Consider the following 1,153,433-nt stretch of genomic DNA (forward strand, 5'->3'; position numbering starts at 1 on the left):
GGGATACTGGTATGAGCTGCTACTATTATTAAGGATGAACTAGTTGGACTTTTTGTTGAAAACAGACTTAAAATCAACTCCTAAACCTATTGCCAGTTTTTAGAAAATACTTCCTTCAAGCATTGGTTCAGGAAAAAGTCTGCATCCTTCAAGAAGGTCATGATTTTTATGCTGGACAGTGCTCCATCACATACATCCCAGTACTCCACTGCTTGGTTAAGGCCTCAAAGATGATAGAATAAGGACATGAAATGTCAAAAGTGTTTATTTGTTAATTTTGATTTGTTTGTCATACTCACTCCAGTAAATTAAAATAAACAACATAAGAAAAGTTTACTTTTTCGTATTGTTGCATAACTGCACACATATACTCACCGGCCACTTTATTAGGTACACCTTGCTAGTACCGGGCCGGACCCCCTTTTACCTTCAGAACTGCTTTAATTCTTTACGGTATAGATTCGGCAAGTTGCTGGAAAAAAATTCTCAGACATGTTGGTCCATATTGACATGATAGCATCATGCATTTGCCCATTCTCCTCTGACCTCTGACATCAACACGGCATTTTCATCCACACAACTGCCGCTCACTGGATATCTTCTCTTTTCCAGACCATTCTCTGTAAACCCTGCAGATGGTTTGCTTGAAAATCCCAATATATCAGCAGTTTTTGAAATGCTCGTTGTTCATCTGGCACCAACGTTCAAAGTCACTTAAATCCCTTTTTTTCCCCCATTCTGATGCTCAGTTGGAACTTCAGCGAGTCTTCTTCACCACATCTAGATGCCTAAATGCACTGAGTTGCTGCCACATGAATGGCTGATTAGCTATATGTGTTTAACAAACAAGTGAACAGGTGTACCGAATAAAGCAGTGGTGACTGTATGTATTCATTAATTTTCTATACCCACTTACTCTAATGAAGGGTCACGGGGGCGGCTGGAGCCTATCCCAGCAGTCATATGGTGTGAAGTGGAATACAACCGAGACAGGACACCAGTCTACTGCAGGGCCACAGCCAGACAAACACATTCATGCACACTCGCTACGGTCAATTTAGAGTGGCCAATCCATCTGACCTGCATGTCTTTGGAAGGGATAGGAAGCCAGAGCACACAGAGGAAACCCACCTGAACACGGGGAGCACATGCAAACTCCACACAGAAAGGAGCCGGTGGGAAGGGATCCCAATACCTTCTTGCTGTGAGGCAACAGTGCTAACCACTAATCCACCCTGCAGCCATGCACATACTACGTATATTTAGTCCATGAGCCAGTCACCAATTTTGACATAATCGGTACCACTTAAAGGGACAAAACAACACTTAGAATCCAGCTTCAGGGTATCATGGCCTACACAAAAATGTATGACAGCCATCCCAGGGTGGTAGCTGTACCCAGGTGGGGTCAGTGAAGAATTACACAGAGGTTAAACTTTAAAAATGCTCCAATCATGTTGAAAACTATATCACGTCTTGTCTGATCATAACAATTCTAAAAAAGTATAGTTTGGACTATCTACGACAGAATGTTTTGGAGTTATGGGGTAAAAAGGGTAAAAATGGTGACAAAGGTCAGTTTCAGTTTGTACAGGGGTCAAAAGTTAAAGTTGCGCCAGTTTCAGGAAAAATGATGCAAATTATTGGTTGAAATAAAAGGATTAATAAATGGAATAGTTTTGACTGTGCTGAATGCTTGGTCTCTAAAGTAAAGGTCAAACAAGGTCAACGTCCATTGAATTCTATGACATGTGACATATGTTACCCCGGAACGTGATAACTAAGCATGACAGATGGTGCAAACTATTCCTTATTAGAACCCTATTAACCCAAATAATAATTTGCATCATTTTTGACTAAAATTGGAGCAACTTTAAATTTTGACCCCTGTACAAACTGAACTTGACCTTTGTCACCATTTTTGCTATTTTTACTCCATAACTCCAGAACATTCCGTCATAGATAGTCAAAACTATACCTTTTTGGATTTGTTATGATCAGACAAGCAATGTGATATAGTTTTCAACATGATTGGAGCATATTTAAAGTTTGACCTCTGTGTAATTCTTCACTGACCCCTACCTGGCTACAGCTGCCACCCTGGGATGGCTATCATACATTTTTGTGTAGGCCATAGTAAACTGAGGCTGAATTCTAAGTATCATTTCATCCCCTTAAAGTGGTACCGAAAACCTGCTTGGCCCATGGACTAATTCCCCTGAGAAAGCTAAAACTCACTTTTCCTTTAAGTATTTGGGTTTGGGGGGGGGGTGTTTTGTTTTTTTTACATTTTGGAATCAATGAGAGCACTGTGTTTGTTCAATGATAAAATTAATCCTTGGGAATACAATTTGCCTAAGGGCCCCTTCACACATAACGCAATTTAAGCCGACTAGACCACGAAGGAGGAATTGCAAGCCATTCGTGACAAATCGGAGCTGCCTCCACCACCTTGTACACCTGTTGCTACAATTATTCGCGCACACCAGCAGCGAAAGACAGAGAGTGCCCTCTGAGAACCCATTCGATCCTTTTCGCGTCAGGTGTCGGTCAGGCGTTGGCCAGGTGACACACATGAACATCCAACACGGCTCACTTGACATTTAGAAAATGTGTGGTCATTCGCGCTGTCAGCACAAAAACAGTGAGCATTCAAACAGTGATCACTTTCGAGCCGGATGGGAAATTTGTCTAAGTGCCCCCATGAGTGTGGCGTAGCAAAAAAGCAACACACATGTGATGTGCCAAAGTGTTGGCTTCCCCCGCAACATGTGCCGTGTGTATCGCCCGTGTGTTGTATGCCCCCCAATCCGCAACACGTGACGTTGCGGCGGGGGGGTCACTTGCATGAACTGCTGATATGGATGTACAGATGGGGACTGTCCAGCCACATCTGAACACACACAGCACAGCGAGCTGCCTCCCATTTGCTGACCAGAGACTCACTGACTGCTGCAAATGATGCTGAATGCACATGATGTGTCACATTAAAAACACAGAGACCACAGCCAGGACAGGCATATAAATAAGTGCAACACTACCTACATACACAATTACATAACAAATAACTAAAAAACAATGATCACATAACAGAGAGTGACACGTTGGTGTGTGCGCTAACTGTCAGGGGGCGTGTCTGCCAACATCTGCAGCTGTTGAGATCTCTGGTTCTGGATGTCCCAGCTGGGGAACACGTACCATGTTTTGACGGATATGGCCTTACAACTGTCCACTGTGATGCGTGTGTGTCTGCTTGGTGTTCTCATGTGAACATACATATAAACATGTATCACTGTTGCAACCGGCTGCAGCAAGGGAGGGCACGGCGCGCACATTGACAGGCTGTCCCTGGTGAAAACGACAGATCATAACATGCAGCGGCTGATCTGAATGTCACGTCACCCTTGTGAGCTCTGTTCCACATGATGCGGTATCTGTCCTGCAGCGCGCCGTCCACAGGACACGCGTATCGGGCTGAACATGCTGGGACAGCAGATGTGGACATGATAAGAGGACACTACTTCATTCTTGTCATGTCATGATTGTACGTCTGTGACCATGGATCATCTACAGAGGAACAGACGGTTCATACTTGTATTGTACACTCGATAAGAGGGATTCAATAAAATGTTTTTTTTTCTCTTTTTTTAAAATATAAAATAAAATAATTTATCTCCTTGTTGAATTTAGGCATTTTACGCTCCTGTTATAGGACAGCAATAGTAGCACACTGGTAAAGTTTCTGTCTGTTAATCAAAGCTTTTGTAAATTGCAGGTTTGAATCCCGCAGGTGACATGTATTTTTTTTTCCACGGCAGCTGTGCGATGTAGTTCCACACGCTCCAGCTGGTCGCACTGTGGGATCATTCGCACTTGCCCGACCATGTCCGTCCCGACGTCGGCTCGATGTTTTCGTGGTTCGCTCACTCGAGCTGTTTCGAAGTGATTCGCCCTGATTCGTACTTATTTATGCTATGTGTGAAGGGGCCCTAATAATTGTGCATGCAGTGCAGCAGTGATCCACATCCAATTCAGAACATTTGAAGGTAAGAACAGAAATGTGCAAGAAACAAAATGTACCGTTACTTCTCCAGTATCCTTTGGCTTGTGACACACACTGGAACCCAATGTGTGTTGCAAGCCCAGTAAATCAGCTGTTGCAATAATGGGAGTGAGTCAGGCAGAAATGTCATGTCATTAAGAAATGGCATGGTCCATTTTAGAGGTGTTTGAAAATCCTATTTTAAGACCTTTCCAGACATTACATGGGAAATTTAATATGTACAATTACAAGTAATAAGGTATACAAATATTTTGAACAACCCACACTTGTTTTGCTTCTTTTTGTGAGGGTCTAATTCTTAATAAGGGGGTGTCAGACCACCCTAGTATCCCCTGTAATTTGAACTATCAAAGATCTCAAACTATGGTCTCAAACAGATATATGCATGTTTCTATTTTTTCTTTAAACTGCATAGATAATGAGGTGATGCATCCTCGGGGAAAAAAAAACACAGGTATCTAAGAAGCAGCCCATTTCTATGTTTGTTGCTTTAAATGAAAAGAAGCTGTTTGCCACACCTCCTCTTATGAAAGAAGGCGAATCAGCTCATGTGTGTGTCCAACAGACTGATTAGAGCAGGAACACGTCTAGGTGCACTGACAGTGCACTCTACCACATGGACTTTGGGAATGTTTACACGAAATCCAAAACACAATTCACCTTAAAAGGTCAAAACATATTTTACACAATAAAACCCCTAAACAGAATCAGACTCTATTTATACATTTAAATCAACTAAAGTCTTTACCACAACTGCTTTGTGATTAAAATGTTAGTTTTATTTGCTTATACCTACCATAAACATCAACATCACGTAAAAGAGTAGAATTCTGGGGTGATATAAGAAAAATATGAGCAGAAAAAAATATATATATAAGTGTACCATTCAATTCTTCAGTATTAAATAAATGGATTCAAGTCTTATTGCAGTGTCATTTCAATTCCAGTACAGCGCATGTACTCCACGGTAACCGCGGCTAAACCATGAATACAGTAAATTGTGGCGTGGTTGAAGTGTCGCTATGTCAGTCTTTGCTGCAGATGTCAATTACTGGCTTCATTTTTAAAAGAGAAATGTGAGTAGAGGTGGCTGTTCATTTGGTCCTGAGGAACCACAGTATGGCAGAAAGCGCATTTATCTGGACTGCTGCTCTGTGCAATCTCCAGCTCCATCCCCACGTCAATGGCGGCACACAGCTCGGGGCTCCACAGAGGCTGCAGGGGGACACGCACCAAACAAAACCATTAGCGCCGCCGCCAGCTATCGGATTCATAGCCGAGCAGTCAACGTGTAATTTTTTATGATCAGTTTAGTGAAAACAGTGTGGCTTAGTGAAAAAAGAAAGAAATTAGGCTGCAACCACTGCTTTCAACTGAGCTAGCTAACAGCTAAAGTTAGCTTTGACTTAAGGTCAGGTCTTATTTCTGTGTGTAAAGGATTTTGGAAAGCAAGTTTATTGTCCCAAAAGGTGCTAGTTAAAAATAACTGTCTGACTGTTAGCAACAGACAACCAGGTTCGAGCTAAAAACAGGCAACAGGTCAGGAACACACGTGATCAGTCCAACGGGCAAAAGTCTTCCTGAGGGAGGCAGTAAAGGGCTATCCAAAAACAGGCAAAGTTCAGGGCTTTCAAGAGGAACACGGACAAAACATCAAAGTAAAAATGGTAACGAATATTAATGAGGGAGAATTAGAAAGATGTCATGGAGGACAACAATAACACAGAAAATAATGCTAAACACAAAAAATAAGACAGAACGGCCAGAGACAGAATAACATGGAGAATAACAAGTCAAGTCAAATCTGGGAGCATGCACTGGTGCTGTGCTTTGCTGCACCCACAACACCACAGACCTGCCTTGGGTCCTGGATGGCAACCACCCAGGCAAACAACTGGTCCATTCCCACATTTCTAAAATAACCATCTATCTTTCGCAACCAGGTGACAAGTGGGTGTCCCCTTGGCCTTCTCCAGCTACTGAGTCCTCATCGCTCAGTCGCCTGCGTGCTGGATCGTGCACTGAAAAACGGGCCACATGGCCAATATGTCAAAGGTCACACTTCATCACAATGCATGCTACTCATTTTATTCTCTCTTAGTAGCTGCTTGTTTGATACAGAGTAATTCCAGCAGTACCCAAGGATCCTTCAAAGACACCTAGTACCAAAAACATGGATTTGGATCTTTGTCACGTTGTCCATAGTCAACCAAGTCTTCAAGAGATTGAGTGACTAAAATCTTGTCACCTTTAGTCATCAAAAACGAGAATAAAACAAAAACAATTCAGATGACTCAATTATGACAAAAACAAAGTGCCATTTTCATCAAGACTATGGCTAAATATGCTGTCAAAAATAACACTGCCTTTAAGAGCTAGGGTACACTGGAACCCGGTGCACTGGTATTTAGACAGCAGACTGAAGTGAGAGGTTTTCTGGTGAGTTAATGGAACTGTGTATAACACATCAAAGTCTCCCGGTGGTGAAGCAACGAGGCAGTAAGGTGAAGTTTTGTCTAATTATATGCAAACTCTAGGTCTGTTAGTAAAGGTAAGGGCTAGCTGCCAGCAACCACACTAGTATCCTCTACGGTACTTTCTTGGTTTACTGCTAAGAATTCGTTTTGTGTGTGTGTGTGTGTGTGTGTGTGTGTGTGTGTGTGTGTGTGTGTGTGTGTGTGTGTGTGTGTGTGTGTGTGTGTGTGTGTGTGTGTGTGTGTGTGTGTGTGTGTGTGTGTGCAAGAGCGCTGTTAGTTCCGACTGATTGGTTCTCCTGATGTCTGGTGTTTGATGTTGCCTGCTGGACCCCTGGTCCAGGATGATGCTGAGCATTTGCCCACAACTCTGTCATCGTGAAGGATGACACACATGGTTACAGTGATCTATAACTGAACTTTTGTTGTTGCATTTTTGAAAATTCTTTATTGTACTTTGTTTATTTGATCTCTGTTATTGTTAGAATAGCCTAAACAGATGATCACCCCCCCCCCCCCAACTCTGGTCTGCTTGAGGTTTCTTCCTCAAAAAAAAAAAAAAAAACACTGTAGAGTTTTTCCTTACCATTGTTGCCTACAGCCTCGTTTGGCGGGGTTGGTAAGGTTAGACATTACCCTTGTGAAGCACCTTGGAGTGACTTATGTTATGATTTGGCTCTTTTTAAATAAACTGAATTGAAATTGAAGTTTTGTATTTTTCCATTCTTGCTTACTTTTATTTCATTTAATTGATGCTTTCAATTCTGTTTTGTTGTGTGTACAAGAAGAGTGTAAGCAGATCGTGAGTCTGTCATGGTACAGCTTTCCAATATGACTGTCACCACCATTCTGGACATTCTGTTTCTATCACTGTATGAAGTTTCACTGAAATCCACAATCTGGTTTAGGAATAGTTATGCATACAAGGCTTGTGGACAGACAGATGGAGGGATGATTTCTAATTCCTAAATAGCCAAGAAATTGCCCTTTTTATTAAAGGCGTCATATTGTTCACCTTTTCCTCAACCTAAGTAAAGGGACATGTTTTTGTGAATGATGTGTGAACAATAACCTCATGTACACCTTTTCGTACACATGAATTGTAATGTATGGAGGAAGAATGTGTAAGGACAATGTGTGTGCTTCACATATTATTCACACTATGTATACACGTTTTTCAGAGCAAATCAAGCCTGACATGAAGCAGAAATGAAATAAAGGGAAACAGAATTTAATGTAACACAAAGGAGCCACAGTGTTCAACTTTTCTTAGCATTAAAATATTATTCCTGTTCCACAGATCTACATGAATATGCACAATTTACCACTCACAAGCTGCAACATACTTAAATAATATTATATATTACATTTTATCAGCCATCTATCTATTTATCTGTTTCGTTATTACATCTGCCAAGGACGAAATAAAATCATTGCGTTTATTTATTTATTTGTTTGTCTGCCTGCTAACAGGATTATGCCAAAACTACTGCACGGATTTTGACAAAATTTTGATCACAAATAGATATTAGGGCATGGAAGACTCCATTAAATTTTAGAGGCGATCTCTGGATCAAGATTTCACTTTATATAGGCTTTGAAGGATTACATTTAAAGAAACTACTTCACGGATTCTCACTAAATTTGCACCACAGATAGATATTAGGGGATGGAAGACTCCACTGAAAAAAAGGAGGTGAACTGGATGTGGATTGGTGGACATCAGAAATCTCAGATTGCTCTTATTTATTTATTTATTTGCTTATTTTCAGTATGGTCATCACAGCTGTGAGTTGTGAGTGCATGTGAGCTGAACACCTCCTTTATTTTTTCAATCCCTTTTTTTTTTTTTTTTGTGGATCCTGAGTCCAGAATGTACACCACAAAATGAAACATATCTCCTTTCCTTGTCTTTCACACTCGATGTTATTGTACTCATTCTGTGCTCTTTTTTCCCTCCACCTTGCTGCCCCATGTTGTGCTCCAGTTTTGAGTGACTATTTGCAACACTTTCGTAGATGCAAATGAATATTTTAGGGTGTGTCTACAGCCATTCATGGAAAAAATTAGGCGTTTTACAGCAGACGGCACACAGCCATACACTTCCACAGCCACTGATTTATAAAACAGAATTGTGCATACACACATGGTTATATAACGCTGGCAAAAAGAATGTGTTTCTGCACATTTCTGCCATAGGAAAGAAGTGCTGTTGGCCACACCCTTTGGGGAAGCTCTCTGTCGAGTCCTCCCAGACCGTGTGGGCGTGTCTCAGAGAGAACCTCCAGGATCATTCAGATTATTCAGCAAGAATTTTTATATATATATTTGTTACAGATTGTTGTCACAATCAAAACTGGTATATTCTCTGGTATATTCTTTCTCTGTTTTATTTACAAAGGGACCATGTACAATAAAAACATAAATGTTTCCATTTGATGCATTGTACCAGAGTTAGCTTAAAGCTAATTTACATCTGCAGTCCCTTGACAAATCGCAGTTAAAACATAAATAACAAAACATCACAAAAACATAAACTCAAAACTGCAAAACTATAAATCACCCACACAGAGATATACAGTCACATCCACACAAAACACATTCACACAATCCTATTTACATAATGTTACGAAAAAAAATTCAGTGGTTGCAGAATTGAGTACCTTTCAGAAAATTTTTCAATTTGTTCTTGAAACTTCCAATAGAATCAGAATTCTTGATGCCGTCAGGGAGAGCGTTCCACTGAGTCGTAGCTTTCAGATGCATATTTTGCTAAGTGTAGGTGAGTTTCTACATGCAGTCACAGAATAATGTAGGATGTTTAACAGGAGTAGTTTGGACCATGTATCATGCTTAGTTACATGTCACATGTCACCCAATGGACATTGATCGACCTTGTTTGACCTTTACTTTGGAGACCAAGCATGCAACACAGTCAAAACTATTCCATTTATTAATCCTATTAGGTCAACCAATAATTTGCATCACTTTTTACCAAATTGGAGCAACTTTAATTTTTGACCCCTGTACAAACTGAAACTGACCTTTGTCACAATTTTTGCTGTTTTTACCCCATAACTCCTACCTGGCTGCCTATTGAAAATTCAAGTGGATAGTTTTTTTTTTTTTTTCAGAAGAGTAATGTCTAAGGAGTATTTGTGCCAACTTTGGTTATCACCATTTGCAGGATTGTTTCAGTTATCTGCTGCATTATTTGCACTGGGAATTACTCAGCATTGTTTTTTTTATTGTCAGTAATTTGACAACTGTTCATTGTTTTTGCAACACCCACACACACACTTTAAATTTACATGTACCTTGGCTTAAAATTTTCAAGCTCAATTTTATTATATATTCAACTTTATCAAACAACATGTACGTCCAGTCAGAATGCCTACTTTGTTTCCATATAAAGGTATCAAAAAATAAAATTAATTTGTTTCTGTTTTTATTCACTGTGTCAAATTTCTACTGGGTCACTGGTTTACATAAAAGACGAATCATGGAAGATTCCACAAATTGATGACTAACTGGCATAATTTGGGGATGATTGGCAAGCTTGTGCCTGTATTTACAGACCTACCTGCAGATCCAGTGCCATCTGGCGTTTACAGGCAGGGGAGAAAGCTAAAGAATTAACCAAAAGTATCCACTGATAAATCGACAAGTCCAGTTCCTCCTTATGAACCATCTCTAAAAGATTCATGGTACCCCAAACCACTGTAATATCTACTATACAGCAATACGTATGGAAAACTTGGGACCACACAGACATAACATCATTAAAGTACAATGGCTGAATTAACACTAAGGAGTCAACAAAGTTTTGTCCCAATGGTCCAAAAATAACATTTAAAAAGTTTGGCCTTTGTTCTCTGATAAACTGGATACTTTTTCCTGGCTTTTCTTGTGTTGGATTACTGGCTTCTTCCTTGTTCACCAGCCGTTCAGGTCATGGTGATGGAGAGTTCTGTTAAAGGTAGATGACGTCAGATTTCGACGTGTTTTCTGGTTAGAACATCTTACTGGCATTCAGGGTACTGCACTTACGTGGTTTAGATCATATTTGGCCGAAAGGAGTTTTTCTATTATGATTGACGACCTCTCCTCATCAACTGCTCCCCTGTGTTGTGGAGTGCCGCAGGGTTCTATTCTTGGGCCTATTCTATTTCTTTGTACATTTTGCCATTGGGGTCAATTATTGGGGTCAACCTGTCCTTTCATTTCTATGTGGATAATATTTAAATCTATCTGCCTATGAGGACTAGTGGAAGTGATGCATTGTCATCATTATTTAATTGTATTTGTGATGTAAAGCAGTGGCTGTCCCAAAACGTCCTTCACCTGAATGATGGTAAAACTGAGACCATTGCGTTTGGGCGTGCTGGTATACCGAATGCAGTAACACCAAACTTTGGTACACTGGCTAATTACATAAAACCAGCTGTCAAGAATTTGGGAGTGATATTTGACAGCTGTTTGAGGTTCGATCAACAGATAAACTCTGTTGCCAAATCAAGTTTCTTCCAGCTTTGTCTTCTGGCTAAAGTAAAGCACTTCCTCAGTAGACATGCTCTTGAGATGGCCATTCATGCTTTTATTACCTCTAGACTTGATTATTGTGATGAACTTTATACTGGCATTAATCAGTTTTCTTTTGCACGTCTCCAATTGGTGCAGAATGCTGCTGCTGGTCTTTTATCAAACACTTTTAGACATGACCATATTACGCCTGTCCTGTACTCACTCCACTGGCTTCCAGTTTGTTTTACAATTAATTTTAAGATTTTAATGTTTGTTTTTAAAGCTATTTATGGCCTCGCACCTCCTTACTTGTCTGAAATTCTAACTCTCCGTATTTACAGTAGGACATTACAGGGTCTGTCAGCTTTATGTTCTGAGGTCAAAATATAAATTCTGGGGTGATCATGCTTTTGTGGTAACTGGCCCCAGACTGTGGAACAAGCTACCTCTCGACTTACGCACTATTCCCGACTTCGCACTTTTCAAATCTAAGTTAAAGACTTATTTATTTAAACTGGCTTTTAACACCTAGTGGGGAGGTGACATGTTCTGTTTTTATGTGCTGTTTTAAATTTATTGTATGTGTGTTTATTTTTGTGAAACTGTTTTTATTGTTAAGCACTTTGGACACCATCTGGTGCTGTAAAGCACTTTATAAATAAATGTTGATTGATTGATTGTTAAAGGTGGATCACGTCAAATTTCTATGTGATACCAATTCTTTTATCAGTTCCTTAGTGGTGACCCCAAGGTTCTGATTGATCTTTGAGATAAATGTTCATTAATTTCTGGGTGATAATTCTGGCATCCTTTCTCAATGATGCAAAGTCTATATGGTCTCAAGCTTCTGATATTTCTGTGAAACACACTGTACAGTTGCTGTCCGTACCTTGAATCTTTTGACAAAATTATTTCAACAGACCAGAAGTTCCTTGATTTATAAATACATATCACTGGAAAGAGAACACCCTAAGCTTTAAAATTGTCATGATAGGTCTTCTCGTCTCCAAGAAATTACATTTGATGTTCATAAAAATTAATCAGAGCTTTACAAATACACCCTTTTTGATACACCAGTATATGAAATGCGATTGTCCTTGACTGGCCTTCAATCATTCCACCAAGTTTGGCCAAAAGTGGGTCAAACGTTATTTTGCACAAATACAGACATGGCTGAAAATATTACCTCCACAAGCGCTACCACTAAACACGAGTGTTATAAATCTTGTGACTATTTTTATGTAATAATGTTTTATCAAATAAACAGATATTAAAAATGTATTATTCATATTGTTTGATAAAATAGAAAATTCAGAGTTTGAGTTGTGAAGCTAAGGTGTATGCAAATGTTTGTACCCAACTGCCCATATATATAATCTGTAGAAACTGTCATGCATAATTTCCTGTTCTGGTGTAACTGAAGGGAAGTGGAACAGTGTTTAGTTTTTACTGTAAGTCATTCATAATTTTGTAATACGTGCAGTACTAAATACCGACCCACTTAACCAGCATTCGGGTTGCATCAGATTCTGTTAATGTGCCTCCATCTGGCTCACACTTTCCAGCAAACACGCCAAATATAGCCAGAACATTTTTAATTAAGTATAAAAAGAATCGGCACATGTAAGACAAGAGGATTTTTTTTTTGTGTGTTTTTTTTTTTTTTAGGGTGGGACTTCACACTCTTTCACTCCTCCATTAGCAAGGACCAATCACAGACTGATAATGTGCTACTAGTTTTCTCAGACCTCCTCCTGTGATTCTCACCTGCTGGGGTCCCCGCACTCTCTCCTGGGAGAGCACAGACGATGGCGAGTGGGAGGGGGAGGCAGGATAGACAAAAGGCACGTCGAGGTCCACGGGCGCCTCTTCTGTGAGCGTGCTGGGGACGCTGCTGAGAGGATGCTTCCTGGGCACAGCAAGACCGACGTTTCTCTCCGGGGCGCTGTTTAGGAACTCATATTCACTGTCCGCAGAGGGCGGGAATTTGACACTGAGTTTAGTAAGAGAGTCTACTAAGTCCTCAGGGCTGGCGCCGCGGGACGCCAGAGATGTGGGCGGTAGTGGGATATCCACAGCTGACCTCAGCGCTGAGGAAAAGGGTCTTTCTGCCCGATCCGCTGTACCATCTGTGCACTGGATCGGCATGGAGAAGCGCTGATCTGACAGACAGCAGAAAGACAGATTTTTACCATTTATTCCACCTCAGTTAACAGCGCCGATAATCAAGCCTGGCAAAGAGTCGAAGAGATGAGCACAAGAATACCTCCACAGCCTTCTCAGCATAGTCCATTCATTAAGTGTATAAAAAGAAAAACTATTTCACAGTGTATTAATTAGTGGGTTTAAAATGACAGTGTTTGTGCAGTTAGCACACAGAGCCAACATCAGGCGTAATTAGATGTTTATCCGCTATATTTCTGGACAGGTGGTCAGCCATGATTCAATACAGAAATGAGGCATAACAGTATATTCCCAGGTACCATGCTACTATCTAATTGACATACAGAAATATAAATAAATTAAATAAAGCTCATATAGGCCTGCATTGTTATGACAGTGACATTTGTTTAACTGAAGGCACGCCTGTCGGTGGGACAACTGACAGTACGAGTTGAAAATCTATTTTAAAGTAATAGATATGACCATATTGATACACAGACCCCTGAACTGATCTAAATGTACTATAAAACTCATCAGTGGTTTGACTTTAATGTTATGAATCAATTTAGTTAAGCTTGTTTTACTGCTACTTCTGCATTTTCAAACTCTTGGAAATGTTCAAAGGTTGGTGCTCGATCCTAACTTTACATTCCTGTTCACAGTTTGTTCATACTGTCACACCAGAATGGGAAAGTTATTCTATACTAGAAGTGGGCGGATCGATCCTAATATTGATAATATCGATACCAACGCTGGTATTGATATTGAACGATCCTTGTGTAAAAAGATTGATACTCAAGCTTTTTTCTCTCCCGCACGGACTGCTGCGCACACAGATTCATGGAGATTTTGGAGATTTCGTTTTAAGCTGTGTTGAGTGATGTTTTTTTAGGAAGTGGCTATTCGCACGGCCGCCTTGTCCATAACTCTCATTTGGCTATTCGCATGGCAAGACTCTGGTGGCAAAACTTGGAACTACTTGTATAAACAAACATACTGCATTAAATGAGAGTTATGGACATGGCCGCCGTTCGAATAGGGTCGGCCTTTTGCCACCAGTCTTGCCGTGCGAATTCTGAAATGAGAGTTAGACACACGGCCGAATAAAAAAAAAAAATCATCAAAATCTAAAAATATTAAAGGAGTTAAGACATCTTGAATGCAGTATGTTTGTTTATACAAGTAGTTCCAAGTTTTGCCACCAGAGTCTTGCCATGCGAATATACGTACCAGAGTCTTGCCGTGCGAATAGCCAAGTGAGAGTTATGGACACGGCGGCCGTGCGAATAGCCACGGCCATTTTTTTAAACAAAAATGTTGATTGTGATAATAAAGTATTTTGTTGTCACGTACAATGTTTGGCGAAATTCTATCCTAGGTCTTTCGGATGTTTTGGATCTACAACCCCTGGCAAAAATTATGGAATCACCGGCCTCGGATGATGTTCATTCAGTTGTTTAATTTTGTAGAAAAAAAGCAGATCACAGACATGACACAAAACTAAAGTCATTTCAAATGGCAACTTTCTGGCTTTAAGAAACACTATAAGAAATCAAGAAAAAAAGATTGTGACAGTCAGTAATGGTTACTTTTTTAGACCAAGCAGAGGGAAAAAAATATGGAATCACTCAATTCTGAGGAAAAAATTATGGAATCACCCTGTAAATTTTCATCCCCCAAACTAACACCTGCATCAAATCAGATCTGCTCGTTGACATTGACCCTATGCCATGACATTGACCCTATGTGTCTTTTTGCAAGGAATGTTTTCACAGTTTTTGCTCTATGGCAAGATGCATTATCATCTTGAAAAATGATTTCATCATCCCCAAACATCCTTTCAATTGTCCAAAATATCAACGTAAACTTGTGCATTTATTGATGATGTAATGACAGCCATCTCCCCAGTGCCTTTACCTGACATGCAGCCCCATATCATCAATGACTGTGGAAATTTACATGTTCTCTTCAGGCAGTCATCTTTATAAATCTCATTGGAACTGCACCAAATAAAAGTTCCAGCATCATCACCTTGCCCAATGCAGATTCGAGATTCATCACTGAATATGTCTTTCATCCAGTCATCCACAGTCCACGATTGCTTTTCCTTAGCCCATTGTAACCTTGTTTTTTTCTGTTTAGGTGTTAATAATGGCTTTTGTTTAGCTTTTCTGTATGTAAATCCCATTTCCTTTAGGCGGTGTCTTACAGTTCGGTCACAGACGTTGACTCCAGTTTCCTCCCATTCGTTCCTCATTTGTTTTGTTGTGCATTTTTCATTTTTTGAGACATATTGCTTTAAGTTTTCTGTCTTGACGCTTTGATGTCTTCCTTGGTCTACCAGTATGTTTGCCTTTAACAACCTTCCCATGTTGTTTGTATTTGGTCCAGAGTTTAGACACAGCTGACTGTGAACAACCAACATCTTTTGCAACATTGCGTGATGATTTACCCTCTTTTAAGAGTTTGATAATCCTCTCCTTTGTTTCAATTGACATCTCTCGTGTTGGAGCCATGATTCATGTCAGTCCACTTGGTGCAACAGCTCTCCAAGGTGTGATCACTCCTTTTTAGATGCAGACTAACGAGCAGATCTGATATGATGCAGGTGTTAGTTTTGGGGATGAAAATTTACAGGGTGATTCCATAATTTTTTCCTCAGAATTGAGTGATTCCATATTTTTTTCCTCTGCTTGGTCTAAAAAAGTAACCGTTACTGACTGCCACAATCTTTTTTCTTGATTTCTTATAGTGTTTCTTAAAGCCAGAAAGTTGCCATTTGAAATGACTTTAGTTTTGTGTCATGTCTGTGATCTGCTTTTTTCTACAAAATTAAACAACTGAATGAACATCCTCCGAGGCTGGTGATTCCATAATTTTTGCCAGAGGTTGTATGAAGCTTAAATATGAAAAAGTATCAGTATCGGTATTGATATCAGTGATACTGGGCCTGTATTTACTTGGTATCGGATAAATACCAAAATTCCCGGTATCGCCCACCTCTATTCTATACTATTGATACTATGTTAACAACAGCTGGCTTCTTCTATGCTTTGCTTTCTGCTACTGTATGTAGTGCTGCCCCTAGTGGTGAACAAAAGGCAAGCAGAGGCAGTGTCAATGTGCACAGCAGCAAAAACCTGAAGAAGCTCCAGGTTTGTCATGAAATATGTGTTTGAAGGTGAGCAATAACAATTTTGGCTTATTTTAATTTATCATGGAAAATGAATGTCTACATAAAAAAAGAACTATCAATTGCAAGGTATTGGGTCAACTTACATCAAATCGACTCATTCCACACAAAAAAGGACTGTTCATAATTGTAACCCATTTCTCTTGATACACATGATTTTAGAAGGGAGAGATGTGGGAGATACACAGCAAATTCATCAAGTGTTACATTTCCAATTGTCAAGTGTTTAGGTTTTTGTGTTAATTTCACCAAAATTTACACGACATAGGGAGGGTCAGGTCAGGTCTGGGAACATGCACTTGGCCTATGCATTGTTGCATGCACTATACCACAAAACTGCTTTGGGTCCTGGATGACAGTCACCCAGACAGATATTCTGTCCATCCCCATCTCTTAAAAGTAACCATGTCTGCACGGCAGCCAGGTGAAACCACACAGGTGTCACACCTTAAGAGAGTTACTGCTCAAGAACAGCATTAAGTCACGTCACTACATCGAACTCCATTCATGAGGGAGTGAGAGCTGAGACAAAGTGGTGGTTTGGTGGAAGCGGTGCCACCAAATTACTAGGAAGGTTGTAGGTTTGACCCTAACCTGGCATTTTTCTGGGTGTATGTGGATGTCTGTGATCAATCTGTTTCACCACCTCCAGTAGTCTGAAGGCTTCTTCTCTCCAGAGTATCCCTCTACCTCTTTAGGCTCACCTCAAACTGTTCTCTACTCACACTACAGATCACAACATCATCTGCAAACATCATGATCCACAGATACTCCATCCTTTTGTAAAATAGACCATTCCTCTTCTTAACACTGATCCTACCCATTAACTCATCACAACACACTTCCAGAGTCTTAAAAAATACTACCAAAAGTGCTGAAATAACACTAATGTGGACACATTTTCTGAGTGTTAAAAGAGCTGCGTGCAAATTTTACCATTTGATGTATCATGCCCTCCGTGAAATCTTTTGAGGTAATCTTTTTGTCTTCTGGTCAGAGATTGAATCTGCTGGAATTTCCCTTGAATTGCTTCAAATGCATCAATCATATCCTGACTGACACACAAACAAATACTATTGAGTAATGAGCACTTTTGAGCAACAGCATCAATGACAAACTACTTAGAAAAAAAGGACCACATACTAGTCAAAGCTGTTGTTGGCCGGCGATTTGGGAGCAACACGTTCAATATCCTTCTTTGGAGAGAGAGCAAAAACAACATTAGGGTAAATTTTTACTGTACAGGCAGCTGGAGCCTCAGTGGTCATAGACCGAGGCTTTTGAAATGAAAAAACATACAAATTCATTTCAAGCTACATGCAAGTTCAAAAACACACATACACGATGTTGAGAACAGAGGTGTCCAAATTTTTTCTTTGACGGGCCATAAATGAATGTGGCTGGAGGGCCACAGCCCAAAAGTAAATGTTTATATGAATTACATACATACAGTTAAATGTAGTACATTTAATACAAAAGTAACATTCAAAATGTGACATAAAAAATCAAAATGCTAAATACACTACTGTTTAATCTTTTTAACAGTAACTAAATAATTTCCATTAAATTTTTCAATTTCCCTGGAGGGCCAACACAAAGGCAGGGTGGCGCAAACATGACCCACAAGCCCCATATTGGAAAGGAATGGTTGACAGAGACAGAAAGACATAAGAAGTCTACTTCAGCTTTCCCTCGTGGGTTGTGTGGATTTGTGACAGTGTTAAATGAGTTTCAGACAAATAATCTGAAAACGATGGGTTATTTCTCTGATGTAGCACATTTCACAGTAGAACTGCTCACTAACTCTCACAGTTCAAATCAGTCAGCTTTACTGGCATGACCGCAGTAACACAGTGTTGCCAAAGCACTAATAAAGACATTTACAAGCAATTTCAGCTTCAGCCACAGACTGCTCCTTCCCAAGTGCAGGACCAACAGACTGAAAACCACCTTTGTCCCTCAGGTCATCAGACTGTACAACTTTTCACCAGGAGGAGGAGGAATAACAGGAAGACAGAGGACAGGAAAGAGAGGAGCAGTTGTAGCAAGTAAGACAGTATTTATGGTATTTATATTTGTATTTACATTTTGCAAATTGTTTTTTATTTTTACTTTTGATATTCTGTGTGCTGCTATACCATGCTGTTGGAACCTCAATTTCCCTGAGGGAGTCTTTCCAATGTTTAAAGTTCTATCTAATCTAACTGTAATAAAAATAATAATAATAATCTCTGTACACATGAACTTGTTTGTATATACATATGTACTGTGTGTGAGCAGTGTATGAAACTTAAAAATATAACATGATGCTAAAATACCCTTGGCCGTATGAGCACTGTGTTCTTGATAATTTGCAGTTGTTTAATTAATTATTAAGCTCCTACTGTCTTACTTACAATTTGTACATGTTCAATAAAGCCACTCTATCAATCAATCAATCAATCAAAAACAATATTTACATTTTAAAAGCGGACAGTGTGCAAATCAAGGAATCTTTGTACATCACATTTGTACCTCTGTACATTTGTAGGTATTAATGAGACAAATTTAACTTCATAGGAAGTTAGCTTTGAGTTAGCAGACGTTAGCATGCACGCTAACATCTGCAAAATGTCTTGTGAATGACTCCAGAAGTGTTATCGGGTTACAAAACAGCATTTTCAGTTTGAGAAGTGTTTATTTCTCACTAGCTTTTACATAATATATGACAAAGAGGTTATATTTACACACAAACAAAACAGAGTTTGCAGCTTGCTACCAGCCTGTGACGTCACTATGCTAATCTCTGCAAAATGTCTTGTAAATAAGTTCAGAGGTGTTATTAGGTTCCAAAAACAGCGTTTTTGGTTTTAGAAGTGTTTATTCCTTGCTAGCTTTTACACAATATAGGAGAAACATGTATATAAACACACAAAACTAAGTGATTTTGGAGAGACCAGCCACTGATGTCACGTTGCAGCTCTACTCTGATTGACTGTCAGGCCCGCCACTTAAAAAAAAAAAAAAGAAAACTGAACAGATTGAAAGAGAATGTGACTTTTTAAACTCTTAAAATACGTCAAGGATTAGCCATCTTTGAACTTGTCCAAGGTCTGTGTTCCAAGAATGTTCCCTGTAAATTTGAAGACTGTGGCAGTAAGAGGACTGGACTTATGCTGAGCACAGACAGACGGACGGACACAAAGCCTTAGCAATACCCAATGGTCGTATTTGAAGGCCTCGGGTAAAAACATTAAAAATTAATCTTAGAGACCAAAATGCGTGCAAGAGAAAATAACTATACGTACATCATAAAAGATAAAGAGAGGAAAAACAAACTGATATGGACTCTCTCTGACCACATTCACTACGTACCTTTCTAACAATCTCCTTTCGTGCATTTTTCTTTTGCAATTAAATTGATATAAAACCTTTTCTGGTGGCTTGTGTGGAGGCATGACCGTGTTATTTGAGGTGTAAAATGCAACCACTGTTAAGCAATCAGGAAAAATAATCATTGAATTCTCTGATTTTGTACATTTCTGTGCAGAAACTGTCTCACTGAGTAACGAGCACAGCTGCAACTAATGCATCATCAATCCAGCAGGTGGCAGACAGACACATTTATGGGTTATTCTAATCCAATTACATTTTTTTCCGCAAATCTGATTGGTTAATCGTGTGAGATTTCAGACCATAAAATATTGTGTGGATAGTGGCAAAATATTAAAACCATTTCACATTTGATGTGTTACTCCGCCTCCTGACCGTGTTGCTGCACAGGTGTCAACAATGACGCTGTCACCTGAGACCGACAGAAACTAGTGCAGCGACGACAATCTCAAAATGCGTGGATTTAATGGATTTAACTGGATTCATTGATGGATTTACCGTGAATTTAACTCAATGCAGCTGACAAGATGGAAAAATCTGTGGGTCTGCTCACAGAATTTCCAGTTTGGCATGACGATGCTACTGCGACGTTAAGCTTTGATGAGCTTTGACCCTTTCACAACGATTCGCTAACCGAATTATTTACAGAAACATAAAGCTTTGACAAGCTTTGATCCTTTCACAATGATTCGCTGACCGAATTACACAAAAATAAACCGTGGAAGTGATGGAAGTGGATTAGAATGGGACATGTCGCCGGTAAAACTCAATTTGTAACTGTAAAATCCAGCATGAACGTCCGCAAATCATCAGACACAACAGGGTTATTCCCTAATTACACAGACACAACAAAGTTGCTTTTTTTGACTGATTTGTAACAACAAAATTCACTATATTCAAAAAACTTTGTCCTCATTATATGCTTTTAATTTAGCAACTTACAAGCATTCACTGTTCTTGAGTTGTGTGTAAAAAGTGTAGGTACTTCTTTGTTGATTGAATCACCTTTTCAGCTGCATTTAAGAGGGTAAATAGAGGCTTTGAAAAGCATTTTTAGGCACAATAATATTACTTAAAAGATGAAAATGTAGAGTAGACATTAAATACTCAAAACACCAATGCACGCACACAAACATACACACACACACTGCCGTAGAATATTGAAAAAAGAGTTTAGTTTTTCTCACCAGTGGTTCAACAATACAGTTTTGAAATGTCCAAACATTCCTAATTTAACAAAAGTGACAAGTTTTTTTGTTTATGTTTTTGTTTTTAGTTAATTAAAGAAACTAATCAATTATCAACTTACAGACTGAATTTTCATATTTTAAAAAGTTGATTTCTTTGTTGGTGTACTATGGTCACACATTTTATTCATCTATAACATTAAATATTTAGCATCTTTTCATTACTTTTTCAAACATGTTACGTGCATAATTTCTCCATATCCAAGAGCTCAATGTAAATAGTCACTGAGTAAAAGCATTTTTCTCCAAACAAAATTAAAGTTCAAATTCCTGAGAAATAAAAAGCAGTAAAGCTGAAGCTGCTGCGGTGATGTTATCCTCTAGCACCACCTGGTGAAGTGCAACAAGATCAGCTGTGTGACACGCACAGGAAAAAAACACTACCGCAGGATAACCATCATTCTGTAAATCTCTCAGTCCGTTAGGATAAATAAAATGTATAACTGAACACAAATATGCTAAGAGAAAAAACATAAGAACACCAACTTCTCATCTTTGAGGAGAAGAGAAGCAGTTCAAACCTGTAAAAACAAGTCAGGAAAGAACACTAGAAACAAAGTTTGACATGCAGAGAAACAATGGTGAATTAAACCACAGCAGCGGTGAGATTAAAGAACTTACAGGATGATGGTGAGACCTTCAAAGTTTCAAAGTCAAAGCTGCCTGACTGCTGCACAACTCCAAATGGCATCACGACTTTATTAAACATCCCTTTTTGTCACAGGTAATGCAACCTCAAGAGGAAGGACCATTAAAATGTGCACGGATGTGTGACCGTCTATCTTTGTGAGGACATGTTTGCATTTTATACCTCTAAATCATTCACACAATTCCAAAGGCCTTCACAAGACTCTTGGGGAGATCGGACTTGGATTTTTGGGTCAAGATGAGATTTGCGTTGAGGTTTGAGGATAGATGTCTTGAGTAAGTGTCCTCTTAAAGATGGACGAACACAAATTTATTATTTGTGTGCACGCATTCTAAGCAAATGTGAGAATCAAGAAATTCCAGTTTTGTAGCCATCATATTGTGTGCTCCACATTCTGCAAATGTTTACATCACATAAACTTACCAGGTACTTTATTTTCCGAAATGCCTCGTTGGCTTCGTTGACGAGCTGATTGAATGGCAAACACATGTCCTCCTTCAGTGTTTTGGCAGCCGGCTCACATTTCTTCTCTGGAATTAATAAAAAAAAAAAAAGTGAAAATTAACATTCTGCACGCAGGACGACGAAACAGATTCTGTGCAATAAGGCTTAAAGCTCAGGAGAGGAGACGGTTTGTCTGGCACGTTTCACTGACCTGACGGCTGCTTTGTAGCTGACATCAGCTCATCTTCGAGTGCGGAAATCAGCTGTTGCTGGTAATCTATCTGCTGGTGAAGTTGTTGAGTGTATCGTTTGTAATATTCAGTCTGTGAATATGAGATCTGGGTTAGATTTCTGCCATCAGCCCCTGAGATCTAATCTGTGCTACATCGTCATGCACATGACTGACATTTTGCAAATCAAGTTTATAACCATTTGACGGCAAATAAAGACAATAAAATAAAAAAACAGGCAGTAAGTCAAAACGAAAACTTTCTTTGAAAACTGATAATGAGGAAATTGGAAATTACAGTAGACTTCTCCAAATGCCAGCATTTGACTGCCTTCATGAAAAGTGTGAAAGTGTTTTTCTCCTTGTGTCACATTACCATTTGTTGCAGCTCCTTTTTAGCATTGTCTTTCTCAATGGAGACCTGGCGATAAGCTTCGAAAGCCTTGTTGAGCTGGTCTCCAATGTTCCTTTCCATGCTGCGTGCTCCAGAATCATCACTGAGGTGGCAGACATGAGCCCTGCGTGTGAAATCACACAGTGTTTTTTTTTGTATTTAGCAACTATTCATTCCAACGTGACTACCTAAAAGAAAGAGAGGGGGTGAGAAAGAAAGGGGGGGGGGAATCACCCTTTCAATTACATGGCATTATTATGACTACTATTTGGGAAGGTGGTGGGGTGGGGATTATAGGTTTTTAATTTATGAACCAACATCCATCTCACACCTGTTAAATTTAGAATGTTAAATCAATAAATCCTAAAACCATGCCAAATAATATTCTGAATTACAAATGTCAATGACACCTGAATAAAATCATTGCGGAAAGGAGCGAACATACTGTGCTTTCAAAACCCCTCGAATATTAGCAGCACCAGGAGGAGCAGGTGCAGCAGTGGGCGCAGTTTAGCTAATCAGCTAAGAGCTAACTGGCTAAGCTAATCTCTTTGTTAGCAAATTATCTTTTCAGATAACTATGAAAACCATTATAGGAGCAGTTATTTTTCACTAATTTGACTTCTGCTAGCTTGAAGTCAGTTAACTTTTTTCAAGTTTAACAGTCAAAAACCTTTGTAAACACTAAAATCATACATGTTTGTTACTGTTGGAGCTCATACACCAATCTAGCTAGCAGAGGTACCGCGTTGTAAGCGTTTTTCCTAAAAAAAAAAAAAAATATATATATATATATATATATATATATATATATATATATATATATATATATATATATATATATATATATATAACTAGAAGCACTCTGAGAGGGCAAACCTCCGCCAAGGCCATAGGGTCAGTGATGTCACATGGAACACCCTTTGGCAAAGAGACTCATTCCACGTCGTTTCACGCATCTACTGTCATGTTTCTGATTCAGTGGTTAACCCTCTGGGGTCCGAGGGCATTTTTTGGACAGTTCACTCGCCTGGCATAAATGATTTATTATTGCTGTTAACAGCTCTCCCTGCATCCCACAATCAAGTTTTATGTCTCTTTTTTTCAGGACAACCTGTACTTTCAAAATATATATGCTATAGTTGTGTTTTATAAGTGTAATAAAGGTTTACAATCAGAAATAAGAAAGGAAAAAGTAAAGCAGAAATAATTTTCCACACACATTTATTCAAAACATACAGCAAACTATAATAAACTAGTAACACTTCACTCCTAAAAACAATCTTTGGTGTGTCACGTGAGGTAAATCTGCCCTACGATTGGATTTTGGAAAACCATGTGACGGTGAACCAATTCCAATTGGACACTCACTGCGCATGTCATCACACAGCTTCTATGAGGAGTACGAGTATAAAGATGGTGGCTCAAAAGTCTGCGGAGTTAACTTTTCAGCAAAAATAAGTTTCTATCTCATCTCATTAAAAAGTTATTTATAATTTAGTAAAGCTTGGTCTCAGCCGTCGTATATGACAGCGTCGGCCCCAGAGGGTTGTTTAAACCCTTAGATCTTCAGCAAATGTATTTATAAAGAGAAACTGCATGAACTACACAAGTTTTTTTTTTCTAATAAGTTTATTCAATGAGGAGAAACAAATGCTAAATTACTTTTGTGTCGTAACTTTATTTTTGTTCAGCCTTTGTGACCCTTATCATGAAGTTAGATGCAAAAATGTTGAAATTGGCCCTATCCTGCAATGATAAAGAATCCTTAAAAAAAAAAAATACTGGATCCGATCATGTTCCGGATCATTACCAAAATTTAAAGACTTCTAAGTTAGGCCAAGATACACCCCTGCTAAAAATTTCATTGAAATCCGTTGAGGATTTTTTGAGTAATCCTGCTAACAAACCAACCAACCAACAAACGGACGCGACCAAAAACATAACCTCCTTGGCGGAGGTAAAAATTGTAAGCACAGATGCTGGAATCAGCGCATCAACATCATGGTTTTAGGCTATAAATAAACTACACTCACATTTTGATTATTTTATTTTTCATTTCACTGTTTCATATTCTGTTGTATTGACTTTGAATAATTAATGCCATGATTCTACACACTCCAATACAACAGGTGGTGGTATGCACCTCTAAAGCTGAAAATAAAAAGAAGTTTGATTTTTGTTATTCATTTATAGATTTTAAGTGTATTTTCAGACTGTGGCTGATGACGTGACTAAGGTGAGCATCTTAAAGCAGCGCTCACCTTGGTTGCCCCAAATCCATTCTGAATAACTGCAGTGATTCAGGATGGATTTAATAACTCGTATGTGTTGAAAGTGACATCTTTTACATGGCACAATGCTAACAGGTAACGTTAGCATGGCCGAATGGCTCCTCTGTGAGCATTTTATGACAAGTATCTGTAATAATATGGCTTGTTGTGTGGTTAACTGATGTAATGGTTCATGTCTAAAGGCTGTGTCACATTGCAACATATAGAGCAAATGGATTAGTTCCATATTTAAATATTTTGTTCCGGTGGCAACATCGCTTAATCCGTCAGTCTCCCGTGGATTTGGGGCTCTGATTTCTGACAGATGACATCACATTTCCATCGACAATACAAAGAGCTGCATTCAGAAGAATGATTTTCCCGGTTTCAAGACATATATGCACACTGGGGGGAGCCGGATTTGAGTGAGATTTGCTGAAGTGTGATCACAAATGTGGATAGAATCCGGCTTACTCGTGGACCATGATGTCATCCTTCCTCACAACGTTTGTACTCTGAAAGCTGTGCCAGTGTTCACTGCGGCTGCAACCAAGAGAATCCACTTTGACATCCAAATTAAAAAAGCACACAAAAAACACTCTGTCATTTTCTTCAGTGACCTTGACTAAATGAACAGCCACGCTACATGTTACTGCATCAGGAGAACTGTCCTCTGCTCATGCAGAATTCACACCCCACACTGGAGCTTTGGACAATCAGAAGCACAGTCTGAAGCATGAGTATTGTAAAAGTAAATAACAAGTGATAAAATGGTAAACAAACGTGCAAGCAGCAGAAACAGCAGGAAAGCTTTCCACCACTTAAAGATTTGAGCACACACAAAACTTTTAGATGGATATCAGCTGACAAGGAACTCATCTGGGAAAAAGAGTTTTGCTGGACAAAAATGAACACAAATGGATGTCCAAAATTCGTATCAGCTCCTCATACGTTTCCTCGATCTATCATGCTGTGCCACAGGCTTAAGAAATGTGCTGCAGGCTTTCTGTCAAGTGAGGTGATGACTTCTGCACGAGCCAGAGGCACACAAGCGTGTGAGCCACTGCAGACACAAACACACACAGAATTACAGAACCACACAAGTATACAAGTTAGGTGGTTTATATATAGATAAGTGAAATCAACACATTGCGCAAAGCCAACAAGTATCACCTCAAGGACATGAAACAACAGGACGTAATGTTGTGGAAAATTCTAACCTTAACTCCAATTCAAACTTCTCTTCAAGTTGAAATGCTACATTGAACAAAAAGTTACATTTGTCATGAAGTAAAAAGTGATGTTTCCATGAAATCAAACCCAGGATGTCTGATCCATAAGTACACTACAGAATTGTCCAATCACATGTGGAGGTTGTAGGTCTACATAGTCTAACCTGTGTGGCCGTACAATTTAGGCATGATGACATCTGTCCTGTCACCGTGGCTTCTCACCTATGGCGACAGGCCCATCACTATAGCTACTAACTTAAAAGCATGTGTTGATGGTTTTGAGTTGAAATTAAATATAGCTAATCAACAAATTGTCAAATACAAGTACAAAACCACTGGCCAGTTAAAAAAATGCATGTGTTTCTTTTCTCCTCCAGGTATGTCCAGCTGTGCTTATAAACAAGTAATGAATGACCAACAACAATAAAAAAGCTATTTTGTTATTCAAATAATCATTTGTATCATAACTCAATCACAAATAGAAAGCATTATTTTGATTCACTTTTTAAAATAGAGAAATGTGATGCATTGTCATGTCTTATATCACTGTAAATGGAATGTGATTGACTTTTTGACTAAGTGTCAACCCGTTTGAATGTGTCACCTTTCGTACTGCACCACTGTGATGGACATTATTTCTAATTTGACATTTTAAAGATTATTTATTAAACAAATGCAATAAGATATAATTAAAACAATCATAAACTGTAGCACAAAGAAACATGATAAAGTTACTGAATTCCTTTACAAATTCACCCTTGAGATGCTGAAATGTCCTGATACTAAACATTTATACATGGTTTGTCTTCCATATAGTGTTATAATGTTTAAACGCATAAAAAATGCATGTTTTCAAAGCAGCTCCATAATATTTGTTGAATTTCTAACATGGACACACTGAAATTAGAGAACAACAAAAAAGTTATTTCAATTATTACTTTTTAAGAATGTTCATTTCATCATTTTGTCTATATAATATAGCCATGCCAGAGCCCAAAACAATATCTTCAAATTACTTATTTTATCTGAAAAATAGTTGGAAAAATAATTTAATTCACAATCAAGTGAGAATATAGCAAATCCTGACATTTTAAACCAGCAAATGTTGAGCATTTATGCTTCATAAACATCTTTAAAAATGAACTAATTAATTAAATTGTTGTTGATTAGTAATTCATTCTGAAAAAGTCAATCTTAGTAACATACATTTTTCTTTGTTTTTTTTTTTCTTTTTACAAATTGTCAACACAGCTGCCCAGAGCTCAAGATAAATTCACTATTAGCTATTCCTACTTTTTAAAGTGTTTTGTTTGCAAAACATCATAATTATAACAGTCATAACAGAGAGCGCTGTCGCAGTTTGGCGGAATTGTTCAAATGCTAACGACATACAGCTGTTAGAGCACTGATCTTCTGTGAGGAAGGTTGCTGGCTCAAGTCCCATGTGGGACTGGCACCCAATGCTGCCCTCCCATTCACCCAGTAGTAAAAGAGGTACCTGCCTGTCTGACTTCAGCTGGACAGTGAGGAAAGCCACCAAACACCTCACCTCATCATGTTGTGGCGTAGAATGTGAGCTACTCTAACTAGTGTATATACACAAACGTCTTAGTAACCTCTGGAAAATGACATAGCCGATCATATTTTTTTATAACAACAAATCAAATAGTAATAATAATAATAATAATCATCATCATCATTTTAAGTCAGGCATATTTATTCCTTTTTTGGTGGGGGTTTGCAAATTATGCTCTTTAATTTCAAAGTAAAAAATGCCTCTACGTTGGAACCTAAATTAAATAATGATAATTTCATATATATATATATAAAATAGAAAATACTAATAATTACTGTTGTATGTAAATGTTTGGCTACACAAGATTATAAAGCGTAAAGCAAATTATATATTATTACATCATTTAAAAAAATCCAAGAGTTCATAAATTTGTTTTTCTATGCTCTTCAATCTCAAAATGATGAAAAAACATATTGACATGACAAAATCTAAATAAAACATCGAGCACAACAAATGCTGCATTGTGTAAAAACCTTCCAGTGGCATATTTCCAATTAATTTGTGTCATGATGTTGAGATTTGTTGTCACTTTATGATTAAAGTGCATAAATTACAGTGTATCATATAAAACAGCTTGAATTTCTTGGATTTTGTTTTCAAAAATAAACTATGTGCACAAATTTTTGCATTCAAACTATGTGCACAAATTTTTGCATTCAACTGTATGACTTTTTTTTTTTTATCTTTCGTGCTCTTAGAGTGAAAACAAATATATTGAAGACAAGATGGGGATCGCTTTGACTTGTGACATTTTATACATTTAAAAAAATGTTAAAACGTATTAGTTATTAGGAGTGTTTACATGCATGTAGGAAAATGCCACCGTTTAACCAGTTTCAAGTTCTACAATTTGAGCATTTAAAAGAAAGCTGAATACATCTGCAAATGCCAGAGCAGCAAATCATCACATTTTAAAAGATGAAAATAGTTTCAAAAACTTTGGCAGAGCTCATATGGTGTGTTTTCTGAACCCAACAGTCTAAAAACAGGACCAATTCAAATTAGAATGACAGAAAACTGAAAGTAGCAAAATGTTCACATTTCACTTTATCAGTGAATATCATCATAAAGGATGGTATAAAAAAACGAAAAAAAAAAGGCGAACTGATTAACTCAAAAGTTTCTGCACTGTTTGGTGTCAGCTGGATTCATTTAAAAAATGTGCCGTGGTAATAACAAGTGTTAATGTGGATGAAGCCGGTAAGAGAGGCAGACCGTTTAAAGTCTGTGTACCGCCGTACGTTCTCTGAACTTACCTTCATTGGACAAAGAATTAAAGTCGTTATTGTTGGTGTTGTGACGGAGGCTTGGTGTGGCGTTGATCACGGTTACCAAACGCAGCAGAGGATATGCTGAAGTCTATTTTACACAGCCTGCTCGGGTCGGGAACTTCCCTCGGGGAATCCCCCTGCTCTCTGCACTTCCGCCTTTGTTGGCTCCTGACCAATCAGCGTCGAGCTTCAGAGCCGCTTGAGGTATCGTCCTACGCGTCTGCAAACCTGCTGTTGTGCATGAAAAGTGTCTCAAACTCCAACCAAACTGTGTCGGTTTTAACTTCCACCTTTTTTTTGTCACATTTTCTCTCACACTAGCGGACGTTTTGGCACCATTTGTGCCTAAATACTGGTTTAAACGCAAAAATTTACGCCAGAAAGCAAATGCAGAACAACACGCTTGGTAGCAGGGGCGTAGCCAGAAGGGGGCTTGCTGGGCTAATAAAGCCATTTATAAGAAGAGCTAGAGTGGGCAGTCAGCCATTTAGTGCACCCATAAGGAGATGACGCTGGTATTTTCACCCGGTCAACAAACAATAGCAATGCAGCTGTAAGCCTCCTGTGTCAGTGACAAAAAAGCTGTAAGCTACAGCCAAAAAGCCTGACCACTGTGCTTGTTACAGATGTACAAACCAAAGAAAGCGAGCCTGTTTTTTATTATTATTATTATTATTATTAATCAGTAAAATTAACAAAGAAAAGGGTTTATCACTCACCACTTTCAGTAATGAGCCTGCATGTGATTTAGTGTTATACTAACTATGTAGATTGTGTCTAAGCTGAAGAGAGCTTTTTTTTTTGTAATTTTTAATTGGTAAAATTAAAGGTAAAATTAAATTTACATTTTTTTTTTGTATGTATACATGTTTGTTACAAAGTATATATGCAGACTGTGTCTAAACTGAGGTTTTTAAATCTGATTTTAAATCTGTAAAATAACTGGGGAAAATACTTCAGGACCGAATGTGCATGCATGATTTAGTGTAATACTGACTATCTGTGCACTATGTCTCAGCAATGATGTAAATCATAACTGGATTGTATTTCTTAATGTTAACAGGAGAAAGAAGGGAAGCAATGCTTCCTTCCACAAATGAGTAGGGTGATGAAATTTGCTTTTTCATGGCATTAGTGTCATGGTTTACTCTTATCGTTACTTCCACACTGAAATTGCATGCAGTGTTTACACATCCGTGTACTTTGCATTGTCTTTTGCCTGGTCTGAACATGTCACAGGGGTCTCCCCATGGGCACGTTTATACTGTGGACACAGTGTAGAAAGTGTGCTGGTTCTGACTGAACATAATTTATCCCAAGAAACACTGAAATACTAATAGATTCAAATATGTGAGTACGCACTGGTGTCACTCCCGACATCAAACAGCCCTGGGTCTTGGATGGCAGCTACCTTGGTGTCCGATTAATCCATTTGCACTTCAAGAAAGTAGCCATCTACATGCTTCAGCCAGGTGAAACATTGGTGTCCTTTGGCTTTTTCCAGGTGCTGTGATTCTCAATGCTGAGGTGCCTGCTTGCCAAATCATGCCCAGAGAAATGCACCAGATGGCCATAATCCCACAGCTGATGTGACCTCAAATGATATGTTGCAGTCCATTTACCTCAGAAGTTGTAAACTGCAACAGGGAATAACACCACAACCAAGGTAAATGCATTCCATTTTCCACACAGCATCACAAGTCAGAAAATAAGCAGGATCCCTCCAAGATTTTGACGTATGCCACGCTACAATAAATATGCAGTCCACCACAGAGACCTTATGGAGGATGGTCTAGTGGTTAAGCGGTGGGCTTGAGACCACAGGATCCTCAGTTGAAACCCCAGTCAGGCCAGAAAACCTTGCTCAAGGGCCCTTGGGCAAGGTCCTTAAGCCTCAAGTTGCTCCTGGTGTGTAGTGAGTGCATTGCTTGGCAGCACCCTGCCATCGGTGTGTGAATATGTGAATGTGAGGCATCATTGGAATGCGCTTTGAGCTTCTGATTGAGATAGAAAAGAGCAATATGAATGCAGTCCATTAACATTGTGTTTTACTTTACTAATTGGTTTGAAGCACCAATTAGTGTGTCACCCTTCGGAGTCTGGTCTACTTGAGGTTTCTTCCTTAAAAAAAAAAAAATCAGAGGGATTTTTTTTTTCCTTACCACTGTTGCATGTGTGCTTGATCATGTGATGATATGATTTGGTGCTTTCTAAATCAATTTGATTTAATTGAGCCACTCATTGTTGTTAGCAGCATCTACCTGGTTAGCAAGTGTTAGCAGGATCAGCTGATAAACATTTCAGGATGCTGTATTTCACACATAAAAATACCACAGTACCATGCCCGTAGACAGCAGTAAAACAGTACTGTGTTCATGATTTATAAAACTACACTCAAAAAAAGTCTGAAGTGCTAAAAGAAACGTAAAGCTGCAGCTTTCACTACCCTTGTGGCTTGTGGCAGCCATCTTGGATTGTAAACTCAGGATATGTGGGGTTGGAACAAGTTGACAAGTTGGAATTCCAACTGGGGGGGTGTAACTGGAAAATTCCAACCTCTGAGTAGAAATGTGTTTCCCTAAGTATCTGTTTATTTGATACAGTCATTCCAAGGATTCCCTGAAGAAATGTAGTGCCAGAGGCTTCCAGTTGTCATCTTAGCTCACTGGTTAGCATTCAAGTCTCACAACCATACAGTAGAGCAGGAAACACCAGGACCAAAAAAGGTGAATCAGTTTTATATAGTTTTCAGAGCAAGGAAGAAAACTGAAAGGTCAGAAATATATTGAAATAAATTAACATTTGACAAAATAAATGCTGACCTCTCTAGAAAAGCTAGATTCTTGATAAAGCAGAAGAAAATACAATCCACATGGACCACAAACTTAAAAAAAAAAAAAAAGTATCAAACATGAAACCCCAGAAGAGGACAGTGTTTGCTATCAGAAATGTGGAGGAACTGGATTATCTTCTCCTCTCTGCATTTATCTAGTTCTTTCTTCATATTTAAATGATCATTATTTCAGATGTGTGCACAAAATTAAAAGGTCAGTCAGCTGATCATGGCACTTCCTCTCAGAAATGATAATGCAGCCTCTTGCTGTTGTCTTCCTGCCGTCACGATTCAGTTTGAGGCATAAAGGAAACACATAATGCCAAAGTCCTTGTTGATTTTATGAGGCACAGTCTCAGTCATGTGAAGTTAAGGACTGTTTAGATGATCAGTAACTAACAGCTAGAGGTGAGGGGACAAAAACAGAAGTGCCAAAAAAATCAGCTGTAATTGTCTAAATAAAAAAAAATAATTGAAAGCCATTTTAGTAATGGAAAATAAATTTGCATTGTGAATTACTGCTTTTTGTTTGCAGCCAGCTTTTTTTAATGCTGTTTGTTTTTGTGTTTTTTTTTTTGTTTGTTTTTTTTTTGTTGTTGTTTTTTACATGCGCTAGTGTCCCAGTTTGCACCGCTGCAGAGGGCAACTCAAGAAAGAAAGAAAGACAAAATAACCAGCAGATGGCAGCTAAGAGTGACTTAAGATCAAGTTTCCTCTTGACTTGAGTTAGTAAAGAGAAATGAAGAACAGTGTAAAAGCAAACAGGAAATACAAAAAAGAATAAAAAAAAAAAAGCTGAATCTGTTTCATAAATACTAGAAATCCATGATGACATAAATGTTTCTTCTACATGTGACAAAACTGCCTTATCACTTGACATGTCCTTGTGGTGGCAGCATGAAAGCAAAAAGTAAATCTTCCTTGTGATCTCTCCTTGACTCTAAATCCACATATTGATATTAAAGGAGCAGTACGTGGAGTTTAACTAGAGACATTCATCATGAAATGCCTCACGCGCAGTATTATTTTCCTTGGGGGAGGTGATGGTCTAGTGGTTAATGTGTTGGGCTTGAGACCAGAAGATCCTGGGTTCAAATCCCCGCCTGACTGGAAAATCACTAAGGACCCTTGGGCAAGGTCTTTAATCCCCTATTGCTCCCGGTGTGTAGTGAGCGCCTTGTATGGCAGCACCCTGACATCGGGGTGAATGTGAGGCATAATTGTAAAGAGCTTTGAGCATCTGATGCAGATGGAAAAGTGCTATATAAATGCAGTCCATTTACCATTTACCATGCAAAGTGCAGTAATATGTATTTGTATGGGGTGGGTATTTGGTTGAAGCCTTTATGTGTTTGATGTAAACTGGGATATACAATGAAAAAATTGGAGATTGGCATAATATTTATTTAGAGGATGTCACAAACAGTGACCATAAAAAGTCGGTCTTGACTTCCGTTATTTTGAAACGGAGGTCAAGGTCACCAGCCTTCAAACCCATGTGAAGTACTCCTCCAAGGCATGTACCCACCAAATATGAAGTTTCTGCGAGCAATAGGTGCTGGGCTACTTTGCGGCAAAGGATTTGACAGTTGTGACCATTGGTGACCTTGAAAAGTAGGTCAAGGTCACCGGCCTTCAAACACATGCAAAGTACTCTTCCAAGGCATGTACCCACCAAATATGAAGTTGCTGTGAGCAATAGGTGCGAAGCTATGTTGCGGCGAACGAATTGCGGCCGGACAGATGGACAGACGGACAGACGAACTGACGGAAGGCTGGACGGACGGACAACCCGGATGCTATATGCCCTGCCTTGTGGCGCAAGCGTCGCGCAGGGCATAAAAAAGTCATATCTGCACTGTTTTGGAGGCTCCTGTATTTTTGTTTGTTTGTTTGTTTTTTGCTGGTGTTGATTCCGTAATGTGAATTTCAGTAGTGCAAGTTGTTGTGATTGTCAACAATTCCTTTGTTTTTCAGCTGTTCCTGTTCACCCAGTGTCACCACAGCAGATCTGGTATGGACCCACATACTGATTTGGCATAGGTTTTACAACCGGCTGCCCATCGTGACGCAATTCCAAGTCCACAAGCAGAAATGTCTTCATCTTGAACATGCAGTCAGCTGAACTTTATCACGGCTGAAGGCGTAGATGGACTTTCTAATAATAACAATTACAATAATTTTATTTATATAGTGGTTTCCAATATAAATCCTATTTTCAACTAATAGGATTAATAAATGGAATAGTTTTGACAGGGCTGAATGCTTAGTTTCCAAAGTACAGTAAAGGTCAAACAATGTGTACATCCATTGTATTCTATGACATGGGACATGTGTGTTACCCTGTAACATTATAGAGAGTGGCTGTACGCCCAACCGTTGGGTCAATAAAGTAAATACGCGAGCATATACGCCCAAACACAACCGACCAATGAGCGCGCTTGTAAGCTCACTTCCGGTTTCAACGCGGGAGGGAAAAAAGGTGGATATTTTCTCGCCAGCTGCGGGAGGGTTCGCTGCCCGTGGAGGAGCTGTGATCTAAAGCGGTTCTGTTTGGCTCATCACACCCGGGGAACAGTGTCAAACTAACACCATCTTACAGGCAACAAGCAGCATTTTGTTCAAAAACTGTTTCGTCGTTAACAGGCTTCCGTTCAAAATGCTTACGAAGTTTATCTGTTTTCATCCATTGCTGTGTTTTTGCAGTAATTAAAGACGGCGCCATTAAATGTGTCAAACATATGCCGCAATAGAGCCTTAAAAAGTGGTGTAAAAAATGTACTTTAGATGCACAAAACATGTCAAATACACGATCACGGTTGGGCAAATAAGATAAGACATTATATTTATCTGCCCAACGGTTGTGCATGTAACATTCAATGTATGACTTATCTGCCCAACGGTTGTGCATGTAACATTCAATGTATGACTTATCTGCCCAACGGTTGGGCGAATAAGATAAGACATTATATTTATTTGCCCAACATTATAACTAAGCATGACACATGGTGCAAACATTCCTTTTTAAAACGCTATTAACTCAACCACCTGAACAAACTGAAATTGACTTTTCTCACCATTCTTGCTGTTTTTACCCCCCTAACTCCATAACATTCAGTCATAGATAGCCCAAACTATACCTTTTTGGAATCTTTATGTTCAGACAAATAATGTGGTGTAGTTTTCAATATGACTGAAGCATTTTTACATTTTGACCCCTGTGTAATTCTTAAATTGGCCCTGACCTGGCTGCCTAATGAAAATTCATTTGACCAATTGTTTTTTGTTTTTGTTTTGTTTTTTTCAAAAGAGTCATGTCTAATGCTTGTATCACCATTTGAAAGATTCCTCTGTAAATATTCTGTTATCTGCTGCACCAGTCCCACAAAATTTGATTGTTTAAATGCACATCAAAATATACAATTGTTAGAATTTTCTGTCTTAAAATGTGTGTGCCGTTTGCATCAGTGAGTCTACAAAACTGCGGTCCCAGTCTCACTTTGTAACAACTTTCATCCAGAACTCCCTACAAACAACAGAGCAAGATAACTGGATAAGCTCTTGTCTCCGTCTCCAGTCTGAGTATGTATTACTGAGCTGCAGACTTTTGTGCAGCTCCTCGAGAGCAGTGGGGCTCCGGAGACCCGGCTCCTGTGACTCTGCGGATGGTCCTGACTCCGAGCTTGTCATCTCTGACCCTCGCTGACATTCCAACCTCAGGCTCTCCTGCTGAGAATAGCTCACAGACCCTAATTGCCCCCCAAACAACACCAGTGCAGATAAAAGCTCAAAGAATTCCATAATGGAAGGGAAGACAAAAGGCATTTTAAGGTTTTCACATATTTTTCATGTTTGCTTTGAACTCAGCACTTGCGGAAATACATTGTCTTCTGGTTCTGTTAAAGAAAAATGTCATCAAGACTGTCGTATTTGGTAACCAAGTCCAGAAATATTTTACCAATTTCTGTTTAGCTGTAAATCCTCCTTCATGTCGAGGCGGAAAAATGTATTTCTCAGCCAGCTGCTTAGGATATTCATAAAGTGGAACCAAAACATCCCACTGAAGAATAAAGAGAAATATTTTCCCATACATTGACTCTGAGGAGGTTATCATCTCCACCTGTCACGCGGCTCACACCTCAATGAGAGTAAACCACACTGAGGATGATTAACTTCATCCTGGTGTGACTCATAAATCACAGTTGCTTTCACATATTTGCTCCATCATTCACTGCCGCTACAACACTCACACGGGCTGAAGGGCATATTTGAGATCCTGTTACATTCCATAATGAAGCACTTCCGTCGTCATTATGTGCATTTCCTGCAGTGTGAGATCAGCGCCACATGATAACCAGACTGGTTTGATATGGTGCATGATCTGTATTCAGCTTGTGAGCTGCTGAAAAGCAGAAGAGGAATATATCAGCTTCCTTGTGTTCATTATGAACTATTGTTTCCTTCAGAGCTGCAATCAGTCACTGTTAAATAGATATACACCCCCAATATACACCATAAATTGAGCAGCCAAGTTGGCTTTCTGTTGAAAGATGAGGCTCCCAAAGCGATTTCTGACCTCAACACTTACACTGGGACACCAGTGACGCATAGAAGCATCATAAATTTCTTCAAAAAATGATCTGAAAAAATCCCCGCCTGACTGGAAAATCACTAAGGGCTCTTGGGCAAGGTCTTTAATCCCCTATTGCTCCCGGTGTGTAGTGAGCACCTTGTATGGCAGCACCCTGACATCGGGGTGAATGTGAGGCATAATTGTAAAGCGCTTTGAGCGTCTGATGCAGATGGAAAAGCGCTATATAAATGCAGTCCAGTTACCATTTAACTAACTCAGCATTCATTACACAAATTTGTCATTATTCTGAACAATGACCATTTTCTCAAAAAAATAAAAAAGATGTAACATTTGTTCATTGGGTCTGATTCTCTGGGTGTGTGGGTTTGTGATTATCCTGGATCATGACTAAGATCCAGGACTTCAGTGACCTCCAGGACGCAGCCATTAGAAGTGTATGTGCATGTGGCCAAAGTGTTGAACTTATAGACGTTTGCTTATCTCGGCAGTGACATTCATGTATCTGGTTCCTCAGCCTGAAGAGCTTATGAAGTCATGAGGATGCGTTTCCTGTTGTTATCTTTGCAGGAGAGCACAGGATCAGTTCTTCAAGGTCCTGTGATTCCCATCTTATTATATAGTTGTGAGACTTTGATGCTGACCAGTGGCATCAGGCAGACTGGATGCCTTTGGTACTAGGTCTCTTTGGAGGATCCTTGTGTACTGCCGGAATGACTTTGTGTCATATGAGTAGGTATTCAGGGAGACTAAGATGAGGAGTCTCACTTGCATTGGGAGGAAACATCAGCTCCAACATTTTGACTATGTGCCGCGTTACTCTGGCATGATACAACACACTGGTACCTCAGTGTTGAGGACACCAGCAAATGGAAAATGTCAAGGGGATGCCCGTTTTTCATCTAGCTGTGGCAGGTAGATGGTTACTTTTGAGGGTGGGGATGGACTGGCTGTCTGCCTGCCTGGGTGGTTGTCATCGAGGACCCAAGGCGGTTCCATAGTGTGGTGGAAGCAGCAACACGAGGCACCATGTGCAATAGACCAATAATGTTGTGTGTGTGAGTGTTTGTGCTCCCAGTCCATATCTGTGTCCTGTTGTTGTGTCTGGTTCTGTATCTGCATTTGTGTATTTATTGTCTTCTGTCCGTGCCCCTTTTGTATTCAGTGTGTGTGTTTCTCCCCTGTCAGTCATTCGTCTGTGTCCTTCTGGCGGTTTGTCCTTTGTCCGTGCCTGTGGTCTGTCTGTTTTTCGTTTTTGTGTTCAGTCCTGTTTTAGTTGCCGCCTCGAGTTCACCTGTTTTCATTCGGTTGTTTCATTAGGTCATGTGTTGTCCCCTGGTTTGCACTCTGTTCGCTGTTGAGTTCCATGTTGATTGTATGCTTATATTCTTTGGTTAATATTTGAGTTTTGTTCAGTTCTTATTGCAGTTTGAGTATTGATTGCCTCCTTTTATGCGTTAGTCTTCTTGTCAGTTTTTCCACTGTTTTGTTCACTTTTGAGTTCTACATTTATTTTTGCATCATGTAGTTTTTGATCTGTATTTTGGTTTTGTGGTTTTTCTTCTTCATAGATTATGTTTTGTTATCGTCATGTTGTGTTTCTACTTTCCCGTTAGATGTCTGTTTAGTATCTAGTCACCTTTTTGTTGTTAGTTTGTCACATAACCTTTGACCTTGTCACACACCTGTCGTTCATTAGTTGGTTTTGTATTAAGTAACACCTCTTCCTTGTTTATTTGCTGGTTTCTTAGTGTTGGTGCCTCCTGTGATTTTTCATGCGTGAGTACTTTGAGAGTCTTTGTTACCTCCTGCAACTGCTGTATTTAGTTTTTGCTGTTTTGTTCACTCCTCGTCCCCTGTGTGTTGGATTTAGCGACGTGTTTGATTTTGGACTCCTGCACCCCTGTGGCTGTCACATAGCTTGTTGGCTGTTTCATCTGTTTGGGATTAATATAAATCACCTAGTGTTTTCACCTCACTTCCGTTTTCATTGCTGCCTGCATTTTGGGTTCTATTTTAACATTGCTAAAATGTAACAAATAAAAATAATAGCATTTATTCTTGGCACTGTCATGTGACTGAGCATAGCAGCAGTGCGACTGAGTATAGCTCAATGTGACTGAGTATAGCAACAAGGTAACAAAATAAACTGTGCTTGTCATCATGTGGCTGAAATGTTTTCAATCAGTTGAAAGGATTTAAACATGTCTAAACATTGTCCATTCATGGTTTTACTGTTGGGAGCAACCCAATCTCACGCCAGTTGACTGTATCATGAATTTCGGGGTGATGTGCATGGGGGTTATGGTTATGTCGCACACTATTTCGTGCCCCCTCATGACAATGGGGTGCTTTGCGTGACGGGTTTTTTATTTTACTGTTTATAATCCTCCCCCTTCTCTTAACTCTAACCATAACGTGTCTCCCTTCCCCAAACCATAACTCCCCAGATCCCCCCGTCACCCTGCATTTCATGCCCCCCTCATGAAATGAATTCATGCTCCCAACACGAAAAGTACCCCATTTTCGTGACAATATCATAAACCCATAGATTGACTTTTCCTAATGCCATCACTAACTGCCGTGAGACTGGGTTGCTAAAAATAGTGAACTAAACTAAAAATGTGAAGCACTTCGTGGCGGTATCATGAAAAATAGCACGACTGAGCTGTTGAGAGCCATCAACGGCACTGAGCTGAACTCAGCGAGCCATCCGTATGCATCTGCTTGGAATAACGTGTCGTGGACAGGGGCGTAGCACCAAATTCTGGGCCCTAGGTACTAGCCATATTGAAGACCCCCCCTCCCCCCCCCCCGTTATGTTCTTTTTTATTAACGCAAACACCAAATTTCTAATGCGTAGTCAAACCAGGTCTAAATCATGTATACCTTAGATCACACCTGGGAGTCAGAACCCTTTTTAAAGTTGGGGGAGCAATATTGAGTTGGGGGGTCTGGGGGACCAAATTGCACCATTTTCTAGAAAAATGGTGCAATTTGGTGCATTCCCATCTGTTAAAATGCACAGGAATGCACCAAACTGCACCATTTTTCTAGAAAATAAGAAATATAGCTAGCTTTCAAGCTCACCTCTCTTTTCAAAGAATTTGGTTAGCAGCTGCTTTCCCTCATTTAGTTTTCCTTCCCTGTCCTTTTTTTCTCTTCTGTTTTGAAATCCGGACTTTGAGTTTTTAGGGAAGACATATTTTATTTCAGCCTAAACACTAGGGCTGCAACTAACGATTATTTTACTGATCAGTTCATTGGTTGATTATTTTTTCGATTAATCGTTTTTTTTTTTTTTTGTTTTTTACTTAATGTGAGTTTTGCCATTATTTCTTTAAATGAGTTATTATTAAAAGGCCTTTGTCACACAACATCAACATTTGACCTTGTAACAAAGTTATGTTATATTTTCGTCAAAAACATACCTGGAGTAGTGTTTTGTTTTATTTTGCACATACATACATCACCGACACACCACAAAGAGATTTCCATCAGGTTTAGATGCCTACAGCAACTATCTCAACCACTGACAACATATTACAGCAAGAGTCCACAAAAGTATTTTAAAGGCCTGACTAAAGTGTAATATGTTATATTTAATAAGATATTTTCATGAAAAAAGACACAAATGTGCAGTTTACTACATTGTATTTTTTTCTTATGTAAAAACACAGCTTAGATGTGGTTTGAGCGAAACAAATTGTCATTAAACTTAATAAAACAGGGATGAAGTGGAGGTTTAAGAGTCACTAGGTGTTCACAGGAAACAGTTATTTCTATATTTATTTATGTTCATTGTTAGTTGGTTTAATCTTTTATGTTTTGTTTTATCAGATTCTTTTTGTCCGTTTCTCTAAAACTGTATCGTGGCATTATTAATTATTATTACTATTATTGTTGTTGTTTCTATTATTATTATTATTATTATTATTATTATTAGTGATATATAAATAAAAATAAATGAATAAAATATTACAATTTGTAATACATTTGACTCTTTTACGACAACAAACGCTGAGCCATGAATTATTATACAGAAAACAAATGTGCTGACAGCTGCAACAGCTTAATGCTAACTTCAACATTGAAAACGCCGTAGACATGCTAACGCGTTAGCATCGGTCCCGTTTTTAAGTTATAAAATAAATCTATCAACTGTTTCAGAAGACCATAACAGGTAAGATTAACATAAAAAGGTAAATGTTGCTCACAGACATATGCTCGTTGGGGTTTTATTGGGGAAAAATTAAGATTAAGCGAAATAAAACACTGAATCAACAAAGCACCCGATCGAAGCACTGCTTCAATCTGCGAATCACTGCTTCGATTGGTTCAAGGTTCAAAGCAAAGCCGCGCTGCAGAAACGGTTGATTTATATGGAAGAAATTAAACTTTTGCAGTAAAACAAAGTTATTTAACAACTAATTGATGATTAAATTAGTTGACAACTATTTTAATAATTGATTAAATCGATTAGTTGTTTCAGCACTACTAAACACCTCCTCTTTCTGTCAGATCCCATTTGGGATGTATGTGTGTGTGTGGGGGGGGGGGCGCCTGTGCCTGGACTAAACCATTGTACAACTGTGCAGGGGTGGGACGGGCCCTCAGAGATCTTTCAGTATTATTGTTAGAGCAGAATTATGTTTTGCAACATTTATACATTCATTCTAATTATATTCTTTTACAACATGAATTGTATGGACATTAATAACATGCAACACAAAAATGTAATTAATGCCAGTTTTTGTGTGCCCCCCCCCATGCTCTGGGCCCTGGGTACATAGTACCCTTTATCCCCCCAGTCTGACGCCCCTGGTCGTGGAAGTCCGGTCTCTACAAGTGCACTGTGCCTAAGTCTGTTCACTACATTTTGTCATTACTATTGATTTGAGAGAATTTGTTCAATGACATAAGCAGTGATAATTCTTTATTAACATGTGTTTGTTGAGGCTTTTTACTGTGTGTTTAGAGGGGGCAGTTAATATCCCAAGAGGAAAAAAAAAAAACATTTTCTCAGATTTAACTTGTAAATTTACAAAAAAAAGTGCTGTAGATTAAATAAGGCAAGCACATTGGTTTAGTGGTTAGCACAGCAAGAAGATCGTGGGATAACTTCTCACACTTTCCCTGTGGAGTTTGCATGTTCTCCCCGTGTTTGTGTGGGTTTCCTCTGGGTGCTCCAGAAGCACATCCAAAGACGTGCAGGTTAAGTGAATTGGAAACTTTAAATTGACCATGGGTGCGCATGCGGGTGTGGATGAGTTTGTCTGTGTCTATGTGGCCCTGTGAGCGTCCTGTCCAGGGTGTACCCCGCCTCATGCCCTAGGACTTCTGGGAAAGGCTCCAGCCCCCCCCGGCCCTTAATTGGACTAAGCAGGTATAGAATATGGGTAGATGGATATAGATCAAATACTACATGTTCATAACTGACCTGATCATCAAATTTTGTATTCCCCAGACAGACCCATCCTTGTGGGCTTTGTGTCAGTAGAGGACACAGTTCAATGTCATAAGTGGAAATGCTCTATGTACACATTACACTGGATCATGGCTCGAGCTCAGCAGTAAGTCCCAAGGCTCTGAATGGTCCATCTGCATGTTTCCTCCATGTCTAGCAAAATAAACAGTCTGCTGTAGGTCTGCAGAAATGAGAGATCAGACAGAGGGCAGAGCTGAGGAATCCAGCATGTTGGCGGAGGAGGAGAGAAAAGGAACGTAGGAAGGAGGGGGGCGTTGGGGGGGGGTAGTGATCACATTTCAGGAGCTGATAGAGCAAAAGAGACTGAAAGAAATCCTCTCTGCAAGAGGCGTGCAAACTAAATACGCTGTCTTACACATTTTGCATTGAGCATGTTACCAATTTAATTGTTCATCTGTATTGCATTACCAATGCAGTGTTCTTACGGTGAAGTTGTTCTTAGTTGTGTATTTGCATGAGAGAAAATATGTTTCCTCTCAGACATCCGAGGAGGCAAGTCTACCAATTTGGCTTCCATCAAAAATAAAAGCTGCACGCAATACTGTTTTCAGTCTCGGGCCTCAGGGGCTTCCTGCTCTTTGGAGAAAATTGGGTGTGGATGAGTACGCTGAATAAAATGTTCAAGGATTTTGTAGTTGTGAGAGCTTCAAACATATAATTAAAGTTGTTGAATTGTGATTTTGGGGGGGGGGGGGGGGGGTGTTATGTGTGGTTGTCGGTGAGCTTGGATTCTTCTAGGTTTGCAGCCTGAGAGGAGGATCAAGAACATTGCTTAACTGATTGTTTAGTGTAAATCATATGCAACCACAAGAACCAATATGTTATCCTCACCAGTGCCAGCAGCAGTTCTGTAGAAATAGTGCAAGATGATCTTCCTGCATAGAATTTCCTGGTTGACAGTGACAGGAAGCTCTCCTTGTTCCTGTTGCATAAGAGCAAAACCACAAACCTCCTACAGAGCAGAATATCTGTATTTGCATATACCGGAGATGGACTGAGCCTCAGTCTCTTTGGGGTTCATTGTAATTTAAGAAAATGTGTCTTTAACCTGATTTTAAAGATACATCAGTGCACCTTGGTATAAAAAACACTTATCAGATATCAATAACCTATACAGTGGTATGTAAAAGTTTGGGCACCCCTGATGATTTCCATGGTTTTCCTTTATAAATCATTGGTTGTTTGGCTCAGCAATTTCAGTTAACTATATCATATAGCAGATGAACACACTGATATTTGAGAAGTGAAATGAAGTTTATAGTATTTACAGAAAGTGTGGAATAATTACTTAAACAAAATTAGGTGCATAATTTGGGCACCCCAACAGAAAACATACATCAAGATCCTTCATTTTCAAGAAATAACAGCCTCTAAATGCTTCCTATATAGTCTGGATTCTGGTTGAGCATATTTTGGACCATTCTTCTTTACAAATCATCTCCAGTTCTGTCAGATTTGTTGGTTTCCGAGCACAGACAGCCTGCTTAAAATCACACCACAGATTTTCAATAAAATTCAGGTCTGGGGACTGAGATGGCCATTCCAGAACACTGTACTTGTTCCTCTGCATGAATGCCTCAGGAGATTTTGAGGAGTGTTTAGGGTCGTTGTCTTGTTGAAAGTTTCAGCACCAGCGCAAACTTCAACTTTGTCACTGATTCATGAACATTATTCTCAAGAATCTGCTGATATTGACTGGAATCCATGTGGCCCTCAGCTTTAACAAGATTCCCAGTACCTGCACTGGCCCCACAGCATGATGGAACCACCTCCAAATTTCACTGTAAGTAGCAAGCATTTTTCTTGGAATGCTGTGTTATGTCCAAATAACTCAATTTTAGTTTCATCAGTCCACAGCACCTTATTCCAAAATGAAGCTGGCTTGTCCATACCCCTTGTATACCCCAAGTCACTCTGTGGCATGTACGCAGAAAAGGCTTCCTCTGCATTGCTCTCCCACACATCATTTCCTTGTGCAAAGTGTGCTGTATAGCTGAATGATGCACAGAGACACTATCTGCAGGATCATGTTGTAGGTCTTTGGAGCAGGTCTGTGGGTTGAATATGATTGTTCTCACCATCCTTCGATTCAGCTTATCTGAGATTTTTCTTGGCCTGCCACTTCAGGCCTTAACTAGTACTGTGCCTGCGGTCTTTCATTTCCTCACAGTAGAAACTGGCAGCTGAAATCTCAGCTTTTTGTGTCCTTCCCCTAAACCATGATGTTGAACAATCTTTGTTTTCAGGTCATTTGAGAGTTGTTTAGAGGCTCCCATGTTGCCACTCATTAGAAGAGATGCAAAGAGGGGAAACATTTGCAAATGGCCTCCTCAAATACCCTTTCTCATGATTGGATTCACCTGTGTAAGGAGGTCAAGGGTCAATGAGCTTACCAAACCAATTTTGTGTTCCAATAATTAGTGCTAAATGTATTCAAATCATTAAAATGAAAAGGGTGCCCAAATTTATGCACCTGCCTAATTTTGTTTAGGTAATTATTCCACACTTTCTGCAAATACTAGAAACTTCATTTCACTTCTCAAATATCAGTGTGTTCATCTGCTATATGATATATCTAACTGAAATTTCTGATCCAAACAACCAATGATTTATAAAGGAAATCATGGAAATCACCGGGGGTGCCAAAACTTTTGCATACCACTGTATCTACGGGGCATCTGGAAAGTATTCACAGCACTTCACTTTTTCACATTTTGTTATGTTACAGCCTTATTCCAAAATTAATAAAATTCATTTTTTTTCCTCAAAATTCTACACACAATACCCCATAATGAGAATGTGAAAAAAGCATTTTTATGATTTTTGCAAATTTATAGAAAAAAATCCCATCAACATAAGCATTAACAACCCTTGCCATGAAGCTCAAAATTGAACTCAGGTGCATACTGTTTCTACTGATCATCCTTGAGGTGTTGGTGCAGCTTAATTGGAGTCCCTCTGGGGTAAATTCAGTTGATTGGACACAATTTGGAAAGGCACACACCTGTCTACATATAGGGTCCCACAGTTGACAGTGCATGTCAGAGCACAAACCAAGCATGAAGTCAAAGGAATTGTCTTTCATCTGCAAGTGCACTAAAAGGTTGGTGTCATTCTTTTCTATTGTCTTCTTTTTCCTTTGAACTTTTTACCTCTTCATTTTTTGCAAGTAACAATAGCAGTAGCAGTAGTAGTAGTAACAGCAGCTGTCTATGGGAAATATAAAACCTACCCAAACAAATTGCAACAGAAATGAAATGAAGTAGGTTTGACAGCAGGACAATACATGTAGAATAACATATAAAAAGTTTACCATAATATACTGAGTGGAACAGGGTGAAATTACCAAATGAATGAGACTACTGCAATTTGACTATTTTTGCCCATTGCTGCAGCATTGGAAGAGATTGCTTTTGGGTAACATCATATATATGCAGTCTAAATCATAATAAAAGTTCTGGGCTATACAAAAGGCAAATAAGCTATATGCAGACACATATATGAAGTTTTATTTGAATGTTATATAAATAAATTAAAAGTCAATTATCCATCACAATCGAGCCGATAGGCATCCCGCACATTAATGCCTGTTTTGCTTAGTAGTACATTGCCAAATACATTATATAAAGTTTCTGTTTCTTTAAATCCCTTAAAACACTGAAAAAGTGGAATAAGCTAATAAATCATAGTTTTATGTTAATCTAGTACACAGTAAAATCTCGTAAGTATGCATTTTTAGTATTTAACAAACACCATGCTGTGAAACATGAGTGACTCATTACAGTACAGTGAAAATGGCCATCTCAAATAAAACAAAGCAAGAAATAAAGAAATCAGAGTTTTCTCATTTCAAGGCTTCTTTCAGTCAGCTTGAAAGTGTCCCTCAATAAAACCTTGTTGTGAATGTCAGTCACTGTCAGACTCAAAATCAGTCTCCTCTGATACACGTGCCATATTGGCACAAAAACCTCTACTGTCAGAACATGCCAAAGAGCAAACCATCCCATGCTTGTGGCAAGAACAACACATGGTATTGCATCCCAATTGCAATTACATCGAATGATTCCAACAATTTACTCAGTAGCAGGTTGAGATCTGTCATAATGGGTGTAAATTTTCCTTCCACCTTCCTGCCCCACTCTGCAGGTGACACACAGCATTCATCTCCTTTCCACTCTTGGACTTGCTGGTACACACTCAGGCTGTAGGTGCTTGGGAGCAAGGTTGAAACAGAACTGTACTGGATGACATTTTGGTTGAAAACCATTGAATTCTCAGGTCATTGATTCCTTGTCCAGGCTTTCCATTGTACAAGCATGCCAGAGCACTCTCTCCTGCCTTGGCAATATCATCTTTGGATACTCCATTTGTTATGAACACTCATGCTCGCTCCTGAAATAGACTACTGGTTTTCATTTTCATGAAAGCTACTTTATTTCTAAGCCCAAATACTTCAGAGGTTGTATCACAGCCAAGAATCCCATGGAGAAAATAATTTTTTCACCAATTGAATCATCAAGCAGGACTTACAGAGACATAATGTTCCAACATCTGGCATCTTTCTGGGCATGTTTCTTTGACTCTGGCTTGCAGAAGACCTTGAAGTTAGTGTTTTTGCATGCTAGATAAGTAGCACAAGAATGTTTGTATCATCCACAACAAGAACTGTCTCCTGCCTTGCTGCTGATGCTATGGTTGTTTGGACTATCAGTAGATCAGCATCTCCTTGTGACTGGTGAACTTCACAGCCAGTTTGTTCCAGGGTTTGGGACAGCAGTGCTATAAACTGCTGCTTGTTGTCTTTGTTGGAGAGGAACTCTTCCTTTTTGCTCTGAAGGGGATGAAATGGACTGCTACTCCAACTTTACCATCACTTCTTTTCAGATGTGCACAGTCTTTGGTACTTGGGGCATCACTGTAACCATGAAGCACAACAATGGCTTTGCCATACCTTTGAAGGACATAGAGTTTATACTGTTCAAGGACCTTCTCCCATGTTGCACCTCTTGTCCAAGGGATGCAACAATGCCCCACCATCCAGGCAAAGCAACAGCCTCTTGGGACCACAATGCATCTCCGAGTGTAGATTTGTTGGCTGATCTCAGGATATTTACAGAGTCAAATAGAGCTGATGGGTAATAGGAAATGTCATAATCAAATGCATCTGTCACATTATCTTTCCTGGTACAAGCAGTAATCTGCAAAAAAATTACATAGTGTGATAATAGTGTAGTAAATGACTGTTTTAGAAATGTTACCAATGAGTAAAAACAGCAAGCCTACAGATGTAAATTTCAATGTGTATAAGGGTAAACTTTTTATATGTTCTTTTTGCATGCGGGAAATGTATATGCAAAAAACTGTTGCAATTTGTTTTGGGTATATCCACAGAGTACCTGAACTATAGTCACACCCTGACAGTTCTCTGGAATCAGGACTAGGTGGAAGGTGATAGCTTTGATGGTGAAGATCAAGTTTTCATTTCGGTCTCTGAGTCAAACCTGCCCTGGGGCGGGTAACCAGTTAGTTATTTTAATATTAATGAAACACATTTCTGAATTTGACAGGAACTAAGTGATACTCTTAAAGTGTGGCAACTGACATGTCTGGCTGCTCTTGAAATGGCTTTTTGGATGTTCAAGCAACCAAAATCAAAAAAGGAACCTGACAACTGGTGATCATAGTTTAGTTGACGGAGCACAATAACTTGTCCAGGGTTGGTGGATCAACCGCTGTGTGTGAAAGCATGTGTTCTCAAGCAACCCCAGATTGTTCCCTTGGGTTTACTGCACAAGTGCCTTCAGATAATTCAGATCATGTCCGCTAGAGTTTTGAGTAAAACCAGGAGATTCAACCACATCAAGCCGATTTTGGCTTCTCTTCTCTCTCTCTCTCTCTCTCTCTCTCTCTCTCTCTCTCTCTCTCTCTCTCATTCACTCACTCACACACGCACACACACACAAATGGCTCTTTGGATGAACTCAGTTCAGTTATGTGCAGGATTTCCATCTAATAAATATATGTACCCCCACCTCAAATAAAACACATCCATGCAACCTAATTTAATTTAATTTAGTTGGGACTACATACATTTATTAGATGGAATCCAATCCAATAAGTCAGTTTTTTGAGTGGATAATACAAAAAAAATAAATGGTTCTTTGGTTGAACTCAATTCAGTTATGGGCAGGATTTCCATCGTATTATATATCTAGCCCCAACTAAATTAAATTAAATTATCTTGCATGGATGTGCTTTATTTGAGTTGGGGCTACATATACTGTATTTCTTAGATGGAAATCCTGCACATAACTGAATTGAGTTCATCCAATGCATCAGTTTTTTTTTAGTGTATCAGCTTCCTGTGAACTTGTGAATGAGGGAAAAACTCTGAAGAAACTACAATGTTTCAGCAATGTATTCATCAACAAATCGTTTAAATACATAATCATGTCTCTGCAACACATTTTCCAATCAAATCTTTAAAACACTTTTGTTATTGTTATTTCAACATTTGAATAAACAACTTGAGTTAAAAGGCTCTTTGAGAGTCGCTGTGCAAGAATTTCAAGTGTATCTGTTTAATGAACGATTCAGAGATAAAAACGACTGCACAAAGCCGGCGTAAGTGAAAAACATGAATGTCATATGAGATTGTGAGGAAAGTCCCAGGCTGGCCTGTGGGCACATTGGCTCACATAAAAAGCTTTCTAATGCTCTTCAGTGCTCAGGCTCATGAAACTTTGATCAGCATGGAGACCGAAAGGTTGCAGATAGATGATTTCTAACAATACAAAACAGAGGCCATGCATTCAGGCTAATCTATCAGTGTTTTGGTGGATTAATGCATTCTCAACACCACTTCCTGAGAGGTCATTTGTGAATGGACATCAGACAAAAGGCCATTCATTCAAAGCGGTGTTTACGATTAAAGCAACAGCTACATTTATTGGAGATTAATCCGTGTTGAAAAGGAAGCTAAAGACATAGCTGAAAGGATTGGAAATGTTTTAATATCAAAATCATACTGAAATAACAGAAACCTACTGATCAGGAGTGGGTTTTTTAACAGAGCCTGTAGGCGTTCTTCTATTACTGGTTTTAATTTTTCTTTCATTTCTGATATTTTATGGTCTATTTCAGGACTATTTTGGTATAAAACATATTGTGAATGTAGATTTTTGAGCTACTGTATGAAAAAGCCCATTTGTTTTTAAGGAAAACTAATTGGCACTCATTTACAGTTTGATGGGCTGAGACAATGCAGATGAAGTGACGAAGTGTCTTGTACAAGGATGCGTAAACAGGAATCGAATCCATATCTACTTATTGGTAAGCCAATTCTTTGTCCCATTGAGCTGTATAATGTGTAAAAACAACTGTGTAATTCTTAACATACTTAACATAGCAGTTGTCTTCACAACACACTCCATAAATAAAGTATGCTGCACTTGGTGTCACTTTTCATTGGCAGTGGAAACGGTCAGGCAGAGGTCACCGTCACTTCTTTCCCCCTAACACACACACACACACACACACACTTTTCATTTTCAGGAAATAATTTGAATATATAGCAGCAAATGTTGAAGTGACATCATTATAATATCAGGTGGACATCCATCCGTCTCGTGACACGATGGGGTGATGGCGCCATTCAGCGGTCTTGTCATGATGGACTGTTTCTTCTTTAACTGTCCAAGCCGATGCAAGAGCGGCAGTCTTGACCTAACGAGTCATAGATGGAGGTTGATGCAGTCAGGTGTTCGAGCATTCTTTTCGCTGGATCCTGTTCTGTCTGGAAGTTTCATGCCACTTGAACTCTGCCCTTTTGATGCCCTCCTTTATTGCTGTCCATGAGCTGCCACTGTCCTTTCTTCCCAAGTATCTGTGTCGATGCAGTTCTCCTTGAGGTCCATCTTGCAGGCATCGTTGAAGCTCCAACCAACTGTTAAAGTGACTTAATGTTTCTGTGAAGGCTCTCAGTTGTCCAGGTGGTTTCCATAGTAGAGAAGCTTGAATCTTCGACTTGACTGGGTTGCTTGACGCGAGGACGTTTCGCTTCAAATCGTAGAAGCTTCCTCTTAAAACTCCAGCTTTTGTGGCTTCTGTTATTCTTCTCTACAAGATTCAACACAGAAGTCAGACTACCAGAGCAAGAATTTTAACTGAGGAAGCTTCTGCGATTTGAAGCGAAATGTCCTTGCGTCAAGCAACCCAGTCCAGTTGAAGATTCAAGCTTCTCTACTAAAGTGACTTAATTGTAATATAATTATATATTACTATGCAGTGACCTAAGGTGATGATTTGATGTTTTTGGTACTAGCTCTCTTCAGAGGATCCTTGGGTACCACTGTAATGACTTTGTGTCAAACAAGCGGTTACAAAGAGAGACTAAGATAAGGAGTATCACTTGCATTGTGAGGGAGCTTCAGCTTTGTCATTTTGGCCATCTGGTCCGTTTCTCTGTGCACAATCCAGCATGCAGGTGCCTGAGTACTGAGGGTTCCAGTAGCTGGAGGAGGTCAAGAGGATGCCCACCCTTCACCTGGCTGTGGCAGATAGATGGTTATTTTACAGATGTGGGAATGGGTTGGTTGTCTGCCTGGGTGGTTGCCATTCAGGACCCAAAGTGGTTCCGTGGTGTCGTGGATGCGGTGAAGCGCAGCATCAGCGTATGCTCCCAGACCTGAGTTGAATGTATTATTTTAATATTAGAATATAATGCAATATAAAGTAAATCAAAAATAAAATAAATCCAATTTTTCTAGCCTTCTTCTTGCAATTAATGTGTAAAGTGTAGTAAATGTTGATGCATCTGATAATATCTGCATTAACAAATGGTTAGTTATACATAAAAGAAGAAAAAACTTCAGAATGCACAACTTGAGAGAATTTCAAAACTGCGTGGGAAAGTAATCTCCCTAGAGCTCCCTTCTCTTTGGCCAGATGACTCTTTGGACCACTTTATTCAGCCCCCAGGTGGAATCTGCTTCCTCTGCCTATACGAGTATTCCTGTAGCATGGAAATGTGCTTCATTTCCATTATTGTATGCAGAATGTGGATGTGGATTTCATCTGTGATATTATAGGCTGCACACAAATCAAACATAACTTATACTGATGACTGTATTAACTAATATGGGACTTCGCATGTTGAGGATGGAGACAGTGGCATTATGCTGAGGATTACTTTAGAATGTTTACAACCAAGTCTGGGGGGTTGCATAGCAGCAGAATGTACACAATGAAACAGTGCAGCTCTTATGTAAGTTTCGGGCCAAAAAGAATGGCCTTTGTGCACATATGATGCTCATTCTCTGGATATTTGACATGGGCAAAATGAGGGCCAAGCTCCACAATGAAACCTGCACTGCTGCTGTCAAGTATTTCTTCTCATGCATAAGAAAAATGCTTTGTAAAATGTTTTAAACTGTCAGTGAGAAAAATGAAATGAAGTAACTTTTCCAAACCCCCCGTGAAGACAAATCCAACACTGTCTGAAATCTGTTAAGCCATTAACGAGTCAAGTATAATTTGTCTTATATCCTGATCTGAAACATTTAACACACTGGGGTTTTGAGAAAATGAGTTTTTACTCATGAAAGTTTTATAAGACATGAAAGTTTTATTCAGCTAATATTTCAAAGACTTGATCTTTTCTGTCCACGACCAAGTGGTCTTTTGGTCATTAGGGGGTTGTTGCTTTGAGTCACAATTAGTGTGCTAGCAGGTCAAGGACGTCGCCACCCTGCTCAGCGTGCCGCTCTCGTGCAGCGACATACTCAACAAAAATATAAACGCAACACTTTTGGTTTTGCTCCCATTTTGTATGAGATGAACTCAAAGATCTAAAACTTTTTCCACATACACAATATCACCATTTCTCTCAAATATTGTTCACAAACCAGTCTAAATCTGTGATAGTGAGCACTTCTCCTTTGCTGAGATAATCCATCCCACCTCACAGGTGTGCCATACCAAGATGCTGATTAGACACCATGATTAGTGCACAGGTGTGCCTTAGACTGCCCACAATAAAAGGCCACTCTGAAAGGTGCAGTTTTATCACACAGCACAATGCCACAGATGTCGCAAGATTTGAGGGAGCGTGCAATTGGGATGCTGACAGCAGGAATGTCAACCAGAGCTGTTGCTTGTGTATTGAATGTTCATGTCTCTACCATAAGCCATCTCCAAAGTTGTTTCAGAGAATTTGGCAGTACATCCAACCAGCCTCACAACCGCAGACCACGTGTAACCACACCAGCCCAGGACCTCCACATCCAGCATGTTCACCTCCAAGATCGTCTGAGACCAGCCACTCGGACAGCTGCTGAAACAATCGGTTTGCATAACCAAAGAATTTCTGCACAAACTGTCAGAAACTGTCTCAGGGAAGCTCATCTGCATGCTCGTCGTCCTCATCGGGGTCACGACCTGACTCCAGTTCGTCGTCGTAACCGACTTGAGTGGGCAAATGCTCACATTCGCTGGTGTTTGGCACGTTGGAGAGGTGTTCTCTTCACGGATGATGCGAAGGAGATGTGTTGCACTGCATGAGGCAAATGGTGGTCACACCAGATACTGACTGGTATCCCCCCCCAATAAAACAAAACTGCACCTTTCAGAGTGGCCTTTTATTGTGGGCAGTCTAAGGCACACCTGTGCACTAATCATGGTGTCTAATCAGCATCTTGATATGGCACACCTGTGAGGTGGGATGGATTATCTCAGCAAAGGAGAAGTGCTCACTATCACAGATTTCGACTGGTTTGTGAACAATATTTGAGGGAAATGGTGATATTGTGTATGTGGAAAAAGTTTTAGATCTTTGAGTTCATCTCATACAAAATGGGAGCAAAACCAAAAGTGTTGCGTTTATATTTTTGTTGAGTATATTTTGGCATTGTTTCGCCTGACCCAGTGCTGAATTTGCTGACATGAGAAGATGCTGCTGGATGAGTAAGAGTATTGACTTATGATCATTTTGGCATAAAAACACACGAGATACACACGTTTTTGTGCCAAATATACTCCTTATGTTTTTATTACCCATGAAAATGCAGTCATCACAAATACAGCATTGTTTGGGAACTACTTCTTGCGCAGGAATTCATCAAGCACATCGGCCATAGGCGCGTACTAACACAGAATATACAAAAACTGTATAGTTGTTCGACCAAAATGAGAACATCCACTTTTAGCTTGCATGAAGCTAAGCTAGTGGCGCATGTGAGAGTATGGGACACCGCTAGCCCATGCTGCTAGCTCAGGCTCATAGCCCAGACCGCTAGCCCTGGCCGCTAGCAGTGGCTATTCAGTGCTGTGAACTCGACCAGGGTTGTCCTTTCTAAGCATTGTATTACAAATATCTTGGATTAGAGCACAACCGACATATCAGCCGATATAAGCCCTTTTCAAAGTACTCACTATCGGCCGAAATTTTGCCAATAGAACGCTGATAATTTCTCATAAACAGAACAGTTACTGAAATAATGTTTGTGTCGGCAATGTAAAATGTCCTTGCACCGTTTGACTCCATTCAACTGAGAGCTGCTTACACCCCTACTTAAATTTGTTCATCACCGGCCCCCGTAGTTCGCGTCACACTGCACTGATCAGCTGACAAAAGCATACAAGTAAGTTTATAAGGATGTTGTTTGTAATAACTTTGCGATTACATTCACCCCACATTTCTCCCATTTCAGTTCAACTCAGTTTGATTAACTCAGTTTATGTAGTAATGTGTCAAATGTGCTTCATTGCATCAGTCACACTTTTTATTAAGCCCACATTGTGTAGACCTTATTTCTAATATGAAAAACTATCATTTACTGCTAAGAGGTTGAAACATTCAGATTCACTGGTCGTCCGGAAGGGTTGTGGGAATTACTGCTGTTCGCCGTTAACCCTCTGGGGCTGACGCCGTTGTACACAATGGCTTGGACCAAGCTTTACTAAATTGTATTTTTTTTTTTTTTTTTTTTTTTTGCTGAAAAGTTAACTCCGCGGACTTTCGATCCACCATCGGCCATCTTGGTACTCCTCATCAAAGATGTGTGATGACGTGCACAGTGTGAGTGTCCAATCGGAATTGGTTCTCCCCGTCACATGGTTTTCCAAAATCCAATTGTAGGGCAGATTTACCTCACGTGATATGGCAAAAATCATTTTCAGGAGTGATATCTTACTAGTTAGCCCATTTGAATAGCCCCCTAACTGCTCCAATTGCATTTTTGCATTTTTTGAACTTGAAAATTCTTCTCTGTTATAAAGTTAATCAATATGAGGACAAAGCTTCAGCTTTTAGCTCATACCTTTTTTGTTAAGGGTCCAAAAAAGAACATTTTAGTCATAAAAAAAATACTATTGGCTGATTTATCGGCTATCGGCAAATCAGACGATTTATAGATTATCTGCATTTTTTTCATCCAAATATCATTATCGGCATCGGCCTCAAAAAATCCATATCGGTCGGGCTCTATCTGGGATAATGCTTGTTGCTGAGTGTGCTGTTAATTGTACTAACGGAGCATCTAAGAAGTCTGTGCTCCATTTTTTATACTGAGTTAAAAAAAATGTATTATTTACTTTGTATTTTAGCATCGCTAGCACTAATTAGCAGCTTGGTAACGTTAGCTCCACTGTTACAACAAAGTTATTGAGGCAATATTCTGGTTATAATTTTTGACACCTGCACCCAAGCGACTCTTTATGAAAAATACCATCCAGGCTGCAAACAAATTTACATTACAAATAAAAAAAAAAAAAAAAATAATATAACAATTTTAAAAATGAGTTAATGTAACACCCAAACCAAGATTATCCTGTTATCTTTAGCTTGCTGATCTTTAGACTTCAAATGTCATGTGTCCCCCCCCCCCCACACACACACACACATACAGACACACACACACACTTCACCAATCATTTTTGGATTGGCTCAGAGTTAGACTGAGTCAGGCACTGCCACAATGCCAACATTTGGAACTGGTGGCCCATTTGAGCCCTTCAGACAAACCTCGTGGTGACGCCTCAAAGGGTCATGACTGATACAAAGGCATGCATTATAGTTTTGTTTAAAGTATCTGAGTTGTGGGAAGATTTATCTTAACAATATTGTATTAGTCATCTTAAAACACAATAATCATTTTTAAATGCTGGAACAATCAGTGTGACCCGTTCCATTTTGGATAACTGCCAAGATGTGAACAAGACCTCCACTGAAGACCAGATGTGTACATGTGTCCTTTTCCTGTGTGACATATGAATACATTCACAGCTGTGTGAGTTTATGCACAAGCGTCACCGGAAATGACACTTTTTGCACAGAATCACCAACCACACCCTTTCCATCCAGGCAGGAAGGGACCAAACTGTCTCTTAAAAGCTTCCTGAAACCACAGAAAGTCCCCAAATCAAACTGAGTGTGCTGTTTTTTCTCTAGAATCTAAAAGAGGGGAAGTGACAAGTAATCCTTCTTTGACTTTCATAGACGTACACTCTTGGTCAGAATTATTGGTGACCACGAAATGTTCAGTACAGAATTTGAAATATCTTCAAAAGCAAATGAAGCAATTTTGCGCGATCATAGTTTTATTAAATTGTCTAAAGTTGGTTGAATGACAACAACAAATGGTTTCATATAGTGAAATAAAAAAATACATCTATAAAATGTTCACATGACACAATTACACAGATCTGAAGTTTTTGAAAGAAGTCTGCTTCAGAGGTAAAATGTGGTATTTGCTATAGATTTTGGTGCACTGAATTCAAATACGGCAATTAAAACTGCTGATTGGCTACTCTTTCAAAGATATTTAAACTTTCATATTTTTCAACATGTATATTTCCTTATTTTAGGCAGTGAGCCGTCCAGCCGTCATTTGGACGGTCAATTTTCAAAAAAGACAGCTGAAAAAAATAGTGGAAGCGTTGCTCAAAGGTGTCTAAAATATGTGTATAATGGCCTCTTACCTTCTCACCATTCATTCATTCATTCATCTTCTACCGCTTTGTCCAATTAAGGGTCGCGGGGGGGTGGAGCCTATCCCAGCAGTCATAGGGCGTGAGGCGGGGTGCACCCAGGACAGGACGCCAGTCTGTCGCAGGGCCACAAATAGACAAACAAACACAGACACACCCACACGCACACCTAAGGACAATTTAAAGATCCCAATCCAGCTAACCCGCATGTCTTTGGACGTGGGAGGAAACCGGAGCACCCGGAGGAAACTCACGCAAACACGGGGAGAACATGCAAACTCCACACAGAAAGACCACGGGAATTGAACCCATGACCTCGTCGCTGTGAGGCAACAGTGCTAACCACTAAGCCACCGTGCTGCCCACCTTGTCACCAATTTTGGCTAAATCCATCCTTTTTCACCGACTTATGGTGTCACAGACCGAACGCGCACCCCCCCCCCCAAAAAAAAATCGGTGCAAAGACGTGCGGACGGATTCGCGCATCAGGATGCAGCCGCTCATGGCGCTTGACAAACAACACCTCAGTGTTGGAAGCCTTACAGGACAAGTTGGAACATGCCCAGCTGTTAAACAATTTCTCTGATACTCACTCGACCGAAAAGCGATCAAAAGCCACCTGAATCTTACAAATGGTTTCCCACATGGAGGTGTTTTTTGTCCCGCCGCGCCATGAGCGACTGCGTCCTGAGGCGCGAATCCGTCCGCACGTCTTTCATTACAAAATCTCCTTTAACAGTGGAATGTGCCGATAAAGTGCTGATCCCGACCTCTTATGAAACTTCTCTGCTAGTTACACGACGTCCTGCATCAACAGAGTGATCAGCTCCTTTCAGCCTCTCAATCGCGGCTCGGAGCGTGGCGCGCCCTCCAGCGCTGTGGGCCGTCCTTAAAGCGGCAGTAACAATCCTTAATCTCTCTGAAGGCCATAAAATTTTCACCGAAAGCCAACCGAATCTTCGAAATGGTTTCCAGCTGGTTGTCTGGCAGTGTTTCTGAAAAAGATTTTAATGCAACAAAACGGCAGTCCTTCAGACATTCTTCTGACAATGAAAAAATGATGAGAGGGGTGGACCAGTGCTCACACAAAGCCTGCCCACAGGCGAATGACGCAACCGACAGGCGTGAAAAAACTCACGCATGCGCACAGAGGTTCAAACTTGGCTGATGCAATCACACATGATTCAAATCCATATGGTTTTTGAAAAAATAAAAAGGTCCGATACTTTTCTCACAGACCTCGTATTTACATTTTATACAATGTCCCAACTTCATTGGAATTTGGGTTGTAGATCTTTCGGTCATGACCCAACCCTCATGACCATAGGTGAGAGTGAGAGTCAAAACGAAGATTGACCAGTAGATCGAGAGTTTCACCTTTTGGCTCAGCTTTCTTTTCATCACAACAGTATGGTAGAGTGAATGCACCAATTCTCCAGCCAATCTCATGCTCCATTGTTCCCTCACTTGTGAACAAGAGCCAGAGAAACTTGAACTCCTTCACTTGGAGCAAGACCTCTTTCCCTATCCAGAGTAGGCAATCCATCGGTTTCCTGCTGAGACCCATGGCCTCAGATTTAGAGGTGCTGATCCTCATCCCAGCCGCTTCACACTTGGCTGTCAACTGACTCAATGAGTGTTGGAGGTCACAGGCCGATGAAGCCAACAGGACCATGTCATTGCAAAAAGCAGTGATGAGACCCTGAGCCCACCAAACTGGAAACCCTCCTCCTCCCCCCGACTACACCTCGATATCCTGTCCATGAATAGCACAAACAGGATTGGTGACAAGGTGCAAGGCCAACCCCCACCACCGGAAACAAGTCAGAGTTACTGCTGAGAACCCAAACACAGCTCTCGCTTTGTGAATACAGAGATTGAATGGCCCTGAGAAGGGACCCCCCTCACTTCATACTCCCACAGCACCTCCCAGGGTACCCGATCATACGCCTTCTCCAAATCCACAAAACACATGTAGACTGGATGGGCATACTCCCAGGCACCCTCCAGGATCTTTGTGAGACTGAAAAGCTGGTTGGTTGTTCCATGACCAGGAAAGAGCCCTCTCATCTACAGGGGTAAATTCCAACATAGCGGTGCTCAGCCAGGGATTCATGAGTATCCCCACACACGCCCGGCGCCTCACACCCTGGGCAACTCTAGAGAAAAATCAGGTCCAACCTCTATCAAGGAGAGTGGTTCCGGAGGCGAGTATGTGCGTGGAGGCGGTGCCCACCAGATCTAACTGGTAGCACTCCACCTACTGCACAAGATCCGGCTCCTTTCCCCACCACGTGGTGACATCCCACGCCACAAGAGCTAACCTCTGCAACCCGGGTCTGGTCTGTCAAAGCCCTTGACTTTCATCGCCACCCATGGGACAGCGCACCTGACACCAGCAGTTCCCCGCCAGGGTGGAGATGGAAAGTCCATGTTACCTTTTCGGGCTGTGCCCAGCCGGGCTCCAAGGCAAGCCCGGACACCCGTCACTCCGCTGACGGGCCCTCCGTCCTGGCTGGCAGGCCTGGCTTTAGATGGGGCCCCGGGCTTCCTCCTGGCTGGATCACAGTTCCTCTTCTTCGTTTTTCCATGGAGTCATTGTGAACCATTCTTATTCTGGCCGCTGGCATGAGACCAATTTGCAATGGGAGATCGTACTATGAGCATGAAGATTCCAGACAACACAGCCCCTAGGTTCATAGCAGCACACAAACGTCTTCACCACAATAAAGTGATGGTTCCCGGAGACGCATAGAAGTTCACGCTACATACAGTATATTTAAAATTAATATTTAGTTTGTGATATTCGGATCATATCGACACACAAGTATATGTTTGAGGAAACAGAGGGTTGGTCAGCAGGGATGTGGGTCTCTTCATTCATTCATCTATTTGCCGGTATGTTTTTGGAGGACACAGTAGAGAACAACAGTATATTCATTTAATGTTCATGGAGGCATAAAAAACTAATGTTCTCAACAGTTAAAGGAAAAGTGAGAATAAGAAGCACAGCATTAATACACAGATCTTGTTTCCTTTGGAAATACCCAGTGTGTGTGTGTGTGTGTTCATGTGCACATGTGTGTCTATTAGGGTTTTGTCTTTGTGATTTTGTAACTGTTGTGTAGGTGCATATTGGCACCTCCCTGCACCTCTAATGTGCAATCAAAATCTGCACAAAACCAGTAAAGGAGATCCCCTACAGGATGCTTCATGCTGACTTTATGTTTCTTCACATTACAACAGCCTGTCTGAGGCGATTTGCAGGACTTATTGACTAATGGCTGTCGGTTCTAAATCAAGTGTGATTTATACCAAGTGTGCTAATGATATGGAAAGCGGCATGCCCAGGCTGAACGCTCACAATGATTGTGCCTTTAATTTCTGAAATAATCAGTTGCATTCTTGTTTTGTGAGGGGTTATTCTCATGCTGCACAAAGGCAATGATCCTAGATAACCTTTCCTTTCACGCTTTCGTGACCTGAACAGAATGCTGAATCAGGCCTCTCCTGCTGACCCCACTGACTCCTATTGTTGGCCTCTGAACTTAACTGAATTCTCTGCTGCAGAACGTTGTTTCACATACACAAAATTCACATGTGCCCATAAATGACACATAATGTTTTATTTTATTATATGTTTAATTTAACAGTTGAAGCACAGTGGGATGGTTTTAGGTGGGTTACTGAACAAGGAGACATAAGAGAATGTTTACGTGTACTGATAATTTCATTGTCCAACTCCCCAAAGGCAATACAGTGCATCTTATACCTAAACTGAAATCGGGAATATCCACGGCTTCAGCTGCACATACAAAAGCTCAGTAAAGCTATTTGATTTTCCTCCCTTGATAACAGTAATTCACATTTTCTGCCTCCAGCATTGGTTTTCCAATCAGCAGGTGACAGTTGTGGGTGGATTGCTGTTGATTTAAAGTCCAGCCTGCACTTCTTATCCCACATTCCTGCTTTGATAAAGACTTCCTCACCATTGCCTTCCATTACTCACATTAAAGGGAAATTCCGGCATTTTTCACAGGCTTTTTTTTTAAGGGGCTTTCTTCTTCTTCCAACAGGAATGACTCCCTCATTGACAATCGATCGATGAACTGTAATGACTCAGTGGAGACTGGTGCTGCCGAATGGGCAGGAGGATAAAGTAAGTACCTACATACGAGGGCTGTCAATAAAGTATGTCCTTTTTATTTTTTTCAAAAACTATATGGATTTCATTCATATGTTTTTACGTCAGACATGCTTGAACCCTCATGTGCATGCATGAGTTTTTCCACGCCTGTCGGTAACGTCATTCGCCTGTGAGCACTCCTTGTGGGAGGAGTCGTCCAGCCCCTCGTCGGAATTCCTTTGTCTGAGAAGTTGCTGAGAGACTGGCGCTTTGTTTGATCAAAATTTTTTCTAAACCTGTGAGGCACATCGAAGTGGACATGGTTCGAAAAATTAAGCTGGTTTTCGGTGAAAATTTTAACAGCTGATGAGAGATTTTGAGATGATACTGTTGCTTTAAGGACTTCCCACGGTGCGAGACGTCGCTCAGCGCTCTCAGGCGCCGTCGTCAGCCTGTTTCAAGCTGAAAACCTCCACATTTCAGGCTCTATTGATCCAGGACGTCGTGAGAGAACAGAGAAGTTTCAGAAGAAGTCGGTTTCAGCATTTTATCCGGATATTCCACTGTTAAAGGAGATTTTTTTTAATGAAAGACGTGTTGATAACCATTTGTAAAATCCAGGCGGCTTTTGATGGCTTTCAGTGGAGTGAGTATATGAGAAATTGTTTAACAGCTGGACATGTTCCAACTTGTCCTTAAGGCTTCCAACAGAGGTGTTTTTCCTGGGGCGGAGCGTCGCAGCGGCTGCGAGCCGACACTGCAATCCGTCCGCACGTCTTTCATTAAATAAAATCTCCTTTAACAGTGGAATATCCGGATAAAATGCTGAAACCGTTTCTTCTAAAACTTCTCTGTTCTCTCACGACGTCCTGGATCAATAGAGCCTGAAATGTGGAGGTTTTCAGCTTGAAACAGGCTGACGACGGCGCCTGAGAGCGCTGCGTGACGTCTCGCACTGTGGGAAGTTCTTAAAGCGACAGTATCACCTCAAAATCTTTCATCAGCCGTTAAAATTTTCACCGAAAACCAGCTTAATTTTTCTAACCGTGTCCACTTCGATGTGTCTCACAGGTTTAGAAAAAATTTTGATCAAACAACGCGCCAGTCTCTCAGCAACTTCTCAGACAAAGGAATTCCGACGAGGGGCTGGACGACTCCTCCCACAAGGAGTGCTCACAGGCGAATGACGTCACCGACAGGCGTGGAAAAACTCACGCATGCGCACGAGGGTTCAAGCATGTCTGACGTAAAAACATATGAATGAAATCCATATAGTTTTTGAAAAAATAAAAAGGACCTATACTTTATTGACAGACCTCGTAATTGCATAATTGGTCATTTTAAAAGGTTTCTTTACATTTTAGTGAAGTAAACATGCACATTTACCTCCACAGGGATTCTCTCCATTCTACCAGATGCTTCAAATGAGATTCTCATCTATTCGGCGGTGACAAGAAGCAGTTTACTGTGAGTGTTTTTAGCTCGCCCCATGTAGTTACATTGTGTAGGTGTATAGCCTGTGATGGTGGAGTAATTATTACCCAAAGCCAAAATATGGCCATCGAGTATTGCGAAGACTTTGCATCCATCCATCCGTCCATTTGTCTGTGCTGAGCGTTACTCCATTCCTATTACTACCAGGGTCTTCAAATTCATAGGGAGCATTCTTGGGGCACAGACCTTGGACAAGTTCAAAGATGGCTAATCTTGAACTATTCTAAGGGGTCAAAGGGTCACAACCATGGGGCTCAGTTAAGCTCAGCCTGAAGAAACAACATGGTGTCACCTCCATGTGAGGTCACCACCCTCAAGGACAGAATAAAGGCTCAGGTGCACTGTTCTGTAAATTGTGGACAGGTGCATAAGCACATGCAAACTGACACTTGGTTAACTAGTTTGGGGCCACAAATATAATTTTGGTTCTGTTTGTTGAGGTTTTGTAATATTTCCCATGTCTGCCACAGCCTCAGGACATTTGAGGTGAATTTAAGTTGTTTTGTGGTGCTAAGGTAAACTGAAAGGCAGAATTTAGTTCCAGACATATTGCTTTGTTTATCCTGAATAGATTGACAATTTGAAAAAAGGTATTCAAGTGAAAGGCTTCAGAGCGCTGGAGCAAACCCTGCACTCTCCTACATGCAAGCTTTTGAGTGTGCACAGTGTTTCGATTATAAAAACCTGTGGTGATAATTTGTTTCTTAAAATCCTCCAACTTTTTCTTGAAAGGAATCAACTGTTTTCTCTTTCCCAATCTGGACTTATTTATAAGCAGGGAATATGGTAATCTAAAAGAGAATGATTGTAAATCACTTTTGTGTCTTCCTTTCACTTTCATCATGACACCACTTATACTAATCAATCACAAATATTTTGCTGATCAATACAGACTTAAACTGGTCCTTTCTGTGTGAAGTTTGCATGTTGATCGTGTATTTGCATGGGTTCCCTCTGGGTACTCCACCTTTCTCCTACTTCCAAAGACCTGCAGGTTGGTGAGAAGGTTGTGGGATTGTTTCCCTCCTGGGCTTTTTTTTTTTTTTGTGGAGTTTGCATTTTCTGCTCGTGCTTGCGTGGGTTCCCCCGGGTGCGCCAGCTTCCTTACACTTCCAATGACATGCAGGTTAGGTGAACTGGTGGCTCTCATGTGTTTGTCTATGTGTGGCCCTGTGATAGGCATGCTGTCCAGGTTGTACCCCTGCCTCTCACCCTGTGACTGCTGGGATAGGCTCCAGCAACCCTGTGACTTTTAATTGGAATAACTGGGTATAGAAAATGAATGAATGAATGAATATAAACTTTAGCTCATCTCTCTGGCCCTATTGGTTGGGAAGATAGCAGAAAGTGTTTTTGTTGACTCTTTAATTTCTTCTCCAAAAGTTAATCATCTCAAGATGTCTGTCCAAGTAATAAGTTTGGTGAAATTCTGTCCAGGTCCCCCCCCCCCCCTTTTTTTAATGTTGTTCAAATTTACACATGCACACACAGCAACACTTACAACATCCTGCTACGCAGGCACACAGGGTAATAATAATTATGTTAAGTTTCATGTCAATGAAAACATTTTTTCATTCATTTTTTCCAGGTCGTGGAGGTAGTAGACCATGCAACTCCCATCCTAGGCCAAGTTCTCTTACTCTTCCTGGGGGAAAATATTTATTATTTGTTAAGTTAGTTTGGCTTTTTATAGTTCACCATAGCGAGCTAGTTACAGACTTTATCATTTAGTTAGTAGTACCCAGTTTCACCAGCTGGCCTTTGCCATTCTTTATTACAATACAAGAGTTAACCATCAACAAAATACAGGAAACCGGAACAGTTGGTTGATTAACTGATTGATCTGATTAACTGATTCCATCTGCTCAAAAATGATGTTAGTCAGTGAAATCACCTGGTGGAGTGGGTGGTTGCAAAGAAAACCTACACCCTCTAGGCCCTTTCTGGAATCAGTTTGAGACCCCTGTTGTAGATAATCAGTTGTATAATTATGCAGTTCATTTCTCTTAACCATTCATTTTCCCTTTGATTATGTATATTTATGATACCGGAATCTGTTATTGTAACTGTGATGATTTTTATTTTCAATTTTTGCAGGGAAAGGCAGCAATGACACCCCCACTCACTCCTGCAGAGTCTCACCGTGAAGAATGATTGGACAATATAGACAAACTAATATCCCTGTAGAGACAATAGTCACGATACATACAAGTGCAGATAAAGATGTATATAAATGGCTATAATAACGATACAGTGGCTTACAAAATTATTCAGCCCCTTGGTATTTCACGCATTTTAATTTGTTTATGGCATTTCAAATACAAAAAGTAAATCAGGCTTCTCAATATAAAAAAAATACTAAAATGATCTTCCTTAAACTCAAATCAAATCTCTGCAACTTAATATAAATTTATTAAAAATATAAAGGCCAAGATGATAGGTTGCGTCATCAGATGCAGGAGGGTTTTCTTTCACCAAAACATTAAATCCAGGCTTGCATCTCAGATGTACCTTCTGGCAAATTGGAGCTGAACTTTCAGGTCTTCTTTTTAATAAAAGCCTCCTCTGTACCACTTCATCATGAAGCTGTAAAACTGGGATACAAAATGCAAAACATGCACTTTGCACAATTTCTCCAATCACAGCCACAGAAGCCTATAACAACTTCTGGGTTGTCTTGGTGGCTTTCCTCACTCTTGTCCTTGCAGTTGCTCAGTTTTTGAGAACTGTCTACTCCATACAGATTTACCATAGAGTGCCATACTGTTTGTATTTCTTCATAACTGATGTAAATAAGGTTCAAGATATATTCAGTGACTTGGAAATGTTCATGTATCCATCCCCTGACTTGTCTGAAGAAAACTGGCAATTAAATTGATTATTTACAAGTATTATAACAAAGAGGCTGATTACTTATGCAACCCATCATCATGGCTTATATATTTTTAATTAATTTATATCAAGTTGTAGATATTTGCTTTCAGTTTGAGTCTAAGGAAGATAATTTTAGAATTTTTTATATTGAGAAGCCTGATTTACTTTTTGAATTTGAAATGCCATAAACAAATTAAAATGCGTGAAATACCAAGGGGCTGAATACTTTTGCAAGCCACTGTATATATATGAATAATACAGTGAGATTTTATTATTTAAATGTTGATCTAGAAAGGTTTTAGGAAGGTTTACAAAACATTTTGGGTGTATTGCCACAAAACATTTTGGAAACTTTGGCACAAAACATTTTCCAAAGCGTTTTCAAAATGTTTCAGAGTCGACACTTTAATGTTTTCAAAACATTTCCCCAAAATGTTTTAACAACCATACCAAAAATGTTTCTAAGATGTTTTAAAAAACAGCTGGCATGGTGGCTTAGTGGTTAGCACTGCTGCCTCACAGCAAGAACGTCATGGGATTGCTTCCTGCCCTTTCGGTGTGGAGTCTGCATGTTCTCCCCGAATCCGTGTGAGTTTCCTCTGGGCATTCTGGCTTCCTCCCACAATCAAAAACATGTTTTTTTTTGTTTTTTTTTTAGGGTCTGTTCCTTTCTCTGCCCCTGACCAAGGCCGGGTCGCTGCATCTGGAGTTGATCCCCGGGTGCCGGACTGTGGCTGCCCACTGCTCCTAGTGGTTGGATTGTGTCTAACTGTAATTAGAATGGGTTAAATGCAGAAGACAAATTTCTTTGTATGTATGTATATATGTACAATGGTAATAAAGGCTCTATTCTATCAAATTGTTTCCTGGGTTCATTCAAACCTCAAGTATGGGTACTACCTCCACCAGAAACATGTAATTCTGATACACTACAAGCACAGAATACACCAATACCTGATGTGTTTTTGTTTTTACAATATCCTGACATCATTCTCGGGAAAAGAAAAAGAAAAAAAAAAAAAAACCTCATGATTAAGTTGTCAAAATATCTCAGCGATAGCCGCCCGGTGGAATGTTTGGTATGCATCCTTTTATACCATACAGAGGGGGAGACAACATACTGATATTGTCAATTTGAACAACAAGCTAACTTACATACGAAATAAAGCATCGACGTATTTGTTTAATACTATTAAAAGTATATTTTAAACTTCCAGTTGGACACAGACAGTATTACAGTTCTTCCAGAGTTATTGTTTTGAAGGGCACCCCTATAACAAAGGACAGAATGGTTTGTCCCGCCGTGTCTGTCCTGTGTTGCGTTCACTGCAAATCAATGAAGACAGTCACACAGACGGACGGTGTTGAGCAATCGAAGTTGGGACATTTTACGGGGTTTTCGGTAATCGGAAAGTCGTCACTAATAATTTGTCGATAGTTAATATGTACAAAATCCTATTTTTGTGTCCGTTGGTGGCGTAATGAGGCGGTATATGCGGACTAATTTGTACTCACATGAGTAGTTTCGTGTAGCTTGTCTTTCGTAGTAATTTTCGTTTCCTTGCCTCTTGGAAGTGAAGATGATTTTTGCCAATACTGGAAACCCACCGAGGACATCGTATCGCAAACAGGTAAAATAAAATAAAAATGATGTCTCCAAAGCTGACTGACTTTCAGCCAGGCCCCTGGCTGTGGCCGCAAATAAACTTAGAAGCTTTGTCAATGTAAACTTAACGCTGGATGTGTACTTGTAATGACAGTATATGGCTGGATAATACCTGTTCTCTCGTTGCACCGGAGAAATTTACAACTATGGGTTTATTATTGCTCAGTGTCAAATGAGCAAATGGCAAAAAACAAACAAAAAAAAAATCTTTACAAAACCTTCATTCTTTAAACATTTTTCGACTAGTATTAGTAGGCCCTGAACACATCTTCACATCAAAACCAGTGGCGGCACTAGTTTTTTTTTTTTTGGGGGGGGGGGGGGGGGGTAGGTAGGTAGGTAGGTAATTTTTATTTAGTGGTGTGGCTCGACAATTTGTTGTAAATTAGCAGATATGCAGATTTTAAGATAAACTTAAAGTGTCTACTAATGTCTATTCATTCCCATATACAATACGTAATACATGGAGCTCACAGTAGCAATTAATTAAAGGTGTTGTCACATTTGATTTATCATAGAATTTACAAAAGCTACTTTGTTTGAAATGTACTTACAATAAGGTAATTAATTACTGTGGGGAAATAGCAAGAAAATGGCTAATTCTGTTGCTGCTAAACTATTAATTTTGAGTGCATTCCATATCAAATATATGAGTTTGGTTACCTCAGAATTGCATTGCTGCTTTTTGCAAATGATGTGGTTCTGTTGATGGGGCAGTGTGAGAAGTTCAAATTATGGAAGGATCTTGAAGTAGAGCCATTGCTCTTTCATGTAGAAAGGAGCCAGATCTGGTGAAGATGCCTACTTGTCATCTCCCTAGAGAGGTTTTCCAGGCACATCCAACTGGGAGGATACTCCAGGGAAGACCCAGGACATACTGGAGGGATTACTTCTTCCAGCTGGCTTGGGAACACCTAGATATTCCCCAGGAGGAGTTAGAGAGCCTTGCCAAGATAGGGAAGTGTAGGATGAGTTACTTAGTTTGCTGCCACTGCGACACTGACCCAGATAACTGTCAGAAAATGAAAGAATAAATGCTGAGTTACTTATTTTGGGAAACCAGGTAAAAACACTGCAACTGAGTAAAGTTTGTATTGACAACTGAATTGTGTGAATTTTTTTCTAACCTGTCCATTAAATACAAGGTGCATTCCAAAATTATCCCATTTTTGGCCGTGGAAAAAATACAATTACTCACCTGGGGGTCTAAAATCCTAATCCCCTTCCATGTAATCTCCGTGGGACTGCACACACATCTCCCTGCAGTTCGGCACATCAGGACCGATTCGCTGATCGAGCGAGACAAAGGAACACCTCCGTTTCGGAGTGCCAGGGGACAAGTTGGGACGTGCCTATCTCGGCTTTCAATGCTTACTAGCCCAGTAAGTATAAGAGAAATTGTGGAGAGCTGGGCATGTCACAACTTGACGCGCGAAGCCTCCGTGCGGCTTTCCATGACAAAATCTCTTGTTAAAAGTGAAATCTGCCGGAAAATGGCTGATGTCCAGCTGTTGTGATAACCAGAGAAATTGCTCACGACGGTCCCGGCTCCACACAGCCATCCGTTTAGAAATGATGTGGTGTTTTCTGCCTCTCGATGGCAGCTCGGAGCGCGGCGCGCCGTGCACCATTGTGGGGCGTCCTTAAAGCTGTAGTAACAGTCCTTATTCTCTGTGAAGCCCGTAAAATTTTCACCGAAAGCCAGATAAATGTTTCGAATGGTTTCCAGCTGCTTGTCTCTAACAGTTTCTGAAAAAATTCTGATGGGAATAAAAGCCCAAATCATTCCGCCATTTCCTGACAATGAAAATCCGATGAGGGGGCTGGACCACTCCTCACTCAAAGTCTGCTCACAGGCGAATGACGCAACCAACAGGCGTGGAAAAACTCATGCATGCGCACGAAGGTTCAAGCTTGGCTGACGTAAAAACATATGAATCAAATCCATATGGTTTTTAAAAAAGTAATAAGGTGGGATACTTTTCTAATAGACCTCGTAATACCTTTGCTGAAGTTGTTGTTCTGTCAAGTTTTAACAAATGAGAAACTGATGGCTACTCAGTACAGTTCAGTCGCTAGCTGACTGGTAGCGACTGATGCGCTCCGCGGACATGAAAAAAATTCATGCATGTGCTAAAAGGTTCCCTACACCTCCCCACCAAAGGACAACTTGCGTACTTCATTTGCTTCTGTGGGATAAAATAAAGTTTGATACCTTTTGAATGCAGCTAGTATCAAGGAAGCGTTTCATGTGAAGTTTGTCAAAATATTATCAAGAATTCATTAACTGTTTTTATTTTTTGTTCATTTTTTTGTTTTGTTTTTGGCCCTTTAAACCATAGTTGTATTTCTTTGGCTCCATGATGCTAGCACTACACTAGCATATGTGGTGTAGCAGTGCCATCTGACCTTTGAACAGCATGCTGGGAAAATGAGTTTCCCAGTGTGTTATAGTGTCTTGTCACTGTATTTTAACCATCGTGGTTTAAAATCTTACATTATTTCCAGACAAGGAGAGTTTTGATCATATGGTGATATGAGATTGTTTGTCCTTTATTTGATTGCTAAAGACCAAAATTGTTGTGATGCAAAACAAAACCATGTTTATTACTTATATGGCTAAAAATCAAAAGTGTCTACGGCTTTATAATAATTGTAACATCACCATTCTGACAGGACCCAAATACAGATATGGAAAAAATTAAAGAACTTAGAAATGACAAACTTAGAACTTTTAAATAAAGAAAAATGTAATCTTCTGTGATTATTAGCACCATATTTTAGACATGCTTTACAAATATAACCAAAGTGTGTATTTATTTAATAAGATAAAAAAAAACATCTTGTATTTTATAACGAGTAAAACCACCAAATAAAAGCGACTGTTTAATGAAAAGAAATTGCTGTAAATTGCATTGGCATACTTTGCGCATGCGCAGGACGAATACAGGAAATAACCGGCTCTTTGCACCTGCCAATCAGATTTCCGGTACGGATCTGGTAATGGCAGGTGAAAAAAAGCCGGAATTTCTTCTACAACATACTTTGCATTTTTCAAAACAGCTTTGCACTGCAGTGCCACCAAGAGTTCTGTCGTTGAAGTGCAGTCTTTGTGCCCAGCGGTCATGAAAGAATGCATGAACTATGTCTGGTATGTGGATTGTCTGCCATAGAGTCAGCCGAAATCAGGGTGGGTGTGAAGTAAAAACCAGGCTTTAGGTGAGTCTGTTCTCCCCCACTCTATATCGGGGCTGGACAGCTACCCTCCTATTTCTAATCTTCACCAGGTTCTCATTACTGGTCGGTAATGCCAAGGTAAACTGAATGAGAATCTTAATGACAAAAAATACATTTTGCATTATATACATAGTGTGAACGTGAGCACTTGATCCCTGTGTAGCATGCAGACTATATTGTTTGGGTGCTATAAAAAAGATGGTGTTATAGGCCAGCGTCAGAGAATATGATTAACAGTGGCTGAAAACAGGATTTTGAATGTCAAATGGCAAAATTCAAGTCCCACCTTAAAGCCACATATGACCAAAACAAGTTGTTTTCTTTTTATATGCTATCTATGCTTTTGCGTCATTACAAGTTTATGTTCACATCATATGCCAATCAATTAATCACATAAATTAAACAGCTCACACAAACCAAAAATTGTTCCTGTTCTCTCTTTGTTTCACAATGAAGTTTTGCTTTTTATATTTTATTTGTTTGTTAGGTTGTTTACCAAGAGCCCTGCGTTTGACATTCAATAGCTATCGGTTCCCTTCTGTTGGTTGGGAGAGGTACTATAAAACAAAATGTTTTTCACTTGCTATTAGTTTTCTCAATAGGCTTGTAGGGGAATTGTACAGTATGGATTGGCAATGGCTCACTCATCCATTAACATTGCTCCAGTTACGTATAGATTTTTTTTTTTTAACTCCATGTAGCTGAAAGATTGGAGTAAGCATACTGGCTCTGCACTATTCAGACATGCTTATGCTGTCATCCTGTGGCTAGAGCGTCACGGGCGAGGCTTTTTACTGGAAGCCGTGTGCGTTTCCACCTCGGATATGACGGGTCCTGCTGGTCTGCTGCTGGCTGATAAGCTTCTGTCCTCTCCCATTGCAGTCTCTTATGGCCTTGCATATAAGAATCCAGGCACATGTATGAAAACAAAGTTCACTTCAAATCCTCCAGAAAAGATGTACTTACCCAAAGGCAATACTCTGCAAATGAGTTGAACTCTCTTGTAGGTATTCTCCTCAAAGAATGTCTTTGTCCATATTTAGCCAGAGGCCTATGTTCTGTAAGGCCTCTGAGTGGGTGTTGCTACGTATATTACAAGCAGTAACTGGAATGTAAATATTGCTTGTCTTACTGAACAAAAGTTAATTTTTGCCTATTTTAAATTTAAAGCGCTATAAGTGGGTGATTTACTTTTATTTTGTGATGATGGGCATTAAGATTTGGAAAATCCTCATTTGTATACTGCTGTCTCTGTCACATTGCCATCCACTATCAGCTGTGCATTTTCTTCTATACGCAAAACTGTCTCCACCCAAAAGTACGAAAGTTTAGATTGCCCACGCAATTAAACACTCGTCATTTGGGATCTTAGGAAATCAGACCCTGTGTTTCTTAGAAATAAATAATACTGTTTATGGCAAAAAAAACAAAACAAACAAGGAGGAGTTGTCGACTCTCATCTGAACTATGGAATCAGGGATAAGCATGGGCACCAATCAGCCGCAGAGTCTGTATAGGACTGGGTTCCTCTTCTATTGTTATTTAGCTATCGCCACATTATTGCAGCAAAATATATTGATCATTCATTCATTTTCTTATACCCACTTACTCCAGTCAAGGGTCATGGTGGGGTTGGAGCCTATCAGTCATAGGGTGTGAGGCGGGGTACACCATGGGCGAGATGCCAGTCGATCGCAGGGCCACATACAGACAGATAAACTCATTCACCCACACACACATCTACAGTCAATTTAAAGTTTCTAGTTCACCGAATCATGCATGACTTTGGAAGTCAGAGGAAGCTGGCGCACCTGGAGGGAATCTACGCAAACACAAGAGTGAACATGCAAACTCTACATAAAAAGGACCAGGTAGGAAGCGATCCCATGATCTTGTTGTGAGGCAACAGTGCTAACCACTAAGCCCCATGTTGCCCTGCTTGGGTGCCTGCATTCTGAAATCAACTTCTCTCAAATTTTTAGTAGGAATATTGTGTAACTTGGTACAAATCCTTGTTATATATAACAACCCTGTAGGCTGGTAATACACCTAATTAATAATATGAGACTGGAACTATATGGGAATATACATATATTTTCATATTTTACCAGAGTTATGGCCCTTGATTAACAAACCTAGACACTGCCAGTTTCATGAGTTGGTGCCTGCATTCTGAAATCACCTTTCAAATTTAGGGAAACTTGGTACAATTCCTTAAAATGATATCAGAATGTAGCAAGCACTTATACCAAAGCAGCATTTGCCAGCGGGGCATATTGTGCTCTCAGACTACTCTTGTCTGACTTGTTATGGGCCTAATAACCAATATATGAATTGGTTGCAGCCTTATTTTTCACATTTCTCATGCATTACTGTGTGTGGTGCGTCGCAGCGGTCTTGCATGGAGGAATGCAAAGCATGAAAAGTTCAAATTTGTTGAACTTTGACCACAAAAAACACGCAGAACTTTGTGTGTGCAAGCGAGGGCATACAAAGTACAGAGAAGGGTGGTGATGGCGAGAGAATAATACTAACCACATGCTGTGCGTATCACAATTTCCAGAATTGTGCAGCAAATTAGTTTTCTTATTGAGACCAAATTAGAAAACAAAAACATGCATGAGGAAACAAACCAACCAAATCTTTTAAATGCAACTGTTTGTTTTTTAACCAACTAGTTTGAAGTCTTCTCGGTCATCGTCGTCTGTTAGCCTTATTGGCAGTTGGCAACCTAGTGATGTATTACCACCACAAACAGTTGTAGAAAGGAGCAGCCTGACATACAGCAATAAATGAACTGCTACAAGTGTGAAGGCTGATGAGCCTCCCCACCTTACAACTCTGTAACCAATTCACACTTTCATTCCTACAATGTCAAAATATCTCTCAGCACATCTCAAAATTTTCTTTATATATATTTAGTGGTTTATGATTCCATCCATCCATCCATTTTCTGTACCCACTTACTCCAATTAAGGGTCAGGGGGTGGGGTGGTGGGGGGGTGCTGAAGCCTATCCCAGCAGACATATGGCGTGAGGCGGGGTACATCCTAGACAGGATGCCACCTGTCTAGGATGAAGGTCACCCCTTTGAGTCTGGTCTGCTTGAGGTTTCTTCCTCAGACGGAGTTTTTCCTTACCACTGTTGCTCTGGGGGTTGGTAAGGTTAGACTTTACCTGTGTGAAGCGCCTTGAGGCAACTCTGTTGTGATTTGGCGCTATATAAAGGAAATAAATTGAAATGCCAGTCTGTCGCAGGGCCGGTTTATGGTTCCACCATGAACAAAATAAAACTTGATCTTCCAGTAGATATTCTATCATTTTTTTGTGTCAGTCTGTGCTTGGGAATTTACTGTTGCAAGTCCTCGGTGTTACTGGTGTTGGTGGTATTACTGATCTTTCCATCTTTTATGTATGAAAGTCACGCTTAGGGTTGGGTATCGAGAACTGGTTCTTTTCGAGTATTAAGAAATGATTTGATCCACCGATATCAATAGCCTTTTTGCTTAACGATTTCCTTATCGGTCCTTCAGAGCAGCCGTTGTTTTTGAGGGCGTTTGTTGGGAAAATAATTATTCCTCTATGTTGATTACAGACCCTGCAGCAGCTCTGTCTTCTTCTTTGTCTTTCGGCTGTTCCCGTTAGGGATTGCCACAGCAGATCAATCGTTTCCATCTCACCCTGTCCTCTGTATCTTCCTCTGTCACATCAACCGCCTGCGTGTCCTCCCTCATTACATCCATAAACCTCCTCTTTGGCCTCCCTCTTCTCCTCCTGCCTGGTGGCTCCATCCTCAGCATCCTTCTCCCTATATAGCCTGGGTCCCTCCTCTGCACATGTCCAAACCATCTCAATCTTGCCTCTCTGACTTTGTCTCCAAACCGTCCCACCTGAGCTGTCCCTCTGATATGCTCATTCCTAATCTTGTCCCTTCTCGTCACTCCCAAATAGAATCTCAACATCTTCAGCTCTGTCACCTCCAGCTCCGCCTCCTGTCTTTTTGTTAGTGCCACCGTCTCTAAACCGTACAATATAGCAGGTCTCACTACTGTCTTGTAAACTTTCCCCTTCACTCTTGCTGATATTCTTCGGTCACAAATCACTGCAGCAGCTCTGTAATCAACCATTTCTGCAGCGCGACACCACTTTGAAGCGTGAACCAATGAAGCAATGCTTCGATCCACGAGCTCCTTGGTTCTTTGATTCGCTGCTCTTCAGAAACAGCAAGTCCACTTCTTAACCACTCTCAAAGCCATTAAAATATCGTGAATCACTTTTGTGTGGATTAAAGTCACAAACTGGGACTCATGTCTTGTTGCAGTCAAGAAACGAGAATCGTCCTCCGTTCCGTTGGCACAGCACCAAACGCTGTGTGACTCTCTGCTGAGACAGAGTCCGGTCGGAATTAATAACTTCAAAGTGAATTGCTGCTTTAAATAAAATGACACCTCTTACAAATGTTGTAATACAGGCAAGAAAGTACAATCAACTAAAACGTTTTTTTCCTCCCAAAATGAGACGTCCTGCATTCTTTATGAATTACATCCTGACGTGCAGCGCAGCCAGCTGCAAGAGCTCAGCTCAGATGTATGGAAAGACATTCATGCCAATAATGTCTGAAAGGAAATGCTTTTGACAAAAACTGCAGATTTTGTTGATTTCTATTTATGTCCAGAGATCAAGGATCTACCATGTAGAGTTTATTATGTCCAAAGTTTAAGGATCCAGTGACCAGTTTCATATTTATTTACTTTAAGACTCAATAAAACGTTATTCAATTTCAATTTAATCGGCTTATAAAGTGCCAAATCACAACAGAAACCATCTCAAGGTGCCTCACATAGAACAGTTCAACATAAAAAAATTAAATAAAGAAAGAAAATTTAAAAATTCAAATACACAATTAAAAACAAGTAAAAGAATAAAACAGATAAAAAATAAAAACTCTTCATAAGAAAGAGAATAAAAATAGGCTTTAAGTCTTGACTTAAAAATGGCCACAGACTCCGACTGCCTCATAGTAGCAGGAAGACGGTACCACAGAGCGGGTGCACGATAAGAAAAAGCTCTTTGACCTGCTGACATAGAAAACCTGTAAAGCCTACTTTTAGTACACAAAAAATTCACAAGAGGTATCAGAAAGGGAATCGATAAGGAATCAGATCAATAAGCGAAATCGATAATGGTATCGATATTGATAAAATCTTATCGATATCCATCCCTAGTCATGGCCTAGTCTTAATGCTTTGAATTTCTATTTCTAGGGATTCCTGACATTGGATTTTAGCCAGTATTTGATGTGCTGATATTTTTAAACTCATTTTGGTTGATACTGATACCAATATACGAGGTCTGTCCATAAAGTATCGTACCTTTTTTTTTTTTTTAAACTATATGGATGTTTTTACGTCAGACATGCTTGAACCCTCGTGCGCAGGCGTGAGTTTTTCCACGCCTGTCGGTGACGTCAATTGCCTGTGAGCACGCCTTGTGGAAGGAGTGGTCATGCCCCGTCGTCGGATTTTCATTGTCTGAAAATGGCGGAATGATTTGGGGTTTTTTTTTCCATCAGAATTTTTTCAGAAGCTGTTAGAGACTGGCAGCTGGAAACCATTCGAAAAATTTATCTGGCTTTCGGTGAAAATTTTACAGGCTTCACAGAGAATAAGGACTGTTACTACAGTTTTAAGGACGCCCCACAATGGCGCTCGGCGCGCCGCGCTCCAAGCCGCGATGACAGGCACGAACCACCGGATTATTTCTAAACGGATGGCTGTGTGGAGCTGGGACCGTTGTGAGCACTTTCTCCGGTTATCACAAGAGCTGGACATCAACCATTTTCTGGCAGATTTCACTTTTAACAAGAGATTTTGTCGTGGAAAGCCGCGCGGAGGCTTTGTGCGTCACGACCGATTCGCTGTTCGAGCGAGACAAAGAACGCCTCCGTTTCGGCGTGTCAGAGGACAAGTTCGGACATGCCTATCTCGGCTTTCAATGCTTACCATTCGAGTGAGTTATAAGAGAAATTGTGGAGAGTTGGGCATGTCCGAACTTGTCCTCTGACACGCCGAAACGGAGGCGTTCTTTGTCTCGCTCGAACAGCGAATCGGTCGTGACACAGACTCAGAGGTAAAACTGAGTATTTTCAGATTTTTTTTTTGTTTTGTTTTATTGTTTTGTGGATCATGACATAATTTTGTCAAGTAAAACATTATGAGCAGATGAGGAACTCTGGGAGTCTTTTAACTAGCAGTGCAAAGCGGCTTATTAAGAGCAAAGACTCGATCCATCAGCCGCAATAACACCCAGCACTGTAACCTGGCACCAAACTCTCATGTGACAAATGGACTTTTCTTCAGCCAAGACGGAAGGAATTAAATTATTTTCAGATGTCATTTTGTAAAAGTGGATAAGTTTAAAGATGATCTCACAGAAACGGACAAGTAAGACTATATTATTTACTCCTTCTATGAATGGTTTTAATATTAATAATAATGTGTTACACTACTAACATACAGTATATTAACTGTATTCAAAAACAAAACAATATTTATTTTAAAAATAACTGATATTTGCAGTCCCTCGTGTCATTTTTCAGATTTGAAATGTATGTACCTTTTTCTAAGAAAAAAAATCCCTAAATAAAAAATCCACACTTCCTCATCATGTTTTTCTGATGTCGAGGACAGTAAAACAAAGTTTTTGTAAAAAATGTTATCAGTCGATTATGACCACAGAGCTGGGGAAAAAAGTTTATCATCTGCTGCATGCCGAAATCGCCTGCATTATTTAGTTATTTTATAAACACCTTTCTGTGTTCTGAACGCTGCCAATAAATATCGTCACTGTTGTCAGACTGAAGGTTTTACTCTAATGTTTAGTCTTTCTCATTGTCATCTAAATAAGGCTCAAAACGTCAAGGCTGTACTTCACACAGCTTCTCCAGAATCACCATCAGACTGGACTAAAAAAAAAAAAAAAAAAAAAAAAAGCTCCACACTACAAAAAATCGTCCGAAAACAGCTTGACCTTCGCTGTGTTTATAGTTGATTTGGGCTTGAATCAGCAGGTCCCGTTTCTGGTTATGATGTAGCAACAATATGGCCACGGCTGTGGGCTGAAATAGAGTGCAGGCTTCAGACAGCTGTTGTTTATCCTTCACCTGCGCACTTATCATTGACTTTTATTTTTCAGGATTTTTTAAAATAACTTTTCCTCATTTTTCGTGATTGTTTGTGCACATTTTTGGTGTCACCTACACTTTAAATGTGTCATTTACAAATTATACATTTGTGATTACACAATTGCAGTATAGATTCACTTGTGAAAAACAAGGAAATTATTTAATCTTGGATTAAATGTAAATTATATGCTGGTGCCACATTTTAGGTTTAAATGAAATGCTAACAGTGAAATTAAAAACCATATGCCATTTCCTGAGTCACAAACAGCACTGCAATAATCCAGTGGCCTACTTGCATCCGGAAAGTATTCACAGCGCTGCACTTTTCCACATTTTTTTTATGTTCAGCTTTAATCCAAATTGATGGAATTCAGTTTTTTTCCCTCAAACTCCTACACACAATACCCATAATGGCAATGTGAAAAAAGTTCTTTTGAGATTTTTGCAAATTTATTAAAAATAATCAAAACCTAAGAAATTGCATACGTAAGTATTCACAGCCTTTGCCATGAGTTGAAATTTTGGAGCTCAGGTGCATCCTGTTTCCACTGATCATCCTTGAGATGTTTCTACAGCTTAATTGGAGTCCACCTGTGGTAAATTCAGTTAATTAGACATGATTTGGAAAGACACACACCTGTCTACATATAAGGTCCCACAGTTGACCGTGCATGTCAGAGCAAAAAATCAAGCATGAAGTCAGAGGAATTGTCTGTAGACCGTTGAGACAGGATTGTCTCGAGGCACAAATATGGGAAAGAGGTATAGAAACATTTCTACTGCTTTGAAATGTCCCAGTTAGCACAGTGGCCTCCACCATCCATAATGAAAGAAGTAAGCTCCGCCTGGACTCTTCCTAGAGCTGGGCACCCGTCTAACCTGAGCTACTGGGGAGAAGGACCTGAGTCAGGGAGGTGACCAAAAACTTTATGATCACTTTGTCAGAGCCCCAGCATTCATTCTGTGGAGAAAAGGAGAACCTTCCAGAAGGACAACCATCTCTGCAGCAATCCACCAATCAGGCCTGTAATGGTAGAGTGGCCAGATGGAAGCCCTCCTTAGTAAAAGACACATGACAGCCACCTGGAGTTTGCCAAAAGACACCTGCAGGACTCTCAGACCATGAGAAACAAAATTCTCTGGCCTGATGAGACAAAGATTGAAATCTTGGTGTATATGCCAGCCGTCATTTTTGGAGGAAACCAGGCACCATCCCTTCAGTGAAGCATGGTGGTGGCAGCATCATGCTGTGGGGATGTTTTATAGAGGCAACAACTGAGAGACTAGTCAGGATGAGGGAAAGATGAATGCAGCAATGTACAGAGACATCCTGGATGAAAACCTGCTCCCAAACGCAACTTGACCTAGACTGGGGCAATGGTTCATCTTTCGCAGGACAATGACCTTAAACACGCAACTAAGATATCAAAGGAGTGACTCAGGACACTCTGTGAATGTCCTTGAATGTCCCAGCCAGAGCCACGACCTGAATTGGACTGAACATCTCTGTAGAGATCTGAAAATGGCTGTGCAGTGTGCACCGACACTCCCCATCCAACCTGATGGAGCTTGAGAGCTGCTGCAAAGAGGATGGACAAACTGCCTAAAGGTGGGTGCACAAGCTTATGGCATCATATCAAGAAGAGCTGAGGCTGTAATTGCTGCCAAAGGTGCATCAACAAAGTATTTGAGCAAAGGGTGTGAATTCGTATGTCCATGTGATTTCTTAGTTTTTGTTTTTTTACTACCGTATTTTCTGCACCATAAAGCGCACCGGATTATAAGGCGCGGCCTCAGTTAGCGGGTACTTAACCCTTACAAAAGGCGCCACTCTAAAACATATAGTCTACAAAAAAAAAAGGCCACGGAAGCAACAGTGAGTTTATTTGAACTTTTTAACAACTTTGAACTACCGGTTTTTTAACAAATATGGTACTCACATTATTTTTTATTATGGTTCTGTCACGAATCGAAGTCTTCATCTTCTGTGTCTGAATTGACAGCTGGTCTTCTAGCTGTGGCCACCTCACTTTGTTTCTGCGGAAACTCCATTTGGTCTTTTTAACTTGTCGCAGTTCATTTCTGTTTCCTCCTCGCAGCTGCTGTATTCCCATGAACAACCGTACTGATAGCCTGCAGTTTGAATTGTGCCTCGTAAGCATGTCTCTTCGCTGGCGCCATTTTCGGGGTCCTTAGACAAACAAATGTTGTTTTGCAGGATACCTGTAGTATACGGTAACTACCGGAGGAGTGCGGAGGTAAGTGTACTGTACCACGGACTCACGGACTCTTCTCATGATTGGTTTATCGCTGCCAGGGTACGTACTCTACGCTGCTAGCGTACATACTTTACGTCCTTGTGTCAGCGGGAATGGTCCGATATTCCGACGGTCAAAGACAACGTCGGCCGTTTCTTACAGATTTTGGAATTGAGTGCGCACATAAGGTGCCACCGGATTAGTAGGGCGCGACGGGCCGATTTTTGTGAAAAGTGTAAGGCTTTTAGGTGCGCCTTATGGTGGCAGAAAATCATGGTAAATTTGCAAAAAAACCACACCTTTTTCATGTTTCATGTTTCAATAAGGCTGTAACATAAAATGTGGAAAAAGTGAAGCACTGTGAATACATGAATGCACTATACAATGAGCTCTCTACTGCAAAAAAAAAAGATATGTTAAATAATATCTTTTCAAATAAAATTAAAAAAAATCTTGTTGTACTTAAACATGTTTGCATAATGCTCCCCTGAGATAAACCTGACAAAATAGTTTATATTGGAGACAAAACCTCATTGGTAAGGTCTGGCCACAGTGTTGCGACTGATGTTCCCTCACAATGCAAGTGATACTCCTAATTATTGTTCACATAAAACGAAACTAGAAAATCTGGATAATTTTTCATGACATGAAAACAGAAGAAGTATCATAACAATAATTAAGTCACATTTCCCAAAACACAATGTTCCCTGTGTGATGGGAGCCCAAGATGTTTCAGGGCAGTTGCTTTGTCTTCTGGATACACGGATGAGATGCTGACAACACAGGAGGTGTGTCGTCTGTGTGTCTGGAGTGCTGAGATGCATTTGGGTATGTTTAATAAAAAATTGCACAATACACGCTCGTGTCCATGTGTGTCAGTTGGATTTGGACACAAATCGTGTGGTGGAGGCACAGTTTCAAAAGGGTCTCAAAGACAGTCTCACACACACAGACCTACTGTATTTCCGTTTAAAGTTCATGGTGGGCCAATGTAAATTAATTTTCTTGGAAGTGTTATGAAAACATTCACTCAGTGATTGTTAGAAAGAGGGTGAAAGCAAAAAGAAGCGGACAGCTCCATGGAGCTGAAAATTGGCTTAATGCGCTCCTTGTGTGCAGGTGATCCGTCCACCTGCCATACATACAAAAACAGAGGATCTACACACACACAGCTGTGGACTATTTTGCATGTGCAAAGTAAGTGCCAGTGATGCATAGTGTGTTTTTCAAGTGTGTCACATGTTTCCAGATGAATGACAAAATTTCCTTTCACATAGACACGTGTTCACAAGATTTAATGTAATCTGAGGTCATTTCTATGGATTGTTTTATAAAAGGTAAAAGGTGCAGACTAGCACAGTCCATGTGGCGCATTCTGATGCTACAATGTAGTGAGGATTTTTGCTAATAAGTACTTAAACCCACGTCCCCAAATAAAGCCTCTCCCACCCTAATAAACTGTGCAGTACGGGACTTACAGTAGTGTTCAGAATAATAGTAGTGCTGTGTGACTAAAAAGGTTTTGAGTATATTTCTTATTGTTACATGGGAAACAAGGTACCAGTAGATTCAGTAGATTCTCACAAATCCAACAAGACCAAGCATTCATGATATGCACAATCTTAAGGCTATGAAATTGGGCTACTAGTAAAAAAAAAAAAGTCGAAAAGGGGGTGTTCACAATAATAGTAGCATCTGCTGTTGACGCTACAAACTCAAAACTATTATGTTCAAACTACTTTTTTAGCAATCCTGCGAATCACTAAACTAGTATTTAGTTGTATAACCACAGTTTTTCATGATTTCTTCACATCTGCGAGGCATTAAATTTGTTGGTTTGGAACCAAGAGTTTGCTCGTTTACTAGTGTGCTTGGGGTCATTGTCTTGTTGAAACACAAATTTCAAGGGCATGTCCTCTTCAGCATAAGGCAACATGACCTCTTCAAGTATTTTGACATATCCAAACTGATCCATGATACCTGGTATGCGATATATAGGCCCAACACCATAGTAGGAGAAACATGCTCATATCATGATGCTTGCACCACCATGCTTCACTGTGAACTGTGGCTTGAATTCAGAGTTTGGGGGTCGTCTCACAAACTGTCTGCGGCCCTTGGACCCAAAAAGAACAATTTTACTCTCATCAGTCCACAAAATATTCCTCCATTTCTCTTTAGGCCAGTTGATGTGTTCTTTGGCAAATTGTAACCTCTTCTGCACACGTCTTTTATTTAACAGAGGGACTTTGTGGGGGATTCTTGCAAATAAATTAGCTTCACACAGGCATCTTCTGTCATCGCACTTACAGGTAACTCCAGACTGTCTTTGATCATCCTGGAGCTGATCAGTGGTTGAGCCTTTGCCATTCTGGTTATTCTTCTATCCATTTTGATGGTTGTTTTCCGTTTTCTTCCACGCGTCTCTTTTTTTTTTTTTGTCCATTTTAAAGCATTGGAGATCAACAGCCTATAATTTTTTGCACCTGCGTACAAGTTTTCCCCTGTCCAATCAACTTTTTAATCAAACTACGCTGTTCTTGTGAACAATGTCTTGAAGGCTTTCAAGAGAAAAGCATGTTCAACAGGTGCTGGCTTCATCCTTAAATAGGGGACACCTGATTCACACCTGTTTGTTCCACAAAATTGACGAACTCACTGACTGAATGCCACACTACTATTATTGTGAACACCCCCTTTTCTACTTTTTTTTTTACTAATAGCCCAATTTCCTAGCCTTAAGAGTGTGCATATCATGAATGCTGGGTCTTGTTGGATTTGTGAGAATCTACTGAATCTACTGGTACCTTGTTTCCCATGTAACAATAAGAAATATACTCAAAACCTGGATTAATCTTTTTAGTCACATAGCACTACTATTATTCTGAACACTACTGTATAAATCACTCATACGGCACACCTAAGATTTTCATGGAGGCAGAAGGGGAAATGTTTTGCATGCTAACCATGATTCGTGCTCATCAAGTTGAGAAACTAGACCCATTTTTAACTCAAATCTTTCTGAATGAAGCCTCTATTATCCATATAGTAATTCTAATATTAGTAGCAATTCATCAGCTGTGTCAGTAACATTTGTTCATTTGTCCATGTTGTTTGTACTCTCACTACATGTGACCGTAGCAGTCAGCTGGATCGTACTGCAGAAGAATTGCTTTTGGTAGTCTGCTAACTAGGCACCTTAATATATAAATCATCTTTTTACTTGGCAGTAAGTGTGTAATCACGCCACAGAAAACTGGGCTCATCAGTATTTTATATTTTTCGCGCTTGATCTGGGGTGGACTCGGTGAAGGTAGGGGAGTGTCACACAATTGAAGCAGATATTACTTCCTTAAATGATCATCTCTGGAAAATCTTAAGTATTTCTTGAAAGATGGAGGAGGTGGAAGAGGGAAAGGGTGGACTTTTCTCATTTTTGTGTGGGGGTGGGGGCTGGAGGTTGTTGTAGATAGGCTAGTGCATTTTCCGTAATATGTTACCTTTTAATATGAAGCCCCAATAATTACTAACTGTAAAACCTAGATCAATTAAAATGGTTTTGCATGATACAACCTCTCTAAAATGTTTAATACTGTGGTAATTATGACTGACAAGAGTTTAAAGTTCAATAACTCTTTTACACTTCATTACATATCAAAGCAGATTGCCATCTTCTACTACATGTAGATTGTCTTTTTGTTTGCAGCATTTCTTGGAAAGAAAGCAGTTTTATTATATTTTGCAGAAATTCGGGTTATAATAATAGAGTGTGTTAAGTCTCGTCGATGATTTGTTTGTTGAAGGTCCCAGGTTTGCTTTCGACCTGGTCCTTTGTGTGTGGAGTTTGCATGTTTTCTGCATGTTTGCGTGGGTTTTCTCCGGACGCTTGGCTTCCTCCCACTTCCTCCCACTCTTTGACATTATCATTAAAAGAGGTTATTGGTGTTTGAATCTGTTGTGGGGATTTGTCTGCAGCATAATTTGCAAACTACACTTTTCTGGCCAATGTCGAACTTTTAATATCAAATCATGGCCGTGTGAGAGAAGTAGTGTAACCATCTTTTATGTTGGAGCTCCCTGTTTGTTGAAAATCCCCACTGAGTAAAATAACGCAGTGTATTTTGATTTGAGTTTGGATTGGCTTCCAACAGTTACGGAAATAATGTAATTAAGGTAAAACTCCTGTTTTGCTGCATTCCGTTTTACAGGGATGGTGTCCTTTTGCCATGTGTGATTAAACAAGAGGCTGTGTGTGTGTGTGTGTGTGTGTGTGTGTGTGTGTGTGTGTGTGTGTGTGTGTGTGTGTGTGTGTGTGTGTGTGTGTGTGTGTGTGTGTGTGTGTGTGTGTGTTCTGACAGCAGCCACTGCATGGTTTGCAGGTGGCTCCTGTCTGGAGTGTATTCAACAGTGTTTGTCCCATCTAAGAAATTGGTGTTCCAGTACTTTCAGTGAGTGAAATTTGATAATTAAACTTGTTTGTTAGCACTGTTAGCATTAATTACCAGGTGTCAGCAGCTTGGTGACGTTATGGTCACTGATGATGCCACATTTACCAAGGCAGTATTCTGGTCACATGTTTTAATATCTGTACCCAAGCCATCTATGATGAAAGCCACTGTCCAGTCTTGCTGAAATATGTGTTAATCAAATACCCAAAACAAATTTAGCTGGTTGGCCTTAGCTCGCTTGGTAACTGAGACTGGGGGTGTATTTCAGCAATTTTTTGTCCGCCCCTCACACATCATTACCCAGCTTTTATTTGTTTTTCAGATCAATATCTGAAATTGAAATTAGATTTAAAGGCAATCCACTGTTAAAATCTAAGGTTCAATAAATGCAGGATATTTTGAAAGTCAATGAGTAATCATGTTAAATGATTGTGATTTCAAATGGCATGACTGATTTTTGCTGTGATCGTTCAGCCCTACTAAAGAATATAATTTGCAACATAACAAAATAAATAATAATGCATAATATTAAGTGGTAGATCACTGTTGTGAATTATCCAGTATTTCTGTGACCCATTATATGGAATTTGATGGAAGGTAGAGAAAGTGAAAACATCTGCCACAAATCAGCTGCAAATCAGTAGTCAAGTTGATTTCACGCCCCAGGCATGTGAGGCAATTGGTCACAAGAGAAGGCCTCCTGCGCTTCGGCTGGAGTCCAGACTTGGGTTGCTCAATCCTGTCACCACCTCATGCTTAAGATTCCATCAGCTTCCTGTCTCGTGATCCCACAGAGGGTGGGTGGGCAGTGGTCACTTTCGGACATTAAGTCAGAATGGAAGAGTCCCTGAAGAGAAAAAGCTCTCTTTTGTTATTTGGCTTTGCTTGGACTGGTCTGCAGAGTTATTTTGATTTTGATTCAGGCAGGCCTATTTGATTTGATTGAATTCAGTGGGATTTTGATTCATTCAAAGATTAAGTTACAGTGAAAAAATGTCCTCCATAAATAACAAAACATTCAAAAGTTGTTCTTTGTCTTTGGACTGTCCCAGTTGTTCAAAATCACCAAAGCATCTTGAGCACCCCTACGCCACTCATATTCCTGCAGAAGGAGAGCTTCCTCGGCTTTTGTCCATGGTTGCAGCACACGATGACTGTCATGATGTGTTTGTGACAGTTCTCACATTAGCCACCTAGTGTCATTGTTGCTGTTGCGTTGAACACACAAAAAGGCTTGGCGGAAGTGTAGAAGAAGAACTGCTAGGCTAAGCGCTAAGCACATCATTCTGCAGTTAGTATGTGTCCATAAATGTCAATAAAATCAGTTAACGAAATGATGGCTGGGTAGTTCATGACAACGAACAACCTGGAAGTAAACAAAACTGTCGCACGTTGGAGGCGTTTCTCAGCAAGTGCGCTCATGAGGCCGTTATGCCCGTGCAAATTGTCGACTAATGTAAAACGGCTAACCTACAAGTTTAGCCGATGATGTGAAACTGATTAGACGGATAATGTTGGCCAATTAACTGTAGTCGACTAAGTTAGTTTAATAGGCTAAAAGATAAGACTGCTTTATGAAACCGGGCCCCAGTCTTCCGAAATGCTCTCCCAGACAAGTACTAAACAGGACCTACTCAGCTTCATGTCTCAGATCTGACCAGACCAAGTAGAATGACTGCACAGAGCTCATTCAAAAGTATATGGTGGCATTTATTTATTTATTTATTTACTGGACAAGTAAAGCAGTTAGTTTGAAGGACATTTGCCAAAGTGGAAAGCTGTACAAAGCAAATTGTACAAACATTTAATTGTTTGTAAAGTTTAACCAAAATAAAACAGGTGGCAATAGGTGAAACGATAATAATAAAAAGAAGAAGAAGTGAAAATTGAAAATCTAATAAACAAAGGCTTGATGGTTTGTATGTTTTCAAGTTTTAATTGAATCATATTTCAAATTATTTATCACACAAACAAGACATAACAAATTGTTTCAAACATGCTACTACAGGTCTACAGCACAGATTATGAGTGTTTATTGTGATCTTTCTGTCACAGAGACTCTGAGGTGCACTCTTTACTAACAGAGTTCATTGTGTTAGTATTATAATGTCACCATTATATCTTCATTACATTACGTGCTGTACTTCCAGCTGTTTGTTGAAGGCAGTTTTCTCAGTGACTCAGTGAATAAATATACCTGCAAATGAAAATAACAGCAGACTTGGTTATTGCATGTCACAGTTGAAAACATTCAGTTTGAATATGAATGCAGAATAGATAATAGGCCTTTTTTTTTTTTTACAGTGTCTATGTCCCTATATCTGAAATGCTTGTTCAAGTCATAGTTCCCATCCTGCAAGGCCTACATTTACCAAACTGTGTGTACAGTAGTTTGTGGGATAGTGGTATGTTATGTACCAAAACCAGGCTACCGCGGCCTTGACCTTTGACCCCACTCTGTTCATGGTGAACGCTGGTGTGCATCATACTTCCTTTTCTGTTGGTCTGCAAGTCTGTTGCTGTCAGATTTAAAGATTATTCAACCATAAAGCAACATCGAGGCAGCAAATAAATATTTTCATTATCTGTTATGTTGATTATTTTGACTAGTCCACAGAAAACCTCATAGCGACTTTGCCTGTTTATTTTTTCAAACTTTGGAATTGCAACACTATTTTTAATCAATACAGATTTCCCAACAATGTGCAATAATTCATCTTGTTTTAATACATAGGCAGGGCGACATTTGTGACACACTGATCTGTAAGCCACAGGCCTTAATGTGTTGAATGCAGCTTTAGATCACTGCTCACCTCTCACCAAACCAAAAAAAATATGAATAAAAATAAATGATACACATTATGTTAGTCTCCAGAGAGATGATTTTTCACGACAATAGATGCCTAACTGCACCACATACAGTAGCATTTCACAGGTTTTTCTTTTTAACTTTAATAGAGAGTGTTGTCAAATTCTGAAACATTCAGTAGCTGTTTACAGATTTTGGTAAACCAAGTGTTTATATGAAATCATGTAGTGATCTTCTTGTGTTCGTCTTTTTAATATAATTTTAAAGTGTAGACAACTCATGACAAGTTGTTTTGTCTTGATTGTATTATATTAAAGAAAGGGTATAATGACAGTTAGTTACTGTCTAGTATCCAGAAAGGGTCATGTGACCCTCCAATCTATCTAATCTAATCTCTAAATCTAATGTGTGACTGGGTCCCTTGAGGTGTCTCATGGGTTCTTTGGCTTGTTTGTTTGTTTCCAAAAAATATGGGGTGTTGGCAGAAATTCTTTGTCTTTGCATGACCATTGTGAGATCTCTGTTTTCATTCTTTGCACAAAGTCAAACGTGGTCTCTGTTGGTACTGGACTCCAAAAGGTTGTGCCTTCTCACATTTCTATGTTCTGCTCATTTGGATAGTTAGTGGCTAAACGTCAAGCAGTTAAGAGAGGTAGTGTAGTGGATCATAGCTGATCTGTGATCCATTTAGTATGGCCCACCTTTCAAGGTTTGACATGCATATAATCTGCAGATTAATTGCAAAGTTTTCATAATAGTGTGCAGTACAGATTTAATGTCATGGTGACTGCGTGCGCTGCTCATGCTCTCTTAGAGACAGCCTGTGAAGGCGGACACCTTGTTGTCCTAGCACAGGAGTAATTACTAAGAAACATCAGGAAAATGAGGATGAAATGTATGCACTGACCTTTGGGAGATAAATCAGCTGAGGGTTGAACAGCCCACTCATCTTGCGGGGGGACCTTGTCAGCTTTTGCCAAATGGTTTTTATCCTGAAAGTCCTATGGAAATAAAGTTATTATTACTGTCTCATCAGACAATGTAGACATCCTCAGTGTGTGAAAAAGAATCTATGTATTACAAGCCAAGTGGTCTCTGTGTACGTCAGTGGTGTCCAAAGTATTCCAGAAAGGTTCGAGAGGGTGCAGGTTTTCCTTGCAGCCACTGACTCCAGCATGTGGTTTCACTGAAGCGCTCATCCCACCTGCTCAAAGGGATGTAATCAGTAAATGTATGCATGCATGTGTATGGCTTCCATCATGGAGAAACAGGGGAGAGTTGGCATTTGCCTTTTGGTATGCGTATGTATTTGGGGTCAAGGATGAACGCTGCAAAAACGAAAAGTTGATAGGACAAATATTTTTGGAGAAATTAGGAAGATTAGGTAACAACAGTGAACAATGGATGTTGATAATTCTGGACTATGGCCATTCCACCGGGGGCAGTAAATCATCTATATATTAAAAGCCAATGTGGCCTCTGTGTACGTGTGTGTGTGTGTAACTTGGTGTGTATGGTTTCGATCACGGAGAAACTGGGGAGAGCTGACATTTGCTGTTTGGTGTGAGTATTTAAACAGAAAGTATTTCTGGTAACCAGACAAGCGCTGAACAAAGGAAATATCTCAACTTGCCACTTGTAAAACATGACATCAACTAAATGTGTCAAATAATAAATTAAATTATTTCACAAACTTTCTCATTTTAATTTCCTGCACTTTCCATTAAAATCATTATAGACACTTTACTAAATTTATTACCACCCTTGAAAAATGTCAGCTACTTATTTTATAAACATGACCCAATCTAGAGCCCATGGATCCCCACGGGCAACACGCTAGTTTGCAGTTAAGAACAGATTTGTCTTGTTTTATGTCTTTTTAAATTACTTTTATGATATTGATAGACTATTTTCATTCATTGCAGGAGAGTGGCTTAGTGGTAGAACGTTTGCTTCACAGCGAGAAAATCCCAGGTTTTCTTCCAACCTAGTCCTCTCTGTTTAAATGGAGTGCATTTATATCGCGCTTTGCCATCTGCATCAGAAACTCAAAGCATTGATGTATTTTATAGGTACCAGAAACTTTTGCTGGCTAGAGGGTAAGTGAGATGAGCTGACAGTCTCGCTCCAGACAAAATAAAATAAAAGTGTTTATGAACATTTCTGAATTTCAGTTCATCTTGACTGTTTATGAATGTGAGGTAGGGCTGCAACTAACATTTATTTTTATTGTAAATCTTTGGATTATGTTTTTGATTAACTGATTTATTGGTTGGTTCACGGAATGCCAGAGAATCCTGAAAAATGTCCATCTGTGTTTCCTGAGGCTGAAGGAGGAAAGAAACCAGAAAATATTCACATTTAACAAGCTGAAAACAGAGTATTGTGACCCTTTTTTAATACTTGAAACAATTAATTGATTTTGAAAATAACTGGCAGTTAATTTAGTAATTGATTGATGGGTGAATTTTAAGGTTTTGGGAGGGTGTGTGCTTTGAGTTTATCCCACTGTACGTTTTGTTACTATTGGATTGGACTGTGCTAACACACATTCACATTCAAAGCTATAGTCAACATTGAGTCACCCATTGACCAAATCTATATGCCTTTGGACTGTGGGAGGAGGTCAGATTAGTCACAAAGGACCCACGCAGACTGAGGAGAACATGCAATCTTGACACAAAAAACCCTAGGATTCAGACTCCTTAACCTTCTTGCTTTGTGTCCATAGTGCTGACCACTATGGCATTGTGTTGTCCTGTATGTACTAGCACAAGCTGTAACCTGAGCCTAAACAAGTGTTACCGTGTTTTCCTCCATACTCTAGCCACCTGCAGCCCTATTGTCACACCCCATGGCTCCACCTAGCCCGAGCACCAACAACAACAGCAGCAGCAGCAGCAGTAGTACTGCAGGCTGGGAGCAGCTCAGCAAAACTAACCTCTATATTCGAGGTCTATCCCCATCGACCACAGACTATGACCTGGTCAAACTCTGTCAGCCGTAAGTACCGCTCTTTAAATCATGATTATCATGTGTAATGATGGGTAATTGCTTATTGGCTCCACCGGGTTGGAGTCCTGTTGAATTGACTTTTTGTAGATGCATGTGTGTGTTGTTATAGCACTTCTAATGATGTATTTGAGTAGGTGAGGTTGGGAAATGTCCATACTGTCATTATTATGGAGGTCCCCTTAAATAAACAGGGAATTTTAAACATTATTTTATGGGAGAATACAGGAATCTGTTGGTTTGTCTGTTTGTCCATCTGTCCTTCTAAGCCGCCTGGTAGATTTGATGCACATGAATATGTGTATGAAGGAAAATAATTCTGCTTTGATGCGTCACATGGGAGACAGTTGGACTACTGTATTTATTTGAGACATCATATGATGTTGATTTCCGAAGTGAAACTCCTCATTAACCAGATTATGGATTGGATTTCGATGAAACGCCACACAATGGTAGCACACCATAGGAAGATCTGCATAAAGAAAAATTATTCCGGTCAAACCGCTTCAACAAAGGGAAAAACATATACAGTCACGTTCATACATAACTAATGATCTGATTGTTTGTTGTAGCATATCTGGGAAGATGGATGTGGCCCAAATTATTTCATATTTTGACAAACATCAGACAACAACAAACACAGTCGTACTGTTGAGATGAAACCGCACTGACACTTCAATGCACATCCCAGCCAGTTGCTTCAACAAAAGCTTCATTATGCATTCAAGCTGATTATTTTACTTCAAATTTAGTAGATTAGTTAACATGGCTGTCATACCATTGGCACTTATTTGGCTCAGCTTTGCCTATTTGTTTTACCAACCAGTGTTGGACAAGTCCATGTTTCTATTGGACAAATCAAAATGCTTAAGCTCAAAGCCTGCACATTAATCTGTACATACTTGTCTTGACATAAAAAGTAAGTCCCTTCGGCTGCTCCCTTGTTTTGCACTCGGGGTCACCATAGCAAATCCAAGGTGGATCTGCATGTTGAATTGGCACAGGTTTTATGCCGGATGCCCTTCCTGACGCAACTCCACATTACATGGAGAAATGTGGCAGGGGTGGGATTTGAACCCGGAACCTTCTGCACTGAAACCAAGTGCATTAACCACTTGGCCACCACCCCTGCACAATTAATCATTTATTTAAGTAGTCGTTTATAATAATTATAATAATATAATAATTATATAATTGTTTGTGTCCATCCATAAATGTGATGAGCCCACTTTTTTCCCCAAAGTTTATCAAATGCAGAAACAAAACTGCAGGTACTTTTACTTTATTTGAATAGTGTATGAAATAAACCGTCATGAAACACATCAATACAGAGCATGGAGGCTGAGCTCCTATTTGACAGCGTGTGGGAGAGGGCAGCAGAATTCATAATATCACATGTTGATGAAGGAATGATAGTGTCAGCACAGATCTCATCCACAGATCTCTTTGTGCATGTAAATTAGAAGCAAATTTTCTGTGATTTGAGAGTTTTTCATATCTCTGTGGGATGTGATGGTAACTTTTTTTACACTGAGATATTTTGTTGGCTCTCTGTAATGTTTGATTCCGTGGTTTCATTTAGGATACGGTCTGGCTGACTTCGTTGTTGCTTTGTGTGGATTTTCAGCTCCACATGGAAACCACTTCCTGCTTCTCATGCTTTTACAGTGATGTCATAGATTCTTGCACAATCCTCCCTCTTTGTGTGTTTTATAACTTGCCCTGTCTAGCACATAATGCAGCTAACAATACCTTACCTTTCTGTTCCCCCTCCTAGATATGGGAAAATTGTATCAACAAAGGCTATCCTGGATAAGACGACAAACAAATGTAAAGGTGAAGTTTTGTGTTGTTTTTGTTTTTTTGTTTGTTTGTTTTCCTGCGACACTGCTTCTTTTTTCTCTCCCTCATCTGTTCTTATCGGTAAGAATTATTGGGTCAAGACACAGAAACAGGCTACATGCAGTACAAAACACATCTCATGATTTGCCCTATTGATATTCGTAATATCAGGGTTGGACTTCCAGCTAGCTTTTTACTATGTAAACCTCAAGTCATTCAGCAGGTATGCAGTTGACTCCCGGCACTGGGTAAGTCAGGAAACAGACAGGCTGCTAGAAAGGTGCCACCCAGCTCATGTTATTTTAAGCCTCAGCCCTTGACTGTTAATGTGTTGCTGCTGTGGGTGGATCCTAGGATGTGAAGGGCTTTTCCTCTTTCTGCTGGTTGACACTATTGACTTGAAGGACTTACAGATTCTGTTGCAATGGAGGAAATCAAGTCAAGGAGCATTGTCATTGTCAGTGCATTATCACATTATTGTGGGATGATGGCGCAGCATCACACCAGGCCCTCCAACACACTCAAACCTACAAGGAGTCTGAGCAGTTTGGATGTTTTTCATTGGCTGTAGTGTTAATCCTGCCAGAATCTTGTGGGATTGTTTTTAGGTTTGTAGAAATTCCAATATATATATATATTTTTTTTTGCGAATCTTTATGAAATTGCAGTGTATTAATGCAGCCATCTAAGTTAAAACTAAACTTCTTGCAAAAACATACTTTACCTTGAAGAATATGCCAGGTGGCAGTACCCAGTAGGTTGTTGTTACATTGTTTGGTGCATGAACACTGACTATTCCACAATTTGCTCATGCTGTGGGGCGCAGAGCCATTTAATGCAGGCATGCATCCTCCGTGTAACCACACAGACATGCCTGAATCTATGGATAACACTGCGACAAATGCCTGTAACTTGCCCAAAGAAAGGTGGACAAAGCCCCTTAAATTTGTCCCAGATGTGACAATCAGAACATTAAGACAAACTTTAGTAGATAACATTGGCGCTGTCAGCTGTAATCCTGTATGCACTGTCCTGTATGCACTGTGCGCACATTTTTTGTCGTGAAAATCATTCAGTATTACAACAATAAAAATAGCTTGTGTGAAACTACATTTAATGTTTTGATTCAGATGTGCTTTGCACAAATGATAGCTGTGTTTGGAGAGGAAAGTCAGAAAAACAGCAGACTTTTCCATCAGGAAGTGCTGTCAGGGAGCGTGTAGAACGCTATAAAAATGCAACGTTCGTCATTCTTCGAAAACATTCAAGTGTACTGCTCTAGTCATCATGAAAAAAAAAAAACTCCAGCTCAATATTTTTCAAGTGTTTAGAATCAGTAAAACGCTTACTGAAAGCAGCTGAACGTCTGACTGAGGGCACAGTTCTTTACGTCTGGCTGAGGGCACAGTTCTTTACTTCGTTTATTAAGGCCCCCCCCCCCCCCCACTTTTGTATTTTTATGTAAAGACAAAACTTATGTGGGTTTTCTTCGGTAGTTCATCTTGACTGGTGACCATGTCCCTTCGAAATGAGCTCCACCGCACAACTGCGCATGCACACGTCACCTGTCAAGTTGAGCTCACCCACCAAAGAAAAGTAGAAAACCATGTAAGTTTTGTCAATAATGTGTATTTTCAATTTTTAAAAAGTAAAGACTTTTGTGTACACACTCTGTCTTTAAAGCATAATAGTGTCGTTAGATGACGGGAAGCTCGTCACGACAGGGAAATGCGCAATTGCGCAGTAAAGCGAGGTAGCTAAACTTGACGGGGGAAGGTGTTAATGTCCGGAATAGAGATTTTTGGGGGGGATTGTTGGCGATCATAGTACAACAGTGCCCTGGAGAATAAACTGCGAGAGCCACTCCTTGTACATGTTTTGGATGAATAGGCAACTAATGCCCCCCGTGCCCAGTGGTAGGCACAGCTAACCAAAAAGTTAGCTTCGATAACCGCTAATCAGCTAACTGAAAAGTTATCTTTTATGACACTTAACCGATAAACCACCAAAAAATTTATGGGAAGTTACAGCTAACCGCTAACTTTCAGTATTGTCTCCGGTACACTCTCAGCTACTGACAAGCCGATTTTGAGTTTAAGGCAATCACAAACCCAAACACAGCCAATGACTCAGCACTTCTGTCTTTGTGCGCCCTGCCCAATGCTGTAGGGAAGCGTCATTTACCTTGACAACATACAGTGGTCCAGCCATGAGGCAGACGTCTTGAAAAGGAAAGCAGGTTTGACTTATGGTTTTGATTTATAATCCAAATTAATCCGGATAGTTTAACTACATTAATGTCATTTGTCTGTCGTTTGTACCAAGTGAAAAATATAACACATATCTTTTAATTTTAAAATAATGCACTAATTCTGGTGTTTTAAACATATTAACACACACAGACGCCAAACTGCATTATGGGTAAAGTGAACCTCAATTTTAGTTCAGTTTATTCACTTTATATAGCGCCAAATCACAACAGAGTTGCCTAAAGGTGCTTCACAAAAAACAATTCAGAAAACAAAATAAAAAGTTAAGTTAAAACATTACACAGCATAGTAAAAGAGTAAAAAGCATAGTAACATAATATGCCAGTATGTAATATGCCATCCAGTAGATGGGTCAAAATGCATAGAACACTGCCATCTACTGGATGGCAGTGTGAATGATGCCTGGTCATATCGTGGTTGTTGCTGCCTTGCTGAATCACTGCTTAACAGAATTTTCAGTTTTGCAAATGCCTTTATTTATTTATTTATTTTACAAATGAAAAAAATTTTACATATTTTACAAATACACACCTATATACATAAAGGGCTACGTCTGTCTGTCTGGGATAAACTCCCAAACTATAATATGTAGCCCTAAAAACTATATATATATTCTGAATCATGACATGGGGAACAAACTGGTACCATTTTTTTTTTTAAGTTGAACTGAAAATTACCCCCAAAATAGCCAGCTATGGGTATGACAAGGCAGATTCAAATTTACAGCCCTGTATATGTGTTGGCCATCTCTGTTTATTTAATCACTTTCTACAGCACATTCAGCACAGCACAGCCACAGCATACTCAGCAAAACAACAGCATGCTTAGGCTGAGGCTGTGAGTATGACCAGGCGGATTCAAATTTCCAGCCCTGTATATGTGTTGGCCATCTCTGTTTATTTAGTCCCTTTCTTCAGCTACTTTATGTTCTCAACTGTTAAGCACCTGACTGTCCTCCACAACCCAGTTTGCCTTCCTGTCTGAATACATTCATTTTATGTTTGTAAAATTGCAGTGTAAAAACAGTGAAATACACCACTACCACAATTTTGATTCATTGATATTTACATTTACTGTTACATACCTTTTGTGTGTAATTTTGTTATAAATTTGATTACAAAACAAAGTCTGCATGAAGGACTTCAAATGTGTTTGTCTTTTAACCAAGTATTTCCACTTAGTTTGGGGAGTCCACCTCTTATAGCTCTGCCGGACAAACTTTAGCCCATTAACTATTATATTTATAAGACATCAGCATTACAAAAACAAATGTTGGGCAATTGGTTTGATTAAAATGATTGGCATTTGGCTTATGTCTAAAACAGGTTAACCCGGGCAGCGCTGGGTACCCCAGCTAGTTTATTTATAAAAACCAACACACACGTTAACTTTTGTGTTGGTTAAATGAATCAACCAATCAGTGATCACAGGCTCAGTTTACCCATAATGAAGTTTGGCATCTGTGTGTGTTCGTATGTTAAAGACTTCAGAATTAGTGTGTTATTTTACAATTAAAAGATATGTGTTATATTTTCACTTTGTACAAATGACAGAGTTGACATTAATGTCATGAAACTATCTGGATTAATTTGGTTTGTAAATCAAAACCATAAGTCAAACCTGCTTTCCTTTTAAAGGACTTTGGCCTCATGGCTGGGGCACTGAATGCTGTAAAGGGCAATGACTTTTTTTTTTTTTTTTTGGCAGCCTGGCAGCCACGCCACTTCTGCTGGGGTAGAGTTGAGCTCAGCTCCTCTTAGCTGCCCCACTGCTGCAAAATACATAGCAGACAGGAGCCAACAGGGTTTAGAAATGTTTTTCACCATTCCTAACTATGTAAAAAAAAGTGTTAGCGGTCTAAAAGTTATCAGAACTAAATTTATCGGAAGCTAATTGGTCCGCTGATGTTTTTTGAAGTTAGCTCAAAAGCAAATCCACTAACAGAAACGTTAGCTACAATAATTAGCAGTTAGCGGATTAGCAGAACTGTGCCCACCACTGCCCGTGCCGACAGTGGAGGTGGGAGCTGATGCTTAGTCACACATGCAACTGAGCAAGAGCATTGAGAACATAACAACTGTCTATTGATACGGTTCTGCACAAATCACAATGGCTCTACTATTATTGAAACTGACTACATTATGTTATTTCATCTGTGCTGTTTGGTCCCTCAGGTTATGGCTTTGTGGACTTTGACAGTCCCTCTGCTGCTCAGAAGGCTGTGGCTGCCCTCAAGACCTCTGGTGTCCAAGCTCAGATGGCAAAGGTAAGGATTCATTACAGTCTAATCCTGATAATGCATTGATGCAACTTCCAGTGACTTCATTTCTCCTCAGTGTGGATAGTCAGGCAAATGGAATGTATTCCTTAGGGTATTATATAGCAGGGCAGGAATCTTTGACTGCAGGGAGTCTACACGCCAACATTTGATCTGTTGCGCACTCAGTCATTCTGAGATCACAGAGTTGAATCATGAGGAGTCGTGCTGTAGAGTAACCTCAAAGCAGAGTGAACTGTGTTTGTGCATGTGTTTATTTGCTTTTGGGGATGTGCAGTTGATTCACTGTGTGCACTGGCTTGTGTGTTCATATGTGTCTTTTCATGTTCTTGCATGGTTTTTGCAAGCATTTGCATTAAAGGTTTTCATAGGTCCCCTCATATCTGGTGACCCAACACCCGATCAAAGACCTGAACCAGATCGGGCTCAGATATCAGTCAGCCTACTTCAGATCATGTTGATTCTCCTCCTGTTGACACAAGTCTCCGCTCTGCTAAGGGATCAGAGTGCACACGCTGTTAGCGGTGATCATATCTGCACAACAGGAGAGAGAAATTAACAGCAGAGAACTCGGAGTTCTCAGATAAACTAAACAGAGTCAGAGTGAAATATTGCAGTGTGGAGGAGAGGTGTGGATTTGGATGTTGCAGAGAGCTTTGGAATGAGCTGCATCAATTGCAGACAAAGTGTCATGACCTTCTATGTCGCTCTTTCTCTCAGTACTTGATTATTTGTCACATTTTAGAGAGCATATTATCATATCTAAGCACACATGAATTTTTCAAAACATGACGTGGTGGCACTCTCCACCTCAGCCCCTTTTGCAGCTTTCACTTTCTGCTGTCCAACATCCTGGCTGAACCTCTTTCGAGTTTATTAGACATCTCCACTACTATGGTTCTGGTGACTGATCGGCCAGTCAGCTGTGCACCACCTAATCTTAGAGATATTGCAAAGGTGGTGGAAAAATCTGAGGGCAGCTAAAGTTCTTTCAGATGGGTGGAGATTCTGTTCTCCTCGTGTTGCAAGCAATCTTTGTTTCCATTTGGGAGATAGGTATCATTCCAACAGACTGGAAGAACGTACTTGTCCTTCAGTGGAAAGGAGAGTGATCAGCTGTATTGCAACAAATACAGTATTATGTGGGTATTGCATTGCTTTCTCTGCTGGGCAAGGTACTTACAAGGATCATTTTCATTTGTATTCAGACATTGGAATTTCTCAGTTCTCCCCAATAAATGCCCCCCTGACGTCGGAATTCCACATTGTTAACTCATTCCAACCTCATATACCCAGGTTCAGCAGCTAAACATAGTATAGTTGCAGCGGCCTTCACCCACTTTGCCTCCATTCGGATGACGGACTGCTTCAAGTTTAGTGCACATAAACAATGTCAAATGTATATGTGTTGTCTTTAATTTTGATGTGTGCCATTATTACGGTAAACAAGTAATAATTGTGGATTAATTGCTGTATCTTGTCTGAGGTAATTGGAGTGTAAACATAATTGCCCTTTTTTTGGATCAATAAAGTTGTCTGAAGTCTAAACTAGGTAGCTTTGCAAGCATTAATATTAGTGAAATCTGTAGTTTGTGTTGTTGCTTTCTTTTTATTACAGTTTAATAAATTGTGCACACATTAGTGTGCTATGCCTCTCTGTGGACATGTTGCTTCCATATTTTTGTACATGAAATACCTTGTAATGTCTCATTTATCAACTTGTGCCACTAATATTTGCTAGGCCGGTGTCGACGACCAAACGGCCCCCTCTAAAAATCGGTCCACCCTGCCTTCACTGAGCATGCGTCATTTCTGAGTCAGCAGCAATTCACAGATTATTTCCTCGTTTCTGCTTAAAACTGCACTCCAGTCATCATCTGTCTCAGCGACAGATATCTGACGCTTTTGTACAACAATCATTTCCTCATAAATTCAGCTTTATTTCATAACAAAAGATGGGAGACCGATCAGAGCACCACAGCAGCACGTCTGAGACTGACTGAGTCTGACTCTCTCCACCAAAGTGATCAATGGGAATAATGTGATTATTAACAATCAGATGACAAAGTAAAGCCTCTTACATCATTCTAAAGTCAGTTTTAAGCAGAAACAAGGAAAGAACTTGTGAAGTCCTCACAGGGGGACAGTCAATTGACAGGGGGTTTGGCGATACCATAGACTGCATATATACCCTGGACAAAGCTTGCATGACGTCACCTATTGGTTTTCTATAGAGACCCGGAACAGCTGATATGAAGTCTATATCTGGTTGTCGCCATGTTGGCAGGAGTGGCAGTGTTCACTTGGCATGATGAACGTATTAATGCATAACGGGATGGTGCATGAGTGGCTTAGTGTGAGATGAAGCCTGAACACGACCTTCTCTTCAGGTATGAACCACCTAAGCGAAGAGGCTAACCTTGGTTTGGGTGTTTATTAAATAATTTTTTGGGGACTGCACAGCAGTTATCCTAACGATTTACTTTGGTTTGGACATTAAAAGTTATAAGCAGCTTATTTTCTCAGTAATCATGCATTAGTGGGGCTAAACAGATCTGGTTGCTGATAGCTGCTAAAAGTGCTAATGCCATTAGCATAAAACATGAAATCCAACCAGAATTTCATTCAGCGAAAATATTGCAGCAGGGACGTCTGAGATTGTTATGTGTCGGACGCGGTCGGAGCACCGACCCAGCGTTTGACAGGACCCAGCACGAAATAAGCAGAGCATGGTTCAAAAGATAACAGAATTTAATAATCATAATGAGTGCAGTGATAAACAACCAAAAATGTCCGCGGTCTGGTGAGGTGAAAACACGGCGCGCTCTCAGCAGCGCAAACGGTCCAGAGCCACAGCAGTTCGGACCCAGGGACCCCGCCGACACCCCCCAGGTGGCCGCGACAAACCGAGTCTGTGAAGAAAGAAAACATGAGGTGAGTCCAACACTCTCCACCCAGAGAGACACAGCTCAAAAGGTGCACACAATCAGCAAACACTTCCTGGCTTAAATCTATATCAGCTTCTCACCCTGCAGGCACGGAACAACTCAGTTCAAATCTCCACTGCAGCAGAAGCTGATTAGACAATTAGCATAACGTGACAGCTCAATAACACAAGGTGTGAGGGACACCAAATCCACTGTCATTACTTCATAAAAGTCACCAAAATCAAATTACCTCAGGACGTGTGCTGAAGAGCGTGAGACCTCACCCAATCCTCCTTCACAGACTGTGGCGTCAAACCTTGAGCGGTCTCTGCGTCCGTAATGGTGAGATTGTTCTCCTGACGTCGATCTCACACGTCTGCTCACAAAGTCGAGTCTCTGGCAATCACACACTGTGCATTCAAGGTTTAAATGCAGCAGTCTCTGATCAAGACAGAATACACCACAGCTGTGAGTCCTGATGACCTGCACGTGAAAACAAGCCTCAGGTGTTCAGGGTGAGGTCCTAATGCTCAGCCACTCAGTCCTGAATGCATACCACCTGGTGGGAGAAACAGAAAACAAAAACAAAGCCAGCCAAACACCCCAGCCCACAACAGTACCCCACCCTCACGGGAAGCCTCCCGGCGACCACACGAACCTGGGCCAGGAAAAACGCCCCCCTCCAGGGACCATGGCTGGAATGTCGGCTGGGAGCAAAAAAAAAAAAAAAAAAACCTCCTGCAGCTTCAGTCTCAGCTCCGTGTGCTGACGATCCAGCTGGGAAAGCCTGTCTCCAAGAGCCGAGCGTTACTGCGCTCTGAAGACAGCTCCGTCGTCAGCTGCTCAACCTCATGTGAATTTCATCATGCGGTCATTGACCCTCTCAATGTTGAGCCTCTCTTCTAGTTTTTCCTTCAGCTGGATGATGCGAGCTTCCAGCCGCCTCTTCTCTGCCAACAGGGAACTCTGTGTTGAGACTATAGATCTCATCCTTTCACTCCCTGAGCCTGTCTGCAGTAGACAGCTCCTCCTGGATGTGTAACATGTCTCCCTCCATGGCTTTAAGCTTCTTATCACTGTCTTTAGCATCATTAACTGCTTCATCCCCGAACATTCACAGCTCTTCCAGTCCTCTCATCTGGTCTTTCATTCGGGCCTGCAGTTTCTTCAAGTGCTATAAGACATTATCGCGATTTTCAGTAGCATCTTCAAGATGGCCTTCAAGCCCTCCCAGATCCAGCTCCCGTTTCTTCTTGGCAGAGTGGGCCTGGAAACATTACCTATATACATCCTCCAGCTGAATCTTCATCTCCTCCAGTCGCTGCTCCATGGCACAGTTGGACCTCTTCAAACTATGAACTCTTTCCGAAGTCATCCGTCTCGATCTTAAGCACTTTATTAAATCGGTCAAGTTCATCTTTCAGGTCTGTAAGAGTCTTTAACTCTCTTGCCAGGGTCAACACTTTTGTCTCCTCCCTGGCCTCCGCTTCGGCACGATCATACTCCTCTGCATGTAGAGTAGCAATACGTTTCTCTTTGGCCCACATCTGGTCAGACTTTTTCTTTTTGCTTCCTCTCCAGATTGGAGACGATCTGCCGAAGGTGGTCCTGGTCCACCAAGAGGTCATCCATTTCTCTTGCTGCAAACGGATCTCTATCTTATCCAGTTTGTCCATAGGCTGATTGTTTCTACTCCAGCTGCCGCTGAACACCGTCCAAATTCCCACTGGACTCCTTTGAGGCCCTCTTCAGCCCCCTCTACTGACAAGGCGTTCTATCCTGCCTTTGTCTTTCTTTCGACCAGCTGAGTCTAGAGAGCAAAGACGTACTTCTCTACAGTCTTCTTGCTCTCGTTCTCTTCTTTCAGCTTCTCCCGCAAAATATACCCCTCATCCTCCATCTACCCTAGGCAGATGGAGAAGGAAGGTGTCTACTGGACTTCCTCTTGGAGCAGCTCCTGAATGTCCTGCAGCTGACACTCCAGTGCAGAGATATCTTTTGTTAAATTTGATGGTCTTGCCTACTGCTTCATTTAGCGGACCTATTAGCTTCTCCACCTCTGACTGCATCTTTGCATTCGTTTCTGTCAACTCTTGCTTCTGTCATTCACTTTGCACAGGAGTTCATAAACCTGTGCATTCAGCCTTCTTTCGACCATGTTCAGAGTCTGCCTGGTCACAAAACAAAAAGAAAAACACAAACAACCATTCCAACCCCCCAGGGAACACCACAACCAACCCCAGGGGTGCAAACTGGGAGAAAAGAAAAAAAGAAAAACACAAACAACCATACCAACACCCCCCCCCCTCCCCCCCCTCCCCAGAGGACCGTCCCATCAAACCCTGGGAAGAGAAGAAAAGAAAAAACAAAACACAACCCAAACTTAAACTTGCAAAAAAAAGAAAAATCTAACACCCCCCCCTCCCCCAGACAACATGTAGGGACCAACACCCCCCAGAGGACATCCCGCCAGCTCCAGGAGTAATAACCACAGCCGAGGTCCCTCTGGGATCCAAAGTCACCCACGGGTGCTCCTAGCGCCTCCCAGAGGACCGTTCCATCAAACCCCAGGAGACACCCCCCCCATGACTAACAACAGACCCAGCCCCGGCCGTCTACGGCTAGATGGACCCACAGACATTTCCCCCCCAGAGGACACCACAGTCACACTCTGAGGGCGGAAACTGGGGGGGGAAAAAAACCCCAAAAAACAAACAAACAAAACCCCACCCCCTCAGCGCAGGGGAAACTGGAAGTACGTCCAGTGTCACCAACAATGACTATACCCCAAAAGTCAACCGGGAGGAGTGGAACAGCGGTAATGGCGTACGGCACAAGACGGCGCCACCCCTCCGACTTTTAAACCAGCCACCAGCTGCGGGTATATTCCACTTCCCCAAACTTCAGCTACGCCGATGGCATATGGCTCAAAGGCGCGCTGAAGCCGGAGGTGGAACAGGGAAGTAACAAAAAACACCCCTAAACCCCCCCCACCCGGGTGCAGAGGTTACCTGGGAAACGCCCAGCATAACCGAACTGCACCACCCCAGCAACGCCGACAACGTATGGCTCAAATGGCTGGGGCCGGAGGAGAAGACAGGAAGTAACAAAAAAAAAAAAAGAGAGTGACCAGTAAGGTTGAGAGATACATGGAAAGAGCTCTGGTGTCATGATATTACTGGACAGGGAGTGTTGGCTAAGCAGATGCAGATACCTTGTAGGACAATGAAGGTCCAAGACTTTAAGGTCCTGATGCTTCCGTACCTTTATGAGGGGTTGACTCCCCCCACCACCACCAATAGTCCACTCCTTTACGCTTTGCTCCATGATGTACCTCTGCGCAAAGCTTCTCTTTGAAAATAATGGGTTTTAGAGTAATGTGCAGCGCGTCTGCACACTTAATGTGAAAGGCCCCTTAGTCATTTGCCTAGTCTTTGCAGTTAATCAAACTTCAGACAAACATTGGAACCTATACAGCAGAATTATCTGAACTGAGCCATTGTTTATACTGTACTGGATTACTGTGATACATATACAGATGTGGATTACTGAGAAAAAGTGTGTGCTCAGGCCAATGGATAAATTAACATCTTCATATGTGTTTATTAGAATTTTCTCTGCAGTATTTCTAAAGGCCCCATCACACTTAACAAGAATAAGCATGAATCAAGCTGAATAAGGTGGAATGTCAACAAAAACCTAAATTCATGCACATCTCAGAGGGAATAAGAATTGCAGAAGAGAGCTGTCCAAATACTCAGACTGCGCTTCGACCCGCCCTGAACGATCCGTGCACATGCCGTGCTCATTAGCTCCTGAATACAGTACAAATGTAGGTGGAACATATTAGTATTACCTAGACAACTATCAGAATGCAGTGAGAATATATGATGAATGCACTTACATTGAGGTCCAAGTGAGGTCCGATTGCGGGTTGAAGAAACATAGTCCAGCAGCACTTGTGATGTGTTCAGGCACAGTCGAGACATTCGTCCAGGATTTGACGTGGCAGATCATTTTCGAACTGCCCCTCGAATGCGATCAGAATGTTTCGAATGCCATTTTCATGCTAAATGAATATTTAGAATGCAGTCAGATTGCGGTCAGACTGCACTTCGACCGCTGTTCGATATTTTTCCACCTCAAATGCACCTCAACAGTTGAGTGCATGTGCTGTACATTTGGGCTGGCTGCATGAGTGTGCCGACTATTTAGACTGCTCTCTAAATGCTTTCAGGCTCATTCGGTCTCTTGTGTGACGGGGGTATTAACGTTAACTTGAGTTAATTAAAAGTCTGAATCAGTATAATGTCAGACAGACTTTATGCTGTTTTAATATATTCCTTTTGTTAACAAGCGGCCCATTACACAGCAGTGTGTGTGATTCTTCTATTCTGATTTTGTTCCAATGTACAGCATTAAAACCAGGTGCTATTGATTCTTTTTTTTGGATGTTTCTTTTGTCAATCTGAACATTTTCTTTCCCTTTTCTGCTTCTTTGTTAGCTCTGATTGGTCAGACTGTCACTGGCCTGGTTGCATATCTGTTGCAGACCTCGTGGACAGAGCTTGACTACTGATGCAAGCATGCTGACACTAATATTAAAAAAATCACATGCCAGCAGAATCTAATATCTCCTTTTTGTTTTGTTTTTGCAGTGCAAATTTCACACCCCGCCAACTTTTCTTTCTGGCAGCAGTAGAAGCACTGATGTTTTTTGTGAGGCTTCTCATTGCTGAGATGAAGCGTGGCATAAAGCGTTGAAGAAAAAAGTTTAAGGACTTTACCGTTTAAAGGTGTTTGTTTTTTTGTTTTTTTTCTTAAATGTGTTAAGTGCATAAAAACAGAGCATTTATAGCCTCTGAAAAGGTTTTGAAAGTGAGGTGCATCAACAGGCAGATTATTAACTTTTAATGACGCTTGTATAGGGTTGTGCTGGAATTACTGAAGAAGGTATGTCATCTAAGGAAGGAAATCTACATCTGATGCAGTCCAGTAACATAAACTAGTCTTTCTCTCACCTTCAAATCACCCTTAATTCAAGTTGGCACTCAGAGCACATGCCTCTGGTAGCACCCAGCAGTCCACCATGGGTCTGTGCTTGGCTAGTTGGGGCACTGTCTCGCCAAAGTACAAAGAGCCACATCTGGCTCAAAATGTCATCAAATCTCCCCTGACCTCCTCCACCAAATTTCTAAAAAATCCTGTTTACATGTTTTTGAGATATTCTGCTAAGGGCCCCATCACACTCAGGCAAAGACCATGAAGACTGTACTTTCCTGAAAATTTGGATGAACACAGTAGGGATGTGATCAGAATGGGGAAAATGTGTCGTTTTCAAGTCCATACCTCGTCCCTATGTCGCTGCCATGTTCTCACAGCATTGAGCATGTTGCCACTAATTTATTCTCAAGCTCATGATCATAGTGTACCACGTGCAATTCATTCTTACACCATTCCTACGACAAACAATTACATCTCACTATGCACATACCACATTCTCACTGCATCTGTCCTACCCTTATCAATACTACGCTTTTTCCTTTTTTTGACAAGTTTTCTTGTCTACATGTAGGTGTAACAATAAACTACAGTCAGAAAACAGTGCTCCTGTCAAACATGCCCTAGGGATGCACCAATCCACATTCTGCCAATACCGGTACTATTCCGATACCAGAGCTCTGTTTGCTTTAATATCATTATTATTATTATTATTATTCTTGTTGTTGTTGTTGATTTTATATGAGGATATTTTGTATCACCAGTTATACAGCTTCATGATGAAATGGTATACAGGAGGATTTTCTTAAAAAGATGACCTGAAAGTTCAGCTATAATTTGCCAGAAGGTACATCTAAGGTGCAAACCCAGATTGGATGATAAGGAAGGGTGCATCGTTTTACCCTGACTGACCCAGACTGACTCCAAATATGAGTAAATTAAGTACATTTATTTATTTATGGTTGTTTCTTGTGGTATTTTGGAAATGCGGAAATGTGCTCCTTCCTCAAAACAGTACATGTACTTGTATGCAAATTTTGGGGCGCCCCTGTGAAAAACATCAAATCAAATCAGTCAAAACTTGATTGATGAAAAATGGTAGGTCTTGGGGAAAAGCATAGACTTTATAGAGAAAAGACAGCACTCTGTCTCTCCATCTGTCTCTCTCCAAGAATTTAGTTCTTTAGAATGACACACGGAAATGTAAACGAATGAAGTATATCTGATTAATGGTATACATATTTATGTATACCACATACTGACGCTGGTCAGTGCTTTGGCTGCAAACTGCAGAAGGGACCTCCTGAATGGGGGCATGTCTCATTACTCCACCAGCTCATTGAGGCACACCTCCATTCAGGAAACCCCCTCCCTCACAAACCACAGCCAGCCAGGACTGTATGTATGGCTGTGCCCTGGAACAGCCAACAAGACTCCTGGATCGGAAAACTCCACAGGTTGTATCGGAAACTTCCGATCCGTGAATTACGTTGGCATCAGAAGCAGATACCGATATTGGATCAGATCGGCCCCATCCCTGACATGTCCGTTGTTGTTAAGCACACACAGTCAAATATGCTACATGTGTGCACACATGCTTTGAAGTGAACCTTAAGTTGTATGATGAAGTGGAGAAAGTTTTGTTTTCGTTGTGTTTCAGCATCATGGACAGCGACTGGCACATTTCATTCACAAAGGATGAAATGATTCACAAAGGATACACTGCTTCTGAGAAAGCCTGTCCATGCCACACACGTACTACGTCAGTGAAGTCCCTATTAGGTTTAATTACATTATCAACACATTAAGGCAGTCATTGCTCTGTCCTTGTTTAGTTCTTACTGCATCCTGGTTCTACTACATCCTCGCTGTATGTTTTTAAACATGTTCAAAGTTTGACCATGTTCACCATGTCCATAGCGAATTCACCACACCCTTAACAATCTCTACTGCGTTCCTAATACTTTGTACAAGTTCTTAACTCCATCGGCCTCATTTTGTACATTCGTTGTTGAAACATAACTAAGTAGGACGGGGTGTAATAGTGTAATAAGCAGCAGAACAGGTAGCTCAGTGGAATAGGACTTGGTCTGCCAATATGTTAATGTTCCCACTCAAGCTACATGTCTGTGTCCTTGGACAAGACACTTTATCTGCATTATCTGAGTCCACACAGCTGCAAATGGGTACCGACCCTGGCTGGGGAAATAACCCGCAATGGACTGGCATCCCATCCAGGGAGAGTCATAGACTCTCATCAACTTCATGCTATGGAATCCAGGAATAAGCACCAGCAAAAAATGGGCATCAGGGTCGGTAGAGCACTTACTTCTGCTAACAAACACCCAAACAAAAACAGACAGAAGCCATTGCTTCTTCTACAACTCTAACAATAACAGTGTCCAAGAATATCATTTTACATTATCTAAAGTTTACTTTCTCCAAAGTAGTATCCAGCAAGTGTGTTTAAAACATTAACACACATTGCAAGAAGAGAGAGACACATCTCTCCTTTGTTAGATTTCTGTAGTTCAAATTCAAGGACACAGTAGACAATGGCCTGTCAAGTTAATTGTGCCTGTTGTCTTGCAGACAACTTTTCTAGCTTTTAAGACGCTGAAGATAAAGTTCACAATATCACACTGTAAATCTTAATATAAAGGGCGTCACGGTGTGATTACCATAACTTCAGGCGTCTGTACTCTTGTCAGAGAAGGAAGTAAATAATTGTCTGTTGTTATGGTAACCTGAGCCAGGAAAGTTAGGGAAATTAGTTCCCATACAGCACTAAGAAGAGTACTTTGGCCTGATTTTCCTGTCTGGAGATCTGCACAGCTCGACATGCTTCTCTGCACCCATTTTACTTTTTTAATTAAAATAGAGCAGCTTAGAGGGGCTATGCCAAAGTTTAATCTTGGTATTGTAGAAACACTATTATAAAGTGTGATCCTTTCAGTCCAGCTTTATTCTTGTCATTCCTGAGGATTGTTTAGGCTTAATGGACTGTCCACATTAAGGTCTTGTTTCCTGTTCATCTGTTGAGGACCTATTCAGTCTGGCTCCTGTCATTACTGGTAAACATGCATGTGAGAGTTGGGCAGATTATATTTTTCCCTTTTCACTATGTTCATGTTGATTCAGGAATTCAGTGAAGTTGGGGCATGATGTTTTTACCCTGTCTGGACATCCGTATATCTAAGTGTCCATCTGTAAACTTTTTGTTTCCATGCACATTATCTGATTGAAACCATTTATTGGCAGTGTATTGGGGGAGGCTATAGGAAAGTTCCTCTCAAAAATGTCCATCTTCCGTTGTCCAGTATGGCCTCTACGGAGCCAATCTTGATTTTTAATTGTACACAATAAAAAACATCTAGTCAATTTGAAACCATTTCTGTGGTCATGACCTGGGTGAGGCTAGAGGAAGGTTCCTTTTGAAAGTGGGAACTCTCTGTCATCCGATATGAACACCGTAGGGGCCATCTTGATTTTTCTTTACTCGCAATAACTAAAGAATTCCTTGTTTGTTTAAAGTAGACCTGCATTGAAATAAATGTGGTCAGATTTCAGAAAGAAATAGCTGATATGTATTTATAAGACCCTTGTGAATACAGTGAAGTAAATCTGTAAGCCCAAATTTGTAATTCAGCGGAGAAATCTTCGTTGAAAAATGACAAATTTGTAGCTAAAATTTAGCCCTCTGTGAAAATAGTTTGTACATCCATATCATTTCCATGACGTCAGGGACGAGACGACGCGCTCCCGCCTTCAGTCCGATCCCGCATTGAAATTGATTTTATCTGTTAGTAATGTTACTGTTATACACATCCCGGTTTCAACATCCAAAAGTAAGCTGCAATGAATGTGAGATACAGCTCTGATATATGATACATGCTCAGATCAGCGGCGACATCGACAGCGGGTGACGTTCTTCCCCCACGCCTCTCTGTCTCTGCCTCCGCTGCGCTTAACGAGTGCATGCGCTCGTTAAATTCCGCCGTTGGCCACTCACACCCCCGTGTCACAGCAGACACGGCTCTTTCTACTGAATGGAGGTGCAGCCTTGGCACAAATCCAGAGACTACGCTCGCCGTTTTAATGCGAAGCAGCCGGTGACACCTGTTGCTCGCAAGAACAGACTTGCGGCAAAATCCGCAGCGCCGCACGTCTCGGTAATCGGAGCCACAGAGCTCCGTGGCCGCAGAGAGAGGTTTATTTCTTTTTAATGACTTGAATTCTTTGCGGGTCTCGCCTCCGTAGCCCGCGACGGTACATCGGAGGCGAAAGACAGTAGACTTTCAATGCAACACCACTCAATCAAACGTGCATATGAAAAAGTCCCCCAAAATAATTTTCAAGCGCAAATAAAAGAAATGTGTACTCACCAAGCGTACCGCAAGACAATATGAAGTTTAAAAAAAGTAGATCCTTCCAAGAAAAAGACATAAGACAAGAAAAAGGTGCAGATGAAACCTGACATAAATCCACAAATTACAGTTGGCGCGCGCAATGCATGCTGGGAGAGGGTCTTCTCCGTGACGTCTCGGCAGCGTCCATGATGAGATGACAGTTTTGCGGAGGGCTAAATGTTAGCTGTAAATTTGTCATTTTTAAATGAAGATTTCTCTGTTGAATGACAGATCTGGGCTTGCAGATTTACTTTACTACATTCAGAAGGATCTTATGTGTAAATAAGTCATTTTTTGGTCCAGAGATCTGACTGCATTTATTTCAATGCAGGTCTACTTCTTGGGGGGTGTATTCAGAGAAACTAGATGAAGGTTCTGTTTGAAAATGGCCATTGTCCGTTATCCAATGTGCAAACTACAGATGCCATCTTGTTTTTATTTAAGCACAATAAGTAAAGAACACCTTCACAAAGCATTTTGAAAACGGGGGTCCATACGCGACATACCAATTGTAAAGTGGCAGTCTCTCCCTATACAAATAGATCAGATACAACCTTCAAAGCACCAGCCTTTTCCTATAGAAATCCTTTCCAGAGTTCATTATCACCTCTACTATAAAACCAAACTTAACACACCGGTGGGGGTGCATGTCACGCTTTGAGTTGCTGTTGTGCTCAGTTCGGTTATTTGTTGCTTAATTTATTTGCACAAGAATTTTTTTCAAGGGGATACTTTGTCATACTCATTAAAAAAAAGAATGCTGAAGTCAGAGTTTAACAGCCAAGGTTTCATTTTTACAACCATGAGCTTATGGTGGAAAATAGGGATGCACCAAATCTTTCTGTAACATTTACTGATATCCAAACTCAAGGTACCAGCGTATTGCTGATACTGATTGAATATGACAGGTCGGGTCTGGAAGCATGCACTGGTGCTTTACCTTGCCACATCCACCACACCATGAAACCGCAGTGGGTCCCTGATTGCAACCATCCCACCACCCACCGCTCAAAAGTAACATTTGCTCTAGCCATGAGAACATACGCATCCCTTGGCCTTCTTCAGCCGCTGGAGTTCTCAACAGTGAGACACTTGCATGGTCGATCATGCCCAGAGAGGCAGACTAAAATCAGGAGGAACACCTGCATTATGAGTAGGACTGAGTGATGTCAACCCCATTAAAAACTGATGTCTATCGTAAAACATCACAGTGAACAAGTAAATTGAGGGGGACTGGACATTCAGCCCAAGGCTTTGAGAGTGGCCAGGTCATTTCAGCTGCTGTATCTCCTTGTAACTGCAGGCAGTCGAAGTTTTATTGTTACATTATCAGTCAAAAGTTTGGACACACTTTATCTTGCAATTGAATGGGAAAGCGTGTAAAAGGACGCTTTTCTTTTTTGTCTGCTTATGCCATATCTCAACTGTTTTACATTGAAATAAGTACTTGCAGCCATCCTGGCATCAAGATGTGGAGCCACTATTATGTTGTTGGTGAGTAATGTTGATGGGCAATGGAGTTATCCAACTCACCAATCTGAATTTTGAGGGTGTGTCAGCTATGATGTTTTGGCCATATGGCGCATTTCTCTGAGCCATTATCACAGCTTTTAAAACTGAATTCAAATGTTGTTCACATTGCTGAGTGGAACAGCTGAGTAATTTTCCTTTCCTGTGTATGAAGAAGCTAAATTGTCCCTACAAAAATTATCAAATTGCGTAATGAGAACAAGACATGCTAAGTGATTGGCATGGAAGGTTTAAAAAAGAAGTGTCCTTTTAACATAAGCAACATTTTATAGTGTAGAACATGTTAAATAAAAATCTTTTGGTTCATAACAAATGTTATTGTTTCATTTCATTACATCAATGATATAATAATTGATCAACATATTGATTTATTCTGCCTAACAGAAACCTGGTTACAGCAGGATGAATATGTTAGTTTAAATGAGTCAACACCCCCGAGTCACACTAACTGTCAGAATGCTTGTAGCACGGGCCGGGGCGGAGGATTAGCAGCAATCTTCCATTCCAGCTTATTAATTAATCAAAAACCCAGACAGAGCTTTAATTCATTTGAAAGCTTGTCTCTTAGTCTTGTCCATCCAAATTGGAAGTCCCAAAAACCAGTTTTATTTGTTATTATCTATCGTCCACCTGGTCATTACTGTGAGTTTCTCTGTGAATTTTCAGACCTTTTGTCTGACTTAGTGCTTAGCTCAGATAAGATAATTATAGTGGGCGATTTTAACATGCACACAGATGCTGAGAATGACAGCCTCAACACTGCATTTAATCTATTATTAGATTCTATTGGCTTTGCTCAAAAAGTAAATGAGTCCACCCACCACTTTAATCATATCTTAGATCTTGTTCTGAATTATGGTATGGAAATAGAAGACTTAACAGTATTCCCTGAAAACTCCCTTCTGTCTGATCATTTCTTAATAACATTTACATTTACTCTGATGGACTACCCAGCAGTGGGGAATAAGTTTCACTATACTAGAAGTCTTTCAGAAAGCGCTGTAACTAGGTTTAAGGATATGATTCCTTCTTTATGTTCTCTAATGCCATATACCAACACAGTGCAGAGTAGCTACCTAAACTCTGTAAGGGAGATAGACTATCTCGTCAATAGTTTTACATCCTCATTGAAGACAACTTTGGATGCTGTAGCTCCTCTGAAAAAGAGAGCTTTAAATCAGAAGTGTCTGACTCCGTGGTATAACTCACAAACTCGTAGCTTAAAGCAGATAACCCGTAAGTTGGAGAGGAAATGGCGTCTCACTAATTTAGAAGATCTTCACTTAGCCTGGAAAAAGAGTCTGTTGCGCTATAAAAAAGCCCTCCGTAAAGCTAGGACATCTTTCTACTCATCACTAATTGAAGAAAATAAGAACAACCCCAGGTTTCTTTTCAGCACTGTAGCCAGGCTGACAAAGAGTCAGAGCTCTATTGAGCTGAATATTCCATTAACTTTAACTAGTAATGACTTCATGACTTTCTTTGCTAACAAAATTTTAACTATTAGAGAAAAAATTACTCATAACCATCCCAAAGACGTATCGTTATCTTTGGCTGCTTTCAGTGATGCCGGTATTTGGTTAGATTCTTTCTCTCCGATTGTTCTGTCTGAGTTATTTTCATTAGTTACTTCATCCAAACCATCAACATGTTTATTAGACCCCATTCCTACCAGGCTGCTCAAGGAAGCCCTACCATTATTTAATGCTTCGATCTTAAATATGATCAATCTATCTTTGTTAGTTGGCTATGTACCACAGGCTTTTAAGGTGGCAGTAATTAAACCATTACTTAAAAAGCCATCACTTGACCCAGCTATCTTAGCTAATTATAGGCCAATCTCCAACCTTCCTTTTCTCTCAAAAATTCTTGAAAGGGTAGTTGTAAAACAGCTAACTGATCATCTGCAGAGGAATGGTCTATTTGAAGAGTTTCAGTCAGGTTTTAGAATTCATCATAGTACAGAAACAGCATTAGTGAAGGTTACAAATGATCTTCTTATGGCCTCGGACAGTGGACTCATCTCTGTGCTTGTTCTGTTAGACCTCAGTGCTGCTTTTGATACTGTTGACCATAAAATTTTATTACAGAGATTAGAGCATGCCATAGGTATTAAAGGCACTGCGCTGCGGTGGTTTGAATCATATTTGTCTAATAGATTACAATTTGTTCATGTAAATGGGGAATCTTCTTCACAGACTAAAGTTAATTATGGAGTTCCACAAGGTTCTGTGCTAGGACCAATTTTATTCACTTTATACATGCTTCCCTTAGGCAGTATTATTAGACGGTATTGCTTAAATTTTCATTGTAACGCAGATGATACCCAGCTTTATCTATCCATGAAGCCAGAGGACACACACCAATTAGCTAAACTGCAGGATTGTCTTACAGACATAAAGACATGGATGACCTCTAATTTCCTGCTTTTAAACTCAGATAAATCTGAAGTTATTGTACTTGGCCCCACAAATCTTAGAAACATGGTGTCTAACCAGATCCTTACTCTGGATGGCATTACCCTGACCTCTAGTAATACTGTGAGAAATCTTGGAGTCATTTTTGATCAGGATATGTCATTCAAAGCGCATATTAAACAAATATGTAGGACTGCTTTTTTGCATTTACGCAATATCTCTAAAATCAGAAAGGTCTTGTCTCAGAGTGATGCTGAAAAACTAATTCATGCATTTATTTCCTCTAGGCTGGACTATTGTAATTCATTATTATCAGGTTGTCCTAAAAGTTCCCTAAAAAGCCTTCAGTTAATTCAAAATGCTGCAGCTAGAGTACTGACGGGGACTAGAAGGAGAGAGCATATCTCACCCATATTGGCCTCTCTTCATTGGCTTCCTGTTAATTCTAGAATAGAATTTAAAATTCTTCTTCTTACTTATAAGGTTTTGAATAATCAGGTCCCATCTTATCTTAGGGACCTCGTAGTACCATATCACCCCAATAGAGCGCTTCGCTCTCAGACTGCAGGCTTACTTGTAGTTCCTAGGGTTTGTAAGAGTAGAATGGGAGGCAGAGCCTTCAGCTTTCAGGCTCCTCTCCTGTGGAACCAGCTCCCAATTCAGATCAGGGAGACAGACACCCTCTGTACTTTTAAGATTAGGCTTAAAACTTTCCTTTTTGCTAAAGCTTATAGTTAGGGCTGGATCAGGTGACCCTAAACCATCCCTTAGTTATGCTGCTATAGATGTAGACTGCTGGGGGGTTCCCATGATGCACTGTTTCTTTCTCTTTTTGCTCTGTATGCACCACTCTGCATTTAATCATTAGTGATCGATCTCTGCTCCCCTCCACAGCATGTCTTTTTCCTGGTTCTCTCCCTCAGCCCCAACCAGTCCCAGCAGAAGACTGCCCCTCCCTGAGCCTGGTTCTGCTGGAGGTTTCTTCCTGTTAAAAGGGAGTTTTTCCTTCCCACTGTAGCCAAGTGCTTGCTCACAGGGGGTCGTTTTGACCGTTGGGGTTTTACATAATTATTGTATGGCCTTGCCTTACAATATAAAGCGCCTTGGGGCAACTGTTTGTTGTGATTTGGCGCTATATAAAAAAATTGATTGATTGATTTAAGTATAATGTTGCCCCTGTCCCTGTTCAGTAAGTCTAAGTGGGACATATGGAATCGTATCACGCTTGTTATTCCACCACTGAGGTGCTGCTCTACCAGTCTTTAACCCTAAAAAGCTCCAGTGTAGGTGCTCAATGGTCTACATTTAGCACTTTGAGATAACTTCTGTTGTTATTTGGCACCATATGAATACATTTTTTTGTCTTTGGCATACTTTCTTGGAATGTTTCTGGAAACCAATGATTGTGCACAGGAAATTGACCCCCACAATCATACATGCACTGTCAAATAACAATAATAAGACAAAGGGCGAAGGATGAAATCTCCAGTAAATTATGTCAGCCCCCCCCCCGCCCCCCAGAACAGGCTGAGACTTACTCACCGTCTCTGTTGCAAGAAAGTCATCAGCTGCACTTCTCTTCCTCTCCACATATGAGCATGTCTCCGTCACAGTTAATGACTGACTGGTTGGGTGGTGTCTCCACTGAACAGATGTCATATCTCGCTGCCAATTTTCAGTCCCTGTATTTTTTCCAGAGCTTTTGCACTCACACAGCACTGTTCATATATATATATATATATATATATATATACATACGAGGTCTATTAGAAAAGTATGCAACCTTATTATTTTTTCCAAAAACCATATGGATTTGAATCACGTGTGATTGTGTCAGACAAGCTTGAACCTTCGTGCGCATGCGTGAGTTTTTCCACGCCTGTCGGTTGCGTCATTCGCCTGTGAGCAGGCTTTGAGTGAGGAGTGGTCCACCCCTCTCATCGTTGTTTCATTGTCAGGAAATGGCAGAATGATTTGGGCTTTTTTTCCATCAGAATTTTTTCAGAAACTGTTAGAGACTGGCAGCTGGAAACCATTAGAAAAATTTATCTGGCTTTCGGTGAAAATGTTACGGGCTTGGTAGAGAATGAGTGTTACTGTCGCTTTAAGGATGGCCCCCAGCGGCTGTGGGGTGCGCCGCGCTCTGAAGCCGCCATCGACAAACTCGAAAAACTCACGCATGCGCATGAGGGTTCAAGCTTGTCTGACGCAATCACATTTGATTCAAATCCATATGGTTTTTGAAAAAAATAAGGTCGGATACTTTTCTAATAGACCTCATATATATATATATATATATATATATATATATATATATATATATATATATATATATATATATACACTGAACAAAAATATAAGCAAAAATATAAGTAAATTTGTTTTTGCTCCCATTTTTCATGAGCTAAACTCAAAGATCTAAAACATTTTCTACATACACAGAAGATCTATTTCTCTCAAATATTATTCACAATCCTCTCTAAATCTGTGTTAGTGAGCATTTCCCCTTTGCTGGGATAATCCATCCCACCTCACAGGTGTGGCATATCAAGATGCTGATTAGACAGTATGGTTATTGCACAGGTGTGCCTTAGGCTGGCCACAATAAAAGGCCACTCTAAAACGTGCGGTTTTGCTTTATTGAGAGGGGAGGTCTGGGGGGGGAGGGTGGTCAGAAAACCAGTCAGTGTATGGCGTGACCACCATTTGCTTCACGCAGTGCAACACATCTCCTTCACATAAAGTTGATCATTGGTTCCAAATTTGAGGGAACTGATTCCTGTTCCTTAATGTTGAATCTTGTAAAATTTTCTGCTTATAAGGAGTAAAACAAATCTTCTGCCTCTGGTGGAATCAGAAGAAGAATACCATAGTATTATACTGAATTGCAGCTTCTTATTTTCTATTTAAATTTTTGGTATAATTTCTTTGCATCATGTTGAATTGCATCATATCACATTGTGAGGAATTGAATGACCATCAAATACATATCGACTCGGGAACAGAGGTGAATCGTATTGCATCATATCGTCATGTATCGCTATATGTATCATATCGCTGGTAGTGTATGCGTATCGAATCGTGGTCAGTCATGACATTCACATGCTGTCTGTCTGTCTGTCCATTTCCGATTTCTCTTAGGTGGCATACTCATGTTACAAGAGAGATGTATGATTTTCTCTTCTAGATTAGCATTTATATGAGAGTAAAAGATTGGTGCATTACTGCCACCATCTATCCTGGAGTCTGCACTCTGATTTCTCTCATTAGAGCCACTCAGAGCTGAGGTGCTGAATCACAGACTGCACTCTCCTGCCTCCACCGACACGTCAGAAACTATCCATCCATTTTGTTGATTGCTCATTTCTTGTCCCCTTGTTGTTAAATGTTGATTTGTCTGTAGTCTATATTCATAAATGTGTCCGGTTGTTGCCTGTGAATGCTACACAGAGCGGATGAATATTAATGTGAGTGGCCACTCCTCAGGGAGTCGTAGTCATGTCTTATGTTTCTGCTGATGCTGTTAAAATGCTGGAAGAAATCAGCTGATGTGAGCCTCAAGCAGCAGTGAGCTGCATTCAGATTTCTATTTGTTGCTATTCATAGTGACCCTTTTATTACCTAAAACCACCAAGTCAGGCTGCCAGAGGAGGAACAAGGTTAAGTACAGGTATCTTAATCCCATCACTGCCACCTTATAATATTTAGGAAACCACTGCCAGGTGTAAATTTAGAAACGAAACTTTGAAAAATCTCTGTTCTTTCATGTAGCAAATTATTGCACTCAATATGTGTGTGATACAACCTACAGAAAAATGCCATCCTTTGGAGTCTTTATGTAATCTCTGTCTCTTCTGTCCCCATACAGCAACAAGAACAAGACCCAACAAACTTGTACATCTCCAACTTGCCTTTATCAATGGATGAGCAGGAGCTGGAGAACATGTTAAAGCATTTTGGCCAAGTCATATCCACACGCATCCTGAGGGATTCCAGTGGAGCCAGCAGAGGAGTGGGTTTTGCCAGGTTAGAAATCAATAGTCAATAACAGGCCTGAAATAGCTCCTGAAGGATGAACTTAAAAAAGACACGACTGGGAACCATCGCCCCCAAAATAAACTTGAAGAGATTGAACTCATGTCACTGACACCGTCTTCCATCGGTAGTTTCTCTACATTATTTGCAATGACAACAACTTATAGTATTGATTTTCTAGATTTCATTGTGGTCAAAAGAGGTCCATTTACAGTTATAAATAGGAATAGTGGAACTAATTATCATGACCTTCAACCCTCAGAAAAAATGCATCATGATAATTATGTCTTCAACTATGTATAATTCATCTGTGATACTGTATTATAAATATTAGATTGTCATATATTAGCCATTTGAAGTGACACAAAGTTATTAAATCTAAGAGAGTGAACAGGAAATGTTTAGTTTTATCCTATTATATTGTATTTTATATATACACTCAACAAAAATATAAACGCAACACTTTTGGTTTTGCTCCCATTTTGTACGAGATGAACTCAAAGATCTAAAACTTTTTCCACATACACAATATCACCATTTCCCTCAAATATTGTTCACAAACCAGTCTAAATCTGTGATAGTGAGCACCTCTCCTTTGCTGAGATAATCCATCCCACCTCACAGGTGTGCCATATCAAGATGCTGATTAGACACCATGATTAGTGCACAGGTGTGCCTTAGACTGCCCACAATAAAAGGCCACTCTGAAAGGTGCAGTTTTATCACACAGCACAATGCCACAGATGTCGCAAGATTTGAGGGAGCGTGCAATTTGCATGCTGACAGCAGGAATGTCAACCAGAGCTGTTGCTCGTGTATTGAATGTTCATTTCTCTACCATAAGCCGTCTCCAAAGGCGTTTCAGAGAATTTGGCAGTACATCCAACCAGCCTCACAACCACAGACCACGTGTAACCACACCAGCCCAGGACCTCCACATCCAGCATGTTCACCTCCAAGATCGTCTGAGACCAGCCACTCGGACAGCTGCTGAAACAAACGTTTTGCATAACCAAAGAATTTCTGCACAAACTGTCAGAAACCGTCTCAGGGAAGCTCATCTGCATGCTCGTCGTCCTCATCAGGGTCTTGACCTGACTCCAGTTCGTCGTCGTAACCGACTTGAGTGGGCAAATGCTCACATTCGCTGGCGTTTGGCACGTTGGAGAGGTGTTCTCTTCACGGATGAATCCCGGTTCACACTGTCCCTGTCTAGGGCAGATGGCAGACAGCTTGTGTGGCGTCATGTGGGTGAGCGGTTTTCTGATGTCAGTGTTGTGGATCGAGTGGCCCATGGTGGCGGTGGGGTTATGGTATGGGTAGGCATCTGTTATGGACGAAGAACACAGGTGCATTTTATTGATGGTATTTTGAATGCACAGAGATACCATGACGAGATCCTGAGGCCCATTGTTGTGCCATACATCCAAGAACATCACCTCATGTTGCAGCAGGATAATGCACGGCCCCATGTTGCAAGGATCTGTACACAATTCTTGGAAGCTGAAAATGTCCCTGTTCTTGCATGGCCGGCATACTCACCGGACATGTCACCCATTGAGCATGTTTGGGATGCTCTGGACCGGCGTATACGACAGCGTGTACCAGTTCCTTTGCACAGCCATTGAAGAGGAGTTGACCAACATTCCACAAGCCACAATTGACAACCTGATCAACTCTATGCGAAGGAGATTTGTTGCACTACATGAGGCAAATGGTGGTCACACCAGATACTGACTGGTATCCCCCCCAATAAAACAAAACTGCTCCTTTCAGAGTGGCCTTTTATTGTGGACAGTCTAAGGCACACCTGTGCACTAATCATGGTGTCTAATCAGCATCTTGGTATGGCACACCTGTGAGGTGGGATGGATTATCTCAGCAAAGGAGAAGTGCTCACTATCACAGATTTAGACTGGTTTGTGAACAATATTTGAGGGAAATGGTAATATTGTGTATGTGGAAAACGTTTTAGATCTTTGAGTTCATCTCATACAAAATGGGAGCAAAACCAAAAATGTTGCGTTTATATTTTTGTTGAGTATATATATATATCCGTGGTTCCCAACATGGGTTCTCAGGGACCCAAAATCTGTCCATGTTCCATCTCTCCCTGCTCTGCCAAAAGCTGTTTATCTCCTTCAGGTGTCTGTTAGCTTGATTGGCTGAGCACACTGGGAATTACAGAACTAAAGGAGAAAATATTTACAGCAAATGTAGAGTTAATTTCTTTGAGCCACTGGGGCTAACACAACTACAAGACTGCTGTTAAGATATTTAAAGTGATATTTAAAATGCTACGGCTAACACCAACCAGTGATTTAAGGCAATGAATAGAAGTCTTTCATCCTCCTAAGTCTCTTTGGAGGATCCTTGTGTAACACTGGAATGACTTTGTGGCAAATGAATGGTTGCTTAAGGAAACTCAGATGAGAAGTATTACTTGCATTGTGAGGGAGCATCATGCGGCCATGTTTCTCTGGGCATAATCCGGCACGTGGGTGCCTCCGGTGTTGATGACCCAGCCGCTGGAGAAGGCCAAGAAAACGCCGCATTTAAGTTTGCTCCAGCCAATAGATGGCTTTTTCAAGGGGTGGGGATTGCCTCTTTCTGGGTGGTTGCCATCCAGGACCCCTTATGTTTCTGTAGTGTGGGTATGCGGTTACGTGCAGCATTAGCTCATGTTCTCAGACCTGACCTGACCCTGACATGTAACATCTTCAAATAATATGATAAATACTTAATACTGTTGGCTGAGTTCAATGATTAATGAGGAAAAGAAATATCGGTACACACCAGTGTAGAGGAGTTGCTGGCTCAGGGGCTAATATATAAAACAAAGCAAATTAATTGCACAAACCTGCAGCTTCAATACAAAAACAAATAACTAAAATAAATGTTTTAATAGCATGCCACTAACATTTTGACCCAAAACAAGTCTTCAGAGTGTCAAGGAGTAGTTGGACTGTACTGGGCCAAAACATCTGTAGCAAGCTTTTAAAACCTTTTTTCACATCGAAGCTGCTTGTTTGTGCAGCTACTTTATTTTTCGCTGGGTTTACTTATTAAACATTCTTTTCTATTTTTTTTTTTTCTTCTTCTCTAAAATAAATCTGTATTTATAAGTATATTGCTGTTGGCATAAGAGGCGGAACCCTTCATGTGTTAACAAATAGAAACTTTTAAACAGTATCTTCACAATGAATTATTTCATTACAGTGATAATTTGCATAAATTCACTTTGAGCCAAACAAGCATGAAAGTCCATGCTCGAAATTGGCAAATACTTTACATTGTTTGATATCAGCACTGCATTTATTGTTCCATTTGTTTTTTTGTTTTTTGTTTTCCTCCACATCAGGATGGAATCCACTGAGAAATGTGATGCAGTCATTTCTCACTTCAATGGAAAATTTATTAAAACACCTCCAGGCGTTCCAGGTAAGTTTTCCATTTGCTATAAATTATTTGTTAAATGATCACAGAAGCATTTCGTGCTGAAGTCGCATGTGAAAGCAGATAATTTGTCTGATGAGGAATATAATAATGAGAAGTGTGTGGAGAGACGTGACAGAGCAGCTGTTCTGCTCCATCAGGAGTCTGCTGGTGAAGGAGCTCCTTCACATGCAGCCATCAGTGGCGTGAGTGAGAGAGAGAGAGAGTGATTCATTCATTCATTCATTCATTCATTCATTCATTCTCTGGCCTGGCCTGCACTCCCACTCTAAGCTTTCCACTTGGATTATTTGACTGAAATAGTCTCAGCTGGCCTTGCCTCCTTGAGGACTGGGAGGGGACTACATCTCCACAGCTGCCAAATGAGATGTCCGTGTTCCCAGGCTGGAAATGTGCACTCCCAGGCTTCAGGGACTGACTGAGTCTGTAGCGAGTGTGACAGACAGGCGCTGTGCATGCAGCAGTGTTTGTTTAAAGCAAACTTCTCTCTTTGTTTCTAGCACCCTCTGAACCTTTGCTGTGTAAGTTTGCTGATGGTGGCCAGAAAAAGAGGCAAACTCAGAATAAATTCCTGCAGAATGGCCGCGCCTGGCTCAGGGACGGCGATACCAGACTGGTAAGTGGTCCCCTCCCACAGGATGGATTGTGAGGTTTGAATGACTGATGGGCACCAGTCCATGACCACTTAGAAGGAATAAAGGCAAGAGACACTGAAAACATGTTGGAGGAAAGAGATGATTAAAAAAATGAACAAAGTACAGCGTAAATATTCTTCCAGTGCTGCATGTCCCTGATACATCAGCGAATGGAATCAAGTCTATGCTGTATGTTGGCCCACTTGAAGTTGCACTTTGTATTTTGCCAAGTCATAAAATCTGTTGAAAGTTTCATACATAAACTACACAGTAGCCCAAGAAATGTTTTTTCCTTTGTCACTAGGTGGGAATGACACTCACATATGATCCCAGCACTGCTGCTATGCAAAATGGGTAAGTTATGGTACTGTAAGTCAAAATGTCACGAGATTGAATACTTCTTTTTCCTTAAGTAGTTCATTCTTTGTCCACAGATATTTCCCACCACCTTACAGTATTGCCAACAGGATGATCGCTCAAACATCCATGTCTCCATATATCTCTCCAGTTTCAACTTACCAGGTTTGTACTGTAAACTCCCCACTGTACCCTCAGTCTGGGCCTCATAACTCAAAACCTGTTGCTCCATTTAACTTGAAGATTTTACACATTCTACGATGTCAGTGTGGCTCAGATTTAAAAAATAAAAAATTCCCCCCAGAATTATTTGCCACCAAAATCATGTGGTCATTTTCAACATTTTGTACTCCAGGAGACACTGCTCACTGAGCACTGGCAGTGTTCACATGGACATTAATATTGTGATCTTAATCTGAATAAGACCATTCCATATAAAGTGCATTTTCCGATTACCTTGAGCAGTAATCTGATTAAGACGTGGAGTATTGGGATCTTATTCTGATTATTGAAATGTGTTGTAGACATGTAAACACCTTCATCAGACTATGACATCCTGTTGGAGTTTCTAGCGACATTTTGCATCACAGAAGTCATAGATGACGGTAACATGGCCATGAGTCATAACCAGAATATGCTCTGTAACATGTAAATGGGAATATACATGGGATATTCTTTAAACAACTCATATAAACACCATGATCCAAATATGGTCTTATTTACAATAAGGTCAGCACTCAGATTATTGCTGTCCATGTAAAATAGTCACTGATTCCCATGATGCTTCACTGTAAGTGGTGGCCAGAATAATGTTTGCTTCAGTACAGTGACTCAGAATTTACATTTGGGTCACAATTTGTAAATATCTTAATACCAGTTCATATAAGGAACATTTATTTAAGAGCTTGTATCGGCATCATCGAGTCTGCAGGGCCTAGGAATTAGTTCTTCTTCTTCTTCTTGTGAAAGGTGTGTTTTTACTCTTGTGTTGCTGCACATCTGCTTTATCTCTGGTGTCTGCGAATAACAGAATTATTTTTACTTTAATGATGCAGAGGCTTTTTCATCCATTGACGTGCGCTCCTGCTTCGTAACTGCTCCTTGTCTGTACTGCATGACAAGCTTGCACCATTAAAAAAAAAAAAGTTTGAGTCAGTCATTAAGAAACATGAGTTTCAGCAAACAGAAATAAGATGCTATGTAAATGAGGAAAAAAACCCTGGCTTCTTCTTCTCACCTTCTGTGCTGCACTGTATATGGTGCTGCCCCCAGTGGTGAGTCAAAGGCAAGTACAGGTGACACTACCATGCAACAGTACAGTAGTAAAAACCTGAGAAATGTGTCATTTGGGGGGGAGGTGTTACTGCTAGATGTTTAAAGTATACCCATGATGTTGATTTTTGCTGTACTGTCTCGTACTGCTTCACTCCTACTCAAAGCTGCCAACTGGCATCGGGGAGGGGTCTGTAAAATCATTGCAACACAATGCAACTCCTTGACTCTTACAAATGAACAGAATAAGTCAAAATAACAGAAAGTGACAACAGCATTTCCGTAATGTTATGTTGCCGCACTTTTACCAGGACTAAGAATGCAAGGCGGAGATGATTATAAAATCAGCAGCAGTCGTGTTAAATGTATGAATTTTAAAGTCAAATAGCCTGTGGGGAGAAGCTTGTTTGCAAGTCTGATTGTGTGGCAGCTCATACTTATGTATCATTTTCCAGATGTTGGAAGGGTAAAAATATGAACACCAACCATCTGTCATCAGGAGCAAAACAGTTTCCCTTTGGGGTTTTGGTTTAATACCTGTCAGACTGCACTTTGTCCTTTCATGCTAATTATTGTGCTCATTTTAATTAGCATCTGCTAACTTCCAGTGTGATGATACCGTCTTTGTGTGATGTTCTAGGTGCAGAACCCATCGTGGATGCCTCATCAGCCCTACATCATGCAGCACCCAGTAAGAGCGCTCTTAATCTTCTCATTCTTTGAGTCTCTCCTTTTCTTTTTGTTTCCTTTTCAGCATGGTTTCCCCCTCATCCCATTAAGGCTGCAGGTGTAGTATCATCATTTTCTCCATCCTGTACCTTCTTTTGCCAGAAGGTACATCTGAGATGCTAGCCTAGATTTGATGTTTTGGTGAAAGAAAATCCTTTTCTGCTCCACTTCACCATGAAGCTGTATCACTGGTGATACAAAATGCAAACATGCACTATGCACAATTTCTCCAATCACAGCCACAGAAGCCTGTTACTTTTTCTGGGTTGTCTGGGTGTCTTGGTGGCTTTCTTCACTCTTCTCTTTCTTGCACAGTCACTCAGTTTTTGAGAACTGAGTGCCATACTGTTTGTATTTCTTCATAACTGATGTAAATAAAGTCCAAGACATATTCAGTGACTTGGGAATGTTCATGTATCCATCCCCTGACTTGTCTGAAGAAAACTGCCAATTAAATTGATTATTTACAGGTATAATACCAAAGCTTTCCATTTTTATATTTTTAATTAATATATATCAAGTTGTAGAGATTTGCTTTCAGTTTTAATTTAAAGAAGATAATTTTCAAATTTTTTATTTATTTTTTTATTTATTTAGTTTTTGGGGGATTTGAAATGGCATAAACAATTGACAGTTTTCCCAATACTCCCACTGTATTTGTTGTAAAACATGTTGGCACATCAACTTGAACATTTCAGAATATCTTTGGGACAGATTATGGTTTGATTTAAAGGAAGTGCTGGGAAAAAGAAGAAAAGGAATGAAGATGTCCATTGCGTGGAACTGGTTTGGTTACTTAAAAAAGAGATGAAGCACAAATAAAAATTGCTTTAATAAGTTACAAGGCAAGCTAACCTGTGTGGTTTTGTTAAGGCAGATAAATATTTTATGCACAGTTAAATAGTCTGTTTTTTAATGAAGTACTGTAAAGTTCAAGTAATAAAGCCATTCCCGCATTTTAGGCCTGTAACACTTATCAAAAAAAGTTGGGATGTGGCCAATTTAGGGCTAGTAGTGAGGTTAAAAAAGTAATAATGATATTTTAAACTGGTGACGTGAACAGGTGACTGTAATCATGATTTGGTACAAAAGCAGGTTGAGTCTTTGAGGAGCAAAGATGGGCAGAGAATCTCTAATTTGTTAATAAATGAATGTGAAAATTATTGAAATGTTTAAAAAAAAACAATGTTACTCTAAGAAAGATTGGAGGGGATTTGCATATTTCTCCCTCTATAGTCACGCCAAGTCGGTAGCATGCATGGAAGCTGTGCTCCACCGCATCCACGACACCACTGAAATGCCTTGGGTCCTGGATGGCAACCAACCAGGCAGACAAGCGATCCATTCCTACCTCTCTAAAATATCTGCAGCTGCTGGCCTTCTCCAGCTAATGAGGTCTTCAACACTCAGGCACCTGGATGCTGGATCATGCACAGAGAAACGCGCCACATGGCCAGAATGTCAAAGCTGAGACATTTCCTAGTACCACAGACATCTAGTCATCATCTTAGGTCACTGGTTAGCGTCTAGATCTCACAACCATATAGTAAGAGAGGTGGAACCAGGATCCTAAAAACTTGGACTTTGTTCAGCTGTAGCAAAGATATTGGCATTGTCAAACACCTCTGTCCAGTGACCTCAGGACTCCAGAAGCTCTTCCCAGACACCTCTCGAACTCAGAAACGGAAGACTCAGAGACATGCATGTCAGTGCCAAGGTATCTGCATAATAACATTGTGCTTCAAGCAATCTGGAGGAATTTCATTTCATAAAGGGCAAGCACACAAGCCAAAGCTGAACACCCATGATCCCTCAGACTGCACTGCATCAAGAACCATCACTCATCAACAGCTGATATAACCATAGGGGCAAGGGACAACTACAGGAAACATTTGTCAAGCCCTGCAATATGGAGTTACATTCACAAGTGCTATTTACAATGTTACTGTGCCAAAAAGAATCCTTGTGTTAGCCTTGACCAGATGACGTTGATGTGTCTGCACTTGGAGTCACACAGTGGAAATGTGTGCATGTGCTCCAAAACAAAGACAAAAAGACTCATCCAGCGACAAGTCCAACAGCCAGGGTATGTCATGCTATGGAGTTGTCAGTGTTCTTGGCAAAGGTCATTTAAACATCTTTTCCAGGAATCTCCAAAGAAACGAAATGAAAATGAAAGCGAAAGCACAAAACCACATTCTGCACACATTACAAAGACATGGCTGTGGAAGGAGTGGGTAGGATTACTGGACTGGACTTCCTGTAGTTCTGACCTCACCCCAATAGAGACTGTATGGAGAATTTTTAAATGAAAACATCAGGTACAATGATGAATGTACTGTTGAACACCATAAGACATGTTTGCAGGAAGAGTCGGACAAAGTAACACTTCAAAGGCTTCATCATTTGAAATCCTCAGTGCCAAACGATCTTTAAAGTGCTTTGAGAAGGAACTGCAAAATGACAAAGTCACAAGTGCTTTTGCATCCCAACTTTCATTGGATTGTTTTGCAGGCCAGAAATGTAGGAATGGATATATAACAAATTAAATGAAGTTAACCAGAAACTGCAATGAAACAGAAATCAAAGTAAATGTAAGAATTGATCTTTTTTGGGGGGGGATTTCCTTACTGTCCCAGCTTTTTCTGATTTGAGGTTGTCACAAATTGTCACTGTCCAACTACTTTTGAACCTGATTGTATCTTGGTTCTACAATGATTTGGTGTTGAGTAATAATTTGGCAAAAGCCTATTTTTAGGTGTTGATCTAGTTCGGACCCAGGAAGTAGGTCAAGGTCAACACTCAATGGGAGATGTGAGAGGGTTGTGAGATGGACTTATACCACAAATATCTTCAGCCTGCAACGACTTAGTGTGGAGTAATTGTGCAGTGAAGGCTGCTGATGAATGGACAGATACACAGGCACGGAGCCCATTTCTATAGCTCCTGTACCACCATACCAGGAGCTAAAAATTGCTTCATAAGCTACCACTGTTTACCCTTGGTTGAGGGGCGAAGAGGTCCCTCTGTAATACCTGGTTTTTTGTTGTTTGTTTTTTCTGTTTGTTTTTGTTACTACTTTCTTAGGTTGGAACTTCAGATAAAATGAAACATGTTAACAGACGGACACAATATGAATAGTAGCAGTGACGCATAAGGTGACATTGACCTTTGAGGATTTACGGTATTTAAATGTGATAAACGGCTCCTTTGCACATGCTATGTAAAGCTGTGTAATTAATAACAGATGCAGAATATTTTACAGCAGATGGGCTTGAGCTGAGAAAGAAATGCCTTTTTTTTTTTTTTTTTTTTTGCTTTGACAGTCTGTAGATAAGAGAACTGCTCGATGCATCAGGAGTGTGGATTTTGTGTGCAGACTGTCCACCTTATGTGGCCGCGTGATGGAAAGTCTTTAATTGTTCAGTTGCTCTTTGACACACACTCAGTGCTGCAAAAACATCTTGGATTTTCCGCCAAAATATCAAGATATTGTTTAATTTTTATTCAGTGTGCCTGTGAGTCATTTATTAGTTTTCTTAAACAACTTTCTTTGTGTTCTCACTGCTGCACATTCATCTTGCCTGCTCTCACTTTTCTTCAAGGGTACAGTGATATCGCCCTCTATGGAGCCTTCAATGTCATTGCAGCATACCTCCATGATGGCCCCCCTCACACAGCAGATGAGTCACCTCTCTCTGGGTGGCGCAGGAACGGTGAGAGAGAGATTTTCACACTTTACACAAATGTGGGAAGGAGGTGTTTAAAATGACTTCTTCATAATAATACACAGGTATGCTTTGATTTTCTTTATTGTGCAGTTTATAGCAGCTAACTCGGCCATGCAGGGGGCGTATATCCCTCAGTATGCACACATGCAAACAGCAGCTGTTCCTGTGGAGGTGAGCACAGCTTGATGTGCACTAAAAGACTACATCTCATTTAATACCTGCTCTTTGTGAAAAAAAATCATCTTTCCTTTTCCCAGGAAAGTAATGCACAGTCCCAGGCGGAGTCTTCTGGCAATCATTCGTCGTATGCCTATCAGCAAACCAAATAGTGCGGTGGTAATGTTTGGACAACAGCTAAAACTAAAACAATCATCTTCAAATACAACGGACGTGGTGGATTTTCTCTCTCTCTCTCTCTCTCTCTCTCTCTCTCTCGCTTTCTCTTTCTCTTTCCCACTGTTTTTTGCACTGGTTCTTCTTTCATCTCGTTGTGTTTGTAGTAAATGGGATACTATTTTTGGTATTCGTTTCAGAAAAATACAAATACAGTGCATCTGGAAAGTATTCACAGCACATTTTGCTATGTTACAACCTTATTCCAAAATGGAGTAAATTGATTTTTTTTTCCCTCAAAATTCTACCCACAACACCCCATAATAACGACATGAATAGTTTTGTTTTTTGTGTTTTTTTTACATTTTTGCAGATTTATTAAAAATAAATAACATATTCTTCGTCCTTCACATGTGAAGAGGACCACCTTCATCATCCAACTGTCAGCTTGAGCGTCCGAAGGTGGCTCGTCAGTCCGATCCTAGCTCTGAAACATCAGGTGGAGTGCAGGCAGGACAGGGATGTGGTCAGCTGACTGGGATTTCTTTCCTTTTCCTTTCATATTGAACACTTACGTTGGGCCTCCAGATTGTGGCGATGTTCGTATCTGGAACTTGCTCAGTTTTTTTTTTTTGGGGGGGGGGGGGTTTGGGGTATGTTGTTAATAGACTGTCCAAATCTCAGATGCATAGAGAAGAGATGAAAGTACGACAGCCCTGTAAACTTGTAGGTTGGTCCTCAGTGATATAACTCGGCAATCCCAAAGTGTTGGTCACAATCTACCAAAAGCTGGACACGCTTAGGGTATTCTTGACTTTATTTCTGTATCTAATTGAACTTTGTGGTGAAGGCTGCTACTTAAATAAGTAAAGTCTTTGGCTATTTTCAATTTCGTATTGTTTACTGTAATAATGGGTTTGTGGTAGGGATTTTCCAGGGGCAGGCTGATACATCACTTCTGTTTTCTTTGTACTGAGAGTGAGCCCAAAATTATCACATGCTCTGACAAATTGATCCATAGAATGCTGCATGTCTGGCTCACTCTTTGCATTTAATGCACAGTCAGCAGCAAATAGAAAGTCATGCAGTTTGTCAGTATTGACCTTGGTATTCGCATTGTTAGTTAGTCTGTATCTAATGCCCACACCAGCATCATCATCACGAAACGCATGGCTGAGAACATGATACTGAACAGTGTGGGTGCCATAACGCAGCCCTGCTTGACTCCATTTGTGGCTGTGAATGGAGCAGATATCTGGCCATTGTCGAGTACTCGTGCCTACATACAGTCATGGAATTGGCGGTCCATTTGAATGAGCTTGCTTGGGTCACCAAATTTGCTCATACTTAAGTATTTACACCCATTCCTCAATCCTTTTTGATGGACATTTGGCAGCAATTACAGCCTCATGTCTTCTTGAATATGATGTCACAAGCTTGGTGCACCTATCTTTGGGCAGTTTTGCCCATTCCTCTTTGCAGCACCTCTCAAGCTCCATCAGGTTGGATGGGGAGCGTCGATGCACAGCCATTTTCAGATCTCTCCAAAGATGGATCTCTCTCTGGCTGGGCCACTCAAGGACATTCACAGAGTTGTCCTGAAGCCACTCCTTTGATATCTTGGCTCGTGTTTAGGGTAATTTTCCTGCTGAAAAATGAACCGTCGCCCCAGTCTGTGGTCAAGAGCACCTTGGAGCAGGTTTTCATCCAGGATGCCTCTGTACATTGTTGCATTCATCTTCAGTCTCCCAGTTCTGCTGAAAACATCCCCACGATGTTGCCACCACATGATGCATGTTGCGTGATGCTGCCACCACCATGCTTGACTGTAGGGATGGTGCCTACTTTCCTCCAAACATGATGCCTGACATTCACACCAGAGTTCAATCTTTGTCTCAGACAGTGGTGGGCACAGCTAACCAAAAAAGTTACCTTTGATAACCATTAATCAGATAACTGAAAAGTTATCTTTTATGACGATAAACCGATAAACTTCTAAAAAAAAAAATTGATCTTTATTACAGATAACCAATACCTATTAGTACTGATTTGGACGCAGCCACATCAGATTACACTGTCGGCTTCTGATAAACCAGTTTCACTTTAAGTGCCACAGGGGCTGCTGGGTAAATTCAAGGATCACAAACACAAAGAACACACGAAAAATGAATAAATAAAAAAAATAAAACTCCAACACTGTCATCATCTTTCAAAAGCAGTAAAACACAGTATTAGAAGTCACAGTTTATCTCGGTATTAGATACACCGTCATTTACGAGCTAAAAGCTGCCGTTTTTTTCGCATGCTTTGATCCGTGCGGCTTAAACAACCGAAATACATCCATTAATGCATTGATCGACAGTAAAATACATGTAGTAAATATAAATTCTTACCTGTTAGTTTCAGTGGGATTCATCTGAATAAATAATCCACATAAAGCGTCCTTTTTAACATCCAAAACAGTGCCAAAACGTGAAGAAAAGTCTCTCCCTCTGTACACACAGCTGCGCAATGAGAGCTCCTCTCCCCCACCAAGTCTTGGCGATTAAATTACAGCCACAAAGAAATAAAATAATGTTAAAATTAGTCTGTTTTGTTTTTGTGTTGAGTGGACAAGTCACTGTAACGTCCAAAGTGAACCTGAACTACACTACCCACAATGCTCCGTGCATCGACCGGCCAATCACGTTTTGTGCTTAATGATGACATCATCAGCAAGCGACAGGTAACCAGTCTGCTCAGTGGCTACAAACACACAACAAACGGACTAAAATGTTTGATTTTAGGGTTTATGAACATTTTTGACAGTTAGACTTTACCAGCAAAGAAAATTATCAGAACTAAATTTATCAGAAGATAATTGGTCTGATGATGGTTTTAAAACTTATCTGAAAAGCTAATCCGATAGCAAAAACATTAACTTTGATCATTATCTGCTATCGGATTAGCTGAACTGTGCCCACCACTGGTCTCAGACAAGAGCATTTTGTTTCTCATGGTCTGAGAGTCCTTTGGGTGCCTTTTGGCAAACTCCAGGTGGGCTGCCATGTGCCTTTTACTAAGGAGTGGCTTCCGTCTGGCCACATTACCATACAGGCCTGATTGGTGGATTGCTGCAGAGATGGTTGTCCTTCTGGGAGGTTCTCCTCTCTCCACAGAGGAATGCTGGAGCTCTGACACAGTGACCATCAGGTTCTTGGTCACCTCCCTGACTAAGGCCCTTCACCCCCGATCACTGAGTTTAGACGGGTGTCCAGCTCTAGCAAGAGTCCTGGTGGATCCGAACTTCTTCGATTTACAGATGATGGAGGCCACTGTGCTCATTGGGACCTTCAAGCAGCAGAAATGTTTCTGTACCCTTCCGCAGATTTATGCCTCAAGACAATCCTGTCTCGATGGTCTACAGATAATTCCTTTGACTTCATGCTTAGTTTGTGCTCTGACATGCACTGTCAACTCTGGAACCTTATATGTAGACAAGTGTGTGTGTGTGTCTTTCCAAATCATGTTCAATCAACTGAATTTACCCCAGGTGGACTACAATTAAGCTGTAGAAACATCTTAAGGATGATCAGTGGAAACAGGATGCACCTGAGCTCAATTTTGAACTTCATGGCAAATGCTGTGAATGATTTCTTAATTTTGTTAACTTTTAATAAATTTACAAAAATCTCAAAAACTTTTATTCACATTGTCATTCTGGGGTATTGTGTGTAGAAATTAAAAAAAAAAATTTTTTTATCCATTTTGGAATAAGGCTGTAACATAACAAAATGTGGAAAAAGTGAAGCGCTGTGAAGACTTTCCGGATGCACCGGAAATAATTGACTTCATCGAACCATTCTCATTGTACCGAAAGTGACAAAAGTTTTATTTTCTTAATAGAAACATTTATTTTTTACTGATTATTGCCACACAATACAAGGATGTTTAAAGTATTGTGTGACTCGTTGAAAGTGCATGATAGTTTTGTTTTGTCTTTTGTCATTGTTTGTGCAGATTTAAGTCAGACATTTTGAAAATTCTGTTTTATGTTTGCTGTGAGTGTTGTTGGTGAAGTGCTCAATGTTTTTTGTTTTTCCTTTTTTGTAAGGAGACTTGTTTTAGTAGTCTTGATAGATGCTGTTTGATAAAATTTGCCTTAATATTTTCCACAGCAGCATTATATATATATACATATATATATATATTTGTGTGTGTGTGTGTGTGTGTGTAGGGGTGTACATCTTTCCCTTGTAAAATAATATATATCCATGAGCTACAATATGATTTCAGGAACAACATTTTTATTGTGGAATTATTTGATGCAACACAATGTCATTGCATACAGTTGTTTGTTTAATGTAGACTTTTATTTTCTAGGATGAATGAGAATAAGTCAAATATGCCGTTGCTTAATTTAACATTTCATGAAAAAACAGAGACCACCTTCAGGCTTTTGCTGCTGTGCTGGAGCACATTGGCACCGCCGCTGCTCGCCTTTTGTTCACCACTATGGGCAGCATCACATACAGTACCGGAAAATCAGTGGTTGACACAGCTAACTGAAAAGTTAGCTTCGATAACCATTAAACCACTAATTGAAAAGTTAACTTTTATAACGCTAAACTGCTAAAAAAAATTTGCAGAAGTTACAGCTAACCGCTAACTTTTAATATTGACTTGGTACACTGTCGGCTACTGATAAGCCAGTTTCTGTGTAAAATCAAAGGCGATCACAAACACAAAACGAACACTTGAAAAATAAATAAATAAAACCCCAAACACTGTCATCATCGTTATCAAAAGCAATAAACCGCAGTATTTGAAGTCACAGTTTATCTCTATATTATATATTTACAAATCATTAATGGAGCTTCATTCGCAAACACAAAACAAATGCATGAAAATAAATAAATAAATAAAATCTCAAACATGGTCATTGTCTTGAAAAACAGTAAATCACAGTATTAACAGTCACAGTTTATCTCTCTATTATATTTATAAACACAGGATCGGCTTACCTATGTTGCATTCAGTGTGACTGGTAAAATCTACACCTCGTCCATCGCGTTGAGCCTCCCCACCAAAGAAAACTCGCGAACATTTTGTCTTTACATAAAAATACAGCAATAAGTCTCTTTTCACTTTAAAAAAAAAAAAAAAAAAAAAAAGTAAAGATTTGCATGTACACGCGGCCTTTAAAGCAGATACACTAACTGTGGGTTTACGCTACGGGAGCTCATCTCGACAGAACACCGGTGCTGCTATCGCGCTCTCATTGCTTCCTCCATCTTTTATGATGAAATAATGCTGAATTAATGTGGAAATGATTGTTGTACAAAAGCTTCAGGTATCTGTTGCTGAGATAGATGATGACTGGAGTGCAGTTTTAAGCAGAAAGCAGGTGATAATCTGTGAAATGCTGTTGACACTCCAAAATGACGCATGTGCAGTGGAGGCGCAGCGGCCTGACTGTTGAAGACACACGACAGGAACTAACATGTATGATTTTAGGGTTTACAAACTTTTTTGACCGTTAAACTTTACTCACTTTACCAGAAACAAATGTTGGTAGACTGAACTTTAATGGAACTGAATTTAGCGGAAGCTAATTTGTCTGCTAATTTGTTTTCAAAGTTATCTGAAAAGCTAATCCGCTAACGAAAAAGTTAGCTTCACTAATTAGCGGTTAGCAGATTAGCGGAACTAACTGCAGAAAGCACAGCACAAAAGAAGACAGTTGTCATTTGCATAGCATAAATAGCATAGCATAACTTTCCCATTCTGAAGCATCCATCCATCCATTTTCAGTACCCGCTTAGTCCAGTTAAGAGCCATGGGGGCTGGAGTCTATCCCACAAATCATAGGGCATGAGGCGGGCCACACCCTGGACAGGACGCCAGTCTATCACAGGGCCACATATAGACAGAGAAACACATCTACACCCAGTTTCACACCTACAGTCAATTTAAAGTTTCCAGTTCACCTAACCTGCATGTTTTTGGATGTAGGAGGAAGCCGAAGCACCCGGAGTGAACCCACGCAAACACAGGGAGAACATGTAAACTCCACACAGAAAGGCCTCAGGTGGGAATCAAGCCCGCGACCTTCTTGCTGTGAGGCAACAATAACCACTAAGCCACCCTGCTGCCCCATTCTGAAACAGTATGACAATATTAACAAACTGTGAACCAAACCTAAAGTTCAAAAAGGTTAATTTTCCCCTACAAACTTAAATGTTCCTGTGACCAATCTCGCATGAGCCTAGCGCCATCCTTTGAACCGTTACTTGAATTTGAAATCGTAGAAGTAGCAAGTTTATTTCAACTGATTTATAATGTTGACATCATCCCATCAGTTGGTTCAGAGTTCATTTGGATCAGTTCAGGGATTGTGTATTGATGTAGTCATAGCTATTCCTTTAAAATCGATTTTCAATTTGTATCTGTTGATTGTTACACCCCTTTTACACACACACACACACACACACACACACACACACACACACATACACACACACAGAGCTGTTGCCTTGTAAATCAGCTTAATCTGATTTTCCTTTTTGCTTTCTTCTCTTAAAAGTTAGTATAATTGTAGAAATTTGAGACAAATGTTTTTTTAATGAAATGACTCAATTGTCTGATTTTTAAAGGTTGTAATATTTATTTTTTTATTTTATTTTTTTTTATCCAACATGCCTGTGGATGTTGGGTTCTGTTAGAAATTGAGCTAAAATGTTGCCTTTGGATTCTTGCCTTTTTTAGATACTTGGTATTGTGGAACAGCTGAACCTGAATTTGGTGTCGAGGGTTGAGATGGGGAATGGGTTATTTTTCTCTCTCTCTCTCTGTTTGGATGAATTTAATTGTAATTTTTCAGTTTTATTTGACAGGAAGACATGTACTTACGATTGTGTGTAAACTCATCAAAGCTTTGCAATAGAACAATGGGGACAATTCAGTGAGTTTGGGGATAGGATTCAATGAATTTTTACATTTTATTGCACCCCACTTCCTTGATAGGAAACCTAAAAGTGGCACTTTGAGTTGTATTTGATTTCACCAAAGTTTGTGAGCTCGTACTCTGAGGAAATCCCATCATTTGTCTCCTTAACCAGGATATATTGTTAGCTTGTCTTCACACTAGCTTGCAGTTTGGACAATGTGCCTTTTTAGTATGATATGGACATACTTGGGCATGAAGGAAAACCTGCACCACAGGTGGATTTCATCACTACAGAACAAAGGAAAACAATTCAGTATCATATTAATGAATTTATAAAACTATACCATGGAATGCTACAGCAGTTGGTCTAATGTGGTATTTCACTACCGACCATGTTTTTGATAAAAGTCTGAGTAGTTTTTGATCACTGCAGGATTCGCCCCGGTGGTCATTCTGACCATTTATCTACCTCAGAGTTTTCTTTTCTCCTCCGTAGGAGGTCAGGTTAGCAGGTCCAGCCCGTCCTTCCAGACCAAATGCCGTGCTACAGAGCTGACCATACACAGCTGTTTCCTTTCAGGATGTTTGTAATACCTTTTGTTTTTCAGACCTGTTGATGATGTTTTATTGTAAAGAAACTTAAGGGGGAGGTGCTGTCCATAGAGCTGAGGTTTTTGTTGTTGTTGTTTGTTTTTACTCATGTTCACTTTCAAAACAGCTGCTGCTTTTCTGGCGTTTGATTCCAGACGCTGATCCAATAGCATTGTAGTATTCACAAGACCTCTTTAATTCTACACGTTCATTGGTTCTTCTTGGCGGTAGACAGACTGGCGTAGCATTTCCGGTGTAGTTAACTAGCGTGCGCTACAATTATAAAAGAGCCATTGTGACTATTACTTGAGATTCGTCTGCACTGCCTGAGATGGAGAAGTAATACTGTCATGTGAGATTCATGCTGCTAGCGGCGTCTGAACCAAGTGCCATCATATCTGGGTCAATGGAGAAGTGCACCAAAGACATACAATGCTCTTATACTGTAGGTAACCACCATGGTGAACAGTCATTAAGTTATATGAAAAAGTTGTAATTTATGATGCGTTTTGTACAGACCGCTTGAGGAAATGAGACTTTTGTAGAGGTGTGTGAAAGTTGCGTATTTCACTTTACTTGTGCCACATAATTGCCAGTGGTAACAGGTGTGTACAGTTTAAGGACCCCTTTCTCTGTTTATTTCCCCCCTTTTTTTGTAGTGTTTGTCAAAACCAAAGACTTTTGTTTTCTTTGTAGATTGTTACATAAGGTTTATTTTTGTTAATTTCTTTGACAGTTTTATCAATAAATTTTTTAATTTCCATTTGTTGTCAGCGTACTCAATCAAATACTTCTGTTGTCACATTTGTGTCCAGTGCATCATACAATGTTGCCATACTTGTGTGTGAATGAGTGTGGACAGTCTTGTCAACCGTCTATGGACTTGATGCTTACACCATAGGTACACCCTGGGGAATATGTGAGCTATTAGCTATTAGAATTTAAGGTTGTTTGTTGCATATATTTGCATTTTGCACGCTAATGAAGATGAAGTCTTTTGTTTGTTTTTCCTAACTTCTAACTTTATTGAAGAATGGCAGTGCAGCCCCCTGCTGGTTTTTGAAGGTACAGCATGTGGACCTTGTGAAGTCATTATAAATTAAGATAAAGTATTTGATTTTTAGGTTTAAAAGTACTGAAAAATATTTGATTATTTTAAAAATGTAATCAAAGCCATGGAACATATCAATCAATCAATTCAATCAATTTTATTTATATAGCGCCAAATCACAACAAACAGTTGCCCCAAGGTGCTTTATATTGTAAGGCAAGGCCATACAATAATTACGTAAAAAACCCCAACGGTCAAAATGACCCCCTGTGAGCAAGCACTTGGCGTGTGAAGGAAAAACTCCCTTTTAACAGGAAGAAACCTCCAGCAGAACCAGGCTCAGGGAGGGGCAGTCTTCTGCTGGGACTGGTTGGGGCTGAGGGAGAGAACCAGGAAAAAGACATGCTGTGGAGGGGAGCAGAGATCAATCACTAATGATTAAATGCAGAGTGGTGCATACAGAGCAAAAAGAGAAAGAAACATTCAGTGCATCATGGGAACCCCCCAGCAGTCTAAGTCTATAGCAGCATAACTAAGGGATGGTTCAGGGTCACCTGATCCAGTCCTAACTATAAGCTTTAGCAAAAAGGAAAGTTTTAAGCCTAATCTTAAAAGTAGAGAGGGTGTCTGTCTCCCTGATCTGAATTGGGAGCTGGTTCCACAGGAGAGGAGCCTGAAAGCTGAAGGCTCTGCCTCCCATTCTACTCTTACAAACCCTAGCAACTACAAGTAAGCCTGCAGTCTGAGAGCGAAGCGCTCTATTGGGGTGATATGGTACTATGAGGTCCCTAAGATAAGATGGGACCTGATTATTCAAAACCTTATAAGTAAGAAGAAGAATTATAAATTCTATTCTAGAATTAACAGGAAGCCAATGAAGAGAGGCCAATATGGGTGAGATATGCTCTCTCCTTCTAGTCCCCGTCAGTACTCTAGCTGCAGCATTTGAATTAACTGAAGGCTTTTCAGGGAACTTTTAGGACAACCTGATAATAATGAATTACAATAGTCCAGCCTAGAGGAAATAAATGCATGAATTAGTTTTTCAGCATCACTCTGAGACAAGACCTTTCTAATTTTAGAGATATTGCGTAAATGCAAAAAAGCAGTCCTACATATTTGTTTAATATGCGCTTTGAATGACATATCCTGATCAAAAATGAACATATATAATATAATGTTCATTTGTGTCATGTAGATCAAAGCTATGATTAAAGGTTTGGGGAATCCACAATAGGATTACACATATACACTAATTTGAATGTCATTCTATCAAATTCACCAAGAATGTTTAATAATGTACAGATATTATGTTGATACAGATATAAAAACATGTATTTGCTTTTTACGTAGAGTGCTGATTTGCAGCAATGCTCCATTTATTTGTTTTTTAAGCAAATTGTACCTTGCCCAAAAGATGGAAGGATCGACTTTTTAAAACGTTTACATCCAGAGGGAACAATGTATTTTGGTCCATGTCACAAACATTTAGCTTTCGACTGTAACTCCCTCCCCCCACCATCCGCATAAGCTCAAGTACTCAAAGAAAAATGTGCAGTAGTATGTTCAGAGCAATCCATTTCCTTTGAAGCAATGGTCACAGCTGAGGGAAAACACCCTGAAAATCTGGTTTTCCACCATAACTATGCTCCTCATTGAGCTTCAGCCTCCAAAAACTAAAAAAAGACCATCATGAATTGGGGAGTTACCGAGGGGCCGTTTCAGAATGCTTTGCTTATGTTCAGTTCAATTTATTTTCATTTATATAGCACCAAATCACAACAAAGCTGCCTCAAGGCGCTTCACACAAGTAAGGTCTAATTTTACCAACCCCTAGATCAAGCACACAAGTGACAGTGGTTAAGGAAAAACTCCCTCTGATGATTTGAGGAAGAAACCTCAAGCAGACCAGACCCAAAGGGGTGACCCTTTTATGGCTTTACTTATGGTTATGGTTTTTCATCCAGCCAAGTGAAATCAATTGTTCGACATAGAATGGGGGCAAAATCCACATCAAGGGGTAGTTTTTCTGACTTAAATTCCAAGGCTTTGGTCAAGCATCAGCATGTACCCTCTAAAATACAGTGAGCGAATAGACAGATGATTCTATCTTGTCAACACAATAACTCAAAAACAACAAAAGCTACCATTTTGTAACTTACCAAATTAAAAGAGCATATAATGAGGACAAACCCAGATGTATCTGGTGAAACTTGATTCAGCAGATCAATCAAAAATGTAACTTGTATTGCCTGTGTAAGTACCTGGTGAATGATAAGTGGCTAAAGGATTAGGAGGTGTGGCTGTCAGTGAGAGAAAGACGCACCACTTCATCACAGAAATATACTAAGACCGAGATGTAAACTGTTACTTTCAGATTGTTTCACAGCGATTATGTATGAAAATAGCACGGTAGCCCACACAGCCCTGTGGACAGGATTTTGTGTGAATTAAGCTGGAGCAGACGCTTCTCTCTCTCTCTCTCTCTCTCTCTCTCTCTCTCTCTCTCTCTCTCTCTCTCTCTCTCTCTCTCTCTCTCTCTCACACACACACTTAAAACAAGCTTGTTTGCCAGTTTATTTCATTTTTAAATCCTATGGGTCACCCCTGCTTATTTTGCAAAAATACATTTGGTAAGAAATCTTCAAAGTGTGTGAATGTTTGTATTCTGTGGTGGATCACAGTTACAGTTTACAATAACTAAACAAGGACTTTTACCAGTTTCATCAGTTGATTTTCAGATACAGAAAATTAACAGGAACCACATCTCTGTAGTTCCCCTCAGTTTCCAGGTAGCACGCTAATGTGGTACGAACTGTGAGAGTCATTGTGATATCAGCCCAGGCCGTGAATTAATGAGACATCACTTTCAACACCACCATGGTGATGGAGACTTGGCTGGAAAACTGCCATGTGCAAAAGGGACAACCTTCACCTTTAGTTATATGTAGCAATGGTGAATTGTAAGACTTTTGGGAATTTTTCACATAAAAAGGCAAATGTATGTTTTGTGTTGTGTTGTGCCAAATATTCCTGCATCCCAGAAATGAGACTGGAGCTGTGTATTTTTGGACAAACATCATTTATGAGTGGCGATGGAGCGTAATGACCCGACTGTCACCACCTTATGAGGTGGTGGGTAGGATGCGTGGACTGCACGTTGTAGGACGGGCTGCCTGAGGAAGTGTGTACGCGGACCTTCCTGTGGCAGATGGACCCTTTGGTATCCTGCAGGGTGTTGTGGCACCAGCTCCAGACGAGGAGCAGGACTCACACTCCAGCTGTCTGTGTTTGTGCCACCTGCGCCTCCTAACACAGCTGAAGCCCGTCTTCAGGTCCTTCCCCCCACCCGAGATGTTTCCTCACCTCATCAGGTAAAAGGCCTCCAACATCCACATATCTGTCTCTGTGCTTTTTAATATTTCTATATGTGGATGACAGTCAACCCCAGAATTCATCTTAACAGATTTGTTTTGCCAAAGGTCAGAGGTCAAAATTTAAGTTTTTTTTTTCCACTCTAATTTGCACCAAACGTGCCACACACATATATAGGTGGGTTCTGGAATCGTTCAGGCAAGAATAAATTTATTCAAGGTCAAGCATCAAAATTTTGATTTTCACACCATTGCCCACCAAAGTTGGCACACACATGTCTATTGATTCTGGAATTTGAACAGGTGAAATTAAATTTACCAAAGGTTAATCACTAGGGTCAATGTCATTAGAGTCAAAAGTCAAAAAGGAAGCTTTTCACTTTAATATGTACCATACCTGGCATATGTAGGTGGGTGCTGGGATTGTCCGGGTGAGGTCAAATTTGTTCATTGGCAGTCATTGGGGTAAGATGTCAGAATTTAAGGGAGGTTCTTTTTTCAACTCCAGTTGGCACTAGATTTGGCACACAGGGTTCCACAATTCCCCAGCAATGTCAAATTTGCCAAAGTTGCCAGGTTCTTTTGCTGATTTCTACCAAATGTGTGTGGGTCAATGAAGGTTTGCCCACAAATTGCCCTTAAAGAATTTATTTTGGTAAAGGAAAAGGTCAAGGAATTTGATTTGCAACCTAATTTGGATCAAATGTAGCACATAGTTAAGTGGATTCTAGAGTTGCCCTGGCAAGGTCACCCACAGGTCAATCATCTGGGTGAAGGTCAAATGTCAGATTGTCATCACCCTGCCCACTGGTGCTATGAGCTAGTTTAACATAAATAAAAATAACTGTGTAGGTACAGGGAGCAGCCAAACCAACACAAATATAATGCAGACATTGTAGTCATCACAATTTAAATATAACTTTATTTTTTTTTAACTGTATTGTGCATGTTTTTAGATCTTTGTGGTGGTATCACATTGAATCACCTTTTGCTATTGTTTTAACTACATTAATCCAAATGTATTTAATTATAATGCAATAAAATTGTAATGTTTCTTTTGTCAAAAAAAAAAATGTGCATATGCTATACCCTAGTATCAACCCCCTTTTTTGTCTTTGTGGAGTGTAAACAGACAAATATTTTTGAATAAATTATTACATATAAAAAAAAAAGCCTCGTTTTTTTCATAAGACTTTCATCCGTTCATGAAAATGTATATGACAAAAAAAAAATGGTGCCACTTTGTTAAACTGAGCTCGAACATTTGCTTCTGTCTGCTTAACAGCACCATCTTGTGGTTTCTTGTGTGCAAAATCTCTTGAATGTTGCATTTGCAGTGCATATTTTAGCATTTGGTCAATTTGAACAACAAAAGTAGCAGAAAAATGATGTTGAATTTTGAAAACATAATTTACAAAGGGTATTGTTACTTTTTCACTTGATATTTGTTGGCCATTTCTTATTTCTTGATACAGGCTGGTTTACGGTGTGAAAATGACTCGTGTGTGGAATTATATTTGTATAAAAACAATCAGGATATTCATTCATTTTCCACACCCGCTTATTCCAACTGGACTGAGGTATTTTGATATGACTTTGTCCATGCAGTCATGTACAGCTGTGTTCATAAGATTACATACCCTGGCAGGATACTGGTCAGTTTTTGGAAAATATGACTGATAATGCAGGAAACCTTGCTTTTATTTACAAATTACTGGCCAGGTGAAGAAATTTGTTGTCATATATTTGTGTGTGCCTTTTTAAAATAATAGTGATAAGATAAATCGCCCAAATGGCCCTGATCAAAAGTTTACGTTTACCCTTGAATGTGGGCTGATAAATTGACACACCCAGGTTTATTCAGGGTACATTTCCACACCTGTAACATCTTTGATTGTAATTATACAGACAGTGATTTTTGTAACTCTTGTGAGACTTCTGCACATTTCAGCCAGGGCTGCACTGGCTTTGCTTGCTGTATATTATCAGAAAATATTGGAGGACAATTTGCACTCATCAGCCTGAAAGATGCACATGGGACACACTTGGACTTTCCAAAACAACAGTGACCCAAATTACGAAGCCAAACCAACCCTTCAGTGATTACAACAGAAGAAATTAAAGGTTCTAGAGTGGCCACCACCATCTCCTGACATCAGTATCACTGAGTCCCTTTGGAGAAAACCTCACACATACAGTTCATACAAGACAATCGAAGCTTTATGGGACCTGGAGGCTTTTTGTTGAGCAGAATGGGCAGATCTAACAAAATATAAAGGTACCGGACTCATCCACAACTATCACAAAAAACTAGAAACCGTCACTGATGCCAAAGGGGCCGATACACAGTATTAAGAATTAAGAGTATGTCAAATTTGAATGGGGATCATCTCATTGCACTTTTCTGTGATGCTTTATGGTTTAATTTCTGAACCCGCATATTCCAGTTAAGGGTCATGGGGGGTTGGAGCCTATCCAGGCCCTCACTGGGTGGGCAGTGGAGAACACCCTGGACAAGCCGACAGTCTGTCACAAATATAAACAGACATGGTTTAACTTGAATCCTACTAAAATAATAGCAGTGTGTGTTGCCTGATCATGTGCGTTTTGTTTATTAGAATGGTGCCCATTCTGCCAGAGTATGTAAACGTATGAGCACAACAGTGGTGGCATCAAAGTTGAAATGTTACAGGAATCATGCTGACCTTTTCTGAACACAGCCAACGACTGTTCGGCAGCTGACAGCATGCTGCCTGAAATGGCACAGCTGTACAACAGATTCACGTCCTGTTAAAGTGACAGCAAATTAAAAATATTGAATGCAATGCTAAAGTACCCTCAGCCGTATCAGCATGAAATAGGAAACGCAAATAATGTGACCTTTTGACCACTTAAAATAGGTCAAGGTTAGCCACCTTTGAACTTGTCCAAGGTCTGTGTCCCAAGAATGCTCTCTGTGAATTTGAAGACCCTGGCAGTAATAGGACTGGAGTTATAGTATGGACACATGCACGCACACAGTCTTTACAGTACCCGATGGCCATATTTTGACCTCAGGTAACACCTGTGAGGCAAAATGCCAACCTTCATATGTTGCATTGAGTGCAACAGCCAGAGGCAGATCCAGTGGGGGCACGTGGTGAGCACCCCTCCCCCCCGTCCGCCCCCTCATGGACCACAAACAAATGCTGAATGTTGTTTCTGAACACTCTATTCAACAACAACTGACTCAAATAGATCCATTTATACCGGGCTCTGATTCAGCAAGGAGTAGCAGGGGTGTTCACTTTTTTAGCCACAGACATTTCAAATGGTCTCTGTTACTTGTCATCATAATGTCACAGCATCACATTCAGGATTCCACAACACAAGTTCAAATAAATTAAAAAACAGGTTATAACATATCTTTGCTCTGTGGTTGTATTTCTTGGTGAAATATGCACCAAAATGTAGGAAATGTCACCTAAAAATTAAACATTTTGTGGAGGAGCATGCCAGAAGCGTGACAAGAGGTCATTCATAAATCCTGCCCTCCCCCCACCACCGCCATTTTATATAATGGTTGAATGGTTCCTTGTCATTTGATTGGTGCTTTGTATGTCACGTGACATGGATTATTCGTCCCATTTGTGTTGCATTGCATTTAGAGTGCAATTTGGTTCCATTTATCGTGCAATTTGGTTCCATATGTTTGGTACCATTGCACCCTGCGCAGGCACACCCACACACACACAAAACAAATCCACTGCGTTGTAAGCCGTCTGGAGGCATGAAGAGCTGTTAGGATGAAGTTAGAATGAAAAACGGCACCGAGGAACTGCACAAAGTCTTTATTTTTTTGCTGCACCAAGGAACTGCACAAAGTCTTTTTTTTTTTTTTTTTTTGTAAGTTCAAAGTCAGTGCACAGCATCACCAGACTACGTGTCACAATTTGGACTCCTATTAAAGGTTTGTGTTGGGCTTTAGCAGCATTGGAATGTAACATGTAAGTCCCTTTTCTGTTGTTTAGAAATTGATACAATATCAAATGACAAGGATGTATTTTAGCTGATATAAAACAAACAATGAATGTTTTTACATTCTTTCAATGGAATGAATATTTAATTCGGTGAGCTTTCACCTCATGAAATATTCGTTCCATTGAACTCATAAACATGCATTATTTGTATATTATATAACAGCTGAGTGGATCCTTGTCATTTGATTGGTGCTTTGTATGTCACATGACATGGATTATTTGTCCCATTTGTGTTGCATTGCATTTAGAGTTTGTAGGTTTGGTACCATTGCACTCTGCACACACGCACGCACACACACGCGCGCGTACATGCTCACATATGCACGCGCACATGTGCATATATGCGCACGTGCTCGTGCACCCACCCACACACACATGCATGTGTGTGCGTACACATACACACAGACACACACAAAACAAATCCACTGTGTTGTCTGGAGGCTGTAAACAGGACGATACAATGAAAAGCTGGATTAATTTCTGACGTGATTTTTTTTTTTTTTTTTTTTTTAGTGGCACTGATGAATTACACTAAGTCTTTTTATTTATTTATTTTTGGGGGAAGTTTGAAGTCAGTGCACAGCATCACCAGACTACACGTCACAATTTGGACTCCTATTTAAAGTTTGTGTTGGACTTTAGCAGCAGTGGAACACCAAAATGTAAGGCCCTTTTCTGTTGTTTAGAAATTAATACAATATCAAATGACAAGCATCTATTTTAGCTGATATAAAACAAATAATGAATGTTTTTACATTCTTTCAATGGAACGAATATTTAATTTGGTGAGAGCTTTCACCTCATGAAATATTCGTTCCATTGAACTCATAAACATTCATTATTTGTATAATAAAATCCTGGATCTGTCTTTGTTAGCAGCAAAACAATTGGTTACTCTGCAGTTCACAGGGTTTCCAAATATATACATATTTACCTGGTAACAGCACTGTCCACCAATCAGAGACATTATTGCCATTTCAATTTAAGATTGTGCATTGTTACAATTTTTTAGCCCATAATCTAAATCTCTATGAATACTATGAATGAGATTTTTTTTACTTCCAGAAGCGCACTGTTGAGTTCGATTTACTCAGTTATTCAGATGTACCTGTTCTTTCATGAGACTGGTGGCATGGCATGTTTGTACTATAACAGGAACAAGAATTCTGAGATAAATTTAGGAAAATGTTTCATGAGGCGCGCATTTGGGTTCAGTTCCTTTTTATTTTGTGACATAAATCTAACCCCAAAGTGCTGTGGGAGGTGTTGAGATCAGTGGGTTCAGTTATTCCTGTTTTTGAGTTTTTTGACACTAATTTAATCCCATAGTGTGGGACGGGCAGTGGGCGGGGTTTCGTCCTGTTGATGCTGTTGGTTTTTGGAGTTGATCTGTCGAAGACATTCCACAAAACTCTGAAAATTGCTGCCAACTTTTTATTCTGTCGTCATGGAAACCCTGAAGAAATGTCGCTTTCGGTCGTTTTTATGCTGTGTCGTGGTTTTTTGTGTTGATACGCAGTTCGGTTTGGCAGGAGGTAAGTGTTAATTCGCACTGTTTGTTTTAGCTCTCGACGCTGCAGCACAATTTCAGGCCTCGTTGACTTTTGATTTTAATGTTTTAATTTGATAAAGAAAGATTTGTGTGGAGATAACCATCGAAAACTGTCCTTTTATGACGCTTTCTTATATGTGTGCGCACTGTTCGTGGAACAGAACCTTGACATGAGCTGCTGTTACTGAGTCAAATCTTGTGTTGCGAAAGTGGGATTGCGTTTTTTAGGACACAAAAATGTTTGGAACATCGTTTTGTGACATTGGAATTGTAGGAGTACATTGTATTATTATATTTTATATTAGTATTGTACGATTTTTTATTATACACACACACACACACACACACACACATATATATATATATATATATATATATATATATATATATATATATATATATATATATATATATATATATATATATATATAATTATTTATTTTTTTTACCCACTGCAGAATTTAACTATCCTCATAAGTGGGTCAAACTCCAAATATTGCAAGTTTGGAAATTTCATTAAAGAAATGTTCAGTTATGAAGTCGCAAACTTCATTTGCAGATTTATAAAACAGCTTTTTTTATAATAATAATAGTAGTAATAAAGTCAGCCATCCATATCAGGTCAAAAATGGATCTTCTGCACATGGATTTGGCACAAATTGTACGCCGGATGCCCTTCCTGACGCAACTCATTAGATGGAGAACATTACATGGATATGCAGGGGTGGCCTTGAACCTTTTGCACTGAATAATAACAGACAAAGGCAGTGGCTATCCATACATAGCCATATGTGTATAGTGAACTTGTGTTGGTACATAGCATCTCTCTCATTGGTTAATATAGGTCACCTGATCATGAGGCTACGTACTTGTACATGTGTTTGCTATTGATACGTATTGATACGTGAGCACTGTAACCATGAACCCTAGCCATAATGATAACCTCTAACCATAACAATGCTGCATTACGTATGAATAGAATTTGGGATTATTAATACAGCTAAGTATGAATAGCCACTTCCAAAATAAAAACTGAATATCTTAATCACTGTTTTCATATAAATTGTGGGAAATCACACAACATATTTTACTTATTACTTTTATTTGTAAATGGATAATATTGAGCTGAATTATTGTTCATTGTTTTGGCAGCATGGTGCCGCAAGTTGTTAGTGTGTTTCAGGGCCACCTGTCCCTATTCATAGACCGTATCTATGTTTGTATTATAAAGTCAGTTAATCTATGGGTTTGTGATATCATCACAAAAATGGGGCGCTTTTAGTGACGGGGTCACAAAATATGGGGTGACGGGGTGGAGTTCTGGGGGGGTTATGGTTACAGGTAGGAGAAGGTGGAGGATTATGAATGGTAAAATGAAAGAAAAAAAAAAAGCCTCACGAAAAACCCTCCATTTTTGTGACGGGGTCACAAAAAAAAAAGTGTGAGACTGCAACAAACACAACTTTATTTATGCCGAACACTATTCACATCCAGACGTTGAAGCTTACCAGAAGATGTGTAACAGTATTTAGACTAGAGAATGGAAAGTAGCACAAACTTTTTGTTAAAATGTTGGCTTGATAAAGTTTTTACATTGGAAATGCTTTAGGAATGTTATTTGTCTAGCTGATGTAATATTTAAAGAACACCGAGCACATAAAAACTAGGTCAGCTGCCAGTCTGTCCACACACACCTGACATGATGATAAACTATGATTTATGTCTTTATTCTTTCAGACTGTCCTGCAGATGGACGCACGTGGGTTCCCTTAGGACAGAGATGTTACCACTTTGTCCATGGACAAGAAGACAAAGTCAAAAGCTACACTTTTGAAATGGCAAAAACCCTCTGCCAAGGCTTTGGTACCTGACAGTTTCTGTTTGTGATTTATTAAAAAGAAAAAAAAAGCACCATGCACAGTATTCTGATTGTGTTTTAATGTCTGTCCTGCTTTCAGAACTTCTGTCCATCCAGAGCACTGAGGAGAATAACTTTGTGATTAAATATAGCCCAGAGGTGTGGAAAGGCAATGTCAACGTGTGGCTCAGCATGTATTATGACACAGACAGTGAGTACCATGTGATTGCAGGCCCATGGAAACACTCAGTACTGTACATGCTCAACAACAGATGCAAAAGCTTTTTAATAACCACCATTATTTTCTTTGAATGTGGGATGTTGTTGTTTTTCCTCAATCTGAAAGATGTTTGAAATCAGGGCGTATAAAAGCTTTCTGTTGGCTTTTCTCTTTGTTTCGCTACTTATGGAAGCTTATTTAACAATGCAGGCCCATTCTCCTCGTGTTGTCCGTGCACAGCTTAAGGAAATCCTGGTTTTTTTTTAGGCAGTCATGGGAGACGCAGAGGGGAACTAAAGCTTTGTATTGATTGTGAAAACAGTAGTGTGACATCTACTGGCAGAACACAACACATTTAGGGCACCTTTTTTTGTGAGGTTTCCAACAAAGTTTATGGTCCAGTATGATACTTAGAATTTATTTTGATATTCAGTACTCTTTCAGTGTGCATGCCACATGTTTTTATTTGAACTGAGATATTTACTATAGCTAAAAAACATAAATCTGTTTAGGTGTTTTTCCTGTTCCATCAAAACATTGCATTACACACATTTTGGATTTTTATTTGGAAAGGTAAAAGTGTAGTCGCACTATGACTGATTGAGAAAACTGATTAGTAATGGATTGAAATATTTTGTCCGATGGCAAATATCACTTAACCCGTCGGCCTCCGGTGAATTTGGGGCTCTGATGGACAGATGATCTCATATTTCCACTGGAAACTCAAAGAGCAGCATTCAGCAAAATGATTTTCCCAGTTTTAAGACATGATGCACGCTGTGGGGAGCCGGATTTAAGCAGGATTTACCAAGGTCTGAACACAAATGTGGCTTGAATCCAGCTTGTTAGCGGATCATGACGTCATACTTCCTCACTACATTCTTGCACTGACAGTGTCTTCTCCACTGTGCTGACGCTCAGTGCGGCTGCAGTGGGGAGAACGGCAAAGAACCTTCTTTGTCTGCGGCATCTTTTCCCAAGAAAATACGGTGAGTGCAGTCTGATGTCCATATAAAAACGTACACATGCCGTGCTGTCTTTTTCATCAGTCAAGTCTGACATTGATTAAATGAACAACCGCACTGCATGTTGCTGCTTTGGAGCTGTCCTCTCTCCACTCCTGTTAAATTCACAGCCTGCTGGCCTGGGACAAAAATTCGTCCCTGGACGTTTTGGTCCAGACTGACCCACCACTACAGTCTGTGTGCAGATAATGTGCCAACTCTCCCCCCGTTAAAGTACATATAAACACACAAGCCCTTAATAACACTACCGTACAAATACAATAACATGCTTTAGGAGGGCGGTATTTCCCGTCCATGTCCAGTCGCCCCAAAATGACCGATATTTGCCCGAGTTAGACGAGGGTGAATATAGGTCATTTTGGGCGACTGGGCATGGACGTCGGGCCTCTGAAAATGCATAGTGCACGACAACTGCATGTTATTTGCATTATTATCACTTACTGAGATACACAACACGTGGAATCACATTAACAATATTTAATGTCATTTCAAAACGCACGACACCCAGCAAACGCGTATAGAAAAAGTTGGCTCACTTTAACTTTTGTCGTGTTGGCTGGTACCGCACTGCTCTCCAAATTCGCCAGGGCATCCTCATCAAGCTGGCTGCTTTGGCTGCTGTTCATTGTCGGACTGTCTATGAGAAAATCATCCGGAATATCCATATTGTGTCCAACACACAGTTCTTGTCTTTTCATGTTATCGTCTGCGGACAGTACTTGGATTGCGCATGCTATGATAACATCACTTTATGCACAGCAGGCAGGTATTGGGATACCCGCCCGTTACTGCGCGCAGGTATAGACAGGTAGCGTAAATGTAAATCTATGCTACTGGCCCAGCAACGCCTCAGTAAGTGTTAATAATAAACAGTATTCCTTTATATTCTTAAGCCTTGATTAAAATAAATGATGAAAATTGTGGAAAATAGATCTACTTGCTCAAACCACATCACATTGCAACATGTGAGTTGTAACCTTGTAGATCTGCAATTACGTGTGGCATCCTTTGATGAACATATGAAATAGTGGTTAAGCGTTTATTAATAGATAACTAGATTTAGATGCAACACACTTCTTAAGCTTGAAAACTCTGTGCAGTTTGCTATGAGGTGAGTACATTATGTTTCATTTGAGCATTTATGGAGATGTAAATATCTTAGAGCCGTAGGTGCAACCAGAAAAGGGGGGTGGTTAGTTTTCATTTATATGAAAGACTAAACATATATATGAATGAGTATTTACCGCACCATGCTGGCACACTCCTACCTGGGCTGGGAGAGTTACCATGGCAAAGTGCAGCAAAAAAAAAAGAAAAACAGGCAGCCATCGGCCCATTATTGATCGGCCCCCCGGGAAAAATGCTGGTACTCCCAATGGCCAATCCAACCCTGCCTGTGCTGGCCCCAGTCTGAAGTATTGGGCAACCACAGGATATGAACGCACAAGTATTGTAGAAATTAACAAATAACTACAGAACATAACTGTAAACAAACGTGCAACTACCAGGACGGTTCTCTGTCTGAGGTGCGCCCAACACTTTGAACATGCACAAAACTTTGTGATGGAGTCGCAAGACATCACCTGACAAGGAACGTAAGTAACAAATGAGAAACTAGAAGCACTCAGAGAGCGCAAACCTCTGCCAAGGCCATAGGGTCACTGGCGTCACATGGAATACCCTTTGGCAAAGAGACTTATTCCACGTCGTTTCACGCATCTACTGTCATGTTTCAGAGTCAGTGGTTAACCCTCTGGTGTCTGAGGGCATTTTTTTTTTGGACATCTCACTCGCCTGGCATAAATGTTTTATTATTGCTGTTAACAGCTCTTCCTGCATCCCACAATCAAGTTGTATGTCTTTTTTACAGGACAACCTGTACTTTCAAAATATATATGCTATAGTTGTGTTTTATAAGTGTAATAAAGTTTTACAATCAGAAATAAGAAAGGAAAAAGTAAAGCGGAAAATAATTTTCCGCACACATTTTCATATTCAAAACACACAGCAAACTATAATAAACAACTGTTTTGACACTTTATAAAGGTAATTTGGGCTCTTGTGTGAAAGACTACAACAAAAAGGTTCAAACAATAAACACAAATGGACATTTTGAACAATATATACAAAATGGTCTATGCGTTTTGTTTGTCTTCATCTCAAAGCAATTTTTGTCTGCATTACACAAATGTCACATCACAAACTTCTACTATGAAGTTGAATGTGTGTTTGTTCTCTCCTGCTCTGAAAGCAACATTCACACTTTGAGGCTCATTCAGTTTGAGGAGCGCTTCCCCCCCGCTCCATTGATATGGTAAACAGTGCTTTATGCCAGAGCAAGAGAGCTTGCCACAGGCTTATCCAATAACATTCACAGGAAAACTAGTCAAGCAATCCTGATACTCACACACTGTTTGAGCATGTGAGATTGTATGAGAGGCTCTCCGTCTGTTCCGTCTGCTCACTTTCACAGTGCGTAATGGCGCAGGGCGCATTGGAGCAGCCAGGGGGCTATTCAAACGGGCCAACTAGTAGTACATCACTTCTAAAAACAATCTTTGGTGTGTGACGTGAGGTGAATCTGCCCTATGATTGGATTTTGGAAAACCATGTGACGGTGAACCAATTCCGATAGGACACTCACATTGCTCACGTCATCACACAGCTTCTATGAGGAGCACAAAGATGGCCGATGGTGGACGGTGGCTCGAAAGTCCGCAGAGTTAACTTTTCAGCAAAATAAAGTAAGCTTTTATCTCATATCATTAAAAAGTTATTTATAATTTAGTAAAGCTTGGTCTGAGCCGTCGTATGGTGGGGTCGGCCCAGAAGGTTAAGCCCTTAGATCTTCAGCAAATGTATTTATAAAGAGAAACTGCATGAACTACACAAGTTTTTTTTAATTTTCTAATAACAAGTTTATTCAATGAGGAGAAACAAATGCGGAATTGTTGTTGTGTCGTAACTTAATTTTTGTTCAGCCTTTGTGACACGTTTTCATGAAGGTAGATGCAAAAATGTTGAAATTGGCCCTATCCTGCAATGATAAAGAATCCTTAAAAAAAATTACTGGATTCGGATCGTGTTCCAGATCATTACCAAAATTTAATTACTTCTACGTTAGGCCAAGATACACAAACGGTAAAAATTTCATTGAAATCCATTGAGGATTTTTTTGAGTAATCCTGCTAACAACCAACCAACCAACAAACAAACGGACGCGATCGAAAACATAACCTCCTTGGCGGAGGTAATAATAATAATGCTATGATAGAATTTTAGAAAATGACAAAGACAAAAAGAACCTGATAAAACCAACTAACAATGACCAGTGGTGGTCACAGTTCTGCTAACTGGTAATTAACAAAGCTAACTTTTGTTAACAGATTAGCTTTTCAGCTAAATTCGAAAACCATCAGCGGACCAATTGGCTTCCGCTAAACTTAGTTCCACTAAATTGCAGTCCGCTAACATTATTTGCTGGCATAGTTAGTAAAGCTGAACAGTCAAAAACGTTTGTAAACCTTAAAATTATACATGTTAGTTCTTGTCTGTTGTGTGTCAAAATGCATAGAACACTGCCATCTACTGGATGGGAGTGTGAATAGCATCCAATGATGACATGGTTGCCTTTTTCAGAATCACACACTTAACAGAATTTTCAGTTTTGCAAATGACTTTTTTTTTTAACAAATGGAAAAAATGGCATATTTTCAAATACACATTTGTTTGTAAAAACCAGCACGCACATTAGAGTAACTTATCTGTTGGTTTTTACAAATAAATAAACCAACCAACCAGTGATCAGAGGAGACTCATTTTCCCATAATGCCTTTTGGCGTCTGTGTAACTTAACACACCCTCAGAATGAGCGCATTACTTTAAAACATATGTGCGATATTTTCACTTGTAAAAATGACAGAATTGGCAATGTTGATGAGGTGTCCAGAATTAGTTTCGTTTATAAATCAAAACCATAAGTGAAAACTGCCTTGTTCCATGTTGAAAGTAAATGACACTTCCTTACATCAGTGGGCTTACAAAGATGGAAGCTCTAACTCATTTGTGTTGGGTTTGTGATTGCCTTTGATTTTACTCAGAAGCGTCGGTGGTGCATAAACTGAAAACGTGCTTGTCAGTAGCCGCGAGTGTACTGGAGTCAGTACCAAAAGTTAGTGGATAGCTGTAACTTCCGATAAATTGTTTAGCGTTATAAAAGTTAACTTTTCAGTTAGCCGATTAGTGGTTATCGAAGCTAACATTCTGGTTAGCTGTGCCCACCACTGACAATGACCATAAATATAGAAATAAATAATATTTCCTGTGAACACCTAGTGACTCTCACACCCCCACTTCATCTCTGTATCCTGTGAAAACACATTCTTTATATTTTGTTTTAAACTGGTGAATGTTTAGACACTTTAACTCCTCACCCATACTGTTCCACAGTCTCACCCCACAAAATGAAATGCAGAATCTTTTCTTGTTTGTATGGATTTTATTAATTTTGAAGATGTTTTTCTCTCTTAATTGGGCAGCGCAGTCTCATTTGAGGGCAGGTGTTAAAGAGATAAAATTGACAATTTCTCTACTTCCGGGGACAGAAACACGGCACTTCCTCTGGGTTTTTGTGCACAATTACACACAAAGTAAAAATGTAAAGAAAAAGTGACTATGCGATGGAAAGTGGACACGTGTTGCAGTTTGTTTATGTCCCGGAGTTCAGACGTGTCGAGGCAATGGTGCAGGCAAGAGACTTCAGCTACTCTGGTTAGCTGTGTAGGCTACCAACACAACCTCTCACATTTGCCTCATCTTCCCTTCTCCACTGGGAATGGAAAAAACTCCTCTTTTCGCAACTGCTTCGGTGATTGCAGCCGAAAACAAAACAGTACGCCATTTTCCCATGTGAAGTTATGCTTTGTATACATTGTGCAACAGGACCGGTTGTCCCCGTAAGTGGTCAAATCCTGCGATATCACGCAGGGTTCAAACGAGACTGCGCTGCCCTATTGATATGCCCCCTCTCGAACCCTGTATGTTTTTGGTAAAAGGTTATTTTTTGCTTTGTACAATTTTTTGCTTTGTGCTGTTTGGAATTTTACTGTCTGTTACTTTTAATATTTTTGACTTTAAGAGTGGGTGAGTGAGTATGGTCTTGATAGCCGACTTGATGAATGACCTGTATTGCCCTTTTTTTGAAGCATAGTTGGTGAGTTTGTTGAATTCATGTAGTTATTGCCCCAGATCTCTACACAGTAATTGAAATCTGTTAAGACAATGGAACAGTATAGGATGCAGAGTGATTTATGATCCAGAACACGTTTTCTTTAACACTGAAATGCTTCTTGATAATTTGGTTTGTATATATTTGATTTGTGGTTTCTAACTGATTTCGTCATCTATAATTGCCCCAAGGAATTTATTTTCATTAACCCTTTCAGTCTGCACCCCATCTATCTGTATTTGCACTTGCTCATCTGCAGTCCCCAAATAACATTAGTTTTGTTTTATTTACGTTTAATGACAATTTGTTTTGGTCAAACCATATTTGAAATTTGTTCATTTCTTCAGTGATTTCCCCAGTATTTCCTCCAGAACAATCTGCCAAACTAGAAAACTGTTGCATCCTAGTAATGTAAAGAAAAAGTGACTATGCGATGGAAAGTGGACACGTGTTGCAGTTTGTTTATGTCCCGGAGTTCAGACGTGTCGAGGCAATGGTGCAGGCAAGAGACTTCAGCTACTCTGGTTAGCTGTGTAGGCTACCAACACAACCTCTCACATTTGCCTCATCTTCCCTTCTCCACTGGGAATGGAAAAAACTCCTCTTTTCGCAACTGCTTCGGTGATTGCAGCCGAAAACAAAACAGTACGCCATTTTCCCATGTGAAGTTATGCTTTGTATACATTGTGCAACAGGACCGGTTGTCCCCGTAAGTGGTCAAATCCTGCGATATCACGCAGGGTTCAAACGAGACTGCGCTGCCCTATTGATATGCCCCCTCTCGAACCCTGTATGTTTTGGTAAAAGGTTATTTTTTGCTTTGTACAATTTTTGCTTTGTGCTGTTTGGAATTTTACTGTCTGTTACTTTTAATATTTTTGACTTTAAGAGTGGGTGAGTGAGTATGGTCTTGATAGCCGACTTGATGAATGACCTGTATTGCCCTTTTTTTGAAGCATAGTTGGTGAGTTTGTTGAATTCATGTAGTTATTGCCCCAGATCTCTACACAGTAATTGAAATCTGTTAAGACAATGGAACAGTATAGGATGCAGAGTGATTTATGATCCAGAACACGTTTTCTTTAACACTGAAATGCTTCTTGATAATTTGGTTTGTATATATTTGATTTGTGGTTTCTAACTGATTTCGTCATCTATAATTGCCCCAAGGAATTTATTTTCATTAACCCTTTCAGTCTGCACCCCATCTATCTGTATTTGCACTTGCTCATCTGCAGTCCCCAAATAACATTAGTTTTGTTTTATTTACGTTTAATGACAATTTGTTTTGGTCAAACCATATTTGAAATTTGTTCATTTCTTCAGTGATTTCCCCAGTATTTCCTCCAGAACAATCTGCCAAACTAGAAAACTGTTGCATCCTAGTAAGGGCAGAATACTACTGGAGGAGTGATTTTGAATAATCAGCAAAATGGGTGGTGCACTCGCTGCAATTTATTGTCTGGAATATTCCCAGACTGCGTTTTAGAGCTTTAGGATTCAAAATTTTGTGTGTGTTGGGGGGGTCTGGTAATTTCAACCCTGAATTAAGTAATGATTATTGCATTTTGTCAGGTGATGACATGAAGTGGTTGAGTGAGGATGCCGTGAGCTTCACAAATTGGGAAGATGCTTCCTCGCTGTCAGATCTTGCACCCACGGATACATGTGTGACTCTACACAGCAGCACGGGGAAATGGGAAAATGTCAGCTGCATGGAAGGACGGGAGAATGGCGTGGTCTGTGAGACGGCTCAGAGTAAGATTTTAATTCATGTTTTTGACATTTATTCAGAGATTTTGTGCAAGAGCAAAGTGCTAGTCTCACACGCTCACTACTCATGTTTTTCTTCTTGTATCATTCCTTTTTTTTTTTTTTCTCGTTTTCGCATTTTTTACTGTTCTCCTCACTATTACTTATTTTCTGCCTGGCCCCCTTTCATTTGCACACACTCAAACAGATGCACATACTCAATGTTGCACCTACTCAATTTCATTTTTCTTCTCTCCATAGGCCATTACATAATTGACACGAGTTATTGACTAATTCTTTATGAAAATTCAGTAAGATATATCTTCTATTATACATTCCACTTCTAAGGTACAACTCTACTAGTGTATACTAAAGTATATATAAATATCTAAAAAAGTAGAGAAGAGAAGAGTAGAGCCACTTAGGTGCCTGGTCTTGAGAACCAGGGATGGTAGGTTGAAAAGCTTTTTTTTATCCCATGGGAACTCTTCCTACCCACCTAAGCAGCTCAAGAATATGGACAGCATGTATATAAGTGATATTTACACAATCAGGGTAGTAAACAACATATACAAGAAGTATAGTTACTACATAATATTATAGGAGTTAGCTACTAAAACCTTAATATTCATACAGGAGAAGATTGTAGTAAACATCTACCTAGTCTGTAGACTTGTTGTAGAACTAAATTATAGCTAGTAGGCTAAGCTATAAATATGGGTATGTTATTATAGAAACAGAAGCTATGATGTAATATGTTTTAGGTATCTATCTGCTAGCTTACTATGGGAGGACAAAATCCATCCTATACATGCTTTCCAGTGGAAACTCCAAACTTAGATCTATTGATATCTATTAAAGAACCCATAAACTGAAGAACCATTAAAAATCTACACCATGTAAATTATGTCTCTTTCATTACTGATTACAATATAATTCAATGAAATATCTTTGGCGTAGGGCTGGGCGATGTGACCTAAAATTCATACCACGACATAAGTTGAATCCCTTCATGGTAACTGTATATATCATGATATAAACTTAAGTGTAAGTTATAATGGAAGTATTCCTGAATGGGTCATATAGTCCCTTTGCAAAGCTAAATTGATTAAAATAAACAAATGAAAAACAAAAACAGATATAATTAATTTTGAGCACCTGATTCTCTGGCTTGTTAGACATGTATTTTTGTGCTTTGGAATAATCTCATGTCACCATTCCTGCTTCTGTCCAGAAGGAGGCAGTGTTAGTTTGTCTGCTTTGGTGGCGTTTTGTCCAGAAAGACCTCAGAGACACCGCCACGTAGGTTGATGATCCTGATTGGCTTATGTTGTGGGGTTCCATCAGTGGTAGAGTGGAAGGTGTGTTTTATTTTGTTGTTGTTTTTTTGTTTGTTTGTTTTTCTGCTCTCCTGCCCCAAGATGGAGCTTTCAGCGCAGTTGAATGAGGGAATGTGAGACTGTTTACTGCGACTTTCTGCAAATACAGGCACCAAAAAATTCCAAATGACCATAAAATTCACAAAAAAAAACATTGCCAAAATTATTCATCAGAATTCAGGTTATAGTAGGCCTATTAACATAATTTAAAAACTCTTATAAAGCTTGAAGCATGCACTTTTAAAACACATTGAAACAGAGACTGAGTCTGATGAATTTAATGAGACAATTGCTTAATTAGGTCATGTGATTTTTATGTAACCGAATTCATTCAGGCAACTCCAGAGGGTGAAAATAACTTATAATTTTACACGGGCGCGATCAGACGCTACAAATTCATGGGGGTCGCGTGGCGACGGATGCGCCACCATCGCCCGGTGTGTCGCTCTGCTTTTGCTGCGAAAATTTGCCCCGGTGCGTCATCAAATAGGAGGAGCTTCCATTCTGCTCGCCGGCTCCGGTTGTCCGTCAAGTTAACCTGACAACCCTTGATCACACGGAGCGAGTTGCTGTGGAAAGCTGACAACCGTCATGAGACGTTCCCAATTCAGGGAGTATCGTTATTTACTGCAGGAGCTGCGTCTGGATGACGGCTGCTTTCAGCGGTCCTTCCGCCTCTGCAGAACCCAGTTTGAGGACCTCCTGTCCCTTTCACGCGCGCACATGTAAACAATTAAAAAAAAAAAAAAAAAAAGAAACTCTGCTGCCTGCTGTGGGGCTGCTGCTTGCTCTTCCCCCAAAAACTCTGTCATAATTGTGTTTAGAAACCAGTCACCATTTGTTTTATTACACACCTCTGTAGTTAATTAATAAAATATTCTCCACAGATGATTCGCTCGCGCACGCACGTAAAATAAAAATAAAAAGAAACTCCGCTCCCACTGCTGCGGGGCTGCTGCTCGCTCCAAAAACTCTGTCATAATTGTGTTTAGAAACCAGTCACCATTTGCTTTATTATACATCTCTGTAGTTAATAAGTAGCTAAAATAATCTCCACAGACGATTCGCTCGCGCGCACACGTAAGAAAAAAAGAAACTCCACTGCTTGCTGTGGGGCTGTAGCTCGCTCTTCCCCCAAAAACTCTGTCATAATTGTGTTTAGAAACCAGTCACCATTTGTTTTATTATACATCTGTGTAGTTAATAAGTAAAATAGAAACTCTGCTCCCGCTCCTGGGGGGCTGCTGCTTGCTCCAAAAACTCTGTCATAATTGTGAAATAAAGGACAAAAGAGACATAAGTCCTGCTCACAGGCTGCTACCAGAGACAGGACATGTTCACATCTTCATTCAAACTCCAGACATCTCCACGTCACTACATATTCAGTCCCTGATTGGTCATCGCGGCGCGACGAGATGAAAAAGTTCAGATTTTTCAACTCGGGGAGTAGGGCAACGCGACGTGATGCGACGCAATATCGCGCCACAAATGCGGCAGTTGCTCAAAATCGCTTCATTCGCGTCCATCGCGTCGCGTTGCGTGACTTGGCGCCAAAACGCATCGTTCCATAGAGATTACATGGCAACCTGTCGCTGCTGTCGCTCACGTCGCGCCCGGTGTGAACGCAGCAAGGAGAAGTTCTAATCTACTGAGGTGGAGATGGAGCCTGACTGAAGCAGTGACTGCAGCCTTTTCCAGTCGTTCAGAGTCACTGAGGAAGATACGATGACGTCATCAACAAGCATTACAGCGATTGATCGGTGTAGTCTAAACTTCTACCGTTGGCCAAATTTATACAGTGAAACGGTTATATCATGTATATATGGCCCACCCCTACTTTGTTGTATTTAATGTTAATGTATTTCATGCTTACATGAGAAATACTGGTTTTCATCCAACATTTTTATTCACTGTAAATCAGTATTATTACCATCTCCCTATATGTGGCTTTAGCACTCAGCGTTGTTAGCCTCAGCACTATGATGATCAAAGCTCTGAACTACATTTTTTCTGCTCCTCCCACAAGTCAAGACACCTGTTAAATGCTTTTCGTATAGATGTCACTGACTATAAAGTTTGTTCACGTCTTTCCCATGAAGACAAGTTGGCAATCATACAAAAAAAAAAAATACATTTTGATTCATGAAGTTTTTCATCCAGATTTTAACTTTGAAGGAATAGAATTGAGAATGTAAATAGTCCAGGTTACATGCTTGCATAAATAAGTTACTGTTTAAAGATGTTATATACTGTAAAACCAGTAATGTTGTGATATAATACCGACACCGTCCAAAAAGCGAAAAAACAATGATATGATATTCCCCACTCCTATATACCAGGGGTATTCAACTTGTCCAGAAAGGGCAGGGGGTTGCAGGTTTCTTTTGCAACCACCAACTCCACCAGGTGATTTCAGTGAAGTAGGTGGTTGCAAAGAAAACCTGCACCCCCTCTGCCCTTTCTGGAGGAGTTGAATACCCCTGGTATATACTATTACCAAGTATAACATGGAAAGTAAGTAAGTCCCATCAGCTTCTTCCTTCTTTTACTCAGGTGTCACCACAGTAAATTTGAGATGGACCTGCATGTTTATTTGGCAGACATTTTTCCTGACACAACTCCACAGTACATAAAGAATGTGCAGGGGTGGCCTGGAACTGGGAACCTTCTGTGCTGTAAATAAGCACGCAAACCGCTTAGCCACCACCTCCCCTCCAAGTATAATATGCCTAATGGTAATATTTAATAGCCTTATAAGCTGTGAAGCTCCAGGGATCTGTAAGAAAGGACTTGTTCCAATCTAGAAAGGAAAAGGAGATCATATTGTATGGATTGTAAACTCTTGGGGTATCGCACTGCTGCTGTCTGTGCTGGGGAAGATGCTTACAAGGATTACTCTTTATAGATTTTAGTTCCAGCTAGTACTGGCTCAGCAACCGGGACAGTCTGTCTTCGTGCACAAAAAGTTAATCATCGACCGGATTCTAGCCCCGTGAGTATTCGTAGAACGCAAGCATGCATATTGGTGGTGCTTCTTCATTGCCTATGTTGACTTTCACAAATTGTTTTATTTAATTGATTCATGGGATCCCCAAGAAGTTACAGGACATCATAGCCAGCCTATACACAGATACTGTGAGTGCTTTGTGGAGCAGAAGCAGAGTCCCCGAGTTTTTCTCAGTGAAAACTGGTGTTCATCAGGGATGTGTTTTGGCTCCTACACTGCTTTCTTGGACTGGATGTTTTGCTTAATACCTGTGTTTTCGTAAATGACGTATTGAAGTATATGGGCAGTGATGGTTACATCGTCTGAAACAGACGTTGATTGGTAAATAAATGAAGCATAAATGAGCCTTTTGTCATCACGTTAACTGAAAATAAAGTCTTCTGCTTCATATCATTTTACTCACCAGCGTTAAGAAGTTCTGTGTCTGCCCACTCTCCATGTAATGTAGAGTTGTATCAGGAAGGGCAGCCGGTGTAAAACTTGTGCCAAATACACATGCAAATCTATATTGGGTATGTTGTTGTGGCCCCCAAAGGAAAAAGGGAGAAGCCAAAAGTTATTTTGTAAGACGAGTCCTTTTTTCTATTGTGAGCCCAATTTCTTCATGCCTGAGCCCGTGAAACACAGTTTTGCCTGACAATGACTCTTTTGTGATTTTTTTGTTTCACAGAAGTGGAGGAAGCCAAACAGAGTAAGTAGACCTTTGAGCCGTGTGTGTGTGTTTTGTTTTGTTTGTTTGTTTGTTTTAAAGCTTGTTTATGTCGCTGACCTTTTTTTGCATTGTTCCTTGTCCTCCTCAGAACCGAACGTGCTACTGTCCGCCCTCATCATTCTGAGTGTGGTCGCCATTATCGGGATCTCAGCGGCTATTTGGTTCGTGCACCAGAAGCACAGTCTTGGTTCCAGTATCTTCACTGCATTTGAGCACCACCCTCCGTTCCGACTCCTGGACACGGACCAAGCCTGCCTGGTGGAGGCTGAGGAGACCAACAGCGTGCCATAGGAGAAGTTTAACCTACATCCACCACGAGAAACATCAGGTTTTCCTCACTGTGTGTGTGTGCATGAAAAGAGAAACCCTTTTTGAGAACACTTACTGAAGCAGGTTTGTTGTTGTAGCTCAGAGCTACGGGTTGCTCTGTTACCTACTCTCTGTGGGACGGCAACATCTCACTGCTTTTTTTGTCATCAGCTCTCAAGAAGACTCACAACAATCAATTGTATAATTTTTCAATCATTTTCACTTGCGTGTTTATCAGCTGATACTCCACACACAGTTTGTCAGGTTGATTTTTTTGTTGTTAAATATGCACTACACTTTGATAGCCATATTACAATTCATCACAGACACGATTTATTTCTCACTGAAATTATCTGAAGAGCAAAGCATTTGTGAGCAGATCAGTATTCATTAAGTAATGTTCATGTGAGCTCGTGTTTTTAATCGGTCCTAATGAGACTCTCATAACATTATACACGTTTTCTTGGTTGCTTGGTCCGAAAAAAGCTCATTTTGATCTTTGTAATTGCTTGTTGTTTTCCAAACCTGTCTTAGATCAAACCTGCCAAAGAGATTTTGATTTTTTTTTTTTTTTTTTTTTTTTTTTTGCGAGTTCTGTCCATATGTTGCCAGATGCTGAATAATAAAGCTCTCATTTTGCCCATTCTACACAAAAAGAAATGCTACAGCTGATGCTGATAGTTTACTTATTTTAGCTATAATTTTTTTGACTGTGAGACTCTGAAATGTGTAATGAAGATGAAATGATTTTAATTGGTGTTGTCCACGTCTTTCCAGAAATGTTCCAGTTCTTTTTGATCATTGAGACCTTCATGTGGACAGTCTTACAAGCAAATACTGTTACCAGAAATCTCCAATTGATATGCCAAAACTAGCAAATAAGACTGAAAGTTTCTGCTATGACACTTGGACGGCATTAAATATTGCATGTTTTCTTTGTAATTTTGGTGATGCCCCTTTATTTACAAATAATTAGTTATGATTTTATTGCTGAATTGGCCAACAGATATGCTGTGCATTTGTTGAATGTAAGTTAATCATGAATCTTCTAAAATATACTGGTAAGATTCTCATTGTTATTTGTATGAGTGTGTTGATTTGTTGGTTCTTACACATTCACAACAACTTTAATACCTTTTTATGGAATGCCAGGTTAATTAAAGGATGTATAGGTTGAAGAGATTTGTATTCTGTTTTTATTTACACTTTACACAACATCCCAACTTCATTGGAATTGGGGTTGTATATCACAGGTCTGTAGTTTCGTCTCTGCGGCTGTAGACATATTGACATGTTGGCCTATTTCACACGTGCCATCTCAGTGTTTTAAAGACATGACATATAGTAATGTAATGGCCAGGATTAAAATTTGCCCTGCTGGGTCACAACATATCATTTAAAAAGCCTGTGGTTTACCAAATGTCCATGAAAGACATCAAACAAGAAGACAAATTAGTCTTAGTGTCTGTCCACCCAGATCCTCTGTCAGTGCTGTCTTTACCTTTTGTCAAAATTTTCTCTGATGGCCTGTTTCTGGATTATCCATAATTCACAACTGTAAATTGTACTTGTTACAAGAAAATTCTCTCCTTCCATACATTTTTTCCAGCAAAATTTCATATCGTAAAACTCAAGAACCGTAAAACTCAAGAACCATAAAACTCAAAATTGAATTTTTGTATATATTAATGCCAGGAGCTCAAACCTGTGGGTGTCAAAAAGTCATCCTTTTCTTATATTTATAAGTGTCTTTTTTTTCTTCTTCTTTTTTTTACTGAATTTTTGGGTTTCAAGTAGGAAATACCAGAAGCCCTGAACTGCTCACATCACCTGCTAGATGGCAACAAAAGCTGCTCAAATGTGCAGCAAGGTCTGTTTATTCATTTGAGACGTTAACTTCCGATGAAAATAAGATGGGCTGACAGCCAAACATCAACTTACCATTGTGTCCCCTGACCTTATGGGCAACTTAACTTGTATGAAATAATCAAAATTCAGAGTTTTGAAGATACAAGATTTCGAAATTTAAACATCACAATTTTGGAAAATCATAATTGTGACTTAAAAAGTGATATTCTGTTAATGATTTACAGAGTTCATACAACCCCTGGCAAAAATTATGGAATCACTGGCCTCGGAGGATGTTCATTCAGTTGTTTAATTTTGTAGAAAAAAGCAGATCACAGACATGACACAAAACTAAAGTCATTTAAAATGGCAACTTTCTGGCTTTAAGAAACACTATAAGAAATCAGGAAAAAAACTGTGGCAGTCAGTAACAGTTACTTTTTTAGACCAAGCAGAGGGAAAAAATAATGGACTCACTCAATTCTGAGGATAAATTATGGAATCACCCTGTAAATTTTCATCCCCAAAACTAACACCTGCATCAAATCAGATCTGCTCGTTAGTCTGCATCTAAAAAGGAGTGATCACACCTTGGAGAGCTGTTGCACCAAGTGGACTGACATGAATCATGGCTCCAACACGAGAGATGTCAATTGAAACAAAGGAGAGGATTATCAAACTTAAAAGAGGGTAAATCATCACGCAATGTTGCAAAAGATGTTGGTTGTTCACAGTCAGCTGTGTCTAAACTCTGGACCAAATACAAACATGGGAAGGTTGTTAAAGGCAAACATACTGGTAGACCAAGGAAGACATCAAAGCGTCAAGACAGAAAACTTAAAGCAATACTTGTATGTCTCAAAAATCGAAAATGCACAACAAACAAATGAGGAACGAATGGGAGGAAACTGGAGTCAACGTCTGTGACCGAACTGTAAGAAACCACCTAAAGGAAATGGGATTTACATACAGAAAAGCTAAACGAAAGCCATCATTAACACCTAAACAGAAAAAAACAAGGTTACAATGGGCTAAGGAAAAGCATTCGTGGACTGTGGATGACTGGATGAAAGTCATATTCAGTGATGAATCTCGAATCTGCATTGGGCAAGGTGATGATGCTGGAACTTTTGTTTGGTGCCGTTCCAATGAGATTTATAAAGATGACTGCCTGAAGAGAACATGTAACTTTCCACAGTCATTGATGATATGGGGCTGCATGTCAGGTAAAGGCACTGGGGAGATGGCTGTCATTACATCATCAATAAATGCACAAGTTTACTTTGATATTTTGGACACTTTTCTTATCCCATCAATTGAAAGGATGTTTGGGGATGATGAAATCATTTTTCAAGATGATAATGCAGCTTGCCATAGAACGAAAACTGTGAAAACATTCCTTGCAAAAAGACACATAGGGTCAACGTCATGGCCTGCATATAGTCCGGATCTTTGAAAATCTTTGGTGGAAGTTGAAGAAAATGGTCCATGACAAGGCTCCAACCTGCAAAGCTGATCTGGCAACAGCAATCAGAGAAAGTTGGAGCCAGATTGATGAAGAGTACTGTTTGTTACTCATTAAGTCCATACCTCAGAGACTGCAAGCTGTTATAAAAGCCAGAGGAGGTGCAACAAAATACTAGTGATGTGTTGGAGCGTTCTTTTGTTTTTCATGATTCCATAATTTTTTCCTCGGAATTGAGTGATTCCATATTTTTTTCCCTGTGCTTGGTCTAAAAAGGTAACCGTTACTGACTGCCACAATTTTTTTTCCTGATTTCTTATAGTGTTTCTTAAAGCCAGAAAGTTGCCATTTGAAATGACTTTAGTTTTGTGTCATGTCTGTGATCTGCTTTTTTTCTACAAAATTAAACAACTGAATGAACATCCTCCGAGGCCGGTGATTCCATAATTTTTGCCAGGGGTGTAGTTTTAAGATCGCGGATACAAACGGCAAAAAATGAGATTCCTTTGTCTGGTATCTGGGCTTACACTCCTGGACAGCGTGAGAAGATCAACTATCTGGGAGGGTGCCGCTGTTTCTTCGCATTGAAAGGAACCAGTTGAGGTGGTTCTGGCATCTGGTGAGGATACCCCCTGGTCATCTCCCTAAGGAGGTCTTCCAGGTATGTCTAACCCTTTGGAGGTGCCAGAGAAGACCTAGGACAAGCTAGAGAGATTGTATTTCCCACCTGGCTTGGGAATGCCTTGGGATCCCCCCAGAAGAGTTACAGGACTTATATAGCAGACAACTTAATCTTTCATAATTAAGACTTAAAAGTTAACATTTTAATTTCAATAATGTCACAGTTATGACTTAGAAAATCAAACTTTTTGACCTATAAATGAGTAAGAAATTTACATTTTAATCTGTAGGTTTAATTTAGTAGGTCATGACAGGAAATTAAACTTTTGTTTTTCTTGTTACTTCGAAAATGAATAATTTGTCTTTAACCCCCCAGATGGCAAATCCCATGTAGCATAACGTGTCCACTGTTGAGTGTCCATTGTGTGAAAAGCCATGTATGTAAAATCTATACACAGGTGAGAGACAGGCATAATCGCATGACTGTACCATGGTTGGAAACCCCAAGTTTAACATGCAGGCGAACACTGAGAATGAATTTACCAAGGTCATTTGTTTATTTATTACACACACACACACACACACATATATATATATATATATATACACACACACAAAGCTTGAAGCCTGTGCTGTTTTCCAAATTAAATTGTGCAGTGCTGGAAGGCTCTGGTCTTAATGGGATCAGAGCTCTGTGTGCTGACATGATGAAAATCTGTATTATTTAAATATGTCAGGCAAAAATCAATGCTCGCGAGTCACACCTCGGTGCCTTGTGGGTTTCTTAGACTTTCTGTGGCTTGACAGAAATATAATATGAAACAAAATCAGCATCATAATTTGTTTTCCAGCGACCTCTTGAGAAATCCTCTTTGCTGCTTCATTATAATTTTTAATCAAGACTCTTACAATCCCTTCAAAGAAGACACACTTTGGGCCCTTCGAACATAATGCTGTTTTCTCTGCACCAGAAGGGACCACAATAGATGAATTTTTACTTTTTCAAATGATGCTTCTGTGATCTGCTCATTCTAATAAAAAGCTTATTCTATTGTGACAAATTATGAAATCCTTTTGTTTTTTGTTTTTTGTATCTGCTGTGACTGCAGCATGGAGAATGACATGCAGTGTTCGGGGAGATGGAGGTAAAAATCAATGAGCACACAAACCCTTTTTAAATTACAAATGCTGATTAAGGATTTTTATGGTTCACATCCTTAATTCAGCACTAGATTTGCACCTTAATTAGCTCAGTAATTAGCTGAATGCTGGTACAGTACTTAATTTCAAACATATCTGTGTTCTGACCACCAGAATGTAGCTTATTTTAAAAAGAAATATCTTCAAAAACAATATAATTATACCTGACAAAGCAGAAATGTCCTTGATTCTGTTGCAGATTGAGAGAAACCTACAGATTTTGGGAGCTAAATTTCAAGCCCCATATTCAAGCATGATGGAAATGAGGAGCAGGCATGGATGCTGGAAGCCGGGGTGCTGAGGGGGCTGTGGCACCCTCTACTGACGAGGAACTGTAGCTGCAACGTACAAAGTATTGTTTTGGAAATGTTCATGTGTCCATCCCCTGACTTGTCAGAAGAAACCTGAATATAAAAGTGATGGTTTACATATGTTATACTAAAGGGTGCACTTACTTATTCACACCAGTGTTGTGGCTTTTTATGTTTTCATTACCTTTAATTAATGGTGTAGAGATTACTTTTCACTGAGTTTAAAGGTCATCTTTTTAGAAATATTAATTTCAATTCAATTTTTTCAATTTATTTTCATTTATAGAGTGCCAAATCACAACAGAGTTGCCTCAAAGCACTTCACACTGGTAAGGTCTAACCTTACCAACCCCCAGAGCAACAGTGGTAAGGAAAAACTCCCTCTGAGGAAGAAACCTCAAGCAGACCAGACTGAAAGGGGTGACCCTCTGCTTGGGCCACGCTACAAACATAAATTACAATTCATAGAACAATTCACAGACAAATATGCAAGAAATGCTGTTGGCGCACAGGACAGGAGGATTGCCAACATTAATATAAAAAGCCTGAATTTCTTTAGAGTGCACTGCACGGTGTATCTCTACATAAGCCTGTTAAGGTTTCTGCGGCCACAGTTATCCCAGCTCTTAGACACTTCAAGCAGCTCACAATTTGCATTGAGACTGCTTCATTGCTCCCGGTGTCAGTCCACATACTTAGATTAGAAGCCTCAAAAATGTTGCCATTTTGACGCTTTCTGAGTGACAAATCCCTCGAATTTGTTGACGAGCAGAACAAATAATACTTACAAGATCATTCATCAAAGTTACTGCAAACAATTACATATATTTTGGCAGAATTAATCTGTTCTTTTTTTTCTAGATTCAAATCCAAACTGCAAATGCTGGCATCCATTATGGGAAAACTCACTGTTATGATGTGAAACCAAGGCTGGAGTCACATGGTTTTGTTTACATTCTGTTGCCAAAGGGAATTACACAGAAACCACGTGGATCAGACAGACAACAACAAAGCAGATACCTTTTTCAATTTTGGGCTTCAAAGGAAGAAAAGAAAAGAGAAACAACACAGGAAACTGACTATTAAAGGGGAAGGAAAGTCAAGGATCACAATGTCTGATAGATTATACTGAGGTAAGTTCTTTCATTCTCTGTCCTTAACAGAAATTTTCCTGTTGCATGCTACTGATTTGACTTAACTTTTTCTTTAGGAAAAGGCCATTTCTTTTGAAAAACCTACACCAGTGGCATGGCACATCACTTCAGCATTAACTAAATAAAATAATAAACAAAGGTTACTGAAAACATCGGCCAATGACGTAGTATATTTATTACTAATAATCCAGTCACCTAACATTCTCAAATTATGCAGTATTTTAAATTGCACACAATTTAAAATACACCACTGCATTTAATCATTAGTGATTGATCTCTGCTCCCCTCCACAGCATGTCTTTTTCCTGGTTCTCTCCCTCAGCCCCAACCAGTCCCAGCAGAAGACTGCCCCTCCCTGAGCCTGGTTCTGCTGGAGGTTTCTTCCTGTTAAAAGGGAGTTTTTCCTTCCCACTGTAGCCAAGTGCTTGCTCACAGGGGGTCGTTTTGACCGTTGGGGTTTTACATAATTATTGTATGGCCTTGCCTTACAATATAAAGCGCCTTGGGGCAACTGTTTGTTGTGATTTGGCGCTATATAAAAAAAATTGATTGATTGATTGATTGAATACTCTCACCACTTACGTAAACACACTACACTCTTCCCCATCTATTTTTTTTTTTATTATTCCATCCCATTTTAATTTTATAGGCTGTTTGTTGATGCAGAAAAAAAGACATGCTCAGTGACTGAGTGGTTGTGACTTTGATACAATGAGTGATGACGTCCTATTATTACCTAAGAATTATGATTTCCTATAAAGCATGTTTGAGTATGAAAATATGTGCCCAAATTTTACATGTTGTATCCCAAAATAATCTAAATTATTTTTCAGCCAATTCTAAAAGCTCCATCCATTTTATGCATTTTGTAGCCAATGCATTACATGTTACAGATGCTTTAATTTTTTTTTAACTTCATTTCAGACCTTCAAAATAACAAGGAAATGTACATTATAGGAAAATTAAAAGTAAGTTTGCAGAACGCTCAAAAGAGAAAAATGTTATCAGCTGAAGAAAAGAAAGAACAACTGGTAAAGCAAAGGGAAAGAATGAAAAAGTCATTCAAAAACTGGTGAAGAAAAAGGAGAGCTCTTACAGGATAAAAGAGAAAGGGCATTTAAGATGGCAAAAGAAAAGGTTAATCCAAGAAGTGCTGGACAAAGAGTTGCAGGCATCCTTGATGTGAAAGTGGAACAAAAATATTGTATATAAAGAGGTTTTCATATGATATTAGTTCTCTTTTTCTTTTAATAGTTCTTATATATAGCATTTACAGTCACATAGTGATGGGTAATCAATACCCTAAACCTAGACTGTGTCTTAGTAACCCCAACTATAACTGACTTCCAAATGAGTTCATTTGTCAATATTAATGTATTTCTAAAGCCGAGGTCTGGGGACCACCAAAGCTGCGGAACTGCTGAATAAGTACAACAAGGGGCATCATTTAATGAGCTCCTTTCCACATTTCTGCCAAAGACATAATTATCTCCTTTCCATTCTGTATAGTTAATTTGGGTCATGGTGTAATATTGCTCTTCCCACCTGTTTTTAAGTTGTGACAATAGCAAAGGATATGTTCTTGCATTATAATATCTTCTCTTTACACTCTCAGCATTACAAATCACAGCTTAAAATGCTCAAATGTCTGCGTTGTGATGCTTGAAATGTGTCGCTATAAAACAGCATGACAAATTTCTATTCATGAAACAACCCCTTTAGCAACCCCTTTCCATGAACATCATGAATACGGTTTTGATGACTCGTACTGTATTTGTGTGTGTGTGTGTGTGTGTGTGTGTGTGTGTGTGTGTGTGTGTGTGTGCGTGCGTGTGTGTGTGTGTGTGTGTGTGTGTGTGTGTGTTAACCAACCAAATAAAGTGATTTTGGTGCTCAGCATCCAGCAAACCCCAGCCATCACATCAAAGAGACACTTGTCTGTTGCCAACACTGTTGTCAGGTCCGCTAATTGAGAATTTAAGAACATTAAAAGAAATACAAGCAACAGTGGCCACCAGAACACTGGGATTAGTGGTACAGGGTCACCACTAGATGCCAGTATTTCATCACCATGCAGTCAGTCAAGGCTTGTCTGTCTTTGGTCCCTATCTGTTGCAAGGTCTGAAATCTATCCATCCATCCATTTTCTATACCTGCTTATAGTGCAGCAGATAACTGAAACAATCCTGCAAATGCTGATAGAAGCAACAAATTCAGGACAAATACTCCTTAGACATTACTCTTTAAAAAAAAAAAACCAAACGATTGGCTATTTGAATTTTCAATAGGCAATAGGTAGGGGTCAATTGAAGAATTACTCGGGTCAAAATAAAAAGATGCTCCTATCATATTGAAAACTATACTACATTATTTGTCTGATCATAAAGATTCCAAAAAGGTATAGTTTGGACTGTCTGTGACTGAATGTTATGGAGTTATGGGGTAAAAACAGCAAAAATGGTGACAAGTTTGTTCAGTTTGTACAGGGGTCAAAAGTTAAAGTTGCTCCAATTTTGGTAAAACGTGGTGCTTTTCATTTCTAAAGCCGAGGTCTGGAGACCACAAAAGCTGCATAAAAACATGGTACAAAACAAATTTGTTGAAGTTGTTTTTTCTCCATTGCCTATTTATTTTGTTGTGATTTGGCATTCAATTCTTTTTCATGTTCCTATTATGCGCTATTGCATATGGCAGAGCCCAGAGTATACATGCAATGTGAACCCTGTTACATATATACTCAACAAAAATATAAACGCAACACTTTTGGTTTTGCTCCCATTTTGTATGAGATGAACTCAAAGATCTAAAACTTTTTCCACATACACAATATCACCATTTCCCTCAAATATTGTTCACAAACCAGTCTAAATCTGTGATAGTGAGCACTTCTCCTTTGCTGAGATAATCCATCCCACCTCACAGGTGTGCCATACCAAGATGCTGATTAGACACCATGATTAGTGCACAGGTGTGCCTTAGACTGCCCACAATAAAAGGCCACTCTGAAAGGTGCAGTTTTGTTTTATTGGGGGGGATACCAGTCAGTATCTGGTGTGACCACCATTTGCCTCATGCAGTGCAACACATCTCCTTCGCATCATCCGTGAAGAGAACACCTCTCCAACGTGCCAAACGCCAGCGAATGTGAGCATTTGCCCACTCAAGTCGGTTACGACGACAAACTGGAGTCAGGTCGAGACCCCGATGAGGACGACGAGCATGCAGATGAGCTTCCTTGAGACGGTTTTCTGACAGTTTGTGCAGAAATTCTTTGGTTATGCAAACCGATTGTTTCAGCAGCTGTCCGAGTGGCTGGTCTCAGACGATCTTGGAGGTGAACATGCTGGATGTGGAGGTCCTGGGCTGGTGTGGTTACACGTGGTCTGCGGTTGTGAGGCTGGTTGGATGTACTGCCAAATTCTCTGAAACGACTTTGGAGACGGCTTTTGGTAGAGACATGAACATTCAATACACGAGCAACAGCCCTGGTTGACGTTCCTGCTGTCAGCATGCCAACTGCACGCTCCCTCAAATCTTGCGACATCTGTGGCATTGTGCTGTGTGATAAAACTGCACCTTTCAGAGTGGCCTTTTATTGTGGGCAGTCTAAGGCACACCTGTGCACTAATCATGGTGTCTAATCAGCATCTTGGTATGGCACACCTGTGAGGTGGGATGGATTATCTCAGCAAAGGAGAAGTGCTCACTATCACAGATTTAGACTGGTTTGTGAACAATATTTGAGGGAAATGGTGATATTGTGTATGTGGAAAAAGTTTTAGATCTTTGAGTTCATCTCATACAAAATGGGAGCAAAACCAAAAGTGTTGCGTTTATATTTTTGTTGAGTGTATTATGTGTATTTTGCTGTGAGGTCAGATTGACAAACTCAGTCATGGAGCTTGTCCGAGTTTTTGATTTGGAATTGTGACTTGAATAGATGTTCTATTGTACTTTTTCCAAGTCGGAGTTTGTTTTTTGTTTTTTTTAACCAAGTTTCCAGTACAGTAAGCACAGTGGTTGCTTAGTCATTAGCACTGTTGCCTCACAGCAAGAAGGTTAGGGGTTCGATTCCCGCCTGTGGCCTTTCTGTGTGGAGTTTGCATGTTCTCCCCGTGTTTGCGTGGGTTTCCTCCCACATTTAAAGACATGCAGGTTTAGGTGAATTGGAAACTTTATAATTGTCCAGGTCTCCTTTGCAAAAGAGGTCTTGATCTCAATGGGACTAACCTGGTAAAATAAATAAAATAAAAAAAAAATTAGAATGCAGCATACGGGTCACCACTGCTGGCACCTGCCCTGCGTGCTTCTTTTCAGTCCAGACAGTGATTTGGAGTTTCACAGTAGAGGTGGGCGGATTGATCCTACTATCAATATCGATACCAATGCTGGTATCGATATTGAACGATCCTCGTGTAAAAAGATCAATACTCAAGCTTTTTTTCTCCCGCACGCACTGACTGTTACGCACACAGATTCATCAAAGTCTACTCTCTGTAAGAGCAGCGCTGCTCTGTGTCACACAACACGGAGCAGCACACCCTTGTATTGTAGTTTGTCAGCCCTCTACCTCAGGAGATTTTGTTTTAAATTGTGTTGAGTGATATTTTTTTAAAACAAAAATGTTGATTGTGATAATAAAGTATTTTGTTGTCACGTACAATGTTTGGCGAAATTCTATCCTATGTCTTTTGGATCCTTTGGATCTATGAAGTTTAAATATGAAAAAGGACCAGTATCGGCATCGGTATCGGCAATACTGGGCCTGTATTTACTTGATACCGGATCAACAACAAAATTCCCGGTATCGCCCACTTCTATTTCACAGCGCTCAAAACTAAACAGCTGTTTCATGAAATGATCGAGTGTTAAACTAGAAGAATTAAATGAATCATTTGCTTCAGAAACACACGTCACTGAATGAACCGTTTCAGGTAAATATGGGTGGGGGGGAGGCTAAAGCCCGGGTTTCCAGCGAGTATCGTGCGGCCCTGATTGTATCCATGATTCCCATTTTCAACTAAAATGTCGTGTCATTAAAATCAAATGTCTTGATTTTAAACTCCAGCAGTGCTGTGTTAAGTTTGGTCCTGTAGAATCTTTGAACTGACGTCACCGTGTTGAGTCGGAGGAGAGAGTCTCGTTCAGTCTTTCTTCACGGACTCAACTGACCGCTTCTATCTCCGAACTCGCACTGAATCAAATAAAAAAATGCTTTTATGTTTCGATTCGCACACTAAAATAATACGCTGACTACAGACGACAAGGTGAGTTTGTCTGTATGTGTGTTTGTTTTCCTCATTTTGAAGTTTGTAACCTTAGGTTTCAATTGTTCGTCCACTTAGTGTCGTTTAAGTGATTTGTGTCGCTCGGCTAACAGCTATAAGCTAATCGGCAGCTGCAGCATCCTCTGTCTCTCACTTTATCTCCGCTACACTTCACCACAGACAAAAAAAATAAAAGTTGGAGAATAGACGCAAGCTGTTGGTGTCAAGCCTGTCATTGCCACCGTGTTGAAAATGTATGTCAGTGAAAAGAGTGTTTGAAAAAGTGAAGTGCTGTTGACTGACGCCGGGTCTTTGTTGCCAGATACTTCACTAGTCCGCACATCTTCCAGACACGTAATGCCAACGTGGAAAAAAGCAAGTCCCTTCGGCTTCTCCCTTTTTTTTCGCTCGGGGTCGCCACAGCAGGTCCGAGATGGAGTTAATTTGGCACGGGTTTTACGCCGGATGTCCTTCCTGACGCACCTTATTGTATGGAGAATGGTTCGGGGTGGTCTTGAACCAAGACCCTTTTGCTCTGGAAACAAGCGCACTAAACAAATATAAAATCTTCACTCTTACCCTTGTCATGTTTTTAAAAAAGTTATGTTAGGTTTTAATGCATTTCTCATGCTTGATTGTTGAGTGATAAAAAAAATAGTGTCTTATCTTGGCACAGTGTTATTAAATGAAAATTTTTGATCAGACAATGTGCTTTTCTTTTAAGAAATTATTTGTTTTATTTTTATTCATTTATTTGTTTTGTTTTTTTCCTATAAAGCAGAGCATTATTTTTTCTGCTTGTTTAGATTAAATTTATGTGTAACAAAATTGTTAGATTTGAAAAAATATACAACCCCTGGCAAAAATTATGGAATCACCGGCCTCGGAGGATGTTCATTCAGTTGTTTAATTTTGTAGAAAAAAAGCAGATCACAGACATGACACAAAACTAAAGTCATTTCAAATGGCAACTTTCTGGCTTTAAGAAACACTATAAGAAATCAAGAAAAAAGATTGTGGCAGTCAGTAATGGTTACTTTTTTAGACCAAGCAGAGGAAAAAATTATGGAATCACCCTGTAAATTTTCATCCTCAAAACTAACACCTGCATTAAATCAGATCTGCTCGTTGACATTGACCCTGTGCCATGACATTGACCCTACGTGTCTTTTTGCAAGGAATGTTTTCGCAGTTATTGCTCTATGGCAAGATGCATTATCATCTTGAAAAATGATTTCATCATCCCCAAACATCCTTTCAATTGTCCAAAATATCAACGTAAACTTGTGCATTTATTGATGATGTAATGACAGCCATCTCCCCAGTGCCTTTACCTGACATGCAGCCCCATATCATCAATGACTGTGGAAATTTACATGTTCTCTTCAGGCAGTCATCTTTATAAATGTCATTGGAACGGCACCAAACAAAAGTTCCAGCATCATCACCTTGCCCAATGCAGATTCGAGATTCATCACTGAATATGACTTTCATCCAGTCATCCACAGTCCACGATTGCTTTTCCTTAGCCCATTGTAACCTTGTTTTTTTTCTGTTTAGGTGTTAATGATGGCTTTCGTTTAGCTTTTCTGTATGTAAATCCCATTTCCATTAGGCGGTTTCTTACAGTTCGGTCACAGACGTTGACTCCAGTTTCCTTCCATTCGTTCCTCATTTGTTTTGTTGTGCATTTTTCGATTTTTGAGACATATTGCTTTAAGTTTTCTGTCTTGACGCTTTGATGTCTTCCTTGGTCTACCAGTATGTTTGCCTTTAACAACCTTCTCATGTTGTTTGTATTTGGTCCAGAGTTTAGACACAGCTGACTTTGAACAACCAACATCTTTTGCAACATTGCATTATGATTTACTCTCTTTTAAGAGTTTGATAATCCTCTCCTTTGTTTCAATTGACATATCTCGTGTTGGAGCCATGATTCATGTCAGTCCACTTGGTGCAACAGCTCTCCAAGGTGTGTTCACTCCTTTTTAGATGCAGACTAATGAGCAGATCTGATATGATACAGGTGTTAGTTTTGGGGATGAAAATTTACAGGGTGATTCCATAATTTTTTCCTCAGAATTGAGTGATTCCATATTTTTTTTCCTCTGCTTGGTCTAAAAAGGTAACCATTACTGACTGCCACAATCTTTTTTCTTGATTTCTTATAGTGTTTCTTAAAGCCAGAAAGTTGCCATTTGAAATGACTTTAGTTTTGTGTCATGTCTGTGATCTGCTTTTTTTCTACAAAATTAAACAACTGAATGAACATCCTCCGAGGCCGGTGATTCCATAATTTTTGCCAGGGGTTGTAGGTGTGTCTGCAGAGCATAAATTAATAACATTTCATTATGGTTTTGTGTGTGTGTGTGTCTGTAATGGTGCTCACATTAAATGCTAAATTGGCCAAAATCTATATTGACTATATCCTTATCCCACTCTTATGATTAAAGGTTTACCCTACACAGACCCTAACCAAAGTTGGTTTTTGCATGTGTTTGTGGTAGTTCGGTATTTCAGAAAAACAAAGTTATACGTTTGTCATCACCTGTCAAAATGAAGTGTGTTATGAGTTCCCACCAAGAACCTGCTGCAGCATAGATTGTTTTCACTGAGGTGAAAATTTTTGGGTGCACCAGTCGTTTTGGCCATGTTGGCGTCATCGGCTAGTAAACAGTAGATAGAGGAAGCACACCCTCTAGACCTAGTTCAAAAATAATGAAGCCTAACTGCTGATTTGCATTGCATTTGTCATGAACAAGCCATTATTTTATTTAGCACCATCCAGATTTATCTGTGAGTTGCCTATAGTCTCTTTGACAGGTACTGAAAATTTCATGGAAAAATTCCGCACGGTTCCAGAGATATGCACGAAATTTACTCCAAAAGTAGCACTTTTTTCATCAATTTTGTGTGACATTTAAAGTTGAATGTTAAAGAAATAACCTTGTATTTTGTCAGTTTGTTTGTTTGTGCTTCATACTAATGCACAGTAATACATTTTTGTAAAGGTAGAAATGTCATTTCCTAGAAAAAAACATCATGTTTCTAAAGCACGGTAAAACTGTCGCAAGTGTAACGCTGAGAATAAGTCCTTGATTCATTTGTGTCAAAACCTTAGCTATATCTCCTACTCTGCTTCATTAGAATAATTATATTACTTGTTCAATAATACCAGTAACTAATGGACAGTTCTGCAGACTAAAGAAGATACCTCCAACTGTTGTTGCAAGCGTTACGCTCTCGCACATTATAGTATATATGCACTTATAATTTCTAGCAATGACTGAACTGAGACCACTAGAAATATTGAAACTCTGATATATAACCATACCTGAAATGATAACATTTCACAAAAAAGACCACTTTTAGATTTAGATTATGGGGCTGCATGTCAGGTAAAGGCACTGGGGAGATGGCTGTCATTACATCATCAATAAATGCACAAGTTTACGTTGATATTTTGGACAATTGAAAGGATGTTTGGGGATGTTTCAAGATGATAATGCATCTTGCCATAGAGCAAAAACTGCAAAAACATTCCTTGTAAAAAGACACATAGGGTCAATGTCATGGCATAGGGTCAATGTCAACGAGTAGATCTGATTTGATGCAGGTGTTAGTTTGGGAGATGAAAATTTACAGGGTGATTCCATAATTTTTTCCTCAGAATTGAGTGATTCCATATTTTTTTCCTCTGCTTGGTCTAAAAAAGTAACCGTTACTGACTGCCACAATCTTTTCTTTCTTGATTTCTTATAGTGTTTCTTAAAGCCAGAAAGTTGTCATTTGAAATGACTTTAGTTTTGTGTCATGTCTGTGATCTGCTTTTTTTCTACAAAATTAAACAACTGAATGAACATCCTCTGAGGCCGGTGATTCCATAATTTTTGCCAGGGGTTGTATATGTTTTTGTTGTGTTTTATAAGTGTAATAAGAGTTTACAATCAAAAATAGGCAAGGAAAAAATAAAGTGAAAAATAATTTTCCACACACATTTATTCAAAACAAACAGCAAACTATAATAAACAACTGTTTTGACACTTTATAAAGGTAATTTGAGGTCTTGTGTGAAAGTCTGTACAACAAAAAGGTTCAAACAATAAACACAAATGCACATTTTGAACAATATATATAAAATGGTCTATGCTTTTTGTTGTCCATTGATATGACAACTTTCACTGATTGCTGCGCGTAATGGCATAGGGCGCACTGAGTATGTACTAATAGTTTGTACTCATTGGAGCACCCAGGGGGCCATTCAAACGGGCCAACTAGTAACATATTCCTGAAAATGAGCTTTGGCTTTTCACGTGAGGTAAATCTGCGCTATGATTGGATTTTGGAAAACCATGTGACGGTAAACCAATTCTGATTGGACACTCACATTGCACACGTCATCACGCAGCTTCTATGAGGAGTACAAAGATGGCCGATGTCTGGCTCAAAAGTTCACAGAGTTAACTTTTCAGCAAAAAAAAAAAGTACGTTTCTATCTCATATCATTCAAAAGTTATTTATAATTTAGTAAAGCTTGGTTTTAGCCGTCGTATATGACGGCGTTGGCCCCAGAGGGTTAACCATAACGTAATCTTATTCTTTCTCCCAACCTAACCTTACCCCCCCCCCGCTTCACTTTTAATTTCGTGCAGCCATCACGGAATGAATTAGAATGAATTTGTGCTGCTGTGGTGAAAATGAGGTGCTTTTCGTCACAATATCACGAACCAATAGATTAATGTATATTCCGTGCTGCTAAATCACGACTTGCCGTGAGACCAGGTTGTGCAGGACATGTACAAGGATAGTGTGACAGCGGTGAGATGCACAGTAGGAATGACAGCCTCATTCAAGTTGGAGGTGGGATTACACCAAGGATCAGCTCTGAGGCCTTTCTTGTTTGTAATGGTGATGGACAGGTTGATGGATGAGATCAGACAGTAGTCTCCATGGACTATGATGTTTGGAGATTATATTGTGATCTGTAGTGAGAGTAGAGAGCAGGTTGAGTCTAGCCTGGAATGGTGGAGATATGGTCTGGAGAGCAGGAGAATGAAAGTCAGTAGGAGCAAGACTGAGTACGTGTGTGAATCAGAGAAAGCCTGGTGGAATAGTGCGGTTACAAGGAGTACAATTGGTGAAAGTAGATGAGTTTAAATACTTGGGGTTAACTGTTCAACTATCCAAAGTAATGAAGATTGTGGTAGAGAGGTGAAGAAGAGAGTGCAGGCAGGGTGTAGTGGGTGGAGAAAGGTAGCAGGAGTGATTTGACGTACCGCTGAGATGGCCACTTCTGAGTTCGTGACATCATGTGAAAACACTATTCAGTGTCAGAAGAGCACATTGTTTCCAGAAGTAGAGGCACCTCCTTTGTGAAGAATGTGAGGCTGCATTATTTATACATGCAATTTGTGTCCACATTTTTGTTATTTAACTTTTTCACACAACACAAATTTGATCTTTTGCTTGCAGTGATTATTAATATACAGTAGTGTTCAGAATAATAGTAGTGCTATGTGACTAAAAAGATTTATCCAGGTTTTGAGTATATTTCTTATTGTTACATGGGAAATAAGGTACCAGTAGATTCAGTAGATTCTCACAAATCCAACAAGACCAAGCATTCATGATATGCACACTCTTAAGGCTATGAAATTGGGCTATTAGTAAAAAAAAAAGAGTAGAAAAGGGGGTGTTCACAATAATAGTAGCATCTGCTGTTGATGTTACAAACTCAAAACTATTATGTTCAAACTGCTTTTTTAGCAATCCTGTGAATCACTAAACTAGTATTTAGTTGTATAACCACAGTTTTTCATGACTTCTTCACATCTGCGAGGCATTAATTTTGTTGGTTTGAAACCAAGATTTTGCTGGTTTACCAGTGTGCTTGGGCTCATTGTCTTGTTGAAACACCCATTTCAAGGGCATGTCCACTTCAGCATAAGGCAACATGACCTCTTCAAGTATTTTGACATATACAAACTGATCCATGATACCTGGTATGCGATATATAGGCCCAACACCATAGTAGGAGAAACATGCCCATATCATGATGCTTGCACCACCATGCTTCACTGTCTTCACTGTGAACTGTGGCTTGAATTCAGAGTTTGGGGGTCGTCTCACAAACTGTCCTCGGCCCTTGGACCAAAAAAGAACAATTTTACTCTCATCAGTCCACAAAATATTCCTCCATTTCTCTTTAGGCCAGTTGATGTGTTCTGTGGCAAATTGTAACCTCTTTTGCATGTCTTTTATTTAACAGAGGGACTTTGCGGGGGATTCTTGCAAATAAATTAGCTTCACACAGGCATCTTCTAACTCTCACAGCACTTACAGGTAACTCCAGACTGTCTTTGATCATCCTGGAGCTGATCAATGGGTGAGCCTTTGCCATTCTGGTTATTCTTCTATCTATTTTGATGGTTGTTTTCCATTTTCTTCCACGCATCTCTTTTTTTTTTTGTCCATTTTAAAGCATTGGAGATCATTGTAGATGAACAGCCTATAATTTTTTGCACGTGCGTATAAGTTTTCCCCTCTCCAATCAACTTTTTAATCAAATTACGCTGTTCTTCTGAACAATGTCTTGAACGTCCCATTTTCCTCAGGCTTTCAAAGAGAAAAGCTTGTTCAACAGGTGCTGGCTTCATCCTTAAATAGGGGACACCTGATTCACACCTGTTTGTTCGACAAAATTGATGAACTCACTGACTGAATGCCACACTACTATTATTGTGAACACCCCCTTTTCTACTTTTTTTTTACTTATAGCCCAATTTCATAGCCTTAAGAGTGTGCATATCATGAATGCTTGGTCTTGTTGGATTTGTGAGAATCTACTGAATCTACTGGTACTTTGTTTCCCATGTAACAATAAGAAATATACTCAAAACCTGGATTAATCTTTTTAGTCACATAGCACTACTATTATTCTGAACACTACTGTATCACATTAGCCATTTAGGAGTTACAGCCATTTTTAACAGTATGCACTGTTTCTCCAGTCACAACCATTAGTGCAGCAGATAAGAGAATATTTAGAGCAGCATCCTGCAAATGGTGATAAAAGCATCAAATTCAGCAGAAATAGTCCTCAGACAATCCTCTTTTGAAAAAAACGATTGGCCACTTGAATTTTCAGTTGGCGTTCAGGTAGAGGTCAATTGAAGAATTACACAAAATTAAAAGATGCTCCAATCATATTGAAACCTATGCCACATTATTTGCCTGATCATAAAGATTCCAAAAAGGTATGGTTTGGACAGTCTGTAACTGAATTCTATGGAGTTATGAGATAAAAACAGCAAGAATGGTGACAAAGGTCAGTGTCGGTTTGTACAGGGGTTAAAAGTTAAAGTTGCTCCAATTTTGGTAAAAAAGTGATGCAAATTATTAGTTGATTTAACAGGGTTTTAAAAAGGAATAGTTTGGACCATGTATCATCCTTACTTATCACGTTATGGGGTAACATATGTCACATGCGGTGGTGGGCACAGATAACCAAAACATTAACTTTGACAACAGATAATCAGATAACTGAAAAGGTACCTTTGATAAAGATAAACCACCCAAAAATGTATCGGAAGTTACAGATAACCGATAAATTCCAGTATTGTCTCTGGTACATTTGCAACTACTAACAAGCTAAATTTGAGTTTTAACACAACAATTGCTTTTGGAAGCATCAAAAGCGACAACAGACCCAAACAATGAGCCTGCCCTTCTATGTTTGAACATCCTGCCGCCTGCTGGAAGCTCTTGTTTACTACACAGCTTCCAGCACAGAAGCAAGCTGAGAGCAGCCACAAAGCCAGCTCTCTACCAATCACAACGCTCCGGTCAGGCGGAGGTCTTGGAAAATAAAGTCATGCTGACTTATGGTTTGGTGTGAATACTGATAGAATAACTCCATTAATGTCCATTCTGTCATTTGTACAAAGTTAAAATATAACATATATCTTTTAATGTTGAATAATGCACTAATTCTGAGGTTTTGTAACAAACACAGACAGATTGCAAAGGATTCTGGGTAAAAGTGCCTCTGCTAAACACTGATTGGTTCATTCATTATTATGTAAACCAACACCTTAATGTGACGTGTGTCGTGTGTTGGTGTTTACAGATAAATCTGCTTTTGTAAAATATTCCATTTTTTATTTGTAAAAACACGCATTTTTATGGAGCCCTGGAAGTGTCATTGCAAAATGTTTTGCATATGGAGAGAATGTGCGCTCATTTTATTAGTGCCGTGCGCACATTTTATGATGTTGTAAAACATGCACTCAATATTGTCTTGACACATAAATGCTGGCTTTACACTGTGCGGGTTTTGGCCCTTTTTCAGATGATTTTTCATTCGTGCAAGAATTTTTTGGACCGAGTTTCAGGTTAATCGCACATCCTGCATCGTGTAGTGTACATGGATTAACAAGCTGCATTTAACATCTCACGACCACCTCCTGATCGCCAGTTGTATGATCGAATGAAAATCAAACCTGTTTGATATTATTCTGGTGGGCCGTCGTGAGGGTATCCTGCTGCTGAAGAGCAACAAGCATCCAACCGCTTGCACTGTGCATGTACAAACACCGCAGAGCTGTCTTGTAATGTTTTTTGTTTGTTTGTTTGTTTTGTTTTGTTTTCAAACTTTGATGTCTCCCGTCGAGAGTTTATGTAAATTAAGTTTGAAAAAAAAGCTTACATTTTGCTTCTGGAAACACGAGTTCAACGTGTGGTTTTTGAAAGTACAATGTGTGTGAGAACATAAATCGGACCCTCTGAACTTTTATTCCGTGCTGTTCTGTTGTACAGTTTGAACTGAAACAGAGTACAGTGATTAAAAATATCATACAGTGTCTGCTCAGCTTCAGGACGAATACTGCCATGAACACTGCTGGCCAGTAGATGGCAGTAGAGGCCTTGAAAACTTGCCAAAACAAAATTCCAGATAATCCGTGTCTGCTACATTTAAGATGCGTGGAAGTTAACAAACGCAAATACAATAACGTCTATAAACCCAGAGAATATATTCACGAGAGTTTTAGGCACTAGAGTTTAATGCTGTTGTCCGTGGAGCCTGAACAGAGTGTCTGAAATGCATTTGTCCTGTCGTGAACGTACTGAGCTTACCCTATCCTACCCATAATGCACTGCTGGGCACAGCATGTGCTCACTAAAACCTTAAAAATTAGCACATTACTTTAAAACTAAAACATATATCTGATATTTTCACTTTATAAAACTTCAGACATGACAGTAATTTTAAATAACTTGTCCAAAATTAGTTTGGTTAAAATTTGAACCATAAGTTAAAAATGTATGCCTCTGGATGACTTGGGTGATATTGCTCACGTATCAGTATGGTGTTAAAGGAAATGATTTTTATTTTGTTTTTGGGACCAGTTCTCCTTTGCCTGCAGAGGATGGAGCATTTTCTCCTGGAAGCAGCTCTCTTCTGTTTGCAGAGAGTGGAACTATACATCTGTTAGGAAACTTAACAGGTAGGTGCTCAACTGATTTTTAAATTTTTAAAATGTTTGCTGCTGTTCAGCTTTGTTTACTACGTTATCGGTCTAAAAGTTATCGGACAAAAATTTATCGGAAGATAATTAGTCTGATAATGGTTTTTAAAGTTATCTAAAAAGATAATCCGATAATGAAAACATTATCTCAATAATTATCTGTTATCGGATTATCGGAACTGTGCCCACCACTGGTCACGTGTCATAGAATCCAATAGATGGAGACCTTGTCTGACCTTTACTTTGGAGACCAAGCTTTCAACACTGTCAAATCTATTCCATTTATTAATCCTATTAGCTCAACCAATAATTTACATCACTTTTTACCAAAATTGGAGCAACTTTAACTTTTGACCCCTGTACAAAACGAAACTGACCTTTGTCACCATTCTTGCTGTTTTTATCCCGTAACTCCATAGAATTCAGTCACAGATAGTCCAAACTATACCTTTTTGGAATCTTTATGATCAAGCAAATAATGTGGAATATTTTTCAATATGATTAGAGCATCTTTTAATTTTGACCTCTGTGTAATTCTTCAATTGACCCCTACCTGACCACCGATTGAAAAGTCAAGTGGCCAATCGTTTTTTTCAAAAGAGGAGTGTCTAAGGAGTATTTCTGCAGAATTTGATGCTTTTATCACCATTTGCATGATTGTTTCAGTTATCTGCTGCACTAATAGAATCCTGTAACTCCAGAGTTGTCTGACTGGCTTGATGGTTTCCCTCACTCATCTCCTTCAAAGTCTTCGGTGCCTGGTACATGACAACACAAAGATATGAGTTGATCAGACCATAATAAAATGATTGTAAAAAACCTGAATAAATCCAACCATATTTTCATATATACTGCAGAAGATTACATAAAAATAATGATGTAGTTTTATTGCCTCAAAGAAATTATGTATATTTTTAAAGATGAAAAGTGGTCACCTATTTGTCTTATTTATTTATAAATATTTAAAGGTGTTTTTATTGCTTTTAAATGTGCCTAAAACAATTTCAGAGTATTGTGTATGAAATACAGACTTTCCTTATTCCTTCACTGTGTGATTTGCATTTATTCTGTAAATAAAAGTGTGTATTATTATCTATTTGAAGAAGTCTTGCTGTCAGTTTTACACACACACACACACATACAGAGCACATAAACACAAAATGCAGAGGACACATTCCTACGAATGGCACCCTGTGTTGTATCTGACATTGACTACGTAAACTTACATGCCGTTTATATTCGGGTAAAGGTCAATATTCCAGTTTCTGAATCATTAGGAATAACCCGTTTACATGCTTAAGCAGACAGAGTTACCCCTGTATACATGGTCATTGGTATCATTTGGAATATCTCCATCTAAACAGCGACGCACGTCTTCCACCGGTGCTTGATTTGGTCTGGCGTTCGTGCAAATCCTACTTTGTATAAAACCCCTCACTACACACTTTATACACTTTTCTCAAACAGGCATTAACATTTTCTCACTTTTCTCTCCTGTGTAAACACTCTCTTTTTTCTTCTGGACGAGAAGATTATAAAGAGACACACGCAGAACACAATGCGCGTGCTGTCCCTTCGCTCACTGCCTCCGGGGGTACGGATGTGGGACCCGCAAAGAATCCAAGTCATGGCCACTGAGCTCTGTGGCTGCGGTATACCGAGACCCTGGGGCACTGTGGATTTTTTCCGCAAGAAATCTAGCCTTGCGGGCTGCCTCCGCATCAAAACAGCAAGTGTAGTCTCTGGACTTGTTGCCGCAGCTCCGCACAGCAGAGAGGGGGGCAGTGTGAGTGGCCCGCTGCGGCGTTTACCGAGCCTGCAGACTCGGTAAGCACATCGGAGGCAGAGCAATCGCGGTGACTGGTGCTGCCACCAGCCCGCCTGATAAGGATGCAGAACACAATGCGCTGTTTACCTCTGCTTCTGTGGTGTCCGGTGGGCTGCGCGCGCCGCATACAAGTAGTTGCCGTACTCAAAAGACCAAGATTCCTTGCAGATAGGACATGCGCAGAACACAAAATAATGTTCCTTTCTATGGGGATATCCTGATGCGCATTTATATGACCTGATATTCGGGTTAGAAAAGGAGTAACCCAGGGGTCTTATTCTGGTTTTTAAAAACTGGAATATGAGCACATTCGGGTTTTGCGGGTGTTTACATGGCCGTGCGCAACCATGTTATTGCTAATATTCCGGTTATGAAAGGGTTATTGGCTGCATGTTAACGTCATTGTTATTGCTTGAAAACACATTAAGGATGTGAGTATCAGTGGAATACTAAAACTTGAAGACATTTTGGAGTGACAGTATCAAGTAAGGATTAAACAACGAGAAGCCGTGCATTATACTTTTTGAATACACAACACGGAGTCTAAAACACCACGATGCGAAGCGCATTTAAACCGTATAATGCACAGCTTCGAGTTGTTTCATCCGCTTATACCATGGTCCCACACAGTGAGCTAACACACATATTTATTTAACAGAACTTGATAAAAATGCGTAAGTATTTGGGACTATTTTATGCCAGTCTCAAGACATTTTGCCACTGATGCACTTACCGTGTATGCGGGCTCGCGCCACAGCGGGCCACTCACACCGCCCCCCTCTTTGCTTTGTGCAAGCTGCGGCCAACTCTGGCAACAGGTCCAGAAACTACGCTCGCTGTTTTGATGCGGAGCGCTCCGGCAGCCCGCAAGGATAGAACTGTTCTCTTCTTCTTTCCCGTCTTCAATCTTGTCCAGTTCGTCCGATGTTAAACACGAAAATAATGCACGCCAGTTAGACATGGAATTCTCACTGACCATGGTATAATGTATAATAACACCACAACTTCTATACAATAGCAGGGAATGCACAAGGACATTGAAGAATTGTGTTTATATGTTCAGTGGGTGTTTTACTGGCGTAAATGTCACATGCCTCATTTGCTTAATTTGAGCTCATTTTTGTCTGTACAGTTTTACTGTTATTTGTTGAATTTCATATCCTTGGCTGTTTCCTTGAACAGAGTGCAATGACAATAAATATTATTTGTGGTAAAGTTCACAATTTAAATTGTACTTTGGTAGCCAAGGAGACAAGATACATCAGATTACAGCCTTGATGTGTTATGCATCATGAATTCAATGACTGCCAGTGAATCAAAACACAGGTAGAAGGTCACAAATATTTCCTCATATTTATTCAGAGCACATCCTTGTAAACCTCGGCAGAGACATTCGTGTTGAAAGTGATATATCAGGCTTTTAATGATCTTTTAACATTAAAAAGAGTCAGCAACTTGGAAATTGAATGACAGAGATGTTGCAGGATCTTTAAGAATACAAAAATAATTTAGCAGCCTAATTAACACATTTAATTTTTTTTATTACAATTTTCAGCTGTTTCCTTACAGATCATTCAAAAAACTGTTAATAAATGTGATGAAATATTTCGTCATCTCTTTGTAGATGCACTGCAGCAAAATCTTGCAAAATTACGATTCACCATAAAGTACAAAGTTGTTGTCAGTACACCACTTTGGTATATCCACTTGTCTCAGAGATTTGAACTGTATCGATTCTGATTATTGGTCTGATTCTTTATTAATTTCTGATCACTTTTTTGTATGACACAGAGTGTAGACCAGCACAACTTTTCAGCATCAAAACAACTGTTTCTCTTGCTGCTAGATACAGAGTTTGGTGTCATGACATGGTCACATCTGATGTTATGATGCCTCTAACACTGAACTGTTAAAAAAAAAACGTAGTGGCTTTGGTAAGAGGAGTTTTTAATATCTGAAGCATACAATCCCCAAACTAAAACTGGTTCTTGATTACCATCTCTAGCCATTTCAGTAGTATACCGTAATTCAATTTTGTCTCAGTTTAGGTTTGGACAGAGGTGTTTGGCAGTGCAGGAGAACAAAGGTCCAAGTCTTTAGGATCCTGGTGCTACCTGTCTTTCTGTATGATTGTTAGACTTTGACTCTAACCAGTGACCTAAGGTGATGACTGGATATCTTTGGTACTAGGTCTCTTTGAAGGATGTTTGGGTGCTACTGGAATGGCTTTGTATCACATGAGCAATTACTGAGAGACTAAGATGAGGAGTATCACTTGCATTGTGAGGGAGTGTCAGCGTTGATATTTTGGCCATGTGGCATTTTTTTCTGTGCATGATCCAGCATGCAGGTGTCTGAGTGTTGAGGACACCAGTAGCATGAAAAGGTCAAGAGGATGCCCACTTCTTCAGATAGATGGCTATCTTTGGAGATGTGGGAATGGACCATTTGTCTGCCTGGTTGGTTGTCATCAGGACCCAAAGCTGTTTTCATGGTGTTGTGGATGCGGCTCAGTACCAGCGCATGTTCCCAGACTTGATTTGACTTACAGACCACCAAATCAGTCAAGATTTAACTAGCTTTTGAATTGGGCAGCACAGTTGCATTTGAGGGCTGGCGCTAAAGTGGTAAAATATGATGCATATCACATAATTTCTCTACTCCCGGGGACAGAAACATGGCACTTTCTCTGAGTTTTTGGGCAAATTGCACACAATCAAAGTGAAAACGCAAAGAAAAGGTGACGATGCAGTGGAAAGTGGACATGTGTTGTGGTTTTTTATGACCCAGAGCACAAACATGTCAAAGCAGTGGTGCAAGCGAGAGACCGCAATTACTCTGGTTAGCTGTGTAGGCTAACACTTACCAACACGACCTCTCACATTTGCCTCGTCTTCCCTTCTCTACTGGGAAAAAGTAAAAAAACTACACTTTTCGCAACTGTTTCGGTGATTGCAGCTGAAAACAAAACAGTACACCATTTTCCAGTGTGAAGTTATGCTGTGTATACAACCCCTGGCAAAAGTATGGAATCACCGGCCTCGGAGGATGTTCATTCAGTTGTTTAATTTTGATTGCTGTTGCCAGATCAGCTTTGCAGGTTGGAGCCTTGTCATGGACCATTTTCTTCAACTTCCACCAAAGATTTTCAATTGGATTAAGATCCGGACTATTTGCAGGCCATGACATTGACCCTATGTGTCTTTTTGCAAGGAATGTTTTCACAGTTTTTGCTCTATGGCAAGATGCATTATCATCTTGAAAAATTATTTCATCCCCAAACATCCTTTCAATTGATGGTATAAGAAAAGTGTCCAAAATATCAACGTAAACTTGTGCATTTATTGATGATGTAATGACAGCCATCTCCCCAGTGCCTTTACTTAGGCGGTTTCTTACAGTTCGGTCACAGACGTTGACTCCAGTTTCCTCCCATTCGTTCCTCATTTGTTTTGTTGTGCATTTTCGATTTTTGAGACATATTTTGCTTTAAGTTTTCTGTCTTGACGCTTTGATGTCTTCCTTGGTCTACCAGTATGTTTGCCTTTAACAACCTTCCCATGTTGTTTGTATTTGGTCCAGAGTTTAGACACAGCTGACTGTGAACAGCCAACATCTTTTGCAACGTTGTGTGATGATTTACCCTCTTTTAAGAGTTTGATAATCCTCTCCTTTGTTTCAATTGACATCTCTCATGTTGGAGCCATGATTCATGTCAGTCCACTTGGTGCAACAGCTCTCCAAGGTGTGATCACCCCTTTTTACATGCAGACTAACGAGCAAATCTGATTTGATGCAGGTGTTAGTTTTGAGGATGAAAATTTACAGGGTGATTCCATAATTTATTCCTCAGAATTGAGTGAGTCCATATTTTTTCCCTCTGCTTGGTCTAAAAAAGTAACCGTTACTGACTGCCACAATTTTTTTCCTGATTTCTTATAGTGTTTCTTAAAGCCAGAAAGTTGCCATTTGAAATGACTTTAGTTTTGTCATGTCTGTGATCTGCTTTTTTTCTACAAAATTAAACAACTGAATGAACATCCTCCGAGGCCAGTGATTCCATAATTATTGCCAGGGGTTGTATATTGTGAAATGGACCAGCTGTCCCCATAAGTGGTCAGATCCCAAGATATCACGCAGGGTTCAAATGAGACTACGCTGCCCTATGCTTTTTAGTAACTCGCTCACAATGGTTGCCTTTATTAACTATGTCCATGCACATATTTTGTATATCCTCTTAGGATTTTCTTAAAGTAGCATTATTTTTATGTTCCTTTGACTCTTCTAACAGCACCCTTTATTTAATTTAGGTTTTTGTTTTGAAAGGAGAAAATTCAGGAATTGTGTTTTCAACTCTTTGTCCAATCTCTCACACTTTGACCCTTTTCTACACGTCTGCAGTCATTAATTAAAGTTGATGCTGGGCACCCGCTGACAGCGGAGCAGGTTCTTCAGTTTGGCTAAGTTTACTATAGGGGACTGTGTAGAGGCTTTTAACATACCAACATAAATAAATCTCTGTTTCATATGCAAGCACTGAAGGTTAATGCTGTATAATTCAGTGCACCCTCTTTGTCTGATGTGATTGATGCTTTTAAACGTACTTGATGGGAGTGCCTTTTTTGGAGGTCAGCGTTGACACTTAATGATTTGGTGAGCTCTGAGGGAGTGGCTCAAGGCAGGAGGATTAGTAGGAATATGTCAGACAGATTAGTCTTTTACACTCATCTTCCTACTGGCCTGTTTTTTCTCTGCCTATACGAGGTCTGTCAATAAAGTATATGTCCTTTTTATTTTTTTCAAAAACTATATGGATTTCATTCATATGTTTTTACGTCAGACATGCTTGAACCCTCGTGCGCATGCGTGAGTTTTTCCACGCCTGTCGGTGACGTCATTCGCCTGTGAAAAAAAATCTCCTTTAACAGTGGAATATCCGGATAAAATGCTGAAACCGACTTCTTCTGAAACTTCTCTGTTCTCTCACGATGTCCTGGATCAATAGAGCCTGAAATGTGGAGGTTTTCAGCTTGAAACAGGCTGACGACAGCGCCTGGGAGTGCTGCGTGACGTCCCGCACCGTGGGAAGTCCTTAAAGCGACAGTATCACCTCAAAATCTCTCATCAGCCGTTAAAATTTTCACCAAAAACCAGCTTAATTTTTCGAACTGTGTCCACTTCAATGTGCCTCACAGGTTTAGAAAAAATTTTGATCAAACAAAGCGCCAGTCTCTCAGCAACTTCTCAGACAAAGGAATTCCGACGAGGGGCTGGATGACTCCTCCCACAAGGAGTGCTCACAGGCAAATGACGTCACCGACAGGCGTGGAAAAACTCAAGCATGTCTGACGTAAAAACATATGAATGAAATCCATATAGTTTTTGAAAAAAATAAAAAGGACCTATACTTTATTGACAGACCTCGTAGATGCTTGTCACAGTGTTTTAAAGAGACCACGGGTTCTAAAGAGATTGGAGTTTCTCTGCTGTGTTCATGGGGCCGACTTTGAAATGATGGTCTGTTTGTTGGCCTCCTTGCTTTTTATTTGCATCCCGTGCTGCAGAATTTTTAAGCAATCCAAGGCTGATTGAAGTAACTCTGGGTTCATTTATTCTGAAGCAGGTTAATACAGACCTGTTGTCCACGGGCTTTTGTTCACAAATACTGTACCTCACAAGCCTCCTTCTTACTGATCACCTGCATTTAAAATCCGGTCACTGCTTCTTCAAACACTTCCTGCTTTAGTTGTGCTCACGATGCTGCTGCATTTTTAAGTATTTAATTTTTATACAGCATTGTTCAGCCTGATAAGGGACTATGAGATATTTTACCCAGAAATATTTAGATCAGGACAGGACTAAAATCAATATTGAACCTGAATTACTGCATGCAGTGCACATGCATCTGGACTACTGGCAGATATTGCAACTAATAATCATTACCTCCGCCAGCAAAGTTGGAGGTTATGTTTTTGCCCCTATTTGTTTGTTTGTCTCTTTGTCTGTGAACAGTCGGGAGTCCACACTTTTTCATATGTCGTTATGAAATTTTTACTGAAGATTCATATCAAGAAAGAACTGATTCAATTTCAAGGTCAATGACAGGAAAAGTCTTGGCAACCACACAAATGGACATGGCCATATCGACTGCTCTGAGACAGCTGTCCGACGTTTTCAGTCTGCACCTCAACACTTTTCAGTTGTGGGTCGATTCTTCATTCGGATGCCATTCGGCCTCGTTGGTGCCATGTGTGATGAGGGTCTTAGCTTGACTTTTGGAAAATGACCATTCAGTAGATAGTCTTGTGGACAGCTTAAACTCAGCCCTCACGACCACATTGGACATGATTGCTTCACCTACATTAAAACCACGCCCCACCAAAACACACTCGCCTTGGTTCAGTGATTACTTATGTGTCCCCAAGCAGAAGTCTAGAGGTCTACAACGTAAATGGCGGAGTTCAAAACTAGACGTATTCCACACGCAAAGCAACGGGCCTCTGCGGCATCTCTGGATGAATACTGAAAGACTATGCAGACCAGCTTGCTTTGATTTTCACCAAAATCATCAACCGGTCCCTGACACAGTCTGCCGTCCCGTCATGCCGGAAGACCTCCACCATAGTCTCCCTACCCACAAAATCCCCATAACCAGCCTCAATGACAGCCAGCCTGTTGCACTCACACCGTGGGTGATGAAGTGTTTTGGAAAACTCGTTTGAAGTTACATCATGTCATTCATAACCTCCACTCTAGACCCATACCAATTCGCTTACAAGGCCAGCAGGTCAACAGAGGATGCAGTGACCGCTGCCCTCCACACCACTCTGTCCCACGTGGAGCAACAAAGTACGCTCATCTTCTGTTCGTGGATTATAGTTCAGCATTCAACACTATTCCCCCCCCCCACGGCCTTGTTTGGAAACTTTGTCTACCTCATTCCATGTGCCTTTGGATTAAGGACTTTCTGTCAGATCGCTCACAGATAGTCAGGATTTGGCCCCCACTTACCACAGCTCTCACACTCAGCACCGGTTCCCCTCAAGGCTGCGTGCTGAACCCGCTGCCCTTCACTCTCTACACCTCTGACTGCACCCCTATCCACATCAGCAACACCTTCATTAAATATACGGATGGCAACCTTAAAACCAAAGATATGATACTTGCAATTTTCCTCCATGAATTGCAGGTCATTTGAACGTCTTTTTCTGACTCCTTGTTGTAAGTCGGTCCTAAGAGATGGGCGAACGCCGTTTGGTAGGGTGGGGCAATGGCCTACGTCACCCCTGGCCGATCGAAAGGGAGTCGGGTTCAGATCCCCGAATATGGAGTGGCGGAGAGGGGCACCGCGAGGCATCCAGTGCGGCGACGCAAGCGATCCTGGACAAGCTGGCGGGAGCCCCAGGGAGAGTTCTCTTTTCTTTGTGAAGGGCAGGGCACCCTGGAATGGGTTCACCCCGAGAGAGGGGCCCATGCCCTGGAAAGAATTGTGGTTCTGGTGGCGTCTGGTGAGGTCTCGCTGGCCCTTGAAAATCTGGGGGAGAGGGTGCAAATCTCGCGCCAGGCCGTACCCATATCCGCAGCAGGTCTCCAAGGTGAACAGCCTCTGGCATGTTGGAACAAGACGGGTCAGGGAAGTCGACAAATCAGATCCGTAACTTCGGGACAAGGATTGGCTCTAAGGGCTGGGTTGGTCGGGCTGGGGTGCGAAGCGGGGCTGGGCTCGCGCTGCGGCTGAGGCAGCAGTTGCCCCGTCACCCTCAACCTCCCGAGCCCCCGAACCCGATTACTGAACCAGAGGTAAAGAACATTATTTCTGCTTTGTTCAAAGGCCAAGGATATATCCGATTTAGACACCGACTTCCTAAAAACATATTCTAATGCACTGATAAAACCAGTCACTATTCTTGTTAATCAGTCAGTTATCTCAAAGGAAGTACCATCATCCTGGAAATTAGCCACGGTAATGCCCATCTTTAAATCTGGGGAAAAGACATCGACGGTTAATTACAGGCCAATCAGCATTCTTCCTGTGATTTCTAAAATAATTGAAAAATGGGTCTACAAATTACTGATTGAACATTTGAATAGAGGACCTGATCTACTTCATCCAGTGCAATTTGGCTTCCGACCCATCACTCCGAGTCAGCAATTTGCGTGTTTTTAGAAAAGGTTAAGTATATGTTGGACAATAACGTGTATGTGGGTGCTGTGTTTCTTGACCTTAGAAAGGCATTTGACACAGTAGACCACCAAATACTTCTGAAAAAACTTACATATTTCAACTTTTCATCTGAATCAATTCAATGGTTTGAATCTTATTTAACAAAAAGAGTACAATGTGTCGCCGTAAATGGTTCTAAATTCCTGTTTCTTAACAACCCAGTCGGTGTCCCGCAAGGATCAATCCTTGGACCTTTGCTGTTCTCGCTGTACATAAATGATTTACCAAGTGTGTGCAGAGATTTCAAAGCACAAATGTATGCGGATGATGTGGTCATTTTTACTTACGGAAATAATGTGAAAGACATCGCCTCAAAACTCATGCATGTGTTACAAAATATACAACACTGGTTAAATGACACTTTCCTGCAGTTGAATACAAAAAAAAAAAAAAACTATGTATGATGTTTAGTAAATGTCCCACTGACATTAGAAGGTCCAGTGTGTTTTTTGACGGGGAGGTGTTGGAGCTGGTATCTCAGTTTAAATATCTTGGAGTTATCCTGGACTCAAACTTGTCCTTCAAAAAACATATTAAAAAAATTTTTATTTACTAAATTTTAAACATATACGTCCCTCTCTAACAACTAATGCAGCCAAAACGTATCTCTTTTGCATGGTTTTCTCACATACTGACTACTGTTTCACTAACTGGACATTTGCAGCCACCTCGGTATTAAAATCCATAGAGCAGCTGTATAATAGAGCAGTTAAGATATATGATAGACAATCTAATTCTTATCATCACTGTAAGGTTCTGGAAAAGCATAAGTTTCTAGACTTTGAAAATCTGAAGGTATTCAAATATGCCTGCTTCATACATAAATGTTTACATGGAAAAGCACCAACTCCTGTTAAAGAATTCATCCACATAAAAAGATTCACAGGGTATGGTACAAGAGCTGACACAAGAGGCGACTGTGAGATTACTCATAGAAGGACCACCTTTGGTCAGAACGTATTATCCAAAAAAGGTGGGCAAGCTTGGAACAACCTCTCAGTCACAATCGGAGAGCACCACTTTCAAAAGTTTCAAAGGACAGTTGAAAGCTTGGTTACTGGCAAATCAGACATGCAACCATCTGTAGCCTAACTGTGGAGGCACCACTCAAGTTTTTTTTTGTTTTTTTCCCAGTTATATGTACACAATGCCCTTGTGTACTTTATGTTAATAAATGGTTTAGTAGTCTTTACACAATAAACTTGTGTAGGACACCCTGTGCAATATTTACACTTGTGCACGTGCAAATGAGTGTATTGGGCAACGTGCAGTACAACCCAGTACTGTAATACACAATTCAACCAGGCACTGAAGCACTTTGCACGTAGCACTTGTCACTTTAATACAGTACTTTTGCACCTCAATCACCCATCATCATAAAACTCTTTTGGTTCCTCCACTTGTTGGCTGCTTATTAACGATCAATTGTTGTTACTTTGAATTTGTAAATATTTGTATGCATATTCGGTTTTAATTGTTTTCTGTCATGATTGATTTGTTTTGGTATGTTGTGTGTTCTTTACATTCCGGCATATTTACATGTAACTATGTTCATTAATATGCATTGTCCCATTTCAAATAAACGTGACTTGACTTGACTTAAAGTTGGTCATATAGACTTTTCTGCCAAACGTATTTGATCCATGATCAAAATGTAATCAGCGTGCGCACTGCAAAAACTTTTAAAATATGACAAAAGAGAAAGGAGTGAAAATGTAAAAGTGACAAATCACAGCCCTTGTGGTCTCAGTCATTTAGTAGGTACACATCAGTCTGGGGAGAGGGTTCACAGCCACGCAAGGGGCTCTGATCTAAAGTGGTTTGGTTCGTCACACCCAGTGATATGTGTGAAACTTAACACCATATTACAGTGCAGGCAACAAGCAGCATTTAGTTAATAATCGCCGGCCTTGAATTATGCCCTGCCTCATTTAGGTGCCGGGTCTGAGCACGGTTTGAAAAAAATGAACGCCCGGCCTTTTAATCAAGGAAATACGGTGCCCACTTTCCTTTAATTCAGCAAGTGTCAGTGCTGAACTTCATTTCATATCTCTTGCAGCTGGGAATGTCCAGACTGCTTTGTACGGTACATGTGAGGGGTTTTTAGTGGAAATACATTGTGATCGAACAGGGAGTTTTGTCTGATGTGAGCAAAACTCTGTTGTACAGAATCTGTTATATACGGTGTTTATTACATGGAAAACAATACAAAAGCAAGGGGCCTTTTGCTTTTGTCCGATGAGTGTGAATATCCGGTTTGTACCATGATGGTTTAGGTGAGGCAGGTTTTACTGTATATCACTGGGTGTACTGATGAAACTTGTAACTTCTGCAAAAAGCACAACCTGTCTGTATGTCCTGATACCAACAAAACTGTTTAAGGACCTGTGGCCTACGTTTGGGTCTACTGTGTTGGAAATTATTAATCAGTCACTAACCTTGGGCTCTTTTTCTAAATGTTTCAAATCTGCAGTATTAAACTGTTACTTAACCATTACATTAAAATCTAATCTTGATCCTAGTCTACTGACAAATTATAGGTCATTATCAAACCTATCATTTTGTTCTAAAATTCTTTGAGAAAGTGGTTTCATAGCAGTTATTGGACCACCTTACTGAGAATAATCTCTTTGAGCCACTGCAGTCTGCATTTAGAATGCCCCATTCCAAGGAGACGGCTCTCGCTAAAGTGGTAAATGATCTTCTGCTTACAGTGGATTCAGACACCACTACAGTTCTGTTACTGTTGGATCTTAGCACTGTGTTTGATACACTGGATCATCGTATTCCTTACATGATTGAAATCTAACCTAACCAGTCACTCATTGTGTTCTATACAACACTACCTCTGACCTTGGTGATATGAAATATGAGGCTCCATAGGTGTCCGTCTTAGGCCCCCTGCCTTTTTCCCTTTATATATCACCCCTTGGGCACATACTGCAGTGTTATGGGATTACATTTCATTGCTACGCTGATGACAGTCAGTTTTACATGCTGGTAACTGCTGGTAATCTCACACATATAAAATCTTTAGAGGATTGCCTTGCCTCAGTAAAATGCTGGATGTCCAGCAATTTCTTACTTTTAAACTCGGACAAGACCGAAATGATGGTCCTTGGTCCAGCAAGACATCGACATCAGTTTGACCAGCAAACTCTTAACTCAGGCTTTTGTGTCATACATCACTCTGACAAAGTCAGGAACCTTGGGGTGATTTTTGATCACATGCTGTCCCTTGATGGACACGTGAGAGATACCATGAGGACTGCTTTCTTCCCATCATCCCATTCTGTCTATGGCAGACACTCTGATCTATGCATTTGTTTCTTCTAGACTGAGCTATTTCAATGTTCAATTCTCTGGTTTACCTCAGTCCAGCATGCTGTTGCCAGAGTTTTGACTTGAAACAGAAAGTTTGACCACATTACACACATTTTGGTATTTCTTCACTGGCTTCCTGTCTCTGTGAGTTTGGATGTTAAGGTTCTATTACTAACCTATAGAATTATTCATGGACTAGCACCTCCCTGCTTAGCTGACCTAATGACACCCTACGTAGTGGCCCAGGCTTGGCGTTCTCAGGGCGCAGGCAGGACTACTTTGGGTTCCTAGGGTGAACAAAAAGAATGCAGGCCATAGAGCCTTCTCTTATTGTGCCTCTGTTTTGTGGAATGATGTCCCTGTGGAGATAAAACAGATTCTGTAGAAAACAGTCTGTTTTACAGTCTGTTTTATTGACAAGATATAATGTAATGGACAGAAATGCACTGTGACCTGCATGCGTATGACACAAAAAATGTGTTTGTGTCAAGTATCAGTAGTGTTGAGTGGCATAAATTCAAAATGCATTAAAAATACATTAAAAAATAACATATTTTTCACCAATATTGAACAAATAAACTTGACAAGTGCAGGACTTTTAAAAGCTAGCTGTGACTCCCAGGTTTGTAGTTTAAGACCCTGCAGTACATCGCCTTCTAACTTAGTCCTTTTTCTGTGTCCAGTTGTCCTTTGTTGATTAATTGTATGTTTGAACAATAGTTTGAAGTTTGTGGTGATGCTTATAAATGAAACTTATTTTCTTTTGTGTCCTAAGCCTCATTACCATTTTTATTTCATTGCCACGGCACTTTCAGAGCAGAGTAGTGCTGATTGAGTAATATGCACACTGGTCCTGACCGGCACGGTGTGTTCTTGTTTCAGAAGATGTTACAGAACTGAGTATTGACTCATACAGTAAGTCCTTGGTTTTCCTTTTGTCCAGGTTCATGCTCCTTTAAATCCATATCTTAATTGTTGTGTTGAAAATAACAATTTTGTTTATGAAATTGTAGGTAGTAAATGAAGAGGCTGGACTGAGTAGAACACCTCAATTTATTGTAATGTTTATTATCTGTAGGATTAGAATTTTCCAATTAGGTTCAGATTTAACAAGGTCTATAATTAAATTAGGTTGTGCTGCATTACACTTTGCTCTCTTTTTTGTATATTTAATTAGGTCCTGTCTCATTAGAATTGGTGTGTCAAAGTTTTACAACTTATTTTAATCTCTTGGGAGAGAAAACATTTTTACTTATTTTAGGATAACTACTTGGAGCTGCACAGGGGTAATTGGTTTGCAGTGAATGTTTGGCTTTATTAATTTATTTGTATTTGGGTTACTCTGAATATTGTAGCATTATCCATTTGCTGCTTCAGTGCCATTAAAATTATGTTGCTGCAGTAACACACAGAAATCAGTGTAGCTCCGTTCTGGCATCAGCCATGTAGGATGGAATTGCACATGTGGAATTGTCGCACAGTGTGGAGACGAGCTCCTTAGGCATGACTTATTACACAGCAGTCCAGATATGTAGTTCTGTGATGGATGTATAAATAATCGTGATCATTGCTGTACCAGTTAATCACTTATCTTGAATTATGTATGGTTATTATACAGGCTGGAGTGTGGATACCCGATCCGGGCCTGGCAGGACATGATGGGTTGGGCCAAGTTCGGGCAAATAGTTTGAAACAATAATCAGGTTGGGATCCAGTCACGTCAGTACAAAGACATTGGGAGGCTCCTAGATCTTTACCGAACAAACATTTTTTATGGTGTAATTAAGTAAGTTGCTTTATTTCAGATAAGGTTAAGGTTAACTAAACTATGTTTCATTGAATCAATACAACTAAATGGAACAGATGATTCATAATGAAGCGTTCTAATCCAACGCTATAAAATATAGCGTTGACGGTGGTAAAATATTTGACTGTTTCACATTTGATGTATTACGCCGCACCCTGAGCACGTTGCTATGCAGGTGTCAATAATGGCGCTGTCAGCCACGCAGATGTTAATAATGCTGGTGGAGTGACAACAATGCCAAAATGGGTGAATTTAATCCATCATACGAAAGTATTGATGTGGACTCAGTGCAGTTGACGAGATGGAGAAATCTGTGGGTCTCACAGAATTTCTACTTTGGGATGAAGATGCTGTTGCTACGGTAAGCTTCGCCGACTGAATTACTTACAGAAAAATAAACTGTGCAAACAATGGAATTGGATTAGAATGGGAATAACCCCCTTCTGTCTGCTGATTTGTGGCAGTTAATGCTGGATTATGGTCGCAAATATCCGTTTTACCCTTTTAAAACTCAATTTGCGACCATAAAATCCAGCATTAACATCTGCAAGTCATCAGACACATCAGGGTTATTCCCTAATGTAAAGGCTTCACGGCTTCACCACTCAAATGAAGCCAATCTGACACCGAATCTCTGTTGTAAGTGAGAACTGAAATGAAGAAATGCATCATAAGAGTCGGATTCGGCTAATACACACTTCGGATACCATCAGTTTCAGCTGTAACAGATGAAGGTGACAGAGAGCAATTATAAATTGACAAAAATGCCCAACATGCATGACCTATTATGACCTATGACCTAGACCTGTTATGTTACATGTAATACAAGGGATGTCAATGCGGTGCGCGTCAATAATTACATCCGCCAAGGAGGCTATGTTTTCGGTCACGTCTGTTTGTTGGTTGGTTGGTTTTATTAGCAGGATTACTCAAAAAATCCTCAATGGATTTCAGTTAAATTTTTACCATGGGTGTATCTTGGCCTAACTTAGAAGTAATTAATGATCTGGAACACGATCCGGATCCAGTAATTTTTTAAGGATTCTTTAGCATTGCAGGATAGGGCCAATTTCAACATTTTTGCATCTAACTTCATGAAGATGGGTCACAAAGGCTGAACAAAAATTAAGTTACGACACAACAATAATTTAGCATTTGTTTCTCCTCATTGAATAAATTTGTTATTAGAAGAAAAAAAAAACGTGTAGTTCATGCAGTTTCTCTTTATAAAAACATTTGTTGAATGTTTAACCCTCTGGGTCCTGACCCAGCTATCGTAGCTAATTATAGGCCAATCTCCAACCTTCCTTTTCTCTCAAAAATTCTTGAAAGGGTAGTTGTAAAACAGCTAACTGATCATCTGCAGAGGAATGGTCTATTTGAAGAGTTTCAGTCAGGTTTTAGAATTCATCATAGTACAGAAACAGCATTAGTGAAGGTTACAAATGATCTTCTTATGCCCTCAGATAGTGGACTCATCTCTGTGCTTGTCCTGTTAGACCTCAGTGCTGCTTTTGATACTGTTGACCATAAAATTTTATTACAGAGATTAGAGCATGCCATAGGTATTAAAGGCACTGCGCTGCGGTGGTTTGAATTATATTTATCTAATAGATTACAATTTGTTCATGTAAATGGGGAGTCTTCTTCACAGACTAAGGTTAATTATGGAGTTCCACAAAGTTCTGTGCTAGGACCAATTTTATTCACTTTATACATGCTTCCCTTAGGCAGTATTATTAGAAAGCATTGCTTAAATTTTCATTGTTATGCAGATGATACCCAGCTTTATCTATCCATGAAGCCAGAGGACACACACCAATTAGTTAAACTGCAGGAATGTCTTACAGACATAAAGACATGGATGACCTTTAATTTCCTGCTTTTAAATTCAGATAAAACTGAAGTTATTGTACTTGGCCCCACAAATCTTAGAAACATGGTGTCTAACCAGATCCTTACTCTGGATGGCATTACCCTGACCTCTAGTAATACTGTGAGAAATCTTGGAGTCATTTTTGATCAGGATATGTCCTTCAATGCGCATATTAAGCAAATATGTAGGACTGCTTTTTTGCATTTGCGCAATATCTCTAAAATTAGAAAGGTCTTCTCTCAGAGTGATGCTGAAAAACTAATTCATGCATTTATTTCCTCTAGGCTGGACTTTTGTAATTCATTATTATCAGGTTGTCCTAAAAGTTCCCTGTAAAGCCTTCAGTTAATTCAAAATGCTGCAGCTAGAGTACTGACGGGGACTAGAAGGAGAGAGCATATTTCACCCATATTGGCCTCTCTTCATTGGCTTCCTGTTAATTCTAGAATAGAATTTAAAATTCTTTTTCTTACTTACTTACTTACTTACTTACTTACTTACTTAAGGTTTTGAATAATCAGGTCCCATCTTATCTTAGGGACCTCATAGTACCATATCACCCCAATAAAGCGCTTCGCTGTCAGACTGCAGGCTTACTTGTAGTTCCTAGGGTTTTTAAGAGTAGAATGGGAGGCAGAGCCTTCAGCTTTCAGGCTCCTCTCCTGTGGAACCAGCTCCCAATTCGGATCAGGGAGACAGACACCCTCTCTACTTTTAAGATTAGGCTTAAAACTTTCCTTTTTGCTAAAGCTTACAGTTAGGGCTGGATCAGGTGATCCTGAACCATCCCTTAGTTATGGTGCTATAGACTTAGACTGCTGGGGGGTTCCCATGATGCACTGAGTGTTTCTTTCTCTTTTTGCTCTGTATGCACCACTCTGCATTTAATCATTAGTGATTGATCTCTGCTCTCTTCCACAGCATGTCTTTTTCCTGATTCTCTCCCCTCAGCCCCAGCCAGTCCCAGCAGAAGACTGCCCCTCCCTGAGCCTGGTTCTGCTGGAGGGAGTTTGTCCTTCCCACTGTCACCAAGTGCTTGCTCACAGAGGGTCGTTTTGACCATTGGGGTTTTTCTGTAATTATTGTATGGCTTTTGCCTTACAATATAAAGCGCCTTGGGGCAACTGTTTGTTGTGATTTGGCGCTATATAAATAAAATTGATTTGATTTGATTTGTGGCCGACGCCGTCGTATACAGTGGCTGAGACCAAGCTTTACCAAATTATAAATAACTTTTTAATGATATGAGATAGAAACTTTTTTTTTTTGCTGAAAAGTTAACTCCGCTGACTTTCGAGCCACTGTCCACCATCTTTGTACTCCTCATAGAAGCTGTGTCATGACGTGCGCAATGTGAGTGTCCATTGGGAATTGGTTCACCATCACATGGTTTTCCAAAATCCAATCGCAGGGCAGATTCACCTCACGTGACACACCAAAGATTGTTTTTAGGGGTGATGTTTTACTAGTTTATTATAGTTTGCTGTGTGTTTTGAATAAATGTGTGTGGAAAATTATTTGCCGCTTTACTTTTTCCTTTCTTATTTCTGATTGTAAACCTTTATTACACTTATAAAACACAACTATAGCATATGTATTTTGAAAGTACAGGTTGTCCTGAAAAAAAAGAGACATAAAACTTGATTGTGGGATGCAGGGAGAGCTGTTAACAGCAATAATAAAACATTTATGCCAGGCAAGTGAACTGTCCAAAAAATGCCCTCGGACCCCAGAGGGTGAAACGATGTGGAATAAGTCTCTTTGCCAAAGGGTATTCCATTTGACGTCAGTGACCCTATGGCCTTGGTGGAGGTTTGCGCTGGCCAAGTGCTTCTAGTTTCTTCTTCTTCGTTGTTTAATGGCAGTTGGCAACAAATTCACTGGTGCATTATGCCACCACTAGACTGGAGTGTGGAACAGGAAGTGAATTCTGACCAGATGCATTCTGTTAAATAACCCGTCTCTTTCAGAAAAGAAAACAAAAATGAAATGCTGTGTATACGAAAGCAATCAGTTCTTCTTTACTGCCAGACACAGTCCTTGATTGGTGTAGGGCATCAGACTTGTTTTCTTTTGTGCTACATTGTATTTACCTTTCAAATGGTACATATGAAAAATCATATTGTAAATATAAACAAAGCATATTCCTGTTTTATTGTGACTTTATTTGTAATAACTAAATATTTACAAAACAAACATGAAAAAATTGACATTACTGTGAAGAAAAAATAAATAAAAAATACATACTGCGACGGTTCCGTGCACGTGGGAACACAGCAGCTGCACAATGTGGTTACACATAAAAAAAAAAAAATTACATGCCACCCACAGGAATCTAACTCGTGCCTTCTAGAAGCTCTGACTTCCAGTTAGAAACTTTACCACTGATCTATTGTCACTGTCCTGTGAAAGCTGCGGGAAACTGCCTGATATCAGAAAAGATATGGACATATTTTAAAAAAATAAAACCACACACCATATAAAAACACCGCATTTATCAAGCGTCCGTCTGTTCCTCTGTAGATGACCCATGTTCACTGACGTAGAGTCATGAAATGACATGAATGAGAAGCAGTGTGCTCTGATCATGTCTACATCTGCTTGCGGCATGTAGCCACCCCGTGCGCGTGTCCTGTGGAGGGCACGCTGCAGGACTGATACCGTATCATGTGGAACAGAGCTCTTGTGGGTGACGTGACAGTCAGATTGCCTGCTGTGTGTTATGATATGATGGTCCATTTCAACCTGGCGGTAGCCTGTCAGTGTATGCGCTGTGCGTGCACTAGCTCGCAGCAGCCCATTGCCACAGCGATATACGTTTTTATTTATGTCCACGTGATGACAGCAAGCAGACACACATGCGTCACAGTGGGCAGCTGTTAGTCCATGTCAGTCCAGACACAGTACGTGTTGTCCGGCTGGGATGTCCAGATCGACAGATCTCCACAGCCGCTTCTGTTGGTGGCCACACCTCCTGTCAGTTCAGCACACACACCAAAGCCACACTCGTGGGGCACTTAGACAAATTTCACTGCCAGCATGACAGTGATTGTCTGCTGACTGCTGTCGTGTTAATAGTGCAAATGGCCACACATTTTCTAAGTGCCATGTGAGCAGTGTTAGATGTTTGTGTGTCTCACCTGGAATTTGGCCGACACCTGCTGCGAGAGGGTTTGATGCAGGCCCGGATCCAGACCGGTTTGGACCAATGCAGTTGCATCGGTCAAATTTTTTTACGCATCGTTCGTCATCGGTAAAAAAAAAAAAAATCTTGAATAATCCAGAATAGTGCCGAAAGTGTCCTGCGGTGAACACAGCTTTTTGGTGGTTTTCATGTCAACCTATAGTCCGTAAATTATATGGATTTTTCAGAGTTTCAGAGTCATACTGACGTACAAATAAAGTTGGATATTCAGGGTTTGGTCTGTAATCAACCGTTTCTGCAGCGTGACTCCACTTTGAAACCGTGAACCATTGAAGCAATGCTTCGATCCACTAGCTCGTTGGTTCTTTGATTTGCTGCTCTTCAGAAACGGCAAGTCCGCTTCTTAACCCCTCTCAAAGCCATTAAAATACCGTGAGTCACTTTTGTGTGGATTAAAGTCACTAACTGGAACTCTTGTCTTGTTGCAGTCAAGAAACGAGAATCGTCCTCCGTTCCGTTGTCACAGCTCTAAACGCTGCACAGCTCTCTGCTGAGACAGAGTCCGGTCGGAATTAATAACTTCAAAACGAATTGCTGCTTTAAATAAAATGACACCTCTTTCCAAACGTTGTAATACAGACAAGAAACTACAATCGACTAAACGTTTTTTCCTCCCAAAATGAAACGTGCTGTATTTCTTTACAAAGTGAAGCACAGCAGCTGCAAGAGCTCAGCTCAGATGTATGGAAAGACATTTATGCCAATAATGTCTGAAAGGAAAGGCTTTTGACAAAAACTACAGATTTTGTTTATTCCTATTTATGTCCAGAGATCAAGGATCCACCATGTAGAGTTTTTTATGTCCAAAGTTTAAGGATCCAGTGACCAATTTCATATTTATTTACTTTAAGACTCAATAAAATGTTCAATTTAAATTCATTTTCAATTTAATCGGCTTATAAAGTGCCAAATCACAACAAAATCTAAACATACTAAAACAAATACATCACAATTGTACACATATCACAATTGTGATATGTGTACAATTCTGATATGTGTACAGTTATGATGTATTTGTTTTAGTATATTTAGTCATGGACATGATGAATATTGTTACTTGCTGGACTGTTTCTAAATGTGATTGGTATCAATGGAAAATGTCTTCGGTGAACTGTCTGTATCTAAAAATATTATTATTAAGAATATATGCCGTCATATTTTTATTAATTTTTATCAGTTGAAAAAAATCATATATAGATTCAGGTATAATTGAAAGATTTTGGCAATAAATTTGATCCTGTTTACAGTCAATGTTTGTTAGTAGTGGTGTTGTTTTTATAGGACATCATATTTATACAAATAAGAAGTGTTCACTATGGTCCATGAAGTATAATAAATATATTAAAAGAAGAGTGACAGTGTATGTTGCACACGAATAAAAGAATGAAGATTATTGAATAACAAGACGCGTATGATTTTTATTTGATCATTGAGCAAAAATGCATGTCAGATTTTCACTCTGGATCCAGCCCTGGTTTGATGGTCTCGCACAGCGCACACTTTGTCTTTCAGCTGTTGGTGTGCGCAAATAGTTGTAGCAACAGGTGTACGAGGCGTTAGAAACAGCTATGATTCTACACATTTTGCGTACGATTCCTGCTTCATGCGCACTTTATGTGCAAATCAACCAGATTCGCACTATGTGTGAAGGGGCCCTTATCTGTGTCTGCTTTAAAGTCTCTTCTGAAAACCCATCTGTTCTTACTTATCGGTTGTTATTTTACTTGTGTTTTCTGGATTTTAATTATTTTAGTTGTATTTTGTTTACAATTTTATGTCTTATGTGAATTGTTATGTCTTTTATGATTATTTTTATTTATTCTTCTGTACACCAGTTTGGTCCACTGTGGTTGTTTTTAAAGTGCTTAAAAAAATTCCAATAAATCTCAAATTATATAGTGCTCGTTCACATGTACATTCTTGCCTTTTATGTCAATGAGGGGAAAGTAATGTCTGTAGCTCTGATTTAGAAACATTAATATGTTGTGTGTCGTTTCTGTGTGAGTGAGTGCGTGTTTGTATTTGTGAGTGAACTCCTGTCCTCCTCTGTCCTGGTTTGCTTGAAATTTTACCCTTCCTTAGAAAATCACCATCGCTTATGTGGTTGTCCCCCCCCCCCCCCCCCCCCCCCCCCACACACACACGCCAAAGAAAATAAGAAAAAAACCCGTTGCAACTCAGCTGCAGCTGAGAGATGAAAACGGCTTCAGTGATCTTAATTATATAGTAACATGCTGCTTTTTTACTGTCAGTAATGATAATGGTGCTGTAACGGAGGAAACAGTAACTACTTGTATTACCTGTTACTGAAAAAAATGACGGACGCTGTTAACGCCGTTTATTTTAATGGTGTTATTCCCATCAGTGATTTTAAGGAGATGTTTAAAAGGTACATGCTTCTCCATTGCTGTAATAGTAACCAATCCCAAACCTGCTACTGTTCAGGAACTTCCATGAGCAGGCCTGTTTGAATTTTAACTAGATTACAGAAAGGAGGGCCTCACATTCAAAGTCATGACTCTGTCTCTAACATCGAAATTGGATTATTTGTGTTTGTCTTCCCAGTGTGTAAACAATAATGAGCTCTTGTAATGGATTATGGCTGACAGTTTGTGTATCGCAATGGATTCATGTCAGTGAGTTACTGATGAAACATTCCTCAACCTCATCAACTGCACTGTGGTGGTCTTTAGGTCATCTATAGCCTGCTGTGTGAAGGGAGGAAGAGTTATGTGCAGTATGAAACCAGTGGAGGAGACATTCTTTTCCCTCATTCTGTAGATGTGGCTGACATCTGACTGATTGGCACACCAGACGGGTGCAGCTGTCAAGGTGTCGGCGTCACATATATACATTATGTCAAGTACAAGTCCTCCCTTTTCAGCTTGGAGGAGTTCAGCTTTGTTGTGTTTTTGTTCTAGTCTGCATCAAGCTGCATGTGGAGCAGTTTGTGTCTACACAGCAGAGGTGAGACCAGAGCAGCAGGAGTTCTGCCCAGTTGCAGTCACAGATGCTAGTTTGTTGTCAATAAAACGTGATTAATTATGCATCCTTCCCATTTGGGGTGAGAGGTCAGGCAGACCTGCTCTGACAGCACTTACATGGTCTAAAGTGAATCTTTTGGAGAGACTGTCGGCTCTGTGACATGCAGATGGCAACAAGGAAAATTTAATTTCCTTTAGTATCTTTTGGTGGTCACAGCCAGCTGCCCGCTGTTCCTTCGTTACTGTCGGAATCAAGACTTATTGCTCACTAGGGATTTATTTCACCTTCACTGTCTTTTTCATCAGTACGCAGCAACAGTGTACATTATAAAACAGTACGTATACCTTTATTAAAGTTGTCGGAGTTACAGTTTGTGCTATCCTTGTGACTTTTCTTGAGTTTGAGCTTTACGACTAATTTTATGGTCTGTTCCATTTATAGACTGTGCCACAAATCATGAATCTTAATGAGCTTGGATCTTAAAAGGTCTAAATATTATCAGTGCTGTGAAAAGCTTGTTATTGTGCAGAACAGATGTCACTTGGCTGGATAAAGGCTGTTTTTATGGCAGCCTGCAGTGCCTACAGAGAGGCTATCTGTGGCATCAGCACTCAGATGGATGTGGAGGTGACATCAAGGTTAAGTTGTAGAATGGTTTAAAATCATTGATATTCTGACTCAGAGGTGGCAAATGGCATGGTGGCAGATGGAGCTTTTGTCAGTTTGGGGTGGGGGGAGCAGTTCAGGAGCATCAGCACCATTTTCACCATCCCCTCTCCACTGATGGGTGGTGACCTTTGGAGGCTCTCAGAGGATCCCTCTTGCAATTTGATCAGTTATCTCACTTCCATTGTTTACTAAGCTAGTAGGAAAGGACGAAGAGGTCAGTTGTTGGTTGGATGTACATAGAATCAAAAACATTTTAGGGTAGGTCCCAACTAGTCCTTTGCTGAGAGACTGCTTGGGAAGCCCAGGGGCTGTGTGTGTTTATACTTGGAGAATTGTAGTTGTATCAGGAAGGGCATCCAGCATCAAATTTGTACCAAATCCCAATGCAGGTTTGTCCTGGATCAGCTATAGTGACCCTGGAACATTGGAACCTGCTGAAAGACAAACAACAACAACTGCCATGTACTTATTAGAAGATGAGAAAATCACTAGAAAGGATAAAAACGTGCAAGCCTTGAAACAACCCAATGGCTAGGGGGTTCACACCCATGGAACCCCATAATTGCCCTACAGAGGAAAAAATACAAAAGAAATTATATAGCACTTGAAATGCTGTTGCATAAGCGCAATATAATTCATTGCCACAGTTTGATCAACACTGTGTGCAGAGCCCTGACGTCATCAACAAAGCGATAATTTTTCTGACAGAAAAGACGCTTTTGAAATCTTATTTGAGCATCCAGACTGAGAAGTGTACACATTCTGATTTACTTGCATCCATATTAGGAAGAAAACCAATTCAGTTTTTTAATAGCACATACTTGAATACTGCGTAAGGATGTTGCTGTCCCTGTTGTTTGACACTTTAAACATCCAAAACAGTTTGCGCATATTTTGTATTTTTATTCTGCTGTTAAAGCTTGCAGAATGTTGTTCAGTAAAGCTGTTTCAACTGTGCTACATTTTGTAGTCAATCTTAGTGAGTCCTCGCCAACACACATTTCGGCCTTTTTTATATTTTCATACACAAAATTTGCATGTTACATTATTGATTTATTACGTCCTTGCGATTATCTCTAACACAAAAACTCTTCAGTGCACATCTTTGTCAGGTCAGGCGTGCAGTTGAGTCACACATCACCATATCCACCACACTATGGAACTATCCTGAGTCCTGATTGGCAACCACTTAAGTCCATAGCCATGCAGAGCCCGCTGCATCATTGTGGCTCCTCTCCCAACCCCTCTCCGTAGCCTGATGTATCCCTCCGGGTCAAAAACTTCATCTGAAAAAAATAAACGCCTGCCTGAAATAAGCACCAGACATTATGTGCATTAAAAAGATTACATTTTGTCGAGTCACTCTTTTTTTTTCCTAAGTCTACTGCCGAGTGGTACCTTAAAATCCTAACGCCTATGCTTCTGCAACTCCGTAACTCTACAGCCATGCAATGACAACGTGCGCGTGACCCTTTTATAGTTCTCCATTGCGTCTCTATGCAATTTGCTGTAGTGGCTTTTTTTGGATTAATCTGGCCCACAACGAGCTCCACTTCTTTATACAATCATCATCCTCCAAGCCAATGATGCAGTACATAGAATTTCCCTCCATGAATTGCGGGTCATTTGAGTGTCTTTTTCTGACTTTGTGTTGTAAAGTTGGACATATTTATGGACTTTTCTGACAAACATGTTTGATCCATGATCAAAATGTAATCAGCGTGCGCACTGCAAAAACTTTTAAAATATGATGGGAGAGGAAGGAGTGAAACCAGAAAAGTGACAAATCATCCGTTGCGGTCTCCGTCATTTAGCAGGGGTGCGGGTTTGCAGCCATGCACAGGGCTCTGATCTAAAGCGGCGTGGTTCATCACACCCAGGGATATGTGTGAAACTTAACAACATATTACAGTGCCGGCAGCAAGCAGAATTTTGTTAATAATCGCTGGCCTTGAATTACGGCCTGCCTAGTTTATGTGCTGGGTCTGAGCACAGTTTGAAAAAAAATAAATGCCTGGTCTTTTAATCACAGAAATACGATGCCCACTTTCCTCAAATCGGCATGTGTCAGTGCTGAATTTCATTTCACTGTCACTGGGCACATCCACTCTGCTCTGTCCGGTATATGCAAGGGGTTTTTAATGGAAATACATTGCGATCGGACAGTATGTTTTGTCTGATGTGAGCAAAATCCGTTATACAAAATCTGTGATGTACAGTGTTTATTACATGAAAAGCCATACAGAAGCATTGGGACTTTTGCTTTTGTCCAGTGAGTGCGAATATCCGGTTTATACGATGACGGTTTAAGCGAGTTTTACTGTATTATGAAATTTGTGGAACACACTGTGTGTGACTGTGGTTGCAGCCACAGTGTTCAGTGAACCATTGGTATTTTACAGCTGGTAAATATCCACATGAGTAATAATGATGTTTTCAGTTGTTTTTGGTGTTTCACATGACCTTTCCACGACGAATATCATCCGACTGAGCACAGTCTCTCACATCATGCAAACAGGTTAATGGAAGTATTCATTTAGCAGCAGAAAACACCTTTTTTGTATGTGTGAAGATGGCTCAGAGGCAGACAGGAAATTATTTTCCCTGCACATTCATCAAAATAAAAATAGTCTCCGTTTCCCAAGCGACTTGATCACATCTACTGGATGAGGCTACGTGTATTGTTTTCCTGGCATCAACTCTCCAGTGATTTGCAGGTGTTTTGAGCATTATTAAAATAAACTCTGTTTTCCTCTCAGCCATTGTTTCTTGCTTTATCTCATTACTGCACTTGCAGTTGTCATATTCAAAATAATGAATTGCCCTGTTTAATTTCATATTACTGTCTAAAATAGTGAAAATGTTGAAAATGAGATTTACATCAAAATGAGGTGGTTGACAGTATTCCTCAATGTTCCAGTGAGTGAGTCCTCCTGTAACTGCTAATTTATTAAAAATGATCAAATAACTTGAAAAAAGGCACAATATATGCTTGTTTGCATGATCATGATGTGAAACAGGTTGAGCATTTTTTTTTTTTAAAGCACTGCTTTGACATATATTTTGAATCATCACAGTTTTCTGCTTCAGAAAAGCTGTGGACCCTGAGAAGTTGCTTCTAAGGGATACTTGTGTTTTATTGCTTCATTTGGCACACTGCACTGCCACCTCCTGTTATGGCTGCTGTGTGATTTATGCTGTGCTTTTCAGAGAGTGAAAGAGGGAGGTGCTGGGAATGAGAAAGCCATCATGGTGATGTTTACCTTGATCCTGTATGCTTCTGATTTCATCTCACAGATGACAACAGAAAGAGCCGTTAGGCCCTGTTACCCATGCATAAATAATTAGGAGACGTTCTTATTTAATCAGCTAAATACATACATAGATACAGAAAACCAGTCAGTATCTGGTGTGACCACCATTTGCTCACACAGTGCAACACATCTCCTTCACATAGAGTTGATCAACAGCCAGACGTTATCAAATATGAACATTTGCCCAAATCGTTGTTGTGTGTTTGGTTACATGTGTGGTTAGATGTGGTCTGCGGTTGTGAGGCCGGTTGGATGTACTGCTAAATTCTCTGAAACGCCTTTGGAAACGGCTTATGGTTAAGAAATGAACATTCAGTTCACGGACAACAGCTCTATTGCACATTCCTCCAGTCAGCATGCCAATTGCATGCACCCTCAAAACTTGCGACATCTGTGGACTTGTGCTGTGTGATAAAACTGAACATTTTAGCGTGGCCTTTTATTGTGGCCAGCCTCATGCACACCTGTGCAATAATCATGCTGTCTAATCAGCATCTTGATGTGCCACACCTGTGAGGTGAGATGGATTATCTCAACAAAGGAGAAGTGCTCACTAACACAGATTTATACAGATTTGTGAAAAATATTTGACAAAAATGGGTCTTTTGTGTATATAGAAAATGTTTCATATCTTTGAGTTCAGATTGTGAAAAATGGGAGAAAAAAACAAAAGTGTTATATTTTTGTTCAGTGTATGTTACAGCCTTATGGATGCCTTATAGAAACATGGATGAAATTCATTTTTCCCCTCAAAATTCTAAACACAAGACCCCATAATGACAAGGTGATTTTTTTTTTTTTTTTTTTTTTTAGATCTTTGCAAACTTATTAAAAATAAAAAAGCTAAGAAATCACATGTACTTAAGTATTCACAGCTTAACCATGAAGCTCAAAATTGAGCTCAGGTGCATCCTGTTTCCACTGATCAACCTTGAAATGTTTCAGCAGCTTAATTGGAGTCCTCCTGGTTTAAATTCAGTTGATTGGACATGATTTGGAAAGGCACACACCTGTCTATATATAAGGTTCCAGAGTTGACAGTGCATGTCAGAGCACAAACCAAGCATGAAGTCAAAGGAATTGTCTGTAGACCTCCGAGACAGGATTGTCTCAAGGCACAAATCTGGGGCAGGGTACAGAAACATTTCTGCTGCTTTGAAGGTCCCAATGAGCACAGTGGCCTCCATCATCTGTAAATGGTAGAAGTTTGGATCCACTAGGAGTCTTCCTAGAGCCGGCTGCCTGTCATAAGTGAGCGACGGGGGAGAAGGGCCTTAGTCAGGAAGGTGACCAAGAACTCGATGATCAGTCTGTGAATGTCCTTGAATGAGAGCCCAAACAGAGCCTAGACCTGAATCCGATTGAACATCTCTGGAGAGATCTGAAAATGGCTGTGCACCGACGCTCCCCATCCAACCTGATGGAGCTTGAGAGGTGCTGCAAAGAGGAATGGGCAAAACTGCTCAAAGATAGGTGTGCCAGGCTTGTGACATCATATTTAAGAAGACTTGAGGCTGTAATTGCTACCAAAGGTGCATCAACAAAGTATTGAGCAAAGGGAATATTTATTTGAATATTTATGTACATGTGATTTCTTAGTATTTTATTTTTAATAAGTTTGCAAAAATAAAATAAAAAAAAACTTTTTATCTGTTGTCATTATGGGGTGTTGTGAGTAGAATTTTAAGTGGAAAAAATTAATTTTGTCCATTTTGGAATAAGGCTGTAACATAACATGGAAAAACCGAAGCGCCGTAAATACTTTCCAGATGCACTGTATAATGTGCAGCTCTGCCTCCTGTCAGATTGTTGCACTATATTTATATTCAAGCTGTTTTGTCCTGTTTACATGCAGATGCACAGGCCTCGCCATACTGTAATAAAATGAGGCAGTCAGCTGCTGAATATATGTCACATTTTGAGTCACAGTCCAACTATGCTTCCACATTGCTTTCAGTGGGTAATTGGAAATGCAAGGTAAAGGTGAGCAAATTATATTTTGTAATGACTGTATTTTCACCACATTAATTGCTGTATTCAAGGCTAAAATATTTGGTTTAAATTTTGTTTTATTTAATTATTCATTTTTTTAATTCAATGTGTAAAATCTTAAAAAGCGCCTTTGTCAGCTTGTAATCAATAGCATGTAATGAATTTTTAAACTAGAACAAATCTTTTGAATTACATACATTAACAAGGCTGACATTTAGCCTCTTTAATGTTATAGAAGAATGCAAGGTTAACTTGTGAAAACATTTCTATATATTGTATATATTTATTTATTTAGTGTAGACCGGTAATACATGTATTTAGTAAAGCCAAACTAAGGGCCCCTTCACACATAGTACGAATAAGTACAAATCAGGGCGAAAGAGCTCATATGAACGAACCACGAAAACACTGAGCCGTGTGCCATCCGTGAACGATCCTGCTGCAACGGTTTCCTGCTCTTATCGAGTGGACAATACAAGTATGTTCCTCTGTAGATGACCCATGGTCACAGACATATAGTCATGAAATGACATGAATGATGCAGTGAGCTCTTATCATGTCCACATCTACTGTCCTGGTGTGTCCATCCGGCCCAGCGTGCGTCTGGCCCAATACGCATGTCCTGTCGATGGCGCACCGCAGGACAGACACCATATCATGTGGAACAGAGCTCACGTGGGTGAAGTGACATTCAGATGCATGTTATGATCTGACCGTCTGTTTCACCTGGGACAGCCTGTCAATGTGCACGCTGTGTACTCACTCCCTGCAAACCGTCGCAATAGTGATATGTTTTTATGTGTGTCCACGTGAGCACAGCAAGCAGACACACGCACGTCACAGTGGACAGTTGTAAGTTCATGCCCGTCCAAACATGGTACATGTCCCCAGCCATGACGTCCACAAGCAGAGATGTCAACAGCTGTGGCTGTCGGCAGCCACGCCCCCTGACAGTTCAGCACATACACACACCAACTCTGTGTCTGTGTTATGTGATCATTTATTTTTAGTTATTTTTACTGCTATTTAGTTATCCCCCCCCATCTGCAACATATCCGCCACATGTGTTGCAGGCGGGGGGGGTGCGCAACACTCACGCGATTCACATCCATAGCACGTGTTGCCGGGGGAGCCGACACTCTGGCACGCCATATACGCGTTGCTGTTTTGCAATGCCACACTCATGGGGGCACTTAGACAAATTTCACTGCCAGCTCAAAAGTTATCGTCTGCTGACTGTTTTCGTGCTAACAGCGCTAATGGCCGCACATTTTCTAAGTGCCAAGCGAGCGGTGTTGGATGTTCATGTGAGTCACCTGGAATTTGGCCAGCACTTGCCGCGAGAGGGTTCGAATGGGCTCTCACAGGGCACATGTTAGAGGCAGCTCCAGTTTTACATGAATTGCATGTTTTCTGCTTCATGCACAATTCAGGGGCCCTAACAGATTCACATTTTTAAGGATAAATGAAATTGCTTGTCCTTTTTCTTTCTTTCCCCTTCCATCCTTCTATCTCTGTATGTGTCAAATTAAAAACCACAGGGTGTGTGAGACAATTTATGGCTAATGCATGTTTTTGATGAGGAAGGAGTAGGTGGGAGCGCTCGTAATGTGTTTATGATGGATGTCAATCTGTGCCAAAAATGCAGGATTCCTGTTTCTTGGTCATATGTCCCTCCCCATCACGTAAATGATCTGTGTGCTGCATTCTGCAAACTGTGCCAAAGCTGCTGTGAAGGACAAAAGTATTTCTTGAACCATTTGTTATACTGAGTGGTCACATCAGTCATTAAAGTTTATTTGCCTTCTCTCTCTCAGCTGTCTGAGGTTGTTCAGAAGTTGAGACCTACCACCTGTCCCCTGGACATAATTCCACCAAAGATGCTGAAACAAATTTTTGACACAGTAGGACCAAGGCTTCTTTTATTTTTCAACAACTGCCTAAGATCTGGGACTGTTCTGGCTGTTTTCAAACAGGCTGTGGTCAGACCGCTGTTTAAAAAACCAAACCTTGATCCAGGAGTACTGTCAAACCTCAGACCAGTGTCCCACTTGGCTTTTCTCTCTAAAATTCTAGAGAAGCTTGTTTTTAATCAGTTGCTGTCTTTTCTGGACCAGAATCAGATTTTTGATAAATTTCAGTCAGGTTTTCGTACACGCCACAGTACTGAGTCCGCACTGTTGAGAGTCCAAAATGACATCCTGTTGTCCCTGGACTCAAAGAGACTGTTGGTAATGCTTGATCTCACTGCAGCATTCGATACAGTGGACCACTCCATCCTCCTGAACCATCTAGCCCAGCAGGTGGGCTTTCAGGGTCCCGTGCTGCAGTGGTTCAAGTCCTATTTAACGGACAGGCACTTCTCTGTTTTCATCAATGGCCACTCCTCATCTACCGCCCGACTGTCTTCTGGTGTCCCGCAAGGCTCCATTTTGGGCCCTGTTCTGTTCTCTCTTTACATGCTGCCTCTGGGTTCAATCATCTCTAGCCATAATGTGTCTTTTCATATGTACGCCGATGATCTTCAAATCTATCTACCAGTCTCACCAGATTCTCCAGATGCATTTCAGACCATCAACACCTGTATGGATGACATCAAGCACTGGCTCACACAGAATTTCCTGAGTCTAAATGAATCCAAAACGGAATTCTGTCTATTTGGCACCACAAGCCCACTTGCCGCTGTCTCAAACGGTCACTCACTTCCTCACCATAACACCGTAATCAGAAACTTGGGAGTTCACTTGGACACTGGCCTAAATCTCCATAAACAAATTGACTCTGTTGTTAAGACAAGCTTCTTTCAGCTCCGCATTCTCACAAGAGTGAAACCCTTCCTCAGTTGTTGTGACCTGGAGAAAGCAATCCACGCATTCATCAGCTCACGCTTGGACTACTGCAGTGGTTTGTACATTGAACTCAGTCAAACATCTTTACACAGATTACAGCTGGTACAGAATGCTGCTGCCCGGCTCCTCACAAATTCTCGTAAACATCACCATATCACACCTGTTCTACGCTCTCTCCACTGGCTGCCAGTGCAATACAGGATCCAATACAAACTTCTCCTGTTTGTTTTCTGCTCCATCCACAGCTTCGCACCTGCGTATCTATGTGAGATTCTGACTCTTCACCAACCCAGCAGATTTCTACGATTTGCACAGCTCTACTTGTTGGAGCAGCCCAGGTCTCGAAGCAAACAGTGGGGTGATCGTGCTTTCACAGTAGCAGGTCCTAAACTTTGGAACTCGCTACCCCTTGACTTGCGTGCCATCTCGGATCTGCCCCTTTTTAAAACAAAACTCAAAACTTATTTGTTTAGATGTGCTTTTGATACTTAGTCTTTTTAGACTTGGGAATAAAATGAATCCGTGTTCCTCTTTTTAACTATATTTTAAATGCGATTTTTATATGTACAGCGCTTTGGTCAACTTAGGTTGTTGTAAGGCGCTTAACAAATAAAATTTGATTGATTGATTGATTGATAACTGCCTCCTTCTCTCATTTGTTTTTGATAGCATGCAATATATGCTTCAAGCAATCCCCAGAATCATGCATTCCTCTTTTGGTGGGAAGTATGTGCTCTGTAGAATGTCCATAGTCTGTTTTGTGGGTTATTTTTAAGCTTAAAGTTTTATTATTGTACTGACATTGTTCACTCAGGTAGATTGCGGTTCAAAGGGCAGTATGTGCACATTTACAAAGGAGGTCAAAGATCATCAGATCAGTGATGGCAAACATGTTTGCAGCGGTTCTTTTTTTTTTCTCCTGGCAGACTCATGTTGGATATTATTGAAAAGTCAATTATCACTTTTTTCTTGTGAATGAAATATATGTTTTAATTTTCAAAAACCAAAGGTTTTTAGACTGAATTTCTCCATGTAATTGTACAGTTGCATCAGGAAGGGTATCTGGCATAAAACCTGTGCCAAATGAATATGCAGATCCACCTTGGATCTGCTGTGGTGACCCCGAGCCGACCGCCCTTGAAAACAAGGGAGCAGCCGAAGGCACTTACAAAGGTTTTTAGACTGAAAAATTCAAAGTTACTGCCAAGTGGATCCAAGTGCAGAATCCAGATTTTGATTTTGATGGATGTTGCTTGATGAGTATTGCATGTGTGCCAATGCTGCTGGGGCAACTTAACATATTGATGCCACAGTCTGTCTAGCTTAATTGGACCAGGGGTTAATATAGTATAAACTGACAGAATGTAATATTTTGTCAAAAAATTAAATGAGGGCACTGTCATATATAACAAATTGCATAAAATTTGGAATACATGTGGTCCGGAATCTTTTTTTTTTTTTAAGAAACAATAATTTGGCATAGAGATGACCATACTTTTGATGTAGGTGAGCTTGAAAGTGCGAGTGACTGCAATATGATGTGACTATTGTTTATGCCAAGAGTCATAGTATTTATAGGGTCATAGCTTGTAAAGCGTGAAGGTAGCTGAAATTTGATTTGTTTGTACTTTGTGTCCCTAGAGTGAGTAAAAAAGTCTGTGGGTCACAGAGCTTTCTCTTACCGTGCCCCTGTTCTGTGGAATGATCTCCCTGCGTCAGTAAAACCGTCAGATTCTGTAGAGACTTAAGTCCAGACTTAAGAAGCACTTATTTTCCCTTTCATATGGCTAGCATACTGGAATAGTATGTTACTATGCTTTTTACCCTTTTAATTCATTTTATTAGGAAACGGAGCGTGCCGCGGCCTCAGCTTTATGTAAATTCTGGGTCTTTTAGTGAAACGTTGGAGTAGTGGCCAGCGATCACCTTGGCCCAGTCACACAGCACACGACGATTCCTGAACGAAGGGGAAAAAGTAAAAAAAAGTCAGACTTCGTTGAGAAAAGGTGGACGAAAGAGCTTTTATCACCGAACAGCCTGCGAAGCAAGATTGAAAAAGGGACGAAAGAGGAACTTAAAAAAAATTTAAGCTAACGATCTCGACGCTTTAAATGAAACACGCCTGGAGCCACAGCTGGAGCAGTGTGTGTCTGCATCTCTGAGTTCCAGAACTCAGCGCTGAGACGGAGTTCATAGCACCTGAGTCCTGGAGAAACTGCAAACAGAAGCTGTGGAGATCTGTGTGCATGTCGGTGGGACCGCCTGCTCTGGTTCCTCATCCAGAACAACAGAGGGATCATCTCCTTCATCATCAGAATCATCACTGCTGCGCGCTCCATCTGGCTCCAATTAAAAAAAAAAAAAACTCTGGTGTTTCGTGGTCACTGTTGTATCACTGTATTACTTTACTAAGCTATATATATATATATATATATATAACAGAACTGTCAAAAGGGGGAATAAATATAAGTGTAAAGATGATAGAATATATCAGAACAGTAAATTAATCAGTGCATGTGAACGTGCGCATTGACTCACATGCGGTTATTTCTACCAGCTGATCACTGATCCACAAAGTAAATTCTGTCTTCCAGAACAGCTCTTTATATAATCATTTTAATTCATCTACCTGTTGCCACATGTACAGAAGGGCTGGATTGTCATTCCTAGACTCATATTGTTATATTTAATACAAAATAATAAGAGCATGCAGGAGCTGCTGCTGCTGCTAATGCTGCATTCAAGTACCGTCGGAAATTACACAACTTTTTTGTTGTTTCAAATTCAGCAGTTGCTTGTGGCAAAATAATTAATTATATCCACACAAAAGATTAATTCTTCCCTAGATAAGGTGCCTAAGCCTGTTGAAGCTGACCCCCCACACAGATAAAAAAATCCAAGCAAGCAGGTTGAGTTTGCCCTGTAATTTCTGACGGTACATGAACACAGCAGTAGCCTCAGTGCTCACAAACTGGCTTCTGCACTGTGTGAAAACATTCAGCTGCTCCAACGAAGTCAAATTAAACAATAACGTTACACAAACTAAACAAACGATTAAAAAATGTCAAGAACAACAGCAAAACGAAACACAGACGATTGAGGTTTCCGTTGCCCTTCGTTCAAAATTTTCAACAGTTTAAAAATCCTGATGAAGTGCCAGCTGCAGGAACGAAGCTGCGTGAAGGTTAAACGATGCCAACGAAAGTCCAGATTTCTTGTTTCGTCAGGGCTTCGTTGCCCTTCGTTAAGTGCCGTGTGACTGGGCCATTAGTATTTCTTCTGTTTTTCTTGTTGTCTTTATGATGCCTGATTGTGTTCTCTCTCTCTCTCTCTCTCTCTCTCTCTCACTGAGGTGCGGCTCCATCCAGACATGGGTGTGGTTTCTGGTTCTGAGACCCTCCTGTCCTGTGCACCAACAACATTTCCTGTATATTCGTTTTGTGAATTGTTTTGTAATTTGTGTCGGTAGCATGGCCAAAGCAGTGGGTCACCTGTTTGAGTCTGATCTGCTTGAGGTTTTTTTCTCAGAGGGAGTTTTTCCTTATTAGTGTGAAATGCCTTCAGGCAACATTGTTGTAATTTGGCACTATATAAATGAAAGTAAATTGAAATAAATTGAAATTGTGTACAAAAGGTAATGTAATTTAATTATGAATTTTTTTGTTGGTAATTTACTGAATTTAATACCCCCGTCACACAGTCATTCTGACTCTATATATTTGTTACACATTCCTGCTGGATTTGTGGTGCATTTGGGCACCAAGGTTAAGCATTTGTATTGAAATGATCAATGACATTCTGGCGTTATTGCTTTCCTCTTAAGGGACATTTTTACTCAGATAACAATTGCTGCATTGTGCTTGTAGAGCCAGACTTCGGAATGTGACATTGATCAGTGCAGCCACATCACCTATAAATCATCTCGGGCGTATTAGCATCTGCTCTCATAAGAACGGCATCATCCCGTTTGGCTGCATTGCATCTGCGCCTCCTATGATTGTAAGATGGTTTATGTACATCTATCATATTAAATGTTTACAGTATATATTGTAAAATGAAATAATGTTAGCATGAAAAAAATTCATAAATTTATCAGTAACACATTTTAGCTTCAGTCGATAATGAAATCTTTGTCACCGTATTGAAAATTTATGTGTATTACATGTATGTAGCTGAGACACAGAACATCTTGGTATGATGGGTGATTGTGTGGTAACAATGTCTCGTGTGTGTGTGTGTGTGTGTGTGTGTGTATACATATTCCCAAAGAGGCATTGTAAATATAAAATTACCTTTGTTCTTTCTTTAATTTTGAGGCACATACACACTGCCACAGGAGGCGGTGGCCTATCCATTGAAGCACAGCTACAGCTTCTTGTTATTGGTGTCTCATCTGTGTTGTTCCTGATGAGGGACGATACTTGTTGTTCAAAGGGAAGCTTTGTCTTCTGCATTAATCAGCTGCTTCTGTTTTCTCCTGGAGAGGCACCAGGGAGATTTAGAAATTGTTTGGGTAATGTGTAATACTGTAACAAAGACAGGCTGTAAAACACAATCTAGAAGTGTTTTAAAGAGGATTTGTTTGGGTAATGTGTAATACTGTAACAAAGACAGGCTGTAAAACACAATCTAGAAGTGTTTTAAAGAGGATTTCAGATATGGGATTTTGTGCTCATTGGTATCTGAGGTGGCACAAATAATGGAAAAGCCAGGACATAGTATGATGCTGGTGAAAAAGGAAGCTGCCTGTGTCATTTGGATGATGAGCACATCATCCGCCAGTCAGAGTCTTTTGAGGTGACTTTGACTGCCATCTGTTAATTCATCTGTTGGGGTTGATTATAAAAGTTGCTAAAGGAACAATGGTATGGTTCTTAAGGGATCAAAATTTTTAATTAATCTCACAATTTATGAGCCCATGTCAGTGAATTCTAGTTCCTCTCAGTAGTTTAATGATCACAGTTTGTGTAGGTTTTGTATAAGTCAAACTCTTCCCACGGATGCTGTGAAGTGACAAAGAAGACCCTGCTCAGGATGTTAAATAATCTCTCCAAACATCCGAAGCAGCAGGTTGACTCCATCTACATTTTAATCTAAAGCCTTCACCTCGAATGACTGAAATGTGCTTAAATATATAACATTCAGAAATAAAATTTAATTTTAAAATAATATTCTGGAAATTGGCCTGGTGTGTTCAGTGTTTTACCGGATTCTTCATTTATTTATTTATTTTTTCTTACAGAGCAGGTGCCTCAGTGGAATAAGAGTTGGACTACTAATGTATCACCCTGGGTTTTATTCCCGTTCATGCTACCTGTCTGTGTTCTTGGACAAGACACTTAACCTGCATTGTCTTGGTCCACCCAGCTGTCAGTGGGTAAGGGCTTTGGCTGGGGAAGTAACCTGTGAAGGACTGGTGTCTTGGTAAGGAAGTTGAAGACTCTCACCCACTTCATGCTGTGGAAACCGGGTATAAACGCCGGTGTCGCCAACCGAACAGTCCCCCTAAAAATCGGTCTCCCCTGATGACGCAGTTCACAAATTAACACCTTGTTTCTGCTTCAAACTGCACACCAGTCATCATACATGTCAGCAACAGATATCTAAAGCTTTTGTACAACAATGATTTCCACATAAATTCAGCATTATTTCATCATAAAAGGTGGCGGAAGCGGTCAGAGCACTGCGGCTAAACAGTTTGCTAGCTGATGCGTTTACTGCGCGTTGGACATTTCATAACATCACGGAATTTCACCTCATTTCTGCTTAAAACTGACTTTAGAATGATTTAAGAGGTTTTGCCTTTATCATCTGATCGTTAATAATCCCATTAATCCATTTGATTGCTTTGAGTGAAGAGACTCCGTCTCAGACGTGCTGCTGTGGTCCAAAATGACCCATGAGCACATGCTAAAGGCGGACTGATTTTTATGGGCACACCAGCACCAATGCGACTCATGGCCTATATAGGAGTTACTTCTTTATACAACCCCTGGCAGAAATTATGGAATCACCGGCCTCGAAGGATGTTCATTCAGTTGTGTAATTTTGTAGAAAAAAAGCAGATCACAGACATGACACAAAACTAAAGTCATTTCAAATGGCAACTTTCTGGCTTTAAGAAACACTATAAGAAATCAGGAAAAAAAATTGTGGCAGTCAGTAACGGTTACTTTTTCAGACCAAGCAGAGGGAAAAAAATATGGAATCACTCAATTCTGAGGAAAAAATTATGGAATCATGAAAAACAAAAGAACGCTCCAACACATCACTAGTATTTTGTTGCACCACCTCTGGCTTTTATAACAGCTTGCAGTCTCTGAGGCATGGACTTAATGAGTGACAAACAGTACTCTTCATTAATCTGGCTCCAACTTTCTCTGATTGCTGTTGCCAGATCAGCTTTGCAGGTTGGAGCCTTGTCATGGACCATTTTCTTCAACTTCCACCAAAGATTTTCAATTGGATTAAGATCCGGACTATTTGCAGGCCATGACATTGACCCTATGTGTCTTTTTGCAAGGAATGTTTTCACAGTTTTTGCTCTATGGCAAGATGCATTATCATCTTGAAAAATGGTTTCATCATCCCCAAACATCCTTTCAGTTGATGGGATAAGAAAAGCGTCCAAAATATCAACGTAAACTTGTGCATTTCTTGATTATGTAATGACAGCCATCTCCCCAGTGCCTTTACCTGACATGCAGCCCCATATCATCAATGACTGTGGAAATTTACATGTTCTCTTCAGGCAGTCATCTTTATAAATCTCATTGGAACGGCACCAAACAAAAGTTCCAGCATCATCACCTTGCCCAGTGCAGATTCGAGATTCATCACTGAATATGACTTTCATCCAGTCATCCACAGTCCACGATTGCTTTTCCTTAGCCCATTGTAACCTTGTTTGTTTCTGTTTAGGTGTTAATGATGGCTTTCGTTTAGCTTTTCTGTATGTAAATCCCATTTCCTTTAGGCGGTTTCTTACAGTTCGGTCACAGACGTTGACTCCAGTTTCCTCCCATTCGTTCCTCATTTGTTTTGTTGTGCATTTTTGATTTTTGAGACATATTGCTTTAAGGTTTCTGTCTTGACACTTTGATGTCTTCCTTGGTCTACCAGTATGTTTGCCTTTAACAGCCTTCCCATGTTGTTTGTATTTGGTCCAGAGTTTAGACACAGCTGACTGTGAACAACCAACATCTTTTGCAACATTGCGTGATGATTTACCCTCTTTTAAGAGTTTGATAATCCTCTCATTTGTTTCAATTGACATCTCTCGTGTTGGAGCCATGATTCATGTCAGTCCACTTGGTGCAACAGCTCTCCAAGGTGTGTTCACTCCTTTTTAGATGCAGACTAACGAGCAGATCTGATTTGATGCAGGTGTTAGTTTTGGGGATGAAAATTTACAGGGTGATTCCATAATTTATTCCTCAGAAATGAGTGAGTCCATATTTTTTTTCCCTCTGCTTGGTCTAAAAAAGTAACCGTTACTGACTGCCACAATTTTTTTTTCTTCATTTCTTATAGTGTTTCTTAAAGCCAGAAAGTTGCCATTTGAAATGACTTTAGTTTTGTGTCATGTCTGTGATCTGCTTTTTTTCTACAAAATTGTTGGGAAGGTGTCGTAGCACGGACCCACAACAGGGGGCGCAAATGAACGGACAATGAGTAAGCCAAAAGGTAACAATTTAATGTGTCGTAATTTTCACAGTCAATAAACACCAGGTGACGTGTGGGCAGGCTCGAAGATAGAAGACGCCCGACGAGAGAGAAGCCGCGTCCCACATGGCCTCCACCACCAACGGTCTGAAGAACACCGGAGCCGCCAAGTCCCGAGTCCCCAGGTGGCCTCTGTCTTCGGCTGTCGACCCTGGTACTGCTGGCAGAAAACAGAAAGATGATGTGTGAGTGTGAGTCCGCACACTCAGTAATTTACAGTCCAGACACCGTTAGGAGGGAGCACCTCCACCTCCAAATCACACACACTCGTGCAGCTCCTGATCAACCACTTATCTGGGATGGGGTGCGAGGTGAAGCCGTCACTGTCACACCAAACGCCAATCCTCCAGACAAGGCAACACTTCAGGAAAACGGCTGCAACAGAAGTTCAGTTGGTTACACAATGTGTCAGTCAGCAGAGAAATTACCTTGGTACTGATAGTCGATTTCTCGGCGGGGAGGTGGAGTTGCAGTCCGGCTTATATAGTGGTGTAGATGAGTGACAGCTGGAGTAATGAGTGACAGCTGTCACTTCCTCTGGGTCTGGCGCCCTCTCGTGCTTGGAGCCCGCACTCCAAGCAGGGCGCCCTCTGGTGGTAGTGGGCCAGCAGTACCTCCTCTTCAGCGGCCCACACAACAAAAATTAAACAACTGAATAAACATCCTCCGAGGCCGGTGATTCCATAATTATTGCCAGGGGTTGTATGTCAGCACACCACACGGTTAGTCTTTATGTATAAATTTTGAAAACCTTTGTTCCCCTTTTTTGACATTTATCCTTTCAATTTTGGGTCAGAAATGTAACAAAACATTATTTTGTCTTTTTAATTTAAAATGCCTAAATGTTTAAGTGGATGTGACGGTATAGTTTTAATTTTTAGTTATTATATTTTTTCATACCACCTGTATATTTCTGTCAATATGAATGAATGATTTATGCAGCACATAAATTCATCACACAAATATCCTTCAAAAATAAAAACGATTTTACAGTTAGCACATGTGGCCGAAAGGGTGTAGGCAGAAGCAAAAGCTTATATACACCCAATCCTTTTACCATTTTATATATATATATATATATATATATATATATATATATATATATATATATATATATATATATATATGCCACAACTGACTGCCACAATTTTTTTTCCTGATTTCTTATAGTGTTTCTTAAAGCCAGAAAGTTGCCATTTGAAATTACTTTAGTTTTGTGTCATGTCTGTGATCTGCTTTTTTTCTACAAAATTAAACAACTGAATGAACATCCTCCGAGGCCGGTGATTCCATAATTTTTGCCAGGGGTTGTATATACACACACACACACTCATACAAGTGTGTACTGGATATTTCAATTGGCTGTTACTGTTACTATTACTGTCTGGTTGATCAAACTGGTCTGAGATACACTGCCCTATTCCATCTTTTGCATCACAAACTGTTGATTGGCCTGTGTATTGTAGACATGGAGCATGGAGAGCGGCTTGCCACTAAATCTTCAGCGACGTCTTCTCTTCATGTGGCCAACTCTACAGCCAGCCCCTCGGCAGTCCCGATCCCTCAACAGACACCTTTAACCAAGCGCAACCCTGCTCCAAGCCCCGCAAACAGCTCTCTACGCACCACCTGTGGTATGTTCTCTCACTCATTCACTTCCTCAGTCCACACACTAAGTTATGTTATACTTTAACAATGTTTAAACGTACATTTACAATTGTTAAAGTACAATATCAAATGTGAAAAATGATAGGAGGCAAAAACATGAGATTAAAGGAGCCAGTAAGATGGAATACCCTCAAAATTTCTTTATATCACCCACTTTTTCTTTATACCACCTCAAATAAGTTATATGGTTGTATAACCTAAATAATTTGTTGACCATGGTATTATATTTATTTATAAATGTTACATATTATGTACTTGGATACTGAACGCAGTTTCTTCATCTCTGTTGTGTATCTGATTAACAGTTTTGGCAGGAACAGAATGACCATTTCAACAGTTTTGAAAGCTGTGTGCAGTGCTCTTGTGGGTGTTATTTCACAACCCTTAGCTTCAGTTTAGCAGTGGTGATTTGATGTTTGTCAGCCTCACAGTGTGCATGTAGCCCCCAACATCCTTTTTCTCTGAATACTAATTGTGGCCAAAGCTGTTAGTCAGTGAGCAGCAGCAATGCACAAGCTGTCATATTTTCCCTGAGCACAAAAATAATATGCCCATTTACATAGTGTTTTTTTGTTGTTGTATTTATTAAGTTGCCAGAAAAAGATTTATTTTTGTTTATGTCAACCTATCAGGATGAAGAACACATTCCAGAAATTCTCATAAATTATTCATTTTTAGATCACATCAAATGTGCACTGAAATTTCCAAGATAGTTTATTGTAAAGTTAATAATACATGTTGAAAGCACACAGGCACCTCATAACTCACATTGCTGTTGTGATAGTCAAGTAAATTGAATGTTTTTAAGCACTTTCTTATGTTGTTGAAGGAAGAATAAAGTTATCACATACCAAACACATATCAAATGACGGCAATACCTTTTGAACCTCAGTCAGTACATTAGCAAGCATTGTGACAGCTCTCACTACACCAGTTTACCTATTAAAATTTTTACACCATACCACCAAGGGAGTATTTGATAAAGGCTAAATTAAACATTCCAAGATGAGAGAAAAAGCGCGGCTTGACCTAACCTAGTCAGTGCACCCTGGATTAATATTCATATTGGCTAAACCAGGCTGCAGACGAGCGACTAGGTCAAGCCAGGAACAAGTAATCTGGATTCATGGTTTTCTTCAAATACCACAAGGTAAATTATATATTTATGGATTCTGCAATGGAGACGACGTGCCATATACTTTAAACCTAGCAAGTAACAGCTGCTAATGGAAGGAAGCTTTTGAGGAAGCGTGGCTCCTGTAGTAAAAGAGTGAGGGAAAAGTGTGCAGACAATATTGCAGCAACTGAATTAGGCTAAACATATGCATTTATTGACACTTAGCTAAAACACCAGTCAAGGGCCACTTATCATTTCCACTGCAAGGTGTATTTAAAGATAACGGTTGTACGTTTTGCCTGAACAGAGTGGTAATTCTACAGTAAAGGAAAGCCAGTCAGAGCAAATTTTTAATGGTAAGCAGAAATATGGCCTAATTTTGCTGTCATTGTGCATCCGTTACCATAGAGAGCAACAGAAGTTAATATAATATATATAATATAGTTAATGTAAACTTGTGCCAAATGAAGATGCTGTGGTGACATGAACTGAAAACAAGGGAGAAGCTGAAGGGACTTACTGTTAATTGGAAGCACTAATCCACAATGTTCAAATACAACCCCCAATGAAGTTGGGACGTTGTGTAAAATGTAAATAAAAACAGAATACAATGATTTGCAAATCCTCTTCAACCTATATTCAATTGAATACACCACAAAAACAAGCTATTTAATGTTCAAACTGATAAACTTTATTGTTTTGGTGCATATACATTTTGAAAGGATGCCTGCAACACGTTTCAAAAAAGTTGGGACAGTGGTATGTTTACCACTGTGTTACATCACCTTTCCTTCTAACAACACTCAATAAACATTTGAGAACTGAGGACACTAATTATTGAAGCTTTGTTGGTGGAATTCTTTCCCATTCTTGCTTGATGTACGACTTCAGTTGTTCAACAGTCTGGGGTCTCCGTTGTCTTATTTTGTGCTTCATAATGCACCACACATTTCAATGGGTGACAGGTTTGGACTGCAGGCAGGCCAGTCTAGTACCTGCACTCTTTTTCTACGAAGCCACGTTGTTGTAACACGTGCAAAATGTGGCTTGGCATTGTCTTGCTGAAATAAGCAGGGGCATCCCTGAAAAAGACGTTGCTTGGATGGCAGCATGTGTTGCTCCAAAACCTGAATGTACCTTTCAGCATTGATGGTGCCATCACAGATGTGTAAGTTGCCCATGCCATGGGCACTGACACACCCCCGTACCATCACAGATGTGTAAGTTGCCCATGCCATGGGCACTAACACACCCCCATACCATCACAGATGCTGGCTTTTGAACTTTGCGCTGGTAACAATCTGGATGGTCTTTTTCCTCTTTTGTCCGGAGGACACAACGTCCATGATTTCCAAAAACAATTTGAAATGTGGACTCATCAGACCACAGCACACTTTTCCACTTTGCCTCTGTCCATTTCAAATGAGCTCGGGCCCAGAGAAGGCAGCTCTCGATGTTGTTGATGTATGGTTTTCGCTTTGCATGGTAAAGTTTTAACTTGCACTTGTAGATGTTTTGACGAACTGTGTTAGCTGACAATGGTTTTCTGAAGTGTTCCTGGGCCCACGTGGTAAGATCCTTTACACAATGATGTTGGTTTTTAATGCAGTGCCACCTGAGGGATCGAAGGTCACGGGCATTCAATGTTGGCTTTTGGCCTTGCCGCTTCTGTGTAGAAAGTTCTCCAGATTCTCTGAATCTTCTGTTTATATTATGGCCTGTAGATGATGGAGTCTCTAAATTACTTGCAGTTGAACGTTGAGAAACATTGTTCTCAAATTGTTGGACTATTTTTTCCAGCCCAGTCTCATGTTTTTTTTTTTGTTGTTTTTTTTCTTTGTGCTCCCGTCACGAAATGAGTCAAATTTTCGTGACAGGACTTTTTTAACTCACTATTACCAACCCTACTCCTTCCCCCAACCCTAACCTTAACCATAACCTAACCCTACTCCTTCCCCTAACCCTAACCATAACTACCCCCAACCCCCTGCTTCACTTTTAATGTTGTGCAGCCATCACGGAATGAATTAGAATGAATTCGTGCTGCCGTGACAAAAATGAGGTGCTTTTCGTCACGGTATCACGAACCAATAGATTAACCGTCCCAACTTTTTTGAAATGTGTTGCAGGCATCCATTTCAAATGAGCAAATATTTGCACAAAAACAACAAGTCTATCAGTTTAAACATTAAATATCTTGTCTTCGTGCTGTATTCAATTGAATATAGGTTGAAGAGGATTTTCATATCATTGTATTCTGTTTTATTTACATTTTACACAACGTCCCACCTTTATTGAATTAGGGTTGTAGCTATGTGTCACAACTATGTATATGACACCACATCTTTCTTTCAATTAGTCCACCTTCAAATGAAGGTGGACTAATTGGTGTGAAAGGAGGGACAGGTGGTGTTAACGAGGTGCACATGAGGAACAATCTGGAAAGGGGGAGTGGCTTGTGTACTGTAATACACTCTTCTATTATCATCCATTCCTCAAGGTATTTTTCAGCAAATAGGTCTCGGATTCAAAGCCCACCCATCCCAAAATCTCCTTGTACATCTGGAGTTGTTGTCAGAAAGGACACTTGGTGTAAAACTTGTGCCAAATCAACACGTGGATCTAAACTGGAGCCACTATGACAATCCTGAGCAAAAACGGGAGCAGCCATAATCATCAGCACCATCTACATCTTTGACTTAACCAGATGTAAAGCCACTGTCTTTGGAGGGCTTAATAATTTATGATTTTATAAGGATTTTTTTTCTTTAGGTTATCTAAATAACTTGATTGAGTTCCAGTATATTGACAATAAATATCATGTGTCCATTTGTTCTTTTGGCCATCTCTTCCAAAAAATGAAGAAGAATATTTCGACACACCTTGGACCGCCAACACTCTGTCCATAGTCAGCCATTCAAGTGCTGGTTCAGACAGCTCTGGATTTGGAGGCTGGGGACATTTGGGTTTGTCTGCTACCTTGGCTGTTCAGTCCCAGTTGGGTGCTTTTCCAGGTAAGGAAGCTCATGATGCTCAAAATGATGGCCATAATGTGTGTGTGTGTATATATATATATATATATATATATATATATATATATATATATATATATGTATATAGGCATGTATATAGGCATGTGAATCTCATCAGCTACAACGATTCGATACGCACCTCGATACACTACCAGTGATATGATACATATAGTGATACATGACGATATATGACAATACTGATGATACTTTTAGGCACAAAATTGAACTTTTGGGTATCCAAAAAAAAAAAATCAGGGTGTCCAAAATTTTAAGACTCCAACCAGCGTCGCGCATACCCAACTCGTGGGTGAGGGGGAGTCCAGGGGGCCTTCATGAAAATTTTGAAAAAATAGTGCCTTGAGTACCCCCGAGTACATATACAGTTTTAAAGATGGAGCGGATTTCCGCCCTTCCAAAATATCACAAAGACCACTAAAAAATAAATAAATATTTGGAGTCAGTCTGGTTCAGGGGTCTGCAACCTTTACTGTCAGAAGAGCCATTTTTGTCCCGTCTTCCACAAATAAAATTCTTCTTGGGCCTCAAAATATATTTGATCTTTAAAATGGATGCATAAAGATGACACAGCTTATAATGTTTTTCTTTATACAGTTCAACTATATATATATTGTTCTTTTTGTTTTGTTTTTTTACAATCCCAAATCAGAAAAGTTTGGAGGATATAAAAAAATGTGGTGGTGGTGGACACGTAATGATCCTGACATTTACTTTGACTTCTATTTCTGTAACTGCAGACTGTACGAAACCAACATATTTCATGTTTTGTGAGGTCAGCTTTATTTTTATTTATTTTTTGTTAATATATATCCATTCCTGCATTTAAGGTCTGCAGCATTTTCCAAGAATAAAAAGGTTGGCACAGGGCAGTTTATTGCAGTTGTATGCAAAAGTTTGGGCATTCCTGATAATTTTCATGATTTTCCTTTATAAATCATTGGTTGTCTGGATAAATCAATTCAATATATTGTATTTATAATTCAATATCAATCAAATATGAGGTCTCTTAGATAATAAACCGACACTTTTATTTATTTTTTTAAATATATGGATTTGAATGACATGCGATTACACCAATTATGCTTGAACCCTCGTGCTCATGCGTGAGTTTTTTCACGCGTGTCGGTGACGTCATTTCCCTGTGGGCAGGCCTTGAGTGAGATGTGGTCCCGGCCTCTCGGCTGAATTCCTTTGTTTCACACGCTGCTCGAGACGGCGTGCGTTGCTTTATCAAAAATTTTTCTGGACCTGTGAGGAATATCCGAGTGAACACTATTCGAGAAATTAAGCTGGTTTTCGGTGAAAAGTTTAACGGCTGATGAGAGATTATGGGGTGTTTCTGTCGGTGTAAGGACTTCCCACGGAGCGGGACGTCCTGCAGCGCTTCCAGGCGCCGTCGTTGGCCTGTTTCGAGCTGAAAACATCCTAATTTAAGGCTTAATTCACCCAGGACGTCGTGAGAGAACAGAGAAGATTCAGAAGAGGCCGGCATGAGGACTTTATGCGGACATTCCACTGTTTAAGGACATTTTTTAATGAAAGACCTGCGCGCAAATTCGCCGAGTCGTTTCCGTGACGACTCGGCAAATCTGTGTGCGCCGCAACAGGAAAAACACCTCCGTGTTGAAAACCATTTGTAAAATTCAGGCGGCTTTTGATGGCTTTCAACAAGTGAGTAACTGAGAAATTGTTTAACAGCTTGGGCATGTTCCAACTTGCCCGTTAAGGTTTCCAACAGAGATGTTTTTCCTGTCGCGACCCCCCACGGTCTGGTCCGGCCCGACATGCGACTCTGCCCGCACGTTCTTTCATTACAAAATGTCCGTTAACAATGGAATGTCCGAATAAACTCCTCATGCCGACTTCTTCTGAAAGTTCTCTGTTCTCTGACGACTTCCTGGGTCAACAGAGCCTGAAATGTGGAAGTTTTCAACTTGAAACGGCGAGACGCTGCCACCTCGAAGCGCAGATCGCCGTCAGGCGCTGTGGGCCGTCCTTACGGCGACACTACCAGACCAAAATCTCTCATCAGCCGTTAAAATTTTTACCGAAAACAAGCTGAATTTATCAAATGGTGTCCACTCAGTTGTGCCTTACAGTTTTGAAAAAATTTTGATCAAACAAAGCAGCAGTCTCTGAGCCATTCCTAAACAATGGAAAAAATGACGAGAGGGTGGGCCACTCTTCACTCAAAGACTGCCCACAGGCGAATGACGTAACCGACAGGCGCGAAAAAACTCTCGCATGCCCACGAGGGTTCAAGCATGTCTGATGTAATCACACGTGATTCAAATCCATATGGTTTTTGAAAAAAATAATAAGGTCGGATACTTTTCTAATAGACCTCGTATATCATATAGCAGATGAACACACTGATATTTGGGAAGTGAAATGAAGTTTCTAGTATTTACAGAAAGTGTGCCATAATTATTTAAACAAAATTGGGCAGGTGCATAAATTTGGGCACCCTTGTCATACATTTAGCACTAAATATTGGAACACAAAATTGGTTTGGTATCTCATTGACCGTTGACCTCCTTACACAGGTGAATCCAATCATGAGAAGAGGTATTTAAGGTGGCCATTTGCAAATGTTTCCCCTCTTTGCATCTCTCCTAATGAGTGGCAACATGGGAGCCTCTAAACAACTCTCAAATTACCTGAAAAAAGATAGTTCAACATCATGGTTTAGGGAAAGGATACAAAAAGCTATCTCAGAGATTTCAGCTTTCAGTTTCCACTGTGAGGAACATATTGAGGAAATGGAAGATGGCAGGTACAGTACTAGTTAAGGCCCAAAGTGGCAGGCCAAGAAATATCTCAGATAAGCTGAAGCGAAGGATGGTGAGAACAGTCATAGTCAACCCACAGACCTGCTCCAAAGACCTACAACATGATCTTGCTGCAGATAGTGTTTCTGTGCATCATTCAACTGTACAGCACACTTTGAACAAAGAGATGCTGTAATGCAGAGAAATCCTTTTCTGCATACATGCCACAAACAGAGTTGTTTGAGGTATGCTAAAGCACATTTGGACAAGCCAGCTTCATTTTGGAATAAGGTGCTGTGGACTGATGAAATTAAAATTGAGTTATTTGGACATAACAAGGGGCGGTATGCATGGCTGAAAAAGAACACAGCATTCCAAGAAAAACACTTGCTACCCACAGTAAAATTTGAAGGTGGTTCCATCATGTTGTGTGGCTGTGTGGCCAGTGCAGGTACTGGGAATCTTGTTAAAGTTGAGGGTCACATGGATTCCAGTCAATATCAGCAGATTCTTGAGAACAATGTTCATGAATCAGTGGCAAAGTTGAAGTTGCGCTGGGGCTGGCTCTTTCAACAAGACAACGACCCTAAACACTGCTCAAAATCTACTAAGGCATTCATGCAGAGAAACAAGTACAATGTTCTGGATTGGCCATCTCCATCCCCAGACCTGAATATTATTGAAAATCTGTGGTGTGATTTTAAGCGGACTGTCCATGCTCGGAAACCAACAAACCTGAGATGTTTTGTAAAGAAGAATGGTCCAAAATACCATCAACTAGAATCCAGACTCTCATTGGAAGCTATAGGAAGCTTTTAGAGGCTGTTATTTCTGCAAAAGGAGGATCTACTAAACACTGATGTATTTTTTTCTGTTGGGGTGCCCAAATTTATACACCTGCCTAATTTTGTTTAAAGAATTATTGCACACTTTCTGTAAATCCTAAAAACTTCATTTCACTTCTCAAATATCACTGTGTTTGTCTGGTATATGAATATATTTAACTGAAATTGCGGATCCAAACAACCAATGATTTATAAAGGAAAATCATGGAAATCATCATGGGTGCCCAAACGTTTACATAGAACTGTAAAAATTAATTAATTAATCATTTTTACATCCAATTTCTTGAGAAATGTCAGGGGTTGAATACATGAACATTTCCAACTCACTGAATATTTCTTAAACTTTATTTACATCAATCATTCAGGAATACAAACAGTGTGTCACGACGGGCAGCTGCCTGGCACCAGGAGCGGCTGGACCCACAAAGCAGACTCCCAGACTTGGTTTAGGCGTGTGAGAAATCATGGTCTTTATTCCAGGCTCAGGTTCAGTACACAGGTGATCAGTCAGCGGAGCAGAGGCGCAATGCGGGTTAGGCAAAAATACAGTCATATTCAGGCAGGATTCAAAGCACGAGCAAACACAGTTTTCAAGGATGAGGCAAAAAGGCGTGGTCAAGGAGGACAGAGCAAAACACAGTACACGGCAATGCAAGAAATCAGGACTAAATACAAAGGCTGGGATGTGTGCATGAAGCGACAAGAAACTGCCAAGGGACTGTGAGGGTTTAAATGAAGGTGGACTAATTGGTATGAAAGGAGGGACAGGTGGTGTTAACGAGGTGCACATGAGGAACAATCTGGAAAGGGGGTATGGCTAGTGAACAAAGAGAAACACTGTGCAAGATGGGGAGGAAGAGAGTGCACAAAGTGAAGTGATGTAGGATACAGAGATGCGAGAGCAGGTGCCAGTGAAGTGAGTGAGAGTGAAAGAAAACAGAGCGGACAGAATCAAAGTGTGAGACAAAGACAATAGCAGGTGCAGTGCTGTGGAGTGGGAACATACTCAGAGGAGCGTGAGGGAAACAGAGAAGTATGAACAAAGGTAAAATAGAGACTGAGGACAGAATAACATATAACCAAGAACTGGGCATGAACATGAGAACTGATCAGGAAACATGGACCATAAATACTAAAGCAAAGCTAAACAAGTGATAACCTAATGAAAACTACATGAGAAAATAGAGATAAATACTACAACTAAATTAAACAAAAATTGACTTAAGAAAACAAGGCGGTAAAACAAACCATGAGAAAAAGCAGTGACTAAACAATAACAGAAGACAAATCCTGACATTACACCACAACAAATATTACAAATGAGAAGAACTAGATAAACAAGTGATAACTTAATAAACAAAAAATGAAAACACAACTGACTGAAGAAAATGAAAGGCCAAAGTAAGGAGTAACAAAAAAAAAAAAAATCAAAGTGACAAATCAAAATAGAACAGAGAATAACCACATGATGAAAATAAAATAACTATTAAATCAAGACTGGGGCACATGAAGGGGGAAAAAAGAAAGAGGGAAAACCCGAATCAAAAACCCGAATCAAAGCCCAGATCCGGCCGAAATTGTGACACAGTGCAGTACTTTATGGTAAATCTGTGTCAGGTACACAGTTCTCAAAACTAAATGTCCATGCTGGAAGAAGACAAGTGAGGAAAGCCACCAAGACACAACTCTGGAAGATTTTTTGGCTTCTGTGGGTGTGAGTGGAAAAACTGGGAATTGTGCAACATTTTTATTTTTATCTTCATTTTATATATATAGTCCCAAGTTTTTCTTATTTGTGGTTGTTTTCTGTTGCATTTCTGTAATTACAGAACTGCTATAAAGAAAGTGTTAACATTTTATTGTTTTTTCAAACTTTGTAGAACAAATGCAAACACCAAACTCTTATAAAGAAGGAAAAAATACACAAACGTGCAGGAAAAACTGAACAATGCAGACTGATTTGACTCTCATGATTTTTGAAAATAATAAGAAGTAACTTACTTTGAAATAAATGCAGTGCATAGCTGCAGCTTAATAACTTTGAAAAATAACAAAAATAAGTAGCTTGTATTTTTATTCTGACGAGGGTTTATTTCCTCTTATTCTCCTCTTCACTCACGTTTTGTGCTTGAACATAAAAAATCTACTTTAAACCCTCTAAAATAAATATGTTTGGAAAATAACAGCCTATTAAAGTTCAGAGTTCTCCGCTGCTTTATGTGATTTCTGCTTCTGAACATCACTGCAGAGTTTCTCCACATCAGTGGAGTGGATTTGGGATCCTCCAAACTGTGACTGTCTAGCGTTGGGACCAGGAGGCAGAGCTGTGGTCTTATACACCTCTCTGCAGCTTCTCTCCCCCTGCCATCCCCCTATTACCCCATCCCCGTAGAGACGGTGCCTGCTCCCAGACCACCAATAACTAGCAAAAATCTATTTAAGCATAAAAATTCAAAAAGAAAAAATAATATAGCACCTTCAATTGCACCACAGACTAAAACAGTTAAATGTGGTCTATTAAACATTAGGTCTCTTTCTTCTAAGTCCCTGTTGGTAAATGATATAATAATTGATCAACGTATTGATTTATTCTGCCTAACAGAAACTTGGTTACAGCAGGATGAATATGTTAGTTTAAATGAGTCAACACCCCCGAGTCACACTAACTGTCAGAATGCTCGTAGCACGGGCCGGGGCGGAGGATTAGCAGCAATCTTCCATTCCAGCTTATTAATTAATCAAAAACCTAGACAGAGCTTTAATTCATTTGAAAGCTTGTCTCTTAGTCTTGTCCATCCAAATTGGAAGTCCCAAAAAACAGTTTTATTTGTTATTATCTATCGTCCACCTGGTCGTTACTGTGAGTTTCTCTGTGAATTTTCAGACCTTTTGTCTGACTTAGTGCTTAGCTCAGATAAGATAATTATAGTGGGCGATTTTAACATCCACACAGATGCTGAGAATGACAGCCTCAACACTGCACTTAATCTATTATTAGACTCTATCGGCTTTGCTCAAAAAGTAAATGAGTCCACCCACCACTTTAATCATATTTTAGATCTTGTTCTGACTTATGGTATGGAAATAGAAGACTTAACAGTATTCCCTGAAAACTCCCTTTTGTCTGATCATTTTTTAATAACATTTACATTTACCCTGATGGACTACCCTGCAGTGGGGAATAAGTTTCATTACACTAGAAGTCTTTCAGAAAGCGCTGTAACTAGGTTTAAGGATATGATTCCTTCTTTATGTTCTCTAATGTCATATACCAACACAGAGCAGAGTAGCTACCTAAACTCTGTAAGGGAGTTAGAGTATCTTGTCAATAGTTTTACATCCTCATTGAAGACAACTTTGGATGCTGTAGCTCCTCTGAAAAAGAGAGCTTTAAATCAGAAGTGTCTGACTCCGTGGTATAACTCACAAACTCGTAGCTTAAAGCAGATAACCCGTAAGTTGGAGAGGAAATGGCGTCTCACTAATTTAGAAGATCTTCACTTAGCCTGGAAAAAGAGTTTGTTGCTCTATAAGAAAGCCCTTCGTGAAGCTAGGACATCTTTCTACTCATCACTAATTGAAGAAAATAAGAACAACCCCAGGTTTCTTTTCAGCACTGTAGCCAGGCTGACAAAGAGTCAGAGCTCTATTGAGCTGAGTATTCCATTAACTTTAACTAGTAATGACTTCATGACTTTCTTTGCTAACAAAATTTTGACTATTAGAGAAAAAATTACTTATAACCATCCCAAAGATGTATCGTTATCTTTGGCTGCTTTCAGTGATGCCGGTATTTGGTTAGACTCTTTCTCTCCGATTGTTCTGTCTGAGTTATTTTCATTAGTTACTTCATCCAAACCATCAACATGCTTATTAGACCCCATTCCTGCCAGGCTGCTCAAGGAAGTCCTACCATTATTTAATGCTTCAATCTTAAATATGATCAATCTATCTTTGTTAGTTGGTTATGTACCACAGGCCTTTAAGGTGGCAGTAATTAAACCATTACTTAAAAAGCCATCACTTGACCCAGCTATCTTAGCTAATTATAGGCCAATCTCCAACCTTCCTTTTCTCTCAAAGATTCTTGAGAGGGTAGTTGTAAAACAGCTAACTGATCACCTGCAGAGGAATGGTCTATTTGAAGAGTTTCAGTCAGGTTTTAGAATTCATCATAGTACAGAAACAGCATTAGTGAAGGTTACAAATGATCTTCTTATGGCTTCGGACAGTGGACTTATCTCTGTGCTTGTTCTGTTGGACCTCAGTGCTGCTTTTGATACTGTTGACCATAAAATTTTATTACAGAGATTAGAGCATGTCATAGGTATTAAAGGCATTGCGCTGCGGTGGTTTGAATCATATTTGTCTAATAGATTACAGTTTGTTCATGTAAATGGGGAATCTTCTTCACAGACTAAAGTTAATTATGGAGTTCCACAAGGTTCTGTGCTAGGACCAATTTTATTCACTTTATACATGCTTCCCTTGGGCAGTATTATTAGACGGTATTGCTTAAATTTTCATTGTTACGCAGATGATACCCAGCTTTATCTATCCATGAAGCCAGAGGATACGCACCAATTAGCTAAACTGCAGGATTGTCTTACAGACATAAAGACATGGATGACCTCTAATTTCCTGCTTTTAAACTCAGATAAAACTGAAGTTATTGTACTTGGCCCCACAAATCTTAGAAGCATGGTGTCTAACCAGATCGTTACTCTGGATGGCATTTCCCTGATCTCTAGTAATACTGTGAGAAATCTTGGAGTTATTTTTGATCAGGATATGTCATTCAAAGCGCATATTAAACAAATATGTAGGACTGCCTTTTTGCATTTACGCAATATCTCTAAAATCAAAAAGGTCTTGTCTCAGAGTGATGCTGAAAAACTAATTCATGCATTTATTTCCTCTAGGCTGGACTATTGTAATTCATTATTATCAGGTTGTCCTAAAAGTTCCCTAAAAAGCCTTCAGTTGGTTCAGAATGCTGCAGCTAGAGTACTGACGGGGACTAGCAGGAGAGAACATATCTCACCCGTGTTGGCCTCCCTTCATTGGCTTCCTGTTAATGCTAGAATAGAATTTAAAATTCTTCTTCTTACTTATAAGGTTTTGAATAATCAGGTCCCATCTTATCTTAGGGACCTCGTAGTACCATATTACCCCATTAGAGCGCTTCGCTCTCAGACTGCGGGCTTACTTGTAGTTCCTAGGGTTTGTAAGAGTAGAATGGGAGGCAGAGCCTTCAGCTTTCAGGCTCCTCTCCTGTGGAACCAGCTCCCAATTCAGATCAGGGAGACAGACACCCTCTCTACTTTTAAGATTAGGCTTAAAACTTTCCTTTTCGCTAAGGCTTATAGTTAGGGCTGGATCGGGTGACCCTGGACCATCCCTTGGTTATGTTGCTTTAGACGTAGACTGTGTTTCATAATTATTGTATGGCCTTGCCTTGCAGTGTGGAGCGCCTTGGGGCAACTGTTTGTTGTGATTTGGCGCTATACAAGAAAAAAGTTGATTGATTGATTGAGTGTTGGGAAAGTGTAGTGACACGGACCCACAACAGGGGGCGTAAATGAACGGACAATGGATGAACCAAAAAATAACAATTTACTGTTGTGAATGTGCACAACGGAATACAGACAATCACAGATTTAGAATCCAGTCAGTATACAAAGGTGACATGTGGGCAGGCTCGAGGATAGAAGACGTCTGTCCAGAGAAGAGCCGGGTCCCACACGATTTCCACTGCCGACGGATCTGGAGCACACTGGAGCCGCCAAGTCCTGAATCTCCAGGTGGCCATCGTCTCCAGCTGTCAGCCCTGGTACTGCTGGCAGGAAGCAGAAAACAGTTTATGGTGGGTGAGTACGCACCCAGCAAAACAGTCAGCACACAGTTCAGTTTCTTTTGTGGGGAAATCTCCACCTCCAACACAGGAACGATAAACGTGCAGTGCCTGAGTGACTACTTATCCAAATGGGGTGTGAGGAGCGAAGAGCGTCGTCTCCTCCACAATCCACAAACCCAGCTTCCAGCTGCGGATTAGTCAACAGGAGCGCCTGCAAAAATATTCAGGAGAACAATACGTGCGTTCGGCACCAAAAACAGCTGAGAGTTTTACCTGACGGGTAGAACGATATCTCGGCAGGGAGGTGGAGTTGCTGCCCGGCTTTTATTGTGGATGGGTAAGTGGTGGTGATGAGTGACAGCTGGTGATGAGGTGGTGATGAGTGACAGCTGTCACTCCCGGCTGCTCCTGCGAGGCGGCTGCGCCCTCTTGTGTCTGAAGCCTGCACTTCAGGCAGGGCGCCCTCTGGTGGTGGGCCAGCAGTACCTCCTCTTCAGCGGCCCACACAACAATCAGGTTTCTTTAACACACACGTGTGTGTGATTTTTATAACGTTTATTCATATATTCTCATTTTTAAGGAATTTTGACCATTTATTTCATCTCATAATTTCAGTATAACTGTCACTGGCACGCGCACACGATGTGAACAGGACGTACCGTCAGAAACGTCTAGGTTGTGATAAAGGCAGCGCCACAGTTTTGTTTATTTTCTTAACGTGTTGCTTTTTGCTCTGTGCTCTCTGCGCTCTCTCCATGCAGTGACTGAAGCGGCTCATACCCCTCCCTCCTTGCAGCCAGCCAGCTCACACACACACAGATGGCTACAGCAATCAGACTCAGTCCTAATTTTAGACGGCTTTAAACAATTTTTTCAGCCATCTTTTTCGAAAATTAACCGCCAATTGACGGCAGGATGGCTCACTGCCTAAAACCTTGATTTGATATGTGTTTGATGGTGATTCAGTTCCTCACATTGCGATATGATGCGATTTGGTGGGGTATAATTACGGATGAGTATTGATATGATTTTATCGATATCGATGGCATTATCGATTCTGCTTATCGATCCAATTCTTTATCAGTTCCCTTGTCAATATTGTGAATATTCTGTGTACTAAAAGTAGGCTTTACAGGTTTTCTATGTCAACAACATTTTACTGAGTCTTAAAGTAAATAAATATGAAATAGGTTACTGGATCCTTGATCTCTGGACATAAATAAAAATCAATAAAATCTGTCCGTGGTCACTGGATCCTTGATGTACATGATGGATTCTTGATCTCTGGACATAAATAGAAATAAACAAAATCTGTAGTTTTTGTCAAAAGCATTTCCTTTCAGATATTAATGGCACAATTGTAACTCCATACACTCTGAGCTGAGCTCTTCAGCCGGCTGCTGCACATCAGGATGTAACTAATATAAAAAGCAGGGCATCTCATTTTGGGAAACAAAGCCCGGTTTTGGTTTTTTGTACTTCTATTGTTTGTATTATAACGTTTGGAAAGAGGTGTCATTTGATTTAAAATGGTGATTTGCTCTGAAGATATTAATTCTAACCAAAATCTGTGCGGCTGCACACTTAGTCCCACAAAACAGAGGATATTATTATTATCATCATCATCATCATCATCATTATTATTATTATTTCCTTTACCTGATGGACAACTTCAGTTTACGTACTGGCTGGTGCACAGCAGTGGACTTGCCGCTTTTGAAAACCAGCGAAGCAGAGAACCAGCAAACAGCGGGTCGAAGTACTGCTTTGTTGCTTCAAGCAGACCTGCTGCAGTCTTCAATGAACATAGAGAAATAATAATTTTCTCAATAAACACCCCCAAAAGCAACAGCCGCTCCGATGTCCCGAGCTGTCCATGGTGCATTCAGTGTGCCTTGGAAAAAACCAATGCAAGCAGTCAGCAAGCGATGCAACACGATTCAACCCATCAGTTGAATCGATGCACACTGAATGAATCAATGCACTCGCATCGCACACGTTTGTATCTAGATACCAGTTCGTATCGATTAATCTCCACATGCCTAATATATATGTGTGTGTGGGTGTGTGTTTTAATGCATGTAAACCGTAAAGGGATTTTGTAATATACTGCACATTTTCTTTGAAGATTACATTAAGAAACTCATATTTAATTCCCTTTATTATTATTGAAGCTTTATTTTCCAAAATTTAAAGATGTTTATCTGTCATAGCTGGCAGTTATTAGAATTTTTAATCTATAATGTTTATAATTCACAGATGCCACTTCAGTGGAACATTGCTCTTCCCTTTTTCTATAGTATGCATGTTTTCTTGCAATAAAAATCAAAACTCCAATATGAAGTTTTGTTGTTGGTCTTGTCTGTTTGGTGATTGAATAAGCTGTTGCTTTTAAGACTTGACAACATATTGTAGATACATATACCAGTACCTCCATGCTGTAGATTGGTGGCGCACATATGAAGCACATGTCAGAGGAGCAACAGCCTTCTTCCCACATCTTCTGAGTCTGCCTCCAATGTTTGCACAGCATCTCCAGAACCAAGATCCAGTTCACTTGCAATCACACAATTCAGGTAAAAATGTTCTCACTGCTGCTAAACCTGGAAACAACTTCAAGTAATTTAAACCAGTTTGGCTCTGCAAGAAAAACAAAACAAACATCAGATCATTGAGCGTTTTCAGTTCATGCACTGATGCTACGGAATAGTTTACCAATCAAGTTAAGAAGTTAAGTTCCATTGAGGTTTTTAAAACTAGTCTTAAGATCTTTCCATTCTTGATCTTAATTTTAATGTTTTACATTTGTATTTTATGTATTTCCAATTTTCTTAATTATTTTTAAATCAATGGACAGCATGGTGGATTAGTGGTTAGCACTGTTCCAGCAAGACCGCCAGAGGATCGTGGGTTTGATTCCCACCTGGGGCCTTTCTGTGTAGAGTTTACATGTTCTCACTGTGTTTGAGTGGGTTTTCTTTGGGTGCTTTGGCTTCCTTCCAAATCCAAAGACATGCAGGTTAGGTGTATTGTAAACTTTAATTTGACCATAGGTGTGCATGTGCATGTGGGTGTGAATGTGAATGTGTTTGTCTGTCTATATGTGGCCCTGTGATAGACTGGTGTCTTGTCCAGGTTGTACCCTGCCTCATGCCCCATGACTGCTGGGATAGGCTCCACCCCCCCGATCCTTAATTGGAGTAAGCAGGTATAGAAAATGGATAGATTTTAAATCAATGTAACGCCATAGTTATAGGATTTATTGGTTTATGGATTTGTCTGGGACTCGAGGGCCAGGCTCAGTCAAAAAAAAAAAACATGGTTTGAAGGATCGGTCACTTAAAAAAAATTCACAATATTATTCAAAGTTTAAATAATAACAATTGCTGTTTTCTGGAATTGATGGCGTCAACTTTTTTATGGAAATTATGGGCCAGGACCAAAGTTTTATACTTTTATTGTAAACAATCTTGTGAACAAAAATTTCTTCCAAACAGATTTTTCCCAACTTTAAAATCAAGTCACTGTGACACAAATCATAATTATGTCATCTGTGCAATTAATAAACAGTTCACACAGTGAAAAAATGTCAAGGACTGATTTAAACGTTAACGTGTCAATGTGGCATTTGGAGACGTAAGAGGTCAGAACATTGCATTATTAATACAGGACGCAGACCACGGCGGCAGTCATTCGTGGTGGAGCTGGGGAGCAATCCATGGATCTGTGTGATCGCATTTTGGGGGAAGATTTCAAAAAAGTGGAAATCTGCATTACTGTGGAAAACTTGCATGTCTGATAATGTCCGGGAGCTTCGTCTCTCAACTTCCATTGACATCCACGCAGATAATGAAAAAAATAATAAATCCTGATCTCCTCATCCACATTGTTCACACAGGTGAAGCCCACTGTCCCTCTGTGCACGGTGTTGTTGCAGGCCCGGTAGCGTTAGACTTATTTCCGCAGCGGCCCTCAGAAAAATAAATAAGTAAAAAGAGAAAAATCCACCAAATCTGGTTCATGTGATGACTCCGTGGCGTAACAGGACACGTCCAGCGTGCACAACTGAACTGTGCATGCATAGCCGGTCCATACATAAAACTTAATTCTGTTGGATGGAGCGGCTCCTCCATTGCCAAACAGGACATGCCTAGCGTGTACGGCTGGACTGTGCATCTACAGCCTGTCTGTGCATTAAAAGTTAATTCCATTAGGTGGCGCAGCTCCTAAGGGCACCATGACCCTTTGGAAGCACTCCGATAAAAGTTCAGTTTAATCCATAATGCAGGGTATCTGTTAAAGCTCATAAACCCAGGACATAACACCACTCTTGAAGTTACTGGGGAACAAGTAATGCAAAATAATTCATAAGCAAGTATGCCAAGTTCCTAAATTTTGATAAACTGTAGGTTTTTTTTTTGTTTGTTTTTCTCCAGACATATTTCATGTTTATGCCTACTTCTTATCCCCACCTATCAAATGTGCAGTGACTGTTTCTGCAGGTCTAAATGGAATGGTGAATGGTAGCATTGGATCAGCATCTCCTGGGAACTCTGTTATGAACACAAATTCGTTCCTTGTGAAGGAAAGCAAGAAAATGACTAAAGTCAGCTGTAGTAGGAGACAAGAACACAGCCAAGACATGGACCAAATGGATAACAGGACCATTGTGAAAACAATTGAAAAGGTGATTATTTGTTCATGCACTTGTGACAACCACTTGAATGTACAGAACATGCCATGGTGAATATTCTCTCACTTGGAGAAAATTTGACTGTTTCTATTGTTTAGAAATCCAGAAAACAAACCTTAGAGACTTTTGCCTTGAGTGGCAGCCATGCAGGAACATCATCAGAGAGCTCCAGTGATGGTGAGCAGAGCAGCAGTGATCCTGATGACACAGAAGAAGAAGAAGAAGATCACGATGAAGTGGGTCAAAGCAATGACAGTGAGGAGTCTGATTCACCCGTGAAGGCTCAAGTAAAAAAGAGTGTGAAGGTAATTATCTCTTTCTCAAATAGCTGTTTTTGTATTTGTTAAAAAAATTAGATCCTTTATCAGTGTTAGTTGTTGATTTTATGTCAAAGTAAAGTTTAAAAGAAGTGGTACTGTGATCAAAGGAAAAACTAACAGGCTTTAATAGAACAATGTTGTGCTTTTCCCATGGCACAGTAAGTGGGCTAGGTTGTGAGTGAAATTGCTTGGGTTTACTGGCACGTTTGTCACCAGACGTGGTATATGCATTGCACATAGTGACCCCCAAGAAGCCTATTGATTTTTGGGGGGTTCAAAGGTCAAGGTCACTAGAGCATACTTTGTAAAAATCTTGTGAGCGTAAATACTTCTTTCCTAATTGCCTGATTGTCACTGAACTTGGTACATGTGTTAGGCACGTGACCCCAAGGCAATTATTGATTTTGGGGTCAAACAGTTAAAGGTTAAAATTGCTGAACTGTACTTTGTAAAAGCCTCCTGCAGAAAAGCATGACTTGTGAGTGTTAAACTTATCGACATTTGCCCAGAGCACTTTGTGTTTGGGCACTTGTTAAATCCTGAATGCTGTGGACTTTATAAGGCTGTTAATAAACCCAAGATAAGCACGTCTTGAAAAACAAGTGATGTCAGACAGATTTCTAAAAAAGTGAAAGTGTTCCTCCGTAAAACAAAGTAAATGGTGGAGTAGCTCTAGCAGTGTGTGGTAAACTGCATGTTCTAGCTGATTGAGCTGCTCTGTGAGGCTCCCCATGGGAACTGTCATGACACACTGTGTTCTCCCCATTTCCTTCATCCTCCTACTCAGCGGCTGACACAGAACACTTCAGACTGGAAAAAGAAGAGATCTTGCACTGCTGATGCAAAAGCAGCTCAAGGGAGTCACTATGTTCTGCCTCAGGAACATCACCACAGTGTTCCAGGGACTTCCTCGTACTTCAAGCAGACCTTGTCCAACCCTGTTGGCCAAAGTGATTCCTCAGTGGTGTACCGTCAGAACCTCAGGATGACAGAAGAACGGCAGCAGCATATCAGTGTCATACAAACTACAGGGTTCGCAGCCACCAACTGTTCATTAACACAGTCCAATATGGAGGGATCTTCTCTAGCGTCCAACACACCACCCAGCCTGTTTTCTGTCTCTTCACCAAAGCACTTCCCCTTGTCCACACACAAACACATGCCTCCTTCCACTTCATCAAAGCTCTTCTGTCATTCTTCCTCCCCCAAGGACAGTTCTGCCTCTAATTCTCCCAAGCCTCTTTCTCTCTGTTTTTCGTCTAAATCCTCAACTCTCATGTCAAGACCTCCCCTTTCCTCCACTGCTTTCCCCATAGCACCAACATTCCTGGCTTCTCAAAATCCACCACAGACAACCAAATGTGTGGTGGCCTCTGTCACACAACATGTTGACAGTGTGAAGATCAACAGTAATGAAACCTCATTACATGAAAACACTTATAAACTGAAACAGGTAAGTTATTATGCATGGAGTGTGGATAACAAATTAGCACTTTGGTTGCCTCGTCCCCTTCTGCTGTGGGAGCGCTGAGCAAGACACACAACAGACAGGAACTAACATGTATGATTTTAGGGTTTGCAAACATTTTTGACCATTAAGCTTTAATCACTGTGCCAGCAAAAAATGTTAGTGGACCGAAAGTTAGCAGAACTAAATTTAGCGGAATTTAGCGGTCTGCTGATGGCTTTCAAAGTTAGCTGGAAAGCTAATCTACTAACAAAAAAGTTATCTTAGCTAATTAGCAGTTAGCAGATTAGCGGAACTGTGCCCACCACTGAGTATAATATATATACTGTATATAGCTCACGATGAATGATGAATGATTGACATTCATTATTAAAAACTGACAAAACATTTTGACAGGAACAATCAGAAGGAGGCATAAAACACAGCCTTTTAAAAATGGTTTCACAGCAGCAGTATTTTCTTTACTGTTATTGTCAGGCTTCATTGTTTATAATTCTGTGCTGATTTCTTTCTTTCACATTCTGTAGTGATGAAACATGAGTGACAGCTCGTGTAATTGCTTTTTCATTGTTTCTCTCTTCATTTTATTTATCCCTTTCCTCCACAGGACTTCTTCAAGCAGTCTTTCACTCTACCACCTAAAACCCAGGATTCAAATAAAAATGGCAAAGTTATTGTTTCATCGTCATCAGTGATAACTGCTAAACCTTCTCCAGATACAATAAGCAGGCAAATAAAGTGTGTCCCACACAGCAGTGGCATCAGGCTCTCCCGAAGCCATCACCTCAATGGAATGACCCCTTCTGCAGTTCAGGATGCCCCTTTAGCCCTCATCATGAAGACTCACAGCCACAACAGAGTAGATAATAAAAAGCCCCCTCTCCTGGCCACCAGCTCTCCCTCTCCCATGCCTGTCAACTTGAGCATTGGCACCAGAGAGTCACCAGGCAGCTGTGTCACTTCACAAAAACCTTCTGGACCATCCGGAGTGATGATAACTGAGATTCCCAAGTCTCTGCATGCAGGAAAAAGCTTGAATAAAACCATTTCTCCCTGTCCACTAGTGGACCAAGGCATCAAATCTGATATCCATACCAGCAAGGATTCTGACAATTCTTTAGGGGATGATGAGAATGATGTAGAAGATGAAGATTCTGGCAGTAGTTTATCAGGTTATATAAACATTTATTACACTCGATGCATGGAATTGTTATATTTTTGATTCTGTGCGATTGTAGTTGGTACCATTTCTTCCTGGAATTTATAGTTCTCCATCTGGTTGGATGTGTGTGGAAAGTTAATTAAAATATGATGATTTATTGTCTTTCTCTCATCTTGCATCTGTGACACTGGAATAACCTGCAGAGTCTGACAGCAATCTGGAGAGTGACTCTGATGGCTCTGAGGGGCATTTGAAAGCACGTGGTGAGACTGAGGCAGATGATGCAAGCAGGGGTCGTGCAAGACTTGGCAAAGTCTTCTTGTTCCCTCACAGGTCCTTCATGGGCCTTTCAACCAACTCCTCTGCACTTGACCTGCAGTTCATCAAGTCCCATAGTCTACCCATCCTTGCTACCCCCAACCCAAAGACCGGCTTTAGGTTGTTGAGCAACCACAGTACTTCATCTCCATCCTACACATTTTCAAAAATGCCAGGTAATTTTTCGCTTTTTACCCCAATCAGTTTGTTTTTAACATTGTGAGACACTTGTTCTTTCTCATTATCTTATTCTTGACTAGAATGCTTTCCCCTCATAACACCATTAAACTCGGAAGGTAATGTCAACACAGTTCTGATGCATTAGAGTTATTATACAAAAACCATTTGCTTATATCAATATAAATTTATAAGAACTGAATTTGTCCAATATTGCATTGAAGGGTATCGGTTGAATTGTCAAAACGTATGCAAGTCTTTCCATATGACATATGTCCTCAATAATTTCCAACTGTTGCTTTCATTCTGGGGTGGAGGTGTCTGTATCACATCCTTGAAGCTGCCTTAATAGTTGCTGTTAATAAGCCTTTAACCAGCTATCTGGTCTGCTTTTATCAGTGTGTGTCATTTTGCCCAGACACAGTACAATCTCACTTTAAGGCATTTCATGACGTAATGTCTTCTTCAACAACAATAATCATAATAATAAATTAAATTGTATGGTGCTTTACCAAAGACAGACTGACGTCCTGTCCAGGATGTACCCTGCCCCTACACTAAAAAAAGAGAATGTTTGAACCAACTTAAAAAAGTGTTACAATTTGTAAAAAAAACCCTGAATGAATTAAGTTGTTTGAACTTAAGTTTGTAAGTTAGAGTTGATTTAACTTTAAAACTTAAGTTCAGACAACTTAATTCATTCACGTTTTTACAAATTGTAACACTTTTTTTAAGTTGGTTCAAACATTCTCTTTTTTCAGTGTATGACTGCTGGGATAGGCTCCAGCCCTCCGTGACCCATTCTTGGATAAGCGGTTGAAGATGAGTGTGTGTGCTTAGCAAAATACAAAGTGCGTCACAACAATAAATAAATTAAAAACAGAATATATACAAACAAAGTTAAGACAAAATAAAAATTATAGACCCTCAATGAACATAGGGAGTCGAGAACATGAGTCTTCAGTCTAGACTTAAAGACCACCACCAAACTCGACGGTCTTATCTCCATCAGTAGACTATTCCATAGCAAAGGTGCACGAACAGAAAGCGCTCTAACATCCACTGCTTTCTTATGAAAGTTGGGGACACAATAAAGCCACGTATTGTGATCACGACACTCGAGTTCTACGTATGATTCAACCAGCTCAGTCACGTCAACTGTGCACAACTATTCAGTATCTTATAAGTAAATAACAGGACCTTGAGGTCCACACTTGTCCAAACAGACCGTCATTGAAGAGAAGCCAACACTGGGCTAATATGATCAAATTTTTGTATCACATTAAGCAGTCAGGCAGCTGCACTCTGAACCATCTGAAGGATTTTGAAGCTTTTCAGGGGCAGGATCAAAACCAACACATTACAATAACTGATTCTCAGTGTCACAAAAGCATGTCTCAGCACTTCAGCGTCAGATGTGGCCAAGATTGATCCAGTCTTTGCAATTTTATGTAGGTGAAACAGTGCAATTCTTGTCATCTCCCTAATATGTGCATCAAAGGATGGTGGCTAATCAAAAATAACACCAAAAACAGTAATCTTTCATCCTTCAAGAATCCACACACTGTCCTGCAGGACTGTTTCTCTACAATCTAGTTTGTGGTCTTCATGTTGTGTTTTTCATATAAGAATATGCTTTAGTTATTTGTGTCTTGAATTTTGTTTTCCCAGTTGTACCTAGGATATTAGGTTGAAGTTTTTCCACATTAAAAAAACCCTTGTAAAGAATGAAGGTCATTCTGTCCCTATTCTTGCAAATTCTTTGCAGTCGCGGTTACTTTATTTGGCTCATCTTGAAACTGTATCGTCACCTAATTTTATCTAAACTGCAAATACCTGATAATAATAATTCCATTTCTCTCATCCATATTTCTACCTCAATTTTGGTTCCCCAAAGTTTCCCCCTTATCTGTCATGATACATACTAGAGACTTGATATCCTCATTTAACTCATTGTTAGAATCTCTGATCTCCACCAAAGAATTGTTATCTCAATTTTTAATTTATAGTATTTGTTCCTGTTTAAATCAGATTTCCAGTGTGAATCTACTGATTGAGTCTATTATAATTACATTTTTCATAACCATGATCTTATTGGGGTAGTGATAAATGGGCTGCATTTCTGTAGCACTTTTCAATCTGATGCAGGCATTGAAAGCACTTTACAATGTTGCTTCACATTCACCTATTCTCACCCACATTCACATTATCACGGTGCTGCCATGCAAGGTGCTCAACTGCATACCAGTAGCAAATTGGGTATTAAGAACCTTCTCCAAGTGGCCTTACTAATCTAATACCTTAGGGCCCCTTCACACATTGCAAAGTTTGGACGAAGTGCGCACTTAGTGCGCATGACGCAGGAATTGTGTGCAAACCGTGTGAAATTGTCCCTGCCTCAAATTTTCCATGTACACTTGTTGCTACAACAATTTGCGCACACCAGCAGCAGTTGTCAGCCAAATTCCAGGTGACACACACGAACATCTAACACTGCTCGCATGGCACTTAGAAAATGTGTGGCCAATCACACTGGTGGCACGAGAAGAGACTGCAGACTGTCTACTGTCGTACTCGCTGTGAAATTTGAAGTTCCCCACGACTGTGGAGTTGCTGAGATGTTTCATGCCGTCTGCTCCCCCCACAACAGGTGCATGCTTGTGGTTTGCGCCCCCCACGCAGGCAAGGCGCATCTCATCCGATCAGAGAGTGACACTTTGGTCTGTGCTCTGAACAGATGGGGGCGTGGCAGCTGTTGACATAGCTGGTCCTGGACATCAGAGCTGCACAACACGCACCATGTTTTGACAGACACACGTGTGTGTGCGCTTGCTGTACTCACATCGAAAACATAAAAACATATATTGCTTGCGATGGACTGAAGAATGCGCACACTGACAGGCTGTTGCAGCTAGACCCGACAATCAGTTTATGTGGACATGCAGCAGACGATCTGGACGTCACATCTGTCTGACAGGACAGTGAGTGGGGCGCTGCAGGACCATATGACAGCCCAACAGTACGATAAATACGCCGTTTTCAGTCACATATCGACAGAAATACACCATAGCAAATGTTGTTTGGTCAGTTATCACAGCGCTTTTATTCTTTTTTTGGAAAATATGTTTGTCTGCTTTCTGATTAAAGCCATTTCACGCTTCTGTTATGAGACAGTGATTGTGATGCAGTGGTAGAGTTGCCATCTGGTAATCAGGCAGTGTGAGTTCAAATCTTGTGAGTGGTGTTTTTTTTGTTTGTTTTTTTTGTTTTTACCAGGGTTGTTTAACCATGGGGTTCTGTATTGCATCTCCCTCTATTTATTATTTATATCAACCCAGTGATATTCACTGATTATACTGATTATATTCACTGATTATTTCATTTTCCTCCAAATCAGCAGCGCAATGTGGTGCAGCTCGTCCCATGGAACACAACGCGAGCAGTTGCAGCAGCGTGAGCTGCTGTTCCTGCTCGACAGACACCGTCTCATACACGAACCGTCGTGCCGGCATTGTGCACGTCTGTCCGTCGGCACGATGTTTCGTGGTGCGCAAATTCAAAGTGTTTTGCGCTGTTTCACTGTATTTGTCCAAACATCGTCCAAACTTTGCACTATGTGTGAAGGGGCCTTTACTGATTTACCAGTGTGAAGGGAATATGACACAAGGATCCTCTGGTCCCAAGCCCACCTCTTCACCCTCTAGACCATCACCTGCCATATTTCTGACATAGCTTTAGGCAGTGACTGAACTCAACTGGATATAGTTTTTTATCTTTCCACCAGTGTAATTTGCATCACAACATAGTGTCAGTGGTCAAAGCTGTCCTGCACAATAATCTTTAGTATTTGGCAAAGCCATTTGTTATTGTGTTTTGGCAGCTACAGAATAAGACCATCTCCAAGCTGCTTTTCAGCTAAAAAAAAACTGGGATGTTTTTTAATCATTTTCTTTATTGTACATTGCTCCTGGTGGATTGTGGGTACAACATCACATTAAAAAAAATTAAAGGTTGGGCATTCACAAAATTTTAAGGAGGGGTTTCTTGAGTAATCAAAGTTTGTTTTTACTCAAATGTTTAAATGTTGACATTGATCCATTTTTGCATTTTTGGTGATTTTGGAAGCTATGGCTCAAGGTGACTTGAGATGCCATAACCAATGTGTTGTTTTTATTTTCTTTTGTAGGATCAGTGGCGAGAAGGAGAATAACTGATGAGAGAGTTCTGCAGTTACCACTTGCATTTGGGTGAGATGCAAACAATCTATCAGGAAAGACATAAACATGTTCGATCCTTACAGTCATGTTTGAATTTTTCTTACAGTTGTCTTTACTGTTATACTGTCTGGTCATTAGATTTAATGCAGTTGGCAATCTAGCAAAGTGCCAGCATTAGAAAAATTGCAAGTGAAATCCTAAACTTTGTGTGGAGGCATTTAAAACCAAGTGGTTAGACACTGATCACTGTCATACCACTGTGTTTGCCACATACAATAGACATATGCAAATGTCTGTATGAATATGAAGCTCAGCAAGAAAATGCTAAATTTCTATAAATGTTATATTGAGAGAAGCAATTTTGATGATCCATCATTCAGCTGATGGAAAAATATAAACCTATCTGATGACAGAACACTATAGTTAAGGTTTAACTATTTCCTTCCAAATTCCTCTCTCTCTCTCTCTCTCTCTGTGTCTGTCAAGATGGAAGAGAGAAACCCGTATTAGTACAGTGGCGAGTCGTCGACAAGGAGAAGTTGTTTACTTTGCACCATGCGGGAAGAAGCTGCGTCAGTATCCTGATGTAATAAAGGTAATGCCACAAGGTGGAGTTTTACACAATGCAGTGTTATCTAAATTACCTTAAAACAAGCGCTCTCAAAGATTCCAGTCTCTTGTCTGTGTGATCTGTTTCCTACTTTGTGATGATAATGATTGCACCTGTATGTTGCATTACTGTGTGAGAGCAGGAGGAAAATTTCAACACACATTAAAGACATTGTCACAAATGAAGGGAGAAAATACAAGGATGATTGTGATTGTGCATTTATTTAATGGAGTTATTACTATAATTTCATTGATAAGAGAAATAACATGAGGAAAAACAGCTCCTCTACATTCTGGTGTTCAGCCGTATGGCAGTATTTCACTTTCCAATGATACATGTCCATGTTCACTGAAGAAAAAAAAAATGCAGTAATCAATGGCATGGAGCTGAAAAGTAGAATTCGGTTGAACTGTTCTGCGGCTTCAATGAGTGCCACTTTAAACTTCATCAACGTTGGTTTAATTACTGTGTGCAACTGTTTGTTTTTTACAGTATTTACTCAGAAATGGAATAACTGAAATCTCACGGGACAACTTCAGTTTCAGTACAAAAATAAAAGTTGGTGACTTTTATGAAGCCAAGGAAGGGCCAGAGGTAAGTGCTTCTCTTTCTCCTTCCCTTAACCGCTGTTTTTGACAGGCACCGTCTCCTGAGGCTTTGCAAATGAGATGGTTGTCATTTTTTTATTATTGTGATGCAGTCAGAATTCATATTTAGTATCTTTTCTGAAGGAGGTTGATGTCCCCTTGGCAAAAATGTGTCATTATATTGTCAGTCAATCTTCCTTGTCCTGTGATCAAACCCACCTTAAAGCTGTAATTTTCAAATGATTAAATTACTTTCTAATAGAAATATTGAAGTGATACACGAGTGCTCTTTTTGAAAATGCATTGTGAAGCAGGTGGTCTGAATAATTATAATACTTATGCCAGCACTGATTGTTCAATATGTATTCATATATTCTCGTTCTTTAAATATCTCTATTCATGATTTATAATTTATTGCATTTATAAGTAGAGGTAATAATGTAGTCAGGTCCATACGTATTGTGACAGATGTGTTCAGTAACTTGGAAATGTTTATTTATCACCCCCTGACTTATCTTTAAATGATGATCAATGTATTAAAAAATTAATTCTTAATTTTTGTTTGACCAGTCACTTATGGCCTTTGAAAATGGAGGGGCTGTGTATCAAATTGGCTGTAATTCCCAAATGGTTAATGCTATAATTTTATTATACACGTTGAATTAAAGTTACAATTCTACACTGCAAACACATCATTATTGTGTCATTTCAACTTCATTGTTGTGATGTACAGAGACAAAGTTATAAAAATTGTCACTGTCCAGTTACTTATGGACTTGATACAAACTGAAGATGCATCTCATCACTAGAATTCAGGAAAAGTACAACATTCTCTTCTGAGGCATGTTGTATATGCCGTGCATGACCACAACAATATAGATTATTAGTTATTCTCAGAGATTGATTAAATATCACACTCATAGCAGAATCAGTCAACCATTGGTGTGCTTTAAATTATTCTTCCTTCTTCAAATTGCCAAGGGTCTACAGTGGTTCTTGTTGTCTGAAGAGGAGATTGCTCCCAGTATCGTAGCACTGGATGGGAGGCGCATCCGTCGCACAAAAACAGAGCAGAAACTGACGGTTGATGAAGCTGATGATGGGCAATTGAAGGGTCATTCTGCTGCTGTTGGTGAATCTAATTTACAGGTTGTCAGCAATGCCAAGTTACAACAGAAACTGGAAACTAAAGGTCAGTTTACATCATAGAAATGTGTCAGTCACAAAAAAATGGAAGTCCTTGGGCCTCATAATACTAATTTTGCTTTCCAAAGCAATTGGAAAGAGGTGTGCCAAGTTTGTAAATCTTCTATTTCATTTTGTTTTGTGGATTTATTTCCGGTCTCTCACTTGCTCTAGAAGCTTCGTGTACTCTCAGAATATTATGTTCTGGTGTGATGTGGGAACGGAAGATGGTGACACTGATATGGAAAAGTTTCTCTGGATTTCTCTCAACTCTTGACTTAGTAGCATGCCTTATTGTACTTAAGTGTGCAGCGGAATGGGGGGAAACATAAGAAAATAACTACATAGACAGGCCCATTACATGCCTTGTGTCATATAATGGCACTGCTGTGTTGGATCTTCCAGAATGTGTCAGTAGGTTATGTGTAAGCGTTAGTTTGTTCTGCTGGCACTCCCATTTTCCACCTCATGGGTGCTATGGGCAAAGCTCTTGGGGCCTGTAATCCTCCTGTGTCTCTAGAAATTCTTCATCATCTGTCCAGCTGGCTTAATGTGCCTGTGAGTTTGTGGTATTTGCTTGACTTTAGGGATCAAACATGGCCACAGCACCCCTTTACTCCCTTGGAGATATTGTATCAGTGGCTCAGCATATCAGCGACAATCCCAACAATCTCTATAAAGACCTGAGATTCCTCAAACCTGGCAAGGGTGTGTTTTTTGGAAATGTATAAGGCAATAAAACCAATTTATCCACTGACATGGTTTTCAGCTGCCACTAAAACAAGCCAAACCTCAATATATTAAAAGCCAGGTGGCCTCTGTGTATGTGTGCGTGCGGCTTCAATCACAGGGGGAAACTGGGTAGAAGTGACATTTACCGTTTGGTATGTGTATGTATTTTGGATCAAGGATGAACACTGCCAAAACGGAAAGCTGATAGGACTAATATTTTTGGAGAAACTACAGCTATTAGCTAACAACAGTAAACAGTGGACATTGTTAATTACATTCTGGACTCACACGCCATTCCAGCAGGGGGCAGTAAATCATCTATATATTAAAGGCGAAGTGGCCTCTGTGTCTGTGTATGCATCCTTGTGTGCGTGCATGCACCTTTGAACACAGAGAAACTGGGAGCAGCTGACATTTGCAGTTTGGTGTGCTTATGTATTTTGGGTCAAGGATGAACGCCACCAAAATGGAACGTTAATAGGACTAATATTTTCTGAGAAATTACGGATAATTACAACAGTGAACAGTGGACGTGGATAATTACATTGTGGACTCACGCACCATTTCAAATCATTATAGAACCTTTGCATAATTTATTACCACCCTTGAAAAATGTCAGCTACCTATTTTATAAACACTACCCACAGGCAACGCGCTAGTGAAATATAATGCTTATGGTGTGAAGGCTATAAGACTTTTTGCTCATTTCCACATTTCAGCCAAACATGAAAGCAGAAACTCAGTGCTAGGAACTCAGCAACCAAAATCAAAGTAGTTGATGTGCAATGAGAGAAAGTGGCATTAAATTTCACTTCTATCAGAATAATAAGATGAATTTCAGACTGTTGTCTTTATGTTGTACTCCAATTTTAAACTTAGTAAGTTCTGATTTTTGTAACACTAAATTATCTTACAGATACAGCTCAACGGGCAGCTCAGGTCCAAATGATGAGAAAACTTGAGAAACAAGCGTTGGTGCAGGCCGTTAAGGAAGCGAAGCGACAACAAGGTAAACGGATACGGTCTATTCAAATGTGCTGTCCATACACAACCCAGTCTCACGGCACATCGTGATTCAGCAGCACGAAATATACATTAATGTATTGGTTCGTCTAATTGTCATGAAAAGTGCAAAAGTTTTGTCATGGGAGCACACATTTATTCTAATTCATTCTGTGATGGGTGCACATAATTAAAAGTGCAGTGGGGTGTGTGGTGGTTATGGTTAGGGGAAGGAGTAGGGTTAGGTTATGGTTAAGGTTAGGGTTGGGGTAGGAGTAGGGTTAATAATAGTGAGTTAAAAAAACCCCGTCACGAAAATTTGAATCATTTGAATCATCATTCAAAAAAGTGAGACTGGGCTGGTACATACAGCACAGATGATGTGTGCAACATTGATTTGTTTGTCTTCTAGCAATAATGATTGCTGAGGAGAAGCGTAAAAAAAAGGAACAGATGAAGATTCTGAAACAGCAAGTAAGAATTGTCTTTGCATGCATTTTTTAAAATGTGTGTTAAGCTGAATATGTGTGTGTGCATGTTTTGTTCTTATTCAGAATTTGTGCTCTCCACGCTGAAAATACTTTTAAGCACAGTTAATTGCTTTAAGTCTACAAGTAAGTTTCTACCCTTCAAACTGCTGCACCTTCCTCATCTGCATGGAAACACTTCATCATCCTACAGCCAAGTCACCCCCCACAACCACCACTCTATAGCATGCTTGACTTAACAGTTAATTCATTTGATCTTGCCCTCATCCTTTTTCCAGGAGAAGATCAAGCGCATTCAGCAAGTTCGTATGGAGAAAGAACTCCGTGCACAGCAAATCCTTGAGGTTTGTCCTGAAAGTTAATGCAAAAATATGATGAAATACTTCCTTTCTGCTCTTGATAGGATTTCAGAAAATCAAACCACGGCTATTCCAAAATTCTGAGCTGCCACATTTACTATAGGTACTTTATTTGCAATTAATGCTTTATTAGTTGTTTGCAAATGTGCCATTGAATATGAAAATCATTTTGGACCATAATGGGATGTTTTTATCAGTTCACCCTGGGTGGGTGAAATGCTTATTTTGCTTTCCAGCTTTTGTAAATCGAATTTCAGTTGACACGCTTGGCAAGTGGCGCCTAACAGGATTTTACTTTGGCAATAATTACAGAAAGAAATTTTGCTTAATTTATTCTGACTGCATGCTGCTTTTTTGTGTTGGCTACAGCCATTTGATCTACCAGCATTAATGTGAGGAATTAGTGATGTCACTGCTTAAGATTTCAGTACTTTAAATGTGAAATTATGAACATGCCGAGGTGAGATCTTGGATTGAAGACCTGCAGACTGCTGACCCTTCATGGCCTGTCCCCATCTATCATTTCAAAGGTCACATTGCCGTTGTAATGTTTGATCCCAAAAATATCAAATCATCATACATATTACTTTGCTGGAAGCCACTTTCTAATCCATAAAACTTAAAATGAGTCATTCAGCATGTTACATACATGTTTTCCTGCCTTTCCTGGTTACCATAATGACTTCAGTTGCTTTTTTGGGTTTTTTCTTTTACAAAATGATGAAATTTAACTGCTATGGTCATTTACACACAGTTCCTATTTTTATATATTTATATGCATTTGTGTATGATGAGGCACATTTCTTTATTATGTAGTTTGTGGTGAATGGTTTTAACTGGGAAAGTTATCTCAGCAAATATTAATTCATCTAGAAAAACAGTCCAACTTGGTGCTGGACATCAACCTAAATAAATATAGACGGTTTATGGCAGAGGGGGATCTTTGTCAAAACTATAAATAGACTCCACAGAGAAGTGGAAAATGATGATGAGGAAAGACAATAGTATCCTCAGCTATTTTAATTAATCAGAAATTGGTGTCCTAATTGAAGGTTTATTCAGTCAGAATTTTAAAGGTTACTATATTTTCAGCAAAATAAGACATGGACATGTGTGGTAAGGTCTGTGTACAGCACTTCCAGGTGACTGATTTGGTGCAATATAAATAAATTGAGTGTTTTGAATATTATCTAATCTACTGAGAACTTATGCTTGATCTCACAGGATTTTTTTTCATGTACAGGTGAAAAGAAGAAAAAAAGAAGCTGCAGCTAATGCCAAAATATTGGAGACTGAGAAAAGAAACAAGGTAAGATTCAGATCTGACATTATGTTTTGTTCCGATTGCTTACAGTCTTAAATGTGCTGACAGAAGAGAACGTATTACATTTCTCAGTCACATGCCATTAAGCTCTCATGCATCCCTGAGTCTGGGTTCGTGACTTATCCAAATAAGTGCTGTGCATAGATTCCTGCTATTCCAATAAGATTCTCCTTGGCACAACATTCACAGTGTTTCTTTGTTGATCAGTGTGATAAAGACAAGCCCCTGTTGTGCATGCATCTTTAAAATGATCCATTTCAGTCCTGTTGGTCAAATCTATGTCCATTTTGTATTTTTTATATAATAATTGAGTTGAGCTTACTCTTAAAGGAGAAGGAGATGAGAAGAATGCAAGCAGTTGTATTAAAACACCAAGTAAGTCTATTGTTCTGGATGACATAATGCTGAAGACTGTCTGATCCTTTTGTCTTTTTGTGAACACTGCTGCTTTAGAGTAATGAAATAATGAAATGCCTTTTTTAAAACATTTTATTCCCTGTTAAACCCCTTCATAATTACTGGATGCATTTCAAAGTGGAACTCTGGGAATTTACAACATAAGCTTGATTTTTAGATGTTCCGAAGGTCATCTCACTTGGGTTTCTCACTCTGGACAAAAATTAATTTAAACACTGCATTATTTATTTAGAATGTCAACACGGTTGCAGCAAGCACACATTAACTGGTTAATTAGTGTTACTGGATGGGACAATAGCAACTCAAAGTAAACTGCTTTTTATTGCCACTGAACAGGGGAATACGTCACTAGAAATGCCAAGTTGCATAGACGTTTACCTCATTAAATCCAAATAAAGTTTTTAAACCGACCAATGATACAGGAGGCTGCTTACCTTAGCCTAGCCATCCTCTTCCATTGTTGCTATCCACAGAGGCATTACAAGTTGACCACGAGGAGAGGTTTGTTTGGTAAGACTCCGTCCCTCCTCAGCGGTCGACTTGTGATGCCTCAGGGGAGAGCAGTACAGAGGGAGGACTTGTAGGCTAAAGGTAAGCAGCTAACTGTACAATTGGTTTTTAAATTTTATTTTCATCTAGTGAGGTAAACATACAGATGTAGCTCTGCATTGACAGAGTCAGTGCAACCGGACATTTCGAATGACATTTTTTGCCTGTTCAGTGGCAACAAGAAGTGGTTTACTCTGAATTGTTATAGTCCCGTCCCATAACATCAATTACCCAGTTAGCTTCTGAATTAATTTTTGTCCCAAGTGAACAAACAATATCTAAAAATGAAACATGGGTTGATAAATTCCTGGGGTTCTAATTTATGTAAACACGTAGTTAAATGCACAATAGGCATTTTTTTTTTTTTGGTATTTAAAGTTTCATGTCATGATTTTATCTGATGTTTCTCTTCCATAATACTTTGCCAACTCTTTCTACCAGGAGTTGGAGAGGCATAGACTAGATATGGTATGGGCTTTTTTGTTTCTATACAAATTGTGAACGTGCTGTGATAAATGGTTGCCAACACAGCAATGCAGAAATTGTAGCATTCTGTATCCTGCTGCATGGCTTTTCCACATCAGCGCATTGCACATCTGCAAATTTGTATTTTAGTAAAACGCATCCATTATCTGCCCAATATAATCAAAAATGCCCACAGTCCTCAGAAATCATTACAGGCACAACACCAACCAACTATTGCATTGTCTCTTTTATAGATTCAATTTAGATGCTCAAAATCCTTTTTACTGTACCCTTTGTGAACTAATGCTCTCTAATCCATTTTATAGTTGCATGAAGGTCAAACCGGTGTTTGTGTTCTTGCCACTATTTTATGTTAGTGAGTCAGTGGTAAAAGAAGTCAAGGTTTTTTCATTTAATTTCCCCGTTCTAGGTTTGTATCATGGTTTATTAAAAATAACTATGATCCGTAATAGAGGCAAAACTTTCATTGTTAGTTTTTTAATACTAAAAAAAGCTAAAATTAAAGCATGAACATTTAAATTTATTCTTCAAGATGTCTTGTGGATTAAAGAGAGGCTCTGAATTAATTAATTAATTAATTAATTACGGTTAGTTAATGTTTTACATTATACAGCTTTCATATTGCTTTCCTTTCAATATGTTCACATTAATGATGTTTTCCTAATGCTGAATTCATGCTTGCTGTAATCTCATTTTGCTTTTAACTTGCCATTGTTTGCCATTTGTCTGAGGTATTAAATACGTCTCTGCACACTGCACTGCTGATTGTCAAAACTAGTGATGGACAGTAAGCTTGTGTTTCTTCTGTGAATGTGATGGGACCCATGCTGTGTGTTATGAATGTAGCCATGTTTGTTTTTATTTTATTTTTTTATTTTAACATATTTTAACCCCTTGTGTTTACTAGGGGCAGGAGAGACGCAGGCAGCACATGATGCTCATGAAGGCTATAGAAGCCCGTAAGAAAGCAGAGGTGGGTCAATCCTGACTCCATGTTTGTTCCCTACTAGCTGTCAAAATGCAGCAGACAGCAATATGCACCTTTTTGTACAGAAGTCCTTAAGTGGTTCCGAAGCAACCCTGACCATAATAATAAAAATAATAATAATAATAACAGAATGACATCACCAGTACTCACTATTCAGAGGTCTTTAATTTGGCTGTAGAATAAAGCTCATTTGAAGCAAGAAAAGAAGGATGAAAAGCGATTAAACAAGGAGAGGAAACTGGAGATCAGAAGACTGGAGCTGGAAAAGGCAAAGGAGCTGAAGAAACCAAATGAGGACATGTGCTTAGCAGATCACAAGGTATGAAAACTATGGTGTCAGATTAGTGCCAAAAGCACTCGCGCAACAAAACATGCATTCGGGCATATTATATTATTTCACACTGTAGATATTACGTGTGAGTTAGTAAAAGTTCGCATCTTCGAGAGGACGAGGACATGCTGGTCACCTATTCCTCCTCGCTCGCAGCACTTTTTTCCTTGCTTGGGGAGCAGTTTGCTTTGAGTGTGCACGCTCAGAGATAATTTGCGCTCTTGCAGTTAATGTCTATGCATGTGAAATAATATTATACACTCTAATGCATGTTTAATCACGTGAGTGCTTTTGGCACTAATCTGACGCAATAGAAAACAGCACAGTTGTCGGTTAGCACACTGCCATCATGTGGCTGCTGAATTCATCCACTGATGCTTATCAATACTTTGTGCTTAAAGCAAGTTTAACAGGATTTAATAGACAGTCTTTTTGGAAACAGTAATTATTTGTAGCAGCATACTGACAGCCTTGATATACCTTTGGCCACTTGTAGAATTCATTATTTTTTGTCACTAATGGTACATTTAATATCAGTGACAATTTCTGTTCATATTGCTGTCTCTCCAGCCCCTTCCACAGTTATCTCCTCTCCCAGGCCTGGTCTTATCAGGAAAAACCTTCTCTGACTGCCTGATGGTTCTGCAGTTTCTGCACCGCTTTGGCGAGGTGCTAGGATTAGACATACGCGCAAAAGTACCCAGCCTACATGAGCTTCAAGCAGGGTTGCTTAACACTGGGGACAATATGGGTAAGGTGCAGGACCTGCTGGTGAGCATGCTGTCTGCAGCTGTGTGTGATCCCGGTGTAGCCCCAGGTCACAAGGTGAGCCATGTTCTGTTCTACTGAGACAGTTACTGAAGTTTACATCATCTAGCTGCAGAACAGTTGGAGCTTGTGGGAAAACTCACTGTTGCTCCCAGAAATGAGAACGTCTTCTTTTTTGTTTGATTAAAGTGGCTAAGTGTGGCTTTAAATTAAACTTCTCACGGTGGCAGAAAGAAGGAAAACAATTCTGGTCTGACGTCCTAAAGGGGAGATCATTTGACTTTGTGTTTAGTTGTTGCATCATATGATACTGATATCATAAGCACAGCTCCTTCTAAACTGGTGGTTTTTTGAAGAACATCACACAATGGCAGCACAGCCCAGTCTCCCGTTTTGTTTTGGTTTTTGTGTGATACCATCATCCCTCGCTGACTAATTTTAACCCTTACGCTAACTCCAAATGCCCCCCCCCCCCCAAGTCCCCCAAAATTTTGTGATACCATCATGAAAATCTATATTTTGTGATGGTATCACAAACGAATAGATTAAATCCCTTTTTGTGATGCCATCAAAAACTTGGTGTGATATCGGGTTGGGCAGCACACCACACTAATATGGGCTTAAAGGAAAATTATTCCAGTCTGATTTCTTCAAGGAGAGGTGACTATACTTTTGTTGTTTTTTTAATACATTACATTTGTCAATTATATGGACAGAGGTTAATTTTGTTAATTAAGGTATGGCAGAGCCGGAAAATATTATTTTGTGAGCTTGTTCACAGAGCTCTAGTTATTGTTGTTACTATGCCCCTGCTCAACAAAGTTGGCGGGGGCATTATGTTTTCACCCCATCCATCCAGGCATCCATCTGTTTATTTTTTGTTTCCGCATAATAACTAAAGGAGACCACCTCTGACTGAAATCATTTCTTGGTGGTGAATTGGATAAGAACATAGGAATTCCTTTTGAAAATGGGGTTGTCCATCATCTAGTATAGCTGCCACAGGCGCATCTTGATTTTTGTTTCCATGCAACAACTAAAAAAAACCTCTTGTGATTGAAACCGTTTCTTGGTTGTGTGTTGAGGAGACTAGAGGAAGTGTCCTTTGAAAATGGGGGTCCATACACCACCTACCAATTGTAATACAGCAGTCTTTTGACCATTTACCATCTGCACCAGTCTTTCATTATAGAAATAATTTCCAGACTTCATTGTCACCTTTACTATCAAACCACACACCAGTTTAACATATGAGTTGTTTGCATTGTTCTTGTTCTTGTTATCTCCCCCCCCCCAACATCACACTGTGGCTATACATTATTGGACTAGAGGGCGAAAATAACTTATCCTGCAATGCAAAGAGAATAATAATGCCAAAAAAAAAAAAAGACAAGCTCAACCTTTTCATCACATTTCATGCAAATCATTTGTTAGATTGTGAGTAATTCTGATTCAACATTGACCTCTTTCATGGAGTTCATTAGCAAGTAAAATTACAACACAGTGTGAAAAAGTGTTATTAATCTCGGTTTGAAACATTTTATTGTTTTCAGAGCAAGACGGCTCTTGGGGACCACCTGACCAGTGTGAAGATAAACAGAGACAATGTTTCTGAAATCCTGCAAATATACATGGAGGGTCATTGTCAGCACACAGAGTTGGCCGAGCTGGCCCTCAGCGTCCAGACCAAAGCTTTTCAGGCCCACATCCCTTCACAGAAAGCCACCATACTAGCATTCCTGGTTAATGAGCTCTGCTGCAGCAAGGTCGTGATTAGGTGAGAGACGTCTGCCTGGTGATGGCTCAATCTCACTCAGTTTTTACTGCCTGAGAGTTCAAGCAAACTGGTGAATAAGGCAGATACTGTATATTAATGAACCATTCAGAATAACTCTGAGCTGGCAGTGACCACCCAGTAATGCATTCTGATCTGTTTGAGGTTTTGAAACATTTCATTATCTAGACTGTGCACGCAGCTACAAACATGTCAGATCTCTGCAGCTGAGAAGAAAGTGTCCTCTTGTTTTATTAATTTGGGTTTTAAAGGAATAACAAGTACAAAAAGGAGTCGGACACAATTTTGTCAGCTGGACAGTTTCACAATGTTGCATCAAGCTGCAAGTTGTCAGTCTTGTGATTGTGATGTCTTTGAAGTGAAATACATCTGGTGCTCTTTGCAGTCTGATGCAAATGACAGATGATAATGTTAGTCAGATTACAGTAATGTCTGACGTTGTCTTCTTGCATTATTGACTTTGCAGCTGCTGTCAATTTGTCTGATTCTTTGCAGTGAGATTGACAAAACCATAGATCACATGACCAGTCTGAGGAAGGATAAGTGGGTTATTGAGGGGAAGCTTCGCAAGTGAGTATATGTATTTCCTAAGCAGTTTCTGCTAGCTTTTAGTTGAAACAGTCAGTGTTTACCTTCTGATGAGAGGGTAAAAGTCCACTGAGAGGCTGGTTTTTCTTTGGCTTATGACCTTACTTTGCCTTCAAAGACTGAAGAGCATCCATGCCGACAAGACAGGGAAGAGAGAGACCAGTGTGGGAGGAGAGGAGAGACAAAACTTTGCCGTCCCCCTTGCCAGACAGAAATGTAAGAGAAAAGATGGAGACAGTGAGGAGGAGGAAGATGAGGATGTGGACAGTGAAGATCAAGCAGATGATGATGATGATGTGCAGGAAATGAAAGGAAAGAAAGTACATACATGTGAGGAAGAGGTTAGTAATGGAAGCGGTTAGTAACAATAGGATGTGTTTATGTCCACCTGTCCAGCGGGCTCACACTGACTCAGTCCTTTTCTGTAGGATGACAGTGATCACACAGCCAGCGTGGAGGAACTGGAGAAACAGATGGAGAAAACATACAAGGTAACATAAACTCTGCTCTTCCCAAGATGTATTACTGTCCTGATTCAATATTTGTCCCAACTCCTGAACTTTTTCTTCTTTACTCTCTGTGAATTGTTCATTACTGTCAGTCTGTATGTTCGTCTTTACATGTGTTAAATTGATGTCTTCTTCTCTTCAGCAACAGAGTCTGATAAGACAGAAACTGTTTGACTCCTCTCACTCACTGCGCTCGATGATGATTGGCCAAGACCGCTACAGGAGGCGTTACTGGGTGTTGCCACAGTGTGGAGGCATCTTTGTGGAAGGCATGGAGAACAGTGAAGGTGAAAGTCTATATTCTGCACAACTGAGGCATCATTTCTTTGTAGAACCCAACCAATGTAGATTTTTTTATTTGTAGGACGCTACAGATATTAGGGAGTAAAAAAAATGTACGATATTGACATATACGTAAAAAAAATGGCACTGATTCCTAACATTTTATTATCACACCCTTCTGACAAAGAAATGCAATTCATGCTTGATGTTTTACAGTTTAAACATGAGCTTTATTAGCCATCAACCAACCAACATACATCATGCTGCCTTTACTTCAGCAGTCATCATGTCACCTCGCTCTGTATTTGTACTTGTCTATATTGGTCCGCCTAGCTGGTGGCATAGTGACTACTTGTCTCATGTTGGTGTAAAATGCCCACTTTGATTGAAAAGGAACCACATCTGGTCACTTTGCCTCTGTCTGTCTGTAGCTAATGTGACCAGTGGGTGATGGGGGTCCCAGTCATGCTTGACAGCATTGTAAACAGCATTGAAATTGCTTCCTGAGCACCCTCTGCTGGACACACTACTTAATGACAGCATTTCCAGCAACCAAAGTGTGTGTTCTTCATTGTTTATTTGGTAAAATAAAAGTTCTCATATCTGCAAGAATAGTGCCAATACTGATGTGTACATGAAAGACTCACATCTACCGATATATCATTTTGGCTCTAGTTCTTAGGTTTCTTCACTATGTAGACATGTAGTATGAAAGCTGTTATGTTCTTATGCTTTAATTTGTATATGGACATAGTCTTGTGAAACTGAATAACTCTACAATAAAGCATGATTGAATCTTCATACTTAACATGTGTCAATGCTAAGGTTTACTGTCATTTTACTTAGGTTATGAAGAGGAGCTGAAGAAGGAGATGAAAGGGACGAATCATGTGGTGAAGGTAAAAGAGGAGGAGCTAGAGGAGATGAAGAACACTGAGCAGCCAGAGAAGATGAAGGAGATAGTGGTCTCCAGACCAGCTTGGATCACAGAACAGGGAGGAGCCAAACCACAGGACCAGCATAACAACAACCTTTTCAGTTTTTTCCTTCAGAAGCCTGACTGCTTTTCTAAACTGGGCAAACTCTTTGAAGTAGCTAAAGAGACTCCAGAGGCAGCCACTAGTCCTCAAAAAAGCCAAAACACTGAAGCTATGAAACTCTCAACCGCTGTATCACATCCCTTATATCCCACCTCAAAATCGGGATTGTCCTGCAGCGTCCCATCTGATGCTTCTCATATGAAACTGAGAGAAAAAACAAATACTTTTCTTCCACATCTGCAAAGTGCCAACAAGCACAGAAACATTCCCTGGATGACCTGCAGCTCCCAATCCATCCTTCCTGACCAGCTCCCCAAGACACTTGCAGGAAAAAGCAGCCCGTGGTTTAGCCTCTTGCCTCGCTCTCCTTGCGATGACTCCTCCGTTACACGCGGCTCCATCCTTCAAACACCCTCTTCCTCTCCAGAAGATCCCATAGCTACAGCTAACTGCAGCATCCTTGCTGGAACCAATACCATGCAGTTGTCTGTACATAATGTTGTAAGATAATGCTAAATCTCCATGCCAGTCACTTTTGATTTATGCTGTCCTATTTTTGCAATATTGATTGGTGCTGGGCAGATCAAACCAGTCACATGACCTTTTCTCCCTCTATATGACAGACTTTGAGCTTTGTTGCCTTTTCCATTGCACATTTCAAACAGGGATAAAGTAGATCTCTGCTTGTAATTCTGTGTTTTGTATTCTTCCTCTCAGCACGAAAAACCTGGCATTCATCAAAGCAGACTTCCACTCTGTGGTATGCCCAGAGCAGTGATGAGTTCCACCCCGACCTTTCCCAGCAGTTATCTGCCCCCCATGTTGGATTTGGCCTACCACCATGCAGAGGGTCATGGGGACAAGCCCTTCCTGGCAAATAACAACTTTCTCAGTGAGAGTGAGATTTCGAAGCCCCTGAGTGTTGAGCCTTCTTATGCTTCATTCCCTGCTTTGGAGGGCTCCAAGACCCAGGACTACCCTCATCCTCAGCCTGTTCCTGAGGGTAAGAATGGTACACTGCCAGTACACACAAGGGAGAAACGGAATACTACAGATATCAGACTGACACTGGTGACAGTGATCACAGCATGTGATCACTGTCACTGCTTCACTTCATTGTTAAAATTAAAGATAAGTGTTGAATGTTTTTAAATGTGTGCGCGCATGTGTGTGTGTGGCAGCGATGGTGCGAGGCTGGTGGAGGGTGTCAGACATGGACGAACTACACAGTCTGATGGAAGCTCTACATACCCGAGGGATCAGAGAGAGGGTCTTGCAGAAACAGTTTCAAAAGCATATGGAGTATGTGACCCAGTTCTGTTCTAACAGTAAAGACGGTGGGTCAGCATTTCTGTTACTGTCATTTCCCAGCAGTTATGCAGTGTTACAACAAAAATACTGTTCATGTATTTTATTCTCCTTTGTGAGGCATATGCTAGAGTGTGACATTGTGACAAGTGTCTCTCCAAATGAAATAATGACTTTTTTGAACTGCAGCAAGCTGTAGATTACTGTATTTTTTTCTTGTTCCAATGTGTAGCAGTGATCGATGCAGAAGAGCTGGAAAAACAGGAGGTGAGTGAGGAGACGGTAAAGAGCTGGTGTGTTGAGGAGCAGGCCATGGAAGTGGACCTCAGTCTGCTGCAGCAGGTTGAAGTTCTGGAGAGAAAAGTCATCTCTGCTAGTCTGCAGGTCAAGGTACAACAAATAACCTTCATGCCTCATCCCTCTCTTTCCAGCTTGTACATGTGACATCTGGCAGGGCTGTACGATATGAAGATATGTATCATATGATGATAGAAAAACATGTATTGTTTCATATTATGCGCTATATTACTTTGTGTTGTTGTATTTCATTTGTATTTTTTGATAAATGCTCTAATTTTGTCTTTGTGCAGGGATTAAAGTTTTCCGTCGCTACAATGGTTTTCCGTCAGTTGGGCTGCCAAAAGGCCATATGACAGGGCTCGACAGTAACACTTGCCTGCTCTACACTGGCGAGTGAATGGTGCTGTCAGATTAGTGCTTCATGCCCCTCACTTGCCAGGCATGGCAAGATAATTTTCAGCCTCATTTAGAACAAAATCTGGTGAAAAATCAACGCATTTCAGTGACATTTCTGCAGCAGCAGAAGCATTTTTCTGATAGACTGTTTTAGGATAAATTAACCATATTCTCTAACCTCTAAATATGAAGAGAAAATCGAACCAGTTTTTTTCTGCTCATCCTTTTTTGACTAGGAGGAAGAAACACAGCTCGTTTTTAATCTTTCTATTTCAAAAGATTTCTGCTGATTCTGATTTTCTACCACGGTGTTTTAGGGCCACATTGAGGTGGGGGGGGGTTAGACTTTGAGAATAAACGTAATATTATGACTTTATTCTCGAAATATTCTGACTTTATTCTCGAAGTCTAAAAAAAAAAAATGTGGCCCTAAAACGCCGTCGTAGTTTTCTTAGTTGTCTCCACCTTCTTTTACCTTAAATCATAGGATGAGATCGCTAAAGGGTTTCTTAAAAAAGTAGATGGTGAACATCTTATGATTTGGCCATAAAAAATTCAGTCAGAAGATTTAGTTTTTGGAAAATTTTTATTTTTTTATTTTTTTATTTAATCCCTGTTTCTGTGAGCAGCAGCGGCCTCTCTTTCACAGTGACTCTGCTCTGCTGTGTTTGTAACCACTTTGAAACATTCAGAAATTAGCTATTTATTTCACTGAATTTGTCAGTGAGGGCTCTCTCATTCTTAATTAGCCTCAACACCACACAACGTTCATGTGCTGTGGAGGTGTGGCCTTGGAGGGAGGGCTGAATTGGGGGGGTGGAGGAATCTGTTTTGACTGTTTAAATTCAAAATCTTTCATGCTTAATTATTTTCCCAAAGGTTCTAAATAAAAGAGCAAAAACATTCAAAAAGGAGTGAATACCTTTTATTTTTGAGTGCATATTTTCAAATGTAATAAGGAATAGGCCTTTCTATATGGTCATTTTACATATGTGTGTGTGTGTGTATATATATATATATATATATATATATATATATATATATATATATATATATATATATATATATGACTATGAAGTCCTTCAAGTTACAGAAAATATGCTATATCACAATGTACATTCCATCTGGAAAGTGTTCACATTGCTTCAACTTTTTCCACATTTTGCTATTTACAGGCTTATTCCCAAATGAATGATTTTTTTTTTCCTCAAAATTCTATACACAATACCCCATAATGACAATGTGAGAAAAAATATTTTTGAGATTTCTGCAAATTTATTAAATATTAAAAAACAAAGAAATCACCTGTATGTGTAAGTATTCACAGCCTTTGCCATGAAGCTCAAAACTGAGCTCAGATGCATTCTGTTTCCACTGATTATCATTAAGCTGTTTCTACAGCCTAATTGGAGTCCACCTGGGGTAAATTCAGTTGATTGGACATGATTTGGAAAGACACACAACTGTCAACATATAAGGTCCCACAGTTGACAGTGCATGTCAGAGCACAAACCAAGCATGAAGTCAGAGGAATTGTGTGTAGACCTTCAAGAGAGGATTGTCTCAAGGCACAAATTTGGGGAAGAGTACAGAAACATTTCTGCTGGTTTGAAGGTCCCAATGAGCACAGTGGCCTCCATCATCTGTAAATGGAAAAAGTTCAGACCCATCAGGACTCTTCCTAGGGCTGTCCGCCCATCGAAACTGAGTGATCGGGGGAGAAGGCAGTGGTGGGCACAGTTAAGCAAAAAGTTAGCTGCGATAACAACTAATCAGCTAACTGAAAAGTTATCTTTTATAAAGCTAAACCGATAAACCACCCAAACATTTATCGGAAGCTACAGCTAACCGATAACTTTCACTATTGCTTCCAATACACTTGCAACTACTAACAAGCTGATTTTGAGTTTTAACACCACAGTCGCTTCTAGTAGCATCAAAGGCAACCACAGACCCAAACAATGAGTCAGCACTTCTGTCTGTGAGCACCCTGCCGATTCTGTCATTTGTACAAAGATAAATATAACATATATCTTTTCATTTTAAATAATGCACTAATTCTGAAGTTTTGTAACAAACAGACTGATGCCAAAGGGATTATGGATAAATGAGCCTCAGCTAACACTGATTGGTTGACTCATTCATTCTATGTAAAAACCAACACATTAATGTGAGGTGTGTGTGTTGGTGTTTACATATAAATGTGCTTTTGTAAAATATGCCTTTTTTTATTTGTAAAAAAATAAAAGCCATTTGCAAAAAGCCAAAAAGTCAAGTTGTTATTTGACAGCCATCTGATATAACCGGGGTCAAAATAAATAGAGCACTGCCATCTGCTGGCGTCCAGATGCTCATACTGCCATGAACACTACTGGCCAGTAGATGGCAGTAGAGACCGTGAAAACTTGCCAAAACAAAATTCCAGATTATAATCCGTGTCTCCTACGTTTATATGTGGAATATAATAAATGCAAACTGAATTTCAGACATCTTATATATATTACTCTGGAACAAAGAAGACATACAGTGTTTGACATATCCGGGATTCTAAAGCGCAAACAGGAATCGATTGCAATGATTCCAATGGAAAATAATGGAGAAGCAACCTGGGCTTCTTCTGGCATTTTTACATAAAACAAACACAATAACGTCTATAAACCCAGAGAATATAGTCACGAGAGTTTTAGGCACAGTATACAAAGAGTTTAATACTGTTGTCCGTGTGGAGCCTGATCAGAGTGTCTCAAATGCATTTCTTCTGTTGTGAATGTACTGAGACTACCCATAATGCACCTGGACACAGTATGTCCACACTAAAACATTCAAAATTAGTGCATTACTTTAAAACTAAAACATATAGCTGATATTTTCACTTTATAAAACTTCAGACGTGACGATAATTTAAATAATTTGTCCGAAATTAGTTTGGTTAAAATTTTAACCATAACTTAAACCTGTATGCCTCTGGATAACTTGGGTAATATTGCCAGGGTATCAGTATGGGGTTAAAAGAAATGCGCGTTCTCCTTTGCTTGCAGAGGATAGAGTGGTTTCTTCTCGAACCACCTCTTCTCTGTTTGCAGAGGATAGAACTGCACATCTACTACAGAACATTTAACAGGTAGGTATTCAACTGATTTTAGACTTAATAAATGTTTGTAACTGTTAAGCTTTGTTCACCACATCTGCAAAAATATGTTAGTGGTCTAAAAATTATTGGACCAAAACTTATCGGAAGATAATTGGTCCGATAATGGTTTTCAAAGTTATCTGAAAAGCTAATCCGATAATGAAAAAGTTAGATTTGATAATTAGCAGTTAGCTGAACTGTGCCCACCACTGGAAGAAGGGCCTTAGTCGGGGAGGTGACCAAGAACCTGATGGTCACTCTGTCAGAGCTCCAGCATTCTTCTGTGAAGAGAGGAGAACCTTCCAGCAGGACAACCATCTCTGCAGCAATCCTACATCAAAACTACTTCAAGTTACTGGATACTTTCCAGATGCACTGTATATTGTTATCAGGATATGAAGTAACTTACAGTAGTGTTCAGAATAATAGTAGTGCTATGTGACTAAAAAGATTAATCCAGGTTTTGAGTATATTTCTTATTGTTACATGGGAAACAAGGTACCAGTAGATTCAGTAAATTCTCACAAATCCAACAAGACCAAGCATTCATGATATGCATACTCTTAAGGCTATGAAATTGGGCTATTAGTAAAATAAAGTAGAAAAGGGGGTGTTCACAATAATAGTAGTGTGGCATTCAGTCAGTGAGTTTGTCAATTTTGTGGAACATACAGGTGTGAATCAGCTGTCCCCTATTTAAGGATGAAGCCAGCACCTTTTGAACATGCTTTTCTCTTTGAAAGCCTGAGGAAAATGGGACATTCAAGACATTGTTCAGAAGAACAGCGTAGTTTGAATAAAAAGTTGATTGGAGAGGGGAAAACCTATACGCACGTGCAAAAAATTATAGGCTGTTCATCTACAATGATCTCCAATGCTTTAAAATGGACAAAAAAAAAACAGACGCGTGGAAGAAAATGGAAAACAACCATCAAAATAGATAGAAGAATAACCAGAATGGCAAAGGCTCACCCATTGATCAGCTCCAGGATGATCAAAGACAGTCTGGAGTTACCTGTAAGTGCTGTGACAGTTAGAAGACGCCTGTGTAAAGCTAATTTATTTGCAAGAATCCCCCGCAAAGTCCCTCTGTTAAATAAAAGACATGTGCAGAAGAAGTTACAATTTGCCACAGAACACATCAACTGGCCTAAAGAGAAATGGAGGAATATTTTGTGGACTGATGAGAGTAAAATTGTTCTTTTTGGGTCCAAGGGCCGCAGACAGTTTGTGAGACGACCCCCAAACTCTGAATTCAAGCCACAGTTCACAGTGAAGACAGTGATGCATGGTGGTGCAAGCATCATGATATGGGCATGTTTCTCCTACTATGGTGTTGGGCCTATATATCGCATACCAGGTATCATGGATCAGTTTGGATATGTCAAAATACTTGAAGAGGTCATGTTGCCTTATGCTGAAGAGGACATGCCCTTGAAATGGGTGTTTCAACAAGACACCCCCTTTTCTACTTTATTTTTTACTAATAACCCAATTTCATAGCCTTAAGAGTGTACATATCATGAATGCTTGGTCTTGTTGGATTTGTGGGAATCTACTGAATCTACTGGTACCTTGTTTCCCATGTAACAATAAGAAATATACTCAAAACCTGGATTAACCTTTTTAGTCATATAGCACTACTATTATTCTGAACACTACTGTATATTGTGATATGGGATTTTTGTCATTTCGCACAGCTGTCACAACCATCAAAATGATGTCACTCTGAATTTATCACTGTACACTACACAACGCAACACACCTTTCACCTACTGCTGGGATACTGTGCAATCCCACAGCATCCTGTGATGGCCATGCTTCACTGATGTTTCCCTCAGGGCTGGATGCACCCTGACCCAGAGTCACACAGGGAGGATCTGGTTTATCATGAGCATAAACCCTTCTGTTGCCTGGCTGTGAACAAGACAAGGTGGAGAGACGTTATCCAACTGGAATGTCGTGGCAGTGTGGTGCGGCGTCCAAACAATCCTCTTGACATAGCTGTCACCAGGCTGGCAGAGCTGGAAAGGAACATCAAGCAAAGGTGCTTGAGGAGCCCCTTAAGTTGAGATAAGAATGGATACTGTATCTTCTCCTGCAGCATTTTGTAGGAGTAATGATGAAGTTTTTAGTTGACAGCGTTTATGTCAAAGAAATCTTTTTAGAACTAAATAAATCATTGGTTTTGGCTGCTTCTGTTTTGCCCAGGGTCAAACAGCAGATCTGGTGTGGATCTGTAAGTTGATATGGTACAGGTTTTATGCCTGATGACCTTCCTGAACCAACTGTAGATTTATATGAAGAATGGAGCAGCAAGTTTGCTCACTGCTTGTACCACCATGCTGCCCCAAAGAAGTTTTTTGCCTTTTCATAACAACCCTAAAACCATTAATTGCTGACTATAGCTGGTAAGAACTCATCTTTCACATGCTGTAACTCACTGATGTGGTTCGGCCTAAATTAGACCATCCAAAGCAGTGTTGAAACCCTGTGTAAAACTGAACACAGCTGCATGTTTTGTGCTTCCTACAGTTGCTGATTGAGTGTGTAGTTATGCTTCAATGTATTTTCTGTAACTGAAAAGCAGTGAGGAGGAGTCCTCTCCAGGTATGAGGCTGTGGCGCAAAGCCCTCAGTGAAGTCCGCAGCTCTGCGCAGCTCTCACTCTGCCTGCAGCATCTGCAGAAATCTATCGCGTGGGAGCAAGCTGTCGTTAAAGAGGTTAGTGTTACTTAATCCTTCTCCACCCCTTATAAACATCCCACCATATGAAGACATTTTAAATGGTATGATTTCCCATTGCAGTCATAAAACCTGCAGTCTGAGAGACACCTGGGATCTTTATCATATACAAGACGTAAAACATGTAAAATACTGTCCTGGTCAGATTTATTGGTACAGTCACTTTTAGGCACTGAATTTAAAGCATGTTCAGAAATAAATGCAAATTAATGCCCTGAGTGTACTGATGAGGACTTTAATACAAGAAAACAGACCCGGTCTAGGTCAAGTCTCCCATGTGTATTCTCGCAAACTATAGCTGAAATATCACATTGTCTTTTTAAGAAAACCCTCTGTTCCGTTCTGTCATGAAGATGTGTGGCGATGCAACAGACAAAAGTTGCACTGTGCAGTTTCTCCAATCACAGCCTCAGAGGTCTGTAACTGCTTTCGGGCCCCTTCATACATAGTACGAATAAGTACAACTCAGGGTGACTCACGGCAGAACAGCTTGTATGAGCGAACTACGAAAACATTGTGCCGACGGGCAGGCGTGCATGATGCCGCTGCGACAGTTCATTCTCATGGGAACACAGTGCCAGCAGCTGCACCACATCGCGCAGCTGATGTGGAGAACAATAAAATAAAAAACAGCTGTTAGTGAATATTACTGGATTGATATAAATAACACATAAAAGGGGATGCAATACAGAACCCAGTGGTTAAATAACCCTGGTTTTAAAAAAAGAGTCACTCATGGGATTCGAACCTGTAAGCTCTGATTACCAGATGGAAACTTTACCACTGCGCTACCATCGCTGGCCTGTAATTGGTGCGGAAAAATGCCTGAAATCAGCAAAGACATGGAGGAGATGTGCTGTGTGCAGCCGCTGCAGCCCGGCGCAAAGGCGAAAGATGTTTTATGTATTTCCACATGAGGACAGGAAGCAGAGACACGCGCCTCACAGAGGAATGTTGTAAGTTCATGTCCTTCCAAACACGGAACGTGTCCTCAAGCTGGGACATCCAGGAGGAGAGATCTTTACAGCCTCGGCTGTGAGCACACACATGCTCCCCCCCCAAATCCAGCGTGTCACTCTCTGTGTTATGTGGTCATTCATTTTCATTATTTGTTATGTAATTGCGTATGAAGGTAATGTCATAATTATTTATATAACTGTCCTTGCAGTGGTTTCTGTGTTTGTAATGTGTGCACTGAGCCGTCATTCAGCTGTCAGTGTGCTGCATTTAGCTGACAGGCCCCGTGCTGTGTCAGACCTCGCTGTCCGGCTTCCATGTCATCAGATCTGTACATACATATAAGCATTTTATGCAAGTGTGCACCCCCAGCAAATCAAATCAAATCAATTTAATTTATATAGCGCCAAATCACAGCAGAACCAGGCTCAGGGAGGGGCAGTCTTCTGCTGGGACTGGTTGGGGCTGAGGGAGAGAACCAGGAAAAAGACATGCTGTGGAGGGGAGCAGAGATCAATAACTAATGATTAAATGCAGAGTGGTGCATACAGAGCAAAAAGAGGTGAATAAAAAGAAACAGTGCATCATGGGAACCCCCCAGCAGTCTAAGTCTATAGCAGCATAACTAAGGGATAGTTCAGGGTCACCTGATCCAACCCTAACTATAAGCTTTAGCAAAAAGGAAAGTTTTAAGCCTAATCTTAAAAGTAGAGAGGGTGTCTGTCTCCCTGATCTGAATTGGGAGCTGGTTCCACAGGAGAGGAGCCTGAAAGCTGAAGGCTCTGCCTCCCATTCTACTCTTACAAACCCTAGGAACTACAAGTAAGCCTGCAGTCTGAGAGCGAAGCGCTCTATTGGGGTGATATGGTACTACGAGGTCCCTAAGATAAGATGGGACCTGATTATTCAAAACCTTATAAGTAAGAAGAAGAATTTTAAATTCTATTCTAGAATTAACAGGAAGCCAATGAAGAGAGGCCAATATGGGTGAGATATGCTCTCTCCTTCTAGTCCCCGTTAGTACTCTAGCTGCAGCATTTTGAATTAACTGAAGGCTTTTTAGGGAACTTTTAGGACAACCTGATAATAATGAATTACAATAGTCCAGCCTAGAGGAAATAAATGCATGAATTAGTTTTTCAGCATCACTCTGAGACAAGACCTTTCTAATTTTAAAGATATTGCGTAAATGCAAAAAAGCAGTCCTACATATTTGTTTAATATGCGCTTTGAATGACATATCCTGATCAAAAATGACTCCAAGATTTCTCACAGTATTACTAGAGGTCAGGGTAATGCCATCCAGAGTAAGGATCTGATTAGACACCATGTTTCTAAGATTTGTGGGGCCAAGTACAATAACTTCAGTTTTATCTGAGTTTAAAAGCAGGAAATTAGAGGTCATCCATGTCTTTATGTCTGTAAGACAATCCTGCAGTTTAGCTAATTGGTGTGTGTCCTCTGGCTTCATGGATAGATAAAGCTGGGTATCATCTGCGTTACAATGAAAATTTAAGCAATACCGTCTAATAATACTGCCTAAGGGAAGCATGTATAAAGTGAATAAAATTGGTCCTAGCACAGAACCTTGTGGAACTCCATAATTAACTTTAGTCTGTGAAGAAGATTCCCCATTTACATGAACAAATTGTAATCTATTAGACAAATATGATTCAAACCACCGCAGCGCAGTGCCTTTAATACCTATGGCGTGCTCTAATCTCTGTAATAAAATTTTATGATCAACAGTATCAAAAGCAGCACTGAGGTCTAACAGAACAAGCACAGAGATGAGTCCACTGTCCGAGGCCATAAGAAGATCATTTGTAACCTTCACTAATGCTGTTTCTGTACTATGATGAATTCTAAAACCTGACTGAAACTCTTCAAATAGACCATTCCTCTGCAGATGATCAGTTAGCTGTTTTACAACTACCCTTTCAAGAATTTTTGAGAGAAAAGGAAGGTTGGAGATTGGCCTATAATTAGCTAAGCTAGCTGGGTCAAGTGATGGCTTTTTAAGTAATGGTTTAATTACTGCCACCTTAAAAGCCTGTGGTACATAGCCAACTAATAAAGATAGATTGATCATATTTAAGATCGAAGCATTAATTAATGGTAGGGCTTCCTTGAGCAGCCTGGTAGGAATGGGGTCTAATAAACATGTTGATGGTTTGGATGAAGTAACTAATGAAAATAACTCAGACAGAACAATCGGAGAGAAAGAGTCTAACCAAATACCGGCATCACTGAAAGCAGCCAAAGATAACGATACGTCTTTGGGATGGTTATGAGTAATTTTTTCTCTAATAGTTAAAATTTTGTTAGCAAAGAAAGTCATGAAGTCATTACTAGTTAAAGTTAATGGAATACTCAGCTCAATAGAGCTCTGACTCTTTGTCAGCCTGGCTACAGTGCTGAAAAGAAACCTGGGGTTGTTCTTATTTTCTTCAATTAGTGATGAGTAGAAAGATGTCCTAGCTTTACGGAGGGCTTTTTTATAGAGCAACAGACTCTTTTTCCAGGCTAAGTGAAGATCTTCTAAATTAGTGAGACGCCATTTCCTCTCCAACTTACGGGTTATCTGCTTTAAGCTACGAGTTTGTGAGTTATACCACGGAGTCAGGCACTTCTGATTTAAAGCTCTCTTTTTCAGAGGAGCTACAGCATCCAAAGTTGTCTTCAATGAGAATGTAAAACTATTAACGAGATACTCTATCTCACTTACAGAGTTTAGGTAGCTACTCTGCACTGTGTTGTTATATGGCATTAGAGAACATAAAGAAGGAATCATATCCTTAAACCTAGTTACAGCGCTTTCTGAAAGACTTCTAGTGTAATGAAACTTATTCCCCACTGCTGGGTAGTCCATCAGAGTAAATGTAAATGTTATTAAGAAATGATCAGACAGAAGGGAGTTTTCAGGGAATACTGTTAAGTCTTCTATTTCCATACCATAAGTCAGAACAAGATCTAAGATATGATTAAAGTGGTGGGTGGACTCATTTACATTTTGAGCAAAGCCAATAGAGTCTAATAATAGATTAAATGCAGTGTTGAGGCTGTCATTCTCAGCATCTGTGTGGATGTTAAATCGCCCACTATAATTATCTTATCTGAGCTAAGCACTAAGTCAGACAAAAGGTCTGAAAATTCACAGAGAAACTCACAGTAACGACCAGGTGGACGATAGATAATAACAAATAAAACTGGTTTTTGGGACTTCCAATTTGGATGGACAAGACTAAGAGTCAAGCTTTCAAATGAATTAAAGCTCTGTCTGGGTTTTTGATTAATTAATAAGCTGGAATGGAAGATTGCTGCTAATCCTCCGCCCCGGCCCGTGCTACGAGCATTCTGACAGTTAGTGTGACTCGGGGGTGTTGACTCATTTAAACTAACATATTCATCCTGCTGTAACCAGGTTTCTGTAAGGCAGAATAAATCAATATGTTGCCCAGCACACCAGATATATTGAGGGGAGAGACACACGTGCAAGACACATGCAACACGTGTGGCTTTTTTGCAACTCCACACTCGTTGGGCACTTAGACACATTTCACATCCAGCTCGACAGTGATCGTCAGCTGACTGTTTTCATGATGATTGTGCGAATGGCTACATATTTTCTAAGTGCCAAACAAACGGTGTTAGATGTTCATGTGTGTCAGCTGGAATTTGGCTGACACCTGCCGCGAGAGGGCTCGATGGGCTCTCACAGCACACACTCTGTCTTTCAGTCGCTGGTGTGCGCAAATACTTGTAGCAACAGCTGTACAAGGTGTTAGAGGCAGCTACGATTTTACAGGTTTTGCATACGATTCCTGCTTCATGCACACTTCATGTGCAGTTCAACTACATTCGTACTATGTGTGAATTGGCTCTTAGAGTCGTCATGAGGGTCTTGGTGGCTTCCCTCATATAGAACCAATCATTCTAACACGACTGTATACAAGGATGGTAAACGCCTTTGTTTTAATTGTAGTTCTGCAAAATTAGAATGTAGTTAGGCAGCAATGGTGTTCTGGAAACGGTCGCACCAAATGTCAGTCTCGTCAACCAGTCCACATCATTGGGTGTGCCTCACGTCTAACAATGTTTTAATGTGTTTCCAGCACTGTCAGCTATGTCACAGGGAGGATAACGAGGATCTGCTCTTACTTTGTGATGCCTGTGATAAAGGCTGCCACACCTACTGCCACAATCCCAAGATCACTACAGTCCCACAGGACGGGTGGTTCTGTCCCAGTTGTTTAGCAAAGGTAGCCTCAATTTGTGTTTTCCTGAATGATAACTATGAGTCTGAAATAAAGCTATCAATCAATCAATCAATAACGTTTCTGTATCAAATTTTTAACATCCTCCAATGAGGTAGTATTTTCACCTTATCAGGATCACCCCAAAACTAAAGTTGATTTTCATGAAACTTCGTGGAACGTTTGCATCTGACCAATAATCTGTGTTAAATTAAAGGCCAGAACTGGGTAAAGAGAGTAAACCATAAAATTTTAAACTATTGTTTTAACATAGTTGGATGGAGTCATTTGAATATAAGATGTTCGTCTCGTAACTACTTTATGCTTTTTGCCATTCAGGAAAACAGTCACTCCCGGTCACAGCAGAGCCGGACAGCCAGGGGCCTGAAGAAGGGCAGTGAGGTCAAAGGTCACAGTAAGACTTTAGTGGCAGCGGAGCTTCTCAACAATGAAATCATCAGCACCCCTAACATCTGCAATGTTTCAAAGAAAGGTACTAAGGAGTTCAGAAAGAGGAAAGGAGAGGACAGCCCACCCAGAACCAGGAATGACAGCGCCACCTGCTATGCAAAAAAAGGAAGAATAGACAAAGATGATGTCAGCAATCAGCTGGCGATGTGCTGGTAGGAAAATGCATACAACCATGACACCTGCAAGGGTCTGCAAACATTACTTTACTCCCACTGATGGTTAAAATAGTGATAACAAGAGGAGTTAAATTGTTTGCTTGTGTACGAACTGTCTAAATCCACAGCAACTGAAAAACTGTTATTATGTCCGCCAAGGATGTAATAAAATCATCGGCGTTTATTTGTCTGTCTGTCTGTTGGCAGGATTATGTCAAAACTACTGAATGGATTTATTAGGCCATAGAAGAACCCATTAAATTTTGGAGGTGATCCAAATCCGGTGTCGCAGACTGAACGGTCCCCCTAAAAATCGGTTCACGAATTAACACCTCGTTTCTGCTTAAAACTGCACTCCAGTCATCATCTGTCTCAGCGACATATATCTGAAGCTTTAGTACAACAATCATTTCCACATAAATTCAGCATTATTTCATCATAAAAAGCGGCGGAAGCGATCAGAGCTAAACTGCTAAACGAGCTGCTAGCTGATCCCTTCACTGCGAGTAAGACATTTCAAAGCATCACAGAATTTCGCCACGTTTCTGCTTAATACTGACTTCAGAATGATTTAAGAGGTTTACCTTTATCATCTGATGGTTAAATAATCCCATTATTTCATTTGATTGCTTTGGGTGAAGAGACGTCTCAGACGTGCTGCTGTGGTTCGAAATAACACGTGCAGATGCAAAAGGGAGACTGATTTTTAGGGGCGGACCGTTCAGTATGCGACACCGGATCTAGATTCTGGATCAATTTACACTTTATGTAGGCTTTGAAGGATTACTGTTAGCAGGATTACGTCAAAACTACTGCACGGATTTTGACAAAATTTTTAACACAGATTGATATTGGGGCGTTGAAGACTCCACTGAATTTTGGAGGTGATCCAGATCCAGATCTGGATTCTGGATCAGTATTTCCCTTTATATAGGTTTTGAATGATTTCTTCAAAACTACTTCAATGATTGTCACCACATTTGCACCACAAATAGATATTAGGGCATGGAAGACTCCGATAAATTTTGGAGGTGATCCGGATCCAGATTCTGGATCAAGATTTATCTTTATATAGGCTTTGAAGGATTACTTCAAAACTACTTCATGGATTCTCACCAAATTTTCACCACAGATTGATATTGGGGCGTGGAAGACTCCACTGAATTTTGGAGGTGATCCGGATCCAGATCCAGATTCTGGATCAGTATTTCCCTTTATATAGGTTTTGAATGATTTCTTCAAAACTACTTCAATGATTTTCACCAAATTTGCACCACATATAGATATTAGGGCATGGAAGACTCCAATAAATTTTGGAGGTGATCCGGATCCAGATTCTGGATCAAGATTTATCTTTATATAGGCTTTGAAGAATTACTTCAAAACTACTTCATCGATTCTTACCAAATTTTCACCACAGATAGATGTAAGGGCATGTAAGATTCCACTGAATTTTGAAAGTGATCTGGATCCGGTTTGGCAGATGTCAGAAATCTCTGATTGCTCTTGTTCCACGTAATTTATTACACTAAGACATAAAATGAAAAAAGCCAGTAAAATGCCAGTTAACCCATCATTTACAACCCCAATTCCAATGAAGTTGGGACGTTGTATGAAATGTAAATAAAAATACAATGATTTGCAAATCCTCTTCAACCTATATTCAATTGAGTACACCACAATGACAAGATATTTAATGTTCAAACTGATAGACGTTTTTGTTTTTGTGCAAATATTTGCTAATTTTGAAATGGATGCCTGCAACACATTTCAAAAAATTTTGCGACGGGGCAACAAAAGACTGGGAAAGTTGATGAATGCTCAAAGAACACCTATTTGGAACATTCCACAGGTGAACAGGTTAATTGGAAATAGGTGACTGTCATGATTGGGTATAAAAGGAGCATCCCCAAAAGGCTTAGCCGTTCACGAGCAAAGATGGGGCGAGAATCACCACTTTGTGAATAACTGCATGAAAAAATAGTCCAACAGTTTAAGAACAATGAATTTAGGGATTCCATCATCTACAGTCCATAATAGAATCAGAAGATTTAGAGAATCTGGAGAACTTTCTACATGTAAGCGGCAAGGCCGAAAACCAACATTGAATGCCCGTGACCTTCGATCCCTCAGGTGGAAAATGCATTAAAAACCTACATTATTGTGTTAAGGATCTTACAGTGTGGGCTCAGGAACACTTCAGAAAACCATTGTCAGTTAACACAGTTCGTCGCTACATGTACAAGTGCAAGTTAAAACTCTACCATGCAAAGCGAAAGCCATACATCAACAACATCCAGAAACGCTGCTGCCTTCTCTGGGCCCGAGCTCATTTGAAATGGACAGACGCAAAGTGGAAAAGTGTGCTGTGGTCTGATGAGTCCACATTTCAAACTGTTTTTGGAAATCATGGACGTCATGTCCTCCGGACAAAAGAGGAAAAAGACCATTCAGATTGTTACCAGCACAAAGTTTAAAAGCCAGCATCTGTGATGGTATGGGGGTGTGTTGGTGCCCATGACATGGGCAACTTACACATCTGTGATGGCACCAACAATTCTGAAAGGTACATCCAGGTTTTGGAGCAACACATGCTGCCGTCCAAGCAACGTCTTTTTCAGGGACATCCCTGCTTATTTCAGAAAGACAATGCAAAGCCACATTCTGCACGTGTTACAACAGTGTGGCTTTGTAGTAAAAGAGTGCGGGTACTAGAGTGGCCTACCTACAGTCCAGACCTGTCGCTCATTGAAAATGCGTGGCGCATTATGAAGCGCAAAATACGACAATGGAGACCCAGACTGTTGAACAACTGAAGTCATACATCAAGCAAGAATGGGAAAGAATTCCACCTACAAAACTTCAACAATTAGTGTCCTCAGTTCCCAAACGCTTATTGAGTGTTGTTAGAGGGAAAGGTGATGTAACAGTGGTAAACATACCACTGTCCCAGCTTTTTTGAAACGTGTTGTAGTCATCCATTTCAAAATGGGCAAATATTTGCACAACATAACAAAAAGTTTATCAGTTTGAACATTAATATCTTGCCTTTGTGGTGTATTCAATTGAATATAGGTTGAAGAGGATTTGAAAATCATTGTATTCTGTTTTTATTCACATTTTATACAACGTCCCAGCTTCATTGGAATTGAGGATGTAATTCTAGCATGTTTTGAAAGAGCTAAACGTCTGCTGAAATGAAGTGGGACATTTGTTTTATTAGCTTTATTGCCTGGTTTGTTGTGTTCAGGGATCTGCTGGCTGAACTGGAGGTCCATCAGGATTCGTGGCCCTTCCTCATGCCGGTCAACCACAAGACTGTGCCACGCTACAGGAAGGTCATCAAGAAACCCATGGACTTCTCCACAATCAGAGATAAACTCCACAACAACCAGTACGTTCACTTTACTCTTAGTCTGTAAGTGCTGTTGTTTTGTTTGGGGTTATTTCAGAAGAAAATGTAATATGTTTCATAATTATTCATTCTTAAAATTTGAGTTGCATTTACATAAAAATTAAATCTACAACAATTTAAAATAATTCCTAAATATTACAGGTACTTGACCGTGGAGACATTCATCGGTGATGTGAATCTGGTTTTTGATAACTGTAAAAAATTTAATAAAGATGCTTCAGAAATTGGACAAGCAGGTCACAGAATGAGAAGATTCTTTATTAAACGATGGACAGAAGTGCTCAAGCAAAAATGACTGTGGACTTTTTATTGTTTACACGTCAGCCTCCTCTTCTGATGATTGTTCGCGATGCTACTTCTAAATAGTAATTCTGGATATGGAGGATCCGTGCATCGTAAAGGGAGAAATGTTCCTACTGCTTTCTGGTAGGTGTTTAGTTGGGTGAATATGTTAAAGTGCAATACTGTTTTCCTCATTTAAAGCACTGACTGTTCTCAATAAATATGGAATTAAACCTTTTGTGTAGTTGGGCAATTCTACTGTAATTGAATTACAATGTTAGCAAAATCTGGCCATATTTTATCTTTAAAATGTGCTCTGATTGTAATGTGATTTCCTTAGAATGACCCATTTAGGGTTTATTTTCGTTTTCCATGCAGTTGAATATGTTTATTTGGCCTGTGTTTATGTTTTCAGCCTCTTTTCTAACTAAATGTCAGGATCTCTTTAAAATGTTAAATACTGAATAAAACATTGAAGATTTTTATAGGTTTTTGACTTAACAGTAGCAGATATTCTGCTGTTAAAGGGACACTTGATAATGTTGAACTTGAAGCTGGTTGGATGACATCTAGTGGTAAGGTATTGCAGCCCATCCAATTCTCCCTACCCCATATAGTCACATCCAGGGTTCACAACCTTACACATATTTCAAAGTTCCACAACTATCATTAAACATCCAATTGCCATTGTCATCTTTGTGTCTTTTGATTATTTCATTTGTCCAGTCACAGTCAATGAGCTGGTAAACATAGACATCGCTAACAGCTAGCAGTGCTAACTGTTTCAAGTCCTGTGTCCACACCGGGGAGGGTCCACTAGTCCTAGTGTCCACTGGTCCGAAGGTCCACTAGTCCTAACCTCTCTGTATTATTTCATGGTGTATATTACAACCCCAAACTGATTTTAAAGTTGACAAATAAATGTCATACTTTCAAATTGCTAACAAACCACATCTAGTTTTGTTCAATTTACAAAAATAAAACATATGATTCTGTTGTTTAATCACCTTTATTTGTACTGTTGTCTACAAATCTGTTGAATTGAAAATCAACAAATAATGGTAATTCATCATAATTAAATGGGTTTTTTTGCGCTATGACAAGTTACGCTGCGACATAGGTCATATGTTGTAGCACAACTTCCTCTATTGTCATCGTCATCCGTTTATTGCGATATCTCAAAAACTGTGCGATAATGTTTTTTCTAATTTGGCAGGAGCATGATATGGGTCATTGACATTGTTCCTGTCTAAAAATCATAATCGTAGAGTCCTTATTTTGATAATGGTGCCCATTTTCATGGCGCATATAGCCATTTTGAGCAATTTTCTCAAAAACTGTTCAATAATTTTTCTTTTAATTTAACAAGGGCACAATATTGGTCATTGACATTTTTCCTGTCCCAAAATTATTTTTGTAGATTCGCCATTTTTATGCCGAAAATGGTCATTTTGCCTTGGGTTTTAATTGAGCCAGTAACCCACAGGATCCTTGTCACACTTTTGTAACATTGCTTAACCTACTTAACCTAACCTAACATATTGCCTACCATAATTGTAAAAACAACTTCAGCATGATCTCCTTAATACTAGGACTAGTGGGCCCTAGGACTAGTGAGAAGTTCCTGTCCATACCACTGCTGTCCTGTTGAGATCACTAACCCGATGTCGCGTGCCCTCCAAGCCTTCATTGTCACACTCTTGCAAAATCATACAAACTTGTGTGGCTTTCTCATAGACACGGAAAAAAACAGTGGACATCAAGCAATATAAACAATGGGACCGGGAATTTGTCTGACTGAAAGGAAAAAAAAAACAAAAAGCTGAACAGATGTTGACAAAGCACTGCATTATGAATCAATTTTTCCTATATGCTGTGAGGAGAATTTCCTGTAATTACATTCTTCAATTGGACATCAGGACAAAGGTCCACCTATATTTACATAGGCTGTACATATGGATTGCATTTATATAGAGCTTTTCCATCTATATCAGAAGCTCAAAGTGCTTTACAGTAATGCCTCACATTCACCCGTTCATGCACTCACACACCGATGTCAGGGTACTGCCATGCAAGGCGCTCACTGCACACTGGGAGCAACGTGGACCTTACCCAAGCGCCCTTAGTGATTTTCTGCCCAGACAGGGGTTTGAACTGAGGATCCTTTAGTCTGAAGCCCACTGCTTAACCACTAGACCATCACCTCCACCATATGTGTGCTACCAGTTGGATTTTCCTGTGTAGTGGAGTCAACAAAGTTTGTACAGATAACAAAATGCATTTGGCTAACACTGACAAATTAGCAACTCCAAGCACAACACACACTCCAAGTAAAACTAAGAAAGGAAGGTTTTTATTTGCAGAAGTCGATCAGGACAAACAGAAATCAGATTAGCATCAGGTGAAAATATAAATCAACACCAGCACAACTTTTGATAAACAGGAGGACTTCCATGTTTTGTGCGTGTGTGAGGGGGGGGGGGTCAACACTGACCCTGAATTTGTTTTTATCGTGTTAGGCCAGTTAGCTAACATTATTGAAAAACTTATGAAAATAGCCTGAATGTGTTTACATCATTACAGGCAACTGGATGAATTGCAATATGAAACATCACCACTAGATGACAGTGAAGCCAACTTCAACATTACTAACTGTCCCTTTATTTCAGAGGCCTCAAACTGATTACAGAAAGGGCCAAAAGGGATGTTTTTTTGCAAACACCCACTGCACCAGGTAATTTCACAGATTAACTGAGTCCATCTGCTCAAAGTGATGATAATCAGTGAAATCACCTGGTGGACTGGGTGGTTGCAAAAAAAAAACAACCCTCTTGGCCCTTTCTGTGATCAGTTTGAGGCCTCTCAAAGCTTGGTCCATGAGTGACCCCTACTGGTCTGTGAGTATATAGGTAAAATACTACATTTTAAATGAATGTGTTTTAAGTAACAAGTGTTTCTGAAACTTTGAAATCGCTACAAACTCTAATAGACATTATATAGCACTTAAATAGATCTTTGTCATTTGATTGGTGGTTTGTCTGTCACATGATATTGACCATCCCATTTGCTATTTTGTTCCATTTACTGAGCAATTTTGGTTCCATACATTTTGTACCACTGCACCCCGCGACCACCATGTGGTCACACTAGCGGCAACGGCGCTTATCTTAAAAACAAACATGGCGGGGTTTGCTTTGGTCATAGACAATGATTTGAATGAGCTTATTGACAAAATCCACCAGGCCATAAGCCATCTGGAGACATTTGCAGTATTCGCTGTGACGTCTCTAACTGACTTAGAACTGCTGTCGGATGAATAGCGTGACAAATTTCTGTCACGATTTTTCACTGGACTGAGGAAAGCAGATAGTTGTCTGTACACGAAGAAGTCATTGCATAGCATCAGGTACGGACTGTGTCATCATTTTAAAACCGTGAGAGATGATGATATTACCAAAGCTGATTTGTTTGGATTGGATTTCTATTCAAAGTTTGTGTTAGACTGTATGGAACCTCTTGATCTCAAAGAACCAGTGACGCACACCAAAATGTAAGTCCCTTTTCTCTTATTTATAAATTAATAAAATATCAAATGACAAGGATCTATTTTAGCCGTTATATAAAACAAATAATGAATGTTTTTTATTTGTGCAATAGAAAGAATATTTCATCTTTCGCCTCCATGAAATATTTTTACCATTGCACTCAAACATTCATTATTACTAATATACTGTTGGGGTGATAAGCAGAGCTGTTGTTTTGGGATATTTGGGGAGTTAGGTGGTCAGTGAGATTTTTTAAATTGGTTAAATGGTCCTTGAAAAAGTGACAGCTTTAATTTTTTAAATGTCTGTAATCACTTGTTAAAATAACAGGAGGCATTAAGTACTGACTATGTACAGTACTGATAGTACTTTCTGTAAGTTTACCCTGTATACTGTGTGCTTGCAGTACAGAGCTTTATGAAGATTGTAGCATTCAATGTGCGTTGACTATTTGTGATATCTGACCTGTGTACACTGTGTGTTTGTTCTGTGTACTACACATTACACAGTAGGAAACTTTTTTCCTGCTGGCATTTCAAACCTGCTGAAGTGAACTAATTTATTGTTAATCTTGTGAAATGAGCAACATTTTAGGAATATTATTTTTAAATTGTGTGTGTTGGCAAAAAAAAAAAAAATCTAAATAAAATGATTGTGCTCTTAGTGTCTCCATCTTTTTAAGTTGACTGATTTGAAGGACATATTTTCAGTGCTTTTTATTTTCAAGTTTTCTTTTTTTTTTTTCAAATAAAATTCACAGAGATTCCACACCTCTACCAAGACACAACAATCCATCAATATCTAGAGGTCATTGTGATATCAAAAGGCTAGGGTCTTGAAAAATGCTATCATACAATGCTACAAAATTAGGTGTGTATGTGGGGAGTTTTCCTGACACAAGGAGCACATCTCCACAAAATACTGTTGAGGCCTGTGCATATTTTTGAGGGATTTTGTACACCAGCTAATAGTAAACATACTGTAGTAATCACACTCTCCACCATACTCTGCTGGTTGATGACTGCAATAAAATCTAATGTCAGCACTGATGGTTTTGCATGGACATTCATTGCTGAAGTCTACTGTTAGTTATTACTTATACTATGTTGGGAGAAATTGGGTTTTGATACATTATCTGGTTCAAGATGTCTTGCAACTTTTTTTCTGGTGAATTTATGACTTTATCTTTGTAAATTTAGACTCTTTCCCAGAATATTAATGCCGTCCTCCAGTCAGCTGTTTTTTCTTTAAAAAAAAAAGTCATACAAACATACAAATCCAAATGCATAGTAAAAAAACATAACGAGATGCTAAAATATCCCTCAGCCTTATGAGCATAGAAATAGGAAACAGAATGTGACTTTTTGACCTCTTAAAATAGGGCAAGGTTAGCCATCTTTGAACTTGTCCAAAGTCTGGGTCCCAAGAGTGTTCCCTGTGAATTTGAAGACGCCGGCAGTAATATAGCACTGGATTTATGCTGAGCACAGACAGATGGATGCAAGGCCTTCACAATACCCAATGGGCATATTTTGGCTTCGAGTGGTAATCATTCAATCACATGCATACTTACACATTATTGTCGTGACTAAAGTTTGACTTTGATAACTGAGTTAGGGTAATTTTGGGGTGCTGAATCTGAATCTGAGCGCATATTTCCTCTATCATATCACCTGTATTGATGGGTTATAAAAGTTGCTCATTCACTCATATGAGTTGATGCCATAATCGCCACAAAAGCAGATTCATTAGCATAGTTTTAACCAGGTTCGTGAAATGTGAACAAGAGCCGTAATATCATTTATGATGCCAAAGAGGTGTGCGAGACTACAGCTTTTGCTTTCATTGCTTGATACGAGAAATATGTTTTCACATCTCAAAATGTGACATGATTGGCGGGCAAAACTAACACCAGATCTGATTCAGTGCCCCCAAATTACCTATAAATCCATTGAAAAACTCCACGCAACAAAAATCCTGTTGACCAGTGTAATCAAGTTTTGGACACCAGACTTTGCTGTGGTTTTTAAGCACCTCCTTTCTTGATTTCCACTAACTGATAGCAAACAAAAATTTAGGTTCGCAATCTTGTTTGCAGTGCAACGAGCATGCTTAATTCCTCTTAATAGGTGGAAAAATCTCACTCCCATGACGATGACCCCGCATGATCTACCCCATTTGTACCCACATCAAATTGGGCAGCCGCGTTGTTATGCTCAGTCTGACGTAGTTAATATGACAAATGTTCAGCTTAAGAAGCGACACTACTTCAACTTGCAGTTGGGTACACGGCACCCTACAGAATGAATTAAAATATATACTTTTTAGGCAACACGGTGGAATTAGTGATTAGCACTGTTGCCTCAGAGCGAGAAGGTCATGGGGTTCAATTTCCACCTGTGGCCTTTTTGTGTGGGGTTTGCATGTTCTCCCCGTGTTTGCGTGGGTTTCCTCCGGGTGCTCCGGTTTCTTCCCACATCCAAAGACATGCGGGTTAGGCGGATTGGAATCTTTTAAATTGTCCGTAGCTGTGTGTGGGTGTGAATGTGGATTGTGTCTAATGTAATTAGGATGGGTTAAATCCAGAGGATGAATTTCATTGTATGTATTCACCTGTGTACAATCATAGGTGGCCAACTTTTCACGGCACAGGCCGATCAGGCATCAGGTCTGCTGAACATGCACTGTAACACCTCAGCTGTCAGCAAGCAGGGCAGCGTGCAAGGCAAGAGAGGCAAACTTCCCTGCCCAGCCACCACCTGGCCTCAAGTGGACAGTCTGTGGAAGGTGTTTCTGTGCAAAGATTGGACTGATAAGCCACTCCAAAGTAAACTGTAAAAGAATTACAAACTAGAAGCACTCAAGAGTGCAAACCTCCACCAAGGCCATGGGGTCACTGACGCCATAACATCTACACGCGTGGAATCATTGAACTAAAAAGTCTAACAATGATATTTGCTGTAATAAAAAAAGTTTCATCTGCTGTGACTGGATAGCATGTATCCTTAGCGCTTGGCATCACAGTTTATTGCCAACTTGCACCTTTCCCAGAAGCTACTGTCATCTGAGCACTGATATTGATATTGCATGTGCTTATAGACAAAACAAATGAGACAAAATTCAATTTATTATTCAACTAAACTGCAAATATATGAATTTTTTAACATTTATGAAACACTTCTCTAATAAATAACAGTAATCTGAATAGAACTATTTTTCAAGTGTGCATGTGCTACACAAGGCCATAGGTCACTGACCCTAAGAGATTCCCTCCTTGGCACAGTGATCTATTCAACATTCAGTGTTACAACCAAAACTATGATACATACACTTTTCTTTCCTTTATATTTGACATCCTTGACCATGAAAACATACCACTAGAACTTGGAATCACTTTTATGTCTTTATTAGTTCAAAATTTATTGTATAAAAAAGATTTTTCGGTAATGGCGGTTTTCTTCAATCAATCAATCAATCAAATTTTATTTGTTAAGTGCTTTACAACAACCTAAGTTGACCAAAGCGCTGTACATATAAAAATCGCATTTAAAATATAGTTAAAAGGAGGAACACGGATTCATTCTATTCCCAAGTCTAAAAAGACTAAGTATCAAAAGCACATCTAAACAAATACGTTTTGAGTTTTGTTTTAAAAAAGGGGCAGATCCAAGATGGCACGCAAGTCAAGGGGCAGCGAGTTCCAAAGTTTAGGACCTGCTACTGCGAAAGCACGATCACCCCACTGTTTGCTTCGAGACCTGGGCTGCTCCAACAAGTAGAGCTGTGCAGATCGTAGAAATCTGCTGGGCTGGTGAAGAGGTTTCTTCTGGATCTAGCTCCATAACATTTGAAGCTTCATCAAATCTGATGACACCTTACTGAATCAGTGCAGATTCAGCTACAATTTGGTGTTAGTTGTATATCTCTAGCTTCATTTGTCACCTCACACTGACACATTTTCTATTTTCCCTATATTTTTGCATATTCTGGATCACCAGATCCGGAATCCGGATCCGATCATCACCCAAACTTTGTGTTTGATAGAACATTTGACTATGTTACACCCTAATTTTTCAGCCTTTCTGCCTTGTTTTTGTGGAGTTAGAAACTAGAATGTCAAAATTCCCCCTATCCCGCAATGGTGAAGAATCCTTTAAAAAATTTGTATCTCAATTTCCGGATCACCACTAAAATTTAATCACTAGTTCCTCTTGTCATTTCCAACCACTCCACAAAATTTCATCAAAATCTGTTCAAAACGTTTTGAGTTATCCTGCTGACAAACAGACAAACAAACAAACTCGACTTCCGTCCCATCATTAGGAGGGACAGCTGCCGTCATTAGGAGGGTGCTAACTAGAGCACAATAGGTGGTGCTAATTAGAGCTATTGTTAGTCACTAGCCTATAGCAGTCGGCCTCTCGGTAGGAGGTGTCTGGTTAGGTTTAAAAAAACTCCAGCTTTTGTTGGCTTCTGTATTTTCTTCTCTACAAGAGTCAAGACAGAAGTCAGACTACCAGAGCTGAGGAAGCTTCTGTGATTTGAAGCGAAACGTCCTCGTATCAAGCAACCCAGTCCAGTCAAAGATTCAAGCTTCTCTACTAAACAAACTCGACGAAAACATAACCTCCTTGGCGGAGGTAATAATGCCTCACATTCACCCCGACGTGAGGGTGTTGCCAATACAGGGTGCTCACTACACACCGGGATAAACTAGGAGATAAGGCCCTTGCCCAAGGACCCTTAATGATTTTCTGCTTCAGCTGGGATTTGAACTGAGGATCCTCTGGTCTCAAGCCCAACGCTTAAACCACTAGACTATCACCTCCCCTAAAGTCGAGAACTTCATAGACTACGGGCAAACATCATCAGCATCATCAAACATCACATTAAAATAAATAAAATTCAAGCTCAAGCTTTGTATAAAAATGCTTAAAGTTTAAATATTCAACATTAGCTGGTGTAATCTTGTCTACATACTGGGCCCCGTTACATAAGTCATCATGTGACAGATAACTGCAGAGATAAAACCAAAAATATTAGAAATTGTAAATATTAAGGACCTAAAACTGTCCACAGCACTCAGGAACAGTTTATGGTGTTCTAAGCTTTATTCCATGTTCTTTCATTTACAGCCAACTTTGAGGTTAGTTGGTTTTTTTTTTTTCCTCCCGCCACCTTCTGTGTGTTACTCTTCAAAATGGTGTCTCTCGTTCGGACTCTGGGACACCACACGGACGAGGTGAGCTCCTGCTCCTTCTCTCCGGCTCTGCTGGCCTGCTGCGGGGACAAAACACTCCGTGTTTACCACACGGCCGACTTCTCGGAGCTGCCCTTCTCGCCTCTGTCGGCACACGAGTACCGGGTTCACTGCTGCTGCTTCAGCTCCTGCGGCAGCTTCCTGCTCAGCTGCTCCACGGACGGCTCCGCCATCGTCTGGAGCGCCGCCACCGGGGAGGTGACGGGCGGAGCTGCGGCACCCGGCGCGGAGTCCGCTCCGAGTGTGCCGCGCTGGCTCCCGGACTGCTTCCGTGGTGCTGGCGGGAGCCAGTGACGGCACCGTGGCTCTGTGGGACTTCCACAGCAGGACCTTACGGAGGTATGACCTCCTCAGCAAAGTAAGAAAGCGAAAGAAAAAAAAAATAGTAATAATAAGTAACTTTGAAGGTCATTTAATGGTTTGCATGGTAAGAGCGACTACTGTCTACAAATTACATCATACGTTTTTTTTTTTTTTGAATTGCACATACTTTTTAAGTTTATTTCTAAAGGCACCATACAATAAAGAACATAAATGTTTCCATTTAGAGTTAGCTTAAAGCTAATTTACATCTGCTTTCCAACTTCCTCACATCCCAAGTTAAATTTGTTTTTTTCAACTTTAAACCAAATGTTTGGATTAAGGCTGATATTTGGTTTTGATTCCTCAACTGTGACAAATGAAATCAAAAGTTGAAACAAAGTCACAACAAAAAAATTGAGAAATTTGCAGCTAAACTTTTTCTGTAGCCCCCCCCCCCCCCCCACATATAAGATTTGTTTTTCATCCCAAAAGCTGTGCAAAAAAAAAAAAAAAAAACACAAAATTATAGAAATATTTGTTTATATGTATAATGTCCACCAGGTGGCAATATTGTTCCATTTCAAATCGTAATTGTGTTACTGGGCCTAAACAAGAGCAACATTGATTAATTTCGAGCGAGTATAAGATATTAGTCAAACAAAGTCAAAGGCCACACGGAACCGATCAAAACCAGAGGGAACACTGTGGCAATGTATGGGGGCTTTGTTTGTAAACAAAAACATGTTGTTCTTAGCCACATTTAGTCATGATGATGGTTTACCTCAATTTTTCATGATATTTAGATTGAAAACCAATCATGCAATTTTTTTTCACAGTAAGAAAAGTTATTGTTTATGACTTGACTTTAAAAAGGTGTGTGTGCGTGTGTATTTGGCTAATTTAAATATTTAGTTACACTGTGTGTAAATCTTTGGCTAAACAGTTGGTGAAAAATTTAGCTAAATTTTGCAAAAAAAAAAAAAAAAAAAAAAAAAAAATTATATATATATATATATATATATATATATATATATATATATATATATATATAATATAAAACCCCTGGCAAATATTATGGAATCACCGACTCCGGAGGATGTTAATTCAGTTGTTTAATTTAGTAGAAAAAAAGCAGATCACAGACATGACACAAAACTAAAATCATTTCAAATGGCAACTTTCTGGCTTTAAGAAACACTATAAGAAATCAGGGAAAAAAATAATGGCAGTCAGTAACAGTTACTTTTTTAGAGCAAGCAGAGGGAAAAAAATATGGAACCACTCAATTCTGAGGAAAAAATTATGGAATCATGAAAAACAAAAGAACGCTCCAACGCATCACTAGTATTTTGTTGCACCACCTCTGGCTTTTATAACAGCTTGCAGTCTGAGGCATGGACTTAATGAGTGACAAACAGTACTCTTCATCAATCTGGCTCCAACTTTCTCTGATTGCTGTTGCCAGATCAGCTTTGCAGGTTGGAGCCTTGTCATGGATCATTTTCTTCAACTTCCACCAAAGATTTTCAATTGGATTAAGATCCGGACTATTTTTTGACCCTATGTGTCTTTTTGCAAGGAATGTTTTCACAGTTTTTGCTCTATGGCAAGATGCATTATCATCTTGAAAAATGGTTTCATCATCCCCAAACATCCTTTCAGTTGATGGGATAAGAAAAGCGTCCAAAATATCAACGTAAACTTGTGCATTTATTGATTATGTAATGACAGCCATCTCCCCAGTGCCTTTACCTGACATGCAGCCCCATATCATCAATGACTGTGGAAATTTACATGTTCTCTTCAGGCAGTCATCTTTATAAATCTCATTGGAACGGCACCAACAAAAGTTCAGCATCATCACCTTGCCCAATGCAGATTCGAGATTCATCACTGAATATGACTTTCATCCAGTCATCCACAGTCCACGATTGCTTTTCCTTAGCCCATTCTAACCTTGTTTTTTTTCTGTTTTAGGTGTTAATGATGGCTTTTGTTTAGCTTTTCTGTATGTAAATCCCATTTCCTTTAGGCGGTTTCTTACAGTTCGGTCCACAGACGTTGACTCCAGTTTCCTCCCATTCGTTCCTCATTGTTTTGTTGTGCATTTTCGATTTTTGAGACATATTGCTTTAAGTTTTCTTCTTGATGCTTTGATGTCTTCCTTGGTCTACCAGTATGTTTGCCTTTAACAACCTTCCCATGTTGTTTGTATTTGGTCCAGAGTTTAGACACAGCTGACTGTGAACAACCAACATCTTTTGCAACATTGCGTGATGATTTACCCTCTTTTAAGAGTTTGATAATCCTCTCCTTTGTTTCAATTGACATCTCTCGTGTTGGCGCCATGATTCATGTCAGTCCACTTGGTGCAACAGCTCTCCAAGGTGTGATCACTCCTTTTTAGATGCAGGCTAATGAGCAGATCTGATTTGATGCAGGTGTTAGTTTTGGGGATGAAAATTTACAGGGTGATTCCATAATTGTTTCCTCAGAATTGAGTGATTCCATATTTTTTTCCTCTGCTTGGTCTAAAAAAGTAACCGTTACTGACTGCCATTATTTTTTTTCCTGATTTCTTATAGTGTTTCTTAAAGCCAGAAAGTTGCCATTTGAAATGACTTTAGTTTTGTGTCATGTCTATGATCTGCTTTTTTTCTACAAAATTAAACAACTGAATGAACATCCTCCGAGGCCGGTGATTCCATAATTATTGCCAGGGGTTGTATATACAAGGTTGGGTAAGATTACTTTCAAAGAAGAATACATGTAATCCACATGTATTCTCTCAAAGTAATCTTACCCAACCTTTTATATATCTTGATGTAAATTAGAAGTGTCAGCTAATCTTCATTAGCATTACAATGTTATCAGAGAGCTGGTAGCTGAGGGGTGGAGATGCCTGCCACATGTCACATGTATGCTTGTCAACAGAAAATGATCCATCCATTTTCCTTATCTGCTCCAATTAAGGGTCATGGGGGGCTGGAGACTATCCCAGCAGTTATAGGGCGTGAGGCAAGGTACATCCTAGACAGGATGCCAGTCTGTCACAGGGCCACATATAGACAAACACACATTCACACACACATACGGTCAATTTAAAGTTTCCAGTCCACCTACCTGCATGTCTTAGGATATGGGAGGAAGCCGGAGCCCCCTGAGAGAACCCACGCAAACACGGGGAGAACATGCAAACTACACACAGAAAGGCCCCAGGTGGGAATTAAACCCACAACCTTTTTGCTGTGAGGCAACAGTGCTAACCACTAAGTCACCGTGACGACCTACAGAAGATGATATATTTCTATAACATATTTCTTTTATGATACAGTTCTAATCCTGTATTACTGTAGATTACTGTTATTCTGTGGAGATTGATGGATTATTTGTGAGGAACGAAGGTCATTGAGCACAACTTGCCAGACAAGAATGCAAAAGATAAATTTGTTCAAAAGACTCTTTTTGTACACGATCTGTGAAAAGCTTTAAAATTCCTCCCTTTGCCTCCCAAACCTTCAGTTCCTCCAGGCTCGCTGGATCTCGTTCTATCAGCCAAGGTGATCACGAGTCACTGAGATGAATTTCATCAGGCTGCAGTCTAACACTTTGAATTCTTCCTAACTCCACAAAAGTGTTGAAGCTGGAGGCCTGTGTGTGTGGTATGCATATTAAACACAGCTGCTATCTTGTCCAGTTGCGTAGCAGTCGGTGAGGACAGCGTAGTGGCTTGCTGCTTCTCTCCATGTGGACAGATGTTCGTGACCGGATGCAGCCGTGGAGACCTCAAACTGTGGGACTTGGGCACGAGCCTGCTGTACGCTGTGAAGGACGCCCATGACCTGGGAGTCACCTGCTGCAGCTTCGCGCCTCATTTTAAAGTTGGTACGTTCTGGACTTTAAAGTTCTGATGTTCACACTGTGAGGCAACAGTGCTAACCGCTGTGCCGCCCCATTTTCTTTTGACAAGTGGGGGCTGTCTACATAAACATTTGGACTTCATTTACATCAAACGTTAAAAAATACAAACAGTATGGTCAGTCTGTCTAGAGTAGACAGTTTTCAGAAAGTGATTGATTGTGCAAGAAGGAAACTAGTGAGGGAAGCCACCAAAACATCTATGACAACTCTGTGGATGTGACTGGAGAGACTGGGGGTACTGTGAGTTTTGTCTATTGTATCTCAGTACACCTGCATTGGAGAGTGGATGAAAGAAGGATTTTTAACAGAAGTAAATGGCTCAAATCTAGGCTTGAGCTTTTTTGTGTCTTCTGACAAAATGTAGCTGAAATTTCACATCGTCTTTTTCAGAAAAATTGCACTTGAAACTGTCTCAGGATTGATTCAACAGACAAAGTAGTACGAGGCATAGTGTCCTTCATCACAGCCAGAGAAGCCTAAAACTTCTTAGGGTTGTTGTGAGTGTCGTGGTGGCTTCCCTCACTGGCCTCCTTCTTGCACAATCCATCACTTTTGGAGTACTGCCTACTCCAGACAAATGTAAAAAAAACAGACATATTCAGTGACTTGGAAAGTTCACGTGTCCATCTGCTGGCTTTTTAAAGAAGTCGGCTGTAAATTTGATGATTTGTATTAACAATATTTAAAACTATACAATGGGCTGTAATTCCTAAATTGTTAATCCGATATCTTTGGTAAACCCTTTAATTAATGCAGATAATCAACATTTAAATTTAGTTTGTTTTCTTGTGCAGACGACTGCTGTGCAGAGTTTCGACTGGCCTCATGTGGACAGGACAGCAAGCTAAAAATATGGACCGTTAGCCAGTGTGACGCAGCAGGTACACTGACCAATGTGAACCTTGAAAACCTCTAGAGAAGTTGTGGGATAAATCAGCTCCAGACTTTACTGATTTAGTACTGGATCATTCTGCTGAAGTGCAGCAGAGGATAATATGTGTTTGTGCGGCTGAATTTATCCACTGCAGCTTTTATATTTTGTACAAGCACAAGCTGAACCCTAACATTTATTGTCCCTTCAAAGGTAGTGTAACCGTAAACATGCTGTATTTATTGTGGCAGATGGATGTACATGCCACGTGGCTCTGGAGATGTGTTGCCGTAGAAACAACTCTATCTGTGGAGGATGTGACATGTCCCATGTGATGACCTGTTGCAGTTCACAGGGGATTTTTTTGTTAATCTCCATCTTTACTGTTAGCTTTAAAAAATAACAGTCAATGATGATTTTGTTTTCTGCCTCTAAAATGCTGTTTTTCCACCAAGGTCAGCTATTGTAGAAAAAATGGTGTACATCTGACTTAAGAGGGATAAATGTGTGCACCCTGGCATTCTACCTGCTCTGAAATAATGCACTGTAATACTTCTTAAAATGCATAACAACCAGTGCTTTGATATAAAACATAATACTAATTGTACTGTACATTCCAACTTAATAACAGACAAAGAAAGATCACTCCAACTTTGTCGCAGTGCACAAAGAGCGCACAACCGATGAACAACTTTTAACATACCTTTATATACACTGTAACAAATTTGACCAATGGCTACTTAAAAAAAACCGTGGCAACAAAGTGACACATAAAATAATGGAATAGATTTTTAAGTTCTACAATTTTGATTAAAAAGCATTGAATACATTAACTAAACTTAAACCAAAAAATGAAGCACATGTTAATAAAAGCAACATTTGGAATGTGCTGGATTTAGTAATGGCACGCCAACTGATGAGTTATATCACCAAAAAGTATTTAGTAAATCCTAGTTAATTTCACAATACAATGTAACGCAACTCCACATTAGAGAAATGTGATAGGGGTGGTATTTGAACCAGGAACCTTCTGGACTGACACCAAGCGCACTAACCACTTGTCCACCACCCCTGCCCAGCTCATATTCTAGCACAGTTGTTGCTTAATTCAGTACATTTACACTGCCCAATATCCTGAGCAAACTTAAGTAAGTTTCCTCTTTTATGTCCATCAAGTAAGGTCACTTAAGTGTGGTCAGGATATTGGGCATGGAAACAAAGTGACATGGAACAGATTTTAAGTCCTGTGATACAAATTAAAACTTAAACATTTTTTAGGTGCAGATAAATAAGAACAGTGTACTACTGACTGACAAAGTTTGATCCGGATCTGATCCAGATTACAGATGTTATGGCCATTTAAATTTAACATTCAAAACCCCATTTAATGTATATTTTACATTATATATTAATCAAACATGCCCCAATCGCTCTCATATTTGAAAGTGAGGTGCAGACTGGCACTCACTATCACCTGACAAAGTTTGATCTGGATCTGATCTGGATTGTGGATTTTGTGGATATTTAATTTAATACTGAAAAGCCCATTTTTGGTGTACATTTTGCATTATATCTCAGTCAAAAGTGCTTCAGTACCTCTTATTTTTCTGTTATGGATTTACCACCAAAATTGGATGGAGGTTCCAATTTTATGCCCGTTTGTCTGTCTTCCAGTTTTCAGTTGGAAACCAAGCGCCAAAAAGCGCTGACAGATTCCCAAATCCCCAACTTGGGGTTTAAGGACCTTGCCCAAGGGCCCTTAGTGATTTTCTGGTCAGGTTGGGATTTGAACCGAGGATCCTCTGGTCTCAAGCCCAATGCTTAAATCACTAGACAATCACCTCACCTTAAAAAAATGCATGATAAATGCAAATACATTTCAAATGTTTGTTTTTATATTTAAGAATAATTTATTTAGCGATGTCCCCTTTGACGTTCTTTCTCATTTCATATCTGTGTACTCAAACCTGTTATGTGTTTTGACCCTCAGCCTGCCTCGTGAAGCTGCTTCACACTCTGTCCGCTCAGTCGGCTCCGGTTCTGTCCTGTGCTTTTTCCGCTGATGGACAAATGGTCATCTCGGGGTAAAAATAATCACACACAAACATCACTTGTTTGTTCCTGTAAAATCAGCACTGAGGAACACGGAAAAACATATTTTTTTCGGTCTGTCAGGCTCATATTGTTAGGTATTGATTTCCTTTAAAATACATTTTTCCTTCCTGAGCTATAACCAGCAGGTGTCACTGTTGAGCACTGATCCCACTGTGCCTAATGTGGCCACTGCAGGCGCACGTTTTCTTCCAAAGTTTCCCTGCAGTTCTTGGTCCTGGTTAAACACACTGTTGGAACACATATTTTTTTGCACTGACTCTTTTATAATGTAAAGTTGTGTATTTATTCCATAGTTCAGTGGATAAAAGTGTGGCAGTGTATGACGCGGTGAGTAAAGCATATTTTTGCTGCATGATATGCTGGGGTTTTTTTATGTTGTTGTTGTTTTGGGGCGGTTTAACTTTGGAGCTGCAGTTAAGTTTGGTAAATCACAAAGTGTGAAAAAGCCGAGATTCCAAACATTCCTGCTGACGTTTGTTTGCATGCTGTTTGCAGAGCCTGGGAACGCTGCTGCACACTTTGAAACAACACGACAGGTACGTGACCTGACCTGACCTCCAGCATGCAGACAAACATGTGCTTAATGTTTAATTAGTCTGAGACAAAACTGTGATGTTTACAGGATGTAGGCACGGACGTGGCACCAGCAGAGAACTTTGAAGTGAATGGGGAGGATCCACTGGTCCTAACTTCTTTATATTATTTGATGGTGTATATTACAACCCCAAACTAATTTTAAAGTTCAAACAAAATGTATTACTTTCAAATAGCTAAGAAACCAGATCCAGCTTTGTTCAATTTACAAAAACATATAATTCCGTTGACATACACCATTAATCACCTTTAATTGTACTGTTGTCTATAAATCTGTTGAATCGGAAATCAACAAATAATGGTAATTCACCATATATATATATATATATATATATATATATATATTTATTTTTTTTTTGTGTGTGTGTGTGTGTGTGTGTCAAGTTAACCTACTTTAGTGCAACATATAGCCTACCATGAATGTAAAAACAACTTCAACAAACAGTTGCAGGTTGCTCCAATTTTGGTTAACCCTCTGGGGTCCAATGGCATTTTTTAGACAGTTCACTCACCTGGCATAAATGTTTTTATTATTGCTGTTAACAGCTCTCCCTGCATCCCACAATCAAGTTTTATGTCTCTTTTTTTCAGGACAACCTGTGCTTTCGGAATATATATGCTTTTGTTGTGTTTTATAAGTGTAATAAAGATTTACAAACAAAAATAAGAAAGAAAAAAGTAAAGCGGAAAAATAATTTTCCACACACATTTATTCAAAACACACAGCAAACTATAATAAACAACTGTTTTGACACTTTATAAAGGTAATTTGAGGTCTTGTGTGAAAGACTGTACAACAAAAAGGTTCAAACAATAAACACAAATGGACATTTTGAAAAATATATACAAAATGGTCTATGCGTTTTTTTGTCTCCATGGTAAAAGCAACAGAGTTATCCAGTAACATTCACATGCAAACTAGTGGAGCAATCCTGATAGTTACACACTCTTTGTTTGAGCACGTGAGATTGTCATCAGAGGCTCTCAGTCTGCTCCGTCTGCTTTCAGTGATTGCTGTGTGAAATGGCGCAAGGCGCATTTGGAGCCCAATAGTATGTACTCATTGGAGCACCCAGGGGGCTATTCAAACGGGCCAACTAGAAACATATCACTCCTGAAAACGATCTTTGGCTTTTCACGTGAAGTGAATCTGCCCTACGATTGGATTTTGGAAAACCATGTGATGGTGAACCAATTCCGATTGGACACTCACATTGCGCACGTCATCACACAGCTTCTATGAGGAGTACAAAGATGGCTGATGGCTGGCTCAAAAGTCTGCGGACTTAACTTTTCAGCAAAAAAAGTAAGTTTCTATCTCATATCATTAAAAAGTTATTTAGAATTTAGTAAAGTTTGGTCTTAGCCGTCGTATATGACAGCGTCGGCCCCAGAAGGTTAAAAAAAGAAAGTGGTGCAAATTATTGGTTGAAATAAAAGGATTAAAAAATAGAATAGTTTTGACTGTGTTGAATGTTTGGTCTCCAAAGTAAAGGTCAAACAATGTAGATGTTCATTGGATTCTATGACCTATGACATATGTTACCCTGTAACATGATAACTAAACATGACCCATGGTACAAACTATTCCCTTTTAAATCCTATTAGTTCAACCAATAATTTGCACCACTTGTCACCAAAATTGGAGCGACTTTAACTTTTGACCCCTGTACAAACCGAAATTGACCTTTGTCACCATTCTTGCTGTTTTTACCCCATAACTCCAGAACATTCAGTCACAGATAGTCCAAACTATACCTTTTTGGAATCTTTATGATCAGACAAATAATGTGAAATAGTTTTCAATATGATTAGAGCATCTTATAATTTTGACCTCTGTGTAATTCTTCAACTGACCTCTACATGGCTGCCTATTGAAAATTCAAGTGGCCGATCAGGTTTTTTTTTTTCTTCCAAAAGAGTAATGTATAAGGAGTATTTGTGCTACATTTGGTGCTTCTATCACCGCTTTCAGGCTTCCTCTGTAAATGTTCTATTATCTGCTGCACTAAACTGGGTACTGGTCTTTACTGGGGATGTAACCAGCATCTGACTGATGTCTCGTCCAGGGGGGAGTCACAGACTGTCATCTGGTTCACGCTACACCACCAGCAGGCCTCAGTGCCTATTTGTCATGTTCTTCTTCATTGAATTAAAGCTGAATGTCTGCACCAGGGGTGGGCAACTTGTTCCAGAAAGGGCCAAGAGGGTGCAGGTTTTCTTTGCAGCCACTGACTCCACCAGGTTATTTCACTGATTAATATTGTTTTGAGCAGATGGAATCAGTTAATCAGTGAAATCATCTGGTGGAATCACTGGCTGCAAAGAAAACCTGCACCCTCTTGGCCCTTTCTGGAACAGGTTGCCCACCCCTGGTCTATACTATAAACACATCTTGAGTGTTTGATTTCAGCTCCATTGCGGTGGTGCACAGAGGTAGAACTGTACAAAAATGATCACTGTCCAAATATTTATGGACCTGGCTGTAAAGGAGCTTGTCATGGCCTCACTCTGTCATGGCTCCTCTTCACTGCAGGTATGTGACAGCTGTTGCGACGTCTCCCAGCATGCCATGGATCGCCAGCGGCTCCACGGATAGAACCGTGAATGTGTGGAGAATCGGAACCATAGACCCTGAAACTGGTAAATCCTCAATGTAAAGCTGCGTGCTGCTTTTGCTTTCTATAAATGAACAATAACTCATTCTTAAATACAGGCTGTTAGCAGCAGTGCAAATGCAGAGAAGCCATTTGGAGCGGCGGAGCTCCCAGAAGTGTGTTTTGGGAGGCATCCAGTAGGAGAAGCTCCTATTACACGTGCATCTCTGCCTGGCTGCGGCATCCAGACGAGGAATTATGATTGATGTTTATTGGTGCGGCAGGCCAAGCCACCGCTGAGCCTCAGCGAGCTGTTGTCACTCTAAAATCCCAAACATGAAAGTCACAATTCGGAATACTAAATGAAGAGGGCTAATCTTCAGACATCTGGAGGCCTTGAAGCTCCATTGGAGCAGCTCCCTGGGCGCTGTTAACCAGAGCCCATGTTGACATAGCAAATTCCATTTCCATGTAGATGTGTCTTTTATGCCTCTTCGTACCTCTCCGTTTCTCCTTTTATGTCCATTCTGTCTTTTCTCGTATTAAAGACATTGTCTTTTATGTTTCCCACAGCTGCTGAGGCGGGAGAGACATGGTGCCAAGGTAAACAAATGACCGTAAATCTTCATGGTTAACTCTTGAACTTAACTGCTCATTAGTTGCCATCGGAAACAGAATAAACATTTTCAGCTGATAAAGTCATCAGAAATAATAGGTGAAAATGATTTTTCAGACTGAAGCAGTTCTATTTTTTATCGTCTGTAAAGTTTGACTTGAGTATTATGCAACACTTCACTGTCTTTCCATTTATGTGAAGGCAGCAGATTTTAAATCACTCATTTAAGTATCTTTATCAATTTAAGATGCTGCAGTAGCACAAGACCGTACTGTAGCTCAGAGTCATACTGCAAAGTTAGAGGAGAACATGTTATTGTTCTGTCCCTAAAAAGTCCTACTGCAGCTCAGAGTCATACTGCAAGCTTATGGGAGGGCATGTTATTCTGTCCCTAAACAGTCCTGTTACAGCTCAGGGTCATACTGCAAGCTTATAGGAGGCCATGCTATTGTTCGGTCCCTAAAAAGTCATACTACAGCTCAGGCTGATACTGCAAGCTTATAGGAGACCATGTTATTGTTCTGTCCCTAAAACATCCTGCTACAGCTCAGAGTCATACTGCAAGGTCATAGGAGGCCATGTTATTATTTTGTCCCTAAAAAGTCCCACTAGAGCTCAAGGTCATACTGCAAGGTTATAGGAGATGGTGTTATTGTTCTGGTCCTAAAAAGTTGTATTACAGCTCAGGGTCATACTGCAAGGTTACAAGTGAGGATGTTATTGTTTTGTTACACAAAAAAAGTCATTGCAGCTCAGGGTCATACTGCAAGGTTATTAGAGATGGTGTTATTGGGCCTCATTCACAAATTGTGAGTACACACAAATCTGTGCTTAAAACAGTGCCTACACATGTTTGCCATACAAATTTGGGAGTCATCAATATATTTGTACCTAAATTTCTTTGTACTCTGCAAACAAATTTCCAACTTCCTCAGAGCATTTGTCTGCACAAACAGTGAAACCAGTTGTCCTTGAAAATATAAAAAAAACACTCCTGTTTATTAAATACATGGTATATTAATTTTATATTCATGCTTTTAAATGTGTTAATAATTTAATATGTAACAGTTTTGGCTTTTGTGAAATTATTTTTTGGCCTATAATTGAACGATTGCTCCCAATAATTTCTGCTTCCATTAAATTAGCATCTGTAGTTGACTTTAATTTATTGATTGGAAGAATATTAAAGGGCTTGCAGGGTATATGAAATTATATTGTTGAGTCTAATTTACTTTTGCAAGCAGCAGTGCCATTTTCATTTTTATAATAATGCTTTGATTTTAATTGCACTGTTCACTGCACTCAGAAGAAACTGCAAATATTACCATAGTAATTATAAATACATGACCTCTGGATGACAGTTCTTGGTAGCTCATCACTTTCCCAGTCATTCCTCCAACAAATGCGTCGATGATGTCATCCCCTCCTCCTCTTTATTTATTTAGTTTTAAATTCTGGTCTGTGATTATTATTTTTATTTATTTATTTATTTTAATTTTGTTTGTTTGGTTTATATATTTATTTGGTCTGAAATTTTGATGTAAAAGCTGTCCAAACCTCAGGGGACAGAACGTTCAACATTTATGGCATCAGTCCAGGGTTTCTTTGTTTGTTGTTGTTTTTAACATGTCAGTGTGGACAACATGCTAAGGTAAGAGCGCCTTTATTTGCCTGCACTTGTGACACAATTATTTCATTTTTTGGTGTTGTAAAATTCTTCTGTTTTTATGAACTTATCATAACCAGCATCTTTCACCTTCGTTCTGCACAGGATGTCCTTGACCAGTGAAATAGATGTGCAGCAATATGCAGATTGCAGCCCACGTGCATTCACCTGTCAGTTTAGAATGATTGTGATTAACAAACACACAGTGGTGACAACACAATTGCTTGTATGCATGAGTCATGAATCCGGCTGTGACTTTGTGCATGCACTCATTTTATGTGGAGAGCAAGAACATTTCTGAGCACATATTAGTGAATGAGGCCCATTGTTCTGTCCTTAAAAAATTTGTACTGCAGCTCAGAGTCACACTCCATTGTTATAGGACACTGTTATTGTTCTGTTCCTTAAAAGTTGTACTGCAGCTCAGAGTCACACCCCATTGTTATAGGAGACTGTTATTGTTCTGTTCCTTAAAAGTTGTACCGCAGCTCAGGGTCATACTGCAGAGTTATGGGAGACTGTTATTGTTCTGTTCCTTAAAAGTTGTACTGCAGCTCAGAGTAACACTCCATTGTTATAGGGGACTGTTATTGTTCTGTTCCTTAAAAGTTATACTGCAGCTCAGAGTCACACTCCATTGTTATAGGGGACTGTTATTGTTCTGTTCCTTAAAAGTTGTACTGCAGCTCAGAGTCACACTCCATTGTTATAGGGGACTGTTATTGTTCTGTTCCTTAAAAGTTGTACTGCAGCTCAGAGTAACACTCCATTGTTATAGGGGACTGTTATTGTTCTGTTCCTTAAAAGTTGTACTGCAGCTCAGAGTAACACTCCATTGTTATAGGGGACTGTTATTGTTCTGTTCCTTAAAAGTTGTACTGCAGCTCAGGGTCATACTGCAGAGTTATAGGAGACAGTGTTATTGTTCTGCCCCTTAAAAGTCAAGCGACAGTTTTCAAATTGCTGTTGTTTAAACACTACTTGATTAAATTTTGTGTTGAACAAGGTTTGACTTGCAGTGATGAAACCTTTTTTTTCTTGATGTGGAACGGTTAATGCTGATAGTTTTAATCAAACTTCATTAACGTAACAGCATATACAAATGATAACCGCAGTTAGTATTTTCTTGAATACAATCTGTTGACAGGACCCAAACATTATAAATAACGGTGCACTCACTCCATATCTGGAAATCCCATCACTTCCAGGAAACCTTCGTTGTTGGACTTGGTGCAGCACAAGACGTAATAATTAAAACATCACATGAGTTCAGACGATGTGGCTTGTTGGCTGATCTGCATCAGCTGCTGTGTTTGTGTTCATTCATCATCACACGCACAAATTATTAAGTTAATTCACATTAGCAGCACTCAGTCAGCTGGTGTCCATTCATGCGTGTCCATTTAATATGCTTTTACACTCAATACTGGTTTCAAGTGCTGCCATGACAGCCACGGAAATGCCCTCTTTCTAATGTGATTCAAGCTTTAGCGAACCTGTTTGTTTAGTTGAACACGGGGTGGGATTGAGTCTGGTGGCACAAACCGCACTGTTGCTCTAAAAGAACAGAACCATTTCAATCAAAATTACCTACCTGAACATTTTTGTTCTAAATTATCAATCACTTGAAAGAAGGCCGTACAAATTCTGCACCAGTTCAGAGACTACATCAGTGGTGGGCACTGTTCCGCTAACTGCTAACAGTGTTAATTTTGACAAGAAATTTTAATTTAGTTTTAGTCTTTTCACTAAAATTCTTTTAAATTTTAGTCTAGTTTGAGTCATTCAATTTGGATAAATTTTAGTCTAATTTTACTAGACTAAAATAGGAAGCAATTTTTGTTGACTAAATCAATCACCACTGTGGGTTAATAAAAAAGAAAAAAGTTAAGACTTGTGCTTTCATTTTAACATTACAGTTAAAAAATGTATTTTCTTCAAAGCAAGTTAGATGACGTGACATAATTTTATGCTGGGTCAGTGTGTAAATAATGATAGCGTGTTCATGCATTATCAGTGTAAAAATATATACAGTTAATCAGTGTTTTTCACTTGTACGAGTATTCATTTCCGTATTTTACACAAATTAACATGTTCACATTAGCATAACCCAACGTGACCACAGTGATGCAGATATTTACCAGCCCACCAGACAGTACATTTCAGTTCATCACATTTATTACTAATATGTGAGCACACTGTAGTCAATATACAATTATATATACGTATAATGCCTTAGCGATTTTACCTTTGAGAATATCTCAAGGTGGTTGTTCTGTAGATGTCTCTTTAGATTTGTCGTGTTCTTGCCGCGGATTACTGCGTCGCATGCTTTACACTTTGTCTTGTTCTCTTTGTCCTCGAATATGAAATGGGCCCATAAATCTTCCATTCTTTTTCTGCCGGCCGTGGACATTTTGTCGCTTTTTCTTTCGTGTCTCGTTGTTTTCTCATAGTCTCTTGACTCTCTTCAACTACCTCCGTTGTCTTCCCATGTGTGGTCGAAACAGTGGCTTACTTCCTGTTACTGGTTAATAAGCTAAGCTCTGATTGGTTCTCCTCTCGTCTGCTCCCACCTCTTCTATCTGTTGAGTGGTTGTTTTGCCTTTTCTCCCATCTTACCATGATCTTAACTGTCTACTGATTGGATTTCCGTCTCGTCTTTTTTTTGTTGACGTGAATATAAATTAATTTATAGTTATCATCTCAAAAAAAGAGTTTTATTTTCGTTTTCGTTCAGTTTTCGTCCGCAAAAATATATCTATGACGAAAAAAAAAGAAAATATTTCGTCAACGAAATTAACACTGACCGTGGGCGATACCAGGGATTTTGGTATGGATCCGATACCAAGTAAATACAGGCCCAGTATCACCGATATTGATACTGATACTTTTTTATATTTAAGCCTCATAGATAAAAAGGATCCAAAAGACCTAGGATAGAATTTTGCAAAACATTGTACGTGACAACAGAATACTTTATTATCACAATCAACATTTTTGTTTAAAAAAAAATCACTCAATAAAACTTAAAATCTGCTGAGGTAGAGGGCTGACAAACCACAATACAAGGGTGCGCTGCTCCGTGTTGTGTGACAGCGCAGAGCTGCTCTTACAGACAGAGAGTAGACTTTGATGAATCTGCGTGCGCAGCAGTCAGTGCGTGCGGGAGAGAAAAAAGCTTGAGTATCGATCTTTTTACACAAGGATCGTTCAATATCAATAACAGAGTTGGTATCGATATTATTAATATCAGGATTGATCCGCCCATCTCTACTATTCGAGTGGGGACATGTGCGAAGCTGTGTGTTGCTGTTGTGTGTAATGGCCATAAATCACGCTACAGTATTTTTGGGACACAGCAGTAGTTTCCCAGTAGTGATCCCAGCTTTGCCTTTTTTATTTCAACCAGCACCTGATTGGCTGAACCCGCATGGTAAATGATAAATGGACTGCATTTATATAGCACTCAAAGTGCTTTACAATAATGCCTCACATTCACCACGATGTCAGGGTGCTGCCACACAAGGTGCTCACTACACACCTGGAGCAACTAGAGGATTGAAGAACTTGCCCAAAGGCCCTTAGTGATTTTCCGGTCAGGTTGGGATTTGAACCAAGGATCCTCTGGTCTCAAGCCCAATAGCTTAACCACTAGACATCACCTCCCCTACTTGATTTAGTGGATCTCAGGGCAGCTCAGGTAGAAGTAGAAAATGAGAAGCACTAAGCTGCTAAAAAAAACAGATTACCGAGGGATGTGTTGTTGGCAGAGGGGTTTGAGTGAAGACGGTTCAGAAAAAAACTGTTTCCTGTCAGTCTGCAACAGTTCTGACTAATAATGTCCTAACTCGCCAAAAGTCACTGCAACAAAAAAGAAACACTTTTAAAATAATTTCCTGCACAACAAACAGGACGCCGTGTTTGTCTGCCGGAGTTGACCATCGTCTGAAATCTGACATTTGAACTTAATACCCAACGAGTGCCATGATGACACTGTGCTACAGTGAGATGGTTTTATGAGCTCGTCTTCAGCTGTTCACGCGAAAAGAAACGGTTAATATATGACTGGAGATGACGACGACGATGAAGAGCGCCACATGTGTGCTTCTGCCCGAGTAATTAAACGAGCTGCGGTCTGAGAGTAGCCCGCTCCCTGGCAAGACTCCGTGAGGTTTTGGTGTCGTTGGCAGAGTCTTTCCATGACTCAGCGTGCAGACTGGTCGACTCCACACTCAACGTCGGTCTGCGGAGAGGAGGTGCTGCTGCTCCTCTCAGTCTGCATTCAGGCACAATCAGTGAGACATCCAGTGACTTCGAGCGTCCACCGAGTGTGATTAGGATGGGATTAAAACAAAAAGAAGTCACTGCACACCTTCACAACTTTACGTTATAACTTTTGTTACTGAAGACCATCAAATATGGACATCAGGTATTGCGAAGACTTTGCGTCCGTCTGTCTGTGCTCAGACAGTCCCATTACTGCCAGAGTCCTCAAATTCACAGGGAACGTTCTGGGGCTCAGACCTTGGACAAGTTCAAAGATGGCTAACCTTGACCTATGTTAAGAGGTTAAAAAGTCACATTCTGTTCCTATTTTTATAGTATGATCTTACGGACATTAGTGTGATGACATCACGTCCTCGCGTCACTAGCTGCTAACTTTGCTTTTGGCTAAATGTAACACCTTTATCATATATTATGTAAAAGCTAGCATGAACTAAACACTTGTAAAACTGGAAACACTGTTTTTGTAACCTGATAACACCTGTGGGGTGATTTACAAGACATCTAACAGATGTTAGCATGGTGACACCACTTCCTGGTCTAGCTAGCTGCTAGCCGCTTCATTTATGTTTAAATATAATTTTTGTCATATATTACATAAAAATTAGTGAGAAATAAACACTTCTACAACTGGAAACACTGTTTTTGTAACCTGATAACACCTCTGAAGTGATTTAGAAGACATTTCGTGGACGTTAGCATGCATGCTAATGTCTGCTAACTCAAAGCTAACTTCCGCTCTTATTTAAAGCTTATAAACGAATTGTAAGACAATAGGACAATGCTTAATGTAAATAGCAATAAATTTATAATTATATATATATATATATATATAATTATAAATTTATTGCTATAAATAATGCTATAAAATACACTTTGCACTGGGATACCAATTAAACAACTGCAAATTATAAAGAAGACAATGCTCATTCGGCGAGGGCATTTTAGCATTGCGTTATATTTTTTATGTTACAGCTACAGTATGCAGGATAAGATCAGAGACGAATGGGAAAGGGCACCCTCACAGAGGCCGCCATGTTGCTACAGTAGCCCAGAAGGGACATACTCACTGCCCCTTTTGCATTGTGCAGCATGGCCAGAAGAGTGAAGAAGAAGAAAAAAAAAGGGGAATCAGTGGTTACGTCCTTTTTTACACTGTCTTCTTGCTCGTGCAGGATAACCAGGTTACGAACTGTCATCTTTGTGAAAAGCAGAATCGTACATATTGCTTATCACAACAGAAGGCAAAGGAGCACAAATTCCCATCGCCAAAGAACCAAAAACGTGAAGGTGAACAAAATCGTGGCACACAGCAGCATATTGCAATCTGCAACCTCACCACTAGATGACACCAAACCCTACACAGGGGAGCTGTTGGGCTTGAGAGTTCCAGAAATGGCAGAAGTGGACATCATTTTGTTCTGTGACTCTATTTTTGTCCTAAAACCTGAAGAGGGTGGGACTTGTAGGTGCACCGTTTGATGATTATAACCGAGTTTATGTTTTTGCCTGCCCCCAGCCAGACTCCAGGTAAGCCCTTTCAACATGGCAACTCAATCACAGGTGTGTTTTCAAAAGGAATTATAGCAAAAGTCACCAAACACAATGAGACAGGTTAAAGGAACGTGCACCCCAAATAATTCCTGGAAGCCAGTAAATAAGATAACAGCGTCACGTGGAGAAAACCATGAATGGGTTGAGAATTTAGTTTTGGAACTCTGCGGAGGTTTCAACCCAAATATGTGGCTGAGAAAAAAAAAAAACCTCTGGAAAATGATTGTGATGGGAAACATGAGGTGTCGTAAACAATTGGAATGTTTATCTCAGGCGTGTGAGACAAATAAGAGCTGACTGTCAGCGAGCAGCAAGAAATGACGTCACCTGGGTTTTAATATTTGGAGTTTCCATGTGGATGAAAACTAAATGTTTTATTTTGTCTGGGAATCTGGACAAAAGTAAATTCCGCTGCTAGAACCAGCGTTCCCACAGATCCTTAAGAAGTCTTAAAAGTTCATCCAAAAATAAGGCCTTAATTGGTATTAAAATGTCTTAAATCAGTCTTTCAGATGTCTTAAAAATGCTGCGATATGGGAAGAAGGATTTTATTCATGTTCTCTTCTGACATTGCAAATAAAAATATCAAAATGCAGTACCTACTTTATGCAATTCATTTTCACAACACTGACCAAAGTGAGATAGAACCAACACATTGCTCACAACGCTTAGAGAAACACTTTCAACTAACAACCTAACGTACGTGACGACACATGGAAGTATTCATTTAATGTAAATTGGCTTTTCAAAGAATCTTTTGCAGTGTGGCTTAAACCAACATTTTGCATGTTTCAGTACATATTTGTGCTTGATTGTCCCGAAGCCTCAGCAGTTTCCCCATTTTTGGTTGTTGTAACGTTGGTCTTAAATCTTTATGATTAAATTGAGCTGTAGGAACCCTATACAACTGTGTGTGTGTGTGTGTGTCATGCAGGAAATACACTGCCGCGTCACTCCATGCTTCTGATTGCTGATTGGTCGGAGGACGACGTGCAGACGTGGCTGCGTGAGCAAGGACTGGATGAGCTTGTCAGCATCTTCAAATCCAATAACATTGATGGAGCCGAGCTCAGTGAGCTGACCAAGGAAACTGCAGCCGAACTGGGAATTGGTAAGAATGATGAAATATGAGTGTGGAACACAAGCATGCATTATTTGAACATCTACGAGGTCTGTTAGAAAAGTATCCGACCTTTTTATTTTTTTCAAAAACCATATGGATTTGAATCACGTGTGATTGCATCAGCCAAGCTTGAACCTTCATGCGTATGCGTGAGTTTTGTCACGCCTGTCGGTTGCGTCATTCGCCTGTGAGCAGGTTTTGTGTGAGCAGTGGTCCACCCCTCATCGGAGTTTTATTGCGAATAAATGTCTGAACGATTTGGAGCTTTGCTGCATCAATTTTTTCCAGAAACTGTGAGAGACCTCCAGGTGGTAAGCCATTCAGAAAATTCAAATGGCTTTGAGGGACGATTTTATGGGGATTACACAGATTAAGGAGTGCTCCAGCCGGTTTAAAGACCGCCCACAGCTGCTGAGAGCACGCCGCGCTCCGAGCGCCGATCGACATGCTCAAACCCCGCTGAAACCAGATCATTTCCAACGTGAAGGCTTTGTTGATCCGGGACATCATCTGACTTACACAAAAATGGCAGGAGACGTGGACATCAGTACTTTTTCGGCACATTCCACTGTTACAGTTTTTTTCATGGAAAGAAAAGCGGACGGATGCGCCACCGTGTTGCTCACGGCGCAGCACAAAACCACCTCCATGTTGGTCTCACAGGACGGCTTTGAGATGGCTGTCGGTGGGTTTTCAGTCGTGTGACTAACCGAGAAATTGCGGATTAGCCTGGACATGCCAGAACATGTCCTGTGAGGCTTCATCACGGCGTTGCTTTGCGCCATGCGGCACCGCTGCGACGCGCGGAATTCCTTGGCTCATCTTTCCATGCCAAAAACTCCTGTAACAGTGGAATGTGCCATTCATTTCCAAACTGTGTTTTATCCGGGACGTCCTCTGACTAGCACAGGAATTGCGGAAGACGTGGACATCAGCACTTTTTCGGCACATTGAGACAGACGTGCGGAGGAATTCCGCGCGTCGCAGTGGAGCCGCATGGCGCAAAGCAACACCGTGATGAAGCCTCACAGGACATGTTCTGGCATGTCCAGGCTCATCCACAATTTCTCGGTTAGTCACATGACTGAAAATCCACAGTGGACACTGAAACAGGAAATGCTAGATGTTGAGTCAACATTGAATCCAGAAACTCTAAAGTCAGAGGCAGCTCGCACCTTGACAGCACATGAGGTCAGTCAGTGACTATTTAATGTATAAATTGCAAGGTTTTTTTAGCCATGCTAATGCTCCCCAGAAATGAGATGGTGAGGACCTTCCACGCAAATGAAGAAAAATGCTTAAAATGGCAGTGAGTTAAGAGGGCCATAGTTGGGGGGTCTGGGGGCTTTTTAGCCATGCAGTTGCTGAAAAAAGTCTGAAGGATCTAAATGACATTATGACATGCTGAAGAGCGTCGCTCGTTCATGTCCGCGACCTATACATATTATTAAAAGACTGCATGTGTGTGTGATTTTATTTAGTAAGTTCAATTTAAGTACATACTATAATTGTAAATACATTACAAATACATGGATGACACAAGAAAGTGAAAACACATATTTCCATTGTGGTCCATTTAAAAATCAAATGACAAAAAAGAAGTAAAAATAAAATGATTAGTAATAATAAGTAGTAGTAATAATAATAATAATACTATGTGTATATGATAACAAGAACCTAAACAATTTATGAATACAGTAAGACAGCAAATTAACATTTTAAAAAGTTATGTAATTAACAGGAAAAAAGGGTTGAGTTCTTCTTATAAAAACTGTTGAAGTCTAAGGTTCTAAAAACATTCTGGACTCACAGACCATTCCGACTCATTATACAAACTTTGCACAATTTATTACCACCCTTGAAAAATGATGGCTACCTATTTTATAAACATTACCCACTCTTGAGCCACACATGTGATGCAATGTTACGCTGATGACACACTGCTTGTCAATGCAGGTGAAGTCTGTCATATTAGGAACACAGATGCTTAATCCAACTACAGTAAAACAAAACAAGCTGGATATCTACAAATTCATGAATGTTCTGCTTATAATTTCAGAAATGATTGCCAAAGTCATGAAGTTGTAAAAAAAAAAAAAACAACTTGATTTTTGATTGGTTAGCTAGCAGTTGGTGTCATCTGATCACCCATTGTTAGCATGACCATATAAACTAAGTTCAAACTAGTCTGTCATTAGTCAAATGTGCCATGTTATTGTAACAGTGTATCATTTGTGGTATGCTCCAAATTTGGTATCCCAAATGCTATCATGCCACAATGCTAGCTTTTCATTCCTGTTGATGTGCAATAGGGTTTACAGTTTTTGTCTTTAATAATACTAAATAGATGTGCACCCTGTTGTGTCAGCATGGATTTCATTCCAGGAACAAGAGATGTGATAAGAGCTGTGGCCTGCCGACTTCTTTTTCAGCTTTGGGTAGATCTGTACATTAATGAAAAGCCTGTCAAGTTTTTACAGAGAGGAGATGATCTCATCATGGTTTCAAGAAAAGGAACAATTTAAAACACTTAAGGAGTTGACTGACGTTAAGCGCACAATGCCCTTTGATGATGCCTCACCAGTTCACTCACACACACTGACTGGGTGCTGCCATGCATGGTGCTAAACTGTGGGATTTAGAACCTTGCTTAAGGGTGCCTTAGTGATTATCTTGTCATCTTGGGGAACTGAACCTTCGACCCTCTGGTCACAAGCCCACTTCTCCAACCTTTACATTCAAATGTGAGGATTTTTTTGCTTATCTGTGGTTTTATTGCTCCTGTTTTTATTTATTTATTTTTGAAGTGTCAAAGAAAAAAAATTGATAGCCAGCAATAATTATGATTGTTTCTTAAGGTTTTAATTTATTTCTTCTAAACATCGAGATACAGAATTGAGAACTATATTCTTCTTTTTTGCTTTAATGAGGACGTGGTGACCTGAAGGTCAGCCAAGTGGCCTTATGCCCAGAGGGTTGTAAGATCAGTCCTCTGACCAGAGGGATGATTGTGGTCAGAAAAGATGCTGACTAAAATGTCAAAACAATGCCAAATAGCTTCTGGTATGCTGCCATCTACAAGATCACTGTGCGAGTGGATGAATGCACGGGACTCAGCAGAAAGTGCTTTGAGCATCTGATTTCTGATGGAAAGGTGATGCAGAAATAGGTATTTGAATACGCTGTAGACATTATGAACTAATCTGACCTCAACCTTTATTCAAATGATTGGCCTTTGGCTGACGTTACCAGGGCGATTCTGGGGTCCAGCTCAGTGTGTGTTAGTTTGGCCCAAATCGTGTTGAAAATCAAATTCCTTGATATTTGCTAAACCTTCATTTTCTCACCAAAATTAACAGAACTCAGCAAAAGGACCTGGGAGGAGTCAGGCAACAAACAGGCAGACAGAGACAGGCAGACACGACCTTTGTCCCAATGACTGACCTTCACTTGGCAAATCTAGAGCCCACCTCCATATGTGCGCCAAGTGTGAAGGAAAACTTCAGTTTTAACATTTGACCTCTGTGACATTGAACAAAACAAGCCCTTTAAGGGCAGTTCAGGGCTCAAGTGAAAATCAGTCCAAGGACCCGGGAAGAGTAGGTGAACAAAAAGACCAAAAAAAAAAAAACAAACAAACCAAGATATAGAAAAACATGAATTCTTTTACACTGATTTAGGATTTACACGTGTAAATGTTTTCTCTAAAAAAAAATTTAAGTAAATGCACAGACTTGGAGGGTTTTTTTCTGTCTATGCTTTCTAGGGTTACAGTTTCAAACCCGTGATTCATATTTACGTTTCTTCACAGACGGGCCACATAATGCCCACTGACGCTGTATTTACTCTAATTACGGCCATTTTGGTGTCAGCCGACTGTAATGTGTAACTGTCTGCACAGTCGCACCCGTAATCACAATGAGGACGCGCGCTTTTGGCTGCTGTTCCACCAACTGTAATTGGACGGCAGGAGACACAGGAATGCCACATTCCAGTCAGACGATCGTCTCTTTAGTGCGTCTGGCATGGAGGACACGTCTCATCATTACGGCAGAATGAGGAACGGGGATGTGACATTAGATTCCTGCTCACGTTACGCGATGAAATATTCATGAATCTTTGAGTAAAGGGAGAAGAAAAATCCTGTGATATAATTCAGTGCGTCTCTGCAGGAGGCTTGACCAGAATGCAGTTTTCTTGCAGCATCTCATCAAATGATCAAAATGTAAAAGAAACGCTGCAGTGCCCACGACGCGTGCTTCTGATGAAACTTATGGTAAACCAAGTATTACTACTTAAAGCTGTAAAATGCAGGGTTTTTTCCACCCTAATTGGACCATTTGGAGGATTTAAAGTTTGATATTTTATCAGTAGCACGTCTCGCTGCTGCTGCAGAATCCAAACTTTGTTTGTGTGAAGCTGCAGCTGTTACCGTTTCTGACGGGCCTTTGTGGAGCTGCAGTGTCAGAGAACTTCAAACCGCAGAGTGTACTGCAGTATTTTTTAAGAAGCTGCCCTCAGCAGGAATAACTGATTACAAAAATCTGTTCCGTTTATCAAAGCAGGAGGCTGATTGTCACATAATTGGTGAAAATCTCACATTAGGACGCACAAATGAGGAAAGTCGCTGCAGCTGCTCTGCCTGTGTACGACTGGGAATCAAACAGCAGTGCTTCAGTACACGCCAAAGTGGTTCTGTACTCTATATTTGCTATCACACATTACTGATTGTTCACCAGTTTCAACCTGGAAGGGTCCCCCAAACTGCTGATTACTGACAGTTCTCGATGCAGTGCTGCCTGAGGGATCGGAGGTCTCGGGTGTTTATTTTCAGGCTGGCCTAGATTCCATGAGTCATTTAATGATAATATAACTAAGGCAAAGCCTTGGACTTAACATCAATTGTATGTGTTACACCATAGTTTAAAACTGCTTGGGTATATAAAAGGTCTTGAGACAAAGGTACTTTAAATAGACTGACAAGATTTGCTAATGATAAGCCATTGTAGGCTTTAATGGTACATACATGTGGGTTTATTAAAGGCATTCATGAAAATATCATTAGTAAGTAGAATATCAAGAACAGAAACTTCTGTATTCTTGAGATCGATAGATTTATTGAATGATCAATGTAATTTATAGAAGTAAATAGTATGTTTATGTTGCCGACCTTAAGGAGTGAAGCCCCTCACCATGTCATTTAGATCCTGCAGACTTTTTTGCAGTAAAATAGTTCTGGGGAGCATTAGCATGGATAAAACCCTTCAGCTTCCACAATTTTAAGCAATTTTCTTTACTTGTCTCTTACATGCCTGGAAGCCCCTCAACATCTCACCATGTCATATAGGCACCTCAGACTTTTGAATTAAAACCCTTCAACATCTGTATTGGAATGGGCGGGGACACTGGCGATCACAACTTGATCGCAACAAAACTCAAATCAGTTTGATTCAGATAAATAAATTGGCAGGAAACATGGCCTCGAATAAGATATTCTTAATTCTGTATGTTCACACTTGTGCGAATATTCTTCCTGTGATTTAAAGAATATCACAGATTCTCTATCAATTTTGATGTTGTCGCAGATGACAGAAATATGAGTGGCGAGTTAAGTGGCCAATTTCAATCAATCGACATCTATCTATCTATACAGCAAGATGCGTCATTGTATGTGGCTCACATATATCTCTGTCAGATTGGCCTCAGCTTTCGGTTATGGCTTGCGCATGGCACAATGATGTGCATCCTTTATTATGAAAATTTTTGAGATTCATTTTCAGAACCTTTATTTTGAAGTCATCATTATTGGCACAAGACAATGTCACCCGCCAGCTTCACAAAGATAGTCAACAAAGATGAGTCACTCTCTGCCTTAAACAAATGCCTCTCTCTAACGCGTTCATGGGGAGAGATGAAAAAATAAAATAAAATAAATAAATAATACACAAACACCCTGAGAGATATGAAAGCCACAGACACACAGACACTTCTTACTTTAGTATCACAAAGCGGAATGTTCTAACACGCTAGCATTGACAAAGATGAGTCACTCTGCCTTAAACAGATGCCTATCTCTAACGTGTTCACGGGGTAGAGACGGGAAAAATAAAGAAATACAGTAAATGATACATAAACAGTCAGAGATATGCGACACACAGACACACACACACAATGTCACAGCACCACTAGGTATTAAAAGCCAGCTTAATTTTTTGTTGTTGTTGTTGCTTAAATTTAAATTGCTTGGGCACTACGCACTACTTACTTTGAAATCCGAGACGTGTTTTCGGTTAGTCGCACATCCAGGTACTTCACCAGTGACTGATCTGATGCAGAAGCAAACCGGAAGTGACGCCGCGACAATAGGGTGGTGGATACTGATTGATGCAGAAGCGACGTCGCCATGACAGGGTACTCATGGTGGATAAAACAGATGGTATGGCATAGCGGCCACATTCAAAATGGCAGCGCTCATAAGTTCTTCTAGAGGTCCTCATGGACGATGACTTGGATGGCCCAGGATTTTTTTTTCCGGCCTTCAGCCTCACTCTTATTCAGTATTATACACTGTAGGAGAAATATGAAAAGCCCTTCAAATCTTTCTTTGAGGAATATTGTTTTTAAACATTTCAATAATTTTTCTGGTGCTCCAATGCCCGTCTTTGCTCCTCAAAGACACCACCTTTTGTGGACACGGTTTTTGTATCAAATGATGTTGATGTCACCTCTTTGAAATAACTATTATTTAAATTTGTGCTTCATTACGAGCCCTCCCAACATTTTTGTGTGCGTATGTCTGCTCTTGGCCTGTTTTTTTCTGTCCACCCAAGGTGTATCTTTTCCATTTGCCCTAGCAACAGAGAAACTGGATTATAAACAGTTAAAGAATATAACTGTGAACCCATTGTGCTAACAATGGCATAAAAAAGGCTGATCATCAGTACAAAGGACAAGGGTTTAAGTTTAGGATTAATGGCTTCCTTGTATTTTAATTTTTAATACTTTCATTCTTAAGCATGATTTTTTTTTTGTCCCTGGTTTTGAGATTTCTGTCTTATTTTGGTAAACAAAACTTTTACGTATCGAAGTATACTTGACAAGAATAAAAGTTCTTCATAACCATTTCATCTCTTTGTGGTGATGAAACGTGTCTGAGAGCACATTCACAGTTTGAAGTTTCTCTCAGCGGGGAAAGATGAGCAGCTATTTTCTTTGAAGCATCTCGAGTTTTATTCTTGAGCGGAACAATGAGAAACTGCAGTCCCTCGGAGGAGCCGGCGTAGTTGTAAAGCAGTCATCACCCTCACCGTCAGAACAGATGGGCCGAGTAGCTTTCCGCATTTATTCCTGTGCGACATCTGAGAGGACAAAGACGTTCTGACGAGTGTCTGTCGCCTTGTGGGTTGATTCTCCCTGAGACAGTGGAGCTGAGCCGCTCCGTGGAACGTGACTTTAGAATTGGTTTTTGTGGAATAAAAGAAGCAGAGATGATTAATTAACAGTTAACTGTTGGATTAAAAGTTGAAGAAGCACTGAGTGATAATTGTCCAGCTCTTAACCGTGAAGTGTGTACTGATTTAACAGATTCTCTGGGCCTCCGTGGTCGACTCCTAAGGAAAGTCAAGGCCCTGAAGGTGGAACATACTGGCTCAGAGACCCCAGATGAGTTTTTGTGCCCAATAACCAGAGAGCTCATGAAGGATCCCGTTATTGCTGCAGGTGAGACAGCCAGAGTGTCCATACTTCATTTTGTATGGTGTTGCACATGTGTTTATACCTCAGAATACTGCCTATACTCCACAGATGGTTTTTCCTATGAGCAAAAGTCCATAGAGAACTGGATCAGGGCCAAGAACAAAACCAGTCCCATGACGAACCTGCCTCTGCAGACAACCCTCATCACCCCCAACAGATCTTTGAAGATGGCCATCTCAAGGTGGAAGTCCAGCCAGTAGTTAACAGCTGGTGTCAGCACAAATGAACCCAAACCCATTCCTAAACAATTACACAGCAATTCTGCGTACATCTGTCAAAGATGGAATTTAAGTATCTTTTGGAAGTCATCTTGTAGTTTAATTTTGTTGACATTCTTTGGAACGTGCATCACATTTCATAATAGTATTTCTTTTTGAAGCTGCCAACAGAGCCGTCCATGCATGGGGGTTGTTAGGTTAGCTAGTTACTCTGTTCATCACTGGTGTAACTCGTTTTTATGTAACTGTACTTTTGGCAAAAGCGGGCATAGAACCAGTGAATTCTCAGCAAACGATACCATGTAGAAAATCTGTCTGATTTGTGTTTTGGTAATTGATGTCAAAATGACTTTACGCTTCTCAGCAGATAGTTTTTAAAAGAAAAAAGAAAATTCTGCTTCATGATTACATTGAATTTGTAAGAACAAAGCTCCTCTTTGGAAGCATGTGTGTGTTTTTGAATAAAAGTCAGCAGAGCTGTAATGTTTGCGACAGACGGTCTTTATTTCTCTCTCCCATGGTGGCAGTAATGTTCTATAGCAGTATGTGATCACAGCTAATAAAGCTCACAATACTGAAAACATCGCAACAGTTGCATTAAAATAGAGCGGACGGCACTGTGCCCCGAGACTGCTTTTATTCAATCCACCCCCCCACCCTTTAAACTCTGTAATATAACATGCGCTTAAACTCAATATTGTTGAGAATCATAAAATGTCTCATTAGCTGTGCAAAAATAACTATATAAAATATATTGCTTTAACAATTAACCAAGCCGTCGGCACTGTAAATAAATTAGACAGCAACAACAAGCAGATCATGTTAATGGTGATTTATAGAATGTACAAATGTATTTAACAAATGTTTTTTTCTTCTTCTTCTTGTTCCTTTAACACCATTTGAATAACACTGCATGAGAGTCAAAATACACACGAGTCTGACCTGCTGGAAACACTGAACACAGAAGAGACGCAAAAGTACGTATTTACAGTAACAGGAGCATCTACATCCTTTGGAAAACACAGGAATGCCCGTGCTTCAGACGTCCTCTCAGCACCATGGATGGAATGAACACTGATGAGACCCCGCCCCCTTCACTCATTCAGAACAGTCCCAAAAAAGACAACGCAGTAACTGAACATATGGTTGAAGCACTTGAACGGACTAACTGGGTATAAAGTGCTCGCTGTGTGGCTGATAGCGAATGTACAAACGTGCCCAAGCTCTCTCTTCAGTGCGACGTCTCCAGCTTGGCTGAATGACGGAGGGCGTGTCATCACGTAACAGAAACTGACGGCCACAACCAGTATGTTTAAAGGAGAGAAATTGCACACTGTTCTTCTTACAAGGCTTAAAAGTGGAACTTCTTTTAAAACCCGGGGACGGGTTTTACAAAAAAAAAAAAAATCTCCTTCAACTGTAGTTTTTTTTTTTGCCAGCGTGTGCGCTGAATAAATATCTACACGTTTGATTCTATAAATGATCGCTTTGGTTTCATCGAAGCTACGTGAAGGGCGGGATTATCTCGACCCAAGCTGGGCTGCTTGGGTTTACTGTCCATGAACGTGTGCGGCAGAGCCAGAGATGGCTTCGACTCTTTGTAACAGTTGGCAGCTTGGCAGAACTTCTCCGCAAATTCCTTAGCGTGCATCCCGTTTTGGAAGCTGCCAGCTGCCATGGCACCCTGAGGTGTTGGTTTGTGCTGCTCCTGGTAAGTGCTTGCTGCTTTGGCGTAAGGCGGCTCGTAGTCGCCAGGCTGCGGCGCGGCTGACATGCTGTGACACATCAGTCCTTCGGATGAGCTGAGCCAGCTGCGGCCTGCACACTGCGCGCTCTGCTGCTGAATGCGGGCCGTCTTATCAGTCACGCCCATGAAGGGTCGGGGTTTGTACTCGGCTGCAGCGCCGCCCTGCTGGCTGTGTTTCGTCTTGTCAGAGATCTTGAGGCGCACGTCGGGCCCCAGCTTGCCGCTCTCTGACAAGCTGCTGCTGGACGCCAGGCTGCTGGTGGAACTGGACACACGCATGCTGCTGCCCGCTGCACCACACAGCCCGTCCTTTGGCTCGCTGCGGTTCCCGTGGAGTCCAGGACCGGAGCAGGAGAATCCGTCCAGAGGGGAGGCAGAGTGAGCAGGCAGTCTGTCGGACCCCTGGTTCTTGCCGACGCTGTAGGAGGCCTGGTTGCTCTCCTCATAGGCAGCTGCCAGCGACACACGATTCGCATACACAGGCTCATCTGTTGGGGGCGGTAGAGGGCTGATGTCGATACCTGGGCCTGGCTTCAACATGCTTGACATGTGCCGGCTGGGTAAAGGACTGGAGGGAGCGTACTGAGATTTACCCCTCCCTCCTGCCACTCCTCCCCCGGCCTGCATGGAGATCATGTGCTGGTTGGTCTTGACAATCTGGGCTTGCTTAGTTGGCTGCAGGACCAGACCCTGCTGGGTCAGAGCGTCTCGGTGTTCACGTGGGTAGCGATGGGAGGGAAGCCTGCTTGGTCCTGGGGGTGAACTCGCACAGAAATTCTGATGGCCCAGACCGTTGCTTGCAGGGTCAGAGCTCAAGCCTCTGTTGAAGGAATAATTGTTCTTTGGCCAACAGGCCTCAGCTGTCCTGTTGTGCTGCGAGTTGTCGTCCTCCTCCTCCTCTTCCTCTTCCAGGATGTCTCTTTGACCTTCAAAACTCCTGGCCAGGCTGTGCTCTGAGCGCTCCTCGTGCCCCTCCTCCTGGTCAGAGTCGTGGCCTCCTGATGCCTGGAGGCAGGCAGCTGTAGCTCCAACTGGGCCTCCTTTGGTTTGAGAACGCTGCATCTGCTTACATTCCTCCTCAACTCGGGCCAGCAGGCGACGAATTTCTCGGTTATTGGGACACAATTTGGCAGCTTCATGCAGGTCAGCGAGCGCTGCCGTGAACTGCCTGTGGATGGTGGACTTTGTTACCAGGTGCCACATACACAACAGATTCACTACCAAAAAAATAAATACATACTGTGAGATCAGCCTGGAGCTGTGATAAACAGTTTACCTGCTGCTCCTCTTAGCTCGTGCACGAGCGTAGTAGGCTTCGTAGGATTTGGGTTTCAGCTCCAGCGCTTTTGTTGCAAACTCCTCAGCCATCCCAAAATCCTAAAAAAACATAGAAATTATTAACACTGATCAATCATTGAGACCATGCTGCTGTTATACTTTTTTCACCTCTTGTTTAGCAGGTTGGGTTGAATGTTTGCAGGGTTGGATGGGTTGGGAATGAATTTCGGTTTGTGGTCTGGCATTGGTGCAATCGTTAACTGACTGGTGCAGCCAGGACTCTGGTCGTCACCTCTGGGTTAACCTTTTCGGGTCATCAATTCAAAGGTGTAGGTTTGGACGTGCTGACCGTAGTGTGTTGTCTACTGCCTCCTGGCCAGTATTTTATCACCGGTTGTCTCCGTTTCAAGTGCACGAAGAGTGAAGTTTGCCACACGCAAACTTCTTGCCACACTTGCCAACAGCAATTTTGTAATGCGTGTGTTTGTGGTGATTCGGGTGGCCGGTGCTACAAGCGCCTCTAAACACCACAAACACACCATTTGTGTAAGAGTGGATGTGAGTCCATTTTTTTAAATGGAGAAAAATGCAATTTATAATAGGAAATGAAAGGAAAACAGAAAAAGCACTTAATTCCATAAGAAGTAAGTTCTGTGTGTTAACTGACTTGCTCACTGGTGCTCATGCTTATCTCTAGATTTCGTAGCATGAAGCAGATGAGAGTCTATGACTCCCTTTGAATGGGACACTAGTCGGATGCAGGTTACTGCACCAGCCAAAGCCAACACCCATTAACAGCTGGGACAAGGACACAGATACAGTAGGTAGCACAAGCAGGATTCAAACCCAAGTCTACAGATTGACAGGCAGCTACCTGATCTACTACAGAATTCCATAAATAAAATGAAAATTGGATGTTGAAATTCTTTAATATTTTGCGCACTGATTGTTCCCTAAGCAGACAGGTGCATGTTGGCCTCAACTAAAATTTGGTGGTTTTGGACTTGCAGGGTTTTGCATCTGAACTCTTCATGTAGCTGCTAAAATTTCTTTTACTGCATGTTCTGACTATTTTTTTTGCGTGTGTTTCATTAGTATGGACAAAGCAGATGATCACCCCTCTGAGTCTGGTCTGCTTTAGGTTTCTTCCTATAATCCATCTAATCACTGTCCCCAATGTGCTTACTCATGGGTTGGTTAAGGTTTAAACCTTGCTCATGTGTGGTACCTTGTGGTGGACTTTTGTTGTGATTTGGCGCTGTATAAATAAAATTAACTGAATTGAAGGTTACAGTAAAAACAGCACAAAGTCTTCACTGCGCCAGATAGTAACTCACGGCTGCAGCAGAGCTGGCCAGGATCTCTGTATCACTCCCTCCACCAAGTGATAAAACACCTGGCAACAAGATCCGCTCACGTCTCCTGCTCGTCTGCAGCTTGAAACCACATCAACAGCCGGCTGCTTACAAAACGCTGGTTTTGCTGCCAAGCTGAGGCGTGTGTGTGTAAACAAGCTCTCTCTAGCAAGAACAAAATAATTTACACAGAAACCTCCAGCCAGAGAAAGAAAAGGTTCAAACTCGAGTCAAACTCTGGGAATTAAACAGCATTGATTTGACAAGTCTGACATTTCATTCATCATCACTCACATTAAACATTAACCATTTGAAGCTCTGGCTGAGAGAACAGGCCGGCTGACTGGTGTTTGAAACCGATTCACAATGCGCTTTGATGAACTGCAGCTTTGTGCCGCTGAAAACTAACAAACTTCACATTCTGGAGTCGTTGTGAAATCTTTTTACATTTCCAAACTTGTGGGAATAGTAGTAAGACAAAAAAAAAGTCTATTCTGCACCAAATACCAATTTAATGACGCCCCCTGGTATTCACAACATTGACAAAATATATTGGCGTACTCAAAAGTCTTACTCAAAAGTCTTTAAATGAGCTCGTTGCGACTGCAGCACTGAGTGAGGGGAAAGTGGAGAGGGCTTCTTTTTTTTAGAGGCTTACGTTGGTTTTTCTGCGGCAACGGGAGAGATTGAGGTACAGTGAGACCCTGAGGTCTTTAAACGCCTTCAGGTCCTCGCCAAAGCCTTCTCGAGGAAACTTCCTCAGGGCGTACTGGTACCTCTGGGCTGCTTCTTTCATCTTTCCTTTCTGGAGGACACACAGAGGGCAAACACACAGTTAGGAAGAAGAAAAGAAAAAATCCCCCCCTCATCAATTACACACACTCGACTGCTTTGACCTTTCTGCCGCAAAAGTCGATCTGTTAAATGTCAGGCGTCGATCACGGCTCCGTGTGCAAGCTGTGCTAACCACACGCGTGTGTTTATTTCTGCATTTCCAGAAAAGAAAACAGCCCTGTCGTTTTTATGCTTAACTGAAAAAGACATCGTTAATTGCTTTTCTAAAATTCTCTTTGCAGACCAGAGGCACTTGAAATGTCTCACTAAGACGCTGCATGCTGTAATTAGTATGTCTGTGCAAAGTCAGGCCCACAAGTATTTGGACAGGGAGTGTTTGTGTGGGTTTTCATCTGTGCACCACTACGCTGGAGTTTAAATGAACTGTCAGATTTAATTTAAGGGGTTCAACAAAAATATCACAACCATTCAGGAATTACACAGTCTCCTCGTTTACAAAGCCCACCAGGAAAACTAAATGACAAATATTATTCATAACACAAATAATCACGTTTACAGCCAGTTATTTTCAAGGTGATGGACACATGAATATTTCAAAGTCACTGACTTAATTTTGGAATCTATATCAGTCTTGAAGAAATATGAACTGGTATGGTAGCGCACGGCAAATGTGTTTGGAGCAGGCAGTTCTCAAAAACTGAGTAACTGCAAGAAGGAAACTAGTGAGGGAAGCCACCAAGAATCCCATGGCAAGACAATTCTGAATCAGTTATAGGCTTCTGTGGCTGGTGAGTGGCACAGAAAAGGATTTTCACAGGAGAAAATAAAATCAAATCTAGGCTTGAATTGCAAATGTGCCTCCACACAAATATAACCTGAAGTTTGACATCTTTTTATGAAATTCCTCTGTTTCAATACACCATGAAGATTATATAATTTAAGATATACCTAGTGATGCAACAGACAAAATGTTACATTATGTGCAGTTTCTCCAATCACAGGCACAGAAGTCGGTAACGTCTTTATTATTGTCAGGGGTGTCTTGGTTGCTTCCCTCACTGATTTCCTCCTTGCACAATCACTCAGTTTTTGAGAACTGCCTACTCCAGACAGATTTACCACAGTGTCACACTGTTTGTACTGCTTAATGAATGATATAAATGAAGTCAAAGACATTTTTAGTGACTTGGAAATGTTCATGTGCTGATATAATCCTTATAGGATAGAAAATTTCTGCTCATACATCATTTACTTGTTATGAAAATGGACAGACAATGTAAAAATGGTTTTAATTCTGAAATTAAAAGCTAAAAAAAAAAAAAAATCTACATTACAAGCACATACTAGTTGTTTCATTTCACCTCCATTGTTGTGTAGAAAACTAACTTTGCAAAAAACGGGTCACTGTCCAATTACTTATGGACCAGACTCATCACTCATCATTATCAGCTGTGTCAAGGCAGCACCTTTCTGAATGTGAAGTTTTGGCTGTTAGAATTATTGATGAAAATCATTGGCCTAAAATATACACACACTGTGATTAAATATTTATATAGAACTATATACATACAAGTGCTGCACAACAGCAAATATAACGAACCAAAGAAACAGCACAAATCATATAAACAAAATTTAAAAACCAGATTCAACAAGCTTAAAATGTATCTGCTCCACAGCGTGTATGTATGGTGTAAGTACAGGGTGACCACTTCACGCCCCCCCCCCCAAAAAAAACAAAACAGAACCCATAAAAATGGTAATAAATCCTATAAAGGTGCAGCAAATTTGCCAACAAATCATACCATTTGGAGCATAATTTTGAAAGAACATGACTTTTATGCAAAGTGACCAAGATAACAGAAACTTTGAGGAATGATTGTACTCAGACTGAAGCTTAAGTCCAGTAAATTTCTTGAAATTTGTCGGACCTTCGTAGGAGTTGTTACAATTTTTATGGGTTCTGTTTTTTGGGGTCACCCTGTATGAAAAGTGTACTGTGTACAAACTCACTGCTCTCTCCCTTATACTTCCCAGGAGGTACGTATGGTGTGGGAATCAAGTGTCTACAGTGTATTTTCATTATTATATTATTAGAGTTGTCTTCTTCACACACAGACAGCACCAGATGCAAGAATGATGACATTACGTCTCACGTACTGTCTTCAGAGTGGCAGGACGTGACATCATCTGATTATAACTCAAACCACATCTGCTTTTCTGGTAACACAGCTGAGCAAATTAGGAATATGAATTATACATAAAAGCGTTCTTTGAAGCTGACCTGTTGTGTGTGTGTGTGTGTGTGTGTGTCTGCTGTGCCGTACCTTATAAAGCAGGTTTCCCTCCTCCATCAGCTTCTGCAGAAGGATAATCAGGATATCAGGCTTGGAAGTAGCCATGGCCCAAGCAGCATTACCTGTGGTGTATGAAGGAAAGAAAGAGCCAGACGTGACTGTGTTGTTTCGTCCAACGCACAGTCGCTGTATTCTGTGGAAAATTGCCACAAACAAAAGTTACCTAAAGATTGTACCTGATCGATCGTAAGGCGACGTTCTGTAGCCTTAGTTTATTGAAAGCAGTAAACAGAGTCAGGAGGGAGAGATTGAAGAGAGAGATCATGCAAGATTAAGAGTGATACTTTACACAGAAAGGAAAAGCAGACAACTACGGCTGCGGTATGGGAGCAAAAACTGTAAAGAAAAAAAAATGACCACACATGCATGTAGCATTTAAAGCTACAGTGTGTAGATTTAGCTTCATCTAGTGGTCAGGTTTTGCAGACTGCATTATGCTGTCACTGGTCACGGTAGTTTCTCTATTTAAATTTTTTTTTTTTTTTTTTTTTGGCAGGGATTCATGCTCGCTGGCTTCCTCATGTGATAAGCAACATGTATGATTCTCAATTTCACAAAAATTAGTGTTCTCAAACTTGTAACCCTGAACTAGACCGATTATAGGTGAACAACCACTGATTCCTTTTTTTTTCCTTCAGTCCTCCAGCTATGCTGCAAAATATGAGAGGAGGAGTAAGTATGTCCCTTTCAGGCTTCTGTGTCATTATGGCAGCCTCCTTGAGGGGGGCCCGCCCCGTGTAGGACCATTCTAAGTTTATGATTTTGTTGTTGCAGGTAATTAAAGACTAAAGAACAGAAGGTTATGAATGCTGTAGTCAATTTCTGCTGTATGAACCCCCTTAAATCCTACCAACTGTGGCTTTATGTGTAATGAAAGAACACTGATAAACAGCAAACGTGCTGCAGATAAAGATCATTCTTACAAAAGCGAGCATGGACATGCACACAGACATGCACTTTCAGCTCCATCTTACTGACATGGAACAGAAAAATGCAGGCGTGGAAACCAGGTCTTTACACATTACTGTCCTATTCTTGGTACCGTGAAATATTTTGTAAGACAGTAACAAAAGCAGAGAGAAATCAGCTCCAGTTTTTAAGCATGCTGCGTGCATCAACACAAATCCTAAAAAAACAAAGAAAACTTTAGCAGACTAAACAGACACTTTACTTTTCTGAACAAGTTCCAGTCGTCTCGGTTACATTTACAAACTCGCTGACTTAACATTCTTTATATCCACGTCATATCTGGCCTGTCTTGTGTGTATCTGCAGAGTGCATACTCTGGGATATACAATACCTAACAGAAGTGAGTACACGCGACCATGTGCAATATCACTTAAATGTCAAATTATTCCAAAGCACTTTCCCATTCACGTGAATAAGAAAGTGTGTACAAACGTTTGGCGGGTTGTGTATATCCCCTGAATAAATGCATTATGTCTAAGCTGACAAGCTTGAGTGTTTCTTCTTATAGAAGCAAAAAATAAACAAAAAGGCCAGAAAGTGGGAAACTTGATGCAACAAAAGCCAGCACAAGTATGCACACCCTTTAACATAACAAATCTAAATCATCACTTTTACAGACAGTTTTCTTTACACAAGTCAAGAGACAGATATGTCCAAGCTAATGAATATCTGAGTTCCCAGAATTAGACGAGCAATAAATAAAGACAATAATGGTGATTCTGCTTTGAGCAAGCCTACTTCAAAAACAGAGTGAGACTCTAAATGAAGCAGTCTAGTGAGGGAAGCTTCCAACAGTCCCGTGACCATTTCCTTTATGATGCACGATCCTCCAAAGATCCATATAATAATATGCTCGGCTGACAGGGTGCAACCTTTCAACTACATGCTTCTTCGATTCAATGGAAATGTACTATGAAAAGTTTGAAGCAGGGCTGTGAAAGGAAAACTGTGAAATCCGAGGAAATTTTGCAGCCCAGGAGTCAGGGTCTAGGGCCTGCGGGGCTCCACAAACCAAATTCATTTTGTATTTAATGATACATTTTCAGCATCTCCTGGAAGAAAAAAAAATGTCAAAAGAAGTGCATATTTAAATGATCCTAGACTGAACCTTTCATTTGAACTGCCAATGATAATTTAATCACATATGCAGAATCTGCCCTCAATCCTGTGTACAGGCCAGCAACGATGGAAATGGACTGGAGACTTCATATCTGATACCAAACCAATGCTCAATGCGATGTCTCACATTCACCCACTGACTACATTTACATGCAGCCAATAACCCTTTCATAACCGGAATATTAGCAATAACCCGGTTGCGCACGGCCATGTAAACACCTGCAGAAACCCGAATATGCTCATATTCCGTTTTTTAAAAACCCGAATATGACCCCTGGGTTACTCCTTTTCTAACCTGAATATCAGGTCATATAAATGCGCATCGGGATATCCCCATAGAAAGGAACATTATTTTGTGTTCTGCGCATGTCCTATCCGCAAGGAATCTTGGTCTTTTGAGTACGGCAACTACTTGTATGCGGCGCGCGCAACCCACCGAACACCAGAGAAGGAGAGGTAAACAAGCATGGGGAAATCCATACGCGGCAGCACAGCAGCACACTTTTGGAGCGAGAAGGAAACCGAGTACTTCATTAGTATCGTGAAAGACATGAATACGAGGTCTATTAGAAAAGTATCCGACCTTATTATTTTTTTCAAAAACTATATGGATTTGAATCACGTGTGATTGCGTCAGACAAGCTTGAACCCTCGTGCGCATGTGTGAGTTTTTTCACACCTGTCGGTTGCGTCATTCGCCTGTGGGCAGGCTTTGAGTGAGCACTGGTCCACCCCTCCTGTCAGAATTCCTTTGTCTGAGAACTTCCTGAGAGACTGGCGCTTTGCTTGATCAAAATTTTTTCAGAAACTGTAAGGCACATCCAAGTGGACACCATTCGAGAAATTCAGACGGTTTTCGGTGAAAATTTTAACGGCTGATGAGAGATTAAGGACTGTTACTATCGCTTTAAGGACAGCCCACTGCGCCAGACGGCGCGCCGCGCCACGAGCCTCCGTCGTCAGCCTACTTCGAGCTGAAAACTTCCAAATTTAAGCCTCTGTTGACCCAGGACATCGTGAGAGAGCAGAGAAGTTTCAGAAGAGGTCGGGATCAGCAGTTTATCCGGACATTCCACTGTTAAAGGAGATTTTGTAATGAAAGACGTGCGGACGGATTCGCGCGTCGGCACCCAGCCGCTCATTGCGCGGCACCACAGAAAAACACTAGAAAGTACCAAGATAGCAACATTTACAAGAAGGTGGCCGAAAAGTTACGCAAAGCAGGATCTGCACGAATGCCAGACCAAATCAAGCACCGGTGGAAGACGTGCTTCACTGTTTAGATGGGGATATTCCAAATGATACCAATGACCATGTATACAGGAGTAACTGTCTGCTTAACCATGTAAACAGGTTATTCCTAATGATTCAGAAACCGGAATATTGACCTTATCCCCAATATTAACGGCATGTAAATGTAGCCACAGATGTCAGTGTGCTGTCAAGATTTGGCCCAATGCTCCAACAGGGGGTTGGTGATTTTCCAGTGTGACAGAGATCCTCTGATGACAAGCCCACTGATTTAAACTCTTGACCATCACCTCGCCAGTGACTTATGGGGGATCCCTTGAGATCCAAAGCAAAATCAACCAAATCAAAGCTTTGCAAACACCAACAGAGGATACAAACAAGTTAAGTCATTGCTTTCAATGAGTATTGTTAGTCAACTACTTACTGGCCGTCCAAATTGCTACGGTCGCAGAGTAACAAGTAACTGTACCTTGCGAGGATCCATGTAGTTGTTGCAATTCAGATGATGATGTTTCTGTTAGTTGGAATGATACTCATCTCTCAGATGGAAGCAAAGACTCCTTGCAATGCCATGACAACGGCATCTCCATGAGGAATTCAGCCCCAATACTACAGACACCTAACACTTTCCCCACCCTCAGCCATTTCACCACCGTTGCAATCTCACTGAAATTTGGTGATTTGTAGCTGATTGGCAGAATAAAATATTTCCAATATTCTGGCACAAGTACCAGCCTTATAAAGCAGCCGGTCCAACAGGACAGTACAGCAGACCCATCTGCCAGAACTGTACCATCACTTGCCGTGACTGTGATGAGATGAGGGGAAATTTGGAGGAAGACAATGCTTCAATTTCCCTGTAAGCATGCTGAGAGTTAACAAACCAAATATGAGTCACCTGCATGAAGATTTCTGTTACCAATGCCTCCTTGACTACCCTCAGTGTCATTAAAACCCAATTTCTCAGCTCCTTATACAGCATAAAATTTCCATTAAGCCTGGCACTAAGACACCTCCTCCTGTGAATATTGGCGAGTTTAATGCGGGCACTGCCAACTTTAAGGGTCTCATCACAAAAGAACGTCCATATTCCAATTGGTCCACTGTTTGTGTTCATGTTTGCAGGGACACTAGCCAGACTGCATGCACATTCCCTGTGAAACAGTTCAATCTTGAAGTCTATCTGGTTTAAGTCTGGGGAAACTGCGGGACATCAACTGTCATAGGTATTAAAGGCATTGCGCTGCGGTGGTTTGAATCATATTTGTCTAATAGATTACAGTTTGTTCATGTAAATGGGGAATCTTCTTCACAGACTAAAGTTAATTATGGAGTTCCACAAGGTTCTGTGCTAGGACCAATTTTATTCACTTTATACATGCTTCCCTTGGGCAGTATTATTAGACGGTATTGCTTAAATTTTCATTGTTACGCAGATGATACCCAGCTTTATCTATCCATGAAGCCAGAGGATACGCACCAATTAGCTAAACTGCAGGATTGTCTTACAGACATAAAGACATGGATGACCTCTAATTTCCTGCTTTTAAACTCAGATAAAACTGAAGTTATTGTACTTGGCCCCACAAATCTTAGAAGCATGGTGTCTAACCAGATCGTTACTCTGGATGGCATTTCCCTGATCTCTAGTAATACTGTGAGAAATCTTGGAGTTATTTTTGATCAGGATATGTCATTCAAAGCGCATATTAAACAAATATGTAGGACTGCCTTTTTGCATTTACGCAATATCTCTAAAATCAGAAAGGTCTTGTCTCAGAGTGATGCTGAAAAACTAATTCATGCATTTGTTTCCTCTAGGCTGGACTATTGTAATTCATTATTATCAGGTTGTCCTAAAAGTTCCCTAAAAAGCCTTCAGTTGGTTCAGAATGCTGCAGCTAGAGTACTAACGGGGACTAGCAGGAGAGAGCATATCTCACCCGTGTTGGCCTCCCTTCATTGGCTTCCTGTTAATGCTAGAATAGAATTTAAAATTCTTCTTCTTACTTATAAGGTTTTGAATAATCAGGTCCCATCTTATCTTAGGGACCTCGTAGTACCATATTACCCCATTAGAGCGCTTCGCTCTCAGACTGCGGGCTTACTTGTAGTTCCTAGGGTTTGTAAGAGTAGAATGGGAGGCAGAGCCTTCAGCTTTCAGGCTCCTCTCCTGTGGAACCAGCTCCCAATTCAGATCAGGGAGACAGATACCCTCTCTACTTTTAAGATTAGGCTTAAAACTTTCCTTTTCGCTAAGGCTTATAGTTAGGGCTGGATCGGGTGACCCTGGACCATCCCTTGGTTATGTTGCTTTAGACGTAGACTGTGTTTCATAATTATTGTATGGCCTTGCCTTGCAATGTGGAGCGCCTTGGGGCAACTGTTTGTTGTGATTTGGCGCTATACAAGAAAAAAGTTGATTGATTGATTGAACTGGATCCTTAGGGAAGCGACAGCAAGCCTCTGGTCTGAGTTGACCTGGCTGCTTCCAGGTTTAAGGACCTCTGAGAGCGCTTCCACTGCAGGGCAAAGCTTTACTAACTCTCAAGAGCAGTCACCGCCCTGCAGAGACAGTGCCGTCTGGTGGTTTCTTATTTTCCTTAGATGAAGATCCAAACAGCTTACCCTTGTCCCCTTCATAACGTGTGCTGCCCTCCAATGGAAATCTGAAAATGAGCTACAGCCATATTCGTGTTTTAATGTGGCTGAAGTTCCAATCCCTCCAAAACCCACTTACAAAGTTAAAAGTGAACTAGTAGTAACCAATGTTCAAAACTTTCCTACTTCCAAAAGTATTTTATTTTTATTATGACCATCTCTAATTTCACAGGCTGAATTTCCAATGATAGTTTAGTTGAGGTAAGAGTTTTTAAAAGGTTACTCACTATCAAGGATAATGACAGAAGGTACTTTTTTGCTCTGCACAGCATGAATATTTTTGAATGTGGTTCTTTACCCAGCTTGGCCCCTTTCTTCAGCAAAGTCACAACCACTGAGGTGTTCCTGCAGCCTATGGCTCGGTCCAAAGGTCTCATCCCACTGTAGTCCACATGCTCGATCACTGCTCCTCTTTCCACCAAGTACTGGACCTACAGCACATGACAACGCCACAGTGATGCTTTCAGTTCAGTCTAAATGGAGGAGTTTGGGTTTGTGTGGCATGTTTCCAATTATTCCAGCAAATAAACAGGTTCAAAATGTGCTTGGATGTGTTTAACAAAGTTAGATTTATTTCAATCAGTGCGTCATCACATACAATTTCTGCATCTCCATAGAAGGCCGCGAGGTCCAGTGGAGTTCGCCCATTTTTGTCTGTGTGGTCAATGACCGCGCCTTTCTCCACCAAAAACTGCACTACATTCTTATGTCCTTTTAAACACGCCCAGCTCAGAGTGGTCAATCCCTCTTTGTCCGTTGAAGTCAAAGATGCACCTGTGACAGGAACCATATTCATTAGAAATAATGATAACAATAACACCATGAGCTCCATCCTGTTGACTGCTGCCTTGCACTGCTGTAGGCCACCTTTAGAAAGCAAGAAGTCCACCGTGTTCAGGTGACCCTCACAGGCGGCCACCATTAGCAGTGTCCTGCCCTGCTTGTCACTGACGTTGATGTCGGCACCGTGCTCCAACAGCAGCTCTGCAATCTAAGGAAGAAATAGAAAAAACACAATCTGAGTAACTTTTAGGGACACTCAGCAGAAAGGCCAGACAGGAAAGTGGTCTCTGGCGTTAAAATAACGTGAGACAACAGAAAATACAGAATCTCAAAATGTAACTACATTAAAATTAAAAGTAACTAAATTAAAATTTAATTGCCCTAAATGGTGTTTAGGGCATGGTGCAAATGGTGTAGAATCAAAACAATGCTTCCCTTCTCAGCCACCCCTCCCCAGCCCTCCCCTCTTCCTCAGGGTCTGCATTTGGAGCCTTTTAACAGATCTAACAGGTCTCTATGTGGGAAAAGCCAGACATGTGGAGATTGTAATCTAACCACGTTCTTGGTCAGAAGCATTTTTAGTCTCTAAATGTGATTTTTGGATGCATTTCTGGAAAGTCACTGCAGTAACCCACTCTTTTTTGTAACTTGTGTTTATTCACAAGAAACAGCAGCAACAACATAACACAGAATGCACGTTTTCAGTTTTCTCACATACAATCATTCTCGTCAATCAAAATCCCCCCAACACACAAAACAAAAAATAGTTGTTGGCTGCTATAATCGTGTAAAATGTCATTTCCGACAGCTTTAAAGATTTGTAAAACACATCGAAGCAGTAACTACTTTAAGGCAGCGTGGTTACTGTGGCCACTCCATCTTTATTTCCACCAATACGGTGCTGCTGCTGCAGTGGTTGTCAGATCTGATCTTGCATGAGTCAGACTTTTTTTGTTTGGGAGATGGATACAAACATTCCCCCAAACGGAGTCCATTACCTCATCCAAAATGATTCAGTCTGCTGTGGTCTGTCCGAAATGCTCGGAGCATGTCGGTGCCGCCAACAAACCACTTCATAATTTTAGGAGTTTTCTTCTGTAAATTTGCACTAATCACTATTTGACGATCTGATCAGTGCTTCAAGGTATCAAGGATTAAGACACGCAAGTTTCTATGACTGTTGACCACCCCACACAGTGTTTTTGTGGTTTGCATTTTGACTCCCGAACCAGCATCAGGTCCCTCAGAACAACAGGTCCAGGTGTGTCTCACCTGCCAGTGTCCCTGTCTGACAGCACCGAATACTGGAGACACTCCTCGACGGTTGACCTGCTGCACCACCGCACCCTCCTCCAACAAGAAGCTGCAAACCTCCATCTTCCCCCGTCCTGCTGCTGCCGTCAACGCTGAGGAGAGAGAAGGTCCGACATACAAGCAGCTGTTAGGACTAAGGTTATTTCCACAAATTTGTGCAGAAAGGGAACAATGATGGAATAAGACTGGAATTCAGACCTCTTAGCCAGAGGACAATAGGAAACACGATAACGTGCACTTACGCAGACTGTTCATGCACAACAGTGAAAGCCTCAGTGAACTATAAAAAGCAGACTTTCATAAAAGAAATACAAAAAAAAAAAAACCTTACCATTCTGCAGAACAAAGCTGAGCAGAGAAATGTGGCTCATGTTGTGCCAACAATTATTTTTGTATTGCATGAACAAACATGTTTGAAAAATGTCAAACAATGGAATATTAACGGGTATTTGACTCGTGCAAACTCTGAATGAGTTCTGCTGAGGTAACGGTGGCAGATGGGACTGACTTAAATGAGAGTGGTTGAACAAACAGAGTGAAAAATCCACACTGAGAAATCAGAAGATCATAGCTCTCACGTTCACCTTCCACAGATTTAAGGTGCTAAGCGCCTGTATTAAACCGATATCTTCCATCTGTATGAAACCACAATCATCCGCACCCTCCATCTGCTCAGAATGTGGATTCCCATCACAGAGCAAAGTAACGAACAGTGACTCTTAGCATATCTAAAATTCAGCTGGTTCTGCTCCTGGAGCAGCACCAGCCGCCGGGACAGTCCCTGCTGTGGTTACAATAGTGTACCGGACACCAGAGGTGGGTGATAATGGGAATTTTGGTACTGATCCAATACAGGCCCAGTATCACCGATATTGATACAGATACTTTTTCATATTTAAGCTTCATAGATCCAAAGGATCCAAAAGACCTAGGACATAATTTTGCCAAACATTGTACGTGACAACAAAATACTTTAGTATCACAATCAACATTTTTGTTTAAAAAAAATATCACTCAACACAACTTAAAACAAAATCTCTTGAGGTAGAGGGCTGACAAACCACAATACAAGGGAGTGCTGCTCTTACAGACAGAAAGCAGACTTTGATGAATCTGTGTGCGCAGCAGTCAGTGCATGCGGGAGAGAAAAAAAGCTTGAGTATCGATCTTTTTACACAAGGATCGTTCAATATCAATACCAGCGTCGGTATCGATATTATCAATATTAGGAACGATCTGCCCACCTCTACCGGACACAGTCGACAGGTTACTGTCTGCAGATGATGTGACACTTCCTGTACGTATCAAAAGCTGCTAACATGCCCAGAAATCCATCAATATCTATTCCTGCTTGTTACAGAACAAGCACACTTTTCTCATTTTGGTCATTTTTATCATTTTGTACTTTAGTTACTGTACACCTTTGCAACAAGGGTATATAGTTTTCTGTCCTGCATTTCCACCAGGTAGGAAGGACAATTTTTTTTTTTTTTAATAAATGATCAAGGTGTCAAATTTTTGGCCCAATACTTATATATAGGGAATAACAAATAATTTTAAGGTCGTGGTACATTTCTTTCAAGTTTATTCCAACATGTATAGAACAAAAAACTTACAAAAAAGTAAAGAAAGAATAAAACAAAAAGATGGGATATCATCTGAAATGTCCAACAAGCAGCTTGAAGATCTACAGTTTTCACAACCTGAACATTATGCCTGAAGTTTTTAATCAAACATCAGAATACAAACTGTTACAGGACCACTATTTACATTTTTTTTTTAAACAGTACACAACCCCATGCTTTGATACATGTAAAATATTGAGGTTTATCAGTTTCATGGTTTATTATTTGACCATCTATGAAATACTAACTTGAAGTCACATATCACCTTTTTTTACTGGTCACATGATCTTGAACAATGGGTGACTCTGAAAGGTCAAACTCAAGGTCATAACTTTAATGTGAATACAATGGAGACGATACAGATTATACATGGTGGTTGTGTGTTATAAAGTGGTTCAGGGTTGCACAAAACCGATCAAATGTCAGTGCCACACAGCATCCTATATCACAGTGTCACTGGATCATAAAGAGCCTGTCAATAACCTTGTTTACACACTGCAATCATCAAATAGAAATGGGTTGATTAATGGGGATCAAAATCAGCAAACAACAGGAAAAAGACACAAAAATAATGGTGCATTTAACCTTTTTGTTATAAATAAGATAAAATAGATTTCTGGCTACTTATCAAATTCAAAAATTATAATTCATTGAATAATTAACCATATGTGACGACCAATATATTTAGTATCACATACAGTAATTCTGAATTTTGTTTTTCTTTGGTATTTGCACATGTTGCTTTACACAGGGAGCTTATTTCTTCTGAACAAGCTGATACAAGGTGTGATTAAGAGGTTTTGAGCCCCGACCCAGGAAAAGTAGGGTGTGGTTCTCCGTCTTTTGCATTCTAAGAAACCAAAATTTCTTGAATGTGTAAAGTTTTGACTCACTGGGTGCAATGATGAGAAATATTGGCCCCTTGTAAGATTCCATGTGACAGTTCACACCAGAGATAAATGTCTGACTTTGCCCAAGGGACATCGTACTGGTTTCTCTTGTCAGTCTAAATTTTATTTCTCACAAAAGCCCATTCCCTTTCTGTGTGTGTTTTTTTTAATCTTTGAAAACAAATGCCAAGATTCAGTTCCATTCCTATTAGGTGAAGATAACTGCTTATTTAGAATCCTCTCCCGACTCCAATTTAAGAAGATTTACAGTTTCGGCATATTCACTAATAGCAGTTGCTTGGTTTAACCCATACTGTGCTTCTATTCTTCCAACCATGCATAACAACATTTTCACTCTCTGCACAAAAACCACAAATATTTAAACCTGCCAATTGTTCTACGGGTATCGACATCTACTGCATCCAAGAATTCTGAACTATTTGGAATAGTTGGGCAGCATTCACACACTGCTTGTGCCTCATCAATAACCGATCTCATACGTGCACCTTTAGTTGTCGAAGCACTTGACAGAAAGCTCGATCACCATGACAACATACTTGCAGAGGAAAAGCTGCATCCATAACTCCATCCAAGCAGCAGTCATTCATGAGAATCAAGGAAATGTGAAGATTAAAACTCATAAATTCAACAACAATGAAGAAGCTTCACACGGAAAGTGATTATCATAACACAAATAAATGCAGTACAGTGTGGAAATATGCTACCATTATATGGTACTTAAAAAAACCTCACATACTGCATAGCATTCTGTATAAACAATTCTTTATGAGCTGTATATTGACATGGAGACAGATACTGCTTTGGCAAACAACAGCACTGGTGCATTTTTCCATTAAGCTGTTTTGCTGCTGCATCATGACAGACATGAGAAATAAGTGACTGTGGTAACCATCAGAGTTCTTTGCGTATGAGAGGTGTGTTCTGCATTCTAAGAGGGGATTTTAAACGATGTACAATACAAACCACTCTGTTTCTATTTAAATTCAGGAGACCCTGGAATTATTCACAGAGAGGTTATATTCTATTGAATTTTAAATGTGGAGAAACAGCCTACGGAAATAAGCTGTTGTTAGAAACATTTTAGCGAGAACAACAAAGTTACAAAAGGGTTATTTCAGGAGATTTGTCAGAGTTTAATCCTGCAAATAACAGTATTATTAAATAAATAACATTAAATAACACATTAAATAACATTATTAAATATGCACAATCATTTCCACACAAATTGCTTGCTCTTAAAAGTTTATGTTAGAATGTTGTTATGTCGAATAGGGATCCACCGATACCACTTTTTTCCAGACCAAGTACGAGTATATACATTTTGGTACTCATCGATACAAAGTACCAATATGAGTACTTAATGATACCATTACAGTTTTATGATGACTTTGAAAACATGTTTTATTCATCAGTTGTTCCTTACTTTTTGACTGTAACTGCTACCAATATCATTAGCTTTGTTTTTTATTGACAAACATTTCGCTTAAATCATGTAACTTCACTTTTTGACTACAACAAATTGTCCTTTAACATTAATTGTGTGCTTCTTAACAAACATGACACTGCCAGACATCTCACTGTAATGTAACATGCAGACTTCAGCACTACAAAATATACAACACCATCAATAACTTTGTTTATGTCTGTGAGGACTAAAAGCCTTTTTTGAAAATGTGAGGGACAGATTCATTTTGATGAAAAGCAGCTTCTTTGCATTATCAGCTGTGAGCCTGTTTGTTTTTACGACACTGAGCTAAACAGTCTTTCACTCTCCACACTATTTTTTTTAACTTTTAATTAAATATGTACCGGTAACACACAAATATAAACCGTAATTTTTTTTTTCCCCCAAAGGTGGAACATGTCAATACTGGAGGAGCACGGCACATGATGCACACACATGCGCGTGTGCACCCCCATCCACCCACCCACCCACACACACACACACACACACACACACACACGGTCAGTAATCTTAACATTATTTTATTTTTCCTTTGTGGATCATGAGATAATTTCCTCGCGTTCAGACAGAATAGCCTGTTGCTTGTGGTAACTGAGCCATTAATGAATGAGGCGCACAGTGAACCAACTTCTGGCGCAAAGTGCAGCTCATGGAAGTGAGCGGAGGTTCCGAACGCAGCACCACAGAGATTCCGCAAATGGATTACCCCCTGTAGCAGACCGAGATGCCTGAACACCCACACCAAGGGCTGAAACTCACCAACCTGATGGAACATCTCCACCGCTAAAGCCCTGATCTGAGTTCTGATGGAGGAACTGTGGGTCAAAGTGCCGAAGTCATGGAGGAACTTTTTTTCCAGCCATACGAGAAATTAAACTATTTTCAGATGTTATGTTCCAAACTCAAGAGGCTTTATGTGGATTATTCTTCAGGATCGTATGACGATGAATTCCACAAACAGATAAGACTTTTTATTTATACTCTGTGTGAATTTTCTCTGCATGAGGACTGTAACTTTCAGCCAATTAATGGCCAGCATCAACGCATCATTATTTAAGCCGCAGTGTTGAAAATGTATGAAGCGTGTCGGTGAAAATCCCACACTGAGAGGTTGACATCACGCTGCTATAAAGTGGCATCAGGTCACAGAGTATCAGAGACATTTTAAAATTACAAATACGAGTAAATGACTATGGGATTGGGCCGATACCCGATACTGTTGCATCCCTAATGTCGAATATAAAAAAGACATCTCAATGTTAATTTTGCTTTGTTTTGTTTGTGCTATGCAACAACCTAATACATAACATTATGAAACTAACAAAAGCAGAATATAAAAAATGATTTAAATCAACATAAAAGATAAAAACAACATATATGTAGAAAAAGATTTAATTTTATATTCTCATCAGTACATAAACTTATATAAAAAATAATATTTACATATAAAATGTATAAACCTTTGAAAACTGATTATACAGTTAGCTGCTTTCCTTAGCCTCCTATCCATGTGGTGGTGCTGCTCTCGGCTCAGTCATTAGAACTCATTTACCGAGATACTTTTGCTATAAAACTGAGCTCCTCTTCATCCATTTTTAGCTTGCTCCATGAACTACATTATGCAGCTGTTCTGCTCGTAACACTGTTTGCATTTGAAATCAATCTTGCATTGATTAAAAACATTTTCTAATCACCAGTGAACTCAAAAACATCTAGAGCTCAGGTTCCCCTTTAAGCTCCTTTACACACTGATTGTACAACTTTAGATGAAATCTTAAGATGCACACTGATTTCAGAAAAGTCCATCAATAATTGACTTATACTTGTACTCTTTACAAGTACCCTAAGAGCACAGTAACTAGATATACTTATTTACTTAATGATATGTACCCTTACCAAAAAGTACTACATGCAAGTATGTTTCAAGTATACTTCCAGTTTACTTTTTATATACTTATCAGTACTATTTTTTGGTAAGGGTAGTTGAGCTAGGCTAATTTTGATAAACTAGTAAAGCTCAGTTTGTTCTGGGCGTCAACATGAGTTGACATATTTCTCAGTACAAACCATTTCTGTTTGCATGAATTAACTGCTACTGGCTTTTAATAAATATTTGACTCCACCTGAAACATATGTACCAATAAATAAGTGAGGTTTTTTTGCACAGTGGGAAAAGCCTCTTTACAAATGCATGAAGTCAAACTCAACATTATGGCAAAAACTGACTTTAGTAAACTACTTCAACTTGAATGCAAATAATTATTTGGGGATCCGGGGACACTTTATATCAGGGGATATAGTTCAGTGCCTTTCTGATCCTCGCTGTGGACTGATTTAATAGCCACTGTGCACTTGAAGCAAATACTGAGCTGTAACTACAGGTAGCTCAAATCACACAGTGAAGGTTGATTAAAAACTGTTCATAATAACAGACACGTCCATATTCACCTGGACATAAAGGGCCATTCAGCTGCAGTTCATGAAAAATAACAACTCGTGTTTTAAACATCAACAACAAGAGACTGTTGTGACTGCAATAGTTTAGAAATTTACTTTGGTAATACCGGTGAAAACAGAACAGCAACTCCATGGAGGAAGATTTGAGAGGGACAATTCTTTCACCCAGGAATGTAGTAAAGACTAAAGTCCTGCAGTCCTTTAGTGGGGCAGAAGCACCGGTTAACCACACTGTGTAAAATCTCTGCACTAATAAGCTGACCTACATTCTTGTACCACCAGAGTGTCATTGTTAAAATCCCACTGGTGTACAACCATCGCAGGAAAAAAGTGACTATTGTTAAAATGTTCTTTTGTCTATTCAAGTGTGATTGTGCACAAAACTCATCAAAATGTTGTCAGATGAAAGGAGGTGAAATCAGACATTAATAGCTCAAGATCACCAAGCTGTGAGCGCAAAAGTTCAGAATGAAGATCAAACATAGCATTTCAAATGTTTCAGAGATTTTAATAGACTTGACAATAAGAAAACACTAAAAATACTGTCACTCTAATACTGCTAGTGCTTACAATTTCTTAAATAGGAGCGATAATATTAATAACAATAATATAACAGGAAAAAAGATACATTTAAAACCAGCTGGTTTAAAACAGCAATTAAGGAAACGATATTAATAAAATAAAGGATTTAAAAACCATTATCATTAAAAAAAAAAATCCAAAACAGACCAGAACAAAAAAGGTCTGTGTCTTGCTTTAGAAACCTCAACTAAACTTGACTGTCTGATTTCATTCATTAGTAGATTATTCCAGCAGTTTGCATTAATTACATCCTTGGTGTACAGTTGTAATGGTTTTACTTTATATCTACTGTTAAGTAGCAGTGATTAGTCTGCAACATAAGGTGCATTGACACTTGCACGACTTTGATCCGCACACCTGCATGCACATCGACGTGACGATCCCACCCGCTGTGTTCCTTGCTGGACACCATGCTTTGTTCCACTGGCTGCCACGCATTGTGCGCTGGAAGCTGCATATATAAAATAATTATTTCATAGTGGATTATTCATTTTCTCTTCAAGTTGGCTGTTGAAAACGGCTCAAATCACTTCCTGAATCACAGAGGACCACTCCAGCTGCAGGTTTTCTTGCATGCGCACGTGCGCTGAACGAGGGGGAGAATGCATTTGGAGTTGTCTAAAAAGGTAATTATTTGTTATGTTCATGTTGTAAAGGCTTGGTAAAACAGTTGCATGTTCTTTCCTTCTTGTGTGCAGCTGTAAAAGTATGTTGTGATAGATTTAACATCTCGTTATAATCGTTCAGACGAGCTGCGCTCTGATATGGTGCACTGACGCACTCACTCACACTGTTCGCGTGTTCTTTACTCGACTTGACGAGCTGCACGTAGTGTTGGCAAGTAGATTGCGCAACATTCACTACCACTTTGCGTTTGTTGCACGACATTTATGCATGAAAGATTTTTTGAACATTTTACTCTCCTGCACGACACAGTGCAAGCAAGTGCATGCATCAAAGTCGTGCAAGTGTCAGGGGGCCTATACTGAAGTCCTTGGAAGTCTTTCAGAGTGCTGTGTAATTTCTTTCGAGTAAAACATCACTTTCGCAACTTTGTTCAGCTTTCATGCAACCAGCATTAAAAGAGACAGCCACCTCTTGCGTGCAGGTGCCACACTGTGACTGCTGCTCCAAACTTCAAGTGCCACATTTATTTTCATTTATTTTTCACATATTTTCCTTCATCATAATGTTAACAGCTCTGAGGATGCCTCTGGTAGCAGCCACCATCCTGACCTTGCCAAGGCCATTCTGGAATCAACCTAAACTGTGTGCTACATTTGGTACAAATCAGGGAGAAGATCAAATTCTTTGACTTTGACCTTTGTCAGATGTGTTTTTTTCATGTGAAATTTGGTAGAAATTAGCAAAATGACCTGGGAAGAGTAAGCCAACAAACATAAGCAGCTCTGACCTTGACCCTAATGATTGACCTTTAGCAAATTTGACCTTACTGGACAATTGTGTGTGTGTGTGTGCCAAGATCAGAGATGAATCAAACAGAAAAACCTTTAGCCTTTGACCCCAATAACTGACGTTTGGTAAATTTGGCCTCATCTGGGCAATAGGGCAGTCTCGTTTGAACCCTGCCTGATATTGTGGGATTTGACCACTTATGGGGACCTCCACTCCCATTGTGCAATACATACACAACATAACTTCACATGGACAAATGGCGTATTGTTTTGTTTTTGACTGCAATCAGACAGGCAATGAGAGTAGCTCCGTTCCCTTGCCTGCAAAACCACCTCAACATCTTTCCCACCACATCGTCACTATTTCTTTGCATTTTCACTTTGTTTGTGTGTAATTTGGCCAAAAGATCGAAGAAGCCGTGTTTTTGTCCCTGGAAGTAGAAAAAGTACGTCATATGCGTCATATTTTACCCCTTTAGTGCCAGCCCTCAATGAGACTGCAGTACCCTATTCCAGAACCCACCTATAATATGTGTGCCAAGGTCAATGGACATTGACCGGGGGGGGGGGATTCTGGGGTTAACTGTCATCCACATATCAAGTTTAGTTGAATGTGGCCAAAGGAAAAGGGGGTAGTAGGGGGACAAACACACAAATCAATCCAAGTTTTGATCTTTGACCCCAATGACTTTGACCTCTGCCAAAACAAACCCCTTTAGGGTGAATCTGGGGCCAACATACAAGCACACTACAAGTTTAGTGGAAACTGGCCCAAACACCTCAGTGTAACAAACAAACACAGACAAACAAACCTTTCTCAAATTACAGTTTGATATTCAAAAAAAAAATAGAACATGCTTGAAATTCATTTTTCAAATGTGTTGCCCAAACACTAAGTAGAACACATGGCCACACAACACTTTCAAACTGAAAATGAACACATGTTTGAGCTGAGCCACCTTTAGATAAAACAGAGCATTTCTGGTGCAGAGGACAGATATAAAACTGTATGCTGCAGCGTGCAATTACAGCAAAGGCGTCCAGAAAGATAAAACAGCAGGCGATAATAGAAGAGAGGTGTGTAATGCAAAAAGATGGATGAAAACATACCTGTCTCTCCCCACAGAGTGTCATGGCAATCAATTTGCACAGCATGCTCATTATTCAACGCCAGCAAGCCTCTCACAACCTGTCAAAACCCCCCCCCCAAAACTTAGATTAATGGCACAGCGCTTCATCATAAGATACTAAATAAATCTTCAAGAAGGGATATAACGTCCTAATTCTGAAGCAGAAAAATCAAAGCCAGATGTTGCACAGTCACAAACATAAGCCAATCAAATGTGAAGACAGTCTGACAAAAAAAATTCATCATATTAGAGCAATGAAGTAGTTTGTGTGATCCAAGGCCAATCTGACTCAGGTGGGCTGTTCATTCTGCATTTTACCTCGGCCCAGTTCAATTATTTCATACCACGGTCGAACATTTGAGACCAGATAAGGAGAAAAGCAAAACAAACCTTGAACCTCTATTGGAGCTGAGCAGCTGGAGGCATCATATCTTAAATGCTCGTCCAAATCGACAAGGCCGACTAACATCGCTTCACTAAATAAGTCATCTGTGTCTATGGACATGAATAACTTTTTGATATGGTTGTTTTGCAGAAAGATGTTGTTAAAAAGAAGAGCTTCAGAAAGACGGAAAAAGCCTCAGAAATGGTTGGATCTCTTGTAATCGGTATGTTAACTTTCTTTCCCATTCCCATTCATAGTGACTCCACAAAGGTTTTGGCAGTTTTAACAAGATGCGCTTGCAGTGCCAAATGTCATATATATCGCTATATCTTTGTCAACTAAAAACATATACACTGTGAATACACAGTGCATGTACGGTGCATCCAGAAAGTATTCACAGCGCTTCGCTTTTTCCACATTTTGTTATGTTACAGCCTTATTCCAAAATGAAATAAATTCATTTTTTCCCCTCAGAATTGTACTCACAACACCCCATAATGACAATATAAAAAGTTTTTTTTTTTTTTTGCAAATTTATAAAAACAAAACAAAAAAAAAACCCAAAAGAAATTACATGTACATAAGTATTCACACTCTTTGCTGAATACTTTGTTGATGCACCTTTGGCAGCAATCACAGCCTCAGGTCTTCTTGAATATGATGCCACAAGGTTAGCACACCTATCTTTGGGCAGTTTTCATCCAGGATGTCTTTGTACATTGCTGCATTAATCTTTCCCTCAATCCTGACTAGTCTCCCAGTTGCTGCTTCTGAAAAACATCTCCACAGCATGATATTGCCACCACCATGCTTCACTGTAGGGATGGAGCCTGGTTTCCTTCAAACATGACGCCTGGCATTCAGCCCAAATCATTCAAAATCAGACCAGAGAATTTTGTTTCTGATGGTCTGAGAGTCCCTGAGGTGCCTTTTGGCAAACTCCAGATGGGAAATCTATTTTTACTTAGGAGTGACTACTGTCTGGCCACTCTACTACATAGGCATGATTAGTGGACTGCACCTGTGTGAAGCTGGACTCCATCATTCAAAATATTGAAATAGCACTGTTGTTCGTTAGTGCAGGTTTGTGTTGTTCAAAGAAATATTTGTGCTTTTATGGTTTATACAGCTTTACACGTCATCTGTGTCCAAATCTCATCAGCTGGTTCCACCAGTTTTGTTCTGCCATGGCAGGGGAGGGCAATGGGTTTGCTCAATCCAAGACACGAAAATTTCGGGCTCCCTGCTGTGGGCAGTGTTCCTCAGCTCAGACAGCAGGAGACTGCATAGTGCTTGGCTGACATGCATGCTGGCAGGCAGGACAAAGCAGCATAAATGATAGAGGCCAGTTTGATGAGATTTGTAAGTAGAGCTGCATGATGTCACGGCTCAGAAAATATATTTTTTGAATTACTTAAAAGCTTTAACAGCACAAATTAAATTTTTTAGAGCACAAACCAGCACAAACAGCAGAACAACAGTGCTATTTTAATATTTTGAATGATAGGGGAAGTCAGCTTCAAACAGGTGTGGATTGCTGCAGAGATGATTGCCCTAAGGATCTCCTCTCTCCACAGAGGAATACTGGAGCTCTGACAGAGTGACAATCAGGTTCTTGGTCACCTCACTAAGTCCCTTCTCCCCTGATCACTCCGCTTAGACGGGTGGCCAGCTCGAGGAAGATGGTGGATCCGAATTTCTTCGATTTACAAATGATGGAGGCCACTGTACTCACTGAGACCTTCAATGCAGCAGAAATATTTCTGTACACTTCCCCAGATTTGTGCCTTGAGACAGTCCTGTCTCGAAGGTCTACAGACAATTCTTTTGACTTCATGCTTGCTTTGTGCTCTGACATGCACTGCCAACGGTGGGACCTTATATGTAGACAGGTGTGTGCCTTTCCAAATCATGTCCAATCAACTGAATTTACCCCAGGTGGACTCCAATTAAGCTGTAGAAACATCTCAAGGATGATCAGTGGAAACAGGATGCACCTGAGCTCAATTTGTGCATCATAGCAAAGGCTGTGAATACAACCCCTGGCAAAAATTATGGAATCACCGGCCTTGGAGGATGTTCATTCAGTTGTTTAATTTTGTAGAAAAAAGCTGATCACAGACATGACACAAAACTAAAGTCATTTCAAATGGCAACTTTCTGGCTTTAAGAAACACTATAAGAAATCAGGAAAAAAAATTGTGGCAGTCAGTAACGGTTACTTTTTTAGACCAAGGAGAGGGAAAAAATATGGAATCACTCAATTCTGAGGAAAAAATTATGGAATCATGAAAAACAAAAGAACGCTCCAACACATCACTAGTATTTTGTTGCACCACCTCTGGCTTTTATAACAGCTTGCAGTCTCTGAGGCATGGACTTAATGAGTGACAAACAGTACTCTTCATCAATCTGGCTCCACCTTTCTCTGATTGCTGTTGCCAGATCAGCTTTGCAGGTTGGAGCCTTGTCATGGACCATTTTCTTCAACTTCCAAAGATTTTCAATTGGATTAAGATCCGGACTATTTGCAGGCCATGACATTGACCCTATGTGTCTTTTTGCAAGGAATGTTTTCACAGTTTTTGCTCTATGGCAAGATGCATTATCATCTTGAAAAATGATTTCATCATCCCCAAACATCCTTTCAATTGATGGGATAAGAAAAGTGTCCAAAATATCAACGTAAACTTGTGCATTTATTGATGATGTAATGATGTAATGATAGCCATCTCCCCAGTGCCTTTACCTGACATGCAGCCCCATATCATCAATGACTGTGGAAATTGACATGTTCTCTTCAGGCAGTCATCTTTATAAACCTCAATGGAACGGCACCAAACAAAAGTTCCAGCATCATCACCTTGCCCAATGCAGATTCGAGATTCATCACTGAATATGACTTTCATCCAGTCATCCACAGTCCACGATTGCTTTTCCTTAGCCCATTGTAACCTTGTTTTTTTTCTCTTTAGGTGTTAATGATGGCTTTTGTTTAGCTTTTCTGTATGTAAATCCCATTTCCTTTAGGCGGTTTCTTACAGTTCGGTCACAGACGTTGACTCCAGTTTCCTCCCATTCGTTCCTCATTTGTTTTGTTGTGCATTTTTCAATTTCTGAGACATATTGCCTTACGTTTTCTGTCTTGACGCTTTGACGTCTTCTTTGGTCTACCAGTATGTTTGCCTTTAACAACCTTCCCATATTGTTTGTATTTGGTCCAGAGTTTAGACACAGCTGACTGTGAACAACCAACATCTTTTGCAACATTGTGTGATGATTTACCCTCTTTTAAGAGTTTGATTTCAATTGAAATCTCTCATGTTGGAGCCATGATTCATGTCAGTTCACTTGGTGCAAGAGCTCTCCAAGGTGTGATCACTCCTTTTTAGATGCAGACTAACAAGCAGATCTGATGTGATGCAGGTGTTAGTTTTGGGGATGAAAATTTACAGGGTGATTCCATAACCAGTAACCAATCCAGTAACCAATCCTGACTGCCACAATTTTTTTTCTTGATTTCTTATAGTGTTTCTTAAAGCCAGAAAGTTGCCATTTGAAATGACTTTAGTTTTGTGTCATGTCTGTGATCTGCTTTTTTTCCTACAAGATTAAACAACTGAATGAACATCCTCCAAGGCCGGTGATTCCATAATTTTTGCCAGGGGTTGTACTTATGTACACGTGATTTCGTTTTTTTAATTTAAATTAAATTTTTGCAAATTTAAATTAAATTTGCAAAAAATCTCAAACATTTTTCACATAGTCATTATGGGGTATTGTGTGTAGAAGTTTGAGTAAAAAAAGGATTTTATCCATTTTGGAATAAGGCTGTAATATAGTGCACCACTCTGAATACTTTCGAGATGCACTGTAAACACTGCCAGTTAGGGATGGGAGACAGGAAAAAAAAAGGATAGAAATTTTTTTATTTCCATACAACTTGATATTTATCAAAGTGTAAAATTTTAACATTTTGAAGACATAATGTTTGAAACCTGAGCAATTCTTCAGTTAAAACATTATTTTTTCTCAGTGTGTGTGTGTATATATATATAGAGAGAGAGAGAGAGAGAGAGAGAGAGAGAGAGAGAGAGAGAGAGAGAGAGAGAGAGAGAGAGAGAGAGAGAGAGAGAGAGAGAGAGAGAGAGAGAGAGGAAGGTTCTACCCAAATAAATACTATTAATACTAATAGTACCACTATGGCAGCAGCTAGCAGCAGTGGATGTCTTGGCTTTTTACTGAGAAAGGTCAGGATGAGGTGTTTCCATGGCTGTGAAATGAAAATTGTGAAATGCGAGGAAAATTTGCAGGGGGTCTGGGGGGCGCAGCCCCCTTGAGCTGCGGTTTAGGACCTGCGGGGCCCCAGAAACCAAATTAATTTTGTATCTATTCTAATGATACATTTTCAGCATCTCCTGGAAGAACAAATCTCAAAAGAAGTGCATACTTAAATGATCCTAGATTGAACCTTTCATTTAAAATGTCAATGTTAATGTTGTAATAAGAGGATATGATGCGCAAGTAGGACCTGAAATGATTTTCCTTTTAATTGTAAACCAAATTATGCATTAACTCAGAACAATTAAACTACATGAAATTCATGAAGACTGAAAAGACTGTTACAGCATTATCAAAAACCACAGCTAAAGCTTGTAGAATATTTAAAATATCAGGGTAAAATATCAATAACATACTTTATAGTAAAAAAAAGTCACATATTGTTGTGTAAATTCCTGTAAATTCATTCAAAGCCACAATATCTTTTTTTTTCCAATGAAAGAAAGTCTACATTAATTTAAAAAAAGTCACATAATCTTGTCTGAAATCCTATTTGAACAACAGAATGTTTATTTTCCAGAGACAAAAAAATTCTTACCATGTTTCTTGAGGGCACAAGATGCAGTGAGCTTTTCCAGTTTCTTTTATCTGTGTTCATGATGACGAAATTTAAATTCAACCCAGCGCCAATTTCACAGATTCTTGTCCTTATTAAACTTTTTTAAACCATGTTTCTTGCCATCTTCCCTCTCTCCAATGTCACTCTGTGACAGACATGCCGTAAAATAATTCTTTTAAAAACGTGATGGCTCTTAACGTATGCCATGTCCACATGCTACATTTTGCTTAAAGAACAGCGTCATGGAACAGCTTCCGTGGATCAGAGGAGACTGATTTGTATCTGTAACACTCAGATCAGTGTTCGCAGACATAAAACTTGCATGATGTCGGAAAAAGAAAAGAACGCTTTGTGATAGGCATTTTAAAAACTCAGTGATGATCATGATTACAGAGTACAACACGAACACCGTGGAATTCCTCAGATCCGCGGAGTTTTCACAGCCCTGGGTGTCTCCATTTCAGCGTGGCTATGTTTTACTAAATGCCAGTCATTAACCAGAACCTCAGTATCTTCAGTTTTCCATCCTACAATGTGTATCGCAACTACAACATTCAGTTAGAGAAGCTTTGTTTCCTTAGTAGTTTCCTCAGTTTGGATGACACAAGTTCACTTTCACGGTCTGTTTTCAGGCCTCTCACCTACTCAACTCTCTTTCCTTTTTTCTCACGTTTCCAGGACTGTCTTCCCCACTGGGAGCTCCAACAACACTTTGCATTCGGAAGTGGTTGTCCACTTTGAGATGCAAGCCAAAAACTGTTTTTTGCATAATAGGCCATTAGACCTGCCCATACAGGACCAAGTATTAACATGCTGTTGTAATCATTTTACCCATTTTGCCCAGCCCTACTGTCAGTGCCATCAACAGTCTACAACATAAAGGGAATAGCCAATCTTACTCTGAGTGATGTATTTTTATGTGATCAAACCTGTCGTTAAAAAAAAAAAAAAAAAAAAATGAACTGATGTAAAATTGATCACAAATGTGTTTTAGCCATAATGTCCTATTTGTATATGTAATCTTATTTGTTTGGTCATAATATATACACACATTATAAATATAAGGTTCCATCACAAAGAATTCTGGACTAATAGTTGCTCAGGGAAAAATACTTACGCACCAAAAATCTCTAATATTAAAGGAGCTCATCTCCTCAGGGTGTAAGCATCAATCAAACATGTATTGTGGAGCTATCATTTTTACATAAAAAAGCACTTCATCCTATGAAAAAGAAAGTACATAAATCAAACCATGAAATGTAATCGCTCACGTTTTTCACCTATGGTGTAAATATGGAGGGTAAACCATGTTTGTTAATGAGTTTGTTTTGTTCACAAGTATCTGTTCACACAGAGACAGTAGCAAATGTTGACGGAGTGTGAGAGATGAATATTTGAAGTGAGTTAAGTGTCAGACAAACCTGTGTGTGTCCCATGCTGGAGGCTGCTATCAGAGCCTGCTGCAGGGCTTTAGCCTTCAGCGTGCAGTCCTCAGCCTGGTCCTCAGTACGCCATTCCAGCTCCAATAAGTACTGGATGATCTCCGTGTGTCCCCTCAGAGCAGCATGGACCAGTGCACACTGACCACTCTTATCCACATGATCCAGCTTTGAGAAATATAACAGTCTCGGTTTTATTGCTCAAAAATACCTGTGGCAAAAGTACTGTATCTCTTACAAGTCGCACATCTTAAAATGCATCAGTGTGGCAGGAATACAAAAATGTGACTTTCGCTTAAAGTATGGTTTATAAGGTCTAAGTTAAGACTAATTTAACTTTATCTTCACAAGGACAAGATTATATATATATATATACGAGGTCTCTTAGATAATAAACCGACCCTTTTATTTTTTTTTTTTAACTATATGGATTTGAATGACATGCGATTACACCAATCATGCTTGAACCCTCGTGCGCATGCGTGAGTTTTTTCACGCGTGTCGGTGACGTCATTTCCCTGTGGGCAGGCCTTGAGTGAGATGTGGTCCCGCCCTCTCGGCTGAATTCCTTTGTTTCACACGCTGCTCGAGACGGCGCGCGTTGCTTTATCAAAAATTTTTCTGGACCTGTGAGGAATATCCGAGTGGACACTATTCGAGAAATTAAGCTGGTTTTCTGTGAAAAGTTTAACGGCTGATCAATCAATCAATCAATTTTTTTATATAGCGCCAAATCACAACAAACAGTTGCCCCAAGGCGCTTTATATTGTAAGGCAAGGCCATACAATAATTATGTAAAACCCCAACGGTCAAAACGACCCCCTGTGAGCAAGCACTTGGCTACAGTGGGAAGGAAAAACTCCCTTTTAACAGGAAGAAACCTCCAGCAGAACCAGGCTCAGGGAGGGGCAGTCTTCTGCTGGGACTGGTTGGGGCTGAGGGAGAGAACCAGGAAAAGGACATGCTGTGGAGGGGAGCAGAGATCGATCACTAATGATTAAATGCAGAGTGGTGCATACAGAGCAAAAAGAGAAAGAAACAGTGCATCATGGGAACCCCCCAGCAGTCTACGTCTATAGCAGCATAACTAAGGGATGGTTCAGGGTCACCTGATCCAGCCCTAACTATAAGCTTTAGCAAAAAGGAAAGTTTTAAGCCTAATCTTAAAAGTAGAGAGGGTGTCTGTCTCCCTGATCTGAATTGGGAGCTGGTTCCACAGGAGAGGAGCCTGAACGCTGAAGGCTCTGCCTCCCATTCTACTCTTACAAACCCTAGGAATTACAAGTAAGCCTGCAGTCTGAGAGCGAAGCGCTCTATTGGGGTGATATGGTACTACGAGGTCCCTAAGATAAGATGGGACCTGATTATTCAAAACCTTATAAGTAAGAAGAAGAATTTTAAATTCTATTCTAGAATCAACAGGAAGCCAATGAAGAGAGGCCAATATGGGTGAGATATGCTCTCTCCTTCCAGTCCCCGTCAGTACTCTAGCTGCAGCATTTTGAACCAACTGAAGGCTTTTTAGGGAACTTTTAGGACAACCTGATAATAATGAATTACAATAGTCCAGCCTAGAGGAAATAAATGCATGAATTAGTTTTTCAGCATCACTCTGAGACAAGACCTTTCTAATTTTAGAGATATTGCGTAAATGCAAAAAAGCAGTCCTACATATTTGTTTAATATGCGCTTTGAATGACATATCCTGATCAAAAATGACTCCAAGATTTCTCACAGTATTACTAGAGGTCAGGGTAATGCCATCCAGAGTAAGGATCTGGTTAGACACCATGTTTCTAAGATTTGTGGGGCCAAGTACAATAACTTCAGTTTTATCTGAGTTTAAAAGCAGGAAATTAGAGGTCATCCATGTCTTTATGTCTGTAAGACAATCCTGCAGTTTAGCTAATTGGTGTGTGTCCTCTGGCTTCATGGATAGATAAAGCTGAGTATCATCTGCGTAACAATGAAAATTTAAGCAATACCGTCTAATAATACTGCCTAAGGGAAGCATATATAAAGTGAATAAAATTGGTCCTAGCACAGAACCTTGTGGAACTCCATAATTAACTTTAGTCTGTGAAGAAGATTCCCCATTTACATGAACAAATTGTAATCTATTAGACAAATATGATTCAAACCACCGCAGCGCAGTGCCTTTAATACCTATGGCATGCTCTAATCTCTGTAATAAAATTTTATGGTCAACAGTATCAAAAGCAGCACTGAGGTCTAACAGAACAAGCACAGAGATGAGTCCACTGTCCGAGGCCATAAGAAGATCATTTGTAACCTTCACTAATGCTGTTTCTGTACTATGATGAATTCTAAAACCTGACTGAAACTCTTCAAATAGACCATTCCTCTGCAGATGATCAGTTAGCTGTTTTACAACTACCCTTTCAAGAATTTTTGAGAGAAAAGGAAGGTTGGAGATTGGCCTATAATTAGCTAAGATAGCTGGGTCAAGTGATGGCTTTTTAAGTAATGGTTTAATTACTGCCACCTTAAAAGCCTGTGGTACATAGCCAACTAACAAAGATAGATTGATCATATTTAAGATCGAAGCATTAAATAATGGTAGGGCTTCCTTGAGCAGCCTGGTAGGAATGGGTCTAATAAACATGTTGATGGTTTGGATGAAGTAACTAATGAAAATAACTCAGACAGAACAATCGGAGAGAAAGAGTCTAACCAAATACCGGCATCACTGAAAGCAGCCAAAGATAACGATACGTCTTTGGGATGGTTATGAGTAATTTTTTCTCTAATAGTTAAAATTTTGTTAGCAAAGAAAGTCATGAAGTCATTACTAGTTAAAGTTAATGGAATACTCAGCTCAATAGAGCTCTGACTCTTTGTCAGCCTGGCTACAGTGCTGAAAAGAAACCTGGGGTTGTTCTTATTTTCTTCAATTAGTGATGAGTAGAAAGATGTCCTAGCTTTACGGAGGGCTTTTTTATAGAGCAACAGACTCTTTTTCCAGGCTAAGTGAAGATCTTCTAAATTAGTGAGACGCCATTTCCTCTCCAACTTACGGGTTATCTGCTTTAAGCTACGAGTTTGTGAGTTATACCACGGAGTCAGACACTTCTGATTTAAAGCTCTCTTTTTCAGAGGAGCTACAGCATCCAAAGTTGTCTTCAATGAGGATGTAAAACTATTGACGAGATACTCTATCTCCCTTACAGAGTTTAGGTAGCTACTCTGCACTGTGTTGTTATATGGCATTAGAGAACATAAAGAAGGAATCATATCCTTAAACCTAGTTACAGCGCTTTCTGAAAGACTTCTAGTGTAATGAAACTTATTCCCTACTGCTGGGTAGTCCATCAGAGTAAATGTAAATGTTATTAAGAAATGATCAGACAGAAGGGAGTTTTCAGGGAATACTGTTAAGTCTTCTATTTCCATACCATAAGTCAGAACAAGATCTAAGATATGATTAAAGTGGTGGGTGGACTCATTTACTTTTTGAGCAAAGCCAATAGAGTCTAATAATAGATTAAATGCAGTGTTGAGGCTGTCATTCTCAGCATCTGTGTGGATGTTAAAATCGCCCACTATAATTATCTTATCTGAGCTAAGCACTAAGTCAGACAAAAGGTCTGAAAATTCACAGAGAAACTCACAGTAACGACCAGGTGGACGATAGATAATAACAAATAAAACTGGTTTTTGGGACTTCCAATTTGGATGGACAAGACTAAGAGACAGCTTTCAAATGAATTAAAGCTCTGTCTGGGTTTTTGATTAATTAATAAGCTGGAGTGGAAGATTGCTGCTAATCCTCCGCCCCGGCCCGTGCTACGAGCATTCTGACAGTTAGTGTGACTCGGGGGTGTTGACTCATTTAAACTAACATATTCATCCTGCTGTAACCAGGTTTCTGTTAGGCAGAATAAATCAATATGTTGATCAATTATTATATCATTTACCAACAGGGACTTAGAAGAGAGAGACCTAATGTTTAATAGACCACATTTAACTGTTTTAGTCTGTGGTGCAGTTGAAGGTGCTATATTATTTTTTCTTTTTGAATTTTTATGCTTAAATAGATTTTTGCTGTTTATTGGTAGTCTGGGAGCAGGCACCGTCTCTACGGGGATGGGGTAATGAGGGGATGGCAGGGGGAGAGAAGCTGCAGAGAGGTGTGTAAGACTACAACTCTGCTTCCTGGTCCCAACCCTGGATAGTCACGGTTTGGAGGATTTAAGAAAATTGGCCAGATTTCTAGAAATGAGAGCTGCTCCATCCAAAGTGGGATGGATGCCGTCTCTCCTAACAAGACCAGGTTTTCCCCAGAAGCTTTGCCAATTATCTATGAAGCCCACCTCATTTTTTGGACACCACTCAGACAGCCAGCAATTCAAGGAGAACATGCGGCTAAACATGTCACTCCCGGTCTGATTGGGGAGGGGCCCAGAGAAAACTACAGAGTCCGACATTGTTTATGCAAAGTTACACACCGATTCAATGTTAATTTTAGTGACCTCCGATTGGCGTAACCGAGTGTCATTACTGCCGACGTGAATTACAATCTTACCAAATTTACGCTTAGCCTTAGCCAGCAGTTTCAAATTTCCTTCAATGTCGCCTGCTCTGGCCCCCGGAAGACAATTGACTATGGTTGCTGGTGTCGCTAACTTCACATTTCTCAAAACAGAGTCGCCAATAACCAGAGTTTGATCCTCGGCGGGTGTGTCGTCGAGTGGGGAAAAACGGTTAGAGATGTGAACGGGTTGGCGGTGTACACGGGGCTTCTGTTTAGGGCTACGCTTCCTCCTCACAGTCACCCAGTCGGCCTGCTTTCCCGGCTGCTCGGGATCTGCCAGGGGGGAACTAACGGCGGCTAAACTACCTTGGTCCGCACCGACTACAGGGGCCTGGCTAGCTGTAGAATTTTCCACGGTGCGGAGCCGAGTCTCCAATTCGCCCAGCCTGGCCTCCAAAGCTACGAATAAGCTACACTTATTACAAGTACCGTTACTGCTAAAGGAGGCCGAGGAATAACTAAACATTTCACACCCAGAGCAGAAAAGTGCGGGAGAGACAGGAGAAGCCGCCATGCTAAATCGGCTAAGAGCTAGTAGCTATGCTAAGCTAGCGGATTCCTAAAAACACGCAAAGTGAATAATGTGTAAATAATTTAGAGGTGATTCAGCAGAAGGAGTGCTTTAGTTAAGGCACGTAAAGATTACACTGGGAAACAAATCGTAATCTAGATAACTAGATCAATCTAACTGCGCAGATTAAACAGCTAACAGATACAGAAAAACACCGCTGTGCTCCGGGACAGGAAGTGATACAATACCGCAGTGAGAGCCAACCACCAGTAGAGGCAAGCAAGAGCAAGAATCCAGATTGGAACTGATGAGAGATTATGGGGTGTTTCTGTCGGTGTAAGGACTTCCCACGGAGCGGGACGTCCTGCAGCGCTTCCAGGCGCTGTCATCGGCCTGTTTCGAGCTGAAAACATCCTAATTTAAGGCTTAATTCACCCAGGACATCGTGAGAGAACAGAGAAGATTCAGAAGAGGCCGGCATGAGGAATTTATGCGGACATTCCACTGTTTAAGGACATTTTTTTAATGAAAGACGTACGCGCAAATTCTGTGTGCGCCGCGACAGGAAAAACACCTCCGTGTTGAAAACCATTTGTAGAATTCAGGCGGCTTTTAATGGCTTTCAACAAGTGAGTAACTGAGAAATTGTTTAACAGCTTGGGCATGTTCCAACTTGCCCGTTAAGATTTCCAACGGAGGTGTTTTTCCTGCCGCGACCCCCCGCGGTCGGGTCCAGCCCGACATGCGACTCTGCCCGCACGTTCTTTCATTACAAAATGACCGTTAACAATGGAATGTCCGAATAAACTCCTCATGCCGACTTCTTCTGAAAGTTCTCTGTTCTCTGACGACTTACTGCGTCAACAGGGCCTGAAATGTGGAAGTTTTCAACTTGAAACGGCGAGACGCTGCCGCCTCGAAGCGCAGATCGCCGTCAGGCGCCGTGGACCGTCCTTAAAGCGACACTACCAGACCAAAATCTCTCATCAGCCGTTAAAATTTTTACCGAAAACCAGCTGAATTTATTGAATGGTGTCCACTCAGTTGTGCCTTACAGTTTTGAAAAAATTTTTATCAAACAAAGCAACAGTCTCTGAGCCATTCCTCAACAATGAAAAAAAATCGACGAGCGGGTGGACGACTCCTCACTCAAAGACTGCCCACAGGCGAATGACGTAACCGACAGGCGTGAAAAAACTCTCGCATGCCCACGAGGGTTCAAGCATGTCTGATGTAATCACACGTGATTCAAATCCATATGGTTTTTGAAAAAAATAATAAGGTCGGATACTTTTCTCATAGACCTCGTATATATATATATAAATAAAATACCATACCTTGGCACCCCTCTTGCAGAGCAGCATAACGAGTCCCAAGTGTCCTGCAGCGGCTGAGAAGCAGAGTGGGTTCATGCCATTTTCAGCCACCACTTCTACACTGGCGCCATATTCAAGGAGCAAGGAGGCAATTTCTTGGTGACCAAGGTGGCACTGAACACAAAGTACCGGTGCATTGTTCAGGACCTCTGTACGGTAATTCACATTCGCCCCGCCCAACATCAGCAGACGGCTCACCTGAATGGTCAAATGACAAGACAAGCACAAGTTTGGATTGGGAGTAGATATCAATGGATCTGTGCACTGGCAGCATCATGAATCACTTGAAGGTCAGTATTACTACGGTGGATCTACAAAGTATTCACAGCGCTTCAGTTTTCACACATTCTGTTATGTTACAGTCTTATTCCAAAATGGATTAAATTATTTTTCCCCACTCAAAATTCTACACACAATACTCCATAATAACACTAATTTTTTTCAGATCATTGCAAATTTATTAAAAATGAAAAACTAAGAACTTGTACAGGGTGTCAAAAATAAATAAATAAAGCCATAGAAAATGTATACACTGTTGGATACTGGTATCTGTCATATGTCATCTTGAAGCATATCTCAGGGAGTTTTATTTCTGGTGTTTATTCCTAATTTCATTTCAATGAGTTCTAATGAGCACTTGACAAAAAAAATTAAGATCACTTAAAGTAATGAAACACTCATGGTTGTATTAACCTTTTGAATCTTAATGCTCTCAATATTAAGATAAGATGTTTCTTTATTAGTCCAGCAAGGGGAAGTTTACAATGTCACAGCACCAGTGGTGATAGAATTGTGCAACCGTAGGGCAGAGTACAACATGCAAATAGAAGGCAAACACAAGTACCTAGGCATGTCAAATTAAGATTCCCCTCAAGTACTATGAGCAGTTCAACAGTATCTCCATAAAAGTATTGCATATTAAGCTCTGAAATTTTGGGTTGTGATGGATAAAGGTGAGGACAGTGAGCCTCCTATTTTGGGCCATGTTAGCATCTTCCAAAATGCAAAATGACTATTCTATAAACTAAAGACAGGTCAGTCATGTTACTTGTGAAACCTTGTGGCTAATCATGAGGTCCTTGTGGCCACTAAGGCCACTTTTACAAGTGTAGTTAATAAATACTTTATGTGAAGGTATTTCTGCAACTTTTAAAGCTACAGCATGAAGTATTTGGGGGTGTTTATCAGGAGAAATGGAATATACACTCAACAAAAATATAAACGCAACACTTTTGGTTTTGCTCCCATTTTGTATGAGATGAACTCAAAGATCTAAAACTTTTTCCACATACACAATATCACCATTTCCCTCAAATATTGTTCACAAACCAGTCTAAATCTGTGATAGTGAGCACTTCTCCTTTGCTGAGATAATCCATCCCACCTCACAGGTGTGCCATATCAAGATGCTGATTAGACACCATGATTAGTGCACAGGTGTGCCTTAGACTGCCCACAATAAAAGGCCACTCTGAAAGGTGCAGTTTTATCACACAGCACAATGCCACAGATGTCGCAAGATTTGAGGGAGCGTGCAATTGGCATGCTGACAGCAGGAATGTCAACCAGAGCTGTTGCTCGTGTATTGAATGTTCATTTCTCTACCATAAGCCGTCTCCAAAGGCGTTTCAGAGAATTTGGCAGTACATCCAACCAGCCTCACAACCACAGACCACGTGTAACCACACCAGTCCAGGACCTCCACATCCAGCATGTTCACCTCCAAGATCGTCTAAGACCAGCCACTCGGACAGCTGCTGAAACAATCGGTTTGCATAACCAAAGAATTTCTGCACAAACTGTCAGAAACCGTCTCAGGGAAGCTCATCTGCATGCTCGTCGTCCTCACTGGGGTCTCGACCTGACTCCAGTTCGTCGTTGTAACTGACTTGAGTGGGCAAATGCTCACATTTGCTGGCGTTTGGCACGTTGGAGAGGTGTTCTCTTCATGGATGAATACTGGTTCACACTGTCCAGGGCAGATGGCAGACAGCGTGTGTGGCGTCGTGTGGGTGAGCGGTTTTTCTGATGTCAATGTTGTGGATCGAGTGGCCCATGGTGGCGGTGGGGTTATGGTATGGGCAGGCGTCTGTTGTGGACGAAGAACACAGGTGCATTTTATTGATGGCATTTTGAATGCACAGAGATACCGTGACGAGATCCTGAGGCCCATTGTTGTGCCATACATCCAAGAACATCACCTCATGTTGCAGCAGGATAATGCACGGCCCCATGTTGCAAGGATCTGTACACAATTCTTGGAAGCTGAAAATGTCCCAGTTCTTGCATGGCCGGCATACTCACCGGACATGTCACCCATTGAGCATGTTTGGGATGCTCTGGACCGGCGTATACGACAGCGTGTACCAGTTCCTGCCAATATCTAGCAACTTTCGCACAGCCATTTAAGAGGAGTGGACCAACATTCCACAGGCCACAAATGACAACCTGATCAACTCTATGCAAAGGAGATGTGTTGCACTGCATGAGGCAAATGGTGGTCACACCAGATACTGACTGGTATCCCCCCCAATCAAACTGCACCTTTCAGAGTGGCCTTTTATTGTGGACAGTCTAAGGCACACCTGTGCACTAATCATGGTGTCTAATCAACATCTTGGTATGGCACACCTGTGAGGTGGGATGGATTATCTCAGCAAAGGAGAAGTGCTCACTATCACAGATTTAGACTGGTTTGTGAACAATATTTGAGGGAAATGGTGATATTGTGTATGTGGAAAAAGTTGTAGATCTTTGAGTTCATCTCATACAAAATGGGAGCAAAACCAAAAGTGTTGCGTTTATATTTTTGTTGAGTGTAGGATTCGTACCCATCTGTTCATTCGTGTGCGGTTAGATGCAACAGTAATGTTAGTTGTTTTTAAATCTATATTTTTTTTAACCTTTATCTCTCCACTGAAGTGGACCCTCACACAGGGGCCACCATGTTTGCAGTGGCATGTTGATACCCAAAATGGGCAAAATTACTCTGTCTTCATACTTTGTAGCACAGCTGAAAGACTGAAGCAACAAGAGGAATTGGTGGTTGCTCCCCTATACGTTGTCTACTGGTGGTTAGTGCAGGCAAACAACTTTAAGAACCCTCATTTTTGTGAAATGAAGGATCACACATACTGCGTAACACAAAACACGGCAGGGGAGCATGAATTCCTTTTGTAAGAAGTGAAAACACAAAGGGCAGCAACATCCGACTGGTTGGTGGAAATAATGTAATTTGAAACCTGACCACTAGATGGCACTAAATCCTATACACTGTGGCTTTAAGGAATTACTTTCTCCAAATTTTAGTGTTTGAAGGGCCGGCAGATACATTACTCAGCGATTAATTCAATAACAAGCAGAACAAAAACCTCTGACTGTTCCAGTGCCACAGCAACACTAACATCACTTCAGCCAAGTCATTATCAGACTTCAGAGATATGAAGCAGTTTGACACTTGGACTCAAGTCACACTTATGTCACACAAACAGTGACTTCAAGCCTGACTTGTGGCTCAACGTCAAAGACATGACTTGAACTCAAGGTTCCAGACTCAAGAACAGCATCGGTGCATGAACTTCTTTAATTAAAAAACGACTACACGTATAAGCCTGATGTGCAAGATCTCTGTTTACAGATTGATTTCCCTCAATTTATAATTGCTCTCTGTCAACTTCGCCTGCTGCAGTAGAAATTGATTTGCAGCTCTGTATCTGTAATGTGCATTAGCCGAGTCCGACTCTTATAAAGCATTGATTCATTTCAATTTGCTTATACCAGGGGGATAAGTCAGAGTGGTGTCAGATCAGATTTGTTTAAGTGTCAAAGCCGGAAAGCCATTAAATGCTTCATTGTGATTCGTCTGCTCTGTTTGGTGATGCTACAAATTCTGAGCAGCATATTCCTGTGTGTGTGGAAACACGTGCATCGTCATTTTCGTGCTGTCAGGCCTGGTGACGCAGATGAAATTTCGGGGTCCAAGCTCCATTGGGCTGGAAGCAGCGCTGTTCCCAGTTCCAGCAGGGCTGAAACCCTATTGATGAGAACATGAACTTAAGATGTAATCCAAACGAATAAGCGATAACAGCACTGCTGATTCTGGGAGTAGAGCTAACAATAATAATAAGAGATCCGGATCCGGATCACCTCCAAAATTCAGTGGAGTCTTCCATGGCGTAATATGTATCTGTGGTGCAAATTTGGTGAGAATCTGTGAAGTAGTTTTAACGTAATTCTTTAAAGCCTATATAAAGTGAAACATGATCCAGAATCCAGATCAGGATCTAGATCACCTCCAACAATTAATGGAGTCTTCCATGGCCTAATATGTATCTGTGTTGAAAATTCTTTCAAAATCCGTGCAACAGTTTCGACATAATCCTGCAGACAGACAAATAAATAAAGGCCGATGATTGGTGGATGTAATAATAATAATAATAATAATAATGATAAGGCCATTTATTCTCATTGTACATAGATGAATACATACAATGAAACTTGTCAGCTGTCCTTCTTTGAGCTGAAATAGGAGGAGCCAGTATCCAATCAGAGCGAGCCTTTACATCACGTAATGCATCTGAACCAATGTGCAACAAGAAAACTTATTATGACCTCCAAAAGGATAGTCCCCCGCCCCCCCACGTGGACGTGTGATTGTACAGCTTTGAATTCAGAATTTGAATATGATTTAACAATGCAGTATTAAGGACACAGCAGATGGCCAGAGACTTGAGAGTTAACTTGGACTAGAGATGAAAGACTTGAGACTTGACTTGGACTTCAGCTCAAATACTTAAGACTTGACTTGGACTTTAGCTCAAATACTTAAGACTTGACTTGGACTTGCAAAAAATGAACATATGAACATTTCTGATATGAAGGGGTCCCATTTTACTCAATACAGTAACAAAGTGTGTTATTCTTTTCTTTGATGAGCAGAGCAATAATTAATGCTTGAACAAACAGAACCAACATGTTCAACAACCAGAAATATGTGATGGGATTTTATTTATGGAGTTTTATTCGTGTTATTAACAGACTCATTTCCCCAGAGGACACAACTGGGACATTCTGCAAAGGTCTCTGAATGATTATGTATGTACACAGTATAACTCACAACAAAGAAGCCAGCAAATGAGTGAACCCACTGAAATGCTAAAGCTAAGGAAAAAAAAAAAAAAAAAAAAAGCAAAAAGCTATCACTCTCATAAAATAATCTTTCCGAGAAAGGTCAGTATTTTCTCATGTCAAAATAAAATAGGAGTAGTACACAGGAAGATGTCTTAATTCAAATAATGAAAAGGCTTTTAGATCCCGCATTAACACAACCCTGGCCTTTATTTATCAAATTAATACTGCTTTTCAAAACCGCTTTGTCAGTACTGCACAAGGCATCAGTTTATGTTCCCTGTATGATAAACAGGCAATAAATGTCACAAAAGCATCTAATACATATTGTATTCTATCTAGAGAAAAGGTCAGGTCTGAGGGCATGTGCTGGTCGCTGCATCCGCCACACTATGGAACCAACCGCATTCCTCATTAGCAACCACCCAGGCAGACCACTGGTCCAGCCCAACCTCTTCAAAAACTGCCATCTATCTGCCGCAGCACTGTATGACACATGGCTATAATGCTGTATTTGATATTCCCTTACCAGTGACAACAGTATGCCTCATCTGAGCAACAGCTAATTTGACACAAAGTCATTCCAGTGGTACTCAAAGATTGTCCAACCTAGGACCTAGCACTTTGACAGACCGAGTACCAAAGACATCCAGTCATTGCTTTAGGTTCTTGGTTGGACTTCAAGTCTCAACAACTATACAAAGTAAACTGGAAGTGCCAAGACCCTGAAGACTTAGACCTTCCCCATGTACAGATTCACTACAAAAGTATATTCCGACTCCTCACTCAGCTTCTTCAAAGTCCTGCAATCAGGGCATCTGTCGACTCTAGAAAGATCAGCAGATGATTCACTAAACACATCCTTGACAAATGCCAGAATTCACTGGAAAGAATCCCAAACATTCTCAGGATGTGCTTCCTATAAAGCAGCCCAATCAACCAAAACAAATACTTTCCACCAATCAACATAGGCTGTAAAGAAGCTTGTTGTCAGTGAGTACTCACAGAATTAGGACACAGTCTCAGCTGCTTATACAGCGTGAATGTCCAACAAGCCTTGCACTACGACTACTCTGGATGATATTCAGAGTGCTCTCACAGATGACACACCTCCTCATGTGAACACTGACAACACCAACTGTAATCCCTTGCAAGTTTAAGGGTCTTGTCGAAAAAAACTCTTACATTTGATTTTGGTAATTTTTTTTGGGGGGGGGGGGGGATCCTTGTTTGTAATTCCTCCACCCAGATAGTGTGCAAACCCCTGTGATAAGAGTTCACAGACTGAGTACTTCAGTAGACCCTGCATTTCTGCTGATCAATCCAATTAGCTACACCACCAGTATTGGACAACCACACCCAGTTGTACTGCTCTGGATGCTGTAACCAGGATCCAGCAGCCCCAAAGTTTTGCAAAGTCAAGCACTGAACTACAGTTACCAGGTTCATTAGGCAGCACGGTCGCTTAGTAGTTACTACTGTTGCCTCACAGCTAGAAGGTCATGGATTCGATTCCCACCTGTGGTCTTTCTGTATTGAGTTTGCATGTTCTTCCTGTGTTTGCATGGGTTTCCTCTGGGTGCTCCGGTTTCTTCTCCACATTTAAAGACATGCAGATTAGGTGAACTGGAAACTTTATAATTGTCCAGGTCTCCCTTGCAAAAGAGGTCTCGATCTCAATGGGCCTAACCTTGTTAAATAAAGATTAATGTAGACCACTGCAGTATTATTAACCAGCCCTCTCAGCATCAAGTGTCACTTTTGGAACAGTCGTTAATCATACAGTGAATAAAAAGAAGCAAGTCCTCCATAGGGCCCGAGGCCCATTGGCACCGGTGCTTATCCCTGGAATCCAATCATAGAGGGAAGCTGAAAAAAATATCACTGTTTAACTCTGAGATTGTCTAAGTCTGGGACTAATATGCTCATTGACAAGGAGCTGGTTCACCACAATTACTGATACTCCCTTGGTACGACCATGGGAGTGATCAGACCAAAAGCAAGTGCATCCATCCTCTGAGATCCCAGAACTCCCAGCACTGATACTGCAATGCGAAGCGCACACTCCTTTGAGAACAGTGGAACTTTGCCATCCTTGCTGAAGATGTTCCAAGTGCACACTCATATGGGCCACCTCAATATGGACTTGGAAACCCTGGAGTGGACAACCCCTCCAGAGACAAGTGTTCTCAGGTGGTTTGATGATTTTTAGGGATGAGGATCCAATCAACTTTCCCAATTCCCTTTCATAACACGCTGTGCATCAATGAAAGGCAGCAGCAGTTATTCCCATGGAGCACAGAAAGAAGAGATTTTTTTATCCCGTCCTGAGCTTTGTGAAGTATTGGAGTGCCAATCCTACCACCAACTCCCAAGAAGGAGGGATCTACAGGCTGGAGGGCCACACACAGTCCCACATACAATTCAACATCAAGAACAGGACCAAGACTTGAATGATGCATACACACTTAATCAATTATAGTCCCAGATACATATTGTAAACTGTTGTCATTATCACACAAGTAACAAGAAAAATGGCTAATAAATACAGGAATTACTGCAATGTTGACAGAAAATGTAAGGGAAAAATGTGTTTTGCAACGGGAAATGGATAGACCTTAAATGATTAAAACTGTGAGGTGACAGCAAAAACTTGGTTGCCTTTTTCTTCCACTCATTGAAGTATTTATGTGTTCAGTTATAGTTCTGACTCATCAGAGTTTATTATCGACATTCATCAGTCTGATCACTGGAGCGTTTTCATGGTGCTTTCCATCACACAACAGTTTAGCAGTACACTTGACGCACTAAATGAGTCTAAAAAGATGGGCCTCCATTTATTTTGATGCACAAATTTACCAGCAATTGCAAAATTTAAAAGTAGGTTTTTGAAGGTCAATGGTTCTGTACACTATTTGGTAATGATAATGGAATGTCATTGTAGAGCCTTGAGGAAAAGCCATTTAAACAGTAAATGCAATGTCACCATGTACATTTTGTGGATCCTTCCAAGTGTAAAATCTGTGAAAGATGCTCACCATTAGAAATGAATGAGGTCTATAAACTGTACTGCTTGAATTACTGACCATTAAAAAGTAACATCAAAGACCTACTGCTAAAACACCTTATGTTGATTTCAAAACTCTCATCAGTAATCATCACATGATTTTGGCTCTCCCCTTGTCTCACCTTTACGTTGGGTGTGTACAGGTTCCTCAGGGAAGCCAAAGCTGCAGAAAGACCGTCAGCGCTACAGCTGATCCACAAAGCCTGCAGCACGCTGGATGACACACCTGTTTTCTTACTCAGGCCCTGCAGGCACAAACATGCAGAAGTAAAATTCAGTGTGCAAAGACAAAGAAACATCCATCGACCTGAGCTATGCAATATACTTGAAAACATGAGCAATACAAAATATGGCATACACTCTTGCTTGTATGTTAATTTGGTGTATGGTTTAATAGTACAGGTAATAACTAAGTCCTGAAATTAGTTCTCTCGCGAAAGACTGGTGCTTTAAAGTTGGCGTGTGTATACATACCAACTTTTGTGATGGACTGGCATCCTGTTCTGGGTGTACCCTGACTCGCTCTCTATGACTGCTGGGACAGGCTCCAGCCCCCCGCGACCCTTCATTGGACTAAGCGGTTCATATATATATATATATATATATATATAATATATATATATATATATACACACCACACATTTACAACTGGTGTGTAGTGTACTGACCCCCATTTTCAAAAGGATACTTCTTCTGCCTCCTCAAGCACCACCAAGAAATGGTTTTAATCAGACGAAGTATTCTTTACTTATCGAGTGGAAAACAAAATTAAGATGGCATCTGTAATGGCAGTATTGGCAAACAGACAACGCCCATTTTCAAAAGGAACCTTCCTCTAGCCTTCCCAAGTACACTGCCAAGACATGGCTTCAATCAGATGAGGCGCGAAAATGAAAATCAAGGTGGCGGCCATATTGAATGACCCCCATTTTTTAAACGAAACTTCCTCTGTCATTGTCCAATTCACCACCAACAAATGGTTTCAATCAGACAAGGTGTTTCTTAGTTATTTCAGAGGAACGAAAATCAGATGGCGCCTGTAGCAGCCTTATTGGATGATGGATGACCCCTATTTCATAAAGAACCTTCCTGTAGCCTCTCCTATTCACCCTCAAGGAATGATTTCAATCAGAAAATGCTCTTTAGTTATTGTGTGGAGGCAAAAAATTTACCTATGGATGCCCAAGATGGGGTGGGGTGAAAACATATAATAATGCTGTGCCAATTTCGCATTAAAAACTGTATAAATTCCTACAATGGATGGAGTGTAAGAGATGTAGAGAACATGGAGGTTTGGCTATACCTTAAAGATGGTGCTTCAGAATGTGGTGTCCCAGCTCCATGGTCTGCTGGCGGTTCAGTTTGCCCTCTTGGCGTGACAGCATGAAGGCCATAAGGGCATGGCCAGTTCTGAGTTAGGAAACAGAGAATATTCAGCTGCTTATGAAAATAAATAATCAAGTGGAGAACAACAGGAGTAGGAGACAAGTTTTTGCTCAGCGAGTATAACACAAAGTTTCATGATGTTCTCTTCTGGTCTTCAGCCTCAGGATAAATGTTTAACGGTAATTTACTGCCAAATATAAACACACTGATGCAACTGGTGCCGCTCATCTCACCGCCCACCGAGCCAGCAGCAATGGCAGTGCCAACATCAAACTACTGAAGCTTTCACAGCTAAAGACAGTCCAGACAAATATTTATTCTGGTCATGAAGAGCATTTTGGAATCATTACAGAGAATCCTTCTATTCATTGCTGGTGTGAATAAACTCACATCAATGCATGAACTCGAAATGTGGAGACTACAAACCCTTCGGTTCTCTTTTTATATGACACTGGGCACGCTCTTGTATTAATTAATACCAAGTTTGTTAAAGGACATGCATGATTGGAGATCACTTTGATGGAGTTGGAATTCTCTCTATTCATGCTTGAGCAAAAACAAAGAGGTGAATCAGAAGCTTTTGTCTACAACTGCATTCTCTGTGCCAGACTCTGAGCTTTTGTATTTGCTGATGGAGCTGGAAGGCTGTGAAAGACCAGAATATGAATTTCGGAGCCGGTCCGTTTAGAGATACCGATGTATGAGGCCAATGGGGACGACAAAGACAACATACAATGATATCATCGAGTTTATTAAATGAGAAAGACTGAAGTGTCAAATGTGGGTGACAGGGCTCAGACATTAGAATTAGGTGATAGTGCTAAAATCAATAAGCACGTCTCACAGGGCACAGACCTGAAGTGATTGTCATGTTGTCCAGAAATTTGTATAATTCAAGCAAAATATGTTAATTTCATCTGACTAAATGTAACAAAATACTATTCAAACAACTTATAACCACAAGCTGCCCATGCCCCGAGAACACCCATCAAGTGATGAACACCAACTGCTTTGTTGCTCTCATTTGTAGCGATATGGACAAAACAAAACAAGAGCCGTTGCTATCATACATAAAATTCATTACAAGCTTTGCCATTAATTCATCTAAATTAAACGCTTTTAATTACATGCATTTTATTTTATTTTTTAAATATCACCCCTCAAATCACAAAGCACATACAGCATATTAGGCTCTCCGAAATGCAAAAACAAGAGGAGAGGATAACATTAAACAACACATGAAACTGTAGAAGACAGATAAAAAAAGTGATGTGGCACAATATGACCCCTTGAACTAATTATCTTATTGGATCAAAGACTATTTCATTTTTAAATCTGCCCATTGAACATTAAAATCTGGATGAAAGCATGACAATGAAGCATTTTTTTTCACTGTTTTAAACCTTTAAGAGCTCCAAGTGGTTGTGTAATTAATGATCTTTAAAGCTGAACCAGCGTTTCACTGCAAAATGTCAATTTACACACAAACTCCCCAAATTTGAGATATATCTGAGCATTATTAAAACAAATTACAACCACAATTCCAATGATGTTGGGACATTGTGAAAATGTAGATAAAAACAGAATACAATAATTTGCAAATCCTCTTCAACCTATATTCAATTGAATACACCACAAAAACAAGATATTTAATGTTCATACTGATAAACTTTATTGTTTTTGTGCAAATATTTGCTCATTTTGAAATGGATGTCTGCAACATGTTTCAAAAAAGTTGTGATGGGGCAACAAAAGACTGGGAAAGTTGATGAATGCTCAAAGAACACCTGTTTGGAAAAAGGTGAGTGTCATGATTGGGTACAAAAGGAGCATCCCCAAAAGTCTCAGCCGATCACAAGCAAAGATGGGGCGAGGTTCACCACTTTGTGAACAACTGCATGAAAAAATAGTCCAACAGTTTAAGAACAATTTCTCAACGTTCAGTTGCAAGGAATTTAGGGATTCCATCATCTACAGTCCATAATAATCTTGAGAACTTTCCACACGTAAGCAGCAAGGCCAAAAACCAACACTGAATGCCCGTGACCTTCGATCCGTCAGGCGGCACTGCATTAAAAACCAACATCACTGTGTAAAGGATCTTACCGTGTGGGCTCAGAAACACTTCAGAAAACCCTTGTCAGTTAACACAGTTCGTCGCTACATCTACAAGTGCAAGTTAAAACTCTACCATGCAAGGCGAAAGACAAACAACAACATCCAGGAACACCGCCACTTTCTCTGGGCCCGAGCTCATCTGAAATGGACAGACGCAAAGTGGAAAAGTGTGCTGTGGTCTGATGAGTCCACATTTCAAATTGTGTTTGGAAATCATGGACGTCGTGTCCTCCGGACAAAAGAGGAAAAATGCCATCCAGATTGTTACCAGCGCAAAGTTCAAAAGCCAGCATCTGTGATGGTATGGGGGTGTGTTAGTGCCCATGGCATGGGCAACTTACACATCTGCGATGGCACCATCAATCCTGAAAGGTACATCCAGGTTTGGAGCAACACATGCTGCCATCTAAGCAAGGTCTTTTTCAGGGACGTCCCTGCTTATTTCAGCAAACAATGCCAAGCCACATTCTGCACGTGTTACAACAGTGTGGCTTTGTAGTAAGAGTGCGGGTACTAGATTGGCCTGCCTGCAGTCCAAACCTGTCACCCACTGAAAATGTGTGGCGCATTATGAAGCGCAAAATACAACAATGGAGACCCCGGACTGTTGAATAACTGAGGATGTACATCAAGCAAGAATGGGAAAGAATTCCAGCTGCAAAGCTTCAACAATTAGTGTCCTCAGTTCCCAAATGCTTATGAGTGTTGTTAGAAGGAAAGGTGATGTAACACAGTGGTAAACATACCACTGTCCCAGCTTTTTTGAAACGTGTTGCAGGCATCCATTTCAAAATTAGCAATATTTGCACAAAAATAATAAAGTTAATCAGTCTGAACATTAAATATCTTGTCTTTGTGGTGCATTCAATTCAATATAGGCTGAAGAGGATTTGCAAATCATTGTATTCTGTTTTTATTTACATTTACACAATGTCCCAACTTCATTGGAATTGAGGTTGTACTTCAGTATGAAAACTATTTAACCGGTATTTCACCTACATAACGAGGCTCTTCTATTCAGAGAACAACACAAAGATAATCCATGTGCTGTGGAAATGCTAACAGTGTTATTTTCCCTTAGCGCTATTTAAAAAAGGTACTTCGTTTCTATAATTATATGTATGTGTATGTGTGTGTGTATTTATATATAAAGTAAACAGTCATATATCACAAAGCTATTTAATTTTGCAAAGTGAAAACAATATATTTTTAAAGTTCAGTTGTTTAAATCAGTTTGTGTACTGAAGCTCACCTCATAAAATGATATGCCAGCATTTATGGTAAGGCTCTGTGTGTTCCTGCAAACGCAGCCGCAGATTAAAGAATAAATATTACTTGTCAGCCATTGTTTATCAAAACAATTATTCAGGGCTCCTGTTTGTAGCTCAGGATCTAAGTGTAGTGGACGTTTGAGTGGTTCACTACAAATAAAGGAAGCGCTAATACATTAGTGTTTGAATTTGACTGTAAATAACTTTTTATGATGCCAACAAATACCTGGGATGTCTCAACCTCAATTTCCACTTTGAGAGAAATAAGTCATGCTGTGCTTATTGATTAGAACGCGCTCCGTTTCTGCACAAATTGGAAACAGATTCCTGTCTTTTTATTTTCAAGTAAAATGGTGGTTGTGACTTCAATTATTATTTACAGATCAGAACAACACCGACAAATCGAGAATTCATGGACAAACAATGTGGCCATTTCTCAAATGCCCAAGTGCTGCCTGGCGTGCTCTTTTATTATTATTATTGTACTCACAGGGCAGAATTTCAAGCAGCTCTTCCTGTCACATCCTCCATTTACTGTGAAGATACTGTGATTAAAAGCCTTCATTTTTTTCAGATGTCTAACAGATGGCCAAGCTTTGATCAAGTTCAGATGAGACTAATCATGGCTGATTGTGGACTTTTTTTTTTTAATTACATAGACCACTGGCATATAATTATGCCCTATGTTTGAATTTTATTTTTCCTTCAGGATTGTTTGAGGTGTGTCTGTGATGCACTGGAACATAAAACGTGAATGACATATTATGTTTGTATTAGTAGCCTACATTTCAAAGCACATTTGCTTACAAAGCAGAGGTCTAACCTGGGGTCACAGAGGAAGTCCGTGCTCTCTCCATCACCTCTCCACACGAGCCACTCTCTGAAGGAAGGATGACAAAACAGTGTCTTGTCACGCCGTTTGATGAGGAAACATGAGAGAAGCTCCATGCGCTGTTGGAAGTCCTCCCACTGCAGCTCCCCTTGGATGCTACCAGAATTGATGGCCTGGAAAAGCTGTTCATCAGTCATGGGGTGCAACGAGGCAAGTGCCACATTGAAGATGGGCAGTGAGCGTTCAAATGCAGAATTGGTCATGAACTTCATGTTGCATTGTAATTGGTAGAGCTCAGTCAGTGAGACGGGCACAACCTTGTAGCTGGCACTCTTGATCACCAGGTGGCCTCTCTCAAACAGATCCAGTGTGAGCTTGAGATACAAGTAGGAACCTTGACTGCGTGAGATCAGATGGCTGCCCAGTTTGCCAACTGTAACGGGGTCGGCCTTTCCATTCAGGCCTAATGTTGTTCATGATATCCTTGCTGCCATTGATGCGGTACTGGATGTAGGCATTGAGGTCATTGTTTATGTCTTGGTTGTCAGTGATGTCATCCAAGGAGATCTTGGAGAAGGGGAGCAGACTGGTGATCTCCTACAGGGAAACAAGATAAAACCACACAGAATCCTTATTGCTATAAACCAGAATTAATGAGAAAATGCACCCAAATAAGAACCCAATTTAAAAATTAAGTGTAAGGTCAGGTCTAAGAGCATGTGCTAGTGCTATGTGTTGCAGCATCTGCCACACAATGGAGCTGCTTGTATCGTGGATGGAACTACCCAAGCTGACAACCGGTTCATCCCCAACACTTGAACGTACTCCTTCTCCAGACAATAAGTCATGCTTTTCTGTTTAACTTCTTTGGCTGGTCCTGTGACTTGTATTTACAAGCAAAAATAATGCATTATCATCTACAACCACAGGATGGCACTGTGCACACATGTGATAACTGAAAGCTGTATGTACACTGACTGGAATGGAATAGTCCGATACACACTCCAGAGCAGAAGGTAGCAGTAATGCACCATTAAGCTATACCCTTAAGAAGATGATCTGAATCAGGAAGATGTGCTGGGTCTTAGAGAATGAGTGAAATTAATAAATCATGCTCTCAAACAGAAAGCCCACTCTCTTGAATATATACGAGGTCTGTCCATAAAGTATCGTACCTTTTATTTTTTTTTTAAACTATATGGATTTGATTCATATGTTCTCACCGTCAGACAAGCTTGAACCCTCGTGCGCATGTGTGAGTTTTTCCACGCCTGTCGGTGACGTCATTCGCCTGTGAGCACGCCTTGTGGAAGGAGTGGTCCCGCCCCGTCGTCGGATTTTCATTGTCAGGAAATGGCGGAATGATTTGGGGGTTTTTTTCCATCAGAATTTTTTCAGAAGCTGTTAGAGACTGGCACCTGGAAACCATTCGAAAAATTTATCTGGCTTTCGGTGAAAATTTTACAGGCTTCACAGAGAATAAGGACTATTACTACAGCTTTAAGGATGGCCCACAATGGTGCTCAGCGCACCGCGCTCCGAGCCGCGACAACAGGCAGGAACCACCGGATAATTTCTAAATGGATGGCTGTGTGGATCTGGGACTGTCGTGTGCACTTTCTCTGGTTATCACAAGAGCTGGATATCAACCATTTTCTGGCAGATTTCACTTTTAACAAGAGATTTTGTCGTGGAAAGCCGTGCGGAGGCTTTGTGCGTCACAACCGATTCGCTGTCAAGCGAGACAAAGAACGCCTCCGTTTCGGCGTGCCAGAGGACAAGTTCGGACATGCCCAGCTCTCCACAATTTCTCTTATAACTCACTCGACTGGTAAGCATTGAAAGCCGAGATAGGCATGTCCAAACTTGTCCTCTGACACGCCGAAACGGAGTGTTCCTTTGTCTCGCTTCCAAAGCGAATCGGTCGTGACGCGCGAAGCCTCCGCGTGGCTTTCCATGACAAAATCTCTTGTTAAAAGTGAAATCTGCCGGAAAATGGCTGATGTCCAGCTCTTGTGATAACCAGAGAAAGAGCACACGATGGTCTCGTATCCACAGAGCCATCCGTTTAGAAATGGTCTGGTGGCTTGTGCCGCGTCGTTGCAGCTTGGAGCGCGGTGCGCCGAGCGTCCTTAAAGCTGTACTAACAGACCTTATTCTCTTGTGAAACCCGTAAAATTTTCACCGAAAGCCAGATAAATTTTTCGAATAGTTTTCCAGGTGCCAGTCTCTAACAGCTTCTGAAAAAATTCTGAGGAAAAAAACCCCAAATCATTCCGCCATTTCCTGACAATGAAAATCCGACGACAGGGCGGGACCACTCCTTCCACAAGGCGTGCTCACAGGCGAATGACGTCACCGACAGGCGTGGAAAAACTCACGCATGCGCATAAGGGTTCAAGCTTGTCTGACGTTGAAAACATATGAATCAAATCCATATAGTTTAAAAAATAAAAATGTACGATACTTTATGGACAGACCTCGTATATATGAACTAACCTTAATATTACTCTGCACTCAACTTGTTTGCTGGACAGCTGGAATTGCAACAAGGAGATGGCTATGCTACAGGAGACTAACTATTATGTTTTAAAAATGTACAGCTGTTTTTATGTTTATTTTCATTCAATGAGGTAAACATGCCATGTTTAGCTCCTTCTTGATGTCTTTCCTGTTCAGTGGTGAGAAAAGCAGTTTACTTCTGAGTTCTCTGCACCTTGCAGAATAACATTAATTACCCCATTAGTGTCTGCTGTTAACACAGTGTTACGTTGCAAATAAATAATGACAAGTTACTTTCCAGCCAAATATATTTTATTCCTTGCACCTACTTTAAATAAATAAAATATTTTAAACTAAATGTGTTACTTTCAGACTTGATCTGTAAAAAAATTCCAAGGTTGGGCATTTACTACCAGAGCAACATGGGTGCTAACATGCTGCGCTATCAGCCCAAGGCAGATAGTCTCTAATGCCGAAATGTGGCTGTGAGGAAATCAGGGCTGAGAAATTGAGAATTAAGATGCAGGGGATGGAGAAAGGGATGACCGAAGTCTAAGCCAGATCTCACATTTCAATCTTCGTCCTAGGGGTTGGAGAAATCAATGCACCTTAATCCTCCAATCCTCTGGCTGTCTGAGACTGGAGAACACTGCCTCAGTGTGATAACACATTCTCTCCCACATCATGACAAGCGGCAACGGACAGACAAACACAAACAAATGTGTCTGCACACATGCACAAACTCAGTGAAACGCACTGATCTTAATCCAAGAGATAGCAAGGTGCAGCAGCACCTGACAGATACACCAAATACTAGGCTAGTAAGCATATGCCAATATCATGAACCTTTCCTCCTTGCTGGATCCAGTTTGTCTGCAGAACAACACTATCTCCCCTCCATGCTCTCTGCAATACTCATGTGCACACAACTGAGTTGGGGTTTGTAAAAATTCCTTTGTAGGAAGAATACTGCACAGCCTCACCGATATACATTACACAGACGTCATGATAAGTGAAAAATAACTCGTTAGTTTTAGCTTTCTGACAGAGGTGCAAATCACTTCTGATTTTTTTTCCTGGTACTGAAACTGGATCATGCACTGCTGACTCAGAGATCCCCAAGATCTCAACATGGCATTAGGGCAGCAACAAACGATTATTTGGGTAATCGATTAATCTGATGGGGTTTCGACACGATTAATCGGATTAGCGGGGAATTTTAAAAAAATGTGCCAGGGAAACAATTTTTCTCTCCTTCCATCAGTTTATTTAACAACAGAGCATTATTTGAAAACTTAAAATACTTGAAAATCAACAAATTGTCAAATGTCCCTTGGCTGTTGAAATATAAAATAATAAACAATAAAACAGTTTATAATAAAGAACAAAAATAATTATTTCAAATGGCATTGCTTTATCAAAGGCTGAGTTGCCATAAAACAACATTGAAACATATAAATGTTATAAAATATATGGTGAAAAAAAGAGGTATTTTTATTGCTGCAAATGAGCAATTAGCATAACCAGTTAACCATAAAACCTAAATCAAAAACTTTAGCCTGACTCATTATATGTGCAACATTCTCTGTATAACTTGTAAACTATGTGGTCATTTCACAATGACACACGTGACTCATCCCACATCTCTGTCTGTCTCTCTGTCTGTCTGTCTGTCTGTCTGTCTGTGTGTGAGGGAACGAGAGACTCTTCACTCATACCGTATTTGAGCAAACTTTGGAAACATGAAGGCTTTCAACTGTAAAATAAAGCCTATAAATGAATTTGTGGAGCTATATAAGCAGAAGCAGCTTTTTTTATGTGAAGACTTTGACAGAGTTTTTTTCCGCTGCAGCGCTGCTCAGCTCTCAGTCTGTGGGGGAGGGTGAGCGGCCAGTTCTGCACAGCCTGGCTGGATTTTAGAAAAACTACCTGATAGCACTACCAAACTACCTGTGACGGCGCTGTCAGAACACTGTGGCGCGGCGTCGTTGTTCCATTGTCTGGGGAGAACCCTGTGTTATCATGTTTTCCGATTGTCCGCTGCGTGGAGTGTGGCAGGAAAAACCGAAGGCGCTTTCTCGTGAGGTGCGAGAAGAATTTGAACGTTTTAAACCAAAAAAAATAATAAAATAAATGCCACTTGTCCGGTCGGACAACGATTTAGAGCTATTACTTGTCCGATTTTACACTTGTCCCGGACAATCGGACAAGCATTAAAGTTGATGGTAGGACTTTGACAACATTAATAAAAAAAAAAAACTGTCGGTGCTGTTACTGTTCTTTTTCTTTTTCTCTCACTCTCTGCCCCTCACCTCACTGCTCTGGGAGACGCGCAGACAGCCTGAGCCTGACTAGATCCAACCGTCAGGCTTCATATTACTGCCTGACTTGTCATACTGAGACGTTACGACTGCTTACACAAAACTAAACAAACATTTGTTAACTTACCCAGACAGTGACTCTCCCCTTCCTCGTTGATGACTCTGATATGCTTTTGTTTGAGATGCTGCATCATTACCGTCGTACTCCTGTGCCATGCGAGGTCCAACTTGCAAATGTTGCCGTTAACAAGCGTCTTTGCAGTGTTTAACGTAAAGTGCTCCCACACTTTGAAGTCTTAACTTTCTTTGTCTACTTGCATCTGCCATATTCTAACTGTGTAGTTCTACAAAACAGCGTCTGATCTGCTTTGTGCACTGGTTGCTACTGGCGTCATAATCGCTCGACACAACGCATCGACGACGCAATGTGTTGCCAACGACTGTTGTTATCGAATTTTATCGATTCGTTGTTGCAGGCCTACATGGCATAAACAAATCCTGAGGAATTAACAGCAGCAAGTACATAAGAGCTGAATCCAAAAATGTGAGTATGTTGCTATCTAGATTCAGCACATCCTGAGAAGCTTGTCATGAGCAGAATTTTAATTGTAGCAAAGTTGCAGAATAAACAAAGGAGCGGCACTCTGTCTGCAGTGTAACGCACACTGAAGGACTGCAGTCTACAACTGCATTCTCTCTGAGCAGCCGGAGCTGTGGATGTCAGTCAGTCAGCTGTCACGTTATTAACCTGGAGCTCAGGCTTTTCAAAGCCTCAGCAGGCTCAGCACAGTTTCTGACCATCTCCTCAACAGTCCCATGGGCCAAGTAGATGTAGATTTCTGTAACACTTAAGAAAGCCAACAACAGTTTACTACACTCCAACTACACTCCACCATTAGTATACCATGGCTGACAGAAAAACGTATTGTGGCCATCACAGAGTGGTAGCTGTAGCCAGATGGGGGATCAATCAAGGATTATGAAGAGGTCAACATTTAAAAATGCTCCAATCATATTGAAAATTTTACCACATTATTTAGTTAATAGGGATTTAAAAAGGAATAGTCTGTACCACCTGTTATGCATAGTTATGTTACAGGGTAACATATGTCAAGGAATCCAATGATCCTTATGACCAATAACCATTCAACATGGTCAAAACTATTCCACTGATTAATCCCATTAGCTCAACTGATAACTTGGCATCATTTTTTGTTGTTATTAACCACATAACCAGATAACATTCAGTCGTAGATAGTCTAATCTATACCTTTTGGACTCTTCATAATCAGACAAATAATGTGATATTCTTCTCAATATGAGGTGTAATTCTTCATTGGCTACAACTACTACCGTGGAATTTCCACCATACGGTTATGGGTAGGTCATGGTACACTGAGGCTGGATTGTAAGTGTCGTTTAGGTCCTCTTATGTGGCACCAACTAGGTCAAAATGGGCTTTGAGCTCAAGGAAATATAACTGGTCGACCGTGTGTCAGTTCCTCTGCGCTTCACATCTCTTTCCCCGTCATGCAGGCTTGGTTTCCAGGTCATAGATACTTCATATCATTCTCAAATATGTCATTACACATTTGACAGAAATGACACTGTAATGAGGAGAGAACAGCTCGTAGAAAACCTTTGACATCTGTCAAACTCTGGAGTTTGATGTCAGTAAGCAGCAAAAATTGATTTGTTATTTTTTATTTGGTATACTGACATTCTACACATGTACTGAAAGGGCTACTTAACAAACAAGCCCATGAGAAACACTCCCTGAACACTTTAAAATGAGACCAGCTATTTATGAATGTACTTTTACTTACCAGCAAATTGACGCGGACAGTAACCACCAGTTTCAGCCACGGAGGAAACTTGGTGATGATTTGGTGATGAAGGAGGCAATAGTGTCTCCGTAGTCAGGTTTGTGGAACTCTGCTTCATTCAGCCCATCTATCAAGATGATATGATCATCTTCTGGAATCTTCCGCTCTGGAAACATAAGCACATAAACAGATGTGCAGTGAGGTGGAGAAAATGCTTTCTGCTGTGAGCGCAGCAACAGGTCTCCACATTTATTTACTGTCTCAGACTAACACTCGTGCAGCTGGAGGTCAATATTTTCTGTTTCCATTTGAAAATAAATAAATAAAACATACAGTATTTGTGTAGTGCAAAAGTATTTCTGCAAGCCAGTAGTCATCCCACCCTCCCCACCCCCCAACAAAAAGATGTCCAGTTAAAATCCCCTTTCATTCCTAACTTATTACGTCCGCCAAACACGTAATAAAATCACCTGCATTTATCTGTCTGTTAGCAGGATTACGTCAAAACTACTGCACGGATTTTGACGAAATTTTCATCACAGACAGATATTAGGCCATGTAAGATGACATTACATTTTGGAGGTGATCTGGATCTGAATCTGGATTCTGGATCAAGATTTCACTTTATATAGGCTTTGAAGGATTACTGTTAGCAGAATTATGTCAAAACTACTACATAAATTTTGACAAAATTTTTGACACAGATACATATTAGGCCATGGAAGACTCCATGAAATTTTGGAGGTGATCGGATCCGGATTCTGGATCAAGTTTCACTTTACATAGGCTTTGAGGGATTATGTCAAACCTACTTCACTGATTCTCACCAAATTTTGAACACGGACACATATTAGACCATGGAAGACTCCATTAAATTTTGGAGGTGATCCAGATCCAGATCTGGATTCTGGATCAAGCTGTCACTTTATACACACTTTGAAGGATTACATCAAAACAACTTCATGGATGCTCACCAAATTTGCACCACAGCTAGATATTAGGGCATGGAAGACTTCAATCATTTTGGAGGTGATCTGGATCTGGATCCAGACTCTGGATCAAGATTTCCCCTTATAGAGGCTTTGAAGGATTATTTCAAAACGACTTCATGGATTCTCACCAAATTTTCACCACAGATAGAAATTAGGGCATGAAAGACTCCACTGAATTTTTTTTAGGTGATCTGGATCTGGATTCTGGGTCAAGATCTCACTTGAAGTGTTACATCCAAACTACTTGACAGATTCTCACCAAATTTGCACCAGATTGACATTAGGGCATGGAAGACTCCACTGCATTTTGGAGGTGATCCAGATCCGGATTGGCAGAGGTCAGAAATCTCTGATTGCTCTTGTTGACAATAAAATGTACTCTCAACTTTGTTTTAAAAAATAAAGAATTTGGGTGCCTGTCAGTAAACTGTGTAGCTTCTGGACTGTTGTGGTGTCATGTTTAAATGTTAAATGAAACACTGGCAGATGGCTAAACTGAGACAGCTGACAGAGGGGAAATGCTGGGAGATTACAGAGAAGCGTTTCACCTTTACGAAGGGCTGGTCAATGGTTCGAGCACGCCTCTCCGGAAGCTGCCATGGGATCTTGGACGCAGGAGCGCAGGCTAAGCATGCTCTGGAGGTGAGGTTCCTTCAGCAGCAGCTCCCGATATGCACTGAGCTGGTGTGCTCTGCACAACAGCGCAGCAATACTATGTACAAACTCGGGTACCAAGCAAGTATATGTGTTATCCCGCCTGGCAGTAGTGATATGCCACCACCTGGAAAACAAAGGGGAGGACAGAAAGGAGATACAGTCTTAGACCTATTAAGCAAACATAGACATAAAAGGCTTTTGAAAAGCCTCAATTTTTACAGAGTAGATGTCTAGGCTTTGGAAAAGCTTTTTTCATCCTCCTTTTTACTGTGTCTCTTTTGTCATATTAATCAGACGTCCATGGAAATGTGGCCGCGTGAGACATAAAGACATAAATGTACGAGTCAATCCTCTCCAGGTTTTAACTCAATAATGCAAAAACAGTAAATGCTTTCATTGGGTTTGTCACCACACTAAAAGGGCAAATAATGAGGACAAACTCATGCTGAACACTGCCACCTGCTGCACGCTTAATGGATGTTAGATGGATGATAGGTTAGGAGCAGGTGTTGTCATTCGTAATACAGACTCTTTCCACAGAAAAACTGTACTAAATCACAGAATTAAAACTGTAGTTTCTGACTGTTTCAAGGCAGTGGCATTCTAAAACTCAAATAAAATCCACACAACCCAGCAGAACCAATTTTGTGTGAATTAAATGAGAGAAGGAGGATTGAAGAGGAACAATGAGGGTTCTATCCTGGTCGTGGAACAACCGACCAGCTCTTCACTCTCACAAGGATCCTGGAGGGTGCCTGGGAGTATGCCCACCCAGTCTACATGTGTTTTGTTGACTTGGAGAAGGCGTATGATCGGGTACCCCGGGAGATACTGTGGGAGATGTTGCGGGAGTATGGAGTGAGAGCTGTGTTCGGGTGCTCGGCAGTAAGTTGGACTCATTTCCAGTGGGGGTTAGCCTTTGCCAAGGCTGCGCCTTGTCACCAATCCCGTTTGTGATATTCATGGACAGGATATCAATGCGTAGTCGGGGGGAGGAGGGTTTTCAGTTTGGTGGGCTCAGGATCTTATCACTGCTTATTGCAGGTGATGTGGTCCTGTTGGCTTCATTGGCTCACTGGATCAGTTCACAGCGAAGTGTGAAGCGGCTGGGATGAGGATGAGCACCTCTAAATCTGAGGCCATGGTTCTCAGCAGGAAACCAATGGACTGCCTACTCCAGGTAGGGAATGTGGTCTTGCCCCAAGTACCTTGGGGTCTGTTCACGATTGAGGGGACAATGAGGCGTGAGATTAGCCGGGGAACTGGCGTGGCGGGAGTGGTATTGCATTCGCTCTACCGTACTGTTGTGACAAAAAGGGAGCTGAGCCAAAAGGCAAAGCTCTCGATCTACTGGTCAATCTTTGTTGCTAGGTGGAGAGATTATATCTCCACACTGGCCTGGGAACACCTCGGGATCCCCCAGTCAGAGGTGGTCAATGTGGCCCGGGAAAGGGAAGTCTGGGGTCCCCTGCTAGAGCTGTTGCCCCGCAACCCGATTCTGGATGAGTGTTTGAAGATAGCTGAGTGAGGATAAACACATTTAAGGGGACAGTTTTTCAGAGCTTTTACTTGAATACCAATTAAAATCTCAGGCCTGTAGCCAGGATCTGAAATGGGGTGAAAGTGGACCTTTGTAGGCAGGGGGGTCTGGGGGAAGCTCAAGGCCCCACAAAAATTTTGGGTTTTTGATGTCCAGGAATGTTTTCTGGAGGGTTTTTTGATTACTATTTTCGAAACAAAATCCCCCTCAAAGCCACTGTATATTAAAGTAATAACTGCTTAATGTGTATTGTATTTTTATTTTCTTTTGCATATTTTCACCTTTTCTTTGACTTTAAGCAAAACTGACATCACAAGTACATGTGATTTCTAAAGGTGCCTTGACACTTGCATGGATTTAACCCACACACTGCAGTGCAATTCGTTGTGCCAATGCCACCCGATGTGTGCCACGCTGGATGCTGTGCTTTATGCCGCTGGACGCTGAATATAAAATAATTATTTTATAGTGGATTAATCATTTGCTCTCAGAGTTTGGCTGCTGAAAACAACTCTAATCACTTCCGGAATCACAGAGGAATTTTCTACAGCTGCAGCTTTTTTCTCTCTCTCTCGCGCGCTCCATGACATGGAGAATGCATTTGGAATCGTCTAAAACATAATTATTTGTTATATTTATATTATAATGGCTTGGTAAAACAGTTACATTTTCATTCCTTCTTATGAGTACCTGTAAATTATGTTTATGATAGATTTAACATGTCGTTAGAATTGTTCAGTCCAGCCCGAGTTCTATAAGTAGGATCTTCTGAGAATGCAAAGACATTATTTCACAGACATGTGGTTAAGAAGCCAAAAGGGGACTGCAAGGAAAAGGAAGGAAACAGAAATGCCCGACAGACTCATGACTCTGTTCTAATTACAGTCCAACCTGGATGAGCTGACATACTTCCAGGGCAGGTGGCGAGTTCAACTACTGGCTCCAAAGTTGCTGTTCCAGCAACACTAAAGAACAGCTTCTGTAAATGTCATTATATACAACCAAAAGTTGACTTTTATTCATCAGACATGGAAACGCTCCCATAGCATTTTGAAAAAAGCAAGGTGCTTTTAAAAATTCTGGATGCAACTTGCTTTTTTGTCATTGTTTTTTTCAGTCATACCATGTTGACATCTGAAAGTGATCTGTGGTAAAGGAGAAAATATAAACCGCTTTGACTAACTAAAGCACGGAAAGTACTTGGGCTGTAAATAAAATGATGCCCCTCAGCAAGGCACTTCATTCTTGTTGAGAAGTTATAGAATGCTGAGTTAAAACGTGTCATAAGGTAGGAGAGGAACATGAGCAGTGGGGATGGCATGCTGGGGGGATGGCGGATGTTCTTCCTGGGCGGTGTGACTCACTCTCTCGATGGCTGGTACCTTCAATGACATGAGTGCGTACCCAAGATCTGCAACTGGGGGGTGCCCCCCCTTTGGCTCCAGGGTAATGGCTTTTTCTTTGAGGTGTGCAGAGGTGTTTTGGGGCATTACTTGGTAATGCTCCAGTGGGAAATCATGGGTGGGGCATTGACCTGCCCTATGTTTGGGGTTGGAGCGAAGAGTCTTGCACCTTGCGTTCACAACCCTGTATGGATGTGATCTAAAGATCATATGCACAATGCAACAAGCCATATGTTTGAGTTGCTAAATAGATGCTCAATCACTCTGAAAAAGGATCCATTGGGAAAAGGTTAATCAATGGATAATACACCAAACAGCATCTGCAGTTTGCATTCGCACAAGGAATGCTATTTTATATTTCAAGAAAGAACAGAGGACACATAACGGTTTCTCTGGAGCCATCTTACGTGCCAGACAAACCCAATGCATTTTGGCAAACTGTAATAACTCACTAACAGATGGAAGATATGACATTATGCTGAGTAAATACAGTAAATTAAGTGACCAGCTGGGGCTACCATTTCTCATTTGTATCCATGCACAGTCACTGTGGAGATGACCCAGACAGCAAAGCTACAGGCTGAATGAGCCACAGGAATCTGAAAACAGGATGCAACATTCCGCAGTAAAACATTAACAGCTTTCAACCCACAGGGCCAACAACAAGCTCGGTGAAAAACAATGACCACAAATCTATCCATCCATAAGCAAACTAACAACACTGTGATAAACAATAACAAGTGACATCACATCACAGGAAGAGAGTCCCGTTGAGAGATGAGCCTGTTGGAAACACTTTACAGAATAACTGGTCTGAGGGAATATTTAGATTGCTTCAGTGATTAAAAGGGAGATGTCTTGGCAAATACTATAGTATCCTCAATGGCAGAGGGAAGCTGACAGCACTTCTGTCATGCACCATTGGACTGGAAAGGAAGAAGCCATGACTACAAATACAAAGATAGAGTAGGATTATGGTGTAAATTGTATTATATCCTGTATCGGGATAAACTCCTTGAAAATGGGATGGTCACTGATCTTAAACGAAGAACAAAACATAAAAGAGACAAAGTATCATTTTGAATTTTTAAAAAGAGAACAAAGCAGCATTAATGACATCCTAAAGTTGGAGATGAAATCTTGCATATTTAAATGGAGAAAATGGTTTGGCCCTATTTGTGTTTCTGTGGACCTGAAGACATTTACACCTTTGCAGCATTGTAATCAGTAGCACATTTTATTTTATGAGTCTGACTTTCTTTTTATATTCATTTAAGACTTCTTATACATTTAGTACCCATCCGGTTAAACATTCCTTTAATTTCTCTTATTTGATGAAGTTTCTTATATAATATCAGTACTATTAAGAACATTCGACCTTGAGGTTATTCAGTCTGTGCTCTTTATTGCGTTCCCATGGCAACACAGATAACGGCCATCTAGTCGTCTTCACCTTACACAATGAAATGGCTTCCATTGGGGAGTCCACAGGGCACATCAGACACCTGAAATAAAGTGTTCTTCCAATTCACATTCTCACAGTCACAACTTCTACACTCAACTTGATATTCAAGGTCTCAGCTCACTGCTGCTCATCTCAAAAGAACTTGTGACATAAAGAACTCTGTTTTATTTTATTTTATTTTAGATGCGAAGAATATTCCACTGCGACACAGTCCAGAAAATAAGGTATGTTTGAGGGCCACCTTCAAGGACAAATGGCTGAATCTGATTTCATTAATTTCTGACAGCGCACTCAACCTACAGACAGGAAGTCAGACCTCCGTCCTCACAGCAACCAAACACCAACACACCGACAATGTTTAGTACCAACACAATGGGGTCTTTTGAATGCATTTTAGTCGCCAGCATCCAATGTAGTGAAATACCAGCCAGAAAATATAATGTTTTCCAGTGTTTAGAGATTATTATAGGTGACATAAGATTTACAATGTCAAGGAGACACTATACTCCTCACTAAGGCAAAAGAAATAAAAACACTGCTGCATGTCACTGCTGAAGGACTATATATTAGACGTGGATGTGTTTCAAGCAAGTTTAACAAACTCATTTATTCTCACATTATCCTTTACGCACTGTAGTTCATTAAAAAAAAAAAGCAGGTCCTCTGGCAACTCTGTGTCATAATTCAAGTGTCATAATTCACAAGAGTTGTAACAAATGGCTCCAGCCAAAATTATTTCAAGGGTTTGTAGGTGTTGTAAATATGATGTAGAACATTTTGCAAGAGGTGGTGATCTTTTAAAGTGAGACAAAAAATGTCCCACTGTGATATTTTAAACAGTCTGATGCTCACTACTGCACTGCCAACTGTAGCCTGTGGGTACATATTCATAGCAAGAATCTATGTCACATGTACTTCAACATTAGCATTTAACCATGTTGTTTTACCATCTTAAGCAAAGAACACCAGGTTTATTAAGTAGGTCCAAAGCTGGTTTTGTCTCAGAATAGCAGACCATGCTGGACTGTATATATATCAACAGTAATCACAAATTGGTTGATCGCCAAATGGTCAATTACTCTTCAGTGCTGGGGTCATGAATCAAGTCTTGCCTTTGTAGCCAACCGTTTGACGGCTTCCTCCCTGCGCCGCTGCATCTCAGGGGTCCCTGGACAGCTGTTTGTCCTCAGCGTGTTGGCAGCACTGGAAGGTGGAGTTCGCTGTGGAGGCTGGCTGAGAGGAAGCTCAGCATTTGTTCCCCCTGCACCTGGCAGAGACAGAAAGATAGCGAGAAATCCACTGAGACCGTCGACAACATCATGACCAAAAAAGAGCAGATTAGTCTCATCAAGGGTTACAGATGCAGTTCTTCTTGTTACTGAGCCAATGTGGTTACCTTTTGGGGAGGCACTAGGACTGTTGGAGGCAATCTGACGCATGCGCCCTCCATGGCAACTCAACGCTACTAGCCGGGAGATGATAGCAGTTTTCCCATAACCCACGCTGCCCACAACAACAGCACCACGATTTTCAGTGGATTCTCTGGCCATCAGGATGTCTTCCAGCTGCTGAAACAGCCAATCCCGTCCCACAAACACAGAGTCAGTTGTGATGCTGGGCACCTCAAACAACAAGGGCTTCAGCATGATGTCCACAGGTTTGTAGGGAGCAAAGCGAGCTGAGGAAAAGAACGATTAAGCATGTTATTGTACAAAGTGTGCCATTATATTTTTACATGCAAATCACGTGGTGCTGAGTGTTCAAAAATACCTCCGCAAATGTTTATTAGGCAATTTTTTTTCATGTTTGCACATATTCAATAAAAAAGTATTCTCCCCTCTTTACATGCTTCAGCTTAGATAAGTGAGTCAACGAAGTTGCTCAAGGTCAAGCAGGAGCTGAAGTACTCTCTAACAATGTCTGGACAACTGAAGTCACTTTAGGATTGTCCAGCAGTGATTCTCATTGTGTGTGTGTGCACATGTGTGTGATTAGTTCTTAAATGACCCAAAATGTAAAACAGCTGCAAATTGCCTCAGCACTCTTTGTGATCACAAGGTAAGAGGACTTGAAAGACCCTGCTCTCCTTCAGATCCACTCCAGCTCTAATGAGATCTCAGACAGGTTCTTTTTTTTTTGTTACCTCAATTCTTTAAGGCTCAGACCCAACCTCCCCTCCTAACCCTACCGCAGAAATACTAATCTACCTTTTCTACTGACAGTACGGCATTGCTGCAGCTGCTACTACAACCCCTGGCAAAAATTATGGAATCACCGGCCTTGGAGGATGTTCATTCAATTGTTTAATTTTGTAGAAAAAAAAACAGATCACAGACATGACACAAAACTAAAGTCATTTCAAATGGCAACTTTCTGGCTTTAAGAAACACTATAAGAAATCAGGAAAAAAATTGTGGCAGTCAGTAACGGTACTTTTTTAGACCAAGCAGAGGGAAAAAAAAATATGGAATCACTCAATTCTGAGGAAAAAAATTATGGAATCATGAAAAACAAAAGAACGCTCCAACACATCACTAGTATTTTGTTGCACCACCTCTGGCTTTTATAACAGTTTGCAGTCTCTGAGGCATGGACTTAATGAGTGACAAACAGTACTCTTCATCAATCTGGCTCCAACTTTCTCTGATTGCTGTTGCCAGATCAGCTTTGCAGGTTGGAGCCTTGTCATGGACCATTTTCTTCAACTTCCACCAAAGATTATCAATTGGATTAAGATCCAGACTATTTGCAGGCCATGACATTGACCCTATGTGTCTTTTTGCAAGGAATGTTTTCACAGTTTTTGCTCTATGGCAAGATGCATTATCATCTTGAAAAATGATTTCATCATCCCCAAACATCCTTTCAATTGATGGGATAAGAAAAGCGTCCAAAATATCAACATAAACTTGTGCATTTATTGATGATGTAATGACAGCCATCTCCCCAGTGCCTTTACCTGACATGCAGCCCCACATGTTCTCTTCAGGCAGTCATCTTTATAAATCTCATTGGAACGGCACCAAGCAAAAGTTCCAGCATCATCACCTTGCCCAATGCAGATTCGAGATTCATCACTGAATATGACTTTCATCCAGTCATCCACAGTCCACAATTGCTTTTCCTTAGCCCATTGTAACCTTGTTTTTTTCTGTTTAGGTGTTAATGATGTTTTTTTGTTTAGCTTTTCTGTATGTAAATCCCATTTCCTTTAGGCGGTTTCTTACAGTTCAGTCACAGACGTTGACTCCAGTTTCCTCCCATTCGTTCCTCATTTGTTTTGTTGTGCATTTTCGATTTTTGAGACATATTGCTTTAAGTTTTCTGTCTTGACGCTTTGATGTCTTCCTTGGTCTACCAGTATGTTTGCCTTTCACAACCTTCCCATGTTTGTATTGGTCCAGAGTTTAGACACAGCTGACTGTGAACAACCAACATCTTTGCAACATTGCGTGATGATTTACCCTCTTAAGAGTTTGATAATCCTCTCCTTTGTTTCAATTGACATCTCTCGTGTTGGAGCCATGATTCATGTCAGTCCACTTGGTGCAACAGCTCTCCAAGGTGTGATCACTCCTTTTTAGATGCAGACTAACGAGCAGATCTGATTTGATGCAGGTGTTAGTTTTGGGGATGAAAATTTACAGGGTGATTCCATAATTTATTCCTCAGAATTGAGTGAGTCCATATTTTTTTCCCCTCTGTTTGGTCTAAAAAAGTAACCGTTACTGACTGCCACAATTTTTTTTCTTGATTTCTTATAGTGTTTCTTAAAGCCAGAAAGTTGCCATTTGAAATGACTTTAGTTTTGTGTCATGTCTGTGATCTGCTTTTTTTCTACAAATTAAACAACTGAATGAACATCCTCCGAGGCCGGTGATTCCATAATTATTACCAGGGATTGTGCTTTTATAGCATCATTACTGATAGTGAAGTGTTCCAAATACAAGACAGCCCTGATTTTAACACAGACTCTAACCCCCCAATCCCGACATTTTTTTTTTTGGAATAATAGTTTCTGAAGAACAACTCTTGCTTTTGAAAAAAAGAAAGAAAATGCCCTTATTTGAAAATAATGCTAAGTAAAGCACAATGAGAGAGAAATGGCAGTAGTACAATACAGTTGTCCCTTGCTATAACGCACTTCACCTTTCGCGGCCTCGCAGTTTCATGGATTTTTTTAGTGCAATTTTGCATGTTTTTTTTTTACAGCGCATTGTGTTCTGCGTTCTCATCAGGCGGGCTGGTCATGGCACTGGTCGGCATCACCGCAATTGGCTAAGGGAGAGCACACGCATTGTGTTCTGCGTCCTGATTGACTAAGGGACTGTACACCATTGTCAATCAGTCTCCTCCATGCCGTGTCTCCTGTATAGTACAGATTGCGGTCAGCTTGCCAAATTTGTTTATAAGAATCTTCTTGCCAAGAAGAAAAAAAGAGCGCCAACAACCACCCATAACTATGTTCTTCACTCGGAAGAAGACACTGCACCGAGGTGCCACTCAGTGGAAAAAGACGCTACAGCGGATCGGCACCAAGGTGAAGTGGCGCGGTCAGAGGAACTGTGAAATACTGGTCAGTCACTATTAATAATTTCTTATGTGTCCAACCTTTTAGGTTGATCGTTAAAATTAAATTCGTTAGTTCTAAAAGCCATTATAATTATTTATAGGAAAACGTTATATTTTTATTTCTCAAACAAATGTTTGGGCCTGAAAACAAGTTTTGATCTTTGGTTTCATTCTATAATACTGAACTTACTTTTCTACTAAGGTTTGAAAAGTGAGAAAATGTTAATGCCTCTTTGAGAAAAGTGTATAAAGTGTGTAGTGAGGGGTTTTACAGACTTAAAACATCTATAATAATTGTAAAAAAAAAAAACGCTGACTACTTCACGGATTTCACCTATTGGGGTTAAGTTTAGAACTTAACTCCCGCGATAAACGAGGGACCACTGTAAATAGTACAAACTTTTCAGCCTTGACTCCTCAAAAGTTTCTGCACGTTTGTTGGGTACTTGGACCCTAATGAGTTGTGGTTATTAACCTGCATGAACTGCTGTGGAGTCTGTTCTGAAGGCGGGAACAAACCATGCACACTGTGGTGTGATTCTGTTGCTCTTTTTATTTAATAAAATCTCTCCTGATATAGTTTGATCAGTGAAAATAATGTGGGGCCATTGTTTAAATAAAATTGTGTTTGTGTATGTGTGTCTGTGTGGAAACCAGGAGCTATTTTGTACTGGTTGCATTAGTTCAGTCAGTCAACTTACATGTCGGCAACAGCAACATACAGTTTGTTTTTTTTAGTTTGGTGGATGGGCTCTGATTATCATCACTTCCCTCTGATACTTTACTAGAGATATGAGGTAGTGATGATAGACATACAGTACACATTTTTTCCTCTCCCTGATCAAAGCCCACAGGTGGATGCTGGGGCGGAACACAGCAGTGGCGAAGCAGCAGGCTTTGACGGGCAGAGGAGGTGCTGGGAAATTTTTGCATCTTAATAGCCTGCCCAATTTAGAGGGAGTGATTTAGAGGCTCATGTACACAATGTGTTTCAGTAGGAGATATGTGGTAATTATGTTAACGAGGCATATGTTAGTGTATGTGTAGTATGTAGCTTGAGTTGTCTGCCAGAACTTGCTCATGAGTTTGCTTCATTCGCTCAAAAAAAGCAACATCTGTGTTGTTGGGTTTTTTGTTACATGAACCTAAGTCTAACATGTAGCTTCTACGATATAAATCAAATTTTATGGGTGAACACATTCGAATCATGTAGTTTTAACATAACATGCAACAACTTAAAATCTAACTTGCTCAGTGAACATAATAAAATTATGGAAGGTATTTCTACCCAAGTAAAACGCATTAATGTAGCCAGAAACAATTTTGCTGAGTGACCTAAATATAAATTTGTTGGGTCAACATGATAAATTTGAATTACTGTTACTTAATTACCATGGTTCAGGCAAACTAGATTTGTAAGGGTAAATGTAACAACAACAACAACAAAAAAAAAAAAACAGTAAGTCCCTTTGGATGCTCACTTGTTTGCGTTCAGGGTCACTGCACCAAATGCATCCATGACTTTAGTTTTGCGTCATGTCTGTGATCTGCTTTTTTTCTACAAAATTAAACAACTGAATGAACATCCTCCGAGGCCAGTGATTCCATAATTATTGCCGGGGGTTGTATAACAGGAAGTGAAAACTTTTCAGCTGCCTAACTTTTCCAAACAAAAGGTTCAAAATTTGACCATCAGAATGATGCTTATATTTCAACCTCATCTTTAAGAAGGTGTGGAAAAAAGATGGTGAGATTTTCAAGAGACGGTAAAACAGATTGTGTATCTAATGTTAACATATTCAATTATTCATGTTCTCATCAAATATTTACTCTGATTTTTCACTGTGAGATATGAAGAAAAGCATAACGAGAAGCTAAAGGACTGCCACAAACACACACAAAAGCTGAGTTTGATCACCCATACTAGTAGTTTTATAGTACAGCACACATAGCAAAATATTTATTCACCCATTCACTCTCTGTATTTTGACGATCTGACTTACTAAGTATGAAATGTATGTTTGGGAAAACAATGTCACAATATCAAAAAACATTGGACTTAGCGGGAAAGCTGAACAAGGGCAGAGAGTCTGTACCCTGCTGATGCTGTTTTCCAGCTTTGCCTGAGGTATTCCACATGAACTTAAATAAGTAATGCATAAGCATGTTCACCTTTACAGTCCTGAGGCGGCCTTCCTCCTGTATTATGCCAGGGCAGGCGAATAGATGTCCGCAAGGGTGTGTTGCGCTGTTCATCAAAAAAGCTAAGGTCTTCCAGCTTTGTGGAACTGGTCGCTAAACACAAAAATACACAAAAAGGGATGCAGACACTTCAGAACATCTTGTATCTTATCTGTTGTAACTACTGTGGAGTGTAAACGTGACAAAAACACAATACTAAAGATTGTCACTCAGTTTTGTTGCACAGAGTGGAAAGATACGGTGCGCTGACATTTTTACGAACTGCAGAGAGTAGGCATCAGTATATCGCAGCAGAGTGAACACCAGCATCCCTCAGCCAGTATGGAAGTACTGCATTTCCACTGATTTGAGCTGACAGCTACACACAATGCAGCAATGAATGAACAAAGTATATTTATACCTGTTGCCACAATAATGTTACAGTGTTCGATTAAAAACACATGCTGGTAGGCCCAGTCCAGCACAAAGCTCTACCAATGAATAACTTAATGCACCAGCAATTCACCTTATAGTCTGACGTATGAGACATGTTCTGTAAAAATAAAGAGAGCTATGCATTACTTCAACAACTACAGTTTTAAGATCTCATCCTGCTGTTCAGCAACATTACCACAGAAAACTGTGCACTGTTTCTCCACAGTTTATGGCACACGGTATTGAAACGCATAGCGCAAATTCATTTGTGGTCAGATCTGGCAGCATGTGCTGGTGCCGCACTTCACACCATCTGCCTTTTCATGTCCAATATGATACAGGAACTTATTATGATACCTTTTTCCTGCCTTAAAACAATTAATCTGTTAAGAAATAAATTTGTCACGATGCACTTTGACAACTCAGCCATCTAACAAAACATAAACTCAAACTGTGAAACAAATATTCTACTCCCCTAAAGGAAAGCATATATAGCCCACAACATGATGCATGACTTGGATCATATTAGATTTTGTCTTGCCGCTAAAGAATTATCCCACATCCCCACAGCATGATGCTCCCACCACCATGATTCAATCTTTGTCTCATCAGACCAGAGAATTTTGTTTCTCATGGTCTGAGAGTCCTACAGGTGCCTTTTGACAAACTCCATGAAGGCTGCCATGCGCCTTTTTTGCTAAGCAGTGGGTTCTGTCTGGCCACTCTACCATACATGCCTGATTGGTGGAATGCTGCAGAGATGGTTGTCCTTCTGGAAGGTTCTCCTCTCTCCACAGAGGAATGCTGGAACTCTGACAGAGTGTCCATTAGGTTCTTGGTCACCTCCCTGACTAAGGCTCTTCTCCCCCGATCGGTCAATCCAGACGGATGGCCAGCTCTAGGATGAGTCCTGATGGATGCGAACTTCTTCCATTTATGAACGATGGAGGCCACTGTGCTCACTGGGACCTTCAAAGCAGCAGAAATGTTTCTGTACCCTTCCCCACATTTGTGCCTCCAACAATTCCTTTGACTTCATGCTTGGTTCATCCTCTGACAAGCACTGTCAATTGTGGGACCTTATATGTAGACAGACGTGTGCCTTACCAAATCATGTCCAATCAATTGCATTTACCCCAGGTGGACAGCAATTAAGCTGTAGAAACATCTCAAGGATGGTCAGTGGAAACAGGATGCACCTGAGATCAATTTTGAGCTTCATGGCAAAGGCTGTGGATACTCATGTACATGTGATTTCTTAGTTTTTTTTTAATATTTAATACATTCGCAAAAATCTCAAAAAAAACTTTTTTTTCATGCAGTCATGGAGTAGTGTGTGTAGAATTTTGAGGGAAAAATTTGAATTCCATTCATTTTGGAATAAGGTTGTAACATAAAATGTGGGAAAAGTGAAGTGCTGTGAATACTTTCTGGATGCACCGTACCTATGTGAAGCATCATGCCACATGGTCACAATCTGAGGAAGGTCTGATTTATGGATTACATGTAATCTGTGCACAAAATTGGGTACTGTGCACAAAGGGGTTGGATTTGACCTCTTAATTAGTCATAGGGATGTTTTGGGAATAATATGAAATAAATCAGTGTCACCTGTCATTCCCAGGACTGCACCACAAGCAAGGTGTACATGCATCATCAGTGGTGCACTCTTCAAAGAGCACAAACAAACTGAGCTCAACATTAGACCACGAGTTCTGTCTATGGCGTACTTGCGTTCTGTTGCTAGACAATACCAACGCACCAGCACGGTGCCCGACAGCACTTCATTTTTAGACAACCAATCCTGTGGGTGCACAAATGAGCACAACTGTACTCAGTGTTTTCAGGAGATGACATGGGCTCCGGGTGTGAAACCACGACTGCATCAGGGAGAAACTGGACTCTGCACGCCTTTGTGCTGGATGGAAGACAAAGCCAACGGTCTGTACAAATCAGAGAGCTTGCATTACGGCAACTCTCCTCAGATCTCATCTTGCTCACTTTTCAGCAACTTCATCATGGAGAACTTTGCATTCTTAGTCCTGCTAAAAGAGAGGAATTAAAGCTTTATTTCTTTACTTTGTCAGGCTGAACCGAAAGACGCCATCACAAATGCTCATCATCACTTCATCTCTCCCTCATTTGGTCACTAACTTCCTCTCTGGAATATGCCGCTAATTAAAACCTATCTGCTGACGATGTACTAATGGAGAAAGGTTCCATTAATGCCACTGTGAGTAAAAGAGCACCCTCATAACTACGTTACCTGCCGAGAAATAGGCGTTTTTGCAAAACGACTAAAATCTGACAGCAAATAAAGGAAATGACAACACAAGCACTCTGAAGTCAGTCAGCACAGTGAAATTTAACACCAACATTAGAGAATATCCGACAGTAAAGCTGCTTTACAGCTATTCACGTTAAACAACACAGGCAGGTAGGACAGCAGGAACATTAAGCCCAATGCTCATCCTCAGTTTGGTATAGTCTTGTAGTCAAGGTGAAGAGCTTTAACTAAATCTTTGGAGGATTCTTCCAGAGGATAAGCTCACTGAGGCCACCAAAGCAACTTGTCTAACTCTGCCCTCGCTTGTAGGCACACTGTCAGCCTGGAGCTGATGAGGTGAGGCTTTTGCTGCCCACTATGTAGTGCTCAGCCAATTACAGCACCCACAGCAATTGGCACTTGATAAATTAATACGGTGCTTTGCAGGAAAGTGTCACCAACCCATTGCACTTCAAACATAAACATAAATCTATGCCCATGTGCACCAGCACAGAAGCACAAAATCAAGCAGGAAAGATCTAATGGTAATTTTAAAAAAATCGTGCCAATGACTGAACTGTAGTTGAAGTAGATAAATATTTTGCAGAGAAAGTGTCTTCATTCATAGAATGGTGTGAAAATATCAGGACAGAAAGCTCATGACCGGATGGTGCCTGAACCAGCATTTGACAATACAAAAAACAAATAAATAAATAAAAATCACTCAAATGCTTGCGTTCTAATGCATTACTGTGAATCTGACCCCTCTGCCTGGGTTTGTGTGCAATCTACTTTAAAGATTTTGAACCTCAGAATGTGCCTGTGGGATATGGGGGGCATTTTGTGGGGATACATCACGGTTGCGGTCAGAACTGCTGCTTGAACTGAAATGACTGCTGTTGAAAGCTGACTTTTCACAAAGACTTTAAAAAGACGACAGACAAAGTCTGACAACAACCGTGCACATTAAAAATAAAATGCCTGAAGTATTAGAAAGTGGTGAAAAGCAATGGAAATTACAATTAGACAATAAGATTTGTTTGTCAATTTGAACTGATCTACTCAGCAAATATGACTTTATTTCTGTCAATCAACCTGTCAGACAGCAGATCACGTGCACACTTTGTCTTTGATAATGGGCATTGACCGTTACTGTGGCAAGTTCTGGCCTGTCAATGAGCACCACTGAGCAGAAATTTAAATGGATCTCAACAAGCGAAGGAACTGATCTATCGAACTGTTCTTTATTGTATCCCGCTGTGAATAGCAGGCTCCAACAGTTCTGAGAATAGAAATTTAACAAACACGACAGTGACCTTCTTACAGAGATAGAGGATGTGAATTGAGTATTGCTGTCAAACTGACTCTTTTCTGTCTCTTAACTAAATAGATCAAAGTCTACATATAGCCAGAGGCAGATGTGCAATAATGAATTCCATGGTGACATTTCAAAACACTGACAATTTGCAGGTATGTCCCTCAGCACCATGTCAAGACAGTTCAGAAATTAGAGAAAATAATGTAAAAAAACAACAAAAAAGACTGCATCAGTTTAGGATGTGATTTTTGTTCACTTGAGGGAATCATTGCATGAGCTTCTCAAACATCTTGAAATCACTGGGGACTGAGCATTGAACAGGTGGAAATCACCTTAGTCGTATCAAACAGAACAACTGGATCAGTGGAAGAAGAGTTAGACTGCTGGAATATTGTGGAGTATAGATTCTGATTCAATTCCAGGTGTGTGCATCAGGCTACCTGTGTCTTTAAACACAAGACTTCTTTTACGTCATCCCATCTCATCAAACTGTAAATGGGTACCAGTCCTAGCTTGGGAGGTAATCTACCCGCAGGGGGCCATAGACCCTCATTACTTCATGCTACGGTATCCAAGGATAAACAAAGGCTCAAAGGATTTCATGGCCTGTGTAGGACTGATTTCTAATGAGCAAAGATATGAGTTGTGTGGCACCAAGGTTATGTATGGCGAAGAAGCAACATGTTGAAGTTGCTTGTGAACAGCCTGTGGACTTGGCTGTGAATGGCATATTATGCGTTTGCCAACCCGAGACACAAGAGCTTAAGTGAAAGTTTAACAGATGCATTGCTGTGTCATTGCTAAAATGCAGTGACTTCATGCTGCATGACCACAAACACCTCAGTATATTTCAAATCCATAAAGTTCCAGTGGCCAGAATTAATACTCTCCTTGGTATCTTAATCGTTTCCTGTTATAAAACTCAAATTTGATTGATTTTCCCCATGTTTAAAGAAGAAAAACAGTAGTATGAGTGAACATCCAAACCTTAGAAACAACAGCAACAACAACAATGGCAACAAAAAACAACATGTGGCATATTGCCTCCTGCTCAGATGTGAAGTTTATATATGGTTTTTACGGTAAAGGTGATAATGAAGTCTGGAAATGATATCTACAGCAAGACTAGTGCTTTAAAGATGGTATGTGGTCTATTTTTATAGCAAATGACCCCCATTTTCAAAAGGGCATTTCCTCTAGCTCCCCCACATACATCAACAAGAAATGGCTTCAAGCACAAACAAAAATCAAGATGGCATCTATAGTGGCCACACTGGAAAATGGATGACAGTCATTTTCAAAAGGAAGCTTTTTGTAGCCTCCCCAACACACCAAGAAATGGTTTCAATTACACAAGGCGTTCTTTAGTGATTGCGCAGAAACAAAAAGTTTACAGACACTTGGACAGATGGCGTAATGCCCCCTGAACAACTTTGTTGAGTGGAGCGCATAAAATCAGGTGATTCAAGAAAAGAATTTTCTTTCCTAATGATAATGGAGTATAAAGACGGCAAAATCTGTACAACATCTGCCGACATTTCACTTAATGTGTTCATTAAGTTAACAGAGGTTATTTTCCACACATTTTACACTGCCTTATTTTAAATGCACAACCCCTATGACCAGAGCAACAATTAGCACTACGGAAGTGCGCGGACTCATGTGGTATTTTCGCACACTGAGATCAGAGTTTCCTACATATTTTCTGTTGATAGTATCTAGAAATTTATGCTGCAGCAAATAGACTTATTAGTCTTCAATATGTTTCACATTTCACCATTCAAGTGACTTAAATCAATATGACGAGCAACCTTAATGAATTAAGCCATTTCAGGCACACAGTGTTTAGAGCAGTAGAGTTTCTATGTGTACAGTTCTAGAATTGTACGACAACACAAAATGCCAAATATATTTAACTATATAAAGTAGATTTGACAGAACAAAACACTATATTCACAATATACTCAATAAACTAAGCATAATACAGGTATACATTACCAAGCAATGACATGAATATAAACTAAGAAATATTTTAAATTCAGCTATACACTCTTTGACAGGTGGTGCATTCCAACATTTTCGTGCAACAGCACATGCAGGCTCCACAAAATGCCGCCAGTTCCCACAGCAACCTATTCAAAGTATTCACTGCACAAGGCAATGCAAATGTCACTCTAATAAGAGCCCAATAACTCAGAAAATCATAACACACAAAGGTTATTCTAACTCTCTGAGTTTTTATGATAATGTTATATATATATATATATATATATATATATATATATATATATATATATACGTAACTGTTGTTTTACAAGAATAACAATGTTAAAGTTAGAGTTCTACTTAAAAGTAGATTTTGTTGTTGTCCAGGTGACAACTATGCAGGTGTTAATGTGATACAATAGATTTTGCTGTTGTTTTCCAATCCGTTAAAGCATTACATAAATTGATGACTTGTGATGGCAGAAGGCTGTTCAGACATCCTTCCAATACATCCTACGGTTTCCTGAGGTGCTCCCAGGAAGGATGAGATATGTAAGGCCTCCAGTATGTTCTGGAGAATGATTTGCTTGTGACACCAGATGAGATCAGTTTAGATCATAAATGAAGTTGTCCTGGGTGGAGTCTCCCAGGGTTTTGCCACACAGTGCAATATTTGAGGTGTGAATTCTTCAGTTCCCTAGAGGGCAACACCACTTAACTATGACATCAGCTCATAAACTCTTGGAGCACATGCAGACTCACAGAGCCGTGCACGCTGGTGCTTCGTTGCAAACCGCACACAGATATTTTCTGCTCTGTAAGCATTATGGGCCAGTGTGAATCTGCTCCGCTCGGGTTTATGTCAGAGGAAAAATAATGAAGAGATATGTAAGGACTCAGAACAATTGATCGGTCGCTGAACATGCTTGTCCAGCATGAGGCCAAGTGTACCCAACTAAACATGTTTGTTAAAGTCAGGGGCATATTTCATGATAGCACGCTTGTACGAACAATGTGGAAAAGGGTCAACAAAAGCACTACAGTTTTATATTGTTTGACGGCCCGCACTTAAGGGGCGGAACGAAACAATCTGTCCTTATAGAAAGAGTCGTATTACATGGGAATGCATGTGGACAAGTTCCAAAAAACAAGACAACCTATCTCACAGTGTTCAAGAAAAGAAGTAAAAGCAAGAAAGGGAACAAACTTGTGATCCAAATCTGGCTCAAAATTCATTCACAAAGTTTTGTCATGCTGAGTGGATAATCCCTGCCTTCATCCAATACAAGAGAAAACAACTTAAACACAGGCCCGGAAGAATAACACCTCAATTACATCAGGCAAAGCTTTTTAATGGTGCACGGACAATGTGGTTTTGCTCTCATGCCACTAACAGCGTTTTTGGATGGAGAGTATTTGTTTACTTGTTGATTTGGCCAATTTTCCTTGAATTTTTGTCTTCTGCCATGGGTGACTTGTCAACGTCAGTACTTGATTTGTTTTTGTTTGCTTTTAGTCACATTATTTAATACTTTACTGTGCTATAGACTTCAAAATTCCTGCAGTAAAAGTCCAGCTCTGAATACCATAGATCAAAGACTTGTGGTTGTGTGGCTGAGTGAGACAGGACAAATGGGAATTAATTCATGAATCACATTTGCACCATTTGATTGGCCGGTCACACATGTATCAGAAACAGCATCAATCAAAAATAGACCTAGCGCGTATTCTCTGTGGAGCGGAAAACCACGTTTGCAATGCACCTGAATCCAACCATAGCACAGTTGGTGGACTCATAAACATTGACTAGAATGGCTGCAATCAGCTCCAGCAGCTGCAGTGCAGCTACGATGTGATGCAGCTGCACCTGGTGGAATTCAGGGGTAAGAATGCCATTGAGACTGAGCTCAGATTAAGGTGGCAAATGTAAAGCAATCTGTTCCGAGCCTGCTTTGGATGTAGATTTTAATGTGCTTGGTATTTAATATATTCTCCCAGCATCTATGTTTTAAAAGGTGCTCTTAAATCCATGACACTTAAACAGGGTCAAAAAGGAAAGGATCAGAAACAGAGGTCAGTAGTGTTGGAGAGAGAAAAATAAATTAGCAAGGAGCAGAGAAGAATGGAACAGAGAAAGAGAGTCAGGAAAGGGGGAAGCAACGGCAGTCAACAACTGCGACAGCTGTGTGGATATGGTGAGCTGAGTTACAATAAGGAGGTTTCATGCAGGAATGCAGAACAGACCAGCCAGTCTTTACTGGTGCTTCGTTCTGATATGGTCGGGCAAGACACAAAATGCAACAGCTGCTTAATCCCCAACCTTTGCATTTACGGCTCACCCCTTGTTGAAAAGCACAACCTGTTTCCGCAGAAACAAATATCCAAATTTAAACTGCTGCTGCTCATGCTACTGCAAATTCAGTTGAAGGAAAGCATACTTGTCCATTTCAGCCAAAGTCATAGAACAACTTTACAATGGTGAGCTAAATGGCAAAGCAATACAAGAAGTCTTTCATAGGCTCTGAAAACCACTGGTACCAGTGTTTATCGCTGGATTTTATAACATGAAGTGTATAAGAGTCTACAACTCCCCCTACATGGGACACCAGTCTGATGCAGGTTACGTCTCCAGCCAAGACTGGTACCCATTTTCAGCTGGGTGGACTGAGACGATGCAGAGCACGAGTTTTGTCCAAAGACAGACAGGTAGCGTGATTGGAAATCGAACCCAGGTTGACATATTTCTAGACCAACTCCTATCCCAATAGAGTGATTGCAAAAATTAATGGTTTTTAACTGGCAACAAAGTTATTGAGACTAAAAAAACATGCTTAATCAATTTGTTTTAAACTCTGCTGAATCAGAGTCACCCATTAACAGTATACCATTCAATTGCTGTGCACCCTCTAAATTAAAGACATTAAGATGCCAGACACGCACGCACGCACGCACACACACACAAATGTATTTTACCTGCAACAGAATTGGTCTTGCATCATGAGGGAAGCAGATGTCTGTGTAGGGTAAGAAATTGGCCCCTCAGGCGTCTGACTTGAAGGATGTGACAACCCTGCTGTCGCTGTTGATATGTTGGACTGATGCTGTTGGTCTGTCCTGGACTGGGTGTCAGGTGGTGCGGCGGTGGCACTATTGGACTCTTCTTCTGCCACAGGAGAGCAGGTATCAGCCCGCACACCCGGTGCCAGGCCATGGCGCCCGCTGCTCCTTAAACTGCCATCTTTACTCCACTCGAGGCTGGAGCCACTGCGGTCATCGTTCTCTGAAGAGCTTGTAATGGTGGCTGAGGTGGAAAAAAAGAGCCAGGTAGAAGAGAGGAGTGAGCATGAGACATGCTCTGAAAAATACAGACGTGAAATGCATAAATAATGGTCTTTTTTTGCTCAGAGGCCCTGGATGGGTGAAAAATAGGCACAGTATATATTAACTTATAGCAGAAGAGTACTGCAATATGAATGTGAATATGAATATACATCTACTGCTAGTGATTAATTTTACAAAACTCTGCATGAGAGTGGAACATAGTTCAAGTCACTGAACATTTTTTTTATTTATTTTTTATACTTTTATATACATTTGCTGTATTATACATTAAAAAAAATCATTCTTCCTGTGATACTGCTTTTAACCATACAGTACAGCCAAATACTGAGAGGTCAGGTCAGTGAGAATGAGGGGGTATCATGCATTACCACATCCATCACACCATGGAACCATCCCAATTCCTGGATGGCAACCACCCAGGCCACTGGTGTTGTCAACACTGAGGTACCTGCACACTGGCTCACGCATAGAGAAACGTGCCAAACATGCAAAATGTTGTATGCGATCCTTCAGCATACAAGTGATACTCCTACTCTTTATCTCCTTAAGTAACTGAATGTTTAACAAAAAGTCCTCTTGGCTACAGAGCCAAGAGGATCCATATCACCCAACCCTAATAGGGTTGGGCCATATCGCCCAACCCTACGGTGGGCAATATGGCGTAAAATTCATATCACGGTATAAACTGAATCCCTTCACGTAACGGTATATATCGCGATATAAGCCTAAATGTAAAAATCATAATGTAAAGCAAAGGTAAATAGATCAAAATAAATAAATAAAAACAACAACAACAAAAAAACAAAAACAGATATAATTTTGAAAACATTTATTGTGCAGATCTCAAAACTACAGGTACATTTGCCGGAAGGTACATCTAAGATGCGAGTCTAGATTTGATGCTTTGGTGAAAGAATTAATTAACATTTATTTACTGTTGGTTCAGAAGCTGAAGTTTCATCTCTTCAAAACAAGATGGCACTCCCACTCTCAATACATGAAGCGCTTTCAGGACAGTCACTGGCGCTTTTCCTTATTTACAAAACTCAACAAAAAAACCACAAAAAAAAAAATAAAATAAATAAATACATCTTAATTTACGTTGTAATCACGGTTTAAACCGGGCTAAACAGCGCAGCACTACTGTGTAGTACCAAAGAAGTCACCATCTTACGCCAACTGGTTGGCCATCCAACGTCTTACTACCTTACGTTCAGATGGGAAGCACTAGACCATTAAGACTTGCACCTTTGATATCGCACATGGCCAAACACTTCTGGTCCATCCCACCTCACGACTCTACAAGCTCTTTCCCAGGTATATGTTAATCTCAAAGGCAGAGGAACCCAAACACATAATGTCACGGCCAAGATAAAGTGAATGCCTCTAACAACTTCCACACTTCCACCCACAAAAAGATACACTTTCTGATGCCGAGCTCAGGAAAGTCACCTGAATCCTGAATCTTAAATCTTGAAACAGAACAGACGTAAACCCATGACACTATAATAGACTCAGAGGATACTGAGCTATAAGACATTACACATTGAACAACTCGGTCTTTTGACCCACACACTGCCAGCACCTGATTTAATGTTTACTGCTACACTTTCTGCAGACAAAATAAAAACTGGGCAGCTGTCGCAAGGTATATTTTGTAGTGCTCATTTCCTGAGCACCAGATAGACGACTGTGTTCATCAAGTTTGGTCTGCTGAAGGTGCAAAACCAGTCAACGCAAAAACTATTCGTTGCAGTATCATTATTACCTGGTAAGCATATCACTATAAATAAATAAGAAAAAGAAAAAACACAAGTGGTGCTGAAATCAGCCCTCCACATTTCTGGCATATGAACACATCCTTTAATCCCTCCTCAGGCTGACACCACCGTCTAATACAGTCATAACACCTGAGTGATGAGCCAAATCTACACAATGACAAACAGGTAGACACAGAAACATGAGCCATACCGGCAGGGACCCTGAGACCAAGTGGCCAGCTGGCTGTGTTTGCCACACACATTGTTAAATCTGGATTTCACAAACAGACATGCATTTCATCAGCGCTAACATCAATATCTCAAACTCATCCTAGACCTTGTGACTCTTGATGTTTACCAATGCAAACATCAACTTACAACACCAGTGAGACTTAGCCTTGATCTATGCATGGCACTGAGAGTAACAGAGGTGTCATCATAGTGCTATGCAGGTTATGATGGATGCAGGGCTGACTTTCTTGGGCGAAGCAAGCAGTATATATCCTCTTCTGCCGCAACTGTGATGTTCCACGTAACAAACTGATCTTATTCATGAAATCAAATATGTTTAACTGATAAATGTTGAACATCAACATGTCATCAAGTTACCCTGCTGGAATAATAAGATGGTCACATGAAGCAATAGATGCCACAGAGGTCAAGATGTGTAAACTCCTCACAATGTATGGAGGGCTCCACCCAAAGCCCAGCACACTAAGATGATATGGTCAGCGTAAAGAGGGGGTCCTGGGGGATAGTAGTGTCAAAGCAATTATCCAGGATGAAACAAAGAACATTCAGGAGTACACCAAGAAGCGGCCACCAGGGGAATAAACTGCTGGGTAACTACCTCAAAGAGAAGAAGAAAGATGATGGTGAAGAAGTACAGGAGATGACATGGAATACCAATCCTCCACACAATGTACCACTGGCACGTTCTGAGCACCAGTGTGAACCTATCCAACATTTTGGTCCAGAGACCATGTGTATCTGACCTTGTGTTTCTGTATCTATGAAAGCATACCTGTGAGTGTTTACGGGTTATCGTAGTAACAGAAATTTGACCCTGACCTACATTTAATTTGGTCACAAAGGTCACAGAATGTTCACACGAGAACATATCCAACACTTTGGTCCAGAAAGTCTGTGGTATGTGATATGAAAGTGCCACACAGAAGTGTGATGAGTTATCACTTTGACCAGAGGTGTGATGGATGCATGCAAACCCATTTTAATGTCCCCCTTCTTCCATCAGCATATAAGGTAGGTTGCACAAATAGCATGGTTACTATTAAGAAATAAATTCACATGCATTTGTACTAGTCAGTACTCTCTTAGAACTCACTACATGCTATATTGTCTGTTTGTAGAACATATACTTCGTGAGAGAAGAAACGGATAAAATTAGATTATGCGACACTACTAACTTGTATGTATGATATTCACCACTATACACCATCACAGAGAGAGACTGAGCCACGTCAGGTAGCTAACTAGTGTTTAGTGCTGCGATCACCCAATAAATTAGCAATTACATGTGGGCAATTCTATAGTAACAGAATTATAATCAGAGCAAAGTGTTAATGCCAAGATAAAATATGGCCAGATTTTTCCATCACTGTAATTCAATTACCACAGAATTATCCATGTAGGAAATGTATTTGGACTACCTAATGTTGTCTTAAACTGTAAGTAAAGGTGCAAATACATGTTACATGACTGTACATCTCACTCTTGGAGGCAGTTTAGTGCAGTGTCAATGCTCTCAAATATACTATATCAGTTTGTATGAATTATTAAAAAGCTGGCTGTGATACTGTGATACACACGATGTTCTACAACCAGAAGAGTAAACATTAATACAAATGAGTTACCTGAATGAACATTAAATGTGATCCTTAGTTGTTTAACTGAGGATGACTGCATGGCAATGAATCACTTTTGAATCCCGACTAAAAATGTTCAAAATGAATTTCTAACATTTGTACAGCTGCTGAATGCTTTGTAAGCAGGAATGGCAGCGAGATTAATACATTAATACTCGATGTCGTCTTCCTGTCAGCTTGTTCAAATCCCCAAATGTCTTACAGGTTTATTACTGGAGCTACAGTACAACCTCACACTGTGACGACTGTCACCCCAACGCTCTCTGATACCGGAACCACACGATACAAATGCAATTACTGACACACTGTCCCAGATGAATGTAATGTGACAAAGCCATTCAGCCCCCCCGCAAAAAAAAAAAAAGAAAAATCCAGTAATCAGCAGCTTTAAAAGAGTAATGAATGACTCACACATGCAGGCATAATCTTTTAGTCTAAATCATGAAGTGCACATTAAGATCCCAATTTCTAGAGTGCATATTAGATTTGATCCAAAGCACCGCAGTCACTGATTTAGAAGTGCAGCCCTTCAGTAATGCCATAGCCATGGTGTGTACTTTGTTAGTCAGAAAACCTGGACCAGGTACTGTGCTTGGAACAAATATTCATATATGGGTGATTCTTTAACTACGGGCACTATTGGCCTTGTAAATGTAATTTCCACCACACCATTGCCTTACAATATAAAGCGCCTTGGGGCAACTGTTTGTAACTATAAAAGTGTGAAAATTCCCCTTTTTTCTGTTTTTCATACAATATGATCAAAGGACATAATAAGTGCCCGTAGTCTAAGAATCACCCATATAACAATCACATGGTTCCAACACTCTACTCATCCATATTTTAATAAAATTCTCAAAGAAGTCTTCAACAAATATCTGTGAAAACAATCAATGAATTGTGGGAGGTTGGAGATAATTAAAATAGAACCTCAGACACATGACAGTTTTTGCACTACATTATTGTGAGTAATGCTATTTTTATTTTCAAATGCTGCTCATTAAAAGTTAAAACCTGAATGAAAAACATAATGAAAAACATTTTACACAGCTTAACGTTTATCATAGGTGGCTGTGTGTTTAATTAGCAATTGCTAAAATTTAAATGATTGTGGAGCGCAAAAGTCCGCTGATGGTCTTCATCTGAAATTGACTCTAGAGTGATTTACTTCAATAAGAAAGTGTTTTTACCCATGTGTGCAGTACTACCACATATACATACACACAAGAATCCATTCATATGGTGAAATTGCAATAGTAGGCACCTCTGTTGATAAAGCCATCAATTATTATCTCTACCACTGTTGAGAGATTTACTATAAAAATGTATTCAATAAAGGTACTAGAAAGATACAGATTTTATGGACAGTGATCCGATAACTGAGGTTCCTTCTGATTATCTAACAAGAGAATAGCTACATGTGTATAATATCGACCCAAACTGCACTTAATAACGACATATAAGTGAGCTGTGCAAGGAGACTTCATACAGCTTGTCTGAAGTGGCTTCAGAGAGGGGAGCACTCACAGTCTCTGGTCTAAATGAGCCCACAAACACTCAAGCTTCAGTAGCAGTTAATTTTCATTCCACTTAATTCACTGGTGAGTGATCTACTTTGTCCTTGTGACCAAACTGATGCAATCGAGAGAAGAAGAAACATTTATACAAACTGCATTAAAAAAATGTACAGTATTGCTTTTCTCTGACTACTGTAGAATAAAGGTACATGTTATTTTGAATCTTGGGTTGTTGATGAGATCTATAATAATAATAATAATAATAATAATAATAATAATAACCACCATAAAACTTTTTATATTACTCAACCTAGGGAAAAGACTGATCGTCCTGTTTTGGTGAGAACGCAGAATATTGAAGTGAGCCAGGAAATCTCAATTCAGCATTTAGAAATAGTACACAAAGTGTTTCTATTCGGTTCCCTTTTAACAGATTGGTCAATTGCTTCGGATATAAACTAAGAAAACAATGAAAAATGATAATCAAAATTTCCCAGAAAACAAGGTGACATTTTCCAGTATCTTCTTTCTCTGCCTGACGAATACTCTGGAAGCAGAAAATGATTGGCATTTCTACTTAGTAAATGATTTAATCAAAGTAGTACTTGATTAATTTTTCATCACTCAAGATTGTGAAGTTAAGTACGTCAGTTTCAGTATGCCAATGACAGAGCTGCCAACTTCAGAAAGGACAAACCAGAGGTTATCCGCTTCTTCTGTGGCACATAACCTGCTTCATTACTACTGAGAGACAGCTGACTATGACAGCGTTGATTCTTTGATAGTCTCCATTTCTCACCTATGATTCCGCTGTCTTTGCTCTCAAGTGTTGAGCTAGGGCTGGTGATGGTCTCACAGGGGCTGGAGCAGCTGAGTGGGGGTCGACCGGTCGTGCTGTTAAGTGTGGAACATGGGCTGTCAGCACTAGGAGATGCTGTACTGCTGGTTAGTGTAGAGCAGGGGCTGATACCCTGGCTAGCAGCAGAACACTGCAGAGAAAGGTGATACAACACAAAGCATGCACTCCATTAATGAAATATGTCAATGAAGTATAAAATAAACCCAGCAGCTCTGACAACCTGTTCACATACTTTTTTCCAGTATGAGCAACAATAAATACAAAAAATAAATTAACTGTATTTGGAATCAATACTGAAATATATATATTAAAATATATAAAATAAGTAGCGCAAGTCCAGAAAGTAGTTAGCAACATCCATTGTTCAGTGTTGTTAGCTAATATCAGTAGCTTCTCCAAAAATATTAGTCCGATCAACATTCTGTTTTCACAGCGTTCATCCTTGACCCAAAATACATAAGCATACCAAATGGCAAATGTCGGCTGTCCACAGTTTGTTTGTGATCGAAGTTGCACGCACACACAGCTGCTGTAAGCAGATGCTTTTAATTTGACAAAGAAAGACGGTCGCAGAAGACATTAAAACCACTACACATCACTCATGGTACCAACATGAGACTTAACTCACTCATGGTAAGAGCAACATAACACTTAACTAACTAAACCAACTGAACTACAAAACACAATAAATCAATAACACTAACAACACTTAAACTAACATGAACGACAACAACATTTAAAATGCTAAACCCTGAACTCTCATGGTGCATTGCAGCACAATGTCCACTGTTTACTCGTTAGCTAAAATTGCTAATTTCTTAAAAAATATTTGTCTTATCAACTTTCTGTTTGTGACCCAAAATACGTAAGTATACAATATGGCAAATGTCAGTTCTGCCTGGTTTTTGTGTGATCGAAGCCATACACGCACACAGAGGCCACTTGGCTATTTTGACACAGAAAATAAATAAAGACTTGATCCAACCTGGTCATGTCTTTGGCCTGGATCATGTGAATGTAATGCAGCAATTTTTGCCATGAACAAAGAAGCTTTTCACATGACTCAGTAGAATAAGGCCTGAAAATTGCACACTTGTATGTCTCGAAGAATCAAAATAACCCTGAAAATAATTTCACTGGGTAAGAATTTGTTCAGACACAATAGCTACTTTTCTCATATGATCAAGTCTCTCTGACAACCATACAGCAGCTGCTCTTTGTTTGCGCTAACTGACAACAATGAAACTCGGGATGGTCCTGTTTACCCCGCTGCTTTAACTTTATTCAGATCTCCCCAGAACAATGTCCTAAAGCGTAATTCCTGTTTGGGGAGAATGATCCTTGTCTCAGAGTAAGAAGAAATAATGATTTTAAATAGATCCACAACATAATCGGCGAGGCTATGTACATACAGAACCAATTCTACACTTTGCTTCATTCACAGTTTCTTTTGATTGCTCCCATTTTGGCTTGAGGTAATCAGAATAAATCTGGTGTGTGTTTGGTGTTGAATGTGTGTCAGTATGAGGTGATTTCTGCATCAACACCAGAAGACTAAAAGGCTGACGATTAAACCTGGAAGCCCACAGTTCGGAACACTGCACATATCTCGGACAAGGGTCCAAGATGAACCAAGATATTCCAACACTGTGCCATTGTCTTGTTGTAACCATGGAGGGATTTTCAAGATCTTTGAAAATTTCTTTGTCTAATCACAAAATATGAAGTACTTTAAAAACCCTTGTATTTTTGTGGCGGTAGTAACACTGTCGTACATTTTGTGATATCACTGGGAGGCTTCCAGGAAGCACCAAGGTTGTGATCGCTGTTGCGATGCTTGTCATGCTTTTGCATGTCACATGGTCCAAGTCCAGCACGATATGTCATCAAACTCTATCACACCTGTGGGCAACCGTGAACTGCACATAACGGACAGTCACAGCTACAGACAGTGAGCTTCCATTATACATATTCGTGAAACGTGAGCATGGAGCTTTATTCAAGACTGAAAGTGCATAACATTAAGTGCGCAACACTAGTACATAAAATGTGAAATAAAAAATGACTATCATAAATAAATAAAGAATTATGAACATAATGATGTATTTTTATTTTGGTGCTATAAGCTCTGAGAAATTAGTCATAAAAATGGGGAAATTGGGATGATTTCACCTGCATCAGAAACCTCAAGCTGTAAGGAATAAGAATTTTGGTGATATCACCTCATGGTGATGTGGAAAAAAATCTGTGTTTTTTTGTGGCCTTGATGGTGAATATTTCAAAATGGTTAAATGTGTATTTTGCGAGGATGTAGTCACATGACTAGTGTAGCTTATTAGTGGATAGATTTTCCAAAGATTATATAAAGTGGAGAGTTTTTTTTTATAGTATGTCTCGTACAAACAGCACAAGTGAAGCCCGGCACAGCGTGAGAATGGTCTTCAAACACATGATGGATATAACCACGAATTTTATCCTTTCCTTTCGTGTGGTCCTGAGAGGGATTCTTAAAGCTGTTTCTTCGCCTGAAAGCGTGGAAATGGGCTATGTTTGTGGACTGTGCCATGGCATCGCCACCATGCTAAGATAACATTGCTACGTGCAGCAACACTGGCCAGTCTCGCCAAGGAAGCCACTTATGCTCCATCAACTCTGTGATCACAGAACGACGATGACTGCCGACAAGAGGAGGCTGATGCGGGGAGCTGTATTTCTGTGGACTGAAGATAGCGCCTCACAGCGGAACAATAATTCTTCATGGCTCTGTGTGTAAACACAGATGATGAAGAATAAGACCTCATGGTATGTAATCATTTTTTTAATCTTTTGGAGAAGTATGCGATGTTTAGTTTTTTCTGAATCACCCGGATTACAAAGAGGAGGAGATTAAATCATTTACTAAGTAGAAATGCCAATCATTTTCTGCTTCCAGAGTATTCGTCAGGCAGAGAAAGAAGATACTGGAAAATGTCACCTTGTTTTCTGGGAAATTTTGATTATCATTTTTCATTGTTTTTCTTAGTTTATATCCGAAGCAATTGACCAATCTGTTAAAAGGGAACCGAATAGAACACTTGTGTACTATTTCTAAATGCTGAATTGAGATTTCCGGCTCACTTCAATATTCTGCGTTCTCACCAAAACAGGACGATCAGTCTTTTCCCTAGGTTGAGTAATATAAAAAAGTTTTATGGTGGTTATTATTATTATAATTATATTATTATTATTATAGATCTCATCAACAACCCAAGATTCAAAATTAACATGTACCTTTATTCTACAGTAGTCAGAGAAAAGCAATACTGTACATTTTTTTAATGCAGTTTGTATAAAGTTCTTTTCTTCTCTCGATTGCATCAGTTTGGTCACAAGGACAAAGTAGATCACTCACCAGTGAATTAAGTGGAATGAAAATTAACTGCTACTGAAACTTGAGTGTTTGTGGGCTCATTTAGACCAGAGACTGTGAGTGCTCCCCTCTCTGAAGCCACTGTGCAATTGTCAGCTGGCTGGAGAAGGTCATTTTTGCCCTACTGAGCTACAGGTGACTTTCTTAATGTTGAAAAGTAAATGAAAATGAAATCTTCTGAAAGCCACCTTTTGATAACTATATTTTGATTCAACTTTTGACATTTGAAAACTTAAATACAGCCATTTTGTAGCCTTTTTCTTAAATCTCTTTCACTGTAACTGCTAGGCAGTGAGAGGTTAGAGGGGGCTGCTACTAGGATAGGTCAGCACCACAGCAGGCCTCTATTCTGCAGACAACTATTTTTCCTCATGAAAATTATATGATAGGAAAGCACTTGTTGAGAACTACATTTGCATCAAAATTCGGACTCTATATGTTTATGCTTCAAAATCAAATTATGTTCATATTGAAATGTAATAGTACAAAGGTGAGAGGTCCATGCAACTTAGTGTGAGAGGCTGCTAGCCTGTAGGATAGGGATAGAGCAGGGCATACCGGTATAGTGGCTGACAGTCCCCACACCACCACCACCAGCCAGCAGCAGGGCACACCCCAGCGTGCTGCAGCTTCTACTACCCCCAGCCTGTGTACACATTGTACCTCCTAATGATGGGAACAGAGTACACAGGCGTGAACATTTGTATGCTAAATGCACATAAAAACAGGATTGATTATGGATGAATGGAACTATCATTTTATATTTGTGGTGTGGCAACATGAGTTCATTGATAACACAAGCAACAAGCACAAGCACTGTGTGTTGTATTTGCAAACTGAGCTACAATAGTTTCAAGTCCCACCTGTTTTTCCAGCACAGCACACAAATGAATCTTAACTTGCTATTCAAAGCTGAATGCACCTTAAAGCTGCACCGCCTGTTTCCTTAGCATTTACAACTAATAAAAATGATTCAGAGCCTGCAACACAGGTTTCGAACTCATGCTTCAGTGTCAAATCATGTGCAAGATGCTTGAGATGATTGAGGGAATCAAACGATGGCAGGTTTTGCTCTGCTCTTTACAAGGATGCAGCTTAATCAGTAGAGCCAACTGAGGCTCAAACCTAACATCACTATTTCTGTAGCCACTCTTGTTACATTATGAAGAGTCACTGAAACAGCACTCAAGTTAACGCCAGACTTACACACCACACCGGACAGGCGGTACTAAAAATACACGGCACGCAGCCAATCCTAAACATCCATTCACTTCCTTCCAAAAACAACTTAAAGATCTCAACCCAAGAGAGTTACCGTTGTTTACTGCAGCTTAAATTTCCATCCAAAGATAAAAGATAAAAACACACAGGTGGTGAAAAAAAACAGTCAAGCTCCAAAAATCAGTTCTCTTACACTGTCAGAACTCCCGTCTGTCATCCCGTCCCTCTAGCCTCTGTCTCTGTGCGCTGCACCAGCGGCAGCTGCTGCACGAGGAGGGAGGGGTTTGGAGGAGTGGGAGAAAATGAAATACCTTCTTTTCATTCTTGTCGTCCATAGGTATGCGTGCCGTACCCGGGATCCCTTCTCCCAGTAAGAAGCCCAGCCTTGTCATCAGTTCCTGAGTGGCAGGGGAGGAGGAGGAGCTTGGCTGTTTCTCTGTTTGCAGCTCTAGGAGATAGAGATAGAGAGAGAGAGAGAGAAGTGCTCAGTGATAGGGGGCAGGATCCCTTTCTGCAATGGATGGCCCACACAAAGCCACTGTCTGGCCTCCTCAGATGTGCTCTGAAATGCTATGCTGCACTCTCCAGCTGCTGCTGATGTGGTGCAGAACCACAGAAGGGAGAAGCAAGCACAGACGGAGAGACAGAACAGAAGTGAGAGAGAGAGAGAGCACGCGGTGGGGGTTTTGGCTTACGCATTGGGAGCGTGAGGGTGTTTTAAAAGAGTCCAAGTACATGTGAATGTCCAGCATTGTTAAGAAAGCAGTGAATGAGTGTGTGTGTGTGTGTGTGTGCATGCATGCGTGTGTGTGTGTGTGTGTGTGTGTGTGTGCAGACCTCCTGCAACAAGCCTGAAGCGCCAGTTGCTCGGCTTGCTGGTTGTTTGCAGCTCTCACTTACAGAGGCTCTGAATATCAATGAGCGGTCATAGTCTGTCTCCAGTAGCACTCAAACACCCTGAAATCTTCATCCTCAAGGCTTAATGCTGGTTTAGACCACGATTTCAAGGTTGGAGTAGAATACAGGCAAAAACTCTCATATGCAGTATCTCCTTTTTTGCTGCATTGTTGGCTTAAAACAATTCTCCTTCAATGCATGAATAACCTAAACCGTGACATAATTGTGCCACTTGCATCGCTGAATTGAAGGAGGAAGATCACATGCAGTTTACGTTATGTCACAAATCTAGAGGGGGCAATTGAAGCAAACAAGGTTGGGTCACAACATTGCAGGATGACAGACTGGCACACTGGATGAGAAAGCCAGAAGACGAGACCAGGAGGAAAGGAAAGAAAGAGCGAAGAAGAGAGGAGGCATCCTTCCAAGGTACAAAAAGCTCATTATGCAGCGCTCTGTCAGCACCTTTTCCTCATTCCATCCTCATTTTTTTCTTGCCTCTCCTGTTCTTCTGCAGATATTAATAATGTTGGCAGGAAATCTGATTAAATACAAACAAATCCACTGGTACAATGAGCTACCAAGTCTCAATAAAGAGTTAAAATTAAGTTAATGCCAATATATATCAGTGACACATAAACACCCACATACAGTACAAGTCATCTTTTGCAAACACAAAAGAAGAAGAAGGAAAAATAAATCATTCAAGGGTAATATCTGCAACAACAATCAGATAAATTACTTGATAACGGAAAGCTGTCACGCAGTACAGGAGGCATAAATGAAAAGAGTGGTAAGTGCTCACTTGACTGTGCTGGTACAGCGGCCAAATGTGTATTTACATTTGACTAATTATGTTACGACTTAATTAGGTGCTGTTCCTTTACAGAAAACATTTAAAATACTGTTCAGACTTCCTCCACAGCTCACCATCACTTATTCCATAAAAAACTCAATGTTTTGACATTTCTTTTTTTTCATTACACTACTTTCCCAGTGCAATTTACTTTTCTCTAATGTTGCACTAACACTTACAAATGTATTGGCACTAGCACAGATAAAAGTATTATTAAGTGGAATGGTTATCAGCCACATTTTATGCACAAATAATCGCCGTAAGTACAAGGTTTACTTGGGAGTGTTCAACTCTCTCATAAAATGATCTGATACATATCTAAAATACATGTGCTACGATACGATTCAGGAACAACACATTTTATACAGAATGATTCAAATCTGTGCGATTTGTTTCTGTGAGATATGATACAATACAATACAGTTTATTGTTTAATGTAGGCATTTTCCTAATTTATTTTCCATGATAAATTAAAATAAGCCAAAAGTGGCATTGCTCACCTTCAATTACATAGTTTACAAAAGACCAGAGATTGTAAGGATTTTGCTACTGTGCTGCAGCACATTGGCACTGTCTCTGCTGACCTTTTTCTCCCCCACCATCACTGGGCACAACACCACATGCCAGAAGAAGCCAAACAAAACTGAATTGGAGTGCCAAGATGCACAAAACAGGTTAATGCAGAATAAGTGCAGGTTTACTTCATTAAATGTAAATAACATTTTTAAATGACTATCTGGTTATCTTTATTGTTCCATGTGTGGCTGACCCACAAAGTGCAAACAAGTCAAGTGACAGGTAGAGGTTTCATCTTTTCATCTTTCCTCTTCCTCATCTTCTTCTTCTTGACATCCAGCTTAACGGTGCATTACTGCCACTTTCTGCTCCAGAGTGTAGAACAGGCAGTATTTCATTCAGATCAGTATACTGAAGCAGATGCTGTCATCTTGTGACTGTAGATCATAATGCAGTGTAATTGTGATGAGTCGCAGGATCAGTCATACAAGTTAAAAAAAAGCATGACTTATAGCCCAGAAACTATACAGATGACACACTGGATCTGTGCAAATACAGCACCAGCTACGATTAATTACCATCTGGTGGCCTGGCTGTCTGTATACTTTGCATCTATACATGAGGCTAGTAATCCTAAACTACAAACTGCTGTATGTATTGGAGAAAAAGAACATGACAAATCTATATGCAAGCTTAGGCCAAATTTTAATGCAATGTCATAAAACCTTTGTAGAACCCAACTAAATACATAATAAACACGGATGTAATCAAGGAATTGTAGATCAGTATCACCGTAACTTCAGCTCCAACATGAGACAGAAACCAAGCCACAAATTCTGAGATCATGGTGAGGTCAGCTCAAGGAGGAGTAGTTGGATGATTAACTGCAGGAATTGCAAAAGAACGAGTGAGAACTATAACCCCTCCCCAACATGTAGTAAATAACTGACTTATTTCTCTTTCGTGATCTTTGCTGATTGATGCAAGCATATGTTGGACTATTTAGACTTTCAGTGTGTGACTTGGTGGCAGCTACTAATTCATACCTGGCAAAGATTTGCCATCTCATGGATGGAAAATGCAGCACTTAGTTATGATTTTCAGAGAGAAAGAAAAAAATCACAAACATTAAGATAGTGATTCACAGATGTGGAGTCTCTCTTCACATTCCCGTGTGGCTAATAAATGATACTTGCACTGACACGATTTCATCCTGTAGGTGTGAAACATTTCCAACATGCATTGTATACATTTACTCAAGAGATTTTGCAATAGATACATGATATGAGTTACTGGCCACAGCAAGCTCAGGAATGTATAGTACAAAATTTCATAAGTATAACATTAAATTGTGATGTCTGTTGATTTTTTGCACAATTAATTTCTTGCTACTTGCAAAAGCTTAGTATTATAACTAGAGATGGGACTGATCCGATTCCGGATCGGTATCAGGTTCCGATACAGACGTAATTCAAGTATCGGAAAATACTGATCCAACCTGCGACATTTTCCAATACCAGAGAAGAGCCACTGTGAATCCTCTGAACTGTTGTTGTTTGCTCTCTGCTTGTTTGCTGCCGAGTGGGTGGGGTGAGGTTTTCTGGAGCTGGGCTGTTTGAGAGAGCTCTCTTTCATGTTCTAGCTACAACTGGCGGCAAATTTCTGCCTGGCACTCGGCTTCAAATTGTCTGTTTGTCAAGCACGGATTTTCTGAAAAATTAACTGAATTGTTGTTGAAAACATGTGCTAAAAAGTTAGCCGCTTCATTGTCTCGATGCTGTAAAACGCCAGCTCAGTGTGCAGCCGAGGAGGAGGAGCCAAACAGTTTCTGTCCGCAAAAGGGAAAACTCTCCATTAAAATCCTGTGTGTGAGTATCGATGATGACATTTATTTTACAGTTGAAAGGCTTCGTGTTTCAAAAAAGTTTGAAGTTTGCGCAGCAGTTAAACAGTGAGAGGAAGAAAGAGAGATAGATGGAGGGAGAGAGAAAGCAAACAAGAGAGAGAAACAGAGAGAGCACGCGAGAGACAGACAGAGAGAGAGAGGGAGAGAGAGAGAGAAACCGAGAGAGAGAGAGAGAGAGAGCTGTCTTTTCTCTTTAAGTCTATAAAAATAAGGCTATAAAAGTCTATAAAAAATAAAAGTACTTAATTCTTTCACCAAAACATCAATCTAGGCTTTCATCTTCGATGCACCTTCTGGCAAATTGTAGCTCAACTTTCAGGTCTCCTTTTTTAAGAAATCCTTATATTAAAAAATCAATAATAATAATAATAATAATAATAATAAAGCAAAAAGAGCTCTGGTATTGGATCGAAAAAGTATCGGTAGTTATCCAAATTCAAGTATCGGGATCGGCTTGGAAGTGAAATATTGTGGATCGGTGCATCCCTAGTTGTAACGTTTGTTGTCAACATTTCTTGTATGTTACCTAATTGAATTTCCAACTAATGTACTTGTAGTTCTAAAAAAATCATTTGTTTTTTTATGCTGGATGTTGACATTCCAAAAATGTTTGCACAAAAACAGTCATAACATCATATTCATGTATTTTCTGCACAGATGTATGCACACATCCTCAGCTGTACACACTGACGCAAAAACTACCGTAATGTCTGGAGCACATAAAAAAAAATGCCTCTTAAAGAGGCACATTATTTATATATATTTATATATATATTTTTATATATATATATATATATATATATATATATATATATATATATATATATATATATATTAGAGGTGCACCGATCGATCGGCCACTGATCATTATCGGCCGATCACGCCTTGATCGGTGATCGGCAAAATGCGCCGATCAAAAGGACCGATCACAACAGTGCACAGTTGTTTTGGGGGGTGTTTGTCAGGAAAATGATAATTTCTCTACATTGATTACAGACCCTGCAGCGGGTCCGTGATCAACTTTTCTGCAGCGCGGCTTTGCTCTGAACCTTGAACCAGTCGAAGCAGTGGTTCGCAGATTGAAGCAATGCTTCGATCTGTTGCTTCGTCTATACTTACTTTCGCTTAATTTTCCCCCACTAAAACCCTAAAGAGCATATGTCTGTGAGTATTATTTACCTTTTCTATGTTAAACCGACCTGTTATGGTCTTCTGAAACAGCTGATAGATGCTAACGTGTTAGCATGTCTATGGCATTTTCAATGTTAAAAGTTAGCATTATGCATTTGCAGCTGTCATCAGGTTCGGGTGCATTTGTTTTCAAATTGTAATATTTCTTACATTTATTTTTGTTTATATATTAATAATCTAATGCTTATTATATACAATTTTAGAGAGAGACAAAAAGAACCTGAATAGAAACACAACAGAAAATATATTAGCAACTAACAATGAACATACATAAATAAATAAATAAATACATACATACAGAAATAAATAAGTGTTTCCTGTGAACACCTAGTGTCTCTTACACCTCCATTTCATCCCTGTCTTATTTAAGTTTAAGGACAGTTTGTTTCGGTCAAACCATATTTTCAATATGTTAATTTCTTCAGTGATTTTCTCCAGAACTATCTGCCAAACTAGAAAACTGCTGCATCCTAGTAAGAGCAGTTTATTCTAGTATCTTTATTTGAATGCATGTTTTTTGTTTTCATCATTAAGTTTTAATGCAAAAAATAGTCCTATACATTAGACCTATATTCTTATTTTGCGCATGATCCAAATATGTACTTGATCGGTATCGGCCGATCAAAATTTCAGTGATCGGTGATCGGCCTAAAGAATCCTGATCAGTGCACCTCTAATATAAAGTGTCACCGGAGTGTAAATTGCATCTTTTTTGTATTGCATCTTTTGTTTTGCATTGCTGTTGTATAGTTTTTAATACTGGCGTTTATTCTTTTATTGGTGGAGTTTATTTTGTTTAGTGATTTGGTTCCTGGGAAAGGCCAATATTAAATAGTTTTTAGAATTATTATTAATAATAAAGAACACTTGATTTTTTTTTAAAGTATAAAGGTCACACCAGAGTACAAGTCACAGGACCTCCAAACCAGTGAAACAATAAATAAATAAATGCAACTTATATGCCGGAAAATACAGTAATAATGGCTGAGTTCTTTTTAGGTGAATCTTTAAGAACAGATTTAAAGATACACATAGCAGAAATTTAGACGACATAATCTGATATTGGTACAATAAAGTGCATCGCACTACATCATCTTGTCTTATGTATTAGACACTCACACCACGAAGGCAGCAGACCTGCAATGTGAGATACCTTTCTGTTGACTGCAAGCAGCTTTAGATTCAGTGCTTTGCTCAAGGACACTTCCGCAGAGCGTCTGAAAAAAACGCTATCATCTTACAGTTTTACTGTCAGCTGCTACTGCTATAAGACATTTTAACCAATGAGCTGACTGTCTTTCTGATGAAATGCGAAATGTAGCTTTTACCCATGCAACCTAAGCTGATTGTACAGTTTGAAGCTGTTCATGGTACATGCACAAAAGCAGTTTAGAAACAAAAGCCTGCAAAGGCTTCTGTTCAAAGCAGAAGCCTTCACTGTGGCTTCACACATGCTAGTCATGTGCGTGCATCCGTCACCCAGTGTGTGTGTGTGGGGGGGAATGCCAGATGAGATTTTTATACTTTAAAACATCTTAAACACACAGCTGAGGTGGGGCGGAAGGTTTACATTACCCTTTTTAAAACATCTGCCTCATTGCTTTGGCAAGTTTGTAACAGTATATATATATTCCCTTTCTGTATATTGTATAGAAATAAAGGAAAGCTAGAATCAAATAGGACATATCAAATATTTATTGCCTGCCTGTAAAGCTGCAATCCACACACACACACACACACACACACACACACACACACACACACACACACACACACACACACACACACACACACACACACACACACACACACACACTAAAAACAGTTTTTTGTTGGAAATATTATTCTGATCATGCAGCATTATACAACAACACTGTCCCAACTTTTTTGAAACGTGTTGCAGGCATCCATTTCAAAATGAGCAAATATTTGCACAAAAACAATAAAGTTTATCAGTTTGAACATTAAATATCTTGCCTTTGTGGTGTATTCAACTGAATATAGGTTGAAGAGGATTTGCAAATCATTGTATTCTGTTTTCATTTACATTTTACACAGCGTCCCAACTTCACTGGAATTGGTGTTGTATAACACAAAATATGGATCAAAAGGGCTTTTCAATGTTAAACTCAAATATCTGCTCAATCCACAATACGGATCAGATGTACAGTAGATCAAACTTAGTCTATTCATTGAGAGTACCAGTTTGCACCTCACTGTCACAAATGAGAGTGATTGAGGCACTTTTGTTTGATATATAATGTAAAATGTACATCAAATGGGCTTTTCGATATTAAATTCAAATGTCCACAAAATCCACAATCCGGATAAGATCAGGATCAAACTTTGGCAAGCTATAGTGAGTGCCAGTCTGCACCTCACTTTCAAATATGACAGTGATTGTGTCAAGTTTGATTAAGAAATAATGTAAAATATACATCAAACAGGGTTTTCAATGTTAAATGGCGGCCACAAAATCTGTCATCTGGTTCAGATTCAGATCAAACTTTGTCAGTGAATAAATGATACCATCCTACATAAGGCTACCAAATAGGAAAGAAATGCAATCTCCTTTGACAGAGTTATGAATTTTTGAGGATTCGTTCAATGTAAAAGGATAGAGATTTTTCCAATTTACCAAGATTTTTCCTGACTTTGACCTTTGACCTAGAAAATTGAATCAGTTCTTGCCTATCAGGATATGAATCCTCTGTAAAAATTGCATAACGTATGAAAAATTGTGGGCTACAGGCTGTTCACAAGCAGACAGGTGAAAACAGAACCTCCTCCAACTTCGCTGGTGAAAGTAATTAATGGACTGTTTCTTTAACTTTGTATATCAAGTTATAACCCTTTCATTCTGTGTATGCACAAGGTTGTGGTTTGGGAAGAAATCTGATTTAAATCCATCAACCAGCACTTGAGCCATGATAAGACCACCTCATTTTCTCTCAACCACTTCAAACCACCTTCCTCTAAGGACCAATCCATAAACCCTGTAAAGAGTATCTGAGAAAGGCTGAAATAATGATGCACATACAAACCAAATCCTGCAAACATACAGAGTAAACATTATACCCAAAGACAGACGGAAGTACAAGATGTACTTATTTCTTGAAAAAGGCTGCTTTGGTTTGATGATTTTTAATGCCATCAGTGGTGGACCACATTTCCACTGCAAGTGGTCTACCTGTCTATAAACAGTGAACTGCTGACCCAGTCTGTGGTCCTGCCCTACAGCACTCACAGATTACATCTGCTCTTGTTCCAAGTTCATGTTTGCTGGCTGTTTTCACTGGGGCACTTCAGATAGCAGGTCTGCACACGGCATCACTATACACACATTTGGAGAGTACAAGTGCAAGCGTATGAGTTTGATCCTGTCTCCAGACAACTGTGAGTGTAAGCAAACCTCGGACTGGATGAACTGCAGCTGCCACATTACACCGAATGACAACATAACCACATGAATACAATGTGGCTATCAAAAGAAAGCAATGCCACTGCAGCCGCAGCTTAAACTAAGACGTTCAAAAAACTTCACCACCTCCCCCAAACCATACAGTTGTCATGGAGGAAACTGTTGAAAGAGAACAAAACTGGTTTTTGTACCAGACTTTAAACATGTTAATTTCTGCTCTAAAGTTGGACATTTTAACAAAGAGTCCTACAGGAAATTGCTGTTTTGGAGCCAGCCTCAAGTGGCCAGTCAAGGTACCACACATAGACTGCCACTTGGTTCGTGCCAGACATTTGCGCTGATCAATATGTACTTTAAGGAGTGTCAGTCAGAGGGTGCACAAATGAAGCCTGACAGGGAGTCTTTATTTGTGTGAAATGGCTAAAATGCAACACGATTTCACTTGGCAGTTGAGAGGATGAGAGGAAGCTGAAGTGCGCTCCAGCAGAGTGTCTCAAGGGAGAGCCTATGCTGCTCCACTCTGCATCCAACATTGACGATACACAGAAAAAAATTAATCCAAGATATCCAGAAGACTTTCCCTGCCTGGAAATACACAGAGATGCGTCAGGTCATCGTGAGCCATGCAAGGGCTGACAAGAGGAGAGCAGTCTGACTATGCTCCAGCAGGATAACAGGAGTCCTGTTATCCTGCTGTTAAAGGGAGGGAACAAGAAGAAAGAGAGAGGGAGGAAGAAGAAGAGAAGAGAAGGGAAGAGAGAGAAGGGAAGAAAGAGAGAGAAAAGAAAGGAAGAAAGATGAGAAGAGCAAGGAGGCGAAAAATAAGACAAAAAGCACAACATTCAGGTGACACATGAAAGGAACACAGGGGTATAAATACACACTAATGGCAATCACACAAATGGGAGACATGTGAGGGTAAACACTAATTGGAAACAGCTGGGGAAGAGACACAGGAAGAAAATTAACCAAAACATACAAGGAAACTGTGACCACCAAAATAAAACAGGAAGTGCAGGAGAAAGAGAACAGTGACAACACAAAGAACCAAACCCAGGAATGGTCACAAAGGGGAGCCAGAGGACAAGGACAAAAAAGAGTTTGCATGCTCCGAGTTACAGGGAGATGCACCGGGATCTGCAGCTCCGGAAAAAAAAAAAAAAAAAAAAAACACCTTTTCCTGACTTTTGTTGGATGGTGAGGAGGACATGGCAGCACCAAATGAAGCCTAGTGAGAGCTGATTGAAGCAATTGGTTGAAGCGTGCTGTTACACTGCCTGTTACAGTAAATTGGTCAATTCTTATTAGTAAAAAATAAAAAATAAAAATTTATTATGATTTAATTTATGAAGCATAAAATAATGAATGTAGAAAATAATATCCCCTCCCTTCTTCGATTTCTTCATCCATTGTCATGTTTTAATGCAGACATTGAGGAGTAAAAGTAGATTTCGCCCAACCAGAGTGGCTATAGTATACATATCAGGTGACATGTTTTAATGTTTTAGGTGTGAAATAGCAGCGCTGCTGGTGCAGTGATGAAGAATGAAAAGAAGGAAGAGGAGTAGAAGGAGCATGATGATGATGATGAGGAGGAGAAGGAAGAGGAGGGAGATACCACAATGGACAGACTGGCTGTATAGAGTACTCTCAATTTTCCCTGCAAAGAAAACAATCCAGCCGGTGCTCATTAGCAGCTGGAGGTTTATTACCACAATAGTAGAGCCTGGTTAATGAAGCCGCGATGAGAACATGCATCCCGCTTCCCAATTTGAGTTCCGGGGTAATGGGTCACGTGTCGCCCCGAAGCAATCTGAGAGGTCTTTTTGTACATTCCAGAGCTGGAGCCGCAAATGTCTCGTGTGGATTTTCCACGGAGACATTACAGCATGCTGAACTGACAACTGCCAAGACAGTCTTTATCACAGTTTGACAGCAATCTTAACATGACACCACATATAAGTTACCTCTGTGATGAAGATGATGTTTTTAATGCCGTTTGCCTTTTAGCAACATTACGCCAAAACTACAAAAGCGATTTTCTTGAAAGTTGGTTAAAGGGTGGTGCATAGACCAAGGGAGAAACCATTAACGTTTGGAGTGCATCTGATTAAAGGGGTGGGTCCAGGACTCCCCCTCCCCACCCCCAATTCTTTAACATTAATAATAGGGCATTTGTCTATACTTTTATGAATTTCTCAAAAGGTCATACACGATGCCAATTTTTTCATAAGGATCTGGGCATTATCTCTTGAGAAATGCCCTATGCATCAATTTTTAAGAAAATCGGTTTCATAGTTGTTGCATAATCCTGCTGATATTTATCTCTAATACGAGTAGCTACAGAAATATGTGTGGAGGGTCATCTGAGGTATGTCCCAGAGGAACACTCTAGTTATTACTGCTATTATTAAAAATGTGGTTACAGATGGCATTTGATTAATAATTTGCCCAGCAGAGACAAAGCTTGATCATGCAGCAATTCAGCCCTGTGGGGCCCAAAACCTGCTCTGTTCAGATCCAAGGAGATGAGCAGCAGATTAATGATGCTTCATCATTAAACAAAGGAATAGACAAATATACAAAGACTCAGCCTTCGGCTGTTGATTAGCAGGAAATAAACAAAGTGCTAGACATGAAATTCTACAGAATAAACTATCTCTGATACAGCTAAAAATAATTACAACCCATTCTGCTGTCACAAGGATATGAGTACCCTGAATGAAAGTCTTCTGCATTTAATCACAAATTCTGAATATTAGTGGCTGAACAACAGTAAGTCTTGATTGTAAAACACCATCTTTATAAATAAACGATATTACGGCTCTTGTTCACATTTCGTGAACCTGGTATAAAAACTATGCTATTGAAGCTGCTTTTGTGCATGAATGGTGGCATCAAACTTTTGCATAATCCATCAATACAGAACATGCAGATTGCAAAACAATGCAATGTGACAGAAGAAATCTGAGCTCAGATTGGGATTCAGCACCCCAAAATTACACAAATCAGTCCATGCAAAAAAAAAAAAAAATCGCTGACCAGTGTTATTTATTGCGTTACCCAGTACTGAAGTAGTTTGCTTTTTAAGAGGGGTTGGACGATTGAGGCAAAGTTCAAACAATTTATCGATCTTGTCCATCTTTGGACTGGCTCAAGCACTCAGTCATTAATCGAGCTCAGAAATTCCGCTACCCCACGCACATTCGCCGCAGAGAGATACGCTGTTTATGCACTGCTCTGGTCAATGTTCAAAAAAGAAAATAATATGCATTGCTTACCGTCCCACCTTTTGTCTGGAGGTAAGAAATGCAACCAAGTTATTTGATTTTATATAAGGGCTGAGTGGATCCTTGTCATTTGATTGGTGCTTTGTATGTCACATGACATGGAATATTTGTCCCATTTGTGTTGCGTTGCATTTAGCGTGCGATTTGGTTCCATTTAGAGTTCAATTTGGTTCCATATGTTACGTTTACATACCATTGCACACTGCGAACCATGCCTACTAGTGGGGCAGCGTTTAGCTAAACACGGAATTTGTTTTGCTGACGGACGACGATTTGAAGGAGCTAATTGACAGTGCTAATTCTTCTAACACACACACAAAAAACTCTACTCTGCTGTAAGCCCTCTGGAGGCATGAAGAGTTATTAGGATGAAACGCTGACGTGATTTTTCACTGGACTGAGGAACTACACAAAGTCTTTTTTTTTTTCTTTTTTTTAAGAAGTACACAAAGTCAGTGCACAGCATCACTGGACTACATCGTTGGAATTTTGGACTCCTATTTAAAGTTCTTTTTGGACTTTAGCAGCAGTGGCACACCAAAATGTAAGTCCCTTTTCTGCTGTTTATAAATTAATAAAATATCAAATGACAAGGATCTATTTTAGCTGTTATATAAAACAAATAATGAATGTATTTACATTCTTTCAATGGAACAAATATTTAATTCGGTGAAAGCTGGAACATACCATTCAACTCAGCTTCGCCTCATTGAATGCTATGTTCCAAATTTTACCTCATGAAATATTCGAACCCTTGAGCTTGAGCCACAAATGCAGACACACAAAATGAATGTGCATATTGCATGCACGGATGTGTCACATGCACAAGAAACTGTATCCTTCTTCAAAGCTGCAACGTGAGATACAACATCTCCAAGTCAAATGCACATTTCTTTTCATATCCTTCAGACGGTTTGAGTGCTATCCACCCAAAGCAGAAGAGGAATAAATCAATGCATTCAAAGTTTAGAATCAGGTTTCAAACATATCTGAGAATAGGAAAAGGGAAAAAAGGAAATAAAAATCACTTGGTATGAAAGAAAAGCAGTAGATGTCCAACTATTGTAGCTCTGAATATTATGAAACACAGCTTTCAGAGAATTCATAAAGGTGCTCAATACATCCTTGTGAAATGTGACCCGCTTACATATCCATGCTAATGAATCCCGAGTTCCTCTCATGTGCCATACTAGTTGCCTGAATATATAATACTTATGCAAGAGCAAATCTTTTATGTTGAAATTCTTAAATCAACATCCATCCATTTTTCATACCCGCTTGTTCCAATTAAGGACCCCGGAGAGGCTGGAGCCTATCCCAGCAGTCATAGGGTGTGAGGAGGGGTACACCCTGGACAGGACGCCCAGTCTGTCGCAGTGCCACATGTAGACAGTAGGGATGCACCGATCCACAATTTTTCACTTCTAATCAGACCCTGATACCTGACTTTGGATATCTGCTGATACGATACTTTCCAGATCCGATACTCTGTTTGCTTTAATATTATTATTATTGTTGTTGATTTTATATAAGGATTTTCTTAAAAAGAGACCTGAAAGTTGAGCTACAATTTGCCAGAAAGCCTAGATTTGATGTTATGGTGAAAGAATTAAGTACTTTTATTTTTTATAGACTTTTATAACCTTATTTTTATAGACTTAAAGAGAAAAGGCAGCACTCTCTCCCTGCCTGTCTCCCTCTCTGTCTCTCCCTGCCTGTCTCCCTTTCGCTCCCCCTCTGTCTGTCTCTCTTTCTCTCTCTCACTCGCTTTCTCTCTCCCTCCATATCGCTCTCTTTTTCTTCCTCTCTCGCTGTTTAAGTGCTGTAAAACTTCGAACTTTTGGTAAACACAAAGCCTTTCAACTGTAAAATAAATATCATCATCGTTGCTCACGATTTTAATGGATTAAAGGATTTTAATGGAGACTTTTTCCCTTTCAGAGGACAGAATCTCTGTTCGCTGTCCTCCTCGGCTGCATACAGAGCTGGTGTTTTACAGCTTCAGAAAAGTGAAGTGGCTAACTTTTCAGCACATATTTTCAGCAACAATTAAGGTAATTTTTCGGAAAATCCGTGCTCCATGAACAGACAATTTGAAGCCGAGAGCTGAGCAGAATTTTGCCGCTAACCGCAGCTAGAACACTGTGGAAGAGAGCTCTCTCAAACAGCCCGGCTTCAGAAAAATCCCTCCTCCTCCCACTCGGCAGTGAACAAGCAAAGACCAAACAACAGCAGTCGAGAGGATTCACAGCGGCTCTTCTCCAGTATCGGAGAAAATACGTGAATTACGTCAGTATCGGAACCCGATACTGATCCAGGATCGGATCGGTCCCATCCCTAATAGACGGACAAACACATTCACACCCGAACCCACACAAACATGGGGAGAACAGGCAAACTCCACACAGAAAGGCCCCTGCTGGGAAGTAATCCAACAACCTTCTTGCTGTGAGGGAATAGTACTAACCATTAAGCCACCGTGCTGCCAGTATCATATGATGTATCAAATAAACAACAAAATTCCAATTATCTCCACTTGCCAATGTAGCCCACAAGTATTTGTGTCCATGCACATCCCCGTATGGTGTACTACCATTGGTTGATGTTTTATTGAAATCGGCCAAAGGGTTTAGGAATAGGTGCACTGACAACTGGGAAATGGAGTGCATTTATATAGTGGCTTTCCAACTATCCAACTGATGCAGATGCTGAAAGTACTTCACAATAATATGTCGCATTCACCCCCCAGACACACGTACACACATGGGTGCAAATTGCAGATTAAGGACTTTAGTGATTTTTCTGTCCGACAGGGTATCGAACTGAAGATCATCTAGTCACAAGCATGCAGCTCTAACCACTCAACTCAATGGGTTTAGGAGGAGTTGCACTTACAAGTCTTCTGTACCAATGGACAGATGCACAGGGTGATTCCTATATACACCCCAATTTTAGATTGCGGGGGTATAAAACTCTGACATCAGTGTAGTGTGCGTGACCTGATTAGACTGGAAATAGAAGGTTTTGTGGTATGCGCTCCATGGTGATGCATTGTGTGCTTGTATTCAAAATCCACTGCCAGCTGTGCATGGGGTCTTATTCTGCTATCACAATTAGCCATCATTATGTTGGTTTTTACACAGCACCTAATTGTACATGATTTGACTCCATTAGTGAAATTAAGTTGGCTTATTCCTCATGGTGGTGTAATTTCTCAGCAGTAGACATCTTTTACGTGCTAACCTTGACTGTGGAAGAAGGAAGTAGTTACTCATCACTAAGTTGCTGACATTCACTGATTAACTATCCATGACAGCAATGAATACCGCAAAAGACTCACTGTGTGTTGTTAAAATAGAATAAAATAGTTTTTTTTGCAATTCTGTGAGACATTGGGAGATGAGTCAGCATTTGGAAACATGTAAAAAAATAAAAATCACATCTAAAGCTACAAAGCAGAGCCAAAAATTCCCAATATGTCAAACTCAACTCAGGGGGAAATTATTTTTGGTGTTGTTCTAAATAGGAACCATTACACAAGTCCTAAATTAAACTGGCTACTGACCAAGAAATTGCAATGTCATTTTTCATTTGGTGTCAGCGGACAAGATCTGCCACTGTTCTCTCTCACATCTAGACTGCATTATAAGAATAACACAACGTCAAGTTAAATTTACATTGTGTTTTAGGTTGGTTTTCCTTTTGTTGGTTTCAGGGGTTGAGTATCTGTTCTTGGCATTCCAGCGGGTGGATGGCAAAACGCCACATATTCTGAGGTAGCAAAACAATTTTCTGGAAATTAAGATGGTAGCTCTGTGTAAATGTACATAATAATGTTGGCCCAGCTTTACCACAAGAGTGTTTTGAGCCTATTATGAAATTGGAGAAGAGGTAGAGTTAACCACTCAGGGAAAAAACAACCACAACAAAGGCCTTTTAACCCATTAAGACCAGATGCAGCATGTGCGTTTTTCTAGCTTTAAGATTGGGTGTGGCGTGTTGGTGCTTCACCCTTTAGGCTAAGATAAGAAGTGAGCAAGTTCAAAAATGCGTAAGTGATGAAACGCATCATAAATTGCTCGTCTCACTCAGGTTGTCAGTCACTGTGTGAAGTCAACCTTTAAAAGTTGCCCCAAGAATGCCAACAACTAAAAAGAAACTACAGTTCCCATAATCCATTTCATTACAGCCTGCATTCGTCATATGCATATGTCATTGTGGTGTGACGAGGCGGCATCAATTCAAAGGCTCCTTGTAATGCAGCATCCATACAAGGAAAACAGGTGTGTCCTTTGCAGCCAAAACAATTAAGTGTCATATGACACCCCCCCCAAAAGACAAAATGGATGGCAAATTTTAAAAATAAAGAAAAAGGAGAATTTCACACTCCAGGGGTTTTTCTAACACCCCCTTGCAGAAATGCAGATTTTTAAAAAGCCTTATTTCTAGCATACAGGCATTGTTGTTCCGGTCCTTCAAGAAGCCTCAGAATGCCCCATTTTGACCTCAAATTTTGAAAACCCCGCCTTCCGCACCATCCCCCCAAGATAGTCGCTCCGCTCCCTTGCATCTGGTGTTGCCCCCTTGCTAAATTTTCCGATAAAAACCCCTGCACTCCATATGTACAATCATAAATAAGTAAGGTTTATGAGCAAAAAATAAATAAGTATTTAAAAATTATTACTATTTTATGTGTTCCATCCATTACACTGGCTTGTTGCATGCAGCTGTCAAGGTTGTTAGGTGAAAAGGGGAAGGCTAATGGTGCAATTGCAAAATTCTCCATAGGCTAGACAGTCTGATTTCACAACAGTTGGTTCAGCCTCAGATGTCTCTGAAAACCTGGGCCTCATGTACAAAGACGCGTCGATTTCCTACTGAAACATGGCGTACGTTAAAACCCAGAAACTGGCATAAGCACAAGAAATTCACATATATCAAAGTGTGCATACGCATGGATCCAAGCACGTTCCTTTTATACATTCAAATCAACATGGAATTAAACGCACATGCATAAGTATCAAACACCTCCCTGTACACGCCTGCATCTGAATATGCCAATTTATTTAAATAGTTTGGTTGTGGGGCAGCATGTTGGCTTAATGGTTAGCACTGTTGCCTGACAGCAACAAGGTCATGGGTTCGATTCCCACCAGTGGCCTTTCTGTGTGGAGTTTGCATGTTCTCCCCGTGTTTGCGTGGGTTTGCTCTGGGTGCTCCGGTTTGGTCCTCCGTCTAAAGACATGCAAGTTAGGTGGATGTGACATTTTAAATTGTGTGTAGGTGTGAGTGTGTTTGTGTATGTGTGGCCCTGCAACACCCTGTCCAGGGTGTACCCTGCCTCACACTCTCTGGCCCCTGGATAGGCTCCAGCCCCCCGTGACCCTTAATTGGAGTAAGTGGTTGAAGGTGAGTGAGTTTGTTTGTGTTATTTGCTGGTACCATAAGTGAGGAGTGTAGTGTGTTTGATGAGTTCCACCACTGTCTCTGTGTTGTTGTGTGTAAAAATTAAAGCACTTGTAGAGGCAGCATGCAAAAGCAACAAAAGTTGTGGCTCGGTTGCCATTCTCCCATGCAGCTCACCACAATGTAAAACAAAAATGCTGTAAATGCTGAGGCTCAGAGCAGCGTAGACACAACGAAGTAAAAGAAATATTAGGTGCATGGCAGCTGACAGTGTTTTGGTTTAGTTTAGTTTATTAGTTTATTTAAGGGACAATGTACAGCATCATTAAGCTCAATGAGACAGATGAGTTGCACCAGATTTTAGCTAAATAGCTAATTTCCAACCACAGTCCCTGGGTACATGTGTGTGACATTCACAACATTACACACGCGTTTATTGACAAATACTGAACACAGGGTGTTTTTTCCATGGTCGACTTTGGGAAGTGCGACTTGCGCATTGGCTTCATTTTGCAGCACTGGACATTGCTGCTTAGTATTTACACTTGATGAACCGTCCCAGAGCAATAATTCTCTATGTAGTTCTATTTCCAGTCAAGAAATCCCAGCCAGGTTTCACACAGTTCAGGCTGGGATTAATTTAGCCAACAAACACTGTCAGCTGTGATGATAACATTTAGACGGTGTCCACAATGTGTCGGCAGCCCCCTCTGAAGTGAAGCACAGCTCTGTGCCAGTTGAACGCCAGACACACCCTCTTGCCTCGGTATGTAACAGTCAACAGTGACAGAACCATGCAGGGATACCGCCGTCTGTGTATGTGAGCGCGATATACAGTTATTACAGCTCCACTTCAGCCTGCGGGAGGAATTCTAGCTCCGAAGAGTGCACTGAGAGGAACGTTCGTAACACAAGAAAAAAAATTTAACAACATGGATGGTGTTGTGGAACACAGAGAAATGCTGAAAAGAGGACAGCGTTGCTTTGAAAAATCCTCAGTTCATTCCCATCAAACAAACTTCAAGGTTTGGTCAGACAAATAGATCTAACAGTGGAAAAACCCAAACCACTTTCATATAAATCGCATGTTTATAGAAACCACATACATATTGAAACGGAGCTTGTATGTGTTGATTTACATAGAAAACTCAGGCAGGGGCTGAAGTTAACCCTTAAATCACAGACTTTTCCCGATCCCATCCACAAAACAGTAACATTCTTTCATGCACACCCAGCTATGGAGACAGATCACAGCGTGAGGCAAAAGTTGCACATTGAAATGACAGCATTGTATCACCGATGAACACATTTGCATAAATAACTGAAGAGCAAAACTCACCATTGTGAGTGGAGTCCTTGTTTTCGGCCACCTTCCTCAGCGCTGAAACGATGGCATCAGAAGGAACACGAGGACTCTCCACATATTTCGGTTTCCTGGTGGGACCTGCCGACACGAAGAGCAGATACAGGCGAAATGAGAGAGAGTGAGAGAGAAACTGCAAAAAGAGGATGAAAGAGAGAGAGCATGCAGGGTTAACATGTTCCGGATGGGACGAGAGATGAGAGGCGCTGGTGTCTTAGTTGGACAGGCTTGGCTGCACTCCGTAGCTCACATAAATTCACACACAGATACGCATCCACGCACACACGCACTGTTTCAGGCAGCTCCCCGCACTGATAGCAGCACTGTTCCGTCTGACAAACCAAAATGTTGTCTACTTGGCTCTAGGCACCCAGTAAAAAACATTGGTAGCCAACCCTGGGAATGTAAACTACAGCAGAAAACCACAGCAATTAGGCTCTTAGCAAACTTTTAAAATGTGCGCTCAAACACTATTTGCACTATTATAGATTTGAAAAACAGTAAGGCAGATCAAGAGTTTGTGCAGCCCCGTGAAACTATGCCCTCCTGTTGCTGAGAGCTCACGTGTGTGAAACGAAGGTCCTGCTGCACATGAATCTGGGACAGGGGTGGAACTCATCAGCCGTCTCCGCTGAGGAGTCAAGGTTAATTGGCTGTTCCGTTTCCTCTGCTCACACTGTGACAAGATTAGAAAATCCCAAAGCTCCGAGCAAAATACTTACTCACTATGTCCACTTTTACAACTAACCACTGACATACTCGTCTCATTGAACACAAAGCCCCATTTGGAAAATTACTGTTTGTGAATTCTTGTCTGGTTCTTGTCATGCTGGATTAACAACAAAACAGTAAGCAACACATTGTGAATTCGCTTTAATAACTACTTCTTTGAGTACTTGTAGTAGGACAGCACTGGCTATACCGTAATCAGCCCACAACAGAGGGCTCACAGTTTGATTAGAATAAATGATATTAGATTTTATTAGATAGAACTTTAATGATCCCTTGGGAAGACTCCCTCAGGGAAATTGAGGTTCCAGCAGCATTGTAGAGCAGCACACAGGGTAAGAAGCACACAGAGTATTGAAAGTGAAAAAGAAAAACAGTTTGCAATATAAATATAAATACATAATATAAATACCAGACATACTGATCGATACTGGTTTACTGGCTACTACTTTTCCTCTCCTTCCCATCCTCTGTCGTCCTGTTACTCCTCCTCGCCCTGAGTGAGGAGTTGTACAGTCTGATGGCCTGAGGGACAAAGGAGTTTTTCAGTCTGTTGGTCCTGCACTTGAGAAGGAGCAGTCTGTGGCTGAAGAGGCGCCTCTGGTTTCTAATGACAGTGTGCGATACACACTCCAAATATGTTTAAATGGAAACAAAGAACAATCTGACAGGGAATGACTGTGGAAGAATGGGATTCTCTGAAATAATAGTATAATTGTTTCGACCTGGGGTGTAAATGTATGCTTTCGAGTGTGTAGGTGTAGTTGTTACCTCTACCAAGGAGGTAACCTCTCTGTCATTTGTCTCTTAGCAGAATAACTCAAAAGTAATGGACAGATTTTTATAAAATTTGGTGTGTAGACAGATAATGTTCTGGGAAATAAATCATTCAATTTTGGTGATCTGGAATATATTCTGGAAGTTGTCCATAAGAATGATTTGTACACGAGGTCTGCGATTTGAAAATTTTTTTATCAAACAAAGCAGCAGTCTGAGCCATTCCTAAACAATGAAAAAAAAAATCGACGAGAGGGTGGGCCACTCCTCACTCAAAGACTGCCCACAGGCGAATGACGTAACCGACAGGCGTGAAAAAACTCTCGCATGCCCACGAGGGTTCAAGCATGTCTGATGTAATCACACGTGATTCAAATCCATATAGTTTTTGAAAAAATAATAAGGTCCGTTACTTTTCTCACAGACCTCGTATAGCAACATTTAACTCAAAACGCTGCAAGAGGACGTTGATGAAATTTGATAAGCAGACAGATAATCTGCAACACATTTTTTTTAATCCAGAAGAGGTTTTAAGGTTTAGGTTAAGAGGTTTTTGGGGGAGGTCTAATGGTTAAGGTGTTGGGCTTGAGACCAGAAGATCCTCAAATCCCAGCCTGACTGGAAAATCACTAAGGGCCCTTGGGCAAGGTCTTTAATCCCCTAGTTGCTCCCGGTGTGTAGTGAGTGTGGCAGCACCCTGACATCGGGGTGAATGTGAGGCATTATTTGTAAAGCGCTTTCAGCATCTGATGCAGATAAAAAAGCACAATATAAATGCCGTCCATTTACCATTTATTTAAGCTTTCAGGAACATTTAATTAAAAAAAATGTATAAATAAACAAAATAACATTTAGTGAGAAGATGAATAATGTCGTAGGAAATCATTTATGCAATTTTTTAGTCAGTCTGGAACATATTCTGGATATGGGATACAGAAAAATGTTAGTGATATAGCAACTTTTATCTCAAAAAGTAATGAATGGATCTTAATGAAATTTCATGAGCGTATAGATAAATTCTTTGGTAATGAGGCTTGATGATTGACGCTAAATGTAAGTAAAAGTGGGTATTTTAGTGTTGTGGAATATGTGGCCTTGACAGAGGCATGTGTTCTCTGAGTGCCTTTTATTTTTGTATGTAATGGGGGAAACATAGATACTGCTCGTGATGGGTACCGACACCCAGTATTGAATGAGCATCAGGGTTAAATTATTAAAGCCCATCGTACCAATAGGGTCTATTGTCAGTACTGGCAAATTTAAAAAATACATTTCCTACTTATTACTGGTACACAAGTTATCTTGCAGATATTATCTCAGCAGGTCCATTTCTGATTAAGACATTCATCTTTGATGCATTTGTTCTAGCTCTATTTATTATTACAATGACAAAGTGTATAAGATCCAATCACATTATAATAAACGGCTAACACAACAAAGTGCAAGCACTTAGTTCCATTGTGGTCCTTAATTTTATTTCGAAAGAATTTACCTAAATGTTCATGAATGCATTTCGGTATTCCAAATCGAGTAGGGTCATCTCTCACTCTTGGAGTATATATGCAAGACGTGTGGTACCTCTCTCACTCATATGCACGTACACAGAGACCTACGACCGAGACGAACATCAGACACACAGAGATGCTCTTACGCACAAATTTCGATCTCAAAGAGAAGAAAATGCTCTCAGTGAGGTGCAACTCCACACCAGTTAGTCACAATGAACCCAAGTGGGAATTACAGTTGTACAACGGAAACAGAACAGGTGTCACGTGATGTTTTCAGTTTTAAGACTGCCGGCAGGTTAGTACCACAACAAAGTTCGGCCAATAACACAATTCACATTCTTGTCTTAATTATTATGACACAAGTAGCTACTAACTGCAACGCAGTGATGGTGTCCACGGGTGACAGTTTAAACTGGAGTCAGTTGGTAACACACATGAACCCACGCTTAAGCGAAACGTCCTCACGTCAAGCAAGTTTCTCTACTATGGAAACCACCTGGACAACTGACAGCCTTCACAGGAACACTAACCGCTAATTATCAAAGCTAATGTTTTCATTAACAGATTAGCTTTTCAGATAACTTTGAAAACCATCAGTGGACCAATTAGCTTCCGATAAATTTAGGTCCAATAATTTTTAGGCCGCTAATATATTTTTGTGGGCATAGTGAATAAAGCTTAACAGTTAAAAACATTTGTGAAGTCTGGATTCAAAGATTTTAGTGCCTGCCTGCCTGCTACATGTTTTGTAGAAGACAAACATCTATGAGAAGTACAGCTCTAGCCTTCAAGCCGATGTGTGGCATGAACATGTGCCATGAACACTGTCATGGCAGTGTTCATGGCAGTATGAACATTCGGTAAAAGTGATGAATCCACTTAAACAGAATTTTCAGTTTTCAAATTGCTTTTTTCTTTACAAATGAGAAAATGACATACTTACAAATACAGATTTATTTATAAAAGCCACCACACATTTCAGTAAGTTGTGTGTGCAGTCAATCACTCATGCCAGGAAACTAATTTACCCGTAATGCACTGCGACATGTTTCTAAACGCTAAAACCTTCAAAATTAGTGCATTACTTTAAAACTAAAACATATAGCTGATATTTTCACTTTATAAAACGACATACATGACATTAATTTAAACAACTTATCTGGAATTAGTTTGTTTACAATTTTAACCATGAGTCAAAACTGTATGCCTGTGAATAACAGGCGATATGCTGGCAAGTCTGTATGGTGTGAAGAGAAATTATCTATTTCCTCTCTTTCTTCCTTTCGCTGTGGTCACCAGGTCTCTCTTGCTGTGAGAAGGCTGATCTGACACAGAAGTGCTTTCTCGTTGTTGTGTCAGTAGCTGCTAGTTTACTGAAGTCAATATTGGAAGTTATTGGTTTAGGTTTTTTCTGTAACTTCCGCAAATTTTTTTTTAGGGGTTTATCGATTTAGCTTTATAAAAGTTAACTTTTCAGTTAGCAGATTAACTGTTATCGAAACTAACCTTTTTGTTAGCTGTGTCCACCACTGGTTAAGAATTCTGAAAAGTACTGTCACATAATATACTCACACCAATCGTAGCGTCCACTGAAAGACAGCAACGTTACACAAATCATCACCATTTTTTGTCACAAAATTTCATGTCATGAGGCATCACTGCACTTCTAGCTGCTGCTGTTTACAAAAACTGGAAGATAATTGTTTAGTCACAGCAGTAAATTCTGCAAATACGCTCGACCGGTCTACTTAAAAACAAACAAATATATCAGAGAATTAAAGCAAAGAGGAAAAAATTACCCAACACAAATTATGTTAAAACAGGAAGTGAATACTGACTTCAGGATCGTAAAACCTAAAGCAAACAAACAGCACGCCTGTCCATGCACCAGTCCTCCATTCCACCCCAGCCATGACCTCCTGTAACCCAACTCTCCTCCGCCCACCAGAATCCTGCTATCAGATGACTGCATGTGTAACCCCAGTCACAACATAAAGATTAGATAGAGGAGCGATAATTTCCTAACCACATCCAAAGAAAGCTACCCCCTCCCTGTCTTTAAGAACCCCCCCCACACACACACAAAAACACACACAGCTGAATCAGATGGATCAATTTCTTGACTACAGCTGAGATTTTGACCAGAGATACGAACAGAGGAGGTGTGGAGGATGAAGGGAAATGATCTGGAACTGTCACTGAAACAAAGCAAGCGAGAGTGAATGTCAGCCTGACGCACAGTGCCATCTATGGATACACACCCTGAAATGCATACTGAGCAACGATCATCTGACACTCAGCAGGAGTTCCGATCCTTTGCACAGGATGACTGCATTTATGCTTTTTTACAGAGTGATAATCTGCTGCCTGTGAATACACATCATCACACAAATCAGGTCAAAGACCTCAAAATAAAAGACTAATTCCCAAAACAGTCGTCCATCACAGGTGCTGCAAATAGCAGCACGAGTGGGTGCCAGATGCAGCGATCTGCTAAAAAAAAACAACAAAAAAATGCACCACTATCATCTCAGGATTGGACTTCTATCAATCAAAGACACGCAGGGTGTTACAGTCTGATCTTGAACCTCTTATGTGTCTACACGGACGGGACTGAAGTCTACGGGGAATGAGCCAGGAAAGGATCCACAAAAGATGGCCAAGTCAGCCTGTTATTTGGCAGGAGCAGACAAATATAGTCTGTACTGAAACCCTCACATCGCTTGTGCGCGACAGAATTCAGGTGAGTATTTTGGATTAGGAGCACATACAGTGCAGCAGATAACAGCATATTTACAGAGGAATTCTTCAAATGGTGATACAAGCACCAAATTTGGTAAAAGTACACCTTAAATATACTCTTAAAAAAAAACAGACAGGCCACTTGAATTTTCAATAGGCGGCCACGTAGGGTCAATTGAAGAATTACATAGAGGTCAAAATATAAAAATGCTCCAGTCATATTGAAAATTAGACCACATTATTTGTCTGATTGTAAAGATTCCAAAAAGGTATAGTTTGGACTACCTATGACTGAATTCTATGGAGTTATGGCGTAAAAACAACAAGAATGGTGACAACGTTCAGTTTCAGTTTGTACAGGGGTCAAAAGTTAGAGTTGCTCAAATTTTTTTTCAAAGGTGATACATATTATTGGTTGAGTTAATAGGGTTTCAAAAAGGAATAGTTTGCACCATGTATCATGCTTAGTTATCAGGTCACATGTCATAGAAGTCAATGGACGTCAACATTATTTGACCTTTACTTTAGAGACCAGACATTCAGCACAGTCAAAACTATTCCATTTATTAATCCAAGTAGCTCAATCAACAATCTGCACCATTATTTACTAAAATTGGAGGAACTTTAACTCCTGTAAAAACTGAAATTGACCTTTGTCACCATTCTTCAGGTTTTTACCCCATAACATTCAGTCATAGACAGTCCAAACTGTACCTTTTTGGAATCTTTATGATCAGACAAATAATGTGGTATAGTTTTCAATATGATTGGAACATTTTTATATTTTAACCCCTGTGTAATTCTTGTGTCTGTCACAGCCAGGTGGTATGTGGGCAGCCTTTTGTCCTATTCCAGTTACTGGGGTCCCAAACACTGAGGTACCTGCACACTGGATCAAGATAAAGGAGGCACCACGTGGACATAGTGTCATTGATGAGGTTCCCCCATAATATAAGTAATATGCTTCATCTGAGCCTCCCTGAGGAACCGTTCATTTGAAACCCAGTCATTCCAGCAGTACCCAAGGTAAGATGTAGCACCAAAGACGTTCTTGTGACAACCACTAATTTAGGTCATGCAGCAGAACTGGAAGCACTACACCTCAGAAGATTTGGACCATGATTTCCCTGCAAGGATAGTAGCATCAAAGTCATAACTCCATAAACTCTTCCCAGATGTGTCTGGATGTCTCTGCCAAAGTAAAAGAATCTCTTAACAATATGACCTTTTCATCAGATAAAGTTCAGATAACTGAATACAGGACATGAATGAAAACCTGGATTTTATCTTTTATTCAGGACAATCGTAAAACCAGACAGCTCGACTCCTCACTCACCTTGACAAGTGCTGCAAAAAAGGCATCCACTGATTCAACAAAGATCACAGCATCATCCACAAATTCAAAGTCAGTGAATCTTTCTTCAACAACAATGAAGTTCAAGTCGATGGACTCCATGACCTCACCCAACATCTAGTCCACACAACCTGTAACAGAGTAAGACCTAGAACATATCCCTGATGAATGCCAAAATTCACAGGGAAGACATCAGAGACTCTAATTAATTAATGGAACTTCAAAATTGAATCCTTAGGAAGCCACAACAGTCTGTGGTCACAAATTCAAATGACAGAACAGGAGGTTCTGCAGGAGTCTTCAGCGCATTTCTAATAGGACAAGATGAATCTCGTTAGCGACACTACAACTATTAAGTGCCATGTGATGCTCTGGAAGCTGAAACCAGGATCCAGCAACTTGAAGCCCCCAACTTTGTGAAAACTGAAGAAGCACTGAACACCCATGAAGACAGGAGGGTCACCTCAGGGGCAATTGTAATTGTCAGCCATGGAATGACGCTGCAATTTAAAAGTCACTCTCACTAAGATAATACTCAAATACAGGGTATAGCTATAGGATATATATTTTACAGATAAAACACCCAAAGAATTGCCTAATACACCCATTGAGAGGGTTGTCATCTGATACAATCAGAAGGAGTCAGTCCACCATAGCAACTGTCACTTCCTCAGTATGTCAAACACTGTTGTGACCAAACCAAAGGTAGGTATATCCACCCTGTAAGATCTGGCAACTCTCAAGACTGTGGTTCTCAGACAGTGCAGCCACTGCAGAGTTTTACAAGGTCCCTTGATAGCAGTGGAAGACTGTAATCCTAAAGATTGTTCCACTTTTCTACCTGCATGTCCACCTCAAAGTTTGGTACTACTACTATGCAGCGGACAACCTATTCGCACTGCACTGCAGAGATAGCAGCCTTGGCGCTCCAGTTTCTTCTTTTGAAGGAAATTGCGATGCAAACCACTTTCCCCACTCCCTTTGTAACTCTCATCTGCTTCACACTACAAAGGGAACACCAACCCTGCTCCTGGACATCACCTGCCCTGCATATGTTTTCCACCTCTCCCTGATCCACTCACTGCAGATTCTAAGTTAAGTGTACTTGGCCAATCAAGACTTAGAAAACACCAGATCTGGCTAATCAGCTGTGGTTGCAGAAGCTACATATGGAAAACATGGAAGGCAGGTGAACTCCAGGAGCAGAATTAGTGACCCCATAAGCCATAGGTGTCAAACTGATTCCAGAAAGGGCCAAGATGGTGCAGGGTTTCTTTGTAACCACCAACTCCAGCAGGTGATTTCACTGATGAACATCACTTTGAGCAGATGGGAAGAGTTTGTCAGTGAAATCACCTGGTGGAGTTGGTGGTTACAAAGAAAACCTGCACCCTCTTGGCCCTTTCTGGAATCAGTTTGACACCTATGCCATAAGCCATGGTATGGTGGTTCTCCAAGCCTGAACAGGGCTTACTCTGCTCCTTTGTAGCACTTGCCATCCTTTGATGGAAGGGAGCAACCACCAACCGACATGAAGGAGACTGTAGACTCTTATCTGTAGACTGGAGGACCACCTACACTCCTGGATGCAATGCAACATCGTGCCCAAGATGGCACCTCACTCACTCATTCTAAGTTATTGGTGGACATTAGCTACTAACTGCAAGTAGAAACACTGACTATATCAAGGAAAATAAAAGCAAGGTAAGAGAGGAGAGAATGAGTTAAGTAAGCAAAACCGAGAGAGGACTTTCTTTAAGGTGAAGGAGTGAGGCGAGCTGTGACTGCTGAATTTTCATAACTCATTGATATTCACTGCCACACGCAGGAATCCATGACCAGTGAGTTATCAGTCAGCAGGCGTGCACACATGCACACAATAAGTGTTCTAAAATCTATGACGGATATTTATGATGTCCAGTCGATGCTGGTCAAAGGAAGGATTGTTCACGCTTAGGAAGTGATCAAGGAGATTTCCCAGCATTCTTCACCCTGGACTCTGGCTTCTTCACATTTCAACTTTTCAGTGAGACAGTGTGCCTTCTTTGTGCAGCAAAGCATTCCCATAAAAGCCTTCTTTATGTTCCAAAATGTCATTCTTCACGTCAAAAAGGAAAAATAATATAGTCAGGCATAAAAGATGGATAAGATCCGTATTCTAACTGTTACATTGCATATATACGAGTCTTCTTGAACGTCTAAATTGCTGTATTTATTATTTGCTATACTGGCTTTAAATATGTGTTGTGCTTGAAAACAGAAGTGTGTGGTTTGTTGGTCTGGCTCATTTGGGAATTCTAATAAAAGAATCAGTTCCTACTCATACACTGACATGACATTATTAATAGACACTAATGCAATTTATAAAGTCCACCCCCATAAGATTTTACAGTGTAGCTGAATTTTGTACCAGCCTGAGCAAAGGAATATACATTTCCTACAGGCAGCATTTTAAAAGAAGATATTTCGTTTCCTGTAACCATTTACACAAAGAATGCAACATCACTATATTTTATCTGGGTCCTCCTCCATTCTCAGAAAGCCGTGATTTAAGAGAAACTGACAGTTTTCTTCAGTGTTGGTGTCTGCAGCAGCCGGTGAGTATTTGCTGCAGATGAAAGAGAGAATTGTATGTGATAAGGTGCTAAAGCAGGAGTGTCACAAAGTGCAGTGAAGTGGAGAACTGGATGGAACTTTTCACCTGTTGCCCATCAGAGAAATCTTTCAAAGGGTCTGCGCGGCTTCACAAGGTCTTTTACAGCTCACTTCTGGTGAAAAGCATCAATGGACCCCCAGGGCTCTGTGGGTTCTGCTAATACCTCAGAGGTGACTTCAGGTGAGCTGACATCAAAGGGACAGGAGCTATCTGAGAAGAGAGGTTCTACTCTTTTGACCGATACGTATGTAAAGTCATCTTTATTCACCTGGCAAATGGTTAAGAATGCAATGTAGTACTATATGTCACATGACACAAGGAGGACACAGTCTTATCCTTTAAATTATGGAAGTAAATTTGGGAGGATACAAAATTGATTGTTATTGATTATTAAAGTTTTATCACCTTTTTGTGTCATGTTGTGAATCCATCATTAACCCCTCCTCTAACAAATAAGCAACATAGACCCTGCACTGACCACAACCTTTAAATATGAAGTTCAAAAATATTACAATTCTAGTCCATTCACTTGTGTTTTAGTATGTTTCTACACAAGAGGAGGGGCAAATCAACTTGAACGTTTCAAAGCATTTGTTGTGACATTTTGACAGCATCCTTTGGATACAGACTCTAGAACAATATTCCATACAGGTTTTGGAGCTTTACACAACAGAGTTTTGAGAGAGCCATCTTTAATATGCAAGAGACAAAGCACTTTAACACCATCGCAAGCCACATGTGGAATCTATTGTTTAATTCCCATATCGTTTTCCCGTTGTGTTGTGTATTACATCCCGAATTTGTCCACCTAGTGGGCGTTATTTGGCATCAGTGGGTGCTAGCTTGTGAGCTGAGCGGAGCAGAGCAATGAACACACAAGGTACCCAGTGTTCATGAGACAGACAAGCTACAGGAGAATGTCAATCACAGCTGATCATAGTTTTCGACAATTTATCCAGCATTCATTAACATTCCAGCATGTGGCAGGCACACCTTTTGGATATTCTGTAGACAAAACAAATATGTTCACTGCCAAAAAGGGGTGTCTAAAAATAAGATAAAAACACTAAGTCTGAGGGAAATTATCTTGCTGCATAGACAGATGATTTCAATTGACAAGAAGTCGTGAATTAAGATTGTTAAATCTAGAAATAAGCATGTCGAACACTTAAAATAAGAATATGGTCACCTGGATGACCATAAGAAGGCTTCTGAGACATTTCTAAATCCTCTGACAGAGAAATTACATCACAACAGCAAACGCTGCTCTCTGTCTTAGTATCTGCACACCTGCTAGGCTGATCAAGAATCAGCCTGAATAATAATGAAGAATCAGCACTGAAAAATACAAATAGGAAAAAAATAAATAATAAAAAGCACCAAACTGAGTAAACATTTCAAAGTATAAAAGAAAACAACCCGCCAGACAAACACTCATCCATATGGTTTGTTGTATTTATAGTATACTAATTACAGTTAAACGCCTCTCCCGAAATAGCCATCAATTCACTTTTGCTGTTTTATGATCCCTTGGCATGGAGACATCTGGCTACTGAATAAATGAATGCATAAGTGCTGAACATAAAGGGGGGAAAAGTCCACTATATGAACATCTGCATTCATTCTTCCCCAACTGCCTGCCCCTACCAAACGCTGTCATCTATGATCATATAAACTGCCAATGCCACTAACACCCAACTATTGGTTTTGTGGGTTTGTATTGAGGTGGACTTGTTGCTTATGTAACAACAGCTTTAAAGGGGTTTGTCTTTTCAAACATGTAATACACTGTTTTGTAGTGCAACCGAGAGCACAACTAATGCTCATGATCCCATAATGGCACAGTGATCCATTATGACCAGAGGAGGTCACTATGGAGATACTCAGAAGAATCACAGAAGCTGCATTGGAAGACTAAATGTATGAATTCTAACTGCTGGAAAAAGATCTCCTGTGTCATCAACCCATTTCAGATTGAGGAGTTTTAGATACCTCTCCATTTTGACCTGCCTTTACACTGGACCATGATAAACCCACACAGGCAACATTCTTGTTGTAAATGCACCCCTCCGGGCCCTTTGAGGATCTGTAAACTATTAAGACTATAAAGCCTAGGTGCTGTTCAACACATGTCAGAGTGCAGTGTTTCATGGTTAAGCTCTGGGCTTAGCTGATCAAAGCTGGCTCAGTCAACACCACCAAGACTTTGCAGCTCAGGCATCCGCTACACTCCTAATTAACTCAATGTTTCTCCGTTGTCCCTTGTGAAGTTTTCATGAAAAGAACCGACATTAAGTTGAGGGCTTCCAAACTGCTATACATTATCCAGTGTGTCGGGAAATGAAGGCAAGCCACCAAATGCTTTGTGAATCGTGAAACCGCTTCCTCTTTAAGACATCAGCGCAGGCTGGATAAGATGGAGAACAAATGGGCAGATAAAACAAATGCATGGGTAAGTAGTTTGTAAATAAAGGCAGTTTACAGAAGAGTTATGTGAAGGTGTCGCAGACCGAATGGTCTGCCCCTAAAAATCGGTCCACCTTTTGCATCTGCGCATGCGTCATTTCGAACCACAGCAGCACGTCTGAGACGGAGTCCCTTTACCCAAAGCAATCAAATGGATTCATGCGATTATTAATCATCAGATGATAAAGGTAAAATCTCTGAAATCTTTCTAAAGTCAAGCAAGTTAAGCAGAAGTGAGGCCGTTTTAAGCAAAAACGAGGCGAAATTCTGGATGCTTTGAAATGTCTGACACGCAGTGAACACATCAGCTAGCAGCTCATTTAGCTGCAGCGCTCTGATCGCTTCCGCCGCTTTTTATGATGAAATATTGCTAAATGTATGTGGAAATGATTGTTGTACTAAAGCTTCAGGTATCTGTCACTGAGATAGATGATGACTGGTGTGCAGTGTGAAGCAGAAGCGAGGTGTTAATCCATGAACCGCGTCATCGGGGGGACCATTCGGTCGGCGACAAGTGCATACTTAACTATAATGGCTGACACCTACTGGTTTCACAACAACTTTAAAAAAAACATGTTTGAGGATAGTAATGTAGAGTTAAAATATTATTTAAAAAGTACGGTTTTGGGGAAAGTAGAACTTTCAGGGCATAAAGATTCCTGTTCTTTTGCTGTTCATTGTGGATGTCCCAATAACAGAACTTTGTCTTTTGTATTTTCTACTTTTAATTCATTATGTAGCTGTGATTGGTCAAAAAACATTTTTGTAGTAGTGGTTGAGTCAATAAACAGGTTCGCTGGGTGCATTCAGCCATTGTAGGCAACATGTTGGTAGCATGCTAACACTATCAATTACAAACCATGACTTTGGGGTCAAAGTTTCCAACCTCACCAGTGGAAGTCTGCAGATTTCTAGTTTAACTTATGCCAGCAGGACAAGTACTACTGTCACACTGCCCACTTGCAATTTTGTCACTGCCAAGTACAGCAAAAGAAAAATGCCTCAATTCAACAACTGTAAGATTTCTTATTTGCAGCCACGACAAAAGCACTCCATGACCAGCAGGAAATCTGATTAAAACTTGCACTACAGTGCACACACAGACATGCTGACAAGTTGATCGTTTCATTTTCTTACCTTACATCATTTAAAGTATACCAGAAGTGTTTGGTGCTTTAAGAGCAACATGGATCCTAACACTCCTGTAGGCTGTGCTCCAGGTAACAATGGAGCTCAAAAGTACCAACTGAATCACTGCATCATTTCAAAATTTACATTCACAGCACAATTTTTAAATACAGTTATAATAGTTCATTGTGGTAAAGCCTGTATAAGTAACTGTTAAAGGTTTGCTTTTACTCCCACTCTGCCACGTTTGTGTTGCTTCTGTCCAATGAAGAGGAGAAATTTGTACGTAATCAATTGATGCAAAAGTTTTCTGACATGCACATCAAAAAACATGCAACTATTTCTGAATGGCAGTCAGGACAGCCTCAATGTGCAGCAACACAGCAGATAGAAGAAGTCAGTCCTGTATATGTAGGCCCTAAGGTCCATTGGTGCAGATGCTTATCCCTGGATTCTGTAGCGTGAAGTAGATGAGAGTCTACAACTCCACCTAGAAGAGGCGCTAGTCTGACGCAATTTACTTCCTCAGCTACTCGTTTGTTTACAGCCGGGTGGAGTGAGACCATGCAGGCAAGGGGTTTTGTCAAAGAACACATGCAGGAAGCGTGACCAGAAATTAAACCCAGGTCTACATATTGGTACCCCAATTCCTCATTCCTCTGAGCTACCCATACATTTATTTTTAATTACCACCACAGCTTTCAAGGAAACCAGGTATCTGTTCATAACTGACTTCAGACAACTTTACTGATCCCAAAAAAGGGCAATTACGTTTACACTTTTGTTGCACAGCTGAATAAGCTAATCAGAGCGGGGAGAGATAGCAAATGTGAGGGTTAGGTTAGTTTATCGCCCAAGACTAATCATACCTGTATCGCACGTCATCCAACCAAGGTCTGAACAGCACTGTCAATTTAGCATAGACAAGTCTACGACAGTCTGTTCTTGCAGGAAGTTTTGCATTTCACAAAGTTACCACAATTTGGGGCTAGACACCACCACACACCAACCCAGGAGACCGGCACCGTTATGAAGCGTCAAAGTAAGAAAGTTATAAATTGTTTGGAGTCATGGTTTCGCCTTGATACAACTCCTGTATGAGGGAGATTAAACAAATACATATCCACAGCGATGAGTAAATCTTAACTTGAGCTTGACATCTGTCTTTTTACATTTCTGGAAAAATGGGGGAGAGAAAATGCAGCATTATTGCTATTGTTGTTTCTGTCGCAGATCTGGCAGAATGTGTTTATTGCCTGGAGGTGTGAAGTCTCCCCCCCGTGTACTTTCACAGGTACCTGTGAGGACAGAGGAGAGCCAACACGCCGTCCCCCAACCTTATCTCACTTGCTGTCCTGTATAACGTCCTATCTTGTCAGTCTAATTTTTCTCCTTTTCCATGCCTCAGAGCACACCAAGTGTTTTCTCCATCCCCAAGAGCCTTTTTAACCTTCACAAATGCAGCCTCCACTCCCTTTGGCTCTTACGGCATCCCTACACTCATTTCAGTAAATGTACACTTCATGGATTTAAACAATATTCCGAAATCTACTGCAGCATCTCAAAAGAACTGTGATTAGAGTTGTTTTAATCTGTGTAGATGCTCAGATGCCATTAAACTACTGAAGCTTAAAAACTCATTTGGATTACAGAGAGTACTGCACTGGATGGCAGCACGGTGGCACAAATATTCAGTACGCTTGCTTCCTAAACAGAAGGTCACTGGCTCAAGCCCATTCATTGTATATGGAGTTGCAACAAGCAGTTCAAGGATATTGACCCTGAGCAAAATTAGATAAGCCAAAGGAAATCAGCTCATGTAGAATGTTGCATTTAGTCATCTTCTTAATTATGTAAACTATGACTAAACTGATAAGTAACTGGGTATATCTCATAGTTATCATATACATTTGATCAGTACAATATGGGATACTAATCAACCTAAACTACTTCTTATCATCTCATCCTTAAGCAAAAGAAGCGATCAAAGCTGTAGCCACTCTATAAAAAACCTAAACAGCCAACAGATGAGTCCCAGATGTGAGTGGGGGCCACGGCAACCACTTAAAGGACTTTGCTCCTCTTTGACAAATCTTCGGAATACAAACATTCTGACTGACACAAGTCCAGATAAAAAGGTGTCTTCTGCTTTGAAGACTGTGTAACTCACAGCTGCTGACCAGCTAGTTCTCAACAGGGTGAAGAAAAAGAGCCAGGGAGGACAGACAATTACATTCAGTGTAAACATGCGGCCATTACCGGCCAGCAAAGTGTATACACACAGCGCAGTTGTAAGAACTACTATTTCAACATTGGGTGATTAAATAAAAAGATGGAGTGACAAAAACAAATCAGAAGAATCTGTGCGAGCTTGCAGTCCATTATAAGGACTGAGAATGGTCCAGCTATCATTACTGCATCAAAACAAAAAAGGAAAAAAAGAAAGAAAACATAAAAACTCCAGTGTGGATGAATGTGAAAACTGCTCAATAGTAGTATTGACAAAAGAGAACTTTTCTGGAAAAAAGGATGTAACCATGTTCAGACACAGAACTAACATATGCTGCAGTAATATAAACAAACTTTCTGTTGCTCCTAAAGTCCATGGCATACTCTTTTTTAGATGGTGGTTGGATGACCCCTATTAAGCGAGTTCAGATAAACGCCATTTTCAATCACCTTCATTCAGTGATGACATGAAACAGCCTGCCCACACAGAAAAGGTCACATTACAAACCACTAACAGACATGTTCAACATTTCTCATCCTTGTGATCTATTTTTCATTTATAGAAAAACAGATGCTTTTAAATAATGGCCCTTCCACCTGATCCCACCACACAGCTAACAGACAAACCTGGCATAGTTGTTAAAGGATTTAAGAAGAACATTTACCAATGTTCTCGTGTGCACACAAGAACTTTGGTGTTGAAAGGTAGTACAACTGCAAATCATAACAAGATGGCACAGTATGGAAAACAGAAACTGAATAAATAAAAAAATAAAACCAAATCCTGCAGTGACTCTTACATTTAATTTGACTTCTATTTCATTGCAGACAGTGTGAACCCAGGATATTTCATGTTTTGAGTGGTCAACAGTTTCATTTGTTATTATACTGTACATCCAATCCTGCAATTCAGGTCTAGGCCTAGAATTGAGGTATATCAATGTTTATACGCCTCCCGGCCCATACTCTGAATTCTTAGACGAATTTGGTGCGTTCTTCATTTCTAACTTGTCAACCAGTGCAGATAACATTTTGATTATTGGTGATTTTAACCCTCTGGGGCCGACGCCATCATATGATGGCTAAGACCAAGCTTTACTAAATTATAAATAACTTTTTAATGATATGAGATAGAAACTTACTCTTTTTTTTTTGCTGAAAAGTTAACTCCGCGGACTTTCGAGCCAGCCATCGGCGATCTTTGTACTCCTCATAGAAGCTGTGTGATGACGTGCGCAATGTAAGAGTCCAATCGGAATTGGTTCACTGTCATGTTTTTCCAAAATCCAATCGTTTTCAGGCGTGATATGTTACTAGTTGGCCCCTTTGAATAGCCCCCTGGGTGCTCCAATGAGTACATACTATTAGTACATACTTAGTGTGCCCTGCGCCATTACGCATAGCGATCAGTGAAAGCAGGAGCACACAGAGAGCCTCTGATGACAATCTCACATGCTCAAACAAAGAGTGTGTAACTATCAGGATTGCTCCACTAGTTTGCATGTGAATGTTACTGGATAACTGTTGCTTTCTCTGCATAAAGCACTGTTTACCATTATCAATGGACAACAAAACGCACAGTCCATTTTGTATATATTGTTCAAAATGTGCATTTGTGTTTATTGTTTGAACCTTTTTGTTGTAGAGTCTTTCACATAGGACCTCAAATTACCTTTATAAAGTGTCAAAACAGTTTATTATAGTTTGCTGTGTGTTGTGAATCAATGTGTGTGGAAAATTATTTTCCTTGCCTATTTTTGATTGTAAACCTTTATTACACTTATAAAACACAACAAAAACATATATACTGAAAGCACAGATTGTCCTGAAAAAAGAGACATAAAACTTGATTGTGGGATGCAGGGAGAGCTGTTAACAGCAATAATAAAACATTTATGCCAGGCAAGTGAACTGTCAAAAAATGCCTTCGGACCACAGAGGGTTAACATTCATGTAAATAAGCCCTCTGATACCCTCTGTAAATCATTTATGGAAATTGTAGATGCATTAGGATTTCACCATTGCATTTGGGATTTGACACATACTAGTGGAAATACCCTCGATCTGGTTTTTGCACGGGATATTGTTACGAATATTGACATCATGCCTCTTGCATCGGTGGTCTCCGACCACTCGCTTATTAGGTTTACATTTTCACTGCCATGCTTAGCGGAACAACCTTGTTCATTACAGCGGTGACGCATTAACCCTTCAACTGTGACGGAACTCGAGGCTAGACTGCCTGATATCTTAGCCTCAAGTTTGGAGAATGGCCAGTCAGTAGATAGTCTTGCGAATAGTTTGAATTCAGTTCTCAAAATTACACTTTATGATGGCGCCACCTCTATTAAAACCATGCCTTCTCAAAGTGCAGTCGCCTTGGTTCACTGGCCACTTATGTGACCTCAGGCAGAAGGGTAGAGCTTTAGAACGGAAATGGCGTAGCTCCAAATTTGAAGTATTCCACTTTGCGTGGCATGATGCTATTTTAGACTCTAAGCATGCACTACTGACTACAAAGAGGGCCTATTACTCTGATTTGATTAATAAAAACAAGAATAACACAAAATTCTTGTTTGACACGGTGGCAATACTTATTCATGGGCAGCCACCTATAAGTCACTCTCCCTTTTCAGCACAGGATTTCCTGGATTACTTTGAGAAGAAAATTGATATTAGGTTAACCATATCCCAATATGCATCGGCTCAGCCACTGCACCCTGCTACTGAGGTGAGTACTATTGCTGGGGTGTTACCTTGTTTTACAGAATTTGATGGTGTTTCGCTAGGTGTGCTGACGAAACTTGCAATGTCTACAAAGAGCACAACCTGCTTATATGAGTCCATACCAACAAAATTGCTTAAGGATCTGTGGCCTATTCTTGGGTTGACTGTTAATCTCTCACTAACCTCTGGATCTGTTCCTAAATGTTTCATATCAGCAGTGATTAAACCGTTAGTTAAGATACCTAATCTTCATCCTAGTGTATTGAAAAATTATATACCGATATCAAATCTATCATTTTGCTCTAAAATTCTGGAAAAAGTGGTTTTATGGCCACTCGTGAACCACCTTACTGAGAATAATCTTTTATCTTTTTGAGTCACTGCAGTCTGCTTTTAGAAAATATCATTCCACATAGACAGCTCTTACCAAAGTGATGAATGACCTTCTGCTTGCAATGGACTCAGACACCACTACGGTTTTGGTGTGCTTTTGAATCTTAGTGCTATGTTTGATACCGTGGATCATCATGTTTTACTTGATAGGCTGGAGCATTACTTTGGGATTACTGGTAGTGCCCTTGTGTGGTTGATGTCATACCTGTCTAGTCATTCTCATTGTGTTTTATACAATAACACTACCTCTAACCTTAGTGACATGAAATTTGGGGTTCCGCAGGGATCCGTCTTGGGCCCCCTGCTTTTCTCCCTTTATATAGTATCCCTTGGGCATATATTGTGGCGTTTTGGGATTGCCTTTCATTGCTATGCTGATGATACTCAATTGTACATGCCGATAACTGCTGGTAATCTCATTTCTATAAAAACACTACAGGATTGCCTTGCATCACTGAGAGGCTGGATGTCTAGTAACTTCCTACTTTTAAACTCTGATAAAACTGAAATGATGGTTCTTGGTCCAGCAAAATATCTGCATCAATTTGACGGGTAAGGTGAGGAACCTTGGGGTGATTTTCAATCTTGTGTTGTCCTTTAGCCTCCATATCAGGGATATTATGAGAAGTACCTTTTTCCATCTGCGAAATATAGCAAGGATTTGTTCCATCCTGTCTATGGCTGATGCTGAGGCCCTGATCCATGGTTTTGTTTCTTCCAGACTGGATTATTCTGATGTCCTACTTTCAGGGTTATTGCAGTCTAGCATTAGGGGTCTTCAATTGGATCACAATGCTGCTGCCAGACTTCTGACACGAAGCAGAAAGTTTGACCATATTACACCTATTCTGGTATCTCTTCATTGGCAACCTGTCTCTGTGAGATCAGATTTAAAGGTTCTGCTATTGGCCTATAAAATTGTTCATGGACTGGCACCGGCCTATCTGGCTGATTTAGTTAAACCCTATCTACCGACCCGGGCTTTGCGTTCACAGGATACAGGACTGCTCTGTGCTCCAAGGTTTTGGCAAAGGTTTTGTGGAATGGTCTCCCGGCCTCAATAAGACATTCAGATTCTGTGGAGACTTTTAAGAACAGACTAAAGACACATCTTTTTAGTCAGTCCTATGGTTAGAATGTTGTGTTGGCATCTTTTTAATTCTTTTAATTTTTTTTTTTTTTTTACTCTTTATTGTGCTTTTTGAACTTTTACTTGTGCTTTTGATCTTTTAATTTTATTTTACATTGTCCTTGATCTGTTTAGTGTGAGGCGCCTTGAGGCGACGCTGTCGCAAAGTGGCACATTATAAATTGAATAAATTGAAACTAAAATTGAAATTTTGCCCTCCGTTCCTTTTCAAGAAAATGGTCTGTGAACCTATTCCCCAAGAAGGAATCTTTTCCAGGGACCTGACCAGTGTCCTCTCAGTGGCCAGCAGAGCTAGGCTGCTTAGACGGCCTTGGCCCATTGTGTTGCCGTGTAAATCTTAAGCCTTTTTAAACAGGAGAAGCGCCTTTCTACACCCGTAGATGTAGCTCCAATTGTTGGCACTAAAAATAACAGTTTGTACAGCTGAGACATTGCACTGTCCAACTCCATGTCTTTTAGAAAAACCAAGAAATCACACAGCTTTCCCATGTTACCTTGTAAGTCCTGATTTGAATACAGGACTTGAAGTTCAGACCTCTGTTTCCCTGAATCAAAGCATAGGCCATAACGTTTCAGGAAACACCTCTGGAAACACTTCTCTGGTGTTCCCAAACTTCCCTGGATTGACTAATTCTAAAAGCAAAGTTTCCAAATTTGAAAAACACACAGGAATCTGCTCCATAAGATTACCAAGGAGCAAGGAGATTATCAAGGCCATGTACAAATTTCTGTAGCGCTCCTGGGGATCCTGGAATTGGGAGAGACTGTGCTTTCTCATGGGCTCATCTTGTGGGTTGGATGCGAGACCTGCTGCTTTGGCATAAAAGATTGGAAAGCCACCTCTGACCTCTTCTCTTTGACAAAAGCAAGAAGAGACTCAGTTCTTTTAGTGCAGTAGAGAACATCCATGACCCTCTGCTGGCTGATATCAAAGACCACATCAGTCTCTGAGAAGATCTGTTAATATGTGTATAATATGAACACAAAATCCTGCAGTTTCATTACAAAACTTTGGCAAAATCCAATGTGTCATCATCCATTGTCTTATCTGCAAAGATGTTGTAGAAAGTCTGCAGGAGGCTGTCATAGTTGTTTGCCACAGTGCTCACTGTCCGTGATGTCAAATTCCATAGACTACGAGTGTTTCTGGGCAACCTTGAACAGCCTGCAGACTCAAGAAAAGATGACCACTTTGTGGATTTGGAGAGAAATGTGACAAACCCAGAGAGTGATGCAAAAAATATTATACACTTAGACAACCGTTTAGCCCCCAGTGACAGCACCAGATTACGTCTGTGTGCACAGCAATGCACAAACATTGCACTGGGGGCAATTGCCTCCACTTTGGCCTGTAGACCATTGAGGGCTGAAGCCATGACAGCACCCCCATCGTATGTCTGTGCCACAAGTTTATCCCTAAAATTGTAGCTCTGGATGTTTTCATTTAATACTTCAAAAACAGACTGAGCACCTTGACCCTCAGAAACATAAAAAAAATAAATAAAATAAAGTGCTCCTGAATTTTACTAACACTAACAACATAGAAAACAATGATAGAAAGTTGGGCACGGCATGCAATATCAGTTGTTTCATTCACCTGCCATCCAAAAAGCAGCCCAAATTTTATCTCTGATCTATGATAGCTTCTGCTGACTAAACAAGGAAGTCACATCATTAAGGCGGTTTAGGAAGGCCATGTTTTGTTTGACTGTTTCATCATGTTCTGCCACTTGAATGCGAGCACCTTCATTAACTAATTGCATGTTCAACCCTGACCTTGCCCAGGCAACTTAACCTTGGATGGATGGATGGATGGATGGATGGATGGATTCCCAAAATTTCCTGCATATTCGTATTGTCAATTATGTTGGTAGAATGGCCCAAGCAGAGGATCACCCCTTTGAGTCTGGTGTGCTTGAGGTTTCTTCCTCAAATTATCAGAGGGAGTTTTTTCTTACCAATGTCACCTGTGTGCTTGCACTAGGGGTTGGTAATTTTAGACCTCACTTGTGTGAAACGCCTTGAGGCAACTTTGCTGTGATTTGGCACTATATAAATGGCATAAATTAATTAAGTAAAAATAAAAAATAATTAATAATAATTGATGGATGGATGGATGGATAACTGTAATCACGAGATGGATCAAAAGCAGTGTTCTTGAGTCTTCAGGAGTGTCAACCTTTTCTGATTTGGTGTTATATTTTCAACATTTCTTTGAAGGCTGGGGCCCGTATTTATGTTTTCATACCAATTTCATAAAAGTCAAGCATCATCTGTGAAAACCAGCTCTGAATTTATTGTCCACCTTGATCAGCACTTAAAAGCTGTGACTTCACTGCATTTTATATACGCTGAGTTTGGCAGACAAAAAAGAAAGAAAAAAGTTGCCTGGGGATCTTTTGCTGGGGCGTAGCGGCATCATGTATGACTGCCGTGGCAACAGCGGTGATGAGGGCAGGGACATGGACACTCCCTTAGCAAGACTTAGCCTGAAAACTTCATCATGGAAGCCAGGGTGTCCACTAGAAGGTGCCTGAAGCTGTGAGTTTCCATCTGGGAGGCCTCTTCTTTGGGCATTGTGGCTTTGAATATCACCTGATGAAGAGACAACAAGACAGTTACATACAAATGTTAAAATAACTGCAAATAGTTATGGCTCATAAAACGCCATTATGAAAAAATAAATAAATTGTTGGGTGTTAGTTACTTTGTTGTGTGTCAAGTTTTTCCTACACATTTTACCATGCTTTATTACAAGTCAAGTGTGGAAGCATGCACTGCTGCACTTCACCACATCCACAACGGCACAGAACTGCCATGGGGTCCTGGATGGCAACCACCTAGGCAGACAACCAGTCTATCCTCACATTGCTAAAACAACAATCTATCTATCCGTCCCCTTGGCCTTCGCCAGCTGCTTGGGTATTCAACATTCCGAGGACCTGCACACCTGATCTTGCATCAAGAAGCGTACCACATGGCCAAAATGTCGAAACTGCCACTTACTCACAAGCAAGTCTCACAATTATACAGTAAAATAGGTAGCACCAGCATGCTAAAGACTTGGACATTTGTTCTCCTGCAAAGTTATCAGCACCCCCAAGCACCGCTGTCCATCGGCCTCATGAATAATCTCTTCCCAGGCATCTCTCAATCTTACGGGATGAGAACCCTGAGACATGAATGCTACGGCTGGGAGAGGTGAATGTCTCCAGAAGGTCAACACTTTCACCACATACAAATACACTTCTGATGGTTGAGCAGGGTTCTCAGCAGAATTTTTTTCTCAGCGTAATGGGATGGAAAAATCACCTTAAGAAGCAGGGGGTTCGGGGGTTGCTTAGGCTTCGACCCCGCTGAAGCTTTTGCTTCATGGCCTTAAAAAGGGCCTTCTTTGATGTTTTATTTTAAACTTCAAAATGTGGAGTCATCAGAAATGAATCTTGAAGTTAAAAAAAACAAACATTTGTAAGGATTTTCTATAGTAAACTGCTGTGTATAAATTAGCTCCTGTGCAGTGACACATACTTCTACACTCTTGTGTTTTGGTCTGATGCCTCTTTCTTTTGGCTTTAAAGTAAGGCTGTAACAAAGATTAAAAAGGCAAAACAAACAATGGCTTTACTAAACAAAATTTGGCCTTCAAAATACAGGCAACAGTGCTTCAGAGGGACAGAAATGTAAAATGTTACTTTGGTCCTGGCCTCTCCTACTATACTCATGCCTGGAGTGCTGCTGTGCATCTGTGGTAAGACTGGAGTGCTGAGACTGTGACACTGGGATACGTTCTCCCCGACGGAATGGAGGAAGTCTCATTTTGGGGAAAAACAGTTTTGGTCGGTTGTAGTTTGTCTGTTTTACAATGTTTGGAAGGAGGTGTCTCTTGATTTAAAACAGCAATTCGCTTTGAAGTTATTGATTGCGGAATGATCTGTCTTTCCACCTCGGCAGAGAGCTGCAGCAAATCCCGCAACACAAACAGACCCGGAGCGGAGGATATTATCATTATTATTAATAGTTTCATGAGAGACACTAACTTTAGTTTACGAACCAGAGAAGCAGGAAATATTAAGGTTCCAGTCCACGGCAGAGAAGCGTGTCTGCACCACAAAAAAAGGCACGTTAATGATGAACAAATAAAAACTGTCCGTGTGAAGCGGTGGACGATTCTCGCAGAAAAAGAGTCCCATTAATCAGCAGAAAGGGCAGAAATGGCTTTGATACAGGTTAATGAATAAATTGTGGACCCACTGCTTCTACATCAGAACCAGCGGCTCCACAATCAACATAGAGAAATTATTTTCCTGTTACACACCCTCAAAAACAACGTAACAGCCCAACTGCAGTGTAATTTTTTTATTATAAGAGCGTAACAGACCGTTACGTTGTTATTATGCTGGTGAGAACCCTGCTGAGTCCAGAAAGATGTTAAAAGCCTGGATTTTAGTCTTAATCCAGGAAAAATAATAAACTCAGTCACTAAAATTCATTCACAAGATTCATGGTCTAAAACCCGGCAATTCTTGGGGAAAAAAAAAAATTACTACTGCATTACAAGCCACACACTCATGATTTCTGACTCAAGGATGCAATTAAAAAACAGAACCTCACACATTCAAAGGGTTTTAAGGTTTTTAACCTTGTAATATTGTCAAGTTCTACAGGTTTGCGGGGAAAGCAACTTATGTAGCAGAGATAAAAATGAAATTCAGTGTGCAGTTGTGACTGTTTTCATTGTTAAATAACTGATTTTTTTTTCGTAGTGTGTGACTGGGCTTTAAATTGTGACCACTATATACTGTATAACAACCCTGCAGCCAAAACTTGAACTCAAAAGACAGACAAGCAAAAGCAACTTAAATATAGAAATATAACGCCAATAGCAGAAGTCATGAGACAAGAACTTACATTTAAATGCTGCAATAATACACACACATACACATTTTGTGCTGACTCTGAGAAAAGGTGCATCCAGGCAAAAACACCTAACTCATCTAAATGTGGTTTGTCATCAAGATTTCAAGGGTGCCAGCTCAGACTGATGGGAAAATAATGACAGCAATAATGTGGCGCGTTAGCATACTTGTGTATGCATGCACACTCATCGGGCACCAATATAATTCAGAATGTGCAATCGATCTAAAAACACAAATCAACATGAGTGCTCGGAGAGCACAATATCCACCGCTGGCAAATGCTGCTTTGGTACAAGTGCTTGCTACATTCTGACAACATTTCAAGGTATGTGATAGTTAATTTCAGACTGGAGACACGAACTCATGAAACTGGCAGTGTCAAGGATTGTTAATCAAGGTCCATAACCCTGGTAAAATGGGCCCAACTCAAACAATATGATGATGCGGTGCATCCGGAAAGTTTTCACAGCGCTTTACTCTTTCCATATTTTATGTTATAGCCTTATCCTAAAATGGAGTACATTAATTTTTTTCCCCTCAAAATTCTACTCACAACACCGCATAATGACGATATAAAAAAGTATTTTTTTAATTTTGCAAAATTATTAAAAATAAAAAAGAAATCGCACGCGCATAAGTATTCACACCATTTGCTCAAGACTTTGTTGATGCACCTTTGGCAGAAATTACAGCATCACGTATTCTCGAATATGATGGGGACCCATACACAATAAAAAAAAACTATGCTTCACTGTCGGGATGGTGCCTGGTTTCCTCCAAACATGATGCCTGACATTCACACCACACAGTTCAACTTTGTTTGTTTTTCATGGTCTGAAAGTCCTTCAGGTGCCTTTTGGCAAACTCCAGGTGGGCTGTCATGTCCCTTTTACTAAGGAGTGGGTTCCGTCTGGCCACTCTACCATATAGGCCTGATTGGTGGATTGCTGCAGAGATGGTTGTCCTTCTGGAAGGTTCTCCTCTCTCCACAGAGGAATACTGGAGTTCTGACAGAGTGAACATTAGGTTCTTGGTCACCTTCCTAACTAAGGCCCTTCTCCCTCGATTGCTCAGTTTAGACAGGCGGCCAGGTCTAGGAAGAATCCTGGGGGATCTGAACTTCTTCCATTTACAGATGATGGAGGCCACTGTGCTCATTGGGACCTTAAAAACAGCAAAAATGTTTCTGTACACTTCACAACACATGGAAGGTAATGTGGCTCTGAACCATTAATCTGACTACGCTCTGCAACAAGTAAACAAGAATATGAGTGGAATATTCTTTTAACACCCCAAATGACCTGGTGTGGTATTGCAGCCCCATTTAGCACAGCCCATGATGTCTTCCATTTGATAGACACTCCGGACCTCTAAACATTCAAGAGCCGTGTTTTGAGTTCGGCATCAATAATTTGTAGGACTGACAAAAAATAAAGCTTTGGCACCATCCCCAGGCACATGCTCTATCAACTGTTTAATTTTAGTTTTACTGTCCTCCATCGTGTTACATATTTTGTTCCAAGCACATCAACAAGGGCTTAATGTGTCCAGTGTCCAAGAGGGAGGAGATACATGTGAGCTCACCCACAACTGTTTGTAACTGTTGATCATTTATCCTACATGCACCAACCATCCAGCAGGTAGCAGACATATCTATTATATATACGTAATTATTATTATTATATTACACCAGCAAAACAAAGTTGCTCTTTTGATCCATCTGAAGAAGAAGGACTACATTTCTATCGCACTTTCCATTTAGCAGATGTTCAAAGTGCTACACAATGATGACATTTATTTTGCCAGCCAAAACCAGTAACCATTTTTACAGCTGGGTGGACTGAGGCAATGCAGATTAACTGTCTTGTCCAAGGATACACATAAGCAGCATGAGTGGGATTCAAACCCAAGTCTACATATTGGCGGGCCAGCTCCTTATCCACCTGGGCTCTAAATCGTTTCTCAAAACTAGATACGATATGGTACGCATCATGGGACCTCCAATACTCAGTACGTTATCATGATATCGATACATTTATGTGCTCATTACTGTTTATAGAAATTTTATTTAAATGCCTGCATAAATTGTAGTGTTTGGCGTTAGTGTGTTACCCAGCATTTTAATACTTTATTTATACTGCTGAATATGTGTTATATTTGTATTTTCTTTCATACATTAACATTTTCTTTTCCTTTACCCTATCTCAAATTGACATCACAACCTATATGTTCACCTAATAAGAAATTCAAACCCCAAGACCCTTTATCACTTTCATATTTATGGCTTCCCTCTCCCCAACTGACCTGATTTTAGAGGTAGAACCACAAACAGACCCAGTTATGCTGTAGCTTAGGGCCCCTTCACACATAGTGCAAAGTTTGGACGAAGTGAGCTCTTTGTGCACATGACCCAGGAATCGTGTGCAAACTGTGTGAAATCGTCCCTGCCTCTAATGCCTCGTACACCTGTTGGTACAACTATTTGCACACACCAGCGGCTGACAGACAGAGTGTGCACTGTGCAAACCCACTGAACCCCTCTCGCGGCAGGTGTCGGCTAAATTCCAGGTGACACGCACGAACATCTAACACCGCTCGCATGGCACTTAGAAAAAGTGTGGCCAGTCGCACTCTTGCCACGATAACAGACTGCAGACAACCACTGTCATACTCGCAGAGAATGGGTGTCTAAGTTCCCCACGAGTGTGGCTTTGGTGTGTGAGTTGAGAACTGACAAAAGGTGTGGCTATGACAGAAGCGGCTGTGGTGATCTGTCATTCTAGACATTCCAGCTGGACAACACCTACTGTGTTTGGACAGACATGGACTAACAACTGTACACTGAGGCGCGTGTGTCTGATTGCTGTACTTACGTGGACATAAATTAAAAACATATATCGCCGTGGCGACAAGCTGCAGCAAGCGAGTGCGCGCACGGAGCGGACACAGCCTGCCAGGTTGAAACGGGCCGTCAGCTCAGAACATGCAGCAGGCAATCTGACAATCACATCACCCACGTGATCTCTATTCCACATGACGCGGTGTCTGTGCTGCGGCACGCCGTCCACAATGCACGCATCGGGCAGAACATGCTCGTGGCCGACTGGATGCACGGGACCAGTAGATGTGGACATCAAAGCACACTGCTTCTCATTCATGTCATTTCATGACTGTATGTCTGTGACCATGGGGCATCTACAGAGGAACAGACATACCATATTTGTATTGCTTGCCTGAAAAATGCAGTGTTTTTATATGGTGTGTGATTTTAATGTTTTTTTGTAATACTTCCATGTCCTTCCTGATATGAGGCAGATTCCCGCAGCTTTCAAAAACAGCTCTGGAGCTCAGTGGTAAAGTTGCTGACTGGTAATCAGAGCTTTTGGAAGGCGCGGGTTTGTGTCCAGTGGGTGGTATGTGTTTTTCTTTTTTTTTATTCCACATAAGGGGTGTGATGTGGTCCCATGGGTACCGGCTGGGATTTTTTTTTTTTTTTTTTTTTTTTTTTAATCATTTCCACATAACAGGGCTGTGAAATAAAAATTGTGAAATCCGAGGAAAATATGCAGGGGGTCTGGGGGGCATAGGCATAGCCTGGAATGATTTTCCTTTTAATTGTAAACCAAATTATGCATTAACTCAGATCAATTAAACTACAGAAAATTCATGAAGACGGAAAAGACTGTTAAAGCGTTTAAAAAAAACACAACTAAAGCTTGTAGAATATTTTGAAAATCATGGTAAAATATCATTAACATACATTACAGTAAAAAATTCCTTGAAGTCGCACGCAAGAATGCGCGCGCGCACACACACACACACACACACACACACACACACGGCTATTATAATATAGATAAGTTAACAGCAAATTACTAAACGGAAGACTTTCATGATTAAATTAAATTTAAATGGGTGAAGTATTCCAGGATGGCAGCAGACTTAGCTGGTCTTAACATGGAAAAGAAACACACTCACTTCTCATTTATACCTACTCAAATACACAGGCCTGTTACAAAAGTTTAAAAAACTAAATACAAAAAATTACAAATTGGTTTGCAGGAATGTGAGCCAGCTACACATTTTGGCGCTCAGTCAGTGGTTTTACCACCTCTCTTCCGTCTGTCAAACATTAAACCCAGCAGCCTCACTGCTTTCTGTGTCAGCTTGTCTGGCTGGAGGCTAGACAAGTCTGTCAAATTGGAAGCTGAATTCGGTGACATGCATTTATGAGAGACAGATAATTGAAGTGGTGCATTACATCAAGGGCAAAGAAAATGACAAGTGGCAAGCTGACGAGGTGAGCAAGATGTGATTTTCATGTGTTAGAGCTGTCTGGACTAACTGTACATTTTCCTTCACACTTTTTCTTTTACAAACTCCATGGTTTAAAAAAATGTGAGTAGCTGTGAGGTTTTGGGGGGGGGGAAGATGACTGCCAACCATTGCAATAAAAATTCAGCACTTAAAAGTGGTTGAACACAAAAGTCGTCCAGCTTGAAATAGCATACCTTTGCAGGGCTGGATCCAGAGTGAAAATCTGACATATGCATTTTTGCCCAATGATAAAATAAAAATCGTACGCATCTTGTTATTCAATAATCTTCATTCTTTTATTTGTGTGCAACATACACTGTCACACTTTTAATATATTTATTATACTTCATGGACCATAGCGAACACTTCTTATTTGCATAAATACGATGTCCTAAAAAAACAACACTATAACACAAATTGATATGGTAGATCCTTGATCTCTGGACATAAACAGGAATAAACAAAATCTGTAGTTTTTGTCAAAAGCATTTCCTTTCAGACATTATTGGCATGAATGTCTTTCCATATACCTGAGCTGCTGTGCTGCACGTCAGAATGTAATTGGTAAAGAAATACAGCACGTCTCATTTTGGGAGGAAAAAAATGTTTTAGTCGACTGTAGTGTCTTGTCTGTATTACAACGTTTGTAAGAGGTGTCATTTTATTTAAAGTAGTAATTCATTTTGAAGTTATTAATACTGACCAGACTCTGTCTCGGCAGAGAGCCGCGCAGCGTTTGGAGCTGTGCCAACGGAACGGAGGACGATTCTCGTTTCTTGACTGCAACAAGAGCCCAGTTAGTGACATCTAATCCACACAAAAGTGACTCACAGTATTTTAATGGCTTTAAGAGGGGTTAAGAAGCAGACTTTCCATTCCTGAAGAGCAGCAAATCAAAGAACCAACGAGCTAGTGGATCAAAGCATTGCTTCAATGGTTCACGCTTCTAAGTGGAGTCGCGCTACAGAAATGGTTGATTACAGAGCCGCTGCAGACCAAACCCTGAATATTCGACTTTATTTGTACATCAATATGACTCTGAAACTCGGAAAAACCCGTATAATTTACGGACAATCCGTATAGGTTGACATGTATGGTCAAAAAACCACCGAAAATGTAATTTCAGTCATCAAAGAATGCCTTTCAAACACACTATTGTCTGAAAACTATTTATAAACCACTCACCATTTCTTGCTGAAATAAGCGCCCAATTTTCCTTGCACAACTTTTTTCCTGGATGCCATGATCATCGACTCGACTGGACTGACGCTAAGTTTGTTTGATCCAGTTTGAATTTTCCTGTGCACATCTGCGTGGTGCATTGTGGGATCAAATCAAAAGCTGTGTTCACCGCGGGACACGTTCGGCACTATTCGGGATTATTCAAGATTTGTTTTTTACCGATGACGAACGATGTGTAAAAAAATCTGATCGATGCAACTGCATCGGTCCAAACTGGTCTGGATCCGGGTCTGCTTTGGAAGCTGCATATCAGCAGCATAGATGTGAAAAAGAAATCAAAAAGGTTTGAACCACTGAGTACAAATCCAGCTCGGAAAGTATGTTCTGGCCATGGAGCCAGTAAAGAGCGAAGCAATATATTTTGTGGCATCCGAGCTGCCGGTTCATGATGGCCACAAATTAAAATGTACGAATTATCAACCTCATGATTCCATGTAATACCGAACTAATAATACAGATGATACGTCAGCAATCCCTGTGAAATGATAAGTGCAGATGTGGTGAACCACAGTAATGACATTAGCTCTGCTCCTGTTTTCAAGATTGTGCAGGACGGGAAGGCTTCAGCAGATTAGCAATGACGCCTGTCTGCAGTCAGAGGTTTGCACAAATCACAGAAGTCTGATCTACAAGAAGCAAGCTACTATAAGCATCCTGCTTCTCCTCTAAGGGAAATTAGCATTTGTTAGCCTGCTGGGCTAATCAGAAACAGAGACTCATTTTGTGCCTGCCTGCGCCCTCGCCACATGGCACACAACACTGACCTTAAAGGGCTCCCAAACAAAGAAGAATGTAAGGGATAGGAAAGTGCAAGATTGAAATGACACCTCTGCCACAGCAGACATGAAGGGAAAAAAAAAAAGAATCACTAATTTATACTCCTGTATTCTGCAAAACTAGCTGCTTGCATGCACATTGTATATCAGTGGATGCAAATCTTTTGCAATGACATAATGATTCAAGATGTACCAAATAGCTTGCTTGCTTAATTTTGGGGTTTTGTTTGGTCTTCGTTCAGGAAGGGTTGCTTGTTTCTCTCAGGAGAAACTAGCTTTGAGAGAGAACAGAAGATTAATTTAGCAAATACCTCAATGCTTTACACTGAAGCTGTATCAACAACGTTCTGTAATTGATTGATCATGCAAAACCGTGTGTGTGTGTGTGTGTGTGTGTGTGTGTGTGTGTGTGTGTGTGTGTGTGTGTGTGTGTGTGTGTGTTGGGGGGCACAAACCATAATTATCCTTCCACTTTCAGAGATAACAGAAACAAGTCTTCGGTTTATAATGTGGCTGCAATTATGTTTGCTGCAAATTTTGTGTTACAATTTCCAAGACAGAGCACTTAAATAGCACTTAGTCTTTTCTTTATTTGACTTCAATATAGGAAGAAGAGAAACAGAAAACAGATCTGCTAATATTTGAGCTTTCAAAGTGCAGCTGCCTTTTGTATTGGAACATAAAAAAACTGCAACTACTCACAACTGTAGCTGTGCATTACCATACAAATTTGTACACATCAAGCAAGGTCATGAACAAAAAACAACAGAAAATACAATTCATCTTAAAAACTCCAAACTGTCTTTGATCATCCTGGAGCTGATCAATGGGTGAGCCTTTGCCATTCTGGTTATTCTTCTATCCATTTTGATGGTTGTTTTCTATTTTCTTCCACGCGTCTCTGTTTTATTTGTCCATTTTAAAGCACTGGAGATCATTGTAGATGAACAGCCTATAATTTTTTGCACCTGCGTATAAGTTTTCCCCTCTCCAATCAACTTTTTAATCAAACTATGCTGTTCTTCTGAACAATGTCTTGAATGTCCCATTTTCCTCAGGCTTTCAAAGAGAAAAGCATGTTCAACAGGTGCTGGCTTCATCCATAAATAGGGGACACCTGATTCACACCTGTTTGTTCCACAAAACTGACGAACTCACTGACTGAATGCCACACTACTATTATTGTGAACACCCCCTTTTCTACTTATTTTTTACTAATAGCCCAATTTCATAGCCTTAAGAGTGTGCATATCATGAATGCTTGGTCTTGTTGGATTTGTGAGAATCTACTGGTACCTTGTTTCCCATGTAACAATAAGAAATATACTCAAAACCTGGATTAATCTTTTTAGTCACATAGCACTACTATTATTCTGAACACTACTATATTATTTTTTTTTTTTTGCATTATTCCTAGCATACAGCCTTCCCTTCCATAAATACATAACACTGACACCAGGAAATAGGAAGCCCTTTTGTAATAAACAGCGTATGCCAGAATGATTTTCTAGCTAAAGTAAAGTTCTTCCTCAGTAGACGTGATCTTCAGACAGCCATTCATGCTTTCACCAGCACAATGCCGACAGACAAACTCAGTCACACTCGTAAGTTCAATTACAGTTTCCAATTCACCTAACGTGGATGTCTCTGGAGGTGTGAAGAAGCTGGAGCACCCAGAGGGAACCCACACAAACTCAGGCAGAGCATGTAAACTTCACACAGAACGGACCAGACCTGATTCAAACCAGGGACCTTCTCACTGTGGATATGACACACCAACAAAAAAGGCGACCATGAATATGTTATAAATTGTACCAGTGTGTCTCCTGCTTTAAAAAGGGCCAGAAATCTAATACTTCACTTCCTCCATGAAAATAAAACCCAATCTGTCCAATCTGTAATTTCACTAACTTTTGTTGGACAGGCAGCTCTTGTGTCAAGGAAAGTGCTGATTATATTCTGAGGCAGATGCTTCATCATTTTTAATAAATATTTTCATAATGTCTCTCATTGGCTAGTTATTTGCACTTTGGCAAAACAGTGCCCCCACCTGCACTTCAACTCAGTAAAGGAGAGATGCACAGAGGACTGTTAGCCCGCAGTGGAAGTATACTTTCTCAGAGTGCCCTCTAGCTGATCCTACAGCAACAACAACAACAAAAAATTTCTCTATTGTACATTTCGTGAAACCAATGAAAAATATTGACACATACAGAATATGCCTGCAGAATATTTGCTTGCTGCAATTGGTGCACGTTCATAACGTAACAAGGATTCAGCTGTGCTGCATGATTACGAGATTATGGACAAACTTGTAATTTTGTTCGATGGTTCTGAAAACAAGAGGCGCCACATAAAAGCCAGCCATCCAAGTCCTGGTAAACGGACTGCAGTGTGTCACGGTGATTGCGCTGCCATTTGACCAATACTATATAACACAGAGGGACACAAGGGCAAAAACTTGCCAATGCTATTTCAGTTGCTTTCCTAAACCCTGGTTGGGGCAAGACCTGCAATTTCAGCCCCTGCTGTGGTCAAGGAAATCAACCCCTTTCTAATTATACAGTGCTGCCCCAACATGATGTAAAAATGATTACAGTCCTTTGCATTACTTTCCTCCTCATCAAAGTGAATGGCCAGAGCCCGAGAACATGCCCAAACCATAAAAACGGCTTGATATTATTTCCAGGCATTGATTTAGCAACATAAACATTAAAGTACAAATCAATTTGATCAGGCGATAGTGAGTGAATAGCAAATGTGAAATCCAGTATATATGTACATACTGCATATAAAGTCAAAGTCTGAAAGCATGGGTTGGTGCAGTGCTTCATGTGGACGGCAATCACCCAGGCAGACAAGCAGTGACAAGCTAATCTCACTCCATTTACTCCATTTCGTGATGGCATCACAAAAAGTAAATTAATCTATGGTCCATGATGCCGTCACGAAAAGCGCTGTATTTTCATGACAGGAGCACAAATTAATTTGGTGATGGGAGCACAAAAAAGCGGTGTGATGCAGAGGGGGTCTGTGGGTGTTAGGGGTAGTGGTATGGGAAGTGAGAGGGTTAGGTTACAGTTATGGATATGGGAAGGGGTAGGGTTGGAAAAATAAAATAAAAACCGTGTCACAAAAATGTGACTCATTTCATAACAGGAAAACACAACAACAACAAAAAAAAACTGAGATTGGGCTAAGCATTGAATATATGCATCTTGAAAGTAACCACTTATCAGCCGCAGCCAAGTGGTATTAAACCCTTGGCTTTCTCCAGCCACAGGAGCCCTCGACACTGAGGCATCCGTGTGCTGGACAATGCACAGAGAAATGCGCCATATGGCCAAAATGTCTATGTTCACAATGTAAGTGATACTCCTCATCTCAGATTGCCTAACTGCTTGTTTGACACAAAGTTATTCCAGCGCGGTACCAAGGATCATACATAGAGACCTAACACCAAACACAGACTGGTTGTCTTCTTAGGTGACTGGTTAGCTTCCGGGTTTCACAATCACACAGTACAAGAGGAAGCACCAGGACTCTAAATAAGTGGACCTTTATTCTCCTTCAAAAATATCAGCATCGCCAAACAGCCCTGTCCAGTGACCTCGTGCCATCAAAAGCTCTTCCCAGGTGATCTCAAAGGCCAAGGACACAGAGACATAAACGTCAGTGCCAAGTTATATAAAGAAGTAGGGCTGGGCGATATGACCTCAAATTCATATTGCGGTATAAATTGAATCCCTTCAAAGCAATGGTATACATCGCGATATAAATGTTAAGTGTAATAATTATCATGGAAGTGTTTCTGAATGGTTATACAGCCCATTAGCAAAGCTAAATTGATAAAGTAAATAAAACAACAACAACAACAAAAAACAGATATAATTTTGATAATTATTGTGCAGATCTCAAAACTACAGCTACAATTTGCCAGAAGGTACTTCTAAGATGCATGCCTAGATTTCATGTTTTGGTGAAAGAATTAAGTACTTATTTACTGTTGGGTCAAGTGCTGACGTTTCATCTCTTGAACACCACATGGCACACCTGCCAAATACAATGAACCATTTTCAGGACAGAGCATTTCCTCATTTCCAAAATGCAACAAGAAACCACCCAAAATAAATAAATAAAGAAATAAATAAAAGTACTTAATTTACTCATATTTGAAGTCAGTCTAAATCGTTGTTCCCTGGCTGATTTTGTTTTTCTGCTCACGGTTAAAAAAAATCCTTGCTTTATTTAATGTGGCACTTTCTCAAATGTTTGATTCAGGTCTTGACGGAGCGTCCCCTGAAATAAACAACGCCTTTGTAAACATTGCACACTGCTGTCTTGGCTTTGCAGTGTTCAGTGGACATGCAGCGACAGAACTCCTCAATGCATGCCTGTTAGCTGGCTGCTAACTGCGGAAGAGACTGGTCAAATGGAGGCATCTCACATTACAACACTCCTTGTCTCAGTGAGATACACACCTCAGTTCAGAAGACACCCCCCTCCCCACTCCCAGCACTGTGCAGCAAACAGAGCAGCAAAGCAGCACTTGTGGTTCACAGCCATTTCACAGATGCTTGAATTACGTTGGTACTGGAAGCAAATACAAATTTTGAATCAGATCGGCCCATGATGTCTTCAACAAGCGTTATCGCAACTGGTCGGTGGAGTCCAAATCTCTACCGTAGGCCCAAACTTATATTATTTATACTGTTTACTGCAAACGCATTAACACCTGCACGCACACCTACGGACAAGTGTCCAATCCACCTAACCTGCACATCTTTGGATGTGGGAGGAAGCCAGCGGACCCACGCATGGGGAGAACACGCAAACTCCACACAGAAAGGCCACAGGTGGGAATCGAACCCATGACCTTCTTGCTGTGTGAGGCAACAGTGCTAACCACTAATCCACAGTGCACATTTTCTGTGTAATCTGAAAAAATATATTTTGTAGGGTAATCTTACAAAGGCTTTATTCAAACAATTTAGCAAAGGGGCATTCCTTATCAAATAAAAAGCAACTACAGTGAATCCCCTTATTTTTCATGCGTGGTGTAACAGGTTTTTTTCTGGTCATAGCAACCTAGGCAGCTTTCACACAGCTGAATGCTTTCAAGTCATATAAATCTGGATGGAGCCTGTTGCCTCTCAAGTAAATCAGTGCAATGGAATGTGGTTGGTCACTCCACATGAGAAACTGCAAAGGCCCCTCAGACAAAGTGGCCTCCGTCTGTTGTCCAACAGAGACCTGAATATTCCAACAATGTGGTCTCAGTTTAAGGTATATCCCCAATCAGAAAGCACTCATAGGTGCTGTACAAAATAATACCCCGTAACATAGTAACCTTGCAGTAAATTACACAACATTTAACCTTGACTGAAAGCAAACAATGGGCCTCATGCAAGAACATTTTTCAAATTCTCTCAAATTACTTTTTTTTGGTATGATTGGGTTGCATGAGTCTGCCATGCGAGATTTAGGAAATGCTCGTGACTTCAGATAATTATGTAAATGATGTGTGTAAACCTCAAACACATTCAAAAATATATAAATAACATGTAAACAATACCATATAAAGCTATTTGGACTACACATTTGTCAGAAGTATCCAGTCAGGAGAAGGCGTCGGAGACTGAAAAAAGGAAGATTTCCACCAAAAGAAGTCTGCAGTTTTTAGTGGCATACAGAGTGGGCGTAAAGGACCCACTAAAGTCAGCAAATGAAAATAAATAACATTTACCAACATGAAAATGCAATAATAAAGGTTTTTTGTTGTCATTTTCTCTTTTTTTTTTACTAATTTTACAGGGCTTGTATGGCAGCTTCATGTTTTAGTTGGTACAAATCTTTTCTGAAAAATGCACAAATTATTCCCTGCTTTTACATTTATTTATTTGTTTGTTTGCTGATTTTTGTAAAACAACAAAATTGTAAAGCGACAAAAATGGTTTCAGTACTGTATTTTCCACAGTATAAATTTGTTGATTTTTTTACTAGTGGGCATTTGACATACTTTAGTGAGATTCTTTTTAATACCAAAAATAAATGAATAAATAGTGGTGAAAGCGTTGGGCTTTGGACCAGAGGATCCGTGGTTCAAAACCCAGCCTGACTGGAAAATCACTTGGGCAAGGTCTTTAATCCCCTAGTTGCTCCCGGTGTGTAGTGCATGGCAGCAGCCTCACATCCGGGTGAATGTGAGGCACTGATGTGTAAAGCACTTTGAGCGTCTGATGCAGATGGAAAAGCACAATATAAATGCAGTCCATTTACCATTTACTTATTTATAATGTGTTTGTTACTAATAATATTAGATATATAGGGATTTCCCAGGAATCAAAGCAATAAACAAAATAAACTCCAATAATTAAAGAATAAATCAAAAAGCACACTACAACAATGCATAAAAATCCCAAAATTAAAGAGTGGATAATACAGAAAAAAGGTGCAATTCTCAAAAATATGGTAATCGTGCTGTACCATGTGCCACAATAAAATACAGCAATTGCAACACCAACTTATGTTTGGTGCAAGATGGAGTTGTACTTTTGAGTTGGCACAAACAGCATGATAACCACAGGACACTACACTGCAGGGGGGAGGAATACCTCCGTTAGACTTCGTGACAGCGTGGACTCTGTGTACATCACAGACTGGGGGTGGCAGTTTTACAAAAGCTGTCATGATTAACACACAGGAGCCCACCGAGACAAGAGAGAGCCAGACAATAAGAAATAGAGAATGAGGGAGGGTCGTCATCACAAGTCATTTATGATTAAAATACATGAGGCAGTCTGGCCAAAAGCTCTGTGTAAAGCAATACTAACAGCTTACTGGAGACAAAAGTGTTTTTCCCATGAGGCTATTTTTATTTCAGACCACTTTAGTCAGTGGTTACTACAGTAACAGACCAAATATAAAGACAAGCTGATAAAAAAAAAGACAGTTATATCACCAAATGAAATAATGAAGCAGACAAAGTTCACTCTCTTGTATGTTTTTCATCACTTTCTGTATGGGTATACTGTAGCTTGAGTTTATGACACACAGCTTATTTTCTTACAAGAACTATCACCACAATTGCTGATTGAATCCCATTAAAGTCTTAGTGGTGCAGAGTATTCTTGCATGTTTCAAACAGTGGCTTCTGAGGGAGGGGTGGAAAAAAAGGGGGTTTTAGTGATAATTTGTCAGCAACAGATACGGTGCATCCGGAAAGTAATCACACTGCTTTACTGTTTACACATTTTGTTATGTTACAGCCTTATTCCAAAATGGAGTTAATTAATTTTCCCCTGAAAGTTCTATTCACAACACCCCATAATGACATGAAGTTTTTTTTTTTTCATTTTTTGCACATTTATTAAAAATAAAAACCTAAGAAATCACATGTAGGCCTACATAAGTATTCACACCCTTTGCTTAATATGTTGTAGATGCACCTCTGGCAGCAAATACAGCCTCAACACTTCTTGAATATGATGCCACAAGCTTGGTGCACCTATCTTCAGGCAGCTTTACCCATTTCTCTTTGCAGCACCTCTAAAGCTCCATCAGGTTGGATGGGGAGCATCGGTGCACAGCCATTCTCAGATCTCTCCAGAGATGTTCAATCGGATTCAGGTCTGGGCTCTGGTTGTGTCACTCAAAGACATTCCCAGAGTTGTTCTAAAGCCACTCCTTTGATATCTTGGCTGAGTTCACTGGGATCTTCAAAACAACAGAAACATTTCTATGCCCTTCCGCAGATTTGTGACTCAAGACATTCCTGTCTCAGAGGTCTACAGATAATTCCTCTGACTTCATGCTTGGTTTGTGCTCTGACATGCACTGTCAACTGTGGGACCTTATATGTAGACAGGTGTGTGCCTTTCCAAATCATGTCCAATCATCTGAATTTACCCCAGGTGTACTACAATTAAGCTGCAGAAAGATCTCAAGGATGATCAGTGGAAACAGGATGCACCTCAGCCCAATTTTGGCAAAGGCTGTGAATACTTATGTACATGACTTACATACATGAAAATTCAGCAAGGTATATCTTATATATTATATTCCAATTCTAAGGTGAAACTATGCTAGTATACTAAGGTGTATCTAAATATCTAAAAAGGAAGAGTGAAATAGAAGAGTAGAAAAGAGTAGAGTAGAGCCACTTAGGTGCCTGGTCTTGAGAACCAGGGATGGTAGGTTAAAAAGCTTTTTTATCCCATGGGAACTCTCCCTACCTACTGAAGTGGCTCAAGAAAAAGGTATATATAATATAATAAATAATAAGACATAAGAAGGATAAGACATCACAGGAGAAGATTGTAGTATAGGTAATTTAGTATGTACGTAGACTAGTAGTGAAATTGAATGATTTCTTAGTTTTTTTTATTATTTTTAATAAATTTGCAAAAATCTAAAAAAAAAAAAAAAAAAAAAGCTATTTTCACGCTGTCAGAATTTTGAGAAAAAAATGAATTTATTCCATTTTGAATTAAGGGTGTAACATAAAATTTGGAAAAAGTGAGGCAATACTTTCTGGATGCACTATACTGCAACTCTGCAGTAAACCTTCAACTGGAATTCATGCACTCTGGCTAATGAGAACAAAATATCTGCTTAATGCACAGCAAAGATGCTGCAGGCGAGGCCACACTGCAGAATGGTTTGATCCAGCGATCTGACACACTGATGCACAGCTCTGCAGTGATAGGAGCTCCAAAATGCCTTTCCCACTCACCCCTGGGGAAAAGGACTGACAGGGAGGGAGGGAGGTGTGTGTGTGTGTATTTCTTGGGAAGAAAGACTAGGAGGAGGGTAGCAATGGGCCGACACGATGGCATTTCCCATTCCTCTTCATATCGTTCAATTTAACAGAGTATGGGAAAAATATCTGAGCCAGATAATATCTTCATCATTTTATGTCCAGCTTTCTGAGAGGAAATCAAGAGGAAGCTCAATAAAAACTAACAACAGAAAAGACACATGTACTAGGTCAAGGTACAAAAGCAGAATAAGACAATTTAATTAGACCATTCCCACTGTGTGAGAAGAGGATGTTTACAACACGGATGTTATTTTATTATTGTTTTGTTATGTGAAAGCAATCAACATGAAAAAGGGTGCGTCCAATCCGCCATACTTGGTGCTTGCATTCATCTTGTACATAGTTCTGCCCAGAAAGAAGTGAGTGGTGGGAGGGGAAGCAGCCGAGCTGCAGTGAAGATGCAGCACCCCCTATGGGGGGGGTCCAGGGACATGCTCAGTGGGATTTTGGATTTTTAGATGTAAAATGGTGTATTCTAAGGCTATTCCAACAATCAAAACATATTAATTGGTAGGCTTTTTAAGTATTCATTTCACAAAATAGTTCTTCAACACTATTTTTTAAACAGATCTGATCATTTAATACAGGCAAATTGTCTTGTAGCCATGGCGAATGCCAAAAGGTGCTTGATTATCATTGATAATAAAATTCTAGAATTTTAAAGCTAGACTTTTCTCTAAAATCACTGCAAGGTTCGCTGGTTTCTTTAAAGACCCCAGTCATACTGTGACAGATCAACGAAACGTACGAGGAAGTGATTCAAAACTTTCACGTTCATTTTTGTCCGACACAAGTCCTTTTCCTATGTGCTCCTTGTCAGGTGATGTAGGCCAAGTTCGTCAGAAAGTTTTGTGTATGTTCAAAACTTTCAATAAAGATAAGGTGGAAAAACTCTACTTGCACAGTTGTTTTTCGTTTTGGCCTCTGCATGTCATTTATTTTTCCAGCAACTGTCCAAAGGTTAATTTTGGTGTTCTGATAGCACAGCTACATATCTTGAAGAAATAGACAGTTTTTTCTCTCTCTGTCTCTCTCTCTCTCGGCAAGGAGATGCAGTGGAGCTGTTCAAGTAAGGAAACATGACATCACACTTTCAGAGCACAAACTCTGCTCAGATGCAGCATAGTTGTCTGTAAACAAGGAAAAGCCTTCTGCTCAGTGTAGAACTCTGAAGAAATGCAAAGTCATGTGTCCATTAGCGTCACAACTCCACGGTAGACTGATGGAAAAAATGTTTATATACCCAATTAATCTTTTTGCTCTATCCGTCAGAGTGTGACTCAGCCTTAAGAGGTGCTGTAGAGCATACAGTCCTCATCCAAGCCGTCAAAGAACTCCTTAATCAGAGCTTCCAGTTGCACAGCATGGAGACACAGAGCACACTCATGGATCTGAATGATATCGGTTCTCATCCCGTGATATTTTGGAGGAAATATTTCCATTCTTTGACCCAAGGCTGCTTTGTGTGAAGCAGGAACAGAGCAGAAAGAAACAGCGTTTCTGCTCCCCTCCGCAAATGCACAGTTCCTCCTTTTTCTCTGCTCATAACTGCTCATGCCACTCCAGCTGCTGCATTTTGCAACAGCAGACAGTAGCTGAAAACAAAATAAATGTTCATCATGCACTCGCACAAATGTAACCAGGTGAAATTTTAACTCCTACACTCTCAGCTGGGTGGGGTTAGACACCAGCGCACAGGTCGAATGGTGGGCGGGGCCACACTTGTATATATTAAAACTACAGTGTGTAGGATTTAGAGGCATTTATTAGCAGAAATGGAATATAGCATTAATATCTACTATTAATATTAGATATTAATATCTAATAATAATATCTTCATATCTACATGGAGGTGGCCTGCTCATGGATTTTGATACAGTAGCCCAAAAAATACACAAAGCAGGACTGGTGGCCAAGCAGTTAGTACACTTGTTTCCAGTGCAGAAGGTTCCTGCTTCAAACGGGTTCAAAGCCCATTCTCCAATATGGAGTTGCATCAGGAAGAGAATCCATTGTAAAATTTGTGGCAAATCAACATGCAGATCCACCTCTGATCTGAAACCCGAGTGGGAAAACAAGGGAGAGGCCGAAGGAACCTACAAGCTCAAAAGGGACATACTTGGTGATGAAATAATTTCAAAGCCCGTGCACTCTAATCATATGTGCACATGTATTAGAGCAGATTTCACCAAGCTTTTGTGTCAGTGTTTCATTTTTCGTTCAACTGTATAAACCAAGACAGGTTTTTGAGCCTGACATTCACATAACTAGAACTAAATTTACAAGATCATGAGACTCACACAGGTCTCAATGGACTACATATTATCCAGGACCAGGAAGTGAGCTGGTAACATCTCTGTAGGCCCCTCACACCCTGGACACACACTGTTTAAACTCCTCCCCTCTGGTCGATGATACAGAGCTCTGTACGTCAAAACAACCAGACACAGGAACAGTTTCTTTCCAAAGGCCATCACGATGAACAATTTAACCTGCCAAAAAAAAAAAAAACTCACCAATTCATATATCTCATATACAATTTCAGTCTGTTTGCTTGTTTCACACTTTTTTTTTCTTATTGCACATTTTATTTTTATTTGGGCAGCATGATGACTTAGTGGTTAGCACTGTTGTCTCACAGCAAGAAGGTCATGGGTTTGATTCCCGGCTGTGGCCTTTCTGTGTTCTCCCCGTGTTTGCGTGGGTTCTCTGGCTTCCTCCCACATCCAAAGACGTGCAGGTTAGGTGGATTGGACACTTGTCTGTAGGTGTGTGTGCAGGTGTTAATGCGTTTGTCTATATTTGTCCCTGCGACAGACTGGTGTCCTGTCCGGGGTGTACCCCGCCTCACGCTCTATGACTGCTGGGATAGGCTCCAGCCCCCCGCAACCCTTAATTGGAGTAAGCGGTTGGAGATGAGTGAGTGTGTGTGTGTGATTTTATTTTTGGGTGATTCTTAGACTACGGGCACTTATGTCCTTTGATCATATTGTATGAAAAACAGAAAAAAGGGGAAATTTCACACTTTTATAGTTATCTTTACAATGAAAGTGTGTTAAGAAATTTGTTCTAGTAGTCTATGATGACTTTTTCACCTTTTTTCAGCATCATTATATGCAAATATTGCCATTTTGTGCTTGTCCCACACCCAGACTTTTGATCTTCAATGATAAAAATGAATGGTAAGAAACGTTTTTTCTAATGTTTTAAAATATCTCTGAATAAAATATCAGTAAAACAATCAAAACATAATTGGGGTATTCAATGTCATACAACTGTTGTGATTTTTTTTTTTTAAACAAAATGTAGTTGTCCCACACTACTGCCGTAATTTCCACCACAACACTATAATGTCCCTAAACAGTTTGTATGAAAGATTGTTTGGGTAGCTTCTATGGAGATAAACAATGACATCAGAGCACATGTATATAGCGCCAAATCACAACAAACAGTTGCCCCAAGGCGCTTTATATTGTAAGGCAATGGTGTGGTGGAAATTACATTTACAAGGCCAATAGTGCCCGTAGTTAAAGAATCACCCTTTTATTTGTACTGTGAATTATTGAGTGTTTAGTCTATATTTATACATGCCGTACAGAGAGAGGGCAGCTCAAACTGAAGTCAAATTCCATGTATTATTGTGGATACTTGGCGAGTAAAGGCTTTTCTGATTCTGAAATGAGAAACAACTGTATACATTTTTATAGTAATTTATTTCTGCTCTTTGCAGTAAAACAGGGTATACTAAAAAAAAAGTATTCTTTTCATCTACATTCACCTCAAGTTACACTTTTTTTTGTTTCCAATAGTTTACATTTAAAATCACAGTCGCTATGGTCCCGTTCCTTTTTAAATCGCACAGCACTGGACATTTAGCTTTCCTGTCTCTAATGTATGGCTCATTTTTCTGCATGTTGAACAAACTTTCTGCCACATCATGAATAGTTTACTACTACCATATTACTGGTGAACAGACACATGGACGTGGCACAGAAAACACACGCATCGCAATTATAACTCTGTGTAGGCGTTTCAGTTGCGTCCGATGCCGACTTCGATGATGCGAAAGCTTGGTGGAAACACGCAAACGTCTCAACATAGAAGTGATTCAAATGTATTTAATATTAGATTCAAACAAGTACACTGATGTTGATGCCAACACCAACGCAAAAGCTTGGTGGAAATGGGGTTCTTCCAACATATCCATGTGAGGAAACCAACCTGGTAAGTCAGTATTTCTGTTTTGAGAGAGCACAGGACAGTATTTGCAAGTGAACAAGCTTGTAATAATAACAAGTTCGGGTCTCGCTTCACAAGCTCACAACTGAACAGTACACGTGCTTGACATCTTGGACTTCTGAAACTGAGGAGACGGGAATGGACTGGGAGATGGTTGCTGTATCCGCTGCATTCACTGGTCACCTGATGTTCTGATGGTTTGATTCTTTTGAACACTGGCAATGGTGAAGACAGACAGCTGTCAAAAAGAGCCAGCCATCTCCACAAACATCATGTCAGAGCAAATAAGTCCAAGTGGAAATATCATCTGTCAGACAGCACAAATGTTTGGAGATATTGGTTTCATTAATGCCCTATAGTAAACACTAACAGTCAGCTAAATATGTTGTCTGAGAAACCCTTTTATAACAAAATATCAAGCCAGAGTAAATGCACATAATTAGGTGATTAAAATTTTTATGTCTATTTTTATTTCTTAGAATATTAGTTTCATCACCTGCACATAGGAGTGTTACAAGCAGCTAAATGTTTTGTATTAGAAAAGCTTTTCTAACACAATTTTAATATTAGTATTTTAATATTAATATTCTAACAATTTTAATGACAGCATAATGCAATCAACAACCTCACCACTAGAGGACACTAAATCCTGCATGCTGTAGCTTTAAAAATAACCACCACCACCACCACAAAAGTCCAATTATCTGCCTTTGAAGATGCCAAATTATTTTAAGCAGGGGAATCAGCAAACTTGGGAAAAGCATAACTGGATGAATGAGGTAGAGTGCTAATAATTTGCAAAATGTTAAAAACACTGTCCTCTTGCTAAATGGCAGGCTACATAATTTATATATATATATATATTTATACATACATACATACATACATACATACTATACTGTTTTTGTCAGTAGTGCTGAAAATATTGAATGAAAATTTACAAATTCAGTTAAGCCAAGTGGTCACATTGAATTGTCAAGAGATTTGGAATGTGTTGCATATTCACTGTTGACAATCATGGCTGGAGAGTTATGTTTATATCAGTCCAAAGTGCTTATCACCGGAAACCGGAGCAGATGAGAGTCTACAGCTCCCAGGAGATAAGCACCGGCACCAACAGGTCTCTCTAACCCTGATGTCACTCAGTCTCACCTTCTTAGCAGTCACTTTTTTCCAATTTTTCAACAACTAAAATATCCCAATTACTGTACATTTATTTAGTCCAGTGATGATACATGATGTACAAAGCCTACTGCGTGTGGTGTATAATGTTCGTTTGCACTTGATGACTTTGTGGCTTTGAGCTATTGACCCCAAAATTATACTGACAGATGAGTCAGGTTTCTTCAAGAACATTAATTTACATTTATTTGCATTTTAGCATGCAGACACATGCCCTACCTACACAATATTCCTCAGTGTGTAATTAAATTTTAAGCCTCCTTAATTTACTTCCGATCACAAGTGGGAGCTTCTGAAGCTGACAATGTAAACTGACAATTATGACCATTTTTTTGCATTGTAATACACCGTCCCATTAGGTCCCAACTAAGTACACTGAACAAAAATATAAAGGTGACACTTTTGTTTTTGCTCCCATTTTTCATGAGCTGAATTCAAAGATCTAAAACATTTTCTATATACACAAAAGACCTATTTCTCACAAATACTGTTCACAAATCTATCTAAATCGGTGTTAGTGAGCACTTCTTTCCCGAGATAATCCATTCCATCTCACAGGTGTGGCATATCAAGATGCTGATTAGACAGCATGATTATTGCACAGGTGTGCCTTAGGCTGGCCACAATAAAAGGCCACTCTGGAATGTTCAACACACAGCACAATGCCAAAGATGTTGCAAGGGAGCGTGCGATTGGCATGCTGACTGCAGGAATGTCCACCAGAGCTGTTGCCCGTGAACTGAATGTTCATTTCTCTACCATAAGCCCTTTGCAAAGGCGTTTCAGAGAATTTAGCAGTAAATTCAGCCGGCCTTACAACCGCAGACCACGTGTAACCACATCAGCCCAGGACCTCCACATCTAGCATGTTCCCCTCCAAGATCATCTGAGAACAGCCACCCAGACAACTGCTGCAACAATCAGTTTGCATGCTCGACGTCCTTATTGGGGTCTCGACCTGATTATAGTTCATTGTCATAACAGACTTGAGTGGGTAAATGCTCACATTCGATGGCATCTAGCACGATGGAGAGGTGTTCTCTTCACGGATGAATCCGGGTTTTTGAATGCACAGAGATACTGTGACGAGTTCCTGAGGCCCATTGTCATGCCATCCATCCACAACCATCACCTGATGTTGCAGTATAATAACGCATGGCCCCATGTTGCAAGGATCTGTACTGTCATGTCAGTTGAAAAATGGGAGCAAAAACAAATGTGTTGCTTTTATATATTTGTTCAGTGCAAATACATCCTTTACTATACTTAATATCACTTTATTATCAACACAGAGAACATACTGACTATGATTTTGTTTTTGCCATTTCTCATATGTTTCATTATTGACTTGTTTTTATGTTTGTCAGCAGACACAGTGCCATGTGTAAGCATGTAATCTGTAACGTGGATGAACCATTTTCTCAATGCCATGCAGTCTTGGTTTGCCATCATACTGTCTGTGTATGGAGCCAGTGATGCTGAGATGCTTTAACAGCATGGAATGCCTTGCACGGGTTGTACAAAGATTTAATTGCACGAGTGTCCTCTACAAGTCAATAACACAGCTGGTATAATTTTAGCAAAGGACAGATGGATGACAAATGATCCAGCAGACTTTCCTCTGCTATGAGCAATCATTTGATGACAGAAAATGGAGCTCTGGGGGCACTATGGCTCAAGGTGGAGGATTCACAGCGTAGCATGATGAGAGGCGGACACGAGAGTTAGACCTTGTTTCCTTCACCTGTCCCACATCCCTTCTTCTCCCTGTCCAACTTCCAACTCTGTGTCTATCAATAATATGTATGAAGCAGGTTGGAGATTGACTGGGATTTATTGCCATGCATACATGAAGCGTGACCCCAGGTTGCTATGGAGATTGAGTTTAGAAACAGATCTTTCTTGTATTAGTATAGAGGTCATTAGGCAGAGCTTTTTCTGGGGACAGGTGGGGTCATGAGAACACCACTAACCCCTGGACAACAGCCTGTTCAGTAACCTTAAATGGCTGGGGCCGTGCCACAAAGGCTGTCCATCCATCCACACAGACTAATCCCTTAAATAAACAAGAAACAAGAACAAAGGTAAATTTTGCACCATTTCCCCACCTCTGAAATTCCTGTCCAGTGTAACTTTACATCAGTCAAATGTGTTGTATTGGACATATATGCAGATTATGATGTGTTTATGGTGTACAGGTTTGTTTTAAATGAAGTGACCAGCATTAAACTACACAGAAAGCTTCAAAGGATCCTAAACCATACTGTTTGCCCACCTTTTACCCCATGCAGCTCCTCCTGTACAAATGTTGAAATGTCACCTTAAAAAATCATAAGCAAATAATCAAGACAAATTCATGTCATTCATATCCTACTTGCAGCATGCACTATCCCATAGTCCTTCAAGGGACAAAGGAGCAGAGGTCATTAGTTCAGTCTGCCACAAACCCTCATGAGCAAAGAATGGCAAAGCATTAATCTGCAGGCACAATTATAGACTTAAAAAAGGGAACTGGAAATGCATTCTTCTACTAAGGCTTATAAAATCTAAGTTCACAGTTAAATTACAAGGGCATTTCTTGACTCCTTCCATTTATTGAGATCCACACCAAAACTCAGGTCCATCTAATCCAGGCCCTACCTCTTCAGCAAGTTTCATAAAAATGTGTGCAATCAGTAGTCTGTTGTGCTGCTAAAAATAAAACTGAAAATAACATCATTGACTAAGAGAAATGCATCAGTGTCTTTAAAAGTAAAGCACAGAAAAGCAGACTAGAGGAAAGACAAGGTCAATGCCAAGGATACAAACTAAACATTACAACTCTCCAGATATCTTAAATAATTTGTCAATGAAATAAACAGAATACAAAAAAAAAAACAAATATCATAGAATGACTAACAGTATTCAAAGAAACAATCTGAGGTACTGCTCATTTACCCTCGACTTTAGCCTGAGAATCTTAGTAGGAAAATCAATCTGGTGCTAAGGATTTTGTACTTATTCAAACTGCTCCCAGCAATGATAATAAAGTATTTCTGTCCTGAGACAAAGACATTCCGATGTATTCATTAAGGCCAAGGACAAAAGTAATTAGCTGTGCAAAGAAAATGCAGTTCAGAGTAGAGCATAAATAAAAGTTGTTTTTTTTAAATCCTCCTATTATCACTATTATTATTGTAACTCAACTCAACCTTTATTTCTAAAGCACATTTAAAATGACCAAGCAGTGGTGGGCACAGCTAACCAAAAAGTTAGCTTCGATAACCATTAATCCAATAACTGGAAAGTTATCTTTTATGACGGTAAACCGATAAAACTGCTAAAAAAAAATTCATCTTTATTACAGATAATTGATAACTTTTAGTACTGATTCGGCCACATGAGATTACACTGTCGGCTTCTGATAAACCAGTTTCACTTTAAGCGCCGCAGGGGTTGCTGGGTAAACTCAAAGATCACGTCATTCCCAGGCAGGATCACAAACACAAAAAGAATGCATGAAAAATAAATGAATAAAAAATAAAACCCCAAACACTGTCATCATCTTTCAAAAGCAGTAAAACACAGTATTATAAGTCACAGTTTATCTCGGTATTATATACACACACCGTCATTTACTAACTAAAAAGCTGCTGCTTTTTTCACACGCTTTGAACCCTGCGGCTTAAACAACGGAAATACATCCATTAATGCATTGACTGGCAGAATAAAAGACACGTAGTAAATATAAATTCTTACCTGTTACTTTCAGTGTGATTCATCTGAAGAAATAAGCCACATAAAGCGTCCTTTTTAAAAAAAAAAAAATTTCAAAACACTGTCTAAACAGTGAAGAAAAGTCCCTCTGTACACAGAGCTACACCATGAGAGCACCTTTCCCCCACCAAGTCTTGGCGATTAAATTATACCATCAGCCACAAAGAAATAAAATAAAATGTTAAAATTAGTCCGTTTTGTTTTTGTGTGGAGCAGAGGATAACACTCATTGTAACGTCCAAAGTGAACCTGAACTACACTACCCACAATGCTCCCTGCGTCGAACAGCCAACCACGTTTTGCGCTTAAGCAAGCGACAGGCTGCCAGCCTGCCACAAACACACAATAGACGGACTAAAATGTTTGATTTTAGGGTTTACAAATGTTTTTGACCGTTAAACTTTGCTCACTTTACCAGCAAACAAAATGTTATCGGACTGACAGTTATCGGAACTAAATTTATCAGAAGATAATTCGTCCAATGATGGTTTTAAAACTTATCTGAAAAGCTAATCCGCTAGCAAAATATTAGCTTCAATAATTATCGGCTATTGGATTAGCTGAACTGTGCCTTACTGGCATCAAGTTACCCCCAATCGTAATTAAATAAAATAAAAACAACAATAAAATTATAACAGGCAATAAAACAGATAAAAGACAAAGTAAAATAAAGAGTAAAAAGTAGTAAGAAATAATTTAATTTGATTTAATTTGGTTTTATTTACATAGCACCAAATTACAACAAAGCTGCCTCAGGTGCAACGCATAAATAAGGTCTAACCTTAACCCCCAGAGCAAGCACACAGGTGACAGTGGTAAGGAAAAACTCCCTCTGAGGAAGAAACCTCAAGTAGACCAGACTCAAAGGGGTGACCCTCTGCTTGGGCCATGTAAATGTAAAAAGAGGGAAAGCAAACTATAGACTGAGCAGAGATTTCCACAGTCTTGATTGAAATTTAGCTGATGTTAACAGCATAGCTTTTAGAAATAACATATCAAGTTATACTAAGGAAAAAATCCCAGGTAATTTCTTTTCATATGAGTGACAGTATGGAAGATGACTCACAAAACACACCAACCACATCCAAAGCAGGCAGATGGTATAAAACTCAAACCAATGAATGTGTCTGCCCAGGAATGTCACTGTAATTAGAAAAGTCTGTGTCCTGTTGAACTCCACAGCCAATGAAGTGTGATACCAGCTAATATCACCCCTTCAAAGACCATCTAAAAACACACTGGCATGTTAACTGATAAAAGTCTTTTCCTGCTCTTTGAAGTACCGCAAGAATCCATTTATCCCTGGATCTGTGAAAGGTCACTACAACTGACATGTTGTGCAACATCTGATGTCACTCCCACCTTCCACTCAGTCCTGATCTATTTGTTTGGCTTCTTTCTGGTTGCTGTGCTCACGCTTCCAAGGTCACAAGCAGTATCAGTGCTTGTGGATCCAAATATGGGTAATGGAGAGAGGGAACCAGCTGACACAGCAAGCAGAGACTTACTGGGAACAAGGATTCTCCCAAATCTTCCCACTGGGCTTGAAATGCACCATCAGAATAAACTCCAAGCAGGTTTATTTGCTAATTCATACATGTGTTTCCAAACCTGGTGCCAGAGATGTCAAGTTGACAACTTGGGCTACTGGCTAGAGTCCTAGTTTGACAACCATACAGCAAGAATGAAAGCACAATGACCCAGAAGACTAACTTTCATTCTCTTACAAGGCTATCAGCACCTCTTTCCAGTGACCTCATAATCTCTTCCCACACATCTCTCGATCTCATAAACTGAGCTCCCAAAGACCTGAATGCTACTGCCAAGCTAAGCGATAAATTCTACACTTTCAACACATGCAGACACACTGCTGATGGTCGAGTTAACTAAGTCACTGAAAGCCTGTAAGTTAGTTTTGATCCAGGAAAATTGAAAACCCAGAGATTGACACCTTACTCATCTTTTCCAGTGCTGCAAACAGAACATTGACTCAATCCACAAAGATCACAACATTGTTCACAACTAGGGCTGAAACGATTAGTTAAGTAACTTGAATAATTCGATTACAGAAAATGCTTGAGGCAAATTCTGTGCCTCAAAGCTTCGTTTAACGTTGTAGTACATGTGCCAGGCCTGTGTGTGGCGCTGTAATATACCCAGAAAAAAAAAAAACAAACAGAAGAAGACTAGAGCATGCGCATATGTCGTGTAAACGCTACTGTGTTTGTGAAGCGTTGTGTGTTGCCCAAAAAAGCGAAAATTAAAAAGCGAAACTTTTTTTTTTCTGGGGACATTACAGCGCCACACACAGGCCTGGCATATGTACTACAACGTTAAACAAAGCTTCGAGGCACAGAATTTGCCTCGAACATTTTTTGGAATTGAATTATTCGAATTACTCGACTAATTGTTTCAGCCCTAATAGAATACTCGATTACTAAAATAATCGATAGCTGCAGGCCTATTCACAACATCAAAGTCAATTAACTTTTTCCTCAATGAGAGTGTCACCCTGAGTCACTGGACTCTGCAACCTCAGCCAGCAATCATTCCATGCAAGTACTGATCCGAGTAGGAGCCAGAACATATTCCTGAAGAACACTGGAATCCATTGGGAAGAAGTCAAAGACCTTCAGTCGGTACAAGTGCAATTTAAATCACACAATCTGAGAGCACGCGACAGCACTGGTTTACATCTGTCAAACAAACTGCAGCTAAGTGACAAAACAGCAAATCCAAAAAAAAAAAAAAAAAAAAGGAAAAAAATTGAATACCACAAAATGGGTTCTTCAGGTGGACTTTCTCTCTCTCTCACTCACACACACACTCTCACTCTCCCTCTTTTAAGTACAGGAAAGCAAAAACCTTGCTTATTGACAGCAGTTTTGAAACAGGCAGCAAACATCCCAGTGGGAAGTGATAATATTACAATATTTAAATTAAAATTCCCAGAAAGCGTCAACGATACTTGCCAACCAAGGAGGGCAGCGGATGAAGAAAACAAGTAGCACGCTTAGTATCCACGACTAAACCTCAAAAGATCCTGGAGAGAAATTTCTTCTAAGTCAGTCAATTCATGTCCAAGATGAGAAAAAGCAGGTTTATGAATAGACTGGTCTATTTCAACCCCAGTATACTTCTAATATCCTCAGTTCTGTTATTAAAACAAATAAATGAATTGCCCAAAAAGCTTGACCCATTGACAGATTACACTAGACTGTGCTTTTTTATATCATTACAAAATAGGGTACATCGTTAAGGATTGTGGCTGATGTCTGCGAAAATATCAGCAAAATGGTTGGGAGTCTGCAATCAGCAAGAGTGGTTGACAAGTTTTCCTGGTTTTTGCTAAGATGAAGAGGAGCGATGCAGGGTGTGTGTGTGTGTGTGTGTGTGTGTGTTGTAGGTACACCTGAGGTCTGTGCACGTCTTTGTGCATGAATGTGTGTAAGATGTGGTTTGAGGAACACCCTGCTAATCGCTGCCTGCTGGCTGCACGGTGCTTTCACAGCCATGTAGGTCTCTGCACTCAATGGCCTCCTTTGTAAATCAGGTGCATTCTTGTCTACACCATTTTAATTCATACCACAACTGTCTGGACATGAAAACGTAGGCCACCATTGCTCAAAGGCCAAAAACAGGAAAAAAAAAAAAAAAAAAGTAGAAAATATAAGATAAAAACAGCACAAGTAAATTAACCCTATTTCAAAGTATATCTGATCCTGTTTGGAGGTGTTCTGATGCTTCAGGCCGCGTGTCTTAGGGTTTGTTATTTCTTTAGACAGAAAATATAACAGCTATTTTTGTTTATCTGTAAGAGTAGTGACTTTTGCCTTTTCAAACAATGTCCCTCATTCAAACTTTATTTAGACAAAGCTCCTCACAGCGGGCAAATTCAAAAGGTTAAAAAATTGGTTTTTAAAATAACGTCTCCGTTTTGTTTGAGTCTGCTCGCTGCGCCAGCTCCTCCATCTCCCATCTGCAGGAGGTGTCATCATACTGTGTGTTTGAGCAGAGATCTGTAAAGACCACTGCAGATTAAAAATATTACACTACAAACCTTCAATCATTCAACAAGTGTATTTTGTCAAGTAATAATAACATTCATTATTTCAGTTGTGTGAAACACTATATTGACTGAAATTGTAATCAGAAATAATCGAATGTGTTTTTTTAATCAAAAAGATGAAAATATCTCGACTGAAAAGAGACTAAAATACCTTTGGTTCTCTTTTGACTAAAACTAGACTAAAATTAAGACTATTAGTTGACTAAAACATGACTAAATAAAAATGGTATGTGAATGACTAAACGTGACTAAAATGAAAAAGGACATCTGACAAAAAAAACTACATTAACATACAGGTGACAAAATTAACACTACTTGGGGATTGTGGAACTTGCCAAAGGGTCCTTTGTGACTGTGGTTGGATGGGCATTTGAACAGAGGACCTACATCAACTACTCATGTTTACATTACCGTAGAATGAGCCCTTCATATGTACATGGGAGTAGGCGACCTCATGGCAGTCACCATGCTGCATCACCATGTTAACACAGTAGCCCAAAAGGGCCACACTTACTGCAATTTTTGCATGAAGATAATTGAAGAGGAATCAATGGTTGCTCACTTATAGACTGTCTACTGGTTTTTAGTGCAAGCTAACATTCTGGGAATCCCCATTTTTGTGAAATGGAGGATCATATTTGCTTATCACAAGAGAAGCCAGTAGTCCCCATCGTCAAATAAGCAAAACCATGAAAGAAAAAATTGTGGCAACCAACAGCACAATGCAGTCTGCAACAACATCACTAGATGGCACAAAATCTTCCACACTGTAGCTCTAATGATCACAGTGAATGGAAGAAATGCTAGCACCAATTTCTTAATACTGGATAATTTGATATATTTTCATAGTTATCATAAAGAATTTAATTCTTCTATTTTATATAGGTAAACACTGCCCATAGTTTAAATACATGTTAAAATAAGAGAAATTTTGTTGCATTTGTATGCATGCTGAACTTGAAAGCATTTACAGGTAGTCAGGAGAGATATCCATGATTGATGATAAATGATAATTACTGAGGCTTTTCAGGTATTTCTTTTCTCTTGCCACACAAAATGGAAAAACAGAAGAAAACATACAGTTTGGAGTGTAATACCTCAAACTGAAACTGGTTTATCCATAATGTTTTATTGTTCATTAAAACATTTTAAGTCCTTGGATAATTATGTGACAAAGGGATTCTCTTGGGAAGATGAAACATTTTAGTAATTATGGCTGTTTAATGTCACGTGAATTCAAACAGCACTCAAACATCTTGAAAGTGCTACGAGTTTGATCAATAAAGTCTTTTTACGTAACATGTATTTGCACAAGACTGAAACATAAACTGACAAACATTTATGTAGAGAGGTCTCTGACTGAACAGAGTTTCAGACCTAAAAGCAGCAACTCAAAAGCTCCTCAATGTCTTTACCGATTACACACTGTAGGTCTTGTGTGGTCAAGACATCCTGTGGTTGTCTGTATTTTTGTTGTCTGTCTGCCTTGGGTGAGCTCTCGTGTGTAAATAAATTAATGAAAGTGAAATTTTTCTGATTTATTTACAAATTCTTTTTCCGCCAAGTCACTATCAACACGTAATAAAAAAAAATTAAGCACAGCCTTTCATGGCTCAATGCGTCCTCTGATGTGTTGAAGAGGTCTTCCAGTGGCTACCGTGAAAAACAGGCATACACACAAACAAACAAATGCTAAATCCTAAACTATCAAAAAAAGTTAATTCCATGACTCTTTCGCTCTCCTTCACTTTAAATATGCACCTAGTCCGTTTCTGATAGATGGTGCATGTGATATACCCTTCTTACTGGCCAATGAGGTAGCACTTTTCAAGTAAATAAGTTTTTCTGCTCGTCATATCAATTTTTTTTCTGGTAACAAAGACAGTACAGGTGCATAGTCAGAAGGGTGAGGGGACAAAGCCCCCCCACCCACCACCACCTTAGAGTAAAGGTATATTTTAATGACATTTTTTGCACATGATAATAACAACAACAACATTGTTCATCAATATTACAGTTTCCTAGTTTCAACTACTACAATGTTGCACCAGGTAAAATTGACAAGCCATATAAAAACAATTTTTTATTCATTCATTCATTTTCTATACCCACTTACTCCAATTAAGGGTCACGGGGCTGCAACCTTTGTCAGCAGTCATAGAGCGAGAGGTGGGGTACACCCTGGACAGGACCCCAGTCTATCATAGGGCCACATATAGAAAAACAAACCACACTGTCACTCACACCTATGGTCAATTCAAAGTTTCCAATTCACCTAACCTGCATGTCTTTGGAAGTGGGAGGAAACCGGAGCACCTGGAGGTAACCCATGCGAACATGGGGAGAACGTACAAACTCCACACAGAGAGAACTAGACAGGAAGTGAACCTATGACCGTCTTGCTGGGAGGCAACAGTGCTAACCACTATTCCACCGTGTCACCAAAAATCTATTTTCTTAAATTCTTAAAAATAAATAAAACATTCAAGAGCAGTGTGGATTGAAGGTGATTTTCTTAATAAGACAGAACTGTTAAACTGTAGGTATATACAAGTATATACAATGGATTAGCTTTAATGTTCAGAAATGTTCTCTGTGTAAGTTCATTATCAAGGAAAATCGATGTATTGGACATAGACTAACTATCGGCAGATTAAATGACTCTGATCAGGATTGGGGTAAAACACCTGATCAGGATATCCCAAATAAAAATCTCTGACTTTTTTTTTTTTTTTTTTTTTTAGAAAGGAGATGTGTTGTCACTGAAACAGGTTTTTAGGCAAGCAATCAGACAAAAGGGGAAACCTGTTTCTGCCCTCTCTTTTTACAGTCAGCTGACTTGTCACACAAAATCAATCACAACAAAAACAAAAAAAACTTATCTTTGATTGGACAGCCACTGTGTTCCTGCTGAGGGTGAGAGCTTTTATCACCATACGTGCTAGCAAGCTAGTTGTTAGTTGCTTATTGTTGTCAATCAATTTGTGATTGTAGTTACAGCTTTTATTTAATAATTTACAAAGCAGGCCAACTTGTACTGCTTTGTTAAGGCATTTTCTTTTTTTTTTTTTTGCACAGTTCATTGTTTACATTGCTGTTCTATTTTTTGTTTACAAACTATACTAAACTTCAAATAATAAACCCTCTGGTTTCTTCAGGCCTCAGTCATTATACTCTTCAAACTAGCAGCATTATCAAATTTTATACTATGATAAATATCAAAATTAGAAATATTGGGGCGGGGGGGGGGTCATAATTATATTTTTTGACATACCACCCAGCTCTAAATCAGCAGCCTCCTTGTGTACCTGCAGCACGCACACATAAAGCAATCATTTTCCAAATAAAAGACAATTTCTGCTGTAACCTCCACCCACTATGGAAGAACTTTGTAAGGGAGTTTTCCTGAGTTCCCTTACAAGCCACAGGACAAGGAGGGTGCGTGTCTTAAAATGGCTGCGGTACATATGGCTAGAGAGAAGGCTGCCACCCAGTTTTTGCAGCAATGGAAGGATGTGCAGCCTGACAGTAAAGCTTGTGAGCAGAATCTAAAATGAAAATCTGAAAATGCCTAAGAGGAGGTTCGACCACCGTCTGTGTGTCAGCATGGAGATTCACTATGATCCTGCTTTCAGTTTATTGCTTTTCTGCTCAGCGATACTGAGAGCTTACATGTAAACATCTCTAGGCAGCACCCCCCCAAGTTCTTAGAATCAAGCATGTGTCATGCATCAGTTGCATGAAGAACTTTATTTGAAGGCAGCTTCCCTTCTTCCAAAGCCAAGTTGTCCAACTCAAATAAATATGGCATGGATTAAAAAGAAAGCCTGCTAAGTTGTGTAGTATTTAACCACCTGGTTCACAACCACAGAATGGATATTAGGAGTCAGAGAAATGGGCTCAAAATTATAGCACAATATTTCAAGGAAATATTTGCAATAAGGATATTTGCGACAGACTGGTCTCCTGTCCAGGGTGTACCCCGCCTCACTCCTTATGACCGCTGGGTTAATTTCAGTTTGTAGAGTCTGCAATATTAATGATCTTTGGTAAGCATCCTGAATGCACCCAGTTATCTGGAATCACCTCAAAATTTAACATTCATTTCAAGTCAAACTTTGCATGAGTTTGATGAGACTCAGTTCATTAGTGTTTTAAAATCCAGCTGAAAGTAAAACATATTAGCACATATAAATTAAATGACAAACTCCTTGGCGGCTCTAACTATGTAGAATCACACAAGGCATGAACCCAATTATGTAAAGCATTCATAGCTAAATTGGCTCCACCTCAGTTTTCAATTTCATGTGATTCATTTTGATGGGTTTTCATTGGAGGAACAAAGCTGCCCCCTTGCTGTGTGAGTGTGATGCAATGGGCAATGTGGCCACAGTTTCGCTACTCATTTGGTTATCATACACTTGAAAAGAACACTGACGCATGAACGTTTAGGCGACGCTTCAGCTGCAAATGCAGTTGTCATGCAACATCTATGACCCTACATCTGAATTAAAGAGCCCTTGCAGTGCACTACTGGGAAACTAAAATAAGGCATGGTCGTAAAGTTGACACCCCTGCCCCTTCCACACACACACACACACACACAGCTCCTTAGTGATGGCAGGTCAACAACAGAACTCCTACCTCCCATCCAGCCAAGCCAGGTGCACACGTGTCTCCACTGTCAAAGAAACTGAGAAAAACCCGTCCAACTGCTGGAGGTTGCTATTAGTGTGCATGTGTTGACTGAGGGTTGGAGAAATAAACAGCTGACAGTGTTGTGTGCTACTGTGATTAACGGTGCATCATCCACAAGAGGCAGACAACTCTGTCTGGCAGCTGTCTGCTTTGACCTAACAGAGTGGGTCACTCAAGAAGCTGCAGGGCCTTCACAGGAATTACCTAACTCAAAGTCCCAAAGCTATTTAAGGTGAGTCAGAACAGAGATTTATGGGGTTGATCATGAATTGACTGATTGGCTGATGAAGCTACAGCCACTCGAGACAGCAGCTATATTATATAGCAGTAAATCTTTACTCACCAAAATGAGTGTTGAGAGAGAGGCAGTGAGGGGGGCCTATGTGATGAGAAACAGAGATCAACTGCAGCACACATCATCCAGAAAGAGAGCAACAAATCTTTGTGGAAACAAATAGCTACTTTATACCCTCATTTCAACCACCAAAGGAATAAAAACTTAAAAACATTTAGATTCCTTCCTATAGCAGTGGTCAGTTTGTGAATTCTGACCACAGACTCATTGTAGTTTTTTAAAAGGATTCAGTTGAAGTCTTGCAGATTGCTGTCTGCTTGGTGCCCAGGACTTGAATCTGACTAGACTTGAAAATCAGTTTGCTTTGCAGACGCTGCGTGCAATCTGGGTGGATGAGTCTGCAAACATGGAGACAACAAAAAACCCACATGGAATGTGGGAGTTCTTTTTTAACAATATCCTGAAAGCTGCCAGGGATTACACTGGTGTCGCCAATGATCACAGGAGGAGGTTTTTTATCTTAGAGGAGTCATAGTGCATGGCTTGGTGGCCATTCCAAGCTATACAGGGAACTGAAAAAAGCAAGCTGTGACAGAAGTGAGGGTCGACAAGAAATCATTTGTTAGAGGAATCTGTGAGAAGGTGACACCATCTGTTGTCTCATGACCCTCACCTGTTTAGAGAGGAACTGAAACACTTTGTTCCTCCAAAAGTATACTTTCTCCTACAGCAGTCTTGACAAGTAAGAGCACGGTCTTGACAAAGAGAACTGTAGTACTGCCCTGCTTGTTGGGCTACTTTGATGACTGACACAGCAGACAGTTTTAAAGCACAGAATCTCTGCGAGATAGGAAAGGTGGTGTGGCAGCTGAGAGCAGAGTTGAGGGGTTCCATGGTATCGGGGCTCACCTTCTTCAGGTGAATGGACATGCTGTTCTGGTGGAAGCAATTAGTCTTTGCTCCATTTGAGAGACCATTTGGGCATCATCCCAACAGACTGGAAGACATTACATATGGTCCCTCTCTGGAAAAGAAAGGGTGACCACTTGGATGGCACTAACTACAAGGGTATAATACTGCTATTGCCAGGCAAGTTACTTGCAAGAGTCCTTCTCAGTAGGTTGCCAGATGGTTGCTGCTCAGCAATTAGAGCAGTTTAGTTTCACACTCAATATAACAACAATCAACTGTAGCCTACCTGCGCAAGTACTCCTTGAACACATGTGAATAGTAGAAAGGCTTCTTTGTAACATGAATTGTGTGACATCCTGAACATTTCTGGGATCCTCCATATGTTGGTAGACATCATAACTAGCTGATACACAGGCACTGTGAGTGTTGTGTGGAGTGGAGGCAGAGTCTCTGACTTCTTCCCTATGAACTCTGCCATTCATCATGAATGTGTTCATCCTATGCTGTTCAATGTTTGCAAGGTCTCGATGTTGAGTCATGATAGGGAGTTCAACAATGTGGGTGTCTCTGCCAATAAGGAATGGTTCAGTGACATTTCTGTCACTTCATGTTTGACAATTCATGTTTTGGATTTTCCAATGTGCTTGCCCATGGGGTGGGTAAATTTTAACCCTTGTTTGTGTGTACCGCCTGTCGAACACGTCATCTACAACACTATGCCCATGTGACGCACTACCTTGAGCATAATACATGCCCATAGGTACCTCCGTACCGGGGACAGAAAAGGGATAAATTGTTGCAGCAGACAGATGTCTACTTTCAGGAGGTGTGGTTCGACCAGTGGTTTGATGACTGGATGTCAATAGGGACACAGGGTGGTTCCATACTCTGGTTGGATGCACCAATGTACCAGTGCATGCTCCTAGACCTGACTGGCAATGAAAATATAACTTAGCAAAAAATCCTAAGCCAGACAATGCTGTGAATTAATAGGTAAGTGATGCTAGATGGAACTCCTAATAAAACCAGAGAAGCTTGTATCCTTAAAGAAAACACCAATTAAATACTTTAACAGTATAATCTTGTGAGCTTACTGTGGTGTGGATACAAAATAAATTGATGTCAATGGGGCATACTTCCAGTTTAGCCTTTCTCTGCAAGCTTTCACTTCAAAGGCAACAGAAAACCAGCATTGCAGTTCTGGAACTGAAATTGCTAAAAAGTACTTAAAAGGGATTTAATTTTTTTTTTTTTTTTGGCAGTCAAAGTAGAAAGAGGCAAACAAGGAGGAGGAAGAATCTAGAAGGACTACAAGATGGAGAGACTAAATTAGCAAACTTTGTGTTTTTGTGGTCTTGGCAATGTGGAGATCCCAAAGGACAGCTAATGACTGTAGTGGGATCTGGCATGAGGGCCACGTTTCCCTGAATGCTTTAAAGTTGCTTCCAGTCCATAGCCACCATGTCATGAGCAGCATATGCTGAGTTTTCATGCAATTATACCACTGTATCAAGGTCTTTCCTCCCTCTGATTTCCACTATGGTTTGTGAAACAGACTTTACAGTTTGTCCTTCCAGCCTCACTGAAGCAATAAAAGGCTGTGCAGTCTGGTGATAATGCAAGCAGAACCATGAAAAGGAATTGAGATTTCCTAACAAATACAATTTTCATGTCTCTCTCGACTGTGTGTGTGTGTGTGCGTGCGCGCATGCACAAGCGTGCACACATTTTCCTGATGTCCAGCTCTACAGTTGTACAAAGCACTGATACACTGTAGTTAGTCATTCAATGACAAAGACGGAAAGGTGCGCACACAATAAACTCAAAACTATTAAGTAAGACATCTCCAGCAAACTGTTGGATCACCACAAGTTAGTTTCTTCATTATGAAACAGCTTTAAAAGATGCGAGGCACACAAACAATGGTATAGTCTATTATACAAAATATATGAAAATTGGGACCATGCACACTTTACATCATTGAGTAAGAAGGAGCAAATTAACACCCAGGAATTCACAAGCCTCTGCTTAAAAGGTCCACTTGAACCCGAGGATCACAACTAAAAAACTTAAGGAACTTAAGGCATCAGATAGAAATCTGATATCATTCAGAAAACGGACAGCACTCCATCAGCAGCCACGTATACATGAACATAATAATCAGATAACTGTAATTACCTGATCTGACGCGTTTACATGCACTTCAGTAATCCAATAATTGGAAAAACTGGGTTTACATGATTTCAACTCATTAGTAGGATGTAATAGCACTTTGGAAGTGGAGAAAGAAAGGGCAGCTCCTGAAGAAAAAACACAGACTAAAAAAAAGAAGAAGGAGTGAAGAGTGCACTCTCACTCTTTTTCTGTCTGTCTCTGTGGAGGTGCGTGGAGTTGATGTCTACGCACTCAAATTTAACATCATGGTTTTGGGAAAGTCTGCTCAACTTCAATATATTTGTCTATAAAGTCGCATAAATCACCAAGAAATTCGCTTTTTACAGTGCTGAAACAACACAAGGCCATTCAAGGATGCTTGGGCACTCAGGCAAATTTATTTATTTATTTAGACACACAACAACTTTGTGATCTGATGAAGGATGTCACGAGGCGCGACGAGACTGCAGTCTGTTTCCACTGAACCTCTGGAAATGTGAGCGACGACTGCGTTGATGTAAAATAACAAAATAAATCTGATTAATGGTACACATGTACTGAAGGAATCGAAGTATTGCGGAGAAATCCGGGTGTGTTAATCCGATTTCTCATAATCTGTTAACAGTCATTATCAGATAAAGCATGTCAGAGTTTGTCGTTTACATGACCACTTAATAATCAGATAATGGCCAATAATCAGACAGCAACTGGATTTTTATGTGCATGCAAACGGGGCCATTATGGGACTCATTCATCCAAAAATCCTCATTAAAAAAAAAGCTTGACAAAAATTTACAGTTGACTGCCATAACAAAAGGTCAAACCTTGTTTTGTAATTTGTGTCTGTAGCATCGCCCAAGCAGAGGGTCACCCCTTTGAGTCTGGTCTACTTGAGGTTTCTTCCTCAGAGGGAGCTTTTCCTTACCACTGTTTCTCTGGGGGTTAGTAAGGTTAGACCTTACTTGTGTGAAGCACCTTGAGGCAACCTTGTAGTGATCTGACGCTATATAAATGAAAATAATTTAAATTAAATTAAAACCTTCTTCTTACGTCAGCTGACCTACTCGTGTTCCTGGCTGCTGGTCAAGTGATATGGTCTTGAAGTCTTTGACATCCAAATCTGTAAGCAATAGCATTCTCTGTTTTGTATAATTCAACAGTGCTAGAAATAGTAAAACAATCATCATCACTTTGTGTCCGGTCAGACTTTAAATAACTAGAGTATGGCTGACCCCACAAACATATTTTATCTTGCTTATCCACATCTTCTTTCACTGTGGCAATTATAGCTGTCGAGCTGTTGCTTATTCTGTAATTTATCTGAATTTTTGTGTCAAACTTTCCTGCCATTTTTGTTTGACATTTGCACTCATAACATCACCACAAGTGACAAAGCTACATGTATTTCTTAAGAGACTCACACATCACTGAAAAACTGCCAACTCTGATGCCATTAGCTGTGTGCGTTATCAATAACTTACTATTGTAGTTCACTATTGTGCATTTACACCATTTATATTAGTCCATGCATGAACATCATTTACCTCTCTGACCTCTCATCTGTCTTAAGAGGGGAGTGGCCAAATTTTATTGTCCGATCATGAGAAAAGGAGACAAAGCTGCTTGAGGTTGATGGATGGGACCCAACTGGGAGACTGAGGCAGAGAACAAGCGGTTATAAAGGGAACGAGAGGCCACAAACCTCTGCTGATGTCAGTGTTCACAAACACAAATCCTCATGTGAGAAAGTGTGTATATTTATTTATACATACATACATACAGAAAACCTGTATTATCACAGTGATTCATACAAGCTAGGCGTTTAGCTTGATGGAAAGTGACAACTGATACAACTGCACAACTAGAGTATCTGAAAAGCACTGAAGGCTGTCGAATATGTTCAGTATGCTACATACAGCTTCACATTCCAGTGAGAAGAACTGTGACACATGGATCTACTACATGTAGTTACCGATTGAACAAGTACCTGTCGCGACAAGTTGCAAATCCAGTGTCGGCTCACAAAAATGGTCATTCCCCCATGTAAACACAAAATATCACGAAGACATTTTTTCTTCTTTTTTTTTTTTTACAGGACACTAGTCAACAACTCATTTGGAAATGGGTCATGTGAGAACCAAGTGAGAAGTTTTGAGTCTGACCCACAAAAAGTAGGGTGGGGCCGTCCATCTCTGCATTCTGAGAAACCAACATTTCTCAACATCGCACCCAACAAGTCAAAAGTTCACACATTCTCAGGCAATGCTGGTTTCTCAGAATGCAAAAGATGGAGAACCATGCCAGATGAGAAATTGTGGATAACTTACAGCGTACTGGAAGTACACAGTATAGTCATTCACTGATAAGTCCGAAATACTTTGTGTTTAGACAAAAACAACTTTTTCCTGAAACAACAAAATGTAGGTTACCTATAACCTTGGAAACAACACTTATTCATTAACCAAAACCCACCTATAAAAGCCTTCTCTCTGGTAAAATCTAAAACACATACTTATCTGTTTGTTCTACAGCAAATGTGGCACAAAGTCTTGTGTGACTCAGTACATCCAGTAAACATTCACAGCGCTGCACTTTTTCCACATTTTGTTATGTTGCAGCCTTATTCCAAATTGGATTAATTTTTTTCCCTCAAAATTCTACAGACAATACCCCATAATGATAATATGAAAAAGTTTTTTAAGTTTTTATAAATTAATTAAAAATACAAAAAATTAAATTAAGAAATCACATGTACATAAATATTCACACCCATTGCTCAGTACTTTGCTGATGCATCTTTGGCAGCAATTACAGCCTCAAGTCTTGTTGAATGTGATGCCACAAGTTGGAGCACCTATCTTTGGGACATTTTACTCATTCCTCTTTGCAGCACCTCAAGCTCCATCAGGTTGGATGGGGAACATCGGTGCACAGCCATTTTCAGATCTCTGCAGAGATGTTCAATTAGATTCAGGTCTGGGCTCTGGCTGGGTCACTCAAGGACATTCACAGAGTTGTCCTGAAGCCACTCCTTTGATATCTTGGCTGTGTGCTTAGTGTCATTGTCCTGCTGAAAGATGAACAGTCGCCCCAGTCTGAGGTCAAGAGCGCTCTGGAGGAGGTTTTCATACACTGCTGCATTCATCTTTCCCTCAAACCTGACTAGTCTTCCAGTTCCTGCCACCGAAAAACATCCCCACAGGATGATGCTGCCACCACCATTCTTCACTGTAGGGATGGTGCCTGGTTTCCTCCAAACATGACGTCTAGCATTCACACCAAGGAGTTCAATTTTTGTCTCATCAGAGCAGAGAATTTTGTTCCTTGTGGTTTGAGAGTCCTTCAAGTAGCTTTTGGCAACCTCCAGGCGGGCTGCCATGTGCCTTTTACTAAGGAGTGATTTCCATCTGGCCACTCTACCATACAGGCCTGAGTGGTGGATTGCTGCAGAGATGGTTCCCCTTTTGGAAGGTTCTCCTCTCTCCACAGAGGAATGCTGGAGCTCTGAGAGAGGGGATGATGGAGGCCACTGTGCTCAAAGCAGAAGTAATATTTCTTGCTTCATGCCAACCACAGCCAGCCTGCCTGATCAGTTTGCCCAGCCTGGATGTGTCTTACTTGGATGTGCTGACCCCCAGCACACCACGATGTAAAGACGATGCTGGCTACTATGAACTGGTAGAACATCCACAGGAGTTTCCTGCAGATGTTAAATAACTGCAGCATCCTTAGAAAGTACAGCCTGCTCTGTCCCTTCCTGTAGAGTTGGTTGGTGTGGGTTGTCCAGTCCAGTCTGTTGTCCAGCCACAGCCAGAGGTACTTGTAGTAATCCACAGCCTCCACCTCAGGTCCCTGGATCAGAACTGGTCATGGACTTGGTCTGGACTTCCCAACGTCAGGTGCTGAGCTGTAGATGGTTTGTGTGGCACCAGGCAGCAAAGTCCTTCACTAAGATCCTGTACTCCTCCTCTCTGTCATCCCTGGTGCATCCCTTACCCTTCCCCAGATTTGTGCCTCGAGACAATCCTGTCTCAGCGGTCTACAGACAATTCCTTTGAGTTCATTCTTGGTTTTTGCTCTGACATGCACTGTCAACTGTGGGACCTTCTATGTAGACAGGTGTGTGCCTTTCCAAATCATATCCAATCAACTGAATTTACCCCAGATGGACTCCAATTAAGCCATAGAAACATCTTAAGGATGATCAGTGGACACAGGATGCCCCTGTGCTCAGTTTTGAGCTTCACAGCAAAGGCTGTGAATACTTGTGTACATGGTATGTCTTAGTTTTTAATTTTTAATAAATTTGCAAAAGTCTAAAAAAAATTTCACATTGTCATTATGGGGTATTGAGTGTTGAATTTTGAGAAAAAATGAATTCCATGCATTTTGGAAAAAGGCTGTAACATAATATAAAATGTAGAAAAAGTGAAGTGCTGTGAATACTTTCCGGATGCATCGTACAAAAGGTAGAGCCCGTCTGATAAATCAGCAAGCTGATATAATTGGCTGATATGAGCTACTTGCAAAAAAATCACATCAGCATTAATAATAAAAACAATTAAAAAGAAATGTAGAGATGTGACCTAACATCAAATGCCAAGAATTCTAATAAAATATGAAATTTGTAACACATTTGACTTCAACTTAAACTTGCTCAAACTGTGGTTGTATATGGATGAAAAACATTGCAAATCTTGAATTAATTATTTTATTCTGCTTCATAGACGCCCAATGAGGTCAGAGAAGGGCCCATCAAAGGGAGAAAATGGCCCATTACTTGAGGCACTGGGGGACCATGAGCCCATACCGCTCTTTTGCAACATAAATCACTGTGTCAATGAAAGAAGTTTAATTTCAAACTGTATTATGTCATATTATCTTGGTGAGGACTCTTTACAAAAACTATAAAAAAGTTCTGGAAGTATTTGTTTATTCATGCTATATGCTTCAATGGGGGAAAAAGAATAATGATTGATATATCAGGATACCAGGTTTTAGGATAACCAAATATCAAAATTGGAATCAGCTTTAGAAATCCTGCATGGTCTGGCTCTTAAAAAAAACAGGCTGACGATGATTCTACTCACTTACTCACTCATCTTCAACCACTAAAGCCCCTTTCACACTGGGCCCACTTCGAGTTGTGTCGTGTGGCATCATGACGGCGCCACACGGATGCAACCTAGTGCAGAGATGATGCAACTCAACGCCACAACACCACGAGGGACGCAAAGGATGAAGCCAATCGGATGCCAAAAAAATTAAACCTTTAATTTTTTCTGTGTCCTGTGCTCAACGCAGAAAGGAAGTAGTTTTCAACGCAAGTCAAGGCATAGCAACGGTACTCAACGTGACTGGAAGCCACACCCTCACAATACGTTACCCAACGCCAATTTATGATTCCTGCTGTGTTCCATTATTCTCAACGTATAAATCACGCAGGATTGTTTTTATACCGTGTACACAATGCAGTAAAAACTACACGCTCAAATCAAAGAGCACAGAAAAAAAATGCAATTTGCAGCCTGGCTGCTGCAGCAGTTCCTTGCTCTTTACCTTAAATTCTCTCACAATTGTTTTTGAATAAAGTCCAAAGTCCTGCTCACAGACTGATTGCCAGAGACAGGACATGTCCACAAAATACAGCATAACTCCAGACATCTCCACATTTTCTCACAGACAGTTGGTTCACGCGTGGATGGAGCTCACGGTCAGAGAAGATAAACTATGACAGAATTCAGAGCGCAGCCCTGCAGCTCAGCACAAGACATACAAACTAGTTGAGAAATCAGAGCCCACATAGACTGGCTGCAGCTGAGTCTGTCTGCAGGCTCTCCTCTGCGTCCTCACCTCCTCTCTGCCCCCCTGCTGGGCACACCTGACGCAAACATTCTTGCATCGTCATGACACCACAATCCAGCAGCTATCCCAGCAGTCATAGGGTGTGAGGCGGGGTACACCCTGGACAGGACGGTACACCCTGGACACACATGCACACCTACAAACAATTTAAAGTTTTCAGTCCACCTAACCTGCATGTCTTGGGTTAGGTGACCTTCTTGCTGTGAGGCAACAGTGCTAACCACTAAGCCACCGTGCTGCCCATATTCCAATTCTGCCTAAATACTGATTCTAAATTTTTTTTATGCTTAACAATTTTCAAACAAATGACATTAACAATTTTATTTTTTAGGACAATCCTGAGAACTGATACTAAACTGAAACACAAAACTGCCAAATTTCAAACCTGCAGCAATCAGGAACTTAATGTTTATTCTTCATTTTTACATTTTCTCTATTGCATCAAGCTACCAAACTGTGTACTTCATTAGCATCAGTTACTCCGTAGTGTTTATAATGTTGTTCAGCCTCAACAAACTTCATTCCATGTGCGCAATCCTGTTCAAACTATGAATACTTAGATTATGATTTTGACTCACTCAGAACCACAAAGTGCTCAACAAAAGAAAACATGCCACAGATATTAGTGCAAGACTGACTTAATGGCCACTAACCGTATACTCAGGCATTTGCAAACAATCACTTCCATGTCTGGATGCTTCCCAAGAATACATTAAATAATGTGGTTTATGTGCCGTCATCTAAACTTTAGCTTTTGTTTACTCAATCTTACTGTAACTCACTTTAATAATCACATTCTGGGAGTTTGCAAAGAGTGAAGCCTATAAATGGACTTACAAAGTCAGAAATAAATGTATACGCACAGCCTATGAGAAAAAAAAAAAAAAAAAGGAGATGACCAGAGACACTTATTACTTCTGTCTATCTGATATTTGCTGAAAGGTATAAACTGGTAATAATAATATAACGGCATTTGTTTTAAAAGGACCCCACATATAGAATGGCATTTGTTTTGAAAGTACATCATGTACACAATGGTAACCATCCATCTATTTTCTATGCAAGCTTACTCCAATTAAGGGTCTTAAGGGTGTGAAGTCTATCCCAGCAGACATAGGGCGTGAGGCGGGGTACACCCTGGACAGGATGCCAGTCTATCAGGGTACACAATGGTATTTGCTTTTAAAAGAATATCATGTATACAACGGCATCTGATTAAAACTACATAATGGTAATAATATATACAATGAATGTGTTTCAAAGTTGTGTATACAGTATAATGTCAATAACTGCAATAACACATATAGTGGTACTGGTTTAAAAGTATATAATGTATACAATACAAGTAAGTTCTTTCGGCTTCTCCTTTTTCATTTGGGGTCACCATAGCTGATCTGATATGGATCTACATGTGTATATTGGTAATAATACATACAATGGCATTTGATTGTTAGTTTTTGTTACTCTTCCAAATCTTTCACATACCTGACTCTTTCTTGCTCCCTTTGCCTCCATCTCTGTTCTTCTTCAGCACTGCCTTGAACATTGCACAATTCCAGTATTTGTCTCTGTAGGACCCCTGGGGGAAAATATATTCAGTCAGTCAGAACCCCCAAGACAAACAAATCTACATGTAATGTCAGTCAAGGAAAAGCACAAAAGTATCCAAAAATGCAGAAAGAACCATTTCAAGTAAAAAAAGAAAAGTATATCGCTCATTCCCAATATTACCATGGATATAAACAAATGAAATGCACATGTACAGATGCACAGATCATTTCTCCCCAAAAATGAATAAAATTAAGATTCTGGAAAAAAAACTGAGCCAAGCCAATTTGTCAGCATTTCATACTGATCCCCTGGCACCCGCCTGGACATTTTCCCACAGCGTTCCAAATCCTAGAGGTCATCAGCAGAAGAGTGCATGGAAAGAATGTTCTAATATTTGAACAGAAAGGACACGTTCTGCTATCTTGTTATGCAGGAAAACACTGTGTCAGATGTCCTGAATTCCACATGTAATTGATGCTGTGCGGCTGCACTTGAGTGTTTGCATTTGCTTTCCACGGTAATTCGCACGTCAGTGTGCATTTTCAAACCTCTGAGTTAAACAGTATAACAAACTCAGGTTCTATTCTGAATAAATCGCGATGTGCTAGTTTACTGTAGAATTGTTATAGCTCTAAGTAGTTAGCGGTAGAAATGACCCTCAACTAAATAAGTCTCCAGATGAAACAGCCATTTTCGTTTTTTGAACTGTTTGGCTTCCAACCCTCTAAAAACATTTCTGGTGCCCTTGTATATAAATAGCAGTTGAACCATCTTACCGATGAAAAAAAAAAAAATAGCTCCAACCAAATAAGGACATGGTTTCCAACAAACAAAACACATGAGCCTTGGACTATCCCAGACATCAGGTTTTAAATATCTGCTTCTTAAAGTGAAACGGACTGCTTGAACCAAGGCGAAAGACTTAACTTTTTTAGCTGGAGGACTGTAGCCCTTTACTGAACATTTTCAGAGCTCATGTCAGAATGCAAAAACCTACCAAGGAATTGTACCAGGTTCTGATTATATTATGGACTGTAGATGATGGAATCCCTAAATTCCTTGCAATTGAACGCTGAGAAACATTGTTCTTAAACTGTTGGACTATTTTTCCACACAGTTATTCACAAAGTGGTGATCCTCACCCCATCTTTGCTTGTGAACAGCTGAGCCTTTCAGGGATGCTCCTTTTATAGCCAATCATGACACTCACCTGTTTCCAATTAACCTGTTCACCTGTGGAATGTTCCAAACAGGTGTTGTTTGAGCATTCATCAACTTTCCCAGTCTTTTGTTGCCCCTGTCTCAGCTTTTTTGAAACGTGTTGCAGGCATCCATTTCAAAATGAACAAATATTTGCACAAAAACAATAAAGTTTATCAGTTTGAACATTAAATATCTTGTCTTTGTGGTGTATTCAATTGAACATAGGTTGAAAAGGATTTGCAAATCATTGTATTCTGTTTTTATTTACATTTTACACAACGTCCCAACTTCACTGGAATTGGGGTTGTAAAATCCATGTCCTTTTTCTATTCATTCCGGGGGGGGGGGGGGGGGGGGGGTTCCCCTACAGGGGTACAACGTCAATTGATTAATCTCTCCCAAACCCTCCACATCTCACACACACATTGATCCACACTGGCAAACTCCCCCCCTCCTCGATTTTCAACATGAAAAAAGTAAGTAGCTGTAAAAAGTACTGACACTGTCTCAAAAAATGGTCGCAAAAAGTGACCATTTGGTCGCAGTCTGGAATGCAGTGAACCATCAATACAAATGAAACACATAAAAAGACTTAATAAATTCATCCGGGGGGGTAGGAATAAAGTCCCTGATGAGCCTCTGACCACTGACTCAAACTTGAATAAACAATTATTTACTTCTATGTGTTTTTCTCCACTAAAACAATTTCAAGAAAGCCATTTATTACTGTGATTCATTCTAAACTACCCAGGTAAAAAAATCCATATGTAATGGGCCTTCATACACTCTCTACAAATTGAGCAATTTCTTCTATTATTTTTACCCCATACCTTACGGTGATACTAAACTGTTTTCAATACCTACTTAGCTCTATTCAATTAATAATACAACACTGGACACGCTGAAATTTTCATTTATTCATTTTCTGCCAGTTATCCTGGTTCGGGTCACGGTGGCAGCAGACTAAGCAGCCCTCCCACACTTCCCTGTCCTCGACCAAGTCCTGTAATTCTTACCGGTGGATCCCGAGGCATTCTCAAGCCAGCTGGGAAATATAATCTCTGGTATTCCCCAGGGCCTCCTCACAGTAGGACATGCCTGGAAGACCTCCTTAGGTCCCGAACCACCATAGCTGGCCCCTTCTGATACGAAGAAGCAGCAACTTTACCCAGAGTCTGTCCTGTATAGTCTAGCTTCTTATCCTGTTCAAGAGCGTAAGCCCAGATAACCGACAGAGGAATCTCATTTCCACTACTGGTATCTGTGACTTTATTCTTTCAGTCATTACCCAAAGTTCATGACCATAAGTTAACTGGTAAATTTGAGAGCCTCGCCTTGTGGCTCAGCTCCTTGTTCACCACAACAGTTTGGTACAGAGTCCGTAAAACATCAGACATCGTCCCAACTGGTCTATTGATCTCATGCATCAAGCACTCAGTCCCAAGTCCATCCCTGTACATTTGTGTCTGGATACTGGCCTGAAACCATGGGCCCTTTGGAAGGGGCCTCTTAATATTAGCCATCAAAGTCCCACTGTGGCTGACAGGCTTGTGTGGACACACAGTGACTGAAAAGACAAAACAGACTCTTCATATTCACATTCACTCTGTTCAGGACACCTGACAGCACAAGCCCCAAAGACACAGCAAAGTATTATGTTCCTGGTATTATTCCCTCTTCTGTTATGACAAGAGACAGTTCATATTTTTCAAAGTGCACCAATCAATCAATCAGAAAACATGCCAGCTGGGATACAGCAGTCAGATTCTGTTGAGTCTTTTGAAGACATCCGTTATAAGTAGGACATCTTTCATTTGGGCAGCACAGTGGATTAGTGGTTAGCATTTATGACTCACAGCAAGAAGGTTGTGCGATCACCTCCCACCTGGGGCCTTTCTGTGTGGAGTTGGTATGTTTTTCCCATGTTTGCATGGGTTCCCTCCGGGTGCTCCGGCTTCCCCCACATTTAAAGACATGCAGGTTAAGTAAATTAGGTGTGCATGTCGGTGTTAATGTGTCTGTCTGTCTAAATATGGCCCTACAACAGCCTGGCGTCCTATCCAGGGTGCACCCCGCCTCATGCCCTATGACTGTTGGGATAGGCTCCAGCCCCCCTGTGACCCTTGATTGGAGTAAGCGAGTGTAAAAAATGATGATAACACTACTACTACTACTACTACATTCTGTGGGTACGACACACAGGGTCTTGCGTGATTTCTGCCATGGTATTTGCAATTTCCACTAAAATTCAAAATGACAACAAAAGTTCCACCACACACAGATCAAGAATTTTACATTTTTTACAAAACATCTCAAAGCAGCAGTGCAATATATTGGAGCTATTGTGTTGTGTTGTCTTGTACCTGGAGCCACTACCACATGAGAAAAGAGTGCTGTATGTGTAACCCTGTCATTCAGAATTAAATAAAAAAATATTTATGTATGTTTTGTCACTCCTATTTAATAATGTTTCCTTAGATGTAAGTGCCATGTACTTTGTTCCAAGGCAGCAGCAAAATGAAATCCCTCTGCTCTATATAGTATAATGCAGGGACAGTTTCCCTTCAAAGAGGAGAAATTGGAAACCAGAGTGGAAAGTGGTCATTCCTGTTATCAACACATATGTTTTTACAGGTTCTTCCTGACTTGATGAAGTTTCAAATCCAAACAGGCTGTCAAGAAACAACGATCCTCCTCACCTGCATAATCCTGGCGTGACATGTGGTTAATGGGGATACATCTAAGCGCGCAGCTATATATAGAATGGAAACAGGATTGTTTGTCCGTGTTGCCTCTGGCAAGGAAGCATCAATGGTTATTGAGTTAGAACCTGCTTTGTTCTCTGTGAGGTGGTAGACAATAGAGCGCGCAGCCTTCAGCACAGCTCAACTTCACTTCCTCACTTTTGCTGCACTTTCAAAACTATGCGCTCATTTCATGCCTGGAAAAGAAAAAAAAAAACAAAAAACCCTGCCAGCTCTCTTCATCAAGAGATTCTACATGAATGATTGCTCTCAAATTTCCACACTGTTGTCACAGCAACATGGAAATCCTCACCATTGCCTGACCTTCGATTTTGTTTACAAAGCCTTGCCAGGAGCGATCAGAGTTTCTAAACCCTCCCGTGAAGTCCATAATTATCTATTCTTGTAGTGTCCATTCAGGAAATCGGTCTGGATTGCAAGTTGAAATTGCCCGTGGAACAACGGGAAGTTAACCAACATGGTAGGAGGAGGTGCAGGGAGGCAGGTACAGGGCAGAACAGACGGCAGTCTCCTTCACAGCCATTGTAAGCAAAGGCTGTGAATCACGCTGGCATGAATGTAGAGGAAATAACTAAGAACAGACATTTTATGTAACTAGTCAACCAGACTTGAAGGTTCCTCCACAGACCTCCACCCTGGAGCGTTAAAGCCTTCACAAAAATAAAGGAGAAATCTTGTATTAATGATTGCAGAATAAGGCAGTGTTTTACTCAAATACTACAGCCAACTGGTTTCTTTAGATAAATGTGTCTTTTTGAGTAGGATTACTCAAGCAGTTGAAGTACGAACCAATTTTTATGTAGGGGACCAAATTGTTGTTGGTAATCATCCTGATCCAGGTGCAAACCCACAAGTTACTATCACTTTCTGTATTATTTATATAATCTTTTTCAATACATGAACTACTCATTCACGAGGGGTGTGCACGTGTCCCTTACAAAAAAATCCAATATGTGGGCTTTGTTTCAAATCAGTGCGGTATAATGCAATCTGATACAATTCTTTGTTTAATGCGGCCTGCACAGGTAAACTGAGAACACGCGATTTCACATGATCAAATGAGTCATTAACATCTACTATCACAGCTGAAAATGTTTGCATCTTTGCACTCACTTGCTATAGCAATCAAAAATAAATATCAACAGTACTCATGCGAATAAAAAAAAAAACAATAATTCTCTAGACTGCGTATGCTTGCAACTGAGGAAGCCTGCTGTTTGATTAAGGATAAAATATTAACAAGTCCCGTTTAAAGTCTAAAGCAGTTTCCTACTTCAGGAGATTCCCTTCATAGTAAGAAAGTAATTTCAGGAGAATCCACATCTCACAAGAGAAATGTGACTTTATGCTAAAGATATGTTTTTTATTTTTTTCCCCCTCAGATTTTATTTTTTGAAGTGGTGGTTTATCCTAATCAATGGTCATATGGTGTGCAGACTGCAAAGCTCTTCAGGAGAAATATGTGTTCTGGGCAGATAAATGAGTCTGACTTGACTTAAAACAGATTATTTTACAAAGCAACATATGTTGCAAGTTAGCTTTTGAGCCAGTCAACATTTATTTGGTGCTCAGAACAATTTATATACTTGTCATCATGACTAGATTAGTGATGTAGTAGATTAACCGATCAACAGCAAAGTGAATCAACAAGAACAATCTGTTAATAATTTGAGGTATTTAATCATGTAAAAATGCCCAACATATGATGGAAGCAGTCCGAATGTGTGTCGTCCCACCAATCGTGCTTTCAAATAATGTAACTAAACCAGTCAGAAAGTCCCCACAAATTTGACCCCACAAATAAAAGATGTTCCCCATGTGGGTTTGCATACATTTAACAATCTAAAATCATATTATGCCTGTAAAATGTACTGACATTGGGTGACCTGTGTAGGGTGACTAAAGCCTGAACACACCCACATGGCAAAGTTACCAAATAAGCTAAAAATAACAGTCAAACCTTGGTTCAGGTTTTTTATTAAAGAATATAATTTGCCAACTGGATGGTGGTTTTCATGAGGGGTGGCTACTAAGAATTACCAGCATATTGTGACAATAACCATGGAGTAACAGTGAATATCACCAAGCTACCAAGACCTGCTAACATTGCTAACATACAATTTAAATAACACAAACATTTCAGTCAACAGAAATACTGGAGTTCAGACTTCTTTCTTCTAAGGTCCATTAGTACAATTAACCTCACAACAAGTTACACATACAAATAGGTATCTGCTGAGTTATAAAAAACTAAATCAACCTCCATACAGTTGTAATGGAGGGGAAAATTAGCTTTCTGCTGTAAAGTCAGACATTTTAACATGTGCTTCTGTGGGAAGTACCTCCTTTTTTGGAGACAGTCTCAAGTGGCCATTCAAGGAGCTACAAAATTTCCCACTTCCAGGTTTGCTTCATTTCAAATAGCCAGAGGCTAGGGCTTTACAAAAATTCAAAATATGAGAAAATTAGTGAATGTAGGAAGTGCTGTTAAATGATTCACGCAAGCATTTTATGAACAAATGTTAGTATATTTGTAGGAGTGCTTCTTGTATGAGGCCCAGTGCGTGAGGACTCAGGCCAGCTTTGAAGGAAATTTTCTGGGACCAGTGAAAGTCCATGTTACACCCAAGGAAGGCCCATTTGATAACACATTTGAAAAGGACACAACCCACAGACCCCCAAGTGAATGGAAAGAAACTGCAGCACTTCAACTCTACGGATTTTTTATGTACATCCTCTGTGGTGTGTAATGTTGTTGACTTAGATGTTGGAACTTTGCCTTTTGATGACATGCGAAAATTATAACCAAGTCACAAAAGTCCTCTCCATCCAATTAATGTTGAAAATGCAATGTAATTTCAATGAAATCTGAATATTTTTTAAACTTTTGTCACTATCAGTTTCCATTTTTTCTTGGTAAGACTGATACGCATCCACTTCTGTTAGCGAGACTGAACTAAAGCTGACAATCATTTTAATACATCAGCAAATTAAATCACCACATCTCTCAACTAAAAATGTGAATCAGTAACAGCTGTTATGCCTGGCACATATACTTTAGAGGCACGCAGAGACATTGCAAAAAGAAAAAAAAAAAAAGCTTGTTTTTGTCATTTTTTTGTTTGTTGCAATGACGTGTTATAGACATGAAGTTAAATGCATCTTGTTTCTTTTAAAAAATGCCAAAATTATCCCTAAAATAGAAGGCAACACAAATCTATATGGCTATCATAGTGCAGACATTATCATACGTGACCTGAGAGGGAATCAGAGCATGCAAAAAGTGCGACAAATATCACCATCTAGTTATTTTCTACTTTTGAAGGGACTTGTGTATTCTCCTGTCCAAGACACGAGTCTACAGACGAACAGAATATTTCTGTTCTTTGATTTTCTGGTCTTTGAACTTCACCTGCCTCATTGCATCCCCTAAGGCATGACATGAAACACAAATCAAGAAAAAACAAGTTTCTGCCTTTTTTTCTGCTTTGTTCAAAATCCTGCACCTTGAGGAGAATTGCTTCCGTTATTCTTATTACAGTTATTTCCCTGCCTGCCCTGAAAACTACCAAAGCATTTTATACATTTCAAATGTTTTGAATACGATATTTAAAACAAAAACCAACAAACCCTAGTTCTCATACAATAAACTCCAACAACTGACCATCAATTCTGCATTGTAATGATGCAAGCAATGTTGCAGTAGTAATATTTGGTTTTGGGAAGCATGATCTGGTTCAACACTCTCATTGAAGATTGCATAGGCCTATATAAATATATACTAGGTAATGGAGTAGGCATTGGTGCCACGCATCACTGCATTCAGACAACCAGTTCATCCCCACCCATCAAAAGTAGCCATCCAGGTGCCACATCCAAGTGAAACATGGGCATCCCCTTGAACCACTTCCTGCCCTCAGCTGTTTCACTGCCTTTGCAATCTCACTCACATTTGGTGTTTCGGAGTTGACTGGAGAATCATCCAATCATCATACTGTCCCGTTGGCCAGCACAGCAGAGGCATCTATCAGTACCAAACCATCATCTGCCATAACTGTGGTGGAGCAGGTTTGGAAGAATGAAGTGCTTTGATTCTTAATAAGCAGGCTGAGGGTCACTACACCACAGATGGTGAGTCACTTGATCACAGATTCTTCTGATAAATGCCTCCTTGTCTGCTCTCAGGGACATCACAGGTTTTTTTTTTTTTTTAACTCCTTGTACAGTCTGAAATTTCCATCAAGCCATGCATGACTGGATATGGAAGATTTTCAGAGTGCAGTCAGAAATGAAACACCTATTCCTGTGGACACTGGTGTCTCCAATACAATCTCCAGCAACTTTCACAGTTTGGTCTCAGATCACTGGTTGTGTCCATGCCTGCAAATCCTCCAGCCAGATTGTGCACACTCCCAGGAAACAGTCTGATCGTGACGTCTGGCCAGATATAATCTTACACACTAAGCAGACTGTAGTCTGCAATATGTGAAGTGAATCCTCAAGGAAGCCACAACAAGTCTGGTCAGAATTCACAAGCTTCGCACTTCTGCAGATCCTACAGTTCAGCAGAAGTCCCCAGCATTTTTCCACAAGAACATGATCAATCACTTTACCAACACACCGAGTATTTGAAGAACATGTCCAGCATGGCCACTCTGGACACTAAATCCAGGATCCAGCAACTCAGCCTCTGATTCTTCTTTTTTTTTTCTTCTGACAAAGTTGTTGAGAAGTTTAGGCCTAGCTTGTTAATTAACTCCAAGTGAACCAATTTTCACAAATCCAGACAAAAAGGTTGAGCCCAGTTTAGAACAGAACTTATTAAAATTTTGAGACAAGTCCTTATGATGGAGAATTTTTTTTCAACTTCAGTATTGTAAGATATTTGATTAATACACCAATTAACATGAAACTTGACAAGTATGACACATTAGAGCTGGAACAACAAAACAAGTTATCGATTACGCGATGATTAAACAAGTATCACATTAATTGACAACTATTTTAAGGACTGATTAATTGTTTTGAGTCATTTTTAAGTGTTCAAATTCTTTGATTTTACCTTCTTAAATGGGAATATTTTCTGGTGTATTTTCTTCATTCCAATCTGGCAGTAAACTGAATATCTTTGCGGTGTGGGTAATACATGATATTTGAAGGTATCATCTTGGGCTCTGGATAAAACTGATGGACATTTTTCACCATTTTATGGCCTTGACAACGACTTGAGGAAATAATCGATCAATTAATCAATTCAGCCCTACATGACACAATCACGGTACTCGTGACATGGTGTTTCGGTCCTTGGTGGTACAACATGCATGTAGATCTTGTAAAATTAGACAATTATCTTGAGAGGCTATGTTGTGGAGAAATGAAAATTTTAAGTTTGTGATTGTTATTACAGTGGCTTGCAAAAGTATTCAGCCCCTTGGTATTTCACGCATTTTAATTTGTTTATGGCATTTCAGATACAAAAAGTAAATCAGGCTTCTCAATATAAAAATTTCTAAAATTATCTCAGACTCAAACTGAAAGTAAATCTCTACAAGTTGATATAAATTAAGTAAAAAAAGTCACAGAATATGTCTTGAACTTTATTTACATCCAAGAAGAAATACAAAAAGTATGGCACTCTATCGTAAATCTGTGTGGAGTAGACAGTTCTCAAAAACTGAGTGATTGTGTAAGAAGGAGAAGAGTGAGGAAAGCCACCAAGACACCCAGACAACCTGGAAGAAGTTGCAGGCTTCTGTTGCTGTGATTGGAGAAATTGTGCATAGTACATGTTTTGCATTTTGTATCCCCAGTTATACAGCTTCATGATGAAGTGGGACAGAGGAGGGTCTTCTTTCACCAAAACATCAGATCTAGGCTTACATCTCAGATGTACCTTCTGGCAAATTGTAGCTGAAGTTTCAGGTCTTCTTTTTAATAAAATCCTACTCTATACCACTTCATCATGAAGCTGTATAACGGGATACAAAATGCAAAATATGCACTATGCACAATTTCTCCAATCACAGGCAGACAAGCCTGTAACTTCTTCCAGGTTGTCTGGATGTCTTGGTGGCTTTCCTCACTCTTCTCCTTCTTGTACAGTCACTCAGTTTTTCCTCCACACAGATGTACCACAGAGTGCCATACTGTTTGTATTTCTTCATAAGTGATGTAAATAAAGTTCAAGACATATTCAGTGACTTGGAAATGTCAAATTAAACAGTTATGCACTGTTTAAATGATGAGCTATATAAAACTAAGTTTACCTAATTTAACTTTCCCACATAACTACAGTGGTCCCTCGTTTATCGCGGGAGTTAGGTTCTAAAAATAGCCCGCGATATGCGAAATCCGCGAAGTGGCCAGCGTTATTTTTTACAATTATTATAGACGTTTTAAAGCTGTAAAACCCCTCACTACACACTTTATACACTTTTCTCAATCAGGCATTAACATTTTCTCACTTTTCTCTCGTGTGTAAACACTCTCAAAGTTCCAACCTTAGTAGAAAAATAAGACCAACCTGTTTTCAGGCCCAAACATTTGTTTGAGAAATAAAAATAGAATGTTTTTCTATAAAAAATTATGATGGCTTTTAGAACTAACAAATTTAATTTTAACGATCAACGTACGAGGTTGGACACATAAGAAATTATTAATAGTGACTGACCAGTATTTCACAGTTCCTCCGATCTCGCCTCTTTGTCCTGGCGCCGCTGCGCTGTCACATCTTTTTCCACTGACTCACACCTCGCTGCAGGTGTCTTTTTCCGAGTGTAGAACACAGTTATGGGTAGTTGTTGGCGCTCTTTTTTTCTTCTGGGTGAGAAGATTCTTCTAAACAGACATGCAGAACACAATGCGCATGCTCTCCCTTCGCGGTGTCGCGACCGGCTGCTTGATGAGGCTGCGGAACACAATGCACTGTAAAAAAAAGCATGCAAAATTGGACTAAAAAAATCTGCGAAACAGCAAGGCCGCGAAAGGTGAACCGCGTTATAGCGAGGGACAACTGTACATAACTAATGTCTAAGCTCAGTTATTTATTTTTAAATGGCTTTTAACACCTGGTGGTATTGTGAAATGTTTTGTTTGTATGTACCTTTTTCATTCTATTGTACGCTTGTTTTAATTTTGTAAATTCTTGTTCCTTGATTGTTTGCTCTACATATGAAATACACACTATTATCTATGCAATATCCAATGTGTTTGGAATACAAAGTGTGCAATAACTGCTGTTCACAATGTCCATTTAACATGGTACTTTGTAATATATATATGTATTAGGTGCAGTGGGTAAGACTGTATCCTTTTTTATACCTTTATACTTTTACACTTTTTTCTATTTATTTACTCGAGAGCTCTGCACAAGAATTCCTGTGTACCAGAACCTTGTGTGTGAGTACAAATGGCAAATAAAGTCTCTTCTAATCTCTAATTTTGCTGTAAAACACTTTGGACACATCTGGCTTCTGTAAAGGGCGATATGAATAAATGTTGGTTGATTGATTGACTGATAGCAATCTTATCAAGAAAACATGCAGGTTGTTATCAATTTGGAGCAAAGGCAAAGAAAAGGTGAAAATGTGCAAAAAAAAAAAAAAACAACACAAAAACAACCCACTGTGACCAAAAAACGAACCACCCTTTTAAGATCCTGGATACTGGTTGTTGTTCCAGTCCTAAGTTCAAGAAGCCTCAGAATGCCGCATTTTGACCTCAAATTTTCAAAAGCTCCGCACCCCTTCCGCACCATCCCCCCCGCTCTGTCACCCCATTCCCTCACAACTGGTGTCACCCCCAAAACCTCTGAAAGTCATAGCTATTTGAAGGGCTTTGCTGTTCTAACACAACAGTTTATGAGAACCAACATACTGCCTTTTGACAAATAACTGGTGCAAATAGACTACTCGTCCTCAGAGATGTTATTTTAAATTTACATTGTCATTAAATTTTTGTTGCCCTGCTATAGAATGGCAGCATGTTCAAGGTATACCCCTCCTCTCGCCCAATGACTGCTGGGATAGGGTCTAGTCTACTATCACCTGCAACCGTTCTCTGATGACTCTGCCATCGTCTGCCTCAACACAGACGAGGATGACAGAGAGTACAGAGGGGTGATCCAAGACTTTGTGGATTGGTGTCAGCAGAACCACCTCCAGATCAATGTGCGGGGAAAACCAAAGAGCTGGTGGTGGATTTCTGCAGGCACAGGTGCTCTCCATCGACACCGGTGAAGATCCAGGGAACAGATATTTAGATAGTGGACAGTACCTGGGTGTTCACCTAAATAATAAACTGGACTGGTCAAACAACACTACTGCACTTGATAAGAAAAGCCAGAGCAGACTCTACCTGCTGAGGTGACTCAGATTCTTTGGAGTGCAGGGGGCGCTCCTGAGGACCTTCTTTGACTCGGTAGTGGCATCAGCCGTTTTTTACAGAGTGGTCTGCTGGAGCAGCAGCATCACAAGTGCTGAGAGGAGGAGACTTGACAAAGTGATTGGGAAGGCCAGCTCTGTCCTGGGTAGTCCCCTGGACTCAGTGCAGGAGGTGGGAGAAAGAAGGATGATGGCTCAGCTGTCATCCCTGCTGAAGAATGATTCCTACCCCATGCGTCACACCCTGACTGCATTAGAAAGCTCCTTTAGCCACAGGCTGCTCCACCCAAAGTGCATGAAGCAGCACTGTTCCCAGAAGAGCACTCAGCTCACTCAAATCATTAATATCATTATAGCAACAATTTTTAATTTGCAATAATACTACACATTCTGTGTAATAATATGTGTACACTTGTGCACAACATCACTTGAACACTTGTGCAATTTTACGGAACATTCCTTCTGCTTGTATATAATGTAATCTCTTCTACTGTACATATTGTTGTTCTGCAGAACTTGACATCCGTATTTGTTTTTTTTTTTGTTTTTTTTACCTTATTTTTAGATATTTGCATGGTAGGGCTGGGCGATATGACTTAAAATTCATATCAGAATATAAACTTAAGTGTAAAAGCTATAATGGAAGTGTTTCTGAATGGAATATAGTCCCTTTACAAAGCGAAATTGATTAAAATAAACAACAACAACAAAAAAAAACAGATAATTCATTTTGAGCACCTGATTCTCTGACTTGTTAGACATGTATTTTTGTGCATTGGAATAATATAATTTCACCATTCCTGCTTCTGTCCAGCAGGAGGCGATGTTAGTTTGTCTGCTTTTGGTGGCATTTTGTCCAGAAAGACCTCAGAGATGCCACCACGTGGGTTGATGAACCTGACAGGCTCATGTCGTAGGGTTCCACCAATGAAAGCGGAAGGCATGTTTTTTTTTTCTCTGCTCTCCTGGGTGAGACGGAGCTATGGAAATGTGAGACTGTTTACTGCGGCTTTCTGCAAATATGCACACCAAATATGACCATAAAATTCACAAAAAAATTGCAGGAATTATTCATCATAATTCAGGTTATAGTAGGTCTATTAACATAATTTAAAAACTTGTATGAAGCTTGAAGCGTGTACTTTTAAAACATATTGAAACAGAGACTGAATCTGGTGAATTTAATGGAAAATTGCTTAATTCGGTCATGTGACTTTTACATCCCCAAATTCAGTCAGGCAACTGCAGAGGGTTGAAATAACTTAACTTTTAAGTCTAACTTTTATGTCTCTTTTTTCAGGACAACCTGTACTTTCAGAATATATATGCTATAGTTGTGTTTTATAAGTGTAATAAAGGTTTACAATCAGAAATAAAGGAAAAATAAAGCAAAAAACAATTTTCCACACACATTTATTCAAAACACACAGTAAACTATAATAAAAACTGTTTTGACACTTTATAAAAGTAATTTGGGCTCTTGTGACTGTACAACAAAAAGGTTCAAACAATAAACACAAATGCACATTTTGAACAATGTATACAAAATGGTCAATGCGTTTTGTTTGTCTTCATCTCAAAGCAATTTCTGTCTGCTATGACACAAAGGTCACATCACAAACTTCTACTGTGTTTTGGAGTGTTCTGTCCTGCTCTGAAAGTAGCTTTGACACTTTGGCCCATTCACACTCTGAGAAGCGGCCCCTCGCTCCATTGATATGATAAACAGTGCTTTACGCCGGAGCAAGAGAGCTTGCCACAGGCTTATTCAATAACATTCACAGGTAATGAGGAGTGGAACATCTCTAAAACTCACATTCTGTGTTTGAGCACGTGAGATTGTCATCAGAGGCCCTCCTCTGCTATGTCTGCTCACTTTCACTGATCTCTGTGCGTAATGGCGCAGGGCGCATTGGAGCAAGCAGCCAGATGGCTATTCAAACGGGCCAACTAGTAACACATCACTGCTAAAAACGATCTTTGGTTTATCATGTGAGGTAAATCTGCCCTACGAGTGGATTTTGGAAAACCATGTGACGGTGAACCAATTCCAATTGGACACTCACATTGCGCATGTCATCACACAGCTTCTATGAGGAGTACAAAGATGGCCGAAGGCTGGCTCGAAAGTCCGCAGAGTTAACCTTTCAGCAAAAAAAGGACGTTTATCTCATATCATTAAAAAGTTATTTATAATTTAGTAAAGCTTGGTCTCAGCCGTCGTATACGATAGCGTCGGCCCCAGAGGGTTAAAGGATTATCTTATCTTAGTCCTCCCACCCTTAAAAGGACTAAGTGGGTTCAGAAAATTAACAAATGCATGAAGTTCTACTGCAGTGCACAATTAAAATTTTGTTTTTGTCTTGTAGTTTACTATAGATTTTAAGCAAGTTCCCCTGTTTCAGGAATATTGCGTCTCTACCTCTCCCCATTATAGTCAGACAATGTTGCAAATATTGCTTCAAATATGTCAGGTAAAACAAATTTCTTTCACAATTTACAAGTATAAAATAAGGCAAGTTCCACACTTCTCCTTGAGCAAACCACCAAACACCCTGTAGCTTGTAGACGGTTGCAGCAGCTCTTGCCTCGACAAAAAAGCATGAAAATTCAGTACAAGTGTCACAATCACCATAAAATTGCTTTTTTTTTATTGTTATGAAAACACTGAACATCTTTTAAGTTAGCCAGCAGAAAACATGACTGTTACAAGCGAAAGCAAAAAAACAAAAACAAAAAAAAAAAAACCTGTTGATAGGAAGAAGAAGAAAAAATTATTCAGTTGAATTATCCTGGAAGCCAGGATGGAGACAACCGAGTCAACAAAGGAGTTATTTTCAGTTTAAAAAGCCCAGAGCTGGTGAGGAAGCACAGTGAGTCAATGGGTTCATGTGTTCACAATGATCAAAGCTGCTTCTTGACATTTACAAGTGATTTCTTAGAAGGGGAAAAGACAGCATTTTATTTTGGAGCACCTGGCTAAGTTACAACAGGATTCCTCCAGTAAAAATATGCTGAAACAGCGAGTGTGTGATGTAGCCACTGGTCAAACTTCAATGACTCAATCTATGTGGGTGAACAAGATTACAGTCCTTCAGCCGTCTGCCTACTATATCTGGGCTGGGTCCTGATTTCAAAAGCACCACATCCAATCACAAAATACAGACTAAGATTTGCATCAAACAAGACCATGCACTTATAAGAAAAGCAGTGATTAAAAAAAACAAAAAAAAAACAACATCTGTATCCTGGTAAGAAGGGTGCTACCACACATCCCAAAAAAGTGGGATTTGTTAACCGTCTGTAAAAAGATTTTTTTTTCCTTAAATCTCATCCTGCTACAGCTGCAGAAATTCTATGGTATCAGAACTACAATGACAGAAAAATCTGGCCTTATTCTATCTTACCATTAAAAATTTGCTGATTGTAATTCCTTTACCGCAGAATTGCAACTATTTGGTCTATAAAAACAAGTAAGAGAATTCCAAAATCACAGTTCTCTCATCACTCATCTTCAACCGCTTATCCGGGATCGGGTCGCAGAGGGTAACAGCACCAGTAGGGGCCCCCAATCTTCCCTTTCCAGGCCATACTTACCACCTCTGACTGTGGGATCCTGAAGCGTTCCCAGGCCAGTTGGAGATATAATACGAAGGCTGTCAATAAAGTTACGGTCCTTTTTATTTTTTTCAAAAACTATATGGATTTCATTCATATGTTTTTACGTCAGACATGCTTGAACCCTCGTGCGCATGCGTGAGTTTTTCCACGCCTGTCGGTGACGTCATTCGCCTGTGAGCACTCCTTGTGGGAGGAGTCGTCCAGCCCCTCGTCGGAATTCCTTTGTCTGAGAAGTTGCTGAGAGACTGGCGCGTTGTTTGATCAAAATTTTTTCTAAACCTGAGAGACACATCGAAGTGGACACGGTTCGAAAAATTAAGCTGGTTTTCAGTGAAAATTTTAACGGCTGATGAGAGATTTTGAGGTGATTCTGTCGCTTTAAGGACTTTTCATGGTGCGAGACGTCGCGCAGTGCTCTCAGGCGGCGTCGTCAGCCTGTTCAAGCTGAAAACCTCCACATTTCAGGCTCTACTGATCCAGGACGTCGTGAGAGAACAGAGACGTTTCAGAAGAAGTCGGTTTCAGCATTTTATCCGGATATTCCACTGTTAAAGGAGATTTTTTTAATGAAAGACGTGCGGACGGGTCCGCGCGTCGGCTCGCAGCCGCCGCGACGCTCCGCCACAGGAAAAACACCTCTGTTGAAAGCCTTAAGGACAAGTTGGAACATGTCCTGCCTGTTAAACAATTTCTCATATACTCACTCCACTGAAAGCCATCAAAAGCCGCCTGGATTTTACAAATGGTTATCAACACGGAGGTGTTTTTCCTGTGCCGCCGCACCGCGTCGGCTGCGTCCCGACGTGCGGATCCGTCCGCACTTCTTTCATTAAAAAAATCTCCTTTAACAGTGGAATATCCGGATAAAATGCTGAAACCGACTTCTTCTGAAACTTCTCTGTTCTCTCACGACGTCCTGGATCAATAGAGCCTGAAATGTGGAGGTTTTCAGCTTGAACAGGCTGATGACGCCGCCTGAGAGCGCTGCACGACGTCTCGCACCGTGAAAAGTCCTTAAAGCGACAGAATCACCTCAAAATCTCTCATCAGCTGTTAAAATTTTCACTGAAAACCAGCTTAATTTTTCGAACCGTGTCCACTTCGATGTGTCTCACAGGTTTAGAAAAAATTTTGATCAAACAACGCGCCAGTCTCTCAGCAACTTCTCAGACAAAGGAATTCCGACGAGGGGCTGGACGACTCCTCCCACAAGGAGTGCTCACAGGCGAATGACGTCACCGACAGGAGTGGAAAAACTCACGCATGCGCACGAGGGTTCAAGCATGTCTGACGTAAAAACATTTGAATGAAATCCATATAGTTTTTGAAAAAAATAAAAAGGACCGTTACTTTATTGACAGCCCTCGTATCTCCACCTAGTCCTGGGTCTTTCGCGGGGTCTCCTCCCAGATGGACGTGCATGGAACACCTCCCTAGGGAGGCGCCCAGGGGGCATCCTTACCAGATGCCCAAACCACCTCCACTGGCTCCTCTCCATGCAAAGGAGCAGCGGTTCTCCTCTGAGCTCCTCAGCCTATCTCTAAGGGAGAACCCAGCCACCCTCCTGAGAAAACCCATTTCAGCCACTTGTACTTGCGATCTAGTTCTTTGGGTCATGACCCAACCTTCATGACCATTGGTGAGAGTTGGAATGAAGACTGACTAGTGAATTGAGAGCTTCTCCTTTCAGCTCAGCTCTCTTGTTGTCACAACAGTAGAGTGAATGCGACACCATCCCTGCTACGCAGATTCTCCAGTCAATCTCACGCTCTATTGTCCCCTCACTCATGAACAAGACGAGGTACTTGAACTACTTCACAGTTCAATCCAACTCAGTTTTTTCATACAGCGCCAAATCCCAACAATTTTTCAAAGCCAAACAAATTCGATCAAAATCAACAAAATTTCTACTAATTAACATTTTGCCGAAGGAAACAAAGATGATTGACAAGTACAGCGTCAACGAGACGAATGTGGAAAACCAGTTGGTGATGGATTTTTACAAAAAGACAAAAGTGGCTGCAGTGCATGTGTATTTTAAGAACAGGGAGAAGCAGCAGACTGTAAGGTGATGCAGGGGAGAGCATAAACAGATATCACCAAACAAGCAGTTTGTGGAATGACTTTGGGGGTAAAGAAGAGGAAGAGGGTGAGGGCTGACGCAATGAACAGATGGCGGAAGTTGAATGAGGAAAAACTTGTGTGGAATTCAGGGAAGAGGTGAGACAGGCACTGAATGGTGGTGAAGAGGAGCACAAAGACAGCACAACTATTTTAGAAGTTCTGAACAAGACAGCTCAGAAGGTACTCTGTGTAACATCTGTGACGTCATCCACATGGCACGTGAATGATGTCCCATTTCTATATGATGCCTTCAGCTCCATCAATTCAGAAGCTGTTCTGAGGTTCAGTTGGACCTTTGGGGCACAAGTTCATTAATCTGTGCCTCTTTCGTCAGTGATGTAAAGTCTGTATTGTTCTAAGTAGGGGTGTCACAGTTCGGATCGGATCTGTTTCTTAAGCCACAGATCTGATGGTTTTTCAGATCAACAAAAATCAAAGCAAACAAACAAAATACCATCCGGATTAACACTACTTTGCATTCCATTTTTTAAAATAACTTAAATAAAACAAAAAAATTTTGCCTGTGGTCCTGAATGAAAACGAGGTGTCGTATGTTTGACATAATATTTCAAAATAAAAACAATTAATTGTTAAATTAAATTGCAAAATGAACAGGAAATAGTTAATTAATAATGAATAAAAATAGCTTTTTGTCAAAATCATGAAAAGTACAAGAATTATAAGAAATGAAGAAAACTGGTCTAAATTCACAACTTCACATTCTTTTTCAAAAACATGAGTCTGGGGAACAATAATAATGATATTTATATAACACCTGAATAGATCCTTGTCATTTGATTGGTGGTTTGCATGTCACGTGACAATGATCATTCATCCCATTTGCTATTGTGCTCCATTTACCAAACAATTTTGGTTCCATTTAGCATGCAAATTTGGTTCCATATGATTTGTACCATTGCATGCCGCAACCACCGCGTGTGTACACTGCGCGCACACCAGCGGCAAAAGCACGTTGCTTCAAAACAAACATGGTGGGAGTATATTGACGCTGCTTATTCTTCTTACACACACACACACACACACACACAAAAAAAAAACTAATCCGGTACACCATAAGCCATCTGGAAGCATTTACAGTATTCACTGGGAAATCTCTAGGTGAAGTGAAACCGCTGTCAGATGAAGAGCTCAACAAATTTCTGTCACAATTTTTCGCAGGCAGTCTGTATACAAAGTGAGTGCACGGCATCAGCTATAGACTACATCGTCAGGATTGTTTTTGTTTTGCTTTTTCCAAGTTGACCAAGAACAATTTTGGATTGGACTGCTACTTAAAGTTTGTGTTGGACTGTTTGGAACCGGTTGACCTCAAAGGACCAGTAACGCACACCAAAATATAAGTCCCTTTTCTTTTGTGTATAAATTAATAAAAATATCAAATGACAAGGATCTATTTTAGCTGTTATATAAAACAAATAAGGAATGTTTTTTCATTTGTTCAATGGAAAGAATATTTCAATGGTAAGAATGTTACATACATTCACTGACCTTTCCTATTTGTATAATATACTGTTGGTAGCTGTTTTATGTAGCTAAAGTTGGAGCCACGTCACGCTGAAGAAGACGCAAGAAAAGTAAGGCTAAACAAGAGCGGTGGATAACAAGAAGCCACCGTGTGGTCGGCTTTGTGCCCAAAGGAGAACCTCCTTTGGGCACAACCTCCTAGTGACCCACCCCTGACCAACGTAGTTCAAAGTACGAGAAGAAGATGCGCCTGACGCAGCAATCCGTGTAGGTGAACAATGATGCTCACTGCACTGCTTGTCAACAAATCACTGTATGAACATATTGATTTGCGGCCACTTGTATCGATACTGTAATTGAATACATCGATTCTGATGACACTGATGACTGTTCTAACTTCTGCCAATGCAAATTTTTGCTCTGCAAACCTTGGTTTAATTCTTTACTTTCATTTCATTGTGCTTAATGACTAAAAGGCACTGGTTCTACAAAAAGGCCCTTCAAAATATAGCCAAAGGTGCACCAGCAAATCCGCAGTTATACCAATGAGTTGTTTTTCCCCCCAAAGATTTTAAAAGTAATTCCATCAATTTCTAGAATTTTTTGGAATCTTCCCTGCTGTTTAAACAGACACCCATCTTGTTGTATGTAACATGTTGACCTATTGTAGAGAAGCTTGAATCTGAGAGCCTACACAGAAATGTTGACCTATTTATGATCTGACATGAGGAAAAACTAAATAAATCTCCACTCATAACAGTGTAGCATTTGGGTCGCAAAAATTAAGATGAAAGGGTCAGCCAGCTATGCAGCTGTGTGGCCAATTATGGCATGATATACACACACACACACACACATACACACACCTGAATGTGAGGGTAAAACCAGAATCAAGCGATGGATGGAATGTGTGAATGGGGATGTTACCAAAACCTTTCATCTGTACTGCAAGTTACTGATGCGAAACTCCAAACACTATTCTGACGTTTAGAAATCTTGATAACACCTGCATTTTGGAAAATTGTTCCAGAGCAGTGTTGCCAAAGTAACTTTGAAAAGTTACTTTATTAGTTACTTTTTACATTTACATTTTACAGTTACTTTATACAGTTACTTCATCAGCAACTGTGGACAACTTGTCAACAGCTGCTGAATGTAACTAATGAAGTAAACTATTAATATAAATTGTTTATTTTTAAGATTGAGTAATCATCAAAGTAACTAATGGTTACTTTGATGATTACTCAATCTTAAGAGTAACCAAGTTAGATTAATAGTTACCTTATTAGTTTCATTATTAGTTGCAAGTTGCCAGCAGCTCCTAATAAAGTAACTGCATAAAGCTGCTAATGAAGTAACTGTATAAAGAAACTAAAAAGGAGCCATACTAAAATACGAAATAGAGCGAAATGGGGACTGATAATCAAGAAATAGGGGTAAAATATAATGAAATGGAGCAGAGTTAACCACACTGACTCCAAATAAGTAGTTATTTAATTGTTTGGCTTTTGTTTGTTTTGTTTTTTTGTGAGATGCGCTACATGTAGTAGGGGCAGGTGCACCATCTGGCTTTCAAGAGATGAAAATTCAGTCAATGGGTCAGTCTGCTCAATTTTGTTATGTTTTACCCCATTTTGTTATCAGTCCCCATTTCATCAAAAAATTACATAAAAGTACTTAATTGAATCATATTTGGAGTCAGTCTGCTCCATTTCGGTACATGTTTTTTTTTTGTTCAAAGTGTTTTTATTGAAACTTCAGTCAAATATAGTTATACAGTACAACAGCATTTTTTTAAAACCTCCCACAACCCACCCACCCTGTTGCACCGTGAAACAAAATTGTAAAATAGAACCATGAGTTTCAAATACATAGGAAACATTAGTCCCTTAAGATGAGTAAGGGATCCACCTCTTTAACCTGATCTAATATGGGTTGCCAGATACTAAAAAATTTTTTGGCACAGCCTCTAGTGGAGTATTTTATTTTCTCTAGTGAAAAGTGGTGCAAGAGATCCACAAGCCAAAGTTTGAAAGATGGATGGTGTTTTTCTTTTCATCTAAGCAGTATAAGTCTTCGAGTAATAAGTGTGGTAATTTCCACCACTTCTCTCTGTTGCGAACAAATATTAGGAATCTCAGGTGTAACACCAAATAATGCAATCCTAACTTCTGGCTCAATATTAATTCGAAAGGCATCTGAAATAAATTTAAATATAAACTGCCAAAATTTAATTAATTTTGAACATGACCAAAACATATGAGACAGTGTTGCTGGATCTATTTCACAACGATCACAGCTGGGATCCAATTCAGGTTTGAATTTAGCTAATTTCACTTTTGACCAGTGGAGTATGTGAACAGCCTTGAATTGGATTACCCTGTTTTATACAGACTGAAGATGATTAAACATTATTAACATTTCCCTACGTTTTACCCCGTTTCTTAATTATCAGTCCCCATTTCGCTTAAAAATTATTAAATAAAAGTACTTAATTGAATATATTTAAACATATTTGGAGTCAGTCTGGGTCAGTCTGCTCCATTTCGTTACATTTTACCCCCATTTCAAAGTTAACAGGCTCCATTTTTCCCCATTTCGCTTCATTTCGTTGATTTCATATTTTAGTATAGCCGCTAAAAAAGTAACTAATAAAGTAACTTTTCAAAGTAACTGTGGCAACACTGATCTGGAGGGCTTTTGGAAAAGAAGAAATCACATGTCTTGTTGCCACTTGCTGAATACTGACACCCACTGGACATTTCAAGAATGTGCAACCACATCAATTATTAAATTTCATATTCAAAGGCAACATTGTAACAACAACTCTTGTAACTAAAATAACTGTGTGGAAATTAACTTTATAATTAACTTCGTAAATGGTAAATGGACTGCATTTTCCATGTGCATCAGACGCTCAAAGCGCTTTACAATAATGCCTCACATTTACCCCGATGTACTGTTTGATAAAATTGTACACGTGCACTTGTGGAAGACAAACAGTATCATTGCTGTCAGACAATGACCATTCACAAACAGGTACGCAGGACAAAAAATAAAATAAAATAAATAAATAGAAGCAAAGCGGGACACAAGTACATAAAATAAAAATGAAACCTTAGCTACTGAGATTTAACAGTTCGGTTACATTGATAGCGGCCACACAGCCAGAACTTACAATAGTGAAAATAAAACGAGCATTATTTCTGTTCGCTGTCAGTCTCTTTTTTCTTTTTCTTTCTTTTCTTTTTTTGGACGGACATGTCCGGACATTCCTCTCTACAAAGTGCACTTTGTTGTCTTTAGCGGTACTTTTTAAAGAAATGTCTCCCCGTTTTCGACGAGTTAAACACGTCAACACAGTTTATTTATCTTTAAATCTTACCTGATAAATGTCATGGGTACGAAAAGTCTTCAGAAAGAGTTTTCCCAACTTTCCCGGCTGCTTATCGCCAAGCAAATCCCGGACTGGAGCTCCGAAGCTGCTCAGAACTCCTCCTTCATCTCCTCCTCCATCTCCTCCTCCTGCCAACATGAGGTCATTTCAACAGCAGCCGGGAAAACTATACAGTAGTAAAGTTTGTTAATAAATACTTTGAATTAACGCTCTTTTCTAAATGTATTTACTCATACAAGTAATAAAAAATAAACCGTTTGGAAAAAAAAAATCGACTTGGCTTGACTTTTATTTTGGAAATAAAATTACATAAAATATATACATAAAATTTTGATTAACTCAAAGCAAAGGATGCTTATTTCCATTGCAGTTCTCAAGAATAAAAATCATCACAAGCAATACAACGGTAAATAGATTTACATAGCTAGATAACGCCATAAAAATGACATTTTTTAAACATAATTTGCAATATACGGTGCACCTGTAAAGTATTCACAGCGCTTCAGTTTTTCCACATTTTGTTATGTTACAGCTTTAATCCAAAATGGAGTAAATTCATTTTTCCCCCTCAAAATTCTACTCACACCACCCCATAATGACATTGTGAAAAAGGTTTTTTGAAGTTTTTGCAAATTTATTCAGTAAAAAAAATCAACTTGGCTTGACTTTTATTTTGGCAATAAAATTACATACAAAATATACATAAAATTTTGATTAACTCAATTACAGCAAAGGATGCTTATTTCCATTGCAGTTCTCAAGAATAAAAATCATCACAAGCAATACAACGGTAAATAGATTTACATAGCTAGATAACACCATAAAAATGTATGTGACATTTTTTAAACATAATTTGCAATATACGGTGCACCTGTAAAGTATTCACAGCGCTTCAGTTTTTCCACATTTTGTTATGTTACAGCTTTATTCCAAAATGGAGTAAATTCATTTTTTTCCCTCAAAATTCTACTCACAACACCCCATAATGACAACTTGAAAAAAGGTTTTTGAAATTTTTGCAAATTTATTCATTAAAAAAAATCAACTTGGCTTGACTTTTATTTTGGCAATAAAATTACATACAAAATATACATAAAATTTTGATCAACTCAATTAAGCTGGAGGATGCTTATTTACATCGCAGTTCTCAACAATAAAAATGATTACAAGCAATACAACAGTAAATAGATTTAAAAAGCCAGATACAACACCATAAAAAATTATGTATAAGTGACATTTTTTAAAAACAATTTCCTGTGTACAGTGCATCCGTATTCCAAAATGGAGTAAATCTTTTTCCCTCAAAATTCTAATCACAGCACCCCATAATGAGAACATTAAAAAAGTTTTTTGAAATTTTGAAAGTTTATTCATAAAAAAAAAAAAAAAATCACTTGTACATAAGTATTCACACCCTTTGCTCAATACTTTTTGATGCACCTTTGGTAGCAATTACAGCCTCAAGTCTTGTTGAATGTGATGCCACAAGCTTGGTGCACCTATCTTTGGGCAGTTTTGCTCATACCTCTTTGCAGCACCTCTTAAGCTCCATCAGGTTGGATGTGGAGCATCGGTGCGCAGCCATTTTCAGATCTCTCCAGAGATGTTCAGTTAGATTCTGGTCTGGACTCTGGCTGGGCCACTCAAGCACATTCACCGAGTTGTCCTGAAGCCATTCCTTTGATATCTTGGCTGTGTGCTTAGGGTCATTGTCCTGCTGAAAGATGAACAGTCGCCCCAGTCTGAGGTCAAGAGCGCTCTGGAGGAGGTTTTCATACACTGCTGCATTCATCTTTCCCTCAAACCTGACTAGTCTTCCAGTTCCTGCCACCGAAAAACATCCCCACAGGATGATGCTGCCACCACCATTCTTCACTGTAGGGATGGTGCCTGGTTTCCTCCAAACATGACGTCTAGCATTCACACCAAGGAGTTCAATCTTTGTCTCATCAGACCAGAGAATTTTGTCTCTCATGGTCTGAGAGTGCCTTTTGGAAAACTCCAGGTGGGCTGCCATGTGCCTTTTACTAAAGAGTGACTTCCATCTGGCCACAGGTCTGACTGATGGATTGCTGCAGAGATGGTTGTCCTTCTGGAAGGTTCTCCTCTCTCCACAGAGGAATGCTGGTGCTCTGACAGAGTGACCGTCGGGTTCTTGGTCACCTCCCTGATTAAGGCCCTTCTCCCCCGATCTCTCAGTTTAGACGGGTGTCCAGCTCTAGCAAGAGTCCTGGTGGATCTGAACTTCTTCCATTTACAGATGATGGAGGCCACTGTGCTCATTGGGACCTTCAAAGCAGAAGAAATGTTTTTCTACCCTTTCCCAGATTTGTGCTTTGAGACAATCCTGTCTCTGAGGTCTACAGACAATTCCTTTGACTTCATGCTTGGTTTGTGCTCTGACAGTTTATACTGTTTGGCCATTTTAGTACAAGGTTTAATGTAGTGTTGAAAAGCTTTGCAAATCTGCTTTTTGGCTTGTAAAACCTTAATAGAGCCAGGCCCTACTTAACTGTGCTTATGCTAGTTTAACATAAAAAAAATAAGACTTTCCATGCATTTAATCACATGCACGTTTGCAGCACGGGTACCGTTACACATTTTCCCCACAAGGCTGCATTTAAAATGGAAATAATGACAGGTTACAGTGAACTTCATATAAATCTGATGTCTCTACTTATTTTCCCCTTTGAAGTGTTACCTACAAAACTTAAACTCGGCTCCTATTACTATACATTAAACCACACAAAAAGAGAAAGTTACACTGCACAGCTTGGACTGACCACAACTTCATAATATCACCAACCAGAGCATTTTCTTTCTAGACTCAGCTGTTGCAGAGGTACATTGAAGCTCCAAGTTTGCTGCTCCATTTCTCAAACAGAGCTGCAGAAGTCTATGAACTTCACACACAGATGACATCAAAGGCAAATATGAATGGAATGAGACTATAAGGTCACCACTTTGCCTACCAGTCCAGCATCATGTATTTGGACATGTGCAAAATATGCAAATGTATAAACACACAAGAAGAAGAAGCAGCTATTCTGACAAACAATCAAGCAAACACACAAATTAGGAAAAACTTGTACTCATAATTTCACCATCTTCCCATTCTGCTTCTCATTATACCTGCATTATGCGGTTCTTAAGCATTTCTTTGAATTTATTTAAAGAGATGCACATTTTCAGGTTCTTCTCACAGTTATTCCATAAACCAATGCCTTCAACTGGAATACTGTGATATTTTGTGTTAATTATTAGTTATATATATATATATATATATATATATATATATATATACACACACACACACACACACACACACACACACACACACACACACACACACACACACACACACACACACACACACGCGACATCAAGTCATGCTCGTTTTCTCTCATTTGGAACGTCTGATTATTTGCTTTGTGCATAATTTGAGTAATTTAAAGAGGGTTTGTTGTTTCTCTATAATTAGTTTTATTTATAATTTTATGGCTTTTTTGAAGGATGTAGGTAGGATTTATGTTTGTTTTTGTATGCATTTCCTCACACTTCCCCACAGTAGGTTAGATATGGTTGTTAAGAATAAGCAGTACAGAGTGTATAGCATGATGATTCTTGATTTAAAAACTCTTAGTTTGTGTAGAATTGTGACTGACTTTATTTTAGTTTATATGTGGTTTCCAGCACAATTTATTAATTATAAAGAAATTTTACTTCACTCAGTTTCCACATTGTTGATCTTGGGTGTCCTGTTGGTGTTTTATGAATGATTTCCAAATGTCATTCATTTAGTTTTACTTAAAGTTGAATTCAGTGTTAATTTATCTTAGACAAACCACCTCTTCAAGGTTTTCCGTTTAGGGTTAGGGTTTATCCAAGTGCTGTACAAAGTTATGATCACAACAGAGTAGGTTTGTATCATCAGCAAATATTATATATTGCAAGCCTTGCTTATACTGCTGCTGTACGAATAACATTGGTCCCAAAACTGAGCCCTGGGGAACCCCACAAGTTACAGTCTTTATCTTAGATTTGTAATCATTGATCTGGACACACTGATACTTGTTCTCCATGTAACTGCTACTCCTCTGATTCCGTATTAATGCATCTTCTTCAGTACAAAGTTGTGACTGAGTGTCAAATGCTTTTTTGAGATCTAAAAATATTCCTATCGTTCTACTGGTTTGGAATTCACATTGCTGTTCACACAGTACATTATATTTAGTCATAAACATCACATAATACAATGTGTAAAGGAATTTCCAGTATTTTTGAGAATTGTGGCAGAAGGGAGACAGATCTGTAATGTGAGTTCATATGTCCTCCTAATTCCACTTTTAGGTATTGAATAACTTTTGCCATTTTCATTTTCTTCAGAACCATAAGAGTTTTTAGGGATGGATTACAAATATGTGTTGAAGGTTTCGCCACATACTCTATATTTTTAACCAGACATCTATGTAAACTGTTTGAATCATTTTCAACATCACAATTAGGATTCCCTGTAATCAATTTTTTTTATACATTTCATATCCTTCAATCTCCAACATTGCAGCAATTAAATTTCAAGTTGCTTAAATATTTGGTTGGATCCACAGGTTGCTGTAAACTGTGGGAAATGAGCTGAACTCATTGTGGGTCACAATATGGGAGCACTTAGAGAAGCTACTCTGCCTATGATGGGTAAAAACCTGGAAGAAAATAAACCTTTTAAAGCTTTTAGCTGTGTAAAATTAAAAGCCTTGTGCTTTTTGTGGTGAAAAGCATTAATACAGTACCATTTGGCATTACCTTTGTACTTTTCTTCAGAAAAAGTCAAGCACAGTAGGTTTCTTTTGTACTAAATTTTTTTTTTTTTTTTTTTTTAAATGGTTGCATGATTGTTCAACTGCCACTCGTATGAGGACAGAACCTGGCATAAGACCAGCACTACTTTTTTTTTTTTTTTAATTTAAGCAAATTAAATCAGAGACTGAACTGATTTCATAATTGCTCATGGATATCCTGTAGATCGATGGCAAGTACCAAACTCTCACAACCATATAAGTGACCCAAGATGACAAATGATTGTCCTCAGTATGAAATCTCTTCAGAGAACCAGAATAGCAACAAAATGACATTATTGAAGGAGACTCAAAGAATCTCACTGCCATTACCAGGAAACCTCAACAGTGATACTTTGGTCAAGTGATGTATTTTTCTACGCATGTTCCAGTACATAGGTCAGTACTGAAGACTCCAGTAACTGGAAAAGCCCAAAGTGATGCCCCCACTTGACTTGGCTGCAGCAAGTAGTTTGTCATTCTTCAAACAGTGGACAGGTTGTCTCTCTGGGTGGTTACCACCCATGACCCATAGTACGGACGTAGCAGGGTGATTCTTAGACTACAGGCACTTATGTCCTTTGATCATATTGTATGAAAAACAGAAAAAAAAGGGGAAATTTCACTTTTATAGTTATCTTTACAATGAAAGTGTGTTAAGAAATTTGTTCTAGTAGTCTATGATGACTTTTTCACCTTTTTTCAGCATCATTATATGCAAATATTACCGTTTTGTGCTTGTCCCACACCCAGACTTTTGATCTTCAATGATAAAAATGAATGGTAAAGAAATGTTTTTTTCTAATGTTTTAAAATATCTCTGAATAAAATATCAGTAAAATAATCAAAACATAATTGGGGTATTCAATGTCATACAACTGTTGTGATTTTTTTTTAAACAAAATGTAGTTGTCCCACACTATTGCCGTAATTTCCACCACAACACTGTAATGTCCCTTTAAACAGTTTGTATGAAAGATTGTTTGGGTAGTTTCTATGGAGATAAACAGTGACATCAGAGCACATGTATATAGCTCCAAATCACAACAAACAGCTGCCCCAAGGCGCTTTATATTGTAAGGCAATGGTGTGGTGGAAATTACATTTAGAAGGCCAATAGTGCCCGTAGTTAAAGAATCACCCAGCAATGCTTGGCCTCAACACATGCTCCCAGACTTTAGAGCCCCACTTTGAGGTTTATGGACCAAAAGTCAAGGTGAAAATTGATTTTTGCCCAATACAGATAGCAGAACATTTTTCGAAGGCTTTTGACTCCTGAAGCTGAGGTGTCATAGCGGTAGCTTCTATTCAGCATGACAGGAAGATATGCAGGATTCCAAAATATACCATCAGATTTGCCCTTGACCAATCATCTACCTGGATGGTTTCCATCTAAGACCAAGGGCAGCTCTGTGATGGGGTGGGTGCTGGGATGTGAGGCACGAGCTCTGAACTCAGAGACCTGACCTTTAAGGTTGATGTACCAATATCTATCTTCTTTAGACAAAAATCTTGTCTGTAACTTAGATTTATCAGACAAATTACCCCCATTAATTATGATACTGTATTCCAACACAACAGGCTTTGCACTCCCTAGAGAGGCCTGTCTGGTGACTTTGTGGCCCCAGAATGTAAAAAAAAAAAAAAATTTTTTTTGCAAAATAGCATTTAAATATCCACCCAGTACCTTAAAGATTAAGAAGACTTGAAATTGTCACCAATTTCATGACCGAATTAAAATACTGCTGTAGGTTGAGCTCAGACCATTGTATGTGTGAATGGGCAAGCTAGAGTTTGATATATACATGTGTTACCTGTGAGCTTATTTTTACTGTACCAGAATATTAGCACATTTCAAGAAATCATTCATTCAAATAATGAGCTGTTAATCTCAACAGTCATTACCGCAACATGACGAGCTACCCAAGAAAAACTTTAACAGCGAAACACATTTGTACTTTTGTTTAATTAAAGACATGGACAAGTTATTGGAGTGATAAGTTTACAGTTATCTGAATAAAGAGGAACACTTCTAGAAGGAAAAACGATCAACAGTAACATTGTGGTCGCCACCAGTTGTAGTCCAAACGGTAACATTTCTAAGCATTTGCTACCACCTAATGGTTATTATGACAAACTGCAAGAGTGTGGGTGGGAGAGGTGACAGCAAATTATCTGTGATGCACTTCCCTCTCAAAAAAAAAAAAAGAAAAAAAAAGAAAAAAGAAAAGCAGAAATTCTGCAAGTGCTAGAGTTGAGCAAAATCAGAACACCCTCACCATCTGCACTAGAAAACCACTGAACAACTTTTTTTTTTTAACCAAATTTACCCAAATTTTTCCTTAGAAAGGCAGAAATTTTGAAAAAATGCTGTCTTGTCACACTTCAAAAGCAACATTTATCACATGTGTAACACTTGATGTTTGTCTTTAAACAGTTATCACCAGTTCCTTTGGGGCATTACAAGTTACTTCCTCGGCTGCTGGATGACGAAGGTTCGAGGTGAGTGAGGCTTCACCACGGTGGGGCACACCCTGCTGTGCCTCACGCTCACTGGGGTCTCTGGGAAATTGTGGCTGAGCTGTGAAGATGTGTCACACATGTCAAGCATAAACAATGTCAAAAATCAGATTTTAATGACAGATTGTTAACAGTGTTGCTTTACCTTGTCAAGAGTTCCTGCCAGAAGGATGACTTGTTGCATCCTGTTGGAGGCGCCGAGAGACCTGCTGCAAAACGACATGTTTCATATAAAAGGACTGAAGCGTGACCTTAACATAATCTATGTCAGGGATGCACGACCATGAAGCTACAGACCAACAATCTGCAGGTTTAAGCTTGTGATTTCACACATTGTACTTCAGGCAGCATTACTCAATTAAAATGAGCTGATGAAGCATAAAACTTGATGCGCCTCCATCCCTGACAAACAGTCAAATTACTGCTCAGTATTTTCACATCTTAATACAGGTCTTCACGGTGCAGACTGGATTCCTACCTCACTTTATCACACCTCCTTCTGTCCTTCTCTGGACTCCCATGGGTGGTGTTGTCCTCCGGGCTTTTTTTGACCACCCGTTTACCGCCAGCTTTCACTAATGAACCCAAGAGTAAACAATTTATATCACTTGTTAAAAGAAGAAAATGAAACTACAGCAGAGTTCAAAAGCATTTGTTACTGAAGACCTGAGATGACCTGAACCAGGCCAGACAAGACAATGTAAATAATCTAAAATAATCTATATTATAATAGCCAAGTGGCCAGTGTGTGCGAGTGTATGGCTTTGATCAAGCAGAAACCAGGAAAAGCTAACATTTGCCATTTGGTCTACTTATGTATTTTGGGTCAACGACGAATGGTACAAAAACGGCCAGTTGATAAGATAAATATTTTTTGAGAAATCAGCAATTTTAGCTAACCTGTAAACAATGGACACTGTGCTACAACGCACCATGGGAGTTTGGATATTTGAGGTTTTAAGTGTTATTGTGGTTCATGTTAGTTTAATAGTGTTAATGTTATTGATTTATTGTGTTTTGTAGTTCAATTGGTTTAGTCAGGTTAATTAAGTGTTATGTTGTCATTACCATGAGTGAAAAGAGTATTGCTTTTGATATCTTTTGCCACAGTCTCTGTTTATACATGTGTAAAAATTAAAAGCATCTACTTGCAGCAGAATGCAGAAAAAACAAAAAGCTTCGCATGTGTGTGACTGGGGAAAGCTGGCAAATTTCTGACATTTGCCGTTTGGTAGGCTTATGTATTTTGGGTCAAGGTCAAAATGGAACATTGATAGGACTAATATTTTTGGAGAAACTACGAATATTAGCAAACAATGCTAATTACATTCTGGACTAACATGTCATTCCAGCAGGGGGGCAGTAAATCATCTTTATATTAAAAGCATGAGTGCATGATTTTATTTTATAAGTTCAGTGGAAGTATGATTGTAAATAAGTTAAATACATGGATGACAAGAAAAATCACTTATTTCCATTGTGGCCCATTTAAAAATCAAATGACAAAATAGAAGTAATAAAATAATGAGAATTCTGATAACAATAATAATCATGTGTGTATACGATAACCAGAACCTAAACAATTTATAGATAAATTAAGATGGTAAATTAACATTAAAAAATACATAATTAACAGGAAATAAAGGGACTGAGTTCTTCTTATAAAGATTGTTGAGGTCTAAGGTTATAAAAAAAAATTCTGGATTCACACACCATTCCAACTCATACAAGTTTTGCTTAATTTAGTACCACCCTTGAAAAATGTCAGCTACCCATTTTTTAAGCACTACCCAATCTAGAGCCCAAGGATCCCCAAGGGTGACACACTAGCTTAATCTATAACACTACGATTTTACTATAACAAACAGCAGATTCACTCAATTAGGTAGAAAAACCTGACTGGGTTTTGTTGAATCCTACGTCTAAGTTTCAAGAAAAATTTAACTGCACAACTTATTTATGAGAAATATTTGGCAAATTAGCACAGAAAAGCATTTATTGGTTTTGGACAAAAGAAGTAAATTGAAGCCATCATAATTTAGGCTGAACATTAAATGCTTAAAGCCTTAGTTTCTTCAACAAGAATATTAATTTCATTACAATAAACTGTTTCAAGATGTTTAGTCCAGTTAAATGTGCACATGTAGTGATTTTTGTATACATACACACACAAATAATAAAAATCAATTGATACACAGTTTTTTCTTAATAGTCAAGTGAAACTGCCTACATATGGAACAAACTGGCTTTTACAGATTGCTAAAAATGTTCTGGAGGACGGGAAAAAAGTCACTTTTTTGCATCTTATGTCATTACATCAATAATTTGTTACAAAGTGTTTTAAACAAAACAAAAAACAAACACTGCATTCACTGTACAACCTCAACATTGCAAGTTACAAAATACATATTTCTCCACTTGTACAACTTTGGTTTAAAAAAAAACCCTCTACTGTAACCTTAAGACATCCATCCATCCATCCATCCATCCATCCATCCATTTTCTTCCGCTTTATCCGGAGTTGGGTATCGGGGGCAGCAGCTCAAGCAAAGCAGCCCAGACCTCCCGATCCACACACACCTCCCCCAGCTCCTCTGGGGAAACCCCGAGGCGTTCCCAAGCCAGCCAGACCGTAAACACGCCCATTCAAGGTGTTTCCACCCCTTTAAATAATCACTTCAAAAACTTTCATACAGCACAAATTTAATGAAAAAAGCCCCCCCCCAAAAAATGCTATTTGATATTAAGCAATAAAATAAAGTAAGAAAATTGGGAGAAAAAACAAAACCACAAACACTTTATGAACCTTAAGACAATTTAACAGAATAAACAAATTCTTGCTGTTATTAATAACAATAATGTAAGTCCCTTTGGCTGTTCCCTTGCTTACACTCAGGGTCGCTACAGCAAATCTGAAGTGGATCTGCACGTTGATTTGGCACAAGTTTTACGTCGCCCTTCCTGATGCAACTCCACATTACATGGAGAAATGTGGCAGGGGTGGAGTTTGAACAGAGAACCTTCCACCAAGTGCACTAACCACTTGGCCACCACCCCTGCAATAATAACTATGACAGAGCAGGTAGTTTAGTGGGACAGGAAATTGAACAAGTAATATATAGATGTAGGTTCAATTCTTAGTTACACTGCCCATCTGTATATTCGGATAAGACACTATTTGCGTCACCTCAGTCCACCCCGCCCTAAGTGGGTACTGGTCTTGATTGGGGATGTAACCTACAATCAGACTGGTGTCCCATCATAGGGAGTCTCTCATCTGGTTCAGTTTATGGAATCTGGGGATAAGCAGCAGCACACTGGGCTCTTGGAACTAGATGATTTTCCCAGCATCTTGAATAATTATCACATTACTAGCCAAACAAGCAGATTTTTTTTTTTTTTTTTTTTGCACGTATTGAGGTTTGCATATATTGGACTTGCAAATCTACGCAGGCCTGGTGTAAAAGGGGGCTTTACAGTTACAGTGCTAGCTTGTTAGCTGATGCTCATGTGAAGGCAGGCAGCCTATTCCAAAATTTACAACCATCCAGTAGGTGGCAACACATTTATGAGCTACATAAACAAATCAAGGCTGGTTTTGGGACAGTTCTGGTGCATCAGAGTTCAACAACTAATCATTTCACGCTCATGTTTTAATTGTGATTTATGAGGGGACAGCATTCTACGTTTTCGTTGTGCCATAAACTTTACAGGTCACTTCAAACTATAATGCGCACGTAACCGAGATTATCAATTAATGCATTGCAGACTCATCTTGCAAGTGAAGCAAAAAGCTCACGTTGAGCACATTCTGCACGCATTAAATCCACTACAGAGAAGTTTAAGACAACTGATGATGACCACAGTTTGATGTGTGGGAGAAAGCAGCCAGAAAGTTAGTTTGTTCCGTTCTGAACCGCCGAATGCTCAAAACGACGATTAAACGAAACCCTCGACAGTATTTTTCACAAATTAGAGAGAAACTAAAAGTGAAACGACAAACCTGCTGGAGCGTGACCAGCTTTCAGCACAGGACCAGACTTCTGTGACATTTTTCACACTTTACGAAGCTGATCGAGAGTCTCTCACCGTTTTAATGCGACACACGAATGACGTCATCACCGTGAACATGCCCATTCAAGGTGTTTCCACCAATCACATCAAAAACTTTCATACAGCACGAATTTAATGAAAATATCTTCCTAAAAATGCTTTTTGATATTAAGCAGTAAAATAAAGTAATAAAATTGAGAGAAAAACAAAACAAAACAAAACCGCAAATACTTTATGAAACCACATTTAATATTGAAAAATTGAAGGATTAAATAGGTAGATAAAACAATAATCCACTCTAGGTTTTTAACAGTAACCCCTAAACAATAAGCAGTCATTTTGTATGTGTCAAAATTATACCAGCAAATCACAAGGCTATAAATGAATAAATCTGCCAGAATGGCAGCCATTTTTCAACATGGCCGCAGTCTTTAAAATCTGAGGGCTGGTGGGTTTTTACAAAACAGCAATGTTGAAAGCTTCGTAAGTCCCTTCGGCTGCTCCTTTGTTTTCACTAGGGGTCGCTACAGCAGATCCAAGGTGGATGTTGATTTGGCACAAGTTTCACACTGGATGCCGTTGACGCAACTCCACATTACATGGAGAAATGTGGCAGGGGTGGTGTTTGAACCGGGAACCTTCGGCACTTGAAGGATTAAAAATAAATAAATAACGTGGTATTTGTACCACCATTTGAAAGATTATTTCAGTTACTGCTGCACTAATTCTGAGAGATTCTAAAGAAGAATCAAAAGGAGACCTACAAGGACGCAAAACACTTAAGTTGCAGTCTGTCTACCTTCATGTGCAGTTATTGAAATTACAAGTTACAATTTCATATTCATTGTCGGCTGAATAATCAACAATACAGTTGGGATCGTTACAGAAAGTAATAATTGGGAAATACAAAATTGCTTAATTTTTGTGTGCTTGTATGGTGATTTCATATAGGTCTTTATCAAAGTACTTGTCCAGCTACATTTAAAAAAATTTTACATCACGATGAGGTCTCTCACTAAAAGCAGAACACAAACATGTCTGTTAAAGTAGTGGTGAGGAATTAAGAAAGAGCAAGCAATCCAGTTTTGGGCAGAGTTCAGCTAATCAGCTAAGAGCTAATTAGAAAGCTATGGTTTTTGTGAGCGGATTAGCTTTTCAGTTAATTTGGAAAATCATGAGCAGACTAATTAGCTTACACTAAATTTAATTCCACTATCTTCAATGCCACCAAACATTTTAACAGTCAAAAATGTGTGCAAGCCCTGAAATCACAAGTTTGTTCCTGTCAGAGTTTCTACAAAGTTTCAGGGTCCCATGATCCTTTGCATGTGTGGAGTGGTTCTGGTTTGACCAAGCGGCAACACTTCAGGCTGTATTTTGACCACAACCTGTAAGTGCAGTTCCTGAACTGGCATTTTAAGATAACCAATTTCAGAGCAGAAATAATCATGTTTACATCCTGGTACAAAAAACTGTTTTGGTCTCTATAGTTTCCGCCTCCGTGACTGTATGGGGTGAATTTTTTTGTCGCTTCTTAGTTTAAGACGTTTTAATTAAAACATGGGCGTTGTTGCATTGAGTGACAGCGACTGGATCCAGCGACTCCATCTCTCACAGCCTCTGACCGTAACCAAAGAACCCTATTTTATTTGCCCTAATGGAGCCACTCGCTGTTGTGTTGTTGCTCTGTGTGTTTGGGGTATTTTATTACAAACACCTGCGATATGGTTTGTGGGGTTAAAATGTCATAATGGATCATCTAAGACATCTCTTGAAATATTCACACCAAGTGAAACTCTAATCTTATTTAATGGTGTATGCTAACATACACCAGTAGGTCCACATAAAGCACAATTACTGAGGAAATACACGGATCATAACGTTTGCTGCCCACACCAAAGTAAATGGTTAGGAGAACCACTGTGCAGTCCACAAAAATATGAATTAATAAACACCTGAACCAAGGTTAGCCTGTTAAAGTGTGCTTGGGAGTGGGTGTGTTCAGGCTTTTTCATCACACACAGAGCCACCCACGCTCCACCTTTTTATGCATTAATGAGTTGATTGTGAATCAATGTGGGCAGGGCTCTTAACATAGCGATGCCCAGATAAGAGGGTCATTTCAGTTGTACCGGGTCTCTATAGAAACTCAGTGGATGACATTATGCAGGCTTTTCCAGTGTATGTATATATATATATATATATATATATATATATATATATAACATATACATGCAGAGACTACAGTTTAGTTCACATGCTCATTCATCAACTCTGTTGATATGTTGTGTATGTATAAAAATCACAAAACTGCAGAATCATCTAAAAAACAAAACTGACCTTTTATTGTTTTGCATGGTTGTGTTATGATGGTATATTTTTTCCACAACTCTAAATTTCTTCATATATTTATATATCTATAGGTTTTTCATGGCACAAGTTTTTTTTCCAACTACGGTTGATGAGTGTAAACCAGGTCATTTTTCTGTATTTACAATAAAACCAAAGAAATATACAAGACTCCATGAGATACACAACTCTGACATGAAGTACAGATACAATTTAATCCCTCTGTACAATCTAACAGCATTAGTTCACTTTTATTTATTTTTTTTTAACAGATATGAGTTCATGATCCATTCTGGCTTCGGCACGTGCATGTTCCCAGTCTTGACTCTTACCGCGGACCCTCCATCACATGACTCACACCTTCACCACGCTATCACAGCTACAAGATTCGTAAACAAAATAAATCTAACATCTAGCCAGAGCAGGACACGTGTCGCTCACGATGCTGTCCAGATTTGTCCCTCAACAAAAGCCCCAGCATGATTCCATCTTCCTTTAGGGGAATAAAAACATTCCTTGATTTCCTTCTTTGGCACACATTCCATCTCTCCTTCTGGCGTCGCTCAGTTGAACACACACACACACACACACACACACACACACACACACACACACACACACACACACACACACACACACACACACACACACACACACACACACACACACTTAAAACAAACACTTATAAAAGTTCATCAGAGTTCATATCTCTTCTTGTTTGTAAAATGCTCCACGATTCTTTGGCTCCACTACAGGATGACGATGCCCCTCCTACAGCGAGCTCACGGCTGAAGCACAGGAGCATCGTGACTCTTAAGTGATGTACAAAGACCTACACCCAGGAGTCAGGTGAGCCAGGGTACTGCTCTGCCCTGTAGGTAGGCCCTCGCGTGGTGGAGTAAAAGTCCACGTAGTTGGTGGTGGTTTTCAGTCCGTGAGGCTGCGAGCTGTAGCTGACTGTGGGCGGGTACGTGATCACATCATCCAAGTAAGGGTCATCGTAGCCATGAGGATGTTGCAGGTACATTCTGTACGTGTCGTAGTTCCTTCTGCCCAGATCCTCTGTGTAGTACATATGCTGCAGGAAAAGAAGCAAAGATGTGATGAACAAGGCTGCACCAGGATCAGGAAAAGAAAAAAGTGAAGTGCAACTAACAGTCCCAACTCGTCCAGAGGGTTGTTGGGGTGGAGTTTATTAAACAGACATTTGCTAGAGATAACTACTGACTGAGATGACATGGAGGAGCACACGCTTCCATTTGTGCAATGTCACATCCTTATGAGGATGGTACATTTCGGGCTGTATCATGATGGTCTACGGTGCCATTCCACCATGCATAGCGCACATCCATTTCTGGTGTGCCCGAGACGACATGTTTTGGACACAACAGGAGATAAACCAATCAGTGTCATGTGTCATCCCCTTTAAGCTGGAGTGCACCAAAGCAGACTTAGGCAAGAGGTTTTCTGGTGGGTTCAGATTAGTGTCAAATTGTCAGCGCGTGCCAGCTGACAGCGACCACTCAAGCTGACTGAGCTGAAGAACTGAAGCAGTAAGATGAGGTTTTGTACTTTTCCACTGTTGTTTATTTTGTTTAATGGTGATTTACAGTTTTGTTATGTGGTGTACAGGGTGTTCGAGCACTGTGAACTCACTTATATAAGGCACGTCTGAGTGCTGCACAAATGCACTGCATGTTTTTGTGGTCAAAGGTCAAAACATGTTTGCGATCATTTGCTGGAAAACTATATCCAGTAGAACCTGGGTGTCTCCAATTAACTGAACGGTACAATCTGCTCTTTTTCCATTACCATAATGATGCTTCAGTTTGTGGCAATGTTTCATTGTAGTTTTTTAAACTTGTATCTTTCCAATAACATGACACCAACGTTAAGTTGAGTGGTTCCTGAGAAAAGACATAGGGGCTGATTGAGAAAGGATCCCAGATATCCATCCATCCATCCATTTTCTTCCGCTTTATCCGGAGTCGAGTCGCGGGGGCAGCAGCTCAAGCAAAGCCGCCCAGACCTCCTGATCCACACACACCTCCCCCAGCTCCTCCGGGGGAACCCCAAGGCGTTCCCGAGCCAGCCGAGAGATGTAGTCCCTCCAGCGTGTCCTGGGTCTTCCCCGGGGCCTCCTCCCAATAGGACATGCCCGGAACACCTCTCCAGCGAGGCGTCCAGGCGCATCCAGAAAAGATGCCCGAGCCACCTCAACCGACTCCTTTCGACGTGGAGGAGCAGCGGCTCGAATCCGAGGAGCTCGGATCCCAGATAACGAGTGCTAAATTGCATGGACAATCCAAACTTTTGCGCATTGGGGTAGAGACAGTTTTGCAGGTGATTTACTGAGTGAACGCACAATTGATAGTGGGGCAGTCATGTGACACGGACAGCAGTAAGTCAGCATACAGATGTACTTGCAAGTGCAATGGTGACTGTGCATGTTTTCTTAAACACACAAACCTTCAGTAAATCAGGTCCATAATGTCCACAGAAGCAAGCACAGTCAGATTATAATGCACTACACTTTTGATGTTTAGATTCCATTGTTTTTAAATTTCATACTGTCACGAATCTGTCTGATCCACACGTGGGGTCTACAGTATTATTTGACACATTCAATTGTTTTTTTTTTTTATCTGTTCAATGAAAGCTGAAACATTTTCCATGGTTTTTTTTTTCAAACCTGTAAAACATATTGTACTGGACTCAGTGGACAGAGAGGCTTTTCAGGGTGCCTTAACATTCTACTGCCAAACTCTGATTGGACCAACAGGTAGAAAAAAAACCTATCTCATGGGCATAAAATGGAATAACATCTATCAGCATCTGGCAGTTTCTGCATGTGTGTTTGTCTGGCCACCATCAGAGTTAATCAATCACTTCCTCTGCACAAGTCTGTTAGCACTAATATGTCAGCAAACTATTCTGAAGATGGATGGAATACTGTTTATCTGAAAACAGTGAGTAATGACTGTCACCATACATTATCTGCTCTTCTGGTTATGGGATGAGGACACGAGGACTCTCTTTGTTTCATCTCCCTGCTCCTCCTCCTCCTCCTCTTATCTGAGTGGGCTGGTGGCGTGGATATGTCCCACACTGACAGGAGCCTGACACACATCCACATCGTCCCCACCCCACTGGTCACATTAGCTCTTGCTCACACAATAACTGATGTGCTAGGCCCCCTCCCCCCTGCACCAGCATCGCTATTTACCACAGCAGCATTTATGTCACCCTCTTTATATACTCAACAAAAATATAAACGCAACACTTTTGGTTTTGCTCCCATTTTGTATGAGATGAACTCAAAGATCTAAAACTTTTTCCACATACACAATATCACCATTTCTCTCAAATATTGTTCACAAACCAGTCTAAATCTGTGATAGTGAGCACTTCTCCTTTGCTGAGATAATCCATCCCACCTCACAGGTGTGCCATATCAAGATGCTGATTAGACACCATGATTAGTGCACAGGTGTGCCTTAGACTGCCCACAATAAAAGGCCACTCTGAAAAGTGCAGTTTTATCACACAGCACAATGCCACAGATGTCGCAAGATTTGAGGGAGCGTGCAATTGGCATGCTGACAGCGGGAATGTCAACCAGAGCTGTTGCTCGCGTATTGAATGTTCATTTCTCTACCATAAGCTGTCTCCAAAGGCGTTTCAGAGAATTTGGCAGTACATCCAACCAGCCTCACAACCGCAGACCACGTGTAACCACACCAGCCCAGGACCTCCACATCCAGCATGTTCACTTCCAAGATCGTCGGAGACCAGCCACTCGGACAGCTGCTGAAACAATCGGTTTGCATAACCAAAAATCTCTGCACAAACTGTCAGAAACCGTCTCAGGGAAGCTCATCTGCATGCTCGTCGTCCTCATCGGGGTCTTGACCTGACTCCAGTTCGTCGTCGTAACCGACTTGAGTGGGCAAATGATCACATTCGCTGGTGTTTGGCACGTTGGAGAGGTGTTCTCTTCACGGATGATGCGAAGGAGATGTGTTGCACTGCATGAGGCAAATGGTGGTCACACTAGATACTGACTGGTATCCCCCCCCAATAAAACAAAACTGCACCTTTCAGAGTGGCCTTTTATTGTGGGCAGTCTAAGGCACACCTGTGCACTAATCATGGTGTCTAATCAGCATCTTGATATGGCACACCTGTGAGGTGGGATGGATTATCTCAGCAAAGGAGAAGTGCTCACTATCACAGATTTAGACTGGTTTGTGAACAATATTTGAGGGAAATGGTGATAATGTGTATGTGGAAAAAGTTTTAGATCTTTGAGTTCATCTCATACAAAATGGGAGCAAAACCAAAAGTGTTGCGTTTATATTTTTGTTGAGTATATTTGCCTAGTGGGGTAGAAGAGTTCGTCATCTGCACCAAGCTTCGGCAGCCACATGGACGGATTTCAAACAAAGGTCTTGCACCTGATACTGTAAAATATTTCCTCATAAAATGTTGATTTCAAAGGATGAGTTTGGTGCAAGGGAGCAGCAGAAGTCCTAAATTACAATAATGTGATGACATCAACTAAACAAACAAGAAGAGCAGACAAGAGAGGGCTGACCTGATCTTTTTAGTTACAACACCACCATCTTCTGGATGGTTGCTGGAACTACAAATATTGATCAGAAAAAAAGGAAATACAGTGCTTGCAATTAGGTTCACAAGTAATTGGACATTTTGGCTAATTTTGAAGCTAAGCAAAGCATGTTTTAAGCAGAGAGTCTGCTGTAAAGTTTCTATAAATGATTTTTAAAAAACAAAACAAACTGTTGCCAGTTTATTATTTTTTGGCAAAGTACTTTTAAGCCCATAAAATAAACAATCTAATTCCTACAACTTTCCCATTATTTAAATATATTAGGAATGCACAGATACCACTTTTTTCCGGACTGAGTACAAGTACGAGTCGATATAGAGTACCAATGCGAATACTTGATACCATTACAGTTTTATCATGACTTTGAAAATGTTTAATTCATCAGTTGTTCCTTACTTTTTGACTGTAACTGCTACCATTATCATTAGCTTTGTTTTTATTTACAAACATTTCACCTAAATCATGTAACTTCACTTTTTGACTACAACAAATTGTTCTTTAACATTAACTTTGTGTTTCTTAACATGACACTGCAAGACATCACACTGAAATATAAGCTGTGGACTTCAGCACTACAAAATATACAATAGCAGGAACAGAACTGAAACTGTCCATCACTAACTTTGTTTATGTCTGTGAGGACTATACCTTTTTTGAAAATGTGAGGGCAGATTCATTTTGATGAAAAGAAGCTTCCCTGTGTTATGTGAGCTGTGAGATTCTTTGTGTTTTATCTACAATGTGTGACACTGAGCCTTTCACTCTCCACACTATTTTTTAAATTAAATACATACAGGTGGAACATGAAATATTGATGAGCACGGTGTACGCACACATGCAGACATGGTGTCGTACAGCGTCTCCGCACCACATGGAGGCAAAACTGAGTAATTTTAACATTATTTCATTTTATTTGATTTTTTCTTTGTGGATCATGGTATAATTTCATCGCATGCATACAGAATAGCACACTACCTGTGGTAACTGAGCTGTTAACGAATGAGGCGTGCAGTGACTTTCAAATTCTGGTGCGAAGCGTGGCTCGTGGAGCTGGAACAGATTGGCTCTAACGCAGCGCCACAGACATTCAACAAACAGATTACACCTGTAGCGGACCGAGCCGGTCTCACATTGGCCTGAACACCCACACCAGGGGCTGAAACTTACCAACCTGATGGATGACCTCTGCCGCTGAAACATGAGCTGAGATCTGAAGGTGCAACTGTGGCGCAAAGTGTGGTATCACGGAAGAACGTTTTCCAGCCACGACAAGGAATTAAAATATTTTGATGTTTTCCAAACTCAGGAGGCTGTATGTGGATAATTTTTCTTCAGGATCATGGGATGATGAATTCCATGAACAGGTGAGAGTTTTTATTTACTACGTGTTGTGACTTTTCTCCGCATTAGGAGTGCAGCTTTCAGCCAGTAAGTGGACAGCATTGATGTATTTCGACCTGTGAGAACATTACATGAAAGCCTGTAAAAATCCATAAATTAGCCGTATCGTTTAAGCCGCAGTGTTCAAAACGTATGAAAAAAGTAGCGGCTTATAGTCTGGAAATTACGGAGCGTGTGTGTGAAAATCCCCCATTGAGAGGTTGACATCACGCTGCTGTGAAGAGGTGTCGGGTGACGTAGTATTGGAGACGTTTTATGATTACAAGTACGAGTAAATGAATACGGGATTGTGCCAATACTCGATACTGGTATCGGGATTGGTGCATCCCTAGACTATATCTATCCTCAAATTAAAACTAATGTGCTTCACTTTAACAGCATTGTTTTAATTTTAGGAAAAAGTCCGTGAATGTAAACCATACATTAATATGCAATTTGTGATGCCTCACTGATTGAGATTTGTCAGAAAAAATACTTAGAGCATAGAATTAATTTCCCCCCAAAACTGATAAAAATGTTACCCGCTCAAAGAAGAACTAATCAGTATTGTTGATTAGGTGCACACAGTGCTGCATTACCTACTATCACATTCTTAAACACTGTTAGATCAGGTATTTTTGATCATTTGTTTCAAAAATTCTAAGCTTAAATCACGTATTGATGGAAACTGGAAGCCAGATCCAGATCCATATAGTGTAGAATGAGGCACTTGGCAGAGCTAAGCACTGTAGTTTCGTGTGTTCACCTGTGTTCTTCTGGGCTCCTCTCTTGTGGGCGATGAGTAGTAATAGGGAGAAGACTTTCCAGGCACTGAAAATAAACAAATAAAGAGTATAGCTAAACAAAGTGAAGGATTTCTTGCACATAAATGTTAGGAAACCAAAAGTTGATATTCCACGAGATCACTGTAGATTTATGTTGTGATAGAAGAGGTGTTAGAGTCGGCCGAGCGGTGGAGAAGAATAACAGACCTGGCTGTAGCGCTTCTGTTGTTTACATAACCCCTGAGACGGGTATTTTGCTTTGGCACTTTATACAACTAGTGGATTCCTGAAACTCATTTTCCACTTTGCTGTTTCACATGGGCTGTCGGGGCTGCAGATCATTTTGTTTACTCTGCTCTCGCTGTGTTCCATCTCAACAAGGACAAAACATTGTATAACATCACAAACTTAGTGGATGGATGAACACAGCAGGACGATAAATTACTTGCTCACAAATAAGTTCAACAAGCTTGTTTTCAACCTCTGTATATGCTACACATATGTAGCGTCACTGAATTGTTAGTTGTGTCTCAATTCAGCGGCCACATCCTTCAAAGGCTGCATTCTTCAAAGACTGGGCCTTCAGAGACGACAGAGGCCGAACCAACTGCTCTTAAATGAGACATTTAATCGATGGAGCATTTTTGAGATTGTGTCATTGGCTCCTACCCCATCACCTCCCAAAATTGATAGCTGCATGTTTGACTTCAGTTTCCAACACCATGTACGTGTTCAGTTGAGTGCAGTGCTCAAGTACCTGTGTACTGGTTTTTATGGATGCCGTTGTCCCCTTTGTAATTATAAAATTGCATAGTTGAATGTGCATGCTGATAATCTCTGATTGTGTCTCGATGCTCTTTGATGCCCAGCACGGCGGGAGATGATGTGGCACTTCCAGCTGCGAACAGTAACATTCCATCAGTAGATTCCAGAGCTTTGCCTCTTGCTTTGAGGTGGTGGTGAATGTGTCTCATTGAAACCTACCAGGGTGGTTTACAGGCGACATCTGAATGGTGCTGGACGGGAGGGTGGGCTGGGACTTAAATCTGTCCCGCTCGAGTGTTGACACCGGAGTGAGAAAATGGTTTTGGTTCCATCCATCCTGTCAGGCAGCACAGACATAAAAAAGTGGCAGTTGGATTAATAATAAAAAATTATGGTGGTGCAGAAGTCTTTTGTTGCGTCTGTAATTTGTCTTTGTATCAGTCAGAAGATGTAAAATATGAAAAAAGAAGCACCACGGCTTCATGATCCACATAGCAATGTTTGGTTTATTTATTTATTCTTCAAGGCCCACTTAGCAAAGACTTCTATTTGCCTTTGGGAAAACTCAAACCTAGATTATTTTGTTTGTGTTTTCTGTGACATACTACAGCAGTGCACAGTGCAGCACAATCCCAATGCAGTTGTCATTTTTTATCCCAGCACCCACATTCGTTAAATAAGTTTCCTTCTGCTCATTGACGTGTCAATCTTAAAATGAGGTGTGGTCCGGGGCAACGTTGTTGGACTGCTATTGTACAGTGGCTGAAGGTCATTGTGTCACAAAAACTATGGCCCTCATTGATCAAACTGTGCATAGAAAAAGTACTAAATGCTGTCATATGAACAAAATTCAGTATGTGCGTAATTACAAACAAATCTGTTTTCATCAAACAGGTGCATGCCAGTTGTACGCATATCAGTATCAGCTGTTGATAAATCCCTTCCGCTAATCATTTAATTGGTCATTTGAATTCAGAAACACCTTCAATCAAACATGCAAAACAGTTTGTTGCACGTGTGGAAAAAAAAAAAAAACCTACAATTAAACAGAACCCTAACAGGAAAGTACATAACTTCACCTTATTGTTGAACCGGGGTTCAGGTGAAGTCAGTCCAGTGTCTAAAAAGCAGTATGCAAGGTTCCAACACAACCTAGCACTTAAAGGGCTTTATAATTCAATTAATTTTATTTATATAGCACCAAATCACAACAAAGCCCCAAGGCTCTTCACATGGGTACTGACAAAGTGAGGAACCTTGGGATAATTTTTGATTCTACGCTGTCCTTTGACCTCCACATTAGAAATATTACGAGGACTGCTTTCTTCCACCTGCGAAATATAGCGAAGATTCGTCCCATCCTCTCTATGGCTGATGCTGAGACCCTGATTCATGCGTTTGTGTCTTCTAGATTGGACTACTGCAATGTTCTATTTTCTGGTTTACCGCAGTCCAGCATTAGGGGTCTCCAGTTGGCTCAAAATGCTGCTGCCAGACTTTTGACATGAACTAGAAATTTGACCACATTACACCCATGTCGGCATCTCTTCACTGGCTTCTTGTACCTGTGAGACCAGATTTTAAGGTTCTGCTACTAGCCTATAAAATTGTTCACAGACTGGTACCTCCCTATCTAGCTGACCTAATTAAACACTACGTACCGGCCCGGGCTCTGCACTCTCAGGGTGCAGGACTACTTTGTGTCCCCAGGGTGAATAAAAAGTCTGCAGATCACAGAGCTTTCTCTTATCGTGCCCCTGTTCTGTGGAATGATCTCCCTGCATCAATAAAACAGACTTTATTAAGCAGACCAGACTCAGAGGGATGACCTACTGCTTAGGCCATCCTATCAGTTACAAGGTTACAAGCAATTACAAAAAAGGCCAAACCGACAGAATCCAAGGTTAGTCCCATATCCCTGCCACTGGTTATTTATTATTATATGATTGATTGGTTTATTTCCATACTATGGGTATAAGACACCCCTAACTAATTAAGTCTCTGACTACAACCCCTTTGCATCCTGCGACTTACTCTGCACTCAGATTACACACCCTGTAAATACGACAGTGCAGTTGGACACGCCCCAAATGCACGTGCACTATGCACATTAGACTTTGTGTATTACATGATCGAGCTCAGCCCTCAGTCTCCATCATGCATGGTCACTCAGGTTTTGACAACAGCTTGTCATCAAGAGAATTAACTTTGTGTGTCAATATTTTAAATAATCAATTTACTTCAATGTTTAAAATCAGTGCCCCCCCCCAAAAAAATTTTAGCCTCTTATTTGCTTGAAGGTAACTAAGCTGTTAAAGTGATAATTTATTTGCATTAAGTTAAAGGGGTGACTACTTATGAGATCCATTGTTTTGATATTTAACATTCTTTATTTAATTTAGATTATGTTGTAGCAATTTGTTATCTAAAATTGAACATCCTAATTTTGAAACTATTTTAGAATTTCTTTCTTTTTTTTAACAGGTGACTGTTTCATCGTGGCATCAGAGCAACATTCTTACTTTCTTATAGATCGTGCGCAGATCCCGGTACTGCCACAGTGTGTTCAGCACCTGAGCAGCGGCCTTAACAACCTTTATGGAGTACCTAGGAAACAAAAACAAACATGTGTTTTACATTATTTCTGTTCCATTTTAACTCATTCATAAGGGAACTCTAAAAAGGACGTCATGTCTGAAAGAATAGTGTGTCCTCAGTGGACTTCAGTGTGGAAAATTACTGAATATATAACAGGCTAGAAATAGCTGCTGGACTGTCTTTTTCCGCTGGGAAATGTAACCTCAACGCACACAAAACCACCTTCCCTCTGGCTATGGGTTCTCCTTCTCCAAGTATTTAAATGTTTCCAATAAAACTCTTGCTATGATTAGGCCAGACATCATGTGAGTATGTGTGTGGGGGTTTCTGCAGTGCACTGGGACAAATGTGCATATGTAAGCCGGGTTTGTATCAGTTCGTTAGAAATGTTCAGACATTTCAAACACAGCACACCTGTCGCCTCTGCCCTTGGTGATGTTGACCAGCTTCTCGATGCCGCCCGTGTCCGCCAAGGCCTTGGCGTTCTCCATGTTTTTGCTGGTGACCTCGTGCAGGGTGCAGCAGATGGCCGCCACAGTCTCATCTGACAGCAGGGTGGTGTTTCCTCCGGGAAGGCGGTTGACCAGGTCCCTCATGGCGTACTTCCCTGGGAGGGAGGAGGGAGCACGGTGAGTAAGAGGTCTATGTAAGTAAGTAATTAAGTAAATGGTTTTGTTTGTATAACCCTGTAGGAACATATATATTCACAAGGTGCTTCAACATCAAATTTAATAGACATTCAAAGGTCAATAAAACCAGATTAAAAGTCAGCCAACATTAAAATGTGTCCATTACAAACCTTTGTGTTTGTGTGTGTGCTTGAGACTGCAAAGATGTAGACAGTTTTCCTTTGTGACATTGTGTTATCATTACAAGAGCATCCTGGCGTTAAAAAAAGGGAATGACTTCCTCTATCTCTCCTTCAGCAGACCTTCCCAATTGAAGGACTTGAATACAGCGAGTACAAATGCAAAAGTACCTCACACTGTGCAAACCTGCACTCCTCCACCTATAGCCCCCCACCCCCGCCGTGCTGGAACTCAAACTCATTAATTCCACATAGGGTACAAATCCCACCCCCCTAAATTCCACAAAAGGCTTCTGGAAAACTTCTGGAGCACAGCAAACTGAAAACAAGAAGCAGTCTTTAAAACTGTGACAACATTCTCTTGTGTTTAGCATTTAATTGGAAAAAGCTGCTTTTAAACATTATTGCAGCCGCCCAGGAAGCTATGTGATCACTTATGCGGTCTGAATGTTAGCAGGATGATTGTAAAGCTTTTCAGACCATCTCCACAAAACATGCTCAGATGAAGAATTCTTTCAAGCGGAACAACCAACTACACTTTTTTTTGTCAGAATCAAGACTTTCATCATTCTGATCAGTTTCTTAAAGTAAAATACAGTGATTTGAAGAACCCCTTAATTGGAGTAAGCGGGGACAGAAAATGGATGGATGATCCGATGAAACCTTTTTCATGACAGACAAGAAGTTCTTAAACTGTGACAGGAAGTTTACATTAAGAGATGTGGCTGTACTGTAAGAAATGTGCAATAACAACTGCATACTTGGATGGGAGACCTCTTTAAAAGACTTTCTCCAGTTACAAAAACTGGAGATGCACCAGGAAGGGCATCCGGGGTAAAACTTGTGCCAAATCCCATTGCAGATCTGTGCTGGATCCGCTGTATTGACTCTGCTCCAGCAGGGAGCAACTGAAAGAGCAAACTATGTGTCTTGTCCAAGGACACAGACAGGTAGCAAACGAAGGATTTGAACCCAGGTCAACATACGGGCAGGACAGCTCCTTATCCACTCAGCTACCTTCTCTACATGAACATGTACCATAATATTACCAAAATATTAATAAATAACATGGGAAAATCCGGCATCGAACTAAGAGAACTGCTGGACCTCCCAAACCACTGCAGTATTAGAGTTGAAAAAACAACATGTACAAATGAGCCAGTTCCGTGCACGTACTGTTTTTCCTTCATGTATCTATGACATGTTTGTGCAACATTACATTAGCCAGTCAGTAACCAGCATTCTTAAATCCTGGTGCAAACACGCTGACCATTACAGCCTGGGTATCGAAACTGGTATTGAATGACGACCAACTTTTCGATACTCTGTAGTCATGGAGCATTTGGATCAGTGCCACAAAAGTTCTGAAATTTGATACCAAACCTTAAATAAACCATGCCAAACATTCAAACAAACTAAAACCATAACAATACCCAGGGGTGCACATAACTGGTACTCATGGTGCTCTTGTGTGCTAAACAGTGGTGGGCACAGATAACCAAAAAATTAACTTCGATAACAGATAATCAGATAACTGAAAAGTTATCTTCGATAAAGGTAAAACAATAAACCACCCAAAAATGTATCGGAAGTTACAGATAACCGATAAATTCCAATATTATCTCTGGCACATTTACAGCTACTAGTAAAACAAATTTAATAGCTTCTAATAATATTAAAAATAACAACAGACCCAAACAATAAGACCACACTTTTTCTTTCAACAGTCTGTCCCTGCTAGAAGCTCTTGTTTACTACAGCGCTCCGAGCACAGAGGCACCCCGAGACCCAAACAATGAGACCACACTTTTTTCTTTCAACATTCGGCCCCTGCTGGAAGCTTTTGTTTATTACAGCCCTCCCAACACAGAGGCACCCTAAGAGCAGCCATAAAGCCAGCTCTCTATCAATTACAAAGCTCCGGTCATGCGGAGGTCTTGAAAAATAAAGTCATGCTGAGTTATGGTGTTGATTTATAAATAACATTAATACCGATAGAATAACTCCATTAATGTCAATTCTGTCATTTGTACAAAGTTAAAATATAACATATATCTTTTAATGTTGAATAATGCACTAATTCTGACATTTTGTAACAAAGAGACAGATCGCAAAGGATTCTGGGTAAAAGTGCCTCTGCTAAACACTGATTGATTCAGTCATTCATTATGTAAACCAACACGTTAATGTGACGTCGTGTGTTGGTGTTTAAATGTGCTTTTGTAAAATATTCAATTTTTTTATTTGTAAAAACAGGCATTTTTACGGAGCCCTGGAAGTGTCATCGCAAAATTTTTTGCATGTGGAGAGAATGTGCGCTAATATGCGCACATTCTCTCCACATTCTCTCTTTACAACATTCATTTGATGTTGTAAAACGTGCTTTACACTGTGCGAGATGATTTTTCATGCAGGAATTTTTTGGACCAAGTTTCAGGTTAATCGTGCGTCCTGCATCGTGTAGTGTTCATGGAGTATCAAGCTGCGGTCAACATCTGACGACCACCTCCTGATTGCCAAAGGAATCGTCGAATTGTGTTAAAGGAAATGTTTTTTTCTTTTTCCTTTTGGGGCTGTTTTTCCTTTGTTAACAGAGGATTGAGAGATGCTTTTTATACAAGCAGTTCTCTTCTGTTTGCAAAGGTTATAACTATGCGTCTGTTACAAAACTTTTAACAGGTGGGTGCTGAACTAATTTTAAAAATGCGTGTCGCTGTTCAGCTTTGTTTATTTTGTTTATCGGTTTAAAAGGTATCGGATAAAAATTAAATCGGAAGATAATTGGTCTGATAATGGTTTTTAAAGTTATCTAAAAAGATAATCCGATACTGAAAATATTATCTTCGATAATTATCTGTTATCGGATTATCGGAAGTGTGCCCACCACTGGCTAAACATCATTAATGCACAGCAGAGGGAAACATTTTTCCTACAATCTGTCATTGCTTTCCTCTTATGAAGTGCTTCCCTCGTGTTTTCTGCTACACACAATTTATTTTTTGCATGCACAAGCACCATGAGTACCAGTTATGCCCACCCCTGACAATACCAACTGTTATTTGTGGTGATGTCCTGATGCAGATTGGTGCCTTTTGTGCATGTCATGGTTGATCAGTATTGGCTTCAGAAAAAAAACAATACATGCACGATGATGGTTTTTGTTTAACTCATTGGACAAAGCTCGTTTCACCTGTCCTCGGACCTGTCACATAGCCCGGCAGAGTACACACTCACCAACATAAGATTGGGTGCGTCAGCTCACCACAGTGTAACAACAGATCAATCACTGTAAACATTCTGTTCATGACTAGAGTACGAGATGGATTCGGCTGATACAGAACATAGCTGCTTGACTTTTGCCTGGAACTACATTTGATTCTATCAGAACTGTGCTGGTGTCCCTCCACTGGCTTCTGTTGAGTGTGAAAGCAGTTAGAAAAGCTTGTGGAAAGTCAACAACTTGTTCGCATCTGCTGAGGCAACCTCGAGCAACATAAGAGTATCCAAAAGGATCGCAAACTAATAACTAGTTATTGAGTTGATGGTGTGACGCCTGACCTATAAGCTCCTTGTTCCTGACATCCAGCGCCATGTTTCTCAAAGCAGTGGCAACAGAACACACCACCCGGTCATTGTCCATTCGCAGCAGCTCCACGAGGATCGGCAGTCCCTTCTCCTTCCGCACCGCTGCACGGATGTATGCTGCAAACTGCACACAAGCACAAAAAAATTAAAGCATTAAACCTTGATGAAGAGTTGTTACACAGGAAAATGCAGGTCGTGAAGTTTGCATTTCACAGCATAATCTGTCTGTTCCTGTGTGCACGCATCTACCTTCCAGTTGCCCGCTGACAGATTTTGCAGGGATCCAGCAGCACCCTCCAAAGTTGCAGGATTTGAGCTCTCAGCGAGCAAAGTCAAGTAAGGTTTCACCACTGAAGGGTGCCACAGCATCTCTGCACCCTTGGGAGACTTGGAGAAGCCGGGGATGGGTCCCACACCGTCCCACTAATTAGACAAACAGTGTTCAAACAGGCTCTGCACAAGTTCTGACAAGTTGAACTTGCTTCTACTCAAAGCCTCTATCTGAGGGATCACACTCACCGAGTCTTCCTGTGTGCTTTTTTTCTTCTTCTTCTTCTTCCTACCCCAGCAGCTGGACTCCACCTCTTTACTGGGTGACTCACTGCCCAGTAAACCATCCAGCTCGTCACCTCCCATCAGCTTGGATGGTGGCATCTCTAACTCCAGACGATAAGACAGGTTCCTCAGAGTGCAAACGCAGTTCTCCACAATCTGAATGCAGGCAGGCAATATGGGGCGGAGGAGTCCGTTAGAACAACAAGTTTCTTAAGCATAATGCGTAAAGCTGCATTAAAGTGACATTAGTGCAACATGTGACAATGTATTCAGTGTTTGAGATGTGACACTGCTTCACTGCATTACAAATCTGGTGTGGGAAACCAAGTGACGCCAAGAAAGAAAGTACATAGGCCCTAAAAAATCTACACAGATTATACACAGTTTGACGACCATATTGGCAACTGAGAGCATACGATAGTCAGGTCCATAGATATTTGGCCCATGACAGTTTTTGTAATTTTACTTGTGTACACCATCACAATGGATTTAAAATGGGGAAAAAAAAGGGGCTTGTGGTGCAGACTGTCACATTTAACTCTAGGTGTTTAATATACATATTGAATTAACCATTTAATTACAGAGATTATTATCTGCTCCACTCCACAATTAAGCTGTGACTGATGCAGCAACAAAAAAAATTACACTATCCCGTTTCTCTAATCATATCCACAGAAACCTGTAATTCCTTCAGTGTTGTCAGGGGTGTCTTGGTAGCTTGCCTCACTAATCTCCTTGCCTCCACCAGAGAGATTTACCATACAGTACCATACTGCATGCATTTGCTAAAGTACATGAAGTCCAAGATGTATTCAGTGACTTGGAAATGTTCATGTGTCCAACACTCGATTTGTCTAAAGAAAACTGGCTGTACATTTTTTACACAGTTACAGTCATTTTTAGAAGACAATCGCATCCTTGAACAATTTCAATCTGGATTTAGATCACACCACAGCACTTTTAAAAGTACATAATGACGCCACTCTGTCTGTGGATTCAGAGAATCCTGTTGTGTTGGTTCTGCTGGACTTCACAGCAGCCTTTGACACTGTGGCTCACACAGTACTTGTTTCCCAGTTAGAACATCTTATTGGCATTCATAGTATTGCACTTAAGTGGTTTAAATCCTATTTGGCTAAAAAGGAGTTTTTCCATTATGATTGGTGACCTCTCCTCATCAATTGCTCCTCATTGTTGTGGAGTGCCACAGGGTTCTATTCTTGGCCCTATTCTATTTTCATTGTACATGTTGCCCTTGCTGTCAATTATAGCTGAGCACATCCTGTCTTTTCATTGTTATGCAGATGATCTGCAAATCTATCTGCCTGTGTGGACTAATAGAAGCGATGCTTTGCGGTCATTATTTAATTATATTCATGATGTAAAGCAGTGGCTGTCCCAAAATTTCCTTTACCTGAATGATGGCAAAACAGAGACCATTGTGTTTGGACGATCTGGCATAGCGAATGTTGTATCGTCAAACTTTGATGTTCTGGCTAATTATTTAAAACAAGCTGTCAAGAATTTGGGAGTGACATTTTAATAGCTGTTTGAGGTTCATTCAACAGATAAACTCTGTCAAAGCACATTTTTTTTTCTAGCTATGTCTTCTGGCTAAAGTAAAGCACTTTCTCAGTAGATGTGATCTTGAGATGGCCATTCATATGCTTTCAATCATCAGCTCCAGAAATGATTACTGTAATGCACTTTATGCTTGTGTTAACCAGTCCTCTCTTGTACGCCTCCAACTTGTGCAAAATGCTGCTGCTCGTCTTTTAACGAACATTTCCAGACATGAGCATATTACATCTGTGCTTTACTCACGCCACTGGCTTCTGGTTCATTTTAGAATTGATTTTAATGTTTGTTTTTAAAGCTATTAATCGCCTTGTATGCTCCTACTCATCTGAAATATCAATTCTCCGCACTTACAGTAGGACATTACGGGTGCCTGTCAGCTTTATGGGCTGCACAGTGGCTTAGTGGTTAGCACTGATGCCTTACAGCAAGAAGGTTGTGGGATCGCTTCCTGCCCTTTCTGTGTGGCGTTTGCATGTTCTCCCCGTGTCTCCGTGGGTTTCCTCCGGGCACTCTGGTTTCCTCTCACAATCAAAAACATGCTTATTTAGGGTTTGCTCCTTTCTCTGCCCCTGATCCAGGCAGCGTCTGGATCTACATCTGGAGTTGGTCCTCAGGTGCTGGACTTTGGCTGCCCACTGCTCCTAGTGGATGGATTGTGTCTAACTGTAATTAGGATGGATTAAATGCAGAAGACAAATTTCATTGTATGTACAGTTGTGCTCAAAAGTTTACATACCCTGGCAGGATTTTTGCTTTTTTGGCCATTTTTAAGAGAATATGAATGACAACACAGTTGTTTGACAATAAATGGCTTCACCCAACCACTAACCATGAGTGAAAAAAGGTTTTTGTGTTGTCATTCATATTCTCTTAAAAATGGCCAAAAAAGCAAAAATTCTGCCAGGGTATGTAAACTTTTGAGCACAACTGTATATATGTACAATGACAATAAAGGCTCTATTGTATTGTGTTGTATTTACTTAGATGTTCTGAGGTCAAAATACAAACTGGTGCTTTTGTAGTAGCTGGCCCCAGACTGTGGAACAAGTTATCTCCTGATTTACACACTTTCTGACATAGTACTTTTTAAATCAAAGCTGGAGACTCCTTTATTTGAACTGGCTTTTAATATGTAGTGGTACTGTGGCATGTTTTGTTTTTATGTGCCTTTTTAACTCTATTGTATGTTTGTTTTATTTTTGTGAATTCTCAAACTTTGATTTTACTGTAAAGCACTTTGGACACCATCTGCCTGCTGTAAAGGGCGATATAAATAAATGTTGATTGACTGTTTGGAAAATGGAGGGACAGTGTATAAAAAAATTGGTATTCCTAAGTGGTTAACACAATATTTTGTTGAACCTCTTGAATTAATGCTCAACATTTACACTGCAAACACATTCTGACTGATTCATTTCAACTCCATATTGGTGGCGTACAGAGGCAAAATTTCAAAAATTGCATAATTGTCCAAATATTTATGAACCTACCTACATTTTCCCAAGAAATTAGGCAGCTCAGTTTCCAGATATTGAGCAGTTTATAATACAAATAAGCAACTCTCCCTAACCCGTTTTTTTATGATGAGAACACACTGAATAGTGTGTTTGAGGTTTGAGACGGGTCATGAGATTCTGAACTGCTGTTGCTGTTCAGCTTCAGGCTGTATTTCAAGTGACAAAGCACGTGAAATAAGATGCTCCTAGGTGGGCTGTTTATAGAGAGGCAATGAAATGCGAGTGTGTGTTTACCTTGCTGTCAAAATCAGAGGTGTTCACACAGGCTTTGATGACGTAGAGTAATGAGTCAACCAGACCTTCACAAGCACGCATCTGTTTTCTGGCCTCCTCCCCAGCAGAGCTCAGGTTCCTTTTAAAACCATGCACACAAATTACGGAATAGATTTGGCCTTTACTCCACAAACAAATTAGAATAAGTTAAGAAACAACAGCCTGTGTGTATGAGTGTGTGTGTGAGAAAGAGAGTCCCACTTGAAAGTGTAATGTGGGTTTTCTTCAGACATCATCCACAATTTATGAAGTTTGTGTGCTCTGAGTGAGCACATGATATGCATTTAGCTGAGAAAATATAGACAGTTTAGCCACTGAGGCAGTATCTACGTACACGTCAGTGCACACATGCACACTCTGTTCACTGAGCTGTGACCAGTTAAAGGCTCAACCACAATTACAGCACCGCGTCTCCAGAGAAACGAGCAGCGTTGACTATGGATATGATGGTGGCTAGACACAGAAACAAAAACTCTGGCTATGTGGCTAAAATGACACATTAATACTTTCAAATCTCTGTTTCTACAAGGTCACAAAATGCCCCCCCCCCCCTATTGTAATGGATCTCATACACAATTCAACTTAAGACAAAGAACCACCAAACGACTGTCACTTTCTGAAACTATGAAGCTATATAAATTTAGAGTAAATGTACTTTTTTGCATTTTTTTTTTGCATCGTCCCATTTTCCTCAGGCTTTCAAAGAGAAAAGCATGTTCAACAGGTGCTGGCTTCATCCTTAAATAGGGGACACCTGATTCACACCTGTTTGTTCCACAAAACTGACACACTGAACACTACTGTAGATGCTCCAAATTAATAGGGCATATAAGCAACTATGTTTTGATTGTTAAAATATACCATAGAACTGTGTGCCATTTGCTGGACATGTCTGAGCTTTTTGCAGGGAAAAAGCTGATCATCACCACATGTCTGATGGACATTAGGAGCAGGTGTGGTTGAAATTAGCTCGTCAGTTTCTTTCATTCAAGATTTCAGGCCGCAATTGTGTATATATATATAAATATATGAATGTATGAATGAATGAAAACTGTTTATTTCGAACATTTGATACAACAACAATTACAAGATAGATCAGTAAAGACAACAACAAAAAAGTTCCTACTGTGTACCCAACATGTCCGAAAAGGGGTAGGGTGAAGCATCAGCTTATTTATCCCTACCCCTTCTTCCCCACAACCAGTAATACCCTTTGCCACATATACACATAAATTCCTACACACCTAAACCGATATCAATATATATATATATACATATATATACACACACATACATATACACATCAACATACACATATATACACATATACATATATACACATATATATACACAAACATAAATATACACCTACACATACCTACTTACATACAAAATACTATATATTTACAAGCCGAAGCAAACAACAAAAACACCCTAACCCTCATTACCCTTCCTCCTCCCTATACCCAGAAAAAAACATATTTTTGTACCGCTGTTTGAACTGGTTCATGCTTGGACATTGCTTGAGCCCCACTCCCAATCTGTTCCACATCCTCACCCCACAGACAGAAATACAGAAACCTTTTAATGTTGTTCGTGCCCACTGATGCTTTAAATTAAATTTCCCCCTCAGACTGTAATCCCCTGATCTGTTAAAAAACATATTTTTAATATTTGCTGGAAGTAAATTGTTTATTGCTTTATACACAATTTGTACTGTTTGAAAATGAACCAAGTCTGTGAATTTTAAGAATTTGGATTGTAAAAACAGTGGATTTGTATGATCTCTATAGCCAGTATTATGAATAATTCTTATAGCTCTTTTCTGCATTACTGATAGTGATTGTGTTGTACCTTTATAAGTATTACCCCATACCTCTGCACAGTACTGTAAATATGGTAAAACCAGTGAGCAGTAAAGAATGCGGAGTGAGTTGTGGTCCAGAATATGTTTCGCTTTGTTTAGAACTGAAATGCTTCTTGACAGTTTACTTTGTATATGTTTTATATGAGTCTTCCAGTTTATCTTATCATCTATTATCACCCCCAGAAACTTATTTTCATGTACCCTTTCAATATCTACCCCCTCGACTTGTAACTGAACCTGTATGTCTGTATTACAATAGCCAAATAACATGTATTTTGTTTTACTTAAGTTTAATGATAATTTATTTCTGTCAAACCATATTTTCAATTTTCCCATTTCTATACTGATCCTCCTCAGTAACTCCTGCAAATCCCCCCCTGAACAAAAAATGCTTATGTCATCTGCAAATAATACTAATTTTAATATTTTGGAAACATTGACAATATCATTTATATAAATTAGAAACAGTTTTGGACCCAATACTGACCCCTGTGGGACGCCACAAGCATTGTCCAAGCATGATGATGTATATTCCCCCAACTTCACAAACTGTTTTCTGTTACTTAAGTAGCTTCTCACCCAGTGCAACACCAACCCCCTAATCCCATACTGTTCAAGTTTATTGATTAATATGTCATGATTAATTGTATCAAAAGCCTTTTTAAGATCTATAAATATTCCAACTGAATGTAATTTGTGGTCTATGGCGTTTGTAATCTCCTCAACTGATTCTATTAATGCAAGTGATGTTGAACTATGTGCTCTGAATCCATATTGACTATCAGTAAGTAATTTATGTTTATTTATGAATTTGTCTAATCTATTATTGAATAACTTTTCTAATAATTTGGAAAATTGTGGAAGCAAAGAAACAGGTCTATAATTTGTGAAGTGGTGTCTATCCCCAGTCTTATACAGCGGCACAACCTTAGCTATTTTCATTTGATTGGGAAATTTACCGGTTTGAAATGATAAGTTACAGATGTATGTTAATGGTTCTACAATCCATTCAATGACCTGTTTTACCACCACATCAATTTCATTTAAATCGGTAGATGTTTTATATTTACAATTATTCACAATGTCTATAATTTCATTTCCATCCACTGCTGTGAGGAACATTGAACAGGGATTTCTTTCTATGAGATTATTATCCCAATCCTCAGGTTGGGAATCGGGAATTTTTTCTGCCAAGCTTGGTCCAATATTTACAAAAAAATTATTAAAACCGTTGACTACCTCATCCTTATTTTCCTTCTTGACATTATTATCAATGAAATACTGAGGGTAACTCTGTTTTTTATTACCATTTTTGATAATGCTATTTAATATATCCCATATTCCTTTAATATTGTTTTTGTTATTATATAATATGTTACTATAATATTCCTTCCTACATACCCGTATAATATTAGTTAATCTATTTTTGTATTTCTTATATCTATTTTCTGCCTCTTTAGTCTTTAGTTTTATGAATTCTCTATACATTGTATTTTTCTTATTACATGGATTTCGTAACCCTTTCGTCATCCATGGTCGAGCTTGGATTTTTTGTTTTCTGTAGTCTTGTTTAATTGGACAATTTTTATCATATAATGATGTAAATATTTGTAAAAAAGTTTCATATGCACTATCAACATCACTTTCACTGTATACCTTTTCCCAGTTTTGCTCCTGTAAATCCTTCTTTAGTGTGTTCATGTTTTCCTCTGTCCGCACTCGCCTGTATTTTATTTTCTCCTCTGGCTGATTCCGCCGATGGTTTCTATTATAAACGATGAAAACTGGTAGATGATCACTAATGTCATTGATTAATAATCCACTCACAGTGTTATTCTCAATATCATTGCTGAATATATTATCAATTAAGGTGGCACTATGGGATGTAATTCTGCTTGGCCTGGTGATTTTTGGATATAAACTCATACTGTACATTATACTGATAAATTCATCTGTTATTTTATGCTTATTTGGATTGAGCAGATCAATATTTAAGTCACCACAAATGAACACAGTTTTTTGATTAGTTTTTGAGAACATTTTTCCCATACAGTCAGTGAATGTTTCAATACTAGATCCTGGTGCTCTATATATACAGCTGACTAATACATTTTTGCTTTTTTCTTCACATATTTCAATAGTTATACATTCTAATAAGTTATCAATCACAGTTGTCATATTGTCTACTATTTTATAATCCATGTTCTTATCCACATACACAGCCACTCCTCCTCCACTCTTATTCTTTCTGTTTACACAATTAAATTCATATCCATCCAGTTCAAAATCCATTCCTTTATCTTCATTGATCCATGTTTCTGATATAGCAATTATGTTAAATATTTTTTTAAACTGACTTAAATATTCTTTAATGTTGTTAAAGTTTGCATATAGACTTCTGCTGTTGAAATGGATTATTGATAATTTGTTATCCGTTTTAATGATCCGATTAAACTGTTCATCTGTATAATAGCAACAACTGTCATTGATATTTGAGAAGAAATTATTGTCCGGGTCTATATCGTGCTCCAAGTCCAGTACATTGTGGTCTGTGTATTTAAATGTTCTCAGTTCTACTTTTCCATGATCAGCAATCCTTTGAGTTATATCCTTCTTGTCTCCAGATGTAGATGAATAGGTAGTAGATGAATAGGTTCCTCTGGTCTGTGTCATGGTGTTGTGATGTGTTTGTGTCCTCATACCTTATTGGTCATATCTGTCCAGATCCTCGCTTTAAGAAACACTATTGTTCATATTTGTCCAGCTCCTCGATGTTCCTTATTGCCATGACTTTTGCTTGTTCTGGTGATCCGTTCAGTTTGATGAATATTTTACAGTTTGAAGTCCATGTGTGCTGGATTTTTCCCTGTTTCTTCAAGAAGCGTGCTTTCCTGGCGATGTCGGCATTCCGTTTGGTGAGATGTTCATTGATGAATACGTTTGTCCCTTTCAGTTTTCTTCCTTGTTTTAACAGTGCTGTTTTGTGTTTTCTGTTGATGAATCTCATGATGACGGTTCGTTTATCACCGTCATTTCTCCGGGGCAGAGGGTGGCACGCTTCAATGTTATTTAAATCCATTTCTATACCTTTAGATAGGAGGAAATCAGCAACCTGTTTTTCCACAGAGCTGACCTCCTGTTCACTGGGCTCCCCTCCGCTCTCATCTGTTACCGCCCGTGCGTAGGACCATGGTTTGATGTGAAGACCTGTGATGATGACGTCGTTGATTCTGGTGTACTGCTCCAATTCAGCCACTCTATTTTCCAGCTGCACCAGATGCCGGTCTTTCTCGGCATTCTGGAGCCGTAATGCCTTCACCTCCTCCACCAGATCCATGATTGATTTCTGTTGCTGCTTCACAACAGAAATCTCCTCTGATAAAAAGTCCAGAGATTTTTTAATATCGTCACCTTCCTCCGCTGTCAGAACCTTCTTAGGCCCCATGGTCGGCTTATGAGCAGCTTGTCGATCGCCGATGTTAACAGCCTGCGTTGTTTATCACCGGGATGGATCTGCACTGCGCTGGTGCCGCGCGGCCTCGGTGTTTCCGCGCTGATGGATCCGCGGTGGCTGCACGAGGCCTCGGGGAAGCATATAGGGTGTCCCAAAAAAATATACAACATTTAAAACAGTCAGTTTGACCCTTAAATGCTACAAACTTAATCACTTATGTTTCTTTTTTACTTGCAGAGACCCTGAAGTTTATGTTGAAGCCAAGCATCAATGCATTGAAGGAAAACATCTGCAGAGAAATCCAAAACATTCCTCAGGACACTTTCCCCAAAGCATTTGCAGGCCGTAATTGGCCAACGCGGGGCCTACATTGAACATGTTGTCTAAGAGACTGACAAAATGCAGGGCCAACATTGACATTGGTATGAAAAACTTCAACCTTTCAACTTTCTATCCAGCCATAAATTTATTTCCTAGACATATGCTTTGACCATTTTCTTTGCTGATAAAATGTTATATATATTTTGCCAAAATCATAGATCAAAAATAAATAAATTAAATCAATAAATAAATTAACAGTAATGGGGACAGGCTTGAGCCTGTCAGATCTCAGAAGCTAAGCAGAGTGAGTCCTGTTTAGTACTTGGATGGGAGACCTCCTCCTTCCTGGTGGCTCCATCCTCAGCATCCTTCTCCCTATATACCCCGAGTCCCTCCTCTGCACAGATACAAACCATCTCAATATGGCCTGTGTGACTTTGTAAACTGTCCCACCTGAGCTGTCCCTCTGATATGTTCATTCCTAATCCTGTCCGTCCTCATCCCTCCCAAAGAAAATTGGAGCATCTTCAGCTTTGCCACCTCCAGCTCTGCCTCCTGTCTTTTTGTTCGCGCCACCATCTCTAAGCCGTACAACATAGCTGGTCTCACTAGTGTCTTGTAGACTTTCCCCTTCACTCTTGCATATATCCTTCTGTCACAAATCACTCCTGCCACCTTTCTCCACCCGCACCACCCTGAACCTGAACTTGGTATGCAATAGCAATCTGGTGAAAAAACTAACATCTTTAAACGGCAGTACAACAGTCAAATATGGTGGAGGTTGTGTGACGGTGTGGGAGTGTTTTGCTGATTCAGAGTGTCAAACCATAATTGGTGGATTCAGTTAATTGTAAATAAAAAATGTCAGGTCATCTGAAGCAGTGTGAGAATGTGATCTCCAGCACAAGAGCAAAGCAGCCTTCACAATGTAAAAAAAGAAAAAAAAAAAAGTTTTGGAGTGGCTACATCAAATTCTTGACTTCAATTCTCTTCAACGGGCAGTTCACCCTTGAAAACCCATGTATCTCACTTAAAGCACCCCCCACCACGACTACAGCAGGAGCTTGTTTTACTTTGGATGCAATAACACTGACTGTCCACAGAGGGGGGCCAGTGCCAAGTCTGTGCATCAGGTGGTTTACCTCAAACAGCCTGTGGTGTTCCTCAGCACCAGAGAGGAGTGGAACTTCAGCTTGTGGTCATCGTCAAAGGTAGAACTGCTCCATCCTGAGTGAGGGATGATCACAGTGTTGGTCACAGTCGTTAAGGCGTCCCGGATGATTGTCATCTTGACAGTGTCACATGACGACAGGTTCCACAGCACCCCTGTGAAGACGTGCAAACACAGGCACTGAGAAACAGCCTGGTGAACCACAGGTTGTGTCACTTATCACGTGCAGTTAGGGTAAGCCACCAGATCTGCCGACAGTTTAGTCTATTCATAGCTCATTATGAGCTCATTATGAGCACATGCACGCGCATGCACACACATACACACACACATAACAAATGCATAGAAACAAGCAGAGCTGCAAAACATACAAAAAACAAGAACTCGTCTCAAATAACTGACATAAAATATGAAGTAGAATGTGTACTTGGAGTGCAACACCTGCACCTTACATGTTTGACAGAGTTGAGCAAAATTAATTCCTTGAGTTTCAGTGATACCAAAATATAAGTGAGGTTCTGTGAGCCTGACATTTCATAATTTCTGGCCACAACTGAACCACTTATCCTTGACAAACCCGAAACCCTTTTCAACTCCAATGTGTTTGAATTGAACAGCTATGACCTTGAAAGTATTAGTGTACTAGACCTAAATGTTGACCCTGGTCTGTAACCTTGAACCATGTAACCTTGAACAAACATAATCTCTCTCAGACTGACCCCCCCCCCCCCCCCCACACACACACACACACACAACCACCGCCAAGAATGTCTGCACAACCACTGTGCATGGAAATTTTGAAAATTCAAAGATACTTTTGGTAACCAGTCATAATCGTGCACAGTCCTGGCAGCCTTTGATGTTGCATCTGTGGAGGATTAGCCAGCATGTACTGTGTTCTTCTAATTAGACAGTGCTTACTGTGAGGCTTACGCTAAGGCGCAGGGTGCTCCCTGCTTTCTGCAGGGCAGCAGCAATGCTGGACAGTTTAAAGCCGATAGAGCTAAAGCAGACTCCACTGCAAATACAAAGCAGTTAAATGTATGTAAAACCTTAAGAAATGTCCCAATAATTTGGTGCAGTCTCTGATTCACATGTAATTAATTATGTGTTGTTGGTCCAAGTGCTAATTTTTGCTTTAGCTATTTTGAAAAAGCTGTCTGCAGGTAATTTTGAGATGAACAAATTCTCACACATCTGTGTAGTTGATTCTGAACAGTTTCCTTTTTTAAACAATAGCAAAGTAATATATTCAACAGACTGCAACAAAACATGGGACATCTAACTTCAGCTTTTAAAAAAATTATTTGATATCTTTCATATACACTAAGACATTACTGTAGTAGTTACCATATTTTCTGGAGTATAAGTCACTTTTTTTTTTACTAGACTGGGAGGCTTACACTCTGGTGCGACTTATATACCAAAAAGGTTGGTATTAATAAATAAAAGCAATTATAATTACTGTTTATATAGACCTTTCCCAAGAATCAAAGCACTAACCAAAATAAACTTCAATAATAAAAGAATAAATGACAGTAATAAAAAATACACTACAACAATGCACAAAAATCCCAAATTAAAGAGATCATAAAACAGAAAAAGTGCAACTTATACTCGGGGAAAATATGGCATTTGTGCTTAAACTCTGGAATAATCTATGTCCTGTTATTAAGAGATCCATTTCACTCAGCACTTTAAAAAAACTCCCTTACTGTATATCGCCTGGGTTATTAACATGATTACTGTACTAACTGGATATATTGTCTGTCTATGTACGTGTGTGTGTGTCTTAATACTTTTATTACCGGTTTGTTTGTTTGTTTTTCATCTCTTAGCCAATTTCTCAAAAATACATCAAAAGATTTCAACAGAATTTGGTGGACAGGTAGGCACTGGGTCAGAGACATGCTGACTAGACTGTGAGACAGATACCGATCCCCCAATTTCACACAGCAGAGATTTATTTTATTTTTTATTTATTTACTTTTCTGCACACAATTTCTGAATTGCTCAGTGTCTCAGCTGCACAGTCTCAGCTCACCAGTTCTCCTATGGCACAGAACCAGGACACACATGACACAGCACACGGTGCAGAGCAAAACAACAACAAAAAAAAACCCAACACAATAAATACAATGACACTGCTGGACAGGACGCATCCACTGAGATGTCAGATGGACTGCACAGTGTATAGTTTGTTTTCGTGTAAGAGACAGAGTGAGAGAACGAATGAAAGAACAAACCAGAAAACGAGTGTGCATACACAAGAAAGATTGAGAGAGCGAGAGCGCACATGAGAGAGAGAAAGAGTGGAAGAGTAAGTAAGAAAGCATGAAAGAGTGTCCGAAGGCTCCGGGAGGAGGCACTTTACATGACAATTGGCTCTGTGAAAACAAGACACTTGTTCTAAATTCAGTGCGACTCTGTGACGTTGAGTTTAAATCCTCTAGAATCATCCATCTCTTCTTCACATTTAACCCGTTAGGAGTGTTCCGTATTTGTTAGTAGGTCAGGAGTGGGTTGAAGGACAAATCAACTTTTATGCGTCAGTCGCTCCATCTTTTATTCACAGAAGGCAGAATACGAACAGAGCAGACATGGCTTTCATCCCAAGTGTGAAGAGTGCTTGAAGAACTAAAACAGACCACTCCTGGCAACAGGAGTTACACACTAAGTGTCCTCTATCTGTATTTGAATCTACTTTTATTCTTTTGAGTGTTTTTGTGTTATTCTGTAATTATTTGTTATTGTGAAGCATATAACCTATCAAGAAATAAAGTGCTGGGATTCGTCATAATTAGAAGCTCACACAAATGACGTGGTGACTGCTTGAATTTGGGTCAATTACAACAATCACCAGAGTGTGAAATCCTGGAGGAACCGTTTTTGACTCCACAATCTCCATGCTGCTGTACAAGGTGCTCTGCAGCACCTTAATGTTAATTTGTGGATAATGCCTTCTCCCTGCAGGATTTTGGATGAGCTGCGGCAAATCCACCGGGGCATGACTGACAACACTGTCGGTGGTGCAACATCAGCGGCCACGCCCATAAGTCATATCTGACAGTCAGACAGCACAGGCCTGCATGTGTGCGTCTATAATCATTAAGTGCCTGGAGCGATTAGTCTCCCAGCACATCAGAGAGCGCCGCCCTCCCTCCCTCGACCCCCACCAGTTCGCTGTCAGAGCAAACCGGTCTATGCAGGATGCCATCGCCCTCACTCTCCGCACAGCGCTGAGTCACCTGGAGAACAAGAAGAGCTAGAGGATGCTCTTTGTGGACTACAGCTCAATGTCATTTAACACCATCATAACAGACATTCTCATCACCAAACTGCTGAAATTACACATCCCCCCCGTAACTGGATTAAGAATTTTCTGATGAGCCGCCCTCAGTGTGTGACACTTGGACCCCACCACTCCTCCAGACTCACACTCAGCACTGGTTCCCCTCATGGCTGCGTTCTGAGCTCTCTACTGCACACCCTGTACATCTACAACTTCTCTCCAACCCACCCAACCAACCGCATTATAAAATATGCAGATGATACCACAGATAGGAAAAACAGATAGAATTTCCCCCCAATAAATGGAGAACAGGTGGAAACTGTCACAGCCTTCGGTTTTTCTGGGCACCCACATCTCCACAGACCATTCCTGGGCCTCCAACACCAGGGCCCTGGTTAAGAAGGCTCAGAAGCAGCTACATGTCGTGCGTGTCCACAGGAAGAACAACCTGTGGAAAGCATACTGACAACACTGTCTTAAAGATCATTAGCTGCCCTCTGCTCAACCTGGAAACATCCTGCTGCCTTAGGAGAACCAAGGTCATCACAGGAGACCCCTCACACCTTGCCTACTTGTTGTCTGACCTGTTGCCCTCAGGGAGACGCTACAGTCAACAAACTCCCACACCAGCGGGATGACAAACAGCTTCTTCCCCTGGGTCATATGTACTGCAAACACCCATGGACACACCCATGGACACAATCACCCACAGACCTACAACATAACCCCCCAGGTCAACAAACAATCCAATCTATCTCCAACCCCACCCACCGCCCCCTTCCCGGACAACGAAAGACAAATAGACATATATTAGTATACAGTACATATTTCATATTTAAAGAACTTTTTGAGGTGTATAAGATGTCTTTTTTTTTGTGGTGCACGGTAGCTCTGCAGGAGCACCCCCAATTTCACTGTACCCCCCCCCCCCTCCCCACCCCCACCCAAGTCCAAATCAAGCGGCCAAAACCTACAGTTCTAGTTCCAAATATGGCCACAGGCTGGCTCCTAAAGTGAGTCAATCCACACAGACTTCCATGTTGTAATAAACAAGCATAAACAAACATGTTTACAACCTGGAACAAAAAATGGATTTGCTCTCTCTATAGCTGGTGTCTCCCTTCATGACAACAGTTGTGGTTTGAATTATTTATTTATTTTTACATAATTCATCAGTTTCAGATATTTTAAGCCATACAGTTATAAAGAATTAGGGTTAATCCGATTTGAGTGACAGCTAGTGTGTTGGGTGCAGTCACAAGCAAAGGCCACAACTACCCGTGACAGTCTCTGCCCCTGACAGTGGTGGGCACAGTTCCGCTAATCAGCAAACTGCTAATTACCGAAGCAAACTTTTTTTGTTAGCGGATTAGCTTTTCAGCTAATTTTGAGAACCATCAGCTAAAACTGACAGTCAATTAACTGCTAAATTTAGTTCAGCTAGCTTTCAGTCCGCTAACAAGTTTTTTTTTTTTTTTTTATGAGTGAGTAAAGCTTAGTAAGTCCCTTCGGCTGCTCCCTTGTTTGCACTTGGGGTCGCCACAGCAAATCCAAGGTGGATCTGCATGTTGAATTGGCACAAGTTTTACGCCGGATGTCCTTCCTGACGCAACTCCATATTACATGGAGAAATGTGGCAGGGGTGGGATTTGAACCCGGAACCTTCTGAACTGAAACCAAGCGCATTAACCACTTGGCCACCACCCCTATGAGTGAGTAAAGCTTAATGGCCAAAAACATTTGCAAACCCTAAAATCATACATGTTAGTTCCTGTCTGTTGTGTTTTGCAACAGTCAGACCACTGTGAGGAGCTCAGTCCTCCCCCAGCAGAAGGCGGACTGGCTGCCGGCTACAAAAAAAAGGGGGGGGGGGGAGTCATTTATTTTCCACGTGCAATGACACAGACAGTGGGCAGGACACATGAAACGCAAAGCACTTTCACTCATGGTTTCACTTAAACAAAACTAATTCCGGACAGTTCATCAACATCAATGGTGACTCTGTCCTTTTTACAAAGTGAAAATCTTTTAAAGTAATGTGCTAATTCTGAAGATTTGAGTGTTAACAGACAGTTAACAGAGAAAGTCAGAGGCGAGATTGAGATGGTTTGGACATGTGCAGAGGAGAGACCCGGGGTATACAAGGAGAAAGATGCTGAAGATGGAGCCACCAGGCAGGAAGAGAAGAGTGAGGTCAAAGAAGAGGTTTATGGATGTGGTGAGGTGGGACATGCAGGTGGATGGTGTAAATACAGAGGACAGGGTGAGATGGAATAAATTTTTCTGCTGTGGTGACTATTATTAACATTCACACTAATCGTAAACAAAAATCTTACATAATGCTTTCATTGTCACATAGCTTTACAGCAATGCCTCATATTCAGACAAGCATGCAGACACTTGCAGATTAAGGACCTTGCCCAAGAACCCTTAATGATTTGGATGGGAATATGAATCACCTCTCTCTAATTAACCTGGACTGTGTTTTCACATACGAGGTCTGTTAGAAAAGTATCGGACCTTTTTATTTTTTGCAATAACCTTATGGATTTGAATCACGTGTGATTGCATCAGCCAAGCTTGAACCTTCGTGCGCATGCGTGAGTTTTTTCACGCCTGTCGGTTGCGTCATTTGCCTGTGAGCAGGCTTTAGGTGAGCACTGGTCCTCCCCCCTCGTCGGATTTTTCATTGTGAGGAAAATGTCTGAACGGCTGGAGCAGCGCTGCATCAAATTTTTCCAGAAATTGTGAGAGACAGCCAGGTGGACACCATTCGGAAAATTCAGATGGCTTTCAGGGACGATTTTATGGGCATCACACAGATTAAGGAGTGGTACAGCTGGTTTAAAGATGGCGCACAATGGCGGAGGGCGCGTCGCGCTCCGAGCGGCGATCGACAGGCTGAAATGACCAGATCATTTCCAAACTGAATGCTGTGTTGATCCGGGACGTCGTCTGACTACCAGAGGAATGGCAGAAAAGGTGGACATAGCACTTTTCCGGCACATTCCACTGTTAAAGGAGATTTTGTCATGAAAACAGGAGCAGAGGAATTCACCACGGAGCCGCTAATGGCACGGAACGAAAGCACCTCCGTGTTGGTCTCACAGGACATGTTGTGACATGCCCAGCTCTTCGACAATTTCTCGGATACTCACTCGACTGAAAAGCCACCCAAAGCCGTCTGAATCTTCCGAATGGTGGAAGGGCTGGGCATGTCCCGTGAGACTTCCAACACGGAGGTGCTTTTTGTTCTGTGCCATTAGCGGCTTCATCCTGACGCACGAATTCCGCCACACGTCTTTCATTACAAAATCTCCTGTAACAGTATAATGTGCCGAAAAAGTGCTATGTCCACCTCTCTTGCCATTTCTCTGGTAGTCAGACGATGTCCCGGATCAACACAGCCTTCACTTAGGAAATGATCTGGTCGTTTCAGCCTGTCAATGGCCGCTCGAAGCGCGGAGTGCCTTCAGCTGCTGTGGGCCGTCTTTAATCCAGTTGTAACGCTCCTTAATCTGTGTGATGCCCATAAGATCTTCACCGAAAGTCATCTGAATTTTCCGAATGGTTTCCACCTGGCTGTCTCTCACAGTTTCTGAAAAAATTTGGATGCAGCAAGGCGGCAGTCGCTCGGCCATTTTCCTGACAATGAAAATCCGCCGAGGGGGCTGAACCACTCCTCCCGCAACCGACAGGCGTGAAAAAACTCACGCATGCGCACAAAGGTTCAAGCTTGGCTGATGCATTCACACGTGATTCAAATCCATAAGGTTATTGCAAAAAATAAAATGGTTCAATACTTTTCTAACAGACCTGGTATTACAGAGCACACACAAGGCACCAGGCTGTACTGTTAATATTTATACTATTTTGATCAGTGGTATTCAATCTAAAAAAAAAAGCTTTTATTTTCATATATGAATATCTACTATTTGGACCTCTTTGGAGCGGTTCAAAGTGGAGTGGTTATTTTGCTCCCAGTTGCTGCTGTTTCCACTCTTATTGCTGGGCAGAGCTAAAAATGTTCCAGGCTTCAGATACAATTTATCTTAGCTGTCTCCAGACAAGACAGCAAACAAGTGGGCCATGTTTTCCTGTATCAAATTTCAGACAGCGGGTCATAAAAGTTGTCATGTTGATTAGATGTATGGGCATTTATGTCGACCTGAAAAGTTAGGATGGTTCAAATTTGTCCATTTATTAAAAGATCCATTTAGTGGGTGGACACATGATGCTCAGCTGAAATCACAATGACTGCACAAATAGAATCAGGGACAGAACATTTCTCTTTCTCCTATAATTTCATCACACAAGATGCAGTTTGGTCTTTGCCCGTCGCAGGAAAAATGATTGATTTTCTATTTTTTTTATTTGATTGTACAAATAACTGCAGTTACTGCAACTACGCTATCACTCTATTATATTAACATGAATGAAACCAAAGATATCTGTCAGGTAAACCAAATTCAAGACAAATTTGCAAACCAGATCTGTAGCACAAAACCACTAAAACAGAGTCAAACCATTTATAATAAGCAGAAAGACACACCAACAACCTCAACAAAGGCTTATGCTGTGGTAAAAATAACTGTAAATGTTTTGCAACACATCTATTTGTCCAAGGCACAAATAAGGAGTTAAAAAAAAAAAATCAACTGTAAATGCAGATTAACTTTCAACATGCGCCCTAAATCCATGCATGTAAAGGACAAGTGAATGCTTAAGTTTCTGACTGGCGGCCTGTAAACACAGCAAAGATATGAGTAAAATGTGACAAGATTAGTGATTAGTGATTTGTAGAGTACTGAACATCTATACTCAAAAAAGTACAATTACTACCATAAAACTGGTAAAACTGCTGTTTGAGAAACCTACAATACTCCAGTTAAAAACAAACCCCCCAAAACATCCATTTTCTATGCCTGCGTACTCAAATTAAGGGTACGGGGGGTGGAGCCTATCCCAGCAGTCATGGGGCATGAGGTGGGACAACCTGGACAGGATGTCAGTCTATCACAGGGCCACATATAGATAAACACATTCACACCCACATCTACAGACAAATTTTAAAGTTTCCAATCCACCTAACCTGAATATCTTTGGATGTGAGATTAGATTAGATGAGCTAGAACTTTACTCATCCCTTGGAAGACTCCCTCAGGAAACTGAGGTTCCAGTAGCACTGTATTGCAGCACACAGGGTAATAAGCACACAAGAGTATCAAAAGTGAAAGTATAACCGTAGCACCTGGAGGGAACCCATGCAAACATGGGGATAACATCCAAACTCCACACAGAAAGGCCACAGTTGGGAATCGATCTCATGACCTTCTTGCTGTAAGGCAGCAGTACTAACCACTACGCCGCTGTGCTGCCAACCCCAAAACAAAACAACAACCTTGATAAAAAAGTTACTCAAACTACAAGCCTCTAGATCTGAATTACATTCTTACGGCTGTCTAATAAATACTAAAATTTAGTGGGGGATCTGGTGCCTCCAACCCCCTAGCGACCGCCACCTGTGTAAGCGTGGCTTCATGTACATTGACTGACTCCAGTATGAACACTCAAGCAAGGTAAAAGTTTTATGTGCACCTCAACGTGATGCATATGCACACTGGTTGTACCTGGCAGAAAGATGCGGTGCACAAAAGTACTTTGCACTTGTGTCAGATTAATTAAAAGAGGAACATGTTGTGTGATTGGCCGTACTTTGTTGTACTGCTGATGTGCCGACAGTCTTAAACTTGCCAAAAACAACAAATGTGACACTATGCGTATTTCTCTTTTAATTCAATTTGGCTTTAGCAGAACTGTGTGCACAGCGAGATCCAACTCCACAATGGACATACAATTAAAATTAAAATAGCAGAGGGGACAATTTTAGGTGATCAGAACCACAAATGGCACTCAGGATATTTTAGTTATTTGACCTGTTCCTCAGCAGTGACTGAAAACCAATAAACAGTAAAAAGTAAATCCAAGAAAAAAACAGCAATAGCATAACTGGACACAAGCTTTAAAATGAAAAAGAAAAAAAGTGTGTCCAGTTCAGGAGTCAGTGACATTACTGCTAATGACAGGGCTGAGAAGCTTCTTGGCCTTTTTATCTAAGAGGCTTTTGGGGAAAACAATAGCTGCTGAAACACAAGACAGTCCAAAGGTGAGATAACCTTTTCTGTTCCCACAACATGACCCCTGACCTGAAGCATAGGGCTACCCAAGCATACTGCTGGCACAAATGAAGAAAAGGTGGACCCAAGACCTAGAATCAAGAAAGAGCCAATGACACACTAGAAGCACTACAGCAGCAAAAAGTGATTCTGGTTGAGTCTGTTTAGGTCTGTCACATTTACCATGTCGACTTATCATGCAACATATGGACACGACCTTGATCATTTTTCTGAGCTCAGTATTGCTTGTTGCATTTACATGCATGTTGGTTTAATTAACAACGTTACTAACATGATGCAGAATGCACAGTATGGTTTCCATGGTGAAGCACTGGAGTGTTTTTTCTTTTTCCACCCAGTAAGTATATATAGACATGGTTTTTCCTAATTAATATTATATTTTTTAAGTTAGAAGGTTTGAAAGAATAAGTCCTAATGAAGTTGGTTTCATAGCAGCACTCCATAGTTCTGCTACTGTGAGAACGTTTTGAGTGAGAGCTGAATAAAAGGAGAGAGCAGTTAATGTGAATGAGCCGGGATTTTGATTAAGTGCAATTTTTGTCAACCGAACATGACAGTTCATTTGCTTTGTAACATATTTATTATTTTGATTTATCTTATTTATGACATCTTAATTTTGTTTATTTCAAAGCGCGCACATTCATTATTAGTCAGATGCATCAAACAGTCTTAAAGTAATCATAATATCATTTAGCAAAATGATTTCTGTGACAATATATTATCCAACAGTAAGTCCCTTCGGCTGCTCCCTTGTTTGCACTTGGGGTCGCCACAGCAAATCCAAGGTGGATCTGCATGTTGAATTGGCACAAGTTTTACGGCGGATGCCCTTCCTGACGCAACTCCACATTACATGGAGAAATGTGGCAGGGGTGGGATTTGAACCCGGAACCTTCTGAACTGAAACCAAGCGCATTAACCACTTGGCCACCACCCCTGCTCAACAATATATTATCCAACAAAAGTAGTTATTGTGACATGCCTATCTGTGTTATAGATGATGAATCTTGGGCAAACTGTGCTTTCACCGTCACAAGCAGACATGGTTCAGGTATGTGTGAACGAGTTCTGTGTTTTCCACTTACAGCTGTGCTGTGGGGTGCTCTTGTTGTCCAGTAGAAAGCTCTTTACTTGATTGCTCTCATAAACCGCAATTAACCAGAGGTGATTCGACAGCACTGACCTTTTCTAATTGCTCCTTATCCCAGGGCCTATACCATCAATTAGCCACAGCAGGATCTCCAACTTGTGAAAAGAAAAACTCACATAAAGCTCCTGGTCAAGCTTTTGAAATTCAAATGAAGGAAGGACAAGGAGGTGTAGGCTGGAATTTGAGTGGTTTCCAGCCATAAACTCCTGTGCTGGAAACAAATAATACCTGTGACGCAACACTGAATAATTACAGTCGAGGCAAACTCCACAGTGTATTTTCTCCTTTGGCACGTGTAAAATGAAACTTAAAACGGGAGTGTGGAAACAATGTATAAACAATACAAATGGCTATTTTTCTGCTCATGCTCCGGCTGTATTGTTTGTCTTTGTAGCACTGTTGGACTGTAAACTGAGACCGCATTAGACAGGGCGCTGGAGCCCAACTCAAACAGCTTACTCAGCCACATGGGAACCAAATGTCCTGGCTTTTACATTTCTGCAGTGCCCCGCCCTCAACCCAAACAGCTCTGATTTTACCGTTTGCAGTGACCAGACAACACACAAATAGAGCCAAAATGCACAGACTCTAAAGTAGAGACTGACGGTCAGAGACATTCACACAGGCGAAATACAGTCACTCCAGAATTAAAACTTCTGAAATACTACATAGTCTGTGGTGCATTCTGATGCACTCTAGCAGTCAAATTTAGTCTGATTTCTGATCAACAGAAAGTTAGAAATTATAAATATGAAACATTATGAGATTTGTACTATTTGATTTTTCCAAAGGTATTTGCATTTTAAAGTGTCACTGAACACACTGAAGTGAGATATGTCATAGCATCATATGAAGATAATTTGCAAAAATCAGAAATTAAATCCAATGATATATCATTTTTTTTTTTTTAATTGGGCCATTCTACATGATGCATACTTTTATTTTCGTACATTAAGTATGTTACCCAAGAGGTGAGGTTTCATTTGCTTACAGAATATGGAGTATAAGGTTGCCACCGATCCGATGTGGTATCAGGATTGGCTTCCGATACCGACGTAGTTCAAGTATCGGAAAATACCGTTCCAACCCGCAACATTTTCTGATACATGAGGAGCCACTGTGAATCCTCACAACTGCTGCTGTTTCCTTTCTGTTTTGTTTGCTGCTGAGCGGGAAGAGGGGAGGTTTCTGAAGCCGAGTTGTTTGAGAGAGCTCTCTTCCGCAGTGTTCTAGCTGCAGGTAGTGGCAAATTTCTGCCTGGTTCTCGGGTTCAAATTGTCTGTTCGTCGAGCACAGATTTTTCAAAAAATGAACTGAATTGTTGCTGAAAATGTGTGCTGAAAAGTTAGCCGCTTCAGTGTCCCGAGACTATGAAACTTTATGAAAAGCCAACGCAGACTGCAGCTGAGGAGGACAGCTGAACAGAGAATCTGTCCTCTGAAAGGGAAAAAATCTCCATTAAAGTCTGCGTGTGAGCCTCGCTGATGATACATTTTTAAATTTACGGTTGATTTTACAGTTGAAAGGCTGTGTTTCCAAAAAGTTCAAAGTTTGCGCAACACAAAAACAACGAGAGACACGGAGGGAGAGAGAAAGAGCGAGAGACAGGGAGAGAGAAAGAGCGAGAGAAAAAGAGAGCAAATGAGAGAGAGCAAACAAGACAGAAATAGAGGGAGAGAGAGAACTTAATTCAATTTTTACTCTTAATACTTGCTTTGACAATGTAAACATGTGTCTCCCATATCAATAAAGCTCCACTGAACTTGAAAACTGAAGAGAGAGAGAGAGAAAGAGAGATGTTTTTTCTCTTTAAGTCTATAAAAATAAGGCTATAAGAAAATAAAAGTAATTAATTCTTTCACCAAAACATCAAATCTAGGCTTTCATCTTAGATACACCTTCTGGCAAATTGTAACTGAACTTTCAGGTCTCCTTTTTAAGAAAATCCTCATATAAAATCAACAATAATAACAATAATATTAAAGCAAACTGAGCTCTGGTATCGGATTGGAAAGTATCAGTATTGACAGATATCCAAATTCCAGTATCGGGATCGGAAGTGAAAAATTGTGGATCAGTGCATCCCTAATAGAGTACAGACATCTGTGCCTGTAATTTAAAAGCTGTTTACCACAAGCATAGAAGTAAACAGTTTGCAACTTCTTTGCTAGCCCAAACAAGAACTCTGGATTTTCCACTGACAAAAGGTTCTATAGCAGGCAAAATATAATTGCAACAGGTCAAAAGGTTTTGCATAATCACAACTGGTACAGTTGAAAAACATACACTAACTAGACTGGGGCATTCTAGAGCCAATAGAATCATAATGACCAACGCTGCTGTTTAGTCATTATGATTCGAGCTTTCCTGCTGTTTCTGCTGGTGGCAGAAACAGCAGGAAATCTCGATCTTTGTGACATCACAATGTGGGATTCACAAAAACACTATCTCATTATAAAGAAAGTGGCAGCTTTCTTTAACATTATTCATCAGCTTTTCTATAACTAAGGAACCATCTCCTAAAAGTATCACAAAAACACATCCATTACCGTTATGTTTTTTCCGACAAACAGACAGGTTATTTGTACCAACCATGCCATTTGGTGCAGGCAGTAACTACAACAGGGGACTACATGGGAGAAAACTATTTGGAGAATCATCTTTGGATGAGGTGAACCCATAGGAGAGCTCCAAGGGTCTTATCTTTTGAGGGTGGCAGCTGGTGTTGTGCTAAGGGATTGTCCACTGCAGCACCCAGGTCAAACCTGAGGCAGCTCATGTGGGTCAACACATGGAACATCCTTTCCTGGTTGACTGCCTGGGTGATTGCCATCCACTACTCAGGGCAGTTCTATGGTGTGGTGGCAAGCAGCGCCACCGCATGCTCCCATACCTGACCTGGATAACTAAAACTGGGTCTGACATAAATTCTTATACAACCCCAGGCACAAATTATGTAATCACCGGCCTCGGAGGATGTTCATTCAGTTGTTTAATTTTGTAGAAAAAAAACAGATCACAGACATGACACAAAACTAAAGTCATTTCAAATGGCAACTTTCTGGCTTTAAGAAACACTATAAAAAAAACAGGAAAAAAAAAAATTGTGGCAGTCAGTAATGGTTACTTTTTTAGACCAAGCAGAGGGAAAAAAATTTGGAATCATTCAATTCTGAGGAAAAAATTATGGATCATGAAAAACAAAAGAACGCTCCAACACATCACTAGTATTTTGTTGCACCACCTCTGGCTTTTATAACAGCTTGCAGTATCTGAGGCATGGACTTAATGAGTGACAAACAGTACTCTTCATCAAGCTGGCTCCAACTTTGTCTGATTGCTGTTGCCAGATCAGCTTTGCAGGTTGGAGACTTGTCATGGACCATTTTCTTCAACTTCCACCAAAGATTTTCAATTGGATTAAGATCCGGACTATTTGCAGGCCATGACATTGACCCTATGTGTCTTTTTGCAAGGAATGTTTTCACAGTTTTTGCTCTATGGCAAGATGCATTATCATCTTGAAACATGATTTCATCATCCCCAAACATCCTTTCAATTGATGGGATAAGAAAAGTGTCCAAAATATCAATGTAAACTTGTGCATTTATTGATGATGTAATGACAGCCATCTCCCCAGTGCCTTTACCTGACATGCAGCCCCATATCATCAATGACTGTGGAAATTTACATGTTCTCTTCAGGCAGTCATCTTTATAAATGTCACTGGAACGGCACCAAACAAAAGTTCCAGCATTATCACCTTGCCCAATGCAGATTCGAGATTCATCACTGAATATGACAGGGGTGGCCAAATTCGGTCCTCGAGAGCCACATTCCTGACACTCTTAGTTGTCTCCCTGCTCCAACACACCTAAATCCAATGAAAGGCTCATTAAAAGTCTGCTAACGAGTCTTTCATTGGATTCAGGTGTGTTGGAGCAGGGAGACAACTAAGAGTGTCAGGAATGTGGCTCTCGAGGACCGAACTTGGCCACCCCTGGAATATGACTTTCATCCAGTCATCCACAGTCCACGATTGCTTTTCCTTAGCCCACTGTAACCTTGTTTTTTTCTGTTTAGGTATTAATGATGGCTTTCGTTTAGCTTTTCTGTATGTAAATCCCATTTCCTTTAGGCGGTTTCTTACAGTTCGGTCACAGACGTTGACTCCAGTTTCCTCCCATTCGTTCCTTATTTGTTTTGTTGTGCATTTTCGATTTTTGAGACATATTGCTTTAAGTTTTCTGTCTTGACGCTTTGATGTCTTCCTTGGTCTACCAGTATGTTTGCCTTTAACAACCTTCCCATGTTGTTTGTATTTGGTCCAGAGTTTAGACACAGCTGACTGTGAACAACCAACATCTTTTGCAACATTGCGTGATGATTTACCCTCTTTTAAGAGTTTGATAATCCTCTCCTTTGTTTCAATTGACATCTCTCGTGTTGGAGCCATGATTCATGTCAGTCCACTTGGTGCAACAGCTCTCCAAGGTGTGATCACTCCTTTTTAGATGCAGACTAACGAGCAGATCTGATTTGATGCAGGTGTTAGTTTTGGGGATGAAAATTTACAGGGTGATTCCATGATTTATTCCTCAGAATTGAGTGAGTCCATATTTTTTTCCCCTCTGCTTGGTCTAAAAAAGTAACCGTTACTGACTGCCACAATTTTTTTTCCTGATTTCTTATAGTGTTTCTTAAAGCCAGAAAGTTGCCATTTGAAATGACTTTAGTTTTGTGTCATGTCTGTGATCTGCTTTTTTTCTACAAAATTAAACAACTGAATGAACATCCTTCGAGGCTGGTGATTCCATAATTTTTGCCAGGGGTTGTATATGCCCATATAGTTCTTGTTTATATTGATTGTGCAGCAGAATAGAGATTCTCACCCCCTGCAGTCACATACGAGTATCAAAGCTTGTGATATTTAGACAGACCAATATTATGAGGCACCTCTGTCTTTTCATCGGAGTACTGTTACTCAACCTGCAACTCAGACCATGGTAACAGGAGCCACCTGTATCAATGATCACATCCCATCACTTGAGGTAACTAGACACTAGGGACAGTGAAGTCAAGAGGTATCATGTAACGAATTACAACTGAAAGCAGTCATGGGAAGCCATCAACCTCCTTCTGAGGCCAAATCAAGACTAAGGGTTCCCTGACACGAGCATGTTTTTGATTCACACAACAGATACAACCCACGTGATGATCCCACCCGCTGTGTTCACAGCTGGACGCCGTTCGTTGTCATACCGGCTGCCACGTGTCCTGCGCTGGACACTGCGTATATAAAACAATTATTTCTTGGCAGAATAATCATTTTTTCTGCAAATTGGCCGTTGAAAACGGCTATAACCACTTCCTGAATCACAGAGGAGGCTGTAGCCAGAGCCGTTCGCGCGTGTGCGCACCTAACAATCTGCAGAAAGCATTTTGAGCCATCTAAAAAGGTAATTATTTGACTTGTTTACATTGTCATGGCTTGATAAAACAGTTGCGTGTTTTTTCCTTCTTGTGTGCAGCTGTTAAAGTATTTATTTTTATGTTTATAACAGATTTAACTTCTTGTTATAATCCTTTAGACGAGCTGCGCTTTGATGCGATCCCATGACGTCACCACTTGCTCTGCTCACTTCTTTACTCCACTTGACGAGCTGCACGTCGTGTTGGAGATTAGATCATGCCACACTGCACGACATTTGTGCTTGAAAGATTTTTTGAACATTTCAAAATTCTCTGTGCACAACAGCACGCACCGGCACCCCTCTGGCGTCCTCTCTGCACCCGTTAAAGATGGGTTTACTCTCCAGCACAACACATCACAACACTGTTGCGTGAATCAAAAACATGCTCGTGTCAGGGCACCTTAACAATCCAGGTCACCAACACAGTAAATGTCGCTCCTTGAAAGCTCCACAAAAGTTAATCATTTTAAGAATAAATACTCTCCTCCACTAAGATTTTCTTGTTCCTAGATTTCTCGGTCAAGAAGTGCAATTTGTTTTCTTTTCATCACCAGACAGGAGAGGTCTTTTGAGTAGCAATTCTGCATGGAAAAACCATCGTAAGGGTGGTTCATGCAAACACTTTGTTTCATTAGCGTATGTGCACAGTTCTTGCATTACATACAAGCACACTTCCTCCACACAATCACATACCTGTGACAAGTTCACGCACTTCTACATCAACAGTTTTTCTCAGCAGGCGAAGCAGAGCTGGGATGCCTCCTGCATTTCTCACAGCAATCTTGTTGTCGTCCATAGCTTTGCCATAGACCAAGTTCCTCAGAGCTCCACAAGCGTTCCTTTGAACTTCAAGGACCTTGTGGTCCAGTAGGTCCACCAGGTGTTTAATTCCTCCGAGTCGGCACACCTAAGGACAGGGTCAACAAGAACTGTGACAAGGCAAGTTGTGGATATTCACTGCATTTCATATTTTATAGACCACACTAAGGGCCAAATCATGTCTTTAAACATGCTGATTTTATTCATGCAGGACACAAATTATTTCAAAAACTAATGGTACTCTTTGCCCTAGAAAATAATGGTTAACCACAGGACATGAGAGTTTTGAAAGACTTCATTTGCATTTCAATCTGGAGCTTAAAAAAAATAAAAGGCCTGTACAAAGAAATGAATCGTCACTGGATGCTATGGATAGAATTTAATATGTTCACATTTGGCATTGAGGATAAAAAAAAAAAAATCATATCTCCTGTTTTAATCCTCCGTCTGCACCTTCGTATCAACATTCATCTTCTTTCTCTTGACTGCATTGCTACATATGGTGTGTCTGTCTGTCTGTCTGTGTGTGTGTGTGTGTGTGTGTGTGTGTGTGTGTGTGTGTGTGTGTGTGTGTGTGTGTGTGTGTGTGTGTGTGTGTGTGTGTGACGTGGTGGTGGTGATGGGGGGCACAGAAGCTGAGGGAATATTTCACAAAATAAAAGTTATGATGATGGGGTGTGTGAGTGTCTTATTACAAGCTTGTGCATCTTGTCTTTATTTATAGTTTTATGCTCCTTGTGCTTATGTTGTTTGTCTACGTTATGACGGAATGAAACAAATGTATCTGTGAAGCTGTAGTTTCATCTCTGTGAGGGTTGTGAAGCCCCCTGCTGAGTCAACATATTCACTTCTGCTGTCGTATTTTCTCTGCCATGAGCTGACACCACCAGAGGCAGTACAAGTTCTCTGCCAAAGTGTGAAATGTTACAGGTACTCTGCAGAAGAGCAGAGTGGACCTGGAAAGCTCATTAAAATATGCATGGCAGTGGAGAAAAGGACTTGCTGCACAATTGATCAGGTGCATGCTGGGTGGTAGATTTTTGCTCAGGAGGAAGCCTTAAACACACCGTTATGGGCACTATTGAATGTACATAAAAGTTGAGCATAACAACTATTAGAATGGGCACACTGAGACTTTACATACCTCAGTCTTGACTCTGTTATCTCCAAAGCACAGGTGCTGCAGGTAGGCAGCTGCGTTGGCTTGCACTGAGGGAAAGTGGTGTTGAAGCATATGAATCACCTCTGTGAGCTCTGGGTCACGCCACGCAAACTCCCTAGTGTTGGGGGCACAGGTGAGAAGCAACACTATCAGCATGGCAACAGAGTCAGAACCAAAGTTATAAAGTCACTGACACAAAGCTTCAGGACAATTATACGGAATAAAATAAGAAGATATAACAGACAAGAATATCAATGAAAAGTAACCGTATTAAGACAATAGTATTTGGGAAACCTATAAATGCACTGCATTTAAATAGCGCTTTTCCATCTGAATCAGAAGCTCAAAGTGCTTTACAATGATGCCTCACATTCACCCATTCATACAGACACACACACACCGATGTCAGAGTGCTATCATGCAAAGTGCTCACTACACACCGGGAGCAACTTGGGGATTATGGACCTTGCCCAAGGGCCCTTAGTGATTTTTCGGTCAGGCTGGGGTTTGAGCCGAGGATCATCTGGTCTCAAGCAAAAACGGTTAACCACTAGACCATCACCTCCCCAGTAAAGGCACAGAAAGGCAATTACAAGGTGGTGATTGACTGCTTAGTTGACTCTTCTGGAGTGTTTTGTTCAAGGAGTCTAAATCAAATTAAATCAAAATCAAATGTATTAATTTATATAGCGCCAATTCACGAAACTGTCTCAAGGCGCTTCACACAACATAAAAAAAACAAAAACAAATAAAAATTTAAAACACAATAAAAAGATGACCATAAAAGAAAGACAACCATAAAAGAATACAAGAATAAAAACACATCATAACACTAATGATAAAACAGGGAAAACAAGTCTTTAAACGTGACTTAAAAGTCTCCACAGTATCCGACAGTTGAATGTGTGCCGGGAGATCGTTCCACAGAGCTGGGGCAAGGTAGGAGAAAGCTCTGTGACCGGCAGACTTTTTATTCACCCTGGGAACACACAGAAGTCCTGCACCCTGAGAACGCAGGGCCCAAGCCGGTACATAGGGTCATACCAGGTCAGCCAGATAGGGAGGTGCAAGTCCATGAACAATTTTATAAACTAATAACAGTACTTTAAAATCCGATCTTGCAGGAACAGGAAGCTAGTCCAGGGATGTCAAACTTTCTGCTTTGTGTCAAAAGTCTGGCAGCAGCGTTTTGAACCAGTTGAAGACCCCTAATCCTGGACTGCAGTAAGCCAGGAAATAGAGCATTAGAATAGTCCAATCTAGAAGAGACAAATGCATGAATCAAAGTCTCAGCATCAGCCATAGACAGGATGGGACGAATCTTCGCTATATTTCGCAAAAGGAAGAAAGCAGTCCTCGTAATGTCTCTAATGTGGAGATCAAAGGACAACGTAGGATCAAAAATTACTCCAAGGTTCCTCACTTTATCCGTATGATGTATAACACATGAACCTAAGCTAAGTGCTAGCTGATCAAATTGATGCCAATACCTCGCTGGACCAAGAACCATAACTTCAGTCTTATCAGAATTTAAAAGTAGGAAGTTACTAGACATCCAACTTCTTACTGATACAAGGCAATCTTCCAAAGATTTTATGTGAATGAGATTACCAGCAGTTATTGCCATGTACAATTGAGTGTCATCAGCATAGCAATGAAAGGGAATCCCAAAGCGCCGCAGTATATTCCCAAGGGGTGCTGCATAAAGGGAAAAAAGCAGGGGGCCTAAAATGGATCCCTGCGGAACCCCAAACTTCATATCCCTATGATCAGAGGAGGTGCCATTACACAATACACAGTAAGAACGACTGGACAGGTATGACATCAACCATGCAAGAGCAGTTCCAGTAATCCCAAAGTGATTCTCCAGCCTATTGAGTAAAATATGATGATCCACAGTATCAAACGCAGCACTAAGATCCAGCAGCACCAAGACTGTAGTGGTATCTGAGTCCAATGCTCGCAAAAGGTCATTCACTACTTTAGTAAGTGCTGTCTCTGTGGAGTGATATTTTCTAAAAGCAGACTGCAGTGGCTCAAAAACATTATTCTCTGTGAGTTAGTCCATGAGCTGTCGTGAAACCACTTTTTCCAGGATTTTAGAACAAAATGATAGATTTGATATCGGTCTATAATTCTTCAATACACTAGGGTCGAGACTGGATTTCTTAAGTAATGGTTTAATCACTGCAGACTTGAAACATTTAGGAACAGATCCAGAAGTTAATGAGAGATTTATAATTTCCAGCACAGTTGGTCCAAGAATGGGCCACAGGCCCTTAAACAGTTTTGTAAGTGTTCACCAAGTGCTTGCTCACAGGGGGTCGTTTTGACCGTTGGGGTTTTTATGTAATTATTGTATGGCCTTGCCTTACAATATAAAGCGCCTTGGGGCAACTGTTTGTTGTGATTTGGCGCTATATAAATAAAATTGATTGATTGATTGATTGATTGGTATAGGATCAAGTAAACAGGTTGTGCTTTTAGTAGACGTCATGAGCTTCGTCAGCGCGCCTAGCAAGATACCATCAAAATCTGTAAATCTGGGTAACACCTCAGTGGGCGCATCCACCTCCATAGCAGTATGCAGTGGTTGGACCAAAGCCTGCTGAGATATGCTCAACCTAATATCCTCAATTTTCTTCTCGAAATAGTCCAAGAAGTCCTGTGCTGAAAAGGGAAAGTGAATAACAGGTGGCTGTCCATGAATGAGAAATGCTACAGTTTCAAACAAAAACTTTGAGTTATGCTTGTTTTTATTGATCAAATCAGAATAATAGGCACGCATTGTAGCCAGTAGTGCCTGCTTATAATCTAAGACAGCATCACGCCATGCAAGGTGGAACACCTCTAATTTACAACTACGCCATTTCCGTTACAAACCTCGAGCCTTCTGCCTAAGGTCACGCAAGTAACCGTTGAACCAAGGCGACTGTGCCTTGGAAAGGCGTGGCCTTAAAAGAGGAGGCGCAACCTTATCCAGTGTAGCCTTGAGCGCTGAATTCAAGCCATCCGCAAGATTATCCACTGATTGAATATTCTTCAACCCTGAAGCCAAAATTTCAGGCAGTCTGGCTTCGAGTTCAGTCATAGTTGAGGGATTAATGCATCACTGCAGAGATAGACAAGGCTTTCGGTCCACTAAACGCGGCAACATAAATGCACACCTAATAAATGAGTGGTCAGAGACCACCGAGGCAACAGGCAAAATGTCAATGTTCGTGACAGCAAGGCCACGTGTGAGAACCAAATCAAAGGTATTTCCACTAATGTGCGTTGAATCCTGAATGCATTGCTGGAATCCCAACGCATCCACAAGTTCCATAAATGACTTGCAAAGGGGATCAGAGGGCTTATTTATATGAATGTTAAAGTCACCAATAATCAAAATGTTGTCTGCACTAGCTGACAGGCTAGAGATGAACACACCAAATTCATCTAAGAATTCAGAGTATGGGCCAGGAGGCCTATAAACAGTGACAAAATAACATGACTGATTTCCATACTTCTGACCCTGACAATATGTAGCATCATGAGCAGAGCGGAGAGTCAGATGCTCAAACGAATTATATTTATGACCCCCCAACAGTCAAGAAGGTAAACCTGGATTTATAAATAAAAGCAACACCCCCGCCTTGCTTTGCACCATGAGACATGTGACCAAATGTGTACCCTGGTGAGCAGGCCTCATTCAGAGGAAGAACAGCTGTGGGTTTGACCCAGGTTTCACATAACCCAATCATGTGCAGGTGATGATCCATAATTAGATCATTGATCAACAGGGATTTTGAGGACAGTCATCTGATGTTAATGAGACCCAAACTGAAGACTTCTGTCGGTTTGACAGACTGACATCTTTGAATAGGCCTGAGTAGCTTAAAATCCACTCCACGTTTTCCATCCAGCGCCCGGACAGTGTCAGAAACCGTTGTCGTCACATCAGGACTACAAGTCCCAGAAGCTGCAGCGCTCTGATGACGTGGGCGCCGAGTGCCGATGCGCTCAGCTGACCAGATAACCGGCATAGACGACCCAGTCCGATGGAATACAAACTTTCTCCGGGAGCCTCTGTGGACGCAGCGAGGCCAGCGGAGCAAACCAAACTCTCTAATAGCGAGAATGTCCCGATGAACATTGTTGTTGTTCAGGCTCCGCAGCTCAGCTGCACAGTAGCTTAGCATCGTGCTAGCCGAGGGAGTGAAGTGTGGCGTCATACAGCGCAAAAAAGGCACTAAACAACCAAAAATGGTTAAAAATGCACACTGAAGGACCAAGACCCACGTCAAGTACATACCCAAAGATAAAAAAAATTACACTCAAGCCACTAAAAACCAAGTTACAAACGAGAAAACTGGAGAAAAAACAGAGGAGCAGCGAACACACAACGCCAGTCTCATCTAGCTCCCATGAGTCACACCCTGGGACCCTGATAGTGACTCTATTGCTGAAGCAAGAAGGACTCTAATGCAGTGCCCGATTTACAGTTGTGGAGGCCCAGGGGCAAAGTGAGGTGTGGAGGCCCCTACAGTACGCACGACCTAACATAACACATTAGGAACAGAACTCGAAAATGAAATTTTGCTTAAAAACATTTTATTATATACAAACACACATATCACTTACAAAACCTAAATCAAAACTCTTCTAGCTTTACGTTTAGAAAAATCAGCCACAATGTGTTCAAAGTCTATCTCCCTCATGATATCAAATTCTCTTTGGCCTCTTTGACCAACTTTCTCTTTGTAGCCCCACTATGAAAAGTCCTGACACCCTTGTGTCTGTCTTGCTGCTGGCTTCCACTCATGCTGAAAAAAGGAAATGGGAATTATGGATTTTTGGACAAAATTGTTTACCAGTTGGCGTAGTAATAGAACATTGGGGAATACCGACTTCCGGTTGAGATTATACTTGATGAATAAGACCAGAAGCTATTACTGTTTTGAAGCTATTACAGTGAAACTGTTACATTTGGTGTAACTTGTAAGATGTAATATTGCGAATTGGTAATGTCATCGACACAGTCGACGACACCGATTCAACGGTTTGTCATAGTAATAATTTTTTGTGGAGGCCCCCTATTTGTGGAGGCCCGTGGGCAACTGCCCACCATGCCCCTATGGTTAATCAGGCCCTGCTCTAATGTCCTAATGTCTTTAACTCTAATGTCTCTAATGTCCTTGAATCAAGGAATAAAATCCAAGTCTGAATGCCTTTTCAACTTGATAGCCATGTGAGTTAATTTGCCTCAACTTAACTTACTTTGTTACACTTTAATGTTCAATAAGAAGAAAAAGAACTATAAAAATAATGATAACTGCCACTGCAAGAAAACATCCAATGTTTACATTTTTTTCCCCAAGCAAAATTTGTTACCTTTGCCTTTTAATATTATTCATGTTACTTTCTATCTGTGCACCCTTCAGGACAACCTGATAAAGCTCAGGAAATTACATTTATATCTGTTCCTTTTCTGTATAACAATGCATTTGCCACGATTGAATTACTATTTTTTCTGTATTCCGCACACTCCAAGGAGGAGACATTTCTCATTTAAAAAAGCAATTAGCTGTATGACAATAAGTATAATTGAGAAGAATACTATAAATAAAGCTATGCTATATATCTGATCACAGTTTCTTACATCTATTGATTGACAGAAAAAATACATATTTCAGCCGTTAGATACATACAGTACATCACAAACAAGGAAATAAAATTATATATATATATATATCCCAAGGTAGCCATCCTGTTATTGATGTTTAATAGGGGACATTTTACTCTGATTCTATGTGTGGAGTGGACCGTGGTCACAGCAGTCCCTGGGTGTTTATCCGTCATGTACTTTGTCCCAATACAGCAACGTACATGGTTGAAGACAGAACTCTCCACGTGCATGATGGGGGGTTAGTGCAGAGCTCAACCTACTCCCCACACGTGCATGCACTGCAAGAGCAGACGCAGCACTTTGGTGGATGTGTGAATATATTGTTAAACGTCCAGTTTAAAAGCAAGGGCTGTAGATGGCTGTACAGCAGCTCTCTGTGTGAATAGTAAGAGGACACCAGTGTTGACCTAGCAGAACAGGAATGCCTCGTAAGCATGCAGACTTCCCCCTGGGTGGCTGATTCACTCTGTGCCATAGTGCTGGCATAGTCCAGGAGGTACAGAATCAAAGAACCAGCAGTCATCAGTACCTACCTGGGATCCTTCTGTATGCTGTCTACGGAGGGTGATCGCGTAGGATCATCCATGACAACACCGTGGCGAGTGTAACAGGCATCGGAGCCCCGGTACTGGGTGGTGCGATACGGATCAGCGTAGGTGCCGGTAGTATTGAGAGCGTAGTTGTTTCTTTGGTAGGTCATAGCACTGCGCTGGCTGGACGTCCTCTGGAGACTTCCCACGCCTAAAAGCAAACAAACCAAACCTTCACTTTAAAGTTTAAAACTAACCGAGCACACATTCAAAAATAACATCAGCGGGTTAACAGAGATTAACAGTGTTATGGTTCAAACCTTTTCACCTAAACTGAGCTTTCCACTCCCGTACCATACAACTCAACACCAAACTGAAAATATAAACATGAGCCTGCTCTGGCAGACTCAGCAAATTCTCAAATCTGGAACCCATTAACAGTGCGGATAAAACACAGCTCCCAGGGTTCAACAAAACTGAAGTCGTCCTCTTCAAAGGCTCGCTTTCTTTTTTCTTTCTTTTTAACAACAGTGAGTCAGAAGGATCACGCTGGTTTTCAAAGGGAACACCGGGATTCAACCTTCTCGATGATCCACAACTCCTTTCCTCGTGGCTCCTTTGCTTCTTTGCTTTGACCAATTATCCCCAAAACAGCAAAGCATCAAAAACAAACCAATGGTCAGCTTTCACACAATCACATGCAGTAACTTTCTTTGCGCAGAATGAAAGCACCAAAAACATGAAGCGAAGGCGTCCCAATAAATAAACACTGATCATCTTTAGTGCATCTTGTTTCAGTTCTTTTCCTTCAAGTGATACTGTGACCTACTTTGTTAACATATTGAGACGGGAAAACAGAGCAGCACACACAGGCTCATCAGGTCTGTCCCTGCTGTTCACCGGAGACACGTGACGTGCAGCAGCGTGACTGCTGCTCTGATCAGATCCGTATCAGGCCACCCAACACGACTGGGCATGTGCATTCTAAACCTCCCTCCTCCCAGATCCCGAGACGCCACCTTGTGGATCAGCTCCAAAACCACAATTTTTCGCTTCGGTGCACTTCCCCGTTGGACAGCAGTGCTGCCGTGCAATATGGTTTCTTCAAAAGCCCAACAGAGTCAACAATATTGGAATAAAAATTATAAACAGCACAGATTTGCAATTTTACCACAACAACTACAACTCCAATCTCATTCCTCATCTTTTGAGCGAAGGATCAATATTTCTATTTCACATAAAGTCTTGCCCTCAGTTGCACAAAAGTACAGTACCAGAAGGAAAAAAAAGGAAGAATTTAAGGAAAGTCAATGGGGGAAACAGTCCATTAAAATTTTCTCAACATAACAAAAAATATTTGGGGATAAAATTGGATTTTTCTAATGTGAACATCTATACCCCCCCACACACACACACACAATTTTTATTTTATACAACAAGCAGACACACAGAGTGGCTCATCTGTATGGCTGATTCACAGCATCAATAGCATTTATTACTGGACTAATCGTCCTAAGCAGCTCTCCTATGTGCTGAGGAAATGGAGGAATGGAGAATGAATGTGTCAGTGCAAACGAAGCGCATGTGCGTGATGCAGGAGTGATGACGAATGCCAACATCAGGAGAGCAATAAGAGAGCAGCCTGCGGCTGTGGGTAACCCGTCCATACTCCTCCTGATTCTCAGGATGACACACAGGTAATGGACTCCTTTGTGGCAGGATGACAGATCAGTACCTGCCTATTAACTCATATCTCACCCTTTTCTGTCTAACACTGACGGCAGGAAAGGACAGAGGAGGGAACAGTAACAGTAAAAGAGGAATAAAGATGTAACATATGCAGCACTTTAAGGACAGATGAACAGGAGAATGGTGCTCAGTTTGACAAGACAACAATGGAGGAAAAAAAGATTTGTGCATATCCTTAAGGCACCTTGACACTTGCACAAATTTGATCCTCGTACTACTACACAATTTGTGGTGCCAATGTGACCCGCTTTGTCCCGCTGGGTACCGCACTCACAAACCATCGCTCCCACAATCACAGAAACATTATCTGTAGCTGCAGCTTCTCTTGTACGCGTTGTGCGGTGGAGAACGCATTTGTAATCATCTCAATGTAATCATCTAATTATTGATAATATATATTGTAATGGATTGGTAAAACAGTTGTATTTTCATTCCTTCTTATGTGTTAGATAATGTACCTGTAAAATTATGTTTATTATAGATGTAACATCTCGTTCAGATGCGCTGTGGCAATGAGACGTATTGATTTGCAGCGACGCAGTGTTTTTGTGTGTTACACAATGTTCACGTCTAGTTCACAAAATGAATGCATGCCAGAAGTTTTGAACATTTCAAAGTTTTCTTTGCGCACTAGCTCGCAGCTACGCACAGTTCACATGGAGTTTACAATGGGTTTACTCTATGGCATGCAATCTGGCGTGCCAGTGCGGCATGCAAGTGTCAAGGTGCCTTTAGCTACTCAAAACCTAAAAACCTGGGTTGGGGGGGAGCTACAGAAAGGGATTTCCTGGTTGATCTGAAGGTCATTTGGAGTCTGAAGTGTTACACAGTGCCGTTAGTATGTGACAACAGTTATCTCTCCTCTTATTGTATGTCTGTTGGTTGTTGTCAGTAATCAGGTTTCCATTACCTTCCAAAGTGCGCTATTCGAAATAATAAACTGAAAATGACCTTAATGGAAATGTACATTTTGAAAAAAACTGTCAAATATCACAAAAATGTTTTTGCACTCAAATGAGGTGTTTTTTCAGGTGATTCAAGAAAGCCATATTTTGCAAAACTGCAATGGAAACACTTTTTTCCAGTCACATGACATACAGAAAGAGTCATGTGACATTCTAAAAAAACATAATGCGGTGTGTGTTGCTTTAAATGTTTAACAGTCATATTTACTACTTAAAAATGAAATTCTTACACCCCAAGATCCATTTAAGTCAAAGAAAAGTCTGAGCAGCCATTTTCGTGTGGAAGACAGACAAGAAGAATAAGGAAAAAAAAGCATTTCAGTGATTTTTTTTTTTAACTATTTTTGTGTGTCGGCCTTTATATAGACTCCATAAATAAAGTAAAAAGTTTTACACATTTCATCCAAGTATATTAAAGTTACAGCTGTTAATGCACATGCAACATGTGAGAATTGTTCAGCCTTGGGGGAGGTAGAGTATGTACTCTTCTCTAGTTCTCATTTATTTTAATGCAACCACTATGGTGAGTACCAGATAATGTCCACCACCACTCGAGGGCAAGCACCAAATATTGGTTAATTGGCTGTTATATTCAATAGTTTACAGGCAACTTTCACAACTCACCCTGGCAACATAAAAGGTCATAACTTCCATGTAGAAGGATCAACCCAGGAAACTGAACCCAAAAATACAACCAGTTTGACACCTGGATCAAACATGCCGTGACAGTGTTTGATCCAGGTGTCCGTGAGCAGTGCCAGTGTTTAAAATGTGCCTTGAGTTGCATCAGCGAGACTTGTTTCTAAGGCAGACAAGTGTGACATGAAGAAGGCGGAGTGCGCTCGATCCCACGCAGCAGTGGTTACAACAGAAGGAACTTCAATTTTCTAATGAATAGCTGCACAAAGCTTTCATGTAGTGACAAAAAGGCAAGTTTTCAGATTCATGAAACAATGGAGGGAGCATTGTCTTGTCCGTCATGTTGACAGCCATTACAGGAGGAGTGGGTGTTTCCAAGATGTGGAGTTACAATAGTGACATGTGATTGGACATTTTCTACTTGAACTACCGGCTTCTATTTGCACACACACACACACACACATATATATATATATATATATATATATATATATATATAAATAAAATGTGGAACCAACCTGAGGTGCTCCTGTAGAGTGTCCCCTGCGTGACGTGGTTGGGACTGCGGTACAGTGGACCCTGGAACGTACGATCCTCATAGATTGGAGCGATGTGGCGGTCTGGGGAGACTGCTGACCTTAAGTCCTGGCCCATTTGGCTATGCTGACTGGCATAAGAGCTCCGTAGTCCTGGAGATGTGGCAGAGTGGCAGGCAGTTAGCTGTAGAATGGTCGAGTGAGTACACAGACATGTCATCACTGAAATGTCAGAGGATGGAATCCAGTAAATGCAAGTATGTACTTATCAGAACCTCAAAGTGTCAGTGAGCAAGGCAACAAAAGCCTTCCAGAAATGCCTTTACTGTAATTTCTCTTCTATAAAGTTTGGCTATATGTCAAAGACCTGTCATGGTGCAAAACAGCAAGTGAAGCAAACAGAAAGAAAAAGAAGGGTGAATAAAGGACATGACCAGAAAGTCTGCATAAAATGGCATCAACATCATCACACAACACTGCTTGCTGTGATTAGCAAACAATGGAATTGTTGAGTGAATCAGTGAGTGAGAGAGTCTAAAAAATTTCCACACCCAACTCTTAAAAACTCCTTAATTTTCAGTTCTGAAATTCTGGGTTCTGACAGATGCTGGTGAAGACGTGTGAACCTCTTGCTTTGGACCATGTTGGCATCTTATATCAGCAGTGCACAGTGCACATGATGTGCACAGTGATGTATACTGAGCAGGTTTTAGCAAAGTAAGCTGATAATCCATGTGGAAACCGAGGGAAAGCGAGAAGCCCTTTTTAAAATTGAAAACTGATTAAGCAATATAAATACACGATACAAAAACTGAGGGTCGTATTATAATCAGAACCATCTTACATTCTGGTGTCGCCGACCAAATGGTCCCCCCTAACAACTGGTTCCCTCCCTGCCTTGAATGTGCATGCTTAAAACTGCACTCCAGTCACCATCTATCTCAGCGACAGATATCTGAAGCTTTTGTATAACAATCATTTCCACATAAATTCAGCATTATTTCATAATAAAAGACGGGACCAATCAGAGCGCTACAGCAGCACGTCTGAGTCTGACGTGCTGATTTTCAAAATATTCACACCTACTAGAATATGGAAAGTTCAAGACTAGGAGAGTAAAATAAAACATAATTTAAAGTGTGTTCTCATTTCCAGTTCTGCGCAAAACCAAATATGCAGTTTGTAGTTTCACCTCCTCTCAAAAATGATTCTCTCAAAAAAAAAAAAAATAAAAAAATTAAAAAATCAGATACTTTGTGCAAAGCTACGCACTTTGGCTGCATGTGCTTACAACTTAGAATACCTCCTCACTCTCACTTACTGCAATCAGCCAATTTTACACCATGTTTTAATGACTGTGTATGATTGCGTGTCATGTAGTGGTGAGATTGCATGTTGCTTTGTAATCCCTACACATTTTTGCTTCTTTGGCGACAGGGATTCATGCTTCCTTGACTTCTCTTGTGATAAGCAATATGTATGATCCTCTTGTTAGCCTGCACTTGATTACCCTCCATGATGGGGTCCGCTGCCATGTAGATATGAAGGCATCATTCTGAGCTTATGATAACATCAATTCGTTGTTGTTAGGTAATAATTGTGCACTATTCTAATCCAATTATAGTTTTTCCGCAAATCTGATTGGTTAATCATGTGAGATTTCAGACCATATAATATCAGGGTAACGGTGGCAAAATATTTGACCATTTCACATTTGGATGTATTACTCTGCGCCCTGACCGGTGTTCTAACGAGAACACCAGTCATTGCTGTTGACAGGCCAGCCCTCCACGCAACTGCACATGCACAATATTGTCGGGATGTGGAACTGTCGATTTACCAGTCGCGTACTGACACCACTGCCGAAATGGGTGAATTTAAGTTACCATACGAAAGTACTGATGTGGATTCTGACACAGAATTGCCATTTCACATTTGATGGATTTTCACATTTGACGGATAACTCTGCGCCCTGACCACTGCTGGAGCAACGCTGCCTCACGGTAAGCCTCGCCAAACAAATTACCTACAGAAAAATAAACCATGCAAACGACTGAATTGGATTACAATGGAAATAACACTGTTGTGTCGTCTGATAATTTGCGGACGTTCGTGCTCCACTAACGCGTTGCCAGTAAACCTCAATTTGTGATCATATAACTAGCATGAACGTCCACAAATCATCAGGCACAACAGCGTTATTCCCGAAACGAACAGAAAGTTACGAATGCTATATTCCATTTATGTGAATAAATATCACTAAATCCTACAGACTCTGGGAAGCTTCATTCACCCAATTCTTGCAGGTAAACAGTCCACAGTGTTTTATGGCATTAATGTGTATCAGTCAGAGCACAGACAGCGGAGGCATTGGGAAATCTGAGACACAGGAAAGTGCTGGAGCTTCCACAATCAGACACAGGTTAACCAGACAGGGGTGAGAAAGAAAAACACAGGTGAATGCTCCAAGTTAAAGTTCTCTGCCAGCCAGGTCTCAATATGGAGGCTCAGTCAAACAGAAAATCCCATCTGACTGAATCTGGCAGCCAGAATGAGAAAAACGAGAAGAGGTAAATGAACTGAAACATCTGCTGCTGTGAGTGCTGCTACATAAATGTCACACACACACAACCACTATCCTGCACGCTTTTTGAAAGATCTACAGCTCACGGTTCCCAAATAGTTGTGGAAGAGCCGGAATTTTCCAAAACACACACAGCCTGAGGCTGTAATGATTGGATAATAGCCCAAGATGTGGACATTACAAACAATTTGGTCACCAAATATAGGTTAATGTTAACATTACCTTATAGTGCATAACTACGTCTCTCTCTCTCTCTCACACACACACACACACACACACACACACACACACACACACACACACACACACACACACACACACACACACACACACACACACACACACACACACACACACACACACACGTTTTAGGCATCCCAGTTAATAATTAAAAGGAGGGTTTGATGACCCTCCCCCCTTTGTTATTGGCATGTCGACACAAAATCAGTTCCAACAAAAATGAATGTGAGCTATAATTTTGCATTCAATAATAAGTGCCGGGCAGTAGAATACCATACTAACACAGTTGCAAATGACCATGCAACATTATTATAAAACACAATCACTCATATTTTAAGTTGTGTTTTTCTTAAACTAGTTTTTGAGATCCTGCAACTTATACTCTGGTACAACTTAAAAATACTAAAATACCCTTGGCCATATGAGCCTTGTGTTCTTTATAACTGGCAGTTTTTTAGTTAATTATTAACATCCTCTATGTATTTGTACAATATCAATAAATCAAAAACAATATGTTTTAAAGACGTCTGCAGGAGGGCTTGCGTGTGTGTGTGTGTGTGTGTGTGTGTACATGTGTGTACATGAGCTTTTCACAAGAGCGGAAGTTGTGCAAATCAAGGAATATTTGTAGATCATCCTCTTTGCATTTGCAGGTATTAATTACACAAATATAACTCCACAGGAAGTTAGCAGTGGTGGGCACAGCTAAGCAAAAAGTTAGCTTCGATAACCGTTAATCCGCTAACTAAAAAGTTAACTTTTATAAAGCTAAACCGATACATCCCAGATATAAGCTAAACCAATAACTTTCAGTATTGACTTCAGTACATGGCAGCTACTGACACAACTCAGTGCTTCTGTCTCAGATCGACCTTCTCTCAGAAAAAGAGACCTGGTGATCAGAGAGAAAGGAGAGAGAAAAAAAAGATAATTTCTCTTCACACCATACAGACCTGGTTATAATTTTAAACAAACTAATTGTGGACAAGATATTGAAGTTGACATCACGTCTGTTGTTTTACAAAGTGAAAATATCAATTATATGTTTTAGTTTTAAAGTAATGTACTAATTTTGAAGGTTTTATCGTATTGAAATATGGGTACAATAGTTTCCTGATGTCAGTGGTAACACACAGTTACTGAAACGTGTGGTGGGTTTTACAAATAAATCTGTATTTTTAAATATGTAATTTGCAATTTGAAAACTGAAAATTCTATTTAAGTCATTCATTACATTTAGCGAATGTGTATCTGCTCACACTGCCATCTACTGCCTGTAGACAGTGGCAGTGGTCCTTTTGGCAGAATTTAGCGCATTCCTATAAAAGACATGTAATATGTATGATATTTTCTCACTGTAAAAATGACAGTTACCGTTAATATTGACAAAGTGTCTGGAATTAGTTGTTTATGAGTAAAACCATGAGTGAAAAGTTTGTTACACTTCATGTCTCCTCCACACTATTTGCATGTTGAAAGTAAAGGACTTTTTTTTCTTCCTTTGAGGCAACAGCAGCCGGCTCCCTCCGCTCTCTTCTGCTGAGGACTGAGCTCACAGCCCTCTGATTATTGCAAAACATGCAACAGGTAAGTACTAAAATGTTTGATTTTGATTCACTATGCCATAAAAAAAAAAAAAAAAAAAAGTTAGCGGAGCTAAATTTAGCCGAAGGCAAGTGGTCTGCTGATGGTTTTCAAAATTAGGTGAAAAGTTAATCCGCTAACAAAAAAGTTAGCTTTGCTAATTACCAGTTAGCAGAACTGTGCCCACCATCACAGCCTAGATAACTGTGGCCACAGAAACCTAAACAATTTTACTTATACTGACAAGTATTGGCAGTCTGTGTGCAACTGTGATGAAAATCCAATTGTAAATATGTTCAGTACTGCACATGATAGTATCTGCTGGTGGTGTCATGTACTACTGGATAAAGAGCAAAACATTAATTTAGAATAATGCTATTTGGGAGATGGATAATCAACTGTGAAAGGTTTATCAAATTAACAACAGGCTAATGCTCGGAAATGTACTATAATTATAGCACAAGTGAGCCAATGACTCCCCTGATAAAATTAAAGTGCCAGTTGAATTTGGATGTATTATTTCATATAAAGAATTTTCTGTAATCAGAAGAACAAGAATGAAAGAAAGATCACATTTCACTGGTAAAGTCTGTGCTTTGAATTAAAGCAAAACAAAAACTGAAAACGAGATAAGTGCACATGAAATGAATCGCAAGCTAGTTTTTCTCCCATTTCCTTTTGTACCTAACATGAGAGATTATAAGTGATGTGTTTTTGTTCATGTAAAACTTCACATCAGTGATGCTCACTCAACTTTGAACCCCAGTGAGCCGTATGCATTTGAAAACTAGCTGCTCCCTGCACATTTTACAAGCTTTCATACATCACTTGGGTCGTTTCCGACTGCATGAGACCAGACTGTTGATAAACACAAATGCAGGCATGCAGAACGAGCTAAATGAGGGATTCTTATCGCAGTTTGAGTAGCAGGAAATTAATAAATAAGCAGTTTTGTCTCCAAAAGGAGCAGGAGCACTTTGGGGGCAAGTAAAGGTTTTATAACCCCAATTCCAATAAAGTTGGGACATTGCGTAAAATGTAAATAAAACAGAATAGAATGATTTGCAAATCCTCTTCAACCTATATTCAATTGAATATACCACAAAGAGAAGATATTTAATGTTCAAACTGATAAACTTTATTGTTTTTGTGCAAATATTTGCTCATTTTGAAATGGATGCCTGCAACATATTTCAAAAAGGTGGGACGGGGCAACAAAAGACTGGGGAAGTTGACACTCACCTGTTTGGAAACAGGTGAGTGTCATGATTGGGTATAAAAGGAACATCCCCAAAAGGCTCAGCCATTCACAAGCAAAGATGGGGCAAGGATCACCACATTGTGAACAACTGCGTGAAAAAATACTCCAACAGTTTAAGAACAATGTTTCTCAACGTTCAATTGCAAGGAATTTATGGATTCCATCATCTATAGTCCATAATATAATCAGAAGATTCAGAGAATCTGGAGAACTTTCTACACATAAGCGGCAAGGCTGAAAACCAACATTAAATGCCCGTGACCTTCGGTCCCTCAGGCGGCACTGCATTAAAAACCGACATCATTCTGTAAAGGATCTTACCGCGTGGGCTCAGGAACACTTCAGAAAACCATTGTCAGTTAACACAGTTCGTTGCTACATCTACAAGTGCAAGTTAAAACTCTACCATGCAAAGCGAAAGCCATACCTCAACAACATCCAGAAACACTGCTGCCTTCTCTGGGCCCGAGCTCATTTGAAATGGAAAAGTGTGCTGTGGTCTGATGAGTCCACATTTCAAACTGTTTTTGGAAATCATGGATGTCGTGTCCTCCGGACAAAAGAGGAAAAAGACCATCCAGATTGTTACCAGCGCAAAGTTAAAAGCCAGCATCTGTGATGGTATGGGGGTGTGTAAGTGCCCATGGCATAGACAACTTACACATCTGTGATGGCACCATCAACGCTGAAAGGTACATCCAGGTTTTGGAGCAACACATGGTGCCATCCAAGCAACATCTTTTTTAGGGACGTCCCTGCTTATTTCAGCAAGACAATGCCAAGCCACATTCTGCACGTGTTACAACAGTGTGGCTTCATAGTAAAAGAGTGCGGGTACTAGACTAGCCTGCCTGCAGTCCAGTCCTGCCGCCCATTGAAAATGTATGGTGCATTATGAAGCGCAAAATACGACAACGGAGATCCCGGACTGTTGAACAACGAAAGTCGTACATCAAGCAAGAATGGGAAAGAATTCCACCTCCAAAGCTTTAACAATTTGTGTTCTCAGTTCCCAAATGTTTGAGTGTTGTTAGAAGGAAAGATGATGTAAACAGTAGTAAACATACCACGGTGCCAGCTTTTTTAAAACGTGTTGCAGGCATCCATTTCAAAGTTAGCAAATATCTGCCACAAAAACAAAGTCTATCAGTTTGAACATTAAATATCGTTCTCTGTTGTGTATTCAATTGAATATAGGTTGTAGAGGATTTGCAAATCATTGTATTCTGTTTTTATTTACATTTTACACAACGTCCCAACTTCACTGGAATTGGGGTTGTAGATGGAGACACAAAAACAATTACAGGCTGACCTCCAAAGTCCAGAGTTCTCTGTGGGGAAGGAGCTGTGCTTAAGGGGGGGGGGGAATCACATAGCTGGTTGAGAGATGCTGCTAACATTGTGCATTGTAAACAAACAAACATACAAAAAAAAATACAATCATGATGACCAAAAGCCGAGTTCATCATGCTGGCACCACTAATTTAAATATTTATGTTTTGGAAAAAATATCTTTCAAGTAGCATATGTTTTCATTCATGTATGGTGACTAGCTTGATGGATTTTTAGCAGCACTGCTTAAACTATGTAATGGATTTTCATGGTGATAAGGTTGGGCTCCAGAATAGCTTACAGCCCCAAGAAATGTTATATCATTATTATTATTTAAATATTGTAAGTTGGTCTTATTGATTTTATTTTAATGGTTATTTGCTTGCCTGTTATTATGATGTTTTCCAATGACTGTTAAGCAAGTTTGGTTTGCTTTTGTATAATATTAACAAAAAACAAAAACAAATATATATATATATATATATATATATATATATATGAAAAGGGATGTCCTTGTTCAATCACACTGATTGAAATGGGGCACAACTGAAGCATTTTTGATTAATCACATGACATTAATTAAACAACTTAAATCAGTGTGCATTCTTTCTCACTGTGCTTCATATGCTCTCTGCCAACTTCGCTTACAGCCACTGCTGTGTCAGTGACTTTTGGTCACTAATCAACAATGTCAACATATTTATTGCTCTGCTTCACTTCAAATAAGCACCTATTCCATCCTGGGTGCATGACTCATGTGACACTCTTCTTACTGGCTAATTAGACAGGGCTTTCCACATGAACAGCCCAAGTTTTACTGTACAGGCCCATAGCCAGAAAGATGAGGGGTCAGAACCCCACTCCCCCCCGCAATATAAAGGTTCATCTTTGAAGATATATTTTAAAAGACATTTTTCAATCTAATACTAATTATTATTATTCATGCATTTTTAACAGCTAGAACATCACCACATTCAATCAATATTACTCTATGTTCTAGTTTTACTACTATAATTCTGCACTAAGTGAAAATGATAAGAGCCATATAAAAAAATAAACAAACAACTTGGATTGAAGGTAGTTTATTTTCAGAATGTTTTGCAGAGGTGCTCAACTGTAAAGTGTAGACATTGGACGAACATACTTGTATTATTCTCTGTGCAAGTGTAATATGAAGGAAAATACAAGTACTGGCTCAGGACTCACTATTAGCAGATACTCAATATTAACTGACTTTGATTTGTGGAGAAAAAGTGTTGTCAAAACACTCCTAATTTGTATATTGATTTTCAACAAAAGATCAAAATACTCATCAGGATGAATACAAATATGATGTTGATAGATCAGCTAAAAAGGTAACTTATAAAAAATTAACAACAACCTCTATATTTGGTCCTGCCTCAAATAAATACAGCTACATTCCAAAGCAGATCTACATAAAAGGGTGGAGCTGGATTAAATTACTATTTCAGCATTATGTTATTTACTTTGGGTCTTCGCAGAGGTAAAATTCTACTGAGCAAGCAAGTTGTTTATTCATTGTTCAAGAACTCTTATGTGCGTCACCAAAAAAAATCAAATACATAAAAAAAAAATAAATCAATATTTAATTATTACTTTTAAATTGTCTTTTAAAAGTATTTTTTCCCCATATCACAGTATCTAAATATAGTTGTCTGAGGGCAGCAACACCTGGACTAATGTCAGAATGTCCCCTAGACTGACATTTTATCTTTCTATATACATAAAACAATATTAAACATAAAACTATGAAGACAATAAATTTGAGGTCTACTTTATTAAAGGGTGAATTTTAAAACAACTGCAGGAAACCTTCAAAAACTGTAAACAACGATACGATTCAGTGAGAAATGGCAGCCCCATTGTAAGATGATGCAGAGTAAGGACTGAAAAGTATGGGGTGTTTCTGCTGCTGCTCTGCTGTAGAGGCACATTCAATGGCCCATGAAGCCTTTCAATCTGTGGCAGGACACACAATAGCCGCAAGCAGCGCTTGGCAGGAAATCAGTTCAGCTTCTCTTGTTCAAAGGTTTGACGGGGGGGCGAGTGTGGGGAGGAGGAAAAGGAGGTGGTGGGAAATGAGAAAGAAAAGGACGAGAGCATGGGGGAGAAAGAAATGAAGAAAATGAAACAAGGCAGTCTAGGACCACCAGACCCCTCATTCCATGTAAAGCTTGGCCACATGAACGGGGCATCTGGCGTTGCCGTGTCGGCACGAGAGGGGCCGAATCTTCCAGCCACAGGAGCCTTCATGCATATCACTCCTTCTCAGCAGCCCAACTAGAAAGTTGCAACATTCAAACAACCTTAGAAGAGACTAATCCGTCTGCTTTCTTTATTCTCCTCACCTGACAGAAGTGACACAGTCACTTCTAAAAGTGTCTGCAAATTGTCAGCAAGAAATAACATACTGTTGTCTATAGAGGATGAACGGCCCACATTCCTGGTGCGTTATAATCATTTAATTCTCCCCTCAGCCCTCTCACCGTGGCTTTAACAGATTACACTTGGCAGAGGCTCGATGAAGGGCGGCGGTGCTTTGGCGAGTGCTTTCTCCTGCTCTGTTGAAACAAACATTTAAAATAGATGCAGCTGCCTGCTTTTCTGATTAAAAAATAACTAAAACAATCTCCACACATGGAGACCTCAGCGACAATAGGCACATTGACCAAATATGATTGCAAAAAAACAAACAAACACACACACACACACAAAAACAGGGAGTGTATAGGGGCATAGCCAGTCATTTATTTGGGGATGTTTTTTTGGGGGGGGGATCTGTCCACTTCATGTCACCATCTTAGTGTTTTGAGTGTTCTGAAAAGGTGAATAATTTTTTTTGAAGCAACGGTTTCGTTTAGTGTTTTGAACGTTGCAAAACAGTGAATCACATTCTGAAGCAAATGTATAATTTCTGAATTTACGGATTACATACTGCCAGCATAGTGGCTCTTCTGAAGCAATTATTTAATTTCTTTAGTCAAGGATTTCAAAACAGTTTTACCAACCAACTCATATATTTAGATCAACATTTCAAAACAGCTTGTTCCTGCTTCATGACCATACATGGAATATTTCACGGGGGTTTTAACCTGAAGTGGAACACCCTAGGTTTGCCTGTGGGTGTCAGACTTGGTGTCAGGTATAAAACTGGCCAAAGCCTGTGTGATGTCACTCAGCTTTTCTATAGACACCTGGAACAGCCGAAATGACACCCTTGTCTGGGTGTCACCTTGTTCAGAGCCCCGCCCACAGTGATTCACAATGAACTCATTAATGCATAAAGTCGTGAAGCATTTCCATGTTGACATGGAAATGGGTTTAGGCGTATCCACTTAAGTTTTGTATTGTATTGGCATTCATCCACACTGAAACAGTGTTTTTGGTGGCAGAGTGGATAAATCTGAAAATGCCACCTTGATGTTTTCATCTGGATGAGCAATATGCAGCTTTTCTGAAACAATGATGTCACAGCCCCGCCTTTCTAAGGGCCCCTTAACACATAGTGCAAATTTGGTCAAACTGCGCATGAAGTGCACATGAAGCAAGAATCGTATGCAATACGTGTAAAATCATAGCTGCTTCCAATGCCTTGTACACCTGTTGCTACAAGTATTTGCGCACACCAGCAACTGAAAGACAGTACGCTGTGAGAGCCCATCGAATCCTCTCGCGTCAGGTGTTGGCCAAATTCCAGGTGACACACATGAAAATCTAACACCGCTTGTTTGGCACTTAGAAAATGTGTGGCCATTCACGCTATCATCACAAAAACAATCAGCAGATGATCACTGTTGAGCTGATGTGAAATTTGTTAAAGTGCCCTGCCCCCACGAGTGTGGAGTTGCAAAAAGCCACATACATGTGGTGCCTGTGTCTCACGTGTGCGCATGCTGCACCTCCCCTCCACTCCCCCAACACATCTGGCGTGCCGGGGGGGCACACTTGCATAAAATGGTTATATGTATGTACAGATCTGATCACATGGGGACCGGACAGCCAGGAGCCTGTCAGATTTGTACTTAATCGTACTATGTGTGAAGGGGCCCTAACCCCAGTCGTCATAATGTTGTTCTTTGTGTAATTGAACACTTTTTTTTTGTCTTGGTGGATCATTAATGGGATTTATTTTCATCACAAGCAGAATGGTGAAGAGATGGCGGACAGCTGTGACAAACGCTGGCATGAATAAATGAGAGCGCTGTGACACGAATAAAATAACTGCAGAAAGGACTTTCAGCTTTTAAAAAAGTTATTTTTTCTTTTTGGAGTGACAAAGCACCGTGTCTTCTGGTTCACACTAAAAAACACACCCAGTGCAAAAATGCTTTCAAAAACGCTGCATTTATTCACAAGTAATTTCCATGAAATGAAATTGAAGTATTTTCAGATGTCATCTTCCAAAACAAGGACATCTTATGTGGATAACAGTTTTGTTAGGTTGTGATGATTAATTCAGTTGAAATGATGCAATAGGTAAAATTAAGATTTTATATTTATCCAGTGTGTGAATGGTTTTAATATTTGAAATAGTGTATATCAGAACTGTATGAATGGTCACATGAAGACTTCAATGAAAATAAATATAGGGTCTGTAGATGTTATACTGCACATCTGTATTTATGTGGACCATCCTGAGTAGAGATATTTTTTTTATTATAACTGTTATTATTATTAGTGTGCCGCTTAGTAGTGTAGCTTTAGCTTCTGCCACTACAATGATTAGCTTTTACACCAGTCAGCTCTTACACACGTCTTCTCCCTTTTCTGTGGAAGCACTACAACGCCACATACAGGCCTGGCATATGTACTACAGTGTTTTCATTTGGATGCAGATAAATTTTGAAATGGAGACTATTTGAAAATGACAAAGACAAAGACCATATTGGCAAAGTGCTATATCAGTCTGGACAAGACCTCAGTGTGTGACGAGAAAAGCCTGAATACACCACTGTCTTTGAATCTGAACCACAAGCTAATAGGCTAGCGTCTGTTCCGGTGTTTATTAAATCATATTTTGGGGGACTGTGCAGTGGTTCTCAAAAAGATTTAATTTGGTGTAAACATTAAAAGTCATGCGATGCTTATTTTCTCAGTAATTGTGCATTAAGTGGACCTACCAGATGAACCTGCAACAGATGTTAAAAGTGCTAACTCTGGTAGCATACAACATTAAATAAGACAAGAGTTTCACTCAGCGTGAATACTGCCATAGAGATGTCTTTGATGATCCTTTAGGACGTTTCACCAAACAACAAGCCGCATTATTCCAGGTGTTTGTGATAAACTAATACGAAATGACAGACACAGCCTCCACAACAGCGACCGGCCACTTCTAGTGGCCTCCTGGAGTTACACTCGGAGAGTAACAAGAGGAGTAGTTGCTGAGTTCAACCACTGTCACTCAAAGCAACCACATTCATAATTATTTAGAACTTTATGGCTTAAATCATCTTAAACTAAGAAGTTAGAAAAAAAATTCACCTCCCCCACCTCCATACAGTTGCCATGTAGGGGGAAACTATTTACAAAGACCAAAACCCTTTTTTTCTGCTCTGAAGTTTGAACATTTTGACATGAAGTCCCATGGGAATGTGCTGTGTTGTGGAGCCAGCATCAATTGGCCAGTCAAGAAAATGCAATTATTTCAGACTTTCAAGATGGTGTCAAAATGGTGGTTGAAGTTTACGTCTTGGTGACTACAGGTACAAGACATTTCTGAGCACGCCCAGCGGTACTGAGTAGCTACCACACAACTCAGTCATGATTAGATTACTGCAAGCACTCCACATTACATCTCAGGTAAGGAAAATTATATTCAAAACCCTGGCTCCCAACCTTGTGTCCGAGACCCCTCAGGGGGTCACTAAAGTTCATGAGATTTTGCCTGGTCTAAGGTTGTAAAAATTAGAGGTACACATGGTACATAGTCATAATCCTTGCTTACTGGATAATCAATTGTGTGTGTGTTTTGGGTTATGGAACTCTAATTATAATATAATTATATTATAATTATAATAAGATATATATGTGTTCAAGGAAATTTTTGTCAAACAACAAAAATGGGAATAATCAGGTACTTTTGCAGTGCGCATGCTGATGGAACTCAGCCTTTCTTCAATACAAATGCGGGGACTCAAAGGAAAAAAGGTTGTGAACCACTGATCTAAACAAACTGTGATAACACAAAAAAAGCCGTCTTCTATCAAAAAAGTATTTTTGTTCCTGTGACATTTTCTCCTGTAGTCAGCGTTAACGAGCACATCCTGCTCAGCGGCGTCAATTTTTGTTTGGCTGTTGCTGTGGGATAATCTATAACTTCTTCAATAGTCAAGGTGCTGGAAAAAGAACACAAATAAATATAAAATTCTTTGGGGTTCTGTCATAGCTGCTCAGTGTTACTGGAGCACAGTGCAATCAATAATACTGCAGGGAATGTGCAGAAATGTCTCATACGTATAGCCAGTACCACCTGGGATACGCGTTTCCTACCTGTACCCACATTCATGGGTGTCTGTCATTTAAAACACGGTGGCCCGCCAATGAGTACATTAAACAAACCGTGCACATATGCCATTCCCCATTTTTCATTGGCTGTTCCACCATACTCTGAAATGGACATTTGGCATAATGGGAATATTGTGAGGACAATCTGTCTTCATTTTCCATTTTTGAGCAGCACATCCAGCAGATGACAGTGCAGAGAAGAGAAGCAGGTGGGGGGGGGGGGCAGAACAAAGGGGACAAAAAGAAGGGAGCAAGAAAGGAGGCGGATAGCCATCGTTTTAAGAGAAAAGAAGGGGAACCATAAAGTGTGAGTGAGAAAGAGACATGAGGCCAGGAAGGTAACATCTTCTGGATGGACGGTCACGGTGACAAACCAACAATATCAGGATTTTTGGCTTTCAGACATTTGCCAACTGTGCACTAACGAGCCCGGCCATGGGATCATCACGTTTCCTTCCACTGCGGCTTATCAAAGACTTGTGAGAAAATGTTGTGTAAAAAAAAAAAAGCACAATGATGAGTATGAGAGAGAAAAGGAGACAGTGAGAAAGACGGAGGATGGAGAATGAGATAGACAGGAGTGAGACAGAGATGAAGAAACATGTAACCGGCATCTCAGTCTTTTCAGAGGACAGGGACTAAAAACCTATTTGTGTCTGCTGGAAACATCATTAGTCATAGCAAGGTGTGTGATTGCTATTCGCAGCACAGAGACGGGTGTAATTAGCTCTCTCAAGATGACAATTTGCTACAGACTTTGAGAAAAAAAAAGAAAGAACTTAAAATGATGATGCACCACAACATCAGAATGCTGCACCTGATCTAAAAGCAGGTACACGTTCACCACTTAGCCTCCTCCTCATGTGGGCATTTTAAAGTAAATAGGCAGACTGGACAGAGGTGATTGCTTAACAAGACACATGCAGCAATGCTCAAATGAAAGAACAGCACAGACACAGTGATGTTAGTCAACAAACACAGTTCACCTTGAATGTCATCATCAACCAGGGCATCTGAAGAGAACCCCAGGCAGCGTAAAGTCAAACAAAAACGCAGTCCATTAGCGTCATCACAGTAATGTACGCTTTTATTTTGTTTCATTTTTAAGTGTAGCTCTCACCTTTTGCAGGAAAACAAAAATGCTCTTTTAAGCTGGAATGTTTTCACAGCTTTAAATAAAAAACAGCATTTGTTCTTACAAGTGAATAGTATGCACCTATTAAGTACAGTAAATGGGGAAGAAAAGTGCGTTTTTTTGTTTTTTTTAATAATCCCTCTGCTGCACAAAAGCTGCAATTCTCATTACATGCCAAAGTGTTATCGACAGAGGGCATTTGAAAAAGTAGCAGGTTATTAAATTAAGGTTTGACAGATTGATAAAGAAACAGGAACAGGTCTGGTTCATGAATTTGTTGGCTTCAACTTTCTTTGAGCTTCTCACGTGTTGAGCTTCTCACGTGTTTGCTCAGGGTCACGTTGGATCCCAGTTTGACAGAAGCTTTAAATTATGGCACTATCTGTTAATGAGAGAGAGAGAGAGAGAGAGAGAGAGAGAGAGAGAGAGAGAGAGAGAGAGAGAGAGAGAGAGAGAGAGAGGGGGAGAGAGAGAGAGGGGGAGAGAGAGAGAGAGAGAGAGAGAGAGAGAGAGAGAGAGAGAGAGAGAGAGAGAGAGAGAGAGAGAGAGTGTGTGTGTGTGTGTGTGTGTGTGGGGGGGGGGGGGGGGGGGGACTGCTGAGAAAAAGTAATATAAACAGCTGCATACGTGTGTGCATTTGAGCACCTGTGAGGTTGTCGGGTCGTGTCATCCTCTCATAGATGTCGTAACTCTGGGTTCCATACAGGTCAGTGTTTTGTTGTACAGAACGTGGGAGAGTGGAGCTAAAGTGTTGGGGCACGGCCGTCATGCTAGCCCTGAGCGGAGGGGATGAGTGAGTGGGCTGCTTGGTCAGCGGAGGGTTGACACTGTCCACTATGGTCAAAGGCGAGCCCATACGGCCCGACGATGACCCCGCAGAGCCCTGGTATGGTGAGGTGGTACGGCTGGTGTTGCCCACACGAGAGTTGGCGGAACCCATCCGTCGAAGGACTGCAGGGGAGTCTTTTTGGGTGGAGTAAGGTGAGCCACTCCCACCATCACCGGTGGTGCTGGTGCGCTGGGGAGAGGGCAAGGTGGTAGAGAAGACGCTGGAGAGTGGTTTTGGTTCCGTTACAATAGGGGAGCCGTATGTGCTGCCAACCGCAGCACGCAGGGAGCCGCGGGAGGGGGACATACTGGTCGTGTAGGCTGGTGAGTGAGAACGAGAAGGCACTGAGCTTACCCTCCGCACAGCACGGCCAGGCACTGCTGCTGTGCCTGTTGGAACCTGTGAGCGTGGAAGACAAACACAACTTGGCTTTATACCTTTGCAACAGTAAAAAGCAATAAAATACATTAACACTCATGTAGCACTCTCTTATAAATCAATTTATGCAAAAATAATGAATTTCAGAACAACAGCATTATGCAGACCATTCAATTACAGGGCATGACTTTAAACAATGTAATACTGTTCCTCCAGCAGTGTTTGACTGTGCCGTTTGTTTTGTCAGTGGTCTGTCTCTGTGTACAGCACTGCGTGAAATCATGATTATGTTCCAGTGCTTAGTGCACAATATCAATGTCCTCACAAAATTCTTTTAAAAGTACTTGTGTCAGGTCCATAAATATTTGGTCAGTTGCACAACTTCTTTAATGTTGCCTCTGTACACCACCACACTGGAGTTGAAGTGAAACAATTTAGTTCTAGTGTAGACTTAAAAAATAGTCAAGAATTACACTTGTTTGTATACAGTGCCTCAATTTTGTGAGCACCTAAATAATTGGACAACCTAAAAATAAGGAATACTGTTAACACAAATCATCAGTTTTACCTGTAAAGTCAGGTGATAGACACGCGAACATTACCCAAGTCACTGAATATCTCTTGATTTTTATGTCAATCACTGAGAAACACACTGCCATGAATATATATAACTGATGATATGCACCTCCTGGAGGCCACCTGCTCTGCATGTTTTCTGTCTACCCGTGCTATTCACACCTGATTCATTTATTTGTTTTAAACAGATGTTTCCCACCTCTCATGTGGCTGAGAACATCTGACGGATTCAGAAAGGCTTCCAAGTTACAAACAATACAGGGCAGGTGCTTTCCAGGAGCAGGGTTGGAGACACCTCCACTAGGTGATCTGTACTGTGCCCGAGCATGTTTGACCTCCAAAAGACAGCTTGCTTGACTAGTGCGAGTGCACCACACTGTGCCCAAGTGCACCTGGGTTGACTTGCAGAGGTGGTGTGAGACACTATTCAGTTGGACTAAGATACTGTTTTTATATTCAATTGAACAAGTACAACTAATATTATTACTACTACTTAAATAGTACAGTTTCCAATTCATTCAAGAAGCAGTAGTAAGTAAGATCTATATAGGCTCTGAGGTCCGTTGGTGTCAGTGCTCATCTCCGCATTTTGTAGCGAGAAGCAGATGAGCATCTACAATATGACTTCCCCTGGACAAGATACCAGACAGACACAGGTTACTTCCCCAGCCAAGGCTGATTCTCATTTACAGCTGCGCAGACTGAGACGATACAGACTGTCTTGTCCAAGACAAATAGCATGAGTGGGATTTGAACCCAGGCCTACATATTGGCACACCAGCTCTTTAACCACCAAGATAATTTTTTATAAAACTTATAAAGATTTAGTTTGCATCCATCACTTGACCCAGCTATCTTAGCTAATTATAGGCCAATCTCCAACCTTCCTTTTCTCTCAAATATTCTTGAAAGGGTAGTTGTAAAACAGCTAACTGATCATCTGCAGAGGAATGGTCTATTTGAAGAGTTTCAGTCAGGTTTCAGAATTCATCATAGTACAGAAACAGCATTAGTGAAGGTTACAAATGATCTTCTTATGGCCTCAGACAGTGGACTCATCTCTGTGCTTGTTCTGTTAGACCTCAGTGCTGCTTTTGATACTGCTGACCATACAATTTTATTACAGAGATTAGAGCATGCCATAGGTATTAAAGGCACTGCGCTGCAGTGGTTTGAATCATATTTATCTAATAGATTACAATTTGTTCATGTAAATGGGGAATCTTCTTCACAGACTAAGGTTAATTATGGAGTTCCACAAGGTTCTGTGCTAGGACCAATTTTATTCACTTTATACATGCTTCCCTTAGGCAGTATTATTAGACAGCATTGCTTAAATTTCCACTGTTACGCAGATGATACCCAGCTTTATCTATCCATGAAGCCAGAGGACACACACCAATTAGCTAAACTGCAGGATTGTCTTACAGACATCAAGACATGGATGACCTCTAATTTCCTGCTTTTAAAGTCAGATAAAACTGAAGTTATTGTACTTGGCCCCACAAATCTTAGAAACATGGTGTCTAACCAGATCCTTACTCTGGATGGCATTACCCTGACCTCTAGTAATACTGTGAGAAATCTTGGAGTCATTTTTGATCAGGATATGTCATTTAATGCACATATTAAACAAATATGTAGGACTGCTTTTTTGCATTTGCGCAATATCTCTAAAATTAGAAAGGTCTTGTCTCAGAGTGATGCTGAAAAACTAATTCATGCATTTATTTCCTCTAGGCTGGACTATTGTAATTCATTATTATCAGGTTGTCCTAAAAGTTCCCTGAAAAGCCTTCAGTTAATTCAAAATGCTGTAGCTAGAGTACTGACAGGGACTAGAAGGAGAGAGCATATCTCACCCATATTGGCCTCTCTTCATTGGCTTCCTGTTAATTCTAGAATAGAATTTAAAATTCTTCTTCTTACTTATAAGGTTTTGAATGATCAGGTCCTATCTTATCTTAGGGACCTCATAGTACCATATCACCCCAATAGAGCACTTCGCTCTCAGACTGCAGGCTTACTTGTAGTTCCTAGGGTTTGTAAGAGTATAATAGGAGGCAGAGCCTTCAGCTTTCAAGCTCCTCTCCTGTGGAACCAGCTCCCAATTCGGATCAGGGAGACAGACACCCTCTCTACTTTTAAGATTAGGCTTAAAACTTTCCTTTTTGCTAAAGCTTATAGTTAGGGCTGGATCAGGTGACCCTGAACCATCCCTTGGTTATGCTGCTATAGACTTAGACTGCTGGGGGGTTCCCATGATGCACCCAGTGTTTCTTTCTCTTTTTGCTCTGTATGCACCACTCTGCTTTTAATCATTAGTGATTGATCTCTGCTCCCCTCCACAAGATGTCTTTTTCTTGGTTCTCTCCCTCAGCCCCAACCAGTCCCAGCAGAAGACTGCCCCTCCCTGAGCCTGGTTCTGCTGGAGGTTTCTTCCTGTTAAAAGGGAGTTTTTCCTTTCCACTATCGCCAAGTGCTTGCTCACAGGGGGTCGTTTTGACCGTTGGGGTTTTTCCGTAATTATTGTATGGCCTTGCCTTACAATATAAAGTGCCTTGGGGCAACTGTTTGTTGTGATTTGGCGCTATATAAATAAAGTTGATCTGATTTGATTTGATCCTGTGCTATCAGGATGCAGATTTACGAGTACCTTGTGAATGTCAAGCTCTACTGAGACTACTAAATCAACCTTAAAACAAATTTACTTTCCATGGCTTATAATGGACATTTATTTTAACTTGGTTTATGTAACATTTCAGGTCTGCACTGCACATCTATTGAGTTTCATCTGCTTCTATCCTATCAATTTTGCAGTGTCAGTCTTTCTAGAATATGGTGTTTTGAAATAATTTTTGTAATGTAGAGCGCTTTGAATTGTATTTACCCTACAAATGCTACATAAACAAAGTTATTCATGAAATTGGACTAAAACAATTTCACTCTCTCCTGTAATAGGTCAAGGCAGACTTGATAGCATGCGTTACCCCATCTGCCACTTCCATCTGTACAACACATAGGGTGTTACACCCACACCCACCCCCCCACTCCAATATTTGTTGTGATCCTTAAAAAAAAAACCTCCTGAAATTAATGTTTGTATGTCTTTTTGAAAGTACCTGGGCTGAAGCCTGTCCCTCTGCCCTGGCATTTCTCACCAGAGTGCCAGTGCCCGTGCCAGGGAAGGAGTGCTGCATTCTCAGCTCTGTCTTGCCCAGGTTTTGACTGTTGAGGTAGCCGCTGCTGGCATCCTGGTAGCCACTATCCGAATAGGAGTTTAACTGAGTTGAGCCCCGTGAATTCAATGCAGACCCTGAACGGGAGAGAGGAAAAGCAGACAACATTGAGATGCAAAGAACAAGAGGAGTGAACATAGTGGGCAAGAGGAACAGGAGAGAGCGAGAGAGAGAGAGAGACGCATGATAAACAGCATCATAATTGAAAGCAACAGTGTGTCAGATTTAGGGGTGCTAGCTGAAATGGAATATAATTCACACAGCCATCTGTTCATTATTGTATAATTACCCTTAAGCTTGGAATAAGCCCATCATATCTCTACATGGACCACCATGATGGTAAATAAAATTAATTTTGTCAGACGAAATAAGACAAAATATGTTCGTCAACAAGTCTTTTGCCCATGACTAAGATGAAACAGCACCACTGTTCTAAAAACACTGACTAAAACTGTGTAAATGTGCTTTATTGTTGATGAATAAAAACGAGACGAAAATGTTTCGCAAGAAACAAAAAAAATAAACAAAAACTCCCTCCTCATTTTCATCTACTACACAAGAAGAAATGCAACATCCAGTCCAGCTGTCATGTGTTTGTGCCAGCAGTTCTTCTACTGTACTGTGGGGCAGCAAACAATGCAGATCTCTGCCGTGGACTAGAACCAGCTTCTCTGGTTTGTAAACTAAAGTTACTGTCCCTCATGAAAATAATAATAATAATAATAATAATAATAATAATGATAATATCATCCACTCCATATCTGTGTGTGTTGTGGGATTTGCTGCAGCTCTCTGCTGAGTTAAGGTGGAAAGATGGATCATTCCACAATCAATTACTTAAAAGTGAATCGCTATTTTAAATCAAATGACACCTCTTTCCAAATGCTGTAAAACAGACAGCATACTACAACTGACCAAAACTGTTTTCCCCCAAAATGAGACATCCTGCGTTCTGTCGGGGAGAACTTATCCCGGTGTCAGTTTCAGCGCTCCAGTCTGACCACAGCCGCGCAGCAGCACTTCGGGTGCGAGTATTGGAGGGGAGACCGGGGCCAAAGTAACATTTTACATTTATATCCCTCTGAATAGCTTTACATCCTCATTGAGCACAACTTTGGATGCTGTAGCTCCTCTGAAAAAGAGAGCCTTAAATCAGAAATGCTTGACTACGTGGTATAACCCACAAACTCGTAGCTTAAAGCAGATAACCCGTAAGCTGGAGAGGAAATGGCATCTCACTAATTTAGATCTTCATTTAGCCTGGAAAAAGAGTCTGTTGCTCTATAAAAAAGCCCTCCGTAAAGCTAGGACATCTTACTATTCATCACTAATTGAAGAAAATAAGAACAACCCCAGGTTTCTTTTCAGCACTGTAGCCAGGCTGACAAAGAGTCAGAGCTCTATTGAGCCGAGTATTCCTTTAACTTTAACTAGTAATGACTTCATGACTTTCTTTGCAAATAAAATTTTAACTATTAGAGAAAAAATTATTCATAACCATCCCAAAGACATATCTTTATGTTCGGCTGCCTTCAGTAATGCTGGTATTTGGCTAGACTCTTTCTCTCCGATTGTTCTGTCTGAGTTATTTTCATTAGTTACTTCCTCCAAACCATCAACATGTCTATTAGACCCCATTCCTACCAGGCTCCTCAAGGAAGCCCTACCATTAGTTAATGCTTCGATCTTAAATATGATCAATCTATCTTTATTAGTTGGCTATGTACCACAGGCTTTTAAGGTGGCAGTAATTAAACCATTACTTAAAAAGCCATAACTTGACCCAGCTATCTTAGCTAATTATAGGCCAATCTCCAACCTTACTTTTTCTCTCAAAAATTCTTGAAAGGGTAGTTGTAAAAGAGCTAACTGATCATCTGCAGAGGAATGGTCTATTTGAAGAGTTTCAGTCAGGTTTCAGAATTCATCATAGTACAGAAACGGCATTAGTGAAGGTTACAAATGATCTTCTTATGGCCTCAGACAGTGGACTCATCTCTGTGCTTGTCCTGTTAGACCTCAGTGCAGCTTTTGATACTGTTGACCATAAAATTTTATTACAGAGATTAGAGCATGCCATAGGTATTAAAGGCACTGTGCTGCGGTGGTTTGAATCATATTTATCTAATAGATTACAATTTGTTCATGTAAATGGGGAGTCTTCTTCACAGACTAAGGTTAATTATGGAGTTCCACAAGGTTCTGTGCTAGGACCAATTTTATTCACGTTATACATGCTTCCCTTAGGCAGTGTTATTAGAAAGCATTGCTTAAATTTTCAATGTTACGCAGATGATGCCCAGCTTTATCTATCCATGAAGCCAGAGGACACACACCAATGAGTTAAACTGCAGGAATGTCTTTCAGACATAAAGACATGGATGACCTCTAATTTCCTGCTTTTAAATTCAGATAAAACTGAAGTTATTGTACTTGGCCCCACAAATCTTAGAAACATGGTGTCTAACCAGATCCTTACTCTGGATGGGATTACCCTGACCTCCAGTAATACTGTGAGAAATCTGGAGTCATTTTTGATCAGGATATGTCCTTCAATGCACATATTAAGCAAATATGTAGGACTGCTTTTTTGCATTTGTGCAATATCTCTAAAATTAGAAAGGTCTTGTCTCAGAGTGATGCTGAAAAGCTAATTCATACATTTATTTCTTCTAGGCTGGACTACTGTAATTCATTATTATCAGGTTGTCCTAAAAGTTCCCTGAAAAGCCTTCAGTTAATTCAAAATGCTGCAGCTAGAGTACTGACAGGGACTAGAAGGAGAGAGCATATTTCACCCATATTGGCCTCTCTTCATTGGCTCCCTGTTAATTCCAGAACAGAATTTAAAATTCTTCTTCTTACTTATAAGGTTTTGAATAATCACGTCCCATCTTATCTTAGGGACCTCATAGTACCATATCACCCCAATAGAGCGCTTCGCTCTCAGACTGCAGGCTTACTTGTAGTTCCTAGGGTTTGTAAGAGTAGAATGGGAGGCAGAGCCTTCCGCTTTCAGGCTCCTCTCCTGTGGAACCAGCTCCCAATTCGGATTAGGGAGACAGACACCCTCTGTACTTTTAAGATTAAGCTTAAAACTTTCCTTTTTGAAAAAGCTTATAGTTAGGGCTGGATCAGGTTATGCTATTAGTTATGCTGCTATAGACTTAGACTGCTGGGGGGTTTCCCATGATGCACCCAGTGTTTCTTTTTATTCACCTCTTTTTGCTCTGTATGCACCACTCTGCTTTTAATCACTGGTGATTGATCTCTGCTCTCTTCCACAGCATGTCTTTTTCCTGATTCTCTCCCCTCAGCCCCAACCAGTCCCAGCAGAAGACTGCCCCTCCCTGAGCCTGGTTCTGCTGGAGGTTTCTTCCTGTTAAAAGGGAGTTTTTCCTTCCCACTGTCACCAAGTGCTTGCTCATAGGGGGTCGTTTTGACCGTTGGGGTTTTTCTGTAATTATTGTATGGCTTTTGCCTTACAATATAAAGCGCCTTGGGGCAACTGTTTGTTGTGATTTGGCGCTATATAAATAAAATTGATTTGATTTGAATCTGCTCGGCCATAAGAGTCTAGCTGTAAGAGTCATATTACTTAACGCCAGCTTTTATTTTATTTGATCTTGTGGGTGTTTCTAATAAATATAAAACATCAGAACAAGTGCATCATTTGTAAATGTGTATTGAATCAACAAACAAGACACTTTTAGCAAAGTTGCATTGAAGATTCATTCATTCAATTCAATTCATTCAAGATGTTTGTCATTCCAGACATTCAATCAATATTTCAGCTGTGGTACACAATCAACTGGAATGAAAACAGTAAAATTCTGTCTGAAATAAATAGAAAAATACTAAAATGTTTTGACTAAAACTCAACTAAAATACCTTGATTTCTCGTTTGACTAAAAATAGGCTAAAATGTTGAGACTTTTAGTCCACTAAAACATGACTAACAAAAATGATACATGAATGACTAAATGTGACTAAGACTAAGAATGAACTTTGACACAAGACCAAGACTAAATTGAAAAATGGGCGACAAAATTAACACTATTGGTAAAGTAACCCAAAGGGGACATATTTACTCCTACTTGCACATTTTTTTGCTGTTGCTGGAAGACTGAAGAAAAAAGATGAGCAGTCAGTGGTTGCTAAAATGTATGTACACTAGGGATGGGTATTGGGAACTGGTTCCTTTCGGGAATCGTTAAGAAATTATTTGATCCACCAACATCAATAACCTTTTTGCTTAACGATTCCCTTATTGGTCCTTCAGAGTGGCCGTTGTTTTTGGGGGTGTTTGTCAGGAAAATGATAATTTCTCTACATTGATTACAGACCTGCAGCGGGTCTGTAATCAACTTTTCTGCAGCGCTGCTTTGCTTTGAACCTTGAACCAATTGAAGTAGTGATTCGCAGATCAAAGCAGTGCTTCGATCTGCTGCTTTGTTTATTGTTTTATTTAATTTCATCTTAATTTTTCCCCGCTAAAACCCTAAAGAGCATATGTCTGTGTGTAATATTTACCTTTTTTTTTATGTTAAACCGACCTGTTATGTTCTTCGGAAACAGTTGATGGATGTATTTTATAACTAAAAATGGGACCGATGCTAATGCGTTAGCATGTCTATGGCGTTTTCAATGTTAAAGTTAGCATTAAGCTGTTTGCATCTCAGCACGTTTGTGTGCATTTGTTTTCTGCATAATAATTAATGGCTCAGCGTTTGTTGTCATAAAAGAGTCAAATGTATTACAAATTGTAATTTTTTTTAATTAAATTTTATTTATATATTAATAATAGCAATAACAACAACAATAATAGAAATAATAACTAATAATGCTACAATACAATTTCAGAGAAACAGACAAAAAGAACCTGATTTAAAAACACAACAGAAAATATAAAACCAACTAACAAATTTTATTACAGAGATTAAAGCATGTCATAGGTATTAAAGGCACTGCGCTGCGGTGGTTTGAATCATATTTGTCTAATAGATTACAGTTTGTTCATGTAAATGGGGAATCTTCTTCACAGACTAAAGTTAATTATGGAGTTCCACAAGGTTCTGTGCTAAGACCAATTTTATTCACTTTATACATGCTTCCCTTAGGCAGTATTATTAGACGGTATTGCTTAAATTTTCATTGTTACGCAGATGATACCCAGCTTTATCTATCCATGAAGCCTGAGGATACACACCAATTAGCTAAACTGCAGGATTGTCTTACAGACATAAAGACATGGATGACCTCTAATTTCCTGCTTTTAAACTCAGATAAAACTGAAGTTATTGTACTTGGCCCCACAAATCTTAGAAGCATGGTGTCTAACCAGATCGTTACTCTGGATGGCATTTCCCTGATCTCTAGTAATACTGTGAGAAATCTTGGAGTCATTTTTGATCAGGATATGTCATTCAAAGCGCATATTAAACAAATATGTAGGACTGCCTTTTTGCATTTACGCAATATCTCTAAAATCAGAAAGGTCTTGTCTCAGAGTGATGCTGAAAAACTAATTCATGCATTTATTTCCTCTAGGCTGGACTATTGTAATTCATTATTATCAGGTTGTCCTAAAAGTTCCCTAAAAAGCCTTCAGTTGGTTCAGAATGCTGCAGCTAGAGTACTGACGGGGACTAGCAGGAGAGAGCATATCTCACCCGTGTTGGCCTCTCTTCATTGGCTTCCTGTTAATTCTAGAATAGAATTTAAAATTCTTCTTCTTACTTATAAGGTTTTGAATAATCAGGTCCCATCTTATCTTAGGGACCTCGTAGTACCATATTACCCCATTAGAGCGCTTCGCTCTCAGACTGCGGGCTTACTTGTAGTTCCTAGGGTTCGTAAGAGTAGAATGGGAGGCAGAGCCTTCAGCTTTCAGGCTCCTCTCCTGTGGAACCAGCTCCCAATTCAGATCAGGGAGACAGATACCCTCTCTACTTTTAAGATTAGGCTTAAAACTTTCCTTTTCGCTAAGGCTTATAGTTAGGGCTGGATCGGGTGACCCTGGACCATCCCTTGGTTATGCTGCTTTAGACGTAGATTGTGGGGGGTTCCCATGATGCACTGTTTCTTTCTCTTTTTGCTCCGTATGCATCACTCTGCATTTAATCATTAGTGATCGATCTCTGCCCCCCTTCACGGCATGTCTTTTTCCTGGTTTTTTCCCTCAGCCCCAACCAGTCTCAGCAGAAGACTGCCCCTCCCTGAGCCTGGTTCTGCTAGAGGTTTCTTCCTGTTAAAAGGGAGTTTTTCCTTCCCACTGTTGCCAAGTGCTTGCTCATAGGGGGTCGTTTTGACCGTTGGGGTTTTTCATAATTATTGTATGGCCTTGCCTTACAATATGGAGCGCCTTGGGGCAACTGTTTGTTGTGATTTGGCGCTATATAAGAAAAAAGTTGACTGAGTTGATTGATTAACAATGAACATAAATAAATAAATAAATAAATAAATATTGAAATAAATATTTCCTGTGAACATCTAGTGACTCTTACACCTCCACTTCAGCCCTGTCTTATTTAAGTTTAATGACAATTTGTTTTGGTCAAACCATATTTTAAATTTGTTAATTTCTTCAGTAATTTCCTCCAGAACTATCTGCCAAGCTAGAAAACTGGTACATCCTAGTAAGAGGAGAATACTACTTGAATAAATTTGAATAAGGAAAGTTGGGTTTTTTTTCCTCACCAAAATGGATGCTGCACTCACTGCAATTTATTGTCTGGAATGGCCCCAGATTCAATTTCAGAGCTTCTAGAATTCAAACATTTTCATGCGGGTGGTGTTGGGAGGTAATTTTGGGTTACAGCTTTTTTGTTTTTCACCACTTTCATCCCTGAATATGTCAATCGTGAGTCACTTTTGTGCGGATTAGTAACTTTCATTTCTGTCTTGTTGCGAGAAAGAAACGAGAATCATCCTCCGTTCTGTTCACACAGCTCCAAACGCTGCGCAGCTCTCTGCCGAGTCAAGTTAGAACAATAGAGTCCAGTCGGAATTAATAAATTCCAAACGAAACGCTGTTTAAATCAAATGACACCTCTTTCCAAATGTTGTAATACAAACAAACTGCAATCGATCAAAACATTTTTCTCCTCCAAAAATGAGACGCCCTGCACTGATGTGCAGCAGCCGGCTGAGCTCAGCTCAGAGGTACGGAGAGACATTCACGCCAAAATGTCTGAAAGGAAATGCTTTTGACAAAAACTACAGATTTTATTTATCTTTATTTATGTCCAGAGATCAAGGATCCAGTGAACAATTTAAAATGTTGTTGACATAGAAAACCTGTAAAGCCTACTTTTAGTACACAGAAAATTCACAAGAGGTATTGATAAGGGAATTGATAAGGAATCGGATTGATAAGTGGAATCGATAATGGCATCGATAAAATCTTATCAATATCCAACCTTAATGTACACTGCATAACAGTTTCTAGTGCAGGCTAACCACCTTGAGAACCCTTATTTTTGAGAAACTTAGTAGCAGATTATCACAAGAGACACCAAAGGAGCATGGATCCTTGTTGCTAAAGAAGCAAAAACATGAAGGGAAACAAAATGGTGCCTGGTGATGTTATAATTTTATATTTTATACTTAAAATAAATACTTAATATTTGATATTATATACACACTGTAGCTTTGCGCTCGTATGTCACCTTTTCACAAAGAGCAATACTAATGAATAAGGGCGCCTTCACACATAATGCGAATTTGGTCGATTTGCGCATGAAGCAGGAATCATATGTAAAAAGTGTAAAATCATAGCTTCTTCCAACACCTCGTACACCTGTTACTACAACTATTTGTGCACACCAGCGGCTGAAAGACAGAATGTGCGCTGTGCGAACCCATCGAACACTCTCGCAGCAGATGTTGGCCAAATTCCAGCTGACACACAAACATCTAACACCACTCGTTTGGCACGTAGAAAATGTGTGGCCATTTGCGCTATTAACATGACAACAGTCAGCAGATGATCACTGTCGAGCTGGATGTGAAATTTGTGTAAAGATCTCTGCTCCTGGACGTCTCAGCTTGAGAACATGTTCTGTGTTTTGAAGGAAATGAACTGACAACATTCCTCCGTGAGGCGCGTGTCTCTGCCTGCTGTCCTCACGTGGAAATATATAAAACATCTTTCGCCTTTACGCCGGGCTGCAGCAGTCGGACAAAATGTACCTCCTCCATGTCTTTGTTGATTTAAGGCATTTTTCCGCACTCACAGGCCAGCGATGGTAGCGCAGTGGTAATGTTTCCATCTGGTAATCAGAGCTTATGGGGTTGAATCCTCTGAGTGACATTTTTTTTTAACCAGGGTTATTTAAACACAGGGTTCTGTATCGCGTCCCCTTTTACGTATTATTTATATCAACCCAGTGATATTCACTAATTATACAGCTGTTTTTTTATTTTATTGTTCTCTACATCAGCTGCATGATGTGGTGCAGCTGCTCGCACTGTTTTGCTGCTTGAAAGACGTGCACAAACCGTCGCACTGGGATCGCGCACTTCTGCTCGTCAGCAAGATGTTTGCGTGGTTTGCTCATATAAGCTGTTTCACCGCAAGTCGCCCTGAGTTGTACTTATTCGTACTATGTGTGAAGGGGCCCTAACAAATGATAGACCAGGTGGAGATCAGGTCAACCACGCAATGATTCAAAATGGAAGAGACTTTGTGTACTATCAATAAAGCAAAATAATGAAAAACTATGCGATAGAAGAGCGCCTTAACTGCTACCGTCAGTGAGCTCAGGCAAAACAGAAAGCAGAAAGCAATAACAGACCCTCACTTTCATAGGGCGAGGACTGCTCTGGGGAGTACAGTGACACCTGCTCTGACTCAGTCCTGATGCGGTAGCTGGGCGAATGTGTGCTGTCAGTCATCCGAGACTTCGTGTCCCCTGAGGTGGAAGCATCTGGGAAAACAACGCAGAACAGAAAGTCAGTCTGACAGAAAAGCTTTGTGTTAAAAAACGTTTTTGAAACAAAACAGCCATGTTTAGGGGTTCAAAAAAGAAAAAAAGAAAGATGACTGTGGTTACTTTCATGCTTGTGTGCTGTCATGTTGTGTGCTAGTAATTCAGACAACGCATTGACGGTAACACTGTATACTGGTATGACCTAAATCATTTTACTTCCTTGGACATTTGGCCACATTCCCCTCCTTTAGTGCAGGACAACAACCTGTGTGTTGGTAAACTTGCTCTCTAATGTACTCACAGACAAGGCTTCACCATAATCACAATGTAGTTAAGCGTGACCAGTGTTAGTGGGTTACCATGCAATCAGGAGAGCAATAAGCCGCGAGTGCAGGGGAGCAAGAGGGCCAACACTGCTCTCTTTAGTCTTGCTTGTCTCACCTGCATGTGCAGGGCTCTCCTCAAAGGATGAACCAATGGCACTGCGCCATCGTGCTGATGTTCACAGTTAAGTTCTTCCCTGTTTTCCCTGGTGATTTTCCAAAACTTCCTCAAAATCCACTGGTTTTAAAGTGGAGATGACACTTCAAAAATGAGGGAAAAACTGATATAAATAGCAAAATATACATACAGTATAGTAAGTTGAAAGTGTTTTTATTCATTATCACTGAAAGATAAAGTTTGTACAGCTTCTCAAAAGTGTGTTTATTGGAAAGCGCGCTTGCAGCGCTCCTTCAGTGGTCATGTGATGCCGTGACATCACAGAATGGAGAGTCCCATCTTTGTCTGTTCGATAGACAACAGGAACAGATGGACCTCAGCATGGACAGTGACGAGATCAAGAACTTTTCTGACTACTCTTCAAGTGTGGATTATTTCTGACTCGGATCCTGAGATTGTTGCAGCAGTGATTAGACCCTACAGACTGGAGCCGTATCTTTCGGACGAACATTCAAACCAGGAGCATTCTGGCAGCGAAAATAATGCCGACGGTGTTTATGGCGGAGCCGAAGCAGAAGCAAGAGACGTGCCAACTCTGATGGATTTTGAAAGGCTGCAGAATATGAAATGGTAAGGGAGGCTTTGATTTTTGTTGCTGCTGTTTATAACACTCTAATTACTGTATAGCATTTTCGATTCGAGTGTCTGTTTACTGCCTTTGTTATTGTTCCGGAGCCGTGATAGTGTAGCTGTTACTTGCGGACCACCGTCATTACCTTCGGGTTTTTGCCGTTTTCGAGTGCCTGGTATTGCATTCATCCGTGTTTAGTTACGTTATTTTTTCACGAAAGAATAGGAAATAAACGGCGAAAGTTTCGAAAAAGATCGCCGAAAACAACAGTGAATGTGCCGGCGCCGTGTTTACGTGCCGGCGCCGTGTTTATTACGTAAGTTCCTTGACCATTTCAAGATTATTGTGAACATATTATTTGGGGTTGACATTTTATGTGTTCCTGTGAGCAGTGAGAACATGGAGATGGTAGAGGAAAGTGTCTGCTGTCGGGAGCAAATGTGTGTGTATGAGCAGAGCGAGCGGCAGCCGGACATTTCGTGCATCACACAACACCGCGGCTTTCAATCAATCTGCCTGGACTTCAAAAGGCTAAAACCTTTTGCCCTTGTGTTTGTGCAATATGCTGCAACACACTGGTCAGGCATATCGACAAACAAGTCCCTGAGAGCTGTGTTTAATCAAAGTTTCTGCCGCTAAACAAAGTGTAAACAACAGCCGTCAGGCACACAAGCCGATACGGTCTACATGTAGTGACGTATTTTAGGCTTGGTGCTCAGTGGGAAGCTGGTCACGGGGTGTGCACATTTTTCAGTGGCGGGACGTTCAAATGTTATATATAACGGGAGAACCGCGTACACTTTCCTAAAACGTTTAGGTTGACCGAATTATATAACCTTTGTTACATGTAATAAGACTATGTTGTCTTTAAGTGTCATATCCACTTTAAGCTGTGTGGAGTCCCCCTGCCCCAACACCACTGTTCGGTGAAGATTGTGTATATCTCGCGATATCTCTACAATGAGAGCCTCGCACTGAGTTGGTCATTTTCCTCTGATGATACAAAAATAGGGCGTTTATTTTTCTTTAACCTTTATTTAACCAGGTTATTCACATTGAGATTGAGATCTCTTTTACAAGGGAGACCTGGACAATTTTTTTTTAAAGTTTCCAATTCACCTAACCTGCATGTCTTTACATGTGGGAGGAAGCCGGAGCACCCTAAGGGAACCCATGCAAACACAGGGTGAACAAAGCCAACTCCATTGATCCCATGACCTTCTTACTGTGAAGCAACAGTGCTAACCACTGAGCCACCGTGCTGACCAAGCATCTTTATTGGTGGAATGTCAGACATCATGGACATGTTTAAAAACCCTCTTTTCAAGGGAAAATTCCTATTAATACATACAAATTCATATACAGATTCTGGAAATACACCATGCTTTTGCAGCTATTATTTGCTGTTGTCGTCATGTGATTTAGTGTGCAATAAACTATAGTAGCCATATATAAATGGAACTTGGGTTGAACATTTTTCCAAGTCTTTTTTTGTGATTTTTGATGAGACATAAGGCTGAAGCTGCAGGAAATAGCTGTCATTTGCATTTGAAAAAGTCAAAACCTGAGAGCTTCCCCCTTCCTTCCTTTTTAACCCCATATTCCCGCACCTTCTCCAGAGGTACAGCTCCATCATACTCTACATTTCTGGGGAGAGTTGAATGGCATGATGAAGCTACCACACTGGTGACAATCTGTTATCTTGCACTGCAGGGTATTAAAATTGTAGGCCATGCACCCGCTTGTAAAGATTCTGTGCTTATCTAATTGTTTTGTTGTCTGCTTAGAAAACTGCTTTGTGAGGTTGGAATGATTAAGAAGACAGATTGCTTTATTTTTATGTGAATGCTGCCAATCACAGTGCAGCTGTCATTAAACTGTATTCTATTTGTCTTGCTAAACATCTTTGTAATCAAACATCATTTGACTGAGCGCTGCTGCAATTTTGCCTAGATAAAAAAAAAAATTATGAGGTGTGATCAAAGTAATATTTCACATTCAAATCAATTGTCTGACAAAATAACCAAATAAATATGTATATGACAAATATGAGGACATTAACAATGCAACAAAAGTGATGAATGGAATCAGAAGGGAAAAGGAAGCTTTCTCAGATGAGACTCTGATAATCTGTGTCTGACATCACAGCTCCATGTTCCATGCAGAAATTGAAAAACCTCCAGTGTAAACAGGTTCAGCGAGCTTGGCTTGAGCTCAGTCAACCAGTTCTGACTAAGTGCAACAGGGTAAAAAATTCTGCAGTGAAAACTAATCGAGACAACTGTCACACACTTCCCAAGCACAATGGATGTGAGATAAGATGTGAATGGAGCAATAGTTATAGGTAACATACAACTTTCAAAGCTTAACAAAAGCAATGTCTGATTTTTCTGCCATCATCTCTGGGTGATCAGAAAACCACTTTTGAAATGTTCAAGCATTCCTACAATTATTGCAGTAAAAATCAAATCTAAGATTTTTTTTTGTTGTACATGCTCCATGCACTGTATAATGATAATAAATTGAACTGAATTGAATTAAGGTATAATAGGTAGAATAAAAACTAATTTTGCACATCATGTTTAATAATATCTTATTTAATCAAGAATTTAATAAGGAATACTTTCATTATTAAATCTGCTCCATTAAAGCTAAAAGCAACATTAAAATCTGGAGGAATCATTTAAATTGAAACGGTTAAATCATTTCTATAAACTTTTGAAACAACTGCCTTACTTTCATGAAATGTGAAGTCACATGAACTGATGATTGTGAACTCTGCTGCTCCTTAATACTGCATGTGGCACAGGGACATTTTAATTAATTTATACTGAGCTGTGGTCAGGGGCTGATTCAAGTGGCCATGGTCCTCTGCACGTCAGCCCTTAAAACCTCATTAAAAATCACATAATGTAGGTTCATAGCGCTAAATTTAAATATTGCAAATGGCACTTTCTACGAGCTTTTTTTAAACAAATATATGACAAATGACAAATCACAATCAAGCTACAGCTTGAAGTACGTTTTCAGCATAGTAATGCATGCTGCACGAGCTTTACGATTTAAAGCAAACTTCAGAATAATGACGAATATGATCTTCACATACAAACCACAGAGTGAAAGGTATAGAATCTGCACGCAGTCCACAGCAGGGCACAGTGCAATAACTTATTCATTTAAATTGCTGCTATTTGTGTTTATATAATTTTATAATTCAGTAACTGATTAATCAATTAACTTACCATTTCAGCATTTGATTTAATTGGGTCACTATATAAACACCTGAATTACAACTTTAAAACTTTGAGAAAGATACTTATTTCAGTTTTTAAAGGAAGGAGTTTAAAGAACTGAAATAATAGAGAGAGAGAGAGCGACACACACATTTATATTAAGGGTGTAACGATACACGTATTTGTACTGAACCGTTTCGGTACGGGACGTTCGGTTCGGTACAGGGCTGTGCACGGGTGAGTTCACGTTGCATGTGTTTACCGTAATTTCTGGACTATAGAGCTCACCTGAATATTAGCCACACCCACCAGTTTTAAAAAGAAAAAAGAAATTGTCCATGAATAAGCCTCAATTGTCTATAAGCCACAGGTCTTCATGTTGTAACATGAGATATTTACACAGAAAGATGTTAGACAAAATGAGACGTTATTGAGGTGCTGTGACTTTTTCGACTTACTGCGCCAAGACGAACCGGTGTGGAAAGGTGGGGGGTGAAGACTCCGCTCTGCTAACTGATCTGACAGCGCAAAGTGCCACAGAGCGAATTTTCTTCACTAAAACGCACAGGTAAGGCCATATCTTTACACTGTGTGTGTGAATTCAGACCGCATGAGGAGTGCAGCTTTCAGGAAATCGACAGCATCAATTGACATACAGTATTTGTTGTTTGAGAACATTTTTTTAACTTATTACCAGGCAGCATTTTGCAATTATTTTATTTTCCTGTTTGTACAATGTTACAATAAATTGTTGGTTTAAACAATATGCAAATTTAGGTTTTGCATTTTGTTCCCATACTGTACCGAAAATGAACCGAACCGCAACCTCAAAACCGAGGTACACACATGGGCACACACACACGTACACACACACACACACACACTTATTCAATGTAATTCTGTGAAACTGGAGGATTGAATTTTGATTTTTGACCCAATTTTCAGAACTGATAATGAGAAAGATTGAAAAATGTTGTATTCTGTTGTGTTTTTCATCTATTTGAAGTGTACATGAGGCGTGAAGGCATTATCATTCCCTGGAGCTAAAAGATTGCTTTCCACAGATGCATCTAAACCAAATTCTCAGACAGGCAAGGCATACAGAGAAAAAACAACAAAAAAAAGAGGCTAAGCCTGGCGGACACACCTGGCTCACTACGCTTGGTATATTTCGACATTATTTTTTTTTTTTTTTTAGAGTTGGAAAAAAAAAATCTACATTTATCATTAACAGCACAGTGAGAAATCAATTGACAGCATAACGGCAGTGGTGATTAGTTGCTGTCTCTCCTCCAACACTTATGAAATGCATTCAGTAATGAACCCTGGAGCACACAGCAAATGAGAAAAAAAAAAACCTACCGTATCTAATATTAAAATTCCCAGAGTGTATGCACTGCCATTACCCCCATAGGCTCTTCAGACAAGATCGACAATGAAAGATTAATGACCAGATGCATAAATTCACAAGCTCTATTATGTAATTAATAAGCCATGAAATACATTGTTAATTCAGTTCATTATTTGTTCTCTGGTCTGAAGATCTTACAAGGCTGTGGTCTGAACAAACAGAAACTGAAGCAGCCTGAGAAAATCCCTCAGCTCGCTTAGAAAGACATGCTGTTATAACAGAAATTTGCCAATAACTCAAAGCTTGGTCCAAAGCATTTTCTGTATATGCGCGTCAGAGTGCCCAGTGAGTTCCGCTTGAAATTCTGCCTGAAGAGGGGATGGGCTGATGCAAGTACATGGCCAATATTACATTTGTCAGAGCTCCCATTTCAATAAAATGTCTGATTTCATCACAAATAAAAATAAATCACAAATAAGTCATCCATTTGTGTCTGTTTTTGTCCTGTACAAATCCTTTTCTCATTCATTAAATGTGTTCCTTGTCAGCTGATGTCTGGTGAGTCTGTCTGAAAGTTTTGTGCTTCCAGTTTGTCCTTGTCACTACAGCAAGCAGCAATGCTGAAAACTTTAACAACAATCCATCTTTTACCATTTTTTTTTGTAATTGTTAAAGATTAAAACAGTATCCAGTTGTTAAAATGCTGAGGAAAATGAATGATAACACACCCGCGGTTATTACGGGTCACCCGACACATTAAGAAACTCAGGAAAGACTGGCACACATTGATGGCATCATCACAGGTAAGACGCAGAAGTGACGTGAAAAACATTTTGGAAACTTATTTTTTGCTTTTTATGACGTGTTGGGCTCGCAAAATTAATTTATTTTAGGGTGGGCATTTGATATGATGTGAAGAAATGTAAATGTAATTGATGTGTATAATGTACATCTGGCTCTCACACACAGGAGACTTATGTAGTTGGACCTAATTGTGAATAAGAGTTTTTTTGACAGTTCACTCCCTGAGAAGATTGGTTGGCGTACTGGTGCTGCATTTGAAGAATTACAGATAAGTCTGTAAACCTTTACCTCCAGAAATTGGTTACTGGTTATCACAAATGAGAACAGCTTAAAGTGTGGATGTATTTCAAAAAAGAGAAAGCTCAAAAACAGGAGTACTTCCAACATCTTTCATGTCTCAAATGGTTATCATTCATGGCCTCTCAGCTTGTTTGTGATTGGTCACAGTATTATAAAGTCATGCATTACTACAACGGAAACAGTGCAAAAAGTTAAACTTTGCTTTACGCTTCCTCGCTATGTGTTAGGGCCGGGCAAAACAATTCAAACAATGTTGAAAAACACATAGGCTAATGGAAATTATGTTATTACATAGTTTGTCCTACAGAGGGCTCAACAACAGCAATGTTTACAATGCAGTCAAGCATGACTGGTCACATCAGCTACAAAAGACAGAGGCAAAGAGACCAGCTGCCATTCATTTTAAATCAGACTAGATATTTAACAGTGACAAGAGAAAAGTGGTGGCTATGCTGCTAGCTAGGCTGGGCCGAAGTAGACAAGAAGGCTTTTTATACAAATGTTGAGTGATGAGACATCACAACTCCCACTTCAAGTGCCTTCAGTGTTAAGGCAGCATTGGTTGTTTGTTATAGTAATTGTAATTTACATTATATTTCAAATGGATGGCTTAGTGGTTAGCACTGTTGCCTCACAGCAAGGTTCTGGGATTGCTTCCAATTTGGTGCTTTCTGTGTGGAGTTTGCATGCTCTCCACGTGCTCGCGTGGGTTCACTCCAGGTGCTCCGGCTTCTTCCCACTTTCAAAGACATCCAGGTTAGGTGAAATAGTAACTCTAAATTGACCGTAGATGTGCGTGCAAGTGTGAATGTGTTCGTCTGTCTATATGTGGCCCTGCAATAGAATACCACCCTGTCCAAGGTGTACCCTGCCTCACTCACTATGAATTCTGGGCTAGGCTCCAACACCCCGTGACCAGCGACTGGAGTAAGCAGGTATAGGAAATGAAGCAAATATGTTTAAAAAAAGTTCATTTTAAAGTGTAAGTCATCAAGAACATTTCTTTGCCATAAGGGTTTGATAATGAAACCTTAAGAATCATTGGGAGGCAACCTAAACAGCACATTCTGGGCAGCCTGTTATGACTGAAAAACGGTAAAAGCCCTTGTTTCAACAACAAAAACAGATGCAAGAGAGAGCGCTTGATAACTTTCCTAATTGGACAGGTGCTGCAGGCTCCTATATTGTTTGACTATGTGTAGTGGAAGCAATAAGAAGGGTGTATTTTTTTCTGCTACCAGGTTTTGTGAAGACACAGTGCTTTGACTCATGACTGTGTTAGTATAGAAAGAATGAACAATTAAGTGAAACACAAGTGAGTTTGCTCCCAAATGTGGCTGTCTAAGATTCCTTAACAACCCTGTCACACCTTGACAATTTAGCCAGCATACGCCGAGCATATTAAAAACTCTGGCATACGCTGGCGTACATCTGATAAGTTATGGTAAGTGTAGTCTAGGCTAAGAGCACATTGCAGCATGTTGATATTTGGGGTGCGACGGTTCAGTTAGCCCATGGTTCGGTTCGGTTTCAGTATGCATTTTTCCAAAAATAAAAAATAAAATTAAATAAATAAATAAAAAATTCTATTTTAACTCCCTTTATTTTGCGCGTAGGAAAAATAAATACAACTTTTTGTATCACACAAATTCCAGTAGGCTATGACTGTGGTAAAACATGTACTGTATAAAGTGTAAGTTAAACATAAAATTTCAAGTGTTTGAAATTAAAAACATCTCCGTGTTGATAACCATTTGTAAAAACCAGGCGGCTTTTGATGGCTTTCAGTAGAGTGAGTATCTGAGAAATTGTTTAACAGCTGGACATGTTCCAACTTGTCCTTAAGGCTTCCAACGGAGGTGTCTTTCCTGTGGCAGCGCGCCGCGCCGGCTGCCTGCCGACACGTCAATCCGTCCGCACATCTTTCATTACAAAATCTCCTTTAACAGTGGAATGTCCGGATAAACTGCTGATCCCGAGCTCTTCTGAAAGTTCTCTGTTCTCTCACGACGTCCTGGGTCAACAGAGGCTTAAATTTGGAGGTTTTCAGCTCGAAACAGGCTGACGACGGCGCCTCAGAGCACGGCGCGACGTCCCGCTCCGTGGGAAGTCCTTAAAGCGACAGTAACACTCCATAATCTCTCATCAGGGGTTAAAATTTTCACCGAAAACCAGCTGAATTTCTCGAATGGTGTCCACTTCGATCTGCCTCACAGGTTCTGAAAAAATTTTGATAAAGCAAAGCGCCAGTCTCTCAGCAAGTTGTTAGACAAAGGAATTCTGACGGGAGGGGTGGACCACTCCTCACTCAAAGCCTGCCCACAGGCGAATTACGTAACCGACAGACGTGAAAAAAACTCTCGCATGCCCACGAGGGTTCAAGCTTGTCTGATGTAATCGCACGTGATTCAAATCCATATAGTTTTTGAAAAAAATAAAAAGGTCTGATACTCTTCTCACAGACCTCATATATATATATATATATATATATATGATCAGGATATGTCCTTCAATGCGCATATTAAGCAAATATGTAGGACTGCTTTTTGCATTTGCGCAATATCTCTAAAATTAGAAAGGTCTTATCTCAGAGTGATGCTGAAAAACTAATTCATGCATTTATTTCCTCAAGGCTGGACTATTGTAATTCATTATTATCAGGTTGTCCTAAAAGTTCCCTGAAAAGCCTTCAGTTAATTCAAAATGCTGCAGCTAGAGTACTGACGGGGACTAGAAGGAGAGAGCATATTTCACCCATATTGGCCTCTCTTCATTGGCTTCCTGTTAATTCTAGAATAGAATTTAAAATTATTCTTCTTACTTATAAGGTTTTGAATAATCAGGTCCCATCTTATCTTAGGGACCTCATAGTACCATATCACCCCAACAGAGCGCTTCACTCTCAGACTGCAGGCTTACTTGTAGTTCCTAGGGTTTGTAAGAGTAGAATGGGAGGCAGAGCCTTCAGCTTTCAGGCTGTGGAACCAGCTCCCAATTTGGATCAGGGAGACAGACACCCTCTCTACTTTTAAGATTAGGCTTAAAACTTTCCTTTTTGCTAAAGCTTATAGTTAGGGCGGGATCAGGTGACCCTGAACCATCCCTTAGTTGTGCTGCTACAGACAGACTGCTGGGGGGTTCCCATGATGCACTGTGTTTCTTTCTCTTTTTGCTCTGTATGCACCACTCTGCATTTAATCATTAGTGATTGATCTGTGCTCTCTTCCACAGCATGTCTTTTTCCTGATTCTCTCCCCTCAGCCCAAACCAGTCCCAGCAGAAGACTGCCCCTCCCTGAGCCTGGTTCTGCTGAAGGTTTCTTCCTGTTAAAAGGGAGTTTTTCCTTCCCACTGTCGCCAAGTGCTTGCTCACAGGGGGTCATTTTGACCGTTGGGGTTTTTCTGTAATTACTGTATGGCTTTTGCCTTACAATATAAAGCGCCTTGGGGCAACAGTTTGTTGTGATTTGGCGCTATATAAATAAAATTAATTTGATTTGATTTGATTTGATATGGTCCGTTGACCATCGTCATCGATGATGTCAGTTCTGCTGCTTTCTCTGGTGGGCCCTGGTGTGGCTGTTCAGGTCGATTCTTGATGCACAGACTCTAGAGCACAAAGGGCATTGGAACAGTTGAGAGTCAGGTCTAAGAATCCCTGCTTTTCGCCTACTCCTGGCGCTGGCGATACGGTACCGTCGTGCAGTCTCAAAGTTTGCATGGGCCCTCTCTACAAAGGACCTCCATTCAGTTCTATTTGAAGCATAGGCTTCGAGTTCATTTGGAGCCAGGCCGCACAGTTTCAGGTTGTCCTTTACGGTGTCCTTAAACCGTTTCTTTGGGCGTCCGACTGATCGTGTTCCTTGCGCAAGCTCACCATAAAGAAGCTGGCGTGGAAGCTGTGAGCTGTCCATTTGGAGGACGTGGCCTGTCCAGCGGAGCTGAGCCTTAAGGACCATGGCCTCAATACTGACGAGGCCGGTCCGTTCCAGGACTTCAAGGTTGGTCACTTTGTCTTGCCATTTTACTCCAAGCAGAGTTCGCAACAATTTCATATGGAATCGCTCAAGGTGCTTCAGGTGCCTCTTGCAGAGGGTCCAGGACTCACAACCATACATGAGACTGGATAGGATGACAGCACTGTACACTTTGATTTTGGTGTGCATTTTAATGTTTCGGTTGGCTAACACACGGGTTCGAAGGTGTCTGAAGGACTGACTGGCCTTGCTGATTCTGGCCGCTATTTCCTTATCTAGGGATCCATCAGCTGAGATTACACTCCCTAGGTATGTAAACTGGTCGACAGCCTTTAGTTTATGGCCATCAATGGTGATTATCAGTGAAGGGGATGTCGATCCGGGCGCAGGTTGGTGAAGAGCTTCGGTCTTGGAAAGGCTGACGGTTAGACCAAACAGGCATGCAGCCTGGGAGAAGCTCTCAGTTAGGGTTTGTAGGTCTGATTCTGTATGCGCCATCAAAGCGCAGTCATCCGCAAAGAGGGCTTCTTGGATCAGCTTGGTAGTAGTCTTCATGCTGGCCGCCAGTCTTCATAAATTGAAGAGGGATCCATCCAACCTGTACCTTAGATACACCCCATTATTGAGATCACAGAGGGCGCGGTTCAAAACGCAGGAGAAGAAGAGGTTAAACAGCACTGGGGGAAGGACACAGCCCTGCTTTACCCTGTTAGATATTGCGAACGGGGCTGAGGTACCGCCTCTGGTTAAAACAGAGCCGACCATGCCATCATGAAAGAGGCAAATGATGCGGATAATCTTGTTCGGGCAGCCGAGATTCTCCAGGATTAGCCAAAGGGCTTCTCTGCTGACAGTGTCGAATGCTTTAGTAAGGTCAATGAAGACCATGTACAGGTCAAGGTGCTGCTTGGTGCATTTCTCCTGTATCTGTCTTATCGAGAAGATCATGTCCACGGTACTTCGGTTAGGCCTAAAACCACATTGTGTTTCAGGAAGTGTCTCTTCAGATATGGTGGTAATTAGACAATTTAAAATGATCCGGGCAAGTATCTTACCGGCGATTGACAGGAGCCAGATTCCACGATAGTTCTCACAGTCTGCTTTGCTGCCTTTGTTTTTGAAAAGTGATATAATGGTGGCATCACGGAACTCTTCAGGCATAGTTTATTCCACCCAGATGCTAGTTAATACACCATGGAATGCAATCAACGCCTCTGGGCCTGCGGACTTAAAGAGCTCAGCTGGAATGTTGTCTGCACCAGCAGCTCGTCTAACACTGGTCTCCTCCACCGCCTTCTTCATTTCCTGAAAGGATGGGGGAAGGTCTAGCTCTGCCAGAATGGGTTTCTGTGGGATTCTATCAAGAGCAGTGGAGTCGACGGTAGAAGGCCTGTTTAGGAGGTTCGCAAAGTGCTCTCTCCAACGCTCCGTGATACTTTCACTGTCCTTGAGTAGGGCTGTACCATCAGACATGAGTAATGGGGTGGTAGTTGGCCTCTGAGGACCGCATACTGCTTTTAGCGATCTATACAGCTCTTTGGAGTTGTTTGTGTCAACATGGTGTTGAACCTCATCGGCTTTGTTGTCCCACCAGGCGTCTTGCATTTTGCGTAGCTCCCTTTGAACTTCACTCTGCAGATTTTTAAAGCCATCTTGTTTTGCGACAGAGGAGATATCATTTTGCCACTTGACAAATGCAGCATGCTTCTCCTTCAGGAGCGTCGCGATGGTCTGGTCATTGTGTGTATATATATATATATATATATTGAGCTCTATTGAGCTGAGTATTCCATTAACTTTAACTAGTAATGACTTCATGACTTTCTTTGCTAACAAAATTTTAACTATTAGAGAAATAATTACTCATAACCATCCCAAAGACGTATCGTTATCTTTGGCTGCTTTCAGTGATGCCTGTATTTGGTTAGACTCTTTCTCTCCGATTGTTCTGTCTGAGTTATTTTCATTAGTTACTTCATCCAAACCATCAACATGTTTATTAGACCCCATTCCTACCAGGCTGCTCAAGGAAGCCCTACCATTATTTAATGCTTCGATCTTAAATATGATCAATCTATCTTTGTTAGTTGGCTATGTACCACAGGCTTTTAAGGTGGCAGTAATTAAACCATTACTTAAAAAGCCATCACTTGACCCAGCTATCTTAGCTAATTATAGGCCAATCTCCAACCTTCCTTTTCTCTCAAAAATTCTTGAAAGGGTAGTTGTAAAACAGCTAACTGATCATCTGCAGAGGAATGGTCTATTTGAAGAGTTTCAGTCAGGTTTTAGAATTCATCATAGTACAGAAACAGCATTAGTGAAGGTTACAAATGATCTTCTTATGGCCTCGGACAGTGGACTCATCTCTGTGCTTGTTCTGTTAGACCTCAGTGCTGCTTTTGATACTGTTGACCATAAAATTTTATTACAGAGATTAGAGCATGCCATAGGTATTAAAGGCACTGCGCTGCGGTGGTTTGAATCATATTTGTCTAATAGATTACAATTTGTTCATGTAAATGGGGAATCTTCTTCACAGACTAAAGTTAATTATGGAGTTCCACAAGGTTCTGTGCTAGGACCAATTTTATTCACTTTATACATGCTTCCCTTAGGCAGTATTATTAGACGGTATTGCTTAAATTTTCATTGTTACGCAGATGATACCCAGCTTTATCTATCCATGAAGCCAGAGGACACACACCAATTAGCTAAACTGCAGGATTGTCTTACAGACATAAAGACATGGATGACCTCTAATTTCCTGCTTTTAAACTCAGATAAAACTGAAGTTATTGTACTTGGCCCCACAAATCTTAGAAACATGGTGTCTAACCAGATCCTTACTGTGGATGGCATTACCCTGACCTCTAGTAATACTGTGAGAAATCTTGGAGTCATTTTTGATCAGGATATGTCATTCAAAGCACATATTAAACAAATATGTAGGACTGCTTTTTTGCATTTACGCAATATCTCTAAAATCAGAAAGGTCTTGTCTCAGAGTGATGCTGAAAAACTAATTCATGCATTTATTTCCTCAAGGCTGGACTATTGTAATTCATTATTATCAGGTTGTCCTAAAAGTTCCCTAAAAAGCCTTCAGTTAATTCAAAATGCTGCAGCTAGAGTACTGACGGGGAGTAGAAGGAGACAGCATATCTCACCCATATTGGCCTCTCTTCATTGGCTTCCTGTTAATTCTAGAATAGAATTTAAAATTCTTCTTCTTACTTATAAGGTTTTGAATAATCAGGTCCCATCTTATCTTAGGGACCTCGTAGTACCATATCACCCCAATAGAGCGCTTCACTCTCAGACTGCAGGCTTACTTGTAGATCCTAGGGTTTGTAAGAGTAGAATGGGAGGCAGAGCCTTCAGCTTTCAGGCTCCTCTCCTGTGGAACCAGCTCCCAATTCAGATCAGGGAGACAGACACCCTCTCTACTTTTAAGATTAGGCTTAAAACTTTCCTTTTTGCTAAAGCTTATAGTTAGGGCTGGATCAGGTGACCCTGAACCATCCCTTAGTTATGCTGCTATAGACGTAGACTGCTGGGGGGTTCCCATGATGCACTGTTTCTTTCTCTTTTTGCTCTGTATGCACCACTCTGCATTTAATCATTAGTGATCGATCTCTGCTCCCCTCCACAGCATGTCTTTTTCCTGGTTCTCTCCCTCAGCCCCAACCAGTCCCAGCAGAAGACTGCCCCTCCCTGAGCTTGGTTCTGCTGGAGGTTTCTTCCTGTTAAAAGGGAGTTTTTCCTTCCCACTGTAGCCAAGTGCTTGCTCACAGGGGGTCGTTTTGACCGTTGGGGTTTTACATAATTATTATATGGCCTTGCCTTACAATATAAAGCGCCTTGGGGCAACTGTTTGTTGTGATTTGGCGCTATATAAAAAAATTGATTGATTGATTGATTGATTGATATATATATATATATATATATATATATATATATATATATATATATATTATACACACACACATACATACATACACACACATATACACACACACACACGTTCTGTTAGAAAAGTATCAAACCTTATTATTTTTTCCAAAAACCATATGGATTTGAATCACGTGTGATTGCGTCAGCCAAGCTTGAACCCTCGTGCGCATGCGTGAGTTTTTTCATGCCTGTCGGTTGCTTCATTCGCCTGTGAGCAGGCTTTGAGTGAGGTGTGGTCCACCCCTCTCGTCTATTTTTTTATTGCGAATAAATGTCTGAACGATTTGGATCTTTGCTGCATCAATTTTTTTCCAGAAACTGTAAGAGACCTCCAGGTGGACACCGTTCGAAAAATTAATATGGCTTTCAGGGACGATTTTATGGGGATTAAACAGATTACGGGGTGTTACTGCCCCTTTAAGGACGGCCCACAACTGCTGAGAGCGCAGCTGACACCCCGCACAAACAACCAGATCATTTCCAACGTGAAAGCTTTGTTGATCCAGGACCTCGTCTGACTTTCACAAAAAGGCAGAAGATGTGGACATCAGCACTTTTTCCGGCACATTCCACCGTTACAGGAGTTTTTTTTTCATGGAAAAAGAAGCCGAGGGACGCGCCACGGAGCCGTTCATTACGCGGGACAAAACCACCTCGGTGTTGGTCTCACAGGACGGCTTAAAGGTGGATTTCAGACAGATTCCGATTGTGATTGTGCATGAGCTGGACATGAAAGAACATGTCCTGTGAGGCTTCATCACAGTGTTTCTTTTCACCATGCAGCTCCGCCGCAACGCGCGGAATTCCTCCGCCTTTGTTCCTCTTTCCATGACAAAAACTCCTGTAACAGTGAAATGTGCCGTTCATTTCTAAACTGGACGCTGTCTTGATCCAAAGCGTGCTCACAGGCGAATGACGCAACCGACAGGCGTGAAAAAACTCACACATGCGCACGAAGGTTCAAGCTTGGCTGATGCAATCACACGTGATTCAAATCCATATGGTTTTTGCAAAAAATAAAAAGGTCCGTTACTTTTCTAACAGACCTCGTATACACACACACACACACACACACACACACACACACATATATATTCACAGAAAAAAGTTAAAGTTGAGCTTTTGTGGTCTCCGAAAAAAGCTGTAGCTTTATTTGGTAAAAATAAAAAAAGACTGAACCACTTACAAATTAAAGTGTTCACTCAGATCAACTGTGCTAAAAGGCTAAGCTAACGTTAGCCGATCATTGAACCTTCACAGCAGTGCAGTAAACATGACGTTTTACTTTTATATTCTTCTCACCTCGATAAAGCTGCAGAACTAAACTCCTTTGGTCAAACTGGGACTTTGCATATATCCAAAAAGTGGGAGATTTCGGACTGAGTGGGTCTGCTCCATCCCCCCGGCTGCCTGCCTCGCTCTGCCCAGGGATGATGCCCGAACTGCGGCTTCTCCGTTCAGGTCAGCCCGCTGTCGTGGTTCGATCAATATCCCACCAAGTCGCCAGTCCTCCCTCGGGCGGCATCACCCTGAAAAGTAGCCGAAAAAAGTATCTCCCAGCAGGGTGATGGGAGAATCGTTCTACTGCTGTCTTTTAAAACTTTTTTGTGGTTCACGCAATGCAAATTCAAGATTGCGATCACTGAACTTTTTTTGGGTTGTGGAAACAGCCAGAGTGTGATGTAGCAATCTCCGGCATGACCGAAAAATTGCAGTTCATAACGGCATGTTGAACCGTGCATAGCGAACCATACGGTTCGGTTTTAAACCGAGAACCGTTGCACCCCTAGTTTATATACATCGTAATACGGCGAGTACGTCGAAAATATTGTACATGCCCAAAATTTTTTGGTGTACGCAGGCATACGACTGATACATCCCGCATACGCAGGAAGTAAGTTTTAGGTAAGCGTATCAAATTTTAGGTAAGCGATGAAAACGTATCCAAGTAAAGCATACTGATTTTGGAAGGTAACATCTGAAAATACTTTAATTCCTTGTCGTGGCTGAAGAATCGCAGCATTTTAAAAGTCCCACTGTGTTTTACGCCTTTCTCAGCCTGAACCAGAGAATGCCGGTGCTTTGTGCCACAACAAGAAAATGAACTTATTTTAAAAGTTGAAAGAGTCACAGTGCCTCATTCATTCACATCGGCGTTTACCACAGGCATCAATCGATTCTTCAGCATTCTGTACGCAATGAAAATAAATGCTATGATCCACCTTGACAAAAATAAAATAAAATGAAATTTAAAAACATTAAATTTGTTGGGAAAGTGTAGTGACACGGACCCACAACAGGGGGCGCAAATGAACGGTCAATAGATGAGCCAAAATATAACAATTTAATGTTGTGAATGTGCACAACGAACATACAGACAATCTCAGAATATCATAACAGTCAATACACAAAGGTGACGTGTGGGCAGGCTCGAGGATAGAAGACGTCTGTCCTAAGAAGAGCCGGAACCACACGATTTCCGCCGCCCCAGAACCTGGTGAATACTGGAGCCGCCAAGTCCCGAATTCCCAGGTGATCACCGTCCCCGACTGTCGGATCTGGTACTGCTGGCGAAGAACAAAGACAGTCAAGTGTGGGTGTGTGTACACCCAGTAACAACAACGGTGGGAATGCCACCTCCACCTCTCACTCAATAACTTGCAGAGTACTGTAGATTCCTCAGGGGAAAAGAGTGCCTTCAGCGCTCTCACAGCTTCCACCGACGGAGGAACTGGTACTCCTGCAAACACTCACAATATACAAATATTGCAATTACAAAACGGCTGAGAATATTACCTCCAATGAAGTATGATATCTCGGCAACGAGGTGGAGATGACGTCTGGTCTTTATGGAGTGAGATGATGTTGAGTAGATGGGTGACAGCTGTCAAGAGGTAATGAGCGACAGCTGTCACCCCCGGCTGTGTCCATGGCGGCAGCGCCCTCTCGTGCCTGAAGCCCGCACTTCTGGCAGGGCGCCCTCTGGTGGTGGGCCAGCAGTACCTCCTCTTCTGGCGGCCCACACAACAGGACCCCCCCCTCAACGGGCGCCTCCTGGCGCCCGACCAGGTTTGTCGGGGTGTTGGCGGTAGAAGTCGGCCAGGAGGGCCGGATCCAGGATGAAGCTCCTCTTCACCCAGGAGCGTTCTTCGGGTCCATACCCCTCCCAGTCCACCAGATATTGGAACCCCCGACCCATCCGACGGACGTCCAGGAGCCGGCGCACCGTCCAAGCCGGCCCCCCGTCGATGATCCGAGCAGGAGGGGGCGCCAGTCCGGGAGCACAGAGGGGTGAGGTGTGATGAGGTTTGACACGTGACACGTGGAAAACCGGATGGATCCGCAGTGAAGCCGGGAGTTGGAGCTTCACTGCGGCAGGACTGAGGACTTTGAGGATTCTGAAGGGGCCAATGTACCTGTCCTGGAGTTTCGGGGAGTCCACCTGGAGGGGGATGTCCTTCGTGGAAAGCCACACCTCCTGCCCGGGCTGGTAAGCAGGGGTCGGGGTTCGCCGGCGGTCTGCATGGGTCTTCGCCCTCGTCCGGGCCTTCAACAAGGCAGAGCGGGCGGAGCGCCACACCCGACGGCACTTCCACAGGTGGGCCTGGACCGAGGGCACATCGACCTCTCCCTCCACCACGGGAAACAACGGGGGCTGATACCCCAAACAGACCTCAAATGGGGAGAGGCCGGTGGCCGAAGACACCTGGCTGTTATGTGCATACTCGATCCAGGCCAGATGGTTACTCCAGGCCGTCGGGTTCGCGGCTGTGACGCAGCGGAGGGTCTGTTCCAGTTCCTGGTTGACCCGCTCTGCCTGTCCGTTCGTCTGTGGATGGTACCCGGACGAGAGGCTCACGGTGGCCCCCAGTTCCCTGCAGAAGCTCCTCCAGACGTGTGAGGAGAACTGGGGACCACGATCTGAGACGATGTCGGAGGGTATCCCATGCAGACGGACAACGTGGTGGACCAGGAGGTCTTCTGTCTCATGGGCTGTTGGGAGCTTCGGGAGGGCCACGAAGTGGGCCGCCTTGGAGAAACGGTCCACTATCGTGAAGATGGTGGTGTTGCCCTGGGATGGCGGGAGGCCCGTGACGAAATCCAGGCCGATGTGGGACCAGGGGCGATGAGGCACCGGCAGCGGCTGGAGGAGTCCTTGGGCCTTTGTGTGTACTGCCTTGCCCCTGGCACAGGTGGTGCAGGCCTGGATATATTCCCAGACGTCTGCCTCCATAGACGCCCACCAGAAGCGCTGCCGGACAACTGCCACGGTCCTTCGCACCCCTGGATGACAGGAGAGCTTGGAACCATGACAGAAGTCCAAGACTGCAGCTCTGGCGGGACGTACAGACGGTTCTTAGCACCTGTTCCTGGGTCCGGGCTCCGTGCCAGGGCCTCCCGGACGGTCTTCTCCACGTCCCAGGTGAGGGTGGCCACGATAGTGGACTCAGGCAGGATGGGCTCCGGTGGATCCGACAGTGCAGTTTTGACCTCCTCTTCGTGTACCCGGGACAAGGCATCTGACCTCTGGTTCTTGGTCCCAGGGCGATAGGTGATCCGGAAGTCAAAACGCCTGAAGAACAGTGACCAGCGGGCTTGCCTGGGGTTCAGCCGCTTGGTGGTCCTGATATACTCCAGGTTCCGATGGTCAGTGAAAACCGTGAATGGCACAGACGCTCCCTCCAACAGGTGTCTCCACTCCTCAAGAGCCTCTTTCACCGCAAGGAGTTCTCGATTGCCAACGTCATAGTTCCGTTCAGCCAGGGTCAACCTGCATGAAAAGTGGCACACGGGTGAAGAACCTTATCGGTCTCTCCGCTCTGGGACAGCACGGCTCCTATCCCTGAGTCAGAGGCGTCCACTTCAACCATGAACTGGCGGCTAGGGTCGGGCTGCACCAAAACTGGCGCAGTAGAGAACCGTCGTTTCAGCTCCTTGAACGTGGCTTCGCACCGATCCGACCAGGTGAAGGGGACTTTTGGAGAGGTCAGGGCTGTCAGGGGGCTAACTACCTGACTGCAGCCCTTAATGAACCTCCTATAGAAATTAGCGAAGCCGAGGAACTGTTGCAGCTTCCTACGGCTTGTTGGTTGGGGCCAATCTCTCACCGCCGCAACCTTGGCCGGATCAGGGGCGACGGAGTTAGAGGAGATGATAAACCCCAGGAAGGACAAAGACGTGCGGTGAAACCCGCACTTCTCGCCCTTCACAAACAGTCGGTTCTCTAACAACCGCTGCAGGACCTGACGTACATGCTGGACATGGGTCTCAGGATCCGGAGAAAAGATGAGAATATCGTCCAGATATACGAAGACGAATAGGTGCAGGAAGTCCCGCAAGACGTCATTAACCAAGGCTTGGAACGTCGCTGGGGCGTTGGTGAGGCCGAACGGCATGACCAGGTACTCAAAGTGACCTAATGGGGTGTTAAATGCCGTCTTCCATTCATCTCCCTTCCGGATCCGAACCAGGTGATACGCATTTCTAAGATCCAGCTTAGTAAAGATTTTGGCTCCATGCAGGGGGGTGAACACGGAATCTAACAATGGCAACGGGTATCGGTTGCGAACCGTAATCTCATTCAGCCCCCTGTAATCAATACATGGACGAAGTCCGCCATCTTTCTTGCCCACAAAAAAGAAACCTGCCCCCATCGGGGAGGTGGAGTTCCGGATCAGCCCGGCAGCTAATGAGTCCCGGATGTAGGTCTCCATTGATTCGCGCTCAGGTCGTGAGAGGTTGTACAGCCTGCTGGACGGGAACTCAGCGCCTGGAACCAAATCAATGGCACAATCGTACGGACGGTGCGGGGGAAGGGTGAGTGCCAGATCCTTACTGAAGACGTCAGCAAGATCGTGGTACTCAACCGGCACTGCCGTCAGATTGGGAGGGACTTTGACCTCCTCCTTAGCCTGTGAACCGGGAGGAACCGAGGATCCTAAACACCCCTGATGGCAGGTTTCGCTCCACTGAACCACCACCCCAGACGGCCAATCAATCCGGGGATTGTGCTTCAACATCCATGGGATGCCCAAAATCACACGGGAGGTAGAAGGAGTTACAAAAAACTCAATCTCCTCCCGGTGGTTTCCAGACACCACCAGAGTTACTGGTGGTGTCTTGTGTATGAGTAAAGGGAGGAGGGTGCCATCTAGTGCCCGCACCTGCAACGGCGAAGGAAGCGCCACCAGAGGGAGCCCTACCTCCCTTGCCCATCTGCTGTCTAGCAGATTCCCTTCTGACCCCGTGTCCACCAATGCTCGGGCTTGAAGGGTTAAATCCCCGCTCAGGATTGTGACTGGGAGTCGTGTGGCAATTTGTGTGTGTCTCACTTGAATGTTTTAACCCCCCCTTAGCCCAGTCTCTAAGGGCGAGTGTTGTCGTTTTGGCCGTTTGGGGCAGTTTCTCTGTGTGTGCTCAGTTGAGCTGCAGAGAAAACACTCTCCACAGATCAGCCTCCCCATTTTGGCCCTGTGCGTTTCCCTAACAACGTCAGCAGGGGGAGCTGTTGCCCCACAAAGCGCTGCGGCTGTGGAGCGTGGGGAGGGCGGCCCCTTTTCGAACCCGGAAGGGAGAGGGGCGGCGCGTATCCGGTCACGTCCTTCGCCTCGCTCCCAACGGCGTTCCTCCAACCGATTGTCTAACCGTATAACGAGATCGATAAGCCCATCTAAATCCCGCGGTTCCTCCTTAGCTACCAGCTGCTCCTTCAGAACCAACGACAGTCCGTTTACGAAGGCGGCGCGGAGCGCAACGTTATTCCAGCCGGACCTCGCAGCCGCGATGCGGAAGTCGACTGCATAAGCGGCTGCGCTCTCGCGTCCCTGTCTCATTGACAGCAGCACGGTTGAAGCGGTCTCTCCTCTGTTAGGGTGATCAAACACTGTTCTGAACTCCCCCACAAACCCAGTGTATGCTGATAACAACCGTGAGTTCTGTTCCCAGAGCGCCGTAGCCCAGGCGCGTGCTTTACCCCAAAGCAGAGCAATCACATAAGCTATTTTACTAGCATCTGACGCGTACATGACGGGACGTTGTGCGAAGACGAGCGAACACTGCATAAGAAAATCCGCGCACGTCTCCACACAACCTCCGTACGGCTCAGGAGGGCTTATGTATGCTTCAGGGGATGGTGGGAGGGGTTGTTGAACCACCACTGGAACGTTTATATCCTGCACAGGGTCGGCAGGAGGACGAGCTGCAGCAGCGCCCTGAGCGCTCGCCGCCATCTGTGCGGAGAGAGCCTCCACCCTGCGGTTCAGGAGGATGTTTTGCTCAGTCATTTGATCCAACCGAGCCGTAAAGGCGGTGAGAATGTGCTGCAGCTCACCAATCACGTCTCCTGCAGACACCTGCGCTCCCTGCTCTCCCATTGGTCGTTCAACAGCCGGGTGACGCCCCTCGGAGTCCATGACGCTGGCCGAGATATCCTGTTGGGAAAGTGTAGTGACACGGACCCACAACAGGGGGCGCAAATGAACGGTCAATAGATGAGCCAAAATATAACAATTTAATGTTGTGAATGTGCACAACGAATATACAGACAATCTCAGAATATCATAACAGTCAATACACAAAGGTGACGTGTGGGCAGGCTCGAGGATAGAAGACGTCTGTCCTAAGAAGAGCCGGAACCACACGATTTCCGCCGCCCCAGAACCTGGTGAATACTGGAGCCGCCAAGTCCCGAATTCCCAGGTGATCACCGTCCCCGACTGTCGGATCTGGTACTGCTGGCGAAGAACAAAGACAGTCAAGTGTGGGTGTGTGTACACCCAGTAACAACAACGGTGAGAATGCCACCTCCACCTCTCACTCAATAACTTGCAGAGTACTGTAGATTCCTCAGGGGAAAAGAGTGCCTTCAGCGCTCTCACAGCTTCCACCGACGGAGGAACTGGTACTCCTGCAAACACTCACAATATACAAATATTGCAATTACAAAACGGCTGAGGATATTACCTCCAATGAAGTATGATATCTCGGCAACGAGGTGGAGATGACGTCTGGTCTTTATGGAGTGAGATGATGTTGAGTAGATGGGTGACAGCTGTCAAGAGGTAATGAGCGACAGCTGTCACCCCCCGCTGTGTCCATGGCGGCAGCGCCCTCTCGTGCCTGAAGCCCGCACTTCAGGCAGGGCGCCCTCTGGTGGTGGGCCAGCAGTACCTCCTCTTCTGGCGGCCCACACAACAAAATTACTCTGTTTGGCCTTCGTGTGGAGTGGAGAGGCCGGGCGACAGCATATGCGTGCTTGACCACAGGCCTTTAAGGTGGCAGTAATTAAACCATTACTTAAAAAGCCATCACTTGACCCAGCTATCTTAGCTAATTATAGGCCAATCTCCAACCTTCCTTTTCTCTCAAAGATTCTTGAGAGGGTAGTTGTAAAACAGCTAACTGATCACCTGCAGAGGAATGGTCTATTTGAAGAGTTTCAGTCAGGTTTTAGAATTCATCATAGTACAGAAACAGCATTAGTGAAGGTTACAAATGATCTTCTTATGGCTTCGGACAGTGGACTTATCTCTGTGCTTGTTCTGTTGGACCTCAGTGCTGCTTTTGATACTGTTGACCATAAAATTTTATTACAGAGATTAGAGCATGTCATAGGTATTAAAGGCACTGCGCTGCGGTGGTTTGAATCATATTTGTCTAATAGATTACAGTTTGTTCATGTAAATGGGGAATCTTCTTCACAGACTAAAGTTAATTATGGAGTTCCACAAGGTTCTGTGCTAGGACCAATTTTATTCACTTTATACATGCTTCCCTTGGGCAGTATTATTAGACGGTATTGCTTAAATTTTCATTGTTACGCAGATGATACCCAGCTTTATCTATCCATGAAGCCAGAGGATACACACCAATTAGCTAAACTGCAGGATTGTCTTACAGACATAAAGACATGGATGACCTCTAATTTCCTGCTTTTAAACTCAGATAAAACTGAAGTTATTGTACTTGGCCCCACAAATCTTAGAAGCATGGTGTCTAACCAGATCGTTACTCTGGATGGCATTTCCCTGATCTCTAGTAATACTGTGAGAAATCTTGGAGTTATTTTTGATCAGGATATGTCATTCAAAGCGCATATTAAACAAATATGTAGGACTGCCTTTTTGCATTTACGCAATATCTCTAAAATCAGAAAGGTCTTGTCTCAGAGTGATGCTGAAAAACTAATTCATGCATTTATTTCCTCTAGGCTGGACTATTGTAATTCATTATTATCAGGTTGCCCTAAAAGTTCCCTAAAAAGCCTTCAGTTGGTTCAGAATGCTGCAGCTAGAGTACTGACGGGGACTAGCAGGAGAGAGCATATCTCACCCGTGTTGGCCTCTCTTCATTCCTGTTAATTCTAGAATAGAATTTAAAATTCTTCTTCTTACTTATAAGGTTTTGAATAATCAGGTCCCATCCTATCTTAGGGACCTCGTAGTACCATATTACCCCATTAGAGCGCTTCGCTCTCAGACTGCAGGCTTACTTGTAGTTCCTAGGGTTTGTAAGAGTAGAATGGGAGGCAGAGCCTTCAGCTTTCAGGCTCCTCTCCTGTGGAACCAGCTCCCAATTCAGATCAGGGAGACAGATACCCTCTCTACTTTTAAGATTAGGCTTAAAACTTTCCTTTTCGCTAAGGCTTATAGTTAGGGCTGGATCGGGTGACCCTGGACCATCCCTTGGTTATGTTGCTTTAGACGTAGACTGTGGGGGGGTTCCCATGATGCACTGTTTCTTTCTTTTTTTGCTCCGTATGCATCACTCTGCATTTAATCATTAGTGATCGATCTCTGCCCCCCTTCTCGGCATGTCTTTTTCCTGGTTCTTTCCCTCAGCCCCAACCAGTCTCAGCAGAAGACTGCCCCTCCCTGAGCCTGGTTCTGCTGGAGGTTTCTTCCTGTTAAAAGGGAGTTTTTCCTTCCCACTGTGGCCAAGTGCTTGCTCATAGGGGGTCATTTTGACCGTTGGGGTTTTTCATGGTTTTTGTGTGGCCTTGCCTTGCAATATGGAGCGCCTTGGGGCAACTGTTTGTTGTGATTTGGCGCTATATAAGAAAAAAGTTGATTGATTGATTGATTGATGACGTGCTTGCCAATATTTATGTGTTCCGCATGGCAAACAAAAGGGTTTTGCTAGCAGTGGAAACGCAAACCAAGCTAGACTTAACTGTTCTGACCCGGACCGTTCAGTGGAAAGAGGGCTGTCAGCATATGCTGGCTAAATTGACATGGTGCACAGCTGTATAATGTATTCGACATATCCAGCATGTTCGGCGCATTTTTCATACTTTGGCTAAATTGTTATGGTGTGACAAGGACCCAAGAAAGCCACTGCTCTCCAAGAATGTCAAAGCTTCATAGACCACAAACAAATATAAAGAAAAGAAGCAGAAAAAGATGAAGAAGCCATTGAATGTTCTGTGCAGTGTTTTCTGATGTCAAGAGCCACTGCAGAGACAGTGAAGCAGCAGGGAGTGACAGCAGGGAGTTAATTGGTTCTTATTCCATCTGCCCTACATCTTAAGTATAGTGGTACCTTTAAGGTACTTTCAAGGTTTGGAATATTCAAACCTTTAAAAAACTTTTTAAAGGTTAAATTTTATTTTATCCAAGTGTTTTATGATTGGTGCAAACAAAATGGTCGTCTGCTCACAATTAACCTGCATCTTTTGACATAGTTACTGAAGACTAAAGAGCTCCACTTGTTCAAAATCAACACTGTACAAGATAAGCAGTTCCCGAAACAGGTAAATGTTCATGCCGAGTGAACATACCTGCAGTTCTCCAAGGCAGGGACTTCTCAGATGAGCTGTATAGAATAAAACAGGAGGTTAAAAGGGTGAACACACACATTAAAAAAACAGGAGACACAGCACTTAAATTTAATGTTAGATTAACAGATGTGAAGAATATACAGATTTAATATTTACAACTTAGATGTACACGTCTGTTCCTTTTGTGTGTGTTTACCGAGCTCTAAAGCTGCTTTTGGTAATGGCTGCAGTTGGAGGATCCACAGCACCAACAATAACAAAGCTATATACGAGATCAGATTTATGGTCTGTCATTTTTCACCCATAGCTTTGACTAATAAGCACACCAAGTCAAATAATACAAAAGCTCAGAGAATTAGATCTCCCCCTGTTGAGAACTGAAACAGTACAAGAAGCTCCTGGAATAAATATAGCACTGGAATAAGTCATAAAGTACACTTAGACATAGCCCTGACATCATGACAAAAACCAGACATTCAGTGTCTACTGTAGCACAAAGTCTATACATTTTTCAGATGGACATAGTGACATGGGGGTGATCACAGCTGATCTGAACATGTCAGGAGAGGCCAACTTACAAAACAAGAGATATGTGTGTAGCAGTTCTATAATATTAAAACCTGCATCACAAAATCCAACTATTACAAAACGTGGCCAAGTAGATGACCTTAACATGGTGTTTCCACTTGTTTGCTGGTCAGCTCAAAAACTTGACTCCATACAGTAGCACAGTCCAGTTGGCACATCAACACTACTAATTACACTTTAATAACCAAACTGTGTTCTGCTACATATGTTTACAATACATGAGAAGGACAATAAACAACAAGAGCATGGCTGGAAATAGGGTAAATTCAATTATAGAATTAGATTCATAGTGTATGAACAGTGCTGTTTCTGGGGGTGCAGAGTCTGGCTTTTCTGCATTAATTTCCTCAAAATCTGCATTGCTCAACCCTGTTGTCACATAGATCAGAAGTGCACATATAATTAAACTATGGATGTGCCATTCTGATAGAATCCGATCGGAATCGGCCCGATAAATGTGTTTTTGATTGGTCAGTATGGGATAAATTAAACGTGATTCACTAAAAAGGCAGTTTAAAGCCATTTTTTGCACATAAAACCATAATAATAATAATAATAATAATAATAATAATAATAATAATAATAATAATAATGAGTGAAGCAGTGCAAGCTTGAACATGGTACAGAAAGTCCCAAACAGGAAGTGCCAAATTTTGAGTCCACGGGGAAAAAAAAAAGAAATGTCAAATGTTGGACACTTCCTGGATTGACAATTGATGAGATCTCATGGGATCTCACGGGAATTCAGTGGCAAATTGACACTGAAATAGGAAGTGCCAAATTTTGAGCACACAGTGAAACAGGAAATGTCAAATGTTTAACACTTCCTGGAGCTACAGCAGAGGATATTAACCTTATTACGCTGTTTCTGCGCTGCTATGTTTATCCTCTGTAAGGGTTTTGTGTAACTTTTTGTTTGTCTCAATTTAAAAAAAAATAAATTAAAAAATAGCAAGAGGAGATCTCGCGTGAATAGAGATCTCACGGCACTTCAGTGCACAGTCGACACTGAAACAGGAAATGCTAAATGTTGAGTCGACACGGAATTCGTGAATGCTAAAGTGAGAGGCAGAGCGCCATAAGATGAGTCAGTGACTATTTAGTGTGTAAACTGCATGAAGATTTTTTTAGCTATGCAAATGCTGCCCAGAAGCATTTACTGAAAATAAAGTGTGAAGGACTGAAATGAGATCGTGAGGTCTTTCCAGGCATGTGAGATGCAAATAAAGAAAAATTATTAAAATAGTGGGGGGCTAAGAGGGCACTAGTTGGGGTGGGGTCGGGGGGTGAAGCATCCGACAAGCTGAACATTTTTAGCCATGCTAATGCTGCCCAGAAGCATTTACTGAGAATAAAGTGTGAAGGACCTCAACGACACAGTGAGGACTTTCCGGGCATGTGAGACACAAATAAATAAAGATGCTTAAAATGGCAGGGAGATAAGAGGGCTGTAGTTGGGAGGTCTGGGGGTGAAGCTGAAGGTTTATAGCCATGCTAATGCTCCCCAGAAGCATTTACTGAAAAACATGTCTGAAGGACCTAAATAACATTGTGAGATGCTGAAAAGCTTCGCTCGTTCATGTCCACAACATATACATATTAATAATATACAAATAATGAATGTTTACGAGTTCAATGGTATGAATATTTCATGAGGTGAAAGCTGGAACCTCCCATTCAAAGAGGTGAAGCTGAGTTGAATGGTATGTTCCAGCTTTCACCAAATTAAATATTGGTACCATTGAAAGAATGTAAAACCATTCATTATTTGTTTAATATAACAGCTAAAATGGATCCTTGTCATTTGATATTTTATTAATTTATAAACAATAGAAAAGGGACTTACATTTTGGTGTTCCACTGCTGCTAAAGTCCAACACAAACTTTATATAGGAGTCCAAATTGTGACGTGTAGTCCAATGACTTCGTACCCCCCCCCCCTCGCAAAAAAAAGACTTGTTGTAATGCGCGCGCACACACACACACACACACACACACACCAAATCCACTCCGCAGTAAGCCGTCTGGGTGCATGAAGAGCTGTTAAAATGAAAAGGTGATGTGATTTTTGGCTGGACTGAGAAACTAGCACCGTCAGTTAGCTCAATTAAATTGTCATCGTGCGCTCACACAAAAGGGATGCGCTTGAGCGCACATGTACTACCAAAAAAAGGACAGCGCATTTCCTCAGTGCAGCAAAAAAAAAAAAAAAAAAAGTCCAACTTTTCATTCTAACTTCCTGCTAACAGCCTCCAGATGGCTTACAGTGCAGTGGATTAGTTTTGTGTGCGTATGCGCGCGCTCGTTTTGTGTGTGTGTGCACACGGGCGCCCACACTTGCATGTGCATGTATGGACGTGTGCGTGTGTGTGCACACGGGCGCCCACACTTGCACGTGCATGTATGGACGTGTGCGTGTGTGTGCACACGGGCGCCCACACCTGTATGTGCATGTATGGACGCGTGCGTGTGTGTGCGCAGACTGCAATGGTACCAAACGTATGGAACAAAATTTGCACTCTAAATGGAACCACAGCGCACTCTACATGTAATGCAACACAAATGGGATGAATAATCCATGTCATGTGACATACAAAGCACCAATCAAATGATGAGGATCCACTCAGCCGTTATAAAATAATAAACATTGCACACATTGCTTTGGCAAAAACATTTTTTAAAGTTTGAAAAAAATATTAGAAAAAATATTTTTCAAAAGTAGTAGAATGGTGGACACAGTGGATAGTGTGGGTGTGGGTGATAGTGTGGGTCTCTTGACAATTTATATTTAAAAATAAAGCAATGCAGTTTGAACTACATTATTTTGACTTTGAAAGCAAGTTTGGCTTTGACAGACTGTTAACATCAGAAATTCAAAAATAAAGAAACTGTGACGGACATACAATATTTGTTTTTATTTCTTCTTTAGGCTTTCACAAATTTGATCCCGGGACTGCCGCACATTTCGTTGTGCCAATGCGTCCCACTTTGTCCTGCTTGATGCCACGCTAAAATAATCATTTCGTTGCCAATGATACACTTGCTCTCACAATGCAGCTGATAAAACCATTCTCTCATCACTCCCGGAATCACAGAAAAATTATCTACAACTCCAGATTGTCTCATGCGTGTCATGTGGAGAATGTGTTTGGAATCTTGTCTCAAAGGTAATTATTTATATCCCATGGAACTGCTCCCCTCTACAGCATTTTCTGGTAACTACAATCAAGTCTCTGATGTTACCACTCCGCTGATTTTTCCACTCAGTAAGCTTTATGCTGCGTTTACACATAATGACGACAAGTCACAAACGTGATGATTTGAGGCAGAGACATCACGTGTCCTCGGGAACTGCTGCAACCTGTTACCGCGTGTTACGATTAATGGCACGTGTTGCTGGTGAATTATCAGGAACCATTACGCACTGTCAAGAATAATGTTCCGTGCTGTTCTGTGCTATTGCACGTAACAGCACATCGTTACGTTCTGTCACGTTGTGAATGAGGCGAATTGTCTCCACACACACACACATACACACCCATATTCTTCCATCAGCTGCTGAACAATTCAGATCTCTCCAATTTGCTCCTCAAAATCTAGATTAATCCACAGCAGAAGAACTTTGCGATTGCATGCTTAGTTGGGTTCTGTGCCATGGAGTGGCACAGAGAGGAGGAGATGGAGAGAGCCACATGTGTGGCTCCACACGGCTCTGGTCTCATTCATTTTCCCAAACATCAGGCACAGCAGCAGCAGGTGGAACACTTGTAGGAGTGCGCTGATGAGCATTGGAACAAGACTTTCAGCCGACTTGGCATCACTGTCCATCTTCAGCATACTGCAGCAATGAAACTGAATGCGGTGCAGCAGGGTTTAATTGTGCGCACGTCAGAGAAGAACGCTGTCACGCTCTATTAAGGATCACCACTAATCAAGATTGATCAGTTGTGACCTTCATGACATGAGGCGAAATGAGGGTGGTGCGTGACATTCGTGGAAGATTTTTTGACAGCCAAAAACATGCTCCACAAAAATCACGAATGTCACACACACACACGCACTATTAAGAAACCTATTCAGATGAGTTAAGTCACGTTAAGAATATCAGGAAAAATATCAAATATGACATCCTGCCTATGTGTAAACGCAGCATTAACATTTCTCACAAGTGCACAGCCAATTAAAAAGACCTTGTGCTCCAATGAACCATGGCACATGAAGTTCAAGAATGGTTACTGTAATGATAGTTCACCATGCACTCTTTATGCTGACTGACTGGTTGAAAGTAGTATAAATGGCCGTAAACCTGCCAATGCTGACATCCAAGAACAACACTGACCAGACTTTTTGTAACCCCATGATTCCCATTGTATTAAGGGACCTGGCAGGAGGCTGCCTGTTTTTAAGAGCCTTTCCAGAGGTCAATGCACCATGCATGCTTCATGCTGACTGATTAGTTGAAAGTAGTATACACAGCTGTCAACCTGCCAGTACTGACATACAAATCCAATGCTGACCAGACAGTTTGTTTCTCATAATTCCCGTTGGCTAATAAGAGACCCTGTGGGAGGTTGCATATTTTTAAGAGCCTTCACAGAAGTCAATTTTGATGACTGCCCCATGTGTTCATAGAAATAAATGGGGTGGTCACCTCGGAAGGTGTCACGAAATGTAATGACTACCATGAGAATACTCCGTGTACTTTCACCTCTGCCGTTTCTCCCACTGAGCTACTGAGCAAAGCAGTGTGACCTACGCTGCTAACACTAATCTCTATTCATACACAAATGTCCAGCAAAGAGCCATTTCATACATCCCATTCTTTAGTTTATAAAACGTGAGGAAATAGTGTTACACACTTTATAAAATGCTTAGGAAGTGCTAGATGGTAGCTAATCCCCGACTGGGAAACGTGACTGAATCTAAATGTGTGTGAATAATCTGATTCATGCTTGCAGCAGCAAGCTAGTTTCTTAAATACAGTACACGGGGAACACCTGGACTCTTATCAGGTTGAGGATTATGATAAACTTGCCAATGACAGGCAGGTGTCTGCTGCAAACCCTAAACTAAGTTTATAAAACTTTTTAATGTGTGAATTTCAAGATGGGGAAAAAAATGACGGGGAAAGTTTCACTACAGTTCCTCTTGCAGATGATTCCATCTAACAACAGCATCAATTTGCTATAGATTTGAGTTTTCTTCAGGAAGTGTTCACATTCAGGTTGTGAAATCACGTGACGGGGATGGAATGGAATGTCTATATTGTCATTGCATTTTAAGTTACATTCAACATTTAGCATGATACACTCACATTAGTACACAAGTAAATATACATTCTAATCCAATTACATTTTATCCACGAATGTGATTGGTTAAGTGTGTGAGATTTCAGACTCTATAATATTGGGGTAATGGTGGCGAAATATTCAACCGTTTCACATTTAGATGTACAGTAGTGTTCAGAATAATAATAGTGCTATGTGACTAAAAAGATTAATTCAGGTTTTGAGTATATTTCTTATTGTTACATGGGAAACAAGGTACCAGTAGATTCAGTAGATTCTCACAAATCCAACAAGACCAAGCATTTATGATATGCACACTCTTAAGGCTATAAAATTGGGCTATTAGTAAAAAAAAAAAAAAAAGTAGAAAAGGGGGTGTTATTATTATTCTGAACACTACTGTATTCTGAACACTACTGTATTACTCCGCGCCCTGACCAGTGTTCTGACGAGGTGTCATTCCTGTTCAAAGTCATTCCTGTCCTCCGCGCAAGTGCACATGCAATGCGCAATATAGTCAGGACATGGAACTGTCGATTTATGTGACAAGACGCACTGTTAGCGCTGTTAGCTGAGCGCAAGAGTGAGAGAAAAGCGCATATCGAAGCCGCCGCCGAAATGGGTGAATTTAAGCAACCATACGAAAGTATTGATGTGGATTCTGATACAGAATTACCATTTCACATTTGATAGATTCTCACGTTTGATGGATTACCCCGCGCCCTGACCGCTGTTGGAGCGACACTGCCTGGGCTCGACCGCCACCGAAATGGGTGAATTTAAGATACCCTACGAAAGCATTGATGTGGATTCTGATACAGAACTACCGTTTCATATTTGATAGATTTGATGGATTTTCACGTTTGTTGATTACTCAGCTTGGGACTCCGGCAAGGACGGTCGCATTCCTCCCCTCTCCTCCTTTTCCTTTTCTCTATCTCTGCTCCGACCTTCAAAGTCCCAGCTTCACCAGACTGTGAATTCTTCAAATTAAGATTTGGATTAACCATGGAATTGATCAGCTGGTCTCTCAATGTTATTGACACCATTTTTTTTTTTTTGGCAAGGAAATCAGGACTGGGGGACCCTGCGTGCCCTGATGGAACCTACCCAGAATCTCACCCCCTCGTCAGTCCATCATGATTAATAAGTTGGGCAATACTGTGTAATCTCAGACTGCGTGAACTCTTGAACTCAAACGCAAAATGGAGACCATCTTGGAGCATATACGCTGCATTGCAAAGGAATGTTCTGCTGAGGACTGGAGAATATTCTTCATAAATCTGGACTCTAGATGGTCAGCGGTGCAGTAAATGGAATTCTGTATCTCTCCGCCTAACATCAACATGGCAGCCTTATTGGCTCCTGAAGGCCAAATACCATGTTCTTCCCCCAGAAGGATCTACCCCCCCCCCCGCCGCTGTTGCCTAGCAATGTCAGACTTTACACACACAGACAGAAACTGACAGAAACTTAACTCATCTGCACACGACACGTCTCCCTCCCTCCATCTCTATTACACCCCCCCCCGTGTCTCTCCACCACCCTCACCCTGGCTTCCTCCCTGCTACCTCGAAGGCAGCGTGGTTTTTACTGCTGCAGCCTTCAACCCCCCAAGCTGGGTGGCGCGGGCCCCTCCTGCTACAGCCTTCACCCACTTTGCCTCAATTCGGGTGAGGGACTGCTTCAAGTTTAGTGCACATAAACACTGTCAAATGTATATGTGTTGTCTTTAATTCTGATGTGTGCCATTATTATGGTAAACAAGTAATAACTATGGATTAATTGCTGTATCTTGTCTGAGGTAATTGGAGTGTAAACATAATTTCGTTGTTGTTGCACTCGTGTAATGACAATGACAATAAATCTCATGTCATATCATATATATCATATCATACGCCGCGCCTTGACCGCTGTTGGAACGATGCTGCCTTGGCTCAACGGTAAGCCTCACCGACCGAATTACCTACAGACAAATAAACCATGCAAACAATGGAATTGAATTAGAATAGGAATAAGCCCCTTGTGTCTGATGATTTGCGGATGCTCATGCTGTTATACGGTTGCAAATAGCCATTTTATGGCTCCGCTAACACATCTCTGTAAAACGCCTTTCTAAAAGCTCTAAATTGCGACCATATAACCAACTGTGACGTGATTCCTTAGGTTTTTATTTTTAATCAATTTGTAAAAAAAAAAAAAAGGTTCTTTCATGTTGTCATGGGGTGTTATGAGTAGAAGTATGAAGGACAAAATGAATTTACTCCATTTTGAAACAAGGCTGTACCATAACAGAATGTGGAAAAAGTGAAGCGCTGTGGATACTTTCCAGATGCACTGTATAACCAGTTATTTAACTTTTTTTTTTTTTAATGTTGGATGGCTGGTTGTTCTCCAACATGTTAACTCGCAGACTTCGTCTCCATAAATGATCTCATTTCTATTTGAGATTATGCCCACCACTGTTGTGTCACCTGCAAACGTCTTTATTTGAAGGGTGTGCTGAGATGCAGTTATATGTATATAAGGAGTAGACAAAGTGACCCCTTGACCCACCTGCTGAGAGAGCGGCTAAAACCCAGGTCAAGGGGTTTGGTGACCAGCCTGCTGGACACAACAGTGTTGGAGCTGCAGTATATACAATGAAAATAATTCTGGCATATTTCACCTTTTGTGTTACACTGAAAAAGAAGAAGGAACAAAAAAAAGTCTGTTGGATTTATATGATTTAAATATGTACGCAAATTGCACTTGATCAGAATGTGTCCAAATAACCTAATTTTCTTGTGTTTCTAAATAAGAAGAACGATTTAAGTTATATTTCCTTTTGGTCAGTGTAGGTGTGTCAATGCTATGTGGAGAGCCTCATCTCATCTTCCATGGATGGCTGGATTTATGCCACAATTCCACACACTTTGCGTTGGTTCATATACACACCACGTCTTTGTTGCATTTTTGGTCCATCCTACATATGTGTTTGCTGCAATAAGTATGGAGAATCGCTTGGGAAGAGACAGAAAAAGAGAGAAGAAAGAAATTCAAGACTGACACTGAAAGCACGTGTGTGTGTGTGTGCGCGCGAGCAGAGTGAGACACTGATGATTTTTGGAGTAAAGAAAGAGTGCAGCAGGGATTATACGCAGAAAATCACTGTAAAATGTACCATTATTTATTAAATAAAGAAACACCTGCATTGTGTTGTTTGCCAGATATGCCCCCCCACATCTTTTTTTGTTTTGTTTTGTCTTTTCTACAATGATTAAATGTGCTGTGCTGTTAATATTCATGATAACAGGACATGACGATGTGATGACTGACGATCTGATTGGCCACTGCATTTCAGCTCAGACATCAATCAAAAACAGACCTGTTACCTATTTGTTGTGTAGTGGTACATTCTACTGCAACTGAAACATACTGCTGTGGAGCTTATGGCAAAGGAAGCATTCATTTGAGTGGTGTCTATCAGCTCCATATATGCATCACAGATACAACTGACCGTACATGGAATGCAAATGTTGTATGTGGAAACTCAGCTCTAACCAAGTAAACAAACTGTGAGGGCAGAAAAGCTTTGACAGATTAATTAAGACCGTTTCAGTCCAGCGACACACATCCTGGTCAGATGGACCCTAAATGGACTTGTATTTGGTGGATTCATGTGCATATTTAGTTGGTAAGGTACAGAGCTTGTCATATTTGCCATTATAGTGGGCAAAAGCTGAAAACTGATCCACTTTGAGTAGTTTTAATAAGGTTTGGGATGACCACTGAAAATCACTCCTTGACTAGTCGGTACCATTAGTCATTGACAAGTCGACGCCTATATTTGACATTGAATGAATTAAGCCAATTTCGAATCTTCATGGTAAAATTCAAATGTGACATTTATTTTAACAAATATAAGCACAAAATCCCCAATACAAAAAACAACATTAGTATGAAGACAATACCTGCACTCATTTACTAGGCATAGACTACCCGTTTGAGCTGACTAATTCACCTGCCAGGGTTCACACACCTTCTTCACTGAGTGGTGGCAGCTCCAGCAGGTCTATTCTTTTAAGGGTTTAATGAACTTAAACGATTTTCGACTGGTTGACTGATAAAAAATAGTCAACTAGGTGGATGTTAGCTAGTCATACTTGACTATTACGATGACTCGTCCCATCCCTAGTTTTATTCAACAACATAATGAATGTTTCACATCTTCCATGTATGCATTCTGACATTCTTCCAAAATAATTTTATCCACTAAAATATTTATTCAGGTGAACGTGTGTTTCTGCTTGGATAAGTCAGACACCATTAACTGGGAGGCATTCGTTCTCAGATACTTGGAGGCATTCGTTCTCAGATACTATAAACCGGCAGTTGTTTTCCTAACTTCTGATTTTGACCTATTTGCGTCTGTATATTTTTCATGAATTGCATGTACATTTCTACACATCTAACTGGGATGTATCCATTTGGGAATGACCATTACGTTTTTGGTGGGACGGGGCAATTTGTGTTGTTGCATTTTAAAAAGAAAATTTGACAAGATGGAAAAAAATAACCCAAAATCATTTTTAGAACTTAGAATGTAAATATAAATTGTAAATTTCAAAAATATATGTAAAAATGTAGCATAAACAAAATTATATACAAAAATTCACATTAAAATGCAGAAAATGCTTCAGGCATTTTTTTTGTGGCTATTTCCATGCAATGAGATGCCACATAAATTATATTTGTCCCACTCAGAAAAACGATTCCTGTCCAATGCACACCAGAAGCCCCCAAAATTTGTACAGATATTCCACCTCAATATCCATGTGTATTTTTCCATAATTCCTTGTTTTGGTAGCATTTTTATTGGTGTTGGTACAGACTGTCCTGGCTGTTAGCGGCTAAGAAAAAAAAACAACATAACAGAAAAAGGTGTTTTGGACTTTTTTTGGGGGGGGGAGAGGGGGGGGGGTCTCTAACTGGACTCCTGTTTTCTCTGCCCCTGGAGCCTGCTGACTGCTGGGGAAGTGTGTGTCTCCACCCTGTTCTGTGTTCCAGGACTCAGCGCTGGAGGAGAGCTCTGTAGTGCCTGAGTCCTGGAGAAGGTGGCACAAGAAGCACGCGGCCCGATCCACTGTGCTGATCTGTGTGCACATCTGTGAATCCACCAGCTCTCGTGTTCATCCAGACCAGAACAATAAAGTCCACTTCATCATCAGATTGATCACGCTCTGGTTCATATTCTAATGACGCACTCCACGCTGCAACTGTCTTCACACAGTTGAGAGAGAGAGAGAGAGAGAGAGAGAAAGACGCCTGATTATTTTGATGCACTAAATAAATAAAATAGCTACACTACACGCCTGATTATTTTGATGCACTAAAATAAAATAACTACACTACACAAAGCACACACTAAAAACACACTCCAAGCACAGCAAATATCACACAACTTTCAAAATTGATCACTTTCTGCTTTTTGCTCTGCATGAAACCCCAATTTCCCTTCGCTCAGCAACCAAATTACGTGGATTGGGGATCATTGTTTATTAGGTAATATACGAGCTCTGTCCAGAAAGTATTGGACCTTTTTATTTTTTGCAAAAACCATATGGATTTGAATCACGTGTGATTGCATCAGCCAAGCTTGAACCTTCGTGCGCATGCGTGAGGTTTTTCACGCCTGTCGGTTGCGTCATTCGCCTGTGAGCAGGCTTTGGGTGAGCAGTGGTCCACCCCTCTCGTCGGATTTTTATTGCGAATAAATGTCTGAACGATTTGGAGCTTTGCTGCATCAATTTTTTCCAGAAACTGTGAGAGACCTCCAGGTGGTAACCATTCGGAAAATTAATATGGCTTTCAGGGACGATTTTATGGGGATTACACAGATTAAGGAGTGCTCCAGCTGGTTTAAAGACCGCCCACAGCTGCTGAGAGCGCAGCGCCCTCCGGGTGCCGATCGAAAGGCTGAAACCCCGCTGAAACAACCAGATCATTTCCAACGTGCAGGCTTTGTTGATCCGGGACGTCGTCTGACTTTCACAAAAAGGCAGAAGGCGTGGACATCAGCACTTTTTCGGCACATTCTACTGTGTACTGAGTTTTTTTCATCGAAAAAGAAGCGGAGGATTGCCCCACCGTGCCGCTCATGGCGCGGGACAAAACCACCTCCGTGTTGGTCTCACAGGACGGATTTCAGACGGCTTCTGGTTGCTTTTCAGTCGTGTGAATATCCAAGAAATTGAGCATGAGCTGGACATGCCCCAACATGTCCTGTGAAGCTTGATCATGGCGTTGCTTTGCGCCATGCGGCTCCATCCTCCGCACGTCTGTCTCAATGTGCCGAAAAAGTGCTGATGTCCACGTCTTCCGCAATTCCTGTGCTAGTCAGACGACATACCGGATCAAGACAGCATCCAGTTTAGAAATGAACGGCACATTCCACTGTTACAGGAGTTTTTGTCATGGAAAGAGGAGCGGAGGAATTCCGCGCGCCGCGGCAAAGCCGCATGGCGCAAAGCAACGCCATGATGAAGTCTCACAGGACATGTTGGGGCATGTCCAGCTCATGCTCATTTTCTCGGATATTCACACGACTGAAAAGCAACCGGAAGCCGTCTGAAAGCCACCTGAAAGCTGTCCTGTGAGACCAACACAGACGTGGTTTTGTCCCGCGCCATGAGCGGCACGGTGGCGCAATCCTCCACCTTCTTTTTCCATGAAAAAACCTCCTGTAACAGTAGAATGTGCCGAAAAAGTGCTGATGTCCATGCCTTCTGCCTTTTTGTGAAAGTCAGACGACGTCCCGGATCAACAAAGCCTTCACGTTGGAAATGATCTGGTTGTTTCAGCGGGGTTTGAGCCTGTCGATCGGCGCTTGGAGCGCGGCGAGCTCTCAGCCGCTGTGGGCGGTCTTTAAACCGTCTGGAGCACTCCTTAATCTGTGTAATCCCCATAAAATCGTCCCTGAAAGCCATATTAATTTTCCGAATGGTGTCTACCTGGAAGTCTCTCACAGTTTCAGGAAAAAAAATTGATGCAGCAAAGCTCCAAATCGTTCAGACATTTATTCGCAATAAAAATCCGACAAGGGGGGTGGACCACTGCTCACACAAAGCCTGCTCACAAGCGAATGACGCAACCGACAGGCGTGAAAAAACTCCCGCATGCGCACGAAGGTTCAAGCTTGGCTGATGCAATCACACGTGATTCAAATCCATATGGTTTTTGCAAAAAATAAAAAGGTCTTACTTTTTGGACAGACCTCGTATTTTACACTCATGATAATGAAAAATTTGTGTATTTTTTTATTTTATTCGTTTGCTGTCGCAGACAGACGGAAGAAAAGTGACGTTCGCAAAACGCATGTGCACACGTGCACACACGTGTGCACGCACACACACAGACACACACACAGTCTGTGGGTTGTCATCAAACCCACGTGGGGTTGGTGAGTATGACTGGTTAGTTCCTGAGTTTTCCACCAATGGTAAACAGCCCTTTCTCCTGCTGAAGATGAGGGAGTCATATTTCTTTCCAGCCCTCTCTTTTCTGCAGCAGAATGAGGAAAGGAGTCGTTTTTGCTGCGTCTGCAAAACTGCAAATATGAGAATATCATCCCTCAAAAAAACTTGTGTAAATTATTAATCATAATTCAAGTTATACTTGGCCTATTAACAAAATTTAAAAAGTGGTGTGCAGGATGAATTCCACATGTTCAACATGCATTCAAACAGATACTTAGAGTGGAGCGGATTGTGTACTATGTCTGCTTAATTAGGTCATGTGACTTTTCACGCGGAGGCACGTCAATAGATTCCAGAGGGTTCAAAAAGGAGCAATCAAAAAATAAAAGAACCCACCCCCAATATTAATATTTGGATTTTACAAATAACTACTAGCAGCCACATGAATAGCTAGTTTCTTTCTTTGTAAAGTTTCTGTTTCCTTGTACTCTTCTTCTATTCTGTACTCTGGCTCCCTCACTCAATTAAAACATGCATATTATGTTCTTCTTCCTTGTAGATATGGAGTTATATATCAGGGAGGACATCTGGCTTAAAATAAGAAAACAACTTGGGCTAAATCAATATGCAGATCATAAAAATTGGAGTTCCGTACCACAGATGGATCCAGTGTGCCAATTAACAGGAGGAGCCAGAGGGGAAGGAAAAAGTATCTGTGTAGGGCAATAAATAAATAAAACCATTTATTGTTTGTGATTTGTATTTTCCCAATTCTTCTCTCCCACACTACGATGACAGGGCAATAAATAAGTAAACAAATAAATAAATAAATAAATAATGAGGTTTGGTGAAAAGTATTTTTTTTCTATGCATAATGACTGCTAAAATGGTAAACAGCGTCAATAGCCGCGCAGCTCAACACTGCTATGTTAGATTAATGGCGTGTGGCAGATGGTAAACCCGATGTTCCATTGTTTACAATGAGAAAAAGATGGAAATATTCTGTTACCGGTGGCGGTGGGAGTGGCACATGCATTCTGTGATGATACATGCTGTCAAAAGTTTGAAATTTAACAACTTTTTTGACTTGACACAGTGACAAAGGCAAAGAGGACGTTGAATTTTCTTTAATGAGGGTGAAAGACAGACAGCGAGGGATTAATTATGTTTGTGCAGAGATAACTGGTTTAATCTCAGATAAACAGGAATAATGTTTGACATTATAGCGACATTAATCTGTAAAACCACAAATAGTTGATTTTTGAAGCAAAGAGCTTTTATTTTAACATTGCTTAAAACTGTGGCAGCTTTCGATTTAGTAAATTATTATCCTTCTCAGTAACACTGCAAAATGATTGCATCTCACCTCATCATCCACTGTCTGCTGCCACAGATGCCAGTAATTCTGCAATAATGACCAATATGACAGATTTTTCGAAACCGTCAACAAATGAATGCAGCTAAAGTGTGACAGTCACACACACGCAACTGAAATTGGTTAACCACTGGGCATTAGCCTAACTTTTTGACAAATATCTCAGTGTAGGCCATACAATTTTGTATATTTTAGTTGCATACCTTCATAACTGTGAGCTGAAGCTTTGGGGCCATTCGACCAGCGTGGAGCAGGGGCTTCAATAACTACCACTGGAAGTCGTAATGTTCAAGCTATTTTCCAAATTTGATGGTCACTTTTAATAGAGTAACAGATTACAGTTGATCCGTGATCAGTTGATCAGTTGATCCGGTCCGTCAGTGCTCCCCCCCCACCCCTGCCCCCCACTATCAGGCAAGCATATGAACCACGGACTAATTGTAAAGTTTTCATAATGGTGTTAAATATACATTTACTGTCACTGACATGTTTTGAGATGGGGAGATACAGCTGTGTGGTTACATGAATAGAGCGTGTTGGACGCAGCCAGTCTCAAATAACCATAACCGAGTGTGTGCACCGTTTTATCTATGCTGTAAAGATACTAGGTCTTTGCTTGCCATTTGAAGCAGACTGCTCGGGATGCGGGCGGAGCTCTGAAAAGACAGCTTGTTAGTCCAATGCCGATAACTTCCCCACTCAAGGCCAGTACCCACCACCAGCTGTGTGGACTGAGACCATGTAGATTACAGGTCTTTTCAAAAGGACAGACAGGCAGCGTGACCACAAATCAAGCTTAGCTTACATACCCCAAAACTCCTTATCCCACTGAGCTACTTGCTCAACAGCCTATCTGGATTCACTAAAAATTAAGTTTGAAAATACCCCTTAAGGAACAACTCAACATAAACCTGCAGCTGTAGCATTTCAGAGAAATGCTGTCAAAATCCCTCTGGCAGCACTTGAACCTGCTCTGTACTTTTACCTCTCCAAACATGAAGAGAGGGGAAATGGATACTTGTAGTCCAGAGCGCTGCACTGTGCTGGTAAGAGACAGATGTTATTTACAAGTACGCCGACAAGAATACTTCATGTAGGAGGGCTGGGCTGATCACTGTCAGAAGAGGACAGGGCTCCATGATGGGTCTTTTTCAGACCAAGTATTATGTATCCACATATGTCCTAATGATTACAAATGCTCAAATGATACAAATATCAGCTGCCATCTACCATCAGAATGCTTATCACTGACCTTCGTAAATACATTCTGCACACAATCAGATAGAACCACATTTGCCTCTACTTCTGAAACTATTAGCTCATGGACCAAAAACTACAGAAGTATGTGTCCAAAGTTCTGCTAATCCGCTAACCGCTAATTAGGAAAGCTAACTTTTTGTTAACTGATTAGCTTTTCAGCTAACTTTGAAAACCAGCATCGGACCAATTAACTGCCGCTAAATTTAGTTCCGATAACTTTTAGACCGCTAACATCTTTTTGCAGGCATAGTGAATAAAGCTTAACAGTTAAAAACATTTGTAAAGCCTAAAGTCATACATTTTAGTTCCTGTTACTTGTTTTGTAGCAGACAGATAGCTATGAGAGGTACAGCTCAATACTCTGGCAGCAGAGGAGACCTGGGGCCTCATGCGCAAAGTGTGCTTCTGGACAAAATCATGGCGTACATCCGTCTCCATGCCAACGTTCAGATGTATCTGAGGAAATGTGTGGTGCGTCACGAAAAAATCCTGTCTGACATACAGACATTTCTACAGCCATTGTTCCACTGCGAACATGTAAAGGTGATGCTGGGAACCATTAATAGTGTGAAAACAAGAAGTCATCACAGTGATGTGCACATCAGAAACACACTAATGAACATTTAACACACTTACGTGATTACAATTATATGGATGGATATAAAACCATGCACAAAGTGATGCGTAAAATGGCACTAGCAGTTGCTGCATTAGTGTCAGAGGACCCTGCAAATGGTGCAATCTGATGTGAGTGTGTATTCAGGGAACACGAGGATTTTCTTGCAAATCACAATAATTGGCTCATAAACTGATTTTGATTACCAAGGCCACTGATACTGGAGTTGCACGCGGAAATGCGGCCGGCCCAGAAAGCAATACGACGGGGAGCCAGGAAGCTGTCTATGCCCACGCAAGTGCTAACCACTCTGCATCAGGCTGGTTTTGGGCAGGGTGCACGATGGCAGCTTTTCAATAAATCAAACAACTCTATTAATCCCACAAGGGGCAATTAAGTAGCTGCTTGCTGTGTAAATAGTGTATTTGTGTAATTTATCCAAATGTAAACCAGCACGGCCACATTTGGGCAGTGTTCTATGCATTTTAAGTCAAAATGTATACAACGATGTATAGAACACTGCCTTCTACTGGATGGGAGTGTGAATATCAACTGCCACACATTCGCTATACGTGCTGAATCACAAACAGAATTTTCAGTTTTCAAACTGCCTTTTTACAAATGAACAAAATTGACATTTAAAAATACAGATTTATTTGTAAAAAAACAAAACACGTTACAATAACTTGTGATTTGGTTTTTACAAATACATAAACCGACCAACCACTGAATGCATAAGGCTCATTTTCCCATAATGCCTTTTGGCATGTGTGGCTGTAAATGCTCAAACCTAAAGAATTAGTATATTACTATAAAACTAAAACATATAGCTGATATTTTCACTTTGTAAAAACGACAGTGGTGACATTAATTTCAATAACCTCTCCAGAATTAGATTGTTTACAATTTTAACCATAAGTCAAAATGGCCTTGCTTTGGATGTCTTCTGCATCTGCAAGACTGTATGGCTATGAAAATAAATGGTTTTTTCTTCTTCTTTTCTTTCCTTATTCCCTCTTTTCCTTCTCTAGTCGCCAGGTCTCTTTTACAGAGAAGGCTGATCTAATTCAGAAGCACTGACTCGTTCTTGTTTGTGATTGCCTTTGAATTTACTCAGAAGTATCAGCCGCTGCCAGTGTACTGGAGTTAATACTAAAAGTTATCAGTTTAGCTGTAACTTCCGCAAACTTTTTTAGGGGTTGATTGGTTTACCTTTATAAAAGTTAACTTTTCAGTTAGCGGATTAACAGTTATCAAGGCTAACTTTTTGGTTAGCTGTGTCCACCACTGGTCTAAGCAAACTTATGCAAAATCAATCAGTTCCTGACCATCTCAAAACACAGCTCCAGTAAGTGGAGTCCAGCCAGTCAACACTTTTTGTAATGGAATCACAGTGTATACCCTTTAATATATCTTAATGTTTAATAGCCATCATCCTTACATTAACAACCTCATATGCAATCATAAACACAAGTAAACATATTTCACTTTAGTGCAAGGAACAACATAACACATTGTATAGCTGCACCATCAGTAGTTCTCATTGTTGCTACTCTGAAAGCAACATGCAAACAAGTAAAAACCATCCTGTTCAAAGTGCACAAAAAACATGGCCGTGAAACAAATTCTTCAATATCACAGTTCAGTAGCTCCTTGGTATTTTAAGAAAGCTAAATTTTAACCAGACTTAAAATGTTGTCAACATACTGCATAATGATTAATGAAAGCAACTGAAAAACTATGAGATGAAAAAATGAATATTTCTCCAATCTCAAGAAAAAAAAAAAAAATAATAATCAGCATTCTGAGCCCCATATCAGCCAATACAAATATCCATTTTGAAGTAATGCGAGTGTATTTCTGACTGTGATGCTTTTATTCTGCAGGCGATAATTGTATTTCGGCTGCCACTTTTTGTTTTGCTTTCCTGAAGGAACTCCAATTTTACCTGGAGAAACACCCACTAGTCTATCTAAGAGGCCCTACTTAAGGGCCTGTCACAGTGGCACATTCGTAGAGCTGCTCATTACAGCGTATCGTCTACGCTGTAATGAGCAGCTCTCCGCCCACTTCATGAAGAGTTTTTTCTCAATACGCAGCAGTATGTTGAGGGCTACATGCGTAGGACGGAAGAAATTAAACCTGTTTAATTTTCTTTGGCATACAGCACAGCATGGAGCCTTCACGCGAGAACACGCAGCGCCGTGCTACTGTCCGCTACTGTGAGCCCACCCACGCTTCAACACGGTACTGCGCGCCACTTCACATCTCCCTGTTGTTCTTCTGGAGCTATAAATACTGCAAGATCATTGCTTCACTTTATCATACTGGACTCATTATATGAGTGTTTCACTGTGTCACATCGTTTCATAAAAGCTCTCTCTCTCTCTCTCTCTCTCTCTCTCTCTCTCTCTCTCTCTCTCTCTCTCTCTCTCTCTCTCTCTCTCTCTCTCTCTCTCTCTCTCTCTCTCTCTCTCTCTCTCTCTCTCTCTCTCTCTCTCTCTCTCTCTCTCTCTCTCTCTCTCTCTCTCTCTCTCTCTCTCTCTCTCTCTCTCTCTCTCTCTCTCTCTCTCTCTCTCTCTCTCTCTCTCTCTCTCTCTCTCTCTCTCTCTCATTTTGAGCAGTCTGAGTATCCTTAAAATAAAACCGCTCTCTCTCCTCAGACTCCTTAAAATAAAATTAAATAAAAGCGCTCTCTCGCGTGCTCTCCCTCCCTCTCTCTCTCTCTGTGTCTAATCAGAGCTGTGACTCTTTAAAATAAACGCGCACTCGCTGCATGTCGGTGCGCTCATCAAACGCCCTGATCAATAAATGGTAAATGGACTGCATTTATATAGCGCTTTTCCAGCTGCATCAGACGCTCAAAGCGCTTTACAATTATGCCTCACATTCACCCCGATGTCAGGGTGCTGCCATACAAGGCATTCACTACACACCGGGAGCAATAGGGGATTAAAGGCCTTGCCCAAGGGCCCTTAGTGATTTTCCAGTCAGGTGGGGATTTGAACCCATGATCTTCTGGACTCAAGCCCAACACCTTAACCACTAGACCATCACCTCCCCTAATCGATCAGTCTGATCAAAGCTGAAAAGAGCTGTGACTCTAAAATAAACTCGCACTCGCTGCATAAAAATAATAATAATAATAATAATAATAATAATGTTAAATTACTTGTTTTTGAGCCGAACCACACCATGCACACCATAGAGAACAGAGCGCACTTCCACAGAGGCAGAAAATAGCACTGAAACTGGTGCGGCACGGCACACGCGACTGTGTGCACACATTAAAACGCGAACACACGCAGCTGCAAGTATGAACGAACACTGTTAAAGGCTGAGTACGCGCATATTTCGGGCATATTTAAATGAAACAACGCTGCAATGAGCAGCTCTACGAATACGCCACTGTGACTGGGGCTTCAGCTTCTTAAACACCCACTAGTCTATCTAAGAGGCCCTACTTAGCTTCTTAAGATGCAGTCACACTGTGACAGATTGAGTAAACTGATTAGTGACAGATTAAAATAATTTGTCCAATGGCAAAAATCACCTAATCCACTGGTCCATGTCTGATGCCCGCCCAAAGTTTTGAGCATGCCCAAAACTTTCCTTTGGAGTCGTTGGACATTAGCGGACATCAGATGACAAAGAACGCATTTAACAAATGAGAAAATGATTTGTACAGAACAAAAATGGACACAAATGGATATAAAATTTTGTATCCATTACCCATACGTTTCCTCAGTCTGTCACAGTGTGACTTAGACTTTAGATTTAACTGGGTCAGACGTACACAAGACAGAACAGATTTTCAGCAGTCGGTGATAAATGTATTAAATTACATTCTCCAAAAACAAAAATAAGCACAATAATGCCAACTGCACATTTGGAAAATATCAGGCAAAAAAATTTTAGTCAGTACTGTTGTGAATTATTAAAGTTACTATCAGTAGTGGCCAGCAGTACACATACCTCCCCATGTTTTATAATCTGTAAAGCTACAGTGTGTATGATTTAGCATCATCTAGTGGTGAAGCTGCATTTTGCTGCCACCGATCACAATGTTATTTCCCTTCACGTTTTCCATTCTTTGGCTCCCTTGCTTTTTCTTGTGTTAAGCAATATTCATGGCCTTCCAGTTCAAAAAAATGAGGGTTTTCAAACTTGTTAGCTGGCAGGGGGTGGTGGCCAAGTGGTTAGAACTTGGTTTCAGTGCATAAGGTTCCCGGTTCAAACCCCACCCCTGCCACATTTCTCCATGTAATTGGAGAAATTGGAGAACTGTGCCAATTCAACATGCAAATCCACAATGGATTTGTTGTGGCGACCCTAAGTGAAAATAAGGGAGCAGCCTTCCCTTTTTATCCTGCTGTATCAAAATGGAAGTGCAAGATGGTGGCCTCCACGAGGGGGCCCACGGCCATGAATATATGAAGGGCTCATTCTAAGCTTAATTCGTAGTTGCAGATTATACACTAATGAATTTAAGGTTAGAAGTGATGATCACATAGCCTAGCATCATAACCACTGAGGTGGGATCAAGTACAAATTTTGAAGCTTTTCCGCTGACAGCAGTGCTTCACTGAATCAACATCTTTGTATCACATCTAGTACCACAAGCTGTCGTGGATAAAAATGCACAACCCCTTACTAATACACTCAGCTAATTTCACATGAACTCCATAACATGAGCCAGTGAGACAAGACAGAAACCTAGACGTGACCGTGTGTCTGTTCCGTTCCTTTCGAAACAGTGAGTTCAGGGGGAGGGGAATCCATTTCCAAATTTGCAGTCTGGTCACAGGGTTCTTCTATCACTACAGCATAAGGCTACACTGTGGAATATGGCTTCTGCTGTGAAGGATGAAGAAGCCGTGTGTCGGCTTGTGGCACTGTGTATGTGTCTGACTATGTATGCACATTTGAGTGCTCATTCTTCTCATTACCTGCTGCTACCAGCCCCTGGTGATTCAGCCCCAAGTCTGCATCTTTCCAGCTGATTGGCCACAATCTGTCTCTCTACTTCCAGCTCCCTGGTTAGCCGCTCGAACTGGAGCTCCTGCATAGACACAGCAGAAAAGACAAGGGTCTGAAGGTCATGAATAGAATCTGACCAGAATGACCTTCGGGTACATAAGACAAAAAAAAAAAAAGAAAAAAGGAAAAAAAAAAGTCAAAATGAATGAAGCACCATGGTGAAATGATTACTTGGCATGGCAAAACTAAAAAGTCTATGTACATCCCCATACACGTCTACATCCATGCACAGACCGTGGGACTGACATTTTATGCAGCCCACACAAAGACATAAGCACCAGTTTAGTGGCTGATATTTAGCCTTGGTGGCACAGACCGTTCTTACGGGAGCTGTGTAGAAATCAGCTTCGGACTAATTATCTAGGCTGACTCAGGCTATTAATTCTGCAGAGCTGTAGCTCTACATCATGACATATATAGGATATGCACAGGGTCATATGAACACAGAAAAGAAAAATGATGAATGCACATGAATTTGCATGCTGCGAAAAACCATTATACAGCCACACTCCCACATTCCAGAGTATGTGTTTCCCAGTATCAATGCTTCTTTGCTCAATTTAAACAGCCTCACTCACATAGCCCGATGCACTGACATTCAGATCCATGCAATGTTATCCTTAGCTGCCCCATCTAATCTGCATCACTGCGATTATTCACAGGCAGCTGCATTAACACAAACAGTCAAATACCTCTCAATTTGTTCTGTACCCATTTTGAGGAAATTCAGCTTTGGCCCACTGGACAGCCTTCTTTTCACACCTATCCTCCAATGTTCCCGCAGGCTCCACAGGCAGGCATTTTCCCTCCATACTGAGGCAGAACATAGTCCCACCGTCCCCCAACTCCTGCACCATACACCTCTATAAACTCCTCTCACCTGTTTTGATTCAGACAGGAGAGTCACAAATTCGCCTCTGTCCCGTTTCCTTAATATTAGTAATGCAATAATGACTAGGTCAGATTGTAACCCAATCGACAAGCCATCTGTAACATCACCCACAGGTTTTCTGAGGAGTGCGCATGAAGCGCAAAAAAGTTGGTTCTGCATGTCATCATCTAGGCAGTGTGTGACTCTGCCAAACTCCTGCCCAACCTATAAATGGGTAAAGGGGTGAAGCTTTGGCAAAACTACTGGCATGACCGGAGTAGGACAAATGATGCCAGAACATATCGACCTATTTCGAAGTCACTATGCGAGCTAAGAATAACAAGCTAAGTAATCTGTGTGTGGGTGACTGATTACCATGCAGAAACACAAGGAGGGGTGGGGGGAGCGTGCGTCCTTGTGCGCAGGTGGTTCATATCAGTCACTGTCTGTGTGTGCGTAGAGTCTGTGAGGAAGAGCAGATGAGAAAGGGAGCCATGTGCATCACCAGGGCCGCTGAAATCTTCTGGAGGAAAAACAAGCAGGGCATTTTGACCTTCAGTAGCTGATAAGGCTGCCGTGTTTGGGTTAGGCAGAGAAGCACAGAGCCAAATGCAGCTTCTTTTAACTGTCCATATCCAATTGTGTAAATGAATATTCACTGGTCTCCAACATCAATACCTTTGCAGGGCAGACGGCTGCTCCGAGATGCATTCCAACTTGCATTTCAGTTCAAGAGTCAAAGCAGTCTGAGACTGTACAGCCTTGCCAACCTCAATAATCATGACGGACAGACGTGGGGTTATGGTTTTGGTGGCAGCCGCCTTGCCAATTTTCCGGTAGATCAGGGCAGCGCATAATCCTGACAGCAGAAGCACAACTACCATAAAGACAAATAAGAATAAATCCTCAATGGCTTCCACAGAGAGTGGTGCCAAGCACATCATGTGCCACTCCTCCCAGGCGTTGAGAACGGGATAGGTTCCTTCTGGGCACACAGGGTCCCCCAGCCCTGATTCCAGACAGCCAATTTTAAACCTTCAATCCAACCAACAACCATTCTTCTTGTCCTTTCTGCTTATTCTGGAGCGCAACACATAGGTCTGTATATGTGGTCAAAATGCACAAATGCAGCATTCAGCAACAAAAGCAGTTAAGGACAAATTACCTAGAATTACAAGGCCAAACATAGGATTAATGGAGTCAATGAGTCAGTCAGTGCATCAATGGACCAGCAAAATATCCATAACTTCATAAAAACTACTACATTGTCAGCTGTGTCATTTTGAATTCTTATTGACACAGGTGAGGACCAGTGAGCCTCATATTTTGAACCATGTAGGTATCTTTCAGCGTAATGTATAGCCATTCATTTATATATTAGTTCAGGCACTTGCTTCCAATACAGAAGGTTACAGGTTCAAGCCAACCTATGCACATGCTCCATGTATTGTGGAGTTGCATCACAACGGGCATCTGGCAAAAGCATGTGCCAAACCAACAAACAGATCCACTGTAGTGATCCTGAGAGTAAAGGGAGAAACTGTGAAGGAATTTACATTAGTTTAAATAAGAATGCTGGCACAGCGGGCTTGTTCAGGCAGGCACGTGTAAAGTAGATATTTTGTTTGCATGTGATTTATGAAGCTTTGTTGCTAATAATAGGTTTCTGTGGCCACTAACGGCAATGTTGCTCATTTTATTTTTGTGCTGCTTTTAGCACAATGTACATTTCAAGAAAGTACTTGATAGAAATAAAAGTGATTAATTTTCCATACCGCGGTTGGTGGTTTCAGTTCAAGTACCTGTGCACATCCAACAACAAAAAAATTGGGACAGACCCCCCGCTGTATATTTTGAATAACCAATTTACTTATTGTCAGAAATCTGTGCAACTGTGTATGTTAATATAAAAAGTGAACTGCTTACAGTAGCTCAAACCAAACCAAAAAAAAGGTTGACTGAATGATGTTTGATAAGCACAGCCTTGAGGGAAAACTCATTTATGGCTTTGTAACAGAAAATAAAGTAAGACAGCTGTAGCATAGACCAACTCACAGCCCTTTGAGTTATTGGTTGTTACAAGCTGAAGTAAACCAATGGCTACATGAAGCTCAACCGGGAGCCCCGAGGTCAGTGTCAAATCTGAAGAAGACGACTGACGGTGGGACATTGTTTTTCTGTGGACAAAAGACAGCACCACGCAGCCGAACAATAATTCTACATGGCTTTGAGTGTGAACACAGCAGGAGTGAAATCAGAGACACCACTTTCACGATATGTAATTATTATTATTCTGTCTTTTTGAGACATATGCAATGTTGTCATTTAGATTTTTTCTGAATACACCGCAGGTTACAAAGAGGCAGAAAAAGAATATATGTTGACTGTAAAATATAAGAATTAGATTTGAAAGCCTGTGGGTTACCGGCTCAATTAAAGCCCAAGGCAAAATGGTCATTTTCTGGAAAAAAAAAAGAAAAAAAAAAAGAAAAAAAAAAGCCACCATTTCCAAACGAACAAATATATGCAAATAATTGTGAGATGGGCACAATGATAATGACCAATATTATGCCCTTGTTAAATTAAAAGAAATGCTATCAGTTCTGGAGAAAATTGGGTCCAAATATGCAAATTGGTCACCATTTCCAAATGAACGAATCTATGACTATAATTTTTTAATGTTAAATATATCATAACCCATATTACACTTTTGACAAATTAGAAAAAAGTTATCAGAGAGTTTTTGAGAAAACTTTCTTTAAGTGCTCAAAACGGCTATTTTCTGCATTAAACTGGACACCATTTCCAAACAAACAAATCTATAAGTATTATTTTTAGACGGGAACAATATCAATGACCCATATTATGTCCTTGCCAAATTAAAAAAAAAAGTTATCAGTTTTGAGATACCGCAATAAACTGACGACAATGTAGACAACTACAATAGACACTGCGCCACGACATAGGGATAGCAGCCTATCGGCTGGTACCCCCCTCCCCCCCAAAAAAAAAACATATTAACACCATATTACATTTGGAGACAATACCAATCCAGATTGACTGTCTGAATACAGGTGGAGTGACCTTCAAGTAGCACCTGATGTTACATCACTTTTATGGCTAAAAATAATTCTAAATATGCGTGCATTTTTCAGACGCTGAATGGATAATTTTATTTTTATCTGCTACATCAGGACTCGCACAAGTTAAAGAGTTGGAAGTTATGATTCATAATACGGTATATAATTTTTTTTTAAGATAGTGCTGAGTTGAGTGTGATATGCCCTTTAAGTGACAAATTGCACCAGAGTAACTTGATGTAAAAATGTGTGCCTGGTACAAAAATTGTGCACAGTTTGGCAGGGCTGATTATTTAGATCAAAACTCTTACCTCTGCTTTGTAAGATGTTTCATGACTCAGCCCCCAAATTGTTGTTCTTTCAGTGTTACTTGTGCAGGGCTACCAAACAGAACAATGTCTTTTGACTTTTCTACTGATCCATCCATCAACCACAAATGTTTCCTGTATGAAAATATGAAGGCTGATTTTAAACTCCTCAGGGCAGCACGTGGCGGCTCAGCTTTTGTTTATTTTCATTCAACACTTTTGTTGCTGTTGGCACAACATCTCCCCAGCTTATTAGCACAAGTATGACAGAAAGATGTTAGTGGAACCAATTGACCATCTACTTCTTAATTCTGCATTGTATTTTAATTAAAAACAATCACTGTCAAATCTTCTCTCCAAGAACTCTGATACATCAGCACTGGGAATCCAAGCAGTGGTACTTCCAGTCCCATTACTCACTGAGTAACAGCAACTTGTGGACATTCTGTGCTCCCTTGGGGCATATGGCAGAGTAAGAACCAACTGCTTAAGGACTGTATAAATGCAGTGTTAAAAGAAGCTTTCACAGATAAACTCGTAAGTCTTTTGAAGTATATGAGTGCCGTCCCCCCAATCTATGAAAACCCAGTGACAGTCAGCATCAATATGAACTGCTCTCTCGAACAATCACCGGATTGAACTCGCGTAAGTGATGTACTGCAGGGTGACAGTTCATGGCTGCTAAAAGAGTTGGAGGCTTTCTTCAAGAGAAGGCAGGAAACAGACATCGATTAACACAAAATACACAAGCACAAAAACCTTGAGCTGGTGTGGATTTACAGTGCTATAATAATAAAATGACATTACATAGGAAACAACAGATAACAGTGAAGGCCGTCAATGTGTGAGACAGTGAACAGTGAGTGGAACTGACAAGAGGGATAAACCACGTACAGCACATGCAGGAAAAAGAAATTCATTCCAGTAAAAGTCTGCCAAGGTGTGAGACAGAGAACAAGCGGTGAAAGACAGATAGGGAGAATTTGCATGAAAATGTACAATTTTTTGACAGTATAGGGAGAAGTGTGGAAATTTTTAACAACGAACTTACAACTGTAATAAATTGGAGACATTACGCAAGAGGCCAATGCGTAACAGAATGCACATGCTGAAATACAGTAACACGTGAAGTACAGTCTAGGCGTTCAATTTCAAAGGCCATGAGTAATTGGACAAACAGAATTTAAGTATCATGAATACAAATCATCCCTTATGCAGCCAGCTTTTTTTTTTTAGACAAGTCAGGGGATGAATACATGATCATGTCCAAGTTACTAAATATTAGGGGTGTCGGAAAAAAAATCGATTCACGTCCGAATCGCGATTCTTATTTATTACCATTCTGAATCGATCCAAAATGTCCAAGAATCGATTTTTAAAAAGCATTTTTTTAAACAATTTCTTGCTTACTCGCTGCGTGTACTGTTTGTCAGGCAACGGTTTCCGTACTACAGCGTCCCCGCAAGGGGGGGGTCGGGGCTTCCGGCGTGCTTCAAACACTTGTGAGCTGCAGAGTTCAGTGGCTGTAGCTTAGCATGGCGGACGAAAAGCTAATTCAGCCAGCACCGTCTTTGCTGAAGGCAAATGTTTGGGTGCATTTTGGATTTTATTATTTGCTGCGTAAGAAGGAGCTTGACATGACTTATGCAGTGTGCAAAATCTGCAAAATGAAAGTCAAGTACTTCGGAAACACTTCAAATGCGCAAGCCCACATGCTACGCCATCACCCGGAGCTAAAACAGTGGAGCAGCGGTATCTGCCAACTACTGACCAGCGCTTCGCTAAACTGCCAGCCAACTCAGAACAAGCAAAGCAGATAAGTAAATTCACATCTAGAATCACTTGATTAACCTTGTAAAGCTGCATTTTCTTAAACATAAACGTTTTTAAGTAATATAACTATTTCTCAGAGCTCTTTGAATCGAAAATCGATTCTGAATCGAATCGTCACCCCAAGAATCGGAATCGAATTGAATCGTGAGTTGTTGAACAATTCACATCCCTACTAAATATGTCTTGAGCTTTTAATTACTGGATTAAATTCCTTCTGAGATCTGCCAGGATGACCTCCTGGTGCCCCAAAAGTAATGAGACAACCTGACAGGAGCAACTACATTACCAACCTTATAACCAATTATACCACATATTGACAAAATTTACAATTCATTGATAAACTTCTATTTTAAAAATATAAAAAACCCAGGGCCTGGGATAAACATAATATACAAAGTCTGTTTTTCCAATTGCATTTGTGATTTCTACATTGCTAATGTCAAATACGAGATTTTGATTTCAGATCTATACTCTATCCCTAGTTTCTCAAATCACATCCATATCTGGGTATCTTGGTGGCTTCCCTCACTCATCTTCTTCTACAGTCACTCAGTTTTTGAGATCTGCCGACGTAACACAGATTTCCCATATAGGACCACATTATTTGTACTTTTTAATGATTGCTATAAATGGACTCCAAGACATATTCAGTGACTTGGTAATGTTCATATATCCATATCCTGATGATTTGTATTAGCAAAACACTTGATATTAAGTTTGTTCAAATACTTATGACCTCAGAAAAAGGAGAACAGCCTGTACAAATGACTATTTCCTTTTGGTTAATGCAACATTTTGTTAAACCACTTCATTTAAAGCTGAGTGTCTATACTTCCATCTTGACAGCATCATTTCAACTCCATTGCACTGGTACAGAGAGGAAAAATTTCAAAAACTGTCATTTTCCAGATATTTATGTACCTGTAGCATATTCACAAGACAAACTGTTAAAGACATACATTAACAAATCAAGCCATTTAGTTTTCAGCTTGAAAGAGAATAGAAACAGCCTCCTAATGTAAATGTCACTGTTCTTGTCCTGTCATTTCTGTTCCTCCATGCCCTTAAGATCATAATCTAATTTTTCTGTCTGTTACTTTCCAAGGGTTTTATATCTTCAAAAAAAAAAAGTATCAGTATCTGGTCACCAACATCGTGATTGGAAACATGGACTTTAATTTTGACCAAACCCATCATAATGAGGTGGTGAGCTGTAGCCACAACACACAGAGGTTTCTGTCAGTGCTGATGGTCGGAGCTGCTAATCCATTCTTACAGAGAGGTGTCCTGTTTGCAGGCCTGCTCGAGTCCCGCCTTCTCCTTATGGTGGAGAGGCATGGAGGCAGTCCAAAGCTTCCTGCTTGGCATTATACCCTACAGGCATTTCCTGTCTCTCACACACTGGCAGCAGCTCTGCTCTCAAGTGGAGGCTCCGTCAATGCCCTATGAGTTCAGCATAAGCACTCGTATGCATTCATTTGGTTTTCCAAGATGAACTGTTACTTTTTCAAATGTATGATGTCTGGAGAACAAGTTCCATTAGTGAGAATGGTTAAATGTTTCAAAATCAACAAGAAGACTCAGGTGGACCGTCTACACACAGTCTACAATTTGCCTTTAACCCTTTAGTCCAAAGAATGAGTACTGGACATGCCTCGCTAATATTTACTGCCGAATAGCGATATGTGTTCCTATCATAAAAAGATTGTGAAATAACATATGCACTGATGCCCCGGGTTTTAAACTTTAAAAATCCATGAACCATGCCATGTTGAGTTTACAACCCTCTCAGATGTCAATGATTATTGTCATGCCTCATTAAGAGTTCTTTATGTCGTTCATTTGCTCTTAAGTGTACTTGCTGGTATCGTATCTGAAAGGACAATGAGTAGCTTGTGTTTAAGGTATGCTGGAAATTTTACGAAGCTCGAGCACATAGTCCATTAAATTGCCTTCACGGTTCAATACTGCAGTCACACGGTCACACTGCCAAATTACAATTTGCAAAATTTTGACAATTATGCAGTATAAATTTGTGTTGGTATTTAACTCAGCCGCTGGGGAGTGCACAAACCAGTGCACTGTTAGAAGGACAAATGAGGGAAACTATGGTAGTGTTAGAAGAAGAAAGAGGACAATTGGAAGGCATGCCCGCAGGCAGCAGGAGACGAGGAAGTTTGACCACAGACACTGTGGAAGAGAGGTTGCTGATAAGATTGAGAGGAGAAAGACAGACTGACTGTGTGTAGAAGACACCAACTGGAAGAAAAGTACAGGTATGTGGGTTCAAAGTGTTCTGCCATGGTGTGGTTGGGAGGAGAAAGATGTAGCATTCATCCTGAATGAAGAGTTTATTGTATACAGTAAAACCCACCTAAACAGTCATTGTATAAATCGGATACTAGGGTGCATCAAAATATAAAGCCTTTATTCAAGCGCGGAGATTATTTTAAAAAATGCTGCACGCTGCCTGCACTGTAGTATGGCGTTAAGTATCATACATATTAGGGTGGTCCATAAAAATGGTCAAAATTTTTTTTTCCAAAAACTTCAAGTCTCACCCTCTAAATTTGTTGTACCTAACATAAAAACACATGTACAATTTCATAAAACTTTAATAATTTTTACTGGTAGCACACAGCCCTTAAAGATTTTGCTCGCAATAACTTTGTCATATAGTATGGTCATTTCCAGATATTTCCAAATTATTTCTGTCAGTTTAATATTGATATGTCAGGACAGAAATTATGGCAATACATTGGAAAATCAAATCTTTTCATATCCCATAAAATAGTTAACACTAAAACATGAATTGTGAGATGCAGTTCTTCTCGTACATGTATCATGCTCCTACAATACCTACATACTGGGATAGCGAAGATTTTGTAACAATCAAACATTGCATTTTCATTTTATTGATGAAATACTGTTTCATTATTGATAAATTTAAATAAGTCTATGATTTATATATTTCCACATATATTTTGATCTAGCTCCAAACAATAATATTCTTTATGCCTTGCAGTACTTAATATTCAAAAATGTATGAATCAGCACAAGAACCAGTTATACAGCTGTGTAACATAAGAGAACATCCTTTACATGATAATGATATTTAAGTTGCTTGCATCATGACCAAGACTTGCTGCCGTTTCAGTCAGAATATAGGTGGCACTTCTGTCTGTTGTTTTGGTCCTATCCAATGCTGCTGCAAGTCCTGGTGTTACAACAGCTTTAATTTTACTGGCTTTTTGTGGCACTGGCATCATCTGGACTTTCTGTGTTCTCTTCACTCTGGCTGGAGACAGTGTCAGGTAGTGAGACATTAGATGGCCCAGGCTCCTCCAGTTTCTCTTTGTATTTTGCTTCTGCAGCTTTCCTTTTTTCTGCTCTTTGTTCTTTGGCAGTTTGTATTTTATCTATGCCTGTCATGCATCCTCTACCTTTCTCTTGCTGAGCAAGTAGGAACTGTCTGTCATCTTCAAACTTTATCATTGTTAGGACATCCTGATGTGCCATATCAAACAAGTCCTCCAAAGATTCACAAAACACTTTTTCATCTTTCTTCTGCTTGTCTGTATTGCGATTCTTGGTCTTTTTCAATGTTTTCCATTTTCCGAACACTTTTTCTAACTTTGTGATCAGATGCTGCTTTGCCCTCAGTGGGATTCTAGCTCTCTCCCAAAAAGGAATTGCCATGTCTATAGAGGTCACAGCAGCATCATGGACAGTTTTCTTCAAATCAGTGTGTTTGAAGAAAAATACCTTGAGTATTTGCCCATTTGAGGGCAATTTGTTTCCCTTTATTTCAGTCAGTGGAACCAATAAGGTATACAAATGTTCTACTTCTAGTAGCTGACATGTTTTACTGAAGTTTCCAGTTAATGGTTAAGCATGTTAAGTCAGCAAGTGTCTCTTTTTACATTTATCTCATGTTAGATTCACCATCACCAAAGATCTGAAAGAAAAGAAGCTGTGAATTGAAGCAAAATTTTCAGCTTGTAGCCTAAAATAACATTTTTGAAAGTATGTTGTTTGTGAGAAATATGTAAACCCAGGTATAGTTTTAAATTGAATATAAAATTATCTTTAGTTACACTCAGGTGGTTAACTTCTATCCTCTTTATAAGTGATGTGATTAGATACTGGATAATGGATAACCTATTGCACGGGCACTCGGGCAGCGATAATTGATATATTTACAACCTTCAGCTATGATGTGCTACCTCTAAATATTAATGTATGACAAAAATATTTGGCAGGCTTTCTTTTTTCCCAAAGCATCATAAAATGAAGGGGTGAGAGTAATGAATTTCCAACTTTTATTTTTTTGAACCACCCTAATACATATCCCTGGGTGTGTCGAACCAAAGACAACCACTTTAGATCAGAGCCCTCTGTGTGGCTGCACACCCGCTCTCTGTAGCCTGACGTGCACCTGCCAAATGACTGAAAGCTTGTGATTGTTTACTTTTACGTTTTCAGTCTTTCCTCTCCCATCATATTTTAATAGTTTTTGCAGGGTTCCCACTGATTACATTTCGATCATGGATCAAATACGTTTGGCAGAAAAGTCCGCAAATCTGACCGATTTTGCAACACAGTCTAAAAACTACAAAGACACTCAAATGACACGCAATTCATGGAGGGAAATGGCACGTACCGTACCACTGATTTGGAGGCGGATGGTTGTATAAAGAAGTGGAGGCCGTTGAGGGAAAAACTGATCCAGAAAAAGACACTGTTCCTGCTGTAAATGACAATAAGACACCCACCAACACAGAGAACTTTAAACGGGTCACGCGCACCTCAATATTATTGCGTGGCCACAGAGTTACGGAGTTGTTGAAGCATAAATCAAGGTTTAGGATTTTATGGTACCACTCCATAGCGGATTTAGAAAAAAGGGTGACTCGACCAAATGTAGTCTTTTTAATGCACGTAATGACTGGTGCTTTTTTAAGGCAGGCGTTTATTTTTTTCAGACAAAGTTTTGAGGCAGGCCCTTATTCAAGGTCAGGAATTTAATCAAGAAAATACACTAGCTTAACTGGTGGTGGTGATTCCCCGTATATCGTTTGGTGCCTTGTGACTGTAACTAATCTGTTACAACCCCAATTCCAATGAAGTTGGGACATTGTGAGTAATGTAAATAAAAACAGAATACAGTGATTTGCAAATCCTCTTGAACCTATATTCAATTGAATACACCACAAAGACAAGATATTTAATGTTCAAACTGATAAACTTTATTGTTTTTGTACAAATATTTGCTCATTTTGAAATGGATGCCTGCAACATGTTTCAAAAAAGCTGGGACAGTGGCAACAAAAGACTGGGAAAGTTGATGAATGCTCAAAGAACATCTGTTTGGAATATTCCACAGGTGAATAGGTTAACTGGAAACAGATGAGTGTCATGATTGGTATAAAAGGAGCATCCTCAAAAGGCTCAGCCATTCACAAGCAAAGATGGGGCAAGGATCACCACTTTGTGAACAACTGCGAGAAAAAAAAAAATAGTCGAACAGTTTAAGAACAATGTTTCCCAACATTCAATTGCAAGGAATTTAGGGATTCCATCATCTACAGTCCATAATATAATCAGAAGATTCAGAGAATCTGGAGAACTTTCTACACGTAAGCGGCAAAGCCGAAAACCAACACTGAATGCCTGTGACCTTCGATCCCTCAGGTGACACTGTATTAAAAACCGACATCACTGTGTAAAGGATCTTACCGCGTGGGCTCAGGAACACTTCAGACAACCACTGTCAGTTAACACAGTTCGTCGCTACATCTACAAGTGCAAGATAAACTCTACGATGCAAAGCGAAAACCATACATCAACAACATCCAGAAACGTCGCCGCCTTTTCTGGGCCCGAGCTCATTTGAAATGGACAGACACAAAGTGGAAAAGTGTGCTGTGGTCTGATGAGTCCACATTTCAAATTGTTTTTGGAACTCATGGACATTGTGTCCTCCAGACTAAAGAGGAAAAATACCATCCAGATTGTTACCAGCACAAAGTTCAAAAGCCAGCATCTGTGATGGTATGGGGGTGTGTTAGTGCCCATGGCATAGGCAACTTACACACCTGTGATGGCACCATCAATGCTGAAAGGTACATCCAGGTTTTGGAGCAACACATGCTATCATCCAAGCAATGTTTTTTTCAGGGACATCCCTGCTTATTTCAGCAAGACAATGCCAAGCCATATTCTGCATGTGTTACAACAGCATGGCTTTGTAGTAAAAGAGTGCGGGTACTAGACTGACCTGCCTGCAGTCCAGACCTGTCACCCATTGAAAATGTGTGGCACATTATGAAGCGCAAAATATGATAACAGAGACCCAACATACCACTGTCCCAGCTTTGTTGAAACGTGTTGCAGGCATCCATTTCAAAATGAGCAAATATGTGCACAAACACAATAAAGTTTATCAGTTTGAACATTAAATATCTTGTCTTTGTGGTGTATTCAACTGAATATAGGTTGAAGAGGATTTGCAAATCACTGTATTCTGTTTTTATTTACATTTTACACAATGCCCCAACTTCATTGGAATTGGGGTTGTACATACATGTAACTGATTTCGTCCATTTTATACATACGGCAGATTTCGTCCGTCTTATGCATACGGCAGATTTCGTCCGTCGTTTGCATACGGCAGATTTCGTCCGTCGTATGCATACGGCAGATTACGTCCGTCGTATGCATACGGCAGATTACGTCCGTCGTATGCATACGGCAGATTACGTCCGTCGTATGCATACGGCAGATTACGTCCGTCGTATGCATACGGCAGATTACGTCCTTTGTATGCATATGGCAGATTACGTCCTTTGTATGCATATGGCAGATTTCGTCCTTTGTATGCATATAGCAGATTTTGTCCGTTTTATACATATAGCAGATTTTCTCTGTTTTATACATGGCATATTTAGATTATAATGAACAAATTTTGCTGGTCCATCTGAATCTATTATATGCCTTTTTTACTGTATTATTATTGTATTGGAGGTGATGACAATGCCTGACACAGTGAAGAGTGTGAGGCAGGAAATCACCCTACTTGCATATGCCCATAAGTGGGATGTGAGGTGAAGGAGAAAGAAGATTTCTGGAGTGACTTAAATGAGGTGGTGGAGAGTGCAACGGAGGAAAAAAGAGTAGCAATTGTTTGTGAAGGTAAAAAAAAAGGTAATGAGGATGTGATTGGTAGGTACAGTATAAAGGAGAGGAAGTGGATTTTCTCAAAAGGATGGAAATTATCTATTTTAATAAAAAAAGAGCAGCACAGAGTGACGCTTAAGAGAGGAACATGCCCACAAGTGGACAGGAGATGATGCAACCTGAAAATGATTAGAGATTATAATATAGTGACAGAGGAGGGTATAGCTAGATGGTGGTTGTCGGATGACTTCAAAGGTCAAGAAGAGGGCAAGAATGAGGGCTGAACAAAGGGTCAGGTGGTGGAAGCTGAAGGAGGAAGACTCTTGCAAAATTCAGAGAGAAGGTGAGAGGCACTGGGAGACAGTGGAAAAGATGCTGTATGACTTGGCTTTTGCTGCAGAAGTGGTGAGGGAGACAGCTAGGAAGCAGGACAAGGAGATGTGGTGGTGGAAAAGTGGGGATATTCAGAGAGATGAAGAAAGTAGACAGGAGTACCAGGAGATGTGGGGCAAGGTGAAGAACAAGGTGGTGAAGAAAAAAAATAAAAATCACATGTTGAGTTCTATGTGAAGTTGGACACAAAGAAAGGAGAAAGGGACTTGTACCAAATGACCAGACAGAGAGACTAAGGTGGAAAAAAATGCATGCAGCAGGTGAAGGTGATAAATGATGTAGATAGATATAAATGTGCTGACAAGGGAAGAGTATGTTATGAAGGTGGAGGGAGTTTTTGAGATGCAAATTAAAGAAAAAAATAGTGCCACAGGAACTGTAGCTCACCTGGATGATAGAAGACTTCAGAGTTTCTGCTAGAAAAGTGGGCATGGCCAAACGTCAAAGGTCGTATAAAGGTCATAATTAAAAAAATCTTAAAAACGGTCAAATACATTTTGGAGCTACTTACTAGCTACCCTTTTACCAAATTTCAGTTCAAAATCTTTAAAAACTGCTGACCAATGGCTCTTGGTGGCATTTTCAAAATGGCTGCCATGTTTGATATCAGATTGTAATGCCTCAAACAAATTTTGGTGTCCTTATAGGATGGAAAATTTATGTTGTTGGGCAGTATGTCTCATGGCCATTTCATATCCCTTCTGGAACGCCATGATGAATACTATTCTTTTGCTGACCACGCTACACAGACAAGTTTTACTTTTACACATATCGTTTATATACAACGCGAGCAGTCAAATGCAACCTTTTTCAACCAATCACATAACTTTACTGATCCACACTGAGGGCAATGGCCCGCCCATCTAGGTGCGGAGCTGGAGAGCAGGCAGAAGAGAGGCAGAATGCTGTGTGATCATCTTGCAAGCTGTCTGTAGCACCTTTTCTGTTTAGTGAAGGGATCTTTCAATACAACATCTAAAATTAAAGTCCGTTTCCTAGCTGTTTTTGAGTCTTCTGAGTTCGCTCCCCACAACTTACACATTAACCTGAGAAAATTGGGGAAACCCACCTTACTGACTCAGCAGTTTTGGAGAAGATGATGTCAGAGGCCATATTTGAAATTGGATCAAAAAGTCTCAAACAAAGTTTGGTGCCCTTATGGATAGGAACATGCACATCAAGTTTCCGCTTCACTGGTCCAGGAGAAGACGTTGTTTACACACGCTACCGCCGCACAACATCGGCTCAGATTGGGCCGGATACATGCACTTGCCATGCTAAACAAAGAGAGAGAGAGAGAGAGAGAGAGATAAAGTTTTTTTGGTCTAATTTATTAATTTGCGGTTTAAGATAACTTGCAGTCCGATTTTGTGGACCCCACCTCGAGCGAATTAACAGGGCTCACCTGTATAAGCTTCCCGCCACCACATACCAAAAAGAAATGAATTATATATATATATATATATATATATATATACACATACACACACACACACATACATACATATATCACTTTTACAGACATTTTTTTCAGACAAAATGAATACATTAACATTTCTAAGTCCCTTCATTTACGTCGGTCTTTAAAAACTACAAATGGTACGGCACTCGATAGTAAATACGTAAGGAGTGACCATGTAAGTTAGAGACCAGTGAAGGAAGCTACCAGGTTTCCTAGACAACTATTATTACTTAAATGTTTATACTATGCCTGTGTGCAGTGCATTATTTATATTATCCTATTCATTATTATTCAAGGATTCAAGGGAATTTTATTGTCATATGCACAGAAGAACATGTTCCCTGCACAATGAAATGTGTCTACTGCATTTAACCCATCCTAATTGCCAGTAGGAGCAGAAGTCGCCATTAGGCGCCCGGGGAATTAATTATGATCATGACCGTCGACACCCGAGTACTTAATTTTGTTGTGTTTTACATGGCTAGAAAGACAAAGAATCCTTGAATCTCCTTTGCATAGATGCATTTTAAAGCGACAAAGAAGAGCCTGCATCATATCTTTGAAATATTTAAACCGTTAAAACTTTTTTAAATGGGTGTAAATGACTTTATGCATAAAATCTACGCCTGCAAGCTACGGTTGCGGTATGAGATAATGGCTTTAGCTGTGTTCTTAGACTTTTCATTAAAAAGAAAAAGTTTTCTTGCAGTCTCACACATTAACAGAATTTTTATTTTTTCCTTTAACTGAATACCTCATTAAGACTACTGTAAGGCTCATGATGAATACGGACCTAGAGCATGCATAATTAGCTTGCCGTAACACAGGGATAAGTGCCAAAATGAGCTCTGGTCTGCTGAAATTTGGACAAAGATGACAGCTCATAAGTGAGCCATGTAAAGTGATGGCTCTGTTCTCAGTGAGCTGCTAAAATCATTGGATTTACCATGCTTGGCTCTCACACAGAATTGGACACATCTATTCAGCATAATGGTCCATCATTGTCAGGCCGAGCACAGCAGTAACAACAATTAGACGTGGTCTGTACTTATCCAGTGTGAACCCGGCATTGCTGAGAATCTGTGCGGAAGAAGGAGATGGTGGTTGGGTGGCCTTTCTGTACAAACAAGGACTTTAATGCTGTTATTTGCCATCACAATGAGCATCAGCTCTGGGACTACATACACATCACATCCAATACACTTCCACAGACTGTCCTCTTATGTCTGCAACCAGGCCCAAAAGAAAGCGAAGACCACATGGCAAGCAGACTGCACTGCAACCATACACACTAATCCTAAAGGTGTTGTCACACTATGACTGATTGAGTTAACCAGTTAGTGATAGATCGAAATAATTTGTTCGGTGGCACATATCGCTTAATCTGTTCTCTGGTGATTTTAGGGCTCTGATGGGGAGATGACATCACATTTCCTCTGACAACACAAAGAGCCGCATTCACCAGAATGATTTTAACAGTTTAAAGGCATGTATGCGTGCTGGGGGGGAGCCGGATTTGAGCGGGCTTCATCGAGGTCTGAAAGCAAATATGGATAGAATAGGGCTGACTCATCAATCATGATGTCACATGTCCCCACTGCGTTCCTCCACTGACAGAGTCTTCTCCACTGTAACATTCAGTGTGGCTGCAACAGCAAGGATAGCAAACAACCTTTTTTCTCTGCAATGCCTTCTTGCCAAGAAAATCCACCAGGTGCACGCTGATGTCCAGATTAAAAATACACACAGCCTTGCTGTCTTTTTCTTCAGTTAAGACTAACCTTTGTTAAATGAATAGCCACGCTGCATGTGGCTGCATAGCAAACTGTCCTATCTCCCCTCAGAAGCCCAGTCTGATGCGTTGGACAGCCACAGGATATGAATACATAAGTATCGTAGAAGTAACAAACAAGTAGAGGACCAAATGGTAAACAAACATTCAGGCACTGGGAAAGCTCTCTGCCTGATATCTGTGCAAGGTTTTGAGCATGCTCAAAACTTTCAGACTGACTCGCCAGACACCAGCTGACAAGGAACACAAGTAGTGAATGAGTAACAGATGTTACCATTGAGAATCTCAGAAGGGACTTAATGCATCAAAATTGGTGTGACATTTATAGTGATGACATTGACAAATTTAATAATTTATTTCCATTATTTCTAATTTGTATGTTAAACACTGTCCGTTGGTGGCAAAAATTGGAAACACACAAAAAACTGACAAGCCTTGGGTTACAAAGGGACTCCAGAATGCATGTGAAAAGAAAAATCTTTTCTACAAGCAGTTTATAAAACTCAGAACTAATGAGGCTGAAAGTAAATATAAGATATACAAAAACAAATTAACGAACATCATGCAATCGTGTAAGAAGCAGTATTACTGTGACTTATTGGTAAAAACAAAACCAACATTAAAGGCATCTGGAAGCTCTTAAATGAAATTATTAATAAGAAAAAAGTAGTTAAAGATTATCCATGTTATTTTTATATAGATTCTGACAAAATTATAAAAGAAAATAAAGTTATTGCAGATCACGTCAACAATTACTTTGTTAATGTTGGTAAAAATGTATCAAATTCAATTGTATCCTCTAAAATGCATTCTATGGACAACAGCAAATTCATTAACAATATTCTGGATTCAATGTATATTAGAGAAGTAGATGAAAATGAAATCATCAACATAGTTCACAAATTAAAAGGGAAAAAAAAATCAACTAACAGTGATAACTTTGATATGGTTTTGATTAAAAACATTATTGATTGTATTATTAAACCTGTAATTTGTCACTAGTGACTGGAAATTTCCTTCTAATATGAAAATATCTAAAGTGATACCACTGTTTAAATCTGGTGAAAACCATGTTTTGTTTTTTTTCAAACTACAGGCTAATTTCATTGTTACCACAGTTTTCTAAAATTCCGGAGAAAGTATTTGTAAAGCGGTCGATTGACTTCATAACTAAACATCACATACTTAGTGAACAGCAGAATGGCTTTAGAAAAGAAAAAAAAAATTGTACTACTTCTTTGGCTTTAATTGATTTTGCTGAACAAGTTACTAATGCAATAGAGATGAAGCAATACACTGTAGGGATTTTGTCTGATTTGCAGAAAGCATTTGATACCATAGATCATACTTTACTATTGGACAAACTACAGAAGTACAACATTAGAGGATTGGCCCTTGACTGGATAGCTAGTTATTTATGTAATAGTGTGTCCATTTTGGTCGGATAAATTCAGAATTATTGAGGATTGCATGTGGGGTGCCCCAGGGGTCAGTCCTTTGGCTGTTACTGTTTTAGTTGTATATTAATGATATAGGTTTGGCGTCAAAGTCTGTGAGTTGTATTTTGTTTGCCGATGACAGGACTGTGTTCGGTAGTGGGGATAATTTGGGACAACTCTTGGACATGATGGAGAGGGAATAACAAAATTTTAAATATTGGATTGACTCTAATAAATTATCACTTCATCTTGGTAAAACAAAGTGTACTGTATTCAGAAATAAGCCCAGGAATTTAAGTAGAAACTTATCATTGAACAATGCTGAAATCGGAATTGTATCTGAAACCAAATTTCTTGGAGTTTTTACTGATGATAAACTAAGTTGGAAAACTCACATAAATTATGCTAGATTTAAAATTTCAAAAGTTAATGTGATTCTGTACAAAGCACAATACTTCCTCTCCCAGCAACTGTTGGTCACGCTGTATCATTCATTACTTGTCCCATACATGGGACAAGTAATGAATGATAATGAATGATACTTGTCCCATACATGACCTACTGCATTGAGGTTTGGGGAAACACATGTAAAACAAAATCAGATCCAATATTTCTGTTACAAAACAAAGCTATAAGAGTTATAAGTAAAAAACCATATCATGAACCAATTAACCCATTGCTTGCTTGTTTTCATTTTTTGAAATTTCGAGATTTGGTTGATTATTTTATGATACAGACCATGGATAAAGTTAAGAATAAACTCTTGCCTCAACATGTTCAAGAGTTGTTTAAATTGAGGGAGTCCTGTTGTCATCTGCGAGAAACACTGATATCATCTAGAAGAAAGATTTGAAGTACTTTTAAAAGTCACTGTTTCTGTAAAAGGTGTTAAATCTGGAATAACTGTTCCCATAGTATTAAATAATCTGGTACATTGGCTGGCTTTAAAAGACATTATGAAAACAACAAAATTTCTTACTACAGTATGCAAAATTAGGTGAACTGACTTTGTGGCTGTTCTTTTCTTTATCTGCACATTGTACTACTGATTGTTCCGTTGTGTTCAGTTACATTATTTTACTGATTGGCACTTGTTGTTACGAGTGTACTTAAATGTGTATGTAGTTACTGGTGTAAGGGGTGGCCGTTTCTAAGCTTTTGCTTCAGCCCACACCCTTTCAGCCGCACCTAACTGGGTAATTGTTTATGAGTTATTGTATTTTCTTTTGTTTTCTTCTGATTTGTTTTGTTAATGAGATTCTTTTGTTAAGTATGTTTGTGTGCGTGCTGAAGAAAAAAAAGTCATTCATTCATTCATTCAGAAAAGGACTTGTACAGAACAAAAAGAGATATCAAAATTTCATATATATTACTCGTACTTTTCCTCAATCTGACAAGCACTTCATGACACTAATGCAATATGAAAAAAGTGCTGTAATCACTCCCAGATTTGGATATAAATACCCTAACTTTAAAGGTGAATGCTTGCAGAGTTCATAGCCAATATTCACTTTGCAATATGCTGTGATAGTCAAAATAACAACTTAGCGAAGGTCAAAGCACTCATGGCCCTGACTGTACAGTACACTGTGATAGTTGCTGTTGCAAAATGTTACGAATACAGGCGGGTATTGTAAGTTAAAAAGTCACATTCTGTTTGAAGATGTTCTGCTTTGTTTTTGAGTGGTGGGGGATGACAGCCAATCAGAGTAGAGCTGCACCATGATGCAAGTGGCTGGTCTCTTCAAAACCGCTTTGCTTTGTGTTTATTTGCATGTCTCTCATACATTATGTAAAAGCTAGTGAGACATAAACACTTCTAAAACCGAAAACGCCGTTTTTGGAACCTAATAACACCTATGAACTTATTTCGTGGATGTTAACATGATGACGTTTTTGATTGACTGATTAATAGAGGGGCTTCATTGAGCATGTACAAATTGTATGCAAGACAACAGGATCTTAACTATTAAACAACTGCATATTATAAAGAACACAAGGCTCATACAGACGAGGGTATTTTAGCATTGCGTTATATTTTTGCTTTTCCATTAGGGATAGTGCCTGGTGTCTAGTACCTGACGCTTTTTTTTTTGGTATGAGCTCAGATGAGGTTCAAAGAGCTGAACGATACTAAAATTTGACGTCAACAGGCTGCCGGCCACTGACTGGTCAGAGTGTCGTCATAAACATCTTACCTGCGTCCGAAACAAGAATCAAACCCACCATTTTTAAACAGTCGTAACAGCATTAAACTGACTGTGTTTTTGTTTTGTTTCTGGGCAGTTTTTTTTCTTTACTCATGCAAAACCACACCGTGGTCCATCAATGAGTTGTGGACATTTCCAAGTTTGGTGGCAGAGGCGAGAATCCAGAGAAATCTGGATTAGAGCCCGACCGATATTATCGGCCGATATAAGCCCTTTTCAAAGTACTCACCATCGGCCGAAATTTTGCAGATAAAAGCTGATAATTTCTCATAAACAGAACAGTTACTGAAATAATGTTCGTCTCGGCAATGTAAAATGTGCTTGCACCGTTTGTCCAGTAGATGGAGCTCTGACTCCATTCAACTGAGAGCTGCTTACACCCCTGCTTAAATGTGTTCATCACCGCCCCCGTAGTTCGCCGTCACACTGCACTGATCGGCTTGACAAAAGCATACAAGTAAGTTTATAAGGATGTTGTTTGTAATAACTTTGCGATTGCATTCACCCCACATTTCTCCCGTTTCAGTTCAACTCAGTTTGATTAACTCAGTTTATGTAGTAATGTGTCAAATGTGCTTCATTGCGTCGGTCACACTTTATATTAAGCCTACGTTGTGTAGACCTTATTTCTAGCATGAAAAACATTTGTTTATTGCTAAGAGGGTGAAACAGGCATTACGGCCCGTTACGATATAATTTTGGACCGTTACGCTTATTTTGGACCATGTAATCAACCGTTTCTGCAGCGCGACTCCAGTTTGAAGCATGAATCACTGAAGCAATGCTTCGATTCAATGGCTCATGGCTTTGATTCGCTGCTCTTCAGAAGGGGTAAGTCCGCTTCTTAACCCCTCTCAAAGCCATTAACACATCATGAGTCATTTTTGTGTGTATTAAAGTCATTAACTGGGACTCTTGTCTTGTTGCAGTCAACAAATGAGAATCGTCCTCCATTCCATTGCCACAGATTCAAACGATGCGTGGCTCTCTGCCGAGACAGAGTCCACTCGGAATTAATAACTTCAAAACGAATCGCCGCTTTAAATAAAATGACACCTCTTACAAACGTTGCAATACAGACAAACTACAATCGACTAAAACATTTTTTCCTCCCAAAATGAGACGTCTATGAGCTGTACAGCTCAGCTCAGAGGTATGGAAAGACATTCATGCCACTAATAATGTCTGAAAGGAAATGCTTTTGACAAAAACTAACAGATTTTATTTCTGTTTATGTCCAGAGATCAAGGATCCACCATGTAGAGTTTATTATGTCCAGAGTTTAAGGATCCAGTAACCAATTTCATATTTATTTACTTTAAGACTCAATAAAACGTTCAATTTCAATGTAATTAGCTTATAAAGTGCCAAATTACAACAAAAGCCGTCTCAAGGTGCCTCACACAGAACAGTTCAACATAAAATTAAATTAAATTAAATAAAAAAAATAAAATACCTAATTAAAAACAGAAGTAAAAGAATAAAACATAAAATAAAAACTACTCATAAGAAAGTGAATAAATATGTTTTAAGTCTTGACTTAAAAATGTCCACGGACTCCGACTGCCTCACTGAAAGCCATGTACTGGCAAACCCAGAATGAGATTGCCCACTCACCAAGCTTCCCCAGCCTTCTGGACACGATGAAGGGACTTGGGCTGTCGTACCTGGCTTTTCTCCTTTGGGTACCCTAGAATGGCAAATTTTTAGCTTAAATTTTCAAAAGCTGCCCCCCTACCGCACCCCCCCATCACTTCTCCCTCGACATTACCACTACGCAAAAATTTTATCGTAGCTAGAACCCTGTTGACTCATATGAGTCGTTAATTCATGGCAAAGCACATTATTAAATAACGAGGTAAAGAAAATCAGGTGTACAAGACATCAGAGGGCTACATAAATTTTCTGGTAACTCGTGCTGCATACATCAATGGCCCTCATCTGATGGTGATTTCATCAGTACAAATGGTAGCTATATTCATGGATGCTCCAAGGGAATTTTTAAATAAGATACCCCTAATTGCAATATTTGTTCAAAACTTTTTTTCATTGATGCACACTATGTATCTTCTCTTAAATTCATACTTTATTTTTTTAGATGGCACAAAGCAGAAAAAGCAAGGTGTGGGACTACTACACTGAGGACACCTGCGGTAATGTCTGTAATATCTGCACAGCTGAAGTAAGCCAAGGATCAAGTAAGCTGAAATTAAAAAACACCACAAATCTTTGGTGCCACCTTAAAAGTAAACATAAAAATGCTTATGAGAAAGCACAAGAAAAAGCAGCACAACACGTGCCAAGGAGCACTCAGCCTACACTCACACAAGTGTTGGATAAAACAACAAAGTGGTCCGCAAATGATCCACGATCAAAAGAAATGGACCAAGTTATAATGGAGATGACTGCTTCTGATGTCATGCCCTATGCGGTTGTGGAGGGTGAAGGGTTTAAAAGACTATTGGACAAGGCAGAACCCCGAAATACTCCAAAAAGTGAAAAGTATTTCCGTACGCAGCTGATGCAGGAAATGCACTCAGAAGTTGCAAGAAGAGTAAAGGAACTTCTCTCTGTGGAAAATGCAGGAAATAGCATTGCCTTTACCACAGACTGTTGGTCTGGATCAACTGAGTCTCTCATGAGCTTAACTGCCCACTTCATTGGCAAACACTGGGAGAGAGTCCAAATTGTGTTGAATGTAAAAGCCATGTTTGGGTCCCACACAGGGCAATACATCAGCGAGACTTTCTTGACTTTACTAAAAGAATGGGACATTGATGCACAGCATGTTCATTTGGTGCTGAGGGACAGTGGTGCAAACATGGTCAAAGGATTAAAACTTGCAGAGATGCCTGGCCTGAGTTGTACTGCGCATACCCTTCAATTGGTTATCAATGATGGCCTTGCTTCCCAGAGGATGGTGGGGGACATACTGGCCAAATTGAAGAGAATAGCCACACACTTTAACCACTCTGTTGTAGCACAGCAGCAACTGTCGGTCATTCAGGAGGAAGTTGGTGTTCCTAAACATTCAATTCTCCAGGCAGTTCCTACCAGGTGGAATTCAACCCTTCAGATGCTTCCAAGGATGTTGGAGCAAAAGAGAGCTGTCACAACCTACTCTTGTGACCATGGCCATTTTCTATGTCCAACTGCAGAAGAGTGGGACGTGGCAGCCAACCCGGTTGACACATTGACACCACTAGAAGAAATAACGTGTGAAATGAGTAAAGAAGATTCCTCGGCCTCCTGCATCATACCATGTGTAGCAGTGCTCCGGCGTCTGCCTGAGTCAGAAGGACCTAGCAGCAGAGGAATTCAAAACACTTAGGAAGACCATGCTGGAGAGTTTGGAGGAAAGATTCTCTCATCTGCAAGACACAAAAGGGGTGGTGCTGGTGTGTCTCTTTGATCCACGTTACAAGGAGCGGCCCTTCTCACCAGAGACACTGGCCAAAGCTAAAGCCTGGCTCAAGGAAGACGTCAAAAGTATACTTGCAGAAACGCAAGCAGCCTGGCTCAAGGAAGACGTCGAAAGTATACTTGCAGAAATGCAAGCAGTCACAATCCCAGCAGAAACTGGTAGTGATGATGATGATGGCAAGGGAAAGGCCAAAAAAACAAGGCTGGAGGAGGGTCAAAATCCCAGTGTACTGGACAGCCTTTATGACACCATGCTTGCTTCAACAAATGAAGAACAAGAACCTGAGGGGATCCTTGAAGAGCTGGAGCGGTACTTGAGGGAGCCAATGATAGAAAGAAAAAAAGGGAACCCCCTGGAGTGGTGGAAGAGTAACAGTTACCGCTTCACTAGAATGTCAGCCTTGGCCAGGAAGTATCTCTGCTGTCCACCTTCTTCTGTGCCAAGTGAGAGGGTGTTCAGTGTCAGTGGCAACATTTATGAGGAGAGACGCAGCTCCCTCAAAGGAGAAAATATAGAGAAACTGTGCTTCCTATACTACAACTTACCTCTGTTAAAGTGGCAATATTAAGAGTACCTGAAACTAAAGGGAGCTTGTGAAAAAGTTAACATAATGTTATTATGTTAACATAATGTTTACATAATGAAAAATATCCTGCCAGTCCTATCGTCTGTTTGATTTCCACCCAAAGGGACCAAGAATGAAGGGCGAATGTTTCAAGATTTGTTTAATAACTTTTGTAAAGTTGAGGTTTTTTTTTTTTTGTAATGTTATTTATCTTTTCCTTAGAGATTAATGCAACTTTGCACAGATTTTTTTTGTACTAGAAAGTTCTTTGTTACTGCTCTTGAAAATTGCACAAACATACTACAGGGTCTTGTGAAAAGAATCTTATTTTACTGTTATATGATAGTTTCCTCACATGTTATATCAGGGTCCATGTTTTCTTGTTAAAATGTTCTACCAGCACTAAAACCAACCTCTGCTTGCACTAGGGTTATTTGAAAGTTTTTTTGTTCTTGAAAGTTGCAGAATAGAAAAATAAAGGAGTCTTGTGAAAATAATGTTTCCTTAGTGTTAGTGTTTCTTTCCTCTCACATTTACTTGTCTGCAACTGAAAATGTTTTGCTACCTGTAATATAACCTATATGTAAGTTGCAGCAACAAGAGGTACAAGATCAGATGTATTTCACAACTCTTTTTAAGGATATGTATTTGCTAATTTCACAAAGGTTTAATTCTTGATTGCATTTTTTGAACTTGAAAATTCTTCTCTGTTATAAAGTTAATCAATATGAGGACAAAGCTTCAGCTTTTAGCTCATACCTTTTTTGTTAAGGGTCCAAAAAATAACATTTAATTCATTAAAAAAAAAAATAATAATAATATCGGCTGATTTATCGGCTATCGGCAAATCCGCCGATTTATCGATTATCTGCATTTTTTTCATCCAAATATCGTTATCGGCATCGGCCTCAAAAAATCCATATCGGTCGGGCTCTAATCTAGATGGAGCAACCCAAAATGAGAAAATATTTCAGGAGATGTCCCAGTTTTTGACCACTCATGGGTACCACGTTCCACAGAGAAAAGTTGAAAGAGCTTAAAAGTGATTACAGGACCATCAAGACCACAACAGCCAGAGTGGGTCAGACCACAAAGGCTGGAAATAGTTCAACCAGATGTATGCCATTTACGGACACCGACCAGCAAGCAAAGGGATGCAGGGTGACCTTGATTCAACCATAGTTTTTGTTGGAGGCGAGGATGGAGAATGTTAATACTCATCATCATCATGTCATATAGTCTGTAGACTGCTTGAAAACAATTCAACGTTACTTATTCCATTGGTAGGAAGTGCACTTTAACAAACAAGGATATTTTGAGTCAAAACTGGTGTTAAAGTAACATCGTTGCCTCATGTATGCAGACACAGTGTGCTAGGTAGTTAGCGCCGATTACCAACTAGTGAGCTAGCTAACACTGCTCTGTTTGAAAGCATTTGCTTCTGACAACAACAAACAAAAAAACAACACATAAAACCAGCATGTCAACAATGAATGTGTACCTCTACTAAGCTTGGTCATTACTGTGTAATTTTTCCAGAGGCCATCAAATATGTAATAAAGTCATGTATTAACCCCTCCCTAATTCAGGAGGAGTAAAAAAATATCCTGATGTTTCACATTAATTGAGGCCAAAGACTGCCATGTTAGTGTTCTTTTGTGGAAGGTCTGCAATCTAGGTCGAGCTTCTGCATATTACCATTTTACATAAATTTTAGTAACGAGTAAGAAAGGAGGTTTTCCTCTTGACCAAAGATTAGTGTCCACAGAAATATGAATGTTCATTAGGTGCTAATGAGACTTGGGGGCTCTTGAACATCACTCCAGCGTGGCAGACGCATTCCAACAAGAGGTGACTCTGTAGTGCAGCAGGAGAATGACAGCAGAGGTTAAAAAGATTTCTGCAGCAGCAGGACAGAAAACCAGGCCTGAGGTGGGAGCTGAACAGAGCAGGCCTCTGAGCAACCATACCAGACCTGAAGGAATCATGCAGTGCCATTACTTTAACTGTCACAAAGTCACCTTGTTGAAATACAGAGGTTTTTGGAAAGTAGCTGCAGGGTAACACCACCCCAGCAGAATTTATAATACATAGCATAATGGATAGAAAGGAGTTGTTTTTAATGTGAATGCTGAAGTAAGTGTCGAAAGCTACAGTCATAGCTGTAGGTGAAAGGGAGGGAGAAAATTACTTCAGCACCCACAGCTGCAGCAAAGCTTTATACTGTACAAGCTGATAAGAGTCAAACAGGCATTAACACAAATGGGAAAAGTCATTCTCACTCCCATAATGGAAAAGCAAGTTTACAATACAACATCATTTGACACTTTTTCAGCAAATTTCCCACACAGCATTATGAGCATTTACAGCAAGAAGCTTACACAGTCTTAAATTCTTCTCCAGAGGAAGATTAGAGAGAAAACTGACATACTGCTGTTGCCTAAGCAGACATTAAACTTTTAGGAAATCTTGTTGCAGAAATTGTTTTCATGCAACATTTGGCTTCAAGGGGCAGAACGCATGCATTTTCACCTTATGCCCAATTGCTGTGCTGCCATAACTACATAATCACGTTTCAACAGAATGCTTATAAAACAAACAAAACAAAACAGAAAAACAAGCAAACAGCACCCAAAAATAAATAAATACTTTTAAAATAAATACTGTAACATATCAGGAAAATATGTACCTAATCAATGGGAATCACTCACTCATCTTCAACCGCTTATCCTGGATCGGGTCGTGGGGATCCATGGGAACAATATTACTACTTGAGAACAAAAAACATATTTTCTTTGCCTACTTTGGACCCACACACTTTTATTACCATTCATCTAGTGAATCGAACACTGTAAACTATCTTGGTGGTATGAGGCTCTGATGCAAATAAAAGCCAACTGTTATTTCATTCAAGAAATGCTCAGAATAGTAATATATACTGCAAGCAGCCCTGACAAAAAAATAATTTATGCTGTTGACATTTTGGATGAAACATGCAGCTCATACAGATAAATAGAAGCCACAGTCTTCCCTCTATATTTGAACATGAAAACAAAGTTGCAATTTCGCTTGACAAATGAAATGCCATTAAAGAAGTCATTGTCTGAGATGGCTGCCATTATCTGCAACACAGCAGATTGACAAAACAGTTGATGGAAAGAAACTGTGGGCAAGATTGTACAAGAAAGAATGAAAGAAAAACTGACTGTCACACTGGTAGAATTTGACAACCCAAAAAAAGTTTCCTGGAACAAATGAAATGTGATTATGTATGCTTTGTATCTTGGAAAACGTTTTCCACTATAACTTAAGGCCCCCTGACACTTGCACGACTATGATGCACGCACATCGTGACGATCTCACCCCGTGTTCCCAGCTGGACACTGCGCTTTATTCGACTGGCTGCCACGTGTTGTGTGTTGGAAGCTGCGTATATAAAATAATTATTTTATAATGGATTAATCATTTTCTGTCTGAGTTAGCTGTTGAAAACGCCTCTAATCACTTCCGGAATCACAGAGCTGTTCTTGCATGTGCGTTGAACAAGGTGGAGAACGCATTTGGAGCCATCATTTCTTCCTGTGTGCAGCTGTAAAAGTATGTTTGTGATAGATTTAACATCTTGTTATAATTGTTCAGACGAGCTGCGCTCTGATACGGTGCGCTGACGCAATCACTCCACTGCTCACTTCTTCTTCACTCAACTTGACGAGCTGCATGTAGTGTTGGTGAGTAGATCGCGCAATGTTCACTAACACTTCACGTTTGTTGCATGACACTGATGCATGAAAGATTTTTTTGAACCTTTCAAAATTCTCTTTGCGCAATTGCACGCTCCGGCGCCATGCTCACGTTCAGTCTACACCTGTTAACGACGGATTTACTCTACTTTACTCTACAATGCGTGCATCAAAATCATGCAAGTGTCAGGGGGCCTTTATACAACTGACTTATCAAGTGATAATTCATCTAAGATAACACTGATGGCCTGTTTTGAAATGTGTGACCGGTGGGTCAGTTGTCTGAGCAAAAGAATGAATGAATAAATCTGCTTTCATCAATACTTGCAAATGCTGACTTTATTATTAATGTGGGACCACAGATGCTGTGCTTTGTTGGAGTTTATGTCTGTAATCTAACAAGAAGTTTTAAAATAAGATAAATCACAATTCTAAACAGCCTATATATACATGTGTGTAAATATTTAGTGTATCTTGTAAACACAAGTAAGGAAACTGTGTGACTATTTTCCCCTTTTAAAATATACAGTTTCTTTTAGGTAGTAAAACTACTTTTGCCTGTCTCCTACAATTTATATAAAAAAAACTGTTGTATTTAATCAGATTTCTGCAATCACATTATTACAGAGTCAACAAATCATTTTTTGCTTGAAAGGATTTTTTAATTGATGAATTTCTTTTTGCAAACTATTGTGCATTCAAAGTCACTTTTGGTGAGCCAAGTGTTCACTTTTATCCTTTAAAATTTGAAGCAAGGTCAAGTGCCTGATTTATGAAAGGTGTGCATGCGTGCGTGCGTGTGTGTGTGTAAAAATGTGCAAACTCCATCACACCTGCAAATTAATGTGTACGCTGATGTACTAACGATGCACACAAAAGACTGCATAATGCGTATTGCCCATTTAACACATTTGCCCTCATGAATATGCAATTTGGGACGTGTCTCCCTGAGAGCATAAAATTGTGGAATATGAACAGGCAAATAGATGAATTTACAAACACAGTAAGACTTGTCAAGATCAAAAGGAGATTTAGTGTATTTTGACCATATCTGTGTATTGTTTCATTTATTTAAAAGGGACAACACATATTAATGAACACATAAAGTGTAAATATGTCAGATTATAGCCATGGGCTAATTTCCATCTGTAGTCCCTGACAGACTATAAGAATTAAACAATTTACAGTAAAAACACACAAACATCACAGGAGCTTACAACAGACTACATTACATAGTGGTCACCAACTACTACAACAAGACACCGACTAGACAAAAGACAGGAAACAAAAGGACACTGACATGATCTGAGCATGAAGATTAGCTTACAAAAATTCAATCAAAGGAGGACACTCAGTAAAAAAAAAAAAAAAAAAAACTACATGTACAATTCAATTAGAATAAGTTAATTAAAACTGCAAGTCTAATTTCATACATTTATATATTTTAAAAACCATGAGTTTAAAAACAATAATTTATAAAGTGCTGTAGTGCATTGCACATTCCCTACAGTTCTTCTTAGTTTCTACAATTGAGTTCATAATGCTATTGTGCTTTTGAAACCTGGCTGTGAACTTACTGCACTCAACAGACTGCTGTTTCAACAGCCAAGACGCTGCCGCCCCTCACAGACAAGTTTTTTGTTGTTGTTGTTTTGATCATAAGCATTAGGCATCTTTAACGGTTTACATTTTACTTGTTTTATTAAGAGCGAATGTCTCCATGTGCAACAGGTGGACCACAGGTCTGTGCATTTCTGCGCTGAACACAAAATGCATTTTAGTGCAATGCCTACTGTTATGGACTTTAAAGTCACTTTCACCTGAAGACTGCAACAACGTTCATGAAAACTGCTCTAAAAATCAGTTTCTGAAATATGAGCCATATAATTTTGTGGTGTCAGCTGGCTCTGCATGTAATGAAAAGAAACCTGCAACAAATTCTAATTAATAAATTTGTACTCACTTCATTTTGCACTTATGGCCATTAACACACAAAATCCTGATTTTGATTGATTTGAGTGATTTTTTTTGTCGTATAAAATGTAAACGTGTAAAATAATACAGTATAAAAATGTATTAAATAAACATGGATACATAAATATACTGGGTAACACAAAAAAGCTTAAACGCTTGTTTACATTGTGGCCCAACTGGAAATAAAACACACATCAACATAAACAAACAAAGACAAATGTGACCGTGAAACGGTCCAACAAACAAAACACAACTGGTTTAATAATAAATAAATGGACTATTTTCAAGTTGGGACATCTTGTAAAATAAAAAGTGATTAACCGTTTTTAAATAAGGACTCTGAATCACAGACTCTGATAAGACTAGGTAAACTGTTAAAAAGCTTCGCACCGGTGTACATTTACATACTCCTGTCTGACATCCACATGAAAAACTCCATGATACCCAAGATGCTGCTATACGGTCAGCTGAAAAAAGGTCAATTTAAACCCGGAAGACTATGCAAATGATTCAAGGACAACTTAAAGGTGAATCTAAAAGCTTGTGACATTGAATTACTAACCTGGGAAGTACATTACCTTGATCACCCACACTGGAGACAACTGTGCTGTACTGGTATCATGGCTTTCGAACATAAAGCCCCTTTCACACCGGGGCTGCTCCCAGTTGCGTCATGACTGCTGCTGCAGCTACTCGCTCTTCTCTCCCATCAGAAATGTCACTATAGCTCGGCCTTTGACGCGACGCTTCTGATGCCTCTAAAAAGCAACGCATCTCATTGAAAATAATGCTTTTTAGACCGATTCGTGATGCCTGTGATGCTTCCGACGTGTCTGGCGTGAAAGGCCCTTTACTCACGGATGGTTCGTTCACCCGTGAGCAGCTCGCGGTCAAAGCAGGAAAGATAAACTATAACAGAACCCAGAGCACAGACCTGCAGCCCTGCACAAGAACAAATATAAACTGGAACGTAGCCTGCAGAGAACCTGCAGGTTACGTTCTCACCTCCTCTCTGCCACCCTGCTGTGCGCACCTGACAGACATTCCTGCATCGTCATGAAGCCACACGAAGCAACTCGAAGTGGACCCGGTGTGAAAGGGGCTTTTGCAAATCAGGCCTCTAACATTTTGCAAAGCTATGACTTGCTGGAGTGCAACAAATCTTGTACGTTAGAGCCACGCAAAAGCCTAGAGCCTGCAAATGTGAGCGGCTCACTAACACAATCTGCACCTCCAAAAGCCAAAATGGAACCAAAAGCCAAAATGCTGCAGTGGTGTAATTACACAGCTGGTACAATTCAAGTCAAGCTGTGAACGTGGAAAGGACTGAGAGATCAATAGCTCTGTGTCAGGTGAAAAGAACATTGCTAGGGGACACTACGTATAAAAAGACGGAATCTAGTCAGTCTTCCTGTTTCTGTAGACAGAAAAAGAGAAGAGCAGCACAATTTGTGTGGTTACCTTGGGATGAGAAAATATCTTCAGGAAAGACTAAAACCTCAAAGTCAATCCATCCACCCAGCAAACTTAAACTCCATCAGTCGATGCAGGTCATTCCAAGAACAGTGAAGAATTTACTTCATGAGTATAACTCCTGCTTCCAAACAGCGTGCCCCCTGTGTGCGCTGTTGACAGTGGCCCTGATTACAATGATAATGACGATGATGATGACAGTGATGGTGATGAGTATTAACAGAATAGGTGGGGAGTGAGCTCCCAGGGCTGAGTTCAAAACGACAGCACTAAAGCGGGCCAGACATGCCGCTCCTTTGACATCATGTCACTGTGGGAACCGATTATCTGCTCTGCCTTCTATTTGGGGTTTCCTATGACAATCTTCTGCTACAAGGTGATGGAGAGTACCATTCACAGGTGACAGCCTTTCTGTCTCTGCCCCTCTCCATCATACTTTCACATTCGTCCTTTTCTCTTCTCTGCCTGCGCTCCGTTAGTTTCTTCCATATCTCTGAGCACTCCATCTTGCCTTTTTTTCTGTCTGTGCACTCTCCTTCACATCACATGTACCTCTCACCTCAGCATCCTCCCTAAACCTCTCACACTTGCTCTTTTCCCTCATGGGGTAATTGCTTGGAGCCAGGCTTCCATTTTTATAACTATGATCGAAGGCTGAATGCCTGGGCTCCTGGATTTCTCCTTGCTTATACCGTAGCGGCAGCAGTATGAAGGGGAACGCTGATAAGACCCTGAGGAGTGGAGAAAAATCACTAGTCGATTGTAATTAGGGTCGTGATTTTGCCTATGGGGTGGAACAGATACTACTGCCTGCAGAAGGAACCTTTTCTGCTTTGCTTACAGAATTAAAAATGCTTAATGGCAAAAAATATCACCTTAAAATACACAAGGACCGCAGCTATTAACCCCATAAGCCGGGTCACAGAGAAAGATGACTAAGGCTTCATTAAAACAAGACAGAATTATATCAGTGTCTTAAGTGGCCATTATTTCATCCAGCTCACTAACCTTTTAAGATAGTGCTGGAGTTGCAGCCCTCTGATGCAAGGTTAACCACCAACCTTCACAAAGAATGTTTAAAAGAGTCTGTCTATGCCTTATCCATATGAAAACTACCATAAAGATGCACAAGGCAGACAAGATATTTCATGTGTATTGATTCCAACAAACTTGGAAAATTTGCCTGTTATTTTATCTGGGAGGAACTATATTAAAATGCAATAGTGCAGCATCCTGAGGAGGCCATTTTGCCAGTGTCTGTGGTGCATATAATCATGTTCAGGCAGAGCTAATAACAGCATTACTCCAAGCTTTCATGAAGGAAAAGAAAGTGGGGAGGAACTGGAGTGTGACACCTGAGTAAAGAGACTGGGGGTTCCACCTAAACATTTCAAACTGATGATGTAGCATAAAGCCCTGAACTGCAGTCTATCTGCAAAAAAGCAAAACAAATTTTAACCAAAATGTGGATCAAAATGCTGCCTCAATTAATCAGAGATCTAAAATTAGCCGCCAATGTAAAAAACAGAATGTTGCTGGTCTTTATCCTGCCGCCTGTTTAGGGTGACCACAGCAGTTTACTTTATTAGTGAGTCCCTTCAGCTGCTCCCTTGTTTTGCACTCGGGGCCGCCACAGCAAATCTGAGCAAGGTGAATCTGCATGTTGAATTGGCACAACTTTTACGCTGGATGCCTTCCTGCTGCAACTCCACATTACATGGAGGGGTGGGGTTTGAATCTGGAACATTCCGCACTGAAGCCAAGTGCAGTAACTACTTGGCCACCACTCCTGCTGGTTGATTACTTTACTATGTTGCTGAAAATATGTATAAGATTTCATTCAGAAGTCATGTTGTACATCTTTATAATACAAACTATCTATTCCATATCTAATCCATTAAAATCTTTATACATAGCTTTATATAATTGAATCTGATAACAGAATAGTTTGACGTGTATATAGAATATTGTCGCTCTGCATGCCTTTAAATCAATTCTAATTTTAAGAATCAACAAATGCTCTTTAGATTATATTAATTGTGTTTTTCCTTCCATCCAATCTGATGCTTCACACAGGCATTACCTCCATCTCTCTGGCAGGGTGATGGATTGCATCGTCCTTCATCATAAGAAACAGGGTGACAGCAGATAAGGAAATTAAAATACAAGAATTAGCTCTGTTCTGCTGTTAAAATCCATTTGACAAAATGGAGCACAGACATGATTGCAATCATTCTTCAATGTGTGAAGTAGCATATTGATGCGACTAAATCACTTACTAAATCACTTCTCAACTGTCACTGGAGCCCATCATACATTTTTAGACATGCACAAAGTTTAATCCTACAAATTTTATAACACTGTATTATTCAAATTATGTTTTCCCAGCTGCTGAAAAACAGAATAGGTTTCAAGTCAGTTGTGCTTTTGGTTAATTTGTTTGTTTATCGGCCAGACAAACACTTTTTCGGTTCGCTGTTTTAAAGTTCAAGACCCCAACAAATAATAATACTAATACTATACTAATAATAATAATAATTAATGTGTGGATCATATTCACTCCTATAGTCTTTATGTTATTTAACAGTGAGATGTGGCAGTTTAATATTTCCATCAGTTTAAAAAAATCCCTTGTTGTTAATGACAATGAAAAAATTACATCTGGTTAGATCTGGATCTTCAGATTTAGCCTAAACCATTATCCCATCCAACAGGTAATTCTGGGATAGGGCTTTGGCTAGCAATATATAGAATCAAGGTCTGTGCTTCACAAATCACCTGCATTGTCCCCGTCCATCCAGCTGTCTGACTTGGAGACTAAGCAGTGACTTAAGGTGGCGATTAGATGTCTTTGGAACCAAGCATTTTGGAATGATCCGTCAGTACTTCTGAAATGACTTTGTGTCAAACAAACAGTTACTTGGGGAGACAAAGGTGAGGTGTATCACGCATTGTGAGGGAACACCAGCTACAATATTTTGGTCATGTGGTATGTTTCTCTTGTCATGATTTAATACTCAGACGCCTCAGTCATGAGGAATACAGCAGGTGGAGAAGGCCAAGCAGATGCCCCTGTGGCAAATACTGTAGATTGCTACTTTCAAGAGATGGGGGTGGGCTGGTTCTCTGCCTGGGTGCGTGCCATCCACGAACCATGGGGGATTTGTAGTGTGGTGGATGTGGCAATGTACTGAACCAGACCTGACCCAGCTGTAAATGGAAACCGGCCTTGAATGGGGAAGTAACCTGTGACAAATTGCCATCCCACACAGGGGGAGTTGCAGACTCTCATCCTCTTCATGCTATAGTACTGGGAGATAAGCACACTGGCATGACTTGCCTCAGGGCATGTAAAGGACTTATGTCTTGTAATACCCAGTCCCATTCATTCTTTATGCTGCCAGCAGCAATCTGTGTATTTTTATGCATGATACAAAGAGGGTTATGTGGGAACAGCCATATTATTCTAAACATTTTCGCTGTAAACCGATGCTGCATTAAAAAGATTTTACTTTTATTGTTGAAGGATCATATAAATCAACTTGTTTTGTGTCATAAAAGTGAACTCTGTACATTTTGTAAACCCAGACATTACTAAAAGTAGCTGCATGATTAATTAATAAAAACACACCAGTCTTGCTTTTCTTTATGATGTGGATGATCTGTGTGTATTATTTGCACAGCACACAGATTACAACCAGTAGTTGTTGGGACTCAATGTTCATGTTTAAGGCTCAACACAAGATAAAATTGAGCCTCTATTGACTTTGCGCAGTTCACATTTGTTTAAGAAGAAGCGGCAGGGGTGGTGGCCAAGTGGTTAGTGCACTTTATAATAACTTAATATAATAATAATGACAAGATGAATATATATATATATATATATATATATATATACACATACATACATACATACATACTTTAAGATTTTGCTAATTTATTAAAAATAAAAAATTAAGAAATCACATGTATTCACAAACTTTGCTCAATACTTTGTTGATGCACCTTTGCCAGCAGTTACAGCTTCAAGTCTTCCTGAATATGATGCCACAAGCATGGACCACCTATCTTTGGGCAATTTTGTCCATTCCTCTTTGCAGCACCTCTCAAGCTCCATCAGGTTGGATGGGAGTGTCGGTGCACAGCCATTTTCAGATCTCTCCAGAGATGTTCAATTGGATTCAGGTCTGGGCTTTGACTGGGCCACTCAAGGACATTCACAGAGTTGTCCTGAAGCCACTCCCTTGATATCTTTGCTGTGTGCTTAGAGTCATTGTCCTGCTGAAAAATGAACCATCGCACCACCAGCATGCTTCACTGTAGGGATGGTGTCTGGTTTCCTCCAAACATGATGCTTGCATTCATGCCAGAGTTCAATCTTTGTTTCATGAGACCAGAGAATTTTGTTTCTCATGGTCTGATAGTCCAAGCAAAAATCTAAAAAAAAACTTTTTTCACTGTCATTATGTCATTATGGGGTATTGTGCATAGAATTGTGAGGAAAAAATGAATTTCATTCATTTTGCATTGTAAAATTACTTCAGAGCTTATGTTTTATTACTAATAATCTGAGTAACTTTTGTGAGTAAATTGAGTGGATTATAAATTATTAAAGTACAAGAAAATATGACTTACAGTTCCATGACATGATCCAGTTCCACTAAATTTGGTCCAGTAAATCCAAACATTTTCCTGGAGGAAGCTGGCAAATGTAATGTTATCAGTCGATTGTAAAGATCATATCAAAGAATATGACATCACAACCAAAGCCACAAAGTAAGGAAAAAAGTTTAAAGAATTATTTACATCAGGGTTCAAATAAATTTTGATACCATTTTTGTCTACCTGCGTCAAATAACCAGAGACAAGTTCGACTCACCACAAAGGAGAAACAAAGATATGGCATCGATGATGTCTGTGCCCGTCTGTGTGCAGCAATATCTTCAAAATGCAAAGAATAATTTGAATCCATCTTGGTGGGTTATTTCAATGGCCCTTTGTCTCACAATACAGGTCATGCCAAAGTCAAAGGTCTTAGGTCAAGGTCAAATGAGAGGTTATTGTCTACTGTCCATGGCACTATCATTAAAAACCAAAGGAGCAATTTCAGTCAGACTTTGTGAATAAGCTCAGTGGCTCGTTCCTCTCGGAACACAGATAATGCCAGAGTTATAGATCAAAAGATAAGATCAAATCAGAGGTCATCATATAAAAACGCATTAATCACCGTTTCTCAGAAACTGAAAGTGTGGTTTGCATATTTCACAAAATCGAAGAGGGGGAAAAAATCCCAAGCATAAATGGGCAAGTAGAAATAAACACCACCACAATTTAACCCAACAGGGTTAACCCAAAGTTCATGACAACAGGTGAGGATAAGAGTGTAAATCTGTATGGATGTTATAAAAGCTTTTATATGATTTTTTTTTAACATGAACAGTACTAGTGAATGAAAATACCCTTGAACATCATAAGAAAGTAATTAAAAAAAATACAACAAAAGAGAATTTATAACTTCAAATTCTTTTTCAAAAAGATGAGGATTTTTCCATTGTCTGGTGACAGGCTCACACTACTACTACCACCACCACCACCACCACCACAACAGCAGCAACTTTATTTACACAGCACTTTCAGATCCTAACAAGCAGGCACACCACTCAGCAAAAGTCTTTTCTTTTTTTTTCCTTCTCCTTATGCTGAAGCTCCAACCACGCTCGGCTCAGCACACTCAGACAGCATGGAGAAAACCGCTGATTTGCTGAGTGGAGAAAATAGGTAAACGCCATTTACACACTCCCAGTTCCTGATTAATAGGAGTGATTCTGTGTTTAGATGGAACCTGGGGACACACGTGCACTGAGACCGAAGGTGACCCAAACAGAGCACAAAGCGGCAGGATATATAAAAGGCGGCCGAGGGTGTTCACTTTTACCATGCTCCATTCATGTGAACATGAATCTGATCACTGTGAGAAAAAAAACCAAACAAAAAATAAAAAAAAACAAAAATCTGTATTTCACAACCTTATATAAACCTTTACAATTCCATACGTGTGTCAAACCTTGGGATGCAGTCTGTACTGATCACAGATCTTCTATGGTCCATTACACCACTACCAAATATACTTACATTTGTGTCCAAAATAATAGGTGTGCATTTACAAAAAGCGAGTAAAGCTCAAAATCCTTAAAATAGTTTATTTCCATACACACAAGTGCATTGGGAACACTGCAAACTCTATTCCAACTCAAATCATGAAGAAAAATTATCAAATTTGTTATTACTTTACAGAAGGTGAAGAAAAGGTAATATTAGGCTGTTCAAACCCCCCTCCCCCCCCAAAAAAAACAGTGTCTACATTTTTCTTTCTGTGACCCTTATTACACACTTACAGGTAGCCCTTATATAAGGAATAAGGCAGCAAATGTTATACATGCTGGTTGTTGTACAAAGTTTTGTGTGTGTGTGTAAAATTTAAGTGGATATTAGGTGAAGAATTTTGTCGCTGTGTGCACTTGTTTTGTCATCTGCGTGTCATTTATTATTCCTGCGGCTGTCCGATTGTTCATTCTGGCATTCTGAATGGTCAAAAGTCCACCAAGTGGAAAAAGGACCGACACAGTAAGTGCAGCTTCATGTCTGGAAGAAATAGGAAGCGCACTCTCTTTTTGTGTCTCTTGCTCTGTCTCTTTCTTTCAGTCTATCCTCTCTCTCTGTCTCTCTCAGTGAGGAGACACAGAGGAGCTGTTCAAGTGAGGAAACGTGACTTCATGCTTTCAGAGTGCCAAACTTGGCTCAAATGCAGCATATTTATCTGTAAACTGGGAAAATACTTCTGCTCAGTGCAGAACTCTGTGGAAATGTGACATCACCTATCAATTAGCCCCCCAACTCTACTTGAGACTGATGTATTTGCCAGACTGGGTCATAAATGGGTCATCCCATAAAATAGGTAATTCCAGACACTGTTCGGATTGATTGATTAAAAAAGTTGAAAAAATGATAGGCTGCTCAGCTGAAATGATCTCAAATGCTTTAAAATGGCAACCAAAACCAGAAAGATGTGAAATAATACAGAAAACCACCTTTGAAAAGGATTGAAGAATAGCCGGAATGGCAAAGACTCAGCCAATGATCAGCTCCAGGGTGACCAGAGAAGGTCTGAAGTTACCTGTGAGTACTGTAACAAATGGAAGACATCTATGTGAAGCCAAGCTACGGGCAAGAAGCCCCCACAAACTCCCATTGTTGAAAAAAAAAAAACAAACAAAAAACAAACATGCTGAAGAGGTTACAGTTTGACCAAGAACACACTGACTGGCCTAAAGAGGAATGGAGCAACATTTTGTGGACAGATAAAAGCATGATATTGGGTCTACAGGTCGCAAACAGAGTCAAAAAATCCCCAAAAAACTGAATACAAGCTACAGAACACTGTGAAGACAGTGAAGCGTGGTGGAGCAAGCATCATGATATGGGGATGTTTCTCATATTATGGTGTCATGTCTATTTATCACATACACACTTGAAGAGGTCATGTTGCCTTGTGCAGAAGAGGAAATCCACTTTTAATGGGTGTTTCAACAAGACAATGATCCAAAATACACCAGCAAGAAAGCAGCATCTTAGTTCCAGACCAACAACATTAACATTATGGAGTGGCCAGCCCAATCCCAGGACCTTAACCCAATAGAAAACTTGTGGGGTGACATAAAAAATGTGGTTTCTGGGGCAAAACCAAGAAATGCAGGAATTGTAGAATTTAGTGTGATGGACATGTTCAAAACTCTCCGGGCGCGGTCAAGATGGGACACCTATCAGACAGCGGTCCATGTGCAGTTTGAGGACCATCTAACCGCAATTTACATATTCCGATGGCAACAAAACAGGATCCAAAATGATTTGAGCACATACGAGGGAACCTCGAGCTGGATCTGGCACCGCAAAGCCTACCGGTATAACCTGCACTTGCCACATATAATAATGTCCACCCCCCCAGAGGGCAAAGGTACTGTTGAAATGTATGTGACACGTTTCATCACGATAATAATTATGAATTATTATCATGTACAGTGAATGTGAACAGCGGCCATCAAACCGACAGCTCTGTGCGTTACTGTACGCACACCACAGCAAATCTGAACAGGCTGTTATATCCACAGTAGACCTTACAGTACAGATATTTGTCCATTCCTTCCCATAGGTGGCGAAAATAATCTGAACCATTGTCTCCATTATAACTGCATATAACACGGGCAGCTGCGTCTCTCTGTCCTGTGCAGTTACACGTCATTGCATGCGTCAGGCTCAGAGCGGAATGAATCTCACACTGTAATAAATGATCACCTTCTAACTCTGTAGGAGATATAACATGGAACTGTTGTGCCAGGCAGTTACAACATTAATAAACATGAATCTCACCTCCAATAGCAACCCAGGAGTGTTTCACAGCGTGCACATGGACGTGAAGCTGGGACAGCAGCCTGCGGTTAAAATCCTCTCACTCAAAAGAAAAAATTAATTCTATGTGATAATCCAACCATCGCTGTGTCCACAGTTGTGTTGTGCTCCTGAAGTGGGCAAACAAGAAAAAAAAGTTCGCTGGAAAGACGGTCCGTCTGAAGTACTGCATGGCCCAACTGCCAGCAAACTTTGAGCGAAGCTGTCCAGTGGCGCACGCGCATATGTGCACACTTAGTGGCCCAGGCAGCATTATATGTATATACACACACACACACACACACACACACACACACACACACACACACACACACACACACACACACACACACACACACACAAGGCTGAGTGATAATTGCAGCCCCACGCATGTGCACGGAGCGCACGTGCACGCCACACACACACAACTTGTACACACGTGTGCTTGAGGAACACAGTGCCCTAGTCCGTGTCTGCCATCCAGACATTTGGATATCGGCCAGTCTGCACCACCTTTTATGAGCGTCTGACAGCAGTCTGTGTCATCTACATACACTCCGGATGCGATCTGACAGGTGTGGACGAGGCAGTCTGTCTGCGCTCCGACACTGCTGACCACGCCTCTTTTCCTCCCAACTGCGTCGGATTATGGCAGTATTTGGTGTGTCAGGCATGGTTCCGGCACATTCTTGCTATGTGTGACGGGCTTCAATCTTCAAACATTTTTCAGTTCATACAGTAAATGCTTGAGTCTGTAAAGAAAAATGCAGACAATGCTGCTTTTTTGAACAGCCGAATATCCGTTTTCATCACTTTCTGTAAGTAGTAACAAATTTGATACATTTTTCTTCATGTTTTGATTTGGAATATAATGTGCAGTGTTCCCAGTGCATTTACAGGTATGGAAATAAAAGCTATTATAAGGATTTTGAGCTTTACTCATTTTTTTAACATGGTTATTATTTTGAACACAACTGTACTACAAATTCGACAAGCATGTGGCTGATCAATACAGATGACAGTAACAACAAAACTGCTATTATCACTCTGAAACTCACCAGAGTCAATATTGGATATTTGCCAGATGAAATTAGCAAAAACAAACTGGTCTTGTATACTTCATTAAATCAATAATATGCAGCATGAAAACCGCAAAGGCACCCATATATTACAGGTTGACTGTCCCACAATGTACAAGCTGTCAGGAAGGCAAAAACATCCAAGTCAGCAGAACCACCTTCCGTGATTTCCATTCCCTTCCTACTGATGCAGTAAGACAAACAGAACTAAACACAGGTATAGTGAAAAACCATTGAAAAGGTGTGCATACATTACAGTGTTTGGTGAGGACCGAATGAAAGCAGGCAGAATTGAATGGCCCCTCTTCCTCCAGCCAGTCATCTCTTGAGAAATGTGTTTAGAGGCAGAGATGAGGGCAGACTGATCAATGAGACACTCTAAAGACCTGATCTCACACTCATTGATTACTGCTCAGCCAGTGCCACAGGCACTAATCACTTGCGAGAGATAGGTTAGATACCATCAACACTCCAGTATACTCATTTTAAAATCAAATTCTGTATGTTCTCAAGGCTGCTGAAATCAGAGTGACTTCAATATGCAACAATTGCACAAAGTAAATGAATAATTATGCATAGTGCACTGCATTCCACGTCTCTGTCAGTGTGTTATTGCAGATGTTACGCCCCATCTCAAGACACACTGGCTGCTGCACAGCCTTAATTTAACTGAAAAAATTAAGGTTACAAGTTTTTATAGGCTCTAATGGAACACAACCTGTAACTGCAGTCAACAACCAAGAACAGCAAAATTCACCCACTACCTGTGTCTCTGTAACTGGTGAGGACAGAAAACAGATTTTAAACTTAAATTACAGTGACCTCAAATTTCTATTTGCTCCAACTAACATTTGTTCCTGAAAATGAGCAGAAAGGCCCATTTTGATCTTTTACCCCAATGAAAATACCCAATGTTGCATCTCATTAACCAATGAGAGTAGAGAAAAGAATTTTGTCTTAAATTATTCAGAGAAATTTCTACTGCATCCATTTGAATATGTTTGGTTAAAATTACTAAATACTGTTTCAATCTTTGAAGCTGATGACATGACAGATCAGAACACAATATTCCCAAAACAACAAAGCAGCATAATGCACTGTACAAAAGATATTTGTGATGATCAACAATGTGGACATTTACTTCATTTTTATATTGCCGTAAACTTCATATCTTTGCATTCTGGACTGTCAGCCAGTTATTTAATGTCTTGAGCTCTGGGAAATTACAACTGACTTGATTAATATTTTTTTCTACCCTGCGACAGACTGGCGTCCTGTTCAGGGTGCACCCCGCCTCACTCTATGACTGCTGGGATAGGCTCCAGCCCCCCATGAACCTTAATTGGACTAAGCAGTTGAAGGCAACTGAATACTTTTCTCACATTTTATAGGCATGACATTGAGATAATAATGAACAAATTAACTGTTAAAGGAAATAACTGCTAGCTGTAGCTCCAGTGGAAATACCAGTATGTTTAGTGCTAATGGGAGTATGTCAAAGTTTGTTCATGGCAAGCTATTACAAGTACAACGAAAAGCGGCTTAACATCTATACATTCATTGCTCCTGTTGAGCATATCTTGGTGTTCAGAAGTGGTATGAACATGGCCATTTTTTTTCCCTGCAGCTTTTCTTTTTATCTAAATATTTACAGAATGGCAGTTAATGTAGTGATGTGAATTCTTGGAATCTCCCTCGGTACTTGCATAACGTTTGCATGGAAGCATACACTATACACCAAAAAAGCCACTGTCGATAAGTGCAGATGAGCCAACATGACGGTACACACTGAGCCAACTTCACAATTAAATGGAACGTATAACAGACGTCTTGTTGCTGCTGCTGAGTAGTGACCCGTTGCTGTTTCTACTGGTTTCTCTCAGAGATACGCATTCATTTTGTGCAGATACAGATCGTCAACACATTGTTATTAATCTCATCATTAGCCATTAAACCTCAACTCTACTTCATGAGAAAACTGTCAACTTAAAAATTAATAAATATGTTGTCATGCACCCCCCCCCACACACACACACCTATGTGATAATGTGAAGGAGAAGCAAAATGCATCAAGAAAAACACCAATATTACCACACAGAAATAGAGGTTTGTAGTAATCTATTATGAATATGCCATGCAGATGGTGAGTCAAAGTCATTATTACAGAGGCGCAGAGCAAATAAGGGACTCTAATAACTGGGAACTGCAGCATGACCAAGCCAAGTCCTGATATTATTGGCAAAAAGGCTCCAGCTAGTTAATATTCAGGAGGGAAGGAGAGAAGACATAAATCCAAGCAAATAAACACAAAAAATACAGAAAATAAAAGGACAGAATAAGTCAACTGAAGTCGGGGAATTCAAAAGGCAGAAAAACGGACAAAAAAGGAGACAGTAGAGCAGTAATGCAAACACTTACCAAACACTCAGTCATCCTATGCCCCAGCACTAACCCCAACCACAGCACAGCACATGTGATGTTTAGATCAATAGCCAGATCCCTCAAAGGTCTGCCTTTACAATTGCAGGAAAACCACACGCAGACACACAGAGGGGAAATAATGCACCCACACTCGCCTCGTCTTTGACCTCCTCCATCTTTTCCTTCTCACTCACCCTCCGATTTGCCTCTCCAAATCCATTACCTACCAAGCAGAACGAATATTTTACAGTGCTGACACTTTAACAGGACTCCCCTCTGAGGAATATTTACAGCCAGTCACTCCAAAAGCAAAGCTCAGCCTGCTCGCTTTTCCTGCTTGCATATCTGCTCCAACCGGACGAGTGGCTGAGGAGTTCTCCAGAGAAGGAAGTGACACACACAGGTGCTCCCTCCTTCCTTACTATAAACAGTCACTTTCTCCCACAAAGCTCAAATGAGATGAGTATGAAACAGAGTTTACTTGTTACATTGCTGGCAATGCAAACATGATGCAGATACAGGATTTACAATCTGATAGCCTCAATGTTTTCAACAAAGTTGGAATAAAAACATAAACAACCCCCCCCCCCCCCCCCCCGAGTTTCAGTTAGCCAACTCTTGTAAAATATTTGATTTGTGATGCGCATGCTTCAAGTTTCAGAAGAATTTGCATAATAAATCAAATATTGTACGAGAGCTGGATTTTCATTCCAACTTTGTTTTAAACAAAAACTTAGAAGACAACTGGATGTCTTGGGTATGAATTGTCTTTGGAGGATTCTTGGGTAACACGAGAATGTGTTAAAATTAAAATAGCGGTTACTTAGGAAGTCTCAGATGAGGAGCATCACTTCCATTGTGAGTGACTGACAGCTATGACATTTTATCAAGGCAGTGTATTTCTCTGATCCAGCATGCAGGTGCCCCTGTGCTGAGCATGCTAGAGGTTGGAGAAGGCCAAGGGGATGTCCACGTTTCATCCGGCTGCAGCAGATGGTTTGGATCTTGAGAGGTGGGGATGGACTGGTTGTCTGCCTGGGTAGTTGCCATCCAGGACCAGTGGTGGGCACATTTCCACTAATCTGCTAATCGGAGATTATCGAAGATAATGTTTCATTATCGGATTATCTTTTCAGATAACTCTGAAAACCATTATCGGACCAATTATCTTCCCAATAATTTTTAGACCGCAGACGTGGTAAACAAAGCTTAACAGTTACAAACATTTATGAAGTCTAAAATCAGTTGAGTACCTACCTGTTAAATGTTTTGTAGTAGATGCATAGTTCTATCCTCTGCAAACAGATGAGAGCTAGTTCTAGAAGAAACCGCTCTATCCTCTGCAAGCAAAGGAGAACTGGCCACAGAAAACAAAAAACTAATTTATTCTGACCCCATACTGATACGCTGGCAATATCACCCAAGTCAACCAGGTTAACATTTTTACCAAACTAATTTCGGACAAGTTATTTAAATTAACGTCACGTCTGAAGTTTTATAAAGTGAAAATATCAGATATGTGTTTTAGTTTTAAAGTAATGCACTAATTTTGAAGGTTTTAGTGTGGACATGCTGTGCCCAGTGCATTATGGGTAATCTCAGTACATTCAAGACAGAAGAAATGCATTTGAGGCGCTGTGATCAGGCTACACACGGACAACAGCATTAAACTCTTTGTATATTGTGCCTAAAACTCTCGTGAATATATTCTCTGGGTTTATAGGCATTGTTATTGTGTTTGTTTTATGTAAAAATGCCAGAAGAAGCCCAGGTTGCTTCTCTATTATTTTCAATTGGATTCACTGCAATTGATTCCTGTTTGCTATTTAGAGTCCTGCTTATGTCAAACACTGTCTGTCATCTTTGTTCCAGAGTAATATATACAAGATGTCTGAAATTCAGTTTGTGTTTATTAAATTCCACGCATCTTAAACGTAACAGACAGAGAAAGGGAATGAAAGTCAGTAGGGGCAAGATTGAGTAGATGTGTGAATGAGAGAGAGCCCAGTGGAATAGTGTGGTTACAAAGAGTAGAGGTAGTGAAAGTAGATGAGTTTAAATATTTGGAGTCAACTGTCCAAAGTAATGGAGAGTGTGGTAGAGAGGTGGTGAAGAAGGGAGTGCAGGCAGGGTGATGTGGGTGGAGAAAGGTGGCAGGAGTGATTTATTACTGAAGAATATCTGTAAGCGTGAAGGGAAAAGTCTACAAGACAGCAGTGAGACCAGCTATGTTCTACGGCTTAGAGATGGTGGCACTAACAAAAAGACAGGAGGCAGAGCTGAAGATGATGCAATTCTGGTATGGACATGTGCAGAGGAGGTACCCAGGGCATATAGGGAGATGGATGCTGAGGATTGAGCCACCAGGCAGGATGAGAAGAGGGAGGACGTGCTGAGGGAGGACATGCAGGTGGCTGGTGTGATGGAGGAAGATGAAGATACAGAAGACAGGGTGAGATGGAAATGACTCCCTAACAGGAGCAGCCGAAAGAAGAAGAAGAAATGCAGTAAACAACTTCTGCTTTTGAACCATTTTCTTAAGGCACCTTGACACCTGCACAAATTTGATCCCTGCATCAATAACTAAACTCATCATAAACTGTGCGCGGCTGCATGCCATTGCGCAAAGAAAATTTAGAAATGTTCAAATTTCTGGCAGCATAAATTTCATGCCATTTGCGTGAACATCACGCAACCTATTCGAAAACACTATGCGTCATTGCATGCAGGGCATCTGAACCTGAAATTGGATTATGAAGAGAAGCTACTTTATAATAAATATAACTTTACAGACACTATCTAATTCATAAGAAGTAATGAAAATGCAACTCTATTACAATATATATATATTACAAAACAATTACCTTGGAGACAATATTCCAAATGCGTTCACCACCACACAAGGAACACGAGCCAACCTTTAGATGTAGATAATTTCTCTGTGATTCTGGGAGCAATGAAATAATGGTTTGATCAACCAAGTTCTGAGAGCAAATGCATTATCGGCTACAAAACGATATGGCGCAAGCTTTATTTTATATAGCATGGCAACAAGCGGGACAAAGCAGTATGCATTGGCACAATGAATTGCGCGGCAGTGTGTGGATAAAATTCATGCAAATCAAGGTGGCTTTAGAGAAACTTTCACACACATCTTCACCATTCCACAAGTTGTTTGATGATTGTGTGCATTATACTGAACAATGGTGTTTAATATTTCTCGGTGGGTGCCTTAATCTGGTCAATTGTGTTCACAGGGGCACAAAACCTTGTTCTCACTGATGTGGCATCATCCATTCTTGGCTGGTACACATCTCGATTCTGGTAACACCCTCACAGCACTGTCACTACATGGGAGCCTGAGGTATCGTGTCATGAACAATATCACAAACCTTTTCCGAATTTGAGTCTGTTAATTCAAATGTTTCCTCTGTTATGTGCATCACAAAAATCTTATGTAATTGGGGAGGTGATGCTCGAAAGTTTTACTCTCCATCAGAGATTTAAACCACTTAGTCCCCCGGGGAAAGGTCTGTAATCCCCAAGTTGCTCCTGGTGTGCAGTTGAGAACCTTGCAGGGCAGTGCACTGACACTGGTATGCAAATCTGAAAGGCACGTGAGGCATCATGCTTTCAGAGCTTTATTTGTGAACAGCTGTATTTACCACAGCAGATGGTAAAACTTGAGAAAAATGCAGCCCATTTATCTCTGATTCCCAACAAAAACATTTCTTTCAGTGTGTTAGAAAAGGGCTGTACTTGTCCTGGATGTTTCTGCTGCACTGTATTGTCAGCAAGAACAATGGAGAGTTCAAGGGACAAGTACAATATTTTGCAAAAATGCTGTTATTTTGCAGAGTAGGCTGCAGCCAGTTGCTACAAAGCACAGCATTGACTGATTTAACCAACTGTACAGCCATTAACAAAACTGTAAATGGACTGCATTTATATAGTGCTTTTCCATCTGCATCAGATGCTCAAAGCGCTTTACAATTATGCCTCACATTCACCCATTCACACGAATACACTCACACACTGATGTCAGGGCCCTTAGTGATTTTATAGTCAGGCTGAGGTTTGAACAGAGAATCCTCTGGTCTCAAGCCCAACGTTTAACCACTAGACCATCACCTTACCAAGTAAATAAAGTCCAAGACATATTCAGTGACTTGGAAATGTTCATATTTCCATTCCCTGACTTGTCTGAAGAAAACTGGCAATAAAACAGATTATTTACAGGTATTATACCAAAGTGTTCTAAAATTCAGCCCATCATCTTGGCTTTTATACTTTTAATTAATTTATATTAAGTTGTAGAGATTTAAACAACTAGACCATCACCTCCACCTGTGAACATGGGAAATGCTCCTGTAGTGAAGGTCTGAGCACAAGGATTCTTTTTAAATAATGGCAGGTTGCAAAGGAAATAACCTTCTGCTTTCCTTCTTTTGTGTCTTCACCCTGACTGGACACTGAAAGAACCTGAAGTATGACAAAAATTTTACAGAGCAACTCTTTCACCATCACTGTGCACTTTGTTATTGAGGAAAAAATTTGCTGCTGTAACACTGCAATTTCCCACTGGGATGTACAAACTACATTTATCCATCCATCAGCTTCACTAAACACGTGTGCAATTAAGGATGCATGATATTGGATTTTTGCCATTACTTGTTATGCTGATATTTTCAAACTAATTTTGGCTGACACTGATAAATACAGTGGGGCTTCAATTTCACCCTTTAACTTCACTGAAAAGCACCAAGTCTCTCCTGTACTAAACTGATCTGTTGCACTTACTGTGACGGCTAACACGTTGGAGACACAAATACAAAATATGATAAACAACATTAGATACTACCCCAAATGGATCATTTACAAATTATACATTTGTGACTGCATGATTACTGTTTACAAATTCACTCATGAACACAAGGAAATCATTTAAACTTGGATGAGATGCAAATTATACGCCGATGCATCATTTAATTTTTAAGTAAAACTGTAAAATTAAGAGCCATATTCCATTCTGTGAGCCACAAATAGCAATTCAACAACCCAATGACAGACAGTCAGCTCGCTACTGCACAAAATAAGATGTGTTTTTAAGTACCGTATTTTCTTAAGATTAAATCACACTTGTTTTTACTAGTTATGGAGGCCCTGCGATTTCTACTCTGGTCCTACTTATATACCGAAAATTCACAAGTTTGTTATTAATAACAATATGATTGTTTATATAGAACTTTCCCAAGAATCAAAGCACTAAAAATAAACTTCAATAAATAAATAAATAAATAAATAAATGTCAGTAATAAAAAATACACAACAACAATGGACAAAAATCCCAAATTAAAGAGCTCAAAACACAGAAAAAGATGCGATTTATAGTCCAGTGCAACTTGCAAATGGTTTTGTCCTCTTCAGGGGGCATTTTTTGACATGAGTCATACTCCGGAAAATACGGTATTATACCTTTTCAAATAAAAAACTGAAAATCTTTTGGTACTTGAAAAGTTTGCATGTTGCTTCCGTGAGATAATCCTGACGATATAGTTACTGGAGACAAAAAGCTTGCATGTTGCTTCCGTGAGATAATCCTGACAATATAGTTATGGGAGACAAAAAGCTTGCATGTTGCTTCCGTGAGATAATCCTGACAATATAGTTACTGGAGACAAAAAGTTTGCATGTTGCTTCTGTGAGATAATCCTGACAATATAGTTACTGGAGACAAAAAGCTTGCATGTTGCTTCCGTGAGATAATCCTGACAATATAGTTACTGGAGACAAAACCTCATTGACCAGTTCAGGTCTTAAAGCATGCATTTGTGCTACTCAACGCTACATCCTCTACAACACAGAACCATTTTAGGTTCTCGATGACAAACCAGGCAGACAACAGGTCCATCCCCACTTCCTGAAAGTATCCATCTCTCAGGTGAAATGTGGGTATGTCCTTGGTGTTTTCCAGTTACTGTGATCCTCAACGCTGAGGCGTCCATACTGAAAAACCCCAAATTAAGCACATTTCACACAATGCATAATCGCTTCCTGGCAAATAATGATGCAATTTGCCAATATGTCATTCATGTGTCACACTGAAAACATTGCTGCTGACTACATCCGCTCTGAAAGGGAGAATCACACATGATGCAGTCTGATCGTGTCACATTACTGGACAGTTTTTATTTGCACAAATTTTATTATCTGCAGACACAGATAATTGACTTTTTAAGCTTTTTTTTTCCCAGCAGATATCAATATTTCCCTATGTCCAATGCCAACCTTTGTGACATGATGTGTTGTTACACCCCCCACTCATTATTAAATACCAGAGAACATAATTCATTTCAAATTACAGTTCACCTTAAATGACATAAAAAAGAAAATGAATTTACATATGTAATAAAAAGCAAATTGTCTTCACTTTGCTCTGTTGTATATGCCATACTGCATATGCGATACTGGGCTGAAATAACGCCAGAAAGGAAATATGTTTGTAACCAAAGGCATTTGGATGAATCCCAAAGAAACAGACATAGATGGAGTGAGTCAGAGGCTCAAGGATTCTGGCCAAGATGTTCCTGGTTGTCCACTGAAGCATTACAGACCATAACTACAGGCTATAAAACACCAAAAGCTACTATTCAAGCTACATTCTACATCAGTTTTTCCATAACACAAAAATACAGAGGGAATCCACAGCAATTGCATTTCTACTATTACTATTCACAGCAAATGCAATTCTACTATTACTATTTATCTTTTGATTATCAACTGATAATCAGCAATGATATGACAAAACCTTCTTACATCTTTGGTTATGGTCTTCAGGGGTAAATTATTTTGATAACCAGGTCTGCAAAGTGTGTGATGTAAATGGGCCAGATGTAAATACTCAACATTATCTTCCCACATTATGAATTCCTGTTTTTGTAATGTGGATAACATTACATGGGCTTTAAAGCTTTGTAAATGTCATGGGACACAAATGGATCATACTCATAGAAGGGTTTTGCTGCTGCTGCTGTTTTTTTTTTTTTTTCTCTCAATATTAATTTATTCAAGAGCTTAAATTGTGTCATGGAGGAAAAATAAACAAAACCACTACACACAATTATTTGTGTATAAATTCACCAGGCCACTAAGTGGGACATCCTGGGAATTTGCTGCATCCCCAATAAAAAGCCGGACGTCACAGGTGGACCACACACAGACACAGGAGAATAGGAGATTTTGACTTCTTCCCTGCGATTCCTGGTGGTTGTCAGGGAAACTGGATGTCACTGGTAAGAAGACTCTGCAGAGAACATACCACATGGCCAAAATGTGGAATGTTCCTCTGGGCATGATCCAGCTTGCAGATGTGTCAGTGCTATTGACCCCCTGTACAAATCCAGGAGGACACACATGAATCACCTGGCTGTGACAGACAGAGGACTTTCTGGAGAAGGGTCAGTTGTCTGCCTGTAGGGTTGCGATTCCATAGGGGAATCACTTACAGTATAATGTGTCATCTACTGGTTGGTAGAGATCAGCCAAAATACAACCCCTGGCAAAAATTATGGAATCACCGGCCTCGGAGGATGTTTATTCAGTTGTTTAATTTTGTAGAAAAAAAGCAGATCACAGACATGACACAAAACTAAAGTAATTTCAAATGGCAACTTTCTGGCTTTAAGAAACACTATAAGAAATCAAGAAAAAAAGATTGTGGCAGTCAGTAACGGTTACTTTTTTAGACCAAGCAGAGGAAAAAAATATGGAATCACTCAATTCTGAGGAAAAAATTATGGAATCACCCTGTAAATTTTCATCCCCAAAACTAACACCTGCATTAAATCACATCTGCTCATTGATATTGACCCTATCCCATGACATTGACCCTATGTGTCTTTTTGCAAGGAATGTTTTCACAGTTTTTGCTCTATGGCAAGATGCATTATCATCTTGAAAAATGATTTCATCATCCCCAAACATCCTTTCAATTGTCCAAAATATCAACGTAAACTTGTGCATTTATTGATGATGTAATGACAGCCATCTCCCCAGTGCCTTTACCTGACATGCAGCCCCATATCATCAATGACTGTGGAAATTTACATGTTCTCTTCAGGCAGTCATCTTTATAAATCCCATTGGAACAGCACCAAACAAAAGTTCCAGCATCATCACTTTGCCCAATGCAGATTTGAGATTCATCACTGAATATGACTTTCATGGTCTTCCTTGGTCTACCAGTATGTTTGCCTTTAACAACCTTCCCATGTTGTTTGTATTTGGTCCAGAGTTTAGACACAGCTGACTGTGAACAACCAACATCTTTTGCAACATTGCGTGATGATTTACCCTCTTTTAAGAGTTTGATAATCCTCTCCTTTGTTTCAATTGACATCTCTCGTGTTGGAGCCATGATTCATGTCAGTCCACTTGGTGCAACAGCTCTCCAAGGTGTGATCACTCCTTTTTAGATGCAGACTAACGAGCAGATCTGATTTGATGCAGGTGTTAGTTTTGGGGATGAAAATTTACAGGGTGATTCCATAATTTATTCCTCAGAATTGAGTGATTCCATATTTTTTTCCTCTGCTTGGTCTAAAAAAGTAACCGTTACTGACTGCCACAATCTTTTTTTCTTGATTTCTTATAGTGTTTCTTAAAGCCAGAAAGTTGCCATTTGAAATGACTTTAGTCATTTGAAATGACATAATTTTTGCCAGGGGTTGTATACAGAATTTCTTGGGAAATGTTCAATATGGGAAAGCCAGAAGTGGATGATACACCACCTACTGCATACAGAAAATAACAACTCACAGTTGAGGTACTACCAAATTATTTCAATAATTTTCATTTTTGATAAATTTGTGATGTCATTTGTGAATCAGTTCCATAGTTTACCCATTCAATACAAATCTACTCCCATGATCATCTGTGCAACTCATACTAATGTTAATATCAACACTGGAAGTGCATCTTGCCAGCTATCATTAGAGTTCAACTGCACTGCGAGTGTCTCAACTAATCCATTAGTCTTCCTATCTCCCCAGGCTTCATCCACCACTTTGCATTGTTAGTATCATTACTTAGGCAGTAATGAACTGATTGTTTTTATATTGATTTTTCAACAGTTGTAGTTTTTAAGTAGGCAATGGGACAGTACTTTTTTTAATAATCAAGGTCTATAACATTTACCCATATTTCTTGGTAGTATTCACATAAACAAGACCCATTCAAGATTTATAAAGTCCTTTTGAAAGTTCTTGCACTATTTTTAACTGTGGCACTCCCTAAATTCAATATATTGCTCTTGTATGTCCTTTTCTTGTTTTTAATATACCTTAGATTTTTTTGTTGCTGCATTAGCTTTGGCTTCAATTAAGATACTGTGAAAACACTGGTGATATAAGCTGCAGCTTCTTCAAGTTGCCATCTGCATGCATCAAAGATATTTGCTTCTCTGTACAAGACAGGAGGCAGCAAGTAATTTGTGCACAAACATTACTTATTCAAGTGCACAACACCACATTATGCACACAAATTTACTTTATTTTCTATAGTGATGCATGCTGGGATCCATACAAATGCATCAGAAACTTGTGGGTTTATGAAAGGAAGAAACAGCCTACCTGTTCTTTGACGGAGGCCAGGATGTTGTTGGCAGTGTTGTCAGTTTCCATGTTGTGGCCGGCAGAACCTTGTCGAGTGGTCAGCAGAAGCCCATCCTCCATCACTGGGCTCTGCTCAGGAGCTGGCATTTCCCCTGTGCAGAAAAACATAAAATAACTTAATTTGTGTTTGATAAGACGTAAATGACAGAACACACATATCAAATTATGCAGACAGACGCTTCAAACAACCAATTACAGACACAGAGAAAAACATTAATTTTGCCCTGCATCCACACAAACCCAGGAATCAGCAAACCCCTCACCTCCGGTGTGGAGGTAGAATGAAAGAAGAGAAGGTAAAATCCCTAACAAAACACCAAATTTTCATTTCACGGGGCTGTGAATGTGTGAAGCCCTCTTGCAATTCTTGCTGGGGTGTAACTTTCTTGAGGATTATATCTTTTAGGAATGAAAATCCAAGTTGTTTTCCAATGTGACACACCAGAGCAAACACCTTGATCAGAAGGAAATCCTGAAAAACAAGATATCTCTCCTGGGGCCTTATATTGTTCATTCAGATGCTAAAATCTCTGAGAAGTCTGGAAACCCATCTGCTGAATGGGGTGTACTACAGCTTAGAAAAGCCCACACTCAGTGGCACTTGTGCACTGCAGCGCTGACCTGGTAAAACCAAGGCTGAAAAAAAAAAAAAAAAAAAAAAAAAAAAAAAAAAAAAAAAAAATCACAAAATAAATATAATTTGGAAATAAATTTAATCATGACGGTAACTTAAATGCCACAATTTCAACAATGTCGTCTACTGCATTAACTGACAACATTTACCAAAAGGGATAATTTTTTTGTTCAAACAATCATTTATTTGGAACCAACATTCACTCCAACAAGATGCACACAATGACTAGGTCACCAGGGAAACTCAAATGAAAAGTACAATCTTGTACACTTAAACCCAACACATTTTAACTATAAACACACATTTAAGTAGAGTGCTCCCCAATATACACAGAGCCAATAGCAAGTACGAAGTATTAATGGTCACCAAATGCCAGCAATGGCTGTGACAGTGCAAATCAATGCCATATGGCTTTGAGGTAACACGTTAAAGAATTATTTGTATTTATACTGTTAAAAATTAACAGAATCTTGACTACAGTATGCAGGAAAAAATAAAGTTTAAATTTGACCTTTAGAATAGCCCATAATTCCAAGCTGTTGTCCAAGGGACACAGATGAGAGTTATTCATGTATGGGTATTAGATGTTGCAGAATGAAAGAGATAAAAACCCTACCGGGGGAAAATAGTCAGCAGTCTGACATAAGGGATAAGGTGTTCCTCATCTGCCTTTAGTCTCTCTGTCTCCCAGTTCAAGTTTAAAAAAGAAAAGAGAGCGAATAGTTATGGTCTCATTATATCTGCTGACAGGGAGAATGTCGAAAAAATGCTGCTCAAGGTGGATCCATATTAACTAGAAGCCTGTTGAGTCAGACAGGGCAGCCAAAGGCTGCTACGACTGCTTGGCAACTCTGCGGCATGACGCAAAACAAGGGGTCAATAACAAGAGCTATTTTACTTTTGGGAAAGTGGGATATTACTAGGACTTTTACTACCTTAGAAATCTACTGGTGCTGTCATCTTAAACCTACAAATATAAAGTTATATCCCACTCCTTGTTTTTGAATACCGTGTACTGTGGCCTGTATTTTTGTATTTAATAAATAGAGTCATGTGTATTTTGGTCAGGGCACCTTCCTTTCATGTGTAGGCATGGTCTGATTACTGGTTACATGGTATACCGCACCTTAAAATGGGTAAGGTTCCAAAACCACAGAGATTTACAGTCCCACAACAAACCTGATGTCATTCTACATGGATTTTCTCCAAAATGATTAGAGCTCAGTGGAGGAAAGCCACCTAATATAAAAAATGTAATTCTGGAGAGGAGGGAAAATGCTGCACAACTCACAGCTGTTGTGCATTCATGGTACCTTTGTTTTTTTGTTCCCAAAATGAACCTTATCAAGAATAAGGTAGGGACCTATTAAATTACTGAAGTAAACACTCTAGCCTCACTAACAATAGAGATTTTGTGAAGAGATATCTGTGATTCTCCACCCTCCCATCCCCTGTCACTCACTGTGGTCACAATTCAAAATAAAATTGGCAACAGTCAGCCTATATTATCAAAATGCATTATGGTTTTGAATCGTGAAAGACTCCTCTGGAAGATTACGTATGTCCAATATGCACCGAGTCAATTTTATTCTTCTCCCCCAAAACCATGACAGAACTGCTGTACCACGGTGCTTTGCTTTCAAATAATTTTAATAAACTTCAGCAGTTAGCTCCGTTATTCATGGAATGATCAACATAAAAACAATAAATACAAAACAATGGTTTACCTGAAGATTACAAACTATGGATGTGCAGAAAAGTGACCAAACTGGATATGCAATGGAAGGGATGGATGGGGCGGAGGGGTTCACAAACTGTGGACATGTAGTGGGAGAGTGAGACTGTGCACATCAATTCAACCCATTTTATTTACAGTATATTGAGCAAATTCAGAAGACACCTCACAACACTATACACAAGTAAAGTTGTCAACACTGAATTAATGTCCTCACAGAGGTGTGCACCATGTACAAAGGCATTTTTGCCTAAGGTCATACTGTCAAAATCTCATTCCGGCTCATGCTTACTGGTGTGAACATGAGATGGGATATTAGCTCTTCAAACCACCATTAAATAAGCATATGGCAATTTACAAATTGGCCCTGCTAGTAGCATTATAAGTTAATAGTTCCACCATGGCAGTGTTTGTTTTAATATTCTAAATCCATTTTGGCACTTGGACTGTGACCAGAGGACTCTATATGCAGTAGCTTTATTAGATAAGACCAAATCACACACTCAGACACAAAGTACAGAAGTGTTTAGTTCAGGCTGATGGCTATGCTCTCCATACAACTGACAGACTTCTGCTTTACAAAACTGACCAGAGCACAGCTAGAAAGGATTTCCATACAACCTGAGTGGGTAGAGCTAGAAACATTGCTTAAATTCACCCACTTCCTACATTGTTGGTTCAAGCAGGCGTGGTGGTCCCCCCCCCAAAAAAAAACCCAACAAATTTTTAATTTGTATTAACTAAAACACACACACCCCCTAAAGCCCCTTTTACACCGGGGCTGCTTCGAGTTGCTTATGCTGTGTACCTTAATATGCATGAATGTCTGCATCAGTTGCGCGCAGCAGGGGGAGAAGAAACTTGCCTCTAAACTGTCTGGACATGTAAATGGAGTTGATACATTGGAAAAAGTCAGAATACATTATTTCCAGCATTTAATGGACTTTATTACTGATTTCTCTTCTGGTTTATTGTTTTTCCTGTTCCGCGCTGCAGGTGTGTGTTTTGTTCTTGTTTATCTTTCTTCTTGTGTAGTGCTACAGGTGTGCACTCTGATTTGTGTCCTAGTTTATCGTTCTTCCTGTGATCACGGAGCTGCAGCCAGTGATCGCACGCGCGATACCTCTGAGTGGACATGGAGATGTCCTCCGTGAGGAGTTATACTGGATGTGTACATGTCCTCTCGCTGGCAATCGGTGTGTGAGCAGGAGTTAATGGACTTTATTTAACACAATCAACTTGAGGAGGTAAGAGCGCCGAGGAGCTGCAGCCAGGCTGTAATGAGCATTTTTTTTCTTTTAATTGTTCACATGTGCTCTTTGCGTAGTATAGTTTTACTGCATTGTATTACGGTATAAAATGTTTGACAACAATCCTGTGTGATTTATAGCTTAGTAACAATGGAGCACAGCAGGAATCATAAATTGGCATTGGATAGTGTGGTGTTGTGTGGGTGTGGCATCTACTCACATTAAGTACTGTAACGTTGCCTCAACTTGCTTGAAAACTACTTCCTTTCTGCATCCAGTGCTCTACACTGAAAATCCACCAAAAAATTTAACGTTTCTGGCAAAAATTAAACCTGTTTAATTTTTTGCGCCCCTTTCACATCGCCCTTTGTGTCCCTCAGCATACTGTGGTCTTAGGCTGCATAAACTCTGAGTCGTCATGACACGATTGAAACGATTTGTGTGTTGATAGTGGCAATACATCCATGGTCTCTCCTCTCTTTTCTGTCTATGTAGTTTAGCACCAGTCCCATGATTATTACAATGAGTTTTGTCGGGCGCAAAGACTGTCACAGTTTAATCCTATTCCAAGCATGGTTGGAGTTACCCAGGTTGGCATAGGTGCTCCTCCTGAACTGACAGAGTCAAAATATGTGACTGCTACCTCTGCTAACATGTTCCACCCAAGTGAGAGGAATGGTACCATTTCTGTGAACACTTTGAGCTGTTTACATAAAGACTAACAGGAATTTTGGGGCGAAAGATAAAGCAGTGATCCAAGTACGTGGAAGGTCACAGCATGACATAAAACACTGGCACACTCTGTGATTCCATCAAGAAGGCAGCGTTTCACGGTGCTGGCTGTGGTGTTGAGCACACATTAACCCCTTAAAACTGGATCAGCCCCATGGGCAAGCCCAGGACAATGTAAATCAAATTTACATTTTATGATCTATATTTTCATATACATATTTTCATATACAACATTCAGAAATCCCTGGAAAGTGAAGACAGAAGGATTTTTTTGCAGTGTGTGAATTTACCCTTATTGTTTATTTTCAAAACAATAGTAAGACACTGTCTCTTTTGTGACAAAACAGATAATGAAGGCACTAGAGGCCAAACTTTTTTTTTTAACTTGTTCAATAAGCCTAAATCTTGCTGCAGTTAGTGTTTACATATAGAGTAGGAACCATGACAATACAAGATGGTGAATGATGACTCTGCAGGATGTGCCTTCACAGAGAGAACATTAGCATTGTGCTGCAGTGCAGAGTCTATCAGTTGCAGTTCTATGGCTCAGCCTCGACTTTCTTCCTCTCCTCCTTTGGGGCCCGTCCTAACATGCAATGCGGTGTGATGCACCTCACATTCCCTTTCTGGCAACAAGCATGATACACATCACTATTACCAGAGTATTGCTAGAATATGTTCAAAAATGTGTGATACCGTAAAGATCAAAATAGCAGTTCACTGACAGCTGTGCAGGAAATGAAACAACCACAAGTCAGTTCAGTGACTTGTTGTCACCACACAAAATTATTAATTACTAACTAGATTATGGCCAGGTACTGGGAAGGTCCTTGAGATATGATACACATCATGACATTTGTGTATTACAGTACAATACGTATTGCGATAAATAAAAAACAACAACAAAAACAGATATAATTTTGACCACCTGATATTTTGACTTGTTATGCTGCGTTCACACTGGACGCCACACGAGCGACGGCGGTGACACGTTGCCATGTAATCCCTATGGAAGGACGCGTTATGGAACCACAAAAGTTCAAGCCACGCAATGTGACGTGATGGATGTGAATCAAGCGACGCAAATAAAGCTATTTTGAGCGATTGTAGCGTTTGTTGTGCGATATCGCATTGCATCGCGTCGCCCTCTTCCCCAAGTTGAAAAATCTGAACTTTTTCATCTTGTCGTGCCGTGATGACCAATCAGGGACTGGATATGTAGTGACGTGGAGATGTCTGGAGTTTATACTTGATATGGACATGTCCTGTCTCTGGCAATCAGCCTGTGAGCAGGACTTATGTCCCTTTTGTCCTTTATTTAACACAATTATGACAGAGTTGGAGGGGAGAGCGAGGAACTGCAGCAGCAGCCAGTGGTTTTTTTTTTTTGTTCACATGTGCGCGTGTGAACGAATCGTCCGTGAAGATAATTTTATTAACTACACAGATGTATGATAAAACAAATGGTGGCTGGTTTATAATGTAATTATGACAGAGTTGGAGAGGAGAGCGAGGAACTGCAGCAGTAGCTAGGGTTGTCACGATTAGGAATTTCTGGAGACGATTAATTGTCATACAAATAATTGCGATTGACGAATATATTGTCTATTTTTTCTTTTTTCACCTTCTTTATATTCTGCTATTGTAGTATAATTACACAACTCTGGAATAACGTTTGGCTTCTGTGAGTGGAGAAACTGGGAATAGTGCAACATTTTTATTTTTATCTTCATTTTACGTACAGTCCCAACTTTTTCTGATTTGTGGCTGTTTCTGTTGCATTTCTGAAATTGTTTCTCCACATCAGTCATGTTTTGTGCTTAAACACTATATTAAGCTCAAGATTGAACAAATAAATACCTTTGGAAAATAACAGCTGTTAAAGTTCAGAGTTCTCACCTGCTTTTTGTGATCTGTGCATCTGAACATCACCACAGCTTGTCCACGTTCATTCATATATTCTCATTTTTTAAATATGTTTTTAAAGATATTTGACCGTTTATTTCATCTCATGATCTCATAAATTCAGTATACGATGTGCACATGGTGTGAACAGGACGGTAATGGCAGAATCACACCTGGAGAGAAAGTTCAGAGAGAAGTAAAAGCAGCTCCACGTTTTGGTTTTGTTTTTTTAACATGTTCACTTGGGTTAAAATCCTCTCTCTGCTCCGCGCTTGCTGCATGCGTTGATGGTTCTCAGGCTGTAACGTGTTGTGCCTCCATTCAGGAATCTCCCTCCCCCCACCCCCTCCCTCGCAGTATGCAGCCTATTGACTCCACGCGCGCGGGTGCGCGACAGCTCCTTCAGTAAACTCCGATTTTTAGATGGTTTTGAAGAAAACGGCCGCTGTTTTAACTGGCCGTCTTATCCAAACGGCAGGACGGATCGCTCCTCAGCCTCCATGTTATTGTCCTGCCTTAAGACGAGAGCGAAACAGAGTGAGCGAGGCTGCAGCACAATGACGTCAGATTCTGAGTCGTTTTATGCTTTGTGGATAAAATAATTCACGGTAATCGCGAATATGAAAAATAATCATGACTGGTGAATATTGTAATAATTGTGACTGCCCTAGCAGCAGCCAGTTATTTTTTTTTCTTTGTTCACGTGTGCACGCGAACGGGACAGGAGGTCCTCAAACTGGGTCCTGGACAGGCAGAAGTACCGCTGAAAGTGGCTGTCATCCAGACGCAGCTGCTGCAGCAAATGATGAATTTGTGTCATTGCGTGGAGTCTGGTATGAACACGGTTCAAGCAGAGCGACACACTGGGCGATGGTGGCACGTCCATCACCAGGTGAGGGATGCAAATTTATGGCGCCGCGTGGCGTCCGGTGTGAACGCACATTAGACATGTATTTTTGGCCACTGGAATGATCTCATTTTGCCATCTCTGCTTCTGTCCAGCAGGAGGCAGTGTCAGTTTGTCTGCTTTTGGTGGCATTTTGTCCAGAAAGTCCTCAAAGACCTCACCATGTGGGTTGATGATCATGATTGGCTTATGTCGTGGGTTCTACCAATGATAAAGCAGAAGGCGTTTACTGCGACTTTCTGCAAATACACGTACCAAATATGACCATAAAGTAATTAATCATAATTTAGGTTAAAGTAGGCCTATTAACAGAATTTAAAAACTCGTATGGAGCTTGAAGCATGCCCTTTTATAATGCACTGAAATGGAGACTGAGTCTGGTGAATTTAATGGGAGAACTGCTTAATTAGGTCATGTGATTTTTACATGACCGAATTCAGTCAGGTGACTCCAGAGGGTTAAAATAGCTTATAATTTTACACTCTTACAAGGAGATGTTTTAATCTATCGAGAGGGAGATGGAGCCTGTTACCAACGCACTGACAGCAGCTTTTTCCAGTCATTCAGTCACTGAGGAACATATGATAACGTCATCAACCAGCATTATTGCGTTGGGTCGGTGGAGTCTAAATCTCTACCATCGGCCAAATTTATACAGTGAAACGGTTAAACCATTTATATCGCCCACCCTTATTTCAGATGCATACTCAACAGTGCAGTTCTGACCAGATTTCCTATAGAGTCAGATCTTCTGAGTGATGCAGGCTTAGCTTTAATTGATGGACAGTAGGACTCTTTATTGACAGTTTATAACTTTATTGTTATCAACCCATTTTATTGATAATTAACAAATGAAATGGGAACACTAACAGTGAAACCAGTCAGTTTAATTTCTAGTACAAAGTAAAAGACTCCATTATATATTTACAAGCAATAAACCTAAACCTGTAGGGTATGTTATTTCAGTGGAAATTGATCAAAACACTCACAGCTCATAAATGCTTAATGATAAAATTCTGTTAAAAGGTGTGTTCGCCCACATGGGATAAAAGATACAGCCTGTCCAAAATTCCTTTCCTGCTCATTCATAGCATTGCAGCATGTCCCTTTTGGCCATGTTCCTACCTCGACTGCAGCCTTCATAAAGGAATGCCACTATATTCCCAGACACCACAGGAAACAGGCAAAGCTGTTTTGATTTGACTCCTCCTCCTAACTGCCTGTGCAAACACAGCTGACAACAACATGAACAGGCCTGACTGCTTGCAATTTCAAATGACAGAATTAAACAACCCGGTCAAGATGGACAAACGCTCACTGCATTCTCTAACGGCATCTACTTTTCACAACAAAAACTTAAAATATAAATAAATAAAGGAATAATATATGTACAATAATGTAAGCTTGACACCACTTTTAAAGCAGTCTATATCCAAATTACACTGTTACCATCACACTTGATCTTTCTTCAACCTTTTACAGATATCATAGTTTAAAAAAGCACCAAAATCCCTTTGGTCAAAGTGATTTACTTACCTTTAAAAATGTCATAAATCTAAAACAATCACACAATCACCAAAAGTCTTCAATATAATCTGCCCAATAATACATATTTCATAGCTGCCTCAACCGGCCTGCCGGAAGGTGCACAGTAAGCTCAGAAACCACAGAAACAACATAGGAAAGGAAGGCAAACCATATATAAGGTAGCATTAAGAAAAATAAAACTGATTTGTATTCAAGCCTACCACTGAAGTTTCCCATTGTATCCAAGTCAGAACAACATCAGTCTGAGATTCTTGGCAGTTTTGATTTAAGTGCAAAAAAACACAGCTGTTGCCAACCTACCACAGTCTGTAGAAGCACATGACTGGTTCTTCAGCATTTCTTTGAAAAGCACAGGTACGTCAAGCAGACAATTTCAAGAGCAAGCACAATGCAGACTAGGATACATGTTAAGGAGGCCAATCAGTGCATCGTCTAAGGTTGGCACTGATTCTTCAATGCAGCCTGTGACATTGACACATTAAAAAAAATGAATAAATAAAAATGTATCTAAAGGCACACTGATTCATATTTGTATTCAACCGCTGAGCAGTATGTGAATATGAGTTTACCACCACCGGTAGCAGGAGACGATTATCCAAAAAAGCTAATTACAAAAGATGAGCGTTTATATGACTTACCAGTGGTAAAATTTCAAGGCTGGGATGTTTTATATGACAGTCATTTTGTAACAAAGTATTTAATTGGTGGGAAGACATACCCATCTTCATATCCATGTTTGGCGCAAGCCAATCAAAGTATTTCTTACATATCTCTTCAGATCAGTGCTTTTCTTTGTTTTTTGAGGTTATGCAAATACACTAAAAGTACACAAGACACATACAACATGCACACATCAATTCTAATCAAAAGCATTCCATGCATTATTTCTAGCTTGCAAATTAGAATTTTAGAAGGAAATTATACTGCACATACTGCATAATAATAATAAGAATAAGAATATGGAAGATCTAGGCGATTTGAAGGCAATATATTTCAGTCATGCAGACCACACCAGCAGTACATTTAATGCCTATGCACCTGAAAGAGAAAAAAATAAATAAATTAAAATTTAGGGTCAGCTACTGGGAAGGACCTCAGGATATGATATACATCATGATATTTGTGTATTACAGTATAATACTTACTGAGATACTCAACATAATTTACAGTAAATTTAAACACAGAGCTAGGATCTAACACAGGCACCAGCTGGATTCATTATGCTGATAAGTCACTGAAAAAACATATATATATAAAAAAAAATTACATTTCCATTTGAATTTATTAACATTGTTTTCCCATTACAGTCTCACTGAGTACGCGAAAATTAAATATACCATACCATGGCCCATTCTACATGATAATCATTGTTTTAGTGCTTTGAGAATTTCTTTTAATGCTAATACTTTTTTGCAGTTTTGCTTAAGTAACATTTTTAATGCAGGACTAACATTTGTAACATGGTATTTTGTACAGAGGGAGAAATAATACTATTTGCAGCTTTGAACACCTGAAACAGAAAAATAAATAAATAAATAAATAAAAATCTTGAATTATTTATTTTATTCCGCTTCGCATAGGTCCACTGATGTCTGAGAAGAGCCCATCATATGCAGAAAATGGCCCACTACTTTGGGCACTGAGGGTCCATCAGCCCATACCACCCATTTCAAATATGAATCACACAGGCTGTTACCAGTTTAATCCATAAGGGCCACATTACACACTTCCCAAATAATTAAAATAAATTTAATTTGCTTTATAAAGAAAAACAGGCATTTATAACCAATATGGTCATTTTCTTTGAGTAAGCACAAACCAAACACAAGATAAGTTCTTTGTATGAGTGCAACGGATCCCAAAAGCCCATGGTGGGCAGCACAGTGGCTTAGTGATTAGTACTGGTGCCTCACAGCAAGAAGGTCAATGGATCGCTTCCCGCCCTTTCTTTGTGGAGTTTGCATGTTCTCCTCGTGTTTGCATGGGTTTCCGCCGGGCACTCTGGTGTCCACCCCCAATCAAATAAATAAATACTTATTTAGGGTCTGCTCCTTTGTCTGCCCCTGACCAAGGCAGTGTCTCTACATCTGGAGCTGGTCCCCGGGAGTCGAACTGTGGCAGTCCACTGCTCCTAATGGTCAGATTGTGTCTAACTGCAAACAGGATGGGTTAAATGCAGAGGACAAATTTTGCTGTATGTATGTAAACATGTACAATAATAATAAAGGCTCTTATTCTTCTATTCTAAGTCATGGTTCAGACCACAGCTTTTAGTTGTGGATCAGGTAATGTTTGGATTAGCAAAAAGGAGGAGGGTGGAGGAGGAGACAATTACCGTATTTTCCGGACTATAAGTCGCACTTTTTTACATGTTTTGGCCGGGGGTGCGACCTATACTCCGGTGCGACTTATAAATGAAAAATATACCGGTAGGATCTCAATTAATTTACTGTAACAAAACAATTTTACGTGACAGAGTCGATCTATGTTTTAAAATGGCCACCGGAAAAGGAAATGCAATGCATCATGGGCACTGTAGTATGACGGCCATCCTATAGTTCACGCTGGTCGCGATAACCAATCAGAGAACAGAACTTTGGATGCGTATTCCTCACCTCACCCACAGCGTGTGAAGCTGACGAACTCTGTGCTTGCTGTTATTCCGGCTTGGCGAACAGAACAGCTTCAACCCTTGGATATCAATGTGAGCAGAGAGTTTAAGTTGACGCTGAGAGCTGCGTGGGAGCACTGGGTGAGCGACGGCGGAGGATTAGCGTGTACACTTGGAAGGAGCTGGCGTCGATGATTGTGAAAAGCGTTTGAAGCAGACGAACATGGTGTTTATTCCGGGACGGCTAACAAGACAGCTTCAACCCTTGGATATCAGTGTGAGCAGAGTTGACGCTGAGAGCTGCATGGGAGCACTGAGCGACGGCGGAGGATTAGCGTCTGCACTTGGAAGGAGCTGGATCGACACCGCTGGGAGGTCATGAGCTGCGCAGGTAGGTGCTGCATGGTTCGGCTCGCAATGTGGTCCGCAAAATACAAACATATCCGTAGGTAAAATGCAGCTCACGAGAGGGCACTCGAGGCTTGTGTGACTGTTCCTGCGACTTCTGACTACCATAGAAAAATAAAAATTTTAACGTTACTGATAACATAACAAGACAACGGAGAAGGCCCGAAAAAATGCCACCAAAAAGAAAATCATACTCTGCAGATTATAAGTTGCGACTGGTGAAATATGCATCCGAAAACGGTAGCCGTCACAATATTATCATCTGAACTTTTCATGTTAACATACCTGTATGTCCATGGGACTTATAGTCCAGTGGACCTTATTTATGGTTTATTTTTCTTTATAATGGATAAAGTGGCTGGTGCGACTTATACTCCGGTGCGACTTATTTATGGTTTGTTTTTCTTTATAATGGATAAAGTGGCTGGTGCGACTTATACTCCGGTGCGACTTATAGTCCAGAAAATACGGTATAACTTCACTTTCTAAACTGTGCGCCACTCAACAAAATTGAAGAAAAGGTTTTGCTTTTTTATGCCCTTGGAGCTCAGACTCGCAACCACCTCGGCTCCACCCACACTCAGTTCAGTGAGTCCAGGACAGCACACGGAAGATGCGGCACAGACTCCATCCTCGACTCTTGATATTTTGGAGTGATTCTTTCCATGCTTGGGTCCCAAAGTGCTTTTTCATCTGCTCATGTGAACACACATATGCACTGATTTCACTGCATTTCTGCATTGAGATTTACACAATTATTAATTTAAAAAGAATTCAATGTGAGAATGAATCCATATTTCACACCATTATGTAAACTTTGCTATTAATTAACCCATTGTTCATATGTGTGTTGAACCATGGGGGCAGTCTGTACAGACTTCAGATCAACTATGATCCTTTACACCAGTTGTTCTCAAACCGCTACTCAAGTACAACCTAACATACACATCTTCCATCTCTCCCTTGCCCTGCCACAAGCTGATTAGCTCATTCATCTGTCTGTTGGAACTTCAATGGTTACACACCTGAATGAGCTAATCAGCTTGTGGCAGGGCAAGGAAGAGATGGAAAATATGGAGGTTAGGTTATCCTTAAGTACCGGATTGAGAACCACTGCATTGCAGCAGTAGTTCTTCACTATTGCAAGATCATGGTTGACACAGTTAACGCAACTAAATCAGAATTTTTTTTGTCAGTGCTTCAATGGTGTGAACAGCACAAATTGCCCAGCAATGTTATAAAACACATCATTTCCATGCCACTTTTTAAAAAGATGGTTTTATGATAATCAACATTAAATCCTCATTTTGAAACAAACGGTTCAAGTTTCAGAGCTGGCAAAAAAAAAAAAAAAAAAAAAAAAAAGACTTAGTCTGACCCCAACCTAACTCAACAGTTGCTTGATCTTGTTTTAGTGACCTCAGACTCCAACCAATCCTCAGAGATTCTTACACAACCTCTGTTTTAGTGACTAAGTCTGTGGAAGGAACGGAAATGAAAGCATCTGTACAACAGGCAAAACTGATTAGGTATTCCCTTCCCTACAATCAAATACTGTCCAACTGTGTCAATATGATCAGCAGACATATGAATTCATCATTCCTGTGATCCTCAGAAAGCCACCTGCTCTTTGTGCCGCCTTTACAAAACAGCAGAGAAAAATAAATGCAGTTATCAGTCACACAGAGGATGTAGTCTTATATAAGCCTCAAGGTCCGTTGATCCCGGTGCACATCACCACATTCTGTAACAAAGCAGATAAGAGTGTACGACTCACCCTGGATGGGACGTCAGCTCAAAACAGGTTACTTTCCCATCACAGATGTCCTTAATCCTCAAAATACACCAGGTTACTTTTTTAAGGATTTCATCTGTATTGAAAAACTTAGCATGTAAGCGTCTGAGTGCTACTGACCGCTGAGAATTACATCAACTCTGTGAGCTTGCACTGGTGCTATGCTTTGCCACATCCACAACACTGCAGAACTACCTTGGGTCCTAGATGGCTACCATACAGGCAGAAAACCAGTCAATGCACACATCTCGAAAGTTACCATCTATTTGTCACAACCAGGTGAAGCGTGGGTGTCCCCTTGGTCCTGTCCAGTCAGTGTGGTCCTCAACACTCAGGCAACTATGTGCTGGATCATGACTAAAATTTCAAACTGGACACTTTCAACACTTTCACCACATACAGATACACTTCTGACGGCCGAGTCCAGGAACTACCTAACCGTCAGGATCTGATTCTTGATCCAGGAAAACTCTGAACCAAGACATTCTGATTCCTTACTCAGCTTCTCGAGTATCCATTGATTCTGCAAAGAAGACAGCATGGGAACTGCATCATACAAGCAAAATGCTATCTTTTTTAAAAAGGAAAAGCATGTCAAGAAGACAATCACTGTAGAGCTCTAAAATAACTCAAACCACATTTTTCTGAACCTAAAAATTGCATACTGAAGTTTTTTTTTATGTATTCTTGGATTTTGTGAATATTTACAACATATACTAATGCTAAGGACTAAGGACCAGCTGAAGAAACAGCTCTCTCTTGCAGGCATTCAGCATCAATCATGGCAGCATCTAGCTACAGATAGACTCAGCTGGGGTTCCAGCATCAAATACGCCAGCCTGAAGTTTGAGGCAGAAAGAAGTGAGGCCTCACGCCAGAAGCGTGAAAGACAGAAAGAGCGGGCAGCAGCACAAGCCCAGCCTACTCAAGTGTTCATTTGCCCCAAGTGTAACAGGTCTTGTGCATCCCGCATCGGACTTTTCAGCCACCAGAGGGCTTGTAGAAAATAAACTAAAAAGGGCTTCCCACTATCCTCGCAAGCGAGGAAACTGCCAACAACAACAACAATACTAATGCTGGTGGGGCAGCGTGTTGTCTTCATGGCTAGCATTGCTAGCATTACTTCCTCACAGCAAGAAAGTGCCAGGTTCAGTTCTGACCTGCTCCTTTCTGTGTGCGATTTGCATGTTCTCCCTGTGTTTGCATGGGTTCCCTCCAAATGCTCCTGGTCGGTGGCTTCTGGTGCATTCTTGTCGCGTGTTTGCACATTATTTTAGCAGAACTTGCATTCTAACCAATAATAACAAGCATGTAACTGGATTTCAGTTCTCAAGAGAAAGAAAGACAGACACATACACACACACGGACAACAACAAAAAATTAAGACGTCAATTATAATAATAGCTGGTGACGTTTCATGGTGTATATGCAGGTCCCTGCCTTTAGCGTACACACTGTCAGTGACAGCTCTAACAAAAAACAAGCAACCACTTTATTTCTTGTGATCAGTAGCGCAAACAGGATGAATGGAATCAGTCAGTAGGTCTTCAAAACTTCCATAAATGAATGTAAATACCATTGCATATTCAATTATGAAATTTTGGGTTCTGATATATACAGACGATGACAAGTAAACTAATATTTTGTCCCATGCTGGCATAATTTAGCATGTACCATGACCATAACCTAAAATAAAAACAGAGAGGCCTATGAAGTTGCTTGGAAATTGTTGTTGCTAATCACGGGGTCCTGGTGCAGGTTTTATACTTCAGTTTTTGTTTTGTTTTTTACTTTAGTTTTTATATAATAAAAAACTTGTCAAATTCTCTCCATGTAAGTGAATTTGTGGTTATCTGTTGAGTTTCACACATGATAAATAGTAAATGACTGCATTTATATAGCGCTTTTCCATCTGCATCAGACACTCAAAGCACTTTACAATTATGCCTCACATTCACCCCGATGTCAGGGTGCTGCCATACAAGGCACTCACTACACACCGGGAACAATAGGGGATTAAAGGCCTTGCCCAAGGGCCCTTAGTGATTTTCCAGTCAGGCGGGGATTTGAACCCATGATTGATCTTCTGGACTCAATCCCAACACCTTAACCACTAGACCATCACCTCCCCTAGATACCATATATTAAATTATTTTTCCCACTTGTGCTTTATGTACAGTGTTGTTTTTTTCTAACATCATTATACTTGTACTGTGGTAGATTCTAGATATGACCCTAGATATTTGTTTTTGATTGCATGCTTTAACCATCATTGGGTTAATTTCTTCTGGTGTATCCCGCTTCACCTCTTTATTGTAATATCCCCTCAATTTAAGATTTCCAAACAGGTCTTGATTCTTAAGTGCAAATCTTTTCTTTAAGGACTTCAAAAAGTCTTAGTTCTCCATTCTCTGTGGCAGTACAAAATGCAGTCATTCTGTTTTCTTCCACTCTTTAAATGTTGAGTCATACAACCCAAGATTACGTTCACTCTCTAGTGCTATACATATTAATACTGATATCCATTTTAAAGTGTGTACTATGTTTCTAGTGTAAATATTGTTATTGGTTCAATCAAATTTCTGATATATCCAGGAATTGTGTTTTCTCCCAGGAGTGCTCGGATGTGGTAGCCAGGGATACATGTCTCAACATATTTCCATCTTGCTATATAATTTTCATCACACCAATTAACTAGTGGTCGAAGCTGAGCTGTGCAGAAGCATATCTTTAAATATGGAAGCTCCATTCCACCTTTATTCTTTGGCAATTGGAGCGTAGCGTATTTGACTCTAGTTTATACTTCAGTTTTAATCTTTTTATCAAAGTTGTATCAATCATTTCTCTGCTCTGCAGCGTGTAGCACGCCCAAGAAAAATTTCCCTTTGGGGACAATAAAGTACAGTGTATTTGACTTAATTTAATATGACTAAGTATGTAACTGGGTTTCAGTTCAACAGTGCCCCTCTGCCCCACTCACTCACAGTATTAATTTCATCTACCAGATGAGACTAATAATCAATGTATGTAGTAATCAAGGGTGTATAACCGCTTTCAGCTGTTCAGGTTGGCCTTCAGCCTATGATTACTCTGTTAGGCTAATGTAGCTGAACCATGAAAATGTTTCAACAGGTGTTTAAAGCACAGATGTCTGCCAACATGGTTGATTACCCAACGTTACCCTGAAATATAACGTTATTGTAACGTAGTATGTCAGCTTCTTGTTTTAAATTCAGCCTGTAAGAGTCACTTCAAATCAAAGCTTTAAAAAAAGCTTTGCGCTACAATTACGCTAGAAAATACACGGTTCGCAGCACAGTTTAAAGCACAGATGTCTATTAACAGTGGATTACCTAATGTTACCTTGATATCTAAAGGTATGAGTGGATAACTACACGTTGTACATTAGTTAGTTTTGAAGATTCCAAAGTGCTTTGCATGACTGTTTCCTTCAAATTACGTGATGGAATGTGACATTTGCAAAGGTGCACAGACAAAATAAGACAAAAGCAGCTGGACCACGTGTACTTGGGGTGTCACAATACATACGACATCAACAATGCATTTATTTGTATTGAACCGTACGGTACACACTTGACTGTTCGGTACACCTACCTGTATGCAGAATACACGGTACGACTCTTCACAGTATGACATGACAGACTAACATAAAGCGGAACCACAGTTCACATGATGCGAGATCCCCCCCAGACAGTATAAGCAACGGCAAGCTTTAGCTTAGCACTTGAGTCAAACACCATGTTGAGTGAAAAAGAAAAAAGTGAAGCTCGTTGCTACAGGAATTAGCTGACCCATCTGCCTCCTTTAAATTGCCTGTGTGGGAAAATGTGGGGTTCCCCAGGACTGATAGCAGCAGTGAAGAGCAAGTTGTGAATCACACAAATCGCACTGTGCCGTCACTGTTCCGCACTTATCCAGTATGTGAATGAAAATACTTCATCGTTCACTAAAGGAATCTAGGCTTGCACATTTGCTTTCCTCTTTTTATTGTTGTTGTATATTTTAACATGCTTTCGCAAATCACAATGTCTAAACACAAATGTGAACTGAACTGTGACTGTGTCCCTCGACACTAGTGGTGCACAGTATGTGCGGTTGATGATAGAAATTATATTAATCTGGCCTACGGTAGAGATATAGACTCCACCAACCAATCGCGATAATGCTTGTTGATGACATCATCATACAGTAGTGTTCAGAAGAATAGTAGTGCTATGTGACTAAAAAGATTAATCCAGGTTTTGAGTATATTTCTTATTGTTACATGGGAAACAAGGTACCAGTAGATTCAGTAGATTCTCACAAATCCAACAAGACCAAGCATTCACGATATGCACACTCTTAAGGCTATGAAATTGGGCTATTAGTAAAAAAAAGTAGAAAAGGGGGTGTTCAGAATAATAGTAGTGTGGCATTTAGTCAGGGAGTTCGTCAATTTTGTGGAACAAACAGGTGTGAATCAGGTGTCCCCTATGTAAGGATGAAGCCAGCACCTGTTGAACATGTTTTTCTCTTTGAAAGCCTGAGGAAAATGGGACGTTCAAGACATTGTTCAGAAGAACAGCGTAGTTTGATTAAAAAGTTGATTGGAGAGGGGAAAACTTATACGCAGGTGCAAAAAATCATAGGCTGTTCATCTACAATGATCTCCAATGCTTTAAAATGGACAAAAAAAAAAAAAGACGCGTGGAAGAAAATGAAAAACAACCATCAAAATGGATAGAAGAATAACTACAATGGCAAAGGCTCACCCACTGATCAGCTCCAGGATGATCAAAGACAGTCTGGAGTTACCTGTAAGTGCTGTGACAGTTAGAAGACGCCTGTGTGAAGTACCTCTTAAATAAAAGACATGTGCAGAAGAGGTTACAATTTGCCAAAGAACACATCAACTGGCCTAAAGAGAAATGGAGGAATATTTTGTGGACTGATGAGAGTAAAATTGTTCTTTTTGGGTCCAAGGGCCGCAGACAGTTTGTGAGACGACCCACAAACTCTGAATTCAAGCCACAGTTCACAGTGAAGACAGTGAAGCATGGTGGTGCAAGCATCATGATATGGGCATGTTTCTCCTACTATGGTGTTGGGCCTATATATCGCATACCAGGTATCATGGATCAGTTTGGATATGTCAAAATACTTGAAGAGGTCATGTTGCCTTATGCTGAAGAGGACATGCCCTTGAAATGGGTGTTTCAACAAGATAATGACCCCAAGCACACTAGTAAACGAGCAAAATCAACAAAATCAATGCTAAAATCAATTGCTAAAAAAGCAGTTTGAACATAATAGTGTCAACAGCAGATGCTACCATTATTGTGAACACCCCTTTTCTACTTTTTTTTTTTTACTAATAGCCCAATTTCATAGCCTTAAGAGTGTGCATATCATAAATGCTTGGTCTCGTTGGATTTGTGAGAATCTACTGTATCTACTGGTACCTTGTTTCCCATGTAACAATAAGAAATATACTCAAAACCTGGATTAATCTTTTTAGTCACATAGCACTACTATTATTCTGAACACTACTGTATCTTCCTCAGTAACTCTTTACGACTGGAAAAGGCTGCACTCAGTGCATTGGTCACAAGCTCCATTTCGGTAGATTAAAACTTCTTTATAAGAGTGTAACATTATAAGCTATTTTAACCCTCTGGAGTCCCCAGACATAATTCAGTCATGCAAAAGTCACATGACCAAATTAAGCGGTTCTCCCATTAAATTCACCAGACTCAAGTCTCTGTTTCAATGCGTTTTAAAAATGCACACTTCAAGCTCTACCAGTTTTTAAATTCTGTTAATAGCCCTACTACAATGTGAATTATGATATGATTATAATGATATACGCAATGTTTTTTAGTGAATTTTATGGTCATATTTGGTGCGTGTATTTGCAGAAAGTCAGAGTAAACAGTCTCACATTTCCTCATTCAGCTGAGCTAGGAGCTCCATCCTGGCCAGGACAGCGGGGAAAAAAAAACAAAAAAAACAAAAAAAAAAAACAGGCCTTCCGCTTCATCATTCAACGTAAACCAACCGGTTTATGTTCAACCCACGTGGTGGGGTCTCTGAAGACTTCAAAACACCACCAAAGCCAGACAAATAAATATGTGCCTCCTGCTGGAAAGAATCAGGAATGACAATATGAGGTCATTCCGATGCCCACAATTACATGTTTAACACGTCAGAGTCAGACACTCAAAATTACATATCTGTAAATTTTTTTTTTGTTTTTTATTTTTTTATATTTGAAATCAATTTAGTTTTGCTAATGACTATATAACCCATTCAGAAATACTTCCATTATAATTTTTACACTTAAATTTATATCGCGATATATACCGTTACCGTGAAGGGATTGAATTTATACCACGATATGAATCATATCACCCAGCCCTACATGACATCCTTAATGAGTACAATAATTTTTCATGGCATTATAGGCAGTGAGGGGCAATGGCAGCAATTCCTATGCTGAAAGAAAAGTTGTGCGTGGGCGCACACACACACACACCCAAAAAAAAAAAAAAAAAATCACAGCTTTTTTTTTTTTTTTTAAGATGTTTGACATAATAGGCAGCATCTTTTTATGGCATACACAGAGACTATGTGGGAACAAATATTTGCAAAAAATGTTTTTTTTTATGCTCGTATGACGTTCTCCCAGGCGATTCGAAAAAGCCTTATTTACAAACTATTTTTACATTTGCCAATTTGTTAGCGCGATGACTCTAAAGCTAATGGACTGATGTTAATTAAACTTTGTGAAAAGGTTTAACTTGGCCTGAAATAGATTCCATTAACTCAGGGCAGAAAACACACAATTGATTCATCCCTCAGTGCCAGAAATACTAACCTGTCTGGAGACATTCACATAAAACCTGGTAAAGCATACACATGTCTAAGATATATTCCTCCAACAAAATCTAGCTTCGTTTAACAGGTTTCTCCTTGATCTTGTTTAAGGAGCAGGGCTCATCACACACAAGATTTAATTTATTACCGCAGCCATCAATTTTTGGAGGCAAAGACAGAGTCTTCATCTGATAAATCCCTTTACTTTTATGTTTCACTTCACAAGCACATAAACTACCGTCACCTCAACATATCTTTTTGTAAGTCAAAAGTCCCATTGCCTGTCTAGAGGAAGCAGATCTGTCGGCAGAACGCTGAATGATAATAAATGAACCATGTCAGACATTCAACTCAGACAAATGGAGATGACCAGAGAAATTATTATACATTAGCCTGAAGTTCAGTTGCAGTGGGTCTCACAGAAGCAGCAAGTTCTTGTGTGGAATATTCTGACTTTCTGATCCAAAAACACTGTCTCTGTCACACTGTAGAAAGCAGCTTCAAGCTACAATTCTGCAACACTAGAGAGCATACAAAGACAATTCTCAAAAGACGGTCAATTACTGCAAGTCAAATTTATAATCATCATAAAACTGCTCATTTTGAATTCCACATACACAACCACATTGGACAAAACAAAAAACAACAGTACATACTTGACATTCATTTCATCAGTAAAGAAGGCATTCATGAGTCACAGAAATTGCACAGGTTTTTATCTGCATAGAAGACAAAATGAGGAGCATTCTGTTCCACAGTAGTAGTCAAATCCTGTCTGGTTTCTAATCAAAAGAACATTAAAACTGCTTGCAAAAGTGATAAATATGAGGACTTGATCATTTATGAAAACTAAATTAACATTTCTTTGTACATTTAGAAAATGTTTAAACTATGATTTGTACAGGATCAGTTCATGTGTTATTAAATTATACCTGGAGTACTGGTCTTCTACACAATCATGCCCACTTAAACTTGCAAGTGGCATTTTGTCTCCAGGGAATAACCACGTGACAAAAACAAACCACTCAGAATTGTCAAAACACAGGTGGATGGTGCAAAATTTATATAACAAGACTATCTATAAATGGAAGAAATATAGCCCTATTACAAATCATTCTGCAGCAGCATAGTCAACAAAAGCACACAAAGCTTAGGCTAATTGTTTATTTCGAACACGGCATTGACGTCCTTGATATTTGTGATCCAGCATAATTCACAAAATTGCCTACTGAAACAGTACCTCTATACAGCATTGTTAGTTTGATTTCCTTCACTACTAATAATGTTAAGTATCTGTTAAAAAAGCAGGCACTGCATAACTAAAGAATGAGTTTCTCCTGTTAACCTTTTTTCTGTTTGACAATATCTTTTGACTATATCAAAACAAATTCCTAGTCTGTGAATCCTGTTCATTGGCAATGGCAATAAACTTCTTCTGATTCTGATTTTTTATGAAGACAGACCCCTGAGGCTATCAATAAATGCCAAAGGAGTAGAAAAGTGGTTCGGGGGGTGCTTGAGAACACCCCACAGTCCATGGATGACAATGTGGTTGTCTACATGGTGGGCCATATCTTTTGAACTGCATTTATTTTAAGTGCCTACTCGGACAGGTGCAAACCCATTTAAATGAACAGGTGACACTTTGAGCATATGTAAAAATATTAAGAGCACTCAAGTTTAAAAAACAAAAACAAAAAACAAACATACATACATACAGTGCACCAATCAAATATGAAATCAACTGGACCTGAGATGGCAGAGAAGGTCAAATTTTATGGCCCAGTCACACAGCACTTAAGGCCTAGTTCAAAAATAATGAAGCCTAACTGCTGATTTGCATTGCATTTGTCATGAACAAGCCATTATTTTATTTAACACCTTCCAGATTTATCTGTGAGTTGCCTATAGTCTCTTTGACAGGTACTGAAAATTTCATGGAAAAATTCCGCATGATATTATATGCACAAAAGTTACCCCAAAAATAGCACTTTTTCCATCAATTTTGTGTGACATTGATATTTTGCATTATCATTTAAAGTTGAATGTTAAAGAAATAACCTTGTATTTTGTCAGTTTGTTTGTGCTTCATACTAACACACAGTAATACATTTTTGTAAAGGTAGAAACGTCATTTTCTAGAAAAAAATCATGTTTCTAAAGCACGGTAAAACGGTCGCAAGCATAACACTGAGAATAAGTCCTTGATTTATTTGTGTCAAAACCTTAGCTATATCTCCTACTCTGCTTCAATAGACTAATTATATTACTTGTTCAATAATACCAGGGACTAGGACAGAATTTCTTTGTTTCAGGCTTCTGCAGACTAAAGAAGATACCTCCAACTGTTGTCGCAAGCGTTACGCTCTAGCACATTATAGTATATATGCACTGATAATTTCTAGCAATAACTGAACTGAATAGAACTATTGAAACTCTGATATACAACCATACCTAAATGATAACATTTCACAAAAAAGACCACTTTTAAATTTTGATGGTTATGTCACACTTTGGCTTCATTATTTTTGAACTAGGCCATAACCAAGGGCAACAAAGCCCAAACGAAACAAGAAATTTGGATTTTTGTTGACTTTCGTTGGCATCGTTTCACCTTCGCACAGCTTCATTCCTGCAGCTGGCGCTGCATCAGGATTTTTAAACTGTTGAAAATTTTGAACGAATGCCACAGAAAACCTCAATTTGTCCGTACTTCGTTTTGCTGTCGTTCTTGACGTTTTTTTTATTGTTTGCTTAGTTTTTGTAACGTTAGCATTTAGTCTGACTTCGTTCGACCAGCTGAATGTTTTCACACAGTGCAGAACCCGTTTCTGAGCGCTGCTACTTTTTTTTTTTTTCCCAAATTGGAGCAAGACGTAGCACGCAGCGTGTCATCAGACAGTGAGGGTTCTGATGATGAGGAGATGATCCCTCTTTTGTTCTGGATGAGGAACCAGAGCAGGTGGTCCCACTGACGTGCGCACAGATCTCCACAGCTTCTGTTTGCAGTTTCTCCAGTACTCAGGCGCTATGAGCTCCATCCCAGCACCAAGTTCTGGAACTCAGAGATGCAGACACACACTGCTCCAGCAGTGGCTCCAGGTGTGTTTCGTTTAAAGCGTTGAGATCAATGTTAGCTTCGGTTTGTTTTGTTCTGCTTTCGTTCCTTTTGCGCTCGTGGTTTGCAGGCTATTTGGTGATAAAGCTCGTTTGTCCACTTTTTCTCAACAAATTGTTACTTTTTTCCCTTCATTCAGGAATCGTCGTGTACTGTGTGACTGGGCCATTAGAAAGGTAGAATAGGAGTGAAACCCCTTCAGTATTCAGGCAGGATATCACATGTTTAGGAAGTGCTGACCGAGGTAATTACAGAGTTGGATTTATAATATGGGTGACAGAAACACACAATCCTACAGTAATCCAGTAAATACTCAATGGCATGCAACACGCCTAACCAATCTTGACACAAACAGAAAATGCTTCTGTCCACATTCTTTGACTTCACTGTGGAAGCAGCATGTGGGAAATTGTTACGGGACTGTGTCAAATTTTCTGTAACCATCCCAGTTGAAGGACTTGCTGGCAGCAAAACAAATAACGTGCCATTATTAGCTCCCTTAAAGTTTGACTTTCTGCTGCTCTCAAAGTCTGAAAATGCTTTGCTTTTATGACACACCCAGCAGCAAAGGAATGTACTCCACACAGAGCAAAAACCGTCACACAATCTGTCGATCATTACTACAAATAAGCTGAAAAGCTTGACATACCTTGAAGGAAAAGCAAGAGAAAGAGAGAACTTACCTTTAGTGACGACTGATAAGTAGAAGGTTGCATGGACTTCGTTTGACAGTGTGAAGAAATCCTAAAGTAGCCGCAGCCATGCCTGCCTCACACCTTGAACCTTATCCAATACAATGTTGTGACAGCATGCAGTTAATTTGAGCATGTGTGTCTCAGAGGGGCAGGGCTCGGCTGTATGTAAAGACAGGAAGCCCGAACATTCCACAGTCTACGCAACACACAGACAAACGAGCCCAAAAGAAAAAAAAAAATTCATGGAGACGCAAAATGAGTTTGCGCACAAACATTGCACACCTTCCGCATACTCCTGCTGCACTTTATCTCGTAAGAAATGTTTACTCAAAGAGGAGGAGGGAAGGATGACTGCAGACCAAATAATCCATGTTTACACTGTGTAGCAATGGAAAAAGAAGACCAGCTTTCCACGAACAACTTCCCACAATGATCGTTCACCCTCAGCGTTGCTTTCTCAAAGCAATACTTCAGCTAATGGGAGCAGAGCGGCTCAACTGCAGCCGCATCAGCTGTTTCTGACATGTCACCACCAGTAAAATGCCGTGACATAATGCGATATAAATTATTCTGATTGGATGCAAATCCATGAAACAGAATCTGCACTACTGCTAAACAAATGTACTTAATCCTGCCATGCATTGTTAGCAACGCAGATTTAGCACTCCAGGGCCTTTCTGCACAAAATTACAATGCAACACAAAAACTACAGTAGCAAAGCTCCCAAAGCATTCGAAGGATTGTGGTGTATAACTCTCAACACAAAGAACAGCAGCCAAAAAAAAAAAAAAGGAGGAAATTATGCACTGCATTAAGAGATACCATGAGCATAGATGTGACTAGAAAAGGACATTCGATATGAGTTGGAACATTCATGATTTCACTTGAATCAATGCACACTGAATCAGTTTCACTCTTGCAGATCCAGTTATTCACTGCATTTGTTGAGCCTAATTTCTTCCATTGTGCAGTGTGTGGAGATGGTTTTCAAATAATAACATTCAGAGTGAAATACCAAGGTCATCAGAATGTAAGAAATTGAAAACAGGAAATTAGCATGAGAAATGCCCTGGTGTCTGCGGTTTCCTGGCTCTCACAAAACAAAGTGTCAATGGGAATAAATAACTGAGCTCAATCAGCACCTCATCTTACAACTAATTACTGCAAAAGATGAACTGTCTCCACACCTGTAATAAATCACAAGTTATTTGTTCAGCAGTAACTGCAGAAGCAGAACCAGTGATAGTGTCTCTTCAGGAAAAGGACATTTTTTTTTTTTTTTTTTTTTTTTGATAAATTCTTTGGATGAATTTTTTTCAGTGTCATGCACTCTTGAGAATATTAAATCACAGAAACTGCACACAGGTAACATGAATGCGATGTTGGTGGTGGAAAGTTCTTCTGCAGCTGGAGAACTTTTATGTGGAAGAAGCAGGAGAGCTTAACCCCCGAGAACGTTTTCCATAGCCGTGCAGTGAGCGCTGGGGGAGAAGTTCTTCTACAGTCCACACCAGAGAACCTTCGTGCGCTGGCCCACGGAAAAGGCATGTTATGAGGGGGGGGAAACTGTACTGTGTGAAATGGACAATTTTCTTTTCTTGCTCACAACAACAGACAAGAGTCCCAGTAGCGACTTTAATCATCAGAAAGGTGAGACATGATTGACATCTTTAAATGGCTTTGACAGAGGCTGATGAATAAGTTGTGGACCCACTGCTTCTAAATCAGAACCAACGGGTCCACAATCAACATAGAGAAATGATCATTTTCCTGTTACACACCCTGGGAAATGGCGTAATGGCCCAACTGCAGTGTAATTTTTTCATGCAGCAGCGTAACGGGCCATTACGGTTGTTATAACCCTAGCAAAAGTCCTGATCAAGTTTCAAAAGCTGCACTATGGTCTAATAGTAAGAGAAACGAAGTAAAATCAGAGTCCACAGCAATTTGATCATTCACCTCTTTAGTTTGTGCAGTTTCCATGGAATATTATCAAAAAGGGGTTTTCTCATTTGCATAAATGGGCAGTCCACGCTACTCCTTCCAAAACTTGGAAAAATTAGAAGTAATACTGTGATATAATGTCATTAATGTCCAATGAGTGAAAAGTACTGTGGTATGAATTTTAGGTCATCCTGTGCAGCCCTAGCTCGAGTGACAGCCTGGACTGGAACAACTACAGATGTCATGCACTGTTCTCTGTGCAGGGAAAGATGCTTGCAAAGTTTACTCTCAACGGGATACATGATCCTATCACAGGCCAATGAGAGCCCCCACCAGGCCAGACATATTGCATTAATAGTGCCAATGAAAAAAGTGCTAAATAGCCATTAATTTAGATATCAATAATCATTTTAGTGCATCTGTATTCTATATTTGATTCTGGGTTTCTCCTCACACAGACAATTTTCTGTGGAGTAACTTCTGTTTTTTAAGTGATTTTATAGTGCAGTAATCTGCTTTTTATTGTTATTTTTGGTCCTACCTTCAATCTGCTGACAGCAGCATGATGTTAAGAACTCTCACTGCTGTCATCACCTAAAGTTAGAAGACAAAGGTTTCAATACAAGGTGTTAGACATTGGAAACTCATCTGTCCCAGTTTTTGACTCCTATGGGCATAGTAGAAGTCAGATATTACCTTCAATCACCCTTAATATATTTTTGTCCTTCAGTATTAATCACTAAACGCTCTCACTGTTCGCATGATCTGTTAGTATTGTTACACCTTCTCAATATTGTGTTTCATATCAGACTTTGGTGTTGTTCAAGGCTTTATGTAATTTGAAAACATACCAAAATGTGTAATTCTTAATGTGATCTGCGTAATGGGTTTGTCGGACAGCAGGGTGATTAGGTGGCCACTGTGTTGTGCCTGCATCAGGGCTGTTCATTTGTGGCCCGCAAGCCATGTTTGGCTCAGCTTGCTTTTGTTTGAACATGTTTTACTACAACATCTGGACTTAAACATTGAGGAAAAAACTGGGTGTACATGCACCCTGAAAGCTGTTCATGATGACTACGGTGATTCTGACAATAACTATATACACTAAATTTTGCTTATACGCAAATACAACCCCTGGCAATAATTATGGAATCACCGGCCTCGGAGGATGTTCATTCACTTGTTTAATTTTGTAGAAAAAAAGCAGATCACAGACATGACACAAAAATAAAGTCATTTCAAATGGCAACTTTTGTGGCTTTAACAAACACTATAAGAAATAAGGAAAAAAAAAAAATTGTGGCAGTCAGTAACGATTACTTTTTTAGACCAAGCAGAGGGGAAAAAATACGGAATCACTCAATTCTGAGAAAAAATTATGGAATCATGAAAAACAAAAGAATGCTCCAACACATCACTAGTATTTTGTTGCACCACCTCTGGCTTTTATAACAGCTTGCAGTCTCTGAGGTATGGACTTAATGAGTGACAAACAGTACTCTTCATCAGTCTGGCTCAAACTTTCTCTGACTGCTGTTGCCAGATCAGCTTTGCAGGTTGGAGCCTTGTCATGGACCATTTTTTCAACTTCCACCAAAGATTTTCAACTGGATTAAGATCCGGACTATTTGCAGGCCATGACATTGACACTATGTGTCTTTTTGCAAGGAATGTTTTCACAGTTTTTGCTCTATGGCAAGATGCATTATCATCTTGAAAAATGATATCATCCCCAAACATCCTTTCAATTGATGGGATAAGAAAATTGTCCAAAATATCAATGTAAACTTGTGCATTTATTGATGATGTAATGACAGCCATCTCCCCAGTGCCTTTACCTGACATGCAGCCCCATATCATCAATGACTGTGGAAATGTACATGTTTTCTTCAGGCAGTCATCTTTATAAATCTCATTGGAACGGCACCAAACAAAAGTTCCAGCATCATCACCTTGCCCAATGCAGATTCGAGATTCATCATTGAATATGACTTTCATCCAGTCATCCACAGTCCACGATTGCTTTTCCTTAGCCCATTGTAACCTTGTTTGTTTCTGTTTAGGTGTTAATGATGGCTTTCGTTTAGCTTTTCTGTATGTAAATCCCATTTCCTTTAGGCGGTTTCTTACAGTTCAGTCACAGACGTTGACTCCAGTTTCCTCCCATTCGTTCCTCATTTCTTTTGTTGTGCATTTTCGATTTTTGAGACATATTGCTTTAAGTTTTCTGTCTTGACGCTTTGATGTCTTCCTTGGTCTACCAGTATGTTTGCCTTTAACAACCTTCCCATGTTTGTATTTGGTCCAGAGTTTAGACACAGCTGACTGTGAACAACCAACATCTTTTGCAACATTGCGTGATGATTTACCCTCTTTTAAGAGTTTGATAATCCTCTCCTTTGTTTCAATTGACATCTCTTGTGTTGGAACCATGATTCATGTCAGTCCACTTGGTGTAACAGCTCTCCAAGGTGTGATCACTCCTTTTTAGATGCAGACTAACGAGCAGATCTGATTTGATGTAGGTGTTAGTTTTGGGGATGAAAATTTACAGGGTGATTCCATAATTTATTCCTCAGAATTGAGTGAGTCCATATTTTTTTTCCCTCTGCTTGGTCTAAAAAAGTAACCGTTAGTGACTGCCACAATTATTTTTCCTGATTTCTTATAGTGTTTCTTAAAGCCAGAAAGTTGCCATTTGAAATGACTTTAGTTTTGTGTCATGTCTGTGATCTGCTTTTTTTCTACAAAATTAAACAACTGAATGAACATCCTCCGAGGCCGGTGATTCCATAATTTTTGCCAGGGGTTGTATATTGTTTGTACCCATGCAGGTAGTGGTGGGGAGGTTAGTGATGCTGAAACTGAGTGATCCTCACCTTTAAGTATCCTTCAATATGACAAACACTTTACAGAGGTTTTCTGTGAAAAGTAGTTTTTGTTTTGTTTTTTAGCAATGATCAAGCTATGTACATCACTTAACTAACTTTTGCATTTCTAAACACCTCACATTCTTTGTTCAATGCACCTCATGAATTGAGATCCCTCCTTCCCCACCCCTGGTGAGTACCACCAAACCTGAAAATTTCTTGACCACATTTTCTCAAAATATCTTTTATGCCTTATCTTAAATTGCTAAGTGCTACAATTTCAATTTCTTTGCGTTCACAGTTGGACAGTTCTATTGGCCCATTTCCCCTTTGCAGCTGAAGCATGAGCATGAAGTTGGATGAACCACTCCTGCACACACAAAGAATATTAATTAAGAATTTAATTCCTCATTTCAACTCCAGATAAAGTCTTAAAATGGATGAGCCATGATGTACACATGTAAACATACCCAGGGATATTCTGAGTAAATCATATTCGTTATTCTGCATTAAGATAAAATGATCAGCATCATGTTGACACAAAATCTATTTGCTTCATTTAACTTGAAAAGCTCTCGGCGAAAAATCTGCGCAAAGTTACAAATGTTCCTATTCTGTAGCTAGAAGCTTTGATATAAAGTTGTTGAATGTTGACAGTGGGCTGTTCATCATAACATGTTTGATTGTCCGGTGCTGCAGACCAAACAGTCCCCCCTAATAATCGGTCCACCCGGTTTTCACTGCGTATGCGTCATTAGCCGCGGTTCAAGGATTATCACCTCATTTCTGCTTAAAACTGCACTCCAGTCATTATCTATCTCAGAAACAGATATCTGAAGCTTTTGTACAACAATCATTTCCACATAAATTCATCATTATTTCATCATAAAAGATGGAGGAAGCGATCATAGCACTGTGGCTACACGAGCTGCTAGCTGATGCATTCACAGCGCATCAGTTATTTCAAAGCGCCACCAAGTATCACCTCGTTTCTGCTTAAATCTGACTTTAGAATGATTTAAGAGGCTTTACCATCTGATGGTTAATAATCCCATGACTCATTTTCATCGCTTTGGGTGAAGAGGCTGTTAGACGAGCGGCTAAGCTCCAAAATGATGTATGCGCAGTGAAAGCAAGGCAGACCAATTTTTAGGGGCGGACCGTTCGGTCTGTGACACTGGCCTGTACAAAATATCAACTTCTAAACTTTTGTTAGACTTTTGTTAAACTTTTGAAGCTGAAAAAAAGGATCAAAAGATAAACAAGCTGTATGTCCAAACAGCATTACAGAGAGCAACATGTATAGAGAGCAGGGTGAACCGTAGCCGAGCCAGATGTTGTACTTTCTGGTGCCTGACTGCAGTGACACATCTTATTAAATACTGCTTAAGAGAGCCAGAAGCCACAGAACAACATGATGTAGTCCATTCTAACTGCAAAACTGCTGTTGAGAAATGCATGAACAAATTTGATTAACAATGATGGTCTCAAGAAGAAAATTAATTTTGAATGTTCCAAGCCAGATTATTACTGTATTATTATAAAGCACACTTTATATCCATGTGAAGTTGAAAATCGTAGCAGAGAACACAGAAGACTGACTTGGTCAATTTAGTGTCACTAAGGCTGATATAAGATTGATCAGCAGCTTGATCACACTGGCAAAAATGTCTGCTGCAAAGTTTAGTGTCCCCCCCCCCATGTAGGCCATAATCAGTTTACTTTTCAGAATAGTTTAAAACATCTCACAACATTGTCATAGATGTTCTAGCTGTTACGATTAAATTCAACTCAATTTATATAGTGACCTAGTCATACAACGCATGATAAACAATGAGACGTCAAAATTAAGTCTGAAAATTAAGAACAGAACATTAAAGATACAGAGCAGAGTCCCAGATCTTTGTTAGCGATGTAACAATTAACCAGTATTAATAAAAAAAAAAAAATCTATTTTGAAGTAATAGATGACGGTATTGATACATGGCCTCCTGAGTCAATGTTAATGTCCTATGAAACAATCAATGGCTCAATTTTAACACTAAAAATCAGTTAAGTTTGTTTCAGTGCTAGTTCTATGTCCTCAAACTCTTATACAAGTTCAAAGGTCAGCGCGATGCTCTGGAGAGACTGTTCACAGGTGCGTTAACTCTGCCTGTGAGGTTACAAACGTAAAAAAATAAAATAAAAAAACCAGCAACATGTCCAATAGTGGTAAATAATATAACGAGTACTTATTTGAACTTTACGTTCAGTTCAAAATTTGTTAATACTGTCACACTGGTTGAGATCAAGAAAATTATGCTATTCTATCCTAACAACAAATGGCTTCTTGTTCTGGTTGCTTTTCCTATGCTGTACCTACTGATATTTTATGTGGTGAACAAACATGAGCAGAGGCAGTGCCACTGTGCTGCAGTAGCAAAATCATGAAGCAGATCTCTGGGTTTTCATGAAATATGTACTTGATAGTAAGCAATGTCACTTTTGGCTTATTCTAATTTGGCAAGAAATGGCATGAATGTCTACATTAAAGAACTGCATTGTATCACACTGAATCATATCATAGTCCATGTATCTACTCTTGTTTTACAAGCAAGAGATGCACACCCCTAGTCTTTGAGTCCACTGATGCAGGTTCTCTCAGTCATCCAGACAGGAGACATCAAATAGTTTTATCTAGAGCAACAGGTTCTCCTGGCGGTCGTCATACCATCCTGTCACACATCCAAGTGACCTTTCTTCCCAGTATTAAAACTTTCTGCACATTTCCTTTATACATAATTGGCCAAACAAATTATGTAGTCAGAACAGCTCAGTGGGTCAGTGCTGATCAAAGTAGAGCCATCTAAAGCACCGGAGAAGTGCAACAAGCAGCTTAACTCTTTAAATACTTAAGGAGAAAAAAATATATTAGTACTAGAAGAATTAGTATTTAGAGTCTGACAGTAGGTTTGCAGACTGTTGAACTGTCGGTCGTGATTATATGAAAAACCTTTTTTTTTTTTTTTTTTATCGCATCCATTTCAACATTGAAATGGTCAGTGGGGAACACCTGCAAAATCTGGAACCTTGTAACTCACATGCTTCAAAAATTGCTCAGTCTCATGTATTTAGACAGGGGTATCAAAAAGTCTTGCACCCCCTCACCCCATGCACCCGAATGCGTGTGCCATATTACTTCCATTCTACCTGCAAACACATACAACATAACAACAACATAAAATGGATTACAACACTAAGGAAATTGTAAATATTGTTTGTCACAATCCCCATGTAATATGAACCTTTTTGCAAGTGTGGGTGTTTTACCCCCACACCATCAAGCCATAGAATTAAAAATGCCACGGCTTTTCCAGCCTGGTGGCACAAGTGCCTGCTTCAATGTAGTATGCAGCTGTAGCACATATCTACAGCAAGGTGCCAAAAAAAAAAACAAAAAAACAGGATCTTTTTGAGTGGGGGGGGGGGGGGGGGGGTCCATATATAGATAATCTTTCAAAGAGGATATAATTGAAAAAATAAATCACAGCCCATGTTAGAAAAATAAATCTCCTCTGTTGCACTCTCCAGCGATTCATTGAAGGAGGGTGTATATGACTGAACACATCTGGAGAGGTACATACAGTACAAATTTATTCAAGCCATTGTCCAGAATTTATAACCTTATTCTGCAGTAGAATACAAGTACCGATTCAAATCACATTCCTCATGTCAACTGTAGATACTTATTCAAATGTTTTCTTGTAACCAGTGTATGGCATAACATGCAACTCAGAGCTTCAATAAATAAGACATCCAAGCAGTCAAATAGAAAAGACAGTCACACTCAGAAAAACCCGAGTACAAGAGCACTAGGGGAGGTGATGGTCTAGTGATTAAGGTGTTGGGCTTGAGTCCAGAAGATCATGGATTCAAATCCCCACCTTACTGGAAAATCACTAAGGGCCCTTGGGCAAGGCCTGTAATCCCCTATTGCTCCCGGTGTGTAGTGAGCGCCTTGTATGGTAGCACCCTGACATCGGGGTGAATGTGAGGCGTAATTGTAAAGTGCTTTGAGCGTCTGATGCAAATGGAAAAGTACTATATAAATGCAGTCCATTTACCATTTCACTACTCATAGCATACCATCGACCTAAGGTTTTTGGCTGTCCGGACAACCAATTTGTGGCTTTTCAGGTAACTTTGGTTTTAATTTGACATAATGATTCAAATGGGGGGGAGGAGCATGTTTTCCATTAAACTGAAGTTTTGTTATGCGATACGTTTATTGCAGGTTCTCACATTCACAGATATGCATCCTGGAGAGTCACGGTCTATAACAGTGACTCACCAGCACGTGGAGATCATGGTTGCCCATGAATGTGGTCCAGCACATGATTTGATGACACGCTGGTCTACTGTGTGGTGTGATGACATGACCCGCAAGTCTGGCACACGGTGGAATGAGGTAAACACCCCAGGCTTGTACCATGCAGTGTGTGCAACAATAAATGAAGTGTGGCATACACGTTTTCGCATAAGTGTGGCGCTTCTCGATGATGTTACGGCACATAAATCAACATCATTACGGGCTCCTCAGAAATGCAAGAAATTCTCAAAGTGTAGTCAAAGTCACAATGCAATATTTGAAGTTTACAAACACCTTGAATATTCATCCATGGCTAAAATAAGACCACGGCACAATGACACAGCTAACCCTCATGACGGGTTCACACATATCACCCAGCCTTGGGGAGATGAGAGGGAGATTTTTTTTATTATATGTATGTGTGATTAAGTAGAAGAGGACAATTTTCTTAAAAAGACGACCTGAAAGTTACATCTAAGATGCAAGCCTAAATATGTTTTGGTGAAAGAAAATCCTTCTCTGCTCCACTTCATCATGAAGCTTGATAATTATTGATACAAAATGCAAAACATGCACTATGCAGTGCATCTGGAAAGTATTCTCAGCACTTCACTTTTTCCACATTTTCTTATGTTACAACCTTATTCCAAAATGGAGTAAATTCATTTTTCCCCTCAAAATTCTACTCACAACACGACATAATGACAACATGAAATGCAAATTTATTAGAAATAAAAAAAAAACCTAAGAAATCACATGCACATAAGTATTGACAGCCTTTGCTCAAAAATTCGTTGATGTGCCTTTGGCAGCAATTACAGCCTCAAGTCTTCTTGAATATGATGCTACAAGTTTGGTGATCCTATCTTTGGGCAGTTTTGCCCATTCCTCTTTGCAGCATCTCTCAAACTCCATCAGGTTGATGGGGAGCATCACTGCGCAGCCATTTTCAGATCTCTCCAGAGATGTTCAATCGGATTCAGGTCTGGGCTCTGGCTGGGCCACTCAAGGACATTCACAGAGTTGTCCTGAAGCCACTCCTTTGATATCTTGGCTGTGTGCTTAGTGTCATTGTCCTGCTGAAAGATGAACAGTCGCCCCAGTCTGAGGTCAACAGCGCTCTGGAGCACATTTTCATCCAGGATGTCTCTGGACATTGCTGCATTCATCTTTCCCTCAATCCTGACTAGTCTCCCAGTTCCTGCTACTGAAAACATCCCCACAGCATGATGCTGCCACCACCATGCTCCACTGTAGGGATGGTGCCTGGTTTCCTCCAAATATGACACCAGGCATTCACACCAAAGAGTTCAAGCTTTGTCTCATAATACCAGAGAATATTGTTTCTCATGGTCTGAGAACAGTCCAGTCATATTGAGACTTGACCCATCATTAGGGATGGGTACTGATAAGATTTTACCGATATTGATGCCATTATCGATTCCGCTTACTGATCCGATTCCTTATCGATTCCCTTATTGTTATCTCTTGTGAATTTTCTGTGTACTAAAAGTAGCCTTTACAGGTTTTCTATGTCAAGAACATTTTAAATTGGTCACTGGATCCTTGATCTCTGGACATTAATAAAAATAAAATCGGTAGTTTTTGTCAAAAGCATTTCCTCTCAGACATTTTGGCATGAATGTCTCTCCATACCTCTGAGCTGAGCCCAGTTGTCTGCTGAACATCAGCGCAGGATGTCTGGTTTTGGGAGGAAAAAACTTTTTTGATCGATTGCAGTTTGTCTGTATTACATTACAACATTTGGAAAGAGGTGTCATTTGATTTAAACTGCGTTTTGCTTTGAAGTTATTAATTCTAACTGGACTCTATCGGTCTAACTTGACTCAGCAGAGAGCCGCGCAGCGTTTGGAGCTGTGTGAACAGAACGGAGGATGATTCTCGTTTCTTTCTCCCAACAAGACAGGAGTCCCAGTTAGTGACTTTAATCCTCATAAGTGACTCACGATTGACATATTCAGGGATGAAAGTGGTGAAAAACAAAAAAGCTGAAACCCAAAATTACCCCCCAACACCACCCGCACGAAAATGTTTGAATTCTAGAAGCTCTGAAACGCAATCTGGGGCTATTCCAGACAATAAAATGCAGTGAGTGCAGCATCCATTTTGGTGAGGAAAAACCCAACTTTCCTTAATCAAATTCATTCCAGTAGTATTCTGCTCTTACTAGGCTGCAGCAGTTTTCTAGCTTGGCGGATAGTTCTGGAGGAAGTCACTGAAGAAATTAGCAAATTGAAAATATGGTTTGACCGAAGCAAATTGTCATTAAACTTAAATAAAACCGGGATGAAGTGGAGGTGTAAGTGTCACTCAGTGTTCACAGGAAACACTTATTTTTTTCTATATGTATTTATTTATTTTCATTGTTAGTTGGTTTTATCTTTTCTGTTGTGTTTTGTTTCATCAGGTTCTTTTTGTCTCTTTCTCTAAAACTGTACTGTAGCATTGTTATTATTATGAGTTATTATTACCATTATCGTTGTTGTTGCTATTATTATTATCAATAAAACTAAAAAAAAAAACAATTTGACTCTTTTACGACAACGAACGCTGAGCCATTAATTATTATACAGAAAGCATGCACACAAACATGCAAACAGCTTAATGCTAACTTTAACATTGAAAATGCCATAGACATGCTAACATGTTAGCATCGGTCCCATTTTTAAATTATAAAATACATCTATTAATTGTTTCAGAAGACCACAACAGGTCAGTTTAACATAAAAAAGGTAAATATTCCTCACAAACATATGCTCTTTAGGATTTTAGCGGGGAAAAATTAAAATAAAGCAAAATAAAACAATGAATCAACGAAACAACAAACCAAAGCACTGCTTCGATCTGCGAATCACTGCTTCGATTGGCTCAAGGTTCAAAGCAAAGCCACGCTGCAGAAAAGTTGATTACAGATGCACTGCAGGGTCTGCAATCCATGTAGAGAAATCATCATTTTCCTGACAAACACCCCCAAAACAACTCTGAAGGACCGATAAGCAAAAAGGTTATTGACGTCGGTGGATTGAATCATTTCTTAATGATACCCGAAAGGAACCAGCTCTCGATACCCAACCCTACCCATCACTAATTGCAAAAATGGTAAATTGAATGCATTTTTATCGTGCCTATCCAGCCGCATCGGGCGCTCAATGCACTTTACTATTATGCCTCACATTCACACAAACACACTCACACACTGATGTCAAAAAATAATGTTTTATGTGGGATTGTCCTCTGAAATACCCCAGGAATAACACACTAAAAATAGAGAACAATACAAGTGCTGGAAGGGCCTAAAATATGCTGATTTATGTTAATTAGGCATGAACATCAAATTAACCAGTCAAACAACTTGAACTATTATAGAATAAGGACTGAAATGCTATCCAAATTCACCTGTCGTGTTGTTAGAAATACTAGAAACTGAAATTAAGTGCAGTTTTGGATAATTAGCTAATTACGCTGCTCAATTATTCTGAATTCAGGAAACATGCAGGAATCTTTTTGACTGGCCCTGATACTGAACATGTGTGTAGAATTTTGAGGAAAAAAAATGAATTTAAACCATTTTTGGAATAAGGCTGTAACATAACAAAATGTGGAAAAAGTGAAGAGCTGTGAATACTTTCTGGATGCTATACATGTAGACCACAAGAGTAAAGGTTTGTCAGCTTTGATGTTGGTACTGTATTAACTTACTTTGACAAAGAAAAGTTAAAAACTTTGATACTGCACAGCATGACTTAACTGCATTTTTCATGTTATGTACTTGAAGTGTATTTGTTCATTTTCAAGATCAACAATGCCCCATTTCAGAGTTAATTTTACTTTGTTGCAATCTTTAAATGCCTTGACATTTAATATGTGAATCACCCGCTCCCCTTCCAGACTTGTAGGAAGAGGTAAAACTAAGAACTCTGGCAAATCAATTCAGGTTCGAGTTAGAGTTTAAGAACAAGTAACTTTTTACAAACATCATTTTTCATGACCACCAGAAAGTGATCACTGAATGACTCATTTGAATTAGGGGAGCACTATTAAAGTAACATTCATGTATAACAAAGCAAAGGCTCAACATCACTAAAAATTGCTGGCGCTTCTACAAGGGAACACAAAATTTTCACGTTTTCGAAAAATACAACTTGCATACCAACAGCAAAAGCAGAACTTATTCATAATAGTAGGTGTGCAATGGATAACTAATCTCGATTTATTTCACACTTTGTCATGGCCACATCATCTCAGTGCTCCAGCCTGACTACGCCGAGTCCTCCCAAATAAGCCCATCAGTTTGCAAAATTTGTGAAATAAGTCGTTAGCAGCTGGTGGAACAAAGAACAGCGTCCAACTGTGAACACAGCGGGTGGTATTGTCATGACTACGCTCATGCTATTGCGTGAGTCTCAGGCATGCTCGTATCAGTTATTTAGTTATTGTCCCTGTTATCAATGAAAAATGGTCACATGTCACATGGTCACCTACAGTCTGTTATACAGACTATGTCCGATACAGTCTTTATGCTGCCGACATGAGAAAGCAGCTTATTGTTGAGTGGGCACTGACAACCTACAAATAAGGACAGGACAATGCAAATGTGCAACCACTGGGAAAGTTCTGTGTCTGATGTCCACTCAAAGTTTTGAGTGTGCACACAACTTTCCGACGGACTCACCAGATATCTACTGACATGGAACACATTTAATGAATGAGAAAAAGTTAGTACAGGACAAAAACGAACACAAACGGGTGAGTTATTTATTTATTTTTATTTGTGATGAAATCAGACATCGTATTGAAATGGCCGTTCTTATAAATGTAATTGGCCATGCTAATGCATTGGCCCACCTCCTATTCAGGCAGAATTTTGCACGGAACTCACAGGGCACAAGTACAGTATTTTAGCTATGTAATTAACCCACAGTTCATATACATGCTGAACTGTGGAAGGAGGTCTATAGTGATCACAGAATAGCTATGGTCAATTTCATAAGTTAATAGGGTTTCAAAAAGAAATCCTTTTCAACTTCCGTTATGCTTAGTTACCCAGTTACAACGTAACATATGTCACACAATTCAATGGACCTCAACCTTGTTTGATATTTACTTTGGAAACATTACACTGATTAATCCTATTAGCACAACCAATAATTTGCATCACTTTTTACAAAACATGAAGCCACTTTAACATTTGAACCCTGTCCAAACTTAAAACTGATCTTTGTCACCATCTTTGCTGTTTTTAGCCCATAACATTCAGTCTTGGAAAGGCCAAATGGTACCTTTTTTGAATCTTTCTGAGCAGACAAATAATGTCTGATCATAAAGTTACTTTTCAATATGATTGGAGCATTTTCATATTTTGAACTGTGTAATTCTTCACTGACCCCTATCAGGCTACAGCTGCCACCCTGGGATGGCCACCACACATTTTTAACTCAACCATGATACACTGAGGCCAGATTGTAAGCGCTGTTTCACCATCTTAAGTTGTAGTGATTAGGTCAAAATTGTCACCTGGCTCATGGACTATAAGGACATGAGCAGAACAGCAGAACACCTGGAGCATTATTTACAACTGTCATATGGCATCAAGTTCCACACAGTGTTTATGCGTAATTAAATGTCACTCTTGATCCTCTCATGCCTCCATGATGAAAGAGGGACTTTTTTGGAGGCATTATTCATTGTGACATACACTTCTAGGATACAGTCATGCAAAAATACACTCACATCAGTAACCAGAGAGCTTCTGCCTGAGGTGACAATGCATTGAGCACTTTGAAATATTTAATACAGGATTATGTGTCCTGTTGAGTAAAAACTGCAACGAGACAGGCAATGACTGTGAAAAGAGGAAAGACTCCAGGCCCATGGCCACATGTGGAGCAACGGACAGTGAAAAATCCTGTTCATCACCCAGCTTCTGCGCACAGCATGTCAGGCCTGTGCAGTGCTATTTTAGCAGACAAAAATGTATTGTCTACCTAATCTCTAAAAGTGCTGACATGCTTTGTGCACTGTATTATCTATAGTTGTCAGGGATCCAAACAAAGCATGAAATCTGGGGCTTTTTCAGGAACTTATCTACATATCCAGTTATATCAACAATGAACATCAGCTAGACGTTACACGTCAAGGCTTGGCAACACATACACTGAATGCACCAGATAGGTTAAATGGTAAATGGACTGTATTTGTATTGCGCCTTTTCATCTGACACAGACACTACAAGTGCATTACAATGACGCCTTGCATTCACCCATTCACGCACCAATGTCAGGGTGCTTCATGCAAGGGGCCCAACTACACAATGGAAATAACTTGGAGATGAAGGCCCACGGTTCTCGCCAGCGCAGTTGAGCATAGGGGAACCCTACACTGTGATTTGGACCCCTACACTGTATTTCAAGCAGCGCAGGGGGGCTTTTCTGTTGTTTTTTTTCCTTTTTTTAAAAAGTACATGCTGCATGTTATTTAATGTCCCTGTTAGCAACACAAAGTATTCATGATTGTAAGTCTATCTGCACACATGGGGTAACAATTAGTGGTGGCTGATGTATTTTATTGCTAATTATCCCTCTTGCTCGGCGAAGTCAACAGATGTACTTCCAGAAAATGCCTTACTCTGCATTGCTCAGCATGTGACTCACATTTTAGGAACAGCAGAAACATCCCGATGGCCAACAGACAGAATGAAAAGAATGGTGTCCGATAAAGTCTCTGAGCTTTCAATCGAAAGTGATGGCTCGGATTTACGCAGAATGTACAGAGAAGAGACAACACACATCACCCCCAAAACTTGAAAGTCTGTCGGAATTTGGATACTAACTGGATGCCATCCATGTATGAAAACTTCCTTGATGGTGTGGACCTGGAAATTATTCTCCGGCTGGCAACTGCTCATGATCTGTGTGGGACGACAACTTTGATAGTGTTTACTTTACATATTTAATCTTGGACATTATTCTACAAGTGGGTGGGTGCCCTGTTCAGTTTTTTCCCCTTTTGTATTGTGTTCTCCTCACTGGAGCTGGTAGGCTTTATTTTTATTTTACTTTGAAAGAATGCTGGATGTCAATGTGTGCGGAGTCTGCTGTCTACCAAAACAGCACGCTGTTTTAACCCCGTTATACAGTGAGTAAACTAAATATTTGAACACCCTGCGATTTTGCAAGTTCTCCCACTTAGAAATCATGGAGAGGTCTGAAATTTTCATTTTAGGTGCATGCTCACTGTGAGAGACATAATCTAAAATAAAAAAGTAAATAAATAAAAAAAATCCGGAAATCACAATGTATGATTTTTTTAATAATTTATTTGTATGTTACTGCTGCAAAATAAGTATTTGAACACCTGTGAAAATCAATGTTAATATTTGGTACAGTAGCCTTTGTTTGCAATTACAGAGGTCAAATGTTTCTTGTAGTTTTTCACCAGGTTTCCACACACTGCAGCAGGGATTTTGGTCCACTCATCCATACAGATCTTCTCTAGATCTTTCAGGTTTGGAGTTTCAGCTCCCTCCAAAGATTTTCTATTGAGTTCAGGTCTGGAGACTGGCCAGGCCACTCCAGGACCATGAAATGCTTCTTACAGAGCCCCTCCTTAGTTGCCCTGGCTGTGTGTTTGGCGTCAGTCATGCTGGAAGACCCAGCCATGACCCATCTCCAATGCTCTTACTGAGGGAAGGAGGTTGTTTGCCAAAATCTTGCAATACATGACCCCATCCATCCTCCCTTCAATACGGTGCAGTCATCCTGTCCCCTTTGCAGAAGAGCACCCCCACAGTATGATGTTTCCACCCCCATGCTTCACGGTTGGGATGGTTTTCTTGGGGTTGTTTTCATCCTCTAAACATGGTAAGTGGAGTTGATTCCAAAAAGCTCTATTCTGGTCTCATCTGACCACATGACCTTCTCCCATGCCTCCGCTGGATCATCCAGATGGTCACTGGTGAACTTCAAATGGGCCTGGACATGTGCCGGCTTGAGCAGGGGAAACTTGCTGCCCTGCAGGATTTTAAACCATGACAGCATCATGTGTTACTAATGTAATCTTTGTGACTGTGGTCCCAGCTCTCTTCAGGTCATTGACCAGGTCCTCCTGTGTAGTTCTTCTACCAAGCTGCTTGCCTGTTGTCCTGTAGTCCATCCCAGCCTTGTGCAGGTCTACAGTTTTGTCCCTGGTGTCCTTAGACAGTTCTTTGGTCTTGGCTATGGTGGACAGGTTGGAGTGTGATTGATTGTGTGAACAGGTGTCTTTTATACAGGTAACAAGTTCAAACAGGTGCAATTAATACAGGTAAAGAGTGCAGAATAAGAGGGCTTCTTGAAGAAAAATTAACAGGTCTGTGTGACCCAGAATTCTTGCTGGTTGGTAGGGGGTCCAATACTTATTTGCAGCAGTAACATACAAATACATTATTAAAAAAAAAATGATACATTGTGATTTCCGGATTTTTCTTTTTTTAGATTATGTCTCTCTCAGTGGACATGCACCTAAGATGAAAATTTCAGACCCCTCCATGATTTCTAAGTGGGAGAACTTGCAAAATCGCAGGGTGTTCAAATACTTATTTTCCTTACTGTAGCTCCCACTATGAATGTGCATGCGAAACTCTCCGCTGTTTTTCAGGCTACCTTATGACACAGATGTATTTCTTAGATTTTTCCAGCAGAGACTGTTTTCAACAGGGCGCGTTCAGGATGAAAGTGCACATGCACTAAGTCTTCTCACAGTGGAGTGCGGCTGCTGTTTTTACTGTGACTGCATCAAAATTAACAGGCATCCCTTAAAAATGAGTCATCTGGGTTAAAGTTAATCTCTTCAGCTAAGCTTAGTTACAAATGTTCAGGTAGATTTACCTGACTACTCTTGTCTTTTTTTAGTGCTTAGCGTGTATGCCAGAATCTGCGCGGAAACACACCGAAGTCACATGACCGAATTAAGCAGTTGTACCATCAAATCCTCCAAACACTAAGTTTCCATTTGACTGTGTATTGAAAGTGCAGACTTCAACCTATATTCCAGTTTTTAAATGTTGGTGACAGACCCAGTAAAACCTGAATAATGATTAATAATTTTCGTCAGGCTTTTTCCTGATTATTATGGTAATGTGTGAAGCAGCGCTTCCTGCGATCACTTCGTCCAGCATGCGTGAACGGGACTTCTTTCTCTCTTTCCTCCTCTCTGCCCAGAGCAGAGTGGAGGAAAGGGAAAAATGTGACTTTCCCTTTATCATTTCGTGGAAAACGCAAATCCTAAACCAAATAAAAATGATCACCGACCCACATATTTGTTTGTGGAGGCGCTGTGTTCAGCGCGTGCAATGAACGTCTTCCTCTTTTTTCACCTTTGGCTGGGTGGGGGAAAAAAACATCTTCCCCTTTGTGACATAAATCACTCAAAATGACTGACCTCACATGGTATTGTTGGGGGGGGGGGGAGACAGCAAAGGCAAACTGAGGTGCCAATGCTGCCTCCAGGTGGGTAACAGGATGAAAGTGTCAGACCTGTGACATGTCCAAAACAGGAACTGTTTTTTCCTGAGTGGCACAAGTACTTTGTGTGGTACCTTATTGCATTATAAATAGTTGTACAAAAAATGCCTGAAGCATTTCCTGTATTTTAATGTAAATAGTTGTATATAACTTTGTTGTTTGCTACATATGCACGTTTTTGAAATTTACAATTTATATTTGAATTCTAAGTTATAAAAATAGTTTGGTACACGTGTTTGTGGTTTTCACAATAAATAAAACCAAACTTTTTTTCTGTTAGGATTTTACACTCAACAAAAATATAAACGCAACACTTTTGGTTTTGCTCCCATTTTGTATGAGATGAACTCAAAGATCTAAAACTTTTTCCACATACACAATATCACCATTTCCCTCAAATATTGTTCACAAACCAGTCTAAATCTGTGATAGTGAGCACTTCTCCTTTGCTGAGATAATCCATCCCACCTCACAGGTGTGCCATATCAAGATGCTGATTAGACACCATGATTAGTGCACAGGTGTGCCTTAGACTGCCCACAATAAAAGGCCACTCCGAAAGGTGCAGCTTTATCACACAGCACAATGCCACAGATGTCGCAAGATTTGAGGGAGCATGCAATTGGCATGCTGACAGCAGGAATGTCAACCAGAGCTGTTGCTCGTGTATTGAATGTTCATTTCTCTACCATAAGCCGTCTCCAAAGGCGTTTCAGAGAATTTGGCAGTACATCCAACCAGCCTCACAACCGCAGACCACGTGTAACCATACCAGCCCAGGACCTCCACATCCAGCATGTTCACCTCCAAGATCGTCTGAGACCAGCCACTCGGACAGCTGCTGAAACAATCGGTTTGCATAACCAAAGAATTTCTGCAGAAACTGTCAGAAACCGTCTCAGGGAAGCTCATCTGCATGCTCGTCGTCCTCATCGGGGTCTCGACCTGACTCCAGTTCGTCGTCATAACCGACTTGAGTGGGCAAATGCTCACATTCGCTGGCGTTTGGCACGTTGGAGAGGTGTTCTCTTCACGGATGAATCCTGGTTCACACTGTCCAGGGCAGATGGCAGACAGCGTGTGTTGCGTCGTGTGGGTAAGCGGTTTTCTGATGTCAATGTTGTGGATCGAGTGGCCCATGGTGGCGGTGGGGTTATGGTATGAGCAGGCGTCTGTTATGGACGAAGAACACAGGTGCATTTTATTGATGGCATTTTGAATGCACAGAGATACCGTGACGAGATCCTGAGGCCCATTGTTGTGCCATACATCCAAGAACATCACCTCATGTTACAGCAGGATAATGCACGGCCCCATGTTGCAAGGATCTGTACACAATTCTTGGAAGCTGAAAATGTCCCAGTTCTTGCATGGCCGGCATACTCACCGGACATGTCACCCATTGAGCATGTTTGGGATGCTCTGGACCGGTGTATACGACAGCGTGTACCAGTTCCTGCCAATATCCAGCAACTTCACACAGCCACCGAAGAGGAGTGGACCAACATTCCACAGGCCACAATTGACAACCTGATCAACTCTATGCGAAGGAGATGTGTTGCACTGCATGAGGCAAATGGTGGTCACACCAGATACTGACTGGTATCCCCCCCAATAAAACAAATTTCTCCAATCCTTTTCATAAAACATGCAATTTCCTATCCCACCAGCCAAACATATATGGCATATGGGCTTTTTCCACTTCAAGAGTGCAAAGTTTTTCCAGCATTTTTGACTAAACTGCAGGTATCATGGGTAATCAGAAATGACACAGGGGCTCCAGGGAGTTACACATACAAAATGAGAGGGCACTGGCAGTTCAGAATTACTGACTGATAGAGAAGAGAGAGTACTCATGTACCAGAAACAGTTCTTCCTAAAAATTCACCTTTCAACAAAATGTAGGCGTTATTAACTTTTACTATAGCCTCCAAAATGTAGTGTGTGAATGTTTAGATCATTGAATACACACTGAATACTTTGGAGTATTTCCCCAGTATTTGCAGTAGCACCGCGCAAAACAAGAAAAGAAACGGTCAAGAGTACTGTCTGATTAATTTACTTTGATGTCACTGTATCATCTTACTTTGACAGATAAAGAAAAGATAAAAGCTTTGATACTGCACAGTCCATCCACTACAAAACCCATGTGAACCCTAGGATCTGCAAAATGCCATTGTAAATGTCATGTGTTTGAACTGTATTTGTTCATTTTCAAGATCAACAATGCCCTTTTTCAGAGTTAATTTTACTTTGTTGCAATCTTTAAATGCCTTGACATTTAAGATCTGAATCCCCTGCACCTCAGCAGACATATGAGAAAAGGTGAAAATGAGAAATCTGGCAAATCAATTCAGTTTCACACTGGAATAAGCAAAAGCAAGCAGCTTTCTACCAACTTAAAAATGCATGCCCACGAGAAACTGATCACTGACTGAACAATATATTTAAATTCCAAATTAAGCAAGCACTGAAACTTTAAATTACTTAACATTGCCATCTTGCTTTTTTTCTTTTCTTTTTTTTTTCATATTTTAATCAGATCCACTTACGGTACCTCTTCAGTGACATGCTGAGATAAGTGGATTCCTCAACAAGTTCAACACTTTCACTGCATACAGACACACCACTAATGGCTGAGCACAGATTATCTGATCAATATGCCAGGTAAGATGTTACTATTGTTATTTGTTTGATTGTATAGTTCAGTGGTGTCCAAAGACATTCCACAAATGGCCAAGAGGGTGAAGGTTTTCTTTACAACCAGACTTCAGTAGGTGATTTAACTGACGAACTTGTCCCATCTGCTCAGTGATGTTAATCAGTGAAATTACCTACTGAAGTCAGCAGTTGCAAAGAAAACCTGCACCTTCTTGGCTCTTTCAAGAATGTCTTTGGACATGACTGGTATAGCATAATGAAAATTTTCAAAACTCTTGTGGAGAACGTTGGTTTCAGCACATCATAATGTTTGCAAATGTTCTGATGTATAGTGATGCAGAAGTGAACAATTTTGCAGCAGTGCAGTAGAAAAGTTTTGTTCAACAAATTCTAGTTCAAAAAGTCTCCTGTGTTGCTCTGATAACTAAACTACACAGATTCTATGTGTGCATGCAACAGAGTGCAGTGAGTTGCTGCCTGAAGAAAGAAAGCACATTTAATTTTCTGAAGTTTCTGGGTTTTTCAAACAATGAAACTCCTTATTACACTAGGGTTCATGCTTTCCTTTATTCCCAGGACAATTTCTGTGAGGGGAACCCTGCACCAAAAAATAAAATAAAATAAAATAAAACAAAAACAGACTTCTCCTCAAACAAACAATCAGTCACACCACAAACAAACAACTGGCTTACATGCAACAGAAAAATCTCAGAAAACGTACATCAAAGTTCATCAGGAATTGTTGTACAACCCCAATTCCAATGAAGTTGGGACGTTGTGTAAAATGTAAATAAAAACAGAATACAATAATTTGCAAATCCTCTTCAACCTATATTCAATTGAATACACCACAAAGACAAGATATTTAATGTTCAAACTGATAAACTTTATTGTTTTTGTGCAAATATTTGCTCATTTTGAAATGAATGCCGGCAACACGTTTCAAAAAAGCTGGGACAGTGGTATGTTTACCACTGTGACTATGTTTACATGCCATTAATATTCGGGTTAAGGTCAATATTCTGGTTTCTGAATCATTAGGAATAACCCGTTTCCACTGGTGCTTAATTTAGTCTGGCGTTCATGTAATCCTGCTTCGTGTAAAACCCCTCACTACACACTGTATACACTTTTCTCAAACAGGCATTAACATTTTCTCACTTTTCGCTCCTGTGTAAACACACTTTTTTTTCTTCTGGGCAACAAGATTATAAACAGACACAGGCAGAACACAATGCGTGTGCTGTCCCTTTGCTCACTGCCTCTGGGGGTACGGATGCGGGACCCGCAAAGAATCCAAGTCATCAGCTGCGTGTATGTGCGTGCGCGCGCTCGGAGTCAACTCGTTACAGACTGCGAGGGAGGGAGCAGGTGAGGGAGTGAGATCCCTGAACAGAGGCATGAGACGTTATGTTCTGCTGTGAACCATCAGTGCACTTAAGACAGCGAGCGCGGGGCAGAGAGAGGATTTTAACCCGAGTGAACATGTTTTAAAAAAAAACAAAAAACAAACTGTGGAGCTGCCTTTACTCTCTGTACTTTCTCTACATGTGTGGTTCTGATGGCACCGTCCTGTTCACACCATCGTCGTATACTGAACTTATGAGATTACGAGATGAAATTAACGGTCAAATATCCTTAAAACAACCTTGAAAAATGAGAATATATAAATGAACTGAGCAAAAATTACACACACACGGGTTTAAAAAAAGCCTGCTGTGGAGAAGCTGTGCAGAGGCACAGATCCCAAAAAGCTGAACTTTAACAGCTGTTTATTTTCCAGAGGTATGCATTTGTTCAATTTTGAGCTTAATGTAGTGTTCAAGCACAAAACGTGACTGATGAGGAAAAAAAGGATGACTTCATCACACTAAAATGAACTGGAGTCAGAATAAAAATACAAGCTGCTGATTTCTGTTATTTTTCAAAGTTATTATAAGCTGCAGCTATATGTTTTAATTATTTCAAAGTGAGTTACCTCTTATTGTATTCTGATTTATTTATACAAAAAAAAAAAAACATGGGGAGTCTAATCAGCCTGCATTGTTCTGTTCAGTTTATATCAAAGTTTACCTGCACGTTTGTGTATTTTTTTTCCTTCTTTATAAGAGTTTGGTGTTTGCTTCACAAAGTTTTAAAACACAATGAAATGTTCACACTGTTCTTTATAATAGTTCTGTCATTTCAGAAATTCAACAGAAACAACCACAAATCAGAAAAAGTTGGGACTGTAAGTAAAATGAATATAAAAATAAAAATGTTGCACTATTCCCAAAGAAGGGGAAAAAAGAAAAAAAATAGACAATATAATCGTCAATCACAATTATTTGCCTGACAATTAATCGTCTCCAGAAATTCCTAATTGTGACAGCCCTACCGATGCGCGTTTATGTGACCTGATATTCGGGTTAGAAAAGGAGTAACCCAGGGGTCTCATTCGTGTTTTTAAAAAACGGAATATGAGCATATTCGGGTTTTTGCGGGTGTTTACATGGCCGTGCGCAACCAGGTTATTGCTAATATTCCGGTTATGAAAGGGTTATTGGCTGCATGTAAACGCAGTCTGTGTTACATCACCTTTCCTTCTAACAACACTCAATAAGCATTTGGGAACTGAGGACCCTAACTGTTGAAGCTTTGTAGGTGGAATTCTTTCCCATTCTTGCTTGATGTCCGACTTCAGTTTTTCAACAGTCCAGGGCCTCTGTTGTCGTATTTTGCGCTTCATAATGCACCACACATTTTCAATGGGTGGCAGGTCTGGACTGCAGGCAGGCCAGTCTAGTACCTGCACTCTTTTACTATGAAGCCACACTATTGTAACACGTGCAGAATGTGGCTTGGCAATGTCTTGCTGAAATAAGCAGGGACATCCCTGAAAAAGACAAAAAGACGTTGCTTGGATGGCAGCATGTGTTGCTCCAAAACCTGGATGTACCTTTTACCATTGATGGTGCCATCACAGATGTGTAAGTTGCCCATGCCATGGGCACTAACACACTCCCATACCATCACAGATGCAGGCTTTTGAACTTTGCACTGGTAACAATCTGGATGGTCTCTTTCCTCTTTTGTCCGGAGGACACGACGTCCATGATTTCCAAAAACAATTTGAAATGTGGACTCATCAGACCACAGCACACTTTTCCACTTTGCATCTGTCCATGTCAAATGAGCTCGGGCCCAGAGAAGGTGGCGGCATTTCTGGATGTTGTTGATCTGTGGCTTTTGCTTTGCATGGTAGAGTTTTAACTTGCAGTTGTAGAAGTAGCAACGAACTGTGTTAAGTGACAATGGTTTTCTGAAGTTTTCCTGAGCCCACGCAGTCAGATCCTTTACACAATGATGTCGGTTTTTAATACAGTGCCGCCTAAGGGATCGAAGGTCACGGGCATTCAATGTTGGTTTTCGGCCTTGCCGCTTATGTGTAGAAAGTTCTCCAGATTCTCTGAATCTTCTGATTATATTATGGACTGTAGATGATGGAATCCCCAAATTCCTTGGAATTGAACATTGAGAAACATTGTTCTTAAACTGTTGGACTATTTTTTCACACAGTTGTTGACAAAGTGGTGATCCTCGCCCCATCTTTGCTTATGAACAGCTTAGCCTTTTGGGGATGCTCCTTTTATACCCAATCATGACACTCACCTGTTTGCAAATTAACCTGTTCACCTGTGGAATGCTCCAAACAGCTGTTCTTTGAGCATTCATCAACTTTCCCAGTCTTTTGTTGCCACTGTCTCAGCTTTTTTGAAACGTGTTGCAAAATAAGCAAATATTTGCTCAAAAACAATAAAGTTTATCAGTTTGAACATTAAATATCTTGTCTTTGTGGTGTATTCAATTTAATATAGGTTGAAGAGGATTTGCAAATCATTGTTGTATTCTGTTTTTAAATTACATTTTACACAACGTCCCGACTTCAATGGAATTGGGTTTGTACATTTGGATAGTTAACCTCTTTAACAAATGCACTGCCACCCTGAACTTGTCCAGGTATTACCCGGAGGAGTTTTATAGAAGAATACACATCTCCAAGTCAACTGAAGTGGACACCAATTAGGGATGGATACTGATAAGATTTTATTGATATGAATTTCATTATCGATTCCGCTTATCAATCCGATTCCTTATCGATTCCCTTATTGATACCTCTTATGAATTTTCTGTGTACTAAAAGTCAGCTTTACAGGTGTTCTATGTCAACAACATTTTATTGAGTCTTAAAGTAAAGAAATATTAAATTGGTCACTGGATCCTTGATCTCTGGACATAAACAGAAATAAACAAAATCTGTAGTTTTTGTCAAAAGCATTTCCTTTCAGACATTTTGGCATGAATGTCACTCCATACCTCTGAGGTGAAGTCATCCGGCTGCTGCACGTCAGCGCAGGACATCTCATTTTGGGAGGAAAAAAAAAACGCTTTGACTGATTGCAGTTTATTGTTTGTATTACAATGTTTGAAAAGAGGTGTCATTTGATTTAAACAGCGATTTGCTTTCAAGTTATTAATTCCGGCCGGACTCTAACTTGACTCAGCAGACAGCGGTGCTGCATTTGGAGCTGTGCAAACGGAACGGAGGACAATTCTCGTTTCTAACAGGAGTCCCAATTAGTGAATTTAATCTGCACAAAAGTGACTTATGATTGACATATTTTAATGGCTTTGAGAGAGGTTAAGAAGCGGATTTGCCGCTTCTGAAAAGCAGAAAAGCAAAGAACCAACAAAGCAACGGGTCAGAGCGCTGCTTCATCGCTTCAAGCAGAGGTCTCAAACCGGTTCCTGAAAGGGCCGAGAAGGTGCAGGTGATTTCACTGAGTAACATCGCTTTGAGCAGGTGGAATCAGTTAATCAGCGAAATCACCTGCTGGAGTGGGTGGCTGCACAGAAAACCTGCACCCTCTCTGCCCTTTCTGGAACCATTTTGAGACCTCTGGCTTCAAGCTTCAAAGCAGATCCATGCTGCAGAAGCATAGCTGATTACAGACCCGCTGCAGGGTCTGTAATCAACGTAGAGAAATTATCATTTACCCAACAAACATCCTCAAAAACAACGGCTGCTCTGAAGGACTTATAAGGTAATTGTTAAGCAAGAAGGCTATTGATGTCGGTGGATCGAATCATTTCTTGAAGATTCTCGAAAAGAACCGGTTCCCGACACCCAACCTCTAACACTGATTACATAAATCTGTCAACTTGTGTGGAATGCCTTGGTGCGTGGCACAAAGTTGGATATAATGGCTCTTTGTTCCTTTCTGAGAATCATTCATCGTTTTATTTTCTTACTTACACATACAAACACCCACCTACCCCAACCGCCCCAAACATCCATCCATCCATTTTCTTACGCTTTATCCGGAGTCGAGTCGCGGGGGCACCAGCTCAAGCAAAGCCACTCCTGCGATATACGCAAGTGCTTCAGTGAATCAAACTTCAGCTCTGTGCATCTATCTATTAAGGGGCTATGCAGAGAGCTAAAGCACAGGGAGCTGCAATCACACAAAATCCCTTCTACACGATTTGTGGGGAGGCGTGGTTATGTTTCTTTGGGCTTTCAAATGTAACCACCGTAACCAATCAGAAAATAACATTTTATTTTTCTGATTCACTGCTTTATTCAACTAACGCTGGTGTCTCTCTCACTCAGCCGCCTCACTCCAATATTAGCAAATGCCACTCATCTGGCCTTCAAGCTCACATCTCTTCACGCACAACCGGCTGGAGAGGAGGATCACAGGCTCTGTTTTGAGGCTAATGTTTCCCTCTGGTACACCAACACATGCCTCCCAGCAGGTCAAGAGGTCAATGATACACTGGATACAGATGTTAGCAAGCAAGAATTTCTGCACCCCTCGCCCCCACCCCTCTCCCCCTGTCTCTCACCCAGATCCAGAGTGAGCTCCTCCCTTTCATACCCTCCTTCTATCTAGTCACTGTTTTCAACTGGGTGTCAGTTTGTGACCAGAACACCTGATAGTAGACCTGTGGTACTCAACAAGATTCCAAACCATACAAGAGTTCACTAGGGGCTGACATGGTTCCCCCCAGAAGCATGTGTTGGCACCCTGAAAGTTTCCCTGCATCCACAAAACCACAAACTGCCTTGAGTACTGGATGCCAACCACAAACACCAAGTTTTAGTTTTTTGGGTTTTTTTAAGGGAAAAAACATGTTTCTCATCCAGGGACTACTGGAAAACTGGCATGGGGGACACTTTTGGAATTCAATAAAAGCAGTGCTGCAAATTGTCCCAATCATTTTACACAAAACAGTCAAATATTTAATGCCAGTAGACCTACCATGGACACCTTAGAGTAATAGTCTTCTTTCAAGAAACCATGGTCATGCAGACTTTCTGTGAGCAAGTGGCCACTATCAAAGCTACCAGTCTGCACCATACTGAATAAATCAGTGACAGCGTTCGATTTTGTAACAATGTGCCAAACCACAGGTACAGCCACAACACACTTCATCTAAACAATAATGAATGACGTTTTCAGGGTTCCATGCAGGTAAAGCCTGAATAGACCACAGCATGGGCATGCACATCTGTTGATCAACAGATGCTAGTGGACGTCACTGCACATGTTAGAAACCATTTTCTCGGTGATATTTGTGACTGGAGAAACTAAAAAGAAAATGAAAACAGGCACTACTTGGTTTCTGGGATGAGAAACATGTTTTTATACTTTGCCTAAATGACTATGACTTCCATGACTATGACTTCCAGGTTTATAACACAATGTGAAAATGGTCCATGTGTTAGAAGTTAGTCCACATCTCTTGACCAAAGGTATCAGTGCAAATCATCTATACAAGAATATGACTGATACAGCCTCGTCGTCAACACACCTCACATGCGGCTGCCATAATGAAGTATTTACACATCAATGTACACTTTAGCAATCAATCAAACATCAAAAGAGACCATGGGGAAGGAGTGCATCATTTACAGATGCACAAATAGGGATACAGACAGACTAAAAGTCCTGACCTTTCACAGAATTGGGAACTAGGCACCAAAGGAGCGTGATTTTGTTGTGAACACTTGATTGAACGTATGTTTTCTATCACAAATGTTCTTTCATACAATTAGGCCTAATTTTATTTGTAGTGAATAATAAGCCTCTTTCATTTACATGTCCACTTTCAGCATACAGATGTAGTCAAATGCAGACTCCAAATAAATAAATAAGAATCTTTACATAACTGTCGGCCTCTGAGCATTTGTAATTTCTCATTGCCGTTGGGCCAAATAAAGCCGGTCTCCAGATCACATATGTGTAGATGTGCCCGAAATCCAATCTCAACCAGTTTGTCAGGTCAGGGTTCTATTTCTCCATTCTGTGTTTCAGTTGTGAATTTCGCGCCGTCTGGCAGTCCATGACTCACGTGAGAGTTCGGTTTCAGCAAAGTTCTGGTGTCAGGAGCTCAGCACTCACTGTAAACGTATCTCGTGAAGTACGGACAATAAGACAACATTGGGGCACAGCAGAAGTCCATCACAGGTACTACACCACCTCCAGATAACCCTCTCAACTTGGGAGTGTATAATCATCATAATTGCCCGTGAACTCGCTAAATTAACGTCATCCATATCCTCGCGCTGCCATTGTTTACATGCGCTGTGAAACAGCGGAGCTCTGCTGGCACCACGGTGCATTCTGGGAAGCACAGGCAGCTGCCAGGGGCATTATGGGAAACTCTGAAACACTGAATGAGACTTTTGTGTGAATCAGGAAGGCTCCCCTACCACACCTCAGCTTGATGAGGTATTGTTGCAAAGCTTTGATGAACACCATGATGTATGTTGAAACATCAAACATAATTTTATCCATTAAAAGATTTGTTGACTATCAAATGCAAACAATGGCATATTTGGCTGTTCCATTTTGGTTCCAGTGTCATGCACATGCTCAAAAATGACATCACTTCCGAGACCCCCAAATTCTTCTATAGCCTCATCCTTGTGTGAATTGTGTACAGTGCAATTGACAACTTCACTATTGATATGCATGATAAAAGTCAAAAATTATAAAATGCACAAAACACTTGAACTGCCTCTCCTAGATATCAAAGCATGGCATGAAATGTGAACATTTCACCAAGACTAAACGGATGCATGTTAAAATGCCTGGTCATTAAGACCTGGTGCCAAGCAAAACATGCACAGTGAACATTCATCACTGTACACCCCTACGTACGTGTTAAAAAGAGTTGTTTGGCCTTGGACGCTGGAGAATAAAAAGTGTACAGTCATAGATAACGCCCTGAGTCAAAATGCAGATGTCTGTCATTAAATATGGCGTAGTGTGAACCCAGAGACTGAACGTGACCAAAGGTAAGCTTATCTTGTGGGAGTAGAGTCTCTCTCCGCCCCTGGGCGACCTCGCATTCCAAAGATTCCCACATTATAAACTTACCTGCCCTTTCCTTCACCACTCGGTTAGACGTTTCCAAGCACGACCCCAGCGAATACTGACTGGATTGAGTTTGAAATAATAGTTTCTGTACAAGTTTAGATGGCGCGTGAAGGACTCTTAAAGGTCTGCGCAACTACGGTCACAAGGAAAAGATTAACATAGTTATATTATCTCCTTCTGGGGAACAACATAAAAAGGTTTGTTGGAGGGGAAAAAATGCACGTTTAAAAAAACTTAACTAAAAATTGCTTTTTGCTCAATTCAACGCTGAATTCAAGCAAGAGTCCACACACGGTTTAGCGCCCTGGTGCTTTGATATTTCCCCCCCGAACTAGTTAGTTAAAAAAACTGTTCAGTACCTTTAGAGCTGTTGTTGCTCTGGCTGGGCTGCGGCTCGTTTTCACATTGGACCGTATAACTTCAGCGGGTATGTCCCGTGGTTTAATCCCATACATGTGAAAGAGTAAAACTCGTCTCCATACGCGAAAAGGAGGAGGAGAAGAAGACCACCTCCTCTTCTGCCTCCTGCTTCCAGCACTCCAGCACCGCGAGCGGGCATGACGTCACCGGTAATGTGGGAAAGCATTCCGCACTCCTGATTGGTCCAGATGGTTGAAGGGGGCGTTCCCTTGTAGGTTAGGTACTGTTGAATGGACCAATGAGACCAAGAGACAAGTTTCCTTGGTTACAAATTTTGTCAACCTTCTCGATGAGCTAGGACGGAAAGGTAAGTAATGTGTTTTCAAAATGATGTGATGAATTGGAATCGATACAGAGCGAAAGATTGTGAAAGGGTGACAAAAAGGTAGGGTTTAACGGGTATCAGATTTAATCCGCACAAAAGGAGCTGCTTATTTAACTCAAGAACTTCCAATGACTTGAACTGTGCTTTTTTTCTTTGAGCTTTTCTGAACCATTGTATCGGTTCATGCCTCGAAGGCTTGTTGAGGACATCTGCTGGCGCAATAGTGGAAAAAAAAATTACACGTTTACTACATCCTAATGACGTTTTGTCAATGAGATCTCTAAAAGACATGAACAGATTTCAGTGAAGTTTGGTGGACAGGTATGCCTTCATTTAAGGAAACGCAGTTCTGTCACCGGAAGAGGACTTACTTTTTCTATTTTTCCGGAACACGCTGTGACGGGAGCACGAGAGAGAGTGATGCTGGGATTTGGGAGGCGGAATGGTTAGGGAAAGGGAGAGGGATAGAAATAGCAAAATGATGGATTGCATATGACTCAGAGTTTAAACCAAATTGTATGGATTCAAATTTTAAATCTTGGAGAATTAAAGGTATCACGGCTTACTGCAACATAATGGAAGAGACCACATTACAAAGCTTTACGGTATTAAAAGATAAATATAAATTGGACAAGCATGATTTCTTCAGATACTTACAAATATGCCAATACTTCTTAAAAGAAAGCACAGCTGAAGAACCCAGTGAAATCATACAGTTAATGATATGTGCATATAGTGGAAATGTGAGATCTGTAGTATCTAAGCTTTACCATGGAATTGCTAAGGATAGGGCAGTATCCACAAACTATATCAAGGAGAAATGGGAGAAGGAACTTAATGCTCAGATAACCAATCAACAGTGGAAGAATATGTGTGAAACTGTCTTTTCTACTTCCTGCTCTATGTATTGGCGTGAATTCAGTTGGAAGAATCTTGTCCACTTTTTTATTACTCCTAAAATGAAGACCTTTTTATCTTCAGCAGGCCGTGCGAATTGGAGGGGTTGTGGGGATGGAGAGGCGAATCACCAACACATTTTCTGGAGCTTCCCCAAAATACATCAGTTTTGGGATAGCATTTGGAACATGCAGCAGATTTTTGGACAGCAAATCCCATTTTCATGTTCGGCTTTATATTTGAGGGTCCTACCAGAAAAATAACAGGAAATGATAGCTATCTTCTTAAAATACTAACTGTAGCAATACAAAAGCAATTACTCGCAAGTGGTTACAAATCATCCCACATACTGTAGAAAATTTGCTAAAAATTGTCAAAGAGATTCATGAGTTAGAGACTGACTTTCCTTCTGAGACTGAAAAAAGATATATATATTGCCAAATAGGCAAAATGGAATTAATTCTGGAAGGAATAAGGGATGTGATTGATGGTTTTGCCTCCTCGTTCTACCGTTTTTCTGGGATTGTAATAAAAAACAAAAATGAGCCACTCTGTTCCAATTGACAAGATAATATATTTTGTATTCTGACTTGAAATTCTAAGCAGTATTGTTGTTGGACTCTGTTGAATTTTTTTTCTTTTCTTCTTATTTTGCTTTCGTCCAAAAAGGAAATAAAATTTAAGTAATAAAAAAGAAATAGCAAAATGGAAAAAAAAAATCCCAGCATGTTCCGGACAAATAGTCAAAGTAAGAATATCCACTGCCTTAAGGAAAATTTATTTAGACGTTGAGGCATCCATGATACCTTCATTAAGGTGATATTGTTTTCACCAGTGTTTATCTGTTTGTTAGCAGGATAACTCAATATACAATGAACATATTTCACTGAATTTTGATGATTAGATTGATAATGTTCCCCTGCAACCTGATTCCAGATTAGTGGTTGAAGATGAGATGAGATATATAGATAGATAATGTTCTAGGAAATAAGAAATTCAGTTTTGGAGGTGATCTGCAATATATTCTGGAACTGACACCCAGAAGAATGCTTGGTACATAGTATACAAGTAATGAATGTTTATGAGTTCAATGGTACAAATATTTCATGAGGTGAAAGAAATGGAATGGAATGTTCCATTCAACGAGGTGAACCAAATTAAATATTCGTTCCATTGATTGAATGAAAAAACATTCATTATTTGTTTTCTATAATGGCTAAAATAGATCCTTGTCATTTGATATTGTATTAATTTATAAATAACAGAAACGGGACTTACATTTTGGTGTTCGTCACTGGTGCTTTGACGTCAACAGTCCAACACGAACTTTAAATAGGAGCACAAAATTGTTCTCAGTTAACTTGGAAAAACAGTCACATATTTCAAAAGCAATTCTGACGATGTAGTCCATCAGTTCATGCCTCCCAGTTTACAGTGTAGTGGATTCATTTTGTGTGTGTGTGTGTGTGTGTGTGTGTGTGTGTGTGTGTGTGTGTGTGTGTGTGTGTGTGTGTGTGTGTGTGTGTGTGTGTGTGTGTGTGTGTGTGTTAGAAGAATTAGCACCCTCAATTAATTCATTCAAATCGTTCTCCGTCAACATAAAAACTGTGCTACGTTTAGCTAAACGGCACCCCCAGTAGTGCGTGGTGGTCGGAGTGTGCAATAGCACATTTCATATCGTACCAAAATTGCACTCTAAAAAGCACGATTGCACGGTAAATGAAGCACAATGGCAAATGGTACAAATAATCCATGTCTTGTGACATACAAACCACCAATCAAATGACAAAGATTTACTCAGCTGTTATGTAACCTCATATTACTCAAAAAGTTGTGACAGGATGGATATTGTACCAGATTGTATTGTACTGTACCAGAAAATGATGGATTTTGTTTTGAATTTGATCCGGATGTATTTTGCATCTAGGATCCAAAATATATTTTAAGCATTCATGAATATTTAATTAAATCATTATTAATGAAAATGCATGAAGGAAAATGATACGTGTGTACCCTGTATTTCCCTTTCTATTCTCTTGAAATCCTATAAAGCTTGATGCAAGTAAAAGTAACTTCTCTTGGGATCTCCCTTTTTCACTAGGGGTCAGCGCAGCGGGGCCAGTATGGATCTGCATGTTGATTTGGCACAAGTTTTGCACCGGATGCCCTCCCTGACACAACTCCATGCTATCTTAAGAGGTTTTTCTTACCACTGTTACCTGTGTGCTGCTCCAAGGGTTGGTAAGGTTCGACCTTACTTGTGTGAAGCGTCTTGAGACAGCTTTGTTGTGATTTGTCGCAACATAAATGAAATAAATCAAATTCTAAACCAATTACATTTGTTCCGCAAATCTGATTGGTTCATCGTGTGAGATTTCCAACCATAAAATATAGCGTTAACGGTGGCAAAATATTCACATTTGATGTATTACTATGCACCCTGACTACGTTGCTACGCAGATGTCAGAAATGGTGCTGTCACCTGAGAGCGAGAGAAACTGGCGGAGCAATGACGATGCCGAAATGGGTGAATTTAAGCTACCATATGAAAGTATTGATGTGGATTCTGATACAGAATTACTCAATGCAGTTGACCAGATGGAGACATCTGTGGGTCTGCTCACAGAATTTCCTGTTTGGAATGAAGACGCTGTTGCTATGGTAAGCTTTGACGAGCTGAACACAATGATTCGGAAAGTGGCCAGGCGGAGCGGCATCTCGTCCAGGTTGAATTACTTAGAGAAAAATAAACTGTGCAAACGATGGAATTGGATTAGAATGGTAATAACCCTGTTGTGTCTTATGATTTGCGGATGTTAATGCTGGATCTTATGGTCGCAAATATACGTTTTACAGTAAAACTCCTTTTTACCGGCTCCACTAATGCGTCACTTAAGTTGCGACCATAAAATCCAGCATTAACGTCCGCAGATCATCAGACGCAACAGGGTTATTCCCTAATTACTTGGAGAATGGACATGGATGGTCTTGAATTGATAACCTTTTGATGGTGAAGCAAGCACAGTAACCTAGTGAAAGTGGATATTTTGGCAGTCTTGGTAGAAGTATATGCTCTTTGAGTGCCTTTTAGTTGCTGTGATATTTTTATAATGTATCCCACTGGTTTGCATGTTATGTGCACGTTTTGGGGGGCAAAAACAGCACCCCAACACAATTAAATGACACAAACGGGACAGTTGGGTCTTAGCTGATGTACGTGCTCTCTGAGTGTCCTCCACCAAGGTGGCAATCCTTTTTTTAATCTGTCTAGTAGTTGGTTGGTTTGAATTTCATCAGGATTGCTCAAAACCTTATAGACATGTTTTCATTAAACTTAGTGGAGTGGTGGGCCATGGGCCAAATAAGAAACAATTACATTTGTGATATGGATCTATCTTCGGTGTTTGGCTGTTTGCTTGTATGCACCATGATTGCTTGAAAATGCATGGATTTTTTGATGAAATTTGGATATGTTCCAGATGAGTTATAAGAGCTTTGTTGTCATATCAGCAAGTTTTCAGTACAGTTAAATTTATACTTCTCTGTCCTCTTCAGTACCTAATCATAATAACAACAATAAGAAGAAGAAAGAATAAAATGCAAACAAGCAATATAGTGCAGCAGATAGGCAAAATAATTGTGCATTTTTGTGATAAAAGCATCAAATTTGGCACAAATATTCTAAATTAACTAATCTTTATTTTCAGATGTGGAGGCATCCTGGAGCTGACCTGTAATGACCTACAGCGGTCAATGAAGAATTACACAGGTGTCACAAAGATTCCAATCCAAAAGATTCAAATAGCTTGGGCTATCTATGACTGAATGTTATAGTGTTATGGGGAAAAACTGCAAAAATGATGACAAAGGTCAATTTCAGTTTGGACAGGAGTCAAAAGTTAAAGTTGTTCCAATGTTGGTAAAAACAGTGATGCAAATTGGTTGAGCTGATAGGATTAATTAATGGAATAGTTTTGACTGTGTTGAATGTTTGGTCTCCAAGTCTCCAAAGTAAAGTTCAAACAAGGTTGACGTCCATTGGATGCTGTGACATGTGACATATGTCACCCCGTAATATGATAACTGAGCATGACGGTGCATACTATTCCTTTTTAAAACACTGTTAACTAAACCAGTAGTTTGCATTACATTTTAAAGAAATTGGAGCAACTTTAACTTTTGATTGATGGATTGATGGATTTTTATTTGTAGAAAATGTAAACATGCATAAAATAATACAAAAATGTATTAACTAATACATAAATACATAAAATACAGGTTAACACAAAAAAGCAAAAAAAAAAAAAAAAAAAAATGCTTGTTTCCATTGTGGCCCCACAAATTAATTACAGGCAAACATAAAACCCATAACAATTAACATAGTAAAATAAATATTTAATTTTTTTTATAAATAATAATAATAATTGATTGTTCTCTTGTTGAGCCAGTTCTTGGAATAAAAATGTTTAATCCTGTTTTTAAAAAGAGACTTAGATTCACAAAATCTGATTTGATGAGGCAGTCTTCATCTGAGGAATGACCGGAGAAAAGATGCTAGACTGAGGGTTGCTGTTGTGCTGTACAAACTGAAATTGACCTTTGTCACCAAATTTGCTGTTTTTACCCCATGAATCCATAACATTCACTCATAGATGGACTGGTCTGGATATGGGAAAGTATCCTACCGGTAATCAGCCAATCAGATCGTACGTAGTGTCACAGCCATATAATAATTTGGTATATTTTTCAATACAATTTGCAATTTTCAATTTTTATTCTGAAAATGTTCTGCCGTGGGTGACATATTGAACATTCATGACTGCCCAATATCCAGTTTTATTTGGAATACCTTTGGCTGTATGTGTATCAGATTCGATGCTTTTATCACAAAAGGCACAATTGTGCACCACTAATGCAAACAATTGAGTTAAAAAGAAAAACAGTGCAATATGCAATATTATATGACTTCAACACTACACAAGCTCTGATTGGCTGATTTACAGTCTGATATTTTCCCATATCAGACCGTTACCATGACAATCGGTCCTAGTCGTGTATCAGATTTGTGACTTTGTTTACAATTTTCACAACACAAAATAAAACTAAACAAAATGCTCAGTGCTCGGTTAATAACCCTTTAATAGTTGCAGCTTAATTTAGCAAAGTGCAATTACATCTCATTAAATTTGAGTGCAATTCTGACCTCGGTCAATGCAGGATTATTTATTTACTTAATTTATTTATGTATTTTTAACTTTTAAATTGCAAGATATGGCATTTTCCAGTATTTTTTTAGTTCCTCAAGAAATATTTCATGAACCTATACACACACACACACACAGGGGCGTAGCACCAAATTCTGGGCCCTAGGTACTAGCCATATTGAAGACTCCCCCCACACACACACACACACACTGTTATGTTCTTTTTTTATTAATGCAAACACCAAATTTCTAATGCGTAGTCAAACCTGGTCTAAATCATGTATACCTTAGATCACACCTGGGAGTCAGAACCCTTTTTAAAGTTGGGGGAGCAATATTGAGTTGGGGGGTCTGGCGGACCAAATTGCACCATTTTCTAGAAAAATGGTGCAATTTGGTGCATTCCTGTGCATTTTAACAGACGGGAATGCACCAAATTGCACCATTTTTCTAGAAAATGGTGCAGTTTGGTCCCCCAGACCCCCCAACTCAATATAGCTACCTTTCAAGCTCACCTCTCTTTTCAAAGAATTTGGTTAGCAGCTGCTTTCCCTCATTTAGTTTTCTTTCCCTGTCCTTTTTTCTGTTCTTTTTTAACATCTGGACTTTGATTTTTTAGGAAAGACATATTTTATTTCAGCCTAAACACTAGGGTTGCAACTAATGAGTATTTTACTGATCAGTTCATCGGTCAATTAATTTTTCGATTAATTGTTTTGTTTGTTGTTTTTTTACTTACATGTGACTTTTGCCATTATTTCTTTAAGTGAGTTATTATTAAAAGGCCTTTGTCACACATTAACGTTTGAGCTTGTAACAAAGTTATGTTATATTCTTGTCAAAAACATACCTGGAGTAGTCTTTTATTTTATTTTGTACATACATACATCACCGACACACCACAAAGAGATTTCTATCATGTTTCGATATCTACAGCAACTATCTCAACCACTGATAACATATTACAGCAAGAGTCCACGAAAGTATTTTAAAGGCCTGATGAAAGTGTAATATGTTATATTTAATAAGATATTTTCATGAAAAAAGACACAAATGTGCAGTTTACTGCATTTTTTTTTCTTGTGTAAAAACACAGCTTAGATGTGGTCTGACCGAAACAAATTGTCATTAAACTTAATAAAACAGGGATGAAGTGGAGGTTTAAGAGTCATTAGGTGTTCACAGGAAACAGTTATTTCTATATTTATTTATGTTCACTGTTAGTTGGTTTAATCTTTTCTGTTTTGTTTTATCAGATTCTTTTTGTCCGTTTCTCTAAAACTGTATTGTGGCATTATTAGTTATTATTACTATTATTGTTGTTTCTATTATTATTATTATTATTATTATTATTGATATATAAATAAAATGAATAAAATATTACAATTTGCAATACATTTGACTCTTTTACAACAAACGCTGAGCCATGAATTATTATGCAGAAAACAAATGTACTGACAGCTGCAACAGCTTAACGCTAACTTCAACATTGAAAACGCCATAGACATGCTAACGCGTTAGCATCGGTCCCGTTTTTAAGTACTTATAAAATACATCTATCAACTGTTTCAGAAGACCATAACAGGTCAGATTAACATAAAAAGGTAAATGTTACTCACAGACATATGCTCTTTGGGATTTTAGTGGGGAAAAATTAAGATTAAGCGAAATAAAACACTGAATCAAAGCACCCGATCGAAGCACTGCTTCGATCTGCGAATCACTGCTTCGATTGGTTCAAGGTTCAAAGCAAAGCTACGCTGCAGAAACGGTTGATTTATATGGAAAAAACGAAACATTTGCAGTAAAACAAAGTTATTTAACAACTAACTGATGACTAAATTAGTTGACAACTATTTTAATAATCGATTAAATCAATTAGTTGTTTCAGCACTACTAAACACCTACTCTGTCAGATCCCATTTGGGATGTGTGCGTGTGTGTATGTGTGTGTGTGTGTGTGGGGGGGGGGTCGCCTGTGCTCCTTGACTAAACCATTGTACAACTGTGCAGGGGTGGGAAGGGCCCTCAGAGATCTTTCAGTATTATTGTTAGAGCAGAATTATGTTTTGCAACATTTACGTATACATTCATTCTGATTATATTGTATTGTAGCGGCTCCTCTGTGGGCTCTTGACAGGTGTGAAATATTAAAAGAAAGAGGGAGACGGGACCACTGTGGACCGTTCGAGCGCCACAACGTGGCTCCTCTTTATTGCACGTTCTCGCGTGCGTTCCCATACACACACACACACCAAAAGCAGGAGCCCTTCGCTCCTCGCCTCCCGCCTACGGCAACACAACAGTGCCAACATTAACCCTGTGCAGCTTCACAGTAAATAAAGTAAATAAATAAAGCAAAGACATCAGAAAGTCTGTTACACACGTCCCCCCCTCAACACGAAACGTCCTCGTTTCTGGTACCACTGTAAACAAAGCACATACATCATAATAAACAATAACATCAACAGAAAAACAGTATAACAGACTCCTGAATAATTGGACTAACACCACCGGGGATGCCCAGGGACTGCAACTCTCCTCTACCACTCCGTCTGCCAGCAGGCTAGCTACTTGACGCTCAATCTCAGCCCTTTTCTCGGGAGATGTGCGATAGGGCCGTTGTTTAATGGGGGGATGGTCACCGGTTCTAATGCGATGCGATACCAATCTGCACTTGCCTGTGTTCCTGTCCGACAGGTTGAAAACATCTGAAAACCTCAGAAGGAGCCCTGAGAGCTCCTCCTTCTGCTGCATGGTAATGGGTGACTCATCTAAGATGAAGGTGCTCCTCACTGGCAAAGGTGAGGCGCCCCCAACATTAGCAATACTGGGGAGGGCTACCAGGTCATCTCTCTCCACGGAGTGGAACTGACCCAGGTGCAGCCCCCGCTTCACTTCCACGGCTCCCCCAGATGGATTGAGAACATGTGCTACTGTGACCCCATCTTTCACACTATTCACAGAGTGAGCTACCACAAGCCCTGTCAACTCTGGGGCATTGTGTTCCAGATACCCTTCAAAATCCTTAGCAGGCAACATAGCACCACCAAGAGAACCAATCGTCACTGGCACTAGGGCCTCACTTAAGGGGGGTATAGTCACAACATTCGCCACTGTCACGTTACAACAGTCGGGGGTGAGCTCCCCCCCTCGCAGCAGTGGCACCACAACATCCACTAATTGCAGTACCCCTCGCCCCAGGTCCAGCAATGCACGGTTCCTAGTCAAAAAATCAAGCCCCAGTAGAACACTCTGAGTCGACTCCCTCAGTACATAAAAGTTATGCTGCCAGCAGGTCGGACCCAATCGGAATGTCACTTCAATAGACCCCAGCGTATCCAACATTTGCCCATTAACTGCCCGAGAACTAACATAGTTCTTTTTCAAAGGCCGGTTCCTCAAAGCGGGGACCGACATTCGAAAATCTGTACTGATCAATGAGACATTAGCTCCCGAGTCGACTAAAATAGGGATCTCGCAGCTTTCCGCCACACCCCTGACGTAGGATGTGGGATGATCACAACTGTCCACAGTAGTGGTGCTCTCAGTCACGTCCTCAGTCATGTCATGCCGTACAGGGCCCTCCGTCTGAGCGGCTGGCGTCTGGGCCTCAACCCCAGCTACTGTCCATTTCCCTGGTGACCGCCTTTCAAAGATGCTTGTTGTGGAAAGAAACGCACACCGCGTCTCCTCGGCTCCTCCTCTCTGCGGGACATCCAACCAGGACTGGGACTCCTGCCCCAGGATGGCCTGGCTGTTGGAGAAAAACCTCTATCACGAGGATAATCATGAGGCGGGCGGTTGGGAGAGTGTCCCAGGCATCTGTCCTCAGACCCTCTGGATTGACATCCGGACTCCCCACAGGCACAGCTACAGCGCCCCCCAGATGAAGAGCGAGGACCACGATCTGTCCTGTTGGCATCTCTGGCTCTCAGTCTCTGATTCTCTCCGTACAACTCCCTCATTTCCATTCTCATTACACACATGTCCTCATTTAACTTCTCCACGGCCCTCTGAAGGCCATCCGTCACAGACACAGACTGGACAGTTGCACTCTGACCCAGGTAAACACCTGTGCTTGAACTCCCACTGTCTCTCTGTAGTGCCGCCCTGGCATTCTCACAGCGCTCGGCCACAGTCAGGGCCTCATCAACATCTGTTGCGCCCTGCTCCAGGCACTTAGCTTTCAACGCTGGATCTAGGCCGGCTAAGAAACGCCGAAACTTCTCTTCTCGCCGTGCATTGCTGCTGTAGTCTGGGAATGCTTCCGCCACCAGGCGGCTCACGTCCGCTGCGTACACCTCCAGGCTCTCCCCCGGAGCACGCACTCAAGCAGAAAGGCTGTCTCTGAAGCGGTCCAAGAGCTGTCTCTGCCCAAACGCTGACCCGAGCTTATCTTTAACAGCAGAATAATCTCTCTTCACCACGTCAGGAAAACTGTCCCACAGCAGACAGGCCGACTTGCAGAGGTGAGTAGGCAGAATGCGCGCCAATTCATCATTACAGTCTCTGCTGACAGATGTCACCCCGATGGCTACCTCCAGCTGCCGTACCCAGCTGTGAAAGCTCTGGCTCCCATCACCAGCAAAAGGAGCAGGCAGGTCCACTCTAACTTCTCCACCAAGTGAGCTCCTGGTGGTCCACGCCGTATAAGGCTTTGACGGGTCCTCGTCCCCAAACCACATGTCGCAGAAGCACTGAGCTCGTTAGCAGGCTAGCTAAACTGAGGCACTAGCTAACAAGGTCAAAACTCAAAATAACTGTTCAGCACGAACGCCAACACATGCAACAACCTGCACAAGCGGCCACCGCTGCCACCAATGTAGCGGCTCCTCTGTGGGCTCTTGACAGGCGTGAAATATTAAAAGAAAGAGGGAGACAGGACCACTGTGGACCGTTCGAATGCCACAACGTGGCTCCTCTTTATTGCACGTTCTCACGCGCGTTCCCGTACACACACACACCAAAAGCGGGAGCCCTTCGCTCCTCGCCTCCCGCCTACGGCAACACAACAGTGTCAACATTAACCCTGTGCAGCTTCACAGTAAATAAAGGAAATAAATAAAGCAAAGACATCAGAAAGTCTGTTACAGTATGTACCCAGGGCCCATGCTCTGGGCCCTGCGTACATAGTACCCTTTACCCCCCCAGTCCGACGCCCCTGCACACACACACACACACACACACACACACACACACACACACACATACATATACAGTGAGGAAAATAAGTATTTCAACACCCTGCGATTTTGCGAGTTCTCCCACTTAGAAATCATGGAGGGGTCTGAAATTTTCATCGTAGGTGCATGTCCACTGTGAGAGAGATAATCGCAGGGTGTCCAAATACTTATTTTCCTCATTGTATGTATATATATATATATATAGAGAGAGAGAGAGAGAGAGAGAGAGAGAGAGAGAGAGAGAGAGAGAGAGAGAGAGAAATATGGCTTGGGGATAATATGCTTGAAGAGTCAGTTGCACCAGAGGATATGTAAGTACAACCAAGATTTTAAAGGCCGCCAGAAACTGGTGAGATACTTGCTCTGTTTGTTTGTCAGAAGTTTCAGCTCTGCCCGAAGCATGGCCAGAAGATGAAATGTGGGTACATGGCTTGCTGGGAAGTGGTGGCCTTGTAAAAAACATGTCATTTATCATTGGTGTTAAATACACAATGTTAGCATGTCTGCTGCTCCTAACCATGTTTCTGTGTGTTAGCAGATTAACAGTCATTTTGTGTGTTTATAATAAAGTTAGCGTTATCCTGCACTGCAGCACCAGTGAGCACAGCACACCGCATAAATTTCCGTCAATGTTTATATCACTTACAAGCACATGTATACATGGTACAGTAAGTATTAGCATTGCACATGCATTGGCCTTAAACCTGAAGTGCCAAAGTTAGCTTGGCATAGGAGGATGGCAGTTAGCACTCTGAATTCTCCCTTGCTGGCTCTTAATGACATAACACAGGTTTGGATGATAAAGAATGATCCAAAACGAGACAAAAGTAAAACACGTTGAATAAAGAGATACAGTAAGTGGTTAGTGCACTTGGTTTCAGTGTGGAAGGTTCCCAGTTCAAACCCCACCCCTGCCACATTTCTCCGTGTAATGTGGAGTTGAGTCAGAAAGGGCATCCTGAATAAAATTTGGGGCAGTTCAACATGTAGACCCACCTTGGATTTGCTGTGGTGACTCCAAGTGCAAAACAAGGGAGCAGCCGAAGGGACTTACTAGATACAGGGAAATATTCTGAGGCAAATTCCAATCAGATTTGATCGATTCAAAGAACTGTCTTCCACAAAATTGAATTTTAATCCATGCATCACTTCTTGAGTCACAGGGACAATCACAACCTCCACCAGCCGACAGAGGAGGAGGATGTGATTGCGGTAATATAACTGTCTTCATGATTCTGTTTTATAAGATGATATTCCAACTGATCTCACATTTGTGTGGATATAGTCTATATATTTAATGGATCTTCTCCTAGAATATTGGCTGTAACTATTAGTTTTCAAATAATAGGTTGTGTTTTTTTTTCTCCTTGTATTGACTTCCATTTACTTATCATCTTGGAAGATATTTTGAAGGCTGAGTTAACCAATAATAGATTCTAGATATGACATGCCAACAAGATGTCTAAATGTTTGTATACTAAATGTTTGTGGACTCTATGGCTTTGCCTTACAATATAAAGCGCCTTGGGGCAACTGTTTGTTGTGATTTGGTGCTATATAAATAAAACTGGTTTGATTTGATTTGATTTGATACCAATTATATTATTAAATAAAATTGCCTTTTGAAATAGCCCACATACATGAAAAAGTATTATTTCATGTTCACATCTGGGAAAAGTAGGTTCTGATTAAGTATTTTATGATATCAGAGTATGGAATATTTGGATGTTGTTCTTTGTCATCAGACATTTAGCCACAGATGTGTCCTGATATAGTGCAAATTCTAACATTTGTACTTGCATGCTTTCATCTGCAGCTTTGCAGTGATGAGTGAACGGCATTTCAATAAGTTTGTCACAAAGTACAGACCAGAAGAAACACGTAAGTCAATGAGAACTACACTCAACAAAAATATAAACGCAACACTTTTGGTTTTGCTCCCATTTTGTATGAGATGAACTCAAAGATCTAAAACTTTTTCCACATACACAATATCACCATTTCCCTCAAATATTGTTCACAAACCAGTCTAAATCTGTGATAGTGAGCACTTCTCCTTTGCTGAGATAATCCATCCCACCTCACAGGTGTGCCATATCAAGATGCTGATTAGACACCATGATTAGTGCACAGGTGTGCCTTAGACTGACCACAATAAAAGGCCACTCTGAAAGGTGCAGTTTTATCACACAGCACAATGCCACAGATGTCGCAAGATTTGAGGGAGCGTGCAATTGGCATGCTGACAGCAGGAATGTCAACCAGAGCTGTTGCTCGTGTATTGAATGTTCATGTCTCTACCATAAGCCATCTCCAAAGGCGTTTCAGAGAATTTGGCAGTACATCCAACCAGCCTCACAACCGCAGACCACGTGTAACCACACCAGCCCAGGACCTCCACATCCAGCATGTTCACCTCCAAGATCGTCTGAGACCAGCCACTCGGACAGCTGCTGGAACAATCGGTTTGCATAACCAAAGAATTTCTGCACAAACTGTCAGAAACCGTCTCAGGGAAGCTCATCTGCATGCTCGTCGTCCTCATCGGGGTCTCGGCCTGACTCCAGTTCATCGTCGTAACTGACTTGAGTGGGCAAATGCTCACATTTGCTGGCGTTTGGCACGTTGGAGAGGTGTTCTCTTCACGGATGATGCGAAGGAGATGTGTTGCACTGCATGAGGCAAATGGTGGTCACACCAGATACTGCTGGTATCCCCCTCAATAAAACAAAACTGCACCTTTTTGTTGAGTATAGATTTGGAGCATTCTTGACATCTGATTGGTTGAATAACATATACATACATGTATGTATACAGTGCATCCAGAAAGTATTCACAGCGCTTCACTTTTTCCACATTTTGTGATGTTACAGCCTTATTCCAAATGGATTAAATGCATTCCCCCCCCCCCCCCCTCTCTCTCTCTCTCTCTACATATATATATATATATATATATATATATATATATATATATATATATATATATATATATATATATATATATATATATACACACACAGTGAGGAAAATAAGTATTTGAACACCCTGCGATTTTGCGAGTTCTCCCACTTAGAAATCATGGAGGGATCTGAAATTTTCATCTTAGGTGCATGTCCACTGTGAGAGACATAATCTAAAAAAAAAAAATCTGGAAATCACAATGTATTATTTTTTAATAATTTATTTGCATGTTACTGCTGCAAAATAAATATTTGAACACCTGTGAAAATCAATGTTAATATTTGGTACAGTAGCCTTTGTTTGCAATTACAGAAGTCAAACATTTCCTGTAGTTTTTCACCAGGTTTGCACACACTGCAGCAGGGATTTTGGTCCACTCCTCCATACAGATCTTCTCCAAATCTTTCAGGTTTGGAGTTTCAGCTCCCTCCAAAGATTTTCTATTGAGTTCAGGTCTGGAGACTGTCCAGCCCACTCCAGGACCTTGAAATGCTTCTTACGGAGCCCCTCCTTAGTTGCCCTGGTTGTGTGTTTGGGGTCATTGTCATGCTGGAAGACCCAGCCATGACCCATCTTCAATGCTCTTACTGAGAGAAGGAGGTTGTTTGCCAAAATCTCACAATACATGACCCCATCCATCCTCCCTTCAATACGGTGCAGTCGTCCTGTCCCTTTTGCAGAAGAGCACCCCCAGAGTATGATGTTTCCACACCCATGCTTCACAGTTGGGATGGTTTTCTTGGGGTTGTTCTCATCCTCTAAACATGGTAAGTGGAGTTGATTCCAAAAAGCTCCATTCTGGTCTCATCTGACCGCATGACCTTTTCCCATGCCCCCTCTGGATTGTCCAGATGGTCACTGGTGAACTTCAAACGGGCCTGGACATGTGCTGGCTTGAGCAGGGGGACCTTGCTGCCCTGCAGGATTTTAAACTATGACAGCATCATGTGTTACTAATGTAATCTTTGTGACTGTGGTCCCAGTTTTCTTCAGGTCATTGACCAGGTCCTCCTATGTAGTTCTGAGCTTTCTCAGAATCATCTTTACCCCACAAAGTGAGATCTTGCATGGAATCCCAGACCGAGGGAGATTGACAGTCATCTTGTGTTTCTTCCACTTTCTATTAAATAGTCATAACAGTTGTTGTCTTCTACCAAGCTGCTTGCCTGTTGTCCTGTAGTCTATCCCAGCCTTGTGCAGGTCTACAGTTTTGTCCCTGGTGTCCTTAGACAGCACTTTGGTCTTGGCTATGGTGGACAGGTTGGAGTGTGATGATTTCAGACCCCTCCATGATTTCTAAGTGGGAGAACTTGCAAAACCGCAGGGTGTTCAAACACTTATTTTCCTCACTGTATATGTTCAAGTCTTTGGATCCTAAGGGTACTATCTCACTGTGCTACAACAGCCTGTGAACAGCAACCATGAGTGAAATTGGGTAGTGCTCTTCACTCGCAGGGAGTCACAAGTGTCGCGCATGGATTTTGAACTGTTCAAAGTTGGCGAGATGAAAAGGCTCCTCTCAGTATGCTGCCAGAGCCATTGCTGGTGTCATGCATCTGAAAAGTCATGTCATCTGAAAGTAGTCACTGGGACTCCTAACATGAGAGTTTTTTGAGAAAACTGTGGGAGAACACACACACACACACACACACACAAGCTGCTGGGGAACACCCTAAAATAGCAGAGATGATCGGAGCCAAACAGCCGCTTCTGGAAGTGTCCGAGCTGCTGCCAGCCTGGCCGCAGTTGCAGTGGACATCAGGACTCCTGTTCAAGTTTTCTGGTCTTATTCATTTAAAGCTAGATGGCCACCCAGATATCATGAAACTGACAAAATTTAGTTTCTCCTGAAATCCAAGCATTACAATGTCGGTTTATTTGAGAAACATATTGTAAAAGTACAGCTCATTTTAATCAAGAGAACATGTTTATCTTGGGGGGAAAGATAATACATCATAAACATGTGTAACACTGTGTGCTTTTATACAAAGACATATTACAAATACAATCACACATTCCATGTATTTTCTGTTATAGACTGTGTGCCATGTAACCTCAAGATTTGGCCCTTTTTTCTTTGCTCAAGTCAACACTGAGACTTCAGACATCACGAGTGATAATATTTTCAATAATGTTATTGATTCTAATTCAGCTATATATATATATATATATATATATATATATATATATATATATATATATATATATAATTTATTTATTTATTTATTTTTTTGCTTTGCTCATGCAGAAAAACTGGCACTCTTGATGAAAAATGATTGTGGCAGTTACTCAAAGCACAGTCCAGCGGAATATGAAAGACTACAAGCCATTCTGGATTCCAAACGCCAAGAATCTGATCTCATTGGGCAAAAGGTATATTTCTATCTTGCTAGCACATTGATATAGTTCAGTCATTAATGCCGACCATAGCTGGACCTTGAATTGACAGATGATTCATTTCAGTATGAGGCAATACAACAATATGTCTCTAGCAGCAACAAACATTGCCTTTTTTCTATTTATGCAGCTTTCTCTCTTTTATACAGCATATTCTGTGAAGGGATTTCATGCCATATAAAACAGCATATTGCATAACCCTTGTGGTTTGTCCAAGAACATGAAACAGAGTGGCAATATCACTGCCACACACAATGGCAATGCCACATTCATGAATATTCAATAGACTGTCGGGGGTTTCCTATGAAGTTGATTTAAGTTCATAGTCTTTTGCCTGGGAGCCGGGGATGAGTAGAAAGTTGATGCTAGGGGCAACGGAGATTAGGCTGCTCGACCTGTGGTGCTTTAATTGGTAAACTGTAGCAGGAGTCTTATAGTGTTATTACGGTTGCCCATGGCTTGTTCCAATCCTGCTCTCTGCACAGGCTAGATAAGATGGGCTGTGTTTGCAGTCATTTGCCTCGCTGCAAAGTGTGGTTTCTTTGCATCTGCCGGTGGTGATGTGATGGAGGATAAATAAATTGCTGTGTGTTGCTGGATCATTGGATCACATGTGCACTGCTGTAAGATACTGGCTTCATTTCCAACGTAGATAACACAGCTTTTAAATTTTTATTCTTGAAAAGATTCTTTCCTTGACACAACTGTGAAAAACAGAACAAATTATCAATAGGTGCATACCGTTCTTTCAAATAAGATACAATAGTCACTTGATGAAAAGTAAATGATAAGCACATTAAAATATATTAACATACACAATCATAAATTTTAGTCTTTAAATAAAATCAAAGATTTAGTTTTGAAATTTCTGTATTGCTACTTGTGTTGTTGTTGAGGGCAGGACAGATGATAATATTTTGCAGTTTGGACAAATTACTTGATAATGGTGGGTCCATCCAGATAAGGTTTTTTTTCTTCTGGTGTTTTATCAAAAGCTACTTTGAGCCCCGAAAAATAAAAAAAAAAGGCTCTTGCACATCTTAAATTACACAGACTGCATTGCACCAGAGACAGTTTTAAATAGAGCTAGTGTACCTCTGGAATGATTTTTTTTTTTTTTTTGTCAAGTAAAAGGCAACTTTGTGAGATTCAAATAGGGAGAATCACTTGCACTTGTGAAGGAACATCAGCTATGACATTTTGTACATGTGGTCCACATGTGCTACCCCAGTAGCTAGAGAAGACCAAGGTGACATGCACATTTCACCTGACTGCAGACTTTTTACTTTTGCGAGATGGAACAGACTGAGTGTCTGCCTGGATGGTTGCCATTCAGGACCCAAGGTGGTTCCATAGTGTGGTGGTGGATGTGGCAACGCACTGCACCAATGCATGCTCCCAAACTTGACCTGACCAAACCTCATAGTAATAGCTTCATGGTGGATTTCAAGAAAACATATCAAATCTAGGTTCAAGTCTCCCTCTTGCCTTCCGGAAAACAGAATCTGAAATAATTAGCACAAAATATTGAAATGGCTTCAGCCACAAGGACTTGACAGGTGTGTATGACATAATTCTAATCCAATTATATTTTTTCCACGAATCTGATTGGTTAATTATGTGAAATTTCAGACCATAAAATATCGAGTAGACGGTGGCAAAATATTCTATTCGTTTAAGATTTGATGTATAACTCCGCGCCGTGACTGCGTTGCTGCACAGGTGTCAATAATGGCGCTGTCAGCTGAGAGCGACAGAAACTAGTGCAGCAACAGCAATGCCAAAATGCGTGGATTTAATGGATTTAAAAGGATTGATTGATGGATTTACCGTGGATTTAACTCAATGCAGCAGACGAGATGGAGAACTCTGTGGGTCTGCGCACAGAATTTCCAGTTTGGCATGAAGACGCTGTTGCTACGGTAAGCTTTGACGAGCTGACCACACCCTTTCACAAAGATTCGCCGACCAAATTACTTACAGAAAAATAAACCGTGCAAAAGATGGAAGTGGATTAGAATGGGAAAAACCCTGTTGTGTCTGATGATTTGCAGACGTTCATGCTTGATTACGGTCGCAAATGTCCGTTTTACTCCATTTTATAAGTAAAACTCAATTTGTGACCGTAAAATCAACGTCAGCAAATCATCACAACAGGGTTACTCCCTCAATGATTGCCCCTCATCCTTGCATTTCCTGCTAACATGAAATACTGTAGCTTGTGCCCATATAATAGGTTTGTGTAATTATCTGAACCAGTGGCCTGTGGGTATAAAAACTGATACAAGGAACTGCCTGATTGAAAAGGCTGTGGAGTTGGCCTTTTGTTTTTTGATAATAAAAGGGAAAAAATGGGTGTTGATTAAAACTTACATATTCACTTTTCTTAGAAAGATTGCTTACACCTCATGCACATCTTACATGTTCTACTTGATTACTTTAATTTGACTAAATTGTTTTCTAACAGGGTAGCACCGTGGCTTAGTGGTTAGCACTGTGGCCTTTCTATGTGGAGTTTGCACGTTCTCCCTGTGTTTCCAGCTTTCTGCCAGATCCAAAGACATGCAGGTTAGGTGGATTGGAAACTTTAAATTGTCCGTAGGTGTGCGTGCAGGTATGGATGTGTGTGTTTGTCTCCATGTGGCCCTGCAACAGTCTGGCGTCCTGTCCAGGGTGTACCCTACCTCACTCCCTAGGACTGCTGGGATATGCGCCAGCCCCACTGTGACTCTTGATTGGAGAAAGCGGTTGAAGATGAGTGAGGGATCCCTATAACCACTGGGTCGCTCCTGACTGGGTGACTGGGTCACTCCTGTAATTGCTCTCAACTACTGCTTTCTCACTGCAAAACCCAAAGGAATTCTTTGAATCTTCATGCCCTTTTGTTGGTCTGTGTCACTGTACATCTGTCAATGATGCACTCCTTTCCTATTGGTTATCTCAATGTTGATCACTAAAATGCTAAAATACTGTGTAAACCCATTGTACAACTGCCATACTCTAGTGTCAGACTTCAGCAGCGCCTTCTCCTCCAGAGTCTTCAGCGGCGCTGTCTCCTCCTCAGAATGCCTCCTGTGTCACTGGACAGTTATTCCTTTTGTGTTGTGTCCTGTACTTATGTTTCTTTGTTGTTTTCCATGCCTTTTGTGTCTTTCTGGTAAGTGGTATGGTCCCCCGACCCCCGTGTCTTTGTCCTTGTCGTCCTCCTTGTGATCCTTTTGTTGGGTTATCTGTCCATTGTTGCCCCCACTGTTGTTGTTGTTCAATTGCTCTATTTCATTTTTGTTTCGCCGATCTCCTTTTCTTGTGTCTATGTCTGTCTACGGCTACCAGTTCTCTTGTCTTCTTGGTCCTCTCTGTTTCCTCTCCTGTTTATTATGTGGTTTCCTGGTTGTTTTCTCTGCTATCAGTGTCACATGTAACTGTCTGTTAGTGTACGTCCATTGGTTCCCCACAGTCAGTCCTGTGTTTCGTCTGTCCGGTGTTGCCCTCACTGTTGTTCCTCTGACCTTCTGTCTTCCCGGTGTAACAGTATATCTTAGGGGGGGAAGTTATCCGGGGGGAAGATAAACTGTTAGACCGGTGTTGTCCACATTACCATCCGCCTGATGTTTACCCTGTCCTCTGTTGTCTCTGTTGTAGGTCCGCCATTTGTTTCTGTCCCCTGTTGGCCTCATGATTGTCCTTCTAAGAGTCTGGTTACTTCCTGTCAGCCACATGGCCGGCCCGCAGATGTTTTTTGTTTGTCCCGTCCCCTTGCCCGCCCCGCTTGTTGTTTTGGTGTGTGTGTGTGTGTGTGTGTGTGTGTGTGTGTGTGTGTGTGTGTGTGTGTGTGTGTGTGTGTGTAGGCCTACCTTCTGGTCTCCTCTGCCCTCCCTCTTGTGTTGGTGGTTGTCATTTAAATGCAAACCCCAGTCATTTCACATAAGAGCTATACATGTCAACTAAAATATGTGCCAATTAATTTGAAGAGCTTTATTTGCTTTTGAATGCATATATCATTTCCACAGAAAACATTGATTCCTGGAGAGCACTAAACCCAATGGGCCTCGTGTATCAACATTGCGCACTTGTGGCGTAAATTTACAGTGTAAATTTGAAGTACACCAAAGTTGCCGTGACATGTATCAAGCTGTGCGCACCTGCCCATTTCCGGCGTACGCCTGACGCGACCTTGATAAATGCGGCGGGTGAAAACAATCGTAATTATAATAAACACGCCCATAAATATTCAGACTCCGCTTCAGACACACCCTCATTTTACGACATGGAAGCCAGGAAGACGGCAAAGAAAAAGAACTCCACCAATCACGACGTGTGCCAATAGAGCGTCAAAAGCGGCCGTCGTATCAATTGTTTTGTAGTATAATCAAAAAGTGTTACAGTGGTCCCTCATTTATCGCGGGATTTACGTTCTAAAAATAGTCCGTAATACGCAAAACCGCGACGTAGTCAGCATTATTTTTTACAATTATTATAGACGTTTCAAAGTTGTAAAAACCCTGTAAAACCACTTTATACACTTTTCTCAATCACGCATGAACATTTTCTCACTTTTCTCTCATGTGTAAACACTCTCAAAGTTCAAACCTGAGTAGAAAAATAAGACCAAACTGTTTTCAGGCCCAAACATTTGTTTGAGAAATAAAAATAGAACGTTTTCCTATAAATAATTATGATGGCTTTTAGAACTAACGAATTTAATTTTAACGATCAACCTACGAGGTTGGACACATAAGAAATTATTAATAGTGACTGACCAGTATTTCACAGATCGCGCCTCTGCGTCCTGACGCTGTAAAAAAAAAAAAAAAAAAAAAAGGCATGCAAAATTGGACTAAAAACTCCGTGAAATGATGAGGCCGCGAAAGGTGAACCGCGTTATAGCGAGGGACCACTGTATTCTCTTTTCACATGTCAATAATTCTTGACGTGGATATTTGCTCGCTCAATTAATAAGACACGCCTAATTTTTCAGATTTCTTTATTCTTAAGATGTATTTCTTTATTTATTTTATTGTGACAAACGAATGGAGACGACACAACCTGATTGCAGCACGGGTGAAGGGAATGACAAAACTACAGTTGTAATTATCAATTTCATTGCCTAAAACGATCACACCACATAAAGTTAAGCTCAGCGCTGCTCTGGCTCCAGGCTCTGGAGAAAAAGGCAAGCAGCGCTTTCTTTGCAGTCAGCGCTGTGGCCACGGATCGTGCTTGATAGACCAGCAATCCCGCAAAAGCGGGATTTGTATTGATTATTATGTAGTATAATCAGGAAAGTGTTATTTATGTAACATGTGCATTGATTTGTATGATGGCACTGTTTATCATGTTGATCAGTTTCATTTTTATGTGGATTCCAGCGCTGGTTAATTTTGGCATATAATTTACGCCACCTCTCGACCTGGTGTATATTTTCAGTGCAGCGTACGCCAACAACCACATTGATAAATGCCAAGTAGCGCAGCCGTTTTGGCGTACACCCCATATACGCTCAAATATTGCCGTACACACGTTGATACATGAGGCCCAATAAACCTTGTCTTATAGTTTCAGAGTACTCTGTCTGCAACCAAGGCATCCAAAGAAAGCTCCATGCTACGACAACACAGACAGGTGTGGAGCAAAGACCACCTCCGGCTGCAGAATGCTGAGTAAGAGCAAACAATTACTCCCCGTCATCTGCTGCACTTTTGTGAAGCTGTTGCACTACACTATGCTTAAGTCCTATTCAGCCCAGAATGCATACAAAAAAAACTGGCATGACAAATTGTATCCACAAGAGAAAAATATGTCATGGAGGAAACTAAGCCTTTTAAATTTGGGGGAGAATCTTCCTTCAGTTATTACTAAAGATAACAAAAGGACAGGATCTGTGAAGTGTGAGCTGTGTGGAAATGGACGGGGTACACTGCATGAATGATATGTAGCACTCTTCCTCTGTTTGGTGAGGCAGAAGTGTGAAGCTGAGGCCCCGGAGGTGTCATGCCTTGTGAAGGGAGAAGGGCAGTGTTAGCTCGGAGCTCTCAGCTGCATAATGACTGTGTCTGAGGCACCCAAGGTTAATGATGTACACAAGCGTGAGCCTCAGTAATGAGCTTAGTCATAAAACTGTGTCACCGCTTTCAATACGCTACCCATATATCCAATTAAACTACCTCAGGATTCACTAGTTGCCATGTTCAGGTACAGTAAAAGCAAACAAATACTTTCAGCCAACCAATTATGCTACTGCTTTAACAACTGTATTTTCTTGATTATAAATGTCAGTAGAGTACCGGCATTAGTCACATCTACCCAAAAATGCATCATGAAGAGAAAAAACATATATAAGTCATATTGTCTATAAGTTACATTTACGTTTGAAATGGAGTACTACTGTTTCATCCAATAAGAAGCAAAAATAATCAGTGCATTGTTTATTTATAATGCATTAATAAGACCACATTAGTGAGCAGAAGCTAATGAGCTAATTAATGTTCTTGTAAGGGGCACAAAACTAGAGTAAAGTTCTTGTTAGCACTGAACAGACAATCATAGGTGATGTAGATATGCAATGTAATTAAATGTTTATAACTAGGTATGTCCCAATAATTGTTTTAACCTAGTCCCAGTCAAAGTAATTTAATATTGTGCATTTGTCTATATTGAGCCGATACTTGATACTATTTTTTAACAGCTTAAGAAAAATCCCAACTTCAATCCAAGCTGTTTCTAAATGTTGATAATCATTTATTTATTTAATTATTTTTAAATTAAGCAAACTGATCTTTATAATTCTCATCAGTTCCATTTAGTGCAGAATTGTAGTAAAACGTGCCAGCCCATAAGACATGAAGTTGGTGCAAATTTTAAACAATGTGAAATATGTTTTGGAAACTCTCACCATAGCAGCTATGAGCATTGCATGTTACTGCTCTGTGCTTATCAAACACAGGGAGCCTGATCTGCACCGTTGAACTGTATGAATAAAGTAGGCTTGTTGGGTATATGAAGAGTATTAAATTGCTTTTAAGACATGCACCATAGCTCTGCATTAATTAAGTGCACACTTAATTAGTTTAATCTGGTTTACTTTAACCAAAAATGATCAATTAAGAAATGCCTTGATCGGGCCAGTAGTGATGATAGCCGATCAGATTGGGACATCCCTATTTATAACTCAAACATTGCTTTATAAAGCAGAAGCTAACAAGCTAATTAATGTTATTGTATTAGGCACAAAACTACACTAAACTGGTTATTGATGCCACTGAACAGACGATCAAAGATGAGGTAAACGTGCAATGTAATTAAACATTTAAAAGCTTTTTGTGAAACATTTGTAAAAGATTCTTACACCTTTAGGCTACCTGACCTGCTGTTGCTGTTCTTGTTGTCCTGCCCTATCCAAATAAGTGGAGTACCAAGTGTGAAAGTTATTTTCCTTCTCTTTATACCAGAGCACACAGTCTTTCAGTATGAGAACATGATATATTGAATTTTCTTCTTCTCCTTCTTCTTGTTTTACTGTGATTGGCATCCAATGTAATGGCGCATTACCAATACCTTCTGCTCTTGAATCATAGTGCCTCATTCACTATACAGAAGCAGATTGTCACATGTGTAGAATGTGGCATCTTGTGGCCATAGATGATCATGCAGTATTTTTTCATATACAACTCTTTTTTTAAAATATGAGGGACCTTCCAAAGTATTAGAAAAACATACAAACAAAAATGCAACTTATAGTTCAGAAAGTAGTGTGAATAAATATTCTCACACCTTCCTTAGATTGGAGCAAAGTTTTTCCAAGCTTACCTATTACAAAGTTTTGTTAAATTGCAGTCATTTGTGCCCAGTTTTCTTCACGATGGACTGCAGAATGGAAAGCCCTGGGGAACTTCAGAATTCATTATCACAAACAATGAAAAGAATCCAGACACTTTGGCAGAATCCAGTTATTTCTTATAATGCACTTTTTTACATGACAGGAAGAAGGCTGAGAATGAAATCCAGGATTTTCTACGACAGATAAGGCCCAGCAGTACAACAGACACTGCCGTCTTCTCACTTCTAGATTACGGTAAACATTTTCACATATCCACCAACCTCTGCTGTGGCTAAACACTGCATTAATATGTGTGCGCGTTATGAAGGTAAATATGTTTCAAAATGTGAGAGCTTGCACACGATGTGAGAACTTGTTCCACAAAAGCCTGAAGTGTATGTTCACATTTTCACTTGTTTGAGTCCTTAAACTCAGTTTGAAGAAACCAGTTGACCAAAACAATTTAAGTTAACTCAAATTTTTTCTGCATAAAAATGATTTTAAGTCAATCAAAGTAATTAGTTTGTCTTAGATTAACTTATATGACAAATACTCCTTAAATAAGTAGAAATATTTTATATATGTATATGGGACTTATTTAACACTGACATATTTTCCTCACTTCTTTGTGGGCTTAATATGTGTTTATGGTGTTTGCTAAAGTTTTGTTGTTGTTAGCCAAACACACTTCTTAATGATAAATGTCCACAACCTTTATTGGATTGAAACCAGGAAGAAGTTGGGTTTTAGTGGTTTTCTCAAGGACAGTTTTATGTACACTCAACAAAAATATAAACGCAACACTTTTGGTTTTGCTCCCATTTTGTATGAGATGAACTCAAAGATCTAAATCTTTTTCCACATATACAATATCACCATTTCTCTCAAATATTGTTCACAAACCAGTCTAAATCTGTGATAGTGAGCACATCTCCTTTGCTGAGATAATCCATCCCACCTCACAGGTGTGCCATATCAAGATGCTGATTAGACACCATGATTAGTGCACAGGTGTGCCTTAGACTGCCCACAATAAAAGGCCACTCTGAAAGGTGCAGTTTTATCACGCAGCACAATGCCACAGATGTCGCAAGATTTGAGGGAGCGTGCAATTGGCATGCTGACAGCAGGAATGTCAACCAGAGCTGTTGCTCGTGTATTGAATGTTCATTTCTCTACCATAAGCCGTCTCCAAAGGCGTTTCAGAGAATTTGGCAGTACATCCAACCAGCCTCACAACCGCAGACCACGTGTAACCACACCAGCCCAGGACCTCCACATCCAGCATGTTCACCTCCAAGATCGTCTGAGACCAGCCACTCGGACAGCTGCTGGAACAATCGGTTTGCATAACCAAAGAATTTCTGCACAAACTGTCAGAAACTGTCTCAGGGAAGCTCATCTGCATGCTCGTCGTCCTCATCTGGGTCTCGACCTGACTCCAGTTCGTCGTTGTAACCGATTTGAGTGGGCAAATGCTCACATTCGCTGCCGTTTGGCACGTTGGAGAGGTGTTCTCTTCACGGATGATGCGAAGGAGATGTGTTGCACTGCATGAGGCAAATGGTGGTCACACCAGATACTGACTGGTTTCCCCCCCCCAGTAAAACAAAACTGCACCTTTCAGAGTGGCCTTTTATTGTGGGCAGTCTAAGGCACACCTGTGCACTAATCATGGTGTCTAATCAGCATCTTGATATGGCACACCTGTGAGGTGGGATGGATTATCTCAGCAAAGGAGAAGTGTTCACTATCACAGATTTAGACTGGTTTGTGAACAATACTTTGAGGGAAATGGTGATATTGTGTATGTGGAAAAAGTTTTAGATCTTTGAGTTAATCTCATGCAAAATGGGAGCAAAACCAAAAGTGTTGCGTTTATATTTTTGTTGAGTATATATCCAGGCAGTGTTGTCAAAGTAACTTTGAAAAGTTACTTTTTAGTTACGTTTTAGTTGCTTTATGCAGTTATTTTATGCAGTTACTTCATTAGCAGCTTTATCCAGTTAATTAGAAGCTGCCGAAAACTTGCAACTAATAAGTAATGTAACTAATAAGGTAACTAGTAATCTAACTTGGTTACTCTTAAGATTGAGCAATCAGCAAAGTAACTAATCAGCAAAGTAACTAATAGTTAAAAATAACCACGTTAGATTATTTGTTACTTTATTTTATACATTCATCAGCTGCCGACAAGTTGTCCGCAGCTACTAATGAAGTAACTGTATTAAATAACTGTAAAATATAACTGTATAAATAACTAATGAAGTAACTTTTCAAAGTTACTTTGGCAACACTGGCATCCACGCTACTCAGAAGTGAAGCAGAGTAGGCCGTGATTATGAGACTTCTTAATCGGCGTTCACACCGGGCGCGATCAGACGCCACAAATTCGCAGAGGTCGCGTGGCGACGGACGCGCCTCCTTCGCCCGGTGTGTCGCTCTGCTTTTGCTGCGAAAATTCGCCCCGGTGCATCATCAAATAGGAGGAGCTTCCATTCGCTCGCCGGCTCCGGTTGTCAGTCAAGTTAACATGACGGATCTTGATCACACGGAGCGAGTTGTTGTGGAAAGCTCCCAATACAGGGAGTATCATTATTTGCTGCAGGAGCTGCGTCTGGATGACGGCCGCTTTCAGCGGTCCTTCCGCCTCTACGGGACCCAGTTTGAGGACATCCTGTCCCATTCACGCGCGCACATGTAAAGAATAAAAAAAAAAAAAGAAACTCTGCTGTGGGGCTGCTCCTCGCTCTTTCCCAAAAAAACTGTCATAATTGTGTTTAGAAACCAGTCACCATTTGTTTTATTATACATCTGTGTAGTTAATTAATAAAATATTCGCCACAGACGATTCGCTCGCGTGTGCACATAAAATAAAAATAAAAAGAAACTCCGCTCCCCGCTGCTGTGGGGCTACTGCTCACGCCAAAAACTCTGTCATAATTGTGAAATAATGGACAAAAGAGACATAAGTCCTGCGCACAGGCTGCTACCAGATACAGGACATGTTCACATCTTCAGTCAAACTCCAGACATCTCCACGTCACTACATATTCAGTCCCTGATTTGTCATCGCGGCGTGACGAGACGAAAAAGTTCAGATTTTTCAACTTGGGGAGGAGGGCAATGCGAAGTGATGCGACACAGTATCGCGCCACAAACGCGCCAGTTGCTCAAAATCGCTTCACTCACGTCGCTTCATTCGCATCCATCGTGTCGCGCTGCGTGACTTGGCGCCAAAACGCGTCGTTCCATAGGGATTACATGGCAACCTGTCACTGCTGTCGCTCACGTCGCGCCCGGTGTGAACGCAGCATTAGAAACACTAGAAACTGCACGTTTCTCCATGTAGAACTAATGTTGCATTAGGAAGGGCATCTGGTGCAAAACATGCTAATTTCTAATAAATGTGTACTAGATGTGCTGTAGCAACCCTGTGCTGTGGGCAGCTGAAAAAAAAGAAAAATGAAATAATGTATTTAATTCTGTTTTTACCTCCTGCCGCCGAGATGCAGGAGTTATAGAAACTGGCTCCAAATCAGATATCTGAATTCTTACTTCAGCAACCACAACATTCCTGTGTTCAAACTCAGCAACACCGTCAGACAGAAACAGGTTCACCCTAAAGACCACACACCACACACTCACAAAAGTAATCTGGTTTACACAGTTCAGTGCGGCGAGGAATGCAATGAGCTTTATATTGGAGAAACCAAACAGCTACTCAACAGATGAATGGCTTAATACAGGAGGGCCACTTCCTCTGGTCAGTGTTGGGAAAGTGAAGTACACGGACCCACGCCAGGGGGCGTAAATGAGCGGTCAATAGGATTTCCGAATAAATAACAATTTATTCTGCAAATGTGCACAAAAACCCAGATATGCTTTAGACAGTCAATTACTAAACGGTGCCGCATGGGCATGCCCAAGGGTAGGAGACGCCTATCCAGAGAAGAGCCGGGACCCACGAAGTACCACCGCCAACGGAGACCTGCTACACACCAGAGCCGCCAAGTCCTGAATCCCCAGGTGGCCACCACTCCAGCTGTCAGACCCGGTACTGCTGGCAGGAACAAACACAGGTTAAGGTGGGTGTGTGTACACCCAGCAAACAGTCAGTAACTCACAGAAATCCTCCTGGAGGAAATAATCCAGAGCCAACAGGCAGGGCGCCCTCTGGAGGTGAGCCAGCAGTACCTCCTCTTTGGTGTCATCTAGTGCCCGCACCTTCAATGGTGAAGGAACGGCCACCAGAGGGAGCCCTACTTCCTTAGCCCACCTACTGTCCAGTAGGTTCCCTTCTGACCCCGTGTCGATTAGTGCTGGGGCAGTAAGGGTTAAATCCCCACAGAGGATTGTGACTGGGAGTTGTGCGCATTTGCGTGGGACACCTGTGTGGTTTGTATGACTCACTCTTAACCCAGTCTCTAAGGTTGAGTCTTGTTGTTTAACCGCCTGGGGCCCCTTATCCTGCGCATGCTCATTCGAGCCGCAGTAAACACACTCTCCACGTGCCAGTTTTCCTTTTTTGTCACTTTGGCCCTGCTCGTTTCCATAGCAACGTCAGCAGGGGGAGTTGGTATGACGTGGAGAGCCCTGGCTTTGGAGCGGGGAGAGGACGGCACTCGCTCGGATATGGAAAGAAGAGGGATAGCGTGCACCCGGCCACGCCCTTCGTCTCGCTCCCGCTTAAATTCCTCTAACCGATGGTCTAATCAAATAACCAGATCAATAAGCCCATCTAAATCCCGCGGCTGATCCTTAGCCACCAGGTGCTCCTTTAGGGCCAGAGACAGCCCGTTTACAAAGGCAGCACGGAGTGCTACTGAATTCCAACCGGACCTCGCTGCCGTGATGCAGAAGTCGATTGCGTAATCAGACGCCCTCCGCTGTCCCTGTCTCATAGACAGCAGCATATTTGAAGCGGCCTCATCTCTATTGGGATGATCGAACACCAGTCGAAACTCCCTTATAAACTCAGTATAAGTAGAGAGGACCCGTGAATCTCATTCCCAGAGCGCCGTAGCCCAGGCGCGTGCTCTGCCCCAAAGTAAATTAATTACATAAGCCACCTGGCTGTGCTCAGATGCATACATAACGGGCCGTTGTGAAAAAACGAGCGCGCACTGCATCAGAAAGTCCGCGCACGTTTCAACACAACCACCGTACGGTTCCGGGGGACATATGTAAGCTTTGGGCGACGAGGGGGGGGACCTCGGAACGACCACTGAATTGATTCTGTTTGGCGGCTGATCCACTGGAGGGGGTGTGGCTGCAGCGCGTCTGATGCGCGCGTGTCTACCTGCGTGGTGAGAGCCTCTATCCACCAGCTGAGGTGAGCGTCCTGCTCAGTTAATAAATCCAACTGAGCAGTGAGGTTAGACAGAATGTGCTGCAGCTCACCCAGCGATCCTCCTGGTGGATCCTGCGCACCTTGCACTTCCATTTCTGGGCTCGACAATAGCACTGGTCCGATGGCCCAGCGGCCTTTTTTACATGTTCCGGGCCACCACGGGCCAGTGAAGTTCATATTTCACTGGTCCGTATGGGCCAGTAAGAATTAAAATCGCTTTGGGCAGATTTATTAGTCTAATGCCGCGTTCACACCGGGCGCGATCAGATGCTACAAATTCGCGGGGGTCGCGTGGCAACGGACGCGCCTCCTTCACCCGGTGTGTCGCTCTGCTTTTGCTGCGAAAATTCGCCCCGGTGCGTCATCAAATAGGAGGAGCTTCCATTCAGCTCGCCGGCTCCGGTTGTCAGTCAAGTTAACATGACGGACCTTGATCACACGGAGCGAGTTGTTGTGGAAAGCTGACAAACGTCATGAGACGTTCCCAATTCAGGCAGTATCATTATTTGCTGCAGGAGCTGCGTCTGGATGATGGCTGCTTTCAGCGGTCCTTCTGCCTCTGCAGGACCCAACTTGAGGACCAACTGTCCCGTTCACGCGTGCACATGTAAACAATTAAAAAAAAAAGAAAAAAAAAGAAAAAGAAACTCCGCTCCCACTGCTGTGGGGCTGCTGCTCCTCCAAAAACTCTTGTCATAGTTGTGAAATAAAGAGACAAAAGAGACATACGTCCTGCTCACAGGCTGCTACCAGAGACAGGACATGTTGCACCACTTCGCAATGTTGGGAACATTGCAGAAGTGCAGACAAACTTCGTCTGCAGGCGCATCTTCTGATGTGGCGCAAATTTCGCTTCAACATCGACGCGTCATTTTCGCTTAAGCAAGATCGAGCGCAGTGAATATTATGAATTTCTTGAAACCTCCTGCCCCTGGGCAGAAACCAGGAAAGCAAAGGAAAGAACAGCTATCACCCTCAAAACAAGCACAGAAGAGGAAGGCTGCTGATGCTGAATATGAGAAGGGTGAGGAAAACTTGGCAAACTTCCTGGAAGAAAAGACGGCCATGGCTGGAGCGTGATGAGGAGAGTGAGGTTGTCTTCTGTGGAACTTGTAGGGCCATGCCAGAATATGCTAACAAGTAACTATAAATATACCATATCCTGGTAGACAATGTGGTATGATTTCATACGCCAGTTTAAAAGTCTAATCAGTATGCCCTTGTGGAAACCCCACGGTGACAACATTAGCAAGGGAACTTGGTTTATGAAATATAACATATTAATTTTGTAAATGATCAAGAAATAAATTTATTTTTGTATTAATGTCTGAGTGTTGAAAAAATTCCTATCAGTTACCTACCGACATTTTTTTCAAAGTTTACTCACTTTAAGGTTTTTATCATGTAGTATAAGAATTTTGTGTTTGTTTTCAAGTGTTTTTACATTAAGGAAACCCAATTCTAATGTCTGAGTGTTGATTTAAAAAATTCTTATCAGTTACCCCCCGGTTCGGCACAGGCGTGAAAGTATGGGCCAGTGATATTTTCATCCGGGCCAGTAACTTTCAGATTCTACTGGCCCTGTGGGCCAGTGCATAAATTGCCTTATTGTCAAGCCCTGCATTTATCGGTCAGTAGGTGGTAAACGCCCCTCGGAGTCCATGACGTGGCCAAATTATCCTGTTGGGAAAGTGAAGTACACGGACCCACGCCAGGGGGCGTAAATGAGCGGTCAATAGGATTTCCGAATAAATAATTTATTCTGCAAATGTGCACAAAAACCCAGATATGCTTTAGACAGTCAATTACTAAACGGTGCCGCATGGGCATGCCCAAGGGTAGGAGACGCCTATCCAGAGAAGAGCCGGGACCCACGAAGTTCCACCGCCAACGGAGACCTGCTACACACCAGAGCCGCCAAGTCCTGAATCCCCAGGTGGCCACCACTCCAGCTGTCAGACCCGGTACTGCTGGCAGGAACAAACACAGGTTAAGGTGGGTGTGTGTACACCCAGCAAACAGTCAGTAACTCACAGAAATCCTCCTGGAGGAAATAATCCAGATACTCCCAGAGTGCAGAGGAAAACTGGAGAACGTGCAGTGTCAATGGTTATACTCAGTAAGTCAGAAGTGAGGAGTGGAGACGCCAACTCCTCCAACTGAGTCACAGTCAGTCAGAGCTGCGTGTCGTCAAAGCGAGCTGCAAAAAGTTTGTACCTGAGTTTTCAGAGGTGGTGTTTGTAGTTGCCATCTGCCACGCCGGTGTTTGCCAACCCGGACAGTGGGAATACCACCTCAACCGGCAACTTAGCCCCGCGACTGGACAGCAACAACGTCCGAGGCCCAACGTGGTGAATTCACTGAGGCCGCGCGCTGCGTCATTAAAGCCGCGCGTCACGAGTGCCGCTTCCCCGAGGCCTCGTGCAGCCACCGCGGATCCATCAGCGCGGAAACACAGAGGCCGCGCGGCACCAGCGCACTGCAGATCCATCCCGGTGACAAACAACGCAGGCTGTTAACATCGGCGATCGACAAGCTGCTCATAAGCCGACCATGGGGCCTAAGAAGGTTCTGACAGCGGAGGAAGGTGACGATATTAAAAAATCTCTGGACTTTCTATCAGAGGAGATTTCTGTTGTGAAGCAGCAACAGAAATCAATCATGGATCTGGTGGAGGAGGTGAAGGCATTACGGCTCCAGAATGCCGAGAAAGACCGGCGTCTGGTGCAGCTGGAAAATAGAGTGGCTGAATTGGAGCAGTACACCAGAATTAACGACGTCATCATCACAGGTCTTCACATCAAACCACGGTCCTACGCACGGGCGGTAACAGATGAGAGCGGAGGGGAGCCCAGTGAACAGGAGGTCAGCTCTGTGGAAAAACAGGTTGCTGATTTCCTCCTATCTAAAGGTATAGAAATGGATTTAAATAACATTGAAGCGTGCCACCCTCTGCCCCGGAGAAATGACGGTGATAAACGAACCGTCATCATGAGATTCATCAACAGAAAACACAAAACAGCACTGTTAAAACAAGGAAGAAAACTGAAAGGGACAAACGTATTCATCAATGAACATCTCACCAAACGGAATGCCGACATCGCCAGGAAAGCACGCTTCTTGAAGAAACAGGGAAAAATCCAGCACACATGGACTTCAAACTGTAAAATATTCATCAAACTGAACGGATCACCTGAACAAGCAAAAGTCATGGCAATAAGGAACATCGAGGAGCTTGACAAATATGAACAATAGTGTTTCTTAAAGCGAGAATCTGGACAAATATGACCAATAAGGTATGAGGACACAAACACATCACAACACCATGACACAGACCAGAGGAACCTATTCATCTACTACCTATTCATCTACATCTGGAGACAAGAAGGATATAACTCAAAGGATTGCTGATCATGGAAAAGTAGAACTGAGAACATTTAAATACACAGACCACAATGTACTGGACTTGGAGCACGATATAGACCCGGACAATAATTTCTTCTCAAATATCAATGACAGTTGTTGCTATTATACAGATGAACAGTTTAATCGGATCATTAGAACGGATAACAAATTATCAATAATCCATTTCAACAGCAGAAGTCTATATGCAAACTTTAACAACATTAAAGAATATTTAAGTCAGTTTAAAAAAATATTTAACATAATTGCTATATCAGAAACATGGATCAATGAAGATAAAGGAATGGATTTTGAACTGGATGGATATGAATTTAATTGTGTAAACAGAAAAAATAAGAGTGGAGGAGGAGTGGCTGTGTATGTGGATAAGAACATGGATTATAAAATAGTAGACAATATGACAACTGTGATTGATAACTTATTAGAATGTATAACTATTGAAATATGTGAAGAAAAAAGCAAAAACGTATTAGTCAGCTGTATATATAGAGCACCAGGATCTAGTATTGAAACATTCACTGACTGTATGGGAAAAATGTTCTCAAAAACTAATCAAAAAACTGTGTTCATTTGTGGTGACTTAAATATTGATCTGCTCAATCCAAATAAGCATAAAATAACAGATGAATTTATCAGTATAATGTACAGTATGAGTTTATATCCAAAAATCACCAGGCCAAGCAGAATTACATCCCATAGTGCTACCTTAATTGATAATATATTCAGCAATGATATTGAGAATAACACTGTGAGTGGATTATTAATCAATGACATTAGTGATCATCTACCAGTTTTCATCGTTTATAATAGAAACCATCGGCGGAATCAGCCAGAGGAGAAAATAAAATACAGGCGAGTGCGGACAGAGGAAAACATGAACACACTAAAGAAGGATTTACAGGAGCAAAACTGGGAAAAGGTATACAGTGAAAGTGATGTTGATAGTGCATATGAAACTTTTTTACAAATATTTACCTCATTATATGATAAAAATTGTCCAATTAAACAAGACTACAGAAAACAAAAAATCCAAGCTCGACCATGGATGACGAAAGGGTTACGAAATGCATGTAATAAGAAAAATACACTGTATAGAGAATTCATAAAACTAAAGACTAAAGAGGCAGAAAATAGATATAAGGAATACAAAAATAGATTAACTAATATTATACGGGTATGTAGGAAGGAATATTATAGTAACATATTATATAATAACAAAAACAATATTAAAGGAATATGGGATATATTAAATAGCATTATCAAAAATTTCATTGATAATAATGTCAAGAAGGAAAATAAGGATGAGGTAGTCAACGGTTTTAATAATTTTTTTGTAAATATTGGACCAAGCTTGGCAGAAAAAATTCCCAATTCCCAAGCTGAGGATTGGGATAATAATCTCATAGAAAGAAATCCCTGTTCAATGTTCCTCACAGCAGTGGATGGAAATGAAATTATAGACATTGTGAATAATTGTAAATATAAAACATCTACCGATTTAAATGAAATTGATATGGTGGTGGTAAAACAGGTCATTGAATGGATTGTAGAACCATTAACATACATCTGTAACTTATCATTTCAAACCGGTAAATTTCCCAATCAAATGAAAATAGCTAAGGTTGTGCCGCTGTATAAGACTGGGGATAGACACCACTTCACAAATTATAGACCTGTTTCTTTGCTTCCACAATTTTCCAAATTATTAGAAAAGTTATTCAATAATAGATTAGACAAATTCATAAATAAACATAAATTACTTACTGATAGTCAATATGGATTCAGAGCACATAGTTCAACATCACTTGCATTAATAGAATCAGTTGAGGAGATTACAAACGCCATAGACCACAAATTACATTCAGTTGGAATATTTATAGACCTTAAAAAGGCTTTTGATACAATTAATCATGACATATTAATCAATAAACTTGAACAGTATGGGATTAGGGGGTTGGTGTTGCACTGGGTGAGAAGCTACTTAAGTAACAGAAAACAGTTTGTGAAGTTGGGGGAATATACATCATCATGCTTGGACAATGCTTGTGGCGTCCCACAGGGGTCAGTATTGGGTCCAAAACTGTTTCTAATTTATATAAATGATATTGTCAATGTTTCCAAAATATTAAAATTAGTATTATTTGCAGATGACACAAGCATTTTTTGTTCAGGGGGGGATTTGCAGGAGTTACTGAGGAGGATCAGTATAGAAATGGGAAAATTGAAAATATGGTTTGACAGAAACAAATTATCATTAAACTTAAGTAAAACAAAATACATGTTATTTGGCTATTGTAATACAGACATACAGGTTCAGTTACAAGTCGAGGGGGTAGATATTGAAAGGGTACATGAAAATAAGTTTCTGGGGGTGATAATAGATGATAAGATAAACTGGAAGACTCATATAAAACATATACAAAGTAAACTGTCAAGAAGCATTTCAGTTCTAAACAAAGCGAAACATATTCTGGACCACAACTCACTCCGCATTCTTTACTGCTCACTGGTTTTACCATATTTACAGTACTGTGCAGAGGTATGGGGTAATACTTATAAAGGTACAACACAATCACTATCAGTAATGCAGAAAAGAGCTATAAGAATTATTCATAATACTGGCTATAGAGATCATACAAATCCACTATTTTTACAATCCAAATTCTTAAAATTCACAGACTTGGTTCATTTTCAAACAGTACAAATTGTGTATAAAGCAATAAACAATTTACTTCCAGCAAATATTAAAAATATGTTTTTTAACAGATCAGGGGATTACAGTCTGAGGGGGAAATTTAATTTAAAGCATCAGTGGGCACGAACAACATTAAAAGGTTTCTGTATTTCTGTCTGTGGGGTGAGGATGTGGAACAGATTGGGAGTGGGGCTCAAGCAATGTCCAAGCATGAACCAGTTCAAACAGCGGTACAAAAATATGTTTTTTTCTGGGTATAGGGAGGAGGAAGGGTAATGAGGGTTAGGGTGTTTTTGTTTTTTGCTTCGGCTTGTAAATATATAGTATTTTGTATGTAAGTAGGTATGTGTAGGTGTATATTTATGTTTGTGTATATATATGTGTATATATGTATATGTGTATATATGTGTATGTATGTTGATGTGTGTCTGTATATATATATGTGTATTATATGTATATATATATATTGATATCGGTTTAGGTGTGTAGGAATCTATGTGTATATGTGGCAAAGGGTATTACTGGTTGTGGGGAGGAAGGGGTAGGGATAAATAAGCTGATGCTTCACCCTACCCCTTTTCGGACATGTTGGGTACACAGTAGGAACTTTTTTGTTGTTGTCTTTACTGATCTATCTTGTAATTGTTGTTGTATCAAATGTTCGAAATAAACAGTTTTCATTCATTCATTCATTCATTCATTCATTCATTCATTCAACTTCCACAAACTCGGCTACAAGCTGCAAGTATAAGTCACAACTGTAAAGACTTCAGTTACAATGAATGTGCGAACGGCACATATCGGCTGAGATAGTTTACCTGAAAGGTAAGCAGATAACTCGGCAGAGTTATGGTGTCTCTCCCAGGCTTTTATGGATGGTGTGATGATGATGAGTGACAGCTGACAGTTCCGGTGCACCTGGTGATCCCACCCGGCCACTGCGCGCTCTAGTGCCTGAAACCCGCCAACAGGCAGGGCGCCCTCTGGTGGTGAGCCAGCAGTACCTCCTCTTCGGCGGCCCACACAACAGTCAGGACTCAACTGTCGACAACCATATGAAGGAAAAAGCACATACCCTTGAAGATAACATTTATATTTTAAACACAGAACGTGGTTAGTTTGAAAGAGGTGTCAAGGAAGCCATCTTTATTAAAGTGATGCAGTGTTCTCTAAACAGGTGGGGTACTGAGATACCACCTTTCTCCCACCTATAATTCTTTCTTTTTGTCCATGCGACAGAGACTCAATGATAGTTCTCACCTCTTCTTAAGTGACACTAAGAAAATAGCAACTCATTTCTCAACAAATCTCAACTTATTGCTGTTGAGATCGCGAACAGCCCTTTTGCTTCAGGAGAAGTTGCACACAGCTGCTTTGGGCTTCACACGGCTTCAAATGCTTCGATACTTCCAAATTCAGTGAGTTCGACATAATGGCCATTAAACATCTAATAGCCATCATCACATTTGTGTTTGCTGATTCCTTCATTCATCCAAACACAATCAATAAGCAAGTAAACATACACATTGCTAACACTTAGCAATGCTAACTGTTTACAAGTCCTTTGTCCATGGCACAGCTCTTCTTTTGAGACTGATAACATAGTCCTCTGTTGTGTTTACGCACTGCCACTTTTTTCTCCACACTCTTCCAAAATCAGATCTGATAAACTTGCACGGCTTTCTCATAGCTATATATTTTAGCTTGTTGACAGTTGATAATATGACCCCTTTCCTTAAACTGAGCTGGACTCAGGGTTGATTGTGTGTGTATGTTGGATTTAGAGATGTTCCTGGAGACAGAGCGAGATACATTTAAGGTCGCTACTGTGGATCCTGTTCTTCAACTCAAGGAGGACCTTTGTTTCAGACTGAGAGAAGAAAGACAGCAGCAGCAGCACTACACCCGTCTGCCATCAAACTGCCAACAAGTAGTTCAGCAGGTATCTGAGTGATGTACAATACAAACATGTCTGGTGGCGCAGGAAAACATTTATAAAGACAAACCTAAACTGGGCTTAATGTGTTGAAAGCTAACAGAAGATCAGCACTTTTAAAGCCATTTGTACATCAAATGTACATCAATTTGTGATGTTCTTGACTGAAAGTAGTTGGATATCAACTTTTACTGCACCTGGACTGAAGAATAAAACATTTTAGTTTTGAGAATATTTGGGCTTATTGTGAACAGTGACCTTGCAGCCATTTTGTAGGCTTTCCTTCCTTTTGATGCAAATAAAACATCATCTGCATCTGCTCTCCAACACACCGCTCCCCACATCCAGAAGTTGAAATACTTCACTCTGCTGTTTTGCATACTGTGACAATTTCACTCTTCATGAAGCTCTTGTTTTTTGTTTTGTTTTTTTTTAATTATTATTATTATAAATTATTATTATTTTTCCCAACCCTAAAGTCACCACTTCTAAATTAATTCTGCCTTTGGTTCCTGAAAGCTTTTTGCAAGCTCTCAAAATAAATGGACAGATTAAGTAGTAGGCACAGAGTCTTTGAAAGCAGCCCGTACTTGAAATCAGCTCTCTGCCAGCCATTTTGTGTTCTCTCTGCAGCTCCCTCATACTTGCTTTTCTTCCCATGACCCCCCCCCCCCCCCCTTTTTTTTTTCTCTTGCTGGCTCATAACCCTTGCCCACCTGATTGCATGGGCACAATAGGACAAAGCCTCCTACACACAAACACAAACACACACACACACACACACACACACACACACACACACACACACACACACACACACACACACACACACACACACACACACACACACACACACACACACACACCATGTTGCAGCTTCTTGTCTTTTTCTCTTTGGTCTGTCCTCTGTTATTATTCCCCTGCTTTATTTGGCATTTTCTCTAACTTACAACTGAGATCCTTTTCAAAAACATTTCACCTGTTGTTAGCTTGAGAAAAAAAAATACAGCAAAGCATGTAAATCTATAATTGGACTACATATTATTTCCGTAGTTTTTCCAAGAAGAAAAACCTTTTATTAAAAGAAGTTTTATTAAAGACCTGAAAGTTCAGCTACAATTTGCCAGAAGGTACATCTGAGATGCAAGCCTAGATTTAATGCTTTGGTGATAGAAATCCCTCCTCTGTACCACTTCATCATGAAGCTGTATAAATGGGGATACAAAATGCAAACTATGCACTATGCACAATTTCTCCAATTACAGGCACAGAAGCCTGTAACCTCTTCTGGGTTGTCTGGGTGTCTTGGTGGCTTTCCTCACTCTTCTCCTTCTTGCACAGTCACTCAGTTTTTGAGAACTGTCTACTCCACACAGATTTACCATAGAGTGCCATACTGTTTGTATTTCTTCATAACTGATATAAATAAAGTTCAGTACATATTCAGTGACATGGAAATGTTCATGTATCCATCTCCTGACTGGTCTGAAGAAAACTGGCAATTAAACTGATTATTTAGAGGTATTATACCAAGGGGGCTGATTGCTTATGCAACCCATCATCTTGGCTTTTATATTTGTAATTAATTTATATCACGTTGTAGAGATTTACTTTCAGTTTGAGTCTGAGAAAGATAGTTTTTGAAATTTGTATACTGAGAAGCCTGATTTACTTTTTGTATTTGAAATGCCATAAACAAATTAAAATGCGTGAAATACCAAAGGGCTGAATACTTTTGCAAGACACTGTATCTGTGTAATTTTATTACTGGTAAAGTTTAGAATGAATTTAGATGAGATATACTCATTATCTCACAGGAATGATCACAATTATCTGGGAACTACCTTTTGCACAGGAATTCATCAAGCATGTCGAACGCGGGCGCGTTCTATCAATCAATCAATCAATCAACTTTTTTCTTGTATAGCGCCAAATCACAACAAACAGTTGCCCCAAGGCGCTCCACATTGCAAGGCAAGGCCATACAATAATTATGAAACACAGTCTACGTCTAAAGCAACATAACCAAGGGATGGTCCAGGGTCACCCGATCCAGCCCTAACTATAAGCCTTAGCGAAAAGGAAAGTTTTAAGCCTAATCTTAAAAGTAGAGAGGGTATCTGTCTCCCTGATCTGAATTGGGAGCTGGTTCCACAGGAGAGGAGCCTGAAAGCTGAAGGCTCTGCCTCCCATTCTACTCTTACAAACCCTAGGAACTACAAGTAAGCCCGCAGTCTGAGAGCGAAGCGCTCTAATGGGGTAATATGGTACTACGAGGTCCCTAAGATAAGATGGGACCTGATTATTCAAAACCTTATAAGTAAGAAGAAGAATTTTAAATTCTATTCTAGCATTAACAGGAAGCCAATGAAGGGAGGCCAACATGGGTGAGATATGCTCTCTCCTGCTAGTCCCCGTCAGTACTCTAGCTGCAGCATTCTGAACCAACTGAAGGCTTTTTAGGGAACTTTTAGGACAACCTGATAATAATGAATTACAATAGTCCAGCCTAGAGGAAATAAATGCATGAATTAGTTTTTCAGCATCACTCTGAGATAAGACCTTTCTGATTTTAGAGATATTGCGTAAATGCAAAAAGGCAGTCCTACATATTTGTTTAATATGCGCTTTGAATGACATATCCTGATCAAAAATAACTCCAAGATTTCTCACAGTATTACTAGAGATCAGGGAAATGCCATCCAGAGTAACGATCTGGTTAGACACCATGCTTCTAAGATTTGTGGGGCCAAGTACAATAACTTCAGTTTTATCTGAGTTTAAAAGCAGGAAATTAGAGGTCATCCATGTCTTTATGTCTGTAAGACAATCCTGCAGTTTAGCTAATTGGTGCGTATCCTCTGGCTTCATGGATAGATAAAGCTGGGTATCATCTGCGTAACAATGAAAATTTAAGCAATACCGTCTAATAATACTGCCCAAGGGAAGCATGTATAAAGTGAATAAAATTGGTCCTAGCACAGAACCTTGTGGAACTCCATAATTAACTTTAGTCTGTGAAGAAGATTCCCCATTTACATGAACAAACTGTAATCTATTAGACAAATATGATTCAAACCACCGCAGCGCAATGCCTTTAATACCTATGACATGCTCTAATCTCTGTAATAAAATTTTATGGTCAACAGTATCAAAAGCAGCACTGAGGTCCAACAGAACAAGCACAGAGATAAGTCCACTGTCCGAAGCCATAAGAAGATCATTTGTAACCTTCACTAATGCTGTTTCTGTACTATGATGAATTCTAAAACCTGACTGAAACTCTTCAAATAGACCATTCCTCTGCAGGTGATCAGTTAGCTGTTTTACAACTACCCTCTCAAGAATCTTTGAGAGAAAAGGAAGGTTGGAGATTGGCCTATAATTAGCTAAGATAGCTGGGTCAAGTGATGGCTTTTTAAGTAATGGTTTAATTACTGCCACCTTAAAGGCCTGTGGTACATAACCAACTAACAAAGATAGATTGATCATATTTAAGATTGAAGCATTAAATAATGGTAGGACTTCCTTGAGCAGCCTGGCAGGAATGGGGTCTAATAAGCATGTTGATGGTTTGGATGAAGTAACTAATGAAAATAACTCAGACAGAACAATCGGAGAGAAAGAGTCTAACCAAATACCGGCATCACTGAAAGCAGCCAAAGATAACGATACATCTTTGGGATGGTTATGAGTAATTTTTTCTCTAATAGTCAAAATTTTGTTAGCAAAGAAAGTCATGAAGTCATTACTAGTTAAAGTTAATGGAATACTCAGCTCAATAGAGCTCTGACTCTTTGTCAGCCTGGCTACAGTGCTGAAAAGAAACCTGGGGTTGTTCTTATTTTCTTCAATTAGTGATGAGTAGAAAGATGTCCTAGCTTCACGAAGGGCTTTCTTATAGAGCAACAAACTCTTTTTCCAGGCTAAGTGAAGATCTTCTAAATTAGTGAGACGCCATTTCCTCTCCAACTTACGGGTTATCAGCTTTAAGCTACGAGTTTGTGAGTTATACCATGGAGTCAGACACTTCTGATTTAAAGCTCTCTTTTTCAGAGGAGCTACAGCATCCAAAGTTGTCTTCAATGAGGATGTAAAACTATTGACAAGATACTCTAACTCCCTTACAGAGTTTAGGTAGCTACTCTGCTCTGTGTTGGTATATGACATTAGAGAACATAAAGAAGGAATCATATCCTTAAACCTAGTTACAGCGCTTTCTGAAAGACTTCTAGTGTAATGAAACTTATTCCCCACTGCAGGGTAGTCCATCAGGGTAAATGTAAATGTTATTAAAAAATGATCAGACAAAAGGGAGTTTTCAGGGAATACTGTTAAGTCTTCTATTTCCATACCATAAGTCAGAACAAGATCTAAAATATGATTAAAGTGGTGGGTGGACTCATTTACTTTTTGAGCAAAGCCGATAGAGTCTAATAATAGATTAAATGCAGTGTTGAGGCTGTCATTCTCAGCATCTGTGTGGATGTTAAAATCGCCCACTATAATTATCTTATCTGAGCTAAGCACTAAGTCAGACAAAAGGTCTGAAATTCACAGAGAAACTCACAGTAACGACCAGGTGGACGATAGATAATAACAAATAAAACTGGTTTTTGGGACTTCCAATTTGGATGGACAAGACTAAGAGACAAGCTTTCAAATGAATTAAAGCTCTGTCTAGGTTTTTGATTAATTAATAAGCTGGAATGGAAGATTGCTGCTAATCCTCCGCCCCGGCCCGTGCTACGAGCATTCTGACAGTTAGTGTGACTCGGGGGTGTTGACTCATTTAAACTAACATATTCATCCTGCTGTAACCAAGTTTCTGTTAGGCAGAATAAATCAATACGTTGATCAATTATTATATAATTTACCAACAGGGACTTAGAAGAAAGAGACCTAATGTTTAATAGACCACATTTAACTGTTTTAGTCTGTGGTGCAATTGAAGGTGCTATATTATTTTTTCTTTTTGAATTTTTATGCTTAAATAGATTTTTGCTAGTTATTGGTGGTCTGGGAGCAGGCACCGTCTCTACGGGGATGGGGTAATAGGGGGATGGCAGGGGGAGAGAAGCTGCAGAGAGGTGTATAAGACCACAGCTCTGCCTCCTGGTCCCAATGCTAGACAGTCACAGTTTGGAGGATCCCAAAAAATTGGCCAGATTTCTAGAAATGAGAGCTGCTCCCTCTAAAGTGGGATGGATGCCGTCTCTCCTAACAAGACCAGGTTTTCCCTGCGTTCTAACACAGAATACCCAGAAACTGGCTAGAAGTTTGGCCAAAATGAGAGCATCCACTTTTAGTTTGCCATAAACTAAGCTAGTGGCGCTCGTGAGAGTGTGACAGTGATGCTCCTGTATCGCTAGTTAGCTTGCCAATGTTTTGAGAAGATGTCTAGTAAATCACTTCCTAGGTATTTTCTGGTTGAAAATACTAAGTGTTTAAAATTGTTCATTTCTTGCTAACTTTTACAAAATGTCACAGAAAAAAATGCCAAATAGATTTATACAGAAATACAAATGTTGCTAATTGTATTCTGCCATCCTGGATTATTTTGTTCGAGCAACCAACCAACCAACCAACGTACGTCACGCTGTTGTCACATTGCCTTTACTTGGATTGGCAGTTGCCGTGTCACATTGTTCTATCAGGGCGTGGCACAAACCGGGTGGACACAAATGCAAACTCTCACAGCAGAAGCAGTTAGAATAAGGTTTAATCACTGTAACAGGCAGAGATTCAGTACAAAGGTGGTCCAGCAGCAAAACAAAGGTGCAGACAGGCGTAAGGCTGAGGTTTGGTCCAACAAACAAGCAGAGATCAAAAAACAAATACAAAGCTGAATACAAAGCAAAACAAGGCAAGGTGTAAGGGCTGGAAAGTGAATAACATTCAACAATCTGGCAGGGGACTGTGAGACTGTGAGGGTTTAAATAGTGGCTAACTAGTTAGGGCGTGGAATGAGGAACAGGTGTGCAGAATGCTCTGGAAGGGGGCGTGACCAGGGAAGACAAAGATTAAGCACTGTGCAAGACAGTGAGGAAGGGAGTGCACGCAGTGGTGTGATGTTGTACACAAAGATGCATGAACAGGTGCCAAGAGTGTGAGTGAATGAAAACACAAAGTGGACAGAATCAAAGTGTGAGACAGAGATGCGAGGCAGGTGCAGTGGATTAAGAACACAATCAGATGGATATGAGGGCAAACTGAGAACAGAGCTAACAGAGAATATAATATAACTATAAAAAGAACTACAATCAGGCATGAACGTGAGAATTAATCAGGGAACAAATAAATACCAAAGTAAAACTAAACTGGAACTGACTAAGAAAACAAAGTGGTTGAACCAACTAAAGAAAAAAAACAGAGACTGAATGATAACACAAAACAAAACCTGACATTACAGCATAACTGATAACTGATAAAAAATGAAAACATAAACCGGCAGAACAAACTAGAATAGAACTGAGCCATGGCTGAAGTATGAAAAGTGACAAAGAAACAAAGTGGCAAAGTAAAATAGAACAGAAATAACACATGGAATAAACACATGATGAAAATAACTAATAAAGCAAAGCTCGGGAAGAAGGTGCGAAAAAGAAAGAGGCAAAGATAGAATCAAAGCCCTGACCAGGGCCAAAACGTGACATGTTCAGTATTTGTGTAAAAAAGACTTCTATTCCACTTTGGCCCTGCTTCGCCGGCAGCATACCGACCACTTGTTTCTTGTCTCTGCAAAACGCCCACTATGATTGCAAATTAATAGCAGCTGGTTGCTTTACCTGTCTCTTGTATCTAATGCGACAAAAGGATTGTCCATACTTTTGGTGTTGCCATGGTTCAATTGTGGAGCAGGAGACAGAAGGTCATGTCAGATGTAGCTGTGACTTTTTGTGTATTTGTACAGTTTTTTTTTTTTTTTTGACTGAATGGGTCATATTACACATGTTAACAGAACCAAGATCTTCATTTTCATTTTTAAACGGTGTACACAAAAAAACCATGTATACACCTTGTTCCACACATGAACTGGAATTTATAATGGAAGAACGTGGAGTGATGATGTGTGCACCTCACGCATACTTCAAACCATGCGTACGCTTTCTTCAGAGTTTATCAACCTGATATGATGAAGACAAAATGAAAACAAAGTGAAACGTAATTTAATGTGAAACATTGACAGTACATTAAAAATTGCATGTATTAATAAACAGACATGTGTGAACAGAAATATTTTAATAAGAATTGTGCGCGACTTGATCATTTCCATTACTGTTTCCTATTCAGTGGCCTTTTTTGTGTTTTTGATACCAGAACCAAGACCACCAAATGAAACTGTCTGATAGTGTTATTGCATTTCTTCAGGCTTTTTTCTTTTTGATTTCTGTTGTTCCACACTGTGGAACAGAAGAAGTAAAAAAACACAGCCTGGATGTATGAGGTCTGTTAGAAAAGTATCGGACCTTTTAATTTTTTTCAAAAACCATATGGATTTGAATCACGTGTGATTGCATCAGCCAAGCTTGAACCTTCGTGCGCATGTGTGAGTTTTTTCACGCCTGTCGGTTGCGTCATTCGCCTGTGAGCAGGCTTTGAGCGGGCACTGGTCCACCCCTCTCGTCGTTAAGGAAATGGCGGAATGATTTGGAGCTTAGCTGCATCAATTTTTTCCTGAAACTGTGAGAGACCTCCAGGTGGACACCATTCGGAAAATTAATATGGCTTTCAGGGACGACTTTATGGTGATTACACAGATTAAAGACCGCCCACAGCGTCTGAGAACGCGGTGCGCTCCGAGCGCCGATCGACAGGCTGACACCCCGCTGAAACAACCAGATCATTTCCAACGTGAAGGCTTTGTTCATCCGGGACGTCGTCTGACTTTCACAAAAAGGCAGAAGGCGTGGACATCAGCACTTTTTCGGCACATTCCACTGTTACAGGAGTTTTTTTCATGGAAAAAGAAGCGGATGAATGCGCCACCGTGCCGCTCATGGCGCGGGACAAAACCACCTCTGTGTTGGTCTCTCAGGACGGCTTTCAGGTGGCTTTCAGACGGCTTCCGGTTGCTTTTCAGTCGTGTGAATATCCGAGAAATTGAGCATGAGCTGGACATGCCCCAACATGTCCTGTGAGGCTTCATCACGGCGTTGCTTTGCGCCATGCGGCTCCGCAGCGATGCGCAGGATTCCTCCGCACTTCTGTCTCAATGTGTCGAAAAACTGCTGATGTTCACGTCTTCCGCAATTCCTGTGCTAGTCAGACGACATACCGGATCAAGACAGCGTCCAGTTTAGAAATGAACGGCACATTTTTGTCATGGAAAGAGGAGCGGAGGAATCCCACGCATCTCCTTAAGCACTCCTTAATCTGTGTAATCCCCATAAAATCGTCCCTGAAAGCCATATTAATTTTCCGAATGGTGTCCACCTGGAGGTCTCTCACAGTTTCAGGAAAAAATTGATGCAGCAAAGCTCCAAATCATTCCGCCATTTCCTTAATGACGAGAGGGGTGGACCAGTGCTCACTCAAAGCCTGCTCACAGGCGAATGACGCAACCGACAGGCGTAAAAAAACTCACGCATGCGCACGAAGGTTCAAGCTTGGCTGATGCAATCACACGTGATTCAAATCCATATGGTTTTTGAAAAAAATTAAAAGGTCCGATACTTTTCTAACAGACCTCGTATATCTAAATCAGGGGTGGGCAACGAGGGCCGAGACACTGCAGGTTTTCCTTGCAACCAGTCACCTCAGCAGGTGGGTTGCTGATGAGCTTCTACCTTGAACATAAACAACTGGTCGTCTTGAAATTACCTGCTGAAACACCTGATCATTAATGAAATCACCTGCTGAGGTGACTGGTAGCAAGGAAAACCTGCAGTGCTTTGGCCCTTCATGGCACATGATTGCCCACCCCTGATCTAAATGATTATTTGAGGGCCTCTGTGTACATGAAATCATGGCTAAAGATCTCAGTGGACAGCAGGCCTGTGCACGTACAAACATTTCCAAGACTGAGACATGTAATCGAGAACTGTGCACACATACTTCAGAACTCTGGCAAAAAGAAAACATATGCATATTTCAGCCTTTGTGTGTACACATCATTTTTGCCATTATTCTACAGAGAGTTTTATAATTGAAGTCTTAAAAACAGACATTAAATTTCACAGACCCGGAAGTAAAGCATTTGCAAAACCAAAAAACCAAACAGGTCACTCACAAACTGTTTCTGTTCCTGTTTCTTTTGCCATGCTCACTCTCAGGTCTTATAGGTGGGTAATATAGCATATGGCCACTTTCATTGGACATGGCTCACAGAGCAAACAAGAATCCAGATACGGATTTCTCTGACGTTTGTCACAGAAGTCTAATACAAGCTGTTATATGCTTAAATTTTGCTTCAAGCAGGATAATTTCTCTGTACAGGCATAGAATTGTGGGACTTTGTTTTTTTGTTTTTTGTTTTTTTGTAGCATGAAACACACCTACACCCAGGATGTCGTGAGAGAACAGAGAACTTTCAGAAGAGGTCGGGATCAGCAGATTATCCGGACATTCCACTGTTTAAAGGAGATTTTGTAATGAAAGACGTGCGGACGTTCTCTGTTCTCTCACGACATCTTGGGTCAACAGAGGCTTAAATTTGGAGGTTTTCAGCTTGAAACTGGCTGACGACGGCGCCTCGGAGCGCTGCGCGACGTCCAGCTCAGTGGGAACTCCTTAAAATGACAGTAACACTCCATAATCTCTCATCAGCCGTTAAAATTTTCACCGAAAACCAGCTGAATTTCTCGAATGGTGTCCACTTCGATGTGCCTCACAGGTTCTGAAAAAATTTTGATCAAGCAAAGCGCCAGTCTCTCAGGAAGTTGTCAGACAAAGGAATTCCGACGGGAGGGGTGGACCACTCCTCACTCAAAGCCTGCCCACAGGCGAATGACGTAACCGACAGGCGTGAAAAAACTCACGCATGCGCACGAGGGTTCAAGGTTGGCTGATGTAATCGCACGTGATTCAAATCCATATAGTTTTTGAAAAAAATAAAAAGGTACGTTACTTTTATATATATATATATATATATATATATATATATATATATATATATATATATATATATATAAGGTCTGTTTTATTTTTTATTTTTTTTTTATGTATTTATTGGTTTTATTTTAAAAAGAATAAAACAACACGATAGAGAAATAAAATCAAATAAAATAAAAATAAAAAAGACAGAAAGAACATGAACATTGGCCTCTTCACCTAACAAATACAGATACTCCTAATTTAAAATGAAATTGCTCTGTGCATGATAGCTGAGACTTCAAGTCCAGCGTATTTCAGGAAAGGTTCCCAAGTTTTTTTGAAAACATTGTCCTTATGATGCAGCCGACATGTCAAATAGTGCAAAGAAACAAAGCCAAAGATCATCTTCTGCCATTGAGTCAAAGAGGGAGTCTGGTCCGAGATCCAATTAACCAAAATACATTTCCTAGCACAAAAGGACAGCATTTTATACAATTTCCTGTTATACTTCCCATGTACAACAGGGTCAACCACGCCAAGTAGTAAATATTTAGGGTTATCATTCAAGTCAACAGACAAGATTTTATTTAATTCTTGGCCGAGTACTTTCCAGAATTGTTTCACTTTTGGACAAGTCCAAAAGCAATGTGTGAGAGTACCGGTTTCCGTGTTGCACTCTAAACAAATTGGGGAGGAGCTAAAATTAAATTTGTTGCGCCAAGAGGGAGAAATATGGGCTCTATGAAGGATTAGAAACTGGATAGCTTTAAGCCTATTACAAACACAAAGTGTTTTTGCATTACTCCAAGCTGTTTCCCACTCCTCATCAGTAATCGAACAGTTGAGCTCACTCTCCCAAAGTCCCTTCAGGCAAGATGTGTCTACGGTGGTACGGACTTTTAGACTATTATAAAACACTTTTATAGGACTAGGTGACCCTGTGAGGAAAATTTGTCTTTCAATGTCTGATGTTTTCCCAAAATTTAAATCTGCAGTATCTTTCTTGATAAAGTCTCTTACCTGGAGGTATTGATAAAAGTCTCTCCTTGAGATATCATATTTCTTAACTAGCTGATTAAATGACATAATCACGTCTCTCCAATAAATTTTGTATACTGGATAGACCTTTTTGTGCCCAGATCTGAAATCTTCCATCAGTTACTCCAGGTAGAAACTCAGGGTTATTACATAAAGGAGTGAAATTAGAAATCAGATTAAGCTTGCCCTCCAGTTTTCTTACTGACCGCCATGCCATTACTGTGGCCATAGTAATGGGATTTGAGCAAGCAAGTTTCAAGGATTTGATTTTTTTGAGAAACAATAAAACTGTCAGCGGGGAGTTAGACATAGTACTTTCTATGTCCATCCAGAGTGAGGTTGGTCTGTTGTGCACCCATTCAGCTACTGTGCGCAAGTGTGCACTAAGATAATAGTTTCTGATATTGGGCAAGTCTAGGCTACCCTCCAAAGCTGGTCGACATAACACAGAGAATTTGAGGCGAGGCTTTCTTTTGGACCATATGAGGGAGCTGAGCCAGCCATTCACCTGCTTAATCACCTTATGGGTCAGCACAACTGGAAACATTTATAATGGGTAAAGCAGCCTGGGAAGAACGTTCATTTTCAGTAGTGCTATTCGTTCTAACCAAGAGATCGGGAGGCTGTTCCACCTCTCCAAATCAAACCGAATACGATCAAGTAAAGGAGGCAGATTCGTTTTATACATCTGTTCAAATGTAGGAGTAATACGTATTCCTAAATAAACAAAACCACCTAAAGACCATTTGAAAGGAAATGGGTCAGCAGGTATTTGTTGCAGAGTGCCCAGGGGCATTGCTTCAGATTTGTTAAAGTTTATTTTGTAGCCAGAAAAATAGCTAAAGATTTCTATTTTCTCAATCAGTCTGGGGACAGACACTTCAGGTTCAGTTACAACCACCAAAACATCATCTGCGTAGAGTGTAATCTTGTGCTCTCTATCTGCAATTTTGAGGCCACTAATGTTGTAATCTGTCCTGATGGCCTCCGCCAGAGGCTCCATCGCCAAGGCGAATAACAAGGGCGACAGGGGACAACCCTGTCTAGTTCCCCTAAATATAGGAAAGTAAGGACAGCGTAGACCATTCGTAATGACTGCTGAGAGAGGGTCTTTATAAAGAATTTGAATCCAATTGATAAAAGTAGTTCCTAGGCCAAATTTATGTAAAGTATAAAATAAGTATGTCCATTCTATGCGGTCAAATGCTTACTCAGCATCCAAGGAGAGCACCAGACCACTTCTCGAGTGTTGGTGAAAGTACTGAATAATATTAAGGAGCCGCCGTACATTATTGTAAGACTGGCGTGTCTTAATAAATCCAGTTTGATCTTCATTAATTAAGATGGGTAGCCATTTTTCAAGTCGTGTCACCAGAGTTTTTGAAAGAATCTTTAAGTCTACATTCAAGAGCGAGATTGGCCTGTATGATGCACAGTCCTCAGGGGATTTATCTTTTTTTAAAATAAGAGAAATGTTTGCTTCTCTCAATGAGTGAGGCAGTATACCCTTAGCAAGTGACTCATTTAACATATTCAATAGAGGGTCAATCAAAATATCGTGAAATTCTTTGTAAAATTCTACGCTTAGTCCATCTGGACCCGGGGATTGGCCAGACTGCAATCCTTTAATAGCATGGAGTAGCTCGTTTTTAGTTATTGGGGCATTGAGAGATCTTCTCTGCTCCTCTGACAGACATGGAAGGGTCAGGGAAGAAAACAAGGTATCCATTTTCTCAAGACCATCAGGTGGTTCTTCGGATTTATATAAATTTTCATAAAAACGTTTAAATGTGTTGTTAATGTTTAATGTTTAATGAATCAAAAGTTTGGTGGCCCTATTACGGAAGAAATAGACTGTGAATCTGCCTTTTTCTTTGTTATGTGCTGAGTATTTTCCTGCTTTATCACCAAATTCATACAGCTTTTGTTTTGTGAACATAATTTGATTTTGAGCTTCACCTGTCAGAAGTGTGTTTAGGGCCCCTCTAAGCACCGATATCACTTTAATTTTATGAGCAGTTGGGCTTTGTATGTATTTTCCTTCAGCGCGCTTTAATTTATATTCAAGAATCTTCCTTTGTTCAGCTTGCCTTCGCCTTTTAGTAAATGTATATGATATTATAAGCCTATGAGAAAATGCTTTGGAGGTTTCCCACAACAGTGAGGAGTTGTCAGTGGAGTTTGAATTAGTTGTAAGAAAAAAGGCAAATTCGTCTCTAAAATACAATAGAAACCTCTGGTCAGTTAAAAGAGAGGGGTTAAACCTCCAATATTTGGATTGATTGATTGGGTTTGAGAATTTATATAGCAGAAACACAGCTGCATGATCCGAAACCATTATTGGGCCTATAGAGCATGAGATAACAGAGTTAAGGTGGCACTTTGGAAGTAAAAAATAATCAATTCTCGTAGATGATTGAGAAGCATTTGAGAAAAAGGTGTATCCCTTTTCTGTGAGATGTTGTACCCGCCATACATCTGCATAACCTATATCTTCACAGAAGGCATTAACACATTTAGCATGGGGGGACAATACTTTCCCAACTGGAAATTTGTCTAATATGGAGTTAAGGTGGCAGTTAAAATCCCCACCTATTAGAGTCTGTCTGACTTCCAGGTCAACAATTTTTGAAAAAATTGAAATTAGAAGGTCTTTGGGGTAGCCAGGTGGATTATAAATGTTTATAATTCCAATTTCCTCACCAAAAACAAGTCCCCTTAAAATGACATAGCAGCCCTTTAAATCTTTTTTATAGTCCAAGAGCTTGAACGGAACATTTTTGTATCAGAATGGCTACACCTCGACTTCTTGATGTAAAAGAAGAAAAATAAACCTGACCAAAACCTCTTTGCTGTAGTTTTAAGTGCTCACTGTCACTCAAGTGTGTTTCCTGTAGTAAAGCTATTTGCACTCCCTCCCTCTTAAGGTAATTCAAAACTTTCTTAAGTTTAACTGCCGTGTGTATCCCTTTAACATTCCAGGTGCACAGTTTTAAGCCAGACATGAAAAATAACTAAAAAATAAAACACAGGGGTATCTGTCAATTTCCATCACAGACATACACAAATTAACATTGTGAATAAGGCCAATAAGAACACTGAACAAACACCTAAAACAAATAACTATGTACTTAAGGTACATATCACGCAAAACTAAACACTGTCTTCTTCTCAGAACAAGAGAAGATCGAGCGAATGGGGTCCCTGACAACAAGACGCATCAGCCCGGGGTGCCAGGAAACTATACAGTTCTATCCCAATATTCAGTGTCCAAACTAATTATGAGTACCAGTAGGGCTGTTATGTTAATGTACTCACTCAATGTTAGGTAGCAGGTGAGAGGAAAAAAAAAAAAAAAAAGTAAGTATTCGCCCCTCAACCCAGCCTGTGTCACGTCTTCACTCGCCGCTGGTCCCAGGGAGCTCTAATGAGTCAGTGAAGTGCTGAACCTCCTCTGGGCTGTTAAACACTTTGCTCGATCCGCGGAAAGTGACCTTTAGTAAAGCTGGGTATAGTTGCCTGTAAGCAGCACCGAGTGCCCGAAGTCGCTTCTTCACCGCGTCGTATCCCTTCCTCTTACGGGCCAAAGCAGCTGACATGTCAGGGAAAAACATCACAGTGGCGCCTTCATGTGTCACCGTCTGACCATTTCGCCCAATATCCCAAGAAGCGTTCATCACTCGTCGTTTATCCTGATAGTTGTGAAAGCGCACAATCACGGGTCTGGGCTTCTGTGTAGGAAACGGCTTGGGTCCGGTAATAAGATGCGCCCTGTCAAGCTTGATTCGCCCCTCTTTCGTTTTAATGCGCAGCACCTCAGGAAGCCAGCGCTCGAAAAACAGAGTAGGATTCATCCCCTCAACATCCTCGGGTAAGTTGAGAATGCAGACATTTCTTCTGCGCCCTCTATTTTCTAGGTCATCAATCCAGTCTGTCAAGAAAAGCACAGACTTCTCCAGTGAGGCCAATCTGATACGAGTCAGGTCAGCAGCATCCTCAAGAGTCGAAATGCGCCGCTCCGACGCATTCAGCCTATTTTCGTATTTTCGTCAAGCCGGCCGCCTTGTATCTTCAAAAGCTCCAACACGGGTGTCAACTTAATGTCGAGTGCATTCATAAAATTGGTCGTCATTTCGGCCATTGCTTCACATATGTAAACCCGCATACTGGCTTCGCCCCGGCATTAGCATTAGCTTCGAGCACCTGCTCCTCCGACGTATCCTGGTTCTTTTTGCATGGCATCATTGGAAGTCTCAGGAAGTAACTATCAATGCTCATTACAAGTTAGTAATCTCCTCCCTATGTGGCTTTTAGTCCTTAGTTGGGATAAGTTAATGTATTAGTAAAACGTTTCGCGAGCACACCGGGACATGACCTATCTTTACGCCGCCATCTTGGAACCCTCCTTTTTATTTTTTTAATAAACTATATGGATTTGAATCATGTGCACTTGCATCAGCCAAGCTTGAACCTTTGTGCGCATGCGTGAGTTTTTTCACACCTGTTGGTTGCGTCATTCGCCTGTGGGCAGGCTTTGAGTGAGCACTGGTCCAGCCCCCTCATCGGATTTTTATTGTCAGGGAAATGGCTGAGCGATTGGAGCAGTGCTGAATCAAATTTTTCCAGAAACTGTGAGAGACAGCCAGGTGGAAACCATTTGGAAGATTCAGATGGCTTTCGGTGAGGACACTCTGGGCGTCACACAGATTAAGGAGCGTTACAACCGGATTAAAGATGGCCCACAGTGGCAGAAGGCACTCCGCGCTCCAAGCGGCCATCGACAGACTGAAACGACCAGATCATTTCCAAAGTGAAGGCTGTGTTGATCCGGGACGTCGTCTGACTACCAGAGAAATTGCAGAAGAGTTGGACATCAGCACTTTTGTGGCACATTCCACTGTTACAGGAGATTTTGTAATGAAAGACGTGCGGAGGAATTCGCGCATCGTGACGGAGCCGCAATGGCACGCAACAAAAAGCACGTCCGTGTTGGAAACCAGAGAAATTGTGTAACAGCTGGGCATGTCACAACTTGTCCTGTGAGACATCCAACACGGACGTGCATTTTGTTGCGCGCCATTGCGGCTCCATCCCAACACGCGAATTCCTCCGCACGTCTTTCATTACAAAATCTCCTGTAACAGTGGAATGTGCCGCAAAAGTGCTGATGTCCAACTCTTCTGCAATTTCTCTGGTAGTCAGACGACGTCCCGGATCAACACAGCCTTCACTTTGGAAATGATCTGGTCGTTTCAGCCTGTCGATGGCCGCTCAGAGCGTGGAGCGCCCTCCGCTGCTGTGGGCCGTCTTTAATCCAGTTGTAATGCTCCTTAATCTGTGTGACGCCCAGAGTATCCTCACCAAAAGCTGTCTGAATCTTCAGAATGGTTTCCACCTGGCTGTCTCTCACAGTTTCTGGAACAATTTGATTCAGCACTGCTCAAATCGCTCAGCCATTTTCCTGACAATAAAAATCCGACGAGGGAGGTGGACCAGTGCTCACTCAAAGCCTGCCCACAGGCGAATGATGCAACCGACAGGCGTGAAAAAACTCACGCATGCGCACGAAGGTTGAAGCTTGGCTGATGCAAGCGCACATGGTTCAAATCCATATAGTTTTTAAAAAAACAAAAAGGTCGGATAGTTTTCTAACAGACCTCATATATATATATATATATATATATATATATATATATATATATATATATATATATATATATATATATATATATATATATATTTTTTTTTTTTTTTTTTTTTTTTTTTTTTTTTTTGCAAAATACAACCCGTAAACGTGAGAGTTTAATTAAAAAGCCATTCTTAAAACATTAGAGGAGAAATGCTTTGACAGTCAAGGGAAAACATAGCACTGTGATTGAACCAGAATACACTGGTGAGTTTTGTTTTTCTAATCCAGGATTGCACTCTTAAATTCATAGTGTGTCTGTCAGTCTTGGTTTCCATTATAGTTTTTTATGTAACCAACAGATAAACTTTGTGAAAGACCAGCAGAATGCCGTTATTGACAAGCTTCACTCAGAGTATCAAGCCATAGAGGAAGAACTTGTGGCCCTTGACTTAGAGGTACACTTCTGCAAGTCACCATACTAAGGGTCCCTTCACACATAACATGTTTTAAATCAACTAGTGCACGAAGGAGGAATTGCATGCCAATTGTGAAAAATTGTAGCTGCCTCCAACGCCTCGTGCACCTGTTGCTACAACTATTTGCGAACACTAGTGGCTGAAAGACAGAGTGTGCACTGTGACAGCCCATTTGATCCCTCTCGCGGCAGGTGTCAGCCAAATTCCAGGTGACACACACGAACATCTAACACCGCTTACTTGGCACTTAGAAAATGTGTGGCCATTCACGCTGTTAGTACGAATATATTCAGCACACAATCACTTTGGAGCTGGATGTGAAATTTGTCTCAGTGCCACCATGACTGTGAAGTTGCCAAGTACACATGTGGCATGCCAGAGTGTCGGCTCCCCCACAACACATGTGTGCATGTGTTTCGCACACCCCCCCAACCCCCAACAGATGGTGTGCGTGTGGTTTGCACCCCCCCCCCCCTCCCGCAAGTGAGGCGCCTCTCATCTGATCACAAAGTGACACCTTGGTCTGTGTGCTGAACGGACAGGAGGCGTGACTGGCTGTCAACAGCAGCAGCTGTTCAAATCTCTGATCCTGGATGTCACAGCTGCAGAACACGTACCATGTTTTGACAGACATCTGCGTGTGTGTGCTTGCTGTCCTCACATGGAAATACATAAAAACATATATCGCGTTTGCGATGGGCTGGAGAGCGCGCACAGTGCGCACATTGACAGGCTACCCCAGGTGACATGGACCATCAGATCATAACACGGCGATCTGAATATCACATCACCCACCTGGGCTCTGTTCCACATGATGTGGTGTCTGTCCTGCGGAGCGTCGTCCACAAGACACACCTGTTAGGCTGGACACACATGCGGGGCCCGGCTGGACATGCCTGGTTCAGCAGATGTGGACATGACAATGCACTGCTCCATTCATATCATTTCATGACTGTACGTCTGTGACCATGGGTCATCTTCAGAGGAACAGAAGGTTCATACTTGTATTGTTCGTTTGATAAGAGGGATTCAATAAAATGCGGTGTTACGGTGTGTGGTTTTATTTTTTTAATACGTCTATCTCATGGTTGATTTCAGGCATTTTTGCTTTTTCAGGCCGCACCTTTTACAGGCCAGCGATGGTAGCGCAGTGGTAAAGTTTCTGGCTGGCAATCAGAGCTTTTATAAATTGCAGGTTCAAATCCCGTGGGTGGCATGAATTTTTTGACTTTTTTTCACAGCATCTGCACTATGTGGTTACACATGCTCCAGCTGCTCGCATTGTATTCCCGCTGCGATGGTGTGGTACACAAAACCTTCGCTGCAGGATCATTCACGCCTGCCCGTTGGCTTGATGTTTTCGTGATTCGCTCATATGAGCTGTTCCGCCGTAATTTGCTCTGTAAAAGTAAGTCCCTTCGGCTGCTCCCTTGTTTGCACTTAGGGTCACCACAGCAAATCCAAGGTGGATCTGCATGTTGAATTGGCACAGGTTTTATGCCGGATGCCCTTCCTGACGCAACTCCACATTACATGGAGAAATGTGGCAGGGGTGGGATTTGAACCCGGAGCCTTATGAACTGAAACCAAGCGCATTAACCACTTGGCCACCACCCCTGTACTTATTCATATTATGGGTGAAGGGCCCTAAATGATTCACATTTTATCTTAAGAAGTGATCACTACACTCTGCCTCAACGTTATCCCCAAGGAAAGTATGCACTGATTTCTTTATATGCCATATATCCATATTCTTCCTGTGCAGGATATTCTTACCACTACTTCAGGTAATGTGGCGAACATAGAGGAAATTCCACAGGAATTGTTAGATTCAGATTGTCCTGATCCAAATGTGAAGCAATCCCTGCTGCAGAAATTCATCTTTGTGTCACAAGTGTACCAGGACGGAATAAAGTATCTCCAGCAACAACTACAAGAAACTGACAGGTAGGCCTGAGGTACATTAAAGGTCTACATTGATTCTCATTTTACTTCATTATTCAATGCACTGACACACCTCTTGATAAAACAACAAAGAGTTTTCCTGGACTGTGCATTCTGACTTGTTCCTGAGCTTGTGTTTTGTGTGTTGGTTGCAGGTTTTGTGGCTGGTGTGCAGATGACCATCTACGTTTCCAGTTCACAGTGGAGCAGTACACTCATGATGTGGACAACCACAGAGTACTGTTTGTGGACATGCTTCAGAGACTTTTCCCTGCTAAAACTCGACAGGAGCTGGTTAGTAGCTTCACCAAACTTGTCGAAATATAAAAAGTATGTGAAAGATCATTATTCAGCAGTTTGAATGAAGAAAAAAATAGGGTGGAGATGCAAGTTGATTAACAATCTGAACAATGGTCAAAGTTAACAAAAACATGTTGCGAACAACGCATATTGTTTGCTAAGAAAACAGAACAGTTTTACGGTAAAATACAGTTTGGAATTCATTTAAGCATCGCACATGTTACATGAAGTCCTGATAACTCGCTTACTGGATAATTAATAGGTAATTAAAAAATCATAGTTTTCTTTTGATGAACCAAAGAGAAAAGGGGAAAAACCTTAAATTGTAAGTTATATATGGGTCATTTTTTTTCCAAAAACAAAGAAACAAACTAATGTTGGAATTAAGCACTTTATTTTATTGCTCTGTGTGTGTGTGTGTGTGTGTGTGTGTGTGTGTGTGTGTGTGTGTGTGTGTGTGTGTGTGTGTGTGTGTGTGTGTGTGTGTGTGTGTGTGTGTGTGTGTGTGTGTGTGTGTGGGAGCACACAGGCATCTGTACAGGGGTGGTGTATGTGTGTGTGTGTGTGGGGGGGGGTGGCTGAGCCTTCCACTGATTTATCATACTGTTGCTGGAGGCTGCAGGACCAGCTGTTGTCCCCGGATGCAGTTTGACATCATGCCCAGGATGCGATGTGCAACTTGTGGTTATTTACAATGTGTTTACCATAAAGAAATCCAGGCTTTTAATGCATGTGTAAGAGGGCTATTAGACTTCAGTGACATCACACAGTTTAATTTCTGACAACCTGATTGATCTGTAGATCTGTGAAACACACCCACTGAGCTAGTATTATATGTTCTGTCTCTCCTCCCCCTCTCTCTCTCTCTCTCACACACACACACACTCTCAGCCTTTTTTATTTTATTAAACTATAAAGTAAACTAAATAATAAATTATATATATAAAGAATACCAACATTTTTTTTTCATTGGAACAATCATAATCAAAAAGATATTGAAAAGAAAAAAATTACATTTTAAAGTATACAGTATTTGACATGTTTTTGAAGAATTAGTATACATGCAGAAGTAGAGAAGCTTGAATCTTCGACTGGACTGGGTTGCTTGACGTGAGGACGTTTCGCTTCAAATCACAGAAGCTTCCTCAGCTAAAATTCTTGCTCTGGTAGTCTACTATGGAAACCACCTGGACAACTGAGAGCCTACACAGATACATGCAGAAGTAGTATACAAATGTCAGAGAGAAGAGGCTGTGAACGATCGCTGTGCTAGGATCTCAGAGATGACATGACCCTTAATTGGAGAAAGTGGGTATAGAAAATGGATTAATTATATAGTAGACATGGAAGATAGGACACTAGATCCAGTAGGGACATCATTCTGCAAATCGGTGAGTGCGCAGTAGGCTTTATTTATTTATTTGTAGTTGTTTATTATTATTTGATTTTATTTTGCCATTACTGGGAACAGTGGGGGACTTTCCACAGTCTATTCAGATGGATAATAGCAGAATAATAAGAGCGGAACACTTCAGTGAGATACCAACTGCAACACTGTCTCTCGTTCGCGTTTGGTCGCTAAGTCGCGTCTCCAACTGCTCTTCCATAGTTGCACCAGTGAGATAGGACCCTAAGGAGATATTCTTTGTTCCTATCTTTATTATCACAAAAAGGTGTAACATTTTCACCTTTATGTAAATTATAAAAAATTCTGGCTGGTAATTTGTACATTTTTCAACATTATGTCAAAATTCTTTGACCAGAAAGTATTTGTTTTGAGGTGACACACATTTGATGAAGTGCTAATTATTGTGCTGATTGTTTAACTCCACACTCATGTTTTTGAATGTCTTCAACTTCAAAATATATAACTCATGAAGTTTATAAGTTGAATAAACTCAAAGGCTTTGTGAAGCCAGTTGCCTTGAACATTTTTTTTTGCATTGTACATTTTCATCAAAATTCCACAGTGGCTAAAACTTGGCAGGATATCACAAAATTCAAGTTTATCTTCATTCTTTTCTTTGTGAAAAACCTTTCATTTTTTTTCCACGCGCTTACACATGCAACCTCCACGTTGACCCACTTTGGCAGACACATGCACATACAATCATCGAGGCATTTCAAAATGTGTAACTCCCTTCCATGATGTGAAGCAGCCCTGCAGTGAGACCCAGGCTCGTCGGTTCATGCGGTTCAGTGCCACCAACCAAGTAGTCAGACAGATGAGGCTGTACAATAATCTGCTCTAAACGCTGCAGGATGTGCCATGTCACCCACTGTGGACAGCAACACTCCACAGCTGAGCATTGCCATGACAACTGCCAGACTCCTCTCTCCCCCATCACCGGCACCCACCCAGAAGCTTGTCCTCATATCAGTTCCAGCTGGCTGCTGCATTTATTGCCAAGATCATTCAGGTTTTTTTCCTGAGCTTGTCTGCTTCATATAGAGTTGATGTAGCAACGACTCTGACGAACTCAGCTATTAGCTATAATTAGGCTCTCTTGCAATAAGTGGGTAATCAGTCTGAACTGCAGTTTACGTTGCTGAAATCTTGTTCCTGAAGTGTATCCACACTGTTTTCTCCACACAGGACAGATTTCATGATATTGTGTAATTTTGGTATATTATAGAGAATTTATAATTGTGACATTAACGGTATTCCTGTAGGATCATATAATTATTGAAGTGAGCTCGGTGACTTGAATTTTTTTATTCCATCTTCCATTACAAAAAGAATATTATTTGTTGGAGTGAGTCCCTTTACCTGAACGTGAAATTCAACGCTGTATACATTTTTCTTGATGGATGTTGGTGGTGGGGGTAACACAATTGGTATTTAATATGCAAATCTGGATATTTTAATTGCCTGCTACATGCAGTCAGGTCTATATGTAGTTTGGCATTAGCATAGTTTTAGTAATTTTGCCTCTGTACACCACCACAATGAAGATTAGCTGAAACAATGAAGATGTGTTTGTGGTGTTGACTTTCAGATTTAATTTAAAAGGCTCAACAAATTACAGGAATTACAACCATTTATACCTCTCATTTTCAGAGCCCATGAGTAATTAGACAACCTAGTTATAAATTATTATAACTTTTAAGTCATCACTTTTACAGGGTTTTTTTTTTTTTACACAACATATGTCTTGGACTTCATTTACATCAATTATTAAGGGTCTCTTCACACATAACACGATTGAAGCCGACTAGCGCACAAACTTGGAATTGCATGCCATTCATGAAAAATCGGAGCTGTCTCCAACGCCTCGTACGCCTGTCGCTACAATTATTCACGCAGGTTGCTAAGATCAAAACAGAACTCTTTGCTTTGAGCCAATATGAGATTTTTCTTGTATGACATCTTGGTTATGCATCACCTTTTTATAGGCCATCAGTTGGGACTGAACCAGCTGATATAAATTTGCACTGAGAAGGGGCAGGACTGCTTTCTAATTTCTGATAAATTTCAGGTGGAGTCTTGGCTCCCATGTCTTTTTGCACTGCCTGTTCTTCAAGTGTTCATTACTTTTTCTCTGTCATTTCACATTATTACACATAATTTCTATACATCTGTGGATTTATTTCTTTGTATGTGTGGATTACATGGGTTGCTACTGACATCTGGTGAAAATTTCATGTCAATAGCACCTTTATAAGTATATTTACTGGGAAAAATTATGCTGTGTTCAATACTTATTTTGCCCACTGTGTGTATGTATGTACACACACACACACACACACACACACACACACACACACACACACACACAGGAAATGATCATTTTATCCATTTTTAGTTTGGCCGGCATTCCAAACTAAATGGAACAATGAAAAAATAACTTGCCCAGTTGATTTCAGTAGGGCATATAAACAATTTCTCATGGGTGCTGTGGGAATTAAGAGTGTTATAGTGCTCCAAAATAGGTTCAGTCAGAGGACTGTGGTGCTGTGAAAAACCGAGGCTCAAATGATAGGATTTTGAATTGGAAATATAATTTTCTGCTGGGATACTGGTGGAGCTCCTGAAATTCTTGATGGGGCCACAACCCCTTCAACCCCCACCCCAAAAACTGAGTAGGATTCCAGATCACCTGTATCAGTCACCCCACTCCCACTGTTAAGCATTGTTTTTGCATTTCCTGGCTGCAGGTTTTTTGTTATGTTTTGTTTTTTAATTCTGTCTCACAATTTAATGGTATAAATTCTAGGCCAGACCCAGCTTTTTTTTAACCACGTTTCATTCAACTTGATTAATTAATTTCACAGGAACACATTTTAGCAGATGCAAGGGAAAACATTTTGGTGGTTCTCCATAAAATGGAAAAAAAAATAATCCTGTCTGCTTAGCTGCCATATGCTTCTGGGCAGATATATTCCTTGTGTCCTTGAAAATGTAATTTCCATTCTAATGTGTACAGACGTGGTGTAATTTGAGATTCTTTGGTCGGCGCTTTAATTACAGAATCAGTATTATAGAGTCAGATCGTAACTCTGTTATTTTCTTTCATCTACTTTTCAGTCAGAGCACTGGAGACTGTTACTGTTTGAGCCTTCACAGTATTTTGCACAGCTAACTTCAGCTTCAATCTGTATTCAATCATTTCAGGATTATAGCATCATTTTCTGCTGCTTTTTGTCAGCCTCCTTCAAATCCAACATAGAACCGCAGTGGTTGTGACATATAATGCTGCTCTTAATGAGTTTGTTCTGTGTAGCAATTTAAAGCTTTGGTGATGAATCTGACACAGGATATTGTGTCTTGTTTCCTGAGCTACCCACTGATTTGCACATTTTCCCATATTAGTTTGTAAAACAAAAGTGAAGGAGTTGTGAAGACCATTAAAAACAGCATATTACATTAATGTAAGAGAAAAGCACAGTTACTTTTATTGTTATTTCAATTATCTTGTAATATTCTGAGCAAAATCTCTAACGCAACTCTCTGAGACCTTTATGGATAAGATATTCTTGCATGTTTTGTATAACTTTGTTTAGAGCATTCAGGGAACTCATATATTTGACACCAAGCCATGCAAATTAATTCTTTGTAATTCAGTGATACCATAATATTTGGTTAATAATAATAAGTTGTTCTATGTAGCGCTGACATTTGATCATTTCTGTCCCAAATTCAACCAATTTAGCCTTGACCATTACACAGTCCTTCCATCATGTTTTCTCCCTACTGGTGTCAGACTGTTTGAGTTAAGCAGTTATGGCCTTAAGTTTGGTCTTTCAGGGTCATGGTGACCATGGTCATGGTCAAAGGTCATGCGAACATTGGATAATTCTGTGTTAACTGGTGATGCAACAAGCAAATATTGCACCATTTCCAGTTTCTCCAGCCAGAGCCACAGAACCATGTAACGTCTTGTTGTCATGGGTGCCTCGTTGGCTTCCCTCACTAGTCTCCTTCTGGCAAAGCCACTCATTAGTTGTATTTCTTAATGATTGATGTAAATAACATTCAAGACAAATTCATTGACTTGGAAATGTTCATGTATCACCCTTTGACTGTCTAAAGAACAATGAAACATATATGAACAATGAAAGGCATCAGAGGGCAAACCATGTGCGCTATGCACAAACATGACTTCCTTTTATGACTTACTTGTGACTTCATCATGACGCGATTTATACCAATTAATCACAAATATGTTGTTGATCAATATAAACTTTAGATAATCCTTCTAGTCCTGTTGGTGTGTGGAGATAGAGCAAAAAATGTGTTTTTCTCAACATGTTTTTGTTAACTTTGTCCTGTGTTCAGTCCTATGAAAATCCTTCCAGCCCTTGTTTATTTATTTATTTATTTGGTATTTTGTTTGTTGTTATTTTGACGGACAGACAGGCACATATCATCATTATCACTGCCACTCGACACAAGCATGGCAGTCCGGAAGAAATTACTAACTAACTAGGAGGCTGCCAACTGTTTCAGAGCTTCAGCAGCTTTCCATCTTGCGTGTCTTTCCTCTTCAGTTTTCCGTCTATTGGTCTCAAAGGTCTTGATGGCATCACAAATCATTCTGTAGCCCAATCAGCAATCTCGCAGTCTTTAAAACTTCTTTTAAGGACATCCTTGTACCTCTTCTTAGGAGCGCCAACACAACGTGATCCAGTAGAAAGTTGACTGAAGAGAAGTTGTTTTGGAAGACGCTGCGCATCCATTCTCACCACATGTCCACATTCTCCCCTGCTTCGCCGACACTCAGGGCCATAATACTTGTATGTATTTTGTCCAGTTGCTTAAGGCCTCTGAACACTGAGGCACTGTGTATAAAAATAGTTCTAATTCATAAATGGTTCATGCAATATGTTTGTTTGAAGCACTTGAATTAAAGCTGAAAGTCTATACAATAGGAACATCGTAGGTGTTTTATTTCACCTTCATTCTGGTGGTGTATAGTTGCAAAATTGCAAAAAACTGTGACTTTGGCCAACTATTTATAGACTTGGTTGTAGGAATGAATGAAGACAATAAATAGATTGTAGTTTTTCCTTTTGACTTTACTGAAACATGTCTGGAAAATAGCTTCAGTGTTGCTTTTGATGACTAACTCTAGAATCTGATGGGCCTCTATTTTCCTTACAGTAGTTAGCTTAGAGGGAACACCTCCCTCTACTGGATGGGGCTCCTTATTGTCTCTTATGACTTTTTTTTTTTACATGAGCTCTCATAAAAATATGTAGGAGGCCAGCTGCCCACCACAAGGATTGTCAGTAATTCCCTCATAATGTTCCATGGTAATAGCTGAAATAATTCATAGCTTTTACCTTTTTCAGCTGTCTCCAGGGAGCTACTTCTCCTTGTTTAATTTAGTCCTCATGGAGACGGCACTCTGCAGAGAGAATGTGAATGTATCAGCTGAAGTAATGAATGTTCACAGTGCACAGGATGCTCCCACACATACTGTATGTGATGTGTGCACTACAGTGAGTGCATGTTCATGTATGCTCACGTGCACATTGTATGTCATGCACACACGTTAGCATGCATCCTCACAAAATATTGTGTTTATGCCCACCAGCTACAAAGAAAAAAGAAAAGGACAGTGGAGAGAAAGTGAAGAATAAGGGTTGTACCTTAAGCTCTAAAGTTGTGCATCAATAAACAGGATTTGCTTGACTGCACCTGGCACTTCTGTGCTTTGCAGATATGCCAGTTCACTCATTTTCAATAAAACCAGTCAGCCATCTAATGCCTTGCCGCCACCAGTTAGCCACTATTAGCCTGTAGATGAATATCATTCCCTCTGTTCCAATGAAGCGGCCAAGTGATGCTGCATGTGTGAGAGTGCTGACACAATGATGAATAGCTGCAGGCAGCCCGCACACAGAAAGGAACTATTTGCCTTCAGGGCATTTCACAGCCACAAGACAAGGAGTATTTTATACATCAGCAAAGTCAGATCTGACACAAACCTTTTTCCCCTTGAAATGTGGACCACGTGTCACTGTTACTGACAGTGTATCGTGTCTGGATGTTTCTATACAACCCTGTGCATCTCAGCCACTGCCATGTGCATCTTCTTGCACACTTGATTCTTCACATTCATCTTCAAATTTTTTATGCTCCCACCCTGCCATTATGGACAAAGTATACCGAACATTAAATTGTTGTGTGTCTGTGAGTAAACATTCTTGTCAACATAATAACTCAAGATCAACACCTTATCAACACTTAATATTAACAACACTTTGCAGGTGAAATATTATTATGTAAACGGAGAAACACGAAAAGACCTATGTTTATGATTTATCATGAAAACTCTGATCGATACAATATAATTATGGAGATGTAAAATGTAAAAACTTAAATATCTTGGAAACAGTAGCCAATCAGCCATTTTTATTGTTATATTTGAATTCAGCATGCCAAAATCCATAATAAATAGCCCATTTTATTTTTGAAGCAGGCACCTTATAAAAATTGGTACACCAATGTAATGAGTAGATAATGAATAAAAAAAAAAAAGATAAATTAATTAAAAAAAACATGGATTGCATCCCAGTATTTTCAATGCTAACATTCAAATTTGTGTTTATTGGAGCAGTAGGCTTGGAACAAACATGATTTCATAGAGTTTGGGGGCAGGGGGTCCATAGCTTAAAACTATTCTCCGTTTCAGGTACCCATCATGCAAATATGAACTTTCCACCATTCAATGCTACAGAGATATAGTGGATCCAAAAAGATCATGGTTCCCTCATCACTGTGCAAATTAATATATAGCAACACGACTCTTCCCATAGTTTCATAAATACCTCATGTGGAGTGTTACAATTTGACTGTCGCTATATTTGTGCACATGAATGAACTTTCATTTTGTATTATGTCAACAGTGGTTAGAAGAAAAAGAACAAAGTCCTATATAGCCCTAAGGCAGAATTGATGGTTAGACAAGTGTGACACTGTGATGTTTGAATACATTTGCATACTTAGAAGGAGAACCTTATGTTTGAGTCCTTGGTGTGTCTGAAGATGTGGAAAATTCATATTCATAAAGACTTACCACCTGCTGCAGCTACTAGAACAAACCAGATGTTTTATCTTTAAGGAGGTGAAAAGGCAGTCAGAGAGAGAAGGATTATTGAAGCACAGAGAGTCATCCTGTTTTAATCAGGAAACGTGAATGTTTTGTGGGAAATTACAGAGAGAAATTAACTTTTTAGGCTACCATCAGAGCCACGGTTTCCAGGGCTTTTAATACGACATAAAGCTGTGCAAAATGCTAAATTTCTGCTGTGTTCACTAAATTGTTGTCTGACAGAAATTCTGCTTTGACGACCGGTATGACGGTTTTCCTACTGCCAACATGTGAGCGCAGCATTGTTAAGATCTTTGCATTCTAATGAGGGGATCTTAATTTTTAGGTTTGGCTATACGTCATCAGTGCATAGTTACATTATGGGTACCTCATGTGGAGAATATATGGCGCAAAGCAACGCCATGATGAAGCCTCACAGGACATGTTCTGGCATGTCCAGGCTCATCCACAATTTCTCGGTTAGTCACACGACTGAAAACCCACCGACAGATGGGTTTGATCTGGTTGTTGATCTGGTTGTTTCATGATTTGGTTGTTTCAGCGGGGTTTGAGCCTGTCGATCGGCACTCGGAGCGCGGCACACTCTCAGCAGCTGTGGGCGGTCTTTAAACCGGCTGGAGCACTCCTTAATCTGTGTAATCCCCATAAAATCGTCCCTCAAAGCCATGAATGGTGTCCACCTGGAGGTCTCTCACAGTTTCTGGAAAAAATTGATGCAGCAAAGCTCCAAATCGTTCAGACATTTATTCGCAATAAAAATCCGACGAGAGGGGTGGACCACTGCTCACACAAAGCCTGCTCACAGGCGAATGACGCAACCGACAGGCGTGAAAAAACTCACGCATGCGCACGAAGGTTCAAGCTTGGCTGATGCAATCACACGTGATTCAAATCCATATGGTTTTTGAAAAAAATAAAAAGGTCGGATACTTTTCTAACAGACCTTGTATATATTATACAAATAATGGATGGTAAGGAGTCCAACATAGAGAAATATTGGATGAAGAAAAGTTATATTGGACAAGGCGTAGCCGAGTCCAATATAACTTTTCTCCATCCAATATAACTGTTCTCCACCCCCCTCCCAAATTAAGCAAACAACAAAGAGTCAAGTAAATTAGATCAATTTATTTTGTTGTGAACAGCATATGATTGATTCTGATGCGATGAAAGCTTCTAAAATGTCAGTAGCGTGCTTGTCTACCTTCTTAGTGTTTTTGGCATCCTTGGAGTTCAATATTTCCACCAGTTCCTCCTCTGTGAACTCAGCAAACCTTGCTGGAAGATGATTTTCTGCTGTTGTTGACATGTTTGTTGCCATTTTTCAACCAGCGTCTGTCAGCTAGTTCCTGACCTTCGTATGCCGCGCTCTGATTGGCTAGCTGTTGGCAGTAAGCTCTAACACTATTGGTTAGTGGGAACCGATCCAATATAACTTTTGGTCCTAGCCTTTTTGGATCCTTTTGGAGCCAACATAACTTTCTGGTGCCAAGCATGCCAAAATACAGGTAAATGATGGACAGAAAGGCTAATCTGTGATTGGCTATTGCAATCTGAGTGGCAAACACATATATATATATATATATATATATATATATATATATATATATATATATATATATATATATATATATATATATATATATATATATATATATATATGTGTGTGTGTGTGTGTGTGTGTATATGAAAAATTACAACAGCAGCATGCACTCCACGTGTCAAATTGTGTGAAATATGGCGTACACATGAAGGGTCTACTGCTAATGATCTAATGCTATGAAGGATATATATATAATTGGTATCTCATGTGGAGGAGACGATGTGTTGTACTAACTAAGAGTCTGTGTGTTGTATTGGTACAGGTTGGGTATTATTGGGTATTACCATTGACAGTGTAATACTTTGTCTTAATGTATCATATCTAACCCCCAGAATTTCAGTGTGTTGCTATGGAGAAAAATAAAGTTTATTTGTCAGTCAACCTCTGCTCTTGAAGGTGGGACATTATGAGCCCCAAGTTGCTCTTGTTCTTTAATATTTATTACAGTTAAGATAATGAAGACCATCCTTTAACAATACTTTTGTGCAGTATAATGTGGTAGTTTTTCCATCAATGTTTTTCCCAGATGGAGCATGAGCGTGTATGGGTCTCCCGATGCTCCACTGAGACCCAGCTAAAGGCGCTGACCCATCAGTGGCAGCGGGATAGGGAAGAGCTGCTGGCCAGTGCCCTCATCACCCTGCAGGAGGCCAGGCGAGCTCACCAGGAGCAGCTGGCACGCCGCAGAGACCACCAACACCAGCAGGCTGTCTGCTCACATCTCAGAGACAAGGTTAGTAATGCATGATAACACCTCTTTCATATGTGGCAGCGTGTGCAGTAATATCAACTCTTATTCACCGTTATTTCAGTAGTTGTCAATTACATAAACATTTACAAGCTTAGTGTACTTTTATATTGATAGTAAAAGTAAGTCCCTTCGGCTGCTCCCTTGTTTGGACTTGGGGTCGCCACAACAAATCCAAGGTGGATCTGCATGTTAAATTGGCTTAGGTTTTACGCCGGATGCCCTTCCTGACGCAACTCCACCTTACATGGAGAAATGTGGCAGGGGTGGAATTTGAACCTGGAACCTTCTGCACTGAAACCAAACACATTAACCACTTGGCCACAACCCCTGTGTACTTTTATATTGATGATTTTGCAAATACTGCAATACAATTTGTCTTTCAGTCGACCAGAACCAAAATCTTCAACATTGCCAAGGAATTTATTTATTCATTTGTTTACTTATTTATTTTTCATATAGTTCACAAGCTGCTACATCACAAAGTAGCTCCTTAATTTGGTGTCAAATTATTTCCCACATAAAAACCCATTCTTGAATGACTTTTTATCAAAGAAGCAATTATTTAGGGTGACCCAGTTGAGGCATCAGAATCAGAATAGCCTTTATTCACCAAGTATCTACAATAATACAAGGAATTTGACTCCGCTTTGAACTGTAGTTTCTCTGTACGAGCATGTATAAATATGCAATAAAAGCTAATAATTCACAATAAAAAGGTGCAAATAAAATGTGCAAATAGATGTGTGATAAAAAGAATGTGAGCAAAGGAGAAACAGACAAACAGTTTGAAGTTATACATGAGGTATATGAATTAGTAAGATTTTTTGCAGGCTAAATTGTTCATCAGTGTGACGGCCTGTGGAAAGAAACTGTTCCTGTGTCTTGTTGTTGTAGCGTACAGATATCTGTAATATTGACCAGAGGAGAGGAATTTAAACAGTGTGTGTCCAGGGTGTGAGGGGTCTGCAGAGATGTTACTACCTTGCTTCCTGATCATGGATGAATATAACTCCTGGATGGATTTTTTTTCTGCAGACCTGACAGTTCATTGAAGTCTGTGTCTGTCATGTTTGGAGGCAGAGGGAAACCAAACAGAGGGGTCCAGCAGGGGTCCTGTGATGTCCTTCAGGTAGCTCTTTCCATTGTGCCTGCAGTGGGCATTGGCTATTTCCATTGTGAGGAAATGTCAATTACGGAACTATGGCCATGTTGTACATCCCCCTGTGCCTGATTATAGCAGGTGGATGAGGTCACGGTGATGCCCATGTATCACCTAGGTGTAGCAGATAGATTGTTGTTTTTGGGAGATAAAGATGATCTGCAGGTTGTTCGCCAGTCAGGACCCATGGCAGTTCTATAGGTCCCAGATGTGGTACAAAACCATACCCCTTCTTTATGGCATCAACATAAGTTTAAAGATAGGTTTCTTTACATTTTCATATGTTGATTTCTGAGGATTTTTTTGTTGTTGTTGTTTGCATGTTTGATCATTCTTTGTTGTATTTTGTGCGATTGATTTTTGTTATTACCTCTGCCAACTAAGTTTTCACCCCTGTTTGTTTGTTTGGCTGTCTGTTTGTGAACAACCTGGAGCCCACAATTTTACATATATCCTTATGAAATTTTTCCTGAAGCTTCATATCCTAATAGGCAAGAAGTGATTCAATTTTCAAGGTCATAGGTCAAAGGTATAGTGGTCTTACATCAAATATGGGAATAATTGTTGGCAGTGCAGCTTCAAATTCGGTGGAACTGATAATATTCAGCTACATTCCAGAACAGCCTAGGCACAAATCCTTACTTTTGTAAAAGCATATGTGGATGTGTTGTTGTGAGAGATGGATAATCTACCAGACGAATAGCAGCATCTGCTGACTCGAATGCATTCGGTATTTTGCCTGTCTGCCTGACAGCATCTCCCACTTCACCTGCCACTGGAGATGGGCTGTTAATGCAAACAAGCTAATAAGGATGGTCTTGTAAACACAGTACCACTCTCTGGGAGTTGTGTTTGCAGTGACATTCAGACTGCAAGCAAGTTACTAGTATCACAACAAAATCTATGTGACTGTCACAGTGCTGCTTGTCAGTTTGTTGGTGTTGTCAGACATTTTGAGTAGGGTTTAGAAAGATATGAATGAAAATATAACACTGGCCATACCTGCAAAATGGTTACTATGGGTCAAGATGTTAGCTTGCGCTGAACAGGCAAGTCTCAGGTTTGCTCCTTCTTGCCATGTGAAGTGTTAATAGTCTGTTTGTTTGCATGCTTCCTTCAACTACTTTCCAGACCTGTGCATCATGCCGTATAGAGAGGACACTGAATTGCTCTTAAGGTTGAGTGCAGATGTGATCGACCACCGGTGTGTTCATGGTGTTTCTTTATTCTCCACAAAATGCAGGCTTTAGAAGTCTTTAGCCTCATATGATTCCAAACGCTGATATTCCAGCAAGGCAAATCAATGATTAATTGTGTTTTTCAAGCCCAAATAATCATTTGATTTTGTGTCTAGTCTATGAATAATGGCTTCTGGAGATGAAATACTGCTCTAATCATATGGGAATACTAACCCACTATAGGCCTTAGGTGTTAGTTTAAAAAAATTGATTTGCCAATTTGTAAGTGCTGATTTATACAACTAATTCAGTAGAACAGGCGGCAAACATTCAGGGTAGGTCAAGCACTGTTGTGATACAAACCAACAGCTGGGGGCTTTTCTCAGGTTGCCATGCATCTTTGCACAATAGAAACATGACAGCATACTCTCCCATAACTGGATCAACAATATATGTAATGACACAACTTTCTGTGTCAGGGCCCCATCACACTTGGCGAGAATGAGCACAAATGAAGCCAACCCAGGCCGAATGTAAAAAAAAAAACAAGATTCATTCCACTTTGTTGGCGGGGGGAGGGAGCTAAGGATTGTGGAAGACAGCTGTCCAACTACTGAGACTGCGCTTCAACCCGCCTTGAATGATTCGTGCACACAACGTGTGCATTAGGCCTCCGAACGCAGTACAAATGTAGATGGAAAACATTGGGATTACCGTGACAGCTGTCAGAATCCAGTGGTGAAGATATGATGAATGCACTCACATTGCCGTACGAGTGAGCGCGAGTCGAGAAAATGTATTCCAGCAGCACTTAAGGTGCACTTATGGTGCATTCAGGCACAGTTGGGACATTCGGTCCTTGGCGAATCATTTCGGACTGGCTCTCAAATGTGATCAGAATGCCTTGAATACTGTTTTCATGTAGTACAAATGTTTAGATTCCAGTCAGATTGCGGTCAGACTGCACTCCAACCGCTGTTCGATATTTTTCCACCTCAACTGCACCTCGACTGCTTTGCACATGTGCAAAACATTCAGGAGGGCCACAGGAATTTGGCTGACTGTTTAGACTCCTCTCAGACTGCTGGCAGACATCCTCGAATGCACCTCAATTCTTACGGAATGTACATTGAATTTTCATTAGGACGACATTCGGCCTCATTCGGCCTCTAGTGTGACGGGAGTATGAAGAAAACACCATCTAAAAAAAAAAAACTGTATATTTTGTTTGTCAGTGCCTTTAGTATTTATGATTTTTTTTAACAAAGTCAACAGCATTTTCAACATTCAAATGATGAAGAAATGTGTTTTTGACAATGTGTCAAGGGTTTGGCTGGTCCCCTCATTAACAGTGTCAGCGGTGATCACCTCTTTGCCGTTTGTCTTGGAGTGTACCCTGGAGGATGGTCTTGGCCAGAGGGTCATGGCAGTTAGCACGAATATCGAAAAGAAGTGCACACCATTGTTGAGTAGGTGTTGGCTACGGAGCTGATATGAAAAGAGAAACCAAAGTAGTTGCACAAAACTTGCCGATTCAATGCATGGGGAGGAAGGGGCGGGGTGTGTATGTTAATGATTAGTCACCAACATTTCAATTGCAAACAGTCTTCTTAAGGGACATCCCTTATACTGGTTGGGGGACCCAAGGCAGTTTAATGGTGTGGTGAATGCACCAATGCTTGACTTTCAGACTTGACCTTTAATGGTCCTTCAGAGCAAGGGTGCAGATACAAGTAAATGCCCAAGACAATATATGTGTGTGTGGGTGGGTGGGTGGGAATAAAACCAGCCCATCTACGTGTTATTAAAACCAACCTAATTTTGTGTTGGCTGCTTAAAATGGTCTGCAGTATTAAAATGTGCATTTAGATCTAAAAGGACTAATATAGTGCTCTGATGGGCTGCTATTAAACAGCCATTAGTGCCTTTTAAAAAAAGCCATTTCTGTGCTGTTGCTCTAAAACTGTATTAAAACCTATCCTAAAGATTATTAGTAGACATAAAACTTAAACTTAAAAGTTGAGTGGAAATGTATATTTGTAAAACATTTTGCTAAAACTGTCATCTTAGAAATTGGCCTAAAATTATTTAAAACCAACCAAATCATGCTGGATTGACTTGTTTCACAGTGATGAGGGAAAAAGAATGAGGAAGATTTAAGGGTGACATCAAGTTTACTTAACATCCATGTTACTTTACTTATCTATCCATGAAGCCAGAGGACACACACCAATTAGTTAAACTGCAGGAATGTCTTTCAGACATAAAGACATGGATGACCTCTAATTTCCTGCTTTTAAATTCAGATAAAACTGGAGTTATTGTACTTGGCCCCACAAATCTTAGAAACATGGTGTCTAACCAGATCCTTACTCTGGATGGCATTACCCTGACCTCCAGTAATACTGTGAGAAATCTTGGAGTCATTTTTGATCAGGATATGTCCTTCAATGTGCATATTAAGCAAATATGTAGGACTGCTTTTTTGCATTTGCGCAATATCTCTAAAATTAGAAAGGTTTTGTCTCAGAATGATGCTGAAAGCTAATTCATGCATTTATTTCTTCTAGGCTGGACTATTGTAATTCATTATTATCTGGTTGTCCTAAAAGTTCCCTGAAAAGCCTTCAATTAATTCAAAATGCTGCAGCTAGAGTATTGACAGGGACTAGAAGGAGAGAGCATATTTCACCCATATTGGCTTCCTTCATTGGCTCCCTGTTAATTCCAGAATAGAATTTAAAATTCTTCTTACGTATAAGGTTTTGAATAATCAGGTCCCATCTTATCTTAGGGACCTCATAGTACCATATCACCCCAATAGAGCGCTTCGCTCTCAGACTGCAGGCTTACTTGTAGTTCCTACGGTTTGCAAGAGTAGAATGGGAGGCAGAGCCTTCAGCTTTCAGGCTCCTCTCCTGTGGAACGAGCTCCCAATTCGGATCAGGGAGACAGACACCCTCTCTACTTTACGATTAAGCTTAAAACTTTCCTTTTTGCTAAAGCTTATGGTTAGGGCTGGATCGGGTGACCCTGAACCATCCCTTAGTTATGCCGCTATAGACTTAGACTGCTGGGGGGTTCCCATGATGCACTGAGTGTTTCTTTTTATTCACCTCTTTTTTCTCTGTATGCACCACTCTGCATTTAATCATTAGTGATTGATCTCTGCTCTCTTCCATAGCATGTCTTTTTCCTGATTCTCTCCCCTCAGCCCCAACCAGTCCCAGCAGAAGACTGCCCCTCCCTGAGCCTGGTTCTGCTGGAGGTTTCTTCCTGTTAAAAGGGAGTTTTTCCTTCCCACTGTCGCCAAGTGCTTGCTCATAGGGGGTCGTTTTGACTGTTGGGGTTTTTCTGTAATTATTGTATGGCTTTTGCCTTACAATATAAAGCACCTTGGGGCAACTGTTTGTTGTGATTTGGCGCTATATAAATAAAATTGATTTGATTTGATTTGAACGTTCAGTTCTGGCAGAATAGCACCTGAGATATGAGGCCTAATGAAGTTATGTTTGGAAAAAAAATCACAGGTATTTATAGTGATGGATTATGTTATTCAAAAGAGCATCATATCTGTGCAAAGTCATTGAAGCGCCTTCTTGAGAAACAACAGGAACAATGTACGTGCACAGATTTTTGTTTGCAGGGACGATCCGATGGATGCCTGTTTCCATCATAGCTTTCTTTCCGTTACCGTTATTATCGGAGTATAGCGACATGCCGTCCAGCTAAGATGGATTCCCCACCACGTTGCATTTGCTTCCCAAACGCTTTGTTTCTCCAGATGCTCCCTCTGACCCCGAAACTCTCCCAAGACCCCACTAAATTATTCACCTCTCTGGAGACCGGCCTTCATTTGTACACTCCAAATTGTATTTTCAGCTTTATCATTTTTACTGTTGCATGATTTAGTGAGGAAGACTGGCATTGGTTTGTAGTGTAGCTCCCAGCCATCAGCCACTTTGAGCAAAATTTATATTTTATGGAGGATTCAGTCACCATCATGAATTTATGAGCTCTGTTCTCACTTTTGTAACATTTTTCTGCATTGCATGCTGTCCATATTGCCTCGATGATGCTTCATTTCAAGTTGAAGTAGCAGAAGTAGCAACAATGTTCACAAAATGTTGTTGTTTTAAAGAAAGTGTGCTGGATTTGGGGTTGTTTATTTGCACTTCCCACAAATAATCACCTCTGTACCAGAGCAGGTTGAAGTGACAGCGTGCATTTGAGGCCAATTTTTTTAACCGCTACCTCATCATTCTGACCTCATTATGAGCTTGGCTGAGAGCTGCCAACCGTCTTCAGCTCTCTTCTGAGGCAGTTGGGAAGAAAATCAGGGTAATTGATTTCAGAGTTAGATTGAACCCCCGTGTTTTATGAAGGGCAAAGCTGTCACGCAAACCAGAGCTCAAGATCTCCAAGGACCACAGCTTGGGCATGCAAAAACATGGACAATCTGTTTTTCTCAGCATAATCATTCAGCATTTGTTTAGTATCCGAGGGAACTGTGGATGTGTTGTACATGTACAATTTATAAGTGGTAGATCAGGGCTGAGCTCACAGATCGCTGATGGAACTCCGATTGAGGTCCTTGTCTGCTTCTATTATACTGAAAACAAGAATGTCTTTTTTTAGTGTTAATGATAGAAGCTCATCAGATTGAAGACCATCAGTGGAGTAAATGGTATTACTGATTGCCCATCATCATATGTTGTCCTTGTGTCCATCTGTCTGCCCCATCTGACAACCTTGATTTCAAATTTCTGCTTCTCCTGGGATTCTTATTGGAACAGTCTAAATTTTCTATTATGCAAACTTGATCCAAAGGGTTGCAAACTAATGGAGCCGGAATTTAAACTTTTCAGCCACAATCCCCACATGATGTGGAAACAGCCAAAATAAATAAATAAATAAGTAAATTGCTGGTCCTGCTTGGGTATTTTATGGATTTCTTTCAAGTCTAAACCAGTCTAAAATGAGATGGGCTCAAATCTGGCAACCTTGACAGCTGCACTGGACAAGCTTGTGCAGTGGACTTAATGTGTAGCTTATTTGTCAGTAGTTATTTTTAGTTCACTTATGAACATTACTTGTATACAATAGTGCATATGGAGCCTGAAAGCATCCCTTATTTTTTAAATTTACCATCCATTTTGTCTTTGGGGAAAAATAAAATTGCACAATGACTCATGAGTTTGGATGGTCCGGGTAGAAAACATCTGTTGTATCCTTCATTTTCAGGTGAACAATGCCACACATGCCGGCCACTTTCCTAGCAGCCTTCAAATTGAGATAGCCTAGTTGTGCCACTTATGGTTTAAGCGGCCAATGAAAGCAGCCTTTGAAACATTGAGTCGCTCGGGGACTTCCGGTATGGCGTTTAGAGAGTAGACAGGATTGTTTCGAGGCACAAATCTGGGGAGGGGTACAGAAACATGTTGCTTTGAAGGCCTCAATGAGTACAGTGGCCTCCATCATCTGTAAATGGAAGAAGTTCAGCTCCACCAGGACTCTTCCTAGAGCTGACTGCCTGTTTAAACTGAGCAATCAGGGGAGAAGGACCTTATTAGGGTGGTGACCAAGAACACGCTGATCACTCTGTCAGAGCTCCAGCATTCTTCTGTGGAGAGAGGAGAACCTTCCAGTAGGACAACCGTCTCTGCAGCAATCTAACAATCGGGCCTGTATGGTAGAGTGGCCAGACGGAAACCACTCCTTAGTAAAAGGCACATGGCAGCCTGTCTGGAGTTTGCCAAAAGGCACCTGAAAGACTCACAGACCATAAGAAACAAATACTGTTGTCAAAGATTGAACTCTTTGGTGTGAATGCCAGACATCATAGTTGGAGGAAACCAGGCACCATCCCTACAGTGAAGCATGGTGTTGGCAGCATCATGCTGTGGGGATGTTTTTCAGTGGCAGGAACTGGGAGACTAGTCAGGATTGAAGGAAAGATGAATGCAGCAATGTACAGAGACATCCTGCATGAAAACCTGCTCCAGAGCACTCTTGACCTCAGACTGCGGTGAACTGTTCATCTTTCAGTAGGACAATCACCCTAGGCACACAGCCAAGATATCAAAGTCGTGACTTCAGGACAACTCTGTGAATGTCTTTGAGTGACCCAGCCAGAGTCCAGACCTGAAATCCGATTGAACATCTCTGGAGAGATCTGAAAATGGCTGTGCACCAACGCTCTCCATCCTGCCTGATGGAGCTTAAGAGGTGCTGCAAAGAGGAATGAGCAAAACTGGCCAAAGATAGGTGGGCCAAGGTTGTGGCATCATATTCAAGAAGACTTGAGGCTGTAATTGCTGCCAAAGGTACATCAACAAAGTATTGGGCAAAGGGTGTGAATACTTATGTACAATTGATTCCTTAGAGTTTTGTTTTTAATAAATTTGCAAAATTAAAAAAACAAACACTTTTTTCATGTTGTTGTTATGGGGTGTGTCAGGATGTGAGTTTTTGTCTTGTTTTATTTTCATGTTTTGGTTGATTTTGTATTGTTCGGTTGCTTCTCTTGGTGGGGTTTTCCAACTTGTGTTTATCTGCCCCTGTCCCTCTTGTCTGTCTCTCCTGTCACTTGGTGGTGGGCGTTTCCCTCTCTCTGGCCACACCCTCATTCTGGTGCATTCCACCCACACCTACTCCCAATCTGCACCTGATCACCTGGGTGTACTTAAGATCCTCATTTTGCCCTGCTCCCTCGCCAGATTGATCCGCCTTGTGCCTTCTCTCGAGCTCTGTTTTTGTGTATTCCTGACCTGCTTGCCTCTCGTGTGTTATGACCACCTACCTGTATTATCGACCATGCCTAAGCCTGATTTTCCATGTACTTCTGCTCTTGTTGGACTGCCTTTTTGTGTACTGGGCCCCGTTTACTGCTTCAGTAAACTGCTTTTACTCACAGAGCTCTACTGTTGAGTCCTGCATTTGTGTCCAGTCTTTCTGTGGAAACAGACCTGATAGAGTGTTGTGAATACAATTTTGAGGGAAGAAATTAACTTACTCCATTTTGGAATAAGGCTGTAACATAACAAAAGGTGGATAAAGTGAAGCGCTGTAAATACTTTCCGGATGCACTGTAATTTTGTTCTTTCAATGCACAGTAATCCAGTCAATAAAATTATCTGTAATTAGGAAGAGTTGGGTCTGAAGTTCGGGGAAGGTTTATGGGATAAGGCTGAAGGCAGAATTTGTACGCCATCATCTTGTGCAAGACTTTCACTAATTCAGTTGAAAGTCGTATACAGGCTGCATTTATCAACGTCCAAATTATCCAAAATTTATCCCACTGTTCCCAATGTAACTCCTCTCTCTGTCATTTTTGTATGTTTTTCTGTGCCCCAAACCTCAACCATATTTGGATTTTTTATTTTTTTTTATTTTGATGTTATCGCTCATGTTCTTGGAGTCAGGCTGGAGCCTTGTCCGCTGATCATTATTTTTGGAGTTTCTGGAGTCTCCACTGTGTCCCTTATTAACTCGCAGGTGGATGTAATTGCCTTTAACTCATTGCTAGCATATTGCAGAATATTGTTATCCTGGAAAGCTCCACATCCCCCATCCATTTCTTTATGATTGAAAGATCTCATATTTTTTTAACTTGAAAAAAACTCAAGTTTAGACTCAGAGGGAGGGCTGATGGGTTTCTGAAACTGTGACAACCTTGTATCACTTATCTTGGATCGTTGAAAACCTTTGGAACCGATTAAACTGATTATCGTGTGTGTGTGTGTTTATTATTTCATTTGGCCTATGGTTAGTATATTGGAATTAGATGTTCATGAATGTTCAGGTTGTCTCTTGCTGAAATAAAAAGATAAATGTTTAACTAGAGACATTCATCACGAAATGCCCTGCGCGCAGCATTATTTTCCATGCAAAGTTAGTAATATGTACTTGTATGGGGTGGGTATTTGGTTGAAGTCTTATTTGTTTGATGTACACTGATATATACAATGAAAAAATTGGAGAGTGGCATAATATTTATTTAGAGGATGTGACAAACAGTGACCATAAAAAGTTGGTCATGCTCGCCAGCCTTCAAAACAAATGCAACCACTGGCCTTCGAACCTATGCGAAGTACTCCTCCAAGGCATGTACCCATCAAGTATGAAGTTTCTATGAGCAAAAGGTGCCGAGCTACGTTGTGGCGAAGGATTTGAAAGTTGTGACCATTGGTGACCTTGAAAAGTAGGTCAAGGTCACTGGCCTTCGAACCCATGCGAAGTACGCCTCCAAGGCATGCACCCACCAAATATAAAGTTTCTGCAAGCAATAGGTGCCAAGCTACATTGCAGCAAATGAATTGCGGCCGGACAGATGGACGGACGGATGGACAAACGAACTGACGGAAGGACAGACGGACGGACAACCCGGATGCTACATGCCCCGCCTCGCGGCGCCGGGCATAAAAAACATGGAGCCACTGAATTGGGACACAGCGTCTGTCTCCCTGCTGCTGTGCTCTCTTTCCCTGTTCTCTGACTCCTTCTGCTGTCCTCTCATTGCAGTGTTTCTTGTCTGGTTCTTCACACGTTTTTGATTCAGCTGATTTGGGTACACCTGCTTTCAGTTAATCATCCTTCGCAGTATTTTACATCTAGTTCTTCCCTTTGTCTTTTCTGTTGCTGATGAATCCTTGTTTACTTTCTCCTGTTTCCAGCTTCAGTTCCTATGTTCTCCTGAATTGTTTCCTGGCGGGGTTTTTTTTTTTAAGGTATTTTGCTTCTGTTTACTGCTGGCCTCAGCTTCTGTTGTCTGGACTAATTTTAGGTTCATTGCAACTGGTAATAAATATTCTCATTTTACATCTGTGCCTTTGTGTGCTTGCATCTGCATTCAAAAGTTGTTGCCTATTATGCATGTGGCTTATTCTCATGATGCATTTCATATGATATGATATGAAACCTATGCTATCATACGAAAAATTCACAATATTTTGTGCATATTCCTATGAATGTCCATGTACTTTTAATGTTTACAAATGTGCATTTTCATTTTGGCTAGATTTAGGATTGTAATAATAATAATAACAATAATAATAATAATAATAATAATAATAACAATGATAATAAGCCAAACATGACTTAAAACAAATTTTATTTTCTCTGATGATCTGCCATTCCTGCATATTGCTGCAAGAGACTGTTTTTTTTTTTCTTTTTTCAAAGTGTGAATTATTTGTTCTTGTTTTGTGTCCACTGTAATTAGTTGGTATCTTCAGTTTTTCATGTGTTCCAGCCTTTTATGTCATTGCTTTCATTTTACCTCCAACATATACCTCATTCCCAGACCCATCTGATGAAGCTTTTGTTTTTTCCACATGAGTGAATAAAGCCTGGAGGGATGGCAAGTTGTTGTATCATGCTCAGGTGCGATGAGGGCTCCCACAAGACACAAGAGCATGAAAAAAGACTTCCACAAGATGATGCTTTTCTTTTTGTTATAAAAGCTGATTTTCAGTCCCTGTTCCCTTTAGAGTTTTTTTACAGTACCAGTAACAGTGTTGCAGATTAACATACACGCTAATGATTTGTATGCTCTTTGTGCTGTGATCAGTGTACAAGTGTCCATACAGTGTGTGTGAGCATATCGCCTAGAGCCGAGTGGCACTTTGTGGAATGATAAGTGTATGCTTCATTCCTCTGATGGAGTTGGCTGATTCACTGTAGGTGAAGCCGTGCGTGGGCTGCAAAATAACAATGCTCTGAAAGATAATTGGTCATATGTATAGATTTTTCTTTCCAGTTTGATATACCTTGTGTGGTGATGAGGGAAAAACTCTTTTTATACTTTCTTTGGAAACACGATGATGTAGTGCTGTATTTTCCAGATGATGTGTCGCACTGGAGTATTAATCACATTTGTCCAAAAATGCATCATGAAGAGGAAATACACAGGTAAGTAAGTAAGTTGCATTAATTTTAAAAACATGGTGCTATTACTTCATGCAACAAAATAGAAAGAGCTTAATCGACACATCATTTTATTTTATTTGGAAGGAAAACACCATGTTACTGAGCAGAAGCTGATGGGCGAATTAATTTTATTGTAAGAACTGAATAGATGGAATCGTTAAGGAGTGCACATTTACCTCACCAAATGTTAATAAACTTTTTCATTGATTTTAGAGTATTAAAACATTATAGTTACCCTTACCTTAGCCTAGCCATCCTCCTTGCTGCTGTTTTAGTTAGTCCCATGAAGTGCAAACAAGTGCCAAGTAGCATGGAAGTTATTCCCTCTCTTTATTCATTGTGATATATTTTGAATGACAAATCAGCAAAACAAGCCTCTCCTCCCGTTTTCTTGAAAAGCCTTTCTGAAAAGTTCAGAAATTTTCAACTTGAAAGTCATCCACTCTGAGAAAAGACACTGGGTGTGGCATTCTCCTGGCAGCAGCTGCATGCATCCACATGTGCTCCATTCTTATTTAGAGCAGTTGAAAAAGACCTTAATGCAAAAACACACACACACACACTATAGTGCCAAGGAAACTGGTTCATGTTTGAATTAATAAACTTTTTAAATGTTTGTTTATTTTTATTTTGTTTTATTTATTTATTTTTGCTTTCACCTTGCTATAGCAGATCCAGTAGACATCTGCATGAGGATTTGGCAAAATTTTAATGCTACATGCCCTTCCTCTCGCAAAGTTCAACATGGAGGAACACGTGTACAGCCACTGGTGTTCCGAAGCTGTCTCAGAGTCAATTACTAATCAGGACCTACTCTGCTGATGGTGTGAGAGTGATGTGTTTTCATTCCTAATCAGATTATTACAATGTTCTGTTTACTGGTGTGTCAAAACACACAATAACTCAACTGGAATGCAGCAGCCAGAGTTCTTTCACGTATAGTACCAGTCAAAAGTCTGGGCACAGTGAAGCAGTTGTTTGTCTGTGAATGCAGTAGCAACATTAACAATCAATCTCATAAGTTACCTACTTTCTCAGATTTATGACAGCTGAGGTAGGACAAGTGGGAATCAGTGGAACTGCCAGGCAAGTCATTAGAATGAGCAGCGGTGAAAGTTTTCAGGGAAGTGGATTGTGAGAAGTGGTACGAGTTCATATCTGATCTAAAGTGTGCCATAATGTCTGAGCATGGAACGCTGTGAGGTTCAGCCATGCCCCTTGTCGCTGGCTTTGTTAACAAAAGCTGTACAAGCAGGCTGGAGTGTGCAGTTAAAAAGGCTTTAATGCTGTTGTTATTCTGACATAACTGCAGTTTTCTTTTGCTGCTGTATAATGTACAGCACCCCGTTTCCCTATGAATTTACTGAAAACAAGTTTCCACTGACAAATTACTACACACTGAACATAATAATCATTTTATTCCCTTTGCACTCTCTGATGTTGTTTCATTTCTGTTTAAACAAGCCATAACTTCAGCAATCCACAGTTGTTGTCCCATGTTTGTTCTACATCTGTGATATCAATTAACACTTTAGATCATGCCTGCACCCTGTGTGACCTCGCAATATATCTTCTGTGACTGAACATGTGACTCTTTGCTCTGTGTGGATGTAGAGAACAAAATGCCACATGCTAATGATGACACAAAGTACAGCATGTGTTATGCATGTTTGTTTACACACTCCATTTATCAGAGTTCCCAGCAGCGAGCATATTTTATCTGGACGAGAGCTGAGGATGATTGATGATGCAATTATATATGTGAGTGTGTCTTTTACTTTTTATAAACTCTCTTTAAAGTCTTTCTTTAACCATTCACATTCTGAGATAGAACGCACACTAGTTTAATCGCGACAGCTGTCAAGCTGTTGAGATGACGTACAGCACAATATTGCTCTTGGACAGTTTAAAAATATTTTTGAATAGTAATTTTTTTCTGTGCAGTATGTTCATACATGTTCATATATATATATATATATATATATATATATATATATATATATATATATATATATATATATATATATATACTCAACAAAAATATAAACGCAACACTTTTGGTTTTGCTCCCATTTTGTATGAGATGAACTCAAAGATCTAAAACTTTTTCCACATACACAATATCACCATTTCCCTCAAATATTGTTCACAAACCAGTCTAAATCTGTGATAGTGAGCACTTCTCCTTTGCTGAGATAATCCATCCCACCTCACAGGTGTGCCATATCAAGATGCTGATTAGACATGATTAGTGCACAGGTGTGCCTTAGACTGCCCACAATAAAAGGCCACTCTGAAAAGTGCAGTTTTATCACACAGCACAATGCCACAGATGTCACAAGATTTGAGGGAGCGTGCAGTTGGCATGCTGACAGCAGGAATGTCAACCAGAGCTGTTGCTCGTGTATTGAATGTTCATGTCTCTACCATAAGACATCTCCAAAGGCGTTTCAGAGAATTTGGCAGTACATCCAACCAGCCTCATAACCGCAGACTACGTGTAACCACACCAGCCCAAGACCTCCACATCTAGCATGTTCACCTCCAAGATCGTCTGAGACCAGCCACTCGGACAGCTGCTGAAACAATCGGTTTGCATAATCAAAGAATTTCTGCACAAACTGTCAGAAACCGTCTCAGGGAAGCTCATCTGCATGCTTGTCATCCTCATCGGGGTCTCGACCTGACTCCAGTTTGTCGTCGTAACCGACTTGAGTGGGCAAATGCTCACATTCACTGGCGTTTGGCACGTTGGAGAGGTGTTCTCTTCAACTCTGTGCGAAGGAGATGTGTTGCACTGCATGAGGCAAATGGTGGTCACACCAGATACTGACTGGTATCCCCCCCCCCCAATAAAACAAAACTGCACCTTTCAGAGTGGCCTTTTATTTTGGACAGTCTAAGGCACACCTGTGCACTAATCATGGTGTCTAATCAGCATCTTGGTATGGCACACCTGTGAGGTGGGATTGTGATTGCAATCTCTACTGGTAGAATCATAATTTCAACCTTGACACACACACACACACACACACACACGAGGTCTGTTAGAAAAGTATCTGACCTTTTTATTTTTTTCAAAAACCATATGGATTTGAATCACGTGTGATTGCATCAGCCAAGCTTGAACCTTCGTGCGCATGCGTGAGTTTTTTCACACCTGTCGGTTGCGTCATTCGCCTGTGAGCAGGCTTTGTGTGAGCACTGGTCCACCCCTCTCATCATTTTTTTATTGCGAATAAATGTCTGAACGATTTGGAGCTTTGCTGCATCAATTTTTTTCCAGAAACTGTGAGAGACCTCCAGGTGGACACCGTTCGGAAAATCAATATGGCTTTCAGGGACGATTTTATGGGGATTACACAGATTAAGGAGTGATGCAGACGGTTTAAAGACCGCCCATAACTGCTGAGAGCGCGCCGCGCTCCAAGCGCCGATCGACAGGCTCAAACCCTGCTGAAACAACCAGATCATTTCCAATGTGAAGGCTTTGTTGATCCGGGATGTCATCTGACTTTCACAAAAAGGCAGAAGGCGTGGACATCAGCACTTTTTGGATCAGGCTTGGATCAGGCAAGTGGTGGAGGCAAACTCCTGGCTGTTCGACTTTTACCCAGAATTAGAAGATCTGGATGAGATCTTCACTGCAAAGAGTCTCCCAGACTGGATTAAACATCCAGAGCGGCACCTGCCACCCAGTCATCAGCTTGCTGACAGTGATTCAGAGTGGGTTGATGTGGATGATGACTCATCATCAGAAGCAGAAGGTCTCGCACTCCAAGAAACTGCAAATGTATTCTTCAAGATTCAAGATTTATTTTTTGAATATTTGGACAATCCAGAGCATGCACACAGACAACAAGTTTTTTCTGCACTAGGCCAAATCCTGAGAGCAGAGCATGATATTGTGACTGCCTATCCAGACCTAGCAAATATAAAGACTTTTTTCAAGCAGGGCAGGGTTCCTACTTACATTGAGGATCCCATGAACTTTTTGTTTGAATCAGACCTGGATTATCCCTGCACTGACGCACCACAGTCAATCACTCTGTCAAATGCAACAATCTCGTCTCCTCCTTTCGCACCGGCAAAGATCATGCCCATGCCACACCTGCTACCTGAGCCTGCACCTCGGCATCTCCCAGCACAGTCGTTGGCTGCTCCATGACCACCTCCAGTACCAATACCACGTAAATATCGAGCCCCACAGCTCCAGCACCCAGCACTTACACTTGCTCCGCCCATGGAAGCTGAAGCTCCCATGTTGCCTGAACCTTCTGCACTGATCACTCCATCAGCAGATCCATCAGGAAAGGTTTTGTCACCACAGTACGTCTCTACCTACCCGCCTCCGCAATTGGCTGCACGATCCGCAACTCTGGCATCATCACTGTGCCCGCCACAGATGATGTGCACGGCATGCCCAGCTGTAAGCTCCAGTGCAAGCAGAGTCATCGTCACCATACATGCCACTGACTACGTCAGCAGCACGCTCAGCTGTAAGATCCTCAGCTGTGCAAACTAAACCATCGTCAGTGCACACACAGACAACGAAGCGTCCCGCCGTCAGTTCCTCAGCCGTGCAAATCGAATCATCGGTAGTGCGCACGACACAGACAATGACGCGCCCAGCTGTCAGCTCCTCAGCCATGCAAACCGAATCTTCACCAGCGCGTACATCACAGACAACGACGCGCCCAACTGTCAGCTCCTCAGCCATGCAAACCGAATCATCGGCAGTGCGCATGACACAGACAGCGACGCGCCCAGCTGTCAGCTCCTCAGCCATGCAAACTGAATCATCATCAGCGTGCACGCCACAGACAACGACGGGCCCAGCTGTCAGCTCCTCAGTTATGCAAACCGAACCATCGTCAGTGCACACGCCACAGACAACGATGCAGCCAGCTGTAAGCTTCTCTGCAGTGCTAATGGAATCATCAACTGTGAGTCCACCACAAGAAATGTCTTCAGTGCTACCTCATCGCATCCAATCTTTTGAATCATTCTCAGAGAAAACAGTAGAATCCAAGACCAGCAGGACAGTGAGTTTTTCTTGTTTTTTCATATTGCTTATCTGTTTGTGTCTTCACCCAACTCTGTGCTTGTTGAATAGACAAATTCAAATCCATTACCAATATTTGGTTTCATCCTTCCATGATGTTTTGTACACCTGTCTTTTGTGTTTTGGGGAGGTATTATTTTTCTGGCTGTCTCATGGGTCATGTTTTTTGGTAAATTGGATAGGCACTCCTCATTACTGGTTGTTTGACATGCCTCCCAAGTTTCTGAGTGTTTTATCTGGGTTTTGTTACCCCCTAGGTTTAGTTTGTGAAGGTATTCACCTTATGCACCTTTGGGGTTCAAAAGTTCTTATTCAATGTCTATATCTGGTTAGATCCTCTTGTGACTTGTGTACTAAGGTTTTGTGTTGTGTGGGCCGCTGAAGAGGAGGTACTGCTGGCCCACCACCACCAGAGGGCGCCCTGCCTGGAGTGCGGGCTCCAGGCACCAGAGGGCGCTGCCGCCTTATGGGAGCAGCCTGGGTGACAGCTGTCACCCATCACCGGACACAGCTGTTCCACTCAGCACAGAGGTATATCAGGAGGACGGCGTCTCCACCTCAGTGCCGAGATATCGCCTTTAGACGAAGGTAACGTTCTCTGCATTTTCTGACTAAATAGCTAACAGATTTGTTAAACCTTTTCAGGACAGCTGAATTGCTTAGATAAGTACTCACCTGCCTGTCATACTGTAACTGGAGGTGGAGGCGGCTTCTCCCCTCTCCGTTGCTAGGTGCTGTCGCATCCACGCCTGTGTTGTTGCTCTCTCCAGCCAGCAGTACCGGATCCGACGAGCGGAGGCAGTGGCCACCTGGGACTTCGGGACTTGGCGGTTCCAGTATTTCCAGGGTTCGGTGGCAGAGGAGATCTGGGTGGTTTCGGTTCGACTGAGACGGACGTCTCCTACCTTCGAGCCTGCCCACACGACACCAGCGGATTCGACCCCAAATTGTGATTGTTGTATTCATTGTGCTCGTTTCACAATAGTAAACCTTGTTATTCACCTTCCTCCATTGTCCGTTCATTGCGCCCCCTGTTGTGGGTCCGTGTTCCTACACTTTCACAACAGGATATCTCGGCCAGCGTCATGGACCCCGAGGGGCGTCAACCGGCTGTTGAACGGCCAATGGAAGACCAAGGCGCGTCGGCGGCTTCGGGAGGGGTAATCGGTGAGTTGCAGCGGATCCTCACCGCTTTCACCTCTCGGATCGATTTAATGACCGAGCAGCACGTTCTCCTAAACCGCAGGGTGGAGGCTCTCGCCGCACAAGTGGAGGCGCGCCCTTCGGGCGCCGCTGCGGCTCTCCCTCCCGAGGACCCTGCGCGTGAAAGTGACGTTCCACTGGTCGTTCAACGGTCCCTTCCTCCGTCCCCAGAAGCATACATAAGCCCTCCAGAACCGTACGGAGGCTGTGTGGAGACGTGCGCGGATTTTCTGATGCAGCGTTCGCTCGTCTTCGCACAGCGTCCCGTGATGTACGCGACTGATGCTAGCAAAGTAGCTTATGTAATAAATCTGCTTCGCGGGGAGGCACGCGCTTGGGCTACAGCGCTCTGGGAGCAGAACTCACGGCTCCTTCATACATACGTTGGGTTTGTACGGGAGCTCAGAACGGTGTTCGACCATCCCAACAGAGGAGAGTCCGCTTCAACCGCGCTACTGTCAATGAGACAGGGGCGTCGGAGCGCAGCTGCCTATGCAGTCGCCTTCCGCATCGCGGCGGCGAGATCCGGCTGGCATAGCACTGCCCTCCGCGCCGCCTTTGTAAACGGACTGTCACTGGTCCTAAAAGAGCACCTGGTGGCGAAGGACGAACCGCGGGACTTAGACGGGCTCATCGATCTGGTCATACGACTCGACAACCGGGTAGAAGAACGCCGTCGGGAACGAGGCGAAGGGCGTGGCCAGGCACGCGTCGTCCCTCTCCCTTCCGGTTCCGATCGAGCTCCGCCTTCCCCACGCTCCACAGCCCCTGCGCTCCGTGGGGTCACAGCTCCCCCTACTGACGAAGCTAGGGACACGAGTAGGGCAACATTTAGGGCACCAGATGCACAGAGGAGATGGACCCACGGAGCGTGTCTTGTTTGTGGTTCCATAGAGCACCATGTGAGAGACTGCCCCGAGCGGCCAAACGCCAAACGCCCGCCCCTAGAGACTGGGCCAGGGGTGGGCCCAAACATTCACGTGGGACACACCCACATTGCTACACGACTCCCAGTCACGATCCTGTTTGAGGATTCAACCCTGAAGGCCCCAGCACTGGTGGACACGGGCACTGAGGGGAATCTGCTTGACAGTAGATGGGCCAGGGAGATAGGGCTCCCTCTGGTGGCTCTTACCTCGCCTGTGCAGGTTCGGGCGCTAGATGGCTCCCTACTCCCACCAATCACGCATAAGACACCTCCAGTAACTCTGGTGGTGTCAGGTAACCACCGGGAGGTGATCGAGTTCTTTGTGACTCAGGCCACCTCCTGTGTGGTTTTGGGTTTTCCCTGGATGCTAAAGCACAATCCCCGGATCGATTGGCCGTCCGGGGTAGTGGTTCAGTGGAGCGAAATCTGCCATCGGGAGTGTCTAGGTTCCTCGGTTCCTCCCGGCTCCCAAGCTAAGGAGGAGGTCCGAGTCCCGCCCAATCTGAAGGCGGTGCCGGCGGAGTACCATGACCTCGCTGACGTGTTCAGCAAGGATCTGGCTCTCACGCTTCCTCCCCACCGTCCTTATGATTGTGCCATTGATTTGGTTCCAGGCTGTGAGTACCCGTCCAGTAGGCTGTACAACCTCTCACGGCCGGAGCGTGAATCAATGGAGACCTACATCCGGGACTCATTAGCTGCCGGGTTGATCCGGAATTCCACCTCTCCGATGGGTGCTGGTTTCTTTTTTGTGGGTAAAAAAGACGGCGGGCTTCGTCCATGCATTGATTACAGGGGGTTGAACGAAATCACAGTTCGCAACCGATACCCATTGCCCTTGTTGGATTCGGTGTTCACCCCCTTGCATGGAGCCAAAATTTTCACCAAGCTGGATCTTAGGAATGCGTATCATTTGGTTCGGGTCCGGAAGGGAGACGAATGGAAGACGGCCTTCAACACCCCCTTAGGTCATTTTGAGTACCTGGTCATGCCGTTCGGTCTCACTAATGCTCCCGCGACTTTCCAAGCGTTGGTAAACGATGTCTTGCGGGACTTCCTGCACCGGTTTGCCTTCGTATATCTAGACGATATACTCATCTTTTCCCCGGATCCTGAGACACATGTCCGGCATGTCCGTCAGGTCCTGCAGCGGTTGTTGGAGAACCGCCTGTTTGTGAAGGGCGAGAAGTGTGAATTCCACCGCACTTCTTTGTCCTTCCTGGGGTTCATCATCTCCTCCAACTCCGTCGCCCCTGATCCGGCCAAGGTTGCGGCGGTGAGAGACTGGCCCCAACCAACAAGCCGTAGGAAGCTGCAACAGTTCCTCGGCTTTGCTAATTTCTACAGGAGGTTTATTAAGGGCTACAGTCAGGTAGTTAGCCCCCTGACAGCCCTGACCTCCCCAAAAGTCCCCTTCACCTGGTCGGATCGGTGCGAAGCCACGTTCAAGGAGTTGAAACGGCGCTTCTCGTCTGCACCAGTTCTGGTGCAGCCCGATCCTAGCCGCCAGTTAGTGGTTGAAGTGGATGCCTCGGACTCAGGGATAGGAGCGGTGCTCTCCCAGAGCGGGAAGACCGATAAGGTCCTTCACCCGTGTGCCTATTTTTCCCGCAGGTTGACCCCCGCTGAACGGAACTATGACGTCGGCAATCGGGAACTCCTTGCTGTGAAAGAGGCCCTCGAAGAGTGGAGACATCTGTTGGAGGGAACAGCCGTGCCATTCACGGTTTTCACTGACCATCGGAACCTGGAGTACATCAGGACCGCCAAGCGGCTGAACCCCAGGCAAGCCCGCTGGTCACTGTTCTTTGGCCGTTTTGACTTCCGGATCACCTACCGTCCCGGGACCAAGAATCAAAGATCGGATGCATTGTCCCGGGTGCACGAAGACGAAGTCAAGACGGAACCGTCGGATCCCCCGGATCCCATCATCCCGGAGTCCGCTATCGTGGCCGCCCTCACCTGGGACGTAGAGAAGACCGTCCGGGAGGCCCTGACCCGTGACCCGGACCCCGGAAACGGACCAAAGGACAGACTATACGTCCCACCAGAGGCTAGGGCTGCAGTCCTGGACTTCTGTCACGGTTCTAAACTCTCCTGTCACCCTGGGGTGCGAAGGACCGTGACAGTCGTCCGGCAACGCTTCTGGTGGGCATCCCTGGAGGCCGACGTCCGGGACTACGTCCAGGCCTGTACCACCTGCGCCAGGGGCAAGGCCGACCATAGAAAGACCTCAGGGCAGCTACAGCCACTGCCCGTGCCTCATCGCCCCTGGTCCCACATCGGCCTGGACTTTGTCACGGGTCTCCCGCCGTCCCAGGGACACACCGTCGTCTTCACGATAGTGGACCGTTTCTCCAAGGCGGCCCACTTCGTGGCCCTCCCGAAGCTCCCAACGGCCCAGGAGACAGCGAACCTCCTGGTCCACCACGTTGTCCGTCTGCATGGCATACCATCAGACATCCTCTCCGATCGCGGTCCCCAGTTCACCTCGCACGTCTGGAGGAGCTTCTGCCGGGAACTGGGGGCCACGGTCAGCCTCTCATCTGGGTACCACCCCCAGACCAACGGGCAGGCAGAGCGGGCGAATCAGGAACTGGAGCAGACACTTCGCTGTGTGACAGCCGCGCACCCGACGGCCTGGAGTACCCACCTGGCCTGGATCGAGTACGCCCATAACAGCCAAGTGTCATCTGCCACCGGCCTCTCCCCGTTTGAGGTGTGCTTGGGGTATCAGCCCCCCTTGTTTCCGGTGGTTGAGGGAGAGGTCGGTGTGCCCTCGGTCCAGGCCCACCTACGGAAGTGCCGTCGGGTGTGGCGTGCCGCCCGCTCTGCCTTGTTGAAGGCCCGGACGAGGGCGAAGACACATGCAGACCGGCGGCGGGCCCCGGCCCCCAAGTATCGTCCTGGGCAGGAGGTCTGGTTGTCTACCAAGGACATTCCTCTGCAGGTAGACTCGCCGAAACTTCAGGAACGGTACATCGGACCTTACAAGATCCTCAAGGTCATCAACCCCGCCGCAGTGAGGCTCCAGCTTCCGGCCTCACTGCGGATCCATCCAGTTTTTCATGTTTCCCGGATCAAGCCCCTTCACACCTCACCCCTCTGCACCCCGGGTCCGGCGCCGCCTCCTGCCCGGATCATCGACGGGGAACCGGCTTGGACTGTACGCCGGCTCCTTGATGTCCGTCGGATGGGCCGGGGTTTTCAATATCTGGTGGACTGGGAGGGGTACGGTCCCGAGGAACGCTCCTGGGTGAAGAAGGGCTTCATCCTGGACCCGGCCCTCCTGGCCGACTTCTACCGTCGCCATCCGGACAAGCCCGGTCGTGCGCCAGGAGGCGCCCGTTGAGGGGGGGTCCTGTTGTGTGGGCCGCTGAAGAGGAGGTACTGCTGGCCCACCACCACCAGAGGGCGCCCTGCCTGGAGTGCGGGCTTCAGGCACCAGAGGGCGCTGCCGCCTTATGGGAGCAGCCTGGGTGACAGCTGTCACCCATCACCGGACACAGCTGTTCCACTCAGCACAGAGGTATATCAGGAGGACGGCGTCTCCACCTCAGTGCCGAGATATCGCCTTTAGACGAAGGTAACGTTCTCTGCATTTTCTGACTAAATAGCTAACAGATTTGTTAAACCTTTTCAGGACAGCTGAATTGCTTAGATAAGTACTCACCTGCCTGTCATACTGTAACTGGAGGTGGAGGCGGCTTCTCCCCTCTCCGTTGCTGGGTGCTGTTGCATCCACGCCTGTGTTGTTGCTCTCTCCCGCCAGCAGTACCGGATCCGACGAGCGGAGGCAGTGGCCACCTGGGACTTCGGGACTTGGCGGTTCCAGTATTTCCAGGGTTCGGTGGCAGAGGAGATCTGGGTGGTTTCGGTTCGACTGAGACGGACGTCTCCTACCTTCGAGCCTGCCCACACGACACCAGCGGATTCGACCCCAAATTGTGATTGTTGTATTCATTGTGCTCGTTTCACAATAGTAAACCTTGTTATTCACCTTCCTCCATTGTCCGTTCATTGCGCCCCCTGTTGTGGGTCCGTGTTCCTACACTTTCACAACAGTTTTGACTGTGATCTCCCATGTACTTCACCACAGCCTCATTATATTTTTTGAGTCTTTAAACCATTTCCGTTTGTATCAGAAACGAGTTGACTACCTATATCGCTATGTTGTTCATTTTTTTTCCAAGTTCTTTGATGGGTTCAGGGGGTTTTGGTTGGGCCCAGGGCCTACTTGGTTGGGATTCTGGGAGTTTGCATTCTTATGTCAAGCAGGTTTCATTTCCATATGGCTCTTTTTCTTGTTTACTTGGTTTGTGCATTTCTTTTCAATGGTTTCCTTTCTGTTTTAGTTTATTGTTTAGATGGTATTTTTCCACCCGGCCGTTTTTCATAGACCCTTCTTTCCATGGTTCTTTTGTTGATTCTGTCACTATGTTTTATCTCCGGAGTCGGTCATTATGTTGGTTCTCACGTATTTTACATTCTAGCATTACTCGGTTTCCATTCTCAGTAACCATCGTCTGCCAGATTTTCTCTCTGTGGCTTTTTTGATTGGTTTGGATTTTGTTGATTGCCGTTTTGTTTAATTGTGCTTCCCCTTTGATGCGCCTCGTTTTCCTGCACGTTCACTCCTTTCTCAGCTCACCTGTTATGTATTGTAATCTCTCCTGCCTCGGGAAGCTCTGTAATGCCATAGCCTTGGGGAGGTTCAGTGTTGTGTCCACTTCGGTTGGCAAGGGTAACTCCTGTCCTTCCTCTGATTCGATTGTGGTCCCTGGCCGGCCTCCTGACACTGTCCTAGACTCTGTTAGCCGAACCAGTGTCTTCAGGCCCCAGCCGTGGTTCCCTGTGGGTCCTGTGGCTAGTCACCTGACGGCAGCATGGGCCGCGTGGCCCACCCATGGCCTCTGCTTTTGTCCGACCTCCTGACTCCCATGTTTTCTTTTGCCTGCCGCCCGGTCACTCTCCTGGTTTTCTTTCTGCGTTTCGTCCATCTATCGGCTGCCTGCCCTTTGTTCCATTGTTGAGGAGCGGGTCTCTGGATGCCCTCCGTCCAGTCCCCCTCCTTCCTCCCATGGTCGTCTGTGCTGTGTGGTCGCCCCTTCTTGGGTTTTGGGGGGGTTCTGTCAGCCATCGGTGTCGGCTGCCTTGGTGGGGGGGGGGGGGGTGATGTCAGGTTTCGGCCCCAGTCTGGCCCAGTCATGTTTTGTCCCCTATTGTTTTTATTTGGTCATTTTATTTTAGTTATTAATCTAGTCTCATCATACTTTGGTTCTGATTATCTTGTTCCTGTGTGTAATACTTTTGTCAGTGGTTTTATGTTCTGTTTCAGTTATTTCCTGTTTATCTTACTTTAGTCATGTGTCTAGTTTCATTCCTACCTTTGTATATTCATTAGTTTTATTTCCTGTTTGCTTTTCTTTTGTCTTATGTTGAATTATCTGTTTATGGTTCCACATAGTTCCATTCTGGTTTGGTCTTAGTCTTTTATTCTTACATTTGTTTCATGGTTTAATTCTTTGTTCCTTCATGTCAGGTTTTCTTTATTTTATTTCTTGTGTATTGGGACTTGGGTTTTGTTCATCTTTTGTCTTCGTGTTTTATTTGGATCACTGTGGTTAGGTTTACCATCTTGTCAGGTCCTGTTCACTTTGCATTTGTCTTCCTGCACCATCTTGCATCTGCTTCTCTCACCTTCATTGTCTTCTTGCACTCTCTTGACTCCTGTCTCACCTCTGTCTCATCTGACCACACCCCTTCCAGAACCTTCCCTGACACCTGTGCCTTGTTTCCCTAATTACTTGTTATTTAAGCTCCTCACTTTCTCCACTCCCTGCTAGTTCGTTGTGATTTTTTGTCCACGTTCCAGCCTTTGTTTTTGCTCTGTATATGCCTTGCCATTTTTGACCGTGCTTTGTTTTTTGACCTTGCTCCTACCTCTACCCATGTATTGTGTCTCCTGGTATTTTTGAACCATGCTTGTTGTTGACGACGCCTCTGCCTGACCCCTGCCTGTGCCGCTGCTTCTCAGACTGCCTTTTTGTGTACCGAACCCCAGCCTGATTTTTGACATAAAGCCTTTAACGTATACCTCAGTATTTTGAGTCTGCATTTGTGTTCAACCTCCTTCTGTGGCATGCCTACCCAGCTCATGACCGTAACAGTGGAATATGCCGAAAAAGTGCTGATGTCCACGCCTTCTGCCTTTTTGTGAAAGTCAGACGACGTCCCGGATCAACAAAGCCTTCACGTTGGAAATGATCTGGTTGTTTCAGCGGGGTTTGAGCCTGTCGATCTGCGCTCGGAGCACGGCGCGCTCTCAGCAGTTGTGGGCGGTCTTTAAACCAACTGGATCACTCCTTAATCTGTTTAATCCCCATAAAATCGTCCCTGAAAGCCATATTAATTTTCCAAACTGTGTCCACCTGGAGGTCTCTCACAGTTTCTGGAAAAAAAAATTGATGCAGCAAAGCTCCAAATCATTCAGACATTTATTTGCAATAAAAAAAACGACGAGAGGGGTGGACCAGTGCTCACACAAAGCCTGCTCACAGGTGAATGACGCAACCGACAGGCGTGAAAAAACTCACGCATGCGCACGAAGGTTCAAGCTTGGCTGATGCAATCACACGTGAATCAAATCCATATGGTTTTTGAAAAAAATAAAAAGGTCGGATACTTTTCTAACAGACCTCGTGTTTGTGTGTGTGTGTGTGTGTGTGTGTGTGTGTGTGTGTGTGTGTGTGTGTGTGTGTGTGTGTGTGTGTCAAGGTTGAAATTATGATTCTACCAGTAGAGATTGCGAACACAATCTCCACCTGTGTTGTTGCCTTTACTTGCTCTGAGTACTACTTTGATAACATTTTGATCAGAGTTTCTGCCAGTAAAGACTGCAACAACAGAGATCCACTATACTTGGGGAAAAAAGTAAACCTTGATCAGAAATGTAATAAAATATCAATTGGGATGTCATAATCATATTTTGTTATATTCAGCAATTAAGATAGTGTACGAGGTCTGTCCATAAAGTAACGGTCCTTTTTGTTTTTTTCAAAAACTATATGGATTTCATTCATATGTTTTTACGTCAGACATGCTTGAACTCTCGTGCGCATGCATGAGTTTTTCCACGCCTGTCGGTGACGTCATTCACCTGTGAGCACGCCTTGGGAAGGAGTGGTCCCGCCCCCTCGTCGGATTTTCATTGTCTGGAAATGGCGGAATGAAAAGGACTTTTTTTCCATCAGAATTTTTTCAGAAGCTGTTAGAGACTGGCACCTGGAAACCATTCGAAAAATTTATCTGGCTTTCGGTGAAAATTTTACGGGCTTCACAGAGAATAAGGACTTTAACTACAGCTTTAAGGACCCCTTTAAGGACGGTCAGTGCGCCACGCTCCGAGCTGCGACAACGCGGCACAAGCCACCGTACCATTTCTAAATGGATGGCTCTGTGGATACGAGACCGTCGTGTGTTCTTTCTCTGGTTATCACAAGAGCTGGAAATCAGCCATTTTCCGTCAGATTTCACTTTTAACAAGAGATTTTGTCATGGAAAGCCGCGCGGAGGCTTTGCGCGTCACGTCCGATTCGCTGCCGCGTGAGCCGCAACCCCAGGCCTGGCTGCAGGGTTGGGCCCCGGCTCCGCCATACCGGGCGATGTCTCGGTCCTTGATTTTGTGTTGGTCATGAGAGCTTTTGAACTGCCCTGGACTGGGTGGCAGTCGAGGGCGGGTGGCCCGGCCCGCGCTCACAGCCTCTGGCTGTTGGGACGTGGAATGTCACCTCGCTGGGGGGGAAGGAGCCTGAGCTTGTGCGGGTGGTTGAGAGGTACCGACTAGAGATAGTCGGGCTCACCTCCACGCACAGCTTGGGCTCTGGTACCCACCTCCTTGAGAGGGGCTGGATGCTCCACTTTTCTGGCATTGCTCACGGGGAGAGGCGGTGAGCTGGGGTAGCATTGCTTATTGCTCCCCAGCTCAGTCGCCATGTGTTGGAGTTTACCCCGGTGAACGAGAGGGTCGTGTCCCTATGCCTTCGGGTTGGGGACAGGTCTCTCACTGTTGTCTCGGCCTATGGGCTAAGCAGCAGTGCAGAGTACCCAACCTTCTTGGAGTCTCTGGGAGGGGAACGAGATAGTGCTCTGACCGGGGACTTCATTGTTCTCCTGGGGGAGTTCAACGCCCACGTGGGCAGCGACTGTGAGACCTGGAGGGGCGTGATTGGGAAGCACGGCCTCCCCGATCTGAACCTGAGTGGTGTTCAGTTGTTGGACTTCTGTGCTAGTCACAGTTTGTCCATCATGAACACCATGTTCGAGCACAGGTGTGTCCATAAGTGCACGTGGCACCAGGACACCTTGAGCCAGAGGTCGATGATCGACTTTGTAGTCGTATCATCGGTGTCTCGGACAATCGGGTAAAGAGAGGGGCTGAGCTGTAGACCGATCACCACCTGGTGGTGAGTTGGATCCGCTGGGAGGGGAGGAACCCAGTCAGACCTGGCAGGCCCAAATGTATCGTGAGGGTCTGCTGGGAACGACTGGCGGAACCCTCTGTCAGCGAGGTCTTCATCTCCCACCTCTGGGAGAGCTTCTCCCAGATCCCGGGGGAGGTTGGAGACATGGAGTCCAAGTGGACCATGTTCTCCACATCCATTGTTGATGTGGTCATGAGATTTGGCTCATAACCGAAAGAACAAGATCGTGAGTACAAGCGAGAGTTTCCTCCGCAGGGTGGCTGGCTGCTCCCTTAGAGATATGGTGAGGAGCTCTGTCACTCGGGAGGAGCTCGGAGTCGAGCCGCTGCTCCTCCACATCGAAAGGAGCCAGCTGAGGTGGCTTGGGCATCTTTTTTGGATGCCCCCTGGACGCCTCGCTGGAGAGGTGTTCCGGGCACGTCCCATTGGGAGGAGGCCCCGGGGAAGACCCAGATCGCGCTGGAGGGACTACGTCTCTCAGCTGGCTTGGGAACACCTCGGCGATCCCCCAGAGGAGCTGGGGGAGGTGTGTGTGGATTGGCAGGTCTGGGCGGCTTTGCTTGAGCTGCTGCCCCCACGATCCGACCTAGGATAAGCGGAAGAAAATGGATGGATGGATGGATGGATGGATGGATGGATGGATGGATGGATGGATGGATGGATGGATGGATGGATGGATGGATGGATGGATGGATGGATTAGTTTTCAAACTCAATAAGGTAACTTTAGTTACAAGGTCCTCTGAGAACTACTTTGACAACATTTGGATCGGAATTTCTACCAGTAGATATTGCGATCACAATCTCTACCGGTAGAAACTGCGATTCTATCAGATCGCAGTTTCTACCTGGACATATAAATACTTTAAATATTGTTTGTCTTTTGGAGACCGGTTTAACAAAGGACTCACTTTGAAATACATCTTACAACGATTAACAACACTTCCGACCGACACTAGCTCGGGGATGCCTCCTATTAGACTGTTTATAAAGTGCATCCCTGACAACTCGCTCAAAAACAAAAGTAAAGCTGCACCAAGCTGCGTCCTCAGCCAGAACCGCACCAAATGCTGCTTTTGTTTCAAATTTTTAGCCCGATGGAACACAAGCAAACAAGCATCAAGCTGTACTCTCTTGGACTAACCCGTTTAAAGATGTTTGAACATGATTGAAGTTGTTAAGACTCCAAACACCTGGAAGTGACCACATAATGATACAGATTTGGTGAATTTGGGATGAAATATTTGAACAGCTCAAAAATTTCACCCCAGTTTCAAAACTGGTGCCAGTGACTACTGGGTGTACCAAGTTTGTTCAAGATTGGCAAAAGATGGATTAAGACAGTTACTATGATGCTTCAAAAACTGTTCAAGATGAAACAGGAAAGAACGCTGCTTTATGGAATAGGGGTATAAGATAATGTTCCGAACACTGTAGCAGAGCGGCACAGTGCTTTAGTGGTTAGTACTGGTGACTCACAGTCAGGTCATGGGATCCCTTCCCACCCTTTCTGTAGGGAGTTTACATGCTCTTTCTGTGTCTGTGTGGGTTTCCTCCGGGTACTCCGGCTTCCTCCCACAATCAAAAACATGCTTATTTAGGGTCTGCTCCTTTCTCTGCCCCTGAACAAGGCAGCTTCTCTACATCTGGAGTTGGATCCCACTGCTCCTAGTGGTTGGATTGTATCTAACTGTGATGGGATGGGTTAAATGCAGAGAACAAATTTCGTTGTATGTATATGTGCAATGACAATATAGGCTCTATTCTGTTCTATTCTATTCAAGGAGAATAGAGAACCAAGAGATGAGACTCCGATGCATTTTAGACAGTGGCCACTGGTGGCACTGTGGAAGCACTGCCACCATCTTGGACAGCTGATGATAAAATCAGCATTCACGAGAGTGCAATTTAACATACTTTTTTTATTTTGATGGCTCATTGTTGGGGTTTATTTTAGTTGCGAGCAGAATAATGAAGACACGATGGATAGTCAGGGTGAACGCTGGAACCGTTGTGACTAATAAAATAATTACAAAAAAGACTTTCAGCTCTTAAACAAGTGAGTTATTTTCTGCTTGTTGGCAGCTAAGAAATGCACCCAGACCAAATACAGAGGGACATCTTTAAAAACACTGCGGTTATTCACACGCAATTCCACGATAAGGAATTAAAGTACTTCCAGATGTCTTATGTGGATAAGTTTTTGTCAGGCAGTGATTTAGACTCTGGGAAAAAGAACGGTAACAGGTAAGATTCAAAAACTTTGTTTACTCTGTGTGCTGCCAACAGGTCTGCTTCAAATTATGTAAAGTTTATTTTTGTTCATTTAAAAAAATTAAAATACAGGCTCTAAAAGCAATTCTCCCTGTTCGCTGGCCGGGGAGTTGTTTAGAATGGAAATAGAGTCACCAGTCAATTTCTGTGACCTTGTGGTCAATTGCAAGGTCACAACGAGATATTCAAGATATTGTCATTGCAACCCTTCTTAGCGTGACATCTCAAGAACTAGTTGACCAATTTCATTCGCATTTAGCATAAGGGTGTACTTGGATGAATCCCCAACACCAGTTGATTACGGTGATCTTGGGGTTAATTTCATGGTCACAGCTAGATATATTGTCATTGCCACCCTTCTTCGCATGACATCTCAATAACCAGTTGACCAGTTTCATTCGCATTTAGCATAAGGGTGTACTTGGGTGAACCCCCAATACCAGTTGATAACAGTGATCTTGGGGTTAATTTCAAGGTCACAGCGAGATATTCAAGATTTTGTCATTGCAACCCTTCTTAGCGCGACATCTCAAGAACCAGTTGACCAATTTCATTCGCATTTAGCATAAGGGTGTACTTTGGTGAATCCCCAACACCAGTTGATTACGGTGATCTTGGGGTTAATTTCAAGGTCACACCGAGATATTCAAGATATTGTCATTGCCACCCTTTTTCACTCGACATCTCAAGGACCAGCTGACCAATTTCATTCACATTTAGCATAAGGGTGTACTTGGGTGAACCCCCAACACCAGTTGATTACGGTGATCTTGGGGTTAATTTCAAGGTCACAGCGAGATATTCAAGATATTGTCATTGCCACCCTTCTTGGCGTGACATCTCAATAACCAGTTGACCAATTGCATTCGCATTTAGCATAAGGGTGTACTTGGGTGAACCCCCGACACCAGTTGATTACTGTGATCTTGGAGTTAATTTCAAGGTCACAGCGAGATATTCAATATACTGTCATTGCCACCCTTCTTAGCATGACATCTCAAGAACCAGTTGACCAGTTTAATTCATATTTAGCATAAGGGTGTATTGGGTGAACCCCCAACACTTTGTATTAATGATTTATGGGTACAGAGGGAATATGTCATCTTCTGATGACTCATGTTTCAGCAGGCCAAGCGTGCTGCACCCTGTGCGTTTGCAGAGGCAAAACTCAGGTCTGGGAGGAGTTCGGGGAGGCCATTGAGGAGGACTATCGGTCGGCCTCGAAGAAATTCTGGCAAACTGTCCGGCACCTCCGGAGGTGGAAGCAGCTCTCCACCAACACTATCTACAGAGCGGGTGGGGAGCTGTTGACCCTGACTGGGGATGTTGTCGGGCGGTAGAAGGAATACTTCGAGGATCTCCTCAATCCCATCGTCACGTCTTCCGAAGAGGAAGCAGAGACTGGGGACTCAGAGGTGGACTCATCCATCTCCCAGGCCGAAGTCACCGAGGTGGTCAGAAAGCTCCTCGGTGGCAAGGCTCCCGGGGTGGATGAAATCCATCCGGAGTACCTTAAGTCTCTGGATGTTGTGGGACTGTCTTGGGTGACACGTCTCTGCAACATTGCATGGCAGTCGGGGACAGTGCCTCTGGATTGGCAGACTGGGGTTGTGGTCCATCTGTTTAAGAAGGGAAACTGGAGGGTGTGTTCCCACTACAGGGGAATCACACTCCTCAGCCTGCCCAGTGAGGTCTATTCCAGAGTACTGGAGAGGAGAATTTGACTGATAGTCGAACCTCGGATTCAGGAGGAGCAGTGTGATTTCATCCTGGTCGCTTCACACTGGACCAGCTCTACACCCTCCATCGGATGCTCGAGGGTTCATGGGAATTCTCCCAACCAGTCCACATGTGTTTTGTGGATCTGGAGAAGGTGTTCGACCGTGTCCCTCAAGGTGCCCTGTGGGGGTGCTCCGGGAGTACGGGGTCCGGGGTCCTTTGTTAAGGGCTATCCGGTCCCTGTACGACTGCAGCATGAGCTTGGTTCGCATTGCCGGTACTAAGTCAAGCCTGTTTCCAGTGCATGTTGGCCTCCACCAGGGCTGCCTTTTGTCACCAGTTCTGTTCATTACCTTTATGGACAGAATTTTTAGGCGCAGTCAGGGTGTAGAGGGGGTCCGGTTTAGGAACCACAGAATCTCATCTCTGCTGTTTGCAGACAATGTGGTTCTGTTGGCTTTGTCAAATCAAGACCTTCAGCGTGCACTGGAGCGGTTTGCAGCCGAGTGTGAAGCGCCTGGGATGAAGATCAGCACCTCCAAATCCGAAGCCATGGTTCTCGACCAGAAAAAGGTGCTTTGCCCTCTTCAGGTCGGTGGAGTGTCCTTGCCTCAAGTAGAGGAGTTTAAGTATCTCAGGGTCTTGTTCACAAGAGAGGGACGGATGGAGCGTGAGATTGACAGACAGATCGGTGCAGCATCTGCAGTTATGCGGTCGCTGTATCGGACCGTCGTGGTGAAGAGAGAGCTGAGCAGGGGGGCAAAGCTCTCAATTTACCGATCGATCTACGTTCCGACCCTCACCTATGGTCATGAGATTTGGCTCATGACCGAAAGAACAAGATCGCGAGTACAAGCGGACGAGATGAGTTTCCTCTGCAGGGTGGCTGGGCGTTCGCTTAGAGATAGGGTGAGGAGCTTGGTCGCTCAGAGGGTGCTCGGAGTCGAGCTGCTGCTCCTCCACGTCGAAAGGAGCCAGCTGAGGTGGCTCAGGCATCTTTTTCGGGTGCCCCCTGGATGCCTCGCAGGACACCTCGCTTGAGAGGTGTTCCGGGCACGTCCCATCGGGAAGAGGCCCCAGGGAAGACCCAGGACACGCTGGAGGGACTACGTCTTGCAGCTGGCTTGGGAACGCCTCAGGGTTCCCCCATAGGAGCTGGAGTAGGTGTGTGTGGATCGGGAGGTCTGGGCGGCTTTGCTTGAGCTGCTGCCCCCATGACCCGACCTCGGATGAAGCGGAAGAAAATGGATGGATGGAATTAAACTGAACTGATGCTGTTTAATATGGCATCACCTATGGAATAAATATAAATAATGAGTGAACAACCAAACAGTAATTGAAATGGCAAATAATAATAGTAATAATATAAAAATGATTTTAAAATAAGTTATTTTTGGTCCTGTTTATATTTTGCACACCCAGCAGATGGGTTAGGGTTAGGGTTAGGGTTATGAACAAGGGAGGTACACCTACTTTGCTAATAACATGACTAGTTAGTCAGTGTAGATGTAAATAATTTCAAAATATTAATACCCAAATGAGTGATACAACAAAATGAGGATTGTGTGTTTGAATATACTGCAGTATTTGTACTATAACAATACAGTATTTTCCTATTTTTTGTTCCTTAAAGAACCTCTAAATCTGAGGCCAAGGTTTTCAGCAGGAAACCGATTGATTGCCCACTCCGTGTAGAGAATGAGGTCTTGCCCCAAGTGAAGGAGTTCAAGTACCTCAGGGTCTTGTTCATGAGTGAGGGGACAATGGAGATTGGCTGGAGAATCGGTGCAGCAGGGGCGGTATTGCATTCGCTCTGCTGTACTGTTGTGACAAAAAGGAAGTTGAGCCACTGCTCCTTTGTGTTGAAAGGAGCCAGCTGAGGTGGTTTGGGTATCTGGTAAGGATGCCCCCTGGGCGCCTCCCTAGGGAGGTGTTCCAGGCACATCCATCTGGGAGGAGACCCCGGGCAAGACCCAGGACTAGGTGGAGAGTTTATATCTCCACACTGGCATGGGAATGCCTCAGTATCCCTCAGTCAGAGGTGGTTAATGTGGCTCAGGAAAGGGAAGTCTGGGGTCCCCTGCTGGAACTGTTGCCCCCGCGACCCGATCCCAGCTATGCAGTTGAAGATGAGTGAGTGAGTTTAATTCCTTAAAGGTGCTTTACCAGATGTATTTTGTTTCTCTTTTTTTTGGCCATGTTTAGGATTAGGAATAAAAATAATATTTAAAAAAATGCACATACAGCTCAGTCACCTCATGTGCATTTGTGCTTCTTACAAGATGTCTACACAACCTTTTGTGTATAGCGCCGTCAAAACAACTGTTGGAATTCCGCTGAAGAAAACCATCACTTTTCCAACTATTTCCAACTCCAACAGTTTGAGATTGAAGTAGATTGGAGGCAGGGTTGTTGTGAACCATGCAGGCAGCCAGCTGCTGCTTCTCTTCAGGCACAGATCAAATGTGATTGACTTGATAGTTCAGCTGGTGCTAATGTGTGTCAGACCATGTTAATTTGCAGTTCTTTCCTTCAGGGAATCTTAAGCTCTTCTCTGATGGATCTGTGAATGTGACTGCCTGGTCGGACTGCATCACTTTAATACCCAGCATGCCAACAGAGATGCTGCCGCATAACGAACCTGTCATTCACTCAGTCCCTGCATGCCTCTGTGTGTACGTGTGTGACAGCTTGAAATGTTTACACTATTTCTCAGTGTTTTGAGTGAAAGTGTTCGCCCAAATCATGAACGTGAGGTATTTGATGGTGTTTTTGATGGTGTCCGTGTTTGGTGGTTTTCCTGTTTTCAGACATGTCAGTGTTTGAGATTTCCTGACCTTTGGCTCTTGAATCTCTTTGAAATGCCACAGAGTGGTATTCAAAATGAAGTGCGGTGAAGGTTTGTTTTTTCCCCGGAGATGCTTTGTGTTGTCAATACTTCCCCGTCTGGAATAACGAATGACTATCGCCGTGCTAAACTGCATGGATTTCCTCTATTGTTCAATACTTGTATCAAAGGCATATTTCTCATCACATTTTAGCACCATGGCACCAGTGAACGCTCAGCTCATTCGGAGTATTCCGAGGCTTCTTCTCATGGACAATAACCTGCTTTTCTACACCTCCAAACTCTCAGTTTGAGTAGTTTCATGTGTGTTGTAGGTGCAGCAGTGGCGCTTCCAGCAGGAAGAAGTGGCAAAGCAGGAGGAAGCTTTGGCTGCCCAACAACAGGAGGAACATGAGGCGAGGCTAAAGGAGGTGCAGGAGAAGGAGGAGGCCATCAGGTCACAGAAGAAAGAAAAAGTAAACATCCAGGCGCTGATGGCTTCTGCCAGCAGCACTTGCCACATCAACACTGTTTTGTATGGGTGTCCAGGGTCAAGATTCCACACGAACGTTTTGAGTGATGCTTGATGCCAAGACTTTAAAGTTTTCAGAAGTGGTTACAGATACAGTAAGCTATTGTCATACATAAGCATTTTTAGTGTACAGCATATGAGGTTAATGCATGTGTATGCATGCATTTTAATAATTAAAGGTGTACGGCCAATGGGCTTTTAAGATTTAAGCTGTGGAAACAATTTTCATTGGCACCACTATAATTTTATGTGTTAGCATTTAAATAAGGGATTCAAAATATGACATTGCCAAGATGATCAAAATTTGCACTGTCTGGAAAAATGAGCTAATTTATTCCCCTGAAGGGGGAAAAATAAATGAATACATTTTTGTAACATGCTGCAGAATTACAGCTTGTTTTAATGAAGAGGACATATGTATCTGGGGGAAAATTCCATCATGAATATTGTCTATTCCTTCATTGCTGTCATGCAGACTAATTACAGGAGGAAGCGCATGTGTGCATGTGTGGTGTTTGTCATGCCCCGCCCTGATTGATTTAGGCTTCTATTGTTCATCTCCATCTGCCCCAGCTTTGTTTTATTAGTTATTATTTTCATGATGTGATTATTCTCTGTTCTATTTTGCTTTGTCATTTTCTTTCTTTGTTACTTTTATTCTTTGGCTATATGTTCAGTTCGGTTCTAGTTTTCTCTAGCTGGTTTGTGTTCACATTATGCATCATTTAGTTATCATTAGGTTATTTTTGCTGTTTTCATTTCTGTCATTTTTCTGCTGTACTTTAATATCAGGTTTTGCATTCTGTTTATCATCTAGTCTTTGCTTGGTAATCTTTATTGTATTCTTATGTTGTTAGTCAGTTCCAGTTTAGTTTTGTCTTTTGTACTTATTATCTCTTGTTTCTCTTTTAGTTCTCATGTCTCTTGTTCTGTTCAAGTTCCTGTTCATAGTTGTATTTTATTCTGCCTTCGGTTTCTGTTGCTCTCAGTTTTTTTCTCACTGCTATTTGTTTGTCTCACTCCACATCCTGCACCTGCCATTTTGTCTTCAACCCTCAGTTCCCTAATTTTAATGCTTGGATTTCAGTAGAAACTAAATTTAATCAGTTCTGTGAAATTTGAAAGGCTGTTCACAGCTTAAATGTCCAAAGTAATCAATCTCCGTGTGAATTCTTTATTGCATAATAGAATCATCAAACTTCATCTGAGCACTTTAAGACTGGAAAATTGTCCAAAGGTACAAACAGCTTGTCCTCTTGAAAAGTGTCATTTCGTGAAGATGTAATCTACAACCCCAATTTAGAAAATGTTGTAATGGTACGGAAAAGGGAGACAATTTTTAAATATCTAATCTTGTTGTATGTCTACAATGACAAATCTTCTATTCTAAAAGTAGAAACTGCCTTATAGACCAATAAAAGGATCGGAATTGCGTAGCTGTTGAAGTGTCTGAGTCATAATGTACTTCTCCTCTATTTTAGTCATTGATGTGTGGGTTTAAAGTTCCAGTGGTGTTTATTAGCAGAAATATATGTATGTATAGCATTCACAACCCTCTGTTCAGTGTTCATTAGTGTAGCTATAATTTACCTGCAATGGCAAACTTATGTGTTTTCATAAACTTAGATTGAGCCTTTCATATCTACGTGGAAGGGGGCCACCTCATGGAGGCCACCATATTGCAGTTCCAAAATGATGCAGTTTTGTAAAGTTGCGATCTACTGGGGGCTAGTGTGGGCTAACAAGTTTGATAACCCTAATTTTTGTGAAGTTGTGGATTATATATTAACTATCACAATAGAAGGCAAGAAAACATGAATCTCCAACATTTAAGAAGCAAAAACATGAAGAGAAACAAAAATCATGTCATGATTCATGGGGAACCTGGGCACAGAAGGTGGTAGGGTGTAAAATGCAGACTCACAGGCAGGAGGTTGAATAAAAAGGCTTTATCGATAAGCAGAGGAGTTGTCAAAAACAGGCAGGGTTCAAGAGCACTGCAAAACAGTGTAACAAGGGCGAAGACAAAAACCCACATCCAGAAAACAAAGCGAGGTCGAGCAAAACATGGAAACAAGAGACTGAAAAGAAGGGCGAAGATGAAGATAAGAATATCAACAAATGAGCACAGATGACAAAACACACAGCGCTTAATACACCGTGGATAATTAGGACATGATGTGAAGTAGGTGGGAACAGAAGAAACAGAGATGAGAGACAACTGTGAGACGAGAGTGCTGTGAGAAGTGGGCGAGGAGGTGACAACCAGGGCGTGGCCAACAGAGATGAGGATGTACTGGTGTAGGGCAAGAGAGTGACGTGATGAGAGGACGTGACAGTGATACAAATGAAACTGGGCGTGAAAACATGAGAACCGAGATGAAAAGTGACAGACCAGGGAGTGCAGTGACAGCATGGACATGACTAAGAAACAAAAACTAACAATACTAAAATATCCAGAGAGAGAAGAACTAAAAACCAAAGGCTGCATTGAAACTAAACATGAACAGAATCAGACTAGACAACAAATGGAAAAGACTGAAAACAAACTTAGTGACACAAGCAATCATGGAACAACAATCAACAACTGTAGAGCAAAGCTAAACTAAACAAGAATGGCAGTCACATGTGGCTGATGTGTGGTGAACAGAAAACCACAAATAGTCCACCTCCGTTTCGGCGTGTTAGAGGACAAGTTGGGACATGTCCAGCTCTCCACAATTTCTCTCATACTCACTCGACTGGTAAGCACTGAAAGCCGAGATAGACATGTCCCAACTTGTCCTCTAACACTCCGAAACGGAGGTGTTCCTTTGTCTCGCTTCATCAGCGAATCGGACGTGACGCGCGAAGCCTCCGCGCGGCTTTCCATGACAAAATCTCTTGTTAAAAGTGAAATCTGCCTGAAAATGGCTGGTGTCCAGCTCTTGTGATAACCAGAGAAAGAACACACGACGGTCCCGGCTCCACACAGCGATCCGTTTAGAAATGATCCAGTGGTTTGTGCCTCGTCGTCGCAGCTCTGAGTGCGGCGCACCGACCGTCCTTAAAGCAGTCCTGAAAGCTGTAATAAAAGTCCTTATTCTCTGTGAAGCCCGTCAAATTTTCACCGAAAGCCAGATAAATTTTTTGAATGGTTTCCAGGTGCCAGTCTCTAACAGCTTCTGAAAAAACTCTGATGGAAAAAAAGTCCTTTTCATTCCGCCATTTCCAGACAATGAAAATCCGATGAGGGGGCGGGACCACTCCTTCCCAAGGCGTGCTCACAGGCGAATGACGTCACCGACAGGCGTGGAAAAACTCACGCATGTGCACAAGGGTTCAAGCATGTCTGACGTAAAAACATATGAATGAAATCCATATAGTTTTTGAAAAAAATAAAAAGGTACGATACTTTATTGACAGACCTCGTACACAGCCTAAAAATCACAAGAATGCCTCACTGGACTCCTCTACATTGATGGACCTTCATGTCAGATGAGGAAATATCCCTCTAATAAATGATCAAGAGTGTCAGAGTAATAGAAAATCCATAGTAGAAGTATACCATCAATCTGTGGTTGCTTCGGGTTGCTTACCATTTATGATATCATTATTGCAGAGGGATTTTCTGGATATTTTTCATCAGTCTGTTATACTCTTGTTTATGCGTGCAGGTACGCCAATACACGAATATGCTGTGTTTGTGTCTCTTTAATTTTCTCCTCGGGAGTCTGTTAGGCGAGTATGTGCAATCTGAGACTATCTCTGATTAATGAGAGCATTTAGGCGGCATTGGATTCCATATAATTTAGTACAATGGTCCCGCCAGACATTGAAATATCATCTCATTCTCTCTATTTACTCTTATCTAATTCCTGCTCTAACAAAATCGATAGGACACAAAGATCTGTGGGGCTCAAATTAGCAAGAGCGTGGCTGCTACCCTTCTGCTTGTTAACTTTGTGTTGTTGATGTTTGTAAATCGTTGCTTTTTTTTTCCTCAGGTGAGACTGTTTTACTTAAAGCAGCAGAGGAGGAGGGAAATCGTGGAGCAGAGAGAGGAAGAGAGACTTGCTAATCTAAGGAGAGTTATGGAGGACCAAGCAAAGCGAGATAAGGAGAGGTGAGTGTTCCACCACAGGACCTTTTGTTTTGACTGCTGCTTAACATGTCAGGCGACTCCACCTCACTAACATGTTAGTTATCATGTCAGCAGGGTTTGCAACAAGTCTTTACAGAGGGACAATTTAACACTCGTAACGTGTGTTGTAACACTCCATTATAAATTAAGTTGGATGTATGTGTACAAGACTACGTTCCACTACCATCTGTAGCCATGAATGGGTGAAAACATGCACTCTGTGTTACATTCCTATATTTCACATCGATGGATCAGAGCCGTGCAAAAATTCTGAATTGAATTGAGAATGACTTTTGCATTTTAATTCAGTTATTGAATTTGAGTTGAATTTTAAGCTTAACTCACAACCCACTGTAGGCCTATGTGTTGTGGACACGCAAAGGTCACAAAGTTTGGTAGCTTGTAGCTGAGCCACAAGAATCCGGGAGAAAGTTTGGGAAAGAGTACAGGCATAGTACTTGTCAGCAGTGTTGCCAGTTACAGAGGTAGCACAGAGGTAGCAAACAAGAATCTAAAAATGTGAATTACGCACAGCTCTGAAATGGATTTAGACTTGCCCTCTGCATTCCATTCACAAGTTTAGCCATGAATGGATGTATACATGCGTACCCTCAGAAATAAAAAAAAAAAGAGTTATAGAAGAAGGTCAGTTTCACTGACTGTAAAACTGAGACACTCACTGGAGTGGAATCATGATCATCATGGCTGCTTTGCTTTACATTAAATTCTGTCTTATTTTTAATTTCTGATTCTACATGTCAGGCTTGACTCTCTCTGAAAAATGCAGTATATACACACACACACACACACATTTTCACCAATTCAGTTCAATCTTTAGGATGTTTAAGATGAATCTAACCATATTTTACTATAAAAAGAGAAAAAAAAATTGCACAATGTGACCCCTTTAAAATGTCCTGATTATCCCTCCCACTTTGCTGTGGATATTAGCCAGTATGTGTTTAAGGATAAATTGTTCCTTTGACCTGTGATTTGTAGAGTTTTAGCATTTGAAACACGATTTAGTCCTGGCTTCCTGTGCGAACCCTCACAGCCTGGGGCCTGCTGTCTCAGGAGTGATCGGTATGAGGAGTCCAAAAGGTGCTGTTTGGGTCTGATGTCCTCACTCTCTGTGCTCCCCTCAGGGTTCAGTTGCGGGCAGATTTGTTACAGCGACGCAGGGAGGCGAGAGAGGCACAGGAGCTGAAGCAGCAAAGAGAGGAAGAAGAAAGACTGCATCGCCTTGATGCTCTGAGAAATCAGGTGGTTCATTATTTGTCCTTTTTGTCAGTTACAATAACTCACAGGGAAACGTGAGGATTGTCCTTGTCCGACTTATGGTACAAAGTAAGAAGACAGTTGTTAGGCCACTGTTTTAATTTTTTTTTCCTCCCATCTTTATCTTAGGTTGCAGTTTTGGCAAAAGCAGATCCTCAGAGGATGATGAGAGACACAGAGGCTTGGAGGGGTCGGCATTCAAATGAAATACAGTCTGACCTCCAAAAGCCCCTCTTCACTATTAACACCTATACAGATGCACAGGTGAGGTGTGGAAGATCTTGTCTCCTATAACCAAGATTATTGATACGCAAAGCCTTTGTTTTCCTTTACCTGGTTAGATACAAGTTAAGCATGTTTTCTTTCAGTTGCAGCAGAGACAGGCAGAAATCCATCCAGATATTTATCAATATAAAATACAAAATAACCAAATTGTAAATCTATCATCTGTTGTCCAGTTAAAGCAGCATTTATTCTAAACTGTATTAGATATATCAGCTCGAAATATCAATGTGATTGCCCGGGTTAGATTTCCATGTGTCATCATATGAAACATTACAAAGCAAAAAAAAACAAGTATGGGGTACGTGGGACCACTGCAACACGCAATATGGTCTCTCTGTCTGTGACGAAAGTAGGAGCTGAGTCCACATTCTCTGCATCACATCAGACCTGTTCTTGGTGGATGTTGGACTCCACCAGAGTTCACTGTCACCAGTCCTGTTCGTGATTTTTATGGACAAGATTTCAAGGCTCAGTCAGGGACTGGAAGCTGTTGGTGACCTCAGAATTAAATCTTTGCTTTTTGTGGATGGTGTGTTTCTGTTGGCTTCATCGGACAGTGACCTGATTTACCATTCGATTTACGCTCCTATCCTCACCTATTGTCATGAACTTTGGGTAAAGACTGAAAGAACAAGGTTGCGGATATAAGTGACAGAAATGAGGTTCCTCTGTTGAGTATCTGGGCTCACACACAGGAACAGGGTAAGAAGCTTGAATATCCAACAGGGACTCTGAGTAGATCCGCTAGTCCTTCACATCGAAATGAGCCAGCTATGGTGTTTCATGCATCTGGTGAGAAGAATACCCCCAATTTGCTGCCCAGGGAGGTCTTCTGGGGATGTCCAACTGGGAGGAGGTCCTGTGGAAGACACACACCATGGTGGAGGGGTTATATCTCCCAGCTGGCTTGGGAACACCTTGGGATCCTCCTGGAAGAGTTATGGGACTTGGCCAAGGATAAGCTACTAAGTTTATGTGGATAAGAAGAAGAAAATGAATGATTGAAGAAAAGGATGCTTTACTTTTTAAAGAAACTTCACAACAGAAAGTATTCTCAATATTTTATGTTTGCTTCATTTATTTCAGATGTAATCACAAACAATATTAATAAACATTATAGTTAATTCGATTAACTGTTATGCTGCTTTACAAGCTGGAGGAAGTGAAGGACACAAGAGGGAGCAGGAGAACAGCTGTTCTGTTTTGACCATTTTAATTTATTTTACCAAAAGACATTTCCATCAATTGCACATTACTCAGAACATTCTAGTTCACAAATGATAAAACAGAGAATAATATTTATTTTTGGTGTTTCAAACATTTTAACACTCCTGTGTCAGGAGGGCATGCCAGTGAAACAGAGGAAACACTGATATACAAATAATGAATGTTTATGAGTTTAATGGTACAAATATTTCACGAGGTAAAAGATGGAATGGTCGCAGAGTTGAATGGTACGTTCCAGCTTTCACCAAATTAAATATTTGTTCCATTGAAAGAATGAAAAACATTCATTATTTGTTTTATATATGGTAACTGCTAAAATAGATCTTTGTCATTTGATATTTTATTAATTTCTAAACAGAAAAGGGACTTACATTTTGGTGTTCGTCACTGGTGCTTTGTCATCAACAGTCCAACATGAACTTTAAATTGGAGTCCAAAATTGTGAAATGCCACATAAAAATTGGTTGGAAAAACAGATAGTTCAAAAATAATTCTGATTCTGAATGTATTCCATGATGCCGTGCACTGACTTTGTGTACTTCCAAAAAACAAGCAAACAAACAAACAAACAAAATCACATCAGAAATTTTTCCAGCTTTTCATCCTAACTTCATCCTCTTCATCCTAACAGCTCTTCATACCTCCAGATGGCTTACAGCGTGGTGGATTTGTTTTGTGTGTGTGTGTCTGTGTTAGAAGAATTAGCAACGCCAGTTAGCTCCTTCAAATTGTCATCTGTCAGCAAAGCACATTTTATATAGCACCAAAATTGCATGCTAAAAAAGAACTATTGCACAGTAAATGAAAGAAATGGTACAAATAATCCATGTCACATGACATACAAGCCACCAAATGACAAGGATCCACTCAGCCATTATATAATAGTTGTTACCTCCGCCAAGGAGGTTATGTTTTCGGTCGAGTTTGTTTGTTTGATTGTTTGTTTGTTTGTCTGTCTGTTTGTCAGCAGGATAACTCAAAACGTTTTGAACGGATTTTGATGAAATTTTGTGGAGTGGTTGGAAATGACAAGAGGAACAAGTGATTAAAGTGATTTTAGTGTTGATCCGAATCACGATCCGGATCCAGGGATTTTTTTAAAGGATTCTTCACCATTGCGGGACAGGGGGAATTTTGACATTCTAGTTTCTAACTCCACAAAAACAAGGCAGAAAGGCTTGAAAAAAATTAGGGTGTAACATAGTCAGATGTTCTATCAAACAACAAAGTTTGGTGATGATTGGATCCGGATTCCGGATCTAATGATCCAGAATATGCAAAAATATAGGGAAAATAGAAAATGTGTCAGTGTGAGGTGACAAATGAAGCTAGAGATGCACAACTAGCACCAAATTGTAGCTGAATCTGTACTGATTCAGTAAGGTGTCATCAGATTTGATGTAGCTTCAAATGTTATGAAGCTAGATCCAGAAGAAAACCGCCATTACCGAAAAATCGTTTTTATACAATAAATTTTGAACTAATAAAGACATAAAAGTGATTTCAAGTTCTAGTGGTATGTTTTCATGGCCAAGGATGTCAAATATAAAGGAAAGAAAAGTGTATGTATCATAGTTTTGGTTGTAACACTGAATTGTTGAATAGATCACTGTGCTAAGGACGGAATCTCTTTAGGGTCAGTGACCCAATGGCCTTGTGTAGCACATGCAACACTTAAAAAATAGTTATTTTTCAGAATTTATTGTTATTTATTTATTTAGAGAAGTGTTTCATAAATGTTAAAAAATTCATATATTTGCAGTTTAGTTGAATAATAAATTGAATTTTGTCTCTTCTTTGTTTTTGTCTATAAGCACATGCAATATCAATATCAGTGCTCAGATGACAGTAGCTTCTGGGAAAGGTGCAAGTTGCAATAAACTGTGATGCCAAGCGCTAAGGATACATGCTATCCAGTCACAGCAGATGAAACGTTTTTTAGCAAACATTATTGTTAGACTTTTTTAGGTTCATTGATTCCACGGCGTGTAGATGTTATGGCGTCAGTGACCCCATGGCCTTGGCGTAGGTTTGCACTCTCCGAGTGCTTCTAGTTATATATCATTTTTGGCTGGTTAGTGTTTGAGTTTGTCTCGTCATCATCACTTTAGAGATCCTCACTCAGCCTTGACCAGGAAGCTAAATATTGGCTCGGTGTGCAGCACATCTCTGTGAGTGACTGTGGTGAGGTTTTGTCAGAACAGGTCAACAATATGGTCACTAACCATCACCAAACTGGAACCTGTGAGGGATTCGACCATAGACCTCAAACTGATTCCAGAAAGGGCCAAGAGAGTGCAGGTTTTCTTTGCAACCACCCACTCCACCAGGGGATTTCACTGATTAACATCAGTTTGATCAGATGGAATCTGTTAATCATTGAAACTATCAGGTGGAGTGGGTGGTTGCATAGAAAACCTGCACCCTCTTGGGCCTTTCCGGAATCAGTTTCACATCTCTGGATTAGACTGAGCTTCTTCTTGGTTCATGTATGAAATGTGAAGTCAATCATAAACATGAACATTTATATATGACCTTTGACTGTCTGCTTCAGCCAACAGTCAAAAGATCAACAGTAAATAGAGTTGTCACTATACTGGAATTTCAAACTCAATACCGATACCCAACATCAGAATCAGAATTGAATTTATTGGCAAGTAAGTTCTCACATACAAGGAATTTGATCCAGTGTCATTGCTATATAAACGACAATAAAAGAAAAGGAAAAAATAATTTTGTAGGAAATAAAGGAGTCAAATAGACAAATAGGCAAAACTATGTTTACTGTGAGATAAATGGGGCTGTGCAGGCATTCAGATGAACAGTACCTTTCAGTCTGTACTTTGTTGGAGTTGGGGGGGCAGGGTAAGTAGGGGTGTGTGGCATTATTTATAAGTCTAGGTACAGATATAAAGAAGCTGTTATTATTATTATTATTTAAATTTTTTTTTTTAGGTTTTAGTCCTGATGGAAAATACTGTATATTGTTTTCTCTACCACAGAGGGTGACAAAAAAATTAAAATAATAATGAAAAATTATTAATAATAATCAAAAAAAGTTTAGAAGAATACAAACAGTAACATCAGTGACAACACTTAAGTTGTCTGAAGTAATGCAAGACAAAAATGTAATAACATAACTATAAGGTACATGAAAAATACTTTGCAGTATATTTTATATAGGCAGCACAAAAAAGGGACGATATTTTAGGTTTTCTGAGGCAATGGGGGTGGGGGGGGGGGAAAGCATTTCCACAACTTTCTTATGTGTTTCTTGTAAAGACGACAAGCTCAAATATGTTACTGTGTGCATCCGTATTTGTTTGAGTTCATGAAGTGAAGTTTTCGAAAATTTCCAACTTGAGTTTTCTGAAAAGTCTTGAATGCAGCATTAGTATGAAGCTGTTAGCAGACATGAGTCTGCACAAAATGACACTTAAATATGAGACATAGTTCAGCCTTGTCATATCTGAAACCCCAGTGACTTTCTTTTTTTTTGGCCAGATTTCATTTTGATTACTAACAGTAATGTTCCATTGCAGCTTGTTGTCTCTGATGCCACTGTATTGCCTAGCAAGGTGCTGTGGGTGCTGGTTTTTCATCCACTTGTTTTTTTGTGTGTGTGTGCTTCAAATTTGATGACAGCTAAATGAGTTAGAGGTGGGCTCTGTGGCTGCCTGTCTGCAGCAGTGCCATGTGAAGGTGTCTGTTAAGTGGAGAATGCGAAGACACCACTGTTGTTATTGATACTGAAAATGAGAATCTGATACTAATATTTAGTATCGATTAGTATCTGAGTTGTTTTTTTTTTTGATAACCCTAACAGTAAATCACTTTTTTTTATTATTATTACTTATCAGATTGTGTCTGACATCAGAGTGAGGGTGGAGCAGGCATTTCGAGAGGCGGGTCTACACCACACCCAGTGCGCCAAAGAAGCTCTGGCTCTTATCAAACCACCCAAACCACCTCGAAAAGATGCCACATCTACTTTTAATTTCTGATCCAGAGCATGTTTGGGATCACATTTCAGTACTGCACTGCAGCATTGCTACTTAAAAATAATTAATTCTTATTATTAAACAGGGTGCAGTTGCTTCTGTTTATATGCCAGTTATAAAGTAAAAGGTTTTGGGATTGTTCATGCCCTGGACATTTACAGTTCTGTTTCCATTCACGTTTTTGCTTTTTTGGTGAAGGGGATTCATGTTCCCTAGCCTTCTTCACAAAGATGAAGATTCTGAAACTTGTTTCAATAAAACATTATAGCGATATGACAGTGACTCCATTGACTGATGGAGCACTCAAAAAATAACTTGCTCAGTGAACATAATACAATTATGGAAAGTATTTCCACCCAAGTAAAATGTGTGAACTTAGCCAGAAACAATTTTGTTGAGTGACCAAAATGTAAATTTGTTGGGTCAGCATGATGAATTTGCGTTACTGTTAATTACCACTGGTCAGGCCAACTAGATTTATAAGGGTAAAAGTAACAAAAAAAAAAAAAAAGAAATACTAAGTCCCTTTGGCTGCTCCCTTGTTTTCACTCGGGGTCACCACAGCAAATCTGCATGTTGAGACATTGCAAATCTAGGTAGTTAAGTAACAGTAACACATATTCACCATGGTGATCCAACAAATTTACATTTAGGTCACTCAGCAAAATTGTTTCTGGCTAAGTTAACACATTATTCTTTGGTGTGAATACTATCCATAATTTTATATTCACTGAGCAAACTAACTTTTAAGTTGTTGCATGTTAAGACATGATTTGAAAGTGTTCAATCATAAAACTTGATTTTATATCATAGCAGCTACATGTTAGAATTAGGTTCATGTGACACCCATGTTGGTTGTTGTGAGTGAACGATGGCTGCCGGCTTTTGTTTTCTTGTGAGAACTGTAATTCCTATAGTCATGGTGACACAAGTGTAAGTCATTTTTGTTGTTTTTTTTCTAACTGAATATCACCGTAACATTATTTATAAGGTTTACCAAGCTCTTCGTCTCTTCCTTTGTCCACACATACCACGCCATGTACATTTTAGTTTGTCATTTGACTCTTTCTGTATGTCATGTGAAAAAGTGTTTCCATTGCAGTTTTCCAGAATATGGCTTTTTGTTTAAACAACTGGAAAGCCACCTCAGGAGAGTGTAAAACTTTTTTTTGCGACATTTGGAACGTTGTTTTAAAACGTGTTTCCATATTCGATATTCCATATTTTCAATTTGTGACTTCAAATTGTGCAATTTGGAGGGAAATGGAAACCCAAAAATCTTGGGTTCATTCCATCTCCAATGAAACAAATTTGGGCTTATTCTTTACAATAATCAAAAGTGCATGGTGATTAAAATTTTCCAAAAGCCACACGTGTCCCTTCAGTTTTATTTGTCTCCTTTTTATTCCACATGTAAAACATACCCACCAATGAAAACAGCATATTTGGGTGACACTTCTTGCATAATCAGGGAAATAAGACACAATTAACACATGCTTTTCTCATACAAAAACTATTTTGATTAAAACTGCATGGAATCAGATTGCAAAACACCCTAAGTGAACAACTACACAACTTGATTTTACACTGTTTGATTATGTGATTATTATCTACCTCAGACTTGGATCACCATCAAAACCTAACTGGTTTGTACTTGGACAGAGACTGACTTGTTAACCACATTTAGCTGACATCTATTTGAACGTGTTAAAACAGCTGGAGGGGAAAACTTGGTTGGAAAGTACAGTACTAATAGTCATGTCAGAATTAACATACATTATTATTAAGTATTTTTGGTAAATTTGTGAAGATGCATAAATATTAAGATATGACACAGTACATACTACATACAGTATATAAGCAAAATATATTATCACTTTGCTTCATGAATAAAATACAAATCATATATCAACATGACAGATACAGTATGTACATATCTACAAGGTAATATACACTTCTTTTAGGATGGGGGGGCTTGGAAAGGATGAGAGAGATTTTTAGACGATATATCCCAGGTGTTTCTTGATAAAGTGGGACACCAGTGCCTGAGATCGGTGCTGGTACTCCAGCAGGACATCATGAGGTACAGTGATCTGGTCTCCCTCAAAGCGATCCAGCAATGTTACGCAGATCACAGCCGCTGCAGGCGAACATAAAACACTACAAGACGTTCTGCGTGTTTACTTTGATGTAAATGCATGTAAATGAGCTATATGTATATATACCTTTGAGACTACAAACACGGCACATAGCAGCAAAAACCGCAGACTCCATTTCAATGTTCCTAACTCCAGCCTCGTAAGCCTTCCTCAGATATTCCAGTTTTTCTTCAGGAGAAAAGGAGCACAGCGCCCCATCGAGTCGGCCTTGACCTACAGAGACGGTGTCAAATCATTAGTGAATGTGACCTCTTTTAAACGACATGCACATGAGGCGTTTATACCTTCATAGAAGTCATGGGTGCACATGGTGTTTCCGATGACTGACGGTATGTTTTGGAGCTCAGAGGAGCACTGCAGAAGGTCACTGGCCACGCCTTCATCCAGCTCAGTGCTCCGGGTGATAACCTTACCCAGAACCACCTGTTCAAACTGAGGCTGGAAAGAGTGGTCCACTGCTTTATCAGTGTGATCACCACTGTCCCTGGAGGTAGACCTGGACATGACACACAGCAGAAGGTGTAAGGGTGATTCTTAGACTACGGGCACTTATTATGTCCTTTGATCATATTGTATGAAAAACAGAAAAAAGGGGAAATTTCACACTTTTATAGTTATCTTTACAATCAAAGTGTGTTGAGAAATTTGTTCTAGTAGTCTATGATGACTTTTTCACCTTTTTTCAGCATCATTATATGCAAATATTGCCGTTTTGTGCTTTCCCACACCCAGACTTTTGATCTTCAATGATAAAAATGAATGGTAAAGAAATGTTTTTTTCTAATGTTTTAAAATATCTCTGAATAAAATATCAGTAAAATAATCAAAACATAATTGGGGTATTCAATGTCATACAACTGTTGTGATTTTTTTTAAACAAAATGTAGTTGTCCCACACTATTGCCGTAATTTCCGCCACAACACTGTAATGTCCCTAAACAGTTTGTATGAAAGATTGTTTGGGTAGTTTCTATGGAGATAAACAGTGACATCAGAGCACATGTGTATAGCGCCAAATCAAAACAAACAGTTGTCCCAAGGCGCTTTATATTGTAAGGCAATGGTGTGGTGGAAATTACATTTACAAGGCCAATAGTGCCCGTAATTAAAGAATCACCTGTAAATATTTGCATTTTCCACCATTCTGTACATATTACGTAGGACATCATGCCATGATGTTTGCATCTCTACCTGTATGTGAAACACACTTTATGGGGCTCACTTCATACTCACATGACTGAGTTCATGAACTGATCCAGATTTAAGGTTATTTTGTACATGTATTTGCATATCAGTGAGGATGAAGTGGCTGTTCTCAGACATTTCATGGTGGACAACTGGTACAGTTGGTACCTCTTGGGGTTGAAATGAGCTGGTAACATTTGTGGGTTATGTGGTATATATTGTAGATATATATTAAACCTACCGTGTGTAGGATTTAGTGTCATCTAGTGGTGAGGTTGCAGGTTGTGTTAAGTCATTTCCCGTCATATTGTTCCCCTTCGCTTCTTTGCCAAAGGGGATTCATGTTTCCTTGCTTTCTCAAACTTGTTAGCCTGCACAAGCAACCAGTGGACAGTTTATGGGAGAGCAACCACTGATTCCTCTTGTTTTTTTCTTCAGTATTCTCGCCACACTGCAAAATGTGAAAAACTGAGTAAAGCGTATCTCCCTTTACTGATTTTTGATACCTACAGTGCATCCGCAAAGTATTCACAGAGCTTCGCTTTTTCCACATTTTTATTGTTACAGCCTTATTCCAAAAATGGATGAAATTAATTTTTTCCTTCAAAATTCTACACACAACACCCCATAATGACAATGTGAACAAAGTCTGGTTTTGAGATTTTTGCAAATTTATAAAAAACTAAAAACTAAGAAATCACATGTAATTAAGTATTCACAGCTTTTGCAATGAAGCTCAAAATTGAGCTCAGGTGCATCCTGTTTCCACTGATCATCGTTGAGATGTTTCTACAGCTTAATTGAAGTCCGCCTGGGGTAAATTCAGTTGATTGGACATGATTTGGAAAGGCACACACACCTGTCTACATACAACCCCTGGCAATAATTATGGAATCACCGGCCTCGGAGGATGTTCATTCAGTTGTTTAATTTTGTAGAAAAAAAGCAGATCACAGACATGACACAAAACTAAAGTCATTTCAAATGGCAACTTTCTGGCTTTAAGAAACACTATAAGAAATCAGGAAAAAAAACTGTGGCAGTCAGTAACAGTTACTTTTTTAGACCAAGCAGAGGGAAAAAAATATGGACTCACTCAATTCTGAGGAATAAATTATGGAATCACCCTGTAAATTTTCATCCCCAAAACTAACACCTGCATCAAATCAGATCTGCTCGTTAGTCTGCATCTAAAAAGGAGTGATCACACCTTGGAGAGCTGTTGCACCAAGTGGACTGACATGAATCATGGCTCCAACACGAGAGATGTCAATTGAAACAAAGGAGAGGATTATCAAACTCTTAAAACAGGGTAAATCATCACGCAATGTTGCAAAAGATGTTGGTTGTTCACAGTCAGCTGTGTCTAAACTCTGGACCAAATACAAACAACATGGGAAGGTTGTTAAAGGCAAACATACTGGTAGACCAAGGAAGACATCAAAGCATCAAGACAGAAAACTTAAAGCAATATGTCTCAAAAATCGAAAATGCACAACAAAACAAATAAGGAACGAATGGGAGGAAACTGGAGTCAACGTCTGTAACCGAACTGTAAGAAACCGCCTAAAGGAAATGGGATTTACATACAGAAAAGCTAAACGAAAGCCATCATTAACACCTAAACAGAAAAAAACAAGGTTACAATGGGCTAAGGAAAAGCAATCGTGGACTGTGGATGACTGGATGAAAGTCATATTCAGTGATGAATCTTGAATCTGCATTGGGCAAGGTGATGATGCTGGAACTTTTGTTTGGTGCCGTTCCAATGAGATTTATAAAGATGACTGCCTGAAGAGAACATGTAAATTTCCACAGTCATTGATGATATGGGGCTGCATATCAGGTAAAGGCACTGGGGAGATGGCTGTCATTACATCATCAATAAATGCACAAGTTTACGTTGATATTTTGGACACTTTTCTTATCCCATCAACTGAAAGGATGTTTGGGGATGATGAAATCATTTTTCAAGATGATAATGCATCTTGCCATAGAGCAAAAACATTCCTTGCAAAAAGACACATAGGGTCAATGTCATGGCCTGCAAATAGTCCGGATCTTAATCCAATTGAAAATCTTTGGTGGAAGTTGAAGAAAATGGTCCATGACAAGGCTCCAACCTGCAACGCTGATCTGGCAACAGCAATCAGAGAAAGTTGGAGCCAGATTGATGAAGAGTACTGTTTGTCACTCATTAAGTCCATGCCTCAGAGACTGCAAGCTGTTATAAAAGCCAGAGGTGGTGCAACAAAATACTAGTGATGTGTTGGAGCGTTTTGTTTTTCATGATTCCATAATTTTTTCCTCAGAATTGAGTGATTCCATATTTTTTTCCCTCTGCTTGGTCTAAAAAAGTAACCGTTACTGACTGCCACAATTTTTTTTCCTGATTTCTTATAGTGTTTCTTAAAGCCAGAAAGTTGCCATTTGAAATTACTTTAGTTTTGTGTCATGTCTGTGATCTGTTTTTTTTCTACAAAATTAAACAACTGAATGAACATCCTCCGAGGCCGGTGATTCCACAATTTTTGCCAGGGGTTTTATAAGATCCCAGAGTTGACAGTGCATGTCAGAGCACAAACCAAGCATGAAGTCAAAGGAATTGTCTGTAGACCTCTGAGACAGGATCGTCTCAAGTCACAAATGTGGGGAAGAGTACAGAAACATCCATAAATAGAAGATGTTCACATCCACCAGACTTGATTTGTTGTTGTAGGTATTTTAAATCTTACATAATACTGTAGCTTTCAGACTGAAGCATTTCTCTAACAACCAACATCCAACAAGTCTTTATGACAGAAACAACATAACCTGACATCTAAAATAAAACAGGGTATAAATTTGCATAAACCCAGGGTGTACCCCGCCTTGCGCCCTATGACTCCTGGGATTGGCTATAGCTGCCCCCGTGACCCTTAATTGAAGTAAGCAGTTGAAGATGAGTGAATGAGTTCTAACATCCACAGGGTACCTACACCTTGATTGGACATTGTAATAGAGGTGAATCTTTTTTGTGTGTGTTGCATTCCTTCTTAGCAAAACACTGAACAACTTGAAGACTGTTTTCCGTCAGGGAAAACTGTTCTTACCAAGTCCACCAGATGTTCCCAGGCGAAAGAGGACCACACCCTGACACTTTGCATGGTACAGCAGTTTGATGAGCTCATGCAACATGATGGAGATGGAAGGAACACCCATCCCATGCTGAAATAGAAAGATCAAGCTCAAAACAAAAGTGATGTATGAATATCTATGCACACGTGACAAACTTTTTTTTTTTTGCATCAAAATTCTAATCACAACACCCCATAATGCCAACATGAAAAAGTTTATTTATTTTTTGCTAATTTATTAAAAATAAAAAACTAAGAAATCACATCCTTTGCTCAATACTTTGTTGATGCACCTTTGGCAGCAAATACAGCCTCAAGTCTTCTTGAATATCAATCATTTTTTTGCTCTATATACTGAGAAGTGTAAATGGTAAATGGACTGCATTTATATAGAGCTTTTCCATCTGCATCAGATGCTCAAAGCTCGTAGGATGCAGATGGATGCACATCAAAGCCTCACATTCATCACAATATCAGGCTGCTGTCATGCAAGGTGCCCACTACACACCGGGAGCAACTTGGGGATTAAGGACCTTGCCCAAGGCCCCTTACTGATTTTCCGGTCAGGCTGGGATTTGAACCGAGGATCCTCTGGTCTCAAGCACTTAACCAACTAGACCATCACCTCCCCTAAGTGTCACTGTATTCTTTTGTTCCATCTTTTTCTAATAAAGTTATTTTAAAAAAGTCTTCTTGTATATGATGTCACAAGGTTGGCGCACCTATCTTTGGGCAGTGTTTGGCCAGTCCTCTTTGCAGTACCTCACAAGCTCCATCAGGTTGGATGGGGAGCATCATGTTTTTGGGTCAAAGACATTTATAATTTCATACGATTACTAAGTTAGGTGAAAAGTTATAAATAAGTTCATAGTTGGTAAATAAATACGCTAAAATTTATGATTAAAAATGGTTAAAATTTATGGTTTAAAAAAAGTTAAAGAGACATCCTCTCCATAAAGGCTCCTTTTTGTTACCGCAAAGTGATCACTCTTCTTGCCTATAGACAATCTTTGGCACCTTTTCTCTTGGTGAAAACAAGTTAGCAAGGTAGTGATTGCCCTTTTTGTAAGTTACAGTTATCAAAAGCAATGACAAGAACAGCAACTATTCCAGAAATGTACAAGAAAGCTTCACTAAAGCAAACCTTGTGCCTGGACTGAGTTGTCTTTTTTGGTTTGCTGGCTGTCTAGCAGCATACAGACGTGTTGTGAGGACAGAACAACAGGTGTGTGCCTTTCCAAATCATGTCCAATCAACTGAATTTACCCCAGGTGAACTCCAATTAAGCTGTAGAAACATCTCAAGGATGATCAGTGGAAACAGGATGTACGTGGGCTCAATTTCATGGTAAAGTCTGTGAATACTTATGAGAATATAATGTGAATAAAGTTTTTATTCACAATGTCATTATGGGGTATTGTGTGTAGAATTTTGACGGAAAAAAACTGAAATGTCTTGGGTTCATACTATCTGCAGTGAAACAGAAGTCAAAGTAAATGCAAGGATCACAAGCTTTTTTTAAATTTCCTTTATCCATATCACCCCCAAAATAAATGAATTTTGGATTGTATAAATTGTTATTATTATTATTGTTGTTGTTGTATTAAATTGCAATTGAGATGACAAATCCACTCTTGGGATGTAAAATTAAAGCCAGAAAGACAACAAATTGATTTTAATCATGAAACTTTAATTGCTCCCCCTCTCTTTGCCCAAATCAAAAGCATTTTACATACTTAGAGACATATAAATTAGTACCAAGTGTTATGTATTAGCTAATAGAATTAACAAGGCACCAGGATCAGGCAGAATAGATCCAATTTTCACACAATACTTCATTTCATAACTGATACATTACAACTGAAATTTAGTATCTTCGTGCTGCATTCTTGGGTTAAACACAGATCGGTCAGTCGAGACAATGCCGTCTTTGTGCTGTCCATGCAGTCTAATCTGTTGACATAAATAAATATGATTGCACAGAAAACCATTCTCATAACTGTTTCATCATTCACCCATAACGTGTCAAGATTTTGTTCTTGTAAATTGTTTTGAAGAAGCAGAGCATTATGTCTTAATGTTGCAGTTTCATGTCCCTGATTTTGTTATACGTAATCATTATGAACATCCATATGCAAAGTGTTATAAAATTGATTCACTGATCAACAGCTCAGCTTAAGTTTATTTTATTACGCAACGAGTACACCTAATGGTTGCCAAATGAAAAAGCAGTACAATATTGTGAATGACGATGACCTAAAAGAGTGTGACTTACTTTACACTTCCTTGTTGTTTGTAGGTTTGTTGGATTCAGCATAACCAAAACTCAGCAGTTTGGACATGTTGACAGGAGAAGCTTTCTTGTCAAATACTCTGTGGAAGCACCAGAGTGACATTGTAAAGGAACAACCTTTGAGGAAATATGACATGAATGTTTGTAGTTACAGATCTGATCATTTTGTGGTCACTGGATTGAGGAAAAACAAAAAGGCAGAGTGCAAGAATTGAATATGACCCCTAACCTTCCCAGACACAAACTCTGGCTACTCATGACTGAAGTATAATGTCACCAGCTGCTTTCACATTTATGTCAACTTGTATCAGACTCACAACGTTGCACGTTTAAATTAATGAGTCAGTTATTCTCAGATTTCTCCTTCTCAAATACAAAGATTTGGAGGTTTTTGTTGTTTTATAGAATTGTAAACTGAAAATGTTTTACGTTTTGGACTATTACGGTATTTGAGGGCAGCCAGTCTGCTCTGTGTCTGCCTGATCTTGTTAGATCTCACAAACTAGGTAGAGTGGGTCCTGGTTAGTACTTGGACGGAAGACCACAGGATGTTTGTTTCTTCAGGTAAAACTGCAGTTGTGTCGGGAAGGGCATCCGGTGTAAAACTTGTGCCAAATCCCAATGCGGATATGCTGTGGTGACCCTGAACAAAAATGGCAGCAGTCAAAATACACTCAACAAAAATATAAACGCAACACTTTTGGTTTTGCTCCCATTTTGTATGAGATGAACTTAAAGATCTAAAACTTTTTCCACATACACAATATCATCATTTCCCTCAAATATTGTTCACAAACCAGTCTAAATCTGTGATAGTGAGCACTTCTCCTTTGCTGAGATAATCCATCCCACCTCACAGGTGTGCCATATCAAGATGCTGATTAGACACCATGATTAGTGCACAGGTGTGCCTTAGACTGCCCACAATAAAAGGCCACTCTGAAAGAAGCAGTTTTATCACACAGCACAATGCCACAGATGTCGCAAGATTTGAGGGAGCGTGCAATTGGCATGCTGACAGCAGGAATGTCAACCAGAGCTGTTGCTCGTGTATTGAATGTTCATTTCTCTACCATAAGCCGTCTCCAAAGGCGTTTCAGAGAATTTGGCAGTACATCCAACCAGCCTCACAACCGCAGACCACGTGTAACCACACCAGCCCAGGACCTCCACATCCAGCATGTTCACCTCCAAGATCGTCTGAGACCAGCCACTCGGACAGCTGCTGAAACAATCGGTTTGCATAACCAAAGAATTTCTGCACAAACTGTCAGAAACCGTCTCAGGGAAGCTCATCTGCATGCTCGTCGTCCTCATCGGGGTCTCGACCTGACTCCAGTTCATCATCGTAACTGACTTGAGTGGGCAAATGCTCACATTCACTGGCGTTTGGCACGTTGGAGAGGTGTTCTCTTCACGGATGAATCCCGGTTCACACTGTCCAGGGCAGATGGCAGACAGCGTGTGTGGCGTTGTGTGGGTGAGCGGTTTTCTGATGTCAGTGTTGTGGATCGAGTGGCCCATGGTGGCGATGGGGTTATGGTATGGGCAGGCATCTGTTATGGACGAAGAACACAGGTGCATTTTATTGATGGCATTTTGAATGCACAGAGATACCGTGACGAGATCCTGAGGCCCATTGTTGTGCCATACATCCAAGAACATCACCTCATGTTGCAGCAGGATAATGCAAGGCCCCATGTTGCAAGGATCTGTACACAATTCTTGGAAGCTGAAAATGTCCCAGTTCTTGCATGGCATACTCACCGGACATGTCACCCATTGAGCATGTTTGGGATGCTCTGGACCGGCGTATACGACAGCATGTACCAGTTCCTGCCAATATGCAGCAACTTCGCACAGCCATTGAAGAGGAGTGGACCAACATTCCACAGGCCACAATTGACAACCTGATCAACTCTATGCGAAGGAGATGTGTTGCACTGCATGAGGCAAATGGTGGTCACACCAGATACTGACTGGTATCCCCCCCCCCCAATAAAACAAAACTGCACCTTTCAGAGTGGCCTTTTATTGTGGACAGTCTAAGGCACACATGTGCACTAATCATGGTGTCTAATCAGCATCTTGATATGGCACACCTGTGAGGTGGGATGGATTATTTCAGCAAAGGAGAAGTGCTCACTATCACAGATTTAGACTGGTTTGTGAACAATATTTGAGGGAAATGGTGATATTATGTATGTGGAAAAAGTTTTAGGTCTTTTTCATCTCATACAAAATGGGAGCAAAACCAAAAGTATTGCGTTTATATTTTTGTTGAGTGTAGAAACAGCAACTGTTGCGGCATTTGAAAGGTTGTGGTAAATTATTTTCTGGCATTAATCATGGCTTGGACTAATGATTGAAATAACGTCCGGTGTCCCCGACCGACCAGTCCCCACTAAAAATCGGTCCGCCCTGCTTGCACTGCACACGCGTCATTTCTGTGCGTCAGCTGTGGTTCACCAATTATCACCTCGTTTCTGCTTCAAACTGCATTCCAGTCATATATCTCAGTCACAATATCAGAAGCTTTTGTACAACAATCATTTCCGAATAAATTCAGCATTATTTCATCATAAAAGACTGAGGAAACGATCAGAGTGCAGCAGCTCGTCTGGCTGCTGCTGCGTTCATTGCGCCTCCGTCATTTTAAAGCGTCAGTAGCGACTCACCAATTATCGCCTCGTTTCTGCTTAAAACTGATTTTACAATAATTTAAGAGGTTTTACTTTGTCATCTGATGGTTAATAATCACATTATTCCCTTTGATTGCTTTGGGTGTAGAGACTCAGTGTCAGATGTGCTGCTGTGGTCCCAAATGACACATGCGCATGTGAAGGCAGGGCAGACCAATTTTTTAGGGGGGGACCGTTCGGTCTGTGACACCGGTTTTAACCTTGGATGTGTACGGTGCAGTTTGTAGTGTCATGTGTGTTGTAATGGAGCTCATTCTGGGTATATGACCACTCACTGACATTTTCAAAACAAACAAAACAGAGCCAAGATAAACTCCCAAGTGAACATCCAGCTTTGTTTACGGTGCTTCTGGAGTATTCACAGCACTTCGCTTTTTCTACGTTTTGTGTTACAGCCTTATTCCAAATCAAGCAAATTAATTTTTTCCTTCAACATATTACTGACAACACCCCATAATGATAACATGAAAAAAGATTTTTATTTTTTATTTTTGCAAATGTATTTAAAAAAACACAAAGAAATCACATGTATTTAAGTATTCACACCCTTTGCTCAATACAATGTTGATGTACCTTTGGCAGGAATTATGCCACAAGCTTGGTGCACCCATGTTAACCCCCAAAACGTGAATCAGCTGCAAATCATGAACTGTCTGCAAACCGATAATTGCAAAATGTGAATACTGAAAAAAGAAATCTTACAAAATGTGACCAACCCATCTTTGGGCAGTTTTGTCCATTCCTCTTTGCAGCAGCTCTCAAGCTCCATTAGGTTGGATGGGGAGTGTCGGTGCACAGCCATTTTCAGATCTCTCCTGAGATGTTCAGTCAGATTTAGGTCTGATCTCTGGCTGGGCCACTCAAGGACATTCACAGAGTTGTCCTGAAGCCACTCCTTTGATATCCTGGCTGTGTGCTTCGGGTCATTTTCCTGCTGAAAGATGAATCTTCGCCCCAGTCTGAGGTCAAGAGCACTCTGGAGCAGGTTTTCATCCAGGATGTCTCTGTACATTGCTGCATCCATCTTTCTTTCAATCCCGACTAGTCTCCCAGTTCTTGCCGCTGACAAACGTCCCCACAGCATGATGCTGCCACCACCATGCTTCATTGTAGGGATGGTGCCTGGTTTTCTCCAAACATGATGCCTGGCATTCACACCAAAGAGTTCAATCTTTGGCTCATCAGACCAGAGAATGTTGCTCCTCATGGTTCCTTCAGTCCTTCAGGTGCCTTTTGGCAAACTCCAGGTGAGCTGCCATGTGCCTTTTACTAAAGAGTGGCTTTCGCCACTCTATCATATGGACCTGATTGGTGGACTGTTTTAGAAATGATTGTCCTTTTTGGAAGGTTCTCCTCTGTCTACAGAGCTCTGACAGAGTGACGATCAGGTTCTTCGTCACCACCATAAGGCCCTTCTCCCCGATCGCTCAGTTGAGATGGGTGGCCAGCTCTAGGATGAGTCCTGGTGGATTTGAACTTCTTCCATGTACAGATGATGGAGGCTGCTGTGCTCATTGGGGCTTTCAAAGTGGCAGAAATTGAAATTTTATTCGGCGTGCACACACATACTTAACAAAAGAATCTCTCATAAAAAGAAAACAAAAACTCATAAACAATTTCCCAGTTTTGTGCAGCCAAAAGGGTGAAGGCTGAAGCAAAGGTTTATAAATGCCCCCCCTTTCACCAGTTGCTCTAAACACATATATGTACACTCATAACAACAAATACCAAAAAAAAAAAAACAAAAAAAAAAAACAAGCAGAGACAATATAGATTAATCGGTAAACTAAAATATGTGAACACAGCAGAACAAACAGCAGCATAACGCACAGATAAAACAATAACAGTAACAAAGTCAGTTAACCTAATTTATCGTACTATAATACTTATGTTATTTTTCTAAAGTCTTTTCAATCCAGCCAAAGTACCAGATAATTTAATTCTATCAGAACAGTTATTCCAGATTTTAACACCTTTTACGTAGTGAGACGCAGTGACTTTTTACAGTAGTTCGAATCTTTAAGCTGTCAAATACTAATGTTCCTCTCAGGTGATAACAGGACTCCCTCATTTTAAACAGTTCCTGGACATGTTGAGGCAAGAGTTTATTGCTAACTTTATACATATATATGTATCATAATATAATCAACCAAGTCCCAAAATTTCAAAATGTGTAAACAAGCCAACAGTGAGTTTGCTGGCTCACGATATGGTTTTTTTTACTTATAACTCTTATAACTTTCTTTTGTAACAGAAATATTGGGTTTGTATTTGTTTTATATGTGTTTCCCCAAACCTCAATACAGTAGGCCATGTATGGGACAAGCAATGAATGATACAGCGTAACCAAAGAATGCTGGGAGAGGAAGTATTGTGCTTTGTACAGAATCGCGATGACTTTTGAGAGTTTGGATTTAACATAATTTATATGAGTTTTACAACTTAATTTATCATCGATAAAACCTCCAAGAAACTTGGTTTCGGTTACTATTTCAATTTCAGCATCATTCAATAACAAGTTTCTACTTAAGTTCCTGGGCTTATTTCTGAATATAATACACTAGCTGGGGTACCTGACGCTGCCCGGGTTAACCTGTTTTAGACATAAGCCAAATGCCAATCATTTTAATCAAAATAATTGCCCAACATTTGTTTTTGTAATGATGATGTCTTATAAATATAATAGTTAATGGGCTAAAGTTTGTCCAGCAGACCTATAAGAGGTGGACTCCCCAAACTAAGTGGCAATACTTGGTTAAAAGACAAACACATTTGAAGTCCTTCATGCAAACTTTGTTTTGCAATCAAATTTATAACAAAATTACACACAGAAGGTAGGTAACAGTAAATGTAAATATCAGTGAATCAAAATTGAGGTAGTGGTGTACCGTTTTTACATTGCAATTTAACAAACATAAAATGAATGTATTCAGACAGGAAGGCAAATTGGGTTGTACAGGACAGTCAGGTGCTTAACAGTTGAGAAGATAAAGTAGCTGAAGAAAGGGATTAAATAAACAGAGATGGTCAACACATATACAGGGCTGGAAATTTGAATCTGCCTGGTCATACCTACAGCCGGCTATTTTGGGGGTAATTTTCAGTTCAGCTTTTTAAAAAATGGTACCAGTTGGTTCCCCATGTCATGAGGATTCAGAATATATATATATAGTTTTTAGGGCTACATATTATAGTTTGGGAGTCTATCCCGGACAGACAGAAAGACAGACAGAAGTGGCAGCACGAAAAGCACATGGTACAACACTGTATGGTCTTACATAAATGGCTATTTTGTGGGTAATTTTCAGTTCAACTTTTAAAAAAAATGGTACCAGTTTGTTCCTCATGTCATCATTCAGGATATATATAGTTTTTAGGGCTACATATTATAGTTTGGGAGTTTATCGCACATGATACAACACTGTATGGTCTTACATAAATGGCTATTTTGGGGGTAATTTTCAGTTCAGTTTTCAGAAAATGGTACCAGTTTGTTCCCCATGTCATGAGGATTCAGAATATATATAGTTTTTAGGGCTACAAATTATAGTTTGGGAGTTTATCCCGGACAGACAGACAGACAGACAGACGTAGTCCTTTATGTATATATTTTTTGTTTTATCCAAATGAAGTGATAATTTATTTGAATCAAACCAGTATTTCAATTTTTGTAGTTCCCTCTCCATCATCTCCAGGAGCTGTCCCAAATGTTTCTGCACTCTTCCTTAGATTTGTGCCTTGAGACAATTCTGTCTCAGAGGTCTACAGACACTTCCTTCAACTTCATGGGTGGTTTGTGCTCTGACATGCACTGTCAACTATGGGACCTTATATGTAGACAGGTGTGTGCCTTTCCAAATCATGTCCAACTAACTGAATTTACCCCAGGTGGACTCCAATTAAGCTATAGAAACATCTCAAGGATGATCAGTGGAAAGATGGTGCACCTGAGCTCAGTTTCGACCTTCATGGCAAAGGCTGTGAACAAATTTGCAAAAAACAAAAACAAAACAAAACTTTTTTCACATTGTCATTATGGGGTATTGTGTGTAGAATTTCGAGGGGAAACAGTATTTTATCCATTTTGAAATAGGTCTGTAACATAAAATGTAGAAAAAGTGAAGCGCTGTGAATACTTTCCAGACGCACCGTAGAAGCCAATGCCCTCTGTGCCTTTTCATTGGACCAGCCTGTACATTGTGTACATGAGCATGTGTCTTCTGTCACCACAACATGTGCACACTTATGATTTATAAAAATAATAAATTTTTAATAAAAAATATTCAGAACTGACCAACAACCAACTGCAGTAACAGTGAAGACCTGCCCAGTTTAAAGTATTAAAAATGTAAAAATATGCAGCAATGTAGCAATTAATTAAAATATAATATCCAGTAGAGTCTCATCATTGATACAAATGAAACTGTAAAGTAAAATACAGAACCACACCGCCATCTTGTGTCTAAACAAGCTTACTTCCTCCTGAATTTGATGTTCTCCCGGTTTTGAGTGGATGAGGATTTTTTCTTCGTCCCATTCTCACAAACACTGTCCTGTTGTTAAATGTAACACACAGACATGTTACACTGTGGTCATTTAAGAAATGTAATTCAAGGCAAAGTTCAGTTTTTAGGTCACAAGTACCACAAGTAAAGGGCTCCTTCATCCCGATAAAGCAGTGTTCTTTCAAATTTTTCAGACCAAGGTCTACTTACATAAAAAAAAAAAAAAAATCTCACAGAACACCTAACTCCCCAAATATCCAAAAACAATACATCTACCAACGACTCCAACAGTATATTTCTACCTTTTCAACTTTGGAGTTGTTTTTAAAAAGTTTCAGAATGTGTCATTCATTTAAAATGCAGTATTTTACCAATGTACTCGCGGACCACAGGTGGTCCGTGAGCCACTCTTTTACAGAGGCTGCTGCAAAGCACTCGACAAATGAACAAGTTACTGTTTTGGTGCATAAATGACTTCAGCGTGCTTTTATTTACCGTCTCATTGTCATCACTGTCCCTGTCAACCATCTCTTCAGTGGACTTACTGACAGTCCCAGCGGGACATTCTGGCTGCTGAAAACCTCCAGGGACTTTCTGCTCATCACTGTTAATTAGACTGAAGGAAAAACACAATACACAGGTATGAAAATAATTTACAGTTAGAAGTCAATCAGATATTCAAAACAAAACCATTTGCTAAATCAAAACTGTTTGTTGTCAATTATGCTCAAGTTTATTTAATTTTGAACTTTAGTAATTATGGCAACAGTAGCCACAGTAGCAGTAGTATTAACAGGATAGTAGCAAAAGAAATACTACTACCACTATTAATAATAATGCATGTGTAGTGGCTTGCTCTACGTTATGCTTTTAACTCCTCCCACTTGATCCCCTTGAGACACAAACTCATGATCTCTAGCCTGGGAGGCCGATGCTCTGTCCAGTCAAGGTTTTAAAAAGGAATAGTTTGGACCATGTATCATGCTTAGTTATCACATTATGGGGTAGCATATGTCACATGTCATAGAATCCAATGGACATCGACCTTATTTGACCTTTACTTTGGAGACCAAGCATTCAAAACTGTCAAAACTATTCCATCTATTAATCCTATTAGTTCAACCAATAATTTGCATCACTTTTTACCAAAATTGCAGCAACTTTAACTTTTTTAACCTCCCCTGTACAAACTGAAATTGACCTTTGTCACCATTCTTGCTGTTTTTTATCCCATAACTCCATAACATTCAGTCACAGATAGTCCAAACTATACCTTTTTGGAATCTTTATGATCAGACAAATAATGTGGTGTACTTTTCAATATGATTGGAGCATCTTTTAATTTTGACCCCTGTGTAAGTCTTTAATTGACCCCTACTTGACTGCCAATTGAAAATTCAAGTGGCCAATTGGTTTTTTCAAAAGAGTAATGTCTAAGGTGTAATTTTGTGCTTGTATCACCATTTGAAGGATTAGGCTAATAAAATTAGCCTACAGCTAATAAATAAATAAAAGTATCTTAACATAGTGTAGGGTGGTGGCCAAGTGGTTAGTGCGCTTGGTTTCAGTGCCCGGTTTCAGTTCCCGGTTCAAATCCCACCCCTGCCACATTTCTTCATGCAATGTGGAGTGGCATCAGGAAGGGCATCCAGTGTAAAACGTGTGCCACTTCAACATGCAGATCCACCTTAGATCTGCTGTGGTGACCCCAACTGAAAAAACAGGGGAGCAGTCAAAGGGACTTACTATGTCAAAATAATAGAATATTTCGTGTTTGAGTAACTCTACTTATGAGGTATAAATACCATGACTCTTTCAGTCTGGTACAGTAAACCAAACCACAATCATGGCTGATTGTCCAGATTGACGATGCTCATCAACCCTCTATGATTTACCCTCCACATGAAAGGAAATCCACAGAAGCTTTAAGGGCTGGTTGTTCATAGAGTGCTGTATCAAAGCATATTCACAGAAAGTTGACTGGAAGTCAAAAGTGTGGTAGGAAGAGATGTACAAGCAACAGGGATGACCTCAGCCTTGAGAAGACTGACAAGCAAAGCCGATTCAAGAACTTAGGGGTGGGGCTTCATAAGGAGAGGCCTGAGGTGCATCAAGAGCCACACATCCAGGAAATGGGCTACAAATACTACATTTCTAGTGTTAACCCACTCGTGAACCAGATACAATATTAGAAATGTCCTCCTACCTGGGTTAAAGAGAAAAAGAACTGTACCATTGCCCAGTGATCCAATGTCCTCTTTTCAGGTGAAACTGAATTTTGCATTTCATTTGGAAATGAAAGGCAGTAGAGGGCTGATGCATGCCCTGCACGCTCTACACATAGTACATACACAGTATGTCTGCTTTGGTGTTTCTATGACTTTATCATATGACTTCTGTGTGACTTCATAATGAAGCTATTTATACCAGTCAATCACAAATATTTTGATGATCATCCATGTAGGCTTTTCTGTACCTTGTTTTTCTTGATCTTGACCTTTAACCAAACTACTCCAAAATATAATAACCTCTTCATATCTATTCATATAATACAACCAAGTTTGAAGGAAATAGGTCTTGTCCGCGCGTATGCACACACACACACACGCACACACACACACACACACACATACACACACACACACACACACACACACACACACACACACACACACACACACACACACACACACACACACACACATACACCCCTTCCTGTACAGGCACCAAAGTGAGGTCCAGGAAAGTGCCCCCTGGAAGTGAGGACCACCCTTTCTGCTATACTTAGAAATTAACTGATACTGCATTTAAACTCTAGATGTCTCTCTAAGTCAAGTTTCATATTTGACTTCATATTTTCAAGAATCACTTTGAGAGGAGCATATTTACAGCCTCTGGAAGCCTTTTCATTAAAACTCTTGTGAGACCAGCCTGAATGTCCTCACTTTCCAAAGTGGTCCTGACTAAACAGCTCCTCTACCAGCGATGAACCTCACAAAAATAGCAATACAAACACACACACACACACACACACACACACACACACACACACACACACACACACACACACACACACACACACACACACACACACCCGCCAGTGAAAACAAACCCTGCCATAAGCTGCTTTGCCAACGCCCAGGGTAATTAAGGTCCCAGAGCCTGGAGGAAGAGTGGAGAAGCACAGAATTTAAGCTGCTTGAAGTCCAGTGTGAATTTGCCGTCGTCAATGATGATTTGCGGTGCCATGTCATCTGCTGGTGTTGGTCCACTGTGTTTTATCAAGTTCAAAGTCAACACAGTTGTCTACCCCAAGATTTTAGAGCACTTCCTGCTTCCATCAGCTGGCAGGATTCATAGAGATGCTGATTTCCCTTTCCAGCAAGACTTGGCACCTGCTCACAGTGCTAAAACGACTAACTGCTATGCTGCTGACCATAGTAATGGTGTATTTAACTGGCCACATAGACAACACCACATTCTCCAACATTCTCTATGGGGTCTTGCCAAAAGAAAGATGAGTAGTGCGACTCAACAATATAGACAAGCTGGAGACTACTATCAAAGCAACCTGGGTTTCCATCCATAATACCTCAGCAGTGCCAAAAGCTGATTGCCTCCACACCACACTGCAGTAATGCAGTAATTCATGCAAAAGGAGCCCCAATCAAAGTATTGAGTCCAAAAATGAGCATACTTTTCAGAAGGTCAACATTTGTGTATTAAAAATCCTTTTTTGTATTAATCTTGTGAAATATTCTGAGACATGGTTTTCTATTTTTTTGGTGCTTCAGACCATAACTCACTCACTCATCTTCAACCGCTTACTCCAATGGTTGCGGGGGGCTGGAGCCTATACCAGCAGTCATAGGGCATGAGGGGGGTACAGCCTGGACAGGATGCCAGTCTGGTAGACCATAACTATCATGATTAAAATAAAAAAAAATATGCTAGAAACATTTTAGTTCATATATAATGAGTCTAGAGTATATGAAAATTTTCTCTTTCTCAAATTGCTGACAAAAAAAAAAAAAAAATACAACACACGCTTGTGAGTGTGTGTGCTTTACTAAAGTTGATCACCAGGAGCTTGTGTCAGATTAATGCAATAAATAATATTGTTCTTCAAATAACAGCTGTCAAACTGAAGATCATATAACGTTTTAGAGCTGACACGCCCAAATCCTATCCTTTGAACAGCCTTAAATTTATCTGGATGTAGGACCATGGCCCACAAATAAATGTTTGCCTTTGTGTGAATTACACATGTGCAATTCTATTAAAATTCATTTTCTTAATATAAAAAATAAATAAATTCAAAATCCTAAAAACACAACTCTTTAATTTGCTTAACATTAATTTGTAATTGCAGAGTTTGTCTGCCTCCATGGTCTGCAAAAAATAAAAAATAAATCTATGAAAGGCCCCAAACTGAGCAGCCCTGATTTAAAGCTAACACAAGATAATAAGTTACATTTCACTTTTCTCTGACTACTCCTCTGCTTCTGCCTCTTTCTGTTAATTATAAATAAAGATACAAAGATAATATGAACATTTAGCTCCCCTCTCAGTCATCATACCCACAGTGTACCATAGCACACAATGATCCAATGCATCGTATGACAAATGTCACACACACACCTCGGTTTGCTGCTGTCCAATGGGGAACTGCAGAACCACTCTGGAGGTTTGTAACAATTAGCTTTTGAATCTTCTGTTTTTTCCACATGCCACAAAAGTCCTGTTAGATGAGGATCACAAAAAAAAACCAAACAAACATAAATGGATGCAAAGTCAATACACTAGCTCGACATGTACAGTGCATGTGCATAGTAGGTAGCTACCCTTATGCCCGCCTTGCTTTGCAAGTTTGATATAGTCTGTGTCGTCCTTGCGGACTCCATGTCTTCGTCCACGGACCTTTTCTTCAGGACCAGAGATGACACTTGGGGACAGTCCAGGGATCTGAGAAATCTGGGTGTTCATTCGAGGGCTGCCTGGAGTTATGTCTAGACACACAAGCAAGAAAACCAAAAATAAACCAAAACAACACACAGGCTTCTAATTCTTGCTTAACTTCAGGCCACTTGATAACATATGGTCATGATTTGCCCTGAAGCGTGATGAGTAACTTTTTATAACATCTTCCCACCATCCAGCAGATCATCCTACATGATGATGTCAGACACACAGACTGGATCGATCGATCGATCTATCTATCTATCTATATATATAGATATATGATCCAGTCTGTGGATGATGTCAGACACACAGACTGGATCTCATATATATATATATATATATATATATATATATATATATATATATATATATAAAGAAGAGGAATGTGACATTGTTTGTACTTGCCAGATTTCGCTGGTTGAAGTTTGTCATTCATGTGAACTGTAGATGTTCTATTGGAAATAAAAGACAAAACTCGGTACACTGTCAAAATTTCCAACATGCAGTATTAATGTTGCATAGATTGGTAATTGAAGGTGTTATGGCGAGTTCCAACTCCCTGCAGTCATGGAAGCCAGATACGGCACATTTCGGTATCACGAACTAATAGATTAATTTACTTTTTGTGATGCCAGCACAAACTGCCGTGAGATTGGATTGAGACAGCAGCAGTGACAACAAGCAGAAGTGCCACTCTGTGTGCAATGCAACACAAATATGTTAACATTACAGCTTGTTTGCTGTAGAATCTGTTAACCCACAAAATGTGAATCAGTTGCAAATCGTGAATTAACTGCAAACTGTTAATTGCAAAATGTGAATACTGAAAAAATATCTCCCAAAACGTGAACGCAGATGCCACAAAGTTGGCGCTCCTATCTTTGGGCAGTTTTGTCCGTTCCTCTTTGCAGCATCTCTCAAGCTCCATCAGGTTGGATGGGGAGCGTCGGTGCACAGCCATTTTCAGATCCCTCCAAAGATGTTCAGTCAGATTCAGGTCTGATCTCTGGCTGGGCCACTCAAGGACATTCACAGAGTCGTTCTGAAGCCACTCCTTTGATATCTTGGCTGTGTGCTTAGGGTCATTGTCCTGCTGAAAGATGAGCAGTCGCAGTCTGAGGTCAAGAGCGTTTGGAGCAGGTTTTCATTCAGGATGTCTCTGTACATTGCTGCATTCATCTTTCCCTCAATCCCAACTAGTCTCCCAGTTCCTGCTGCTGAAAAACATCTCCACAGCATGATGCTGCCACCACGCTTCACTGTATGCATGGTGCCTGGTTTCCTCCAAATGTGACACCTGGCATTCACACCAAAGATTTCAATCTTTGTCTCATCAGACCAGAGAATTTTGTTTCATGGTCTGAGAGTCCTTGAGATGCCTTCTGGAAAACTCCAGGCAGGCTGTAATGTGCCTTTTACTAAGGAGCAGCTGTCTGGCCACTCTACCATACAGAGATGCAGAGATGGTTATCCTTCTGGAAGGTTCTCCTCTCTCCACAGAGGAATGCTGGAGCTCTGACAGAGTGATCATTGTGTTCTTGGTCACCTCCCTGACTAAGGCCCTTCTCCCCCGAACGCTCAGTTTAGACGGGTGGCCAGCTTGAGGAAGAGTCCTGGTGGATCCGAACTTCTTCCATTTCTGAATGATGGAGGCCACTCTGCTCGTTGGGACCTTCAAAGCAGCAGAAAAGTTTCTGTACCCTTCCCCAGATTTGTGCCTCGAGACGATCCTGTCTTGGAGGTCTACAGACAATTCCTTTGACTTCAAGCTTGGTTTGTGCTCTGACATGCACTGTCAACTGTGGAACCTTATATGTAGACAGGTGTGTGTCTTTCCAAATCATGTTCAATCACCCCAGGTGGACTCCAATTAAGCTGTAGAAACATCTCAAGGATGATCAGTGGAAACAGGATGCACCTGAGCTCAATTTTGAGCTTCATGGCAAAGGCTGTGAATACTTAAGTACATGTGATTTCTTAGTTTTGTTTTGTTTTTTTTTTAATAAATTTGCAAAAATCTAAAAACAAAAAAAAAAATTTTTTTCACATTGTCATTATGGAGTATTGTGTGTAAAATTCTGAGGAAAAAAATGAATTTCATCCATTTTGGAATAAGGCTGTAACATAACAAAATGTGGAAAAAGTGAAGCGCTGTGAATACTTTCCAGATGCAATGTAAATCGTTTATTATTATTATTATTATTAAGAATAAATTATTTTTGATATGCAATTAAACACTAACAACAAACAGTAGCAAACTACAACAACATTGTTTTGAACAAATCACTGACAGTAACTGATCATAAGGATAGACTGTTCAGACTGTCCGCACCGGTGTAACGGTCTGATTGTCCCACCATTCAGTCCCCCTGCCTTCACTGCGCATATGCCATTTCAGAGAGGAATGATTAGTCGACACGCACTTCAGTCTGATTGATCCCCCAATAAGTAGTTGTGTTATAATATTAATAAATTAAACCTAAATAAACAAAGACATTAGACTAGCAGGATCCATTACACTACTCGCCATAGTGTTTAGTTCTTTTTGTAGTCTATTTGTAATTTCTATGTTATCTTAAAGGGTATATTTATTACAGATTAGCCAAAGCTACTTATCAATAGTTACTACCCTGTCTGAACAGTCCCCTCTTCTGTATATGATTATGCTCTTTTCATCTCATCTCCATCATGCCATCCATGTTCACTATATTTAGAGCAAGATCACAAGGGTCTTATTACTTCAGTGGCAAAGCAATAAGTGAACTCAGGGGGGCTGAAATTACCATAAGTAAACACTGTGCATCATCATTGTTGCGCGTATACGCACTATGCGAGAGGGGACTGATCAGATGAGGGTACCGATCAGACCACAACACCGGCATGCAACCTCAGAGAAGGAGAGCGAGAGAGAGAGCTCTTTTTGTGTAACAATAATTTATTTACTTAATTTCTCCAGTACTGAAAGCATTACCATTAAGGGACAGAGGTTACTAAAAAAATTTTTAAAAAAATTCATCCATTTTGGAATAACGCTGTAACATAACAAAGTGTCAAAAAAGTGAAGTGCTTTCAATACTTTCCAGATGCACTGTATATTAATAGTTATTTATAATCAAGTTTATCAAGCCTCAATTGCATTTCTTTGTCATCAAGGTTTCATGATGAAATATTTAGAATCATTGCCATTTTTATGTATATATTGGCAGATATATTGGTGTTGTAAAAATTTTTAACTCCCTATTATCAATCGGTCCCTAAAAATCTATAATGGTCGGGTTCTGGTTTATAGTTCTATTTGCTACAATACATCAACTTTATTAACATTACTTGTGTTCAAATGGATGTTTTGCTGTTATACATCTACACAAACATTTCCTTGTTAGTTGTTTGCCATGAAAAGAGTACATTGACTGAATAGTTAGCACTGTTGCTTCACAGCAAAGAGGGCCTTGGGATCACTTCCCAACTGGTCCTTTCCCTGTGGTGTTTGCGTTGGTTCCCTCCGATATTCCGGCTTCCAAAGACATGAAGGTTAGGGGCAATGGAAACTTTAAATTGGTAGGTGTATGTCTATATGCAATAGACTTGAATCCTGTCCAGGGTATACCGTGCCTCTCACCCTATTACCACTGGGATAGGCTCCAGGCCCCTGTGACCCTTAACTGGAAAGCGGATATTGAAAATGAATGAATGTCTGCCATGATGTATGAATTCTTGATAGTTAAACTTGCCAACCAAAATCAATCAATCAATCAATCAATCAATCAATAATAATAATAATATCAAAACATCAGTTTTCATAGTAGACATTATAGTTTTTGAAAACACTGCAGTCGTTTCCGTTTTGCGCGTTCCGCACCAGTTCATGACAGGTAAACAGAATTCTCCGTAACACTGTCAGTTTTTCTAACAAACTTTAATGCAATGCAACGACACCCCCAGTCTCTAACACATTCTTAAATTACAGGAAACTGACAGAAATTCCTTTTTAAGTTCTTTACATTACGTACTTACTCCGAATGCATTGTGAAAGAGTAGCGACAAAGTGTGAAGCGAACGGAAGCCAAGTGCTGACTGAATCTGTTTGTACCTGCTGACCGGTCGCCATAGGAACGGCTGTGTCTGGCTTCACCCAGCGAGGCTACTGTTGGGAATACTGCAATTATGTTGCTGAATCGACTTCAGTGAGAATTCCTGTGTATAACAATCGCATATTTAAAAAATTAAAACGTAAGCATTGGTTATTACACCGGGTTCACATAATAACATGATTAAGGAGTTTTTCAGCAAGCTAATGTAGGTCAACAGGTATGGAGTCGTATCAGTGACAATGTTGATTCTGAAAATGAACAAAATCTAAATCTCAAATGATAATGAAAACACTGGAATTAAAACACATTTTGAAAGAAGTTGCATTGTTCTAACAAAAAAGTTGTATTGGCAATGAAAAAAGTTTCAGTGGGAACAAACAAACAAAGAAGCTGAATAAATATATTTAAGTTTGAAATCTATATTTTAAATTTTGATGTGTTTTACATTCACAAGCTTTACATTTGTTCCAAATGTCGTCTTTTTGTGCTATGCTTTCTTTTAATGCTTTTGATGTGTTTTCAGTTTCACTTATTTCTTGCTATTTTGGCATGGGGTTCGTGCTTGAGGGTAGTGTTACAGAGAGCAATTCCCATTTGATATGCATCTATTTTTCTTCATTTAAAAAAAATTCTATTACATTTTATTACAGCCTAAATAAAAAATATAATAAAATATATATACAAGGCAAATGATTAGAAGGGAGTAATTTAAATAATGCCAGCATATTTATCCCACACCTTAAAAATCACAATACAGGCAACATCATAATTATTAAACCAACTCATTCCAATAAAAATTCATAGAGCCAGTGACAGACAGCAATAAAACAGGTGCCAAGCACCTCTAAAGAGTCATCCCACCTATACAAAACAAAATGTTACAATATTAATTAACAGTTATAAGTACTTACCGACAGTTAACAAATTATTTCCCTCAGATATGTGGGATATTACTCTTCCTGACCACAGAAACAGAATAAATGGCATAAGGTCATTGTTAGTTCATTATTATTAATATTACTATTATGTGTTTTTCATAAAAATCCCATTTCTTATGTATGCTTGGCTGCTCACACATGAAGACATAATTTACTTAAATAACGAATTTCGAAACATTTCAACATTTTTCCCCATTATCTTTTACTGGTACCCCTCTAAATCTCTCTGACACATGCAAAAAAGTCACTAGCTTTTATTTCACAGCATGTGGTACATGACAAATTATGTCAGACAAATTGTCACTTATTAGGAAAACAATTTTTTTTTTCACTGTATGACATTTTCAAAAACTGATCATACCAAATGTTGTACATAAAAACCCAGAAAATGCAAGTGCAAGAAAAAAGGCCCCATTAAAAAAGTCACAGCCCATAAATAATCAGTCACAGTCATTGAATTGACACTGTTCTTATGGCCCATAAACTTTAGCATGTGTATTGCACATTTCTTTAAAATTTAAAGTGAAAGAAATCAAACCCATCTCCAAGGACTTGTTTACCACCTTCAGAATGGCTGTGTATGTGCCAAAATCTGCCATGCACAGAATTGCAGGTAGGTAACGTCAAATTAAGCAGGGCAGTAACAGTTCAAGTTATTTGTACAGTGCCAAATAACAACACATCACAGTATTATGCAGAGATAAGGTCGACTTCTAAGTAGTAAGGAATTTAACAAGACAAAGCAATTGGCAAAACATGCAATAACAGAAGTGTTGCAAATAAAGGATCATTGCTGGTCACTGAAAGCCAAAACCAAAATAAAGCCTAGTTTTTAATTCACAAGAGCTGCAAACGTGAGCAACACGGAGAGGGAAGATCTTTGCAACTGAGGCTGAATTGCTTGGGTGTGTATCACACACTTTCTGAAACAAATGCAATACCTTAAGTAACAATTGGTCAGAGCACAAAAGTGAATTTGCTAGCAGCATAATAAGCCAGTCAGTTAAATAAAAAAACAACAAAAAAACACCTTGTTCAAAGTCATGTAAAGCTGAAGAATGGTGTTACGCAAATACATGCCACTGGAAGCATGTCCTCCTCAGTTTGATCTATGATATGTATGATTTGGTATGATATGATCTAGGATACAGGTTAGCGTGACACATGCTAACTTGTATACTTATGGAAAATAGCAATTCATTTTATGTGGTAATGCAGTTGCTGCTGTATTCACACGTCATTTGTGTGCACTGCACAGATCAATCAACTCAATCAATCAATCAACTTTTTTCTTGTATAGCGCCAAATCACAACAAACAGTTGCCCCAAGGATCCCACCCTGGAACTGTTGGTGGTGCTATCTATAATTTCTTTTGTATTAGCCTACTCATTAGTTGACTACATTAACTACACTTACACATGCAAAGTATATTTTACTGTGATAATGGGAACAAAGTAATTTATTAAACTATTATGTGCAACCTTTATTGTAGTCATAATTTTTTTTTTAATCTCGATGTTCTATGTGCCATAAAATTATATTTCTCTTTTGGTCATTAAAAAAAGTAATTTGTTCGATTTTTGATTTGTTGGGACCAGCAGAATAAAAAGAAGAAGAAGAAAAGATGCTCTATGAAATTATGGTGTCAAGTGCAACACAGTCATAGAAAAGTACCCCCCCACACACACTTTTTATCCGTCATAACAACAAATTCACCCATTTCGTTGAGATCAATTCATATCATTGGTCATTGCTTAATTTTGTCAGAAACATTGTTCCATACAGCTTGCATCTCAGTTCATATTAAGCAGTCATACTGAAGCACTGCACGTATGCTTATTAAATTAAGTAGGAATACTTAAATTTTTTAAATAATAAATAAATGGTTTCCAAATAAGTCTGCAACAGTTAGGAAAAATAAAATTTGCTATTTACTGTGGTATATAGTCTGCATTATCGTTTCTCATAGGGCCTATTTAGAATGGAATTTGTAAGTAATTGGATACATTTTTCAGTTCGCTGACAGTATTTGTTATGAAACACACCGGTCATTTTTATGGTTTATGGAGTTTTCGCTGCTGAGATGGAAATGTGGACAGAGGAAATGAAATGGTAATGGTTCTTTAATTACCACATGTATCAAGTCAACCAGAGAAAAGTCTGTGACGAACGTGCAGCTTCCCTTCTGTATAAAAGCACAGTGCTGCAGCCACAGAGCCATATCTATCTATCTATCTATCTATCTATCTATCTATCTATCTATCTATCTATCTATCTATCTATCTATCTATCTATCTATCTATCTATCTATCTATCTATCTATCTATCTATCTATCTATCTATCTATCTATCTATCTATCTATCTATCTATCTATCTATCTATCTCTATCTGCATCTCTCTCTATCTATCTCTATCTGTCTCTATCGCTATCTATCTCTACCTGTCTCTGTCTCTATCTATCTCTGTCTATCTATGTATCTCTATAACTCTATTTATCTCTATCTGTCTCTAATTATCCCTATATCTCAATCTATATCTGTCTATCTATCTATCTCTGTCTATCTTTAGCTGTCTCTGTCTATCTCTAAATCTATCCCTAACTCTATCTATCTCTATCTATCACTGTCTATCACTATCTACCTCTATCTCTATCTATCTCTATCTGGATCTATCTCTATCTCTCTCTGTCTATCTCTACCTATCTCTATCTATCTGTATTTATCTCTATATCTCTATCTCTGTCTAGCTCTATGTATCTTTATCTCTATCTCTACATCTCTATCTATCTCTATCTATCTTTATATATCTATGTATCTGTATCCCTAACTATCGCTATATCTCTGTCTCTACCTCTGTCTATCGCTACCTGTCTCTATTTCTATCCCTCTATCTCTATCTGTCTCTATCTATCTCTATCCCTAACTCTAGCTATCTCTATATCTCTATCTCTTTATCTATCTATATCTATCTCTATATCTCTACATATCTCTGTCTCTATACATCTCTATCTATCTCTATCTTTATTTCTATCTATCTCTATATATTGCTATCTGTATCCATCTCTATTTATCTCTATATCTCTATCTCTATCTACCTCTATATATCTCTATCTATCTCTATATATCTCTTTCTCTATCCATTTCTATACTTCTTGATATATCTCTATCTATCTCTATCGCTACATATCTCTATGTATATCTATCTCTATATATCTATCTCTATATATCTCTGTACATCTCTATCTCTATATATCTCTATATATCTCTATCTCTATCTATTTCTATACATCTCTATATATTTCTAACTACCTCTATATATATCTATCTCCATCTATCCCTATACATCTCTATATATCTCTATCTATCGCTATCTCCATCTATCTCTATCTATCTCTATCCATCTCTATATATCTCTATCTCTATTTCTATACATCTCTGTTGTGTGGGCCGCCTGAAGAGGAGGTACTGCTGGCCCACCACCAGAGGGCGCCCTGCCTGAAGTGCGGGCTTCAGGCACGAGAGGGCGCTGCCACCACGGACACAGCCGGGGGTGACAGCTGTCACTCATTATCTCTTGACAGCTGTCACCCATCTACAGTTCATCATCTCACTCCATAAAGACCGGACGTCATCTCCACCTCGTTGCCGAGATATCATCTACCTGTGAAGGTACTTTTCTCTGCTGACTTAAATCATTGAGTAATAACCTGAACTTCTTTGCAGCCGTATTCCTGTGGCGTTTCATTATCTGTGGATTGGCGTAAAGTGTGATCAGCGACGGCTTCGCTTCACACTCCAACCAGATAAGTGATTTAACAGGAGCTGCACGAGTGTGTGATTAGAGGTGGAGGTGACTTTCCACCTTCTGACTGTTTTTGTTACTGGGTGTGCACACACCCACATCTCACTGTTTGTGCTCCTCGCCAGCAGTACCAGATCTGACAGTCGGGGATGGTGATCACCTGGGAATTCGGGACTTGGCGGCTCCAGTATTCACCGGGTTCGGTGGCAGTGGAAATTGTGTGGTTACGGCTCTTCTCGGAACAGATGTCTTCTATCCTCGAGCCTGCCCACACGTCACTTTTGTGTATTGACTGCTATCAGATTCTGTGATTGTCTGTTTAATCGTTGTGCACATTCACAACATTAAATTGTTACCTTTTGGCTCATCTATTGACCGTTCATTTGCACCCCCTGTTGTGGGTCCGTGTTACTACACTTTCCCCAACACATCTCTCTATATATCTGTATCTAGCTATCTCTATATATCTCTATCTGTCTCTATATATCTATATCTCTATATATGCCTATCTATTTCTAGCTATCTATATATCTCTAGCTCTGTCTCTATCTCTTTGTATCTCTATCTATCTCTATCTCTATATATCTCTATCTCCAGCTATCTCTATATATCTCTATCTATCTCTACCTATCTCTATATATCGCTATCTATCTCTAGCTATCTCTGTATATCTCTATTTCTATCTATATATCTCTAGCTATCTCTATCTATCTCTATCTCTATATATCTCTATCTCCAGCTATCTCTATATATCTCTATCTATCTCTACCTATCTCTATATATCTCTATCTAGCTCTAGCTATCTCTTAGTATCTCTAGCTATCTCTATCTGTCTCTATACATCTCTATATATCTCCATCTGTATCTATCTGTATCTATCTCCATATATCTCTATATCTATCTAGCTCTATCTATCTCTCTCCATCCCTATCTATCTCTATGCATCTCTATCTATCCCTATCTCTATATATCTCTATATATCTCTGTCTCTATCTGTCTCTATACATCTCTGTCTGTCTCTATACATCTCTATATATCTCTATATATCTCTATCTGGCTCTATCTATATCTCTGTCTATCTCTATATATCTCTATAGCTCTATCTATCTCTATGTCTGTCTATCTCCGTGTATCTCTATCTCTAGCTATCACTATCTCTAGCTATCACTATATATCTATCTCTCTCTATCTCTATATCTCTCTATCTCTTTACATCTCTATCTCCAGCTATCTCTACCCATCTTTATCTCTATCCATCTCTAAATATCTTTATCTCTATCTATCTCTAAATATCTCTATTTCTATCTATCTCTGAATATCTCTATCTCTATCTATCTCTAAATATCTAAAGCGATCTCAATCTATATCTATCTCTAAATATCTCTATCTAGCTCTATCTCTATCTAGCTCTATACATCTCTATCCATCTCTATATATAGCTATATCCATCGCTCTCTATATATCTATTCCTATATATATATATATATATATATATATATATATATATATATATATAGCTCTGTATATATCTCTATATCTATCTATCTCTATATATCTATATATATATCCCTATCTCTAGCTATCTCTATGTATCTCTATCTCTATACATCTCTATATATCTCTATATATCTCTATCTCTATCTGTCTCTATGCTATCTTTATCTATCTCTAGCTATCTCTATCCATCTATGAATATCTCTATCTCTGAATATCTCTATCTTTCTATATCTATCTCTAAATATCTCTATCTCTGTCTGTCTCTAAATATCTCTATCTCTAAATATCTCTGTCTCTATCTTTAGATATCGCTATATCTAAATATCTCTATCTATCTCTATCTCTGTCTATCTCTAAACATGTTGTGTGGGCCGCTGAAGAGGAGGTACTGCTGGCCCACCACCACCAGAGGGCGCCCTGCCTGGAGTGCGGGCTCCAGGCACCAGAGGGCGCTGCCGCCGACGAAGGCTGCCAGGGTGACAGCTGTCACCCATTACTGGACACAGCTGACTGCACTCAGGACGGAGGTATATCAGCAGGACAGCGTCTCCACCTCAGTGCCGAGATATCGCCTTGAGCCTAAGGTAATCTTCTCTGCAGCTTATTTAAGTATAATCCTATAATACTTGTTAAACCTTTCAGGACAGCTGACTACCGAAAGCCGAGTGATCGGATAAGTACTCACCTTCCTGCTTATTGTGACAAGAGGTGGAGGCGGCTTGCCCCTCTCATCTACTGGGTGCGGTCGCATCCCAACCTGTGTGTTTGTGTTCTTTCCCGCCAGCAGTACCGGATCCGACGAGCGAAGGCAGTGGCCACCTGGGAATTCGGGACTTGGCGGTTCCAGTACTTCTGGGTTTCGGTGGCAGAGGAAATCTGGGTGGTTCCGGTTCGACTAGGACGGACGTCTCCTACCTTCGGGCCTGCCCACAAGACACCAGCAGATTTCGGCTTACACCTCCAAATTGTGAATTATTGTATCAGTTGTGCTAATTTCACAACAGTAAAACTTGTTCTTACCTTTTTCCATTGTCCGTTCATTGCGCCCCCTGTTGTGGGTCCGTGTACCTACACTTTCACAACAAAACATCTCTGTCTCCAAATATCTCTATCTCTATCTATCTCTAGATATCTCTATCTCTAAATATCTCTATTTCTATCATCTCTAAATATCTCTATCTCTAAATATCACTGTCTATATCTATCTTTAGATATCTCTATTTCTAAATATCTCTATGTCTATCTATCTAAATATCTCTATCTCTAAATATCTGTCTCCAAATGTCTCTATCTCAATCTATCTCTATATATCTCTATCTCTAGATATCTCTATCTCTAAATATCTCTGTCTCTAGATATCTCTAAATATCTCTATCTCTAAATACCTCTATCTCTAAATATCTCTATCTTTCTCCGGATACCTCTATCTCTGTCTATCTCTAAATATCTCTGTTTCTAAATATCTCTATCTCTATTTATCTCTAAATATAGCTATCTCTAAATATCTCTGTCTATCTCTAAATACCTCTATCTCTAAATATCTCTCTATCTTTCTCCGAATACCTCTATCTCTATCTATCTCTAAATATCTCTATCTCTAAATATCTCTATCTCTATATATCTCTATCTCTAAATATTTCTATCTCTATCTATCGCTAAATATCTCTATCTCTGTCTATCTCTATCTCTAAATATCTCTATCACTACATATCTCTGTCTCTATCTATCTTTAGATATCTCTATTTCTAAATATCTCTATCTCTATCTATCTATCTCCATCTCTGTCTATCTCTAAATATATCTATCTCTAAATATCGCTGTCTCTAAATATCTCTAAATATCTCTATCTCCAACTATCTCTAAATATCACTATCTCTAAATATCTCTGTCTATCTCTATATACCTCTATTTCTAAATAGCTCTCTATCTTTCTCAAAATACCTCTATCTCTAGCTATCTCTAAATATCTCTATCTCTATATATCTATCTCTAAATATCTCTATCTCTCACTAAATATATCTATCTCTGTCTATCTCTATCTCTAAATATCTCTATTGCTACATATCTTTGTCTCTATCTATCTCTATCTATCTCCATCTCTGTCTATCTCTAAATATATTTATCTCTAAATATCTCTGTCTCCAAATATCTCTATCTCTAAATATCTCTATCTATCTCTAAATATCGCTATCTCCAAATATCTCTGTCTATCTCTAAATATCTCAATCTCTATCTATGTCTAAATATTGCTATCTCCAAATATCTCTGTCTATCTCTAAATATGTCTATCTCTAAATATCCATATACGAGTATATATAGATATTTATATATTATATTATATTATATATTATTATATATTATATATTTATTATTGATATATATATATATCAATAATAAATATATAATATATAATATATTTATTATTTATATATATAATATATATTATATATTATATTACATATATTTATATATTATATAGATATTTATATATTGTCTCTCTCTCTCTCTCTCTCTATATATATATATATATAGCCTCCGCTCCTCTTTCCATGACAAAAACTCCTGTAACAGTGGAATGTGCCGTTCATTTCCAAACTGGACGCTGTGTTTTATCCGGGACGTCGTCTGACTAGCACAGGAATTGTGAAAAGACGTGGACATCAGCACTTTTTCGGCACATTGAGACAGACGTGCAGAGGAATTCCGCGTGTCGCGGCGGTGCGGCATGGCGCAAAGCAACGCCGTGATGAAGCCTCACGGGACATGTTCTGGCATGTCCAGGCACATCCACAATTTCTCAGATAATCACTCGATGGAAAAACCACCGACAGCTGTCTGAACCCCATCTCAAAGCCATCCTGTGAGACCAAAACGGAGGTGGTTTTGTCTCGCTCCAGTAGCGAATCCATTGTGATGCGCGAAGCCTCCGCTCGGCTTTCCATGACAAAATCTCTTGTTATAAGTGAAATCTGCCAGAAAATGGTTGATGTCCAGCTCTTGTGATAACCCGAGAAATGGCACACGATGGTCACGGATCCAGACAGCCATCCGTTTAGAAATTAAATGGTTGTTCAGCCTGTCGATGGCAGCTTCGGAGCGCGGCGCGCCCCACAGCTGCTGGGGGCCATCCTTAAAGCGACAGTAACACTCCTTATTCTCTACCAAGCCCGTAACATTTTCACCGAAAGCCAGATAAATTTTTCTAATGGTTTCCAGCTGCCAGTCTCTAACAGTTTCTGAAAAAATTATGATGGAAAAAAAGCCCAAATCATTCTGCCATTTCCTGACAATGAAAATCCGATGAGGGGGGTGGACCACTCCTCACTCAAAGCCTGCTCACAGGCGAATGACGCAACCGACAGGCGTGGAAAAACTCACGCATGCGCACGGGGGTTCAAGCTTGTCTGACTCAATCACATGTGATTCAAATCCATATAGTTTTTGAAAAAAACAATAAGGTCGGATACTTTTCTAATAGGCCTCGTACAACTAAACCTGCCAAAAAAATCTCACTAATTTATATACGAGGTCTGTCCGTAAAGTATCGTACCTTTTTATTTTTTTCAAAAACTATATGGATTTCATTCATATGTTTTTACGTCAGACATGCTTGAACCCTCGTGCGCATGCGTGAGTTTTTCCACACCTGTCGGTGACGTCATTCGCCTGTGAGCACGCCTTGTGGAAGGAGTGGTCCCGCCCCCTCGTCGGATTTTCGGCGTGTTAGAGGACAAGTTGGGACATGTCCAGCTCTCCACAAGTTCTTTTATACTCACTCGACTGGTAAGCACTGAAAGCCGAGATAGACATGTCCCAACTTGTCCTCTAACACGCCGAAACGGAGGTGTTCCTTTGTCTCGCTTCATCAGCGAATCGGTCGTGACGCGCGAAGCCTCCGCGCGGCTTTCCATGACAAAATCTCTTGTTAAAAGTGAAATCTGCCGGAAAATGGCTGATGTCCAGGTCTTGTGATAACCAGAGAAAGAGCACATGACGGTCTCGTATCCACAGAGCCATCAGCTTAGAAATGATCCAGTGGTTTGTGCCGCGTTGTCGCAGCTCGCAGCGCGGCACACCGACCGTCCTTTAAAGGGGTCCTTAAACCTGTAGTTAAAGTCCTTATTCTCTGTGAAGCCCGTAAAATTTTCACTGAAAGCCAGATAAATTTTTCGAATGGTTTCCAGGTGCCAGTCTCTAACAGCTTCTGAAAAAATTCTGATGGAAAAAAAGTCCTTTTCATTCCGCCATTTCCAGACAATGAAAATCCGACGAGGGGGCGGGACCACTCCTTCCACAAGGCGCGCTCACAGGCGAATGACGTCACCGACAGGCGTGGAAAAACTCACGCATGCGCACGAGGGTTCAAGCATGTCTGACGTAAAAACATATGAATGAAATCCATATAGTTTTTGAAAAAAATAAAAAGGTACGATACTTTACGGACAGACCTCGTACCTCACCTACAGTTTTAGTCTGTCTGTTTCACACATTTTTTTCTTATTGCACATTTTATTTTGCTTGCACAATTTACTTGCACATTTATTACTGTGAATTATTCAGTGTTTATTGTATATTTATACCTGCCTGTACAGAGAGGGTGTAGATGGGAATTTTAAGACAATAAAATAGAGAGCTCTTACGCTGAAAGGATAAATCGGAAGAGAAGCACGTTTATTTTCTACCTTGACGATAATTACAGCAAAAGTAACTTCCTCCTCCAATCCGGATTTTTTTTTTTTTTTGGTCTCGCAGCCCCGCCGCCTGAGTCACACAAACCGCAGACTGCGGTTAATGTGAGGAAAAAGGAGCAAACGGGGCAGAATGTAGCTTTTTCATACAGGTATTTCCTTATACTCTTGCACACGAACATCTATTGAAATCTCGTTTTTGTTGTTTTTTTTTAACCGAGCTGACGGTCAGTCATGTCTGCGTGGCTGAGCTTTATGGACTTTGAAAAAGAAATCGGGTGTTTTCTCTGATTTGTCGGGAGATGGCAAAATAGTTCGAGTTCGCCAGTTTTGCTGAGCACTCTGAAAATTTTCCCGCACGGTAAGGTTTCTCCTGATTTATATCATATTATTCCACCAGTACTGTGCTGTACTTTGATAAGGATTAAAGTAAAACCTCTGAGGAAGTTTGTTGCGTTGCTGGAAAATATTTCGTGACGTTCATATCTTACGTCGAGCTCTGATATTTTAAAACGTTTGGTATGTTTTGTTGTTGTTGTTGTGCTTTTACTCCTAAATTCTAGGAACAAATGACTATTTTGGAAAATTATTTAACACAAACAGGCAAGTTCTTCTGACGTTATTTGTGCCAACCAGGTGTATGTGGGTTTATCCGTGTCAAAAAGGGAATACTATTAAATTATTATTTAGGAATGAAAATGCATAAAATAAATAAGCAGTCAAATCACGAGTTGCATTTGCAGCAACATTTATAGCTTAGTTCTCAGTTTTAGTTCTGAGGCTTTCCATTATTTTCCTTACATGCTAATGCATTTTCCCAGCTGGACTGAAAGGTGTTTGCCTGGACTGAAAGGCGCAGGACGCACAGGAGCCGAGAATACCGCAGGAGTGTGCTGCAGGCCTGAAAAAAACCCAAACAAAACAAACAAAAAAAAAAAACTACATTCTGCAGGACGTTCACATGGACTGATTAATTTACTGCTCTGATGATATAGTCAGTCATCTTTACACTTATATCTATTACCCCTTTTGACAGTTTTGTGTTATACATCAATATATATGGCTCAGTAATGTAATACAATTGATACAGCAGCCACCACGGCACACAAGCGGGGTTTTTGTTTTCAAGTGTCCTGGATGCTCCTGCACGTCCTGCGCCTTTCAGTCCAGCCCCATTTTCAGCTTTTATTTTTAAAGAACTTCACATAGATGTGTTGTAAAAATTTATGTTTGGCAGTTGCATGAAGTCAACATGGAAATCAGCGCTGCAGCTAACTATTTTTTCATAATGGATCAATTAGTTTCTCAATAAGTCATTAGTTGTTTAGTCCTTAAAGTATCAATAAATGGCGACAAATGTTGATGAATATTTTACGGAGCCCAAGATGATGCCTTCAGGTGTCCTGTGTTGTCCACAGCACAAAGATATTCAGTTTACTGCATAGGTTAAAGTTCTCCGTCACCACGACAGATTTCCGTCATTTGGAAAATTTAACCACTCATACGAGCGCGCACGTGGTGTCATGCGTGTTTTGGGGCCGAAATATGATACTCTCATTGACTACGTTTACATGCAGCCAATAACCCTTTCATAACCGGAATATTAGCAATAACCCAGTTGCGCACGGCCATGTAAACACCCGCAAAAACCCGAATATGCTCATATTCTGGTTTTTAAAAACCCGAATAAGACCCCTGGGTTACTCCTTTTCTAACCCGAATATCAGGTCATATAAATGCGCATCGGGATATCCCAATAGAAAGGAACATTATTTAGTGTTCTGCGCCTGTTCTATCCGCAAGGAATCTTGGTCTTTTGAGTACAGCAACTACTTGTATGCGGCGCGTGCAACCCACCGGACACCACAGAAGCAGAGATGAACAGCGCATTTAAGTTCTGTGTCCTTATCAGGCTCGCTGTTTTGATGTGGAGGCAGCCCGCATGGATAGATTTCTTGCGGGAAAAACTCCACAGCGCCACAGGGGTCTCGGTATACCACAGCTGCAGAGCTCCGTGTCCATGACTTGGATTCTTTGCAGGTCCCGCATCCATACCCCCGGAGGCAGTGAGCGAAGGGACAGCACGCGCATTGTGTTCTGCGTGTGTCTGTTATAATCTTCTTGCCCATAAGAAAAAAGAGTGTTTACACAGGAGAGAAAAGTGAGAAAATGTTAATGCCTGTTTGAGAAAAGTGTATAAAGTGTGTAGTGAGGGATTTTACACAAAGCAGGTTTTGCACGAACGCCAGACCAAATCAAGCACCGGTGGAAGACATGCATCGATGTTTAGATGGGGATATTCCAAATGATATATAAAGAAAAAGCATAGCACACTCAAAATATTGATGTCTAGCCGCTGTTTTATTTATATTAATTACCAATTAATTAATTGGTAATTGGTAATTACCAATTGGTAATTGGTAATTAATGTAAATAAAACAGCGGCTAGACATCAATATTTTGAGTGTGTTATGCTTTTTCTTTATATTTGAGTTAGTATTTCTGCATGTGCACCTTAGCAGAGGATCTTGGTGTGCATTGTTTTATCTATTTAATTTGATATTCCAAATGATACCAATGACCGTGTATACAGGAGTAACTTTGTCTGCTTAAGCATGTAAATGGGTTATTCCTAATGATTCAGAAACCGGAATATTGACCTTAACCCAAATATTAACTAGGGATGGGTATTGATAAGATTTTATCTATCGATGCCATTATCGTTTCTGCTTATCGATCCAATTCCTTATCGATTCCCTTATCAATACCTCTTGTGAATTTTGTACTAAAAGTAGGCTTTACAGGTTTTCTCTGTATTTCATTGAGTCATAAAGTAAATAAATATGAAATTGGTCACTGTATCCTTGATCTCTGGACATAAATAAAAATAAACAAAACGATGTTTCGCTTTGAAGTTATTAATTCCGACTGGACTCTATTGTTCTAACTTGACTCGGCAGAGAGCCGCGCAGCATTTGGAGCTGTGTGAACAGAACGGAGGACGATTCTCGTTTCTTTCTCGCAACAAGACAGGAGTCCCAGTTAGTGACTTTAATCCGCACAAACGTGACTTACGATTGACATATTCAGGGATGACAGTGATGAAAAACAAAAAAGCTGAAACCCAAAATTGCCCTCCAACACCACCCGCACAAAAATGTTTGAATTCTAGAAGCTCTGAAATGCAATTTGGGACTATTCCAGACGATAAACTGCAGTGAGTGCAGCATCCATTTAGTGAGAAAAAACCCAACTTTCCTTATTCAGATTCATTCCAGTAGTATTCTGCTCTTACTAGGATGCAGCAGTTTTCTAGCTTGGCAGATAGTTCTGGAGGAAATCACTGAAGAAATTAAAGTGAAAATATGGTTTGACTGAAACAAACTGTCATTAAACTTAAATAAGACAGGGATGAAATGGAGGTGTAAGAGTCACTAGGTGTTCACAGGAAACACTTATTTATTTCTGCATGTATGTATGTGTGTATTTATTTATGTATGTTCATTGTTGGTTTTATATTTTCTGTTGTTCAGGTTCTTTTTGTCTCTTTCTCTAAAATTGTATATAATAAGTATATATTGTGTATAAATCATTAGGTTGTTAATATATAAACAAAAATAAATTTAAAAAATATTACAATTTGAAAACAAATGCACCCGAACATGATGACAGCTGCAACTGCTTAATGCTAAGTTTTAACATTGAAAATGCCATAGACATGCTAAAGCGTTAGCATCGCTCCCGTTTTTAAAGTAGACCTGCATTGAAATCAATGCAGTCAGATCTTTGGACCAAAAAATGACTTATATTTACACATAAGATCCTTCTGAATGTAGTAAAGTAAATCTGCAAGCCCAGATCTGTCATTCAACGGAGAAATCCCGCAAAGAATTCAAGTCATTAAAAAGATACAAACCTCTCTCAGTGGCTTCGATTACCGAGACCGCGCGGCGCTGCGGATTTTGCCGCAAGAAGTCTGTCCTTGCGGGCAACAGGTGTCACCGGCCGCTCCACATCAAAACAGTGAGCGTCGTCTCTGGACTTGTTGCTAAGTTGGCTGCACCTCTATTCAGTAGACAGGGAGGTGGTGCCGGCTGCACAGCAGACACTAGGGCGGTGTGAGTGGCCCGCTGCGGCATTTACCGAGCCCGCAGACTCAGTAAGCGCATCGGAGGCAGTGAGAGCAAGGCATAAGAGTCGGGGAAGAGCGTCACCCGCTGTCGATGTCACCGCTGATCTGAGCATGCAGAGCTGTATGTCGCATTCATGCAGCTTACTTTTGGATATTGAAACCAGGATGTGTATAACAGTAACATTACTAACAGATAAAATCAATTTCAATGCGGGATCGGACTGAAGGCGCGAGCGCTCCGTCTTCTGCCGCACGTCACTGCAAAGTCCCGGATGTACAAACAGTTTTCACGGAGGGCCAAATTTTAGCTGCAGATTTGTCAATTTTAAACGAAGATTTCTCCGCTGAATTACAAATTTGGGCTTGCAGATTTACTTTACTGCATTCATAAGGGTCTTATAAATACATATCAGCTATTTCTTTCTGAAATCTGACCACATTTATTTCAATGCAGGTCTACTTTAAGTTATAAAATACATCTGTCAACTGTTCTGTCGGTTTAACATTAAAAAGGTAAATAATACTCACAGATGTATGCTCTTTACGGTTTTAGCGGGGGAAAATTAAGCAGAAGAAAGAATAAATGAAGCAATAGATCGAAGCACTGCTTCAATCTGCGAACCACTGCTTCGATTGGTTCAAGGTTCAAAGCAAAGCCGCGCTGCAGAAAAATTGATTACAGACCCGCTCCAGGGTCTGTAATCAATGTAGAGAAATGATCATTTTCCTGACAAACACCCCCCAAAACAACTGCCACTCTGAAGGACCGATAACAGAATCGTTAAGCAAAAAGCTTATTGATGTCGGTGGATCGAGTCATTTCTTAACGATACCCGAAAGGAACCGGTTCTCGATACCCATCCCTAATATTATCAGCATGTAAACGTAGTCATTGTCAAAGCAACATCCCATTCTGCGCTAATCAAAGCAGTAGCAATGTCAGCGTGGATTGCGCCACACCGCGGAGAAGGAGACTGTGAATTTCATTCCTCTCTGCTCTGTTTGCTGCTTGCCATGAGCCATGGTCCTTCTCCTCCCTGTCTTCGTGGGAACATTGGCAGAGCGGGGTGTGGCTTTGCTTTGAACCTTGAATCAATGAAGCAATGCTTCGATCTGCTGCTTCGGCTCTTTGTTTTATTTCGCTTTATCTTAATTTTTCCCCACTAAAACCCTAAAGAGCATATGTCTGTGAGTAATATTTACCTTTTTATGTTAAACCGACCTGTTATGGTCTTCTGAAGCAGTTGATAGGTGTATTTTATAACTTAAAGACGGGACCGATGCTAATGCGTTAGCATGTCTATGGCGTTTTCAGTGTTAAAGTTAGCATTAAGCTGTTTGCATCTCAGCACGTTGTGTGCATTTGTTTTCTGTATACAACCCCTGGCAATAATTATGGAATCACCGGCCTCTGAGGATGTTCATTCAGTTGTTTAATTTTGTAGAAAAAAAGCAGATCACAGACATGACACAAAACTAAAGTCATTTCAAATGGCAACTTTCTGGCTTTAAGAAACACTATAAGAAATCAGGAAAAAAAAATTGTAGCAGTCAGTAATGGTTACTTTTTTAGACCAAGCAGAGGGGGAAAAAAATATGGACTCACTCAATTCTGAGGAATAAATTATGGAATCACCCTGTAAATTTTCATCCCCAAAACGAACACCTGCATCAAATCAGATCTGCTCATTAGTCTGCATCTAAAAAGGAGTGATCACACCTTGGAGAGCTGTTGCACCAAGTGGACTGACATGAATCATGGCTCCAACACGAGAGATGTCAGTTGAAACAAAGGAGAGGATTATCAAACTCTTAAAAGAGGGTAAATCATCATGCAATGTTGCAAAAGATGTTGGTTGTTCACAGTCAGCTGTGTCTAAACTCTGGACCACATACAAACAACATGGGAAGGTTGTTAAAGGCAAACATACTGGTAGACCAAGGAAGACATCAAAGCGTCAAGACAGAAAACTTAACGCAGTATGTCTCAAAAATCGAAAATGCACAACAAAACAAATGAGGAACGAATGGGAGGAAACTGGAGTCAACGTCTGTGACTGAACTGTAAGAAAGCGCCTAAAGGAAATGGGATTTACATACAGAAAAGCTAAAAGAAAGCCATCATTAACACCTAAACAGGAAAAAAAACAAGGTTACAATGGGCTAAGGAAAAGCAATCGTGGACTGTGGATGACTGGATGAAAGTCATCTTCAGTGATGAATCTTGAATCTGCATTGGGCAAGGTGATGATGCTGGAACTTTTGTTTGGTGCCGTTCCAATGAGATTTATAAAGATGACTGCCTGAAGAGAACATGTAAATTTCCACAGTCATTGATGATATGGGGCTGCATGTCAGGTAAAGGCACTGGGGAGATGGCTGTCATTACATCATCAATAAATGCACAAGTTTACGTTGATATTTTGGACACTTTTCTTATCCCATCAATTGAAAGGATGTTTGGGGATGATGAAATCATTTTTCAAGATGATAATGCATCTTGCCATAGAGCAAAAACTGTGAAAACATTCCTTGCAAACAGACACATAGGGTCAATGTCATGGCCTGCAAATAGTCTGGATCTTAATCCAATTGAAAATCTTTGGTGGAAGTTGAAGAAAATGGTCCATGACAAGGCTCCAACCTGCAAAGCTGATCTGGCAACAGCAATCAGAGAAAGTTGGAGCCAGATTGATGAAGAGTACTGTTTGTCACTCATTAAGTCCATGCCTCAGAAACTGCAAGCTGTTATAAAAGCCAGAGGTGGTGCAACAAAATACTAGTGATGTGTTGGAACGTTCTTTTGTTTTTCATGATTCCATAATTTTTTCCTCAGAATTGAGTAATTCCATATTTTTTTTCCCTCTGCTTGGTCTAAAAAAGTAACCGTTACTGACACAATTTTTTTTTCCTGGTTTCTTATAGTGTTTCTTAAAGCCAGAAAGTTGCCATTTGAAATGACTTTAGTTTTGTGTCATGTCTGTGATCTGCTTTTTTTTTTCTACAAAACTAACAAATGAATGAACATCCTGCGAGGCCGGTGATTCCATATTTTTGCCAGGGGTTGTAATAATTAATGGCTCAGCGTTTGTTGTTGTAAAAGAGTCAAATGTATTACAAATTGAAATATTTTATTTATTTTTATTTATATATTATTAATAATAGCAACAACAACAATAGTAATAATAACTAATAATGCTACAATACAGTTTTAGAGAAACAGACAAAAAGAACCTGATAAAACAAAACAGAAAAGATAAAACCAACTAACAATGAACATAAATATAGAAATAACTGTTTCCTGTGAACACTTAGTGACTCTTACACCTCCACTTCAACCCTGTTTATTTAAGTTGAATGACAATTTGTTTTGGTCAAACCACATCTGACTTGTGTTTTTACAAAATAAAATGCAGTAAATTGCACTTTTGTGTCGTTTTTCATGAAAATATGTTATTAAAGATAACATTAAACTTTAGTTAGGCCTTTAAAATACTTTTGTGGACTCTTGCTGTAATATGTTGTCAGTGGTTGAAATAGTTGCTGTAGGCATCTAAAAATGCTCATAATCGGGTTAAACCTGATGGAAATCTCTTTGTTGTGTCGGTGATGTATGTATGTATGTGCAAAATAAAACAAAACACAGGTATGTTTTTGAGGAGAATATAGCATAACTTTGTTACAAGGACAAACGATGTTGCGTGATATAGGCCTTTTAATAACACTTAAAGAAATAATGACAAAACTCAGATGTAAGTAAAAGACAAAAAATAAAAAACAATTAATTGACAGATTAATTGATTACTAACATAATCGTTAGTTGCAACCCTAGTTTGTTTTACGAGTGACAGCGTTTTACCAATTAAATGTGAATAAACCAGTTTTGAGTTTCTCAGTGCGCATGCATTTTCAAAACGGGGGACAGTGTTACTTTGTGCACAGCAGAACAATGTTGTCAGTTGCTTTAGGCCCTAATTTTGTATTTTATTGACTGTACAGCCAGCGACACAGCACCCTTTTGGTGCATTTACCGGAATAGAACCAATCAAAATACTATAGAAGACCAAGAATTTTTACTTGGCAGTTTGAAGTGAGTTTTCTGTTTCAGAGGGTTTCAAACCTATTATAATTCACTAGAATATACAAAATTTGACTTGCTCTTTTAAAAAAATTTCTGGAGGAGATCCCCCAGACCCCCCATGCTGTATTTTTACTTCACAGTTTGAAGTGAGTGTTTTTCATTTCAGAGGGCTTCATACCTATTAAAATTCACCAGAATACCTAAAATTTGACTTGCTCTTTTAAAAAATTTCTGGAGGAGATCCCCCAGACCCCCCATGCTGTATTTGTACTTCACAGTTTGAAGTGAGTGTTTTTCATTTCAGAGGGCTTCATACCTATTAAAATTCACCAGAATACACAAAATTTGACTTGCTCTTTTAAAAATGTTCTGGCGGACACCCCCCCAGAATCAAGACGACACCCCGCTCCCCACCATCCTTTTATGTACCTTTATGTTCAGGTTTTGCATTCTTTTTAAGCTTTGTCTCTCTTTCCGAGGCTATTTAGAATAGATTTGTATACTGTATAATATGTTTATTGTATTTATTGAGGAAAAAAGAGTGTGTTCCCCCACTACGCCACATTTTAGGGAATTGCTGGCATTGATTTTTGCCAGGAAAAAATTTCAGTCAGATGAACATTTATTGCTTTAACCCATGGCTTACTGCCAGGGAGGACTAAAAGTGCTAGTAAAATAAATCTGAAAATACTCACATCTGTGAAGCTGAAATCAAGGAATTTGGAATTAATTTGATTAGTGAATTATTAAAATTATTGTCCATTAATTTAATTGCCAGTCATCAACTAATCATTGTGCTCTAATAGAAATACAGTATGATTTTCAATTTTTTAAAAAAGAGAAAAATTATAATCTACTAGTATGATCGATTGCAATGATGTCACTACTTTGAGCTTTTCCCCACATCTTATCTCCAGAGAGAAATTGCAATTAGCAGTCTTGCTCATTTCAAGCAAATATGAATAAATATCTTTACCAAACAGCAAAACCTGTTGCTGACTGACACCAACAAGTGACAAAATGATGTCTTTTCTGGCACGCTGTTACCGGAGATGTTTTACCTACCAGGAATGCACACACTGAAATCACAGAACATGATGCCACCGATGCTCCTGAGGTATATTTAACCAGGTAAAGCCTCATTAAGGTTAACTGTTCATTTAACAGAACCTGAACATTTGGAGCATTCAGTGTTTTGTCATTTCCCATAATGTACCCTGTAGCTATGCAGTGCTGTATGCTTGTCAAATTGATGGAAGACTTCTGGTTTGTATTTCTCTCTTTCTCTCGCTCTCCATGGATTCACAGTTTTGATGCTATATTCAGATGTTCAGGAATATGGTTGTCCCAAGTTAGGCAACTGTCAGTAACTTCTCTTCAATACTCTTGCTTGACTATTCAGATAAAGAACACATTTAACTTTGAGTGAAGACCACAACACCAAACTAGAACTCTTCTAATTATTTCAACGTTTCATAGTCACGTGTTGCATTATAGTAATGACAAAAGATCTAATACACGAGAACATCAAACCAGTACAAGCTGTCCAGGAGCCTTGCAAGGACTGTTTGGCCTTTGTCTTGAGTTGGAGATTGTAGGCCCCGTCCACATGGGAACATGTTTAGGCATATCTGCACAAGTTTTGTATCCTTCTTGGCATTTCATCCACACATAAACGGCGTTTGGAACAGTTGAAAATGATAGCATTTGGAAACGGGTCCCAGAGTGGGGAATTTTGAGCTGGATTTGCATCTCCATGTGCACAAGAAATATGGAATGTTTCTGAAAAGATTATATCACAGCACCACCGGTCTAACCACGGAGAAACAAAAGTTTTTCAGTGTGCCTGCCACTCCATTCTTTGTATATAAACCAATGCTTTTTCCCATGTCCAAGTTTTTTTTTTTTTTTTTTCTCTCTCTCTCCATGTGGCCATCCAGTCAGAAGAGGCCAAAAGTGAATTTTCTGAATCGGACAACAGTCACAAAATTTTCTTTCAGTCCCTGCAATGATATATATGTATATGTGTGTGTATATATAAATTAAATGTTCATGGCTGTGTTGTTTTCCAGCCATATAAAGTCCACTGAAAGGGACTAATATTCCGTGTCACTTTTCTCCTGATTCTGCATGAACGACAGAGAAATGCACACGCATTCATGCACACAATGTAGATTCAAACTGAAGTGTGGAAATTGAAATGGAAATTTCAATTGTGTAGAAATTTTAGTATGTAGCCTCTCGCTCTGTGTGTGTGTTGTTTTCAAGGCGTAGAAAGACAGTGAGCGACATAAAAGTACATGCACTCACAACCTAACAGTGCCACCTACAGGCTTTGGCATATGTACCACAACATTTTTTTGGGGTTGATTTGAGCATTTTACTGTGGATGCAGATAAATCTTGAAACATTGCCATGTTTACGAAACACTGTTTGAAAACTAAGATGGTTTTGTGTCCGTGTGGACCAGGTCGTAATGTTGTAATGGCAGGCAGGATGAACAATTTCTGTGTTGCGGGTGGCATCTTCAACTTTAATGACCTTGAGTCCACTGTGAAAAATCTGGAGGAACGGGGCCAGTGTCAATTTTACAAAGAGAATCAAGGACCAAGGAAAGAGATTGCGTCAGCCCTCTCCAAGAAAGAACTGCACAGAATGAATGGCCTTTTTGTCTCTTCATTGGTTCTAATCCAAATTTGACTTTCTTTAAACAGCAGCACACATAAAAGAACTGAACGTACCCCATGGGGGTGAAATGGAGCCTTTTAATTAACTGAAAGATGATCAAAGAGATACCCAATATACAGTTTTTGTCAAGCATGTAGGAATTATGGTTAGTTCTCAGATTAAGCTTCTGTAAAGTAGACTGTTAGTCACGGCCTTTACACAGCGCTCACATGGTTATGCTTCCTGAAGAGCAGCAGATTAATTTTTGTGGCAGATGAACCTCAAACTGTATATAGCTTTTATCTCTTTTTTGTGAAGGTTATTGCAGTTGAAAAGGAGACTAACCTGCTCTTGTTCAGCAGCACGTCTGTGACACACACACAGGCAGGGAAGATAATTCATCAGTCTTAAAAAACATGAGGAAAGAAATGCTGAAGTGTAAATGTGGTTTTACCTTACAGCAGCACATTCATGATGTCCTTTAATTCAGCAACACAAGAAAAATAAAGTAAATATAATAATATAATAAAAATTATATGTTTTAATATTTCTTAAAGGCACCTCTGTTTGACTTGCTGTTGGTGGATACTTGCTTTACAGGACTCGGAGAAGACTGGTGATTGGTACAGGCCTTGGGTTTTCAGATTTGTTGTTTTATTATTTATTTTTATTTTTTTTTACAACTTTTGATGTGGCACATCATTTGAGTACAAGTTCAACAAAAGTACAACTTTTGTCTTGGTGATTTTTACTTTAAAATTGTTTGTACACTGCAAAATCACCAGTATAAAGTTCAGCTTTATTCAGCCCAGCGCTGATGAGAAATTACAAAAGCTGCAGACATTTATTAATTTTTAAGTTATTGAGCATGCATTTCACTACAACTATATGTTAAAAACACAGACATGCTACTGAACTAAGCACTTATTTTATGATCAGCAGTGATGCACGTTAGATACTTTTTGAATAACCCAGGCTTCCAAAAAAACCCAAAGCAATTCTTTGAAAAGTCAGGCCCTTTGTTGGTATGTCACTATTTATACATTGAAATTCCTAAAATACTGTGTAAATACTCTAGTGTAGAGTATGGCAGTTGTGCAGATATTTCTGGAATGTAATTAAAATACTCAGGTAATTTGAGTTTGACAACCCATGCAGGTGATGTAATGGTGGGAAATATCTGCTTTACCATAGTGGTTTATATGGTTGTAGTTTCTGTTCTGTAGTGAAATCAAGATCAGAACTTTGCAACTCGCTGTGACTTTGTTGGAGTTACTTGTTATGCAAATAATGTTGGGATGGTCATTCCTGTTTGATGGTGCGTCTCCATCATCCCGCGCTGGGGTCTTTTAACATTACAATCACTGCTGCAATGATGGATGGGGGTTGGGGGCAGTACTAGTGAATAGAGTGACTTTTATGTGAATTTGACCATTAAGTTGTTCATGGAAAAATACTTAAACGTAAGGAATTAAAATCTTATAGTCCTTAAATAATTTGGTGCTTTTTATAGTAAAGAACATTATATCCATCAGCAAATGGGTCTAGAAATGGATATGGTTGCAGAGACAATCATTAAACCAGTAGACCTGCTGATTCGAGGGTGCAAACTAATTACAGAGGTGTTAATGCTAGTTGAAAACATTCAGAGTTAATTGCACTGATTAAAAGGTGTGCGAATGGGGATGTCTCGCACGGAATCATACTTGCTCTGAATCAACTCGGCTATGAATCTACATTCTTGATGCATCACAGTTCCATTCACAGTGAAAATCGGGGGTTTCTGTGACAAAACATTTAAAGTTTGGAACATTTTGAGGACTGCTTTGTGTAAGCCTGATCCCATCAGATCTCAGAAGCTAAGCAGTGCGGGACCTGGTTAGTACTTGGATGGGAGACCTCTTTGGAACACCAGCGGCTGTGTGTGTTTCTCCAGGTAACACTGGATGTGCGTCAGGAAGGGCCTCCGGCATAAAACCTGGCAAATATCAATGCGGATCTGGTTGTATCGCTGTGTGACCCCGAACACAAAAAACGGGAGCAACCGAATGGACAACCAAACTGCTGTTGTGATATATACGACCACATTAGTCTCATTGAGAATGAGACCTCTTTTACAAGGCAAAATATTACAATTATAAAGTTTCCAATTCACCTAACCTGCATGTCTTTTAAATGTGGGAGGAAACCGGAGCACCCGGAGAAAATCCACGCAAACACGAGAACATGCAAACGCCACACAGAAAGACCACAGGTTTGAATCAAGCCCATGACCTTCTTGCTGTGAGGCAACAGTGCTAACTACTAATCCACCATGCTCCAAAGTCTCTACATTAGCGTATTCAGTTGCTTCTGCTTTATTACATGTAACCAGTAGGGTTGGGTATCAAGAACCGGTTCTTTTCGAGTATCGTTAAGAAATGATTCAATCCACCGATATCAATAGCCTTTTTGCTTAACGATTCCTTTATCGGTCCTTTAGAGCAGCCATTGTTTTTGAGGGTGTTTGTCGGTAAACTGATCATTCCTCTCCTTTGATTACAGACCCTGCAGCGGCTCTGTAATCAACCACTTCTGCAGCGCGACTCCACTTTGAAGCGTGAAATATTGAAGCAATGCTTCAATCCACTAGCTTGTTGGTTCTTTGATTCGCTGCTCTTCAGAAACGGCAAGTCCGCTTCTTAACCCCTCTCAAAGCCATTAAAATATTGAGTCACTTTTGTGTGGATTAAAGTCACTAACTGGGACTCTTGACTTGTTGCAGTCAAGAAACGAGAATCGTTCTCTGTTCTGTTCGCACAGCTCCAAACGCTGAGCAGCTCTGCCAAGACAGTCTGGTCGGAATTAATACCTTCAAAATGAATTGCCGCTTTAAATAATATGACACCTCTTATAAACATTGTAATACAGACAAGAAACTACATTTGACTAAAACTTTTTTTTTCCTCCCAAAATGAGACGTGCTGCATTCTTTATAATTTACATCCTGACGTGCAGCACAGCCAGCTGCAAGAGCTCTGCTCAGATGTATGGAGTGACATTTATGCCAATAATGTCTGAAAGGAAATGCTTTTGACAAAACTACAGATTTTGTTTATTTCTATTTATGTTCAGAGATCAACCATGTAGAGTTTATTATGTCCAAAGTTTTAAGGATCCAGTGACCAATTTCATATTTATTTATTTTAAGACTCAATAAAATGTTGTTCAATTTAATCAGCTTATAAAGCGCCAAATCACAACAAAAGCCATCTCAAGGCACCTCACATAGTACAGTTCAACATAAAAAATAAAAAAATAAATAAAAAAAATTAAAAATTCAAATACATAATTAAAAACACAAGTAAAAGAATAAAACAGATAAAAATAAACACTATTCATAAGAAAGAGAATTAAAAATGGGTTTTAAGACTTGACTTAATGTCCACGGACTCCATTTGCATCACGGTGGCAGGAAGACCGTTCCACAGAGTGGGTGCACGATATGAAAAAGCTCTTTGACCCACTGACTTAGAAAACCTGTAAAACCTACTTTTAGTACACAAAAAAATTCACAAGAGGTATCGATAAGGGAATCGGATCGATAAGCGGAATCGATAATGATATCAGTATCAATAAAATCTTATCGATACCCATCCCTAGTAACCATTATGCATGTCAATTTGACACTCAATATGGGGTGTACAATATCACAAAACTGTTATGTTTGGCTAATTCTCTGTTAAATTACAAGTAAAGGTATTTCATCACTGCAAAGATGCAAAAATGTTGTAAATCTAATATTTCCATAAATTAACCTGGCTGGAAAAGTCTTACAAATAATGTAATGCTAAAATACCCTCAGCCGTATGAGCATTGTCTTCTTTATCATTTGCAGTTGATTAAATGCCATCGCCAGGGCTGGTTTAAAAAAAAAAAAAAACTTTTTTTCCCCTAAAACGTCATGATTTTTTATTTTTTCAGTTTAAATAGATTAAACAAAAGTCTGTTTAAATCAATAAAATATTGATTTAAGTAGACTATTGTTAGTTTTTATTTATTTAATTCTTCTAAATGAGACTATACAAATTAGTTATAATCTTTATTGATGTATTAAACATAAAGGTGCATATACAACATGTACAAGTACCATTAATTAATGGTACTAATTTCATATTTTGGTAATGTTTTACTTACTGATTAAAAAAATCATTTTGGTTGATTTTTTTTTTTTTTTTCTTTCTTAACAGCGATTAAATCATTATTTAAATTGGCTGCTTCCAGCCTTACCACACAGTAAGAAGGCTGGAAGTAGAATTTGAAGATGTTGGCCTTTATTTCCCTGTCAAGATATTTGCATCTCAACCACCTCTGACCTCAGTGCTTCATGTGTTCCTCCCAGATGTCTTTCAACCTCATAGTCCAAACCTACAATCCAGATACATGAATTTCACTCTCGACTTAATAGAAATTTTGTCATCCATTTCTTTCAAAAAAGATCACAGCATCATTCATAAAGTAGAAGCCACAGTGAGTTGTTGCAGAGACAGCATGTGATTGATTGACTTCTTGGGTGTGAAGTGAAATGACTGTGGTGACTGAGCAGCGCACACCTGGGACTGAATCATCTCTTGAGAATGACCCAGTGGAAAGCCCTTGCTTGGAAGTTTAGTTTAATCTTTAGGTATTCGACCACAGCATTCCCACTCCATGTGATGGAGTACCCACTGGTGATGAAAATTTGAAGTGCAGTGGCTGTTGTGACACAAGTCTTTGAGAGTCACATTCTCATGATTCAAAAACATTGCAGTAAAATACTGACCATATCATGATTCTGTTTGTCACTTCATATTGTTTCCAGAGAGTGATAGGCTGCCGCTAAGTAAAGCACAGTTATGCAGGTATCACAACACAAATTTAAAAATAGTCTAGACACAGACCAGCTGAAGAAACTGAAGAATTGATTTGTTTCTACAGTAATTTGAATGTAGTTAAGTTTCGGTCTTTCACTTATTACACAAAGTCATCATATATGGCCATTGGGTATTGCAAAGACTTTGCATCTGTCTGTCTGTGCTCAGCATAAGTCCAGTCCTATTAAATCAAATCAATTTTATTTATATAGCGCCAAATCACAACAAACAGTTGCCCCAAGGCGCTTTATATTGTAAGGCAAAAGCCATACAATAATTACAGAAAAACCCCAACGGTCAAAACGACCCCCTGTGAGCAAGCACTTGGCAACAGTGGGAAGGAAAAACTCCCTTTTAACAGGAAGAAACCTCCAGCAGAACCAGGCTCTGGGAGGGGCAGTCTTCTGCTGGGACTGGTTGGGGCTGAGGGGAGAGAATCAGGAAAAAGACATGCTGTGGAAGAGAGCAGAGATCAATCACTAATGATTAAATGCAGAGTGGTGCATACAGAGCAAAAAGAGAAAGAAACACAGTGCATCATGGGAACCCCCCAGCAGTCTAAGTTTATAGCAGCATAACTAAGGGATGATTCAGGGTCACCTGATCCAGCCCTAACTGTAAGCTTTAGCAAAAAGGAAAGTTTTAAGCCTAATCTTAAAAGTAGAGAGGGTGTCTGTCTCCCTGATCCGAATTAGGAACTGGTTCCACAGGAGAGGAGCCTGAAAGCTGAAGGCTGCCTCCCATTCTACTCTTAAAACCCTAGGAACTACAAGTAAGCCTGCAGTCTGAGAGTGAAGTGCTCTATTGGGGTGATATGGTACTATGAGGTCCCTAAGATAAGTTGGGACCTGATTATTCAAAACCTTATAAGTAAGAAGAAGAATTTTAAATTCTATTCTAGAATTAACAGGAAGCCAATGAAGAGAGGCCAATATGGGTGAAATATGCTCTCTCCTTCTATTCCCCATCAGTACTCTAGCTGCAGCATTTTCAATTAACTGAAGGCTTTTCAGGGAACTTTCAGGACAACCTGATAATAATGAATTACAATAGTCCAGCCTAGAGGAAATGAATGCATGAATTAGTTTTTCAGCATCACTCTGAGACAAGACCTTTCTAATTTTAGAGATATTACGCAAATGCAAAAAAGCAGTCCTACATATTTGCTTAATATGCGCATTGAAGGACATATCCTGATCAAAAATGTCTCCAAGATTTCTCACAGTATTACTAGAGGTCAGGGTAATGCCATCCAGAGTAAGGATCTGGTTAGACACCATGTTTCTAAGATTTGTGGGGCCAAGTACGATAACTTCAGTTTTATCTGAATTTAAAAGCAGGAAATTAGAGGTCATCCATGTCTTTATGTCTGTAAGACATTCCTGCAGTTTAACTAATTGGTGTGTGTCCTCTGGCATCATAGATAGATAAAGCTGGGTATCATCTGCATAACAATGAAAATTTAAGCAATGCTTTCTAATAATACTGCCTAAGGGAAGCATGTGTAAAGTGAATAAAATTGGTCCTAGCACAGAACCTTGTGGAACTCCATAATTAACCTTAGTCTGTGAAGAAGACTCCCCATTTACATGAACAAATTGTAATCTGTTAGATAAATATGATTCAAACCACCGCAACGCAGTGCCTTTAATACCTATGGCATGCTCTAATCTCTGTAATAAAATTTTATGGTCAACAGTATCAAAAGCAGCACTGAGGTCTAACAGAACAAGCACAGAGATGAGTCCACTGTCTGAGGCCATAAGAAGATCATTTGTAACCTTCACTAATGCTGTTTCTGTACTATGATGAATTCTAAAACCTGACTGAAACTCTTCAAATAGACCATTCCTCTGCAGATGACCAGTTAGCTGTTTTACAACTACCCTTTCAAGAATTATTGAGAGAAAAGGAAGGTTTGAGATTGGCCTATAATTAGCTAAGATAGCTGGGTCAAGTGATGGCTTTTTAAGTAATGGTTTAATTACTGCCACCTTAAAAGCCTGTGGTACATAGCCAACTAATAAAGATAGATTGATCATATTTAAGATTGAAGCATTAATTAATGGTAGGGTTTCCTTGAGCAGCCTGGTAGGAATGGGGTCTAATAGACATGCTGATGGTTTGGAGGAAGTAACTAATGAAAATAACTCAGACAGAACAATCAGAGAGAAAGAGTCTAACCAAATACCAGCATTACTGAAAGCAGACAAAGATAACGATATGTCTTTGGGATGTTTATGAGTAACTTTTTCTCTAATAGTTAAAATTTTATTAGCAAAGAAAGTCATGAAGTCATTACTAGTTAAAGTTAAAGGAATACTCGGCTCAATAGAGCTCTGACTCTTTGTCAGCCTGGCTACAGTGCTGAAAAGAAACCTGGGGTTGTTCTTATTTTCTTCAATTAGTGCTGAGTAGTAAGACGTCCTAGCTTTACGGAGGGCTTTTTTATAGAGCAACAGACTCTTTTTCCAGGCTAAGTGAAGATCTTCTAAATTAGTGAGACGCCATTTCCTCTCCAACTTACGGGTTATTTGCTTTAAGCTGCGATTTTGTGAGTTATACCACGGAGTCAGGCACTTCTGATTTAAGGCTCTCTTTTTCAGAGGAGCTACAGCATCCAGAGTTGTGCTCAATGAGGATGTAAAACTATTGACGAGATAATCTATCTCACTCACAGAGTTTAGGTAGCTACTCTGCACTGTGTTGGTATATGGCATTAGAGAACATAACAAAGAAGGAATCATATCCTTAAACCTAGTTACAGCGCTTTCCGAAAGACTTCTACTATAATGAAACGTATTCCCCACTGCTGGGTAGTCCATTAAAGTAAATGTAAATGTTATTAAGAAATGATCAGACAGAAGGGGGTTTTCAGGGAATACTGTTAAGTCTTCAATTTCCATACCTTAAGTCAGAACAAGATCTAAAGTATGGTTAAAGTGGTGGGTGGACTCATTTACATTTTGAGCGAAGCCAATCGAGTCTAACAATAGATTAAATGCAGTGTTGAGGCTGTCATTCTCAGCATCTATGTGGATGTTAAAATCGCCCACTATAATTATCTTATCTGAGCTAAGCACTAAGTCAGACAAAAGGTCTGAAAATTCACAGAGAAACCCACAGTAACGACCAGGTGGACGATAGATAACAACAAATAAAACTGGTTTTTGGGACTTCCAGTTTGGATGGACAAGACTAAGAGTCAAGCTTTCAAATGAATTAAAGCTCTGTCTGGGTTTTTGATTAATTAATAAGCTGGAGTGGAAGATTGCTGCTAATCCTCCCCCTCGGCCTGTGCTACGAGCATTCTGACAGTTAGTGTGACTCGGGGGTGTTGACTCATTTAAACTAACATATTCATCCTGCTCTAACCAGGTTTGGGTAAGGCAGAATAAATCAATATTTTGATCAATTATTATATCATTTACTAACAGGGACTTAGAAGAGAGAGACTTAATGTTTAATAAACCACATTTAACTGTTTTAGTCTGTGGTGCAGTTGAAGGTGCTATATTTTTTCTTTTTGAATTTTTATGCTTAAATAGATTTTTACTGGTTGTTGGTGGTCTGGGAGCAGGCACCGTCTCTACGGGGATGGGGTATTGGGGGGGATGGCAGGGGGAGAGAAGCTGCAGAGATTTGTGTAAGACTACAACTCTGCTTCCTGGTCCCAACCCTGGATAGTCACGGTTTGGAGGGTTTAATAAAATTGGCCAGATTTCTAGAAATGAGAGCTGCTCCATCCAAAGTGGGATGGATGCCATCTCTATTACTGCTAGTGTCTTCAGGTTCACAGGGAACATTCTCTGGGACACAGACCTTGGACAAGTTCAAAGATGGCTAACCTTGACATATTTTAAGAGGTTAAAAAGTTCCTTCTCTTGTCAAAACCTCAGTGTTACCAGCTCAGCTTGTTCTTCTGTTTAAGAAGACGGGATGTTGGGATCTATCGTGTGAGGAATTGGGGGAGGTCTGTGTGGTTTTATTTGTTTCAGTTTTGTCTGCAGCAGTTGGTGGCGATAGAGCACCGAGTTGAGTTATGGTGGACTGAAAGGAGTAGAGGAAGAAGTCTGAGCTGGCTGAAGTACAGAATGTTAGAGAGCTCTGCTCTGTTAAAAAGAGAAATAAAGTTTGTGTTGAATGATTTAATCTGCCTGCTTAGCCTCTGTACAACGGTTAAGACACCACTGCGCAGGGGAAGGAATTAACTTCATGTACACGCATGCATGCACTTTTGCAGACACTGTTAAAACATAAATATTGTTACGATTGATTGATCAATAGAGGGGTTTATTGAACATATACAAATTGTACTCGAGACAATATGATCTTAATAATTAAACAACTGCAAATTATAAAGACCACAATGCTCGTATGGCTAAAGATATTTAGCATTGCGTTATATTTGTTTTTCTTTTTTTTGCTGTATGCACACTGCACACAATTCAGAGTAGGTGCTCTGACCACCTCTTGAGATGATACAATGCAAATCTCTCACATGGACATGAGATGATTTATTTATTTTATTTTTATCTGCATGCATTGCATAATGTGTTGTGCAAAGCAAATGATCACAAATGTGGTTTTTAGATCAAAAATGCTTCTTTCCGAACCTCCATGAATGTAAAGAAAGGGCAGGAAACATGTTTCATTGCAGACATAAATTTATTTATTTTTTCCTCTTCATGACGGTTGAGCAAATATGGCTGATGTGGACTCTGCAACTTTGTAGTCTAACAAGTCTGTAAATTGATGCGTTAGGGAAAAATTAAGTTTTTATGATGTTCACATTTCAGAGAATGTGGTGAATATTTTACTCAATGATATATATTTTTTAATCCACCTGCGATGCGAGTGGGTCTCGGTTATGAATGTGCATCTTTGCACAAATGCACGCAAACAGCGTTCCAATTTTACACGCTTGATCATTTTTTTGTTGTGCATGATTCACGCACTGCAATGAATACTGCAGTAATGACAAATGTGCATGCTTTCTGAACAATCAATTGCAGTCAGAAATGTAAACACTCTGCACAGTGGTAGATGGAGGTTAATATGTGACATGTCTAGGAGTCAAGTTGTATTAATGGTCCACATAACATGAATTGGATTGGGATTAGATACTGCTTCGTTTCTTATACAGTGTTGTAGCAGTATACAACAAAGATGTTTTGGTAGATAATTGAGACTTGAAGCTTGCAAGTATTCTGTGTGAATCTTTGTTTTTTGTGCTGTATACTGGTCATAAAAGCAGTGTTGTCTGTCTCTGTTTACCTGCCAAGGATAAACTGAGAGGAGGTACCACCTGAACAGAGGACGTTTTTCTGTTTCTGTTAGCAGGGTTATTTCAAAACTACAGAAGCATATTGCATTCTCTGGATAAAAACAACAACAACAAAAAAATCAGACTGCTGATCTCATAATTCCGAGATCATGAGCTCGTAATTACAAGATCAGGCTATTTTTATTTATTTTGTGTGTGTGGTGTGTGTGTGTGTGTGAGAGAAATCGCTTCCGTACTTCCTGTCCCTCAGTAAAGACGAGCGTGAGAATTCCTGAGTCATAAATGAAAATCAGCCAATTTGTAACCTCTGACATTGCACTGTGATCGCACAAGTGTGGATTTTCCCCTAAAGTGTCCCTGGATGAATGAAAGTCCTCCAGCGAGGCGGGGCACGGAGCATCCAGACTTGCATGCGCCTGGCTGTGAGTGAGCCCCTCTTTTCCTCTCAGTGGTCGATGGGGCTGTGCGAGTGAAAGGTGGAAGTCTGGAGGGGAGCGAAGTCCACACTATGGAAGTGAAAGTTTACATACCCTGGCAGAATTTTTGCTTTTTTGGCCATTTTTAACAGAATATGAATGACAGCACAAAAACTTTTTTTTTTCCCCACTCATGGTTAGTGGTTGGGTGAAGCCATTTATTATCAAACAACTGTTTTCCTCTTTTTAAATCAAAATGACAAGAGAACTACCCAAATGAACCTGATCAAAAGTTTATATATCCCTGTTCTTAATACTGTATATTGCCCCCTTTAACATCAATGGCAGCTTGGAGTCTTTTGTAGTAGTTTGTGGACGAGGCTCTTTGATGGTAAAGCTGCCACTGAATATGTTTCGGACTTTATTTACATCAGTTACAAAGAAATACAAACAATATGGCACTCTATGGTAAATCTGCATGGAGTAGACAGTTCTCAAAAACTGAGTGACTGTGCAAGAAGTAGAAGAGTGAGGAAAGCCACCAAGACACCCGAACAACCCAGAAGAAGTTACAGGCTTACGTGGATGTAACTGGAGAAATTATGCACAGTGCAAGCTTTGCATTTTGTATCACCAGTTATCCATCTTCATGATGAAATGGTATAGAGGAGGATTTTCTTAAAAAGACCTGAAAGTTTAGCTACAAATTGCCAGAAGGTACATCTGAGATGCAAGCCTGGATTTGATCTGTTTTGATGAAAGAAAATCCTTCTCTGCTCTACTCCACTATGAAGCTAAGAGTAGTGATGCAATCCATAATCCGGAATTATCCGCACAGAATCATCCGCCCTCATCGCTGACATGCAGCAGCCGGAAGAGGAAGAAGTCATCATTCATAATCATCCACACTGATGATCCTTCCTCAAAACAGACTTTTATACAGTAGTCTAAATTTTTGGGGTCCACAAATTGACTGCGAGTAAAGCTGAAATGCGAGTTACCTGTGTTCCACCATTGGTAGCTGTCTTCACTGTATACTTTTGCCCAGGGTTGTGTTTTCCTTGAGTTTTGGCTATATTTGCCCCCGCAATGTCCGGTGGTACTAACTGCTCTGTTTGTCCATATATGTAAGCTTTCAGAAAATGGACACAGATATGGACAGTGTGTACACAAAAGGCTCCATCTGTGCCCATGTTTACTGTTGAGCATAAATGAGCCTTCAGTGTGAAGTAGTATGCATTCGGTCAGAGGCAATGAATGTCAAATTTTTTTTTTCTTTCCTCTTCCTTCTTTCCATTACATTTGAGGATTTTCCGGCCTTAGTGGAAGCATGTGTCTCCAAGTGCCCTCTTCAGCCATGAATTTTATGTTATTTGTTCATGCTCTGGACTGTGTAACCCCATAGCCGACCAGTCACTGAGGTCCGGCTTCTCTGTGGGCACTTGGTGCTTTCAGTGGCTTGCTTTGTGGAGTCTGGCTGATAGTGGTCAGATAAAGAGACGTCAGTCAGTCTGGACTCAGACAGACTTCAAATGCAGGGGATCTTGGGAGATTCTGTTCTATTCACCCGAGGTAAAGAGCACCCGTGCGATTGTGGTCAGTTACCCTGCTGTTTAGATAAGACCTTTCCTCTTTTTCCTCTTCTGTAACAATGTTATTGTTTTGCTTTCGGGCAGGGACATTGTTTTAGCTTATCTGTGTAACCTAGTCTTCAGTTAGTTACGAGATTAGCCTAGCTGTTTCTCTGAGACCCAAGTGCATTCCAAACAATATGACTGGACTAGTGTGACTTGTTGTCTATTTTCTTAAACCTAAATCTGCCCAGTAAGACTTGGTTTTGATTTGATGAATTTTGATAATGATTTTTGGCTATAAGTTACATAAACTTAGTCCTGTCCTGTGACTTAACTGTTCTTCCCACGCAAGAGATACAGCATAGGTCCTGTCCTTAAACCTGACCCTGACCTTAAGTTGGTTCTTGAGTAGGGAGGCAGCAAGAAAAAAAACCAAAAATATTTATGCTTCACTACATATACATAATGAGGCCTTTTGCACATGAAAACCATGAGATATGCAACATTGACTATGAATTATATTTGATGTTGTTTTTATGTGATTACACAAAATGCAATGTAAAAACCTGAGGCAGAATGTTCTGGATTATTCCATGATTTAAAGTTTGTACCAGGTTGTCAGTGTATTTAGTTATCATGAGCTAAAACACTGCGAAGTGTATTAACTCCAACAAGACTCAAACTCAGTTTACCAAGTCCAGACGCTTAACCACTGTGCCACAGAATCTCTTGACCAGGGGAGGATTACAGCTGTAAGTAGATTGAAATGAGAGGTTGATATCCATATGTTTTTTCACTTGTCACATGGTAAACAGACAATTAGCAATAGTAGTGATATAGTGATTTATTGAAATATTGTTTCTCGCTGTGCCTTTATCAACAAATAGAAAAATACCTTTTACAGTTTGGCATGGTCTTCTCTAAAAAGGCCTGATGCTGTGTTCCAGCTACCTCATAAATTGTGACGGGGAATGACATCACACTCAAGTGTTACCCAACACTGCAAGTTGGAAAACAAACTGGACACCTCTGTGAAAGAGTTTGTTGTCCTTGTTCTTTTTGAACAATGAGTTACAAAAATATGCAATTTACTACAGAGACCGCATGGAAAAGAACAGTTGGTGAAGAAGGTACATTGATGTTTCACTTTACTGCTCTGTTTGTAGTGCGACATAACCAGTCATTGTTGGCGACATCTCCCAGGCTAGCTAATCGTGGCACCAATTGTTAAACAACATATGTGATATTTCATGCATAAAAACACTATCAGCATGTATACATTCAGCAATAAGACTGTACTGTGTGTCTGATTTATTAAGTTGGACACAAAACAGAAGTGCTGAAAAAAAAGTTTTAAAAACTACAGCTTTACCCTATTGTTGATGCTCAGTGTAGCTATTTTGGACTTTGATGTTTGAACAAGAAACTGGGGAATTGTGACTTCAGAGTGCCACTGGAATGCACCAATATTCCAGTTTTCATCAATACTTTTTGCCTCCAGGTTTCATAGCAATAGATATTTTGGTTCCTATATTAAAAAGCTTCTATAGACCTTCCTGGTGATTGCCTAAAAGTATCCACATACGTCTGAATTTTAGAAGCAGAGGCTGGAAGGGGAAAGTAGACCTAAAATAATCGGGCGTTTATCTGGGAACAGTAATTTTGCTGTCAGAAGCAACTGGCTGTCTGGGTTGGAACAATGTGCAAGTGAAGGGAGAGGGAAGTGGGCCTTACGAAAGCCCTGAGGGAGTATTGTGGGCAGGGGGGTGGTGGTGGTTGTGGGGTTATACACATGTATATGGAATCAGGTTACACAGTCTGTCATTAACAAGAGAACTGTAGTTATGAGACAAAGATAGACTGCTTCAAGTCTGAGCAAGCATTTGCAGCTCATTGTGCTGCCATGTAGGTGGCTCTCAAGTTAGGGGAGGGTGTGAGGGATGTGAGAGGAGGAGGTACTGTGTCTGTGCGAGACATAGTATAGGAGTGTGTAAATGCGGGTGGGAGGTAGGAAGACTTTAAAGGGGCAGGACTTGGCTTGAAGTCTGGCAACAGCAACAAGCTCTGTGAATCTTATCTGCTCCGAGGAGACAGCTTGTGTTCATGTGTATGTGCATGTACATGCGTATGTGTGCACGCACATCTGAGTGTGGATGTATGAGGGTAGGCTGAAAAGTTCTAAGGCTCCCCATGAAGGAGTAATGCATTAACTCCATTATAGTGAGCCTTAGAACTTTTCAGCCTACCCTCGTATACGGTGTTCACTTTTTCTACATTTTATGTTTTAGCATTATTCCAGAATGGAATGAATAAATTTTTTTTTCCCCCTCAAAATTCTCATGAACACCCCATAACAACACGTAAATAGCTTTTTTTTCTTTTGGCAAATTTATTAAAAATAAAAACTAAGAAATCACATGTATATATGTATTTGTACCCTTTGCTCAATACTTTGTTGATGCACCTTTGGCAACAGTTACAGCCTCAAGACTTCTTGAATGTGATGCCAAAAGCTTGGTGCACCTGTCTTTGGGCAGTTTTGTCCATTCCTCTTTGCAGCACCTCTCAAACTCCATCAGGTTGGATGTGGAGTGTAGGTGCACAGCCATTTTCAGATCTTTCCAGAGATGTTCAATCAGATTCAGGTCTGGGCTCTGGCTGGGCCACTCAAGGACATTTAGAGAGTTGTCCTGAAGCCACTCCTTTGATATCTTGCTGTGTTCTTAGGGTTATTGTCCTGTTGGAAGATGAACCGCAGCTTCAGTCTGAGGTTAAGAGCGCTCTGGAGCAGGTTTTCATCCAGGATGACTCTGTACATTGCTACATTCATCTTTCCCTCAATCCTGACTTGTCTCAGTTCCTGCCGCTGAAAAACATATCCACAGCATGATGCTGCCACCACCATGCTTCACTGTAGGGATGGTGCCTGGTTTCCTCCAAACATGACACCTGGCATTCATGCCAAAGAGTTCAGTCTTTGTCTCATCAGACCAGAGAATTTTGTTTCTCATGTTCTGAGAGTCCTTCAGGTGCCTTTTGGCAAAGTCCAGGCAGGCTGCCATGTGCCTTTTACTAAGGAGTGGCTTCCGTCTGGCCACTCTACCATACTGGTGGATTGCTGCAGAGATGGTTGTTCTTCTCTCTCCACAGGAATGCTGGAGCTCTGTCAGTCACCATCAGGTTCTTGGTCACTTCTCTGACTAAGGCCCTTCTCCTCGAGAGCTCAGTTTAGACGGGCAGCCAGCTCTAGAAGAGTCCTGGTGGATCTGAACTGCTTCCATTTCCGGATGATTTAAGGCTACTGTGCTCATTGAGAACTTCAAAGCAGCAGAAATGTTTGTGTACCCTTCCCCAGATTTGTGCCTCGAGACAATCCTGTCTCGGGGGTCTACAGACAATTCCTTTGACTTCATGCTTGGTTTGTGCTCTGACATGCACTGTCAACTGTGGGACCTTATATGTAGACAAGTGTGTGTACTTTCCCAAATCATGTTCAATCAACTGAATTTATCCCAGGTGGACTACAATTAAGCTGTAGAAACATCTCAAGGATGATCAGTGGAAACAGGATGCACCTGAGCTCAATTTTGAGCTTCAAGGTTGTGAATACTTATGTACATGTGATTTCTTAGTTTTTTAATAAATTTGGAAATAAAAAAAAAATTAAAAAAAAAACTTTTTCCACATTGTAGGGGCATTGTGTGTAGAGGTTTCAGCGGGGGAAAAATGAGTGTCATCCATTTTGGAATAAGGCTGTAATATATCAAAATGCGGAAAAAGTGAAGCGCTGTGAATACTTTCCGGATGCACCATATATGCTGACTTGCCAGAAAGTTTCCATTTGGACTAGCAGCACAGCTTGGCATGAGATGAGACAGAAGGCTGCAGTGAAAGGCAGCATGTGGGTTGAATTTGCTTCTGCTCTTTGCTAGTGTCCAGCTTTTTAGAAAGGCCCTCTGTCTGCAGTGTTATTTTTAGCCAAAATCCTTGAACCTTTTAATAATCATAAGGCTTATAAAGCCCCAATGCATCAAGACTGCAAGCGTAGTAGGTCATGGGAAGTTAGATAGAGAAAAGGGAAATGAGATAAAAGACTCCCTGTACATCTGCCAGATTTCAGACTTGTTTCATTTATGCAGTTTGGAAACTTGCTCCCTTCTTTTGATGGCTCTCCACAGAGGTATTGATTTCTCCGCATCTGTGTTCAAATGTGAATGAAGGCAAGTGGAGACAGAGCAGGGAGACGAGACAGTGCTGTCTGCACAAATGCACAGGCATAGATCCGCAGTGGCTCCTCGCCACAGTAAACTTGGACTCCAGTGGCGACAGTCTGCAATACACATTTTATGAGATCTTGATTTGCTTCAGTGCACTCGTCTTATTTTCTAATTTGTCTTTTTGTTTGTGGGTTTTTGTCCATGCAATACCTGTCACATACTCTTGAGTTCATCTCTTGTGGGCACAATGTCTTTGAATTGGGGATGGCTATATAACTAAAATCTTTTACTTAAGATGTTGGATTCTATTTAGTTTTATTACTACTTCTTAAAAGTGCCTCAATTTTGATCACCTCGTGTTTAATGTATGTCAAACCTCAGTGTTTGTCCAAGGATGGTCTGAACCCGTGTAAGGATCCTAAGTGCTTTACTTCTGTTCTCCCTCCTGAGCTACTTTATCATCCTTTGTCACACACTTTGTCGATCAGTCTGAAACAAAGTACAAGCTAAATCAGACATTGCTGAGAGGTACATGTGCTGTCTGGGTTGAAGCCTTTACCCAACAGCCCAAAGAGGCTATATATGTAATTTTGGCTCCTCCTGTTTGTCACAGGGTTGGCAAAGCTGGATTAGGTATGGCTCTGCATTTTGACTTTGGCAAAGGTTGTATGCAAGATGCAGTTTCTGGTACAGCTGCAGGAGTACAAGGAAAATTGGCCTTCTTGTTCAGTGGGGGAAAGAATGTTAGCCACTCCACAGGCATGCTGCCAAATGCTGTGGCTAGACATTGGCCGATAACCGGTTTCACGGTATACCGCAGTATGAAAAAGCCTTGTATCAAAACTACTAAAATTTCCGTTATACCATCCCTACGGTATGAGCGGGTTATGAGAATTCTTGACAGGCAGAGCGGAGGCAGCTGCTGCCGCCCTTCCCCCTGGCGTGCGCCTCTGTCTCTGTTTACAAACAGGCAGCTAGCGCTAGCTAGCTCTGCATCATGGCTGAAGGAGGCGAAGCCTGCACTGAACTTTTCCCTCTGTCTAAAAGGACCAAGTCAGCATTTTCATTTTATTTTCCACGGAATAGCCCTTCAAACCAAAAATGGTGGCAACAAAGCACCGTAGCTATGGCCTGTTTCGGACTCAGAGCGATTCAAGATACCTGCAAAGGATTACATGGGAGTAAACTTTATCCCATCTTTGAAACCACTGAGAAGTACAAGCGGTGGACTCGAGTCGTGCTTGTGGTCGACCAAATTTCTCCCACAAACATGTCAAGAAGGACAAATACATCTATTCCAAGCACTTAGTTGGTGAAGCTGGGCCAAGTATTGAACATCCGGAGTTCTGAACCTTATTCCAGCCACGTTTCTCCCTAAGCAAGCAAGTCATGTTTCCCACAGGGCAGATGCTACATGTCTAAGAGTGACTGTTATTTTGGTATTTTCTCTAAAGTTATCAGTAGTATAGTGCTCGTAGCGATAGACATCGCGTCAATTAGTGCGCCTGAATCACGCGCGCTTCAAATGCAAATAGCCATAATGTTGTTAAAGCACATTTTAAAGCTAGACATAATCCCGTGAAACTGCGGTATTTTTGCCCATGATTATCATACCGCCCCATGCCTAGCTGGGGCCATAAAATGATAGGGAAGACTTGTACCTTGTTACCACTGCCAAACATGCACTTTCTGAAGACTTATATATACAATAAAAGCACATTTTATGGACGTCATTTTTTTCCATCCATGTACTGATGCACTGCCGCTTTAAGGACCATGGTTAGCTTTTCTGACTCGTGGAGTTTTTGAGTGTTTTTGACTTCATCTTATAATGTTTCCATATTTATCGGCTACTTGAGAGTTGTTTGACTCTGCTGCATTTATCACTGTGTGCTTAAAATGTGTGTCATAACTTCATGTAAATCATGTAGCACTGTCATGTATTTGAAAGAGTTTGTCACTCTAGTTCTGGGAGGCACAATTGTCTCATGAGTTTTTGGTGCCACCTACATGCAAAAGTGTAGACCCTAAATATAAGATAGCTCCATTGTTTTCAGATAAACCTCCTTATATTGCAAACATTACAGTATTATTTGTTATCTACTTTATAACCATCTGATTCCAAGATGGACGGGTACCAGAGCGTGACAGTTTGCCCAGTTTGGTTTACACTAGATGGACATATTTTTAACAATGGCTGTGCCAGTTAGAGCCCAACCAGAAGCATGACTGACTGTAAATCTCTTCAGAAAAAGGCAAATAATAATTATGTGCCCCTACATTGGGCCACATGATTGCGATCAGCTGTTGAGGGTGACATTGACAAGGTTTTGACCTCTGTTCATAGTGGCATGTTTTTGTTTGACATTTTATGCCCATTTTTGAAAATCTCTAACACACTCCCTTCTGACAGTTTAGGTCTTTCCAGGAAACTCTGGTTCATTGGAAAGTTCTGGTGTAGGCCACAGTTCCATGGTATCTGTGTCATCTTCACTTCACTACCATCGACATTAACGCTTGTCCGATTGTCCGGGACAGGTGTAAAATGTGATCGGACAAGCAATACCTCTAAATCGTTGTCCGACCGGACAAGTGGCGTTTCTTGGTTTAAAACGTTCAAATTCATCACTCGGAACCAAAATACCTGGCTGCCGCCCTTTTGTTTTCTTATTTACATCACGTCTTGTGTCGCACCTCGCAAGAAAGCGTCTTCGGTTTTCCCGCCACTCTCCACACAGCGGACAATTGGAAAACATGATATCACAGGGTTCTCCCCAGACAATGGAAAACAGCGCCGCGCCATCGGTGTTCTGACAGCACCGTCACACACTGCTCTGCTCTCAGGTAGTTTTTCTAAAATCCAGCCAGGCTGTTTGTGCTGAACTGCCCGCTTTCCCCTCCCCCACCGGCAGAGAGCTGAGCATCGCTGCAGCTCAGAGAGCACAGTAGAAAAAAAACTGTCTTCACATAAAAAGAGCTCCTTCTGCTTGCATAGCTCCACAAATTCATTTATAGGCTTTATTTTACAGTTGAAAGCCTTCATGTTTCCAAAGTTTGCTTAAATACGGTGTGACAGTGAAGAGTCTCTCGTTCTCTCTCACACACACACACACACACACACACACACACACACACACACACACACACACACACACACACACACACACACACACACACCGAGAGAGAGAGAGAGCGAGAGAGGCAGGCTACATGCTAAAATTTCCACACAATTGAAATTTCCATTTCAATTTCCACACTTCAGTTTGGATCTACATTGTGTGCATGAACGCGCGTGCATTTCTTTGTAGTTCAAGCAGAATCAGGAGAAAAGTGACACGGATTATTAGTCCCTTTCACTGGACTTTTATATGGCTAAAAAACAACACGTGTGAACAGATGCTACAGCTGTAAAAAAGCACCGAAACAATTTTAATAAACGATCATCTTCACCGCACAGTCTCAGTGAAACAGTTAAGTGTGAAAAACCGATTCAAAGTTTTTTTTCATCCATGATTTCATCATTAAAAGAAGAAATTTACTTCTTCCCGAATTATTTTTTTCTTTTTATTGTTGTTTATGCACCAATGACACCAGATCAAATTACTTGTATGTGAGAACTTACTTGGCAATAAATTTGATTCTGATTTGACAATCAAATCAGTCCAGATTTAGCTCTTGTTCAAACAAGACAATTAGGGGTTATATTGTTGTTGTTGTGTTTTTTTTTTTTATATATATATATATATATATATAAGTATGCAATTCCACTCAAAAATGTTGGGGGGGAAGCTAAACTGTCACCATGACAGAAACTCTCTTACTGGACTAAAGGTACAGTGTGTCATTTTTAAAGAAGAGAGCAAATGTTATGTCCATCAAATATTAATGTGTTTTTAAACTTTTCAATGTCATTCATTTTCTTAACATAGACAAAAAATACAAAAAAGAACTTTGATATTACAACATAAGTGTAAATTTTTTTGTCTATTATTCTTGCTTTCAGTGCATCTAAAACCAGTCAGAATGACTCGCAACGTGCGCCACCTCACGCGATAATTGCCAACAGCACCGCTATACTAAAAATTTCTGGGGAGAACCCTGTATCATGTGTGCACGAGACCATTGTATGGAGTGTGCGTTCGTAGCATCTTCTTGCAAGATGCTGTGGCGGGAAACATTAGATAACGAACATTGCATCGATTAACACGCCTTTTGAAGAATATATTGAACAGAATGTCTTTTCTAAAACCTCTGAAACCGGGCCAGATACCAGGGAAAACACCAGTCAAACGCAAAGCATCAACCCCTGCAAGTGTAGAACCTTCAAAGAAGAGGTATGAAGAGAAAGGACGAGAGAGGAAGTTTGTGAGTAGCTGGACACAGGATTATCCATGGCTTTGGCACAAGGAAGAGGACAACACAAAATACTGCCATGTCTGTCGTGCTTTTCATTCAATTGCGGACCAGTAAGTCATTTTTAAATGTTGAAATAAAAGAATATGATTTGCTTTATAAAATACATACTGGCAAATGATCATGCATTGAACAGTGATGAATTCAGAAAACACACAGAAGAGAAGCAGATGCATATTGGCATTTACCAATTATTTTAATTTTTTTCCCCAATTATGAACAATCGCAGGAGCTCATAATGTTTCATGAGCTATGTCTTGGTTAACAGATTAAAAAGCTAGAGGCTATGCATGCAATATGTAATAAAATAATTTTTTTTGGAAATTCAATTTTACCACCCACATAGGAGAGAAGCAATTTATGAAAAAGTGTAATTTCAGTACTTCCACAGTACCATGCCCCTGGACACCCCTAGGTGACACGCACCATTGGCGTACGTATCGCATGCCTTCGGCTCGCGCCTGCGGCACTCACTTGTCCGGACAACCAGCTTTTCCTATAGGACAAGTAAACTGCCAGGGTTACTTGTCCTATGGACAAGTACACTAAAAAGCTTAATGTCAATGCCTGCTTCACTGCCAGTCCAACTGTCCTGCATTTGGTATACAACTAGGGCAGCACAGTGCTTGAAGAAAACTTATGTTCACATAAACTGAGTGTCCAGCCCTACTGGGACAGAAAATACCTGTCATGGGTGTTTGATGTTTTTGGTTATGGATTCATAAACTTAACTTTTAAAGTGACTTTAGATGACTTTTGGTTGCTGTAATGTAGACCCCATAGAGTGAAAAATGACAGTAACACAATAGAATAACTTTTTATTAATAGAATACACCCTGCCTTTCAAGCACAATATGTGCAGAACACTGGTTTGCTGGTCATTGTCAATGATCTCTGGTAGTTTGTGTGTGTGTGTGTACACATACATACATATATAGAGCAGGTAAAATAAGTATTAAACATGTCACCATTTTTCTCAGTAAATATATTTCTAAAGGTGCTGTTGACATGAAATTTTCACTTGATGTTGGTAACACCCCAAGTAATCCACACATACAAAGAAATAAAACCATAGGTGTTCATAAATTATGTGTGATGATGTAAAATGACACAGGGAGAAAGTATTGAACACCTGAACAAAGTGATGTGCAAAAAGGCATGGAAAGCCAAGACATGTCACCAGGAAAAATGGTGACATGTTCAATACTTACTTTGCCCGCTGTGTGTGTGGGTGTGGCTCTGTTCGGCACGTGCAGGCCTTGTGGCTCACCTGAGAGCATGCAGGAAATAAATACCTGCCTCTATAACTAGGGGGTGGTACTATTTTGCAAAATTAAAGATTGTGGTGTATTACCCCCTTAAAAATATGGGGACAGATCTTCTGAACATGAAAGTATTAAGTTGTGACAAATTTATCCAACCTAACCCCCATGTACATACCTTGTGAATGTGAGTACCCTCAAAAAATGCCAAAAATATGATTTTTATCCTTTTTGCGGATATATTCAGTACAGAAAACTGTTGAAAAGTGTGGTTATAACTTTAAATATAAGTTGTATGCACAGATTCATTTTCAGCACAATTTGCAGAATTGAAACCCAGGCATAAACAGTAATAATAGTTTATCAATAATATCATTTCCCTATTTCAGATCTTGAACATTTCAACTTGTCGCAAGTGAAAAAATGGCTTCTAGTAGTAGTAGTAGTAGTAGTACACCCTTTACAAGATCACAGGCCAAAAAGACACTTTGTGGTGTGGACTACATAGAGAAGGCAGAGTTTCCAAGTGGAATGCTTCCAACAGGCAAGGACATCATACAGAACATGCTGTATCTTTTGCGGCCAAAGCGGGCCGGCCAGGCCCAACGATCAAGGGATGCAGCAGCTCAGCAGCTTGCTGAACTGGTCCAGGAACACTGGCTGTTTTGCAACCTGTACACCATCCACAACAGGCACATAAAGAAGCACATTTTGAAGCTGTATGGTGACTTTCTGACTCTGGTTCAGACACGAAAACAGCGACAAAATGATAGTTTCTCCAAAAGAGCAGAGACATTCAACAGTCGAACACTGGAGGTGTTTGACATCTTCTGTCAGGACCCTGTAATACGCAGGAAACTGGAGCTGAAGCATGGTGTAAAGATGAGTGACATGGAGTGGAACTTTCTCAGTGATCAGAGAGCTGAAAGGAAAATGTACTGTGAAGACTTTGTTGACCGCAAATGGATGAAGACAATGGAGCGCAGGCAAAAGGAGATGCAAGCCATTGATCAAATGAGAGAAGAAGCTGAAAAAGAAAAGGAGCTGAGCCAGCCAGTTGCCTATTTTGAGGACAGTGACCAGTCAGAGGAAGGTGACCACAGTATGGACACAGATGCGGCCTTCTCATCCTGTGATGAATGCTCCAGTGCAGCTGAGACTGAGGAGACTCAGAGTCAGACAAAGAAGCGCAGGTTGTCTTCCACAGTCACTCTCACTCAACCAGGAGACGAACTGCCTCTAAAATACCAGCACATCCGTGAGAGCATAAGAAAAGTTAGGCCAGAGTTTTATGAGACTATTGATAAACTGAAGAGCTGTTATCACATGTCCGAAGCCCATGCTGAAGCATCTGTCATAACGGTCGGTAACCGGATGTTTGGACGAAACTGGAAGCTACATGATGAGCCAGAAGTAATTGATCTAGACACTCTGCCAGAATCCAAGAGTATCAGGGAAGCCTGCAAGAGCATCGAAGTTCTGGCACTAGATGAGATTGTCAAGGAGATCATGAACTCTGATGAACAAGTTGTGGTGACCTACTCTGATGATGGCTCAAAAAAACAGGGTGCTGGGTCATTTTCTGTGCAGGGAATCATGATCAATGGAACATACAGGGCACTACCCACCATGAGCATTGCTTCGGAGTCCAGGAAAAACTTAGCAGCTCTCAAATTGGCAGTCCTTGAGATTCTGGAGGCAGCAAGTGGTGTCCCATCCAAAAGTCTGTTCGAGAAAATTGACTTTGTGATAACAGATCAGACAGCACACAATATCCATGTGGACGAGCTGGTAGCAGAGAGTCTAGAATCCGAGCACATCCCAGACCACCTTTTCTGCAATGTACATCCAACTCTGATGTTCAACCGGGTCATCACCAAGCAGTGGGCTGAAATAGAGAACACACTGGGTAGAGACAAGATCTACTCAAACTTCCTTGTCAATGCAACAACAAATAGCAACTAGTGTCACTGAACAAGCGCTTGACTGCATGACACGACTTGTCAATCACGACTTTGACCTCTTTCGCCTCATGAAGGACCACAAGAAGCTGCCCATGAACACATATGCAGTGAATCTGAAACTGTACCTCAAAAACATTACCTCAAATGCAGATGTGACTTTGGATGACTTTAGTAAAGCCATGGATACAATTCTGGCTGACCGAGACTAGCTGTGGGCTGTGGGACTTCAAATTTCCATGGACTCACCCTTAAATGTTGATTATTATTTGAACCAAAGCATTGCTGTATTAGTATTTTTTGTGTTATTAAAGAAAATGTTACTAAAAAAATTTCATGTTGGTTTACAGGCCCTTATATTATTGCCGGACAGCATTTTTGATTGGAAAAATGTAAAATTTGGCGGTTTGTGATTTCAGGGGGTATGTACAGGGGGGTTAGAATCAATCATTTGGACAATAGTTTGTATTTTCTGGTTCATAATGACCATCTCCATATTTTAAATGGGGTATTTCACAATATTTGTGCTAACACCAACCCCTACTATAACGGTTATAATCGAAACCAATGGACTGCTGAAGAAGGTAGGGGTGTGTGTGTGTGTGTGTGTGTGTGTACAATTCAATTCAATACAATTCCCATAAATTTTAAATAGTTTAAGTATTTCATATCCTCCTAACTACCAGGTACAGTAGTGTTCAGAATAATAGTAGTGCTATGTGACTAAAAAGATTAATCCAGGTTTTGAGTATATTTCTTATTGTTACATGGGAAACAAGGTACCAGTAGATTCAGTAGATTCTCACAAATCCAACAAGACCAAGCATTCATGATATGCACACTCGTAAGGCTATGAAAGTGGGCTATTAGTAAAAAAAGAAAAGGGGGTGTTCACAATAATAGTAGCATCTGCTGTTGACATTACAAACTCAAAACTGTTATGTTCAAACTGCTTTTTTAGCAATGCTGTGAATCACTAAACTAGTATTTAGTTGTATAACCACAGTTTTTCATGATTTCTTCGCATCTGCGAGGCATTAATTTTGTTGGTTTGGAACCAAGATTTTGCTGGTTTACTAGTGTGCTTGGGGTCATTGTCTTGTTGATACACCCATTTCAAGGGCATGTCCTTTTCAGCATAAGGCAACATGACCTCTTCAAGTATTTTGACATATCCAAACTGATCCATGACACCTGGTATGCGATATATAGGCCCAACACCATAGTAGGAGAAACATGCCCATATCGTGATGCTTGCACCACCATGCTTCACTGTCTTCACTGTGAACTGTGGCTTGAATTCAGAGTTTGGGGGTCGTCTTACAAACTGTCTGCGGCCCTTGGACCCAAAAAGAACAGTTTTACTCTTATCAGTCCATAAAATATTCCTCCATTTCTCTTTAGGCCAGTTGATGTGTTCTTTGGCAAATTGTAACCTCTTCTGCACGTCTTTTATTTAACAGAGGGACTTTGTGGGGTATTCTTGCAAATAAATTGGCTTCACACAGGCGTCTTCTAACTGTCACAGCACTTACAGGTAACTCCAGACTGTCGTTGATCATCCTGGAGCTGATCAATGGGTGAGCCTTTGCCATTCTGGCTATTCTTCTATCCATTTTGATGGTCGTTTTCCGTTTTCTTCCACTCATCTGTTTTTTTTTTTTTTTTTTTTTTTTTTGTCCATTTTAAAGTATTGGAGATCATTGTAGATGAACAGCCTATAATTTTTTGCACCAGCGTATAGGTTTTCTCCTCTCCGATCAACTTTTTAATCAAACTACGCTGTTCTTCTGAACAATGTCTTGACGTCCCATTTTTCCCAAGAGAAAAGCATGTTCAACAGGTCATCCTTACATAAGGGACATCTGATTCACACCTGTTTGTTCCACAAAATTGATGAACTCACTGACGGAATGCCACACTACTATGATTGTGAACACCCCCTTTTCTACTTTTTTTTACTAATAGCCCAATTTCATAGCCTTAAGAGTGTGCATATCATGAATGCTTGGTCCTGTTGGATTTGTGAGAATCTACTGAATCTACTGGTACCTTGTTTCCCATGTAACAATAAGAAATATACTCAAAACCTGGATTAATCTTTTTAGTCACATAGCACTACTATTATTCTGAACACTACTATATATCAAGTGTGCTGCTTCTATGCTAATTTGATATCAAGCTGGAGGATTGTAAAAAAGATCATTTTGTGGTCTTGTGTAAATGGTTTGTGCACCTTAAAAATAAAAAAAAAGCATTTTAAACCTTGAAAGAGGTTTTCGAGGAAGGTTACTTGGTTGTATTAAAAGTCGGCATTGAAGTAACTCAGTCTTTTCATAATGTCCATTTGGGGTGACATTGCAGCCCAAGACTAAACGTACCTCTGTGTTTGTGTAGTAGTGTAGTTTTACATCATCTGGTTGCAGTTTCATTGATATAAATCAAGGTGACCTTTTTAAGAAGGCGTTCCAGGGCAGTGAACTTTGTGAGATGGTCATTTGGAGGGAAAGTGTTTGTGCATTCCTCGGTTAGCAAACATAGCTGAAGGCCACAACGATGGTGTTTGAATTGACTGTTTGACGTTTTTTGATGATTGTGTGACAGTGAATGTCTAAATGCTATGGTAACCACTGCTTGAAATTTACAACCCCTGTCAAGTGTTCACAGTGCTGTAAAACTTCAATGTGTGTCTTAGGAGACTAAACACAAAGCCATATTAACACCATGTTGTCAGTAACTTGTATTTTTGTGTAGAAAGGTGCGTGCTCAGGTGTAGTGTGTTAGGCTCAGACTTGATATCTTTCTTGAAATATCAAGAAAGATATGCCTGTCTCACATAATATTTTTTTGGTGCCAACATGACATTTCCAAAAGAAAAAGAAAAACCAGAGAGGTTTATGCAATCAAATTAGCAATAAAAATATAGAAAGAGATGATTGCTTGTCAAAGGGCTGCGCAATTTGAAGAGACGCCATATTGCAATTATTGTGGTAAATGTAATTTTAGTACATGTATGGAGTTGTGATGATGTAGCGTAATGGTAGTGTTGTAATGATAAAGTCTGGTCCTTGCGGACTCTGTCATTTCCATGTGTAGTTTGAATTTTTGGGAGGTGCATGTCAGGCCACGGAGAGGGTCTTGGAGAGAGTACGCAGTGGGGCGGAGACGGAGAAGCATATGTTAATCAGATTTTGCAGCCACTCACTTTTACGTGCAGTCCCATGATTTTTAGAGGTCCAAATAATTGCTCGTTTTAATTATTATTAGTTGTACTTACAGACCATTGGGGGTTTTTTTTTAAGACATGTCAAGTTGATGATATGAACATTTCCAACTCACTTAATGTGTCTTGAACTTAGCTTTCCTCTGTCATTAATGCATACAAGATGGTACTGTATTGTAAGTATGTCTGGAGTAGGCAGTTCTCACATACTGAGTGAATGTAGCACATGAAGGAGGCTAGTGATGGAAGCCACCAAGACACACAGACAGCTCTGAAGGAACTATGGGCATTTCAGCTCTGATTGGAGAAACTGTGCATAATGCTGTTAATGTTTGTAATTCCTCAATGAATATTTGTAATCTGTAACACAAAAGCTATTTTGTTTCATTTCAACCCCATTGTGGTTCTGTACAGAGGCAACATTACAAAAGTGGCGAGAGCTCACTTAATGTATAAATTAAATTGGTGGTATTGCGATATATCGAGATTTTCAGATTAAAGCGTTGTTGGGTACTTTTTCTTAAATATGTCAGAGGTTTAATTTTAAACAAGCCGTGTCAGGCCAAAATGATGATTTATAGCAGGCGAATATCTATGAAAACTCTTAATAGAATGATTTTGCCACAAAAAGTCTGTGGTTCAAAAAAGAATTACATTTTAAACTCTATTTCCGTCAACTGTAACTCTTGGCTCAACGTGAAAATGGCTTTATACTAATGTGTCTCCTTGAGAAAAGTTGAAAAGCTTGGTGTTTGACTCGTGCATGGAGCAGGAGCATGCAGGAAGACAGACCCTATGGTACTTCGTCCTTCACCTTTTTAAAAAATGGCAATAACTCAGCAGTGACACATTCATCGTTCTTCATAAAAAGTCTGTAGCTTCCAATGGAGGAGGAAAAAATACCTCTGCATTTTAATGGCCGCACACACGGTTCCCAGACCGCAGCAGTGAAGTCTGCGATTTAGTTAAGTATTTAAATTGCACTCTTTCATGATTATAACTGCACCGTTGGTCATTGCAATTACAGTTGTGATGTGATTAATTGTCCTGTCTGTTTTTGTGTGGAAACCTGGTAGTTGTGCATAGTGTGCCAGGATAGTGTTGATGCAGTGGTGGAAGGGAGGGTGGGACGACCATTAATAAAAAGCAACTATTGTCTTTGATTGCACTTAATCTCGGGTTAACACATTGTGCATTTATACTGTAGTCAAGGAACAAAACCTGTTCCTTGACTACCCACTATTTTGCATGTGTGTGTGCGTGTGTTTCAGCAAGAGCTGAAATTTTAAAAGCTGTTCTATCCATTTTTTTTTTTTAAGTTTTGTTTTGTCTAGGGTTGGGTATCGAGAACCGGTTCTGGTAGCGTTAAGAAATGATTCGATCCACCAATATCAATAGCCTTTTTGCTTAACGATTCCCTTATCTGTCCTTCAGAGCGGCTGTTGTTTTTGAGGGTGTTTGTCTAGAAATGATCATTTCTCTATGTTAATTACAGACCCTGTAGCAGGTCTGTAATCAGCCGTTTCTGCAGCGCGGCTCTGCTTCGAATCTTGAACCAATGGAGCAGTGCTCCGATCTGTTGCTTCGTTGGTTCTTTACTTCGCTCCTCTTCAGAAGCGGCAACACCACTTCTTAACCCCTCTCAAAGCCATTAAAATGTCAATCGTGAGCCACTTTTGTGCGGATTAACGTGACTAACTGGGACTCCTGTCGTGTTGCGAGAAATAAACGAGAATCGTCCTCCGTTCCGTTGCTCCAAACGCAGCGCTGCTCTCTACTAAGTCAAGTTAGAAATAAATAGTCCACTTGGAATTAATAACTTCAAAGCGAATTGCCGTTTATGCATTTAAATCAAATGACACCTCTTTCCAAATGTTGTAATACAACCAATATACTGCAATCGATCAAAGTTTTTCGCTCCCAAAATGAGACATCCTGCGCTGACGTGCAGCACCCCAAGACTGTGTGGCTGCAGACCTGCAGACTCCAGCAGCCAGCTGAGTTCAGCTGAGATCATTAATGTCTGAAAGGAAATGCTTTCGACAAAAACTGCAGATTTTGTTTATTTCTACAATGAGGAACATAAGTATTTGAACACCCTGCAATTTTGCAAGTTCTCCCACTTAGAAATCATGGAGGGGTCTGAAATTTTCATCTTAGGTGCATGTCCACTGTGAGAGACATAATCAAAAAAAAAAAAAAGTGTGTTCAAATACTTATTTTCCTCACTGTATTTATGTCCAGTGATCAAGGATCCTGTGACCAATTTCATATTTATTTACTTTAAGACTCAATATAATGTTGTTGACATAGAAAACCCGTAAAGCCTACTTTTAGTACACAGAAAATTCACAGAGGTATTGATAAGGGAATCGATAAGCGGAATCGATAACTATCTATCAATCTATATCTATCAATAAAATCTTAATACCCATCCCTAGTTTTGACTGACAAGAGGCCTTTTTGAAAGACTGAGCTTTATTTTATGAAGTTTTAATTGATGTACAGATGCTGATTTTTAAAACTTGTTTATGGTGAAAATGGGCATTGACCAGGATGAGACTAATGTAAACCATTTAAATTTATTTTTGATAATTACACATACTCAGTGAGTCTACTGTTGTTGTTGTTGGAATTATAAACAAAATGTCTGAGCTGTGTGCCTTTAAATTGTGCTAACTTAAGTTAACCTATTGCAGATCAAACAAATAAATTTTCACTAATTGTTTAGAGCATTAAGTACAACCTTAGAAACTATTTGGCTGCCCAAGTACCAACATTACGTCTGGAATTAAAATCACCTCACTGTGGCAGATAGATGTATATTTTGAACTGCAGATGAATTGCCCTTTTCGGGATCAATAAAGTTGTTTGAATTGAATTTTAGAGATGTGGAGATGGACCAGTTGTCTGCCTGGGTGGTTGCCCTTAGACCTAAGGCACTTCCGTGATGGTGTTGTGTGGCAAAATGTGGCACCAATTCATGCTGCCAAACTCGACTCTGTGCACATAAGAACACTCGCACAGTTTCATAAGAGAGTATTAAAGAACACACAATGCACAAAACACCAGAGGGACATTTTATTTACCACTGCTGCCCATGTGTGTGGTCAGGGGGTAGGTAAGGTTAGACCATACTTGTGTGCTGTGCCTTGGATTGGTTTATCTTATGATTTTGTTCTGTATAAATGAATTGAAATAGTATGTTCCTTCAGCGGGCTCCCTTGTTTGCACTCAGTCGCCACAGTAAATCTGAGTGGATCTGCATGTTGAATTGGCACAAGTTTTACACCGGATGTCCTTCCTGATGCAACTCCACATTACATGGAGAAATGTGACGGGTGGGGTTTGAACCGGGAACCTTCTGCACTGACACCAAGTGCACCACCCCTGGCTTATAAATGAATTGAAATAAAATAAATTGTTACCTGGTCATGGCAACTGTTATCATGACATCATGTCTTGATATCAGTTGCCATGATAACATGTCTATGACATGATGGGCACCGTGCTACCCATCATGTCATAGACAGCACGGTGGCTTAGTGGTTACCACTGTTGCCTCACAGCAAGAAGGCTATGGGATTGTTCTCCCCGTGTTTCCTGTGGTTTCCTCCTGGTGCTCCGGCTTCATCCCACATCCAAAGACATGCAGGTAATGTGAATCGGAAACATTGTAATTATCAAGGTTTCCCTTGTAAAAGAGATCTCGATCTGAATGGGACTGAGCTGGTTAAATTTAAAGAGTTTTAAAATGTCAGTGAAGAATACTCATATGAACTGTCTTTCATTAATTTGCAGTTGAGGCCTTGAGATTTTAGCAATAGATTCTAGAGAAACCCCTGCACCTTCCCATTTTTTTTAAACTGTCAGAAGTGCTTCAGTTGAAAGACACAAATAGAGAAAGAAAAGAAAGAGCCAATATATCTGTGCCCACATAACACAGGTGGGCATGACTGAAGAGGTGGACTGTGGTTTTGAACTGATGCGCTTTACTTGCCTGTCATCTCATTTATGGCTGTCCACCTCCATAACCCTCATTTGCGGGATGATGTCATCCTGCCTATTGAGGCATATTCACAGGCTCTTGGTGTGACCTTCTTAAATGTTAGTGAGTCTCCCCCAGTCTTTGCCTTGTGATGTTCTTGTTGTGGTCTTGAGCATGTTGAAGGACCCTTGTGGTGTGTGCGTGTTCGTGCACAGTCAAGTATTCAGGTGTTAAACAGTCAATGTGGCTTCAGCACGCTGATGGTAGCAGATGCCTATTGTGTAGCTTTATTTAATTATTTTCTTTACTGCTGCTTGTTCAACCTTCTTTTTAAGGGAATTTAAATGTTGCATGTTTTGGATTTGTTGAATCAAATGGAATATGTTCCTTTCTAACCTACTTAAAAGTTTAAGCTTTTCCTTTGCTTTTCTCTTTTTTAGTTTACTGTGATATTTGTCTGTAGGCACAGAATGGCTTTTTAGAATAAAGTGAGATGAGGTGTGAATATGAATGTGGGCTGCAGCAAAGAGGACGACGTTTTCCCTCAGGTCTGTATTATACCCACATCCACCTAGGAGTGAACCATCTGTGCGTCCCTGATGGCCTTCTGGCACTTTTGCTGTCTGGGTTGGGGATAGGGACATGAACCACAGGATCCACATTGCCCTCGTCTCTGTCTCTTGACACTCTGCAGTTTTGCTGCAGTTTCCTCAGTGACGGGGCTATTTGTGCCATGGCAACTGTGCCAGCCTGCCAGCTCAGACACAGATTCCACCTCACGTCTCTCTCCTTGCCAGCGTGATGACTCAGCAGCTCCTGCAGGGCTCCCAGCCTCCTCCCTCCTCAGCCTCAGAAATACACCACTGCTCATCAGACAAAAAAGTGTTTTGTCATTCTCGCCTCCTTCCTGACCTGAATACAAAACAGATCAAAACCGTAAAGTAGCCATCAAGCCTCGTTTAAATTTGCTTGCTGTTGAAAACCAAAGGCATAACCAGAAACCCCCCTCAAACAAGCAGAGCACATCTGGAAGCGTGCACCACATCCACCACACTGCAGAACAACTCAGAGTCCTGATTGTAGGTGACGTAACTATGAACCAATACATACAGAAATCACTTTTGAAGTAAATAGTACGACCCCTGAATAAATTTAAATGTGCTATGAACTGATAAATGGCATGTTTTTTTTTTCTTTAAGATTCTGAATCACTTATTCTGTTTTTACTATTTCTGCATCGTACGTTCTTGTAAAAGTTCAAAGGTCAGTGTGTGAAATAAGTAGTTGAAGGTAAGGAGTGCCATTTTTGGCTTACCATATTTTCTGCAGTACAAGTCACTTTTTTAACTAGTTCGGGAGGTCCTGCAACTTGTATACTGAAAAATCAAGTGTTTATTAAAAAACAAAACATATTGGGTTTCCCCAAGACTTAGTGAGCACACACATAAAAAAATTGATTATTAATGTGTAATGCACAAAATCTGAGCTGATTTAAAAAAGGTCAGCAGTCCATGTTCATCTCCATCAATAGCATCCGACATATTGTCCATCAAGTTTGCTTCTTTGTCCATCGTTGTTTGGTTTTGAAACTTAAAGATCCTTCTTAGCACCAGTACAAACTGAGGGCTCCCTGTAAAAATCCATTGTTCACTTCTCCCTCTGCGTGCACATCGTTTTCCTCTGTGTCTTAAACTGTATTGGAATAAAGTCCAGATGTTGTTCATTGAATGTTCGTGTTGTCCATCTTGCTTATGATAAATAACAGCAGGTGGCTGTTAACCGGTTCAAAACCAACCCTTCCCATTATCCATCCAGCGTAAAATTTGTGGCATCATGTAGATCAATCATGTAGCTCCACCTTGGATCTGCAGTGGCAACCCATGGGGAGGGGGACCAATGGGAAGCAGCGGAAAGGGACTTACGTTTACATTTTCTCAGAATTCTTTGTGCTCTTGTGTCATCATTGCACTGCTGTCTTCAATAAGATAAAATCTGAAAGCCCAATTTTAATATAAAATTGCAGAAGAGAAACTATTTTCTTTATGCCTCACAGTACCGTGTCGCTGACCAAACGGTCACCCCCTAAAAATTGGTCCGCACTGCCTTCACTGTGCGTGCGTCATTTCGGCGCTTCAGCTGCGTCATTTCTGACCATCCACAATGATTCACCGATTATCACCTCGTTTCTCTTTAAAACTGCACTCCAGTCATCATCTATCTATTTTTAGGCCACAACAACTTGCGCCGTGTGATCAAGGTCCGTCATTTTAACTTGACTGACAACTGGAGCCGGCGAGCGGAATGGAAGCTCCTCCTATTTGATGACGCACTGGGGCGAATTTTCACAGCAAAAGCAGAGCGACACACCGGGCGAAGGAGGCGCGTCTGTCGCCACGCAACCCCCGCAAATTTGTAGCGTCTGATCGTGCCCAGTATGAACGCGTTTTGGTTGTTTTAAATAGATGAAAATCATCATCTGTTTTTGGCATTCCTGCTCTGCCCCGCTCCGGTTCATTTTTATTCCCATCCCATCCAATGACGGGATTGATAAAATTTTGGCTCCCAGCCGCGGGAACCTGCAGAATCACGTGACCCACGGGAATTCCCGAAAAATGTTATCCTCTACTTGTAACTCAGCATGTGAGTAACTTTATCAAGTTTATTTTTTTCCCCTTTATTTTTTAATTCTAAGATATGCATGATGCTCAGGCCTATGGAATTTTTTATTTTGTAAACAGTCACAGGAGCTTTATCATTTGCTTTTCATATAAGTTTACCATTCCGACACATAAGTGGAAACTGCTAAAGGGAATAAAAGGAAAGCCGGGGGCGGAGAGAGCCTGGGGGGGGGGGGGGGGGCGAGCACACCCTTGGCAGGATGTCAGCTCTGTGAATACACACTGCAGAGTAGTGCCAGAGAATTCAATATGGAGGGACAAAGGATGCAACACACATACTCACACACAAACAGTGATACATGAATTTGTCTGCTCAGATTGCAATCGCTTCTGCAGATGCTAGCCCCCCCCCCCCCCCCCCCCCCCCGGATCCTTTCAGTGGTTTCTTATATCGGGACAATCGCCACTGTGTAGTAGTAATCTGTCAAAGCTGTTAGTGAGCAAGATGTACCTCTTAAGGTGCACTGACAGGAGCATGCCTTTGCTTCACGACACATCATGACCTATGTCGTGCTGGAGCGTAAACTTGTCTTTAATGGGTGCAGACAGGACACCAGAGGGGCACCGGTGTGTGCTATTGTGCACAGAGAATTTTGAAATGTTCAAAAAAAATCTTTCATGCACAAATGTTGTGCTATGTGGCACGATCTAATCTCCAACACTACGTGCAGCTCATCAAGTGAAGGGAGCGAGTGATGACGTCAGCGGATCGCATCAGAGCACAGCTCATCTGAAGGATTATAACAAGAAGTTAAAGGAAGTGATTAGAGCCATTTTCAGTGGCCAATTTGCAGGAAAAAATGATTAATCCGCCACAAAATAATTATTTTATATACGCAGCGTCCAGCGCAGAGCGCGTTTCAGCCGGTAGAACAAAGAATGGCGTCCAGCTGTGAACACAGCAGGTAGGATCGTCACAACACAGTTCGTGCTATTGCATGAGTCTCAGGCATGCTCGTGTCAGTGCACCTTTAATCTTGCAACATGCATAGTGGCTGGAGAGTGTATGTCTTTTAAATTTTCATATGATTTTGTGCATTGTAGGGCTGAAATGAATGAACACAGGCTATACAAAATTGGCATTAGTTTAAAACTTTTTGCGTTTCAGTTTTTGTTTGAGCATGTTCGTTTGAACTTAGATTGTACATAGCTTTTTGTGTTACTTATTTACATGTTATTCATTGTTGAGCATGTCAATAACATTTGTGCAGAATAACATTAAAAGTGTTAAATTGTTCCTATTTAACCCGTTATTTTTGTGTCATATTTTCAGCGCCTGTATCCACAAAGCAGGCTAAGGCTAAAAACAGCTCCTAGTGATGTTATTCTAAGAAAAATCTTAGAATTCCTCGGATTCTTAGACATTTCTTAGAATTTTTCCTTGGTAAGATGAAAGTTGTCCACAAAACACATTAGGCCTTAAGAGTTCCTAAGGTGCCAAACTGGTAAGAGGAGGACTTTTAAGAAGCCTAAGAGTTTCTTAAGCAGAGAAGATGGCAGAAAAGACAGAGAGGAAGCAGAGATATTCTCCATATGTTGGATGGCAGTGAGTCAGTAATACGATACAAACTTGATCTACATAATTATTTTGTTAACTGTTGTTTACTGTCTTAATGTATTCATAAAATGTTTAGGTCCTTATCATATACACACTGTTAATATTAGTATTATTATTATTATTATTATTATTAACATTATCGCAGGGGTGGTGGCCAAGTGGTTAATGCGCTTGGTTTCAGTTCGGAAGGTTCTGGGTTCAAATCCCACCCCTGCCACATTTCTCCATGTAATGTGGAGTTGCGTCAGGAAGGGCATCCGGCGTAAAACCTGTGCCAAATCAACATGCAGATCCACCTTGTATTTGCTGTGGCGACCCCGAGTGCAAACAAGGGAGCAGCCGAAGGGACTTACTATTATCATTATCAGTATTATTAATACTGTTATTTTCTTTTATTATTCCATCTGTTTTGTCATTTGATTTTAAATGGACTACAATGGAAATAAGTGTTTTCACTTTCTTGTGTCATGCATGTATTTTTAAGGTATTTACAATTATATTGTGTACTCACAATGAGCGTACTAAATAAACTCATGCACGCTTTTAATATATAGATAATTGGCATGTGAATGAGGTACATTCATTTACTAGCTGTGCAACAGTTCATTTAATTTTGCTGAGTTTCATAATCATAACAAAGTTATCTTCATGATTACACATCTTAATGCAGTTCAGGTTAAATGATTGGTTGATTTCAATGTCCATTCATGAGTGGGAGGGTGGAGCGCATTTGTTTTTTTAAATTTCTCCTCTCCTTTCCGTGACAACCAGTCACAGCTCTTAGAGGACTGCGTGATACCTAGTGGTGGAGTCAACCCCGCCTCCTCACAAAGATAGGGTTTCTGTCCCCTCCTTGCTCAGAGTTGCATTCAGACACCTTTGTCATGTTTACATTGTCATGGCTTGGTAAAACAGTTGCATTTTCTTTCCATCTTGTCTGCAGCTGTAAAAGTATGTTTATGATAGATTTAACATCTCGTTATAATCGTTCAGACGAGTTGCGCTCTGATGTGGTGCGCTGACGCAACCACTCGCTCTGTTCACTTCTTTACTGCACTTAACGAGCTGCACGTCGTGTTGGTGAGCAGATCGTAACACGACATTTATGCGTGAAGGATTTTTTTAACATTTCAAAATTTTTGTTGCGCAGTTGCACGCGCCGGCGCCCCTCTCACGTTCAGTCTACACCCGTTAAAGACGAGTTTATTCTCCTGCATGACACAGGTCGTGCAAGTACGTGAATCAAAGTCATGCACTGTTATACAGGCCCTGGAACTTAAGTTGGAACTGACCTTGTTTTTATAGGCTGCCTGAACACACACACGAACCTACATTTCTTGTGCTCAGACTTTTTACCTTTACTGCATTGACAATGGACACTTATTAGCGTGCACCACGCTGTGTCTAGCTGTTTTTAACAGGATGCGTTCACAACTGCGCATACTCAGTGGCAGCCCCTCAGTTTTTTTTTCCTCCGGACTGCATTGAAATTAATGCAGTTGTCACTTTAAAAATGAGTCAGCATGACACAAAATTACAATTACGTAATCTTTGCAATTAATCCACGACCCACATGCGTTCTGAACTGTGGGAGCTTGTCATTCACATCATGGCATGTTGGCACTGAGATCGTAACATGACACAGCACCATTAATCCATTGCTTAGGGAGAGCCCTGCAACTGGTACAGTCTGGAGGGGTCGTCTATTGCACACCGGCATCCACGTCCAAATATGAGGCATATTGCAGTGACGTCACTGTCTGGGGTTTAGAGGCCAGATATCGTTGGATGATGTCTGATAAACGGTCATATTTTGGTGAAAATGAATATTATACTAAGTGTACAGCAGTTCAGAGGATTATGCTGTATGGTTTGAAGAGTTTGATGGGTATTCTTATGTTGGTTGTTAAACCTACAAGGGCCAAAAGCAAAACAGTCCACCATGATGCATTGAAATCTGTTCATTACGTTAAGTGATCTTGCTAACATGCATATATACCTTCAAGTTTTACATTTTGTTTGTACATAACACACATGTAGGATTTGTGGGCTCAATTCCTTTTGATATTGTACAGTGTACAATAGTGTAAGTGGGAGAGGGACGCACCGACTGATCATTTTAGTACTCTGTCGAGAGAGTGATAAATGTAAGCAAAAATACAGTAGTTCATTTACCTACAGTAATGAATGCCATTGAATGGACCCTGATGACATGGTGTACTTTAATTGAGGTGAGTTATTGATCTGTCAGCAGGCTGTGATCCATCAAACGTTCTGTTTTTGGCATGAGTGATGGATGTTTGGCACCAGTAGATATTGCAGAATATCTCTGATAGGGTTCCTTCAATGTACACTTGGTCGCATTATTCTCCAGATTATTCCCTGTTGTCTTCTACGCCTTTGTCTACATCTTTGTCTTGTTTTCGCCGGTACTCTGGCCCCGACAGCATGGTGCCCTTCTTCACTCTGTCCCTCTGGGCGCTGACACCAGATACCTCCTTGTTTCTCTCTCCCCTCTAGTGTTTCCTCACTAACGCAGCCCACCCTGCTCCATGTGTCTCACGTGTCTGTTTATGTTGGCTGTCCCTCTGTCCTCCTGTGACCCCTCATCCCTCAGTTGCCCTTCTGGCTACACTTCCCATATCCTCCTGCTGCCTACTTCCCTCCCCCATGGGATGCACTCCACTCCTCTGAGCCAAAGGGAGCAGGCCACGCTCCTGATTATCTCTGGGTGGCAGCCTCTCTTTTTGTGCTCTGATTAAAGAAGCAGCATGTGGTCTGTGTGCAAACGGCCCATACAGACACTGCCATTGGGCTTATGCTAACGGTACACGTTTAATCATTTATGTCTGAGGGATGGGCACAAAAGCGTTAGGGGACATGCATACACTAGTGTATCTATCAGTGGCACACATGCTGCCAACATAATGTCCCTACTGCTTGTGTTTGATAAACGGGGGATGCTCCAGGCTGTGCTGGTTGCAAGTTTTCACATATCTTTATAAAATGGCTATTTTGAAGGTAGTGGTGGTGGTGGGGGGGCACTCTGCAAGCTGTTGGGCTTGAAACCAGAGGGTCCTTGGTTCAAATCCCAGGCTGACCGGAAAATCATTAAGGACCCTTGGGCAAGGTCCTTAATCCCCTGTGTAGTGAGCGCCTTGTGTGGCAGCACCCTGACATTGGGGTGAATGTGAGACATAATTGTAAAGCGCTTTTAAGGTCTGATGCAAATGGAAAAGCACTATACAAATGCAGTCCATTTACCATTTATTTACCATTTACTCTGTTAAACAGCCTGCCTTGAACTGGTGAGTTTTCAGAATAAACACACAAGCAGAGCTGCATAGCATATGTGGACATTTTCACAGACACATTAAATATTAAAGGATTAGAGTGTCTCCAGCTCTCCAAGCCCATATTGCTCAAACTGTGGTACATACGCGGGCTCCCTCTTGTGCTCTTGTGAACCAAGCAAACTCATTTTTACCCGAGGCCATCATCATATGGCCTTTGGGTATTGCGGAGACCGACCTGCCTGCCTGCGTACTGCATAAGTCCAGTTCTATTACTGCCACAGTCTTCAAATTCACAGAGAACATTCTTGGGGCACATACCTTGGACAAGTTCAAAGATGGCTAACCTTGATGTATTTTAAAGGTTTAAAAAGTCTTATTGTGTTATCTGATCCATTTTGTGCTTGAGTGATGCCGGTGACAGCCAGTTAGAGTAGGGCTCCGCTGTGACATCAGTTGCTGGTTTCTTCAAAATCGCTTTTTGTGTTTATATACATGTTTCTCATATTATGTAAAAGTTAGCGAGAAGTAAGCACTTCTAAAACTGAAAACGCTGTTTTTGGAACCTATTAACACCTCTGAACTTATAAGACATTTTACGGAGGTTAGCATGGTGACGTCACTTCCTAGTTTAGCAAATTGCTAACGACTTTATTTCTGGTATATTATGTAAAAGCAAGCGATAAACACTTAAAACTGAAAACGCTCTTCTTGTGACCTGATAACACCTCTGGTGTCATTTACAAGAGAGTTTGTGGACGTTAGATTGCATGCTAACTTTCACTAACTCAACGCTAACTTTCTCTGGGGTTAAATTTGTCTTATTAATACGTACAAATGCACAAAGGGTGATATACATCTAGTCCTTGATTTGCACAACATAAACAAATGATTTGATTTGAACATGTACATATTCTATGTAAGACAATATGATTGTAATAATTAACTAAACAATTGCAAATTATAAATAACACAATGCTCATACAGCAGAGGGTGTTTTAGCATTACGTTATATTTTATGATGTAATTAAGTCTGCTGCTTTATTTCAAATAAGGTTGAGGCTAACTCAACATTTCATTGAATTGATACAAACAAATGGAGCAGACTATTCCTAATGAAGGGTTTTATAGCTTCCACGCTTAAACAAAACCAGTCTCACATCGCTCTCTGCTGAGAACAAAGCGAAATGAAGTAATGCTTAATAACCGTCAGAATTGGCTCTGCAAATGAAGCAAAATGAAGCAATGCTTTATAAGAGTTTGACTCCGTGAAAACACGTCAGATGCCGAGCTTCAAATCACTGTCTCCTGTAACAAATGTGATGGAAAGCAGTTATAAATGGACAAAAATCTCCCACATGCATGTAGGCTTATTATGTTGAATGTACAAGGTTGTCAGTACATGTAGGTGCGAGTTGATTAATTATTCTCAAGCTTTTAACACACACTTCTATGTTTATTCAATTTCCATGAAAAGGATTTAACTTATTTCCAGATGTCGTCTTCTAAAACAAGGGCTTCTTATGTGGGCAACAATTTCAGTCAGGATTTGATCAGGTCAAAATAAGACTTTTTTTATTTACTCTGTGTTGCTTCACATGATGTAAGCGTAATGCCAACTGCCACACTTCAGCATTCTGCTCCAGATGAAAATAAAGCCTATTAATGATCCACACAAGACAAAGAAGTCATTAATTATGAGCGGCTGAGGTTACAGACGCAGGACTATGACATCGTGTCATGAAAGTTCTGTACGTTCAGTGTCTTTTGTGCTGATGTGACCGAACCCGACCCAACCGGAGTATCATTTCAGAATATTTGTCTGAACCCGAACAAACCTGTCAGGCCCGGATTGAGTATTCCCGCTGTAATTTGCAAGGGCATGAAGTCATTTTGACAACTTACCTGTCCTCCTCCTCTGTCAAAATGCACTGCAGATTCTGGACCGATGCTGTGTATGTGAAAGAAATCAGTTCTTCTTTACTGCCAAACACAATCCTGGATGTCATAGACTATACACGACGAATGCAAAAATGCTTTAAATGGTCAGCTTCAGTTTAAACTGAATTCAATCATCATGCTTTCTCCGATTAAGATTTGTTGTGTTGTAACCAAGATTCTGTAATGCAACGGGCAAGTCAAGATGTGCAAATGGCTCATGGTAGCCTAGTTTCTTCGTACACTTTGATTCTTCCAGGGACTTTTCCTCACCACTGTTGCCACTGTGCTTGGGTAAGGTTAGACCTTAGCCTTGTGAAGTACCTTGGGGCAACTATCTTGTGATTTGGCACTATATAAATAAAGAGTTCAGTTGAATTATCTTAATTCTGGTTGTAATGGTGATACTTAGAAAGCCAAATATTTTGTAAGGTGGTACTTATTGTACAAAGATTGAGATTGTTTTTTTTTTACCTTGTCGATCATTTGTCTGCATGACTTCACAGCCTGTCCCCACACACACACACACACACACACACACACAGAGCCAATAGGAGAGCACCAGTTTTCCCATTGCTTGCCACTCAGTGCCTTGTTACCAAGACAACAGGAAAGCATGAGACCCACTTTACTTGGTCATTTTAAAGTTGGTGTTGACGCCTCCCCCCCTCCCACAAAAGTTAAGGCCTCTGTAAAATTACTATTGCTATAGCTTATGTGTTGTGCCCTCCACCCCCCAAAAAAGGAGATGTGGGCATTGCAAGGCTTCAAGATCTGTGATTGGAACACTTGAATTTCACCATAATTTAATGTTGTACATTGTTTTTGGCTGATTTCCAGTGGGTAACAACACTGCCATCTAGTGTTTTCCTTCTCTACTCCAGTCATCAAAGTGAATGTATTAGTAATTTGGTGTAGGTGCTTTATTATGTACCGACTAGCAGAGGGATTTCGATGCAAATCGTAATTCAGGGTTTTTTTAAATTGGTGGTGAATGTTTTCAGTGTCTTGAACAGTGCCTCTGCTGTTGTCGCTTTTGCCAAATTTTATCCTAAAAACATTAATGGTATTACAAGGCTTATGCAGTAATCTTGCTCTTGTTTTTGATGTGGTTTCTTTTTTTTCTGTCTGTGTCTTTTAGGTCTGCAGTAACTGTTGGGGACATGTTTCTTTTAGTTTTGATCAGTCTGGTCCTTCCCTGTGCTGGCATGGAAGGTAAGCCATTCCTTCTATACTCTCCTCAGAGGCTCTCTTTCTGCTGCTCAAAACTCAGAGCTGGTCACTTCAAGGATAGTGGAGCTGGTAGAAGGAAAGGGTTTTGCTCTGATATGGAGGAGAGCCCTGGACCACAACAGCTAGATCCTTTTTCATCTGTTGTCAATGTATTTAAAATGTTACTATAGTCCACTACCATTTACAGTCTGTGCTGGACTGGGTCAGTGAGCAGCACTTAGGTCCTCAGGATACTTTAAAGGGTGGAAGACAAAAGATAAAAACAGGCTGTTGAACATGGACATTGATGTCCTAACACAGTGTAGTGCTTTAATTTTATTTTTTTAATCATTCCATAATAGGAGGTATAGAGTACTTTAGTGCTTGATGACACAAGGAAGTGAGAGTTGGGACTTTGAATGTTGGCAGTATGACTGGTAAAGGGAGAGAACTGGCTGACATGATGGAGAGGAGAAAAGTAGACATAGTGTATAGAATAGAATAGAATATAAACTTTGTCATTTCACATATATACACAATGAAACTTGTCCTCTGCATTTAACCCATCCTAATTACAGTTAGACACAATCCAAACACTAGGAGCAGTGGGCAGCCACAGTCCAGCGTCCGGGGGCCAACTCCAGATGTAGATGCTGCCTTGGTCAGGGGCAGAGAAAGGAGAAGACCCTAAATAAGCATGTTTTTGAGAAAACCAGAGTGCCCAGAGAAAACCCACGCATACACGGGGAGAACATGCACACTCCACACAGAAAGGCCGGGAATCGATCCCACAACCTTATTGCTGTGTGGCACCAGTGCTAACCACTAATCCACCGTGCAGCCCCAAGTGGAAGGAGAGTAAGGCGTAGGCATAGGCGCTGGATTCATATTGTTGTATCATGATGTGGATGTTAAGAGAAATGGTTTTGGGGTCATTCTAAAGGTAGTGTGTTAAGCTGGGTTTACACTGTGCGAGTTTTGGCCCTTTTTCAGCTGATTTTTCACTTGTGCGAGAATTTTTTGGATCGCGCCGAGTTTCAGCTTAATCGCACATCCTGCATCGTGTAGTATACATGGAGTAACGAGCTGCGTTTAACCTCTCATGACCACCTCCTGATCAGCAATCGTATGGTCGGATGAAAATCAAACCTGTTTGATATTCTGGTCAGCCGTCGTGAGGGTATTCCGCTGCTGAAGCAGCGCTACAAGCATCCAACCTCTCACACTGTGCATGTGCAAACACCAATGCGGAATTGGAGAGAGCATAAACAGTGATCATCTCTTTGGGAGAGCAGCTTCTGTTTCTTTTTTCCACCTTTCTTCAACTCATGTAAAGTCTTGTATTTTTTTATAACTCTGAAGTCTCCCATTGAGAGTTTTTTTTTGTAAAAATAAGAAATGTAAATAAAGTAAAAAAAAAAACTTCTGTTTATGTTTTGCTTCTGGAAACACGATTCCGACGTGTGGTTTTTGAACATACAATGTGAGCAGTCAGATCACATCAGAGCATCGGGCCGTATAGTGTGAGAACATAAATCGTGCACTCTGAACTTTTACACCGTGCGGTTTTGTCGTACAGTTTGAGCTGGAGCCAAGTACGAGTGAAAATATCGTACAGTGTCTGCCCAGCTTTAGAGGTTAAGTCAGTGTCTGACAGGGTGATGAGTTTGAAGTTGTAAATTAAAAGGGTGATAATGAATATTATCAGTACATATTCCCCACAGATGGGTTGTGAGATGGAGGGAAAAAGATTTCTGGAGTGAGTTAGATGAAGTGGTGGAGAGTGTGCCCAAGCATGAAAGAGTGGTGATTGGAGCAGACTTCAATAGGCGTGTTTGCGAAGGAAACATTGATGATGAGGAAGATCCAGTTGTATGCAAAGGTTTGGGCACCCCTGATAATTTTCATGATTTTCCTTTATAAATCATTGGTTGTCTGGATCGCAAATTTCAGTTAAATATATCATATAGTAGACGAACACACTGATATTTGAGAAGTGAAATGATGTTTCTAGTATTTACAGAACGTGTGCAATAATTATTTAAACAAAATTAGGCAGGTGCATAAATTTGGGCTGTGTGGCCAGTGCAGGTACTGGGAATCTTGTTAAAGCTGAGGGTCACATGGATTCCAGTCAATATCAGCAGATTCTTGAGAACAGTGTTCATGAATCAGTGACAAAGTTGAAGTTGTGCCAGGGCTGGATCTTTCAACAAGACAATGACCCTAAACACTGCTCAAAATCTAATAAGGCAGGGGTGCCCAACTTCGGTCCACGAGATCTACCTTCCTGACACTTAGTTGTGTCCCTGTTCCCACACACCTGAATCCAATGAAAGACTCATTAGCAGGCTTTTAATGAAACTTTCATTGGATTCAGGTGTGTTGGAGCAGGGAGACAACTAAGAGTGTCAGGAAGGTAGATCTCGAGGACTGAACTTGGGCACCCCTGTACTAAGCCATTCGTGCAGAGGAAAAAGTACGTTCTGGAATGGCCATCTCAGTCCCCAGACCTGAATATTGTTGAAAATCTGTGGTGTGATTTTAAGTGGGCTGTCCATGCTACCAATACCAAAATACCTTCAACCAGAATCCAGACTCTCATTGGAAGCTATAGGAAGCATTTAGAGGCTGTTATTTCTGCAAAAGGAGGATCTACTAAATATTGATATACTTCTTCTGTTGGGGTGCCCAAATTTACGCACCTGCCTAATTTTGTTTAAAGAATTATTGCACACTTTCTGTAAGTCCTATAAACTTCATTTCACTTCTCAAATATCACTGTTTGTCTGCTATAGGATATATTTAACTAAAATTGCTGATCCAAACAACCAGTGATTTCTAAAGGAAAATCATGGAAATCATCAGGGGTGCCCAAACTTTTACATACAACTGTATGGTATCACTGACAGAAATGTGGAAGGACAGATGGTAGTTGATTTTACAAAAAGGATGCAAGTGGCTGATGAATACCTACTTTAAGGAAAGGGAGGAGCACAGAGTGACATAAGAGTAGAGGAAGGTGCACGCAGGTGGACTATATTCTTTGTAGGAGATGCAAGCTAAAAGAAATTAGACTGTAAGGTGGTGGCAGGGGAGAGTGTGGTTAGATGCATCAGATGGTGGCTTGTAGACTGACTTAGAGGTGAAGAGGAAGAGCGTTGGAGCTAAACAAAGGATTAGATATTGGAAGCTGAAGGAGGAAGACGTATGAAATTCAGTGAGACAGGCAGTGGATGAAGCAATTTTGGATAACTGGAAAAGATCTGCAGATGTGGTGAGTGAGATGGCTAGGAAGGTACTAGGAGTGACATCTGGACAGTGGAAGGAAGATGAGACTTGGTGGTGAAACAACGATGTTCAGGAAAGCATAAGGAGAAAGAAGTTGGCAAAAAGAATTGGGATAGTCAGAGAAGAAGAAAACAGGAGTACAAGGAAATGCAGTGTAAGGTGAAAAGAGAAGTGTCAAAAGCTAAGGAAAAGATACATAGTGAGCTGTACAAGAAGTTGAAGAGTAAGTAAAAGAAAGAAAAGTAAGTAAAGAAGAAAAGGACTTGGCCAGACAAAGGGACTGAGCTGGAAAGGATGTGCAGTAGGTTAGGATGGTAAAAGATACATACAGTAGTGTTCAGAACAATAGTAGTGCTATGTAACGAAAAAGATTAATCCAGGTTTTGAGTATATTTCTTATTGTTACATGGGAAACAAGGTACTAGTAGATTCTCACAAATCCAACAAGACCAAGCATTCATGATATGGACACTCGTAAGGCTATGAAATTGGGCTATTAGTAAAAAAAAAAAAAAAGTAGAAAAGGGGGTGTTCACAATAATAGTAGTGTGGCATTCGTCAGTGAGTTTGTCAATTTTGTGGAACAGACAGGTGTGAATCAGGTGTCCCCTATTTAAGGATGAATCCAGCACCTGTTGAACATGCTTTTCTCTTTGAAAGCCTGAGGAAAATGGGACGTTCAAGACATTGTTCAGAAGAACAGCGTAGTTTGATTAAAAAGTAGATTGGAGAGGGGAAAACCTATATGCAGGTGCAAAAAATTATAGGCTGTTCATCTACAATGATCTCCAATGCTTTAACATGGACAAAAAAAAAACAGACGCGTGGAAGAAATCGGAAAACAACCACCAAATGGATAGAAGAATAACAAGAATGGCAAAGGCTCACCCATTGATGAGCTCCAGGATGATCAGAGACAGTCTGGAGTTACCTGTAAGTGCTGTGACAGTTAGAAGATGCCTGTGTGAAGCTAATTTATTTGCAAGAATCCCCTGCAAAGTCCAAAGTCGTTACTGACTGCCATAATTATTTTTCCTGATTTCTTATAGTGTTTCTTAAAGCCAGAAAATTGCCATTTGAAATGACTTGTCATGTCTGTCATCTTCTTTTTTTTCGACAAAATTAAACAACTGAATGAACATCCTCCGAGGCCGGTGATTCCATAAATATTGCCAGGGGTTGTAGTAAACAAGCAAAATCTTGGTTCCAAACCAACAAATTTAATGCCTCGCAGATGTGAAGAAATCATGAAAAACTGTGGTTATACAACTAAATACTAGTTTAGTGATTCACAGGATTGCTAAAAAACAGTTTGAACATAATAGTTTTGAGTTCGTAGCGTCAACAGCAGATGCTACTATTAATGTGAACACCCCCTATTCTACATTTTTTTTTTTTTTTTACTAATAGCCCAATTTCATAGCCTTAAGAGGGTGCATATCATCAATGCTTGGTCTTGTTGGATTTGTGAAAATCTACTGAATCTACTGGTACCTTGTTTCCCATGTAACAATAAGAAATATACTCAAAACCTGGATTAATCTTTTTAGTCACATAGCACTACTATTACTCTGAACACTACTGTATGGTAATATGCTGACAAGGGAGGAGAGTATGTTGTGAAGGTGGAGGGAATATTTTGAGGAGCTGATGAACAAAGAAAATGAGAGAGAGAAAAGGCTGGATGATGTGGAGAGAGTAAATCATGAAGTGCAAGTAAGTATGAAATGACGGCAGCTATGAAGTGTGGCAGTCAGTACAGATGATATTCCATTTCAGTGAAAAGCATGGAAATGTCTGATAGAGATGGCAGTAGAGTTTCTTAACAGATTGTTTAATATATAATCTTGGAAAATGAGAGGATGCCTGAGGAGTGGAGAGCATGTGTGCTGGCTCCTGTTTTTTAAGAACAAGGGTGATGTGCAGACTTGCAGTAACTACAGAGGCATTAAGCTGATCACCCACAGCCTGAGGTTATGGGTGAGGGAGGACATGCAGGTGATTGCTGTGATAGAGGAAGATGCAGAAGATGGGGTGAGATGCAAAGGCTTGATCTGTTGTGGTGACCCCTAACAAGAGCAGCCAAAAAAAGTGCTTGATGACACAAGGACTATCTTAAGTATCTACTTTTCTCTACCGAATTTGACAGAGTTAACAATGGTGCTATTGGGAATCTGTGTTCACGGTATAAATTACATGCTGTCTTTTTTTAATATAATTTTTTGATATTTGTAATGTACATTTTAATAGTTACATACTGAAAAATTCATGGTGCCTCTTTCAACAATTCACACAATGAGCATCCTGTAAGAATATTTTTGTAAACATCTCAGAAATTTTTCATATTTTTTGTGCAATGGGCTTATGTGTGCCATGTCATATTCAACAAATGCTCATATAAATCTAGAGGTAAATCCCATGATTTATGTCTAAATGTAGCTACTAAATAAATCAGCGTACACATGAATAAATGACCATAAATACTACCCCAAACTGTGTGTGTGTTTGTTTTGGTGGTGATATACCCATGTTGAACAGACAGAGCTTCCATATTTCACTGCTGTGGGACTCATGAAGGAATATCTCTTCTTAAATCATTAGTATCATAACACTATATGAATAAATTTAGAATATGTTTCATATTGTGCAAGTAAACAGGATAATGTAATGACTTATTCAGCCAATTATTGAAAATTTCTCTTTGCGTGAAAACACAGTATTTGCAAGACTCCTTCTGTCCTACTGGATATAAAACTCCAAGCCACAGGGCACCAGGGTTGGTTAAAAGGTGGAAATGGACAGTCGTTTGCAGTGGTGGGCACATTTCTGCTAATCAGCGAAGTTAACATTTTTGTTAGCGGATTAGCTTCTCAGCTAATTTTGAAAACCGTCAGTGGACCACTTCCGCTGATTTTAGTTTAGATAACTTTCAGTCTGCTAACTTTTTGTTTGCTGGTATAGTGAATGAAACCTAATGGTCAAAATCATACATATTAGTACCTACCTGTTGTGCATGTTTTGCATTAGTCGGACAATTGTGAGCTCAGTACTCCCCCAGCAGAAGAGCGTGAGCAGGCCTGCTGGCTGGTCCTGCCTAAAACAAGCAAACAACAACAACAAAAAACACTCATGTACATTCCACATGCAAAAAGACAAAGTTAACTTTTCAGTTAGCGGACTAGCTGTTATCGAAGCTAACTTTTTGGTTAGCTGTGCCCACCACTGGTGTTTGTCAGGACTTTTGCAGTCACTAGACCTCAACCTGCCTATGCGAGACAGCGCCTGTCTACCACATCTTCAAAACATTGAATGAGAAAATGTATTTTCAAAGGACACTGCTCTATCTGTTTAGTACGGCTCAGGCATGTGGAGTGGATGCCAAGGAGCACTGGAGCTGTATTGGCAGCTTATGGAGGCTCAGTACCTTACTCAGACACTGTTGGTTTTTATTACCCTGTGGCGTCTGTCTGTCTGGCCGTCCTATCTGTTCATTGATGTTGGCACTCTTTTAAAAACATCAACGGCACACAAATCTTGCCCCGCTAGATTTAAATAAAGATGTTATTGAAGATCATGGTCATACTGCTGTCTTTGATGTACTTCTTTGCAGGTCAGAACCCACCTGAAAAGATTTTGTCTCTCTTGTTGAAGCCATAAATGAGGCATACATGTCGCTTTGTGAGGGTGATAGTATGGTTATACGGTGTACTTTTCAGAGCGCAATGTCCATGCAAGTGCCTCACTGCTGGGACTCCAGGGTCTGCATGAGTCCAAAGTGGTGACTACCTAACAACTATCAAAGGCAGATAGATGGTTACTTTTAGGGGTTGGACCGTAGCTCTCCCTGGGAGATTGTCATTTCATAATCAGGGCAGTTCCACAAAGTAATGGATGTTGCAATGAGTAGCACCACTACATCTTAGACATGACATGGCCTGACTCTTGTTTCAGCAGATTTGGATAAAGTGGGATACTATTTAAAGATAAACATCAGACTGCTGTTTTTAATATCACATTTTTCTTTGTCAAAGGCCTGATGCAATGACAGTACTCGTGTAGGCTTTAAGCACTTTCATCACACATTTAAGTCTTTCATCACTCAGTCTTTTATCAAAAGAAAAAAAGATCTATGTATATGTGCACAGCAATAGTGCTGATAACACTGGTCAGCAACAACAAAATTTCTTGCATGGACTTTGAGAACTGATTTAGGATGACTTTGGGGTACTGAACCGAACCTGAGCTCAGATTTCCTCTATCACATCACGTTTTTTTACAATATGCATATTCCATATTGATGGATTACGCAAACGTTTTCATTCAGTCACGGGTTTGGTGCCACTAATCATGCACAAAAGCAGCTTCCAAAGCATAGTTTTTAAACCAGGTTTGCAAAATGTGAACAACAGCCGTAATATCGTTTATGGTGCTGAAGAGTGTGAGACTACAGTTTTTGCTTCAATGCTTGATACGAGAAATATGTTTTCATATCTCAAACGCGATGTGTTTGGCAAAACCTAACACCAGATTTGGACCCAGTGCCCCCATATTACCCAAAATCCTTTGGAAAAACGCCACGCTAGAAAATTTTTGTTGACTAGTAAATGGACTGCATTTATATAGCGCTTTTCCATCTGCATCAGACGCTCAAAGCGTTTTACAGTAATGCCTCACATTCACCCCGATGTCAGGGTGCTGCCACACAAGGGGCTCACTACACACCGTGAGCAACTAGGGGATTAAGGACCTTGCCCAAGCGCCCTTAGTGTTTTTCTGGTCAGGTCCTCTGGTCTCAAGCCCAGCAGCTTAACCACTAGACCCATCACCTCCTCCAAATAAGTCCACAACAAAGACAAGCCTTCACGCTTGCGCATAATCGCAATTGCGATCCCCAGCCATGGAAAAGTCCACTCATCCTCAGTCACTCGGATCCACAGCCAGAGAGCTGTTTTCAAGTTCCACTCGGCCAGAGAATAATGTCCAGATACACTTGCTCTCAGGTTATTGAAGATCATGGTCATACTGCTGTTTTTGATGTAAACAACTGATTACTACTGGGTTTCCCTACGAACTGATATGTACAGTGCATCCAGAAAGTACTGCAGTTTGTCCAAATTTTTATGTTGCTGCCTTACTTCAAAATGGAGGAAAATTTTTTTTTATATATATAAATTCTACACACAATACCCCATAATGGAACAGTTTGAAGGAGACTTTTTGCGAATATATTAAAAAAAAAAAAAAAAAAAAAACTACAAAACTGCATCTATATAGTTTCGCAGCCTTTGCCATGGAGCTCAAAATTGAGCTCAAGTACATCCAGTTTCCACTGATCATCCTTGACATGTTATCTACAGGTTAATTGGAGTCCACCTGGGGTAAATGCAGTTTTTGCAACTGACGTTACTTTTTTCTGCCTTGATGAAAACATGCCAGACATCAGCTAACAAGGAACACATTTAATAAATGACTAAAGGATAGGAGAAAAATCTAGACAGGTAATTTATTCTTTATTTATGAGGAAATCAGACATTTATTGAAATGGGTGGTCTGACAAATGCAATATTTGGCCGGGTTTGTGCAAACACACCATTCCTGTTTCAGGTAGAATTTGCAGAGAAAGCTCAGGGTGCTTAGATGTGTGACTATGGTATTCTAACCTGCTTCTTAAAATTCGATTCTATTTTTTTTTTTTTTTTTTTTTTTTTTTTTCCCCCTAGATGAGGGCAAGCTGAGAACACAGAGTGTATATGTGGACAGAGCGTCTTGCGCCAGTGGGGGCAGATGTTTTGGGTCAGCAGTGCTTCACCTCCCTCTCAGTCGTGAATGGGACATCAGTCTTCCGGCAGGGCTGCATTGTGGGTAATGGTGAAGAGTCCATACGCTGTGGAGACCCACCGACTCCTGATATGACCGTAGAGTGCTGTGAGGGTGATTTGTGTAACGAAAACATCTCCTTGCACTTACCAGTGACAGGTGAGCTGGATCTGGAGCAACGCCTTCCCTGTTTGAAAGTTTTCTCATGTATGGGGAATTAAGTAAATGTTTTATCATCTTGCTATATTTCATAAATGTGTTTTCCATATTTTTATTCCCCACAGTACATGACCCACTTGGGTCAGCTCAGACATCTGACGTTACAGAGTTACGACAAATTAATACATTTATGATTGCAATTGCAACTTTTGAAGGATTTTTTAAGAGACCAGTTTTTAGATGCTACAAAAGTGGACTAACATCACAGGCCTCTTCACTGTCTGGCCAACACAGATACATTTTTAGCTTAAGTGTTTTGTGTTCTGAGTGAATGCTATTTAATTTAATGGGATGCTAATGGTATTGCTCTAATGGGGTTCCCCATATCTGTTTGCTTTTTATCAGTGCCGGCTTCTGGCAGACCGGTCCTTAGAGACCAGGCGTGTGTGTGCGAGGGCGAAGTGTGTGAGCGTGACCATCGCTGTACAGGCCAGCAGTGTTTCTCCTCCATGAAGATGACTGATGGGGTGGCTGTTCAAAAGAGAGGCTGCCTGATGGATGACGAGGAGGGCAGAGCCACCTGTGCCATGCCGCCCTCGTTGACCCATGCCATCAAGTGCTGTCAAGGCCATCTGTGTAACATGAATGTCACTGTGCAAGCTGCAGGGAAAGGTGACTTTAGTTCATCTACTGATGTCATTTAAGACCTGTGCGAAAGCACTTTTAGACCTGATAACTCATGCCTCTGCCATTATAACAAAACCCTGCTTGTAGTTTAAAAATATTAATGCATGTCGATACAGCAGGTCCATGATGAATTTTTGTTGGATGTCACTTTGCAATCTGTGAAACTCTCCATCTTGTCTCTTGTGCAGAGGAGGTGGTGAAGCCACTGATGAGAGAGACGCATGAATGCGTATGTGAGGGCAGCTCATGTCAAACAGGCCGTTGTACTGGTCACCAGTGCTTCTCATCTTTGACAGTCAGTGCTGGATCTCGATTATACCAGAAAGGGTGCTTTCAGATCTATGAGCAGAGCACAATGACCTGTAAGACCCCGCCTTCCAGGGACCAGATTGTGGAGTGCTGTCATGGACATCTGTGCAACATGAACAGTACAGTGGAGCTGCCTGTCCAAGGTACGATATTGCAGAATGGAGTAAATTCATTTTTTCCTTCAAAATTCTACTCACAACACCCCATAAAGACAACATGAAAACTGTTTTGTTTGCATTTTTTTTAATTTAACACTGAAATCACATGTACATTAGTATTCACACCCTTTGCTTAGTACTTTGTTGATGCACCTTTGGCAGCAATTACAGCCTCAAGTCTTCTTCAGTATGATACCACATGTTTGGCGCACCTGTCTTTGAGCAGTCCTCTTTGCAGCACCTCTCAAGCTCCATCAGGTTGCGTGTCGGTGCACAGCCATTTTCAGATCGTTCCAGAGATGTTCAATCGCATTTAGGTCTGAGGTCTGGCTGGACCACTCAAGGACATTCACAGAAGTTGTCCTATTGGCTTAGTTGGCTGTGTGCTTAGGGTCATTGTCCTGCTGAAAGATGAACAGTCTCCCCAGTCTGAGATCAAGAGCACTCTGGAGCAGGTTTTCATCCAGGATGTCTCTGTACATTGCTGCATTCAGCTTTCCCTCAATCCTGACTAGTCTCGCAATTTCTGCCACTGAAAAACATCCCCACAGCATGATGCTGCCACCACCATGCTTCACTGTAGCAATGGTGCCTGGTTTCCTACAAATATGATGGCTGGCATTCACACTAAAGAGTTAAATCTTTGTCTCATCAGACCAGAGAATTTTGTTTCATGGTCTGAGAGTGCTTCAGGTGCCTTTTTGCAAACTCCAGGTGGGCTGCCATGTGCCGTTTACTAAGGAGTGGCTTCCGTCTGGCCACACTACCATACAGGCCTGATTGGTGGATTGCTGCAGAGATGGTTGTCCTTCTGGAAAGTTCTCCTCTCTTCACAGAGGAATGTTGGAGCTCTGACAGAGTGACCATCAGGTTCTTGGTCACCTCCCTGACTAAGGCCCTTCTCCCTCGATCGCTCAGTTTAGACAGGTGGTCAGTGCTAGGAAGAGTCCTGGTGGATCTGAATTTCTTCTATTTAGGATGGAGGCCACTCAATCAATCAATCAATTTTATTTATATAGCGCCAAATCACAACAAACAGTTGCCCCAAGGCGCTTTATATTGTAAGGCAAGGCCATACAATAATTACGTAAAAACCCCAATGGTCAAAACGACCCCCTGTGAGCAAGCACTTGGCGACAGTGGGAAGGAAAAACTCCCTTTTAACAGGAAGAAACCTCCAGCAGAACCAGGCTCAGGGAGGGGCAGTCTTCTGCTGGGACTGGTTGGGGCTGAGGGAGAGAACCAGGAAAAAGACATGCTGTGGAGGGGAGCAGAGATCAATCACTAATGATTAAATGCAGAGTGGTGCACTGTGCTCATTGAGAACTTCAAAGCAACAGAAATGTTTCTGTACCCTTCCCCAGATTTGGCTTTGAGACAATCCTGTCTTGGAGGTGGACAGACAATTCATTCGACTTCATGCTTGGTTTGTGCTCTGACATGCACTGTCAACTGTGGGACCTTATATGTAGACAGGCATGTGCCTTTCTGAATCATGTCCAATCAACTGAATTTGCCCCAGGTGGACTCCAATTAAGCTGTAGAAACATCTCAAGGATGATCAGTGGAAACAGAATGCACATAAGCTCAATTTTGAGCTTCATGGCAAAGGCTGTGAATACTTCTTTACATGTGATTTCTTAGGTTATTTTTTTTTCTTCTTTTTTTTTTTTTTTTTTTTTTATAAATTTGCAAAAAATCTCAACTTTTCCACATTGTCATTATGGGGTATTGTGTGTATAATTTTGAGGAAAATAACGCATTTCATCCATTTTGGAATAAGGCTGTAACATAAAATGTGGAAAAAGACAAGCAGTATGGATGCAAGGTATAGGGACCAAAACCTTTTTTTTTTTTTTTCCTACCAGGCTATAAACATGTTTATTTCTGCTGTAAAGTTAGACATTTTAACAAAGTCCCATGGGAATGTGTTCTGTTTTTGAGCCAGCCTCAAGGTTAACACTTGTTGCTGACATTTTGGAGAGATTCTTTCTGTGTTTGCATGCAGAAGCACCCCAAGCCTACAGCAGGCTCTCTATTGGAACACGAAGAGGCAGAGGCTGTCTGTTTTTAATATATTCCGTTGATGTGGGTTCACAGCTGCTTTCTTTGCACTCAGGCTTTGATTTCAGTGTAACTCCTTCCAGATTTATACAGTTATTACTTTAAAAACAAGTCACAGTGACAATAAATATGTATTTAACAGTATAGTGTAAACACAAGCTGCAGTTCACATGCATGCAGAACCATGGGGGTGGGGTGGGGGGGATGATCCATACAGATCAACTGTGGTCCCTTTTGTCATTACTCCACAATGTTCTCACAATGCGATCTTGATGGCTATGAGATCGTCTGGTTCTTCTCACTAGTTTCTGTTTGCATCATGTGAAACAGAGGTCAAGGTGGCAGTGGGCAGAAAAGTGAATTTTCAGTATTGTTTAGTCATTATCTACCTCCCTTTTGTTCCTCTCGGTGTCTGGCTGAGCTGCTGCTGCTGCTTCTTCCATATAAAGTGCTGAATCCGAGCTAGAATGTTACTGCTCCATCATGAGCTGGCTGGAGACCAGGAGCTGAAGCCACTGTAAAATGGAAGGGGAAAACACATATGGCCTCCCTTTTTGTTTCATATTCATTGTTCTCGCTACTTTTGTTCTTTGGGTATGTTTGGGATCAGATGCATAGTATTTTAATCATCCAGCCGACCATGTTTTGCCATTGTTGTCTGCATTCATATCGCAAATGCTATTCAGTCTTTTTGTCGTTGTAACGACTTTTGCCCATTTTTGATTATTTGCACAAGCTATTGGTTAAAGTAGAGGTTATGTTGGTAAATGGGTTTCTTCATTGATTAATGTTGCAAACCTCATCGTCCTTGTATATGTTGTCCAAAAAAAAAAAAAAATATGAGCTTCTTGAATGTGTTGCTATGTATTTGGTAGAAAGAGTTCATTATGCCAGTTTGGAAAAGGGGGGTATTGTCTGTGCTGCAGGCAGAGCAGTGCAGTCTCTCCTTTGGAATGTTTGCAAAGTGTGAGTGGCCTCGGCTGAGTTGATGAGATCCACTTCATGTGTGCATCTGAGATCGGTGTACACACTCACCCTCAACTGTGTTCTTCAGAAAGACTACAGATTACTGCAAGCCTTTGATTTGTGTATTGCTGGGCCTCCGAATGTGTGGTCCCTTCAATGGAACACAAGAGAGCTACAGCGCCCCCTACGCATAGATAATTAGTTACAACCTCTTAAGTCTTAACTAGATCCTGGTTGAAGCTGTGGTTTCCTTGATGAGAGTAATTTCATTTACTGGCCTCATGGAGGTCACATAATGTTTAAGTGTCTTATTTTAAATGAATAAATTGAGCTTTTATTAGATTTTTGTGGGAATTATTTAAGAAATGATTGCTTGTTTCATGACCTGAAGAAAAATCATATTGTACATTCCATTTCTCATAGCTGGTGAGCTGCCAAACAACAGCGTGACCACAGTGGCAATGATCATCACAGCACTCATCATCGTCTTCATCATCCTATCTGTGGTAGCTGTTTTGGTCTTCAGGCGTATCCACCACAGCCAAATGGAGAGGCTAACATCACGAGATGCTGAATATGGAACTATTGATGGCCTTATCGCATCTAATGTAGGGGAAAGCACTCTGGCGGTGAGTAATAGATTGGAGGAGTCCTCTTTTGAAATAATGTCGAAAAAGGAGAAGATGCCTCGATTTTTCAAATCAAATCCACATCAATCGCAACAGTTTCTGTACTTGCATCTACAAAATGTAATCAAATCTTGTTTTAATATCAAACAATGTGTTCAGACATCTGGTAAGAATGCCCTCTAATACAGGCACTCAAAGTATTGTAAAACTGATAACTAGGATGGTATGATACAACTTTTTCATGTCCAATACCATTACGGTAATCTTCAGTGTCTGTCAACACTGCTACCAGTCAGGTGTCATTTTCCCATTTTTAAAACAGCTAATCTGTTAATAACAGGGATTAAAGATCTCCGTCACTATGATTGGTTTCCATCAATTGGGATGCTAAAAGGCAAGATATAAAATTTGCCATGTTCAAAAATGGATTTTTAGAATGTCTGTTTTGCATTTGTTGATTCACCTGGCAGCGAGTCTGTCTCTGATCGTCTCATTCCTCTGTCAGAGGTCACCAACCCTGTTCCTGGAGGTAACCTGCCCTGCATGTTTTCCATGTCTACCTACTCAAATCACACCTGATTTTTTATTTTTTTTTTTTTAAGTGGTGTCTTCCAGCTGTTTGGCTGATCACACCTGACAGAGTTCATTGCCTGGCAGTGGAACAGGGAGAGTTCTGCTCTATGTCCTGTCTGCAGGAGGGGGAGGGGGATTGGTGTGTTTGAGTGTGTCACAGCACCGTGAATTTATGAGCAACCAGAGTTTTACAAACCTATTTTTAAACTTTTCTTTCAAAGTATGCTCTTGGTGTCTGAGTGTCCTTGCTGTGGTGAAGCTAAAAACACAGCTGTAGTCCCGTGACGCAACAAACACAGATGTTTTTGCTTGGTTTTTTGGGGGGTGGGGTGGGGGGGGTTACCCAAAATCTGCCTATAATCTCTTTCTAAGATCGGCATGGATTAATGAGCTGATAAAATCTTACCTCTGAATCAGGTCGTACCTTCCACATAAATACACAAATTCTTGATTGTTTCTGCTCAGACTGCAAACCAGGGGCACATCCAGATGGAAAGAGGGTGTTGAGGGGGACGTGCCCTCCACAAACAGCCAAATTGGCAAAAGGCATTATGGGAAATTCAAATGAGTCTCTTTCAACCTAGTGTTCCTTGGAGAGAGTGGCGACATGACGAGTCAAAAAAAAAAAAAATCGGTCACCTGACTCATGGTGCCATCTTGGGTTCAAAATATGTTCGCTGTTAATCTATCTGCGTGTAAATCCAGCTATTTTATTATTAATTCGCTGAAAATGCCGTGTTGTGTATTTGGATGTACAAATAGATACTGCAAGGGCTTCAAGATGTACAGATTCCCTTCAGAACCGAACAGAAGAAAAATGTGGGAAAATAAAGTTAGCCATGTGGGATGGAAGCTGACATCATCATCAAAGTTTTGAGAGGTAAATTATTGTTCAGATCCCATGTACAGTAAAACTCACCCGAAACTGTCATTGTATAAACCAAATATTCGTAGTCACCAGACAAAAAAGTCCCAAAGTTTTTGTAAGGTTTTCCATGTATAAACACTGTATACAACAGATGTTGTACAACGGATTTTCCCTCACATCGGATAAAGTGTCCTGTCCGATCGCAATGTATTTCCATTAAAACCCTCGCATGTGGGGCGGGAGTCATTTCCGTGATTAAAGCCCGACCGTTTATTTTTTTCATACCGTGCTCAGATTTGCAGCCGCAGCCTGATGCTGCACAGTAAAAGCAGCAAAGTTTGCCACTTTCGCCGCACGCTGTTTACATTTTGATAATGGATCAAATACATTTGTCAGAAAAAAAAAATTCAGAGGAAATTTTGACCCAGTCATTAAATGAGGTGCATGTCCCAATTCAGGATTGCCGTAGTTGTTCAGGTCCTCCTGACTGTAACTAATCCGTTACATACATCTCGCTCACAACGGATAAATGTCCCATCCGATCGCAATGTATTTCCATTAAAAAGTCCAAGCAGTCTGGACGTGCAGAGGTACAAATTCAAGTTTAGCTCTGACACTCACCGATTTGAGGAAAGTGGGACTGGAGACATTTCTGTAATTAAAAGTCTAACCGTTTAATTTTTTTTTCAAACCGTGTTCAGACTGGGACATGAAGCCTGACGTGCACCTGTTAAATCAGACATACATTTTCTGCTTTCAGTCCCTTGTCTGCCATCATGTTATAATAGTTTTTACAGTGCGCGCTGATTACAAATGGATCACAAAAGTCTGCAAATTTACAACAAAAAAAGACTGTCCTCATGTAACCTGACTGTAACCGCATTGCTGCCACTTGCCAGGACACTCTTGTAAAAGAGATTTTTAATGTCAGTGAGTTTTTATCCTGTTAAATAAAGGTTTGATGACGTGCTTCTCTGCCACTTAAGACTTTCTTATACTTTACCACAACTCTTGTCTTGGCACCATGTCATATGTTTTCTCTCAAATCAGAACTAAAAAGTGGCTAACATCCTGTGTACTGTACCAACAAAGGATACAAATGTCTCGTCAGCTCAACAGATTTTCATTGGGTAATATTGCTAACTCACAGTGGCTTAAGATTCGATGTTTAGTTAAGGTTAGATTTGAGTAAAGGTGCAGGCTTACTAAAATTTTAGTTTAAATGAGTTAACTGTCAGGGAATTGATGTTTTTGAAATATCCCATGAAGAGACAAAATGTACTCTATCCATGTCTGTGAGAATGAAATAAAATTCCTTTCCATTTACTCTTGCATGCCTTCAGTCATCTCTTGTGTGTCAGAGGAATGTCTTTGGTATTTATCTTCTTCCCTCAGTTTTGGCGCAGTGTTTTTTATGGTTTGAGGCCAACTAAACTGATCCAGAGTTTAGGTGGAGTCCTGTGGTTAGCGTTTAGTCTGTGAGGCATCTCAGCACATTCACTGGCTGGAGTTCAGCACAAACTGTGTACGGACTGAATACTGGGTTAACTAAAGCAGAGATAATTTTTTTGATATTGTAGCACCGTCCAAAAAAAAAGAAAGCTGTATTTATATTTAGATTTGTCTTATCTGGCAGTGCTCTGCAGTCATTCACGTTATCACACGTGTTTTCTTTTGACTTTTTACACAGCATGTGGACTCGCACGTGCACACACCTGTGTACATTCATATAACTTGTTCCACATTAGTCTGATTACTGCTACCAGTCTGACCACTGCTTATCAAGTGTAATCTTTCTTTTTTTCTCTGTCCTCTGTCCTATCCTTGTTGGGTCTTTGTTGCTGCCTCAAGCACGGCTGTTATTTACACTTTTTAAGGTCACTGTTGTCACTGTTTGTTTAATGGTGATTCTGTGTGTCACCCCTTTAAGTTAAGGGTCAGGGGGTCCTGGTGCCTATCCCAGCAGTCATAGGGTGTGAGTGAGGGTATCTGCATGTCTTTGGATGTGGGAGGAAGTCAGAGCACCTGAAGGGAACCCACACGGGGAGAACATGCAAACTGCCATAGGTAGGAAGTGATCCCATGACTTTCTTGTTCTATGAGGCAAGACTTCAATTTCAAATAAGATTAATTTTCAAATACAGATTATACTACTTATCTTCTTAAAACTGTGCTTTCAACAGCTTGCTCCTGGATGCATCTCAAACTATTTTAAAAGTCATCAGTGCATTTAACAAACTAAATCTGTAGCCCAAAACGTTTGTTTCAGTGTAGTTTAAAAATTGCTTGGTAGCCCAGTGAGAGGCTGTTGGAAACAGTGGTGTGGATTTTGGGGATTGATACATGTGCCTGTCCCTGTGCAGTCTGCAGTTCAGTTCATAACGTTGCAATGTTGTGATTGTGTTCTGCTGCTTAACGGCCTAGTCCAGACTTACCGTCGTAAATCCTATCCTGTCATACTCGATAGAGGGATTTGCGCTTTCAGCAAAATAACTCCTCATTCATTTTATGGCCTTTGTCTTGGATTTTTGTGTTGTCATTCCAGATTGTCTGGCACACAGCTTTTGTATTATGCATCTGTTTATCAGCAGCATCAATCTTTCAGCCTCGTCCTTCCCTCCCAGTTGTTTCCCCTCAGCAGTTGCTGACAGTGTTGCTTTGCACTGCCCTCTTGTGTCACTCTTGTGACATTGCATGTATTATGGCTAAGATTTAAAAATAAATAAATAAAAGGCTTAGCAGCATTGCGACTGTTTTGGAGTTTGGCCTGGACTAGTCTGGATTAGATTGGGGGGAGGAGGGCTCTTATCTGTTCAGCAAGGGGAGCTCTGCACCTCCAGCACAAACAAGAAGACACAATCACACACAGATGTATATCCTGGCACTGTGACCAGCACCGCTCACCCCCCCCATTCAATTTTGGGTGTTACATCAAAGGCAGTTTGCTTGTGCTGGCCTCTGTCTGAGTCACATGAGCTCCTGATTTCATTATCTTTACCCTCTAGACACTGAATTCTTCTGGCAACGTTTCAGGCAGCATGTATACACACACACACACACACACACACAGTTTGTTTATTCTCTTTTTTGTGTTTGTCCTTCTTAGGATCTGTTGGATCATTCCTGCACTTCTGGAAGTGGATCAGGTCTTCCATTTCTTGTGCAGAGAACTGTTGCTCGACAGATTACACTCAATGAATGTGTGGGTAAGTGTCTAGTACAACAGACTGGCATTTTAAAGCTGTTCTGAAAAGAAACCAGAAGCCAAATGCAGCAATCCCAGTAAGTTCCAAAGGGATAAATCTGCCCCCACCAATCGTCAACTCCTGAGTAAAAAATGTTACCAGCTGAAAACATGTATTCAGATAAATAAATGGGGGGAAAAAAAGTTGTTAATGTCATCAGGCTGTAACTGTTACTCATTTTCTACACATTTACATTGTCTCGTATCATAGGTTTAAAGAGTTAAGAGCCGAAATCTGTAACTTTCAAATGGGTGGTGATATGTTTCAGTAGGCTACTAAAGTTTTTTTTTTTTTTTTTTCTTTTTTTTAGGGGAAGATGTATTGTCCAAACAGACAAAAATTACATTTTTTTTTTTCATCCAAAAATCCCTTTGGGAGGAAAATTATGGCCCTTTTTAGGGTAGGGGTTAAAGGGGCCAAAACAGTGACAGTCAAAATGTGGATTTTGACTAGGGATGTCCCGATCAGGTTTTTTTTTTTTTTTTTTTTTGGGCCCCGATCCGAGTCAGTCATCTGATTTTGAGTATCTGCCGATACCGAGTCCTGATCCGATACTTTAAAAAACTGAATGAACAAATGCTAAATATGTAATAATTTCATTTTAATCACCTTATTTTATTATTTATCACTTAAACAGTGCACTTCTCCTTGAGGTAGCTTGAACAATCAAGTAATAATCTACCAGACTTAATAAATGTACAAATTTCCATGTTATTTTATGTCTAAAAATAAATGTCAAAGGTTCCTTATGTTAAACAAGAAATTATCTAATCTGAAATAAATAACAGGTGGTTTTCATTTATAGATGAAAGGTTTTTAAAGAACCATTTATTGATTTAGCTATTTTAATTACAAGTGTTCTAAACTTTTTTAAACAGTAATCACAAATTTTGAGGTAACAAACAACAACAACAAAAAACATTTCCAAGGATTTTTCTTCAGACACGTGGTTTCTGCACTGATCTGTGGTTCAAATCCCCGCCTGACTGGAAAATCACTAAGGACCCTTGGGCAAGGTCTTTAATCCCCTGTTGCTCCCGGTGTGTAGTGAGCGCCTTGTATGGCAGCACCCTGACATCGGGGTGAATGTGAGGCATTATTGTAAAGCGCTTTGAGCGTCTGATGCAGATGGAAAAGCGCTATATAAATGCAGTCCATTTACCATTTGTACAGATTAGTGGTTTCTGCCACTACAACTCCTGGCAATAATTATGGAATCACCGGCCTCAGAGGATGTTCATTCAGTTGTTTAATTTTGTAGAAAAAAAAGCAGATCACAGACATGACACAAAACTAGTCATTTCAAATGACAACTTTCTGGCTTTAAGAAACACTATAAGAAATCAGGAAAAATAATTGTGGCAGTCAGTAACGGTTACTTTTTTAGACCAAGCAGAGGGAAAAAAAATATGGAATCACTCAATTCTGAGGAATAAATTATGGAATCACCCTGTAAATTTTCATCCCCAAAACTAACACCTGCATCAAATCAGATCTGCTCGTTAGTCTGCATCTAAAAAGGAGTGATCACACCTTGGAGAGCTGTTGCACCAAGTGGACTGACATGAATCATGGCTCCAACACAAGAGATGTCAATTGAAACAAAGGAGAGGATTATCAAACTCTTAAAAGAGGGTAAATCATCACGCAATGTTGCAAAAGATGTTGGTTGTTCACAGTCAGCTGTGTCTAAACTCTGGACCAAATACAAACAACATGGGAAGGTTGTTAAAGGCAAACATACTGGTAGACCAAGGAAGACGTCAAAGCGTCAAGACAGAAAACTTAAAGCAATATGTCTCAAAAATCAAAAATGCACAACAAAACAAATGAGGAACGAATGGGAGGAAACTGGAGTCAACGTCTGTGACTGAACTGTAAGAAACCGCCTAAAGGAAATGGGATTTACATATAGAAAAGCTAAACGAAAGCCATCATTAACACCTAAACAGAAAAAAAACAAGGTTACAATGGGCTAAGGAAAAGCAATCGTGGACTGTGGATGACTGGATGAATGAATGAATGAATGAATGAATGAATGAATGAATGAATGAATGAATGAATGAATGAATGAATGAAAACTGTTTATTTCGAACATTTGATACAACAACAATTACAAGATAGATCAGTAAAGACAACAACAAAAAAGTTCCTACTGTGTACCCAACATGTCCGAAAAGGGGTAGGGTGAAGCATCAGCTTATTTATCCCTACCCCTTCTTCCCCACAACCAGTAATACCCTTTGCCACATATACACATAAATTCCTACACACCTAAACCGATATCAATATATATATATATACATATATATACACACACATACATATACACATCAACATACACATATATACACATATACATATATACACATATATATACACAAACATAAATATACACCTACACATACCTACTTACATACAAAATACTATATATTTACAAGCCGAAGCAAACAACAAAAACACCCTAACCCTCATTACCCTTCCTCCTCCCTATACCCAGAAAAAACCATATTTTTGTACCGCTGTTTGAACTGGTTCATGCTTGGACATTGCTTGAGCCCCACTCCCAATCTGTTCCACATCCTCACCCCACAGACAGAAATACAGAAACCTTTTAATGTTGTTCGTGCCCACTGATGCTTTAAATTAAATTTCCCCCTCAGACTGTAATCCCCTGATCTGTTAAAAAACATATTTTTAATATTTGCTGGAAGTAAATTGTTTATTGCTTTATACACAATTTGTACTGTTTGAAAATGAACCAAGTCTGTGAATTTTAAGAATTTGGATTGTAAAAATAGTGGATTTGTATGATCTCTATAGCCAGTATTATGAATAATTCTTATAGCTCTTTTCTGCATTACTGATAGTGATTGTGTTGTACCTTTATAAGTATTACCCCATACCTCTGCACAGTACTGTAAATATGGTAAAACCAGTGAGCAGTAAAGAATGCGGAGTGAGTTGTGGTCCAGAATATGTTTCGCTTTGTTTAGAACTGAAATGCTTCTTGACAGTTTACTTTGAATATGTTTTATATGAGTCTTCCAGTTTATCTTATCATCTATTATCACCCCCAGAAACTTATTTTCATGTACCCTTTCAATATCTACCCCCTCGACTTGTAACTGAACCTGTATATCTGTATTACAATAGCCAAATAACATGTATTTTGTTTTACTTAAGTTTAATGATAATTTATTTCTGTCAAACCATATTTTCAATTTTCCCATTTCTATACTGATCCTCCTCAGTAACTCCTGCAAATCCCCCCCTGAACAAAAAATGCTTGTGTCATCTGCAAATAATACTAATTTTAATATTTTGGAAACATTGACAATATCATTTATATAAATTAGAAACAGTTTTGGACCCAATACTGACCCCTGTGGGACGCCACAAGCATTGTCCAAGCATGATGATGTATATTCCCCCAACTTCACAAACTGTTTTCTGTTACTTAAGTAGCTTCTCACCCAGTGCAACACCAACCCCCTAATCCCATACTGTTCAAGTTTATTGATTAATATGTCATGATTAATTGTATCAAAAGCCTTTTAAGATCTATAAATATTCCAACTGAATGTAATTGTGGTCTATGGCGTTTGTAATCTCCTCAACTGATTCTATTAATGCAAGTGATGTTGAACTATGTGCTCTGAATCCATATTGACTATCAGTAAGTAATTTATGTTTATTTATGAATTTGTCTAATCTATTATTGAATAACTTTTCTAATAATTTGGAAAATTGTGGAAGCAAAGAAACAGGTCTATAATTTGTGAAGTGGTGTCTATCCCCAGTCTTATACAGCGGCACAACCTTAGCTATTTTCATTTGATTGGGAAATTTACCGGTTTGAAATGATAAGTTACAGATGTATGTTAATGGTTCTACAATCCATTCAATGACCTGTTTTACCACCACCATATCAATTTCATTTAAATCGGTAGATGTTTTATATTTACAATTATTCACAATGTCTATAATTTCATTTCCATCCACTGCTGTGAGGAACATTGAACAGGGATTTCTTTCTATGAGATTATTATCCCAATCCTCAGGTTGGGAATCGGGAATTTTTTCTGCCAAGCTTGGTCCAATATTTACAAAAAAATTATTAAAACCGTTGACTACCTCATCCTTATTTTCCTTCTTGACATTATTATCAATGAAATACTGAGGGTAACTCCGTTTTTTATTACCATTTTTGATAATGCTATTTAATATATCCCATATTCCTTTAATATTGTTTTTGTTATTATATAATATGTTACTATAATATTCCTTCCTACATACCCGTATAATATTAGTTAATCTATTTTTGTATTTCTTATATCTATTTTCTGCCTCTTTAGTCTTTAGTTTTATGAATTCTCTATACAATGTATTTTTCTTATTACATGCATTTCGTAACCCTTTCGTCATCCATGGTCGAGCTTGGATTTTTTGTTTTCTGTAGTCTTGTTTAATTGGACAATTTTTATCATATAATGATGTAAATATTTGTAAAAAAGTTTCATATGCACTATCAACATCACTTTCACTGTATACCTTTTCCCAGTTTTGCTCCTGTAAATCCTTCTTTAGTGTGTTCATGTTTTCCTCTGTCCGCACTCGCCTGTATTTTATTTTCTCCTCTGGCTGATTCCGCCGATGGTTTCTATTATAAACGATGAAAACTGGTAGATGATCACTAATGTCATTGATTAATAATCCACTCACAGTGTTATTCTCAATATCATTGCTGAATATATTATCAATTAAGGTAGCACTATGGGATGTAATTCTGCTTGGCCTGGTGATTTTTGGATATAAACTCATACTGTACATTATACTGATAAATTCATCTGTTATTTTATGCTTATTTGGATTGAGCAGATCAATATTTAAGTCACCACAATGAACACAGTTTTTTGATTAGTTTTTGAGAACATTTTTCCCATACAGTCAGTGAATGTTTCAATACTAGATCCTGGTGCTCTATATATACAGCTGACTAATACATTTTTGCTTTTTTCTTCACATATTTCAATAGTTATACATTCTAATAAGTTATCAATCACAGTTGTCATATTGTCTACTATTTTATAATCCATGTTCTTATCCACATACACAGCCACTCCTCCTCCACTCTTATTTTTTCTGTTTACACAATTAAATTCATATCCATCCAGTTCAAAATCCATTCCTTTATCTTCATTGATCCATGTTTCTGATATAGCAATTATGTTAAATATTTTTTTAAACTGACTTAAATATTCTTTAATGTTGTTAAAGTTTGCATATAGACTTCTGCTGTTGAAATGGATTATTGATAATTTGTTATCCGTTTTAATGATCCGATTAAACTGTTCATCTGTATAATAGCAACAACTGTCATTGATATTTGAGAAGAAATTATTGTCCGGGTCTATATCGTGCTCCAAGTCCAGTACATTGTGGTCTGTGTATTTAAATGTTCTCAGTTCTACTTTTCCATGATCAGCAATCCTTTGAGTTATATCCTTCTTGTCTCCAGATGTAGATGAATAGGTAGTAGATGAATAGGTTCCTCTGGTCTGTGTCATGGTGTTGTGATGTGTTTGTGTCCTCATACCTTATTGGTCATATCTGTCCAGATCCTCGCTTTAAGAAACACTATTGTTCATATTGTCCAGCTCCTCGATGTTCCTTATTGCCATGACTTTTGCTTGTTCTGGTGATCCGTTCAGTTTGATGAATATTTACAGTTTGAAGTCCATGTGTGCTGGATTTTTCCCTGTTTCTTCAAGAAGCGTGCTTTCCTGGCGATGTCGGCATTCCGTTTGGTGAGATGTTCATTGATGAATACGTTTGTCCCTTCAGTTTTCTTCCTTGTTTTAACAGTGCTGTTTTGTGTTTTCTGTTGATGAATCTCATGATGACGGTTCGTTTATCACCGTCATTTCTCCGGGGCAGAGGGTGGCACGCTTCAATGTTATTTAAATCCATTTCTATACCTTTAGATAGGAGGAAATCAGCAACCTGTTTTTCCACAGAGCTGACCTCCTGTTCACTGGGCTCCCCTCCGCTCTCATCTGTTACCGCCCGTGCGTAGGACCGTGGTTTGATGTGAAGACCTGTGATGATGACGTCGTTGATTCTGGTGTACTGCTCCAATTCAGCCACTCTATTTTCCAGCTGCACCAGATGCCGGTCTTTCTCGGCATTCTGGAGCCGTAATGCCTTCACCTCCTCCACCAGATCCATGATTGATTTCTGTTGCTGCTTCACAACAGAAATCTCCTCTGATAAAAAGTCCAGAGATTTTTTAATATCGTCACCTTCCTCCGCTGTCAGAACCTTCTTAGGCCCCATGGTCGGTTTATGAGCAGCTTGTCGATCGCCGATGTTAACAGCCTGTGTTGTTTATCACCGGGATGGATCTGCACTGCGCTGGTGCCGCGCGGCCTCGGTGTTTCCGCGCTGATGGATCCGCGGTGGCTGCACGAGGCCTCGGGGAAGCGGCACTCGTGACGCGCGGCTCTAATGACGCAGCGCGCGGCCTCAGTGAATTCACCACGTTGAGCGGGCCTCGGACGTTGTTGCTGTCCAGTCGCGGGGCTAAGTTGCCGGTTGAGGTGGTATTCCCACTGTCCGGGTTGGCAAACACCGGCGTGGCAGATGGCAACTACAAACACCACCTCTGAAAACTCAGGTACAAACTTTTTGCAGCTCACTCTGACGACACGCAGCTCTGACTATGAAAGTCATATTCAGTGATGAATCTCGAATCTGCATTGGGCAAGGTGATGATGCTGGAACTTTTGTTTAGTGCCGTTCCAATGAGATTTATAAAGATGACTGCCTGAAGAGAACATGTAAATTTCCACAGTCATTGATGATATGGGGCTGCATGTCAGGTAAAGCCACTGGGGAGATGGCTGTCATTACATCATCAATAAATGCACAAGTTTATGTTGATATTTTGGACACTTTTCTTATCCCATCAATTGAAAGGATGTTTGGGGATGATATCATTTTTCAAGATGATAATGCATCTTGCCATAGAGCAAAAACTGTGAAAACATTCCTTGCAAAAAGACACATAGGGTCAATGTCATGGCCTGCAAATAGTCCAGATCTTAATCCAATTGAAAATCTTTGGTGGAAGTTGAAGAAAATGGTCCATGACAAGGCTCCAACCTGCAAAGCTGATCTGGCAACAGCAATCAGAGAAAGTTGGAGCCAGACTGATGAAGAGTACTGTTTGTCACTCAAGTCCATGCCTCAGAGACTGCAAGCTGTTATAAAAGCCAGAGGTGGTGCAACAAAATACTAGTGATGTGTTGGAGCGTTTTTGATTTTCATGATTCCATAATTTTTTCCTCAGAATTGAATGATTCCATATTTTTTTCCCTCTAACCGTTACTGACTGCCACAATTTTTTTTCCCCCTGATTTCTTATAGTGTTTATTAAAGCCAGAAAGTTGCCAGGGGTTGTAGTCTTCCGTGTTTTGGCCGACGCGTCGTTCCTATTGGACAGTGCGAAGCTACATCACAACTCAGAGCGTCGAAAGTTCAAGTCAACTTAAACAGTAAAAGGAAAAAAAAAACTTACATTTGCGTCCTGACAGTACTCAGTGTGTCCCTCTGATGCATTATCAGTGTTCAACAAGTTCAGAACAGCGCAGTGAACGTGAATGAAGACGGAAGCTCTTTAAGACGCGCTCCTAAATGTGATGAGTGTGCACGTCGCCCGTGCGCACACCATCTCTCGCTCCGTTTTGCAGACAAACGATCACAGGACAATTTGTTTTTTTCTTTTTGTTAATCAGATGACAGATCGTCGTCCTGAGGACTTGGTCAGCACCGGGTCCTGCTGCGCACGGAGGGATGACTGAGCAAGAGTTTCGGTGGGAAAGTGTCCATCACCCCCTCTTGTCATTCCATCGAGGCGTGAGGCTGAGCACGTAAACACACAAACAGCAGTTCTGCGAAAGAAACTTTACGCGCGTAACTCCCCCCACCTCTGTCCGGTTGAAGTTATGTTTTTTCTTTTGTTCAATTAAAAAAAAAAAGAAAAAAAGATTGAGTTGAACTTTGACCGCGTCAGCCTGCCGACAAGCGGCAATGCGCGCTCCCGTCAGAAGCGTCACGTCAAAAGCCGAGCTAAAGCAACGCTTCTGAAGGGCCTTTTCACACTGAATCCGTCAGGCCAATGCGTCAACGGACCGGGATCCGTCGAATCCGTCGGATGACGTCAGACGCGTCGCTTTGGAAGCGGCAAAAAAAAAAGTGGGGGGCGGAGATTGCCACGTCACACTCTGGCTGTTTCCACAATCTGAAAAAGTTCAGCGATCGCCATATTGAATTTGGGTCGCCTGAATCACAAAAAAAGCTTTAAAAAACAGCAGTAGAACGATTCTCCCATCACCCTGCTGGGAGAAGCTTTTTTTTTTTTTTTTTCTCCAGCTACTTTTCGGAGTGACGCTGACCGAGGAGGAGGATGGACGAGGAGGACCGACGATCGAACCGCGACAGCGGACCAAACCACACGGACAAACCGGCCTTCAGGCATCATCACTGGGCAGACCGAGGCGGGCACCCGGGGTGATGGAGCAGACCCACTCAGTCCGAAATCTTCCACTTTTTGGATATATGCGAAGGCCCAGTTTGCCCAACGGAGTTTAGTTCTGTAGCTTTATCGAGGTGAGAATAATGTAAAAATAAAACGTTTAATAAAATAAAACGTTTAATGATCGGCTAACGTTAGCGTAGCCTTTTAGCGCAGTTGATCTGAGGGAACACTTTAATTTCTAAATGGTTCAGTCTTTTTATTTTTACCAAATAAAGCTACAGCTTTTTTCAGACACAACAAAAGCTCAACTTTAAATAACTTGTTTTTTCGGGCGTTTTTTTCCCCGTTTTCCCCCTCTTTTTATATGAACTGTTTAGTGTTTCTTTAAAGAAATATTTTTATTTGTCCCAATCAGGAACATTTGCTGTGCAGACAACCAAACTTCCATTGATGAGCTGAACACCACGAAGTCCAGTCGAAAGAAAACATATCTGCTTTTCAGCAACACCACCAGATTTCAAACCTGCAGAAGAGACCTTCATCTGGTCCAGAGAATCCAGCAGAACATCACCTGCTTCTAAATAAAGGCTCTTTGCACAGCAGCAATTTTATTATTTTTAAAAACAGCTGTTTCATCTTATATTTTAACAAATGAACGGATCATTAAAAATGTACACAAAATCAAAGTCAAGACATTTGCACAGGTAGAAGCTCTCCACTTATTGTGCTCAAATTCATATTTTAGAAATGACTGTCCTGATAGCAGCATTAAAGGCAATTACATATTTTGGCAAAATTACAAGTTCAAATGACATATATATAGTCATCATGAGGTTTGTCACAGAAATCCTACTTTACACTGCAGTCATTGTTATATTTCCTGTTGCATATATAATAAACATTTATTTACAGTGTCTGTTTTTCTGTTTAAAATGAGATATAATCTACCAGAATTTAAAAAAAAAATACAAATTTCCATGTTGTCTAAAAATAAATGTCTGAGGTTCCTTACGTTAAACAAGAAATGAAATAATCTGAAATAACAGGTGGGTTTAATTTACAGATGAAAGGTTTCAGAAGAACCATTTATTGATTTATTTAGCTATTTTAATTACCAGTGTTCTAAACTGTTTTTTAACAGTAATCAGCAATAATGACGTAACAACAAAAAACATTTCGAAGGATTTTTCTTAAGAAAACTGCTCCTGTGACACGTTTCTGTTTTGCACGGATCAGTGGTTTCCATCGATCCATTTTGTAGAGATGAGTGGTTTCTGCCACAAGTAGGACGCCCCTTCCAAGATGGCGGCCAATGCGGTTTCTGCCACCCGTCTTCCGTGTTTTGGCCGTTCCTATTGGACAACGCAAAGGTACGTCACAGCTCAGCAGGTCGGAAGTTGGATTGGCTTGAACTTTGACTCCGTCAGCCTGCTGACAAGCGGCAATGCGCGCTCCCGTTACATGCGTCGGCTTAGCTTGGCTTTTGACGTGACTCATCTAAAACGCAACGCGTCTCATTGAAAATGCTTTTTAGACCGATTTTTGACGCATCCTGACGGAGTGTGAAAGGCCCATGACGCCTCTAAAAAAAAAAAACGCGTCTCACGCCTCTGACGCGTGAAAGGCCCATTAATCTGCAGTAATGAGCCTGAAATAGCGATGATCGAAATAATGAAGATAAAATCTATATCAGATTCCTGATCGGGATGCAACGTCCGATTTCGATCAAGTCTGAAACCACGTGATCGGGCCCGATTTCCGATCACGTGATCGGATCGGGACATCCCTAATTTTGACCTTTGAATATCTTTGTGCACCCTCAGTAAGCCTCATTGATCTTATGGTTTGGACAATATATCTTCCCCTAAAAAAAAAAAAAAACTTTAGTGGCCTACTGAAACATGATATATCACCCCCTTCTATAAACCATTCCACAGTTACAGACTATGGCTCTTAAGTGAACTGTGTTGTTTCAGTTTCACTCGGGGGCAGATGTATGTCAAACCATTATTTCTTTAGGGCTGCTTCTGATTATCTCAGGGTATTTGCAGAGGATCGTTCATCTCCGGTACAGAACTCTTTTGATTTTTATGATTTGCATATTGATGTGGCATAGTTATACACCAGTTGTTCCTACTACAGCTTCAGATCTATGAGGATAAAGAACCTAATGTGCATCTTTTGATGATTATATTGGAGAACCTGGAGGAAAGCCACACAGATCTGAAAACGGGCTAAATCCACATGGACAGGTATTGAACCCAGTACCCTGTTGCTGTGGGGGTTGGGGCGGAGGAGGAACTCCGAATGTTGACAGAGCAATGCATTTTGGGTTGTTTTATTTTTCCATATATGTGACAGGGAGAATTAAGCAAACTGTTCTGTTCTTACAGATGCAGCACCTGCAAAGACCTTTTGTTTATAGTCCTGTTGTAATTAATTTCTTAGTTATGTTACCAACTGTTAAGAAATAACATAATTTTTTAAAACCTTTCTTAGGTGTAGATATTATTTATTTCATTGGGCAGGTTGTAAATGAGTTTAATGGGCATTTTTTTCTTCAACATTATGAACCTATTAAAGGATCAGCTGGTACACATGGATGACACTGAGCTAAAATGAACGACTGATGATTTGTGGGCTGTTGAATTAATAACTTTTGATACATGATTATTTGTTTTGAGTCTTTTAAATCTAAATTCTATGATTTCTTGATTCCTAAATGTGAGTACTTTGTACTTTAACTAGTTTCACTTATCTGACAGTCAAGAAAATATTTGGGTTGTGGACAGAACAAGAAATTTGACAGCACCATCGTCATGAAACCAAAACATTGAGTTTAACAATGAGATCTTAAATTCTGTTGTATAAATTCATGTGATTAAAGTGAGCATATTGACCACCTGTGTTAGGACATGTAACCCATCAGCATGACTGTTTAGGAACCTCTATGTGGTGCTTCTATTTCAGATGGGGTTTGCTGAGAGATTTGGTATGTTTTTTTTTCCTTGCAAAACCAGAAAATTGACAAATGTTTAGTAATTGTGCTTTATTAACCCGTGTTGACCCCTTCTATTGTCATGGACTCAGCACTTGCTGACCTATTCATGCTAAAGAAACAGTTTTTAGTACTCTGTTTATGCCAGTGTTACACTGGTGCCATTTTCTCATGTATAGTCATTTTTCCTGTTTCCTCCCGCTAGGTAAGGGTCGTTATGGCGAAGTGTGGAGAGGTCAGTGGCAGGGAGAGAATGTTGCTGTCAAAATCTTCTCCTCTAGAGATGAGAAGTCATGGTTTAGAGAGACGGAGATCTACAACACAGTACTGCTGCGGCACGAGAACATCCTGGGTATGGAGCATATTTTACATCACTCAGGATACTGTCAACATCACAGTTTATGTAATTGAGTTACAAATATATGATATACCATATTTTCTAGACTATAAGTTGCACTTTTTTTTTTTTTTTACTAGTTTGGCCTGATTTTTTTTTTTTTCTTCTTCTTCTTTTGCACATTGATGCAGACTTAATTTGTCTGTTCGCCTTTATAGTTGTACTGGGCAGCAGCAGAGAGCACAGAAGACAGTTTTCAGCCTGGTGGCATAGCATGTTATGTCTGTGTCAATGTAAACCTTGAATTAATCCATTTTCTCTGATTTGTCACAGTTGAAGTTCCGTTGTGCAGCAGAGCCCTCATACTATTAAAGCCGGATTATACTACAGCAATGCTGCTCATCAGTGCTGTTTTTGACTGGCGTGTGCAGGCAGTATGCATTTTTAGTTCCACTTCGCCACTGAGGGCAGTAGGTCAGAAGTGGAAGCAGTTGTGACCTGGAAAAAATTTTGAGAGAAGACATTTGTGAAAACATCAGACAAGTTTATCCATGTCTGTTTCACCCACGTGCTGCCGATAAATGGGTCCTTTTGGTAGATTTGGATGGGGCTGATTGTCTGCCTGGTTGGTTGCCATCCAGGGCCCAAGACAGTCCTATGCAATATCGCATAGATGTGTGCCACCAGCTGCATGGTTAAATGATGTTGGATTGATGATAGATTAGATGCAGATGTGGTTGTCAGTGAGACAGTTTCTCATAGAAATGTACTAAATCAGAAGTAACTGTTACTTTTTTTCAACTGTTATACTGCAAAACTTAAATAAGTCATGCGCTACATAGTGCTGCTTGTAAGTCAACATACATTCATACTACATGGCTTTTCCAGATTAATTCTAATGTTGTGCCAAACTTGCGATTAATTTTACATTGTGCATATTTTTAATGCAAAGGAAAGTTTCATTGATTAAAATGTATTTATTGCAAGATGTATTGACTGTTTGCTTGTATGTTTTTCCAATTAGGCTTCATAGCGTCTGACATGACGTCGAGGAATTCAAGCACTCAGTTGTGGCTGATCACTCACTTTCATGAGATGGGCTCCCTGTATGACTACCTTCAGCTCAGTACCTTAGATGCGTCCAGCTGCCTCCGCATGGCGCTCTCCATTGCAAGTGGTCTGACACATCTCCATGTAGAAATTTTTGGCACTCAGGGCAAACCGGCCATCGCCCACCGAGACCTTAAGAGCAAAAACATCCTGGTCAAAAAGAACGGACAGTGCTGCATCGCGGACCTTGGTGAGAGCACGATGGCAGTTCACTCTTTGTAATGCAAAAAGTTGTACTTAATTGTCTGCTGTCTGTCTGGAGAGAGGATGTTCTCTTGTCTAATTTTGTTTATGTCAAGTCTTGTGTAAGTGATGCATTTGCAGTCGTGTTGCGCTCGTATCTTTCTCATCAGTCCACTTAGCTGCATTTGTTGATTATTTAGGATGAGCAACTGCTGAGCGGCGCTGCCTAGCCCTTAACCAAAAACACATTAGCAGGAACTCCACCTACTTCTTTTAATACAGCGCTGTTCTGTTTTCCCATGCTTAATTTAAAAAGAGGTTCAAGTACCAGATCTAATCTGGCAGCAGCCTGACGTGTTTACAGCCGTGATGGAATAAATTCTGCTCTGTATGACGCATTTTGTTGTTCTGAAAGTTTTTGTTTTTGTTCCAACAGAATTGTTTTCCAGAGTATATTATGTTTGGAAGAGTGTAGATCCAAAACCAGTGCTTCATCCTCACTGTACCTATTTGAGATAGGAAACTTAGCGCACTCTGTGTTTTGTGCTAGGTCTGGCCGTTATGCATTTTCAAGACACCAATGAATTAGATGTGGGGAACAACCCTAAAGTAGGAACAAAGCGATACATGGCCCCAGAAGTGCTCGATGACTCGATCCAGATGGACTGCTTTGAGTCCTTCAAAAGAGTTGATATCTGGGCTCTGGGGCTCGTGCTGTGGGAGATCGCCAGGAGGACGGTCAGCAACGGTCAGTGCACCTTTTTCAAGTTGGACTCTTTTTTCCCCACAGTTTTTCCACAAATCTTTTTTTTTTACTTCTTTCATCTTCCAGGGCATTTGTCAGTCTTCTGTGTCATGTTCTGTCTGTGTGCAACCTGTTATCTCAAAACTATAAGGACACACAAAGAGCATATGCTGTATTTTCAGAGCTATAACTTGTCCTTGAATATTAGTCTCATCTGTCCAAAAATTCATCATGAAGAGGAAAAAAACAATGTTACAAAGGTCTATACATTTATTTGTGAAATGTGGTGCTACTGCGTCATATAACAAGAAGCAAAATTAATTTAATCAGTGTATTATTTTTAATGCAAGCACAGCATAAGTGAGCAGAAACTAATGGGCCATCCATCCATTTTCTATACTGCTTCTCCAATTAAGGATCACGGGGGGCTGGAGCCCATCCCAGCAGTCATGGGGCGTGAGGCGGGGTAGACCCTGAACAGAACGCCAGTCTACAAGGCCAAATAATGGGCCAGTTAATGTTATTGTATAAGTCACAAAGAACTCGAGAGTAAATGGCTTCGTTTTACCACTGAAAAAAATAAAAATGTCTGTTCAGCCCTAAACAGGTACACGTTTACCTCACTAAATGTAATTAAACATTTTAAAACTCCTATACATTTTTAAAACCTAGTTAATCTTACCTTAGTGTAGCTGTTCTCATTGCTGTTCTGGCCGTCCCACATGGTCCAAACAAATGAAGTGCCAAGTGTATGAAGGTTATTCCCTCTTTCTATTGAAGAGTGTGATCTTTCCGTTTGAGACCATGATTTATTTATTTTACATGTTCTCCAAGAGACAGCATATCCTCATTCAGATCTTTTACAGCTGTTCGCATCCAGCTTAATCGTGTATTACTGCCACTTTCTACTCCAGATTAGGATTCACAGTACTGCCAAAACAAAGAAAGAAAAAACAATAATAAAGACTTATAGTCCAGAAAATAGGGTACATCTGCCAAGTATTAATAGCCAATCTTTATTACGTCTGCCAACCAGCAGAAGAGTACAGTCATAATTGAGTTTTCCCCCATCATATTGGTGCAAAAATATTGAAGCGATAATGGAGAAAATTTCAGATCCGGATCACCACCAAAATTGAACAAATTCTTCCCTGATGCATGGACCAGCTCCATTACAGTGTTGAAATCCATCAATACTTTCTGAAATATCTTGATTGCAGACAGGCGAGGCTATTATATTGTTTTTAGGATGTGAATTTTCAGATGGAACCATTTTTACCCGAGGCCAACATATGGCCATTGGGTATTGCGAAGACCTGGCGTCCGTCCATCCGTCCGTCTGTATACAGCATAAGTCCAGTTCTATTACTGCCACAGTCTTCAAATTCACAGGGAACATTCTTGGGACATAGACCTTGGACATGTTCAAAGATGGCTAACCTTGACCTATTGTAAGAGGTATTATAAGACGTTAAAATGTTGCATTCTGTACCTAATTTTATGGTATGATCTTGCAGCATTAGCATGGCAACGTCACTTCCTGGTGTTGCTAGCTGCTAACTTTGCTTCATTTTTGGTTAGAAATAACACCTTTCTCATATATTATGTAAAAGCTAGCGAGAAATAAACACTTCTAAAAGTGAAAACGCTATTTTTGTAACCTGATAATACCTCTGGAAGGATTTACAAACCATTTAGTGGACGTTAGCGTGGTGACGTCACATGCTGCTAGCTAGGTGGGAACTCCATTTCGTTTGTGTAAATATAACCTCTTTGTCATATATTATGTAAAAACTAGTGAGAAATAAAGACTTCTAAAACTGAAAATGCTGTTTTTGTAACCTAATAACACCTTTGAACTGATTAGTTAGGTTGTATGATTGATTGATAGAGGGGCTTTATTGAACATTTACAAATTGTAAGACAATGGGATCTTAATAATGAATTAAATGACTGAAAATTATAAAGAACACAATGCTCATTGGCTGAGGGTGTTTTAGCATTGTGTTATATTTTATTATTTTTGACAAAAGTCTTCCTCATATCAACACTGGGTTGGGTAAAGATGAGCAACATACTTTTTTGTTAATGAAATGTACCCATGTAACTACTGTTAGGTGAGCAGAGAAGCCAATAATTTATCGGACAAAAATCCTGCTTTTTGCTTTTAAATGACTTTGAATGAGAAAAAAAAAACTGCTCCCAACTTTTATTATATTGATTGGTTGCAAATGTCTAGAAAGTTCACACACATCCCCAGGTCCACTGTGTAGATTTTTCTTGTGTGTATAAATTATTAAATTTCATTTCACATTTAGCTTAATGTTTTGCGATTGAGCTGAATGCCCCACTCTCTGGTTCACCAAAAGGTATCGTAGAAGACTACAAGCCACCTTTCCATGATGTGGTCCCTACTGATCCCAGCTTTGAAGATATGAAGAAAGTTGTGTGTGTGGACCAGCAGAGGCCCAACATCCCAAACAGATGGTTCTCGGACCCAGTTAGTCATGTTAAATTTTCATAAAGTACTCCATTTCTGAAATGATGTTTGCATAGTTGTCATTAAAGCTAAATTGTTTGCATGGGTTTGGTTTTATGAATAGGAGAGGACATATTGTCTCTCATAGTCACCTTTTTACAACCTTTTTAGTTTCATTTCATGTTCTAATGTTGACACATTGCACTAATTTCTTTTTTTCCTTTCTAAATAATCTCCAGACTCTAACTTCCATGGCCAAACTCATGAAGGAGTGCTGGTACCAGAACCCATCAGCCAGATTAACAGCATTGCGCATTAAAAAGACTCTGACAAAGATAGATAACTCTCTGGACAAAATCAAAATGGACATTTAAGCCTGTGTTGAGAAGTGCAGACCTAAAAGGATTTTGAAGACGTCCGGAGGCTGTAAAGAAACCTCAGAAGAAAGAGACTTAACGGCTTAAGTGCCCTTATAGTGGCACAGAAATGTATTTATTTTGAAACACTTAGGACATATTTTGGCATCCAAAAATGCAGAGCTGAGACTGCATTTCTCAGACCGTCGGTGGTCTTGGAAAGTAGGATAGTATTCATTGTAACATAGGAGCTGGACTGCTAGCAACATTCTTCAAGGTAGAAACCATTACTTGGGCATTTGAGTAAGTTGGCATTTGTTAGTAGGACAGATCTCTTTTTCATGAATTTAGGTTGGAAAAACTTCTGAAAGCATTTCATTTAATAGTTTGCTTTCAGTGCACTACATTCGTTTTCATCACAGCGGATTCATTGGAATTCGATGTGCCAAAAGGACTTGCCAATTTTTTTTCCCACTTTTTAGGGATCAGAGCATGTTGTTTTACTTTCTCATGTGCAACTGTTTACACTGCTGCCCGAACAAGTTTCTTCAGTCTTGTCATGTTTTGTTGTATTAATGTTGTTTTTTAAAGCTATTGTCAAACTAAAGGTACCTGTTTTAATATCGCCATATATTTACACTGACGTATGTACCTGTTTTGTTTCTTCAGCTTTACAGATATAATTACTAGAACATCAAATAAAATATCTGCTAGATGTTGCTGAAATATATTTCTACATTGGCAGAAAGTCAGCCTGTCTTATTGTCTGCATTAAGTATCTGAAGTCGAACTTCAGAAATTTTAATTCCTTTAACTTTTTTTATTAGTGATTTCTATGAATTAAAAACAAGAGATGTATTTTAATTGTCTCATTTGTCTTGATGTGCAATCTCAAATCAGAAAAAGTTGGGATGGTGTGGAAAATAAATAAATAAATAAAAACATGCTAATGCAGCAATTCTTACATTTATTCTGTTTCATTCGCGTCAGAATTGTCCACACATTCTCTATTGGGGAGATGTCAGGACTGCAGCGAGCTTTCTCTTCTTCCACAGCTACACCTTTATAATGTGTGCAGAATATGGTTTTGCATTCTTATTGAAAAATCCATGGACATCCCTTTGACATCTACATGTGTCAAGTTAGTGTAGTAGATGTAACCTGTAGTTATTATTTTTCAGTACGTATTTTTACTTTATAAATATTGCTTATTTACAATTGTACATATGGAACCTAAAAGTGTCCTTTTATTTAAAAAAGAAAAAAAAACTTGTTTCCTAGGGGGGAGTGTGTATCGTGCAGTGACTCAAGGGATTGTTTAGGGTGCAAAGGACACACCTGTTGTATATGTTTTTGGAGGAAAAGTTGTCACTGACAGAGTAAACTGATTAGTAACTGATTGATGCGTCGGTCTCTGGCAGATTTAGAGCTCTGATAGTCTGATAACATCACATTTCCACTGGCAACACAGCTGTATTCAGCAGAAAGACTTTACCAGTTTAACATATGTGTGCTGGTGGGATCCGGATTTGAGCAGGATTCTCTGATGCCTAAATGCAAATGTGGCTAGAATCTTGTTAGCTCGGGAATACTTCCTCGCTATGTTCGTGCGCTGACTGTGTCCTCTCCACTGTGCCAGTGTTCAGTGCGACTACAACGGTGACGACACCAAACAACCTCCTTGCTCTGTGGCGCCTTCTTGCCAAGACTAGTGGTAGATAACTAGTGTGCACCTGCTGAATTGGGACAGCCATCGAGTACAATGACTAGTGCAAACTGGCCTACGTGAACTCTTCAGATCATGATATCAGTCAGCCAGTTCCCCACAAGTTTAACTTTTCTGTGCATGCTTTCTGCACATGGAGGACTTTTTAAAATGGGGAAGTACCCAAAAAAAAATTCCCATGAAGGGATGAGGAAACCAATTATTTAGACTTTTAACAGTTTGAAAAAAAAAAATCTTTCACAGGTTTGATGGCCTGAATCATACAAATAAATCCTTACAAAACATTTTTAATAATCCAATGATTTTAACTCACGGGTGCTGCAACCTAAGACCTTATAAAGACATCAGTTTTGCAAAATAGGTAGTGGAGGTAAACCTGTTTTCTACAGCTCTTTGCAGTATGTACACTGCATCTCATATACAATCGAAGAAAACTACAGTTTGTGAATGCAGTCTTTGAGATTAAGTTCTTCCTTGAGTCACGCTCAAAAGTTTGCAGTTGCTGTAAAGAACTTGTAGTCCTGTGTTCTGGTAAGTTCAGTTGGAACTGGATGTAAATGGGGAAACTTACTCCGTTTATTTTGGCTGATCTGAAAACTGCATGTCCACAGAAAATGGCTTGAAATGTTTTCCCCAGTGCTTTCATTACTGGGTGATTCTTAGACTACGGGCACTTATTATGTCCTTTGATCATATTGTATGAAAAACAGAAAAAAGGGGAAAATTCACACTTTTATAGTTATCTTTATAATGAAAGTGTTTTAAGAAATTTGTTCTAGTAGTCTATGATGACTTTTCACCTTTTTTCAGCATCATTATATGCAAATATTGCCGTTTTGTGCTTGTCCCACACCCAGACTTTTGATCTTCAATGATAAAAATGAATGGTAAAAAAACGTTTTTTCTAATGTTTTAAAATATCTCTGAATAAAATATCAGTAAAATAATCAAAACATAATTGGGGTATTCAATGTCATACAACTGTTGTGATTTTTTTAAACAAAATGTAGTTGTCCCACACTGTTGCCGTAATTTCCGCCACAACACTGTAATGTCCCTTTAAACAGTTTGTATGAAAGATTGTTTGGGTAGTTTCTATGGAGATAAACAGTGACATCAGAGCACATGTATATAGCGCCAAATCACAACAAACAGTTGCCCCAAGGCGCTTTATATTGTAAGGCAATGGTGTGGTGGAAATTACATTTACAAGGCCAATAGTGCCCGTAGTTAAAGAATCACCCACAAACAACATGGGAAGGTTGTTAAAGGCAAACATACTGGTAGACCAAGGAAGACATCAAAGCGTCAAGACAGAAAACTTAAAGCAAAATGTCTCAAAAATCGAAAATGCACAACAAAACAAATGAGGAACGAATGGGAGGAAACTGGAGTCAACGTCTGTGACCGAACTGTAAGAAACCGCCTAAAGGAAATGGGATTCACATACAGAAAAGCTAAACGAAAGCCATCATTAACACCTAAACAGAAAAAAACAAGGTTACAATGGGCTAAGGAAAAGCAATCGTGGACTGTGGATGACTGGATGAAAGTCATATTCAGTGATGAATCTCGAATCTGCAGTGGGCAAGGTGATGATGCTGGAACTTTTGTTTGGTGCTGTTCCAATGAGATTTATAAAGACTGCCTGAAGAGAACATGTAAATTTCCACAGTCATTGATGATATGGGGCTGCATGTCAGGTAAAGGCACTGGGGAGATGGCTGTCATTACATCATCAATAAATGCACAAGTTTACGTTGATGTTTTGGACACTTTTCTTATCCCATCAATTGAAAGGATGTTTGGGGATGATATCGTTTTTCAAGATGATAATGCATCTTGCCATAGAGCAAAAACTGTGAAAACATTCATTGCAAAAAGACACATAGGGTCAACGTCATGGCCTGCAGATAGTCCCGATCTTAATCCAATTGAAAATCTTTGGTGTAAGTTGAAGAAAATGGTCCATGACAAGGCTCCAACCTGCAAAGCTGATCTGGCAACAGCAATCAGAGAAAGTTGGAGCCAGATTGATGAAGAGTACTGTTTGTCACTCATTAAGCCCATGCCTCAGAGACTGCAAGCTGTTATAAAAGCCAGAGGTGGTGCAACAAAATACTAGTGATGTGTTGGAGCGTTCTGTTTTTCATGATTCCATAATTTTTTCCTCAGAATTGAGTGATTCCATATTTTTTTTCCCTCTGCTTGGTCTAAAGTAACAGTTACTGACTGCCACAATTTTGTTTCCTGATTTCTTATAATGTTTCTTAAAGCCAGAAAGTTTCCATTTGAAATGACTTTAGTTTTGTGTCATGTCTGTGATCTGCTTTTTTTCTACAAAATTAAACAACTGAATGAACATCCTCCGAGGCCGATGATTCCATCATTTTTGCCAGGGGTTGTAGGCCCAACACCATAGTAGGAGAAACATGCCCATATCATGATGCTTGCACCACCATCCTTCACTGTCTTCACTGTGAACTGTGGCTTGAATTCAAAGTTTGGGGGTCGTCTCACAACCTGTCTGCGGCTCTTGGACCCAAAAAGAACAATTTTATTCTCATCAGTCCACAAAATATTCCTCCATTTCTCTTTAGGCCAGTTGATGTGTTCTTTGGCAAATTGTAACCTCTTCTGCACGTCTTTTATTTAACAGAGGGACTTTGCGGGGGATTCTTGCAAATAAATTAGCTTCACACAGACATCTTCTAACTGGCACAGCACTTACAGGTAACTCCAGACTGTCTTTGATCATCCTGGAGCTGATCAATGGGTGAGCCTTTGCCATTCTGGTTATTCCTCTATCCATTTTTATGGTTGTTTTCTGTTTTCTTCCATGCGTCTCTGTTTTTTGTTTTTTTTTTGGTCCATTTTAAAGCATTGGAGATCATTGTAGATGAACAGCCTATAATTTTTTGCACCTGCGTATGTTTTCCCCTCTCCAATCAACTTTTTAATCAAACTACGCTGTTCTTCTGAACAATGTCTTGAACGTCCCATTTTCCTCAGGCTTTCAAGGAGAAAAGGATGTTCAACAGGTGCTGGCTTCATCCTTAAATAGGGGACACCTGATTCACACCTGTTTGTTCCACAAAACTGACAAACAAAGTGTGAAGCAACCTGATACTTCCTGTCTTACTATATGGCTGTAGAAGAATTGGTGACCTAGGGCAACATCTGGATGTGATTGGTACCAGGTCTCTTTGGAAGATCTTTGGGTACTATTTAAATGAGTTTGTATCAAGCAAATGCTTACTCAGTGAGATACAGATGAAGCATACTACCACTGTGCCAATAATTGTGACAGGACTGTAATAAAGTTTCAGCCTGAGATATGATGAGAGTAACTTTCTAGATTAATTCAGCTGAATACCATGTGGCCTGCTTTACTGCTTTGGGCCCATCATTCAGAACTAGGATTGGGATGACTAGTTGTAATAGTTGACTACAACAAGGTAGTCAGTAGTGTTGGAATCCAAATTTTCCTACACTTGTGCGGTGTTGAACTGTATTATGTGCAGCAAATCAAATCCCTGAGCCGGGTGCTACACCCAGACAAAGGGAGAAGCAGAAACACACTTAAGTTCATGTGGTGGAGTCTAGTTGTGGAGCAGTGAGTGACCCCTGATTCAGAGAAGTTGAAAAGAAACCTGTTTATACCTTGCCTAGACAGGATGGTTGCTGAGATGGATGTGTTTTTCATCTCTTAGTGGCCAAATTCTGAGGTATTCAGGCCTGGAACCCTGAATCAGACAGCTTTGTCTGTGAGGAGCACCTCAGTGGTCTGGCAGATGATTACAATGTTGGTCTGAAATCAGAGGAGGTTAGTGGCCAAAAGCTATCTAGCCTCCAAAAAAGAAAGCCTTGCAATGAAGGATATGCAGTGTGTTTTCAACTTGCTGGATACATCATGTTCCCAACACTATCAGGTCATTCAGATCGCATTAACAATCCCAGTCAATAGCTGTAGTTGTGAAAGGTCATTCAGTGTGTTGAGACGACTCCACACTTGGCTGAGGTGCACAATGGGACAAGACAGGCTTCACCATTTTGTGGTCTACAGTTGAGAAGGAAGAACTTTCAAAGCTGAGTCAGAGTCAGGTGATTGACTGCTTTGTGAAAATAAAAAATAGGTGGTACGCTTTAATGCTATCACTTGAACTATAACCCTGAAAACTAGGTAATAACCATTACTTTGGAAAGTCTGTGAAGAGAGTTCTGACTTGCCATTATTTGTTATGACTTCTGCTGCCATGTTGAAAATGTTCATGTTTGTTAAAATAAATATGTTCCTACACTCATTAAATACCTCAAGTAGTAGTTTTGGTAAGAATGTGGCAGTGGGGCTGGGCTGTGTGTGTGTGTGTGTGTGGGGGGGGGGGGGGGGGGGGGGGGCTGTGCCCCAGTAGAGCTTTATGCCTGGCAACGCCCCTGTCTCAAACGTTGCTTCCATGTGGTTGACCATGTTTTCAACATTTGGGGGGGGAAGTGTAGTGATGACATTTACAACTGTTGTCAGTCAAGTGCCTCAAAGTATATATATATATATATATATATATATATATATATATATATATATATACATATTGAGCTGGTTTTCTAAATGTATTAAAATATGCAGATGATTCTTCTTAGTGTGGTAAAAGCCTGAATTCTTAAGGCTTTTTACTTTAAAATGTAAAGTATCCTGATAAAATCTCCAAGAATATTAAGACATTAAAAGAAAGATTTTTTTGTTGTTGTTGTCTCGCAGTCTGCTTATGATGTTGATGTGCGGCGCATTTTATCTTTATCAGAGAGCTGCAGTGATAATCCTCTTAAACTCCAGCCAGCGGGGGCGGGGCGAAGCCCTCGGTGCGTTTTGCACTTTCCTCCCGGTTATTTACTTTGTCGAAGGCGGTGTGCTCGAAGGACTTTACCGCGAACAGTAATGCGGTGTTTGTGCGTAGAGTAGCCGCGCGGACCCGCACAGCGAGCAGATGCGGCTGTTGCCATGACGTGTCCCGGGAAGCGGAGGCTTCAGGCGGCGTTGGTCTTCCTGTCTGTGGCTCAGTTGACCGCAGGTAAGACTGCTGACGGCAACAACCCCCCACTAATACTTTCCCGTTTATAATATTGGCGTGTACTTTAGCAATTAAGCGTTCGAATTTATCCTGCTGTTTTTTTGTTTGTTTATTTGAAGACTAGTTGTAGGCAAACTGCCACCAACAACGTGTGTTGCCAGGTCAGGTTTCACCTGAAGGGGCGGGAAAGATTTTAGTGGAATCTGTTCACTAAATTAACAGACTTTGCACCGCACAGCAGTTGTTGCTTTTTCATGTTTTGCATAACCGTGTTTTAAACCAAACTTTCACCAATGTTTGTTGAAGTTTCAGGGTTTACATCAGACGTTTTAGTTGAAAGGAACTGGAGTTCTCATGTTTTACAACTCCATCAAATCAAACCCCAAAGGAAAGCAGACCCAGATTTGTATTTTATTTAAACTCAGCAACCCGAGCTGATTTTAAAGACACTCTTGCTCTGGAGGGGAAAACTGGACTAACTACCACTTCAGGTCTCAACAGTTGCATTACTTACTATAAATGTGTCTATACTTTACTTGCATATGACTCTATATGACTTATGTTGTAATTTAGTAAATAAATTAAATGGAACTGCTTTACTTTAGACTAAACGAGACAGTTGGTTCAGCAGTGAAGCATCTTGGAAACGCACCACGTCCACTGGCTTGACTAAATGTCTACATACCTACAACCAATCTCAATGATTGAGAATCTCCATTGTCAGCTTGGCGTTGTCGGCCTTATTTTGGAAGGAATGGATACATACGAGCTCTGTTAGAAAAGTATCCAACCTTATTATTTTTTTTTCAAAAACCATATGGATTTGAATCACGTGTGATTGCATCAGCCAAGCTTGAACTCTCGTGCGCATGCGTGAGTTTTTTCATGCCTGTCAGTTGCTTCATTCGCCTGTGAGCAGGTTTTGAGTGAGGTGTGGTCCACCCCCTCGTTTATTTTTTATTCCGAATAAATGTCTGAATGATTTGGATCTTTGCTGCATCAATTTTTTTCCAGAAACTGCAAGAGACCTCCAGGTGGACACCGTTCGAAAAATTAATATGGCTTTCAGGGGCTATTTTATAGGGATTAAACAGATTACGGGGTGTTACTGCCCCTTTAAGGACAGCCCACAACTGCTGAGAGCGCAGCGCACTCCCAGCGCCGATGGACAGGCTGACACCCTGCACAAACAACTAGATCATTTCCAACGTGAAAGCTTTGTTGATCCGGGACCTCGTCTGACTTTCACAAAAAGGCAGAAGATGTGGACATCAGCACTTTTTTCGGCACATTCCACCGTTACAGGAGTTTTTTTTTTTCATGGAAAAAGAAGCCGAGGGACGCGCCACGGAGCCGTTCATTACGCGGGACAAAACCACCTCGGTGTTGGTCTCACAGGACGGCTTAAAGGTGGATTTCAGACGGATTCCGGTTGCTTTCCAGTCGTGTGAATATCCGATTGTGATTGTGCATGAGCTGAACATGCCAGAACATGTCCTGTGAGGCTTCATCACGGCGTTTGTTTTCGCCATGCAGCTCCGCCGCGACGCGCGGAATTCCTCCGCCTTTGTTCCTCTTTCCATGACAGAAACTCCTGTAACAATGAAATGTGCCGTTCATTTCTAAACTGGACGCTGTCTTGATCCGGTATGTCCTCTGACTAGCACAGGAATTGTGAAAAGACGTGGACATCAGCACTTTTTCCGGCACATTCCACCATTACAGGAGTTTTTTTTTCATGGAAAAAGAAGCCGAGGGACACGCCACCGTGCCGCTCTTGACACGGCACAAAACCACCTCGGTGTTGGTCTCTCAGGACGGCTTTCAGACGGATTCCGGTTGCTTTTCTGTCGTGTGAATATCCCAGAAATTGAGCTTGAGCTGGACAAGCCCCAACATGTGCTGTGAGGCTTCATCACGGCGTTTCTTTGCGCCAAGCGGCTGCACCACGACGCGCAGAACTCCTCCTCCTCCTCCGGTGGTGTGTCCCTCGGCTTCTTTTTCCATGAAAAAAAAACTCCTGTAATGGTGGAATGTGCCGGAAAAAGTGCTGATGTCTACGTCTTTTCACAATTCCTGTGCTAGTCAGAGGACATACCGGATCAAGACAGCGTCCAGTTTAGAAATGAATGGCACATTTCACTGTTACAGGACTTTCTGTCATGGAAAGAGGAACAAAGGCGGAGGAATTCCGTGCGTCGCAGCGGAGCTGCATGGCGAAAAGAAACGCTGTGATGAAGCCTCACAGGACATGTTCTGGCATGTTCAGCTCATGCACAATCACAATCGGATATTCACACGACTGGAAAGCAACCGGAATCCATCTGAAATCCACCTTTAAGCCGTCCTGTGAGACCAACACCGAGGTGGTTTTGTCCCGCGTAATGAACAGCTCCGTGGCGCATCCCTCGGCTTCTTTTTCCATGAAAAAAAAAACTCTTGTAACGGTGGAATGTGCCTGAAAAAGTGCCGACGTCCACATCTTCTGCCTTTTTGTGAAAGTCAGACGAGGTCACGGATCAACAAAGCTTTCACGTTGGAAATGATCTGGTTGTTTGTGCGGGGTGTCAGCCTGTCCATCGGCGCTGGGAGTGCGCTGCGCTCTCAGCAGTTGTGGGGCGTCCTTAAAGGGGCAGTAACACCCCGTAATCTGTTTAATCCCCATAAAATTGTCCCTGAAAGCCATATTAATTTTTCGAACGGTGTCCACCTGGAGGTCTCTTACAGTTTCTGGAAAAAAGTTGATGCAGCAAAGATCCAAATTGTTCAGACATTTATTCACAATAAAAAAATAGACGAGAGGGGTGGACCACACCTCACTCAAAGCCTGCTCACAGGCGAATGAAGCAACCGACAGGTATGAAAAAACTCACGCATGCGCACGAGGGTTCAAGCTTGGCTGACGCAATCACACGTGATTCAAATCCATATTGTTTTTGAAAAAAAAAAATAAGATCGGATACTTCCTTGTATACATAGTAGGGGTACAACATTAAATGCTGAAACCAAAAAACACAATTTTTGCATGTATTATTAATAGTGAGATCTGCAGCACTGACAAGATTTAGATTATCATTTTCAGATGTTTGTTTTTAATATGGTCATATATTAAAAACAAATCGGCTCATGACCGAAAGAACGAGATCGCAAGTACAAGCGGCCGAGATGAGTTTCCTCCGCAGGGTGGCTGGGCGTTCCCTTAGAGATAGGGTGAGTTGCTCGGTCACTCGGGAGGAGCTCGGAGTCGACCTCCACGTCAAAAGGAGCCAGCTGAGGGGGCTCGGGCATCTTTTCCGGATGCCTCCTGGACGCCTCACTGGAGAGGTGTTCCAGGCACGTCCCATTGAGAGGAGGCCCCGGGGAAGACCCAGGACATGCTGAAGGGACTGCATCTCTCGGCTGGCTTGGGAACGCCTCGGGGTTCCCCTGGAGGAGCTGGGGAAGGTGTGCGTGGATCGGAAGGTCTGGGCGGCTTTGCTTGAACTGCTGGCCCCGCGACCCGACTCTGGATAAAGCGGAAGAAAATGGATGGATGGATGTTTTTAATATGATTATGTCGTGAAAATCTCAAGAACAATGTTCATAATGTGGAAACTGTAGATCCTCAAGTTCATTGTTAAATGTCACATATTTAATCTTTTTAGCTTTGTCAGTCTTTAGGTTTATAAATGCACTGCATTTATATAGCGCTTTTCCATCTGCATCAGAAGCTCAAAGCGCTTTACAAATAATGCCTCACATTCAACCCAATGTGAGGGTGCTGCCATGCAAGGTACTCACTGCACACCAGGAGCAACTAGGGGATTTTATGTAACAACTGAGTAGATCCTTGTCATTTCATTGGTGCTTTGTATGTCACATCACATGGATTATTTGTGTTTTATTGCATTTAGAGTGCAAATTTGGTTCCATACGTTTGGTACCATTGCACTCTATACACACACACACACACACACACACACACACACTGCGCTTTCTGGAAGCTGTTAACAGGAAGTTAGAATGAAAAGCTGGACTAATTTCTGACGTGATTTTTTTTTCGCTGCACTGAGGATATACACAGTCTTTTTAAAAATGTTTGTTTTTTTGTAGTACATGCACGCACAAGCGCTGACCCAGTTATGTGAGTGCGCACGCAGGGCAACGACACAGGTGAGATGATGATTTGATTGAACTAACTGACGCTGCTAATTCTTGTAACACACACATACACACAAGATCCACTCCGCTGTAAGCTGTCTGGATGCATGAAGAGCTGTTCAGAAGAAAAGCTGATATCATTTTTGGCTGGACTGAGGAACTACATAAAGTCTTTTTTTTATGGAAGTCTGAAGTCAGTGCACAGCATCACTGGACTACACAACACAATTTTGACTTTAGCAGCAGTGGAACACCAAAATGTAAGTCCCTTTTCTGTTGTTTAGAAATTAATAAAATATCAAATGACAATCTATTTTAGCCGTTATATAAAGCAAATAATGAATGTTTTTACATTCTTTTCAATGGAACGAATATTTAATTTGGTGAGAGCTCGAAGGGCTCTCAAGTCCAATGCTTTAACCATTAGACCATCACCACCCCACTTCAATACCTAAATATAAGAGGAGTCCTGACAGGAATGTACAGTGATTTGAAACCGTCACTCTTACCAAACCACTCTTGCACCCTTGATAGATAGGTACATATGTATGTGTATTTGGGTGATTCTTTAACTACGGGCACTATTGGCCTTTTAAATGTAATTTCCACCACACCATTGCCTTTACAATATAAAGCACCTTGGGGCAACTGTTTGTTGTGATTTGGCACTATATACATGTGCTCTGATGTCACTGTTTATCTCCATAGAAACTACCCAAACAATCTTTCATACAAGGGTGATTCTTAGACTACGAGCACTTATGTCCTTTGATCATATTGTATGAAAAACAGAAAAAGGGGAAATTTCACACTTTTATAGTTATCTTTACAATGAAAGTGTGTTAAGAAATTTGTTCTAGTAGTCTATGATGACTTTTTCACCTTTTTTCAGCATCATTATATGCAAATATTGCCGTTTTGTGCTTGTCCCACACCCAGACTTTTGATCTTCATTGATAAAAATGAATGGTAAAGAAACGTTTTTTCTAATGTTTTAAAATATCTCTCAATAAAATATCAGTAAAATAATCAAAACATAATTGGGGTATTCAATGTCATACACCTGTTGTGATTTTTTTTAAACAAAATGTAGTTGTCCCACACTATTGCCGTAATTTCCACCACAACACTGTAATGTCCCTTTAAACAGTTTGTATGAAAGATTGTTTGGGTAGTTTCTATGGAGATAAACAGTGACATCAGAGCACATGGGTATAGCGCCAAATCACAACAAACAGTTGCCCCAAGGCGCTTTATATTGTAAGGCAATGGTGTGGTGGAAATTACATTTACAAGGCCAATAGTGCCCGTAGTTAAAGAATCACCCACATACACACACACACACAGAACAAAAATATCAAAGCAACACTTTTGTTTCTGCTCTTATTTTTTATGAACTGAAAACATTTTCTATATACACAAAACACCTATTTCTCTCAAATATTGTTCACAAATTTTCCTTAATCTGTTAGTGAGCACTTTTCCTTTGCTGAGATAATCCATTCCACCGCACAGGTGTGACTTGTCAAGATGTTGATTAGACAGCATGATTAATGTACATAAGCTAAATTAGATGTGACCAAATGTCAGGAGTATGTATTTAGTTCATGCACTTGAATCAAAGTTTTTTGTGGTGTTGTCAGGTTTTTTTTAATTTTATTTTTATTTATTTATTTTTTTACTTTTTGGTTTCTGAATTTTTCAGCTAATTTTCACACAGCATTGGTTATCTTTGCTATGCAGAGTTTGTCATTGCTTTTTGGCTCTTGGTTTCCGACTGATAACTGGAAGACAGACAGGCATAAAATTGGAACCCCCGTCCAATTTTGGTGATGTAGGTAAATCCATAACAGAAAAATGTGTGTGATTGAGGCATTTTTGATTGAGATATAATGCAAAATGTACACCAAATGGGCTTTTCAATATTAAATACAAATGGTCACAATATCTGCAATCTGGCTCAGACCCAGATCAGTCTCTCTCAGGTGATAGCGAGTCTGTGCCTCACTTTCAAATATGAGAGTGATTTAATGTAAAATATACATGAAACGGGGTTTTCAGTGTTAAATTTAAATGGCCACAAACTTTGTCAGTCGATAAAGGATGTTATATAAGGTCTCAGTGGATCCTTGTCATTTGATTGGTGGCTTGTATGTTACGTGACATGGATTATTCGTACCATTTGCCGTTGTGTTTCATTGACTGTGCAATTTTGGTACTATGTGAAATGTGCTATTGCACGCCCTGACCACTGTGCATGCTCATACCACCGGGGGCAGCATTTAGCTAAACATGGCAGTTTGTTTTACTGGCTGATGACAATTTGAACAAGCTAATTGGCAGTGCTAATTCTTCTAACACACACACACACACACAAGCAAATCCACCACGCTGTAAGCCGTCTGGAGGCATGAAGAGCTGTTAGGATGAAGAGGATAATGTTAGGATGAAAAGCTGGACATATTTCTGATGCGATTTTTCGCTGGAGTGAGGAAAGCAGACAGCAGTCTATACTGAATTTGGTGCGACAACTCTGAACAATTCTGGACTCCTTTTTAAAGTTCGTGTTGGACTGTTGATGTCAGCACCAGTGACGAACACCAAAATGCAAGTCACTTTTTTGTTTATAAATGAATAAAATATCAAATGATAAGGATCTATTTTTGCCATTACATAAAACAAATAATGAATGTTTTTTTCATTCAGTGGAACTAATATTCATTCATTCATCTTCTACCGCTTAGTCCAGTTTAGGGTCGCGGGGGCTGGAGCCTATCCCAGCAGTCATAGAGCGCGAGGCGGGGTACACCCAGGACAGGACGCTAGTCTGTCGCAGGGCCACAAACAGACAAACAAGCACAGACACACACACACCTACGGACAATTTAAACACTCCAATCCACCTAACCCACATGTCTTTGGATGTGGGAGGAAACCGGAGCACCCGGAGAAAACCCACGCACACATGGGGAGAACATGCAAACTCCACACAGAAAGGCCACTGGAATAGAACCCACGACCTCCTCGCTGTGTTTCAACAGTGCTAACCACTAAGCCACCGTGCTGCCCTGGAACTAATATTTCATTCTGTAAAAGATGGAACGTGCCATTGGTGGTAATTCTGTGATGGTAGGGGAAACCAGGGCACTGGGGATCATAAATGTTTTGTGGCAGCATAAACACATTATGCATAGGTTTAGGTCATTCTATTGTGGATTTAATACAGCAAGTTATTGTTTATAAGTTTGTATTATTTTTCTCCCCAAGTGTAATTTACAGGTGTTTAAAATTGATTTGAAAATTTCTGATTCACTGTGCCCCGGACACTAATTCACGGGGCACAGTGAATCAACTTAGAATATAATTACAAAACAGATGATTATAAAAATTTCTTCAAAATTATTAAATATATGCTGATGCATATGCGAGGTCTATTAGAAAAGTATCCGACCTTATTATTTTTTTCAAAAACCATATGGATTTGAATCACGTGTAATTACATCAGACATGCTTGAACCCTCGTGGGCATGCGAGAGTTTTTTCATGCCTGTCGGTTACGTCATTCGCCTGTGGGCAGTCTTTGAGTGAGGAGTCGTCCACCCTCTTGTTGATTTTTTTCATTGTTTAGGAATGGCTCAGACTGCTGCTTTGTTTGATAAAAATTTTTTCAAAACTGTAAGGCACAACTGAGTGGACACCATTCGATAAATTCAGCTGGTTTTCGGTAAAAATTTTAACGGCTGATGAGAGATTTTGGTCTGGTAGTGTCGCCGTAAGGATGGCCCACGGTGCCTGACGGCGATCTGCGCTTCGAGGCGGCAGCGTCTCGCCGTTTCAAGTTGAAAACTTCCACATTTCAGGCTCTGTTGACCCAGTAAGTTGTCAGAGAACAGAGAACTTTCAGAAGAAGTCGGCATGAGGAGTTTATTCGGACATTCCATTGTTAACGGACATTTTGTAATGAAAGAACGTGCGGGCAGAGTCGCATGTCGGGCCGGACCCGACCGCGGGGGTTCGCGACAGGAAAAACACCTCTGTTGGAATCCTTAACAGGCAAGTTGGAACATGCCCATGCTGTTAAACAATTTCTCAGTTACTCACTTGTTGAAAGCCATCAAAAGCCGCCTGAATTTTACAAATGGATTTCAACACGGAGGTGTTTTTCCTGTTGCGGCGCACACAGATTCACCGAGTTGTCATGGAAACGACTCGGCGAATTTGCGCGCACGTCTTTCATTACAAAATGTTCTTAAACAGTGGAATGTCCGCATAAAGTCCTCATGCCGGCCTCTTCTGAATCTTCTCTGTTCTCTCACGACGTCCTGGGTGAATTAAGCCTTAAATTAGGATGTTTTCAGGTCAAAACAGGCCGACGACGGCGCCTGGAAGTGCTGCGCGACGTCCCGCTCCGTGGGAAGTCCTTACAGCGACAGAAACACCCCATAATCTCTCATCAGCCGTTAAACTTTTCACCGAAAACCATCTTAATTTCTCGAATAGTGCCCACTCGGATATTCCTCACAGGTCCAGAAAAAATTTTGATAAAGCAACGCGCGCCGTCTTGAGCAGCGTGTGAAACAAAGGAATTCAGCCGAGAGGGCGGGATCACATCTCACTCAAGGCCTGCCCACAGGGAAATGATGTCACCGACACGCGTGAAAAAACTCACGCATGCGCACGAGGGTTCAAGCATGATTGGTGTAATCGCACGTCATTCAAATCCATACGAGGGCTGTCAATAAAGTAACGGTCCTTTTTATTTTTTTCAAAAACTATATGGATTTCATTCATATGTTTTTACGTCAGACATGCTTGAACCCTCGTGCGCATGCGTGAGTTTTTCCACGCCTGTCGGTGACGTCATGAACATGCCCAAACTATTTCAGTCTCAACTCTTTCATTGTCTCTCCAAAACATCCAACCTACGCAGTATCTCTTATATCCTCATTCTTCATCCTGTCCTTTCATCTTCAACTCTGCCACCTCCACCTGTGTGCCCTCCTTTTTTTTGGTGGTGAGGAGCAGGGCCACTGCCTCCAAGCCATATGATATAGCTGGTCTCACTATCGCTTTTAAATTTTTTTTTTTTTCCCACTTTTGCAGATACCCTTCTATCACAAATCACTAATGCCACTCTGCTCCACCTACTCCACCTCTCTGGGCTCCTCTCATCCTCCCAGTACAGGTCATATTAGCAGCTGAACATCATCGTCCATTAATCTGTCCACTACCACTGCAAACAAGAAATTGAAGAGAGCTGATTATAGCAATAATAACTTTATTTTTAAAGCACTTACATGGCAAAAAAATTGCAAAGAGCTGTTCAATTCAAACTTAAAAAGATTATAAAATTACAGCAAATATTTGTAAATGTAAAGGAAAAAACATTCATAGCATAAATGACATCTTGCTTAAATTAAAAGCAAAGACTAATTATAAACAGTAAAATGCAAGATTTAAGTTTGACATTATTTTTATTGAAGCAGGCTGTTCCATAAGGATGGATTATGATACGAAGAAGTTCAAAGCCCGCTGACCTCTTCTTAACCCGTTGAACACAAAGCCCACATTCTGAGATCGCAGTGGGTGGGTTGACACATGGCCTTATAAGATCCATGAGATGTGATGGTGCACAGCTATGCCTGTCAAAATCAGTTGTTCATTTAGATTAACTAACTATGCAACAATAACATAAAAAAAATCTCGATTAATCACACTTCCTGGTGCCCTTTGACTTGGTCATTATTCTGTCCATGGTAGTTTTTGAAACCTCAGTGCCAGACCAGAAATTTTTTTTAATAGCAACAGTGAAAAATAACATGAAGTATCTATTAATTTGTTAATCAAAAATGATATCAGCGTATTCATGCTCAGATCAGCTCTAGAGGTCATTGTATATGCAAGTCAAACACCTGTCAATTACATTTTTTATAGCGGTAACTTGCTTTAATAACTGTCACAGAAATATGCAAAATGTGTTGTTTTTTGTGTGTGTGAGAAGTAACGGAAATTAGCACTGAAACACTTGTTCATGCCTTAATTGTTAATTAAACATAGCCACGGGCCTCATAAATGGGTAAAAATGTTTGATTTTGTGATGTTTTTCATCCAGATTTTGACATTCAAGGAGCAGATTTTAAAATGAAAATGGTCTTGATGAAATACTACAATTATGAAATTAATAATATTGTGCAAAATAAATCACTTTTTTTTTATCTGCCTTTTATGTTTTAGCGTGATTGGAGCTGTTGAACATTAAACCTCAAACTCCCACAGTTCTGTGAGTGTTTTCGCAGACATTCTCCTGCTTCAATCATAATTTATCACTGGCACAGCTTGTTTGACACCTCTGTGACATATGTAACAGAAATACCCCTAAATGCTCTAATCTTACCTCGGATTATTAACGAGACCTCCCCCACCCCAAAAACAAAAATTGTCGAGCCAAGCAAGCATTGTAAGTTTGTCCATTTTTGCTGTGGATTTTTTTTTTTAAATTTTCTTTTAAATTATGATTAAAAATGAGCTCAACCTCTCAGCTAGGTGAGGACACTGTCACCGCACACTGTGCAGAACATCTCGTCTTTAGACATGTCATATTCCAGCCACTTAGAGGGTCATTCATTATTTTCATCATTTTCAAGGTAGGACACGATGTACTTCATGGGGGAGGGGGTCAGTCACAATGTACAGCTTTTTAAAAGTGGAAAAAAATTATGACTTGTTCAATCAGTCTCACTGAATGTGTCCAACTTGCATGCCCAATTTTTTACATTTTGAACATTTGCCGTAATGTTTTAAGCAGTGTCTGCTGGTGGTATTGGTGTAACACCTTCACTTGATCATGAAGGACTGCATTATGTTTCAATAAGTGTACCGAATAAATTGGCAACTGGGTGTATATTGTGTATAGCGCCCACCCTCAAACGTAGTCTTGTTTGAGGGTGGGCGCTAACAAGTTAAAATATGACGCAGTAATCCTACATCCGGGGACAGCCCTCATCTGTCCCCATCAAAAACATGGCACTTTCTCTGAGTTTTTGGGCAAATTACACAGCAAACAAAGTGAAAATGCAAAGAAAAAGTTGAATATGTGGCAGAAAGTGGACATTGTGTTGTGGTTTGTTTATGACCTGGAGCTCAAACATGTCAAGGCAGTTGTGTGGTTCATGATGTGGAGAATGCATTTGGAACCGTCTAAAAGGTAATTATTTGGAATGTTTATATTGTAATGGCTTGGTGAAACAGTTGCATGTTCATTCTTTCTTATGAGTATCTGTAAAAGTATGTTTACTGCATGATTTGAATTGTTTGCGCAATGTTCACATGAGATTTTGAACATTTCAAAATTTTCTTTGCGCACTTGCATGACAGAAGCACAGTTTACAACAGTTTACAACGGTTTGCGATGAGTTTACTCTCCTGCAGGGCAGAGTGCATGCAAGTGAGCGGATCAAAGTCGTGCAAGTGTCAGGGCACCTTTAGTCTATATAAGAGCATGCCAAATGTACTTGAACCACTGATATTTCAATTCAGTTTCAATTTATTTAGTTTCTATAGCTCGAAATAACAACAAAGCTGCCTCAAAGCTCTTCACAAAAGTTAAGGTCTAACCTTACCAACCCCCATAGCAAGCACACAGGTGACAGTGGTAAGGAAAAACTCCTTTGAGGAAGAAACCTCAAGCAGACCAGACTCAAAAGGGCGACCCAGTGCTTAGATCATTCTCCCAAAAAAGTTTACACAACACACAACAATTGATGAGAGTCCATGCTGGCGTCCAGTCCACCGTCAGGAGGGGGGAAATGCTTTAAAACCCACTGTTTGATGTAGCTGCAGAAGTTTGATGAAGTTGATCAGCTGCGGCTTCTTGTTTTGAATTCAGCCTGCAAGACTAGCTTTGATTCAAATCCTCAAATAATTCAGAGTGCTTAGCATGCAATCTTTGGTTTGAATTATGTGATATCCTACCTCGATATCTAACGTTATCAGTCAATAACTAGGTATTGTCACTTTGTTAATCCAAAGTGGGCTTCTTGTTTTGAATTCAGCCAGCAAAACAGTTGCTGTCAAAGCTTCAAAGTGCACTTTAAGTTTCCAAAGAGTGTTTTCATTTTCATTTTATTTTCATTTATTTATATAGTGCCAAATCACAACAAGGCTGCCTCAAGGTGTGTCACACAAGTAAGGTCTAACCTTACCAACCCCTAGATCAACAATGGTAAGGAAAAACTCCCTCTGAGGAAGAAACCTCAAGCAGACCAGACTCAAAGGGGTGACCCTCTGCTTGGGCCATGCTACAGACATAAATTACAAAACAATTCACAAAACGAACATACAGGAAATGTTGCCGGTGCACAGAATGGTTTCTGGAACAGATACCACACGCATCTCTGGATGGAGCTGCACCTCAAACAGAGAGAAAAGAAAAAAAAAGAAGCAGAATCAAGCATCAGAAAGACAACAAATACAGTGTAATTTGTCAGCATTAAGCAACAAGAAAAACAGAAGAAATACTAAGGTGATCGCCAGCCACTAGCCCTAAGCGTCAATAAAAGACCCAGAATTTAGATAAAATTGAGGCTGTGGCATGCTCCGTTTCCTAATAAAATGAATTAAGAGTAAAAAGCATAGTAACATACTATGTCAGTATGCTAGCCATATGAAAGGGAAAATAAGTGTGTCTTAAGTCTGGACTTGAAAGTCTCTACAGAATCTGACTGTTTTATTGACGCAGGGAGATCATTCCACAGAACAGGGGCACGATAAGAGAAAGCTCTGTGACTGGCAAACTTTTTATTCACCCTAAGGACACAAAATAATCCTGCACCTTGAGAACGCAAATCCCATGCCAGTACATAGGGTTTAATTAGGTCAGCTAAGTAGAGAGGTGCCAGTCCGTGAAGAATTTTATAGCTAGTAGCAGAACCTTAAAATCTGATCTCACTGGGACAGGAAGCCAGTGAGGGATGCCAAAATGGGTGTAATGTGGTCAAACTTTCTGCTTTGTGTCAAAACTCTGGCAGCAGCATGTTGAACTCCTAATGCTGAACTGTGGTAAACCAGAAAATAGAATATTGCAGTAGTCACACAGAAAGGACCAGGTGGGAAGCAATCCCTGGACCTTCTCGCTATTATACAAATAATGAATATTTATGAGTTCAATGGTATGAATATTTCATGAGGTGAAAGCTGGAACATGCCATTCAACGAGGTGAAGCCGAGTAGCTGTGGTTTTTGAAATGCTTTAACAGTCTTTTTGGTCTTCATAAATTTTGTGTAATTTAGCTGCTCTGAGTTAATGCATAATTTGGTTTACAATTACAAGGAAAATTCTTCCAGGTCCTACTACCATGTCATATTCTGTTATTTCAACATTATCATTGACAGTTCAAATGAAAGGTTGAATATGGGATCATTTAAATGTGCACTAATGTTGACATTTTTTTTTTCTTCCAGGAGATGCTGAAAATGTATCATTAGATAAAAAGTTAATTTGGTCTCGGTGGCCCGAGACCCCCAGCTCCTGTGGGGCTACACCCCCCAGACCCCCTGCAAATTTTCCTCGGATTTCACAATTTTCGTTTCACAGCCCTCTACCAAACATATGGAACCAAATTTGCACTCTAAATGGAACCAAATTGCACTCTAAATGCAATGCAAAACAAATGGGATGAATAATCCATGTCATGTGACATACAAAGCACCAGTCAAATGACAAGGATCCACTCAGCAATTATATAATAGGTGATAGTACTAACCACTAAGCCACCATGCTGCTCAGTGTCTTTTTTTTATTACCGTATATTTTACTACTGTAAAATATTGAAGGGTTCCTTAAAAGGTGCTTGAGTTTTGGTCTTTAAAAAGTGTATGTACCCTGTATTCCATAAGGCAAACATACTTAGGTGACTTGATCAGTGTTTCCCAATTCTGGTCCCCATAACACTGTATGATTTCCATTTGTCCCTGATCTACTGAGTCCAGATTAGCTCAACCAGGTGTGTTCAGTCAATCATGAACAATTTAACACACCAGAATGACATTATGTGCAGTTAGAGTAGGAAGGACTGGAAAATATGCATTTTGAAACAGGGTGTCTTCTCCACACATGCTATTTTATTTAATAAGGCATTCAGAAAAAGTTCTAAACACTTGACTGACGTGATGCTGACTAAATAAAAACATGTTTGTAGGGTTAAATAATAAGAGAGCAGGCCGTAGAGCCTTTGCATACCATGCTACTATCTTATGGAACAGTCTCCCTGGGGATGATACAAAGTCCATTTCCGTGTAATCTTTTATGAACATCAAAACCTGTTGTGTCTGTTTATATTTAAATATGGTTTTAATTTATTTTATATGGACTTGTTGCTTTGTATAAAGCATGTATTCTTGGTGGTCTGTTTTGTTTTCTCTTGTGTTTCTTGACGTTCATATTTTAAGTGTACAGTACTTTGCAAATTTTGACCTGAAGGAGCTTCATAAATAAAATTGTTGTTCTCGTCGTCTAATCAGCAAATAATTTGGCAGACGGTCACTGCATTTAGGCTTGTAGAGGTGGGATGGTAAATAAGGCTTGATAATTTTCATAAGATAAGAGGGTGCCCAACCATTAATAATGTTATAAATCAGCAACGAAATACTGCTCTAACATTCACAGAAATCCAGTGAAGGGAGGCTAAGATGTCATCACATTTCTTAGTTTTAGTAAAAAAAAATGCAACCACAAGCTGAATCGTCAGAAGACATCTCGTAGCAATTAGCGAGTAATGCTTTTGTGTCAACCATAATTGACTACTGGAATATTAGTCTACGACTTAGCTTAGACATATGCACATTATTTAGGAGAGATACCTGGAACCCTCTGGGATTTTTTTTTCTGTTCAAGTTAAGACAGAGTGCTGTGGTACTGATGTAGAAATTTTACACTTTTCTATGACTCTCCCAAACATGTATTGGTCATTCTGAACATTTTGAATACCTTGGAAAAGCTGTTGCAGTTTAGAAAATACAGCTGTATTTGTAGTAACACTTGGGATGAAAAAGCGTGTGGTCATTTTCAGACTGTTCATCCCAGATAGAGATTTTGGCATATATCCCAAGTTGTTCATTGGAGTCATATTAGTCTAGAATAATTGAGTTATTCTCTCCTAAATGATGTGCATACATGTCTCAGCTAGGTCCTCTACTATATATCATTTCATGTTTTCAGCATCCTTTGCGGACAAGATTGGCTCAATCATTGCAGTTTGATGTACATGAAAATGACCTGTCTTAGTCACCTCTATATCATGCAGTACATAAGATGTTCTATCAAAAACTACACTAAGATTTTATTTTCATTTTTTAACTTCACTATGGTGAATCACAAAGACACCCAGTAACATGTTAATTGATCACAAAGAAATCTTTGTATAGTTAATAGAGCCAGTAAAAATTATCTCTGCCTTCTGAGTTCAAAAGCATAAAATTAGATGCCATCCAACTAGACAGGTCCCAGGTTTTGCAATTTGAGAAGCATCACTGACAGGCGTGTACACCTGCAAGTTATCGGTGTAACAGTGAAAGTCATCCATTGATGATATGTAATTTGAACAAGAGGTGGCGCATGAAATCAGACTAGCAGTGGACCTAGAACAGAACCTTGAGGTAACCCATAGTGTTGCGTTACACAGAGATCAACCTGACAAGATGTTAGCCATGAAGGTACCTGACCAAACATGCCAAAAGAAATGATCAATTCTCTGCAATAAAATGGTGATCAAGTGACTAGGAACAAGTAATTCAGTGCTTTACTGAGTACAGCCTCTCTGCAATGATGGTCTCTGAACACTGGCTGCAAAGGTAAGATATTTGGTTTTCATGAGCTGTTGGAAAGGTGTACCTAACAAAGAAGCTAATGAGGGTATATTCAAGTTGGTTATCTGAGCTGATATTAATTTGTTACTTTTGCAAATCTATCATCCTGTCAGAACTGTATTTTTTTCCAAAATGGAATTAAGATGAGATATCTTTTGTCAGTGTGCAAGCACAATGAAATTTTGATGGAAAAAAACCTGTTGATGTCGAGTAAGACCATAAAGATATACAATAAATAAAACGTGAAATTCTGTATGATGTACACAAATATTTAAAACTCAACAGTATCAAAACAAGTTATAGAATATTGCAAGAGATATTACGCACAATACATACAAGTAGATAGGTTGAAGAACAGTAAAAAGAACAGTTAAAAAAAGTGACTGGTGTTGAGAGTGTACAGATTCACTTATGAATGGATATTGTACTTAAAGGGCATGTCTCACTCCAGTCAACACTGTCCATTAAAAAAATTATATACCAGATTATGTCATTATTTCCAACTCTTTATCTTGCGCGGGCACTGATAAAGGTGATAAAAGTAAAATAAGCCAGAGTGCGTCTGAAAAATAAACAGATTGACAGCAATATTGATCTATAATCATGACGTAACATCAGGCACTGACTTGTACATTGGCTTGCAAAAGTATTCAGCCCCTTGGTATTTCACACATTTTAATTTGTTTATGACATTTCAAATACAAAAACTAAACCAGGCTTCTCAGTATAAAAATTTCTAAAATTATCTTCCTTAAACTCAAACTGAAAGTAAATCTCTACAACCGGACGTAAATTAATTAAAAATATAAAAGCCAAGATGATGGGTTGCATAAGTAATGGGCCCCTTTGGTATAATACCTGTAAATAATTGGTTTTATTGCCAGTTTTCTTCAGACAAGTCAGGGGATGGATACATGAACATGTCCAAGTCACTGAATATGTCTTGAACTTTATTTACATCAGTTATGAAGAAAAACAAACAGTATAGCACTCTGGTAAATCTGCATGGAGTAGACAGTTCTCAAAAACTGAGTGACTGGAAGAAGGAGAAGAGTGAGGAAAGCCACCAAGACACCTAGTCAACCCAGAAGAAGTTATAGCCTTCTGTGGCTTCAATATTTTCAGAATTATTTTTTTAACAAAAACAGCGTTCCTCCAACAGACGCACCAGCTCCTGGTAGCTTAGCTTAACTATGGGTTTAGCTCAGCTTAGCCATTAGTACAGAATGGCTGGAAGCTGGTCCACATCACGGCTCTCCTGTTAATAGCAGTCACGCAACGTCACGATCCGTCTGATTCCGTGATCATAGAAGCAGCTTCCTCTGCGAGACTCGGTGTCCTGCACGTAGCAGCTTAGCTTAGCATAGCACGACGTGGTGGCAGAAACCACAAACACGGCCAGTTCCACGCTTTCGGGAGAAGAAACATCCTTCGTTAGAGTTCTCCTGGGCACATGAATGGAAAGGATAAAATCCTTGTTTAGTTAGATCTGTTTTTTGAAGACCGTTCTCACACTGTGCTTGGCTTCATTTCGGCAATTTGTCTGAGATGCACTATGAAATCCTACTTTCGTCCTCAAAATATTATCTTTGGAAAAAGTGTCCACCTAATAAGCATCCTCCTAAAACACACATTTGAACCATTTTAACATATTCACTGTCAAAGTCCACAAAAAAACACAGATTTCACACTGCAAAAAATTCAGTGTTTCCACATTCCTTTCAATAGAGCGCCTTGAGAGGCGTTGCCCTACATGACGTCATCGAAGTCCATATTCCTCGCAGCTTCAGGTTTCTGAGTGTTTATCAGCAGCAGGTGAAATCAGGCCAATTTCTTCATGTTTATGACTTAATTTCTCAGGGCACATGGCACCAAAAGTAAAACGCATTACATCAATATTTTCAGAATTCTTTATTTATTTGGATGACTCATTTAACATTTCATTTACTAGTGATATGCACTAGTGTGTGTGTGTGTGGGGGGGGGGGGGGGGGGGGGGGTTCTGTGTAATGCTGAAAATCAGTGTGTTCAGCAGTGAGACAGTCCTGTAATAGAAGTTGTTCCTGAGTCTGATCGTGCGTGTGTACAGTGTTCTGAAGTTCCTGACAAACAGCAGGAGGGTGAACATGTTGTGACCAGAATGTGAAGTGTCTCTGGCAATGACTGAGAATTTTTGGGTACAGCGGGTCCTGTAGAGTTCCTCCAGACCTGGTGATCCTGTTTTCTGTCTTGACGATGCACTGGAGAGTCTTTCTGTTGTTTGTGGTACAGTCCAAGTATCACATTCTGATGCAATATGTGATAACAGACCTGATGCTAAAAGTAAGTCCCTCTGGCTTCTGCCTTGTTTCACTCGGTACCACCACAACAGGTCCGAGGTGGATTTGCATGCCGATTTAGGCATAAGTTTCCAGATGCAACGCCACATTACATGAAGAATGGGCAGGGGTGGCCTTCCACACTGGAAACAAGCACACTTAACTTCTTGGCCACCACCACTAACAGACTCGATGGCTGAACAGCAGTTGTGGAAGTTCTACTTTCTTCAGGCACCTCAGGAAGTCCTTTCTTTGTCATTGCTATGGTATTGATGGTCCAAGTCATGTTCTGGCTGAAGTGGATTCCAAGGTATTTGAAGCTCTGCACCACCTGCACCCTGTCACTGTTGATATTGATGGGGCAATGAACTTTAGGCTTTAGTCTCCTGAAGTCCAGGATCATCCCGCCCCACCTATTGATCCAGGACGTTGTGAGAGAACAGAGAAGTTTCAGAAGAAGTCGGTTTCAGCATTTTATCCGGATATTCCAATGTTAAAGGAGATTTTTTTAAATGAAAGACGTGCGGGCGGATTGCAGCGTCGGTTCGCAGCCGCCGCGACGCTCCGCCACAGGAAAAACACCTCTGTTGGAAGCTTTAAGGACAAGTTGGAACATGTCCAGCTGTTAAACAATTTCTCATATACTCACTCCACTGAAAGCCATCAAAAGCCGCCTGGATTTTACAAATGGTTATCAACACGGAGGTGTTTTTCCTGTGCCGCCGCACCGCGCCGGCTGCGTCCCGACGCGCGGACCCATCCACACGTCTTTCATTAAAAAAATCTCCTTTAACAGTGGAATATCCGGATAAAATGCTGAAACCGACTTCTTCTGAAACTTCTCTGTTCTCTTACGGCGTTCTGGATCAATAGAGCCTGAAATGTGGAGGTTTTCAGCTTGAAACAGGCTGACGACGGCGCCTGAGAGCGTTGCGCGACGTCTCGCACCGTGGGAAGTCCTTAAAGCGACAGTATCACCTCAAAATCTCATCAGCTGTTAAAATTTTCACTGAAAACCAGCTTAATTTTTCGAACCGTGTCCACTTCGATGTGTCTCACAGGTTTAGAAAAAATTTTGATCAAACAAAGCGCCAGTCTCTCAGCAACTTCTCAGACAAAGGAATTCCGACGAGGGGCTGGACGACTCCTCCCACAAGGAGTGCTCACAGGCGAATGACGTCACCGACAGGCGTGGAAAAACTCACGCATGCACACGAGGGTTCAAGCATGTCTGACGTAAAAACATATGAATGAAATCCATATAGTTTTTGAAAAAAATAAAAAGGACCTATACTTTATTGACAGACCTCGTATTGCCAATAATCATGTAGTTTTGGACAGGTCCAGAATGTGTGAACCAGTGAGGCCGGGGCTGTTTACAGCGGTTGCAGGCCGGATCCAGGTCAGGTTTATACTTTGACAGTTTGTCCTTAGACCAATGCAGATGATGGACGACTTTAAATTGAAGAACAGAATGTCTCAGACATATTGAAGATGAATAAATGTTCTTGATAATGATTCCCCACATTGAATCTGATATGGTTTCACCCAAGTCCAGCTCCCATTTGTGTTTAAGGGAGTCCAAACTCATCTCATAGTGATAGTTCAGCAGTTTGTAAATCCTGCTGAGTGTCTGTTTTGGAAAAGTTTTGCACTCCAGAATTGAATCCACCAAGTTCTTAGAGGGACACAAAGGGAAACTTACAGAGTTTGACCTCACAAAATGTCTGATTTGGAGATATTTAAAGAAATGTGAAGAGTGGAGACCAAATTTCTGTACCAGCTGATCATAAGAGGCAAAGATATTATCTACATAAAGATCATAAAGTGAATGCACACCTTTAAGAGTCCAGGTATTAAAAGTTGCATCAGTTAAAGAAGGGACAAACGTGATTATTTGACACTGGGGGAAAAACAATAGTTCTGTAAAGTGACATGACCTCCTGAACTGATTCCAAATTTTCAGTGTGTGAGTAACAACAGGATTGCAGGTATAGGTTGAGAGTGGATTTGTAAATGGTAACTGAGAGCAAAGTAAAGCAGATGCAGAGCTAGATGTGATCGAGGCTTTTTCCAGAGCCACCCAACTACGGAGATTATCAGTTTCTAACCAACATAATAAGGCTTTAATATTCGCTGCCCAGTAATAAAACATAAAATTGGGCAGTGACATACCACCAAGACTACGGGGCATCTGTAAGATCCTTTTGCCAATTCGAGGGTGCTGTTTATTCCAAATAAATATGGACAACTGACTGTTCAAATTGAAAAAAAATGATTTTGTCAAAAATATTGGCAAGTTCTGAAACAAATACAAAAATTTAGGTAATATTGTCATTCTGATTGAATTAATCATTCCCCCAAGTGAGAGAGGTAGAGTTTGCCACCTGGTGATATCATGCTTAAGATTAGCCAGAAGAGGTGAATAATTAGCCTGGTAAAGCTCCTTATAGCCTCGTGTTACCCAAATGCAGAGATATTTAAATTTTTTAGTGTTAATTTTAAATGGGACATTGCCCTCAAGTTTTGCATTTAAAGAAGACACAGGCATGAGCTCACTCTTCTGGAGATTAACCTTATAACCAGATACTCGCCCAAATTCTTGAAGCAAAGCAAGTAGTTCAGGAATACTATAGAGGGGATCTGAAATGTATAAAAGGGTATCATCCACATATAAAGAAACCTTATGTTCCATGCCAAACTGGTTTATGCCCTTAATAAGTAAGTTGTTACGTAGCGCTACTGCCATTGGTTCTATTGCGATTGCAAATAACAATGGAGAGAGTGGACATCCTTGTCTTGTACCACGTTGTAATTTGAAATAGCCAGATATATTATTATTACTGCGTAATGCTGCCATTGGAGATGAATAGAGTAGTTTTACCCACAACAGAAATTTTGGGCCAAATTTAAAAGACTGTAAGGTCTTAAAGAGAAATCTCCATTCCACGCGATCAAATGCTTTATCATCATCCAGCGAAAGTACAACTTCATCATTCTTATGACCGTGTGGAGCAGAAGTATATAAAACATCAAACAGTCGCCTGATATTAAAAAAAGATTGATGGTTTTTTACAAACCCTGTCTGGTCAGATGAGACAATCGTAGGGACCACGTATTCAAGACACCTTGCTAAAACCTTTGCCAGGATTTTTGCATCAGTGTTCAAGAGAGATATCGGGCGATATGAGCTACAGTTTAAGGGGTCTCTATCTTTCTTCAGTAGCAATGATATAACAGCTTGCCACATAGAGAGTGGTAATAATGAAGAGGAAAGTGATTCTTCAAAAACTGACAATAAAAGAGGGGAAAGCTGATCTGAAAAAGTTTGAAAAAACTCAATGGGAAAGCCATCCGGGCCCGGGGATTTCCCATTTTGCATATCTCCGATTGCTACAACAATTTCAGCCACAGTGATATCTCTCTCCAATTCATTTACCAAATCAGGATTTACTGAGGGAAGCTCCAGGTTGCTAAAAAACTTTTCTAATTCATATGAATCAACTGGTGATTCTGATGTGTACAGGGCGCGGTAAAATTTACTAAAACACAGATTTATTTCAGCATTATCGCAACGTTCCTTGCCTTGATCGTCATTTATTTTTGGAATAGTTTGATAAGCTGAACTCTGGCGTAGCTGATGTGCAAGCAATCGACCAGCCTTTTCACCATGTTCATAATGACCCTGTCTAGATTTAGATATTAAATACTCAGCCTGCTGTATTGACAGAGTATTAAATTCTGCCTGGAGTAAAACAGGTTTCTTCACTAGATCTTGAGAGGGTGAGCGACTGAGTGCAGCGTCTAATTGTAATATCTCATCGGTTAGCTGTTGTAACCGTAGCAAGTTTGTCTTTCTTTTATTAGCACAGTAAGAGATTATTTGTCCCCTCAATAGGCCTTCAACGTCTCCCACACAATACATTGTGACATCCCTGGTGTTTGATTACTTTCAAGAAAGAATTTGATTTCAGATATAATAAACTGAACAAAATCTTCCTCGGACAGAAGTAACGAATTAAAGCGCCAGGGACGGTAAATAGAGTGTGTTATTGGGATCATCAGCTTCATAATGAGAGGTCCATGATCTGATATGACCATTGCTCCATATTCACACTCTCTCACTAACGGCAGAACACGCTTATCGAGGAAAAAATAATCAATCCGAGAGTATGACTTATGAACACTGGAGAAGAATGAATATGCTCTTGAGGTAGGTTTACGAAAGCGCCACACATCAGCCACACCATACGTTTTTAGAAAGGACTTAATTGTATGAGTAGATTTGGTCAAATTAATCTTCCCCACAGCACTACGATCAAGCGATGAAAGAACACAGTTAATATCGCCACCCATCAGAAGACTGTGTGATGATATGTTTGGCAGCTTTGAGAAAAGGGAGTTAAAAAATATATTATCATCCCAATTTGGTGCATAAACTGATACCAAAATCACTGGGAGGGTATATAACTTACCAACTACAACAACATAACGTCCAGCTGTGTCTGAGTGTACACTATACACTGTAAATTGTACCTGCTGATTAATCATGATGGCTACTCCCCTGGACTTAGATTGAAACACCTGACCAGACCATTTTTTACTTAGAAGCACACTATCAGCAGAGCACACGTGTCTCTTGCATAAAGGCAATATCTGCTCTCAGTTGCTTTAAATGACTCATAATTTTACGAAATTTTAATGGGCTATTAAGAGATTTTACATTCCAGCTCACACAGTTAACTAGACAGCCATTTGAATAACTAGTATTTTTCATATTACCAGCCATGATCAGAAAAACAATATATCTCCTGATACACATGAATCCAAAGATACCTGACATAAAGGTCACCACAAATAAACAGATCTGGTTTAGCTCCACCCCTGTCTCCCACATGAACATGGAGATAATAACAGCAACTCTTAAACAGAAATCCACACATTAGTGCTTGTATTGAGGGAAAAAAACCACCAACTACACTGGGCTCCCGTTTTGCCAGTCAGTTAAATAGTTATTAGTTATTAGTAGTAAACTAAATAATAGTTAAAAAAGATGACTCTAAACTCGCTCAAAAAAGTTAATGAAGCCTGTAAATGTGGTGAGAATGGGGATTTCACTTCCCGTCGTCTCTGCTCAGCGTAGAGATAATATTTTTCCGAACATATTCCATGGCAGCGTTCGGATCCATGAACTCCATGTTGTTCTCACTGTAAGTGATGCGGAGCCGAGCTGGGAACAACAGTCTGTACCGAACATCTCGCCTGTTACAAAGAAGCCTCTTGACGTCACTGAAAGCTGCTCGGGCTTTGGTCTTACTAGCTGTGTAATCTGGGGCGATGAAGACCGGCGCCTCTCTGTATCGAAGCGGCCCATGACGGCGTGCACACCCCAGTATCTCCGCACACTCCTGGAAGTAATGCAGCTTCACCACAATAACCCGCGGCTTTCTTCCTGCCTTCCTCCTGCCTGGCGTGCGGTGAAAGTGGTCAATACGTGGTGCGTTTTCCAGATCCAGTAGCTCCTTGAGAAGTTCAGCTAATGCGGTAGCAGTGCTAATCTCATGTTTCGGGGACGCCAATAATCCTCAGATTGCATCTCCTTAAATGCCCCTCCATATCTTCATATTTCTTTCGGAGACCATTTAACTCGGCTTTCATCTCAATCACAGCACTGCGCAGAGAAACCACCTCCTCTGACCAAGTCGACAGGCCGTCCTCCACGTCTTTGAATCGAACTTTTACCCGGTCTAAATCAGCCCGGAGGGCCGTGGTGCCACTCACCACTTCCGCCCGCACCGCCTGTAGCTCGCCTCTAATAAATCCAAGGTCTTCCGCCAGCAAATCCTTCATTTCGGCTTTTATTACCTCTGAGATACTGGATTTTATTGACGCTAGAATGTCTGTTTTCAGCGTCGAGAAGTCTATCTCGGTCGACTTTGATAGTGGCGGTGCAGGGTCTTTAGCATAACTCTGATTGCAGGTAACATCAGGCCTAGCGGCTGCAGATCCCATATATTTATATTTTCTCAAACTGGATGCCATCATACATGAAAAAGGAGGCAACACTGTAAAGATAGACTAACAAAATAACAGGCGTGGAATTTAGCAGAGATAAATTGTAAAAACACCACTATATAGTAAACAAAAAACCGGAGCTCACGCTAAACACTTCTTACTCTTCCCTCGTCACTCCCCCCCCCCCCAAATTACTTTAAACAAGGAGCAGCCAGTGTTTTTTTCTGTCTGTTATGTATAACAGATTTATTTTCTTTTTGAATACTCATGATTCTTGAGAAAGTGGTTACTAAGCAGCTCTTTCTGCTGGAGCACAGGAACATTTAATGACGGTTTTCCATTTCCAATGTTTCAGAATTGGAGTACTGAAATTGCCCCTGAGATGTCTGAAAATATAATTTTCTCTGGTGACTATGTGCATGTCTGTGGTCAATGTGACATAGTGGTATATTCTTGTCTCACAGCAAGAAGTCCTCTACCAACCTCACCATCTCTCTGGATTTGCCTCTTGGTTAAAACTTGTGCCAAACCAACCATCAAATCCATATCTGAGCTGCACTGGTGATCCTGAGTGAAACAGCAGTAGCCAGAAGAATCACACACAATCTGTCATGTTTCTCACGGTCACAGCTGATTATCCTCTTTAATGCTGAGCAACACTGAGTGTATATTGCACAAGTAACCATCAATTTTTTTCTTCATGTCTGGAGGAAGATTTTGATGATTGCTGTGTTATATAATAAGGGTTGAACAACAACATTGTGGTGTGCCCCAGGGTTTATTCCTTGGTGCTTGATCTCTGTGTAGATTTTTCTTTTCTTTCAGAACTACAGCATGTGTGTATGTATGGATAACATAATTTTGTTCTTCATAGGAATTGCAATTGCTAAAGTATTATCTGTTCTGCTTATTGATCTGATTCTTTATTGATTCCCTTGTCAATTCCGGATAAATTTTTGCTTTGTCAAAAAGCAAAAACAAAGAAAATAGCCCCACATAGGATGTCAGCATCAATGCAGCTATTTTCCTTGTTGCTAAAAACAGTTTATTGTCATGATGCATGAGGTTTTACAAAAAGGACTGTCAGAAAAACATGCCACTGTTGATTAGTGGAACTGATAATGCCTGACTCATACAGTGCAGATTGACTGAAAAATTTGGGACTTCTATTACATTGTAGATGGTATGAACCCAAGATATTTCATGTTTATGGGGTCAGTTTAATTTAATTTGTTAATTCTTGCATTTCAGCTCAGCAACACATTCCAAAAAAAGTTGGGATGCTTAAACATTTACTACTTTGTAATATTGCCATTCCTTCTCACAACACTTGAGATGTTTTGGCATTAAGTTTCGTTTGCCAAGTGATGAAGTGAGTCATATGTTATTTTGTCCTGTTATTCCTGTAAATATGTCTAAAGGTGTGCAACAGTATGGGGTCATTGTTGTACATTTTTTTTCATTTCTCCACACATTCTCTGTTGGGGACAGCATATATTGCTCTAAAACAGAGGTCTCAAACCGATTCCAGAAATGGTCGAGAGGGTGCAGGTTTTCTTTGCAACCAGCCGCTCCAGCAGGTGATTTCACTGATGAATTGATTCCGTCTGCTCTAAGTGATGTCAATCAGTGAAATCACCTGCTGGAGTGGCTGGTTGCAAAGAAAACCTGCACCCTCTCAACCATTTCTGGAATCGGTTTGAGACCTCTACCCTAAAATATCAATGCACATTTCTGTACTAATGCTGCCATTACAGAAGTATAAATTACCTTTGCAGAGGAGAATGATACAACACCACAGATTCTGCTTTTGGACTTGTTGCTTATAACAATCTGAATGGGCCTTTTCATCTTTGGCCCAGAGCACAAGGCATCCATTTCTTCCAAAAAAGATCTTTAATACTGATTTGTTTGACCATAGTTCACATTTCCACTGTGTGATGGTCCAACCCAGATGCCTCAGAGCCCAGAGAAGACAAGGCAGCTTCTGGACAAGGTTAATATAAGGCTTCTTTTTTACACAGTAAAGCTTTAAGTGGCATTTGTCAATGTAATTCCATATTGTAGTGCTTGACAAAGAATTTTAAAAGAAATCCCTTGCCCATGTGGTAATATCAGGTATTGATGTATGACAGTTCTTGATGCAGTGTCATCTGAGGAATTGGAGATCATGTGTGTTTCACCTTTGTCCTTGCCCTTTATGCACAGAAACTCTTCGAAAGTCCTTGATTTGTTTAAAGATACTGTGCGCTATAGGGGGAGAAATATGTCAATCCCTTCCAACCTTTCTTTGAGGGTCATTGTTTTTAAACATTTCAATAATCTTCTCACAAATGTGTTGGCAACCTGGAGATCCTCTTCCCATCTTTGCTGCTCGAAGATTCAGCCTTTTGTGGTTGCTGTTTGTACGAAATTACAATCATCCGTTGACATCACCTGTTTGAAATGACTTGCTCTAAGTTGCCCCTAACCCAACGTTTTTGGAATGTGTTGCAGGCCTGAAATGCAGGAATGGATGTATATTGAGTGAAATGAAGTTGACCACACAAAACATGAAATATCTTGGATTCATACCATCTGCAATGAACTAGGAGTCAAGTATTTGCACTTTCAATGCCATGCTAGCCTTTTCTGATTTGAGATTGTAATATGGCACCAGTCATGTCTCAGGATTTTTTGAATATGCTCATACTACTGAGTTGTAGTCTGATCTCACCAACACTGACAATCGCTATGCAGTTACACCATACACAGTATGGAGTGCATTTCTCTATGATGCTGGTGCCTTCATATCACATCATCATATTGTTTACAGCCAGCTTCAGATATCTTAAGAACACTGAATCCAGTTTTGATCGAATTTGGCAGGTCAACATACTTTTGTTTTTCTCATGACGTGTTTTGTATATTAGACAAAAGTGCGATATTTGTTGCATATTCCTATGAATATCCACATACATGTGCCAGATGTTTCAGATTAATGGTTAACATTAGGTTCAAGGTTAGAATAAGAATAATAATAAGACATCTTATTCCATTTATTTATTTATTTGTGCTTGGATGATCAGCCGTCTTGTTGGTGACATCATCCCTGCCTCCCAGCGGAGGAACACGTAGGATATCTATGAATTCTGCTGAAAAAAAGAAATATGAAGATGTACAAATTTTTGTGCATTACATTTTTGTATCTCACTCGCTCACTCACTCATCTTCAACTGCTTACTCCGATTAAGGGTAGCGGGGGGCTGGAGCCTATCCCAGCAGTCATAGGGCGTGAGGCGGGGTACACCCTGGTCAGGACGCCAGTCTGTCCTTTTTTGTACCTTTTATTCCAAATTTGTTTTTGTGAGAAATGGGTTGAACAGGTATACTGAGGTTATGAATGGGAAGAAGCATCTTTATTTTGGTTACAGTCAGAGTCTGACCGAAATGGATTTTTTAGGGGCCAATACCGATATTAAGGAGTAAAAAATTTATTATACCAATATATTTGCCAGTATATACATTAAAAAAGGGCAGATTCCTAACATTTCTTTGTGAAACCCTTGACCTGTGTTGCATCACTCAGCAGTTCCATAAAATAGGCTTCTTGACTATTTTGGCCTATTTTTGCCCAGCTGGCAGCATAGCGACTACAGCTTTCTTGTCACTGTAAAAGGCCCACAGTGATTGAAAATAAATTGCAGCTGGTCTGCCTCTGTCTCTTGTAGTTAATGTGAGGCAGGGGTCCCAACTGTGCTTGACAGCATTGTAAGCAATGCCATTGGACCACTCTCTGCTGTACAAACTATGTAATAACACAATTTTCAACAGCCAAAGTGTTTTTCTGCATTGTTTATTCGGCATAATAAAAATTTTCATATCGGCAAAAATGACACCGATACCAATATGTTCTTGAAAGGCTCATATCGGCCAGTATTATCAGCCAACCAGTATAGAAATGGGTTCAGATGTTGCACTGATAGTGAACTTTACAGTTTAAAAGCCCTGATCTTTTGAAATGTGGTTGTGTTGTCATACTACTCTCTCTCAGCACTTTTGATTTCTTGTTTCATATTTTCCAACAAGCGAACAGTGTAGCGAATCAGTCTGGTGAAATAAATAAAGACAGCAGCTCCCAGAAAAACACAAGATTATCTGGGTGTTAATCCAAGCAGCATTAGTCTGGTTCCTCCAGGCACTTAAGAGCATAAATGTCCTTACATAACAGAATCCCGCTGCTTCAGAAGAGTTAAACACCACTGGCTACTGAAGTGTTTGCAGTGAATGATACCATTTATATAACCAGTTCTTTCCCCATCACAAATTCTTGTATGAATGAATAAACTGGGTATCTGTGGAGAAAACCCATTTTGATTTCAATTATGTGTTGTAGGTCTGAGGTGTGTGTGCCAGCTGTGCATCAACCACACCTGCGAGACGGCAGCAGATGGGGCCTGCTGGAACTCTGTGATGTTGATTAACGGGAAGGAGAAAGCAGTCAAATCTTGCCTGTCGCCTTCGGATCTAAAGGGCCAAGTCTTCTGTGCCAGCTCCCGTAATGTCTCCAAGAGGAACTGTTGCTTCACTGACTTCTGCAACAATGAAACTCTGCATCTTTACCCAGGTAATGCCAGCATCAATTTTATTTAACAACTTAATATCCTGATCTAATGAGGGATGACTTATTGACGTAATATGGTGTGATTGATATAAAAACACCCTGCAAGAAAAGGTGTGAAATTAAGGGAAGAGAGATTCATTCGTTACGAGTCAGGTAATATCACGCCACTCAAAAGTTATTCTGTTGGCAGAAATACCAGCTCAGTGTCTCATTCTAGACTGTGTGGCCTAACCAGACAAGGTGGACACTGATCCCACTAGATCCTGTGACATAACAAAGCTTGCAGAGGCTGTGGAAAAGCTAGGTGTTAACTCCTCTGATTTTTTTAAATGCAGTGTGTTGTACAAACATACATATAAATATGTTAGTGGTGTCACAGTACACAAAAGTCACCATTCGATTCACGTCATGGTTTAGACTTCCCGGTTCTGTTTTTGTAATCTATGAGCAGCGTTTTATTCAAAACGTTTCCCCAAGTGCTTCAAAACAGAGCAAGGACTTTTAAACACAGCATTTCTAAACATGAGAGTTTTATTTTGGTTGTTTTCATTGTTGCACTTTGGACACAGAACGAGAGTTACGAATGTAACTACGGTCCTATGAATTCCCGATGACCGCCAGAGGGCGGTGCTTTAGCACCTGGATAACTACATGTGCGAAGCACAGAGGTCGAGAATATATACCAACAAAGTCACGCCATTGAATGTGACCTGGGTGACGTCACTGGTTGTCTTTATATACCACACGCACCCAGCGCTCGCTTCTTTTCGGAATGAACTCGCAAGACTCTGAGTGACAAGCAACTCTGGCGGTCATCTGGAATTCATAGAACCGTAGTTACATTCGTAACTCTTGTTCTATTTCATTCCTCCTGACCGCCTGGATGACTTAATACCAACAAGGTCACGAGGAGTGACACTCACCTCGCATCAGCAGTGGGGAGTGGAGGCAGACAACAACGCCAAAGTCACCGCAGGAGGAGCAGCCACCTTCAGTCTGTAATAGCGGGCGAAGGTACAGGATGAAGCCCACGTAGCAGCAGCACAAATATCACTCAAAAGGACACCTCAGTGCAGCCCAGGAGGTGGACACCCCTCTGGTGGAATGGCACGTAACCTTAGGAGGCTGAAGACCTCTGGACCTGTATACTTGTAAAATGGCATCCACGACCCAATGCGAGAGTCGCTGCTTTGAGACAGCACAGTCTCTTTTGTGATCACCGTAACACACAAACAGGGCATCCGTTTTCCGGATCCCGGCAGTCGCACTAATGTACTGCTTCAACATTCGGACAGGACACAGGGAACCTGAAACGGATAATCCTGGATCAGAATGCGGGACATACACAGCCAAGGAAACTGGCTGGTTAACATGAAAAGTTGAAATTCTCTTGGGTAAAAAGGACGGATTAGGCCACAGCGTAACCCCAGATCCGTCAGAATTCCATCGCAAACAGTCCCCAGCGACTGATAGGGCATGGAGCTCTCCCACCCGCTTAGCCGAAGACAGTGCAAGTAGAAAGGCAGTCTTCACTGACCCCCATTTAAGATCAGCACTTTCAACTGGTTCGAAAGGGGATAAGCTTAAACCCTCCAGGACTAGAGGAAGGTCCCATGAAGGTACGCGTGCAAGCCTTGGAGGCCGCAAACGTAGAGCACCTTTCAAAAACGACACACTAAGAGGTGTGAACCCACTGACAGGCCATCAACGTAGACGTGCCGGGCAGAGATTGCAGCAACATAAACCTTCAAGGTCGCGACAGAAAGTCCTTTCTCCAGCAGTTCTTGAGTTCTTGTAAATATTTGAGGAGAATAGGCACAGGGCAATGCTCCGGGTCTAACTTTTGTTTCTCACACCACCGCGCAAACAGCTTCCATCTGTTGTCATACAAAGCCCTGGTAGAAGCAGCACGTGAATTAAGGATAGTCTGAACAACAGCCTGGTCACAAGAACTTAACAAGGAGTCTGGCCCCTCAACGGCCACACATACAGTTGAAGGCGTTCTGGGTGAGGATGCCAAATCCTCCCCTGTAGCTGTGACAACAAATCCTTCCTCTCCGGGAGAGCCCAAGGTTCTCCCTCGAGGAGTTTGTAAATCATGGGAAACCAAATCCTCCCAGGCCAGAATGGAGCAACCAGCAGCACCCTGTGGCTGCTCTGATCTATCCTGTGCAGTGTCAACATCAGCAGCGGGAGAGGAGGGAAGGCATAAAGGAGGCAATCCGGCCACGGGTGAGCCAATGCATCCTGCCCCAGCGGGCTGTCTGGTTCCAAGAGGGAGTACCATCGTGGGCAATGTGTCAAGGTGCTTGAAGCAAAAAGGTCCACTTCCGCTGCACCATATTTTTGCCAGATCATTTGGACCACAATTGGGTTCAGTCTCCACTCTCCCGGTGGTGGTTTCTGTCTGGAGAGTAAATCCGCTGCACTGTTCTGTACACCGGGCAGATGAACTGCTCTGACACTTTGAAGGCGAGGCAACGCCCATAAGAGAAACTTCTGAGTTTCTGCCAATGAGTGATTGGACTTGGTGCCCCCCTGATGGTTTATGTGATAGACTGTTGACGTGTTGTCTGACCGGACAAGAACATGTCTTCCTCTCAGGGCCGGGAGGAAATGCTTGAGAGCCAGTCGCACAGCGCGAAGCTCCAGCACGTTTATGTGTTGGAGTCTCTCCTGAGGACTCCAGACACCCCTCACCATCCTGTGATTCCACACGGCCCCCCAACCTTTGAGTGATGCATCTGTAACAACCACCTCTCGGCGAGAAGGAACAGAGCCTATAGGGACACCCTTGCAGATGAAGTCCACGTTCCCCCAGGGTTTGAGGTGCAGAAGGCACTGGTTGGAGAGTCGTACAAGCCTGTGCTGATGCAACTTTGAGTTGAGGCCTAGGTTGTTGATCCAATTCTGTAGGGGATGTAAGAACAGAAGTCCCAAAGGTACCACTAGCGACATTGCAGTCAATTTGCCCATCAACCGGAGCAGCAAACCAAAAGGCAGCGTCACAGCCCATTGAATGTGTGAGACGAGACGAATTACATCGTCCACTCTCTGCGGGGATGGCGATGCAGTCATAGTCAGGGAGTTGATGGCAATGCCGATGAAGTTCGTTTGTTGACTGGGAACAAGAGAACTCTTTGCAAAGTTCACTGTGAGTCCTAAATGAGAGACATGGTTCAGCAGAAGAGCTGTGTCGTTGTGCGCCTGCTCCTGAGTCGGAGCGCAGACAAGCCAATTATCTAAGTAGGGTAGGATTCTTAATCCAAGAGCTTGCAGTGGGGCTAGTGCTGCAGCCATGCATCTGGTAAATGTACGAGGGGCGAGAGAGAGGCCGAAAGGAAGCACCCTGAACTGGTATGCCTGACTTTCGAAAGCAAAGCGGAGAAACTGCCTGGGATGAGGCGCCACTGTCACATGGAAATAGGCATCTTTTAAGTCGACACTTGTGAACCAGTCTCCTGGTGTGATAGTTTGAAGGACGTCTACTGTGCGGAGCATGTGAAACTGCAGCACTTTGATATAACGATTCAGACGTCGGAGATCAAGGATAGGACGAAAGCCGCCATCCTTCTTTGGAACAAGGAAGTAAATTGAATAGAACCCCCTGAGCTGGTCTGAACTGTGTGTGAACTGGCTCTATGGCCCCCTTCTCCAGGAGTTCCAAAATCTCCCGTTGTAGGGCAGCAGACTTCACCGAGTCGGAAACAACAGTCATCCTCACCCCATTGAACTTTGGAGGACGACATCTGAACTGAATTCTGTAACCTTCGAACAAGGTTGAAATGACCCATGGGTCTTGAACTTGAGCCTCCCAGTGGCTGAGTTGATTTCATGAAAAACGGCTGGGGTCCAAACATTGGCAGTCAGACCCGACCACCTCTGCCTCGCATCCCTGAGGACCTCTGGGCGCGATTACTGGAAGCTCTGTGAAACCGTTCAGTTCTCGGGGGTCTGCCCGTAGGCTCACGAAAGGCAGGGTGCTGGGAGAGCTGGCCCTCAACTGCAAAAGCACGTGCAGCTCTGGGAGTTGGCGGAAGCCTGGATGTAGAGTGAAAAGCTGTAGCACGTCTGACTGGCTGAGGTCTGGAAGACTGGTGTAGGTCAACAAACTGTTGCTGAGATTTACTAGCCTCAACAGCACGCTCCAAAGTTTGTTGGGCCGCAGGTCCAAATACTTGGCCTGGAATTACCGGCAGCGAACGGAGTGTGCCTCTGCAGGATTCGGACAGGGGGGACTGCGCAAGCCACACCTGACGTCTAGTGATGGTAAGGGTTGACATCAGTCTGCCAAGCTCTCTGGACATATAAGCAAAGGTTTGGAGTGAGGCATCACTAAGACTTTGCGTAGCATCATCAACCTCTGCCTCCCTCAAAGACTTTCAGAGGGCAAGGGCTAAATGGGACAGTGAGTTGCCTAGGCGACCGATGCGAGCAGCTATGTCATAGCTTTTGGTGAGGAGGTCATCAGTGACCCTACACTGAGGACGTGGGCAGCGGACATCCGGCCGAGCAGCATCAGCTGGAGCCACAACCAGGTGATGAAACAGGTCAATGATTTGGGGTCCGCCCAACATCGGTGGAGCTCCTCGATATATGGTTGTGAAACTGGAACGTTGAACTCAGGCTTTTGAGTGACTTTGAAAAAGGCACTTGAAGCGGTGGTTTCCGCAGGGGGATTGTCGACCCCAAGCCTGGATAAAGCCAACTGAACAGCTTGCTTGACAAAGGATAGTCCAGGTCCGGTTTGCGGCATGGACTCTGCCTCAGAGGTATGAGAGCCCACTAATGAATGGCTTGGAGAAAGACCCCTCTCATCCTCCACACAGTTTATATCACTAGTCATGTACAAGGAATCAGTTGCAGCAATAGACACGACATCTTCCTCCTGCTGAGTAACTACATTGGTCTGATCAGCCTCATTAGAGACAACAGGAACTGTCACTGCATCCCTAGGCTGTAGATTCAGAAGCAAGGACTTAATCTGAGCAAACTCAGAAGTCAACGTTTCGACCTTTTCAGCCAATGCATTGTCATGAGTAACCTTCTTAGCAGAAGGGGCTCCTACATGTGGGCATTTACTTCACTTAGGTTCCTTCCTGGGGCTGGAGGCCAAAGTCGCACTAGATATTCCACTTTCCAATGCCGCAAGTCTAGCAGATCTCTCTGCCAGTGGCATGCTGGCACAATTAAGGCAGGCATCACCAGTCAGGGCTTCCCTCAGGTGTCCGATCCCAAGACACGAGGGGCAAAACATATGTCCATCATCTGGGCTCAAGGGAGCCAAACAGGTACTACAGCCATGCAACAAAGGCCCTGTCAACATTGTGGACTGTGTGCAGATGGCTAACGCAAGCCCTGATGGTTACAAATGGAAAGACAAAGCGTGAATCACACGCAGTGTAAATAGTAACACGAGGCACGACGCGTGAAGCACTCACAGCCGTCGACTTGACACGAGGCACGGAGCGTGAAGCACTCACAGCCGTCGACTCGACACGAGGCACGGAGCGTGAAGCACTCACAGCCGTCGACTCGACACGAGGCACGGAGCGTGAAGCACTCACAGCCGCAGACTCGGCACGAGGCACGGAGCGTGAAACACTCAGTGTAAAAGCTAATACGAGGCCCGGAGCGTGAAGCACTCACAGCCGCAGACTCGACATGAGGCACGGAGCGTGAAACACTCACAGCCGCAGACTCGGCACGAGGCACGGAGCGTGAAACACTCACAGTGTAAAAGCTAATACAAGGCCCGGAGCGTGAAACACTCACAGCCACAGTAATAACACGATGCACACAGCCGAAAAACTCACAGCCCAAGTGCTAAGTCACTTAGAGCAACGACGACAACACTAGCTGCTAGCGGAGCTGTTAAACTTAGCAAATGGTGGCAGTGCAGACGAAGTACTTCAAGAAGTGGAAAACACTCACGGCAAGCCCAACACAGTACACTATACTGGTTCTGATACACACACTACCACGTAGTTAACGCGGTTAGTGACACAACTAAACAAATAGCCAGCTTTCATCGAAACAACACAGCTAATGTGCACAGAGGAAAATACCCAGCAGGGCAGCGGCAAAGGCGCGCACCCGGCATTAAGGAAGGTGTACCCACGACAGGCATCAAAGAATACAAAAAATGGTGAAGCCGTGTCTCGCAGCCTCTGGAGGACGTGTGCAGTGCACGTAGCTCCAACCGAAGGTGGGTTGCGAGGCTACAAGCGAGAGCGGCAATCGCAGCTAAATGCGTTCTCAACCTCTAAGAATGCGAGAATGTAGAAAAGAAGCGAGCGCTGGGTGCGTCTGGTATATAAAGACAACCAGTGACTTTGTTGGTATATATTCTCGACCTCTGTGCTGCGCAGAGGACAAGTTGGGACATGTCCAGCTCTCCACAATTTCTCTTATACCCACTCGACTGGTAAGCACTGAAAGCCGAGATAGGCATGTCCAAACTTGTCCTCTAACACTCCGAAATGGAGGTGTTCCTTTGTCTCGCTTCCAAAGCGAATCGGTCGTGACGCGCGAAGCCTCCGCGCGGCTTTCCATGACAAAATCTCTGTTAAAAGTGAAATCTGCCGGAAAATGGCTGATGTCCAGCTCTTGTGATAACCAGAGAAAGAACACACGATGGTCTCGTATCCACAGAGCCATCCGTTTAGAAATGATCCAGTGGTTTATGCCTTGTCGTCGCAGCTCGGAGCACGGCGCACCGACCGTCCTTAAAGGGGTCCTTAAAGCTGTAGTTAAAGTCCTTATTTTCTGTGAAGCCCGTAAAATTTTCACCGAAAGCCAGATAAATTTTTCGAATGGTTTCCAGGTGCCAGTCTCTAACAGCTTCTGAAAAAAGTCCTTTTCATTCCGCCATTTCCAGACAATGAAAATCCGACGAAGGGGCGGGACCACTCCTTCCCAAGGCGTGCTCACAGGTGAATGACGTCACCGACAGGCGTGGAAAAACTCACGCATGCGCACGAGGGTTCAAGCATGTCTGACGTAAAAACATATGAATGAAATCCATATAGTTTTGAAAAAAATAAAAAGGACCGTTACTTTATGGACAGACCTCGTATATGTTCTCCACTCATATTGCAATAGCCAATCACAGATTAGCCTTTCTGTCCATCATTTACCTGTATTTTGGCATGCTTGGCGCCAAAAAGTTATGTTGCATCCAAAAGGATCCAAAAAGGCTAGGACCAAAAGTTATATTGGATCAGTTCCCACTGACCAATAGCGTTAGAGCTTACTGCCAACAGCTAGCAAATCAGAGCGCGGCATACGAAGGTCAGGAACTAGCTGACAGACGCTGGTTGAAAAATGGCAACAAACATATCAACAACAGCAGAAAATCGTCTGCCAGCGAGGTTTGCTGAGTTCACAGGAACTGGTGGAAATATTGAACTCCAAGGATGCCAAAAACACTAAGAAGGTAGACAAGCACGCTACTGACGTTTTAGAAGCATTCATCGCATCAGAATCAATCATATGCTGTTCACAACAAAATAAATTGATCTCATTTACTTGACTCTTTGTTGTTTGCTTAATTTGGGAGGGGGGTGGAGAACATAAAAAGTGATGGATGGCAAGTCGTCCAACATAGAGAAATATTGGATTCAGAAAAGTTATATTGGACGAGGCGTAGCCTAACCATATTTGGACTCCTTACCATCCATTATTTGTATAATATATATATACACACAACCACAATTCCAATGAAGTATCCATTTCAAAATGAGCAAATATTTGCACAAAAACAATAAAGTTTATCAGTTTGAACATTAAATATCTTGTCTTTGTGGTGTATTCAATTGACCATAGGTTGAAGAGGATTTGTAAATCATTGTATTCTGTTTTTACTTACATTTTGCACAACGTCCCAACTTCTTTGGAATTGGGGTTGTACATAAGTATTCACACCCTTTGCTCAATACTTTATTGATGCACCTTTGGCAGCAATTACAGCGTGAAGTGTTCTTGAATATGATGCCACAAGCTTGGCACACCTATCTTTGGGCAGTTTTGTCCATTCCTCTTTGCAGCACCTCTGAAGCTCCCTCAGGTTGGATGGGAAGCGTCGGTGCACAGATGTTCAATTGGATTCAGGTCTGGGCTCTAGCTGGGCCACTCAAGAACATTCACAGAGTTGTCCTGAAGCCACTCCTTTGATATCTTGGCTGTGTGCTTAGGGTCATTGTCCTGCTGAACAGACAAGGATTTTGAACTGTACTGTCTCTCTGTACGAACATGTATAAATTTACACTAAACACTAAATAATTTCACAGTAAAAAAAAAAAAAAAGTGAAAATAAAATGTGATCAGTGAGGACTTACAGAGCTGGGATGAGGTCGAAGGCTGACTTCTTGTGAAAGCAGACCACTCTGGTCACTGAGCAGCAAGCAGCTGGCACTGAATGGCATTAAGAGTGGCCCTTTGCCAATACTTTGTCCAGCACAGAGAGCAGTGTAATACCCTTGCAGTTGTTGCAATCCCACTTTCCCAGAGAGGATTGAGATGATTTCTATCTGCCAAATGGTAGCAAAGATTTTTGGCAATTCCAGAAGAATGGCGACTCCACTAACCTGAAGGTGCTCTGCCCCAGTACCACAGAATAACCCAGACGTGGTGGTTTGCAGCTCAGTGGCAGATCAGACATCAGAAACCTGGCACCAGAGATATTTTCCCCATTCTGATTGTTGGTTTGAACTTCAGTAGATTCTCTTCACCATCTTTCCATGTGTATATTCATTATTTTTCCACTATATAATTGGCTGATTACTAGCTTCGAACAACATTCAAAAAAAAAAAAAAAAAAAAAAAAAAAAAAAGACATAGCATAGTTTAGTTGTAAAAAGCCTGTGAAATGCTTTATGTGCATAAAAAATATACAACCCCTGGCAAAAATTATGGAATCACCGGCCTCGGAGGATGTTCATTCAGTTGTTTAATTTTGTAGAAAAAAAGCAGATCACAGACATGACACAAAACTAAAGTCATTTCAAATGGCAACTTTCTGGCTTTAAGAAACACTATAAGAAATCAAGAAAAAAAGATTGTGGCAGTCAGTAACGGTTACTTTTTTAGACCAAGCAGAGGAAACAATTATGGAATCACCCTGTAAATTTTCATCCCCAAAACTAACACCTGCATCATATCAGATCTGCTCGTTAGTCTGCATCTAAAAAGGAGTGAACACACCTTGGAGAGCTGTTGCACCAAGTGGACTGACATGAATCATGGCTTCAACACGAGAGATGTCAATTGAAACAAAGGAGAGGATTATCAAACTCTTAAAAGAGAGTAAATCATCACGCAATGTTGCAAAAGATGTTGGTTGTTCACAGTCAGCTGTGTCTAAACTCTGGACCAAATACAAACAACATGGGAAGGTTGTTAAAGGCAAACATACTGGTAGACCAAGGAAGACATCCAAGCGTCAAGACAGAAAACTTAAAGCAATATGTCTCAAAAATCGAAAAATGTACAACACAACAAATGAGGAACGAATGGGAGGAAACTGGAGTCAACGTCTGTGACCGAACTGTAAGAAACCGCCTAAAGGAAATGGTATTTACATACAGAAAAGCTAAACGAAAGGCATCATTAACACCTAAACACAAAAAAACAAGGTTACAATGGGCTAAGGAAAAGCAATTGTGGACTGTGGATGACTGGATGAAAGTCATATTCAGTGATGAATCTCGAATCTGCATTGGGCAAGGTGATGATGCTGGAACTTTTGTTTGGTGCCTTTCCAATGAGATTTATAAAGATGACTGCCTGAAGAGAACATGTAAATTTCCACAGTCATTGATGATATGGGGCTGCATGTCAGGTAAAGGCACTGGGGAGATGGCTGTCATTACATCATCAATAAATGCACAAGTTTATGTTGATATTTTGGACAATTGAAAGGATGTTTGGGGATGATGATGCCACAATCTTTTTTTCTTGATTTCTTATAGTGTTTCTTAAAGCCAGAAAGTTGCCATTTGAAATGACTTTAGTTTTGTGTCATGTCTGTGATCTGCTTTTTTTCTACAAAATTAAACAACTGAATGAACATCCTCTGAGGCCAGTGATTCCATAATTTTTGCCAGGGGTTGTATATATAAAAGTTTTGCTGATATTACATGAAAAAATATTGAGCAAGATTTGCAGTCTTTTCACTTTTTGTCGCCATTCAGTCATATAATTGGACAAATTCATTGACAAAAAGTCATTACAATGTTGAAAATTAGCAGCAACCACCGATATTCACTGCTTGACCCATGCATGACTGAAAGTAAATCCCTTGGAGTTGCAGTTACATATTGTGAAGTCCTGATTGAAAATACTTTTAATCATGTACTACAGTATAAAAGCGACAGCCACTCAATAATTTTTTTTTTGTATATCACAGGAGACCCCTTAAATAATTACACTCAACAAAAATATAAACGCAACACTTTTGGTTTTGCTCCCATTTTGTATGAGATGAATTCAAAGATCTAAAACTTTTTCCACTTACACAATATCACCATTTCCCTCAAATACTGTTCACAAACCAGTCTAAATCTGTGATAGTGAGCACTTCTCCTTTGCTGAGATAATCCATCCCACCTCACAGGTGTGCCATACCAAGATGCTGATTAGACACCATGATTAGTGCACAGGTGTGCCTTAGACTGTCCACAATAAAAGGCCACTCTGAAAGGTGCAGTTTTGTTTTATTGGGGGGGGGATACCAGTCAGTATCTGGTGTGACCACCATTTGCCTCATGCAGTGCAACACATCTCCTTCGTATAGAGTTGATCAGGTTGTCAATTGTGGCCTGTGGAATGTTGGTCCACTCCTCTTCAATGGCTGTGCGAAGTTGCTGGATATTGGCAGGAACTGGTACACGCTGTCGTATACGCCGGTCCAGAGCATCCCAAACATGCTCAATGGGTGACATGTCCGGTGAGTATGCCGGCCATGCAAGAACTGGGACATTTTCAGCTTCCAAGAATTGTGTACAGATCCTTGCAACATGGGGCCGTGCATTATCCTGCTGCAACATGAGGTGATGTTCTTGGATGTATGGCACAACAATGGGCCTCAGGATCTCGTCACGGTATCTCTGTGCATTCAAAATGCCATCAATAAAATGCACCTGTGTTCTTCGTCCATAACAGACGCCTGCCCATACCATAACCCCACCGCCACCATGGGCCACTCGATCCACAACATTGACATCAGAAAACCGCTCACCCACACGACGCCACACACGCTGTCTGACATCTGCCCTGGACAGTGTGAACCGGGATTCATCCGTGAAGAGAACACCTCTCCAGCGTACCAAACGCCAGCGAATGTGAGCATTTGCCCACTCAAGTCGGTTACGACGACAAACTGGAGTCAGGTCGAGACCCCGATGAGGACGACGAGCATACAGATGAGCTTCCCTGAGACGGTTTCTGACAGTTTGTGCAGAAATTCTTTGGTTATGCAAACCGATTGTTTCAGCAGCTGTCCAAGTGGCTGGTCTCAGACAATCTTGAAGGTGAACATGCTGGATGTGGAGGTCCTGGGCTGGTGTGGTTACACGTGGTCTGTGGTTGTGAGGCTGGTTGGATGTACTGCCAAATTCTCTGAAATGCCTTTGGAGACGGCTTATGGTAGAGAAATGAACATTCAATACACGAGCAACAGCTCTAGTTGACATTCCTGCTGTCAGCATGCCAATTGCATGCTCCCTCAAATCTTGCGACATCTGTGGCATTGTGCTGTGTGATAAAACTGCTCCTTTCAGAGTGGCCTTTTATTGTGGACAGTCTAAGGCACACCTGTGCACTAATCATGGTGTCTAATCAGCATCTTGATATAGCACACCTGTGAGGTGGGATGGATTATCTCAGCAAAGGAGAAGTGCTCACTATCACAGATTTAGACTGGTTTGTGAACAGTATTTGAGGGAAATGGTGATATTGTGTATGTGGAAAAAGTTTTAGATCTTTGAGTTCATCTCATACAAAATGGGAGCAAAACCAAAAGTGTTGCCTTTATATTTTTGTTGAGTGTACGTAGTGTATATAATTGTAAAGGTGAAAAGTGGTAACACATTTGACCTATTTAGAAATATTCTGAATTTAGAATTATTTTCAAAAACCTTAGGCACATTTTGTGTTTAGAGCCTTTGCACAGTACATGAATGCTTATTCTCATGCTGAGTAAGAGTTGCACTGTGTCTTATATCTTGCCTGTTGGTCCAGAGGACAGAAGCAACTTGACTCTTACGACTCTTATTTGCACCATATTTAATGTGGCCTATTTTGGACACATGGCAGGATATGTATTTAGGCAAAAGGCTAAAGATGTCTTAGGAAACTGTGATGGAGTTCACTCTGCACATTGATCCATCTGCAGGCTGCCCTTGTGGTCTTTTCATGCTTTAGGCAAGTGGTCCCCAGCTGGTTCCAGTAAGTGCCGTGAGGGTGCAGGTTTATCGTCAGCAATTCTTTTCACTAATGGATTTCTTCCTACTACCCACATTGGTGTTAATCACTGAAATCAGCTGATGGAGTCAAAGCTCGCCATGAAAACCTGCACCTTCTTAGCCCTTTTTTTGGAGCACTTCAGGACCACTGTAAAGTGCATCATGTCTTTTTTATGATGTGCATCATACAGTGCACATTTACCTGCATGATGTTTCTATACACTGTATAGTCATGACATCAGTATCACGTGACCCGACATCAGGCTCCAAACAAAGCCCTGTTAGGAAAAAAAAGTAACTTAGCTTTTGTCAGTAGAATAAAACAAAAAAGAAGGTAAACTCAAGCTGAAACTGCATGGGTGTGCATAATCAGCCCAGTCTCATGCTTTTTTACGTGCTCCCATCACGAAATGTCACATTTTCATGACGCAGATTTTTTTATTTTACTACTTCTGACCCTACACCTTCCTCTAACCATAGCCCTCACAGACCCCCCGTATCACCCCACATTTCGTGCTCCCATCACTAAATTCATTTGTGGTCCCGACACGAAAATGTGGCGCTTTTCATGGCAGTATCACGTACCATAGATGAATTTACTTTTCATGATGCCATCATGAAAAGGCGTGAGATTGGGTTGGCATAATCTTACCCAGTTCTCACTTGAGATGGAAGAACCGAATGAACTAGATATGTGTGACAAGGATTTTGATCCCCCAGGATCATCCTGGATCTTGTATGTGTACGATGAATAGCAGCCTGGAAAGCCACCTTCTCTGTTATAAAATGGTCCAGAATCCACATCTTAATCCTGATCAATGCTAAAATTAAATGGGTTCCTCGATTCTGAAAGACTGATCATTCTGCAAAGATTTTTTTTTTTTTTTTGGAGTTTGGCTCAAAACGCCTGGATGCAGTCCCTCTGACAGCCTGACAGATAAACAAGCAAAAAAAAAAAAAAGCTGCTGGAAACAAAAACTGTCAAATCGTAGGGATCTACAAATATCAAAACTTTGAAAGTGCAAAACCTCTTCTTTTTTTGCACACCAATGTGACTATTAATGCAAAAGTCATTGATATTCTATCCCACAGTTGGTATTGACTCAGAAACGTACAGGTCAGTGACTGCAAACAGCCCTATGTATTTTTTTTCTTCTTCTTCTTCAGCTATCATCTGGCCACTCACAGAGAATCAAGGTCAGACAAAGAAATACCAAGCCCTGTTGCATACAAGGTCTGGTTAAACACCGGTGTTCCACACATGGCAGCTGATGTAAAAGCTTGTTGTGAAAGTGAGGTTGTGGTGTACGAGGTCTGTTAGAAAAGTATCCGACCTTTTTATTTTTTTCAAAAACCATATGGATTTGAATCACGTGTGATTGCATCAGCCAAGCTTGAACTTTCGTGCGCATGCGTGAGTTTTTTCACGCCTGTCGGTTGCGTCATTCACCTGTGAGCAGGCTTTGTATGAGCAGTGGTCCATCCCTCTCGTCAGATTTTTATTGCGAATAAATGTCTGAACGATTTGGAGCTTTGCTGCATCAATTTTTTCCAGAAATTGTGAGAGACCTCCAGGTGGACACCATTCGGAAAATTCAGATGGCTTTCAGGGACGATTTTATGGGGATTACACAGATTAAGGAGTGCTCCAGCCGGTTTAAAGACCGCCCACAACTGCTGAGAGCACGCCGCACTCCGAGCGCCGATCGACAGGCTGAAACAACCAGATCATTTCCAACGTGAAGGCTTTGTTGATCCGGGACGTCGTCTGACTTACACAAAAATGGCAGGAGACGTGGACATCAGTACTTTTTCGGCACAGTCCACTGTTACAGGAGTTTTTTTCATGGAAAGAGAAGCAGAGGGATGCGCCACGGAGCCGCTCATGGCGCGGCACAAAACCACCTCTGTGTTGGTCTCACAGGACGGCTTTGAGATGGCTTTGAGATGGCTTTCGGTGGTTTTTCAGTCGTGTGATTATCTGAAAAATTGTGGATGAGCCTGGACATGCCAGAACATGTCCTGTGAGGCTTCATCATGGCATTGCTTTGCGCCATGCGGCACCGCCGCGACGCGCGGAATTCCTCCGCTCCTCTTTCCATGACAAAAACTCCTGTAACAGTGGAATGTGCCGTTCATTTCCAAACTGGATGCTGTGTTTTATCCGGGACGTCCTCTGACTAGCACAGGAATTGCGGAAGACCTGGACATCAGCACTTTTTCAGTGGAATGTGCCGAAAAAGTACTGATGTCCACGTGTCCTGCCATTTTTGTGTAAGTCAGACGACGCCCCAGATCAACAAAGCCTTCACGTTGGAAATGATCTGGTTGATTCAGCCTGTTGATCGGCACTCGGAGCGCGGCGCGCTCTCAGCAGCTGTGGGCGGTCTTTAAACCGGCTGGAGCACTCCTTAATCTGTGTAATCCCCATAAAATCGTCCCTGAAAGCCATCTGAATTTTCCGAATGGTGTCCACCTGGAGGTCTCTCACAGTTTCTGGAAAAAATTGGATGCAGCAAAGCTCCAAATCGTTCAGACATTTATTCGCAATAAAAATCAGACGAGAGGGGTGGACTACTGCTCACACAAAGCCTGCTCACAGGCGAATGACGCAACCGACAGGCGTGAAAAAACTCACGCATGCGCATGAAGGTTCAAGCTTGGCTGATGCAATCACACGTGATTCAAATCCATATGGTTTTTGAAAAAAATAAAAAGGTCGGATACTTTTCTAACAGACCTTGTATTTTAAGACTGTCCATGACAAAAATGAGTATGTGCTTTCTTCAAAATGTGCATTTTGTTGGACACATTTTGTCATCCAGAGCATTATGTTGCAGTAACTCATAGTTTAGTTAGAGACACTTACATCAAGTCATAGATATTTCCATCAGATGGTTAATGGCAGTACGATTTGGCAGAATTTGATTTGCTCTGTCAGGGATTTAAAATATCTCAGCTAATCCAGTCAGCATACAGGATTTTGCTGAGAGAGCAATTTCTCCACTCTGTAGCCCAACAAATGTGAATAACTATACAAAAATGTGAATTACATAAGGAGGAGTTTGTGAGAGTTTTCACAGCACTTGAAACTAATGGTCATGGTAAACACATTAAATATTAAAGAGAACGGTTTGCCCCTGTGGATGTTGGGAGCATGTGTTGGCGGTGTGCCTTGACATGTCTACCATACTAAGGACCGCCTTGGGTCCCGGATTGCAACCACCCAACAGACAACTGTCCCATCCTCAGCTCTTGAAAGTAGCCTATCTTCTGCAGCCAGGTGAAAACATGCATGTCCCTTTGGTTTTCTCAACATAGCTACTGGGGTCCTCAATACTCGATCATACTCACAGAAATGTATCACATGGCTAAAATGTCATAGCTGAAGCTTTCTCATTATGCAAGTGGTAGAGAACCTTGAATCTTCAACTGGACTGGGTTGCGTCAAGCAACCCAGTCCAGGGTAAAACCTAGTCAAAGGGTAAAACTAAGTGGCAAGTGAAGTCAGTTTTTTCCTATCAAAAGTACATTTTGTGGATGTCAGTGTCTTTGTATTTTTCTCACAACAGAGGAAACGTGGCACAAAAAATTTTTATTAGTTAGAAGACTACCCCGTCCAATTGATGAGCATGTGTTATGTCTTCTCCAGACTATCAGCTATTTTTTTTACTTTATTGTTATTGAGTTTAGAAAATGTTACACCATGTACATTAGAGATGCAAAGTATTCTGTATTCACAGACATTCACCTATGTACATGTACATGTTATAATAATATACAATGGAAATGAAGCAGAATTAAGAACACAAAAACAAAAATAAAGCTATGCAACACTTATGGATATAACAAACCCACCATGGGCCTCCATCTCTCTGTGAAAAGTTCTCTCTGCAATCTTAAGGAGTATGTGATCTCCTCCCTCTGATAGATCTCTCTAACTTTCTCAATCCAAACAGTGACTATCAGCTATTTGATAACATGACTCGTGTGTCACATGCACCCGGGGCACAGTGAATCACGGCACAGTGAATCAGTCTAGAAAGTGATTTACTAAGCCCCAGTATCAAGTGGATGACAAATATTACTTGTTGAAGAAGTTTATTTTTCCATTTTTCTATAATTTGTGTATATAAACAACTGTTTTCACGTTTCAACAGAAATTATGACAATTGTATTTCTAATAGTTTCTAAAGGACTTATATCATTATATAAGACCCTCATACATTACATAGATGGTTTGCTGGATTATAGTTTGTATATGCGTCATCATAAATTTAATAATTTTGAAGAAATCTTTATAATCATGCGTTTTTTTTAATTATACGAGGTCTGTTAGAAAAGTATCGGACCTTTTTATTTTTTTTCAAAAAACATATGGATTTGAATCACGTGTGATTGCATCAGCCAAGCTTGAACCTTCGTGCGCATGCGTGAGTTTTTTCACACCTGTCGGTTGCGTCATTCGCCTGTGAGCAGGCATTGTGTGAGCAGTGGTCCACCTCTCTCGTCTGATTTTTTTTTGCGAATAAAATGTCTGAACGATTTGGAGCTTTTCTGCTTCAAATTTTTCCAGAAACTGTGAGAGACCTCCAGGTGGACACCATTCGGAAAATTCAGATGGCTTTCAGCAACGATTTTATGGGGATTACACAGATTAAGGAGTGCTCCAGCCGGTTTAAAGACCGCCCACAGCGTGTGAGAGCGCGGCGCACTCTGAGCGCCGATCGACAGACTGAAACCCCGCTCAAACAACCAGATCATTTCCAACGTGAAGCTTTGTTGATCCGGGACGTCGTCTGACTTCCACAAAAAAGGCAGAAGGCGTGGACATAAGCACTTTTTCGGTACATTCCACTGTTACAGGAGTTTTTTTCATGGAAAGAGGAGCAGAGGAATGCGCCACGGAGCTGCTCATGGCGCGGCACAAAACCACATCCATGTTGGTCTCATAGGACGGCTTTCAGATGGCTTTCAGACGGCTTTCAGACGGCTTTTGGTGGCTTTTCAGTCATGTGACTATCCGAGAAATTGTGGATGACCTGGACATGCCAGAACATGTCCTGTGAGGCTTCATCATGGCGTTGCTTTGCGCCATGCGGCTCCGCCACAACGCGCAGAATTCCTCCGCTCCTCTTTCCATGACAAAAACTTCTGTAACAGTGGAATGTGCCGTTCATTTCCAAACTGGACACTGTGTTGATCCCGGACGTCGTCTGACTAACACAGAAATTGCGGAAGACGAGGACATCAGCACTTTTTCGGCACATTGAGACAGACGTGCGGAGGAATTCCGCGCTTCGGGACGTTTCCACATGGCGCAAAGCAACGCCGTGATGAAGCCTCACAGGACATGTTCTGGGATGTCCAGGTCATCCACAATTTCTCGGATAGTCACACGACTGAAAAGCCACCGAAAGCCGTCTGAAAGCCATCTTGGCTGATGCAATCACACGTGATTCAAATCAATATGGTTTTTGCAAAAAATAAAAAGGTCCAATACTTTTCTAACATCGTATTCTAAGTTGATTCACTGTGCCCTGGACACTGATTCCCTGTGCTCTGTGAATCAGTGTCGGGAGCACTAGTGCAGCAGCTAAGAGAATATTTAGATAGCAAGCACCAAAGTTGGCACAAATACTCCTTAGACATTACTCTTTTGAAAAAAACAATTGGCCACTTGAGTTTTCAATAGGCGGCCAGGTAGGGGTTAATTGAAGAATTACACAGGGGTCAAAATTAAAAATGCTCAAGTCATTTTGAAAACTACACCACATTATTTGTCTGATCGTAAAGAGTCCAAAAAGGTATAGTTTGGATGATCTATGACTGAATGATCAGGAGTTATGGGGTAAAAACAGCAAAAATGGTGACAAAGGTCAGTTTCAGTTTGTACAGGGGTCAAAAGTTAAAGTTGCTCCAGTTTTGGAGAAAAAATATGCAAATTATTGGTTAACAGGGTTTTAAAAAGGAATAGTTTGGACCATGTATCATGCTTAGTTATCATGTTACGGGGTACCATATGTCACATGTCATAGAATCCAATGGATGTTGACCTTGTTTGACCTTTACTTTGGAGACCAAACATTCAACACAATCAAAGCTATTCCATTTATTAATCCTATTAGCTCAACCAATAATTTGCATCACTTTTTACCAAAATTGAAGGAACTTTTTGACCCCTGTACAAACTGAAACTGACCTTTTTCACCATTTTTACTGTTTTTACCCCATAACTCCTGATCATTCAGTCATAGATCATCCAAACTATACCTTTTTGGACTCTTTACGATCAGACAAATAATGTGGTGTAGTTTTCAAAAATGATTTGAGCATTTTTAATTTTGACCCATGTAATTCTTCAACTGACCCCTACCTGGCCGCCTATTGAAAATTCAAGTGGCCAGTTGTTTTTTCAAAAGAGTAATGTCTAAGGAATATTTGTGTCAACCTTGGTGCTTGTATCACCATTTGCACGATTGTTTCAGTGATCTGCTGCACTACACAGTGAATCAGAAATTTTAAAATAGATTTTAAACACTTGTAAATTACACTTGAATGAATGCGGTCGCTGTATCGGACCGTCGTGGTGAAGAGAGAGCTGAGTAGGGGGGCAAAGCTCTCGATTTACCGATCGATCTACGTTCCTCACCTATGGTCATGAGATTTGGCTCATGACCGAAAGAACGAGATCGCGAGTACAAGCGGCCGAGATGAGTTTCCTCCGCAGGGTGGCTGGGTGCTCCCTTAGAGATAGGGTGAGGAGCTTGGTCACTCGGGAGGAGCTCGGAGTAGAGTCGCTGCTCCTTCACGTCGAAAGGAGTCAGTTGAGGTGGCTCGGGCATCTTTTCCGGATGCCCCCTGGACGCCTCGCTGGAGAGGTGTTCCGGGCACGTCCCACTTGGAGGAGGCCCTGGGGAAGACCCAGGACACGCTGGAGGGACTACATCTCTCGGCTGGCTTGGGAACACCTTGGGGTTCCCCCGAGGAGCTGGGGGAGGTGTGTGTGGATCGGGAGGTCTGGGCGGCTTTGCTTGAGCTGCTGCCCCCGCGACCCGACTCCGGATAAAGTGGAAGAAAATGGATGGATGGATGGATGAATGAATGGTTTATTCGGGCATTATGAATACATTAACATTCCAGCACTGCCAATATCCAGTTCATCCAGTCCAATCAGTCCGAAGAGGGGGGGGAACTTATGTATTCCCACTCCCCTTTTTCAGTCACATTAATCAGTCAAACTCAAAGGTCACAATCCGAACGTTATCAACAATATAAACACAAAGTTCAACTTATTTCATTAGATACATATCCACTAGGGCTGCAGCTATCGAATATTTTTGGAATTGAATATTCTATCGATTATTTTATCGATTAATCTGATAAAAAGTACCATTGTGTTTTTAAACAATATCAGTAGTGGCAGGGCTCTCCCTAAGCAGTGGCACAATGTTGCTGTGCCATCATGCAGATTTTTAAGTTTAGGGTGTTCCCTTTCTGTTTTGCCGGGTTATTAATTATTTCATATTAAGAGTTTGAGCTTTGCCAAACCATAAGCCCAGGCAGTCTGTGAAATCTTCAGTCTGCGGACAGTGCATTCTTTTTTCCTTCTTATTGCATATTTCATTTGTACTTTTTATTACTGTGATTTATTCAGTGTTTAGTGTATATTTATACATGTACAGAGTGTAGCTCAAACCAAAGTCAAATTCTTTGTTTTCTGTGGGTACTTGGCGAATAACACAGCCTTTGAAAAACGGCTGTGGATTACAGCTTTTCCACAAAAGCTACCTGTTGATAAAAACTCTTACCAAATCTGAATTAAAGCTTTTTTTTTTAACCATTAAACTTGACTCAATTAAAGTGCGCGTCCTTTCGCTTCATCTGCGGAGGTGTACAACGGCCAGTGGAGCAAAACGTGTTTTTTTTAATAATATATACAAACATACTGCTTCACTTTAAATGCGCAATAAGTCCGTTTTAGACGATCCTTTCTCTTAAAAGGTTTTATTTTACTCAGCGTGTGGCTTTGTAAACTTGTAGCATCGCCTGCTACGTTGACTAGCGCTATGGTCTTTTTCTGTATTTTTTTGTGGGAGCGTTACAGCGCCACATACAGGCCTGGCGTATGTATTACAGCTTTAAATGAACATTTTTTGTAATCGAATTATATCGAATTACTCGATGAATCGTTTCAGCCCTAATATCCAGAGATCACACTCGAGGAGAAATAAATAACACAGCTTTATAAACAATAACTTGCTGTATTAAATCCACAATAGAATGACCTAAATCTGTGCATAATGTGTTTATGCTGTCACAAAACAACATTTCTGATCCACTGTGCCCTGGTTCCCATTCTGGAGACTGTGAGTTTAACTACACAACTAGTTCACAATTAGTTGTGTATTTAAAGTGTACTCACAAGTATACTTTTATAAACTAAAATGTGGGCCAATTTACGAGGTCTGTGATGAAAAAGCGGTCCTTTTTATTTTATTTTTTTCAAAAAATAAATGGATTTGATTCATATGTTTTTACGTCAGACAAGCTTGAACCCTCGTGCGCATGCGTGAGTTTTTTCACGCGTCGGTGACGTCATTCGCCTGTGGGCAGGCCTTGAGTGAGGAGTGCTCCGTCGGAATCTCTTTGTCTGAATAGCCGCTGGAGACGGCGCGCGTTGCTTTATCAACATTTTTTCTGGACCTGTGAGGGAGATCCGAGTGGACGCTATTCGAGAAATTAAGCTGGTTTTCGGTGAAAAGTTTAACGGCTGATGAAAACATTCTAATTTAAGGCTTAATTCACCCAGGACGTCGTGAGAGAACAGAGAAGATTCAGAACAGGCCGGCATGAGGACTTTATGCGGACATTCCACTGTTTAAGGACATTTTGTAATGAAAGACGTGCGCGCAAATTTGCCGAGTTGTTTCCGTGACGACTCGGCGAATCTGTGTGCGCCGCGACAGGAAAAACACCTCTGTGTTGAAAACCATTTGTAAAATTCAGGCGGCTTTTGATGGCTTTCAACAAGTGAGTAACAGAAATTGTTTAACAGCTTGGGCATGTTCCAACTTGCCTGTTAAGATTTCCAATGGAGGTGTTTTTCCTGTTGCGACCCCCCGCGGTCGGGTCCGGCCCGACATGCGACTCTGCCAGCACATTCTTTCATTACAAAATGTCCGTTAACAATGGAATGTCCGAATAAACTCCTCATGCCGACTTCTTCTGAAAGTTCTCTGTTCTCTGACGACTTCCTGGATCAACAGAGCCTGAAATGTGGAAGTTTTCAACTTGAAACGGCGAGACGCTGCCGCCTCGGAGCGCCGATCGCCGTCAGGCACCGTGGGCCGTCCTTACGGCGACACTACCAGACCAAAATCTCTCATCAGCCGTTAAAATTTTTACCGAAAACCAGCTGAATTTATCGAATGGTGTCCACTCAGTTGTGCCTTACAGTTTTTGAAAAAAATTCTATCAAACAAAGCAGCAGTCTCTGACCCATTCCTAAACAATGAAAAATTGACGAGAGGGTGGGCGACTCCTCACTCAAAGACTGCCCACAGGCGAATGACGTAACCGACGGGCGTGAAAAAACGCATGCCCACGAGGGTTCAAGCATGTCTGATGTAATCACATGTGATTCAAATCCATATGGTTTTTGAAAAAAATAATAAGGTCCGTTACTTTTATCACAGACCTCGTATTCTCAAGAAGTATTGAAGTAGTACAGTACAAAGTTTACTTAGTAGATGTGAGGTTTTTGTTGTTTGATTAGGGAACCTTAGTGTGCTGCCTCAATGTGGGCAAACCTTGAATTCTGTTCTCAATTAATTATATTTTATCTGAACTTCTGAAATATTTCTCTTTTGAAAGCTGCAGCTGTCTGCATCTTCAGCACAATTCAAAAAAGCTTTTCAGCAAAACTCAGTTTTATTGGTAGTAATAAAAAAAACAAAAAACAAAGGTTGGCCTTGTACCACCTGCTTACTTTTGACTTTAACTAATGGCATGTACTTGGCAGAGAGGAATTTTCTTGGCCTCTTCAAGTCAAAACACTTTAACTTGCACAGATAAGTTTGCATCTGACAATTTTTCAGTGTTCCTAAATTTTCCAATTGCTGTAATGGAAGAAAAACACCAAAGACAAGCTCTGAAATTAAAGACTTCAGTACCAGGTGAAGCTGGTCGTGAATAATTAATAACCGGCGGACTTTACACCAGACTGAAGCTAGCAAACAGCACAATTAAAAGCAGACACATGAATGCAGACTGAAAAAAATAATGCAATGCTGAAATACCCTCGGACACATGAGCCTTGTGTTCTTTATAATTTGCAGTTGTCTTACATACAATTTGTACATGTTCAGTGAAGCCCCTCTGTTAATCAGTCAATCAAAAATAATTTTTATGTTTTAACAGCATCTACAGGAGGCTTTGTGTGTACATGAGCTTTTGACAAAAGCGGAAGTTGTGCAAATCAAGGAATACGAGGATCTATTAGAAAAGTATCCGACCTTATTATTTTTTTCAAAAACCATATGGATTTGAATCACGTGTGATTGCATCAGACAAGCTTGAACCTTCGTGCGCATGCGTGAGTTTTTTCACGCCTGTCGGTTGCGTCATTCGCCTGTGAGCAGGCTTTGAGTGAGGAGTGGTCCACACCTCTTGTCGTTTTTTTCATTGTTTAGGAATGGCTCAGAGACTGCCGCTTTGCTTGATCAAACTTTTTTCAGAAACTGTGAGGGACATCATCACGGCGTTGCTTTGCGCCATGCAGCATCGGCGCAACGCACGAAGCCTCCTCTCCTCTTTCCATGACAAAAACTCCTGTAAAAGTGGAATGTGCCGTTCATTTCCAAACTGGACGCTGTGTTTTATCCGGGATGTCATCTGGCTAGCACAGGAATTGTGAAAAGACGTGGACATCAGCAGTTTTTCGGCACATTGAGACAGACGTGCGGAGGAATTCCGCGCGTCGTGGTGGTGCCGCATGGCACACAGCAACGCCATGATGAAGCCTCACAGGACATGTTCTGGCATGTCCAGGCACATCCACAATTTCTCGGATAATCACTCGATGGAAAAACCACCGACAGCTGTCTGAACGCGATCTCAAAGCCATCCTGTGAGACCAAAACGGAGGTGGTTTTGTCTCGTTCCAGTAGCGAATCCATCGTGACGCGCAAAGCCTCCGCTCGGCTTTTCATGACAAAATCTCTTGTTAAAAGTGAAATCTGCCGGAAAATGGTTGATGTCCAGCTCTTGTGATAACCAGAGAAATTGCACATGATGGTCACGGATCCATACAGCCATCCGTTTAGAAATGAAATGGTCGCTCAGCCTGTCGATGGCGGCTTCAGAGCGCGGCGCACCACCAGTCGCTCTGGGCCGTCCTTAAAGCGACAGTAACACTCCGTAATCTCTTTGAAGCCCATAAAATTTTCACCAAAAACCATCTGAATTTCTCGATTGGTGTCCACTTTGATGTCCCTCACAGTTTCTGAAAAAATTTTGATCAAGCAAAGCAGCAGTCTCTGAGCCATTCCTAAACAATGAAAAAATCGACGAGAGGGGTGGACCACTCCTCACTCAAAGCCTGCTCACAGGCGAATGACGCAACCGACAGGCGTGAAAAAACTCACGCATGCGCACGAAGGTTCAAGCTTGGCTGATGCAATCGCACGTGATTCAAATCCATATGGTTTTTGAAAAAAATAATAAGGTCGGATACTTTTCTAATAGACCTCGTATTTGTAGATCACCCTCTGTGCATTTGCTGGTATTGAGTCAAATGTAACTCCATAGGAAGTTAGCTTTGAGTTAGTGGAAGTTAGCGCGCACGCTAACACCACAAAAAGTGTTATCAGGTTACAGAAAGAGCATTTTCAGCTTTAGATATGTTTATTTCTCGCTAGCTTTTACATAAAATATGACAAAGAGCATATATTTACACACAGACGAGACAACGTTTTGCAGCTAGCTACTGGCCTGTGACGTCACCATGCTAACGTCCAAAAATGGCGTTTTCAGTTTTAGAAGTGTTTATTTCTCGCTAGCTTTTACATAAAATATGACAATGGATGTATTTACACACAAATGAGACAGAGTTTTGCAGCTAGCTACTGGCCTGTAACGCCACCATGCTAATGTCCGCAAAATAAGTTCATAGGTGTTATTAGGTTCCAAAAATGGCGTTTTCAGTTTTAGAAGTGTTTATTTCTTGCTAGCTTTTAGATAATATATGAGAGACCTGCAAATAAACACAAAGCAAAGCGGTTTTGAAGAGACCAGCCACTGACATCACGGTGCAACCCTACTCTGATTGGCTGTCATCCCCCGCCACTCAAAAACAAAACAGAACAGATTGAAACAGAATGTGACTTTTTAACCTCTTAAAATAGCTCTTAAAATATGTCAAGGTTAGTCATCTTTGAACTTGTTCAAGATATGTGTCCCAAGAAGTTTTCCTGTGAATTTGAAAACTGTGGCAGTAATAGAACTGGACTTATGCTGAACACAGACAGACAGACAGACGCTGGGTCTTCGCAATACCCGATGGCCATATGTTGGCCTCGAGTAACTAGCAACTTACAAACTAAGGTAAAGAAGAGAGTGCAGGCGGGGTGGAGTGGGTGGAGAAAGGGGGCAGGAGGGATTTGTGATAGAAGAATATCTGCAAGAGTGAAGGGCAAAGTTTACAAGACAGTAGTGAGACCAGCTATATTGTACGGCTTGGAGACAGTGGCACTAACAAAAAGGCAGGAGGCAGAGCTAAAGATGTTGCAATTTTCTTTATGAGTGACGATGATGGATAGGATTAGGAATGAACATATCAGAGGGACAGGTCAGGCGGGATGGTTTGAAGACAAAGTCAGAGAGGCAAGATTGAGATGGTTTAGACATGTGCAGAGGAGGGACCCAGGCTATATAGGGAGAAGGATGCTGAGGATGGAGCCATGAGACAGTAGGACACAGCACATCCATAAACCTCCTCTTTGGGAGGTTTATGGATGTGCTGAGGGAGGACATGCAGGTGGTTGGTGTGACAGAGGAAGATACAGAGGACAGGGTGAGATGGGAATGATTGATCTGCTGTGGCAATCTGTAACGGGAGCAGCCGACAGACAAAGAAATGGTAGAATTTGAACATTTAAAAACTTAAAACTATTAAGTGATTAGCAAAATAGTTGATTAATAACTGATTAATCATTGCAGCGCCACACTAAAACCAAAGTGGAACTCAAAAAACAAACAAACAAAAAAAAGCTTAAATATGAACATGACATGGACTGTAGCTGTTATCTTGGCTGAATTTTGTGTTACATGTGTATTTTCAACAACCAGCAAAAGTGTATCTAAAAAAGTCAGTCATTAAGCATAATGCAGTAGAACAGAGGTCTCAAGCTGATTCCTGAGAGGGCCAAGAGGATGCAGGTTTTCTTTGCAACCACCAACTCCACCAGGTGATTTCACTGATTAACTGATTCTGTCTGCTCGAAGTGATGTTCATCAGTGAAATCACCTGGTGGAGTTGGTGGTTGGAAAGAAAACCTGCACCCTCTTGGCCCTCTGTGGAATGCATTTGAGACATCCGCACTCTCTGCAGTAGAGTTACATAATGTGTAATAATTAGCAGCATCAACCAGGGGGCACAGCAGTCACAGGGAGGTGAGTGAGAGTGCAGACGGGGCATTTAAAGACTCCAGCTCCTACGCCTCACTTGTCATCAGAAGTAATCATTTTGGGGAGCGGTGATGTTCTAACAGTGTTGGGGCGTTTGTGCATTAACGTGCTCATTGTGTACGGGTGTGTTATCAGAAAGGCCTTTAGAAGAATCCGGATGGAGCAGACTGGAGCTGTCCGCGGTGATCCTGGTGCCCTCCTGCCTCCTCTGTGTGGGAATCCTGCTGGGTGTGTTTGCCGCACTGGGTCACCGCTGCGCCTACAGCAGAACCCACAAGCAGGACCTAGAAGAACCACTGGATGACCAGCTGCTCATGTCACCTGGCAAATGTCTCAAAGATCTAATCTATGACATGAGCACATCAGGCTCTGGTTCAGGTATGAGGAGTGACTGTGACCTGCTGAAATAAAATCCAAACATCCTCCACTTCTCGTCAAGCTGTAGGTAGAAACGTGTGCCTCTTGTGTGTCAGGGCTGCCACTGCTGGTTCAGCGAACCATCGCTCGGTCCATCGTCCTGCAAGAGACCATCGGGAAGGGTCGATTTGGGGAGGTGTGGCGGGGAAAGTGGCGAGGAGAAGATGTGGCTGTGAAGATCTTCTCCTCGAGGGATGAGAGGTCCTGGTTCCGTGAGGCAGAAATCTATCAGACTATCATGCTTAGACATGAGAACATCTTGGGCTTCATTGCTGCAGACAACAAAGGTGTCAGATCATATCAAGACCTCCTTATGTAACAAATTCTGATCACTCACTGAAAAAACATCTTCTTGTCCTTTTGCAGACAATGGCTCTTGGACACAGCTGTGGTTGGTGTCAGAGTATCATGAGCACGGCTCGCTGTTTGACTACCTGAACAGATACACCGTGTCCGTGGAAGGCATGATCGTTCTGGCTTTGTCCGTAGCCAGTGGCCTGGCGCATCTTCACATGGAAATCATTGGCACGCAAGGTAAGGCTGCATTAGTGAATGAAGACCGAATCTGAGGACAACAATTCAGTATCAGGGAATATAACAAGATTATCACACGTGTGTCCAGCATGGACCAAATCTCATGAGTCACAGCAGCATAGGATCACCATAGTGGAGGCTATTCTTCCTGGGTTCCATTCAAAGACAAACAAGAAAAATAATCAAACAGTCAGGTTAAAACACAAAAATATACAGTAACAAAGATCACATATACAGTCCATATAAAATATAAAATTAGGATTAAATAAACCGTCCTCTGTGTATGACTGTATTCTTAAGTATACTGGTTCTAGGCCGAGATAAACTGAACTGACAGCTTGAGGCCTCTCTGGTATTATGCCAACGTCTGTCAATGGTGAGTAGTAATTGTTTGTCTGTGAACAGCCTGGAGCCCACAATTTTTCATATATCGTTATGACATTTTTGTTTTTTTTACTCAAAATTCATATTCTGATAGGTAAGAACTGGTTGAATTTTCAAGGTCATGGGTTAAAGGTCAAAGTCAGGAAAAATCTTGAACAATTGGAAAAATCCCTATCTTTAACATTGAACAAATTTTCAAAAAGTCATAACTCTGTCAAAAAGAATCACATTACTTTCATATTTGAGAGCTTTATGTAGGATGGTATCTTTTATCGACTGACAAAGTTTGATCCGGATCTGATCCAGATTACAGATTTTGTGGCCATTTAAATTTAACATTGGAAACCCCATTTAATGTATATTTTAAATTCCGTCTTAAACAAACGTGACCCAATCACTCTCATATTTGAAAGCGAGGTGCAGACTGGTACTCACTATCACCTGATAAAGTTTGATATGGATCTGGTCCAGATTGTAGATTTTGGGGACATTTGAATTTAATATTAAAAAGCCCATGTGGTGTACATTTTGCATTTTATCTCAATCAAAAGTGCCTCAATTACTCTCGTTTTTCTGTTATCGATTTACCTACACCACCAAAATTATTCCTGTTTGTCTATCTTCTAGTTATCAGTCAGAAGCCAAGTGCCAAAAAGCAATGACAAATTGTGCATCGCAAAGATAACCAATGTTTTGTGAAAATTATCTGAATAACAAATTCAGAACTAATTCAATCACATCTAATTTAGCTTATGAAAAGCCACTTCTAACAGGACTTTGACCTTCAAAATTTTTTCCAAGGTAAAACTTTGTTGAATTGGAAACTAATGTTGGTGGAGGTTTGCGCTGTATGAGCGCGGTGCTCTAGGAGAATTTTATATGTTTACCAAAGCAAACCAATGAGGCGAAACTACATAAGGACGTTCCAAGTGTATATACCTTTGCCAAAATCCAACAGTCTTGTTTTTATGTTGTCTCTGTTAACATTTTCTTTTTTTTTTTTTTCTTTTTTTTTACCACGTGCATCAATGAAGCGTGCTAGCAGGGTATTGCTTTCATTGGCATGTGTGTCTGTGGATAAGATAACTCAAAAACAACTGCTGGACCAATTTATTTTAAATGTGGTAGAAATATTTCTTGGTTAGCTATCTAGAGGTGATTTGATTTTGGAGCTGTTTGGTCAAGGTGAAGGAAAACACATAGTTCTTATTTATTAATTTATTTATTTGTATAGCTCAACAACCAAGAAGCTGAGATGGATGATCTAAAGTATATATTGATCAACAAATTATTTGTGATTGATTGGTGTGAATGACTTTGTAATGAAGTCACACAGATGTCATATGATGAAGGTGTATATAATCCAAAATGCCATTACAGACATACAGTAGTGTTCAGAATAATAGTAGTGCTATGTGACTAAAAAGATTAATCCAGGTTTTGAGTATATTACTTAATGTTACATGGGAAATAAGGTACCAGTAGATTTAGTAGATTCTCACAAATCCAACAAGACCAAGCATTCATGATATGCACACTCTTAAGGCTATGAAATTGGGCTATTAGTAAAAAAAAGTACAAAAGGGGGTGTTCACAATAATAGTAGCATCTGCTGTTGACGCTACAAACTCAAAACTATTATGTTCAAACTGCTTTTTTAGCAATCTTGTGAATCATTAAACTAGTATTTAGTTGTATAACCACAGTTTTTCATGATTTCTTCACGTCTGCGAGGCATTCATTTTGTTGGTTTGGAACCAAGATTTTGCTCCTTTACTAGTGTGCTTGGGGTCATTGTCTTGTTGAAACACCCATTTCAAGGGCGTGTCCTCTTCAGCATAAGGCAGCATGACCTCTTCAAGTATTTTGACATATCCAAACTGATCCATGATACCTGGTATGCGATATATAGGCCCAACACCATAGTAGGAGAAACATGCCCATATCATGATGCTTGCACCACCATGCTTCACTGTCTTCACTGTGAACTGTGGCTTGAATTCAGAGTTTGGGGGTCGTCTCACAAACTGTCTGCGGCCCTTGGACCCAAAAAGAACAGTTTTACTCTCATCAGTCCACAAAATATTCCTCCATTTCGCTTTAGGCCAGTTGATGTGTTCTTTGGCAAATTGTAACCTCTTGTCTTTTATTTAACAGAGGGTCTTTGCAGGGGGATTCTTGCAAATAAATTAGCTTCACACAGGCGTCTTCTAACTGTCACAGCACTTACAGGTAACTCCAGTCTTTGATCATCCTGGAGCTGATCAATGGGTGAGCCTTTGCCATTCTGGTTATTCTTCTATCCATTTTGATGGTTGTTTTCCGTTTTCTTCCACGCGTCTCTGGTTTTTTTTGTCCATTTTAAAGCATTGGAGATCATTGTAGATGAACAGCCTATAATTTTTTGCACCTGTGTACCTTGTATAAGTTTTCCCCTCTCCAATCATCTTTTTAATCAAACTACGCTGTTCTTCTGAACAATGTCTTGAACGTCCCATTTTCCTCAGGCTTTCAAAGAGAAAAGCATGTCCAACAGGTGCTGGCTTCATCCTTAAATAGGGGACCCCTGTTTCACACCTGTTTGTTCCACAAAATTGACGAACTCACTGACTGAATGCCACACTACTATTATTGTGAACACCCCCTTTTCTACTTTTTTTACTAATAGCCCAATTTCATAGCCTTAAGAGTGTGCACATCATGAATGCTTGGTCTTGTTGGATTTGTGAGAATCTACTGAATCTACTGGTACCTTGTTTCCCATGTAACAATAAGAAATATACTCAAAACCTGGATTAATCTTTTTAGCCACAAGGCACTACTATTATTCTGAACACTACTGTATATGTTCACTTGCATATTTATATCGTGGTGTGTAGAGCGTAATGGGTATGCATCAGCCCTCTGATGCCTTTCACTAATTGTGAAAGGTTATTCATTTGATCTCTCTTCTAACATCCTTTGATCTTTAATCTTGATCACTTGTCATTGGGAGGTGGTGGTATAGCAATTAGAACAGCAGGATTGTGATTAGATGATCACTGGTTTGGTTCCCCTTCCCCCTCACGTCTCACCAGATACCTCACTAGGGTCCCCTTGAGCGAGGTAAATCCCCAAGTTGCCCCTAGTGCAATTGAGCGCTTTGCATGACATCATGCTGATATTTGTACAACCCCTGGCAAAAATTATGGATTCACCGGCCTCGGAGGATGTTCATTCAGTTGTTTAATTTTGTTGAGAAAAAGCAGATCACAGACATGACACAAAACTAAAGTCATTTCAAATGGCAACTTTCTGGCTTTAAGAAACACTATAAGAAATCAGAAAAAAAAATTGTGGCAGTCAGTAATGGTTACTTTTTTAGACCAAGCAGAGGGAAAAAAATATGGAATCACTCAATTCTGAGGAAAAAATTATGGAATCATGGAAAACAAAAGAACGCTCCAACACATCACTAGTATTTTGTTGCACCACCTCTGGCTTTTATAACAGCTTGCAGTCTCTGAGGCATGGACTTGAGTGACAAACAGTACTCTTCATCAGTCTGGCTCCAACTTTCTCTGATTGCTGTTGCCAGATCAGCTTTGCAGGTTGGAGCCTTGTCATGGACCATTTTCTTCAACTTCCACCAAAGATTTTCAATTGGATTAAGATCCAGACTATTTGCAGGTCATGACATTGACCCTATGTGTCTTTTTGCAAGGAATGTTTTCACAGTTTTTGCTCTATGGCAAGATGCATTATCATCTTGAAAAATGATTTCATCATCCCCAAACATCCTTTCAATTGATGGGATAAGAAAAGTGTCCAAAATATCAACATAGACTTGTGCATTTATTGATGATGTAATGACAGCCATCTCCCCAGTGCCTTTACCTGACATGCAGCCCCATATCATCAATGACTGTGGAAATTTACATGTTTTCTTCAGGCAGTCATCTTTATAAATCTCATTGGAATGGCACCTAACAAAAGTTCCAGCATCATCACCTTGCCCAATGCAGATTCGAGATTCATCACTGAATATGACTTTCATCCAGTCATCCACAGTCCACGATTGCTTTTCCTTAGCTCATTGTAACCTTGTTTTTTTTCTGTTTAGGTGTTAATGATGGCTTTCGTTTTGCTTTTCTGTATGTAAATCCCATTTCCTTTAGGCGGTTTCTTACAGTTCGGTCACAGACGTTGACTCCAGTTTCCTCCCATTCGTTCCTCATTTGTTTTGTTGTGCATTTTCGATTTTTGAGACATATTGCTTTAAGTTTTCTGTCTTGACGCTTTGCCTTTAACAACCTTCCCATGTTGTTTGTATTTGGTCCAGAGTTTAGACACAGCCGACTGTGAACAACCAACATCTTTTGCAACATTGCGTGATGATTTACCCTCTTTTAAGAGTTTGATAATCCTCTCCTTTGTTTCAATTGACATTTCTCGTGTTGGAGCCATGATTCATGTCAGTCCACTTGGTGCAACAGCTCTCCAAGGTGTGATCACTCCTTTTTAGATGCAGACTAACGAGCAGATCTGATTTGATGCAGGTGTTAGTTTTGGGGATGAAAATTTACAGGGTGATTCCATAATTTATTCCTCAGAATTGAGTGATTCCATATTTTTTTCCCTCTGCTTGGTCTAAAAAGTAACCGTTACTGACTGCCACAATTATTTTTCCTGATTTCTTATAGTGTTTCCTAAAGCCAGAACGTTGCCATTTGAAATGACTTTAGTTTTGTGTCATGTCTGTGATCTGCTTTTTTTCTACAAAATTAAACAACTGAATGAACATCCTCCGAGGCCGGTGATTCCATAATTATTGCCAGGAGTTGTATGTGACTGTCTTTGATACTGATCTGTGATCCAGTCTACTTGTCTTTGATCATGTTACTGATGTTTGACACTAATCAGTGAAATTAAATGCAGATTGCTGATCTTTGACCTGAAATTTGATCCTAGTTGCTGACTGTTGATGCTGATCCTGCTGTTGATCTGGATTTTTTTTTATCCTGATTATAAAGTCAAAGCAATGAGCAGTCACCAGTCAGGATCTAAGTTCAGATCAGTGAGCCAAGGCAGGATTTACCACTTGATCTGGATCTGCACCGAAATACGTCTACTTGTGAAGTCAAGAGAAGTCAGAGACGTCTGTATAGTAATTTATTAGTGCCTTTGGGCAATTGCGTGAATCAACGCAGTCAGTGTTAAAAATCTTTGTGTAGTGTGAGATCACAAATGTGATCAGAGTCCTGGTGTCCACTTTTTAAAAAAAATTCTTGAATTTTTATACATTAAATTGTTACAAAAATCTACAAACCACACGCTTGCAGTCACCGTCAGTGGCTCAGTGGTTAGCATTGTTGCCTTACAGCCAGATGGTCTTGGCGTCGCTTCCCTCCTGGTCCTTTCTCTGTGACGTTTGTGCAGGTTCCTTCCCACTTCCAAAGACATGCAGGTTCGGTGAATTGGAAACTTCAAATTAACTGTAGGTTTGTTTGTCTGTTTAAGGCCCTGTGATAGACTGGCGTCTTGACCAAGGTGTACCGTGCATCTCACCCAATGACTGCTGGGAAAGGCTCCTGTGACCCTTAGTTGGAATAAGTGGGCAGGGAGAAATGTTATGTAGATGTCTAGTAGCCATCCTTTCCTTTGGTTGGTGGAGGTAACAGTGGCGTTTCCAATTATTGTTAGTTTTTTTTTGTTTGTTTTTTAACACCCCCCCCCCCCCCAAAAAAAAAACAACAACAAAAAAACAACAAAAAAACAAATCTCTTTGAAGTCTGGTGTGAAATCTGTTATCAGTGAGGATATTCATGGTCCATCATACTCAGCTATGGTGTTAGTTTTTAACGCTACTGCTTTACCAGATTCCATTATTTATATTCTGCTGTACTTTTATTTATTCTTTTAAATTTTTGAACATGATTTTGTATTTTCTCCATTCTAGGGAAGCCTGCGATTGCTCACAGGGATATAAAGTCAAAAAATGTGCTAGTGAAGAAGAATGGCATGGCGGTCATTGCAGATCTGGGTTTGGCAGTGAAACATGACTCCAGCACTAACTTTATAGACATACCGTCCAACCACAGAGTTGGAACAAAAAGGTAAGTTGACATCACAGTGCAGCACACAAACAATACAAATCCACACAGAAGCCGAAGCAACATATGGCTAAGATCGGAGTGCACATACAGTGTATCTGGAAAGTATTCACAGCGCTTCACTTTTACCACATTTTTATGTTACAGTCTTATTCCAAAATGGATTAAATAAATTTTTTCCTCAAAATTCTATGCACAATACCCCATAATAACAATGTGAAAAAGGTTTTGTTTTGTTTTGTTTTTTAGATTTTTGCAAATGTATTAAAAGTAAAAAAAAATATTAAGAATTAGAGTTGGGGGTTAAGTTACGTTAGGGTTAGAGTTTGGTTAGCACTGGATGGCAATTACGGTTAGGTGATTACAGTGCATCCAGAAAGTATTCACAGTGCTTCACTTTTTCTACCTTTTTTTATGTTACAGCCTTATTCCAAAAAGGACGAAATTATATTTTTCCTCAGAATACTACACACAATACCCTATAATGCTAATGTGAAAAAACTAAGAACTCACATGTACATAAATATTCACAGCCTTTGCCATGAAGCTCATCCTTGAGATGTTTCTACAGCTTAATTGGAGTCCACCTGGGGTAAATTCAGTTGATTGGACATGATTTGGAAAGTCACACACCTGTCTACATACGGTGCATCCGGAAAGTATTCACATCGCTTCACTTTTTCCACATTTTATTGTGTTACAGCCTTATTCCACAATTGAGTAAATAAATTTTTTCTACTCACAACACCCAACACCCCATAATAACAACATCAAGAGTTTTTTTTACTTTTGATAGTGCATGTGGGAGCACAAGACAAACATGAAATCAAAGGGATTGTATATAGACCTCAGAGACAGGATTGTCTCGAGTCACAAATCTGGAGAAGAGTACAGAAACATTTCTACAGCTTTGAAGGTCCCAGTGAGCACAGTAGCCATATCATTCATAAATGGAAGAAGTTCGGATCCACCAGGACTCTTCATAGAGCTGGCTGCCCGTCTAAACTGAGCAATTGGGAGAGAAGGGCCTTAGTCAGAGAGGTGACCAAGAACCTGATGGTCACTCTGTCAGAGCTCCAGCATTCCTCTTTGGAGAAAGGAGAACCTTCCAGAAGGACAACCATCTCTGCAGTAATCCACCAATCAGGCCTGTATGGTAGAGTGGCCAGACCGAAGCCACTCCTTAGTAAAAGGCACATCGTAGCCCACCTGGAGTTTGCCAAAAGGCACATGGAGGACTCTCAGACCATGAGAAACAAAATTCTCTGGTCTGATGAGACAAAGATTTAACTCTTTTTGGTGTGAATGCCAGGCTTCATGTTTGGAGGATACCAGGCACCATCCCTACAATGAAGCATGGTGGTAGTAGCATCATGCTGTGTTTATCAGCGGTGGAAACTGGGAGACTAGTCAGGATTGAGGGAAAGATGAATGCAGCAATGTTCAGAGACATCCTGGATGAAAACCTGATCCAGAGCGCTCTTGACCTCAGACTGGGGTGGTGGGTTATCTTTCAGCAGCACAGTGACCCTAAGCACACAGCCAAGATATCAAAGGAGTGGCTTCAGGACAACTCTGTGAATGTCCTTGAGTGGCCCAGCCAGAGCCCAGACCTGAATCCGATTGAACATCTCTGGAGAGATCTGAAAATGGCTGTGCACCGACGCCCCATGTCCAACCTGATGGAGCTTGAGAGGTGCTGCAAAGAGGAACGGACAAAACTGCCCAAAGATAGGTGCACCAAGCTTGTGACATCATATTCAAGAAGACCTGAGGCTGTAATAGATACATTAATAAAGTATTGAGCAAAAGGTGTGAATACTTATGTACATGTGATTTCTTTATTTTTTTATTTTTTTATTTTACAACAGCAGTGAGAGATTCCTGACAGCCACCAATCTGGATCTGAATCACCTCTCTCTCAGAGAGAGAGAGAGAGACATTCAGAGATTGAATTGTTGCCATCAGCTGGCACGCTCTGTTCTGCAGCTGTTTTGTATTTTTGATGTGAAATGGGATGTAGAGGCCGAGGATAAACAACACATTCATGCACAGAGTGAGGAAGGAAACCATCAGTGAAGTAAACACTGTTTTTTAATTTTTTTGTTGTTTGTTTCTTTCATTAGGCATTAATGATTTTGTCCTCTGCAGGTACATGGCCCCAGAGATCCTGGACGAAACGATCAATATGAACAACTTTGAGTCATTCAAGCGGGCAGATATCTACTCGTTAGGCCTGGTGTTCTGGGAATTGGCTCGAAGATGCTCCTTCAGGGGTACGTACCTTTAACCAGACACACACAACCGCATATTCACTTGTTTAGTCATTGAAACATTTAATGGACAATTCGGTTTCATTACTTTTGTGATTAGCCCCTCAAATGCAAATTTAAGGCTTTTGTAATCTTTCTAACTTTTGTTTAAAAAAATTCTTATTTTGCATCTTAAAGCTGATTAACAGTAGACCTGCAGCCGTTCTGACAACTGTTTTGGGTATTAGTCCCAATGTTTGGGATTTTATTATAAAATTAAAGGCTCATGCACACTTTCACTTCCCTGTAGAAAGGTGTATAAGAGAGAAATCCGGTTGCAACATGAGATTAAAAACAGCGAAACTCTCCAGGCAGATAAAGGTAACACTGGCTTAGGTGAAGCCAGTCACGCTTAGATCAGCTGTCAGGTGATCAGCCTCAAAGGCTGTGTGAAAAGGGCCCCGCCCACATTCACTAACGCCCATTCACAGCCTGCGTCAAACAGCACGAACACCAGCTAACAGATGCATCCCAACATCGAAATATCATGATAACCATGTTGGTGTATATCTTAAATCTGTGGGAAACTTTTAAAAAATATGTACAAATTTCATACAACCTTGAAAAAACTAGAGACATTGGTAATACATTTCAGACAAATACAAACTGTAGAAACACAATTTTAATTTCATTGGAGTATTAAAAAAATATTGAAGAATATTTTTTGATATCGTAAGATCAAAAAAAGCTTTTATGTGTTCTTTCATCTGCTCCTTTAATGTCATCTGTTCATCATGCCTGATTTAGAACAAATGTCTGAAGAGCAGCATTTTAAAGACATTTAAAGAACTTTAACATGATCGGTGGCGTAGTGGCTTATTGGTTTGCACTGATGCCTCACAGCAAAAAGGTTGTGGGATTGCGGATTGTGGAGTTTGCCTGTTCTCCCCACGATCAAAAATATACTTATTTAGGGTCTGCTCCTTTCTCTGCCCCTGACCAAGGCAGTGTCACTACATCTGGAGTTGATCCCTGGGTGCCGGACTGTGGCTGCCCACTGCTGCTAGTGGTCAGTTTGTGTCTAACTGTAATTAGGATGGGGTAAATGCAGAGGTCAAATTTCATTGTATGTGTATGTAGAATGACAATAAAGGCCATATTATTATTATTATTATTATTATTATGTGGAACTTCAGTAACTGAGCTGAGTCAACTAGTAGTACTTAGTCTTAGTTGATCTCCATCTAGGTAGAGTCCAGCACTAGTACAATACCAGTGGACATGTTCTTATTCATATATATGCATATTTAAAATGGACACAAACAACTAAAAATGCCCAATTTTGCAATGCTATTTTTTATTTTTATTACTGTATTTAAATTCTGCATCTCTACTTATTTAATCTGTATTTTTTTTTTTCTGAAACTTTCTCAGCTAGACTCGGCCCAAGCCTTTCATGAGTTTTTGGGAATATGCGTTGATTAATTTTTAAGTAATCCTTCAATTAATTGAACACACCGAACAGACAGCAGGGCAAAACCAGGGCTTTAAAAAATGTTTGTTTTGACAGGATTTCATGAGGATTTTCAACTGCCTTTTTATGACCTGGTGCCTTCTGATCCATCCATCGAAGACATGAGGAAGGTGGTGTGTGAACAGAAACTGAGGCCCAACATACCGAACCAGTGGCAGAGCTGTGAGGTACAACTGGAACGTCTGTTATTTAGTGTTGCATAATCATCACTTAAATGAGTTGAGAAGAGTGTGTGCACACCGGGCTTCATTCAAGAGCCACTCGTAGTAACAGATGTGGAAATGTGCATACGAGTGATTTAGGAGAACTTTCTCATATTTTGAGGCTTTTTTTAGACACAGATTCACACAGTCTAATAGCAAACATTTAATATTAATAAAGATATTCTGTTATTAGTCACACAATGACACATTTACTTTCAATCTTCTCCACGAAGGGGACCCCATTAATTCCACTTTTTATGCTGTTAACAGTGACAGTCTTTCTTCAGTGTTGATCTGTGAGCAGAACGTAACATTCCTCTTTAGAAATGAAACAAACAAAAAACAAATCCTCTACCATAATCAGGATTGTGATTGAACTCCTCTGCCATGTATGGGCAAAGATGCGTAGCCTTATTTGGTATTTTTGCTTATTTCTGGTAAATCACCCTTTTCGTGATCGTGTGCTGATTTACATAGAGCCACAGTTCACACATATAATTTACGCTATTCTCCGATTACATGAACATTCATACAAGCCCATCGTACTAAAAATTATGTGAGAAATTTAAGCAAAGTTGAGGAAAGCGTTCTTGCGTGAGGCCCGTTGTTTGTTGGATAATGTATCGTGAAAATGCAAGAATGATCAAAATCACAAACTTAGTTTTTCTGAGTATCTAAACCCAATTTACAGCAACAATACTTTCTAGGTTCTACGTGTGATGGGCAAACTGATGAGAGAGTGTTGGTACGCCAACGCCCCTGCTCGACTCACCGCTCTACGGGTGAAGAAAACGGTGTCTCAGCTGTCGGTCATCAAGGATGTCAAAGATTAGTTTGATTTGTTTTTATGCAGATCAGCACTGGTGCTGGCACTGGTGCCAACAACCTGACTGAGTTACTGGGAGCAAGCGCGGACCAGTGTCCTGTGCAATGGCCAACACTGCCCTCTACTGGACACTGTTTACCCTCAGCGCATTATCAGGTGACTGAAGGTACCAAAGTTCAGTGGGACATTTTTATGGCACCAGTTTGACCCAAGCAGCTCACATTTGGTTAGGAAGGGCCACATGACATAAGAATGTGTATAAAGTATATTTAGATTATTTTTCTACCTCAAACAATAAAGTGCCCAAAGCTTGAATTGCACATTGAGATGTTTTGTGCCATATCCTATAAAAACATATTACCTGGTACTGTCCTAATCACTTGGCAGTCACAAATAATTGCTTCTCTGAATGATATCAAATGACACGTGTTATTTTACTTGTGATCTAATCCAGCAGATTAATTTTTAACAATGCCATGACAGTGGCACTGAAAACTTTTTTTGATCTGTCAGTCAAGCATATTGGTACAGGGTCAAATATTTCGATAATGGTTGGATTGCCATGATGTAGATCCACGGGTTGCACAGGGTAAAATAAATCTATATCACTTTGGTGTTACCTTTTATCTCCTGTGCCATAATGAATATTTCGCTAATACAACTCTCCCTTGTGTCTAAATTCCCATCAGCCTCCAATCCACTGCTTTGAATGGTACTGTAGAACCCTTGAAACACACAGTGTGCAAGTAAATATCAGACACAATTGCTTCTTGCTATGTGTTTTTAACATTTTGATGTACCCATATAGTGCAGAAGAACAAGCAATTGTACATTTATTAACAACACCCTGTCTTTCTATAGGAAGTTTAATCCTTTAAACAGCTTTAAAGTAAAACTTTTTTCTTCCTAACGTCTATTTGTACAGGTTTTTCAGACTTTATACAGCTCCGACGTCTAGGGTCCTATGTATTGGTGTGACTAAGTGTCACCAGTCTGTACCGAGGATTTATGTCATTTAATGTTGAAATCTGATTGGTCAAGGACACTGTATTGCCCGAAAGGTTCAGGAAGCCTTTCATGAGCAACGTCACACACTAGTCATAATGACGTTTGAGATATCTGCAACTATTATTTGGGATAGTCAAAACTGAATAACTGATATCTGTAACGAGTCGAGTGTCATTTTGAGTGACATCACTCCTGATATCTGAAATTCAGTTTTGACTCCTCAAAACTTACAGATCTGTAACTATCGTTTGGACTAGACAGACTTGCGTGATACATATTTTCAGTTATAATATATACTAATCACAATGAAACCACGACTACTCAAAATGACGATGTGTGTAATGGCAATCCCAGACAGTCAAATTTAAATAAGAAATGTTAAAACGACTTACCATATGACAACTCCATAGTATGTTAGCTTGCTAATGTTAGCCAAATTAGGCATGACTGAAGCTGATTAACCACGACTGTGGCTGTTCAGATTTAACTAATTGTTAGCTTGATCCAACAAGGTATTAAAGACAACAAAATTAAATATTTTGCTAAGGAAACAATGTGGCCTTTTCTCTTACACTAACTTCAAGCGTTTCTTTTTTGTTTATACAACCCCAGTTCCAATGAAGTTGGGACATTGTGTGAAATGTAAATAAAAACAGAATACAATGATTTGCAAATCCTCTTCAACCTATATTCAACTGAATACACCACAAAGGCAAGATATTTAATGTTCAAACTGATAAACTTTATTGTTTTTGTGCAAATATTTGCTCATTTTGAAATGGATGCCTGCAACACATTTCAAAAAAGCTGGGACAGTGGCAACAAAAGACTGGGAAAGTTGATGAATGCTCAAAGAACAGCTGTTTGGAGCATTCCACAGGTGAACAGGTTAATTTGCAACAAGTGAGTGTCATGATTGGGTATCAATCAATCAATCAATTTTTTTATATAGCGCCAAATCACAACAAACAGTTGCCCCAAGGCGCTTTATATTGTAAGGCAAGGCCATACAATAATTATGTAAAACCCCAACGGTCAAAACGACCCCCTGTGAGCAAGCACTTGGCTACAGTGGGAAGGAAAAACTCCCTTTTAACAGGAAGAAACCTCCAGCAGAACCAGGCTCAGGGAGGGGCAGTCTTCTGCTGGGACTGGTTGGGGCTGAGGGAGAGAACCAGGAAAAAGACATGCTGTGGAGGGGAGCAGAGATCGATAAAAGGAGCATCCCCGAAAGGCTCAGCCGTTCACAAGCAAAGATGGGGCGAGGATCACCACTTTGTGAACAACTTCATGAAAAAATAGCCCAACAGTTTAACAACAATGTTTCTCAATGTTCAGTTGCAAGGAATTTAGGGATTCCATCATCTACAGTCCATAATATAATCAGAAAATCCAGAGAATCTGGAGAACTTTCTATGCGTTAAGCGGCAAGGCCGAAAACCAACATTGAATTCCCGTGACCTTCGATCCCTCAGGCGGCACTGCATTAAAAACCGACATCATTGTGTAAAGGATCTTACCACGTGGGCTCTGGAACACTTCAGAAAATCATTGTCAGTTAACACAGTTCGTCACTACATCTACAAGTGCAAGTTAAAACTCTACCATGCAAAGTGAAAGCCATACATCAACAACATCCAGAAACACCGCCGCCTTCTCTGGGCCCGAGTTCATTTGAAATGGACAGATGCAAAGTGGAAAGGTGTGCTGTGGTCTGATGAGTCCACATTTCAAATTGTTTGTGGAATTCATGGGCGTCATGTCCTCTGGACAAAAGAGGAAAAAGACCGTCCAGATTGTTGCTAGTGCAAAGTTCAAAAGCCAGCATCTGTGATGGTATAGGGTGTGTGAGTGCCCATGGCATGGGTTACTTACACATCTGTGATGGCACCATCAATGCTGAAAGGTACATCCAGGTGTTGGAGCAACACATGCTGCCATCTAAGCAACGTCTTTTTCAGGGACGTCCCTGCTTATTTCAGCAAGACAATGCCAAGCCACATTCTGCATGAGTTACAACAGCCTGGCTTCGTAGTAAAAGAGTGCAGGTACTAGACTAGCCTGCCTGCAGTCCAGACCTGTAACCCATTGAAATGTGTGGTGGATTATGAAGCACAAAATACGACAAAGGAGATCCCGGACTGTTGAACAACTGACGTCGTACATCAAGCAAGAATGGGAAAGAATTCCACCTATGCAGCTTCAACATTTACTGTCCTGAGTTCCCAAATGCTTATTGAGTGTTGTTAGAATGGACTGCATTTATATCGCACTTTTCCATCTGCATCAGACGCTCAAAGCGCTTTACAATAATGCCTCACATTTACCCCAATGTCAGGGTGTTAGAAGGAAAGGTGATGTAACACAGTGGCAAACATACCACTGTCCCAGCTTTTTTAAAACATGTTGCAGGCATCTATTTCAAAATGCGCAAATATTTACACAAAACAATAAAGTTTATCAGTTTTAACATTAAATATCTTGTCTTTGTGGTGTATTCAGTTGAATATAGGTTGAACAGGATTTGCAAATCATTGTATTCTGTTTTTATTTACATTTTATACAACATCCCAACTTCATTGGAATTGGGGTTGTATGAGATATATCAGCAAGATAGCAAGTTAATCATTATAATACATTTTATTTGTATAGTGCTTTTAAGAAGCACATTCAGAGTGCTTAACAACATCCAAATACAAATCAGTCAAGATCTGTAAAAGATTAAATCACTAAACACATAAATAGTGTAAATAGAAAAAAAAAAAAAAATGAAACAGGTTGCAAATTCAAACTTTGGGAATTTAACATAAGTCTTAACAAAAGAAGATCTGTTTAACATAAAAAGAGAATAAAATTATTTACCAATCAGAAATGCAAGACTATCAGACTGTATAATATCAGCAGGTAGCCTCTTTAATGAGCATGACAGGAGCGTGGTAAGCAAACGTTCTACAGCCTAATGACCTCCTTATGGCTTTAAGAAGACCTTACTTGTATGAAGCGCCTTGAGGCAACTCTGTTGTGATTTGGGACTGTATAAATGAAAATAAATTGAAATTGAAGAACACACAGCAAGCCTGCACCCTGAAGTTGTAGACCATTTGACGGCACATAAGGGTCAAGAAGTTCCATATGCTAAGGGTTGTCCAAGCATTCCTGATTTTAGAACCTCAAACCTTGAAATCAGCCTTTGCATTGACAAGGAGTCAGTGCAGGAAAGCTAAGATTGGAATAATACGATCATATTTTCTAGTTCAGTCAGACAACTTGCATAGAAGAAGCATATTTATTATATAGCATGTAGTTTGGAGTTTGTCAGATGGGCACCGATCAACATCACTCCCATCTGATGCTCGCTGAAGCCTTCTAAAACATGACATGCTCAATTCTGGAAGATACAAAAGCATGAATGAATATCTCTCAAACACTGGATCACTTGAATTATTGCAATATTATGTAATTGACAAAGGCTCGTCTTCATCAACTTTTTAATAGGAAAGTCAAATGGATGAAATATCACCCAATTTTAACCCTTTCACTGTGAAGAATTAGTGTATCATCATCAAGAAACAGTATGACGTGATCATACAAATGTCTCTACAGAACCAGTTGCCATCATTTCAGTCTTTGTAGAGTTTAAATGTTAAAAAAGGTGACATCTAGTTTTTAGCTGTAGCCAAACAAATGTTCAGCTTTGCTTTATAAGATACATTTAGAATAGAAGATACATTTCCTGCATAAGTAGACATGCAAAGTATCATCAGCATAAAAAAGGAAGATTAGCACATGATACTTACATATACTTTACTTACATATGATCTCACCAAGCAATACAACATATAGTGAAATCAGCAGTGGCCCTAAACCAAATCCCTGAGGTACCTCCTTCTTACCTGTGGACAATTCAGAAAAACAAACTGTAATTGACCTGATGAGTATGACGTCAGCATGGATATTATGTCATGTATAAATAATTGTAATATAATTGGATGTTGTTTTAATTGTGTTCATTTTTATTTGTTTGGGAAAAAGGAGACAAGTGAAGAACACGATTTTTATTTTAAACTATTGCTTTTGACTGATAGGTGGATCCGTAAGTATTTGGTGTGACACAATTGTGATTTTGCCTCTTTACATCATCACAGTGGAGTTGAAATGAAACAAAAAGATGTACTTGTGTTGACTTTTAGCTTTAATTCAAGGAGTTTAATAAAAATATCAGATTAAACATTTAGGAATTACCAACAGTTTTTTTACACAGCCCTTCTGTTTTCAGGGCTCACAAGTAATAGGGGAAACTAAATGGAAGTATTATTGTTCATACATCATCACTTTTACAGCAGCCAGTTATCTTTAGATAAATCAGGATGGACACATGAACATTTTCCAAGTCACTGAATATGACTTGGACTTTATTTACATCAATTATTAAAGTAATACTTGTACAAACAGTATGGTACACTGCTGCAAATCTACCTGGAGTAGGCAAGAAGGAGGCAAGTGAGGGAAGCCACCAAAACACCCACGACAATTCTGAAGGCGTTATAGGCTTCTGTGGCTGTGATGACAGAAACTGTGCACAGTGTAATGTTGCACAGTGTGTTGCATCATCAGCTATGCAGCTTCGTGGTAGAGTGGAACAGAAAAATTTTGTTCAGAACTTGAGCTGTTGTGTGCCAGAAGGCACATGGGAGACCTGAGACTGGATTTTGTCAAGAGAAAAAAAAAAAAGTCTATCCACAGGCTTTAAAAAATGTAACATAATTGTACAGAGTAATAGATATTTCTGTTAAACCCATTGAATTAAGGCTGAAGGTCTACAACACTACAAGTACTCCCACCTTGACTCAGACCCTGTTGAGTGGCAGAACATAAATGAATGAGCCGACACTACAACCACATCTTGATTGTATCATGTCATCTCCACTGTGATGGTGTACCGAGATAAAATTACAAAAGTCTTGTCATTGTCGAAATACATATGGTCTCTTGTTAGGGCCCTGTCCTACTGGGGAGAGGATCAATTGCACATGAATTGAGTATACAAATTGCGGGTGTTCGTTGTCGTCCGCAACAAAAATGGCCAAAAATGACAAATGTCCCAGTATGAATTATGGATATACGAGGGCTGTCCGTAAAGTATAGGTCCTTTTTATTTTTTTCAAAAACTATATGGATTTCATTCATATGTTTTTACGTCAGACATGCTTGAACCCTCGTGCGCATGCGTGAGTTTTTCCACGCCTGTCGGTGACGTCATTCGCCTGTGAGCACTCCTTGTGGGAGGAGTCGTCCAGCCCCTCGTCGGAATTCCTTTGTCTGAGAAGTTGCTGAGAGACTGGCGCTTTGTTTGATCAAAATTTTTTCTAAACCTGTGAGACACATCGAAGTGGACATGGTTCGAAAAATTAAGCTGGTTTTCACTGAAAATCAAACAAACAAAGCGCCAGTCTCTCAGCAACTTCTCAGACAAAGGAATTCTGACGAGGGGCTGGACGACTCCTCCCACAAGGAGTGCTCACAGGCGAATGACGTCACCGACAGGCGTGGAAAAACTCACGCATGCGCACGAGGGTTCAAGCATGTCTGACGTAAAAACATATGAATGAAATCCATATAGTTTTTGAAAAAAATAAAAAGGACCTATACTTTACGGACAGCCCTCGTATTAATAATGTTTAGCGAATATATGATGAACAATCACTGTTACATAACGCATGTAGTGAGGAAACTGATCTGACACATTGAGATTATCACGGCAGTATTACGGGTGTATTATGAATGCATCGCGCACGCGTTGCGCGTGCACGGCATCTGCATTGCGGTCATAAAAGAAGTGCACTCAGGCTGTTGGCATCACTATTCACACCAACAATACAGCCTCTGGAGCATTTGCTGGACTTGGACAAGTTGATCACAGAGTTAATGTTCATTTTGTCATGCGAAGGTTAACTGTTCATGAGTGTGGGGAGCGGGAGGGGGGAAGCTGCTCAGGGTGTGAGATGGTGGTTTTGTTTTATTTTTTTGAGAGTGTCAAAGAAAACAGACTTCAGCGTGAGTTGTGGCTAAACAGCAACTCTTCCTTTTGTTGGTGTTAAAGTCCTGGATTGCAGCAGCTATTACGTTTTTGTGGATCTACACAGCCAGACCAGCACTGACTGGCAGGTATGTCGCTTTCTGTCACATATAGTACTTTGGGTTTACGTGACGTGTTTGTTATGCATTCACAGATTGTCCGCAAATCAGTTGCAAAGCAGATGTAATAAAAACACTTTATTCGTGGCCAATTTGTATGCATTCGCTACAACTTATTTTAGTTTGTGATGTGGACATGATGGGCACGCAATATATCTGTTTTACACACTCTCCCGGTCCGCTGCCAAGCCGCAAATCCCCGTCAGTTGCGGATATCAGTGGTTAATGGCAGATATACAGCGCATAGAGTGAGTATGTATTGTGTATGAATTGAGTATATATGGAGTATGTAAGGCGGATGTCATCCGCATCCAGATTTTTGAACAGCTCAAAAATCCTGGCTGCGGACATGCGTGCCTCTGCAGATGATCACGGACGTGTTCGGATGACGGCCGACTCATACAGGCATGTTACACGGATATTGCGGATGTTTGGCGAATATGGGCCAATTTTGTGCGCAATCCATATGCAAATCCTCCTAAACGCCAGTGGGACAGGGCCCTTAGGAAAAGGGCACTATGGTTAACCTGTACACAAACGTGTGCACAGTTGTACTATGTTAAAGTGATCCTGTATGTGAAGATCTGGCTTTGTATTAATCACTGTTGTGTTTGTGGAACTGGAGATATTTTCATCCTTCACAGATTTTCATTCGCATCAGACCTTTTTTTCTTGCTGCTAAAGACGACTGCATTCAAAGTAGAGTACGTGTTGATACCGTACTACGTGTATTCTAGGATTATGCACCTGTGATGAAAATAAGACCTGCATATTGTTAACTGCAAAAGTGACAGTTTATCATCCAACATTCACGTTTCCATCATATCCCGATTATTAGCCGATGTCCTCTTAGGAATTATTTGATATTTTGTTGCAGCGTGCACTTAGTGAACATGCAGTATTAAGACGCGTAGTAGTTCTGCCTGTGATCTCTGAACATACTTTATGTGTGTGTGTGTGTGTGTGTGTGTGATTTTGGATCTCTGAGCCAAGCTTATAATGTGTCATATACGTTTGAACGTTTAGTGTATAAAAAGAATCCTCACGTCACTCCTAAAGGAGGTGATGACCATGTGCACTTTTTTAAAACAAATATTGTGTATGTCAAAGTGAATATTCACAACTGTGATACTGCTTTAATTTCCACGTTTAGTGCAGCAGATCACTGAAACAATCCTTCAAATGGTGATACAAGCACCAAATTCGGCGCACATAGTTCCTTAGACATTACTCTTGAAAAAACAGATTGGCCACTTGAATTTTCAGTAGGTGGCCAGGTAGGGGTCAAGTGAGGAATTACACAGGGGTCAAAATTTAAAAATGCTCAATCATATTGAAAGCTACACCACATTATTTGTCTGATCAGAAAGATTCCAAAAAGGTATAGTTTGGACAATCTTGTCTGAATGTTATGCAGTTGTGGGGTAAAAACAGCAAGAATGGTAACAAAGGTCAGTTTTAGTTTGTACAGGGGTCAAAAATTAATCAAATGTTGCTCCAGTTTTGGTAAAATAAAGTGGTGCAAATAATTGGTTGAGCTAATAGGATTAATAAATGAAATAGTTTTGACTGTGTTGAATGTTTGGTCTCCAGAGTGAAGGTCAAACAATGTAGACGTCCATTACATTCTATGACGTGTGACATATGTTACCCCGTAACGTATGTCACTACACTACACACTAAGCATGATACATGATGCAAACAATTACTTTTTAAAACCCTATTATCTCCACTAATAATTTGCATCACTTTTTTTTACCAACTTTTGAGTCCTGTACAAATTGAAATTGTCCTTTGTCACCATTCTTGCTGTTTTTACCCCATAACTCCATAACATTCAGTCATACATAGTTCAAACTATACCTTTTAGGAATCTTTATGTTCAGACAAATAATATGGTATAGTTTTCAATATGAATGGAGCATTTTTAAATTTTGACCCCTGTGTAATTTTTCAATTGACCCCTACTTGGCCACCTATTCCCCGGTTTTTTTCAAAAGAGTAATGTAAAGTATTTCTGCTGAATTTGGTGCTTGTATCACCATTTGGAGGATTCCTCTGTAAATATTCTGTTATCTGCTGCACTCTTTACTATCAAGTCAGACATTTGATTTAAACTTTTGTGTTGTTGGATTTCATGCAACTACATTGTATCTCTTGCAGTATTTATTCTATATTGAGCTTAATGATACCGGTGCATAAATAAAAACTATTTTTCATGGAAAGTATTGCATTCCCCCCTCCCCTTGTTTAATATTTTTAATTGATGTAACTGATTGTGCAGAGCTGCACGTTATAGTATGTAGGGCTGGATTTCCCGGAGTTACTGACCTCAGATAAGACTGACATCCCCATTACCTTAACTGCTCTGACTCATTTGCACTTTCGATTATGGTGGTGTGATTTTATTCAGTGCTTGTGATGCAGAATTATCCGTTAAACAGGGGAAGTGAAGCTGTGACATTGAAGCTGTCTTCACTACTGCAATTACTCATTACTTCAAGCTTGTGCTACAAATGGTTTTAAGAGAATGCACTGTGCACGTCTGCTACAGGAGTTTCATGGGACAAAGTTGAAAACATTCCACCGCTAGTGGAGCGGTTAGCACTAAAGAAGAGTTTGAACCTGGCCTGCAGCTTCTCTGTGTGAAGCTTCATGTTCTCCTGGTGATCCAGCTTCTTCCCCCAAGTCCATAGACATGAACTCACAATAACAACCATGGAGCTCTAATGGAGAGCAGGTGAACTGAGTTGTAATCTTGCAGATGTATCTGCAAACGAGTGAGGAAGTAGGACCTGCCAAGTTGAAGCTGTTTCAGTTCTGCTTCTGGTCATCCTCACTTTTTATACCAAATCAAGGAGAAAAATGAGGTCAACACACTTAAAAGACAAAGCTCTTGTTGCAAGCAGAGATGATAAACATACCAGAGTCTTGTGTTTCCCCCGGGTGTATTCCCGGATATCTGGGATCCAAGTCCACACTGCCCAGCAGGAAGCTGTCCCGGAATATTAGGTTTGAATCAAACACCCTTTTTCGTTATTTTGTGGAGGCAATTCTAGAAAAAATCCCTTTATTCCATTTTCACAGAGGCCCAAAATCTCTGCAAAAAGCATCCCTTTCTCTGTGAAAATCAGAATGCCCAATCGTAGCAGTGGTGGCGGTCACTGACATGACCGGGATTCTGCTAGACATGAGCTGGAAAATCATCCACTCTTTATTCCCGTCCAACTTTTGGAGTTGCACTCAAATCTCGTAATGTAAATTACAATGACAATAAAGGCGATTCTGCTTCAGACAAATATCTGACCATTTACAGCAGCCTTTGTCACCTGGATTAGCGGGTTAGCGCCAACACATGCATAAATGGATGTTGGGATTTCTGTATGCACTGCAGAAAAGCAAACAGGGGCTTGAACAAAATGTCCCAGTTGTTTTCCTGTTTTAACTTTTGCTTCCACATGCTTGATGCTATTCTTAGAGGATTGCTGCCTCTTCTTTCCCCAAGGCAGTGATGCTTACAAACAGTTGTTAATTGTAATCACACTTTCAACTCACAAAGATCAGCTTGTTTCCTTTTGTAACTGATAGTTGTTATGTTTGTATGATAACTAGTTTGGTTAGTGAAGAGCTTCTGGCATCATGATGTCACTGGACAGAGATGTTTGGCAATGCTCCTATATCTTTGCAGTAGTACGAAGGTCCAAGTCTTTAAGGTCCTGGTACTTCCTGTCTGTATGGTTGTGGGACTCCGACAGTATCTAAGGTGATAACTGGATGTCTTTGGTACTAGATCTCTTTGGAGGGTCTTTGGGTACCACTGGAATGATGTTGTGTCAAACAAATGGTTACTTAATAAATCTCCACTTCCACCGAAGGAATGTCAGCTATGGTATTTTGACCACCTCAGTCTTGAGGACCCCATCAACTGCAAAACCAGGGTATAACCTGTTTGTGGTCAATAGATGGCTACTTTTGACATTTGGGGATAGACTGGTTGTCTGCCTGGGAGGTTGGTACCCAGGACCCAGGATGTGATGGATGCAGTGATGATGCACGGCTTGGCTCATGCTGCTGTAGTATTATAGAGGTAAAGGTAAAAGTGCTTCCAATACTTGTATTTTTATTGTTATTTTCCAAGCACCAAGAGAGTTCATGGACTGCTACTAGTTTAGAACAAAGTGTTACAATTTTTTTTCTAGGGGGACACCACAGCAGATCAGGTATGTATCATGTATCTGAATGATGACCTGGGTCAAGTTCTATGCTGGATGGAACTCGAGCTATGCAAGGAGAATGGGGCACGGGTGGCCTTGAACCGGAAACCTACAGTAGTGTTCAGAATAATAGTAGTGCTATGTGACTAAAAAGATTAATCCAGGTTTTGAGTATATTTCTTATTGTTACATGGGAAACAAGGTACCAGTAGATTCAGTAGATTCTCACAAATCCAACAAGACCAAGCATTCATGATGTGCAAACTCTTAAGGCTATGAAATTGGGCTATTAGTAAAAAAAAAAAGTAGAAAAGGAAAACACCCCCTTTTCTACTTTTTTTTTTTTTTTTTTTTTTACTAATAGCCCAATTTCATAGCCTTAAGAGTGTGCATATCATGAATGCTTGGTCTTAAACTAATTCTCCAAGTTCAGTAAAAACAGAAAAAGTTAACCTGCAGGGTGTAATGTCTTTGCGAACAGGGACACATGGTTTCCAGACAGCCCTGTGGTCGGTTAGTGAACGGTTCTACTGGTGGTCAGTGGGGCGGAGGGAATTGCTGTGAGGCAATCTGTCAGTCCAGTTCTGGACCGATTTAACCTTTTCTCTGACTTCCTGGTCACAGTGGGGGTGTAAGGATTTGCTGTCTATTGTGCATTGTGAAAGTTGATACCACCTTAATGTAGATTAATCATTGCAGGGTTTTTAAGGTTGGGAGTAGATGACGGAGATGTTTTGTGGGATCTGCTCTGGTTGTCTTAAAACTTTCAGATATTGTCTCACTGACGTCCCTTTTGATCCAACCGCGTTTGATGCCTTTGGCCCAGTGACCCGTGCAGTCTGTTTGGAGAGCGTGTCCGATAGCCTCTAGCTAATCGGCCTTTTGTCTGTCCTCATAAGACAAGTCCCCCTGCTTTGGCAGAGCACAGGATTCCGACTGGAGCTTTAGGCCACTGAGAAAGCGAGAGCAGAGAGGCTGGAAGCAGGTGTACCACAGAGGTGGCAGCTTCTCATGCATTACTGATTTGTGACAGACCAGAAATCAGATTGCAACGACTGCAAAGGAGAAAAGGGACTGTTTGAAGGGGAATTAAAAAGAAAAGAAGCCAAAAAAACCCCGTGATAGATTCAAAGCTACAAGTTCTAGGGCTGAAGAGGAAAAGTAGGTCTGAGAGTCTGTGATCCGCAGATGCAGGTCCGCCCCTCCCCACACACACACACATACAAATCACACGAGGTGGATTTCCGTTTTCATGCATTTAGCTGCACAACACAGCAGGGCCACATACTCACAGAGGAGCTGCTGCAGCAGGACAGGATGATGCTTTGAGGAGCAGGAGCACGCCGACATGCAGTCCACCATGAACTTCAACGGAATTCACTGCCAAGTGAGCAAAGACAGTGACATTCTGGATAATACTCTGAGGAAAAAAAGTTCTCTGTGGTACCGGAGATCTCTGAGGGGAAACGATGACCGGCATCGCCACAACGCTGGGACTCTGCCCAGAACATGCAAGGTGAGACAACAATAAATAGCACTCACACCTCTGCACATCACGTGGCGTAAGCTACAGACAGTTTCATTAGATTCTAGCATTGTTAGATTTTTATTATCATTTTTTGTTGCACATTATTCTGAGAAATCCACTGATTTACCAGCAGGTGTAAAACCGCAACACAACAGCACCGTGCAGCTGCACCAAAGTCTTTTGACAATGTTACTGTTTGGAACAATTTGAAAGGTTGTAATCTGTAGTTTTAAAGAGAAACTCTGCATTTCTTCTTTGGCAGTCCAAACAGAGCAGTTCCAGCTCACTGGTTGATTACTCCAACCCACAAAGGTAAACAGATTTGCAGCTCATCATAAAGCTTCCACTTAAAAAAACAGCACAGTTGTATGATTGTTGGATGTCATTTTTGCACAGGACCACAATCATATTGGAAAAACAAGACAATGAAACATTTGGTTTTGAAATCCAGGTACGTTTTTTTTCCTACTGCATAAATGTTTTACTCACATTTGCTTTGTTTGCCTACTATCCATTTGTTGTACTACAACAAAACCAAATCAAACCCTATAAGACCATCATAGAGTAGTTGGACATACAGACAGGTGAGAGGGTGAGAGGTGCACAATGGTTCACACTGTCCCAGTGTTTCTTTTTTGTGTGTGTTTCTGGACCCCAGTGGATTAATGTTATCTTTTTATTATCTCACTCTGAGGGTGAAACCAGCTCAGTATATTTGTGGACTGGGTAAAAAGAGTGTTTTGCCTCAAAGATCACTGCCATAAACACTGAACCTCTGCTTGAATTTTTATTTTGAAAAGCCCAGCTTTTAAACCAAACAATGTGCTACATTGGGTGGAACTGTTTACATATTAAACCACTGAAATGCAAGCTATTGTGATTGATAGGTCTTTGACCCAATAGCTCTGGCTCCTCTATTACTTCAGAGTCCTGGTCACATGACCATTTTGCTCTTTAGATAACCTGACTATGAGGATGACAAGTTTATGAAAATAAATTTCATTAAAGAGAAAATTACTTCCTCAATCCTTTTTATCCTGCACATCCGCAAAGCAGCAACAGCACATTGTTGTTTTCACAATAATATAGATTGTAGACAATAATGTAGACTAGTGGGTTGCCCGTGGAGATCCTCAGGCTCTAGATTAACCCAAAATACATAAGCATACCAAACAGCAAATGTCCGCTCTCCCCAGTTTGTCCGTGATGGAAGTTACACACACGTACAGACATACACTCAACAAAAATATAAACGCAACACTTTTGGTTTTGCTCCCATTTTGTATGAGATGAACTCAAAGATCTAAAACTTTTTCCACATACACAATATCACCATTTCCCTCAAATACTGTTCACAAACCAGTCTAAATCTGTGATAGTGAGCACTTCTCCTTTGCTGAGATAATCCATCCCACCTCACAGGTGTGCCATACCAAGATGCTGATTAGACACCATGATTAGTGCACAGGTGTGCCTTAGACTGCCCACAATAAAAGGCCACTCTGAAAGGTGCAGTTTTATCACACAGCACAATGCCACAGATGTCACAAGATTTGAGAGAGCGTGCAATTGGCATGCTGACAGCAGGAATGTCAACCAGAGCTGTTGCTCGTGTATTGAATGTTCATGTCTCTACCATAAGCCGTCTCCAAAGGCGTTTCAGAGAATTTGGCAGTACATCCAACCAGCCTCACAACCGCAGACCACGTGTAACCACACCAGCCCAGGACCTCCACATCCAGCATGTTCACCTCCAAGATCGTCTGAGACCAGCCACTTGGACAGCTGCTGGAACAATCGGTTTGCATAACCAAAGAATTTCTGCACAAACTGTCAGAAACCGTCTCAGGGAAGCTCAGCTGCATGCTTGTCGTCCTCATCGGGGTCTCGACCTGACTCCAGTTCGTCGTTGTAACCGACCTGAGTGGGCAAATGCTCACATTCGCTGGCGTTTGGCACGTTGGAGAGGTGTTCTCTTCACGGATGATGCGAAGGAGATGTGTTGCACTGCATGAGGCAAATGGTGGTCACACCAGATACTGACTGGTATCCCCCCCAATAAAACAAAACTGCACCTTTCAGAGTGGCCTTTTATTGTGGGCAGTCTAAGGCACACCTGTGCACTAATCATGGTGTCTAATCAGCATCTTGGTATGGCACACCTGTGAGGTGGGATGGATTATCTCAGCAAAGGAGAAGTGCTCACTATCACAGATTTAGACTGGTTTGTGAACAGTATTTGAGGGAAATGGTGATATTGTGTATGTGGAAAAAGTTTTAGATCTTTGAGTTCATCTCATACAAAATGGGAGCAAAACCAAAAGTGTTGCGTTTATATTTTTGTTGAGTATATATATATTATCCAGTAGAGGTATCTGCCACCTGCTGGCTGTTCAATGGATGCTGGATTGATGATGGATTAGTAGCAGGTGAGGCTGTGAGAAACTGTCCCTTTCTGTTCAGAAATACATGGAAATAGAGAAGCAAACCATTAATTTCTGATTGCTTCACAGTGGTTATGTACTGAAATTCAAATGACACAGTCTGGCCCCCACACAACTCTCTGGAAATTTTTCAATTTCAATTTATTTAATTTTATATAGTGACAAATCATAACAACGCTGCCTCAAAGCACTTCACACAAGTAAGGTCTAACCTTGCCAACCCCTAGAGCAAGCACACAGGCAAGAGTGGTAAGGAAAAACTCCCTCTGATGATATTGAGGAAGAAATGTCAAGCAGACCAGACTCAGAGGGGTGACCCACTGCTTAGGCCATTCTACCAGCTACAAGGTTTTTACAGTTTCACAATTAAATCAAAACAACATCTGCTGCATCAACTTCAGGCATGGCATTGCACTGTCAGTCCAGCATCCCGTGGTCCATAGCTGCCAGTCCCGTGCGGCGCTCTATGCACCTCAGACAGAGAGAAAAAGAGTAGAATCAGTTGGCTGGAAAAACCACATCTAAGGCATAATTCATCAGCAGTAAATCAACAGGAAAGCAGAGAAAATACTAAGGTGATCACCGGCCAGTAGCCCTAAACTTCACTAACAGAACTAGAATTTAGATAAAGTTGAGACTGAGACCTATTCCATTACTAATAAAATGAATTTAAAAGGATAGGAAGCATAGTTCCATACTATGCCAGTATGCTAGCCATACGAGAGGAAGAATAAATGCAGTCTGGACTTGAAAGTCTCTACAGAATCTGACTGTTTTATCTCAGTAGGAAGGTCATACCACAAAACCAGGGCATGATAAGAGAAGGCTCTGTGGCCTGCAGACTTTTTATTCACTCTAGGGAAAGTAGCTCTTTGCCCTGAAAACGCAGAGCCCCGGCGTAGGGTTTATTTAGGTCATCTTAGCAGGGAGGTGCTAGTGTGTGAATACTTTTATTGGTTAAATAACAGAACCTTAAAATCCAACCTCACAGGGACAGGAAGCCAATGAAGAAATGCTAAAATGGGTGTCATGTGGTCAAACTTTCTGCTTCCTGTCAAGAGTCTGGCAGCAGCATTTTGAACCAATTGGAGACCCCTAATGCTGGACTGCTGTAAACCAGAAAATAGAACATTGCAGTAGTCCAATTTAGAAGAAACAAATGCATGGATCAGGGTTTCAGCACCAGCCATAGACAGGATGGGACAAATCTTCACTGTATTTCACAGGTGGAAGAAAGCAGTCCTCGTAATATCTCTAATGTGGAGGTCAAAGGACAACTTAGGATCAAAAATCACCCCAAGATTCCTCACTTTGTCAGTGTGATATATAACAAGCCTAGGTTCAGCGTTAGCTGGTCAAACTTATGTAGATGTCTCGCTGGACCAAGAACCTTCATTTCGGTCTTGTCCGAGTTTAAAAGTAAGAAATTGCTGGGCATCCAGCTTTTCACTGATGCAAGACAATTCTCTAAGGATTTTATGTGTATGAGGTTATCAGCATGTACAATTGAGTGTCATCAGCGTAGCAGTGAAACGTAATTCCAAAATGCTGAAATATGTGCCCAAAGGGTGCTATATAAATGTAGAAAAACGGGGAGCCTAAGACAGACCCCTGTGGAACCCCATATTTCATGTCAGTAAGGTTAGAGGTAGTGTTGTTATACAAGACACAATGAGAGTGTCTGGACAGGTATGATGTCAACCATGCAGGGACATTCCTAGTAATACTAAAATGATTCTCCATCCTATCGAATAGAATATGGTGATCCATGGTATCAAATGCAGCACTAAGATCTAACAGCACCAGAACCATAGTGGTGTCCGAATCCATTTGCAAGCAGAAGATCATTTACCACTTTAGTGAGAGCCGTCTCTGTGGAATGATATTTTCTAAAAGCAGACTGCAGTGGCTCAAAAAGATTATTCTCAGTAAGATAGTCCACGAGCTGCTTTTTCCATGGCAATATGAACTCTATTTGATGTGCTTAAGAAGCATTCTTGTGGATGAAGAACAACTTATTTTCTGACAAAGATGTCTCCTGTTGCAGACTTACGGCCTGCAGGTGAGAAACAGCTCAGCGGTGGAGATGTGCACGTTTGTGTGCAGGGTGCAGGAGGACAGCGCTGCAGAGAGTGCTGGCCTGACCGCAGGTGAACCTCCCATATCCTCCTCTCATCAGCTCTCATGCATAGCCCAGACAACCATAACTTTTACAGTGCACGACACGTCCATCGTTTGAATGCACACCCACACAAAAATGTAAAACACTGACATCTTGCCTCATCTTGCTGCCTTATTTTAGGTGATGTTATAATCACAATCAACGGGGTGAGCATTGAAGGATCATCCCATCAGCACATAGTTGACCTGATTCGGGAATCAACCAACAAGCTGAAGTGAGTGAGTCTGAGGTGCAGAGGACAAATCCACTTTCAGGGATTGGAATGCTCTTTAATGCAAATTATTTCCCGTTCGTGCACTTATGTTGCATTATATTTTTGCAGGATGGAGACTGCATGTGGGAGTGTGGTGAAGCGAATTGAGCTGGAGAAGAAGCTGAATGGGCTTAAGGTGTGTCTGGAGTTGTGCACACAGCAGTCAACAAACAGCTGCAGCTAAACCACACAAACCCAACTGCTAATAATAAAACAGCCACACTGCCACGTCATAATTAATGTGTCACGTACTACAGGACACATTTCATAGTTCACCCAAAATGTACGACTGAATGTACATCGATATAATGAATTTTTCAGTAATAGCTTTTCAGTACGGCAGCACGGTGGCTTAGTGGTTAGCACTGTTGCCTCATTGAAGAAGGTCATGGGATCGATTCCCACCTGTGGTCTTTCTGTGTGGAGTTTGCATGTTCTCCCCATGTTTGCATGGGTTCCCTCCGGGTGCTCCGGCTTCCTCACACATCCAAAGACAAGCAGGTTAGGTGGATTGGAAACTTTAAATTGTGCGTGCAGGTGTGTGTGTTTGTTCGTCTATATGTTGCCCAGCGATAGACTGGTGTCCTGTCCAGGGTGTACCTGGCCTCACACCTTATGACTGCTAGAATAGGCTCCAGCCCCTGTGACCCTTAATTTGAGTAGATGGTTGAAGATGAGTGAGTGAGGTTTTTTTTCAGTAACACGTTTCTGTTTGGCATGTAAAAACTGAATATGTAAAAATTAAACATTGTATCCTCTTGAAAAAGTACTTTGATGTAGGTTATATGCTTGTGACAAGGAGCATAATGGTGAATGTCATGGTCTGGGTTTGGCAGCCTCCATCCCATTATCCTCCTCTAGCCAATAGGCTTGGAAGGTTTTGACTCACTGGGTGCAATGTTGGCTTCTCAGAAAGCAAAATATGAAGAACCACACCCTACTTTTTCTGGGTCAGGCTCAAAACCTCTCATGTGTTTCTAATGTGTTTTATATATATATATATATATATATATATATATATATATATATATATATATATATATATATATATATATATATATAACACAGATGCAAGTATATTATGTTGGTCAAACAGCGTAAGATAACATCCAATATGAGATGATACTATACAGTACTATAGGGGAAACTGGGGCTTGGTGAATCACAGGGCACAGTGAATCAGTAGCTATATCTGCAAAACTACATATATATTTGCAGCAGTTATGCCATATTTTTATGCATAAAGACATCCCCCTTATAAATTAGTCTTTTGTTTTTGGCTACATTAAGGGTAAAACTAAGTGGCAAGTGAAGTCAGTTTTTTTCCTATCAAAAGTAAATTTTGTGGTTGTCAGTGTCTTTGTATTTATTTATTTATTTCATTCATTTAAAAGAAAAAAAACAAAAAACAGAAAAGCAGAAATAAAGCATCTCCATTACCAGAATGAAAAGGAGCAGAGAGAAGAACAAGTCTTATATTTTCTGCCCCTTTTTACAATACAATCTTTCAATATCCAGCGTCATTTTTCAACATTATTTAACAGATTGTATTTCTTTAACTTGTCACATACCACTGACTTATTTCATAATTATGACCATTATTAAATAGATTACATCTCTGACAGGTTACATTTTTAAACTTAAAACATTTTATACATTATTAACAAATTACATTTTTTTTTTAACTTCCTTACAGCCCACTAACTTATTTTATAGTTTCATACTTACTTAATACATCTAGTTTAATACGTTTTTTAAATAATTTAAGCGACCTTAATTCTTTAATTTCTTTGTTGAGATTGTTCCATAATTTTACACCATTTACTGCAATACTCCGTTCTTTTACTCTGGTTCTGTATCTTGGTTTTCTAAAGACTTCTATTCCTTTCAGTTTATAACTACTTACTCTTTTCTCAAACATATTTTGAATGTTTGTTGGTAAAGTATTTTTATTTGCTTGGTACATTGTTTGTAATATTTTCAAATCGACCAAATCACGAAATTTAAGTACCCTGAACTTAATGAACAATGGATTAGATGGATCTCTAAAACCACTGTTGCTAATCACCCTTAAAGCCCTTTTCTGCAGAATAAACAAAGGTTGTATATAAGTTGTATATGTTGATCCCCAGATTTCTACACAATAAGTTAAATATGGGAAAATCAATGAATTGTACAATGTTAATAAACCATAACTATTTAATGAATATTTTACTTTATGCAAAACAGCAATGGCTTTCGCTATTTTTCCTTTTATGTAATTTATGTGTGACTTCCATGTAAGATCTTCATCAATTATGACTCCTAAAAATTTCATTTCTTTTACCCTTTGTATATCCATTCCATCTATTTGTAATGACACGTTATTTTTTTTTGCTCTGTCATTAAACAATATGAAATTTGTCTTATTAATATTTAGTGATAGTCTGTTTATATCAAACCAATGCTTAACCTTTTCCAATTCTGTTTTTATCACTTGTGCTACTTCCTGTATATCTGATCCAGAGTAAAACAGCGTTGTATCATCAGCAAATAAAATGCTACCAAGCACATTAGATACATTCACAAAATCATTGATATACAAAATAAACAGTTTGGGTCCAAGTACTGATCCTTGTCTTTCTCCATAAGCAATATTACACAATTCTGATTTGATATTATTTATCTGAACAAACTGTTTTCTGTTTTCTAAGTAGCTTTTTACCCACTGATGTGCAATACCTCTTATTCCATATTGTTGTAACTTGTGAAGCAATCTTGAGTGGTCAATAACATCAAAAGCTTTTTTCAAGTCAATAAAAATACTTACAAAATAATCCTTATTTTCTATTGTTGATATTTTCTCTATTAATTCCATAATTGCCATAGCTGTCGAATGTTTTGTTCTGAATCCATACTGAACATTATTTAAAATATGATGTTTCTCAGTGAATTTATCCAACCTTGTCACAAACTTTTTCCATAATTTTAGAAAACTGTGGAAGCAATGATACTGGCCTGTAATTAGAGAATTTATGTTTGTCTCCATTTTTATATAATGGGACTACCTTGGCAATTTTCATTTCATCTGGAAAAATCCCTGTTGACAGAGACAGATTGCAAATATAAGTAAATGGTTCAATAACAGTTTCTATTATACTTTTTACAGTCATCATGTCTAAATCTTCATGGTCAGTTGATCTTTTGCTTACACAGTTTTTTACAATATTTCTTATTTCATCTTTATCCACATTGTCCAGGAAAATACTATTGACCGTATTTACAAGTGTATGTAATGTATCTTCTACTATTGGTTTATTTTCCACCAGACTTGATCCTACATTTGAAAAATAATCATTAAACCCATTTGCCACTTCTTTTATGTCATATATCTCTTTATTTTCTTTGACAAAGTAATTTGGAAAAGTTGCTTTCGCTCCATCACTTTCAATCACACTTTTTATAATTCCCCATGTTGCCCTCATATTATCTTTATTCTTATTTAATTGTTCACTATAATAATCTTTTTTTTGTTTCCTAATTATTGTCAATAGTTTATTTTTATATTTTTTGTATCTGTGTTCTGTTTCCTTTGTTTGCATTTTTAAAAAGCACCTGTATAAATAGTTTTTCTTTGCACAAGCATTTTTTATTCCCTTTGTCAGCCATGGTTTATTTACTCTTTTCTTACTAATTTCTATTAATTTACAGTTTTTATTATATGATTTCATCAATATTTTCATAAATGAGTTATATGCTACATTAACATCACTGACATAAACTTCTTCCCAATTTAGATTTTTAAGATCATATTTTAATGCCTCTAAGGCTTTTACTGACTTGTCTCTTTTAAAGTTTATAACAGTTTTTTTCTTGTACCTATTTTTATATTTAAATATTGAAAAGACTGGTAAATGATCATTAACATCTGTCATCAAGATCCCATTCCTGATAATTTCATCTGTTCTATTTGTAAATATATTGTCGATTACCGTTGCACTTTGCGATGTGATTCTGGTTGGTTTTGTTATCAAGTGGAATAACCCCAAACTATACATTGAATTCACAAAATCACTTATTCTTTGGCAACTGGAGCTCTCTATGTTAATGTTAAAGTCTCCACATATAAAAAGCGTTTTGTTTTTAATTTGATGGAATAGCTCTATTATTCTATCTGTAAATTTCACAACACAAGTGTCTGGTGCTCTGTATACACAACTGATTAAAATATTTTTAGATGTTTCATGTACAAGTTCCACTGTTACAATTTCAATGATGTCATCCACAGTTGTCATTTCTTCTACAATTGTACATATCAGATCTGCCTTTATGTACAGAGCAACACCACCACCCCTTTTATCTCTTCTGTTCACAAAATACAGCTCATATCCCTCTATTTGAACATCAGTCATGAGATCATCATTAAGCCAAGATTCAGTGATTGCAACAATATTAAATTTATTTTTAAACTGATTTAAATAATCTTTTATTTGCGACATTTTACAATACAAGCTTCGACTGTTTATATGTAAGAGTGACAGGGTATCTTCTGCAATTTTTTCACTATTTAGCTGTTCTACCGTATAATACTCGCAACCAATCGTTTTTAAGTCAAATATACTTTCATCAATATTAGTGTCTATGTCATATATTTTATCATCTGTTTCCATGTTTGATCAGATTTTTTTTTTGTTGGTCCAATTACCAACAGACGTCATATTTGATTGCCTATTCAGGTCTGTATTTCGTAAGGTCCTCCATGTTTTTAATTTGTATACCGTTTGTTCCTTCTTTTACTCTAATCCACACCCTACAATTCCAGACCCATGTAGCAACAATGTGCTTCTGTTTTTTTAATAGTCTTGCTTCCCTAGCAATATCTGCATTTTTTTTTTTGTTAAATGCTCATTTATATAGACACTTGTTCCTTTCAAATTCTTTGCCTGTCTTAATACTTCATTTTTATATTTTCTGCTTGTAAATCGTATAACAATGTTAGACAGTTTATTTTTTCTATCTTTAGTTGGAACAGTATAGCAGTCTGATATTGTGTCTTGATGGATGTCAACACCATTTTGATATAAAAAGTTTGTAACTTGCTGTTCCAATGATTGTTGTTCTTCAGGTGGTGCATTCTCCCCACTGGTTCCACCAGAATCCACCACCCTTGCATATGTCCGATGCCTTGTTTCTAGTCCAGATATTATAACATCATCTTTTCTAGTGAATTGTTCAAGTTCATCTACACGTTGTTCAAGTTTCTTAATGATCTTGTCCTTCTCTTTAACCAGTTTTTGGAGTTCTTTAATCTCCACCGTCAGCTTGTCTAAATTAGACATGTCTTTTAATATCTGGTTTATTGAGGTCTTTATCTCCTCTATATTTTCCTCAAGTTTCTCCGTTTTCTTGGGTGGTGCCATGTTAACTATCGTGGCTTAGTATGGCCACTGTTAATTGCAAAAAACAATTTTCACCCGTAACCTCCACCACCACAGGTTTATTTCTCACAACAGAGGAAACGTGGCCCAAAAAAATTGTTATCAGAAGACTACCCCGTCTAACTGATGAGCATGTGTTATGTCTTCTCGAGACTATCATCTTATTTGATAATATGACTTGTGTGTCACATGCACCCGGGGCACAGTGAATCAGTCTAGAAAGTGATTTACTAAGCCCCAGTATCAAGTGGATGACAAATATTACTTGTTGAAGCTTATGCATTTATTTTTCCATGAATTATTCCTAAAATTTGTGTATATAAACAACTGTTTTCATGTTTGAACAGACATTATGACAGTTGTATTTATAAAAGTTTCTAAAGGACTTATATCACTATATAAGACAGTCACACATTACATAGATGGTTTTCTGGATTATAGTTTGTATATGCATCAGCATATATTTAATAATTTTATAGAAATCTTTATAATCATGTGTTTTTTCATTGTATTCTAAGTTGATTCACTGTGCCCCGTGAATCAGTGTCCGGGGCGCAGTGAATCAAAAATTTTAAAATCGATTTTTAACACCTGTAAATTACACTTGGGGATAAATAAATAACACAGCCTTATAAAAAATAACTTGCTGTATTAAATCCACAATAGAATGACCTGAACCTATGCATAATGTGTTTATGCTGCCACAAAACATTTCTGATCCACTGTGCCCTGGTTTCCCCTACTGTTTGCACTCCTGTTTTTCATGAATAAAAGTAAAAGACTCAAGATTTGTTCTGTTGAATAAATTTTAGATCTTTTACTTCAGTGCATGAAAAATGTGAAGGAAAAAGTGTTGCATTTATGTTTTTGTTGCGTATAAAGATAAAGCTCAGCTTTATTTATCCCAAAGGAAATTATTATTATTATTTTTTAACAATAAGTACAACATATTTAGGCAAAATGGCTAGAAGACATTTGGACAAGATGTTTGACAATATTGCACACAACTCTGAATATCTGAATAACTCCTTACGTACTCATCCTGCAGAAGGGGAGGAGTTATACAGTCTGATTGCCACAGGTAGGAAGGACCTCCTGTGGCGTTCTGTGGTGCACCTTGGTGGTCTCAGTCTACGACTGAAGGTATTCTGACAGGACGCCAGTGTGGCATGCAGGGGGTGGAAGGTGTTGTCGTGGATGCTGAGCAGTTTCCTCGGCATCCTGGCAAACACCTCCCACCACCGGCACATCAATAGACAAACCTGGAAGTTGACATATTGTCAGTTTTTTAATAGCACTCACTCAGGAGGAAGCATACATTATCAGCATTGATTGTCATCATTCATTTGTTTGTCTGGGTGGTTACCATCTAGGAACCAAAGCGGTTCCGTAGTGAGGCGGGGCAGCGACACGTGATAGCAGATCCAGACTTCCAGAACCGCTAAACATGATGTGACATGCAACCCCTGTTTCTGTAAATGTTTCAAATGCTTAAATAATGGAACTGTGAGAATAACCCCAACGTGTTTTTGTCCATACAGCAATCACTACAAGAGAAACTGGTGGAGCTGCAGGCGCTCACATTACAGGAAAAGCGTCTTGTGCGAGGTGAGAGGGTTTGCCCAGCTGTCAAACCACAACACTTCCTTTCTCACAACCCATTGTTAACTTCTTCAAGCTTGACAGTTGCTCCTGTGAAGTGTATATGCTAAAGAAATAACATGAAGGAGTTCCCCTGAGAGATTAACTAAGAAACTGCTGACAGGTTTCCTGCTGCTGGGATGAAACATCTGCATCTTTCTGCTTTCTTACCAGGGAACCTGTCTGGCAGCAGCCTCCTCCTCTCCACCGATTCTTCAGTGATGCTGAATTCCCCCACGCCAGGATGCGGTCTCCAGCGATTCTCCAGTGACAGCAGCTACAGGAGCACGATGACCGATGACAGTGACCAGGCCAGTGTTTTCGAAGACCTGACCTCGCCCAGCCCCTCCAGCGCAGCCAGCACCGCAGATGACAGCTGCTTCTTCGCCAGGGATTTTCTGCCACAGGACAGCTTCAGCATCCTGGGGCATCATCGCGCCCTGGCCCGAGCCAGCAGCTCCAGTTTGGCTGGCAGCAGCACCTCCCTCTCCACCTGGGAGGAAACAAGGGTCACCTCGCTGTTTGGTACCCTCCCCAGGAAAGGTCGACGAACCAGCGTCCGCAAACATATTCTTAAACTACTCCCCGGACTCCAGCGATCAGTTGAAGAGGAGGATGTTGGAACAAACATCCAATGACCCAAATTAAGCCGGACAGAGCTGGTTGGAATCCAGAAACAGAGATCACATGCCTCTGCCAACATGTCACCTGACAGTAATTATTAGAGCGATAACTCTTAGCAGGATTACGGAAAAACCACTGAACACATTTAGGTGAAACTTGGTGAATGAGCCAAGAAAGAAGGAATTAACTTTTGGCAGTGAGGGGCACAGCTAACTAATCTAACTAATCTAACTGCTAATCATGCTAACTGAAGAGTTAGCTGTGATAATGTTAAATGGTAAATGGCTAAATGATTTAGCTGAAGCTACCGCTAACTTTTTATTATATGAATGTAGCTTTGGCTTGGTGTTTTGTTTGGCTATAAAATTTAGAAAAACTGACCTAAAAAGCTGAAATGTGGATATGTTGTAGCATAAACTAATCCGCTAAGGAAGGCAGTTGCGTTGCTAATTCACTGTTAGCTGGACCATGCTCACTGTTGACTTTTGAAGTGGATCCCCTTGAGGTGGTGCATCCGGGAACTTCCCACTAGTCCTAGGTTCCACTAGTCCTAGTATTAAGGAGAGCATGTTGAAGTTGTGTTTACATTCATGGTAGGCTATATGGTGCAGTAAAGTAGGTTACGTAATGTTAAAAGTGTGACAATAAAAAAAAAAGTTTAATTATGGTGAATTACCATTATTTGTTGATTTTCAATTCAACAGATTTATAGACAATAGTACAATTAAAGGTGATTAATGGGGTATGTCAACAGAATTATATGTTTTATTTTTGTAAATTGAACAAAGCTGGATCTGTTTTTTAGCTATTTGAAAGTATTACATTTATTTCTGAACTTTAAAATCAGTTTGAGGTTGTAATATACACCATCAAATAATATAACGAGGTTAGGACTAGTGGACCCTAGGATTAATAGACCCTTCCCGGTGTATCCAGGGAGTGTGTGAATTTCTCAAGATGCAAATAAATAAATAAAAATGCTCTATCCAATGACAAAGAAAGTGGGGGGGGGGGGGGGGGGGGTGTGTGTGTCTTGGATCTGCTCCACCCTTAAATCAGATCCACTTCAAAAGTTAATGGTGTCTTCCTCGGCCCATACCCTACCCACACAGTTGTTTTGCGTAATCCTGCTAAACATCAAACATCACTGAAAACATGACCTTGGTGGAGGTCATGAAGAGTTTCACACACAAAACCGTTTTGATCCAGCCATGAAAGTGACTCACTGCCTGACAGAGTGATGCAAAAGCATTATGAAAACTATTGAATGTGTGTATGCACAGCAGAATACGATGCATTCTTCTATCCTACTTGCTTGAACTTTTTTAAAGTTATTCTTTTGCCACAGAAATCAGCATTAATCAGACTGCAGTAGCTGTATACACGTGACACCTCAAATGTTAACATAAGACCATTATAACCCAAAATTCGACTACTTGAACCAGTCAGGTTAACATATGAAGAACACTTTCCGTCGCATTCAGGTGCTTCAAACCAAAGAGCTCCACCACACGGGCGGCTGCTCAGCTGAAAACAGGATGTGGGTAAAAGACGTACTATGTAACTATTCTCATTTCCAAAGTTTATTTTCATGGTGTGTTCGGACGACTTTTACTGTTGACAAAAACTGAAACCATTTCTTGTAAATTATACACATTTTGTACATTTTTGCTTTACATGACAAATTATGCAATGAATCTTTTTGGAGATTGCATCTGACATACTTTGTGACCGTTTACAGGAAAATGGGATTTTCTATATAAATAAATGTATATAGTTTTATCATCCCACATGTCTCACTTCATATTCTGTTTTGCTACAAGCAGCTATTTGACACTGTTTTTGGTAAATCTGCCTGCAGCAGGCAGGTATCAAGCAGGACACGAGTGAGGGAAGCCATCAAGACATCCATCACAACTCTGAAGGAGTTATAAACTTCAGTGGATGTGAGTGGAGAAACCATGTATAGTGTAGTGCAACTTTTGTCTGTTGCGCCATAAAGCTACAGTGTGCAGGATTTAGTGTCATCCAGTGGTGAGGTTGTAAATAGCATTATACCATCATCAGTCAGTATATAGGGGAGCAACCACAGATTTGTTTTTTGTGCTGCACTGCAAAACATGAAAAGTGGAGTACATACGTCCCTTTTGGGCTACTCTGTCAAAATGGAGGTGGAACATGGTGGGCTCCATGAGGGGGCCTACTCCCATGCAAATATGAAATGCACATTCTAAGCTTATAAAAACTGTTGTCTATGCAAATGCATAGGTGGTTATGATGCTATATTCCAATTCTACTAGTATACGCCTCTACATCCTACACATTGTAGCTTTAATGCCCAATCAGCCAATCACATAGCAGGAACCCAGTGATTTCAGGTTTGTAAACAGAATCATCATGGTCAGGATGTACTGACGTCTAACCGAGGCATCACAATGGTTAAGAAAGGTAATGTAAGTGACTTCAAACAATGTGGCTGTTGGCGCCTGTAGAAGTCAATAACGTAATAATGCCCGATAACGTAATAAATTTGCCATTTAAAAAAATGTAATAGGCTGCTAACGTAATAACTGGCCAATAACTTATTAAAAGTCCTGAACCGATAATGTAATAACTGGCCAATAACGTAATAAAAGTCCTGAATCAATAACGCAATAACTTTTGGCCAATAACGTAATAACTTATTACGTTATTGGCCTGGTTAAAAAAAAACTTTGCAAATGTAATAACTGAGCCAATAATGTAATAATATACTAATATCACTTTATCTAAATTTATTGGATATAACTGAAAATGCATACGCTCTCTAAGTCTATGTCTGTCCCTCCCCTTGTCTGTGTGTCTCTTTCTATACATTTTAAAAATGCCAAATTTATTACATTATCGGCCGTTATTACATTGTTGGCTTCTACAGTGCCTGACAGTCAAGATTGAGGATTTCATAAACTGTTGATCACGAGGATTTTCAAGAACAAAAATCTGTAAATCTGTATGAATATGAGCTTTGCAGTTAATTCCATCATCAATAATCACACCTAACAAGTTATTCTCTGACACATGCTATGTTTACCCCAAGTATATTTAACTGTATATGTACATCCTTTTTGTAATTTCCAAATAACATCATTTTAGTTTTAGACCAATTTAGCGACAGTTTGTTAATATCAAATCAACTCTTCAGCTTTATCATTTCAGTTCTTAATTCAAGTATCTTTATCGTAAAGCTACAGTATATAATATAGCACTCATAACCATCTGCTAGTGTAAAATTATCTGCTATAACCGATCACTGCATTTCTACAAGCTTAGAATGATCCCTTCATATCTACATGGGAGTGGGCTTCTTCATGTTGTGCTACCATGTTGATACAGTAGTCCAAAATCAAAGTACTTACTCTGTCTTTTGCAGTGCAGTGGGAAGATTGAAGAAAATAGGAAGCAGAATCAGCGGCCGCTCCCCTATATGCTGGCTGCTAGTTGCAAGTGCAGGCAAGCAAATTGCAGATTATACATATAGGGCAGCACGGTCTCATTTGAACCCTGCGTGATATCGTGGGTTTTGACCACTTATAGGGACAGCCACTCCCGTTGCACAATATATACACAGCATAACTTCACATGGAAAAATGGTGTAGTTTTGTTTTCAGCTGCACTCACAGAAGCAGTCGCGAAAAGTGTTTTTTTTTTGGTTCCCAGTGGAGAAGGGAAGACGAGGCGAATGGGAGACGTATCGGTAAGTGTTAGCCTACACAGCTAACCAGAGTAGCTATGAAAGTGCCATGTTTCTGTTCCCAGAAGTAGAGAAATTACCTCATATGCGTCATATTTTACCCCTTTAGTGCCCGCCCTCAAACGAGACTGCGCTGCCCAATTGCTTATCAGAAGAGAAGGCAAGGGAGCATGAATCCCCCACCACCAAAGAAGCAACAACATGAATAGAAACAAAATCTAATCTGCAACATCACCACCAGATGACACTAAATCCTACACATTAATTTAAATCATTAGTAGCATCACTTGTGACATTTTGCTCATGTTCTGTGCCTCACTGGGCATGATCCTACACTGGTACCTCAGTGAACCCAAGAGAAGGAAACAGCCAAGGTAACATCCATGTTTCACTTGGCTGTAGCAGATGACTACTTTTTGGAAGTGGGGATGGACTACTTACCTACCAGGACCCAGGGTGGTTCCACAGTGTGGTGGATAGATTGATACATGGCACCAACACATGCTACCAGAACTAACTTGACCTGACCATGTTTTCTTAAACTTTTTCAAGGTTCGTGATCTCTGCTATAGCAGGCTCACTACTTCCCCAAAACCAGTGAAAATATTGATGAGGGACCATTACTGTAGACTGACCTCTCATCGGCAATCAACTTGTAATGGCTCAGTGGCGAACAGTGCTCGGGGACGACAGCAAGGCTAAGATAAGTGGATAACTATAAAATCATTCATTCAATCATTTTCTGTACTATTTTCTGCTGCAAAATTTTATCATGGAAAACACTGTATGCTCACCAAACTAGATGTATAAAGCTTAACTTTGTGATTGGACACATACTTGCAGAAAAATGTTGCTGGTTCATTATCTTACAGTCCAGTAAAATAAAGAAATCCTGTTGGAGAATGTTAATCCAGACTCAAACCATTACAGAAAGTGATCAACCAAAAAGAGATTAAAGAAATAGTATAATCTCTCCATATGCAAATGCCAGAATCACAAAGAGTCTTTGTTGCGCTCCTTACAAACCCCCTGTTCTTCAGCAATTCAGCACACAAACAGAATTACATCGCCTCAACACAAAAAGAGAGAGCATGACCTGGTACCATTGACCAAAGTGCAGAATGGATTTCTCCAATTGCTGAATGTGGAATAAGAAATTTTTTTAACGGCTCACTTGGCAACAGAAAGCAGAGGACGCACAGAGGCCATTAAACTACTGACTGGTCAATGGATTTGCAGAAATCAACTTACAAACCTGGAGCAGTTGGCTGTTTAGAATAATATCAAAAACATGGAGACAGATACGGGTATACTGCAGATGAGGGCAAATAAAGTCAGTGAAGATGATGCAGTGGTTGCTCAGGCAGCAGAAATTGTTCAAGGAATCACTTTTAAAGCTCTGCAGATCCTGGAGGAACATGAGGAAATGTATGATTTGTCAGCAGAGGAGGGAGATGACTCCGTATTCTACAGCGACGAAGAACACTCAATTCAAGAAACGGAGGCAAAAATAAAATGTGATTTTGGGGCTCGAAAAGATAAGGAAAAGTGCATTTTCAATATCGGGGCTGCTGGAGGAGTATCTACACAGACAACTGATGATGAAGGTACAAGTGAAAATTTTGGAAAAGATAATTCAGAGATGGAGAAGCAAATTGCTGAGATGGTTTGGGTCAATCTGACTGATCTAGAAGAGGAGCATCAAGAGCTGCAGCCACCAAAGGACAGAAACATTTCTCTTTCAGAGCCTGCAGATTCAGGCCAAACTCAAAAAAATGTACCGATCACCTGTGGTCTCGTGTGCACTGTCGCAGACACACCAACACAGCATGATGCATCAGCGGAGAAAGGTAAAAGGTTCTACAGTTAATGTGTTTATCTGCCATTTGCACTAAAACAGGTCACATTATACCCACTTTCATCAAGTTAATTTAGGATTAAAGCGTCTTAAAAACATATTACAGTTTTTAGGTAAAAATACCCAATAGACCCTGAGGAATCCCATTGTTCAGCTCTCTAACAAATAACCTATTTCTGTACATACTGTGCTAAAATGCAGACAGGTTCATTGTATGTCTCAGAGAGCAAGCAGAAAACCAGATATGGACTTGCTTAACAGTCAAAAATAAATCTTCAGGCCTGAAGTTTGCTTCCACCAGCAGGGTCTATATGGACATGCAGAAAGGTGTGGACCTTTTACCATATTGAACATAAAACTTCCAATAGGCATGAAAGGTTTTGGTACAACATGACACCTTTAGGTATGGTGGGAGACCGATGTTACATATTCTCCAAAAATCACCATTCTGCAATGTGAAAACACTGGCATAATGAATAATGCAAAATTGAGGCCTGTAGTGGCTTTGATTAGACGTCTGTGACATATGTCACAGAAGGGCAGCGTCTTCCCTTTTAAAGCAAAGGGTCATTTCTTTGGCTTAAAGAATCTTATTACCTATGATGAGATTATATGATCACCCATGATTTTATCTTGCGTAAGATTATGCAGAAAGTGATGACCAAATTTTCATGAAATCAGGTGAAGGGGCGGGGCATGGCCCAAGAAAGAAGCCATTCAGATTCATTGTTTCTGAACTAAGGCACAAATTCTGTTGATCTTTGATCCCTATTGCTTTAAACTTGTAATAAGAATCAAAAGTCAACAATCAAGAATTGTGAGTAATCGGGTTCAACAGGAAGTCTTCATGATCAAAAGTGATGGATCAGACATGAGAATCAAATGTCAATAATAAAGATATCAAAAATTATTGGCCAAGAAAGAATTAAAAGGTCAGTGATCAGAATCAAAAGCTAACAATCAGGATCAAATGTGAATCAGCACCAAAGATATGCAATTGGGCATCAAAGGTCAAGATCACGATCACAGTTGAGCAATCAGCAACCAAGACCAAAAACAAGATATCGATCAAACATTGTAATTAGACAGCATGGTGGTTTAGTGGTTAGCACTGGTGCCTCAAAGCAGAAAGATCGTGGGATTGCTTCCTGCCCTTTCGGTGTGGAGTTTGCATGTTCTTGCCGTGTCTGTGTAGGTTTCCTCCCACAATAAAACATGCTTATTTAGGGTCTGCTCCTGTTTTTCTGCCCCTGACCAAGGCAGCGTCTCTACATCTGGAGTTGATCCTCGGATGCCGGACTGTGGCTGCCCACTGCTCCTAGTGGTTAGATCGTGTCACATGCTAATTAGGATGAGTTAAATACAGAGGACAAAATCTGTTGTATAGGTGTACAATGACAATAAACTGTCTTCTTCTAATCTGCATCAAAGATACAGGAGTAAGAAACAAAGGTAAGCATCAATATCAAAGTTCAGCAGACACTGGCAAAAATCAGAATCAAGAATCAGTAATCAATATATCAAAGATCATCAATCAAGTCAGGATCAAAGATCATTATGAAAACAGTATAGTGGTATGCACTCCAAGCGTCACTCTAGTTGACATGGAAACCTTTACTGTCCCGGAGAACGTTTGTGACCCCTTTAACAGACTGCTGAATTCAGTGAGAAGTGTTTTGAAAAAGTGAATAAAAGACATTTTCCCCCCTTTGCTTTCTTGTTAGAACTACCAGGTGAAGACGACGAGGTCAATCCCATGTCATCATCTGCAGTGCTGCTGAAAACAGAGACGGCAAACTCTGAACCCTTTGATGTGTCCAATGAGAAGCGCCAAGCAAATCTGAATTGGGAGACACTGATCCTCAAGCAACCGATTCCTGATCAAGTCCACATATCTACTGACGGTCAGCAGGAGGTGGATCAGGACCCACAGCAGGACCGCAACCCCCACTGTCTCACGTGGTCACACCAGGGGCCCAATCCAGGAACTAAACCTGTGCCTAACAAATCCAGATACAACACTGTGTCCTACCGCAAAATCCGCAAAGGCAACACCCGCCAGAAGATCGAAGAGTTTGAGTCCATGATAATGAATCTGTAAATATTAACAGCCATAAAAACGTACAAATGTGACACAAAGCATTAAATATGAACTGACAGAGACGCTGTGATATTGTGAATCCTTTAAACTGCTTTCTGGTGCCAACATGTACCGGTGTAGATAATATGTATGTTTATTGAAAACAGCTAATGTGCTTTAACTGGTAATATAAGTGGAATCAGATTTTTAATAATAGACATCCTTCCACACATTGCATAGCAACAGAAGCTTGATGATTAATAATCCTTGTAATGATTGACATGCTGGTTGACATTAAGACCACCTGACAGCAGAGTGTGTACAATTCATGTAATTACAAAGATTGTAATTGTGGAAAAAAAAAGGCAACAATAAAACTTTACTCATTTTATTAATGTTTTCTTTTTTCTTTCAAGAAATTGAAAATTTCTTGAAAGAACAGTAACAAACCACACAATCACAGCATAGACTTGTTTCAAAGAAACACTGCCCTCTAGTGATAGAAACAAACAGATGACATTATGTACAACAACCCAGAAATTGCAATCAGTTAAAATCAACAAGAGCAGCAATTTCACCTTCGCACCTCATAAACAAACATAATACACAGACACTTGTTTTTTTTATCCACAGGGGAACAAAAATCCATGATGGATTGCATGCAGTTTCATTCATTATAAGAAGCAAATAAAACAAGAAAAAAAAAAGCTTTTTGTTTAAAGTCTGAGGCACTGGTTGACCTTCTGACAGTTGAGTATGTCACCCCAATGACCTTGTTGAGGTTTCTACAGTTTTGCCACATCTGCAGCGTGGTCATGACACAGCACCCGATCTACACCTAGCAATACACAATCCAAAACCTCCAACAAACCACAAACTCAGTCCACTGACAAGGGAAAATAAAGTTAGACAAAAACATTCCGGGACTGTGCGATCCACAGTCCACACAGAATCACTGTTGGTGCAACGCTCCTGTGAACGTGCCGGTGTCGCCAACCGAACGGTCCCCCCTAAAAATCAGTCCACCCTGCCTTCGCTGCGCATGCATCATTAGCCACGGTTCACGGATTATCACCTAGTTTCTGCTTAAAACTGCACTCCAGTCATCATCTATCTCAGTGACAGATATCTGAAGCTTTTGTTCAACAATCATTTCCACATAAATTCAGCGTTATTTCAGAATAAAAGACAGAGGAAGCGATCAGAGCGCCGCAGCTACATGATCTGCGAGCTGATGCGTTCACTGCGTGTTGGTCATTTCGAAGCGTCATGGAGTTTCGCCAAGTTTCTGCTTAAAACTGACTTTAGAATGATTTAAGAGGTTTTACCTTTATCATCTAAAAGGTTAATAATCCCATTAATCCATTTGATTGCTTTGGGTGAAGAGACGCCGTCTCAGACGTGCTGCTGTGGTCCGAAATGACGCATGCGCGGTGAAGGCAGGCAGACCGATTTTTAGGGGCGGACCGTTCGGTCTGCAACACTGGACCACTACAGCACATTTAGCACTTAAAAGCGCTGTGGTCACTGAGTGTGGTACTGTGTAAACTCCCACTTTTGAAAGGAATTGTTGGAGTCGCACTGTTGAAAGTGAACAGTGTCGCCCTGCGGTCTTGCCTCCAGGCACACGTGGCGTGACACAAACTCCGGCAACAGGTGGTCAGCCTTGATCAAAAAACAAAACCAAAGAAGACACAAAGAAACAAAACAATGTCAAAACAAAACGTCAGTATGAGCAACAACAAAGCCTTTGGAAAAACAAACAAGGGAAGCATGCAGGACCCACCCAAATTACACCTACCAGTGTGGTGCTGGAGGACTTGTGAAACCAGCGGAGTTCTGGCTTTGTGTTGTCGCATAACTGTAGTGTCAAACTCAAGTTCTTATGAGCAGCAAGGCATAAATCTCCTTGGCAAACAAGCCTGGTCCAGGTGTAATTAAACTGCTGCGCCTGAATGTCAGAGAGAAGGGTGGAGGAAGTGTCAAACGTATAATTACGGCTCACGAAAATGAAATGTTTCACCGGCAGTGGATCAGAATAGTTGCTTTGACCACAGGAAGGTCACTTTTAGAAGTTCTTGGACTCCATCTTCATTTATTTTGGCTTAGACTGTCTGTATCCTCATGGTAAACAGATACAGTTGCATTTTAAAATGGTCTCTTCTGTACGACATATCTTCCTCAGATTTGCTACAAAAATCTGCTCCTTTCAGCCATTTCTTAATAGAATTTACAATACTGTGGAAAACAAGGCATCCGGATGTTTGCAGTGCCTCGCCACCGCCAGCTACTTATTTGACTTGGCATCACCTGATGCCACTGATGCCGCAGGTCTGACACATCTGTTAACCTCTGGGGGAGCAGATGCAGAAAACAGTGTTTCAATATCTCATCTAGTTCCTGAGATAAGGCCATTAATATATTTTTGACAAGGACCTCACTTATTAGACCTTTGTAGAGCCAGCAGCTCAGTGGGACAAGGACTTAGACTACCAATATGTAGACCTGGGTTGGATGCCCAGTCCGGCTACCCATCTGTGTTCTTGGACAAGACAGTCAATTGGGGAAGTAACCCGTGATGTACTGGCATCCCTTCACACTGTGGAATGTGGGGATAACTACCAGCAACAATGGGCATCAAAGCGTATGGAGAACTGACCTCTTCTTCTTCTCGCACTTGCATGGAAGTGCAAGTCTGCAATGAGTAGCACCAGTACCAGAAGGCCTTAGACACAAGACCTCAACATGAAATGTGTTGTGAGAGGATGGACCACTGAGTTTATCTACCAAGTACGAGTGAAATTGTTTGTTGTATTTTGAAGATATTGCCTTGGGCAGACAAACAACGAGGCTAATTAAAAAAAAATTATTTTTTTTCATTTTTCATAAATTAATATAAATAACTACTTGTAATTATATGTCCACTGTACATAGTACATAGATTAGTTCTGGTGGCCTTCGGTTTATACTGCTACTGCTCCTCTGAAGGGAGGCGAGTATAACACGACAGAAATCACAAAAATCTGAAATAAGTCATTTCAGGCCTAAATTTTGCTTATAGCAGAGGCGTTTCAACATGCGTATATAGAATTGTCATTTTGAGGAAGTTTAACATCAAACATCTAACAAATCATTGGTAATGATCCAATACACATATGCACACACCTCACAGAGCAGTGGGACATCACCTTCAGCAGCCCTGCACCACCCTTGGGAACTCTGATGTGTTACATGGATACAGGCACCTCACACTAAGTCAACAAGGGACATAGGTTCTTTCTACTTAACCTCCTCTCATCCAGTGAGTCTATAGATGACAAAGTGCTGTATTCTCAGTCAGGTAATGGAGGCTTGATGGTGATTGTTAGTTTTGAAGTAGCACACCTCACATTTTGCCCATTCAAAACAAATTCGAGCTTTTGTTCAAAAACGCTTCTTTTCATAACGCAGATGCAAGCCTCAATTCCGGTTGGAGTCTGTGCGAGCTCTGTCGTCCTTTTATTTTTTGTGTACCGTAATTTCCGGACTATGAGCCGCTACTTTTTTTAAAGGCTTTTTCATAAGTTGAAATACGTCAATTGATTTCCTGAAAGCTGTGCTCCTCATACAGTGTAACCTCATACACAGTGTAAATACAAGGTCTTACCTGTTCGTTTTAGTGAAGAAAAGTCCCTCTCAGGCACTTTGCGCCATCAGATCATCAGCGGAGCAGAGCCTTCTCCCCCCACCCTTCCAAACCAGTGTCGCTGACCGAACGGTCCCCCCTAAAAATCAGTCTGCTTTTGCATCTGTGCATACGTCATTAGCCACGGTTCACGGATTAAGACCTCGTTTCTGCTTCAAACTGCACTTCAGTCATCATCTATCTCAGCGACAGATATCTGAAGCTTTTGTACAACAATCATTTCCACATGAATTCAGCATTATTTCATCATAAAAGGCGGTGGAAGTGATCAGGGCACCGCGGCTAAACGAGCTGCTAGCTGATATGTTCACTGCACGTCGGTCATTTCAAAGTGCCACGGAATTTCGCAGAGTTTCTGTGAAATACAGCCTCATTTCTACTTAAAACTGACTTTAGAATGATTTCAGAGGTTATATCTTTATCATCTGAGGGCTAATAATCACATTAATCCATTTGATTGCTTTGGGTGAAGAGACTCCGTCTCAGATGTGCTGCTGTGGTCCAAACCGATTTTTAGGGGCGGATCGTTCAGTCTGCGTCACCGGGTCTCTGTCTTGGCACAACAAGTCGCAAAAGTCACAGCACCTCATTAATGTCTCATTTACCATAGACTCCATCCGATCGTGGCTGCACGCGATGAAAGTTAATAAAAGAAAAAGTTAAAATTACTCAGTTCTCTGTGTGGAGCAGAGGCACCGTGCACACGCACTGGATGACGTGCACGTCAATATTTACCTGTTAACACTTAAGGGGAAAAAAGCATTTATGGTATGTATTTAATTAAAAGTTAAAAAATGTTCCTGCTAACATCTTTCTGTGTAAATATCTCATGTTACAACGTGGAGACCCGCGGCTTATAGACAAGTGCGGCTTATTTATGTACAATTTCTTTTTTCTTTTTAAAATTGGTGGGTGCAGCTAATATTCAGATGCGTTTTATAGTCTGGAAATTAGGGTATATGGGAAGGTCAGTTAGCATGAGGACTAAAGTTGTACAAAACATACGGTGACTGACAGGCAAAACACGGTCATACTTACCTGCTTGCTCAGGTCACACGTCTCAAACACCAAGGAGCTGTTCTGCAGACTGAGACATTTTCTCAAGCCGAGATTGAACATCTACAAGTAAACATGAGATGACAAAAAGGTTACACAGGTGAAAGACGCACTGTGGCTGTTTATCCATTCAGGACGGCGCGCATGCCCACGCACACAAAAAGGTCCATTTATTAATGAAAGAATCGTGTCACAGGCTGTCTTAGAGGACAACAGCTCTTTGTTCCACAGGACGATAAACAGCGTCTGTTTGTGCTCCGCAGCTGAAAAACAACCACATAATGTGAAGAAAGAGTACTTTGCTTTTATTCAGAAATGTGTGAAGTTCCCACTGTCACTGATGAAAGTGAGGTTAAAAAAAAATATCAAGGAGGTCAAAGTGGAGCGAGGGAAATTACACAATTCTCAATTTCAAATTCAATATCATTTTTTGTAAAAAGTTGGTTAAGAAAATTAGAGGTGAAATGTTTAGATAAGAATATTTTTAAAGCTTTAAGTAAACATTCATAAATACTATTTACTATTTAATAGTATTTCTCTAATACAAAGAACAGAGCTGCATGAAACACAGATGTGTAATAGATTAATTATTAAACTATAAGTTATAGTTGTTGTCAATAACAACCACAATATCACTTGAGTGAGAAGCCCAAATAAATACGTTTTACAAACCCAATTCCAATGAAGTTGGGACATTGTGTAAAATGTAAATAAAAATAGAATACAATGATTTGCAAATCCTCTTCAACCTATATTCAACTGACTACACCACAAAGACAAGGTATTTAATATTCAAACCGATAAACTTTGTTTTTGTGCAAATATTTGCTCATTTTGAAATGGATGCCTGCAACACATTTCAAAAACGTTGGGACGGGGCAACAAAAGACTGGGAAAGTTGACGAATGCTCAAACAACACCTAATTGGAAACAGGTGAGTGTCATGATTGGGTATAAAGGAGCATCCCCAAAAGGCTCAGCCATTCACAAGCAAAGATGGGGTGAGGATCACCACTTTGTGAACAACTGCATGAAAAAATAGTCCAACAGTTTAAGAACAATTTTTCTCAATGTTCAATTGCAAGGAATTTAGGGATTCCATCATCTACAGTCCATAATATAATCAGAAGATTCAGAGAATCTGGAGAACTTTCTACACTTAAGTGGCCAATATTGAATGCCAGTGACCTTCAATCCCTCAGGTGGCACTGCATTAAAAACTCACATCATTGTGTAAAGGATCTTACCGTGTGGGCTCAGGAACATTTCAGAAAACCATACACAGTTAATACAGTTCGTTGTTACATCTACAAGTGCAAAGCGAAAGCCATACATCAACAACATCTAGAAACGCCGCCACCTTCTCTGGGCCTGAGCTCATTTGAAATGGACAGACACAAAGTGGAAAAGTGTGCTGTGGTCTGATGAGTCCACATTTCAAATTGTTTTTGGAAATCATGGACGTTGTGTCCTCCAGACAAAAGAGGAGAAAGACCATCCAGATTGTTACCAGTGAAAAGTTGAAAAGCCAGCATCTGTGATGCTATGGGGGGTGTGACAGTGCCCACAGCAGTGGCACTGAAGTCATACACCAAGTAAGAATGGGAAAGAATTCCACCTACAAAGCTTCAACAATTAGTGTCCTCAGTTCCCAAACGCTTACTGAGTGTTGTTAGAAGGAAAGGTGATGTAACACAGTGGTAAACATACAACTGTCCCAGCTTTTTTGAAACCTGTTGCAGGCATCCAATTCAATTCAATTTTCAATTTTTTTTTTTTTATATAGCGCCAAATCACAACAAACAGTTGCCCCAAGGCGCTTTATATTGTAAGGCAAGGCCATACAATAATTATGTAAAACCCCAACGGTCAAAACGACCACCTGTGAGCAAGCACTTGGCTACAGTGGGAAGGAAAAACTCCCTTTTAACAGGAAGAAACCTCCAGCAGAACCAGGCTCAGGGAGGGGCAGTCTTCTGCTGGGACTGGTTGGGGCTGAGGGACAAAATGAACAAATATTTGCACAAAAACAACAAAGTATATCAATTTGAACATTAAATATTTTGTCTTTGTGGTGTATTCAACTGAATATAGGTTGAAGAGGATTTGCAAATCATTGTTGTATTCTGTTTGTATTTACATTTTACACAACGTCCCTTCATTGGAATTGGGGTTGTAATATTATAGTATTGTGCTACGATGTATTTGATTAGTAAATGTCGGGATGACTGTGTGCTGTTTCGACAACACCTAATGGGAACAGCCAGAAGAAAAAGATCTCAGTACGACACGTCATGTAACGAACTTTTCATTCATTGTTTATAATCGCTTATAATTAAGAGTCACAGGGGATCCAAGAGACTATTTTTTTTTTTAGGAAGTTGCAGCTTCAACACCATATAATACTTAAACACGGCACAGTTTCACCTCGTCATATCTAACACTACTCTGACATTCGGTCTGCTTTCCGTTTTATTGCAAATCAATCAATCAATCAATCAATTTTTTTATATAGCGCCAAATCACAACAAACAGTTGCCCCAAGGCGCTTTATATTGTAAGGCAAGGCCATACAATAATTATGTAAAACCCCAACGGTCAAAACGACCCCCTGTGAGCAAGCACTTGGCTACAGTGGGAAGGAAAAACTCCCTTTTAACAGGAAGAAACCTCCAGCAGAACCAGGCTCAGGGAGGGGCAGTCTTCTGCTGGGACTGGTTGGGGCTGAGGGAGAGAACCAGGAAAAAGACATGCTGTGGAGGGGAGCAGAGATCGATCACTAATGATTAAATGCAGAGTGGTGCATACAGAGCAAAAAGAGAAAGAAACAGTGCATCATGGGAACCCCCCAGCAGTCTACGTCTATAGCAGCATAACTAAGGGATGGTTCAGGGTCACCTGATCCAGCCCTAACTATAAGCTTTAGCAAAAAGGAAAGTTTTAAGCCTAATCTTAAAAGTAGAGAGGGTGTCTGTCTCCCTGATCTGAATTGGGAGCTGGTTCCACAGGAGAGGAGCCTGAAAGCTGAAGGCTCTGCCTCCCATTCTACTCTTACAAACCCTAGGAACTACAAGTAAGCCTGCAGTCTGAGAGCGAAGCGCTCTATTGGGGTGATATGGTACTACGAGGTCCCTAAGATAAGATGGGACCTGATTATTCAAAACCTTATAAGTAAGAAGAAGAATTTTAAATTCTATTCTAGAATTAACAGGAAGCCAATGAAGAGAGGCCAATATGGGTAAGATATGCTCTCTCCTTCTAGTCCCCGTCAGTACTCTAGCTGCAGCATTTTGAATTAACTGAAGGCTTTTTAGGGAACTTTTAGGACAACCTGATAATAATGAATTACAATAGTCCAGCCTAGAGGAAATAAATGCATGAATTAGTTTTTCAGCATCACTCTGAGACAAGACCTTTCTGATTTTAGAGATATTGCGTAAATGCAAAAAAGCAGTCCTACATATTTGTTTAATATGCGCTTTGAATGACATATCCTGATCAAAAATGACTCCAAGATTTCTCACAGTATTACTAGAGGTCAGGGTAATGCCATCCAGAGTAAGGATCTGGTTAGACACCATGTTTCTAAGATTTGTGGGGCCAAGTACAATAACTTCAGTTTTATCTGAGTTTAAAAGCAGGAAATTAGAGGTCATCCATGTCTTTATGTCTGTAAGACAATCCTGCAGTTTAGCTAATTGGTGTGTGTCCTCTGGCTTCATGGATAGATAAAGCTGGGTATCATCTGCGTAACAATGAAAATTTAAGCAATACCGTCTAATAATACTGCCTAAGGGAAGCATGTATAAAGTGAATAAAATTGGTCCTAGCACAGAACCTTGTGGAACTCCATAATTAACTTTAGTCTGTGAAGAAGATTCCCCATTTACATGAACAAATTGTAATCTATTAGACAAATATGATTCAAACCACCGCAGCGCAGTGCCTTTAATACCTATGGCATGCTCTAATCTCTGTAATAAAATTTTATGGTCAACAGTATCAAAAGCAGCACTGAGGTCTAACAGAACAAGCACAGAGATGAGTCCACTGTCCGAGGCCATAAGAAGATCATTTGTAACCTTCACTAATGCTGTTTCTGTACTATGATGAATTCTAAAACCTGACTGAAACTCTTCAAATAGACCATTCCTCTGCAGATGATCAGTTAGCTGTTTTACAACTACCCTTTCAAGAATTTTTGAGAGAAAAGGAAAGTTGGAGATTGGCCTATAATTAGCTAAGATAGCTGGGTCAAGTGATGGCTTTTTAAGTAATGGTTTAATTACTGCCACCTTAAAAGCCTGTGGTACATAGCCAACTAACAAAGATAGATTGATCATATTTAAGATCGAAGCATTAAATAATGGTAGGGCTTCCTTGAGCAGCCTGGTAGGAATGGGGTCTAATAAACATGTTGATGGTTTGGATGAAGTAACTAATGAAAATAACTCAGACAGAACAATCGGAGAGAAAGAGTCTAACCAAATACCGGCATCACTGAAAGCAGCCAAAGATAACGATACGTCTTTGGGATGGTTATGAGTAATTATTTCTCTAATAGTTAAAATTTTGTTAGCAAAGAAAGTCATGAAGTCATTACTAGTTAAAGTTAATGGAATACTCAGCTCAATAGAGCTCTGACTCTTTGTCAGCCTGGCTACAGTGCTGAAAAGAAACCTGGGGTTGTTCTTATTTTCTTCAATTAGTGATGAGTAGAAAGATGTCCTAGCTTTACGGAGGGCTTTTTTATAGAGCAACAGACTCTTTTTCCAGGCTAAGTGAAGATCTTCTAAATTAGTGAGACGCCATTTCCTCTCCAACTTACGGGTTATCTGCTTTAAGCTACGAGTTTGTGAGTTATACCACGGAGTCAGACACTTCTGATTTAAAGCTCTCTTTTTCAGAGGAGCTACAGCATCCAAAGTTGTCTTCAATGAGGATGTAAAACTATTGACGAGATACTCTATCTCCCTTACAGAGTTTAGGTAGCTACTCTGCACTGTGTTGGTATATGGCATTAGAGAACATAAAGAAGGAATCATATCCTTAAACCTAGTTACAGCGCTTTCTGAAAGACTTCTAGTGTAATGAAACTTATTCCCCACTGCTGGGTAGTCCATCAGAGTAAATGTAAATGTTATTAAGAAATGATCAGACAGAAGGGAGTTTTCAGGGAATACTGTTAAGTCTTCTATTTCCATACCATAAGTCAGAACAAGATCTAAGATATGATTAAAGTGGTGGGTGGACTCATTTACTTTTTGAGCAAAGCCAATAGAGTCTAATAATAGATTAAATGCAGTGTTGAGGCTGTCATTCTCAGCATCTGTGTGGATGTTAAAATCGCCCACTATAATTATCTTATCTGAGCTAAGCACTAAGTCAGACAAAAGGTCAAAGGGCAGAGTCACGCCTGGCCATGTGCCATCAAGGAGCATACACTGCCATTACCAAAGAGGGCAAAAAGCGATGTCTGAAGTAACTGTTTACTGCACAGGTCAATGCTACAAGTGACACGGTGTGATTGTGTTGAATTGTTTTCAGATGTATTCTGACTTGTACTTGGACGGATTTTACTTGGATTGGATTTTACTTAAATGCATGTATGCGTTCACTCTCTTTAATTCCACGGTCAACTCCAGAGTGTGCAGTGAGCCTTATTTTGTGCCCAGCTGGAAATTTCATGTCATTAGGATCTTGGAACAACAACATCACAAAAATTTATGCATGAATTTATTTAGATTGCATGATGCACTGTGCTAGGTTTAGTGATGACCAAGTTGTGAGTGTGTTTGCACGTCAGTGTTATGCCAGAATGATCCAGAATGCTTGGACTGATCAAATTTAAATTTAATTCACAAGCTGAAACAAAACAGTGTCTTCCTGATCTTGGTTATACATCGTGATGTCATATCTGTGAAGTAGCTGATGTAATCCTTACAAGTCTACAAAGTGAAATACTCCAGAATCCCGATCCAGATCACCTCAAAAATTTAATGGAGCGTTCCCAGGCCTAACACTACGGAAGCATATTGCATTCACTGGATTAAAAAAAAAAAATTGACCACTGATCTCGTAATTACAAGAAAAGATCTCATACTTATGAAATCAGGATCTCGTAATTACGAGATCAGGCTATTTTTATTTTTATTTATTTATTGTGTGTGTATGTGTGTAATCGCTTCTGTACAATGTGCTAATGTACAAGTACTACCAGTCCCTCGGTAAAGACAAGCGTGAGAATTCCTGAGTCATAATCGAAAATCAGACAATTTGTAACCTCCGACATTGCACTGTGATCAAACATCACGGTGCACTCAAAGTGTGGATTTCCCCTGAAACTATTCCTGGATGATTGAAACTCCTCCATCGAGGCGGGGCCCACAGACTGGCATGTGCCCGAGTGGGAGTGAACCCCGCTGTGTCCCTCAGTGGTCGGTGGGGCTGTGTGAGTGAAAGCTGGACGACGCCCCGTGGTCCTCCCTGGACCTTCATCCAGGAGCACTTCAGGGGAAAATCCACACTTTGTGTTTGATTGCAGTGTGTTATCGGCTGAGCTCAGCCCGCTTCTTTACTGAGGGACTGGAAGTACAGAAGTATCTACATAAAACAATTTAGATTAATGCAATACGCTTCCATGTAACACCAATGTGTGGTGAAAACTTGGTGAAAATATGTTAAGTAATTTTGATGTAATCCTCAAAATCCAACAAAGTGAAGTGTACAAACTGAAATCCTGATCCAGAATTTGGATCCAGATCACCTCCAAAATTCAGTGGAGTCTTCCATGCCCTATTATCTATCTGTGGTGCAGATTTGGTGAGAATCCATGAAGTAGTTTTGACGTAATCCTTAAATGCCTATATAAAGTGAAATTTTGATCCAGAATCCAGATCTGAATCACATCCAAAATTCAGTGGAGTCTTCCATGGCCTAATATCTATCTGTAGTGAAAATTTTGTCAAAATCCGTGCAGTAGTTTTGGCGTAATCCTGTTAACAGACAGGCAGACATGTATTTATTTATTTAAATAAATAAACGCAGATGATCTTATTACATCCTTGGCGGATGTAATTAAAAGTAAAAGAACATCAGGGGTTATTATGTATTATTTACATATAATAAAAGAAAATAAAATATAGGGCAACCAAACTTTTACAGATCAAATTTATCTATAAAAGCATTATTGGATTCATTCAATGATAAAGACTTACAATAAAGTTTTAACTAATTTCTCCAATGAGTAATGTTTGGTTTTGTCTTGAAAAAAACAACATTTATGAATATAGCTGGATAATTCTTGTTCACTCAACACACATACTGTATTGCGCATCTGGGTACTTCGTGTCCTTTTTGCCCTCTTTGGTAGTGGTGGCCGTGCCCCAGTGCAGGCACGGCAGCGTTACGTTAGCTGTATAGGGAGTGTGCACTCTGGCTTTGCTATATCCAACTCCATGGCGTTCACTTACCAGGCCCTCAGCTTTGACGAGGGGAGCCTCCATATCCGGGTACACGTTGTCCAGGTACCACTTGAAGCTTTTGCACTGGAGTTTCTTTCTCAGCTCAATCTGTACAGTGAGGTCGCCGATGTCATTCACCTTTTTGTCCAGCAGGTGGAGGTAGCCATGACCGTAGAAAAGGTCCTTGTACTCATCGAGCCACACTTCAGCCACCCGCGCCAGGTTGCGCGCCACCGTTTTGTACTTGTCCTTGGGGAAATTGTAGGGATTCTGTCCTCGGTAAATATGTCCCACTCGAGAGCACGGGAGAATCTCGATTTCTCCACCGCACATCCAGATCTGTGCAAAAGGAAATGGATAAATAAATGAATAAATAAATAAATGAGGGATTCGTTTTGCGTAAAAGATGGTCTGGAAATTTTAAGCAAAGTCTTAAGCTACTCTCACACAGAAGGCCTGTGTGTGGCAACCATTTATGTGCTATACTCACCACGCACACAACTGCACTCACCGCCAATATTGGAAACTATACTTTTGAGTAAAGATGTGTTTGTGGTGGAGAGTGCCGAGTTTGGTAAACTCCACGCACACACACCTTCGGTGTGAGAGAGGCTTAATGTCAGATGAATGACCTTAAATGAAATCTCCATGTTCTCTCCACCCCACACATCCAGTCCAGGATCATAAGCTCCAAGTTCAAAGAAATAGTTCTTATCTATAGAGAAGAGACCTCCAGCCATCACGGGGCATCTGGAAGATAAAACAATTACAACACAGTAATTACAAATGAAAGCTCACTTGATACTTTCAAGCACACAGCAGTGGCTCTGCTTATAGTTTTAGTCATAAAAACAACAACAACAACAAAAATAAAAAACAAAAAACATTACCTTAGTGGATCTGAAATACTCAAGTTAGTCTTCTTAATCACTTCTTGTGGTATTGGTCGCCAGCGAAACATCAAAGACCAATCAAAAACACCTTTTTGGAAGTTGTCAATTTTCAAGTAACTGAAAAGAAAAGGAACAACTTAGTATTATGTTACAGCAAACATTAAAGGAGACATGGTACATTTTATGGAATTTTTCCTTTATAGATTGTCAGTCAGATGGATGCAGGTTGTAGTCCAAAAGAAAAAAAAATTAACTGCATTTGTAAAAGTAGACAAATCTGTAATAATGTTTAGAAATTACCGATAACATGAGCGAAGCTTGCTCATGGTACATGGAGTCTCAAGCAGGAAGTGCCAAATTTTGAGTCCATAGTGAAACAGGAAATGTCAAATGTCAAACACTTCCTGGATCAACACTTCCTGGGTTGACAGACAAGATCTCATGGAATCTCACGGGAATACAATGGCAACTTCACACTGAAACAGGAAGTGCCAAATTTTGAGTCCACAATGAAACAGGAAATGTCAAATGTTGAACACTTCCTGGCATGGGTGGAGCTAGAGCGGTGGTCAGGGTTTCACTGGACTCCCCTGAAATCTGATTGGACACAGATGACTGACATGTCACGACACAGCACGCCTGGTTGAAAAGAGCTGCATTTTAAAATCAGTGACACATAATGACTGCTAGGCCCCTCCAGTACAGTAGTTGGTGCTGTGTACCACAGAAAGTTCTAATCCACCTTACAAGAAGAAGAAAAATGTTTGACTCAGACTCCAAATGACACCAAAATTATACTGGTGAGTAAATGACAGCATTTAATGCCAAAAATGAGGTCCAGGTTGTTAAAAGCGACATTTGTCCTTTAATTCGGGTTGCCTTATATATACACATGTGTTTCTCCAGTGTTTTTAAATGAGCAGGCAGCTGTTGATTCATGAGATATGGTGGGAAGACGCTTAGGCTGAATGTAATGGTAATGTAATGTACTCCTCCTCTGTTCTGTATAAAACCTGTGTGACCTCTTAATTTTGCTCTCTGAAGGACTTATTTTTAAATAACCTCTTAATTTTGCTGTCTGAGTGACACACCAGTGACACAGCTTTAGATAAATAAATCTAAAGTTATCTTCCTTAAACTCAAATTGAAAACAAATCTCTACAACTTGATATAAATTAATTAAAAATATAAAATCCAGCTTCCTGATGAAGTGGTGTAGAGGAAGATTTTCTTAAAAAGAAGATCTGATAGTTCAGCTACAATTTGCCAGAAAGTACATTTGAGATGAAAGCCTAGATTTGATGTTTTGATGAAAGCAACTTTTGTATTTCTTCATAATTGATGTAAATAAAGTCCAGGACCTATTCAGTGACTTGGAAATGTTCATGTTTCCATCCCCTGACTTTCTAAAGAAAACTGGCAATAAAACTGATTATTATTTACAGGTGTTATCAAGTTTTAGAGATTTGCTTTCAGTTTGAGTAAGATAATTTTAGAAATCTTTATTCTTTAATTTTTTTGTATTTCTTGTAGTATTTAAAATGGCATAAAGAAATTAAAATGTGTGAAATTTCAAGTGTTCCAATACCTTTGAAGGCACAGTATCCTAACCTTATGATGAGTGCAAAATGAGTGTGGTATTATTACTGTTTTGTTTAAAAATGTTTCATTTTCACTGTTGCTGCACTTTGTGTCAAATCATAGTCATATCGTATATTATATTGATATGACAATATTGCCATATGATAATTTGGCCATATTGTACAGCCCTACTGTCAACTATCTGAAAAGTTTGAATATTAATTTACATCTACATTAAAAAATGCTTAAAGTGGCAGGGGGTTAAGTGGTCTGTAATTAGGGAAGTCTGGGAGGTGGAGCCCCCCCAGAAGTTGAAAGGCAAAAAAAGAAAAATGCTTAAAAAGGTGGGGGGTCTGAGGGAGCTCTGTCCCCCCAGAACCTAAAAGGTTTTAACCATGCTAATGCTCCCCTGAAACATTTGCTCAAAAAAGGTCTGAAGGACCTAAGTGACATGGTGAGACGCTGAAGAGCTTTGCTCCATGTCTGTGACATACATATTAATAATAACAATACTAATCCAAGCCATGGGATTTAAATAATGTTATTCTTCATTTATCTGAACTAATTTAACATTATACATAAAGGTTTGGCCACACACCAAAAGTGTGACTACACACAGGTGTGGCCAAACCTTTGAGTGGTAGTGTGTGTGTGTGTATATATATTGTACCCCCAAAAGCAAAATGAAAAATGAAACATCTACTCATGGACAGTGTTGATGACACCAACCGTGATCAGTAGTTTTTCAGACAACCAATCATTAACCAAGTGTGCCTTGTTGACATAAGAACAGACACAAATATGATACATTTCAAATACAAAAAAATCAGATAATTTCTGAAAAACTTCTTTAACAATGACTTGTGCTTGTTTTAAAAGACAGCCAGACAGTTTGAGGAGTGTGCTCATGGGCAAGCAGCTGAAACAGGCAGTTTACACATATGCTGAAAAATCCAGTAAAGACATGCACAGCCTGAAATGACTTGCACAGCTTTTGCAAGTCTGCACAGACAAAGGAATCGGGTTATGCTTTACCACAGGGTGCCTTAAAGGTTTCCCAAAGGCAGGAGGCAGATCCGTGCAAACAGCCACACACACAGGTGTGTCTTTCCCAACAATCAAAAGCCAACCTATTATACACACCTATGTGTCATCAGCAAACAATGTAACCAGTGATTGGGAACTTCAGTACTTAAATTAATGAAGCATATGTTCCCAGCCATGTTTCATATAAGATACAGATTCATGGCTTTCACAGCATTAAAAAACCTTAAGATAAGGATACAGAACATCATGTAGCATTACCCATAGAACATTATTATTATTATAACAGATGTGTGAATTTTGATACTCTAATCAGGTCGTGCTGATTCACCTCATGTCCTTATCACTGATGACTTCAATAGTGGGACAGGGCACTTTCTTACGATTCTGGTAGATTCTCTCCAACATCGGCTCCAGCCAGCCCACGTTGCATTCAATGTGGGAGTCGAGGAAGGTGAGGACTTCACCTGAGAGGAAAGCAAACATCCTGCTGTAGTCAGACTGCACACAAGCAAACAAACCAGCTCCTGCATCAGTTATCTGTGAGCTCGCTGATAAGACAGCCATTAGTTTGCATAAACAAACTGCTGAAATGATTAGCCAATCCATTGATTCGTACTTTGGCAGAAAATTACTGAACAGATATTGTTTAAATAGTCAAAAAGAAGCCAACTTAAAGTGGGGACATGATTGTTCACACAGTTTTTGTATGATTGCTATTTACTCATCATTGGATTTTGTGCTGCTGGTTAAACATGACAAACAAGATGGCAGGGGTGGTGGCCAAATGGTTAGTGCGCTCGGTTTCAGTGAGGACATTTCCCGGTTCAAAGCCCACCCCTTCCTAAGTTGCATCAGGAAGGGCATCCAGCGTGAAACCTGGGCCAATTCAACATGCAGATCCACCTCGGATCTGCTGTGGTGACCATGAGTGAAAACAAGGGAGCAGCCGAAGGGACTTACTAAGTGATCAAATAAGTTGGCAGCTTAAGCCTGGTTCACAAAACAGGATTTTAAAATTATCTTTAGGTTTCTAAAACCTGAGAGACCACACATGTGAAGATAAAAAAATCATGGATCTGACAGGTTTGGTCGTACAGTGTGTGGTGTTCAGCCACACGACAAGGACAACACCACCACACACGAACAAATTTCACGCACGGACATTCACAGCTCAGACAGGAAATCTCACAAAATCTCTCGAGATTAAACGTGACCTCAGAGTAAACAAACAGAGGTACTTTGTGGACTATTTAAAACAGAGGGAAAAACGATACAAAAAGAAAAAGAAAAGGCGTTCTTTAAAGGAGTGGCGACAGCCGGACTTTATGGTAAGTCAGAACAGCTGTTTTGATTTTATTTTCCGCTCCGTGTGTCCATCACCTCGCTTTCTGATTGGCTAAACGTCACATTCAGCAGGCTGCGTACTTGTTTTGGTCGGAGGACACAACACACACTGTGATATCGGGCCAAGAAAATCCTACATGTTGAATATCCCCGATTTGTGATCGGAGCGCTCCTGACGTCCTTCCGAGCAGATCAGAGCGCTCTGAACACATACTCTGAACGCTGTGGTGATGTGGGACCGCCGTGTGACCACACACACGGCAGGAATCTCTGATAAGATTATCTGTAGCGTCATCACGATTGTCGGGGCGTCCTTAAGATTGTCGGAAGGGGAAGATCGGGTCCGATATCGGCCTAATTATCCTGCTGTGTGAACCCGGCCTTAGTCAACAAATTCAAATTCAATGCAACCTGACTTTTCAGTGTTAAAATTACAAATGTGGGCTTGACCTCCGATTTGAGCTACTTCAGGTTTTACACACACACACCAAAATGTTTGCAGTTGCTAGTTTGTGCAATAAACACTGATACTCAGAACACTTTAAATTGGATTCTGCTACTATATCCATCTGTCTTTTGCGATGGATCCACCCACGCATCCATCCATACTGTACATACACCACACCATAAACATTTATTCTGCCGTTAAAGCCTCAGTTACAACCCATTTTAGGAGTTTTTAATCCTGCAATCACCTGGTTCCTGTAGGTCCTACATCTCTCATAAGATTTATTTATTATCTTTGTAGTCTTACTACGATGGTACAGACATTGTAAGGCCTTTGTACAAGTGGCAAGATGATTGTGCATTTGTCTTGAGATAAACGGGTGGACTTGATGCTACCTGTTGTACTGACATTGTACTATGATCTTGAGATTGTAGTAGGACTGTTGTAGGAACCGCCCAATTGCCTTTTATGTCTTACATGTATTGTAGCTATCTCAAGTTGCCTGTACTTACATAGTACAAAGACCATACATGTCTTACAACCTTTGTACTGCCATCCTGCAATAAGACTGACATATTGTCGATGGTATATATATGGGAAGAACATCAGATAAAAACATCAACACAAGCCTAGTTGTCGACATCATCATTGGTTGGTAATCTCAACACAAGCCTAGTTGTCATCATCTTCTTCATTGGGTGGTGATCTCAGTGATGGCAGTGCTTCTTTTGTCCTTGGCCAGTTGAAGGCCCTGGTACTTCGTCGACCTCTTCCTGCTCTTCATCCCCAGGTTCATGATCATCTCTTGTCTTTGCCTCTGGGTTTTCCATCTCTTCTTCCCTCCTCTGTTTTCCCTTGCCTTTTCCTTTTCTCATACTCTTCATATTTCCTGGTGATACTAGTCGTGTTGAGAGGTCAAAGCTATACTGGCCGCGGCGATTCTGATACTGTTTCTGTGATACTATAGTTGCTGACAATGGATCAAGCAGCCAACCCTTTATACCTGGGTCATTCTCACACTATGCTCTTATGCTTCTCACAATCATTGTAGGAGGATCCTACTAGCAGTACAGTTATTGTACAATGATCCTACTAGCAGTATAATTATTGTACAATAATCTTACAAATCCTAAGAATAACATTGGGGATTCATTTTTAGGGTTTAATTGTACATACATCTTACAATGGTCTTACAACTCTTACAATGGTCCTACAATGATTGTACCATCATCTTGCAATAAATTTCATCTTTACAGCTCTTAGAAAATGTTGAGCATGATCAACAGTGGCCCTAAGATGATAAGACGACTCTAGGACCACTCTAGCAACAAAATTATCCTTGGATGATTGTACAATCATTGTAGGATTTGGCAAAAAAAAAATGGTCTTAGACCAGTTTTAGAAGCTCTTAGGATGGGTTGTGACTGAAGCTTAATCATAAACATCTCAGCCAACACGCAGTTCAACATCAGTATGTGAAGAAGGGTCAACCAAGCTTACCTTTGGCAGCAGCAGCTCCAGCCATCCTGGCCCTGATCAGGCCCTGGCGCTCCTTCAGGCGAATGATTCGCACTTTGGGAAACTGGAGCATGTACCTATCCAGTGGCTCCTTCAGATACTCTGAGCAGACAAAGGTGAGCGGTCAAACGACTGCACACCCATATATGATGATTTAAAGTGTGTTTAAGTTTACAGGTGAATCTCTTAATATATGCAGACATATTTGTTTTTGTCTTCATAAAAGTTGAATTCCTCACACAGCCACATGAAAATCTACATTCTGTAGAAATTTCAGAAAATTCACAGTCGTGACAACGTTTATGGGACAAAATAAAATACAAATTGCAGAACAAAATACCCTAGAACTGTTGCTAACAAACAAACACTAAACTACAGCCAAGTAAATTTTGGAAGATGGAGCTGTAAGAAATACAGGTGATTAGATTTAAATATCAGCAGTAGGTAGCAGTTTGTCTCCCAGCTACTAAGCAAAAACTAAAACTTGAAAATCACCTGTAGAGGCCAGCTTGAATTTTAAAGAGAGCGCCAGGAGGATTCATCAGTAATTTTGATATGTTGTTTAGTATTGTTTGAGGCACCATTACCCTTGAGTTTGTATGGCGTTATATAATAGAAAACAGCAAAATTTCAATGCTTTTGAGCTGCCTCTCAAAATTTATTTATACAAACAAATTTTACATAGCATGTTTCCTCATTAATTGGAACCTATTCAGGGGTCAATTTCAAAACAAGGACCACCCTACTGGTACATAATAAGACACTATTTGGTTTAGATCATCTTTAAAAAGGGATTTCAAGCCAGTTTATCCTTGATATGTCTTTCAAAAATAATATATCGCAAAAACATAGAGTTAAATGTCTCATTAATAATACCCACAAATGCACAGAGGGTGATCTACAAACAGTCCTTGATTTGCGATCCACAAATTTCCGATTTGTAACTTGTGTGTTGGGTTTTACTAAATGTGTAATTGTAAATGTATAATTTTTTTCATTTGTAAAAAAAACAGCACTTGCAAAACTGAAAATTCTGTTTGTGAAGTGTGATTCAGCATTTGAGGATCACCGATCACACGCATTCATTGTTTTGCTCAGTTACGCAATTTGAGACATTCTGAGTGCAAAACTGCACAGAGGTTCACAAATATGTAGCTATTAGTGATCAGACGGAAACTCAGAAAATATCATTTCCAATAATGCCTTTTGCCACGTGTGTTGGTTAACGCGCAAACCATCAGAATTAGTGTGTTACTTTAAAAGATATGTGCGATATTTTCACTTTGTAAAAATTACAGAGTTGCTGTTAATGTCAATAAACTGTCTGGAATTGGTTTTGTTTATAAATGAAACCATGAGTGAAACACCAGAAAAAACAGTTTCCCTCAGGCCCAAGTGACTGCGTGGTTTGGGTGGGATTTGAACTGTCGATCCTCTGGTCTCCAGCCCTACGCTTAACCACTAGACCATCACCTCCTATAGTGCTAAATTACAATATGTCTTCTCAAAACAGCACTATACATAAGCAAGGTCTTGACCCTACCTGACTGGGGGTGGGGGTAGGTAGGGTCTAGACCTAGCAAGCATATTAACAATAGTAGTAAAAGAAAACCTCCCCAAAAATGTTTTGCTGTCTTACAGGAAGAAACCTCAAGCAGACCAAACTCAGTGGGGTGGCCATCCGCTATGACAGACAAAAGGCACAACACAAGATTGACTGAACATGCAACAGTATAACAGAAAAGTTGCACCTGACCCAAACAAATATATAGCAGTTGTTTAAAGAGGCAGCATAAATGAAAAGAAAACAGCAAGGTATTGCTCAGAGCCCCTGAAAAAATATTGCAATTAGTAAGTTAAAGCTCAAAAGTTAAATATGGATCTGGAAGAAGCATTCTGTCTACAAAATGCATGCATTTTGTCCATTACCTGTGTCAGGTTTTTTTTTTGAATATGGAAGAAATGGAGCAGTGCCACCTGTAATCATGGGGTCAGTGGTGCCAGAGCTCAACTGAGACTGCCATAAAGCAAAGGTATACAAAGAAGACCAACGGTGGAATATTTTGTAGTGTTTTATAAAAATATAACCTCTTTAAATATTTTTAAAGCTGTACGGCCTTTCAAATTTCACAAACCAGACAAAATTTAGTTTCTTCTGAAATCCAATCATTATAATGTGGGTTTATTTTTAAATCCTGTTTCAAAATTACAACTCATTTTAAGGAAGAGAACATACGTATTTACCTTTGGGGAATTCCATAACAAAAATGTTATTTTCCTTTTAATGGTCTCTGCAGGAAGAAATGCATGTACGCATGCATGACATTTTGAAATTACCAGAATTTACCTTTGACCTTGTGTGATGCACGTATACAGGGCATGCACGCCAAGATCCATAAGATGTCTCCGAGAGTCAACGCAAGTCCAGATTTCTTGTTTTGTTTTGGCTTCAGGGTCCTTCGTTAGTGGCGTGACTGGGGCTTTATATAGAAATAAGCTGTTTTTCAGCGTTTTCCACCACGTTAGATTATTTTGTTTGAGTGAGCAGCCAGCAGACGTCACCACACCTCTCTACTCTGATTGGCTGTTGTCATGTGCTTCCCAGCATCCCTCACGCAAGTCAGGGGAAGCCTTCACGTGTTCTATGATGTCACTGTGGTTGCTATCAGACATAGTTCAAGGCCGTCTGTTCTACTGAAATTTTCCCCTTCAGGGGAACCATTTATTAATTTTTTTCTTGACAATGTGAATTTTGATCATACTGGCAATGTCATATCCGATGCTGGACTCCGAAAAATTATGCCACCACTTCCACCATTCGGAAGATTCAGACGGGTTTCAGTGGCTTTTCATTCCTGTGACTATCTGAGAAATTGTGGAAGAGGTGGGCAAGTTACAACATGTCCTGTGAGACTTCAACACAGAGGCGCTTTTGCTCTGTTATCAGCTTCGTGCCGAAGCCATCAGATGATGATGATGCCCATAGGATCGTCACCAAAAGCCGTCTGAATAATCCGAATGGTTTCCACCTGGCTGTCGCCCAGTTTCTGGCAAAATTTGATGCAATCGGGCTGCTCCAGTTGTTCCGCCATTTTCCTTGAAATGAAAATCCAACGAGAGACTCTACCCATCCTCACACAAAGGCTGCTTACCAGCAAATGACGCAACCGACAGGCGTGAAAAAATTCACGCATGCGCATGAAGGTTCAAGGTTGGCTCATGCAAGCACACGTGACTCAAATCCATCAGGTTTTTGAAAAAATAAAAAGGTTGGATACTTTTCTAACAGATCTCGTTTGTACATTAAAAAAGTTCTTACCTTTGGTGCTAAAATCATCTACAAGAATGATCTCTTTGATGAGGTGTGGTGGCGACCTGTTGAGGACACTGTGCACAGAACGGAGGAGCGTGGACCACACTTCATCCACGAAGCAGAAAATCACACTGGTGGTCGGCAAATCGTCGTGAATCAGACTCTGTGCACACCTCAAATACAGTACAGGAATAAAATTCAGCAAGACTTTAACAGTGCAAGGTCACGCTACATCAAGTGGACCAGAAAGCTGTGAAAAATCAAGCTTTTGTAAAGATAGATGCCAAAATTTTAGGTGTCCATCTCGAAAACTGTCTAAGATATAGCCAGCTGAAATCTAGGCCGTGTCAAAATTTTGTAAATTCACAAGGGCTGCCACTGAAATTATCTTTAAGGACAATTCAAAAATAAATACAATTCAGTATTTTAGCAGTTTTCAGTCATTTTCCACATTTTGAATTAAAGGTGTTAGCTCTGCTGATGGTCAGATTGATCAGCAGTGTGTTATCCAACAACACTTTTCAGATATTGTTCAACTAAAAACAGTGGACCAACCCTTGGCCCACTTTATGAGGAAATGACCAGACTTAGAACCATAAAGTTGCATCTGTGACACAAAACAGACTCACATCTCAGGCCTGGTATCTGGAATAGCTCGGTCCACCGGGATCTGGTCGCTGAGGTAGACATTAAAATGTCCTTCGCCCCATCTCTTCTTCACCTGTTCGTCTGCGTCACTGGGAAGGACTCCCGGTTGCCCAAACTGTCCCACTGCGTTGACGTCTCTCGGAGAACGAGTCACATCCAAGGAAAGCACTTTGTGGACACTTGGCTTTCGGACATGAGTTGACATGTCCTTGGACTCCTCTCCTACTTGAAGCTTCAGTTCTTCTCTATGTTTTGGGAGTTCCTTAGCGGCATCTGGATCACTTTCAACAAACTTTGTCTCCTGCTTGTTCTTGTTGGAAATTGTCACATGTGCTGTTGTGATGTTAACATTATGTGTTTCGTGCGTCTTTGAATCCATATTGTGTGGAACATCTTGAGCACCTTGAGAGTCCTTTGAGTTTTGCCCGTTTTCCTGAACAACAGGCACCACTTTGGTCGCGACTTTACCAATATTGGCTTCAGCTTTGGGTCCATTCCCATCCAGGTTGACAGCTTTTTTGGCAGGAGGATCCTGCTTTGGAGCCACAGCTCCATCATCTTCAGGAGCTGCAGATTTATGTTCTTGCTGGTCAAAATCCCTGAGCTTATTGAGCCTCAACAGCTGTTCCTGTTTCTTGGCTTCTTGAGGATCAAAGCCGTCCGCCAGGCCTCTTGCGGGTTCGAAGCCCTTCACCATCAGGTGGGTCCCCTTGCGGGCCCTTTGCCTCATCAGCTTGTCCCTCTCCATGATCATTCGGTCCCGCAGCATGCTGGTGTTGGCGTCGTTGATGGACACGCGCAGCGCGGCCATGTCAAAGAGCAGCCAGAGGACAGAAGCCACGAAGACAAACACCAGAACTCTGCCGCTGCCCCGCAAGGAGCGCTTCCAGGTTCTCAGCTTCTTAAAAACCACATCCATGATTAAAAACGAACACTGTAATTCTAAACCATAGGTGCCTGCGTGGCATAACTACAAAAATACTCCGTGAAGCGCTGACTGAGTGTCAGAAACACAGCAGTCACACACACAGATTTTACTCTGTCATGCCGCGTAACTTCCGTCATCTCCGACCTGGAAAAGTCACCAAACTCGTTTCCAAACAGAAGCGTCTTCGCTGAGCGGAGAAAACTTCTCGGTACTGAGAGCGAGGAGGAGGACACCGTGGACGCTGCCGATGTCCACTGTGTCGCTTCACTCTGATTGGACAAAGTGCAGGAAAAACTTGGCGGGAAAGTCAAGTTACAGATAGTAGGATAAAGGAGAAGTGAATTTCAAAATAAAACAGGCAGAACCCATTTCGAAATTTTCTTTTGAAATGCACACTGCTGGGACTAAACGAAATCACACACACACACACACACACACACACACACACACACACACACACACACACACACACACACACACACACACACACACACACACACACACACACACTTTATGTACATATGTACATATTTACGAGGGATGAGGGAGTACACCACTATCTGTAGATGTACTCGGAGTGGGCGGGGCGTGGTTTAACCAGAAATAGGCGGGGCTTAAATCGGTACATTATTTTAACCCTGAAATTGATATGAATTGGTCAGAAGTTGCTATATTTATTGTTTATTTGCAAACTATTTACAGAACAGCCTCAAAATTGAGATTCAAATCAATGATTTTGATCACAAAAGTAAGAGAACTATTTACAGAACAAGTTTTTTTTATGAACTCAGAACATGAATATCCTTACGTGTATGAATGAATATTTACAGAACAGCCTCAGAATTGAGTTTCAATGTTTTTGATCACAAATGTAAAGGAACTATTTACAGAAGAGCATCAAAATTGAGATTAAAATCAACGATTTTGATCACAAAAGTAAGAGAACTATTTAGTTTTTATGAACTCAGAACATGAATATTCTTAAGTGTATGAATGAGTAACAGAACAGCCACAGAATTGACATTCAGTATAGTAGGAAATTATGAACTAAGTATGCATGAACAAGACTTGTCACACTCAACACAACTTTCTTTTATTATTATTATTATTATTATTATTGTTATTATTATTTTATTTTATTTTTTATTTTATTTTATGATCAAACTATTATTTATTTATTTTTACTACAAATAACGTTTTTGGCATTTTTTTTCCACACAAATTTAAACAATGTTGATTAAGGTGTCTGTGATGTGTGTTCATGTGCATGTGTGTGTGACTGAGTGAGAGGGAGAGAGAGAAGACTATTTATTTTTTAATGATCTGTGTAAACTTGGTGATTCATGCAAACATCCAGTGATGGCAAACAGGGAAATAATATGTCAGCCTTGTTCACTGTATTCTTCACAAAAGCACCGCGTTCAGTATGAGAAAAGTTTTCCAACTAACTTCATATCACCAGCCAAACTACAACCCCTGGCAATAATTATGGAATCACCGGCCTCGGAGGATGTTCATTCAGTTGTTTAATTTTGTAGAAAAAAAGCAGATCACAGACATGACACAAAACTAAAGTCATTTCAAATGGCAACTTTCTGGCTTTAAGAAACACTATAAGAAATCAGGAAAAATAATTGTGGCAGTCAGTAACGGTTACTTTTTTAGACCAAGCAGAGGGAAAAAAATATGGAATCACTCAATTCTGAGGAATAAATTATGGAATCACGCTGTAAATGTTCATCCCCAAAACTAACACCTGCATCAAATCAGATCTGATCTTTAGTCTGCATCTAAAAAGTAGTGATCACACCTTGGAGAGCTGTTGCACCAAGTGGACTGACATGAATCATGGCTCCAACACGAGAGATGTCAATTGAAACAAAGGAGAGGATTATCAAACTCTTAAAAGAGGGTAAATCATCACGCAATGTTGCAAAAGATGTTGGTTGTTCACAGTCAGCTGTGTCTAAACGCTGGACCAAATACAAACAACATGGGAAGGTTGTTAAAGGCAAACATACTGGTAGACCAAGGAAGACATCAAAGCGTCAAGACAGAAAACTGAAAGCAATATGTCTCAAAAATGCACAACAAAACAAATGAGGAACGAATGGGAGGAAACTGGAGTCAACGTCTGTGACCGAACTGTAAGAAACCGCCTAAAGGAAATGGGATTTACATACAGAAAAGCTAAATGAAAGCCATCATTAACACCTAAACAGAAAAAAACAAGGTTACAATGGGCTAAGGAAAAGCAATCGTGGACTGTGGATGACTGGATGAAAGTCATCTTCAGTGATGAATCTTGAATCTGCATTGGGCAAGGTGATGATGCTGGAACTTTTGTTTGGTGCCGTTCCAATGAGATTTATAAAGATGACTGCCTGAAGAGAACATGTAAATTTCCACAGTCATTGATGATATGGGGCTGCATGTCAGGTAAAGGCACTGGGGAGATGGCTGTCATTACATCATCAATAAATGCACAAGTTTACGTTGATATTTTGGACACTTTTCTTATCCCATCAATTGAAAGGATGTTTGGGGATGATGAAATCATTTTTCAAGATGATAATGCATCTTGCCATAGAGCAAAAACTGTGAAAACATTCCTTGCAAAAAGACACATAGGGTCAATGTCATGGCCTGCAAATAGTCCAGATCTTAATCCAATTGAAAATCTTTGGTGGAAGTTGAAGAAAATGGTCCATGACAAGGCTCCAACCTGCAAAGCTGATCTGGCAACAGCAATCAGAGAAAGTTGGAGCCAGACTGATGAAGAGTACTGTTTGTCACTCATTAAGTCCATGCCTCAGAGACTGCAAGCTGTTATAAAAGCCAGAGGTGGTGCAACAAAATACTAGTGATGTGTTGGAGCGTTTTGTTTTTCATGATTCCATAATTTTTTCCTCATAATTGAGTGATTCCATATTTTTTTCCTCTGCTTGGTCTAAAAAAGTAACCGTTACTGACTGCCACAATTTTTTTTCCTGATTTCTTATAGTGTTTCTTAAAGCCAGAAAGTTGCCATTTGAAATGACTTTAGTTTTGTGTCATGTCTGTGATCTGCTTTTTTTCTACAAAATTAAACAACTGAATGAACATCCTCCGAGGCCGGTGATTCCATAATTTTTGCCAGGGGTTGTAAGAGCAAACACATGGTTTAAAAAAAAAAAAAAAAAAACCCACCAGAGTGACTGATGCGACAAGTGCAGTTTTCAGCTCTGTCTTGTCAATACAATATGAAACAAGTTCACCAAGTAACTTTAAATACCATACAAACCAAAACAGAGGTGAACTGAAGAAAACCTAAGGAGTACTGAGAGAGCAATGTGAGGTAGAATCAAGCCAAGCACAGAGAGAGAGAGAGAGAGAGAGATCCTGTCTGTGTGTGTGTGCAAGAGGCTGCGTGTCTGTGTAGGGAGGGGCGGGCGCTGTGAGTGACTGGCCAATCACAGAGCGTGAAGACAGTCAGTTAGCCAATCAGGATTTTCCTTCAGCACGAGCACAGATAGTGACAAGTTTTACTTGTATCATGCTCATGCTCGTCAAAAATGCTTTATCCATATCAGGTACTCGTCTGAAACGAGTATCCGGCTCAACTCTAATATTTTACACACACACACACACACACACACACACACACACACACACACACACACACACACACACACACACACACACACACACACACACAATGAGGAATATATTGATTTGGTTCTTTGTAAGGGGTGGTAAACTTTATAAAGAACCGGGAGAAATTACGAGACTTTGTGCCAAATGAACCATTACCCTGATGAGCAGCACCACTTGCAATGTGAGGGAACATCAGCTATGACATTTTGGCCATGTGGTGTGTTTCTCTGAGGCTGTCTCAGTGTTGAGGACCCCAGCAGCTGAAAAAAAGGCCAAGGGGCTACTTATGTTTTACATGGCTGTAGCAAAGAGACAACCACTTTTGTAGAGGTGGAGTTGTCTGCCTGTGTTTTTGCAAGCCAGCACCCAAGGCAGCAACTTCATGTTGAGGATGTGGAAACACATGGAACCAGCAAGTGCTTCTAGACCTAACACTTGGTGATGGATGATTACTTTTTTTGCTGTCAGAATTACAACTAGTAGTCCATGGGCAAAGCAGGTTTTTGGTATCACTTAAAGGGAAAAAAAAATGACACCTAGAATCCAGCCTCAGTGTACCATGGCCTACACAAAAATGTATGATAGCCATCCCAGGGTGGTAGCTGTAGCCAGGTAGGGATCAATGAAGAATTAGTTTGCACCATCTGTCATGCTTAGTTATCATGTTACAGGGTAACATATCATGTCACGTGTCATAGAATTCAATGGATGTTGACCTTGTTTGACCTTTACTTTGGAGACAAAGCATTCAACACAGTCAAAAGTATTCCGTTTATTGATCCTTTTATTTCAACCAATAATTTGCATAATTTTTTGCTGAAATTGGAGCAATTTTAACTTTTGACCCCTGTACAAACTGAAATTGACCTTTGTCACCATTTTTGCTGTTTTTACCCCATAACTCCAGAACATTCCATCATAGATAGTCCAAACTATACTTTTTTGGAATTGTTATGATCAGACAAGCAATGTGATATAGTTTTCAACATGATTGGAGCATTTTAAAGTTTGACCTCTGTGTAATTCTTAATTGATCCCTACCTGGCTACAGCTACCACCCTGGGATGGCTGTCATACATTTTTGTGTAGGCCATAGTACACTGAGGCTGAATTCTAAGTGTTGTTTTTTTCCCCTTAAGTGGTACCAAATAGGTCAAAATTCATGACTGGCTCATGGACTATGGGCCACGATGATGATGTAGGACCTCTTTCAGCCAGTCAGCACCAGATGAAGAACAAAATAGCTCCCTCATTGCTCCACAAGCAATAAACATGAGTAGATCCAGATCCTTTTTTTCGAGGGCAGGATTACAGAAGATCTAGACTAGGTTTTATTTGTGAATTGTTTGCACCCCTGAAAACTAGAATTCCTTCCATTGATGGTTCGTTGAAGAAATGCACACATTTACAAGAGAAATTGGCTACAAACACACACACACGCACACACACACATGCACACACACACACACACACACACACACACACACACAAAATTCCATTTGTAAAAGCTGCGTTACTGCAGCCATTAAGCAGTGATTAGTGAAGGCGATGACAGGTTTTCCTCTTCATCAGCAGGAATCTCTTGGGACTGCCATTGGCTCCGTCCAGCCTATTAACAGACCCCAACATGAGGAGAGAGGGGAGTGGTACCTCCCATGGCGGCTGCCCTTAACCGCTCTACACACATTTCATTAGTGTGTTAGCTAAATGATTGGCCTCAGGATAGCCTCGAGCCCTGCAATGCATGTGTTAGGTTATATGTTCCATCCAAGGGGCAATTTATTCATTTATTCATCCATTTCTGCATTCACACTCATGGTGGTATCATTTGGTAAATTTGATTATATTTTCTTTTAATTCAACAACCACTGGCTTTGGGAAAAACATGATGCAGACAAATGTGAGAGAGCATCAAATAATTCAACGATGTGCAGACAAACAGCTTTCTGATTGTGGTCTTTGTGCTGCTTTACTTTTAACAGATTTTTCATGGACTGAGCTCCCTACACCGTAAAACACGTGTTCGTGCACAGGCTTTGAGGGGGAAACAATATTTAAAGCTACAGTGTTGAAGATTTGGAGGTGTTTATATGTGTTCATTAGTGTATAATGACCTGCAGCAGTGAATCAGAGTGATTTCTTGTGCTTAGAATGAAAGGTTCATATCTATAAGGGAGGGGGCCACATCGTGGAGGCCTGCCATGTTGATACAGTAACCCAAAAGGGACATACTCTGTCTTTTGCATTTAGTGATGCGGCTGGAAGACTAAAGAAAAAACAGAGCACTCAGTAACTGGTCCCACATACACTGTCTACTGGATGCCAGTGCAGGCTAACAGATTTGAAGACCCCACTTTTTTGAAATGGCAGATCATACATATTGTTGATCAAAACAGAAGGCAAGAGAGTTTGAATCCCTGTTGTCAAAGAAGTGAAAATGTGAAGTGAAACAAAATCATGACCAGCAATGGTAAGATGCAATCTGCACTCTCACCACTAGATGATATTAAATCCTACACACTGTAGCTGTAAACGATCATTAAAAACACAAATGGGTCTTAAATGTTGAGAGTCACTTTTGTAACTCACTAATTATTGTACTTAAGGGTAATACTGTTGATTAAACCTTACATTTAAACATTTGGAGTGTAAGGTCATTCATCAATGAATCGAACAGTTACTCATTAAACATTTTTTTAATTATTTAAGTAAATAAGTAATTTATAAAGGGAGGTGAGGGTCTAGTGGTTAAGTGTTGGGCTTGAGACCAGAGGATCCTCGGTTCAAATCCCAGCCTGACTGGAAAATCACTAAGGGCCCTTGGGCAAGGTCCTTAATCCTCTAGTTCACAGGTGTCAAACTGATTCCAGAAAGGGCCCAGAGGGGGCAGGTTTCCTTTATAACTCCCAACTCCTTCAGGTGATTTTGCTGATTAACATCACTTTGAGAAAGTTGGAAGAGTTCATCAATGAAATCACCTGGTGGAGTTGGTGGTTACAAAGAAAACCTGCACCTTCTTGGCCCTTTCTGGATCAGTTTGACACCTGTCTAGTTGCTCCCGGTGTGTAGTGAGTGCCTTGTATGGCAGCAGCCTGACATCGGGGTGAATGTGAGGCATTATTGTAAAGCGCCTTGAGCATCTGATGCAGATGGAAAAGCGCTATATAAATGCAGTCCATTTACCATTTACCATAAAGCAACAGGTCCAGTTTCTGATTCTATCTTCTGAAGTATAAGAATTTGTTACTTATTGCAGGATTCACATACTAATTTGCCCAAGTCACCTGCTTAAACCATTCTAAAAAATAAACAAACAAAAACCCAAAACAAACAAAAAATAAACACAAACAAAACAAACAATATGTTTTCATAGACTTTACAACTTATTTGATTGAGTTTATTTTGTAAAATCAATATAAACACAGAAAGGTGAATATATCAATGATACACAGATGATCTTATTCCCATTATGGTTCTTGTATTTCAGGGATTGCTGATTGTACTGTATGAATGTTGATGTCAAATTATTTGAAAGATACAAGTTTTCATTACAACAAAGCTTGTCATATAATGCTGTGCCAGAAAGTGAAACGTTATCATGGCAACACCCAAAAATAACAAAGGTCATGCAATACTTTATTGTTTTTATTAACCCAGAGGGCAGATTTTGGACTTAAATTACTAAATAACCCCAAGTTTAATTTTTCTCCAACTGAATATTTTTCCTGAAAATTACTTGAAATAAGATTTTTGACCTTTATATCAAATGAAATGTCCCCTTAGAATGTAAAAAAGACACAGTGAAATACTTGATGTAATATATTAATATATATTTTCTAAATACTGGGAATATTTTGACACCAAAATAAACAATATATGACCAGTTTTGGTATAATGTCCATGTGTTGCATATCAAAATGTTCAGTACAATCTCAGCTTTCAGAATATGTTTCAGAAATGTGCCTAGACCAATGTATGTAGAAATAAAATAGCTCTGAATATGAAAAAAAGAAAAGAAATGCATTTTCAAACATTTTTCAAATCTTAATTGATAATACAAATTTTTCTCGTGGATGATCTGTTGTGGTGCTAGAAATGGGTTCACCATAGTGTTTAGCTCTCAAAAGTAGAGTAATATATCAAAAGATGCAAATTATTGGAAGATACATGTCCATTACAAAAATGTGTAATTTCATTCACTCTGCATTTAATAAATGTCATGAGATATATAATTTCACATATTTAGTGAAAATGCCTTATGTCATTTCACCGTACATCCCATTCATCTCTCTGACTATCCCAATTCTATTTCACCAACCACTTTCTCTTTATGCTTTTCCTCACATCTTCATTGTACCACCACATCTCCTTGTCTTCTTTTCCTCTGTCCCGATGTCACATCCAGTACCCTCTTAACATCCTTTATCCTTTCCTTCATATCAGCTGAGCCTTTTTGTATAAACAGTCCCTCAATTTTCAGAGGCCAGAAGTAAATGGGCAAACTAAATTTAAAGATTATTGTTGATAGAAATAATCACTTTTGTAGTTCCATGTCAGTGAATATGTTCTGGACTTCATTTACCACAAACATTAAGGAACACAAACAGTATGGTACTATGTGATAAATCTGTGTGGAGGCAGTTTTCAAGAACTCTGTGGGTGTGCAAGAAGAAGACTAGTGAGGGAAACCACGAAGACACCCACAACAAGTCTGAAGGTGTTACAGGCTTCTTTGGATGTGACTTGTCTGTTGCACCACTAGTCACAGGTTCATAGTGTAGTAGAACAGATCTTCATTTTCAGATAAGACAACAGATCTAGGCTGGAGTCTCCCATGTGCCTTCTGCCAAACTTTTCAAATATGTTTATTCCTGACTGTATAAGTTTAATTATATTAATAACAACATAAATACATACATTAATAAAATAGTAAATATCCACCGTGTCCTTCAGTGAAAGGAAACAGACTGTTCAAAATTCCACGATATTCCGTTTGTTTAACACCTAACAAATATGTGCATTTTGTGTCAAATTTGGTGAGTTTAAAACTTCTTTAACCAGTTTTCCAAGGGAATGTGTTATGTGTCGGACGCAGCTCGGAGAACCGACCAGCGTTTGAAGGACCCAGTATGAAATAAGCAGAGCACGGTTCAAAGGCTAACTGAATTTAATACATAACAGTGATAATAACAAAAAGGTGCGGCCTGGCGTGGTGCGCTCCCAGCAGCGCTAACGGTCCGGAGCCAGAAGCTGTTTCGGACCCAAGGACCCCGCCGACACCCCCCAGGTGGCCGCAACAACCGAGTCCACACTCTACACACAGAACACTTAAAGGTGTACAAACAGCAAACACTTCCTGGCTTGATTACTGATCAGCTTCCCAACCTGCAGGCATGGAACATCCAGTTCACAAAACTCCACTGCAGTGGAAGCTGATACATGACTAACAAACAGCTCAATACAATAAGGTGTGAGGGACACCACATTTACTGACTGTATAACTGTTAGTCACAAAATGTAACGTACCTCAGGAAGTGTGCTGACGAGCGTGAGACCTCACCCCCTCCTCTTTCACAGACTGTGCATCAAACCTGGACGTTCTCAGCATCCGCTGTTGATGAGATGGCTCCCGAGACGACGATCTCACCCGTCTGGTCACAAGGTCGAGTCTCTGGCAAATACACACTGTGCACTCCAGTCTTAAATGCCAACATGTTCCAATCCATCCAGATGCACCACAGCTGTGAGTCCTGACGAGTCGCAGGTGATCAGGGTGAGGTCCTGACAGCCTCAGCAACACAGCCACTCAGTCCCAAACGCAAGCCACCTGGGAGGAAACAAAGACAAACAAATCGGCAGCCAGGCCCCCCCAGCCATATAACAGAATGGAATTGTTTAAATAATACAATTCAAACACTGGAATTTAATTTGAAATTACTTAAAGCATTGTTAAAGTTGCTTTAAAATTTAAAAATTCTTTAAACAAACCCATAATTGATGTAAAAAATTATTGAAATTAATTAAAAAGCACTTTAACCTTAATTTCGCCACAGTAAATCCAATTTAAACTATTTTACTATTGATTAGGTCAAGTTAACACAATTTTAAAAAAGATCATATTTGGTTTAAAACAGCTGCCATGTGTTACATGTTATTTAAAAGTGATTTAAACATGTCATTCTTTGGTGGACTAATTTAAAATGAATCACAACCAGAACATCCTCACAGATGAACACACCTCTTGGAATTGATTGAATTGGTCATCAAAATACTGTATTGGTCCACATATAAGACGGCCCCGATTGTAAGATGACTCCAAATATTTCAGATGTATTTCCAGGAAAAAACAAAACAAAATAAAAACCTGTCTTATATTGAGGCCAATGTAGTAGATGAAATTACATTTTTGACAACTCACTGTTTGCTTCAGCAGTAGACATATTAAAGGGTTTCTCTACAAATGTTTCACTTTGAGTGCTCTTATTTTGTCCTGTTGACCTCCATGTAAGAGCCAATAATGGGGCCAAGTGAAAGAAAACCCAAAAGGACTCTAAAATACCCACATATTGTCTCGCTGTAATTTAAATAAATGTGCTCAGTCAGTCTGTAGTGCTCTTAGAACTGCAATCATCATAAATCTGGAGGGTTCGGCACTTAATCCAGTATAGTGAGGACAAAAATCAAGAGACTTTTTGTTGTAAATGACATCTGTACATCAGGTCTTTTTGACGACTCCCATCATTGGGGCGATGCAAAACTGAGCCAAATGGAAATGTTCCACTGACAGTAGTATGTGTAAAAATAGGCTAAGGGTACTCATAAGCTATCTGTAGAACATGTTAATTAGACTGTGCAATGAAAATGACAACAGTTGGTCTGTGTAATTTCCATAGAGGTCATGTTGTGCTAATGTGGTGCTCGTTGAAAACGACAGCCAGCAACAATATGGTTAAGTCTGACCCAGTGACATTTCCAGCTCCAAATTATGCACATTGTGTGAATTAAATTAATTAGAGAATTCATTAAGAAATATGGCTTGCGGAAACGAGTATAATATTTAGTTATGTGATGCAATTTTCTTTCATTGTTAAAGCTAATTTGTTTCATAACAGTTCCTGCGGTAGTTTCCCTCCCGTACTAACTATGATGTATGTAAATTGTTAGCCATTTAATTAATTATGATTAGAATTAGTGAATGTACAGCTTGTTTTGACAGATGGTCCCCATCAGGGAGACCTTTACACAATTAACTTATAATCAATTACATTTTTTTTTCCTTCATTACATCTTGAAGTTTGTGTGGAAAATATCTGCAGCGTAAGAGCTTTGCTCTGAATCCATCAAATGAGCAATTATCTATAATTTTCTCCACAGCATAAGGGAGACAAACAATTTTGATTGTTTTCTTGCTTTGTGAGATACCTGCAAACTGTTGCATATTTTACAGTGATTGTTTTAATTGTGCTGTTTGTCCACTTATAGCTTTATGTTTGATAAGCCGTTGGATTTGAACATAAGTGCATAAGTGTGCACTGCAGCTTTTACCGCGTTCTAAATTGATATTTATTGTTTTTGTCTGTTGACATATTCTTTGTTTGAACTTACTCAAGTATCTCAAAGATTTAATGTCAGATTATCTGCATCCAAAGGTGTAAAATGACCAAACAGAAAAACTCAGCTCCTTCTTGTTGTACTCACTTTTGGCCACGAGATGGCGCTTTAGATCTGCTCGTAGCATGTTCTCTGCATTTGGGAAGAACCTGAAACAAGGCCCATGTTGTCCCAAATATAATTTATTTAGCCTTAAGAAAAACCAAAAGAAATCAACATTTTGACATATTTTACATATTTTGCAGCGCATCCAGAAAGTATTCACAGCACTTCACTTTTCCACATTTTTCGTTGTTACAGCCTTATTCCAAAATGGATGAAACTCATTTTTTCCCTCAAAATTCTACACAAGATACCCCATAATGACAACGAGAAAAAAGTTTTGTTTTTTTCAGATTTTTGCAAATTATATATACATTTAAAAAAACCTAAGAAATCACATGTACTTACAGTTGTATGTAAAAGTTTGGGCTGATTTCCATGATTTTCCTTTATACATCATTGGTTGTCTGGATCAGCATTTTCAGTTAAATATATCATATAGCAGACAAACACAGTGATATTTGAGAAGTGAAATGAAGTTTATAGGATATACAGAAAGTGTGCAATAATTCTTTAAACAAAATTAGGCAAGTACATAAATTTGGGCACCCCAACAGAAAAAATACATCAATATTTAGTAGACCCTCCTTTTGCAGAAATAGCCTCTAAACACTTCCTATAGCTTCTAATAAGAGTCTGGATTCTGTTTGAAGGTATTTTGGACCATTCTTCTTTATGCAACATCTCAGGTTTGTTAGTTTCCGAGCATGAACAGCCCACTTAAAATCATACCACAGATTTTCAAAAATATTCAGGTCTGGGGATGGAGATGGCCATTCCAGAACATTGTACTTGTTCCTCCGCATGAATGCCTTAGTAGATTTTGAACAGTGCTTAGGGTCGTTGTCTTGTTGAAAGATCCAGCCCTTCAACTTCAACTTTGTCACTGATTCATGAACATTGTTCTCAAGAATCTGCTGATATTGACTGGAATCCATGTGACCCTCAGCTTTAACAAGATTCTCAGTACCTGCACTGGCCACACAGCCCCACAGCATGATGGAACCACCTCCAAATTTTACTGTAGGTAGCAAATGTTTTTCTTGGAATGCTGTGTTCTTTTTCAGCCATGCATACCACCTCTTGTTATATCCAGATAACTCAATTTTAATTTTATCAGTCCACAGCACCTTATTCCAAAATGAAGCTGGCTTGTCCAAATGTGCTTTAGCATACCTCAAGCGACTCTGTCTGTGACATGTACACAGAAAAGGCTTCCTCTGCATTACGAGCATCATACATCATCTCCTTGTGCAAAGTGCGCTGTATAGTTGAACGATGCATGGAGGCACTATCTGCACCAAGATCACGTTGTAGGTCTTTGGAGCAGGTCTGTGGGTTGACTATGACTGTTCTCACCATCCTTTGCTTCATTTTATCTGAGATTTTTCTTGGCCTGCAGTTTCCTCACAGTGGGAACTGACAGCTGAAATCTCTGAGATTTTTGTATCCTTCCCCTAAACCGTGATGTTGAACAATCTTTGTTTTCAGGTCATTTGAGAGTTGTTTAGAGGCTCCCATGTTGCCACTGATTACAAGAGATGCAAAGAGGGGAAATATTTGCAAATGGCCACCTTAAATACCCTTTCTCATGATTGGATTCACCTGTGTAAGGAGGTCAAGGATCAATGAGCTTACCAAACCAATTTTGTGTTCCAATAATTAGTGATAAATGTATTCAAATCAATAAAATGACGGGTGCCCAAATTTATGCACCTGCCTAATTTTGTTTAAATAATTATTGCACACTTTCTGTAAATACTAGAAACTTCATTTCACTTCTCAAATATCAGTGTGTTCATCTGCTGTATGACATATTTAACTGAAATTTCTGATCCAGACAACCAATGATTTATAAAGGAAAATCATGAAAATTATCAGGGGTGCCCAAACTTTTGTATACAACTGTAAGTATTCACAGCCTTTGCCATGAAGCTCAAAATTGAGCTCAGGTGCATCCTATTTCCAATGATCATCCTTGAGATGTTTCTACAGCTTAATTGGAGTCCACCTGGGATAAATTCAGTTGATTGGACATGATTTGGAAAGACACACACACACCTGTCTACATATAAGGTCCCACAGTTGACAGTGCATGTCAGAGCACAAACCAAGCATGAAGTCAAAGGAATTGTGTGTAGACCTCTGAGACAGGATTGTCTCGAGGCACAAATCTGGGGAAGGGTACACAAACATTTCTGCTACTTTGAAGGTTCCAGTGAGCACAGTGGGCTCCAGCATCCATAAATGGAAGCAGTTCATATCTACTAGGACTCTTCATAGAGCTGGCCGCCCGTCTAAACTGGGCGATTGGGGGAGAAGGGCCTTTGTCAGAGAAGTGACCAAGAACCTGATGGTGACTCTGTCAGAGCTCCTGCTTTCCACTGTGGAGAGAGGAGAACCTTCCAGAAGGACAACCATCTCTGCAGCAATCCACCAATTAGGCCTGTATGGTCAACCCAGTGTCACAGCATGTCGTAATTCAGCAGCACGAAATATACATTAATCTGTTGGTTCATGATATTGTGACAAAAAGTGCCACATTTTCATCATGGCACCACAAATTCATTCTAATACATTCCATGATGGCTGCACAAAATTAAAAGTGAAGAAAATCTATGCAAATTGTTACCTCACTTTTTCTCGAGACAGCAGCTAATATTTAGAGTGTAAAAGACACATGACAGCCCACCTGGAGTTTTCCAAAAGTCACCTGAAGGACTCTCAGACCATAAGAAACAAAATTCTCTGGTCTGATGAGACAAAGATTGAACTCTTTGGTGTGAATGCCAGGCATCATGTTTGGAGGAAACCAGGCACCATCCATACAGTGAAGCATGGTGGTGGCAGCATCATGCTGTGGGGATGCTTTTCAGCAGCAGGAACTGGGAGACTAGTCAGGATTGAGGGAAAGATGAATTCAACAATTTACAGAGACATCCTGGATGAAAACCTGCTCCAAGCGCTCTTAACCTCAGACTGGAGCG

The 1,153,433-nt window shown here is 40.5% G+C and overlaps 16 protein-coding genes and 1 long non-coding RNA gene across 28 annotated transcripts; 10 read left to right on the plus strand and 7 right to left on the minus strand.

Annotated features, from left to right (window-relative positions):
* Positions 1-4,820: 4,820 nt before the first annotated feature.
* On the minus strand, positions 4,821-29,236 carry tank (TRAF family member-associated NFKB activator). Of its 3 annotated transcripts, none has more exons than XM_034186692.1 (8): positions 29,090-29,236; positions 22,735-22,876; positions 22,341-22,452; positions 22,109-22,215; positions 17,561-17,613; positions 17,354-17,472; positions 12,829-13,223; positions 4,821-5,278 (listed from the first exon to the last, which is right to left on the minus strand). In XM_034186692.1, the coding sequence occupies exons 2-8, from the start codon at positions 22,831-22,833 to the stop codon at positions 5,108-5,110; spliced, it is 1,056 nt and encodes a 351-aa protein (XP_034042583.1). In that variant the 5' UTR covers positions 22,834-22,876; positions 29,090-29,236; the 3' UTR covers positions 4,821-5,107. The 3 variants fall into 3 exon arrangements, with proteins under 3 accessions (XP_034042583.1, XP_034042582.1, XP_034042581.1); XM_034186691.1 differs by having other exon boundaries at positions 22,735-22,940; positions 29,090-29,231; XM_034186690.1 differs by lacking the exon at positions 29,090-29,236 and adding an exon at positions 25,500-25,525.
* A 36,606-nt stretch (positions 29,237-65,842) lies between these two features.
* On the plus strand, positions 65,843-126,353 carry LOC117524768 (RNA-binding motif, single-stranded-interacting protein 1). 2 transcript variants are annotated; one of them, XM_034186586.1, is made up of 13 exons: positions 65,843-66,127; positions 88,925-89,100; positions 90,887-90,945; positions 95,396-95,487; positions 115,652-115,809; positions 119,180-119,259; positions 119,775-119,890; positions 120,214-120,263; positions 120,344-120,431; positions 122,179-122,229; positions 125,873-125,983; positions 126,089-126,169; positions 126,256-126,353. In XM_034186586.1, the coding sequence occupies exons 1-13, from the start codon at positions 66,077-66,079 to the stop codon at positions 126,325-126,327; spliced, it is 1,185 nt and encodes a 394-aa protein (XP_034042477.1). In that variant the 5' UTR covers positions 65,843-66,076; the 3' UTR covers positions 126,328-126,353. The 2 variants fall into 2 exon arrangements, with proteins under 2 accessions (XP_034042477.1, XP_034042478.1); XM_034186587.1 differs by having other exon boundaries at positions 90,887-90,939.
* A 17,295-nt stretch (positions 126,354-143,648) lies between these two features.
* On the plus strand, positions 143,649-159,991 carry cd302 (CD302 molecule). The gene is made up of 6 exons (XM_034186730.1): positions 143,649-143,829; positions 145,584-145,709; positions 145,805-145,915; positions 153,752-153,934; positions 158,985-159,005; positions 159,115-159,991. The coding sequence occupies exons 1-6, from the start codon at positions 143,742-143,744 to the stop codon at positions 159,315-159,317; spliced, it is 732 nt and encodes a 243-aa protein (XP_034042621.1). The 5' UTR covers positions 143,649-143,741; the 3' UTR covers positions 159,318-159,991.
* Positions 159,992-226,197: 66,206 nt separating this feature from the next.
* On the plus strand, positions 226,198-280,450 carry LOC117524463 (bromodomain adjacent to zinc finger domain protein 2B). The gene is made up of 35 exons (XM_034186254.1): positions 226,198-226,325; positions 238,279-238,410; positions 240,337-240,521; positions 240,626-240,832; positions 241,635-242,300; positions 242,923-243,487; positions 243,681-243,971; positions 248,159-248,219; positions 248,676-248,784; positions 249,292-249,393; positions 250,368-250,578; positions 252,220-252,312; positions 252,718-252,779; positions 253,072-253,137; positions 254,396-254,461; positions 254,807-254,851; positions 255,884-255,910; positions 256,836-256,901; positions 257,095-257,235; positions 257,818-258,072; positions 259,569-259,792; positions 260,306-260,380; positions 260,517-260,739; positions 260,827-260,889; positions 261,050-261,194; positions 262,036-262,730; positions 262,947-263,232; positions 263,411-263,566; positions 263,770-263,927; positions 269,205-269,410; positions 269,951-270,086; positions 275,180-275,326; positions 275,660-275,943; positions 279,197-279,340; positions 279,503-280,450. The coding sequence occupies exons 2-35, from the start codon at positions 238,353-238,355 to the stop codon at positions 279,654-279,656; spliced, it is 6,372 nt and encodes a 2,123-aa protein (XP_034042145.1). The 5' UTR covers positions 226,198-226,325; positions 238,279-238,352; the 3' UTR covers positions 279,657-280,450.
* A 7,414-nt stretch (positions 280,451-287,864) lies between these two features.
* Positions 287,865-316,120, plus strand: LOC117524852 (WD repeat, SAM and U-box domain-containing protein 1-like). Its single transcript, XM_034186666.1, is given in 12 exon segments — positions 287,865-288,652; positions 288,654-288,787; positions 292,449-292,636; positions 293,467-293,553; positions 295,534-295,627; positions 295,952-295,985; positions 296,154-296,194; positions 298,789-298,895; positions 299,423-299,452; positions 307,907-308,083; positions 315,680-315,814; positions 315,899-316,120. Coding segments are annotated over 12 exon segments (1,443 nt in total). The 5' UTR covers positions 287,865-288,388; the 3' UTR covers positions 316,051-316,120.
* Positions 316,121-316,553: 433 nt separating this feature from the next.
* Positions 316,554-518,301, minus strand: tanc1b (tetratricopeptide repeat, ankyrin repeat and coiled-coil containing 1b). Its single transcript, XM_034186667.1, is given in 31 exon segments — positions 316,554-318,983; positions 319,092-319,192; positions 321,107-321,253; positions 323,568-323,659; positions 329,896-330,028; positions 330,196-330,371; positions 330,465-330,588; positions 331,653-331,786; positions 341,260-341,338; positions 347,986-348,171; positions 354,408-354,644; positions 362,763-362,892; positions 363,949-364,050; positions 368,239-368,711; positions 368,713-368,844; positions 374,897-374,955; positions 374,958-375,071; positions 376,447-376,482; positions 376,485-376,641; positions 376,643-376,669; positions 382,066-382,220; positions 382,350-382,631; positions 387,698-387,820; positions 396,685-396,704; positions 396,706-397,012; positions 403,016-403,205; positions 408,017-408,153; positions 426,528-426,632; positions 448,799-449,005; positions 495,138-495,231; positions 518,168-518,301. Coding segments are annotated over 30 exon segments (5,682 nt in total). The 5' UTR covers positions 495,199-495,231; positions 518,168-518,301; the 3' UTR covers positions 316,554-317,527.
* A 7,112-nt stretch (positions 518,302-525,413) lies between these two features.
* On the minus strand, positions 525,414-529,646 carry dap1b (death associated protein 1b). 2 transcript variants are annotated; one of them, XM_034186990.1, is made up of 4 exons: positions 529,535-529,646; positions 526,010-526,106; positions 525,677-525,737; positions 525,414-525,592 (listed from the first exon to the last, which is right to left on the minus strand). In XM_034186990.1, the coding sequence occupies exons 1-4, from the start codon at positions 529,581-529,583 to the stop codon at positions 525,479-525,481; spliced, it is 321 nt and encodes a 106-aa protein (XP_034042881.1). In that variant the 5' UTR covers positions 529,584-529,646; the 3' UTR covers positions 525,414-525,478. The 2 variants fall into 2 exon arrangements, with proteins under 2 accessions (XP_034042881.1, XP_034042880.1); XM_034186989.1 differs by having other exon boundaries at positions 525,677-525,740.
* A 2,256-nt stretch (positions 529,647-531,902) lies between these two features.
* LOC117525137 (plakophilin-4-like) lies at positions 531,903-769,012 on the minus strand. Of its 5 annotated transcripts, none has more exons than XM_034186983.1 (23): positions 723,388-723,418; positions 714,435-714,568; positions 661,030-661,142; positions 639,497-639,531; positions 613,898-614,023; positions 604,977-605,170; positions 600,717-601,299; positions 599,923-599,949; positions 585,390-585,560; positions 581,522-581,729; positions 575,303-575,435; positions 574,033-574,246; positions 557,198-557,381; positions 550,375-550,492; positions 547,007-547,198; positions 546,737-546,910; positions 546,461-546,611; positions 542,509-542,701; positions 542,019-542,103; positions 539,716-539,833; positions 539,489-539,629; positions 538,713-538,777; positions 531,903-533,011 (listed from the first exon to the last, which is right to left on the minus strand). In XM_034186983.1, exons 1-23 carry the CDS (start codon positions 723,401-723,403, stop codon positions 532,766-532,768), a joined length of 3,621 nt encoding a protein of 1,206 aa, XP_034042874.1. In that variant the 5' UTR covers positions 723,404-723,418; the 3' UTR covers positions 531,903-532,765. The 5 variants fall into 5 exon arrangements, with proteins under 5 accessions (XP_034042874.1, XP_034042875.1, XP_034042877.1 ...); XM_034186984.1 differs by lacking the exon at positions 723,388-723,418 and adding an exon at positions 768,826-769,012 and having other exon boundaries at positions 532,766-533,011; XM_034186986.1 differs by lacking the exon at positions 723,388-723,418 and adding an exon at positions 738,679-738,814 and having other exon boundaries at positions 532,766-533,011.
* LOC117525139 lies at positions 675,193-686,328 on the plus strand. The gene is made up of 3 exons (XR_004564963.1): positions 675,193-675,269; positions 680,188-680,192; positions 686,316-686,328. It is a non-coding gene; the product is annotated as an uncharacterized LOC117525139 (long non-coding RNA).
* A 13,279-nt stretch (positions 769,013-782,291) lies between the features above and the next one.
* Positions 782,292-883,701, plus strand: LOC117525157 (coiled-coil domain-containing protein 148-like). Its single transcript, XM_034187007.1, has 14 exons — positions 782,292-782,379; positions 785,708-785,832; positions 791,413-791,516; positions 793,836-793,927; positions 806,928-807,085; positions 824,141-824,236; positions 826,023-826,204; positions 826,357-826,495; positions 837,192-837,398; positions 872,517-872,657; positions 876,700-876,818; positions 877,982-878,099; positions 878,244-878,378; positions 883,487-883,701. Exons 1-14 carry the CDS (start codon positions 782,325-782,327, stop codon positions 883,628-883,630), a joined length of 1,815 nt encoding a protein of 604 aa, XP_034042898.1. The 5' UTR covers positions 782,292-782,324; the 3' UTR covers positions 883,631-883,701.
* A 1,829-nt stretch (positions 883,702-885,530) lies between these two features.
* On the minus strand, positions 885,531-890,425 carry LOC117524249 (uridine phosphorylase 2-like). The gene is given in 6 exon segments (XM_034186020.1): positions 885,531-885,767; positions 885,853-885,999; positions 886,071-886,254; positions 886,257-886,282; positions 890,064-890,224; positions 890,397-890,425. Coding segments are annotated over 6 exon segments (690 nt in total). The 3' UTR covers positions 885,531-885,624.
* Positions 890,426-892,336: 1,911 nt separating this feature from the next.
* Positions 892,337-908,647, minus strand: LOC117524663 (uncharacterized protein C7orf57 homolog). Of its 2 annotated transcripts, none has more exons than XM_034186477.1 (7): positions 908,564-908,647; positions 904,955-905,001; positions 904,432-904,584; positions 904,229-904,328; positions 900,083-900,203; positions 899,559-899,635; positions 892,337-892,460 (listed from the first exon to the last, which is right to left on the minus strand). In XM_034186477.1, the coding sequence occupies exons 1-7, from the start codon at positions 908,572-908,574 to the stop codon at positions 892,364-892,366; spliced, it is 606 nt and encodes a 201-aa protein (XP_034042368.1). In that variant the 5' UTR covers positions 908,575-908,647; the 3' UTR covers positions 892,337-892,363. The 2 variants fall into 2 exon arrangements, with proteins under 2 accessions (XP_034042368.1, XP_034042367.1); XM_034186476.1 differs by having other exon boundaries at positions 904,432-904,596.
* A 1,501-nt stretch (positions 908,648-910,148) lies between these two features.
* On the plus strand, positions 910,149-1,008,732 carry LOC117524251 (activin receptor type-1-like). The gene is given in 14 exon segments (XM_034186021.1): positions 910,149-910,195; positions 919,578-919,718; positions 972,288-972,361; positions 981,370-981,440; positions 981,442-981,625; positions 982,031-982,297; positions 982,501-982,764; positions 986,233-986,438; positions 990,986-991,085; positions 1,002,870-1,003,016; positions 1,004,026-1,004,301; positions 1,004,845-1,005,042; positions 1,007,409-1,007,539; positions 1,007,758-1,008,732. Coding segments are annotated over 14 exon segments (2,241 nt in total). The 3' UTR covers positions 1,007,893-1,008,732.
* Positions 1,008,733-1,014,458: 5,726 nt separating this feature from the next.
* Positions 1,014,459-1,082,348, plus strand: LOC117524883 (activin receptor type-1C). The gene is made up of 9 exons (XM_034186701.1): positions 1,014,459-1,014,666; positions 1,043,377-1,043,607; positions 1,069,893-1,070,135; positions 1,070,231-1,070,461; positions 1,070,541-1,070,708; positions 1,077,031-1,077,187; positions 1,079,336-1,079,460; positions 1,081,007-1,081,137; positions 1,081,881-1,082,348. Exons 1-9 carry the CDS (start codon positions 1,014,597-1,014,599, stop codon positions 1,082,004-1,082,006), a joined length of 1,482 nt encoding a protein of 493 aa, XP_034042592.1. The 5' UTR covers positions 1,014,459-1,014,596; the 3' UTR covers positions 1,082,007-1,082,348.
* Positions 1,082,349-1,094,010: 11,662 nt separating this feature from the next.
* cytip (cytohesin 1 interacting protein) lies at positions 1,094,011-1,107,875 on the plus strand. Of its 2 annotated transcripts, none has more exons than XM_034187092.1 (8): positions 1,094,011-1,094,932; positions 1,095,207-1,095,256; positions 1,095,341-1,095,395; positions 1,099,436-1,099,538; positions 1,099,691-1,099,784; positions 1,099,893-1,099,959; positions 1,106,782-1,106,848; positions 1,107,050-1,107,875. In XM_034187092.1, the coding sequence occupies exons 1-8, from the start codon at positions 1,094,765-1,094,767 to the stop codon at positions 1,107,517-1,107,519; spliced, it is 1,074 nt and encodes a 357-aa protein (XP_034042983.1). In that variant the 5' UTR covers positions 1,094,011-1,094,764; the 3' UTR covers positions 1,107,520-1,107,875. The 2 variants fall into 2 exon arrangements, with proteins under 2 accessions (XP_034042983.1, XP_034042984.1); XM_034187093.1 differs by having other exon boundaries at positions 1,094,031-1,094,932; positions 1,107,056-1,107,875.
* A 4,512-nt stretch (positions 1,107,876-1,112,387) lies between these two features.
* Positions 1,112,388-1,115,206, plus strand: LOC117524469. The gene is made up of 2 exons (XM_034186262.1): positions 1,112,388-1,113,085; positions 1,114,818-1,115,206. Exons 1-2 carry the CDS (start codon positions 1,112,527-1,112,529, stop codon positions 1,115,192-1,115,194), a joined length of 936 nt encoding a protein of 311 aa, XP_034042153.1. The 5' UTR covers positions 1,112,388-1,112,526; the 3' UTR covers positions 1,115,195-1,115,206.
* Positions 1,115,207-1,116,304: 1,098 nt separating this feature from the next.
* Positions 1,116,305-1,139,353, minus strand: LOC117524470 (polypeptide N-acetylgalactosaminyltransferase 5). Of its 2 annotated transcripts, none has more exons than XM_034186264.1 (10): positions 1,138,151-1,139,353; positions 1,137,528-1,137,694; positions 1,134,191-1,134,310; positions 1,131,227-1,131,362; positions 1,128,268-1,128,387; positions 1,128,010-1,128,127; positions 1,127,387-1,127,716; positions 1,119,897-1,119,977; positions 1,116,970-1,117,124; positions 1,116,305-1,116,833 (listed from the first exon to the last, which is right to left on the minus strand). In XM_034186264.1, exons 1-10 carry the CDS (start codon positions 1,139,086-1,139,088, stop codon positions 1,116,698-1,116,700), a joined length of 2,301 nt encoding a protein of 766 aa, XP_034042155.1. In that variant the 5' UTR covers positions 1,139,089-1,139,353; the 3' UTR covers positions 1,116,305-1,116,697. The 2 variants fall into 2 exon arrangements, with proteins under 2 accessions (XP_034042155.1, XP_034042154.1); XM_034186263.1 differs by having other exon boundaries at positions 1,116,305-1,116,838; positions 1,116,975-1,117,124; positions 1,138,151-1,139,352.
* Between the last annotated feature and the right edge of the window lie 14,080 nt (positions 1,139,354-1,153,433).

The sequence above is a fragment of the Thalassophryne amazonica genome, chromosome 14 (genome assembly GCF_902500255.1).
Source record: "Thalassophryne amazonica chromosome 14, fThaAma1.1, whole genome shotgun sequence".
In the NCBI taxonomy this organism is placed as follows: domain Eukaryota; kingdom Metazoa; phylum Chordata; class Actinopteri; order Batrachoidiformes; family Batrachoididae; genus Thalassophryne; species Thalassophryne amazonica.

Coding starts and splice junctions, on each gene's coding strand:
- cd302 (XM_034186730.1), top strand. CDS start 143,742: ATGGAAACCCTGAAGAAATGTCGCTTTCGGTCGTTTTTATGCTGTGTC. Junction 143,830..145,583: donor GCAGTTCGGTTTGGCAGGAG/GTAAGTGTTAAT, acceptor TTATTCTTTCAG/ACTGTCCTGCAGATGGACGC. Junction 145,916..153,751: donor CATGTATTATGACACAGACA/GTGAGTACCATG, acceptor GCATTTTGTCAG/GTGATGACATGAAGTGGTTG.
- cytip (XM_034187092.1), top strand. CDS start 1,094,765: ATGCAGTCCACCATGAACTTCAACGGAATTCACTGCCAAGTGAGCAAA. Junction 1,099,539..1,099,690: donor GAGTGCTGGCCTGACCGCAG/GTGAACCTCCCA, acceptor GCCTTATTTTAG/GTGATGTTATAATCACAATC. Junction 1,106,849..1,107,049: donor GGAAAAGCGTCTTGTGCGAG/GTGAGAGGGTTT, acceptor TTTCTGCTTTCT/TACCAGGGAACCTGTCTGGC.
- LOC117524470 (XM_034186264.1), bottom strand. CDS start 1,139,088: ATGGATGTGGTTTTTAAGAAGCTGAGAACCTGGAAGCGCTCCTTGCGG. Junction 1,137,695..1,138,150: donor CCAGATACCAGGCCTGAGAT/GTGAGTCTGTTT, acceptor ACTGTATTTGAG/GTGTGCACAGAGTCTGATTC. Junction 1,128,388..1,131,226: donor ATCAGTGATAAGGACATGAG/GTGAATCAGCAC, acceptor TTTTCTTTTCAG/TTACTTGAAAATTGACAACT.
- LOC117524463 (XM_034186254.1), top strand. CDS start 238,353: ATGTTTGCACAGCATCTCCAGAACCAAGATCCAGTTCACTTGCAATCA. Junction 243,972..248,158: donor CACATTTTCAAAAATGCCAG/GTAATTTTTCGC, acceptor TTTCTTTTGTAG/GATCAGTGGCGAGAAGGAGA. Junction 253,138..254,395: donor GTGCACAGCAAATCCTTGAG/GTTTGTCCTGAA, acceptor TTTCATGTACAG/GTGAAAAGAAGAAAAAAAGA.
- LOC117525137 (XM_034186983.1), bottom strand. Junction 575,436..581,521: donor AGCATACAGAAGGATCCCAG/GTAGGTACTGAT, acceptor CCCCAACACTAG/GGAGTTTGCGTGGCGTGACC. Junction 542,104..542,508: donor ACCAAGGGCAGAGGCGACAG/GTGTGCTGTGTT, acceptor TTTGTTTCCTAG/GTACTCCATAAAGGTTGTTA.
- LOC117524883 (XM_034186701.1), top strand. CDS start 1,014,597: ATGACGTGTCCCGGGAAGCGGAGGCTTCAGGCGGCGTTGGTCTTCCTG. Junction 1,043,608..1,069,892: donor AACTCTGCATCTTTACCCAG/GTAATGCCAGCA, acceptor GTGTGTTATCAG/AAAGGCCTTTAGAAGAATCC. Junction 1,079,461..1,081,006: donor TCGAAGATGCTCCTTCAGGG/GTACGTACCTTT, acceptor TTGTTTTGACAG/GATTTCATGAGGATTTTCAA.
- LOC117524663 (XM_034186476.1), bottom strand. Junction 899,636..900,082: donor ACAGTGATGACAATGAGACG/GTAAATAAAAGC, acceptor ATTTAACAACAG/GACAGTGTTTGTGAGAATGG. Junction 892,461..899,558: donor AACATCAAATTCAGGAGGAA/GTAAGCTTGTTT, acceptor GTGCTTCCACAG/AGTATTTGACAAGAAAGCTT.
- tank (XM_034186690.1), bottom strand. Junction 17,473..17,560: donor GCCAACAACAGCTTTGACTA/GTATGTGGTCCT, acceptor TTTGTGTGTCAG/TCAGGATATGATTGATGCAT. Junction 5,279..12,828: donor GAGTGCGGGGACCCCAGCAG/GTGAGAATCACA, acceptor GTCCCCCTGCAG/CCTCTGTGGAGCCCCGAGCT.
- LOC117524768 (XM_034186586.1), top strand. CDS start 66,077: ATGATTTTTGCCAATACTGGAAACCCACCGAGGACATCGTATCGCAAA. Junction 66,128..88,924: donor GGACATCGTATCGCAAACAG/GTAAAATAAAAT, acceptor TCCATACTCTAG/CCACCTGCAGCCCTATTGTC. Junction 119,891..120,213: donor GGGACGGCGATACCAGACTG/GTAAGTGGTCCC, acceptor CTTTGTCACTAG/GTGGGAATGACACTCACATA.
- LOC117525157 (XM_034187007.1), top strand. CDS start 782,325: ATGAGTGAACGGCATTTCAATAAGTTTGTCACAAAGTACAGACCAGAA. Junction 782,380..785,707: donor GTACAGACCAGAAGAAACAC/GTAAGTCAATGA, acceptor TTGCTCATGCAG/AAAAACTGGCACTCTTGATG. Junction 824,237..826,022: donor TTGTGGCCCTTGACTTAGAG/GTACACTTCTGC, acceptor CTTCCTGTGCAG/GATATTCTTACCACTACTTC.
- dap1b (XM_034186989.1), bottom strand. CDS start 529,583: ATGTCACAGAAGTCTGGTCCTGTGCTGAAAGCTGGTCACGCTCCAGCA. Junction 525,741..526,009: donor AGGAGGTGTGATAAAGTGAG/GTAGGAATCCAG, acceptor GTCGTTTTGCAG/CAGGTCTCTCGGCGCCTCCA. Junction 525,593..525,676: donor TGGCAGGAACTCTTGACAAG/GTAAAGCAACAC, acceptor ACATCTTCACAG/CTCAGCCACAATTTCCCAGA.
- LOC117524469 (XM_034186262.1), top strand. CDS start 1,112,527: ATGGAGACAGATACGGGTATACTGCAGATGAGGGCAAATAAAGTCAGT. Junction 1,113,086..1,114,817: donor TGATGCATCAGCGGAGAAAG/GTAAAAGGTTCT, acceptor CTTTCTTGTTAG/AACTACCAGGTGAAGACGAC.